The sequence below is a fragment of the Chiloscyllium plagiosum genome, unplaced genomic scaffold (genome assembly GCF_037043375.1).
Source record: "Chiloscyllium plagiosum isolate Xiang-an unplaced genomic scaffold, Cpla_swu_hap1 HiC_scaffold_8, whole genome shotgun sequence".
Classification (NCBI taxonomy): Eukaryota; Metazoa; Chordata; class Chondrichthyes; order Orectolobiformes; family Hemiscylliidae; genus Chiloscyllium; species Chiloscyllium plagiosum.
The window spans coordinates 99,406,034-100,553,993 of NW_028270146.1; the positions used below are offsets into that span (position 1 = coordinate 99,406,034).

General features: G+C 44.7%; 13 protein-coding genes, 2 long non-coding RNA genes, 2 other non-coding genes and 1 pseudogene across 27 annotated transcripts in view; 5 read left to right on the forward strand and 13 right to left on the reverse strand.

Moving 5' to 3' along the window:
- Positions 1-14,981: 14,981 nt before the first annotated feature.
- On the reverse strand, positions 14,982-68,451 carry exd1 (exonuclease 3'-5' domain containing 1). The gene is made up of 11 exons (XM_043698305.2): positions 67,820-68,451; positions 63,815-63,883; positions 58,209-58,263; positions 48,805-48,869; positions 40,046-40,110; positions 35,648-35,734; positions 34,466-34,570; positions 32,962-33,042; positions 23,692-23,835; positions 22,216-22,407; positions 14,982-16,017 (listed from the first exon to the last, which is right to left on the reverse strand). The coding sequence occupies exons 1-11, from the start codon at positions 68,001-68,003 to the stop codon at positions 15,700-15,702; spliced, it is 1,365 nt and encodes a 454-aa protein (XP_043554240.1). The 5' UTR covers positions 68,004-68,451; the 3' UTR covers positions 14,982-15,699.
- A 96-nt stretch (positions 68,452-68,547) lies between these two features.
- Positions 68,548-284,077, forward strand: ino80 (INO80 complex ATPase subunit). Of its 2 annotated transcripts, none has more exons than XM_043698306.2 (36): positions 68,548-68,704; positions 108,254-108,440; positions 109,150-109,325; positions 114,862-114,932; positions 117,956-118,108; positions 126,230-126,350; positions 132,960-133,168; positions 135,597-135,650; positions 136,346-136,549; positions 138,167-138,362; positions 152,735-152,802; positions 157,387-157,596; positions 158,030-158,110; positions 159,011-159,106; positions 164,112-164,171; positions 166,885-167,027; positions 167,699-167,783; positions 168,481-168,598; positions 170,158-170,243; positions 172,625-172,792; positions 182,829-182,962; positions 183,634-183,701; positions 183,784-183,877; positions 186,689-186,854; positions 188,633-188,773; positions 210,856-211,081; positions 237,380-237,507; positions 258,192-258,286; positions 261,401-261,473; positions 262,402-262,560; positions 266,101-266,203; positions 269,774-269,862; positions 275,356-275,529; positions 277,436-277,589; positions 278,821-279,033; positions 280,671-284,077. In XM_043698306.2, exons 2-36 carry the CDS (start codon positions 108,298-108,300, stop codon positions 280,889-280,891), a joined length of 4,680 nt encoding a protein of 1,559 aa, XP_043554241.2. In that variant the 5' UTR covers positions 68,548-68,704; positions 108,254-108,297; the 3' UTR covers positions 280,892-284,077. The 2 variants fall into 2 exon arrangements, with proteins under 2 accessions (XP_043554241.2, XP_043554242.2); XM_043698307.2 differs by having other exon boundaries at positions 114,865-114,932.
- trnaa-ugc (transfer RNA alanine (anticodon UGC)) lies at positions 130,931-131,003 on the forward strand. Its single transcript has one exon. It is a non-coding gene; the product is annotated as a tRNA-Ala (tRNA).
- Positions 284,078-304,636: 20,559 nt separating the features above from the next.
- On the reverse strand, positions 304,637-313,491 carry chac1 (ChaC, cation transport regulator homolog 1 (E. coli)). Its single transcript, XM_043698310.2, has 3 exons — positions 312,868-313,491; positions 310,430-310,465; positions 304,637-305,396 (listed from the first exon to the last, which is right to left on the reverse strand). The coding sequence occupies exons 1-3, from the start codon at positions 313,075-313,077 to the stop codon at positions 305,007-305,009; spliced, it is 636 nt and encodes a 211-aa protein (XP_043554245.1). The 5' UTR covers positions 313,078-313,491; the 3' UTR covers positions 304,637-305,006.
- A 1,168-nt stretch (positions 313,492-314,659) lies between these two features.
- dll4 (delta-like 4 (Drosophila)) lies at positions 314,660-348,647 on the reverse strand. The gene is made up of 11 exons (XM_043698311.2): positions 348,304-348,647; positions 347,323-347,574; positions 346,330-346,387; positions 341,066-341,329; positions 339,983-340,043; positions 338,076-338,206; positions 336,598-336,767; positions 334,110-334,329; positions 330,614-331,337; positions 316,974-317,082; positions 314,660-315,542 (listed from the first exon to the last, which is right to left on the reverse strand). Exons 1-11 carry the CDS (start codon positions 348,355-348,357, stop codon positions 315,537-315,539), a joined length of 2,049 nt encoding a protein of 682 aa, XP_043554246.2. The 5' UTR covers positions 348,358-348,647; the 3' UTR covers positions 314,660-315,536.
- LOC148149480 (uncharacterized) lies at positions 347,163-372,584 on the forward strand. The gene is made up of 3 exons (XR_015757994.1): positions 347,163-347,415; positions 371,564-371,845; positions 372,250-372,584. It is a non-coding gene; the product is annotated as an uncharacterized LOC148149480 (long non-coding RNA).
- A 36,812-nt stretch (positions 372,585-409,396) lies between these two features.
- On the reverse strand, positions 409,397-423,719 carry ccdc32 (coiled-coil domain containing 32). The gene is made up of 3 exons (XM_043698318.2): positions 422,758-423,719; positions 413,628-413,784; positions 409,397-410,381 (listed from the first exon to the last, which is right to left on the reverse strand). Exons 1-3 carry the CDS (start codon positions 423,008-423,010, stop codon positions 410,246-410,248), a joined length of 546 nt encoding a protein of 181 aa, XP_043554253.2. The 5' UTR covers positions 423,011-423,719; the 3' UTR covers positions 409,397-410,245.
- A 102-nt stretch (positions 423,720-423,821) lies between these two features.
- On the forward strand, positions 423,822-456,094 carry pcmtl (l-isoaspartyl protein carboxyl methyltransferase, like). Of its 3 annotated transcripts, none has more exons than XM_043698312.2 (9): positions 423,825-424,494; positions 424,913-425,037; positions 438,015-438,119; positions 443,078-443,109; positions 448,872-448,976; positions 449,274-449,394; positions 450,947-451,032; positions 453,496-453,665; positions 455,810-456,094. In XM_043698312.2, exons 1-9 carry the CDS (start codon positions 424,481-424,483, stop codon positions 455,820-455,822), a joined length of 771 nt encoding a protein of 256 aa, XP_043554247.1. In that variant the 5' UTR covers positions 423,825-424,480; the 3' UTR covers positions 455,823-456,094. The 3 variants fall into 3 exon arrangements, with proteins under 3 accessions (XP_087846290.1, XP_043554247.1, XP_043554251.1); XM_043698316.2 differs by having other exon boundaries at positions 424,960-425,037; XM_087990164.1 differs by lacking the exon at positions 453,496-453,665 and having other exon boundaries at positions 423,822-424,494.
- A 1,821-nt stretch (positions 456,095-457,915) lies between these two features.
- Positions 457,916-705,163, reverse strand: sptbn5 (spectrin, beta, non-erythrocytic 5). The gene is made up of 72 exons (XM_087990163.1): positions 705,001-705,163; positions 694,157-694,324; positions 693,790-693,906; positions 693,046-693,203; positions 689,944-690,172; positions 684,958-685,589; positions 684,324-684,462; positions 676,040-676,272; positions 675,583-675,736; positions 674,519-674,719; positions 673,654-673,869; positions 668,333-668,423; positions 659,630-659,745; positions 659,062-659,274; positions 654,368-654,520; positions 653,867-653,997; positions 649,170-649,421; positions 647,541-647,828; positions 644,576-644,810; positions 642,265-642,401; positions 637,173-637,272; positions 635,871-636,041; positions 632,198-632,362; positions 631,093-631,319; positions 629,680-629,866; positions 629,109-629,309; positions 627,779-627,895; positions 625,285-625,448; positions 624,547-624,679; positions 615,085-615,230; positions 613,201-613,315; positions 611,576-611,686; positions 609,271-609,450; positions 605,029-605,229; positions 602,591-602,740; positions 598,290-598,394; positions 594,462-594,653; positions 559,194-559,349; positions 556,363-556,554; positions 555,556-555,645; positions 550,396-550,514; positions 546,047-546,161; positions 544,634-544,747; positions 540,574-540,695; positions 536,933-537,095; positions 534,561-534,749; positions 526,918-526,995; positions 520,278-520,450; positions 512,091-512,181; positions 507,644-507,790; positions 505,171-505,308; positions 500,736-500,992; positions 498,684-498,870; positions 498,183-498,395; positions 496,549-496,745; positions 489,879-490,083; positions 487,060-487,254; positions 483,832-483,987; positions 482,469-482,686; positions 480,400-480,589; positions 479,758-479,934; positions 478,796-478,900; positions 477,949-478,611; positions 473,507-473,578; positions 468,898-468,984; positions 466,547-466,638; positions 466,080-466,177; positions 463,277-463,340; positions 462,403-462,489; positions 460,981-461,102; positions 460,637-460,771; positions 457,916-459,708 (listed from the first exon to the last, which is right to left on the reverse strand). The coding sequence occupies exons 1-72, from the start codon at positions 705,160-705,162 to the stop codon at positions 459,482-459,484; spliced, it is 12,324 nt and encodes a 4,107-aa protein (XP_087846289.1). The 5' UTR covers position 705,163; the 3' UTR covers positions 457,916-459,481.
- Positions 705,164-723,093: 17,930 nt separating this feature from the next.
- LOC122553870 (EH domain-containing protein 1-like) lies at positions 723,094-798,633 on the reverse strand. The gene is made up of 6 exons (XM_043698319.2): positions 798,295-798,633; positions 780,978-781,154; positions 776,605-776,702; positions 762,859-763,271; positions 748,979-749,143; positions 723,094-731,707 (listed from the first exon to the last, which is right to left on the reverse strand). Exons 1-6 carry the CDS (start codon positions 798,519-798,521, stop codon positions 731,186-731,188), a joined length of 1,602 nt encoding a protein of 533 aa, XP_043554254.1. The 5' UTR covers positions 798,522-798,633; the 3' UTR covers positions 723,094-731,185.
- A 5,091-nt stretch (positions 798,634-803,724) lies between these two features.
- LOC122553871 (1-phosphatidylinositol 4,5-bisphosphate phosphodiesterase beta-2-like) lies at positions 803,725-949,428 on the reverse strand. 2 transcript variants are annotated; one of them, XM_043698320.2, is made up of 32 exons: positions 949,284-949,428; positions 945,454-945,531; positions 943,882-943,950; positions 908,673-908,813; positions 907,860-907,939; positions 904,667-904,720; positions 904,131-904,206; positions 902,036-902,136; positions 899,975-900,141; positions 896,134-896,280; positions 894,012-894,169; positions 887,830-887,912; positions 874,998-875,082; positions 870,211-870,379; positions 857,760-857,854; positions 855,518-855,614; positions 853,851-853,935; positions 845,947-846,071; positions 845,190-845,344; positions 843,863-844,030; positions 834,828-834,927; positions 830,621-830,725; positions 829,782-829,870; positions 827,117-827,183; positions 825,495-825,545; positions 823,702-823,900; positions 822,144-822,330; positions 820,906-820,982; positions 816,399-816,494; positions 808,573-808,630; positions 807,781-807,867; positions 803,725-805,032 (listed from the first exon to the last, which is right to left on the reverse strand). In XM_043698320.2, exons 1-32 carry the CDS (start codon positions 949,368-949,370, stop codon positions 804,787-804,789), a joined length of 3,582 nt encoding a protein of 1,193 aa, XP_043554255.1. In that variant the 5' UTR covers positions 949,371-949,428; the 3' UTR covers positions 803,725-804,786. The 2 variants fall into 2 exon arrangements, with proteins under 2 accessions (XP_043554255.1, XP_043554256.1); XM_043698321.2 differs by lacking the exon at positions 904,667-904,720.
- Positions 912,188-913,370, reverse strand: LOC148149481 (chitinase domain-containing protein 1 pseudogene; annotated as a pseudogene).
- A 16,748-nt stretch (positions 949,429-966,176) lies between the features above and the next one.
- Positions 966,177-970,514, reverse strand: LOC148149482 (uncharacterized). Its single transcript, XR_015757995.1, has 2 exons — positions 968,779-970,514; positions 966,177-968,617 (listed from the first exon to the last, which is right to left on the reverse strand). It is a non-coding gene; the product is annotated as an uncharacterized LOC148149482 (long non-coding RNA).
- An 877-nt stretch (positions 970,515-971,391) lies between these two features.
- On the reverse strand, positions 971,392-1,032,945 carry LOC122553999 (serine/threonine-protein kinase PAK 4-like). Of its 2 annotated transcripts, none has more exons than XM_043698485.2 (9): positions 1,032,814-1,032,945; positions 1,016,576-1,016,808; positions 1,011,485-1,012,126; positions 996,006-996,458; positions 995,083-995,216; positions 991,454-991,580; positions 990,382-990,507; positions 984,862-984,996; positions 971,392-971,891 (listed from the first exon to the last, which is right to left on the reverse strand). In XM_043698485.2, exons 1-9 carry the CDS (start codon positions 1,032,869-1,032,871, stop codon positions 971,736-971,738), a joined length of 2,064 nt encoding a protein of 687 aa, XP_043554420.2. In that variant the 5' UTR covers positions 1,032,872-1,032,945; the 3' UTR covers positions 971,392-971,735. The 2 variants fall into 2 exon arrangements, with proteins under 2 accessions (XP_043554420.2, XP_043554421.2); XM_043698486.2 differs by lacking the exon at positions 1,032,814-1,032,945 and adding an exon at positions 1,032,506-1,032,656.
- A 2,694-nt stretch (positions 1,032,946-1,035,639) lies between these two features.
- On the reverse strand, positions 1,035,640-1,035,721 carry trnas-gcu (transfer RNA serine (anticodon GCU)). Its single transcript has one exon. It is a non-coding gene; the product is annotated as a tRNA-Ser (tRNA).
- An 11,811-nt stretch (positions 1,035,722-1,047,532) lies between these two features.
- On the reverse strand, positions 1,047,533-1,062,579 carry oip5 (opa interacting protein 5). 5 transcript variants are annotated; one of them, XM_087990167.1, is made up of 6 exons: positions 1,062,561-1,062,579; positions 1,059,118-1,059,253; positions 1,058,022-1,058,088; positions 1,051,821-1,051,943; positions 1,050,090-1,050,171; positions 1,047,533-1,048,848 (listed from the first exon to the last, which is right to left on the reverse strand). In XM_087990167.1, exons 2-6 carry the CDS (start codon positions 1,059,251-1,059,253, stop codon positions 1,048,726-1,048,728), a joined length of 531 nt encoding a protein of 176 aa, XP_087846293.1. In that variant the 5' UTR covers positions 1,062,561-1,062,579; the 3' UTR covers positions 1,047,533-1,048,725. The 5 variants fall into 5 exon arrangements, with proteins under 5 accessions (XP_087846293.1, XP_043554260.1, XP_043554261.1 ...); XM_043698325.2 differs by lacking the exon at positions 1,062,561-1,062,579 and adding an exon at positions 1,062,382-1,062,420; XM_043698326.2 differs by lacking the exon at positions 1,062,561-1,062,579 and adding an exon at positions 1,061,915-1,062,132.
- Positions 1,062,580-1,094,219: 31,640 nt separating this feature from the next.
- nusap1 (nucleolar and spindle associated protein 1) lies at positions 1,094,220-1,127,490 on the forward strand. 2 transcript variants are annotated; one of them, XM_043698330.2, is made up of 11 exons: positions 1,094,220-1,094,416; positions 1,106,422-1,106,487; positions 1,107,256-1,107,417; positions 1,107,520-1,107,715; positions 1,111,031-1,111,150; positions 1,115,921-1,116,027; positions 1,118,649-1,118,842; positions 1,119,188-1,119,354; positions 1,121,418-1,121,522; positions 1,124,243-1,124,324; positions 1,125,108-1,127,490. In XM_043698330.2, the coding sequence occupies exons 1-11, from the start codon at positions 1,094,342-1,094,344 to the stop codon at positions 1,125,196-1,125,198; spliced, it is 1,365 nt and encodes a 454-aa protein (XP_043554265.2). In that variant the 5' UTR covers positions 1,094,220-1,094,341; the 3' UTR covers positions 1,125,199-1,127,490. The 2 variants fall into 2 exon arrangements, with proteins under 2 accessions (XP_043554265.2, XP_087846294.1); XM_087990168.1 differs by having other exon boundaries at positions 1,118,652-1,118,842.
- A 6,223-nt stretch (positions 1,127,491-1,133,713) lies between these two features.
- The window catches only part of ndufaf1 (NADH:ubiquinone oxidoreductase complex assembly factor 1), a 25,583-nt gene continuing 11,336 nt past the window's right edge, over positions 1,133,714-1,147,960 (reverse strand). The window contains 4 exon segments of the mRNA XM_087990169.1: positions 1,133,714-1,135,329; positions 1,137,169-1,137,243; positions 1,139,010-1,139,038; positions 1,139,041-1,139,194. Coding sequence (XP_087846295.1) covers positions 1,135,189-1,135,329; positions 1,137,169-1,137,243; positions 1,139,010-1,139,038; positions 1,139,041-1,139,194 — 399 coding nt within the window. The 3' untranslated portion in view covers positions 1,133,714-1,135,188.

Genomic DNA, 1,147,960 nt, shown 5'->3' on the forward strand with positions numbered 1-1,147,960 from the left:
TTCAAGGGCTTTGGTTCCACAGATAGACGTGAGAAGCTGGGGTTGCTCTCCCTTAAGTGGAGAAAGCTGAGAGAAGGCTTCGTGGAGATATTCAAAATCACGAATATGAAAGAGAAAAGACTGGGGAAAAACTTTTCCTGTGGATGAAAGGGTCAATAACCACAGGACACCGATTTAAAGTAATTGTCAAAAGAAGCAAAGGCAAATGTGAGGAAAAATGTGTTTTGCAGGAACTAGTTAGGATGTGAAATGCACACATGAATGTGGTGGAGGTAGTTTCCAGCATAGCTTTCAACATTATTTGAACAGGAAAGATACAGGAGCACAGGATTGGTTGAGTTGATTTTGCAGAGTTGGCAGGATGTGAGAGATTGATCTAATATGCTGTCATTCATTGATTCTATCTGTGCAGAGACCTTTTGCTAAACAAGAATTCCTGTTAGCTGCCAATTTTGAATAAGATAAGAGAATGGACTGAGAAAATATATATTCAGGGAGTAAATAATAAATTTTGATACTCAGCAGCAGTGCCTTCATGCGCTGGATTCCTGCTTACTACTGTGACTTCAATGAGCATTACAATACTTAGGATGAGGGGAAATGTCTGCTGATAAAAGGAGGTGCAAATGCAAGGCTGTTCCCAATGGATTGTACTTCTGTACCAAAGTGTGCCATTATTTCCTATCTCTTTTCAAGGCTCATGAATCTGCCAAACAGGTGTGTCATTAGCTGTGAAAGACAGTTAAAGGAAAAACAGAAAAAAATAGACAGAGCTCAGTGGGTTAAAGTGGGTAAGAATGCTGTCCTTCCAATAACAGGGAACCTTCCTGAGTACCTTGGAAACCTGTAACATATCCACTTAGCACAGAGTCAGTGAGATGTACAGCACAGAAACAGACCCTTCGGTCCAACCTGTCCATGCCAACCAGATATCCCAACCTAATCTAGTCCCACCTGGTACCACCTGGCCCATATACTCCAAACCCTTCCTATTCATATACCCATCCAAATGCCTTTTAAATGTTGCAATGCCACTTTTTCTGGCAACTCATTCCATACACATACAACCCTCTGTGTGAAAAAGATGCCTCTTGTATCATCTCGCCCTAAACCCTAGTTCTGGACACCCCCACCCCAGGGAAAATACTTTGTCTATTTATCCTATCCATGCCCCTCATGATTTTATAAACCTCTATAAGGTCACCCCTCAGCCTCCGATGCTCCAGGGAAAACAGCCCCAGCCTATTCAACCTCTCCCTATGGTTCAAATCGTCCAAACCAGGCAACATCCTTGTAAATCTTTTCTGAACCCTTTCAAGTCTCACAATATATTTCCAATCGGAAGGAGACCAGAACTGCATGCAATATTCCAACAGTGGCCTAACCAATGTCCTGTACAGCCACAACATGACCTCCCAACTCCTGTACTTAATACTCTGACCAATAAAGGAAAGCATACCAAATGCCTTCTTCACTATCCTATCTACCTGCGACTGCACTTTCAAGGAGCTATGAACTTGCACTCCAAGGTCTCTTTGTTCAGCAACACACCTGAGGACCTGACCATTAAGTATATAAGTCCTGCCAAGATTTGCTTTCGCAAAATGTAGCACCTCACATTTATCTAAATTAAACTCCACATCCCACTTCTCAGCCCATTGGCCCATCTGATCAAGACCACGTTGTAATCTGAGGTAACCTTCTTCGCTGTCCTCTACACCTCCAATTTTGGTGTCATCTGCAAACTTACTAACTGTACCTCTAATGCTCACATCCAAATCATTTGTGTAAATGACAAAAAGTAGAGGACCCAGCACCAATCCTTGTGGCACTCTGCTGGTCACAGGCCTCCAGTCTGAAAAACAACCCTCCACCACCACCCTCTGTCTTCTACCTTTGAGCCAGTTCTTTATCCAAATGGTCAGTTTTCTCTGTATTCCATGAGATCTAACCTTGCTAACTAGTCTCCCATGGGGAACCTTGTTGAATGCCTAACTGAAATCCATATAGATCACGTCCACTGTTCTGCCCTCATCAATCCTCTTTGTTACTTTTTCAAAAAACTCAATCAAGTTTGTGAGACATGATTTTCCATGCACAAAGCCATGTTGACTATCCCTAATCAGTCCTTGCCTTTCCAAATACCTGTACACTCTGTCCCTCAGGATTCCCTCCAACAACATGCCCACCAATGATGTCAGGCACCCTGGCTTGTCCTTACCACCCTTAAACAGTGGCACCATGTTAACCAACCTCCAGTCTTCTGGCACCTCACCTGTGACTATCGATGATACAAATATCTCAGTAAGAGGCCCAGCAATCACTTCCTTCGCTTCTCACAGAGATCTAGGGTACACCTGATCAGGTCCTGGGGATTTATCCACTTTTATGCGTTTCAAGACATCCAGCACTTCCTCCTCTGTAATCTGGACATTTTTCAAGATGTCACCATCTATTTCTCTACATTCTATATCTTCCATATCCTTTTCCACAGTAAATACTGATGCAAAATACTTGTTTAATATCTCCCCCATCTCCTGCAGCCCCACACAAAGGCCACCTTGCTGATCTTTGAGGGACCCTATTCTCTCCCTAGTTATCCTTTCCTCCTTAATGTATTTGTAAATAGCCTCTGGATTCTCCTTAACTCTATTTACCAAAGCTATCTCATGTCCCCTTTTTGCACTCCTGATTTCTCTCTTAAGTGTACTTCTACTGTCTTTATACTCTCCTAAGGATTCACTTGATCTATCCTGTCTATACCTGACATATGATTCCTTCTTTTTCTTAACCCAACACTCAATTTCTTTAGTCATCCAGCATTCCCTATACTTACCAGCCTTTCCTTGACAGAAATATACTTTCTCTGGACTCTCGTTATCTCATTTCTGAAGGCGAGGTAAAAATAATGACTGCAGATGCTGGAAACCAGATTCTGGATTAGTGGTGCTGGAAGAGCACAGCAGTTCAGGCAGCATCCGATGCGGAGGATGAGGCGTTCTTCCTCTGGACATGGAGCTCCCTCACCACCAGATGCTTGGAGGAAGAACGCCTCCTCTTCCGCCTCGGAACACTTCAACCCCTGGGCATCAATGTGGACTTCAACAGTTTCCTCATTTCCCCTTCCCCCACCTCACCCCAGTTCCAAACTTCCAGCTCAGCAATGTCCCCATGACTTGTCCTACCTGCCTATCTTCTTTTCCACCTATCCACTCCACCCTCCCCCCCGACCTATCACCTTCATCCCCTCCCCCACTCACCTATTGTACTCTATGCTACTTTTTCCCCACCCCCCACCCTCCTCTAACTTATCCCTCCACCCTTCAGGCTCTCTGCCTGTATTCCTGATGAAGGGCTTTTGCCTAAAACATCGATTTTACTGCTCCTCGGCTGCTGCCTGAACTGCTGTGCTCTTCCAGCACCACGAATCCAGAATCATTTCTGAAGGCTTCCCATTTTCCAGCCGTCCCTTTACCTGCAAACATCTGCATCCAATCAGCTTTTGAAAGTTATAGAGTCATAGAGACGTACAGCATGTAAACAGACCCTTCGGTCCAACCTGTCCATGCCAACCAGATAGCCCAACCCAATCTAGCCCCACCTGCCAGCACCCGGCCCACAATCCTCCAAATCCTTCCCATTCATATACCCATCCAAATGCCTCTTAAGTGTTGCAATTGGCCTTCCTTCAATTTAGAACTTCAACTTTTAGATCTGGTCTATCCTTTTCCATCACTATTTTAAAATGAATAGAATTATGGTCGCTGGCCCCAAAGTGCTCCCCCCTGACACCTCAGTCACCTGCCCTGCCTTATTTCCTAAGAGTAGGTCAGATTTTGCACCTTCTCTAGTAGATGCATCTACATACTGAATCAGAAAGTTTTCTTGTACACACTTAACAAATTCCTCTCCATCTAAACCCTTAACACTATGGCAGTCCCAGTCTATGTTTGGAAAGTTAAAATCCCCCTCCCATTTACCACCCTATTATTCTCACAGATAACTGAAATCTCCTTACAAATGTGTTTCTTAATTTCCCTCTGACTATTGGGGGGTCTATAATATAATCCCAGTAAGGTGATCATCCCTTTCTTATTTCTCAGTTCCACCCAAATAACTTCCCTGGATGTATTTCTGGGAATATCCTCCCTGAGTACAGCTGTAATGCTATCTCTTATCAAAAACGCCACTCCCCCTCCTCTCTTTCCTCCCTTTCTATCTTTCCTGTAGCATTTGCATCCTGGAACATTAAGCTGCCAGTCGTGTCCATCCCTGAGCCATGTTTCTGTAATTGCTATGATATCCCAGTCCCATGTTCCTAACCATTCCCTGAGTTCATCTACCTTCCCTGTTAGGTCTCTTGCATTGAAATAAATGCAGTTTAATTTATCAGTCCTACTTTGTTCTCTGCTTTGTCCCTGCCTGCCCTGACTGTTTGACTCGCCTTTGTTCTCAACTGTACCAATGTCAGATTGAAATCTTTCCTCTCTATCTCCCTGACTCTCCCTGCCAGTATATTAGTCCCCTTCCAATTTAGGTGCAATCCATCCTTCTTGTACAGGTCACTTCTACCACAAAACAGCTTCCAATGATCCAAAACTGTGATCCTTCTCCCATACACCAGCTCCTCAGCCTTGCATTCATCTGCTCTATCCTCCTATTCCAGCCCTCATTAGCTTGTAGCACCGGGAGTAATCCAGATATTACTTACTCTTGAGGACCTCCTTTTTAAATTCCTGCCTGTCTGTAATGTCCCTTCAGAGTCTCAATCTTTTCCTTTCCTGTGTCATTGGTTCCAATGTGTACAATAACCTTCTGCTGGCCCCTCTCCCCCTTGAGAACCTTCCTGGCACCAGGGAAGCAATGCACCATTTTGATTTTTCGCTGCTGGCCACAGAAACATCTGTCTATACCTCGGACTAGAGAGTCCCCAAAGACAATCGATCCCTTGGAACTGTTTTTTTTAGATTACTTACAGTGTGGAAACAGGCCCTTCGGCCCAACAAGTCCACACCGACCCGCCGAAGCGTAACCCACCCAGACCCATTCTCCTACATTTACCCCTTCACCTAACACTACGGGCAATTTAGCATGGTCAATTCACCTAACCTGCACGTTTTTGGATTGTGGGAGGAAACCGGAGTACCCGGAGCAGACACGGGGAGAATGTGCAAACTCCACACAGAGTCGCCTGAGGCGGGAATTGAACCCTGTGAGGCAGCAGTGCTAACCACTGTGCCACAGTGCCGCCCTCTAACTTGATATACCTCTCATTCCATTAGAGCACTCATTACACTAGGAAGGGAATAGAGGAATACAAATCCTGTAAGTGAAGACAGTTTTAATATGGAAGGGCAAAACGTGGCACCACAGGCTTGGAGGGCCAAACAGCCTGTTCCTGTGCTTCAGGTTAGATTAGATTAGATTAGATTACTTACAGTGTGGAAACAGGCCCTTCGGCCCAACAAGTCCACACCGACCTGCCTATACTGTTCTTTAGGAGAAAGTGAGGACTGCAGCTGCTGGAGATTAGAGTCGAGAATATGGTGCTGGAAAAGCACAGCAGGTCAGGCAGCATCCGACGAACAGGAGAATTGACGTTTCAGGCATAAGCCCTTCATCAGGAATGAATGATGAAGGGCTTATGCCCGAAACGTCGAATTTCATGCTCCTTGGATGCTGCCTGATCTGCTGTGCTTTTCCAGCACCACACTCTCCACTATATTGTTCTTTGTTCTTCTTTGTTAGCCAGTCTGATGGCAAAATTAAAATGACCCAATGAGCTTATGTGTATTGATGGTGAAGGTCTAAGTAGTCTTATTACAGCAAGTAATGCTAACTGTTTGCAACTGTCTCGGCCAAAACGCCTGAGAATTGGACCGTCTGATGGGATGTGTGTGGAATCAAGATCACCCATTTATTAGTAGGCACCTAGTAAGTGGATAGGAATGTTGCAGCTTTTCAGAGTGCTGTATAATTCGATAGGTGAATTTTCAGAAGCTATTCTAACAGAAGGCTGTTACACATAATGATTCATCCATGGAAACTTTCACTGAAATGTAGTAAATATATCAATACTTAATTGACAAGCAATTTTGTACAGGGAAGAGGAAGAAACAAAACTTGACACCGATTTACTGTCACCAGGAATGGCAAAAGCTGTTCTGCCATTCCCTCAGACCATGAACTGTTCATTCACTCCATTTATCCATCTTGATTCATATGCCTACACACTTGCTGAGCATTAAATCCATCAGTCAATCTCAAAGATGTAAATTGCTCCGTATTAACAGCTTTTTGGGTGGAGAGTTCCACATTTCCACTTAACTTCACAGGAAACTATTCTGACTGATCACACCAAAATAGTACTCAGTTTAAGGTTATGGCTCCTTATTCATGATTCATCCATGAGAGGAAATAGCTTATCTGTGTTGACCCTCTCAAATCCCTTTGCTTCACTATTTTAAAGACTTAATAGTTTAGTCCCCTAAGTTATGTACATGGAACATTACAGTGCAGTACAGGCCCTTCAGCCCTTAAAGTTGCGCCAACTTGTAGAACAAATCTGAGGCCTTCCTATCCTACACTATTCCATTTTCAACCATATGACCATTTAAATGGCCTTAAAGTAACTGTTGCAGGCAGTGCATTCCACGTCCCTCCTACTCTGAGTAAAGAAACCACCTCTGACATCTGTCCTATATCTATCACCCCTCAATTTAAAGCTATATTCCCTCATGCTACCCATCACCATCTGAGGAAAAAGGCTCTCACTGTCAACCCTATCTAACTCTCTGATTATCTTATATGTCTCAATTAAGTCAACCTTTCAACCTTCTCTCTAATGAAAACAGCCTCAAGTCCCTCAGCCTTTTCTCATAACACCTCCCCTCCATACCAGGCAACATCAGAGTAAATCCCCTCTGCATCCTTTCCAAAGCTTCCACATCCTTCCTATAATGCAGTGACCACACCTGTCCGCAATGCTCCAAGTGCAGCTGCACCAGAGTTTTGTACAGCTGCAGCATGACCTCGTGATCTACCAATGAAAGTGAATACACTGTACGCCTTCTTAACAATCCTATCAACCTGGGTGGCAACTTTCAGGAATCTCTCTGCTTATCTACACTACCAAGAATCTTACCATTAACCCAGTACTCTGCATTCCTGTTGCTCCTTCCAAAATGAATGACCTCATACTTTTCTGCATTAAACTCTATTTGTCACCTCTCAGCCCAGCTCTGCAGTTTATCTATGTCCCTCTGTAACCTGCAACATCAATCGGCACTATCCACAACTCCACCAACATTAGTGTCATCCACAAATTTACTAACCCATTCTTCTACGCCCTCAAATGACAAACAGCAGTGGCCCCAAAACAGATCCCTATGGTACACCAGTAGTAACTGAACTCCAGGATGAACATATCTTATCAACCACCACCCTCTGTCTTCTTTCAGCTAGCCAATTTCTGGTCCAAACCATTAAATCACCCTCAATCCCATCCCTCCTGTATTTTGTGCATTAGCTTACGGTGGGGAACCTTATCAAACGCCTTACTGAAATCCATATACACCCATCAATGGCTTTATCCTCATCCACCTGTTTGGTCACCATCTCAAAGATTTCAATAAGGATTGTGAGGTACAACCTACCTTTCACAAAACTGTATTGACTATCCCTAATCAAATTATTCCTCTCCAGAGAAATAAATATTCAAAAGGATAAAAGGCATCTTTTCTCAATTTAATTCTTTACACCCTGCAGAATTCTTGAGAATCTACACTGTACCCCCTCCATAAAGTCATAAAGATCTACACAGAAAAAGGCCCTTCAGCCCATTGAGTCTGTGCTGGTCAAAAACAATTTCTTAACTATTCTAATTAGCACTTCGCCCACAGTCTTGTATGCTTTAGCATCGTAGGGGCACATTTAAATATTACTTAAATGGTATAAAGGTTTTGCTTCTAAGAGCTTCAGAGGCAGTGAGATTCCCACTACCCTCTAGCTGAAAATGTTGTTACTCACATCCCCCATAAATCTCCTGCCCCTTGTCTGAAATCTATGCCCTCTGGACATTGATCCCTCCACTAAGGAGAAAAAAGATTTCCTGTTTGTCCTGTCTATGCCCCTCAATTTTATAAGTCTCAATCAAGTCCCCTCCCAATCTCCTCTGCTGTAAGAAAAGCAACATAGTCTGTTCAGTCTCTTTTCATAACAGTAACTTTCCAGTCCAGAGAACATCCTGGTAAATCAAGAAGGAGAAAGTGAGGACTGCAGATGCTGGAGATCAGCTGAGGAGCTGGAGAATCAACATTTTGGGCATGAGCCCCTCCCATTTATTTCTCTACCCACTTGGCTCACAAGCCTCATTCCTGATGAAGGCTTATGCCCAAAACATCAATTCTCCTGCTCCTCAGATGCTGCCTGACCTGCTGTTCTTTTCCAGCACCACACTCTCGACCAACATCCTGGTAAATCTCCAGTGACATCACATGCCTCTCACAATGTGAACACTGCACACATATTCGAACTGTGACTCTAGCTAGATATTTTATACAGTTTCAGCATAACCTCCCTGCTCTAAACTCTATGCTGCACTAATAAATGCAAGCAACCCATATAGATTCATAGAGATATACAGTATGGAAAGAGATTCTTCGGTCCAACATGCTGACCAGATATCCTAAATGAATCTTCCCATTTGCCAGCATTTGGCCCATATCCCTCTAAACCCTTATTTTTCATATATCCATCCAGATGCCTTTTAAATGTTGTAATTGTTCAAGCCTCAACCACGTTCTCTGGCAGCTCATTCTATACACACCCCACCCTCTGCATGAAAAAGTTGCCCCTTAGGTCCCTTTTAAATCTTTCCCTTCTCACATTAAACCTATGGACTGCCCCACCCTGAGGAAAATATTTTGTTTATTTACCCTATCTATGCCCCTCATGATTATATAAACCTCTACAAGGTCACCCCTCAGCCTCCAACACTCCAGGGAGAAAAGCCCTAGGCTGACCGAACGATCTGTTTCCATGCTGCACATCTCTAGGACTCTCCCTATATCTCAAACTCTCTAACCCTGGCAACAACCTTAAAAATCTTTTCTGAACCCTTTTAAGTTTCACAACATCCTTGCTATAGCAGGGTCACTCCCACTTTTCTAAACTCCAGGGAATATACAGGTCCAGCCTGTCCAATCATTCCTGATAAGAGAACCCTCCCATTTCTGATAAAGGGCCTATGCCCGAAACACTGATTCTCCTGCTCCTCAGATGCTGCCTGACCTGCTGTGCTTTGGAAGAAAAATGGCCGTTATTACAACAATGATACAATATAAAAGTAGGAAAGCCTGGCTGCAATTTTATGGGCATATTGCGGGCTGGGGGGGGGGGGGGGGGGGGTTGATGATGATGGACAACAGTTGCAGCAAGGGAGATAAATCTAAGATACAGTGAGGTAGATGGACGACTTTCAGGAAAGGAAGTCAAGGGAGGCAGATAGTGCAGGAGTCTCCACTGGAGAAAAGTTTATGAGTCACCATTTATGGTGTCATCTGAGGTAACAAGCAACAAAATAGAGAAAACAAACTTAAAAAGTTAAACATTACAATCCTCCTTACTGAAAAATAGAAAAATGAAGAAACAGTTACACAGTCCATAATCACCCAGCTATGCTAGACTCACATTCATGACAAGGGCTCAACCTCTTCCACTCTGGGCTCCACATCGCTTCTGCCCCAGACTATCTGCTGTAGCTGCCTTGCAACCTGCTCCCACCACTGGCCACCCCAGGCTGCCTGCTCCCGCTCTTGCCATAATATCAGAAAATTTGGCTATAATGTCATTAATATGGATCATAAATAGCTTAGGCCACAACACTGATCCCAATGGCTCACCTCCATAGTTTACTTATTAGCAGGTTGGCAGATGGTAATGATCTATTTATCTCTCTATGTCCTGTTTGCTGACCAATCCTCTGCCTTGGCTCAATATAAATAGGACTAGATTAATTTAGGATATCTGGTCGACATGGACGAGTTGGACTGAAGGGTCTGCTTTATAAATCCATAAAATTATGCCTCATACCATGAGCTGTTATGTTTAATGTGGCACTTCATCAAATGTCTTTTGCCCACTCAATCAATCTATGACCTTTGCCTCCCAATTTAGTGTCATCTGCTAGTTTGAATATACAACCGTATTTCTTTGTAAATGAAGAAAAGCTACAGACCAAATACTAGGTTCCTGGGGCAATTTAATACACTGATGTTTCCCCACTTAGATTTGTTGATTACAATAAAGTATAGCAAGTTCTGCATTACATTGTGTTGCCACCACTTCAAAAATGTTCACTGGTGAATCTGCCACTTTATTTCTCGATTCTAGAAGCTCCTGAAACACCCATTATTTGATTTTGTTTTCATCCACCAACCTGATAGGAGCCCATTTCTGCATAGCCAAGGTCATACAAACAATATTTGAATATTTAAAAAAAAACTATTTTTGGTGCATAATGGTTGAAGGATAAAGATCTGGTTGCAACCTAATTTGGAGCTACATGTGCATAGGCTGTAGGACCTTTTGAAAAGACAGGCAATATCAAAATACATAGAGGATGCAATTATTGAAATGGATGGAAGGGATTTCAATAAGGGTGATGGAACTGTGGAAGCTCAATGGCATATTAATGAATATAGCACTTCCATAAAAATTTATCATGGTCACCTAGGAATACAAACCAATTTTACTGCTTCAACTGAGATGAACTAAGCTGAGCACATGGCAGAAATCAAACTTGGGAACTTCCTGGTTTGTATTCGAGGTAGTTATTTTCCACTTTTTGATTTAATACTATGCATGATACAAAATTGTGGTCTTCCTCAGTGCCTAGAGTGCAACACAGGGATAAACTGACAAAGTAGCTTTACATTCTTGTCTCTATTATGTTGTACCTTGATTTATCTTACTCCTCATACAGTGGATCACTTAGAGTATTCCGTATATTTTTATGGCTAGCGATGACAAAGCTCATCAGTGTTAGGCATTTTACAGATTTAAGGTTGTGTGGAAAATCACATGCCCCAAACAAAGACAGCATAAGGTTTTACTATGATACATGTGCCAATCTTGTGCTGATGGAGAAATGGTATAAGGGATACAGTTATGAAGATTCCAAACCTGTGACCTCTATCACCTAGAAAGACAAGGGCAGCAGGTACATGGGACACCACCCCTAACAGCACTGTGGCTGTACCTATTCCAAATGCACCTCAGGGGTTCATGGTGACAGCTCATCACTATATTCTCAAAGGTGGTTGGGAATGTACAGTGTTATCTGGTTCCTCTTTAAACAAGCTACAGACATCTCTGACCAGATGTTATGAATGAATTTGCCCAGGTGTCCCTGAATACCAAAGTGGTCAAATCAATACAAACAAGCAGGTACAAAGCAAAACAGTCCCAACTTCATTAAGAACAAAGTTACAATAACCTTTAATACTAAACATACTACCTCTAATCCTATTTGGCCCTTTAAGATTACAATACTTTTGAGTCTCTAACAGATTTACACAGTCATTCTCTCTGGCTCAGCAAAGCTTTATTCCTCTCTCTCTGGATGGTCAACTAGTCTCTGCCTCTTGCCATGCTGTTTTCCTCAGGACTCAGATGAATCCAAGAGACAGATCTGCAGGTGAATCTGGTTTTTATACCTGAGAGATGGTTTTCTGGAAGTTTCTATAGTTCTGGCCAATCAGGGAGATACACTTAATAATTTGAAACAGTCAATCATTTGGATGGCATGCTGGTGTTATTTTCTTTGTACAGCAGGACCTGGTGCCTTTGTCTGGGCCCTTCTTTGTTTCTTGGATACATTGTTGGGGATGTGTCTGACCAGAATAACTGTCGCTTTTTACATTATACTAATATTATTATCACTCAACTGCTGTGTTTGAACTGTGTCTGGTGTGTGGGTTTTGTGATTTCAGAGTTTTACTTGGCCAATGCATCCATCACTTGCTGTTTGGCAAAGTTAGCAATCAGTGTTTTAACAATCAGGAGGCTATTACAAATGAATGCTGGCCTAGCTTGCAACACACATCTGAGAATTAGTTTAAAAAAAGGAAGTGCCTAGTCAAGAATCTGCACACAGGTGATAGACGCATGAAGGCTGTTGGGCAGCAGTGTTGGGAGGGGTGTCATTGGGCAGCAGCATTGGTGACTGAGCAAATTCTTTTCTGATACCGTCTGCTCACCTCAAGAGGCTTGTCAAAGTACCCTAAAAATAGGTTCATTCACTTTCTTCAGGCGGGTGATTCATTTTCTGCAAGATCACTACATTTCTGGTTACAGAAAAAACAAATCTTTGAGACTTGGAATGCTGGAACATTTGTGGATAATCTCAAGAGTGAAAGTCTGGAAATGAGAACTGCAATCGTAACACTTGAGCTGTCAAAGCCAATGACCACCCTCTGAGATCCACCTTCCCAGGTAAAAGCAGCTGAAGGAACAAACGGGGAATACAGTAGTAGTAACACGTACTAAGTGTTGATTTTGCTATTTAGAATAGGAACTTGGATGCACTGCCTGAGCTCAATTGTATTGAAAACTTGTGACTTTTCCCCTTCAAATCAAGCATAAGTAATATGCCACCACAATTACCACTCAAGTACTTTGTCAGAGCCAGGACACAAGGAAAGGTTACAGCATGACTGTGGGTCCTGGTGATCCCAAAAGGAAAGACCCTTGAGTAATGGTACAGTGTTAAATATCTTTGTGGCACCTCTCCTGCCTTGAGGGGGGATTTGGAAATATCAGGGCGCCTGCAATTTCCTGTTGCTTCCCACAGCAGCTAAGCATACATCTTATCTGGTGGGGATTTATTCAATTTTAATCCCACCAAAACCATTAATGCCACCTCCCTCTCAAGGCTAATCTGTCAAGTTTATCTCAAGCCTGATTTCTATACCTATATTGTATCTTTATTCAGTATCAAGAACAAAGTAATCATTAAAAATTTTACATCTTCCAACTCCACACACATGACTACACTGGTCCCTACTGAAGAGAAAGTGAGGACTGCAGATGCTGGAGATCAGAGTAGAGTGTGGTGCTGGAAAAGCACAGCAGGTCAGGCTGCATCCGAGGAGCAGGAGAATCAATGTTTTGGGCATAAGCCCTACTGAGTCCTACTCTTTTTTAAAGTTATTCTTTTGCCCCTAATGTTCTTATAAAATGCCTTTGGGTGGTCCTTTATTTTACTGGTCAGTGTTTTCCCTCCTAATTTATTTTTAAGTAATCATTGCACTTTCTGTAATTTTCCAGGCACCTACTGTTGAGCCTTCAGTATCTACTTTAAGGTTCCCTTATTCAATGCTGTACATCCCTCGACACCCAGGAGTCTATTTATTTAGCCCTGATGTTCCTCCACCTTTACAGGAATATGTAGGTGTAGCATTATTTCCGTTTAAAATTATTCCTTTTATGTTGATAAAAGTTTTCCTACATGAAGCTACTCCTGGTCCACTTTGGCTAGATCCTGGAGAAATTGAGCACTGCAGATGCTGGAGATCAGAGTCACAAAGTATGGTGCTGGAAAAGCACAGCCAGTCAGGCAGCACCAGAGGAGCAGGAAAGCTCAAAAATGTCGACTCACCTGCTGTTCGAAAGCTGCTTGACTGGCTGTGCTTTTCCAGTGACATACAGGATCTAGCCAAAGTCAAAAAGTATTAAAAACTGTTTCCCCACAATTCAGAACTGTTATTTCTAGTCCAACCTTGTCCTTTTCCATGACCACTTGAAATCCTACAAAGTTATTGTTACTATCACTGAAATGCTCCCCACTTACACTTCTACCATTTGCTCAGCTTCACTGTCTAAAATTAGGTCCAGCACCATGCTTTCTCTTCGAAGAGTTTATGTGCTGGCTTAAAAGCTCTTCATACACATTTAAGCATTCTTTCCTCTCTAATACGTTTGCACTTCCTCTCTCCCAATTAATGCTGACCACCATCAACAAGGCACAAATCAAGAATGCAGTGGAATACTCTCCATTGTCTAGATGGGAGCAGTTCCAACTACACACGAGAAGTTCAATCAACAAAACCACATATTAGAAAGTGCCACAATTCAAATACAAATCAGCACCCATGCATTTTATTGGGTAAAGTTCCCTCACATGATCCAACAACCAAATACATTTGTTCTAAGCCTCATGGTTGGTTGGTTGATTGATTGATTGATTTCAGAATAACAGCCCATTTGATTTACAATTTAAAAGGATCTACTATTTGAAAGTTATATTGACTTTCTACTGACGAGTGTAAAATTGAACTTTTTGTTTAAAGCAAAGGAGACGCTGTGGGGGTGAAAACCTGCAATTTTGAAATTCTGAAGAAAAAGGTTGGGAAAGTTTTAAAAAAAGTTCCAGCCAAATCACCACATCTGGTCACCTTAATCATGGATCCAGTGACTGTTGGGTTTCAGTTGATGAATGAAAGCCCAACTCGTATATGCTGAGTTGGAGATAGCTCGGTTATTAGAATTCAAGTTCTAATGGGCTGCACAGTGGCACAGTGGTTAGCACTGCTGCCTCACAGTGCCAGAGACCTGGGTTCAGTTCCCGCCTCAGGCGAATGACTGTGTGGAGTTTGTACATTCTCCCCATGTCTGTGTGGGTTTCCTCCAGGTGCTCTAGCTTCCTCTCTCAGTCCAAATATGTGCAGGTTAGGTGAATTGGCCATGCTAAATTATCCGTAGTGTTAGGTGAAGGGGTAAATGTAGGGGAATGGGTCTGGGTGGGTTGTGCTTCGGCGGGCCAGTGTGGACTCGTTGGGCTGAAGGGCCTGTTTCCACACTAAGTAATCTAATCTAATCAAGTTGACTAATGCTTTGTTAAACAATTAAAAGCTTTCTAACGTGAGAACATTCAGGAGGTTGATAAGCATTACTTCTTTAATAACTCCCAAGAATTTACCTTTTGGTCATAAGAAAGGAAATAATTTATTCAGGAAGAAAGTCAGACTTCGATACAGATTTATAGATCTGAATTAAGAAAAAGAAATCTTAATGACAAAACAGAAATGAACATTAAAAATTCAATATCCTGGAAGTATATGAAACAGTGAGAAATCTCATTTATTACACAACTATTACTGGAAATATTTATTTTTTTCCCAAACTAACCGTTTGTTTGTTTCCCTTTACATTGGGGTCAGGATACAAATAATAAATTGGTAACCTGGATCCAGATATCAGCTACTCAGTTAGGATGGCAACAGAATGCACTTGCTGCTTTATTTCTCTCTTTCTGAAGGATGTACCTGGCTGGTCTAATTATGGGTACTAGCTGGGAGAATCTCAAATCCCATCACTTCATGAACAGCACAAAGGTATTCAAGCCATTCATGTACTACAAAACCACTACATCTGCAGCTTACTTGGATTTAATGTGACAATATTGAAGGGCATTTCTAAAAAATGGGATAGAAATTAATTTGAAAGGTGCCAACTCAGAACAGGTGTTCACTTCGTCTACAGATCTTAAGAGTCAGACAGAAACAACAGCTTCGTCTGCGGGCTTCAGAACTGAATAATGGTCAATCACCTTCACAACAAAATCAACATTCAGCCTATGGGATCAATTAATTGATTTCTGTACAAAGTTGGGCACTGGCAACAAGGTTTTTCTCAAAGTTAGAATACTGAAAGGCTGACACGTTCCAAAGGGGGGCAAAGGTCTTCGGTACAATCGGGTCTTGGTTCAAGCAATGGAATCTCGTCATTCTGCATTTCTAAAACATTTTCCCTAGAGGGTTCGATGGATTCAAGCTCTGGAATGTCATCTGTGTTTATGATCCTTCCTTCTGCTTCAGAAGTTTTCTCAAATTGAGGGTGTGGTCTCACCAGAAGGCCATTTTCATCTATTTTGTAGCTTTTCATAGCATCCCCTCTTCTTAGTCTCTGAATGACAGCTAATTCCTTCAATTCATATGGAAGCTCCATTGAGTAATGCTGGCAAAAGAGACAACATAAACATGAATAGTCAGGGAAATGCAAGGGAGTCATCCTCAACATGCTTACCAAATATTTATCCCCTGGCTAACATAAAAGAAAACAGATTATCTGCTTATCATCACTTTTCTACTTGTGGGAGCTTGCTGTGTTGTCAACTAGATGTAGCAGCATGCTGTTCCTAATGGTGAGCTTCATTTGATAGACAGAAATGAGAAATTACAATGCATTAATTCTGAATTCAACAAATTTGTTTTTAGGAAGAGAGCTTAAATTTTTGAAACTCATTTTTAAATAAACCAGATACCAAAGTTCTGAAAATGCAATTGCAAGTAAACTATTAGGTTAATTAAAAATACTGCAGATGCTGGAAATTTGAAACAAAAACGGAAAACATCAGGAAGACACTGGAAGAAAAGTGACAAGTTAAAGTTTTAGGCACAATCCTACATCAGCACTCCATGAAATGTTAATTTGTCACGGCTCCCTAGAGATTGTGCCTGACTTGCTGAGTATATCCCACATTTTCTCCTTCATTTCAGGGAGAATAAGGACTTTTTTTAATGTCACAAATTAAATACTTGTTCTCTGTGCTAACGATTACTCCTGTAATCAAGCCCTGTCATACGAGTTCCACCCTGTCCCAAACAAGTTCAATTGCTTAATTCTCTTCGACAGTGCAGTTAATTAAATTTATTTAAGTTAATTAAATTTATTTACACTAAAAACATACAAAAACTGCTGGAATGTTCCAATTTAAAATTTATTTGAACACTGTTCACTAACCAACATTGTGCCTTCACAGTAATTGAGGGAAAACGCAGTAGATGCTGGTGATAAACATCTCAACCAATTCAGACCAGGGTGATAACAAAGTGCACAATTTACATTTTGTTTAACGCTGACTATAAATTGAAAACAAACTAATTATTCATCAAGTACCCATATGGAGCATTTAGCTGTGGGATGTTTGACACAATGGAATTAGAAACAAAGTGGCAAATAGTGGAAATCTGAAATAAACAACAGGTTGATAATCAGAACACCAAGTCACACCTGTAAAAGTCAATGTACCTTAAATGCTGATTGGTTCGTGTGCATTTCAGAGATTTCTATGATGGAGCCACTAGTGATGGATATCACGCATCAAAAATGGCAGTAATCTAAGTCATCACTAGTAAAGTTAAAAAGATTTTAGTTTTTGTAAAGCTTGGCTTAAAGTGCATCTTAAATTTTGTGATCCATTTTTGGCATTTCAGAAATTCGCAAACTGTTGGTACATTTTAGGTGGGAGTAAGACATTCTTTTAGGCAATTGAATAGCTACAGAGAAGTTAATTTGAGTGTCATGTGCTTCTGCTTTTACACTACTGTAGTTTACTAGAACATGTTTTTACATTGTTTAGCAATGTTAGCAGAAAGTCTCGTTTAATCCTTGACTTCTCTTTACCCAACAGCTTTATCCATACTTCCACTCCCAAGAGTTAAGATGTCACAAAAAAGACAAAGATGATGCAAAACCACATCTCTGATAAAATATAAAAGATATCAACAAGAAACAAATGTTTCCTTAAGATGAATTAGGTTGCATGTAGTTTTTTTTAAAAAGGAAGTCATTATATATGATTCAATATTTACTTTAATTGTTTTTTAACCACATAAATGTTTGAAACTTACAGCTACCCTCAGTATCTCTTAAGGTTTCTTTACTAATTTTTCATGATTGCACACATTACCATGCTGAAGCACTTGGTCTTTACTCATTTAAAGAAACTCCCTAATTCTGTTGTACACAAGTTGAGTTCAACTGCAATTACCACAGAATAACTGATGGCAAGTCTCTCTGCCAGGAGAAAGGCAATGATGTTTCCAACCTACTGGCAAAGGCCTTGGCTGCTTGGAAACCAGAATCAATCGCTTCCAAATGGTCTTCCACACTGCTTGGCAACTATTCCAGTTAACCAGTCTTTTTCTTGGAACACCATTACCAAACTGTACCAGAAAAAGGGATATCATAAGCATTGAAAATTAACAGGCTGGATAAACTTGGTGTGCATTGTGAAGGGCCATGAGGCATGGTGGCATCAGTCCCAATACCATTTACAGAATTCGCAATACAGATTCAGAGACAATGTGCAATGCCATAGATTTCTGATTGCATAAAGCAGTCTCACTTGGCTGCTGAGGGACAGAAATAATTGGGTCAGTCCTTGTCAAACTTTTTGATCATTCCTAGAATTCAGACCGAAATTTTAAAAGATATATTGAGTAGTGACATTCCAGTAAAGTTCTAAGTGATCAGCTGGGAGAGGAACAGTCAGAGATGTTTTACTGGAGTTTTGAAGCAGCAAGGAGGATGGTGAACAACTGGCATTGTGGATATGCAGAGATTGAGAAAGACTTATTAAAGATAAAACTCTTGAGCAGAAGAGTAAATAAGATATTAGATTATTTAAGTGGTAGCATTTATTGAGTTCAAATATTTAGTGACTGTAAATGATAGTGAGAAGAAACATGAATTATTTCATTAAGACATAACAAAGATGAAGGGGCAAGTGATTGCAATTTGTGGGTGCTCCTGGACACCAGTGTGATCTAAGGCATCCATGTCTGCAATTAAGTTTAAGTTTAAGTGCAGGAAACAAAACTAGAGACTACAGGCCAGAGGGGCAAGTTACTTGGACACTGGTTTCCAGAAAGCACTCATACCCCTTTTAACTGTTGGGCCTTTCAATTTGGCCACTGGCCAGAAAAGGGATGGCGTGACAATGCTGTTACTTGCCTCATGCACTCAGAAGACAGGAGTCTCAGTCTTTGCAATTGTCCAAGTTCAGGGTTCTTTCAGCTTGTTTTAAATTTGTGGACGCTTCAGGGTAACTGTGATACGTGAAGCATTCAGGTAGGATGTGCAAAAAAAAAATGTCGGTTGTAAGGATGATATAGTGAGGGAAACTGATACTTTTCTCTGCAAAGAGAAAGTGTCCAGTGGCTTTGTTGCCTTCCCAGTGCGGAGGTTTGTGATATCTGCTCAAAGCTGGACAGGAGTTTGGAGTGAAGGGGAGAATCCAGTCATTGTGGTCCACATAGGTACCAACATTACAAAGGACAAAGAAAGAGTTTCTGCATAGTAAGTATGAAGAGCTAGACCCAAATCAAGCAGCAGAACATCAAAAGGTAATAATCACTTGACAACCTTCACCAGCAGCAGGTTGTCAGAGTCAGAGATGTACAGCACGGAAACAGACACTTTGATCCAACTCGTCCATGCCGACCAGATTCCTAACCTAATCTAGTCCCATTTGCCTGCACTTGGGCCATATTGTCATAGAGAAATAAAATATAAATGGATAATTAGCTTAAATAATGGTTCAAGTGAGTTCCAGTTCATAGGTCACTGCCACCAGCATGGGGATTGTAAGTTCTGTATCTTTGGGACCGTCTCCATCAGGACCATGACGGGATGAGTGTTCTACGAAGCCTCATGAGAAGGAAGAAGAGTTTGAAGTTAAATATTGGAAGGAATTAAATTTGAGCAGCTTTCATAATTCAAAGATACAGCAAGGCAAGAGAGAAAGGGAACTGATAAAGAGACCACAAGAGGATAGGATAAGAAAGTGTTCAAGCCGAAGAGTAAATCAACAAGTATGACTAGAGATGACAAAGTAATAAATACAAAATGCAAGGCTCTGATTCAAATATGGAGTGCATTATGATATGAAACAAATGATAAGGTAGTACTGATTTTTTAATAGTTGGAATGTGAGACATGTTTGCATGATGACAGTTAAATATTAAAAGGGGACATGACATTCAATAAGGATAGGAAGCTCGCAATAAGTGGAGAGATGGCTGTGTTAGTAAATCATGGTACCAATATTAGTGCTGGTAACAATTTCAGGAAACCAGGATGCGGAAGCAATTTGGATACAGATGAGAAACAAAGGCAAGTCATCTTTGGGAGTGACATAGATGACAGTATAAATGAAGAAATAACTAGAGCCTTTCAGAAAGGTATGGCATTAATCATGAGGGATTTTAATCTACATACAGACTGTAAATAAATCAGATCAAAGGAAATCAGGATGTGGAATTCAGAATGTTTTTGGGATAGCTTCCTCGAACAGGTTGTACTCTATGTAGGATTGTGTAATTAAATAGAATTAAGTAATGACCTCATCTTAAATATGCTTCAAAGGATCAGTAATTAAAATATGACTGAATTTTACATTCAATTTGAGAGAGAGAACCGTGGGTTCAAAATTGGTATTTTAAGCATAAATAAGAGCAACTACGAGAACATAAAAGTAGAGCTAATTAAAGTGAACTGGAAACTTAGGTTAAGGGATATGTCATTAAAGATGTAGTAGTAGAGGGAATATCTTAGAACACTTTCCAATGACAAAGAAAAATTAGTTAGAGAGTGGGGAAACTAGCTACTAATATAAAATGGACAGTACATGTTTCTATAGCTATTTTTAAAAGAACAGTTAAAAAAGTGACGATTGTTTCTATAGTAAGGGACTCTGGGAAATGAAATAATGGAAAAAAAGGAGATGGCAGATGAATTGAGTCGTTTTATTGCATCAGTCTTCATTATGGAGGATACAAGTAACAGCCTGGAAAGAACTGGCAATGAAGGGAGGCAGGAACTCAAGAAAATTACTATCACCAGAGAAGTGGTACTGAGCAAATTATTGAAGCGACAGGCTCATCAGTGTCCAGGCTCTGACGAACTTCATCATCAGGTCTTAAGTGAGGCGGCTGGTGAGATAGTTGATGCATTGATTTGAATTTTGTAAATTCAAGCAAGATTTCATGAGATTGAAAAATAGTGACTAACTCCTTTATTCAAAAAAGGAGACAAAGCAGGAAACTACAGATCAGTTAGCTTCCTTTCAGCCATAGGGAAGCTGTTAGAAGCTGTTGAAAGACAAGTTGAAAGTTATCAGGCAGAGTAAACATGGTTTTGAGAAGGAAGTGATGTTTACCTCTCCACTGGATTTCTTTGAAGAATAATGGGTGCTATGAATTTTTTTTTATTTCAAGATGGTATTTGATTTCAAGAAGGTATTTGGTAAGGTGTCACATCAAAGGAAAATAAAACCTCATGGTGTAGGTATTAACATATTGGTAGGAATGGAAGATTGGTTAGCCAACAGGAAACAGTAGGCATTCGTGGGTCTTTTTCTGGTTGACAGATATAACAAGTAGTGTGTCAAGGTTGTTTGTGGGATCACAATGTTTTACAGTTTATATAAAAATGACTTGGCTGAAGAGACTGAAGGTATAGTTGCCAAATTTCCTGATGACAAAAATAGTTTGAGATGATATAAACACGCAACAGAGGGATACAGTTAGATTAAATGAGTGGGCAAAGATCAGACAATTAGGACATTGATGTGGGAACATGAGAAATTATTCGCTTTCACAGGGAGAATAAAAAGATGAAGATCAGGATGATACTTGGTATTCAGGTAAAGAAGCTATTAGAAGCACCAATAGATTGTTATCATTTATTGTGAGGAAAATTGAATACAAAAGTACAGAGGTTATACAGGGCACTAATGAGACTACATATAGAGAACGGTGTACAGTACTAATCTTATTCAAATAAAGTTGTGCAACTCAATGAAAACAATTCTTAGGTTGAATGAATTAATACACAGCATGAGTGGATTGTCTTTTGGAGGAGGCTTGGACAGGCTAGGCTTGTATTTGCTGGATTTTACAAGAATAAGAGGTGACCTGATTGAATTATGCAATGTTCCGAACAGTCTTGATAGGGTCCTTATTGAAAGGACCATTCCTTTTGTGGGAGAATATAGAACTCGGGATTATTCTTTAAATAAGGGGGTCATTCATTTCGGCAGAGATCAGGACTCGTTTTTCTTTAGAGTCATGAGCTTTGTAATTCCTTTTCCTTAAAAAGGTGGTGGGAAGCTAAATCCTTTAAGGCAAACCAAGATAGATTGTTCCTTAGCATGGGGATGAAAAGTTATCAGGCAGGGGAACATTTGAAGTAATCAGACTAGCCACAACCTTATTGATTGGCAAAGCAGGCTAGGGTGTTTGCATGACAAACTCCTACTCCTAACTCATATGTTTGTATGTAACAGTCATACAGAGACAAATGAAGCAGAACACCACATCTGAAGGAACCTTTAGGAACTTTCTTCCTGATTGCCAAGCAGTTTCTTACCTCAGCACTTCCAAGATTAATACAGGGCATATTTCTGTACATGCTCAGATAGTTGTCCACTTGAGTTGTGAAATCCATCATTAATTTGTCCATCAGGACGGAACGGAGTGAAAGCAGGTACATGACTTCTAATCCTGCTCTCTGCATCAAGCCTGTAGGAAGTGGACGGCAGGTCCATACTTTTGGGTTTTCCTGCACAAAAATATACAATGAGAGAAAAGACATGAAATTATGACAAACATTGCCTTCTTTTCAAAGTCTTTTCAAGTTGGGGCCAAAGCGAGAAAAAAAAACTTCTCTTTGCCAGAATATCTCCCAGAGGGTCATCTCGTGATTCCCGTATTTCAACTTCACAAATGCATTTACAGCACAAACCAGTTGGAAATGGCCAAGAAGGGTGAGTGTTCACTCCCAAGTTGGAAGAGTGTATGTAAAGGAATATTTTAGATAAGCTAAGTGGTCTTATTCTGTATTAAAATTCATCTCCATGTATCTTCCACTTATTTTTCACTTGCCTGTACTCATGCTGTATAACTATACTCAAAGCTCTTCTTAACTTGTCATGATGACCATGGTTTTGAGAATTTGGGAGAGAAAAGTTGCATACTTTGAATTGTTCTGTTTTTTTTCCTGCAGTTAATTTAGAATCTTCAGAGAATCTACATCCTTGAGATGAGCTTCCTGGTCTTACTGAGGGACTATTAAATAAGGACTGGGTATAGTTGTGGAAGAGATAAACAAACTTAAAATGATGTAGTTGCATTTTCATAAGATAAATTGCAAGATAATTGCAAGTACAATTTTCTTTAAAATGTCCAACTGGTGTAATTTCTATCTTGTTTCACAATTATAATTTTCTCACAAATAGAATCTGGTCGCCAATTAATTTGCCACTTTGTATGGTATGGAGGTTTCAAAATAGCAAGGAATTCATGAAAATTATGATAATATGTCATCTAACAGGAGAATAGTTCTTTTTACATCAGTTAGATCTGATAGTAGTCATTTCTTGCAAGAAGAGAGCAGAGGCCAAAGAAAATATTTACAGCAGTAAAGGGACACTTAAATAAATGCATTGTAAATTAGGAGTTTTGATAGACTAAGTAAGGACAGACTTCTGCTGCTGCCAGATGGTTCGGTAAAATAGCTGCCATAAGTATGAATCCCCATACTCCACATATTGAAATCTGGAAAGCACTGCCAGAAAGGGAAGCTGATTTAATGGTAACTTTCAGAAGGGGACTGAAGAAATATTTGAGTAGGAAACATTTGCAGGGCGGTGTTCAAAAAAGCAGGGTAATTTGACAGCTTGCTCAAACAGCTAGCATGCGGGCATGATGATCTGAGCAGTTTTAGTCTGTGCTATGAACTTCTATGTTTCTACCAATTCATCCTCTGAGCACTGAAACATAGATGATTATATTCAATAGAGACTGTGATAGCATTATACACTTCATCCAAGCTACTAATAAATACCTTGACTGCACACGCACTGTGCTGCAGGAACAAGGCTTTAGTTGTGGGGAGGGAGAGGTGACGGACCAGGCATTCTTCCAACGTACTGACACAGCTGGGAAGAAGACCTCCTGTTTCTAAAGAGAACTGCAGAACATCTGCAACCTGTGGATAAAAGAAAATCAAGGATAGTGTAACGATCAATTTTTAGCAGGAGAGGAAATTGGAGTGATGCATAAATGCAACCATGAACTAGTTGTCTGAATAACCCGTTTCTGTACTATACTGTATAATTCTAGATAACAATGTGAGGGCTTATTTCACATGCAGCCTGCTATTTAATAGGCAGGACCTAAAAGGAACTTTACAAACCCTGCTAAAAGTGTGAAAAGGCATGATTCTAACAGTTCCAAACTGATCGTGATTCACCCTAATGTGCATGGGACATTTAACTTCCAGAATTATACTGGAAAGAACCTGACAAGAACCCAGAAAGCATGGACCACAAAGATGAATGGTCTGCATTCACAGCCTGTGCAAGAGCCATTTTCACACAGCTCAAAACTTTAGTTCTGTGCTGCGCTTGCTGCAAAGTTTATCCCTATTCCAAACTGGCAATGCTCAGCTTTGAGTGGAATACCACTTGAAAGCATGTATCTGATCTGTGAAAAGTTCTTCAGGAAAATTCTCCCTGCTTCCCTTTGAAGCCTAAAGAGAATTACAACTAAAAGTAATACTCTGAACAACACTCCTCAAAGACATTTTGAAAGGAGAAAGGCAGATTAGGTGGAAGCTTTAAAAATCAATAAGGGCTGGGCCAATCTCAAATATGTAGGGTGCATCAAGCTTATCCTGCCATCAGTGATTTAAACAAAGACTATAGTTACCGGAATGAGAAAATTATTGACTCCAATTTTGAATAACTGACAGACCAATGACAATTTTAGACTCAAATAACTGGTTGGTCCACATTCTAGACTCTGACCGTCATCAGTTGGTGTATTAATGTTTTTTCATTACACTATGCAGGTGTGTCCAGTACCACTGTGCAGAAAAGTGAGACCCCCATGCTTTCAACCTTTTTTTGTTGATGAGTAGTATTTGACTGCAAGCTGCTTGTGTCATAGAAACCATAATGGAAAAAAAATCACCTCCTGTCCAGATTGAGTTAGGTTCACTGAGGTTGAAAACATACTTGGATCTGTGTAAGGGAGCGAGGAGCCACAGCTGGGGAGCAGAATGCGTAATAGTTTGTTGGTTTTAAAAAAAAGGTATTGGAAATGAGATGTTTGAAAAAATCAGCAGCTGAACAGTTACCCTAATTCCATACTGCTGAGGCACCATAATGCTTGTAACAGCTGATAATTTATAATAAGTTTGAATGAAATAGTCATCTCCATGATGCTGAATATTTCATAAAAGCCAATAATCTAACCCAGAAAATGACTTGGTTATTAATTAGTTTACCTCCTAGAATTGTTGGAGTGAGTGTAGATGAGTAACTTACACTTCTGCAGTAACTAATCAAGAACATAATGAAGGTCTTCATCAATGGGTGAGAAAAAATAGACATCAATGGGCCATGAGAAACAGGAGCAGGATTAAGGCATTTTCCCATCATTATTGCTTTACCCTTGTCATATGTGCCTCTAATTTCCCAAGTTATATTTCACTTATAGAGTCATAGGCCCTTCGGTCCAACCCGTCCACGCCGACCAGACATCTCAACCCAATCTAGTCCCACCTGCCAGCACCCGGCCCATATCCCTCCAAACCCTTCCTATTCATATACCCATCCAAATGCCTCTTAAATGTTGCAATTATACCAGCCTCCACCACATCCTCTGGCAGCTTATTCCATACACGTACCAACCTCTGCGTGAAAAGGTTGCCCCTTAGGTCTCTTTTATATCTTTCCCCTCTCATCCTAAACCTATGCCCCAGCCGATTCAACCTCAAATCCTCCAACCCTGGCAACATCCTTGTAAATCTTTTCTTAACCATTTCAAGTTTCACAACACCTTTCCGATAGGAAGGAGACCAGAATTGCATGCAATATTTCAACAGTGGCCTAACCAATGTCCTGTACAGCCTCAAAGGCAGCACGGTGGGTCAGTGGTTAGCACTGCAGCCTCACAGTGCCATGGCCCCACGTTCAATTCCAGCCTCGGGCGACGATCTGTGTGGAGTTTGCATGTTCTCCCAGTGTCTGCGTGAGTTTCCTCCAGGTGCTTCGGTTTCCTCCCATAGTTCAAAGATGTGCTCGGTGCATTAGTCAGAGGGAAATGGGTCTGGGTGGGTTACTCTTTGGAGGGTTGGTGTGGACTTGCTGGGCCGAAGGGCCTGTTTCCACACTGTAGGGAATCTAATGTCAAAAACATGACCTCCCAACTCCCGTACCAATACTCTGACCAATAAAGGAAAGCATACCAAACACCTTCTTCACTATCTTATCTACCTGCGACTCCACTTTCAAGGAGCTGTGAACCTGCACTCCAAGGTCTCTTTGTTCAGCAACACTCCCGAGGACCTTACCATTAAGGTGTATAAGTCCTGCTAAGATTTGCTTTCCCAAAGTGCAGCACCTCTCATTTATCGGAATTAAACTCCATCTGCCACTTCTCAGCCCTTTGGCCCATCTGATCAAGATTCTGTTGTAATTTGAGGTAACCTTCGCTGTCCACTACCCCTCCAATTTTGGTGTCATCTGATAACTTACTAACTATACCTCTTATGCTCACATCCAAATCATTAAATAAATATGAAGAAAAGTAGTCTTGGAGTTTGGAGAGGCATTTGTTAAGAATTATGGTGTTGAAGTCGGAACTGCAGTCAATAAGCAGGAGCCTGATTTAGGTAACCTTTTTATCCAGATGTTCCAGGGATAAGTGTAGAGCCAGGGAAACAGTGTCTGCTGTGGACCTGATGCACTGGTCGGCGAACTGTAAATGATCAAGGCAGCTGGTAGGCTGGAGATGTGAGCCATGACTACCCTCTTGGACACTTCATTATTATGGAGGACAGATACTAGTCTTGTTCTTCCATGTTGAATTTTTGCATTCAAGAGGAATCTCAGTATCCTCATATATAAATTGTGAAGTTAATATATAAATAGTGCAAGAAATTAAAGAGTGAAGTAGTATTAAGGCAGCTAGTGTGTTAGGAAGGCAAATTGAACTTTGGCTTCACTGCTCGGGTGTTAAGAGTTTAAAATAGGGAAGTCTTGTCATAACTGTACAGGGTGTTGGTAAATGGAGTGATGTGTACAGTGTTGGCCAACATATTTAAGAATGAATACACTGGCACTCCCAGTAAAACTGTGCTCACCCCGCCCTAGATCTATGCCCACCTCTTGCTCAACTTGGACATCAATACCTGGATCTCGAGAGAATAGGATTGTAAGTTCACTTCATCTATAGAGATTTGACCAAGGAAAATCAAAGGATATACAGTATTCCCCAACCTCCAGCCCAGAACTTCCCTCCAACATGCTGATGCTACTGGTCACCACTACAGTGGACTTCACCCTCGACTCTACCATGGTAATGATTGCTGGATGATAAGTGTTTGTTAGACCCCCTCCCATCCTACAGCATAGCCTGGTCTCCAGTAGTCTTGGATTTTCCCTGTTATTGCATCAAGACTTCGTTCTGCTGGTTGCATGCAGTGGTTGATGTGTCGCGACCACCCATTTTAAAAGAAATCATGCACAGGAATCTTCCAGCTCCACCCCCACAACCAAGATGAATTTCAGGAACCTCATGGACAATCCCAACAACCACCTGAACATCACCCTGCTATCATAGCCTGAGATGTCCAAAACTACAACATTGAAATCACCACCCTGAGCCAGACACGATTGGCAGGAGAACAAGGTGCACCACACTTTATTCTGGAAAGGCAAACCATAAGAACTAGATATCTCAATTAATCTCCCTTTGGGATAAGTGAACACGTTGTGACCCTATGATTCTTCCCTGGCCCAGAGACAATACATCACCATTATCCTAGACCGTATGCGCAGCGGATGAGACCAAAGAGGCAGTCTACACCAGTCTCAACCATTCACTTTCCTTGATTTTGCCATGGCAATTTCAATTGCAGAATCAGGAGGAACAGAGACCTTTGGAAAGGTTTAGGCAAAGAAAGTGTAGTCCTCCTTCTGACTAAGTGCCTCGTTGCTTGAATGAAGAGTACCCTATGACCCATTCTGTGTTCAAGTCCTGCTCAAGAGATTAATCTAGGCTGACAATCCTACTGTGCAATGACCAAAAGCTACTTTGTCAGCATGGTCATCTTTTGGATGAGGTGTTAAGCCAAGACACACACTACCCATTCAATAAGATATTGGTGAGGCCACTTTTAGAAGTTTGCATACCATTCTGGTTACCCTGTTATGGGAAGACTGTTGTTTAACAAGGTGCAGAAAAAAAATTAAAAGGATGTCACTGGGACTTAAGGTTTTGAATTATTTTAAGGCTTTAAGGAGAGACAGGATAGGCTAGGACTTTTTCTTTCCCTCTGGAACAGAAGAGGCTGAGGAGGGACCTTGTAGAGGTTTATAAAATAATGAGGGTCATAGATTAGGTGAATAGCAAATGAATTCTTCCAGGAGTAGGGGAGTCCAAGACTAGAGGGCATAGGTTTATGATGAGAGGGGAACATTTAAAAGGGACCTAAGGAACAACCTTTTCATGCAGAGGGCGGTACATGTACAGAACAAGCTGCCAGAGGAAGTGATAGAGTTGTGTTCAATTACAGCATTTAAGATATTTGGACAGATACACGGATAGAAAACATTTAGAGGGATAGTGTGGGAAATGGGACGAGTTTAGGAAACCAAGTCAGCATGGACAGGTTGGACTGAAAGTTCTATTTAAGTGCTGTATAATGCTATGACTCTATAACATGACCTCATCAATAAACACCCCGTTGTATCAGAGAGACACCAGACCTCGTGTCTGCACTCTCACTTGAAGCTCTGGCACCTAACAGATTACATCATTGTTCAAGTGAGAGTCAAAGATGTCCACATCATCCATGCTACAAGTGGACTGACAACTGCTGGACTGATTACCGACTAATCCATTCTACCATCTCCAATAATTTGTCTCCAAATCAGCAGAAAAACTCTATCACTGGAGTCTCAATGTTGCTGGAATCAAAAGATTCTGGGAAGACATACCGACTCAGGCAATGCGTCACAGCCAATCTTGTGACAAAGAGCCACAGAATGCCCAAACTTCCTGGTCTACCTTAAAAGCCATCATAATTAACACCTATACTGAGACACTATATCCCTCAACCAGGAAACATCAAGACTGATTCAGAAGAGATGATTGATCTCCGCGACCACACTGCAAATGTTCCTGAAACGGCAGCTACACCAAAACTCAAGTTAGAGGAAACATGTCCACAGGCAATTGAAGGCTCAGATGCAAATAAAAAACAAAAAGCCTGTAATCTAAAGAACATGGGTGGAAAGAACTCAGGAGAATCAGCAACTTGCTGACAACCAGGTATGTGTATGGCTTCTTCAACACAATCAAAGCCATCTATAATCTCAGTACTAAGGGACCTTCCCCACTGAGAGCCAAAAACAGAGAGCTACTCAAAGACTAATAGGCAGTCAATGCCTGCTGGAGAGAGTGCTTAAAGAACCTCAAGCAGTATGCAGTCTTTTATCTAAGTGTTCTCAACACCATCCAATAACACACTAGCCCTTCTCATTTCAGCACAACACCAAACTGCTGTGAGGTCAAAAAACCAACGAGCACAAAAAACAAGGCCATCGGTGCAGATGGAATCCCCAATGAAATACTATAATACGCTGACAGCACTTGACACAAATCCACAAGCTCACTGCCCTCATCTCGAACTAAGACAGCATGGCAAGAAATCAGAGATGCCCTAATTTGTGACCAACGTCTAGAAAGGAGACAGGTCCATTACAAAGAAATTTCCCGACAGTCCACACCCTGGGAAAGGCTCTTCTGAATATCTTCCTCAATCATCTCCCAGTGGCTGAATAGTCTCAGTGCAGTTTTTGCCCATCATGTGTATGATTATTGTACATTAAAAATTCAAGAAAAGTGCAGGTTACAGCACCAAGCTCTGTATGTAGCCTTTTTCAATCTCACAAAGGCCTTTGACTCAGTCAACCATGAGGGATTGTAGAATATCCTCATGACACTTGGCTGTCACCATTAGTCATCTGCTCATGATGACATACAAGCCACGATCCTCACCAACACTTTCGCCACAGACCAACAGGAGTGCAAACAGGGCTGTGTCATTGTACCAATGCTCTTCTCTATTTTCCTCAATTCAATACTGCCTCTTCTCCATGAAGTTACCTGCCCAGAATGAGGCTTATCCAAGGATGAGCAGGAAATTATTCAACCTTCAAAACCTCTAGTATAGAACCAAGACCACTCAAATGTATGTCACTGAGCCACAGCACACAGATGATGCCTGGGTACGTGCATGGAGGCCAAGCTACAAACCATCACTGACACGTTCTGAGGTATATGAGAACACAGACCTCAGCCCAAACATCCAGAAAAAAAGTGACTTTATACCAGCCTGCTTCTGCCATACAATGCTGCATCCTGACCATCAGTATCCGTGACAAAGGCCTGGACAACATGGACCATTCCCCATGACTCTGGAGCCTTCTCCCACAGCAAGCAGAGATTGATGATGAAATCCAACACTGACTGAGGAACAATGTTCAAAATGTGAGACTTCAAACCCAACACCAAGCTCATGATCTGAAGAATTGTGGTCCCGACCTTCTATATGCATCAAAAACATGAACCATGGGCCATGCACAGCATCCACTTCCAGGTCAATATACCCAGAATTGAGGCAGTGGCCACATAACTAACTACAATGGGCAGGAGACATTGTCTGCCTGCCTAATGCAAGGCACCCTAAACTAGTGCTAGTCTGAGTTCCGCAATGTTAAGCGATCGCTAGAAGGGCAAAGAAAATGCTATGAAGACACACAAAGTCTCCCTACACATATGCAGGAAATCCCACTAACATATGTTAATAGCTTGCTGGGAACGCACAAACTGGAAAAGAAACATCCACAAAAAAAAGGTACAAACCACTGAGTATCACTAAGTGAAGCACGTGAGGACTAAACATAAGCAATGGAAAGAGACTGTCCCACCCATTCGTCTCAAATATCACCTGCCACACCAATGGCAGAGTCTGTAGTTCCAGGACTGGATCAGAGGAATCCATCGCCCCAAAATGGAAACAAATCATCCTCCACAGAACTGCCAAGGAGCGAAAAAAAAAAAACAGGCTTTGGATGCAGTTCAAAAGAGATTCACAGGAGTAATTTCTGGGAAGGGATTTGATTTATTAACAACAGCAAACAGGTTATTATTCTTTAGAAGTTAGAAGGATGAGTAATTTTATTGAAAACATTCAAGATTCTGAAGGGGCTTGACATGATGGATATTGAGATGTTTTCACTAAGGAGGGAATTTCAAACATGGGACCTAATTACGCAAGAAGCGATACTTATTTAAAGAGGCGAGATATGAAGGTACTTCTTCTCCAAGAAGATGGTCAATGCCTTGAATTGTCTACCCCAAAGTTGTGGAAGCTGTATCACTGAAAATATTGAAAAAGGAAATAGGTATCTTTTTAAAACATCAGTGAATTGCAGGCTGAGGGTACCTGGTACCAAAGAGGAGTTAATGCCTGAGGCAAATCAGCTATGACTTAAGTGATGGCAGGGCAGACTGGAGGCCAAATGGCCTACTCCTGCTCCTGTTTCATATGGTCTTCAGTTACGTTGGCTCGTGTTACAAAGAGTTTGGAATATAAGAGTAAAGAGTTCTTACTACAATTATACAGGGCATCGAGAAGCTGGATCTAGAGTACTGCAAGTAGTTTTGGTCTCCTTAACCAAAGGATACATGCCCCAAAAGAGACTAAATATTTATCGATTGGTTGCTGGGATGAGGTTTTTCTTCCTAACTCATGAAATGCAAGCAATGATAGCTGGCCAGCATTTATTCCCCATTCCTTGTTGCCCTTCACAAGGTAGTAGTGAGCTGCCTTCTTGAACTGCTGCAGTCCCGATGTGCTGTATATTGGCATATAATGTTGTTAGTGAGGAAATTTCAGGATTCTGACCCAGCAACTCAAGGAACCACAAAATATTTACAAATAAAGATGGTGAGTGACTTGGAGTGGAATTTGCAGGTGATAGTGTTCCCATGTATCTGCTGTCCTTGTCCTTCTACATGTAAGTGGAAGGTGCTGTCGAAAGATCTTGGATAAAGTTTCTGCAGTACAGCTTTAAGATAGTACACACTGCTGCGACTGAGCATTAGTCAGAGGGAATGGATGCTTGTGGATGTGGTGCCAGTCAAACAGGCTGCTTTGTCTTGAACGTGGTCATGCGTCTTGAGTGCTGCTGATGCTGCACCTATCCAGGCTACTGGGGAGTACTCTATTACATGCCTGACTTGTGTCTTATAGATGATGGACAGGCTGTGGGGAATGAGGAAGTGAGTTACAGTATTCTTAGCCTCTGGCATGGTCTTGTATTTATATCGTAAGTCCAGTTGGCTCCCTGGTCAATGGTAATACCCAGGATGTTGGTAGTGGGAAAAAATTAGTGATGGCAATGTCATTGGATGTCAAGGGGCAGTAGGTGCATTGTGTCTACTGGAAGTAGTCACTGCCTGACATTTGTCTGGTGTGAAAGTTACTTGCTACTTTCAATGAGACGGAGTACACTAGGCCTACATTCCCTGGAGTTTAGAAGAATGAGAGATGATATGATTGAAATATAAAAAATTCTTAAGAGGCTTGACAGGAGACATACTGGGAAAATACATTCCTTGACTGGGAACCCAGATGAATCACAGCCTTAGAATAAAATATCAGGCATTTAGAACAGAGATTATGAGAAATCTCTTCACTCAAGAGTTATGCGACTTTGGAATTCTCTATTACAAAGAAATGTGGATATTAGTTGTTAATTATATATATGATTAAAATTGATAGTTTTTAGATATGGAGTAATTAAGGGCAATAGGGATAGTGAAAGAAGCTGAAGTTCACATAAAAGATCAGTCTTGTTGACCAAGCGGACCAAACAGCCCACTTGATCATCTATTTATCAGCAGCTTTGGTCCTTCCTTCAGCTTTTTCAACAATAAAAAAACTCAAAACAGATTGCACTGAGTTGAGCATACAGACCTATCTTCTCAAGAGGCTAGTTATTGTTCTCAATTCAATGACAAAGCTCACCCTCACCTGTGTATCAAAGACATTGGTGAGATCCACTCTATATTGATGATACAGGCAGTCTGATACCAAGCGACAGTCATGGATCACCTGAATGAATTACAAAACAAATACTGGCAAATTAATCCAAAGCCCTGCGGAATGCACAGGGAAAGCAACCTGCTGATAAAGACATGCAGCAATTTCGTTCCACCATGAGCCGAGTTACTGAATAAGCCTGTGCAATGACATTTGGTGGTCTACACAGAATTTATGTCATAATCCCAAAACAGATCAATGGGACTCCTTCTGCTTAGACAGTAGTTATCATTAATATTTTCCCCCTCAACAATTTAATAGGTAAAGGCAGTGTAGATTAAAACAAAATCTTTAAAAAGGACTTCAAATGTGGAAACTTGTCCCAAGGTTCTTCACAAGTGATGCTCAGCCAAAGTACAGTGATCAAAAGCATGGTTAAAGAGTTGATTTTAAAAAAAAAGGCCTTGCAGCAGACAGGCTGATGTTGAGGCAGGGAGTTCCAAAGTGAGGGGCTCACAGTTGAAAGTGACTAGCAATTCTAGGTGACATAAAATCCAGCCAGAGGAAAGTCTGTGTTAGTAATGGACAAAGTTAATGAAGTAAAGAGGGCATGAAAGTAATTAAATAAAAGGTGATTTTAAACAATTACAGCATGATCAGACAAAGTCAACATGGTTTACCAAAACAGAACTCATTTTGACAAATTTATTCGAGTTGTCAGAAGTTGTAACTGCTCAGGTAGATGCGAATGAGTAGGTATACTATATTGCTTTTTTTTGTCCCATGGGATATGGGTGTTACTAGCAAGCCTAGTATTTGTCACCTGTCAGTTATTGCCTTTGAACAGCTTACCCATTGGCATTTTAGAATCAGCAACATTGCTGTGGATCTGGAGTCAGCTGCAGGCCAGACCAGGTAAGGACAGAAGATTTCCCGAAAGGACATTTGCGAATCAGATGAGTTTATGTTGACAACTGATAATAGTTTTTCCGGGGTAACCATTACTGGGGGGTAGAAAGTGTTTGTTGGAATTTTTAAGCAATTCGGAACTCACCAGCTATTGTGGGTTTAAACTATTGGCCCCTGGATTAATAATCTAGGATGATGTCACTATTTGTTCCTTATATTTTCAAGGGTCATTTGATAAGGTGCCATTCAAAATCTTAATCTTTAAAATGGCTCATTCCTGTTCCTTCAAGATGAAATATATCATTTACTGCAAAGCTCTACACTGTGGGTGCATGGGATAGGATTACATCCCTGACTCTCTCAAAGCCATCTCCCAGCATGACTGGATCATTAGCATGGGAATATGCTTAGCGAAGTAACATTTATGTATTGTTCCAGATGCATAGGCTTTCCACATCAAAACTATTGACTAGCAGAGAGCAGATAATTTTCCTACTCTCCAAGGTCATAATGCTGTATAGCATGGCAGAGTAAGCAAAACGTATCCCCTGGTAGTAGTGCTGACACGACAGATATAGGAACTTACTTTCAGTATATCAGAGTCCTCTAAAATCATTTTCAGTCCATTCTTAAATGCCACTGGTCCCAGAAGGAAGATATCAAACAAATAAATTTGATTCACTGTTGCTATCTAGAAAGCAAGAATGAAAAAAACAAAATGAAATTAGCGAGGTGAGAACATGGGGTAAAATCTATGGCCCAGTAAAGATACAGGCTAGGGTTCAAAAACAATTACTTCGCAAGCAAGAATTGAAGTTCAAAATTAATAAAATAGTTCGAGGGTTGCACAGCTTTTTCAGAGTTTTACTGTTGTTTTGTATCAAGTAAGGTCACCCCCACTCACCCAAATTAATTACTGACTTTATTTTGCTTTCTGACTTCAAGAGGAGCTTCTGGCAACATTGTTGCTCCATCATGAAGACCACCTACTTCCACAATCAAAAAATTCCTCATCTCCTTCCTTCTCTAATCTTCCACTTTGGTCCCTCACCCTTGGCTTGGTTTTCTGTGGATGCAAATCAATCTCAAGCTCTCCTGGCCGGCACCCATCTTGCATTCTCTTTAAATTTGAGTTAATCCAAGCTTCTGCTGCCAACAGCTGGGGAAAGTGCTACAGTATCAGAGAGTTATCAAGGTAGAAATAACTCCTTAGCCTATCGGCTGTGTTAAGCATAAACTGCATTTCACTGAGATCCTGCAGCAGCTTAACCCTTGTGTCTGAAAATAAGTACATATGCATAAAAAAACTGTTAGCTGATCAGTAGAGATGTAGTTGTCCTTTTTATTGAACTGAAAATGTGTTGCTGGAAAAGCGCAGCAGGTCAGGCAGTATCCAAGGAGCAGGAGAATCGATGTTTCGGACATGAGCCCTTCTTCAGGAATTCCTGCTCCTTGGATGCTGCCTGACCTGCTGCGCTTTTCCAGCAACACATTTTCAGCTCTGATCTCCAGCATCAGTAGTCCTCACTTTCTCCTTTTTATTGAACTGCCTACTTTAAATCTCAACAATGGAAAATATGCTTATATCGTTTGCCTTTCCAGCTTTGTCTACATGAAAAATTTAGTCAATGATCTTTTTTCAGACAGATATTTGGGAATAACAGCCAGCATGGAATCTTATCGTATAGTTACTTAATAAAGGTTACAAAATAATAATCTTCTGGATTTCAGCACCAGCTACCCAACACTGACAAGGCTAGAACAGTACCTGTATCAAGCACAGCTTCCCAAAGCGGCAGATATCAATACCTTCCACTGCCACTCCAATTGCACTTTGCTTTTTAATGTGAAAGATCTGCAAGGAATCAGACAAAAAGTTAGAATTCATTAGATACTGACATCCAATTTGTTTCCTCGTTGTACTCACAGCGACATCCATCCCTCTGCAGTCAGATTACAAATTCATAAGAAGCTGTGATTTTAAGCGTTGAAGCTTATTATGGATCCATCCACTAGGAGTGGGAGATTGACAGAAAAACGTGGCTAAGACCCTCTCAGAGACTTCTTCCACAGGATGCAGAGTCTGGCAGCTCACGGGCAATGAAGAGCAATGTAGCACGGTGAATTACCCACCAACTCGCCCCACTTGAGTTGAGAGGGGAGACACTTAATATGTGCACAGCACTGCTACAATGGGAACCAGGATTTACTTGTTTACAGGAGTATTTGTTGAAATAATTCTTCCAGATCCTTCTATTGTCTTAATAATAATGTTCATGTCCAGATTTCACAAACACTGGATGGGCAAAGTGTAATAATGGAATTGGAAACATTCAAAAGTACATGTGAAAACTCAACCCAGATTCATCAAGTGGTCTGACAGCTTCCCCTGCTGGCAGAATGAGACTCTGCCATCAGAGCACATAAAAATCATTTCCACTTAAACTGCCCTCCAACATAGTAAGATAACCCAAGGCACTTTTCTCAGAACGTCAGCAAACAAACTTTGACATCAGTCCACATAAGGAGATGTGAGAACAGGTGAGTTGAGTTTTAAGCAGTGTTTTGAAGTAAAAGAAAATAAGACAGATTTGCGATGGGAGTTCCAGACTCTGGTGCCTTGGCAATTAAAGGCATGTCTGCCAAAAGGTGGAATGCTGAAAGGATGTATGGAACAGATCAGAATTGGGGCAGTGCACTCATAAGAGTGAATGAGGCCTGAGGCCACAAGGGAATTGAAAGCAGGATTAAATTTTTTTTGCCAAATAGTTATCTTTCAACTTGGAGTTAATATGTTGCAAGCACAGAGGTTATGAGTTACAAGACTTAGTTAGACTTAGGGCATTGGCAGGAGAATTTTGGATGAACTCAAATTTAAGGGGAATGTAATATGGGAGTTGGCAAGGAGACCTTGAGAATAATTTGAGTCCAGAGATGACAAAGCAAAAGCAAAAGTCCTGGCAGATGAATGAGACAAGGGAGGAGATGAAGCATGCTTTTGAACATGGAATAAAGTAGTCTTCAGGATGGATCAGAAACATTGCAGGAGCTCTTCTTGGGGTCAAAAAGCAAGATCATTACAACAACCAGGAACAGAGACTGATTGTTAATGTTTAAGAAGCATTTAGACAAATACACAAACAGACAAGGAATAATCCATGAAGTTACATTGAGGCACAGGTCAGTAACTGGTTGAAAAGTAAAAGACAGCCTGTAAAGATAAGTGTTTATTTTTCAACTCATGGGATGTGACCAGTGATGTTCTCCAGAAACTGCAATGCGCCCCAGTTTTTCATCATGTATCAATGATGAAAAATAATTAAAATAAATTCATCCAAGTTTGATGGCACTGAGTTTGGGCGCACAGCAAGTTGCAACAATAGGACCAGGAGGCTACAACAGACAGACAGTTTAACTAAGTGCTCAAAATTACAATGGGTGGAGCTCAATGAAATTTTACACTTTGATTTAAGAGTGAAACAAAATCATTTTTACCCCTTTTTAAATGGTGTTGCTGTCTACAAGTCATTGAAAGATAATGAACAGTTACAAAAGGTAATGACAAAAGTGAATAAAATGTTATTCTTGATTTCAAAGGTTTTGCAATTCAAAAGGCAGGCAACACTTGATAGCAAATGAGTAGCCCTTGGTGCTCTCAAGGTGGTGTTCAGCATGGAGGTGCATTGTTACATCAGACAAGAGGTTTTGGGTGTGGGTTTACATGTGTACAGGATGTTTGGGGTGCATGTCTGGGGAAGGTATGCACATTTGTGTGGGGGAGGGGAGGTTTGAAAGTTTATGAGTGGTGCCTATGGAGGAGGTGTGTATGTGGTGTGCAACTAAAGGGATGTGCAGTGCAGTATGTGGGGGGGGGGGGGGGGGGGTGCGCACGCGCCTAGGTTGAGTACTGGTGTTCCACCCAGTTCCATTCCATTAAAACTTTAAAATAATTTGTTAGAAGTGAATGGCTTGCTCAGCCATTGCAGAGGACACTTGAGAGTCAACCAAGGTTACTATAGATATTCCAACATAGGCCAGATGAGGTAAGGAATGGGACATTTCTTTCCCGAAATGGACACGAGCAAATGAAATGGATTTTGATGGAAATTGACAATGATTTCACTATCACCAGACTTTTAATTCCAGATAATATCTGGAAGATTATGCCACCATGGCATCTGGAATTAAAACCCAGATCCCCAGAGTATTCCCTAATCTCGAATTTACAGCTCAGTGACAACACGTCTTATGCCATTACCTCCCCATAGATCAGTGACGAGCAACAGTCAACTGCCCACCATTTACTTGCTTTTTATTATAAAAATATTATAATCTTCCACATTTCTCCCTTCCTCTATTATTAGGATAGGTTCAAAGGAATGATTCTTCCCTTCCAAACGAACATCTGGCGTTTGTCTCAGTATCACATTTAGCCTGGGAAATGATCAGCTGCAGAGAAGCATAACAGATCAAGTCTGCTCAACCTTGCCCATAAGAAATAATATCTATGTTTTGGATTGATATATTGGTGGCAGAATTGTTGAAACATGCTCCACCATGATGTTCGTCAGACAAACAGCCTTCCAGCAATCATCTATTACCAACAGGTTATTGTATGGAGAAATGAGAGGACATTTACTTTGGTAATTAGAACACAAAATCAAATCACTTTAAAAATTAAAATAATTAAATCCAAATTAAGGAAGATTAATTTTTTTCATTTAAATTTTTTTAAATTACAAGACTTAAACTTACAAATCTTGATTGTGTATGGGGAACAAAGTTAGCATTAAGCAAGCAATTAGGAAAGCAAAATTGCACGATGGCCTTTTTTGTAAGGAGATTGGAGTACGAGAATAAAGATGTCTTGCTAGAATTGTGTGGAATTTTGAGACGACCATACCTGGGTCTGAAGTTTGAAAGAATGAGAGATGATCCATTTGAAACAAGATATTAAAAAAGACTCTGCAGGGCTAGCACAGCAGTTTTCTTCTTTGGTTGAGAATCGAGGACATTGTGATACACATACCTCATTTAGGAATGAAATGAGGAGAAAATTCTTCACTCAATTGGATTCTGATCTCTCAGAAAATCTAGGGAGTTGGGGAGAATGTGGCTAGTCCAATGAGGCTAAAGATAAGCAAACTGATGGCTGAGCAGCCTCAAAGAGCTTCACGGCATACATTTATTTTTCTTCTGAAGTATGGGCAAAGAGAATTGAAGTAAACCTTTCTGCCAGACATACAATTTAAGTATAATGGGTTAAATATACAAATAAAGGTTAAGAGAACAAAGGAAATCAAAAGAATTGAAACGTGAAACAACATTTTCTTTTACTACAGAAGTGGCAAGTACGCCAAACAGATTTTCAACATGGGTGGCGCAAAAAACCATCCTTATCTGTTGCAAGAAAGAACTAGACAAGGTCAGGAAGTGGGATATAGAGTTATGAGAAATTCTAAAGGGAAAACTGTAGATACCCGAGAAAGTTGGACCAAGTCTTATCCTGTCTGAAACTGGTCAAATGTTGGGTGTTAAGAGCCGATCCCTTATGTGTGTTGGATCATGTGATCTTAATAGAGCAAGCATTGGTCCTGTGAAGGAAAAAAGCCAGAATTATTGTGATTTCAATATTGTCACTTTTGCTGGGAAATGTACAGATAAGTACTAAGTAAGTGATAGATATCTTCACAAAAAGCTTCCCAAATGCTGACTATTCAGGACAGAAATAAGCAAATAGTCATCTGGATAAAAAGTCCGAAGATTTGAGGATCTTCAGTGGGATATATTCAGAGTGAATGCGAAATCGACGTTTCGGGAAGGCCTTTTGTCCGAAATGTCGATTTTGCTGCTCCTTGGATGCTGCCTGAACTGCTGTGCTCTTCCAGCACCACTAATCCAGAATCTGGTTTCCAGCATCTGCAGTCATTGTTTTTACCACCTTTATTCAGAGTGAGTGCGTGCTCCAGGACATAAGAAAACTTAATTATAAATTCTTTCAATTATAGTAAAAAAAAAGGGCAGATCACTATTAATTTAGAGAGAGCTGGTCTGGAAAATTACTGACCTTTCCTGTTCCACGAAACAGACAATATCCTATGAAACTGAATATATGATCAGTGTTTTCAGAGGGAAAAGGCAACAATACTGTAATTAGTGAACTTACAGCAGGACCAAACTTTTGATGAAATTGGTCGATGACTATATATTTCAGACTTTCATCCTCCAACTCTGAAAGAAATCAATAGCAGTTAAAACCCTGCAATTGCAAGCGTACAATTTATACCATACATGTAAGTGAACTTGCGGCAGTGTGTGCTGGGGAGATGGGGTGAAAAGAACAAAGGGACAAAACAGCATCATCTTTTTGTCATGTGTCTTTCAAATGTATCTTTCTTTCCAGACGAAGAGTAGTTGTTGTGGAGATACTAGTCTCAAACATTTACTCTACTGAGAATAGTTTACCAATTTTTCCCTTAAGGCACTAAATGAAATTATAAGCACTGAGGCCCGGGTAAGTGGTAGGTAACAAAGTTCTATATCAGAAGGGGAACCAGGTTGAGGGGAATTCATAAAGCCAACAAAATACTGAACTATACGGAGTAAACATCAAGTTCTATATGCTCATGACAGTCCTTGAATACCTTGTTAAGTTCCAGCTGAAGGGAGAGTGCCAAGCCCTGGAAACAGTTTAGAGCAGAACAGAATGCTCTCTTATGTCAAAGGGACAAATTATTGAAGACCTGGAAGGACTCTTCAAGTGTCTATAGACCGACCTCAAACTTCAGTATATAAACAAGACAAATGACAATAGTACTTCTGTAGAGACACGAGAAGGACTACAGAAATAGCACAAAGTAATGCAATTTTAGAGTGCACTTCAAGAAGTTTGAATTGAACGAATTGAATTAGCTTTATTGTTATAGGTTGATCAACATAAGGAGTATCTTTCTACCTGACATGGTAGAATCAGAAATCCTGGGATAATTTAAAAGAATAACTGAGTTGTATGGGAGCAGGAAGACAGAAAAACAGAAGAGACAGGCAGGAAATAGATGGTGTTAATTGGTGGGTAATGAACTACATGGCCTTTATCGTGTGTATCTGGGGGGCATAAAGAAATTATCCGAAAGCTGGTAGAGGAGTAGAAAATTGTAAACTGACATTACCCATTGCTCTGATCAGAGCAGAGTTAGGGCCTGATGCATGGGGATTGTATTTTTGGTAATGTTCAGTGTTTGGAAATGCTCCTCCTCTGCTATGGGAATAGGAGTTAGGGCAGCCATTCTGGGAAAACATTCTATAAAAACATTTTAGTCAGAGCCACTGATTTGCAAAGCTACTGATACCCTGGACTACAGCAACAACATGTGAAGCTAGATTCAAGTCCAAGAAAATTTTCATGCAGATAAGTGCAAGTTAGACAGAGACCTGAATATATCTGAGAATAATAATGGGAGGAACTCCTTGGGAGTCTGAATTACACAGAATTGACATTCAACAAAATATGCAAAGTTTAATAATAAATCTACTGGGAAACAACAGAATAAATTGGGTCAATGTCATGTCCACATGGAATTCAGTCAGGCTTTTGACAAGGTCTTGCATGGGAGAATGGTCAAAGAGATAACAGCCAGGGTAATTTGACAAACTTGCTTTGTGGCAGGAGGCAGAAAAGTGATGACTGAAGGTTATTTTTGTTTTTGTCACTGGAAGTCTTTCTAGTGATGTCTTTGGTGCTGGGTCTCTTGCTGTTTGAGGTGCACATTAATGATCTAGATATGAATGCAAGAAGTTTGATCAGTGCACAAAAACTGGGAGGGCTTACTGAAGGATCTCTATGGACTGGCCAAATGTGTACAACAGTGACAAATGGTACTTAATCCTAAAAAGTGTGAAGTTTTGCATTTTTGGAACACCAAGGCAAAGGCATAAACAATAAGTGGTAGGACTGGAGGAAATACAAAGGATCAGAGTCACCTTGGCGTGCATGTCCATCACTCATTGAAGGCAATACGTTAGTTACGTTATTAATGTGGCATGAGAGAAATTTTCCTCATCCAAACTCATTCAGAGATGTTGTTAGACATCTCTCCAGCAGGTCGGACTTGAACCCAGCCCTCCTAAGCTCAGCAGCAGGGCACCACCTCTGCACACAAGGGTCCCAGAAGGCAATGGGAAACCTGACCTCAAAAATCAAGGCACTATATACAAGTACAAGGTGGTTATGTTGAAGCTGTATAAGATATTATTTAGGCCACAGCAGGAGTACTGTGTGCGGTTCCGTATGCACACAATGGGAATGATGGGACTACATGCGAAACAATGTACAGGAAATTCATCAGGAGGTTGCTTGGGTTGGAACAATTCAGCAACGAAAAAAAGACTAAACAGGCTGAGGTTGCTTTCCTGAATGCAGAGAAAGTTGTGGAAGGACCTAATCGAAGTGTATAAAATTATGAGGGGGCATTCATCTGGCAAATGGGAAGAAGCTTTTCCCTTTAGTCAGGGAGCATGGATTGAAGGTAAATGGAAGGTGGTTTGGAGGGGATTTAAAGAAGAATGTTTTCATCCAGAGGGTGGAAAGTATCTTAACTCTGTGCTTGAAAGAGCGGTAGAGGGAGTAACCATCACAACATTTATGACCTGCTAGATAAAATGCTTGAAACGCCATAGCAAACAAGGCTACAGCCAAGTGCAGGGAAGTAGAATTGGAGTAAATAGGTTTTCGATGATGAGCACAGACATGATAGGTTGCAGGGCTTCTACAATTCTATTACCAGTCACTGGGATCTTCAATGTCACAAAAAGGCTGTGTCAATATCTGGCAAATTTGACAACGCTGTGAAAGCTCGATGAACAGCCTCATTAACAACCAGATTACTAAACACCAAAGAATAGGTCACATCAGCTCGTTGGAAAATGACAGTCACATGCGTAGAAGGTGCTGCTTTTAGTGATCCATAAACATCATATACATTCCCCAATCAACTTCACAGAACTTCCCATACTTGTACCCGATCAGGTCTGTGATCACGTTTCTCTTCTCCAACTCTGTCTTCCAACTGTGTTCTTTTAAATGCATTTTTCAGACAGCCAATACAATTTTAAGGTCTTTCTTTTTTAGTGACGTATCACAAACTTGCATACTCTAACCACCCAAGATTGTAATTGGTCCTGTAGATCTTCCTCAATTATCTTAATTCAAGTCTTCAAGTTACCATCTCATTAACTGCTAGAAATAAATCACTAATCATAATCACAAATCCTCCAAGTTTTATTAGACTATTCCTTAAACTTAGCAGCTCAAATGAGTTCTTCATCCAGAACATTTATCAGGTTTGTCTCAATCTAACTGATAATTTCAGCTCATCTCAGAATACAATCAATATTGTACCTTTTCTGTCATACAACATTCCTTATACAGTGGTTCCCAAAATTACACATTTAGTCTACCTGGGTAGTCGACCCGAAGGGTCTAAAAGAAATTTAATGCAATTTAAATCTCCAGACACAAAACCAAAGATAATCTATGTTATTTAATGGCTCCGATTTCTTCAATGATTGTGTATCTGCACACCAGCCCATTGGAATTTGTTTTTGTTTATTTCCAGAACATGATTCATTCACATTGTTCTACATTGAGGCACACCATAAATTTATCTGCTCACCATGCCATTCAATGCTGCAAAAGTCAAGGTTTTTGTAAAAAAAAAGGCACAATTTGCTGTAAACTGATTTGCTATCTTCAGAACTGTAACTATTTATTCTCAATTCCCAAAGCCAACAGTATAATGCTGTCAGAGTTGAAAAGTGTGGTGCTGGAAAAGCACAGTAGGTCAGGCAGCATCTGAAGAGCAGAAGAATTGACATTTCGAACATAAGTCCTTCTCAGGAATGTGGAAGAGGAAGGGGGCTGAGAGGTAAATGGGAGGGGTGGTGAAATAGTTTGGAAGGCGATAGGTAGACGCAGGTGGAAGGGGGGGGGAAATTGGTGATAGGTCATAGCGGAGAGGTGGGAAGAAAGATGGACAAGTAGGACAGTTCAAGAGGGCAGTGCTGAGTTGGAAGTTTGGATCTGGGATGAGGAAAGAGGTGTTCTTCCTCCAGGTATTGAGTAGCTAGGAGTTGGAGTTGGGGTTGGGGAGAGAAGGGAAAGAGAGAGGAGAGGGTGTTGAAGTGGTCATAGAGTCAGAGATGTACAGCATGGAAACAGACCCTTCGGTCCAACCCGTCCATGCCGACCAGATATCCCAACCCAATCTAGTCCCACCTGCCAGCACCCGGCCCATATCCCTCCAAACCCTTCCTATTCATATACCTATCCAAATACCTCTTAAATGTTGCAATTGTACCAGCCTCCACCACATCCTCTGGCTGCTCATTCCATACACGTACCACCCTCGTGTGAAAACGTTGCCCCTTAGGTCTCTTTTATATCTTTCATCCTAAACCTATGCCCTCTAGTTCTGGACTCCCCGACCCAGAGAAAAGACTTTGTCTATTTATCCTATCCATGCCCCTCAATTTTTTAAACCTCTATAAGGTCACCCCTCAGCCTCCGACACTCCAGGGAAAATAGCCCCAGCCTATTCAGCATCTCCCTATAGCTCAAACCCTCCAATCCTGGCAACATCCTTGTAAATCTTTTCTGAACCCTTTCAAGTTTCACAACATCTTTCCGATAGGAAGAAGACCAGAGTTGCACGCAATATTCCAACAGTGGCCTAACCAATGTCCTGTACAGCCGCAACATGACCTCCCAACTCCTGTACTCAATACTCTGACCAATAAAGGAAAGCATACCAAACGCCTTCTTCACTATCCTATCTACCTGCGACTCTACTTTCAAGGAACTATGAACCTGCACTCCAAGGTCTCTTTGTTCAGCAACACTCCCTAGGACCTTACCATTAAGTGTAGAAGTCCTGCTAAGATTTCCTTTCCCAAAATGCTGCACCTCGCATTTATATGAATTAAACTCCATCTGCCACTTCTCAGCCCAATGGCCCATCTGGTCCAGATCCTGTTGTAATCTGAGGTAACCCTCTTCGCTGTCCACTACACCTCCAATTTTGGTGTCATCTGCAAACTTACTAACTGTACCTCTTATGCTCGCATCCAAATCATTTATGTAAATGACAAAAAGTCAAGGGCCCAGCACCGATCCTTGTGGCACTCCATTTGTCACAGGCCTCCAGTCTGAAAAGCAACCTCTGTCTTCTACCTTTGAGCCAGTTCTGTATCCAAATGGCTAGTTCTCCCTGTATTCCATGAGGTCTAACCTTGCTAATCAGTCTCCCATGGGGAACCTTGTCGAACGCATTACTGAAGTCCATATAGATCACATCTATTGCTCTGCCCTCAATCTTCTTTGTTACTTCTTCAAAAAACTCAATCAAGTGTGTGATTTCCCACACACAAAGCCATGTTGACTATCCCAAATCAGTCCTTGCCCTTCCAAATACATGTACATCCTGTCCCTCAGGATTTCCTCCAACAACTTGCCCACCACCAATGTCAGGCTCACCGGTCTATAGTTCCCTGGCTTGTCTTTACCGCCCTTCTTAAACAGTGGCACCACGTTTGCCAACCTCCAGTCTTCCGGCACCTCACCTGTGACTATTGATAATACAAGTATCTCAGCAAGAGGCCCAGCAATCACTTCTCTAGCTTCCCACAAAGTTCTCGGGTACACCTGATCAGGTCCTGGAGGTTTATCCACTTTTAACCATTTCAAGACATCCAGCATGTCCTCCTCTGTAATCTGGACATTTTTCAAGTTGTCACCACCTATTTCCCTACAGTTTATATCTTCCATATCCTTTTCCACAGTAAATACTGATGCAAAATATTCATTTAGTATCTCCCTCATTTTCTGTGGCTCCACACAAAGGCCACCTTGCTGATCTTTGAGGGTCTTTATTATCTCCCTAGTTACCCTTTTGTCCTTAATATATTTGTAAAAGCCCTTTGGATTCTCCTTAATTCTATTTGCCAATGCTATCTCATGTCCCCGTTTTGTCCTCCTGATTTCCCTCTTAAGTATACTCCTACTTTCTTTATACTCTAAGGATTCACTCAATCTATCCTGTCTCTAACTGACATATGCTTCCTTCTTTTTCTTAACCGAACCCTCAATTTCTTTAGTCATTCAGCATTCCCTATACCTACCAGCCTTCCCTTTCACCCTGACAGGAATATACTTTCTCCGGATTCTTGTTCTCTCATTTCTGAAGGCTTCCCATTTTCCAGCTATCCCTTTACCTGCGAACATCTGCCTCCAATCAGCTTTCGAAAGTTCTTGCCTAATACCGTCAAAATTGGCCTTTCTCCAATTTAGAACTTCAACTTTTAAGATCTGGTTTATGCTTTTCCATCACTATTTTAAAATGAATAGAATTATGGTTGCTGGCCCCTAAGTGCTCCCCCACTGACACCTCAGTCGCCTGCCCTTTCTTACTTCCCAAGAGTAGGTCAAGTATTGCACCTTCTCTAGTAGGTACATCCACATACTGAATCAGAAAATTGTCTTGTACATAGTTAAGAAATTCCTCTCCATCTAAACGTTTAACACTAACGTCCCAGTCGATGTTTGGAAAGTTAAAATCCCCTACCATAACTACCCTATTATTCTTAAAAGTGGCTGAGATCTCCTTACAAGTTTGTTTCTCAACTTCCCTCTGACTATTGGGGGGGGGGGGGTCTATAATACAATCCCAATAAGATGATCATCCTTTCTTATTTCTCAGTTCAACCCAAATAACTTCCCTGGATGTATTTCCGGGAATATCTTTCCTCAGCACAGCTGTAATGCTATCCCTTATCAAAAATGCCACTCCCCCTCCTCTCTTGCCTCCCTTTCTATGCTTCTTGTAGCATTTGTATCCTGGAATATTAAGCTGCCAGTCCTGCCCATCCCTGAGCCATGTTTCCGTAATTGTTATGATACCCCAGTCCCATGTTCCTAACTATGCCTTGAATTCATTCCCTGTTAAGCCCCTTGCATTGAAATAAATGCAGTTTAATTTATTAGTCCTACCTTGTCCCTGCCTGCCCTGACTGTTTGACTCACTTCTGTTCTCAGCTGTACCTGTCTCCGATCGATCTCTTTCCTCACTATCTCCCTGAGTCCTACCCACCCCACCTTATTAGTTTAAATCCTCCCAAGCAGTTCCAGCAAATTTCCCTGCCAGTATATTAGTCCCCTTCCAATTTAGGTGCAATCTGTCCTTCTTGTACAGGTCACTTCTACCCCAAAAGAGATTCCAATGATCCAAAAATGTGAATCCTTCTCCCATACACCAGCTCTTCAGCCATGCATTCATCTGCTCTATCCTCCTATTCCTGCCCTCACTAGCTCGTAGCACTGGGAGTAATCCAGATATTACTACCCTTGAGGACCTCCTTTTTAAATTCCTGCCTAACTCTCTAATGTCCCATCACAGTCTCAACCTTTTCCCTTCCAATGTTGTTGGTTCCAATGTGGACAATGACCTCTCGCCCGTGAGAACATTCTGCACCTTCTTGGAGACACCTTTGATCCTGGCATAGACATATCATCCTGTTTTTTTGCTGGTCACAGAAACGTCTGTCTGTACCTCTGACTACAGAATCCCCTAACACAATTGATCTCTTGGAAGCCGACGTACCCCTCGTTGCATTAGAGCCAGTCTCAATACCAGAAACTTGGCTGTTTCCCCTGAGAATCCATCACCCCTTACATTTTCCAAAACAGCATATCTGTTTGAAATGGGTACATCCACAAAAGACTTCTGTCCTAGGTGCCAACCTCTCTCACCCTTCCTGGAGTTAACCCATCTATGTGACTGTATCTGAGACTGTCCCCCCCTTACTATAACTGCCATCCATCACATACTATTGCTGTTGCAGATTCCTCATCGCTTCTATCTGTCTCTTCAACCAATCAACTCAATCCGATAAGATTCGCATCCAACAGCATTTATGGCAGATATATGCCACAGTAACCCTTAAACTTTCTTTAAGCTCCCACATCTGACAAGTAGTACATATCACTGCAAAGACCAGTTTTGCTCCTTCACAATCTACAGACCCAGAAAGTAACACGGTCTTATTCATCTACAAACACTGCCCCCGGTTAAATTAATAGCTATGGCTTATATTTTAAGTTTAATCAAGAGACTTATCTCCAAAAACATATAATCAAGAAAGAATCCACTGTACTCACTACTGCAGCCTCTCTCTTGGACAGACTTAAAACAACCATGAACTTATCTGATTCTGTGCTGTGAACTTCGCCCAACAGTTCCTCCAAGATTAGTTGTGAATTTCACTGTTTGTTAATTTTCCCAGATGTACTCCGATGTCCAGCGATACACGAATTCAAACAGCAAAGGCGGTAACTGTGCAGGTTCTCACTCTCTCTCTCTCAGGTCAGCCACAGGGCAATGGGATGTTGTTTTGGTGCACGAATCAGGCGTTCTCAAACGTTCCACGATTTGGCATCCTGTCTCCCCAGTGTTCAAGAGACCACATCAAGAGCAACAGACACAGTAACATGTTTAGATGTGCAGGAAAATCTCAGCATCCTTTGGGGCTTTGGTTGGAGGGGAGGGTGAGGTGCAGGTGCAGGTTTTACACCACTTGAAGTGGCAAGGGAAGGTGCCAGGAGTGGAAGGTAGGTTGTTGGGGTGTGTGGACCTAATGAGGCAGCCATGGAGGGAATGGTCTCTGCGAAATGCTGACAGAGCTGGGGAGGGAAATATATCTGTTGTGGTGGGGTCTGACTGAAGATATTGGAAATGGCGAAGGATAACGTGTTCTATCCGGATTTGGTGGGGTGGAAGCTGAGGACCAGGTGGGTTATATCCTTGTGCTGTCACTCAACTTCACTGAGTGGGTGCCTACATACAAAAGATCTGGAAAGCCAATTTGTTAAAGTACCTGAAAAACGTTGCTCTCCAAAATCGTTCTCTATAGTTGTGTCCTCCAGTTTATCCCTCGAATCACTTCAAAACAGAAACACAAAAACATGATTTTCAGTGTTTTCCACTTTATTTAATGCAAAAGGTTAGGAATAATTTATACTGGGATCTAAGTTCACTCACTGAGCTGGAAGGTTCACTTTGAGACGTTTTGTCACCTGGTAACATCATCAGTGAGTCTCCAGTGAAGTGCTGGTGTTATGTCCCACTTTCTATTTGTGTCTAGGTTACCTTGGATTGGTGTTGTCATTTCCTGTGTTTATGTCTTCCCTATGTTGGACGATGTCATTTCCTGTTCATATTTTCCAGAAGGTGGTAGATGGGATCCAAGCCAATGTGTTTGATGGAGTTCCAGTTGGAATACCATGCTTTTAGCAATTCTCATGTGTCTCTGTTTGGCTTTTCCAAGGATGGATGTGTTGTTCCAGCCGAAGTGGTGTCCTTCCTCATCTGTCTGTAAGGATACTAGTGACAGTGGGTCATGTCTTTTTGTGGCTAGTTGATGTTCATAGATCCTGGTGGCTAGTTTTCTGCCTGTTTGTCCAATGTAGCTTTTGTTCTAGCTCTTGCAAGGTATTTTGTAAATGATGTTAGTTTTGCTTGTTGTCTGTATAGGATATTTTAAGTTCATTATCTACTGTTTTAGTATGCTGGTGGGTTCGTGGGTTACCATGATGCCAAGATGTCAGAGTAGCCTGCAGTCATTTCTGAGATGTCTTTGATATAAGGGACATGGCCGAGGGTTTCAGAGAGTGTTTTATCTGCTTGTTTGGGTTTGTTGCAGAGAAATCTGCAGACTGTGTTCATTGGGTACTCTCTCTTTTTGAATACGCCGTAGTTCCTCTGTGCTGCAGTGTGCAGTGACACCATTTACCACCAACTTCATCAGCAAGAATAATATCGTCAAGCTAGTGGACCTATACGTTACCACCCACTTCACCTTCAACAACAAAACCTACAGACAAACCAACAGAACACCCATAGTATCTCATATCAGGATTCTTAGCAGAAGCAGTAATGCAGACTCAAATAAACAGCTTTGCAAGCCATCCATCAAACTTTGGGTCCACTATGTGGATGACACCTTTGCCATCACTAAACAAAACAAATTCGAGGAAACCTTCAAGACCAAAGATATCCTTACAAGCATAAAATTCACAAGAGGAAGAAAACAACAAACTACCATTCCTAGATGTCACAGTAGAGTGAACAGTCAATGGGAAACTTCAAACCAACGTCTATGGGAAAACACCACAGATGGACCAGATACTGAACTATAGAAGCAATTATCCCAATAGCACAAGCGAAGCTGCATTAGAACATTTTAATGAGGCATCATACACTGCAGCACACAGGAATTATGAAGAGCAGAGTAAAATCACTTGTACAGTGTATTCAAAAATAACGGTAACCAATGAACACAGTCTGCCAGTTTCTCAGCAATAAACCCAAACAAGCAGACAAAACCTGCCCTAATACCCTAGCCAAACCCAGAAGAAATGACTGCCAGACTACTCAGACCTCTTAGCATCATGGTTGCCCACAAACCCAGCTGCACACTAAACAGCAGCTAATTAACTTGAAAGATCCTACAGAGACAACAAGCAAAAATAACGTCATTTACAAAATACATTGCAAGAACTGTAACAAACACTACATTGGACAAACAGGCAGAAGACTATCCACCAGGATACATGAACATCAACTAGACCCAAAAAATGACCCAACTCTCACTAGTATCCTCACATATGGATGAGGAATGACACCACACTGACTGGGATAACACATCCATCCCATGACTAGCCAAACAGAGACATGCGCAAAAATATCTAGAAGCATGGCATTCCAACTGGATCTCTATCAGCACACACATTGACTTGTACCCCATTTACCACCCTCTGGGAAAAAAAAACAGAAAAGGACATCACTAACCCAAGGAAATGTAAACACATTAAATAGAAAGCGGGACTTAACACCAGTGCTTCACTGGAGGCTCAGTGATGATGTTATAATGTCTGAAAACGAACCTTACAGCTCAGCAAGCAAAATTACATTCAGAGCCTCAACCTGAGCTACATGTCTTCTCAAAACTGGATAAATTACATCTGTTCTCTCACCAGTTTCAATAAAGCAGGGATTAATATTTATACAACACATGCCTGGACAACATTAATAAATTTGTTATAAAAAGTCATTTTTGTAGCGCTCTTCCCAAGTGTTGGATGTCTCAAAACACTTTAAAAGTTGCAAAAAATACATGCAGCAACCTCGTACAAAATTACACGCAGCAATAATGATCAGATAATCTGTTTCTACTTTAAAATTCTGATCGTGGAGGGGTAAATATGAACTCGTCAATGAACCTCTTCTTGATAATAGTATTGTTGGATCTTGTACATCCATTTATTTGTAAGGACATCCAGGGCCACAGTTTAGCATCTCATCTGAAAAATGGCATCCCTAACTGTGCAACATTCCCATAGTGGTCTACTGAAATATACCTGAAGCCCTGAATCCAGAACTTCTTAGTATGTTAAAAATTGGAGGCAAAAGTAGCTAAACTTAGTCACAATTCCAAAAAAAAGACAAGCTCACTCTTAGGAATTATTGAATTAGATCCAAGAAAAGACCCTGTGTGAACCACAGTTTCTTGAGAAAAGCTGCGAGTTGGAGATGCCATGAACTTTCAGATGGCTGGCTGAACAGCTATACTGTCATCTACCCGAGAAAAGGTTGCCAGTTTTTGAGTGCAACAAAGCAGAAGGCATTTGATAAAGTGACTATAAAAGTGAGTGTGCGAAGTATGATTTGATGGCTTTGGGGAGGGGCTAGTTTAATGACATGGATACCAGATTGGCTGGCGAACATGAAGCAGGGATTAGGCATAAATGGATCATTACATCTTGCCCAGCTGAAAAGAATGTTGTGGCAGAGGGATAGGTGCTGGTGCCTCAGTTGTTTAGGATTTACAGAAATGACATGGATGAAGGGACAGGATGTTTGGCTGCCAAGTTTACTGATGACTCAAGATAGTAGGAAACTAAGCTTTGAAAGCACGCGAGATGGTTTAAAATAAAAAGATACAAGTAAGAGAGTGGGCAAAAACCTGGCAAATAGAACATGAAGTGGGAAAGTATGAAATTGTCCATTTAGTCAGGAGGAATGAAAAAGAAGTTTATTATCTAATTGAAGAAGGACTCCAGAGCCTGGAGATGCACAGGGATCTGTATGTTCTAGTGCATGAATCACCAACGGTTAAAATTCGATATAGCAAGTAATTAGGAATTCTAATAGATTGCTATGATTTACGGTAAGGAGAACTAAACAAAGATATGCAGCCATGCTTCAATTAAAGAGGGCACTAAGGAAACCATATGTGGAGTATTGTGTATAGTACTAATCACCTTACTTGAAGAAGGATGTAAATGCATTGAAACCATTTCAGAGGTTTAACAGAGTACTACTTGGAATGGCAGACAGGAATAGGTTTGTATTCGTTGGAGTTTAGAAGAGTAAGAGGTGGTTTGATTGAAACAATTAAGAAGCAGAGGGGTCTTTAAGACAGGGTTGATGGAGAGGGTGTTCTGTTTTCTAGGAGAATCAAGAATTTGGGGTCACTTAAATATCAGGGTCACGCACTTAAAATATTCTGAGCGTCATGATTCTTTGGAACTCTTCTGAAAGCAGAGCCTTGAATATTTTTAAGGCAGAGATGGATATATGTTAAACAAGTGGTGAAAGGTCAAAGTACACAAAAAAGTAGATTCCAGGATATAATCAAACCAACTATGACCTTTCAGATGAAAGAACAGGGACGAAATAACCTGCTCTTGTGCCTTGTTCATATCTTCAAAAAGAAATTTCATGAAGCCTCATTCAATTTTTTTGGTGTGTTTGAATTGATTCGCCTGAGAATTAGTCAGAGAATCATAGAGGTGTACAGCACAGAAACAGACCCTTTGGTCCAACTTGTCCATGTCAACCAGATATCTAAACCAATCTAGTCCCATTTGCCAGCACTTGGCCAGATCCCTTTTAACCGTTCCTATTCATATACCCACCCAGATGCATTTTAAAATATTGTAGTTGTACCAGTCTCCACCACTTCCTCTGGCAGCTCATTCCATACATACACCATCTTTTGTGCGAAAATGTTGCCCCTGAGGTTTCTGCTTTTTCTTTCCCCTCTCACCCTAAACCAATACCCTCATTCTGAACACCCCACCCCAGGTTAAAATTCGATATAGCAAGTAATTAGGAATTCTAATAGATTGCTATGATTTACGGAAGGAGAACTAAACAAAGGTATGCAGCCATGCTTCAGTTAAAGAGGGCACTAAAGAAACCATATGTGGAGTATTGTGTATTCCCACCCCAGGGAAAATTTTATCTATAGGTCTATTTATCCTATTCATGCTCCTCATAAACCTCTGTAAGGTCACCCCTTAGCCTCCGATACTCCACAGAAAACAGCCCCAACTTATGCAGCCTCTCCCTATAACTCAAATCCTCCAATCCTGGCAACATCCTTGTAAATCTTTTCTGAACCCTTTCAAGTTTCACAACATCTTTCCGATAGGAAGGAGACCAGAATTGCACGCAATATTCCAACAGTGGCCCAAACAATGTCATGTCCAGCCGCAACATGACCTTCCAACTCCTGCACTCAATACTCTGACCAATAAAGGAAAGCATACCAAACGCCTTCTTCACTATCCTATCTAACTGCGACTCCACTTTCAAGGAGCTATGAACTTGCACTCCAAGGTCTCTTTGTTCAGCAACACTCCCCAGAACCTTACCATAAACGTGTAGAAGTCCTGCTCAGATTTGCTTTTCCAAAATGCAGCACCTCACATTTATCTAAATTAAACTCCATCTGACACTCCTCAGCCCATCTGAAGTCTGAAGGTCCACTACAACTCCAATTTTGGTGTCATCTGCAAACTTACTAACTGTACCTCCTTTTGTCAGATCTAAATCATTTATATACACGATGAATAGTAGTGGACCCAGATCCTTGTGGCACACCACTGGTCACAGACTTCCAGTCTGAAAGGCAACCCTCCACCACCCTCTTTTTCTACCTTCAAGCCAGTTGTGTATCCAAGTGTCTAGTTCTCCCTATAATTCCATGTGATCTAACCTTGCTAACCAGTCTCCCATAAACTTGTCAAATGCCTTACTGAAGTCCATATAGATCACGTCCACTACTCTGCCCTCATCAATCCTCTTTGTTAATTCTTCAAAAAAAGACTCAATCAAGTTCGTGAGACAATTTCCCATACACAAAGCTGTGCTGACTATCCCTAATCAGTCCTTGCCTTTCCAAATACATGTACATCCTGTCCCTCAGAGTTTTCTCCAACAACTTACCCACCACCAATGTGTAAGGCTCACTGGTTGATCATTCCCTGGCTTTTCCTAACCATCTTAGCCAACCTCCAGTCTTACAGTACCTCACCTGTGACTACTGATGATATAAATATCTCAGCAAGGGGCCGAGCAATCACTTCCTGAGCTTCCCACAGAGTTAGAGTGTACACCTTGGACGCTGCCTGACCTGCTGTGCTGTTCCAGCACCATATTCTTGACACTACACCTGATCAGGTCCTGGCGATTTATCCAATTTTATGCATTTCAAGACATCCAGCACTTCCTCCCCTGTAATATGGAGATTTTTCAAGATGTCACCATCTATTTTCCCACATTCTATATCTTCCCTGTCCTTCTCCACAGTAAATACTGATGCAATATACTTGTCCCATTTTATATCTACCCCCATTTCCTGCGGCTCCACACATAGGCTGCCTTGCTTATCTTTGAGGGGCCCTGTTCTTTCCCCAGTTACCCTTTTGCCCTTAATGTACTTTTAAAAACCCTTTGGATTCTCCTTAATTCTATTTGCCAATGCTATCTCATGTCCCTTTTTTTGCCCTCCTGATTTCCCTCACTTGATCTCTCCTGTCCAGACCCGACATATGCTTCTTTCTTTTTCTTAACCAAAACCTTAACTTCTCTGGTCATCCAGCATTCTCTATACCTATCAGCCTTTCCTAACAGGAATACACTGTCTCTGGACTCCTATTATCTAAATTTTGAAGGCTTCCCATTTTCCAGCAGTCCCTTTACCTGTGAACATCTACCCCCAATCAGCTTTTGAAAATTCTTGACTAATACTATCAAAATTAGCCATCCTCCAATTTAGAACTTCAACTTTTCAATCCGGTCTATTCTTTTCTTGTAGTGAGAAAAATAGCCATTGCTCGATAGCTTACACCAATGATTCTGAAGTTTGATTAAAGGACCTTTTCAACAGACTAGTAACCATAGGGGCTCCGGACTTTCATCCTACTCAAAGTTAACATGATATTCATAATAGAGAAGTGACAAATTGTAAATAGTGTGCTATAGTACTTTATCAAGACAGGCACTCAACAAGATAACATTAAGTTTGCTGCAAATATATCTGAGGAGGGGCAGGAACTTCAAGACTGGAGACAAGAGCATACAAAACATGAGGCTATTCATTTCATTATGTTCTCATCAGTCTAAAGAGAGTTACTCAGTCTAATCTGACCTTCCAGGTCTTGGTCTATAACATTGTAGGTTACAGCACCACAACCATGTTCACAATTTTTGTTTTCTAAAACGTGATGAGTGTTTCTGTCTCTGCGATTCTTCCAGACAGTGAGATTCAAAGATACACCACCCTGTGGGTGACAACAATAGGGGACAAGCAATAAATGCTGGCCAGCAGCGACATCAATGGTTTATGAATGAATAAAAAATAATTACTCCTCCATTATTTTCCAATTACATTCAATCCATGTCTCCTGGCTATTGACCTCTCAGACTAATGGAAGTAGGTCTTTACGTTCCCAATAAAAACTATAAATAATCAAAGACGAGTTTTAGAACTCCAGATATGGAATCTGAAATTATGCCCCCTCAAAAGTCTCTAAATGAGTCAAGTGACATTACCACCATTGTCCCATTCACTTACATTCTAAGCCTTTTATAATACTACATATTTCACTGAAGAAAATATGGGGAGGAGAGGGAGGCAACTGCTAAAATAGATTCTAGGCCTCCCAGATGTCACCTCACCTGCTTTTTATTCGGAGATAAAATGAATATGGTCATGGAATATTGCCATAATCTGAATGTTATTAATACTGTTAAGGCATAATGCGGCAGAGGGAGGGTAATAATTCCAAAATGTCATTTTTTACCCCATTGCGGATCTGCTGGGTTTTCAACCGGAGGTAACAGACCCCGGATTTAAAGTTTGGGCAGTGAGGAGAATCTCCTGTTTTGGTGATTTATTTGAAGGTGAATTTGAAGGTTTGAAGGTGACCAAATAATTCGTAAATATAGTTTAGTTAGCAAAGACCTTATCTGCTTTTTTTCAGGTCAGGGATTTTATTCAGAAAGGGACCACGCTCTTGACTAACCCCTCCAGATCTATTATGGAGAAGACGGTACTTTATGCTAAAAGTACTCTCTCTATTAGTATGCTTTATCATTTTCTGGGGGGTGATCCTTCAGAAGACGTTGAGCAGCTTTGTAGGTTTGAGAAAGGGAATTAAGGGTCCACATTTCTATGGAGGCATGGGGGGGGGGGGGGGGGAAGAGAGAACATCCATGATAATGCGAGGAAGATCTCAATTTGTAATAGGACCCATGCCATACAGCTAAAGACTTGCATAGGCTCCATCACACCCCATACTATCCCTCAAGCTCTAAGGTGGGAGCATCCCCCTTTTGTCCTAAATGTAAGGTAAACATCGGTACTCTCACTCATTGTTTCTGGTCCTGTCACAGGCTCGGTGCATATTGGAGTTCTGTGGCACGGGTTATAGAGAGGGTCTTGAGGGCAGAGGTTAACCTCTCTCCTCCTGGGCCTACCCAATATACCCTTTTTGGATGGACATGGGGAAAAAAGAACTTATTAATATCCTCACTTTATGCGCAAGGAAAAATTTATTTTAACTCTTTCTCTCCTTCTCCTCCCCCCCCCCCCCCCCCCCTTTATGGAACTTATCTTTCTGGATGTTTTCACAAAAATCATGCACCAGAAAATAAAATTCCTATAGGACACGGCAGCCCTTTCTGGATTTCTTGGGTGCACATTTATCTGCCATTTTAACTAGGGCTTCCGTGTAATCACGGATTTAGTGTACTTGATGTCCTTCAAGGAAGAATTCCGAATATTTTAAGCACAATACTTAGTGCTCTTGGAGGTAGAGAGCTAAAGTTTTGTTGTGTTGGACTGTTTTGCTTGTTCATTAATGACCTTTATTGATTTGTCTGTTTTGTACGTAAGTATAGTTGTATTTTGGGTGTACTGTTGCTGTTGTGGTTTTTTTCCTTTTCTCTCTTTTCGTTGTTATATGTATATAGAATAATGTTTACCGGTGTTGTAATTTTTTTTATGGCTTTGTAAAGAAAGAAAAGTTTAATAAAAATATATATTAAAAATAAGTAGATTCTGAACAGGTTCAGAAGAAGAGTAATACTGGACTCAAAATGTCAAGTTTGTTTCTCTTTCCACAGGTATTGCTAGATCTACTGCGTTTCTCCAACATACGAGTGTTGGTTTTGTGGTGTACTTCAAATAAAGAGGGCTGATTCGAGAAAAAAGTCAGGAACAATTCCAAAGCTGAGACACTTGGCAGTTGTTTGATTATAAGTGATGATACTAAAGATGTCAGAATCAGTCTGCCAGGGACCCAGGTTCAATTCCCACCTTGGGCAACTGTCTGTGTGGAGTTTGCACATTCTCCCCATGTCTGCGTGGGTTTCCTCTGGGTGCTTCAGTTTCCTCCCACAGTCCAAAGATGTGCAGGTTAGGTGAATTGGCCATGCTAAATTGCCCGTAGTGTTAGGTGGATTAGTCAGGGGTAAATATAGTGGGGGTGGGTTTCTCTTCGGAGGGTCGGTGTGGATTTGTTGGGCCGAAGGGCCTGTTTCCACACTGTAGGTAATCTAATCTAATCAAATGGTAATTTCAGTCATTGCAAAAGCAGCCATTGTGGAGAATAATAAAAAAAACTCTGCATAATTTCAAGGAATAATTCAGTGTGGCTGTGGGTCTTTGAGGATAGAAAAGGATGGTTATATCTCTGCACAAGGTATACTCTTCTGCCATTACTGGGTTGCTGAATAATACTAGAAACGTAAGCTACTCAAAATGCTCAGACCATGGTAGACTAGACTGGATTTGATCAGTGAAACTTTAAAAGTACAACATTCAGTCAGTAAAATACAGCATAAGGAGTGCTATAACAGCAATTGTGGGTTTTTGGGTAATTGGAGTTAAAACGAGAAAAGCTTGCAAATGAGCAAGCTGTCACCTACTTGTTATTTGCTGATTTATTCATGGATCTGGTGGGCAAACCATCAAGGATCTCCACTGAAACAAACAGGACATTCACAAGTTAAGAAATAGAATCTGTTTTACATTATTTGCATGCAATTTCAGAAATTTTACCGCAAAAAAAAAAGCTTATGAGGATCCTCACTACTTTCAGTCAGAAGGCTTATCCAATAATTGGTGAGCCATACAAACCTGCAAGATTCCATTCCTTGGAATGCAGTTTGGTGAACACAGCAGCATTGCAGTGAGTGGAGGTTACCTCACATTACAACAGGATCTTGACCAGATGGGCCAATGGGCTGAGAAGTGGCAGATGGAGTTTAATTCATATAAATGAGAGGTGCTGCATTTTGGGAAAGCAAATCTTAGCAGGACTTATACACTTAATGGGAAGGTCTGAGGGAGTTGCTGAACAAAGACCTTGGAGTACAGGTTCACAGCTCCTTGAAAGTGGAGTGGCAGGTAGATAGGATAGTGAAGGCAGCATTTGGTATGCTTTCCTTTATTGGTCAGAGTATTGAGTACAGGAGTTGGGAGGTCATGTTGCGGCTGTATAGGACATTGGTTAGGCCACTGTTGGAATATTGCGTGCAATTCTCGTCTCCTTCCTATCGGAAAGATGTTGTGAAACTTGAAAGGGTTTAGAAAAGATTTACAAGGATGTTGCCAGGGTTGGAGGATTTGAGCTATAGGATGAGGCTGAACAGGCAAGGGCTGTTTTCCCTGGAGCGTCGGAGGCTGAGGGGTGACCTTATAGAGATTTACAAAATTTATGAGGGTCATGGATAGGATAAAGACAAAGTCTTTTCTCTGTGGTCAGGGAGTCCAGAACTAGAGGGCATAGGTTTAGGGTGAGAGGGGAAAAGATATAAAAGAGACCTAAGGGGCAACTTTTTCACGCAGAGGGTAGTATGTGTATGGAATGAGCTGCCAGAGGATTTGGTGGAGGCTGGTACAATTGCAACATTTAAGAGGCATTTGGATGAATAGGAAGGGTTTGGAGGGATATGGGCCGGGTGCTGGCAGGTGGGACTAGATTCGGTTGGGATATCTGGTCAGCATGGACGGGTTGGACCGAAGAGTCTGTGTCCATGCTGTACATCTCTATGACTCTATATCCAATTGGCCTCAAAGATCTTAATTACCTGCTGCACCTCCAAACCAACTTCTTGTGATTGTGCACAAGGACATCCAGTTCCCTCTGCACAGCAACATGCTGCAATTTTTCACCATTTAAATACTAATCCATTTTGCTGTTATTCCTGGATGACCTCACAGTTATCAATATTGTACTCCATCTGCCAGACTCTTGCCCACTCACTTAACCTCCGTCCCTCGACAGACTTTCAATGTCCTCTTCACAGTTTGCTTTACCACTCAGCATCATCTGTGACCTCTAACACACTACAGTTGGTTCCCAACTCAAAATCATCTATATAAGTTGTACATAATTGCTGTCCCAACACTGATCGCTAAGGCACACTATGAGTCACTGATCGCCAACCAGAAAAATACCCATTTATCCCTACTCTTCAGGTATTTACACTTACCAGGTGTAGCAGATTTAAAACAGGGATGAGGAGAAATTACTTTCACAAAGTTGTGATCTGTGTAATTTACTACTCCAGAGTGCAACTGGACAACAGCACACTGAATAAATTTAAGGAGAAGACAGACACATCTTTAATTCTTAACAGGTTTAAAGGGTTATGGACAGTGAGCAGGAAAGTGGAGTTGAGGTTGAAATAAAATCAGCTATGATTGTATTACATGGCACAAAGGGCAGGCAGGAACAAAGAACAAGGTAAATTAAACTGTATTTATTTCAATGCAGGAGGCTTAACAGGGAAGGCAGATGAACTCAGGACATGGTCGGGAACATGGGACTGGGATATCATAGCAAATACAGAGACATGGCTCAGGGGAGAACAGGACTGGCAGTTTAATGTTCCAGGATACAAATGCTATAGGAATGACAAAGAGGGGGCAAGAGAAGAGATGGAGTGGCATTTTTGATAAAGGTTAACATTACGGATATTCCTGTGAATACATCCAGGGAAGTTATTTGGGTGGAAGTGAGAAATTGCAAACAAATTTGTAAAGAGAAGTCAGTTATGTGCGAGAACAACAGGGTGGTAAATGGGAGGGGGATTTTAACTTTCCGAACACAAACTGGGACTACCATAGTGTTAAGGGTTTACATGGAGAAGAATTTGTTAAGTGTGTACGAGAAAACTTTCTGATCCAGTACGTGGATGTACCTACTAGAGAAGGTGCAAAACTTGACCTACCCTTGGGAAATAAGGCAGGGGAAGTGACTGAGGTGTCAGTGCGGGAGCACTTTGGGGCCAGCGACCATAACTCTAATATCTTAAAAGAGTGATGGAAAAGGATATACAGAATCTACAAACAAAAGTTCTAAATTAGAGGAAGGCCAATTTTGACAGTATTAGGCAAGAACTTTCAAAAGCTGACTGTATGTGGATGCTCGCAGGTAAAGGGATGGCTGGAAAATGGGAAGCCTACAAAAATGAGACGGTATATTTCTGTTAGGGTGAAAGGCAAAGCTGGTAGGTGCAGGGAATTCTGGATGACTAGAGAAATTGAGGTTTTGGTCAAGGAAAAGGAAGCATATGTCAGGTATAGACAGATAGATTGAGTGAATCCTTAGAGTTTAAAAGACAGTAGGAATATCCTTAAAAGAGAAATCAGGAGGGCAGAAAGGGGGCATGAGATAGCTTTGGCAAATAGGGTTAAGGAGGATCCAAAGGGATTTTATAAACACATTAAGGACAAAGAGGTAACTAAGGAGAAAATAAGGCCCCTCAAAGATCAGCAAGTGTGGAGCCACAGGAGATGGGGGAGATACTAAATGAGTATTTTGCATTAGTATTTACTTTTGAAGGACATGGAAAATATAGAATGTGGGGAAATAGATGATGACATCTTGAAAAATATCCATATTACAGAGGTGGTGGCGCTGGATGTCTTAAAATACATAAAGGTGGATAAATCCTAGGACCCAATCATGTGTATCCTAGAACTCTGTGGGAAGCTAGGAAAGTGACTGCTAGACTCCTTGCTGAAATATCTGTGTCATCAATAGACACTGGTGAAGTGCCAGAAGACTGAAGGTTGGCTAACATGGTGCCACGATTTAAGAAAGTTGGTAAGGAAAAGCCAGAGAACTATAGACCGGTGAGCCTGGCATCAGTGATGAGCAAGTTGGAGGGAATCCTGAGGGACAGGATGTACATGTATTTGGAAAGGCAAAGACTGATTAGGGATGGTCAACATGGCTTTGTGCATGGGGGATCATGTCTCACTAACCTGATTGAGGTTTTTGAAGACGTAACAAAGAGGGCAGAGCAGTGGACACGATCTTTATGGATTTCCTCATGGTAGACTGGTTATCAAGGTTAGATCACACGGAATAAAGGGAGAACTAGCCATTTGGATACAGAACTGACTTGAAAGTAGATGACAGAGGATGATGGAGGAGGGTTACTTTTCAGACTGGAGGCCTGTGACCAGTGGTGTGCCACAAGGATTGGTGCTGGGTCCACCGCTTTTAGTCATTTATATTAATGATTTGGATGTGAACATAGGAGGTACTGTTAGTAAGTTTGCAGATGACACCAAAATTGAGTGTACTGGACAGCTAAGAAGGTTACCACAGAGTACAAGCAGATCTTGATCAGAAGGGCCAAAGGGGTGGGGAGTGGCAGATAAGAGTTTAATTTAGATGAATGTGAGGTACTGCATTTTGGAAAGACAATTCAGGAAGGTCTTATACACTTAATGGTAAGATCCTGGGGAGTGATGCTGAACAAAGAGACCTCAGAATGCAGGTTCATAGCTCCTCGAAAGAGGAGTCTCAGGTAGATAAGATAGTGAAGAAAGTGTTAGTGTGCTTTCCTTTATTGGTCACAGCATTGCGTGTAGGAGTTGGGAGGTCATACTCAGGCTATAAGGGACATTGGTTGTGCCACTTTTGAATATAGTGTGCAATTCTGGTCTCCCTGCTATAGGAAGGATGTTGTGAAACTTGAAAGGGCTCAGAAAAGATTTATAATGCTGTTGCCAGGTTGGTCCAAATAGTCTACTTCTACTCCCATACACAGAGGGTGGCGCATGTATGGAATGAGTTGCCAAAGGAAGTGGTAGAGGCTGGTACAAATACAACATTTACAAGTTATCTGAACGGGTATATGAATAGGGAGGATTTAGAGGGATATGGGCCAATTGCTGGCAAAACTGACTAGATTAATTTAGGACATCTAGTCAGCATAGATAAGTTGGACCGACGAGTGTTTCCATGCTGTTCATCTCTGACTAACAGACACAAGGGGCTGAATTGTCTACTCTGCTCCTAGGTCTCATGTTAAGAGAAAATTGCGAGGCAACGTTACGACTCACTTGAGTCACTAATTTTTTACCCCCCCCGAAAAGAACGCAGCTGTCCAACTGTCTGGTGCAAGAGACCACAATACTTTTTCTCACTTAAGAAGCTCATGAGCAGATTTGAAATGCAAAGGTTTGCTACAACATTAAACATCAATTTCAAAATAAAATTAAATTTAAGGAATGTTGGAAATAAAGCAGATGTATATGCATGACCAACTTGCTTATTGCGTACAAACTTGATCAAAGCTTTTCTAAGTGGACTACATTGCATTCACACACACACTTGTCGTCATCAGGTTGTTGATACTTACTGTCCGATTTTGTGTTCCTTGTTTAAACATCAGCTGTTTCTCACTGAATTCCCTGCCTATCAACAGTAAATGTGGGTCAGGAACAGCTTTTGACTGGATGAAGAATCCTCCAGCATCCATCAAAATTCTACCTAGTTGTTTTCCTGTGTATCTCAGGTAAGACCTGGTGGGTTGCATATACAATTTCTGCGGGCAACATTCTGGCTCATCAGTTGCCTGTTGTAGAAATAGCAGTGGTCCAAGGCTCACCTTTATAAATTATGGACCACAGTATGTAGCAATAACATAGAAGCCATATTTTCTATATGTATGACATGAGAAAGGCAAATGGAATTCACACTCTGCCCATGTTTCTGCACAGACCTTGGCAACTTGATGAAAAGGTATAAGAGTTGAAGAACAATTTGCAAACCAACTGCACCTAGTTTCCAGTCAGTTCTTCTAATTGTTGTTGCAAATTTGCAATCAGGAATGTGTTAACATTGTGTCACCGACACCAGAACTGGACACATTTCATCTGAACTTGAGCTCTCAATTCATAAGATTACTTACGCCAAGTATTTCAGTCACGTCTAGCATCTAGTTAGTACTTCATCCTGTCCTTCTGCCGAAAATGCAACTTTGCGCATTTAGATATTTATTTGCAAGCTGCTTTCTGTATTCATTCTACAACCTAAATAGGTTGATTTCAGAATGATTACCAAGACAATCCAAGTGAGTATATATACTTAACTTCTCAATTCTTCCTCTTTAGAGGAAAGAATTCACCGCTCTTCTGCACCAGCACTGGATTGAATATCCTATCATTTCATTAAAAACAGCTAAAATACACTTCAGAGAACAAAGGAGAAATCAGTAAAAATACTTACAATCTCTGATCTCATAACCAAAAAACATTTTGACACCAGGCAGCTTCCTGTTATTTTCTAAATCTTCAACTGTAGAAAGATAGATAAATGTTAGAAACTGATTAATTTCAAACAGGGATAGAGAAAAGCCATTTTGCTCCATGAGCCTGAGTGGCTGTTCCATTATATTATGGTTGACCTATATTTTAACTCAATTTGCCCATCTTTGCTTTTTTTAAACTCTCCATTCCCAAAAATGTATCAATTTGAAATGTTCATTTTATCCAGCTTCTTCAGCTTTACTAATGCAGGTTTTTCAGATTTTTGTTACCTTGTGGTGCTACATAATATCCCTCCTGAAGAGTCTGGCTCTAACAATGAGGTTCAGGCCTCTTGATTTTATATTCGTGTTAGCAAGTTTTATTGAGTCCACCTCAAAATCCCTTAAATCATCTTAAATAGCTCAATGAGATCACCCATTCATCTTCCATGCTTAAGCCCAGTCTGTGCAACCTGCCACTTAAATTCAATCTTTCAGAGCCACTTCCAAGTTATTTCCAGAAGTTGTGGATAAAGGGGTCTTTTTGAGGATGGCAGCCAGTGAGTTCTGCAGGGTTGTGTGTTGGGACCACAACTATTCATGTTATACATCTGAATGAACAAACATAGGGTATTGTTGCTCAGTTTGCAGATAACACCAAGATAAGTGAAGGGACAGGTGGTGCGAGGAAGCAGGGAGACTGCAGAACGAAATGAATTTTAACATTGTTGAACAGGCTAGTAGAGTGGACAAAGAAGCTGCAGATGCTGGAGATTAGAGTGGTGCTGGAAAAGCATAGCAGGTCAGGCAGCATCCAAGGAGCAGGAAAATAATGTTTCGGACAGGAACCCTTCATCAGCACCACTATAATCTGGACAAAGAAGCTGCAGATAGGGTACACTACGGGAAAGTGAGAGATTATCTACTTTCAGAGGAAGAATAGAAGTGTAGACTATTTTCTGATTAGGAAAAGGCTTCAGAAGTCTGAAACACAAAGGGACTTAAGAGTCCTAGTTTAGGATTCTCAAGGCTAAAGTGCAGGTTCAGTTGGCAGCTAGGAAGGTAAAACAATGTTAAAATTCATTTCAAGAGGGCGAGAAATCAAGAGATGTACTGCTGAGACTGCATAAAGCTCTGGTCAGACTGCATTTGGAATACTGTGAGCAGTTTGGGCGAGACTAGGGCCTGAGGGCAGAGCCTTAGAGTGAAGGGATGACCCTTTAGAACTGAGAAGAGGAGGAATTTTTTTCTGCCAGAGGGTGGTGAATCCATGGAACTCATTGCCAAAGGCGGCTATGGCAGTCCAAGGAATTTAATGTAAACAAGACAGAGATAGATAGGTTCTTGACCAAGTGTATCAACTGTTATGGGGAGAAAGCAGAGAATGGGGTTGAGAAACGTATCAATCATCATCAAATGGGCTGAATGTCCTGTTTCTGCTTCAATATCTTATGGTCTAAGTTGTGGTGGCCAGAACTTAATGAAGGACTGTAACTGGGGATCGAACCATAGCCTTGTACAATGCAACAAAACATCGAGAGAATAACTTCACATTTCCCCACATGATATTCCATCTGCTATATCTCTGCCCAGCCATCCAACCTATCTATACCCACCTCCTTATATCAAATTCACAATACCTTGCTACCCATCTTAGTGACATATGCAAATTTAGCTATAATGCCTTCATTCTTCTCATTAAGTAATTGATATAGATTGTAAAATGCAGAGGCCACAGCACAGACTCCCTGAGGGACTCCTCTCATCCTGCCAGTTCGAAAAAAAGTGTATTATGCATACACTTTTACGCCAATAAACCAATCCTTTATCCATGCTTATGTGTTATTCCCTAATTCTGATCTCCTGAGCCAAGATCATCTCTAGATATCATACCAATTCTTCTTGAATGCCACATACTCCACAATGTTCATAACCCAATTCTGTTATCCTGCAGCTGTGTCACTATAATGGTCATTAGATTATATTTATTCTGTTCAATGTGTGCTATCAATTTATTTATTGTCTTAAGAGTGTTCAGAAAGAAGGCCTTTAGCATTGCCTTTGTCATCTTTGTAGCTTGACTATTCCTGCATTAATTCTCCTGTCCCTTGACCTTCATTGCTCGTACAGTCAGTTCTGCTATAACCCACATTTCTTCAACACAAATTGACTATAGTGATTGAATGACTTCGACCATTATTTGTAGAATGTGAACTTTCCTTAACTGTACTAGCCATAATGCAATTCCAGTCCCTACTCTCTTGAATCTCTAGTCCTTGGTTTGCTACATCTATTCCAGCTTAATCCCTCACCCTCATTTTTAGTTTCAAGTCGTCTGCTACTCCATAGTTTCCAGCAGATGAGTGTTTTAAGTCACAACATACATTCTTGGCGACAAAACCCCACTGATCCTTCCCCTTTTATTTTCAACTAACAGCCTGCCCTTTTCAGCTCACATGGTTGACAATTAGTGTTGCCAAACATTTGTTTGATGACAGATGATATCTCAAGTTGAATTTCTGGCATCTGATTGAGAGGTTGTGAAATAGGTCTACAACAATATTAAGCCACCTGTATGGGGCACATTCCCCATTTCTTACAAGTGCGTTCTACTCCCCAAACTTTTGATATGATAGACTTTGTTGACTGATTCAAAGTAAAACACGTTAAGAGTTAGGAAATATAAAATAACATTGTCAGTGTCAAAACAATAGCAATTATGACACTCACAAGAAGGTGGGGGATTGCATACAGAGTAGACGTGGCTGCAAAGGGGAAAGGGTGCACATTGCAAAGGGAAGGGGAGAAGAGGGGTAAGCTGTGAGGGACGTTTATCTATTCAGAGATATCCACAGAGTGGGGACCTTAATCCTCTCAGTAAACTTCATGCGGAGTAAAATCAACCCTTTCTCTCCCAACTGTGATACTTCCCACATGTTTGGAGGTGCCAGTATTGGACTGGGGTGGACAAAGTTAAAAATCACCACCTGATGAAGGAGCTGCGCTCTGAAAGTGTTTCCAAATAAACCTAGGCAAAAGTGAAGACTGCAGATCCGTGTCCCGCACCTCCGCCCTCAAACCCCACCCCCCCCAACCACAATAAGGACAGAACCTTCCATCCCACCACAAACCACATCATCCGCCAACATTTCCGCTACCTATAAACTGACCCCACCACCAGGGATATATTTCCCTCCCTACCTCTATCTACTTTCTGCAAAGACTGTTTGCTCCGTGACTACTTGGTCAGGTCCATGCCCCCCACCAAAAACCCACCCTTCCCTCATGGCACCTTACCCTACCACCGGAGGAATTGCAAAACCTGCACCCACACCTCCCCCAAAAGAGCCTTCCACATCTAAAGCTTCACCTGCACTTCCACACATCCGCTGCTACCGTTACAGTCTCCTTTACATTGGGGAGACTGGACGCCTCCTTGCAAAGCGTTTCAGGGAACATCTCCGGGACACCCGCACTGATCAACCCTTCCGCCCCGATGCCAAAAATGCCGAGGACGTGCAGACCCTGGGCCTCCTCCGTCGCCACTCCCTCACCGCCCAACACCTGGAGGAAGAGCACCTCATCACACTTCAACCCCAGGGCATCAATATGGACTCATTCCCCCTCCCCCCACCTTACCCCAGTTCCAACCTGCTAGCTCAGCGCCATCCTCATGACCTGCCCCACCTGCCTCCCTTCCTTCCCACCTATCTGCTCCACCCTCCTCTCTGACCTTTCACCTTCATCCTCACCTCCATCCACCTATTGCACTCTTAGCTACCTTCTCCCCAGACCCACCCCCCTCATTTAACTCTCCATCCTGGAGGCTTTTGCCCAAAACGTCGATTTTCCGACTTCTAGGATGCTGCCTGACCCGATGTGCTTTTTCAGCACCACTCTAATTTTGATTCTTTCCAAACAAATCTGTTGGACTACTTCCCACAAGCAAACGCATTGTGCATGCTCTACCCGCACGCAATTCTCACCCTGATCCAACACGACGGCCTTCGTCGCGGCATCTACATGCCGGAGACAGCCCGAATATGTGCCGCACTCCAGCCTAATCCGGAGCCGCTTGGTGAGGAGCTCCCGGAGCCACGCAGAGTCCATGGCGTTGACACACAACAACCAGCAAGAAGGTGAAAGCACGTGCGTGACACCTGCCCGCATCACGTGCTCCCGCAAGCACCAACAGCCGTTAGCTCCACCCCTCGGTGATTGACAGGTGCCAAGCGCGCCTCATGCCTTTTTGAAACGTTCAGACCGTTAGAGAAGAGATATCGCGAGAGGAAGCACCATTTCCTCCCTAGACCCCCCAAAAAGAGCTTGGCACCCCGCCCCTCCTTTCGCGGAGCCGCACGAGGATCAAGAAGTGGCCTCCTGATTGGTCAACCATCCCAGCCCCGTCCGAACGCCGTCACGCACACTTCGGCATTTTCCGTCGATCGAGGCCTGAGAGTCGATGATCGATCCGACCGATGACCCACTCGCCTCAGTCCACTGATTTTGCCCCTTTCCTTGACGATCCAGAGCGGATCGGTGTGCGGGCGAGAGGTGCCCAACATTCCCGAAAGCAGCGGGCCGTGTCGGCGCAGTTTCTCTGGTGTTGTCAATCGGCGCTCGGTTGCTCGGGCCTGCGTCTGTGGGGGTGGGGAGGAGGAGGCCGGCGCTGTGAGAGGGGGGGGGGGTGGGGTAGAGCCGCAATGGCGGTCGGCGGCGGCGGCGCTCGGAGGGACTCAGGCAGAGCGGCTGCGAAACCGGCCGCCCCGCTCCCTCTGTCAGACATCGCAACCTCTGCCTCTCCACAGCAAGCGCCATCTTGGCTCGGCGAGAGGAGCGGCGCGGCGAGGCAGAAGCAAGAGCGAGTGGAGGTAAGCGGCAGGGAGGGAGGGAGTGAGTGAGTGTATGGTGGGAGGAGAAGGGGTGGGTGTTGGTTGTAGGGGGGTGGGGGGGGAACAGACAGACAGTGAGTGTGGGAGGCGGGCGGACGGGGCGTTTGTACCGTTTCTTTTAATGGGAGATGGCCTCGATCTCTTGACATGATTTTTTTTCTTTCCCTTTCGACTTCCAATGTGCAGCGGTGTCGGGGCGGAGGGAGGAAAAAACCCCAGACCGGGCCCATCGCCCCTGGCCTCTTTCTCGCTCGCCTCGAGTTTTATTTTTTCCCTCTTCCCGTCTCAACAGCGGGAGCGGCCTGCTCCCCGCTGCTTCCAACCCCGGGCCTCGCCTCATCCCTCAACCCCGCTGTACCACCGGCGGAAGCATCGGCCCCGTGTAAAGGGCTTCGATTGTCCTCTCCTTGTCTTTCTTTGACGCCCCCACCCCAAACAATTCCTCCCTCTCTCAATGCAACCGTTGCCTCCTTCATGCTTTCGGGCCTTGCCGGCCTCTCAAACTTTAATCTCTTGCTGCCTTCAACCGAAAAGGTTGCCCTCATCGTAAGGGACTAGCAACCCACTCCTAACTTTTTTTTCCCTTTTTTTTCTCTCCTTTCTCCGCTGCCTGCTTCTTGCTTGCCTCGTTGACTTTGTAAAGGGCGTTTTTTTTTTAGGTGAGGTGCGGGCTGTGGAGAATATAATTTATTTTTTTACGTTTTATTTTCTCGCGGCAGGTGTTTGGATTTTGGAGAAAGCACTGCCTTTTCAGAGTGAGGATCTGTCGGTCTTCAAAATGATATAGTCCATTCGCAATGTGTTTCATGTGAAATTTCAACCTGTTCGTGCTGGCTCTGACGAACAACATTTTGGGGCCTTTTTGGGGGAAAAAAATCATTTTCACGTGTCATTCTTAGTTGCTTTCCCGCACTCTTAATTCATTTCCTTGAATATTGGAATTTAAATGGGTCAAAAAGTAAGTTGTGACCTGTTACTAACACTTACTGATAAATATCGGAGCAATTCGTTTTTTGTGATCAACACCAAGGACAGTGCCTGAAAATAACTGAATCCAAACATGTTGAATTAGACAAGTCACAGAAGATAAGTCTAAAAAATGATGCCCTCAGGGGATGAGTGTTAAATGGCTGTAAATTAAAATCAGTATTTTATTGAATAAAACCTAAGATTTGGTGACATGACCAACCTGCTCAGCGAATAAAATGTTGAATGGGATCATGTCACTCATGACATTAAGACATCCCCAACTCATCCTCGAGGTTACAAATGAAAGCAAAGATGTATCTACCTAGTGCCCGTAATGTTAATTCTTCTCTTGAAGAAGCTGACTCATGCCAGGATGCATTTTGATTTGTATTCTACTGGTTGTCTTTTGGTGCCAGTGAGTGTTGCCTGTCTATTCTCAACATCCACATGCTATTTTTGCAGGGTATTCAGTAAGAGGCCTGGTTGTCTAAATCTAGGATCAGATAACCAAAGGATTCTGGAGTTAGTAACCCTGTGGTTTATGGAGTCATCTGCTCATAATTACAGGGATTTTGATTCATTTCCCACTCCAGTCTCATCCATCCCAAGGAAAGCTGTAGTCTAACTCGTCATTTATCCAGTGGTGGATGCCTTTTATTTGGTCTCGGCTGAGAAAGGAAATGATCCTGTGTGTCTTCCTAATCGTCTGTTTTGTAGTCATGGGGGTATTTTTATGTTAATCTGTTCAGATACATGGCTGGCAGGTGGGTTTTAACCCAGGTTTCTCAAAGGTATGGACACTACCACTGCACCACAAGAGCCCTTGTAGTTATAAACTATGTTACCATTTGTTCTTGTGGGTGATCCTTTGAGGCTGAGATAGATAAACTTTTATCACTTAAGGAATTAGAGGCAAAATGGCAGGAAATTAAAGTTGAGTATTTCAGCTCCTATAAGGTATAGGTTGTGATCTAACAGAACTGACCTTTCCTTTATGTAATACATTGCTTTATAAGCAAAGCTTTTGGTTTAAGTTTGTCCCTTTGGGTTATTTGCACTGTGCATGTTTTGTACGTTCAGTTGTCTAGTGTATTCGTGAAATTTTTTTTTGAGGAAATGTCCTCGTGAAACGTCCCCGTGAAACCTTCAAAATCTTCACATGGACTTGAGTATGAGGGTAATTTGCTTTTGTTTGAAAATAAAATTTCTGTGACGTATCTCAATATAGTTTTACTGAAAATCAAATCCTGTCTATTGAATATTTGCCAAAAAAGTGAAGGTGACAGAATATTATTGTTAGTTGTAGGATTTGGTTGAGTTGCATTCTTGAACCACTGCAATCTACGTGGTGTACTGACACCAACGGTGTTGTTAGGGATTTCCAGATCAGGATGGTGTTTGTGTTTGGGAGGTGAACATGCAGATGATTGTTCCCTTCCATGTGCTACCTTTGTCCTTGCAGATGATAGTGGTTGTGGGTTTAAAAGGTGCTGTCAGAGAAGCATGGGTGAGTTATTACAGTGGATTTTGTAGATAAACTCTGTAGCTGTGTGTTGGTGGATGGATTAAATGTTTAGGTGGATATGCTTTGTGATGGATGGTATCAAGCATCTTGTTGGAGCTGTATTTGTCCAGGCAAATGGAATATATTTCATGACTTGTACTCCTGTCTGTGCCTTGTGAATGGTGGGAAGGGTTTTGGCTCGTCAGAAAACCCAGCCTCTGACCTGCTATTGTAGCCACAGCATTTGTATGCTTGATCCAGAACAGTTTGCCCCACTGTTAATATTGAAGGATTCACTGATGGTACTGTCATGTAATATTTTGGGACAATGGTTGGGTCATTGTAATTGCCTAGCACCTGTGGTGCAAATGTCACTTGGTACTTGCTGCAATCCTGGATGTTGTCCAGGACTTGGTGTATATGGACACGTACTGCTTCAGTGTTTGAGGAGTAGTGAACGGTGCTGAACATTTCACAATCATCGACAAAAATGCTCAGTTTGACCTCTATAATGAAAGTCATTCATAATAGTTGGACTGAGGTCACTATTGTAAGTAACTCATGCAGAGTTGTCCTGGGGCTGAGACGGTTGACTTCCAACAACCACAACCACCTTCCTTCATGCTAGGTTTGATTCTGTCCAGCAGAGAGAATACTTCTGATTCATATTATCCTTCTATTTTATCAGGGCTCCTTGAATTTGTGTTCTCAAATGTGAACCTTCATGTCGAAGGTGGAGTCTTTTTACCTCCTCTTGGCTTTCCAGTCCCTTTGTCCCTATTTGGACCAAGGCTTGTATTGAGGTCAGGAGTGAGCAAATGGAGGCTCTCATGTCTACCTGAGCTAATTTCATGTTCTAACATTTTGTCTGTACCCTTGTGGAGTGAGATTTTGAGAATCCTTACTAAATGTAACAAAGATTTCCGCTCCACCACTTTCAGGTATTGAGTTTGAGGCGGCCACATTGTCTGGATGGAAACATTTCTCCTTGTACCCTCTAATCCAGCTACCAGTTGCTTTAAGTCTCTACCTGTTGGTTACTTAATTACTTACAAAAATAGAGCAGGGAGGAAATAAATTCCTAGGCCCCTCATTTTATGCAGTTTGATTAATTCTTTTTCTGTTTTCTCTTCCAAGGAAGGCTTTCTAACCTAGTCAAGTCTTTTCTCTGGCTTTAGTGACATCATTGTAAACTCTTCTCTATTCTTGAGCATTATTGCTTTTTGTCTGAAAGTGCAGTGACAAGAACTGAACACCGTATTCTAGCTGTGTCCAAACTAGTGTTTTATACATTTACAGCACAACTGTCCTGCTTTATAATCTTTGCCTATGCTAATAAGGAAAATATCTCATTTCCCACCCCAGGCATTTTATCTACTTGCCATACCAACTTCAGGAATCTGTAGACATGTAGTGCTAAAATCCTTCTGTTTCTCTACTGTACCCGGCATGTGCCCATTTATCATGTAATTTTTTTGCCTTGTTTTCACTTTGTACATTCACAGTCTCTCACTACTTCAGATTGAATTCCATTTATCTCTTATTCATCTACCCAGCTCGTCCATTGATACCTTCCTAAGGTACACAGCTAGAACGACTCGTCAATATGTGTTTCCCATTGTTGTCGTAGACAGGTACAACACTTTTTTCTCTTCATTATCCAGTATCATAGCAAGTGAATTGGTCAGAGCAGCATTGACCTTGGATCAAAGTGTCTGCTGCCTTTGGGTGATGTGTGTAGCAAGAATGCAGTAGAGTCCCCTGACATTACCCTCCATGAACCGATGCTTGTATTTGACAGTCATTGTAGCATCTGATCTAACTTCTATAGTCTCTCGTTAATTTGTATCCTCCTCCAATCCCACTCTGCTTGTTTTCAAAAATTTCTTATTCGCTTTTTAAGCCTGGTGAGCTGTTATGCTCTATTTTGCTGTCCACTGCCAAATAAAATGTGAGACCTGTTTCTGAATGTAGCGAGTGGTTTACATTTATAAGTTATTTGTTAGACAAATGGTACGGCTTATATACTTGACCAATAAATTGGAACTTCCATGGTGAAGGAGGCCAAAAGTATATGCACTTTATTCTTTTAAAAGCAGTGAAGTAACCTGTAGTCTTGATTTCCAGTTTGAATTTCACTGACCCCCTATTTCTGGTTCCAAAGTCATCTGATTCCTGATGGGCTCTTTCCCAAAATATCAAATTTTTTTTTTTCTTTTTTACTTGCTCCTCAGATGTTGCCTGACCAGCTGTGCTTTTCTCTCGACTCTAATCTCCAGCATCTGCAAGTCCTCATTTTCGGCTTGTTTCACTATCAGTTTGAGGCCACGATAGATTTAATTTTCAGTTTATTGCATTATCTCTTACTTCAATGTTCCTCGTTCATCTTTGCTGCTAGTTTCATGAGGGACCAACACTCCGCCCTCAGCAAGACTGTGATCACATTTGAACATGGTCATTGAGCTCATGGAGAATATCATTTAAAGTGTAATATGCTCTTGTCAGACATGAACACATTTCAACAGACTTCTCAAAGAAAATCTCGAGTTCCTCCCTTAAAACTTAGGTGATACAGGACCTGTTTATGACCTTCATCCTTGCTGATGCCAGCTAACTTGGAACAAACCAGAGACTGAACCTAGGAACTCAATCTGTATGGTTCACATATCCATTGAATATTTGCCAAACCAGCGTTATTATGGATCATCGTTGCAAAGGTGACTGGGTATTAAAGTTAACTGGAAATGTGTTGCTGGAAAAGCGCAGCAGGTCAGGCAGCATCCAGGGAACAGGAGAATCGACGTTTCGGGCATAAGCCCTTCTTCAGGAATTCCTGAAGAAGGGCTTATGCCCGAAACGTCGATTCTCCTGTTCCCTGGATGCTGCCTGACCTGCACTTTTCCAGCAACACATTTCCAGCTCTGATCTCCAGCATCTGCAGACCTCACTTTCTCCTATTAAAGTTAACTGCCCCATGAGGCATACCCTAAGTTAAATTGCTTTGAAAAGAATAGCAAAGATATTTAACCATCAGAAGATAATCATATTTCCAAAATTTTAATATCACCCCTAGATATCATGTCTCAAATCTGTGATGTGTAGTTCCATCTTGCATTTTCATGTGATGGGGTTACTTCTCAATTTCTGGTATGAAAGAGAGTTGGGGGCATGTTTCAAGGCCTTTTATCAGTCTGCTTAACACCTATCTAAGAATGTTTGTCTTAGCTGTGTTCTTTAGCTGGGAAACTACTTTTTGATGTAAGTGAGCGAGATGCTATTTCCACTAGTACTCGTAGACTGAATTGCAGTCACTGGTGACCTGTTGAGAAGTGTGGTGGTCAATTTATAAACCCTCCAGACTGTTACGCAATTTATATGGAGTATGCTTCTGTCAAGATAAATATTCTTGTCTATCAGTTTTGGTTTTTGCCTCAGGAACCCCCAAATATGGGAATATAGACAATTCAACCATTTCTCATAATATGAGAATGAAATGTGTGACATTGTGTTAAATCTGTGCTGTACCACTTGCAAGACCTTATGTACTCTTCCTGGTTAATTGTCTGATTTCTGTTGGGACTGCCCACTTTTTCTAACTTGTCTTTGTGACTTTGTCTGTATTCTTTGTTGTTTAAAGGAAATATCACCAATACTTGGGGTTACTTCATGTGCTTCTTCCTGTCTGTGATGGAGATGCCACATTTCAGGAGGGTAGTCTTCAAAAAATTCTTGTACCTTATCTTGCATGTCGTGCCCAAGTTTAATTTGTGAATGCATGATCATCTTGGGTTTTAGTACATGGAAGTAGATTTCATCGAAGCTGGGCTCTGATGAATTCTTTAATGGTTGGCAATTTCTACTTTTTGAATTAACTTGATGTTCTGCATCTTCCATGAAACCTGTCCAACTACTTAATATGGCTGAAGTAGGTAATCTAGGATGCAAATTTGTAGGAGAAGTGGTGTTACCACAGTTTTATATAGAGCTAGGGCTGTTGAAAGTTTATTTCCTCCAGAACTCTTGCAGAAATAGACAAATGTTAAGCTTGCAGAGGCAATTCTATTTGCCACTTTACTGTCAATGCAGACATTTCTTGAGATTGTGGTTTGAAGATGGGTGAAGTGATCAACAGTCTTTCGGTTTGTGTTGTTAATAATTATAGGAGGAAGGGTATAGTCAGTTTGACAGTGATTGGAGCAGCTATTTTCTTGAGCTCGTGGTTTTCATCAGCTAATTTTGAAAAATCTTTTGAAGACCATTTTAGCAGTATGGCAGAGCTTAATCATGGTAAATTAAAATTTCTGTATCATCATTTCTGTCTTCGTGTGGGTATCAGTAAGCCTCCAGTTGAAGAGATTGGCATCTGTGGGGTAATTTCCATGACTGTTTTGCATTAAATGCCTCAAAACATGGCAAAGAATTTATTGAATAGTGGATAGGCCATGTTACACCCCTGCTTGACAACATTTGCTGCTTCGAAGTGGTCAGTGTATTCATTGCACTCAGCAACTCTAGCTATCATTCCATGGTAAGATTATCCTATCACATGGCCACTAAAAATTCAAACAGGACCTCAAGCCTGTTCTGTTATTCAATAGGTTCATGGCTGATCAAATATTCCTTATGGACATTTGATTGCATTTTGTCCTTAACTCTTGATTTTCCTGACTGATCAAAATCTCTATCAGTCTTAAATATACACAAGGATTCTGTCCCCATTGCTCTCTGTAGCAAGGAATTCTAAAGACACTCAACCCTCAGAAGAAATTCCCCCTCGTATCAGTTTAAATTGACATCCCTTTATTCTGAGGCTGTGCCCTTGTTCCCAAACACTCTCATAAGATGTAACCTCCGCTCATGATTTAACCAGTCAACCCCCTTAAGAATTGTTTCCATAAGATTCCTTCTCATTCTTCCAGTGAGTAAAGTCCCAATCTGTTTAGCCTTTGCTCACAGCACAGTCCCTACACACCAGAGGTAGTCCTTGTAAACCTTTTCTGTTCTGCCTCCCATGAAATGCTATCTTTCCTTATGGAGACCAAATCTGCTGTCAGGAGTCCAGATGTAGTCTCACCAGCACCTTGTCCAGTTGCGGTAAGACTTCCCCATTCTTGTACTCCAAACCTCTTGAAATAGTGGCCAAATTACTGACGTGGCTGAGAAATTGCGACAGAAAGTAGTGATATTGGTTGGATACTGAAATTTGCAGGTTGTGACCAGTAGTGTCTCATGAGGATGTGTTCACGCTTCAATTATTCACATTATTAATGACTTGGGTGATGGCATAGAAAGTCATGAATCCAAATTTGTTCTTGACACCAAATTAGATGGTATTGCAGACAGTATAGATAGTCAGTTATAATTTTATGCGAAGTGAATGGGCAAAACTATTCAGATGGAGTTCAATGTAAGAAGGCACAAGGTTATCCATTTCAGAATGAGAAAGAATAGATAAAGATTTCTAGTTAGTATGAAGTTCAATACAGTGGATGTCCAGAGAATTGGGGGAGTGTGTGCATGGTTCAGGTGCATAGATCTTTAAAACGACACAGACACCACCCAGGCCTTCCAGCTCCTGCAAGACTTCCGTTTCCCCGGCCCCGAACACCTCATCTTCACCATGGATATCCAATCCCTTGACACCTCCATCCACCATGACCAGGGCCTCCAAGCCCTCCGTTTTTTCCTCTCCCGACATCCCCAACAGTACCCTTCCACCGACACACTCATTCGTTTGGCCGAACTGGTCCTCACACTTAACAATTTCTCCTTCGAATCCTCCCACTTCCTCCAGACCAAAGGGGTAGCCATGGGCACACGTATGGGCCCCAGCTATGCCTGTCTCTTTGTTGGCTACATAGCACAGTCGATCTTCCGTAATTACACCGGCACCACTCCCCACCTCTTCCTCCGCTATATTGATGACTGCATTGGCGCCACCTCATGCTCCCGCGAGGAAGTTGAGCAATTCATCAACTTCGCCAACACATTCCACCCCGACCTTAAATTTACCTGGACCACCTCTGACACCTCCCTCCCCTTCCTGCACCTCTCCATCTCCATTAATGATGACTGACTTGACACTGACATTTTTTACAAACCCACCGACCCCCACAGCTAACTGGATTACCCCTCTTCCCACCCTACCTCTTTCAAAAATGCCATCCCGTATTCCCAATTCCTCCGCCGTATCTGCTCCCAGGAGGACCAGTTCCACCACAGAACATACCACGTGGCCTCCTTTAGAGACCGCAATTTCCATTCCCACATGGTTAAAGATGCCCTCCAACGCATCTCGTCCACATCCCGCACCTCCGCCCTCAGACCCCACCCCTAACAAGGACAGAACGCCCCTGCTGCTCACCTTCCACCCTACCAACATTTGCATAAACCAAATCATCCGCTGACATTTCTGCCACCTCCAAAAAGACCCCACCACCAGGGATATATTTCCCTCCCCACCCCTTTCCGCCTTCTGCAAAGACCGTTCCCTCCCTGACTACCTGGTCAGGTCCACGCCCCCCTACAATCCACCCTCCCATCCTGGCACTTTCCCCTGCCACCACAGGAACTGCAAAACCTGCGCCCACACCTCCTCCCTCACCTCCATCCAAGGCCCCAAAGGAGCCTTCCACATCCATCAAAGTTTTACCTGCACATCCACTAATACTATTTATTGCATTCGTTGCTCCCGATGCGGTCTCCTCTACATTGGGGAGACTGGACGCCTCCTAGCAGAGCGCTTTAGGGAACATCTCCGGGACACCCGCACCAATTAACCACACCACCCTGTGGCCCAACATTTCAACTCCCACTCCCACTCTGCCGAGGACATGGACATGGAGGTCCTAGGCCTCCTTCACCGCCGCTCCCTCACCATCAGACGCCTGGAGGAAGAACGCCTTGTCTTCCGCCTTGGAACACTTCAACCCCAGGGCATCAATGTGGACTTCAACAGTTTCCTCATTTCCCCTTCCCCCACCTCACCCTAGTTCCAAACTTCCAGCTCAGCACTGTCCCCATGACTTGTCCTACCCGCCTATCTTCTTTTCCACCTATCCACTCCACCTTCCTCCCTGACCTATCACCTTCATCCCCTCCCTCAATCACTTATTGTACTCCATGCTACTTTCTCCCCACCCCCAACCTCCTCTAGCTTATCTCTATTCCTGATGAAGGGCTTTTCCCCTAAAGGTCGATTTTGCTGCTCCTTGGATGCTGCCTGAACTGCTGCTACCAGCACCACTAATCCAAAATCTGGTTTCCAGCATCTACATCATTATTTTCTGAACCGAGGTAAAAACAAGACAGTTAATGGAATGCAGATCTTTGTATCTAGAGGGCTGGAGTACAAGAATGCAGATGTACACCTACAGTATAACAAGATCCTGTTTAGAGTCGAGTGTGGGGTGCTGGAAACGCACAGCAGGTCAGGCAGCTTCCGAGGAGGAGGAGAATTGACGTTTCAGGCATAAGGGCCTTATGCCTGAAATGTCAATTCTCCTGCTCCTCGGATGATACCTGACCTATTGTGCTTTTCCAGCACCACACTCTCGACTCTGATCTCCAGCATCTGCAGTCCTCACTTTGTCCTAAGATCCAGGTGAGACCCCACTTGGAGTACTGTGAACAGATCTGTTCACCTTAGGAACAATATTTTGACTGTGGAGGGAGTACAATGCCGATCTATTAGAATGATGCCTGGACTTCATGGGTTAAGTTACGAGGAGAGATTATAATATTTCTTCTCGAATTTGGAAGGTTTTGGGTTGATCTGATCCAAGTCTTCCAGATATTAACAGGAAAAGACAGGGCAAATATAGATAAATTATTAAGAGATGTGGGCCAGAGATGTGGGCCAAAGACATGTATATGGAGTTGGCAACAAATCAGCTAATCTCTCCTTGAACAGTGGAACAGGGTTCAGGGGCTGAATGGCCTATTCCTGTTCCTATGTTCCTACTAAAGTTGCCAGCTATGACATGTAGTGAGATTTCTGAGATTGCTACACAGATTTTTGTTTGTGAAGTGTAACACTAAATGTATGATCAGCAATTTAACTGGTGCATTTCAGGCCATTGAATAGTGTTGGAGAACTTGAGATTTCCCTAACATGACAGCATCTCTTGTTCCAATATTGTTGTATTAGAGGATTGGTTTATGGAATGAAAATGGTTTACTGGAAAGGCAAATCAGACGTGGTTAAGCAGGGCAGATTAGGTGACTTTGGAATGTTTGGGCCATGGCCTTAGTCCAGGTTGTTCTGTTATAACACTTGTTTTGTTAATGTGAATTTGCTGTAATGTGATTGACAAATTGGGGATACTGTATCTCAAGCGTGAATATTTCACATGTTGCCTGCAATGCAGTTACATCGCCAACACTTAAGTGCTATTTCCAAGAATGCAACCATGTGTTATCGAAGAACTACCTGTACAGGAATATATTATGAAAGACAGTTCCAGTTGGGTGGGATAAGGTTTAAGGTTAGGTTCAAAGCACAAAGTTATCAGGCTGATACTGTTGGACAACTGTAGGAAATTCTGTTGGAACTGTGAAACCTTGTCATTAGTATCCGGAACATTTAATGCACCTGCTCTCCATAGAAGTAAAGATAGCGTTGGCATCTTTGGCAAATATAATTGTGCGTTCCCTGTGACTTTTATTTTGTATTTACCAATGCTCAGGTGAGTGCTCTATGGCTGATGTCAGCATGGGCTCATGTTCAAATCCTGAGCCACCAGTGAAACTTGTCCTTCCTTTTTTTTAATAAATCCTTTAGTGAAAATATTTTGTAATGAATGAATATCAGATAGAACAATTGATATGCTGCCCTGGGAAAATCGTTGGGTGCACCATTTAGCTTTTGCTTCTAATAGTTGGAATTAGATCATGAAATGATTTAAGAAATGCCCCAGATTTTAATTTCTGGAAGTGGTGTTTAATGGCCAACTGCCTTTTCATAATTTAAGTTCTGGAATAACTTATCTGACTGACTAGTGCCTTCAGCAGATATTGATACTGTTGCCTCCTTAGCCGAGGCAACTTTCATTTCTCCAGTACTGTGTAGAAGGTTTGTGTAATGGGACTTGAATCCGCAAATTGATATATGCAAGGGTGTTCTTGTGACTAACTTGTGTTGTGCTCCTTCTGATCTCAAATGAGTAACTGGCAGTTACAAGACATAATTCTTGAAAATACCTTTTATCGTATGTAAGAAGAGTTCAAACCTTGAATACATTTTGGCCTACAAATGCAGCACTGTCAATAAGAACAAAGAGAACCAAGAATGTTACAGCACAGAAACAGGCCCTTTGGGCCTCCAAGCCTGCGCCGATCCTTATCCTCTATCTAAATCTGTTGCCTATTTTAAGGATTTGTATCCCTTTGCTCCCTGCCCATTCGTGTATCTTGTCTTGATGTATATTAAATGATGCTATCAATCCCGCCCCTGCTCATTCCAGACACCCACCACCCTCTGCGTGAAGAACTTTCCACATATATTTCCCTAAACCTTTCCCTTCTCACTTCAAACCCGTGACCTCTACTAATTGAGTCCTCTACTCTGGGGGCAAAGGTTTCTTGCTATCCACCCTGTCTACACCTCATGATTTTGTAGACCTCAATCAGGTTCCCCCTCAACCTCCTTTCCAATGAAAATAATCCTAATCAACCTCTCCTCATAGCTAGCACCCTCTATACCAGGAAACATCTTGGCAAACCTCATCTGTACCATCTCCAAGGCATCCACGTCCTTTTGGTCATGTGGCAGAACTATATGCAGTATTCCAAATGTGGCCAAACCAAAGTCTTATACAATTGTAACATGACCTGCCAACTCTTGTACTTGATATCCCGTCCGATGAAGGAAAACGTGCTGTATGCCGCCTTGACCACTCCACTGACCTGCGTTGCCACCTTTAGGGAACAATGGACCTGAACACCCAGATCTCTCTATACAACACTTTTCCCCAAGACCTTTCCATTTATTGTATAGTTCGCTGTGGAATTGCATCTTCCAAAATACATCACCTCGTATTTGTCTGGTTGAACTCCATTTCTCTGCCCAACTTTCCAATCTGTCTGCCATCCCATTGCCCCCTCTCAGTTGAAGCAAAATGCTCAGAGACACATTATAGTTTTACCTCCTCCATCTTTATTCTGGTCCCTGGAGGGAGGGGGAATGATCATCCATGTGCACAGAGACAAGAGTTCACGGACTTTTCTGGAACAGTAGTTTCTCAATGAACTATATAGACATTGTACAGAGTGGAGCATCCAGATAAGGCAACATACATATTGGTTCGGTGACCGTTACTATCAGCAAGTGTCCAGAGTAAAGATTTAAGCCATCTGTTACATAATGAATAACTGACTTGACATAATGAATACTTTTTGCCGATTAACTCATGTTACATACTGAATGCTACCTCATCTTGTTAAATGGCTGTATAGAATGAATGCTTTTCCACCTTGTTCACCCATTACCCTTGCCTGAAGCACCCCATTGTTAACTAAGTTCTTATCAGACCTGAGTCATGTTCAGCTGAACCTCTTGTTTAAAAAAACTCAGAGCTTAACTTTTTTTCCCTGCCTGCTTGCACCCTATACACATTCCCATATCTGTATTTTATATTCTCTGACAGACCCCTTCACTATCTGCTACTCCACCAATCTTAGTGTCATCTGCAAACTTGCTAATGAAGCGACCTACATCATCTTCCAAATCAGAAACAACAGTGATTCCAACACAGATCCCTGTGGGACACCACTGGTCACAGTTCTCTATTTTGAGAAACTCTCTTCCACTAATACTGTCTCCTGTTGCCCAACCAGTTCTCTCTCTATCCAGCTAGGACACCCTGGACCCCATGCGATGTCACTTTCATCAGTCTACTATGGGGAATCTTATCAAACACCTTACTATAGTCCATGGATATGACAGCCACATCCCTTCCCTCAACAATCAACTTTGTCACCTCTTCAAAAAATTCTATTAGGTTAGTAAGACATGACCTTCCCTGCACAAACCATGCTGCCAATCACCGATAAGCCCATTTTCTTCGAAATGTATATATTTCCTATCTGTTAGTAAATTGTCCAGTAGTTTCCCTACCGTGGACATCAGGCTCACAGGTCTGTAATTACCTGGATTATCCCTGCTACCCTTTTTAAACAAGGGGACAATATTAACAATTCTCCAGTCCTCTGGGACCTCCCCTGTATGCAAGGATGCTGCAAAGATGTCTGTTAAAGGCCTAACTATTTCCCCTCTCGCTTCCTCAGTAACCGAGGATAGATCCCATCCGGAGCTGGGGAATTGTCCACCTTAGTGCCTTTTAGAATACACAATACTTACTCTCTCCTTATGCTGACTTGACCTCGAGTAATCAGAGATCTACCCCTCACCTCAACATCCACCACGCCCCTCTCGGTGAGTACCGATGCAAAGTACTCGTTAAGAATATATAATCAAAAAGTGCTCAACCCATTTGAATCCACATTTGCTTCATGTTTAGAATTAGATGTTGTCACACTTATTCAAGCATATGGATACAGGAGTCCGATGAAAAGTGGGTAGTGTCATACTTGGGTAGAAAATCTTCGGTACAAAGTAGAAAAATAAAGAAATAAGGTTAAAAGTTTGACATGACGTTTGCTGTGTGTTTAGCCTTGTTGGGTTCGCACTCCCCTCAAGGGTTTGACCTCCTTCATGTTCAATGCCGCCACAAATGCTGGGAGACCTTGGGCTCACTCTCTTCCTTTCCCCTGTGCCGGACGTGATCTCCACCCTGTTGCGCCAAAGTTGACTCCCTTCATTGCCACCTTCAGGAGAAACCTTCCCAGGCACACTGGACACTTGGAAGTCGCTGATGTCTACAGCGGATAAGTAGATTAAAAGGAAAAGAAAGGAGAGAAATGCTGTGAATGAAGGGGGAAGAAAAAGCAGACAGAGCATACAAGTTCTGGGCAGGAGTCCACATGCTGCACTGCTACTCTGCCCCCATCTTGACAACTAGTGTCTGACTCAGGAGGATAGAATTGAGTTTTATGGACTTGAGCATGTCATTAAGGACAATTGATCTGTACATTGCTGAGCATGCACAACATATGGTTGAGGCAAGTGAATGGAGTGGATGTCGCTGTGTACTAAAGCCGACAGATGCACGCTTTCTCTAAGTGCGATCAGAGCCGGAGCCCATCCTAATCTTATTCATCCTGAATCTACGCCTAATGTACCTCAGATTGGCCACATAGCCCAAATCGGATGTCAAAGCTAGAGTGTTCCTGTTTTCTTGAACTTGGCGAGCAATAGCTTCCATTTGCCTTAAGTAGTTAGGTTACAGGCAGCAGAACTTTGATTACCTTTAACTTGAAGTGGGCCTGGAGAGCAGTATCTGGATTAGTGGTGCTGGAAGAGCACAGCAGTTCAGGCAGCATCCAAGGAGCAGCGAAATCGACATTTCATGCAAAAGCCCTTCATCCTGATGAAGGGCTTTTGCCCGAAACGTCAATTTCACTGCTCCTTCAATCCTGCCTGAACTGCTGTGCTCTTCCAGCACCACTAACCCAGAATCTGGTTTCCAGCATCTGCAGTCATTGTTTTTACCCTGGAGAGCCGTAGACAGTTGTATTTATAAGTAACAAGCTCATGGACACGTCAGCAGGTTGCATGGTCAACAAATGAGGTAAATGACTGATTAATATAAACGCAAAGGCTCACACATACAAAAGAAAGTTAATCTGGATAGGAAAGGCAAAAAGAAGCAGCAAAGATTTTAAAAGAATGAAATAGTTTTAAGGATAGTACGATTGCAACATTTAAAAGACATCTGGATGGGTATATGAATAGGAAGGGTTTGGAGGGATATGGGCTGGCAGGTGGGATGACATTGGGTTGGGCTAACTGGTCGGCATGAATGAGTTGGACCGAAGGGTCTGTTTCTGTGCTGTACATCTGACTGTATGACTCTTATCGATATGAAAGCTAACAGCAAACACATTCATCAATATGGTAAGGTCTGGTGATAAGTGGGCTATAGCATATTTCACGTAAAATTTAGCAGTGAGAAATACAAAGTACTAATTTTTGATAGAGAAAAGGTGAGTAATATGGACTTAATAGTGCAGCTTTTAAAAGGGTGCAAAAACAGGTTTGAGGGTTCTAATACACAAATCTTTGAAGGTGAAGGAACGAGCAGTTCCTTCTCCAACATTTGCATCACTGCATTTCTTGTCTGTTTGTCCTCTTAGGCTCCTGCTGCAGACGATTAGAGAATGTTAATCTTTTGGCTACTTTCTTCAATGCTCCTACAGTTTTCTCTTCTATTGACCTTTTTTCTTGTAACTCTGCATGATGTTTCTCAGCTGGAGTATCATACTCAATTTGAAGCCCCTCACTTATGGAAGACTGTCGAGCTCAGTTAATGAGAATGCAACGATTTAATAGAATGGAAGAGTAAAGGAGTTTAGGTATCCTTCCAACTCAATACAGGCTAGTCAGGGGGTACAAAAAGTTACCAAAATGGCAAATGGAAGGTTAGAATTGAGATACACACACACACACACACACACACACACACACACACTAAGAAATAATTCTTTAGATATATTTATCCTTGGTAAGTCTCCACCTGGAATATCGCATTCATTTGTGGCCGTTCCGGATTAATGAGAATTAGATAAAAGCTTGAAGGAATAGAACATGGAATAATACAGCACAGAACAGGCCCTTCGGCCCACGATGTTGTGCCGAACATTTGTCCTAGCTTAAGCATCCATCCATGTACCTATCCGATTGCCGCTTAAAGGTCACTAAAGATTCTGACTCTACCACTCCCACAGGCAGCTCATTCCATGCCCCCACCACTCTCTGGGTAAAGAACCCACCCCTGACATCTCCCCTATACCTTCCACCCTTCACCTTAAATTTATGTCCCCTTGTAACACTCTGTTGCACCCGGGGAAAAAGTTTCTGACTGTCTACTCTATCTATTCCTCTGATCATCTTATAAATCTCTATCAAGTCAACCCTCATCCTTCGCCGTTCCAACGAGAAAAGGCCTAGCACTCTCAACCAATCCTCGTACGACCTATTCTCCATTCCAGGCAACATCCTGGTAAATCTTCTCTGCACCCTCTCCAAAGCTTCCACATCTTTCCTAAAGTGAGGCGACCAGAACTGCACACAGTTTGATGTTACATTGGATAAATGTTGTTTGTACTTTCTTGAGCATCGAAAGTTGGGTTGACTGAATTAAGGTGTTTAACACCTCAGGGATTTAATCAGCTGGTACAGAGAAACAGTTTCCCAATGGTGAATGTTGAACAATGGGAAAGCATTTGCACAGCCTAATTCTAATTTTGAGTGAAACCATAAAGTACTTCGACACAAAAGTTAGTAGCAATCTGGACTTAGCTTAACAAAAGGCCATGGATTCTGCTGAGGTTTCAAACCAAATGTACCTCCAAACTGCGCAGCTGTGCAGCCCTCCTGACCATACATGCAAACTAACTGGTTCATATCTGGTTTCTCTAGCCGCTATTATGCGTGGACCTCTGAGGTCTGCTTAGCGGTTGGAAAATGTTGAGGTGTAGGGATAACAGTGTTGAAATACAGGTCATAGATAATTTGATGATGTAGTTGAATGTGTTTGAAGAGCTGAATGGCCACTTCTTGTTCTCGTATTATAGCTGAGCCTGACCCTGCCTGCCTACTTTCCTTTGTCCATGTTTAGCCATTTCAGAGGACAATTAAGAGTCAACCACGTTAGTACGCATAATGAGTCAGATGTTAGGCCAGACCAAGTAAGGGTGACAGAGTTCCTTGTTCATTGAACCTAATGTGTTTTGCAACAATTAATAGTTTGTCATGGTCACCATCAGTGAGACTAGCTTTTAGTTTAATATAATTAAATTTAAATTCCATCACCTGTCACAGTGGGATTTGAAACATCGGCCCCAGAGCATTAGCGTGGGCTTGTGGATTACTAATCCAATGATCGTACACTATGTCACCTTCTTACTCCATGTGCATATACTGTGATACTAATCCTGTGAAAAGTAGGATTTCTCCTTGTCCAGTTCCCGTTGAAGCAGCCATGCAATTGCTCTTTGTGACTGCTAATTCAACACTGGATCTTGTCTGTGTAGCTGTACAAAGTTAATGTATTGGAAGAATGTGGTTGGTAAAACATTGATAGCACTGCTGTGCCAGCCATGGGTGTTGGTGCAGGTTTATTCGCTTTTTCCAATACCTGTTATTACACCTACATTTGTGCACATGCAATATGATGATATGCATTTGTTTGTTCTGTGGGATTGCAGTCCCATGTGTTAGAGTATTATTTTGCCATTGTTTTTTCCTTCAACATGGTTTCTGGCAGGCTACTATATCTTAGTAAGGAAAAAACCTACATAGTATCAGAAGGCAATTGAATGCCATGGGAAGCAGAACCCTTGTATGCTTGACAGCTGACTCAGTGACTAAATCCCTTATTTAAAAGATGTTAAAGGTAATTGCATCATTCTGAATGATCCCCAGCTAAAATCAGTGAGACCATGGATCAAGCTAGGTACCTTGCATGTATCAGGATGTCAAATGTGTTTTATTTTTAAATTTAAAAGTAATATGCACCTGGGGGTGGTGTTGGGGAGGGGGGGGTGATTGAATCAAGAGGCATATCTCAGTAAGAGATGGATTGACAAATTGAGAGAAAATATTTAAATAAGTGGTGTTGCAAGTATTTAGAAGATGATACCTGTGGCAAATTCTTGTCTGCTATTCCAGCAATATTTGCACCATCTAGTCATCAAACCAGTAAACATACTTCTCCTGAAGAGTAGCCACTGGACCTGAAAGGTTAACTGGGATTTCTCTCCACACATGCTGCCAGACCTGAGTTTTTCCAGCGATCTTTACTTGTGTTTCTGTATACCTGTCTCACTATCTCCATCACTGAGGTTTTACTAATTTTGCATGTGAAACATGCCAGCAACCAGGATAAATTGCATGCTAGTCTTCCCCCTCAGCTCTCTACTTGGAGCGATTTGATGAAAGTCAGCCCAAGTGGAATGTTTGGCGAGTGCTGGATTCCAATTGCAGTGTTCAAACAGTTACGGAACAGTTATTGGTTACCGTGAATTGCAAAGGAAAAATGAGACAGTTTGTGATCTTGATTTGTGCTATTGCATCAGAAACAGTAGACAATCAGCAGGCTGAGACGTTATTTGGTTTTGCTTTTAGTTCATGCCTGATCTGGAACCTTCGACATGAGTTCTTGGTCATCTGTTAATGATGCCAGGACCTTCTTTGTTCCAAGGAGGTTCATGAAGGTATAAAACTTTGTCCACAGGTAGTGTAACATTGTCAATGTTACAAATGTTGTCTTTTGTTTGAGTATCTGCAGTATTTGCTGATTACTCAGTCCAAATAGAAACCAAGCCAAGGCATTCGAGTTTGTCATGAGCAATCATTTGTTAACTGATTGTCCACCTAAGAAATTGTCTCACCTGGCTGATGAGTCCAATCGCAGCATTGCGTTTCTGATTGTGTGAAATAAAACAAAGAACTGTTGATGCTGAATATCTGATACACACAAACATATGCAGAGAAACTCAGGTCTGGAAGTATCTATGGAGAGAAAGCAGAGTTCACATTTCAAGATGTTACTTCTGATTTCTCTCCACAGATGTGCCAGACCTGAGTTTAACAGGTGTTTCTGGGAGATGGAGTTGACCCTTGGCCTTGATCATTTGGCACTCTTTTCTCTGGTTCCTTTTCCATACTTCATTTTGTCAATAGATTTTCTCAAAGAACTGTGTCCGTTTCTTACAGGAGGTTTCTCCAAGTTGACTACATGTTGACATCCATATTGTATTTCTTGAAGGAAGCCTTCAGGCAGTCTTTGGATTGCTGCCTTTGTATTCCTGTAATTTTAGTGTCTTCCTTGAACTGGGTAGAGAAGATTTGCTTTAGCAGTCAGAACTTTGGTATCCTTAGCAAAGACTCGCCCAGTGATGCTGGTTTTGGATGATTGTGGTCTGTCCTAGTAGTGCTGTAGGCAATTTCAAGGACACTGATGTTAAAAAGCCTATTTTCCAGCTGATGTGGAGAATCCTTTTCATGCAGTAATGGTACTGATCAAGGACTTGAGGTAGCATCTGCATGTAGTCCAAGTTTCAACACCATATAGAGAGTTGGAATGATGACTATCTTTTACATAAGGATCTTGGTATTGTCACAGACATCATAGTCATCAAAGATTCTCTTACTTTGCCATCCAAAAGCAATACTTGTGGATTGGATGCAGAGTAACATCTCTGCATTGATGTCAGCCTTAGATGAGAGGTAGTTTCCCAGGTAGGGGAAATGCTCCATATTTGGGAGGATTTCTTTGTTGATCTTAATGGAGGAATGGGCAGAACCTGTCCTGGCTCATGCTGATAAAGATGTTGAGTCTTGGCAAGGCTGAGACCAATATTTTTAAGCCTTGTTTAATATCTTTGTGGAAGTTTCTTTTCTGGGAGTGGCAGGTGATGACTTCATCTGCTTGCTGAAATCATCACAAGTGCAGTTGGTGTCATTTTCTTGGATTTCAACTGTTTGAGGTTGACAAGTTTTCTGTGCCTTCTGTAGGGAACGTCCACGCCACGAGAAAGCTTGTTATTGATACGATGAAGATGGAACAAAGGCAGGTTTCATGACACACCGCTGCTTGACTCCCACTTTGACCTCAGGATTCTGTCATATTACTTTCAGTGAAGCCTCTTGGCAACATCTTGACATGGAGGAACTGGAGATGTTAATGAATTTTGCTCGATAGCTGGCCTTTAACTGTATCTTCCATAGCATTTCCCAACTGACTGAGTCAAAAAGCCTTGGTCAGAATGACAAAAGCCACGTCAAGTGTTTGGTGGTGATCTAGGCATTTGTTGAGTTGCTGAGCAGTGTAAATCATGTTCACTGTTTGTTTAGTCCACCAAAGGCTGATTGTCGATTTGATATCTTGGATGATGATATCATTCTCGTTGAACCAGTCTTGGTGTTTTCTGGCCTTGTAACTCATGGTTTCTTCACAGCTTGAAATGGTTGGCTGTCTTCAGCTATTTCCAGATTTCCTTTACTCTATTAGGATGAACTCTTAGGGACTTTTGGTCAAGACATTATTAGTGGTTTGCTAGATTGTTTGTTTCTTGAAGCAGCTCAATATTGAGCTTTTGTTTTAATTGAAATCCTTATTTGTCTTGAGCTACTTGTGGGATTTGATGGCATAAAAGAATGAATTAACCTGTAGTCTGTCCAGTAGTTCTCTGCACTGTTAATCACTTTGATAACGAGGGCATCATTTCGTCCCTGGATCATATGATGACGTTGTCAATCATGTGCTTTGCTGATGAATGCCTCCAAGAAGACTTGAACTTACCTATTTGGTGGAACGGTATGTTGGTGACCAGCTCTGCTCCATGTGTTTAGTGAGCAAGAGAATCCAGCTGCAATTACAATTTCCAATCCCTTCCTTTCCAATTTATTCTTCTAGGGAGGTGCCTTCTGCAGGATATCTTGTAATGTGGGATGTCTGTTGCATGTCAGTTTCATGGTTCTTGGCAGAAGTTAGAACTCATTCTAGTGGCAAGGATTCTACCTACTGCTGCAGCCTTCACCATTGCAACCATTGATATTGCGTGAAAATCTTCCTCATCAATCAGCCTTGAGGACTTGTTATGGATTGCAATTGCTCTGGTACCTCCCATCTGGTATCATGGGTGATCCTGCAAGGATTTGAGGACTCCTATATGCATTGCTTTCGGGGTCAACTGAATACTGGCATCTCGACAACAGCAAGGTGGCAAACCATGGAAAGGGTTAGTGTGCTACAAACTATGCTTTGTGTTCAAACGCTTGTCAAAAATAAACTGCAATATCACTTTGTACCAATCTGAAACTATTTTAACAGGGAAAAGTAATGTGTTTAATTTTGGTGGGAAGTTTATTTGTGACCAACAAGACTTATAGAGCCTATGATATAATGCAATATTCAGCATTCTAAAATGACAAGTGATACAGTGCCATATCAGATGATGATATGGGCAGATGCTCAAATTCTTGGTCACTGAGGTAGGTTTTTAAGAAGAAACCTGAAAAAAAAAAGGAAAGTGAGGTGGAGATGGAAAGTGGAAGAAGTCCCAAAGCTTGGGCTGTGGCAACTGAAAGCATGGCCACCATTGATGGAACAATTTGGAACAGACAAGGGATCCAATATAGTTTTGGAGGAATTGGGCAGTTTATGAAACAAGAATAAGTTGTAGAGATGGGAGGAGGGCAAGCCTTAGAGATTTGAAAACAGAAATGATTTTGAAATCAGTAATGCTCGATGGGGCAATGCAACTACCTGTAAGTTAAGATACTGGCAGCAGAATTAAGTTCAAGTTTATAATAGAATCTAAGAGAGCAGTCAAAGGTGTGTTGGAATAGTTGAGTTGGAAGGTAATGTAGGCATGGAGGAGGGTTCCAGAAGCAGATCACTTGAGACAGGTAAATATGATGTGTTGCAAATAAATTGGCTTAAACTGACTCTTGCCAGGGAGTGGATTGACATCAGTAATGGAGACCAAAGTGGGGACCAAAACAATGGCTTCAGTCTTCCCAAAATTTAACTGGAGAAAACTTGTGGCTATCCAGTGCTGGATGTCTGATGAGCTGCCTGATAATTCAGCATCTAGAGAGGTGGCACACGTGAAAGTTGGACTTGTACACTTAATGGTAAGATTGTGGGGAGTGTTGCTGAACAAAGACCTTGGAGTGCAGGTTCATAGTTCCTTGAAAATGGAGTCCCAGGTAGATGGGGTTGTGAAGAAGGCATTTGGTACACTTTATTAGACAGTGCATTGAGCATAGGAGTTGGGAGGTAATGTTGCAGCTGTACAGGACGTTGGTTGGGCCACTTTTGGAATGTTGTGTGCAATTTTAATCTCTCTCCTATAGGAAGGATGTTGTGAAACTTGAAAGGGTTCAGAAAAGGTTTACAAGGATATTGCCAGGGTTGGAGGGTTTGTCCTTTAGGGAAAAGCTGTATAGGTTTGGGCTGTTTTCTCTGGAGCATCAGAGGCTGAGAGGTGACCATAAAGGGGCTTATAAAATCATGAGGGGCATGGATAGGGTAAATAGACAAGGTCTTTTCTCTGGGATGGGGGAGTCCAGAACTAGAGGCCATAGGTTGATGTTGAGAGGGCAAAGATATAAAAGGGACTGATGTGCAGGATTTTCACGCAAAGACTTTGTGTAAGGCAACAGAAAATGTGGAGTCGTTGTTCTTCATGCAAGTGTATCAAGAGGATGGCTAGGGATAGTGGAGGGAACTTGTGCCTGGCATCAGAGGAGGTAGGGGAGGTTCTTAATTAATACTTCGCTTCAGTATTCTGTAGTGAGAGGGACCTTGTCGTTTGTGAGGACAGTGTGAAACAGATTGATGTTGAGGAGGAGGATACATGAGGCTAGATAAATTCGCTGGGCCATATGGGATATACCCAAGGTTACTATGGGAAGTGAGGGAAGAGATTGCGCCTTTGGCGATGATTTTTGCATCCTCACTGTCCGTTGCAGTCATGCCAGATGATTGGAAGGTGGCAATGTTATTCCCTTGTTCAAGAAAGGGAAAAGGAATCACCTTGGAAATTACAAACCAGTCAGTCTTACGTTGGTGGTGGCCAAATTATTAGCGAGGATTCAGGGAGTTAGGATTTATGATGATTTTGGAAAAGCATAGCCTGAATAGAGATAGTCAGCATGGTTTTGTGAGAGGCAGGTCATGTCTCATAAACCTCCTGGAATTCTTCAAGGATATGACAGAACAAATTGTGAAGGTAGAGCAGTGGGTGTGGTGTATGGATTTTAGCAAGATGTTTGATAAGGTTCCCTATGGTAGGCTCATTGAGACAGTAAGGAGGCGTGGGATACAGGAAAATTTGGCTGTCTGGACACAGAATTGGCTGGCCCAAAGAAGATAGAGGATGGTGGTAGATGGAAAGTCTTCAACCTGGAGCTCAGTGTCCAGTGGTGCTTCGCAGGGATTTGTTCTGGGACCTCTGGTCTGTGATTTTTATAAATGACTTGGATAAGAAAGTGGAAGAGTGGGTTAGTAAGTTGACCAATGACATGAAGGCTGGAGTTCTGGATAGTGTGGAGGGCTGTGAAAGGTTGCAACAGGATGTTGACAGGATGCAGAACTGGGCTGAGAAGTGGCAGATGAAGTTCAACCTGGAAAAGAGTGAAGTGATTAGTTTTGGAAAGTCTAATTTGAATGCAGATTATGGGGTTAAAGGCAAAACTCCTGGCAGTGTGCAGGAATCGAGGCATCTTGGGGTCAATGTGCACACATCCCTCAAAAGTTTCCACTCCAGTTGCTAGGGTGGTTAAGGTGTATTAGGAGAAAGTGAGGACTGCAGATGCTGGAGACCAGAGTTGAAAAGTGTGGTGCCGGAAAAGCGAAGCAGGCCAGGCAGTATCCAAGGAGCAGGAGAATCGATGTTTCAGGCATAAGGGTTTATGCCCGAAACGTAGATTCTCCTGTTCCTCAGATGCTGCCTGGCCTGCTGCGCTTTTCCAGCACCACACGTTTCAACTCTGGTTAAGGTGTATGTTGTGTTCACTTTCATGAGCAGGGAGATTGTTTTAAAGAGCAGCGAGGTTATGCTGCAGCTCTATAAAGCCCTGCTTGTTGTGGATGCTTTATAGGGTACAGAAGAGATTGACCAGGATGCTGCCTGCACTGGAGGGCATGTCTAAATGTTCTTGAAAATGGCGAATATAACACACCTGTGTAAGAAGAGAGGGAGGCAGAAGACATGAAATTATAGACCAGTTGGCCTGACCCGTCATTGGTAAGATTTTAGATTGCGGTACACTTGGAAGTTCACGGTAAAATATGGCTGAATCAACATGGCTTCATCAAAGAGAGGTCACATCTGACAAATCTGATAAAATTCTTTGAGGAGGAAATGAGCGAGTTAGACAAAGGAGAGTCAGTGGAAATGACCTATCTGGATTTCCTGAAGGTCTTTGACAAGGTGCCATCCAGGAGGCTGCTACAGAAGAACCCGTGGTGTCAGGGACAAAGTACAGGCACGCTTCGAGACCTGGCTGACTGGCAGAAGGCACAGTGGGGATAAACTGATCTTTTTCAGGCTAGCAACCAGTAACTAACTGATTTCCACAGGGGTCCATGTTAGGACCGCAGCTCTGCACGCTATACATCAACGATCTGGACAAAGGAACTGAGGGTATTGTTGCTCCGGTTGCAGATGACAAAGATAGGTGGAAGGGCAAGCTGTATTGAGGAAGGAGGCTGCAGAAGATCTTGGACAGCTGAGTACAGTGGGTGGAGAAGTCGCAGATGGAATACAGCATGATAGATCATACATTTTTATGGGAATAGGGGAATTGACTATATTTTTAAAATGGAGAAAGGCTTCAGGAATCTGAAGCCCAGTGGGACTTGAGAGTCCTAGTTCAGGATTCTCTTAAGGTTGAGTTGGAGGTTCAGTCGGCAAGTGCAATGTTTGCATTGATTTCAAGAGGACAGGAGTACAAGAGCAGAGTTTGAAAAGTGTGGCGCTGGAAAAGCATGGCAGGCCAGACAGAATCTGAGGAGCAGGAGAGTCTGTTTTGGGCGTAAGCCGTTTATCAGGAATGAGGCTGAGAGTTGAGGGGGTGGACCATTCAACAGTGTCACACCCACTAACAGGAATCAATGTAATTAGCAGGTATTGTGCCCATCTGATTTTCTAAGTCTTAGTCAGCCTTACTTGCATGACAATGAAAGTGTTACTTGTCTACTTTCGGCTCATTGCATTATTTTGTGTAGATTACTCGATGTCAGTTGCACAACATGCACAGCAAATGGACTATGTCTCTGCAAACAGTTTCAAGTTGTTTTGCATGTGGCGTTCGGCTGTAGGCATGCTGAATGCTGCACTTGTCTGTACTGTTGAATTTGAATGCAGGAAACTTTTGGCTGTGCAGCATTGAGGGTGAGAAGCCAGTATTGTGCTTAATACATTTTTGGTGATTGCCCAAGTCTGGAACTTCACATATGAATCATTGTGAGAGTCTCAGAAAAAGCAGGAATTCGAGGGCACAAAGGGCATTGGACTTCAGATTGTAATCAATTTTAGATCCATATTAGTTTATTGTAATTGTTGCCAAAGTGAAATCCTGCTGACCATTTCCAGTTCAATGCCTTCTGATCTCGCTAAATTATTTCACTGACTCCTGAAGTCCACAAGGTAATGCATTATGCCTTTCTAGCAGTGTTAATTATATAATTAACTTAGGCACCTGAAGGGCTTTATTTAATGCAAGAATTGGAGGGGGCGGGTGTTCATATGGTACAGTGGTGGTGTCCCTATCTTTGGACACAGAAGGTCAGGTTCAAGTCCCATCCACAAGTTTGTAATAACCTCTCTGAACAGTTTTCCCTGACTTAATTTCCAATCACATCAATGAGAGAGGAAATGATCAATCCCTAGTGTCCTGCCAGTACTTCAATCATTCTTTGCACATGATCTTAATCAGTGGTACGAGATTTCATGCTAGATGCCTACACCTATATATTTTGCCATTATACTTACTGAGAGACCTTAATAGGAGGAACCTTGGAGGTTTCCCCTCTTTACTCACCATCCCTGCACAGTTCAGGAGCAGTGAGCTCAATTGTTTAATGTCAGCCACAGGAGTACCAACTGTCTCTTTGACCAGGATTCACCTTATCTAAAGGCGATATGCAAAACAGTTGAATGAGTGTAGAAATATGTAACTTGGCTAATAAACGTAGTTTTATTGAAGAGTCAAAACATGTGCAATGAATAAGGGATAGGAACAGAAACTGTTGCATCAGAATCCTTTCTAACTTTCCTCATTTGATGGCAGTACAACTTCTGAGTCCAAAGGTTGTCAGTACAAGGTTCAAGTCCCACACTTGGGTGCATAATCTAAACTGTCACTCGTGTACATTACTGAGGACCTGCTTTTTAAAGTACTGTTTCTATTGATAGAAGTATAAACTGGAAAGCTGTCTACCTGGGTGAATATGTTGGTAATCCCATGCCACGATTTCAACAAGAGTAGTGAAGTCTCCTAATGCTCCTCTCTCAACCAATACTTTTTCAATACCAGTATTAATTTTTTGGTATAATGTTGACCTTTTTCTTTTGTTGTACTTGCAATGTAAACCATGCCGGTCAGACTCTGTTTATTTCCCACAGTTGTTTTATTAGGCAGCAATTATTTGTCAGAGTGTGTCTTGTCCATTGGCTCAGAACAGACTAGCAAAGTCCTTTCTCAAACCTAGATTTGAACAAATGACTGGCTTTTATGGTCCTTTGCTTTGATCAGCTAGTTTTATTATGTTTAACATGCAATTTGAAGTTGTTTTCTAGGTTGCTGGCCTAGCCTTTTAACCATTGCTTTGCTGTGCATTGTATTTTGGAGTGCCTTTTGTGAGGTGTGATTCTTTCCTGAACAACCTCAGCAACTCTGGTCCCTTGAGTCAGACTCCTGCTCTGGCCTTCTGTAGTTTGGTATTGCCTTCCAAGAATAGCTTTCGCACTTTCTCTATAGCTTTAGAGCTGTTCGTTTTACTTAGTTAAAAATCTCACGTCATTAGGTTTTGTTCAGCAGGTTTAATTGGAAACACTAGCTTTCAGAGCGGCACTCAGTCATCAGGTTAGCACTGCTGCCTCACAGCGCCTGAGACCCGGGTTCACTTCCCGCCTCAGGCGACTGACTGTGTGGAGTTTGCCCGTTCTCCCCGTGTCTGCGTGGGTTTCCTCCGGGTGCTCCGGTTTCCTCCCACAGTCACAAAGATGTGCAGGGTCAGGTGAATTGGCCATGCTAAATTGCCCGTAGTGTTAGGTAACGGGTAAATGTAGGGGTATGGGTGGGTTTCGCTTCGGCGGGTCGGTGTGGACTTGTTGGGCCGAAGGGCCTGTTTCCACACTGTAATGTAATCTAATCTAATCTAATCTAATCAGGTGGTTGTGACACCCCAGCCCAACCCCGGCATCTCCAAACCATGATGTTTTACTGAAGTTTTTTCCCCTGCATTGCCTACTTTGAGCAGTTAAATTTTACTTTGAAAAATGCTGACTCAACTTTTTCTGTGCCCTTACTTTGATGCTCTATTTATTCTGTTCCAGTACTATTACTTGGTTTTAAAGCTCTGATCAATCTCTTTTTTACAGTAAGATACTTCAAAGAGCTGTCAGTTTGGATGGCTGTGGTAGAACATGTGATGTGTTGATGTCCTGTTGTTGGAGTTGCTAATAAAAATCACTGGGAGTTTCACTGCAAGGAGGAAAATTCTTAGCAAACTGAGGTGTTGTGCAGCTTTGGGACTGGTGGCAAACAACCATTGTTAGAGTCCTGTGAAAACAATTGCAGTTAAGTTCAATTCCTGGTGTGAAAATCTTGGATGGAACGTGGGCTGTTAGTGTGACAAAATATTTTGTCATTGGTTGCTCCGTTGTAGTGAAAATATCAGGTTGTCAGTGATAAATGTGCTTCCTTCACTCTGAAAGATGAAGGGTCTGATTCCTTTTGAACCTTACATTTACTCATCTACAGACTGAAGTCATCTTATGTACAGCTTTTTGGAACCAAGTTGAGAACTACAATTTTCCTAATCCATTGGTCGTATGTTGAAATATTATTTAAAGAAATACTTCAATAAATTTAGAAAAACACTTTTTTTCCTCCATAATCCCTTTTCACAAATTGCCACGCTCATGTGCCAGCACTTTCTGATGTTTGGTGAATGCGTTCTGCAAGGGGATATAGAGGATTATAAATGCATGGTGTAAAATTTTGTGCTCTAACTAGGAGCTCCTGTAAGGCAGCATTCCACTTATTCTGCCGCTTTGAAAGTATTGATTTGCTAGAGTATGGATTAGCAGGTGACTGGAGTCTTGTATTACCCGAGTCATGTGACTTTCTATATTAATTGATGTGATGTGGATGTCACTGGCTTGGCCAGCATTTATTGCCCATCTCTAATTGCCATGAGGCAACCATGTCGCCGACGGTTTGGAGCTTAAGTGAAGGCCTGCCTCTAAGTACTGCAAATGCTCTCCCGAAACGCAATTTGCAAACCTGATGAATTTTTGTAACAACTGCTTTGTTTAACTCCCAAGTTTTGTATCTCAGTTGAAATTACACAGCCATGGTGGGATTCTAACCCATGTCCACCAAAACATTTAGCCCGGGGTTCTGAATTACCCATCCAGTTGTAATTACCACTATGTGACTGCTTTCCCTCCATTATTTGTATGGATCTGCTTAGAGAGATATTAGTTTGTTGATTTGTTCAAAACATTTTGGCTGTGCCTGATAGGCTTTGCATTAGGGAGTGCTGAACGTAATCAGGAATGAGAATCGTACGCAATTTCTGCTGAGTTTATAAATTTTGAAAATTATACAAGCCTAATGTCTAATTTATTCTCTGCCGGGAGAGTATGCACAGAGTGCACAACATTCTGGGATCTGATTACCACTTCATGGGGGAATACTGCAATAGAAGATGGTGAGGACTGGAGAGTCAGAGTCGATAGTGTGGTGCTGGAAAAAGCACGGCAGGTCAGGAGCATCTGAAGAACAGGACAGTCGATGTTTCAGGCAGGACCTGTCTTCAGGATTGGGGTGGGTGAAAGGGGTTGAGAAAGAGAGGGAGCATGGTGGGCTGGTGGAAAGGGAGGTGGGATAGCAGTAGATGGATGCAGATAGGAGGGGCTTGTGATGCGGTGGAGCAGTTAAGTGGAAAGGATGATGGGCAAGTAGGTCTTGTCAAGAGGACAGTACAGAGTCAGAGGGTTGGATGGGGTGGTGGAGAGATTTAGAAACTGGTGAGTTCAATGTTAAGGCCATTAGGTTGTAGGCTCCTAAGGCAGAAGATGAGGTATTCTTCCTACAATTTGCAGGTGGCCTTGTTTAGGCAGTGGAGGAGGCCCAGAATGGACATGTCATCGGGGGAGTTGAAGGGGAGTTTTGAAATAGTTGGCCATCGGAAACTGGTTGGTTGGTGCATATGGATGAGAGGTGTTCCATCTCTGATGCAGAGAAGACCAAATCATGAGCAATAGATGCAGTAAATGAGGTTTGAAGATATGCACGTAAATCTCTGCCAGATTTGGAAGGATACTTTGGGGCCTTGGACAGAGGCGAGAGGGGAGGTATGGGCACAGGCTTTGTACCTCTCATGGCGGCAGGGGAAGGTGACCGGTGTGGAGAGGGGGTTGGTGGGGAGCATGGGCTTAAGATGGAGTGCTATTCAGCTGTGAAAGAAGGTACATGTTTGCAAGTTCATAAAATGGTACAGGTTCTATTGCAGTTTGGTTTGTCTGCTCAGAAACTGTGTATTATACACTTCCTGATAAAATTAAAGCAGTAATGGTACTTCTTTAGAAGATAGCTGGCGTCTAAGCTATTGAACTCCGCTTTGAGAAAGATATGAGGTTTAAAGAGGATGCAATCCAGATTAACTTTTGGCAAGAGGAAATATAAATGCAAAGAAAGACCTGAGTGGGTAATGGAAATTGAGCACTAAAACGATAGCTGCAGATTGCTGTCGGTGCCTTCACCAAACTGTTAATTCAAACTTTACTTTGCAGCTCTTCCTTGAGGCTTCCTTATCTAGTTGATGGCCAGTAACTTCAAAAACAGCGTTTTATATTGACAGCTATCATCTTAGAGACAAACTCGTGTGATTCAAAATTCAACATATTGCTCTGAAAACATTGCTCATATTTTGATAGCTGTAACAAATTGCAGCACTACTGCTGAGACAATTCACAAAGTGGTAACGTTCTTGTTAGTGATGTCTACCACTTGTGTTTTTCCTGCATCCTGAAATTGCGAAAGTCACCTGTCAATCAAATTTGAGATACCTTTATCCTTCCAAGGCAGTCTGAGAAAGACTGGACATATTTTTCAGTGCTGCACAAGCTCATGAACACATCTCAGGTTGATGCTAACACGATGCTGGTTTCAAACCAAGACATGTTCTACCTATTACACAAATGAGCAATGTGAGAAATGTTTTTTGGTGCCGATGTGATAATAGGTATGTTAAGGTGTTCATATCAAAGGCTGGTGGTTCATATCAGACAGCATGTCGCTTTACCTGATGCGACATGTAAACTAGTGACCTTAGCTGTCAGAGTTTGCAAATCTCAATACAATATGTAACAATGCATGTCATTTTGTGATTGGACAGCATTTGTTAAATTATCCTGACTATGCAAAGAATTGTACTGACAGCCCCTTTAAGATTATCAATCTCGTGTGCACTGAAAAAGACACATTAACACACAGGGCACTGGTTTTTGCAGACAGAAATAACATGCACATGCTGCTCCTGTTTCAACTTAACAAAATAGATGACTGCCATTTGCTGGACCATTGGTCATGGCATAGCCCTGAGAAATCAGTTAGCCTGCCTAATTTAAGTTCGAGCTGAAAATGTGTTGTTGGAAAAGCGCAGCAGGTCAGGCAGCATCCAAGGAACAGGAGAATCGACGTTTCGGGCATAAGCCCCTGAAGAAGGGCTTATGCCCGAAACGTCAATCCTCCTGTTCCTTGGATGCTGCCTGACCTGCTGCGCTTTTCCAGCAACACATTTTCAGCTCTGATCTCCAGCATCTGCAGCCCTCACTTTCTCTCTAATTTAAGTTCGAACAATGCTTAGCTTTAATTGGCCGTCACCACCTCTGATATTCTCTGTGACAATCCTTTACCAATCGACACACTCCTTTTCTATGGTATGATGTTGTTTTCCTTTACGTTTGTACTTGAAAATTTTCCTGATGTGTTTCAGATGTTAGAGCTCTGACACAATGTATCTATTTTCAACAAGCTCAAGTTCTTGACTACCAAATGCCTACTTGTAATCCTTCTCATCATCATAAATGAATCCCAGGGTAACATCTTGTGACATCCCAGTGTTGCACCACTGTAATTGCAGGTTGGAAGGTGCGAAATCTATTCTGCCAGTTTTTTTCACAGTTGGGAGTTTCTGAGATTCATGTGGCGGTAATGAATTTGCCTGAAACACAAGTGACCGCACAACAGTCAGTTGCTGTCCAAGAGAAACCATGTAAATGTCAGTCAGGTGAAGAGCAGTGATACTCGAGACTAGTGAACAGTTTGGAATAATTATCTTTTCCTGTACTGGTATAAATAATATCAGTTCTTGAGCAAGCCTTTTCCTTCACATTAGAATGTTTTATTCTGAAGTTAAGCTCACTTTCTCTGATCCTACTCTGTGTAGTTGACAAGAGGGAGCCAGTTGATGTATATTTTGATTTTAGAAAATATTGACGATGTCCAGCATAAGAGATTATTGTGCAACATTAAACCGCATAGGATTGGGACAAGTGTGCTGAGATAGAACATTGGTTAGCAGAGAGGAAGCAAAGAGGAGGAATTAATGAGTCCTTTTCAAATTGGCAGGCAGTAACTCGTGGGGTGACACAAGGATCGGTGCGAGGACCCCCAACTATTGACTATATACTAATGATTTGGATGAGGGAACAAGATGTAACATCTCAAAGTTTGCAAATAATAACAAGTTGGGGGGGGGGGTGAGGATGAACTGTGAGGGTGCAGAGATGCTTCAGCATCATCTGGACAGGTTGGGTGAGTGGGCAAATCAATGGCGGATGCAGCATAATTTGGATAAATGTGAACTCATTCACTTTGGAAGCAAAAACAAGATGACAGATTATCTGGCTGTTGGGAGAGGGGAGTGTGTGCCAGTTGCTGAAGGCAGGTATTGAGATGCAGCAGATGGTAAGGAAGGCAAATGGTATGTTGGCTTCATTGCAAGAGGAGCAGGGATGTGTTGTTCAAGCTATACAGAGCCTTGGTGAGGCCATGCCTAGAATATCATCTGCAGTTTTGATCTCCTTTTCTGAGGAAAGATGCTCTCGCTTTCAAGGGAGTGCAGCAAAGATTTACCAGGGTGATTCTGGGGATGGCGGGACTGATAAATGAGGAGAAATTGACTTGGTTAGGATTAGTTTTGTTGGAGTTCAGATGAGTTGGGGGGGGTGGCGGGGATTCTCAGAGATTTAGCAAATTCTAACAGGACTAGACAGGGTAGATGCAGGAAGGATGTTTCTGATGGTGGGTGCGTCCAGAACCAGGGGTCACAGTCTGAGGATTTGGGGTGACCATTTAGGGCAGAGATAAGAAGACAATTCTTCACTCCAAGTGTGGTGAGCCTGTGGAATTCATTCACTGTTGATGCCAAACATTTGAATGTCTTCGAGGGGCAGCTAGAAATAGCACTTGGGGCAAATGGAACCAAAGATTATGGGGAGAAAGCAGGATTAGGCTGTTAGACGATCAACCATGATCGTGATGAATAGTGGAGCACACTTGAAGGGCTGAATGGCGGCCGCCTCTTTTTTTATTTCTGTATTTTCAAATTAATCCATTCATTTCGTGTACATCTCTGGAGCAGATGGGACTTGAACCCATACCCTACCACTGTGCCACAAGAGCCCTCCTGAGTGTAGTTTAAGTTTGAGTTATAGTCTCTAAAGTGGTTCAGCAGGCCATTTGGCCCAATGAGTTCACACTAACCCTCTAAAGAGCATCTCATAGACACACCACCCCCTGTCTTTGTAACCCTGCATTTCCCATAGTTGATCCACTGAGCCTGCTTATCATGGGCAATTAAGCATGGCTAGTCCACCTAACCTGCACATCTTTGATTGGAGGAAACCACCACAGAAGCAGGGAGAATGTGTGGGGCCTGCACAGATAGTCCCCCGAGGGTGAAATCTGACCTGGGTCCGTGGTACTGTGAGGCAGCAGTGCTTACCACTGAGTCACCATGCTGTTCAAGTGTAGTTTAAAACTACACAGGCAAGTGATGCAAGTTGGTATATTTTAATATTCTTCATAGCTTGTCCAGTCAAAATTGGGTTCATAGACTGACTACCTAATTACGATGGCTGTACCTTTTAAGAAATTGTGGCAATTAACACAATCAAAGGTGGTCAAACTCAAAGTTACAACAGTGAAACTTTAATCAGCATCTACTTGTGAATCTTGTTTAACTACTGCTGCATTCTCACAAGCAGAAACTGAAATCACAAAATAGGCACAAATGAATTAGCTGATCAGGTGCAGCAGCATTTGGGTAAAAACAATGACTGCAGATGCTGGAAACCAGGTTTTGGATTCGTAGTGCTGGAAAAGCACAGCAGTTCAGGCAGCATCTGAGGAGCAGTAAAATCGGCGTTTCTGGCAAAAGCCCTTCATCAGGAATACAGGCAGAGTGCCTGAAGGTTGGAGAGATAAACGAGAGCAGCATTTGGTATAATGTACCTGCTGTGGTAACGTATACACTTGGAATCTTGGTAATAGTGTAGTAGCAAATATTGAATGCTATTCTAGTACTGTTCTAATCCCAAGCACAAGATTTATTAGGGGCGTTACACAAGGTTTGGTTACAGTACATAGTACCGTGAGACACAGTCATGGGAGCCAGTGAACTAATTGTATGAATCGGCATTAGTGAGATAATTTGAATACTGCCATCCTGTTTCTCCCCTCAGTCAAAGCAAAACGCTCAGAGACTGCATAGTTGTACCTCCTTTATTCCATCTTTATTCTGGGCCATGGAGGGAGAGAGAACGGTCACCCATGTGCCCAGAGACATGACTTCACGGTCTTCTCTGGAACATGAGTTTCTCAATGAACTATATAGTCATTTTGCAGGGAGGAGCATCGAGATAAGGCAACATACATATTAATGGGTGACCATTACAATCAATGAGTATCAATAGCAGAGACCAAGCCCTTTACTGTTGGACAATGAATGTTCTTAACCTTGTTAACTGGATTCATAAAATGGATACTTTCCCCTTGCTAGCTGACCTGTAAACTGAATGCTTCCAATCTTGTTAAATAGCTGTACTTAATTATTGTTTTTCCACCATGCTAACCCATTACCCTTGCCCCCTACATCTCATTCCTAACTGTAAGTTCTTACCTGATCTCAGAACTTAACTCTACCCCTGCCTGCTTATACCCTACATATATTCTCAATATAACAGTACTTAGTGTTGCTATGAGATAAATTACTTGTATAAGCAACTAGAGTATAGGGGTGTGTTGGGGGGGGGGGGGGCTGCTAGGGACCAGATTGTCTTTAAATGAGATTAGTTGAGGAATAATTACAGTACTGTCTGGCAGGTTGGGGGCATGCATCTGCTCCCCTTGCTCTTCCATGTTGTATATACTCTCAAGATGTGGTTTTGATATTGCTGTGGTACACCTTGTTTACATTGCTACCATTGGCACCCATTACCTTAAATGCTATCAAGCAGGCTGCTTTGTTCTAGGTAGTATTGATATTCTAAAATGTTGGAGGTGTGCTCACCTTGATAAGTGAAGCGTACTCTATCACGCTCCAGCCTTATGTCTTGCAGGTGCTGGACTGGAGTGTCAGGAGATGCCTTAATTATGACAGAATTCCTCCAACCTCAATGTCAGTGTTTATTTGGCTGGTCTAGTTTAGTTTCCAGTCATCATAACTCCCGGGATGTTGATCGGAGTGTCTCAGCGTGTAGATGGTCTTTGACTGGCACTTCCGTGGTTTGAATGTTGCTATCAGCCCAAGCCTGAATATCGCCTCGGCAACTGTACTCGCTTGGGTGCAACAATAGTATTGGACACAGTAACAGTATTGAAACAGTGACAGCAATGAGTACACTATACTGTAATAACATTGGGCAAAATGGTAACATCTGTTATGTAACGATATCCACTGCTGCTTAAGTGATCTCAAAGCGGGAGTTCTTCTAACAAAAAAAGCAGCCAGTTGTCCAGTGTGACCATGGTCAACTGCCCCTGATCTTGACCTGACTCAGAGTATTTTGAGGTGTGTTAACACCAAGGCAAGGAAAAGCTTGCATTTGCATAACATTTTTGATTCGTCAAGAAAACCAGAATGTACTTTTGAAGTGGTGTCACCAGCATAGAAGACATGACAGCCAGTTTCTACACAGCAAGATTCCGTGAGTAGCAATGCAATTCATGACCAGATTATCTTATGATGTATGGTGATGAATAAATATAGGCTGTGATGTGACTGTACATAATGCCATGTGGTCTGTTCTGAATATTTTTCTAATCAACCTGTTCAGAGATGTATTTATATACCTCTGGAGCAGGCGGGACTTGAACCAGTCCTCCTGGCCTTTAGAGATAGGGAATCCTTCTGTGAGTGCACTTGGGGACATGGCCTGTTAATCTCAAGATTGCATGGTATCAGTACCTTTCAAATTTACAAATCAGGGTGAAATGATTGTGAATGTACAGGAATTAAATACATAAACACAAAGTACCTTAATATTTCACAAATGTTTTGCATGATATGTTGGTTAGGTCACTTTTGGAATATTTGAGTGCAATTCTGGTCTCCTTTTTACTGGAAGGATGTTGTAAAACTTGAAAGGGTTCAGAAATGATTTACAAGGATGTTGCCAGGGTTGGAGGATTTGAGTTATAGGGGGAGGCTGAATAGGTTGGGGCTGTTTTTTCTGGAGCCTCGGAGGCTGATGGGTGACCTCTATAGACGTTTATAAAATCATGAGGGGTATCAATAGAGTAATTAAAGTTTTTTCCCTGGAGTGAGGGAGTCCAGAACTAGAGGGCATAGATTTTAGGGTGAGGGGAGAAAGATATGAAAGAGACCTAAGGGGCAATCTTTCCATGCAGAGGGTGGTGCATGTTTGGACTGAACTGTCAGAGGAAGTGGTGGAGGCAGGTACAATTGGAATATTTAAAAGGCATCTGGATGGGTATGTGATTAGGAAGGGTTTAGAAGCAATATGGGCCAAGTGTTGGCAAATAAGACTAAATTAGGTTGGGATATCTGGTTGCCACAGTCGAAATGGATCGAAGGATCTGTTTCCATGCTGTACATCTCTCTGACTCTGGGGGTGTGTGGGGTGGGATGTGGCAGGAATTAAGTACTGTCATCATCACTAAAGTAGTACTAGACAAAGTAATGGGGCTGAAGGCAGATATGTTCTGTCACAACTGGTTATAATGTGTTAATGATTTGGGAGGTGGTGAATGTACTGTAGCCAGTTTTTTTAAACACAAAAATTTGAGAGATATTGATAGGTTAAGTAAGTGAGCAAGCAGTTGGCAAGTGGAGTATAATGTCGGAAATTGTGAAGTTGCACATCTTAAGGAGAGCAAAAGATCGTATTTAATTGGAGAAAAATGCAGAAAGCTGCAATGCAAAAGGACCTGAGTATGTACTTGTACATAAAACGCAAAAAGCTAACCCATCAGTGCAGCAGGTAATCAGTAAGGTTATTGGATCGTTAGCTCGTATCTGGAGTAATGTTGAGCTATTTTGGTCCCTTGTGTAAGGAAAAATATAATTTCATTGGAGGCAGTTCAGAGAACTCTGATGATTCCTAGTAATTGGCTCCAGAGCAAAGACTAAATAGTTTGAATGTCTACCTCTTATCCTTCTAAATTCTAGTAAGTAATCTCATTGAAACAAATGGGTTTCTTAAGGGGATTGAAAAGTAAACGCTGAGAGGATGTTTCCCCTCTGAGTCAATAACCAGAGGGCATGGTCTCAGAATGAAGGGGTGTCAGTTTAAGACTGCAATGAGAAGGAATTTCTTTCGAGGATTGAGTGTCTTTGGAACTCCTTGTCACAGCAGCCCTCGCTGTAGGCAAAGCTCCTTGTGCTTAAGGCTAAGAATCCTTGTATATATTGGAGCTAAGATAGAGAATCAAGTTTTGAGGGTAGGGTGATGGATCTGAGGAATTTCGGATTGGCAATGATCCCATTGATTGATGGAGCATACCTGAAGGGCTGAATGACCTACTCCGTTCTTACCACTTGCGGTATTATGGAGGCTGGAAATCTGAAATAAAATCAAATTACTGGAGATAGTTTTAATCAACCTGCTTGGAGATGTTATTCACACCTCTAGAGCAGAATGGACTTGAACCGAAGCTTCTGACTTGGAGCCTCTCCAATTGCCTTACCAGGGAGAAACTCAGCAGATGTACCAGTATCTATGGAGAGAAAAAACAGCATTCATGTTTCAAATGTGATATGACTTCAATAGTTGAAATAAGGCTGGACATGATGCTTGGTTAATTTATGCAACAGAAGCACTTTTGTATCTGTTTAATACACTGAATTGCAAGTTTTACTTAACTGCAGTGGTCCATACTTAAAGTTTGTATATTTTAGATTTGAAGCAATTTCAGGTGGTGAGTGGAATTAATTCACCTGCGGGGTCAAGTGTTAACTTGGAGTTTGCCATCACACACTGCTCCTAGTTGCATTTCTACTTTACATATTTAGTATTTGCGTTGCTTTACTGTTAACTGAACGCTTTGATTTTATAATGTTTAATGCATTTGCTAGTGGCTGCAGGATCTCAAGTCACAATTGTCGCCTGACTTGTTTAAGTAGCTCTATTGTCAAAAAGAAATGAAACTTAATATCTTACTGCTTTACAACTTTACGTTCCTCGTAAAAAAATGATAGACCTGCAAATACCAGTATTTCACCTTGCAGATACAAATCAAAGTTAAAGAATAAAAAAAATAATTGCGCACAGATCTATTTACCCTATCTAGTATTATTGGTAGATAATTAGTCAATGACACAGGTCATGTTCTGGGGGCCCAGGTTTGAATCCATGGCAGATGGTGGGATTTGAATTCAACACAGTTTGGATTTAAGAGTCTAATGACCATGAAACCATTGACGATTACTAGGAAAAATTCAACCGGTTTAACTGTCCTTTAGGGAAGGAAGCTTGTGTGGTCTGGCTGACATGTTACTCCAGATCCACAATAAATGGCGAAGTGGCACCCACATCCAGTGAAGAAATTAAAAAAGGATACAGTGCCCTGGAGGGTGTTCAGTGAAATTTTGCCATACTGCTTTTGGAATGAGAGGATTGTGAAAACAGTTTGTATAACTATATCTATATTTCATGGTGTTTTCAAAGAATGAGAGATGATGTAATTAAAAGAAAATTCTGAAAGAGTTTAACAGGGTGAATGTTATTTTAATTGACAAACCTATGAATTGGATCATGGTATCGGATTGGGGATCAACTTTTTAGAACTGAGGTGACCAAAGTTTTAATCACTCTAAAAGTGGGAATCTTTGGAATTTTAGACTGCTGTGGATGGTCAGCTGTTGAGCATGTTTGAGACAGTTGACAGACTTTTACGCACGAAGATGGAGTTAAGGCATAAAATCTTCAGTGGGGCGGCAAGTCTGAAGGGTTGAAAAGTCTGCACCTATCTATTATCTTCCCAGGTATCACTACGTAGTGTTTTCAGTTGAAGTGGATTATACTCTGACTATATTCCGTTGAAATGCCTACAGTTGCACAGGGTGCAAGATGTGCATTATTGCCAGACCAACTAGAGTCATAGAGATGTACAGCTCAGAAACACTCTTTCATTCAACTAGTCCATACTAACCAGATATCCCAATCTAATCTAGTCCCATTTGCCAGCACTTGGCCCATATACCTCTTAAACCCTTTCTATTCGTATACCCATCCAGATGCCTCTTAAATGTAATTATACCAGTTTCCAACGCTACTTCTGGCAGCTCATTCCATACATGTACCACCTTCTGCATGAAAATGTTGCCCCTTAGGTTCCTTTTATATCTTTCCCCTCTCACCCTAAGCCTATGCCCTCTAGTTCTGGACTCCCCCACTCCAGGGAAAATACTTTGTCTATTTACCCTATCCATGCCCCTCATGATTTATAAACCTTTATAAGGTCCCCACTCAGCCTCTGACACACCAGGAATGGCAGCCCCAGCCTATTAGAGTTTTGAGAACTGCACACTCTTTAATGTTCAGATTTGAAATCTTGGTGTCTTGCTCATTCAGACTGAAAAACTGCAGTCACTTAAAGGTTTATAAGAATCTGTATGTACTTCGTAATGTTGCTGATTATGTTGATCTGATTTCTGTAGTACCTTCAGAAGGCCCAGTTTCTCCTACACGAGAGGAACTTTCTATGGCAGCAGATTTACTTCAAAGTGAGAATGGCAGTGGTGCAGAGCTGGCAAAGCCTCTCCATCTTCAGTACCTGGAGCGTGCTCTTAGACTTGATCCTTTCCTGCGTCAGGCAGCAAATGTCTTCAACAGGCCTATTTCAAGGTAAGACAGCTTGCAGAAGTTGGATTGCATTTTTTGCCTAAGTTGTGAATGGGGATTGAAAAGTTCATTTATGGGGTATGCGATTGGATGGCTGGCTGGTCCTGCTTTATTGAACATGCCTGGTTTCCCTTGAAGGTTGTGGTGAGCTGCCTCCTTGAACAGCTGCAATATATTTTGTTTACGTAGACCCACAATGTTGTGAAGGCAGGAGTTCCAGAATTTTAATCCTGGAACACTGAAGGAATGCTAAGATATAGCTAAATCAGGATGGGTAGTGTTTTGAAGGGGACCTTGATAGTGGTAGTCCTAAGTTTCTACTGCCCTTGACCTCGAGACAAAGTGGTCATGTGTTTCAAATTCCTGAAATAGTGTAAAAGGACAACTGTTTTAGAGAGGCAGGTGGCAAAGATAGAGCGGTTCTACTTTACTTTCAGTGGTCTTATTTGATGTACATATGCCTTTGTACAGAAATTGTTTATGCTACCCTTTGTGTAGCATTTGAACAAAGTATACTTGAATCATGAAGGTTCAAGAAATATCTTGTTGTTTGTGTCTTTGATCCTTAATTTTATGTGACACTTTTGGATAACCGCATAAATGAATCGTTTTTACCCTCAGAGCACATTTGCAATGTCTGTATTGTATTAACAAGTATCCCCATGTTTATTTCTAAATCTGCAAATGCTTTTTGCTTCTCTTACTGTTATAGTGACGAGAGCGATGATGGGCTTGAAGATGCTTCGTCATTGTCTAAAACCGGTTCTGGAAATCTTCTGAACAGTGTTAAAAAGGAGCCTGTAGATGAGGAACTGGGAGAGCAACCAGAAGTTGGACATAGCAGAACTCTGACAGCTCCACCCTCGCTCAATGGTGCCTTTCATCCAGGTAAGAGTCTGGAGGGCATGGGCATTGTTTTTAGCATGAATTTGCTGGAAAGCTGACAGAATTTTGTAACAAGGGTACTATGTTTGTTCTGGGAGTAGCGTCACACTCTCTCAAACTTGGTCCTTTGTGCTTGGTATGCCAAAAGCGATTTTCCAAAGGATGGAATTCTAATTTTATATGTTTGGTAATTTTTGACAGTCTTGAGAGTAAGTTGGCACTGCACAAATTAAAATGCTGCTTGAGTTTCCAGTAAAAAAACATTGAGTTTATGTTTTGGTGTTCACATTGACAAATGAGCTTGGTACAGGACACAGTATGTTCTGTTTCTCATTGATTAACTCGATTGTTACGTGTCACTCATGTAAACTAACGGGAAATCATTTGTTTTCTATCAGACTCAGGTTGACCTGAGATTATTGATCGGAATGTTTGGTATTGGTGGATGAGATAAAAGTGGGAAGTTTAATTGCCAGGTTAATGGTTTTTATCAATAAATAGGGGAATTAAATGTTGCTGGCATGAAGAAGATTATCACAAACAATAGGCAGAAGTCAGTTAAATAAGCAGAGATCTGACATTAAACCAAGAATTCTCAGATGGCTAAGGTCTAAGTCACCATTGGGAGTAGATGCAGCTAGGGTCAGTTAATTTAAAAAAAAAAATCACACAACAGCACTTTGAGTCCACTCAAAGTGCCTCCTGCTCCCATACTCATCATTCTCCACAGCCAAAGACAGTCAATTAGGGTTCACACTGACTATCGGCAGGCTGAGAGCTACTGTCCTCTGAAATCAAATAGCATGTCCCAGCGAAGGAGACACCACTGTTAGATAAGAATAATTGGTAATCCCAGTACTAGGCAGGTAAAAACAAAGGGAAATCTGGGTTCAACTGCATTTATTTAAACACAAGAGGCGAACAAGTAAGACAAATGAACTTGACATGGATAGGTGCATGGGACTGGGATATTATGGCTGTTACAGAAACATCCCTGGGAGGTAAAACCGGACTGGCAGCTAAATGTTCTTGGGTACAGATGCTATGGGAAGGACAGAGGGAAAGGCAAGAGAGGAGTGATATTTCCGATTTTGATTCTGGAGAGCATCACAGTAGTACTGAGAGAAGACACTCTCCTTCGGTGAGTCTGTGTGGGTAGAACTGAGAAATAAAAAGGGGGAAGTGACTTTGATAGCACTGTACTATAGGCACCTGCAGTAGTCAACAGGAGATCGTGGAGCGAATATATAAGGAGATCGCAGATAGCTGCAAGAATACTAGTGTTGTGATAGTAGGGGATTTTGACTTTCCTAACATTGACTGGGACTGCCATAGTGTTAAGGGCCTGGCTGGAGAGAAATTTAAGTGTGTTCAGGAAGGATTTCTCATGCAGGTGGCTGCACCAGAAAAGGGGCAAAACCTGACATCCTCTTGGGAAATATGGCAGGGCAAGTGATGGAAATGTTAGTAGGTGGGAGTACTTTGGGACCAGTGACCATAATTCCATTAGTTTTAAAATATCGATGGCAAAGGATATATCTGGTTCCCTAGTTGAACTTCTATATTGGGGCAAGGCCAATTTTGATGGTGTTAGACAGGTTGACTGGGGGAGGTTTTTTAGGCAAAGGGATGTGGGAGGCTTTCAAAGTGAGTTAGTTCAGGGCCAGTATATTAGAGTGAAGGATAAGGCTGGCAGGAATAGGGAATCTGGTCTTGGGGGAAAAAAGAGCAGTCATATCAGGCGACTGACTGTGTGGAGTTTGCACGTTCTCCCCGTGTCAGCGTGGGTTTCCTCCAGGTGCTCCGGTTTCCTCCCACAGTCCAAAGATGTGCAGGTCAGGTAAATTGGCCACGCTAAATTGCCCGTAGTGTTAGGTAAGGGGTAAATGCAAGGGTATGGGTGGGTTGCGCTTCGGCGGGGCATTGTGGACTTGTTGGGCCGAAGAGCCTGTTTCCACACTGTCAGTAATCTAAAAAAAATGTCCTTGAGTACAGAGGGTGTCAGGGTACACTTTGAGAAAAGCTGAAAATGTGTTGAAGAAGGGTTTATGCCCGAAACGTTGATTCTCCTTTTCCCTGGATGCTGCCTGACCTGCTGCGCTTTTCCAGCAACACATTTTCAGCTCTGATCTCCAGCATCTGCAGACCTCACTTTCTCCTACACTTAAGAGTCAGGAGAGCTAAAGGGGACACCAGATGGCATTGGCAAATAAAACAAAGGAGAATCCAAATAGATTCTAAAAGTACATGAAGGGCAAAAGAATAATTAGGGAGCAGATAAGTCCTCCTAAAGATAACAAGGAGCCCGAAGAGATGGGGTGAAATTCTAAATGAATATTTCTTGTCAGTGCTTACTGCCGAGAAAGATATGGATGATCGAGAACTTAAGGAAATAAATAGTGATGTTTTGTAGAGTGTCCACCTTACAGAAGAGGAGATGCTGAAAGTCTTAAAACATGTTAAAGTCCATAAATCCCTCGGACCTGATCACGTGCATCCCAGGATTTTGTGGGAGGCTAGGGAAGAAATTGTCGGGTGCCTAGCGAGATATTTATATCAGCAGCAGCCATGGGTGAAGTGACCAAAGATTGGAGGGTAGCTGATGATGTTGCCATTATTTGAGAGGTTGCAGGGAGATGCTTGGGAACTACAGATTGGTGAGCCTAATGACCATGGTGAGTAAGTTGTTCGAGAGAATTCTGAGAGACTGATCTCAAGCATTTTGAGAGGCAAGGACACATTTGGGATAGTCAGCATGGTTTTGTGCATGAGAAATCATGTCTCATGAATGTGATTTGAGTTTTTCGAAGGGGTGGCCAAGAAAGTAGATGAAGGCAGTGCATTAGCCTTCAGCAAGACCTTTGATAACGTACTGCAGATAGATTGTTGAGTAAAGTTAAATTTCAAGGTGAAAGGTCCCAGAAGACTGGAGGGTAGTGAATGCTATGCCCTTATTCAAGAAGGGCTGCAAAGAAAAACCTGTGAACTGTAGACTAGTAAGCTTGCGTCTGTGGTAGGTACGTTACTTGAGAAGATTCTGAGAGATAAGATATATGTGCATTTGGAAAGACAAGGTTTGATGAGTAGTCAGCATGGTTTTGTGCATAGGCGATCATGCCTATCAAACTTGTTAGAGTATGACATGACCAGGAAGGTTATTGAGGGCCGTGTGGTAGACATAGTCTATATGGATTTCAGCAAGGCATTTGATAAGGTTTCACATGGTAGGCTGCTCTGAGAGGTTAGATCGCATGAATCCAAGGGAAGGTGGTAAATTGCATATACAATTGGCTTGATGGCAGGAAGCAGAGGGTAATAGGATGCTTGTCGGACTGGAGGCCTGTGACGAGTGGAGTGCTCCAGTGGTTTGTGTTGGGCCCATTGCTGTTTGTTATCTCTATCAATGATTTGGATGCCAGTGTCCAAGGCATGATTAATAAGTTTGCAGATGACAGTAAAATAGGCAGTATCGTGGACAGTGAGGAAGGTTATCAGAAATTGTAGCAAGACCTTGATCAGCTGGGGAAGTGGGTCGAGAAATGGCAAATGGAATTTAATATAGATAAGTGAGGTCTTGTATTTTGGCAAGTCAAATCAAAGTAGGACCTGAACAGAGGGATCTTGGAGTTCAGGTGCACGGTTCTCTGAAAGTGGAGTTGCAGGTAGCCAGGGCAGTGAAGAAGGCTTTTGACACAGTGGCCTTATCAGTCAGGGCATTGAGGATAGACATTGCGAAGTTATATTGCAGTTGTACAGGATGTTGGTGAGGCCACACTTGGCGCAATATGTTCAGTTTTGGTCACCTTGCTATAAGAAGGATGTTATTCAGCTGGAAAGAGTGCAAAAGAAATTTACAAGGATTTTGCCAGGACTCAATGGCCTGAGTTAGAGGGAGAGGTTGGACAAACTTGGACTTTTTCCTTTAGAGCGTAGGTGACTGAGGGGGGACATTTAGAAGTATATAAGACCATGAGACACATAGGGTGAATGTGGTCAGTCTTTTTCCCAGGGTTGGGGAATCCAAGGACTAGAGTGCATCAGTTTAAGGTTAGAGAGGAAAGAATAAAAGGGAACCTAAACCTTTTTTACCTACACATGTGGAAATGTTTGAGGTGGATATACATTAACATTTGAAAGGCTTTTGGACAAATACATGAATAGGAAAGGTTTTGACTGATATAGACCAAGTGTAGGGAAATGTGGTTAGCGTGGATGGGCATTTTGGTCTGCATGGACCTGTTTGAGCCAAAGGGCCCATCTCCATGCTGTAGGACTCTATGATCCAAGGACAGCTAGCCAGTTGGATGCAAAATTGGCTTGATTGTGGGTGGTGATAGAGGTTTGCTTTTCAGACTGGAGGCCTGTGACCAACAAGATGCCACAGTGATGAGTGCTGGGTCCACTGTTACTCATCATTTACGTGAATTATTTAGATGAGAATTCAGGAAGTATGGTTAGTAAGTTCGTGAATGATACCATGGTTATTGGTATAGTGGGCAGTGAAGAAGGTTATCTGGGAATGCAGTGAGATCTTGATCAACTGGACCAGTGGGCTGCGGAATAGCAGATAGTTTATTTGAGATAAATGCCAAGTGTTGCATTTGAGTAAAGCAAACCAGGGTGGGAATTAGGGCCCTGGAGGATGTTATAAAACAGATTTAAGGGTTAAGGTTCATAGCTCCTTGAAAGTGGAGTCACAGACAATATAGTGAAGATGGCATTTGGTACACTTGCCTTTATTGGTGTGTGCATTGAGTATAGGACATATTGTTGCAGCTGCAGATGATGATGGTGAAAAAGATTACTGTTCAACTGAGAGTGTAGACGAGATTTTTCCAGGATGTAAGGTTTGTGTTATAAAGAGACAGGGTTGGACTCTTTCTCCTGGAGCATAGGTGTACAATATCATGTCTCATGATATAATATACTTTTTATAGAGGTATATAATATCATGAGAGACATAGATAAGTTAGATAGCGGACAACTTTACCCCATGGTTGGGGGGGCCCTAAAATTACAGGGCATTGGTTTAAAATGAGGGGAGAGATACAAAAGGGTACAAAATGGTAATTGTTTTAATGCAGAGGTTGGGGAGTGTCTGGAACGGGTTGCCAGATAGAGTGGTGGAAGTGAGAACAATTTTGTCATTTAAGAAACGTTTAGACAGGTACATGGATAGGATAGCTATGGAGAAATACGCACCAAACACAGGCACATCGGGCTAGTTTAAATTGTGAAAACTGGGCAGCATGGGCAAATTGGGCCGAAGACCTGTTTTCATGCTGCAGCCCTCTGACTTTAAGGGTGTTCCAGACCAGGTTCATAAATTTCTCAAATTTTGATATCTTGGTTCAAGATGGTATAAGAAGACCTCAACTACCTGCTTGCTTCAAAGTGTTATTGGTTCCTATCATTCTGAATATTTCCTCTTCACAAAGCACCCTGTTCAGCATGTTGCTCAGTTTCAAGAACTAATTTGCTTTAACTGAGGTTTGTGGGGTGGTGGTAACTAATAATTAACTGCAATGTTTATGTTCAGCAGAATTCAAAGTTGAGAAGGGAAACGTATACAATTTCAGCAAATTGAAGAAAAGCAGGAAGTGGCTGAAGGTGAGGACATAACAGTGCCTATTCAATCTGTTTGATTCCTGCTCAGTAACGGTGATCTCTGTGCAGATCTGTGCTATTCTTTAAAGTGTGCTGCTGAGAGTAATTCGTGTTTTGGAGCATGCTTGTTCAGTTCCTCCTGATCAATCCCAACGCACGCAATCACTGACAAGACACAGGATAGGCTTTGTGAACAGAAGTGAAAGATAAACCTGTAGTGTGCTTTAATGGTTCAAAAGTAAATTGGATAAACAGAGTAATTATTTGCCTCCCAGGCCAGTACCACTTGCTGAAATGTAACTGTTATAGCTGATATAGTGCCAGCCTTGGCTCAGTTGTTGCACAGTCACTCCTGAGTCAAAATGTTGTGGATTGCATAAATAGGCTTAATCACAAAGTTCAGGCTGGCACTCCGTGTCCTGTCAAAGATTTTCAGATGAAGCATTAAACAGAGGCCACGTTACTGTTAGGTGAATACAGAATATCCTATGGCACTATTTGATGAAGAGCAAGGAGGTAATTCTTGCCATTGGAGAGGTGTCATCCTAGTGGTATTATTGCTGAACTGTTATTCCAGAGACCAAGGAAGTGTCTTTGGTCCTGGATTTGAATCTCTCCATGGCAGATGATAGAATTTGAATTGAATAAAATATGGAATTCAGAGTCTCTTGGTGACCGTGAATCCATTGCTGTTTGTCCGGAAAAACCCACCTGGTTCACTAATGTTGTTTAGGGAAGGAATCTGCTGTCCTCACCTGGTCTGGCCTACATGTGACTCCAGACCCACAGCAATGTGATTGACTCTGGCTGCCCTCTGGACAACTAGGTGGGTAATAAATGCTGGCCCAGTCAGCGATGCCCTCATCCTGTGAATTAATGAAAACTGTTCAACCTTTCAACTATTTTAAAAATTCCAATAATTTTGCTGTATTTGTCAACCATTTTGTGTTTTTATATTTTACAACAGTGACTAAGCTTCAGTTATGTTGTAAAGTGCTTTGGGACATTAAGAAGATGTGAAAGACTTGCTGTGTTCTTGTTTGTTCTTTAGCTGCCAGACTGTTCAGGTTCCCTGATAGTCGCTGAAATACTCCGATGATTTGACTAACCTTGGGTGTCCTTTTTTTTCCCCCCCAAGTTTTCTTTCTCAATCCAAAGCTGATTGTTGGGCACAGTTCAGCACTCAGTGGGAACGTTGAAGCCTCTGCTCCAGTGGCATCCTTCATATGAGGTCAGATTATATGACCACTGGTACACTAACTAACTGCAAAGGGTAATGTAAGGACACTGGACCCAAGCTGGAACTTGACCTGTGCAAGTCCCATGTATTCCAGAAGGAGTTCTCTCTTCTGTAACCTTTGCATTGAGATAATTGTGATACTCAGTTATTACTTGATCTTGAAAGGCAGTTGCATACTTTCCAAGCTATTTGGAAAACTTGTGTTGCTTTCCACAAGGCTTAAATTTTGCAGCAATCTTTCTTTGCCTTCTTTCATTTGGGCACAACTTGAAAGGGAGTAGCTCCATGTGACCATCTTGCTCCAGGCAAAGACCCAGTTCATATGCTAGTGCAGCTGATATCTGGAACTCAAGCTGAAAATGGTGGTGTGACAAATTATCCACGACCCACACTATTGAAGCTGCATGTTACTGGAGACTTTGACCCTATGAGTGAGGACCTGGGTGCTGTTCGAAAATTATTTATGCCCAATTTAAAAGTGTTTGACTGTTATCAATATGACTGGAAATATGTCACTGCAAGATAAGTGTAGTTTATGCACAGTTACATGGGTTTAAAGTTTGTATTTTCCTAATATGGTTTGAATGTTTATGCATGCAGATGACTTGATACTACTTTGTGATGTGAAGCGTATTTGATGCACGGAGAGGGTGATTGATGTGAACTGGCTCTTAATGTGCTTTTCTGTTGCACCTGTTTGGTGGCTTGTGGAATTCTACTTATGAGTTTGATTTAGTCAACTGGATTTCGGGATGTGGTCTTTGTGGTGGTGAAATATGCAAATCTTCAAATTTTCTCGACCACATCATCTTTTGGGCTATTAATGCTTAGTGAGGATAAGAACAGGTAATAGTAACAATATAAATGTTTCACTCTCAGCACCACTCGTCAGAACTAAACTTCTGCAACACGTTTAAAGTAACTGAATACCAAGAAGTTTGAAGTCAGACATTGACCCACATCATAACCTTTGTCTCTAAGCCACTGATGCCACTGTTCCCCCCAGTGCCTATTCCAGTTTCACTCCGTTTGCAGCTCAGAACTGAGCAAGACACCAATGCTGCATTTTACTTCAAGGTTAGAGATTTAGTCTGATAGCGTGAAGGTATAATGAAGATTTATAGAGTGGGTGCCATTGGTGTGGGTGTGCAGTCTATGTTTGGGCTTCACACAAACGTTGAAAGAGGGCATAGCTCACACTCACTCAAATGTTGAAAGAGGGCATAGCATGGTGGTTATTGTGACAGACAAATAAGAAAGACTTGATAAGGCAAAGCTAATCTTGCAAAACACTGAATTCATGTGTTGATTAAATAGAAGTTTTTAGATGTATCAGACAGAATATGTAAAAACCAGCCCATCATCAGCAATTAGTAAGTCTGACATCATGTCCCAGAATAAAAATAAGAAATACAAAAACGTGGGACAGCATGAGAAACTTGACATGGTGAACTCCAAGACTTAAAATGTAGCACCTGAATTGTTATTTGAAACAGAGCTTAAATTGGTGATTTCCTCAGGTCGTCTTCCACTCATCAGAATACCTTTGGAGATTGTGACACACTTCCAGCAAGATGGCAGGAACAGAGAGAATGTTAGTATTTGGTTGAAAGTGCGTGTGTTGAAGAGATTTGAAAACTGAGTAGGCGATTTGGAATTCTGTTTGCATATGGCTTATTCCCAACTTAGTGATGATCATATCTGCCTCACTACGAATCATTTTGCCTACGAACCTGCCTACTAAATCTGATTTGTGCAGATATCTGTTTTTTTTCTTTGTGTGTAGAGTATTCTCTTGAGCAATGAGACTTCAGACTCCAATACAGATGATGATGATATCGAAGGGGAGTTTGTGCTCACCAAGGAGGAGTTGCACGATATGTTGCGTCTGCATAAGTACAGGAAGTTGCATCAGAGCAAAGTGCACAATGATAGAGAGGTAAGCAGTTCTATCATCTACCAGTTGTTCCGTTTTTGGCACCTTGTGGATTGCTGGGGAACAGAGCCACTTTGAGATCGTTGTGTCCATGAAAACTGTTAAGAACTCATTGACCAGTATGAAGAGAATAAATGGTGAAAGTTCATGGGGAGTTGCACTTCTCAAAGTAAACTACTGCAAATGACATGGGGAAGTTACTTGCTTTGGAAGTAAGATGTTTTTCACTAGGCTGAATAAAGATGGTCATTTTTGTGATACTTTCTGTTGAAAGAATTTGGGATATATTGGGGCCTGAGCTTGGTACTGTGGAGGGGTCACATTAGCCTGTACAAGATTAAAATGGCATCTGTATGGTGCTGACTGTTTATCCAATTGCCTGTGAAGCATGAGTGTGGACTTGCAAATCTGCTGCATCTATTTCTGGGAATTAGCTCATTGATAGCTGCCTGACACTGCTGGGTTAGCAGGCAAAAGGTACTCTTTACACAGCCATATTGTTCACTGCCTGCTGAGGGCAAAGATTGGTGACAGCAATGTTTTGGTGGGAGCTAAAGTCACAAAATGGCTGAGCAGACAAGACTATAGCAGATGGATAGTAACATAAGTAAATTTGAAGTCATGTGTTGTGGATCAAAGAAACGTTAATGTCAATATTTAGTCAGATCATGCAAAATCAGGAACACTAAAGGCCTAGGGAAATTTGGGGTTCCCTTACATTAGCTGAAATTGATTACTTTTGTGCCTAACCAAAAGGCTAATGTTGACCTTTCTATCTAGAAGGAAACAATATAAAGGGAATTTTTGTTACAGTTGACCAAAGCCCTGTTTTGGAGTACTGTTTATGCTTTCAGCTGTCACTCTGTTGAAAGGATGTATTGGTCTTTGCAGGAATGCAGTTTAGATTCATTAGCATGCTACTGGGCCTCCAAATGAAGAGAACATGTAAATTAGGCCTGTATACCCTACAATGTGGAAGCGTAAGGGATGCTTAGGATTTTGAACTCAATTGATAGTGTTGATAGAGAAACCTTTTCCACTTGTAGGGCAATATAGGCTAAAGGAATAAGACCTAAAGATGAGAGCCAGACAATTGAGAAGAAAAGTGAGAAAACAGTTCTTCAAATACAGAAACAGAAATATGTGAAGGCGTCTTCCACAAAGGGTTCAATACTAGCTCAGTTAAGTATTTTGCATCTGAGATCAATCTTTGTTGGTTAAATATACAAAAGGTCTTTGAGCCATGTTAGTGTGCCTGCCCCTGGACTAGGAGGCCCAGATTGAAGTCTCACCTGCTCCAAAGGTGTGTAATGACATATCTGAATAGGTTGATTAGGAAAATAAGTAAAGCAAGCTAGGTTACAATTAGCCATTTAAATTGGAGGAGACGTTCCAGGGCTGAATGGTCCATTTGTGTACTTGTGTTTATATAGCACTTAAAGCTTGTTTTGTGACAAGAGATCTGAGGCCAGGTCTCCTTTACAGCAGCACCTTGGAAATTGAATCTGAGGCTGAGACACTTGTTTTAATAGGCGAATCAAGACCAGCAAAGCAGGTGTCTGGAAATGTATAAACTAGGGTGGACTTATTCATGAGTAAAGTCAGAGAATGTTTATGATACAAATATGATACTAGTCAGGGTTTTGTGCTACGCTTCCCATCAACTTTGGTAGAGGCATGACAAGAAACTTGTGGGTTACATTTATGCACAATCTGGAGATTTGATTTCAGATCAGATCTGGAACCATTTTAAAGTGCCTCCCTTGCCCCTTCAATATACAATAGGTGCAGGAGTAGGCCATTCTGCCCTCCGAGCCAGCACCACCATTCAATATGATTGTGGCTGATCATCCTTAATTAGTATCCTGTTCCTGCCTTATCTCCATAACCCTTGATTCCACAATCCTTGAGAGCTCTATCCAACTCTTTCTTAAATGGATCCAGAGACTGGGCCTCCACTGCCCTCTAGGGCAGAGCATTCCATACAGCCACCACTCTCTGGGTGAAGAAGTTTCTCCTCATCTCTGTCCTAAATGGTCTACCCCGTATTTTTAAGCTGTGTCCTCTGGTTCGGCACTCCCCCATCAGCGGAAACATGTTTCCTGCCTCCAGAGTGTCCAATCCTTTAATAATCTTATATGTCTCAATCAGATCCCCTCTCAGTCTTCTAAACTCCAGGGTATACAAGCCCAGTTGCTCCAGTCTTGCAGTGTTAGGTAATCTTGCCATTCCAGGAATTGACCTCGTGAACCTACGCTGCACTCCCTCAATAGCCAGAATGTCCTTCCTCAAATTTGGAGGCCAGAACTGCGCACACTACTCCAGGTGTGATCTCACCAGGGCCCTGTACAGCTGCAGAAGCACCTCTTTGCTTCTATACTCAATCCCTCTTGTTATGAAGGCCAGCCTTCTTCACTACCTGCATGCTTACCTTCATTGACTGGTGTACAAGAACACCCAGATCTCTCTGTACTGCCCCTTTACCTAAATTGATTCCATTGAGGTAGTAATCTGCCTTCCTGTTCTTGCCATCAAAGTGGATAACCATACATTTATCCACATTAAACTGCAGCTGCCATGCATCTGACCACTCACCTAACTTGTCCAGGTCACCCTGTAATCTCCTAACATCCTCATCACATTTCCCCTGCCACCCAGCTTAGTATCGTCAGCAAATTTGCTAATGTTATTGCTAATACCATCTTCTATATCATTAACATATATTGTAAAAAGCTGCGGTCCCAGGACTGATCCCTGCAGTCCCCTACTGGTCACTGCCTGCCATTCCGAAATAGAGCCGTTTATCACGACTGTTTATTTCCTAACAGCCAACCAACTTTCAATCCAAGTTAGTACTTTGCCCCCAATACCATGTGCCCTAATTTTGCTCACTAACCTCCTGTGTGGGACTTTATCAAAAGCTTTCTGAAAGTCCAGGTACACTACATCTACTGGATCTCCCTCGTCCATCTTCAGAGTTACATCCTCAAAAAATTCCAGAAGATTAGTCCAGCATGATTTCCCCTTCATAAATCCATGCTGCCTCTGACCTATCCTGTTACTACTATCCAGATGTGTCGTAATTTCATCCTTTATAATAGACTCCAGCATTTTTCTCACCACTGAGGTCAGACTAACTGGTCGAAAATTTCCTGCTTTTTCTCTCCCACCTTTCTTAAAAAGTGGTACAACATTAGCCACCAATCCGCAGGAACTGATCCTGAATCTATTGAACTCTGGAAAATAATCACCAACGCATCCACAATTTCTCGAGCCACCTCCTTCAGTGCCCTGGGGACTTATCAACCTTCTGACCTAACAGTCTCTCCAACACCAATTCCTGGCAAATATAAATTCCCTTCAGTTCAGGTCCTTCAGCTACTGTTACCTCAGGGAGATTGCTTGTGTCTTCCCAAGTGAACACAGATCTGAAGTACCAATTCAATTCTTCTGCCATTTCTTTGTTCCCCGTAATATATTGCTGAAAATGTGTTGCTGGAACAGCGCAGCAGGTCAGGCAGCATCCAGGGAACAGGAGAATCGACGTTTCGGGCATAAGCCCTTCTTCAGGAAACGTCGATATGCCCGAAACGTCGATTCTCCTGTTCCCTGGATGCTGCCTGACCTGCTGCACTGTTCCAGCAACACATTTTCAGCTCTGATCTCCAGCATCTGCAGACCTCCCTTTCTCCCCGTAATATATTCCCCTGTTTCTGTCTTCAAGGGACTAATTTTAGTCTTAACCATTTTTTTGCCTTTCACATACCTAAAAAAAACTTTTACTATCCTCCTTTATATTATTGGCCAGTTTACCTTCGTACCTCATTTTTCCTCTGCGTATTTCCTTCTTAGTAATCTTCTGTTGTTCTTTAAAAGCTTCCCAGTCCTCCGTTTTCCCACTTATCTTTGCTATGTTATACTTTTTCTCTTTTAACTTTATATGTTTCTTAACTTCCCTTGTCAGCCACGGCCACCCCTGCCTCCTCCTAGGATCTTTCTTCCTTTTTGGAATGAACTGATCCTGCAACTTCTGCATTATACACAGAAATATCCGCCATTGTTCCTCCACTGTCATCCCTGCTAAGGTATTGCACCATTGAACTTTGGCTAGCTCCTCCCTTATAGCTCCATAGTTCCCTTTATTCAACAGAAATATTGTCACTTCCGATTGTACCCTCTCCCTCTCAAATTGCAGATTGAAGTTTATTGTATTATGGTCACTACTTCCCAATGGCTCCTTCACTTCGAGGTCCCTGACCAATTCTGGTTCGTTGCACAATACCAGATCCAGAATTGCCTTCTCCCTGGTCAGCTCCAGCACCAGCTGTTCTAAGAATCCATCTCTGAGGCACTCCACAAAGTCTCTTTCTTGAAGTCCAATACCATCCTGATTCTCCTAGTCTACCTGCATGTTGAAATCCCCCTTAACAAAGATGTAGTAACATCTTTGCGACAGGCCAATTTCAGCTCCTGATTTAACTTGCATCCGACATCCAGACTACTGTTTGGGAGCCTGTAGATAACTCCCAAGAGGGTCTTTTTACCCTTCGTATTTCTCAGCTCTATCCACACTGACTCTACATCCCCTGATTCTAGGTCCCCCCGCGCAAGGGACTGAATATCATCCCTTACCAACATGGCCACCCCACCCCCTCTGCCTGTCAGTCTGTCCTTACGATAGCACGTGTAGCCTTGAATATTCATTTCCCAGGCCCTGTCCACTTGAAGCCACGTCTCAGTTATCCCCACAATATCGTATCTGCCAATTTCCAAAAGAGCCTCAAGCTCATCCGTCTTATTTATAATGCTTCGTGCATTAAATGTATAGTATTTTGAATTTGTTACTGCCCTCACCCCTCCCATCAACTCCTAGTTCACTCAACCTTACAGCATGATCCCTTTGAGTTTTCTGCCTCATTGATACAGTTCTCTTTCTTGACTTCCCTTGTTCTAACTTTCCCTCCAATTTCCTTCTTAAACATCCAGTTTGTCGTTCCCCCCCCCCCCCCTACGCTACTTAGGTTTGCTACTGCAACACAGCTACATTTAAACTGCATGCCAGAATACTGGTCCCTAACCTATTAAGGTGCAAACCGTCTCTCTTGTAGAATTTATGCTTACCACAAAACATACCCCAGTGATCCAAGAATTTAAATCCTTGCTTCCTGCACCAGTTCACAGCCACACATTCAAGTCCATTATCTCCCTGTTTATGGCCGCACCAGCCCGAGGAACTGGAAGCAAACCGGAGATAACCACCTTGGACGTCCTGCTTTTCAGCCTTCTTCCTAGTTCTCCGAAGTCCCGCGTAGTATGTTCCTCCTCTTCCTGACATCACTTGTGCCGACGTGTAACACCACCTCTGGCTCTTCACTTTGTCCTTGAGGATTTCTTGCACTCTGTGATGTCTTTAACCCTGGCACCAGGAAGGCAACACATCATCCTTAAGTCCCGTCTGCTGCCACAAAAACCCCGGTCAGTTGTTCTCACTATGGAGTCCCCTATTACCACGACTCTGTGCGATGTCCGACTCTTCCGCTCTGTCTCCAAGCCAACTTTTGATTGACAGAACTGGCCGCCTCACGGACTGGCAGTGTCATCTGTCTCTACTGTTTCTAAAAGATTCAACTTGTTCCTGACAGGTACTTCCCCCGGCGTCTCTTGCACCTGTCTCCTCTCTGCCTTCCTCATCTTCTGCTCTCTTCTGGTACGATTGGTGTAATAACCTTGCTGAAGGTCTTGTCCAGAAAGATCTCGTTCTCTCTGATGAGCCTCATGTCCTCGAGTTCTTTCATCAGTGCTGCAATATGCTCTGTCAGTAGCTGAACTTGCACACGCTTTCCACATTTATACGAGCCAGACACACCAGAGTCGTTAACCTCCCACATCAAGCACGTAGCACACTGAACCAGCTTGGCAGTCATGTCTTCACCCTCTTCAACTGTGGCGTAATCACTTCACTCAACCTCCTTGTCAAAGACTCCTGAGCTAAAGCCTCACTCTTCAATCCACAGGAACTTCCTTGGACCCTCTTTTTGGGGCAAGTCTGTGGACTTTTAATTTAGGTTAGAGGAGGGAGGGAGGGAGGCCCTACTTTGTAGGACCTGGGGTCTAGAACGCACCCACTCAAATAACAATCACTTACCTTCCCGACTGACTTTGCGCTCTGCCTTCACTTCCGCCCAGCTCCCCCCGCTCTCTGATGCGAAAAGCATCAGGTTTGGGTAAGTCAAGATAGCAAAAGAGCACTAGAGAATGCTGTCTTGCTCCATGTTCCTGTCACCTATTATTCACGTGCTGCTCTTTGCTGGTGGCTTCAATAAACATAAGATGTGTTATCAAAGAAGAGCACAGAATATTGGACTCTATTTCTCCATCCATCTCCTTCTCTCCATTGCACTGTTGTTTTTGTCTGGTGTCTAGCTTGACTTCTTCAAATTATTCTGTCATAGGCTAGAACAGCATTTATTGCCTTCCCTCATTGCCCTTGAAAGGTAAGTCACTTTCTTGACTATCTGCAGTTCATATGGTTTGGTGCATACACAATGCTAATAGGGAAAGTGATACAGAATTGTGATCCAGTGATGAAAGAACAGTAATACAACTCCAAGACAGGATGATTTGCATTTATCTCACTGATTTAGTTTTGTTTCTGGTCAATGGTAACCCCAGGACGTTGTTAGTGGGATATTCAATTGATAATGCTATTGAATGTCAAGGGGAAATGGTTATGTTCTCTCATTGGAGATGGTCATTGTCTGATACTAGTGTGGCTTGATTGCAACTTGGCACATCAGCTTGAGTGTAAATTTTGTCCACATTTGCTACATATAAATACAGATTGCCTAGTATCTAAGGAGTCACATGGTGCTGAACATTATACAGTTAGCAGTGAATATTTCTACCTCTGACCTTACGATAGAGCTAATATATTGATGAAGCAGCTCAAGATAGGCCTCGGAGACTACCCAGATGGCATTCTGCAATTATGTCCTGGGCTTGAGATGGTTGGCCTCCAACAATCTGTCATCTTTGTGCTAAGTATGAATCTAACCCGAAGAGAGGCTCGTTGATTAGATCAAATGCTGCCTTGATGTCAAGGCAGCGACTGTCACTCAAACTTTTATATTCAGCATTTGTTCGTGTTTGAGCCAAGGCTGCCTCAAGGTCGGAAGTGGAGTGGCCCTGGCAAAACCCAAATTGAGTGTCAGTGACTGTTGACGTTACTTCAATTACATTGCTGCTGCTGATTGCAAGTGGGCAGAAAGATAATTGAATGGGTTGAACTTGTACCGTATTTTGTGGACAGGATGTACCCAGATTATTTTCCACTTTGCGTAGATGCCAGTGTTGTAGCTATACTGGAACATTATGGCTAACAATGTGTGCTAACGTTGAGCACAGGTCTTCAGTGCTGTTGTTAGAATATTGTCAAGGCCTGTAGCCTCTGCAGAATCCAGTCTCTTAATGTGTGAGTGAATAAAGCTGGTTGAACATTGGCCTCTGTGATGCTGGGGGACTGAGATGGCACTTCTGGTTGAAGATGTTTGGAAATTCTTCAGCTTTTCCTTTTGAAATGATAATCAGCAGTATATTCCAGTTAAAAATGGAAAAGTCATGGTCTTTGACTCCAACTACATTACCACTGAATTTTGTCCTTGTCTACGGTCACCACAAAATCGCCTCTTCAAGTGTCTACCTATCATGTTCAAAGCATCTATTCACTTGCTTCTGAAACTCTCATCCATATCTTTGACTTTTGCAGACTCAACTATTCCAATGCTATTGTGGCCAACCTTTTATCAGTAAGCTGCAGGTCCTGGAAAACACTGCATCCCTTTGCTATTCTGCTTGTACATAATGCTTGCCCTCAGTGACGTACATGATCTCTTGGTTCTCCAGCACTTCTCCATCTGATGATGATCACCCACATGTTGAAAACCTTTATTCACATCTACAGTTCACTGGCATCTCCAATTCTAGTCTTACTGCCTTGAAGTCTTGGGACATTTATTTGATCTGTTGTGTGTATTAGATTTGACTTAGTTTCACTGCTTGCAAGCTAATGGTGTGATTGCAAGTTTCTCCATTTGAAGTAATGCTTAGTTTGTACAATCCCTCCAGCTCCAGCAATACCGATACTACAGCACAGGTCTACTGTCCACACACGACCATTTCTATGAACAACAGCGCCATGTCCTGGGCCCCAGCAGGAAAAAGAAGAAAGAGGAGAAAAAAATGAAGGGTGAGTGAGCAGCTCTACTGGTTCTTTCTGGTTTCCTCAGCTCCTTCACTGCTTATGTAGTTGTACCTTAGTGCAGATTTTTCCTACCCTCCTCCATGTGTGTTGTCTTAACATTGTATGTCCACAGAAGAGTTGAGGACTGGTTAAATATTGATTAATCTAGATGTGAACTATGTAGACTTGGTGGCGGAGGGGTCATGGGGATGGAAGCTTAGTTCAGGACTAGTGATGTTGTGAACATTCTGGTTCAACCTGAGACAGTAGTCAATGAGGGGGTTTGGTTCAGTGACAAAGGAATGGCTGGATCACGTAAAGTACCCATGGCCCTGTTGTCTGTGAAAACTGCTCTGTATTCCAGCAGCAGCTTTGAACCTTAAACCCTTCCCCACTGTGTCCTCCACCATCATAAGCTTTTCTTGTCACTGAGATTTAAGAGCACCTGATCATCTGTCTCTCCAATAGACATTATTATTTAGACTATTATCCATCCATCTCTCATGTGAACTGTGAAAGTATGACCCCATGATGTGTTGACTAACACTTTTCTCCACCTGCACTAAGATCTTTACTGCAACCATTTACACCTCTAACATTGGAAAACCTGTCCTTAGCTCAGCATAATCTGAGATAAAATGCTTAAACTATTTTCTGTATTGTCTACAGATTTGATTATTCCTCCATATACATTCTGGTCTCCCAGATCCTAGCCTCCTTAGATTTGGTCATCAAAAATGCTGCTCATGTCCTGAAACACACCAAGCCTCATTTTTCCATTGCCCTCATAGCCTTTGACCAACATTTGGTTTCTTTTTAAGGAGGTCTTTAAAATTAAGATTTTGCTTATTTCCAAGTCTTTCTATCCTCTGTATCTCTGTAATCTCATCAAGCACCACATGTTTCCTTTCTTTGGATGTCAACAAGCCTGAGTTTTGGGCAATGTACTTGAAACTAATGCAACATAAGATCTGCGTCAGGGGTGGAAAATGTGGAGGCTTTAAACCGTAAGAGGGGAGTGGGAATGGCACCCAAAGAGAGTGAGAAAAGACAAGTATGAGGCTGGTATAGTTGAGTAGAGGAGCAAGTCAAGTAATCAAGGAATGTAAGAGTAAGACAGAGAATGAGGTAAGACTGATAAATTAAACTGCATTGGTTTCAATACAAGAAGCCTGACGACAGTTAAAGTAGATGACTGGTAAGTTTTTGGCTGATACTGAATTAGGAGGTATTGTTGATAGCGAGGAAGGTCATCAAACATATGGGGAATCTTGATCAGATGGGGAAGAGGATTGAGGATTGGCAAATGGAATTCAAAGCAGAGAAATATGAAGTGTTGCAATTTGGAAAGTCAAACCAAGTTGGGAGGTCTACGGTAAATAGTAAGGTCCTGAGGAGTGTTGTGGAATAGAGGGACCTAGGAGTACAAGTACATAGTTTGTTGAAATCGGTGTCACAGACAGTGTTGAAGGAGGCATTCCACATGCCTTCATCGATCGAGGCATTGAGTATAGGAGTTGGGAGGTTGTTACAGTTGTATAAGTTGTTGGTGAGGTGCACTTGGAGTATTGTGTACAGTTTTAGTCATGCTGTCATAGGAAAGACATAGTTAAACTGGAAAATGTGCAAAGAAGATTTACGAGGATGTTGCTAGGACAAGTAGGCCCGAGTTATCGGGAGAGGTTGTTTCAGACAGGACTTTATTCCTTGGTACGTAGGAGAATGAGGGTGACCTTTATTGAGGTGTATAAAATGCATGAGGTGTGTAGACAAGATTGAATGTATGTAGTCTTTTTCCGAGGGATGGGGAATTGAAAAACAGAGGGCATGGGTTTAAGGCGAGAAGGGAAATATTTGAGAAGGACCTAAGGGGCAACAACTTCACGCAGAGTGTGGTATGTATATGGAATGGGCTGCCAGAGAAAGTGGTTGAGGCAGGTACAAGAGAAATTTAAAAAAAAAAAAAATTTGGGCAGGTACATGGATGGGGTATGACCCAAATGCGGACCATTGGAGCTAGGTGAGTGGGCACCATGGTCAGCATGGACCAATTTTGGGCAGAACGGCCTGTTCCCATGCTGTTTGACTCAGTGACCACAACCCTTTGAAGGAGTTTTATTAACTAATTTTTGTCGCCCATCCCTGATTTTCATTGCACTACCACTTGCTGATACTGCCATTTATTAATATGACTTTAACCTTGTAAGCCATAGACCCTTGAATACTCTTATCATCTCTCTGCCTCTCCGTATCTTCCTTTAGGATGCTCCTCCAGATCTATCTCTGACCCAGCTTATAATACAACATCTCTTCTTTCCTTGCATATTAGAAAGTTTGGTACCATGCACTCCTATGAAACGCCTTTAATCAAATTGAATGTGGTATGTCAATATAAGCTGTAGAGAGGTTCAAAGACAGTTCCACTTGCTCCAATATTTATTGGAGGAAACTTCAGCTCATCCAGAATTGGATATCAGGTAAGTGGTAAATCAGGCAGTGAGGAAATGGTGGTGCTGTCAGCATACCGATGGATCCTGAAAAGATATGTGTAGATTAAGATGCACGGCAGCAGATTGATGAAAGAGGGCTCGAACATCCTGTTCTTGAGAAGTTAGAGAATTAACTACATAGTCACAAAGATAAATCGCTGCAGATGATTCTCTGGTGATGATGGTCCAGGTTAAAAAAAAGTTTAACCAAGTGAACTCTTCCAGCTGAGGGAAGAAAAGAGGATTGTGTGGTTAATCATGTCAAGGTTACAGATTGTGAAGGAAAAGGAGCAATAGTATGTCATAGTTGCAGCCTTATAGGGTATAATTTGTGATGTGTTACAGGAAAATTGATTGGAGAGGCTCAAACTTGGTACTGTGTGCAAAATGGGCACTGATTTGAGATGATTACCTGTTCAAAGAGTAAAATCAGAGCTCTGTAAATACTCTGGTTATTTTTGGAGACAGCAAAATAGATTTAATGCAGTTGAAAATGACTTCAGAAGTGAAGGAACATAAGCCCGTGATGAACTGTATCCTGTTGGAGGGGAAGAGGAAGAATGAAAGTGAAGGCCTAAAATAGGGTAGAGGGTAGGAGAGATTGAAGGAAAACTATGTCATGGAATAACAAATGGAGTGGTAGTGTTTGTGGTAAAGGAACAACACATTTAATAGGAGTGAGTGGAAATGTCAGAATGAGAACTGTGTGAAAGGAAAAATGTGAAAAACAAGATTCAAATTCCAACATAAAAAATGATGCAGCAAAATGTTCACTATCTGAAGCTGTTGAACTCCATGTTAAATTCAGAAGGCTGTTACATTACTAATTAGAAGATATGTTCCTCAAACTTGAGCTATTCAAGAATACTGAACATGCTCAGGATGGAAACATGTGCATGAGAACTAGATGGCGAATTTCAATTACAAGTAACTGTAAGTTGGGGTTATGTTTGCGGATATGGTGGATTCATTACTTAACCCAGTGCTGCTAGCAGGGTGTCAAGGGCAGGGGATGATGGGATTGAATGGCAGACAGGGGAGAGTTAAGGTGATGGATGAGGGCCAAGGATGGTGGGAAAGCTAGAGGGTTGTGGATAAATGGAGAGCATGGCAGCAAAGCTGTGGATGGGCAACCTCGGGAGGTAAGGGTAGAGGGAGCTGCTGGTGGAAATGCCTCCAGAGTTTCTGACTGTAAGTCATAGTCTTCCCTGGAGAATTTCAGTGTTTCAGCTGTTGAGAAATTGCCCGTAAAAAGTTTAAACTTCCTGGTCAATTTCTGTGTAGTCTTGCCTGAGGATTTTTTGAGGAGTCCCACTGCGCATCTTGTGGGATGCATCTAGTATAGTGTCATAGAGATGTACAGCATGGAAACAGACCCTTCGGTCCACGCCGATCAGATATCCCAACCCAATCTAGTCCCACCTGCCAGCACCTGGCCCATATCCCTCCAAACCCTTCCTATTCCTATTCATATACCTATCCAAATGCCTCTTAAATGTTGCAATTGTGCCAGCCTCCACCACATCCTCTGGCAGATCATTACATACACGTTCCACCCTCTGCGTGAAAAAGTTGCCCCTTAGGTCTCTTTTATATCTTTCCCCCCTCACCCTAAACCCTGTCGTTCTGGACTCCCTGACCTCAGGTAAAAGACTTTGTCTATTTATCCTATCCAAGTCTCCCATGGTATCTTGAGTAACTGGAGATGAAACAACTCGCACTGTTTTTCTGTCTTTACTGATATTGTCAGACATGTTTCAAAATAGTGATGGAAAGGGTTAGACCAGATCTAAAAGTTGAAGTTTTAAATTGGAGGAAGGATCATTTTGATGGTATTAGGCAAGAACTTTCAAAAGCTAATTGGGTGCAGATGTTCGCAGTTGAAGCGACGACTGGAAAATGGGAAGCCTTCAGAAATGAGATAACGAGAGTTCAGAGACAGTATATTCCAGGTACGGTGAAAGGAAAGGCTGGTAGGTGTAGGCTGGATGACGAGAGAAATTGAAGAAGGTAGCACATGTAAGGTTTTGACAGGAGAGATGAAGTGAATCCTTAGAGTATAAATGTAGTAGGAGTATACTTAAGTGAGAAATACCTGGGGAATTAGCTCAAATGGTAGAGCGCTCGCTTTGCATGCGAGAGGTAGCGGGATCGATGCCCGCATTCTCCGCTTCCTTTCAGGGCTGCACGGTGGCAGTGGTTAGCACTGCTGCCTCACAGCACCAGGGACCCGGGTTCATTTCCGGCCTCAGGCAACTGTCTGTGTGGAGTTTGCATATTCTCCCTGTGTCTGCGTGGGTTTCCTCCCACAGTCCAAAAATGTGCAGGTTAGGTGAATTGGCTATGCTAAATTGCCCGTAGTGTGAGGTGAAGGGGTAAATGTAGGGGAATGGGTCTGGGTGGTTTGCTCTTCAGAGGGTTGGTGTGGACTTGTTGGGCTGAAGGACCTGCTTCCACACTGTAAGTAATCTAATCTAATCTAAAAGGGACAAATTGGGTTAAGGAGAATTTAAAGCATTTTTTACAAATACATGAAGGACAAAAGGGGTAAGTAGGGAGTCAATAGTGCCCTTCAAAGATCAGCAAGGTGGCCTTTGTGTGAAGCCGCAGGAGATGGGGCAGATACTAAATGAGTATTTTGCATCGGTGTTTCATGTGGAGAAGGATATGGAAGGTGTAGAATGTGGGGAAATAGATGGTGACGTCTTGAAAAATGTCCTTATTACAGAGGAGGAAGTGCTGGATGTCTTCAAACGTATAAGGGTGGATAAATCCCCAGGATCTGATCAGGTGTATCCTAAATTCTGTGGGAATTGATTGCTGGACCCCTTGCTGAGATATTTGTCTAACCGATAGTCCAGGTGAGGTGCCAAAAGACTGGAGGTTGGCTAACGTAGTACCATTATTTAAAAAGGGTGGTAAGGACAAGCCAGAGAACTTTTGACCAGTGAGCCTGACATCGCTGGTGGGCAAGTTGTTGGATGGAATCCTGAGGGACAGGATGGACATGTATTTGGAATGGCAAGGACTGATTAGGGATAGTCAGCATGGCTTTGTGCATGGGAAATCATGTCTCACAAACTTGATTGAGTTTTTTGAAGAAGCAACAATAAGAATTGATGAGGACAGAGCGGTAGATGTGATCTATATGGACTTCGGTAAGGTGTTTGACAAGATTAGATCTCCTGGGATACAGAACTGGCTCAAAGGTAGAAGACAGAGGTTGGTGGTGGAGGGTTGTTTTTCAAACTGGAGGCCTGTGACCAGTGGAGTGCCACAAGGCTTGGTACTGGGTCCACTATCTTTCATCATTTATATAAATGATTTGGATGTGAGCAAAAGAGGTATAGTTAGTAAGTTTAGCAGACGTCACCAAAATTGGAGGTAAAGTGGACAGCGAAGAAAGTTACCTCAGATTACAGTGGGATCTTGTGCTATAGGGAGAGGCTGAATAGACTGGGGCTGTTTTCCTTCAAGTGTTGAAGGCTGAGGGCTGACCTCAGAGCTATTTAAAACCATGAGGGGCATGGATAGGATAAATAGAGGGCAAAGTTTAGGGTGCGAGGGGACAGATATGAAAGGGACCTAAGGGGCAACTTGTTCACGCAGAGGGTGTTTTGTGTATGGAATGAGCTGCTCGAGGAAGTTGTGGAGGCTGATACAATTGCATCATTTAAAAGGTATCTGGATGGGTATATGAAAAGGAAGGGTTTAGAGGGATATGGGCCAGATGCTGGCAAATGGGAATAGATTAATTTGGCTATCTGGTCGGCATGGACAAGTTGGACCGAAGGATCTGTTTCCATGATGTACATCTCCATGACTCTATGCTGAGTATTTCCAGCAATATTTTTATTTTGGATGTTTGCTATTGTAGTATTTTGCCTTTATTAACCTGTTCAAAAGCTTTGTTTGACCAAGCATGAAAATGGAATGGATGACTAAGCACACACTTGAATCTGTAAGCAGTAACCTTTTACTTGAGAATGCATTTTTACTTGTGCTTTGACTTTAGAGGAGGTTTCTCCACAGTTGTTTCTTTTAAAAAAAAATTGTTCACTCGTGCAGGTGTTGGGGTGGAGGTTGTGAGCTGATTTTTTTTACTAACGTATCCTATTTTTTCCAGCCAAATTGAAGAAAGTGAAGAAGAGGAAGAAGCGTGAGGAGGAACACTCGTCTGGAGAATCCCCACGAAGAACTGAGATGAAAATATTTGCCAAGTTCTCCCATGATGCTCCTCCTCTCGGTTCAAAGAAAAAGCACTTGAACTTAGAGCAGTTGAATGCACGGCGACGCAAGGTCTGGCTCAGTATTGCCAAAAAGGAGGTTCCCAAGGTGAGTACTTAAAACTGTTCCACAGAAAGCTGATTAAACAACAAGGTTCTGGTGCTGTTCTACAGACCTATTGCAGTGGTGATTACTTTAGATTTCCTACAGTGTGGAAAGAGGCCATTTGGCCCCACAAGTCCATACCAACCCTCTGAAGAATAATCTATCCCGGACACATTCTCTTACATTTACCGGTGATTAATGCACCGAACGCTATGGACAATTTAGCATGGTCAATTCACCTGGCCTGCACATCTTTGGGTTGTGGGAGGAAATCGGACCACCCGTAGGAAACCCACATGGCCAGTGAGAATGTGCCAACTCGACACAGACAGTCGCCCAAAACGGGAATCGAACCTGTGTCTCTGGCGCTGTGAGGCAGCAGTGCTAACCACTGAGCCACCATGTCATCCTAAGAAGCAGGTGGTTTCCTGCTTGTTTCCACCAGCCTACTCTTTCTGCAGCGAGACCTGGTGCTGCACAATCAGGAAATGAGCACCTTTTCTGATAGCTGTCACTGCAGACTAGGATACTTCTGTAGTTCTGATTTTCATTGTTTGTTGAACATGGCTGGCAGAGTGGAACATGCAAGCAATTTCATTAAGCAAGCATGGAGATCATAGAATCCCTTCAGTAAAAAGCAGGCTATTAGGTCCATCAGGTCCATACTGATGCTTCACAGAGAATCTCATCCAGACTGACCCCCCTTACCCTATTTCCGTAATGCTGCATTTCCAATGGCTAACCCACGCATCCCTGGAGAAGTTGGATTGGTTGGGAGATGTGGTATGGATTAGGGTGGAATTTAGCTTTGATTTGCAGCACATGATTGCCATTAGCTTTTACAGTGAGGTGTTGAAATAGAAACAAAGCAAACCGCTTAGACTTGAAAACAACCAAGGTGAAAATTGAGAAGGCGGAGCAGCAGCAGTCGCTTGCGTGTCCCCTCAACACACATCCCAGTTGTATAGTATGTGCAGCTATTAAGTTGGATCCATAATATTTTTGAATTCTTCCATGTCCAGTATGCATTGGTATTTGCACTTGAAAATTTGATGTGAGCTGCTTTCTTGGAGCAGTGCCATCCCAATATCTGCTAGGGTGCTTTTGGGACAGGAATTTCAAGATTTTGACCCAGTGGTGGTGAAGGAATGATGTGGTCAGGATAGTGGGGCTTGGAGGGGAAATTGAGGGTGGCAGTATTTTTCTGGTGATGGTGGATAGGCAGTGGCAGACATTTAAAGAACACATGGCTAACAGGGGAAATTAGTGATAGTATTAAATACAAGGAAGAGGCATAAAAATTAGACAAACAAGCAACAGACCTGAGAATTGGGAACAGTTTAGATTCCAGCAAAGGGAAACAAATGCACTAATTTTAAGAGGGGGAAAATAGAATATAGAGAAGCTTGCAGGGTAAGTACAGACCAATTATAAAAGCTTCTGTGATTATGCAAAAGGTAAAAGTTAGTGAAGTTGAATACAAGTCCCGTACAGTCAGGATTGGGAATTTAGAATGGGAAGTGAAGAGGTAGCAAACCAATTAAATGCATACTTCAATTCTGCCTTCAAAAGGGAGGCAAATAATGTATTGAAAATGTGGGAACACTGTCTGGTGTGAAGAAGGAATTGGAAGAAATTAACATTAGTTAGGTTTTGGCATTGGGGGAACTAACATAAGGTCAGAAGTGGCAACGTTCAGCATGGTTGCCATTCCTTCACTGTTAGGTCAGAATCCTGGAGCTTCTAATCTAAAACACTGCAGGTGTTGTAACACCAGATGGATTGCAATAGTTCAATAAGATGGCTCACCATCACTTTCTCAAGGAAGGTTTGGGGTGGGAAATAAATGCTGGTCTTGTCAACAACGCGCTCAACCTATGGAAGAAAACATAATTTTTCCGAGGACTCCCTTTATGGTTACATTTGAGTCCGGTGTGGAGAGAACTTTAACAACAGCTGACCAGAAATTGCAGAAATGAAACAAAGTTTGTGATAACTGCATGGAAATAATGACAAAATAAAACAAATGCCCTCTTGCAATGGTAGTGACCCTGTCCCTAGACTAGGAGACCTGGGCTCAAGTCCCACCTGCTCCAGAGTCATGTGATAACATTTCTCAGCAGTTAATTAGAAAAATAGGTATATCCTTGACAATTTTAGTCCCTGTATGGATTCGGCAGATAAGAGGTAGAAAAAAAACAAAGCATTGAGCCTTTTTAGGGAGGAGAACACTTGATTAATTGTTCATTTGGTTTGTAAGTGTACTATGATTGTCTGAAAAGCCTCTTTGTGCTGTAACCATTGGTGAATGTCATGGAGGATGAGTTTGCAGTTGGGGATTTTTGGTCCAATTTACTCTGGTCTGATCTTGAGCAATATGCTGTGTTCATATTTTGTACTGAGGACTGACTGGTATGTACTTTCATTGCAGGTCTACAAACAAAAGTCCTCTGCTCGGAACATGATCCTCACCAACACCAAGAAGGTAGGACGAACCTGCATTGAGAGATTTCAAATTGGAGATAAATTAATGGGCTGTACAAATAAGTCAGTAGGAACAGTGGGAGCATTTCAGTGTAAATAACGATTCAATCAGCAGCCTAAACTGGGTTCAGTGCGCTGGGCTGTCTTTATGGTGTTATATTGTTAAAGGATTTTGAGATATCAAAGAGTTTTGGGGCGGCACAGTGGCTCTAGTTAGCACTGCTGCATCACAGCGCCAGGGACCTGGGTTCAATTCCTGCCTCTGGCAACGGTCTGTGTGGAGTTTGCACATTCTCCCCGTGTCTGCATGGGTTTCCTCCCACAGTCCAAAGATGTCAGGTTAGGTGAATTGGCCATGCTAAATTGCCCATAATGTTAGGTGTATTAGTCGGGTGAATGTAGGGGAATGGGTCTGGGTGGGTTGCTCTTCGGAGGGTCGGTGTGGACTTGTTGGGCCGAAGGGCCTGTTTCCACACTGTAGTGAATCTCATCTCATCTAATCTAATCAGTATTAATTTGAACTGACATGAATAGTTTCAGCTGAAGGTATTCACAGTGTTAGTTCAGCCATATTTGAATCAATTTCAGTGACTGAAGATTGAGCAGTTTGTAGTGATGCACATAGTTAATGGTGGCTCACTATATCGTGCTACAATTTGAACTATTCACATGTCTTCTATTGTTGTCTGACCCCAGCTGGCTCACCAGTGTATGCGAGAGGTGCGGAGGGCTGCCATCCAGGCACAGAAAAACTGTAAAGAAACACTGCCTCGAGCCCGGAGGCTAACCAAAGAGATGCTTTTATACTGGAAAAAATATGACAAAGTAGAGAAGGAACATCGAAAGCGAGCAGAAAAGGAGGCTCTGGAACAGCGAAAACTTGATGAAGAGATGCGTGAGGTTAGAGAGATCTTGAACTCTTTTTTTTTAAACCGGGTGTTAGACAGTTAATGGAGCAATTGCCAGAGGACACATTTGAGATAGATAGACAGATCCTTTGTGCAGTTTCTGGCCAGTGAGGTCAGAGATCACTGTGCTTTTAACCAATCCGACAAAAGATAAGAACCAGTAGCCTGGAACCCCCTTTCAAATAATACTAAGGTCAGAATAGTTAAAGAAAGAAAAGATTGCATAAAACTGGCTTGTATTACCTTGAATTTTTAGGGGTGGGTGGTAGTCTCATTGTATGAATTTAGTGTTTGTATGGACATAGTGAAATACTTGTTGGTCATTGAATCTCCATTTAATTAAATCTTGGCTTCAATTTTCTTGCTGTTTTTGGATCTCTTAGTGTAGTTGCTGAACAAACATTTTGTCAGTCTTTTGGAGAGCGTGTACCTACCTGAAGAATTGCTTCCTGACATGCCTGACTCCATTGCTCTAATTTCAAGGCTTTGCTTTTTATTCTGGATAATAAAAATAGTTTGTAATCCTATCAAATTTGATTTGTGCATTCTCGCCTCATAATCTAATCCTTTTGAGGGCGAGTATTGTTTTGGTTAATCTGCACAACCCCTTTTCCAAGGCCAATAAAGCCTTCCTCCGATGTATTGCCCAAAATTGATACTCCACATCTGGTCTGATCTGGGATTTGTACAAGTGATTTTGTTTGCTGAAGCATGAATGTAATTTTTTATGAGCCCCTACTCTTTGTATCCCACAATCCAGTCTTTTTCAGTGCTCCAAATACAATGGAGAATGTTTATTTGCTCCTGCTATCGAAGTGAGAAAATTACACCTTCAAAATTACAAGCCTGTCTGTTAATGTAGATTGTAAGGATGTTGTTTGTGGATATTAGATGGAACATGGTTAATGACCAGTTAGAGTTCTGTGGATTCCCTTCAATGTTACTGACATGGTAGAACTCTTCAAATGGATTATGCTGTTGGATTGTGGCAATGTGAATCAAAGATTAGGGTGGAAGATTCAGCGTAACACTTCCAAATTCACAGTGGCACAGAGCTATGTCACATTGAGAGTTGTGAGGAAGATAAAAGACGATTAAAGTGGATTTGAAGAGGCGAAGTTGATTGGGCAAAAGTTTGGCAGACCAAGTACAATGTCTAGAAATGTCACGTTGTCAACTTTGGACAAGCAGTAAAGTGAGTTCCATAAATGGTGTGACACTTGGAAGTGTTGAATATCAGAGGGATTCTGGAGTCCTTGTTCATGTGTCACTGAAAGTTTACTGCAGGTATAGCAAGAAATTAAAGTAAATGCTATTGGCTTTTATTAGAGGACTTTAAGCAATTATATCAAGCCTTGGGGAGACCATACCTGGAGTGTCACATGTAGTTCAGTTACCTTGCCCAAGAAAAAAATGTACTTATCACCAACCTGTTTGCTATGATGAACAGATGAGGAAAGTGTAGATAGTCATACAGGTTACCTTCAAAAATGTTCCAAAAATTCCTCCTTTCACCTAATACTGTAACTGAGAGCTCTGGGAAGACCTCTTCTCCCCTGTTTTCTTGTCTGTCAGAAAACTTTTAAAACCTGCTTTCATTGACCCATAGGCAAAGAGACAGCAGCGGAAGTTGAATTTCCTAATCACGCAAACAGAGCTGTATGCACACTTCATGAGTCGGAAGCGAGCTTCTGGGAATGATGCTTTGCAGGAGGAAATATTGATGAAGCTGGATGACAGTGTGATCTTCAGACAGATTGATATTGGAGGAGGTGTGATGGTTAATGTCAGTCAAGAAGATTACGGTAAGAAAGATAGAAGTGTGTGCACTTGATTCTGAAAAGTCTGTAAGCCCATCCTCCTTTAAGACTTTTGTGTCGATGTTGACTAACACACTGCTGCTCTGTGACAATGGTGCTTTTGAGCCTTTTATTTCCACTTCGGTGGCCAAACAGAAGCTTGAGTAAACCTCACTTCCTTAACTTAAACACCTGCTTTTCCTGTTAGAACATCGAACATGTACAGACAGAACAGGCCCTTCGGCCCTAGATGTTGCGCCGACATAGAACAAAGAAAATTTACAGCCCAGGAACATGCCCTTTGGCCCTCCAAGCCTGAGCCGATCTAAATCTACTGTCTAAACCTGTCACCCAATTCCTAATCATCTGTATCCCTCTGCTCCCCACCTACTCATGCATCTGTCCAGACGCATCTTAAATGAATCTACCGTGCCTGCCTCTACCACCTCTGCTGCCAACGTGTTCCAGATGTCCACCACCCTCTGTGTGAAGTACTTGTATAATACTTGTCTTGTATAATTTTAACATTACTTGCCAGCTCTTATATTCCATATCCCATCCAATGAAGGCAAGCATACAAATGCCTCCTTGACCACTCTGTCCACCTGTGCAGCAACCTTCAGGGTACAATGAACTGTACTCCCAGATCTCTCTGTCCATCAACTTTTCCCAAGGCTCTTCCATTCATTGTATAATTTGCTTTAGAATTAGTCTTGCCTAAATATATCACCTCACATTTGTCTGGATTGAAATCCATCTGCCACTTTTCCCCCCAACTCTCCAGTCAATCTATATCCTCCTGTATTCTTTGACAGTCCCCTATGCTTTTTGCTACTCCACCAATCTTTGTGTCATCTGCAAACTTGCTGATCATACCAACAATGCCCTCTTCTAGATCGTTTATGTGTACACAAACAACAGTGGCCCCAACTGGGTCACCTTTCTTCATTTCGAGAAATTCTGTTCAACAACTACTGTCTCCTGTTGCTCAACCAGTTCTTTATTCACCTAGCTAGAATACCCTGCGCACCATGTGACTTCACTTTCTCTGTTAGTCTACCATGGGGAACCTTCTCAAACGCCTTACTAAAGTCCATGTATATGACATCAACAGCCCTTCCTTCATCGATCAACTTGCTCACTTCCTCGAAGATCTCTCTCAAGTTGGTAAGGCATGCTCTTCTCCCGCACAAAACCATGTTGCCTATCACTGATAAGCCCATTCTTTTCTTTATATAAATCGATCCTATCCCTCAGTACCCTCTCCAGCAACTTTCCCACCACTGACGTCAGGCTCACTGGTCTGTAGTTACCCAGAATATCCATACAACCCTTCTTGTACAACCTTCCAGTCCTCCGGCACCTCACCTGTATTTAAGGATGCCACAAAGTTATCTGTCAGGGCCCTAGCTTTTTTCTTTCTCGGTGCCCTCAGCAATCTCTGAAACATTCCATCCAGTCCTGGGGATTTGTCCACCTTAACCTCTAGCCTACCCAACACATCTCCCCTATTTCTGTCAACGTGATCCAGACTAATCAAGCTTCTATCTCTAATCTCAAGATTCATAATGTTCCTCTCCTCAGTGAACACTGATGCAAAATAATCATTGAGAATCTTACTCATTCGCTCAGGTTCGACACACAGCCTTCCTTCATTATCCTTTAGTGGACCAATCCTTTCTCTAGTTACTCACTTCTTAAGAATAAAATGCTTTGGGATTCTCCTTAATTCTGCTAGCTACAGCTATTTCATGACCCCTTTTAGCCCACTTGACTCCTTGTTTAAGACTTCTCCTACTCTTCTGATATTCCTCCAGGGCCCGTTCTGTTCTTAGCTGCTTCCCTTTTCCTCTTGGCTCGTCGTACAATTTTTCCTGTCATCCATGGTCCACTAATCTTGCCCTTCCTATCCTTTGCCTTCAACGGGACATGCCTATCCAGCACTATCTTTAACCTATCTTTGAAAGCCTCCCACATATCAAATGTGGACTTCCCTTCAAATAGCTGTGTCCAATCCACATTTCCAAGCTCCTGCCTAATTTTGATATAATTGGCCTTGGCCCAGTTCAGTACTCTTCCCTTGGGACCACTCATCTTTATCTAAGAGGATTCTAAAACCGACAGAATTGTGGTCACGGCTCCCAAAGAAATCCCCCATCGCAACTTCTACCACCTGTCCTGGCTCGTTCCCCAGTACCACGCCCAATATGGTCCCTTCCCTCATCAGACTATTGACATATTGCTCTAGAAAACTGTCCTGGATGCTTCTTACAAATTCTACCCCATCCAGACCTCTGAAACTAAGTGTACCCCAGTCAATGTTGGGAAAATTAAAATCTCCCATCACCACTACCCTATTGCCTCTACATCTTTCCATAGTCTGTTGACCTATTTGTTCTTCTACCTCAGGCTCACAGTTGGGAGGCCTGTAATACAGCCCCAACAATGTTAACTGCAACCTTCTAATTTCTCAGCGCCACCCATAATGCCTCACTACCCAAGACCTCCATAGTGTCTTCCTTTAGCACAGCCGTGATATCATCCCTGACCAGCAATTGAACTCTCGTCCCCCACCTTTTACTTCCCTCCCTGTCCTGTCTGAAGCGTCTATATCTTGGAACATTTTGTTGCCAATCATGCCCTTCCTTCTACCAAGTCTCTGTGATTGCAATAACGTCATACTCCCAGCACCAATCCAAGCCTTAACGTCTGCCTTAAACACTGTACTCCTTGCATTAAAGTAGGTGCATTTCAGGCCACCAGTTCTTTTGTGTTCATCTCCTCGCTGCCTACTTGTTTTCTCTTCTGGTTCACAGCCCCCTGCCACATTAGTTTAAAACTTCCCCAACAGCAGTAGCAAAAACTCCCCCAAGGACATTGGTTCCAGTCTGGTTCAGATGTAGACCGTCTGTTTTGGAATACTCCCACCTTCCCCTGAACTGGTCTCAATGCCCAACAAATCTAAACCCCTCCCTCCTACACCATCCCTCAAGCCACGTGTTCATCCTGCCTATTTTTTCATGTCTACCCTGGCTAGCACGTGGCACTGGTATTAATCCCGAAATCACTACCCTTTGAGGTCCTCCTCTTTAACTTCTCTCCTAGCTCTCTGAATTCTTCTTTCAGGACCTCATCTCGTTTTTTACTTATCATTGGTGCCTATATGCACCAAGACAACTGGCTGTTCATCCTCCCCTTTTAAAATGCTCTGCAGCCAATCGGTGACATTCCTGACTTGGGCACCTGGGAGGCAACATACCATCCGGGAGTCCCGTTTTCGGCCACCGAACCACCTACCTACTCCCCTTACAGTAGAATCCCTATAACTATGGCCCTACGAGTCATCTTTCCGCTCTTCTGAACAGCAGTTCCTGCCATGATCTTGACAACTGCTGCCTTCTGCTGGTGAGCCATCTCCCCCAACAGTATCCAAAATGGTATACCTGTTTTGGAGGGAGATGACCACAGGAGACACCTGCACTGCCTTCCTACACTTTCTCTGCCTTTTCGTCACCCATTCACTGTCTCCCTCAGCAATTCTAACCTGCGGTGTGACCAGTTCACTAAACGTGCTATCCACAACCTCCTCAGCATTGCAGATGCTCCAAGTGAATCCATCTGCAGCTCCAGAGCCGTCATGCAGTCAAACAAGAGCTGCAGCTGGACGCGCTTCTTGCAAGTGTAAGAGTCAGGAATGTCAACCACATTCCTAAGCTCCCACATCAAGCAAGAGGCATGTGTCTGAGGTCCATTGTAAGCTTAGCTTTATATGAACTAACTAAAACCAGACAATGCACTTAAATATATGATAAAGAAAAAATAAAAGCCTTACCTCAGAGTCTTTTTCTTCCGATTAGAGGAGGGGGACAGGAGGGAGATGCAACATGTGTAGTATCTCTGGTTTAGCCACTGCCCAAATATATATTAAGCCCTTACCTTCCCGGCAGCCCTCGTTCAGTTCACCTTCTCTACTCGCCGCTCTGTAAAAATGGAACCATTCTAAAGCCTATCTATCCCACACTATTCCATTTCATCCATATGTTTATCCAGTGACCATTTAAATGCCCTGAAAGTTGGTGAGTCTTCTACTGTTGCAAGTAGGGCATTCCACATTCCTGCTACTGAGTGAAGAAACTACTTCTGATGTCTGTCCTTTACCTATCAACCCTCAATTTAAAGCAGTTCCCTTGTGCTAACCATCACTATCTGAGGCAATAGGCTATAATTGTCTAGCCTATCAAACCCTCTTATCTTTTATGTCCCAATTAAGTCACCTCTTAACCTTCTCTCTAAATTAAGCAGCCTCAAGTCCTTCAGCTTTTCGTCATAAGACCTTCCCTCCATACCAGGCAACATCCTAGTAAATCGCCTCTGAATCCTTTGCAAAGCTTCAACATCCTTCATATAATGCGACCACCAGAACTGTACGCAATACCCCAAGTGCGGCCACACCAGAATTTTGTACAGCTGCAGCTCTGAAACTCCGAAACTCAGTCCCTCTACCACTAAAAACTAATATACCATCTGCCACTTTATCAACCCTATCAGCCTGGGTGGGAACTTTCAGGGATCTATGAACATGAACACAGAGGTCTCTCTGCTCATCTATACTGCTGAGAATCTTAGCATTAGCCCAGTACTCTCTATTCCTATTACTCCTTCCAAAGTGAATCACTTCATGCTTTTCTGCATTAAGCTTCATTTAGAGTCATAGAGATGAACAAGCATGGAAACAGACCCTTTGGTCCATCCCGTCCATGCCAACCAGATATCCCAACCCAATCTAGTCCCACCTGCCAGAACCTGGCCCATATCCCTCCAAACCCTTCCTATTCATTTACCCATCCAGATGCCTTTTAAATGTTGCAATTGTACTAGCCTCCACCACTTCCTCTGGCAGCTCATTCCATACATGCACCACCCTCTGTGTGAAAATGTTGCCCCTTAGGTCTCTTTTATATCTTCACCCTCTCACCCTAAAGCTATGCCTTATGATTCTGGACTCCCCCACCCCAGGGAGAAGACTTTGTCTATTTATCCTATCCATGCCCTTCATGATTTTATAAATCTCTATAAGGTCACCCCTCAACCTCCGCTCCAGGGAAGACAGCCCCAGTCTATTCAAACTCTCTCAATAACTCAAATCCTCCCACCCTGGCAACATGCTTATAAATCTTTTCTGAACCCTTTCAAGTTTCACAACATCCTTCTAATAGGAAGGAGACCAGAATTGCACGCAATATTCCAACAGTGGCCAAACCAATGTCCTGTACAGTCGCAACATGACCTCCCAACCCCTATACTCAGTACTCTGACCAATAAAGGAAAAATACCAAACACCTTCCTGACTATCATACCTACCTGTGAGTCTGCTTTCAAGGAGCTATGAACCTGCACTCGAAGGTCTTTGTTCAGCAAATGATGAAAAGCAGTGGACCCAGCACCGATCCTTGTGGCACTCCACTGGTCACAGGCCTCCAGTCTGAAAAACAACCCTCCACCACCACCCTCTGTCTTCTGTCTTTGAGCCAGTTCTGTATCCAAATGGCTAGTTCTCCCTGTATTCCATGAGAATTAACCTTGCAAACCAGTCTCCCATGGGCTGATACCCCTCAGCCCAGCTCTGCAGTTTATCTATGCCCCTCTGTAATCTGCAACATTGTATGGTACTATCCACAACTCCACCAACCTTAGGATCATCCACAAATTTACTAACCCAGCCTTCTATGCCCTCATCCCGGTCATTTATAAAAATGATAAACAGCAGTGACCCAAAACAGATCCTTGTGGTACACCAGTAGTAACTGAACTCCAGGATGAATATTTCCCATCAACCAGCATCCCCTCGTCTTTCAGCTAGCCAAAATCTGATCCAAACCACTAAATCCTCCTGAATCCCATGCCTCCGTGTTTTGTGCAATAGCCTACTTTGGGGAACCTTATCAACATCTTAGTGAAATCCCTATACACCACATCACGTCAATCGCTTTACCCTCAACCACCTATTTGGTCACCATCTCAAAGAGTTCAGTAAGGTTTGTGAGGCACGACGTGTCCTTCATAAAACAATGTTGATTATCCCTAATCAACTTGATTCTTTCTAGATGATCAATCATATCTCTCATAATCCTTTCCAATACTTTACCCACAACCAAAGTACGGCTCACTGATGTATAATTACCCGGACTGTCCCTACTCCCCTTCCTGAACAAGAGGACAACACTTGCTATCATTTAGTCTTCTGGCACTATTCCTGTAGACAATGACAACGTAAAGATCAAAGCCAAAGGCTCTACGATCTCCTCCCTGGCTTCCTGGAATCCTGTGATAAATCCCATCTGCCCCAGGGGACTTAGCAATTCTGGAAAGTGTGAAAATAGCTAACTCCCCCTCCTTATGAACCTCAATCCCATCTGGTATAGTAGCCTGTATCTCCAGATTATTGACGACAACGTTTTTTTTTTCCCAGTGTGAATACTGATGTAAAATATTCATCTAGCACTTCCCCTATCTCCTCCGACTGCATGCGCAACGTCCCACTACTATCTTTGGCCCTAATTTCTCTCCAGTCATTCTTTTATTCCTGATATTGTTTTTTCTGTCTCAGATAATCCTTTGGTGTGGATGCGTTCCCTTAATTTTCATCGTGAGCCTCCAGTATTGCACTTAAACAGCTGCAACCATAACTCGCTTAGCAAGCAGTAGTCCAGTAGTTCTGACTGGCAGTTTCAGGTTTAATGAGATATGTGGAGATCTTCATGAAAATGTCTCCTTACAGAATACTGCTCCCAAAGAAAGATTCTGGAGAAAAGACAATATTCGCTAATAATTCCTGGGGATATGATTCTTAATGACCTACCTTGAGAGTACTTGGTTTCTCAGTGATTGTGATTCGAGGAAAAAGTGGGCTTCATTGTGCATGCAGCACACCAGTCCTTTATAGCCTGGTCCTTCAAGTAGATTATATTCCAGAGAGTTCAGTGAAATATATAAAATTTATTAAGATGGCTTGACAAACTAGATACCTGAAAAGCTATTTCATATGGAAGGACAGAAAGGAAGGAAAAGTTGGTGGGGAACCTCTGTTAATGAGAGATAAAATGAGGACAGTTGTGAGAGATGATCAAGGCTCTGATGTAGGCTCTGTTTGGTCAAGATAAGTAACAGCAAAGGCAATAAGATATTGGGACGGATGCTGTATGGATTCCCCTCACACCAAAAATAAAAACAAAGCAGTAGCCATACTGGAGGAAAGGATATGAATCGATAAATAGGATCATGTTTAAAAATAAAACAACAATCTCCAAATTAGTTGGATGAGTCAAGTTGGAAAAGATAGCTGTGGTAATGAATTCATTGAGGCTATTTGGGATAATTTCATAGACAAATAAGTTATTGAGCCATCAAGGCTATCTTTAATCTAATGATTCATAATGAAGCAGGTATAATAAATGACCTCTGAGTAAAAGATGCCCTAGGTAGCAACATTCATAACATCGTAGAATTTAACATTCAATTTGACAGTGAGAAACTTATGTTGGAAATAACTGTTTAACTTTTAAGGGAATTGCAATGAAATGAAGGTAGAGTTAGCTAAAGCAGACTGGGCAGATAGATGAGCAGGCAAGACATAGGCAAGCAGTGGCAGACATTTAAGGAGGTAATTTATGACTTTGAACAAAGTGCATCCTAATAAGGAAAAAAGATTCTGAGAGGGATGAAACAACCGCAGCTAATCAATAAAGAATTCAACAGGGGAGGTCTAAAAAGGTAATGAAATGAGAAAATAAACTACATGGACAAACTAGTGAGGAATATGAAAAATGGCAATTAGAGCTTCATTTAACACTCAAAAACTAAGGTGGAGTCCCAAAGTGATCATCGGTCCCATAGAAAATTAACCTGGGAGATGGTTGTGGTGAATTAAAAAATGGCACTGGAGTTAAGCAGACATTTTGCATCTGTTTTTACGCAGAGGATACTTTGAACATGCTATTAATACTAAAGAATATGGAGAGGCATTCAGCACTTTGACTAAAGTAGTAGTATGAGATAGCCTATGAGGCTAAAAGCAGGTGCGCTTCTTCAACATGATGGCTTCCACCCTAGGATCTTAAAATAAGTAGCTACAGGGAAAAGTGGAAGAATTGATTATAATTTTCCAAAAATCCTTGGATTCTACAGAAATACTGAAAAACTGTCAATATGGTATCCCTACTAAAAAGGCAGAAATCGGGTAATTATTGGTCAATTAAAATAACATCTATTGTGGGGGGGAAATGTTGGAATTACTTACTGAGGAAGTAATAGCACATTGGGAAATTCATAATCTAATCGAGCAGAATCAACATGGCTTCATGAAAGGAAAATTGTATCGACTAATTTACTTGCCTTTTGAGGAAGTCTCAAATGGTGGATAGAGAGAAACCAGTAGATTGTATTTGGATTTGCCGAAGGTGTTCAACAAGGTACCGCAAAACATTAAGTCATAATCTAAGAGCTCATGTTGGAGGTATTTTTAGAGAATTGGCCAGTGAGCAACGTGATTAAATGAAAATGCAGGATGCGAACAGTTTAGAGAGGGATTGATAGGTTAGATAAACAGGCAAAAATTTGTCAAATGGAGTAGAATGTGGAAAATGTGAAGTTACTCATTTTGGTGGAGAAGAACAGGATATGTTTTTTTAAATGGAGGAAACTACGACACAAGGCCTTGGGTACTTGTGCACTAAGAAAGCAGGTGCACAGGTGCAGCGTTCAGGAAGGCGAGCTAAATGGAATATTGGCTCTCCTTTCAAGAGGGCTGGAGTATGAGAGTAGGGAAGTCTTCCTGCAACTGTACAAAGTGTTGGTGAAATCACATCTGGAGTACTGTATTATTTCATTAGAGACAGTTCAAAGAAGGTTCTCTAGGATGATGCCGGTGTGGAGAGATTGTCTTATGAGCAAAGGTTAAACAGTTTGGGGCTCTGCTCACTGGAATTTAGAAGAATGAGAAAGGATCTCTTTGACACATGGGATTCTTAATGGGATTGACAGGGTAAATACTCAGAAGATGTTTTCCCTCATGAGAGAGCCTAGGATAGGACGACGTTGCCTTAGAATAAAGGGGTGCCAATGTAAGACTGAGATGAAGAATTTCTTCTCTGAAGGTTGTCTCTTTGGAACTCCTTGCTCCAGAGAGCTGTGGGGGAAGAGTCTTTGTGTATATTTTAAAGCTGAGATGGATTCTTGATCAGTCAGAGAATCAAGGTTTTTTGGGGAAGTGCAGGAATGTGATCATGAGGAATGTCATCAACTGTGATCCTGTTGAATGGTTGTCCAGGCTCAGGAGGCATAATGGCTTGCTCCTGTTCCTTATTTTTTACATAATATGAAAATTTTGCGTTTGAATGATGTTTCAGAGTCTGTACCTTGTTTTATTCCCCTGTTTGAAATTTACCGATTGAAGCTTTTTTGCTCCATGCTGTTGTTGCCAAGAATTTGCATAAAGAGTATTCAGTTCCTCTGCCCCAAATGTCTAGATTAAACAGACAGGAGAGCATCAATCACCAAGCCTTTGGTGCTTTGACTTTGTAATGCACAGAAAACCTAGGCTTCAAATTTTTTAAAGAAACTAGGAGTTTGTAGGCTTGGTAAAATGACACAAACCTCTTAAAAATCTCATTGTCAACTGTCCTTGTCAAAGCCTATACTAAGACCATAAAACCATGTTTCATACTCCTTAATCTCCATGGTCACCCATGCCTGTGTGTGCTCTAAACCACAAAGCAGGTAGAAGTGTTTAGGATATAAGGACAAAGTAGAAAACCTGGGATTTGAATTTACGCACAGTTTGGTCTTGACACTAGGCTGTGATTGCACACCAGCACTACATAACACATCCAGCAATTAAAAATTGATGCCTAAACATGTTGATGTAATGTGACTTGGCAAATTTGCCTTGTTTCACAAAATGCATCCAATGAAACAAATAAAATAAGAAAACCAGCTGCACCCTGTTCTCAGCACTGAACATTCATTGCAACTGTTATATAGAAAGTGAATCGATGATTCAGAACAGTTCACCCAAGGAATCCCTTCAGCCCATCATGATTGTATTGGCTTTTTTTATCAAGCTATGCAATTAATCCCTTTCCCCATAATTTTCTCATGTAATTTTTCTTTGCATTGAAATGTATGCACAATTCTCTTTAAAGGGAGAGGCACTGACAAAGTAGGTAGTGTTATTATGCTACTAATCCAGAACACCAGATTAATGTTTCTGGGACGTGGGTTTGAAACCCACCATGGTTGATGGTGAAATGTGAATTCAATAAGAAAATCTAGGATATAAATCTAACCCATAGTCATCCATGTAACCATTATAGGTTGTCATAACCCATCTGGTTCACTAATTTTCTTCAGGGAAGGAACTGTGCCATTCAGACCTAATCTGGCTTACGTAAGACTCTGAAAACTAAGCAGTATGGTTGACTGTTAACTGGCTTTTGAAGTGGCCAAGCAAGCCACTCAGTTGTATCTAAGTACTGTAGCAAATGTGAGGTGAGAACTTTTCACGCGTTCATTTGAGGTATCCAAGGGGGCATTGAATGATTTAAAGAGAAGGGCTGGAAAGTGACACTAAATCTTGATGCTTGTACAGAAATCCAATGCAGACATACTAGCCAGGCGGCTCCTTTGTGTCATAACACGTCTTTGAATTTGTGAATGTTGCTAAAGCATCTTTATAATAACTTTTCAGATCACAAAAAAACTTTTTAAACTTTTAGTTCTTTTGCTTTTCTCAGTTCTCTGTATACCCTTTCCAAATGTATCTTTCTATTTCTCTCTCACGGTTTGATGTGAGTGATGACCCCCGAGCCAAATTAGTTTGGAAGGCATGCAGACTGCAAGATACTGAGTAAGCTATCCCTAGCCATGGTGAATTTCTGGATAGAAGCTTTAACTCTGGAGTTATTCAACCCAAGAATGATCAAAAGCATAGGTGTGGAACCTTTTTCCCTTGATATTCTGTGATCGCTTTTTAAGGGGTTGGTAAACAGTTTGGTCTTTACAGACCCAGATACACAGCTGGTGACCAATATGTAAAAATTAATGATCGCTGACCCTGAAACTAGCTACACCTCAACAGAACTCTTGTATAACGTGTAGGTTGTAAAAAAGGCTGTTAGGGAATCTGCCAAACAGGAGATTATCCTGGTGTCGGGAATTCAAGTTGAGAGTATTTTTCTCTCGTTTTCCTGATCCCACAACCTTCTTGATGAGTTATTTGGTCCGTCTCAGCGCAGAGAACACAGTGTAACAGATAAAAATTGTGTTGAAATCTTATTTTGTGTACCTGCATGTATACATGGTCATTTACAGTCTTTTATGCTTTGTGTAGTTTACATTCTTGCCTTTTACCCACAGGTCTTTGCATTTCACCTGTCACAGATGTACTCTGTGAATAGAGCACTCACAAGCTAGATCCTGGGTACCCTGATGGAGTGTCCCACCCAACTGAGAACCTGTTCTCCCTCAGATACTGAGAGTACTGTCATGATTATTCCGTCATACACAATTTTAGTTTTGTTTGGCAGCTTTTAACATTTTTTCTTCTTCTTGTCCAAGTTTGTTGCTCTTGTTTTTTTTAAATTTCTTGATGACTGACTTCACACCAGGCCTGAGTGTCCTAAATCTTAAAACATACCAGTCAGATTTTCCTTTGAAATATTGGTCCCTATACTCTGAACATTGGTGACGATTGTTTACTTAGTATGGTAATGCCTTAAGGAATTCTGTTCTCCTCCCTTTGTGCTTTGCCAGTTCAAGCTTGCTTTATGAAATCTCCAATGTTTCCTTTTCAGTCATGATTTCAGTTTCCCATTTTCACCTGACCATGCCCCTCTTCTCTCCTCAAACTCAGTGTATGCCTTTCTTTTTAACTGCAAAATCATTTTTATAATCAAAGTTATATAGTACACAAACAGACCCTTTGGTCCAACTCATCCATGTCAACCAGATATCCTAAATTAATTCAGTCATGCTTGCCAGCTTTAGCCCCATGTCCGCCTGAACCATTCCTGCTCACGTACCCATCCAGATGCCTTTTAAATGTTGTAATTGTACCAGCCTTCTCCACTTCCTCTAGCAGCTTGTAGCATATACACACCACTCACTGTGTGAAAAAGTTGCCCCTTGGGTCCTGTTTAAATTTTCCCTTCTCACTTTATATCTATGCCCTCCAGTTTTGGACTTCCCTACCCTGGAGATGAAAAACCTTGACTGTTGGCACTGTCCATGCTCTTTACGATTTTATCAACCTCTCTAAGGTCACCACTCAGCCTACAACATTCTAGAGGGAAAATGCACCACCTATTCAACCTTTCCTTATAGCTTAAACCCTCCAATCCTGGCAATATCCTTGTAAATCTTTTCTGAACCCTTTTAAAGTTACACATCATTTTTGCTACAGCAGGGAGATTGAACATAGTATTCGAAAAGTGGCCTTACCAATGTCCTGTTCAGCCACAAGATGATATTCCAACATCTGTACTCCATGCACTGACCAATGAAGGCAAGCATGTCAAATGCCTTCTTTACCATCCATCATTTTGCAATTCTATTTTTAAGGAAATATGCAGCTGCACCCTTTGGCCTCTTTGGCCGGCAACACTCCCCAAGACCTTACCATTAACTGTAATCATCTTCCCCTGATTTGCCTTACCAAAAGCAATGCCTTTCATTTATCCAGATTAAACTCCATCTGCCACTCTTTGGTCTGTTGGTTCATCTGACCAAGGTCATGTTGTACTCTGAGGTAACCTTCTTTGTTGTCCAATGTTTGCTTCATCTGCAGGCTTAGCAACCCCATACCTGTTATGTTCATATCCAAATCATTTAAATAAATAATTAAAAGCAGTGGACCTCGTACCAATCCTTGTGGCACACCACTGGTCACTGCCTCCAATCCAAAAAGCAATCCTCCAGCACCATCCTGTCACTTACCTTTGAGCCAATTTTGTATCCAGTTGGCTTGCTTCACTGGGATTCCATTGATCTAACCTCGCTAACTAGTCTACTCATATGGAATCTTGTTGAATGTCTTGCTGAAGTACTGAGAAAACATTGTCTACCGCTCTGCCTTTAACTATATTTGTCACTTCAAGAAACTTAATCAAGTTAGTGAGACCAGATTCCCAATGCTGACTATTTCTAATCAGTCCTTGCCTTTCCAAATGAACGTAAATCCTGTCCCTCAGAATTCCCTGCAACAACTTAGCCAGTACTGAAGTGTGGCTCACCAGTCTAGTTACCTGGCATTCTTTGCCACCATTCTTAAATAACGGCACCATAATAGCCAACCTCTAGTCTTATGGCATGTCACCCATGGCTATTAATGATACAGATATCTCAGCAAAGGGCCTAGCAATCTCTTCCCTTGCTTTTTACAGAGTCTGGATGCACTTTATCAGGTCCCAGGGATTTATCCACCTAGATGCATTTTAAGATGTCCAGCACCACCTCTTCTGCAATATGGGCACTTTTCACGATAGCAGCATTTATATCAAGCTGAAGCCAAGGTTTGGGGATGTGCAGGAAGGTAAAGTGGTAGATGAGGTAGACAAATGTAGTTGGGCAGGTGGACGGTCATCTGAGGTAAGAGGGGTTGAGATTGGAGTGGAGCCATTTGAGTTGGGAGAGGGGCAAGTGAATCCAGGGGTGATGAGGATGTGGGCTATGGTGGAATTATTTCTTGTAATCTCAAAAGACAACTTATAAGTTTATTATTGTCCTCTATTTTGTGCAATCTCTCCAACATTGAATTGTAGATAGGACATTTTAAGGGTCGTGTCTTGGTTCTCTGGTGCTGAGCTTGCAGTAGTTGCACATCTTATCTGAATGTCCAGGTCAGTGTTTCTTAACCCTCTACATCTTAGATGTCACCAGGCATTTTGTCAAAGTTGTCCCATAGTGGAGCGATCGGTGACCAGGTGACGTGATTTAAAGTAAAGGGTAGGTGGTTTAGAGGGAATGTAAGGAAACCGCTTTTCACCCCAAGGGTGATGGCACCTACAAGCTCCCTGTCTTTCAGGGATATCACTGCAGTACCATCTGTATCCAAATGTCCTTGCTGTTTTCCACTGACAATTGAGTAGCAAATATATATCTTAATTCTTAGCTTCATGCCTTTATATTTCATTGTTTATTTTTATAATTCTCCCCCCATCTTGATAGATTTCACATTTAGACAGAGGGATGTACCCCATTGGTTGAGTAGCACTGTTCTCGGTAACTAGCAAGGTGAACTTGGCACTTTTTACCAATCTGAACCCCAGTGGGGAAATTACCATGTACTCGTATGATTTTATTGTGTGTTATTCTCTGTTTTGCAGATAGTGAATACTATAAAGCACAGGCATTGAAGAATGCAGAGGATGCCTTTCGAGTGCAGCAAGCCAAAGTGAGTGGCTCAGGTTTTCATTATGTTGATTGTGTTCCACTTGTTACTCTCCTAGCCCAGTCCCTGGCATGCAGAACATTTTTCATGCTAATGAATTTTGTTTTGTTTTGTGCTATAATTTCACCTGATCTGTTTTGAAGCAGTACAGGATATAAATTTGTGCAAGTTCACTGATCAGGGTTATATGGGTACTTGAAAGTGAACTTCATATGCACTTGGGGCACCAGTTGTTAGCATGAGGCACTTACTTATTTGTTATAACAGCTAAATGCCACCACCTTTATTCTGCTGCAACAAAACATTGTTGCTTCAATTGTAAGAATTCATTCTACTCCCTTATGACATTGACCGCAGAATTACAATATACAAGTTAGTTTACTGTTTTACATTCAAGCAGAGGGTTTGCTTGTGCCTTTTAACTCTGGCTTCTCCAGAACATTGGGTGAGATTGCCTTCACTCACCAGCCAAAGTTATTGTAGCAAATGAGTGACACCCTACCCATTCCAGGAATTAGTTGGTAGACCTTCTGAGAATGTTGGTTTGGCCACAGTTAGAATTATGTTTGCAGTTTTGGAATCCACATTATCGGAGGGTTGTGATAGCAGTGGGGAGGGTGCAGGGGAGGTTTACCAGAATGTTGTTTGGGCTGGAAAGTTTCAGTCATGAAGAAAGATGGGATAAAAGAAAGATTGCGGTTGGTTTCTTGGGAACAGAGGAGACTGAGGCAGAATATAATACGTATAAAATTTCCCCATAGTGGAGCGATCAATGATCAGGAGATGACGATTTAAATTAAGGAGCAGGAGGTTTAAAGGGAATGTAAGGAAATACCTTTTCACCCAGAGGGTGGTGAAAATCTGGAATTCGCTGACTGCAAGGGTGGGAGAGGCAGAAACCCTGATAACATTTAAGAAGTATTTAGATGTGCTCTTGCGATGCCAAGTCATGTGAGACTGCCATCTGCTGGAAAATGAGATTACAAAAGTTAGGTGGTTGGTTTTTACTGGCATGGGCGTGAAGGGACCAAGAACCTTTTCATGTGTTGTAGACCTCTAACTCTGCATCCAATGCATTTGCATACTTCCTTTAATAAGGAGACTGATACTGAGGTGGAGCTTCAAGGAAGAATTGTATTGGACTCCAGACATTAACTGTTTCTCTGTCCGCAGATACAGCCAGATCTGCTGAATTTCTCCAGCATTTTCTCTGTTCCTCCCACTTGATTACCATTTCAACTACCACCTTGAACGTTCATTCCCTTCATTACCACATAGTGGTAGCAGTGTGTGCTATTTACAAGATGCACTGCAGCAACTCTCAAAAGCTCCTTCAACAGCAACTTTAAATAAAGTCATAGAGATGTCCAGCACAGAAACAGGCCCTTCTGTGCGACTTGTTCATGCCAACCAGGTTCATGCTAACCTAACCTGCCAGCACTTAGCCCATATCCCTCTAAACCCTTCCTATTCATATATCCATCCAAATATCTTTGAAATATTGTAATTGTACCAGCCTCCACCACTTCCTTTGGCAGCTCATTCCATACACGCACCACCCTCAGTATGAGAAAGTTGCCCCTTAAGTCCCTTTTAAATCTTTCTTCTCTCACCCTAAACCTATGCCTACTTGTTCTGGACTAGGGCAAAGACTCTGTCTATTTATCCTATCCATGACCCTCATGATTTTGTAAACCTCTATAAGGTCACCCCTGAGCCTTTGACACTCCAGGAAAAACAGCCCCAGCCTATTCAGCCTCTCCCTATAACTCAAATCCTGGTAACATCCTTGTAAATCTTTTCTGAACCCTGTCAAGTTTTACAACATCTTTCCAATAGGAGGAAGACCAGAATTGCACGCAATATTCCAACAGTGGCCAGACCAATGTCCTGTACAGCCGCAACATGACCTCCCAATTCCTGTACTTAATACTCTGACCAATAAAGGAAAGTGTACCAAACACAGCCTTCAATATCATACCTACCTGTGACTGCACTTTCAAGGAATTATGAACCTGCACCCCAAGGTCTGTTTGTTCAGCCACACTCCCCAGGAACTTAATATTAAGTGTATAAGTCCTGCTCTGATTTGCCTTTCCAAAATGCAGCACCTCACATTTATCTAAATTAAACTTCATCTGCCACTCCTCAGCCCAATGACACATCCGATCGTGATCCTGTTGTAGTCTGAGGTAACCTCTTTGCTGTCCACTGCACCTCCAGTTTTGGTGTCCTCTGCAAACTATACCTCTTATGTTCACGTCCGAATTATTTATATAAATGACGAAAAGCAGTGGATCCAGCACTAATCCTTGTGGCACACCACTGGTCACAGGCCTCCAATCTGAAAAACAAATCTCCACCACCACTGCCTTCAACCTTTGAGCCAGTTCTGTATCCAAATGGCTAGTTTTCTGTGTATTCTATGATCTAACCTTGCTATCCAGTCTACTGTGAGGAACCTTGTCAAATGCCTTACTCAAGTCCATACAGATAATGTCCACAGCTTTGTCCTCATAAATCCACTTTGTTACTACTTCAAAAAACTCAAATCACATTCATGAGACATGATTTCCTGTGCACAAAACCATGTTGACTCTCCTTAATCCCTAATACTTGCCTTTCCAAATGCGTGGAAATCCTATGCCTCCGCATAGCCGACAATAACTTGCCCACCATCGATATCAGGCTCATCAGTTTATAATTCACTGGCTTTTCCTTACCATCCTTCCTTAAATAGTGGCATCACGTTAGCCAACCTCCAGTTTGCCAACACCTCACCTGTGATTACCACAGATAGAAATAGCTCAACAAGGGGACCATTAATCACTTCCCCAGCTTCCCACAGAGTTGTGGGTACATCGGATCAGGTCCTGGGGATTTATCCACTTGTTGGTGTTTTCAGACATCCAGCACCACCTCTGTAATATGGGCATTTTTCAAGATATCACCATCTATTTCCCCACATTCTATTTCTTCCATGTCCTTCTCCACAGTAAACACTGCAAAATACTCATTAAGTATCTTCTTCCCCCCCCCCCCCAAAAAAAATCTCCTGCAGTTCCACACAGAGACTGTCTTGCTGATCGTTCAGGGGCCCTGTTATGTCCCTAGTTACCTTTTAGAATCCCTTTGGATTCTGCTTAACCCTCAAAAGGTCTACCACCTATGAGGACAAGACAGCAGATCTATTTAAATGCCACTATCAGTAAGTTCCCCTTCAAGCCATCAGCCATGCTGATTTGGAACTATTTCACTGTTCCTTTTGGTGCCACTGGTCCAAAATCCTGGAACTCCTTCCCTCACAGCACTGTGGATGTTTCTACACCTCAAGGGTGTCAGCAGATCCAGAAGGCAGCTCTTCTCGGGGCATTTGGGGATGTGCAATAAATGCTGGCCTAGTCAGTAATACCCATATTCTGTGAACAAAGTCAAAGACAAATTCTTTGGCAATTTCATTTTAAACCTTTCTGTAGTCTAAGAGACTACCGTTCACTTCTACCTCCTTGCCGTTTGCAAGCCATTTGTACAGCACTTTATCGTGTACCTTTGGAAATATGTAGGCGACCAGTTATAATGCCAAGAAACAAATATTAAAATGATTGAAGCTTAGTTTAAAAACAGATAAGGTCTTCAGGTGGGAGAAGGGAGAAATGGAGAGGTGGACATAAGAGGTGTTGCAAAGAGTGCACTTAAGTGATACAGAGGCTCAAGGTTGGAGCTTTGCAAATTTGGAGTTAAAAGAAGAACAGAAAGCAAGGAGGGAAATTTTAAGGCAGTGAATAGGTTGGAAGGCAGGTTGGCAGGTGGAGGACTTTAATGTATTGCGGACAGAGAATCAATCTAAGTCTGAGATGGGGATGATATGCAGAAGAGAGGCAATGTTGATAAGGATGAGATGAAGTTTGTAGAGAATGAAAACCCATTGGGAAATACAAGGATTATGGCTAAAAGATTATCCACATCTTGTAAGCTGTGTTTGCCTTATTCCAGGGAGGAGGATATTTTCCTGCACTTGTGCCGTGTGTCAAATTATATTGATACCGTTAATCTTGTGGGCAGTGAAACTTTCCGTTGCATCAGCTGATGTTCATATGTCCTTATTGGAAAATAGCACTTTGGTACAATAGGAGAGGATTAAACTGGCTTTTGTGTCTTATGGAAGGGATTTGCTTATGCCATGTTCATTTTGTTGGTTTGTTGTTCTGTTCTTGGACTTTCTATGTTAATGAACAATGTTTGTAACTTAGAAAATTATACCTAGCTGCTGTAATAGATTTTGTTTTTGTTCTCTGCTCAACTATGTTAGGTAAGTGTGAGCAAAGATTAGAATGAAAAGCCTCCACTGGCTAAATGAGATTATAACTGAATCTGTGGTGGAAGATGTGGATTCTGAGTTTTTAATCTCTCTCCGATGCTTTATTGCACCAGCAGGCAGTGTGACAACAGACCACCATTCTAATTCGTGCACTGAATATCTTGCTATAGATGGTAGTATCCACAACTATACTAAGTTCAGAATAAGTTCTTAAAACTGCAGTCCTTGATATCACAGTTGACCACCATTGTATGCACTTTTGCTTTCAGACCAGATTGTTCGATGAGGAAGCAAAGGAGAGCCGCATGGCTGCATTGCGGGCAGCCAATGAGTCGGGGACTGGTTTCGGGGAGAGTTACAGCTTGGCCAACCCTTCCATTCGGGCTGGTGAAGACATTCCTCAGCCTTCCATGTTCAATGGCAAGCTCAAAGCCTACCAACTGAAAGGCATGAATTGGCTGGCTAACCTTTATGAGCAGGTAAAATCTGTGTGCACATGACTGAGATTCTTCTCTTCAGTATTGGCAAGAGTCTCATTGGCCACACCATTGTGCATGATAGGCTATGTGGCTTGACAGTGGGGAGAAAGAGTCAGTAATTTTCAATGACTAGTATGATGCACTCAAGACCATTTGGTCACTTGCCAGTAGCATTGATCTGAAGGGTTTTCTTTTCATGCCTCATTTCCAAACTCTCAATTTCTCATTGTATGGCACAGGATTTTGGTAGCTCATCAACCTTAACAGCTAGTTCCAAACTTTGGGATATCATTACTTGTATCCTTATGTACTATTTCATAGCACCTGTTTAAATGGAGATCTGGCTGCCTTAACTGTGAATACCTGTCTGATATGAATTCACATGTCTGTCTCCATATGGCTTGATCTTGATTTAAATTTTCTTTGCTTTCAGGGTATCAATGGAATTCTGGCTGATGAGATGGGACTTGGGAAGACAGTACAGAGCATTGCTTTCTTGGCACATTTAGCTGAGGTAAGATTTATGATGTATTTGAGTTTAGAATCATCTCAAACTGCTGCACGTCTTGCTCTGAGCATCAGAGCTTTAGATGACTTCCATTAGCAATAGTAACTAATTGTATGGAGCTTCATTTTTGTTTTATCTCTCTTTATTATCCAAGTTAAACATATCTCCCTGCCCCTTTCATCCAGTAGATTACTTGCTGTCATTTGGCATAAATTTCACACCGTTGTTACAAAAATCAGATGTCTAACTGACTAAGGTGTAATAAGGACTAAATGTAAAGTCAAGCTCTCTGCACTGCCATCCTACATTCTCTGCGTAGGCACAGTATAAGCATACTCCCAATATTGATGTCCAACCATTTGGAAAGAGGCTGCATAGAAAACCTCATGCACAAAATTGTTGAAATGATGTACTGATGGCCATGGCAATAATAGGCTAATCAAAGTCCCTGGTTCACACAGACCTTCAATCACAACCAAATTCCTCTCAATTTCAAATTCAAACTGCCTTGCCCTATTCTCTGCAGACTATGTACATGCTAATTCTCAATGCTTGCCTAATTTCTCACCCCAATATATAAACAGATTGAGCAACCTTTTCTGGTTGCACAGGCTGTAAATCATTAAATAGCCAGAGCTGAGTACAAATCTAAATCAGATTTGTGCATAAACTGGAACTGACCATGGTTGCTTTGGCTGAATTGAAGAGAGAGAATTTGGCTGTTTGTCTAATACTTCAGTACTGCCTTCTTATAACTTTGGACTAAGAACACTCCCTTTCACTCATATTCAGGTACCTGAGGTGAAGGCTGTTGAACCCTTAATGCAAAAAAAAAAGTATTTTAATGAATCTGTTTGTTTAACTGAATTTAGTGCACGTTTACTGACTGACTTGATTCTTATGCAGAGAGAAAATATTTGGGGTCCATTTCTAATCATCTCTCCTGCCTCCACACTGAACAACTGGCATCAGGAATTCTCCAGATTTGTTTCACGATTCAAGGTAATGTAAAGGACTCTGCAGTGCTGGTGTATAAGAAATTAAATTTTGTAATCTTAGAATGTTATGGACATCCCTATTGCATTTAGAACTCTCAAGTTGGAGATGTCTAGCTGTCAGTGCTAAAGGAATTTGTGCAGATTCAGCACTTCTGTTATTGTCCAGGCTTTCTTTGTAGTCTGAATTCTGACATAGATATGGATGCATTTTATAGGTTGCATTCCAAATATTATGATTCTTTTATGACAAATAGTGGTCAAACAAGACTGTGTAGTTTGTGACTGAGCTATGCCAGTAACGAGCCAGAACCAGGCTTTGCCAGGTGCTGTCAGGACCCATCCTCTGGAATGAGATAAACGCAATGGCCTAGTAGTATCATTGTTACATGGTTAATCCAGAGACCCAGGTCATGTTCTGGCACCTGGGTTCGATTCCTGCCATGGCAGATGGTGGAATTTGAATTCAGTAAAAACCTGGAATTAAGAGTCCGATAATTACCATGAATTCATTGTTGGCAAAGCTCATCTGGCTCACTAATGCCTTTGAGTGAGGAAAGTTGCCATCCTTACCTGATCTGGCTTCGATGTGACTCCAAGCTCTCAACAATGCGCCTGACTCTTTGCTGCCTTCTGGATAATTAGGGATACGCAATAGTGAGTTTTGAGAAGATTTGTAGCTCAGGTAGAGACATAAAGGTTTGGCAAGTGACAAGAGTGCAAGTTGCTTGAGAAAGAATATTGAAGACAATATTAAGAAAGGGATATTAGAGGCTTTGTAGAGCATGTGAGATAGACAACGTTAAGTTGGATAATCAAGAGTATGGGGATCAAACAGAAGAGTGAGGTTAGAGTCACTAGGCAGTGACACATACGTGAAAAGAGTGCAACATTATAAAAGAATGGAAAGCTAGCAGGAGGGCAGTATTAGATTAAATAGGGTATCAGCAGACCAGCATTATGACTACAGGCTGCTGTTGTACTAAATGACATTAATGGCTGCGTGGAGTGAGGAAAGTGGAATTGGACTGGGTGCTTTATGCATATGTTCAATACATGATATAGTTTGTTCAGAGGAATACCTGATCGTTCTACCCATCAACATCGGAATTAGCAGAAATTCATCATGATGCCCATCCATAAATCAATTGCTCTGAGGGGGTACTGTACAGTCAGTCAGAGATCATATCTTCTGATCAGAATGTTAAACAACGACTCTGACCTAACAATGCCAATTATCCCATGGACCTATTTTGAAGAACAAGTGTTCTGACAACTATTTTTCATTCATCCAATACTCATTTGAGCATTAACCTCATTGAAAATTTGCTGATTGTACAAAGGCTGCTACGTTTCTATGCACTTTCAAAAATAATTAACTAGCTATTGAAGATATTCATGCACCCCCAAGGTCAAGAGGAGCATTATATAGAAAAGAAGCACTTTGTTGGCTTTTCACCAGAGGATATTGGGACCTTTTGCAAAGAAGAAATACATTTGAATCACAAAAAAAGGACAGCAAAATCACACGCAAGCTAAATTTATAAACAGAGCAATTATGTTGGTGTCTTTTGTGAAATCTCATCTGTCTGAAACTGAGTGAGATTGAGCAAGTCACTCGGAAACCAGTGAACAAGGCTTAAAATCTATGCCTAGCATAGCTTCTATTTTCAATTGGTCATTTTATAATTCCTGACTGTGCCACCATGATCTTAAACATAATACTTTGTACTATATTTTTTGCACAGGAGCTAACAAATGTGCCCCTTTCTGTCGAGGGGACAAAGGATGAGGAAAAAAAAAACTGAGTTCAATAACTTTAGGGTCTGAACACCTTCTTTGATGTCCTTTTCCCACCCACCCATCCCTGTCACTGTCATCAGTTACAAACAGTTCTGAGGAAGGGTCACTGGACCTTAAACATTAAATCTGTTTTCTCTCCAAACCGGAGTTTGTTTTTGTTGAAGAATTAGAGGATGTCTTCACTTTTTGAATACCAGCAGTCAGATTCCAGATTACTCCCAGCATGCATGCTTACAGACATTTACAATAAAGTGGTTAGTAATGCAATACTGCCACCTGGTGCTAGCACTGTTCAGAAAACCAGACATAACAGTTATCTCAAGCTCCTGATACGTCTAAACATATAATCTGGTCAAACGATGAACACGATGCACAAACGTTTTTTAAAAAGCTTCATTCATGGAATATGGGCTAGGCCAGTATTTATTGTCTATCCCTTTTAGGTGTAGGTTTTCTCGCCGAGCTGAAAGGTTCATTTCCAGGCGTTTCGTTACCTTACTAAATATCATCTTCAGTGGACCTCATGCGAAGCAATGCTGAAAATTCCTGCTTTCTATTTATATGTTTGGGTTTCTTTGGATTGATGTCATTTCCTGTGGTGAAGTCACTTCCTGTTCCTGTTAGCGGTCTAACTCGATGTGTTTGTTGATAGCGTTCCGGTTAGAATGCCATGCTTTCAGGAGTTCTTGTGCGTGTCTTTGCTTGGCTTGTCCTAGGATGGATATATTGTCCCTCATCCATATGTGAGGATACTAGTGAGAGAGGGTCATGTCTTTTTGTGGCTAGTTGGTGTTCATGTATCCTGGTGGCTAGTTTTCTGCCGTTGGTTTGTCTGTAAGTTTTGTTGTTAAAGGTGAAGTGGGTGGTAAGGCATAGATCCACTAGCTTGATGATATTTTCCATACACCAAACACCACTAACTTCATCAACTTTACAAATACTGTGCAAGGACTGTAACAAATACAACATTGGACAAACAGGCAATGACATCACCAATCCAAAGAAACCCAAACATATAAATAGAAAGCAGGAATTTTCAACATTGCTTCGCCTGAGGTCCACCGAAGATGTTACCTAGTAAGGTAACGAAACATCTGGAAATGAACCTTTCAGCTCAGCGAGAAAACCTACATCTAAAAGGGATAGACAATAAATACTGGCCTAGCCCATATTCCATGAATGAAGCTTTTTAAAAAACGTTTGTGCATAGTGTTCACTGTACATCATTTGACCAGATTATATGTTTAGACGTATCAGGAGCTTGAGGTTTCTGTTGTTCTGCCTGGTTTTCTGAATAGTGCTGACACCAGGTGGCAGTATTGCATTGCTAAGTTAAAAGTCACACAACACCAGGTTATAGTCCAACGGTTTAATTGGAAGCACACTAGCTTTCGGAGCGACACTCCTTCATCAGGTGATAGTGGAGGGCTCAATCCTCTCAGAATTTATAGCAAAGATTTATAGTGTGATGTAACTGAAATTATACATTGAAAAATTGATTGTCTGTTAAGCCTTTCATCTGTTAGAATACCATTGTAGTTTCACTTCTTTCATGTGTAAATCACAAAACCTTTTTTTTTAAAAAGTTGCATTCTCAGGTTAGCTGTTAACAATGGTGATAGCTCGACAATATGTTGAAGGTGTTGGCCCCCTGTGTTCTCTGTCTATACCATGCTGTTTAGATTGATTCTAATCTAAAAAGTGAGATAACGGAGTTCTACATGAATGCATGCAGTTTTTGAGCAAAGTACAATGTAACCCTGCAAGTACAAATTCACCCCACAAAATATGTGTGCATGTGGGTCTTTGTGTGTGTGTCTGTCTGTCTGGGTTGGGGGTTGAGAGTGTGAGAATATGTGTGTGTGTCTGTGTGTGTGTGTGTATATACAGAGTGTCTTAAGTCTGTGAAAGGGTGTGTGTGGGTGTCTGTGTGCGCGTCTGTTTGTGTTTTTCCGTGTGTATAGGAGTGCCTGTGTGTGCAGGAAATTGAAGTCACCCATTAAAACAACTCTTGTGCACCTTTCTGAAATCTGCCTGCCAATCTTCTGCTCCACATCTCTCTTGGGAGTTTGCTACAGACGCATCCTCCCCCCCGCCCCCCATTAGCAACAGTGACTGTGTTCCTTTCCAGTTTGACTTCCACCCATACTGACTCTTTAGACAAACCTGCCTTGATGACCTCCCTTTGTGCCACTGTCCCATCTCTTTTACCTTCCTCCCTATTCCTTTTGAAACATTTAAACCCTGGAACGTCCAACAACCATTCCTGCCCCGGTGATATCCAAGTCACAGCAATGACCATAACATTGTAGTTCCAACTCGTGATCCATGCTCTAAGTTCATCACCCTTATTCCTGATGCAATTTGCATTAAAATATACACATTTCAACCCATCACACTGACTGCATCTTTGCCCTATCAAGTGCCTATCCCACCTCAGATTCTCTGCATGCTGTATCTAGCTGTTCAGTACCTACTCCATCAATTGATCCGTAGCTCTGCCCCCCCCCCCGCCCGCCAATCTAGTTTAAACCCTGCTGAAGAGCTCTAGCATAGTTCTTACCCAGAATATTGGTGCCCATCTGGTTTAGGTGCAACCCATCCTTCTTGTACTGGTCTCACCTTCCCCAGAAGGTATCCCAATGATCCACATATCAGAAGCCTTCCCTCCTACACCAGCCCTGCAGCTAGGTGTTCAGCTGCACTCGTTATCTGTTCCTAGCCTCACTCGTACGTGGCGCTGTTAGAAATCCTGAGATTACTACTCTGGCCATCCTGCCTTCTAGCTTTCACCCTAGCTCCCTATAATTCTGTTTTTCAGGTCCTCCTCCCTTTCGCTATCTGTCATTGGTACTGATGTGTACAGCAGCTTTTGGCTGTTCTCCCTTTATAGAATCCTGTAGACTCTATCCAAGACATCACTGACCCTGGAACCCAGGAGGCAACACACCACCCAGGAGTCTTGTTTGCAATCTCAGAATCTCCTGTCTGTTCCTCTTATCACTGATTATCCTATCACTTGCTCTCCTTTTCTCCCCACTTCCCTTCTGAGCCACAGAGCCAGGCTCAATGCCTGAACCCTGACCACTGAGGCTTTCCCTTGCAAGACTTTGCTTTACATTTTACTCACTAACTTATATTTTTTTGATATGCTAAGTGTTGCAGAGGGTAACTTCTGAAATATTCACTTTTTTTCCTTCCACTTTTAGGTGTTGCCTTACTGGGGGAACCCACATGACAGAAAGGTGATCAGGAAGTTCTGGAGCCAGGTAAGATTTACTCAACTCCTTCTGCTTGATGTCCACTTGATACTTAACTTACGAAGAGGTATGGATCCCTGGTATGTGAGCTGGTCCGTGTGGCGTATAATCCATTTCCTCCCACAAAACTCATTGCACTGCTCACCACCTGATAATTTTTAATTAAAAATGGCCAGGCATATCCAATATTAATATCTACTGAGTTCAACCTGGAAGTGTTCTCGAGCAATTGCTGATCCAAAGGTGCCTCTGTCATATCCCCTGTCTTCATTTCAATGTGTTCTGCCATGAACTTTCATAGAATCAGTCCATACTCATGAGCAAAGTACTGCAATTGTTTGCCATACTTTGGTTCCTGATGAAGGGCTTTTGCCCAATACATCGATTTTCTTGCTCCTCTAATGCTACCTGACCTGCTGTGCTTTTCCAGCACCACTCTAATCTAAAATTTGCCATTCCCTGCTTTAGGATGGCTGACTAGGAAAAACTCTCTTGCTGTTACTGCTTGCCATTAGGTGTGTTTGAAAGTTGACAATCAACTTATTCAGCTACATGATGAATTTTCCTTCCTGGCCAACAAGTCGTCTTGTGGGATTTGAGCTATGAGCTTCTGCATGTGTCCTTCGATTCTAAATAGTGAAGCAGAAAGATATCCATGTGTTAGCACTGGCATTGTGGCCTCTGCTAGACAAGAGAGATATGGTGGGAATAGTTTGCAAGAGGCAAGCCATAGTGACTCACCTGATCCCATCTTGACTTGTATCAAATTACATTTACACAGCTGCCATATGCTTGCTGGCCGACAGCACTCCTGGTGCACTCATACCTCAGTTTGAAGTTGTAATCCTGATGGTCTTGCTGCTTTGCAGCCCTGCAAATTCTCATGTTCTTGATCCACCTCTCGGGGTACTTGCTTTTTATCCCTCCTACTTCACCTCCATTGGTGCCTTCTCCATTGAGTTCCTGAGTTCTAGAATTTCTTCTCATAATCTGTCCTCCTTTCTCTGCACTTGTGCTTCTTATAAGTCCAAGTAGTATAATGTCTCAATCAAAAGCTAGGAGGAATGGGTAGGAAACAGTTGAGGCAAATATTTGTGTTGATTGGCAGCGCAGTCTCAAGAGCCCATATCTTCTGATCAGATGGTCCTCCTCAAGAGGTTGTCTTCTCTCCCTGTTTGTTCTGAGTTGTTGACCAGACTTTGAATCACCTGCCCTGACACCTTTTTTGATGAACTTGGTGTCAGATTGTTCGTTGAAGTAGATTTGATTAGATTCCCTACAGTGTGGAAACAAGCCCTTCAGCCCAGCAAGTCCACATCGACCTTCCGAAGAACCTCGACCTATTTCCCTCTGACTAATGCATCTAACCCTATGGACAGTTTAGCATAGCCAATTCACCTGACCTGCACATCCTTCGACTTTGGACTTTGAGATGCTTTAAAGCTGCTACGTAAATGTAGTACTGGTAACTCCAAGTTTGAATTTTAATTCAGCATGTAGCAAGTTGAGGAATTGAAGCCAGTGCATCTACTTTTGGGCTGCTACCATAAAAGGTAATTTATGTGAAGTTACTGAAAACTCCAGTCTCTCACTGGCTGGAATGCTGTTTGGGGGGTCAGTGTGGACTCTGAGCTGAATGGCCTGCTCGCACACGAGCGATTTGGAGAGAGATGAGACATGGAGGGTGACTAAGAAAAAGAGCAAGGGTTAAGAAAATGATTAGATGAGTCAATGCACTTGTGTCAGGATACAGATGATAAAATATGAAGATGGTCGATTCTGCTGTCCTGGAATTGCTGAAGTTTATCATAAGCCAGATAGCTTCAGTTGTCCCTTTACACGATTGTCTCATTGTTGGTCAAGACATAGTAGTTGGTCGATGTGCTAAATCATAATGTACAAAAATGTTACCTGTAGCTGATATTCTTACCCATTTCTTGGGGAGGCTGAGTGTGAGACCAACCAGTAGGGTAGCAGAACTTTGAGTGAGTTGCACTTCTCTGAAGTCGTGGACTTGGGAATTAAGCAAGTAGAATGTTGGTGTAATTTCATCTGAATGCAGCAGGTACGAACAAGGATTTTGGTGGCAGTGAGATTACAAAGGTGATGGTAAGGATAGTTTTACCATGTCCAAAATGATCAGTCTTTATGAATAGCATTTGAAGTTTGTAGCTGAATTCAGAGTTAAACTGTGTGAGATTTCAGTCTGTTGGATGTTGCTATGGACGTGGCAGGATTCAGGTGCTTCACCATGTAGAGTTTCCTCAGTCTTGCTGATGTTGAATTGGACTCTAAGCAATTGAACAACTTGCTTGAGGAATCAAGGGATAGTCATGAGTTTGATCGGGCTAACCTTGGTATACATTGTATAAACCGAACTCTGGCCAAGGGCTATGGCAGTCAGGAGCGATGTGCTTGCTAAGGAAAAAATGGGTGGATGGTCTGTCTCAAGTTGCATGCAGTATTACTACACGGTACTCCCTGGTACAGTTAAAGCTAAATGTTCTTTTCTGTTAAGGCTGTGAATGAAATTGCTGCATGTTGTCAAACAGTCCTATCATCTATGGCAGCTGGGTGGTTTCCAAGTTCAATAATATGTGTTGCCATTGGGTGGCTTGGGGGCATTGTGAGGTGGTTCATTTTGTCTGCAGCCACATTGTAATTTTTTACTGACATTGACAATTAGTTTTCCATAACTTCTCTTGCCTCTTTTTGGTTTTAGAAAACATTGTACACCCAAAATGCACCATTCCATGTGGTGATAACCAGTTACCAGCTGGTAGTTCAGGATGTGAAATACTTTCAGCGGGTGAAATGGCAGTATATGGTGCTAGATGAGGCCCAGGCACTCAAAAGCAGCTCCAGGTAAACCACTAATTAAAATCCTTGTGTATTTATCAGGTTCTGACTTGCGGACTGGATGGCAGGTACACAACTCAGAGTGCACATATTGACACGTACTGGGGGAAGTGTACAGTTTTCATTTCTGCTTGTTGGTACAGAGCCTTGTGTCTCTGAAGTCAAGTTATTCCCACTTTGTCCAAGTAGATGAGGTTACTTGTGCAGAGCTTTTATCCAGCAAAGACGCTAAATTTTGCTATCCTTGAATGAATGGCTGAAATTGTATCCAGTCTATATAACTTTGAATATCCATTTGCATTTTGGTCTTATTGAAGGCCAAAACAGTCGTTGGAAGACCTGCTAAATCATAGCTGAAGAAAATATTTCCACATGTCTAGCTGATATTTCTACCCACTTCCTGTGGAGACTGATTCACTTCCTAACTGACAATTGATGTCTGTCTCGTTGCTTCATAAGGTTAACAGTACTAGATGCAATGTATTCTTACTTGAATCAATATTTTGCTTTTTTATTTTCATGTTCTCCTTGATTGGTTTTAGAATAGAGAGCAATCATTTTGATGAGTTCTTCCCAGGAACATGACTAACTGACTGCACTATGTGCAGAGGTTGTGAATGGTTTAGGTGTTTTGCACATGAATTTTTGTTTTCTCAGTTCTTCTCTGCTTTTCGCAGTGTTCGTTGGAAGATTTTGCTGCAGTTTCAGTGCCGGAACCGATTGCTGCTGACAGGGACTCCTATTCAGAACACTATGGCAGAGGTCAGTAAGGTCAAGGACCCCTACACATGATAGCTATGTTATCACAGGTGCTTACAGGCAACTGTATCTAGGATGCATGTTGGAAAAATCACATTTTAAGCCAAGAAATTTCTTTGGGACAACGAGCAACTTATGTTCTTTTTGTGATTTTTGATAGAAGTACTTTGAAATAACGGTACAGGGTAGACAGAAGTAGACTGTTTCCAATGGCTGCGGAGTCATGAATATAAAATTTGTAACTACTTTGATTCCCCTAGTGAGGCTGTGATCCGGATTGCATCTGTCTATCATCCTTGTCCTGTGGGATTGTAATGCTCTTCATGTAGGCCTGTCTGTCCTCCCTGGATTATATTGTTCTTCTTACCGTGTGGTCCTTACTTGTCCCAAACACACTCTGAGCTCCTCACAGAAGTATGAATCAGCCCAATTAGTTCACTTTTAACCAAGGTGGTTCATCTTGCTGCTGAGCTCCTCATTCTTTCTGGCTGTTGTGTTCTGCTGTTAGATGGTTGGGATATATATCGTGAAAAGTGGGTGTCAGAAAAATGCTGACGTTATGTCTATTGAAAGTGAATATCTTGTGTTAATACTGTTAGTACATGTCAACTGCGGTAGAGGAGTTTGTAATAAATGAGGAATTTATCACTACTATGAAAAGCTTTCATTTTTCTTTTTGCTTTATTGTTTCTTACTTCAGTTGTGGGCGCTGTTGCACTTTATCATGCCGACTCTCTTTGATTCCCATGATGAATTCAATGAGTGGTTTTCCAAAGATATTGAAAGCCATGCTGAGAACAAGTCTGCCATCGATGAGAGTAAGTGCTATTTTGCAATATTCATTGCTGTTTTATTGTGCACACTCCCTAAAACCACTGTTTCTTGGGCAATCCAGCAGAATCTGTTCATTCCTCTTGGAATGGGTAACACTGCATTTTTCTGCTGACCTATCTGGAATCAGTAGTGTATAGCTTTTGTGCCACCATGTTTTCAAGGACATCTGACATGTTTAGAATCTGTACCCTCTGTGGTATCAGCATGATGGTACTTTCTGGAGTTAGTATCCTCAGACTCTGTCTCCCTGAAATCTGTATTTTTGGTTTCTTTGGGGAGTAAATGTTGCTCGTTCTCCTGTTATCATTTTTACAAACTTTCTCCATGCATATCTAAAGAAAACCTTGAGAGGAAGCACACTAGTAAAATTTGAGAGCAATGCTGTACTGGAACTAGAGGGGTATCTGTCGTGGGAGCATTATTTATTTGAATCAAGAAAAAAAACAATTCCCCAACCCAGTTCTTTTTTTTTGATAGACTAAAATTACCAAGCTCCATTCTCGGTGTCTGTCTCGGTGTCTGTCTCGGTGTCTGTCTCGGTGTCTGTCTCGGTGTCTGTCTCGGTGTCTGTCTCGGTGTCTGTCTCGGTGTCTGTCTCGGTGTCTGTCTCGGTGTCTGTCTCGGTGTCTGTCTCGGTGTCTGTCTCGGTGTCTGTCTCGGTGTCTGTCTCGGTGTCTGTCTCGGTGTCTGTCTCATTTACTAATAATTTGCTTGTATGTTTACTTCAAGATACTTTCACAGTAACTTAATCAACAACTTTGTTCTCCTTTGGGTGAAAAATGTTTCCCATGACCTCTAGTTTGTTAAAATCCATAGAGACTACCTTCAAGCAGAAGCTGAACTAGACAAGCCATACAAAGTTTGTCCCATAGATGGGAATAACATCGCCTGCAAAGCTACGCACATCATGACTTGGAAGTAATCGCTATTCCTCTCTGTTGCTGTGTCAAAATCCTAGAATTGCCCAGGATTGGCTGTACCTCCACCACATGGACTGCAGCAGTTCAAGGTGGCTCACCACCATCATCTTGAGGGCAGTTTGGAATTTTCTGACCTAACCAGCAATGCGTATATCCATGAAAATATTTTTTTAAAGCCTGTTTTTACTTTGAACTGGTGCTGGTCAAACCCCCATCTCGGTATCCCAAATTGATTTATTTTCTTATTGAATAAGCAGTATCCGAATGCGCTGCAAACTCCCAAATTAGTGGGATTAATCTTGATAGTTTGTTCTTGACACAATAGGGTAAAGTTAGGGAGCTTTGCGATTGGTTCTGAGGTGGTCACTTCTATAGCTGAACTTTTTTCCGGTTCTCCTTTTATGGGGGTGTTAAATATTTTGGAGTTTTGGTTTGTTGTCTGTGCGATGAGCCCCATTTGGTTGCACACACCTTTGCAGATCAATTCTGTAGAGTCCGCAACCCAGTGTGAGCTGATCTGGGTTGTCGTCCATGGGAATATTTTCAAGTTGGCCACCTGATGATTGTATTGTTAAAGCAAAATGCAGCTAATGCAGTTGTTTCTTGCCTCCCTTAATTTGCAGACCAGCTGTCACGTCTGCACATGATTCTCAAACCTTTCATGCTGAGGAGGATCAAAAAGGATGTGGAGAATGAGCTCTCAGATAAGGTAAAGTTGAGTTGCTGTATTTTTTTTGCTCCAGTCACTCTGGCAACATATCTTCGATTAGCCACCTGTAGTTCAAACATTGATGACTCCTGAGTGCTAAGCTCCACAGGCAACTAATTCAGTTTGTTTGCCTATTGTTTCCTGCTGCTCAATTGGTACTGATTCACATTTGCTTCAAGTCTTCATTATTGTCCATTCTACCTATTGGCTGCAGTTTTTCATATGGAAGCTAAAATTAATTTATTAGCTATCTGACCAGGGATTGTGTTGCAGTTATGGTTTGTTTATTGTAACATCGAGAGGCAGGCACTTCGAGCAAAAATGTTGGATGATTTTTTGTCCCCCTTGTTGGTTGTTGAACACTGACACCAATTTATATTGACTGAGATTTTCACAGGCTAAGAATGAAGTCAAGTCTTGTACAGTCTAATACCAAAATGAAGCAGTGCTGTCAGGGGACAACAAGTATCTCCAGTTTTTTTTTGTTAGAGTTATAATTGCAGAATTGCTGCTAACTAATATTAGATCTTGGGTGAAATTGGAAAGAGTTCTGAAAACAGCAATGCAGCTGACTTGAGATTTTTGGCAAAGTTTTAGAACATAGAAGAATACAGCGCAGTACAGGCCCTTTGGCCCTCGATGTTGCGCCGATCCAAGCCCACCTAACCTATACTAACCCACTATCCTCCATATACCTATCCAATGCCCGCTTAAATGCCCATAAAGAGGGAGAGTCCACCACTGCTACTGGCAGGGCATTCCATGAACTTACGACTCGCTGAGTGAAGAACCTACCCCTAACTTCAGTCCTATATCTACCCCCCCTTAATTTAAAGCTATGCCCCCTTGTAATACCCGACTCCATACGCGGGAAAAGGTTCACACTGTCAACCCTATCTAACCCCCTAATCATCTTGTACACCTCAATCAAGTCACCCCTAAACCTTCTTTTCTCTAATGAAAACAGCCCCAAGTGTCTCAGTCTTTCCTCATATGATCTTCCTTCCATACCAGGCAACATCCTGGTAAACCTCCTCTGCACCCGTTCCAGTGCCTCCACATCTTTCCTATAGTATGGCGACCAAAACTGCACACAATATTCCAGATGCGGCCGCACCAGAGTCTTATACAACTGCATCATGACCTCAGGACTCCGGAACTCAATTCCTCTACCAATAAAAGCCAGTACGCCATATGCCTTCCTCACCGCACTATTTACCTGGGTGGCAACTTTCAGAGATCTGTGTACATGGACACCAAGATCCCTCTGCTCATCCACATTTTAAAGCTGTAATTTTTCTCACTCCTGGGGGAGACATCATTTGGGGGAAAAGAAATGGAAATTTTTGAGTATCATTTTGTTTTTATTTGCATTAACTTGATCACTTTGGTGTTAAACTATTGTTGTAGAAGGCTTTGGCACTGAGGAGTTTCGTATGTTAAATGTATTTATTAATGAAAAGTTTTAAAAATTTAAGTGGCCGTTTACTGCAGCAATGGCTCACTGTCCAGCTTGAGGGCGCCATGGGGTTTGATCACACTTCAGCAAATTGAGCACTAAATCTGAGCTGCGCTTCAGTCCAGTCCTGAAGCAAATTCTTCATTGCCAAAGGTGTCACACTTCAATTGATAAATTGTATTTGGCCCATCTTGCTCAGGGAGATGCAAAAGATTCCATTAAGTTTTTCAAAAAAAAAGAGAAAATTCTCCTAATATCAAGCCATCACCTCTCCCTTGAGCCAAAGTTGTTTTTTCTGCCCTTAATTCTGCCTTGTGGACTTGGTGTGCATTTGGGTATGGTAGTATGTTAGTCATGTTAGTTCACTGATGATTCAGATGCTTTTGAGAAACAAATTCAAATCCCACTGCAGCAACTGGGGTGGGTGGGAGGAGGGGAGGTGGGGGTTAAATTTAAGGTGAATTGTTTCAAAAATCTGGAGCAAAGTACCAGTCTCAAACTACTGTCAAATCCCGTCTTATTAACTCTTCTTTCGGGGAGAAAATCTCCCATCCCTAACTGTGTTGATGCCATACCCACAGTAATATTGTTGCCTGTCAAAGGCCTTCTGAAATGATTGAGCAAATTGAGCAATAAATGCTGCCTTTGCCAGTGATGTTCATATCCAAAGAACATTTTTTTTAGACATGGTTGTTGCATTTGCCTTCATAATATAAACTGTAAAGTTAATTTTTTTGATACAAGGGTGCTCTGGGTTCCTTGGAAAATTTACCATATAAATGTAAGGTTTTTTCTTTGAATGTTGTAATGGAATGGATCATCACTATTGCATTTCCTTGTATAGTGATACTTGACAGATGATACCCTTCTAGATCTCCCTGCTTGTCCTTTAAAACACTGGACTCTGTTGTTCCCTGTGCAGATTGAGATCTTAATGTACTGCCAACTGAAAAGTAGGCAGAAGATGCTGTACCAGGCTTTGAAGAATAAAATCTCCATCGAAGACCTGCTCCAATCGTCCATGGGAACCACACAGCAGGCCCAGAACACCACCAGCAGCCTCATGAATCTAGTCATGCAGTTTCGTAAGGTCAGTAACTTTTTCGGTTCGTAACTTACTGTTCTTAGCTTTGTGTAACCTTCTATGGACAGTATGGTGGCTGAGTGGTTAGCACTGCTGCCTAGCAGCACAGGGACCTGGGTTCATATCCATCCTCAAGTCACTGTGCAAATTCCACACACACACATTCTCCCCATGTCTAGTTAGGTGGATTGGCCATGCTAAATTGCTCATAGTGTCCAGGGATGTGCTAGCTAGGAGGATTAACCATGGGAAATGTAGGATGGATCAGGGTGTGTTGGCTCTTTTGAAGGTTGTGTGGACTCGATGGGCCAAATTGTCTGCTTCCACACTGTAGGGATTCTGTGATCTATGCCTGTTCCACTCTGCCAAACATTCTAATCTGTTAAAAGTCTAAGCTTTGTGCTGTTCCTGTCACATTTTTCCACTATAAATTCTAACCTCTATACAAAGAAAAGGAAATTGCCTTTGTGAACTGATGCAGAGTGGTGGTATTTGACAACTGTAAATATCAAATTTTACTGAAAATATGAAAGAGTCATGTATTGGATCAGAATGGGAATTAAATCATGCCTGTATATTCTGTTTTAATTAGTCACATCATCAAATCTTATTGCACCTTAAAAATCGTGCTTTGTTTTGGTTTGACAAGTGCATCAGTGAAAAAACAAACTGGTATTCTTTAAAAGCTGTTAAAAATTCTGCTTTGATGCCAGGTAACGGGAATATAAAGTAGTCAGGTCCCAGAGTGAAACTTAGCTTGACTAACGCGAGATTTTACTTTTGCAATCTATTCAATGTATTTTTAACCAAAAACATAATATTTCCTGCATCCATAGTCACAGGTGAGGTGCCAGAAGACTGGAGGTTGGCTAACATGGCACCATTATTTAAGAAAGGTGGCAAGGACAAGCCAGGGACTATAGACCAGTGAGCCTGACATCAGTGGTGAGAAAGTTGTCGGAGGGAATCCTGAGGGCCAGGATTTGCATGCCTTTGGAAAGGCATAGAATGATTAGGGATAGTCAACATGGCTTTATGCATGGGAATCATGTCTCAAACTTGAAGTTTTTTGAAAAAGTAACAGAGGATTGATGAGGGCAGAGTGGTTGACGTGATCTAATGGACTTCAGTGAGGCGTTCGACAAGGCTCTCCATGGGAGACTGGTTAGCAAGGTTGGATCTAATGGAATACAGGGAAAACTAGCCATTTGGATACAGAACTGGCTCAAAGGTAGAAGACAGAGGGTGGTGGTGGAGGGTTGTTTTTCAGACTGGAGGCCTGTGACCAGTGGAGTGGCACAAGGATCGGTGTTGGGTCCTCTACCTTTTGTCATTTACACAAATGATTTGGATGTGAGCATTAGAGGTATAGTTAGTAAGTTTGCAGATGACACCAAAATTGGAGGTGTTGTGGACAGCGAAGAGGGTTACCTCAGATTACAATGGGATCTGGATCAGATGGGCCAATGGGCTGAGAAGTGGCAGGTGGAGTTGAATTTAGACAAATGCGAGGTGCTGCATTTTGTGAAAGCAAATCTTAGCAGGACTTGTACACTTAATGGTAAGGTCCTAGGGAGTGTTGCTGAACAAAGAGACCTTGGAGTGCAGGTTCATAGCTCCTTGAAAGTGGAGTGGCAGGTAGATAGGATAGTGAAGAAGGCGTTTGGTATGCTTTCCTTTATTGGTCAGAGTATTGAGTATAGGAGTTGGGAGGTCATGTTGCAGTTGTACAGGACATTGGTTAGGCCACTTTTGGAATATTGCATGCAGTTCTGGTCTTCTTCCTATTGGAATTATATTGTGAAACTTGAAAGAGTTCAGAAAAGATTTACAAGGATGTTGCCAGGGTTGGAGGATTTGAGCAAAAGGGAGAGGCTAAAAAGGCTGTTTTCCCTGGAGTGTTTAAGGCTAAGGGCTGACCTTGTAGAGGTTTGTAAAGTCATTAGGGCCATGGATAGGATAAATAGACAGTCATTTCCCTGGGGTGGGGAGTCCAGAAATAGAGGGTACAGGTTTCGGGTGAGAGGGGAAAGATACAGAAGACACCTAAGGGGCAACGTTTTCACGCAGAGCATGGTGGGTGTATGGAACGGGCTGCCAGAGGAAGTGGTGAAGGGATCCAATTATATTATTTTAAAGACATCTGGATGGGTAGGGTTTGAGGAATATGGGCCAAGTGCTGGCACATGGGATTAGATTAGATAGGGATAGCTGGTCGGCATGGACGAATTGGACTGAATGGTCTGTTTCCCTGCTGTACGTCTGTATGACTATGACTATGACTCTGTAAGTAAAGAATATAGACGATGTCACTCTAAAAGAACAATTTGAAATGGTCTTATTAGAGATATCAGAAATAAGATTCAACCTTTGATAACAAACATGCAGATACTTAAACGTCAGTAATTAGTCACACTCTCCACTTCAGAGCTCTTATATACAGCTTGCATAACAATAGCCTGTTTCATTTTGACAGATTCTGCATTTACTTAATGCTATTTTGTTTAGTTAATAACTTACCCTGAAACTTTTAAATGAGTTGCTGCCTTAGCTCACTTATTATTTAACAGGTGTTTCATAAACTCATTTCTTCACTAGCCTTCTGTTCTTGGATCTGCTCTATTGAGCCACTTGGGACTACTTTTCCGAACAGTCTGCTGCAGAGAGTGCTGAACTTTGCTACTATAGGTCTGTTCAATCAGACTGAAAGCTGATTTCCTGGTATTTGTCTTTCAGTAGTACTGGACTCTTATGGCGTTCTTGCTTTTTTTTCTAAAGCATTGAACTATTCATCTTAAAGGATTAACGGTCAAATAAACATGCATTGAAGCAAACATATTTCCAGACATCCTGGTACACTCTCATTACTCAAAATTTAAAACTAAAACTCTCTTCGCAAGCAGTGCTGTAATTCAGAACAACTTTAATACTGTTGATCATCTCTCTGCTATATAACTTGAAGCTTTTAAGCAGTTATGCTGTATTAAGAATCATCACGATGCAGTCTCATTCTATGATATACACCATCTAAGACTGAACAAGCAAAGTTGCTAGGTTAAATCTTAGGTAATAATGTAGGTTAGCTCCATGAAAATGTCAAATTGTCCATCTGGTCAGGAAAAGTGTTAAGTTATCTGTTTCAGTAGCAAAATTAGAAAAGCAGCATTTTCTTTGAGTGATTAATCATTGTGGAGCTCAGGGATGCAGAAGGGTCAGGGTGGCCTAGTACATGAATGACAAAAGGTTACTATTCAAGTACAGGAAATAGGCGGGATCTTACAAGCTTGTTTATCCTGAGTGGAATTGAGTACAGAGATAGAAAGGTTATGTTTCAGTTTTACAGGGCACTTTTGAGAAACCATATCTGGAATTCTCTGTACAGTTCTGGTTACCATATTTAAGAGGGCTCATAATGCATTGGAAGCAGCTCAAAAGGTTTACTAGACTAATACCTGGAATGGTTGGATTGCTGTCTTACAAAGTGTTGAGCAGGCCAAACTTGTATCTCCTATAATTTAGCCAAGTAAGAAGTTACATCTTTGAAATACAAAGATAGTGATGCATCTTGACAAGTTTGATTTGGACAGCATGTTTTCTCTTGTGCGAGAATCTAGAATTAGGAGTTAGTGTTGCAAAATAAGAAGTCACCCACTGAAAACAGATAAGATGAAAGTCTTTGCTGTCCATGAGTTTGGGTCTTTGGACTTCTCTTCCTGAAAATGTGGTTGAATATTTTAAGGCAGAGGTGGATAGATCCTTGTGAAGCAAACGGGTGAAATGTTATCAGGGTTAGACAGGAATGTGGATTTGTGGTTGCAATCAAACCAGCATCTCATTGACCTGTCAGGTTCGAGGGCTTCTACTCATGCTGTATGTTTATCTGTTCCTATTACAGAATGTAAATGCTGGAGGAATTGTCTGTCCGTTTTAAAGGGCAAGTGATCAATCATAGCAGATCAAACAAATGATCTATGATTGATTTATGCATTTGTTCTTGAATTGCATAGAGGTTTCATTTGAGGATGAGGAATAAAGCAGTGCAAGTAAAAGGATTGATAAGGGCGAGTGATGCAAATGTCAGGATTGTAATACAGCACAGAGTAGCAATGTTGCCTCCTTAATCTACTGATGCTGCATATCACGTGTACTGTATTTCCTGGTAATCTTTATGGGGAATTATTCTAATTATTCCTACCAGCAAACTTTTTTGCACCCAAAACTGTTTGGTTTCAGGTTGGCCAATTGCAACAGCAAAGGAATTAGCTGGAAAGTAAAAGGCCAAAGCATGTACACTGTTGTTCTGAGACAAAAACAAAATGAGACTGCACGATTACTGAAGAGGGAATGCAACGTCAAATCTGTTGAGTTTAATCCAGAGTACTCCCAGCACCTTTAAGTGTCTTTTGCTGTAGCTTTTCAACAGATCTTCCAAACTTTCCTAATTAATGGCCTCAGAATAATGAAATACATTCTATGAAACCATGTCATAATTGTTCATTTCTCTCTTCTGTCTATTGGTTACATACATTGGGGTCTGGCAGCCCCACAGGTATCATATCCAATCAATAACTGTGCAACAATATGGGCAAACCTGAAGATTGAGAGAGAGGATGGGCAGAGAGTTGAGCAAAAGTTTTATGCTGGTAAAGCAAGGTTATCGCAGGGAATAGAAATTTAAAAATATTGTGGCATAATTAAGTGCGTGGATCTATTTGGCATGCAGGGATGAGTTTGGAAGTTGAACTTAATTAGAAAATAAGTAGTCCTATCGTCCTATGTGTACGCTATTTCTGAAAGACAGACAATAGCAAAGGAGGAGGGGTAGCCTCGAAGATGATGGATTGCGATGAGACAAAAACAAATTCAAATTTGGCAATCAGTTTACATTTTGCTCCAAGATACCAAACTCCAATCAAGTTTGAATTTAGAATTTTGACAATATTAAAACCAGTGAAACTATCCCATGTTTTGGGGTATAAGTATCAGACAGTTTGAACAGTTAGTCAGAGCGACAAAGAGAGAGAACTGCCCAAAGACCAACAGATGTAGGCTGCCAGGCAGAACTCTGAGAGGTAAGTGTCTGGAGAAGGTGTTTGCACAGAAAAATAACATCGACATCGGCCTGGAGAGCAAATCTACAGAGGAAGATACAAAGAGAAGATTTGACAGCTGGCTGGTTTTGAAATTGGAATTATTCAGTAAATCTTAATCAGGGGTTTTAACGGACTAGTATTGTAGAGGAGAAGTTAGAAGGTAGGTTTAGGTAAATGAGTTGTGAATAGTTGCTAGTTAATTCTTCTCTGTTAGATTTTATTTTTAAAAAGCTGTTAATTTTTACTTCAGTTTGCAGCACAGGGTAAATGTTTTGTGTTGCTGGTTTTGTGGGGGTGGGGGGGGGGTCACTGCTGTCTGAGTGAAGAAACTACCTCTGTCCTTAGCTTGAAACTGAAGGGTTAAAGCTATGTCCCCTCTTGCTATCCATCACTATCCGAGGAAAAAGGCCTCACTGTCCAGCCTATCTACTCCTCTGATCATCTTGTATGTCTCTGTTTAGTCACCTCTCAACCTTCTCTCTAATGAAAACAGCCTCAAATACCTCAGCCTTTCCTCCATAAGACCTTCCCTCCGTACAAGGCAACATCCTGCTAAGTCTCCTCTGCATCCTTTCCAATGCTTCCACATCCTTCCTATAATGCGGCGACCAGAACTGTATGCAATACTCCAAGTGCAGCCTCACCAGAGTTTTGTACAGCTGCAACATGGCTCTGAAACTCAAACCCTTTACTAATAAAAGTAAACACACCATATGCCACCTTAATGACCCTTTCAGGGATCTATGCACATGCAGATAGATCTCTGCTCATCCAAACTACCAAGAATCTTACCATTAGCCCAGTACTCCATATTCCTGTTGCTCAATGACCTCAAACATTTCTGCATTAAACTCCGTTTGCCACCCCTTAGCCCAACTCTGCAGCTTATCTATGTCCCTCTGTAACCTGCAACATTCTTTGGCACTGTCCACAACTCCTCCAACTTGTATCATCCATAAATTTACTAACCCATCCTTCTATGCCCTCATCCAGATCATTTATAAAAATGACAAACAGCAGTGGCCCCAAAACCGATCAATTGCAGAACGGCACTACTAACCGAACTCCAGGATGAACATTTCCCATCAATCACCACCTTCTGTTGTCTTTAGGTTAGCCACTTTCTGATCCAAACCGCCAAATCATCCTCCATCCCATGCCTCCATATTTACTGCACTAGCCTACCATGGGGAGCCTTATCAAATGTTTTACTGTAATCCATATGTCCCACATCAACCACTTTACCCTCATCCACCTGTTTTGTCACCTTCTCAAAGAACTCAACGTTTGTGAGGCATGACCTACCCTTCACAAAACAAGGTTGACTATCCCTAATCATATCATTCCTTATGATTGTAAATCCTATCTCTTAAAATCCTTTCGGACACTTTACCCACAAATGAAGTAAGGCTCACTGGCCTATAATTACCAGGGTTGTTTCTGCTCCCCTTCTTGAACAAAAGAACAACATTTGCTATCCTCCACTCTTCTGGCAGTATTCATGTAGACAAAGGTGACATAAAGATTCAAGCCAAAGGCTATGCAGTCTCCTCCCTAGCTTCCCAGAGAATCAGAGGATAAATTCCATCTGGCCCATGGGACTTAGCTATTTTCACAATTTCCAAAATTGCTAACACCACCTCCTTATGAACCTCAATCCTGTCTCGTCTGATGGCCTGTATTTCAGTATTCTCCTCAACAACATGGTCTTTTACCTGTGTAAATACTGATGAAAAATGTTCATTTAGCGCCTCTCCTATCTCTTCGGACTCTTTGCACAACTTCCCACTACTGTCCTTGACAGGTCCTAATCTTAATCTAGTCTTTTTTTTAATTCCTAGCTCCTCTTAGCTCGCTCTTTAGGTCCTTTCTCACTAACTTGTAACAGTCAAGCACAGTAACTGAGCCATTGTGCCTTATCTTTACATAAGTCACCTCCTTGCTCTTGGCGAGATTCAACTACTTTAGTAAACCACGTTACCCTTGTTCAGTCACTTCCTGCCTGTCTGACAGGTACGTACTTATCAAGGACACGTGGTAGCTGTTACTTGAACAAGCTTCTCATTTCAATTGTGCCCATCTCGTGCAGTTTCCTTCCCCATCCTAAGCATTCTAAATCTTGCCTAATTGCATCATAATTGCCTTTCCCCAGCTATAAGTCTTGCCCTGTGGTATATACCTAATCCCTTTCCATTGCTAAAGTAAACTTAACCAAATTATGGTCACTGTCACCAAAATGCTCACCTACCTCCAAATCTAACACCTGGCCAGGTTCATTACCCAGTGCCAAATCCAGTGTGGCCTCGTCTCTTGTTGGCCTATTTTCATACTATGTCAGGACATCCTCCTGCATACATTGGACAAAAACTGACCCATCTAAGGTACTCGAACTATAGTGTTTCCAGTCAATATTTGGAAACTTAAAGTCCCCCATAACAACTACCCTGTTACTTTCACTCCTATCCCGAATCATCTTTGCAATCCTGTCCTCTACATCTCTGGAACTTTTCGGAGGCCTGTGGAAAACTCTCAACAGGGTGACCTCTTCTTTCCTGTTTCTTACCTCAGCCATACTACCTCAGTAGATGAGTCTTCATCAAATGCCCTTTCTGCCACTGTAATACTGTCCTTGACTAACAATGCCACACCTCTCCCTCTTTTGCAACTTTCCCTTATCCTACTGTAACATCTAAACTGTGGAACTGCAATAGTCATTACTGTCCCTTCTCTATCCATGTCCGAAATGGTCACAACATGGAAGTCCCAGGTTTCAATCCATGCTGCAAGTTCACCCACCTTATTTGGGATGCTCCTGGTGTTGAAGTAGACACACTTCAAACCGCTTTCCTGCCTGCTGGTACAGTGCTGCAACCTTGAAACTTATTCATGACCTCACTTCTCTCAACCTCTTGTATACTGGAGCTACAGTTCAGGTTCCCATCCCCCTGCTTGAATTAGTTTTAGCCTGTTCCCTTTCATCCCCTGATTGCAACCCACCTACCCTCTTCCTGTACCTGAGGTGTGACTACCTCCCTGTAAGTCTCCTCAGTTACTGTGGTTCTGTTCGCCGTGCTGGGAATTTGTGTTGCAGATGTTTCATCCCCTGTCTAGGTGACATCCTCAGTGCTTGGGAGCCTCCTGTGAAGCGCTTCTGTGATCTTTCCTCCGGCATTTGTAGTAGTTTGAATCTGCTGCTTCTGGTTGTCAGTTCCAGCTGTCCGTTGCAGTGGCCGGTATATTGGGTCCAGGTCGATGTGCTTATTGATTTGAATCTGTGGATGAGTGCCATGCCTCGAGGAATTCCCTGGCTGTTCTCTGTTTGGCTTGTCCTATAATAGTAGTGTTGTCCCAGTCGAATTCATGTTGCTTGTCATCTGCATTTGTGTCTACTAAGGATAGCTGGTTGTCGTTTCGTGGCTAGCTGCCAGAGGAAGTGGTGGAAGCTGGTACAATTACAATGTTTTAAAAGCCATCTGTATGGGTATATGGATAGGAAGGACTTCGAGGGATATGAGCCAAGTGCTGGCAAATGGGACTAGATTAGTTTAGGATATCTGGCTTGTTTGGATGAGTTGGACCGAAAGGTCTGTTTTATGTGCTATCCGTCTTTGACTGTATGTATAGAAAAGTATGTTGGCCTTTATTACAATAGGATTGCTGTATTGGGAGAAAATGTCTTGCCATAATTTTAGAGCTTTATGGAGACCACAGCTGGAATGGTGTGCGCAATTTTGGTCTCTATTTAAGAAAATATACAACAACTATCCCAATCCCAGCCACTATTTAGTGAATCTTCATTGTACTTCCTCCAATGCAATTTGCATTGGAGGAAGTACAATGAAGGTTCACTAAATAGTGGCTGGGATTGGGATAGTTGTTGTATGATAGACTGAGTAAATTGGGTCTGCATACTTCCGAAGTTCAGAAGAATTAAGAACTGCTCTCGGTGTGACTATCAAGATTCTGATGGAGCTTGATAGGGTAGGAGAATCTAAACTGGGGCACAATCCCACGATAGGATGCTGATAATTCAGCACTGAGGTAAGGAAAAACTATATCACTCAAAGGTTTGAGAGTCTTTGGAATACGCTGCCTCAATGGGTTCCATCGTTGACTATGTTTAAGGCTGAGACAGACAGATCTGTGTTATTTCTAGTCACAAGATGAGGCAAGTGGGCAGGAAGTAGGTTGTACCCCAAACCCATTGTTACATCAGCTAGTGGAGCAGGTTCAATGGACAATATGGTCTACTCCTATTTCTTGCCGCCTTGGATAAGAGATGGACAGCATGGGTTTCCTCTGGGTGCTCCAGTTTCCTCCCACAGATTTGCAGATTAGTTGAATTGGACATGCTAAATTTTCCATAGTGTTCTGGGATGTGTTGGCTAGGTAAATTAGTCAGGGGAAATGGAGGGCAATGGGTCTGGGTGTGATATTCTTCAAAGGGTCGGTGTGTACCTGTTGGGCCTCATGGTCTGTTTCCACAGTATTGTGATTCTAACTATCATAGGCTTTAACTTGAGAGTCGTAGGGGGTTTGTCAAGGGCCCTTGCTATTTTAAGTTTTCCTCTCTATCTGAGTTGAGCTCAATCAGCACAGACCGGGAATTAGTGCCTTTATGTAGCAACTTATCTCCAGATTCTCTCAGAATATGGATTGAGACTTTTACTTTGTACCTAGTACTATTTGGGAATGAAAACCAACCAGGACTTGGGGTTTTTAACTTCATAAATCAACAGGGACTTGGTAAGTATGGTTTTCTCCTGTAAATGATTAAGAAAACAGGATAGATCAAGAGTCAGGATGTTTACGTATTTGTATCAGTGAAAGAATGGTTTATTTTTATGCACAGGTGAATGTGTAATTTCCTGAAGGAACAAATTGTCATAATTGCTAAGTATGTATTGGTTATATGTTATTTTCAGTTCCGGTTCTTTTGTCTTTTTCAGGTCTGTAACCATCCAGAACTGTTTGAACGCCAAGAAACTAAATCACCTTTTCATATGTCTCTGAAACCGTACAACATTCCCAAACTTATTTACAGAGATGGGCAGATCAATCATTTCAATCATTGTCGCAACAGGTCAGCAAGCATAAAATCCACAATTATCTCCTCTACTTTGCCCGCTAAAACACTACCATTAAAACCAATCCATGTTAAACTTTTTTTTGTGTGGGAAAGTTTGTTCTGTTCCTCTAGTGTGTTGGAGATGAGAATGGGATGTCAAATGGAAAGCTATCCATTCCCCTGCACAAACCTTTCAGGGTCCTTCTAACAGTGTTAGCAAGTCAAAGTCACTGCTGCCCTGCCAGCACTAGAAAAACATTATCAAATCTCCCACAGCAGCCATCCTATGCTGTTCCTTGGTGACGTTACTGGTCCTTTGAGCTTATGCTCAAAATCTATCTACTGGCACTTTAATTGAGTCTCTCCAAGACAAAGTGGTTGTAGTTAAAGGACATCTGTCTGGGCTTCATCCCAGCAATAGGAAGCCCACATGTCCTGTTGGGTTGACTTTCTGTTTATGGCTGTGGTTTGGCTACTACACATATGCAGAACTACCTGGGAAAGAGATTGACAGTTTACCTGTTTGTGGGGAATGCTGATGGGTTTGTGTATGTGAATGCTTGCATCTCTTGCAGAAGTGGATGGTGTTCCCTGGCTCTGTAGAGCTACCAGTTTTTTGAGGCTGCTGTTTGCACAAACTTACTTAGGTGACTAGTTCATTTCTCATTGATTTTTTTTTTATTTAGGTGGTTACGAGTCATTCTATCTCCATTCTCCCCAGCCTACATTCAGCAATCTCTTTTTCATAGAAAAGGTAAGAGTTCACTCGATGTCTTCAAAGACTTTATACACTTATTGGTCACCAGACTGCTCAAGGAATGTTTCTCTTGACTCAGGTAATGATGAAGGAAGCTGCTTTTCTTTTCTGAGATTCATAGATGTATCACCATCTGAAATGTCAAATATGATGCTTCAAGGGATGCTTGCAAGGTGAGTGCTGTTGCTTTATTCAGTTAGATTATGAATGAAATTCATTGAGCAAACCTGACCCTGTGTATCTGGGGTTACAAATTATGAAGACTAGGTCAATGATATCAAGTCATGAAAGGCGAAGAATGAGGGATCATAGCTGTAAGAATAACAGACAAATAGATGTGAGTAAATGTGATTAGAACTATCTAGTCTTGTGGAGGGTAAACCCACAAAAATAGACTGGGGGTGATACCTCCCAATTGAGGAAATTTACTTGAGATATTGTCCTTTGAAGAAGCACATGATTGTGAGTGAGCAAACAATAACAATAGATCAAAACACTATTTGATTAATCAAAATATGCTTCATAAGTCATAGTGAAAGTAGTTGAGGCACTGAATGTGACAAAAATCGATCGAAGAGGAAATATTAAAAGAACTGACTTTATCTAATGTTGAGAAGTCAACAAGAGTGGATGGGATGCATCTAAGGATACTAAGGGAAGTGAGGGTGAAGGTTGTGGAAGGTCCGGTTATAACTTCCCAAACCACCTCTGATATCTGGATGGTGTTAGATAATTCCAAATGTTTATTCAAAAAATGGTGTTCTGGATAAACCCAGTTAATACAGGCCAGTTAGTACACCCAGTTAATGTCATACAGTTCAATATCAGTGGTAGGAAAGCTTTTAGAAAAATTACATTGGGACAAAAATAACTCACTTGTATAAATGTGGATTCAGCACAGATTTGTAAAGGAAATTGTCATCAACTAACTTGAGATTTTTTTGTTGCGTCCTAGAGGGTTGATGAGTGTAATGAGGCTGATATGGTGCGTAAGAAGTTACAAAAGGCACAGAAACAGTCCCTTCGGTCCAACCAGTCTATGCTGAACATAATCACAAACTAAACTAGTCCCAACTGCCTGCTCCTGGCCAACATCCCTCAAACCTTGTATTTGTTGAATATGTTTTAAACTTTGTCTTTTTAACATTGTAAGTGTACCCGCATCCACCACTTCCTCAGGAAGTTCATTCCACTTGCGAACTTGCCTCTATATAAAAAATTTAGCCCTTTTGTCTTTTTGAAAATTGTCTCCTGAAACAAGTGCCTCTGAGTCATAAAATCCCCTATCTTAGGGAAATGGCAATTACCACTAACTCTATCTATACACCTCATTATTTTATAAATTTCTATAGGTGAGAACCTCTCAACCTCCTACTCTGCAGTCAAAAAATTCCCAGCCTTTGTTTCTAACTCTAATCTACCATACCTGGCAACATCCTGATAAATCTTTTGCAAATCCTCTCCAGCTTGATAATATCCTTTCTGTAACTGGGCAACCAGAACTGGACAGAGTATTCCAGAAGAGGCCTCACAAATGTCCTATACAACCTCAACATGACTTCCCGACTCATATACTCAAAGGACTGAGCAATGACGGCAAGTGTGATGCAGTGATATTAATCTTTCAGGCAAGCTGATGCCTGTGGAATAAATGAGACAGGGGATTATGGATATGAGCTGAAAATGTGTTGCTGGAAAAGCGCAGCAGGTCAGGCAGCATCCAGGGAACAGGAGAATCGACGTTTCGGGCATAAGCCCTTCTTCAGGAAGGGCTTATGCCCGAAACATCGATTCTCCTGTTCCCTGGATGCTGCCTGACCTGCTGCGCTTTTCCAGCAACACATTTTCAGCTCTGATCTCCAGCATCTGCAGACCTCTCTTTCTCCTCAAAGATTATGGATATGAAATTGGCTGAGTGATGGAAAACCGTAGGCTTTTTTGGGACTGGAGGAAGTGGAGTCCCATGGAGGTCACTGTTAGGATTTCTGCTTTTCCAATTATTAATAGTTTAGACTTGGGTGTATTAGGTACAATGTCATAATCTGTGGATGACACAAGACTTGGAAGTAATGTGTGCTCTGAGGAACTATGCTAATCTTCAAAAGAGCATAGATTAATCAGTCAGGTGATGCATGAAAATTAAAATAAGGGAATTATTTTGATAAGGTAGAGACAAGGTTTTTTTTTTAAAAAATGTACAATGCTTAAGGAGTTAGAGCAGGGGGATCGGGCAATATTTGTGCGTAAACCATTGAAGATGGCAGGGTAAGCTTGTAAAGTGATTAATTAAACTTATAAATAGCAAATTTACAAATGCAAGGAACTTGTGTTAAATCTGTGTTTCTTTGAAAGTTAGCTTGGCGTTATCTAGAGTATTACATCCGGTTCAGTGCACTCTATTTTTGGAAATACAAAAAGATTTAAAGTGCAGAAAAGATTCACCAGAATAGTTCCAGGGTTGGGGCAACATAGCTGATTAGAATGGATAGACTGTGGTGGTTCTTGTAGATGAGAGATTTGATAGATGTGTTTCAACTTGGTAAGATTCTGTGGAGTAGATAGGGGGAAAAGCTATTCTCGGTGGCAGAAGAATTGAGAGCCAGAGAGTACTGGTTTTAGTTTGGTAAAGGAAATAGTGACTTGGAAAGCCTGCAGGGCTAGAAACGATTGCTTAGTTTGTGTTATGTTAACTGAGCGGCTGAAAAGGTTTTCAAGATGGTTAGTCTTCTTACAATAAGCTGTTTCCTGGCTGTTTCCTCTGCCTTTTTCTGACCTGGTATTGCTTGCGAATATATTACTTTTTCTGTATTGTTGAGCTTGTTTCAGTTTAGAATCCTGCCCTATTATTGTTTTATTGTTGGGGGGCAGCGGGTGGTAACTGGGCTAATATGCTCTGGGATAATATAACAAAGTTTAATTGCAGAAACTGTGAAATTGGATGATGACTTTTAGTACATCTCAATGTTACCATTTCCTCTCTGCAGATGGTTAGCTCTTTTCTTATCACAGAAAGCTGCCTATAGGCTTCACCATGCACGCAGTTGGAGAGAGAGTGAGGTGAAGAGGCAACATCTGAGCAACACAGACCTGATCCTGTGGGTAGATTCCTGCACATCTTTCCCCAACATCCACAGCAGTAAAGGTTTCCAGGTGAGAGAGATCATATATGTAACAGAACACAAACAGTTATGTCCATGTCTTAAAACATCCACAAATGAGTCAGGAGCGTTGTGAGATGAGATTTATTGCTAGACTTCTAAAGGCCTGAACATAACTATTAGCCAAGAAAGGAGTCATAGTTATACAGCAACAAAGCAGACCCTTCAGTCCAAACCAGTCCATGCCGACTATAATCCCAAACTAAACTAGTCTCACCTGCCTGCGCTTGGCTCATATCCCTCCATTTTCTTGATGTATGTGCATCACCAAAGAGTTTGGCTCTTAAGGATTTCTTACCTTTTGAAGTTACCTCTGCTATTGGCTCTGTATTGTCAGCATGCATTCATGTTCATTTAGGGGTGAAAGTTGCTTGGGATGGTCCATGTAGTTCTGTGAAGGAGGATGATTCAGTGAATTTCAGGATTGTCATGGGGAATGAAACAGCTCAGTGGAATGTCAAACACCCAAACAAATTTAACCTGTGTTTTAAAAACAAAACTAATTGTCAGCTATTGTGAGCTCAGTGGTAAAAAGTGAACTTTGAATTAGAAAGCCTCTTGGAGCGTCTTCTGCCAATTGCTCATAACAAACCCAAACAAGCAGACAGAATGTAACCAAAAACTATAATCCACATTACCTTATATCAAAGACATATCAGAAATGACATCCAGACTACTCAGACCCCTTGGCGTCATAGTAGCCCACAAACCTACAAACACACTTTAAACAGCATCTAATGAACCTAAAGGATCCAATAGATGGTACCAGCAAAACTAATGTCATTTTCAAGATACCATGCTAGAGCTATTAAAACAAACTACATCAGACCAACTACCAGGAAACTTGCCACCAGGACATATGAATGCCAACTGGCCACCAAAAGATACGACCCACAATCACTAGTTTCTATACATACAGACAAAAAAGGACACCACTTAGACTGGGACACAACACACATCCTATGACAGGCGAAATAAACACGAGTGTGAGAATTCTTAGAGGCATGGCGTTCTAACCAGAACTCCATCAATAAACATATCAATTTAGACCCTATCTACCTTCCATTGGGGGAAAGAAAATGAACCAGAAATGACATCACCCACCTTAAGAAACCAAGACCTACACATGGAAAGGTGGGTCATACCACCAGCACTTCACCAGAGACTCTCATTGATTATGTTTCCTAGTATAGTGACTAAACATCTGAAAGCAAACCATCAAACTCAGCTTAGTGTCCTGCCTATTGCCAGCTGTATGTTCAAGTTTTAGTCCCTTTCATGCTCATGATGAAACAACTATGACAATCTTTACATCTGTGGACCATCATTGGAAGCATTAGCTGAAGCGCTTGAGACTAAGTTCCTTTTTAATGTTTACAGTTCATTTAGCCAATATTTATCAGTCTGGTACAGCAGTTAAAGGCCATTTGATTTTTTTTTTAATTCATGGATTCATTGTGTTATTTAATAATGCAGTGGAATCAGGGATGTTGTGAAGAGACATAACCTGCTTCAGCTGTGTAAAATTATTGAAATCTGAATCCTGAAGTATTCTGGCATCCCACATTGTTTATTAGAATTCTCATTCAAAGTATGTGCCTTTCTGTGCGTTACAGATGGGCGATCCACTGTTCTTTTCTGTTTGGATTAGCCATTTTGATAATATACAAACATGCTTTGCAATGGAACGCATTGCGTATTGCTCTTCTAATTACTATTGTTTTGGGATGTTGCTGCTATCATGTGTGAACAATCTGTTCTGGCTCACAGGATCTTTGTTTTACTGGCTATTGCAAAGCAGTAATAAGCCACACCCAGCACCTTATCCATCGACGAAAATTGGCTACCTCATCCATCCGCCACAGTCAGACCACAGAAATGCCAGCTTTTCTCTACAACAGCATACCCAAGGTGAGCATCCAATTTCATTCATTTTAGTTTTCACTATCACAGTGGGAGCATTGAAAGTTGTATTTTATGAATGAAGCCCTATCCCATCGAAAAGACATCTGGGTAAGTTGCACAAGACCAAAACTATGTACACCTTTAACAATGTAGGAAAATAGGTATGTGGGGGAGTCGAGGAAATGGAGAGGTATTTTATAAGTATGGAACTCTGCCTTTGATTCAGAGTATGTTTCAGACTCTACCAACTGTGCTCCCTTACCCACATTTTGCCCAGTTCCTCTCCTCGTTTCAGAGACCCACACTGTGTCTCAACCTCACCCACTGCCTGAAAGCAAAAGTGTTTCGACCCCCAATTAAGACCAGTTAGCATTATACTAATAAATCACCAGAAAGTATGTTGTACCTTCTGTCCAAATTGCTGCAATAAACAGTGCTATTTAGATATTTTCAAGTATTTAATTTATTGCATGACAAAGCATTCAATTTAACTGACATGATTGGATCAACAATGTAAGTACTTTATTGGAAGTGGCTGTGCTTTCAAAGCTCTAGGTCTATAAATAGACAGTATTGTTTGTTTTCTGGGATGCTGGAGAGAGTTAGATTGCTGAGGGATTTACTATACCTGTGTAAACAGCCAGCTGTCTCATTGCTGATAATGTCTATCTCTCAGCAACAAACCAGTAGAGCATAGTTTTTACATGAGTAGGATGATGAACATTCTTTCTATGCGTATTCTTTTCTATGCTTGTTCTGTCCTATTTGCCTTTATTGCAACATGAATTTGTTTATTCATTGTTGGGATAGGAGGATTGCTGGTAAGGACAGCATTTATTGCTGCTACTTAATTGCCTTTGAACAGGTGGTGAAGACTCGCTTACTTGAATCACTACAGTCCATGTGGTGTTGGTACACCTACACTCCTATTTGGAAGGGTGTTCCAGGATTTTGACTCAGGCATGGTGAAGGAACAACAACATAGTTCCAAGCCATGGTGAAGGAACAGCAATATAGTTCCAAGCCATGGAGGAATATCTACCGTTGATGGTAACTCCCCATACGTCTGTTCTTCTTGCTTTCCTTGGCAGTCTCAGTCGTGAGTTTGGAAGATTGTATTGAAGGAACTTCGGCAGTGTGCTGCGCTGCATTTGAAGATGTTACGCACATCAATGACTGTGCATAGGTGGTCAAGAGAATCCATATTCAGGTGGTGGATGCACTACCAGACAAGCGGACTGCTTTGTCTCGGATGCTATTGAGCTTAAATGATGATGGAGCTGCACTTCAGGCAAGCAGAGTATATTCATTTATACTCATGAGCCGTGTCTTGTAGATTGTGAACAGATTTTGGTGACTTCAATGTGTGGTACCTGCAGCAGAATTCCCCCCAACCTATTTTTATTGCCTAGATTTTTATTATTTTCATATTTATTTGGATGAGCCCATTCGGTTTCTGTTCACTTGTGGCCCTTCTCTCTCTTCCCCACCACCCCCCCCACACGACCAACACACATCAATGTTAGGTTTTTTTTATCCAAGTGTGATGCCATTCACAGTCAAGAGGTGGTGGTTAGGTTGTCTCCTGTTGGAGATAGTCATGATCAAGCCAAGCCTTGTTGATGTATCTTGGCGTTTTGGAGCTTTCTAATCCAGTTGCATGTATCTGCTGACTTGCATATCTTTTTTTCTTTTTTCTTTCTTTTTTGTACTTAATGAAGAGCATCATGTTCTAGATGTAGGAGCTTCATTCAGAAAGTACTCATGCTAAACATCTGTGTTGTTAAAAGCAAGGAACATTTTGTCCAAGGTTTTATCATGTGCTCAGCAGAATAATTCACAAGAATAGAATCAACTGTAAGGTTAGAGTACTTAACGGTTCGCAATTGGATTCTGGTAGAAGTCTTGCCATGGAGAATGCACAAATTAATGATGACTGACAGTTAACTGCCACACTATGTTTAAATTTTAAACTAGGTAAGTTGACTGGTGAGACGTTGTCCTGAGAAATGAGCTAGTGAATGACTATAACCTGTTTTGTTGGATTGAAACCATTGCAATGCATGCACATGTTGTTTCTGCCTGCAAAAAACAGACCCTGGTGTATTAATATGTAGCTTCCAGTACACACAATTGTGCCAAACTGGTAGCCTGAATGGCTATCTTAAATTGATTGCCAGTGTAATTCTTCACACATTGGGAATTATCCAGAAAATGTTCTTCATTGTGGAATCACATCTGAACTTGAATACTGTTGTGAGTTTCACAAGTGCAGGATAGTTGGATGTAGTTTGCTTGTTGCAAACAGCCACAGGGATATGCTATTTGATGTGATCTGCCAATCTTTGTGACCTATAGTCTACATACCTGACTTCATGCTATTGCTGAAATAAGTAGACCGTGTTACATATTTGTGTGATAGGCTGAACACCGTTTTGGCTAAATGACAATATCCTTTCATGCGTTATAAAGATTTTTCCTCTTCATTTGTTTTCTACTGAGTTGCCCTGATGAGTGCAAGATGAAAATCTTCAAAAAGAATTCAAGTAATACTGAAGTTCTGTACAACAAATTACTCTTCAATTTGGACAAAAATAATTTCAGTATTCCCATAAGTGATTAAACTTATTTCTGTCCTTCACATAGTGCTTTACACTTTTAAAATCTCCTTCGAGACTGATTATTTAATTTTGGTTTTCCCAGCAACTAATTAAAAGAATCATGTATCCAAGATCTTAGGTTTTTTTAAGACTTTCATAGAAACAAACACACGTCAGTAGAAACTAAGCACTCCTCGGCAGATAATATACCAAACTACAGCAACGGTACTTCTCGATTAACTAATTAAATCAACTGAATTTATTTTTCTGACCAGTTTGTGTTACACTATAGCCTCATACTTTAAGTCCCACACACTGACAGAACTTTTCGTAGACTGCCATCTCTGTACCGTGGCCCCGCGAGTCTTTCAGCATTCTTTGAACGTTTCTTTACTGAGTTTTATCCTCAAACCAGCTCCCAGCTGAGGGCTCACTCCACTGACCCATTATTTAACTCTATTGTCTTCCCGTATAGACAGCTAAATTTTATAATCATCCTGCTCTGAAAGTAGTCACTTCTCTGCTTCATCCATCAGCCTGAAAAGCTGCATTGAAAAAGACCAGCTTCACCTCTTCAGTGCAAAACTGTGAAGGCTGTGTCGCTGATTTTCTAAGGTTTCAACATCTTTCCCCACGGAAACCAATTCACAAGACCTATATCCAGGCCAAGTTCATTATGATTTCACCATTTTCCATTTCAGGACATAACCTTAAAGGACATCATTTAATATCTAATCATATTATAGAATCTCATACATAGCAGCAGCCCTCTAAAATGTGAAGAGAAATACCGCAGTATTGATATTTCTTTAACAGCATCAATGTTATTTTGTAACCATTTTGAAAACTACTCCATGAAGGTACAGCAAAAAAGAGGCACGAGTAAGTGTAGCATTTCGTTTTGCCGCCTCAGGGCAATGATTTCTACTACAAAAGAAAAGGGTGCTGATCATTGGATAAGGCATTCTTACGTGAAAGCAACAGAGAATGATAGGTTTCAGGATGATAATTCAAAACAGGTGCATCACAGGTTGAGTGCAGTCTGTACTGTGCTTACAGCAAGTACATAAAAACGATTGTTTACCTCAGCAACTGGCTGATCGAATCATATGTCCTACATATCGCACAATATGTGTGAACACAGAAATTCGTATACAATGTTCCTTATCTGTTTGATAAACAGATCCTCTGGACTAGTACAGAAGATCATTGATTGAGGTCTATCATTCAGATTCATATATAGACCAAAGGCTGCCATTTGGGGAACCTCGTGTACCTCAAATTACCCTAAAAGTAGAAGTGTCAAGTTCAAACAAGACAAGCAAGCCATTTTGTGCTACTGTGTAGTGTCTGCATGAGTGGTTACCATCCATCAGTGGGCTGTTGGTGTCAATCCAAAAAGATATTTTCCCACTGCACAATTGAGCAATGTCGTCTTTGAATTTCAGTGCCTCGATGATACAAAGTACTGTACATAGGATGTACATCTGAGTGTTTGATCAATCAATCAGCATGTTATTTTGGTTGTAATGGACATCATAGACAGAGCATGGTTTCAAATCAACCAGACTACACGTGTAAAGCACAAAACAATCTATTTGTAATGAGTCCACAGTTGTGAATATTTGCTCAATAATCCTGATTGTGATAATAGATAAAGTAACTAACTTAAGATGATTGCTCATAACATAATCATTTATGCTTGCTAGAAGGAGCATATGTTCTGCAAGCTAAATAAATATTTCAAGACTTGCATCTTCTTTAAATTATCCAAGAACTTTGGGTGTCTGTAGTTCCCTGTTACTTCCTTTGTGGCAACACATTGGCCAATTGCTTGACCTGCCCTTTTTCTCCTACAATATAAATTGTTGCAATTGTTTGAAATTTAGTTGTATGACCATAAAGCCATAAGAAATAAGAACCAGAGCAGACCATTCGGCCCTCAAGCTTGCACTGCCATTCAATAGTATCTTGGCATTCTTTATATTTACTTTTGTGCTTTCTCTGTAACTGTTGAATCCAGTATTGATTAAAAATCTATCCATCTCAGTCTTAAATGTACGCGTGGACTCTTCCCCCACAGCTCTGTGGAAAGGAGTTCCAAAGGCAATAAATCCTCTGAGAGAAGAAAATCTTCCTCATTTGAGTCTTACATTAAAGCACCTTTATTTTGAGACTATGCTGTCTGGTAGTAAACTCTCCCATGAGGGGAGACCTCTCGGCATTTACCCTGTCAAGCCCCATTAGAATCTTGTATATTTCGATGCAGTCATCTATCTATCTTCAAAATTCCAATGAGTGCAGGCCCAACCTGTTTAGCTTTTGCTCATAAGGCAATCCTTCCATACCTGGTGAACATTCTCAAGCTGCCCCCAATGAAGTGATATTGTCCCTTAGATAAGGGACCCAAAACTGCTCAGTCCTCCAGATGTGGTCTCACCAGCACCTTGTACAGTTGTAGTAGAACTTTCCTACTTGTGTATGCCAACCCAATTTTGTTCTCCCTTCCAAAATGAGCTAATTCACATTTTCCCACATTTTACTCCATTTGTCAATTTACTTAACCGATTAATATCTATCTGTAAGCTGTTTGTGTCCCTCTCGCAACTTGCCTTTCCATTTATTTTTGTTGTCTGCCAATGTGGCTATGATATATTTACTTCCTTCATCGAAGCCATCAATATATATTGTAAACAGCTGTGGTCCCAGCAACGTTGAGATGCCTTGTCAAACATGTTCTGCAAGTCCCAAATTCAAGACATCTTTGAACATAGAACAATACAGCACAGAACAGGCCCTTCGGCCAACAATGTTGTGCCGAACTTCTAACCTAGATTAAGTACCCATCCATGTACCTATCCAAATGCCGCTTAAAGGTCGCCAATGATTCCGACTCTACCACTCCCACGGGCAGCGCATTCCATGCCCCCACCACTCTCTGGGTAAAGAACCCACCCCTGACATCTCCTCTATACCTTCCACCCTTCACCTTAAATTTATGTCCCCTTGTAACACTCTGTTGTACCCGGGGAAAAAGTTTCTGACTGTCTACTCTATCTATTCCTCTGATCATCTTATAAATCTCTATCAAGTCACCCCTCATCCTTCACCGTTCCAACGAGAAAAGGCCGAGAACTCTCAACCTATGCTCGTACGACTTCCTCTCCATTCCAGGCAACATCCTGGTAAATCTTCTCTGCACCCTCTCCAAAGCTTCCACATCTTTCCTAAAGTGAGGCGACCAGAACTGCACACAGTACTCCAACTGTGGCCTAACCAAAGTCCTGTACAGGTTCTCCTCTATCCACGCTGGTTAGGATTACCTTGGAAAAAGTCTAGTCAGACACTCTTTCTCTTTGTGAAACCATGCTGACTTTGCTTGATTAGATTATGATGTCCTAGGCTAAACCGTTTTCAGCTACTATGCCAATGACCTTCTCTTGATCACAAGGTCAGAAGCAGGGCTATTTGCTAAGGATCGCACAATAGTCAGTCCATCCACAACTCTGTGTACCAGCCCTTGCTGCAAATGGACAAATTCCAGACTTGAGCCATTCAAATTGGATCAGCCATGTAAATATTGTGGCCGTAAACAGGCAGGAGGCTGAGAGATCTGCCATATGTAACTACCGCCTGGCTCCACAAAGTGTCTCTACTGTCTCAGAGACACGAGTCAGGAGTATGACAAAGTACTCTGTTCAGCTGGATGATTGCAACTACAACAACACTCAATCTTAATACCATGAAAGCCAAAGCATCCAGCTTGATTAGCACCCCATCCATCGTTTTGAACACTCATTTCCTCTACCACTGATCAATAATGTGTACCACCCACAAGTGTCATTAAGACTTCCTTGATAGCAACGTTGAAACCTGCAACGTCTATGAACCGCAAGGACAAAGGAAACTGACACATGGCAACTGTACCATGTGATTTCCCCTTGAGTCAATACCATCCTGACTTGGAACTATATCATGATCAATGTTGCTGGATCAGAATTTTGGAAGTCCCTTCCTAACAGCACTTGAATATACTTGCACCACGTTGACTGTAGTGGTTTCAGAAGGTAGCTGAGCTCCACTTCTTCAAGTACACCTAGGGATGTACAATGAATGCTGGCATTTACAAATTTTATGTAAGTAATGCAGGTTGAATGTGAGGAGCTTTAGAGTCATAGAGATGTACAGCATGGAAACAGACCCTTCAGTCCAACCCGACCAGATATCCCAACCCAATCTAGTCACACCTGCCAGCACCCTGCCCATATCCCTCCAAACCCTTCCTATTCATATACCCATCCAAATGCCTCTTTAATGTTGCAATTGTACCAGTCTCCACCACATCCTTTGGCAGCTCATTCCATACACGTACCACCCTCTGTGTGAAAAAGTTGCCCCTTAGGTCTCTTTTATATCTTTCCCCTCTCACCCTAAACCTATGCCCTCTAGTTCTGGACTCCCTGACCTCAGGGAAAAGACTTTGCCTTTTATCCTATCCATGCCCCTCATAATTTTGTAAACCTCTATAAGGTCACCCCTCAGCCTCCGACGCTCCAGGGAAAACTGCCCCAGCCTGTTCAGCCTCTCCCTGTAGCTCAGATCCTCCAACCCTGGCAACATCCTTGTAAATCTTTTCTGAACCCTTTCAAGTTTCATGGAGCAAATGGTAATAGCATCGAACTTTCTACCTATAAGGCTGACTAAAGTGGAGATGAATAATTTCAGCGGGAAAATGGATGGGCACTTGAAATAAATAAACTTACTGGTCAGAGCAGAGGAATTGGAGTGACTGGGTCGCTCCAAAGATTCAGCCAGCCAAATGACCCACTGTTTTGCTGCAAATTCTTGTCCATGTTCTCCTTTCTTCTTTTCTCTGTCCTGTATTTTGCAGTCCTATTCTATAATTCACAGGCCTTCCCCACATTGTATTTGTTGTGGTTTTTTTGTATTTTTCAGCTTTGTTTGCAGGGATATTTTACATTTCACCTAGCTTTAAAATATCCTATTTCCTGATTGTTGAAAAGTATTCAATCACATCTGTAACAGTTTTAAATCTGATGCATTGTCACCATTTGTTCAGACATTTTGTTTTGCAGCTACTTATTCTGGGCTGGTTCCTCTTTGATCTTTGTTTATTTACATACAACTACAATACATTTGGATTATGTAGGCAAGCAGCAAATGATGTATGTTGGGTTGAAAAAGTAATGCAGCCAAAATATCCAGAAGACAAACTTCTCTTCGTTAGTACAGTATCTACTGAGACCCTGAAGTATCAAAACAGGCAGAGGGAAACCCAGTCTCCCTGCTGCCTGGAGTTCTCCTAGGTTTTGTGCTCAAGTTAATGCAAACTTGGTTATTGTCAGGGATCTAGTGCAGATTGTTTTCTTTGCTCAAAGAGCCTCAGCTGTTTCTGCTTTCTAAAGGAGACCTGTTTCTGCAGGGGATGTGGGGCATTGCTCATTGTATCGAGCTGTAGATATTATTTTAGAACTGTTCAACAGTTGTGGTTTGTAACCAGGAGGGGGCAGTTCAGCATCATAGTTTATTTAAGTCCAGGAGACTACACTGCCTATGTTCCTTTACAGAGGCAAAGGTTGTATAGACCTTAGAATAAATAACTTAAATTGCACATTTTGGTAAACTTGTTTTGAGTCCCTGTTTGTGAACTCTGGTCAGCTCATTAACGAGGAATTAGAGCATGTATTGCCATAAGAAAGCGCTGGTTCTCTGCAATGCTGTCCTCGAGATCATTAACCCAGTTCCAGTTGGTTCTCTTGTAATTATGGTCATTGTCTGCAATGAAAAAACTCTACAGAATAGATTAGCATCTCAGTCCTAGTTTATAGGCAGCAATCAAGTCCAGGTGTTGTTGAATCTAGCCTCCGCAAAGAGCAACTGGGAGCAGATTTAGGTGATTATGGAAGCTGGCTGTACTTCAGTGTTTGCATTTCCTGCCCACAGTGTTCAATATTTGCTGTGTGTATATGGGCTGTTTGCTCAGCAGTTTGTTCTTTGGCAGGATTAGTTATGAAGGGCCCAGCCATCCATCTGCAGTAATGTGATAAATCAGAACTTGAAGCTGGGCCAGGAAGTGACTACTTCAAGCTCAATGCACAACATGCATTTCATTCAAAAGAACTGGAGCTCCGAGCACAAACCTGAGTCTGACTGGGTTCAGCTTTTAGATGTTAGCTGATGTTACACAGCATGAATTTGAATAAAGAACAAAAATTGCAGCGAAGTTGGCGGTGTGTGTGGAGATGGAGCCTTACTAGTTGCTTGATCCTTCACCAATTTCAGGATCACATGCTAATTATATTTTTCTGAATCAATGTTCAGAAATATTGTTATTACACACCTCTGGAGAAGGTGGGACTTGAACACTGGTGTGCTGGCTCAGAGGTAGGGACACTTCCACTGCATCACATGCTAGCTAAGCTTGTGGATACCAGTGACTACTGGCTTGATGACATTGCAAATACTGACCCATTGCAGAGCACTGACCAAAAGGTAACAATGATAAAGCATTAAATGTAACTCAATGGTAGATAATAAAATAACTTGCTTGAAAGTCAATATATATTGAAACCTGATGACAAGTGGTTAAGAATCTGTCAGCCTCATGAAATCTGTTTTTACATGCAGTCTTACTTGAAGCCTTATGGTTGTGAGACCAGATAATATCAAATGCTCAAGTCAGTATTTAAAACTGTGTAGATTTGATGCAATATTTCCTTTGCAAGCCAGTGTGATTACCTCTGCAAGCCAGAATGTTTTCGCCATTTTCTAGTTGAGCAGTGACTGGTTACATTCGGGTTGCTGTCAGTCTTCCTGTATTGCAATTGTGAATTCCTGAAATGGCTGAATGTATGAATAAGGGGAAGGAAATACTTGCTCACAGCTTTAGAGAACATTAATGACAGCATTTCAGGCTGTTCTTAACAAAAACAAAGCAAATGTAATTTTATCACAAGGTGTGGATCATAAAAACCAAGACATAATGATGAGCTTATAAACAAACCAGTAAAATCCACCACTGTGCAATACTGGGCCCCATGTTGGAAGGGTACGGAGGCTTTCGGCTACAAAACAAATTCATTCAGGTGCCACTTGAAATGAGGAAATACAGAAACAAACTTCAAAGGTTGGGTCAATTTTTGTTAGGAGGTCTGATTTTACGAGTGGTGTGAAGTATTTGAAATTATGAAAGCTGGAATTGGATAAATAGAACAGAACAGTTTTAAAGGGTCAAGCATAGCTGGGGGTGGGAGAAGGAGGATTCATTCTATGATTTGATGGGCATCACTGGTGAGGTCAGCATTTGGTGCCCATCCCTCTTGAATGGAGTAGTTGTTCAGCAAGTGAAAAGGTAGTCAATCACATTGTTGTCGATCTGGAGTCACTCATTGGCCAAACCAAGCACAGAAGGTAAATATTTGTCCTAAAGAACATGAGTGAAGCAGATGGGTTTTTGGACAATCAACCATGTATCATGGTCACGGTTAGCTTTTAAGTTCAGATTTATGAATTGAATGTAAATCCCACCATGCTGTGTTAGGCAGTCATTTCTTTGGTTGAATCGTTTGTATGATGTGATTTCTGTGCATTTGTTTGTTTTGCGAAAGGGCTAAATGCAGTGAATTAGAGTTTTAAGTGCGCTCCCTTGCTTGGTTTCGCATCACGTTTAAATGATAGGTGGTGCCACATCCAGTTTGAACAACTGTGTCATCCTTAACCATGTACTGTAGCTGTGGTATGAAATCACAACGTGGATTCAAAGTTGGGACTCCTACTAACTGAGTCAAGCTGAAACCTTTTAATAAGCCTCAATTGGGTGCAGCAACCAATAGACATCCCAGTGACCTGGCTGCTTTGTATTTGGTGGTACTTAGCATGTTTGATTTATCTCCCCAGACACACAATCATGTTTCTTTGGTAGTACAGAGCTTGGGTATTGCTGAAAAAAGAGACGTCTCTTTTTTAATCTTGCCCATTTCAGGCATACTGGAAGCTATATATATCAGTTCACAGTGCCCTCAAACTGGGGAGAATGTGCATAACTTGCACGTCTTTCAGTTTAAGTAGGTGACAGCCATTCTGTAGTTCGTTTCTCAAGGCAATCACCAATCAGTGTCACTTGCCTGGATTAATGGTTAAAGAAGCTCAGAGGCAGTCAATACAGTTTCAAAATCAAATAACATGTCAGAATGAACAAAATCAGGAATCCTATTTGAGGTGTGGGAGATAATGGCAAAACTAGAAGAAATGTATCGATTAAACATGACGAGAAATAATGTGAATACAGTATTAGTACTGAGGGGCAGCTTGCCATGTATTGCCAAAATAAAAGTTCTATGTATTAAAAGCAATGGGAGTAAGGAATGAATTGCAGGCACAAATTTAAATTGGAGATTATGCTACAGTAGCCATTATTGAGACATAGCCAGAGGATAGTGTCATGGTTTGGAGATGTCGGTGTTGGACTCAGGTGTACAAAGTTAAAAAATCGCACAACACCAGGTTATAGTCCAACAGGTTTAATTGGAAGCACGCTAGTTTTCAGAGCGCCGCTCCTTCATCAGGTGGTTGTGGAGGACACAATTCTAAGGCACAGAATTTATAGCAAAAATGTACAGTGTGATGTAACTGAAATTATGCATTGAAAAATACCTTGATTGTCTGTTGAGTCTTTCATCTGTTCGAATATAGGATACTGTGGATTGGGAACTAAATATAAGAGGTACACAATCCTTTATCCAAAATCTTTGGCAGTTTCTTGGAATTCTGAATTTTTCAGATTTTGGAATAAGTGACATTTTCACAGTGAAATTTAAAAAATTACCTAACAGCTGACGCACATGTGAATAGTACAATTGACACCTACCAGTGCTGGGCCATGCCACTACATCACATCTGAGTGATGTGGTTTAAGTGGGTGTGGAGTTGGGTCACCTGTTCGCATGCCAAACTGACGCTGCACACTTGACGAAAAATGTTTTGGATTTTGGAGCTTTTCGGATTTCAGATAAAGGACTGTACGAAGTTGTAGGTTTCTAAGGTCAACAGGGAAAATTACAAATGAGGTAGACTTACTGATTGCTTCAATGATGAAGGACATAATAAGGGTAAAGAATTCAGTGGAGACTGGGTAAAACGGAGGAGCCGTAAAGGATCAAAACTAATGTGTTATGTACGGACCCCCAATAGCAACCCTGTAATGCTAGATTATATAAAGGTGGAAATAAGGCAACTGTGTATCAAGACCAGAGTAATATTAATGGGGGATTTTGACTTTAACAGATTGAAAGCAGCAGGCAAGCACCTATCAAAAAATGTTGTAAATTTCTGGAGTGTCTCTGGGGTAATTTCCCACAGCAATATGTCCAGGGTGCAACAATGGGACACAATATTGGATTTAGTAATGAGCCATGGACCAGTTTTAATTAGTGACCTAATGGAATGTGAACATTTATCAAAATGGGATCATAACATGCTCTATTTCAATGTAGTGTTTGAAAGCGAAAAGTATGAACCGGCTACTATAGTTATAGATTTAGGTTAAGACTGGCTCTAACAATAAGACAAAGACTGCCCACTGTAAACAGGAAACATCTCATGGGCAAAACAATTGAAGAGCACTGGAGGGTGTTTAAAGAAATAGTTAATACCATGCAAAACTAATTTATACCCTTAAGAGGGAAAAGCTCCATTTGTCAGAAAAACAATCATGGACAATTAAAGATATCAGGGACAGCATAAAACTAAAAGAAAGAAAATACAAAAATGTGGAGGGGGGAAAGTACAGATGCTGACAAATGGGGGAAAAATACAAAAACCACAAAAAGGCCACAAAGCAGCTAAGAGCTACTACAAGGGATTATAGAAGGAATTTTGCCAGTGCCATCAAAATTAATAAATTTTATAGTTCCGTAAAGGGAAAGCGGGTTGTCAGAAGCAGTGTTGTCCTACTAAAAAAAATTCAAACTGGGGATATTGCCAGTAACTGTGGGGAAATGGAAGATCTACTGAATAGTAACTTTGCCTTGGTATTTATACTAGAAAAGGAGGAAAGCATGCCAGAAGTCTCTATCTTTATTAATAGTGTATTGGGAATGGGTACTGAATAAAGTAAACGTAAAACATTGGTAATAAGGACATTGATGAAATTAAAGATTGACCAATCCTGGTACCTGATTGTTTCCAAGAGGCCACGGGCCCTACCTATAATATTTCAGAGCTTCGTACATTCAGGAGTTGTCCCTCTGGATTGGAAAATTGCATGTCAAACTTTTAAGAAAGGTAAAAGAGGAAAACCATGGAATTACAGACTAGTTAGTCAGCATCTGTAGTGAGGAAATTGTCAGAGTCCATAATCAAGGGTAGGTTAATCGAAGCCCTTGAAATCTGTTAGTCAGGAAGAGGCAGCATGGAATAATAGCAGATAGGTTCATGGAATCTTTGAAAAGGTGACTAAGGTGGTCTATTGATGTTTACATGGGCTTCTTGAAGCTTGATAAAACCCCACATAAGAGAGAGAACTAATTAAGTTAGCCCACGGAATTGAGAGCACATTAATGACGTGTGGGAAATTGTTTGAGCAGGTGACAGAAAGTAAAGATAAGACCATAAGACGCAGGTGAGGCTAATCGGTCTACAATTTTCCAACTTTGCTTTACTCAGTTTTAAACACGTTAGCAATTTACCAATCCTCTGAAAGCCTCCCTGATGGTAGCGATTCTTGAAAGATCACTGTTAACACCTCTACTGTCCCTTCAGCTATCTCCCGTAGTCCATCTGGTCCGGGTGCTTTATCCACTTTCAGGCTATTCAGTTTTTCTAGCACCTTGTCCTTGGTGATGGCCACCATACTCAGCTTTGCTCTCTCACTCCTGAATTTCTGGGATATTACTTCCACTGTGCAGACTAATGCAAAGTAATTATTCAGTTCCTCAGCCATTTCATTTGCCACTACTGGCGTCAATGGTGGGAAAGTTGCTGGAGAAGGTACAGAGGGATAAAATCTATTTATGTTTGGAAAAGAATGGGCTTATCAGTGATGGGTAAAATGGTTTTATGTGGAAGAGATCGTGCCTTACCAATGTAATAGAGTTCTTTTGAGGAAATGACCAAGTTGATAGATGAAGGAAGGGCTATGGATGTCATATACATGGACTTCAGTAAGGCGTTTGATAAGGTTCCCCATGGTAAACTAACAGAGAAAGTGAAGTCACATGGTCTGCAGGGTTTTCTAGCGAGGTAGATAAAAAAAACTCGTTGACAGAGACAGGAGACAGAGTAGTAGTTGGTGGGAGTTTCTCGAAATGGAGAAAGGTGACCAGTAATGTTCCATTGTGCTGGGGCCACAGTTGTTTGTGATATACATGAATGATCTAGAAGAGGGCACTACTGGTATGATCAGCAAGTTTGCAGATAACACAAACTGGTGGAGTAGCAGAAAGCATGGGGACTGTGAAAAGAATACAAGAGAATAAAGGTCGACAAAATCATGAAGGGTAGAGACAGGGTGGACAGATGGGCTTTTTCCCTGGGTGAAGAATTCAGTAACGAGGTCACGCTTTAAATGTGAGAGGTGGAAAGTTTAAGGGGGATACACGTGGCAAGTACTTCAGAAGTTGGTGGGCGTCTGGAACGCGTTAGCAGCAGAGGTGGTAGAGGCAGGCACTGTAGCATCATTTACGATGCATCTAGAGAGATGCATTAGTAGGTGGGCAGCAGAGGGATACAGATGCTTAGGAAATGGGCGACAAGTTTAGAGAGTGGGTTTGGATTGGCTCAGGCTTAGAAGGCCGAAGGGCCTGTGCCTGGGCTGTAAATTCTCTTTGTTTTTTGTACTATCATCTCTAGAGTGTCATTTTCCAGCAGCCCAATGTGCACTTTTGCCTCTGATTTGTCCTTTAGAGTCATAGTCATAGAAATGTACAGCATGGAAACAGACCCTTCGGTCCAACTCGTCCATGCCAACTAGATATCCCAATACAATCTAATTGTACTTGCCAGCACCTAGCCCATATCCCTCCAAACCCTTCCTATTCACATATCCATCCAGACGTCGTTTAAATGTTAGAATTGTACCAGCCTCCACCACTTCCTCATGCAGCTCATTCCATACTTGCACCACCCTCAGCGTGAAAAGGTTGCCTCTCAGGTCCCTTTTATATCGTCTTCCTTCTCTCCTCCCACACCCCCCCCCACCCCCCATGCCCTCTAGTTATGGACTCTTCCTCTTCCTCTTCCTTTTCCCCCAACTCCAGCAAAAGATCTTGTGTATTTACCCTATTAATGTCCTTCATGATTTTACAACCCTGTATACGGTCACCCCTCAGCCTTCGACGCTCCAGGGAAAACAGCCCCAACCTTTTCAACCACTCCCTGTAACTCAAATCCTCCAACCCAGGCCACATCCTTGTAAATCCTTTCTGAGCCCTTTCAAGTTTCACAACATCCTTCCAATAGGAAGGAGACCAGAATTGCACGCAATATTCCAAAAGTGGCCTAACCAATGTCCTGTACAGCCGCACCATGATTTCCCAATTCCTATACTCAATGCTGTGACCAATAAAGGCAAGCATACCAAATGCCGCCTTCACTATCTTAGCTACCAGTGACTCCACTTTCATAGCATTCATAGAATTTATAGTAAAAGTTCTGTGTCTTGCAATCTTATTCTCCTGATGAAGGAGCAGCGCTCTGAAAGCTAGTGCTTCCAAATAAACCTGTTGGACAATAATCTGGTGTTGTGATTTTTCCCTTTGTACACCCCAGTCCAACACCAGCGTCTCCAAATCATGACTTCACTGTCCACTATTCCTCCAATTTTGGTGTAATCTGCAAACTTTCTAAATATACCTTCTATACTTCCCTATCTAAAGAAACAATTACAATCTTCCTTTATATTACTTGCTAGCTTACCCTCATATTTAACCTTCTCCCTCCTTATTTCTTTTTTAGTTGCCCTCTGCAGGTCTTTGTAAGCTTCCCAATCCTCTGGTTTCCCACTGCCCTTCACCACATTATATGCTTTCTTTTTTGCTTTTATGCTATCCCTGACTTCCCTAGTCAGCCATGGTTGCTTTATCCTCCCTGTACCATGCTGCTTTTTCCGTTGGTGAATTTATGCTGTGTCTCCTGAATTACTCCCATAACCGTGGGCGGCACGGTGGCACAGTGCCTCACTATTGCCTCAGCGCCAGAGACCCGGGTTCAATTCCCGCCTCAGGCGACTGACTGTGTGGAGTTTGCACATTCTCCCCGTGTCTGCGTGGGTTTCCTCCGGGTGCTCCGGTTTCCTCCCACAATCCAAAAAATGTGCAGGTTAGGCAATTGGCCATGCTAAATTGCCCGTAGTGTTAGGTGTAGGGGTAATGGGTCTGGGTGGGTTACGCTTCGGTGGGTCGGTGTGGACTTGTTGGGCCGAAGGGCCTATTTCCACACTAAGTAATCTAATCTAATCTAACCCCCCCGCCATTATTGTTCTACTGTCTTTCCTGCTAGGTTCCTCTCCCAGTCGATTCTACCCAACTCCTCACTCAGGCCTCTGTAGTTGCCTTTATTCAGCTATAATACCTGATTCTATCTTCTCCCTCTCAAACTGTCGAGTAAATTTGATCACTGCCTCCCAAGGGTTACTCCACCAAGTCCTTTATCAAGTCTGCCTCGTTGCACATCACTGATCCAGATTGCCTGTTCCCTAGTGGGCTCCACCACAAGCTGCATCAAAAAGCCATCTCTTAGACATTCCACAAATTCCTTTTCGTGCAATCCATTACCAGCCTGATGTTCCCCGTCCACCGGCATATTTAAATCCCCCATGAACACTAACTTTGCCTTTCCTATACACCTATCTCCTGGTATATCTTGTGCTCTAGTTCCTGGCTACTATTCGGAGGCCTGTACATACCTCCAACTATGGTTTTTTAACCTTTGCGATTCCTCAATTATACCCACACAGATTTTACACCATCTGACCCTATTTTGTTTCTTACTAATGATTTAATAATCGATAGGTAATGAAATTGTCAGTGTGTAATCAGTGGTGTCCCACAAAGAGGCCTTAATTATTTACATTATTTTTCAAAGACACATAATGACATAGAAAGTCTTATTTCCAAATTTGCTGGTGAAACAGGTAGCATTGTCGACAATGCAGATAATATATTTACAAAGGAATATTGCGAGACTGAGTAAAAATGTGGCAGGTGGAGTTCAATATAATCAGGTGGAAAGTTACTCAGTTTGCACTAAAAAAGGATAAATCAGGGTATTTTCTAGATGAAATGAAGTTCAATACAGTGGATGTCCAAAGAGACATGGAGATTCAGGTGCACAGATCTTTAAAATATGATGAGCAGTCTACAAAATAATCAGGAAGGCTAATGGAATTCTTGCCTTTATGTCAAGAGGATGGGACTACACGAGTGCTGTAATTATGCAAAGTCGAGAGTGTGGTGCTTGTAAAGCACAGCAGGTCAGGCAGCATCCAAGTTGCAGGAGAAGCGATGTTTTGGGCATAAGCCCTGCATTATGTCGATTCTCCTGCTTCTTGGATGCTGCCTGACCTGCTGTGCTTTTCCAGCACCACTCTCGACTTTGGTCTCCAGCAGCTGCAGTCCTCACTTTCTACCTGTAATTACACACAACTGTGATGACCCCACTTGGAATACCATGAGCAGATCTGGGCATCACTCCTTAGGAAGGATATGCTAGCCTTGAAGGAAGTACAATATAAGTTTCCAAGAATTATATCTGGACTTCGCAGGTTGTTATAAGGAAAACGTATAAAAATAAGGCCTGATTGCTGTAGAAGGTTACAGGGTGATTTGATCCAAGTCTCCAGGGTATTAACAAGTAGACAAGTTAGATTAGGGCAAGCTATTCCTATTGGTTGGGGATTCTCGAGCTAGAGAGCATAGTCTGAGAATTAGGGCCTGATTGTTCAGCAGAGATATTAAGAAGCACTTTGCACAAACTTGGTAGAAGTTTGAAATTCCGCTGGATCAGTGTTAATTTAAATCTGCGTTAAATGTTTTTTGTTAAACAGCGATGTTAAAGAAGAATAATTATTGATTCTTGGTGAGTGGCGCCAAAGGTATATGCAGCTAAGTGACAGATCAGCTATTAGCTCATTAAATAATGGGACAGACTCTGGCTTAAAAGCCTATTCCTGTGCCCATGTTCCGGAAGCTTTGCAGTTAGCTGTTGTGCCCTGAAGAATAAATATTTTCTGGTTTTAGCACAACCATGGGGAGATATGGGAGTCTGAGTACATTGTGCCTCAAAACATTCAAATGATGAGAAAATAGTACACAGCAGTCTGAGCTGCCCTTAGATGTGATGTGCCAATTGATGTGATGTCAGACAAACAGCAATGTGCCTTTATGTTGTGTGTGTGTGTGTGTGTTGCATTCCTGAAGAAGGGCTTATGCCCGAAACGTCGATTCTCCTGTTCCCTGGATGCTGCCTGACCTGCTGTGCTTTTCCAGCAACACATTTTCAGCTCCTGTGTGTGTTGTATAAAAAGATTGAGTAGTAACTGCAGTATTTTGAAAAGTTGTCATGGGATTGTTGCTAACTGTGCAGTGTATTTGTGTTGGTGTCACACTAACTGCAGTATATCAATACTTATTGAAGATAGCACCAGCTATGTAGTGTACTGATGCATGCAGTGAGATTTCATGATGAATGTCAATGCGACTTGAGTGGTAACAACAAATATGCTGTATGTTTGTTTGTGTAGTGAGAGTAACACTAACTGCAGAGTGAGCTAATTTTCCTAGGTGTTGAGCAATTGGCTAGCAATTTCAGGTGATCACACTCTTAACTAAAATCATGATGTTACTATCTGAGGTTGCATCACCCTCATCTACAAGCGGAAGGGGGAGAGGGAGGAAATCAGAAATTGGAGACCAATCTCACTATTGAATGCGGATTACAAAAACTTGTCAAAGTTCATCGCCAACCGGGTCAGCTCTGCTCTGGGATCGATGTTCCACCCTGATTAAACCTGTGCTGTGCCGGGCAGGAAGATTGCTGAGAATCTCTCACTCCTCAGGCATACGATCCCCTACATGCAGGACAGGGGGTTGGACACCAGCCTCATCAGCCTGGACCAGGAGAAAGCCTTTGGCAGGATATCGCATACGTATATGAGAGATGTTCTCTCCAAAATGGGCTTTGGGGAGGGAATCTGCAATTGGATCCGACTGCTCTACACCAACATTGTTAGTGCAGTCTCAATCAATGGGTGGGAATCAGATAGCTTCTCAGTCAGATCTGGAGTCAGGCAGGGCTGCCCTCTCTCTCTCCTGCCTTGTTTGTGTGCTGCATAGAGCCATTTGCCAAGTCCATCAGGAAGGATGCGAGCCTGAGAGGGGTGATTATTCCTGGCAGCGGGGGCCTACAGGTTAAGACCTCCCTGTACGTGGATGACGTTGCTGTTTTCTGCTCTGATCCGCTGTCTCTGCACAGACTCATGTGCATATGTGACCAGTTCGAACAGGCCTCTGGGGCCAAGATAAATCTCGGCAAGAGCGAGGCCATGCTCTTCGGGAACTGGGCCGACCAATCCTCCATCCCCTTCACCATCCGGACTGACCACCTGAAGTTGCTGGGTATTTGGTTCAGAGGGGCTGGGGCGTGCGCCAAGTCTTGGGAGGATCGTATCAGGAAAGTGAGGCAGAAACTGGGCAGATGGAAGCTACGTTCGCTCTCCATCGCAGGGAAAAAAACCTGGTCATCAGATGTGAGGCACTGTCGGTGTTATATGTGGCACAGGTCTGGCCTATTCCCAGAACCTGTGCTGTCGCAGTTACCCGGGCCATCTTCCATTTTATATGGAGATCAAAGATGGACCATGTCCGAAGGGACTCGATGTATAAAAATATGGGCAAAGGGGGAGAAAACACACCCAGTGCCACCCTCACCCTGATGACCATCTTTGTGTGTGGCTGCATCAAGCTGTGCGTGGATCCCCAATACGCAAACACCAAGTGTCACAACGTACTGAGGTTCTACCTGTCCCCTGTGTTGCGAAGGATGGGCCTGGCCTCGCTGCTGCGGAACGCTCTGAGTAGTTGGACCGTTCCGTATCACCTGTCCTTCATGGAGAAATTTATGAAGAAAAACACCTTTGACCACAAGTCCATCAGGAAGTGGTCAGCATGTGGTGTCCTTGAGACTCTTTGGGAAAAGGAGAGGTTGGATCCTGTCGAGTGGTTCCCTGGGCAGATTGTCAAAGTCATTTGGCAGAATGCCTCATCGCCAGAACTTTCCAACAAGCACCAAGACATGGCTTGGCTGATGGTGAGAAGGGCTCTGCCTGTGAGATCCTTCATGCATGTCCGGACTCTCTCCTGCACCGCACCGCACGCTGCCATCAAAGCGGCTGTGGAGGGGGCGAGACTGTCATACACCACCTTCTGGAATGTACCTCTGCAAAGGAAGTCTGGAGAGGAATGCAGTGGTGTTTGTCGAGGTTCGTCCCGAGCAGCTCTGTGACGTGGGACTTTGCTCTACAGTCTGTTCCCTGGGACGCACACTGAGATGAACATCAACTGTGCCTGGAGTATCATCAGCTCCGTGAAAGACGCTCTTTGGTCTGTCCGAAACCTGTTGATCTTCCAGCTGAAGGAGCTGACCCCTACTGAGTGTTTTGGACTGGCACATTCCAAGGTCCAGGACTGTGTTGAGGGACATGCTGAAGCTTGGGGCAGCTGCCGCCAAGGCGCGGTGGGGAAAGACCACTGTGTAACATCTGCCTACCAAAGAAAAACAGGGGGCCCACTCAGTAAGTGGGCTCCGCTGAAGCCTCTGCTAAGTATATGGATGGTAAACATACAGACCTGTATATACGAATGATTAATTCCGATCTCTGTATGTAAAGAAGTGCAAGGTGCGCCTATGAATAGCACCACCAATTGTACACATCATCAAAATATTTTATGAATAAAGTATATTTTTGAAATAAAAATAAAGTTACTATCTGAGGTTGTGCTCCTCCAGAAGTTTTGGTATTAGAACATTGAGAGGAGGTGTAGTTGATGTATTTACCTCTATTCTACCTGAAAGGCTGATGTATGAGTCAAGCTTTTAACCCACTGGTTAGCATTAGTTATTTCCTTGGAATCTTAGAGTGAAAGTTAATTTCCACAAGTGTAGAGTTTCTTTTCTTCACAGTTTTAAGCATATCTGAGAATTTAAACATTTAAGTAATTTTAACTTTTTCTTTATTTTTTCCAATCCTATCCTCTTCCATTTTTAGTTCACATCTTGATCGAGAGTGTGGTGCATAACTTGATCTGGAATTAAAAATTGAGTTATATTTTCTGCCTTAGACTAAGTAAAAATTCGTCAGTTTGGTTCAGGAAACTCAATCTTGCTGAAACAGTATTCTAATTGCTGAAGACATATTAGAGCAAAATTAGGCCATTCGGGCCATCAAGTCTGCTCTCCCATTCAATCATGGCTGATATGTTTCTCAACCCCACTCTCCTGCAACCCTCTAGCCTTTTACTAATCAAGAGCCTATCAATCTGTCTTAAAGACACTGAATGACTTTGCCAGAAAAGGCCATGAGTTGCACAGATTCATCACCCTCTGAAGAAATTCCTTCTCATCTTAGTTCTTAAGGCCTTCACTCCGATGCTGTACACTCTGGTCACAGTCTCTCGTAATAGTGGAAAAGCCAGCTCCAAGTCCACTGTATTCAGGCCTCTCAGTATTCTGTAAGTTTCAATAACATTCCCCTCAACCTTCTTAACTCCATTAAATACAGACCAGGAGTTCTCCTCCTCTCTTATGACAAGTTCTTCATTCTTGGGATCATTATTATGAATCTTCTCTGGCATCCTCTAAGACCAGCACAGCTATCCTTCGATATGGGACCCAAAGCTGCTATCAACATTGCAAATACGATCTGACCTGAGATTTATACAGCTTCAGCAGTACATTTCTACTCTTGTATTCTAGCCCTCTTGCAATGCCAACATTGCATTTGCATTCCTAACTGGCAACTGAACCTACATGTTAACTTTTAAAAGAATCCTGAACTAGGACTCCGAAGTCCCATTGTGCTTCAGATTTATGAAGCATTTTCCTCATTTAGAAAATAGTCTGCACTACTTATTATTCCCACTAAAGTGCATTACCTCATTTCTGGCGGTGCAATCCATTTACGTTTCTTTACCCACTTTCCTAGCCTCAGTCCTTCTGCAGCTTCCCCACTTCCTCAACACTACCTGTCCCTCTACCTATCTTTTGTGTCATCTTCAGCAGTGTCCTTCGTTCCTTCATCCAGATCATCAATATAGCTCCGTATAAAAGCCATAAGTAGTATTGTAATGAACGACTAGCACTGTTGAATTGGTGCTAATGACAAAATCTGCAGTGTGATTGACTTTAACTGTGTAGTGTATTGATGTAATGCTTTTTCTGGGTTAACATTAATGTCCTGCCCTATATGTATCTCAGGTGACTGCTGTTCCACGGGACATCTACTGTTGTGATCGGAGTGCAGAGAACGAGCGTCGATTGATGAAGGAAGGTGGCCACCTCACTGTCAAGCAGTGCCTCTTGTATGGAACCCCAGAGCTAGCTCTTCATTGGAGAAATCGGCTGTCTTTCTTCTTTCTTGAAAATCCTGGGGGTTTGTTAGCTGTTCAGTCGAGGCATGGCTGGTCCTTCATTAGGATTCCTGGTAAATAGATGAGAATTTCACTCCTCTGATTCTATTTTGTTAAATAAATATGTGAGAGTTATGTCAGAAGCTTAATCTTCAACTGTTATAAACTAGGCCCCAGATCGTTGTTTTTTGTTTCTGTCAGGCATTGTTGTAACTACTACATTGAGGGAAGCTTGCTTGAAATTGACTTGTCGCTTGTGTGTTGGATTCGAGCAATCTGTAGATCAGTTCTGCCCCCTCAACACCTTGGGTTGTGTTCAATCCCATTGGCAACCCAGTTGCCCTATTTATAGGGTGTAGGCAATATCCAGCACATTGTGCAAGTGTAACTCAGTTGGCCCCTTAGTGTTGGTAAATGTATGTGTATTGACTATCAATTGTCTGGGGCTTTTTGGCTTACACGCAGTTCACAAAATTGCAGACATGACAGCAAGTGCCTGCAAAGTGAGCGGTTTATCTTTTCTCAACAATACTTTGAATTTAGTAACTCCTACTGGAGGAGTATTTGACTTCCGTAATACTGGTCTGTGATATCACTAGATTCTCTTTGTGACTGTTCTTTAACTGGAGATTTCATGTGGTTGAGCCTCACTGACAAGGGGTGGGGGCTAGCATTTGTTGCTCATTCCTAAATGCCCTTGAAAGCAGCACACCACTTTGGTTCTCTTGAACTGCTAGGATCTGCCTGGTGTAGATATACCCACTATGATGTTAGGAAAGGTTCCAGCAGCATTTGAAGGAACAGTAATGTAGTTTCAAATTGGTATGATGTGTGGCTTTGAAGAGAACCTGTAAGTGATGGTGTTTCCATGCCTCTAAATGGTACAGGTCGCAGTTTTGGTAGGTGCTATTAAAAATGACATTGTGATTTGTTGCAGTGCATCTTGTGAATAGTGCACACTGATACCATTGAGGGGGTGAATATTTAAGCTATCAAAGCTGTTTTTTTCTGTCCTGCAAAGTATGGAATGTCTTGAGTGTTCCACTCATCCAAGCAAGTAGGAAATGTTCCATCTCACTCCTGCCTTGTGCCTTGTTGGTAGGTCACTTCCAGGGAGTGAGGAAATAAGTTATTTGCTGCATAATTCCCAGATTATAGTCCACTTCAGTTTCTAATGGAATGATAACACCCCCCCCCTCCCCCCCAAAGAAAAAATTAGGGCATTTGCCATTGAATGTCGTGGGGAGATGATTGGCTTTTCTCTTATTGGCACTTATGTTGCGAATGTCATATGCCACTTATCTGCCCAAGCCTGAAAGTTGTTTAGATCTTGCTGTATATAGACATTGACTAAAGTCTCTGTAGGTCATAAATAGTATTGACATTGTATAATTGTCAGTGAACATTCTTAACCTCTTATGATGAAGGAAAGCCATGTTTGTGTTGGACTCGGATGGGCAAAGTTAAAAATCTCAACACTCGGTTATAGTCCAACAGGTTTATTTGGAAGTACAAGCTTTCAGAGCACTGCTCCTTTGTTAGGTAGCTCGTGGGGCAGGATCATAGGATACAATTTTTATAGTAAAACATCAAAGCGTAGTACAACTAATATGTTGTATTGAACAAACCCAGATTGCTGTTAAGTCTTTAATCACTTAGAATGGGGATGCAGGTTTTGATTGATATGTAAATCCCAGAACTACTTTCAAGTCACAGTCCTGAGAAAACATCTCCGCTCAGACAATGCATTAAAGATGTGAGGTTAGAGCTTGTCTGTATCCCAACCTTAAGTCAGATTGGTTTTATTTCCAAAGTAGAAATTTATTAAATCTCCCAGGCTGACTGCCTACTGATTGTGTGCGCTTTTTGAACAAAATAGAATGTGTCTGCAAATGCACGTACACCCATAGACTTATATATATGAGTGCATGTGTGGGCTTGGTAAAGTGTGTTTGAGTGTGACTGAGAGGGGGTGTGCGCAACCGCACCATTGTTGTCAAACCAGCAGACATTGGAGGAGCCTTGCAGACTACTACAAGGATGTGTAGTAACTGCAAACACTGCGCGCAACTACCAACCTATCAACCAAAGATCACACCCGTGAACTAAATAGATCGATCAAGACTTGATCCAGTCCTCAGAGTACTCTACGCATACTCATCCCATGTATTTCTCACATGGGGGACTTCTACTGCCTTCCAGTGATACACAAAGCCAATGCACCTGGATGTCCCATCATATCAAGCAACAGGGCCCTGTGAGAGAACCTCTCTGGTGAAGATATCTTGAAACCCATTGTACATAGGATCCTAGCTTCTGTTGTGACACTACAGATTTCTTATAGAAACTCAGCACCCACGGGCCAGTCGAGCTGGCAACATGCCTTGTCGCGATGGACGTTTCAGCACTCTGCACCAGCATCCCCCACAACAATGGCATCGCTGCAACAGCCTTCGTACTCAATGCCAATAACTGCCAATCTCCAGGCACTATCCTATGACTGATCAGTTTCATCCTCAACCACAATGTCTCTACCTTCGACAACCAGTTCTTACTCCAGACACACTGAACAGCCATGGGGACTAAATTTGCACCCCAACATGCCAACGTTTTCATGCACATGTTCGAACAAGACGACTTTGCTGCCAACCAACACTACACACCAGATATATTGATGACATTTTCTTCCTCTGGACCCATGGCAAGGAGTCACTGAAATTACTACACAGTGATATCAAGAAACCACATCTCACCATCAGACATGCCATGGACTACTCTTAAGAATTGATCTGGTTCTTGGACATGTGTCTCCATCAAGGACGGGCACCTCAGTACTGCAAGGCCACGGATAACCCTGATGCTGCATTTCTCGAGCTTCCACCACCCTAAACACACTAAAACAGCGATTCCCTGCAGTCAAGCCCTATACACAGGATCGGTTCAGATGAACGCAGTGGACACCTGAAGGTACTCAAAGATGTCCTCATTAGAATGGGGTGCTTATCAACTCATTGATTGCCAGTTCCAACATGCCACAGTGAGAAACTCTAATGACATCCTCAGGAAGCAGACATGGGATAAGACCGATAGGGTATCCTTCATTGTCCAGTACTACTCAGGAGCAGAGAAACTACACCATGTTCTTTGCAACTAGCAACACATTATCAATGAGGATGAGCACCTCACCAAGATCTTCCCTCTGCTTCCACTTCTCTCCTTTAAACAATCAACAAACCTTAAACAGACCATTGTTCACAGCAAACTGCCCAGCCTTCAGGACAACATTGACCACAACACCATGCAACCCTGTCATGGCATCCACTGCAAGACATGTCAGTGTTGACATGAATACTGCCATTACATGTGGAGACACCGCCCACCCCCTGCGCAACAAGTACTCATGTGACTTTGCCAACGTTGTCTATCTCTTGTGCTGTAGGCAAGAATGCCCGATGCATGGTATATTGGTGCAGCCAAGCGGATGCTACGACAAATGATGACTGGACACTGCAACAAATGCCAGACAGGGATCTCCCCTCCCAGTTTGGGCACATATCACCAGTCAAGGATATTCAGCCTTGGATTTTTGGGTGACCATCCTCCAAGGTGAACTTCAGGATACGCAGCAACAGAGTTGCTGAGCAGAGGCTGATAGCTAAGTTCAGTAACGAATAGGACGGCCTCAGCTGGCATCGTGGGTTCATGTCAAACTACCGGTGACCCCACCTGACTATACACTCGTACACACACTTACACAAGCGCACATACTCATAGACACTCTTGCGTTAAATCACACTCTCATGCTCTCTCTCAGACACACATCCCCACACACACACACATTCTCTCTTCTCTCTCTCTTCCCCCCCCCCCCCCACACACACACGCACCCTCTCACAGGCATATACTCTATCACACTCTAACATACTTAACTTTACCAAGCATGCTCATGTGTACTCACTCTCACTCCTCCCTCTCTTCCGTACATGTGTGTATGCACACATATATGTCTATGGGGTGAATTTACATTTATAGATTTATATTTGCAGATACATTCTATTTTGTTCAAAAGCGCATAGTCTGTAGGCAGTCAGTCCATATGACATTTTATAAATTCCTACTTTGGGAATAGGCCCAGTCTCGCTCAAGGTTGGGATACAGATGAACTCTAACCTCATGCCTTTACTGCATTGTCTGAGATGAGATGTCACTTTTTTTTGCTAAAACCTTAAGTTATCTCGGGACTGTGACTTGAAAGAAGTTGTGGGATTTACATTTTAATCAATCGAATCCTGTCTCCTCATTCTAAGTGATTTAAAGACTTAACCGCAATCTGTTTGTTCAATAGATCACATCAGTTGTATGACACTCTGATCTTTTACTATAAACTCTGTGTCCTGTGATCCTGCCCCACCAGATGCCTGACAAAGGATCAGCGCTCTGAAAGCTTGTACTTCCAAATAAACCTGTTAGACTGTAACCTGGTATTGAGATTTTTAACTGATGATGGAAAGGTCATTAATGAAGCAGGTGAAGATGGTGAGCTTCAGGCTCCATCTTGAGGAACTCCTGCAGTGATATCCTGGAGCTGACATGATTGACATTAACAACCACAACCAGTTTCCTTTGTGCTAGGTATGACTGCAACCAATGGAGTATTTCTGATTTTTCCATGTACTTGTACTGGAGTTTAGAATGGGGCAGATGATAAAGAAGGATCAATACTTTGCCTGCTTTCTGTCAGATATCTTGCAGATGTGGATATGCAACAGAAGAGTCTTGCAGGAGTACTAATCAAGCCATCTGCTACCGTTGTCCTCCGAGGTGATGAGTCTACTTTGAGGGAAATTGTAGAATCTTAAAATGACTAAAGAAAATTAATCCATTGACCAGTAAAATGTTAGATTTCTGCAAAAACAGTTTAACTGTTTCTTTTTATGTAGCCCTGCAAATATTTCCATACAGGAGTTCATTTATCAACTTCCTTTTTGAAAGCCATGATTTGAATCTGCCTCCACCACATCTTCAGATGCTTTTCAGATTTAAACCACTTGCTGTGTAAAAACAATGTCCTTGAATATTTTGATTCTGTTGACAATCATCTTATATCCATGTCATCAAGCCGTTGGCCCTTTTGACAATGAGAGCAGTTTCTCTCGAATTTTACAGATTACTCATGATTGTGAGCAATCTATCAAATCTCCTCAAATTCTTCTTTCTGAAAGAGAAGCTCCAGCTTCTCCAGTATACTCCTAACTGTTGGCTGTAATCATTGAAACCATTCTCTTAATGTTTGCATCCTTTTAACACAATTAAAGTTATGATAATGCAGAAAAAGCCCACTGGGCCCACCGTGCCTCCTCTAACTCTTCTCACAAGTGTCATTTACACACTCAGTCTCATGCTGTTTCCCCATACTCTTGCACACCATTTCTGTGAAAGAAGTCATAGATAAAAACCGAAAGAACTGCAGATGCTGTAAATCAGAAGCAAAAACAGAAGTTGCTTGAAAAGCTCAGCAGGTCTGGCAACATCTGTGAAGAGGATGGGTCACCTATCCAGCTTCTTGAGAATCATATGATTTGTTTTGTCCTAGACAGTTCTTGATGGTAGTGAAATCTGCAGACTCACCACTCTCTGGGTCAAGAAATTTCTCTTTATCTCTGACATAAATGATTTACTCCATATTTTTAGACTGTGACCTCTGACTCTGGGTCCCCTCACTCGAGAACATCATTCCTGCATTTACAACACCGAGTCCTGTCAAACGTTTCTAAGTTTCAATGAGATCATCACCCCCACACGCCCCCAGTTCTTCTGATCTTGTTGTGAATATAATCTTAACAGTCCCACCTTCCCTCTGTTGCAAGAAATTGTCCTTCAGATAGGGGGCACAAACTGCATACACTATTCGAGAAATGGTCTCACTAAGGCCCTGTGTAATTGCACCAAGACATCCCTGCTTCTGTAGCCTAACACTGTCACTATGAAAACCAATATGCCTTTAGTGCTTGCTGCACCTGTGTGCTTACTTTGTAAATGGTGTACGAGAACACTCCGATCTGATTGCACATTCCCTTCTCAGTTTCTACCCATTAAAAAATGTGCTTTTCATGTTTTTTGCTACCAAAGTGAATAATTTCATATTTTTTCACTTATACTGCATCTATGATGCATTTTCCTACTCACCTTGTCTGAATCACACTGAATCTCTGCATCCTCCTGTCAGCTTGTCCTCTCCCCCAGTTTTGTGCCCTCTGCAAATTTGGAGAAATTACATTTGGTTCCCTCTTTTAAATCATTAATGTATACTGTATTGTGAATAGCTGGGGTCCTAACACTGATCTTTGCGGTGCTCCACTAGTCACTGTCTGCCAGCCAGTTTTCTATCCATCTCAATATTCTATTCCCAATTCCATGGACTATAATTTTGTAGGGTATTGTCAAAAGCCTTTTAAAGTTCAAATAAACCACAAATACTGGCTCTTCCTCATGAACTCTACAGTTACATCCATGAAGTCCAGTCGATTTGTCAAGCATGATTCCCTTTTATAAACCTATGCTGACGCTATCTGATTCTGCCATTATTTTGCAAGCACTCTGTTATCAAATCTTTTATAAAGATCTCGAGCCCTCGCGGCGCCCCACCCCCACCACCCACTACCAATCTCAGGCTGACTGGTTCATAATTCCTGGTTTTCTCTCTACCTCCCTTTTTAAGTAGACAGGTTATATTAGCTACCTTTGAATCTTTAATAGGTATTCCAGCATCTGTAGAATCTTGAAAGATAACCACCAATGCATCCACTATTTCGAGGGCAACTTAAGTACTCTGGGATGTAGGTTATCAGACCCTAAGATTTGACACCAGCCTTCAACCTCATTAATTTCCTCAGCATCATTTCCCTATGAATACTGATTTACTTAAGTTCCTCCTCCTTACTGAACCCAAATGTGTTCCCCATTGTTTCCAGTGTCTTGTGTCCCCTTTGTATACACAGTACCAATGTTCATATTTAGTTTGTCAGCCTTTTCTTCGTTCACCGTTATAAATTCCTCTTTCTGACCATAAGGGACCCACATTTGTCTTCAATCTTTTTCTCTTCACACATCTATCGACACTGTTTTTACAGTCACTTCTTTTGTTCTCCACAAGCTTAGTCCTGTATGCTGTCTTCCCTTTCTTAATCAATCCCTGCTCCCACTCCTCAGTTCTGTTTCTTATCTGGCCAATTTGTATGACTTCTCTTTAGATCTAATACTACCTCTTAGCTCAGCAAGCAAACCTATATCCAGACCCTCAGCCTGAGCTACAAATCTTCTCAAAACTCACTAACTATCTCTTAATTTCCTTTGTAAGACATGGTTTAGACACCTTTTGCATTTAACTTTTGTGTCAGGCAGCAATGAGCAATTATTGCAATTCACTCACTGGCTCTTTGAATGTTTGCCATTGTCGTTCCGCTGTAATCCCTTTAAGTAACGTCTCCCAATCTATCATAGCCAACTTGTGCCTGATAGCATCATAGTTTCTTCTATTTAAATTCAGGTTCCTAGTCTCAAAATCAACTACACCTCTCTCCATCTTGAAGAATTCTCTGACGTTATGGTCACTCATCCCAAATGGGCCACACACAACCAGATTGCCAGTATCCCTTTCTCATTGCATTCTTCAATGTATTGGCCCAGGAAACCATCCCATATGCACACTAAAAATTCTGCCTCTGTGCCTTGTTATTGATTCAGGTTGCCCAATCTATATGCAAAATAACCATCTATATTTATACTTATTGCATACATCTCAAATTTCCTGTTTAATGCAATTTCCAATAACACTTATATAGTTTATATACAATTTCCATTAACGTTTTTTGTCTCTTGCTGTTTCTCAGCTCCACTGATGCAGATTCCACCCCGTTAAAGCTTCTCACTCTTGCATTAGTTGCAGTGTTACTGATGCCTTCTTTTCTGAAGAAGGGTTCCTGCCAGACCTCCTAAATAGCTCTAGCAATTTCAGTCTTGATGCCCCTTTTTCTCTAAAACCTTGCATCCGGGTATACTTAGGGTAGGACTAGGTACTTGGTTCAACCAGGTGTTTGTTCTCTCATTATTTATTATTGCAGTGTTACCTTCGCACCCAATTTTTGTGCATCTTATTTTTCGTGTATAATGGTATGTTCTAGTTCCCACTCCTTCACCAAATCACTTCAAAAAGTCTCCAACACCATCAAACTGCATTGCAGTGGACAGTGGTATCTTGTTTGTTCACAAATGCAGCTGTCTGAGTTACGACCCTACACATGCATCCCCGTGAAGTGTAGTTATGATTGATGCCCATGCTTGCTTACAAATGTTAGGTTTGCCGTATTTATGTGTGTAATTTAATTCAGAAGAGGCCTTTCAGCCCATCAAGTCTGTAGCACCAAGCGTATGCTAAATCTACACTTTGCAACACTTGCCATTTACCTTCCAAGTGTGCCTCCTTGTTAATCCAATCTTTCCAATTCTCTTTCCAATCCTCCCACTTCCTCCAAACAAAAGCAGTAGCCATGGGCACCCGCATGGGCCCCAGCTATGCCTGCCTCTTCGTGGGATATGTGGAACAGTCCATCTTCCGCAACTACACTGGCCCCACCCCCCACCTTTTTCCTCCGCTACATCGATGACTGTATCGGCGCCGCCTCGTGCTCCCACGAGGAGGTTGAACAGTTCATCCACTTCACCAACACCTTCCACCCCGACCTCAAATTCACCTGGACAGTCTCAGATTCCCCCCTCCCCTTCCTCGACCTTTCTATTTCTATCTCAGGCGACCGAATCAACACGGACATCTACTACAAACCGACCGACTCCCACAGCTACCTGGACTACACCTCTTCCCACCCTGCCCCCTGTAAAAACGCCATCCCATTCTCCCAATTCCTTCGTCTCCGCCGCATCTGCTCCCAGGAGGACCAGTTCCAAAAACGTACAACCCAGATGGCCTCCTTTTTCAAGGACCGCAATTTCCCCCTCGATGTGGTCGACGATGCCCTCCACTGCATCTCTTCCACTTCCCGTTCCTCCGCCCTTGAGCCCCGCCCCTCCAACCGCCACCAGGACTGAACCCCACTGGTCCTCACCTACCACCCCACCAATCTCCATGTACAGCGTATCATCCGCCGTCATTTCCGCCACCTCCAAACGGACCCCACCACCAAGGATATATTTCCCTCCCCTCCCCTATCAGCATTCTGTAAAGACCACTCCCTCCGTGACTCCCTCATCAGATCCACACCCCCCACCAACCCAACCTCCACTCCCGGCACCTTCCCCTGCAACTGCAGGACGTGCAAGACTTGCGCCTACACCTCCCTCCAAGGCCCCAAATAAACTTCCATATCTGCCACAAATTCACCTGCACCTCCACACACATCATCTATTGCATCCTCTGCACCCGATGTGGCCTCCTCTATATTGGGGAGACAGGCCGCCTACTTGCGGAGCATTTCAGAGAACACCTCTGGGACACCCGGACCAACCAACCCAACCATCCTGTGGCTCAACACTTCAACTCCCCCTCCCACTCCACCAAGGATATGCAGGTCTTTGGACTCCTCCATCGCCAGGCCACAACAACACGACAGTTGGAGGAAGAGCGCCTCATCTTCCGCCTAGGAACCCTCCAACCACAAGGGATGAACTCTGATTTCACCAGTTTCCTCATTTCCCCTCCCCCCCCACCTTGTCTCAGTCAAATCCACCGAACTCAGCACCGCCTTCCTAACCTGCAATCTTCTTCCTGACTTCTCCGCCCCCACCCCAGTCTGACCTATCACCCTCACCTTGACCTCTTTCCACCTATTGCATTTCCAACGCCCCTCCCCCAAGTCCCTCCTCCCTACCTTTTATCTTAGCCTGCTGGACACACATTCCTCATTCCTGAAGAAGGGCTTATGCCCGAAACGTCGATTCTCCTGTTCCCTGGATGCTGCCTGACCTGCTGCGCTGTTCCAGCAACACATTTTCAGCTCTGATCTCCAGCATCTGCAGACCTCACTTTCTCCCCTTATTAATCCTTCAACTAAGGGAAATCTCTGGTCACCCCTCTCACACTTCTAGCAGGTGTTTCTCAATTTTTAGCCTGTTGATCAATTCATATTTGTGGAATTCTTATTGTGTCCTTGATCTTTGTGTACCTTAAAGAATTCAAGAGATCAATAAATGCCAGCTTTGCCATTTAGGTAAATAATAGAACTAGAGGGATATCTAGAGCATACTTGGCAGATGGTAGTCACCTGCACAATTGTAATATTAGAGGCATAGCTCCATGGATTGTGTGTGTGTAGCTGTAATATTGGAGGTAGAGCTGGATTGTCTTTGAGACATTTGAGATTGGTGAATGGGCCGGAGCGCATACAGCAACAGAGGTCCTGGTCAGATGTAGGACAAGGGACATAGATCTGTGCTTATTCCAGGCAGAAGTGGAGCTCAGCAACCTAGCCACACATTTAACCAAACTGCAGGGGCAAGATATGCATCAAATGTGACAATATACCAGTTAAACCAAAGTGGAACATATGCTACTTAACAGAAGAAATGGAATTGGTGAGATTGGGTAGTGAGAAAACCTACCTTCTCTGATCCTTCATGTTAATCCAGCAACCTTCACCAGATTAGAAGATTGTGATAATAAATCAATGTCTGTCTTCCTTTGGAAATGCACTGTTAACCTGTGCTGAATGGTATCTATGGCAGCATGAAATGACTGACTTAAGTTCAGAGGATGATTGTGTAATATTAGGTTCATTTTTGTTGTGATACCTGTGCCTGCGATGTCATTAAAATCTGAATATCACATTCTATTGTGTGATTTTTAACTTTGTACACCCCAGTCCAACACCGGCATCTCCAAATCATGACATTCTATTTTGATATTTACCAGCAGAACTCTGGGACAAATTTCCTGGCTGAATTTCTGCTGCTATCTTCCATATTCTGTGGTGATTCCTACTCTGTCTGAGTGCTGCCCTTTAGTGGAGTCACCAAGGGCTGATCAGAATGGCTCAAATTGCATCAAGTGATGCCTCTGCCCTCGAGTAGTAGGGAGGCAGTCAAATCAAGACTTAGTCCTAGACAGTTGTAATTGGTGTGGTTGTGTGTATGAAACTATAATAATATCTTACACACAATAATTGCTTACTTAAAACAAAGGGGTAGATGGTAAACAATTCTCAGCTGCTGGAGATTACAGAGCAGATAGCAGAGCGGAAAAAATATGTGGAGCATGCCAGTATTAGCTGCTGCTCTGAGAAAAGGTTGCTTGATCACGCCATCTGAAAGGTTCAGGACAAGGAGTTGGAGGAAAGGGACCGGAAAACTATGTTTCTGTTTCTCTGCCAGCCTGAAGGTAACAGGAAATGCAAGTGAGGAAATGATTGATGTAAGATTATTAGTGAAATAGTTCTGTATGCAAACCCCCTCAATTTGATGAGGTGCAAAGTCCCCTTAACAGAATCCCCACACCCCCAGAATGAGAGTTCATAATGTTGGAGCCACCAAAGTTAAGGCCTCTGGTGCAGGACTCTTTTCAAGGCTGTAAAGAGAAGAGCTCTCAGAGGTCAGTCGAATTGGATGGCATAAAGTTCTGGTTTTTGATACCCGACACAACCTCTCAGAATTCTCCAGTGGCCTTCATGCTGCCCTTTCTGACCTATCCACAATTTTGAGCTGCCTGTTACCTGCCTCAATTTAGTGGCTGTTTGGAGGTGGTCAGGGAAATTAGTGTAATCCCAACTGGTCACCTTTCCCAGGAAAAAGACATGCCAAATAAACAAATACTAATTATTGATTTAGTTGAAAACCAGTTAATGCTTCAGAAAGTGACTCTTCCAAAGATCCTAATGAGCATATACCTAAAGTGTGAGCTGTTTCTGAATGCTATCCCTTAAAATTGGATTTTCATCTTGCTGCTTTCTAAAGTGTCAACCAAAGCAACTTCTAATGTTTAAATCTGGAATGAATTAGAGAAATACTACAACGGGTTCGTATGTAATAATGGAATGAACCAGAAATTGTAACTGACCCCACACACTATACATCATGAAGCAGTAATCTTTCAGGGAAATCCTCATTTTGATGACATGGATAAGGATTGGCTCAGTTAAAATTGAGGGGAGATATTCTTGATGTTTTCAGCATCCATTGTAGCTTTCCCTCCCCTCCCTCCTTCATTTCTCTCATCTCTGTGCTATACATTGGCTCTCCCACTGAAAGTTTCAGCCACCCTATAACCTCTCTTTAACAATTCCAGGGCGACACGGTGGCTCAGTGGTTAGCACTGCTGCTTCACAGCGCCAGGGACCTGGGTTCGATTCCACCCTCTGGCAACTGTCTATGTGGAGTTTGCACATTCTCCCAGTGTCTGCTTGGGTTTCCTCTGGGTGCTCTGATTTCGTCCCTCAATCACAAAGATGTGCAGGTTAGGTGAATTGGCATGCTAAATTGCCCATAGTGTAGGTTATTAGTGCGGTAAATATAGGGTAGGGGAATGGGTCTGGGTGGGTTACCCTTCAGAGGGTCAGGTGTGGACTTGTTGGGCCAAAGGGCCTGTTTTCACAGTGTGGGGATTCTAATTGCTGAAATTCACAAATCTCATTGTAGATAATCCCACCTCAGTCCACCTGGGGATGGAGGGGGAGCAGTGGAAAACTGTCATTCAACTCATAATTTCTCTCTTTCAAACTCGACCTATCTCCTGTGTTGTTACTAGTAACTGACCACCTTCCTGTCCGCATAGCTCCATCAAAGTCACAATTTTGGTTTTGCTTTTTTATTACCCTTCCTCTAAGTGTACTTCCCCTCCTCTTTGAAGCTCATTTTCTTTTTCCATCTGGAAAAACAATATCTATATATTACAAGCAAATTGTTTTTAAAGCTATCATTTTGATAACTGATTCGGCAGGACATTTTGTTCATGAGGCAGAGTCTGATGAATACTCGAGGCAGTACAGGGAATTGCACTGCTTGATCACTGCCATTGGATGGTGGTAGAATACTGACAGAGCTAAATAGGCTGTAAATAGAGAGCTGCATATTAAATCTGTATCTAACAGCATTTAAGCTCAGCAAATGTTTTGCAAAAGACTCTTTTTTTTCCAAATATTCCAACCATTTAATATAATCCTAAAGGCAACTAATTGCTCAAGTGACTTGTAACTCAGCATGAAAGCATAGGCATTAAAAAAAAAGTATCATCTTGTATTTCAAACAGTTAGCACTGAGCGCATCCATTGACGCACATCTCGTCTCACTGAAGCATTACTTTAAGTTTTATTGCAGTTTGTGTACCTGGAATGTGCAGCACCATTTCACACAAAGTTAGATGCACAGATTCCACTGTACAACAAGAATACAATCATGGTGAATGTTAGTTTGTCATTGCACAGCATCAGGGTGCAGTATTGGTGGGTAGTAATGCGTGCAAATACTCAGGAGATCTTCTGTCTTGGTATGTTACACCTTCTTGTGCCATCCTGACACATTCACTGTTGCTCCTATGCAACCACCCTATGACAGTCATCCATTTGTGCTGAGCTTGACCCATTTTTCAGCTGCCTGATACTACTTCCTCCAGAAGGTATTCCTGTGGCTTTTCAATTCTGAACCCATGGCTGAAATATTGATCTTTTCTTTTTTCAGTGTCACTTTTAAGAGTTCTTTTTATTCTTGCAGTTTGAAGTATCGTTTCATTTGTCTTATAGCTTGTGTATGGAACTTTTAGCGTAACTCTGCATTCGAAAGGCCTGTATTTTCACTCTATAATACCAAATTACTGTATTACAGAGTATATTTCTTAAATCTTTAAAGCCACAGGTGAACAGTTTTTCATGTACTGTTGATTTCTGTGCTATCTTGAACCTGATGACCATGTTTGATACTTAGTGACAAAACTGGCACTGTTTTACTTCAGACATTTTAGATTGGAATAACTCATTGTGTTACAAATATAAATTGGAGCGAGCTCTCTAATGACGTTGAATCCAGCCAAGGGAGATTGAGCCTGGTTTATTACTCTTCAATGTCACTGTGTGGTGCTGAGTGTAACTGCAGCTGTAACTGCCTTTGACCTCTTCACTCTTAAAGGTGTCAGCAATTTCCATCATTATGAATGGGAAGTGACTGATTGCAATCTTACTCAGAGGGTTAAAAGGCAGAGAGTGATCTGTTTACGTGGCGTATTGCACAGCTACTATCCTCTCTGAGGACTAGCAGTCTGCAGTAAATACTTCCGGCACAGTTTCCCTTCACGGTGCAGCATAGACCCCACGGTCAGTGTCGCTATTGAGTTCACTAACTTCCCACACTGGTCTCAACATACTTGGTAACAATTAGCTCTGATCCACCCGAGGCTACTGGTGACACCACAACACCACAGGAGGCAACATACTTCATAATCCAGGAATTGGGCCTGATGGGGTTCTGCTCAAGGTGACTACTGGTGATTTGAGCAGGTTCAGTCCAGACAGTGCTCAAGGGCATTGTAGCCTCTGGTGTTAGCTGGTCCATAAAAAGCGATAAATACCAGTATTAGCATGTGGAATATGTTCCATTGGAGACATCAAATAGACTCTGGGCAGGGCAAGCACAGAATTAGATATAGCGCAAAGCTCCTTCCACACTGTACCCAGTGAATGCTTCCAGAACAGGAACAGCACTTTTTTGATGCAAAGTGAAATCGCCTTTGCACTGCCCCAGAGTCATCATCATACACCCCTACACAGGATGCAAAACAAAAGGTTGGCGGCTACTCCCCTCCTGGAGTCATGTTGCCATAATTACCCAAGATAAGAATTGCTTGTCCATTTTGGAGAGTACTTGAGTCAACAACATTAGTGTGTGTATCAATCAGCCATTTAAGTCAGACCAGCTAACAATGACAAATTTCTTTTCCAAAAGGGCATTAGTGAATCAGATGGGTTTTTTCAACCGTTCACAGTAATTGTTACGGCCACCATTATTGATGCTATCTTTTAGTTCCAGATTTATTCATTGAATTTAAAATTCCACAAGCTGCCATTGTGAGGTTGAACCCATGTCCTTGGTTTATTTGCATGGTTCCGTGAGTTGGTAGTGTGGTGCTGCAAAAGCACAGCCGATCAGGCAGCATCTGAGGAATAGGAGAGTTGACACTTTGAGCATGAGCTCTTCCTGATGAAGAGTTCGTGCTCAAAACATCAACTCTCCTACTTCTCGGATGCTGCCTGACCGGCTGTGCTTTTTGCAGCACCACATTTTTCGACTCAGGCCTGCAGATGCTGGAGAATCAGAGTCGAAAAATGTGGTGCTGCAAAAGCACAGCCGGTCAGGCAGCATCCGAGAAGTAGGAGAGTTGATGTTTTGAGCACGAACTCTTCATCAGGAAGAGCTCATGCTCAAAGTGTCAACTCTCCTATTCCTCAGATGCTGCCTGATCGGCTGTGCTTTTGCAGCACCACATTTTTCGACTCTGATTCTCCAGCATCTGCAGGCCTCACTTTCTCTTAAATGAATTAGTAGCCCAGGGATTTTACTGCCACATGACCATCTGCAATACAGAAGACTTGGGGAAAGGTGAAGCTCGGTGTGATACCAAGCTCTGTGTAAGTGTCTCACTGTATGAGGGGACAAACGTGGTACTGAATTCTACAGAGGTCTCCACAGGTAAAGACTCGGTTACGTTACAGAAGAGATTAGATACACCAAAATTGTATTTCGTGAATTTAGAAAATTAAGAGGTGACTTAATTTCAAATTCTTTAATAGATAAATCAATACTTCTGCTGGTTGGGGAGTCTGGGATTCTAGCATTGAGTAAAAATTAGAATGAAATTAGGCTCAAATTGCATTATGAATGGCATATGTTCCAGAATTAAAATGGTAAATAGGTCAGATTGTGTTTATCTATTGCAGGGATGTTAAGGAGTTAATCCTGTCAGTTGGTTATATCGCTACTCTGCGGTTTGCCTTTATGTTGATGTTTTGATACAAAAATTTAAACATTTCCTTTTACTGTTCAGACTTGCATATTTTGTAATTGTTTAAAGCCGGTCCAATGTATCAGGCTGCATGCAGACTGAAATATTCTGCTTGAGTGCACCTCTACTGAATGTTGTGCTCTAAAACTAGCTGATCGAGTTTGAAACATTCTTATTAACATGTTGCATTAACACTTGAGATATTTTTCACAAAGCTGCAGGGTTTCACGTTCCAGTACCTCAATTGCTCCTTCATAGACTGAGACACACAAATTGGTCTCCAGCCTCTGTGTTGATATCATGGAAATGCTGGGAAAGTGTCCACGTGAAGTCTTACTTTACCTGGATCAGAGTGTGGGAGTCGAAGTGTGGCGCTGGAAAAGCGCAGCAGGTCAGGGAGCATCCAAAGAGCAGGAACTCATTTGGACATACGCCCTTCATCAGAAGTTAATTATGCCCGAAACATCAACACTCCTGCTCATTAGATGCTGCCTGACCTGTTTTTCCAGCACTACTCTTGTCGCCTCTGACTGTCCAGCAACTGCAGTCCTCACTTTCTCCTCAGAGTTGGTGTAAGGCCCATGGATTTGCAATTATTCCTACTGAGAAGTAGGTAGACATTTGCAAGTGATGATCAGTTGAGGTGGCTTGTGATGGTTGCCATTATGAAAGTGCCTGTTGTCTTATAAAGAATGCCTATTTGGTGTGGTACCAGGGAAAGATTGCCATTCATTTACATAGTGCCTTTTATGACTTTTTGGATGTCCCACTCACTTTACAGTCAAATTAAGTACTTTTGTCATGTAGTCACTGTTCTAATGTAAGAAATCTAACATAAATTGGAGCAGGAATAGACCATTTAGCCCCTCCAACTGCCCACCATTCCATAAAAGTATACTCATCTGCCCAGGCCTCAACTGCTTTTTCATGTCAGTTCCTTATGGTTGTCAACTTAGACACAGTGAAGCATCGTGAAATGCAATACGATCATGCCCAGATAGTCAATTTTACTTTCAGCTGAAGCATAAATATGAGGCATAATTCTCAGGAGAGCTCCCTCCTTGTGCTAGTGTCCCAAGATCTCATGTCTCTCTGAGAAGAGAAATAAAGCCTATGTTTAATGTCATGTCTAACTGCTAGCACCATTAACAGTGCAGTTCAGTGGCAGCCTGGGTTATGGTCAGGTTTGAACTGACCAATCAGGAGGTGACAATGTTCACTGTCGTCAGGCATACATCAGAAAAACGTTTATTCACTTGCAGCAGGTATACATCGTTCCCTGAAGGGCTGTGTTTAGCAGAGGGAGCACCTTCAGGGAACGATGTATACCTGCTGCAAGTGAATAAACGTTTTTCTGATGTAGCGAAGACATATTGTGGTCGGACTCAGCCGCAAATTCTACCGAAATGAAAAGTTTCAGTAAAGGAGATTCCATGGGACTGTTTGGGTTACAACTAGATAATTCTGAAGTATCCACCGTCACGTTGAACTAAGCAGTCCATTTGAAGACTGTAGCTTATTGTAAGACACGGGAGCCGTGACTGGAAGCAAGTTGCTGTTACTGGATAAAAATGCTTTCATTGTTATATATAAAATGGAATTTCACTCTGGTTCAAGTAATGATGTAGTCCCTTTTATAACATCAAGTTGGTCTGTAATTCCTTTTATTTCTATTCTCTAGTCACTACTTCCCCCATCACTTCAAAGTCGAAAAATCAGCCCTGTTTCTGTTAAATGCTTTACTTGAGTTCCCTGCCAGCAGAGCAACCAGGAAACTTGCCTCTGAATTTCCTCTAGTTGTGGAAATGAGTTATAGAGCAATCCACATCTGGGCCAAACGATCTCCTATTTCCCTTCCCAGCTTCAAGCTAAATATAAATTGCAAACAGGAAAAATAGACTGGCTAGGTTCACAAACAGCACTGATGTTCCTCTGACTAGTTTTGTCAGATATTTTTACAGTTCAAACCCTCCCGCTTTCCTTACGAAGATCCTGTTGAAAACTCAACATTGCAGCAACAACTAGCTAATTACGTATTGATCAGCTCTTTTGAGAAGAATTTGTACTCTTACAGATCATGACTGATGTCCCATTGCACAGACAGCAAATTGAGACTTGCATTCATCTAGCATGATTCTTTGAAACCGTTTAAAGTGCGACTATTATTCCTAACATGCAGCAATAGCAATTACCTGACAAACATATCAATCATTTTGCTCAAAGCAAGATCCCACATCAAGCAATGAGATGACCTTCTATCTGGCTTTAATATTAGTGGTTGAAGAGGGAATGCTGACACTAGGGCAACATTTTTTGCTTCAGATAGTACAATAGGATTTTCAACGTTGTCTTGAACTTGCATTAGTCCCTTGTTTGAATTTTTGGTTTGATGAATGCACTGTTTACCATACAGCTCTTCCATAGTTCCTTGCTCTTCCTAACTTTAAGTCTGAAGTCACATTATCAGTGTAGGCAAAAGTGGGGACTGCAGATGTTAGAAATCAGTCAAGATTAGAATGGTGCTGGAAAAGCACAGCAGGTCAGGCACCATCCGAGGAGCCTAAAAATCGACGTTTTGGGCAAAAGCCCTTCATCAGGACAGTAGGCATCAATTGAGACCAGAACAAAGATGTCTTTTCTTGTGTTAGTGCTTGATAGCAGAAATCAGTTTTCTCTACAGAAAGTGCTATAATGTGAACAAAAGAACCCAGCATGCCTATTAATCAAAAGCTTCCATGGCATTCCATGGTGTGTGTGAAAGTTGATCAAGCTAAGTTTCACTTACCTCACAGGACATGGAGGTAAAAGCACAAGTACATGTTAGAGGTTACAGATGCTGGGAACTCCATGTACTGTGGTACTACTGTGCTATTTCAGATTTCATTCTTTTGTGGTATGTGGGCACTGTTGCCAAAGACAACATTGGTTGCCCACACCCCATTGTTGTCCTTGAACACTTTAGATTGCTCGACACTTTAGAGGACAGTTCAGATTCAACTACCTCACTCTGAAGTCTCTTAGGCCAGGTTGAGTAAGGACAGCAGATTTCCTTCCCTAAAGGATATTAGTGATACAGGTGCATTTTTACAGCAATTGATTGTTGTGGTTGTTACTGAAACTGGTTTTCAATTCCAGAATTTTATAAATTGATTTTAAATTGCACTAGCTATACAGTATCCCCAAAACATTAGCTTGAGCTCTGGGTTGCTAGCTAATTGACATGACATCATCGTCTCTGCCGATCAGTAAATGGTCAGAAGACTGATTTTGAGCTGGTGCTTTTGGCAAGTTTCTCTTCACTGGTTGATGATCATGTAAACAGTTTAATCTGTTGAATTGAATGATTGGAGTTTTGTAGATAAATTAACTGTCTATCTTTGAAGCCCAATTCCTAGAATGTGATCCCCATGATAACTTCAATCTGTGAAGCATGAGCTGTGATAGAATGAGATTCAACTTTCTAATGTGCAAGTCCAAAAGTTCTTATTTCACTGCTTACCTTCATCTTGCTGTCTGTTTTTTCCACATTCTTTGAGTAACATAGCGATGTAACAAGTTAGACGGTATTGTAGTCAAAACTACCATTACATGTCTTCCAAGAAAAATGAAGAGCCGAGTTGCTTTGAGCTTGGCTGGTGCAAATGTTTTCTTCTAATACCCTCCAAGGTAGATGAAATTCTAGGAACAGTTGAGGCCTAAAATAGGGATAGTAACAGAGTTGCAATGCACCTATCCAGATACTCGTCCAGACAAAGATTCAGAAGTATGATTTCAAATCCTACCATGGCAGCATGGGAATTTTAAATAGTCATAGAGATGTACAGCGTGGCAACGGACCCTTCGGTCCAACCCGTCCATGCTGACCAGATATCCCAATCTTATCTAATCCCACCTGCCAGCACCCGGCCCATATCCCTCCAAACCCTTCCTAATCATATACCCATCCAAATGCCTCTTAAATGTTGCAATTGTACCAACCTCCACCACTTCCTCTGGCAGCTCATTCCGTACATGTACCACCCTCTGTGTGAAAAAGTTGCCCCTTAGGTCTCTTTTATATCTTTCCCCTCTCACCCTAAACCTAGGCCCTCTAGTTCTGGACTCTTTTTCCCTCCAACACCCCACTCCCCTCCACCCCACTCCAGGGAAAAGACTTGGTCTATTTATCCTATCCATGCACCTCATGATTTTATAAATCTCTATAAGGTCACCCCTCAGCCTCCGACGCTCCAGGGAAAATAGCCCCAGCCTATTCAGCCTCTCCTTATAGCGCAAATCCTCCAACCCTGGCAACATCCTTGTAAATCTTTTCTGAACCCTTTCAAGTTTCACAACATCGTTCCAATAGGAAGGAGACCAGAGTTGCACGCAATATTCCAACAGTGGTCTAACCAATGTCCTGTACAGCCGCAACATGACCCCCCAACTCCTGTACTCCATGCCCTGACCAATTTTTTAAAAAAATAGCGTAATTAACATCAGGAATAAAATGTTAATCATAATTGTTTCAAAAACTTCGCTTCATTCACTCATGTTCAACTGCTTTAGGGAAGAAAATCTGCCATCCTTATCCATTTGGCTTATATGTGACCCTGGATCCACAGCAATGTGGTTGACTCAATTATTTTTGAAACGACTATTCCAGCCACTTGGTTGTGTCAAGTCACTTGAAAGAGAAGCATTTTGAGTCTAACTACAACACTGTGATAGTTCAAAAAGCTGGTTCATCACTACCATTAAAAAGGCAATTAGGATCGTGCAATATGTGCTGACCTTGACTGTGATGTTCACTTGCCAAGAGCCACTGGCAGCTAGTGGGAGGGGCATGTGCGTTTGGGTAATTTTTTAAGAGCATCCCCTCTTCTACTTATCACATTGCTAACACTATCCAGAACTATATTCAATTGCTGATCTATGTATATTGTCCATCGTTAAAACTGCGGCCTTTTAATGGAAATGTTTTACTGCCTCACTTTCCCATTCCTCAAAAACCTAATTTTAATTAGGATGAGAACTCTTATCACAACAAACAATTGATTTGGAATACTTTTTTTCTCTCGGTTCATTGTAAAAATATTAAGTGGGATCATCTAAGAAGCCTAACCTCTTTACATTTCCTCATTTGGAATTGATAATATTGGGTGGTGACTGCACAAGTTCAGTGTTTTGATGAAGTGATGAAAAATGCAGATATCATATCAAACATTGTATCGTAAATGGCACGTTCAGATTTAAAGATGTTACAGTAAAAAGGATTATTGTTTCTAGTGTTAGTAAATATGATTGCACTGTGCAGGAGATATCCACAAATTCTCTCACCAAAAACGGAGTGCAAGATACCAATGGAGCCTGTACATTAGTCTTTATGTAAGTCTTCAAGGAGAAAAAGATAGAAGCTGTAAAGAACATTTTATTGTAATTGATGATTGTCCTGCATTAAGTCTTCAGTGAATGAGGCGCTCTTAGTATGTGGGGCCTTTATTGCTGATGCATTTATTTGTCTCACCATTCCACTTCATTCCCTAAAATCTTCATGGTTATACAGTACAGAAGAGGCCCTTTGGCCCATTGACTCTATACCACCAAAACTATGCTAAATCTACTCTCATTTCACTTTAAGACACTGAACTTAAAGCCTCTTTAAAGATCGTAAGGTTACCTGCCTCAACTACCCTCCCAGGCATACCATTCCAGACCCCCACCACCCTATGGGTGAAAGGTTTTATCTTCAAATCCTCTTTATCTCAGGCTTTCACCTTAAAGGTGTGTCCTTTGTTATTTGACCCTTCAGATAAGGGATCAGCTGCTTTCTGACCATCCGAAGCATGCCCCTCATAATCTTACACAGCTCTCTCAGCCCACACCCCCACCCCAAACCTTCCCTGTTCCAAAGAAAACACTTTCAAGCTTATTCAGCCTCTTTTCGCAGTTAAAAGGCTCACCTGTAAAGATTGAATCTTTATTCTGACGAACGTAAATGTCTACAGTTGCTGATGATTCCCTGTTCTGCTTCAGGATTTGTCCACCAGTAAGGCTTATGAAAATCTTTTCTAAACTTTCACTCCGTCAAAAGTCAAACAAGACAAGGTAACTAGTCAAAGTTACTTTAATAAATGGAGGTAGCATTCTTTTAGGGTTCATGGGTTAGCTTCTAGGATTTGATGGCTGCATATGGACTCTGCATATGGGATCTTGCATTTGAATATCATTCTTTTGGGCAGCAGATGAAATGTACCAACGTGGAATTAAAGCCCAAAGGTGAATCAGATCGTGGAGAGAATCTGCAATACTGTTTAAATCCTTTGGAACTCCATCTAAAAATAAGTAGTCTTAGACCTACTGACTGACATCCATGTTGCATTACTCTTTAATTTCTGGATTGAGCGTGCAATTTGGGCTGTTGTTGGAATGCAATTCTGCAGGCACAGCATTGTCAAGTGAGTTATCTTTCAGGGACTGTCTGCTGGTTTGGCTAGATGTAAGATATCTCCTATTACTATCCAACAAAGAGGGATATTCATTTGATATCAAGATTCTCACATAATAGCTTGTAAAAAGTGTTGTCATTTATTGTATTTACCATTGGTGGGAATTGTGTACACATTGTCAGCTGTGTTTTTCACAGTATCATCATTGGTCACATTTCAGAGAGTGAGTGCAATAAGACGTCAAGGATGTGAAAGGTACTTTTTAAGTGCAATTTCTGCCTTTCGCTGGTATGGAGAGTGACAGTTTCAACTGAAAATGTCCCTTTAATGACACTGTGCAGCTGATCAAAATTTAGTTTGTTACTGCTGGTTCGTAAATTCCTTAAAATAAGGTTTTTAAGTAAGAGAACACTTCCAAACAGTGTGTCTTGCACTATTGAGGATGTGCAATCACAGCCAACAGTGTGTGAATCAACACACCCTGTCATGAAGTAAACTGCTTTGAATTTTCTTGCTCAGATGTTTGTTAAATCAATGTAATTGGTTCCATGCACCTGATCCAATGAGCAGGAAAATGAGAGCTCAGAATTTGAAAGTTGGTGCTTGCATTCTTTTTTTCATTCTCTCACTAACATTCCCTCCCACTGAGGTCAGCAGCACTAAATCAAACTGCATTTTTCCTTTCCCAGCCACTTTCTATAGTTAATTTTCCTTCAGTGTAAACATTGAGAGATTTGTGATAATACATTAATTCATGTTTCCAGTCCTTATCTGTCCCAGGGGAAATGGCCTGACTGTATGAAATGAACCCCACCTACATTGCAGCTCCTGCTGGCCACATCCCAGCTGCCGAAAGTATGAGCCATCTGTGCCCCATGACTACCTTACCCCATTTATATTGTGAAGAAATTCTAGGTAGGTATCGAAACTATTCTCACAAGCAAGGACAAAAATCAATGAAAGAAACAAAAATATTATTGATGTCTGTAGATTACACTTCTACCCTAGAATGCAGTAGGGTCCTCTCTTCACAATGCAACATTCCTTCCATTTCTAAGGTCCCTTGCGTCCATTTTTCAAAGTTACAAAAGCAGATTTTTTTTTAGTTTTGCTGTTATAAATCACCACATGACGGAGTGCTGGTAGTTACCAGCATTCCAGGGTTTTTGCAAAAAGATTCATCTCTAGTTCTGCTCTAAACAAAGCTATATGGTGTCTTAACACACATGCTTAGAAGTTTTAGAAGCAACTTAGATTGACAGTGATACCAGTGAGGATTTTTTTAAATTCTAAATGAACATACAATAGATATTTTCCAGTAAATCTATTACACACCTTGGGAGCAGATGGGACACCGAGTCCAGGCATGTACGCTCAGAGGTAGGGCCGCTACCACTATACCACAAGAGCCCCCATGAACATACCATATGCTGTGCAGTCCTTTATGTGAATAAAGAGCTGATTTTTTTTTCTTCAATTTGTCAACTGAGTGCACATCTTGTTCTAGGTTGTTTGACAAATTTGTCTGCTTGGTGTGGTAGAGGGGGAATGTGAGTGGGAAGTATTGCAGGTGAAAGAGAGAATGGAACTGAATATACCTGAAGGTTATAATATTGCCATGCTGAAATGCAAACTCAAGTCCACAGTCTCTCAATGCTTATGTTATCATCAATTCACCACAATTTTCTCTATTATGCAACTTTCACCCCATTTGCAATCATTTTTTTTTCTTCTCCATAGTCATCAGTTGTGTAGTTCCCACCAACTCAATGCTCACTTTTCATCCTACTTCTGCTCTGTTACCACAAGTATTCCACAAAGAATCATTCTCGGGCCTGCTACTTGGTAATAACATCCAAAAACAGAGTTGGTTTCTATGCTGATGACCCTGCAACAGGTCTACCTTTGGCCACCATCCTATCAACTCAACCACTGTCGTTAAATTAACTGACACCCAGTATTGGTTCAGCAGAAGCTGCTTCTCATCAAATATTGGGAAGGTGAAAGCCATTATTTTTCCAGTCCAAAATACATTTGTGCGCTATTGACTCCATCCTTCTGGTCTGAAATTAAAGTAGTCTGTTTGCAGCCTGGTGTCACTTTCGAACCTGGGTTGAGCTTCCAACATTTGATTTGTGCTAACAGTAAGAACACCTATTTCTACCTGTTTCCCTAGGTCAACTACTACAAAATTGGGTAAAGGCAGGCGCAAGAAGCCTCATCCATTCCTTTGTCGCCTCTCAGCTTGACTATTCCAATGCACGCCTGGCCAATTTCCCACATTCTACACACTGTAAATTGGAGGTCATCCAGAATTCAATTACCCGTCTTAACTTGCAGCAAATCTGTTACCTGTCTCTCTCTCTCCCTCTCTCTCTCTGTCTCTCTCTCTCATGCATGCGTGCACACACAACCCCAACCCCACTCACTGGCCTATCCTAACATGCAGTGAATACTTGTTTGATGCTAAAATTCTCATTCTTATTTTCAGTTCCCTCTATTGCTTTGTTCCTCCCAACCTCTGTAATCTCCTCCAGATCCACCATACTGCAGGATATTTACACTCCTCCAATTCTGGACGCTTGCACATTTCGAGTTATAATAGCTGCATCATCATTGGCCATTGCTTGAATTGCCTGGGTCCCAAATACTGGAATTCTCTCAAGTCTCTTGCCCACTTTCTTTCTTTTTCTTCCTTGAGGACTCTCCTTAAAATCTACCATTTTTGGTCAAGCTTTTAGCTTGACCTAACATCTCTTATCTAGGTTGATCATGCTCCTGTGAACAACCTTGGATTATGTTGTTCATGATAGTGTTATTTTACTACAAGTAGCTGTGTTCACTCCAAGTCCCTCGAACCCAGGCTCTACTCGGAAAATTGATTCTGAAGAAGTTTCATAAGTAACACATTGCATTGAACCACTCATTGAAAGAATTAACCACAAGTTTGTGGGTGGCACGGTAGCACAGTGAGGCTCTGCTGCCTCACAGCGCCAGAAACCTGGGTTCAGTTTCCGCCTCAGGCAACTGTCTGTGTGGAGTTTGCACATTCTCCCTGTGTCCGCGTGGATTTCCTCCCGGTGCTCCAGTTTCCTCCCACAGTCCAAAAATGTGCAGTTTAGGTGAATTGGCCATGCTAAACTGCCCATAGTGTTAGGTGTAGGGGAATGGGTCTGCGTGGGTTGCTCTTCGGCGGGTCGGTGTGGACTTGTTGGGCTGAAGGGTCTGTTTCCACACTGTAAGTAATCTAATCTAATCTTCTGTTTACCTGCCACTTTACATTTTTATCTTTCAAATGTTTAGTCCCACTGTAAATCCTATGAAGGGCTTTGTTCCTAATTCAGGCAATGGTAAGACAACATAGATTGCTGTTCACTGAGCTTTGCATGAAACCAATTACCTTAACATTATGCCCCCTCGTGATAGACATTTCCACCATGGGAAAGTCTCTGGCTATCCACTCTAACTATGCCTCTCATCATCTTGTACACCTCTATCAAGTCACCTATAATTGGTCTCTAATTGGCTAGAGTGGAAAATTGGCTTGGGCTGTATGCCCTAGATTAAAACAACTAATTTCAAAATGAGTGTGAAAACCTGAATCACATTCAGCTTTCTTTGGGGTCAGCTGATTCTAGGACCCTGTGTTTGTCAATGTGGGTCTTTGTCTGATGATCTGAGCTGAGCTGTCAATTAGTTTTGAAAAGTATTTTGGGGATAGAGGAGGGTTGCATTGAGTGATGCTAGGTCAGGGTTGGATTTGATGCCTATGTTGATAAATATACTACCAACATGCACTACACCACTTCATGTGGTAGCCCATGGAACTGTATCCTGGTAAGGGCCAGTGCTTTGGGAGAAGGTTCAGTGTGGTGGTGGTGAGCAGGATATAAATTTGAAGCCTGAACATTTGAGGTTTGAAAAAAGTAAATATTTCCATGTGTTTCTTTCAGACAAAGAAAGCCTGATCACAGACAGTGGGAAGCTACATACTCTTGACATCCTCCTAACACGGCTAAAAGCCCAGGGCCATCGTGTGCTTATTTACTCCCAGATGACACGTATGATCGATCTGCTAGAGGTGAGGAGTGATCTAGTTCTTAATAAGCTATTATTTGAAATTGCATAAGAACATACTTGCTGGAGTTGTGACAAATAATGCTTTCTTCATTAGGTTTTAGTTTGGTGACTGCATCTTTTAAATTCAGTTGTTGTGCAGAGATCATTGAAGCCCAAGATCTGTACCTGCAGAATTGTGCAGGTATAAATTGTTATAAATTCACTGGCTATTGCATTGAGTGTGTGTCTCAATTTTCAAATGGTAGTCATTTCCGAACTATTTGTTTTTGGCATGCCTATTCTTTTTGGAATTGAAGTGGCTCTTTCTTCCATGCCCGAGTGACTTTCTAGGAAATGAATAGTACTGAATTGATTGTTGGAAAATATCCCATGAGAACAGACATCACACATCTTAGCGAAGCAAAGAGACTTTTTAGGAAATCTCAGCAGAGACTGTTTCAACTACCTGAAAGAAAGAGATATGGTGTATCATAAGAGTATTATCTGCAAAAGTCTTGGTTCTTAGCTGCACATCCAGCTTAAATAATTTTATCCAAGTGTGTCCTTTACCTAAAAGCAAGCTGACACTCAGCTCAAATACAGCTTGCACTTGAGTCTATTCATATACTAGGATCTCCATTTCTAGGCCAGTACTGTGCATCCCTTTCTCATAAATTCCCTCTTTCACACATTCTTATTCACAGGCAGTTAGATCAATGATGGCCATTTGTTAGGAAAATTTGTTATAATTGGCTTTGGGAACACAGATCATTACAAGTTTATTCTTGTTTGATTAACTGACAAGATAATTAGTGTATCTGCATCCTTTTTAAGACTTGGATCCCAATACATAAGGATGATCATTCATCACCCCATGGAGAGCCAGGGCCTATGAAAGATGGAGGGGACTGATCTACCAGTCAAGACAATTAATCAAACCATCTGGATTGATAACACATTTCTTAGTTTGGACTAAATGTTACCACATGGCATAATGGAGAGATGTAGAACAGATAATGTGAAATCCCTTTTGGATATGGAGGAGTGATGTCTCATGGATCTGTGCTAGAACTTGTTCTTTTTGTTTATATGCAGGTTAGCTGCTGCTAGTACAGGAAGAGCATGTGGGACCTTGCAGCTGGATGTAGTGGTATATGATATAAAGGAAGCAGTTACAGTTTAATGCAGAGTATTGTATCAAGAAAAGACTGCAACCAATTTATGCACTGCAAGCTGACACAAACATCAACATGATAATGACCAACTCATCTGCTTTTGAGCCTGAAACTTTGAGACTTACAAAGCAAGAATGCTCCCAACTGAGTCATGGTTCCCAGGGTTCATTTGTTCCTTTTAACAGTGATGTTTTTCAGTACTATTCTGGGACTTCGTTGCCAGTACAAGTGAAGTTGTCAGATGAGCCATGATCTCACTGGGGGAGCAGACTCCATGGTCTGAATGGCTTACTTTTACTCCTGTCTTTTGGTCTTAACTTTAGTTTTCATACATTTTTGTCACAGAATATGTGACAAAAGCAGACATTTTATGCACACTTAAAGTCCTTGAATCACACAACATAGAAACAGACCCTTCAGTCCAACGTGTCTACACCAGCCAGATATCCTAAACTGAAGTAGTCCCATTTCCATCTTTTGGCCCAGATCTTCTAAACCCTTACCATTCATGGACCGATCCATATGCCATTTAAACATTTGTATTTGTACTTGTCTCTACCATTTCCTATGGCAGCTCATTTCGGATACACACCGCCCTCTGCTTGACAAAGTTACCCCTCATGTCCTTTTTAAATCTGTCCTCAAGTTTTGGACTCCGTCACCCTAGCAAAAAGATCATGGCTATTCACCCTATCTATGCCCCTCATGATTTTATAAATGTCTGTAAGGTCACCCATCAGTCACTGAAGCTCCAGGAGGAAAAGGCCCACCTATTCACCTCCCTCAAACCCTCCAGACCCAGCAAAATCTTTGTAAGTCTTTGCTGCACCCTGTCAACTTTAACAACATCCTTCCTATAGTAAGGTGTCTAGAATTGTACACAGTATTCCAAAAGTGGCCTCACCTATGTGCTATACAGCCTCAACCTAATATCCCAACTCTCTACTCGCTGCATTGACCAGTGAAGGAAAGCTTGCCAAATATCTGCTTCCCCACCGTATCTACCTGCGACTCCACTTTCAAGGAACTGTGCATCTGCACACTAGGTGTCTTTGTTTGGCAACACTACCCAGGACCCTACCATTTGAGGGTATAAATCTTGCCCTGATTTACCTTACTAAAACCTCTCATTTATCTAAATTAAACTCAATCAGCCATTTCTCGCCCCTGATAAGGTCCCATTGTAATCTTAGATAACCACCTTCACTGTCCACTTCACCACCAATTTTGGCGTCAACTGCAAACTATTAACTATGTCTCCTATGTTCTCATCCAAATCAACTTTTATAATTCCTCCCATCTTCTCCCACATTTTGCACTATATCCTTCTCTTTGTTTTTCCCTCATGCTTGTCCAACTTCCCTTATTTTTTCTTTCCAAACTATTCTATTCCCCTAAATTATCTATAGTCTTAAGTGCCACATTCAGGATTGGCTAGCTCAGTTGGCTGGTTTGCAATGCAGAGTGAAACTAATAACTTGGGTTCAATTCCTGCACTGACTGAGGTCACAATGAAAGATTGTCCTTTTCAACCTGTCCATTGACCTGCGGTGAATTCTCTCTGATGAGAGGAGCTCTGTGGTCCAGAAGGACTTTGTGACTTTTATCTATCTTAATGAATCTGCTTTGATCTTAATGAATTTTGGATCGGCGAAAGGGACCAAATGACCTACTCTTGTTCCTATTTGTTATAGTTTTACTCTCACCTTTGAATAAAAGTTTTTGTACTATCCCCCGTTGGATATTTTGGTGGATGTCTTAGACTGACACACAGTATTTGAATTTTGCCTCTCAAATGGACACCTGTTCTTTTCATAGAACATGGAACAGTACAGCATAGTATAGGCCCTTCGCCCCTTAATGTTGTGCCAGCCTTTTGTCCTACTCCAAGATCAGACGGACCTACATACCCTTCATTGTACTATCTTCCATGAGCCAATCCAAGAGTTGCTTAAATGTCCGTCTACTACCACTGCTGGCAGTGCATTCCACGCACCTACTACTCTGACATCTTCCTTAAACATTCCTCCAATTACCTTAAAATAATGCTCCCTCCTGATAAACATTTCCACCATGGGAAAGTCTCTGGCTATTCACTGTTTCTATGCCTCTCATCATCTTGTGCACCTCTATCAAGTCACCTCTCATCCTTCTTCACTCCAATGAGAAAGGCCCAAGCTCCCTCAACCTTTCTTCATAAGACATGCCCTCCAGTCCTAGCACCATCCTCCTCTGCACCCCCTCTAAAGCTTCCACATCTTTTCTATTATGAGGCGACCAGAACTGAGCATAATATTCCAAGGGTAGTCAAACCAAAACTCTATAGATCTGCAGCATACCCTTGCGGCTTTTAAATTTAATTTCCCTGCTAATGAAAGACAACACCACATGCCGCCTTAATAACCTTACGAACTTGGGTGTCAATTTTGAGGTATCTGTAGACACGGACTCCAAGATCTCTCTGTTCCTCCATACTGCCAAGAATCATGCCTTTAACCCTGTTTTCTGCATTCAAATTCAACCTTCCAAAGTGAATGACTTCACACTTCTTTCCGAGTTGTACTCCATCTGCCAGTTCCGCATCCTGTCAATGTCCCATTGCAACCTACAACAGCCCTCCACACTATCTGCAAATTCGCCTACCTTCGTGTTATCGGCATACTTACTAACCCACCCATTCACTTTCTCATCCAAGTCATTTATGAAAATCACAAAGAGCAGAGATCCCAGAACAAATCCCTGCGGAACATCGCTAGTCATTGAGCTCTAGGCTGAATATTTTCCATCAATCACATCAACCTCTGGCTTCTATGGGCCAGCCAATTCTGTATCCAGACAGACAGGTTTCCCTGCATCCCATGCATCCTTACTTTCAGAATGAGCCTGCCAAGCGGAACCTTCTCAAATGCCTTGCTAAAATCCTCATACATCACATTCACTGCTCTACCTTCATCCTTGTGTTTTGTCACATCCTCAAAGAATTCAATAATGTTTGTGAGGTATGCCCGTCACAAAGCATGACAATTATCTGTAATCAAAATATGATTTTCCAAATAATCATAAATTCTCTCTTTCAGAATCCTGTCTAATATTTAGTCCATCATATAAGACTGACTGGTCCATAATTCCCAGAATTATCCCTATTCCCTTTCTTGAACATTTACCACTTTCCAATCATCCAGCATTATTTCAGTGGACAGTGAGGATGCAAAGATCATCACTAAAAGAACAGCCGTGTCTTCTCTCGTTTCCTGTAGTAACCAAGGGTATTTTCCATCTGGCCCAGGGGATTTATCCATCCTTACGTTTTTCAAATTTTTCAGCACATCTTCCTTCCTAATATCAACTTGTCCTAGCATATTGGTCTGATTCACACTGTCCTCAGAAACATCAAGGTCCCTCTCGTGAATACTGAAGCAAAGAAGTATGCATTAAGGACTTCCCTTACTACTACCAACTCCAGGCGCAAGTTCCCTCCACTATCCTTGATTGGCCCTGCCCTCACTCTGGCCATCCTGTTGTTCCTCACAAGTGTAGAACGCCTTAGGGTTTTCTTTAATCCTACTCACTAAAACCTTTTCATGCCCCCTTGCGTCTCTAAGTCCATTCTTGAGTTCCTTCCTGGCTACCTTGTAACCCTCTAGAGCCCCTGTCTGATCCTTGCCTCCTCAACCTCAAGTAAGCTTCCTTCTCCCTCTTGACTAAGGTTGAAAGAACCTTGAGTGATAAGGGACATAGTCAAGAGGGAGAAGGAAGCTTACTTGATGTTGAGGAGGCAAGGATCAGACAGGGGCTCCAGAGAGTTACAAGGTAGCCAGGAAGGAACTCAAAAAAAAAATACAAAAGCTTTACCTTACCAAGCCTCCACACATGGTCTTTTATTTTGGTTAGAGGAGGACATCGGGTGGGAGACAACCACACGTGTAGTGTCTCTGGTTTAGCCACAGCCCAAATACATCAGTCCATGTGTTCAGCAGTCCCCATGTCCACGTCCACTCCTGTTGAGCCTTCGCTTAGCTTATTCACAAGGTAAGTCTTTAAGACCTTCCTTGCAGCCCCCTGGTCCTTGCTGTCACTGCTCCTGCTGCAAATGGAAATGAACACAACTCTAATAGAGATTTTGAGAAGTATGAAAGAGTTGTGATGGAAATGAACATTTCCATCACAACTCTTTCATACTTCTCAAAATCTCTGTTAGATCACTTCTCAACCTTTTGAGAAGAGGCCAGTTGTGTTCATCCTTTCCTTTGACGGATATAATCTTAAACATGTTTTGCGCTTCTCCAATGCCCTGTAAGCTCTTATAATATGGTGACCAGAACACTACACTGCATTCAATTGATGGCTAACTAAGACTTATTAGCCTAACTCTAAATAATAATTGGTCCTGCAGCTATTATTTTACAGGTCCTACTATACACTTGCTGAATTCCTGTCCCTCACCCCTTGCAGCAAATAGTTCGGAGGCATACCTGGTACATGGGAAAATACTGTTTTTATTGGTGGGCAGTCATCTCAGCTCAAGAAAATTTCTGCAGGAGTTGCTCATGATAGTGTTTTCAGTCCAACCATTTTTAGGTGCTTCAACAACCTTTTCTTCATGAAAAAGACACAAGTGGGCGCGTTGACTCATTGTTTATGTTGGTTATCAGTGTTGAATATTTGAAAGTTGATGACAGCAATAGGCAGCTAAGGGGAGTTAAGGCCACTAGCGAATCAGCCAACATCTTATTTTTGATGGGTTGAATAGCCTAAGCTTTCTGTTACTTAATTTTATCGGAGTGGAAACATGGGAACAAATTAAGGAAATGGAGTAAAAAAGAAATAATTCACTAAAATTAACAGGACAGAAGAGTCACAAAGTGATCAAAATTGTCATTTCTACAACAGAAATTCAATTACTACTTCAGCCAATGTTTATGAAGCCGACAAAGAGAGGTTTACAACTGGGTCCACTCATGGATAATGAAACAGAGCAGATGAGAATTAGGGGAGCATCTCGTAATAATTATCACAACATAAAATGCTTTTAAGATGATTGAGGGCATAACTAGGACCAGTCATAACCGATGATCAAAACACTAACTCAGCCACAAATGTATTCAGTCATGCAGCCGTCAATGTTGTTTGCAGAAGAGAATTCCAAAGGTTTGCAGTTCTCGCAGAAAACAGTCTTCCTCAATTCCAACTTAAGTAGTAGGAGAATCCTTATGTTTAAACTTTGTCCTTAGTTCCCAAGGGGAATATTCTTTCAACATCTATTTATCAAGTCTCCTCAGAATCTTAGGTTAAAACTTCAGTCTCCGATCCAAATGAATACACCTTTTCTCATATGACCACACCAGCCCAAGAATCAGCTGAATGAAATTCCTCACCAATGCCCTGTTCAACCACAGCAAGACTTCTCTACTTCTATCCTCCCATGTCCCTTGGAATTAAGGCCAACATTCCGTTTGCCCTCCTAATTACTTGTTGCACCTGCAGGCTAATTTTGTGGTCTGTGTTCAAGACCACCCAGACTCCTTTGTATTGCACTATCTCTCCATTTATGTTATGTTTTATTTTACTCCAAATACCAAAGCTAGACAACCTCTCAATTTCCCACATTAAATACCATCTATCAATTTTGCTGACTTGCTTCATTTATCTGTATCATTTGACAGATTATTTTGTCAAACATGGAGACCAGAATTGCATACAGTATTCCAAAAGTGGCCTAATTAATGTTCTGTACAGCTGCGACATGACCTCCTAACTCCTGTACTCCATACTCTGACCAATAAAGGCAAGCATACCAAATACTGCCTTCACTATCCTATCGACTTGTGACTCCACTTTCAAGGAACTATGAACCTGCTTCTTTGTTCAGCAGCACTCCCCAAGTCTTTACCATTATATGTGTGAGTCCTACCCTGATTTGCCTTTCCAAAATGCAGCACCTCACATTGATCGAAATTAAACTCCATCTGCCACTCCTCAGCCCATTGGGCCATCTGATCAAGATCCTGTTCAGGTACTGAGGACTTAACCACTTTATGCATTTTAAGACCTCTATGTCCCCGCATTCTGTATCTCCCTTGTCCTTTTCCACAGTAAACACTAATGCAAAATACTCATTTAGTATCACCCCCATCTCTTGAGGTTCCACACATGGGACAGCATGCTGAACTTTGAGGGAGCCTTTTGTCCTTAAAGTCTTTCTAAACCCCTTGGGATTCTCCTTAACCCTGTTTGCCAAAGCTATCTCATATCCCCTTTTTGCCTTCCTGATTTCCGTCTTAAGTATACTCCTACTGCCTTTATACTCTTCTCAGGATTCACTGAATTTCTGCTGTCTATACCTGACATTTGCTTCCTTTTTCTTAATAAAAACTTCAGTTTCTCTAGTCAACCAGCATTTCCAACACCACCTAGCCTTTCCTTGAACCCTAACAGAAACATAGTGTCTCTGGACACTCACTATCTCATTTTTGAAGGCTTCCCATTTTCTAGCCATCCCTTTCACTTGCGAACAACTGCCCCAATCAACTTTTGAAAGTTCTTCCCTAATACTGTCAAAATTGGCCTTCCTCCAATTTAGAACTTCAACTTTTAGATCTGGTCTATCCTTTCTCATCACTATTTTAAAACTAATAGAATTATGGTCACTGACCCCAAAATGCTCCCCCACTGACATCTCAGTCACCTGCCCTGCCTTATTTCCCAACAGTAGGTCAAGTTTTGCACCTTCTGTAGTAGGTACATCCACATATTGATTCAGAGCATTTTCTTGTACACACAACAAATTCCTCTCCATCTAAACCCTTATCATTATGGCAGTCCCAGCCTATGTTTGGACAGTTAAAATCCACTACCATAACCACCCTATTATTCTTATAGATAACTGAGGTCCCTTCACAAATTTGTGTCTCAATTTCCTGCTGACTATTGCGGGGTCTACAGTATAATCCCAATTCCTTTCTTATTTTTCATTTCCACCCAAATAACCGCCCTGGATGTATTTCCAGGAATATCCTCCCTCAGCACAGCCGTGATGTTATCCTTTATCAAAAATGCCATTCTCTCTCCTCTCTTGCCTTCCTTCCTGTGTAGCATTTGTATCCTGGGACATTAAGCTGCCAGTCCTGTCCATCCCTGAGCCATGTTTCTGTAATTGCTGTGATATCCCAGTTCCATGTTCTGAGCTATGCCCTGAGTTCATCTGCTTTCCCTGTTGGGTCTCTTGCATTGAAATAAATACGTTTAAATCATCAGTCCTACTTCGTGCTCTGCTTTGTTCCTGCCTACCCTGACTGTTCAACTTGCTCCCTTTCCCAATTGTAGCAATCTCAGACTGGTCTCTTGCCTCACTATCTCCCTGGGTCCCAACTGCATCCCCCTCCAAAAAAATTTAAACCTAGCAAATCTACCTGCCAGTATATTAGACCCCTTCCAATTCAGGTGCAATCCGCCCTCATTGTACAGGTCACTTTTGGCCGAGAAGAGATTCCAAGGATTCAGAAATGTGAACCCTTCTCCCATATACCAGCTCCTCAACCACACATTCATCTGGTCTGTCCTCCTATTCCCATCCTCACTAGCGTGTAGCACTGAGAGTAATCCAGATAGTACTACCCTCGAGGACCTTTTGTTTTTAAATTTCTGCCTAAGTTTCTATATTCTCCCTTCTGAATCTCATCCTTTTCCCTTCCTGTGATATTAGTTGTAATGTCCACAATGACTTCTTGCTGGCCCCTCTCATTTGAGAATATTCTGCACTGTCTCAGAAGTATCGTTGATCCTGACACCAGGAAGGCAACGCACCATTCTGATTTCTTGCTGTTGGCCACAAACATCTGTCTGTGCCTCTGACTAAAGTAGTCCCCATCACAATCTGTTATATTTCTTGCTAGTTTTCTCTCATTCTCCAATGTTTCCTGCTTTTGTTTAATTTCCTTCATCAATTTAAAACTCTTCCAATTTTCTGACCTGCCATTAATTTGTGCACGTTTCTTGTTTTCATTTGATTTCATCCTGGTCACTGGATAAATATATGGACGAGAATGGAATAGTGTAGTTTAGATGGGCTTCAGATCGGTGCATCATCACAGGCCGAAGGGCCTGTACTGCACTGTATTGTTCTATGTTAATTTCCTTAATTAGATGAAATGGTCCATACTTCTCTTTAAGTCTCTCTCTTTCACAGTGGAATATATCTTCTGGTTGTACTGATTCTTAAATGTCTGCCACTGTTTCTTTCTGATCTTATTGTCTAACCTATTTTACCATTCCATTTTACCAACTCAGTTTCAGATCATTTATTTAAACCCTCAGACTGTGAAATTCTCTTATAATTACTTTTACCTTGAGGATGCCTTACTGTGAGGTCATAATTAATTAATCTTGTTTCACTATGCATTACTGGATCCAAATAGCCTGTTCACTGGTTAATTTGAGAATGTGATGTTCTGAGCAACTGTCTCATTTTTTGGTTTCATTCATTGGATGTGAGTATTCCTGGCTGGGCCAGCATTTATTGTTCCTCTCTAGTTGCTCTTCAAAAGGTGGTGGTGAGCTGAGCTCATCCTCCACATTAACTTTGCCAACTTGATTCATGTGATCCTCATTGTTAAAATTTTCCACAGTTATTGCAGGATCTTTCCTCTTATTGCCCATATTATGTCATGGTGTACTGTAGGACAATATAAATCTAATGTTGTGGCACCAAGAAGCCGGTTTAATCTGCCATTTCTTTACTTAGCTGTTTCTTGCTTCACCCGAACTGATTCTGCATTTTGATCCTACCAATTTGCTTGTGGCTCAAGTAGGAATCCTGAGATTATGACTTTGTCACTGTCCTTTTATACTTTCACATTTAGCTGTTCATTTTCCCTCTGTATGACCTCTTTAGTCGCCCTGCTTATGTTACTGGTACTCATGTGGGCCACCACAACTGGGTCCTCCAAGTTCTCCTGCATTTATCCCCACAAAAATGCCATATCTGTTAAACAGTTGAAAGGCCTGAAGCTGCTTATTGCTTCTGGGTCCCCACATTTGCCTCTCTTACAGTCCAAACCCTCTTGTCAGTGATCATGGACCAAATCTGAAGGAGTGTGGCAATTGCCATGAGCGAAGCATTTAGGTAATTTTGCACATCCGAATGCATAATGGTATCTGAAGTTCGGACACCAAATCAAATTCTGAGTCAAGTTCCTTAATATTCAGATGCAGCAGATGTGTTTGCTACATAGCTCACAGGTGTCCACTGTATCCATATACTACAACTACGCATCTCTTATCTTGCCATCTATTTTCCTAAGTTTCAAATGTTTTGAACAGCACCCAATGATTATCCCAAGTTATAATAAGTGTAACTGGTTATACTGTATATCACTCATAGTCTCTTGGTGTATTATTGGTCCCCAGGTTTGATATATTGGGAGCTAAGGTGGGGACATAAAACTCTTAATCACCTTCCTGCACCTATTTACTGCTTCCAGGCTTCAGCTTCGGATCTCGTTGTCTCCGGCTCCCTCTTTTGTGCTGCTCCCTTTTGTGAAGGTCACAAAAGCACCTTCATATTTACTCCACCATATTCTCAGATTTAAGGACCTGGTTTTGCTGCGTCCACTCTCCAGTTGCCACTTTTCTGTGATTTATTTTGTGCGTTTGTCAAACTTCCTTTATTTATACTTGCTCACCATCTAATGCACTGAGTCAGCCATTGCTGGGAAGAGAACCAGTGTAAACTAGTCATTGCAGCTGCCTGTTTCACTATTACGTGGTCTCTTGACTACCCCTGTTCGTGTGATTGATCTTTGTATTTTACTTCTGTCCACGTGGATTTTGTTTGTGGTTCACCAAAAGCTATAATTTCATTCTACTGTGTATGTTATCTCAAATAAATAGAGCTGTGCCAGCGCTCTTTTCCATTTTCATATTTTCTAAGTATATTATGCCTTGTAGTGTTTCATTCCTAATTTTGGTATTCCCGTAATGAAAACAAATTGCTGGAGGAATTCTGCTCTCGCAGCATCTGTGGAGAAAGAAACATGAGTCAACATTTCAATTCCAGTGACTTCTCATTGGGTTATGAAGAAGTGTCATTAGATTTGAAATGTTAGTTCTATTTTTCTGCTGAATTTCTCGAGCATTTTCTGTTTTTATTTGAAATTTTCAGCATTCACGGTATTTTGTTTTTGTGGTCTTTCTGGATGTTATATTAATGTCTCTATATTCCTTATATCAGAATCCTCAATTTATTGTTGCCTCCAGTTCTATTGATTCATTACGGACAAAAATAGCAATAATGTTTTTCTTTGATCTATGGTGTTGATTTGATGTTTGTCGTTGGGGTCAATTTTATTGAGATATCGGACAAATCAATCTCATTTAACAGTCGCATAGGTTAGACCTTTTATCACTTTTCTTTCAATTTACAAATTGTTATTCATTTCATTATAAGGTAGAAAACAAAATATTTTACTTGGCATTCAGTGGTACTGGTACCGTCAAGGTAAATGAAATAACATTTGCAGGGAGTGGGTAAATGTCACATGGTTGAGCTTTTCCTAATCAAAACCAGTGGAATCCATTGTCATATGACCAAATCTTCCATATTGCGTCAAACCTGAATTGACCATCCTAGTTCCACTTGGCCTCCTGCTCAATCCCTACGTATGAATGTACAAATTAGGAACAGGAATAGGTTGTTCAGCCCTTTAGGCCTGCTCAACCATTTGATAAGGTCATGGCTGATCTGATTGTGGCCTCAACTCCATTCCAACCACTTCAGTTTAACACAGCCTCAGAAAAATTCAATTATGACCCAGCCTCCACCGCTCACCAGCAAAGGGAATTTCAAAGATCAACAACCTACCAACAGAAAATAATTCTCTTCACTTTAAATGAGTTACGAACTCTAAGCTTACTTCCCACCTACTCAATTGCTAAGCCACTTGCCCCTTGCCATTCTGCTCTTTTTGTTCAACTTCTGCTTTCCACAGAATGGTCTCTGTCAATGCTTCCTCTCCCTCCCACAATCTGCTCACACTCTTTGCCCTTTTAGCCTGTTTGGCGCCTCTATCCATCTCCCCAGCATCCGTCTCATTTTCTCCATCCTGTACTCATACCCACCCCAAACCTCCAGCCTGCTTGCCAGCAACTCACTTTGTTTTCCTGCTTCTCTCCGCTCTGCCTCTCCAGCCTCAACTGAATTGAATTTCTCAGATTTTATTATGAAGGAATTGTTCTCTTCGTTTCAAGGCCCGTTGCTTTAGCCTTTAGGAAATCTGTGTGCGGTGTTCTCGTGCTGTATATAACCATACTTTTCTCCTGTTTAGTTAGTGAATTCCTGTTAATTGACAGCTTGTTTCTGCTTATTAGCATAAGTTACCTGCTTTCAATTGAGTTTGAGATATTAGAAACAAGTCCTGTCCTGTCTTTTTTTTTTAACTTGAAGGTTAATGTTTTCAAAAAATTCTGAATATGGGCTGTGGTTTGGCATTGTCCCAGTCTAATTGAAAGCATGGGAATAGAGTCAGAAATCTACAGCACATCAAAAGAACCTTTGGCCCATCTTTATCCTGTGCTGGTCATAAGCAACCACCTAATTACTCTAATCCCATTTTCCAGCACTTGGTCCATAGCCTTATGTGCCTTTGCATCACAAGTGCACAACTAAATACTACTACAAACTCTCCCATCCTTACAACCAGTGAGTTCCAGATTCCCACCACCCTCTTGGTGAAAATGATTTTCCTCACATCTCCTCCAAATTGCCTGTCTCTTCCCTTAAGTCTATGCCCACTGGTCCTTGACCCTTCATTGGGAGAAACGTTTCTTCCTGTCTATCCTATCTATACCACTTAATTTTATACATTTCAGTCTGTCCCCTCTCAATCTCCTCTGCTCCAAAGAAAATAGCCCCAGTCTGTCCAGTCTGTCATTTTAGCTAAAGCACTCCGGCCCAGGAAACATCCTGGTCAATCTCCTTGCCCTCTTCACTGTAATCACATCCCTCAATAATGTGGATTCTAGAGCTATACGCAATATTCTAACCATGGCCAAAGCAACGTTTTTATACAGCTCCAGCATAACCTCCTTGCGCTTAAACTTTGGTTAATACAGGCAAGCATTCCATATGGTGCCTTAATCTACCTGTCCGACTACTTCTCAGGGACAGTACACATGCACACCAAGGTCCCTTTGATCCTCAGTGCTTCCCAGCTTCTTACCTTGCATTGTGCATATAGTTACCTTGTTTGTCCTGCTCAAGTGCATCAGCTCATGTTTATCGGTTTGAATTCCGTTTGCCTGATGTTCATCTGACCAGCACATGTATATCCTCCTGTAATCTAAGGCTATCCTCTCACTATTTATCATCCCACCAATTTTTATAACATCTGTAAACTTAGTGATAAACTCTCTTACATTGAAGTCTAAATCATTTATGCCCCCAACACTGACTCCTGTGGGACACCACTGGATGCAGACCTCCAGTTGGAAAAACACCCCTCAACTATCACCCTCTGCTTACTGTCACTCAGCCAAGTATGGATTCATGATTTGGAGATGCCGGTGTTGGACTGGGGTGTACAAAGTTCAAAATCGCACAACACCAGCTTATAGTCCAACAGGTTTAATTGGAAGCGCACTAGTTTTTGAAGCGCCGCTCCTTCATCAGGTGGTTGTGAAGGACACAATTGTAAGGCACAGAATTTATAGCAAAAGTTTACAGTGTGATGTAACTGAAATTATACATTGAAAAATACCTTGATTGTCTGTTGAGTCTTTCATCTGTTCGAATACCATGATAGTTTCACTACTTTCATGTGCAAATCACAAAACCTTTTTTTAAAAGTTGCATTCTCAGGTTAGCTGTAACAGTTGGTGTGAGCTAGAATATGTTGAAGGTGTTAGGCCACTGTGTTCTCTGTCTATGCCATGATGTTTAGATAGATTCTAGATTTGGAAGGTGCTGTTGAAGGAACCTTGGTGATTACCACAGTATATTTTGCAGATGGCGCATACTGTTGTCACAGGAAATCAGACCATTAGAAAGATAATTCATTCCCCTATTCTCCCTGAACACTGTATTTTTGCAGACAGGTTTATGAAGGGTGAAGGCATCTGGGCAGACAAGGTGCTGGTGTGGACCTGTTGAATGATGGAGCATGCTTGAGGAGCTTAATAGACTACTCATGTTCCCACTTATGGTTTTAAGGAGGCTATCATATCTGCACCAGTCAACAAAGATATAACTATGCTAATTCTATTCTGGGGTAATGTGAGGGGAGGGGAAATGAGGAAACTGGTGAAATCCACATTGATCCCATGTGGTTGGAGGGTCCGAAGGCGGAAGATGAGGTGTTCTTTCTCTAGGCGTCAGGTGGTTAGGGTTTGGCAATGGAGGAGGCCTAGGACCTCTATCGCCAAACCCTAACCACCTGATGCCTGGAGGAAGGATACCTCATGTTCCCACTTGGGACTTTCCAACCACATGGGATCAATGTGGATTTCACCAGTTTCCTCATTTTCCACTTCTCCCACCTTATCCCAGATCCAACCTTCCAACTTGACATCACCCTCATGACCTGTCCTACCTGTCCATCTTCCTTCCCACCTATCCGCTCCACCCTCCTCTCCAACCTTATCACTATTACCCCACCTCAGTCTACCTCTGAGCTATCTTCACCCAACCCCCCCCTCCCATTTGTCTCTGCATTCCCTTGGCTCACAAGCCTCATTCCTGAGGAAGGGCTTTTGCCTAAAACGTCAATTCTCCTGCTGTGAATTCTGATGCTGTGTGACCTGCTGTGCTTTTCCAGCATCTCATGCCCGAATCTAATCTCCAGCATTTGCAGTCATAAAGATGTACAGCATGGAAACAGACCCTCCGGTCCAACTCGTCCATGCCGACCAGATATCCCAACCCAATCTAGTCCCACCTGACAGCACCTGGCTCATGTCCCTCCAAATCCCTCCCATTCGTACACCCATCCAGATGCCTTTTAAATGTTGCAATTGTACTCGCCTCCACCAGTTCCTCTGGCAGCTCATTCCATACATGCACCACCCTCAGCATGAAAAAGTTGCCCCTCGGGTCTCTCTTATATCTTTCCCCTCTCACCCTAAACCTATGCCCTCTAGTTCTGGACTTGCCCCACCGCAGAGAAAAGACTTTGTCTATTTATCCTATCCAAGTCCCTCATGATTTTATAAACCTCCAGGGAAAACAGCCCTAGCCTATTCAACCCTTCCCTACAGCTCAAATCCTCCAATACGGGCAACATTCTTGTAAATCTTTTCTGAACCCTTTCAAGTTTCACAACATCTTTCCAATAGGAAGGAGACCAGAATTGCACGCAAGATTCCAACAGTGGCCTAACCAATGTCCTGTACAACCGCAACATGTCCTCCCAACTCCTGTACTCAATACTCTGACCGATAAAGGAAAGCATACCAAACGCCGCTTTCACTATCCTATCTATCTGCGACTCCATTTTCAAGGAGAAATGAACCTGCACTCCAAGGTCTCTTTGTTCAGCAACACTCCCTCGGACCTTACCATTAAGTGTGTCAGTCCTGCTAAGATTTGCTTTCCCAAAATGCAGCACTTCACATTTATCTAAATTAAACTCTCGTTATCTCCTTTCTGAAGGCTTCTCATTTTCCAGCCGTCCCTTTACCTGTGAACATCTCCGCCCAATCAGCTTTTGAAAGTTCTTGCCTAATACCGTCAAAATTGGCCTTTCTCCAATTTAGAACTTCAACTATTAGATCTGGTCTATCGTTTTCCATCACTATTTTAAAACGAATAGAATTATGGTCGCTGGCCCCAAAGTGCTCCCCCACTGACACCTCAGTCACCTGCCCTGCCTTATTTCCTAAGAGTAGGTCAAGTTTTGCACCTTCTCTCGTAGGTGCATCCACATACTGAATCAGGAAATTTTCTTGTACACACTTAACAAATTCCTCACCATCTAAACCCTTAACTCTATGGCAGTCCCAGTCTATGCTTGGAAAGTTAAAATCCCCTACCATAACTACCCTATTATTCTTATAGATAACTAAGGTCTCTTAACAAATTTGTGTCTCAATTTCCTGCTATTGGGGGGGTCTACAGTACAATCCCATTAAGGTGATCATTCCTTTTTTATTTTTCAATTCCACCTAAATAACATCCCTGAATGTATTTCCAGGAATATCCTCCCTCAGCACAGCTGTAATGCTATCCCTTATCAAAAATGCCATTCCCCTCCTCTCTTGCCTTCCTTTCTATCCTTCCTGTAGCATTTGTATCCTGTCCATCCCTGAGCCATGTTTCTGTAATTGCTATGATATCCCAGTCCCATGTTCCGAACTCTGCCATAAGTTCATCTGCTTTCCCTGATAGACCTCTTGCATTGAAATAAATGCAGTTTAATTTATCAGTCTTACCTTGTTTTCTGCTTTGTCCCTGCCTGCCCGGACTGTTTGTTCTCAACTTTAGCAGTCTCAGATGGAAATCCTTTCTCACTATCTCCCTGGTAAGGTATAAACAAGGACTGCAGATGCTGGAAACCAGAGTCTAGATTAGAGTGGTGTTGGAAAAGCACAGCAGGTCAGGCAGCATCCGAGGAGCAGGAAAATCGACGTTTCGTGCAAAAGCCCTTCATCAGCCCTTATTCTAGTAAACCACCTCTACTGTCAAGCAATCATATCCTCCCTATAACATGGTCACCATATCTTCATGCAATACTGTAGCTGTGGTCTAATCAATGTTGTATACATAAAGTTCCAGCATAAGCACCTTGCTTTTCTTATTTTCTATCTCTGCAAATGAAGGCAGCCAAAGGGGATCCTGTCTCTTTAAACTGCCAGTTATTCAGTTTGATGCTATGTTGAGCGAGCAACTAAGGAGAGGATCTGGTTCAATGTGTGAGTGAGCAGAGAAACTGGTTCAAGTTGCTGCTAGAAATGCAATGTCAGCTTGTGTCAAAACTCAGCAAAAATCTAGAAATTCAGTAATTAAAGTTTCAGCTGTTTTCAGACTAGGTCCCATTAGGCAGGTTATATGCTTGCAAACAACAGGCTTGGAGTAGCTACAACTTTGCAAAAGTGCTGCAGCGACGGGAAGGGGAAAGGCAGTAAAGCACAGGCCTGGGCAAGATCAGTCTGTAAACAGGTTGCAGCTATTGACCAAAAGCCCACTTGGCATGATTAGTACCCTGGAAAAATGCCCAATGTTCCCCAGTCTGCACCGCTTTTTCAGTTAGTCTATCTCTTTGCTTTCGTTCTGTCTTCCCCCCCCCCCCACTTCTCTGTACCATCGTGTTACTACAATAATAATTTGCGTTTATCGAGCATCTTTAATGTATTAACATGTGCCAGGGTGTACATCTAAACAAAAAATTCTCACCAAACTCATTTGCCAATCTTAGTTGGTAGCACTCTTGGCTCTGAGTTAAACTGGTGTGTTCAAATCCCAGTTCAGAGACTTGAGAACAGAAGTCTGGGTTGACACTCCACTGCAGTACTGAGAGAGCATGGTCTGCAATTGGAAAGTAAAGGTGATCTCCAGTGTGAACCCACAGACCTATATGTTACCAATGCAAAATTTTGAATAAGAATGGGGAAAGTCTGCCAGTGTCCTGACCACCATTTAATCCTCAATCAACGTCACTCGTCATTGAGAGCTTGTTGTAGATAAATTTGCTGCTGCATTTCATTGGCTGCAGAGCAGTTTGGAAAGTTGAGATTTGGAATAGTATTCTACAAATGCAAGTTTGTAATTTTCATGTGATATTAGCAGAAGTGATCCGTAGCTTTGTCAAATTGCTATTTTAAGCATCCACATTTCTTTTAAATGCTGTAAAAGAGTTGGAGAGGTTTAGGGAGAAGCTTTTATTTCTTCCATCTTGAAGAGCTGAAGGCACAGGGTTGACCAAGGGTTCGGAGTTGGAGAAACATGGATCTGTGAAGTTGTTGAGCTGGGGAGGATACAGTGAAGCTCCTGCCTAACAGCTCATTGACAAAGCCACTGAAATTTATTACCAATAGCACATGTTGATGGAAACACAGTATGTAATATGTGGATCATTGCTTGAAAAACATTTATATTTGTCTTTCTCATTTTACCCAGTTGCCTTCAGTCCCATATTTTGATTGGAGCAAGTCAGACGTTAATGAGAAGCTTACTTATCTGTACCAGTGACTGGATCTGGTTGGGTTAAAAATGCCATCTTTACAAGAGGATGAAATGTTTGTCCCAGACCAGCCAGATTTTATTGATGGGCACAGCAGGTTCATTGTGCCCACTCCTGCTCCTAAATACTCTGTTTCTGTATTAGTGTCTTCATTATGCCAGCAAGGTGCTGACCAGTCATGGGATGCACTTCGAGACACCAGCAACCCTCTAGGACATCTCTCAAAATGTCAGTGTTCCTAGGCCTTGGAGTGAACTTGACCATGTACTTGTTGATTAGTCATGATCTCGTTGAATGGCGAAGCAGACTCCAAGCCAAGCAGCTTGTTCCTTGCTCTTGCTCGTATGCTTGGCAGCAAGTGGATTCACCATTTTGCAGTTGTCACTCTGCTTGAGATCAGCTGACTGAGCACAGTCTGTGTGGAGACATGGAAAGGTCAGTCTTATAGAGACAGCAAAAAAATGCAAAACTGGCCTGAGGTTTTTCTGTCCTGTCCATCTATTTTGTCTCTATTGTTTTATTTAAACATTTCTCGAGACCAAATGTAAATGCAGGTTTCAGCTTTACACAATCATAATGACTTTCAGCATCTGTGAAAGGGATTTCCTGTTAGTGACTTAATGTGACCTTAATATGGAGAATACAGCTCTATTCATGAGGCACATTATTTCAAACAGCAAGGTGGGGGGTGGGGGTGAATAGTTTGGAAATTCAAACTGAGTTTGTTTAAATAGTAAAATGAGGTGATTGGAGGGAGTGCTTTCGATTCTCTGCACTCTTCTCCCGCCCTTTCATCAAAATAAGTACTTAGTAGTCAGCGTAACACCAAAAAAGGCTAACAGTTCAGACATTAGATTGTTGTTTCTGAGATGCAAGTGTTATATATTTCGCAAGAAACACAGGATGTTCAGTCCTGACTAAGAAAACAAATAGGGGTTTGGGAGTGGGCCCTGTTCTGGGAGTGTTCTGCCAGTTTCAAGCACCATTTAACCATGCCTTGCTGAGTTACTGCAGGTCTCTTCAGCCAATAATCAATTAACCCTTCAATTGCCAGCAATGCCAGAGAATAGACCCTGTCCAGGACGGTGGCTAATTTCGGCCGTAACTATCAAGGGCTGCTTTAGTACTCTCTTAGTTTTATATAATTAATCACTTTTCTAACATAATATAGTATTTTATTCACAGGTGCTTCCTCACTATCTCCCATTCCAACTCCTATCTGTTTTAATCCAAAAGTTTTAAGTTGGCATATTTTCTGTCTCAACCAAGATCCATTATACTTTCAAACCATTGACTCCAGCAATGTTAGTCTTTCTACCCTGTACTTACCGTGTCCCCTTCCTTGCCTCAAATCCCCCCCACCCTCCTCCTCAACCACCACTACTTCTGCCACCAGCAAAAGACTGTTACTCAGGCAGATTGAAACCAGGATTTGGTAGGTTAGGCATAGATGATAGTTGTGGTCATTTTAGAATGGGGTTGTGAAGGTGTCTGTAACCAGCAACTGGAGCCTAATCACAAGGAATGCTCCCCTGGTGCTTGAGGAATTAGTTCTGCAGCATGCACACTGATTCTGTGTGGTCCACCTGTTGGAAGGTATTTGGGATGTAGATTATTCTGGCATGACTTGAGCACTCCCCTTTGTTTCCCCAGGCTTATGTACAGAGCTGACTTAAGATTTGGAAAAATATGACCAGGAGTAGACCATTAAACCTGCTCTGCCATTCATTTAAGATCATAGCTGATCTCATTAGGTCTCAGTTGCACTTGCTTGCTTGTTCCCTCATAATTTTCAATGCTTCTGTCAATTTTTAAAAAAAATCTAGCTCACTCAACCTTGAATATTGTTAAGGGCCTAACCTCCTCCGCTGTCTAACAATTCCAAAGACCTTTAGCAAGAAGAAATTCTTCCTTATTTCTGTCTGATTGGGAGACCTTTAATTTTAAACTGTCCTCTCTAGTTGTAGATTCCCTGACGAAGCAAACTTCCTCTCAGCATTCACTTTCTCAAATTCCTGCAGAATTCCCTTCTGTTTCTCCCAGATTATGTACAATTGTCACACACGTGCAAATGCACAGATGCAGACCCGTACTCTCTCAGACCACCCCCCCCCCCCCCCCCCACCCCCACACTTCTCTGCGCCACCTGCAGTGCCTTCACATTCTAAGCGTAATAACTAGAATGGTGTAGAAGATTTCAGATGAAACTGAATTTAGAAATTATTTTAGAAAGGCTCACCGTGACTAACTTTGCATTCTGTGTACATCTTGCATTTTTGATAATATAGGTCTATCAATATTGCTGTCAATAGTTAGGAATTCTGTTTTTCCTTTATTGATTCCCATCCTGAATGTTGTTTCAGGAGTACATGGTCTTCAGACAACATACTTACATGAGACTGGATGGCTCATCAAAAATATCTGAGAGACGGGACATGGTGGCAGACTTTCAAAGCAGGTAAGTGATAGACTGTGCTGCAGTGCGTCAGTCTGCAACTGCTTTTCAACAATATTGAAACAACTTTGATTCCTTCCTTATTTCTCAAACCTTCTCAAATCTTTCCTTGGCATCCTAAACAGGCTACTATCCCAGAATATATTCATTTTTACCCATGTTCAAGTATTATTCAAAGTCAGAAGTCTCACAACACCAGGTCCTAGTCCAACCGGTTTACTTGAAATCACAAGCTTTCAAAGCATAGCCCCTTCATTATGGTTAAAATCAGCCTAGAGGGAAGTTTGCAGTGGCATTTCACTGGGGTCTCTTGTACCCTTTCTTTTCATGATGTCTAAATAAATGATAATGTGTTTCAATTTTGGAGGATGACACAGATCTTGGAAAAATTGTAATTGGAGAGGAGGACAGTGTAGAACTCCAAAAGAGAGCAGAAAAGCTTGTGGAATGGTCAGATGAAGTTCAATCTGGAGATTTTGGTACGAACATGGAGAGACCATACAAAATAAAGGTGTTGCAGAAACAGACCAGGGTGTGCATGTCCATCTGTCATTAAAGGTAGCAGAGCAGGTAGCGAGAGCTGTTAATAAAGCAATACAGATTTCATTAATAGAGATTTAGAGTTTAAGAGCCAGCAGTTGCCAGGGTTTGAGCTATAAGGAGAGACTGAATCAGCTGGGCTGTATCCCTGGAGTGTTGGAGTCTGAGGGCTCACCTTAGAGGTTTATAAAATCATGAGAATGGATAGGATAAATAGACAAGGTCTTTTCCTGGAGGGAGAGTCCAGGACTGGAGGGCATAGGTTCAGGATTAAAGCAGAAAGATTTAAAAGAGACTTAAGGGGCAACTTTTTCATGCAGCTGGTGGTGCTTGTATGGAATGAGCTTACAAATGAAGTGGTGGAGGCTGGTACAGTTACAACATTTCAAAGGCATCTGGATGGGTATATGAATAGGAAGGGTTTAGAAGGATAAGGGCCAAGTGCTGACCAATGGGACTAGATTAATTTAGGATATCTGGTCAGCATGGATGAGTTGAACCGAAGGGTCTGTTTCCGTGCTGTACATCTCTATGACTCCCAAGTTTATGCCTCAGCTGGGTTATTGTATAGAGTTCTGGGTGTCAGGGAAAGCATTGGAGAGAGTACAGAAGAGGTTAATGAGAATGATTCCAGAGGTGAGACTTCAATTATGAGGATGGATTGGAGAAGATGGGAATGTTTACCTTGGAGAGGCAAAGACCATGAGAAGATTTGTTAGATGTTTTAGAAATCATTAGGTGGAGGGATTGGACAAGGTAGATGGAGGTAAACTATTCCCATTTGGAAATGGATTGTGAATTATGGGCACATTTTTGAAGGCTTTGCAAAAAGAAGCAAATGTGAAGTGAAAAATATTTCCCCGAGTAATTAGGAAATGCTGTGTACTGCTTAGAATTTTGGTGGAGTCAGAGTCAATTGAGATGTTCAAGGGGGCATCGGATAATAATTTAACTAGAAACAATGGCAGGGTTACAGGGAAACGGCGTTAAGTCAAAATGCTCAGAGCTGGCGCAACCACAACAAGTCAAATGACTAACTGTATCTATTGTTCTGTGCAATGGATTAACAAGCCACTCAGTTAAACTCAACATTGAGGTTATCCATCATATCAAGGGCATTTGGGGACAGGCAATAAATGCTGAATGTCACCTAAGAGCAACTGTGTGCCATGAGTTATTAAAATAGGTTAGGGTGTGACAAGACACTTAACAGAAGGATAATGCAAAAATATTTAATTTAGTGAATAGAACACATGTTCATAGAAGTAAATTTTAAGTGTCTGAAAGGAGGGGAGAAAGACAGAGCTAGGCAGATGAAACTGCAGCTATCAATGACAGAATAATTAAATAATATTGAAGTAAAAGAAGGCACTAGAGGAGCAAACATCTCAAAGGTTGTAGGACTCTAGAAGGCTACAAAGATGGGAAAGTGAAGCCATTGAGTGATTTTATAAGACCAGAGTGGGAATTTTAAAATTGAGTTGTCATCAAAGCAGGAACCAGCGTAGGTGAACATAGACAGGAGCATGAGCCACACCAAATAAAGAAAAGTTTCCTAATACAGTCTTTAAGTTTACTACTTTTAGCATCCTCTGATCTGCATTTTGCATAATCTTTGAAGTGCTGTTTTTGTTTCTCTTATCGATGCATTCTGGATGACATTAGAGACCTTCACTATCATTTTCCTGTAGGTTATGCAGGAATCCAGTACATGGGGAGCAAGTCATGCATATATTCCTTCAGCAAGGAAACGTAAAGTTCAATAATATATCTTAAATGTCGGTGACGGTTGAAATTCAAATAGTAGGGATTCTGAGCTTAGCAGCATATACAACACTGAAACAAGAGACTATGAAGTGTTGTACACTGGTTATGGAGAGTATTTAGTGAATATTGAATCGCTGTAGTCTGAGTGATGTGCTTGGTGGTGATAGTCAAGTTGTGTATTAGATGCTTTCCATGAGCAATATTGCAAACTGTGTTGAATGTTGCCATTTGTCTAAGAGTCCAGTGAAAGATTTACATTCCAACTAGATGGCAACCTGTTTATCTAGTAGCAATTAGCTCTATGTTTGATTCACTGTTAACACTATTAAAAGCACATAAAGATCACAAATGCTAACACTGGCTAGTTTTATGTTCTGATACCAAAAGGCCCATCCCAATATTTATGTCTGACATGAGCTGCCTCACCATTATTTAATTTCATCCTTTCATCATATTTTAATTTGCTTTCACCCTCCTTTCATTTCCTAAAAACATGCATGTTGTTTGTCTGAATTACTCCATGTGGTGTGATTTCCAGAATTGTGGTTTGGGTGTTTCTCTCATGTAAGATTGACACAATATGAAGGTATCAAGCAGAATTATACTTAATTTTAATGATTGCTCCAGTCTTCCATAGTGTATTATGAAGTCTGTACAGGACCGAACATCATGACTGCTTCAACTTCTGTGCTCTAAATGACTTGAAAGGGAAATTCTAACTGCGCATATCCCAGCCCCTCAGCATTGTTGCATGGACATGATTACCCTTTCGGTATTTCACCTACAGTATATTTTTCTTCCTTCCTGCAGAACAGATATCTTTGTGTTCCTTCTCAGCACCAGAGCTGGTGGCCTTGGCATCAATTTGACAGCTGCTGATACAGTAAGAGAGTAGATTATTTTTAGATTATCTTTCCCTAGTGTAATATGTTGCATGTTAGCATGTGGGAATACAGTTTTAGACTGCCTGTAATGCACCTGATTTCAAAGTATTTACTCAACCTTTGAATATTTAATTGAGTTAGATAAATTCTTGATAAACTTTTTTTCAGTCCTTTGCTTAGCATGTGTGGGTGGCAATGTGGAGTAATCAGATTAGCTTTGATCTTATTGAATGGCACAGCAGGTTCGAAGGGACCAACTGGCCTACTGCTGCTTCTCATCCATATGTTCATCATAGAAATATCCATTCAATGATTGATACAATTTCACCTTGTATTCAGATACCTTGCTGATTGACCTCAAATACCATGCCACCTTTTACTTCATTTCCCACCAATAGAAACTATGTTCTGGGATATACTCTTAATGTTGGGAAACCTCAACACAGTATGCACAATACAAATTTATTCCTAAGTTATTGCAAAATGGATGTTTTCGCTCAGTGAGACTAGAGGATGCTGGAGTTATAAACAGACCATGATCGCATAAGAATTTCTTTTGAGGTTTGACTCAAGCAGATTGTAGAACAACATAGAGGGAGTTTTACTCTGTATTTAACCCCATTCTATACCTGCCCTGGGTCTGTTTGCTGGGTACTATCCCAATATAAGTACATCACGAACATTGTTCAGCATTCCATTACACTGTAGGGGAATCACTTGCTTGAACATTATACTTGGGCATTCCTGAGTGTAGTCCTGGAGTGAATTGTTACATAGCCTTGAAATTAGGCTGACAATGTTGTAGCAAAGTCATTGTGTTTCAGGGATAGTTGAACTGTCTGTCAGGGGCATTGGGTTTTGAATGTAAGGGGAGAGACTGGTGAGTATATCTTGCAATCTTTCTCCTAAAGATTTTGTTCATTACAGGTTATATTTTATGACAATGACTGGAACCCAACTGTGGATCAGCAGGCTATGGATCGAGCTCATAGGCTGGGACAGACAAAGCAAGTAACTGTGTATCGACTCATCTGCAAGGGAACAATAGAGGAGCGAATCCTGCAGCGTGCCAAGGAGAAGAGTGAGGTACACACACTTGGCATCCATTTCAAGCTGGCAAAAACCTGTAGAATGACACAGTCATAGAGATATACAGCACAGAAACAGACCTTTCAGTCCAACTTGTCCATGCTGACCAGATATCCCAAATAAATCTAGTGCCATATGCAGCACTTGGCCCATATCTCTCTAAAACCTTCCTACTCCTATATACCCAAGCAGATGCCTTTCAATGTTGTAATTGGACCAGCCTCCACCACTTCCTTTGGCAACTCATCCCATACACGCACCACCCTTTGCGCGGAACAGTTGCCTCTTAGGCCCCTTTCAAATCGTTTCCCTCTAGTTTTGGACTTACCCCACCTCTGGAGAAAAGACCTTGTCTATTCACCCTCTCCATGCCTCTCATGATTTTATAAACCCATCCGCCTCAGAAGCTCCAGGGAGAATAGCCCCAGCCTATTCAGCCTCTCCCTATAGCTCAACTCTCCAACCCTGACAACATCCTTTACTGAAGATGTACAATCCAGAACTTGCCACTCCTCTCGCTAAGCAATTTCAATACATCTACATCATTGGCAGCTACCCGACAATGTAGAAAATTGTTTAGCTGTATCCTGTACCATGGATGCCACTTTGAAATGGACTACCCATGGTACCTGGGTAGTAGGATTGGTTGGAGGATTCTAGTGCAGTCTCAGGTTAAGAGGTTGACCATTGAGCAATCAGAAGAGAAATCTCTTCACTCAAAGGAATGTGGATGTTCCATCATTGACTATATTGAAAGCTATAGTCAGGAGGGGCACACATTTCAAAGTGGCTCTTATAGAGCAAGAAAATTTTATTTTAATGTGTAGTTGCATTGAACAATGATGTGATTTTTCAGTGCAAATGGCTAAAAGTGAGGATGTCTAGAATTGGTAAACAATATTTCATAATGCAGAATTGCTGATTTTAGCCCTGCAGATTGGGATGGGCTTTGAGCAGAGACCTTAGGCATCCTACAACCAGTGACAGGACCAGGTTCCAAGACAGAGTTTGTGTGTGTGCCTGGAAGTCGGGAATTCTGGCTCCATTTAAATTGGGTGGAGCTTCTCTGGCTTCTGACAATTAATAATAAACTCCATGAGAGCAAATAAAGAGCACAATGGGAAATTTGTAATTTTCGTTAAAACAGGAGAGAATAATGTTTCTGATGCTATACTTTCCATTCCATTGAATGTTTTGTTTACAGTTTATGTATAGATTTAGTCAATGCATGGATTTTGAGAATAATTGGAATGCCCCACCAACATCCGCTTGTTAAACACCTTGGAACTTCGTGCTTCCTATGATTCAGAATCAGACTGATTGGTGACCCACTGGAGAACCACGTTATAACACATAATGAAGTAAAATATGTCTATGCTTGCTGACATAAATGAGCACTGAGTGCCATCACTGAAACAGTGGGGAGTAGCTGCAAACCATATGGTCTGTTGAGCCTTTCTGTCATTTATTTTTCTATCTCCCTCAATACCCCTCTCCTGTCTGCTAACTATATTCCTTGATTTCCTGACTATAGCTTTCAATATAGTCAATGATGGAACATCCACATTCCTTTGAGTGAAGAGATTTCTCTTCTGATTGCTCAATGGTCAACCTCTTAACCTGAGACTGCACTAGAATCCTCCAACCAATCCTACTACCCAGGTACCATGGGTAGTCCATTTCAAAGTGGCATAAAGTCATCTGTTGTTTTAAAGTCCAAATGTATGGATCCAGTTTACTCAGCCCCTCCATCGCACACTGAAACTCAGAGTGCATGTGTTATGTAAGAGCAGTGATGTTACTACTGCACTCCCATTGGCTTGTGAGAATGCATTATGTCTTGTTTCTGCAGTTCCTACTGGCCTTGTTAGCATTTCACAAACAAGGCTGCAGCTTGAGTAACTGGGCTATAGCTATAATTCACTGTTTCCAGTACAGGGAGCAAAGTGATACCACTACATGTACAGTGAATTCTGGCAACAGGAAACTGAGCCAGTAATCTGCAACTGAATGATTAAGATGGCTCCATTCTCTGCTGAGGTAGAGCTGTAATGTTTCTGTGGGTATCTTGTGAAAGATTTACATAGAGGTTAAACTGTAGGAGGCCAACAGTTTCACATGGTACGCCATTTCAGTTAAGACTGAAGTGCCCCATTGTCCGTGTTATCTGTTCTCTCTCAGCTTGTCAATGATACATAGGAGAGGGCACTATCTGGAATCACACAATTCTTGCTTTCCCTTTCCTTCCTTCCCTTCCCACGGGATTCACTGCACCCTGTTGTATGCACACCAATTCCTTAATTCATTGGATTTTTCAATTCTATCTTTGAGATAAAATTCAGTTGTGGAATAGAAACAAATGCATTGTAACTCTTATGTATAATTCTTGATTATTTGAGCTCGATTTGTTTTACTGGCACCCACTGCTTCACTTCCTCCAAATAATCCTCTCTGATCTGTGTGAAATTATCAACTCATTGCTCCCTCGGTACTTTGGAGCTCATTTCGTACAAGATGCTTGAGCCTTTGTGACGTGAGGCTTCTGGACTAGAATAAACTCTTAAAAAGCTGAAAATGTGTTGCTGGAAAAGCGCAGCAGGTCAGGCAGCATCCAAGGAACAGGAGAATCGACGTTTTGGGCATAAGCCCTTCTTCAGGAACTCTTAAAAAGGCTGGTTGACTGGAGCATCACAACTGAACTTAGTCACAGATCCACTTTAACATCAACTTGTGTATGTTGCTGTTAATGTTATGTCCTGCTTCAAGGTTCTAAAGGTTATAAAGCAAAATTGTCATCTTGCCACTTTAGGCAATAGAGTGGATGTTGACAGTTTTGTTCTGTTAAGACAGGGCTAAAGGATTGTCTTCAAAGAGAAAAGATAGAGATTGGAAAAGTTTAAAAAGGACGTCTGAGATGTATATAATGTAGGAGAAAGTGAGGACTGCAGATGCTGGAGATCAGAGCTGAAAATGTTTTGCTGGAAAAGTGCAACAGGTCAGGCAGCATCCAAGGAGCAGGAGAATCGACGTTTCGGGCATAAGCCCTTCTTCAGGAAGGGCACATTTTCAGCATGTATACAATGTAGTTAATTGTATAGAAAGATTATTTTAATTTAAATCACAATACAACCCCAAACAAAAGGTAAAATCAAACAGATGAAAGGAAGATTTAGGACTGATGTCAGCAAGTTCTTTTCCCGGAGTACCAACATATTAGAAGAAGTTAGGAAAGCTAGATGGTGTGATGTGAATACTGTGATTTTACTGTGTGGATGAGTTAGGTTTGGCCAAGTGACCTTTTCCAATTAATGCTCACCCTAAGATTAGGTTTAACCTCAAAACCAGTGGCTTTGATTCCCAAAAAGTAAGCTATCCAGACATTAGTGAGTGCTGGATCCATGTGAAGTGGCAGGCCTGAGATCTGAAGAACCTATTGTAATCGGACTGATAAATGGGAGGACTTCAGATTCAGCAGGGACCATTTTAGACTTGGCAAAACTCAGGCCGATAATGTTTTTTAAATTTTTGTTCTTACAGATTCAGCGGATGGTTATTTCTGGGGGCAACTTCAAACCCGACACACTCAAACCAAAGGAGGTGGTCAGTTTGCTGTTGGATGATGAGGAACTGGAGAAGAAATGTAAGGACAATGCCTGTGTCTCAACAGATCTCTCGATCTGTTATTTTCTCTTTGTTTGCTATGTTCACAGGCCAGTTGACTGGAGCATCACAACTGAACTCTGATAGTCGCAGATAACCATACAGGTGTACATGTTCACTCACACTTTCATTCACATATTCTTATGCACGTATTTTGCTCATTCTCCTCCACTCCTGCTGCCAGTCGTACAACTGAACTCTCGCTCACCTTCCTGAGGTTGGTAATTGGAAGAACTGAATGATTTTTCCCAACTTAACCCCAGGGACTTGAGCGAGCTTGGGAGGAAGCATTGGCATGTTGGTAATGTTACTGGATGAGTAATCCAGAAACCCAAGCTCATGTTCTGGTAACGTGATTTCAAATCACTCCAGCAGATAATGAGATTTCAATATAAAATCTATAATAAAAAGCTAACTGAATGGTGACTATGTAACCACTGTCATTTGTTGTAAACAAAACTAATCTGCTTTACTAAACCTTTTAAAGAAGCAAAATTGCAATCCTTACCTGACCTAGCTTACATGTGACTCCAGACCCACCGGAATGTAGTTTACTCTTAACTGCCTTCTGGACAGTTAGGGATTAACAATAAATGATGCGCCGAGGCAGCAACATCCACACTTCATGAACAAAACTGTTGGGACGTCCCTACAGCTTCCAACTAATATCTGTTATCATGCACAGATTGGGAATCAAGGACGAGATCTTCCTGAGTTTTTTCTCTTTTGCTGTTCCTGGTTTGTTTTCGTATCATGCTCTCACAAACCTTCAAACTATGAATGGTCAGATTTAAAGCCATACATTATGTCTACCAGAAGCTGATACCTCTCGCTCCTAAGAACCAAAAAGCTCAGCATTAATTGCAAGAGTTATAATGCTGGCCCATGAAGGGGTTTGACGAAGGAGTTTAGGCCCATAAGGTTAGAAATACAGAAACATGTTTAGTTAGGCACACTATTTGAATTAGTAGTAAAATCAGTAATGTTCTGCGTAGTTCTACAAGTTTCACAAAGTGAAGTACTTTTTTGCTGTTTTGATGTGCTAATTATCCAATGTTTTCTTTCTATTGGAGAAGGAGGACTGTTTTATGCAGTTGTTTTTTAAAGTCTCTGTATTCCATTTCTCAATTACTCGGTTCTAACATGCACTGATCCCATATATCACCAGTTAAATGTCACTGGCTCACACGTGGAAAACTAAATGACCCTGGCCCTTGGGGTCAACTTGTAACTGGCAACATTTTCAGGTGTGAAGGCTATGGACTGACTCTATTTGCATATTTACAGTTCTGACCACTGGGGAATGACAACAGATCATAGAGTCATTGAAATGGACAGCACGAAAGCAGACCCCTCAATCTAACTTGTCCATGCCAACCAAATATCCCAACGTAATCTAGTCCCATTTGCCAGTATTTGGCCCATACCTCCCTCAACCCTTCCTGTTCATATACCCATCCAGATGCTTTTTAAATATTGCAATTGTTCCGGCCTCCATGACTTCCTCTGGCAGCTCATTACATACACACAGCATCCTCTGCATGAAAAGGTTCCCCCTTAGGTCCTTTTTATATGTCCTTTTACCCTGAACCTATGCCCTCTCATTCTGGACTCCCCCCACCCCAGGGACAAAACTTTGTCTATTTATCCTATCCATACTCCTCATAATTTTGTAAACCTCTATAAGATCACCCCTCAACCTCTGACGCTCCAGGGAAAACAGCCCCAAGCCTGTTCAGCCTGTTAGCTCAAATCCTCCAACCCTGGCAATATCCTTGTAAATCTTTTCTGAACTCTTTCAAGTTTCACAATATCATTCCAATAGGAAGGAGACCAGAATTGCACTCAATATTCCAAAAGTGGCCTTTCCAACATCCTGTTTAACCGCAACATGACCTCCCAACTTCTATATTCCATGCTCTGACCAATAAAGGAAAGCATACTAAACACCGCTTCCACTATCTTATCTACTTGCAACGCTACTTTCAAGGAGCTATGAGCCTGCACTCCAAGGTCTGTTTGTTTAGCAACACTGCCCAGAACCTTACCATTCAGTGTACAAGTCTTGCTCAGATTTGCTTTCCCAAAATGCAGCACCTCTCATTTATCTAAATTAAACTACATCTGCCACTTCTCAGCCCATTGGCCCATCTGGTCAAGATCCTGTTGTAATCTGAGGTAACTCTCTTCGCTGTCCGCTACACCTCCAATTTTGGTGTCATCTGCTACTTACTAACGATACCTTCTATGTCCATATCCTAATCATTTATACAAATGACAAAAAGTCATGGACCCAGCACCGATCCTTGTGCCACTCCATTGGTCACAGGCCTCCAGTCTGAAAAACAACCTTTCACCACCACCCTCTGTCTTCTACCTTTGAGCCAACTCTGTATCCAAATGGCTAGTTCTCCCTGTATTCCATGAGATCTAACCTTGCTTACCAGTCTCCCATGGGAACCTTGTCAAATGCCTCACTGCAGTCCATATAGATCAGTCCATATAGATCTGCTCTGCCCTCATCAATCCTCTTCAAAAAGCTCAATCAAGGATTGGGACATGATTTCCTACGCACAAAGCCATGTTGACTGTCCCTAATCAGTCCTTGCCTTTCCATCAGGCTCACTGGCTTGTCCTTACCACCTTTCTTCAATAATGGTACCACGTTAGCCAACCTCTAGTCTTCAGGCACGTCACCTGTGACTATCGATGATACAAATATCTCAGGAAGTCCGAGCAATCACTTCCCTAGCTTCCCACCGAGATCTAGGATACACCTGATCAGTCCTGGGCAGTTACCAAATTTTGTGTTTCAAGACATCAGCACTTCCTCCTCTGTCATATGGACATTTTTCAAGATGTCACCATCTATTTCCCCACATTCTATATCTTCCATGTCCTTTTCCACAGTAAACACTGAACAGGTGTGGAATTCTGGTTGGGGATGGGACCCAGATCTGGACCTTTAACCCAAAGAGAATTGTCACTGTGGAGCTCTGACCAGCAGGAGTGGGAGGGAGAAGACTGTGTGTTCTGATACGGAGTTCTCACCTAGGAGACCCCAGGTGCTTTGAATAATTGTTTCATATCTAACTGAATAAGGTAAATCTCTTTCACTCACATGGAATTGGTACTGGCATACCATAAAACCTAAAGAAAAACACGTTGGGGGAGCATTTTCAGTGAATTATTGGAATTCCCTCTGAGGCTGCAAGGCCTTGTGGCTGAGCCACACAGATGTTAAGAGCAGAGATTCCAGTCCCAGTCTGTGCTTTATCAGCAGCAGTATTACTATTGATGTCAGTGCCTGGGACAATAAACAAAACACAGCCAGTAATCCTGTTCTTGATCATTATCCAGTGGTCTTTCTCAAAAGTGTGCACTCTCATATGAACATCGAGAAGTATCCCAATACTTTCACTGGGCAGGGAAAGCTAAGCAATTGATCCTGAATCCGAACAAGAATAATTCAGAATATAAGGTCTTGGATTGCTGAATGAGTGGGTGTGGGGATTGCTGAATATTTGATTGGTTCTTTCTCTGATTGAAGTGCGCCTGCGACAGGAAGAGAAACGAATACAAGAAGAATCAAATAAAGTGAAAGATCGAAAAAGGAAACGAGAAAAATATGCAGAAAAGGTAAGACTATCTTCCCAGCTAATATGCTTCTCCACATGGGATTGTGACTGTAACAGTGAAGCAGGAATGAGCCACTTGCCTTCATGCTGCAATCTATTTGCCATCTCTGAGATGGACAGCATAGACCTTTGCCTACAGTAGGCTGGAGAAATTGGAATGCTTCTGTTGTCACTTGTGGGAGTCTTTCAACAGTTCATGATTTGAGCAGCAGATGGAGCACCTTGTTTCCACATAGGCAGTAGATAAATGTAGTGCTGACAAGGTTATTACACACAACAATACAGTCACATATGTGCAAACAAACAAGGCCTTTAGCAGGGAGCTGATGGCATCTCCTCCCTCTTCCTCACCTGAACCTTACTGTGTCCTGTTCCATCTTTCTCTCCCACTTCCCAAAGTGGATTTCAACTTCCCAAATAGATTGGAAGCTCTTTAGATCAAGTAGATTGGACGGGGCGGTGTTTGTGTAGTGTGTCCAGGAAGCTTTTCTAACTCCGTATGTAGATTGTCCGACCAGAGGGGAGGCCATATTGGATTTGGTACTTGGTAACGAACCGGGACAAGTGATGGGCTTGTTAGTGGGTGAGCATTTTGGTGATGGTGACCACAATTCTGTGACTTTCACCTTGGTTATTGAGAGAGATAGGTGCGTGCAACAGGGCAGGTTTTACAATTGGGGGAAGGATAAATACGAAGCTGCAAGACCGGATCTAAGGAGCATAGGCTGTCAGGGAATGATGTCGTTGAAATGTGGAACTTTTACAAGGAACAGATACGACGTGTCCTTGATATGTATGTACCTGTCAGGCAGGAAAGAGATGGTCGTGTGACGGAACCTTGGTTGACGAGGGAGGTTGAATGTTTTGTAAGGAGGAAGAAGGAGGCTTACATAAGGTTGAGGTAACAAGGTTCAGACAGAGCGTTGGAGGGATACAAGATAGCCAGGAGGGAGCTGAAGAAAGGGATTAGGAGAGCTAAGAGAGGGCATGAAAAATCTTTGACGGGTAGGATCAAGGATAATCCCAAGGCCTTTTATGCGTATGTGAGAAACACGAGAATGACGAGAACGAGGGTAGATCCGATCAAGGACAGTAGTGGGAGACTGTGTATTGAGTCGGAAGAGATAGGAGAGGTTTTGAATGAGTACTTTTCTTCAGTATTTACGAATGAGAGGGACCGTATTGTTGAAGAGGAGAGTATGAAACAGACTGGTAAGCTAGAGGAGATACTTGTTAGGAAGGAAGATGTGTTGGGCATTTTGAACAACTTGAGGATAGACAAGTCCCCCGGGCCTGACGGGATATATCCTAGGATTATGTGGGAAGCAAGAGAGGAAATTGCAGAACCATTGGCAATGATCTTTTCATCTTCACTGTCAATGGGGGTGGTGCCAGGGGACTGGAGAGTGGCGAATGTTGTGCCCCTGTTCAAAAAAGGGAATAGGGATAACCCCGGGAATTACAGGCCAGTTAGTCTTTCTTCGGTGGTAGGCAAAGTAATGGAAAGGGTACTGAGGGATAGGATTTATGAGTATCTGGAAAGACACTGCTTGATTAGGGACAGCCAGCACGGATTTGTGAGGGGTAGGTCTTGCCTTACAAGTCTTATTGAATTCTTTGAGGAGGTGACCAAGCATGTGGATGAGGGTAGAGCAGTGGATGTAGTGTACATGGATTTTAGTAAGGCATTTGATAAGGTTCCCCATGGTAGGCTTATGCAGAAAGTCAGGAGGCCTGGGATAGTGGGAAGTTTGGCCAGTTGGATAGAGAACTGGCTAACCGGTCGAAGTCAGAGAGTGGTGGTAGATGGTAAATATTCAGCCTGGAGCCCAGCTACAAGTGGAGTTCTGCAGGGATCAGTTCTGGGTCCTCTGCTGTTTGTAATTTTTATTAATGACTTGGAAGAGGGAGTCGAAGGGTGGGTCAGTAAATTTGCAGACGATACAAAGATTGGTGGAGTTGTGGATAGTGAGGAGAGCTGTTGTCGGCTGCAAAGGGACTTAGATATGATGCAGAGCTGGGCTGAGGAGTGGCAGATGGAGTTCAACCCTGTCAAGTGTGATGTTGTCCATTTTAGAAGGACAAATAAGAATGCGGAATACAGGGTTAACGGTAGGGTTCTTAGTAAGGTGGAGGAGCAGAAGGATCTTGGGATCTATGTTCATAGATCTTTGAAAGTTACCACTCAGGTGGATAGAGCTTGTAAGAAGGCCTATGGTGTATTAGCGTTCATTAGCAGAGGGATTGAATTCAAGAGTCATGAGGTGATGCAGCTGTATAAGACCTTGGTTAGGCCACATTTGGAGTACTGTGTGCAGTTCTGGTCGCCTCATTTTAGGAAAGATGTGGAAGCTTTGGAGAGGGTGCAGAGGAGATTTACCAGGATGTTTCGTACGAGGGTAAGTTGAGAGTGCTAGGCCTTTTCTCATTGGGACGGCGAAGGATGAGGGTGACTTGATAGAGGTTTATAAGATGATCAGGAGAATAGATAGAGTAGACAGTCAGAGACTTTTTCTCCGGGTACAACAGTGTTACAAGGGGACATAAATTTAAGGTGAAGGGTGGAAGGTATAGGGGGATGTCGGGTAGGTTCTTTACTTAGAGAGTGGTGGGGTCATGGAATGCGCTGCCTGTGGGAGTGGTCGAGTCAGAATCATTGGTGACCTTTAAGCGGCAATTGGATAGGTACATGGATAGGTGCTTAAGATAGGACACATGTTCGGCACAACATCGTGGGCCGAAGGGCCTGTTCTGTGCTGTATTGTTCTATGTTCACTTGCTCCTGCGCCCCCATTTTTTAATTGTACGCAAGATCCCTCACCTTTTTTTCCTATTTCACCTGAAGAGTAAACTGGCCCTGGTGTAAACCTTGTCTTCCCTATCCTGGTAACTCACTCTGTTCAGCATAGAGTGGAAGATTTTCTAATTAATGGTTTGTCTCTGTACAGTTTCTAGACCACAATGACGTGAGCAGGATTGATTCTTACTGTAGTCATTGCCTCTTGCCCATGGTCGATGTACCAATCTTCTTCATGCACAGAGTACATCGCACATATGGTTGTGTCCTTCAGTTCAACTACAGTTCCATTTAAATGGCAGTCAGCTATAGCCAATACACTAAATGAACATTACCTAACTTACCTCCACTTTTCAGGAATAATTGCTTTTTTGTTGCCATTCTGCCCAAACTATTTCAATTTTGCCTTGCGCAGGTAAAAAATTGCCTTTCTACTCGACTGTGGTACTAAGGGAGTGCTTGCATTGTGTACACACACACACACACACACAGCACTTCAAAAAGGAATCCATCAGTTTGATGTACTTTGCAGCATCCTAAAGCAGGATTAGGGACTATATCAATAAAAGGTATTTCATGCTTCTTATCACATTTTTATTTAAACAAAGGCAGAACGATTTTATTCTTCACTTTCTCTCTCCAGTAAAATCATAATTTTAGATGTAAATCTCTAGAAATATCAAATTGTGAAGCGTTTTGTGGTTCAATTGTTCGTCTCATGTGTGTGCACCATAATTCAAAGATGTCCAAGCTCCTTGCTCTCTGCTGATAAGGCCTTCCAGCTGAGTGGAAGTAAGTCTTGACAACTGGATCTGAATGTTGTCCTTTACAGTTCCTATGGAAAGAACCTGGCCTCGAGCCATGGTCATCTACAATACAGAAGAAGGGTATTTACATTACAGAAGGAAGCCATTCAGCCCTCTGCTTACTGTTCACATAATGCAAAACTAATCTCACTGCCCACTGTCTCCCCAAAGCCCCTTATCATTGCTTCAGATTCCGTAAATGTTACTGATGGTGCTATGTTAATTACAACTGTACCGGGACAGCAGAGAGCAGCAGAGTATGTCTGAAATTGGAGGCATTCTCTAGTCAACCTTAGAAGATGCTGAAAGTTACTAAATCATAGCTCTCCTGTGATGGTAATCCATGGTGAAAAGTCCCTGTCATTATGTAATAGAGATCAGCTCCTCGCCTATAGTCCAGGGGTTGTTCTGCCCTATAACTGATCCTATACCTCCCCCCAACCCCTAATCCAATCCTGCACACATTCAAACCCCACAACCTATGCCACACAAATCTCTTTCTGGGACGGCAGGTGTCGGTGCTGAGCACGGCCCATGGAGCTGAGTGTGCAATTAATGATGTCTCTAATCCCCTGCTGTTGATTTATTCATCACTGCTCCTGATCAAGTTACCAACATTAATAAAAATGAGTGTCAGATCCATACTGGATCACTTCCGCAGTCACAGTACAACCTCATTCTTAAGTTTATTGTTAAAAGATGACCAATGATGCACTTGCCAATAGCCATGAGCGCACTCACTAGTGCACGTTCGTGTGCAGGTTCATGTGCACACCCACTTTTGTGCTTAGTCATTTATGAACTGTAGTGTGCGCGCAATGTGGAGTGAAGAACCACTCTCATACATATTCTCATTTTTGCATACATATGCATTCGCACGTGTTCCCCCACAATTTCTCAAAGTCCAACAATGGAAAGAAAGGCTGTTTCTGGAAACTTTCACCATTTGTTTTTCTGCTACCCTGTAAGAATAATAGTTAGCCACTAGAGCTTCTGGTGATGCATACCTTAAACAGTGGTTTAAAAAAAAAATCAGATTCTGATATTTGTCAAGGTGAGGAATATCAGCATAGCAAGATTTCAGACATCTAGAATCAGCATCACAGTTTCTGTGTTGGTAAGGTCAACTCAATACCAAGTACAAGTTCCCTCTACTCCAAGTCTCCCAGAGCAATTACAATATAGGGATAGATTCAGAGGAAAGTTCCCTTATTTCCTCATGCTGGCTGGAGTAATGTGGGCGCTTAGGAAAGGGAGCCTTTGGAGAAAATTGTGTTTGAAAGCAATTTTGACCAAAATTATTTGTTTAAGTTGTTCTTGAGCCGATGTCAAATAATAGAAACTGTCCAGGAATCACCACCTTGCTGTAATTACACACTGCTGAATGTGTAGGTGCTGCAGTATCACTACTGCACTCAGAAAGCATCAATACAACAAGGTAAGTTTACACATGTAGTTCACATTATAAATGCAGAAATGAAGTCTGAGTGCACAATTTCTACAAGTTGACTGAATTTCACCTACACTACTTATCCTAACTACTTGCCGTGTTTTGCTTGGAGATTTCAAATGTACAGAGCCACAGGACGTAAACTAATCCTAAAACATCACTCAGCAGACTAACAGCGCCAGAGAGTTAGTAAGAATGGAGACTGTATTGTGGTTATAGGATCCATACCTGCAGCTGTACCAGTACCAAACCAGAATTGGTGAACATGTTTTCAGTTTCATGCTGAAGCTGTCAGGGGAATGGAGTTTAATTGTCTTGTGGGTGTATGAATGTCTAACCAGCTCACTGAGTTATATTACTGTAATGACTGGTAGTTGTGTCATGAGATTAGGTGGGGATTGAAAGACTCTTGTTTTGATAAGTTGTCTTTGTCTTTGGCAGAAGAAGAAGGAGGATGGAGAGAATGCTGTGAAGAGAAGGAAAGAGGGATGGACTATGTTGACACCTTCATTAGCATCTGCAGATAACTCCAACATGTCCTCAGGAAACCTGTCAGCAGATGGGGAAGAATCTTTCATCAGTGTGGACTCAGCCATGCCTAGCCCTTACAGTGAGGTAATAGAAAACGGAGCCTCTAATGCAGGTGCTGAGCGTGACTCAGCACAGGGACGCAAGATATAAAACCAGCTGCAAGACTCTGACTCACATTTTGTGGATCTATCTGTAGTGACAACAAGGCTGCATTCAGGAGAACTGGGCATAATGGCCAGTGGGCTGTATGCTAAACAGTTCCAGGATTAGACTGAAAAGCAAGACCAGCACTCCGTACTGAATGGGGATGGAGGCTCAGTCCATACTAAAGCAGTTGGGGGTTCACTTATTGGCCCAGCTGACACCAGGAGAAGATCCTATCTTTAGTCATTTCCTTTTCCTATATGCGTTTGAGGACTGAATTTCGCGATGAAAGAAAGAACCTTTCAGCAAAATTTGTGGGAGGGAAAATATCTGGGGAAAAGCATGAAAATAGTATGTTAAAGGAAAACCTAAAGGTCAAAAAAATCTAGGATTCATGATATAACTGATGTATCATCAAAAATGGGATACACCTGCCATTATTTAAAGGGAGGATTTTGGAAATCTTGGATCCTTTTAAATAAATAAGAAAAGAGATGGCTGGATGAGAAACAAAAAAAAACCATAGGAGCATAGAGGGGAGTTTTACATTTACTAAGTTGTGTTAAACCACCTTGTGTCTTCAATTCATCCTGCTTCTGGTCCTTGGTTCTGATACATTTTCACTTTGGTTTTCTTAAAGGTGTTAGCAAAGAACTAGAGAGGTCTAAGTATAAAAAAAATGTGTACATCATGTGATGTTAGCATTCATGCAATATTGCTAATAGCTTAAAAGCCGCATTGTTTCACAACTTCATGTGTATTGGAAATGGACTTGATTCTTGTTATGATAAAGGTGTTTTGGACTGTGCTTATGCAACTGAAGTTAAACTGAAAGTGTACTAGATTCTTAGGGAGCTTGACAGGGCAGTTGCATCGAGATTGTTTCCTCTTTAGTTGCAAGCTTAAGATCAGAAGACTCCAATCTCGGAGAAAAGATTGCCTATTTAAGATAGAAATGAGAATTTTTTTGAATTATAAATCTGTAAAATTCTTTACTGCAGAGGGCTGTGGAGATTATTAAATGTTTTCAAGGCTTAGACAGATTTTATAATCAGGGAATCAAGGTATTGGGGAAAAGGCAAGAAAGTAAAATTGAGGATTTTCAAATCAACCATAATCTCATTAAATGGCAGAGCTGACTCAATGTGCCAAATGGCCTTATTCTGCTCCGATGTCTTATGAACTTAGTCTTAGCTACATCTGATTGTAGCAGTGCCTTTTTCTGATCCATCTATAAAAGGCACCCTTTGTGACCAGCAATGTGAAGTTGAGATGAAAATGTCTGACCAGCTTGGTCTCCGTTGATTTAATCGCGCACATTTATTTTAATGTTACTGACGTATTGTCCACTGGTCTGTGAGCTCAGTTGGCTGGATGACTGATTTGTGATTCCCACAGCACAGGTTTAATTCCTGCAGTGGCTGAGGTTACCATGAAAGCCACATATTCTCAACCTTGCCTGAGATGATAGCAAATGGAAAGTTATGCACGTTAGTTTGACCTTCGAATAGGATGAAAGTTTGACACAACATCAAGGGCCAAAGGGCTTGTACTGTTCTATGTTCTATATGTTCTATGTAACCCTCATGTTAAACCACCACCAATTGTGTCTCTCTAATGGCCTGTGGTCTTCTGGGACTATGGTAATTTTACTTTCTCTTGCCATGGTGGCACATTATCCAACCTGTGCTTTTTATCCATATTGCTACCCAATAGAAATGTTAATGTGCAAGAACACCCAAAAATAGAATTGCATGCAATCATTATTGAGATCTAGCGATTATGCGTTGCATTTTTACAGAAGCAAACTGGCTCGCATTATAACTTATACCCTCTGCCCCCTCAGATATCTATGAGCAGTGAACAGCACACTGGATCGATCGCACCCGATGAAAGTAGCAGTGACCTTGTGATTGTGGACGACCCAACGTCAGCTTCGCAGTCCAGAGCAACCAATTCCCCAGTCTCCATTGCAGGCTCAACTTCAGACCATGTGAATGGTATGACGAACAGGAAGCTCCTGGTGCATTGAGTAACCCATCTTTACACCAAATGTGAGGCTGGGAACATAGATGGTTACTTTGTAACCTTGGATTAAAGTCGGATGTCGTTGCGTGACTTTGAGTCACTGGGGCAGCGATCGTCACCCGTACTGTTTAATTGTCTAGTTTCCTGTTTGTTTTGTTGTACCACTCAAGCTTGTGATTATAAATAGAATTAGCAGCTGGGGATTAGTGGGAGGTAGCAGAACAATTCAAGTGTGATATCAGTCCAAAGTGTCAATTTGTAATCTTCCCTTCAGCACTTGGTGAATTGTTTTCTCATATCCTGCTGGTAATTCTATATATGTGCCTGCATATGTGTGCACCTATATATTTGCTTGTATATGTGCCTGTACCTCTGCCCACATCTGCAGGCATGTCTTTTTTTTTCATTGCTTCATGAGCATCACTGGCAAGCCTAGCATTCTTCTTTGTCACAGAGAGGTGGAGAGATGATTGAGCTGCTGTTTTAAACTATGGGGTGTTCTGGGATTTTGTTCCAGTGGTGAAGCCAGTGCCTCCGTTGATATGTAGTCTGTCCAGTTTTATTATTCCTAGACTTTTCCTTGCTAGCTGGATACCATGTTCGCATTCATGAGCGTTTAGAAGGATTAAAGGGTATTTGAACAAAATGTATAAAATTTTAACAGGATTGGGTAGATTATATACAGAGAGGGTGCTTTCCCCGAGCTGGCGAATCTAGAACCAGGTGCAGAACCTCATGATCTGAGGTTGACCATTAGGATAGAGATGGGGAAAGATTTCTTCACTGAAAATGGTCAACCTGTGGAATTTGCTACCACAAGGCTGTGAAAAGTGGATCACTAAATATAATCAATATAGAGATCTTGATTTTTTTTTAAGATACTAAAGGCGTAAAGGGATAAGGTGTGAAAACAAGAATATGCCACTTAGCCAAGGGATCGGCCATGATCATGCTCAAAGGGCTGTCCCTAGTTTCTGTGATACAGTTGAGTTCTTTACTAGACAAAATGAGGGCACTTAAAGCCTTCTGTCAGTGGTTTCACGTGCCTTGTGATGGGTATTGGATCCAAGCTGGTGATTTCAATTAATGTGGGCACACTTCAGGGTGTATACTGTAGTAGAACATTGACTATAGTAGAATTGTGAACTGAATTTCTGCTTTTCATATCCTGGGTGGTGATGTGTTAAACTCCTTCCTTTACAGGTGTTTCACAAGATAAATCTGTTACTAACGTTGGCCCATCAGGGAGGGGCAGGGGCCGTCCAAAAGGATCTGGAAGTACCTCAAAAGGTTCGGGAAAAAATCGAGGGCGCAAGTCTACTGCTGGCAGTGCTGCAGCAATGGCAGGAGCCAGGGCCGGTGCAGCAGCAGCTTCAGCTGCTGCATATGCTGCATACGGGTACAGTGTGTCGAAAGGTAAGGTGTAGATGGAACTGTCAAGTGTCACCCTTGGAACAGTGCCAGCACGCTCTCTTCCTAATGACCCAACGTAGTGTCAACATTTACACATTTGTACTGAGCTGAAATAATTTGAAGTGAAGTCCATTAGTCTCACTAGCATTGGGTACAATTTTCATACCATGTACACTTTAATTTTGAATAAAATTGAGAATGATTTGAGCTATATAAAGGAGGCATAACTATTTCATTTAGTCTGAAGTTAAGTTAATTTATCCATATAACCTGACATCGAGACCCTAATCCTTTTACTGTCCAATGTCAGGGTAATCAACAGTGTGATTTAGAGATCCCAGTAAAAATTCTTGCTTTACACTAATTAGTGAAATTGATCATATGATTCCTTATTCAAAAATTATCCCGACCAAACATGCTTATTAGACCAAGACACTGGTTCACACCAACAAGTGGATGTATTTATCCAGACAAGAGAATGAAATTAAAATCAGGTAGGGAAGTACAACAAGTAATAAAGATGCTATTTGTTTTTCTTAAAAAGAGTCTTTAATCAGAATCTCAGTGCTGTAGCTGAGGTCTGGTCTACTTCCTGTGTCATTCTGTGCTAGACACAAAAAAAAATTTCAGATGAAACTATTCCACCTATCCTGCCTTCTCTTCGAAGGGTTCTAAGTTCATTCTCTGATCACCTCTGTTCTTGGTTGACACATACTTGTCCTGTGCAGATGTTCTCTCCGGTTCCTCACCGAAGCCACTTTGAAATTCCCACTTTTGTTTATCCATTTAGATAATTTACTAGCATTTGGTCACAATTATGTCATGATTGATGAGTCGTTTTTAAATAAGCACCCAGACCAGGTTTCCCTGTAGCACTCAGGAAACAGAATGTTGACAAAATGGTTACTAGGGGAATATCAAATGCGGGTGCAATGAGCAATTAGTTACATCCTCCCTGACAGTTTGGCTGCTCTCTCTTTTTGAAGTAAAGCAAACTGATTAGTGATTGGCTATGCTCCAAGTATTAAAAAGTGGTTGACACAATCAAGCATGCTTCTATTCATTATAGATTAATGTGCTGCTCATTAAATTAATTTATTTTCTTTCTGTTAATGAGGGTGAGGTTGAACTTCAAGTTAGTAATCAGCATTTGGAAATTTACTCTGTATAACGCCTGCTATACCTACCTGAGTGTGTTTGGGACAGTGTAGAGTGAGCTTTACTCTATCTAACCTCATACTGTACCTGGCCTCGGAGTGTTTGATGGGGATAGTGTAAAGGCAGCTTTAATCTGTGTCTAACCATGTGTTGCGTTTGTGAAGGGCAGCGTAGAGGAAGCTTTATCTAACAATGTGCTGTACCTGTCCTGGGAGTGCTTGATGGGTACAGTAAAGAGAGCTGTACTCACTATCTAACCCCATGCTAATCCTCTCCTGGGAGGACGCCAGTGTAGGAAGAGCTTCATCTAAATTGTGCATGCATTAGACTTGATTGATGCTAACAATCAATATGGTGAGGCAAATATGCCAGTACTAGTATCCCTCCTATCGTTTGAAGACTGTTTGAGGTTTAATTACGTTGATTGTGATTGTTGACTTTTTTGCTTTCGGATCTCAAAGTATTTTCTTTTGAATCTCCAGGTATGACAGGAAGCGGCCCTGGGCAGTCTCCCCTCTCTTGGCCAACCAGCACTGCCACCTTTGGAATGATGAGCACTTCCCCTTTGAGCTCCCCTCACAGTATGTCTAACAGCGTCCCAGGGACACCCCAGACTCCGACTGATACAAGCACGCCTTCGCCGTCCCCCAGCAAGAAGGCCAGCAGAGGCCTGGTTCAGCCCCCAGCTGTTGGGGGGCGGTAACCATGAACAGTGGGGATGGTTGGTGGGATGGCTGCAGTGAGTGGGCGGGGAGGGAGGGCGAGTCACAAGACTCATGTTTAAGGATTTAGAGTTGTTTTAATAGAAGTGAAATCATGGAGAAGCCTTTTCCCTCTGAATGACGTGTACATAATGTTTACCAGGAGAGCACAGAATCCTTGTTTGTTTCTTTTTGAATGTGCTATTTTTTTATAGATGAATTTGTAAATATGTACAAAAAAAAGTGAGAAATCAAACAGAAACTGCTATCTTTTACTAACCTGACAGACTGGTGAGAATCCAGCCAAGTGATGAATCGTAATTTTATGGAGAGATTGTATGCGTGTGAATTTTTACTAGTTTCCAGTGCTGAGAGGTAAACATTCTGAAGTCCTTGTGTTTTAATTTGCAGAGGCGGAAGCTATTTCCCCTTGAGAACAGAAGCAGCATTCAGCTTCCTGTGCCTTCCTCTATGCCTCCTCCTTCCTCATACCACTGTTATATTTGCATCAGTCAGCTGCCAGTGACTGCAAGTGGCACCTGCTTAAGTGCTGCAGTGACCCCTGGACTGGCCGGGACAAGCCTCCAAGTACAAGTCCCAGTCTGCTGACTGTTGGCAGCCAGCACACATCGAAGCTTGAGAAATGTAACATCCAGTCTGTGTTCCCACTCCCATTGTTGCTCAGTTAAAGACTCTGGCACTCAGTTAATATGAGGAAGAAACAGTCACATTCACTTGGAAATTCCCAGCATAACTGTCAGCCAATGGGAGGAAGAGAGCAGTTGCTCACTCCTTTCTGTGTCAGAAACTGACAGGCCCACTGTCTGCATTTTCAGCATCAATCTGAACAGAAACAGACATGTTGTGACCTGATTGAAACCCTCCAGCAGTGTAGAAAGCTGTGACCAGTTCAGGATTATCCTCATGTAACAGAGGGTTACTGCTGTGTTACTGCAGGTACCAGCCCTGTCCAACCAGCATCGATGTACAGAAATCACAGGTTAAAGGAAAGGACATCTGCAATACCCACAGGGTATACTTAGTATCCTAGCACAGATAATGGCATCACCATGTGATAGCTACTTGAAATCCAAATATAGTGATCTAGAAACCTGCACGGGGCATTAACTTTTCTTTTAATCTCAAATTTTAAGGATATTTTGCATGGCCAAAGCAGTGCAATTCTTTGATAATCCAACATGTAACACAATGGATATGGATTGAATTCTGCACTTCATCCCAAAATTTCAATTCTCTCCTATGTTGCCATTAATAGGAGATGCTGAAAAGAGCCCAGAGGTTGGCCAGCAATACATTTCCACTCTACTGTATCGTTCTGGTTGTGTACAAGCAGTGCTTTGTAATTGAGAATGTGTAAGTCACAAGTTCCTCCATCGAATTCAAACTAAATTTAACATGCTAATCATTGCAGTAGAGTTGTAAATGTGGTGCCGGCTTCAGAATTGTTGTCTCGTCTCTCCTCCCCTTTTGTTGCCCAGTTTCTCACCTCACCATCTTGTCCTATCCTTCTTCACCTCTCTCTCACGCTCTCTGCAACCACTTCATACTGCACTCTGTCTTGCCTCCCCCCCCACCCCCACCCCCAACCAATCCTGCCTGCCCCTTTCGTCTGTCTCTCTCTTACACTATGTATTTTCTCTCACCGTCTCTCATTGCTGACATCCCTCCCTGTTCTCCCCAGTGTGGCCCACTCCCTGCATTGGGTCTGTCTGTTTTTCTGTCTCTTCTCCTCTGCCCCCAATTTCCATCATCTCTCACCCTGATCTCAATCTTCCCTTTTTCCATCCTCTCTTGTTCACTACCTCACTCATCCTCTTGTCCCCTCTCTGCTTGCATTGCCTGCGTTTTCCAGCTTCTAACTCAGCTAAAACCTCTGCTTATTTGAGGTGTGGAACATTAAGGCACAGAATAACCTTCCTGAGAGCTGCCATCTGTTTAACATTCAGCCAGAACCCCAGGAGCAGCCACTGCACCCCATTTGGATAGGTCAAAACAGCGCAAAGTGAAGAAATTGGAGGCTGAATTCTGACAATAGCTGATGTATTGTGAAGTGGGATATATATACAGTATTTAACGTAGTGAAAACAGATGAAGTTTTTGAGCATTCTAAATTATATCAAGGTTAAAATCCATATTTTAATATTTGCAGTTAGTATTGCTCTCCAGTTGAACTCCGTGTCCCTTCCTTGTGTTGACAGGCTTGGTGTTGCCTTACATCTCTGATTCACCGGCTGCTTAGTTTTTCCATCCAGTGGAATGGATCTGTTGAAAGACTCCATGTATAATTTAGGAGACATCGTTCTGCTTGTATGGGCAGCTCTGTGAGACAGTGTGAACAACCTTTCCCCCACCCCCAATGAATACAACAGAACTCCAGTCACTGACTAACCAGCAAGATACACTGACATGCAACAGTGCAGTAGTTTGATCTAAACCCTGGGCAGCTGCCATGGTTAGAACAACCAGGTTGCAAGTGACTGTGTCACACTCAAATCACATCCTTTATCCTTTCTGCAGGTTGCACTTCTAGCCAGTGTGCACTATCTTAACAGCTGCATCTGTCCTTGTGTAAGTGCTGAACCTCAACCATAAAACCCAAATTAGGCAGGTTCTGCAAGCATCTTCCTTTGGCAAATGCATAGTGATGTGTTGCAGACAGTGTGCCTGGATGAGAGGAGGGTGCCTCGTGTGGGATCTTCGGGTTCTGTTTCAAGTTGCTGCACTTGTCTCTTTGTGGTCCAGACACACACTACATCACTAAATGTTTGTACTTTTAAAGAGAATGCATGACAGTTTCAGACCTATTACCCAATTTGATGCCTGGCACATGTTGTAAAATCAAACAAAGCCCTAGGCCTTTTTATTTAAAAATTCATTTCTGATCTACATGTAAGCTGGATCCACAGTTCAGAGTTGGAAAGATTTGAGGAGGATGCATGGAAGATGAGGCCTGGGTGGTTAATTATTCAATGCAATACCAGTTCACTGAATCAGCTTGTACCCCCACCCTCCCCTAACAGTACAGGCTGGTTAACTGATTTATTTTATTGCTATGCCATAACTCAGTACAATCAGTTAATGAAATCATAATTTGTGTTCAACCTTAGCAAAAATGATTCAGGTACAGCAGTACAGTATCAAAATAAAATCGAAGTGTCTATAAAGAACTGACTATATTTGTGTTTCTTCATGTTAACCTTGGTTGTGAATAAGGATCTTAAACAGTCACTGTAGTGACCCATTGTGGGTAGGGAAACCAGTAACTGGAGTGCACAGACAAGGACAGCACCAGATTTGGTCATTGCCAATGTACGGTTAAATGGACCCAACTAGATAACATGTTAGGATGCAATAATTAATGTGCGCTAGACTAAAACAATCAGACAGAGTTTTCAATCTGATCACTGTGACCCTCTGCTTGGAAAGGAACAAAAGGTTTTGCCATTGCAGTAGCACCTCCCTCAACCACTAGCTGTCCAGAAGCACCTTACTGCCAGTAAATTAGTATTTAAAGTGCAGGCACCATTGTCATGTTGGTAAGTATCTGCAGGTGAGGGTTCAATCTAGCTCGTGTTGCCTCCACATTTGAATAATCTCTCAAGCTCATTTTGTCAGCTTGCAGATGGAAAATAACGGCTTGCTTGAAACGTTAAAGTATGTCCTGATGCTTCTGGTTCATTACCTCATCAAAATCAGTGAGCATTGCATGTGGAAGATGCAACTTAATTGAAGTATTTAAAATTTTCAAAGGTTTTAATAGGAGTGGATACAGAGCCAAGCTGTCCTCTTGTGGAAAGTGTGCAGCTAGTGGTCATCAATATGAGGTTGTCCCCAAGAAACAAAATCAGGAATTCAGAAATGTATTCACTAAATAAATACGTAAGAGTTTTGAGTTGGTACCACAGTGTGTTCTTTTAACTCCTGGGATGTGGTCATTGCTGGTTGGCCGTAATTTATTGCCGATCCCTAATTGTTACCAGAGGAGAATCAACCACATTGTGACTCCAGAGTCTTGACAATGAAGGCCAGAGCAGGTCTGGATGATAGAATTCTTCCTTGAAAGGACATTAACAGCGCATGACCATTAACGTGGTCAACAGTCAACATTAGGCTAGCTTTTGATCTTAGATTTTCAGTGGATGCAAATGTCACCGTCATCATGGTTAACTTCTTTGTCTGTCCCACAGATGCTGCCAGCCCTGCTGAGTTTCCCAGACACTTTTTGTTTGTTCACCCACAACATCAGCCTGCAGTTCTGGATTACTAGCCCAATTATATTACCATTAGACCACCACTATTCCATAAGATAATAGTATAGATGTGTTTGAGATGAAATTAGACTAGCATATGAGGGAAAAGATATACAGATTTGAAAATGTGATAATGATAGGTGTCATATTAACAGACTGTGACTTTGTTGGATTGAATGGTCTCTTTCTGTACCCCTTATACTGTAATGATGCCTCCCATCATGTTCATTAAGAGCAGGTTGAGGGAATAATATTTTTCTGGATTAGATTTGTCCTGCTATCTGGACAAAACATACCTGGATATATTCTGCATTATTGGGTCCACGCACAGGGGCAGTTTGCCACTTTTGGAGCTGGTTGTGTATGCATTGTATTCTGTGTTTAGATCACACATGGAGTAAATTGAAGTAGCTGAGTATTGGCATCTAGGGTTAACATACCCTCTCATTTTCTGGGTGGGTGATTCATTTTTAGCGCACAGATCCTTGTTTAACTACATGTGCACAGTAACTTAAAGGAACCAATTTATGTGGCCTCTGCACAGAGGTTATATAAAGCTTATTGGTAATGCTGTTGTGATAGTGTCCCCCTACCTCTGGACCAGATGATCTAGATTCAAGTTCCACCTGCCTCGCCCATCATTGCAAATGGAGATGTTCTTGTTCATTGTTTAATTGTCCATCAGCAGCTGCAACTGGGTGTGATGGAATTGCAGAGGTTTGAAATTAAAAAATAAAGGCAGCATGTACTGAAAATATGCAAATAGTATTTGCTAGAAGGCCACTGGCTTAAAACGTCAACTCCCTTTCTCTCTCCACAAATATTGCTGAGCCTGCAGCATATGTTTCAGTATTTGCTGCTTACTCCTGTAGCAGCAGTTTACTCGTGTTCGAGAGCTTTGATCTGATCTGTTGGTTATGGGTCTATTTCGCTCCCTCTGTAGCAAAATCCCGAGTTTGCACATTCTCCCCGTGTGTGCGTGGGTTTTCTCCGGGTGCTCTGGTTTCCTCCCACAGTCACAAAGATGTGCGGGTCAGGTGAATTGGCCATGCTAAATTGCCCGTAGTGTTAGGTTAAAGGGGTAAATGTAGGGGTATGGGTGGGTTGCGCTTCGGCGGGTCGGTGTGGACTTGTTGGGCCGAAGGGCCTGTTTCCACACTGTAAGTAATCTAATTAATCTAATCTAAGTAAAATGGGCAGAAGTTTGAGATGCACTTATGAAGCAAGTGTGGAAGTGGGAGGGAAGAGAAAGGATGAAAGATAGGAATGATTAACAAAAACAATGATAATAGGACAAGTCCTTAAGTTAAAAATGGATTTCAAGAAAGTGTAAATTGATCTGCACATTTTGTGTTTGGGGGATGGCTGTTAATGATGAGTCTTTTTTTTATATTTACACCACCTCAGAACCTATTACCACACTTTTTTCTCTTTCAACCATCATTTCTTTTATCATTTAATTTTTCCTGTCTGGTTCCACCTGTTACCTTATTTTTGTTCTATCCCTCCCTTTCTCATTCCCTACCTTGCCTTTAACTTGCTCCATTTCTAATTATTTCTTGAGACTTTTGATTAAAATGTTACCTGTTTATCTCCATGGACACTGCTTGGCCTGCTGAAAATTTCCAACACTTTTTTTTTTGTTTCAGATTTCAAGCATTTTTTTGTTTGAAGTGTGTTTAGTCTATACAGAACATGATGGAGGGTGTCCTCTGTGTTGGGATGTGACTTACCTTCTCCAAAGAGTCTGCAATAGTCAGTTCTCCAAATTCTGTTGGTAGATGCAAATTTCTCCTGATTGTATCAAGTAGAGTTTCCCTCTCAATACTGTCCTCCACTCCCCACCACCCCCCCTGTGAAAAATTACCGACAGACCCAGTCTGGCAGATATGCGCTTTAAAAATTTAGTCAGCTCAGTAAGGGAAGGCATTACTGAGTCACTCCTGGAGATGTACTTTAAAGTTCTCCCACCCACTGTACTTCCTGTGCCTCTTGCCACACTCTGTGATTAGCATCATAGAGTCATAGGAAATAAACGCTTTGGTTCAACTCATCCATGACGAACAGGTTTCCCAAATTAAACTTAGACCCATTTGCGTGTCTTTGGCCCATTTCCCTCTCAACCTTTCTGAAGGTTGGTATTCCATCAGCAAGTCACTTTATTTATTTATGCATGCATGGTAGATGACACTGGCCTGGCTAGCACCAAGCTTGCTCCTCAAGTCAGCAGAATCCCTCACACTCCTGTTAATACCTGTCAGTCAGGACTCCCTGATCAGTCAGGTTATCAGCCCCAATCAGGGAAATCATATTCCACGAGATCCTGGCTGACCAAATTCCATTCACTGCACTTTCCTATTCATGAATCTGTCCAAATGTCTTTTAAATGTTCCTGTACCTGCATCTACCACTTCCTCTGGCAGCTCATTCCATATATGCATCACCCTCTGTGACAATATTGCCCCTCGGATCTCTTTTAAATCTTTTCCTTCTCATCTTCTAGGAGAAAGTGAGGACCGTGGATGCTGCATTCCTGAAGAAGGGCTTATGCCCGAAACGAGGATTATCCTACTGACCTGCTGTGCTATTCCAGCACCACACTCTTGATTTCCCCCCACCCCCCAAATTTCTGACTTGCATTCCCCTGCCCTGCAGAAAACACCTTATCTATGCCCATCATGAATTTATAAACCATTATAAAATCACCTTTTAACCTCCTACATTCTAAGGGAAAAACCTCCTTTTAACTCAAACCCTCTGCTCCTGGTAACATTCTTGTAAAATCTTTGCTTTACAATTTAGTAACATCTTTCTTATAGCAGGGTGACCAGGATTGTATACAGTACTCCAGAAGTGCAGTGCTCCCACTAGCTTCCTGTACAGCCACAACACAATGTCCCTACTATTAGACCGTTATTCCATGCTCTGACCAATGAAGGCTTCAATAAAAAACTCAAAGAACTGTGCATGCTGTAAATCAGAAAGAAAAATAAATTGCTTGAAAAACCCAGCAGGCCTGGCAGCATATGAAGAGAAATCAGTTAACATTTCGGGTCCCGTGACCCTTCTTCAGAACTGGAGTTCTAAGGAAAGGTCACCAGACAAGAACATTAACTCTGATTTCTTTTCACGGATGCTGCCAAACCTGAGCTTTTCCAGCAATTTGTTTTTGTTGCCTCCCTCACCACCCTATCTACCCGGGCCCCCCAATTCAAGGGATTATGAATCTCAACCCCAAAGTCTCTCTTCTAAGTGATGCTCAGCATGGTGGATTGCATCAACTGGAGGATGATAATCAGCAAGAGGTTTCATGTTCGACCTGATGCTTTGAAATTTTAATGTTGGTGATTTTGGGCCATTGCTTCCTGAGTGTGTGCCATTGTTCTGATACCTCTTGTGGAGGTATCTTGCTTTCATTGGTCAGCATGGAGTATAAGTCTGAGTAGGGATGTCATGTTGCATCTGTACAGGATGTTGATGAGAGCAATTCTGGAGTACTGTGTACAATTCTGGTCACCCTGCTGCAGGAAAGATGTTATTAAATTTGAAAGGAAATTTTGGACCTCCATCCAAGACTCCAAAGGATCCCTCCACATCTGGCAGAGATTTTCCTGCACATCCAAACACTTCATCTACTGTGTCTATTGCTCTCGATGTGGTCTCCTCTTCATTGGGGAGACAGGGTGCCAACACACGGAACATTTCAGGGAACATCTCTGGGGGACATGGACCAAACAACCCCACTGCACTGCAGCTGACTGCTTCAACTCCCCCTCCTACTCTGCCAAGACATGAAAGTTCTGAGCCACCTCTACTGCCAAATCCAAGCCACCTGGTGCCTGGAGGAAGAATGCCTCATCTTCTGCCTTGGGACCCTGCAACCCAAGGCATCGATGTTGACTTCAACAGTTTCCTCATCTCCCCTTATTCCACATCCAACACTCCAACTCTTCATTGCCCTCTTGAACTGTCCAGCTCCCTTCCTACCTATTCCACTCCATCCTGCCTCCAACTTATCACCATCACCCCCCCCCACCTGCATCTACCTATAGTCTCTCCCCTCCCCATTCCCACCCTCCTATTTATCTCTCAGCTCCCTTTCTCCCAAGCGCCCTCCCCCCACCCCATCATTCCTGAAACGTCGATTCTCCTGCTCCTCAGATGCTGCTTGACCTAACTGTGAACTTTTTTTCGACTGTGATCTCCAGCATCTACAGCTCACTTTTCCCCACCTCTTGTAGACCTGTCTTGTCGGGTGGAGATGGAGCAATCTGCAGTGTTATGATTTGAGAGTCTGACAGTCAGATGGTTACTTGGGGAGTCTGTGAGAAAGTCTTTCTGATTTTTGCCTAAGTCCCGAGCTGTTAAGAAGATTTAATTTTCACAGGAATAACTTGGCTGGTGTGCCTTTGTTGTATCCTTGTGTAAGTCAACATAGCGGTCAGGCTGGTTTTATTCTCATAAAACCACTACAATAATATCCGAGACACTCCCATCAAAGTATCTGACATCATTTCATGACTTATTAGCTCAATATTTCAGAGTCACATTGTTAACCAGCCTGGCTATATTTCCTTCCTGTAATGACATGAGTGAACCTGTTGAATTTAGAGAACAAAAGCAAAATCCTGTGGATGCTCAAAATCTGAAATAAAAACCAAATGTTGGTGAAACTATGAATCTGGCAGCATCTGTGGAGAGAGAGAGAAAGACAGAGTTAATGTTTAGAGTCCAGTATGACTCATGAGTCGTACCAGCCTCAGAGTGTTAACACTCTCTTTCACAGGTTCTTCCAGAAGTGCTGAATTCCTCCAGCCTTCTCTGAAATTTTAGAACAGTTTGCTAGTTTGTGATCATAATTACAGATTCCAGCTATCTTAATTGTTCAACGTTATTTAAAATCTTCTATCAATGGTTGGGATTTGAGCTCTTATCACTGAATCAATTGGGTGGGCATTTGAAGTACTAACCCATCTCTATAACCCTCAGGCTACAGTAACTGTTTCTAACATGAAGCGTAAACTGGCTGTGCCTATTCTATCAATCCATAATGCAAGAGGTGGGAGTCTGCATTAATTCTCAATGATGTTAAAAATCACAAAACACCTGGTTTTAGTCCAACTGGTTTATTTACAAATACTAGCTTTTGGAGCGCTGTTCCTTCTTAAGATAGCTGTGGAGCAGGAACATAAGACACAAATTTCTTGCTATGAATTCTGTCTTTTGATCCTGCTCCACAGCTACCTAAAGAAAGAAGTGCTCCGAAAGCTGTTGCTTCCAAATAAACCTGTTGGACTATAACCTGGAGGTGTGTGCTTTTTAACTTTGTCCAACCCAATCCAATGCCAGCAACTCCACATCATGAGGAGGAGGAGAAGATGTCTGCTCCATTTGAATACAATGAAAGGTGGATACAAGTTTATTTCTGTTTGTGTGGGAGGGGTATGTATGGAAAATATATTGTAGAACTGATGCTATATACTGAGTTACACAGTTCAGTGCTGTTCTTACTTGGTATGCAAGTTTCACTGCACCACGTGACCTTGCTCTTTGAGAAGTTGTTTGACTAAAGAAAGCATCAGCACTGAGTCTGAACCAATCCTCAGTCAATATTCCCACTGAGATGACAGGAGTAGCATACCAGTTGCATGGCACTGTGATCTTCTGCCATAAGTTTTGTATCTTATGATCCTGCCCCACTAGCTACCTGACAAAGGAAATGCATTTCGAAAGCTGGTACTTTCAAATAAACCTATTGGACTATAACCTGGTGTGGTGTGATTTTTAACCATGATCTGAAAGGGCATTCCTTACCTGAGCTGAAATGTGTGGGATAGGAAATGAAATGGAATGAGGTTCTCCAGTGTAAAATTGTAAAGATTGCAGAGGATGTTTGTACTTTGAATATTCAGGTTTTTTCAGGTTATCTTTTCCGTTTCCCTATCTCCTGTGTCACACCTTACTGGAAATCAAAGTGCTACCATTTCTAGAGTCATCACAAAAGTTGAAAGTTTTATCGAAGTACGCAAAGGCACTAATTTACTGGTCAGAGCCAGGTTAACTGAAAACATGGCATGTTTCTGTACTTAGAATCAATTTATTTGCAATAAATAACAATACTTAAGTACAAGTACAAGCTGTCAACATATAACTCAGAGTTGTAAGCATGAAAACTTCAATCCAACTTGTCCATGCCAACCAGATATCCCAAATAAATCCAATCCCATTTGCTAGCACTTGGCACGTATGCCCTCCAACCCTTCCTATTCATATGTCCATCCAGATGTTTTTTAAATGTTATAAATATACCAGCCTCCAACCACTTCCTTTGGCAATTCATTCCATACACACACAACTCTGTGTGAAAATGTTGCCTGTTAGGTCCCTTTTAAGTCTTTCCCCTCTTATCTTAAACCTATGCCCAGTAGTTTTGTACTTTCCTCACCCCGAGGAAAAGAGCTTGGCTATTCACCCTATTCCTGCCTGTCATGACCTTGTAAACCTCTATAAACTCACCCCTCAGCCTCTGACACTCCAGGCAAACAAGCCGCAGCCTCTCCCTATAGCTCAAACTCTCCAATCCTCGCAACATCCTTATAAATCTTTTCTGAGCCCTTTCAAGTTTCACAACATCTTTCTTGTAGCAGGGAGACCAGAATTGAGTATATTCTAAAAGTGGCCTAATCAATGTCCTGTACAGTTACAACATGACCTCCCAACTCCTATACTCTATGCAACTGCCAATAAAGGCAAGCATACTAATCACTGCCTTCACTATCCTGTCCTTTCTGGGCCTCCAATTTCAAGGAACTATGAACATGCACTCCAAGGTCTCTGTTCAGCAACACTCCCTTACACTTTATCTTTCCAAAGTGCACAACCTCACATTTATCTAATTTATCTAAATTTATATAAATGATGCAAAGCAGTGGACCCAGCACCGATCCTTGTGACACACCACTGTCTTCTACCTTTGAGCCATTTCTGTATACCATGTGATCTAATCTTGCCTGCCTGTCTGCTGTAAGAAGCCTTGTCAAACAATTTATAGATCACTTCCACTGCTCTGCCCATATCAATCCGCTGTTACTTCAACAAAGTCAATCAAGTTACTGAGACATGATTTCCCATGCACAAAGCCATGTTGACTCTTCCTAATCAGTCCTTGCCTTTCCAAGTGTAGCACTAGAGCCAGGTTGCAGTAGACCCAGACTGGGAACGCCTGGTCATCAGCGTGGTGCTGGCAGCGGCAGCTCTTGGTTGTAGTAGGCCCGGAGCCAGGCTGTCCTGGCTATTGGTGAGGTAGCAGTGCCAGAGGCTTCTAGTTGCAGAGGGAGTGTGGGTCTAGCACAGGATCTGGCATCAGCCAGGTGGGCCCAGTGACAATGATGGCACCTGAAGAGTGGTAGCTCCAACTTGGTGGGTCCAGTACAGTTGATGACAAGGTGGTGGAGGAGGCATGGTGGTGCTAATGTCATTGGTGAGCTAGCTCAAGACTCTTGGTGGAGGTAGCAGAACAAAGCTGCACTCTCTTTTAGCAAGTCTTTTTATTCTTAAAATCATTCAAAATGGCACTGGATTGTTACAGCAGTTGAAGCTTTCCACTATTTTACTGTATCATTTACTGTCAAATACAAGTGACAATAATTCATCGTTCATTCACATTAAATGCGAAGACTGTCAAGTTACTGGTTAAAGCCACAGCTTACAGCAACTGCTGAAGTGAGGTTCTTGTGATACAGTGGTAGTGTCCCTACTTCTGAGCAGGTTAATTAGAAAATATTTACAGCAATTAGTGAGGTAAAATAAACTGGCCTTTTTTTCAGGCTTCAGATTTGTTTTTTACTGAAGCAAAAGACATGCCACTTCCCCTTCAGGGATGTCCAAAGGCTTCTGCCAGTATTGCTCCCACCCACAAGTTAAAAACAATGACTGCAGATGCTGGAAACCAGATTCTGGATCAGTGGTGCTGGAAGAGCACAGCAATTCAGGCAGCATCCGAACCCACCCACAAGTTGTTAAGGTACAAAAAATACAATATATGCACCTATCCCTCCAATCCTTCCTTGTTTCTGAATTGCTCGATGAGAAGCAAGCACGCTCCTTTGGACAATTTCTTGTGTCTGAAGCCTTTTGCTCTGCTGCAAAAGAGTTAACAGAATAAAACCAAGCATGCTTTGGGTACAGCGGTCATTATCTTGAGTACAGTAGTGCAGAGATCATGTTACTGGATTAATAATCCTAAATCTGAGATTTCAAATCTCACCATTTTAGAATATGAGCCTTAGCTTTCAAAACATCGAGTGAAAGTCATTGTGAAAAGCTATTGGGATTGTGATAAGCATGTAGCTGGTTCATTAATGTCACTTAAGGCAAGAAAACAAGGAACAGATATAGGCCTTTCAACCCTCCAGCACAATCTTGTATTTAATAAGGTCAGGCTGATTACATTTTAACCTCAAGTCTATGTTGCTGGTGATCTTTCACCCTTTGCTTATTAAGAACCTATCTGCATCGTGACATAAAAATATCCAAGCACTGCTTTGATGGACTTTTCATGAGTTACCCACTTCCCCTTTTAAAATTCTGTTTTTACCCCAGTGTTCACGCGACTCTCCTGAAATTGATTGCAATCCAAATCAAAGTTAATCAAGCTCCTTTACTTTGTGAGATTTCAACATGTGATCCTAGACTCAGTGTTTGCTTATGTTTGGAGACTAGCAGTGACCTCCACTGAGCTCTGTGGGATACCAGTCTAATAAACATTGGCATGATTCAAACCATAGTTACTTCAAATTCTTTCACTTTTGATGTAGATTAGACTCGAAGAGTTAACTCTGTTTCTCTCTCGGCAGATGCTGCCAGACCTGGTGAGTTTTGCCAGTGTTTGTTTCAGTTCTGCGACTGACTTGTGACCCTCTGACATTCTCTTGCAATAACGTGTGTCTTCATTTTATCAACACCCCATCTCCATCACATCTTACTCACTGCCTTCTCAAAATCCACGCACACAAAAAAAATTGTCAGGCATGACTTGCCTTGTGAGACTGACACTGGGCTGACAAGTTTCAAGTTACCTGGTTTATCTCTCTCTCTTGTTACACAACCACCCACACCTATAATTCTTTGGAATATCTTCCATGTCAAAGGAGATTGAATGTCTGTGAACAGAGCTTTGCCTTCCTTCGGTCGATAGGATGTAAATCATCTTTTTAATCAAAATTCCCTACATTTCACCAGCATTTCCTGCTCTATAATTATCATTCCAATATCTCCTTGTGCTCTTAATATCCTCCTCTCACACTGTACAGAGGAAGCTCAATTATCTAAAGGACATGGGCGGAAAGTATTTTGTTCAGTTAATTGAATACTGGATAACATAGTTAGCCACGCATCAGGACCATACGATCTTGTTCGGATGATCCGAAGTCCCCATTAATCGAATGCCAGATAATCGAGGCTCCTCTGTAATGTGTAGCCGCAGAGCAAAAAGCCCTTGAAGTACACGTTCATAGTTGATTGAAAGTGGAGTTACAGGTAGACAGGGCAGTGAAGAAGACATTTGGTACGCTGTCCTTTGTTGGTCAGTGCACTGAGTATAGTAGTTCAGAGGTCATGTTGTAGCTGTAAAAAACATTGGTTGGGCCACTTTTGGAATACTACATTCAGTTCTCATCTCCCTGCTATAGGAAAGATGTTGTGAAACTTGAAAGGGTTCAGAAACAACTTACAAGGATGTTGCTGGGTTGGAGGGTTTGAGCTATAGGGAGAGGCTGAATAGGCTGGGGCTGTTTTCCCTGGAGCATCGAAGGCTGAAGGGTGACCTTATAGGGGTTTATAAAATCATGGGCATGGATAGGGTAAATCAAAAAGGTCTTTTCCCCAGGGTGGGGGAGTTCAGAACTAGAGGGCATAGGTTTAAAGTGAGAGATTCATTTTAAATCCTTCCCCTCCATGGCAACTTTTTCATGCAGAGGATGGTGCATGTATGGAATGAGCTGCCAGAGGAAGTGGTGGAGGCTGGTACATTTACAACATTTAAAAGGCATCTGGATGGGTATATGAATAGGAAGAGTTTAGAGGAACATGGGCCACATGCTGACAAATGTAACTAAATTAGGTTGGGATGTGTGGTCACATGGACAAGTTGGACCGAAGGGTCTATTTCAGTGCTGTATATTTCTGTGACTCTTCTAATCAGGTGAGGAGAGATGATTGCACTTCCCTCTTTTCAACCTTTCTGGTTCCGGGTTTTCTGATCATTTTAACCACAATGCTATACCTCACTCTAGTTATTCTTCTATTCTAGCGTGCTGGTATCACTGTTATGGCAGGCATTTATTATCCAACCTGAGTTGGCCTTGCTTTGACTAGCTCTTTAGGCCATTTCAGAACAAACCACATGGGTCTGGAGGCACATGTAAGCCAGACCAGGTAAGGAGGGCAGATTTCTTTCCCTAAAGGGCATTAGTGAACCAGATGACCAACAATAATTAGATGACCACCATTGGACTAGCTTTTAATTCCAGATTTAGATCAAATTCAAATTGCACTATCTGCCATGGTGGGATTTGAACAGATATCCCCAGCACATCAGCCTGGGGTTCTGGATTACTGACCGGTATCATTACCACTGCATCACCATCATCAATCAGAGAGTGCACATAGCAAGGGGAATGCAGTAGTAATGGCTGATATCAAGCTACGTACAGACTGGTGAATCTAATGATAATCCTAATAGAAGTTTATAAGATTATGAATGGCATCGGTGGAGTGGAAGTATGAGGCTTTTTTGTGAGATGGAGATGTCCATTACTAGGGGACACAGGTTCACGGTTGGGGGAGGGAGGGGGGGGGGGGGGGGCGGGGTGGATAGAGATATTTAAAAGAGAGGTGCTAGGCAAGTTTTTTTCCATGCAAAAGGCAGCGAGTACCTGAAATTTGTTGCCAGAGGAGGTGGTGGAAGGAGACACAATAACAGCTTTTAAGAAACACTTATATATGAATCTGTAGGGAATAGAGGGATACAGATCCTATAAGTGAAGACTGTTTTAATATGGAAGGGCAAAACGTAGTGGTGGAGGTTTGAAGGGCTGGAAGGCCTACTGCTGTGCTATATTGTTCTTTGTTCTTTTTGCACTATACCCTGGAACCATCCAGGGCATAAATCTAGTATTACGCAGTGAGAAAGGTTTATTAGTAATCATGTTATAACAGAAACTTCAGGAATTGGAGGCCTTGGTATTATAGAATTTTCCAGTGACTTTGTAAAGGCAAAGATTGATCTAAAATTGGGACTTTAAATGTAAACAGGGCAATTCATCTAAATCGTACAATCCCTACACTCTATTAAGTTCACACCAACCCACTGAAGAGCATCCCACCCTCCTTCCTGGGTCTCTGCACTTCCCATGGCCCATCTAATTTGCGTATTTTTGGTCTGTGGGAGAAAATCAGAACATACCCGCGCAGACACGTCGAGAATGTGAAAACTCCTGATGGTGGAATTGAATCCAGGTCCTTGCTGCTGTGAGATAGCAGTGCTAACTACTGAGCTGCTGTACCGTCCAATTATGGAGGTTAGAGAAGGAAGTTGGCTGTAGTGGATTGAAAGACACATTAAACGGCTTGACAATAGATGGGCAATACCTAATATTTCAAAAAAATTCTTTCCTACAAGGCAAACGCACCCAACAGAAATGTAAGAGAACCATGGCTAACAAAGGAAGTTTCAGGTAGTATTAGATCACAGCTATACACTTATAAAGTTGCCAATATAAGTTGTCAGACAAATGATTGGGAGAATTTTAGAATTCAGCAAAAAACTCATAAAGAGATTGGAATATGAATGTAAATTTGCAAAAATTACAAAAATAGACTTTTAAAGCTTCTATAAGTTTCTAACAAAGAAAGGATTAACAAAGACAAATATGGAAGGAGAGCATGAAGGCTTACCAAACTGTTTCCTGGGATAAAAATGAGGTAAAAACAATGACTGCAGATGCTGGAAACCAGATTCTGGATTAGTAGTGCTGGAAGAGCACAGCAGTTCAGGCAGCATCCAAGGCTGCTCCTTGGATGCTGCCTGAACTGCTGTTTCCTGGGATGGCAGGACTGACCTACTGGATCGGTTAGGAACGTAGGATCAGGAACAGGCTATTTAGCCCTTGAACCTAATCCAAAAAGGAACATTTAGGACTATAATTCACTGGAATTTAGAAGACTGAGTGGGGGCAGAGGGTGGGTCTCATAAAAATTTCTGAAATTCCAACAGGATGAAGCAGGATAAATACAGGAAGGATGTCCCCAATGACTGAGGAATCAGAACCAAGGGTCACACTTTAAGGATAGGGGTGGGCCAGTTAGGACTAAGATGAGGAGAAATGCCTTCACCAAGAGAGTGGGGAGTCTGTGGGATTCTCTGCCATGGAAAACAGTTGAGGCCAAAACATTGGATGTTTCCAAGAAGGAGTTATATATAGTTCTGAAGGCTAAAGGGACTTAAGGGTACGGGTAGAAAGCAGGTATTGGCTTAGGTGATCATATTGAATGATGGAGCAGACTCAAAGAGCCAAGTGGTCGACTGCTGTTTTTGTTTTCAATGCCTGCTGCTCGACAGCACGTAACCTGTTTCAACTCCACAAAGTGTATGACAGTCATTTGGTTTTTCATTGCTGGGACAAGGCCCTGATGAATCAGGGTCAAACTGACTGACTATTAACTGTAAGTCATCATTTATTGGTGTACTCTCCGTGGTAATGGCTCTATCATTCAAGGGTTCACTTGCCAAACAATCAGCACTCTCCTTATGCAGTTTTAAGGCTGAATCGGTATTCTTGCAAATTGTCCTGATGGGTCTGGGAAGAAAGGCTTCAACAGGTGCTCAAATTCTGTGCTTCCAAATGACTGCTTCTCTCACGTCTTAATATTCCTTTTGACTTTCTTCCCCTTATGTTTAAATTTACACCGTTCCCCTCAGAACCTCTATGACTATAACTAATGACTCGAGTCACAAATCTGTTCCCAGGCCCATGCACCTCAACGCTGGGTTCTTCTTGGTCTCAATGCAGGCTGCAGTTCCAAACTCAGTTATAGAATTCTAGAGTCATACAGCATGGAAACAGACCCTTCAAGTCCAACCAGTCCATGCTGAACATAATCCCAAACAAAACTAGTCCCACCTGCCTTCTCCTGGCCCATATCCTTCCAAACCTTTCCTATTTATGTATTTAGCTGAATGTCTTTATACCCACATCCACCACTTCTTTGGGAAGTTCATTCTACACACGAACCACCCTTTATAAAAAAATTTCTGCCCCGCATGTCTTTTTAAATCTCTCTCCTTAAAAATTTGTCCCCTAGTCTTGAAATCCCCTATCTGAGGGAAAAGGTAACTGCCATTAACTCTATCTGTACCCCTCATTATTTTATAAACCTCCATCAGGTCACCTCTCAACCTTCTACGATCCAGTGAAAAGATTCCCAGCCAATCCAGCCTTTCTTTATAACTCAAACCTTCCATACCCGGCAACATCCTTGTAAACCTCTTCCAAGACCTCTCCAACTACCTTCCTATAACTGGGTGGCCAGAACTGGATACAGTGTTCCAGATGAGGTCTCACCAATGTCTGGGCCTGTTCACATTCACTAGCCACACAATGGGCTGCACTGTCAATGATGGGCTGATATTGAGGATGATTTCTAATTTCTTCATTGATGCTCGTGCTATAATACAATGAGCTATATCTGTCTTCAGTTCGCTTGTACTTTCCCAGCCCCTTTCGCTGTGTTTCCATTCAACACTGGCCTGAATGTTTTCCCATAATGGAGAGATTTTTTTCTCTGTTGTTTTCTCTTTTAATAAATGTTTGTTAAATTCCTGAATCCTTTGAGTCTAATCGCCTGACTGATCTGGCTCCTATTGTTTGAGCAACATTTGGCTCCATTGATGAATTTAGTTTCCCAGAGGAGCAGGACTGAGGGAATTGAGAGGGAGACAGGGAAAGTTCACATTGTGTCTCTTGTATTGAACATACAGGAAGATCTGCATTACTACGATAAACCCAAGGCTGTGATTGCAGCAAGACTTGTCATACTTTGACTCCTTATTCATTATTTTCTTGGACGTGCTATTTATTTTCCTGTTATTTATGGTTCTCTAACCACACAACTGTGCCTCCCCCCATCCCAATCCCCAATGCATTGCAACAACAGGTAGAATCTGTATGTTTAGAGACATGATCAACTGGGCTCAAGCAAAGAGATTACATTCAGCACTGTCCCCCTCAAACACTCCCCAGATAGGGATAGCACGGAGTTAGATGCAGAGAAAAGGTCTCTCTACATTGTCCCCCTGAAACATTCCCCAGATAGGGACAGCACGGGGTTAGATACAGAGTAAAGCTCCCTGTACATTGTTCTCATCAAATACTCCCCGGATAGGGACAGCACAGAGTTAGATACAGAGTAAAGCTCCCTGTACACTGTCCCCATCAAATATTCCCCGGATAGGGACAGCACAGAGTTAGATACAGAGTAAAGCTCCCTGTACACTGTCCCCATCAAATACTCCCCGGATAGGGACAGCACAGAGTTAGATACAGAGTAAAGCTCCCTGTACACTGTCCCCATCAAATACTCCCTGGATAGCAACAACACAGGGTTAGACACAGCGTAAAGCACCCTCTATATGCTCCCTTCATGTGAATCATCAATAATTGCAGGAAATATGCTGACAATGGTCTTGTATCATGACTTCATCTCAAAGCGTGAGAAGGGAAGGGAAGTTGCAATAAAATCGATTTATCCTGGAAAGTGGATGTTTTATCTAGATGTTCATTTGTCCGCTGTGATTTATTAGTGATTCAGCTCCTAAACAAGTCCTCCTTCAGACCACAATGGCCATTCTGCACGTAATCATTGCTTGTTCAGATACAACATTGGTCTTTTACTGTAGAACCCGAAAAATTGCACTCAGTGACATTTCACCCCTGGGCAGAGAGGGCCAGCCTGGTTTTAGTTTTAACTTTAGCAATGGTTTTCGTTTTGGCGTGGCCATGAGACAGTGGAAGTTGCAAACATCACCACTGCTCCACCCCAACCCCCACCCCCAGCACAGTCCTTCTGCAAACACCGCCTCCTCGCTCCGAGTACCTGTCAAATGTGTTCCAATCATGAGTAACAACAATACGAGTGTGTAATGCTGATGAGGAGTGGGATAGTGTGTGGGGGACATTGTAATAGCCAACCTTGTCCCAAAGCTGGAGGGAGAATCACCAACAAACTTCTTGTCAATAAGATGTAGAAGCAGATGTAGACCATTCAGCCCATTGAATCTGCTGCAACATTCAATAAGATCATAGCTGATCTGATCAGCCGCGACTCCACTTTCTGGCCTTTTCCCCATAATTCTGATTCCCTTACTGATTAAAAATCTGTCTCTCTCAGCCTTGAATACACTTAATTACCCGGCCTCAACAGCCCTTAGTGGTAAATAATTCTCTCAGACTCATTACTTTCTGAGAGAAGAAATTCCTCCTGATCTCTGCCTTAAATGGGGGATCGTTTTATCTGAGATGATGCCCACTGGTCCTAGAAGCTTCCACAAGGGGAACCAACCTCTTCACATCCACCCTGTCCAGTCTCCTAAGATTAGAACATAGAACATAGAACATAGAAGAATACAACGCAGTACAGGCCCTTTGGCTCTCGATGTTGCGCCGATCCAAGCCCACCTAACCTACACTAGCCCACTATCCTCCATATGCCTATCCAATGCCCGCTTAAATACCCATAAAGAGGGAGAGTTCACCACTGCTACTGGCAGTGCATTCCATGAACTCACGACTCACTGAGTAAAGAACCTATCCCTAACATCTGTCCTATACCTACCACCCCTTAATTTAAAGCTATGCCCCCTCGTAATAGCTGACTCCATACGTGGAAAAAGGTTTTCACGGTCAACCCTGGAAAATAATTTTATTCAACAGGAAAAGCACCTGTGTGACCAGGGGACCAGTAACAAGCAAAGCCCAGTAGGAGCAATGCTTAGATGAAAGAAAAAATAAAGGGGTGGGTAGGGACTAAATCAAAATAGAATTGGAGGAGGAAATAAAACGCTCCATTTCCCCCTGTGATGCCCACCTCTCCCTGAAGGCACCAACTGTGCTGGTGGACACCATGTGCTTCCTCTCCAGGGACACCCAGGCCGGACATAACCGCAGAAGAGGGGCAGATAGTCGGCAGAAATGACCCCATCCACAGCCCGCTGCCTGGACCTGTTTATCGCCAGCCCAGCTGGGCCCAGGAGCAGGCCCGTGAGGAGATCCTCCTACCTGCCTGCGCTGGGTGCCCCAAGATCTGGTGAGGGGCTGAAGTGCAACCAGAAACAAAGGAGAAGATAACTTAAAAAAGCAAGTGCAAATCCCCACAACCAACATAGGCATGGTCCATGGACTTCACAGCACTGCAAACCATTGGGCAGAATCTTGTATGTTTCAATAAGATGGCCTCTCAATAGACAATAGACAATAGGTGCAGGAGTAGGCCATTAGGCCCTTCGAGCCAGCACCACCATTCATTATGATCATGGCTGATCATTCACAATCAGTATCCTGTTCCTGCCTTATCCCCATAACCTTTGATTCCACTATCCTTAAGAGCTCTATCCATCTCTTTCTTGAAAGTATCCAGAGACTTAGCCTCCACTGCCTTCTGTGGCAGAGCATTCCATATATCCACCACTCTCTGGGTGAAGACATTTCTCCTCAACTCTGTTCTAAATGGCCTATGGGCGAAAGTGAGGACTGCAGATGTTGGAGATCAGAGTTTAGATTAGAGTGGTGCTGGAAATGCACAGCAGGTCAGGCAGCATCCGAGGAACAGGAAAATCGACGTTTCGGGCAAAAGCCCTTCATCAGGAATCCTCATGAAGGGCTCCTGCCCACATCAATTTTCCTGTTCCTCAGATGCTGCCTGACCTGCTGTGCTTTTCCAGCACCACTCTAATCTAAATGGCCTACCCCTTATTTTTAAACTGTGTCCTCTGATTCTGGACTCACCCATCAGCGGAAACATGCTTCCTACCTCCAGATTGTCCAATCCTTTAATAATCTTATATGTCTCAATCAGATCCCCTCTCAGCCTTCTAAACTCAAGTGTATACAAGCCCAGTCGCTCCAATCTCTCAATATATGATAGTCCCGCCATTCTGGGAATTGACCTCGTGAACCTACACTGCACTCCCTCAATAGCCAGAACATCCTTCCTCAAATTTGGAGACCAAAACTGCACACAATACTCCAGGTGCGGTCTCACCGGGGCCCTGAACAGCTACAGAAGGACCTCTTTGCTCCTATACTCAATTCCTCGTGTTATGAAGGCCAGCTTGCCATTAACTTGCTTCACTGCCTGCTGTACCTACATGCTCTCGTTTGTCTAAATTCCAACAAGCCTCAATCTCCTCCACCCCTTCTCCTAAGACATTCTTTCCATGCCTGGGATCACCCAAGAATACCAGTGCCAGTCTACCTTTCCTTAAGTAAGACACCCATACTATTCACAATCAATTGTGGCCTGACATGTGTCTTGCATAACTTTAGTGAAACCTCCCTAAATTTATATTCCATTCCTTTTGAAATAAAGACCAATGTCGCATTTGCCTTCTTTTGCCTGCTGAGCCTGGAGGCTAGCTTTTTTGTGATTTATGCCCTAGCACCTTCAAATCTCTCTGTTAGGTAGCTTTCTGTAGTATTTCTAAATAATATTCAGCTCCTCTGTTCCTCTTACCATAGTGAATAACCTCGCTTTTTCCCACTATATATTTCATCTGCCCAGTTTTTTGCCCATTCACCTAACTTATCCAATCTTTCTGTAGACTGTCTGCAACACTTGCCTTGCCACCTATTTTTGTGTGATCCACAAACCCCGTTACAATTTGGGATGGGGATGTTGAGGGAGTCACAGATTAATTCCCTTGGGTCAGTTCCTGAAAACACACTGGGCTACAGCCTCAGTGAACCCAGTTTAGCCACTTGTCTCTGCTGTATCAGCAGCTCAGCTATCAGTCTTCTGTTTTCACAGAACAAGTGACCTTAGAGGGAATGTGAATAAATATCCTGTGTACTGAGGTGAGAACTTGTGCAGTTCCCCCACCCCACACACACACACACTCTCCCAGCCTTGGTCTGATGCCTGGGTCTGGTTTGTTTAGCTTTCTCCCCCGGCAATGGTCACAGTTTAGTGCAGTTCAACATGTCCTTCTCCACCCACTTCACTCAGCACTGGCAGTCCCTAGAGACACAAGAGACTGATCTGCCAGAACATTGTGGTCTTCAGGTCACTCTGAGTCAGACTACAGAGGGAGAAATGACCTCAGTGCCCTCCAGCCTGAAACTGGAGAGATCTAGGGAGTGTTGTTGAACAAATCATGTTCCTATTCCTGATCAAGACCCAGTCTCTTCATCCCTGTGCCCACAAATCTCTTAAAATCTGATTTGACTTATTATTCTCACATGCATCAAGATATGTGGGTGGCACAGTGGTTAGCACTGCTGCCTCACAGCGCCTGAGACCCGGGTTCAATTCCCACCTCAGGCAACTCTCTGTGTGGAGTTTGCACATCCTCCCCATGTCTGCGTGGATTTCCTCTGGGTGCTCCGGTTTCCTCCCACAATCCAAAAATGTGTAGGTTAGGCGAATTGGCCATGCTAAATTGCCCGTAGTGTTAGGTGAAGGAGTAAATGTAGGAGAATGGGTCTGGGTGGGTTACGCTTCGGCGGGTCGGTGTGGACTTGTTGGGCCGAAGGGCCTGTTTCCACACTGTAAGTAATCTAATCTAATCTAATATGGTGAAAAGTATTGTTCTGAGGTGCTAACCAGGCAAATCATACCTTACGTAAGTACAACAGGGTAATAGGACAGCCTGCAGAAAATAGTGTCACAGCTACAGAGAAAGATCAACTCCAGTGACGGAGTCAATGGAAGGAAGGCTGGTTTGTGTGATGGACTGGGCTGCGTTCACAACTCGCTGTAATTTCTTGGGCAGAGCAGTTGCTGTAATAAGCTGTGATGCATCCAGATAGGGTGCGTTCTAAGATGCATCTTTATCCTCAGGATAAGGAGGGGGGCGGGGTTCAATGAACTTTGGACATGTCTTGAGGAGAAATGTCTTCTCTTGGAGGGTCATGACCCTTTGGAAGTCTCTAACCCCCTCCCTCCCACCTGGTGGGTCAAGTTGACTTTGATCAGTCTCAGCCTTGGTGTGTGGTGCCTCAGGGATATCAGGGGGCAGTGGACAGAAAAGACTAATTGAAGCTGAAGGCAGTGAAGGCAGTTAATGATCGTATCGAATGGCCAAGAGGGTCCAAGGAGCCATATTGTGCACTGCTGCCTGCCCCAGAGAGATTTCAGGAGGCAAACAAATTAATAAGTATGGAATTCTCCAGCACCGTACTGAGTGACAATATTTAAAAAGACTCAGCCAACAGGATTTATTGATCATAAATAATATGTTTAAAAAAATACAGTAGGTAACACAGTGATATTGTTGGTGATAAGAACCTGAAGATTGAACACAGAGTAGACACCTCACCCAAGTGCACCGGCCCCACGCTCCAACAGAGTTATAATGTCTGTTTAAAATCCAATCTTCCCACACATGCAGCTCCAGCTGATGGCACGGTGCTGGAAGAGGTTTGTACTTTGGGATTGTACAATCTTAAGCTGGCATTCTGAAGCAGTGGTGGGCTTCAGTACAGTCGGGACGGCCTTTGGATGGTCAGTTACCACGCCTGCGTCCCTCCGCAAGTATCATCGCCAACACAGTAAAGGCACGTCCAGGCACCGCTTAAGCTTGCCGATCATCCGGGGCTGACGCGATCGCTAGGGTGGCCGCTTCGATGGAGAACAGGTGCTCGTCCTCCACCCCCGGGCAAGCGGAGCGCATGAACTGGGCCAGTCTGAGCAGGTAGTCCAAGTTGTGGCCAGAGTGGCCACTGCAGCAGAGAATCTGCCCCGCGATGTGCTCAGTCTCGGCAGGGCCCAGGTACAGTGGGTTCTGTGGGGTGGCGATGTAAGCCAGCGCCAGGATGCTGCCACAAGCCTGCAACCCCTGGGGGTGAAAGGTCACCATCTTGCACACGTATCCACCCAGCACGCCTTCCCGAAGGTTCAGGTACTCCAGTGAATGCCTGAGCTGCTCTTGCTGGACCTGATAGGCCACCCCCCACGTGTCAGCCTGGGAAGAGGGAGAAGGAGAAGATATTAGATACACAAATGCTTTCTAATCCTGACTCCCCACAGCCTGTCCATGAGGCACAAATCAGGAGTGTGATCGAATACTCTACACTTGCCTGGATGGGTGCAGCCCCAACAACACTTGACACAAAAGCTTGACACCATCCAGGACGAAGCAGGCCTCTTGATTGGCACCACATTCACAAAGCTCCACTCCCTTCGCTATTGACACTCAGTGGCAGCAGTGTGTAATATTCCTGATGAAGGGCTTTTGCCCAAAAAAGTCAATTTTCCTGCTCCTCGGAAGCTGCCTGACCCGCTGTGCTCTAATCTTGACTCTAATCTCCAGCATCTGCAATACCCACTTCCGCCTGTAATATCTACAACATGCCCTACAGAAATTCACTGAAGGTCATTAGACAGCACCTTCCAAACCCAACACCACTTGCTTCTAGAACGGCAAGGGCAGCAGATACATGTGAACACCACCCCCCGCATAATTCCCTCCAAGCCACTCACCATCCTGACTTGGACATATCTCGCCATTACTTCACTGTTGCTGGATCAAAATCCTTGATTTCCCTCCCTAAGAGCATTGTTGGTCAACCGACAGCACGTGGACTGTAGCAGTTCAAGGAGATAGCTCACCATCACCTTCTTAAGGGCCACTAGGGATGGGTAATAAATGCTGGTGTAACCAGCGATACTCATGTCCCGTGAGTGAGTGAAAAAGGCTGGTTTTCCTCACTAGGTGCCAGTTGCTGATGTGATCAATGATCCAGCACTGGCCAAAATGGGGACTACACACCAGCAGGGTCCTGGAACAGGGAAGAAGGTGTCTAAAGAGTGCCAGTCCAGATTATTCAACTCCCTAGTACCATCCTGGTGATTTGACTGAAATTCAATTATTCAACCTGTTTTGGGTACAATGCCCAGAACTGACGACATTATTTCAGTTATCATCTAATCAGATCTGAATATATCTAACTTGTACCCTTATATATTCCAGCCATCTTGAAAGCTAGTCATTTTAACTCATCTTATTTACCCTGTCTACTCACTGTTTCTCGGTATTTTAGAAACCCTAATCTCACAGATCTACAGCTTGAAGATTCTAATTGATCAATAATGACCATGGATCTAATTATGGGGACTGAGATCAAAACAGCAAAGGGAGAACATTTTAGTGACAGCGTGCACAACACCATATGTTTTAAGTTTGTTATGAAAAATGGAAAAAGATTGTCTGCAAGAAAAGGGTTTTGTATTGAAGGGGAAGGCAGACTTTATTAAAATAAGGCAGGATCTGGCCAAAGTAGACTGGGAACTCGCAGGAAAATCTATAGCAGAATAGTGCTGAATATTCAAAAATAAATTGGAGATAGTACAGGCCCAACACGTGAAATGATGAAATGTAGGAGCAAAAAGCGCACAGAATTCTGAGCGTCTAGGAGTATTAAGGACTGGCTATGAAAGATTTTTTTTAAATTAAAAAAAAAAGAGGCTTTTGGCAGATGCAAAGGGAACAAATCAGTGGAGATCCTAGCGGAGTGTGGGAAGTGCAGGGGGATTACTTAAGAACAAAGAAGGGGCATATAAAAACACTGGGAGGTAATATTAGGGAGAATCCCAAGATATTCTACGTGTATCAGAGGGGAACCAGGGAGAGAGTAGGACCCATTAGGAACCAAGAGGGCAGTGTGTTTGTGTGGAGCTGAAAGACATTGACAGAATATTAAATGAGTGCTTCACATTTACCTTCACTCAGGAGGAGGTTGTAGGTGCAGAATTTGGGAAGAGGGACTGTAGGGTTTTGAGCAGATTGACAGAGGGAGTGCAGAGGTATTGGAGGTTTGGCAGGCTTAACAATGGGCAAACTGCAAGTCTGGATGTATCCCAAGACGCTATGGAGACAAGGGAGGAAATTACACAGGCTCTGACCCAAATTTTTAATTCCATTCAGGCCACAGGGAAGGTACCAGAGGACTGGTGGACTTTTCAAGAAGGATCATGGAGATAAACCATGGAATTACAGTCTTGTGTCAGTAGTAGAGAAATTTCTGAAGGAGAGAATTAATCTCTACTTGGTGAGGCAACGTTTGACCAGGGATCATCTGTGTGGCTTTGTCAGAGGGAGGTCATACATAACAAATCTGAATTAGAATCCCCACACTGTGGAAACAGGCCCTTCGGCCCAACAAGTCCACACTGACCCTCCGAAGAGTAACCCACCCAGACCCATTCCTCTACCCTATATTTACCCCTGACTAATACCTACACTATGGGCAATTTAGCATGGCCAATTCACCTGACCTGTACATGTTTGGACTGTGGGAGGAAACTGGAGTACCCAGAGGAAACACATGCAGACACATGGAGAATGTGCAAACGCCACACAGTCAGTCGCCCAAGGCGGGAATTGAACCTGAGTCCCTGGTGCTGTGAGGCAGCAGTGCTAACCACTGAGTCACCGTGCCGTCCTATGGTTGAATTTCTAAAGGTGGTGGTCAGGTGTGTAGATGAGGGTAACACAGTTGATGTACTTTATGTGGATTGCAGCAAAACCTTTGACAATGGAGACTAAAAAAGGATGTAAACGCAAATGGGATCCAGGGTAACTTGACAGGTGGATCCTAAATTGCTTCAGTGGTGGGAGACAGAGGATAGAAGGCTGTTTGTGTGGAGGCAGGTGTCCAAAGGCACACCACAGGGATCAGTGCTGGGTCCCTTTTTGTTCGTGATCTATAGAAATTATATCAATGAAAGTGTTTGTGTGATTGCAGGGAGTCAGAGAGAAAGAGATAATAAGTGAATTTGTGGATGACCCAAAGGCCAATCGTGAGGCAGAAGGTGTCAGGTAATTGGAAGATATAAATGGGTTGGTCAGATGGGCAGATCATTGGCAAATGGAATTTAACCTGATAGTTCGGAGATAACGTACTTTGGAAGAGGAGTCTAGACAAGGGAGTACTTAATGAACGGCAGGACATTCCTAAGCTCTGAGGAACAGAGGGATCTGGAGGTGCTTGTCCCTGAAGGCAGCAGGACAGGTTAATCGGGGAGTGAAGGCGGCATAGAGGGTGCCTTCTTTATCAGCCGTTGCATGGATTACATGAGCAGGGAGGTCATGTCGGATCTATACAAGACTTTGGAGAGGCCACAGCTGGAGTACTGTGTGCAGTTTTGGTCTCCGTGCTGTTGGAAGGATGTGACTGTACTAGAGTGGGTGCAGAGGAGATACTAGGAGAAAGTGAGGACTGCAGATGCTGGAGGTCAGAGCTGAAAAATGTGTTGCTGGAAAAGCGCAGCAGGTCAGGCAGCATCCAAGGAACAAGAGAATCGATGTTTTGGGCATAAGCCCTTCTTCAGGATGCTGCCTGACCTGCTGCGCTTTTCCAGCAACACATTTTTCAGCAGAGGAGATACACCAGAATGTTGCCTGGGATAGTGTGGTTTAGCTATGAAGGCTGGTTAAACTCAGGTTGTTTTCTAGGTGAAAGTGAGGACTGCAGATGCTGGAGATTAGAGTCAAGATTAGAGTGGCGCTGGAAAAGCGCAGCAGGTCAGCCAGCATCCGAGGAGCAGGGAAATCAACGTTTCGGGCAGGGGCCCTTCATCAGGAATGAGGCTGGAAGCCTCGGGGATAGAGAGATAAATGGGAGGGGGTGGGGCTAGGGAGAAGGTAGCTAAGAGTACAATAGGTGGATGGAGGTGGGGGTAAAGGTAATAGGCAGGAGGGTGGAACGGATAAGTGGGAAGGAAGATTGGCAGGTAGGACAGGTCATGAGGATGGTGCTGAGCTGGAAGTTTGGAACTGGGGTAAGGTGGTGGGAGGGGAAAATGAGGAAACTGGTGAAATCCACATTGATGCCATGGGGTTGAAGGGTTCTGAGGCAGATGAGGTGTTCTTCCTCCAGGTGTCGGGTGGTGAGGGAGTGGCGGTGGAGGCGGCCCAGGACCTGCATGTCCTCGGCAGAGTGGGAGGGGGAGTTGAATTGTTGGACCATGGGGCGGTGTGGTTGATTGCTCCAGACGCCCTGGAGATATTCCCTGAAGCGCTCTGAGAAGGGGTCCAGTCTCCCCAATGTAGAGGAGACCGCTTCGGGAGCAACGGATGCAATACACGACATTTGTGGAAGTGCAGGTGAAACTTTGATGGATGTGGAAGGCTCCTTTGGGGTCTTGGATGGAGGTGAGGGAGGAGGTGTGGGCTCAGGTAATGCAATCCCTGCGGTGGCAGGCGAAGGTGCCAGGAGGGAAGGGTGGATTGTTGGGGGACCATGACCAGGTAGTCACGGAGGGAACAGTCTTTGGGGAAAGCAGATAGGGCTGGGGAGGGAAATATATCCCTGGTGGTGGGGTCCATTTGGAGGTGGCAGAAATGTCGGCGGACGATGCTGTTTATGCGGAGGTTGGTGGGGTGGAAGGTGAGGACCGGGATTGGTGGCGGGGGGGGGGGGGGGGGGGAGGGTACTGTCCTTGTTACGGTTGGAGGGGCTGCTTTCAGGTTGCTTTCTATATAGCAGAGAAGGTTGGGGGAACGGATAGAGATGTATAAGATTATGAGGGGCGTGGTTAGGGTGAATAGAATAGGGTTGAAGGATCGATAATGAATGGGCATAATTATAAAGTGAAGGGCAGGAGAGGATTTGAGGAAATGTTTTCCACTCAGAGGATGCTGGGAATCTCGAATGCACTGCCGTGGAGAGTTTTTAAGGTGGCAAACCCACAACCTTTAAAAAGATATTGGACGAGATTTTGAGGGGTCATTACATTCCAGACAATGGACCCTTGTGCTGGAAAGGGGGACTGGTGTAGGTAGGTGAGTGCAGACTCAATGGACCGAAGGGCCTCTCCTGTGTTCTATAACTCATTCTTAAACCAAATGGTTTCCTTGACAATGGTTTCCTCAACGTCATTCAAACTTCGAATGTTTTCTTCCTTTCCCAACTGTGTAAGCTGCAGTGTCTGTGATCTGGACCGAGGCAGTGCTGTTCCGTGTTTCATAACATTACGTCACTGTAAAATACTCACGTCAGCATCTTCCAGCAATGTGACAACACGGCCAGGCTGAAAAACAAAACAAAACCAAACCCAAATAATTAGCTTGTATACGGAGACAAAAAGGGGCAGCTCCAGGCTGCAAACAGAGTTTGTGGGTCACACTGTAAACAGCAGTTTAGAGCCATCCCATGCAGTGATGGAGTACAGCCTGTCTCTATGATTCCCTCACACTCTGGGGCCCTGCAGCTGAGCCAGCATCAAGTTCTACCCTGGGCTAGGCAGCATCAGGAGGTGGAGAAGTCGACATTTTGGGTATAACCCTTTTTCAGGGAATACGCTTCGGGAGCAACGGATGCAATACACGACATTTGTGGAAGTGCAGGTGAAACTTTGATGGATGTGGAAGGCTCCTTTGGGGTCTTGGATGGAGGTGAGGGAGGAGGTGTGGGCTCAGGTATTGCAATCCCTGCGGTGGCAGGCGAAGGTGCCAGGAGGGAAGGGTGGATTGTTGACTTCTGCACCTCCTGATGCTGCCTGGCTTCCTGTGTACTTCCAGCCTCCCTTACTTGTCTACGAGGAGAAAGTGAGGACTGCAGATGTTGGAGATCAGAGCTGAAAAATGTGTTGCTGGAAAAGCGCAGCAGGTCAGGCAGCATCCAAGGAGCAGGAGAATCGACGTTTCGGGCATAAGCCTTTAAAAGGGCTTATGCCCGAAATATCGATTCTCCTGTTCCCTGGATGCTGCCTGACCTGCTGCGCTTTTCCAGCAACACATTTTCAGCTCCCTACTTGTATACTTTGGATTCCAGCATCTGTAGCTTTTTTTGTCTCTAACATGTAAAGGATCCCACAGCACTGTTATGAAGAACAAATGAGGGAGTTACCCTCAGTGTCATGGTCACTATCAACATCACAAAAAGAACAGATAATCTGGTCGTTATCACATTGCCACTAATTGAGTAGAAATTGGTTGCTGTGTTTCCTGGGTTACAGCAGTGATGAGACAATGAGAGTAATTCAATTCCTCTCGGTTAATGAAAGGTCAAGAGTCTCTGTGACACCCCCACAGAGACGGGACATGGGTTTCTGTGTGACACCCGCCCCCCCCCACAGAGACGGGACAGGGGTTTCTGTATGACACTCCCCACAGAGACGAGACAGGGGTTTCTGTGTGACACCCCCCCCCACAGAGACGGGACAGGGGTTTCTGTGTGACACCCCCCCCCACAGAGACGGGACAGGGGTTTCTGTGTGACACTCCCCACAGAGACGAGACAGGGGTTTCTGTGTGACACTCCCCACAGAGACGAGACAGGGGTTTCTGTGTGACACTCCCCACAGAGACGAGACAGGGGTTTCTCTGTGACACTCCCCACAGAGACGAGACTGGGGTTTCTGTGTGACACTCCCCACAGAGACGAGACAGGGGTTTCTGTGTGACACTCCCCACAGAGACGAGACAGGGGTTTCTGTGTGACACTCCCCACAGAGACGAGACAGGGGTTTCTGTGTGACCCCCCACCCTCCCACACAGACGGGACAGGGGTTTCTGTATGACACTCCCCACAGAGACGAGACAGGGGTTTCTGTGTGACACTCCCCATAGAGACGAGACAGGGATTTCTGTGTGACACTCCCCATAGAGACGAGACAGGGGTTTCTGTGTGACACTCCCCATAGAGACGAGACAGGGGTTTCTGTGTGACACTCCCCAACAGAGACGAGACAGGGGTTTCTGTGTGACACCCCCCCCCCCCACAGAGACGAGACAGGGGTTTCTGTGTGACACTCCCCACAGAGACGAGACAGGGGTTTCTGTGTGACACCCCCCCCCCCCACCACAGAGACGAGACAGGGGTTTCTGTGTGACACTCCCCAACAGAGATGGGACAGGGGTTTCTGTGTGACACTCCCCACAGAGACGAGACAGGGGTTTCTGTGTGACACTCCCCAACAGAGATGGGACGGGGGTTTCTGTGTGACACTCCCCAACAGAGATGGGACAGGGGTTTCTGTGTGACACTCCCCACAGAGATGGGGCAGGGGTTTTTGTATGACACACCCACAGAGATGGGGCAGGGGTTTCTATGTGACACCCCACAGAGACGGGACAGGGGTTTCTGTGTGAGCTCCCTGCCCGCCCACCCACAGTGATGGGCCATGTTTTGCAGATTCCTCAAGAACAGGTAACCCCATCACTGTGGGTCTGAATTCACATGTAAACCAGACCAGGAGAGAACAGCAGAATTCCTTCCCTAAAAGATCAGTTTTATAATTGATCATGGTTACAAGGTCTCAATTTCAGATTGATATCGGATTTGATTCCCAGAACATTAGCCCAGTGACCTTCCCCTTATTCCGTACAGTCCCAAACTCAGGGAGACCCCAGTTTGCAGACCTCCTGGAACTCCCCGCCCAGCTCCCTCTGAGAGTCCTTTCAGACATTCCTGATGAACATGTTCACTTACTGCCCGCCTGTTCCCGCGGTGATAGGAGTCTCCCTGCCAGAACCTCCTGCTGTATCCCCGGATAAAACCAATCCTCCTGGAGGTGAATTGAAATCCCGGTTTCCAGATGAGAGAGCCGTACCCGAAGATCCACACAGGCTGTTCCTGGAGACTCGGGTGATCCTGGGGGAGTGCAGGTCCCTCCACATCCTCACTCACCTGTGGCGGCATCGGTGACCAGTGCAGCCTCACTCCTCACTCCCCTGTCTGTCTCTGACAACCTGTCCCCCTCTCTCACTCCCCTGTCTGTCTCTGACAACCTGTCCCCCTCTCTCACTCCCCTGTCTGTCTCTGACAACCTGTCCCCCTCTCTCACTCCCCTGTCTGTCTCTGACAACCTGTCCCCCTCTCTCACTCCCCTGTCTGTCTCTGACAACCTGTCCCCCTCTCTCACTCTCTGTCTGTCTCTGACACAATCTCTGAAACACTCACTCTCTCTCTCTGACACCCTCACTTTACCTGTCTCACTCCGTCCCTCTCCCCGTCTGTCTGTTTCTCTCTGTGTCCATGTATGTGTGCTTCTCTGTCTGTGTGTCTCACCCACTCTTTCTGTCTCTTTTTCTCTGTCCGTCCTTATCCTTATCTCTCTCCCGGCCCTGTGTGTGTGTGTGTGTGTGTCTGCCTCTCTCGACGCTGTCTCACAGTTTCAGTGGGCGGGTTGTTAATGCAACAGTTGACCAATCAGTGTTTCCTTGGGTGAGGTTTAGATTTAGAACTTACCAATCAGTGAATGGGTCCTCCAGGGAATGAAACACCTCGAAGAAATTGCATCAGAACCAGCAGGAACAGATAGAGGGAGAGCGAAGTTCAGACAGAGCGAGCTGGGGAAAGATTTCTTCCCGTCTACTCTGTCCATGCCCCTCTTAATTCTATCCATCTCAATCATGTCCCCTCTCAATCTCCTCTGCTCTAAGGAAAGCAACCACAGTCTATCCAATCTCTCTTCATAACTGAAACTCTCCAGCCAAGGTAGCATCGTGGTAAATCTCCTCTGCACTGTCTCCAGTGCAATCACATTTCTCCTGTAATATGGATCCCAGAACTGCACACAATAATTTCGGGGCATTTTATTCAGTTCTAGCATCACCTCCCAAGCTCTTACATTCGACACCCCAGCTAATAAATGCAAGTATCCCATATGCCCTCTTAACCATAGCTACCGAGTAAATCTCTTTTAAATTGAAAACAAAGCTGCTCTACACTGTCTCCATCAAACACTCCCAGGACAGGGACAACACAGGGTTAGATGCAGAGCAAAGCTCCCTCTACACTGTCCCCATCAAACTCTCCCAGGACAGGGACAACACAGGGTTAGATGCAGAGCAAAGCTCCCTCTACACTGTCCCCATCAAACTCTCCCAGGACAGGGACAGCACAGGGTTAGATGCAGAGCAAAGCTCCCTCTACACTGTCCCCATCAAACACTCCCAGGACAGGGACAGCACAGGGTTAGATACAGAGCAAAACTTCCTCTACACTGTCCCCATCAAACTCTCCCAGGACAGGGACAGCACAGGGTTAGATGCAGAGCAAAACTTCCTCTACACTGTCCCCATCAAACTCTCCCAGGACAGGGACAGCACGGGGATAATAGAATGAGACTTGCAATGTCTTGCAGGTCCAGTTGATGCTCACACCCAGTGTAACTGAATGAACATTAATGAATTTAAAACCAGAGTAATACTCAGCGCAGAGTGTGTCTAGGGTGAGGCCTGACCCTGAAGAATGAAGGACACAAAGAGGCAAATTTTGGAGCAGAAAATGATTTCATTGGACAAAAAAATAAATTCAAACTTTGCCAAGGAGTTAAAACCATGTGTGAAGTGATAAGTGTATTTACATGTGAAGACATTTATAAATATACATTATATACAAAATAATTATATAAAAGTAGAAAGTTCAGTGCTTCACATTTAAATTAATTATGAAATACCCAACCTTAACAAAAATAACATTATCAAGGGATCATAATGGGGCTGTCTGTATTTGAGACCCTGCTGTCTGTCTGCTTCACATGAAGATGTTAATCCAGTCTCTGGGTCGAGGGAGTCAGTGTGTGATCTTGGCTTAGTCCAAAGTGCCCCTGCCTGGGGCTTATCTCAAATCCAGGCCCTGGGCTACCTCAGTTGGTGTGAATGAGGAATTGGGTGCCTCAAGGTTAGAAAATGGTTCTGATACAATTCACCTGCCCTTCTGAAATAATAAATAGAGACCGGGCCATGCATCAGGCTCCCGGGCCTGTATGCCTTCACAAATACAGCAGCATTTCCAAGTGAGAACAGTGGTGTGAATTCATGTAGTGTCACTCAGCGTGGTGTCCCTGAGGTCCTGGATGCACCCTTGGAGCTTTCCGTTCATTCCACGACCACGGCTCCCAGCCAATTTCCTGCTTTCTTCCCCTAGCAGCCACCCGTTGGGCTGAAGGGTTGGTGGAGTTAATCGCCAAGGGCACCATGCCATCCAGAGAATCTGAGAGGCAGAACGTCACCCTCATCGCACACAGGCCCCAGTCTTCAGCTCCTCAGACCCAGGAGCAAGTGGTGAATAAATAAAAGAGCAGTCCCACTTTGTGTGAACAGACAGGGTGGGAGAACCTCTCGACAGACTGTCAGCTCTCCTGCATCAAGCAATTAAACCTGCACAAAGAGAGGCAGAGAGAGAGGGTGGTCATTTCCAATGCTATCACCTCTCCACTGGGTCAGACCCCCCCCCCCCCCCTCAGGGACTGTCATGTCCAGGTTATCAGTCATAATGCTGAGGCTCCTCAGTGCTGGATTAGATTAGTTACAGTGTGGAAACAGGCCCTTCGGCCCAACAAGTCCATACTGACCCGCCGAAGCGCAACCCACCCAGATCCATTCCCCTACACCTAACACTACTGACCTGCACATTTTTGGACTGTGGGAGGAAACCGGAGCAAACCCATGCAGACACGGGGAGAATGTGCAAACTCCACACAGTCAGTCGCCTGAGGTGGGAATTGAACCCGAGTCCCTGGTGCTGTGAGGTAGCAGTGCTAACCACTGTGCCACCGTGCCGTCCAATTAGGATTCATCATCTCACTGAGCTACTCTCTGACATAGCCCCGGCCATTCAAACTACACAAACCTTCCACTCAGAGACAAGCCAGACGCTGAGTGACAGACCTTCCCCACCCAGCCCACACCCTCCAGGGACAGTGTCGCTCGGCTCCCCACTCCAGGCTTTCAATAGATGAAAGTGAATGTTCTCGCCTAACTCAGTCTTCACCCCTCAACCTCGTCCCAGACTCACAAACCCCCCAACCCCTCTCCCTCCTGCCCCACCAAGGGACCCTCTGACCCACCGCCACCATGGGAACCTCTCCCCCTCCCCCTCACCCACCACATGGCCCTTCCCCCTTTCCTTCTCCCACCATGGGACACTCTCCCACCAAGGGACCTCCTCCCTCTCCCCCTATCCCACTAAGGGACCCTCTCCCCATCACCCTCCCCCACCATGGGAACCTCTCCCCCTCCCCCTCACCCACCACATGGCCCTTCCCCCTTTCCTTCTCCCACCATGGGACACTCTCCCACCAAGAGACCTCCTCCCTCTCCCCCTACCCCACCAAGGGGCCCTCTCCCCATCACCCTCCCTCACCATGGGACCCTCTCCCCCTCCCCCTCACCCACCACAGGATTCTAACCCCTCCCTCTCCCCCCACCATGGGAACCTCACCCCCTCCGTCTTCCACTCCTCCATTATGGGAACTTCTCCCCTTCCCCCCTCATCATCCTCCACCACAGGACCTTCTAACCAAACCCCCCCACCCTCTCCCTCCCCCTCCCCCACCATGGGGAACTCTTCCCTCTCCTTCCCCCAACATGGACACCTCTCCCCATTTACAACTCCCTCCTCCCACTTTGGGACCATGTCTCCCTCTCCCCTCCCCCTCCTCACCATGAGAACCTCTTCACTCCCCCTTCCCCCTCCATGGACACCTCTCCATTCCCCCTCCCCCACTGCTGGGACACTCTCCCTCCTCCTCCTCTCCCCCACCCATGCTGGTTTCCAGCAGCCCCCCTCAGCAGTGAATGTAGTTTTACCTCAGTGATGATATCGTGCATCCTGCCCTCACTAGTGCGGTACACAGGCTGGTACATTAAGCCCCGGGCACTCGAAACTGTGGATATTCTGCACTCTGGCTGTTGATGACTAAAACAAAACACAGGAAGGAAATCAGGTGAGGGGATGAGTCAGAGACAGCAGGAAGTTAGCTTCCCCTTCAGTCACAAGCAGAACCACTCCCCTTTGCAAGCTAAGGGGTTTGAGCACAGCAGTTTAATTCAGATAAATACGAGATGTTACATTTTGGTGCGGTCACAAGTCACATAACACCCGGGTATAGGTTCATTTGAAATCGCAAGCTTTCGGAGCACAGTTCCTTTGTCAGGACCTGGTTTCAAATAAACCTGTTGGACGCTAACCTGGTGTCATGTGACTTCTGACCTTGTCCACCTCAGTAAGATGAACCAGGTCAGGACTTCCACAGTTGATTGTAGGGCCCTGGGGAGTGTTTCCGTTTAAGGAGACCTAGGGACGCAGGTACATAGTTCCTTGAAAGTGACGTCACGGTAGACAGGGTGGTGAAGAAGACATTTGGTACATTTGCCTTCATTGGTCAGAGGATTGAGTACAGGAGTTGGGATGTCACATTCCAGTTGCACAGGACATCGATGAGGCCACATTTGGAGTGCTGTGTACAATTCTGGTCGCCCTGCTACAGGAAGGATGTTATTATACTGGAAGGGATGCAGAAAAGATTGACAAGGATGTTACCAAGGTTTGAGTTATAGGGAGAGGCTGGATAGCCTGGGACTTTATTCCCTGGAATATAGGAGGCTGAGGGGTGACCTAAAAGAGGTTTATAAAATCATGAGGGACATAGATAAGCTGAATAGCCAAGATCTTTTCCCTATGATAGGGGGTCCAAAACTAGAACGCATAGGTTAAGATGAGGTGGGGACAGATTGAAAGAGAACTGGTGGAGGGGGGGGGGTTACTTTTTCACACAGAGGGTGGTGCATATATGGAGTGAGCTGCCAGAGGAAAAAGTTGAGGCAGGTATCGTTACAACAGTTAAAAGACATTTGGACAGGTACAGGGATAGGAAAAATTTGGATGAATATGGGCTGAAGGGCTTGTTTCCTATGACTCTATGAGGCTAGTGTTGGACTCTCAACAGGCAAAAAGAGTCCACCCATTGGGTCCAGACGGGGTTGGGGGCATGCTATTCAGAGCTGGACAAAGACCCAGTACCCATGGTTCTGGTATATAAAAATCAAGTCCAAATATCGACTGAGGGTGGGCAGATTGTGGTGAGAATAGGAAGGATCTCCATTGTACCCAACACGGTGCCACATTATTAGGGTGGGTAGACAGAGATAGGGAGAGACAGGACTAGGATGACAATCATGGTGAACATGAGGGTATGGCTTTTAAATGACCACCATGAGTGAGAGACTGACAGAATAACATTATACTTCTGGGACATTGCTACAGAAGTGAACTCAGCTCATTAACTGATTCTGAAACTGCATGGAGATCCACTTTGTCTCATCACTTCAGTAACTGCTCGAATGAGAGCTTACTGTTAATGTGGACCATCTGAAAGTGCAGTACTGCCTCAGTACTGACCCTACCATAGTGCAGCACTCTGCATGCATCCAGCTTCAATAGTACAACACTCCCTCTGCATCAACTCTCCAATTACGGGGAGAATGCAGGTAAGTGGAGTTGAAATGCCCATCAGCCATGATTGAATGGTGGAGTGGACTCGATGGGCCGAATGGCCTTACTTCCACTCGTATGTCTTATGATCTTATGGTCTAAACTGTGCATCTGTCCCTAAGTACCAACCCTCTGGCAGTGCCGCATTAACTCAGTAATGCCCCATCTAACAATACTGCACTCCCTCAGTACTGACTCTCTGATAGTGCAGCACTACCTCAATATTGACCCTCTGACAGTGCAATGCTCCCTCAGTACTGACCCTCTGACAGTGCAGCACGAGCTCAAAACTGACTGTCTGACAGAGCAGCATTCCCTCAGTAATGACACTCTGACAGTTTCATAATCCCTCAGTACTAGCCCTCCGACAGTGAAGAATTCCCAAAATATTGAAATTTGACATTGCAGCACTGAGTCAGTACTGGTTGTCCCATGTGCAATGCTTCCTCAATACTGACCCTCTGAGAGCATGGCGCTCCCTCAATTGACAGTGCAGAGCTTCCTCTGTATTGATCTTCTGATACAGTGACAATGTGGCACTCCCTCATTACTGACAGTGCAGTACTCCTTCAGGACTGACCGTCTGGTAGTGTTGCACTGCCTCAGTATTGACCCTCCGACAGTGCAGCACTCAATTACTAAATGACCCTCCAACAGTGTATAGTTCCTACAGGACAAAACCCATAATAAGTGCAGTACTCTCTCTAAATTCAGCCTCCAATAGAACAGCACTCTCTCACAGCATCAACCCTCAATGCATCAGTCCCTAAAACCTGACTGTCTGGCAGTGCCAAATTAACTCAGTAATGCCCCACCATCAATGCAGCACCCCCAGAGTACTGATCCTCTGACAGTGCAGCACTCCCTCAGTACTGATACTCTGACAGTGCGGCGCTCCGTCAGTACTGACACTCTGACAGTGCGGCACTCCCTCAGTACTGATATTCTGACACTGCGGCACTCCCTCAGTACTGATACTCTGACAGTGTGGCCCTCCCTCAGTTCTGACCCTCTGACAGTGTGGCACTCCCTCAGTACTGACACTCTGACAGTGCTGCATTCTCTCAGATCCATCCCTCTGACAGTGTGGCACTCCCTCAGTACTGACACTCTGACAGTGCGGCACTCCCTCAGTACTGATATTCTGACACTGCGGCACTCCCTCAGTAGTGACACTCTGACAGTGCGGCACACCCTCAGTTCTGACACTGACAGTGCGGCACTCCCTCAGTACTGACACTCTGACAGTGCGGCACTCCCTCAGTACTGATATTCTGACACTGCGGCACTCCCTCAGTACTGATACTCTGACAGTGTGGCCCTCCCTCAGTTCTGACACTGACAGTGCGGCACTCCCTCAGTACTGACACTCTGACAGTGCTGCATTCTCTCAGAACCATCCCTCTGACAGTGCAGCACTCCCTTAGTACTGATACTCTGACAGTGTGGCACACCCTCAGTACTGACACTCTGACAGTGCAGCATTCTCTCAGAACCATCCCTCTGACAGTGCAGCACTCCCTCAGTTCTGACACTCTGACAGTGCGGCACTCCCTCAGTACTGACACTCTGACAGTGCAGCATTCTCTCAGAACCATCCCTCTGACAGTGCAGCACTCCCTTAGTACTGATACTCTGACAGTGTGGCACACCCTCAGTACTGACACTCTGACAGTGCTGCATTCTCTCAGAAACATCCCTCTGACAGTGCAGCACTCCCTCAGTTCTGACACTCTGACAGTGCGGCACTCCCTCAGTACTGACACTCTGACAGTGCAGCATTCTCTCAGAACCATCCCTCTGACAGTGCGGCACTCCCTCAGTACCGATACTTTGACAGTGCGGCACTCTCTCACTACTGACCCTCCAACAGGACAGCATTGTCTCAGAACCATCCCTTTGACAGTGCAGTGCTCCCTCAGTACAGACCCTCTGACAGTGCGGCACTCCCTCAGTACTGATACTCTGACAGTGCGGCACTCCCTCAGTACTGACACTGACAGTGCGGCACTCCCTTTGTACTGATACTCTGACAGTGCGGCACTCCCTCAGTACTGACCCTCCAACAGGACAGCATAGTCTCAGAACCATCCCTCTGACTGTGCAGTGCTCCCTCAGTACTGACCCTCCGACAGTGCAGCACTCCCTCAGTACTGATACTCTGACAGTACTGACACTCTGACAGTGCGGCACTCCCTCAGCACTGACACTCTGACAGTTTCGGTATTCCCTTATTCCTGACCCTTCATCAGTGAATCAATCTCACCCTCAGTAGTGATGTTCTGACAGTGCAGCATTGTCTCAGCACTGACATTTTCACAGAGCAGAGGGTCACCCTAAGTGCTGACTCTACATCTCTGCAGTGCTCCCTCAGTATTGACCCACAGACTGTGCAGTGTTTCCCTTAGTCCTGACCCTCCAACAGTGCAGCACTCCCTCAGTACTGATCCTTCAACAGTGTTGCACTCTCTCACGACTGAACCTCCAATGTGCAGCATTCCTTCAGTACAGAAACGGTTGCAGTGCAGCACCTGCTTAGCACTGATGCTCAAACAGTGCAGACCTCCTTCAGTGCTAACCCTCTGAAAGTGCAGCAATCCCTCAGTATCAACTCTTCGACCGTGCAGCACTCTCTCATTACTGACCCTCTGACAATGCCTCACTGCCTCAGTACTGACCCTCCAACACTGCAGCACTACCTCAGTACTGACCCTCTAACAGTACTCCCTCAGTACTGATCCTTTGACAGTAGAGTGCTCAGTCTTCTGGCAGTGTCACGCTCCCTCAGTCCTGACCCTCTGACAGTACAGCACTCTTTCAGTGCTGTCATTCTCACAGTGCTGAAATCATTCATTCCTGACCATCCAACAGAGTAGCATATGCTCATTTTAGAACCCCTGAGAGTGCAGCACATCTTCAGTGCTGACCCTCTGAAAATGCAGCACTCCATCAGTACTGACCCTTCGATAGTGCAGTGCACTGATCCTATTACAGTGCAGCACCCCCTCAGTACTGACCCTCCAACAGTGCAGCACTCCCTCAGTATTGACCCTCCAACAGTGCAGCACTCCCTCAGTACTGACCCTCCAACAGTGCAGCACTCCCTCAGTATTGACCCTCCAACAGTGCAGCACTCCCTCAGTACTGACCCACCAACAGTGCAGCACTCCCTCAGTATTGACCCTCTTACAGTGCAGCACTCCCTCAGTACTGACCCACCAACAGTGCAGCACTCCCTCAGTATTGACCCTCCAACAGTGCAGCACTCCCTCAGTACTGACCCTCTGACAGTGCGGCACTCCCTCAGTACTGATACTCTGACAGTGCGGCACTCCCTCAGTACTGACACTGACAGTGCGGCACTCCCTTTGTACTGATACTCTGACAGTGCGGCACTCCCTCAGTACTGACCCTCCAACAGGACAGCATAGTCTCAGAACCATCCCTCTGACTGTGCAGTGCTCCCTCAGTACTGACCCTCCGACAGTGCGGCACTCCCTCTGTACTGACCTTTCGACAGTGCAGCATTCCCTCAGTACTGACACTCTGACAGTGCGGCACTCCCTCTGTATTGACCTTTCGACAGTGCAGCGCTCCCTCAGTACTGACACTCTGACAGTGCGGCACTCCCTCAGCACTGATACTCTGACAGTGCAGCACTCCCTCAGTACTGACCCTCCAACAGGACAGCATAGTCTCAGAACCATCCCTCTGACTGTGCAGTGCTCCCTCAGTACTGACCCTCCGACAGTGCAGCACTCCCTCAGTACTGACACTCTGACAGTGCGGCACTCCCTCAGTACTGATACTCTGACAGTACGGCCATCCCTCAGTACTGATACTCTGACAGTACTGACACTCTGACAGTGCAGCACTCCCTCAGTACTGACACTCTGACAGTGCGGCACTCCCTCAGTACTGATACTCTGACAGTACTGACACTCTGACAGTGCGGCACTCCCTCAGCACTGACACTCTGACAGTTTCGGTATTCCCTTATTCCTGACCCTTCATCAGTGAATCAATCACACCCTCAGTAGTGATGTTCTGACAGTGCAGCATTGTCTCAGCACTGACATTTTCACAGAGCAGAGGGTCACCCTAAGTGCTGACTCTACATCTCTGCAGTGCTCCCTCAGTATTGACCCACAGACTGTGCAGTGTTTCCCTCAGTCCTGACCCTCCAACAGTGCAGCACTCCCTCAGTACTGACCCTTCAACAGTGTTGCACTCTCTCACGACTGAACCTCCAATGTGCAGCATTCCTTCAGTACAGAAACGGTTGCAGTGCAGCACCTGCTTAGCACTGATGCTCAAACAGTGCAGACCTCCTTCAGTGCTAACCCTCTGAAAGTGCAGCAATCCCTCAGTATCAACTCTTCGACCGTGCAGCACTCTCTCATTACTGACCCTCTGACAATGCCTCACTGCCTCAGTACTGACCCTCCAACACTGCAGCACTACTTCAGTACTGACCCTCTAACAGTACTCCCTCAGTACTGATCCTTTGACAGTAGAGTGCACATTCAGGACTGAGCTTCTGGCAGTGTCACGCTCCCTCAGTCCTGACCCTCTGACAGTACAGCACTCTTTCAGTGCTGTCATTCTCACAGTGCTGAAATCAATCATTCCTGACCATCCAACAGAGTAGCATATGCTCATTTTAGAACCCCTGAGAGTGCAGCACATCTTCAGTGCTGACCCTCTGAAAATGCAGCACTCCATCAGTACTGACCCTTCAATAGTGCAGTGCACTGATCCTATTACAGTGCAGCACCCCCTCAGTACTGACCCACCAACAGTGCAGCACTCCCTCAGTATTGACCCTCCAACAGTGCAGCACTCCCTCAGTACTGACCCTCCAACAGTGCAGCACTCCCTCAGTATTGACCCTCCAACAGTGCAGCACTCCCTCAGTACTGACCCTCCAACAGTGCAGCACTCCTTCAGTATTGACTCTCCAACAGTGCAGCACTCCCTCAGTACTGACCTTCCAACAGTGCAGCATTCCCTCAGTACTGACCCTCCAACAGTGCAGCATACACTCAGTACTGACTTTCTCACAGTGCAGAGCTCCTTCAGTACTGGCCCTGTGACCATGCAGCACACCCTCAGTACTGACCCACCTGACATTGCAGCACTCCTTAAGTATTGACCCTCTAACAGTGTGCAGTACTCCCTTAGCACTGACGCTCCAACAGTGCAGAACTCCTTTATTACTGACCCTCTGAAAGTGCAGCACTCCCTCACTACTAATTCTTTGAAGTGCTGCACACCCTCAGTACTGACCATCTGACAGTTATCACTCTCTTAGTATTGACCTCCAAAATGCATTGCTCCCTCAGTACTGACCCTCTGACTGTGCAGCACTGTCTCAATACTGAACCACTGACTGTGCAGCACTCCCTCAGTACTGAACCTCCGACAGTGCAGTGCACATTCTGTACTACCACTTCCACAGTGCAGCACTCCCTCAGCGCTAAACCATCGACAGTGCAGCACTCCCTCATTACTGACTCTCCAAAAGTGCAGCACTCCCTCGGTACATCACTCCTTCAGTACTGAGCCTCTGACAGTACAGCACTCCCTCATTACTGACTTTTTCACAGTGCAGCACTTCCTCACTACTGACCCTCTGACAGTGAAACACTCTCTCAGTACACAATGCAACACTCCCTCTTGATATACCCCTTGACAATGTAGTATACTCTCAATACTGACCCTCCAACAGTACAGCACACCCTCAGCCCTAACCCTTTGACAGTGCAGCACTCCCTCAGTACTGATCCTCCAACAGTGCAGCACTCCCTCAGTTCTGATCCTCCAACAGTGCAGCACTCCCTCAGTCCTGACCCTCCAAAATGCGGCACTCCCTCAATACTGACCCTCCAACAGGGCAGCATTGTCTCAGAACCATCCCTCTGACAGTGCAGTGCTCCCTCAGTACTGACCCTCTGACAGTGCAGCACTCCCTCAGTACTGACCTTTCGACAGTGCAGCACTCCCTCTGTACTGACCCTTTGACAGTGCAACACTCCCTCTTGACAGACCCTTTGACAGTTCAGCATACCCTCAGTACTGACCCTCTGAATGTGCAGCACTCCCTCAGTACTAACCCTTTGACACTGTAACACTCCCTCTTGACAGACCCCCTGACAGTGCAGCATTGTCTCAGTACTGTCAGTACTGACAGAATGTGGAGGAGCTGTGTTGGACTGGGGTGGACAAAGTTAACAACTCAGTACTGACACTCCAACACTCCTCATTACTGACTCTCTGAAAGTGCTGCACTTCCTCAGCACTGACCTTTCAAAAGTGCAGCAATCCCTCAGTACTGATTTTCTCACATTGCAGCATTCCCTCAGTACTGACCCTTCGACAGTGCAGAGCTCCCTCTTGATAGACCCCTGATTTTCTTACAGTGCAGTACTCTCTCAGCACTGATGTTCTAACATTGCAGCACTCCCTCAGTACTGAGCCTCAGACAGCGCACTGCTCCCTCAATACTGACTCTTTGATAATATAGCACTCCCTCAGTACTGAGCTTCTGACAATGCAACATTCCCTCCATACTGAGCCTCTGACAGTGCAGCACTCCCTCAGTACTGAGCCTCTGACAGTGCAGCATTCCCTCAGTACTGACCGTCCGACAGTGCAGCACTCCCTCAGTACTGAACCTCTGACAGTGCAGCACTCTCTCAGTACTGACCCTCTGACAGTGCAGCACTCCCTCAGCACTGATCTTTCAAAGTGCAACCCTCCCTCAGTACTGATCCTCTGGCAGTACAGCACTCCCTCTGACAGCACAGTGCATCCTCGATGCTGACCCTCTGACAATGTAGCACTCCCTCTGCCCATCTCCAAGTTGGATAGACAGCATGAATGCAGGGGAGTGCCAACACTGGAGTGCTGTGTTCAAACTGGGTTGGTAAGTGAGTGCGCGCCTTAAAGGATGTTCAGTGGGAAACAGAACTGGTCAGGGAAAGTCGAATGTAAATGTAGAAAATGCGTGAGGTATAAGCAATCAACATATCAGATCTGTATGGAGAATAATGTTAAGAGCAGAATTGAGGACATTATTCACATAATGTTCGACTGAATGCATAGTGTGTGGTCAGTGGATTTTATTTAACCACCATTGCAGTGAGCTGGCTGCAGGGTGATCAAGATTGGGGAGAAAGTGAGGTCTGCAGATGCTGGAGATCAAAGTTGAAACTTTATTGCTGGAACAGCACAGCAGGTCAGGCAGCATCCAGGGTACAGGAGATTCGACGTTTCGGGCACAGGCAGGATCAAGATTGGGAACTAATTGTCCAACAATGCTCAACATTTAGGAGGGATGTCGACAAAGAAAAAGAGGTGGGACCGTTAGCTTACCAAGTGTTGATGTAATTATATCAGTGAGAGAGGACTTTAGGTCAAAGGAGCAGTTTGGGTAGAACTAAGAACCAGCAAGGGACAGCTAACCTCGGTGGGAGTTGTGCACAGGCCATCAAACAGTCATGGTCACACTGGGGATATATTAACTCAAGAAATTAGAGCTGCATGTGACATGGGTAATACAGTAACAATGGGCAATTTCAACTTAGCCACAGATTGGATGAACCAAGTCTGCATTAATAACTTCCTGGAGGAGTGCAAGACATGTTTCTGGAGATGTACATTGAGGAACAGCTAGGAATTGGTCTATTTTTGGTTTAAGTGCTTTGTCATGAGAAAATGCTAATTGATAACCTTGCTGTAAGGGAATCCGGCAAATGGTGACCTCGACAGAATCTCACATTAGGTTTGAATGTACTATGGTTGAGAGTATGGTGCTGGAAAAGCACAGCAGGTCAGGCAGCATTCCAGGAGCAGGAAAATCGACATTTCGGGCAAAAACCCTTCATCAGGCTTCCTGACCTGCTGTACTTTTCCAGCACTACACTATCGATTCTAATCTCCAGCATCTGCAGAATTCACTTTTTCCTTGAAAGTAATATGGTTAATTCTGAATGTAAGATCTTACACCGGACGGCATGGTGGCTCAGTGGTTAGCACTGCTGCCTCACAGCACCAGGTTCGATTCCAGCCTCGGGCAACTGTCTGTGTGGAGTTTGCACATTCTCCCCATGTCTGCATGGGTTTCCTCCGGGTGCTCCGGTTTCCTCCCACAGTTAGGTGAATTGGCCAAGCTAAATTGCCCCATAGTATTAGTTGCATTAGTCAGAGGGAAATGTGTCTGGGTGGGTTACTCTTCGGAGGGTCGGTATGGACTTGTTGGGCTGAAGGGCCTGTTTCCACACTGTAGGGAACCTAATCTGAAATTATGAACGCATGAGGGATAAACTGGCCATGGTGGATGGGGAAAAAGACACAAAGATTTGACGCTAGAGAGGTTAGTATTAAAAGAATACTACACAGATATAGAGATTCTCGAGTGGGCAGGTCTGGTAGTGAGAGGGGTTTGGCTCATGGCCTTATCCAACCCTTCCTTGATTTGGGAGTTGGGGGCAGCTACAGCTGTCGGTGACCAGGTTTCCTCTGTAAGGCTGGATAATGGCTGGATAGATGGCAGACAGAGAGCTATAAAGAGCTCATAAAATTGGGAACTACTGCTCGAAGGCACAAACACTCAGAAGGAAATGTAAGCCAACAAAAGAAAATAAAGATTGCAACAGATCAAAGGAAGTGGCTTAGAAAGTTGCCAGAAAAACTGGTTAGCCTGAGGATCAGGAATAATTTAGAACTCAGCAAGAGAGGACCAAGAAACTATTAAGAAACACAGAAATGTATATGAATGCAAACTAGTAAGGAATATAAAGGTGGACTGTAAAAGCTTCTTTAGGTAGCTGAAGAGAAAACAAGATTAATTAGGAACAGTGTAGGCCTGGAGAAATTAAAAAGTTTCTTTTCACCTGTCTTCATAGAAGGTGTTTGAGAAAATCTCAAAAATAGTAGGCAACCAAGGGTCTTGTGAAAAAGACAAACTGAAAGAAATTAGTAAAGAGGGTGTACTTGAGAAGTTAACTGGATTGAAGACTGATAAGTGCCTTGGCCCAGATCAGAGCATTCAAGGAAGGTGGCTAGAGAGATAGTGGCTATCTTTCAAAATTCTATCATCTCTAGGTAGGTTCCTGCAGACCAGAAATGAGTAAATGTAACCTTGCTATTTAACAGGGAAAGTGGACACAGGATAACAGACCAGTAGCTTGACATCAGTAGGAAGGAAAATGTGAGAATCCATTTTGAAGGTTGTGATTTGAAAACACTGGTAAAGCTGGACAGAGTGGACATCAAGTTATGAAAGGGAAATCATATCTCAGAAACGTGTGGAGTTGTGTGAGAAAATTACTTGATAGAGGAGAACCAGTATCTGTACTGCATTTGGATTTTTAGCTTTTGATAAAGCTCTACAGAGGAGGATAATAAATAAAGTGACAGCGCAGGGGATGGGGGGGGAGTTGTGTGAGTATGGACTATGAATTAGTTCACAAGCAGAAAACGGAAAATGGGTTAGATTACAGTCACATTGACTTGTGTATGGGACACCTCCCCCCCTTTCCCTCAGTCAGACCCCTGGTTCAAGCCCCTCAGTAGCCCCCCAGACCCTGTGCAGCCTGAGGTACAGGTACTCGACTTTAGAGAGCTGGGGCCTCAACCTGGGTTAATTCCCAGGCTACTGTTGAACTCAGAGTGAGATTAGTGCCACAGACCCATGTCTCTTTCCCTGCGCTTACCTCAAGAAACTGTCATTTCCCTCGCAGCCTCTCCACACTCATTCCCATTCCATAGTCTGCTTCCTCCTCTCCCCAACCTCCCTCGCAGTCCTCTTCCATATCATCCCTCCGCTGTGTCCACACCCTCTGCTACTTCACTTTCTGGCTCTCTCTTCATTAGGCCTTGTCATGAGACCAGCCCAAGTTAATTTAGAGACCCACTGGGTTCTTTAGAGTGAACACAACAGCAGGCAGCGTCAATTCAGTTATCCTACCCTCAACTCCAACAAGTCACACTTAGTTTCCCCATGCTGAGTGGGATCTAGGATAACTGTGGGCATCATCCTGGATCTCCATGACAACAGAAAGCATCATCCTGGATCTCCATGACGACTGGGACAATCGTCCTAGATCTCCACGACGGCAAGCAGCATGGTCCTGGATCTCCATAACGACAGGAAGCATCGTACAGGATCTCCTTGACAACAGGCAACATCATCTAGGATCTCCACGATGACAGGGAGCATCGTTCAGGATTGCAACAGCAACAGTAAGTGCTGCCTTCAGTTTCCATGACGACACTGAATCCTGGTTGATATGACCTGCTGGTGAAGGAGGAGCTTGTATTTAACACAAAGTGTTTGTTGTGACAGTGTCCTGCTCGATCTCCGATAAAGCCGTGTCTTTTACAAGACATTTAATAGGCTTGACGTACTGCGAGTCTAATGTTACAGACAGCTAGTCAGGAGGAGCTGCAGGTTCAGTCCTCTGGATATTCAATAAGGAGGAAGCAGACTGCTGAACAGTTCTGTTTTAGCAGAGACACCCCACTGACAACAAATGGGATAAGCAAACCAAGGTTAACCAGTGAAGTTAAAGATAGCATTAAATTAAAACAAAAAAAATACAATGTGGGCAACATTAAGTGGTAAGCCAAAGGACTGGGAAAGTTTAAAAAACCAGCAAAGGACAACCAAACAATTATAAAGAAGGAGAAGATAAATTTTGCAGGCAAACTTGCAAGTAATATCAAGATGGACATCAAGAGCTTTTTTAAATATATGAAAGGGAAGAGAGAAGCCAAGGTGAACAAACCTTGTGGAGAACAGGGCAGGGGAAATAATAATAGGGAACCAGGAAGGGGCAGGGGAGTTGAATAAATACTTTGCATTAGTATTTACAGTAGAAGATCCCAATAGCATTCCAAAAATACTAAACATTTAAGGTGCAAAAGGAGGAGGGGAAATAAATATAATAATTGTCACTAGTGAAAAAGTGCTAGGAACTAAAAACTGATAGTATGACTCCTGAATCTGATGGGATGCATCCCTGCGTATTAAAGGAAGTCACTGCAGAGATAGTGGATGCACTGGTAAATATCTTCCAGGAATCCTTAGATTCTGGAAAAGTCCTAAAGGATTGGAAACCTGCCAATGGAACACCTTTATTTAAAAGGGGAAGGAGTCAGAAAAGAAAATAACTTTACATTTAGTGTTGGTTATTGTTAACGTCTATCATAAAGGATGTAATAGCAGAGTATTTAGAATTACATGATATGAGTCGGTATAGAAGGGGAAATTGCACTTGACAAATTTACTTGGAGCAGGGGAAACGGATAAAGGGGAAACGGATTTTCAGAAGACGTTTGATAAGGTACCACACATTAGGCTACTCGTTATGATAAGAAGCTATGGTGTTGAAGGTTGTGCATTAGCGTGGATAGAGGCTGGTCTAATGAATAGAAGACAGAATTGGCATAAGACCCTTTTTTTCAGGATGGCAACCTATGACTGGTGGAGTGCTACAGGGATCAGTGCTGGGGCCACAGTTAGTTTGGGCAGGTAAGAACATATGAACATATGGTTCAGCCTGCTCAACCATTCAATAAGATCACAGTTAATGGTCTGTTTGCGTTTCGAATTCTACATTCCCATTTGTATATTCCCAGTCCACACATAGCCTCCCTCACCACCCCCATCACACCCCACATACTGTTCAACCTTCACTCACACTCCCCTCCCCTAACCTAACAGCCCTCATGGCCTGCGCCTACAGGGGGTTAATGTCCTGAGTCATTAACTCAGTCAGACCACGGTTCCTTCAGGCTCTTCTTGTCTCTGTGTAAAGACACAAGGTCTGAGAAGTCTCAGTTTGTTTTGACCCAATCACTAGACTTCACTAGGCCCCAATTCTTGCCTTATGGCTTTTGGGTTGTCAAATGTTTAACTTAAAGAGCTAGCAGAATAAAGAAGTCTTACCACGGGTTTCTGAGGGGCAAACTTTCCTCTTTTCTGTGGTTTTTATGGCATTTCAGGTCTTGAGTCAGATCAGGCTTGAGGCCTGCAGCTAAATTCCAATCCAGGGCAAAGTTCCTGTCTTTGTAGTTGGTCTTCTCTACGATGCAGTCAGAATCCAAGTCCACCTTCTTGTTAGTGAGCTTGAGCTGCGATTCCACGATCAGGTTGTCCCGCTGGGACTCAGTTAGGTTGTTCATGGTCTCTGTGTCGTGGCGCTGCCCCCCGCCGGGCCTCTGCACGTGCCTCAAGGCAATGGCCAGGACGCACAGCAGCATGACGAAAGCCATCAGTCCAAAGGCCAGGGACACAGCGACCCAGGGGAAGGGGCTAGGGGGCTGCTGCTGTTTCTGCAATGGGACAGAGAAGACGGGAATCTCGCAGAGGGACCCCATGAAGTTGACGGGGCACTGACACACGAAGGTTTGACCGTACACGCCAGCGTGGCACGTCCCACCATTGTGGCAAGGCATGGAGTCACACTCGCTGCCCAGCGGCTGGTCACAGTCCCGGCCTGAGAAGCCAGCGACACACAGGCATGTGTAGTTGTTGATCTGGTCAACGCAGGTGGCCCCGTTGGCACATGGGCTTCTGGCGCAGTCGTTCACGTTGATCTCACACCTTTGCCCAGCAAAGCCGGCCTGACAGCGGCACATTCTCGAGAACCCCAGGTCGAAGCATTGGCCTCCTGCAGGGAGGGGGGAGGGAGGGGAACAGGATTAACAGTAGGTCAACAAAGGGCAGCTCTCAAGCTGAGATACAACCTAGGCTTTACTGGCAATTCTCAGATCCAACAAGCAAAGCGCAGGCCCCGCTGGCAATTCATGGGCCTGAGCGGTGATTTGTAGGCCCCACCAGTGACTCACAGGCCCCATCAAAAATTCACTGGCCTCACTGGTGATTTGTAGGCCCCACCAGTGACTCACAGGCCCCACCGGCATTTCACAGGTCTCACTGGTGATGCAGAGGTTGGGAAGGCACTATCTGTAGCCTGTACCAACCACAAAGCTGAACAAATTTCCCTGAGAAGCCAGCTGAGCATTTGCTACACAGACACCATCATATACACTATTCTACCCTAGGCCCAGGCCCAGCGATCAATTAAAACAGAGATAAAGATTTAAAAACAAGTGACATCGCCAATGGTATCCCAAAGTAACAAGATGAACCAAACGAAAATGGATTCACCTCCCACACTTCCATTCCCATACCCATCCTGTCCAAAATCAAACTCTGTTGTGCCATCAAGTCAACTATCTCCCTGTCTGCAAACCTTCAAGTCTGGGTATCTTTCCTGAATAGTCTTAATTACCTGCAAAGATTTCCTAAAGCTTCCTCAGCTTTAAATTCTGGCAATTCAAGTCATCATGGTTGATTTTTTTGAGGAGGTGACAAGGGTGATCAATGAGGGTAGATATTGTCCACATGGATTTTACAAAGTCCCTCATGGTAGACTCATCAGGAAGGTTAGGATACAGGGGATCCATGGCAACTTGGCCTTTTGGATTCAGAATTGGCTTGCCAATAGAAGGCAGAGGGAAGTGGTTGAAGGGTGTTTTTCTGGCTGGAGTTTCATGAGGAGCATGTTCCATAGAGATCCATACTTGTGGGGCCTCTGCTGATTGTGATCTATATAAATGACTTGGACCATGATCTCTTATTAAATGGTACAACAGGCTCAAGGGGTTGAATGGCCTACTCCTGCTGCCAGTACAGATATGTGCAAAGTCAGAATGAGAATTTGTCAGAGAGCTATGGCCCAAAAGCAAATAGAATGATTAGTCTGGGATTTGATATAGGGTTATTGGAGGAGCGCGGGGCAGTGGGAATAGTTTAGGATTGATACAGGGCTATGGGGAGAGAGTGGGGCAATGGGAATAGTTTGGGATTGATACAGGGCTACGGGGAGAGAGTGGAGCAATGGGAATAGTTTAGGATTGATACAGAGCAGTGGGGAGAGAGTAGGGCAGTGGGATTAGTTCAGGATTGATACAGGGCTATGGGAAGAGAGTGGGGCAGTGGAAATATTTTGGGATTGATACAGGGCAAGGAGGAGAGAGCAGGGCAGTGGAATTAGTTTGGGATTGATACAGGGTAATGGGGAGAGAGCAGCGCAGTGGGATTAGTTTGGGATTGACACACGGCAGTGGAGAGAGAGTGGGGCATTGGGATTAGTTTGGGATTGATACAGGGTAATGGGGAGAGAGCAGGGCAGTGGAATTAGTTTGGGATTGATACAGGGTAATGGGGAGACAGCAGCGCAGTGGGATTAGTTTGGAATTGACACAGGGCAGTGGAGAGAGAGTGGGGCTGTGGGATTAGTTTGGGATTGATATAGGGAATTGGGGAGAGTGGGGCAATGGGATTAGTTTCGGATTGATACAGGGAAATGGGGAGAGAGTGAGGCAGTGGGAATAGTTTGAGATTGATACAGGGAAATGAGGAAAGAGTGGGGCAATGGGATTAGTTTGAGATTGATACAGGGCTATGGAGAGAGAGTGAGGCAATGGGATTAGTTTGGGATTGACACAGGGCAGTGGGGAGACAGTGAGGCAGTGGGAATAGTTTGAGATTGATACAGGGAAATGGGGAGAGAGTGAGGCAATGGGATTAGTTTGAGATTGATACAGGGCTATGGGGAGAGAGTGGGGCAATGGGATTAGTTTCGGATTGATACAGGGAAATGGGGAGAGAGTGGGGCAGTGGGAATAGTTTGAGATTGATACAGGGCTATGGGGAGAGAGTAGGGCAGTGGGATTAGTTTCGGATTGATACAGGGAAATGGGAAGAGAGTGGGGCAGTGGGATTAGTTTGAGATTGATACAGGGCTATGGGGAGAGAGTGGGGCAATGGGATTAGTTTCGGATTGATACAGGGAAATGGGGAGAGAGTGAGGCAGTGGGAATAGTTTGAGATTGATACAGGGCTATGGGGAGAGCAGGGCAGTGGGATTAGTTTGGGATTGACACAGGGCAGTGGGGAGACAGTGAGGCAGTGGGAATAGTTTGAGATTGATACAGGGAAATGGGGAGAGAGTGGGGCAATGGGATTAGTTTGAGATTGATACAGGGCTATGGGGAGAGAGTGGGGCAGTGGGATTAGTTTGAGATCGATACAGAGCAGTGGGGAGAGAGTGGGGCAGTGGGATTAGTTTGAGATTGATACGGAGCAGTGGGGAGAGAGTGGGGCAGTGGGATTATTTTGGGATCGATACAGAGCAGTGGGGAGAGAGTGGGGCATTTGGATTAGTTTGGGACTGATACAGGGCTATGGGGAGAGAGTGGGGCAGTGGGATTAATTTGGGATTGATAAACAAAGACATAATAAAACACCAAATGGCTAAATGGCCACCCCATGTGCTAGAGGACGTTATAGTTTGATCCTAATTTCTAAATCAGTTTGTTCCACACTGAAGCAAGGAGAAACACATTAGAGATGTGGGCGAGAGGATGAGAGTTACCATTTGCACACAGGTTCCTGGTGCACCAGTCCACTTTCTGTTCACAGTTTAAGCCGGTAAAGCCCAGTGGGCAGATACAGCTGTAGGGAGGGTCCTGTGATCTCTCGATGCAGGAGCCGCCATTGAAACAGGGGGACTCAGCGCAGGTGAGGGTGCTGTCCTCACAGTGTTGTCCATAGAAGCCAGGGAGGCAGGAGCATATGTACGAGTCATCCAGTTCCTGCAACAAAAGCACCAAACCAAATGAGGAACAAACTAACCAAAGCCACCCTCCCTCCAGAGTCTCTCCGTCTGTCGGCAAGGGTTGACCACACCGAAGGAGGACATTCAGCCAATCGTGGCTGTGTTGTCCCTCTGCAAGAACCTCAGTTGATCCTACAGTGCTGATCGCATAGCCTTGTCATTATTTTCATCTTTCTGTTATTCATAAAATATCCTTTACAACACTACAGCTTTAAGTCCTGCCTTCCCCGTGTTGTCAGAGGGCACAGCGCTAGTTCTATAAACTCATTGTGAGAGAATGGTTTCTCCTTCCATCATCGCTGCTCCTTCTCTCCTTATGCTTACATTAAACCATGCCCACCCTGTACTCTCGGCTTTTCTGCCCCTCAGAAACAGCAGGGTGTTTCCCTCTCTGTCAATGGCCCACACATTCCAGGTCTCCCGAATAATGTGGAGATGCTGGGAGCAGAGAAAATGCTGTTGGCGATTCTCCTCCTCTCCACGATGGATATCCTCTTCTCCCTGATGGAAATTCCCCTCTCCCCAATGGATATTCCTCTCTTGGATATCCCTCTCTCCCTGATGGATATACCCCTCTTCCTGATGGATATTCCTCCTCTCCCTGATGGATATCTCCCTCTTCCTGATGGATATCCCTCTCTCTATGATGGATATTCTCCTCTCCCTGATGGATATCCCCTCTCTCCCTGATGGATATCCCCCTCTCCCTGATGGATATTCCTGCTCTCCTTGATGGATATCCCCCTCTCCCTGATGGATATCTCCCTCTTCCTGATGGATATCCCCTCTCTCCCTGATGGATATCCCCCTCTCCTTGATGGATATTCCTGCTCTCCTTGATGGATATCCCCCTCTCCCTGATGGATATCTCCCTCTTCCTGATGGATATCCCCTCTCTCCCTGATGGATATCCCCTTTCTCCCTGATGGATATCCCCCTCTTTTTGATGGATATCCCCCTCTTCCTGATGGATATCCCCTCTCTCCCTGATGGATATCCCTCTCTTCCTGATGAATATCCCCCCATCTCTCTCCCTGATGGATATCCCCCTCTCCCTGATGGATATCCCCCTCTTCCTGATGAATATCCCCCTCTTCCTGATGGATATCCCCCTCTCCCAGTGGATATCCTCCCTCTCCCTTATAGATATCCCCCTCTCCCTGATGGATATCCCCTCTCTCCCTGATGGATATTCCCTTCTTCCTGATGGATATTCCCTTCTTCCTGATGGATATCCGCTTTCTCCCTGATGGATATCCCCCTCTCCCTGATGGATATCTCCCTCTTCCTGATGGATATCCCCTCTCTCCCTGATGGATATCCCCCTCTTCCTGATGGATATCCCCTTTCTCCCTGATGGATATCCCCCTCTCTCTGATGGATATCCCCCTCTCCCTGATGGATATCCCCTTCTTCCTGATGAATATGCCCCTTATCCCTCTCCCTGATGGATATCCCCCTCTCCCGATGGGTATTCTCCCTATCCCTGATGGATATCCCCCTCTCCCTGATGGATATCCCCTCTCTCCCAGATGGATATCCCCCTCTCCCTGAGGGATAGCCCCCTATCCCTGATGGATCTCCCCCTCTCCCTGATGGGTTCCCCTCTCTCCCTGATGGATATCCCCCTCTTCCTGATGAATATCCCTCCTCTCTCTCCCCCGATGGATATCCCCCTCTCCCTGATGGATATCCCCCTCTCCCTGATGGATATCCCCTCTATTTCTGATGGATATCCCCCTCTTCCTGATGAATATCACCCCTCTCTCTCTCCCTGATGGATATTCGCCCTCCCAGTGATGGGTATCCCCTCTCTCCCAGATGGATATTTCCCCCCTTCGATGGCCTTCACCTCCCTCAATGGATACCCCCTCTCCCCGATGGATATCCCTCCCTCTCCCTGATGGATATTCCATCTCCCCGTGACAGATATGTCCCGTCGCCCTGATGGATATTCCTGCTCCCCTTAACAGATATCCCTTCTCTACCCGATGGATATCCCCCCCCAATGGCCCTTCCCCTCCCCCGATGGATAGTTCCCTTCTGCGTGATACATACTCCCTTCCATGATGGATACTCCCCTTCTCCGCGACAGATATCCCCACTCTCCCTGATGGATATTTCCATGCCTCACTGGGTACCCCTTTCCCCCTGCTGCCCCTTCCCCTGGTGGTGACTACCCTGCTGGGCCCTCTGAGCTATGGCTGAGGCCTGGCCTGGTCATGCTGCACTTTCTCTGTCTTACCGTGCATGTTCCCCCATTTCGGCAGGGGCTGCTGTCACATTGGCGAAGGGCCGATTGGCAGTTGGTGCCGGTGAAGCCAGGCTGGCACGTACAGGTATAGCTGCCCTGGCCAGTGTTAGTACAGGTTGCGTTGTTCAGGCAAGGCCTGTTGTGAGTGCAATAGTTCAGGTCTGGAACAAACACAGAGCCACAAGATCAGTCACAATCCATGCACAGTGAGGAGGGGGGGCATCAGGACCTTACCCTTAATCCCCGGGAGGGCAAACCCCACTCCCCCACCCCATCCACTGTCCAGGACAACAACTGCTGACCCCCGCCTCTCTTGGGGCAACTGTTAATAATCACCTCATACCCCTTCCCGGGGCAACTCTTAAATAATACCCTGCCCCACCCCCCACACAAGCAACTATTAATAAACCTCCAAACCCCTCCCAGGGGTGACAGTTACCCCCGTAATCCTTGGGAGTGAACGTGACTGAACCCAACCCCACAACTCATATAACCAAACAAGGTGACCAATCAGATTAACACAGTTTGTAGGGTAAGGGGGCAGGTTGGGGGTCTATGCCCTGTGGGGAAGGGGATGTGGAAAGAACCTGGGAGATGGGGGGCACTTGGAGAGAGGAGTATGCACAGGGAGAGGGGAAGGTGACAGTCACAAGGTGGGGGGGGGAGGATGCAGAGGTAACACAGAGGGGAGAGGTTGAGGGCACAGTTGGAGGGGCACTGTGGGGGACACAATGAGGGGGCAGGAGACACCAAGGAAGGAGAGATACGGGGAGGGGGAGGGGCAATGGGCTGTGGTATGGTGAGGGAAGTGAAGCACTATTGGGGCGGGGACACTGTGAGGAGGGAGAAATACTGTGGGGAGTGGGGTCACTGTGTGGGGAGGGTAATACTGGGGGGGCATAGGGGTACACTGTGGGGGAGGGGGGCATTGTGTGGGAGGGAAACACTATGGGGTAGGTGGCACACTGTGGGGGAAGGGGACTCTTGGAGTAGGTGACTCTGTGGGGAAGGGGGCACGCTGGTGGAGGGACACTCTGGGGGGAGGGGACTCAGTGGGGGAGAGGGACACTGTTGGAGAGGTGTCATTGTGGGGAAGGCAGCATACCTGGGGAGGGGTAGGGCGAGAGTCCGTCCTCATGGCGATATATTCTCGCTATTGCCCACCCTGCAGTGCCTGTAGCTCCCAAGGTGGGGCGATAGACTCTCCCTGCTGCTCTCTCCCAGCACCCAGTAACAGGGATCAAGCTGGGTACCCTCTGCCCTGTTCTGGAGGAGTGTACCAAAGAACTTGGCTCTGGTCCCCTTCAGAACCAAGTGATCCTCTGTCAGCCAGCGTCACCAGAGTATTGGAGGGTCAACTGGGGCTTTCGCTCTTGACTGTGGGGGAACTTGTTCCTGTGAAGCGTGTGGGTTTGGATACAGTCTAGACAGGAGGAGACAGTCCCTGTGGATGGGACTGGAACACTCACCCTGATTACAGAAGAGACCGCCCCAGCCCTCCTTACAGGTACACTGAAAGGGCTGCTGGCATGTCCCATGTAGACAGCCAGGATAGTGCATGCATTGATCACACAAACGGCCCTGCCATCCATAGTGGCACCTGGGGGACAGGGAGAGAGAAAGGCACAGGATTAATCACACCACTCATCTTGACTAGAGAAATGAGCAATTCAGAAACAGGCATATAGTCACATTGATAGTAACAAACCTTATTGTCATATAAAGGGATGGTGGTGTCACATTACAAATTAAGGAGTTAGTTACTGCAGTAGGAAGGTTTATCTTGAAAGCATCGTTAAATTAAGCTTTGTGGATAGAGCCTGGGGCAGTCCCACTGCTATTATAGGCCCCTAAACAGTCAGGGGCCAATAGAGGAGCAAATAGATAGACAATTCACTGAGGTGTGTAAAAATAGTAACACAATAACTATAGCAGGAGATTTCAACTTTCAATTTGGGATAATTGAAGAGTTTAGAGGGGGCAGACTTCTTGAAATGTATCCAGGAGAGCTTTGTATGTTAACATGTGGAAGGTCTACCAAAGAACAGCAAAGTGCTGGAGCTAATTCAAAGAATTAGGAAAGGGAACTCTGCCATCTGTAACTGGGTCCGGCCTACATTTGACTCCAAACCCACAGCAATGTGGGTGACTGAGCTGCCCTGTCTTAAATGGCTCGAGCAAGTCACTCAATTCAAGGGCAATTAGGGTTGGGCAAAAAATGATGGCCATGCCAACGATGACCACACCCTGAGAATGAATAAAGAAGATGAAAACCACAGGGAAGGTAGAAAAACATTTCACCTTTACTTTGAACATTTCTCTATCCAATATGAAAATATTGAAAGTGTATAATAGGGCGGTTTGGCTGAGGGTTAAGCAGTATCCAATTGGATATTGAAGCTTCTCATTTTCCAGTTGGTTTTTGAGAAACCGTGTGTCACAAGTGATACAGGGTGGGACAAAGTGGGATGGCAGCCATGTGCTGAAACCTCCAGAAATAGGTTGTTGGCAGCTTAAGAAATGAGGATGTGGCTCAGTGTTGGGAGTGTGTGTCTGTGTGTGTGTGCGCGCGCGCCTGTCTGGGTTTGTGTGTATCTGTGTGTGTGTCTGTATGTGTGAATGTGTGTGTCTGTATGTGTGTCCATATGTGTGTGTATCTGCGCCTGTGCGTATGTGTATGCATCTGTGTGTGTTGGTCTATGTCTACCTGTATGTTTGCATATATATGTGTATCTGTGTGTGTGACTGTGTTTGTGCGTTTGTATGCACATGTGTGTCAGTATGTGTGTGTGGGGGGTCTCTGTGTATGTATGTCTGTGTATGCCTGTGTGTGTATGTGTCTGTGTGCCTGTCTGTATGTATGTGCTTGTACATCTGTGTGTGTCTGTATGTGTGTCTGTGTGTGTTTCTGTGCATGTGTCTGTGTTTGTGTGTTTGTATGTGCATGTGTTTCTGTATGTGTGGAGGGGCTCTCTGTATATGTATGTCTGTATATGCTTGTGTGTGTGTATGTGTCTGTGTGCCTGTCTGTATGTATGTGCGTCTATGAGTGTTACTGCATATGTCTGTGCATATGTCTATGCGTGTGCCTCTGTGTGTGCATGTGTGTTTGTGCCGATGTGTGTGTAAGGGGGTTGTTGGGGAAGGGCTGAGGTGAGGAGGGATTTGCCTTGGCTGGAGGTTATGGGCTAGGGTCAGCTGGGGCAGTGTTGGTTGACTCCAGGTATCCGGGGTGGCAGGAGGGTGGCAGTACTAGTGAGAGGTAACAAGGTGATGTGGTCCAAGTGAAAGTCTGAGTTGGTGTGATGTGTGCGTTGGAGGGACACTGAGGGATGTCCCATCACTGTGGGCGATATTTGCAAATTCCGTCACTTACTTGCACTCGCCTGGTTGGTCACAGTAGCCGTGATCCAAGCTGCATCCAGCCTGGCAAATCGCTGGAGGGAATAAAAGACAAGGAGAAGATATTGTAAGTCTGAGGCAGTGACAGACAGATCCCTGATTAATAATCCCCTGCTCCGGTACTAACCCACAATGCAAGGACAAACACCTCTCCCTCTACTCCTTCTCCTCTCCAGTAATAATGCCCTCAGTGATCTGTTCATTGGACTAGCCCCACGTAAAGGATGGACATTGTGGGAATGTCGCAGGGAATTCTGTGGCCTCAGTTGGTGATCTTGGGGCATGGGTCTAATGTTCTTGAATTTTGATCCAATTAATACGAGCCACAATGAAACTTGTCTCGGTGATAGTGACTGTGATAATGTCATCGCTGACTGTAAAAACCATCTGGTTCACTAATGCCTGTTAGGGGAGGCAAATCTGCCATCCTTACCCGGTCTGGCTGACACGTGACTTCAGCCCCACAGCGAGCTGGTTGACTCTCTTGGCAATGGCCCTAGCTGGACGCTTTGGGAATAAATGCTGGGCTTAGCAGCAACAGGATAGGTAGAAGGAACCCTGTGTCAGGAATGACTCCACAGGACAGAGATGTGGCCAAATGGTGCCAGGGTGAAACCCCAGTGGAACTAAAGGCTCTGTAGTGCCAGGGTGCACAGTCCAGTGCTTCTCCCTCTGCCTGCATGCTTTGGATCAGAATCACCCACAGTGTGGAAACAGGCCATTTGGCCCATCGGGTCCACACCAACTCTCTAAAGAGTACAACATCCACACACAGACCCCTACCCCTGCATTACCCACGGCTAATCCATCTAGCCTGCACATCCCTGGACGCTATGGGATGGCCAATCCACCTGACTTGCATATCTTTGGACTGTGGGAGGAAACCGGAGCACCCGGAGGAAACCCCATGCAGTCATGGGGAGAATGTGCAAACTCCACACAGACAGTTTCCTGAGGGTGGAATCGAACCCGAGTCCCTGGCGCTGTGAGGCAGCAGTGCTAACCACTGAGCCGCTGTACCGCAGTCAGTGCGGATGCTGTGTGTCTCTCGCCTTACGTTGTGAGCAGTATTCATTCTGCCAGCCCGGCAGGCAGAGCCTCTGGCCCTCCTTGCCGCAGGTGTAGTGCCCAAAGGTGTCGTTCCTCGGCCGGCAGTAATCGGAGCATCCCTCTCCGTAGTAATGCTGGCTGCATACCACCCGGTATGAGTAGTACAACTGGGTGTGCTCCCCTTGCAGGGAATCCTGGGCCCAGGCTGTGCCCACTGGCTGGTGCCTCTGGATGGCAAAACGATTGATCAACGTCTCGGGGCTGGTGACATCTGTGAACAAACAGCCTGGATTAATACAGAGGCTTTGATTGTCACATGTGCTGAGATACAGTGGAAAGTATTGTGCTGCCTGCTAACCAGACAAATGTTGCCTTACATAGCTACATCAGGGCAGTTTAGACCCTCCCTCTCTCCATCCTGCACTTCCTTTCCATAGACACTGCAGTAGCTTTCCCCCACCATTACAATCATGCTTATTAAACCTGGAGCTAACCAGCGGGCATTGGCAGAGAATGGTTGCTTCACAAATTAACAAAAGACCACTGGCACTTAGGAAGCTGGTGATAATATCACTAGACCATTGTTTCAAAGAGGACAAAATGAGGACTGCAGATGCTGGAGAGTCAGAGTTGAAATGTGTGGCGCTGGAAAAGCACACCACGTCAGGCATCATCCGAGGAGCAGGAGAGTCGATGGGCTTTTGCCCGAAACATCAACTCTCCTGCTTCTTGGATGTTGCCTGACCTGCTGTGCTTTTCCAGTGCCACACTTTTCACCCCCATTATTTCAAAGACCCTCGGGGACCCAGGTTCAAATCCTGCTATAGCTGGGGGTGGAACTTGAATTCAATAACTCTCTGGAACTCAGAGGGGAAACCCTGTAACTGTTTCCGATTGCTGGGGGAAAACCCATCTGGTTCACTAACGGAAAGGAAATCTACCTCCTTACCCAGTCTGACCTACAGGTGACTTCAGATCCAAGGCAATGTGCTGGACTCTCAACTGCCCTCTGTGCAATTAGGGATAGGCAACTTATAGGGAAGTTACATTGCCCTGGACAAACTTACAGAAGCCACCTCCTCAGCCCTGTGTAGATCTGCCAGTACCTTCAGTCAAGAATCACCAGGAATGGGGATGATGGGAAGGGGAAAAAAGTGTTGGGCGGGTGGAGAGGTGGACCTGAATGTCTAGAGAGGATGAAAAGGGATGGGGATTGGAGGACAGCAGCAGGGGAAAAATGCTGCAGGGACAACCTTTAAACCTGGGGTAGGTCATTGCCCAACCGAATGTGCTTTGTGAAACCAACTGGCGATGTGTGGGGAATTCAATGCGAGAACTAGGCCCGAATCATCGAACATTTCAGAGAGCAAAGGAAACAGTAACAGTTTCAGATGTCAACATCATGGTTGATTCTTCAATTCTGAAACCAATAAAGATAGACCAAGATCCCAGAGTGAGCGTGAGAAACAGAGGCACTGTCGTACAGATACACAGATCGGGGAGTACTGGATATAAACTGATTTCGGTACCATATTGGCACACAAATTCCAGAGTGATGGAGATTAACTGATCCCGAAGTGATAATATTCTCCGTCTTACATTCTTTGTCTGATGATGGGTCTATACACATTTAGAGCAAGGGGCCAGGTCCATTTCAGCTAGAACAGGGACCCAGCTCCCTGTTGATCTGGGCCGACTCCTTTGCCAACTGGTCCAGCCCGGCCCAAAGGTAATGTCCGATTTCCCATGCATGTTGTGGTCTGGAGTTAGTGTTAGAGGTGGCCGAGGTTCCCAATTTCCCTTCTATCATGTGACTGACCAGGAATACTTCCCACTCTTACCATCTGCCATTGGGCTATATTGGAAGAAGTTACAAGTTGTTGGGCTACATTGCAAGGACCCATTTCTTGGCCAACGGTACTCAGCTTCTGGCTCAGAGACAGGGACGCTACCTACTGCATCCCACATACCTTGCACAATGCAAAGGATCCAAAAGGCAGCCGAAAGAAGTCCATCCCAGGAAATGGTTGGTTGGGAATTGTGGGCGAGTTAGATGCTTGGTGAGGAGATGAGCTGAGTGAAAGGTGACAGAGAGCAGGTAGGATTGACCGGAGGTCTAGAGACAATGGCATGTGACTTGAGTGGATCGGTGCTGGATTCACATTTGTCTTCCCTTCACTTGTCTTCAGTGAAGGGATGACAAGTCCCACATCCAAGTTTGCAAATCGCAGGGTGACCCAAAGCTGTGTGGATCAGTGATTCTCAATTCTTGACTGTAGGATCACTCTTTCAAATGGAAATTCATAATCATGGACTCTGTCCATTGAATTATCACTCGTAATAATCAGAATGTGAAAGTGAAGAATGTTGTAAATTTGAAAAGGTTCAGAAGAGGCTTACAAGGATGTTGCCAGGGTTGGAGAGTTTGAGCTATGGGGAGAGGCTGAATAGTCCAGGGGCTATTGTCCATCGAGCGTCGGAGGCTGAGGGATGACCTTATAGAGATTTATAAAATCATGAAGGGCTTTGGAATCGCCAAAGTCTTTCCCCCTTTTGGGGGAGTCCAAAACCAAAAGGAATAGGTTTAAGGTGAGGGGGAAAGATTTAAAAGGGACCTCAGGGGCAACCTTTCATACAGAGGGTGGTACATGTATGGAATGAAATGCCAGAGAAAGTGATGGAGGTACATGAATAGTAAGGGTTTAGAGGGATATAGGCCAAATGCTGGCAAATGGGACTAGATTAATTTAGGATATCTGGTCAGCATGGACGAGTTGAACTGAAAGGTCTGTTTCCATGCTGTACATCTCTATAACTCTACTGGCTGACAAAGAGTGCTTTAATCTTATTTTGGGGCATCAGCTATTCATCTGTAGTGTTGAGGGAAATGAGTGTTCCCTGTTTCTCTCTATCCTTGGCAGCTATATAGGGTTAGGGTAAGGGCATGACCCAGAAATGGCACAGAAATGCTTTTTTTCTGCCCAGTGAGAGAGCAGGACCTCAAAGGTGGAAGGGGAGCCAGCTTCTGGAGAGACCTGCTGGCGCACTCACTGTTAACCTTTCACTCCGATTGGAGGGCCCTCTGTAAAGTCTCTGAGATGGTTTTGGTCTACGGTTTGAGAAGCACCGTACTGGTGGATAATTGCAAAGTGATATGAACAGGAATGGTTCCAGGAATGAGAAACATTAGCGATGAGCAGAGATTGAAGAGGTTGGGATAGTTCTCCCTGAAGAGAAAAAGGCTGAGAGGGAGACCTGATAGAGGTTTTCAAGATCATGAGTGGGCTGGACAGAGTAAATAGGGAGAAACTGTTTCTGCTTATAAAAGGAGCTAAATAAGAGAGGGCTTCGATTTAGAGTGATCTGCAAACGAAGCAAGGGTGACATGAGAAAAATATTATTCACTCAGCGAGCAGTTAGGGTGTGGAATGCACTGCTTGGAAATGTGGTGCGGATAGGTTCCAATGAGGCATTCAAGAGGATGATTATTTGTATAGAAGTGGTATGCTGGGATATGGAAAAAAGGCAGGAGATTGGTGCTTGGGGTTAGAACCAGTCCAGGTGGGTTGGGCCGAACATTCTGCATCGTAACAATTCTGTGATTCTGACAGTGGGCAAGACTATGGCAAATAGTTTTTTGACGTGAGCTCATTCACTTTGAATAGAGAAGGGACTGGGGTATGTTCCACACCAGGAGAAGCTAGCACCACTGGGAGCTTTGGCTGGACTGACAGGCTCATGTGCATTGATCATTAAATTACCATCAACATCTGCAGAAACTTCATAAAAAGTGAGTGTAATGCTGACTTTTATTACTAGAGAATTGAAGAGGATAAGTCAGCTGCATGAAGATATTAGTTAGAATATACTGGAGTACAGTGAGTGCATCACACTTTACGAGGGACGCAGTGGTTGTGAACGAGTACAGTTACCAGAACAACACCCATGTTAAATTACGAAGGGAGTTTACACTAAGTCGGATGATATTCCCTGGAATCTCAAAGGTTAAGGAGCAGTGAGGCTGAATGGCTTCCTTCTATTCCCGTGGAGACACACAGACCCTTGAGTATCAGCAAATCCTGGAGTGAGTAATCCCAATGTAGTGGAACAATAGGTAGTGAGAGTGATCCTGGAGTGATAAAGACAAACAGATTCCAGAATGTTCGAGACACACAAATTCTGGAGTGATCCCGGAGTGGGGAAGATGATCCCAGACTAATCCTGGTGTAATCCATCATTGATCCTGGAGAGATAGAGAGGCACAGATCCTGAAGTAGAGCCTGGAATGACTGAAGTTTGCAGCTCCTGCAATGATCCTGGAATGACATAAACAAACTGACAGGGACAGACAATCCTAGAGTGATGGGAACACTCCTGCAGTGATGGGGTTAAATCCAGAGTGATGTTGACAGTCCTGGAAAAGTAGAGACAGATGATCCTGGGTGATGGGGATAAACAATCCAGCATGGTGGGGGAAACCCCGGAGTGATGGGACCAAATTCAGAATGATGGGAGCAATCCTGGAATGATGGAGATTGACAATCTGGAGAGACGGAGGCAGTTGATCCTGGAGTAATAGGGATCTATCCCAGAGTGTTGAGGTCAATCCCAGAGTGATGGGAACAGAATCCCAGAGTGTTGGGGGTCTATCCCGGAGCGATGGGAACAGAATCCTGGAGTGATGGGAACAATCCTGGAGTTATGGGGTCTCTCCCAAGTGATGGGAAGAGTTCAAAGTGATGGGAACAATCCTGGAGTGATGGGAACATTTCCAGAGAGATGACTGTATGTGGATCCTTGAAACATTTTCCCTAAACTTCCAAAGAGTGTGTCAGCTCCTCCCCACCCTGGATGACCAGGCCCTGAAACCAGTCCAAAAAGGGCGGCGCTGAGTGTTAAAAAGGTGTAAAACGCAGGAAAAGGCCGCCTTGACTTCTTGGCAAAGCTCAGCTTTTCTCACCAACTCGGTTTCCCACACCAAAAATAACCGAGAGGAAGTTGATTGTGTTGTGAACACTGTGGGAGATGGAGGAGCTGCTACATCAGCACTAAATAAATGGAGGCTGTGACTTAAGAAGAAAAAAACCCATACCGAGCATTGCAATCAAACTAGACAAAAAAAACAACAAAAAGTGGAGGGAGTCTGCGAGAAGCCTTTGTTCGAGTTTATGACAGATAAATAAATAAGATTTAAACTGGGGGCTTTGTCCCAAGGGTTATGCTCCAGGAGGAGCGGCTCGCTGCCGCCCCCTCGCGGTCTCTGGCACTTACTGAGACTCGGCAGGTTCGAGGCAGAATTCCAGGCTTCAATGATCAGAGAGAAGGTTCCCTGTCAAAACAGAAGAGACAAGAGACTGGGGGTTAGCAAACCACCGCCCGATAGCCGGCTGTAGTCATGATCGCTGCGCTGGGCGCGGAATTTAAGGGTATCATTCGGATTTGCTGCCTGATTTCTGAGGGGGTCCTGGGTTATCCAACCACTCCCCCCCCCCCCCCTCCCACACACCCCTCTCTGTAAAAAGGGGGTCCTGTGTTGGGTACAGCTGAGAGCTACTCCCTTCACAAGTGCCATCAGTATCGGGTTAAGCATCACTTGGTTCTTGCGTTGCTGCATCCTAGCACAACATCTTTTCAGTTTGAAATTGTCCGGGTTTCTGTCAATGACAGTGTGCTGTGTGCATGACTGTGTCTCTGAGTCTATCTCCATCAGTGCGCTTGTGTCCGCGTAACTCTTGTGTGTAAGTGTGTGTCAGTATTTCTGTGCCTGAGTGACTGAATATCTCCCTGTTAATGTGTTTCTGTCTGTGTGTGTCTCTCTGTCTGTGTGTGTCTCTCTGTTTGTGTCAGTGTGTGTGTGCACGTCCCAGAGTATGAATCTGTGTGTCTGTGTCAGTGTGTCTCTATGTTCTGGATGTCTCCCTCCCCGCCACACCGTTAGCATTGTAGGCGGTAGTGCACATTAAGCACAGAGTCCGGTTCCCATTCTCGTACTGCGCTTTCATTCAGAATTTATAACTTTCTGCACACAGTGAGCTCCCAGCGTGCACTAGACCCCCATCCCTCAGCTATGTGTCGGTTAGCAGCACTCTATCTATGTCTCTGTCTCTACCTCTCTGTCTCTCTATGTGTCTCTCTCTGCCTCTGTGTCTCTGTGCTTCTCTGTCTCAGTCCCCCTGTGTCTCTATCTCTGCGTCTCCCTGTCTCTCTGTTTCTCTCTGTCTCTGTGTTTCTCTGTCAGTCTCTCTGCGCGTCTCTGTCTCTCACCGGCCACTTGAAGGTGAAGTTGATCCTGAGCGGAGGTTGGTTGTCCGGCACAGTGAACGAGTTTGTTCCCAGCAGCGGGGTCAGCACATTGCCGTAAGTACACGGCTCCGGGGTGACCACCTTCTGGAAATGCTTCAGACACACCCGAAAGAAGGTTAGGCACTCAGGTACACAGCGGTGCCCAGCAGCTAACAGAGCCCCGGAGTTCTCAAACTGTTCGATCCTCAACTCGAATGTACCGCTAGCAGAAACCTTTCAAAAACATAGACACCGAGTGAGAGAGAGAGAGAGAGAGAAAACACAGATAAGCACCGGGAACACACAGAGAGAGAGAGAGAGGGGTGTGGGGATGGGTGATGCTGAGGAGGGGGAGAGTGTGGGGGTTATGGGGGGATGGTGATAGAGAGAGAGGATGATGGTAAAGAGAGGGTCACGATAGAGAGAGGGGGTCATGGTGCAGAGAGAGAAGGTGATGGTGGAGAGAGGGTGACGGTGGAGAGAGGGGGGTGATAGTGGTGAGAGGGTCATGGTGAAGGTGGGGAGGTCTGCTTGACGTGAAAGAAGGAGGAAGGGAAATGGAAGATAGAGAGCGATGTAGAGACAGCTAGAAAGATAGCGAGAGAGCTAGACAGCACGTTTGAGATAAAATCAGAGGGAATATGTATATATACAGTGCGCTGGGGAGAGAAAGCGGCTTAGAGTGAAATAAAGGTGAAGAGAACGATTTAGAGTGTGTGTGAGAGAGAATGGAAATAAATGTAAGGTAAGGCAGAGAAAGAGAGAAATCAGTATAGAGAGAGAAATATGGAAATGAAAAAGGAGAGAGAAATTGGAGAGATTTTTATACAGAAAGATGGGGGGAGAGTGTTAAGCTGGGAGGGAGCTGAGGGAGAGAGAGGAGGCAGAGTGAGCTCTCAGGAAGTGGGGGGTGGGGGGGGGAGGGGGTTAAATGGGGGGGGGGGGGGTAAGTGGCGGAGTTACCTGGGGAACTAACAGCAGGAAGAGCGCGGTGCCAATGCTGGGAAAGGTTGCCATCGCCGGCCGTAACACTGTCCCAAAGCCGCTCTGCTCCTGCCGCTTGTGCCCGGCTCCCAGCGACAGGTTCCCAAAGAAACGGGGGAAACAAATCCGAGGAAACGGGGCTCCTTTCTGCCCCCAAAAATAATCCCCGCCGGTGGAGCGAGAAACCAGGTGTCAATCCGGTGTCCGAGTGCTGCTTCAGTAGGTTCCCCTCCACTCGGGGCTCCGGGACCGGGCACTGGGCTCGGTTCCTCTCTGGTTTATGTGGCTGTGTGTACAGTATATGTGTGTGTGTGTGTGTTCCTGTCTCTCTGACACTTCTGTGCGCCTGCACAGCTCGGACTCCGTTTAAATAGAGAGGCTCAATTAGCTAAGCTGTCAATCAAAGCGAGAGGAGCATCTCCGGCTGCATGGATTAAGTAGCCTGCCGCTCACTGCCTCGCTTCTTACTCTTGTTTCTACTCTCACACTTACGTTTTCACTCACTCCCTTTCCTTTATCAACTCTTCATCGACTGCCTACACCCCCCGAATCACTCACAGCTCCAGTGCCTGGTTCTCCCTGTGGCCAGAACTATCCATTTTTAAAAACAATCATTCCCCATTCACCTTTAGAGAATAAAACTACCTGCTACCTGCTAACTCTAGTAAGGTCACTAAGACCTTCCCCATGCTCAGAATGTCATTCATTAATGATAATACCAAGTTCAGAGAGAGTTTTGTTTTAAACCACCAACACAATAGTCTCCCCACAAGAGTTTAGCTCATTCTAAGAGATCTTAATTTAGCCAATTGATCTTATTTTAAAAAATATCCTCAGATTAAGATGAGAGTAGGTGGGATTTGAACCCCAGCTCCTATCACTTTATCACAACAGTTCAACCATGGGGCTACATTTCGATACTTATAGAGTCATAGAGATGTACAGCACAGAAAAAGACCCTTCGGTCCACCTTGTCCATGCTGACCAGACATTCTAACCTAATCTAGTGCCATTTGCCAGCACTTGGCCCATATCTCTCCAAACCTTTCCTATTCATATACCTATCCAGATGACTTTTAAATGTTGTAATTGTACCAGCCTTCACCCACTTCCTCTGGCAGCTCATTCCATACACACACCACCCTCTGTGTGAAAACGTTGTCCCTTAGGTCTTTTTTATATCTTTCCCCTCTCATCCTAAACCTATGCCCTCTAGTTCTGGACTCCCCCACCCCAGTGAAAAGAGTTTGTCTATTTATCCTATCCATGCCCCTCATGATTTTATAAACCTCTATAAGGTCACCCCTCAGCCCCCAATAGTCCAGCGAAAACAGCCCCAGCCTATTCAGCCTCTCCCTATAGCTCAAATCCTCCAACCCTGACAACATCCTTGTAAATCTTTTCTGAACCCTTTCAAGTTTCACAACATCCTTCCGATAGGAGGCAGACCAGAACTGCACGCAGTATTCTGGTGAAATAATGCACAATTGCTCAGATTTCTTTTGCCTCTTGGAGTATTTGTGAACCTCCCCCAAATTGCCACCCCACATACACACACACATGCAAGCACACACGTCCACACACATCTCTGAATCCCAACCTACCTCAGTGTCTGACACCAGGTTTATTTCTGTCTGTGCAGTGGAGTTCGGATTCTGAAGTTGGGTGAAGATGCACACTACGCTTAGCTGCCCCCCCCCCCCCCACCCCCCACGCCCTCGGGTGGGTTGTGACCTTGTCACTGACAGTTCCACTGGGAATGGTTGGCATTGGAGAGGATGCTGGGTATTTACTCTGAGGCATTAAGGACACCATTTGCTCTTGCACTGACTTCAGAGCCATGTGTGTCTCCTTCACCTCATCAGAACATGAGAAACAGGAGCAGGAGTAGGCCAATTGGCCCCTCAAGCCCATTCCAGCATTCAATAAGGTCAAGGCTGATCTGATGGCTTCCTTGACGCCACTTTCCCGACTGACCCTCCACCCCAGCTCCAACCCCATAACCTTTGGCTCCCTTGTAAGATCAAAAACCTGTCTATTGATCAGCCACATTTAAACATAAATAGAAGGCCAACAGAGCAGGTCAGAAGCTAAGAATACTGCAGCGAGTAACTCAACTCCTGACTCCCAAAAGCCTGTTCACCATCTACAAGGTACAAGTCAGGAGTGTGATGGAGTATTCCCCACTTACTTGGATGGGTGCAACTCCAACGACACTCAAGAAACTTGATACCAACCAGGACAAAGTAGCTCTCTCGATTAGCATTACAGCCACAAGCATCCACTCCCTCCCCTACTGATGCTCAGTAGCAGCAGTGTGTACCATCTACAAGCCGCACTGTAGAAATTCACCAAAGATCCTTAGAAAGCACCATCCAAACCCATGACCACTTCCATCTAAAAGCTCAAGGGCAGCAGATACATGAGAACACCATCACATGCAGATTGCCCTCCAAGCGACTCACCATCCTAAATTGGAAATATACTGCTGTTCCTTCACTGCAGCTGGGTCAAAATCCTGGAATTCCCTCCCTAAGGGCATTGTGGGTCAACCTACAGATCAAAACTGATTTCGGTACTCTAGGTATGATCTCAGCAATGTGCCATACTTTCCTACATTTATACTCCATCTACAAAGTATAAATACCTCCCTATTTCTCCCTCTTTTTATTTTTGACAGAAGGTCAGTTCGATTTGAAATGTCAGCTCTTTTCTCTCCTTACAGATGCTGCCAGACCTGCTGGGATTTTCCAGCATTTTCTCTTTTGGTTTATACTCCAGCTTGCTTGTTAAAAAAACATTCTATTTGAGTTACTAATTACTTGCTGTTCCTGTATGTTAACGTTGTGTGATTCACATACCCAGATGCTCTCTGCAGTCTTTCTTCATTTAAGTTGCATTCTGATTTTATACATTTTCTGCTAAAGTGGACTAGATGACTTTTTTCCACATTATACAGCGTCTGCCACATTTTTGCTCACTCAGTCTCTCTCCCTGCTATCCCTCTGTGTTCTCCCCACAGCTTGTTTTCCTACATCTCTTTGTATTGTCAGCACATCTGTCTACAATATACTCTGCTCCCTCATCCAAGTCATTAATACAGATTGTAAAGCACTCCAGCACTGTCACATTCTGCTGGTTACTGTTTGCCAACATGTAAATGCGCTATTCAATCCCAATTCTCTGATTCCAGTCAGTTAACCTGCTATCTGTCCTGATGATATACCACCTCCAATGCCATCATCTGTAATAACCCTTAACGTGGCACCTTATCGGATAGCTTTTAAATATGCTACATAGTGTAAGGTGAAGGGAGATTCCCTTTTCAATGGTGATGGGGAGATTAATATAGATAGTAAGGGTCAGTCCATCCATTTTGATGCATTTGTCAGTTCACAGTCCTGTTAGATATCACAGTTCCTGGTCCCTGCATCATTGTTGGATGCAATAACAGAATGATAGGATTGATAAGATGCAGAAAGATGGCAATTCAGCCCATCATATCTCTGAATAATCACATCATTGTGCTATTCTCCTGCCTTTTCCCATACCGTTGCATATTGTTACTGTGCAAGCAAACATCCAATGACCTCTTGAATGTCTCAATTGAACCTGCCTCCATCACATTTTCAGATGGTGCATTCCAGACCCTCACTGTGTGAAGACGTGTTTTCTGATACTATGAGATGAACAGATCAATACACACAATTTGCCATCTTCAGTCAGGGAGCTGTAGGGAAGGTGATGGCTTTGTGGTGTTATAGCTGGACCGTTACTCCAGAGCCATTTCTATTCTTAGTTCAGACTGGTGTCAAGGAGGGCTGTGTCAATGCCCCAACGCTGTTCTTGATCTACCTCACTGTGACGCTTCATCTCACTGCTGACAAGCTCCCTGCTGGAATGGAGCTAACTTACAGAACCAATGGGAAATTATTCAACCTCTGCCACTTTCAAGCCAAAACCAATGTCACCCCAACCAGTGCCATTGAGCTGCAGCATGTGCATGATGCTCGTGTATTTGCAAACTCAGAGGATGAACTCCAGCAGGTCAGGCAGCATCCAAGGAACAGGAGAATTGACGTTTCGGGCATTAGCCCTTCATCAGGAATCCTGATGAAGGGCTAATGCCCGAAACGTCAATTCTCCTGTTCCTTGGATGCTGCCTGACCTGCTGCGCTTTTCCAGGAACACATTTCCATCTCTGATCTCCAGCATCTGCAGACCTCACTTTCTCCTTATTTGAACTTTAGACTGATTGTTGTAGTGTTGTGCTTAAATAGATTTTCTAGACTGATTGTTGTACTGTGGTGTTTACATAGACTATAGGCTGTTTCTGTAGTATTGAGTTTATATAGATTTTTTGTGATTGCTGCAGTGTGGAGTTTATAAAGACTGTAGACTGATTGGTGTAGTGCAAATAGACTCAATGCACTCGTCTGGTGTTTAAAAAGACTGTCGACCAAATTGCTGTAGTGTTGAGTTTATACAAGCTGAGGACTGCAGGTGTTGGGTGGTGTTTATAGACTGCAGACTGATAGCTGTGCCATGTTTTAAGTAGATGGTAGACTGATGGTTGTTGTGTGGGATTTGAGTGGACTTGTAACCGATAGCTGTAGTGCAGCATTTTACAGAATGCAGACGGATTGCTGTCATATGTGATCTATATAGATTGCAGATTGATTGTTCTGGTGTGGTATTTATATCAACTGCTTGCTGTCATGTGGTTTTTACATAGACTGTAGACTGATTGCTGCAGTGTGATCTTATTTAGGCTGTTTGCTGTAGGGTTGATTGATTGATAGATTTATTGTTGTCACATGTACTGAAATCCAGTGATAAGTGTTGTTTTGTGTACTGTACAGGCAGAATCGTACCATAGAAAAAGCATCAGAGTGAAGAATACAGGGTTACAACCACAGACAAGGTGCAGAGAGAGAGATCAGAACTAACATTTGAGATGTCCATTCAAAAGGCTGATAACAGCAGGGAAGAGGCTGTTCTTGAAACTCTTTGTACGTGTATTCAAATTGTTATATCTTCTGTCTGCTGGAAGAGGTGGGAAGGTTCTTTGATTATGTTAGTTACTTTCTCAAGGCAGCGGGAGGTATAGGTGGAGTCAATGGATGGGAGGCTGGTTTGTGTGATTGGACTGGGTTGTATTCACAACTCTGTAGTTTCTTGGGGTCTTGGGTAAAGCTGTTGTCCATACCAAGCTATGTTGCATCCAGATAGCATGCTCTCTGTGGTGCATCTATAAAAATTGGTAACAGTCTTTGTGAACACACCGAATTTCCTTAGCCTCCTGATAAAGTAGAGGTGTTGTTGTGCTTTATTGACCGGTGTATTGACATGGGGCCCAGAGCGTGCCCTCCACTCTGCTTACTGAAGTCAATGATCAGCTCCTTTGTTTTGCTGATGTTGATGGAGGGATTGTTGTCTTTACACCATGCCGCGATGCACTCAACCACTTTCCTGTACAACGTCTCATCACTGTTTCAAATTCAACCTACAACAATAGTGTCATCAGCAAACCTGTAAATGGAGTTGGGGTGGGATTTGGCCAAACAGTTGTGAGTGTATAAAGAGTATAGTAGGGGCCTGAGTACACAGCCTTATGGGGCATAGGTGTTGAGGACTATGGTGGAGGAGGTGTTGTCACCTACTCTTACTGATTGCAGTCTGTGGGTCAGGAAGTCAAGGATCCAGTTATAGAGTGGGGAGCCAAGACCTAAGTCTCAGAGTTTAGAAGTTAGTTTGTATGGAATTATGTGTTGAAGGCAGAACTGTAGTCAATAAGTAGGAGCCTGATTATCCAGATGATCCAGAGATGAGTGTAGGGCCAGAGAGACGTGGTCTGCTATGAACCTGTTGTGCTGGTAGGCGAACTGCAAAGGATCAAGGCAATCTGGCAGGCTGGAGTTGATGTGAGCCATGACTAACCTCTCAAAGCACTTTGTAGCTATGGAGGTCAGAACCACCAGGTGGTAATCATTCAGGCACACTGCATGATTTTTCTTTGGCACTGGGATGATAGTCTACTTCTTGAAGCAGGTTGGGACTTCAGATTGTATAACGAGAGGTTAAAGGTGTCAGCGAATACTCCCACCTGCTGGTCCACGCATGATCTGAGTACATAGCCAGGATTCCATCCGGCCCAGTTGCTTTCCATGGGTTCACTCTCAAGAAGACCAATCTAATGTCTGTGGTGGTGACCATGGGTACAGGTACTTCTAAGGCTGTTGGGATAGGTGACATCGTTTCACTGACCTTCTGTTCAAAGTGAGCAGAGAATGCATTGAGCTCATTGGTAGGGATGTATTGTTTCCCACGATTTTGTTTGACTTCACTTTGTAGCCCATTATGTTATGTAAGCCTTGCCATAAATGACAAGTGTCCATCTGGTTGGTCTGGGGCTCATGATTAGTTTGGTATTGCTTCTTGGAGTCTCTGATGGCCTTTATGAAGGTCGTACCTGGATTTTCTGTACAGGTCAATGTTGCCTGACTTGCACACCTCAGATGAGGCCTTCAGTAGGGAGTGGATCTCCTGGTTCATCCATGGTTTCTGGTTGGGGAACATTCCGACTAAATAGAGTGTAGACTAATTGCTGTAGTGTGAAGTTTATGGACTGTAGACTGATTGCTGTAGCTTTGTGTTTAAACAGACTCTATGAACTGATTATTATACTAATGTATTTACATGTACTGTAGACTGATAGCTGCAGGGAAGTATTTATATAGACTGTGGACTGACTTCTGCAGTGTGGTGTTTAAGTAGACTGTACACTGACAGCTATAGCGTGGTGTTTAGCTAGACCGTAGACTGATTGCTGTAGCATGTTGTTTATGTAGACTATAGACTGATAGCTGTAATTTAAGGTTTGAATTGACTGTGGATTGATTACTGTAGTATGGAGATTATAGTGGTTATAATTGTTAAAGTGTGAGGTTTATGAAATACCTCTTCTGAGGCCAGCATCCCATCACCAATCACCCTTTGTTTGCAAATCCATAACATTTGCCTCTCACTGAGTCAGGCATTCAGCATCTCAATATCCCTGACATTCATTCTTTTTTTTCGTTTTTTTCTCCATAAAGTGACATTCATCCTTTTATGTCAGCCCAGGTCTCCCTAATTGGACCACATTAACAGCCCCAATCGGGGAACTCATATTCAATGGGGAGCAGCTGGCTGAACTCATTACAGTCACTACATGCCTCCCCCTCTGAGTCCACAGACATACAGTGGTCCAATTCCTTTGAAAGCCACCTGGGGCATTGTAAATGGCTCAGGTTCCACCAACAGGAGGCGTGTAATGAAGGGGAACTCACCTCTTGTGCCAGATGTGCCTTGGTAGAATTTCTCTCCCTCCTTCTGGAGGCAGAAGCATCGAGACAGTTCCTTCTGCCATGTCCACCTCTGATTCAGAAGATTCCACAACGTTCGATGGAGAGGGTGAATCAAAGGGCCTTTAAGTAGGGGACAGGGCAAGTTTTGGTCCGGCATAGTCTGTGAATTTGCAGCTTTCAAATGGTCCATATGCTTATTCAGAACCTACACAAACTTTATGAGTCACTTGGTCCTGACCTATGCTTCTTACCTATACAGGGCCATTTCCATGATTTTTGCACCAAACGTTGACCCTTGTATCAAACTGTCTCTCTCATTTGGCAGACTTTTGTGTCTGACATTGGTGTTCCTGATGCTATCTCATCCTTCTCCCCAGATCCGGGAAGACCAGATTTAACCTGGTGTGGAGTCTTCGACCCATTAGCAACTTTGCTGGAGCTATCCCTGTAATTGCATGTGAGGTGGTCCTATAATAAATAAGATCTGTGACAGCTTAATGTATGGTGTGGCTTTAGGCCAGTTTTCTTCAAGTCAGCCAGTCTTCAAAGTTTGGACTGCTCTTTTTGCCAGGCCATTGGATGGTGGGTGGTATGGAGCTGTCCTTGTATATTTTTGGCCAAGAAAAAATAATGCATTCTTTCCACATAGTGGGCCCATTTCTCTATGGCAGGATCGAATGAGTCAAGCTTCCTGGTCAGAGGCATGATTTAAGGAAATGCTTACCCCCATCCTCAAAATGACTGCTGTGAGCGAATCTATAAAGGATCATGTTTTACTCTCTTTGCCACTGAAATAACTTTTCAGAGGCCAGCATCCCATCACCAATCACCCTTTATTTACAAATGCATAGCATTTCACAATAGCACTGCCTCTAACCGAATCAGGCATTCCAGGGGCTCAGTATCCTGACATTCATCCTTTTATGTCAGTCAGGGCTCCCTGATTGGACCACATTAATAACCCAAATCAGGGAACTCATATTCCATGAGGTCCATCTGTCTGACCTTGTAACAATTACTGACGTTTATATATGTTGCAGGCTGATTATAGTAATGTTAAAGAGACTCTCTGGACTAATTGTTGCAGTGTGATATTTATCTAAACTTCAGGCTATTTCTCTAATGTATAAAGACTGTTTTATTTTATTGCTGTCGTGTGGAGCTTATAGAAACTGTAGACTGATTGCTGTAGCGTCTTGTTTGAATAGGCTGTAGGCTGAATGCTGTAGTGTGGTGTTTTAAAAGACTGTAGATTGATTGCTGATGTGTGGTGTGTTAATAGACTGCAGCATGATTGATGCAGTGTGGTGTTTAAATCGACTGTAGACTGATAGTTGTGGTGTGGTGTTTGTATCAACTGCTTGTTATTGTGTGCAGTTTACATAAATTGTAGACTGAGTGCTATAGTGTGATTTCAGTTAGACTGTTATAGTGTGTGGTTTAAGTAGATTGTAGACTGTTAGCTGTAGTGTGGAGTTTAAATAAACTGTAGACAGCTGATGTGTGGTGTTTTAATAGACTGTAGACTTATTGTTGTCATGTGATTTTTGCACTACATGTTGTAGACTGAGTGTTCTTGTTCTTGGAGTTCATCTAGACTTTGTAGTGTTGGGTTTATGTAGACTGTAGACTGATTCTTGTAGCGTGGTGTTGAAATCAACTGTAGACTGTTGTACAGTAGATTGTTTGCTGTAGTGTGGTGTAGTAGACTGTTACACTGTGGGGTTTATATCAGCTTTAGACTGATTTTGGTAGTGTTGTGCTGATTCTGTAGCATGGGCTTCATGTAAAATGTTTTGATTGCTGTAGTGTGGGTTTATAGAGACTGTAGGCTAATTGTTGCTGTATTATGGCATTTATGCATACATATTATGCCACAATGGTCATTTATATAGACTGCAGACTGATTGTTGTAGTGTGGTATTTAATTGGACAGCAGACTCTTGTTGTTGGGGTTAATATAGACTGCAGACTGGTTGCTATGGTATGGTGTTTATAAAAACTGCAGACTGATTGTTGTACTGTGCTTTGTAAATAAACCTCAGACTGTTGTAGTCAGGTTATATAGGCTGTAGATTGATTTCTATGGTGTGGTGCTTAACTAGGCTCTGTGGACTAGTTGTAGTGTGGTGTTTGTATAGACTGTAGACTGTTGTAGTGTGATGTATTTACAGATTGTAGACTGATTGCTGTAGGAGGGAACTGAGACACATATTTCCCTCCCCTCTTATGTCAGCTTTCCACAAGGTCCATTCTGTCTGGGACATCCTGGTCGACTCCCCCATCTCCCCACACCTCCATGGCACCTTCCCATGCAATTTCTTCAAAAGCACACTTTGCTCTCATTGCCACTGAAATAACTCCACAAAGGCCATTATGTCATCACCAAGTCACTCTTTATTTTGTTACAACACGGGGTAAACCACTCCCTGCTAATTTAAACCAGCAACACAGAAAAGATTTACCTCTGCGAAATTCGAGAGGCAAAGAACTATCCCAAAAGTAAAAATTAACAACTTTTTTTTAAAAGTCTAACAGAGAATATTAACTAACAACTATTTAGAACTCATTTATCTAAACCTATCTGTTTAGATAGGAGTGGCATGGTGGCTCAGTGGTTAGCACTGCTGCCTCACAGCACCAGTTCAATTCCTGCCTCAGGTGACTGTCTGTGTGAAGTTTGCACATTCTTCCTGTGTCTGCGTAGGTTTCCTCCCACAAACCAAAGACGTGCAGGTTAGATGTGAATTGCCCATTGTGTCAAGGGTAAATATAGGGTAGGGGAACGGGTATGGTGGATTATTCTTTGGAGGGTTGGTGTGGACATGTTGGGCCGAAGGGCCTGTTTCCATACTGTTGGGAATCTAATCTGTTACCTTCCCCTCTATAATACTGGTCTGATAAAACCCCTGATTAAGGTTTACTGAAAAATTCCAATTTCAAAACTGACCAGCTGTCAAATCTTCTCTTTGTATCTTCCTATGTAGATTTGCTCTCCAGGTCAGTGTTGATGTTTTTCTCTGTGCAAATGCCTTCTCTCGGCAGGTACCTCTCAGAGTTCTGCCTCATAGCCTACATCTGTTGGTCTTTGGGCAGTTCTCCCTCAACTGTTCAATTTTTTCCTGGTTTTATATCCCAAAGCATTGGATCGTTTCATTGGTGTTAATATTGTCAAAATATTAAATTCAAACTTGATTGGAGTTTGGTATCTTGGGGTATAATTTAAACTGACTGGCTGAATTTGAATTTGTTTTTGTTTCATAGCAACACAGGTACTGTTAGCTGTTCAATCAAATGTTACATTTTAAATTTTCCAATACTTTGTGTACTTCTCTAAGTCCTTGATAGCTTTTCAACTTCCTTAAAGATACAGTTACACCTTCATAACAACTTACATGTGGAAAGTTCTTGACACTGATCCAGCTCTCAGTATGTCGGGATATCTGACACTCCTGGTTGTATCTGTCAGCCAGGGGTCTCTGATTGGACCCGATTAAGAGCCCCAAACAGGGAACCTATATATTCTATGAGGTCCACTTGGCTGACCTCATTACAATCAATACATTTGTCTGGGATATATATGGAATCTGTACTCTGGTGGTTGTAGTGTAGAGTTTATATAGACTGTGGACTGATTGCTATAGTGTGGGTTTTAATTGACTTTTTTTTATTGTTGTAGTATGGTGTTTAAAATGTCTATAGACTGATTGTTGATGTGTAGTGTTTTAATATATTCTGCACAATGTAGTGTGTTTCTACAGACTATAGGCTGATTGTTGTGGTGTTGTGTTTATGTAGACTGTAGGCTGATTGTTTAGTCTGGGGTATAGATAGAATGTTGGCTGATTGCTGTAGTTTCGGGTTTATATAGATTATTGACTATTTCCTGTAGTGTGCGATTTATATAGACCACCGTAAGTTGATTAATTCGTGTGAGGTTTACCTAGACTATAAGCTTGTTGCTGCACAGCTATATAGACTGTAGCTGATTTCAGTCATGTGGTGTTCAAATAGACTGTAGACTGAGTTTTGGAGTCATAGAGTTATACAGCACAGAAATTGACCCTTCAGTCCACTTGTCTATGCTGACCAGATATCCCAAACTGATCCAGTCCTATTTGCCCACATCCTTCCAAACCCTTCCTATTCATGTACTCATGCAGGTGCCTTTTAAAAGCCTCCATCACTTCCTCTGGCAGCTCATTCCATACACGCACCACCCACTCCGTGAATAAGTTGCAGCTTAGGCCCCTATAAAATATTTCCCCTTTCATCTTAAAGCTATGCCCTCTAGTTTTGGACTTTCCAACCCTGCAGAAAAGACCTTGGCTATTCACCTATCCAGGCTCCTCATGATTTTATAAACCTCTCTAAGGTCACCCCTGAACCTCTGACACTCCAGGGAAAAAGAAACCCAGCCTATTCAGCTTCTCCCTATAGCCCAAACCCTCCAATCCTGGAAACATCCTTGTAAATCTTTTCTGCACACTCTCAAGTTTAACAACATCTTTCCTATAACAGGGAGACCAGAATTGAATGCAGTATTCCAAAAGTGACCTCACCAATGTCCTGTACAGCCATAACATAAAATCCCAACTCCTGTACTCAATGCACTGACCAATGAAGGCAAAAGTGCTATACATCACCCTGTCTACCTGCGATTCCACTTTCAAGGAACTATGCACCTGCACTCCTAGGTCTCCTTGTTTGGCAACACCCCCCCCAGGACCCTACCATTAACAGTACAAGTCTTGCCCTAATTTGCCTTACCAAAATGCAACACCTCACATTTATCGAAATTAAACTCCATCTGCCACTCCTCAGCCCGTTGACCCAACTGATCAAAGTTCCGTTTTACTCTGGACAAGCTGCTTCACCAATTTTGATGTCATCTGAAAACGTACAAACCGTACCTCCTTTACCCAAATCATTTATGTAAATTATGAAAAGTGTTGTGTTTAAATAGACTCTGCGGACTGATTGATGTAATGTGCAGTTTATATGGAATGTAGACTGATTGTTACTCCACATATAAATAGGCTGGAGACTGCTGTCATGTGGTGTTCATTATTGACAGGTTTTTGTTTGATGTAGTGTCTCAGTGTCTCTTTTATATGGACTGTAGGCTGATTGCTGTAGTGTGGCGTTTATATCCTCTTTAAGCTGATGGCTTTAGAGTAGTTTCTATAAAGGCTATTGGCTGATTGGTGTAGTATGGAGTTTATATAAAATGTGGGACTTTTGCTGTCATGTGTGCTTTCTGTAAACTGCAGACTGATAGTTGTAGTGAGGTGTTTTCATAGACTGTTGTTTGATTGCTGGTGTGGTGTTCATATTGACTGTTCTTTTGATTGCTGTAGTGTTGTTTTTATATAGAATGTAGACTGTTTGCAATAGGGTCTGGTTTATATAAACTCTGTGGGGTAATTAATATGGTTTACAAAGATTTGAGGCATGCTGCTGTTGTGTACAGTTCATATTGACTCGAGCTGATTTCTGTAGTGTGATATTTAAATAGCCTGTAGACTGTTGTAGTGCGTGTTTATAGCAATTATAGGCTGTCTTTATATCAAACTCTAATTTAATGTGGTAATTTTTTGCTTAAATAGGCTCTGTGGATTGATTGCTATAGTATGTAGATTGCAGGCTGATTCTGTAGTTTAGGGTTTATATACACTTTTTTTTGATTTAATGAGTAGTTCATACTGATTGTGGACTGAGGTATAGTGAGGTTTTTATGTAGATTGTCAGCTGATTGGTGCAGTTCATTTGTAAAGACTGTTTCCTGATCGCTGTAGTATGAAGTTTTACAAAGAATATAGGCTGTTTGCTGTAGTGTGCAGACTGATTGTTGTAGTCAGGTATTTATATAGACTATTGGATGGTTGCTCCAGTATGGGGCTCATGTAAACTGTACAGTGATTGTAATACAATGAGTGTTGTTCTTAAATAGACTCTGTGGACAGATTGTTATAGTGCTTATGTAGACTGTAGGCTGATTCTGTAGTGTGGATTGTATATGGACTGTCTTTCTGATTGCTGAAATGAAGAGCAGATTGGCTGTAGATTGGATTCTGTAGTGCGGTGTTTAAAACGACTGGGGACTGATTGCTGTAATGTGATATTTAACTTCGACTGTAGTCTGAATGCTTTGGTATGGTGTTTAATTAGATGGTAGTGTGAATGCTGTAGCGTGGTGTTAATATAGACTGTAGCCTGAATGCTGTCATGTGATATTTATACAGATTGTAGCCTGAATGCTGTAGTGCAGTGTTTAATTAGACTGTAGCCTGAATACTGTTGCATAGTGTTTAATTAGTCACTGTGGTGTTAAGATACTTTTCTTGCCTTTGCACACCGTGAATCCTGTTCCAAATTCTCCCTCAGTTGTAAACCATTGGCTAACACAATGGTGTTGACAGATCGTCTGACTTTTGTTATTAACTCCCCTGGTGTTTGCCAATTCATTCTTTTTCCCCTTCCCATGTCCTCCCCCTCAAACATGATACCAAGCATCAGCCAAAAACTCCCAGCCATGTCCTCTCATCACTGGCCTGTCAGACTGTCTCTCTTTCTGACTGCTGGGTGGGAAGTGCTGGTGGGTGGCACGGTGGCACAGTGGTTAGCACTGCTGCCTTACAGTGCCAGAGATCCAGGTTCAATTCCTGCCTCAAGCTACTGACTGTGTGGAGTTTGCACATTCTCCCTGTGTCAGTATGAGTTTCCTCCTGGTGCTCCGGTTTCCTCCCACAGTCCAAAAATGTGCAGGTTAGGTGAATTGGCCATGCTAAATTGTGTTAGGTGAAGGGGTAAATGTAGGGGAATGGGTCTGGGTGGGTTGCACTTCGGTGGGTCGGTGTGGACTTGTTGGGCCGAAGGGCTTGTTTCCACACTGTAAGTAATCTAATAAATTTGGTTGGATCTCCACACCCCACGTGTTACTGAGATACCTCTTGTATCTCCACCTCTCCATATATACCTGATGCCTCTGCTGTAACCACTGACACTTTCTCTAGCATCAACGTTTGTTTCTTTGTTTATCCCATTACTCTTGCCTTGTATCATCGCCTTTATCATCTAAACATTTCTGTCTTCCACCTTATTACTGATGTTTTTCTGTCTGTGCTTTTTGACCCTGACCACATTCTGTCCTGAAACATCAGCTTTTACTCTGTCCTCCTCACAGTTTTACAGTATGTGGCTTTTCTGTGGTTATAGACTGTGTTCTTGTTGCTGAATACTTTCAGACCTCATGTGAGATAATTGTGCTCAGTTCCGGGCTTTGTATCTCAGCATAGAGAGTGACTTAGGTGGGTGGGGGTAGAGGGGGCAAGGGAATGTTTGGAAATCTGAAATATATAGCAGAAAATTCTGAAACACTCAGTGGGTCAGACAGCATCTGCGGAGAGAAACTGAGTTAACCTTTCAGGTTGAGGAGACCATAAGGCATAAATAGGCCATTCAGCCATCATTCCTGATGAAGGGCTCTGGCCCGAAACGTAGATTTTCCTGCTCCTAGGATGCTGCCTGACCTACTGTGCTTTTCCACAAAACACTCTCAACTCTGATCATCAGCATCTGCAGACCTCACTGTCTCCTCATTCAGCCCATCAAGAAGGCTCTGCCATTCAATGAGGTCATGGCCAATTTGATTCTCCTCAACTCTGCTTCCCTACCTTTGGGCCTGCTTTTCTTGATGATTAAAAGTCAATCTCAGTGTTGAATATACTTAATGACAGCCCCTGTGTGGTAAAGAATTCCACAGATTCACTACCCTCAGAGAAAAGAAATTCCTCCTCAATTCTGGATGTACTAGAACGTATGAGGGTGGATAAATCTCCTGGTCCTGATCTGATCTATCCAAGAAACCTGCAAGAGGCTACAGAAGAAATTGTGGGGGTCCTGGCTGAGATTTTTGCGTCATCATTAACCATGGGTGAGGTCCTGGAAGACTGGAGGGTGGTGAATGTTGTGTCCTTATTCAAGAAGGGCTGCAAAGAAAATCCTGGGAACTGTGGACCAGCGAACCTAACATCTGTGGTAGGTAAGTTATTTGAGAAGATTCTGAGAGATAAGATATACATGCATTTGGAAAGACATGGTTTGATGAGGAATAGTCAGCATGGCTTTGTGCATGGGAGATCATACCTCACAAATTTGTTCTTTGATGAAATGACCAAGAAAGTTGATGAGGACAGGGCGGTAGACATAGTCTACAGAGGCATCTCGATTATCCGAAGGACACGGGTGGGAAGTATTTTGGTCGGTTAATTGAATGCTGGATAATCGAATGCCGGATAACATAGTTAGCTAATTATTAGGACCTTGTGATCTCGTTTGAAATTCGGTTAATCAGATGCCAGATAATCGAGGTGTATGGATTTCAGTAAGGCCTTTGATAAGGTTCCACATGGTAGGGTATTCTGGAAGGTTAGATCACATGGAATCTGGGGGAGGTGGCAAATTGCATACATAATTGACTTGATGGTAGGAAGCAGAGGGTAATAGTGGAAGGATGCTTATCAGATTGGAGGCCTGTGACTATTGGAGTGCCTCAGGGGTCAGTGCTGGGCCCATTGTCGTTTGTTATCTATATCAATGATTTGGATGACAGTGTAGAAGGCATGATAGTAAGTTTGCAGATGACACGAAAATAGGCAGTGTCGTAGACAGTGAGGAAATTGTAGAACCTTGATCAGCCGGGAAAGGAGGCCAAGAAATAGCAAATGGAGATTAATGTAGATTTGGAGATGCCAGTGTTGGACTGGGGTGTACAAATTTAAAAACCACACAACACCAGGTTATAGTCCAACAGGTTTATTTGGAAGCACTAGCTTTCGGAGCATTGCTCCTTCATCAGGTGGTTGTGGAGTATGAGATTGTAAGGCAGACTCTTACAGACCCACACACTCGCGCAGACCCTCTCCCATACACAAGCTCTCTCACATATACATACACTCAAATATACACTCCCACAGTCGCATGCACACACACACCCTCTCACAGACTTATACACATAGAGACACTCTCTCACAAACACTCATGACCCTTCCCCCTCAACACACAAACCCACATTCACACATACAGGTTTATGGGGTGAATTTGTACTTGTAGAATTACATTTTATTTTGCTCAAAAACTGCATGAATCCATGTAAGATCCTGTAAATCCACTTTTTAGATTAGAATCAGTTTGAACATTGGGGCACAGACAGTCTCACACAGGGCACCTCACACCTTAAATGCATTACCTGGGCCGACATGACACAGTTGTTAAAGTTCACTTGAGAATGTAACTTTAAAAAAGTTCTGCAATTTACATATGAAAGAACTGAAACCAACATGTTCGTTCTAAAAGATGAGAGACTTAACAAACAATCCAGATCTTTTTCAATATATGATTTCAGCTGCATCACACTGTAAACTTTTGCTATAAATTCTGTGTCTTACAATTTTATACTCCACAACCATCTGATGAAGGAGAAGCGCTCTGAAAGCTAGTGCTTCCAAATAAACCTGTTGGACTATAGTAGAGTTTAATATAGATAAGTGTGAGGTCTTGCATTTTGGAAAGTCAATTCAAGGTAGCAGTTTCATGGTGAATGGTGGGGCCTTAAGGAGTGTAGTGGAGCAGAGGGATCTCGGAGTTCAGGTGCATGATTCTCTGAAAGTGGAATTGCAGGTAGACAGGGCAGTGAAGAAAGCTTTTGGCACACTGGCCTTCATCAGTCAAGGCATTGAGTATAGAAGTTGGGACGTTACGTTGCAGTTATACAGGACATTGGAGAGGCCGTAGTTGGAGCATTGTATTCAGTTTCTGCCACGTTGTTATAGGAAGGATGTTATTAAACTGGAAAGAGTGCAGAAGTAATTTACATGGATGTTGCCAGGACTCAATGGTCTGAGTTATAGGGAGAGGTTGGACAAGCTAAGACCTTTTTCTTTAGAGCATAGGAGTCTGAGGGGGGACTTAATAGATCATGAGAGGCATGGATAGGGTGAATGCAGTCAGTCTTTTTTCCCAGGGTTGGGGAATCGAGGACTGGAGAACATCAGTTTAAGATTAGAGGGGAAAGAATAAAAGGGAACCTGAGGGGCAATTTTTATTTCCAGAGGGTAGTATGCAAATGGAATGAGCTGCCCTCGGAAATGGTTGAGGTGGGTATATTAACAACATTTAAAAGATATTTGGACCAATACATGAATAAGAAATGTTGAGAAGGATATGGGCCAAATTCAGGGATAGGGGTTAGCGTGGATGGACCAGTTTGGGCCAAAGGACCTGTCTCTGTGTTGTATGACTCTACGTCTCTGTCTTAAATGTGTGAGATCTTTATTCTGAGATTATGACCTCTGGTCCTAGATTCTGCTCACATTGAATTGCTCAGTATTCCCAGCATTTATTTTTAAAAGTACAACTTCTTCCTTTTTTTATTCCCACCCATGTCGAGTTAGAGAGAATTAGTCAAATGTTAATTCCTTTTTGTATCTGTCCCTTAGCTTTTAGAGACTTGTCCATAGGGATGCTCAAAGCTGTCTTCTGTTTAGACTGGGACTTCTTTCTCTGGAATGTAGGAGGTTGAGGGGTGACCTTATAGAGATTTATAAGATCGTGAGGGGTATTGATAAAGTAAATAGCAGGTGTCTTTTTCTAGTGTGATTTCAGGACTAGAGGGCATATTTTAAGGTGATTGGGGAAATATTTGAAAAAGACATGAGAAGCAATTTTTACTTTATAGAGAGAGTGGTTTATGTGTGAAATGAATATCCAGACAAAATGGTGGATGCAGGTACAGTTACAACACTTAAAAGATATTTGGATAAGTACATGAATAAGAAATGTTTGGAGGGATATTGGCCAAGTGCAGGCAGTTTAGGATTATGGTCAGCATGGACTGGCTGGACTGAAGGGTCTGTTTCTGTGCTATATGACTCAATGACTCTATGTATCCACTAAGTAAATATTCAGATTTGATCTTGTCTGATTGAAAATGGATTTCCCACATTGAGTTTCATCCGCCACACTTCCTCTCACTTACTTAGCTCCTCTGTGGTTTCTCTTATAACCACCAGCTTCAGGCTTATAACAGCTCCCATTAGTGGGAGCTGCAAACTCAAGTGCACTCTGACAACATGTACACTGAAAGATTTGAGTCCCAGTACAGATCCCAGTGAACCAGCTGTTGTATTCTCCGAATTAGACAATATCTGCTTTACCATTACTTCTGCCTTCTACTTCTGAATCAGCTGCAGGCCTTTCCCCAATATTGTCCCCAAAACACTGCACTTCCATTTTCAGTAATAAGTTTCATATGGAAACGTATTAAATTCTCATGATACCCCACATCCTACCATTTTATTCATTCATGCGATACACCTGTTTCTGGCCGGGCCACCATTCATTGCCCATTTCATGTGCCCTTGAGAAGGTGGTGGTGAGTTGCCTTCTTGATCTGCTGCAGATTACATGCTGTAGGTAAACCCACAGATGGAATTCCAGGGTTATGACCCAGTGATACTGAAGGAACGGTGATATATTTTGAAATCAGGATGGTGAGCGGCTTGGGTGGGAACTTGCAAGTGGCGGTGTTCTCATGTATCTGCTGTCCTTGTGCGTCTCGATGGAAGTGGTCGTGGGTTTAGAAAGCTTTGGTGAGTCTCTGCAGTAAATTTTGTAGATGGTACTGTGAAACCTGTATCCCTTTAATCGAGTGCTTTTTAAAATCCTGGACCGAAATAAGAAAAAGCTGTTTTAAAACCAGTGTTTTGAAAGGATTACTGCATGTTTTGAAAACCAAGTCACCTGTATGGACAGACAGCTCAAGTGATAGTGTGGTAGAAGTGGCAAGCATGTTACAAATAACTAATAAATCAGAGAGCTTTGAAAAGTGAATCAGCCATCTTGTGACTCTTGTAAACCTATGGGAGATCTGGGGAAGGATGACTGAAAAACAACAATCTGACCAGCATAAGAATCACAAGGAACACCTTAGCAATCCGGGAATAGGAACCACTGAATAACCTTCCCAATTTTCCACTTTCCCTAACCTATTTGTGTGTGTGTGTGTATGTGTTTTGTGTGTGTGACCGTGTGTATATGTTTGTGTGCGTGTGTTTTTGTGTGTGATATTGTGTGTATGTGTGTGTGTGAATGTGTGAGCGTGTGTGACTGTGTGTGTATTTGTGTCTGTGTGAGACTGTGTGCATGTGTGATTGTGTGTATGCGTGTGTTGGGATAAGGGAGGTTTGTAAGGGGATTAAAGTTTTAGTTTGTAGTGCTATATACCAAAATTTATAACTGTTTATTTGTAGCTCGAGTCTGATTATTTGTAATAAATTGTAATTCTAGTTAAGTGCAGAAACCTGGTGTGCATGCTATTAACCTGGATCCGACACTCAGGTAAAGTGGGGTATTTCAGAAAAATCTTGAATTTTTATGTTGACTCCAGGAATAGTCGGTCTTGATTTCCAACACACTATCAGACTGACTCTCCAATATGAGCTGACCATTCAGAGCTTCCAACCTTCTGATTGAGTGGCCGTTGAAGTAAAAATGGCAGATTAAGTCATGCTGTTGCCTTGGAAGCTGGTTTGAAATCCAATATTGGGGTCCCAAACCTCCTGGTAACATTTAGCCTTTAGGGAATTATGATAGAGTGGTAAAGTGATAGTTAGAGATGCCCTCCAACGCATCTCGTCTACATCCCGCACCTCCGCCCTCAGACCCCATCCCTCCAACCGTAACAAGGACAGAACGCCCCTGGTGCTCACCTTCCACCCTACCAACCTTCGCATAAACCAAATCATCCACCAACATTTCCGCCACCTCCAAACAGACCCCACCACCAGGGATATATTTCCCTCCCTACCCCTTTCCACCTTCCGCAAAGACCGTTCCCTCTGTGACTACTTGGTCAGGTCCACGCCCCCCTACAACCCACCCTCCCATCCTGGCACTTTCCCCTGCCACCGCAGGAACTGTAAAACCTGCGCCCACACCTCCTGCCTCACCTCTATCCAAGGCCCTAAAGGAGCCTTCCACATCCATCAAAGTTTTACTTGCACATCCACTAATATCATTTATTGTATCCGTTGCTCCCGATGCAGTCTCCTCTACATTGGGGAGACTGGGCGCCTCCTAGCAGAGCGCTTTACGGAACATCTCCGGGACACCCGCACCAATCAACCACACCATCCCGTGGCCCAACATTTCAACTCCCCCTCCCATTCTGCCAAAGACATGGAGGTCCTGGGCCTCCTTCACCGCCGCTCCCTCACCACCAGACGCCTGGAGGAAGAATGCCTCATCTTCCGCCTCGGAACACTTCAACCCCAGGGCATCAATGTGGACTTCAATAGTTTCCTCATTTCCCCTTCCTCCACCTCTCCCTAGTTCTAAACTTCCAGCTCAGCACTAACCCCATGACTTGTCTGGATTTGTCCTACCTGCCTATCTCCTTTTCCACCTATCCACTCCACCCTCTCCTCCCTGACCTATCACCTTCATCCCCTCCCCCACTCACCCATTGTACTCTATGCTACTTTCTCCCCACCCCCACCCTCCTCTAGCTTATCTCTCCACGCTTCAGGCTCACTGCCTTTATTCCTGATGAAGGGCTTTTGCCCGAAACATCGATTTCGAAGCTCCTTGGATGCTGCCTGAACTGCTGTGCTCTTCCAGCACCACTAATCCAGCATCTGGTTTCCAGCATCTGCAGTCATTGTTTTTACCTGGTAAAGTGATAGATAGATTAGATAGATGGATAGATAGAAAGACACAGACAGAGATAGACTGACAGAGGTAGAATAAAAATGAGATTAATCAGGAATGCAGTGATTGTTTTCGATTGATCCAAAAATAGATAGAGCAATAGATAAATGGCAGTAGAGAGATATAAGAATAGATAGAGTGATAGATTAGATAAACAGAATAATGGGTGGACAGATAGCTCAAATGATAGAGATGGATGGTAATAGAGAGATATAGATAGAGTGATAGATATAGATAGAAGGTAGAATGATACATGGATAGATAGATTAAGTGTCAGACTAGTAGGGTGTTAGGTAGAGTGATAAATAGGTAGTTAGACTGATTGAACAATAGTTAATAGAATGGAGATAGGTAGGTAGACTAATAAATAGAGATAGCTTAATAGATAGATGAATAGATAGAAATGGATCGATTGATGGATAGTGACAGAGATAGATTGATAGATATAATGGCAGAAGGATAGAATGAAGGATAGAAGGATAGGTGAGGCTCAAGTTTGAATGTAACAAGTGTTCTTAGCATACCCACTCATTGCTGATTCACTGTGTGGCACAATGCGGTCCTGTTGTCTTTTGCTTGGACTGTTCACTACTCCAGGGTCATCTTCAAGTGCAACAGTAAGCCTTGGAGTGGTTTCTAAACAGCAAACTTTCTCCCTGAATCTCATGGTCTCTCCTGCCTTTTCCACCCTTACATAGACTCAGAGACTTCCTCATTGGTAAATTGAAACCATCCATTAATTTGACTCTAACATTTACCTTCCCCACACCAGCCCTGTGTTGCTGGGGTACAAATTCCTCCTGGGGGTAATCGTGCGGACAGGTAATATCACATTGACAGACTGGCAGACTACCATCCACGTTCTATTGAAGCTACTAAAGTGACTATCAGAAGATGGTCATTCAACTGGCAGTCAATGCAACCCACCCTCATTCTGCTCAACTGCCCCTGAAGCTCTTTTGATCTCTTTGTCCCCAGCTCATCAGTCCATGAGCCCCATGTCATGCTCTGTTCGGACAAAACCTCAAATCAAACCTAACTTTCCTTTCTGATTTCTTCTCAACTTGAAAATAGGGCCAGCTGTCCCTCAGTTGGAAGATGATATCTACTCAGAGTCATGGATTTTTGCTGTGATTCTCTTTGTTATTGAACAGGAAGATTTTAAACTACAGATCTTTGGGCACATAGGGCAGGATGTCTATGAGCTAGTGGATCTGGATTTGCTGCTTTTTTGTCCTTCTGTGCTGCTGTTCTGCCTTGTCAAGATACTGTGACTCAAAGTGTGATGCAAGTTGTTGCTATTAGTGGAAAACTCCTCCCAGTGATTAATGGCAAAGCTGATGTGCCTTGAGGAGAAATCTAGAAACTGCCAAACCATGTTTTTTGCCTTTCCCTGGTATGTTGGCCATTGAGAGTTAGAGAAACAGTGCCTGGCAAGGGACACAGTTTTGCCCATTTGGACCCTGTGTCCAGTGCATTGTATTTGACTTCACGGGAGCTTTGCCTGAATGCTTGTGGTGCTGGCTTCAAATAAAATACAAGTGCTTTGTTCAATGTCCTCCCATTGAATCCAGAGGATGTGGAGGAGACATTGCTCGTGGAATGTCTCTTGAATTCTTATATATCACTGATAAGCAGTCCAGGTCTCACTGTAATATAGGCGTGTGCAATACAACTGCTCTGTGCACCAGGACCAGTGTCGGTTTGCAGGCGTGTCTGTTGTCAGACACTCACTACTGTAGTTTGTAGAATGATTTGGAGATGCCGGTGTTGGACTGGGGTGTACAAAGTTAAAAATCACACAACACCAGGTTATAGTCCAACAGGTTTAATTGGAAGCACACTAGCTTTCGGAGGGACGCTCCTTCATCAGGTGATTGTGGAGGGCTCGATCGTAACACAGAATTTATAGCAAAAATTTGCAGTGTGATGTAACTGAAATTATACATTGAAGAATTGATTGTCTGTTAAGCCTCCATACAACCCTGTCACGGTGGACGCTGCAAAACGTGTCAGATTGTGGACATAGATACCACTATTACACGTGGGAACACCTCCCACCGTGTACATGGCAGGTACTCATGTGACTCAGCAAACATTGTCTATCTTATACGTTGCAGGCAAGGATGCCCGGAGGCTTGGTACATTGGGGAAACCGAGCAAAGGCTACGACAACGGATGAATGGGCACCGCACAACAATCAACAGACAGGAGGGTTCCCTCCCAGTTGGGGAACATTTCAATGGTCCAGGACATTCAGCCTCGGACCTTTGGGTGACCATCCTCCAAGGTGGACTTCGGGACAGGCAGCAGAGCAAAGTGGCCGAGCAGAGGCTGATAGCTAAGTTCGGTACCCATATGGAGGGCCTCAACCAGGACCTTGGGTTCATGTCACAATACAGGTGATCACCATTGCACTACACACACACACACAGATATTCCTACACACACACACTCTCACATACACACGGACACAGATACACACAGACGCGCACACAGACACCCACACACAGACACCCACACACACCTTTATAGACACACAGACTCCCACACATGCACCCCCTCACAGACTTAAGACACACTGCACTCACTACACACACACACTTTCTCACACTCACAACCCCCACCCCAGACAGACACACAGGCAGACAAAGACCCACATGCACACATATATTTTGTGTGGTGAATTATTTTGGTACTTTCAGAGTTACATTGCACTTTGCTCAAAAACCACATACATTCATGTAGAACTCTGAGCTCAAAAACTGCATGAATTTATGTAAAACTCTGTTATCTCACTTTTTAGATTGGAATCAATCTAAACATCAGGGCATAGACAGAGAACACAGGGGGCTAACACCTTCAACATATTGTCTAGCTATCACCATTGTTAACAGCTAACCCGAGAATGCAACTTTAAAAAAAAGGGTTTTGTGATTTACACATGAAAGAAGTGAAACTATCACTGTATTCTAACAGATGAAAGGCTTAACAGACAATCAATTCTTCAATGCATAATTTCAGTTACATCACACTGCAAATTTTTGCTATAAATTCTGTGTTACAATCGAGCCCTCCACAATCACCTGATGAAGGAGCGTCGCTCCGAAAGCTAGTGTGCTTCCAATTAAATCTGTTGGACTATAACCTGGTGTTGTGTGATTTTTAACTTTGTAGTTTGTAGAACACAGTGTTGGATCTCCTTGTCTGAGGTGGCCTTTTGAAAGAGGTGCTGACAAGGACTGGGACATGCTCAACATATTCCCAAGTCTCCTTCAACATGCAACATGCAGGAGCTGACCAGATGTGGGTTGCTACAGATTTTGTTTTGGCAACACCTGAGGACAGACCGAGTCTCTTGTACCAGATTGAAGAGAACAAGAGTATATGACAATCCAGCGGACAATGGGATTGCAGTTATGTTGATCATATAGCTTTGTGGAAGTCAGTTTTGATTTAAAAAGGTGAGATGGCTGAGGTGAAAGAGTTTGCTGTTGAGACAATAGTTTATACTCACATTAGAGGACAGTGCATCAAACCAGGGGACGCAGTCTCAGAATAAAGGTTAGATCCTTTATGAGGAGAAATATCTTCACCCCAAGGGTGGTGCGCCTATGGAATTCCCTACCCTGGGGTATGCAGAAGTTCAGTTGGTGAGTATGTTGAAGGCAAATGTCAATAAATTCGTAGATTATGCATAATAACTGAATAATGATATCAAAGAATATTGGGGGGGAGCGGCTTTTGAAGTAGAAAATCAGTCGTGATCTAGTTACACATTGGAGCAGGCTTTAGGGGCTGAATGGCCTATCCTATTCACAGTGCCAGAGAGGCCCAAACCTATAAAATAAAGCTCTCCACAGCACCATGACTAGCTCAACAAGATCAAGAATGCTCTCGAAAAATACTGCAAATGTTTCGACATCTCGAACTGTGCGCTATCTGGTTCAGACTGATCTGCTGCATTGCCAGAGATTTTGTTTTCATTTCAGAATTACAAAACTTTTATTTATGTTTACAATATTTCAATGTTTGGAATAATCAGTGAACCGTCACAGCACGCAATGCCCCTGCTGTTCGTCCTTGTACCCTCTTTCCCGAAAAGACCTCTTCCCCTTCGGGCCCAATCCTCACACTTTGGCCTTTTGTTTGATCCAAATATTTAACCTTTTTATGAGCTCCAATGGATTCTGCTTCCTCCACTGTCGGCATACCCTATGGCATAACAACCCCCTCCCCACACTGTGCAAATCTTAGCAGGACATATACACTTAATGGCAAGGTGCAAGGGAGTGTTGCTGAGAAGGAGATCTTGGAATGCAGGTTCATAGCTCCTTGGAAGTGGAGTCACAGGTAGATAGGAAAGTGAAGAAGGCGTTTGCTATGCTTTCCTTTATTGGTCAGTGTATTGAGTACAGGAGTTGGGAGGTCATGTTGTGGCTGTACAGGACATTGGTTAGGCCACTTTCGGAATATTGCGTACAATTCTGGTCTTCCTATCGGAAGGATGTTGTGAAACTTGAAAGGGTTCAGAAAAGATTTATAAGGAAATTGCCAGTGTTGGAGGATTTGAGCTAAAGGGAGAGGTTGAATAGGCTTGGGCTGTTTTCCCTGGAGTGTCGGAGGCTGAGGGGTGACCTTATAGAACTTTATAAAATCATGAGGTGCATGGATGTGGTAAATAGACAAGGTCATTTCCCTGGGGTGGGGGAGTCCAGAACTAGAGGGCATAGGTTTAGGGTGAGAGGGGAAAGATATAAAAGAGATGTAAGGGGCAATGTTTTCACGCAGAGGGTGGTATGTGTGTGGAATAAGCTGCCAGAGGAAGTGGTGGAGGCTAGTACAATTGCAACATTTTAAAGGCATTTGGATGGATATATGAATAGGAAGGGTTTGGAGGGATATGGGCTGACAGGTGGGACTAGATTGGGTTGGGCTATCTGGTTGGCATGGACGGGTTGGACCTAAGCGTCTGTTTCCATGCTGCACATCTCCATGACTCTAATTAATCTCACGTCACAGAGGCATCAACTGACAGAAAACATTTCCCCTGATTTTACTTTCTCAAAGCCCCTCACAATTTTGAGACCCACTGTCGGATTGCCTCTGAATTGACTCTGATCTATTGAATGAAAATATCCACCTCCCTGATTTTCCCCAGGTCCTGTTTGCAGCGCCTTGGTACTTGACATCCATTGGATTGATCCATGTTTATAGTCAAAGTGCTGCATTGGTTAGCTACTCACATTGCAGAATGGGCAATTGGAGAATTCTCTCGCTCTCTCTCCCCCCCCACCCCCACCTTCAGCTGGAATAGAAGGATTTATAAGAGGTCCTGGGGCAGGATTTGAAACCAGAGCTTCTGGTCTAGAGGTAAGAATGATACACACTGCCCACAAGATCTCCCAGGGAGAGAATGAATTCCTTCAAAGTACTTCTTCCGATCTATGAATATCACAATCAGCTACAGGGTCAAAGTGTAGTGTAGTCATTGCTATAATGCTGTGGTTCTGTTCGCCGAGCTGGAAGTTTTTGTTGCAAACGTTTCGTCCCCTGTCTAGGTGACATCCTCAGTGCTTGGGAGCCTCCTGTGAAGCGCTTCTGTGGTGTTTCCTCCGGCATTTATAGTGGCCTGTCCCTGCCGCTTCCGGTTGTCAGTTTCAGCTGTCCGCTGTAGTGGCCGGTATATTGGGTCCAGGTCTATGTGTTTGTTGATGGAGTTTGTGGATGAGTGCCAAGCTTCTAGAAATTCCCTGGCTGTTCTTTGTTTCGCTTGCTCTATAATGGTAGTGTTGTCCCAGTCAAATTCATTTTGCTTGTTGTCTGCGTGTGTGGCTACTAGGGATAGCTGGTCGTGTTGTTTCGTGGCTAGTTGATGTTCATGGATGCGGATCGTTAGCTGTCTTCCTGTTTGTCCTATATAGTGTTTTGTGCAGTCCTTGCATGGGATTTTGTACACTACGTTAGTTTTGCTCATGCTGGGTATCAGGTCCTTCGCTCTGGTGAGTTGTTGTCTGACGGTGGCTGTTGGTTTGTGTGCTGTTATAAGTCCTAGTGGTCGCAGTAGTCTGGCTGTCACCTAGACAGGGGACGAAACGTTTGCAACAAAAACTTCCAGCTCGGCGAACAGAACCACAGCAATGAGCACCCGAGCTACAAATCTTCTCACAAACTTTGATCATTGCTATAATGTCTAGAAACACAGAAGCTAAGTTACACACAGCAAGATACCCCAATATAACACTGATAGAAGAAATGGTCTGTTTTAGTGAAGTTATTTGAAGGATTAAGTATTGGCCAGGTGAATATCCTTGCTTCATATAAATCATAAAATCCCTACAGTTTGGAAACAGGCCATTTTTGCCTAACAAGTCCAACTGACCCTCCGAAGAGCATCCCACCCAAACCCATTCCCCATTACTCTACATTTCCCATGACTAATGTGCCTAACCGACACATCCCTGAACATATGGGAAATTTAACATGGCCAATTCACCGAACCTGTACATCTTTGGACTGTGGGAGGAAACCAGAGCACCCAGAGGAAACCCACACAGACATGTGGAGAATGTGCTAAAATCCACACAGTCACCTGAGGCTAGAATTGAACTGGAGTCCTGGCACTGTGAGGTGGCAGTGCTAACCACTGAGCCACTGTGTAGCCTTGTTCTTCTTCCAAAATGTTGTGGGGTTACCTGACAGCTGCTTGAGAGGGAAGACTGGGCAGGGTTTGATCTTTCAGCTTTAAGATGGCAGTGCATTGTGGGCTTAAATCTCTGGACTGAGAATTGACGCCACAATCTTTAGACTCGATCAAGAGTGATCAGACAAGTCCATGCTCTCGTTACTCAAACATCTGACCGTGATTAAGGGCATTCCTTTCTAGTTTCACCTCTTGTCCACAATCTATCTCTCCATTGCCTTGATGTCCACAGGACAAAATTGTTTGCCCATCAGGTCTTTTCCTGTTTGTCAAATTTGAATGCTTGTATTATAAGGTGCCTAAACTGGACTTCATGTGTACCTGTGTCCCAGCCTATAGGAACAAAGAGTTCAATCAATGTAATGCAAAATCCGCAGGGCAGAAAAAGACCCCTTCTACCCAATTAGAGAGTGAGTTGACAGCTTTCAGTCAGCCCCTAGGCCTTCCTAGCTCAGGAAGACCGCTAGACGGCAGTGTAGCAGGAGGACACGCAGTGGTGGCCAGCCATTGAGTATCCTGCCAGGTCCACCCCATCTCCAGCCCGGGGCTCTGGCTTCCACACATTTGGCCTGGGGATATCAGACCACAGTTCAGCCGAAGCAGCCAAACAAGCTCAGTTTTGAACCAGCAGTTATTTAACTGCAATGAACTGTGCAACATGGTTGTCAATGTCACCAAAATGAAAGAAGTGGTCATTGACTTCAGCAAGCAAGATGGAGGGCACACCCCTGTCTACATTAATGTTGCTGAGGCAGAAATAGTCAAGACCATCAAGTTCCTCAGAGTGATGATCACCAACAATCTGTCCAAGTTCACCTATGTTGATGCTACAGTCAAGAAAGCACAACAACACCTCTACTTTCTCAGGAGGCTAAGGAAATTCAGCATGTCCATAAAGACTCTTACCAATTTTTATAGATGCACCATAGAAAGCATCCTATCCGGATGCATCACAGCTTGGTATGGCAACTGCTCTGCCCAGGATTGTAAAAAACTACAGAAAGTTGTGAACACAGCCCAGTCCATCACGCAAGCCAACCTTCCATCCATTGACACCATGTACACTTCTCCCTACCAACATTATCAAAGACCCTCCCACCTAGTTTTAATCTCATCCAACCTCTTTTGTCAGGTAGAAGATACAAAAACTTAAACATGCTTACAAACTGATTCAAGAACAGCTTCTTCCTCACTGCTACTAGACTTCTGAGTGGACCTCTCAAATTTCAAGTATAATATTGATCTTGCTCTCTGTCCACCTTCACTGCAGCTGTAATATTGCATTCATTGCTCTGCTCTATTACCCTAATGCACTTTGTATAGTATGGTCTGCCTGTATTACAAGCAAAACAAAACTTCTTACTGTTTCTAGGTACATATGACAATAATAAATCAAATCGAATCACTTTAACTGGTAAAAGCTGCACAGTTGGATGCAGAGAGATGCAGCATAGAGTATGAATAATAATGAGCCCTTCCTGAAGAAGGGCTCATGCCCGAAACATTGATTCTCCTGTTCCTTGGATGCTGCCTGACCTGCTGCGCTTTTCCAGCAACACATTTTCAGCTCTGATCTCCAGCATCTGCAGTCCTCACTTTCTCCTATGAATAATACACCCCTCATGATCACTAATCATTAGATAGGCCGAAGAAAAAGACAAGGGAGGATTAGTGGCAGTGAACTGCCTCAAACAAACCCTTACTCCGTGCCACACTCTGGTAGAGGTACCACGGTGACAATCAGTGACAACAACCTGGTGTTTCCTCACTGTGTGGGGAGTATCAAAAACAGAATTAGTCTGGGCGTGGCTTTTCTGACCCAGTTGGCTGAGACTGGCAATGGGTGACATAGGAGTGGACGTGGTGAAAGTGGCACAGAGAAACGTCCGAGGGAAGTAAATCAATTATTTAATCGAGCTAGTTTCCGTTCATTAAACAGCAGAAGGGAAAGCTGACCCACCACTGTTCTGAACAGTTCTTCGTTTTGCTCCCTCTTTAATTGACACATTATGTGGTCAGGGTCTGGCAGTGCCATGTTTGCCAATGAACACCAAATTAGGTACCTATCACCTTGCCACTGGCCTCGTTTCTCTGCTGTATTTCTGTGTCATTTGAAGGACATGGCTTGTTGACACGGACTGCCATGGCAACAGAAAGGGAGAAGGATTGAGTTGCAGCAATGTGTATTGGCTAGGAGTTAACATTATGCTGTAAAGCAGACTGTAGCAACTCATAGTAACATTTCAAATAATAACATTTTCCTCAATATAACATTCTCTTTATAATACCATACCTCATCTAATAACATACCCCTCATAATAACACATCCCCTTCATAATTACATATGAGGGATGTGTTATTATGAGGTGTGTGTTATTATGAGGAGTATGTTATTATGAGGAGTGTATTATTGTGAGGGTTACATTATTATGATATCTGTATTATTATGAGGGATATGATATTATAAGGATACATTATTACAAGGGGCATGTGAATAATACAAGGGTGTATTATTATCAATGGGTACGCTATTTTCTGGGGTATGTTATTATAAAGAGAATATTATTTTGAGGAGTATTTTGAATAGCACACCCCTCACAATAACACATCATTCACAATAACACACTCCTCATAATAACACACCCCTCCTAATAATGTACCCTCATAATAACATACCCCTCACAATAAAACACCCCTCACAATAACACACCCCTCATAATAGTACACTCCTGATGATAACACACTCCCCATAACAGCACACCCCTCATAATAACACACCCCTCACAATAACACACCCCTCATAATGACACACCACTGATAATTACACACTCCTCATAATAGTGCACACCTCATAATAGCACACTCCTTGTAATAACACACCCCTCAAAACAATACACTTCTCATAATAACACATCCCCCATAATAACATACCCCACATGATAACATAACCCTCATAATAATACACCGCTTCATAATTACATACCCTTCATAATGACATATCCTCATAATATCATATCCTTCATAACACATCCCTCATAATAATGTAACCCTCACAATAATGCACTCTTCATAATAAGGATTTGATAGGGATGATACAATAAAACTAGGAGCAGGAGCAGGAGTGGGCCATTCCTAATGAAGGGCTTTTGCCCGAAACGTCGATTTTCCTGCTCCTCGGATGCTGCCTGACCTGCTGTGCTTTTCCAGCACCACTCTAGTCTTGACTCTAATCTCCAGCATCTACAGTATCCACTTCCACCTAGGAGCAGGAGTGGGCCATTCAACCTTTCAGGCTTGCTGTCCCATTCAATTTGGTCGTGGCTGATCACGCGGCATGGTGGCACAGTGATTAGCACTGCTGCCTCACCGCACCAGAGACCTGGGATCAATTCCTGCCTTGGGCGACTGTCTTTGTGGAGTTTGCACATTCTCCCCGTGTCTGTGTGGGTTTCCTCCGGGTGCTCCGGTTTCCTTCCACAGCCCAAAGATGTGCAGGTTAGGTGAATTGGCCATGCTAAATTGCCCATAGTTTTAGGTGAAGGGGTAAACGTAGGGGAATGGGTCTGAGTGGGTTGCTCTTCGGAGGGTCGGTGTGGACTTGTTGGGCCGAAGGGCCTGTTTCCACACTGTAGGGAATCTAATCTAACTCCAGGAAGGAATCTTACCTCTCTGGTGCCAGAGTTGTTGTAGGACATTCTTTGTGGGGATGGTGAAACGCCAGCAAGTTAGTTGTCTATGTTGGTATCAAAAGCATAGGTAGGAAGGGAGGGGTGGTCCTGCAATCAGAATTTGCAGAACTCCTTTAAAGAGTGGCAATGTTGTACTCTTTGGATTACTTCCAATGCCATGTGCAATTGAGAAACAAGACAATGAATACAGAGTCATAGAGATGTACAGCACGGAAACAGACCCTGTGGTCCATACTGACCAGATAGCCTAACATAATTTATTCCCATTTGCCAGCATTTGGCCCACGTCCCTCTAAACCTTGCGTATTCATATACCCATCCAGATGCCTTTTAAATGTAATTGTACCAGATTCCACCACTTCCTCTTGCAGCTCACTCCACACACGCACCATCCTCTGCATGAAAAGGTTGCCCTTAGTTCCCTTTTAAATTTTACCCCTCTCACCCTAAACCAATGGCCTCTAGTTCTGGACGCCCCCACTCCCAGGGAAAAGACCTTGTCTTATCCACGCCCCTCAAGATTTTATAAACCTCTATGAGATCACCCCTCAGCGTCCGATGCTCCAGGAAAAATAGCCCCAGCCTATTCAGCCTCTCTAAATAGCTCAAATCCTCCAACCCTGGCAACATCCTTGTAAATTTCTTTTGAATCCTTTCAAAGATGGTGCACAAGGGAGGGGTTTAGTTTCCTAGGGCACTGGGACTTGCTCGGGGATGAATTGCCACTGTACAAGCCAGAAACATTGCATCTAAATGAGAGCAAGGAATTGCTTTGGAGTGAGAGGTATTTTGCTACTGCAAAGGCTTTTAACTAAATTGGCAGGCATGTGGGAACCAGGAGTGTATGTTGGAGCGTAATACCAGGATACATGAAACTCTAGGACAGACAGATAGCATTAGAATAATGAGCTAAAAAGTGGAATTGCAGAAAGGAAGGGAGTTGAAATTCAGACTCACCCTGAATTTGAGTGCACAGAGTGTAGTCAATAAGATTGATGAAATAGAGGTGCAGACTTCCATGTGGAAATATGATATGACAGAGATCTGGCTCAAGACATGGGACTGGGGCTAAATATTCCACAAAACAAGACGTTCACAAAACATTGGACTACTAAGCGATGTATTGTCCCAGATGGTGTCAAGCTTCTTAGAATATTCCATCACACTCCTGACTTGTAGATGTTGGACAGGCTTTGGGGAGTCAGAGATGAGTTACTCATCACAGTAGTCCTAGCCTCTGACCTGCTCTTATAGCTACTGTAGTTATGTGGCGAGTCCAGTTCAGTTTCTGGTCAATAGTAACCCCAGGGATTCAGTGATGCTAACACCATTGAAAGGTTAGAATGTTTCTTATTGGAGATGGTCATTGTCTGGCACTTCTGTGGGACACATGTAACTTGCTGCTTAACAGTGAAAGCCTGGATATTGTCCGGATCTTGTTATATTTGAGGATGGACTGCCTCAGTACCTGAGGAGGTGTGAACGGTGCCAAACATTGTGCAATCATTAGCGAACATCACCACTCTGACCTTTTAATGGAAGGAAGGTCATTGATGAAGGAGCTGAAGGTGGTTGGGCCTTGGACATCACCCAAAAGAACTCTTGCAGAGATATCCGGGAGCTGAGATGACTGATGTCTAACAACTAAAACCATCTATGTGCGCGGTATGACTCCAACCAGTGGAGAGTGTGTCCCCTGACACCCATTGATTCTAGGAGTCTCCCCACATACGTTCGAGACACCACCCACGCCCTCCACCTCCTCCAAGACTTCTGTTTCCCCGGCCCCCAACACCTCATCTTCACCATGGATATCCAATCCCTCTACACCTCCATCCACCATGACCAGAGCCTCCAAGCCCTCCGTTTTTTCCTCTCCCAACGTCCCCAACAGTACCCTTCCACCAGCACTCTCATTCGTTTGGCCGAACTGGTCCTCACCCTTAACAATTTCTCCTTCGAATCCTCCCACTTCCTCCAGACCAAAGGGGTAGCCATGGGCACACGTATGGGCCCCAGCTATGCCTGTCTCTTTGTTGGCTACATAGAACAGTCGATCTTCCTTAATTACACCGGCACCACTCCCCACCTCTTCTTCCGCTACATTGATGACTGCATTGGCGCCACCTCATGCTCCCACGAGGAGGTTGAGCAATTCATCAACTTCGCCAACACATTCCACCCCAACCTTAAATTTACCTGGACCACCTCTGACACCTCCCTCCCCTTCCTGGACCTCTCCATCTCCATTAATGATGACTGACTTGACACTGACATTTTTTACAAATCCACCGACTCCCACAGCTAACTGGATTACCCCTCTTCCCACCCTACCTCTTGCAAAAATGCCATCCCGTATTCCCAATTCCTCTGCCTCCACCGTATCTGCTCCCAGGAGGACTGGTTCCACCACAGAACACACCAGATAGCCTCTTTCTTTAGAGACCGCAATTTCCCTTCCCACGTGGTTAAGGATGCCCTCCAACGCATCTCGTCCACATCCCGCACCTCGGCCCTCAGACCCCACCCTTCCAACCATAACAAGGACAGAACGCCCCTGGTGATCACTCTACCAACCTTCGCATAAACCAAATCATCCGCCGACATTTCCGCCACCTCCAAAAAGACCCCACCACCAGGGATATATTTCCCTCCCCAGCCCTTTCTGCCTTCCGCAAAGACCGTTCCCTCCGTGACTACCTGGTCAGGTCCTCGCCCCCCTACAATCCACCCTCCCATCCTGGCACCTTTCCCTGCCACCGCAGGAACTGCAAAGCCTGTGCCCACACCTCTTCCCACACCTCCATCCAAGGCCCTAAAGGAGCCTTCCACATCCATCAAAGTTTTACCTGTACATCCACTAATATCATTTATTGTATCTGTTGCTCCCGATGCGGTCTCCTCTACATTAGGGAGACTGGACGCCTCCTAGCAGAGCGCTTTAGGGAACATCTCCGGGACACCTGCACCAATCAACCACACCGCCCTATGGCCCAACATTTCAACTCCCCCTCCCACTCTGCCGAGGACATGGAGGTCCTGGGCCTCCTTCACCGCCGCTCCCTCATCACCAGATGCCTGGAGGAAGAACGCCTCCTCTTCCGCCTCGCAACACTTCAACCCCAGGGCATCAATGTGGACTTCAACAGTTTCCTCATTTCCCCTTCCCCCACCTCACCCTAGTTCCAAACTTCCAGCTCAGCACTGTCCCCATGACTTGTCCTACCTGCCTATCTTCTTTTCCACCTATCCACTCCACCCTTCCCCCTCCCCCGACCTATCACCTTCATCCCCTCCCCCACTCACCTATTGTACTCTGCTATTTTCTCCCCACCCCCACCCTCTAGCTTATCTCTCCACGCTTCAGGCTCACTGCCTTTATTCCTGATGAAGGGCTTTTGCCCGAAACGTCGATTTTACTGCTCCTCGGATGCTGCCTGAACTGCTGTGCTCTTCCAGCACCACTAATCCAGAATCTGGTTTCCAGCATCTGCAGTCATTATTTTTACCCATTGATTCTAGAATTTCTAAAGCTACCAGTAGGTGTTACATGCCCTTTATCATCTTAAAATGAAGACATGACAGATTGTCTGGGTCATATGCAGCTGCATGTGTTTTCAGGTCCATTACGCATCTATTGACAATATCACTGTAGTGATATGGTGATACTGGTTTCCTGCTCTCCACCAGGCCCAGCACCCACTGTGAGCTGAAGAGATGCCAGGGGAGGAATTCCCATCGACATTGGTGGCATTACCGACAGTTCGTGCTTCATAAGGCTGCGGCAATTCACACCCACTGTGTCACCGAGTCTGTCCCTATGGGGAGGGGGGATTGACAGAAGAGAAACTCTCTCTTACAGAACAGGAGCCCAGTTGCATTGGACTGCTTGCACTTGGTTAGCTCCAGAGAAATAAACAACTGATTGGAAAACAGGAAGAGTAAGTGAGGTCTTGACGACTCCGATATCCTTTTAGTAAAAGTGATGGCAGATCCACAAGGTGTTTGTTACGACAGTGAGTATGCAGCCCCCGGCACTAGTCCAGCAGGCTTTGCTGCTCTAGTGAGTGGAGATTCTGATTTACACACAACAAAAGGTCTGAATTTCCAGAGAAACTGGTAAACAATCTCGTTTCCCCTCTGCTGACAGAGTCCTGACCTTATAGCTGACTTTTGCCGCTTGGTGCAGCTGCTAGGATGTGACTGAGGCCCTGTCGCCCTTGCACAGAAAAGCAATATTCAAAGGCCTGGCCCGAAAGTAGGAAATGGGAGTAGGCTGTTCGGCCCTTCCCCTTCGAGTCTGCTTGGCCATTCAATGCAATCATGGCCGATCCTCTATCTCAATGTCATGTTCCCACATTTTCCGCTTACTTATTGATGCTTTTAAAAATCAATAAAGTGTATCTGTCTTTATCTTGAATATACTTAGTGATCTGGCCTTCTGTGGGAGAGAATTCCACAGGTTCATAACGCTTTGAATGAAGACATTTTCCTCATCTCAATTCTAAATAGTCTACTCCGTATCATGAAAATGTATCCCCTGGTTCTCGACTCCCCAACCAAGGAAAGCATCTTTCTTGTCTCTAGCCTGGTCATCCCTGTTAGAATTCTCTACGTTTCAATCAGATCCCCCTCTCATCCTTCTAAACTCTAGTGAATACAGGCCCAGTCAAACCAAACTCTCTTCAGAGGGAAGTCTTGCTATCTCCGGTTTGGTCAGGATGTGTAAAATGCCTGCACAAAGGGCCATTCCTGTGTGTTGTCATTCTTTGACATGGGCTGGCATTTGATATGTTTGTTGCGATTATCCTTTGGTTACAAAACAGTATTAAGTGTCACATTCGATGTGTACAGTACACAAGACTGAATGGCTAGGGTACACAGTACAGGGGTGGAAGTGGGGGGAGCATTGACACTGTTGGAGGTGGATCACCCTGCAGTGGCCCCCTCCTCGGCACCATGATGGAGTCACCAAATAAGTACCGTTTGAGGACAATTAATGTGGGATTCGTTCTCTGTCTCCTGAACTTGGAGAGATCTGCACTCGGGGAGAAAGTGAGGTCTGCAGATGCTGGAGATCAGAGCTGAAAATGTGTTGCTGGAAAAGCGCAGCAGGTCAGGCAGCATCCAGGGAACAGGAGAATCGACGTTTCGGGCATAAGCCCTTCTTCAGGGAGATCTGCACTCCCTTCACCTGATGCTGAGGGGACATGAATCAAAGCCAAACCAAGTGGGTGCAGTCCAGTCCTGGGCGGTCTGCGAGCCAACATTGTCCACTCCATCATTCCCACAATGGTAACTCCCCCCTGGGCCTTTGATTGATGGATGGACTGTTGCACAGAGTTGGTGGGGGGGGGGGTGGAGTGTTGGGTGAGTGTTGTGGAAGATGTAAGGGATTGTTGGACCTGTGGGGCAGGATGCAATGGAGGGGTGTACGTGTGTGGAAAGGAATAGATCCTGGAATTCTTAAACACCTGAGGAGTGAATCATTGCAGGGTTACAGTGGGGGAGGGGTGGAACAAATGGGTGCGGGACTGGTTGGAGAGCAGAAGCCAGCACAGGTAGCAATGAAGAGAATGGCCTCCATCCTGCGTTGTGTTATTCTATGATCAACTTTATGCCAAGTTGGGGTGGCACATTGCCTCAGTGGTTAGCACTGCTGCCTCACAGCGCCAGGGACTTGGGTTCGATTCCAGCTTTAGGTGACTTGTCTGTGTGGAGTTTGCACATTCTCCCCGTGTCTGCGTGGGTTTCCTCTGGGTGCTCCGGTTTCCTCCCACAATCCAACGGTGTGCAGGGTAGGTGAATTGGCCACGCTAAATTGCCCGTAGTGTTCAGCGATATATAGGTTAGGTACATTTGTCATGGAAAATGTAGAGTAATAGGGTAGGAGAATGGGATACTCTTTGGAGGGTCGGGGTCAGCTTATTGGGCCAAATGGCCTGTTTCCACACTGTACGGATTCAATGATTCAACGATGATCCTTAACATTGAAAACAGTACCCTTGCCATCTCCTCAGCCTGACATGTCATGTCCTTCCCCTCCCCTCCCCCAGACACACTTGTTGTCATTGCTGCTGATGGTATCTTCGTGTAGATATTATCCACTGTACTGTGTATAAATATTGACCAGTTCCTGAGGTGTGAGGCAAGATTCAACAGTGTATTGTATGGAAACAGACAATGTTGTGTGGACTGTTCACAAAAGGCTTCTGGGGATTTGTTTGACCTGATTTCCCTTTTGTCACGGACTGCGTGACCCTCATTATTATCCTGAATCTCTCTCCTTGCTCTCCTCTCCATCAGTTGCAATCCATAATTTCAGTGGGACAACTCAGCGGCCCATCAGCCCTGTGGGTCTGGGATGTCCTGCTTTGACTAAGTAGGTAGCCCTTGGAGTCAGAGGGTCCTGAGTTTAAGACTTCAGCACAGATGTCACCTTCTGGAGGCTGCCCTCTGAGGTGGGTCTTGAAGATCGCACGCTTTCTTTCAAAGAAGTGCCAAGTGAGGTTCTCCTCAGCGCTCTGGTCCATGTTTAACAACAACAACAACTTACTTTTCCATAAAACCACCCAAACACCCCCACCATGCTTCCTGGGTGTGTTATAGAGCCACTGACACCGAGCTGCATCAGTGATGGACAAAAGCCTGGCCCAAATGAGGTGGATTTTTAAGGAGCATCTTAATGGGGCAAGCTCGGTGAAGAGGCATAGAGAGGGAATTAGAGAGTCTGGGGCCTAGGCAGCTGGAGGCACAGCCAGCCACGAATCACTGAAATGGTGCCCTGCAGGAGGAGACCACTCAGCCCTATTGGGCCAGCACCGGTTCTGTTTCCTCATGCCAAACGATGGACCGTTCAAAATTGGAGATCCTCAAGAGGCCAGATTTAGATTTGTGAAAAAGTCTTGGAGGTTGTGGCATGGCTGGAGGAGATTCCGGAATGAGGGAATTGAAAGCAAAGGACAAGGATTATGAAATCGAGGGACTGTTTAATTGAGATCTGGTGCAGGTTGGGGATCACTAGGACTATGGTGTGAGCTCTGGATGAAAATGAAAAATGAAAAGACGTGGTATGTACAATAAAAAAACTGCTTCAGTACTTTTGGAGATTATTGAGGGACAGATGTGCATGACAAATAGGAGGGACAAAACAAAAATAAAGATCTTTTGTAACGCCAATGTTACAAAAGTGAGGATGTGGAAAAACAGCCAGGAGTGGTGTTGGAATAGTCACCAATGGTAACACAGGTCTTAATGAGGTTTGCTGCAGTTGGTAAACTGAGAAGGAGTGACGATGGGCAGCGCTATGAAGGTGATCTCCTCATGGATTGTGGTAAAGCTAGTCTCAGGATCAGATGTGAAAGCCAGGATGCATAGCTCAGCCTGTCACGGTAGCGATAAAATAAAAGGTGTTTTTTTAAAACTTTTTAAAACTCAGTTTAATCCATGAATGTCTCAGCAATTAAAATCAGATGACGGAAGTTGAAAATCAGAGTTTTAAAAAGGAAAAAGCGCACCTCAAATGGCCCTACTCCAGATACCTTTGCTGCCTTGCACACAGGTGGCTGTTCTAACTTATAAAGCCTTTATGGTTGAGAATTGAATTGAATGATTTATTGTCACTTGTCTTTAATGAATAATACAGTAAAATATAGTGAAAACCTTCAACTGTCAACACAACCTGGCAGCAGTTTGAATTGTTTAAGAATAAAAAGATATAGCTGAAAAAGACACTCTCTTCGTTCCACCACCTCTGTCATGAGCCCTGAGCTGCACCATCACCCTGACCTACCGCCTCGCCACCACCTGAGCCTGACCCACAAACATCAGAGTCATCTGCTGTCTCTGCCACTGGGCCCACCTCAATGACGCTGTTGCCATTGCCGATGCTGGTCCCATGCTGGACCCACAGTTGCCCCACAACCAAGAGCCCATGAATTTGCTGCTGTCACCGCTTTGCCGATATCAGGAGACCCCGGCTCTGGGCCTATCGCAACCAGCAGCTGCTGCTGCTGCCTCACCAGGGAGTCTCTGCCCTGGGGCTACCGTAACCAGGAGTCCCCGGCTCTGCAGCTGCCGCTGCTGTCTCACCAATGCCTGGCATTGGGCCTACCACAACCAGGCAGCAGCCTGGCTCCAATGCCAGGCTGCTGCCATGCCAAGCATCTTGCTTCAGCTTCCCTCCTCCGCGGCGTCAACATCTCTGCCATCGCTGACAGGAAGAAGATGATGAAAAAAAAAGAGAAAAGATGAAAAAGGGCAAAGAAATAAGGGAGGCAGTGGATAGTCTGGAGTGGACAACTGAAATGCTCCCTACCTTGTTAACACCACCATCTTGAAAAAAGAACCTCAGATTACAGCAACTGCTGAGGGAAAAATAAATTGGCTTACTTCACGCTTAAGGTGGTTTTAACAGCAGAGAGAACAGAAAGCCCATGTCTTTGTGAGGATTGATTGCTTCTCCCAAATATTCAGAACCCCAAGATGTTCAGATACCTGATAGCCAATCAGATAACTGTTGTCAGGCAGAAGATCTTTGTCATCGATAACTGGTCACTAGTCCACAGACTAATCAGCTGGCTCTATTTGTACACATCCCTTAGCTCCAAGCCATCTGTAATTAGGTTTCTGCTATGACTTGAACATGCAGCTGTGTAAACAGCACTTACAATGAAGTTTAGGTTATTTGCTTTTGAAAGCACCAATCCTTTAATAATCCTCGGTTTTTAAAACCGTTCACAAACAAAAAATACAGAAAAATGAAAAGACATAACATGTACAATAAAAAACTGCTTCAGTACTTTTGGAAATTATCATTGAGGGACTGATACGGATGACAAATAGGAAGGACAAAACAAAAATAAAGATCCTTGGGAGACACCAGCAGTAATTGTGGAGGGGTAGGAAGGGAAAGAAAAGAATGGAAGCAGGACAGTGTAGTCTGACCCAGCTAGATGACAGTGGTCAAGGAGGATGGTGTGGTCAATCATGTAATTGGGGCTGACAAGTAGGGAAAGACAAGGAGGGATAGGTTACCTTTGTTACAGTCATAGAGTAACATTTGTGACTTTCTTAAGAGTTGTTTCTGTCCCTGAGGCAAGGACAGAAACCTGACTGAGGAATTCAAACATGCAGTTCCAAAGTGAGACGGTCTCCACATCCAACGCATCATCCTTAAACACTTCCACCAACTCCAACTAGACCCTACCACCCAGAACAACTCTCTGCCTTCACAAGGACCTTCGACAGTCCTTGGTTTGCACCACTCTCCCCAACAACCCCCTGAACCTTCCAGGTACCTTCCCCTGCAACTGGAAAAGATGCAAAACCTGCCGTACACCATCCCCTCACCTCCATCCAGGGCCCCAAACAGTCCTTCCAGGTGAGACAGAGGTTTACCTACCTGTCTTCCAACCTCGTTTACTGTATCAGGTGCTCCTGATGTGGTCTTCTCTACATTTGGGAGACTGAACGTAAACTTAGTATGGGGCAATGTTTATGCAATCTCCTGCAATACGGGGAGACAATGACATTGCGGTATTATTACTGGACTGTTAATTCAAAGACCCAAGTAATGCTCTGGACCTCCAAGTTCAAATCCCACCACCATAGATGGTGGCATTTTATTTCAATTTAAAATTTGGGAGTCTGATGATGATCTGAATTCACTGCCAATTGTTGGAAAAATACCCATCTGGTTCACTAATGTTCTTTATGGGAAGGAGACTGCCATCTTTACCTGGTCTGTACTACATGTGACTCCAGACCCACAGCAATGTGATTGACTCGTAACTGCCCTCTAGGCAATAAATGCTGGCCTAGCCAGAGGTGCCATCACCCTGTGAGTTAATTTAAAAAATACAAAACTGGGCATGAATATCATGATTTTAAAGAATCCAGCATTACAACTAACTATTATTTACAAACACACGTTCCTCAGGCATATAAGTGTCTGGTGTTTACATGAAGTAATTATGTTCCAGTGGAGGAGCATACTTCCAGTAAGGTGTCATTCTTCAAGTGATCCAAAGTATGATGGAGTCTGGGATCTTTGTGCTGTTCGGTCATATGCTCCAATGCAGTGATGATATTGTGAGCATATCTCTTAAAGGTACAGTGTCAAACTGATTGTGAGACATAGCACAACAATACTTTGCAAAGGTAATGGGGTCAAGGATTTTTTTTAAGGAAGTGATGGTGATGGCCAATTTAAAGGGAAGAGGGAAAATAACACAAGTGAAAGGGCTGTTAGCAATACTGTTACAAATAGAGTCATAGTTACAGTTATAAAATTACCACATTTTGGACAGTACTCAATATCATAGATCTCTACAGTGTGGGTGCAAGCCATTCAGCCCATCGGGTCCACACCAATTCTCTGAAGGGCATTCCATCTACTCTATCTCGACATGTCCCATGGCCATTCCACCACCTGCACATCTTTGGATTGTGGGAGGAAGCTCACATGGAGAGAATGTGCAAACTCCACATACAAGGCTGGAATTGAACTCAGGTCCCTTAGTGTGTGAGGCAGCAGTGCTAACCACTGAGCCACCCAAATTCTAACTTCTATTGTACCTGAGACTTTCATGGAGATGGGTTTAGTCCATCTTTAGTCTTTGGAGATACTAAAGCATATGGCTAGTGAGGAGCAGAGTGAGATTAGTTTGGCTGGAATGTACAGAGAGTGAGAACGAGAGCAAGATAAGACAGGGTGGGATATCAACAATAACAGCATAGCTTGGGATTTGTATAGACACTTGTAAGTGTTTATAAAACAAATCAGACATGGGGTCAAATAATAAATCACTGCAAAATGAAGTAGAGAGGCAAAGAGGAGTAGAAAGGATGTTCCTAGTGTTAGGGCTGAGGCAACTGAAGGTGTAACAACCAATACTGGAGCAATTAACACAGGAGATGCTAAAGAGACCAGAAATCGAAGAGCGCAGGTATCTCAGAGTGCTGTGGGGCAGGGGAAGGGCATGGAGGGTGAGCAGGAAAGTGGGATTAGATTAGTGTGGGGTGCTAGATGCAATCTGTTCCAGAGGCTGCCACTGGGTAACTCACTGAGATTAAACTGCTGGATGTAGTTTACCAAACTCACCAAACCTGATGATATCAGGCAGCTGCAAATCTTCAGGGCCACAGTAATATATCACTCCTGATTAGAAAAGCAGATTGAACCTTTACTAATCATCATGGACTGACTCAGTCATAAAACTATAGTTTCTCACGATCTGGATTAGTGAGCTCGGTGCGTCGTTATCAGCGAGTCTTGTTATTGCACTGCCCTCAGCTCTGTTCTCCTCTCAAGAAGCTGGATAGGGTGTGGGGAGGAGGTGAGATGGCACTGAGGGAGCTGAGCTGATTTAAAATGCAATAGGGCAAAGGTTTCAGGAGATATTGGACTGGCGATCCTGAAAGCAGTAGGAGGAGGTGAGTCAGAGATGTTGAGAGAGTTTGGGGAGTTTAGACAATGGGTTGAGGGAGTTGGGGAGTTTAGTCAATGAGTTGGGGTGTTTGGGGAGTTTAGTCAATATTTGAGGGGTTTGGGGAGTTTAGTCAATGGGTTGGGGTGTTTGGGGAGTTTAGTCAATGGGTTGAGGGAGTTGGGGAGTTTAGTCAATGAGTTGAGGGAGTTGGGGAGTTTAGTCAATGAGTTGGGGTGTTTGGGGAGTTTAGTCAATGGTTTGAGGGGTTTGGGGAGTTTAGTCAATGGGTTGAGGGAGTTGGGGAGTGTGGGAATGGGTTGAGGGAGTTGGGGAGTTTTGGCAATGGGTTGGGGTAGGTTCGGGGAGTTTAGTCAATTGGTTGAGGAAGTTGGAGACTTTAGTCAATGAGTTGAGGGAGTCAGGAAGAGATGAGTGGAACCAACTCTTTCACTTGCATTATTTTCTCTCTTCCCTTTAAATCGGCCATCACCATCCCTTTCTTTCTAAAAAATCCTTGACCCCATTATCCTTCATAGCAAAAGACCAGACAGCACAAAGATCCCAGACTCCATCGTACTTTGGATCACTTGAGGGGGTCAGGAGGAGGTGATGGATGTGCTGATGCCCATTTCATGTTCTCAGTGAGTCATGTTGTACAATCACACTGTAGTGGGGATCCTGGCTGTCAACATCTTGTTCCATTGGGAAGTTCCTCGGTGTCCATTCCTCAATTTTGCGAGTAAGTACAATTCTTACTTTATGTCTGTTGGACACTGAGGAAACTTCCTTATCACTACTGACAGCGTCATGAAGATGTTATAAATTGTATCTCGCAATAAAACTTTGCTTGATACAACGTGCCTGGTGTTGTAAATCTTGTGAAAAAAAGACTGGGAACTGGCTTGAACTGTTACTTATGTCATGGGAATAGTTATGTTACTGTCAATACTTTCTTGAGTCTCAAAGCTCCTTCTTGGTATTAAAAAGAAAATTCTTTGATCACCAACCTATTCACATAGTTTTAGAAGGTTGCTAATATATTGACTCCAGTCTCCACATTCTGACAGAGACTCAAATGTCACTATCTTCCCATGTTTCTGCTGTGCTTGTTCTTCTAGATGGAAGTGGTGTGGGTTTGGAAGGTGCTGTCTAAGGAGCCTTGATGAGTTGCTGCATTGCATCTTGCAGCTAACATACCCTGCTGCTACTGAGGGAGTGTTTGTGGATGTGGTGCCAATCAAGTGGGCTGCTTTGTCCTGGGTGGTGTTAAACTTCTTGAGTGTTGTTGGAGCTGCACCCATCCAGGCAAGTGGGGAGTATTCCATCACACTCCTGTGCCTTGTAGATGGCAGATAAGATTTGTCATTTGCCAACCCAGATAATTGTTCTAGCCTTGTTACATTTGAACATGGACTGTTTCAGTATTTGAGGAGATGTGAATGATGCTGAACAATGTGCAATCATCAGAGAACATCCCCACTTCTGACCTTTTGATGGAGAGAAGGTCATTGATGAAGCAGCTGAAGATGGTTGGGCCTAGAATACTCCCCTGAGGAACTCCTGCAGAGATGTCTTGGAGCTGAGATGACTGACCTTCAACAACCCCAACTATCTTCCTATGTGCTTGGTATGACTCTAATGCGCAGAGCATTTGTCTCTGATATTCATTGATTCCAGTTTTGCTAAGATTCCTCGAAGCCACACTTAGTTGAATGCAGCCTTGATGTCAAGGGCTGTCATTCTCACCTCACCGCTGGAATTCAGCTCTTTTGTCCATACTTGAGTCAAGGCTACAATGAGGACAGGAGCTGAATGGGTCTGATACAAATCCAAACTGGGCTTCATTGAGCAGGTACTGCTTGAGAGCAGTTGATGAGACCTAGCCCATTAATTTAGCTTGCCAGACCCTTTTAAAGCCTTCTTGCATCCTCCTCACAAGGTCCAACCTAATTATAAATAGTTACAATAAACATATTTGGAAATAATACTAAATGTTCCCACATTTAAATAATTTATACAGATTGTGGACCCAGCACTTACCCTTGCAGCACACCACTAGCCCTGCCATCCAGAGAATGATCTGTTCATTCCAATTCTCTGTTTACTATCTGTTAACCAGTTCTTAATCCATGCTAGTACACTTCCCCCAATCCAGTGGACTGAAATTTTATTTACTAATCTTTAGTGTGGGACCCAGCGTGGATGGAGTCAGTATCACTTTGGTGGACAAAAGCGTAGGAATAACATCTACTGGATGCTGGGACAATGAAGGGGCAGATAAATGAAGCGGGGAATTTTGTAAACTGTGGCTACATTTCATTTGCAACCATTTCTCTCCCCAGTTGCAATGCACCTGGAGTGAATGTGCTTAGGCATTGTTCACCAGTCAAAATGCATTCCATTATTTGGGAAACTTTCAGGGTTACTGTGGGTGGCGGGAACATCACTTCATCATACAACATGTCAGCGTGAGAATGGACTTTACTGAATGTCCATAGGACAGGGCAACACGGTGGCTCAGTGGTTAGCACTGCTGCATCATAGTGCTCAAGACCTGGGCTCAATTCCACCTTAGATGACTGCCTGCGTACAGTTTGAATGTTCTCCTGCGTCTGTGTGGGTTTCCTCCAGGTGCTGCAGTATCCTCCCACAGTCCAAAGATGTGCAGGTTAGGTGGATTGGCCATGCTAAATTGTCCAGGGATGTGCAGGTTGAGTGGATTAGCCATGGGAAATGCAGGGTTATAGGGCAGGGAGTGTTGGGTCTGGATAGGATGCTCGTCGGAGGGTTGCTGTGGACCACACTGTATGGATTCTATGATTCATGGCTGACGTGGGAAGGGGGTCAGAGTGCAGCAGGCACTCTCTTTTCAATGTAATGTGTTGATCACTCACTCAGAGTGGCACCTTCGCCAAGTTGGTACCCCATTGTGGGGCTGCTGATGTTGTGGTTCCCTTCCTTGGATCAGTCTGGGAGGAGTATAATCCAGAAAGAGGGTGCTGCATCATTCTGATGTGATGTGCTCTGATCTAATGGAGAGGGAGGCTAAGCAACTGGGGGAATGGGGATGGGTGGGGTGCAGTCCCCCAAGGAAGAGGATGAGGACACTGGGGGTGTGGAAGCTCTCCTTTACCATGACAGAGTTTAGATGCGTTGGGCACAACTGGACCTGATTGGCACACAAGTCCCGGAGTTGAGAGCTGGGTGCAGCAGAACTTTTGTAGACTGATAAAATAGTTATTGGTCATCATGCTGACATTTGGTTTGCATTGTGGGGGCGTCTGTAACCTCTGTTTGTTTTTGCTTGTGTTCCCTCTTGATGGCTGTCAAGAAAAGGTCAGTTTGGAATTGTCCCATTGCTTGCCTGTGATGTTCACCTTCTGGGGGATCACAAGCTACAGGTCTCTTTTGGGCATTCAGAACAGAGTAGAAGTAATTTAGAAAAGGTGTTCACATGGGATGTAGCTAAGGCAAACTGTATGGCCTGATGCAAGAATGGGGTTGTACGTCTGACGGAGAGAATGGTGGCCAGGCCAGGTACATTGCCAATGCTGGTCTGGAGGCAAGCGGCCTTGCAAAGATGGTGTAGGTGCAAGGGATGCTGATCTTTTGGTGGATATCGAGTGACTGGTTCTGGGAATGGCATGTCGTAAGACAGGGACAGAGCTGGACAAGAGGGACACCAGAGGGAAGGAGTTAATGAGGCAAGTTTGACAAAACATGGACAGAAATATTGCTATGCCTCGTGCTGAAAAAATTTCCAAAAAAATTGATGCAACTCGGACGTAGCCAAAACAAAGTAAGATTCAACCCAAAGTATTTGTTTGATTTTTCTATGATTTCCTGTTTGTTCACTATAAATTCTTCTGAACCCACATGTAATGGGCCCACATTTATTCTAAATAATCTTCTTGTTTGCTCATACCCGAAAGGAGCTTTTACAGTCCAAAATCATGTTCCTCACTATTTTGCATTCCTATTCTCTTTGCCATTTCTCAATTTGCTTCTTGGTCCTCCTTTGCTGGGTTCTAAATTGCCCCTAGTCCTCAGGCTTACCATTTTTTCTGGCATCTTTATAAGCCAGTTCCTTTGATCTAATGCAACCTTTAACTTCTTTCATTAATAATGATTTTGCCCTGGGGTGGGGGAGTCCAAAACTAGAGGGCATAGGTTTAAGGTCAGAGGGGAAAGATTTAAAAAGGACCTACGAGGTAACTTTTTCATGCAGAGGGTGCTACATGTATGGAATGAGCTACGAGAGGAAGTGGTGGAAGCATGTACAATTACAACATTTATAAGGCATCTTGCTGGGTGTATGAATAGGAAGAGTTTAGAGGGACATGGGTCAAATGTTAGCAAATGGGACAACGTCAGATTGGGATGTCTGGTTGGCGCAAATGAGTTGGACCGAAGGACCTGTTTCTGTGCTGTATGACTCTAATCACGGTTAATTTATCTTTATCTTCAAATCTAATTGGATGGTGCTCATAGAGGTGTCTTAGTATTTGTGCACCTCTGGAAGATTGCACTTAATGTTCTGCAATTCAAACTCAAAATTTTGATACTTGTATTTAGTTAATGTCTCTAATTAATTGCCCATGAATGGGGTAGAGACCAGGAATGGGTTAGTGTCCATAAATGGGGTAGTGTCCATAAATGGGGTAGTGTCCATAAATGGGGTAGTGTACACAAATGGGGTAATGCTCAGGAAATGGGGTAGTGCTCAGGAAATGGGTAGCTTCCATGAATATGGTAGTACCCAAGAATGGGGTAAGTGTCCAGGAATGGAGCAGTGGCCAGGAATGGGATAATATCCAAGACTGAGAAAGTTGCATGTCATTGGTAGATGGTCTGAATGTCCTATACTGCTCAGGTCCCGTGGAGCAGGGAGACTCCGAACTGAATACTCACAAACAGGGATGTTGTCGAGCTATATCCTCTGAGAGTTCACGGAACATGTGGAGACCACGGCAGCAAGGGGAAATGTGTAAAACAGACTCTGCTAACAATGCAGGCTGCAGGTGCAGCCAGTCCCTGCATATAAATGGCCTGACCAAATCAGTCAACCTGTTTGTGCAGTCCACAACTCAGAGTCGTTTAATTGATTTGCAGTATGGAGCTCCCAGGCTGTAACATCGGAGATTGGGAGCAACGTCTGGTCAGTGCCTCCATTCCTGGAATCCATCCATGTGAAGATTGTTGTGAAATGTTAAGGATTTCTGGGTGGATGTTTCTTGACTCAGACACTTAGAACAACAAGCGGTGGGAACAAACGTGAGGAAAGTCAGCCAAGCACAACAATCCCAGCCACACAGCTCGTGACCTTTGAGAGAATCCCAACAGGAAATACCAATTGCGGTGTTGTAGGTATGGAGCGCAAAGCAATGGAAACGTAACTAACTCATTCCATTTCACTCTGTTAACAGCTTGATGGACCAGGGTCAGCAATGCAGCAGCATTTCATACACGGGAGACAATCCATAATGCTGACAGGACAGCACACTGACAGTGGCCCTCTCTGCTCATTAGGAGACATAGCTCTCTTCCAATCTTCAAGATAAATTAGAAAGCAGGGCTTCATCTCCAGATTACTCCTGTATCACATGTGAGGGTGTACAGAAATAAGAAGATGGAACAGCACAGATGAATGCCTGGCTAGAGAGATACAGCAGTAGGGAGGGCTTTAGATTCCAAGAAAAACTGGGAATAGTTCAGGAGGAGATAGAACCTGTACTGGGTCACAGCTTCTGCAAATCCACACACAGACACACACGCACTTAAAACCCCCTTCCTCACAGTACTGAGGATGTAGTTGCAGTTCCCCACCACCCTCTCAAGGGATGGACAATAATTGCTTAAATTCCACTAATGAATAAATTAATGTACATTCGTATGCACATTTACATACTCATACACATTTACACAAGCACTCTCAAATTCACACTCTCACAAATGATCACACTCATCCTCAGGTTAACACTCGCACAAATTTACACAGTCACCCTCATGTTCGCACACACAAATTTACACACTTACATTTAGGTTCACGTTCACACAAGTTTACACACATCATCTGGTTCACATACAAATTTACACAGTCACCCTCAGGTTTGCACACACACAAATTTGCACACTTGCCCTCAGGTTCACACTCACACAAACTTATATTCTCGCCCCAAGGTTCACATACACATTTGTATCAGCACCACCAGGTTTGCACACACTCTCAAATTTACACACATACTTACACTCACCCTCAGGTTCACACTTGGACCCGTTTTCACACAAACACAGGCATTTATCACATTGATACTCATTATTAAGGAAAAAGTTGTTCGCCTCAGTCAGAAGAGATATGTGTCTCAGATCAGCCAGCTCTCTGGTTCTTGGGAGGTGACAGAGATGGAGGAGGCTGAACGTGATCCAGTGCTGCTATGGAGCTGTGAAGAGGGTGGTGCTGCAGCAGAGTCTGGCCCTACATTCACAGCAACTACATTTTACAATGCATACAGCCTTGTGGTAGTGGACGACTGCAGTATGTGCTTTAATGAGGCCTGCAACTGGAGTGCATTTTCCTGAAAGTATTGAGCCTCATAGTGGCTGTAGGCAAGGCAGTCCAGGAGAGAGTGAAACAAATGGGTGTTACAATGAGACCCCTGACCATGTTCTTTTTCAACCATTGCAGGACATAAGGCCCATTGTATTGGACACTGTGAACCCTGTCCTAGTCTTTTCGAGGCAGTTGGCACCGAAAGAGGGAGAGATCGGCCGGGGGGGGGAGGGGGGGGGGGAGGGGGTGGGTAGCTCAGAAACAAAGACAGAAACTGCTGGGAAGACTCAGCAGGTCCCGCAGCGTCTGTGAAGAGAGAGAGGAGAAAGTGAGGACTGCAGATGCTGGAAATCAGAGCCAAAAAGTGTGGCGCTGGAAAAGCACAGCAGGTCAGGCAGCATCCAAGAAACAGGAGAGTCTATGTTTCAGGTGTAAGCCCTTCATTTCTGATGAAGAGCTTTTGCCCGAAATGTCGACTCTCCTGCTCCTCGGATGCTGCCTAACCTGCTGTGCTTTTCCAGCACCACACGTTTTGACTGTGGAGAGACAGAGCAAGAGCAGAGTTAACATTTTTCAGGTTCAGCAACCCTTCTTCTGAATTTCAGTTTTCGTTTCTGATTGCTGGCGTTTAGCAGTTCTTTAGTTTGTTTCTTATCTTTGTTTTGGGGAACAAATCAAGCCAAGGAGGCCAGGCCTGATTTGTTTCACAAATGGCTGATGCGACCACCTCCCGGCTTTTAGGCCAGGCTGCCTGGCTCAATGGTGCCCCCTGGTGGAGTTTATTTGGGATTGTACTTGGGGAGAAGTGGGAGGAAAATAGGTTCAAGTGCCTGAGTTCAAATCCCAGCAGTACCTGTAACTTTATTATCTTTGGAGCAAAAGCTTGGCGCCACCATGGTGGCTCAGTGGTTAGCACTGCTGACACACGGCACCGGGGACCTGAGTTCAATTCCACCCTCAGGCGACTGTTTGTGTGGGGCTTGCATGTTCTCCCTGTATCTGCGTGGGTTAACTCCAGGTGCTCTGGTTTCCCTCCGCAGTCTAAAGATGGTGGATTAGCGATGGGGAAGGCAGGGTTACAGGGGTCTTGGTGGGATGCTCTTCAAGGGTCGGTGTGGACTCGATGGGCTGAAAGGCCTGCTTCCACACTGTCGGGATTCTATGAGAATGGGGGTGACCAGCAACTGAAAATAGCCAAAACAAAATCGACAAAGAAACAAAATATAATTGAGGGATACAATCACTCTAAAGATGTTCCCCTTGGAATGGAAAACATTGGATTTGAACAGAATAATGTAGTTGAAAGGACAACCTGATCTCCATGGGGCTTCAAGAGAGCCTATTCTTTTTTTTGACAGGGGGAGTCTTTAGTTGCCTTGGAAACAGCCCCCCCATTTGTTCCCTATCAGCAACTGTAGGCTGTTTATCCTCCTGCCAACCAACCCCCCCCCCCCCCACCTCCTCCCAAACGCACACATACACATTCTCTTTTCCCAGGTTTTCCATGTGAAATCGCAGTATCCAAGGTTGGGTGTGTTCCCTTTGCATTGTTCAAGCAAGGAACTGCTTGGATTCCTGCCAGTTCCTGTTGGCTCCCAGAAAAAAAACAAGCACTTTCCCACAAAGAGTTCCTTCCTCCGAGCTTTGAATGACAAAACAAAGTACTTCTGGAGAGGAGAGTGAAAGAGGGAGGAGGGAGCGGGAGAGGGGAAGATAGAGAGAGAGAGAGCCTTGTTCTCTCAACTTGCTTCCAGCCTGTACACCAACCTCCCCCCCCCCACAAGAGCGGGTTGCAAGGTCAGCTTATTCTCCTCTGCTTGTCGTCTCCTTCCTTTCATGTTACCATGTCACTAAGTGCATAACTCAGGAAACACCTGCTCTCGCAGCGGTCCCCTCTTATCTGCTCTGGAAGCTGACTCACAGAACATCAGGTGGCCTGGCCTCTCTGTTTTTCTTGCTCCCAGCCCCAGTGGCACCTCCCCCCCGCGCCCCGCCTTATCCCGACCTCACTGGATAACCTCACCAGACCCCGCTTCCCGCTGGGTCACCGGAGCTACAGTGTGTTTGCAGACCTGTGACTGCAGTGGCCTTAGCACTGGTTTGGTCAATCAGAACCTCCAGGGTGCTGCTGCTGTGAGGAAAAGAGGTTTGTACCCCACCGTCGGAGGCCTGATGCCTCAGTGGTTAGCGCTGCTGCCTCGCAACACCGGGTTCATTTCCACCCTCGGGCAACTGTCTGTGTGGGGTTTGTACATTCTCCCTATGACTGTGTGGGTTTCCTCTCACAGTCCAAAATTGTGCAGGTTGGATGGATTAGCCTTGCTTAAATTGCCCATAGTGTCACTGGGATGTGCAGGCTAGGTGGGTTAGCCATGACAAATGCATGGTTCTGGGGATAAGGTAAGAAGAGGTTGGATCCTCTTTGGAGGGTTGGTGCCAGCTGAATGCTGCTCCCACACTGTAGGGATTCTGTTAATATTTGATTCAATTCAATATGTGATATTGACTATCAATATAATGATAATAAATTAATTGTTAAAAGCCCATCTGGTTCAATAACCTCCTTTACGGAAGGAAATCTGCCATCCTTACCTGGTCTGGCCTACATTCAACTCCAGACCCACAGCAATGTGGTTGACCCTTAACTGCCCTCTGGGCAATTAAGGATGGGCAATGTGAGATGCACACATCCCGTGAATTAAAAAGAAAGTTATTGGCCAACAGTATTCCGTTTTATGCAGACATCGCTGTATGTACAGTCTTGCGTCTCCGTCAGTACACACAGACCCCACTCTCCATCGGGGAGAAAGTGACGATTGCAGATGCTGGAGGTCAGAGTCGAGAGCGTGGTGCTGGAAAAGAACAGCAGCCCAGGGAGCATCCGAGGAGCAGGAGAATCGACATTTCGGGCATAAGTCCTTCATCAGGAATCTCCATCAGCGACAGAGTCTAACTGTCAAGCATTTGCCGCCCCCTAGAGGTAGGGAGGATGGGGCTGGCTGGAGAGCTGTTGAGAAGACATGTATCAGCTATCCCAACTGGAAAATGAATTCGGGGAAACTCCTGGAGAGGAGGACCACATTTCCAAACAGTGAATTCAGTTGGAATTGCCTGCCTCCCACCCCCATGCCTCTTTCTGCACCACAACAATTACATTTCTATAGCACCTTTAACATAATGTACCATCCGCAGTGTCATCATGAATCAAAGTTTGACACTAGGCTATGTAAGGATATATTTGGTGCTTTCCTTTAAGGAGGAAAGTGAGGTGGAGGCCTTTAGGAAGTGAATTCCACAGCACAGGGTTTTGGGCAATTGAAAGCCTCAAAAGGTAGAGTGATTAAACCTGGAGAAGCACAGAGACTGGAATTGGATATTTCGTTGGGTTATCAGGCAAGAAGGTATTATGGGGATGGGTGAAGGGGCCGCTGAGGCCATGAAAACAAAGATTTTAATGTTAACATATTGCTTAGTTTAAGAGGCAATGTAGGACAGCAAATGTGTTGGGTGGGGGGGCGGGGGGAGGGGGAAAGAGACTTGCTGTGAATTACAACAAATATAACTCGAACATTGTTGCAAACTTGGTCTACTCGAGTTTTGTCCTGCCACTCAGTGGACACCCTCACCCCTCTTCACCCAGAATTCTCTGCTACAGAAAGTGGTTGAGGCCAAGAAGGAGTTAGATCCAGTGCTTAGCACCCAAGGGATCAAAGGATATGGGGAGAAATTGGGAACAGGGGAGTGGGTTGGATGATCAGCCATGATGATATGGAATGGGGGGGACCAGACTTGAAGGGCCGACTGGCCTACTCATGCTCTTATCTTTCCTTTCTGATTGGTTCAGGAGGTTCAGGTCCCATTCCAGCAGACTCCAGTACAACCCGATTCAATTATTCCAGTGTCAATACTGAGGGAGTGCTGCACTGGTGGAGTTACTGTCTTTAGGATAATATGTCAAATTGAACGCCCGCCTGTCCCTTTAGGTGTGTCCCAAAAGATCCCACAACAACATTGCAATTTTTCTCGCTGCCCTGGTCAATATTTACAACATGACTTGGAAAAACATCTCAGATCTGGTCACCAGCACTTTAATGATATAGATAGGTAGAGAATGGGGTCGGATACAGTGCAAACCTCCCTCCATTCTTTTAGATCAAAAGTAGAGTGCCCTCTACTTTTTTAAACTGAAAGTAACATTTCCTCAACACCATCCCCATCAAACACTCACAGGACTGGGACAGTACAGGGTTAGATACAGAGTAAAGCTCCTCTTCACTGTCCCCCTCAAACATTCCTCGGACAGGTACAGAGTGGGGTTAGATACAAAGCAAAGCTCCCTCTACATTGGCCCCATCAGATACTCTCAAGTCAGAAAGAGTATGGGGTTAGATACAGAGCAAATCTCTCCCTACTCTTTTAAATTAAAAATGTGATGGGGGACAGCATAGTGGAAGCTTTACTCTGTATCTAACCCCATGTTGTCTCTGTCCTGGGAGTGTTTGATGGGGGACAGAGTAGGCAAAGCTTTATTTTTAGTTTAAAAGAATAGAGAGAATGTGGAAGGACAGTGAGGGCTGTTTGGAATGGAGGGAGAAGTGGGAGGTTGTGTGGTTTGTGTTGCATGGTGTTCGTTGTTGGCCAGTAACTCTCAGCATTTATGACTGTGGGATCACTCTGTGCGACAAGACTGCAGATGGCTCCTCAATTGTTTTATTAGTGCCCAGAGCGCCTGCCTTGGTAGAGCAGGAAATGGCACGGTGCCCAAACACACAGTCATCTGTTTAATCTGCACAAGGTCAGGCCTGGATGAGAGGAGGGCTGGGCACAGCTGCCTGGTGCTGGCACAGCCCAGAGTGCTGTAGTTCCACTATTCAGGTTTTCTGACATGAAACTTTCACACAAGAAGCACAAGTAGCAGTAAGCGTCCTGAAAACACAGGCTAAACTCACTGAGGTAGAAGCAGAGTCCATCTGTGATTGTGACCGATCCTTTCATGAGTGAGAGTGCAGAACTTGCTCATAAAATTATGTCCCAATTAAAACAGGGGAACATTCAATGCAGAGTGATGGGAAAACCCACCTTCTTTTGTCTTTTGATCTCTCAAAGCAGCTAAACCACCAAAAGCAGGATATTCCTGGCACAGAGACGATGATTCTGATTCTCCAATTCTGATTGATATTGTTATCCTGCTACACTTGGAGAAATTGGAAAGGTATTCATCATGCAGCCTGAACACTGGAGATACGGAGAGTATCTGTGGCAGAGAAAGATTCTATTCAGGATTAACATACCAGAGTTCAAAAGAGGAATACATTTAATCCTAACAAGGAGCATTTTATCCTTAAACAAAAATCAATGTTTGAGAATTAAAAAGAGAGATTGTGTGCTTGTGTTAGAGATGGAAAGACAGAGTTCATGGTCTAGGAGGTCATAGCAGTTGGGGGTGTATATGAGTGGGAATATCTGGGATCGTTGAATCATAGAATCCCTACAGTGAGGAAACAGGCCATTTGGCCCAACAAGTTCACACCGACCCTCCAAAGAGGATCCCACCCAGATGCATTCCGCAGACATTTCCCCTGACTAATAACCTACACATTCCTGAACGCAATGGACAATTCACCTAACCTGCACATCTTTGGACTGTGGATGGAAACCAGAGCACCTGGAGGAAACCCACACAGACATAGGGAGAACATGCAAACTCCACACAGACCCAAGTCTGGAATTGAACCTAAGTCCCTGGCACTGTGAGGCAGCAGTGCTAACATCATGCCAAGCCATGTGGTGGGGTATTGGTGGTTGAGTAGGATTTTGTTTTTTGAGAGATTAACTGGGGGCTGTGGAGATGTTTTTAGATCAAGTCCACAATAAAGAGTCCAGGCATTCATTCTAAGTGGTCTATACTGGTGATTATTCAATGCACTTTGACTCCCATGCTTCTTTGTAGAGCTGTCTTACCCATGGCTCTACGAATCATTCAAACCCTTCTGTTCCTTTTCCTAATACACCTTCCTCTTAAATGCATCTACGGCGTTCACATCAAACGTCCTGTGGCAACACATTCCACATTCTGTTTCCTCTGTCCCATCAAACTCTTCCTTAAAGAGTTCTTAAAGGCTTCTATCAGGTACCTCTCAACCTTTAGTCTTCCAGAGGGAAGAATCCGAGCCTATTCAAACCTCCTTGATAAGTATGTCCCCTTAGTTCAGGAATCCTTGTGAATTTCACATTTTCTTCAGTGCCTTTACATTTTTTGTTTATCTACATGGAGATTTGAACAGCGCACAGTACCCCAAGTGTGGCTCAACAAACATTCGATACAGGTTTAATGTAACATGTCCGTTTTTGAATTCCATTCAACCAGACGTGAATCCTGGAGACAGCTTTGCACTTTTTATGACCTTGTTAAATTACGCAACTGACTCCTTCAATTTCATGGATTATGAGGACACCAGCAGGATGGATGACGTAACTTCATACTAACCCACTTGATTCTCATTCACCACTGTCTCAGAGGTTCGACTTCCTCTGCCAACATGCTGCTGCTCTGAATGTTCAGTGTTTGTCCATCGTTCAGGAGACTCAATCCGGCCATTCAATCTGATATTTACCCAACTGAGCATTTGTACATCACTATGACTCTATGCAGAGAACTGATGAAAAGAAGAACGTATTCTCTTGTACAGTCAGTTCTGCTATAACGCGATAGCTCTGTTCCTGTGTGATCCCGTATTATTAAAAAATCATGTAATAGCAGCACCATTTAAACCAATGGGACCAGAATCGCACTATAGCCAATACGAGTAAGGAAAGTTTGTGTTCTACAAATAATGGTCTAAATTCTTCAATCGCATTATAACCAATTCACATTAAAGAAAAGCACGTTGTAGCAGAACCAACTGTATTATTAATTGCCCCGCCCTAACTCCATTTCTCTTGCTGTTGATGCTGCTAAATCTGCTGAGTAGTTCCAGCTTTTTGTTTTGACTTCTGACTATCAGCTTGTCTGAAACCTGGTGATGGCCAGGTTGCTTATTGCTAGTCTATGAATCCAGAGTTCAAACCCTACTACGTTTTGGTGAGGCCACACTTGGGCGTATTGTATACAGTTTTGGTCACCCTGTTATAGGAAAGACATAGTTAAACTGGAAAGAGTGCAAACAAGATTCATGAGGATGTTGTCAGCACTGGTAGGCCTGAGTTATAAGGAGAGGTTGGCCAGGATAGGACTTTATGCCTTGGAACGTAGGAGAATGAGGGGTGATCTTATTGAGGTGTATAAATTCATTAGGTGTGTCGACAAGATGAATGCATGTAGTCTTTTTCCTAGGAATGGGGAATTGAAAACTAGAGGGCAGAGGTTTAAGGTGAGAGGGGAAATATTTAAGAAGGACCTAAGAGGCAATTTCTTCATGCAGAGAGTGGTGAACATATGGAATGGGCTGCCAGAGAAAGTGTTTGAGGCAGGTACAATAGCAACATTTAAAAAATAATTTGGACAGGTACATTGATGGGGAGGGTTTAGAGGGATATGGATCAAATGTGGGCAATTGGAACTAGCTGAGTGGGGCACTGTGGTTAGCATGGAACAGTTTGGGTTAAAGGACCTGTTCCCATCCTGTATTACTCTATGACTCTAAGTAGATGGTAGAATTTGAATTCAATAAATATCTGGAATTAGGAGTTTAATGATGACCATGCTGATAGTTGAGGGAAGAACCCATCTGGTTCACTAATACCCTTCAGGGAAGGAAAGTGCTAACCTAAATGTGCCTCCAGACCCACAACAATGTGGTTGATTCTTAACTGCCTTTTGTCAATGTGGACCAACCACATGTCTTGAATTAAAATATGTTCCTTTTTATGTTGCAAATACAGGGCTCAGTGTTGCCACGTCTCTGTGTTAGTACGAATAGCCCCTCTGTCAGCTACTGAGCAAGGTCTTGGTTGCCCTCTAGGGGAAGGGAGGATGGGGCTGGTGGGACCAATGCAGTTGACTCTCAACTGCCCACTGAAATGGCCTAGAAAGCCATATCAGTTGCATCAATTACCATAAATTTACATTAAAAATGAAACTGGATGGACCACCAGCCACCTTGGCACTGGAAACGACAGTACTAAAAACAGCCCTGTTAATCCTGCAAAGTCCTTCTTACTAACTTTTGGGGGCTACTGTTAAAATTGGGGGAGCTGTCAACCATTCAACCATTACCATTCAAGCAACAGCCTGATGTGGTCATAATCACGGAATCATGCCTTACAGACAACGTCCACCACCATCACTATGCCTAGATATGCCCTGTCCCACCAGCAGAACAGATGCAGCAAAATGGCAGCACAGTGGTATATAGTCAGGAGGGAGTTGCTCTGGGACTCCTCAACATTGACTCCAGTCCCCATGAAGTCTCATGTTATCCATTTAAACATGGACAAGGAAACCTTCTGCTGTTTATCACGTACTGCCCTCCCTTGGCTGATGAATCAATATTTCTCGATGTTGAACAGCTCAGAGGAAGCACTGAGGGTGGCAAGGGTTCAAAAATGTATTCTGGGTATGGGATTTCACCAAGAATTGTTCCCAACAATACTGATTGAACCAGTCAGGTCCTAAAGGACATAGCTGCTGAACTAGGTCTACAACAGGTGGTAAAGGAACCAAAAAGAGGGAAAACACACTTGGCCTCATCCTCAACAATCTGCCTACTGGCGATGCATCTGTCCATGATAGTATTGGTAACAGTGACCACCACACAGTCCTGGTGGAGATGAAGTCCCACCTTCACACTGATAATACCTTACATCATCTTGTGTGGCATCATCACTATGCTAAATAGGTCAAACTTTAAACAGATGCAGCAACCCAGACTGGGCATTAGTGGGGCTCTGTGGGCCATCAACTCTTGTACAATCTGCAACCTCATGGCCTGGCATATCTCCCACTCAACTATTACCATCAAGTCAGGGGGTTGTTCAGTGGAGAGTGTGGAAGGGCATACCAGGAGTAACAACGGATAGACATGAAAATGAGGAGTCAAGTTGGTGAAGCCACTAAACAAGTGATAGCCAGAGGTAAATGATCCCACAACCAAAAGGATCAGATCTAAGCTCTGCAGTCCTGCTACATCCAGTTATAACTGGTGATGGACAGGTAAACAACTCACTGGAGGAGAAGGCTCCACAAATACCCCCTTCCTCAAAGATGGAAAAGCCCAGTATATCAGTGCAAAATGTAAGGCTGAATGTTTGCAACAATCTTCAGCCTGAATGTTTGCAATAATCTTCAGACTGAAGTGCTAAGTGAATGATCTTTCTCAGTCTTCTCCACTGGCATATAATATTCATGCCACACAAATGCCAGGTAATGATCCTCTTCAATAAGAGACAAAGTAACCATAACTCCTTGACATTTAGTAGTGTGAACATTACTAAATCCTCCATTAAAAATATCCTGTGGGTTACCATTGACCAGAAAGTGAAATGGACTTGCAATATCAATTACCACAAAAGCAAGTCAGAGGCTAGGAATACTGTGCTAAGTAATCCTTACCTCCTGATACACCTAAGGCTATCCACCATCTACAAGACACAAGTCAGGAGTGTGATGGAATACTCCCCACTTGCCTGGATGAATGCAGCTTCATCAACATTCAAGAAGCTTGACACCATCCATGATTTAGTAGCCTGCTTGATTGGTACCACATCCACAAACATCCACTCCTTCCACAACCGATGCTCAGTAGCAGTGAAGTGAACTATGCGACGAACTGCAGAAATTCAGCAAAAGCTCCTTAAACAGCACCTTCCAAACCACAACTACTTCCATCTAAATGGACAAGGGTGACAGATAAATGAAAACACCACCCCCTTCAAGTTCCCTTCCAAGCCACCCACCATCCTGACTTGGGAAATATATTGCTGTTCCTTCACTGTCGCTGGGTGAAAATCCTGCAATTGGAATTCTCCCCCTTTGGGTCAACCTACAGCACATGGACTGCAGCAGTTCAAGAAGGCAGCTCACTACCACCTTCTCAAGGGACAACTCGGGATAGGCAGGAAATGATGGCCCAGCTAGTGACATGCACATCCCATGAGTGAATAAGAAAAAGCTGCTCTATTGAAATTAGGATTGTCACAGCATAGTTGTTAGATGTAGGACAATCATTCTGCAAGGTTCATGACATCCAAGTACAAATTTACATGCAATCACGTTTATCCCGACATCTCAAAGGAGATGGAATTGCTCTATCAGCTTGTTGTATACTTCAACATTATTAATATCTGCATGTAATTCTTGACCAGAAACTGAATTGGACTATACATATAAGTACAGTGGCTACAAGTGCAAGTCAGGCTAGGAATCTTGCAGCAAGCACCTCATTACTCCCCAAAGCCTATCTATCATCTGCAAGACACAAGTCAGGGGAGTGTGATGGAATACTCCCCACTTGCCTGAATGAGTGCAGCTCCAGCAACACTCAAGAAGCTTGACACCATCCAGTCAAACTAGCCCGCCTGTTTGGCACCACATCCACTCCCTCCACCACTGACGGTCAGTAGCAGCAATGTTTAGTACCTGCAAGATGCATTGCAGAAATTTGCCAAAATCCTCAGACAGCACCTTCCACACTCATTACTACTATAATCTTGAAGGACAAGCCACTCACGACCCTGACATGGAAATATATCACTGTCCTTTCAGTGACACCAGGTCAATATCCTGGAAATCGCACTGCTCCCCCCCCCCCCCCCCCCCCCCCGCCCCCCAACACCACCATGGCTCTACCTACAACACGTGGACTGCAGTGGTTCAAGAAGGCAGCTCACCCACCACCTTCTCAAGGGTAACTAGGGAAGAGCAATAAATGCTTGCTCAGGCAGTGATGGCCACATTGTGAACAAAGAAGGATATTGCCTCTATTGGACATTTTGTGATTTGAAAAGGATTTTCCATCTGTTTTATCAAGGAACAAAGTCAACAAAGTGATGTGTGCTCCAAGCCATGTGTTTACAGAAAAATTAACTGACATTGAAGAAAGCTTTCATAGAGAGAAAAGGTGGCGTTTGTGTCCTTAATCACTGGAGAAACTAGCAACCCTCTCTAGACTGAAGTAGTCAGTCAGGAAGACATCCCAGAACCTCTCCTTCAGTTAACAGACGTTCCTGGGAATCTGATAAACTTTCCAAACACCAGTATTTTTGACTACTGTGCAAAACTTAAAAAGCTGAAATGTAACTACAGATCCAGTTAGATTGCAGTCAGATTTGAACATCTTCCGTCAGTCTATTGGCTATCAGCAATTTAATTTCATTAACAGAAAACTCAATGGATCACAAAAAGTCATTACATTTTTTCCCTTTTTTTGTTGACCTTTGGCCCAAAGGGGTATTTTTGCCTTTGAAAATAAACCCATAATTTCTGCAGAGACTGTGTCCTTCTGTGTTGTAAGGGCGTGTCAGTATTTGCGATGAAGCAGGTAGAGTCCTATTTCCAGCTTTGATGTTAACCAGTGTTTACCACTTGTTTTAAGAATAGATTTGTTTACAATAGATAGATTATTTTGAGTTAATTAAAGAAGCATGGTGAAAGGCTCTTTTTATTGTAGATAGCAGTACAAGAGAGAAACAAGTGGCCATTTCAGTGAATGAACCAACAGATTTATACTAATGGGCAACTGATGCAGTAGTGGGGCTTGATTATCAGCACATTCCTCCTCTCATAGTTGTAACAGCTTAGAACTGTCCCCTTTAAGTGTTTGTACCCTCATTTACACAGATAGGCTGCTATAGTAAAAACAATAAATCTGTCTTAGGGAGACTGGGATTAATCAGAAATCTAGTTGCAAAGACAGGTGAGAGTTTTGATGTGTTGAAAATCCGGCTGTTGGTCTCTGTTTCAAACTTGTCACAATTTGGACATTGTTAATGAGGAGCAGAGAGAATATGTGCCAATGAATAAATACTGTCACTGATGAGTTGCACAATGAGATGTCCTTGGGTGCAAACCTCTTGACAAACATCAGTCCATAATTCTCCACTGTACAGGTCCATTAATGCACTGGAGGGTGCACAAATCAAGTTAGTGATTGGTGAGCTCCTTCTCAGGAACTCTGTCTCTTCCTTTCCTGCTCTACAGACAGAGCATTGCTGGAATGTCACTTCATACAAGTCAATTGCTATCAGTTATAATGGAGTGGGAGAAGTCCTGAGAACATTTGCACTGTCCCTCTATTTCTAGAACATACATAAGCCAATATGAAGGGACTGAATTCAGCAGTAGGCATCATCAAGATTAGGTGTTTCCCCTTTCATCCAGCACTGAATGTTAAAGCAGCTCGGTAGCTCAGTGTTTGGTGACAGAATTGGCCTCATTTGGCCAGCTGGATGTTTCAGTAAGACACGGGCAAGGGCATGGGTGGTGTGGGTCATCACTGATCACAGCTTTCACTCTTTGGTTCCTCTTGGTTAGCAGATTGTCCTTCAGGGTTGATCAGGTACTGAACTTCCTCTGTACTGACCGGAACTCTTTCTGGCTGCAGCCATCGCTTGAAGTGGTCAATGGCACTGAACAAATACAGAAGATAGTTACAGACCAGAATAAACACAGCAAGGACTTCCAAAAACTATACACAATGCTACAGACAGAGAATCTTTAGATACTGAACAGATATGCCAAATAATCCAAAGCATGGAAAAGGGTGAGCTCAATTCCACATCTTCCACTTCCTAGTTAAAGGGCCAGTTAGATCAGAGCTAATTTTGGATGTTCAATAATCACAGTGACATGTCAAAGTCTGGTCTCCATAGTGCTTTAAAACTACTGGTCCATGTGATTTAGTGCGTGCGTGCGTGTGTGCGCGCGTGTGACAAACAAGTACGCATGTATGTAAGTCTATACCTGTGAGAGAATATCTCAGTATGTGCATTTTTGTGTGTGCATGCAGGTATTTATGAGAGCATATGCATGTAGAAATGACATGTGTGCATATGCATGTGGAGGAATATAGGAGTTTATGTATATTTATCAGCATGTGTACATGACATTCTATGTTTTTATATCAGGGTGTGTATATATCCAAATCATATTAAAATCTGTGCATGTGTACATAAGAATATATAAATAATGAATCTGTGTATACTGGCATGTAGCTAAACCAGTTCACCCACAACCTTTGTGTTATATTTGAACCCAGAGATAAATGTACAATTGGCACCCTCACTGAGACCACCTACTTTTACTTCCCAAATATTGCCTGATTCCATCCGTGCTCTTGCTTATCCCCTCATTTGTGCCTTTATTGCCTCCGGACGTGACCATTTCAAGGCAGCACTATTCTGTGAACTTGAAGTCATCCAAATCTTTGTTGCTCAGATCCTGACTTGCAGCAAGTCGTGTTCACCTTTCACTAGTGTGCTTGGTGACCCAGACTGGCAACAGGTTGAGCAGTAAAATTGGCATCCTTATTTTCAAACACTTCCATGGCTTTATCCCCTGTCTAACTTTGTAATCTCATTCTGCCCCATAGCCCTAAAAGATATCTGCACTGACTGGATTGAGCCACAACTTCAACCCAAGCTGTCCGAAGTGGTGAGACTTCCTTCCGAAGTGGTGAGACTTCCTTCCAAAGCCTCTCAATTTTCCTTCAAGACACCTTTCAGACATAAACTCTTTGTCCAAGCTCTCATTCATTTGCCCTATTGCTATTGAAGAGGTTCAGGGGTCAAATTCTCTTGTAAAGTAGCTTAGGAAATTATGTTGTGTTAAAAGCACAAGTAAACAGAGGTGGAATGTGGCTGTGTGCAGTGTATTGAAATATGTACCTCAGGTACTGGCATGGATCTGAGGGAGGGCTGAGATCTACCCAGCAACTGCGCCTGGTGCTGGCTGTCCTGAATCCGTGAAATAATGGCCTGTTTGTTCCCATCTCCAGATAGCTGGAGACCAGGCATATCCTGAGAGATGTGCCATGGGACTCTCGTATGACCTGATCTACAGGCCACAACATGGTAATCGCCCGTGAAGTTTAAACTTCTGATTGGCAATGACCCATCGTCTAGCACCCTCCAGAATTGCCCTCCGAATTGGGAATCGGAGGAAGAGAGCTCAGAGGGCTCTAACTTACCTCAGCACCTACTCAGGAAAAATTAGAAGAATTAAAAGCTGCCTAATCCTGGCTAACTAGAAAACTGACCACATTCTCCTCCCAGCACTCGCACTGAACACTTCAACCACTAGTCTTTGCAGTCATTTCTGTGTTCCAATTAAATTCAAAGAGTAATGTTGTGCTTATAAAGGATGTAGACACTGCTAGTATGCAGGCACAGCTAGTAATAAAGGGACTAATGGGGTACTATCCTTTATTACAAGAGCAATTAAACAGAAAAGTAAGCATTTGATTAGTTATAATCAGATATATTCAGTTAAACTAGGCATTGGTGAGAGAACATTTCAGATACTGTGTGCAGTTTTGGTCTCCTGATTTAAGTAAAGCTATAAAGGGATTGGAGCCAGTTCAGAGGAGGCTTATTCAATCACTATCTGGAATGAAAGGATTATGTTCTGGGGACAAGTTGGTCAGACTGGGCTTGTTAACATTGAAGTTTGAAAGAGTGAAGGGTGGCTTGATTGAAGTGTATAAAATCCTGAATGATCTTGACAAGGTGGATGAGGAAAGGATATTTCCTCTTGTGGTCAGTCCAGAGTTAGGTGTTGGCCTTTCAGGCAAATATTTTCTCTCAGAGGGCTCGCATCTCTCTACTTCAGGAGGTGGAGGATGTGAGATCACTGAATATTTTTCAGGTGGAAGTGGACACATTCTTGTCAGGTAATGGAATCAGAGGTTACTGGGAATGTGGAATTGAAATGCAAAGAGATCAGCCATGATCTTGTTGAATGAAGGAGGAAACTCAAGGGGCCGATTGGTTGCTTCTGTTGCTAGTTCCTATGTTCACACCGCCTCACCCACTTACCTGTCACCCTACCCTGTCACCTAACAGCTACCTGATTCCCTCATTCATTGGCTATCCATACTCTTAATCACCTTCCTGCCACCCAGCCCCCTCATCCTGTCACCCTGACTATTCTGTCACCTATCCCCTCACTGACGTACCACTCAGCTCCCCCCCCACCCTGCCTCTTGCTGCTTGCCCCCCTCACCCATCAACCTGCCAGCCAAACTCCTCAGTCACCCAGTCAGGACCTTGGTTCAATTCCAGCCTCGGGTGATTGTCTGTGTGGAGTTTGTACATTCGCCCCGTGTTTGCCTGGGTTTCCTCTGGATGTTCTGGTTTCCCCCCACAGTCTAAAGATGTGCTGGTTAGGTGAATTGGCCGTGCTAAATTGCCCATAGTGTTCAGGGATGTGTAGGCTAGGTGCTTTAGTTGGGGGAAACGTAGATTAATAGGGTAGGGGAATGTCTGGGTGGGATGCTCTTTCGGTGTGGACTTGTTGGACCAAATGGCCTGTTTCCATACTGTAGGGATTTCAAATTCTAAATCTTTACATACTTCCTCTCCCTCTAGATCCCTCAACGCCCCACACGTTCCCCTCTCCCACATGCCAAACTTTGCACTTAAAAACTTATCTTCCATCTGCTTGTCAAACTGGTTTTTCATTAAACTTTGAATTGTGGGAGTTACTGCTGCAAAAAAGGGACATAGATACCCTGATTCTACCCCTCCCACTCCGATCACCTGTTTCAATACTCGGACCTGCAGATGACATGTCCTAATCGCTCGGGGAACTGTGATGTGTCTCTCGACTTTGAGAGACCTAATGCATACCCGAGAGAACTGCAGATCACATATTACCTCTGGTCCATCTCGTATTCATTGCTGTACAAATTGGAGCCATACTGGTCATGCAGAAAACGATCCCAACATTCCTTTTTTGTCTGTGATAGACTGAGCAGCATCTCTTTTGAACTTGGTTCTTCATTCAGACCCTTCAATTTTCGCAGGCGATTTTCTGTTTAAAAAACACACACATAGTTCATGAAAGTGTCAAGACCATATCAGCGAGACACACAGTCCAGGACAATAGACAGTCTGCATCAGTTAGACACACAGACCTGGACAGAACATTGACCACATTAGTTAGAAACAGAGTCCAGGACATTACATAGCCCACATCAGGTAGACGCACAATCCAGTAAAGCGCTATTGTGACCCAGTTGGGAAAGTGTGCTGATACTTGAGCCCTACTACTCCCAGGGTCATCATGAAAATTAAAGATTTAAGCAAATTACTCAATATTCCCCAAGTTAGCTATTTGATGGACTCAGGTTAACAGAAATCACTGACCAAGTTTCAATAGTTAACAGGAAACCAGTATTAATATGAAGAAGTCAATTCTAATCGCAGGAAAACAAGATATGAATGATCAAGTTCTAAATCTGACAGTTTAGATTCTACCCTCTTGCATACACATACATAAACACTGGGGAAACACAGTTCAATAGCACCAGTCCACAGGATTTGATGTAGTGTCCTCTATGCTTCTTCCAAGTCCTTCTTATCTCTGATCTCCTTTTCTAGATCCTTGCAGTTCTTTGTTGCAATGGAGAAAGACTGCAGAAAGCATCAGCACAGAGGGATTTGGAAGTCCTCATTAACGTTTCACCTCTGATATTCTACTCCTTGCTGATACCAACTGCGGCATTACCGTCCAGTTCTGGAAGTTTCTGCCATGCAAATACCTTGGAGGCCGACATAGCAGAAAAAAAGAGAGGAACACTGGTCCTCAAACATAAATCACAAAAAACTAGCATATAAGTTCAGTGGGTGATAGGGAAGGCAAATAGAATGTTGGCCTTTATTTCCAAGGGAATGGAGTATTGAAATGAGGAAGGCCTGGTAAAGCTACACAAGGCACTAGTCAGAATACAGCTGGAAAACTGTGAACAGTTATGGGCCCCTCTTCTAGGGAAGGGTATTGGAGAAAGTGAACCTTCTCTGAACTGCCTCCAGTGCTAAAGTAGATCCTGTGTACACAGGACTTTTCTTATTGGACAGGTTGAGAAGGTTGGGCCTGCACCTGTTGGAATTTAGAAGAATGAGAGGCAACCTGAATGAAACATACAAGATTCTTGATATAAGATGTAACATACAACACCGGCATCTACACAAAATGTCCAAGTACGTCCTTTTTACAAAAAGCAAGACACATCCAACCCAGCCAATTACCGCCCCATTAGTTGCTCTTGATTATCAGTAAAATGATGTAACGTGTCATCAACAGTGCTATCAAGCAGCACTTGCTCAGTGATGCCCAGTTTGGGTTCCACCAGAACCACTTAGCTCCTGACAAAAGAACTGAATTCCAAAGGTGAGGTGAGAGTGACAGCCCTTGACATCAAGGCTGCATTAAACCGAGTATGACATCAAGGAGCCCTAGGAAAACTGGCATCAATAAGAATTCAAGGGCAAACTCTCCACTGGTTAGAGTCAAACCTGCCGCATAGAAAATGGTTGTGGTTGTTGGACATCAGTTATCTCAGCCTCAGGACATCTCTGCAGGAGTTTCTCAGGAAACTGTCCTAGGCCCAACCATCTTCAGCTGCTTCATCAGTGACCTCCATCATAAGATCAGAAGTGGAGATGTTCACTGATGATTGCACAATGTTCAGCATCATTCACAAATCCTCAGATACCGCAGCAGTCTATGTTCAAATGCAACAAGATCTGGACAATATCCAGGCTTGTGCTGAAAGTGACAAGTAACACAAATGTCAGCAATGAGAATCTCCAAGAAGAGATGATCTAACTACTGTCCCTTGACATTCAATAATGTTACCATTACTGAATTCCCCCCTTCCCCCCCACTCCCCACCAACATCCTTGGGGTTACCACTGACCAGAAACTCAACTGGACTCACCACATATAGGTAGTAGCTACAAGAGCAGGTCAGAGGTTAGGAATACTGAGATGAGTAACTCACCTCCTCACTCCCCAAAGCCGTCCACAAGAAACAAGCCAGGAGTGTGGTGGAATACTCCCCACTTGCCTGGGTGGATGCAGTTCCAACAACATTCAAGAAGCCTGAACCATTGATTGGCTATACATTCAAAAGTATCCACTCCCACCCTCAGTGACGCTTAGTAGCAGCAGATGCACTGCAGAAATTCACCAAAGATCCTCAGATAGCACTTTCCAAATCACGATCACTTCTATCTAGAGGACAATGTCAGCAGATTCATAGGAACGCCAAACCTTGCAAGCTCCCTTCCAAGTCACTAACCGTCCTGACTTGGAAATATATCACCGTTCCTTCAGTGGAATTCCCTCCCTTATGGGATTATGGGTCAATCTACAGCACATGGACGACAGCAGTTCAAGAAGACAGCTCACCACCACCTTCTCAAGGGCAATTTGGTACAGGCAATAAAAAAATGCTGGCCAGCCTGTGATGCCTATATCTGACAAGTGACTGAAAAAGAAATTGTGAGGGGATTTGACAGGTTAAATGTGGAAAGGTTGTTTCTCTTTGTGGGGGAGTCCAGGATCAGGATAAAGGATCACCCATTTAAAACAGCGGCTCAGGAGTAATTTCTGCTCTTAAAAGGTCGTGATTCTGAGGAATTCTTTAGCGCAAAGGTCTGTTGAGGCTGGGTTGTTAAGCATGTTGAAGGCCGAGATAGACAAATTTTTAAACAGTAAGGAGATTCAAGTGTTATGGGGAAAAGGCAGGAAAGTGGAGTTGAGGATTATCAGATTAGCCATGATCTCATTGAATGGCAGAGCAGACTTGATGGGCTGGATGGCTTACTATTGCTCATACATTTTATAGTCATAAGACACATAGTTGTTGACTCATAATTTGTTCAGTCTTTCGTCACTCGTTAGAAGCAACAGCTTATGGCAAACAGTGGGAGAGAATTTCCATCTTTGAGTTTTTGGTTACATTACTACTGAGAGAGAAACGGAAGCTGTCTGTTGTAATCTGGAGACCCTCAGCTTCTGTATTGTTCATGCAGTAGCTGTTGACCTGCCCATAATCCAATCAGAGTTCTTGTTGTCAGGCTGATGGCTCCTGGTTTCCATAACTGCTTCAGATTGCACTAACCAATTAGCATTCTGTCTCTGAATGAAGTTTGTTCTGCAAACACACCCCGTGGCACCAACTCAGACATCCCCTTCTATTATTTGAAGAAAAGAATAATGACACGCATGAATTCCAGTGAACGTCTTTTTAAAAGTGCACAGCAGTCTCATTTTCCCATTCTGGTCCACAATCCAAAATAAAGTTATGGAGTCATAGAGTTGTACAGCACATAAACAGACCCTTCAGTCCATCTTGTCCATGCCAACCAGATATCTTAAACTGATCTAGTCTCATTTGCCAGCATTTAGCCCATAACCTTCTAAACCATTCCTATTCATGTACCCATCCAGATGCCTTTTCGGTGATAGTGATCACAACTCCCTGACCTTTACTATAGTCATGGAGAGGGATTGGAGCAGATGGCATGGGAAAGTATTTAATTTTTAAAAAATTCCCCCACACTACTGCCTAACAGTGATAAATCCTAGTTTTATATATACATATATATATATATTTAACTTTACCCCCCCCCCCCCACTACCGCCTAACTGTGCTTATATTTTCCACAGTACCCATGTTGTGTGTTTGCAGGTGTGAGACACAGTGAAAGATAACAGGTGTACAATTTATTCAACTTCCACCACCAGGAAGAAAGGAAACACCCGATTGGCCAGTGACAAGCAGTGCCCTTCTCAGAGGGCAATGCTATGTGATCAAACAGTGAAGGGGAGGGCAAGGATTAAATCAAAATAGAATTGGAGGGGGAAATAATGCACTCCACTTCCTGAGGTACCCATCTTTCCCTGAAAATCTCAAGGGTGTTTGTGGACATCTGGGCTCTGACATAACCGCGGAAGAGAGGCAGGCAATCGGCCATAATGACCTCCTCCACGGCCCGCTGCCTGGACCTGTTTATTTATTTATTTTTTTGGTCGACCACTCCTGTTTACTTTTTTTTCTTTTTTTCTTTTTAAAATTTAACCCCCACACTACCACCTAAGTGCGGTAGTGCTTATTTTTTCCCCAGCACCCATGATGTGTGTATAGGTGTGAGACACAGTGAAAGACACAAAGTGCATGAATCTTTATTCAAATTCCACCACCAGGAAGATAGGAAAACACCCGGGTGACCAGTGACAAACACTGCCCTTCACATCAAAGGGCAGTGCTGTGTGATTAAAACAGTGAAGAGGAGAGTAGGGACTAAATCAAAATAGAGTTGGAGGGAGAAATAATGCACTCCACTCCCTGCGGCGCCCACCTCTCCCTGAACAACTCCAGGGTGTCGGTGGACACCGCGTGCTCCTTCTCCAAGGACACCCGGGCTCTAACGTAACCGCGGAAGAGGGGCAGGCAGTCGGCCCTAACGACCCCCTCCACGGCCCGCTGCCTGGACCTGTTAATGGCCAGTTTGGCCAGGCCCAGGAGCAGACCCACGAGGAGGTCTTCAGAGTGGACCTGCTTATAGCGGCAAAGTATTTAATTGGGGGAGGGGGAATTACAATTAGGCAGGAACTGTAGAGCATAAATTGGGAACAGATTCTCAGGGAAATGCACAACAGAAATGTGGCGGTTGTTTAAGGATCACTTGTTGCAAGTCCTGGATAGGTTTGTCCTACTATGGTATAGATGGTAGGGTGAAGGAACCTTGGATGATAAGAGATGTGGAATATCTAGTCAAGAGGAAGAAGGAAGCTTACTTAAGTTTGAGGAAGCAAGGATCAGACAGGGCTGTAGAGGGTTACAAGGTAGCCAGGAAGGAATTGAAAAATGGACTTAGAAGAGCTAGAAGGGGGCATGAAAAAGTCTTGGCGGGTAGGATTAAGGAAATCCACAAGGCATTCTACACTTATGTGAAGAACAAGAGCATGACCAGTCTGGGGGCAGGGCCGATCAGGGATAGTGGAGGGAACATGTGCTTGGAGTCTGAGGAGGTAGGGGAGGTCCTTAATGAATACATTGCTTCAGTATTCGCTAGTGAGAGGGGCCTTGTCGTTTATGAGTACGGCGTGAAACAGGGTGATATGCTCAAACAGGTTGATGTTAATAAGGAGGATGGGCTGGAAATTTTGAAAAACATGAGGACAGGTAAGTCCCTGGACCAGACGGGATATATCCAAGGTTTCAACGAGACGTGAGGGGAGAGATTGCTGTGCCTTGGGCAATGATCTTTGTGTTCTCACTATCCACTGGAGTAGTACAGATGATTGGAAGGTGGCAAATGTAATTCCTTTGCTCAAGAAAGGGAATAGGGATAACCCTGAGAATTACAGACCAATCAGTGTTTTGGCGGTGGTGGGCTAATTATCGGAGACAATTCTGAGAGGCAGGATTTATGATTATTTTGAAAAGCATAGCTTGATTACAGATAGTCAGCATGGCTTTGTGAGGGAAAGGTCATGCCTCATAAACCCTATTGAATTAGTTGAGGATGTGACAAAACACATTGATGAAGGTAGAGCAGTGGATGTGGTGCATATGAATTTAGGGCAGCATGGCAGCTCAGGAGTTAGCACTGCTGCCTCATAGTGCCAGGGTCCTGGGTTTGATTCCAGCCTCAGACAACTGTCTGTGTGGAGTTTGCACATTTTCCCTGTATCTGTATGGGTTTCCTCCGGGTTCTCTGTTACCCCCCACAATCCAAAAATGTGTAGGTTAGGTGAATTGGCCATGCTAAATTGTCCAATGTGTTCAGGGATGTGTAGTTAAATGCATTTGTCAGGAGTAAACGTAGAGTATTAGGGTAGGGGAATGCATCTGGGTGTGTCACTCTTCGGAGAGTCGGTGTGGACTTGTTGGGCTGAAGGGCCTATTTCCACACTGTAGGGATTCTATGATTAACAAGACGTTTGATAAGGTTCCCCATGGTAGGCTCATTCAGAAAGTAAGGAGGCATGGGATACAGGGAAATTTAGCTATCTGGATACAGAATTGGCTGGTCCATGTACATTTGGCTTTTCCATGTACTTAGATCCCTCAAAGTTGCCACCCAGCTTGATAGGGCTGTTAAGCAGGCATACGGGCAGCTTTTATTAGTAGAAGGATCAGGTTTCGGGACCATGAGGTCATGCTACAGCTGTACAAGACTCTGGTGTGGCCGCACTTGGAGTATTGGGTATAGTTCTGGTCACTGTGTTACAGGAAGGATATGGAAGCTTTGGAAAGGCTTTAGAGGAGATTTACTAGGATGATGCCTGGTTTGGAGGGAAGGTCTTATGAGGAAAGGTTGAGGGACTTGAGGCTGTTTTAATTAGAGAGAAGAAGGTTGAGAGATGACTTAATTGAGACATATAAGATAATCAGAGGGTTAGATAGGGTGGACAGTGAGAGCCTTTTTCCTGGGATGGTGATGGCTAGCACGAGGGGACATAGCTTTAAATTTAGGGGTGATAGATATAGGAAAGATGTCAGAGGTAGTTTCTTTACCCAGAGTAGTAGGGGCATGGAACGCACAGCCTGCAACAATTGTAGACTCGCCAACTTTACGGGCATTTAAATGGTCATTGGATAGGCATATGGATGAGAATGGAATAGTGTAAGTTAGATGGATTCAGATTGGTTTCACAGGTTGGTGCAACATCGAAGGCTGAAGGGACTGTACTGCGCTGTAATGTTCTATGTTCTATAGAAGACAGAGGGTGGTGGTAGATGGAAAGTATTCAGCCTGGAGCTCGATAACCAGTGGTATTCTGAGGGGACCTGTTCTGGGTTCTCTGCTCCTAGTGATTTATATAAATGATTTGGATGAGGAAGCGAAAGGGTGAGCTTGTAAGTTTGCCGATGACACAAAGTTTGGTGGAGTTGTGGATAGTGTGGATGGCTGTTATAGGTTGCAACAGGACATTGACAGGATGCAGAACTGGGCTGTGAAGTGGCAGATAGAGTTCAACCTGGAAAAGAGTGGAGTGATTCCTTTTGCAAAGCCAAATTTGAATGCAGATTACAGGGTTAAAGGCAGGATTCTTGGCAGTGTGGAGGAACAGAGGGATCTTGGGGTCCAGGTCCATAGATCCCTCAAAGTTGCCACTCAAGCCGATAGGGTTGTTAAGAAGGCGTATGCTGTGTTGGCTTTCATTAGCAGAAGGATTGAGTTTAAGAGCCATGAGGTTATGCTGCAGCTCTATAAAGCCCTGGTTGGACCACACTTGAAATATTTGTTCAGTTCTAGTTGCCTCATTATAGGAAGGACGTGGAAGCATTAGAGAGGGTGTAGAGGAGATTTACCAGGATGCTGCCTGGACTTGAGGGCATGTCTTATGAAGAAAGGTTGATGGAATTACAGCTTTTCTCATTGGAGCGAAGAAGACAGAGAGGTGACTTGTTAGAGAGGTGTACAAGATGATGAGAGGCACAGTTAGAGTGGATAGCCAGAGACTTGTTACCAGGGTGAGAATGGCTATCATGAGGGGGCATAATTTTAAGGTGATTGGAGGAAGGTTTAGGGGAGACGTCAGAGGTAGTTTTTTTTACAGAGTGATAGGTGTGTGGAATGCACTGCCAGAAGTGGTAGTAGAGTCAGATATATTAGGGATATTAAGTGACTCTTGGATAGCCACATGGATGATAAAGATATGTAGGTTAGTTTGATCTTAGAGTAGGATAAAAGGTCAGCACAACATTGAGGGCCAAAGGGCATGTACTGTGCTGTACTGTTCTATGTTCTAAATGTCGCAATTGTAACAATCTTTCTCTGACAGCTCATTCCATAAACGCACCACACTCTGCATGAAAACATTTTGTCCCTTAGATCCCTTTTATTTTCTCTCTTACGTTAAGCCTATGCCTGCCAGTTTTAGACTCACCTTCTTTGGAGAAAAAACCTTGGCGATTCACGCCCCTCATGATTTTAAACCTCTATAAGGTCACCCCTCAGCCTCCAATGCTCCAAGGAAAATTGCCCCAGCCTACTCAGCCTCTCTCTATAGCTGAAATCCTTCAATCCTGGCAACATCCTTGTAAATCTCTCCTGCACCGTTTCAAGTTTAAGAACATCTTTTCTATAGCTGGAAGACCAGAATTGAATGTAGTATTCCAAATGTGGCCTCACCAATGTCTTTTATAGCTGCAACATGACATCCCAACTCCTATACTCAATGCACTGATTAATAAAGTTAAGTGTAATAAATACCTTCTTCACTACCTTGTCTCCCTGTGAATCCACCTTCAAGGGACTATGAACCTGCACCCCAATGTTTCTTTGTTTGGCAACACTCCCCAGGACCTTATCATGAAGTCCTGCCCTGACTTGCCTTATCAACATGCAACAGCTCATATTTGTCTAAATTAAACTCCGTCTGCCAGTTTTAGACCCTCATTGGCCTATCTGGTCAAGGTCCTTTTGTACTCTGAGATAACCCTTGTCACTATATACTACACCACCAATTTTGGAGTCATCTGCAAACTTACTAACCATTCCTCCTATATCCAAACCATTTATATACATAAGAAAAAGTAGTAGAGCCAGCACTCATCCTTGCAGCACACTGCTGGTCACAGGTCTTTAGTTCAAAAAATAACCCTCCTCCATCTCCTACTTTCAAGCCAATTTTGTATCCAAAGAAAAATAAGAAGTGATATTAATAGTACACAGGTTACACTGACCATCTATACTGGCTACACTAGATTGAACCAGCTGGACACAGAGTGTAGGAGAGCCCACTGACTATATCAGGTAGATGTACAGTCCAAGACTGTATGAAATTAGTTGGTGAAGATGTGGGACTGTGTCTCAGCCTTGGTGTTGGTGACTGTATTGTAGATCAGATATCTGCCTGTTTGGGGTAGACAAAGGCACATTAAATCAGTCACTGTGCTGTGACCTTCCCTAAAATCGTTCAACACACTGACAAAGTGTGGACACGACACTTTGAGTAGAACATTTTAAATTGTGCACTTACCCAATACTGCTAAATATTGCTGTGAATCTGCCAGTGGAGTCCAAGGAGTGACACTTGTCTGATCTTCGTTGTTGTTGATTGAGTCCACATTTAGCACCTTCCCAGGAATTGGGTCGAATATTTCTGAGAAAAATGCTGGCTGGGAGCTTCTGATCGGGGCTTCAGTTTCATTTCCGTCACTCTTCTGAGCTGCCAGTCCAGCACAAATCCGCTCCCACAGGTCCTCGCTAGATTCCATGTCACCAGCATCCATCACCTATACAGCAAGTCAGACTGAGACAAATGGTCAGAATGAGTCAGTCAGGTAGGAATTGCAGAGATGGATAGATTCAATCAGACAGAGACAGGCAGAATCAGTCAGGGACTAACAGAGGTGGATACAGTCAGTCAGACAGGGACAGGCAGAATCAGTCAGGGACTAACAGAGGTGGATACAGTCAGTCAGACAGGGACAGGCAGAATCAGTCAGGGACTAACAGAGGTGAATACAGTCAGTTAGGCAGGGACAGGCAGAATCAATCAGGGACTAACAGAGGTGGATAGTCAGTCAGACAGGGACAGGCAGAATCAGTCAGGGACTAACAGAGGTGGATACAGTCAGTTAGGCAGGGACAGGCAGAATCAGTCAGGGACTAACAGATGGATACAGTCAGTCTGATAGGGAGAGTCAATCAGGGACTAACAGAGATGGATACAGTCAGTCAGACAGGCACAGGCAGAATCAATCGGGGACTAACAGATTTGGAGTCATTCAGACAGGGACAGGCAGAGACGGATAGATACAGTCAGGCAGGGACAAGCAGAGACATAGAGAGTCAGTCAGGGGGGACAGGCAGAGACATAGAGAGTCAGTCAGGTAAACAATGGTGGGCTGTACACAGTCTGACAGGGACAGGCAGTGGCTGACAGTCAGGCTGACAGGGACAGACAGCTACGCGCGGAAGGGCCAGGGTTCGGGGCCGTCAGGGGTCAGGGGGTGTAACGGACACCGCTCCGCCTTCTCCATCCGGGACCTACACCGCGCGCAGTGACTGCGTCATCGCCAGCGCGACAGGAGAAGAGAAGAGAGAGTGAGTGAGTGAGGCCCTGAGGGGCAGGGAGAGAGAAAGAAAAGATAACGAATGAGAGATAGGGAGGGGGTGTGGAGAGAGAAAGAAGAAAAAGCTAAGTGTGAAAACTGTCAGTGTGAGAGAGGATAGGGAGAGAGAAACTGAGAGTGAGAGTGAAACTGAATGTGAGAGAGATTGATAGAGATGTAGATGGAGGGAGAGAGAGGATGGAAGGGGAGAGAGGGAGGGAGGCAGGCATAAGGTCTAAGTTAAGGAACAGGAGTTGACTGTTGGGCATTAACTCCACTACCCTGTCCAATCCCCATATCTCTCAACACCTAACATCTGCTCCTCTCCTTAAATATGTCCACTACTGTGGCATCTGTAATCCTCTGGGGTAGACAACTCAAAATAGGCAATCCTGTGAGTGAGGAAATTTTGCCTCCCTTGTTCTGAGACAGTGCACCTCTTTTGTGTTGGATTTCCTAACTGGGGGAGCAAAACCTTGTAATGTCTGTCAATTTCTAGCCATCTTGTATGTTTCAATGAGATCATATTCTTCTAGAAAATATTGGCCCAATTTACTCAGCTTCTGTTCATTCCTATTGTGAGACAACCCCCTCATTCAAGAACTCTGTCTAATGGATATTTATTGCACTCCAACAAGATAAAGTATGACCTTCCTCAGGTAAGGAGACCAAAGTACCACTGAGATGCTCTCCCCAAAGCCCTAAGGTTTTGCAGTTAGACTTCCTTAATCTTAGTTTTGAACTGCTCTTTAATAAATGATAACATACTGTTTGTCTCAGGAATTGTTTTTTGTACTGTGTATTAACTGGCTGCCTAGAAGGACCCTTGGTTCCACTGACTGTCAACATCCACCAGTTATTACCTTCATGAAATATTTTGCTTTCCCATCCTTTCAACCAGAGTGGATAATATTCACATTTCCCCATATTATATTCAGTTTTCTTGCTCACTCGCTGAACAGATTAACTTGCTGGAGTGAGAAAGGCAGGGAAAGGATGTAATATTTGGGTGTTTTGTGTGTATTTCTAGGTTGAGTGCTGGTTGATGTCGGAGCTAATCACTGTGCTTTGGTTCAGTTTAAGGGATATGATGACCATGCTGAGGCTCTCGGTTATTTTTCCAGTAGGAGTATTGCTTGTGAGGACAATGGCGTGGACCTCCTCTGGAAGCTCGCATTCATATCTAATCCAGAATCTTAAAAGTAAGTATCAAAAGATTGTAGAAGCATACAGCTTGGAAAGAGGCCATTTGGCCGATTGTGTCTGCATTGACCAGTCAGAAGTTATTCAGCATAATCCCACTTCCTAGATCTGTAGTCTTGTATGCTTTGGCACTTGATGTGTGTTTCCAAATACTTTTTAAATGTTTTCAGGATTTTGGGCAGTGAGATGCAGATCTCCACCACCCTCAGTGGAAAAAATACCCCTGCAGATTCCTGTTAACGGTGACTGCACGTACAGGCCCTCATTACACACAGCAGCTGTACGTACAGGCCCTCGTTATGCACAATAATGATGCACATCCACATTAAGTCAGATCACGATCGCTCTGTGATGATGGACAGACTGTTTCCTGTAGAAACATGGAATATGCTGGAGAAACTCCACAGGTCTGGAGCATAGAAACAGAGTTAACTTTTGAATCTGTTATGACTCTTCAGTTCTTCTTGACCAGTCTCCAGGTGTATTTTGTACCATCGGTTTTCAATTATCATGGTGTAACTTTAAACCATTATTGTGATGGCCTCCCATTCTTCACTTGCACATTTTTCATATTTCATAATATAAAGAGTTTCCAGGTATGTTTTTCAATTTGACTACAAAAGTATGTGAGTTTGTTCTTTTTCTCCTCTGTTGATAGAAACATACTTTTTAATAGCTCCTTTCTATGGAAAACATTTGTTTCTGATTGACAGCCAGCTTCACACTTTGCTTCCTCAATCATTTCCTCCATGACTTCATTGTTTCAGATTAATAAACCCACACTGAGTGAGTTTTGCTATTAATTGTTTTCTCGTTGATTCGAGCAATGTACCATAGCCTTCTGTGCACATTCATTTGTTCCCCACTGATTGTTCAACATTTCCTCCAAATATTTGTTCACCGCCTTATAGTCTACTTCCTTTTCAGGTTGGGTGATCTCATTCAGCTGAGTAACTGTTCCGGTTAGTTTGTTTGCCTTGGTTTCAGAGTCATGTGCAGAACCCTCTCACAGGTTTGACCATTTTGCACAGACAGCATGTTTTTTTAATTTACTCAGAAGATGTGGGCATCACCGACTGGGCCAGCATTTATTTCTTTAATTGCCCTTGAGAAGGAGCTGCCACTTTGAGCTTCTGCAATCTGTGTGTTGTGGACACACAATGTCCTTTCCTGTATGGTTACTGACTGCTTAATTTATGCATCAGACCCTCATTCTGTTCTGAAAATATTCTGCTCTTAACATATTCTGCTCTTAACATTGTGCCAACTCTTCCAAACCATACCTCTCCTCATTCTCGTTCTCCAGATTGCATCAGAGTTTAAAACGTTCAAAGCTCTTTTCAAGATAAAAATTCTGTGGTTCTTCAGTCCGGGCTTTTAGATCTGATTACACCTGACTCTTTGATTCCTAAGGAATTCCTTCTCCTGTTCAAGGCATTTTTCACAATACTTTGTAGAGACTTTATGTACTTGAAGTTCACCAAATATTAATTGAAGATCTATCTTGATTGAATTTGTTTCTATGACATTTATCACATCTTTCAAGCCCTCATTCAAGTGTTTTACTTCCAAGTGTTGCTGCTGCATTTTTCATTAGCAAACTCATCTTTCAGTTTTAAATTGGTTCTTGATAACGTTCAGTGTCCCTTTAGCACGGCCTACTACCTGCTGCTACATCTGATATTCAGGGCACTTCTAAGACTAACTTTTCTTTGTCCTGGGTTATTTGCTTTACTATTTTAACTTGTCCAACCTTACAAACATGGGCTGTAGCTGCTGCTCACTTGGGAAATAGTCCAAAAGTTGTTATGCCTCAACTGGATCTCTTGACAGATTCAAGACTTGCGTACAGGTCGTTCTGCTATAACATGCACTTTGTTTATGCACATTGGCTGTAATGCAATTGGTGAATTGGGGACATTATTTCTAAAGTGCGAACTTTTAAATCGTGAGTTAGCTGTAACGCGATTATACCGCCAACACTTTAAGCATTGTTTCTAAAGCATGATTTTTTTTCTGTAATTTGGGGTTGCCCAAAAACATAACCATTGCGTTATAGAAGAACTACAGTACCTGCACTGCCAAATCATTACATTGTATAAATTCCATGTTTTAGAAGATAAGCTAGGAACAATTCCTACGCTAACAATTTCAACTACTAAGTTGCTTTGTATAATAACTTTGTAAAAAGTAACAGGTTCATTAAACCCATAGGGATTCCCTACTAATACTTTTTCTTTCATTAAGCTGCCTGGAACACAAATTGTATCATTAGCCACCATCAATGACTGATTTCTTTGGTAGCTCTTAAAATATTAATTTGTTTAATTGTGTTGGAGGAGAAATGGAACATTTGTTCCTTACAGATAAAACTGCTGTAAATTGTAGAAACCTGATACACTGTGGCAACATTCAATGAAGAATCACATTCCAATAGATTCTGAGGGAACTTGTTTCTTGTGCTGTTCTAACACAGATTCCTTTTTGTTTGTATTGTCCTTTTTTTTTTTTGAAGACTTTTAAAGTATTCATAATAAACTAGTGAGAATATCATTCCATCTCCAACAATATACGCATGCATATCCTGTCTTATGACAATGATTACGTACTGAGTTTTGAAGACAATTTTTATTCTCGCTACTATCATTCTTGTTCATTGGACCAGCTTCCTTGAAACTATATAACCTCAGTTTTTCTTTAGTTAACGAATGGTTTCTGATTTCTTTGTTCTCTTTCTTTTGTTATCTCTGTGCAGGTCAGGTGAATTGGCCATGCTAAATTGCCCGTAGTGTTAGGTAAGGGGTAAATGTAGGGGTATGGGTGGGTTGCGCTTCGGCGGATCGGTGTGGACTTATTGTGCCGAAGGGCCTGTTTCCACACTGTAAGTAATCTAATCTAATCTAATCTAATCTAATCTAATCTCTGTTCTGCCTTACCAAGCTTGGAGTTCAAGTTTCAGCATTTGCCTTGTTCTTTATAGTTCAAGAAGTTTAGCTAACTGAAATTGTGTTCCACTAACTTTAGACTCTTCTCATTCTAATCCCATAGCTATGTTATTATCTCTACTTTCCTGTTCTCTGCTTTGAACTCTCAACTCCAACATTTCTGCCAGAGATATTGACCTCGTATTGGTTACTTCTTGCAAATCTCTCGGATAAACCTTTTCTCTCTGGAAAGTTGTAGCAACTGACAAAAGCCGTTTGGGTTTTGAATGTGTTGTAGTTAACTTCCGGTGAAAATTGTATCAAATTTAACCTCAGCTAGTCCCAGTAATTGCAGGATTTGAAAATTCCGAAATAATTGCAATCCCAGACTAAACTGCCAAAGGTTGTGATCTGGCCAGAAACACAGATAACTGGATAAAGTGTGAGGTCCAGGGGATTTGCAAAGAGAATAAAGGTGCAAGATTCTGTGACTTTTGAACAAATAACAATAAACCTTATTACAGGATTTTTGAGCAGTAATCCAATCAGCATTAAATGTGCAACTTATGTCTAAAGGTACAACACTGCCAACTAGCCAACAATGTGGAAAATTGCCCAGGTACATTCTGTTCAAGAAAAGCAAGTCAGAACCAATCCAGTCAATTAACAGTCAATCAGTCTACTCTCGATCATCAGTAAAGTGTTGGAAAGTGCCATCAATAGTGCTATAAGGCAGCACATGCTCAGCAAAGCCCCGTTTGGGTTTCGCCAGGGCTACTCAGCTCCTGACCTCATTATAGCCCTGATTCAAACATGGACAAAAGAGATGAATTCCAGAGGTGAGGTGAGAGTGACAGCCCTTGATAACAAGGCCATATTTGACTGAGTGTGGTGTCAAGGAACCCCAGTAAAACTGGAATCAGTGAGTATCGGTGAAAACTCTGCTGGTTAGAGCCATACCTGGCACAAAGGAAGGTGGTTGTGGTTGTTGGAGGTCAGTCATTTCTGCTGCAGAACATTTCTGGCAGGAGTTCCTCAGAGTAGTGTCCCAGGCCCAATCGTCTTTAGCTGCTTCATCAATGACCTTCCCTCCATCAAAAGAGCAGAAATAGGGATGTTCACTGATTGCATAATGATCTGCACCATTCGTGACTCCTCAGATATTGAAACAGTCCATGTTCAAATGCAGCAAGATGTGGACAAGCTTGGGTGGGCAAGTGGCCAATAATATTGCCAGGCAATGACTATGTCCAATTAGAGTTCAACTAACCACCACCCCATGGCATTCAATAGTGTTATCTTCACTGAATCCCCGCTGTCGACATCGTAAACATTACCAATGACAAGTAACTTGATACAACTGTGGTAAATGGAGTTTAATTTGGATAAGTTTGAGAGATTGCATTTTGTAAAACAAACAAGGGCAGGACTTGTAGAATGAAAGTAGCTCCTTGGGTAGTGCTGTAGAACAGAGACACCTTGGGGTTCAGGTACATAGTTCGTTGAAGTTTGCATTCGAGTGGTTAGAAAGGCATTTAGCATACTTGCCTTCGTTGCTGAGACCTTTGAGTATAGGAGTTGGGATATTATGCTAAGGTTGTACAGGTCGTTGGTGAGGTCCCTGCTGGAGTACTGTCCAGCTCTGGTTGCCCTGTTATACTAGAGGTTGCTGGGAATGGAAGGTTTTGAGTTACAAGGAGAGGCTGGATAGACTGAGACTTTGTTCACTAGAGTGTAGGAGGTTGAGGGGTAACCTTACAGAGGGTTGTGAAATCATGAGGGGTACAGTAAGGTGTCTTTTCCCTAAGGTGGGAGATTTCAAGACAAGAGGACATATTTTTAATGTGAGAAGAGAAATATTTCAAAAAGACATGAGGGGCAATATTTTTACGCAGTAATTCGTGTGTGAACTTCCAGAGGAAGTGGTGAATGCAGGCACAATTACACATTCAGATAAGTACATGAATAAGACATTTTGGAGGAATATGGGACAAGTTCAGGACTAGTTTAGATTGGGATTATGGTCAGCATGGACTGGTTGGACAGAAGGGTTTATTTCCATGCAGTGTGACTCTATACCTGGAATTGTCATATCAATACATGGCTGCAAGAGCAGGTCAGAGTCTAGGAATATTGGGCGAGTAACTTACCACCTGACTCCCCAGAGCTTCCACATCTACAATGTACAAGTCAGGAGTGTGATGGAATGCAACCCACTTGTCTGGATGGGTGCAGCTCCAACAACAGTTGTAGCTTGACACCATCCAGGACAAAGCAGCCCACTTCATTGGCACCACACTCACTCCCCTGACCATTGACTGTGTGTACTGTCTACAAGATGCATTGCAGAAATTTGCCAAAGACCCCATGTCAACACCCTCTCAACCATAGGTAAGGCCAAGGATAGCAGATACATGCAAACACCACACCCTGCAAATTTTCCTTCAAACCACTCAACATTCTCAGTGGGAAATATTTTACTGTTTCTTCACTGTTTTTGGGTCAAAATCCTGGAATTTCCTCCTGCAGGATATTGTGGGCCTCCCTACAGAAAGCACACTGCAGCAGGTCAAGAAGCAGCTGGTGACCACCTTCTCAAGGAGCAGCTAGGGATGGCCAATGAATGCTGACCCAGCCAGCAACACCTACATTCCATGACTGAATTAAAAAAAAACTCAATTAACACATGCTAAGTATTAGTAATAGACTGATCAAACATTCCATATCATAGTAATAGTAATGCTGTGTAGTTTTGGTAATGCACACCAGACATTTAATAAGAGATCATCAAATCTCATTGAACCTCAGTTATTACAATTTTTTTTTTACTTATTCTGATCTGACTCTGAGTCTCAATCGCAAGAAGTCACTGTCATGGACTGCCTCAACTGCTCATGTTCTAAACTGATCAGCCTCCTTTTGTGGGTCCATACTGCCTTGGAGGCAGAAATTGCTTTCAGTACTAATTCACAAGCACAGCTGCAACTGACATTAGCCTCACTGAGCCAGTACTGCCCTGCTTTTTTTTCCTCCCGTGTACTCTGATCTTGCTCAGTTGCCTTCAGATACAAATCCTGAATCCACAGTAAATGCGCACATGCACGTCCTGAACACAAAATGAACGTGCTCACAAGCATATCCTGAATGCACAATGAATGTACAGAGGAACCTCGATTATCTGAAGGATGTGGATGGGGAGTATTTCGTTTGATTAGTCGAGTGCCGGGTAACATAGTTTAGCCAAGCATCCAGATTTTGCTAGATAATCTGATATTCGAATGCCAGATAATTGAGGTTTCTCCGTCCACCCAGACTCTGAACACTGATGTGCAGACTCTAAACGCACAGTAAACATGCACATAGTCCCTGAGCAGAGAATGAATGAATGCAAACGCAGACTCTGAGCACAAAGTGACTTAACACGCTGACCCTCAACATACAATGATGATGCGCACAGTCCCTGAATATACATTGGTTCTGAACGTACAGGGATTGCACACGTTGACAACCCTAAAGAGACACACATTCACCATGTGCACAGACATTGATCACTGCACAGAGCCTAATCTTTCTCAGTCACACTCTAATTGCACACAATGACTGCATGCACATATACTGATCTCTTTCAGACTCTGAGCACCCCCACAGTGGTCGCGTGCACTAACCCCAAATTCTGGTACGCTCAGATTCTGAATGCGCGTGCACACACACGCACATTGCAGACTGACCCTGATCTCTCAAATTGTGCTTCTTAAAACTTCTGACTGAAATGGGAAAGTACAGGTTTTGCAAGGATTGCTGCATGCTTATAAAACGAGTAAACTTGATCCTGATAGCAAACGTTCATGCAGTTGCTTGGAGGAGATGAAATTGAAGTTTAGGTTGCAGACAAGCTGGAGTTGAGGGTTCTGTATACACATGGAGCTTTGGTTAATAACAAAAACATTGTTTGGTCTATACACTGGTGACTAGTTATTGATACCAAAGACCTTTTGAATGACTATGTGATTGGTGCTCACATAACTGAACAGCTTGGAGCTGGGAACAAAATGCAGAGAGAACTGATCAGATCTCCACCTCAGGAGCTGTCTTTTCCTGTTCTCCACAATCAAAATTCACTATAAACCCGCAGGAAACCAGTTTATCTTTCCTTCAACAGTTGCTGTAAACTGTGACTTTTAACCGATAAGTCAATGACATTGAATCAGTGAGCCAGCCAGCCAGCCATCCTGTGCATGTTGCAAACCAGTGGTATCATTTGGAAAAGGAAGTCTGAGAAGAAACCTTCCAATCCACAAAAAACATATCCACAGATCTTGCGAACAAAGATAACTGAACCTCTTTCTGAATTTACTTCCGTCCGTGTTGTTGTAAGCTGTGACTTTTAAGACCATATAATGTAGATGCAGGAGTTGGCCATTCAGCCCATCTGGTCTGCTCCATCACTTCCCATCACCCTCGATTCCCTTATTGATTAAAAATCTGCCTGTGTCAGCCTTGAATATACTTCATGATCAAGCTTCAACAAGAATTCACTGCCCTCAGAACGAAGAAATTCCTCCTCATCACTGTCTTAAATGGGCAACCTTTTATTCTAAGATTATGTCCTCTGATCCTAGATACAAGGGGAAACAACTTTTCTACATCTACTCTCTCTCGAGTCTCCTAAGAATCTTATATGTTTCAATAAGACCAATCTCATTTGTCTAAACTCCAATAAGCACAAGCCCAAGCAATTCAACCTCTCCTTATAAGACGCTCCCCCTCCATACCTTCTACCAGGTTAGTGAATCTCTCTGGTCTGCCTCCAATGTTAGTATATCCTTTCTATATAACTGCTCACAGTATTCTGACTAATGCCATGTATACATTTTTAGCAAGGATTCCCAATTTTTATACTCCAATTTTTGGCTTGTTAATCAAAGTTGTAGTGTTGGATTTCTCGTTGAATGAGAGCTGTTAGCACCGATAGTGGCCTCCAGCCTTTCTTTGGCACATGTACACTGCGATGCAACAGTATTCTGTGCTCGCATTGCAGCTTGCCATGGGCTGGGCTGTCCTGTCTGGACAGGAGTCAGGCACTGCATTGCTGCAGCATTCTGAGCACAGACTGCAGTGTTTTGGAGTCCCAAGTTCCGGGGTGTTTTGCCCTTGGCAGACTTATCGTGTTGCTGCAGTCTTTATAACGCTCTGTAAGAATGATAGAATCCCTACAGTGTGGAAACAGGCCCTACGGCCCGACACTCCAAACAGTATCCCACCCAAGCCCATTCCCTTACTACTGTACATTTATGCCAGGCTAATGCATCTAACCCACACGTCCCTGAACACAACGAGCAATTTAGCATGGCAAATTCACCTCAACTGCACATCTTTGGACTGGGGGAGGAAACCAGAGTTCCCGGAGGAAACCCATATAGACGAGGGGAGAATATGCAAACACCACACAGACAATTGCCCGAGGCAGGAATTGAACCTGGGTCCCTGGTGCTGTGAGGCAGCAGTGCTAACCACTGAGCCACCGTGCCACCTTCTGTGCCCACAAAGCATCTTGTCTCTCCTGACTGAGACTGCTATGTTGCTGCCTCTGTTTAGCAGCCTTGCACTCCCTTTGGAGATCATCTGGCCATGCCTCCTCCTCTGTTGTTCTCATCAGGTCTACACAAGAGCTCCGTCACTGCCCTCTGGCTGTGAAATTTACTCATTTGGTCTCTTGGCCCTGCATCAGTGGCATGGCCTCTTCATCCTTACTTGCAAAATGCCTGTCAAAAAGAATGCAAAATAATCATTCTTTAGTCAGACTACAGTTGTATTTTGGGCCACATGTAATGTTTCTAAATCAGCTGCCAATAATTATTCACTTTGCCTGGCCACAGTGAAGTGCAGACCAGTTTAAAAAATGCCAAGTTATCCACACCTATAACAGGAAGGTTGGGTTATTGTAACAGCAGCATCAATGATGCACAATCCCAGGTTGTTATCACAGATATTCGTCCACCACCTTCATCTTTTGCTACCTATAGCAAGACTTAATTTACACTCCAATTCCTTGAAATGTAGTTTGAAAAGAGCCCTTAATTGGGAGAGGCAAACAATGCTCTGCTTTCCCAGCTTTTTTTTCCACTTAATTTTGAAATTGTTTGCTATTTTGCTGCCCTAAACGATTCCAAGTCCAGTAATAACTCATGCAGCGCTACAAAATTGACACAAAGAAAATTCTTTTTAATCAGGGGTTAGTGGGAGCTAACTTTTCATTGCCATGTGTTCCTAAATTGTTTGGGGCAATCAGTTTGATGCATAACACTCCCCTTTTGGAAAGCCCCAGTAAAACCTGTACTCCTGCACCAAAATGGTTTTTGCCATGCCTTAATTTGAAGGATTACAGTAGCTGAGTTTTAATTAGCAGAATAAACTCAGAATGTTGTGGTGATCAGTTTGTTGTATCACAGTGCACATCAGAAAGCTCATATAGGACTTAAAAAAAAAAACGTACACAAACTCATCTGTTTAAAGTGAGTTACCTTTAAAATTAAGGCCAACATTCCATTTGCCTTCTCTGATATCCTCTGAAGCTATATGTTAGCTTTTTGTGATTTATGCAGGAGGGTTCACAAATCTCTCTACTGCAGCTTTCTGCAATCTTTCTCCATTTAAATAATATTCAGCCCCTCTATTGTTCCTGCTGAAGTGTTTAACCTCACGCATTGTATTCCATCTGCCAAGCTTTTGCCCACTTGCTTAAACTGTCAATATACCTGTACATACTGTTTGAGTCATCCTCACCACTTACCTTCCCACCAAATTTTGTGCCATCTGCTAACTTGGCTACAGTATGTTCACTTTCCCCATCCAAGTCATGAAAATATGTTGTTAATAATTGTGGCACTGCATTTGTTACGGGTTACCATCCTGACACATTGATGTCAGTGACTGTTTAAGAAGTGACCCAGCCACCCTGTGCCTCTTACAAACCATTGAAAGTATTTGGAAAAATGCAAGGCCAAGAGGAAACCTTCTAATCAGCAGGAACCAATTCAACAGATCTCGTGAACAAAGGCGATCAAACGTTTTTTTTATTCGCTTGTGGGGCATGGGCGTTACTGGCTGGTCAGCCTTTATTGCCCATCCACGGTTGCCCTTGAGAAGGTGGTGGTGAGCTGTCTTCTTGAACTGCTGCAGTCCATGTGCTGTAAGTTGACCCACAATGACGTTGAGGAAATTCCAGGATTTTGACCCAGCAGCGCTGAAGGATGGTATGTGGCTTGGAAGGGAACTTGCAAGTGGTGGGGTTCCCTTGTATCTGCTGCTCTTGCTTCTAGACAGAATTGGTTGTGGGTTTGGAAGGTGCTGTCTAAGACTCTTTGATGAGTTTCTTCAGTGCATCTTGTTGATGGTACACACTTCTGCCATTGAGCGTCAGTAGTGTAGGGAGTGGATGTTTGTGGCTATATCTAACAGGTGGGCTTCTTTGACCTGGATGGTGTTGAGCTTCTTGAATGTTGCAGCTGCACACATCCAGGCAGATAGAGAAGTATTCTATCACACTCTTGGCTTGTGCCATGTAGACAATGAATGGGCTTTGGGGAGTCAGGAGGTGAGTTACTCAGTTCAGGATTCCTAGCCTGTGACCTGTTCTTGTAGCCACTCCATATATGTGGTGAGTCCAGTTGAGTTTTGGTCAATGGTAACCCCCAGGATGTTGGCAATGAGGGATTCAGTGATGGTAACACCATTGAATGTCAAGGGGCAGTGGTTAGATTGTCTCTTGTTGGAGATGGTCATTGTCTGGTATTTGTGTGAGGTGAATGTTACATGCCACTTGTCTACCTAACCCTGGGTGTTAAGATCTTGTTGCATTTGGACATGGACTGCTTCACGAATGGTGCTGAACGTTATGCAATCATTGTTGTACACCCCTACTTCTGACCTTATGATGGAAGGATAGTATAGTTCTTTCCTGATTGCTCTCCATCCATGTATTTACTTTCTCTGTGTGTTTAAGGGTTCATTTATAAAGCAATTAGAGTTTTAATTAGTAGAGTTACACGCTGACAGTTTGTATCCTGAACTTAGAGTTTAATTGTTTGTAATAAATAGTAAATCATATTAAGTGCCGACGCCCGTTTTGTGCTTTCTGTCAACCTGGGGCTTGAAAATCAGGTGAATTGCGGATCATTGTGTATTTTCTTAAAATTTTAAGTTTTGCCCAAACTCTGGGAATAGTAGGGCTTGATTACCAATGTGCCACCCCAGTGACAACAATATGGTGACCGTGGACACAGGTAATGAATTCTGCGACTCTGCCTGAGACTTTCATGATATATTTGAGCCATCCCTTTAACTGGACAGTTGTCATATGTGGTTTGTAGTATAGTGACAGCACGGGTTTGCAAATCGACCAGTTAGTTGTAATTTGAAACTCCACCCTACCAGTCTTTTTCCAACAGTATTGAGAAGTTTGAATGTCGATGTAATTCCAGACCCAATGGGAAGTGCTTGAGGCTGTGGGGGTAGTGCAAGTCCCCAAGATGGAGTTCAGTTACTGTTATTACAACCCACTTGGGAAAGTGCACTGATACTTGAGCCTTCAACCCGTGTCGTCACAGAAGTTAAAGATTTAAACAAAGTCCACAAAATATCCGATTTACCTATCTGGTGAGTCATGTTAGCGGAAAACTCAGTCCAGGTTCCTGTGCTTAATCACTATTTATTATCAATGAGTAAACTTTAACCACGTGAACTGTCATCATGTGACTCTACTATTTAAAACTCTAACCCCCCATTAAAACGCTGACACTCTCATACAAACAAACAAAAACGGTGTTATGGGTGGAAGAAACAAAAATTGAGGAAGCACTGCTCAGAATTTAGAATCCCTACAGGGTGGAAACAAGCCCTTTGGCTCAACTCTCGGAACAATAATCCATCCAGACCCATACTTCTACCCTGTTATCCCACATTTACCCCTGACTAAATGCACCTAACCTACACACCCCTGAACACAATGGGCAATTTAGCTTGGCCAATTCACCTAACCTGCACATCTTTGGATTGTGGGACTATGAGTGTTCGATTGCAGCATTCCGCAGGTTTTGATAAGATGTTAATTTTTCTGCCCAACAGGTTCAGTTCTCCTCCAGATTCCCAGATTTTTGTTTTTGTCAAAGGCACAGGGGCTTTGCACATTCTTTGTTTAGTTTCACAGCTGCTGGCAAATGGTGGGAGAGAGGAGCTGACTGTCTTCTGGGTAGATGCAGTGAGATATAGAGACAGATCCTACTCCTTGTAGGTTGGAAAGTCGCCTGCCCCTTGGTCTTGCGTGTGCACACCCCGCAATCTGCTCAGCCGCCCCGTGACACCCCGCAATCTGCTCAGCCGCCCCGTGACGCCCCGCAATCTGCTCAGCCGCCCCGTGACGCCCCGCAATCTGCTCAGCCGCCCCGTGACGCCCCGCAATCTGCTCAGCCGCCCCGTGACGCCCCGCAATCTGCTCAGCCGCCCCGTGACGCCCCGCAATCTGCTCAGCCGCCCCGTGACGCCCCGCAATCTGCTCAGCCGCCCCGTGACGCCCCGCAATCTGCTCAGCCGCCCCGTGACGCCCCGCAATCTGCTCAGCCGCCCCGTGACGCCCCGCAATCTGCTCAGCCGCCCCGTGACGCCCCGCAATCTGCTCAGCCGCCCCGTGACGCCCCGCAATCTGCTCAGCCGCCCCGTGACGCCCACTACTTGTCCATTACTCAATCAGCTACCCATTGCCAGCCAAATCCTACTCTGTATCCCCCCCACTTTGGTGGTGTGCTGCCTTAGCTCACCCCCCCACAGCTTGAACAAATCAATAATGTAGCACAACTCGCAATGAGTTCCAGTAACTTGATTTTAAAAGGGCAACCCTTGGTTTCAAGAAAGTCCTTTTCCTGTTTAAGATCGCAGTCAGAAAGACAAATAAATAAAAAGCTGCAGAGCATTACAGAGCTCGCGGATACCTCGCATCTGTCTCTGGAGCTGCCTATATGCCCTCTTCAATAACCCAGTGTTTTCTCTCCCCCCTGCAGAAAATGGCGTGATTCGCTCACAGCGAGTGTTTGATGCTATGATGGCTACAGACCGGGGACTGTATTGCAGAACTAATCCGTACGCGGATTCTCCACAGTCTATTGGTGAGTTTACCTCTGCTTCATAAAGCCCAACTCTTCTTCCAGCAAGTGTTTTCGGGGGGGGGGTGGAAGGGGAGGTTGGGGAGGTGTCAGGAGGTCCTGAATTTGATGGCTGAGGGTTGAAGTTGGGATTTGACCAGTGCTTAGGTAGGATTTGAGTTGAAGAGCTGACCCTAAACATAATGTCCACAAGACTGATCTGAGGTTGGAGCTCCCTATTCCTGGAGATCCTTGCTTTGCAGCGTTGTGTGCGTTAGGTTGTTCAGGACTGGACTCTCAAGTATCCTTCACCAGATCTGACATTCACTAATGTGGGTAAGATATCAGCAGGGTTTACCACGCATGGAAGGGTAACCCAGCGGGGTTTACCACGCATGGAAGGGTAACCCAGCGGGGTTTACCACGCATGGAAGGGTAACCCAGCGGGGTTTACCACGCATGGAAGGGTAACCCAGCGGGGTTTACCACGCATGGAAGGGTAACCCAGCGGGGTTTACCACGCATGGAAGGGTAACCCAGCGGGGTTTACCACGCATGGAAGGGTAACCCAGCGGGGTTTACCACGCATGGAAGGGTAACCCAGCGGGGTTTACCACGCATGGAAGGGTAACCCAGCGGGGTTTACCACGCATGGAAGGGTAACCCAGCAGGAGTAAGCCTTTCAACAAGGCGCCGCACGTGTTCAGTCGGGCTTCTGGTGCAGTGTTAACATGGAATCCCAGTGTGGAAACAGGCATTTGGCTTTTTGAGTCCATGCCGACCCTCCGAAGAGCATCCCACCCAGACCCACACCCTGACCTATCTCTGTAACTGAAAATGTGTTGCTGGAAAAGCGCAGCATCCAAGGAGCAGGAGAATTGACGTTTTGTGCATGCGCCCTTCTTCAGGATGCTGAAGCCCTTGGATGCTGCCTGACCTGCTGCGCTTTTCCAGCAACACATTTTCAGCTCTGATCTCCAGCATCTGCAGTCCTCACTTTCTCCTATCTCTGTAACCCTGCATTTGCCATGGCTAATCCACCTAATATGCACATCTCTGGACATTATGGGCAATTTAGCATGGCCGAACCACCTAACCTTTGGACTATGGGAAGAAATCGGACAGATATAGACACTGGGAGGATGTGCAAACTGCGCACAGACCCTGGGTCCTTGGTGCTGTGGGGAGCAGTGCTAACCACTGAGCCACTTTGGCACCCTAAAATTGAATTCAAATTCCACCATCTGCAGTGGTGTGATGTAAGCTTGGGTCCCCAGTACATTACCTGGGTCCCTGGATGAACAATTCAGTGATAATACCAGTAATACCAGTGATAATACCATTGCTTCCTCTTATTGTAGTGTCCTGATCTCTGGCCCAGAAGCTCAGGTCCCCCCTCCCCCCCCTCAGGGCTTGATGGTCACAGAAGAAAATGTGGTCACAAAAATTGTAGAATTGAAGACTGCAGAGCAATAGGTCATTTAGCCTTCCATCATTTTGCTGGATCTTTGAAAATGCAGTTATATTTGGTCCTGCATCTCTTTTCATCTGTAACACTAAATTCTCAACCTTCAGGTCTGATTTCCTTTTAACACAATTAATCTAATCAGCTTCCACTACCTTTCCAATTGCAGCCTTCCAGATCCTGACTACTGTCTGTGGAAAAAAACTCATTCATTTAAAAGCACACGTGCAGACACCAGCAGCAATTGTCTGATTCAATTTGTTACAGTAGGCACACAGTCTCATTTACTAGTAATACAAATCCAGGGCATTCTTTCTTTACGATTCTTTAATCCACAAAAAAATCATCACTAACTATGTGTGTTTTAGGAGTGGGGTGGTGGTAATATAACTGAAGTAGTAACTGAGACCCCTAGGCTAATGTCATGGGGACATGATTTCAAGTCCCACCATGGCAGCGGTGAATTCAAAAATTCTAGAATAAGTAACTACTTGTCATAAAAACCCACCCAGTTCATGAATATCCTTTAGGGAGAAATCTGCTGGTCTTATCTGCTTTGGCCCACATATTGCATTTTGGAAAATCAAATCAAGGTAGGAGTTTTATGGTGAATAGTAGGGCCTGAAGGAGTGTAGTGGAACAGTGGGATCTTGGAGTTCAGGTGTACAGTTCTGTGAAAGTGGAGTTACAGGTAGACAGGACAGTGAAGAAGGCTTTTGGCACAGTGGTCTTCATCAGTCAGGGCATTGAGTATACACATTGGGAAGTTATATTGCAGTTACACAGGATGTTGGTGAGGCTGCACTTGGAATATCGTATTCAGTTTTTGTCGTCTTGTTGTTGGAAGGATGTTATTAAACTGGAAAGAGTGCAGACAAAATTAACAAGGATGTTGTCTGGACTCAATGGTCTGAGTTATAGGGAGAGGTTGGACAAGCTAGGACTCTTTCTTTAGAGTGTAGGAGACTGAGGGGGGGATTTTATAGAGGTTTATAAGATTATGAGAGGCATGAATTGGGTAAATGCACTCAGTTTTTTTCTCAGGCTTGTGGACTTGAGGGCTAGAGGGCGTTAATTGAAAGTTAAAGGGGAAAGAATAAAAGGGGACCTGGGGCAGCCTTTTTACACAGAGGGTGGTACGCATATGGAATGAGCTGCCAGCGGACGTTGTTGAGGTGGCTATATTTACAATATTTAAAAGGTATTTGGACAAATACGTGGATAGGAAAGATTTAGCAGAATATTGGCCCAGTGCAGGGAAATGGGGTTAGTGTGGATGGACATTTTGGTCGGCATGGCCCAGTTTGGGCAAAAGGATCTGTCTCTGTGCTGTAGGACTCTGTGACTGTATATGACTGCAGACCCACAGCTTGACCCTTAACTGCTTTCTGGACAATAAATACTGGTCTTCCCAGCAAACAGCCCAGAACAAATAACAAAAAAGTGTGTTGTAATGCAGCCAAAAAGGTGGTAAGCCTTTTTGATGTGTTTATTGCAGGCGGTAAGAGTAGGCGAGTTTCCCAGTCAGTCATAACTGAGTGATAGATGCAGCATAACAACCTCCTTACATTAAGAGATTCCAAGTGCAGGTCCTTGTCATGAGCAAGACTTGTTCTGAGGGGTTATTCCCCCAATACCATACTTTCTCTCTCTTCCCCCCCCCCCCCCCCACCTCTCTCTTTCCCTCTTCCTCTCTCTCCCCCCCCCCCCCCCCCCACCCTTGCATCTCCGACTTCTTAACAGTTAACTCCGTCCTCTCCTGTTCAGCTCCTAATCTAACTCTGTACAGTCCCAGTGTTCTTTGCTTAAATAGAATTGATAGCTACAATCAGATCAAACCTTTTTCTTGTTTATCCAGAGAGTTTGGGCTTTGCTGGCTGGGCCAGCATTTCATTGCTCATCCCTTTTTGCCTTGGGGTTGGTATTGGAGAGCTGCCTTTTGATCCACTGAAGTCCCTGGATGTAGGGGCACTCATGGCACTGTTAGGGAGGCAGTTTCAATCCAGCACCAGTGAAGGAACAGTAGTATAGTTCCAGTTCACAATGTTCCCACATATCTGCTGCTTTTCTAGTGGAGGGTGTGTGTTTGGAAGGTGTTGTCAGAAAAGTCATGGTGAGTTATCACAGTTACTGAAATACGTACACAACAGTCTGACTTCACTTCCAGTCTGTCAGGTTGTGTTATATTCATTTATAGTCTGTGTGTGTGTCTTTACAGTTATTCTGTGGTTTCTCCTCTTCAGGGTGTGTGCATATTTACATCAAGATTGAAACGCATGTTTCTCAGGATATGTTTGCAGTCAAACTGTAGTTTCTGCCCTTGAGGCTGTATAAATATTTACATGCAGATTGCAGCTGTTCCCCACAGTGCAGTCAGAATGTAGTTACCGTCCCACAGATTGTGTGTATATTGGCAGTCAGACTGCTGAACCTGCCCCTCTGAGTTAATGTTAACACTCAGAGTGTAGTTTCAGTGCCTCAATTATCATCAGGTCGCAGTTCCTGTTCCTTAGGTTGACCATAAGACACAGGAGCAGAAGTAGGCCATTCAGCCCATCAAGTCTGCTCTGCCATTCATGACTGATCTGACAATTGTCAACTCCACTTTCTTGCCTATTCTCTACAAGGCTTGATTCCCTCACTGATTAAAAATCTGCATATCTCAACCTTGAATATGCTTAATGAACCAGCCTCAACAGCACTCCACGGTAAAGAATTCCACAGATTCAACCATCCTCTGAAAGAAGAAATCTCTCCTCATCTCTGTCCTAAATGGGCAACCCCTTATTCTGAGATGATGCCCTCTGATCGTAGACTCTCCCATGAGGGAAAACGATCTTTCCACCTCTACCCTCTCAACATACAAGATTCTGAGAGAAGTTTCAATAAGGTCACTTCTCAATTTTGTAAATTCCAATTAGTGCAAGTCCAACCTACTCAACCTTCCCTCAAGAAAATCCCTCTACATCCAGGATCAACCCAGTGAATTTTCTTTGGATTGCCTTCAATAGCAATATATCTTTCCTTAAAAAAGGAGACAAAGCTGTTCAGTGTTCCAGCTGTGGTCAAACTAGTACCATTATATTTTTAGCAAGATTTCCCTATTTTTATGCATTATTTTCTTTTGTAAAAAAGACCAAAATTGCATTTGCCTTCCTTATTCCTTGCCTAACATGGATGCTCGCTTTTTGTGACCCCCAAATCCTTCTGTGCTGCAGCCTTCTGCACTCTCCCCTGTTTGTGTGTGTAAGTGTATACACACACAATCAGATTATAGTTTCTGTCCCTTAAGGTCTGTGTGTATATATTTGTAGTTGACTTGTAGTTCCTGTGTATATATTTTGAATCAAGTTGCTTTTTTTTTGGGGGTGACTGCAATCATGTCATTGCTTTGTAAGACGCAGGATGTGTGTCAATGTGTGTGTGTGTGTGTGTGTGTGTGTGTATATTGCATCTACAAGCACTTATTCTCATTTATGTAATTATTGTAACCTTTGCTGTTTTTCATCTTCTGTAGGTTATCAGGCCACCATTAGTGCACCTCACATGGTAAGTGGTGTGCAATTTGTACTACTGTGTGCTGAATGAGGCTAATTGTGTTTTTAAAGTAACTTGCAAAAAAAAGGGCAAAGGTGATGCGTGAGAAAGCTTTTTTCCTCAGTGACCAGTTAGGGTATAGAATATTCTGACCGGATGGAGGTTCAGTTAAGGTTTTCGAGGGCATTGGGTGGTTATTTGGATTAGACGTGCTGTGCAGTGGAATGGGGAAAAGCAAGAGATTGGCACAAGGTAAATGCCAGGCAATGATCCTCGCCAACTAGCCATTGCTGTTTGGCTATCAGAGTCATTAGCATCACTGAATTCCTCACTATCAACATCGTGTGGGTTACCGTTGACAAGAAACTAAACTGGGAAGCCATATGAATATATTAATATTGCGGCTACAAGTGCAAGTCGTAGTTTGGGAATCCTGCATTTCTTGACTCCCCTAAGCCTGTCCACCAATTGCAAGTGAGAAGTGTACGGAATGCTGTTCACTTCCCTCGATGAATGTAGCTCCAGCAACATACAAGAAACTCAGTACCATCCAGGACAAGGCAGCCTGCTTGATTGGCACCCATCCACCATCTTCAACCTTCACTTCTTCACCGCTGGCATACTTTAATAGCAGTGCGTGCAATATACAAGGTGAACTGCAACATCTCACCATGGCTCCTTTGGCAATGGCACCATCTAAACACATAACCACATCCATCTAGAAGGACAAGGGAGCAGATACATGGGAGCACCGCTCCCTGCAAGTTCCCTCCAAGTCTCTTACCATCCTGACTTGGAAATGTGTTGCCTGTCCTTCAGTGTTGCTGGGTTAAAATCCAGCTACCTTTCCAAAAGCAGTGTTGGTGTAAACACAGTGATTAAAGAAGGTAGCTCACTACCACCTTCTAATGACCAATTACACCCATCTCCCATAGAAGAAGAAGGAGAAACATGTACAATTCACAGGGAATAGAAAGGATTTTTTTTTAAACTGAATGGTCAGTAGGGAGCACAGCCAGTGTGAAGGAGACCATCTGAGTGAGAGAAAGGCCCAGTAAGTGAACTAGAAACTTGTCTCAAGTAGGAACTTGTGCACATGGGACTAGAGGGGTTTTAACTAGTGTCTACTGCAAGAAGTGAACTCTATCAAGAGGAAGGTGAGTGGAGGAGGATAAAAAGTGACCTGCAGATGTCACCATGTGCAGAGAGAGGAGTGAAGCTAGTGAATATTTCTGGTCTTTAAATGAAAAATCAGGTCTCCGGTTTGTGCTAAGGTCTCTGATATTATTATTCTATCTTTTCTTAAAACTGGCTGCTGTTACTGTTTAATAAAAGACATCATTACAGTAAATTGTAAAGAGCAAGTAATGAAATGCAATTAATTTATGAAATAAATCAAATTAAATAGTGATGACAGGATAAATAATTATTGCTGCTGGACACCAACGTGATTCAGAAGGAGCACACCGACAGTCAGTGTTTGCAGCTGGAGTAACTTTGAATCTGAATGGTGAAGCTGGACTCTGAACTGCAGACAATGTACCACCCGGGGGAAGGGAAATTTACTTTGGTCACCTCAAACTAGAGGGTGGTCACACCAGGTAACTTAAAATTGGTTTGAGATTAGGGACACGAAGGTGTGACCACCAGTGAGGTAGGTATAAGGACAGAAGGGGTTGCAGTTGAGAAACATTATCTGCTGAAATTGTCCAACAGTTACGAGGTTCTTGTAAACAGTGCAGACAAAAATGAGGGCTACTGGGAGAATGAGCAAACTGACCACGGCACCTTGGTGCAGGGAGGCTTTAAAGTGGTTGGAGATTGTAGTTGTGATCGGGAACAGTCTAATAAGGGGAATAGATACTCATCTCTTCAGCAGGGAATAGGATTCCTGAAGGATGTGTTGCCTTCCCAGTGTCAGGATTAAGGACATCTCCCTGGGGCTGGAGAAGATCTCTGAGATGGAAGGGATGGATCCAATAGTCGTTATCGACGTGTGTACCAATGACATTGGCAGGCTGAGAAATGAGGTATTGCTGCAAGAGTTTAAACAGGAGCTAAATTATAAACGCAGAATCTCCAAAGTAATAAACTCTGGATTACTATCTAAGCCATGGGCAAACTGGCAAACGGTGAATAAAGTCGTGGAGTTAAATATGTGCCTCAAGGATTAGTGTGAGTGGAATGGCTTTTGGTTCATGGAGCATTGGCAGCAGTACTAGGGTAGAATGGAGCTGCTCTGGTCAGATGGGCTTTGCTTGATTTGTGCTGGAACCATGTCCTGGTGAATTGACTAACTAGGACTGTGGAGAGGGTTTTAAACTAGTCAAATAGAGGGGGAAGGGTTTGAGAGAGGGGAAATGTGGACTCACAAATCAAGAGGATATGGAAGCATTACAGAGCAGTTATTTGGATAATGATGCCCAGTGTGGGACTGGAACTGACAAAGGTAGAAAGTATTCTATAGGCCTCCTAACAGTAGCTGTATGGTGGTACGAAGAACAAATCAGGAGATACAGAGGGCATTTTAAAAAGGCAGATCATTAATCTTGGTGACTTTAATCTTCATGTAGATTGCAACAATCAGACAGGCAGAGGTAGGCATGAGGAGGAATTTGTAAGATATTCAGGACAACTTCCTAGAACAGTATGTTGAAGATTCAATTCAGGATCACATAATGTTGGATCTGATGATGAGTATGAGATTGGGAGGAGCTTGACCAGTTGCTCTGATGGGATTTGAACCCACGTCCTCAGAACATTAACTTGGGCTTCTGGATTACAGGTCCAGTAACGTCGCTGCCTTTCTTCAGACTTCTGTCTTGATTCCTGTCCTCCACAATGCCTGAACAGCCCTCCGTGATGTACAGGAATACTGAATGGTATGCCTGACTGTCTTCCCCAGATGGACTCTGGTGACAGGCAGCTAGGGAATTTGTGGTTAGTCTGGATGGCCTTTGAATATTTAGAGTTATAAATATGTACAGCATGGAAACAGACCCTTTGGTCCATGCTGACCAGATATCCTAATCTAATCTAGTCCCACTTGCCAGCACCCAGCTCTATCCCTCCAAACCCTTCCTATTCATATACCCATCCAGCTGCCTTTTAAATGCTGCAATTGTACCAGCCGCCTCCACTTCTACTGACAGCTTATTCCATACATTTACCACCCTCTGTGTGAAAAGGTTGCCCCTTAGGTCGTTTTAAATCTTTGCCCTCTCACCCTAAACCTATGCCCTCCAGTTTTGGATTCCTTCACCTCAGAGAAAAGACCTTGCCTATTTTCCTATTCATGCTCCTTATGATTTATCAACCTCTATAAGGTCTCAGCCTCTGACAATCCAGGTAAAACAGCCTCAGCCTCTCCCTATAGCTCAACTCCTCCAACACTGGCAGCATCTATTTATTGTGTGGTTGTGTTTTCTGAAGAATGATGGTGTGTCAGGGAGTTTAGCCAATGCTTCACTTGCCTAAGCCACTGACAGGATGCGCAGGACATGACGTGTGTGTGTGTGTGTGTGTGTGTGTGTTTGTGTGTGTGGACTCCCTTTGTAGGTACCGAACTTGACCCTTGCTGCATAAGAGAGCATCGACCTGTCATCGAGAGTGGCCATTAAGGTCACCTCCCAAGACCGGGACAGTACATGGGTAAATACAGAGTAAAGCCCTTTCTACTCTGTTTAAAGTGGAAGTAAACTGAAAGTGAAGCTGCCTTGAAACTGCAACAAAAAATACGGTGCTGGAAAAGCACAGCAAATCAGACAGCATCCAAGGGGCAGGAGAATCGACATTTCGGGCATAAGCCCATACTTTTTGGCTCTGATCTCTAGCATCTGCAGTCCTCACTTTCCCTTGAAACTGCCCCAATCAAATACATCTAGCTTAGAGACAGCACAGGATTAGATACAGAGGGAAGATTTCCCTACTGTTCTAAACTGAAAGTCAACCACCCTTGTCCCTGCCCCCATCAAACCCTCTTAGGACTGGAACAGCATGGAACATGAGATGCAATTAAATGAAGCGTAAAACCACATCTATTCTTTTAAACTGAAAATAAAGCTCCTTGACTCTTAAAAGTTCCCTGACACTGTTGCCATCAAATGCCTTTAGGACAGAGACAACACAGGGTTAAATACAGAGTAAAGTTACTTCCACTCCTTTAAACTGAAAGTAAAGGTCTTTTCCCTGGGTGGGGGTGTCCAAAACTAGAGAACTTTTAGGGTGAGAGGGCAAAGATTTAAAACAGACTTAAGGGGCAACTTTTTCACGCAGAAGATGGTGCATGCATGGAATGAGCTGCCAGAAGAGTGGAGGAGGCTGGTACGATTCCAACATTTAAAAGGCATCTGGATGGGTATATGAATAGGAAGGGTTTAGAGGGATGTGGGCCAAATGCTGGCAAATGTGACAGGATTCATATAGGATATAGGTCAGCATGGGTGAGTTGGACTGAAGGATCTCTTTCCAGGCTGTATCTCTCTATGACTCTATAAAGCTCTCTCCACTCTTGCCTTAAAACAGAAAATAAAGTTCCCTTGATATCCCCATCAAACACTGTTAAGACATGGACAGCAAGGGTTAGATACAGAGTAAAGCTCTCTCTAGACTGTCCCCATCAAACACTCCCAGGATCAGTACAGCACAAGATTCACAGCAAAATGCACTCTTCACTGACCCTATCAAAAGCTGAATGGTAAGTATAGCGCTGGGTTAGAAAGAGAATAAAGCTCTATCTATTCTTTTAAACTGAAAGCAATGTTTCATTTGTTTTTGATGAACTGAAAGTAAAGTTTGTTGCACTCTATCTCCATCAAACACTCCCAGCACAGGAACTGCACTGGGTTAGAGACAGAGAAAATCCCACTTTACACTTCTAAACTGAAAATGAATCTCCTTCAACATTGTTCCCAAGACAGGGACAGCATGAGGTTAGATATAGAATAAGACGCTTCATACTCTTTTAAATTTGAATTAAAGCTCCTCAACACTCTTCCACTCAGGACTGGGACAGCAGGGGTTCGATGGACAGTAAAGCTCTCTCTACTGTTTAAACTGAAAAGAAACCTACTCAACCTTTTTATATTGAAAGTAAAGTTCCTTCTCTTTTGAACTAAAACTAGTTTCCTTGACACTGTCCGTAACAAACACGCCGAAGGGAGCGACAGTGCAGGGTTATGTATAGAATAAAGCACCCTCAATTAAAGAGAAAGTGAAGTCCTCTCCACACTGTCCTCATCAGACACTCCCAGGACATGGTTAGATACAGCGTAAGGCTCCCTCTATTCTTCTAAATGTAAGGTAGAGCTCTCTGTACAGTATCCCCATCAAACATTTCAGGACCAGTACAGCATGGGTTACATACAAAGTAAAGGTACCGGTACTCATTTTAAAGAGAAAGCATTGCTCCCTACATTGTTTTAAACTAAAGGTAAAGTATCCTCTACATACTCCCTATCAAACACTCTCAGGACAGGGTTTAGATATAGAGTAAAGCTCTTTCTACACTCCTAACCTGACAAGCTCCTAATGCTGCATCAGTTGACGATGAGAATCATAGTCAGTGTTGATGAGATGATAGGATACTGATGAGCACCCTGAGTCAGTCAGAAAGGCGTGTGCTGTGTGTGTGTGTGTGTGTGTGTGGAGCCAGCACCTCACCATCAGCCCGCTGTCATTTGTTTTAGAGTTGTATTATTGTACCTGTGTAACCAGGCTTGGCCAATCTGCACTAAGCTTGTTGCTGAATTTCTCGTGTTTCTGTTCATTTCCAGCACGCACATGCACTGGAATGTCTGAAGAATCATCTGCAAGAAGGGGCTCGAGCACTGGATGTGGGCTCTGGAAGTGGCTACCTGACTGTCTGCATGGCTAGAATGGTGAGTGAGAGGTGCAGGGTCACTGCTCAATGGATACACCAGGTGAGGAGCAGGGGCTTGCTCAGCTGCACCCTATTGGAATTGTAGCCTTTCATACTGGGCTGACAACCTGCAACCTCTACAGGCACAGCAGATACATGGGAGCACCACCAACCCTGCAAGTCATTCAGCATTCTGGTTTGGAAATATACGGATTTGCTGGAGGTGGTGGGGGGATGGAGGGGAGGAATGCGTGGTGGGGGGAATAATTGGGATCTGTGTTTATTACTGCACACTCCTCCTGCTCTCCGTTCACAGATGGGAGCCACAGGGGTAGTGGTTGGAATCGACCACATCCCAGAACTAGTGGAACAATCCGTTCGCAACGTGGAGTCAGATAATGCCACGTTGCTCAGCTCAGGCCGCGTCACACTGATTGGTACGTGATGGGGGTTGGGCGGGGGGTGGGGAGGTTTGGTGGTGGGCACATGCACATGTGTGAAACGGGAAAGAAATGGGAGAGAGAGAGGAAATAGCCATGAATCTGTGCTGCCAAAAATATACTGTTACCCACAATTGTTCCAATTCCCAGCACTGAGCCCACTGTCTTGAATGTTATGGCTCTTCAAGTGCTCATCCACATACGTTTTAAAGGTTGTAAGGTTTTCTGCCTCATCTATCATCCCAAGCAGTGCATTCCAGACTACCAGCCTCTGAGCGAAAAAAGTTTTTCTCTCAACTTCCTGCCTTTCACATTAAAATTCTGTTCCCTTGTCTTCAACTCTGGGAAACAGCTGCTTTCTATTCAGACTGTCCATGCCCTTCTAATCTTATACATCTGTATCATGTCTCCCCTCAAGCTTCCCTGCTCCAATGAAAACTATCTGAGCTTATCCAACCTATCTTCATTGCTAAACCACTCCACCCTGGTGAATCTCCTCTCCATCCACCCCAGTGCAATCGTATCCTTCCTAGAGTGTCATGACCAGAACTGCATACAGTAATTCAGTTGTGGCCTAACTAAAGTCCTGTACCGATCCAGTATGACCTCCCTGCTCTGATGATAATCTATGCCATGGCTGATAAAGCCATGCCTGTGCCTTCCTCATTCCCTGATTAACCTGCCTTCAAGAATCTGAGGACAAGCCCCTGCAGATCCCTCTGTTCCTCAGAGCTTACGAGTGTCCTGCCATTCATTGCCTTTGTCTTGTTTCTTCTTCCAAAGAGCATCACCTCACGTTTATCAGGGATAAATTCCATTTGCCACTGACCTACCCGACTGACTAATCCGCTTATATCCCCCTATAACCTGAGATCTTGCACCACACTGTCAACCACCTGGCCAACCTTTGTCAGCCGCAAACCTACTTAGCGTCCTTCCACTTTATGTATATCATTTACAAATAGGTCAAGCAATAAGGGACTCAGCACTGATCTCTGTGGTACCCTACTGCAGTCCGGGCTCCATTGTGCACACAGGTGAAAGTGAGGGCTGCAGCTGTTGGAGATCAAAATGGAGAGTGTGGTGCTGGAAAAGCACAGCAGATCAGGCAGCATCTGAGAAGCAGAAGAGTCTCCGTTTTGAGGAGGAGGGACTTGTGCCCGAAATGTTGACACTCCTGCTGGGATGCTGTGCTTTTCCAGCACCACACTCTCGACTCCATCACACTCACAGCCTTCTACCACCACACTCTGTCTCCTGTCAGCCCAATTTTGGATGTAAAACAGGGGAAGGTTTGAGCAATTGTGGGGAGGTGGTGTTGGGTTGGACTGGGTGGTTTTCGGTGGCAGAGAGCAAATGCAAGTAGTGGTGGTACATGCAGTGGGTGCGTGGAAGGACACTTACCAGGAATGCGGAAGGAGTATAGCGATGTGGGGATATTCTCAGCCTCAGAGGCGAGGTTCAGTTGGAGATGGGGCATGTGAATCCACTCTGGAGTGAAGCCTGGAGCAGGTCCTAATACTCACTCCTCATAAACCTTGTCTTGCAGCGGGAGATGGTCGCCGTGGTTACCCAGAAAGAGCGCCCTATGATGCCATTCACGTGGGTGCAGCTGCGGCTGTAGTTCCTCAGGACGTAAGCGAGTCTCTGTTTCTTGAATCTTCTAAACCCTGCTTCAGAGATCCTCACAGTCTGTTAGCAAGGAGAATTTCGGCTGCATCAAGCTCAGAGTCCTTGTTCACAAAGTGTTCATACTCCACAGAGTTCACTCAAAGCATAAAATAGAAGTGGAACAGTACTTTCTTATTACATGACATTCTGCACTTGCAATAATTCCTATGTTGAAAGCATCATACTATTGTTGTTTTTCTTGAGAAGTCAGCCATTGTTTACTGAGAGGAACCCATGGTCTAATCAAGACAGAAATGTTTGCATTTAACTTCACTCATTACATTTTGCCTCGACCATCAAAATCAAAGCTGACATTGCAATATGGTACCGAGGGAATGCCGCACTGTCAGAGGGTCAGTGCTGAGGGAGCGCTGTCGTGCTGTTGGAGGGTCAGTGCTGAGGGAGTGCTGCGCTTTTGGAGGGTCAGTGCTGAGGGAGTGCCGCACTGTAAGAGGATCAATGCTGAGGGAGTGCTGCACAGGTGGAGGGTCAGTGCTAAGGAAGTGCCACACTGTCGGAGGGTCAGTACTAAGGGAGTGCCGCACAGTCGGAGGGTCAGTCCTGAGGGTGTGCTGCACTGGTGGAGGGTCAGTCCTGAGGGTGTGCTGCACTGTTGGAGGGTCAGTGCTGAGGGAGTGCCACACTGTTGGAGGGTCAGTACGGAGGGAGTGCCGCACAATCGGAAGGTCAGCACTGAGGAAGTGCCGCCCTGTCAGAGGGTCAATACTGAGGGAGTGCTGCACTGTTGGAGGATCAGTGCTTGAGGGAGTGCCGCTCCGTCGGAGGGTCAGTGCTTGAGGGAGTGCTGCACAGATGGAGGGTCAGTGCTAAGGAAGTGCCACACTGTCAGATGGTCAGTGCTGAGGGAGTGCCTTTGCGTCGGAGGGTCAGTGCTGAGGGAGTGCCGCACTGTAAGAGGATCAGTGCTGATGGTGTGCTGCAATGTAAGAGGATCAGTGCTGAGGGAGTGCCGCCCTGTCGGAGGGTCAGCGTTGAGGGATTGCCGCCCTGTCGGAGGGTCAGCGTTGAGGGAGTGCCGCTCCGTCGGAGGGTCAGTGCTAAGGGAGTGCCACACTGTCAGAGGGTCAGTGCTGAGGGAGTGCTGCTCTGTCGGAGGGTCAGTGCTGAGGGAGTGCTGCTCTGTCGGAGGGTCAGTACTGAAGGAGTGCCACACTGTCGGAGGGTCAGTCCTGAGGGTGTGCTGCACTGCTGGAGGGTCAGTGCTGAGGGAGTGCCACACTGTCAGAGGGTTAGTGCTGAGGGAGTGCCGCACTGTCGGAAGGTCAGTGCTGAGGGAGTGCTGCTCTGTCGGAGGGTCAGTGCTCTGAGGGAGTGCCGCGCCGTTGGAGGTCAGTACTTGAGGGAGTGCCACACTGTCGGAGGGTCAGTGCTGAGGGAGTGCTGCACCGTTGGAAGGTTGGGTTGTGGTGACCCTGATGCCCAACACCAGGAGCACCTTGGTAGCATCGCTATTGAATGGGAGCCTATTCCACTTGAATCCATCCTGAGCAATCTACCTGTCACAGTTTCATGTGGCCATGGTTGTGCCTATTGACACTTGTGATCACCACGTTGCATTCGTTCCACCTTCACCTTGCCAACACCTTCCCAACCTGTTGTGTGACCCTGCCATTGTGAGAGACAGGACAGATTCAGACCAGAACTCAGGTGAACTGCTGTGGGTTATCAGCAACAGCAGAATTACTATTATCTGTAATCCTATGATTCAATTCTTGTACAATCTTCAGTACCATTTGTGACTCCACAGATATTAAAACAGTTCATATCCAAATTCAGCAAAGATTGGATAATATCCTGGCAAGAGCTAGTGAGTAGCCAATTTGAACCTCATGTGCCAGGCAGTGACTATCTCCGACAAGAATAGAGTTGAGCTTTAACAGGTGCCGCTCTAACAATATTCAGGAATCTTGGCAGCATCAGGATATAATACTCCACTAATGACTACCCCATTATTACATTCTGTGGGATCTCTCAGTGCAGAAATTGGTTGTTGCATTTCCTGCTTTGATGATTCTATAATGGTACATGAATGGCTGTGCTGTGGACAAGTTGGTGTCTTGAAGTCTCTGCTAAAATGAGAGACAATATTTCTTGATTCAGAGCAGGGTCAGAGATTCTGTAGCCATTCTGCCTGACCCTAGTCTGTTCGGCTCTAAGCCTGTACCTGTTCTATCTGTGCCTCAGTCTGTCTGGATGTGACCCCTGTACCCGTTTTGTCTGTCCCTCAGTCTTTACAGCTGTGACCCTGTGCCTGTTCTGAAGTCCCTCGGTCTGTATAGCTCTGTGACTCTGTACTCGTTCTGCCTGTCCCTCAGCCTGTCCAGCTTTGTGACCCTGTGCTTATTCTGTCTGTCCCTTGGTTTGTATAGCCCTGTGACCCTGTACCTTGTTCTGTCTGTACCTCAGTTGCTGCATCAGCTGAAGCCTGGTGGTCGTATGGTTGTTCCAGTTGGTGCAAGTGGGGGAAGTCAGTCATTACAGCAGTTTGACAAAAAAGCAGATGGAACCATTCTCCGCACCACATTGATGGGAGTGATATATGTGCCCCTGACGGATCGGGACAGGCAGCTAGGAGGGTAGGTGTGCACGCATTGGAGTGAAGGTGGGTTACATACTGGGAGGAGGGCCAGGGTCATGAATGTTTGGGGAAGGGGGGTCACTTATTGTGTCTCATCTGATGGAACTGACCCATGTTTTTAACACCAGTCTGAGATCCCACACAAAATCTCCCTGGGGTGTCACTTGAGGGTCACCTTGCCAGCTGAGACCCAGTTTGTCTGGAGATATGAGCTGGCCACTCACAATCCCCAGCTCTGCCACAGATGGCACTGCAACAGGCCCTGAGCTGGGGATTATTGGCTTGAGGGAATGTCGGAACCTCGAACAGGGAGAAGAGAGATTCATTAGTTTTGTGTTTGGGGGTGGGGGGGGGTGGAGGAAAGCGTGGTGAGAGGATACTCTGTGTGGGACAAGAGGATGAAATTAGATTTTGGGGTATGAGAGGGTAATTAATGGGTGTGTGGGAGGGGGGGGAAGTGATAGGTGATTTGTCCTCACCTCAGGTGTTTAGATCTTTTATCCATGTTTGGACCAAGGCTGTCATGAGATCAGGAACTGAGAGGTCTGGTGCAGCCCAAATTAATTGCATGTTATTGCTGAGCAAGTGCAGCTGTCAATGACCCTCACCTCTGTTTCTTTGCTGATGATCAAAAGTAGACTGAGGTGACAACTGGATTAGATTTAGTTTTGCTTTTTGTGCACAAGACATTTTGTTATTTACATAAATGATTCTAATGTGAACATAGGTATAGCTAGTAAGTTTGCAGATGATACCAAAATTGGTGGTATAGTGGACAGTGAAGAAGGTTATCTCAGTGTACAATGGGAATCTTGATCAGGTGGGCTGAGAAGTGGCAGATGGAGTTTAATTTAGGTAAATGTGAGGTGTTGCATTTTGGAAAGGCAAATCAGAGCAGGACCTGTACACTTCATGGTAAGGGAGTGTTGCTGAACAAAAAGATTGTGGGCGGCACGGTGGCACAGCGCCATAGACCCAGGTTCAATTCCAGCTTCAGGCGACTGACTGTGTGGAGTTTGCACGTTCTCCCCGTGTCTGCGTGGGTTTCCTCCGGGTGCTCCGGTTTCCTCCCACAATCCAAAGATGTGCAGGTCAGGTGAATTGGCCATACTAAATTGCACGTAGTGTTAGGTAAGGGGTAAATGTAGAGGTATGGGAGGGTTGCGCTTCGGTGGGGTGGTGTGGACTTGTTGGGTCGAAGGGCCTGTTTCCACACTGTAAGTAATCTAATCTAATCTAATCTAAAAAAAGTTCCTTGAAAGTGGAGTCGCAGGTAGGTAAGATAGTGAAGAAGGTCGAGAGTGTGGTGCTGGAAAAGCACAGCAGGTCAGGCAGCATCTGAGGAGCAGGAGAGTTAACGTTTCGGACATAGGCCTTTTAGCACCTGCTCCTCTGCTGCTTGACCTGCTGTGCTTTTCCAGCACCACACTTTTGACTTTGATCTCTAGCATCTGCAGTCCTCACTTTCACCTAGTGAAGGCATTTGGTATGCTTTCATTTGTTGGTCAGAGCTTTGAGTACAGGAGTTGGGAGATCATATTGTGTCTGTACAGGGCATTGGTTAGGTCACTTTTGGATATTGTGTACAATTCTGGTCTCCCTCCTATCAGAAGGATGTTGTGAAACTTGAAAGGGTTCAGAAATAATTTACAAGGATGTTGCCAGGGTTTGAGCTATAGAGAGAGGCTGAATAGGCTGGGGCTGTTTTCCCTGAAGCATTGGAGGCTGAGGGGTGACCTTATAGAGGTTTAGAAAATCATGGTTAGGATAAATAGACAAGGTCTTTTCCCTGGGATGGGGGAGTCCAGAACTGGAGGGGAAAAATTTGAAAACAACCTCACGCAGAGGGTTGTGCATGTACGGAATGAGCTGCCAGAGGAAGTGGTAGAAGCTGGTACAATTACAACATTTAAAAGGCATCTGGATGGATATATTAATAGGAAGGGTTTAGGGGGGATATGGGCCAAGTGCTGGTACATGGGACCAGATTAGTTAGGATATCTGGTCGGCATGGACAATTTGGACCGAAGGGTCTGTTTCCGTGCTGTACATCTCTATGACTGTATGTTTGCGGGATTAAGATGAGGATAATTAGTGTATGGGGAGGACCCTTTTGATGACATTATGCCTTTCATATTACAGGAGTGACCTGTGAAGGAGGGAGGCAGATTCTTACCAACACCCTGAGAAGGAGCTGACTCTGTGACTGACCTACATTGTGTTTTGATCTCAGTATCACTTTCGCTCGATGGAAATCAGTGCTGAGCCTTAGGTTTGGATGGTGGGGTGTGGGGCTACACTTGGATATCAGTGAACTGGTTTGAATGCGCGTGGTCAGTATCAATTACATGATTGTAGAACAGCCCACAGCGTGTCTCTGCGGTGAAGACAGAATCTACAATAAAATTTCTCCTTGGCTCATGACAACTTGAGCACTTCCTGTAACAGTCAGAGCAGCTTACCTTCCCCTCTTCCTCACTCCAATGACACCACCTGGCACCATCCACACCCTCTGTTTCCCTCCCCTGCTGAAAGTTTGAACCCCTTTTGGGAGTTGCCAATCTGTCCAAGGCACCTGGGGGGGATGGCATCCAATTGTACTTCTGGGTCAGAGAGTGGGCAGGAACAGTCAATTCTGTGAGAGCTGACTAATGTTGCAGTTTGTGATGGGGCTGAGACTGGCTCAGGCTTTATGGGTAAAAGGTGAGGGGTAGTTATAGCCTCCCAGCTATAAAGGTCTCATCAGAGTGAGCAGGCAGGATTCTTGTTTATTTGTTCATTGGATCTGAATTGCTGATTCCTATTTGCCCTTGAGGAGGCACCAGCAAGTTGTATTCTTGGGCTGCAGGTAGATCCACAGTGCCATTTGGGAGCAATTTCCAGGATTTTGACCCAGCAGCAGTAAGGAACCGTGATATTTCCAGGTAGATTGAGTGAATCCTTAGAGTATAAAGGCAGTAGAAGTATACTTAAGGAAATCAGGAGGGCAAAAAGGGGACATGAGATAGCTTTGACAAATAGGGTTAAGGAGAATCCAAAGGGTTTTTACAAATACATTAAGAACAAAAGGATAACTGGGGAGAGAATAAGGCTCCTTAAAGATCAGCAAGGCGGCCTTTGTGTGGAGCTGCAGGAGTTGGGAGAGTCACTAAATGAGTATTTTGCATCATGTTTACTGTGGAAAAGGACATGGAAGGTATAGAATGTAAGGAAATAGATGGTGACATCTTGAAAAATGTCCATATTACAGAGGAGGAAGTATTGGATGTCTTGAAACATAAAAGTGGATAAATCCCCAGCACCGGATCAGGTGGGAAGCTAGGGAAGTGTTTGCTGGGCCACTTGCTGTGATATTCGTATCATCGATAGTCACATGAGAGGTGCTGGAAGACTGGAGGTTGGCTAATGTGGTGCCACTGTTTAAGGGTGGTAAGGACAAGCCAGGGAACTATAGACCAGTGAGCCTGATGTCGGTGGTGGGCAAGTTGTTGGAGGGAATCCTGAGGGACAGGATGTACTTGTATTTGGAAAGGCAAGGACGGATTAGGGATAGTCAACATGGCTTTGTGCGTGTGAAATCATGTTTCACAAACTTGATTGAGTTTTTTGAAGAAGTAATAAACAGGATTGATGAAGGTAGAGCGTTAGATGTGATCTATATGGACTTCAGTAAGGCATGTGTGGAACACTGGGTAACAAGGCTCGATCTCATAGAATACAAGGAGAACTAGCCCTAGGGTGGGGGAGTCCAGAACTAGAGGGTATAGTTTACGGTGAGGCAACTTTTTCACACAGAGGGTGGTACGTGTATGGAATGAGCTGCCAGACGAAGTGGTGGAAGCTGGTATAATTGCAACATTTAAAAGGCATCTGGATGGGTATATGAATAGGAAGGGTTTGGAGGGGTATGGGCCAGGTGCTGGCAAGTGGGACGAGATTGGGTTGGGATATCTGGTCGGCATGGACGGGTTGGACCGAAGAGTCTGTTTCCCATGCTGTACATCTGTATGACTCTAACTCAGGGTGGTGTGGGTGGCTTGGAGCTGAACTTGCAGATAGTGGGGTTTCCTTGTCCTCCTAGATGGAGGTGGTCATTGGTTTGGAAGGTGCTTTTGAAGGAGTCTTCGTATGATATATTGTGGCATGGTTTGCTGTTCTGCGACTTGAGTGTTGGATGTAACTTCAGCAAGGACTGAGTGCAGGAGTTGATAACCCCTCTCTCGGAAGTGAAACCCAGAATGACAGACGTTCCATGCAAATTTCAATTTTATTGTGCTTTTTAAAGTTTAGAATACGAGTAACAGCGAGAGAATGACTTTTTCAGATACAGAGGGAAGGTTTTACTATTTGAATCAGGGGCTGAGGCAGCGGAGCTTAGGATGGCCGGAGGATGCAGTATTGTCCCTCTGGAGAATGCCACAGAAATTCCACTGCCTGTTGGCTCCTCTCCCCAAGCCTTTCACTGAGGCATATGTAGGGGCACCAGGGAGGCTCCTTTCCTCCTGGTACATGCTCCCAGATGTGGTGCATTTGCTCTGATCTTGTCCTCAGTCACCTCAGCTGGTGGTCCTGCTCCCCATCCTGAGAGAGCAATTAATTCAGCCATCAGCTGGGGAACAAAGCTCCCATCTTCGAGCTCAGGACTCAGCTAACAATGTCACGCTCCTCATTTCTGTTTGGAGAAGATTTAGCAGGTCAAGCCAATATGACATTGTAAGATGACCCTAATTCAGTGATGGAACAAATCCCAGTCGTAGAACATGAATTAACAGCAGCAAAATTAACTAAAAGCCGTCACAAAAATAGCATAATTAAATGACCTAAAGTACCTAATTGATTCGGATCACATGGATTTGGAAAGGATGGCAGCCTATTACAGTATTAGACTCTCAGTTTGACAGACGAGTTACAGACAGAAACATGGGACAGATACTGCTCACTCTTTTCATCACATTAGGTAACAAAAAAAAAGTAAATTTTACAATGGAAGCCTTACCTAGTGGGGTTCTGACAAGATCTGAGAGTGTTGAAACTTCCCTTTTTTCTAGTCTATGACAATGGCTTTGATAAGGGGATCAATTGTAGTTAATCCAGGCTAATACAGATGTAATTACGATGGCAAAGTAAGTAGTGAAGAGAACACAGATTACTGAGTGGTGTGAACGGATCTATTCTATAAGGAAGAACTTCATTTAAAAAATGACAAGTGCTTAGAGGGACTCAATGTTAATGTGTTGGCCCAGCACATTAACTTGGGATGTTGGCCTTTCAATCAAAGTACAAGAGAAAAGAAATCTCACTGCAATGTTTTGAAGATCTGGGTTCCTTTAATGCAAGTGTAACTAAAGTCCACTAGAATAATTCCTGGATAAAGAAACTGCCTTATGAGGAGAGACAGTGAGCAGTATAGGCCTGCATTTCTGAGAGGTATTCCGAGATTGACCTCAATGGAACAGTTGGAATTCTCAAGATTAATTGGAAAGAAGCTGTAAGGAAGTTTCCTCTGGGCTAGTGTATGTGGAACCAGGAGGTACAGTCTCAGAATAAAGTTACTGCCACCTCGGACTGAAATAATGAGATTCACTCAGAGGGATGTGAATGCTGAGGCACCCAGTGGAGAGGATACTAAGGGAACTGAGATGTGGAATTGAGCAATCAGCTGCACGCTTAGAGACTGGAATAGGTGAGTCAGACGTTCACTATGTTCTAGAATGACATTTTGCAGATATACACACACACACACTTGTGAAGCTCAGCTCCATGCATTTTCTGAAAATATATTACTATCAGAGGGAAGGCTAAGGCAGTTTCAAGTTACTTTTTTACAAAAAACTTCTTGAAAACATTCTTCTTCTTGCCACTGTCCATGTCTGTGTCCCGGGTGTGGTGCCATGTTGGCATGGTAAAGTTGCTGGGTGACCCTGTGCTCTCTGGTTCCCAGGTCTTGCGTCGGTTTTCATTCTCTTGTCGGTTGCCAGAGAGTCCAGGCTGCCTTCGCTCCACACACAGATCGGGAGTACTGCCCAAGGTCTGTCTGTTACCTGACAGGCACAAACAGTGACATATTAGGAATACTGGTCTCCCTTACGTACAGCTGTAAGTAACCCTGGGCTTAGTGAACAGTGACCCTCTCAGAATGTGGAATTAGGCATGACACTGGGGTTCCTCTTTCATTGTAGTTGTGATCCACTGTGTGTGGTCTGCTTACTGCACTGACAGTATATTCCTGAAAACTACATAGTCTGCAGTTTTGAGGGGTCACTAGAAACAGACCCTCCTTTCGGCCAAAATGCGCTCACAAATACCTTGTAATCTACTTTATCATTAGAAATTATCATAGAATCCCTACAGTGTGGAAACAGGCCCTTCGGCCCAACACTGACCTTCTGGAAAGTATCCCACCCAGATCCATTCCCCAACCCTATTACTTTACATTTACCCCTGACTAATGCACTCAACCTACACATCCCTGTACAGGATGGGCAACTTAGCATGGCCAATTCACCTAACCTGCACATCTCTGGATTGTGGAAAGAAACTGGAGCACACGGAGAAAATCCACACAGACTGTCAGTCGTCCGAGGCTGTAATCGAACCCGGATCCCTGGCGCTGTGAGGCAGCAGTGCTAACCACTGAGCTACTGTGCCACTGTATATTTTCTACAGTCTTGGGCATCAGGTACTGATAACCAGTAGCTGTGCAAAAACCCTCTCAGAGCGTGGTAAAGGCATGATTTTGGAGATTGTACCAGGACCATCCTTTTGGCATAGCTCCTGCGCCTGGGTAGCTGGACTCTGATCCTGAGGGAATTAGTATGGTTCCTGGGATGCAGGATGGTAAAGCTTTTAGCTGGTCAAACCATGCATGCTGTGAGCTGGAGGGGATTGGGATACAAGGCACAGTGCCAGTGTGACTACTGTCTGGTATATTTCCACACCGGAGATTCACGGAGAAATGACAGCACTAACCTGCGTTCAGGCCATGATACCCCTGCTCCCCACCCATTGGATATTGGTGGGTGTTATAGTAAGTGTGAGGAGGTTTTGGTGGAGGAACTGACACTGACTGCGTGTCTCCTGTTGAGTTACTCTCAACACCGGAATCTGCAAAATGTACAAAGACACATCACGTCAGTGAATGGTGGAGCAGAGAATGTGGTGCTATCACTACACTGCCCACAGTACAGGAACCGTCTCTCATCACGCTGCCATATCAGCCCAGTAATTGTTCCTAATGCTTCGTGATGTTTCAAAACACTCACTAAGTTTTATGAACAATTATCTGAAACATTGTTTTGCCGATGCTGAGGTACCTTTTGTCCCGTTTGTTCCCAGCGGAGGGTCTCTGTTTCTCCACTTATCCCGTTGCCCCCCTGCTCTCTGTGGAGACAAATTCGATGAGTTGCTGTGTTTCACTCTGAAAGATGGTGTTCTCCTGTTAAAAACACAAGAAGGTGACATCATCTCCCTGTGTTCATTTCACAATCTACACTATCCACATCAAACACTCTCGGGATTAGATACCAAGTAAAGCTCTTTCTACACAAACACACCTTTAAACTGAAAGTAAAGCTTTTCTACATTAAAATTAGGAGTAAATAGAAAGTAAAATGCCCATGACACTGTCCTGATCGAACACTCCCAGGACAGGGACAATATGGAGTTAGATAAAGAGTAAAGCTTCCAGTACACTGGCCCCAGAGGACACTCCCAAAACATCAGAGGAAGAACTAGTTCTGTCCTGAGTAGGGGGCTGAGTTCTCCCATGAAAATCTTAAATGAACATGTTAAATGATAGTGCAAAGGACAAAAATCACTGGTTAGCACTGCTGCCTCACAGAGAGACCCGGGTTCAATTCCCACCTCAGGTGACTGACTGTGTGGAGTTTGCACATTCTCCATGTGTCTGCGTGGGTTTCCTCCGGGTGCTCCGGTTTCCTCCCATAGTCCAAAGATGTGCAGGTCAGGTGAATTGGCCATGCTAAATTGCCCGTAGTGTTCGGTGAAGGGGTAAATGTAGGGGAATGGGTCTGGGTGGGTTACACTTCGGTGGGTCGGTGTGGACTTGTTGGGCCGAAGGCCTGTTTCCACACTGTAAGTAATCTAATCTCAAATATCTCTTGTCCAAAGTAAGACCTTACTTGCCAATGAAAAGTGGTGGATGACAATTGTTCAAAAACCATTTTGTATGAAAGGGTTTCCTGATGCTCAGGAGCAGTTGGCAATGGGCCTTTTTGAATGCGGACATTGAGATTTATAACAGAAATAGTTGGCACAAATTTTCAGAAAGAATGTGCCAACAGGGGTTTAGGATTTACAGACAGGAAGCGTCTGCTGACGCAAGCTCATGACTGATGTGTAGAAGAATGTTATATCACTCATTAAATGGTTGAGTTCTGTTATAGATACATATTGTAGAACCATTCCCAGGAATAGTATTCTGAAGAATCTTATGTGGAATGACAGTGAGTGAAACTCAGTGACCATAAACTACAATATTCAAGCAGGTTATCAGTTGCAAACTCCAGAATGTGACAGTCTGGAACAACTGCTCCTTAACAGGCACCCATAGTAACACAGAGCATTCCCCCAGATCTGAAGTGGTAACTCTGCTTTCTCCCCGCTGATGCTGGCAAACCTGTTGAGTTTCGCCAGCAATTTTGGTTTGTGTTGCATTATCCCAGCACCAAGCACCCCATGATCTCTGTTCCCTTACCTTCAGGGCCTCATCCTACCTGGGAAGTAAATCCTTGTTGGTTCCGGGTTTCTCCTTCTTTGTCGGACTCCCCGTCGTGAGCTGGGATTTGGTCATAAATGGATCACTTTGGAGAAAGGAACAAGTGTTAATGTGAGATCCCAGGTGACACCACTCAGTGCAACATCTCCTCTCGCTGTCATCAGTTGGCTTGGAGGATTGATGTGGGGCCCAGAATGTAGGAATAAGGAGGAAAGGCCAAGAGGATAGAAGGGAACAAACTGGGCTGAGACACCTCAGAATTGAAAACCAAGGAACATGTAGATCCCAGACAGGGACTGACAGATGAAACCGGGGGAAGGAGCAGGGACTGAGTGAGAGAGAGAGAAAGCTGAGGGAAGGAGCAGGGAACTGGATGAGGAAACCGGGGAAAGGAGTGTGCTCCAATTTCACCACGTTGATGAATTGTGAGTTGTTGCTGTCCTGCATGGTTTGGAACTTGCTTTCTCTACCTTTCAGCCTGAATAATAAGCAGAAGCCACGGAGTATTTAAAGATTATCAGACTGCACCACTGAACATGGCTTGGGCTCCAATCAGGAGGCTATAGTTGGCCTCTGATTCTGGGAAGATAGAAACAGCATAGCTTTTGTGCATGATAGGGAATATGCTAACACCTGCATGTACATGCATGAGTGTAGATTGTTATGCATGTGTGAGATTTGATTCAGCAACAGTTGTCGCCTCATGGCACTCACTGTCTTGTTCACCCACAGGAAGATCAGGTGAGGTCCGAGAGAGAAGACCTTGTATTTTGTTACAATTCCTGTTTCCCTGTGGCAGAGAAACTCAAAGCCCTTACATGTAACAGTGTCACCCTGTAACACAGACTCATGGAAAGAGGTACTGTATTTACCAGGAGTGTTGTGGAGACTGCAAAGGACACACATTGACAGCTGACGAGCTTGTTTCATTAGAACCTGGAAAACAGCACAGGAAGAGTCAACAATCAGCTAGTGAAACCCGAGGGTTGTAAAATAGTATTGTAGAAAACACAAATTAGGAGGAGTAAGCCATCGAACCTTCTTTGCTGTTCAGTCTGATCGTGGCTGATCATCTAACTCAGTCTCGTTTCTGCTTTCTCCCCCATATTCTTTGATCCCTTTAACCATAACAATTAGATCCAACTTCTTTCTGAAAGCACTCAGTGTTTCGGCCTCAACCACTTACTGTAGTAGCAAATCCCACAGACTCCTCTCCCTGTGTGAAGACATTTCCCCTTATCTCAGTCCAAAATGGCCTACCCCCTATTCTTAAACCGTGACCCCTGCTTCTGGACTCTTCGATCACCGGGAATAACCTTCCAGCAATTAACCTGTCTGATCCTGTTAGAATTTTATACGTTTCTATGTGACAACCCCCCCACCCTCCAACCCCATTCTTCTAAACTGTAATGAATATAATCCTAACTGAAGCAGTCTCTCTTCACATGTCAAACCTGTCCCCCAGGAATTGATCTGGTAAACCTTTGTTGCACTGCTTCCTTAGTCAGAATGTCTTCCTCAGAACTGCACATAATACTCCAGGTGTGGTCTCATAAGGTCTTGTAAATTACAGCCAAACAGCTCTGCTCCTGTACTCCAATCCTCTCTCCATGAAGGCCAACATAGTATTTGTCTCCTTCTGCATCTGTATGTCTAACTCCAAGTGGTGGACAAGGATAGCTAGGTCTCATTGCACCAGTCCCCTTTCCCAATCTAATTCCATTCAAATAACAATCTGCCTGCCTCTTTTTGCTACCAAAGTGGATAACCTCACATTTATCCATGTTATATTTCATAGGCCGTGCATTTTGTTCGCTTACAAGAAAAAGTGATTTCTCCTGTCCACCAAGAATTAGGGTAGATCCAATCAGGCCAATTACAGCCCCTGAAACATCAGTAAAATGACAGATGGGATTGTTAGTAGCACTTAGCAAGACCTGCTGGACCTAAAACAGAATTGGTCCAAGATGGGTGAGAGTTGAGAACCAGGCTCACCACTTGCAACTAAGGGGCTGGGAATGCACTCTGTCTGAGAATCACAACAAGGCCGTATTTGTCTGAGTGCAGCATCAAGGAGCTGCTGGTTAGACTTATACCTGGCACACAGGAAGACGGTTGTTGTTGGAGATCAGTGATCTTAGCTCCAGGATATTTCTCAGGTCTTTGACCCAACCAATTTCAGCTGCTTCATCAGTGAACTTCCCTCTATAATAGGATCAGTTTGCTGATGATTGTTCAATGCTCAACACCATTTGCTACTCCTCAAATATTGAGGGAGACCATGTCTGTGCTTAGGCAGGTCATTAGCAAGGAACATTCACATTGCATAAGAGCTAGCAATGAGCATCTATAAGAATAGAGCATCTGACAGTCACCCTCACAGTTAATGGTGTTACTATCACTAAACATTCTGGACGTTACAACTGAACTGATCCAGCATATGAATACAGTGGCTACAAGAACAGATCAGAGGCCAGGAATTCTGCAGCAAGTAACTCCCTTGACTCCCCAAAGTCTGTACATCATCTACAAGACACAAGTCAGGTGTATGATTGAATAATCGCCACTTGCCTCAATGGGTGCAGACCCAACAACATACAAAGCTCATCTTCATCCAGGATGAAGCAACCCATCCACCAATTTAAGCAGTCATTTCTTCCCTCACTCAGGCACGGCAGCAGTGTCCACCATTTACAAGATGCCTGCTGGAATTCTCCCAGGATCCTTTGACAGCACCTTCCAAATCTGTGACCTTTCCTAAAGATAAGGGCATCAGATGCATAGAAACACCACCCCTTACAAACCTCTCACCATCTCGATTTCAAAATATATCACCACAATCCTTTCTCATGGCCGAGTGGTAATGCTGGACCTGCAGCATTGTGGCAGCACCACATGGACTGCAGTAGGTCAAGATGATGGCTCACCAACAAGGGGAACTAGGGATGGGCAGCAAATTCTGACCTTGCCACTGAAACCCACAATGAAAAGAAAAAAAAAATTCGCTGTCCCTTCTTTAGCATGAGCCAGTCCATGAAGAGGCCTGGAGTCGAGTGTTCTTGATGGAACCTTGACTAAACACTGTTCATGACACCTTCCATTTGCTGTTGATAAGGGGAGATGGATAGGGTGGTATTTGGCCTGGTTGGATTTGCCCTACTTTGTCCATACCTTGGCAATTTTACACATCTTTGATTAGATCTATTTTGAAACTAGTATTGGCTTGGGGCATGGCTAGTTCTGGAGCACAATCCTTCAGCACTATAGCTGGAATGTTGTCAGAGCCCATCACCTTTGCCCTGGTTATATCAGAGGCAGTTGAGGAGAAGACCAGAGAGATCATTCTCAAGAGGCCCAAGGCAGATCTGATGGAGCCTGACAGTGAGGTTAGCTCGTCCAGTCTGGTTAGTCGTACCCTGCTGTCATCTCCTCCTCTATTCCTACTCCAATGGTCACAGGCCTCACCGTCTCTCACACACTGTCTTAGCTTCACTGTTTCACAGGGATAAACAACTGTTAAGAGACGAAGAGCTGTTTACTTCTGCCACTTTGCAGCCTACAACAAATCGCTGAGTCCCATGATCTCAGGACAGGTAACTTTGGTCAAAGAGCTCGGTTTTAGGAAGCATCTTCATGGAGAAAAGTGGAAGATATTAGCTGACAGCAGACTCTCACCTCCACAGCTACCGGCATTGTTGCTGATCTTCTGAATCCACTCGCCAATCAGGCTGCCCGATGGAGCAGAGAAAAGGTACTCACTTCTGTCACTCAGTCTATCAGGAAAAACACTATAGTCAGATAATTCATGACAGTGCCTCCCACATCAAACACACCAGATGCAGTGTCTCTCACACACCCCCTCACTTACATTGTCTCACTGACACACAGTTACTGACACACACACTCTGTCACATGATTTCAGAGTGGCTGTGCACATGAACAGTGTGCCAATGAATCTTCAACTCACTCCACCCCCCTCCAGAGCGCCCCCCCGCCCCCAAAACCCCAGCCATATCCGATAGAGGAGCTTGAGGTTAGTGTTAGAGTTTAATCTCTCTACAGTGATCTCTCAGGGACACTGGGAAACACTGTCCCAAACCAAGTAAAGTTTAGGCTTCATTTGTTGAGCTGATGTTACGTACTGTAAGCAGAAAGTGTGTGTCTTGTCCGTAGAGTCGGCAGCTTCCTCACACCGAGCATCGCTGATCACGAGGGTTGGAGAGCAAGGAGAATCCTATAGACAGAGACAGGAACACACAAAGCTTAGGCAGGGTCTGCTTAAAGAGAACATGGCAAGACACAGAGCCAAGAACAGAGGAGTTTAAAGGAAACTGGATACCTCAGACAAGGATTGCGTAATGGGACAGAACATCACTCAAATTGAGAAAATAATTGAACACCTGCATTTATATAGTGCCTTTCACACCTACCAGACATTTCCCAAAGCTGTGTTCAGCCACCAAAATATCTCTCACACAATCTCACTGGAGTCCAGCTCCCATACACACTCATTGGGGTACAGCTCCCACAAATGCACTAAATCTCACTGGGGTACAGTCCCACACACAAAGACTCTCACTGGGGTATGACTATCATACAGACACTGAATCTAAATTGGATATAGGTCCTATGTGAACTGACTCTCACTGGAGTACACCCCCCCCCCCACATACACGCACTGACTCTCACTGGAGTACACCCCCCCCCACATATACGCACTGACTCTCACTGGAGTACACCCCCCCCCCCCCCCCCCCACATACACGCACTGACTCTCACTGGAGTACACCCCCCCCCACATATACGCACTGACTCTCACTGGAGTACACCCCCCCCCCACATATACGCACTGACTCTCACTGGAGTACACCCCCCCCCCCCCCCCACATACACGCACTGACTCTCACTGGAGTACACCCCCCCCCCCACATACACGCACTCACTCTCACTGGAGTACAGCTCCCCCCCCCACATACACGCACTGACTCTCACTGGAGTACACCCCCCCCACCCACATACACGCACTGACTCTCACTGGAGTACAGCTCCCCCCCCACATACACGCACTGACTCTCACTGGAGTACAGCTCCCACCCCCCCCCCACATACACGCACTGACTCTCACTGGAGTACAGCTCCCCCCCCACATACACGCACTGACTCTCACTGGAGTACAGCTCCCCCCCCCACATACACACACTGACTCTCACTGGAGTACACCCCCCCCCCACATACACGCACTGACTCTCACTGGAGTACACCCCCCCCCCCCACATACACGCACTGACTCTCACTGGAGTACACCCCCCCCCCCCACATACACACACTGACTCTCACTGGAGTACACCCCCCCCCCCCCCCCCCACATACACGCACTGACTCTCACTGGAGTACACCCCCCCCCCCACATACACGCACTGACTCTCACTGGAGTACACCCCCCCCCCCCCACATACACGCACTGACTCTCACTGGAGTACACCCCCCCCCCCCCCCCCCCCCCACATACACGCACTGACTCTCACTGGAGTACACCCCCCCCCCCACATACACGCACTGACTCTCACTGGAGTACACCCCCCCCCCCACATACACACACTGACTCTCACTGGGGTACAGCCCCCCCCCCCAACATACACGCACTGACTCTCACTGGAGTACAGCCCCCCCCCCCCCCCCCACATACACGCACTGACTCTCACTGGAGTACAGCCTCCCCCACATACACGCACTGACTCTCACTGGGGTATAGCTCCCACACACACTAACTGTCACTGGGGTATGGGATAGTTTCACACACACACATGCTCTTAGAGTGCTATGGTTTCAGTACACATCAAACTCAGAAATTCTGACTGCTTCTGCGAATAAGTAATATTTAAATTCCTGCACTGGCAGAGGATTTCACCATTTTCTTTGGAAGCCAACCTCATTACAGAGGAAGCTTTATTCAATTTCTTAAAGTATCGTAACTGTCTAGGAGTATCTGATCAGGACCTTACTGACCAGGTGCTTTACTGTGCATCAGATCCACTGCTTTCCCTGTCCTGGAAGTGTATGGGGACAGTGTAGAGAAAGAGACTTACACTTTATTCTCTCTGTGCTCTCCCTGCTCTGGGAATTTTGGAAGGGATAGTGTAGAAGTAGCTTTCCTCTGTATTTGTCCCTGTCCTGGGAGGATTTTATGGAGAGACAGTATAGAGAAGCCTTTACTTTCGGTTTAAAAAAAGTAGAGAGAGCACTACTTTGTATCATCCCAGTGCTGTGCTTGATTAGAAAGTGATTGTAGGTGAATTCTATTCCTCAGTATCCTGGTCTCTCAGTTTGATTAATCTAACTCTCATCCCATCTCTCTGCAGTGTTATCTGCTGAATAGCATGTTTTATTCTGTTCTGAGGTTGGATTAACACTGAGATTACAAGTAGTTTCGAATTATTAAAATCTCCTATCTTACAAATTCTTCAGTTCTCTGTTCCAGGGAATGACAACTCACCATCAAACTATCACTCTCGTTCTTGTAGAAACAGAGGGCTTGCTCCTTCAGAGTCACAAAATAGGTGACCCAATCTTCAGAGATGACCTAAAGATGAAATTAAAGTTTGGAGTGAAAAAGACAACGTTTGTGCTTAAATTGTATTTTGTTACATTCGAAAGAATTTCAGAGGCAGAGTGTTATGGACCAAAGTGCAGTCACCAGTCTGTGCTAAGCAAACTCTCTCAGTCAGCAATCTGATACCAATATATAAACAAGGAGCAAGAGTAGGCCACGAGGTCCTTTGAACCTGCTCCTCCATTCAATAAGATCATGGCAGATCTGATTTTAGCCTCAACTCTACATTCCTACATCTCGCTTTTCATCCCCATGGTCATCAAGAATCTCTCTACCTCTGCCCTTCAAAACAGTTAAAGATTATGCTTCCACTATGTTTGAGGAAGGGTATTCTAAAGACAGTCCATTCTCAGAAAAACAATGTTTCCTAATTTCTGTTTTAAATGGGTGCCCCTTATTTTTAAACAATGACCTCTATTTCTAGATTCTCCCACAAGAGGAAACATTCTTTCCACATCCACCTGGTCAAGTCCCCTCAGGATCTTCTGTGTTTAAATTCAATCACTTCAGACTTCTTCTAAACTCCCGAGGATGCAGAGCCAGCCTGCCTAGCCTTTCCTCACAATGCAGTCCACTCACGCCAACTATTAGCAATTACCATCTCTAACTGCTTCCAATGCATTAACATCCTGCTGTAAGTACTGTACACAGGGCTCCAGATGTGGTCCTCACTAATGCCTTGCATAAATGAAGCGTAACTGTCACTTCTCTTCCCTCACAAAAAACATAACATTCTATGCGTTTTCTTCATTATGTGTTGTACCTGTGTACCTTCTGTGATTCATTAACTAAGACACTGAGATGTCTCTGTATCTAAGAGCTCTGTAATCTTTCACCTTTTAGATAACATACCATTTTCTGCCAAAATGGACAATTTTCTACTTTCCCACACTGTACTCCATTTGCCAAGTCTTTACCCACTCACAACCTGTCCGTATCCCTTTGTAGGTTTCTATGTCTTTTTCACAATTCAATTTCCATCTATCTTTGTGTCATCAGTAAATTTAGCTACCATACCTTCTATTCCTTTATCCACATCACTTATAGAAATTGTACTGAGTTGAGGTCCCAACATCGACCCCTGTGGCACACCACTTGTGACATCCTGCCAACCTTAAAAAATATTTCTACTCTGGATGTAGGTTTGCTCGCTGAGCTGGAAAGTTCGTTTACAGATGTTTCAGCACTATAACATCATCAGTGAGTCTCCGGATGATGCACTGGTGGTATGGCCCGCTTTCTATTTATGTGTTAATAAATGTGTTTATGTGTTAAAACTCGCTAATATTTCTACTCTCCTGTTATTAGGAATCTTCTATCCTTAATATTTAATTTTCTACAATAACCTATCAAATGTCTTCTGGAAATCTAAGCACACTACATCCACTGGTTTCTCTTTAACTACAGCACAAGTTATTTAGAATCAGAGATGCACAGCATGGAAATGGACTTATTGGTCCAACTCGACCAGGCTGACCAGATATCCTAAACTAAACTGCTTCCATTTGCCAGCACTTGGCCCATATCCCTCTAAACCCTTCCTATTCATATACCTATCCAAATGCCTTTTAAATGTTGTAATTATACCAGCCTCCACCACTTCCTCTGGCAGCTCATTCCCTACACGCACCACCCTCTCTGTGAAAAGAAATTTCCCCTTAGTTCCCATTTAAATCTTACCCCTCTCACCCTAAACCTATGCCCTCTTGTTTTGGACTCCCCCACCCCAGGGAAAAGGCCTTGTCTAACCACCCTTTCCATGCACCATTTTGTAAACCTCTATAAGGTTACCCCTTCGATGCTCCAGGGAAAACAGCCCCAGCCTGTTCAGCCTCTCCCTATAGCTCAAATCCTCTAACCTTGGCAACATCCTTGTCAATCTTTTTTGTACCCTTTCAAGTTTCACAACATCCAACAACAGGGAGACTAGAATTGAATTTCTTCAAAGAATTCAAATAAATTAATTAAACATGGCTTCCTTTTGACAAAACTGTATTGAACAAGTATTAGAACATCTTTAATAGTAGCTTCTAATGTTTTCCCTGTGACAGATGGTAATCTAACTTGCCTGCAGTTTCCCTCTTTCTGCCTCCTTTATTGGTAAATGAGTCACATTAGCTATTTTCTAATCTAAAGGAACCTTCCCAAGTCCAATAAGTTTTGGAAAATTAGAACCAACCAATTATTTCAAACAATGACAGAAATTTCTGGAGAAACTCAGCAGGTCTGGCAGGCAGCTAGAGAGTAAAGAAACAGAGTTAATGTTACAATCCAGTCAGAACAACGTTTGGCTTCATTTTAGATACTTGGATGAACAGCCATTAACTTATTAGATAATGACATGTTACCATGTGTTCAGGGGTAGGTCAAGGAATAAGTATTAGCTGGGACTTGGGCAAGATCTCTCCAATACTTTATAAAATCCAAAAGAACTGCAGATGCTATAAATCAGGAACAAAAACAGAAATTGCTGGAAAAACTCAGCAGGTCTGTCTGTGAAGAAAAATCAGAGTTAACATTTCAGGTCTGTTTTTTCTCTCCAATTCTTTGACTAGTGCCACTGGATTGTTTAGAACCAAATGGGAGAGCTCTTGGCAATGTTCCCTCTAAGCCCCATGGATGTGAAACATGTGCAAAGGCCCATTTAAGCCAGTCGTGTGAGAAAAGGAAAGGGCCCACACACTTTATATCAAAAAGATTAGAAAGAAAAGTTGTGGAACACATTTATAATTGGAGCCTTGGCTTAATATCTTATTCACAAGCTGTCCCTCCCTTTGTCCAGCGCTGGACTGTCCGATTATCTGCAGGAGTCTTTAAAGTGGAAATTGAACCCACAATCTTCTGACTCCGAGGTGGGTCAATGGCTGACTGGAGAAAAGGGATACATTGTCGGACACTGGCTCCTGATCCTGTGACCTGTTGTTGCATCTTCTACAAGAAAGTATCAGGTCAAATAAGGCAGAGAGTTGGGATAAATGTTTTTTTTTTCAGAATGGCAGCCGGTGACGAGCGGTGTCCCGCAGGGTTCGGTGCTGGGGCCACAGCTGTTCGCATTATATATTAATGATTTGGATGAGGGAACCGGGGGCATTCTAGCGAAGTTTGCCGATGATACGAAGTTAGGTGGACAGGCAGGTAGTATGGAGGAAGTGGGGAGGCTACAGAAGGATCTAGACAGGTTGGGAGAGTGGTCCGGGAAATGGCTGATGGAATTTAACGTGAGCAAGTGCGAGGTCTTGCACTTTGGCAAAAAGAATAAAAGCATAGACTACTTTCTAAATGGTGAGAAAATTAATAAAGCCAAAGCACAAAGGGATCTGGGAGTGCTAGTCGAGGATTCTCTAAAGGTAAACATGCAGGTTGAGTTGTGATTAAGAAAGCGAATGCAATGTTGTCTCTTATCTCAAGAGGGTTGGAATATAAAAGCAGAGATGTACTACTAAGACTTTATAAAGCTCTGGTTAGGCCCCATTTGGAGTACTGTGTCCAGTTTTGGTCCCCACACCTCAGGAAGGACATACTGGCACTGGAACGTGTCCAGCGGAGATTCACACGGATGATCCCTGGAATGACATGTCTAACATATGAGGAACGGCTGAGGATACTGGGATTGTATTCGTTGGAGCTTAGAAGATTAAGGGGAGACTTAATAGAGACGTACAAAATAATACATGGCTTGGAAAAGGTGGATGCTAGGAAATTGTTTCCGTTAGACGAGGAGACTAGGACCCATGGACACAGCCTTAGAATTAGAGGGGGTCATTTCAGAACAGAAATGCGGAGACATTTCTTCAGCCAGAGAGTGGTGGGCCTGTGGAATTCATTGCCACGGAGTGCAGTGGAAGCCGGGATGCTAAATGTCTTCAAGGCTGAGATTGATAGATTCTTGTAGTCTCGAGGAATTAAGGGCTACGGGGAGAACGCTGGTAAGTGGAGCTGAAATGCGCATCAGCCATGATTGAATGGCGGAGTGGACTCGATGGGCCGAATGGCCTTACTTCCACTCCTATGTCCTTTGGTCTTAATCTCAACATCCACTGACTTCTCTCATCCAGAGTCCACTACTGAATCAAACTGCCTGTTGGACTGCAGTTCCAACAAGGAATGACTGCATGGCTGTAACAATCACACAGGAGTGTTAGCACTCCAAAATTAATTAAACATTTCTGACACTTCTCGTTCCCCTCTTAATTCCGGTGTCACTCAGATTGATTGCCACACCTCGCTCCGATTTCTGCCAGCAAGATCCCAATGTGGGTCAAGCCTGAGCCCCAACTCCCATCAGGATTAGAACCTCTTCTCAAAACTGCCAAGAGTTAACTCAGCAGTTATACTCAGGCCCAGGAGGACTGTTAAATGAAGTGAAACATGTCACAGTGCTCTCAGATCGCTGTAAGAGGGAATGTGACCGTATAGCTGGCTGTACCTGTCTGACACGTGGAGCCTTTGAAAATAGTTCCCCCTCTTTACTATTCCTCCAACCAGTTCCTACCTTAATCCCTCCGGGTTGCAATTTGTGCATTCGCTCGAGTGTGCCCTCCATCGCCTGATATCCTACAGAAACCTAAGGAAGAAAATAACCCCCGATTATACAGCATCTTTCATAACTGATGTCTCAAAAAATGGTTTATGTGCAAATTAACTATTTTGGAAATGGGTGTTGGAAATGCCCCATTCAGTGATACGATAATCATTGGTTTGGCCAATATTGGTTGAGGAAGTAATATTACCCCTGACGATGGTGTTAACTCCCTCTTCTTCGAATAAGTGCCTTTTACATTTTTCCTCAGAGGGTCAGTGGGTCCCTTAGTTTAACATATCACATGAAACACAATACCTCTGACACTGCAGCACCCCCAATTTTTAAATTTAAGTTTTGGGATGCGTCTTAGAAGCAATTTATCTAAGGGAGGGCCCCTCAGTAAAAGTGATCTCTGTATTACAATTAGAAATGTCATTATACAATATATAGGCTAATCCTAACAGGATTGGAATTGGTAGCAGCAGGGAATATAGAGGAAATAGTGCAAAGAGTCTCCCCTCATGCAGCAGTTTTCATAGTCTCTGGTCTGCTTCACAGACAATGACATACTATTGCGGTGTATTAAGTTTTTTGTAGGCAGATGCACAGTCTATTTTTTGGAAGCTAGATTCCACCATTTGGTGGTGTTGAACAATGAAGGAATGCTTTCTGGAACCCCATGTCTGCTCTTCAACAGTGTTAAAGGCCAATGAGACTGCCATATGGCAGTATCCCAGGGAATCTGTAACCAACATACCCAAATGGACCCAACAATCTCAATTTACAAACAAAATGTCATTTAGAGTTGTGGAGTTGTACAGCACGGAAACAGACCCTTGTCCAAGCCAATCAATTATCGTAAATTAATCTAGTCCCATTTGCCAGAATTTTGCCCACATCCCTCTAAACCCTTCCTATTCATAAACCCATCTAGATGCCTTTTAAATGTTGTAATTGTACCTGCTTCCATCACTTATAACTTTTCCTTTCTCATAAATCAGAACTAACGCAAATGAAACATGAAATTACAGACAAGTGATGCTTCAAATAAAATAATAAATTCACTTTAAATAGTCAATACAACAAACTTACAGCTTGCAACACCACAACAATGCACCTCATATACACAACTACTGAGCTCAACAATGTGCTATTCTTTCTTCACGCTGGGTAGCTTTCACCCTTGAACTTTACAGGTGTGATTACCATCAATAATTAAAAAACAGCAAAACAATACAGCGCAGAAACAGGCCCTTTGGCCATCCAAGCTTGCCCTTCCATACTAAAACTATCTTTACTTACAGGTTCTGTATCCCTCTATTCCCTTCCTATCCATGTATTTGTCAAGTGTTTCTTGAATGCTGCTATTGTGTCTGCTTCCACCACCTCCTCTGGCAGCCTATCCCAGGCACTTGCTACCCTTTGTATGAAAAACCTGCCTCGCACATCTTTTTTAAACTCCCTCCCCCCCCCATCGCACCATGAGTCTGTGTCCCCTAGTAATTGATCCCTTCACCCTGGGAAAAAGCCTCATACTTTCCACTCTATCCATGCCTTCACAGTCTTATAAAATTCTATCAGGTCACCCCTCAAATTCCTGCGTTCTAGTGAAAACAAACCCAGTCAATCTAACCTCTCTTCATAGCTAATTCTATGAAATCATGACAGTCCTGATAATTTCATTTTCAATCAAGAACCCAGTTCAAGGGTTAGCCACTTCTGAGAAAACACCCAGCTCTTTTAATGCTTCTGAGCTATTTACACAGCTTTCCAGGTTTTAGACCATTACTGCCATCTCATCCAAAGCATTCAAGAACTCTTGTCTCCTTTTCTACCAAACAAAAAAGATCTTTTCCTGAGAATAATTTGCTTCTTTTCCTCATAAAAAGTCTCCATGTTCTTCTTTCCTATCTCTGTCTAGGTTCTCTTTGTGTCTGCAATTATCGAAAAGTGTGGTGCTAGAAAAGCACAGCAGGTCAGGCAGCATCTGACAAGCAGGAGGATTGATGTTTCGGGCATGAACTCTTCATCAGGAGGGGCTTGCCCTCCAGCTCATCTGCTTATACCTATCCTTTATGCCTGCCAGCCACAAAGTTGCTGGTCTGGATTTCCTCCCTACTGTTTCTACTTCCAGGTCAATGGTCTCCAGGCCACATGCACCAGTATTTATTATGCAAGAAAATTACAACTGATTCCTTGATATTTAATGCAAACTATTACAAATTCCTTTCAAACATTATTACGGATTCTACAGACATTTTAAAGTAATGATTAAACATACTCCTCACGACTGTCAGTTTAATATCTGGAAAACGATGGGTGGAATTGTTGTTTGGAGACTGAATGTGGAGGCAGACGTAAACAGGGAAGAGAATTATTGTCAGGGATAGGTCAGGGTTTCCTAAGTGATTATGTTCTTCTCATCTCGTTACATTTCCATGTGTGGGTAAGACACCACCTTTTACAGGTGTGTGGGTAAAACTGTTTGATGCCCACTGGGATCTTCTGGGAGGTGACATCCAGGTGCCATATTGAAAAGGTAACCAGATAGTGAGTTACTTCCTGCAACCCATGACCATCTCTCAATCTCTGCTCATCACTCTCTCCCTGGAGATGTTTGAGACCATGTTTTAGAAATGGGCTTCTCCTGAAGGCTTATCAGGGAGAGAACTGAAGCTGACTTCCATGTAGCTGGCAACTAGAGGCCATCCTGAATGACCATAAAAGGCTACAGAGGTCAGTGTCCATGTGCGGCTCAAGAGCCACAAGAGGGTGAATGATCTGCAGTGCCCTGCCAGGGTATGTACCACTGTCAACGCACTGAGAGTGAGAGTTAATATGGTAAGATTACCACCACACATGGCTGTTACGCACAACAGGCATCTCCAGAGGAACTGCTACACTTAGCAACCCCTGCACCACCAGTTTCACTGACCTTCCAACACAACAAGGAGAATGTACAGAGAGGTGAGAGCTTTTTATCAGAGGCTTCCATGGGATAAAAGCTGGTCCTGAGTTGGCTGCCCCAGTCAGGTCTGTTGGCCTCAGCATACCTGGCTGCCTAGCTTGGCTATTAGCCTGGTTGGTCTTCAAGCCAACACTCTAAGCAGTTAACAACAAGCCAGACACTTCATGTGACTGAGATTTCTCATGAGGCATTCAACATGGAGAGGCTTCATCCCTAATGCTGTATCAAGGAGCAGAGAAACTGAAGAAGGTTACACTCACTGGAGCCTGGAGGATGATGTGTACTCTGCTAGGTACTGCATACCTCATGGGTTTGTGAACACGTGTGTTTTCTGTGCACGTGAAAGTAATTCAGTGGTTGGGGGCGGTAAAGAATATTCAGGATATATTTACGAGTCCCGCCTGAAACTTTCTGGGAACTTAATGCTCAACATTTTAACCCACAGTTGGAAAACTGACTCCGAGTTTGATTATGTTCCCTGACCCACCTTCTGAGAGGCTAGGACAGGCATTCCTGTCTGAATTAATGAGTCGAGTCCCAGAACCAATGGTACAGAAAATAACATTGAAACTCGGAGCAGGAGCAGGCCATTCAACCCTTGGGGCCTGCTCCACCATTCAGAAACAAGCCTGATACCAAATGAGCCACATTGGAAGCAAAATAGCAGAGAGGTGGGGGTAGGTCAGAGGTAGAAGGATAGATTAGAAAGAATGGCGGAGTGGACTCGATGGGCCGAATGGCCTCACTTCCGCTCCTATGTCTTATGGTCTAATCACAGGGAAAAGCAATGGCAAGGACTAAGGAACCGGGGCGGCACTGCTGCGTCACAGCGCCAGGGACCCAGGTTCGATTCCAGCCTCGGACAACTGTCTGTGTGGAGTTTGCACATTCTCCCAGTGTCTGCGTGGGTTTCCTCCAAGTGCTCCGGTTTCCTCCAACAGTCCAAAAATGTGCAGATTAGATGGATTGGCCATGCTAAATTACCCATAGTGTGTAGGTTAGGTGTGTTAGGGAAAATGTAGAGTAATAGGGGAATGGGTCTGGGAGGAATACTCTTTGGAGGGTCAGTGTGGACTTGTTGGGCCAAATGGCCTGTTTCCACACTGTAGGGATTCTATGAAAGAAAGGCACAGAAATATGGAAAGAGAGAGAGAGAGAAAGAAAGGGAGAGGTTTACATAGACCAGCAGAAGGTGTAGACACTGAGATAGAGACATAAGTACAAGGAGTTTAATTATAATTTTAAAAAATCAGGCGGGTTTTATACAAAGGGCAGGCAGACTGCCCTACCAGATTATTGCTTAGATAATAATCTACCCCAGAGAGATATAGAGTGCCAGAGAGAGACAGACAGACAGACAGCAGGGAGGGAAGCAGCAACATCTTAGAAGTTAATGCCAAACATCCCAACGACCAAAACGTCAAAGGGAATGCTGGGTTCCTACCTTTTCACTCGTCGGTGCCGCTGTTGAGTCCAATGGCTGAGCCTCAGTGATTGATAACAGCTCTGTGTTCCCAGGGCCAGTAAGCCCCTGTATCTCCAATGGGCTGGTCGCAGGGTCCAACTGGCACCCGTCAGTTGGTGCTGTGGCCTGTTCTGGATGAAGCTCGTCCTGGGAGGAATCGGCAGAAGTTGGAGGGCTTTGGGCTGTAGCTGCCTCAGTGCTGATGCCACCTTGAGCCAGGGAGGTTGGATCTTGCCCCTCGCTGGACGAGAGCCGGGCGAGTAGTTTGGATGGCAGTGAGACAGAATTCAAAGCCCTCACTGATGGACGTCCTGCTTCAGGACTGTGAAGGCTTAAGGACTTTGGTGACAAAGGTGATTGGACAAAAGCCCGTCTCCTGTCCTCTGCAGTGTCTGGACCTCTCTGGATAGCCCTTCTGACTGGAGAGAAGAACAGGTCTGGTGTTGTTGGGGTCTTTGGGGCTGGGCTCACAATTGTCTCTTTGGTCCAGGATTTCGGGGACCTCCCAAGGTCTGACCTGCGTTTTTCACTGATCTTCAATGGCGCCGGCTTCTTATCGGATCCTCTTCTCTTCAGGGAGGGAACACGGGCTACCTTGCGTTCTCTCTCCTTCACACTCGCCTCCGCTCGGAATCCTTCTCCCTAAAACCAGTCAAAGAACAGTCTGAAATTACACACCTCCATCTGTTACCAAACTGCCTGACAGTACAGGTGATAAGACGAAGACTCGTCTCCCTGTATGTTCGGCACACAGTTAACAACAGCACTCTCGCCCATCGCCAGGCTGAGACATGGGTTTCAACTGAAGCTATGCTGTACGCCTGACCTTTACTGCATTCTCCAACTGGCCAATCTTCTCATTCTGAACTGCCAGCATCTTCTCAAAGTCCTCCTGCTTCTTGATCAAGTCTTCCACTTCGTCAACAGAATCCTGAGAGAGGAGATGAGAAAGTCAGTGCTGAAGGGAGATGGCTCAAGGGACAGCTGGTGGCCCCCACTGCACTATACGCTCTGACACACAGATACACACATACACAGAGTTGATCTTAACCCTACTGCGAATCCTCTTGCAAGTCTGCTTGCCTTGAAGAAGTTTTCCTCCTCTCTCTACAAGAATCTCAGTGATTCTCTATGCTACTTTCTCCCCACCCCCTCTCACTTATCCCTCCACCCTGGAGGCTCCCTGCCTCTATTCCTGATGAAGGGCTTTTGCCCGAAACATCGATTTTCCTGCTCTTCGGATGCTTCCTGAACTGCTGTGCTTTTCCAGCACCACTCTAATCCAGAAGCTGGTGGCCGGTAAGTTGTAAACTTCCACTTACAGTCACCTTCCCAGTTACAAGATACAGCCATTGAATTCTGTGTAGGACTTATTTAGGATGTAACTGTCCCAAGTATTGGCATTCCCCACAGTTGGAACATTTATTCATTAGTCTGTCAAGCGTCACTTGAAAGACCTCTCTTGTGCCAGTCTACAGCCCTCTCTTCAGTGGACAGGCCCTGCAATGTTGTCTTTCCTGACAGTTGTAAGCTCTCAGCTCCAACACGATGCTTGTGGGTCCATTGTTCAGGCCTTGGGTTCAGGCCTGGCCTGGCCTGGCTCAGCTCAGTTTCACTGGTTTTTGTGTGAACTGAATCAGAGCAATTTGCAGTCTTGGCCAAAGGAACGCACACAGATTGAGGGAACTTCCTCTTAATTCCAGTTCCCTCCAGTCGCCTACTTACTGCCTCCTGCCACAATCCAGGGAAACAGCAAGAGCCAGCAATAACCAATAAGGTAAGTCTTACCCCATAGTTGTTGCTTGTTACAAGTCCCTCCTTGGAGTTCAGCCAAGCAGCCAGCAGCTCGAGTTCCCGGAGCTGTGCCTCTTTCCACAGCTCCTTCTGGTACAGCTCCTCCAGCCTCTCCCACTTCTTCACCAGCTCATCCATATTCTCAGACAGTTCGTTCAACTTCTCATCAACCTGTTCCGAGGGAACATGCATAACACTTGAGCAAAGTGTGTCTGCCCGCGTGTGTGTGTGTGTCTGTGTCTATGTGTATGTTTGAGAGTGTCTGTGTGAGAGTGTGAAGAGAGAGTGTGAGTGTGAAGAATATGAGTGTGAGAGAGTGTGTGAGACAGTGTGTGTGTGAGAGCGTGTGAGAGAGTATGTGATTGTGTGAGAGTATGTGATTGTGTGAGAGAATGTGTGAGAGAGATTGTGTGTGTGAGTGTGTGCATTGTGGAAATGGAGTACAGGGTCTTTATGAGTGGCAGAGGGATGGGGGTGGTGTTTAGTTTGGTCTCTATGGTTTTAGGAATTGCGGATTACAGGGATCACAGTAATCTCAGTTGTGGGGGGTCACAGTGAAATCTGAGGGGATTATGGGTTTACAGTTTGGGCTCCTCAGTGCAGGGAGCTGGAGGGGAGCTTCCTTCTGGCCTTTACCTCTTCTGACATGACGCGTGTGTTCTCTCTCAGCTCATTTCCTACACTTCTCAGCTCTTCATATTTGGGTCTTTGCTTGTCTATCTCACATTTATACTCATCGTGATGTTTGCAGAGCTGCTCCATTCCCAGCATTCCCCTGGCCTGCTCCTCTGAGTCCAGTAGTGTATCCATCTCATTAACCCAGGCCCTGTGGAAACAGGAAAATCACAGACTCACTACATCACAGAAGCAGGCCATTCGGCCCATTGAATCCACACCGACCCTCCGAAGAGCATCTCACCCAAACCCACCTATCCGCTTACCCTGTATTTCTCATGGCCAATCCACCTAACCTGCTCATCGTTGATCTGGAGGAAACCAGAGCTACCGGAGGAAACCCACACAGACATAGGGAAAATGTGCAAACTCCACACAGACAGTTGGCAGAGGCTGGGATCAAATCCAGGTGCCTGGCGCTGTGAGGTAGCAGTGCTAACCACTGAGCCAGTGCAGCCTCAGGCAGAAGAATGCCATGAAAAAAAAGGATTGTGCATGGTTGGAGTGGGGTGGGGTGGTGTTGACAGAAGGCAATAAATGGGCTAAATTCGCACATTATTGAACATGTACAGCTTATTTAAAAAAAACAAGGAGTATCCATTATATTGCAATAAAACAAAGAATTGTGGATCTGAAACAAAAACAGAAATTGCTGGCAAAACTCAGCAAGTCTGTGGGAAGAAAGCAGAGTTCATGTTTCGAGACCAATGTCCCTTCATCAGAACTGCAGGCATGAAGAGTCACCTGACTCGATATGTCAATTATATTACAATTCAGTTCCAGACTATGGAAAGATAACGTGGTGACTCGATTGTCGTCTTTTTTCCACACTGGCCTCTAATGGTGGGAGGCTGACACAACATCAAACAGTGTTCCTGGCATGCAGTTCACATCCATTCTAAATGAATCCAGGGGATTCTTAATGTTAAAGGAGAAAACAGGTGAAAACAAAGCCGTGATTCAAAAATGCCAGGAGGGAAATAAGAAGTGTATTGCAAATGTTTTAGAAATACTCAGTAACCCTGTATCTACCCGAGGTGCCCATCTTTACTGGGATTTAGTTCCATGAAGTGCGATACCCTCAGGTCAGCCCTTTATGTTTGTGAACATCGACGATGGGATGTGGACCTGCAATCTGCCGCTACGGATGGGTCATAAATGCTGACCCAACCAGCAATGCCCGCATCCAGTCACAGAATACTTTTTAAAAAATGACACTTAAATGTTGAAAGAATAAACCAAACTGTGATTAGATTGAAATCTCTTTGAACGCTTTATTTTATGAGTTGTGTAAACATTACTGTGGTGGCAATGGTGTTGAAGTTCACTTGGATTAGCTGTGATTATGCCTGCTAAATCCTAGCAAAGCTGGGCTGATCATTGGCAAATGAAGTTTAATTCAGGCAGATAGCGTGGAGTTATTGGATAGCATTAGATAGGCACATGGATAATAATGGAATAGTGTAGGTTAGATGGGCTTCAGATCGGTGTCACAGGTCAGCGCAACATCGAGGGCTGAAGGGCCTGTATTGTGCTGTAATGTTTGATGTTCTGTGTGTGGAGAGAGGTGGGAGAAACTCCAGTTTTCTTTCAATCACCTGACCGACCAGGAATTTCTCCCATTCTTACCATCTGCTGCTGGGGTATGTTGGAATGAGTTGCAACTTGCTTGACTGCACTGGAGAACGCATACTCTTTGGCCAGCAAGTCATGAGGGGTATTCGGCTTCTGGGTCAGAGGCAGGGACACTACTCACTGCAGACTGGGATACATGTTGGCTCCACTGAGCATCAAAGATAAATTAAATTTGCTATTGAGTCTGTCTTTGTAACTGACTGTCCAAAGACAGCGTGTCGACAAGATGGACTAATGATGGAAGTTAGGGTGCATGGCAGGAGGAGATTAACTGATGAAGTGCCCAGGAAATTGTCCAAGCGGAGTTGGCGACACTCCCAGCTCTCATTAACTTTCAGTTTGGTACAGTCAGTGAAGTGCCCCCAACACCGTCCAAGGCCCCAGCTCTCACTTACAGGAAAACTCGACAGTCGCTCACATATGCCTGCACTTGCTCAGCCTGCAGCAGCCTCTCCTTGCACTCTCCGGCTTTCCGGTACAGGTTATCCCAGCACTCGGCCACTTCCTCCAGCCTTTCCTGCAGGTTGCCCTTGACGTGTGGATACGCTATACCCAGCATCCGGGCTTCTCCGCCAATACGGTCAACTTCTCGGTTTATGGCTCCCAGCTCCCTCTGTAAGGAACACAATTATCGTCTGTATCGGTCCGAATTCGTAACCAGCCCAGTGACACAGCCTGTATCGGTCCGAATTCGTAACCAGCCCAGTGACACAGCCTGTATCGGTCCGAATTCGTAACCAGCCCAGTGACACAGCCTGTATCGGTCCGAATTCGTAACCAGCCCAGTGACACAGCCTGTATCGGTCCGAATTCGTAACCAGCCCAGTGACACAGCCTGTATCGGTCCGAATTCGTAACCAGCCCAGTGACACAGCCTGTATCGGTCCGAATTCGTAACCAGCCCAGTGACACAGCCTGTATCGGTCCGAATTCGTAACCAGCCCAGTGACACAGCCTGTCTCTGCTGGAAATCATATTACTTAACACAGAACATTATAAGAAGCAGTAATTTTCCAGCGTGAGGCACATTTACTTCTTATTGAAAGGTAACAGCTGTTTCATACATATTGCTATTCTGAGTGGAATCGCCTGTGCAGGGATACTGAACCTGAATTTTGTTGTGGATTTCCATCCAGCCTTGGAGACTGCGTCCCTCTGGGAATGTGCCACCCCGATGAAGGCACACTCACTGCCATACCACCGCCCCCACCCTCTGTGCTGTAGCAGTCCCTTCCCACATTCCTGAGGGGGAGTAGGCCCCTCCTAGCAGAATAACTGTGTTGCCTCCACACAGGATAACGCACCAACCCCCCTCCTCCTCCAACCATAGCAGAGTGCCCCTACAGCCAAGTGTCCCACTGATGAAGGTCCTAACCCCATTGGTGGAATGAGCCTCCAGGGAGTGAGCCCTATTGGTGGAATTAACCCAAGGGGAATAGCCCCATTGGTGGAATGTCTCAAGGAGAGTGATCCCATTGGTGGAATGATTCTCCCAGGGGAGTGACCTCATTGGTGGTATGATCCCCCTGAAGAGTGGCCCCATTGGTGGAATGATCCACCAGGGGAGTGGCCCCATTGGTGGAATGACCCCAAGGGGAGTGACCCCACTGGTGGAATGACCCCAAGGGGAGTGACCCCACTGGTGGAATGACCCCCAAGGGGCGTGATCTTCCTCTTCCCCAGGGATTTTGCTGCCCCAGCCCCAATGCCCTTCATGGAGTAAGTACACATGCAATATTGGGAGGCGATGTGGTTTACCTCGAGACCTTCATGTTGCCGTAGCAGCGTCTGCACCTGGTTTAAATCATGGCCGTAGTGGTCATTGCCCAGTCCGCCATCTTTCTCCTGAATCCAGGCCTTCAGCTCAGACACATCGTAGTCGAATCGGTGTACCTGTTGTGCTGCCCTCAGATTCTATCATGGGGGTACAGGCTCAGTTAGACTGATAGCAGCTTCCATTCTGCAGACACATTTTCCCACTTGCTGCCCGCCAGCTTGAATAACCCCACCACAAACAGAACAACCCCAACCTCGATAGTCACAGGTGAAGTACCAGAAGACTGGAGGTTGGCAAATGTGGTGCCACTGTTTAAGAAGGGCGGTAAAGACAAGTCAGGGAACTATAGACCGGTGAGCCTGACCTCGGTGGTGGGCAAGTTGTTGGAGGGAATCCTGAGGGACAGGATGTACATGTATTTGGAAAGGCAAGGACTAATTCGGGATAGTCAACATGGCTTTGTGCATGGGAAATCATGTCTCACAAACTTGATTGAGTTTTTTGAGGAAGTAACAAAGAAGATTGATGAGGACAGAGCGGTAGATGTGATCTATATGGACTTCAGTAAGGCGTTCGACAAGGTTCCCCATGGGAGACTGATTAGCAAGGTTAGACCTCATGGAATACAGGGAGAACTAGCCATTTGGATACAGAACTGGCTCAAAGGTAGAAGACAGAGGGTGGTGGTAGAGTGTTGTTTTTCAGACTGGAGGCCTGTGACCAGTGGAGAGCCACAAGGATCGGTGCTGGGCCCTCTACTTTTTGTCATTTACATAAATGATTTGGATATGAGCATAAGAGGTACGGTTAGTAAGTTTGCAGATGACATCAAAATTGGAGGTGTAGTGGACAGTGAAGAGGGTTACCTCAGATTACAACAGGATCTGGACCAGATGGGCCAATGGGCTGAGAGGTGGCAGATGAAGTTTAATTCAGATAAATGCGAGGTGCTGCATTTTGGGAAAGCAAACCTTAGCAGGACTTATACACTTAATGGTAAGGTCTGAGGGAGTGTTGCTGAACAAAGAGACCTTGGAGTGCAGGTTCATAGCTCCTTAAAAGTGGAGTTGCAGGTAGATAGGATAGTGAAGGCAGCGTTTGGTATGCTTTCCTTTATTGGTCACAGTATTGAATACAGGAGTTGGGAGGTCATGTTGCAGCTGTACAGGACATTGGTTAGGCCACTGTTGGAATATTGCGTACAATTCTGGTCTCCTTCCTATCGGAAAGACGTTGTGGAACTTGAAAGGATTCAGAAAAGATTTACATGGATGTTGCCAGGGTTGGAGGTTCTGAGTTACAGGGAGAGGCTGAACAGGCTGGGGCTGTTTTCCCTGGAGCGGAGGCAGGGGAGTGTCCTTATAGAGATTTACAAAATTATGAGGGGAATGGATAGGATAAATAGACAAAGTCTTTTCCCTGGGGTCGGGGAGTCCAGAACTAGAGGGCATAGGTTTAGGGTGAGAGGGGAAAGATATAAAAGAGACCTAAGGGGCAACCTTTTCACGCAGAAGGTAGTACGTGTATGGAATGAGCTCCCAGAGGATGTGGTGCAGGCTGGTACAATTGCAACATTTAAGAGGCATTTGGATGGGTATATGAATAGGAAGGGTTTGGAGGGATATGGGCCGGGTGTTGGCAGGTGGGACTAGATTGGGTTGAGATATCTGGTCGGCATGGATGGATTGGACCGAAGGGTCTGATTCCATGCTGTACATCTCTATGACTCTATAACCCCACACAGCTCTCACCCTCACAATCACCCTCCCCACCCGTACCCCTCCCCCCAATCTCCTCCCTGACTTGTGCTGGACCACTCAGACTGTCAACAGTTCAAGGCCAGATGCAGGCCAACACTCCAGTGCAGCAATGAGGGAGTCCCGCACTGTCTGAGGGGCTGCTCCTTTTGAAACCCTGTTAGAGTTTCTGTCAGTCCATTCCCCACCTCCAGAACAGTTGAAACTTATTGGATGTACAGCATGGTTTGTGGTTTTCCTAATCCTCTGGTCACTCAATCCTCCACCGCACAATTATGATCCCTGTGCTTGGTACAAATCACCCACAAAGCAACAGCGCATGCTTTGGAAAGGAACAAACTGGCAGTGCTAATATAAATATTAGTTGATTCTTTTCCTGCCAACTACTTCCAGCATTTTCTATGATCACTACTGTCCTTTCCCTGACCCTTGACCCCCATTTGATAGAAGCAGCAGTGACTATGTTTGAGTCTGCAGTCTTTCGATGGGACATTAAGCCAGACGTATGTATGTCCTCTTGGGTGGATTATTAAGATCCTATGATAATGTTTTAATAAGAGCAGCAGTCCTGGCCAATAATTCTCTCTCAAGTACTGTCACTAAGTTTATCTTGTTTTGGGATCTGACTATGTGCAAATTGGGTGATGGCATTGTATTCTCCCTCTAATGGTTGCAATGCACTTTGGGATGTTCTAAGGTTCTGACAGGGACGGTGTCTGTAACTTGCACACTGCAGGAACTGCAGTATCACAATTTACCACCAAGGGGAGCTGCAGACCACAACTTCAATAGCCTTCTGCTGAGTCTGCCCCTTCACATAAGGACCACTCACAAGGGTCATCTGACTGATATGCCTCCCACCCACAAATGGACCAGCAGAGATTACTTTACCCTAACCTGCTCGGTGAATAAATAGCCTGCTGCCCAGGTGTTGGGGGTGGGGCGGTGTAACTAAAATGCTCCAGGTTAGTTACCTGGGAAGTGCGGTTCCCACTGTGTAGAAATTACTTACATGGTCCCTGTCAGAACCTTAGAACTTCCCAGAGTGTAATGCAACACTAAAGGGAGTTTGCAATGTTGTCACCCAATTTATGCACAGTCAGATCCCATAAACAAGATAAACTGTTTCAGCGGCAGCACTTGAGAGATAATCATTGGCCAGGACTGCTGTTCTCCTGAAAACAGTATCACACGATCTTTAATGATCAGGGCCCATTTTGACCCAGCTGCCTGGAGGCCGACATGCCCCTCCGAGACACTGGCCAGAGGGTCTCCAATGAACTTACTAGGATTGGGCACAATTTAACAGTGGAATAGGCTGGGATAAATGACAGAGAGTTTAATTGGACAAACCGATTGGAGGTAGACCACTGGCTCCCCCTTGGCCAGACTGAGCACACCCCCTCCTTGTCAAACACCTCTACCCCCCACCACGTGCCTGCTGGCCCTCACCTCAGCCCGGTTCCTGATAGCTTGTTGAAGTTTGTGCCACTGCTGGGCGATGGCATTGGCCTGATCCATGATTTCCGACAGGAAGCTGTGAGATTGCCTCTTCAGTGTCTTCACCATATTGTGAAAGGTGGACATCTTGTTCTGGCCCAGGGTGCTCAGCTCCTGCTCCAAGTTCTCAAACTTCTTCTGCAGTACCTGTGGGTGTGGGGAACACAGATAGCTCAGCGACAACAGACAGGGCAGAGGATCAGTCAGCCTGGCCACACACTCTTCACACAGACACCAGCCTGGCCTCAAACTCACACCCCTGCTTTCGCACCTCCTGCACTGGCTGTGACTGTTTCTGTGTCAGGTATATCAGCATCAGGATCACTCACATGCCATCACTACATCCCAATGCAAAACACCTAATTTTCAACTGCTGTTCTCACATGCAGTGTTCATGACATGTGGGGCATGGAGAGATTAATTCCCCCCAATATGTTACCGTGACATCAGCAAATTCAGGAAAAGTTATAGTCCCAGACTCTCTCCCCCTGCTCACAGTCCCAGTCTCTCTCTCCCCCTGCTCAGTCCCAGTCTCTGTCTCTCTCTCTCCTCATGCTCACAGTCCCAGTCTCTCTCTCTCTCTCTCTCTCTCTCTCTCTCCCCCCCTGCTCACAGTCCCAGTCTCTCTCTCTCCCCCTGCTCAGTCCCAGTCCCAGTCTCTCTCTCTCTCTCTCTCTCCCCCTGCTCACAGTCCCAGTCTCTCTCTCTCCCCCTGCTCAGTCCCAGTCTCTCTCTCTCTCTCTCTCCCCCTGCTCACAGTCCCAGTCTCTCTCTCTCTCCCCTCATGCTCACAGTCCCAGTCTCTCTCCCTCCCCTGCTCTCAGTCCCAGTCTCTCTCTCTCTCTCCCCCTGCTCTCAGTCCCAGTCTCTCTTTCTCCCTGTGCTCACAGTCCCAGTCTCTCTCTCTCCCTCTGCTCACAGTCCCAGTCTCTCTCAGTCTCAGTCTCTCTCTCTTCCCCTGCTCATAGTCCAAGTCTCTCTCTCTCTCTCTCACCCTGCTCACAGTCCCAGTCTCTCTCTCTCCCCCGCTCTCAGTCCCAGTCTCTCTCTCTTCTCCTGCTCATAGTCCAAGTCTCTCTCTCACCCTGCTCATAGTCCAAGTCTCTCTCTCTCCCCCTGCTCTCAGTCCCAGTCTCTCTCTCTCTTTCTCTCTCTCTCTCTCTCTCCCTCCCTCTGCTCTCTCTCTCTCTTTCTCTCTCCTCCTGCTCACAGTCCCAGTCTCTCTCTCTCGTTCTCTCTCCTCCTGCTCTCAGTCCTTGTCTCTCTCTCTCCCCCTGCTCTGAGTCCCAGTCTCTCTCTCTGGCTCTCAGTCCAGTCTCTCTCTCTCTCCTCTGGCTCTCAGACTCAGTCTCTCTCTCTCTCTCTCTCTCTCCCTGCGCTCAGTCCCAGTCTCTCTCTCCCTCTCCCCCGGCTCTCAGTCCCAGTCTCTCTCTCTCCCTGTGCTCACAGTCCCAGTCTCTCTCAGTCCCAGTCTCTCTCTTCCCCTGCTCATAGTCCAAGTCTCTCTCTCTCTCTCTCTCCCCCCCCCTCTGCTCTCTCTTTCTCTCTCCCCCTGCTCTCAGTCCCAGTCTCTCTCTCTCTCTCCCCCTCTGCTCTCTCTTTCTCTCTCCTCCTGCTCTCAGTCCCTGTCTCTCTCTCCCCCTGCTCTGAGTCCCAGTCTCTCTCTCTCTCTCTCCCCCCGGCTCTCAGTCCCAGTCTCTCTCTCTCCCTGTGCTCACAGTCCCAGTCTCTCTCTCTCCCCCCCTGCTCACAGTCCCAGTCTCTCTCAGTCCCAGTCTCTCTCTCTTCCCCTGCTCATAGTCCAAGTCTCTCTCTCTCTCTCCCCCTCTGCTCTCTCTCTCTCTTTCTCTCTCCCCCTGCTCTGAGTCCCAGTCTCTCTCTCTCTCTCTCTCTCCCCTGCTCTCAGTCCAGTCTCTCTCTCTCCCCCCCTGGCTCTCAGTCCCAGTCTCTCTCTGTCTCTCTCTCTCTCTCCTCCGGCTCTCAGACCCAGTCTCTCTCTCTGTCTCTCCCCCCTGCTCTCAGTCCCAGTCTCTCTCTCTCTCCCCTGCTCTCAGTCTCAGTCTCTCTCTCCCTCTGCTCTCAGTCCCAGTCTCTCTCTCTCTCTCTCCCCTGCTCTCAGACCCAGTCTCTCTCTCTCTCTCTCTCTCCCCCTCTGCTCTCAGTCCCAGTCTCTCTCTCTCTCTCTCTCTCCCCCTGCTCTCAGTCCCAGTCTCTCTCTCTCTCTTCCCTGCTCTCAGTCTCAGTCTCTCCACCCCTTCTCTCGGAGACAATCTCACTTCCTTCTGCCGCTTTTTCAGTGTTGTCCACTTGAATATCAAATTGCACTGCCCGACTCTTGTTTTGTAAATTCCACTCTGCCTTGATAATTCCTTACCCAAACCCCCATGCTATCAACATGCTCCATGCTTCAAGGGGTCCTCATGGTGGGGTCCTCTTCATCTTCTAACCTTTCTTGAGAAATCCGTTCTGCCAATTTTTCCCCTTGCAACAACACCCATTCACTCCCCTTGAATTGGTAAAAAGATTGCGTCTCATGCTACAGGTCCCTCTGAGGGGGTTAGCCTTTCTGCAGCACTGCCCTGGGGAGTGAGCATTGGGAGATTCATTCTAACACAGGAGTGGTACACTGAGAATTTGATGAAGGTTGCTGTGAGACAGTATGGTGCTGGTGAATTCAGTAAGAGTAGCTGAAGATATTGAGCACCGCGGCCTCTGTTGGCCTGTCCCCAGGGCTGCTGTCGAGCAGAGTTACAGAGTGCTCCACATTTTACCTCCACATCCTCCAGATCTTGCCCGTAATCTTGGGAATCGGCGAGACGTTGTCGACTGGCCAGCCATGTAGTTATTTCCTGGACCTCCTGCTCAAACTGGTACAGCTGATATCGGTCTTCCAGTTTTTTCTGTACGCTCTCGGCTAACTTCAGGAGCAAATCATACTCTGATTCCATATCCTGATGCTTCTTCAAAATGGACTCTCTGTAAGGGAAATGGAAACACCAGAAATCTGAAAAATATCCGTATAACACCGACGTTCACCGTACAGGAACCAGCCCAGTGTAAATATCACCGACATTTACCATACAGGAACCAGCCAGGTGTAAATATCACCGACATTTACCGTACAGGAACCAGCCAGGTGTAAATATCACCTACATTTACCAGCCCGGTGTAAATATCACCGACATTTACTGTACAGGAACCTGCCCGGTGTAAATATCACCGACATTCACCGTACAATAACCAGCCCGGTGTAAATATCACCGACATTTACCGTACAGGAACCAGCCCGGTGTAAATATCACCCACATTTACTGTACAGGAACCAGCCCGGTGTAAATATCACCGACATTCACCGTACAGTAACCAGCCCGGTGTAAATATCACCGACATTCACCGAACAGTAACCAGCCCGGTGTAAATATCACCGACATTTACCGTACAGGAACCAGCCCGGTGTAAATATCACCGACATTTACCGTACAGGAACCAGCCCAGTGTAAATATCACCCACATTTACCGTACAGGAACCAGCCCGGTGTAAATATCACCGACATTTACCGTACAGGAACCAGCCCGGTGTAAATATCACCGACATTTACCGTACAGGAACCAGCCCGGTGTAAATATCACCGACATTTACCGTACAGGAACCAGCCCGGTGTAAATATCACCGACATTTACCGTACAGGAACCAGCCCGGTGTAAATATCACCGACATTTATCGTACAGTAACCAGCCCAGTGTAAATATCACCGACATTTACCGTACAGGAACCAGCCCGGTGTAAATATCACCGACATTTACTGAACAGGAGTCACCTGGTGTAAATATCACTCACATTTACTGTACAGGAACAAGCCCGGTGTAAATATCACCGACATTTATCGTACAGGAACCAGCCCGGTGTAAATATCACCGACATTTATCGTACAGGAACCAGCCCGGTGTAAATATCACCCACATTTACTGTACAGGAACCAGCCCGGTGTAAATATCACCCACATTTGCTGTACAGGAATCAGCCCGGTGTAAATATCATCGACATTTACCGTACAGGAACCAGCCCGGTGTAAATATCACCCACATTTACTGTACAGGAATCAGCCCGGTGTAATTATCACCGACATTTACCGTACAGGAACCAGCCCGGTGTAAATATCTCCGACATTTACTGAACAGGAGTCACCTGGTGTAAATATCACCCACATTTACTGTACAGGAACAAGCCCGGTGTAAATATCACCGACATTCACCGTACAGTAACCAGCCCGGTGTAAATATCACCGACATTTACCGTACAGGAATCAGCCCGGTGTAAATATCATCCACATTTTCCGTACAGGAACCAGCCCAGTGTAAATATCACCCACATTTACCGTACAGGAACCAGCCCGGTGTAAATATCACTGAAATTTACTGTACAGGAACCAGCCCGGTGTAAATATCACCCACATTTACCGTACAGGAACCAGCCCGGTGTAAATATCACCGACATTTACTGTACAGGGATCAGCCCGGTGTAAATATCACCCACATTTACCGTACAGGAATCAGCCCGGTGTAAATATCATCCACATTTTCCGTACAGGAACCTGCCCAGTGTAAATATCACCCACATTTACCGTACAGGAACCAGCCCGGTGTAAATATCACTGACATTTACTGTACAGGAACCAGCCCGGTGTAAATATCACCCACATTTACCGTACAGGAACCAGCCCGGTGTAAATATCACCGACATTTACTGTACAGGGATCAGCCCGGTGTAAATATCACCCACATTTACCGTACAGGAATCAGCCCGGTGTAAATATCACCCACATTTACTGTACAGGAATCACCCCTGTGTAAATATCACCAACATTTACCGTACAGGAACCAGCCCGGTGTAAATATCACCCACATTTACTGTACAGGGATCAGCCCGGTGTAAATATCACCCACATTTACTGTACAGTAACAAGCCCGGTGTAAATATCACCGATATTCACCGTACAGGAACCAGCCCGGTGTAAATATCACCCACATTTACTGTACAGGAATCAGCCCGGTGTAAATATCACCCACATTTACTGTACAGGAACAAGCCCGGTGTAAATATCACCGACATTTACCGTACAGGAATCAGCCCGGTGTAAATATCATCCACATTTTCCGTACAGGAACCAGCCCGGTGTAAATATCACCCACATTTACTGTACAGGAACCAGCCCGGTGTAAATATCACCGATATTCACCGTACAGGAACCAGCCCGGTGTAAATATCACCCACATTTACTGTACAGGAACCAGCCCGGTGTAAATATCACCGATATTCACCGTACAGGAACCAGCCCAGTGTAAATATCACCGATATTCACCGTACAGGAACCAGCCCGGTGTAAATATCACCCACATTTACTGTACAGGAACCAGCCCAGTGTAAATATCACCCACATTTACCGTACAGGAACCAGCCCGGTGTAAATATCACCCACATTTACCGTACAGGAACCAGCCCGGTGTAAATATCACCCACATTTACCGTACAGGAACCAGCCCGGTGTAAATATCACCCACATTTACCGTACAGGAACCAGCCCAGTGTAAATATCACCCACATTTACCGTACAGGAACCAGCCCCGGTGTAAATATCACTGACATTTACCGTACAGTAACCAGCCCCGGTGTAAATATCACTGACATTTACTGTACAGGAACCAGCCCGGAGTAAATATCACCCACATTTACCACACAGTAATAGCCTGGTGTTAGTATCACCCACATTTACCACACAGTAACCATCCTGCTGTAAATGTTACTGACATTTCCCCACAGTGTCTTGTCTCACCGTGCACTGCTACCCCCTTCACCATCTGCTTATTTAGTTTCCCCTTAATTGTATCTTTTATTGTTCTCTTCGACCAGTCCTTATAAGTTCCACATTCCCCACTACTCCTTTGGTGAGGAGGTTTCTTCTGAATCTTACATTCAGTCTCACAGTGATTATTTTATACTGGTGGCCTCTAATTTCTTTCCTCCACCCAGAGGATGCATTCTCTCTGCATCCATTCCATCAAAACCTTTCTGTTAGGTAGCCTCTCACTATGGTTTTTGAAGAGACCCAGTCTGATATTCATATTGATTGTAAATATTTGACAGCCCAGTCCTAATCCTTGCAGTATTCAAATAATTACAGTCAAATAATTACAGTGAAATGTTGCAATTTCCACTGTACAGGGGAAACAGGCTGCTAAATTGTTTCTCACTATCACACTTGTCTCTCACTCAGGAGATGAGGTGTGGATTCTAAACACCCTCAATACCTTCACTTCCATCTCTCAATTGGATGAGGCACAGATCCTCCACCTGTTGCCCACTTTGGTGAGAAGAAGAAACATAAACAGCACATTAATTAAATAGGAATGACAGCAGACTCTGAGATGCACAGGGATTTGCGTGGCCTGTTACAGGAATCGTCCAGTTAGCATCCAGATGCAGAAAGTGACTCGGAACATGAAATACAATGCAAGGGAATGGAACATAAAAGTGGGAATGTTTTGCTAAAATTGCAGAGTATTGCTGAGGCCACATCTGGAGCACTCTGTGCAAATTTGGTCTCCTTATTAGATTAGATTCCCTACAGTGTGGAAACAGGCCCTTCGGCCCAACCACACTGACCCCCCAAAGATCAACCCACCCAGACCCATTTCCCTCTGACTAATGCACCTAACACTACGGGCAATTTAGCATGGCCAAATCACCTAACCTGCACATCTTCGGACTGTGGAATGAAACCAGAGCACCTGGAGGAAACCCACGCAGACACAGGGAGAATGTGCAAACTCCACTCGCCCGAGGCTGGAATCGAACCTGGGACCCTGGTACTGTGAGGCAGCAGTGCTAGCCACTGTGCCGCCCAATATTTAAAGATAAAAATGTAAATGCTTTAGAAGCTGTCCAGAGAAGCTTTACTCAACTAACAGTCATTCAGGACTGAGATGAGGAACAACCTCTTCACTCAAAGTTGTGAATCTGCGGCACTCTTTACCGCAGGATGCTGTTGGGACCAGTCCATTAGATATATTCAAGAGGGAGCTGGGCGCGGCCTTTGCAGCTAAAGGCATCAAGGGGTATGGGGAGAAACCGGAAATAGAATACTAACATCGGGTGGTCAGCCATGATCTTATTGAATGGTGATGCAGGCTTGAAGGGCTTAATGGCCTACTCCTGTTCCCATTTCTAGGTTGCTATGTAACTGACTCTTGGTTTGAAGGAATCATGATATGAGGAAAGATCAGACAGAATGGGCCAGCACCCATTGGATTTAGAATGACAGGGTGATCTTTTTGAAACATAAAGGATCCTAAGGGGAGTTGACAGGGGTGATAGCAAACGAATATTTCTCTTTGCAGGACAGACTAGAATTAGGAGAAAGTGAGGTCTGCAGATGCTGGAGATCAGAGCTGGAAATGTGTTGCTGGAAAAGCGCAGCAGGTCAGGCAGCATCCAGGGAACAGGAGAATCGACGTTTTGGGCATAAGCCCTTCTTCAGGAATGAGGAAAGTTTGTCCAGCAGGCTAAGATAAAAGGTAGGGAGGAGGGACTTGGGGGAGGGGCGTCGGAAATGTGATAGGTGGAAAGAGGTCAAGGTAAGGGTGATAGGTCAGACTGGGGTGGGGGCGGAGAGGTCGGGAAGAAGATTGCAGGTTAGGAAGGCGGTGCTGAATTTGATGGATTTGACTGAGACAGGGTTGGGGGAGGGGAAATGAGGAAACTGGTGAAATCCGAGTTCATCCCTTGTGGTTGGAGGGTTCCTAGCCGGAAGATGAGGCGTTCTTCCTCCAACCGTCGTTTTGTTGTGGTCTGACGATGGAGGAGTCCAAAGACCTGCATATCCTTGGTGGAGTGGGAGGGGGAATTGAAATGTTGAGCTACAGGGTGGTTGGGTTGGTTGGTCCGGGTGTCCCAGAGGTGTTCTCTGAAACGCTCCGCAAGTAGCCGGCCTGTCTCCCCAATATAGAGGAGGCCACATCGGGTGCAGAGGATGCAATAGATGATATGTGTGGAGGTGCAGGTGAATCTGTGGCGGATATGGAAGTTTCCTTTGGGGCCTTGGAGGGAGGTGAGGGGGGAGGTGTGGGCGCAAGTCTTGCACCTCCTGCGGTTGCAGGGGAAGGTGCCGGGAGTGGAGGTTGGGTTGGTGGGGAGTGTGGATCTGACGAGGGAGTCACGGAGGGAGTGGTCTTTACGGAATGCTGATAGGGGAGGGGAGGGAAATATATCCTTGGTGGTGGGGTCCGTTTGGAGGTAGCGGAAATGACGGCGGATGATGCGCTGTACATGGAGATTGGTGGGGTGGTAGGTGAGGACCAGTGGGGTTCTGTCCTGGTGGCGGTTGGAAGAGCGGGGTTCAAGGGCGGAGGAGCGGGAAGTGGAAGAGATGCGGTGGAGGGCATCGTCGACCACGTCGGGGGGGAAATTGCGGTCCTTGAAGAAGGAGGCCATCTGGGTTGTGCGTTTTTGGAACTGGTCCTCCTGGGAGCAGATGCGGCGGAGTCGAAGGAATTGGGAGAATGGGATGGCGTTTTTACAGGGGGCAGGATGGGAGGAGGTGTAGTCCAGGTAACTGTGGGAGTCGGTCGGTTTGTAGTAGATGTCCGTGTTGATTCGGTCGCCTGAGATAGAAATAGAAAGGTCGAGGAAGGGGAGGGAGGAATCTGAGACTGTCCAGGTGAATTTGAGGTCAGGGTGGAAGGTGTTGGTGAAGTGGATGAACTGTTCAACTTCCTCGTGGGAGCACGAGGCGGCGCCGATACAGTCATCGATGTAGCGGAGGAAAAGGTGGGGGGTGGGGCCAGTGTAGTTGTGGAAGATGGATTGTTCCACATATCCTACGAAGAGGCAGGCATAGCTGGGGCCCATGCGGGTGCCCATGGCTACTCCTTTCGTTTGGAGGAAGTGGGAGGATTGGAAAGAGAAGTTGTTCAGGGTGAGGACCAGTTCCGTCAGTCGAAGGAGGGTGTCAGTGGAAGGGTACTGGTCGGTACGGCGGGAAAGAAAGAAGCGGAGGGCTTTGAGTCCTTCGTGATGGGGGGTGGAGGTGTACAGGGACTGGATGTCCATGGTGAAAATAGACTAGAATTAGGGTTCATTGTTCAAAAATAATGGGGGTCTCCCATTGAAGACAGAGATGAGGAAGGACACTTTCTCGCTCAAATGGTTAGGAGACTTTGGAACTCTCTTCCCCAGAGAATGGAGGAATTGTGATTATTGATTATTTTTCAGAAGGCGTAGAGAAATTCTTGTCTAATATGGAAGGTAACAGTCATTTGGAGGTGGCAATGTGGATTTTTGGCCAAGAGTAGGACAGCAGACTTGAGAGGCCAAATGACGTGATGCAATTTCCATGGTCATTCCTCCATTGGTTTCTTGCCTGGTTCTGATCTGGGGGTGTGTACCTGTCAGGGTGGCTGATGCTGGAAAGATTATTCCTAGTTTCCCTCAGTTTGAGCATTCTGGGGCTGTAGCTGACCAGATCCAGTTCGATATTTTCCATCTTCCGAAGCAGAGCCTGCGTCGATTCCTCGTCCTTCCCGTAGTCAGAGTTCTCCAACTGTAGTTTCCTGTCCTTCAACCAGAGCTCAGTTTCCAGCAGCTGTCAGTGAGCAGAGACAGCAGTGAGCGAGAGCACTGTACTTGCTGATTCAGACCATCTCTCACAGCCACACACGCCCTGACCCACCCACCCACACACGCCCTGACCCACCCATCCACACACGCCCTGACACACCTACCCACACACGCCCTGACCCACCCACCCTGACACGCCCACCCACACACGCCCTGACCCACCCACCCACACACGCCCTGACCCACCCACCCTGACCCACCCACCCACGCCCTGACCCACCCACCCTGACACACCCACCCACGCCCTGACCCACCCACCCTGACACGCCCACCCACACACGCACTGACCCACACATTCTCACACATGCCCTGACCCACCCACTCGCACACGCCTTGACACACCCACTCGCACACGCCCTGACACACCCAGCCGCACACGCCCTGACACACCCAGCCGCACACGCCCTGACACCCCCACCCGCACACGCCCTGACACCCCCACCCACACACGCCCTGACACCCCCACCCACACACGCCCTGACACCCCCACCCACACACGCCCTGACACCCCCACACACACACGCCCTGACCCACCTACCCACACACGCCCTGACCCACCTACCCACACACGCCCTGACCCACCCACCCACACTCGCCCTGACACACCCACCCAAAGATGCCCACCTGGACACAGACAGACAGACACACAGATACATCCACACCTTGACACCCCCCCACCCTGGACACACACACAGACTGATAGACACACCTACAGAGTCACATAGACATTACATAGACACATACAGAAAAACACAGACCAGTGACATGGAAAGACATGAACACAGACAAACACACATACATTACACAGATTGACATACAGACAGACGCAAACACAGACAGACATGCATACCAATACAGACAAGCAGACATCCAGACACTCAAGTACAGACAGACATACAGTCATACACACACAGACATATAGACATGCACATAAGTAGACGCACACAGACAGATGGATACTTATTCACATACACAGACATACTTAAGGCACACTCATTGCAAGTTGGCTGCTGCCTCACATGTTTTCCGATATCTGGTGACATAGACTCAATTGTCAATACCCCTTCTTCTGACTTCTGTAGAAAATGGAAGCTCTTACTTGGCCCCGACTGGCTCGGTCAGTGCCTGGGTCACTGTGCCTGAGAATAAAGGGAAGTGCCAACAAGCAGAGGGGCCAAGCCAATGGAGGGGCAGGACTGCTGCAGCCTTGCACCAGGTCAGCGTGCTGAGGGAGAGTGAAGGATGGGTGGATAGATAGGTCGGCTGTCTGTCCTACACTCATACTCAGACAGCTAACCCTGGTCACTGACTGACTTTTCACAGACACCCACACAGTGGCGAGGATCTTGGTGATGGCAGAGCAAAGCAGATGGGGTTGTCAGGGATATAACCAAGTACGTACCTCTGAGAGGAACAGCTGGATGACGTGCTGCTCTCTGAGTGCTGAGCCCCTCTTCTCTGCCTCTTCCTTCAGCAGCTCCACTGCATCCTGCAGCTCCCACAGTCGCTTGGAAATTTCGCGAGCAGCAAAGTGCCCTGCCTTTACCAGACTCTGTCCACACTCCATCACCGGCTCAATCAGGGAATCGTGGTTACGGATCTCATTCTCCAAAGCCTGCACACAGAGGTCAATCCAATACGACTCAGAACTTCATCATCTTCTCCCCATCGTCCCGAGACCAACCCATCCCCCTCCTCGTCCTGAGACTGGCCCTTCTCCCCACCGTCCCGGGACCGACCCATCCCCTGCCTCGTCCCGAGACTGACCCCTCTCCCATCGTCCCGAGACCGACCCTTCCACTCGTGACCTGAGATTGATAGCCCCCTGCCCCAATCTCAGGACTTACCCTCACCTTCTTGGTATCCCCCGTCCTGGGGTTGAGCCTGCCCTCCGACCCCTCACCTGATGTTTGTTGTGCAGGCTCTGGACTGCAGTCAGTGAGTGCCCGACATCCTTGGCTGTGGCCAGCAGCAGTTTCTCTTGGACCCAGGCCTGGGCAACATCGAGGTCCCGAAACAGCTGGTAGAGGCGGGCACTGTCCTCCAGGACCCGGCGCCTCTCCTTGATGGGATCTCGCAGTGCCTGGTACCTGAGCAACACACGTTCAGTGTCAGCACAGAAACCATAGGCTCTCCCAACAGCAATTCAAACCCTACAGTGTGGAAACAGGCCATTTGGCCCAACAAACCCACTACGACCCTCCAAGAGTAACCCACCCCATTCCTGTACTCTATATTTATCCCTGTCTAATCGACCTAGCCTACATATCCCTGGACACTATGGGCAATTTAACATGGTCAATACACCTGACCTGCATGTCTTTGGACTGTAGGAGGAAACTGGAGCACCCGGAGGAAACTCACGCAGACATGGGGAGAATGTGCAAACTCCACACAGACAGTTGCCCGAGGCTGGAATCTAACCCTTGTCCCTGGCGCTGTGAGGCAGCCCAAATACATCAGACATAGTTGGCGCGGGGCGCAGTGCGGGGGTGGGTGGTGGTGGGTTCTCCTCTTATTGTGCATGAGGCTCCCCTTTGAATCTGAAACTTTATTGCTGGAACAGCACAGCAGGTCAGGCAGCATCCAGGGAACAGGAGATTCGACGTTTCGGGCACAGGCCCTTCTTCAGGATCCTGTTCCCTGGATGCTGCCTGACCTGCTGTGCTGTTCCAGCAATAAAGTTTCAACTTTGATCTCCAGCATCTGCAGACCTCACTTTCTCCTCCCCTTTGAATCTGAATCCTTCCCCAACCACCCCCAGCCGCTCCCACCCCCCTCCTCCTCCTGCCCAGCCTTTGGTGAGCTATGGGAAAACTGAGCCTCAGAGCAAATCTGAAGAAAAGGAAGGTGATTGGGAAGCCCAAATCCTGAAGAAAGGGTGAACAGCTTTTCCCCAAGGTGGGGGAGTCCAAAACTAGAGGGCATAGGTTCAAGGTGAGAGGGGAAAGATTTAAAGGGATCGAAGGGGCAACCTTTTCACCCAGAGGGTGGTGCATGTATGGAATGAGCTGCCAGAGGAAGTGGTGGAGGCTGGTACAATTACAGCATTAACAAGGCGCCTGGATGGGTAGATGAATAGGAAGGGTTTGGAGGGATATGGACCGGGTGCTGGCAAATGGGACTAGATTGATTCAGGATATCTGGTCAGCGTGGACAAGTTAGACTGACTGTTTCCATGCTCTATGACTACAACCTGGAACCTGCAGTGATGATGGGAATACAGAGATACAATGGGCAGAAAGTAAATGACAATTTGCATTTATATAGTGCCATCGACAAATTACTCTGAAGAGGCAGTGCCGAACCAAATATGACACCAGACCACAGTCAGGGATACTGAGATGGGTAAAAGAGTTTGTTTTTAAGGAGCATCTTAGAGATGGACTGGTTTGTGAAGGACAGGGGAATTTCTACAGCCTTGGGAGCTGAATGAAGGGCTGCTAATGGTGGAGTGAAGGAAGCAGGACAGTGTGGAGGAGCAATGCTGCGATCTCTCTCTCTCACACTCTTTCTCTCTCTCTGTGGGGCTCAAGGAGGATACAGAGACCCAAAGGGACGCAGTCAAAATGAAATAGTTTGAGCATATTATTTGAGCAAAACTTAAAAAAAAAGAGTGAAAGGATACTTGGCGATGACAAAGGAATCTGACCGTGGAGGACAAAGGGACATTATCAACATTAAGTAGATTGCTAACTTTTCACACACAATGCTGGAAGTAAGTCTCAGGAATGATAACTCAATGCTGTGGCAAACAGGAGGAAACGACTGTTCTGAAAAATATACAGAATTCAGGGCAAATTAATCACTTGGCTCCACGTGAAATGTGTGAAAGAACGAAAGCCTGGGTTGTACTCTGGGAGGGAAGGACAACCCAGGCACTCAAGGCAGTGGGGCTACACTGGGACAGGGTATTCCAGGTTGGCAAGGCTCAGATTGAGTGTGAGCGGTTTACCTTTGGAGTATATCACTGACCCTGACCCGAATTCCCTCAGCCAGGAAGTGGTTGTCCCTGACAAACTCCTCAGACTGATCCAGCAGAGACTGCATCCTCTCCACATAACTGTTGATGTCCTCTTCAAGGTCTTGCTGCTCGTTCAGGAGGTTTTTCACAGACACCAGGTCAGTGGGCTGCCCGGCCTGCTCCAACTGCTTCTCCACCTCACTGAGCCAGTTCTCTACATCGTCAATACTCCGCTGGAAGTTCAGAGCCTGTCTCGGTCACACACAACAAGGTGGTTAATACCCACACCATGGGCACTGCCGCTCCCTGCAGCACTCTCACACCCCACACTCACACCCTCACCCTCACCTCCCCACACTCACACCTTCACCCTCACCCTCACCTCCCCCCACACTCACACCCCCATCCCCTTACGCCCTCACCACCTCCCCCGCCCCACATTCACATCCTCATCCTCACCCCCACACTCTCACCCTCACCCCTCCACACACACCTTCATCCTCATCCCCCCACACACACACCCCCATCACCTTACGCCCTCACTACCTCCCCCTGCCCCACACTCAAACCGTCACCACCTCCCCCCGCCCCACACTCACACCCTCACCACATTCACATCCTCACCCCCCCCACACTCACACCCCCATTCCCTCACGCCCTCACTATCTGCCCCCTGCCCCATACTCACACCCTCACCTCACCCCCCACACTCTCACCCTCACCCCCCCACACTCACACTCTCACGGCCCACATTCACATCCTCACCCTCACCCCCCCACACCATCACACTCACCACCTTCATTCTCACCCTCACCCCCCCACCCTCACCCCTCACACCCTCACCCTCACCCCCCATACCCTCACCCCCACACTCACACCCTCACCCCCACACTCTCACCCTTTCCCTCACCACCCCGCACTCACACCCTCACTCTCACTCCCAACACACACTCTCACCCCCCCACACTCTTACCCTCACCCCCCCACTCACACCCTCACCCCCACACCCATACCCTCACCCCCACACCCATACCCTCACTCTCACTCCCCAAACTCTCACCCTTACCCTCACCACCCCACACCTGCACAAAACACACACCCTCACCACCTCCCCTCGCCCCACATTCACATCCTCCCCCTCACCCCCCACACTCACACCCTCACCCTCACCCCCCACACTCACCCCCACACTCACACCCTCACCCTCTCACTCCCACACTCACACCCTCACCCTCTCACCCTCACACTCACACCCTCACCCCCCCACCCCCACACTCACACCCTCACCCCCCCACACTCACACCCTCACCCCCCCACACTCACACCCTCACCCCCCCACCCCCAAACTCACACCCTCACCCCCACACTCACACCCTCACTCACACCCTCACCCTCTCACCCTCTCACCCCCACACTCTCACCCTCACCCTCACCCCCCACACTCACACCCTCACCCTCTCACTCCCACACTCAACCCCTCACCCTCTCACCCCCACACTCACACCCTCACCCCCCACACTCATACCCTCCCCCAACACTCACACCCTCACCCCCCGCACTCACACCCTCTCACTCCCACACTCACACCCTCACCCTCTCACCCCCACACTCACACCCTCACCCCCCACACCCTCACCCCCCACACTCACACCCTCACCCCAATCTTCACCTCACCGTCACCTCATCTCACCCTTCCTCACCTCCCCCATGCATACCCTCCTTCATCTTCACCTTTCCCCATCTCACCCTCACCCTACCTTACCTCATCCTCATCTCACTGTCACCTCATCTCACCTTCCCTTACCTGACCCTCCCCTCACCTTGCCCTGAAACCAGTGGCTGTGCTGTTTATGAGGCAGGTGGTCTGAAATCTGATTTTCAGAAACATCATGCACGATACATAACATTTATACCTTTTCAAAAAGCTGGCCTTTCACTAGCTGGGATCCCATTTTTACAAAGCACATGCCAGTCAGTGGGCTTTCGGAAGTACATACTGAGCAGGGAATTACGTGGAGGGTAATGGGACAGGGCTTCCACTACAGTGACTGCTCCCGACAAATACACCAGCATGGGACTGAGCTCTGACCTGATGCCCCCTCGGTCCAGTATTCTGCCAATACCCTTTATCGACATATATGTCAGAAGTGGTATTTCTGGGCCACAGTACAGGTGGCAGCAAAGTAGTCAGAGGCAGCATCTTGGACATTGCTGTGAGGTCAGAGTCAAGAGTGTAGTGCTGGAAAAACACAGCAGGTCAGGCAGCATCTGAGGAGCAAGAGATTTGACATTTTGGGCATAAGCCCGTCATCAGGAATGAGGCTTGCGGGGCTAGGAGGGCTGAGAGATAAATGGGAGGGAAGTGGGGCTGGGGGGGAAGGTAGTTGAGAATGTGATTGGTAGATGAAGGTGGGAGAGAAAAGGTGATAGGTCGGAGAGGAGTGTGGAGCGGATAGGTGGGAAGGAAGATGGACAGGTCAGGAGGGCGGTGCAGAGTTGGAGGCTTGGGACTGGGATAATGTGGGGTGGGGAGGGGGTGTGGAAATGAGGAAACTGGTGAAATCCACATTGATCCCGTGCGGTTGCAGGGTCCCAAGTTGGAAGATGAGCTGTTCTTCCTCCAAGCATTGGGGTTTGGTGTGGAGGAGGCCCAGGACCTGCATGTTCTTGGAGCAGTGGGAAGGGGAGGTAAACTGTTTGGCCACGGGGCGGTGGGGCTGGTTGGTGCAGGTGTCCCAGAGATGTTCTCTGAAATGATTTGCAAGTTGGCATCCTGTCTCCCCGATGTAGAGAAGACCACATCGGGTGCAACGGATACAGTACACGACATTGGTGGAGGTACAGGTAAATGTGTTGGAGGGCATTGTCGACCACATGGGAGGGGAAATTGCAATCTTTGAAGAGGGAGGCTATCTGGGATGTTCTATGATGGAATTGGTCCTCCTGGTAGCAGGTGCAGCGGAGGATTGGGAATAAGGGATGGCATTTTTACAAGAGGCAGGGTGGGAGGAGGTGTAGTCCAGGTAGCTGTGGGAGTCAGTGGGTTTGTAGTAGATGTATGTGGTTAGTCGGTCGCTGGAAATGGAGATGGAGAGGTCCAGGAAGGGGAGGGTGGTGTCCAATATGGTCCAGGTGAATTTGAGGTCGGGGTGGAAGGTGTTGGTGAATTTGATGAACTGTTCGACCTCCTGGTGGTAGAATCAGGTAGCACTGATACAGTTCATCGATGTAGCAAAGGAAAAGTTGAGGAATGGTATCAATGTAGCTGCGGAAGGTGGACTGTTCCACGTACCCAACAAAGAGGCACGCATAGCTGGGGCCCATGCGGGTGCCCATGGCTATCCCTTGGTTTGGAGGAAGTGGGAGGATTGGAAAGAAAATATGTTGAGGGTGAGGACTTGTTTAGCTAAGGAGGAGATGTCTGCGAGTTGGTGCCTGGCTTCAGTGGTATAGAGGTTGGTGGGCCAAATGACCACTGTGCCCTTTGCTGGTTTGATGGTGATGCTGGGGTTAGAGCCACCTATAAACAGACCCCACCACTAGGTATATATTTCCCTTCCCACACCTATCTGTGTTTCAGAGAGACCATTCCTTCCGTGACTCCCTCATCAGATCTACATCCCACGCCACCCATACCCCACTCCCGGCACCTTCCCCTGCCACCGCAAGAAGTGCAAAACCTGAGCCACACCTCCCCCTCACCTCCATCCAAGGCCCCAAGGAGCCTTCCACATCCAACACAGATTTACCTGTACTTCCACACAAGTCATCTACTGTATCTATTGTACCTGATGTGGTCTCCTCTACATCGGGGAGACAGGAGGCCAACTGTTTCAGAGAACAGTTTGCATCCACCAACTCCACCGCCCTGTGGCAGAACACTTTAACTCCCCCTCCCACTCAATCAAGAACACGCAGGTCCTGGGCCTCCTCCATCACCAAACCCTGACCGCCCAATGCCTGGAGGAAGAACGCCTCATCTTTTGGGACACTGCAACTACATGGGATCAATGTGGATTTCACTAGTTTCCTCATTTCCCCTTCCCCCACATTATCCCAGTTCCAAGTCTCCAACTCCACACCGCGCTCTTGACCTGTCCATCTTCCTTCCCACCTATCTGCTCCACCCACCTCTCCGATTGATCATCTTTCTGCACCCCCACCCACCTCCATCTACCTATCAAACTCCCGCTACCTTCCCCCCAGTCCACAAGCCTCATTCCTGATGAAGGGCTTATGCTCGAAACATCGAGTCTCCTGCTCCTCAGATGCTGTCTGACCTGCTGTGTTTTTCCAGCACCACTCTGTTGACTCTGATCTCCAGCATCTGCAGTCCCTACTTCCTTCACTACTGTGAGGTCAGTGGGGAGCTGATATAATAATCACAATGTGAACGCTCACAGTGAGAGCGATGACGTTTCAGTACCTTGTGTGCATCGACCAGCTTGGATCTCTTATTCCGGCAGTTCTCCAGCAGTTCATTCCACAATTCCTGAATTTGCTTTATCCGGGGTTCAATCTCCTTTGCAGCATAGTGCCCAGCGTCAATCATATGCCCACCTTCCTACAGTAGGGTGACAATCAAGTCACAATCAATATTTCGAGCAGTGGACCACACAACAGAATGGGGAATTGTAATATTATTACAGAACACGGGCAGCGACCACGTGGCAGTGGGGACCAGACTGCATCTCCTAGATTTGTGCAGCTTCACGTGAATCCATTGAGGTGTTTAAAATGATTAAGGAAACTCAGTCTCTCTGTTGGCTTAATCTAGAACATACATCTGAAACTTAAGTGCTAGATATTTTTCAACCAACCTGTTCAGGGATGTTATTACATACCTCTGAAGCAGGAGGGACTTGAACCCGGGCTTCTGAGTCCAGAGATAGGGACACTAGTGCTGAGCCATGAGGGCCCTATTGATGTTAGGATGGAACTGTTTAAAATGTCAGTTCAGCCAGAGGAGGTGTAGTGTGCGCAGTTCTGTGCACCACACTGTAGGAGAGGGTGCACAGGAGATTCACTCAGATGTTACAAAAATAGAAGTTGCTGGAAACGGAAATTGCTAGAAAGGCTCAGCAGGTCTGGCGGTATCTGTGGAGACAAAGCAGAGTTAAGGTTTCAGATTCAATGCCCCAAAGGTTAACTCTGATTTCTCTCCACAGGTGCTGCCAGACATGCTGAGCCTTTCCAGCTATTTCTGTTTTTGTTTCTGATTTCCAGCATCTGCAGTTCTATCGGTTTTTATTCACCCAGAGGTTGCCGGTGCTGGAGTATTTCAGCGATGAAGAGAGACCAGATAGGCTGGGGCGGTTCTCCATTGAGCAGAGAAGGCACATTGAGGTGAACAAGGTTACAAGGGGCATAGATATGCTCAACAGAAATAATGCTTTCCCCTTCGTAGAAAGTTCAATAACCAGGGTATCTGGTTTGAAGGTACAGAGCAGGAAGTTTAGAGAGGATTTCAGGAAAATAGTTTCACCTTTGAGAACTATTTTGATGTGCACTTGAAACACCTCAGTGTACAAGTGCTGGAAAATGGGATTAGACTAGATGGAGAAAGTGAGGACTGCAGATGCTGGAGATGAGAGCTGAAAATGTGTTGCTGGAAAAGCGCAGCAGATCAGGCAGCATCCAAGGAACAGGAGAATCGATGTTTCAGGCATGAGCCTGAAGATGATTCCTGAGCATGATTCCTGAAGAAGAGCTCATGCCCGAAATGTCGATTCTCCTGCTCCTTGGATGCTGCCTGACCTGCTGCGCTTTTCCAGCAACACATTTTCAGCTTAGACTAGATGGATGCTTGATAACTGGACATGATGGGCTGTGGGTCTCATTCTGTGCTGTATAATCTCTATAACTGCAAGTGAAATCAGGAGAGATTTCACAGTGGTAATGGAAATTTGGAAGTCTACTCCTCCAAGATTGTGAATGTTGGGACATTAACTGCAAAGTGAAAGATTTGTGTTCATCACTGGATACAGAATAAAGACGGGGAAATGGGATCCGGTGGAGGGCAGCTATAATCAAACTGAACTGTGGTTAAAGGCTCAGGAAGTTGAATTGCAATTCCTGCTCGGACAAATTTGAGGCAGAGCTGGTTGGAGGTGAACAGATCCAATCTGGAATCAGGGAGAGTTGCGTTTAGGGGACAATGCATTTCAATCTCACAGCTGGTGGGTTACAAAGTCTGTGTATTTTGACTTGTGCAGTTAAAACAGAATGATAGACTGGCCTGAGTTCTAATATCAGGTGAGTGCCAGGTAACCTCTCAGCAGGCTCTGAGAAGGGCCCCACCTCAACGGACGCTCCCTTTGGTCCATTCTGGCCCCAGTTCTCCCTCACCTCCCCTCTCCACGAGGGCACCTCAGCTTTTCGGGTAGCCACTCCCTGGTGATGAAACAGCACCGTCGGTGGGCACCAGTGGTGCTGCCAGGGTTGCCTGGCCTCTTGGGACAAAGCCGCCTATGGCATGATGACAGTCCAGGGTCCTGATCCTGCCCCCCCCCCCCTCTGCTGATGGGACTTCAATGCCCCACCCTTAAAATCAAGCCCACTGCTGAACACCCAAAGCAGAAAAAATGACACACAATAATCAAACAAACCGGGTCCAGACAGTGAGAGGAGCATGTGAAAAAGGACCAAATGCTGAATCAGATATTTGACCATGGGTGCAAACGTTTATATAAAAACGTCCAATTAGACTGGCCCTGCATGTCAGACATTGACATGGCTCGACATACAGGCAAAACTGCACTGGCAGTCATGGGCTGTCCCCCCCAGCGAGTCGAGCCAAGCTGCCAGTTTCCCTGCTGCACCAACGTATCTTGTCACAGCCAAGGAGCGTGATAAGCCCCTGTAGCGGCGCTAGTCAAATTCCATGCGGCGACATTCACCGTGGCGATGCTGAGGATCCTATTCTGGTTGGCTATGACCTCGGCCTCGAAGGTCTGATGTTTCTGCAGCTTGCCCTGCAGGTTGCTGGGATCTGTCCAGCTCTCGTCCACGGTGATGCTGATCTTCTCATTCAGCCAGGAAATAGCCTGAAGAAACAGCATGGGGGGGAGGGGTTGAGGGGGAGGGAGGGGGGGGAAGAGAAAAACCATAACAGTCAGAGCACCAGCAGAACACAGAAACATCCCTAGCCTTCCGGGACGTGGCTCCCTTTCACCCCATTTCACTGAGTCTCTGAACTGTGCAGATTGACTACAATATTGACTATCGTTTAGCAGAGATGTGAAATCTGTCAGTCAGTCAGGAAGTACTGTTTTGAGGAACAGCAGGGAATTCCTCCTCTCTGTTATTGGCAATGTTAATTCATTTCACAATATCTGTTCATGATCAGGTATTTGTTGTCAGGGCCATTTCTGCAAAATAGGCAGCACATCTCCTACACCGCAGTAGGCATTACAACGTGATAATTTCTCTGGTCGAGTGATGTTCTAGGGCCACAGGTTCAAATCCTACTATGTGTTCTTCCCACATTCAAACACAATGAGTAAATCTCATAACTGACAATTAGGCATCAGCGATGGGGATAGTGAAATCATCATCAATTCTCAAAAAGACCCATCTGGTTCAATAATGTCCTTTATGGAAGGAAATCTGCTGTCCATACCGGGTCTGACCTACATGTGATTCCAGGCCCACTGCATTGCGGTTGACTCTGAACTGCCCTCTCTGAAACGGGTCGAAGAGTCAGTGAGTTCAAGGGCAATTAGGAATGGGCACCAAATGCTGGCCGCGCCAGCGATACCCACATCCTATGAAAGGACAAAGAGAAAATAGCGACTTATGTGAATTGCTATAGGCTTGTAGAGATAGACCTCTAGCACACTCTCTTGCCCCCCGCTGAGGCAGCAGCTCTTGACTATTATAAACACAGTGTAAGGTTGCTGTTAATTTACAAGGGAATCACAGTTCAGGAGTCCACTGTTACAGTTCAAGGTTACCATGCTCTCTGGTTAAAATATAATCATCTACTCCTCTCACTCAAAATGATTCTGCCCACTTTTTGGAAAAAGAGTGATTTTAGAAGCTAGCAGGCAGGTACTGACTGGCCTAAGGCATCCACATTGTAGCTTACAGAGGAGAATGTGAATCCAAAAATTTTCCCTTTCCATCAAAGGATTTCAAAAACCAAAACAGGTGGATGGGCAATCAATTGTTGGTCATTTGAACGAAACAATCGTTTCAACAATCTCTCTTTGAATAAACAATGTAATATAAAATTTGTAAGTAAAATAATTTGGTTTATTAACAGGGTCTGGTATGATCCGGTTTACTGACAAGGTCTGGTACGATCCGGTTTATTGACAGGGTCTGGTATGAGCTGGTTTACTTACAGGGTCTGGTTTGATCTGGTTTACTGACAGGGTCTGGCATGATCCGGTTTACCGACAGAGTCTGGTATGATCTGGTTTACTGACAGGGTCTGGCACGATCCGGTTTACTGACAGGGTCTGGTTTACTGACAGGGTCTGGCACGATCCGGTTTATTGACAGTGTCTGGTACGAGCTGGTTTACTGACAGAGTCTGGTACGATCTGGTTTACTGACAGAGTCTGGTACGAGCTGGTTTACTGACAGGGTTTGGTACGAGCTGGTTTACTGACAGGGTCTGGTATGATCTGGTTTACTGACAGGGTTTGGTACGAGCTGGTTTACTGACAGGGCCTGGTACGACCTGGTTTACTGACAGGGTCTGGTACGAGCTGGTTTACTGACAGGGTCTAGTACGATCTGGTTTACTGACAGGGCCTGGTACGACCTGGTTTACTGACAGGGCCTGGTACGATTTGGTTTACCGACAGGGTGTGGTACGACCTGGTTTACTGACAGAGTCTGGTATGATCTGGTTTACTGACAGGGTCTGGTACGATTTGGTTTACCGATAGGGTCTGGTACAAGCTGGTTTACTGACAGGGTCTGGTACAACCTGGTTTACTGACAGGGTCTGGTACAACCTGGTTTACTGACAGGACCTGGTACGATCTGGTTTACCGACAGGGTCTGGTACGATCTGGTTTACCGACAGGGTCTGGTACGAGCTGGTTTACTGACAGGGTCTGGTACGACCGGGTTTACTTACAGGGTCTGGTACGACCTGGTTTACTGACAGGGTCTGGTACGACCGGGTTTACTGACAGGGTCTGGTACGAGCTGGTTTACTGACAGGGTCTGGTATGATCTGGTTTACTGACAGGGTCTGGTATGAGCTGGTTTACCGACAGGGTCTGGTATGATCTGGTTTACTGACAGGGTCTGGTATGTTCTGGTTTACCGACAGGGTCTGGTATGTTCTGGTTTACTGACAGGGTCTGGTACGAGCTGGTTTACCGACAGGGCCTGGTACGATTTGGTTTACCGACAGGGCCTGGTATGATCGGGTTTACAGACAGGTCCTGGTACAATTTGGTTTACTGACAGGGTCTGGTACGAGCTGGTTTACTGACAGGGTCTGGTATGATCTGGTTTACCGACAGGGTCTGGTATGATCTGGTTTACTGACAGGGTCTGGTACGGTTTGGTTTACCGACAGGGCCTGGTATGATCGGGTTTACAGACAGGGCCTGGTACAATTTGGTTTACTGACAGGGTCTGGTATGAGCTGGTTTACTGACAGGGGCTGGTATGAGCTGGTTTACTGACAGGGTCTGGTATGATCTGGTTTACTGACAGGGTCTAGCACGATCTGGTTTACCGACGGGGTCTGGTACGAGCTGGTTTACTGACAGGGCCTGGTACGAGCTGGTTTACTGACAGGGTCTGGTACGACCTGGTTTACTGACAGGGTCTGGTACGAGCTGGTTTACCGACAGGGTCTGGTATGATCTGGTTTACTGACAGGGTCTGGTACGATCTGGTTTACCGACTGGGCCTGGTACGATTTGGTTTACCGACAGGGCCTGGTATGATCGGGTTTACAGACAGGGCCTGGTACAATTTGGTTTACTGACAGGGTCTGGTATGAGCTGGTTTACTGACAGGGGCTGGTATGAGCTGGTTTACTGACAGGGTGTGGTATGATCTGGTTTACTGACAGGGTCTAGCACGATCTGGTTTACCGACGGGGTCTGGTACGAGCTGGTTTACTGACAGGGCCTGGTACGAGCTGGTTTACTGACAGGGTGTGGTGTGATCTGGTTTACTGACAGGGTCTTGTACGAACTGGTTTACTGACAGGGTCTGGTCTGATCCGGTTTACCGACAGGGTCTGGTACGATCTGGTTTACTGACATTGACTGGTATGATCTGGTTTACCGACAGGGGCGGGTACGATCTGGTTATTGACAGGGTCTGGCACGATCTGGATTACTGACAGGGCCTGGTACGATTTGGTTTACCGACAGGGTCTCGTTCGAGCTGGTTTACTGACACGGTCTGGTACAACCTGGTTTACTGACAGGGTTTGGTACATGCTGGTTTACTGACAGGGTCTGGTACGATCTGGATTACTGACAGGGTCTGGTATGAACTGGTTTACTGACAGGGCCTGGTACGATTTGGTTTACCGATAGGGTCTGCCTTGAGCTGGTTTACCGACAGGGTCTGGTACAACCTGGTTTACTGACATGGTCTGGTACGAGCTGGTTTACTGACACGGTCTGGTACGAGCTGGTTTACTGACAGGGTCTGGTACGATCTGGTTTACCGACTGGATCTGGTACGATCTGGTTTACTGGCAGGGTCTGGTATGATCTGGTTTACCGACAGGGTCTGGTACGAGCTGGTTTACCGACAGGGTCTGGTACGAGCTGGTTTATTGACAGGGCCTGGTACGATTTGGTTTACCGACAGGGTCTGGTACGATCTGTTTTACTGACAGGGCCTGGTATAATTTGGTTTACTGACAGGGTCTGGTATGACCTGGTTTACTGACAGGGTCTGGTACGAGCTGGTTTACTGACAGGGTCTGGTATGATCTGGTTTACTGACAGGGTCTGGCATGATCTGGTTTACTGACAGGGTCTGGCATGATCTGGTTTACCGACAGGGTCTGGTATGATCTGGTTTACTGACAGGGTCTGGTATGATCTGGTTTACCGACAGGGTCTGGTTTACTGACAGGTTCTGGTACGAGCTGGTTTACTGACAGGGTCTGGTATGATCTGATTTACCGACAGTGTCTGGTACGAGCTGGTTTACTGACAGGGTCTGGTATGATCTGATTTACCGACAGTGTCTGGTACGAGCTGGTTTACTGACAGGGTCTGGTAGGATCTGGTTTACTGACAGGGTCTGGTATGATCTGGTTTACTGACAGGGTCTGGTATGATCTGGTTTACTGACAGGGTCTGGTATGAGCTGGTACTCTACTTGCAGTGTGACGGGGCCTCTTACCTCATACGAACTTCTCAGGAACATCTGCCGCTGTTTGGACTGATCCAGGATCCTCCTGCGCTCCTCACAGTTTTCCAGCAACTTCTGTTTTCTAAGAGATAACATCAATAAAAAGATAGATACTGCAGGGTGAGAGTGCATGGAAAATGTCAACAGCCAGACACATAACTGTTGTTGGAAAGGTTGTGAGAATGGAATGAGGAGGCTGTTGTACACACTGCCTGCACACACTCAACAGGAACTCACTAATCTCCTGAGGGAACAGCTCTTTCTGCGGAGTTCTTTCCTATCAGGCACAATGTATAAAAAAACACAAGAACATAGGGAATTGGACACAAGCTAGATAACATTGCTACATGGAAACTGCAAGGCAAAGCTTTGTATCTTGCACTCACTGGAATTAGGAACAAGAAATAGTCTTGAAGAAAGGATCACTAATTTACTGAATGTGAGGAGAGGGTGGTCATGTTGGGTCAATGTTAATATAGAGATACAACAGGGACAATTAAATGGCAATCTTAGTTTCTCAGCCCAGGCAAGTTAACCCTGGTGAGAGCGTTGCCATGGGAATGCAGCAGAGTTCGGAATTTTCCATGTTTCTTTTTACCTCCAAAGGTGCATCGTATGTACAACTTCTGACAATAAAAAACAGTGAGTTCACAGATGTAGCTTCAAGCAGATGCGAAGGCATCACACTGCAAGTCCAAGTTATAACAATGACAGCTCCGCACCAACAATAGCCCAACCCGTTCACCTTCTTCACATGCTATATTAATCATAGAGTTATAGAGATGTACAGCACGGAAACAGACCCTTCGGTCCAACTCATCCATGCCAACCAGATATCCCAATCTAATCTAGTCCCACTTGCCAGCACCCGGCCCATATCCCTCCAAACCCTTCCTATTCATACACCCATCCAGATGCCTTTTAAATGCTGTAATTGTACCAGCCTCCACCACTTCCTCTGGCAGCTCATTCCATACACGTACCACCCTCTGCGTGAAAAAGTTGCCCGTAAGGTCTCTTTTATATCATTCCCCTCTCACCCTAAACCTATTCCCTCTAGTTCTGGACTCCCCCACTCCAGGGAAAAGACTTTGCCTATTTACCCTATCCATGCCCCTCATAATTTTGTAACCCTCTATAAGGTCACCCCTTAGCCTCTGCTGCTCCAGGGAAAACAGCCCCAGTCTATTCAACCTCTCCATAATGCTGAAATCCTCCAATCCTGGCAACATCCTTGTGAATCTTTTCTGAACCCTTTCAAGTTCACAACATCCTTCTGATAGGAAGGAGACCAGAATTGCACACAGTATTCCAACAGTGGCCTAACCAATGTCCTGTATAGCTGCAACATGACCTCCCAACCCCTGTACTCAATACTCTGACCAATAAAAGAAAGCATACCAAACGCCGCCTTCACTATCCTATCTACCTGCGACTCCACTTTCAAGGAGCTATGAACCTGCACTCCAAGGTCTCTTTGTTCAGCAACACTCCCTAGGACCTTACCATTTAGTGTATAAGTCCTGCTAAGATTTGCTTTCCCAAAATGCAGTACTTCACATTTATCTAAATTAAACTCCATCTGCCACTTCTCAGCCCATTAGCCCATCTGATCAAGATCCTGTTGTAATCTGAGGTAACCTTCTTCGCTGGCCACTACACCTCCAATTTTGGTGTCATCTGCAAACTTACTAACTGTACCTCTTATGCTCACATCCAAATAATTTATATAAATGACGAAAAGTACTGCACCCAGCACCAGTCCTTGTGGCACTCCACTGGTCACAGGCCTCCAGTCTGAAAAACAACCCTCCACCACCACCCTCTGTCTTCTACCTTTGAGCCAGTTCTGTATCCAAATGGCTAGCTCTCCCTATATTCCATGAGATCTAACCTTGCTAACCAGTGTCCCATGGGAAACCTTGCCGAACACCTTACTTAAATCCATACAGATCAGTCCTTGCCTTTCCAAATACACGTACGTCCTGTCCCTCAGGATTCCTCCATCAACTTGCCCACCACTGACGTCAGGCTCACGGACTATAGTTCCCTGGCTTGTCCTTACCACCTTTCCTAAACAGTGGCACCACGTTAGCCAACCTCCAATCTTCTGGCACCTCACCTGTAACTATCGATGATACAAATATCTCAGCAAGGGGCCCAGCAATCACCTCCCTAGCTTCCCACAGAGTTGGAGAGTACACCTAATAAGGTCCTGGGGATCTATCCACTTTTTTGCATTTCAAGACATCCAGCACTTCCTCCTCTGTAATATGGAAATAATTATTCAAGATGTCACCATCTCTTTCCCCACATTCTATATCTTCCATGTCCTTTTCCACAGTAAACATTGATGCAAAATACTTGTTTAGTATCTCCCCCATCTCCTGCGGCTCCACACAAAGGCTGCCTTACTGATCTTTGAGGGGCCCTATTCACTCCCTAGTTACCTTTTTGTCCTTAATAAATTTGTAAAAACCTTTTGGATTCTCGTTAACCCTATTCGCCAAAGCTATCTCATGACCCCTTTTTGCCCTCCTGATTTCCCTCTTAAGTGCACTCCTACTGCCTTTATACTCTTCTAAGGATTCACTTGATCTATCCTGTCTATACCTGACATTGCTTCCTTCTTTTTCTTAATCAAACCCTTAATTTCTCTAGTCATTCAGCATTCCCTTGACCTACCAGCCTTTCCTTTCACCCTGACAGGAATATACTTTCTCTGGATGCTCGTTATCTCATTTCTGAAGGCTTCCCATTTTCCAGCCATCCCTTTACCTGCGAACATCTGCCCCAATTAGCTTTTAAAAGTTCCTGACTATTACCATCAAAATTAGCCTTCCTCCCATTTAGAACTTCAACTGTTAGATCTGGTCTATCCTTTTCCATCACTATTTTAAAACTAATAGAATTATTGTCGCTGGCCCCAAAGTGCTCCCCCACTGACACTTCCGTCACCTCCCTGCCTTATTTCCCAAGAGTAGGTAAACTTTTGTACCTTCTCTACTAGGTACATCCAAATAAAGAATCAGAAAATTTTCTTGTACACACGTAACAAATTCCTCTCCATCTAAACCCTTAACACTATGGCAGTCCCAGTCTAGGTTTGGCAAGTTAAAATCCCCTACCATAACCACCCAATTATTCTTACAGATAACTGAAATCTCCTTACAAATTTGTTTCTCAATTTCCCTCTGATTATTAGGGGGTCTATAATACAATCCCATTAAGGTGATCATCTCTTTCTTATTTCTCAGTTCCACCCTTCCTATAGCATTTGTATCGTGGAACATTCAGCTGCCAGTCGTGTCTATCCCTGAGCCATGTTTCTGTAATTGCTAACCATGCCCTGAGTTCATTTGCCTTCCCTGTTAGGCCTCTTGCATTGAAATAAATGCAGTTTAATTTATTAGTCCTACCTTGTTCTCTTCTTTGTCCCTGCCTGTCCTGACTGTTTGACTCACTTCTGATCTCAACTGTACCAATCTCAGATTGATCTCTTTCCTTGCGTTCCCCATCCCTCACCTTCCCTCCCGAGCAGCTCTAGCAAACCTCCCTGCTAGTATATTAGTCCCCTTCCAATTTAGATGCAATCCATTCTTCTTGTACAGGTCACATCTACCCTAGAAGAGATTCCAATGATCCAAAAATGTGCATCCTTCTCCCAGACACCAGCTCCTCAGCCATGCATTCATTAGCTCTATTCTCCTATTCCTGCCCTCACTAGCTCATAGCACCGGGAGTAATCCAGATATTACTACCTTCGAGGACCTCCTTTTTAAATTCCTGCCTAACTTTCTAGTCTTCTCCTTTCAAAATCTCATCCTTTTCCTTTCCTATGTTGTTGGTTCAAATGTGTACAATGACCTCCTGCTGGCCCCGCTCCCTTGAGAACATTCTGCACCCTCTCTGAGACATCCTTGATCCTGGCACTGGGGAGGCAATACACCATTCTGATTTTTTACGGCTGTCTGTGCCTCGGAGTAGAGAATCCCCTTACACAATTGATCGCTTGGAACTCGATGTACCCCTCATTACATTAGAGCCAGTCTCAATACCAGAAACTTGGCTGTTTGTGCTACATTCCCCTGAGAATCCATCACCTCTTACATTTTCCAAAACAGCATACTTGTTTGAAATGGGGATAGCCACAGAAGACTCCTGCACTACCTGCCTACCTCTCTTACCTGTCCTGGAGTTAACCCATCTATGTAACTGTATCTGCAGCTTTTCTCCCTTCCTATAACTGCCATCCATCACATCCCCTTGCTCTTGTAAATTCCTCATTGCCTCTAGCTGTTGCTCCAGCTGATCCATTCAATCTGATCGGATTTGCAAACAACAGCATTTATTGCAGATATAATCCTCAGTAACATGTAAACTCTCACTAAACTCCTACATTTGACAAGAAGAGTATATAACTCTACTAAGGGTCATTTTTGCTTCTTCCAATCTACAGGCCCAGAAAATAGCACTGTGTTATTCCTCTACAAAACACTGCTCCAGGCAAACTTAATACTTATCGCTTGTATTTTAAAGTTAATCAAGAGACATATCTCAAATAAAACATATAATCAAACAAGAAAGAACCCACTCTACTCACTGTTGTAGATTTATAGCCAGGCTATACTTAAACATATTCACTTATCTGTTTCTGTGCTGTGACCTCTCCCCAACAGGTTCCTCCAAGATCACTTGTGAATTTCACTGTTTGTTAATTTTCCTAGACGCACCCCGATGTCCAGCAATACATAAATTCAACAGCAAAGGCAGTAACTGCACAGGTTCACTGCTGTGTCAGTTAGCAATGTGGGTTTCTCTCTCTCTCTCTCATGCACTGACCTGACCATGCCTGTCTCTCTTCCTTTTAAAAGTGCCGTTGCTTTGACTTTTTTTTTCTCCAAAGTTCCAAAACAATGCAACAGCATATAAAACAGTAATTGCTGCTCCTGGAATTTGAGGAAATCACCTCCAGCACCTAAAATCCCTCAAAAAAAGGAGCAGCCTGTTACAGCCAGAAACCTTTCCTGTCCTCCATCTTGGATTACCCAGAATCCTTGACCCTTTGTTCAAGTTTGTTTCTTGCCCTCGTTGTCCTGATGAATGAAAGGTGAAAAGCCTCAACTTTATATCTCCTTTTAACAAATATTTAACTTCTGTACCTCTGAGCAACTCTTCACAACCTACTGACATGGGTGAAGGCCCAGAGAGTGGGGATAAATGATCTGTGTATCATCGAATCCCTTCAGTGTGAAAACAGGCCATTTGGCCCAACAAGTCCACACCGAACCTCTGAACATCAAGCCACCCAGATCTATTGCCCTACCCTATTACTCTGCATTTACCCCTGACTAATGCACCTAACCTACAAACCCCTGAACACTACGGGCAATTTAGCATGGCCAGTTCACCTAACCTGCACATCTTTGGATTATGGGAGGAAACCCACGCTGACATGGGGAGAATATGCAACTCCACACAGTCAGTCGCCCGAGGTTGGAAACGAACCTGGGTCTCTGGCGCTGTGAGGCAGTAGTGCTAACCACTCAGCCACCATGCCACCCATCAGTTGGCGGGCTATCCCCTGCTCTGGCACCTCAACCTTCCACTATATTTATAAATGGATTGGAAGATGTAGTGGAAAGCTGTATATGCTGAGTTAGGTGGTACAACAAACATTGTAGATCGGAGTAGGAAAAGGAGTGGGCAGAACTGTGGCAAATGGAATTTAGTGTTGGGGGGGGGGTGATCATCTATGCTGAGTCTTGGAAAAATAGTTCAGAGTATTTTCTAAAGGTGGAATTCTGGGAACTGCGGAGGAACACAGGGGTCAAGAGACCCACGTACAGAAATCACAAAAGGTAGTGGAAAAAGTAATTGGAAAGGCAACTAAAACACGACATTATCTCAAGAGGCCTAAATGCAAAGATGTAGAAATTATGGTGCAGTTGAATAATGCAGACTGCATCTGGAATGATTTCAGTACCAGCTTAGGCCACATCTAGAGAGATTTCAGTTCCAGTTTAGACCGTACCTGGAGCGATTTCAGTTCCGATCAGACCACATCTGGACTTGTTTCAATTCCAGTTTAGACAACATCTGGAGGAACTTAGGTTCCAGTTGGACTACATCTGGAGTGATTTCAGTCCCAGCGTAGGCTACACCGTGAGCAATTTCAGTGCCAGTTTGACCATACCTGGAGTGATTTCAGATGCAGCTAAGCCACATCTGGAGTGACTGGCTAGAACCCTAATTCTGAAGAAAAATCATACTCTCTCCATGTTTGTTACAATATTCAAACAGTAAGAGAGATTGCATTGATTAGGTTTGTGTTTTACTGAAAGTACAAGATTAAGGGTGATCTCTGTACGGTGTTTAAGATGATTAAACAATGTAATCAGTGTAGTTTAAATCTATTTCCTTTGGTCAGAGAATCAAAGGAAGGGACGTGATCTTAAAACTAGAGCCAAGCTGTTTGGGGATGATGTCAGGAAGCACGTGTTCTCACAAAGATTAGAGGAAATCTGCACCCTGACATCCAGAAAGAAGTTCAGGCTCAGAGTCAGAGGGATTTCATCATGAGATTGATTGGTACTATATCTAACAGATAGGGTGTTCAGAGACATGAAACCAATGTAGTTGGATGGAATTAAGGAAAAGATCTGACTTGGCATCAATTAAATGGCGAAACAGGCTCAAGGGATTGACTGGTACATTTCTATTCCTATCATTCTGCAAAGTGTCATGTAATTGCATAAAATAATACCCAATTATTTCAAATCACCATAATCCTGTAATAATCTCTCAATTTCAAACATCTACGATCCTTTAATAACATCTGCTGTTTCATATCACTATGATGCTACAATAATATCCCATTATTTCAAACCACCAAATGACTCTGTAATAGTACTTCATAATTTTAATATTGCTATGATCCTGGGACAGCACTCTGTTTAATATCTCATTGATCCTGTAATAACATCCACTATTTCATATTCCCCGATCCTGTAAAATTCCCCATCAGTTTCCTATCTCTCAGACCCTGTAATAATAACCCAATGTTTAATATCTCCAGGATTCTGTCATATTGACCTATTTCAAATCTCTGATACTCCAATAATATCCTAATGTTTAAAGTCCATATGATCCTGTAATATAACCCAAATTTAATACCACTAAAGTCCTGTAATAAACAGATGCTCAATACTTAATATCACTATGATCCTGTAATTCTCAACTATTTCATATCTTCCTGAACCTGTAATAACATCCCACTGTTTAATGTCATTTTGATACTGCAATAAAACCCAACGATGTGATAGCCCCATGGGTCTATAATAAAACTGTATTGTTTAATGCAGCCATAATCCTATAATAATACCCTACTGTTTAATATTCCTATGATCCTGTCAAGTACCCCAGTATCTGATATTCTCATGATTCTGTATTAATATTCCAATGTACTATCCCAGGATCCTGTAATATTACCCCATTATTTAATATCCCCCTGAATCTCATAACAAACACCCAAATAATTATGTGGTCCTGTAACAAATCTCTACTATTTAAGATCCTGAAATAACTCTAGACTATGTCTGATCCTAATACAGTAACCCACAGACTAATATCTCCATGCAATAAGACACAATTATTTGATAGGAGAAAGTGAGGACTGCAGATGCTGGAGATCAGAGTCAAAGAGTGTGGTGCTGGAAAAGCACAGCAGGTCAGGCAGCATCCGAGAAGCAGGAGAATCAACGTTTCAGGCATAAGCCCTTCGATCATTTGATATCTCTGTCATAACACAATGATCAATATTATCCTACAATAGTACACTATTTCACAGGCCTTGATCTTATAATGACATCCCTCTGTTTAATATTTCCACGATCCTGGTCTTTTGTCCAACTTGGAAGTTCCGGGGAGCACAGACAAGCAGACCAGTCATTGTGACTGAAGTGAGATCGGTTAACTCAGTAAAGAGCTTGGTCCTGAAAGAGTCTGTATCAAAGGGGATGACAGATATAAACACAAAAGTGCTGGAGAAGGTCAGTAGATCTGGCAGTATCAGTGGAGACACAGAGACAGAGTCAGTGTTTTGAGTCTGATAAATAGCATAGCGTTGCAGTAACAAGCTCATGAACATTCTTAACAGAATATGTATCGATGTGATACCTTTGCAGAACAGCTTGGCACTTGAGGATGACCTGCGCACAGTCAGAATGGTTGTTCTGCTCCAGCTGTAATGCAAACCTCTCCATCAGGTTCACCTTTTCCATCTGAGCTTCCACTGTTTTTAGAAACTGCTCGAGCTTGTGCTGTAAATTCTCCACACTCGTCAGGGAATCCTAGAATGCGGCAATAAAACCAACTCTCAGAATTCGGTTTTACAGGTTTTCAGAACATTGAAACAAAATCTGGGACTCCGTTAAGGACACTTTCTGGCTCAATTTCAATTGTTTATTTTTTTCTGCAGGCTGGAGCCAGCCACAAACTATTATCTTTTGAGATCTCTAAATTTTACTGAGAGCTACCCTTTGATTTTTGGGGGCTACCTTTTGGTTTTCAGGGGTAATTTTTTTAAGCTTTTGCTAACACATCCATTAGATAATGTGGCCACTTAGTAACAATGCCTCCTATATTTATATTGACATCTTGGGCATTTCAATTCAAAAACTGAATTAGAAGAATTCATCAATATCCATTCAACTTAAAGTCACAACACAAAAGAATTAGAATTAATAGTCAAAATGATAATATCACTTCGACTTAGACAAAACTGGAATATCTGCAATGCATTTAACTTTTTTATTGCATATCAAATCTCAATCTCAGATTTCAATTTAACAACTGGCAGTGTTCATTCCGAGAGGACCCATATCACCTTTTCCCTCCAACAATACTTCCTGAACTTTTGGATCCTCACAAGATTTCATGTTAATTTCCAATAAGTTCATGACTTCAGTGAGCTCAAGTTTTTCTGGATCTTGAATGGCTGAGTATTTCCTTATTGCAGCCTCCCACTCCCCCTATTGTAATCTACCTCTCTCACCCACCCATGTTGCTCTGTTCCCCAACTCTTGTAGCCTTTCCTTTTCTCCTTTATAGACTTTCCCTCTCCTTTGCAACCTCCACCCATGTGTGGCCTCCTGTCACATCCTTCGCTCTCCAGAACTCAACCTTCTCCTGGCAGATTCTTTTCCCTCTCTCTCCCCCCCCTGGGATTTAAGCTTCTTCCCCTCCTCCTCCTCCCCCCCTCACTTCCAGTTAGACAGCTGTTTTCTTGTCTACTCTTGCTCATTGCTCCTCCATAGAACATAGAACATTACAGCGCAGTGCAGGCCCTTCAGCCCTCCCTGTTGCGCCGACCTGTGGAACCAATCTGAAGCCCATCTAACCTACGCTATTCCATTCTCATCAATATGTCTATACAATGACCATTTAAATGCCCTTAAAGTTGGCGAGTGTACTACTGTTGCAGGCAGTGTGTTCCACGTCCCTGCTACTCTCTAAGTAAAGAAACTACCTCTGACATCTGTCCTATATATTTCACCCCTCAATTTAAAGCTCGTGCTTTAGCAATTTAGCCCTCATGCTAGCCATCATCATCCCAGGAAAAAGGCTCTCACTGTCCACCCTATCTAACCCTCTGATTATCTTGTATGTCTCAATAAAGTCACCTCTTTTCTCTAATGAAAACAGCCTCAAGTCCCTCAGCCTTTCCTCACAAGACCTTCCCTCCAGACCAGGCATCATCCTAGTAATGCTCCTCTGTAACCTTTCCAAAGCTTCCACATCCTTCCTACCAGAACTGTACGCAATACTCCAAGTGCGGCCACACCAGGGTTTTGTACAACTGCAACATGACCTCATGGCTTCGAAACTCAATCCCTCTCCCAATAAAAGCTAACACACTGTATGCCTTCTTAACAACCCTATTAACCTGGGTGGCAACTTTCAGGGATCTATGTACACAGACACTGAGATCTCTCTGTTCATCTACACTACCGAGAATCTTACCATTAGCCCAGTACTCTGTTCCTGTTGCTCCTTCCAAAGTGAATCACCTCACACTTTTTTGCATTAAACTCCATTTGCCACCTCTCAGCCCAGCTTTGCAGCTTATCTATGTCTCTCTGTAACCTGCAACATCCTTAAGCACTATACACAACTCCATCGACCTTAGTGCCATCTGCAAATTTACTAATCCATCCTTCTACGCCCTCATCTAGGTCATTTATAAAAATGACAAACAGCAGTGTCCCCAAAACAGATCCTCACAGTATACCACTAATAACTGAACTCCATGATGAACATTTCCCATTAGCCACCACCCTCTTCTTTACAGCTAGCCAATTTCTGATCCAAACGGCTAAATCACCCTCAACCCTCCATATTTCGTGCAATAGCCTGGCATGGAGAACCTTATCAACACCTTACTGACGTTCATATACACCACATCAACCATTTTACCCTCATCCACCTACTTGGTCACCATCTCAAAGGACTCAATAAGGTTTATGAGACATAACATACCCTTCACAAAACTGTGTTGACGATCCCTAACCAACTTATTCATCTCTAGATGATTATAAATCCTTTCTCTTATAAACTTTCCCAACACTTTACCCACAACCGAAGTAAGGCTTTCTGGTCTACAATTACCAGGGTTGTCTCTACTCCCCTCCTTGAACAAGGGGACATTTGCTATCCTCCAGTCTTCTGGCATTATTCCTGTAGACTGACAACATAAAGATCAAAGCCAAAGGCTCTGCAATCTCCTCCCTGGCTTCCCAGAGAATCCAATAATAAATCCCATTAGGCCCAAGGGACTTATCCATTTTCACGTTTGCCAGAATTGATAATACCTTATGAACCTCAATCCCGTCTAGTCTAGTAGCCTGTATCTCAATATTCTCCTCAACAATGTTGTCTTTTTTCAGTGTGAATACTGACGAAAAGCGTTTTCCCTATCTCCTTGGACTCCATGCACAACTTCCCACTATTATCCTTAATTGGCCCTAATCTTACTCTAGTCATTATTTTATTCCTGATATAGCTATAGAAAGCTTTAGGGTATTCCTTGATCCTATCTGCCAACTACTTCTCATGTCCCCTCCTGGTTCTTCTTAGCTCTCTTTCCTGGCTAACCTGAAACTCTCAAGTGCCCTAATAGAATCTTCACGTCTCATCCTAACATAAGCCTTCTTCTTCCTCTTGACAAGAGATTCAACTTCTTTAGTAAACCTTTAGCTCCCTTGCTTGACTACTTCCTCCCTGCCTGACCGGTACATACTTATCAAGGACACAGTAGCTGTTCCTTGAATAAGCTCCACATTTCAACTGTGCCCATTCCCTGCAGTTTCCTTCCCTGCAGTATGCATATTAAATCTTACCTAATTAATCGCATCATAATTGCCTTTCCGCCAGCTATAACTCTTGCCCTGCATTATATGCCTATCCCTTTCCATCGCTAAAGTAAACATAACCGAATTGTGGTCGCTATCACCAAAGTGCTCACCTACCTCCAAATCTAACACCTGGCCAGGTTCATTACCCAGTACCAAATCCAATGTGGCCTCACCTCTTGTTGGTCTATCTACATACTGTGTTAGGAAGTCCTTCTGCACACATTGAACAAAAACTGACCCATCTAAAGTACTCGAACTATGGTATTTCCAGTCAATATTTGGAAAGTTAAAGACCCCATAACAACTACCATGTTACTCTCACTCCTATCCAGAATTATCCTTGCAATCCTTTCCTCTACATCTCTGAAACTATTCGGAGGCCAATAGAAAACTCCCAACAGGTTGACCTCTCTTTTCCTGTTTGGAACCTCAGCCCATACTACCTCAGTAGACAATTCCTCATTAAACATCCTTTCTGCCAATGTAACACTGTCCTTGACTAACAATGCCACCCCTCCCCCTCTTTTACCATCTTCTCTGTTCTTACTGAAACATCTAAATTCCGGAATCTGCAATAACCATTCCTGTCCCTGCTCCATCCATGTCTCCGAAATGGCCTCAACATCGAAATCCCAGGTACCAACCCATGGTATAAGTTCACCCACCGTATTCCGGATGCTCCTGGCGTTGAAGTAGACCCACTTCAAACCACCTTTCTGTTTGCCGGTGAACTCTTATGACCTTGTAACCTCATTTCTGACCTCACTACTCTCAACCTCCTAGACACTGGAACTACAATTTAGGTTCCCATCCCCCTGCTCAATTCATTTAAATGCTCCTGAAGATCATTAGCAAATCCAACACCCCACCACCCCCCCCCCCCCCCCCCCCCCCCCGCAACCCACCCCCAGGATATTGGTACCTCTCTGATTCAGGTATAGACCATCCTGTTTGCAGAGGTCCCACCTACCCCAGAATGAGCCCCAATTATCCAGGTATCGGAAACCCTCCCTCCTGCAACATCCCTGTAGCCATGTGTTCAACACCTCTCTCTCTCTCTCTCTCTATTCCTCACCTTGCTAGTATGTGGCACGAGTAACAAACCAACGATAACAACTCTGTTTGTTCTAGCACTAAGCTTCCACCCTAGCTCCCTGAATTTCTGCCTTAAATCCCCATCCCTTTTCCTACCATGTTGTTAGTACCTATGTAGACCATGACTTGGGGTTGCTCCCCCTCCCCCTCAAGAATCCCAAAAACACGATCCAGGACATCACAAATCCTGGCACCCAGGAGGCAACATACCAACCGTGAGTCTCTCACAGAACCTCCTATCTGTTCCCCTAACTATGGAGTCCCCAACAACTAATGCTCTGCTCCTCTTCCCCCTTCCCTTCTGAGCAACAGGGACAGACTCTGTGCCAGAGACCTGTACCCCATTGCTTACCCCGGTAAATCCCCCTCCCCCCAGAGGTATCCAAAATGGTATACTTGCCATTGTGGGGAACGGCCACAGGGGTTCCCTGCACTGCCTGCCTGTTCCCTTTCCGTCCCCTGACTGTAACCCATTTGCCTTTTTCTTGCACCTGAGGTGTGACTACCTCCCTGTAACTTCTCTCAATAACCCACTCTGCCTCCCAAACGATCCGAAGTTCATCCAGCTCCAGTTCCCTAACGCAGTTTCGAGGAGCTGGAGTTGGGTGCACTTCCCGCAGATGAAGTCAGCAGGGACACTGGTGGTGACCGTTACCTCCCTCATTCTGCAGGAGGACCATTCAACTGCCCTAACCACCATCCCCGCTAACTATTCTAGATTCCCAAAGAGACTGTAGAAAAATAAAGAATTAAAAAAAAACTGTTACCTTACCAATCCCACGCACAAAACCACTTTTTTGGTTAGGAGGAGGAGGATGGGTGGGTGGGAGACACTACCTAAGAAGTGTTTCAGGTAAAGCAACCACCCAAATTTATTACTTCACTTACTCAGCAGTCCTGTGCCAGCTCCTGTCAGTGTCCGCCGATTCACAAGGTAAGTTTATATAATTTTAAATTTACCTTCCCAGCAGGCCCCTGGTCCTCGCTGTTGCTCCTCCCACTGCTGCTGCTACTGGCAAAATGGAGCAATTTTGCCAGAACAATCACAACCTGCTTCCCCCCCCCACCTCCCCCAGCCCCAGGGTTTGGAGCACTCACGAACCAATCAACAGTGAGCACACCTCTGTTGCCTCTGACAACACCTTGCCTCTGATTGGAGCAAACAACAGCTCCACTCTCATTACACAAGTGACTTTTCTCTGACTGGTCACCTCTGCGGCTGAACTTTCCTGTGTGGTCTGGGGGTTTTGAAAGAGAGTTCACCTGCCGTAGACCTCTTGGGAAGATTTAGAGATGAACACTTGTTTTGAGTGGTATTATTGAAAAACTGTTTGGCTTAGTCTAACTGTGAACATGCATTGGCCTGAGCAGCAAACCATCCGCAATGAATCATTGAACCCACTCACTAACATAATCGACCTGGTTATGTTGATAAACTTGGGCCTCCTGCCCCTTTGGCACCCAGTTTTACTCACTAATCGACATAACCAACACTATTCTTGCAGTGGATAGGTTGTGTGGCACACAGTATCCTCACCTCTAATGGCTGTGGAAGGCAAGTTATAATTCGATGAAACAAGTTAGTTGTTCATCTCAAAATCCTCCCAAGAGGCCTTAGGGCGGGTGGTAAACCTGGGAAGATGACAGTCTAGTGGTATTATTGCAGGACTGTTAATCCAGAGACCCATGTAATGTCCTGGCAACCTGGTTTCAAATTCGGCCATGACAGATGGTGGAATTTGAATTTGATAAACATCTGGAATTAAGAGTCTAATAATGACCACGAATCCATTGTTGGAAAAACCCATTTGGTTCACTTATGTCCTTGAGGGAAGGAAGCTGCAATCCTTATCTGGTCTGGACTACACATTACTCCAGACCCACAGCAATGTGGTTGGCTCTTAACTGCCCCCTGGGCAATAAATGTTAACTTAGACAGCGACACCCTCATTCTGTGAATGAATAAAAAGAAAATGTAGTAAATGTAGAAGAACATCAATGCCATGCAGAAGCGTGTGGTACCTTCAGCACATGTTAACAGACTGCACATGAGCAAGTGCCATCCTCATTCTGAGGGATTGCCACCCACACATTTACAGGAAAAGTAGATGTCCCATTGGGTGTCAGAATTGGGAATCATGCATTTCCAGGATTTAGCAGCTTTAATCCTAATCATCACAAATTTTATAAAAGAAAACAAAGAATAATTTGGCTACACCAAGTCATCTTGCCTTTCCCATGCGCGGGGTGTCCACTACCTGTCCCTTGTCTAAACTGGTGAAGTTGCTGTTTAGCAATGAGAAACCTACCCCTTTATCTTCATTAGCCAGGAACACCTCCTTGTTGCTGAGCCAGCTCTCACTCTGCTCCACGTAACCATAGAATACCTGCAACACACAAAGGTTTCACCACATGACAAGCTGGGACATGGGAGCATGTCTGGTGCAGCAAGACGCAAATGCATGGCACGGCGGCTCAGTGGTTAGCACTGCTGTCTCACTGCACCAGGGTCCCAGGTTCGATTCCAGCCTTGGTGACTGGAGTTTGCACATTCTCCCTGTGTCTGTGTGGATTTCCTCTCGGTGCTCCGGTTTCCTCCCACAGTCCAAAGACGTGCAGGTTAGGTGAATTGGCCATGCTAAATTGCCCATAATGTTAGGTGTATTAGTCAGAGGGAAATGGATTTGGGTGGGTTACTCTTCGGAGGGTTGGTGTGGACTGGTTGGGCCAAAGGGCCTGTTTCCACGCTATAGAGAATCTAATCTAATCTGCACCATTTAAGATCATAACCATAGAATCCCTGCACTGTGGAAGCAGGCCATTTGGCCCATTGAGTCCACACTGACTCTCCAAACAGCATCCCACCCAGACCCAACCTCCTACTCCCTATTCCCTGTAACCCTGCATTTTCCATGGCTAACCCACCGAGCCTGCACATCCCTAGACACTATGGACAATTTAGCATAGTCAATTCACCTAACCTGCACATCTTTGGACTGTGGGAGGAAACTAGAGCACCTGGAGGAAACTCACGCAGACATAGGGAGAATGTACAAACGCTACCCAAGGCTGGAATCAAACCTGGGTTCCTAGAGCTGTGAGCCGCAGTGCTAACCACTGACCCACTGATTTAGATCGGATTTAGATTTAGATTTTATTGTCATGTGCACTCAAGTATGGAGTATGATATGAAAAAGTGGGTGATTTTGCACAGTCAATATGAGGAGCTAGGCAGCAAATTAAGAAGCAAGACTTTAAAGGTCATAATCTCTGCATTATTACCTGAGCCACATGCAAATTGACATAAGGGTGACCAGAGAACAGGCTATACCAAACCTGGTATTATGCAATTAGACAGGATTAAGTATCTCATTGTGAAGGCACCATAGGTAGCAGTGATCATATACTATTTTCTAAACTTAAATAAGGATAATTGAGGGCATGAAAGCAGAGCTGACTAAGGTGACTAACAAACCAGGGTAAAAGTTTATAGATACTCTGGAAAATTTAAGCGGATATTTCAGAATTTCCAGCACAGGCACATTTCATAATTTTAAGAGGCAGACACACCACTTGTTGTTAGCTAAAAAGGTTAAAAATGATGTACAATTGTGCAAAGACAAATGAAAGGATGGAAGATTGGACAGAATATAAAAGAAAGCAAAAAAATGACCTACACATGAATAAAGGGGTAAAGTGGGGGGGGGGGAGGAATTAAAGTATGTGAGAAAGCTAGCCAGAAATATAAACACAAATACTAAGAGTTGCTATAAATATTTTTAAAAATAGTTAATAAAGGAAGCACTAGTCCTACAATAATTAGATTGTAGAATGAATAGTGGAAAAGAAGGAAATAACAAATAAATTGAAGATGTATCTTACATCTGTCTTCATTACATAGGATGCAAGTAAGTGCCAAGAAAAACAGCAATAAAACAGGAAATGGAAGTGAGGGAGTGGAGAACTCAGGAAAATTACAATTGCCAGAGAAATGATACTGAGTAAGTGATTGAGACTGTGGGCTGACACGTGCCTACGTCTAGATGGACTTCATCATAGGGTCTTAATCAAACTAGCTGGTGGGATAGTTGATGCATTGGTTTTAATTACCCCAAACCCCCTTGATTTGGGACAGTCCTGTCAGACTAGAAGATAATGAATGTAACTCCTTTAATGAAAGTGGAAGAAAGATAAAAAGCAAGAAACTACAGGCAAGTTAACTTCACATCTGTCATAGAAAATATTTTAGAAAGTATTATTATACCTATAGCCAGACACTTGGTTAAATTCAAGATAATCAAGCAAAGTCAACATGGTTTTATCAAGGGAAAATCACTTTTAAACAATCTATGTGAGCTCTTTGAAGATGTAAATAAAGGGGAACCAGTGGATGTAACGTATGTAGATTTCCAGAAGGAAATAGATAAAGTATCACATCAAAGGTTATTATGGAAAATAAAAGCTCACTGTGCAGGGGATAATATATTGGCATGGATAGAAGATTGGACCTCAAGGTAGGAGAAGGTATGGTTCCCAAATTTGCTTGACACAAAGGTAGATAGGAAAGTAAGTGATGTGATAGGGCAAAGATGTAGCAAATACTATAAATGTGGGAAAATTTGAAATTGCCCATTTTGGCAGGATGAATTAAAATAGAAGCATATTTTTCTAAATTGTGAGTGATTGTAGAACTCTGAATTACAGAGGAATCTAGGTTGCCTTATGCATGAAATGAAAAAGGTTGTCATGCAGGTATACAAGTGATCCAGGAAAGCTACTAGAATGTTATCATTACATAGGGAATTGAATATAAAAGTGGGGACGTTATGCTTCAGTTATGTAGGGCTCTGGTGAGACCACATCTGGAGTACTGTGTACAGTATTGGTCTCCTTACTTAACATGCATGTAAATATGTTAGAAGCAGTTCAGAGAAGACTTTAAGACTTATACCGGGAATGGGATGGTAGTCTTATGAGGAAAGGTTGGTCAGGCTAGTCCTGTATCTGTTAGAGTTTAGAACAACAAGAGGTGACTTAATTGAAACATTTAAGATCCTAAGGGGACCTGACTGGGTAGATGTGGAAAGGATGTTTCTTCTAGCTGGGGGATCTAGAACCAGGGTCACTTTTAAAAATTAAGGATTGTCCATTTAAAACAGAGACTGAGTGAATTTTGTTTCTCTCAGAGACTCATCTCATTGGAACATTCTTCCTGAGAAGGCAGTAGAAGCAGAGTTCTTGAATATTTTTAAGGCAGAAATTTCTTGATATGCCAGAGAGTGATAGGTCATTGAGGTAGTTGGGATTACGGATTTGAGGTACAATCAAATCAGCCTTATTAACAGAGGAGGAATTCAAGGAGCTGAATTTGTACACCTAACACCAACATAGAGATCAGGTTTGAAATCCCCAATACTCAAACTGGGATTTGACAGTTGGAACTTCATTATTTTAGTTTTCATTGTCAATGTTCTCCCAAGTTGATAATGAAAATTCCAAGGAATTATTTACTGTTGACTTACTAGTTGCCAACCCACTGTGACAGTCTCTGGATGAACACTTCTGAATAACTGCTAGCTGAGTTAGGTTCAGACTGCAGCAGAACTTACCTGCTCTGAGTAATCTCAGGTTCCATTACACTCACTAGGATCCTTGCCTCGGGTTTATAAAGGATGCAGTGCCAGTTTTCTCAAACTAAGGATTCTGGGTAATCCAAGATGGAAGGCAGGAAACATTTCTGGCTGTAACAGGCTGCTTCCTTTTTGAGGAATTTTAGGTGTTGGAGGTGATTTCCTTGAATTCCAGGAGCAGCAATTACTGTTTTATATGCTGTTATGATTGTTTTGGAACTTTGAAAGAAAAAGGTCAAAACAACAGCACTTTTAAAAGGGAGAAAGACAGACAAAGGCAGCAAGCTCATGGTCTGTAAGGGAGAGAGAAAGAGAAAAATAAACCCACATTGCTAACTGACACAGTCGTGAATCTGCGCAGTTACTGCCTTTGCTGTTTGAATTCATGTATCGCCTGGATATCGGAGTGTGTCGAGGAATACTTAACAAACAGCGAAATTCACAACTGATCTTGGAGGAACCTGTTTGGGAGAGGCCACAGTACAGCAACAGACAAGTGAATAGTTTTAAGTATAGCCTTGCTGTAAATCTATAATAGTGAGTAGAGTGGGTTCTTTTTTAATTATAAGTTTTTTATGGATCTGTCTCTTCATTAAATTTTAAAAATGTAAGCCATAAGTATTAAGTTAGCCTGGAGGAGTGTTTTGTAGAGCAATAAGACTATCTGTTGCTGTACTGTGGCCTCTCCCAAACAGGTTCCTCCAAGATCAGTTGTGAATTTCACTGTTTGTTAAGTATTCCTAGACACACTCCGATATCCAGGTGATACATGAATTCAAACAGCAAAGGCAGTAACTGCGCAGATTCACGACTGTGTCAGTTAGCAATGTGGGTTTATTTTTCTCTTTCTCTCTCCCTTACAGACCATGAGCTTGCTATTTTCTGGGTCTGTAGATTGGAAGGAGCAAAATAGCCTATAGTAGAGTGATAGGCACCTCTTGTCGGATGTGGGGGTTTCAGGAGAGTTTACGGGTTACTGAGGATTATACCTGCAATAAATGTTGTTGATTGTGAATACTGTCAGATCAAATGGATCGGTTGGAGCAACGCTTAGAGGCAATGAGGAATTTACAAGAGCAAGAGGATGTAATGGATGGCAGTTATAGGAAGGGAGAAAAGTCGCAGATACATTAAGGTAGTGGGTAAACTCCAAGAAAGATAGGTGGTTGTGCAGGAATCTTCGAGTATACTGTTTTGAAAAACGTAGGGGGTGATGGACTTTCAGGGGAATGTAGCACAAACAGCCAAGTTTCTGGTATCAAGACTGGTTCTAATGTAATGAGGGGTACATCGGGTTCCAAGGGATCAATTGTATTAGGGGTACAAATAGACGTTTCTGTGGCCAGGAGCAAAGAATCAGAATGGTGTTTTGCCTCCCTGGTGCCAGGGTCAAGGATGTCTCAGAGAGGGTGCAGAATGTTCTCAAAGGGGAGAGGTACCAGCTGGAGATCATTGTATTCACTGGTTCCCACGACATAGGAAGGGAAAAGGAAGAGATTCTGAAGGGAGAATATAGGACTCACAGCTTAATGTTCCAGGATACAAATGCTACAGGAAGGATAGAAAGGGAGGCAAGAGAGGAGGGGGAGTGGCGTTTTTGATAAGGGATAACATTATAGCTGTACTAAGGGAGGATATTTCCAGAAATACATCCAGGGAAGTTATTTGGGTGGAACTGAGAAATAAGAAAGGGATGCTCACTGTATTGGGATTATATTATAGACCCCCTAATAGTCAGAGGGAAATTGAGAAACAATTTTGTAAGGAGATTTCAGTTATCTGTAAGAATAATAGGGTAGTCATGGAAAGTTTGGATTTTAACTTTCCAAACATAGACTGGACTGCCATAGTGTTAAGGGTTTAGATGGAGAGGAATTTGTTAAGCATGTACAAGAACATTTTCGGAGTCAGCATGTGGATGTACCTACTAGAGAAGGTGCAAAAGTTTACCTACTCTTGAGAAATAAGGCAGGGCAGGTGACTGAGGTGTCAGAGCACTTTGGGGCCAGCGACCATAATTCTTTTAGTTTTAAAATAGTAATGGAAAAGGATAGACCAGTTGAAGTTCAAAATTGGAGGAAGGCTAACTTTGATGGTATTAGTCAAGAACTTTCAAAAGCTGATTGGGGGCAGATGTTCACAGGTAAAGGGACGGCTGGAAAATGGGAAGCCTTCAGAAATGAGATAACGAGAGTCCAGAGAAAGTATATTTCTGTCAGGGTGAAAGGAAAGGCTGGTAGGTATAGGGCATATTGGATGACTAAAGATATTAAGGGTTTGGTAAGAAAAAGAAGGAAGCATATGTCAGGTATAGACAGGATAGATCGAGTGAATCCTTAGAAGAGTAGGAGTACACTTAAGAGAGAAATCAGGAGGGCAACAAGGGGACATGAGATAACTTTAGCAAATTGGGTTAAGGAGAATCCAAAGGGTTTTTACAAATACATTAAGGACAAAATGGTAACTAGGGAGTGAATAGGGCCCTTCAAAGATCAGTAAGGCAGCCTTTGTGTGGAGTCGCAGGAGATGGGGGAGATGCTAAACAAGTATTTTGCATCAGTGCTTACTGTGGAAAAGGACATGGAAGGTATAGAATGTAGGGAAATAGATGGTGGTATCTTGAAAAATGTCCATATTACAGAGGAGGAAGTGCTGGATGTCTTGAAACGCATAAAGGTATCCCAAGCCCTGATCAGGTGTATCCTACAATTCTGTGAGAAGCTAGGGAAGTGATTGCTGGGCCCCTGCTGAGATTTTTGTATCATTGATAGCCACAGGTGAGGTGCCTGAAGACTGGAGGTTGGCTAACGTGGTTCCACTGTTTAAGGGTGGTAAGGACAAGCCAGGGAACTATAGACCAATGAGCCTGATGTTGGTGGTGGGCAAGTTGTTGGAGGGAATCCTGAGGGACAGGATGTACTTGTATTTGGAAAGGCAAGGACTGATTCGGGACAGTCAACATGGCTTTATGCATGGGAAAACATGTCTCACAAACTTGATTGAGTTTTTTGAAAAAGTAACAAAGAGGATTGATGAGGGTAGAGCGGTGAGCATGATCTATATGGACTTTAGTAAGGCATTCGACAAGGTTCCCCATGGGAGACTGGTTAGATAGGTTAGATCTTATGGAATACAGGGAGAACTAGCCATTTGGATACAGAACTGGTTCAAACATAGAATATAGAGGATGGTGGTGAAGGGTTGTTTTTCAGACTGGAGGCCTGTGACCAGTGGAGTGACATAAGGATTGGTGCTGGGTCCACTACTTTTCATCATTTATATAAATGATTTGGATATGAACATAGGAGGTTTAGTTAGTAAGTTTGCAGGTGATACCAAAATTGGAGGTGTAGTGGACAGCAAAGAAGTTTACCTCAGATTCCAATGGGATCTTGATCAGATGGACCAACGGGCTGAAGAGTGGCAGATGGAGTTTTATTTAGATAATTGCGAGGTGCTGCATTTTGGGTAAGCAAATCTTAGCAGACTTAGATACTTAATGGTAAGGTGCTAGGGAGATCTTGGAGTGTAGGTTCATAGCTCCTTGAAAGAAGAGTTGCAGTTAGATAGGATAGTGAAGAAGGTATTTGGTATGCTTTCCTTTATTGGTCAGAGTATTGAGTACAGGAGTTGGGAGGTCACGTTGAGGCTGTACAGGACATTGGTTAGGCCACTGTTGGAATATTGCATGCAATTCTGGTCTTCTTCCTATTGGAGGGATGTTGTGAAACTGGAAAAGGGTTCAGAAAAGATCCATAAGGATGTTGCCAGGGTTGGAGGATTTGAGTTAGAGGTAGAGGTTGAATCAGCTAGGGTTGTTTTCCCTGGAATATTGGAGGCTGAGGGGTGACCTTATAGAGGTTTATAAAATCATGAGGTGCATGGATAGGATAAATAGACAAAGGCTTTTCCCTGGGGTGGGGGAGTCCAGAATTAGAGGGTATAGGTTTAGGGTGAGAGGGGAAAGATATGAAAGGGACCTAAGGGGCAACTTTTCCATGCAGAGGGTGGTACATGTATGGAATGTGCTGCCAGGGGAAGTGGTGGAGGCTAGTACAATTACAACATTTAAGAGGCATTTGGATGGGTGTATGAATGGGAAGGGTTTGGAGGGAAATGGGCCAAGTGCTGGCAAATGGGCATTGGGATATCTGGTCGGCATGAATGAGTTGGACCGAAGGGTCTGTTTCCGTGCTGTACATCTCTCTGACTCATAACTCTATGACTCTCTGTATGTAACTGAGCAATATTTGGTCAAATGTTACACCCTCACTAATTGACGATGTGAAGGTGGTGTGTGACCTCTCCTCGCCTGTTTGTACCTGTAGATCACTGGCTTCTGCCAGCCTGGTACTGCGTTCCTGCCAAGCCTCATTTAGAGTGGTCCAAGTCTTTTCCACCATAGCGAGGGATTGCCTGATGTCTACCGAGGCATAATGTCCTGCAGCCACTAACTCAACACCAACGTTCCTGACTGCATCGAAACGCTCCACTCTGGCCTGGATCTCAGTCTAAGAAAAACAAAAACAGTCAGACAAACACACGCTCATACAAAGATATCGACACATACACACAGACATGTAGATTAGATTAGATTACTTTACAGTGTGGAAACAGGCCCTTCGGCCCAACAAGTCCACACAGACCCGTCGAAGTGCAACCCATCCATACCCCTACATTTACCCCTTACCTAACACTACGGACAATTTAGCATGGCCAATTCACCTGACCTGCACATCTTTGGACTGTGGGAGGAAACCCACGCAGACACGGGGAGAATGTGCAAACTCCACACAGTCAGTCGCCTGAGGCGGGAATTGAACCCAGGTCTCTGGTGCTGTGAGGCAGCAGTGCTAACCACTGTGCCGCCCCGTACACACACAAAAATACAGAAACAGACACATTCACACACAAAACATACGCATAAACACACCAACACACACATAGACACTCAGACATATACACAAAATGCAAACAGACAAAAATTACTCAGACATGTACACACACAAAAATACACATACAGACATACCAAAAACACTCACGCATAGACGCAAACTCAGACATAGACACATCAACACACACAGACACATTCAGACATACACACAAAATACACACACTCAAAAATTACAGACTGACACATGTACACACGCAAACATGTACACCATAAAAATACAGACACATGAGCACAAAAAATACGCATACAGACATGCAAACACTCAGACAGAAAGTATACACACAGAAAGTAAACACATAAATCCACACAAAAGCATACAGAGATATACACACATGCACACACACACACATACACAGACAAAAATACATGCACACACACACACACACTTGCAGGCATGCCTCCACATAAAAAATATATACACACAAAGACACCCATACGAACAGAGATCCTCACCCAGAGAGAGACAGACAAACCGCCACAAACATAAAGAAACAAATGGTTACACATGGAGACAAAAGACACAGACACGCACACAAATTCCCACACATGGAAACACACCCATGTAAGTAAAAATTCACATCTACATGCACAACGAACACAAAAGCACAGTCAGAAACTCCCCCCCGCCCACAGAGAGACACAAATCCTAATGAATACAAATACACACAAACGCACACGGATAAACACAAACATATCCACAAAGTCAGCAACCTTTGCAACCCTTATGTCTGTTATTTTGAACATTCCAATTCTCTTCCTCAACATCTCATGAGGTGAACACAGAAGGCGCAGTTTACAACCATTTATGATAGGGACACTATTCATACTTCTGTTCTCAATGAAGGCTAATTCATCCCTCAGGCTGTGCTGAAATCTTTACTACATTGTACAGAGCCAAAGTTTAATTACTATTTAATCTTCTCTCATCCTCTTTATGCTTGAGTTCATTCCTGTTGTGGTTTTTGGCAGCTTACAGTGGGTTGACATGAACCATCTACGTGAGGTCCAGATCCTTAGTGGATTCTCACCTTTATTCTAGAGGGAGTCTGGGCATCACTGGCTAGGCCAGCATTTACTTTTGATTACTAACTGAAGCAAGTGAACGTCTACCAGGGAGTGGGCTCCAGGTCCTTTTCAATGGCAGTTAACTGTCAATCATACTGGTTGTGGATTTGGAGTCACATGCCAGTCAGATCAGGTAGGGTCTTGAAGGGAACTGAGATGGGGTTTACAACAAGCAGATAGTTTCATGATCATTATTATTGAGACTGTTGCATTAGATCAGATTTATTCACAAAGTGAATTTAAATTCCCCTGGCTGACATGATAGGATTTGAACCAATGGTTGAGGCCTCTGGGATCACTAACCCAGTGACAATATCACAAGCTGTTGGCCAAGTTATACAATGCCCTGATAGAAACGTCTGGAACAATCTCCTTGCACCATCCTTCCACCTCACTGCAGACTCAAATTGATGGGGATAAAAGCACAATTTTTTTCAGTTCATATTTCAGAGCTACAGCATCCATTGCAATTTATTTTCCTTTCACTGTTGAGAACGGATGCATTTATCAATAGATTGCAGCACAGTAGAACAATCTGGGGCTAGTAAAATGCAACATATTGCTTATAAAGCAACTAAGCCAGATGCTGCAGTTATCAGTCCTGTCTCACATCCCAGTTGTGCCCAGAGCAGAGGATGAAGTTAGTTTGGATCAATCTCGGGGCTATGTCCTTGCCTTTCTCTCATGGTGCTCCTCTATCATGGCGTCTGCCTCTTGCTTACTCTTGGGCAGACTTCCTTGGTCCATTGGCTCTTCCATCGCCTGTGCCCAGTCCATCAGTTCCCGGACAGTCCTGTTGAACTTCTGCAGCTGGTATGAGGCTTCCAACTTTTCCTTCCTGCAAAAAGTGAGGGAATAGCTGAAAGTAAGTTAATAACTAAAGAAAGAACGATTCTGGGATTCACAATGTATGGCGGAACATGACCTTAAGTTAATCTGATCAGCTACAATCTTACTGAATATTGGAGTGGACTCAAGGGATCGAATTGCCTTCTCTTGCTCCCATTTTATATGTTCACATGCTTATATACTTACCTCTGAACACAGCTTCTTCTAATTTGGTCACAAGGTTGAAGCTGTACCTGAGACATTGACTATGAGAGTAACTATAACACTGCAAGTGAGGCTGTCATTAAGACAGTAATCTTTTGCTACCTCACAGCGCCAGGGACCTAGGTTCAATTCCAGCCTTGGGTGACTCTGTGGAGTTTGCACATTCTCCCTGTGTCTGTGTAGGATTCCTCCGGGTGCTCCGGTTTCCTCCCAAAGTGCAAAGATGCACAGGCTGGGTGGATTGGCCATGTCAAATTCAGGGTTACAGGAATAGAGTGGGATGCTCTTTGGAGGGTTGTTGCAGATGCAATAGGTCAAATGGCCTCTTTCCATACTGTAGAGATTCTATGAATTTTGGGGTCTGGAGCCAGTTATATTCCCGTGGTTTATTTCCATTCCCTCCTATCATTGCATTGCACTTTGCCACTTTAAATGCCACCTGCTTTCCCACTCATACTTACCCTTTAACATTTGATTTATCTGTTGACTATTAAACTTGTCCTGACTCCCTGCTTACTGCTCTCTGTGAACTCAGTCTCACAATCAACAGCACTGGTCTTTGGGACATGCCAGAGCGAAGTGGCCCCAACTCCATTTACAGCCTCCCCTTGTTTACCTCAGTTTGACTCACACGAATTAGGAGCGAGCCTCTTCAGTGGTCGTACAGCCCGTCCAGTCCGATCTGTCATTCAACAAGACCACGGCTAATCTGATTGTAGCCTCATCCTCAGGGAACTGCGTGCCCTGACACTCAAATATTTGCTTGGTAGCCATGAATCTATCTACCTCAGCCCTAAAAATATTCTGCAACCTTACATCCTTACTTTTACACTCCATTCCCCTTTCTCATAAACAACAACATTCCTGGTGCCGTCCTAATCCCCTGCTGTGTGTGTATGCTAACCCTTTGAGAGTCAGATTACCTAGCTCTCTCTGTACCTCAGAATTCTGTAATCTCTCTCTCTATTTAAATAATATGCTGCTTTTCTATTCCATGATGATTCAATGGCCTGAAATTCTACATGAGGCTCCCAGCCTCATTTCTGATGAAGGGCTCCTGCCCGAAATGTCGATTTTCCTGCTCCTCGGATGCTGCCTGACCTGTTGTGCTTTTCCAGCACCGCTCTAATCTTGACTCTGATCTTCAGCATCTGCAGTCCTCACTTTCACCTGAAATTCTACATCGCCTTCCCTGTATTTGTCAGCTGTGCCTTAGTGGGGATGGTCTCACCTCCGGGTCAAAGGGTTGTGGGGTCAACATCACACTAGATTGGGGCAAACGATCGAGATCTGTAGTGATGGAGTAGGGGAGTTATTTCTGGTAAATTGGCCAATTTTAATCCCCCAACTAACATCAGGTTATCTGCAATATTCTCAGATTCCAGCGGATCTGGAGATGCAGAGTCCAGTGACCCCGCACGTGGACCAGAAGCTCAGGGTTTAAGTCCCACCTGAGGTCATAATGGACTCAGAAGATGTGTCATAACATGGCCAGACGGATTGATCATTGATGTGTAAATAGTTCCAGTACTCATCTGGCAGGTGGTAAGAGGAGAAACTGGGTCAGTCAAAACCAGCGGTAGCTATGAACTATCAATCTGCACCCTAATATCTCTTTGTTCAGCAGCATTGTCCAGGATTACACCATTAAGTATATATATCCTTTCCTGATTTGCATTTCCAAAATGCAACACCTCACATTTATCTAAATTAAACTCCATCGGCCATTCCTCGACCTATTGGTCCACCTGATCAAGGTCCCATTGTACTCTGAGGTAACCTTCTTCACTGTCCGCAATACACACACATTTTGGTGTCATCTGCAAACTTACTAACCACTCCTCCAGTATTTTCATCCAAATCACTTATATAAATGACAGTGGACCCAGCACCAATCCTTGTAGCATATCGCTGGTCACAGGCCTCCAGTCTGAGAAACAACCCTCCACCACCATCTTCTGTCTCCTACCTTCAAGTCAATTTTGTCTCTCAATAGATGCAATGTGATCTAACCTTGTTAAACAGTCTACCATGAGGAAGCTTGTTGAACACCTTACTGAAGTCCATATAGACAATATCTACCGCTCTGCCTTCATCAACCTTCTTTGTCACCTCTTCAAAAAACTCAAATTAGTGAGATACAATTTCTCATGCAACAACACATCTTGACTATCCCTAATCAGTCCTTGCCTTTCCAAATGCACATAAATCCTGCCCTTCAGAATCCCCTCCAACAATTTACCCACCACTGACATCAGGCTCATCGGTTTATAGTTCTCTGGCATTCCCTTACCACCTTTCTTAAATAGTGCACCATGTTAGCAAACTTCCAGTCTCCAGCACTTCAATTGATGTGACTATCGATGATACAAATATCTCAGCAAAGTTAGAAATCACACAACACCAGGTTATAGTCCAACAGGTTTAATTGGAAGCACTAGCTTTCGGAACGACGCTCCTTCATCAGGTGATTGACAATCATCTGATGAAGGAGCGTCGCTCCGAAAGCTAGTGCTTCCAATTAAGCCTGTTGGACTATAACCTGGTGTTGTGTGATTTTTAACTTTGTACACCCCAGTCCAACACCGGCATCTCCAAATCATATCTCAGCAAGGCGCCCAGTGATCACTTGCCTAGCTTCCCACAAAGTTCTGGGATACACCTGATCAGGTCCTGGGGATTTTGTGTTTTAAGACATCCAGCTGCTCCTCCTCTGTAATATGGATGCTTTTCAAGATATCACTGTTTATTTCTCCAGGTTCTCTACAGTTAGTACTGACATGAAATACTTGTTTAATATCTCACCCATCTCCACATAGAGAGAGTTGCTGATCTTTGTCTGGCCCTATTCTCTCCCTAGTTTTCATGCTCCTTAACACTATTCACCAAAACTACCTCATGTCCCCTTTTTGCCCTCTTGATTTCCCTTGCGTACAGAATCCCTACAGTGTAGGAATAGGCCATTTGGCCCAACAAGTCCACACTGTAAAATGCACAAACTGCATGTGTGAATCTGCAACTTTCAAATCACAGCTACGCTGTGTATATTCCTCGTGGGAATCCCAGCTGTCTATACCTGCCATGTGCTTCCCTGCACACACTCAAGCACACACGCTCATGCATATTGACATAGACATACATTCACTCATATCTACATATACACACACGCACTCATACCTTGAGATCGCAGGGGGAAATATAAAAAAAGCCAGCCTTTTTTCACGTGTTTCTTTGAACCGTGTGCCCTGGAAGACTTGACTCACCGCAGCTTGGTTTCCTTCTGTAGTCGAAGCCAGCCCTCCTGAATTTCTCTCTGCTTCAGGCTGAGCTTATCACCCACTGGAGACTGGCTCTTGCACAGTTCTCTGGCTTTAACTTCCAGCACCTGTTTCAGATAAACAATCTCCTAATGTGAATGCTTGTACCATTCGAACAACAACAACCTGTGTCTATATAGCACCATGAATCTCAAAGGACACTTCACTGGACGTTATGCAAAGAAATCTGACCCAGAACTACAAAGTGAGATATTAGGACAGAGAGCTGACCAATTACATGGTCAAGGAAGTAAGTTTGAGGGAGCATCTAACAGGTGGGGAGGGGGAGAGGGGAATAGAGGGGAGGGCAGTGGGAAGAAAGGGAGAGGGAAGGGGGAAAGATAGGGAGAGTCTGGAAGGGGCAGAGGGAGAGGGATGGAGAAAAGGAGGAGGAGGGGACAGAGAAGAGGTCAGGAAGGGGTCGGAGAGAGAGAGAAAGTGAAAAGAGGGAAAGGGGAGACAGAGAGTGCGAGGGGGCATAGGGAGAGAGAGAAAGGGGAGGGGTTGGGGGAGATTGCAGGAGTAGGTGGGGGAAGGAAGGAGAATAGAGAAAGAGAGTGAGCGGGAGGGGGTGTGTGAGAGAGAAGGGGGGCAGATAGGGAAGGATTGTTGGAGGGGAAGAGATTGAGACTGAGAGGAAGGGGAGAGATGGAGAGCTGTTGAGACAGAGGGATAGACAGTGGTAGGGAAGTGGGATAGAGAGAGAGAGAGAGAATGAGATTGGGGAGGGGTTAGAGAGGGTGTTTAAGGAGGGCATTTCAGAACTCAGTAGCTGAAAACATGTCCCAGCTTTGGAGAAATGTTTAAAAGTGGAGTTGTTCAAGTTGGAAAGCTGAATGGGGCTCCAGACAGGGGCAGGGACAAGACCCAGGAGGGATTGGAGAGTGTTGAAACTAAGGGAGCCAATGTAACTCAGACAGCACAGAGCTGCTTGATGGACAGCATTCAATGAGATGTTAGGATAGGGTTAGTGGAGCTTTGGAGGACCTTACAAAAAGTAGTCCACAGTCAGCCAGGATTGTGTTGGAAGAGTCACATTTGGAGATTACAAAGGCAGCTTACAGCAGCATTGAGCAGAAGCAGGAGAGAGGGGGAATGGGAGGTCTTAGTGACAATGCAGACAGCTCAGTTCAGGGTCAAAATGTCACTAAGGTTGTGAAAAATCTAGTTTAATTCCTGATAGTTGCCAGAGAGAGGCATGGAGCTGGTTAAAGGGAGCAGAGTTTACAGGTGGGAGAGAAGAAAACATTGGCTACAGTCTTCCCAAAATTTAACCAGAGGGGATTTCTGCACACAGACTCCCTCACACGCACACAAATAAACACATGGAACGTTGGACAAGCAGTCCGACATACACAGAGTCAGAGAGAGAGAGAGAGCCAGAGACAGAGCGAGAGAGAGAGAGAGAGAGAGAGAGAGAGAGAACTGGTGGTGAGGTGGAGTTGGGGGTCATCATGTGGAAACTGAGACTGGCTTTTTGCAAGAGTTTGCTGAGGGGCAGCATATAAATGAAAAATAGGAAGGAGGCCAAAGATAGATCCTTGGGAGACACCAGAGGTGTGAGAGCAAGATGAGAAGCCATCGTAAGGAACACTCTGGCTCGAATGAGGCAGATAAGCAGAGAGCTAACTGACTCTGGTCCTTGCCTGGTGGAGAGGTGTTGGGGGCCAATGGTCAACCGATGAAGGCTGGATACAGGTCAAGGTGCACAAGGAGTGATTGGTTTCTCTTGTCACAGACACAGAGGAAGTCATTTGTGAATCTGACGAGACTTTTCTCCCCCAGTAATAAAAGTGGAACATAAAACTGAATAAAGACAGATTCACATGTGAATTTCTGGGGAAAGTGGGCGAGGATTTGAAAAGTGTTCAAAGTGGAATGAGAAGTTGGAGAAGGTGATAGTTTGTAAAGGCAGAGCTGACAAGCAGCCTGTGAGGTGCGCATGAGTATGGATATATGTACCACACACTGAAATCATTAAGCCCAAGCATAATGGAAAACGATGAGAGAGAACACTGGGCTGTTTCTTGGAAGAGAGGGGTGATGGTGTTGACTTTGAGGGAAAGAGAGACAATAGAGAGAGTGAGCCATTAACAATGTCAACTAACATAGTCGTGTGGCTCTGAGCTTGAGCAAGTATGAGGTAGGTCTCACGGTCAAGATTAGCTCAGAGATGGGATATGAATGAGATAAAAAAACGATGCAAATTTGGGTTAGGGCAGGAAGGGAACATCAGAGGTTGTGAAAATGGAAACAAGGGATGCGGGACGTGATGTGTGTGAGAAAGACAAGTCATAAACTCCTCACTTTATTGAGTGGAGATGAAAAGGAAGGGGAATTTCCAAAGTGGTTTGCAGTACAAAAACCAAATGTTTGCATTCCAGGGTGGCGCTGTAAAGGTGAGGAGTTTTAGCAGGCCCCAAGCAATGTCCAACTATATTGTATGTGCTTGAACCTTATGTAGCAATGAATGGTTTAACTGATGATCTGCCATGTCGGGCCTTTCACAAACCAGTGACAACATTCAGAAAAGGACACCCAGGAAGAAACAGCACGAACTCAAGGACAGAGATGACTCAACAACTTTCCCAGTTTATCCCATCCTTCCATGTGTTTACGCGTGTGCGTGCGAAGAAGTCTGTGTGCACGTGTCTGCGTAAGAGAGAGAGAGACAGAGTGTCTGTATGTGTGTGTGTGTGTGTATGTGTGTGTGTGCGTGAGAGAGAGAGAGAGTGTGTGTGAGGGAGAGAGACAGAGAGAGTGTGTGTGTGAGAGAGAGAGAGACAGAGAGAGTGAGTGAGTGTGTGTATGAGAGAAAGAGAGTGTGTGTCTGAGAGTGTGTGTGCGTCTGTGAGACAGAGTGAGTGTAAAAGACAGAGAGAGAGAGAAAGAGAGTGTGTGTGTGTGTGTGTATACTGTGGTATAAGGGGATTAGAGTTTCAATTAGTTGTGTTAAATGTTGACAGTTTTTACCTGTTTACCTGTAGCTAGGGTCTAGATATTTGTAATAAATGGTAACCCACGTTATGAACCTGATCTGTGCTTTCTGTAACCTGTGACCAAAAGTCAGGTAATTCGGGGAATTTTGCATACTTGTTTCAATCTTCTTCACTTGTGATTGGAATTGTGGGGATATTTCAGTGCAGTATCCCAGTGACAGTTTGCTTGAATTGAGGTGAAGAGCTGCTGGTACGAATTAGGCCATTTGGCCCATTGAGTCTGGTCCACCATTCGATCATGTTTTCTCAACTCCATTCTTCCTGTACCTTTGATCCCCTTACGAATCAAAAACCCATCTGTCATAACACTGTGGTCTTTTGCTATAAATTCTGTGTCTTATGATCCTGCCCCACTAGTTTACTCTGAAAGCTAGTGCTTCCAAATGTTGGACTATAACCTAGTGTGTGATTCTTAACTTTGTTCACCCCAGTCCAACACTGGCACCTCTGCATCTTTAATACACTCCAAGCCTTCTGTAGCAATGAGTTTCACAGATTCATCAGACTCTGGATGAAGGAATTCCTCCTCATATTAGTTCTAAAGGGTCGTCCCTTCACTCCGAGGTTGTGCCCTTGTGTCCTAGGTGCTTTAGAAATGCACATTTGTCTCTTTTCTTGTGATGGCTAGCAGTAGAGTGGCTGCCCTCTCTGCCAAACCACATTGTCAAGACTCAGATACTCAGGATGACCACATTAGCAAGGTGCCAGGGCTTCCATTCCACAGAATTAGCGAATGGATAAGGAGAAGGCCATTTGACTCATCTCTCCAGACTGGCCCTCGTGAGAACCATTTCTGGTACTGTCACTCCAACATCTGTGAGCATTCCCCCTCCAGATATTTTGAAAATGTAGAAACATTTACGGTACAGTTGGAGGCCATTCTGCCCATCATGTCTGCGCCAGCTAAAAAGAAATGAGGCCCTCCCAGGCCTTGCTCCCACTTCCCAAGGAGAGCAGAGTGGGATATGAGGGGCACTGCTGTTCTCAGCTCCACAAGAAGCACTCACCTCCACCTTGTCCTGGATGACTGTGATTTCCAGCTCAGTTTCTTTATGCCTCCTCATCAGTTTCTCCACACTCTCCACGTCCCGGCCATAGTCCAGACCTTGCATCAACAAGCTCTATCGATAGAAAAGGGGAGTTAATGGGTTTGCACAGCGGTTATCACCCTGGCTAACTGACTCCTCTGGATGGGCACAGGAAAACTTTATACTGCTAACAGCTCTGGACTAGGAATCCATAGGCCCAGGCTGATGCTTTTGGTACACAGGTTCAAATCTCACCGCAGCAGGTGGAATTCAATTAATAAATCTGGAATATAACGCTACTGTAGTCTCAGTGATAATGATGATGATGAGACCATCATCAATTGTTGTGTACATCCATATCATTCACTAATGCCCCTTCAGGAAAGGGGATCCATATCTGGTGTGATCTACATGCGACGTGGACCCAAAATATTGTTTTTAAAAAAATTCATACATTGTGGATGTTTATTGGCTGTCCTTAATTGCCCCTTGAAACGCCTTCTCGAACTGCTGCAGTCCATGTGCTGTGGGTTGACCCACAATGGCCTGAGGGAAGGAATTCCAGCATTTTGACTTGGTGACATTGAAGGAACCATGATATATTTCCTAGTCAAGATGGTGAGCAGCTCAGAGGGGAACTTGCAGGGGCTGGGTAACTGCCCTCTCTGAAGTGGTCCGAGCAAGTCACTGAGTTCAAGGGCAGTTAGAGATGGGCAACAAACAGTGACACCCACATCTAATGCAAGAACAAATAAAAAGAAATGTCCTACAAATATTTGAATGCCAAGACAGGAACCAGGGCCCTTACCTCTTTGCTGCCACATTCCTCCCTTTCTCCCACTGTTGGACTGACTCCAGAACCAGTGTGAACTGTTAGACCCTGCAGTGACCACACAGCCTCATGGAGCATGGGGCGGCACAGTGGCTCAGTGGTTAGCACTGCTGCCTCACAGCACCAGGGTCCCAGGTTTGATTCCAGCCTCGGGTGACCGTCTGTGTGGCGTTTGCACATTCTCCCCGTGTCTGCATGGGTTTCCTCCGGGTGCTCCAGTTTCCTCCCACAGTCCAAAGATGTGCAGGCCAGGTGAATAGGCCATGCTAAATTGCCCATAGGGTTAGGTGCATTAGTCAGAGGGAAATGGGTATGGGTGAGTTACCCTTCGGAGGGTCGGTGTGGACTGGTTGGGCTGAAGGGCCTGTTTCCACACTGTAGGGAATCTAATCTAATCTAATCAAGTGTTTCAACATGTCATTTCACCATCACTCCTTGACCTGATCCCTGGAGCTCCTCTACCCTCTCAGTGGGAACTAAATAAAGATGACCTACTCGGGACTGGGTTTATCCTCAGTGGTAACATTGATGAGGGATCCCAATACAATCGCAGCTCTCACCTTTTCACCCATTCTTTCTTTAAGGTCATCCATTTCTCTGATTAAGGCATGAACCTCCAAAGCTGCTGCCAGTTTTCTCTTGTAGTTGTTCAGATTTCCCTGGAAACTGTCCCATCTGAAATGAGAGACAGTACTGACGGTGAGTCAGCTGGGCTTGGGAGGTGGTGGCAGAGAATGGATAGCACAGTGAGCAGGCAGGCTGGAGATACGCTAAGCAAGGGCTCCATAATAGTATCAGCCTCTGCCTAATTAAGGATTACCAAGGCCGAATGAATTGGCCTTCTCGCTTGAACAGAATTGCTGAAAGCAAATTACAGCCAGTCTTACTCCAGTCCCTAACTTCTTACGACTTCACTGGAGAAGAAAATGAGGCAGAATGCAAATGGCCGATCTTTTAGGATGGCCAATTCCTAGAAGATTCCATGCAGCACAGTGGTTTACACTGTTGCTTCACAGCGCCAGGGACCCGGGATTGATTCCACCCTTGGGCGACTGACTGTGTGGAGTTTGCACGTTCTCCCCATGTCTGCGTGGATTTCCTCCAGGTGCTCCAATTTCCTCGGGTAGTCCAAAGATGTGCAAATTAGGTGGATTGGCCATGCTAAGTTGCCCATAGTGGCCAGAGTTGTAAAGGCTAGGTAGGTTAGCCCAAGTAAATATGGGGAGAGCGTGGGGGGATAGGATGCTCTTTGGAGGGTCAATACATACTCGATGGGCAAATGGCGTCTATCCGTACGTAGGGATTCTATGGCACGGCCTAGAAAAATCATAGAAATCTTAGAAGGGTTTTGTTGTCATTTTCTTTGAATGTTTCTCCTCACCAAGTGTAAAAGTATGGATAAAGGGGGTAAAGAGAGTTTGAGAGTCAAACACCATCCGGGTGGGTAATGAGGCTTTTTAGCTTTTCCACTTGGTTTCCAGGAAGAGGGTGCATCACTAGGGTGGGGCCTAGGTGACAAGTCATGTGATCAGAGCATCCAGGAATAGATTTAATCAGAGTTGCAACCTGTTATTGTTCACTGACTTCCATCTGAATAACATGGACATCCTGGAGAGGGAATTGTCCTTGTAAATCCCAAGAGTAGCCAGTGTTGACCGAGAGACAGAAGAGCGAGGCAGCAGGGAGTAGACTTGAGAGGTACAGATGTCGATATGAAGTGGTCATCACACATTGTGGAGAGAGGGCAGAGGGGGAAGATGGTGCAAACATTATGTCTCATAGAATCACAGAAAATAGAATCATAGAATCCCTAAAAGTGGAAAGACGCCACTCGGTCCATTTAATGTTCATGGTCAATATGGGAGCAAAGCTGGCAGGAAATTAGGCACCCAATAGTCTTACTGCGACTCTGTGTAATGGAAATTAGTTTAACATGTAAACCTGGGTCATCTGTACATTACTACCTCAGTAAACATTAGGAGGTAGTGACCATAATACAAGAAGCTTCTATCTGCAATTTGAAAGGGAGAGGGTACAATCGGTAGTGACAATATTTCAGTTGAATAAAGGGAAATATGAGGGAGGAGCTGGCCAAAGTTCAGTGGTGCAATACCTTAGCAGGGATGACAGTGGAGGAACAATGGCAGATATTTCTAGGTATAATGCAGAAGATGCAGGATCAGTTCATTCCAAAAAGGAAGAAAGATCCTATGAGGAGGCAGGGGTGGCCGTGGCTGACGAGGGAAGTTAAGAAACATATAAAGTCAAAAGAGAAAAAGTATAACATAGCAAAGATGGGTGGGAAAATGGAGGACTGGGAAGCTTTTAAAGAACAACAGAGGATTACTAAGAAGGAAATACGCAGAGAAAAAATGAGGTACGAAGGTAAACTGGCCAATAATATAAAGGAGCTTAGTAAAAGGTTTTTTAGGTATGTGAAAGGGAAAAAAATGGTTAAGACTAAAATTGGGCCCTTGAAGACAGAAACAGGGGAATATATTACAGGGCTGAAAATGTGTTGCTGGAAAAGCGCAGCAGGTCAGCCAGCATCCAAGGAGCAGGAGAATCGATGTTTCGGGCATGATCCCTTCTTCAGGAATTAGGAGCCTTTCTCCTAATATATTAGGGGGAACAAAGAAATGGCAGAAGAGTTGAATTGGTACTTCAGATCTGTGTTCACTGGGGATGACACAAGCAATCTCCCAGAGGTAACAGTGGCTGAAGGACCTGGCATGGGGCACTGAAGGGAATTTATATTTGCCAGGAATTGGTGTTGGAGAGACTGTTAGGTCTGAAGGCTGATAAGTCCCCAGGGCCTGACGGTCTACATCCCAGGGTACTGAAGGAGGTGGCTCTAGAAATCGTGGATGCATTGGTATTATTTTCCAGAGTTCAATAGATTCAGGATCAGTTCCTGCGGATTGGAGGGTGGCTAATGTTGTCCCACTTTTTAAGAAAGGAGCGAGAGAGAAAGCAGGAAATTATAGACCAGTTAGTCTGACCTCAGTGGTGGGAAAGATGCTGGAGTCAATTATAAAGGATGAAATTACGACACAGCAGTAACAGGATAAGTCAGAGTCAGCATGGATTTATGAAGGGGAAATCATGCTTGACTAATCTTCTGGTATTTTTTGAGGATGTAACTCTGAAGATGGACAAGGGAGATCCAGTGGATGTAGTGTACCTGGACTTTCAGAAAGCTTTTGATAAAGTCCCATATAGGAGGTTAGTGAGCAAATTAGGGCGCGAGGTACTGGGGGCAAAGTACTGACTTGAATTGAAAATTGGTTGGCTGACAGGAAACAAAGAGTAGTGATAAACGGCTCCTTTTCGAAATGGCAGATGGTGACCAGTGGGGTACCGCAGGGATCAGTGCTGGGACCGCAGCTTTTTACAATATATATAAATGTGAGGATGATGTTAGGAGATTACAGGGTGACCTGGACAGGTTAGGTGAGTGGACAGATGCATGGCAGATGCAGTTTAATATGGATAAATGTATGGTTATCCACTTTGGTGGCAAGAACAGGAAGGCAGATTACTACCTAAATGGAGTCAAGTTAGGTAAGGGGGCAGTACAAAGAGATTTGGGTGTTCTTGTACACCAGTCAATGAAGGCAAGCATGCAGGTACAGCAGGTAGTGAAGAAAGCTAATAGCATACTGGCCTTCATAACAAGAGGGATTAAGTATAGAAGCAAAGAGGTTCTTCTGCAGTTGTACAGGGCCCTGGTGAGACCACACCTGGAATATTGTATGCAGTTCTGGTCTCCAAATTTGAGGAAAGACATTCTGGCTATTGAGGGAGTGCAGCGTAGGTTCACGAGGTCAATTCCTGGAATGGTGGGATTATCTTATGTTGAAAAGATTGGAACGACTGGGCTTGTATACCCTTGAGTTTAGAAGACTGAGAGGGGACCTGATTGAGACATATAAGATTATTAAAGGATTGGACACTCTGGAGGCAGAAAACATGTTTCTGCTGATGGGTGAGTCCCGAACCAGAGGACACAGCTTAAATATAAGGGGTAGGCCATTTAGGACAGAGATGAGGAGAAACTTCTTCACCCAGAGAGTGGTGGGTGTGTGGAATGCTCTGCCCCAGAAGGCAGTGGAGGCCCAGTCTCTAGATTCGTTTAAGCAATAGTTGGATAGAGCTCTCAAGGATAGTGGAATCAAGGGTTATGGAGATAAGTCAGGAACAGGATACTGAATGAGGATGATCAGCCATGACCATAATGAATGGTGGTGCAGGCTCGAAGGGCAGAATGGCCTACTCCTGCACTTATTTTCTAATGTCTATTGACATGACACCAGACAGTGGAATTTCAACTGATTAACTTCCTCGACTTCCTGAAGGAAGTGACATTCTCAGGTGCAGTTTTGTAGGAAGTCTCTGGCATGGGGCACTGTGTTGTCCAATTATTCAGAAATGTGTTGTGTCCCAGGGGGCTGCTGTGCCCTGAGGGGGGGGGGGAAAGGAGGGGTCTGTGAGGGGTGAGGTCAGGGCTCAGTAAGGGAGGGGTGGGTAGAGAGCAGGTCTTGGGGCAGGGTAGAGGGGCTCAGGTCCCAGAGGGGAGGATTTTCAGTGTGTTAGGTCAGGATCTGGGTAGTGTAAGTGGTCTGGGATGCCATGGTTCAGGGGTGTGGTCAGTATGGGGTGCATTTAATAGATACTCAGGCTTTAGACTACATATTTAACACTCTATAGGAGTAAATTACTGTAGATGCTTGAATCTGTACTGAAAACAAAACGTGCTAGAGATTGCAGCAGGTCAGGCAGTATCCATGGACAGAGAGCAGGCTCACGTTACGAGCAGAGATGACTCTTCATCAGCTGCCTGAGCCGCTGTGATCTCCAACATTTTTTGCTTTCAGTACACTCTAACTTGTACTGGCATGAGACTGACTTTTGGTTCAGCTGCTGCTTGCGTTGCTGGACAGTCCTGATGTCGTCTTTATTCTTCTTCTCCAGCCGGGTGGCCAGGGTATTGATGGTCTTGATGTGTGCATCGTCCACCGTCACATCCTAGAACAGATCACAGAGTAGGGCCAAAGTGTTATTAGACAGTGTCATATTTTGTAACAAATGCCGTTTGTAAAGGAACATGAGACTGAGTTCCCATAATTTCTCCTGTGCTCTCATTCCCAGAGATGCACCGATCTCCACTGATACTGGCCCATGTACACACTTCCCATGGATCCTTCAGAGTACTTGCTTGCTTGTTCTTATTTGGCATTTGTTGGCAGGGCTGGTTATAGAACATAGAACATTACAGCGCAGTACAGGCCCTTCAGCCCTCAACGTTGTGCTGACATGTGAAACCAATTTAAAGCCCATCTAACACTATTCCATTATCATCCATATGTTTATCCAGTGACCATTTAAATGCCGTTAACATTGGTGAGTCCACGACTGTTGCAGGCAGGGCATTCCACGCCCTTACTATTCCCTGAGTAAAGAACCTACCTCTGACACCTGTCCTATACCTACCACCCCTCAATTTAACACTATGCCCCCTCGTGCTCGCCATCACCATCCAAGGAAAAAGGCTCTCCCTGTCCACCCTATCTAACCCTCTGATTATCTTGTATGTCTCTATTAAGTCACCTCTTAACCTTCTTCTCGCTGACAAAAACAGCCTCAAGTCCCTCAGCCTTTCCTCCTAAGACCTTCCTTCCGTACCAGGCAACATTCTGGTAAATCTCCTCTGCACCCTTTCCAATGCTTCCACATCCTTTCAATAATGCGGCAATCAGAACTGTATGCAATACTCCAAGTGCGGCCACACCAGAGTTTTGTACAGCTGCATCATGACCTCAGGGCTCCAAAACTCAATCCCTCTACCAATAACAACTAGCACATCATACACCTTCTTAACAACCCTTATCAATCTGGATGGCAATTTTCAGGGATAAATGTACATGGAGATCGAGATCAGTCTGCTCACCTACACTCCCAAGAATCTTACCATTAACCCAGTACTGTGTATTCCTGTTGCTCCTTCCAAAGTGAATCAGGTCACACTTTTCCGCATTAAAACTCCATTTCCCACCATTCATCCCAGCTCTGCAGCTTATTTATGTCCCTCTGTAACCTGCAACACCCTTCCGCACTGTCCACAACTCCAGCATCATCTGCAAATTTACTAACCCATCCTTCTACGCCCTCATCCAGGTCATTTATAAAAATGACAGACAGCAGTGGTCCCAAAACAGATTCATGTGGTACAACATGAGTAACTGAACTCCAGGATTAACATTTCCCGCCAACCACCACCCTCTGTCTTCTTTCAGCCAATTTCTGACCCAAACCACTAAATCACCCTCAATCCCAATTTCTGCAATAGCCTACCATAACCTATCAAGGTTATGGCTACATTGGGGATTGCCTCCTTAGTGGCAGGTTATTGAACCTGTTGTTCTAGTGTCCAGCTCTCCCATCACAGAATCACTACAGTGCACAAGGAGACCAGTCAGCCCATCATGTCCGCAAAATCTCTCCAAATGAACTACACCCCTCAGTGCCAGTCTCCTGCCTTCGCCCTATAAACCCTATATGTTCTTCCTTTACAGACAATAGTCCAATTCCCTCGTCAAATCAATTTGCCTCCAGCACACACTAAGACAGTGCATTCCAGATCTTAAAAGCATGAGAACGTTTCCCCTCATGCTGCTATTACTTCTTTTGTCATTTTCCAAAAACCTGTGTCCGCTCATTCTCAATCCTTCTGCCAACAGGAATAGTTTCTCCCTCCTTATTCTGTGCAGACTCCTCATTATATCAAACCTTCTTTTAACCTGCTCTTCTCCAAGGAGAACACTCCCAGCTTCTCCAACCCATCTACCTCACTGAAACTTTGCACCGAAGGAGCGCCTACATGGTGCTAGATGGCACAATTGGATTTTATGGATGCTTTGGCAATCATTGACGACTGCATTGCCCCACACACCGAGGTAGGATGTCCCACTTCCACAAACTGTGAGCCAACCAGGAGGGCAGAGCTGTTCAGACTCAGCAGTGCCACTTGGTATGGAGGCTGCGACTGGGACTGCAGTCAGTCCCTGAACAGAGAAGCTGGCCAATGGGGCAGTAGGTGTGTCTGGTGAGAGTCCTGGGACACACAGTGAGGGTGGGGGTAGTAAGCGCCATGGGCAGCCATTTCCGATGTTGACCCTCCCTCCGTGATGTACAGAGTGTCCCTTATTCCCAAACTCCCGAACCCACAGCCGGGCCCACTCTCACCAACTGGCACAAAGCCAGCAGTAATGGCAGGTCATTAACTCATTACTTGTGTAATATTGATTCAGTGATAAATTAATAATGAACACGTTCAAGACAAAACAACTGACAGGTATGAATGCCATCGAGAGATATGGTGATACTGGGGAAAAATGGTATCGAGGTAGATGATCAGCCATGGTCTGTTTGAATGGTGGTGTATGTTCGATGGGCCAAATAGACTATTCATGTCCTTATGAACCCCTATTTTCTTAAAGGCTTCAACTGATCTTGCACTATTGCCGGGCAAATTCCAGAGGAGGCCAGTCGATGCCCTCACGTTGTCCTTCCCCCTGGAACAATTCATAGAAGAATCTTCGAATCCCTACAGTGTGGAAGCACGTCATTAGGCCCATCAAATCTACACTGACCCTCCAGACAACATCCCATCCAGAACCACCTCCCTTACCCTATCCCTGTAACCCTGCATTAGCCATGGCTAATCCACCTAGTCTGCACATCCCTGGACACTGCGGGCAATATAGCCTCGCAACCATGCAGCTCCCTGCTCTGCCTCTTGGAGAGATTCTTGCATCTACTGCAAGAGATTTGGCAGTGAAATGTTTCCAAACAATCTTTATTTTAAGTGCTGTCTGGAAGCACACAGCCTGACCTGGGTGTGTACGCAGCCAGTGAAATTGCAAGATTGCCTTCTCTGGTCCAGATCAATTAGAAACAGCTTCTAAGATTCTTGATTTACACAAGGGGATTTTGATGTGATAAGGCAGAGACTGTTAATGAGTTAAATGATAGGAGATCACTGGGGGATGGGGTGTGCCCAAATAGAACTCTATTCTTGTAGCGTTAAGGGCTGGGGTGTTCTGCTTGCCAGAAAAGACAGCTGTGGACAACTAAAGGGATAAAGAGGTTACACAAAATTCTGAACATATGTGCACAGATGCAGAAATTAATGCAGCCCCCAGTGAATGGAAACAGCAAAGGGTGATAAACAAGCTACTACAAGTGGGAAAGAATGTCAAGATCCACACAAAACAATTTACAGTTATGATGAATACAATGAGGGCATCCAATTATGTTGGGAAATATAGAATGCTCAGGAGTAATTGCGTCCTTTGAAAACTGCTAATCTTGATGGTATCAATGAATGTACAAAGACAGAGGAGAAGTTGACCACTTATTTTGCATCAGTAGACAGACATCCTGAAGCAATTTTTGACCCAGGGACATGCCCATATTAGCTTAGGCAGAATATCAGGCATGAACTAATGGCACTAACAAATTCCCAAGTCTGGGTGGATTTTATTCCAAACTTCTAAAAGGAGACGAGAACATTATTGATATCCATTGTTTTATTTGTATTGAACCCCAGACAATTCCCCGGGTGATGGGATAGAAAGACAGCAATCCAGATTTGTCAACTGCAGAAAAATATGCATCGCCTTGAACAATGCAGATGAAAACACACCACCACAAAGAGATATGAGAATGGTAAAAAGAGACTAACAGATTATTTCAAAGGTGAGGCCATTCTCTTTGAACTTAAAAAATGGAGAGAGCAGAGTTCGGCCTAAATGCTGGAAAACTAGAAACAGGACAGGCCCAAAGAGACTTGCAAGCTCACATACACAGATCATTAAAACGTCAGAAATAGGCACAAAAGATGAGCAAAACAAAATCCAATGGAATGTTGGCTTTTGTGTGCAGAAACTGGAACATATGGAGCTGGTTGTCATGTGGCAGCTTTATCAAACACTGTTTAGATACATCTACAGTTACCAGGTCCTACAATCCAAGAGGGAGATATTGCAGACTTCCCACAATAATCACGAATCTTCAATGGTTACGTTAGACAGAGAGATTACATAAAGTGGAAGCTTGGTGGTTGAGGGGTGATCTGATTGTCGACTTTGAGGTTATAAGGGAAATAGCTACTTCTGCTCGTTAGGGAGCCCAAATCTTGGGAATATTCTCAAAAACTTAGATGCAGACCTTCTACGAATGGAATTAAGAAGCACTTCTTCACACAAAGGCTGGGAGAAGTATAGAAATCAGCATTGACGCATCAGCTGTAAATGTAGATTTCTGTTGAATAAAAAGTCTCTGAGGGATATTGGGATAAAGGTGAATCTTTGGTGTTACGTCAGGAATGATCCCAGTACATGATACAAAAAGTGTGACTCAACACCGAATTTGTTTCATCTCAATTTACTGTCAACAATGCAGTAATCAGGGAAAATAAATTAATATTCCCTACAGACAGCCCACAGAATGGTTTGTAAAATAAAACATAAACTTCTAAAATTATAGGAAGATTAGTGGTGAAGTATGTGAATGGGGAGAGTAAAGAGGGAATCCAACTCTTGATTGGGACGATCAGAGAGAGCTTTACTCTGTATCTAACCCCATATTGTACCTGTCATGGGAGTGTTTGATGGGGATAGTGTAGAGGAGCATTACTCTGTATCTAACCGTGCCATACCTGTCCTAGGAATGTTTGATGGGGACAGTGTAGAGGTAGCTTTACTCTGTATCTAACCATGCCTTACCTGTCCTGGGAATGTTTGATGGGGAGCTTTACTCTGTACCTATCCCATGCTTTGCTTGTCCTGGGACTGTTGATCGGGAGAGTGTAGAGGAAGCTTTACTCTGACCCTAGTATTTCCTCCTCCTGCCCTGGATACCTTCTGCGTTAACAGGTGAGCATAGTACTGCACCTTGATTAAGAGGTGTGATCTATACTGGCTGGTTATGCTCAGTGTGGAAGGCAATGGACAGAAGCTCAGTTGACAGAGCTGTATAACACAGTGCTCTGACATATGGTACTCACCCCTGCTCCCCGGAACTTGCTGAGCTTTTTCTGCAGCTGCAGGCAATGTTCGTAGTCTTTGCCGACATCGCCCACATTGATCATTACCTCCTGTTTGTGTGCAGGATGGAATAGAACAGAATGAACAACGCAGAGTTAGGAAACACAATCAGCGAAATATCTGCTTGATAGCAACGCACAATCAATTCAATCCATAAACAACAGATTAAATGGAATTATTCATAAGGAACTAGGACAAGAGGATCTTCTCAGAACATGGACATTTTGGCTCTATTCCAACCCTGGTGGGTGAATGGGCAAACGCTCCATCTGAGGTTGCAGGGACGCCAGTGTGCCACCAGGCCTTGATCTCAGAGTTAGCAAGAGGGATATTAACCCTGTCTCCTGAAGTAACTAAATAAACTCCTTCTGTCCGTCTTACTGTAATTTTGTACCATTACTCACTGGCACCACTGACTTCTCAAATGGCCACGGTATACATAAAGGGGAGCTTTCACTAATAAGCACAGAATAATACTTAACCAAATATGGATACATAAAGCTAGTTTGGGAAATCTGTCAAAATGGTTGGAACGAGGTGAGCTCTTCAAACATTCAACAGTACCAAATGCTCGCTAGTAGATGCCTTACGAGAGTCAATGTAAGGCAGGGGTGTCACAACTTTCTCATTAAAAGATGTTATTGGAAGTCATGTCCCCAAATTGGGACAAAAAAAGGCAGTGCCCAATTTCCATTGAGCTAACTGGAAGACTCTGGGGTCCAGGAAAACCAGTAGTGTGTTGTGGAGTAATCTGCCAGCATTCCTACCTTCTCCCTGATCCATGCCTCAATCTGATCGACTTTCTGCAGGAACTCCAGGAAATCCCGGTTGTCCTCCAGCATTTTCCCACGTGCAGCCACCGCAGTCTTCAGTTGCTCCCAGTGTTCCAGCAGCACCCTCATACTTCGCCGGATCTCACTGGAGTTAGGGTGCTGTCCATTCAGCAGCAGCTCACCCGTCTGTAAAATTTAAAGGGACACAGTCAGGTGGACATCCTCAAACTATACACCTCTCTGCGAGGATAATAATCCACAGCACACACCAGCAATGCAGAAGGTAGGGGTGGGAGGTACCGGCCCAAGGAAAAGTCTTACATTTACTTGGGAAAGTCACAAACCTCTTTTCAGCCAATCCTGCATTTTAGAATTGTTATGGAATTGTTACCATTATGCACGCATGCTCCCACAAAAAGATATGGAGTGCACGACACCCCTCATGGTCCAATCTAGAACGAGAGATATGGTTTTAGGATTGCGGGACAGATTTAAAGCAGAGAAGAAGAGAAGTCACTTCTCTCAAAGGGCCATGAATCTGTGGATGGTGGAACTATGAGAAGGAAATTGGCTGGTTTTTAATTTGTAGTGGGTTGACAGGTTATGTGGAACGGGCAGGAAAGTTGGTTTGAGACCAAGGTGATGTCAACCATGATGGTTTTAAATAGCAGAGCAGGCTCAAGTGGCTGAATTGCCCTCGCCTGTTTCTAATTCTTACCTTCTTAGTTTATATGACTACGACATCACACACTTGTTTTTTAAATGTCAGTTGAGGGATCAGCTTGGCTGGGTCACCGGGGAAGCTATAAGGTTGCAATGGATTAATCTATACAAAAGATGATTTTGCTGATTCATTTGCAGGCAGACTGTTGTAACGACAGGATTTTGTCTTCGATAATAAGAAAGAGCTTTAAAGCTGCAGTAACCAGAATTGTTTTAGAAAGGCCAGAGTTGGAGGCATTCCAATCTGCAAACAGACCTCTCTGGTTGGGGAAGTGCTGGCAATTAATGAGTACCTGAAACCTGGCGGCCAGATCAGCAATTGGTGTGATATGTAAAGTCATCAATGAACCAAGTTAATAAATGTAGCAACAGGTGAAGGCTATTCTCGAAAGTGGGGGGAGTGAAAATAACTGGATACCTCTGCAGGATGCTGAATAAGACCAAGAGGTGCCCATATACTGTGGACAAATATGTTTGGACTTCATTGAGTTAAATGTGTGGCACTTTGTTAGAATTAAAATGATGTAAACTGTCAGCGACAGAAGTGGAAAATAGGTTTCCTTAGCCAGCAGCCAGAAGATTTAGCAGGGTAGAGATTGCTGGAAAAACTCAGCAGGTCTGGCAGCAGCTGTGGAGAGTGCTGAGGAAGGGCCACCCGACCCGAAACGTTAACTCTGGTTTCTCTCCACAGATGCTGCCAGACTGGCTGAGCTTTTCCAGCAATCTCTATTTTTGTTTCATATTTATAGCATCCGCATCTTTCTTGCTTTAGATTTACCAGGATGTTGCCAGAAATGGAAGGCTGGAGTTATAGGGAGATGCTGGATAAGTTAGGACTTTTTCCATGGAGCATTGAGGGTTGAGAGGTGACCTTATAGAAGTTTATAAAATCATAAGAGGTATCGATAGGGTTAATGATAGGTGTCTTTTTCCAAGGATAAGTAATTTTAAGATTGGGGGCACATTTTTTTCAAGGTGAGAGGAGAAAAATTTAAAAAAGACGTGAGGGGCAAATCTTTTTACACAGAGGGTGGTCCGCGTATGGAATGAACTTCCTGAGAAAATGGTTGATGTGGGCATAATTACAATGTTTAAAAGACATTTCAATAAGTACATGAAGAGGAAAGGTTGGGAGGGATATGGACCAGAAGCAGGCAGGTGGGACTAGTTTAGTTTGGAATTATGGTCAGGATGGACTGGTTGGACTGAAAGGTGTTTTTCCATGCTGTATGACTCTATGACCTCCCTGTGCTGAATTGGAAGAAATGAATAACACATGGATCATGGTCCAATTAGCTAATATTTGACTTGGAAGTGTTAATTCCTTTCTGCAATGTCATGTGCTGACTCTGCTATGTGACAATAAAAAGGCTGGCTCTAACTCATTGACATCAGGCAGAACCCCCTTGATATTCTGAGAGAACGCGTGTCTCCACTTCAAATGTGTCTTTCAATAGTGCTTTCTATCTTTAGAGAATATTGAAATTACATATTTTTTTTAAATTAGAACTGTACTTGATTGCAGGTTAGAACCCTAAAGTACTGTGGACTTTCATATCAACTTGAGATTACCCTCATCATTTCATGTGAAAGGCAGCACTTCCTCAGTGTATTCTGCACTCTTGACTCTGGAGAGAGCTTTGAACCGCTGACCCTTTGACTGAGAGGTCCATGTGCTACCGTCAACAAGGAGATATTGCACAGGAGGTGCTCTGCAGCATGACAGAAATAATGCATGGGACAGCAAATACCGGGACATAAACAAAATGAAGCATAACAGGGAAAGCAGCAATGCCCTCCTGAGAAGCTAAAGATAGAAAGAAAGCCTGGGTGATGGGTGGTTTGTTAAACTATTCTTTAAACATATATACAAGTAGAAGCTGGAGTGAATTGAATTGGATTCACTCCCTTGAGACTGGGACCAGACTGAGCCAGTGGGCTGAACAGAAATGTGTTTGAAGGATAGATAGGGTTTAGGGGGTTAGGGTGAGAGTGTCATAAGGACTAAACTGTGGAAGACCAGCAACTCAGCAAGCAGATCTCACTGCACTGGGCCTAAGCTGGTGTCTCGCTGATACAGAGAAAGGATATGTAACCTTTACCTCAGTAACACTCGTAATGATGGCCTGATGGGCCAGGATTTCTGCCTCAAAGGCCTGGTGTTTCTGTAGCAGCTTCAGCTTGGCTTGCAGGTCACTAACATCTGCAGAAGAATTGTCTTTTAACTTCTTCATCCTTTCACTGATCCAGCTTTCCTCCTGCAAAGAGGAACAGAACATTGTTAACATCTCAGCTGAGGAGACACTGGAGTAGTCAGATCCCAGAATGAAACTTTTTCCATTTTTTTTTCACATGGTGGTCAGTCATTGAAACACATTCACAGAAATGCAGATTTTATTTAACAACAGAACAGAAGTTTACTATACAGAGAAAATAACTAAAATAATAAGCAAGAACACAGTAAGGAAAGTCTTAAAGAACAGAGCAAAACCAAGCTTCAGTCTGTACTACCATTTGTTATAGAGATTCAATCCCAGAGAAATTATCCCTCTATATCAAATCTAAATTGTACTGAACTGATTCTCCCCAGTTTCTTTCATGTGACTGTGGAGTCTTCTCAGATGAATATTCACAAAACTGAGGGCTTCAATTTTCTCAGTGTTTAATAACCTACTGTAAAGTTTACTAATCAAACTCTCCTGGCTTATCATTTAGACAAACTAAACGTTTCTATTGTGGTGACTGTGTTTTCCCTGAACTGGTCTGCACTCCTCTAAGGAGAGAAAACTTGCTCCTACCTTGAATGCAGGTTATCAGCCTAAAGTAGCGTGGACATTTTTAACCTGTAATTCCAAAAATGTGTTCTTTTTTAAAGATAAAAATGGCTGCAGAAGTAAATTAAGTTGCAGATCTGGAGACAGAGAGAGAGAGAGGGTGGAGAGTTGCTGCCTGACCTGCTGTGCTTTTCCAGCACCACTCTAAACTAGAAAGGTGAATTGGCCATGTAAATTGCCCATAGTGTTAGGTGAAGGGGTAAATGTAGGGGAATGAGTCTGGATGGGTTACGCTTCGGCGGGTCGGTGTGGACTTATTGGGCCGAAGGGCCTGTTTCCACACTGTCAGTAAGTAATCTAATCAAGTAGTCTAGACTCTAGCATCTGCAGTCCTTGTTTTTACCGAGAGAGAGAGAGAGAGAGAGATACAAATGCTCCTGGAATGTTACATCTAAAAACGCAAATAAGACTTAAAACAGCAATTGTTTAAAGAGGGAAAAGCCAAGTCAAAACAGAGCACGGTTCCTTGTGATTATGAAGATAACAGGATAGATGACACCTTCACTCCTCCTTCAGTAGCAAGCCATCCTCTGAAGATTTTGTCCCAACTGCAAACATATTTTGTCTTTTACTGTTTGAAGAATAAGTGAGCATAGGTCATAAAAAGTCAGTTTCAACTCTACTGAAGAGCACTAGCAGGATTGAGATTCTTCTACATGCCAGTAGGCTAAGATATCTGTGCAGATTGGCCTGAGTTTGAATTAGATTAGATTAGATTAGATTACTTACAGTGTGGAAACAGGCCCTTCGGCCCAACAAGTCCACACCGCCCCACCGAAGCGCAACCCATCCTACATGTACCCCTTACCTAACACTACGTGCAATTTAGCATTCACCAATTCACCTGACCTGCACATCCTTGGACTGTGGGAGGAAACCGGAGCACCTGGAGGAAACCCACGCAGACACGGGGAGAACGTGCAAACTCCACACAGTCAGTCGCCTGAGGCGGGAATTGAACCCGGGTCTCTGGCGCTGTGAGGCAGCAGTGCTAACCACTGTGCCACCGTGTCAGTGTGCTGTGAAAGTCAGAGTCAAGGAACTATCTCCTAGTCACCCCTACATTACAGGTCATCATGACTTCTGAGGTTCAATCACGGTCAAAAGGAATCAGAACGACAGAGTCTCAACCAATCTAAAACTAAGAAACTTGACATTGACTGTTAACCCCCAGTGCAACAGCCACAACATTAAATTATCCTCTCTTTGGGTACAATTCAGAGATTAATCCATATATCATTGTTTTAAAAAAAAACTTTATTTTTTGGACTCAGCTCTCATTTCTAATCTGTGTGTATGTGTATTGCACTACGAATTCTCCTCATGTTCGGTAATTAATAAACTCACTCTTTCTTAACTCAAGAAAGTCTAGTGGCTTGTTTTAAAACGCAAGGTCATTTGGGTTTGGGTGAAAGGGAAGGAATCATTTTTAAATCAACCCTGTTGCGATCAATGGTAACAATGAGTAAATAAAGAAGGGGAATATGTCATAAATCTCACACAGAAACGTTGCATTAAAATTCCAAACCCCCACCTTGTTCTCTGACACAAGCTAGATTGGTTACTATTTCAGAGGTGCTGTCTGACCTCGATTTTTAAAAAAATTCCCTTCATAAAAGTAACCACTAGTTTGAAATCTAAACTCTAAAAGTTACAGATAGTTCATCCACTTTCATGGGGACAGGGGTCTGAAAGCTTGGTCAAAGGCGCAGTTTCAAGATGCCTCTCAAAGGACAGAAATAAAGTGGAGAGTTTTGTGGGAGGGGAATTCTAGAGCTAAGGGCCTGAGCAACACACCCCAATGGATAAGTGGATAAAGCAGGGATGCTGAAAAGGCCAGAATTAGAGGAGTTCAGCTATCTTGGACGGGCTGGAGGAGGTTGCAGAGCTAGAGTGAGGACCTGGAAGGGCTTGAAAACAATGATCAAAAATTGGCAGGCCAGAGGCCTCCATAGGTCAACAGAGATGAACTGAGAGAGAGAGAGAGATCCAAGGTGGGTTGAAATTTGAGGAAAAGGGAGATTGAGAGTTACATGAGGCAAGAGTCACATTTGGAAGATATGAAGGCAGGGATGGAAGGTTGAGGCCAGTGAGTGGAGATGATCCTATGGCATTAATCTTGGAGTGCTCCTAGTGTCTTGGCAACATTTATCTCTTGTTCAACCCCATCAAAGCCAAGAATCTGGCCATTATCTTCTTGCTCATTGTGAGATCTTGCTCTGTGCAAATGGCCTGCTGTATTTCCTAACCAAAAGTGTCAGGCATGAATTGAGTTTGTTGGTTGTAAAGCAATTTGGGAAGTCCTGAGGTTGTGAAAGAGACTGTGGAAATGGGAAACCATTATTTCTGGTGATAATCGAATGGAGCTCAGTGAAATGCTGACTGTACAATGGGGAGTGCTGCTGACTCAGGCTCTGTTGGGCCTCACCCCTGGGATCAACATCAGCCTGTCCCTCTCATCACCCTCCCTCTACAAATGAAAAAGTTTGAAATCCAAAGTTGAACTATGAAAGCAACCACCCCAACACACACAAAAGAAGTTGCATCAAGACACTATTCAAAAGGGCCACAACATACTGCAGTACACCAGAACTGCAAAAAGAGGAAGAAGAACACCTATACAATGTATTCGCCAAAAACGAACACCCGCGCAATTTCATCAACAGATGCCTAAGGGAAAGACAACGGAACGAGGACATGCTGCAACCCAAAGGACTAGTCACACTACCATAAATCAAGAGCATTTCCGAACTGACAGCCAGACTACTGCGGTCACTAGGACTCATAACAGTACACAAACCAACAGCCACTCTCAGACAACAACTCACCAGAACGAAGGACCCGATACCCAGCATGAGCAAAACCAATGTAGTGTACAAAATCCCATGCAAGGACTGCACAAAACACTACGTAGGACAAACAGGAAGACAGCTAACGGTCCACATCCATGAACACCAACTAGCCACGAAACTACACGACCAGCTATCCTGAGTAGCCACACACGCAGATGACAAGCAACATGAATTTGACTGGGACAACACTACTATTATAGGACATGCCAAACAGAGAACAGCCAGGGAATTCCTAGAGGCATGGCACTCATCCACAGATTCAATCAATAAGCACATCCACCTGGACCCAATATACTGGCCACTGCAACGGACAGCTGGAACTGACAACCGGAAGCGGCAGATTCAAACCACTACAAATGCCGGAGGAAAGATCACAAAAGCGCTTCACAGGAGGCTCCCAAGCAATGAGGATGTCACCTAGACAGGGGACGAAACGTCTGCAACACAAATTCCCAGCTCGGCGAACAGAACCACAACAATGAAACGTATTGCTGCAGTCTCCTGACTGGACCCCTCTGGAAAAATATGATTTATTTCTACATGGCATCATTGACACCCATCCCAACTGCCATGAACTGAGTGCCTTGCTTGGCCTTTTCAGAAGATGGTCAAGAATCAAACACATTGCTGTGGGTCTGGGGTCACATGGATGCCAGACCAAGTAGAGATGGTAGATTTCCTTCCCCATCGGACATTCATGAACTCGATGGCCTTTTACAACATTTTACGATAGTGTCAGGGTCACCGTCACGGAGACTGGATTCATATGAATGCAAATAAATCCAGAAATATTAAATGGAAATTCCAGCTGTCATGAGGGGGGTTAGAAGCTATGTTCCAAGGAAATTAACCTGAGCCTCTGGGTTACTAGTCCATGGTTAATAACACCACCGCTATCCTCCCCCAGTCACACTCTCCCCTCCTGAAGCTGTAACTCTGGCTGGGACACTACTTGCAGTCCCTTGTACTCCATTATTGTTTCACATTATGTTACTGTTTCATGTTAGAGTACAGAGAAATGGAATATGACACAATGAGGGTGTGGGAGCAATGGGAGACGGAACTTTAGATTACTTCTGACTACAGTTGCAGATATAAATCAGAGAGGGCAATAATTGAGGATTTCAATAGTGGAGCATTCCCTCATACCTGCTGCCTAAAAGTGCAACATAACATCAGCACTCCCTCAGTACTGACAGTGCAACACTCCCTCAGTACTGATCCTCCACAGCGCAGTGTTCTCTCAGTACTGACCCCCTGACAGTGCAACACTTCCTCAGTTCTGATCCTCTGATAGCGCAACACTCCCTCAACACTGACCCTTTGAGAGTGCAGCACTCCCTCAGTTTTGACCCTCTTACAATGCAGCACTCCCTCAGTTCTAACACTCCTACAGTGCAGTACTCCCTCAACACTGACCCTCCGATAGTTCAGCACTCCATCAATTCTGACCCTTTTATGGTGCAGAATTCCCTTAGGCTGCATTTCCAATACAGCTGTTATTTATTATACACCTCTGGAGCAGGTGGGTCTTGAACACAGGCCTCCTGAATTGAAGATAGAGACATTACCACTGTACCAAAAAAAGCTCCCTATGGTCATTATTTTGAAGTTGAGAAAGATGTCAGGAGTCAGTGATTAATGCCTAATTGAATGGTTTTTAGATGTTATTGATGGGTTGGAGATGTCAATGTTGATCTGTCTTGAGCAGAATGATATTTGACACAGAATACAGGACTTCCTGTCGGAAAGATGTTGTGAAACATGAAAGGGTTCAGAAAAAATTTACAAGGATGTTGCCAGGGTTGGACAGTTTGAGGTATAGGGAGAGGCTGAATAGGCTGGGGCTGTTTTCCCTGGAGCATCGGAGGCTGAGGGGTGATCTTATAGAGGTTTACAAAATCATGAGGGGCATGATAGGGTAAATGGCCAAAGTCTTTTCCCTGGGGTGGGCTATTCCAGAACTAGAGGGCATAGGTTTAGGGTGAGAGGGGAAAGATATGAAAGGGACCTAAGGGGCAACTTTTTTATGCAGAGGGTGGTGCGTGGATGGAATGAGCTGCCAGAGGAAGGGGTGGAAGCTGGTACAATTACAACATTTAAAAGGCATCTGGATGGTTATATGAATGGGAAGGGTTTAGGGGGATATGGGCCAAGTGCTGGCAAATGGGACTACATTAAGGTGGGGCTTCTGGTCGGCACGGACGAAGGGTCTGTTTCCATACTATACATCTCTATGACTAGAGAAGTGGGGCGGTTCCACCTCACTGCTACCTGGTGGGGAGTGTTTGCCTGGCCTGTAAGGTCATGAATGCGATTTAATCTCCTGACCTTCCTTCCCAAAGACGAGACCCACCGCTAACTCAGCTGAGCTGACATCACTTCCAAATGCTGGGACACATCACCTGATCCCTGTTCTCATGGAAACAGGGAGCACTTGATCCAGACCTGGGCAGACAGAGACACACTCTGTGTTTTCATTCGCAATTGGAAGCTTTGCCGATGCTGTTAGAGAATGGAAACATTTTCTTGTATCGTTGTTGGGATCAAAGTTAAGCCCCCTCCCCCCACCCTGTCACTGACACTGGAGCTGCCTGCTTTCCAGCACAAGGGATATTACCAGCTTCAGACCATGCCAAGGAAAGCATGGAGTTTTAGTCAGCTCTTTATGTGTGGCATAATTATTCAATACAATCTCACACATGGGGTTTATTAGAAACATGTGAAAATTGAAACCAGGAGCAGGAGTAGGCCATTCAGCCCTTCAAGCCTGCTCTACTGTTCAGTTTTGATCATGGCTGATCATCCAACTCAGTACCTTGTTTCTGCTTTCCTCCTTTGACCCTTTTAGCCCGAAGAATTAGATCTAACACCTTTTTGAAAATGTTTAACCTTTTGGCCTCAAATACTTTCAGTGTTGGTGAATTCTACAACGCTGGGTGAAGACATTTTCCTCAGCTCAGTCCGAAATAGCCTACCCATATCCTTAACCTATGACCCCTGCTTCTGGACTCCCTGGTCATAGGGAACAACCTTCCTGCATCTAACCTGTCTCATCCTGTTAGAGTTTTTCAGGTTTCTATGAGAAATCCCTCATGCTTCTAAACTCCACTGAACACAGTCCTGACTGCTGCAGTCTCTCTTCATACAACAATCCTGCCATCTCAGGAATCAGTCTGATAAGCCTTCTTTGCACTCCCTCTTTAGCAAGAGCATTGTTCCTCAGATAAAGAGACGAAAACTGCAGTATACTCCAGATGTGGTCTCACCGAGGCTCTATCCAAAGGCAGCAAGATATCTCTGTTCCTGAACTTAAATCCTCTTGCCAGGAATGCCCACATACCATTCACCTCCCTCACCACCAGCAGTTATTACAATAAAAGAAACAGCAATGTCCTGCAGTGACCCTAACCCTGTTACAATATCTTTTCACAACTGACACTTACCCTGATATTGTCAAGATGATGATCATAAGCCCAAACTGCTTATGGACACATAATTGCGACATGTGATTTTTAAAGGAGGACTTACAGTCTAAAGATGTCTGTGGATAATAAACTCAGTGGCAGTCTCAAGAGGAACCCTGGAATGTCACACCTCAAAAGGTGCCAAGGACACTTCAAAGAGCAACCCTTCAAACGGAGAGATGCAACTCAAAACAAACTGCATACAGATCTTCTGTGGCTACAGAGATAATAAGGGGATGATAACTTCCTCCGGGTTATGTTTCAAACAGCAGTCATCTCTGCATTTCAACTTCTGGGAATATATAAAACAAGGGTTAAAAAGTAACGGTGACTCGTGGTCTATGTGTGTCAGCTGGGGTTATGCTGTTTTAGCTAGTCTTCTTTAAAGTCTACAGTTTGTGAACAGCCATTAGACACTCCTGAGATGAAATTAAAACAGGACAAAACCCTGCCAACTCACTTAAAGAGCCACAAGTCTCAAAATCAACCAATTTACCACCAGTCAACTTAATGTCTGCAACAATCCATTATCTACTCTTCATGGAGTCCAAAGTCAGATTTGTATCATTTTTAAACTGTTATCTTTTTACTCAATACACATCTTTAATCCACGTATCTCTGTATAGTCCAATTATCTGTTCCTGTGTTCAGTAGCTAACAAACTGACCTGTCCTTTAACTCAAGGAAACCTGATTAACTTTGTATCTTTTAAAACATAAATACATTTAGATTAGGAAAAGGTATTCATCTGTGATGGGAGTATAGAGTCTGTGTTTCAATGATGGGGACAGTGGGGTCTGCATTTCTGTCATGGGGAGAGCAGGGATTGTGTTTCTGTGACGGGGAGCATGGGGTCTGTATTTCTGTGATATGGAGCATGTGTTTCTGTGACAGGGAGCATGGGTCTGTGTTTCTGTGATGGGAAGCATGGGTCTGTGTTTGTGTGATTGGGAGCATGGCATCTGTGTTTCTGTGATGGTGAGCATAGGTCTGTGTTTCTGTGATGGGGAGCATGGGTCTGTGTTTCTGTGATGGGGAGCGTGTGTTTCTATGACAGGGAGCATGGGGCCTGTGTTTCTGTGATGGGGAGCATGGGTCTATGTTTCTGTGATGGGGAGCAAGGGTATGTATTTCTGTGATGGGGAGCATGGGTCTGTGTTTCTGTGATGGGGAGCATGGCATCTGTGTTTCTGTGATGGGGAGCATGGGTCTATGTTTCTGTGACGGGGAGCATGGGTCTGTATTTCTGTGATGGGGAGCATGGGTCTGTGTTTCTGTGATGGGGAGCATGGGTCTGTGTTTCTGTGATGGGGAGGAGGTGCCAGTGTTTCTGTGATGGGGAGCATGGGTCTATGTTTCTGTGATGGGGAGCATGGGTCTATGTTTCTGTGATGTGGAGCATGGGTCTGTGTTTCTGTGATGGGGAGCATAGCATCTGTGTTTCTGTGATGGGGTGCATGGGTCTATGTTTCTGTGATGGGGTGCATGGGTCTGTGTTTCTGTGATGTGGAGCATGGCATCTGTGTTTCTGTGATGGGGAGCATGGGTCTGTGTTTCTGTGACGGGGAGCATGGGGTCTGTGTTTCTGTGATGGGGAGCATGTGTTTCTGTGACAGGGAGCATGGGGTCTGTGTTTCTGTGATGGGGAGCATGGCATCTGTGTTTCTGTGATGGGGAGCATGTGCCAGTGTTTCTGTGACGGGGAGCATGGGTCTGTGTTTCTGTGATGGGGTGCATGGGTCTGTGTTTCTGTTATGGGGAGCATGGCATCTGTGTTTCTGTGATGGGGAGCATGGGTCTGTATTTCAGTGACGGGGAGCATGTGTTTCTGTGACAGGGAGCATGGTGTCTGTGTTTCTGTGATGGGGAGAATGGGTCTATGTTTCTGTGATGGGGAGCATGGGTCTGTGTTTCTGTGATGGGGAGCATGGCATCCGTGTTTCTGTGATGGGGAGCATGTGTCTGTGTTTTGTGATGGGGAGCATGGGTCTGTGTTTCTGTGATGGAGAGCATGCCATCTGTGTTTCTGTGATGGGGAGCGTGGGTCTGTGTTTCTGTGATGGGGAGCATGGGTCTGTGTTTCTGTGATGGGGAGCATGGCATCTGTGTTTCTGTGATTGGGAGTGTGGTTCTATGTTTCTGTGATGGGGAACTGGGTCTGTGTTTCTGTGATGGGGAGCATGGCATCTGTGTTTCTCTGATGGGGAGTGTGGGTCTGTGTTTCTGTGATGGGGAGCATGGGTGTGTGTTTCTGTGATGGGGAGCATGGCATCTGTGTTTCTGTGATGGGGAGCATGGGTGTGTGTTTCTGTGATGGGGAGTATGGCATCTGTGTTTCTGTGATGGGGAGTGTGGATCTATGTTTCTGTGATGGGGAGCGTGGGTCTGTGTTTCTGGGATGGGGTGCATGGGTCTGTGTTTCTGTGATGGGGAGCATGGGTCTATGTTTCTGTGATGGGGAGCATGGGTCTATGTTTCTGTGACGAGGAGCATAGGTTTGTGTTTCTGTGATGGGGAGCATGGCATCTGTGTTTCTGTGATTGGGAGCCTGGCAGCTGTGTTTCTGTGATGGGGAGCATGGGTCTATGTTTCTGTGACGCGGTGCATGGGTCTATGTTTCTGTGATGGGGAGCATGGGTCTATGTTTCTGTGATGGGGAGCATGGGTCTATGTTTCTGTGACGGGGATCATGGGGTCTGTGTTTCTGTGATGGGGAGCATGTGTTTCTGTGACAGGGAGCATGGGGTCTGTGTTTCTGTGATGGGGAGCATGGCATCTGTGTTTCTGTGATGGGGAGCATGTGCCAGTGTTTCTGTGACGGGGAGCATGGGTCTGTGTTTCTGTGATGGGGTGCATGGGTCTGTGTTTCTGTTATGGGGAGCATGGCATCTGTGTTTCTGTGATGGGGAGCATGGGTCTGTGTTTCTGTGACGGGGAGCATGTGTTTCTGTGACAGGGAGCATGGTGTCTGTGTTTCTGTGATGGGGAGAATGGGTCTATGTTTCTGTGATGGGGAGCATGGGTCTGTATTTCTGTGATGGGGAGCATGGGTCTGTATTTCTGTGATGGGGAGCATGGGTCTGTGTTTCCGTGATGGGGAGCATGGGTCTGTGTTTCTGTGATGGGGAGCATGTGTCTGTGTTTTGTGATGGGGAGCATGGGTCTGTGTTTCTGTGATGGGGAGCATGGGTCTGTGTTTCTATGATGGAGAGCATGCCATCTGTGTTTTTGTGATGGGGAGCATGGGTCTGTGTTTCTGTGATGGAGAGCATGCCATCTGTGTTTCTGTGATGGTGAGTATGGGTCTGTGTTTCTGTGATGGGGAGCATGGGTCTGTGTTTCTGTGATGGGGAGCATGGCATCTGTGTTTCTGTGATGGGGAGTGTGGGTCTGTGTTGCTGTGATGGGGAGCATGAGTCTGTCTTTCTGTGATGGGGAGCATGGCATCTGTGTTTCTGTGATGGGGAGTATGGCATCTGTGTTTCTGTGATGGGGAGTGTGGATCTATGTTTCTGTGATGGGGAGCGTGGGTCTGTGTTTCTGGGATGGGGTGCATGGGTCTGTGTTTCTGTGATGGGGAGCATGGGTCTATGTTTCTGTGATGGGGAGCATGGGTCTATGTTTCTGTGACGAGGAGCATAGGTTTGTGTATCTGTGATGGGGAGCATGGCATCTGTGTTTCTGTGATTGGGAGCCTGGCAGCTGTGTTTCTGTGATGGGGAGCATGGGTCTATGTTTCTGTGACGCGGTGCATGGGTCTATGTTTCTGTGATGGGGAGCATGGGTCTATGTTTCTGTGATGGGGAGCATGGGTCTATGTTTCTGTGATGGGGAGCATGGGTCTATGTTTCTGTGATGGGGAGCATGGGTCTATGTTTCTGTGATGGGGAGCATGGGTCTATGTTTCTGTGACGCGGTGCATGGGTCTGTGTTTCTGTGATGGGGAGCATGGGTCTATGTTTCTGTGATGGGGAGCATGGGTCTGTGTTTCTGTGATGGGGAGCATGGGTCTATGTTTCTGTGATGGGGAGCATGGGTCTATGTTTCTGTGATGCGGTGCATGGGTCTATGTTCCTGTGATGGGGAGCATGGGTCTACGTTTCTGTGATGGAGAGCATGGGTCTATGTTTCTGTGATGGGTAGCATGGCATCTGTGTTTCTGTGATGGGGAGCATGGCATCTGTGTTTCTGTGATGGGGAGCATGGCATCTGTGTTTCTGTGATGGGGAGCATGGCATCTGTGTTTCTGTGACGGGGAGCATGGGTCTGTGTTTCTGTGATGGGGAGCATGGGTCTGTGTTTCTATGATGGGGAGCATGGGTTTGTGTTTCTATGATGGGGAGCATGGGTGTGTGTTTCTGTGATGGAGAGCATGTGTTATTGTGAGAAAGTGAGGGCTGCAGATGCTGGAGATCAGAGCTGAAAATGTGTTGCTGGAAAAGCGCAGCAGGTCAGGCAGCATCCAAGGAACAGGAGAATCGACGTTTCGGGCATAAGCCAGGGCTTATGCCCGAAACATCGATTCTCCTGCTCCTTGGATGCTGCCTGACCTGCTGCGCTTTTCCAGCAACACATTTTCAGCATGTGTTATTGACCAGGCCAGATCCCCTCAAACCATTTCAAGAAAGTATTCCAGACCCTAACATTTCTAGTTGTTTTAAGCAGGTGTACAGTGGATGCTCCAGGGGTGGGTGATGCAGCTGTTTTAAACAAAAGAGAATGTATTTGCAGAGTAACGAATGAAACACCAACAAAAGAGAGCAGAACATAGAATAACCTAGCTGAAAACCTAACAGGCTATCTCAGCTTAATGATGCTGTTCCAAATTCCTGCAACGATCCCCATATACACCCCTCAGCAAAAGGTAAAATCAGACACAGGTTCTTCTTACAGGAGAGAGAGATAGCAGAGAGATTCAGCACGGAACCCCCTTCCACTGTAGCTGTTTCCTTAGATTCACAAGCTTAAACCGGCCAGCAGCTCTGAACGGCCAGACTGCTAAAACCAAACCAAGCCAAGCAAGTGAAGAGCAGAGCTGGGAGAACTGGCCACTTTCCTTTCATTGTACAAGTGTTTTCATAAAAAAAACTTGAAAGCCTTTTTTTGCCCGAAGCAGTATCTGCTAGCTACAATCAGATTGGCCCTAAAGCCCATCCAAACCGGACTCATCAGAATCTAGAAGGAGAAAGTCAGGACTGCAGATGCTGGAGATCAGAGTTGAGAGTGCTGGAGAAGGACAAGGAGCAGGAGAATCGACGTTTCGGGCATAAGCCTTTTTTTAGGCATGAGGCTTATGGGCTGGAGGGTGAGGGGGGGCAGGTAGGTGGGTAGCTGCGAAAAAAATGGGGGTTGGTGAGGCTGGGGGGAAGGTAGCTGGGAATGTGATTGGTAGATGAAGGTTGGGGGGGGAAGGTGATAGGTTGGAGAGGAGAATGGAGCGGATAGATGGGAAGGAAAATGGACAGGTCAAGAGGGCAGTAACGAGTTGGAGTCTTGGGACTGGGATAAGGTGTGGGGAGGGGAAATGAGGAAACTGTTGAAATCCACATTGATTCTGTGTGGTTGCAGGGTCTCATGGTAGGAGATAAGGCTTTGGGTCGTTAGGGTTTGGCAATGGTGGAGGCCCAGAACCTGTCCTTGATAGAGTGAGAGGTCCAAATTGTGATGGATTGAATGCGGTCCAGAGTCTGAATCTATGTGTTTTGACAGTCTCAAAAAAACCCAAGGACAACCTAACCTTGTTAAAGGAGCAGCATCATCACACGTGGTGATTGCATTTCTGTGATGGGGAGTGTGGGGTCTGTGTTTCTGTGATGGGGAGTGCAGTGTCTGTGTGTCTGTGATGGGGAGTGTGGGGTCTGTGTGTCTGTGATGGGGAGTGTGGGGTCTGTGTGTCTGTGATGGGGAGTGTGGGGTCTGTGTGTCTGTGATGGGGAATGTGGGGTCTGTGTTCCTGTGATGGGGAGTGCGGTGTCTGTGTTTCTGTGATGTCGAATGTTGGGTCTGTGTTTCTGTGATGGGGAGTGTGGGGTCTGCGTTTCTGTGATGGGGAGTGTAGGGTCTGTGTGTCTGTGATGGGGAGTGTGGGGTCTGTGTTTCTGTGATGGGGAGTGTGGGGTCTGTGTTCCTGTGATGGGGAGTGCGGTGTCTGTGTCTCTGTGACGTGGAATGTTGGATATGTGTTTCTGTGATGGGGAGTGTGGTGTCTGTGTTTCTGTGGTGGGGAGTGTGGTGTCTGTGTCTCTGTGATGTGGAATGTTGGGTATGTCTTTCTGTGATGGTGAGTGTGGTGTCTGTATTTCTGTGATGGTGAGTGTGGTGTCTGTGTTTCTGTGATGGTGAGTGTGGGGTCTGTGTGTCTGTGATGGGGAGTGTGGGGTCTGTGTGTCTGTGATGGGGAATGTGGGGTCTGTGTTCCTGTGATGGGGAGTGCGGTGTCTGTGTTTCTGTGATGTGGAATGTTGGGTATGTGTTTCTGTGATGGTGAGTGTGGTGTCTGTGTTTCTGTGATGGGAAGTGTGGGGTCTGTGTTTCTGTGATGGGGAGTGTGGGGTCTGTGTTTCTGTGATGGGGTGTGCGGTGTCTGTGTCTCTGTGACGTGGAATGTTGGATATGTGTTTCTGTGATGGGGAGTGTGGTGTCTGTGTTTCTGTGGTGGGGAGTGTGGTGTCTGTGTCTCTGTGATGTGGAATGTTGGGTATGTCTTTCTGTGATGGTGAGTGTGGTGTCTGTATTTCTGTGATGGTGAGTGTGGTGTCTGTGTTTCTGTGATGGTGAGTGTGGGGTCTGTGTGTCTGTGATGGGGAATGTGGGGTCTGTGTTCCTGTGATGGGGAGTGCGGTGTCTGTGTTTCTGTGATGTGGAATGTTGGGTATGTGTTTCTGTGATGGTGAGTGTGGTGTCTTTGTTTCTGTGATGGGGAGTGTGGGGTCTGTGTTTCTGTGATGGGGAGTGTGGGATCTGTGTTTCTGTGATGGGGTGTGCGGTGTCTGTGTCTCTGTGACGTGGAATGTTGAATATGTGTTTCTGTGATGGGGAGTGTGGTGTCTGTTTCTGTGATGGTGGATGTGGTGTCTGTGTTTCTGTGGTGGGGAGTGTGGTGTCTGTGTTTTGGTGTTGGGGAATGTTGTGTATGTGTTTCTGTGATGAGGAGTGTGGTGTCTGTATTTCTGTGATGGGATGTGCGGTGTCTGTATTTCTGTGATGGGGTGTGCGGTGTCTGTGTTTCGGTGATGGGGAGTGTGGGGTCTGTGTTTCTGTGATGGGGAGGGTGTTGTCTATGATTCTGCGATGGGGAGTGTGGTGTATGTATTTCTGTGATTGAGAGTGTGGGGTCTGTGTTTCTATGACGTGGAATGTTGGATGTGTATTTCTTTGATGTGAATATGGGGTCTTTGTTTCTGTGATTGGGAATGTAGGGGTCTGTGGTTTTGTGATGGGGAACATTGGGTCCATGTTTATGTGTGTGCTTGCATTTCTGTGATGGGGAGTGTATGGGTCTGTTATTCATCTGTTGTGTCATTTCTGCTGTTAATAGGTTGTGTGTAATGAGCTGTGGGTGGGGTAACAGTGATGAGGAAGGGTAGAAAGGCGTTCCCTCCTCACTGAGGCCATACTGTTCTTGTTGGGAGTGGGTACACTTCCCATCAAGCAGCAGTTCAATGCTTTCAGGCTAACTCTCATCAATCCTGTTTCTATGGGCTAGTAATGAATTAAGTTTCTTACTGTTTGAGGAACAGGAAGCCCCTGCTGTACTGTTCTCATTAGACCATCTGTTCTCTCCATCAGGCAAGTAGAAATATGAGCAGTTTCCCCTCAATCCCTTCAATACAATCATCGAGGCAGTCGCAGGGTGCACGAGCGAGCACACAGACACACACATGCACACACACACACACACACGGTTAAACACTTATACACATACTTCTGCAGGCACACATTATGTACAAAATCTGCTCCAACATCAGCCTCACAATTCAACACATTTTGCACTGAAGGAGCCCACCCTCAGTGAGGTTCGGTCTCTAGCGTAGCAACACAGACAACACGCTTGCTAAGTAACATCACATTAACTTGAAGTGTAATGTTTTTTCATATACACTAACTGGAGCAATTCAAACCACCCACACCACCAACCATTTCCCTTAAATGCTGACATACTGTGTTGAGAGATTGGAGCCTCTGTCCCATTTGCACTCCTTCTAGCAATTCTCACTGCAGCTCCATTTGAGCAGAATCCGTGATACCTACTGACATGATAGATTGGGACTGAGCTATCAGCTCTGTTAGCTGCGAAGGTGAATGTGAGTGTGACACACTTGCCCGTAAAGCTCTCTTGCAGATGCCTGCCTTTTGGCTGCCCAGGGTTCTGACACTGTATGCACCATTCAGACAGCCTGCAGGAATCCTTTGTTCTGGTCTGAGCCATGATCTCATTCACGAGGCATGACCGTCTCCCATCACTTGCAGCCAGAATGAGCTCAGGAGAAGCTGTGGCCTCGTCCAGCAACTACATCTGCTCTCAATCAGCTGCATTGGCTCAGACTAAGGGCTGTGCAGCCAGAATTCTCTCCTCCAATGCAAAGTTTCATTGATAACTTCCCTCACCGAGCGGCTAAAGACTAACAGAGAAGACTAAGAGGCTGTGATTCGTTTCTCCAGAAGTCTTTAAGGTCATGAAAGGGTTTGACAAGGTCAATGAAGGCAGAATGTTTCTCTAACTAAAGGGATGTTCAATTCTTTTTCATTCATGGGGATATAGGTGCGGCTGGCTATGACAGAATTTATTGGCCATCTGTAACTACCTTTGAGAAAGTAATGGTGGTAAATATAAATATACAAGTTGGGAGAAGGAGGCCATTCAGCCCTTAGAGCCTGCTCTGCCAGCAACTTAGATCATGATCAATCTGATCTCTTTGTGGCCTTAACTTCACATTTGCACCAACTCTTGATAACACTCAACTCCTCCATCAGTCTGCGTGGGGAGCTGCCATCTTGAACAGTGGCAGCCCTTAGGGAGGGAGCTCCAGGATTTTGACACAGCAACAGTGAAAGAACTGCAATATATTTTCAAGTCAGGATGGTGAGTGGTTTAGAGGGGAACTTGCAGGGGTGTTGTTCCCATGTATCTGCTGTCCTTGTCCTTCCAGATGGTTGTGGGTTTGGAAGGTGGTGGGTGTATGTATCTGCTGTCCTTGAGCTTCGCAGGTTGGGAAGTTGCTGTCGGAGGTTTCTTGGTGATTGGTGCAAAGAAAATCTAATAAACTGATTGGGAGTTCAGAAGACACCAAAGCACGGTCAGAATGTGGAAAATCCAACCACAAGGAGACACCGAGGCAAAGAGCCCACATGGATTTAAGGGAAAGGAAAAGAAATTGGTTGCAAAGTGTTTTCAGGGCATCCTGAGATTGTGAATATTGTTATTAAAATGCCTCTTACATAAAGACTGGCTAACACGGACCTGAATGAAAAGCCCATAATTGGTCCAGCTGGATTGTCGAGTTTGATTAGTCAGGGAACAAAGGGTTACAGGGTGTGGCAACAGCATAGGGTTTGGAAACATATCAGCCATGATCGAACGGCAGAGCACACATAATGGGCTGAATGGCCTAATTCTGCTCCTATATCATATGGACTTGTCCACTCAGTGTAGAGTTTCTGCTCTATCGGTTCACATTTTAAAAGGTAAAAGCAGGAAGACCTGCGATCATACAGCACCTTTCACAACTGATGTATGTCTCACAGCATTTCACAGCTCGTGAGAGACTTCTTAAGTGTAGACACTGCTGTCATGTAGAAAATCCAGCAGTCAGTTTACACACAGAATACACCCACAACATGTGGTGAGATTATGACCAGTTAGTGTGGTTTCATGGTGTTGATTCAGGAACATACAGTGACCTGGATGTCATGAAGAAATCTCCTGATGCTCTTCAAAATAGTGCACTGGGATTGACCCAAGGCAGATATGGCAGTTCAAGATCTCACCTGAAGCACTTTCAACAGAGCAGCACTCCCTCAGTACTGAACCTCCAACAGTGCAGCACCCCCTCAGTACTGACACTCTGACAGTGCAGCACTTCCTCAGTACTGACCCTCTGACATACAACACTCCCTCAGTACTGACCCTCCGACAGTGCAGCACTACCTCAGTACTGACCCTCTTACAGTGCAGCATTCCCTCAGTACAGACCCTCTTACAGTGCAGCACTCCCTCAGTACTGACCCTCTTACAGTGCAGCACTCCCTCAGTACTGACCCTCTGACAGGGTCAGTACTCCCTCAGTACTGACTCTCCAACAGTGCAGCACTCCCTCAGTACTGACCCTCTGACAGTGCAGCACTCCCTCAGTACTGACCCTCCAACAGTGCAGCACTCCCTCAGTACAGATCCTCTGACAGTGCAGCACACCCTCAGTACTGACCCTCTGACAGTGCAGCAAAGACTCAGTACTGACCCTCTTACAGTGCAGCACTCCCTCAGTACTGACCCTCTTACAGTGCAGCTCACCCTCAGTACTGACCCTCCAACAGTGCAGTGCTCCCTCAGTACTGACCCTCTGACAGTGCAGCACTCCCTCAGTACTGATCCTCTGACAGTGCAGCACACCCTCAGTACTGACCCTCTGACAGTGCTGCACTCCCTCAGTACAGACCCTCTTACAGTGTAGCACTCCCTCAGTACTGACCCTCCGACAGTACAGCACTCCCTCAGTACTGACCCTCTGACAGAGCAGCACTCCCTCAGTACTGACCCTCTGACAGAGCAGCACTCCCTCAGTACTAACCCTCCGACAGTGCAGCACTCCCTCAGTACTGACCCACTTACACTGCAGCACTACCTCAGTACTGACCTTCTTACAGTGCAACACTCCCTCAGTACTGACCCTCTGACAGTACAGCACTCCCTCAGTAGTGACCCCCCAACAGTGCAGCACTCCCTCAGTACTGACCCACTGACAGTGCAGCACTCCCTCAGTACTGATCCTCCGACAGTGCAGCACACCCTCAGTACTGATCCTCCGACAGTGCAGCACACCCTCAGTACTGACCCACTTACAGTGCAGCACTCCCTCAGTACTGACCCTCTAACAGTGCAACACTCCCTCAGCACTGACCCTCTAACATTGCAGCACTCCCTCAGTACTGAGCCTCTTACAGTGCAGCTCACCCTCAGTACAGATCCTCTTACAGTGCAGCACTCCCTTAGAACTGACCCTCCGACAGTGCAGCACTCCCTGAGTACTGACCCTCTTACAGAGCAGCAATCCCTCAGTACTGACCCTCCGACAGTGCAGCACTCTCACATTACTGACCCTCTGACAGAGTAGCACTCCCTCAGTATTGACCCTCTGACAGTGCTGCACTCCCTCAATACTGACCCTCTGACAGTGCAGCACACCCTCAGTACAGACCCTCCGACAGTGCAGCACTCCCTCAGTACTGACCCTCTGACAGTGCAGCACTCCCTCAGTACTGACACTCTGACAGAGCAGCACTCCCTCTGTACAGACCCTCTTACGGGGCAGCACTCCCTCAGTACTGACCATCGTGCAGTGCAGCACTCCCTCAATAGTGACCCTCCTACAGTGCAGCACTCCCTCAGTACTGACACTCCGACAGAGCAGCACTCCCTCAGTACTGACCCTCCGACACTGCAGCACTCCCTCAGTACTGGCCCACTGACAGTGCAGCACTCCCTCAGTACTGACCCTCTGACAGTGCAGCACTCCCTCAGTACTGACCCTCTGACAGTGCAGCACTCCCTCAATAGTGACCCTCCTACAGTGCAGCACTCCCTCAGCACTGACCCTCTTACAGTGAAGCACTCCCTCAGTACTGACCCTCTGACAGTGCAGCACTCCCTCAGTACTGACACTCTGACAGAGCAGCACTTCCTCTGTACAGACCCTCTTACGGTGCAGCACTCCCTCAGTACTGACCATCTTACAGTGCAGCTCTCCCTCAATAGTGACCCTCCTACAGTGCAGCACTCCCTCAGTACTGACCCTCTGACAGTGCAGCTCTCCCTCAGTACTGACCCTCAGACAGAGCTGCACTCCCTCAGTACTGACCCTCTGACAGTACAGCACTCCCTCAGTACTGACCACCTTACAGTCCAGCACTCCCTCAGTACTGACCCTCCAACAGTGCAGCACTCCCTCGGTACTGACCCTCTTACAGTGCAGCTCACCTTCAGTCCTGACTCTCTTACAGTGCAGCACTCCCTCAGTACTGACCCTCTGACAGTGCAGCACTCCCTCAGTACTGACCCTCTGACAGTGCTGCACTCCCTCAGTACAGACCCTCTGACAGTGCTGCACTCCCTCAGTACAGACCCTCTTACAGTGTAGCACTCCCTCAGTACTGACCCTCCGACAGTACAGCACTCCCTCAGTACTGACCCTCTGACAGAGCAGCACTCCCTCAGTACTGACCCTCTGACAGAGCAGCACTCCCTCAGTACTAACCCTCCGACAGTGCAGCACTCCCTCAGTACTGACCCACTTACACTGCAGCACTACCTCAGTACTGACCTTCTTACAGTGCAACACTCCCTCAGTACTGACCCTCTGACAGTACAGCACTCCCTCAGTAGTGACCCCCCAACAGTGCAGCACTCCCTCAGTACTGACCCACTGACAGTGCAGCACTCCCTCAGTACTGACCCTCTAACAGTGCAACACTCCCTCAGCACTGACCCTCTAACATTGCAGCACTCCCTCAGTACTGAGCCTCTTACAGTGCAGCTCACCCTCAGTACAGATCCTCTTACAGTGCAGCACTCCCTCAGAACTGACCCTCCGACAGTGCAGCACTCCCTGAGTACTGACCCTCTTACAGAGCAGCAATCCCTCAGTACTGACCCTCCGACAGTGCAGCACTCTCACATTACTGACCCTCTGACAGAGTAGCACTCCCTCAGTATTGACCCTCTGACAGTGCAGCACTCCCTCAGTACTGACCCTCTGACAGTGCAGCACTCCCTCAGTACTGATCCTCTGACAGTGCAGCACACGCTTAGTACTGACCCTCTGACAGTGCAGCACTCCCTCAGTACTGACCCTCTGACAGTGCAGCACTCCCTCAGTACTGACCCTCTGACAGTGCTGCACTCCCTCAGTACTGACCCTCCGACAGTGCAGCACTCCCTCAGTACTGACCCTCTTACATTGCAGCTCACCCTCAGTACTGACCCTCCAACAGTGCAGTGCTCCCTCAGTACTGACCCTCTGACAGTGCAGCACTCCCTCAGTACTGATCCTCTGACAGTGCAGCACACCCTCAGTACTGACCCTCTGACAGTACAGCACTCCCTCAGTACTGACCCTCTTACAGTGTAGCACTCCCTCAGTACTGACCCTCCGACAGTACAGCACTCCCTCAGTACTGACCCTCTGACAGAGCAGCACTCCCTCAGTACTGACCCTCTGACAGAGCAGCACTCCCTCAGTACTAACCCTCCGACAGTGCAGCACTCCCTCAGTACTGACCCTCTTACACTGCAGCACTACCTCAGTACTGACCTTCTTACAGTGCAACACTCCCTCAGTACTGACCCTCTGACAGTACAGCACTCCCTCAGCACTGACCCTCTAACAGTGCAGCACTCCCTCAGTACTGAGCCTCTTACAGTGCAGCTCACCCTCAGTACAGATCCTCTTACAGTGCAGCACTCCCTCAGTACTGATCCTCCGACAGTGCAGCACACCCTCAGTACTGATCCTCCAACAGTGCAGCACACCCTCAGTACTGACCCAGTTACAGTGCAGCACTCCCTCAGTACTGACCCTCTAACAGTGCAACACTCCCTCAGTACTGACCCTCTAACAGTGCAACACTCCCTCAGCACTGACCCTCTAACAGTGCAGCACTCCCTCAGTACTGAGCCTCTTACAGTGCAGCTCACCCTCAGTACAGATCCTCTTACAGTGCAGCACTCCCTCAGAACTGACCCTCTGACAGTGCAGCACTCCCTCAGTACTGATCCTCTGACAGTGCAGCACACGCTTAGTACTGACCCTCTGACAGTGCAGCACTCCCTCAGTACTGACCCTCTGACAGTGCAGCACTCCCTCAGTACTGACCCTCTGACAGTGCTGCACTCCCTCAGTACTGACCCTCTGACAGTGCTGCACTCCCTCAGTACTGACCCTCTGACAGTGCAGCACTCCCTCAGTACTGAGCCTCTTACAGTGCAGCTTACCCTCAGTACAGACCCTCTTACAGATCAGCACTCCCTCAGTACTGACCCTCCGACAGTACAGCACTCCCTCAGTACTGACCCTCTGACAGAGCAGCACTCCCTCAGTACTAACCCTCCGACAGTGCAGCACTCCCTCAGTACTGACCTTCTTACAGTGCAACACTCCCTCAGTACTGACCCTCTGACAGTACAGCACTCCCTCAGTACTGACCCTCCATTAATGCAGCACTACCTCAGTACTGACCCACTGACAGTGCAGCACACCCTCAGTACTGATCCTCAGACAGTGCAGCACACCCTCAGTACTGACCCACTTACAGTGCAGCACTCCCTCAGTAGTGACCCACTTACAGTGCAACACTCCCTCATTGGTGACCCTCTTACAGTGCAACACTCCCTCAGCACTGACCCTCTAACAGTGCAGCACTCCCTCAGTACTGACCCTCTTACAGTGCAGCTCACCCTCAGTACAAACCCTTTTACCGTGCAGCACTCCCTCAGTACTGACCCTCCGACAGTGCAGCACTCCCTCAGTGCTGACCCTCTTACAGAGTAGCACTCCCTCAGTACTAACCCTCCGACAGTGCAGCATTCACTCAGCACTGACCCTCCAACAATGCAGCACTCCCTCAGTACTGACCCTCCGACAGTGCAGTACTCCCTCAGTACTGACTCTCTTACAGTGCAGCACTGCCTTAGTACTGACCCTCTGACAGTGCAGCACTCCCTCAGTGCTGACCCTCCTACACTGCAGTACTCCCTCAGTACTGACCCTCCAACAGTGCAGCACACCCTTAGTACAGACCCTCTGACAGTGCAGCACTCCCTCAGTACTGACCCTCCGACAGTGCAGCACTCCCTCAGTACTGACCCTCCAACAGTGCAGCACACGCTTAGTATAGACCCTCTGACAGTGCAGCATTCCCTCAGTACTCACCTTATGACATTGCAGCTCATCCTCAGTACAGACCCTCTTACAGTGCAGCACTCCGTCAGTACTGACCCTCTGACAGTGCAGCACTCCCTCAGTACTGACCCTCCGACAGTGCAGCACTCCCTCAGTACTGACCCAGTTACAGTGCAGCACTCCCTCAGTACTGACCCTCTGACAGTGCAGCACTCCCTCAGTACTGACCCTCCGACAGTGCAGCACTCCCTCAGTACTGACCCAGTTACAGTGCAGCACTCCCTCAGTACTGACCCTCTGACAGTGCAGCACTCCCTCAGTACTGACCCTCCGACAGTGCAGCACTCCCTCAGTACTGACCCTCTGACAGTGCAGCACACCCTTAGTATAGACCCTCTGACAGTGCAGCATTCCCTCAGTACTCACCTTCCGACATTGCAGCTCATCCTCAGTACAGACCCACTTACAGTGCAGCACTCCCTCAGTAATGACCCTCTGACAGTGCAGCACTCCCTCAGTAGTGACCCCCCAACAGTGCAGCACTCCCTCAGTACAGACCCTCCGACAGTGCAGCACTCCCTCAGTACTGACCCTCTGACAGTGCAGCATTCACTCAGTACTGATTCTCAGACAGTGCAGCACACCCTCAGTACTGACCCACTTACTGTGCAGCAATCCCTCAGTACTGACCCTCCGACAGAGCAGCACTCCCTCAGTACTGACCCACTTACAGTGCAGCAATCCCTCAGTACTGACCCTCCAACAGTGCAGCACTCCCTCAGTACTGACCCTCCTATAATGCAGCACTACCTCAGTACTGACCCTCTGACAGTGCAGCTCACCCTCAGTACTGACCCTCTTACAGTGCAGCACTCCCTCAGTACTGACCCTCCGACAGTACAGCACTCCCTCAGTACTGACCCTCTGACAGAGCAGCACTCCCTCAGTACTAACCCTCCGACAGTGCAGCACTACCTCAGTACTGACCTTCTTACAGTGCAACACTCCCTCAGTACTGACCCTCTGACAGTACAGCACTCCCTCAGTAGTGACCCCCCAACAGTGTAGCACTCCCTCAGTACTGACCCACTTACAGTGCAGCACTACCTCAGTACTGACCTTCTTACAGTGCAACACTCCCTCAGTACTGACCCTCTGACAGTACAGCACTCCCTCAGTAGTGACCCCCCGACAGTGCAGCACTCCCTTAGTACTGACCCTCTTACAGTGCAACCCTCCCTCAGCACTGACTCTCTGACAGTGCTGCACTCCCTCAGTACTAACCCTCTTACAGTGCAGCTCACCCTCAGTACAGACCCTCCGACAGTGCAGCACTCCCTCAGTACTGACCCTCTGACAGTGCAGCACTCCCTCAGTACTGACCCTCTGACAGTGCAGCACTCCCTCAGTACTGACCCTCTGACAGTGCAGCACTCCCTCAATAGTGACCCTCCTACAGTGCAGCACTCCCTCAGCACTGACCCTCTTACAGTGAAGCACTCCCTCAGTACTGACCCTCTGACAGTGCAGCACTCCCTCAGTACTGACACTCCGACAGAGCAGCACTCCCTCTGTACAGACCCTCTTACGGGGCAGCACTCCCTCAGTACTGACCATCTTGCAGTGCAGCACTCCCTCAATAGTGACCCTCCTACAGTGCAGCACTCCCTCAGTACTGACACTCCGACAGAGCAGCACTCCCTCAGTACTGACCCTCCGACACTGCAGCACTCCCTCAGTACTGGCCCACTGACAGTGCAGCACTCCCTCAGTACTGACCCTCTGACAGTGCAGCACTCCCTCAGTACTGACCCTCTGACAGTGCAGCACTCCCTCAGTACTGACCCTCCGACAGTGCAGCACTCCCTCAGCACTGACCCTCTTACAGTGAAGCACTCCCTCAGTACTGACCCTCTGAGAGTGCAGCACTCCCTCAGTACTGACACTCTGACAGAGCAGCACTTCCTCTGTACAGACCCTCTTACGGTGCAGCACTCCCTCAGTACTGACCATCTTACAGTGCAGCTCTCCCTCAATAGTGACCCTCCTACAGTGCAGCACTCCCTCAGTACTGACCCTCTGACAGTGCAGCTCTCCCTCAGTACTGACCCTCTGACAGTGCAGCACTCCCTCAGTACTGACCCTCCGACAGTGCAGCACTCCCTCAGTACTGACCCTCCAACAGTGCAGCACACCCTTAGTATAGACCCTCTGACAGTGCAGCATTCCCTCAGTACTCACCTTATGACATTGCAGCTCATCCTCAGTACAGACCCTCTTACAGTGCAGCACTCCGTCAGTACTGACCCTCTGACAGTGCAGCACTCCCTCAGTACTGACCCTCCGACAGAGCAGCACTCCCTCAGTACTGACCCAGTTACAGTGCAGCACTCCCTCAGTACTGACCCTCTGACAGTGCAGCACTCCCTCAGTACTGACCCTCCGACAGTGCAGCACTCCCTCAGTACTGACCCAGTTACAGTGCAGCACTCCCTCAGTACTGACCCTCTGACAGTGCAGCACTCCCTCAGTACTGACCCTCCGACAGTGCAGCACTCCCTCAGTACTGACCCTCTGACAGTGCAGCACACCCTTAGTATAGACCCTCTGACAGTGCAGCATTCCCTCAGTACTCACCTTCCGACATTGCAGCTCATCCTCAGTACAGACCCACTTACAGTGCAGCACTCCCTCAGTAATGACCCTCTGACAGTGCAGCACTCCCTCAGTAGTGACCCCCCAACAGTGCAGCACTCCCTCAGTACAGACCCTCCGACAGTGCAGCACTCCCTCAGTACTGACCCTCTGACAGTGCAGCATTCACTCAGTACTGATTCTCAGACAGTGCAGCACACCCTCAGTACTGACCCACTTACTGTGCAGCAATCCCTCAGTACTGACCCTCCGACAGAGCAGCACTCCCTCAGTACTGATCCTCCGACAGTGCAGCACACCCTCAGTACTGATCCTCCGACAGTGCAGCACTCCCTCAGTACTGACCCTCCTATAATGCAGCACTACCTCAGTACTGACCCTCTGACAGTGCAGCTCACCCTCAGTACTGACCCTCTTACAGTGCAGCACTCCCTCAGTACTGACCCTCCGACAGTACAGCACTCCCTCAGTACTGACCCTCTGACAGAGCAGCACTCCCTCAGTACTAACCCTCCGACAGTGCAGCACTACCTCAGTACTGACCTTCTTACAGTGCAACACTCCCTCAGTACTGACCCTCTGACAGTACAGCACTCCCTCAGTAGTGACCCCCCAACAGTGCAGCACTCCCTCAGTACTGACCCACTCACAGTGCAGCACTCCCTCAGTACTGATCCTCCGACAGTGCAGCACACCCTCAGTACTGATCCTCCGACAGTGCAGCACTCCCTCAGTACTGACCCACTTACAGTGCAGCACTACCTCAGTACTGACCTTCTTACAGTGCAACACTCCCTCAGTACTGACCCTCTGACAGTACAGCACTCCCTCAGTAGTGACCCCCCGACAGTGCAGCACTCCCTTAGTACTGACCCTCTTACAGTGCAACCCTCCCTCAGCACTGACTCTCTGACAGTGCTGCATTCCCTCAGTACTAACCCTCTTACAGTGCAGCTCACCCTCAGTACAGACCCTCCGACAGTGCAGCACTCCCTCAGTACTGACCCTCTGACAGTGCAGCACTCCCTCAGTACTGACCCTCTGACAGTGCAGCACTCCCTCAGTACTGACCCTCTGACAGTGCAGCACTCCCTCAATAGTGACCCTCCTACAGTGCAGCACTCCCTCAGCACTGACCCTCTTACAGTGAAGCACTCCCTCAGTACTGACCCTCTGACAGTGCAGCACTCCCTCAGTACTGACACTCCGACAGAGCAGCACTCCCTCTGTACAGACCCTCTTACTGGGCAGCACTCCCTCAGTACTGACCATCTTGCAGTGCAGCTCTCCCTCAATAGTGACCCTCCTACAGTGCAGCACTCCCTCAGTACTGACACTCCGACAGAGCAGCACTCCCTCAGTACTGACCCTCCGACACTGCAGCACTCCCTCAGTACTGGCCCACTGACAGTGCAGCACTCCCTCAGTACTGACCCTCTGACAGTGCAGCACTCCCTCAATAGTGACCCTCCTACAGTGCAGCACTCCCTCAGCACTGACCCTCTTACAGTGAAGCACTCCCTCAGTACTGACCCTCTGACAGTGCAGCACTCCCTCAGTACTGACACTCTGACAGAGCAGCACTTCCTCTGTACAGACCCTCTTACGGTGCAGCACTCCCTCAGTACTGACCATCTTACAGTGCAGCTCTCCCTCAATAGTGACCCTCCTACAGTGCAACACTCCCTCAGTACTGACCCTCTGACAGTGCAGCTCTCCCTCAGTACTGACCCTCAGACAGAGCTGCACTCCCTCAGTACTGACCCTCTGACAGTACAGCACTCCCTCAGTACTGACCACCTTACAGTCCAGCACTCCCTCAGTACTGACCCTCCAACAGTGCAGCACTCCCTCGGTACTGACCCTCTTACAGTGCAGCTCACCTTCAGTCCTGACTCTCTTACAGTGCAGCACTCCCTCAGTACTGACCCTCTGACAGTGCAGCACTCCCTCAGTACTGACCCTCTTACAGTGCAGCACTCCCTCAGTACTGACCCTCTTACAGTGCAGCTCTCCCTCAGTACTGACCCTCTTACAGTGCAGCACTCCCTCAGTACTGACCCCCTGGCAGAGCAGCACTCCCTCAGCACTGACCCACCGACAGTGCAGCACTCCCTCAGTACTGATCCTCCGACAGTGCAGCACTCCCTCAGTACTGACACAACGACAGTGCAGCACTGCCTCAGTACTGACGCTCCGACAGTGCAGCACTCCCTCAGTACTGACACAACGACAGTGCAGCACTCCCTCAGCACTGACCCTCCGACAGTGCAGCACTCCCTCAGTACTGACACTCTTACAGTGCAGCTCACCTTCAGTACTGACTCTCTGACAGTGCAGCATTCCCTCAGTACTCACCTTCCGACATTGCATCTCATTCTCAGTACAGACCCTCTTACAGTGCAGCACTCCGTCAGTACTGACCCTCTGACAGTGCAGCACTCCCTCAGTAGTGACCCCCCAACAGTGCAGCACTCCCTCAGTACTGACCCTCTTACAGTGCAGCACTGCCTCAGTACTGACCCTCCGACAGTGCAGCACTCCCTCAGTACTGACCCACGTACAGTGCAGCACTCCCTCAGTACTGACCCTCTGTCAGTGCAGCACTCCCTCAGTAGTGACCCCCCAACAGTGCAGCACTCCCTCAGTACAGACCCTCCGACAGTGCAGCACTCCCTCAGTACTGACCCACTTACAGTGCAGCAATCCCTCAGTACAGAGCCTCCGACAGAGCAGCACTCCCTCAGTACTGACCCTCTTAGTGCAGCATTCCCTCAATACAGACCCTCTTACAGTGCAGCATTCCCTCAATACAGACCCTCTTACAGTGCAGCACTCCCTCAGTACTGACCGTCCGACAGTGCAGCACTCCCTCAGTACTGACCCTCCTATAATGCAGCACTACCTCAGTACTGACCCTCTGACAGTGCAGCACTACCTCAGTACTGACCCTCTGACAGTGCAGCACTCGCTCAGTACTGACCCTCCGACAGAGCAGCACTCCCTCAGTAGTGACCCTCTTACAGTGCAGCATTCCCTCAGTACAGATCCTCTTACAGTGCAGCACTCCCTCAGTACTGACCGTCCGACAGTGCAGCACTCTCTCAGTACTGACCCTCCTATAATGCAGCACTACCTCAGTACTGACCCTCCGACAGTGCAGCACTCGCTCAGTACTGACCCTCTGACAGTGCAACACTCCCTCAGCACTGACTCTCTGACAGTGCTGCACTCCCTCAGTACTGACCCTCTTACAGTGCAGCTCTCCCTCAGTACTGACCCTCTTACAGTGCAGCACTCCCTCAGTACTGACCCCCTGGCAGAGCAGCACTCCCTCAGCACTGACCCACCGACAGTGCAGCACTCCCTCAGTACTGATCCTCCGACAGTGCAGCACTCCCTCAGTACTGACGCAACGACAGTGCAGCACTGCCTCAGTACTGACGCTCCGACAGTGCAGCACTCCCTCAGTACTGACACAACGACAGTGCAGCACTCCCTCAGCACTGACCCTCCGACAGTGCAGCACTCCCTCAGTACTGACACTCTTACAGTGCAGCTCACCTTCAGTACTGACTCTCTGACAGTGCAGCATTCCCTCAGTACTCACCTTCCGACATTGCATCTCATTCTCAGTACAGACCCTCTTACAGTGCAGCACTCCGTCAGTACTGACCCTCTGACAGTGCAGCACTCCCTCAGTAGTGACCCCCCAACAGTGCAGCACTCCCTCAGTACTGACCCTCTTACAGTGCAGCACTGCCTCAGTACTGACCCTCCGACAGTGCAGCACTCCCTCAGTACTGACCCACGTACAGTGCAGCACTCCCTCAGTACTGACCCTCTGTCAGTGCAGCACTCCCTCAGTAGTGTCCCCCCAACAGTGCAGCACTCCCTCAGTACAGACCCTCCGACAGTGCAGCACTCCCTCAGTACTGACCCACTTACAGTGCAGCAATCCCTCAGTACAGAGCCTCCGACAGAGCAGCACTCCCTCAGTACTGACCCTCTTACAGTGCAGCATTCCCTCAATACAGACCCTCTTACAGTGCAGCATTCCCTCAATACAGACCCTCTTACAGTGCAGCACTCCCTCAGTACTGACCGTCCGACAGTGCAGCACTCCCTCAGTACTGACCCTCCTATAATGCAGCACTACCTCAGTACTGACCCTCTGACAGTGCAGCACTACCTCAGTACTGACCCTCTGACAGTGCAGCACTCGCTCAGTACTGACCCTCCGACAGAGCAGCACTCCCTCAGTAGTGACCCTCTTACAGTGCAGCATTCCCTCAGTACAGATCCTCTTACAGTGCAGCACTCCCTCAGTACTGACCGTCCGACAGTGCAGCACTCTCTCAGTACTGACCCTCCTATAATGCAGCACTACCTCAGTACTGACCCTCCGACAGTGCAGCACTCGCTCAGTACTGACCCTCTGACAGAGCAACAAACTCTCAGTACTGACCCTCTGACAGTGCAACACTCCCTCAGCACTGACTCTCTGACAGTGCTGCACTCCCTCAGTACTGACCCTCTTACAGTGCAGCTCACCCTCAGTACAGACCCTCCGACAGTGCAGCACTCCCTCAGTACTGACCCTCTGACAGAGCAGCACTCCCTCAGTACTAACCCTCCGACCGTGCAGCACTCCCTGAGTACTGACTCTCTGAAAGTGCAGCATACTCTCAGTACTGACCCTCTTACAGTGCAGCACTCCCTCAGCACTGACCCTCCGACAGTGCGGCACTCCCTCAGTACTGACCCTTCGACAGTGCCGCACTCCCTCAGCACTGATACTCTGTCAGTGTAGCATTCCCTTAGTACTGACCCTCCAACAGTGCAGCACTCTTTCAGTATGGACGCTCTGATGTTGCACTACTCCCTCAGTACTCACCCTCTGACAGAGCAGCATTCCTTCAGCACTGCTCAAGTTGCTGGAGTGAGAATTGAACACAGAACCTTTAGACTAAGAGGTGAGAGGGTGCCAAGTACACTTGAGCTATATAAACTTGTTGTTTATTGGAGGGAGACTGATATGTAGGTCCTGTTTGGCTATCATTGTGTGGTACAGCACTGTACTAATCAGTAAGGTGTGGGTCAGCACTGTATTGATCAGTAATGGCCTGGGACAGCACTGCACTGATCAGTAAGCTGTGTGAATGTCCGTACTGGTCATCAAGGTGTGGGACAGCACTGTACTGGTCAGCAAGGTGTGTGACTGTCCTGTACTGCTCAGCAAGGTGTGGGACGCACTGTACTGGTCAGCATGGTGTGGGACAGCACTGTACTGGTCAGCAGAGTGTGTTATTGTCCTGTACTGGTCAGCAAGGTATGGGATGCACTGTATTGGTCAGCAATGTGTGAGACAGCACTGTACTGGTCAGCAAGGCGTGGGACTGTCCTGTAGTGGGTCAGCAAGGTGTGGGGCTGTCCTGTAGTGGGACAGCAAGGTGTGGGACTGTCCTGTAGTGGGTAGTCAAGGTGTGGGACTGTACTGCAGTGGGTCAGTAAGGTGTCAGACTGTCCTGTAGTGGGTCAGCAAGGCATGGGACTGTCCTGTAGTGGGTCAGCAAGGTGTCGGACTGTACTGTACTGGTCAGCAAGGTGTGGGGCTGTCCTGTAGTAGGACAGCAAGGTGTGGGGCTGTCCTGTAGTAGGACAGCAAGGTGTGGGGCTGTCCTGTAGTGGGTGAGCAAGGAATAGGACTGGCCTGTAGTGGGTTAGCAAGGTGTGGGACTGTACTGTACTGGTCAGCAAGTTGTGGGGCTGTCCTGTAGTGGGTCAGTAAGGCGTGGGACTGTCCTGTAGTGGGTCAGCAAGGCATGGGACTGTCCTTTGTGGGTCAGCAAGGTGTGGGACTGTCCTGTAGTGGGTCAGCAAGGTGTGGGACTGTCCTTTGTGGGTCAGCAAGGTGTGGAACTGTCCTGTAGTGGGTCAGCGAGGTGTGGGACTGTCCTGTCATGGGTCAGAAAGGTGTGGGGCTGTCCTGTAGTGGGTCAGCAAGGAATAGGACTGGACTGTAGTGGGTCAGCAAGGTGTGGGACTGTACTGTACTGGTCAGCAAGTTGTGGAGCTGTCCTGTAGTGGGTCAGCAAGGTGTGGGACTGTCCTGTCGTGGGTCAGAAAGGTATGGGGCTGTTCTGTAGTGGGTCAGCAAGGCATGGGATTGTACTGTAGTGGGTCAGCAAGGTCTGGGAATGTCCTATCGTGGGTCAGCAAGGTGTCGGACTGTCCTGTCGTGGGTCAGCAAGGTGTGGGACTGTCCTGTAGTAGGACAGCAAGGTGTAGGGCTGTCCTGTAGTGGGTCAGCAAGGTGTGCGACTGTACTGTACTGGTCAGCAAGTTGTGGGGCTGTCCTGTAGTCGGTCAGTAAGGTGTGGGACTGTCCTGTAGTAGGTCAGCAAGGCATGGGACTGTCCTTTGTGGGTCAGCAAGGTCTGGGAATGTCCTGTCGTGGGTCAGCAAGGTGTGGGACTGTCCTGTCGTGGGTCTGCAAGGTGTGGGACTGTCCTGTAGTGGGTCAGAAAGGTGTCGGACTGTCCTGTAGTGGGTATGCAAGGCATGGGACTGTACTGTAGTGGGTCAGCAAGGTGTGGGACTGTCCTGTAGTGGGTCAGCAAGGTGTCAGACTGTCTTGTAGTCGGTCAGTAAGGTGTGGGATGTCCTGTAGTGGGTAGGCAAGGCATGGGACTGTACTGTAGTCCCGGTGGCACTACTGTTGGCACGGTGGCACAGTGGTTAGCACTGTTGCCTCACAGCGCCAGAGACCTGGGTTCAATTCCCGCCTCAGGCGACTGACTGTGTGGAGTTTGCACGTTCTCCCCGCGTCTGCGTGGGTTTCCTCCGGGTGCTCCGGTTTCCTCCCACAGTCCAAAGATGTGCAGGTTAGGAGAATTGGCCATGCTAAATTTCCCGTAGTGTGAGGTAAGGGGTAAATGTAGGGGTTTGGGTAGGTTGCGCTTCGGCGGGTCGGTGTGGACTTGTTGGGCCGAAGGGCCTGTTTCCACATTGTAATGTAATCTAATCTGTAGTGGGTAGGCAAGGCATGGGACTATACTGTACTGGGTCTGCAAGGTGTGGGACTGTCCTGTAGTGGGTCAGTAAGGTGTCGGACTGTCCTGTTGTGGGTCAGCAAGGTGTGGGGCTGTACTGTTGTGGGTCAGTAAGGTGTCGGACTGTCCTGTTGTGGGTCAGCAAGGTGTGGGGCTGTACTGTTGTGGGTCAGCAAGGTGCAGGACTGTCCTGTAGTGGGTCAGCAAGGTGTGGTGCTGTCCTGTAGTTGGTCAGCAAGGTGTCAGACTGTCCTGTAGTGGGTCATTAAGGTGTCGGACTGTCTTGTAGTGGGTCAGTAAGGTGTGGGACAGTCCTGTAATGGGTCAGAAAGGTGGGGGACTGTACTGTACTGGTCACTAAGATATGGGACTGAGCTGAAAATGTGTTGCTGGAAAAGCGCAGCAGGTCAGGCAGCATCCAGGGAACAGGAGAATCGACGTTTCGGGCATAAGCCCCTCTTCAGGAATAAAGATATGGGACTGTCCTGTCGTGGGTCAACAAGGTGTGGGAGTGTACTATACTGGTCAGTAAGATGTGGGACTGTCCTGTAGTGGGTCTGCAAGGTGTAGGGCTGTACTGTACTGGTCAGTAAGATATGGGACTGTACTGTAGTGGGTCAGCAAGGTGTGGGAATGTCCTGTAGTGGGTCAGCAAGGCATGGGACTGTCCTGTAGTGGGTCAGCAAGGTGTGGGACTGTACTGCAGTGGGTCAGCAAGGCGTGGGACTGTACTGCAGTGGGTCAGCAAAGTGTGGGACTATACTGTAGTGGGTCAACAAGGTGTGGGACTGTACTGTGGTAGGTCAGCAAGGTGTGGGATTGTCCTGTCGTGGGTCAGAAAGGTGTGGGGCTGTCCTGTAGTGGGTCTGCAAGGTGTAGGACTGTACTGTACTGGTCAGTAAGATATGGGACTGTACTGTAGTGGGTCAGCAAGGTGTGGGACTATACTGTAGTGGGTCAACATGGTATGGAACTGTACTGTGGTGGGTCAGCAAGGTGTGGGACTGTCCTGTCGTGGGTCAGAAAGGTGTGGGGCTGTCCTGTAGTGGGTCAGCAAGGCATGGGACTGTCCTTTGTAGGTCAGCAAGGCATGGGATTGTACTGTAGTGGGTCAGCAAGGTCTGGGAATGTCCTATCGTGGGTCAGTAAGGTGTGGGACTGTCCTGTAGTGGGTCAATAAGGTGTCGGACTGTCCTGTAGTGGGTCAGAAAGGTGTGGGACTGGACTGTAGTGGGTCAGCAAGGTGTGGTGCTATCCAGTACTGGTCAGCAAGGTGTGGGGCTGTCCTGTAGTGCGTCAGCAAGGTGTGGGACTGTACTGTAGTGGATCAGCAAGGCGTGGGACTGTACTGTAGTGGGTCAGTAAGGTGTGGGACTATCCTGTAGTGGGTCAGCAAGGCGTAGGACTGTACTGTAGTGGGTCAGTAAGGTGTGGGACTGTACTGTAGTGGGTCAGTAAGATGTGGGACTATCCTGTAGTGGGTCAGCAAGGTGTGGGACTGTCCAGTAGTGGGTCAGCAATGCATGGGACTGTACTGTAGTGGGTCAGCAAGGTCTGGGAATGTCCTGTCGTGGGTCAGCAAGGTGTGGGGCTGTCCTGTAGTGGGTCAGTAAGGCGTGGGACTGTCCTGTAGTGGGTCAGCAAGGCATGGGACTGTCCTGTAGTGGGTCAGCAAGGCATGGGACTGTCCTGTCGTGGGTCAGAAAGGTGTCGGATTGTACTGTAGTGGATAGGCAAGGCGTGGGACTGTCCTGTAGTGGGTCAGTAAGGCGTGGGACTGTCCTGTAGTGGGTCAGCAAGGTCTGGGAATGTCCTGTCGTGGGTCAGCAAGGTGTGGGACTGTCCTGTCGTGGGTCAGAAAGGTGTCGGATTGTACTGTAGTGGATAGGCAAGGCGTGGGACTGTCCTGTAGTGGGTCAGCAAGGTGTGGGACTGTCCTGTAGTGGGTCAGCAAGGTGTCGGACTGTCCTGTAGTGGGCCAGTAAGGCGTGGGACTGTACTGCAGTGGGTCAGCAAGGCGTGGGACTGTACTGTAGTGGGTAGGCAAGGCGTGGGACTGTACTGTACTGGGTCTGCAAGGTGTGGGACTGTACTGCAGTGGGTCAGCAAGGTGTGGGACTGTACTGCAGTGGGTCAGCAAGGCGTGGGACTGTACTGCAGTGGGTCAGCAAGGCGTGGGACTGTCCTGTAGTGGGTCAGCAAGGTGTGGGACTGTACTGCAGTGGGTCAGCAAGGTGTGGGACTGTCCTGTAGTGGGTCAGCAAGGCATGGTCCTGTACTGCAGTGGGTCAGCAAGGTGTGGGACTGTCCTGTAGTGGGTCAGCAAGGCATGGGAATGTCCTGTCGTGGGTCAGCAAGGTGTGGGACTGTCCTGTCTTGGGTCAGTAAGGTGTCGGACTGTCCTGTCGTGGGTCAGAAAGGTGTGGGGCTGTCCTGTAGTGGGTCAGCAAGGCAAGGGACTGTCCTGTAGTAGGTAGGCAAGGTGTGGGACTGGACTGTAGTGGGTCAGCAAGGTGTGGGACTGTACTGCAGTGGGTCAGCAAGGTGTGCGACTGTCCTGTCTTGGGTCAGTAAGGTGTCGGACTGTCTTGTAGTGGGTCAGAAAGGTGTGGGACTGTACTGTACTGGTCAGTAAGATGTGGGACTGTCCTGTCGTGGGTCAGCAAGATGTGGGAGTGTACTGTACTGGTCAGTAAGATGTGGGACTGTCCAGTCGTGGGTCAACAAGGTGTGGGACTGTACTGTACTGGTCAGTAAGATATGGGACTGTACTGTAGTGGGTCAGCAAGGTGTGGGACTGTACTGCAGTGGGTCAGCAAGGCATGGGACTGTCCTGTCGTGGGCCAGCAAGGTGTGGGACTGTACTGCAGTGGGTCAGCAAGGCCTGGAACTGTCCTGTAGTGGGTCAGCAAGGTGTGGGACTGTACTGCAGTGGGTCAGCAAGGCGTGGGACTGTACTGCAGTGGGTCAGCAAGGCGTGGGACTGTCCTGTAGTGGGTCAGCAAGGTGTGGGACTGTACTGCAGTGGGTCAGCAAGGCGTGGGACTGTCCTGTAGTGGGTCAGCAAGGTGTCAGACTGTCCTGTAGTGGGTCAGCAAGGTGTGGGACTATCCTGTAGTGGGTCAGCAAGGTGTTGGACTGTACTGTAGTGGGTCAGCAAGGTATGGGACTGTACTGTGGTGGGTCAGCAAGGTGTGGGGCTACTGTAGTGGGTAGGCAAGGTGTGGGACTGTACTGTAGTGGGTCAGTAAGGTGTCGGACTATACTGTAGTGGGTCAGCAATGTGTGGGACTGTACTGTGGTGGGTCAGCAAGGTGTGGGACTGTACTGTGGTGGGTCAGTAAGGTGTTGGACTGTACTGTAGTGGGTCAGCAAGGTGTGGGACTTACTGTACCTCAATTAGATCCTGGTTGAACCGGGCTAGCAGGCGGGCAGTGCTCAGGTCTCTCTTGCGGTTCTGAGACAGCTCTTTAATCCGATTCCTCCTGTCCAGGATGCTGTTGAGTTTCTGCTGGATGGTACTGGCATCTTCACGCTTCAAACCCTCTTCTCTCAGCTTGCCTGCCTGTTCCTGCAGCGACATCACCTGAAACAACACAACACGAGTCTGGAGTTTAGTGTGATTAAATCCGCCCCATTTGCCTGGATTGGCACCTCCTCTCCAAGCATCAACTCTCTCCACTGCTTACGCTCAGTAGCAGCAGTGTGTACTGTCTACAAGATGGATTGCAGACATTCACCAAAGGTCCTTAGACAGCACCTTCCAAACCCATAACTAACAATGGTAAGGCAAGGGCAGCAGATACATGGGAACACCTGCCCCTGCAAGTTCTCTTGCAAGCCAGTCACCATCCTGACTGGAAATACACCACTGTTCCTTCACTGTCATGGTCAAAATCCTGGAATTCTGTCCCGAAGGGCATTGTGGGTGAGCCTACAGCACATGGACTGCAGCAGTTCAAGAAAGCAGCTCATCATCACCTTCTCAAGGGCAGTTAGGGATAACATGCATAATGTGGTTCTACCTACTACATGTTTGGGATGTGGGTATCCCTGGAAAGGCCAGGATTTATTGCCCAGCCCTGGCGAAGAGCTTCCTTCTTGAACCACAGTTGCAACTGAGAATTGCTGGGCAATTTCTGGAAACTGTCAAGTGCCAAAGATGTCGGTGAGAGTCTTCATTCATATACAGGCCAGACCTAATGATGATGGCAGGAAATCAGTCTGGGCTTTAGCACAAACGGACAGCTTATTGTCAAGATGCTGACAATCTGCTCAGCTAGCTCTGCTGCATCTCTGATCCACTACAGCACCAGGACAAATTTGCTCTCAAGGTTCCATTTTTCTAGCCTTGAACTCACACCTATCCCTAACGTCTCTGCCATCTCCCCTCGTGCCCTTTTCCACGATATTCAGGAGACCCTGCCCCTCAGTCCGCACCTACAAAGTGTTTAGATTAGATTAGATTAGATTACTTACAGTGTGGAACAGGCCCTTCGGCCCAACAAGTCCACACCGACCCGCTGAAGCGCAGCCAACCCAGACCCATTCCCTTACATTTCACCCCTTCACATAACACTATGGGCAATTTAGCGTGGCCAATTCACCTAACCTGCACATTTTTGGACTGTGGGAGGAAACCAGAGCACCCGGAGGAAACCCACGCAGACACGGGGAGAATGTGCAAACTCCACACAAGCAGTTGCCTGAGGCGGAAATTGAACCCAGGTCTCTGGCGCTGTGAGGCAACAGTGCTAACCGCACTCCCAGCATTCTCTTGGTCTGCCACAATAGCTCATGCTGTGAGTGGTTCTCTCACCTTAGGCCATAGAATCAGACAGCACACAGACAGACCCTTCAGTCCAACTCGTCCATGCTGACCAAGTTTTCCAAACTTAACCAGTCCTGCTCACCTGCGTTTGGCCCATATTCCTCTAAACCTCTGCTTTTCATGTACCCGTCCAAATGTCTTTAAATGTTTTAACTGTGCCTGCATCTACCACTTCTCTGGCAGATCATTCCACGTACAAACCACCCTGTGTGTGATAATATTAGCGCTGAGGTCCCTTTTAAATCTTTCTCCTTTCACCTTAAAAATATGCCCCCTCATTTTGAACAACCGCTGCACAGGAAAAAGACCTTTGCTGATCACTTTATGATTTTATAAACCTGTATCAGGTTACCCCTCAACCACCTATGCTCCAGTGAAAAATGCTCCAGCCCATTTAGACTATCCTTAAAACTCAAATCCTCCAATCCCAGTCATGTCTCAGTCTCCTTTAAACCTGCCTAGTCACTCTAAGTGTCATGTGCTTAAATACAGACCAGTGAGAACACATCCAGAGTTAAATGCAGGCAACCCACCCAGAGTTAAACACAGCTCCACCTCTCAGAGTTAAACACAGCCTGACCCCACTCTCAGTTAAACGCAGCCTGATCCGCTCAGAGCTAAATGCAGTCTGACTGGCTCAGAGGTTTACGCAGCCTGACCCACTCAGAGTTAAACGCAGCCCAACTGGCTCAGAGTTAAACACAGCCCGATTGGCTTAGAGTTAAATACAGGCCAGTGAGAATACACTCAGAGTTAAATTCAACTCAACTTGCTCAAAGTTAAATGCAGCCTGACCTGCTCAGAGTTAAATGCAGCCCGACTGGCTCAGAGTTAAAATGCAGCCCGACTGGTGCAATATTAAACACGGCCTGTCCCGCTCAGAGTTAAACGCAGCCCGACTGGCTCAGAGTTAAACGCATTCTGACCTGCTCAGAGTTAAACGCGCTGAAAATGTGTTGCTGGAAAAGCGCAGCAGGTCAGGTAGCATCCAGGGAACAGGAGAATCGACGTTTCGGGCATAAGCCCTTTTTATGCCCGAAACGTCAATTCTCCTGTTCCCTGGATGCTGCCTGACCTGCTGCGCTTTTCCAGCAACACATTTTCAGTTCTGATCTCCAGCATCTGCAGACCTCACTTTCTCCTCAAAGAGTTAAACGCGGCCTGACTGGCTCAGAGTTAAACACAGCCCGACTGGCCCAGAGTTAAACGCAGCCTGACCCGTTCAGAGTTAAACACAGCCTGTCCCGCACAGAGTTAAACGCATTCTGACCCGCTCAGAGTTAAACGCAGCCTGACCCGTTCAGAGTTAAACACAGCCTGTCCCGCACAGAGTTAAACGCATTCTGACCCGCTCAGAGTTAAACGCGGCCTGACTGGCTCAGAGTTAAACACAGCCCGACTGGCCCAGAGTTAAACGCAGCCTGACCTGTTCAGAGTTAAACACAGCCTGACCCGCTCAGAGTTAAACACAGCCCAACTGGCTCAGAGTTAAACACAGCCTGACCCGCTCAGGGTTAAACACAGCCTGACCCACTCAGGGTTAAACACAGCCTGACCCGCTCAGGGTTAAACACAGCCTGACCCGCTCAGGGTTAAACACAGCCTGACCCGCTCAGGGTTAAACACAGCCTGACCCGCTCAGGGTTAAACACAGCCTGACCCGCTCAGGGTTAAACACAGCCTGACCCGCTCAGGGTTAAACACAGCCTGACCCGCTCAGGGTTAAACACAGCCTGACTCGCTCAGGGTTAAACACAGCCTGACCCGCTCAGGGTTAAACACAGCCTGACCCGCTCAGAGTTAAACACAGCCCAACTGGCTCAGGGTTAAACACAGCCTGACACGCTCAGGGTTAAACACAGCCTGATTCCCTCTGAGAGTTAAATTCTGCTTGAACTTATGTTCTATACTTATTGATCACTCTCAAGAAAGCAGTCCTTCACCAATGATAGGCGATAAATGCTGGACTTTCCAGTGATATACACACATCCCAAACAGTAAGAAAGACTAAACAAAAACCAAAGACCTGCAAATGCTAGAAATCAGAAACAAAATCAGAAACTGCTGCAGAAACTCAGCAGGTCTGGCAGCCTCTGGTGAGAAAGCAGAGTTAACATTTCTGGTTCAGTGACCCTCTTTCAGAACCTGACATTAACTCTGCCTTCTCTCCACAAGACGCTGCCAGACCTGCTTAGTTTCCCCAGCAGTTTCTGCTTTTGTATCAGTGAAAAAGAATTGTACGATAGTGAGGGCTCCAAGATTTCGATTTATTAGCCGTGGCTTAACGAAAAGTGTTTGTTTGAATGAAGTGCAGTGCTGCACTCTGCTTCCAAACCTTTGCTGCCTCTTTTCTTTCGCCCTCCTGTTTAAGTTTTCATTCAGATCATTTACCTTTTCCTCCTGGGTTATGAGAAGCTTTTCAAAAGCCTCATGCCGTTTGATGAGGGAATCTACGGTGTCCACGGATGTCCCGAGTTCACTGGACCTCAGGTAAACCTGAGGAAAAAAGAAATGTGGTGACAGTCAGTGCTCAGTCACTGTGATCAAATCAGCACAATCACTCCTTCAGTACTTTGTTCTCACTTCTCTCTTCGATAGGTACAGACACAGAATACTCCATACATTTCATTGCTGTATTCATTTTCCATCCCAAAAAATCCAAATTGCCTGCAAAAATGTCGTGCTGTTTCTAAATATTCCAAAATATTCAGTTTATACCCCAGATCAAGCAGAGCGAGTGAGTTTCAGAAAAGGGAAAGTTCAACGAGACAGCAGGGATGTGCACTACATCACAGTGTAGAGATTTACTCTGTCCCTAAGCCTGCCTGGGGACAGTGGAGAGGAAGCTTTAGTCTGTATCTAGACCCGTGCTGTCGCTGTGCTGGGAGTGTTTGACAGGGACAGCGAGCTGTATATTGAGCTGACAGTGAGTTTCTGAAGGCTCTAAAACTGACTCTCGTAATTCTCTTGAATTAAAAAAAAACTCATGAAAGACAAGTTGAAGAAAAGCAGGAAACAGAAGTGGTCATTTCCACAGCTTTACCCGACTGCGCATCACTGCCAACATTGTCAGCTATAAACAGGTCTGCTGCCTGCTATCATGAGAGGTTTACAATACGGGATATCTCCTAGGAAACTGGTTCTGACCTTCAGGAGGAAGCTGATGGATCTCCCAGAGGTAAGCTGCAGCAGACTGGGCGAGGGGGTGTTTGTCTCCGTGCTGACAGAGTGGTGATCGATATCCAGTGGGTCACCTTCAGCGGTGCAGCAGTGCTCCTGACCACGGCACATACACCATGCACGGGGGTTTGCGGCTCTCTGTACGGCCTCAGGCGTGTCCTCAGGAAGCGTGCTGAGGCTGTGGGACGGGCAGCTGCTCCTGGTCTCCGACGGGCCCTGGGTGTCGCGATGGGAGGTCCTGCAGTGACCGTGCCCAGGGCTCAGGCTGATGGAGAGCACGGGCCCACCGCGAGCTGGAGGCGAGGACCGGAAAACGCAGTTGAGAGTGCAGCCGTGCGGGGTACCTCGCCACTCGTCTGGGCGAGGCACGGTGGGCCCTCGTAACACCAGCTCTGTCCGGGAGAAGCCAAGAAAAGGAGAAGCTGTGGAGACCACCTCCAGGGCTCGGACGCTGCTGCCCGATTGGGAGCTTCTTGGTGTGGGGTGGACAGAGGCCGGGGGTTGGTTTAGGGTGGGCACTGGTGCAGGGTGGGCAGGAGTAAGGGTCACCAGCAGGCTGCTGACCCGGCGGGCCGGCTCTGGCACAGCAGGCTGGTTGACCGTGGCAGGCGGTACTGAAATCCCACTGGCCTCCTCTTTCTCCTCCTCCTTCATTGAGCGGGCAACGACCACAGGACCAGAGGGCACAGCTCGGGCAGGAGTTGGCCCCTCAGCGTAGGTGGATGGGAGGCATGGGGCCAAGGTGACGTCCATCCTGGAGACGCAGCGGACAGCAGGGGGCGCCGGCCTTGACGCGGCGGCGGTGCTCAGTCTGGAGACCGAACGTGCCAGCGATGGCATTCCCAGAGGGGCTGGCCACAGCTTGGTGCACACTGTGAAGCGCTGCATCCTCTTACTGCGCTGCGGGCCCGACATGCTCCCTTCCCTTCAGTCGACTGGCAAGGGGTCAGAGGTGCAGATTCCGAGGCCAGGGGCAAGAGGACAAGAGCTGCCCCGCGGGGAACATTCCGGACGGGTCAAACCCCAGGTCGGTAGCCGCCAATGGCGACGAGAGGAGCCAGTCTCCAGTGCAGCATGGGGCAGGTGGGAGATAGCAGGGAGTCAGGCCCGGGAAGGGAAAGCACCAGCAGGAATCAGGGAGCACCACAGCATCAACCAAGGCTCACAGAGTCCGTCTGCGTCTGGCCACATGCTGCTCCCCTGATGAGAATATCCTTCTCTCTCTCTCTCCACGAGAGGCAGACCTCCCTCCTCCCAGCGTTTCATCGACAGCAAGATCTGTGAAAATTGGCTCCTTCCTCCAATTTCTTTAGGAATGCGAATAGAGAGAGAGAGAGAGAGAGAGAAATAGTAAAAGAAGTGGGAGTCTCCAAGAAAATTCAAGGTGCTGCTGCCAAAAACAACGCGGTGACTGAAGTTGCAGACACCGACAGCTCCACTGAGTGGAGGGAGCTGCTGGATTATGTTGTTGTGCTTGCTGAGCACTCACTCACACCCGAAACGTCTCACAGGCTCCTTTTCTGAAAGCGGCACTGGTTCTGCAGCCAGCACTGTCCGAGAGGTGAATGTCTGTAAGAGCTGTGGAAGTGGCTGTTCAGCCCGTCAGATGATACCCTGGCCATGCATAGCTCAGCAGCTTGCCTGAACCTTATTTACTGAGGGATCAAAGCTAGTTAAAGATTCTTACTGAATCTTTCAAACTGCTGCAGCCAGGTCTGCAGCATGGTAAAAGAAATGTAGGGGCTGCAGGTTACCCATCTGTGAACAACAAAGTGAGCAGCAGCCCCCTTGCCAGCTTTCCAGAGCACAATCAGTGACTTTACGCACTGCACATGGCATGTAGAATAACCAAATCTGACCGCAATGAAAGGAGCCTGAATGCAGCACAGTAGTACACATGTGAGAGAGCATTCATACCCACAAACACACACGCACACACACGCACATGCACACGCACACACACGCACACACACTCACAGAGACAAAGCTGTAATATAAGAATAAAGTAAACAAGAGCAAAGGTAGGCCATGTAGCCCTTCGAGCCTGCTCCACCATTCAACCTGATCATGGCTAATCATCCAACTCAGTTCCCTGTTCCCACTTTCTCCCCATATCCTTTAATCCTTTTACCCCCAACTACATATAAATGCTTTTTGAAAACATTCAATGTTCTGGCCTCACTATCTTCTGTTGCAGAGAATTCCACAGGCTCTCTGGATGAAGAAACTTCTCATTTTAGTCTTAGGTCCTTGGAATGTCATCCCTGGCCCTGCATTTCCCGGCATCAGGAACATCCTTTCTGCATTTACACTGTCTCACCCTCTTAGAATTTCACAGGTTCCGATGATATCACTCCCCATTCTTCTAAACACTGGTGAATATCGTTCGATCTAGTCTGTCTTCATACGTCAGACCTGCCTTCCCAGGAGGCAGTCTGGTAAATCTTTATGGAATTCCGTCCATAGCCAGAACATTAGTCCTCAGATGTGGAGACCAAAACTGCGCACAACATTCCAGGTGTGGTCATGTCAAGATACAGTAGAATTGAAGCAAGGTGATTCTTCTCCTGTACTTGAACCCTCTCATTATGAAGGCCAACTTGTGCCTCCTTCACGGCCTGCTGCCCCTCATGGTGGTGATACTGGGTAGTAATGGCAATGGTGGCCTATAATGGTGGAGGTTGTGTTGGTAATGGTGGAGGTGGTAGTGATGGTGGAGGTGATTGTGATGATGATGATGGTAATGGTGTTGGGGGTGTAGATTGAAGGGGTGGCCAGGGTAGAATGACACGTTCTGTGTGGGAGATTCAAAGGCACAGCGGACGGGCTGCTTTTCACCTGTCCTTCATGGGAGTTTGCCATCGCTGTCCAGGCCAGCGATTATTACCCATCTCTAAATGGGAAAGTGCGATCTGACCATGGAGTGTGAATGGGAGGGTGAAACAGGTAGGTCTCCCTCTCTTCAACTCACAAGTTTCACATAGTCTCCACGTCCTGTATTTTGTTTTGGTTAAATTGACAATGCTGGTTGATTCTGAGACAGGCAGTTTCATTCTGAGATATAATTGAGTCAGCTTTCCTCAGGGAATAAGAGGTTTCTACAGACACCTGCCTACTGACCTTCCCAGGCCTCTATCTACCCACAGTCAAGAGTGTGGTGCTGGAAAAGCACAGCAGGTCAGGCAGCATCCGAGGAGCAGGAGAATTGACATTTCAGGTGTAAGCCCTTCATCGGGAATGAGGCTTATGCCCGAAACATTGATTTTCCTGCTCCTCAGGCGCTGCCTGACCTACTGTGCCTTTCCAGCATCACACTCTCAGATCTGCAGTGCTCACTTTCTCCCATCTACCTACAGCCGGCCTGCATTCATTCTGGAGATGGGCATCTTGAGGTGCAGATCTTTATAATCTTAACAATGGATTGGGCCCCTATGGCCCTCCTGTTCAGGGTTGTTTAGGGCACAGCCCCATCTCCTGTATCCCTACTGTGCCACATCTCCAACCACACTCACCTCCTGAGAATTCATGAGCTTTTCCATTTGGCTGATGTCCCTGTAGAAGATCTGCTGCAGTAACATCCTCTCCAGCCAGCTCCTCTTCAACTCCCACTGACGATACAAGCCTGACTTCTCATCCTGCAGAGAAGTGACCTTATCTCGAACCTGAAAAACAGAGAATTCACATCAGAGCAGTGGACAGCGTTACCGGATACAGCCAGGGAGGATGGAGGGGGAAGAGAACAGAGTGGGGGAGAGGGAGAGAGAGGGGCAGAGAGGGACAGACAGGGGTGAAGGACATACAGGGAGAGAGGGATGGAGCAGCAAGAGACAGAGGGGGAGGGAGATGTAAGAGAAGGGGAAGGGATGTGAGAGAGAGGCGGAGGGGGATGTGAGGGGGGAGGTATGAGAGAGAGAGGGAGGGGATGTGAGAGAGAAGGGGAGGGAGGTGAGAGAGAAAGGGGATGTGAGAGAGAAGGGGAGGGAGGTGAGAGAGAGAGGGAGGGGATGTGAGAGAGAGGGAGGGGGATGTGACAGAGAGGGGAGGGGGATGTGAGAGAGAAGGGGAGGGAGGTGAGAGAGAGAGGGAGGGGATGTGAGGGAGAGGGGGAGGGGGATGTGACAGAGAGGGGAGGGGGATGTGAGAGAGAAGGGGAGGGAGGTGTGAAAGACAGAGGGAGGGATGTGAGAGAGAGAGGGAGGGGGATGTGAGAGAGAGGGGGAGGGGAATGTGACAGAGAGGGGAGGGGGATGTGAGAGAGAAGGGGAGGGAGGTGTGAGAGAGAGGCGGAGGGGATGTGAGAGAGGGGGATGTCAGAGAGATGGGGAGAATGGGATGTGAGAGAGAAGGGGAGGGGGATGTGAGTAAGAGAAGGAGGGCGTTATGAGAGAGAGGGAGAGGGGGAGGGGATGTGAGAGGCAGAGGGAGGGATGTGAGAGAGAGGGAGGGGGGATGTGAGAGAGAAGGGGAGGGGGATGTGAGTGAGAGGGAGAGGGGGATGTGAGAGGGGGAGGGGAATGTGACAGAGAGGGGAAGGGAATATGAGAGAGAAGGGGAGGGAGGTGTGAAAGACAGAGGGAGGGATGTGAGAGAGAGAGGGAGGGGGATGTGAGAGAGAGGGGGAGGGGAATGTGACAGAGAGGGGAGGGGGATGTGAGAGAGAAGGGGAGGGAGGTGTGAGAGAGAGGGAGGGGATGTGAGAGAGGGGGATGTCAGAGAGATGGGGAGAAGGGGATGTGAGAGAGAAGGGGAGGGGGATGTGAGTAAGAGAAGGAGGGCGTTATGAGAGAGAGGGGGAGGGGATGTGAGAGGCAGAGGGAGGGATGTGAAAGAGAGGGAGGGGGGATGTGAGAGAGAAGGGGAGGGGGATGTGAGTGAGAGGGAGAGGAGGATGTGAGAGGGGGAGGGGAATGTGACAGAGAGGGGAGGGGGATGTGAGAGAGAAGGGGAGGGAGGTGTGAGAGAGAGGGAGGGGATGTGAGAGAGGGGGATGTCAGAGAGATGGGGAGAAGGGGATGTGAGAGAGAAGGGGAGGGGGATGTGAGTAAGAGAAGGAGGGCGTTATGAGAGAGAGGGGGAGTGGGAGGTGGATGTAAGAGGCAGAGGGAGGGATGTGAGAGAGAGGGAGGGGGGATGTGAGAGAGAAGGGGAGGGGGATGTGAGTGAGAGGGAGAGGGGGATGTGAGAGAGAGGGGAGAGGGATGTGAGAGAGAGGGAGAGGGGGAGGGGGATGTGACAGAAAGGGGAGGGAGGTGTGAGAGAGAGGGAGGGAGGTGTGAGAGAGGGGGAGAGATGTGAGAGAGAGGGGGAGGGCCATGTAACAGAGAGAGAGGGCGAGGGGAATGTGAGAGAGTGGGGGAGGAGGATGTGAGAGAGTGGGGGGGTGAATGTGAGAGAGTGGGGGAGGGGAATGTGAGAGAGTGGGGGAGAGGAATGTGAGAGAGAGAGGGGGAGGGATGTGAGAGAGAGAGGGGGAGGGACGTGAGTAAGAGAGGGAGGGGGTTGTGAGAGAGAGGGAGGGATGTGAGAGACAGAGGGAGAGATGTGTGAGAGAGAGAGGGGGGATGTGAAAGAGAAGGGGAGAGGGATGTGAGAGAGAGGTGGAGGTGGATATGAGAGAGAAGGGGAGGGGGATGTGAGTGACAGAGGGACGGGAATGAGAGAGGGGGAGGGTGATGGGGGGAAGAGGAATGTGAGAGAGAAGGGAATGCGAGAAGAGGGGGAGGGGGATGCGAGAGATGGAGGGGGTTGGAATGCAAGTGGTTGCAAAAATGGTGAGGGAAGATGGTGAGGAAGAGGTGAGGGCAGGGTGGAAAGATAAAGAGGGATGAACAGATGGAGAGAGGAGAAAGCAGAAAGAAATCAAGGGGAAGAGTGAGAAAATAAGGGAGAGAAGTGAAAGAAAACGAGTAAGGTACAAAGCAGGAAGCGAAGATGGGCAGCTAGGGCTCACGTCTTGTGATGGGTAGGATTCGTGCAGGATCTCCTGACCCAGGGCCATGACTTGCTCAAAGGTCTCTTCCCTGGCATCGATTTCCGCTCGGAGCTGCTGATGCTGGGTCAGCTTCAAATCCGTCATGAAACTGTCACGTGTTGCTTCCTCCACTTTCATTTCCCTCAGCAGCTCAGCCGACCAGGAGAAGTAATCCCGGGCCTAGGGGACGCAGAGTTCAGAATATGTAGAGGTCAGAGTGGAGGGTTGGGGTGGAGGTGGGGGCAACGTATAGAGTGATGCTAGCCTGGAGCTTCTATCATTGCCAAAATCTTTTTTCGTGCAAAACCTCATGTCCCAGTGGACCAAGAGCATATCATTTTGAACGCAACAAAGTTTGCTGTGTAATCTGTATTGACAGTAAAATGCAGCAAACATTCCCGTCTGCACTTACCTCTGGCCTGAAATGGTGCTGGGTATTCAGGTTACACAGACACTGAGTATCTATGAAGAAACTTGAGGGATTGCACTCAAGGAGTTCTTAATTATGTTAGACTTCCTAAAGGCCTTTGATAAGGTGCCTCACGGGAGGCTGCTGAGTAAGATGAGGACCCATGGAGTTTGAGGTGAGCTACTAGCATGGATTGAGGATTGGCTGTCTGACAGAAGGCAGAATGTTGGGATAAAAGGTTCTTTTTTGGAATGGCAGCTGGTGACAAGTGGTGTGTCCTGCAGGGTTCAGTGTTGGATTCGCAGCTGTTCACTTTATATATTAATGACCTGGATGAAGGGACTGGGGCATCCTTGCGAAGTTCGCCAATGATAACGAAGTTAGGCAGACAGGCAGGTAGTACTGAGGAGGTGGGGAGGCTGCAGAAAGATTTAGATAGTTTAGGAGAGTGGTCCAGGAAATGGCTGATGAAGTTCAATGTGAGGTCTTGCACTTTGGAAAAGAGTACAGGCATGGACTATTTCCTAAACGGTGACAAAATTCATAAAGCCAAAGTACAAAGGGATCTGGGAGCGCTAATCCAGGATTCTCTAAAGGTTGACTTGCAGGGGGAGTCCATGATTAAGAAAGCAAACGTAATGTTGTTATTTATCTCAAGAGGGTTAGAATATAAAAGCAGCAATGTGCTTCTGTAAAGCTCTAATTAGGCCCCATTTAGAATACTGTTCAATTTTGGGCCCCACACTTCAGGAAGAACATACTGGTACTGAAGCATGTTCAGTGGAGATTCACACAAATAATCCCTGGAATGGTAGGCCTAACATACGATGAACGGCTGAGGATCCTGTAATTGTATTCATTAGAGTTTAGAAGGTTTAGAGGAGATCTAATCAAAACTTACAAGACAATGCATGGCTTAGAAAAGGTGGACACTGGGAAGTTGTTTCTATTAGGTGGGGGGGGAATAGGACCAGTGGGCACAACCTTAGAATTAGAGGGGGTCAATATAGAACGGAAATGAGGAGACATTTCTTCAGCCAAAGAGTGGTGGGCCTGTGGAATACATTGCCACGGAGCGTAGTGGAGGCTGGGACGTTAAATCTCTTCAAGGCAGAGATTGATAAATTCTTTATCTTGCAAGGAATTAAGGGCTACGATGAGAGTGCGGGTAAGTGGAGTTGAAATGCCCATCAGCCATGATTAAATGGTGGAGTGGATTCGATGGCTGAGTGGCCTTACTTCCACTCCTATGTCTTATGGTCTCATTACAAACCTGGAATCCAAAAGAACCCAGAGGCAGCCACACCTGGTGTGAAATATGATTGGAACAGCTCAGAATGAAGCCATTCCAGCCCTCATGGCTGTGCTACCTCTTAGAAAGAGCTAGTCATTGTACCTGCCTCTCTCCCCCACTGCATCCCCAAGGCTCTCAAACCTCATCTCCTTCACAGGTACCTCCAATCTCTTCAGAAAATCAGAACCGAATCCACTTTCTCCAGTGTTTCAGTGCATTCCAGAATTCCACAATGGATGGGTTAAAAACAAATCTCATCTCCCTTCTGGTTCCTCTCCTAATTGTCTTGAACTTGTTTTTATTTGGTTAGGGATTCTTCTTATTTACTCTACAAAAATGCTTTGTAACTGTCTTAAATCCCTATTAAATCTCTCTGCTCCGTGGTCAGCAATCCTAGCTCCTTTTGAAGGTTTACTAGCCACATACCTGGACTAGGAGAAAGTGAGGAGTGCAGATGCTGGAGATCAGAGTTGCAAAGCACAGCAGCTCAGGCAACATCTGAGGAACAGGAGAACCAATGTTTCAGGTATAAGCCCTTCATCAGGAATGGGAGGGTTCTCTTTATCAGGAATGATGGGATAGGCTGGGCCTGTATCCTCTGGAGTTTAGAAAAATGAGTGTGACTTGATTGAGAGACACAAGATCCTGAGGGGACTTGGCAAGATCCTGAGGGGATGTGGAGGAGATATCTCCTTTTGTGGGAGAATCTAGAATTAGGGAAGAGTGGGGCCTATTAGAGACCAAAGGGGCAATCTGTGCGTGGAGCCACAGGATGTGGCTGAGGTCGTAAATGAATATTTCTCATCTATATTCACAATATTCCTGATTGCTGGGGCCCTGTGGAGATATTTAATACTTCACTGGCCACAAGTGAAGTGCCAGATGACTGGAGGATAGCTAATATGAAAGAAAAGTTCAGGAAGGGCATCAGGGATGGGCCATTATAGACCCGTTAGGCTGGTGTCGCTGGTGTGGAAATTATTGGGAAAAAAACCACTGAGGCATGGAATGCTTGGAAAAGCAGGGATTGATCAGGGATAGTCAGCACAGCTTTGTTAGCCAGAGATCCTGTCTGAATAACAACTGAATTTTTTTGAGATCCTTCAGATTCCTGAAGGTGCCAGTCCAGATAGATAGCGTGGTAAAGAAGGCAGTTAGGATGCTTGCCTTCATTAGCTGGGATATAGAATATAAAAGCAGGGAAGGTTTATGAGACTTTGGATAGTCCCTCCTCAAATAGTGGTGGGAAGCAGTGTCTTTGGATATTTTTAACATTCAAGGCAATGAAAGGTTATTGGGAGTAGGTGGGAACATAGAGTAATGAGACAACAGAGCAGGTTTGAAGGGCTGAATGGCCTTCTCCTCCTCATTTGTATACTCTCTGATTTCCCCTTTTATTAGGACCTTTTTACAGCAAACTATGAATATTTTGCTCTAATGCAGAAAATGTGTACTTCTAATAGGTTAAGAACAGGGCTGTTGCAATAGACCATGTGACCACGAGACTGCTCTGCCATTCAATGAGATTATGGCCAATCTGACAATCCTAACCTCCATTTTCCTGCCTTTTTTCCCTGTCTATCTTAGCCTTGAATATACTAACAGCCCAGCCTGAATAGTGAAACATTGATTTTTGTTTTCACTCTTGTGATCAGGTGTCACTGATCAAGGCTGGCATTGATTGATCACTCTAAGGTGCCCCTGAGAAGATGGTGTGAGCCAAGCTCTTTGTAGTGAAAGAGAACCCACAATACCAAAGCGTATGAGCAGCAATGAATTATATTTAGGCACAGAGTCAAAGAGTCATACAGGATGGAAACAGACCCTTTGGTCCAACCAGTCAATGCTCAACATAATCCCAAACTAAACCGTAGGCCCATATCCCTCCAAACATTTCCCATTCATGTCTTTTAAAGATTGTAATTGTACCCGCATCCACCATTTCCTCAGGAAGTTCACTCCATGCGGGAAACACCCTCTGTGTAAAAAAAATGTCTCTTATGTCTTTTTTAAATTGCTCTCCTCTCAGCTTAAATAGTGTCCCCTAGTCTTGAAATTCCCCATCTTAGGGAAAAGACAGCTACCATCAACTCTATCTATACCTCTCGTTGTTTTGTAAACTTCTATCAGGTCACCTGGCAACCTCCTACGCTCCAGTGAAAATATCCCAGCCTATCTAACCTTTCTTTATAACTCAAACCTACCATACCTGGCAACATCCTGGTAAATCTCTTCTGAACCCTCTCCAGTTTGATACTATCCTTCTTATAACTAGGCGATCAGAACTGGACAGAGTATTCCAGAGGAGGCCTCACCAATGTCCTCTATAACCTTAATATAATATCCCAATTCCTAAACTCAAATGTTTGGACACCCATAACTACACATCAAAACAGGCAAGCAATTGGGGAGTTAATGTTCTGGCACACCCCGAGGGTGTGATCGTAAATAAATGGGAGTTTTTCTTTATTTTATACCATAAGGCATTTCATGTTGAATGCTGTCTGTCTGTACCCACCTGTGCCAGGAACCTCTGGATTTTACAGGCATGTTCCAGGTCTTCTCTCCGCTGGTCCACTTTAGCTCTCAGCATCTCCCAGTTTTCCACAACAGCCTGTTGTTTCTCCTGTAGGGCCGCACTCTGCTGTGTAGTGCACTGGTGCAGGACCTCATCAGCTGCATCCACCAACGCCTGCAGCTGCAATGACAGGAAGACCCGCTGTGAGGACTGCCGTGCCAGTGGATCATAAACCTGGACGGACACACTGAGCTTTTTATGGCAATGTGTTCCTTGTTAAATTTTAACAAAACAGACATATAGCCAAAAGACGGCAGCGAGTGTAAATTCAGCGAGTGATTGGCAAAGCCCTGAGCGAAGCCATAAACGTCACACCTGAAAGGTTGTCAAGGGAACTTCAAACAGCAACACTTCAAAGGTAGGGATGCAATTCAAAAGATGTTAGACTGATCTTCTGTAGATATTTTCTCTCTGGTAAAGCTATCTCCTATCAATTCCGTTTGGTTTAGTCTTCCATACAAAAGGGTTAAACGTCAGCCACAATCTCCGGCTTGAGTGTGTCAGTGGCTGATGTGCTAGTGTTGACTGGTATCTTGGGAAAGTTACGTTTGACACCCCTGCACTGCAGATAAAGAAAGACTATCGCTTGTGCTGAGTGCTAGAAGCTAGAAAGGCAGTGAAGTCACTGCAAAAAGGAAACTGAACGAAAATAGTTATCTAACTTATATAGCCAAGAATCTCAAAATCAATCACTTCAACATCAGCGTTATCAGTACTACCAAATTAACACTTGTAATGTTGTGTGGTCTGTTTGTGGTACCCAAATTGGGATTTGTATGTCTTTTTAACTGTTATTTTAAAAAAATCTTTACAATTTCATATTTCTGATCCGTGCGTGTGTATGTGCCTTGTGTTTTATGATCTTTTCCTATTTTCAGAAGCTAGTAAACCCTTTCTCAAGAAAGTCTGTTTAAGTTGGCTCCTTTTCAAACAAAAATATATTGAGTTTAGGAAAAGGTACCTGCAAGAGAAGGGAATTTTATTTTAAAATTAACCTTGTTTTGATAAATCTGAATGAGAGGTTGAATTAAGAAGGGGAACCGATTTATCCTTGTATAATAAAACAAAGAATTGCTGATGGTGGAGATTTAAAATAAATGAAACAGAAAGTGTTGGAGAAACTAAGCAGGTCTGGCAGCATCTATGGAGACAGAAACAGAGTTAACGTTTCAAGCCCAGTGACCCTTCGTCAGGACTGAAAACAGCTAAGAAATGGTAGTATTAATGCTGAAAATGGATTGGCTGTGCTGAGTGCAGCCACAGAAGACAGGACCTGTTGGTATGGGGGTGGATGACGAACATGAAGGAAGGTTCTGTGCTCTGAAGTTGTTAAATTGAAGGCTGGTAAGTGTCCAGGCAGAAGATGATGGTATTAATCCTCCAGCTTGCCTGGAGCACTGCAGCAGACCTGAGACAGAAATGCTGGTCCAGGGACAACCACTAGGGGAAATTCTACCCAGAATCATAACAAGTCAGGCCCTCACCCATATAGCAATCATAACATGTTGCAAGCAATGCCTTCTCTAAGCTTTGTGGACTCAAAACTCCTCAGACTAACCAACTCATAGCACTTCACCTAGTCTCCATTGCTGAACACAGATGGAGACTGACGCTGTTTGAGTGTTAGGAACTTTTCACGTGGGTCACAGAAACTCACGTCCTTAAAAGCCTGCAGAGATTGGGATGGGGGCTTAGGGGGTGCAATTTGAGCTTTCCAGGTAAATCTAATGACTGTGTACAAAGTGAACTGAAAAACGTGTGGGGTTCAAGCAGTTCAAGCACAACTGTACAGAATATTTTGTACAGAAACTCTGCAGCATAGAGAGAATGAGACAGGGAGAATGACAGTGAATTGTACAGTATATTGCACTGCTAGAGAGAGAAAGAGAGGGTAAGAGACAGTATATTTAGCAGGAATACTACTGCAGAATGAGAGTACATTCTATAGGAGCATTACTGCAGAGAGAGAGAGAGGGGACGATATTGATCAGGAACACTATTTAAGAAAGAGTAAGTGAAAGAGTGTATTGCACAGAATATTCTACAAGAGCATTACTGCAGAGGATTGCAAGTGTTGGATTTGTTGGGAAATGATGAATGAGCTGGGACCTGTAATTTTTGTTGGCTGAAATTTAAATGGTGCACAGATCAACAAAAACTCAAATTATGACCTGAAAAATCACACTGCTCTCCCTTGCCCTTTGATATAATGATGGGACATTGAATCACAAATCTGTGGTCTAACCTGCTGTTCGGCCCCAGACAGCTCATGTTCCAGGGCCTCATGTCTCCGCAGTTGTGCCTGAACACCCCGCAGGTCCTTTGCAATTTCATCAGGAAAACTTTTCAGTTTCTCCTAAAGTGGTGGAAGCAAATGGCAAATGTAAAGAGACAGATTTCACAACAGACAAATCGCTTCACCTCAACACTGTCCCCAAACACGCACAAGACAGGGACTTCACCAGGTTAGATACAGTGTAAAGCTTCCACTATACTATCCCCAAACACGCCCAGGGCAGGGACAGCATGGGTGAGGTACAGATAAAGCTTCCTTTACACTGTTCCCATCAAACATGCCCAGGATGGGGACAGCACGGGGTTAGAGAGAGTTTTCCTTTTATTCATTGGGATGAGGATGTCACTGACTTGGTCAGCATTTATCGCCCATCCCAGGGGGCAGTTAAGAGTCAACTACATTGCTGTGGGTCTGGAGTCACATGTAGGCCAAACCAGGTAAGGATGGCAGTTTCCTTCCCTGAAGGACATTAGTGAACCAGATGGGTAGTCCCAACAGTCAACCATGGTTTCACAGACTCTTAATTCCAGATTTTTATTGAATACTAATTCCACCATCTGCTGTGGTGGGATTCAAACCTGGGTCCCCAGAACATTACCTGGATCTCTGGATTAACATTCCAGTGATAATATCACAGGGCTGTCCTCTCGAGTAAAGCTGTCTCTACACTATCCCCATCAAACTCACCCAGGACAGGGATAGTACAAGGTGAGATACAGAGTTTAACTGTTCTATATTCCATCCTGTGGTTTTGTTGAATGATAAGCACGACACAACAACAATAGCAGCTGCTGGAACAAAAGTAATTCCAACTTGCATGCACTGAAACTGTGATCAAGATATCAGAGAACATGTGGCAGCATTCCAGCACACAGAGATACAGAGACTGGATGGGAATGAAACGTAGTTGCAGTGATCGTAATGAGGACAAGCAAGTGGACCTCGGAATATAAATTCCGATTGGGCTATTAATCTCGTAAAGGTCACCGCTCAGCCTCTGACCCTCCAAGAAAAAACAGGCCCAGCCTATTCAGCCTCTCCCTGTAGCTCAAATCCACCAACCCTGGCAACATCCTTGTAAATCTTTTCTGAACCCTTTCAAGTTTCACAACATCAGAACTGCACCGAATATTCCAAAAGTGGCCTAACCAATATCCTGTACAGCCACAACATGACCTCCCAAATCCTGTACTCAACACTGTGACCAATAATAGAAAGCATACCAAACGCCACCTTCACTATCCTATCTACCTGCGACTCCACTTTCAAGGAGCTATGAACCTGTACTCCAAGGTCTCTTTGTTCAGCAACACTACCTTGGACCTTTCCATGAAGTGTATAAGTCCTGCTCTGATTTACTTTTCCAAAATGCAGCACTGCACATTTACCTAAATTAAAGTTCATCTGCCACTGCTCAGCCGACTGAGCCAGAAGGGAATGCATAATTTGAAACACAGATGGATCACCCATGGCTTGAAGGGCCGAATAGGCTCCTTCACTTGCTAATTTGTGTATCTGTAAGTTGCTATTATTATCATGTTATATTTCCCTGTATGAGAGCAGAAAGCACAAACCTGGATATGGGTCAAAGCATCACAGAGGTCCTGGCTGCATTTGTGAACTGCTTCTGCATCACTGAGCCTCTTTCCCCGGGTGCGAACTCGTTCCTGCAAACTGCTCCATAAATCCCTGCAACAACCGGTCAGACAATTACAATTACAGAGCAATGATAGCAACAGGAATAGATATTCCGTCTAGTGGGACCATTCATGCAGCAAAAAGCCTGTTGGTGTAACCAGAAAATTGAAACCAGGAAGTATAACGTAAGAGTTCAAACTATAGATTGGTTAAAAACCCTGTGTTCGAATCCACGCTCACTCGGACACACCGCCCTGCGATCCCTCACTTACTGAGACACACTGCCCTGTGATCCCTCACTCACTGAGACACACCGCCCTGTGATCCCTCACTCACTGAGACACACCGCCCTGTGATCTCTCACTCACTCAGACACACCACCCTGTGATCCCTCACTCAGAGACACACCGCCCTGTGATCCCTCACTCACTGAGACACACCGCCCTGTGATCTCTCACTCACTCAGACACACCGCCCTGTGATCCCTCACTCACTGAGACACACCGCCCTGTGATCTCTCACTCACTCAGACACACCCGCCCTGTGATCTCTCACTCACTCAGACACACCACCCTGTGATCCCTCACTCAGAGACACACCACCCTATGATCTCTCACTCACTTAGACACACCGCCCTGCGATCCCTCACTCACTGAGACATACCACCCTGCGATCCCTCACTCACTCAGACACACCGCCTGTGATCCCTCACTCACTGAGACACACCGCCCTGTGATCTCTCACTCACTCAGACACACCGCCCTGTGATCTCTCACTCACTCAGACACACTGTCCTGCGATCCCTCACTCACTCAGACACACCGCCATGCGATCCGTCACTCACTGAGACACACCACCCTGCGATCCCTCACTCACTCAGACACACCGCCATGTGATCCCTCACTCACTCAGACACACCGCCCTGTGATCCCTCACTCACTGAGACACACCGCCCTATGATCCCTCACTCACTGAGACACACCGCAATGCGATCCGTCACTCACTGAGACACACCACCCTGTGATCCCTCACTCACTGAGACACACCGCCCTGTGATCCCTCACTCACTGAGACACAGCGCCCTGTGATCCCTCACTCACTCAGACACACCGGCCTGTGATCCCTCACTCACTGAGACACACCACCCTGCGATCCCTCACTCACTCAGACACACCGCCCTGTGATCCCTCACTCACTCAGACACACTGCCCTGTGATCCCTCACTCACTGAGACACACCGCCCTGTGATCCCTCACTCACTGAGACACACCGCCCTGTGATACCTCACTCACTCAGACACACCGCCCTGTGATACCTCACTCACTCAGACACACCGCCCTGTGATCCCTCACTCACTGAGACACACCACCCTGCGATCCCTCACTCACTCAGACACACCGCCCTGTGATCCCTCACTCACTCAGACACACTGCCCTGTGATCCCTCACTCACTGAGACACACCGCCCTGTGATCCCTCACTCACTGAGACACACCGCCCTGTGATACCTCACTCACTCAGACACACCGCCCTGTGATCCCTCACTCACTGAGACACATCGCCCTGTGATCCCTCACTCACTGAGACACACTGCCCTGTGGTCTCTCACTTCCTCAGACCACTACCATCTGATCCCCTCACTCACTCACGCAGACTCGCTGTGGTCTGTCCCCTCACTCAGATATGCCTCCTTGTGATCCCCTCAGTCCCTCTCAAATTTTGCATTTTTTGAACTCCTCAGCCACAGATGTATCCCTGATAAATGAAGTGGATGGTGAGTGTATTCTGCATCTTTGATGTAGTGTAACATGATGACAGTACCTTAATGCATCCTTCCTGAGTGTGATTTCCTGGGACTGAGGATGTTGATTTTCCAGCAGCTTGCTCACCAAAGTCTGAACCCCCTGGATCCTCTCTTCACCGGCCTCCACCTGGTGCAGGAAGACTTCATACAGTGCCCTCAAGTGCTGAGGATGCAAGAACACAAGTTACAACCTGCTGACAGAGTAGCAGCACTTATGCCCTGCTTACAGTATAATATACCAACACTGACCCCCCCCCGGCAGTAAAACATCACTAACACCCACACTTTCACACTACTGACAGTACTGCAGTGATTGTAACACGGTCAGCCAGAAAGACCTCATAGAATATGAGTTCTCAATGGGGCAGTTAACCTGATCCAATCAGGGAACCCTGTCTGACAGAAATAAACAGGAGTGTTAGAGGTTGTGTTCACTCTGACGCCAGCTCTGAGGGAGCTGGATCAGTATCAAGGGCCCTCCACATGTAAATAAAGGATGACTTTGTGACAGGATACCAGCCTCTATGGACTTATTTCTATGGCAACAAGGGAAAAGCAAGCTCCTGAAGAAATTCACTTGTAACAGTCTTTGAGTTGGGGTTTGCATTTCTGGTATCGTGCCATTATTTGGGCAGCTTGACTAGTTTGTTCATGCCGTCTAAGACTGGGTCCAGTATGTGGAAAGAAGGTGTTGTTTTAACTGGGCAAATGTCATTGGGCAGATGAAAAGTAACAAGTAATTCTCCTGCAAATGTTTGGACCCGCACCTTTTTCCATTATTAGGAGCCTAACCTTCCCTGAGGTGCCAGCTTCTAAAATCTTTCAAGAATTGGCGGATTTAGTGAAGGAATATTATGACCCCAAGCCTCCTCTAATTCTGGGATGCTATCAGTTTGACTTGGCAGTTTGAGAACCAGTGGAATCCACATCGGAATTTTTGACAACACTAAGACAACTGGCGGTGACGTGTGATTTTGGTTTAATCCTTAATGAGATACTGAGAGACTGTTAGGTATGTGGGATTAATGATGTAACCCATGCAAAAGCACCTACTAGCTGAAGCCCAACTGGATTTCACACAGGCACCGCAATTGGCTTTGTCATTGGAAAATGTAGCAAGTGGAGCATCTGAGTTGCAGGGTATTCCAAAGGAAGTAGTCACCCTGGCCAGTCAAACTGAGCCTGGGGAACACCACTTCAGTGAAGGCAATTGCACAGACTCACAGGGTTCATATCCCGAACAGAGGGACTCTGGTCAGCCCACAGCAAAACTCCAAAACAAAGCCACGTCTCGGCCAAACGGTTAAAAGTTTCTTCAGGATCTAGGCAGGCAAACCATTGTAGTTGCTGCCGGTATGCACATTCAAGACAGCAAAGGAGTCCCACTAGATCGAAAGGGAGTAAGAGAACTCATCGACTGGCATCCAGGAGATTGCACATCTCCGACAGTCCACCTACATCTGGTTTGGAACAGTTACATTGCTTAGCAAAATCCAAACGAGAACCAATCAACATAAACGCCTGGTTAAATGGTCACTCACTTCCAATTGAGATTGGTTGATCGAGGAACTAATCTTTAACTAAATCCACTCTGAACTCCAACCCTTAAGTTCGCTCAAGACCTCTGCAGCCTGAGAACCTACACCAGAGAACCTTTTACAGATTAACGGTACAACTTCTGGTCTCCTATGAGAAGCAGCTGGTTCAATTATCCCTGATTGTAGTAAAAGGCCCAGGCCATAGCTTGATGGGGGCAATGTTGGGTGAGAAAGATTCACCGAGAACAGCTACTTGTGTAAAGCCCCAATTACACACCTGGAATCTTTTCAGGCTCCTAACAAAGGAGCTAAAGCAACCTTGCATGTTGACCAGGAAGCAATTCTATGATTCTGCAGGACCTGCCCAGTGCTATTTGCCTTACCAGCAAAAGTACAGGCAGAAATCAGGAGGCTGGAAAGTAAAGGAGTCATCAAACCAGTGTAGTCTGTGGAATGTGCAGCACCGGTTGTGCGGTTGCAAAGCTCAACAAGCCAGTTTGCTTTTGTGGGGATTTTAAACAAATGGTGAACTGCTATTTGCAGCTGGATAAATACCCAATCCCTCGCAAAACTGGCAGGGGGCTTATCCTTTACAAAACTGAACATGAGCCATGTGTACTTGCAATTGCAGTTGGATGAAGATTCTCAAAAGTATGTGTGTGTGTCTGTGTGTGGTTGAATGTGGTGCATTTGTGTGTGCGTGCGTTTGTGTGTCCGTGCATGTGTCTCCGTACAGTGACCATCCCTGCCTCTGGACAAAGACCTTGCTCCACCAGGACTGTGTGGTAGTTGTTGTGGTACAAATACCATGTGTTAAAGGATCCCATGTACAGGCACCTACCCCCTCTCCAAATGTGGTTTGGGAAGTGGAATTCGCATGGACAACCTGAACCTTGTATTGCTATCACAGCTCAGGATCTCTGGTATTGTGTCAATGACACCACTGCCCTGAGTGAGACACAGTGGGCAGGACAAGGTTCGGCTCAAAGAACAAGGTAGCAGTTACAACATTTACCAGAAGAGTAAATCTGAAGAAGACTCCATGGAATTGGTCTCGCAATAAAAAAAAACAAAAAGTTGACCCTTTCAGTGAGCCCTTTCCACCTCCCCACACCCTATAGGATCTAAAAATACCTCAAGACCCTTCAGCTCACCCTAACCCAGAAATAGTCCAACACAGTTGGCAATTCATACACCCAAACCTAGGAACAATGGATGGGGCGAAAGAAGATTTCAGCTCCAACTTTGATCAGTTGCTGTCCTGTGTCTCAAAAGAAGATGGGCTGATTCTCCAGTGATTTCAATGCCAGAGCTGGGAGAGAGACACAAACATCTGGAAAGGTATGATTGATGAGGAAGGCAAAGGGAAGATAAAGACAATGGCGTTCCCCCAAATGAAATGTCTAGAACACACTCTAGTCATAAATACCTGATTTTGTCAGAGAGACTTCAACAACAGATATTGGTACCTGCTTGACCAGGTCATCATTAGGTTGAGGGAGCACAAGTAACAGCACACCACCCGTGCCATGACAGGAGCAGACCATTGCTGGACCAACCATTTCCTAATCCGGTCTGCCATCTCGATCAGGGTGGCCTAATAAACAGCAGCAGCATCAGAAACACTGCCTCAGGTAAATAACTAACAATGGATTCACAATCTCTGTCAACAACGACCTACACAGTCAGTGCTGCACAAACAACCCGGAGAAACTCAATGAAGAGGAACCATAGAATGTCTAAAGCGTATGGACTGTCCTTAACTCCATCATAAACCATTACTCACAGGAAACCGTGAGGTTTCTCTCCCAGGAAACATCAAGACGGGTTTGACAAAGATGACCAGGGGGCCTAGGTGTGACTAAATCACAACACAACATGTTCCTGAACTGAAAACACCAGTAAGATTTGAGGGAAAGAAAGCAGGTCCACAGACAAATGAAGGCTAAAGTCCAACAAAAAAAAAACAGTGACCTAAGGAACACATGGTGGGTGGAAAGCACGAGGAAATAAATCAACCTTCCAACAGCCATGATGTGTGTGGATTCTTCAACACAGTCAAGACCATCCATAGTCCATGTACGTAAAGACCTAACCCGCTGACAGCTGAGAACAGAATGGTATTCATCAAGGACAGAGGTGGAATGAGCACTTATTGGAAGAAATACTTTAATGGAGGGATTATGCAGTGTCCTTTTCAAATTTTGCAGATATTCATCAGCATTGTCTGCCTGCTCAAAGGCAATACACAAACCATGATCCTTGGATCCACCACACACAATGTGTGTGCAAACTGGGGTCAAGAAAGGCTGTGCCATTGCCTTAATGCTCTTCTCCACCTTCCTCGCCACAACACTCTACCTCATATCCCTTCCCACTGGAGTGGAGTTTCTCTGCAGGACCATGGGGAAACTGTCCAACCTGTATTACTTCCAGTCCAGACCCGAGACCGCACCAATCTCTAACATTGAGTTGCAATGTGTAGATGATATGTGTCAGTGCACACACTCGGAGATCAAACTCCAAGGCTACATTATCCTTTTCTGGAGGCATGTGAGAGAATGGCCTAAGGCTAAACATTCACAAGACAAAAGTGCCCTATCAGACTGCTCTCTAGATGAAATCCATTGCGAGCTACTGGACAATGTGGATTAATTCCCACACCTTGGAAGCGTCCAGCAGGGTGAGGGAAAACACGGATGATGAAATTCAACCTTTAACACCAGCTGCCCCCCCAATTGTAGCTGGATGTTGTGGATCCTGCTTAGCCACCTCAGGACCCACAAGTCCAGAGTGGAAAAAGTGATCCTCAGTCCAGGGGGCTGGCTAAGTACCCAAGATCATGACAAAAGAACTAGAAGGGGAAAGGAAGAGATACTTGTTCACACAATGAATCCTTAAAGATGTGGAAAGCATGGTTTGAGAGAGTGGAAAATTCAGAATCCCACAGGAACATACAAAAGATAAGTGCAAAAAGTCTGATGTTTGAACTGGGGCAAGTATTTGAAGAAAAGTTGGAAAGTGGATTGCAAAGCGGCACGTCTTCCAGGGGTCCAGCACAGGTGAGAAGGTCTGAATGGCTTCTATTCATGCTGCACTTCAACTGTACATAGAACATAGAACAATACAGCACAGAACAGGCCCTTCGGCCCACGATGTTGTGCCAAACATTTGTCCTAGCTTAAGCACCCATTCATGTACCTATCCAATTGCCGCTTAAAGTTCGCCAATGATTCTGACTCTACCACTCCCACAGGCAGCGCATTCCATGCCCCCACCACTCTCTGGGTAAAGAACCTACCACTGACATCTCCCCTATACCTTCCACCCTTCACCTTAAATTTATGTCCCCTTGTAACACTCTGTTGTACCCAGGGAAAAAGTTTCTAATTGTCTACTCTATCTATTCCCCTGATCATCTTATACACCTCTATCAAGTCACCCCTCATCCTTCGCCGTTCCAATGAAAAAAGGCCTAGCACGCTCAACCTATCCTCGTACGACCTATTCTCCATTCCAGGCAACATCCTGGTAAATCTTCTCTGCACCCTCTCCAAAGCTTCCACATCTTTCCTAAAGTGAGGCGACCAGAACTGCACACAGTACTCCAAATGTGGCCGAACCAAAGTCCTGTACAGCTGTAACATCACTTCACGACTCTTGAATTCAATCCCTCTGCTAATGAACGCTAATACACCATAGGCCTTCTTACAAGCTCTATCCACCTGAGTGGCAACTTTCAAAGATCTATGAACATAGACCCCAAGATCCCTCTGCTCCTCCACCTTACTAAGAACCCTACCGTTAACCCTGTATTCCGCATTCTTATTTGTCTTTCCAAAATGGACAACCTCACACTTGGCAGGGTTGAACTCCATCTGCCACTCCTCAGCGCAGCTCTGCATCATATCTAAGTCCCTTCGCAGCCGACAACAGCCCTCCTCACTATCCACAACTCCACCAATCTTCGTATCATCTGCAAATTTACTGACCCACCCTTCGACTCCCTCTTCCAAGTCATTAATAAAAATTACAAACAGCAGAGGACCCAGAACTGATCCTTGCGGAACGGTGGCACAGTGGTTAGCACTGCTGCCTCACAGCGCCAGAGACCTGGGTTCAATTCCCGCCTCAGGCGACTGACTGTGTGGAGTTTGCACGTTCTCCCCGTGTCTGCGTGGGTTTCCTCCGAGTGCTCCTGTTTCCTCCCACAGTCCAAAGATGTGCAGGTCAGGTGAATTGGCCATGCTAAATTGCCCGTAGTGTTAGGTAAGGGGTAAATATAGGGGTATGGGTGGGTTGCGCTTCCGCGGGGCGGTGTGGACTTGTTGGGCCGAAGGGCCAGTTTCCACACTGTAAGTAATCTTAGCTCTAATCTAATCCACTTGTAACTGGGCTCCAGGCTGAATATTTACCATCTACCACCACTCTCTGATTTTGACCGGTTAGCCAGTTTTCTATCCAACTGGCCAAATTTCCCTCTATCCCATGCCTCCTGACTTTCCGCATAAGCCTACCATGGGGAACCTTATCAAATGCCTTACTAAAATCCATGTATACTACATCCACTGCTCTAACCTCATCCACATGCTTGGTCACCTCCTCAAAGAATTCAATAAGACTTGTAAGGCAAGACCTACCCTTCACAAATCCGTGCTGGCTGTCCCTAATCAAGCAGTGTCTTTCCAGATACTCATAAATCCTATCCCTCAGTACCCTTTCCATTACTTTGCCTACCACTGAAGTTAAGACTAACTTGCCTGTAATTCCCAGGGTTATCCCTATTCCCTTTTTTGAACAGGGGCACAACATTTGCCACTCTCCAGTCCCCTGGTACCACCCCTGTTGACAGTGAAGACGAAAAGATCATTGGCAATGGCTCTGCAATTTCCTCTCTTGCTTCCCACATAATCCTAGGATATATCCCGTCAGGCCCGGGGGACTTGTCTATCCTCAAGTTGTTCAAAATGTCCAACACATCTTCCTTCCTAACAAGTATCTCCTCTAGCTTACCAGTCCGTTTCACACTCTCCTCTTCAACAATACGGTCCCTCTCATTTGTAAATACTGAAGAAAAGTACTCATTCAAGACTTCACTTATCTCTTCCGACTCAATACACAGTCTCCCACTACTGTCCTTGATCGGACCTACCCTCGTTCTCGTCATTCTCATGTTTCTCACATACGCATAAAATGCCTTGGGGTTATCCTTGATCCTACCCCGCCAAAGATTTTTCATGCCCTCTCTTAGCTCTCCTAATCCCTTTCTTCAGGTCCCTTCTAGCAATCCTGTATCCCTCCATTGCTCTGTCTGAACCTTGTTTCCTCAACCTTATGTAAGCCCCCTTCTTCCTCTTTACAAGACATTCAACCTCCCTCGTCAACCAAGGTTCCCTCACACGACCATCTCTTTCCTGCCTGACAGGTACATACATATCAAGGACACGTCGTATCTGTTCCTTGAAAAAGTTCCACATTTCCACGACATCCTTCCCTGACAGCCTGTGCTCCCAACTTATGCTCCTCAGATCCTGTCTTACAACTTCGTATTTACCCTTCCCCCAATTGTAAAACCTACCCTGTTGCACGCACCTATCTCTTTCCATAACCAAGGTGAAAGTCACAGAATTGTGGTCACCATCACCAAAATGTTCACCCACTAACAAGCCCATCACTTGTCCCGGTTCGTTACCAAGTACCAAATCCAATATGGCCTCCCCTCTGGTCGGGCAATCTACATACTGTGTTAGAAAAGCTTCCTGTACACACTGCACAAACACCGCCCCATCCAATCTACTTGATCTAAAGAGCTTCCAATCAATGTTTGGGAAGTTGAAGTCACCCATGACTACTAACCTGTGGCTTCTGCACCTTTCCAAAATCTGTTTGCCAATCTGTTTCTCCACATCTCTGCTGCTATTGGGGGGCCTATAGTAAACACCCAACAAGGTGACTGCACCTTTCCTAATTCTGACTTCAGCCCATACTACCTCCAGAGGCAGATCCCCCTCGGACTGCCTTTCTGCAGCCATTATACCATTTCTAATTAGCAACGCCACCCCCCCCTCCTTTTTTACCACCCTCCCTAATCTTACTGAAACATCTCTAACCAGGAACCTCCAACAACCATTCCTGTCCCTCTTCTATCCATGTTTCCGTGATGGCCACAACATCGTAGTCCCAGGTACTGATCCATGCCTTAAGTTCACCGACCTTATTTCTGATACTCCTTGCATTGAAGTATACACACTTGAGCCCATCTCTGTGTCCGCAAGTACTCCCTGTCAGTGCTACCTTCTCCACAGCCTCCCTACATTCTTGGACATCCTGACAAACAGCTAGCCTACTTGCTGGACTACAAGTCCGGATCCCATCCCCCTGCCAAATTAGTTTAAACCCCCCCGAAGAGTGCTAGCAAACCTACCTCCCAGGATATTGGTGCCCTTCTGGTTCAGGTGCAACCCGTCATTGTACAGGTCCCACCTTCCCCAGAATGCAGTCCAATTGTCCAAATACCTGAAGCCCTCCCTCCTACACCATCCTTCCAGCCACGTGTTCAACTGCACTCTCTCCCTATTCCTTGCCTCACTGTCACGTGGCACCGGTAACAACCCAGAGATGGCGACTCTGTCCGTCCTAGCTTTTAGCTTCCAGCCTAACTCCCTGAGCTCCTGAATGACCTCCCCACCCCTCTTCCTACCTATGTCGTTGGTGCCAACGTGTACCACGACTTCTGGCTGCACACCCTTAAGGATTCTGAAGACACGGTCCGAGAATCTGTAGTTGACCTCCCTCAGCTCATGGGCTCATTGCATCACTGGTGAATGTATCCTACACCTCAGGATCCCTAAGGTTTGTGTGGGCTGAGACAGATAGGTTAAGCAGGGGCAGAGGGTCTGAGTGGGTTCGGAAGGCACGAGCTGGGCTAGATCCACATGGGAGGATGGAGGACTGTGGTGAAGGAATTAAGATGAGGTAGAGGCTTGGGTTACAGAATCATAGAATCCCTACAGTGTGGAAGCAGTCCATTCAGCCCATTGAGTCCATACTGCCCTCCGAAGAGCATACCGCCCAGAGTCACCTCCCTATACCTCCCTGTAACCCAGCATTTCCCATGGTTAACCCACCTAGCCTACACATCCATGGGCACTATACGTAATTTAACATGGCCAGTCCACTTAATCTTTGGACTGTGGGAGGAAACTGGAGCACACACAGGAAACCCATACAGACATGGGGAAAATATGTAAACTCCACGCAGAAACTGGTCCGAGGCTGGGTTTGAACCCGATTCGTTAGTGCTATGAGGCAGCAGTGCTAACCACTGAGCACTGTGCTGCCCTTCAGGGTTGAGGGAGACAAAGGGAGGGGTTTATAGTGAGTGGGAGCTGGAAAAGTGTGTGTGGGTTGATGAAGAGAACAGGAGTGAACAGGAAGGATTTGCAGTGGTGGGAGAGCTGGTGGGGAAGAGAAAACATGGACTCAGATGGCAAAGAAAGGGTTAGAGCTGCAAAGGACATTTGCAAAGGCAGGGAGATTAAATTTACTAGAGAAACCTATGTCATTCACCAAGGACTGAGTTGCTACATGAGCTGGACATGGTGTGGGATTGAATTGTAGAATGGAGCTCGAAATGATTTGTTCTTCCTGTCACGTAAAGCTGAGGAGGAGGGCTCAGTGCAAAGGGAAGGTTGGTTCTGGAGGTAACAGATATCATTAGGTATTTCAGCAGGGGTAGAATGACATTGGATTCAACACGGACACTTGTCCAGAGGTTAGAATGGGCAGCGGGTGACTGATTTGAGGAGGAGGTAGTTCTCCTGGTGCTAAATGTTGCTAAAGTGCGAGTGGTGAGGGAGTTATGAACAGGGGTAATGATACAGGAAGCTCACTGGTATGGGAAGTAGTCACAGGTGTAGAAAACAGCGGAGCTCTGTTTACCAGCACATGTTGATAGTCATTGCCATAATCCTCAGAGCTGGCAGTTTGCATCTGCTGTGTGACCCACGCCTCCAGTTCTCCAATTTCTCTCAGATACTCATGGAATCGCAATGTCTCTTCTAATTTCCGTAGCCTGGGAATTAAAATAAATAAAGCCCGTCAATTAGCTTCTTACTTGCAAACCTATTCCATATAGCGGGTCTCCACAGGGTGTCCCTGGGCAGGTGTGTGTGCACACAAACACACGTGCGCATGTGTGCACACACACACACACACCCATGTGTACATATATACACAACACACTTCCACACGTGTGTATACGCACACACACACGCATGCACACAGGTGCACACGTACACACACACCCTCCAAACCCAAAGCAATGTGGTTCACTTTTAACTGTCCTCTGGTTAGTTGGGAATGGGTAATAAATGGTCTGGCCAGTGATGCCCATTTTCCATGAGCAAATAGATAAACACACACATACATAACACTTGTGTACATAAATCATCAAACGGACATGAACAAATGCAAACCACGTTCATAGATCTCTCTGCAGGATTACACAAGGGGAAAAAATCACTTAACATGACATTATTCTTGGATTGAGCCTGTTGAATTGGACTGCTTTCATTGCCTAATGCCCATCACCACTTCATCACTGTTACCTCAGGGCATTATCTCAAAGCCAATAGGAGCCATTGAGCCAGAGTACCTGAAGACCCAGAGTCCCTGTACCTGACTGCCGAACACTCCTGCAGTTCCTTCATCCTCTTTCGAATCTGCTCTTGAGGTTCATCCACCATGTCAAAGGTGATGAGTCCTCTGAGCAGAAGGCCCTCAGAAATCTGATGAAGCTCCTCCGCACGGCCTTGGTAATCCTGGATCTGCCGCTCCAGAGCCTGAGGATTAATGAGAACACTGTTCAGAGGGACAAGATGGGGGAAAATGTCACATTTCTTTACCGACTGTATTATAAAAATGCAAATCAGTGACAGCCAGCAGAGGCTTCAGTAACATGCTGGAGGGTCACAGGCTAAGGATGCCGGGGAGGGGTTTGAGATAAGGAGGATCATCTTCATCCAGAGAGTGGAACTGAATTACCATACTGATGGATTACCATCAGTAGAGATACAGTCAGTAGCAGTGTTACATTATGATTTGCTCAGCAGACAGACTTCCTTTGAAAGATCAGCAATGATTGTTTTAGGAAAGTACAGTTGTAACTCCCTCAGATAATGCACTGCAAGTTAGATTGTGCAGTGGCTGCCAGTCACATACTCTACTTCCTACACTGCTACCTGCTGATTAACATATTCTCTCAAAGTAATAACTACACCATCAAACACAAAACAAATACGGATGGGGAAAGATAGCATTCGAATGCTCTGCATCTTAAACCACAGGATCTGATTATAGGGGCAGTCACTGCTTTCATGCTTTTTAAAAAAATGAGAATGGTGAATGATTTGTAACCTTTTGCCGGGGAAAAGCAACTACAATCATTGTACAGGCATAAGGAGATGGTTTTGAGTGCTAACTGTGTAGAGGAGTTCTCCACAACCACCTGATGAAGGAGCAGTGCTCCGAAAGCTCGTGCTTCCAAATAAACCTGTTGGACTATAACCTGGTGTTGTGTGATTTTAACTTTGTGCAGAGGAGGTTAGTCAGCACCTGAGGTTGGGAAGGTAGATTCATGCTTTGATTACAGTCGGTGGTGAATATTCACCTTCAGATGCTGGCCTGTCTCTCTCTCCCTCTCAGATGCTGACACTTGTTCTCTGGTCCATATCTCTGTGAGGGCCCGTCAGATCATTGATTTGCACATGCTCAGACTCAGTTCATTCCACAGCCCGGATGCCTGCACCTATCACCTATGTTTTTTATCAATTGACACAGATAAGTTGAGCTGAATCTCCTCCTTTCGTGCTGTGAATATCTTCGAGTCTACGAATATACAAATTGAAGCAGCAGCACTGTGCATTCTTAGTCAATATAACTTTCAGAATAAATAACGTCCTGGGGAGTTGGATTTAAATCTCACCACAGCAGATAGTAGAGTTTGAATTCAATAAAAATCTGGAAGTAAGAATCTAATGATGACCATGAATCCATTGTTGATTGTTGGAAAAACCCATCTGGTTCACTAATGTCCTTCAGGGAAGGAAACTGCCATCCATACCTGGTCTGGCTTACATGTGATTCCAGACCTACAGCAATGTATGGTTGACTCTTAACTGTCCTCTGGGCAATTAGGGATGGGTAATAAATGCTGCCTAGCCAGGAACGCCCTCATCCAATGAAGAAAAGAGATACAGTACTGTACAATATTTAAAAACAAATACACGCTGTATTCTGTCCACTGTACTTTTTGATTCACCAGGATCCAGCTGGTTTGTCAGCTCAGACAGCTGTTGAGTTCTAGCACTAACTGCACTAGCTGCTGGCCCACAGTACACATTCAACAACGAAGGGAGCAGTCCGAGGTCAGATACGAGACACTGAGCTGCTCGGACTGCAATGCAGCCTACGGTTTTGGTTCTTTTCTAAGTTAACAATCCAGGCCCCAGAGCTGATTCAGTGAGAGGAGGTGAGAGAAAATTGTCAGTCACCATGTGGACTGATTGTGCTTCTGTGACAGGCTGGGGCTCAGTGATATACAGATGGAGATCTAATTATAGGGGTAGTCACTGCTTTCATGCAGAACACCAATCTATTAAACTTGGAGACTTCGCTTGCTGAATCTCTTTGTAAATATCTCCTGGGATACTGGACATACCTGTAGAGACAAGGGCTCCGTGGAGATGAATCTCATAACTCTCACTGAGATTACAGGCCCCACTGATTAACAATGTTAAAGTAAAATAACATTAAATGGAGCAATGTTAGATGAGGACTATCTGTACCATCTGGTCCATTCTTCGCCCTACCAATCTCAAATCAGATTGTTCTTTTAAGTCAACATTTATCCATAAAGCATGAGTCATTGATCTTTTTGTCTATTTTGATGACTATGGTGAGTACAAATTAGAGATAAACTACAGAAACAACACAAGGGATAAAGCCTCAGGACAGGCCTACAAATGAACAGCACAAAGGTTGCAAGTTAGAGTTTCTTTGTTACAGTTAATTAGAAGAGTTCTCTCTGGTGGTATGTTTAGTGCAGAACGTGAATAATGCAAGTCATTCGTAGACAAGCTGCCAAGTTGCCACCTCTGGAGATCACACCTACCTTATGGTTCTTAATCAGCTTCAGAGTGGCAGCTTCGTTCTTCCCATAATCCTCGCTTACCACAAGCTGAAGTTTTTCTGCTGCCCAGGCTTCCAGCTCAGATGCATCTGCGATGAACTAAAATAGAATACAGTTAGCTGGTTTTCTGTCAATACCAGCTATATCTATACTGAAGAGGGAGATGCTGCAGGACAGCATATAATGGCAGCTATGGAGAGGGAGGTGTATCTGTTGCAGGACAGTGAGTACTGGCTGTTGAGTGGAGGGAGATGTAACTGCTATAGAGGAGTATATGCTGTCTGTTGTGGGGAGAAAGGTGAATCTGCTGCAGGAGTATGTTTACTTACTGCACAGTGGAGGGAAATATAACTACTGAAGAGAAGTATATGCTATCTACTATAGAACAGGAGGTGTAACTGCTGCAGGACAATGTATTGTATAAATACATGGTCAAACATACCTTAAGGTGAAATATGTGAACAGTCTGCTTCAGTCTGTAATGGTTACCAAAGAGATGGACGGTGGCTACTGCTAAATGGACCCAAACATATACAGGAATTTATACAGGAGCTAACTACCTCAGTTACCTTTCTCCCCTTGCATTCTGATCTGTACATGAAGAGGAGATGTTGATGTTGTTGTAATATCACTGCATTAATAGTCCAGAGGCTAGGCTAATTCTCCAGAAGCAGCGGATGGAATTTAAATTTGATTAAAAATCTGGAATTGGAAACTACTCTCAACAATGGTGACCTACCATTGAATGTATTGTGGATGGGTCTGAAAGGGTTTAAACTGCCCTCTGTCACCCATGCTGTCATCTTGACCCTCCTTGTAGTCTCCATAATAATTTGTATCAATGGGCCTTGTACTTAGATGTGGACACGATGTAAACTTTATCCTGTTTAACTCAGAAGCGTCTCCTCATTACACCAGCAAGTGGCTTCTCTCTCTCTTTCTCTCTCTCTCTCTCTCTCTCACATACACACACCAGACCAAGTGGATTTTGCAGATCCCTGTCCTGGAAGAGGATAATGGAAGCAAACAGCCCTCCCCTACTGAGCAATGGAGCTTCTTATAACATGGCAGTCAGTGGTGAGGTCTGCTCCCACAACAGATTGTTGTAAAGACCCATCTGGTTCACTAATACTCTTCAGGGAGGACAATCTGGTGCCCTTACCCAGGCTGGGCTATGTGTGATTGCAGACGCACGGCAACACGGTTGACTCTTAACTACCCTCTGAAATGGGCCAGCAAAACACTTCAGTCCAGAGCAGCAACAGAGGGACCTTCCCCGTCAGAGAGTTTAAGAAAAAAACCCTGCACTTACCTGGTGGAACCGCACTGAGTGCTGTAGTTTTTTCCTCCGGTCACCACAAGCTGACTCGAGCTCCTCCCAGCGGCTCTGCAGTTCTCTGCACTTGGGCTCAGTGCCATGGGCTGTGTTGTGCTGGGAGCTGATCATCTGCCAGCCTATCTCCAGCACCTTCTGGACCTGCTGCTTGTGAGTGTTCACTTCAACCTGCAGCTCCTGTAGCAGGAAGAAACACCATGGTCAATGACAGGCTCAAGAACAGGCCTGAGGCCTACATAAGGACGTGGAGGCTGGAGGAGGAGGGGTAAAGTAAAGGCTGGGGGTGAGGACAGAGGAGATGAGACCAGGATGCTATTATAAACTATACTGCACTCCATTCAATAGACCAAACCCATCCCAGTATCTGAGTGGCTAGCCCATTATCCAGCTGTGTTGAACTTACATTTTTCAAGGAATGTTACCTCAGAGCTGCGCAAGCCAACATTATAAGTTCTCCGGCCTCTGAGAACCTGGTCTCAGAACCAAGATCTCGGAGTGTGAAGCCACCCGACTGTAGTCAGCAGTTGGATCTGCTCAAAACACTCACCTTCTGCTTCTGCAGCAGGCTCTGGGCCGTGTCCAGGGACTTGCCGTAGTTCGACGATGTGCAGCTTGGAATGCGCTCAGTGATCCACTTCAACTCCAGGTCACTGTGGTGGTAGAATTCGTGCAGAGCCACTGTTGCTTCTAGAACCTTTCTTCTCTCCTCCAGGGGCTTCTGGAGCGATTCAAACCTACAGCGGAAAGGGGCAGAGCAGAACTGAGAATCAGTGACATGTTGCGAAATTAACTTGACGGGTTTTCCAAAAGGAGGGACCGGCGATTGAATGAGGGAGTAGAACTGCAGACGGGTACCGAGCAAAGGGGAGACTGTGTTGAACAGTGAATGAAGTGTAGAGGAGTCGGAAGGCCCGTGGTCAGGATTACAATGGGGCGTTCTCACTGGGGTGGTTGGGGTCAGGGGGGTGGGCTCTCACCTTCTGGATACTGGACAGCTCAACGCAGGACCCTTTCAGGGAGCTCCATGTACGCCAGGTACCGGTGACTGTCCCCTCACATTGCCCCACTATCTAACCACCTCTCCTATTCTATTTTCACATTTGGAACCATAGCATTCCCACAGTATGCTTTCCTTTATTGGTCAGAGTATTGCGTACAGGGGTTGGGAGGTCATGTTGCGGCTGTACAGGACATTGGTTAGGCCACTGTTAGAATATTGCATGCAATTCTGGTCTCCTGCCTATCAGAGAGATATTGTGAAATTTGAAAGGGTTCAGAAAAGATTTACAAGGATGTTGCCAGGGTTGGAGGATTTGAGCTACAGGGAGAGGCTGAACAGGCTGGGGCTGTTTTCCCTGGAGCATCTGAGACAGAGGGGTGACCGTATAGAGGTTTAGAAAATCATGAGGGGCATGGATAGGGTAAATAGGCAAAGTCTTTTCTCTGGGGTCGGGAGTCCAGAACTAGAGGGCATAGGTTTAGGGTGAGAGGGGAAAGATATAAAAGAGACCTAAGGGGCAACGTTTTCACGCAGAGGATGGTTTGTGTCTGGAATGAGCTGCCAAAGGAAGTGGTGGAGGCTGGTATAATTACAACATTTAGAAGGCATCTGGATGGGTATATGAATAGGAAGGATTTGGAGGGATATGGGCTGGGTGCTGGAAGGTGGGACTAGATTGGGTTGGGATATCTGGTCAGCATAGATGGGTTGAACCGAAGGGTCTGTTTCCGTGCTGTACACCTCTATAACTCAATCTACCTAATTTGCACATTTTTGGACTGTGGAAGGAAACTGAAGCACCCAGAGGAAATCCACACAGATTTAGGGACAATGCTCAAGCTCCACCGACAGTCGCCCAAGGCTGGAATAGAAACCGAGTCCCTGGTGCTGTGAGGCAGCAGTGCTAACCACTGTGCCACCTTATTTCTGCCTGTAACCCAGAGCAACCACCAGCCTCACCAGTCCAGGTGTTTCTGAGTCTGCTCCAGTATTCTCTGAGAGTCAAAGTGATCTGTCGCCACCTTCCTGGCCCGGTTGACAATGCTGTTAATTTTCTCTGCGAGCTCGCGCATTTCGCACTCCAGCCACTTGTGCTCTTTCAGGAGGAGTCTGCTGGAGCGCAGGTCATGGCCTGTGTTGGGATTTAGCAGCATCTTCTCGATCTGTTCAAGTTTTGTTTTGGCATCCTAGGGGGAGAGAGAGAGAGTGGGAAAATTGAATCAGCAACACTGGAACCGCAGCAACATTACCAGCCGGACCCTACATCAGGAAAAGAAGAGCTGAAAAATGTGTTGCTGGAAAAGCGCAGCAGGTCAGGCAGCATCCAAGGAGCAGGAGAATCTACGTTTCCTGAAGAAGGGCTTATGCCCGAAACGTCGATTCTCCTGCTCCTTGGATGCTGCCTGACCTGCTGCGCTTTTCCAGCAACACATTTTTCGGCTCTGATCTCCAGCATCTGCAGTCCTCACTTTTTCCCATCAGGGAAAGAAGCACAGTCCCATCAACTGGATGACCAATGGGTTGGATTATTGCTGACATTGCCCACAAGTACACGGTTTTATGTTATAGTTATATGCGCTCTGCCACTGCAATGCTGGTCAGAGGAGCAGTACTGGAGGAGCGCTGCATAGTCTGAGGTGCCACCTTTCTCAGGCAAGTCATTAAACTGAGGGCCCGTCTGTCACTTAAAGAGCAGGGATGTCTATTGGAATCTTGGTCAACATTTATCCCTCAAACAACACCGACATTAAAGAGTTACCTGGCACTATCCTAAAGAACATCATTGTTCGCACAATGCTTTGGGAGTTGGATAAAAAAAACTTTTATCTTTGGATCAAGACTCTAAAGCACATTGCCATTCTTACGTGTACTGCTCAGTTAATAGTGAACATTTCTGTAAGGAATGTCATGTGGACCAACCAGAACATAGAACATTACAGCCGCAGGCTGACTTGAAAACCATCCCACCCCCCCCATCCAGAAGTGGTCTCATTCAGCCTGAGAGATGTGTCCAATGCTGGTGATGGGCACAGTACCCATGCCCCCATCTGAAACAGCCTCACACCTGTAGTAGCTCCATGAGTTGCTCCTGCTGGCCAGCTTGCCTCATTTTGTCCCCGCGCTCTACCAGCTTATTGCAGAGCTTCATCCACTTCTCCCTTAATGTCGCCAGGCAGGATCGGATATTGTCCCTGGCATAATGGTTCTCTTCGATCAGATTGTTGCCTGTCTGATGGAGAAAGGGAAAATATAAGTACATACATACCACTTCCCTGACAGAGTATCACGAAACACTTCAATCAGCCTAACCCCAAGGTGAGATTATATTTCTTGCAATAGAATCAGAGAAGCAGACAGTGCAGGAGGAGGTTTTCAGCTCATCACGAATATTATTCCAAGGAATATTACTGTTTGAGTTGAGACTCTGAGCATAATCAGGAAAATCTGAGCAGGAAAATCAATTTTTCGGGCAAAAGCCCTTTATTCTGATGAAGGGCTTTTGCCCGAACCATCGATTTTCCTGTTCCTCGGATGCTGCTTGACCTACTGTGCTTTTCCAGCACTACTCTAATCTTGACTCTAATCTCCAGCATCTGCAGTACCCACTTTCCCTATAATCCCAAGTGCTAACTTGTCCCTGAAGCTTACTAGCCTTATTACGAAAATCTAACAGTGCAGGAGAGGCCATTTACTCCATTGCGTCTGCACTAGCACTTGGAACATTATGACTTAGTGCCATTCTCCACACTTTCCCTTTAACTCTGTACCTTATTCCTATTTAAATAACCATCCAATACCCTGTTGAATGCTTCAATTGAACCTTCCTCCCACACACTTCCAGGCTGAGCATTCCAGACCATAACTACTCAGTGTGAAAAAGGCATTTTCTCATATCAACCTTTAACTTTGCAAAGTTTACTTGAAATCCACTTGGTTCCTAATCCTTTCAAAATTTCCCTGTATATATTCAATCCTGGCCACTCACGATGTTCAAAACTATTAACAAACCTCCTCTGCATCAAAACAGACTCAACTTCTCCAATCTTCCCTCATCACTAAAGTGTCTCATCGCTGTAATCATTCTCATAAGCACTCTCCCCGATGTATTCACATCCTTCCTACAGGGTGGCACAGGGAACTGTACACTATCCCTCCAATATGAATTCAGCATCGCCTCCTTTCTCTGCCCCTATTAACACAGCCAAGGATTAATGCCACCAGAAACAGTGACGTGCCTATGACTGAATACCTTCACCATTGTAGCTACTTCCTCATTCCAGTCACTTCAAAATATGGGATATTGCTTATTCCACTGTTGTTTAATAGGGCTGTATGCTAATTTGAAGGTGGGAAGGGAGAAGTGAGGTTTGGGGATGGTGAGGGCATGAATGGTCATGCAGGTGGGGGTGTGGGTAGAGATGAGTAAACATCCAACACAAGCTCACTGGACTTTGTCAGGAGTTAAAACCAGACTCCCGCAGTTTCACTCTTCTCTGATCTCACTGCTGCTCCTTTCAGCTACCTTATGCTTTTTCTCCTCAGCTAGACTAAAATGATCTCCCCATGATAAATGAACTTCTCAGCCAGAGCACTAGTCCCTGCTCTGTTCAGCTGTAGTGTGTACACCTCGGATAACAGCCCCTTCTTCCCAAGAACTGGTCCCAACGACCCAAGAGACAGAAACACTCCCTCCTTCGTCAGTTGCCCCAGTCACTGTGGGAAGTGGCCACATTCACCGATGATTTTACCATGTTCAGCAGCAATCCTCAGGTACTGAAGCAATCTATAGCCAAATGTAGCCAGACCTGGACAATATCCAGGCTTGGGCTGGTAAGGAGCAAGTAACATTCGCACCACAATAGCGTCAGGCTATGACCATCTCCGACATGTTAGAATCTAGTTGTTGCCACTTGGCATTCAATGGCATCACCCATTACAAACATCCCAGGGTTATCACTGACTAGAAACTCAAGCTGCTGTTGTAGTCACATATAAATATTGTTAAATTGACTCCAATATCATGTGGATTTGTGTGATTTGATGTCTCATTCTTTTGGATTTAGTATTTTGGATTTGAGTATCTCACCTCTTGACTCCCCAAAGCCTATTCACCATCTACAAGGCACAAGTCAGGAGTGCGATGGAATACTTCCCTGTTGCAGCTCCAACAACACTCAAGCAGCTTGACACCATCCAGGATAAAACAGCCCAACCACAAGCATCCACTCCCTCCATCACTGACACTCAGTAGCAGCAGTGTGCACTATCTACAAGATGTATTTCACCAAGGGTCCTTCAACAGCACCTTCCAACACCATGACTTGTACCATCTAGACAGACAAGGGCAGCAGATGCATGGGAACATGATCACCTTCAAGTACCTTCCAAACTGCCTATTATCTTGACCTGAAAATAGTTATTCAGTGTCACTGGGTCACAATCCTGGAATTTCCTCCCTAACACCATTGTAGGTTTACCAACAGCATATGGACTGTCGGGGGTCAAGAAGACAGCTCACCTCTACCTTCTCAAGGGGGATAAATGCGGGCCCAGCTAACAACGATTGCGAACCAGAAACAAATAGAAAGTTCAGGTCAACTGCCGTCTCCGTGGATCCGGTTTCCACGGTTTCAATCAGCTGCGGTTTACCACAGCCTGAACATATTACAGGGAACATTCCAGAACCAGGGACCAGGGGGTTGCCGGAAAGGCACGTTTCCCATTTAAATGAATGGGTTTGTGACGATCTGCAATTTCAGGTTTCCGCAGTAGGTCTTTAAGTGTGTCCCCCGCAGGAAGCGGGGGACTACTGTAATTCTACTAACCTCCTGTTTCTATACTCATGAGGACCCAGCACTAGGAATAATCCTGTGAACACCTTTGAGGTCCTGTTTTTAAAATTTCAATCAGTATATCATTCACATGAGATTTGAGCTTAACCCTCAATGTCTCATTGGCAAACTCCATGATACAGGGTTAAACAATACCTCAGGTTTCATGTCTGGTCAGATCTGGCTCCAGGACTGCAGCTGCAATCCTATAACTGAACTGACTTCTGCTGACCTAGGGGCAGAGAAAGGAAATAATTCCCACTCTTCAATACTGCCCAGGAGTGAGTGAGTGAATGTTTCTCTCTCTCTCTCTGTTTAAATGAGCAAACTGCATATTCATTTCTCTATCTATATGTGTGTATGTTTGTCTGTCCCTGTGTTTGTGTGTATACATGGATGTCTGCGCATCTGTATTCATCAATAAAGTTGTTTCTATCTGTGGTGGAGTTAAAAAAATAAACAGAAAATCTTGGAGAAACTCTGCAGGTTGGGCATCAGCTGTGGAGACAGAAAGGGAGGAAAAGTTTCAAGTGTAACGTGAATCTTCAGAAGACCATGATACCCCCAGCATCTTACAGTACACATAGAACATAGAACAGTACAGCACAGTACAGGTCCTTCAGCCCATGATGTAGTGCTGAGCATTTATCTTAATCTAAGATCAACCTAATCAGTTAGCCCACTGACCCTGATACCTCAGTGTTACTCAAGACATTGTAGTCTCTCTGACAGGATGTTTAGAGGTCATGTTATGAACTTTACGTTGTGGTTGGACACAACATATTGGACCCTTCACTGGGTGATTTAGGTGGGAAGCTGGGTCCTGCACATTTTATCGGAGTCTCTGAGAAAGCCTTGGCAGGAAGCTGTGTTTCCAGGAGGTTAACCCGAATGTAGCAGCTGTACCTTCCTCAGGTCGTCCACTCGCACTTCATTTGCCATCACCTCCTTCTCCACAGCCTCGTGTCTCTTCAGTTTGCGGAGGATGTTTGTTGGGTCCCGGTATGACTCATCCGAGGCAATTTTGAACTTCTCATCGATCCACATTAGGAGCTCAGCTACATCTCTGTTAAATTCCTAGAGGGATGGAAATGAAGAAATAAAGTAGTGTTATGGCTCAGTCAGACTGCTCTTTGAGTACAGCGTTCCGTTATTATCACTTCAAGGAGTGGTAAATCACCAGGATGGTACCTGGACTCAAAGTTTTAAATTCTGAGGAGAGGCCACATTGGCTGGGCTTGTAGCCCCCTGAGTTTAGAAGCAGGAGGAGGTAATCTTTCAAAATGGAGATTTGATAATGTTGTCGGTGAGAAGCTGTTTTCTCTGGTGGGGCAGTTCAAACCAAAGTGGTCAAACGTCACCACTAGAGCTAAACCATTTAATGGGGACGCCAGAAGGCACTTTTTTAACAGAAAAGATAGAGAAAGTCTAAACTCTGCTGCCCCCAAAATAGGCTGGTAAGGCGGAGGGGCAATTCAAAAGAGAGATTTTTCCTCACTAAGTGAGGGGCAGTTGTTCCCAGAAATTGTCCAGTCAAGTAATGGAACAGACCTAAGGGGCTGGATGGCCTATGTGCCAATCCCTCACGGAAGCTTCAGTTTAAATCTCCCGATTGGCGATGGCTGACCACATCACCAGCTTCCATTCATATATCTCTTAAGGATGTGGAAAACCTTCACAATTTCTCCTCTGAGCCAACATTTCCTGCTAGTAATTGGCCCTGGGCTCCTGAGCTTATCCTCGCAGCTTATCCTCCCCTACCCTGCATCCATCCATCAGTTCTCCTTGCTTCTCATGGTACAGTAACTCTGCAATTGTACCCAGTATAACCAAGTGAGGAGGAGCACTGCCCAGATACATACTCAGTAACTTCATGAGTGGGGTACCATGCCCAAAGTTGTGCCCTATGGAATGAGGCATTGATGCCCAGAAATAGCCCGTGTTCTGAGAGTGTGCCTTCTGCGAACTCATTACCCCGAGATTTGTTGTCCACGTCTTTGCTGTCCTTACTGATTCTCCCATTATTTAGTATCACTGAGCTCTCTACTGAAATAACTGCAACCATTAACCGACTCAGAATGTTGACTACCCTTTGAGAAATGATTCATAGACTGTGAAGTACTGAGAGACATATAAAAATTCTGACCGGTTTTCAATCTAATTCTTTGTTAACGAGTGAGACATCAAGCAGTCGGAATGGATAAAGACCTGGAGTTTCTGTGAAGCAAGCAGTCTGCTCCTCCGGTAGTTGCTACTCCGATTGAGATCGGTCCACTTATCGCTGATCACAAACACCCTCTTCCGGATTCTAGACAGACAGAGAAAGATTACAGACAGCTCCAAACCTGCCTGGATCAGTTGGGGATGTCCCCAGGATCTGAAAAGTGCTGCCAATAATGCAAGCCCTTTCTTTCCCATGACACGCGCCTGGTAATAATACCAGAACGATGTATTGTGCCTCTTGTACCTCAGGGTATACTCCCAGAGTGTAATACAATCCCCGAAATGTCAGTCTCATTTTCCGCTGACAATATTCTGCCTATGAATGCAAGCTCGTGCCCCTGGACAGTGCATGTGCTCACAGAGATAAAATGCTTGAGGAGATGTTAAGAAGTGAATAAAGTGAGTAGGCTCGAAGGGCCGAACTCCTTGTTCCTAGTTTTATGTTCTAAGTGTTGAAGCACAGGACAAGATCACCAATGCATTGATCCTGCCAAAGCGGGGACAGACAATCACACATTAGTCTGAATCTGTCGATAAGAAGGCTGCTTTAAGAGCCAAGGACCGTATATAAGGCTTTAGTTAGAGTGGATACTATTACAAACATAAGATGGGTCCACTTCCTCGAAGAAAGTGCTAATTTGAGGTGAGTTCTTATGAAAAAATCCCGATTAGAAGTACGTATTAGTAAGCAAGAAGTAATTAATTAATGAAGTAATTAAAAAGTAAGAGATTTTGCCAAGAATGGAAGGTATGAGTCATAGAGTCAAACAGCATGGAAACAGACCCGTCAGTCCAAGCAGTCCATGTCGAATATAATCCCAAACTAATCTTGTGCCACCTGCCTGCTTCTGGCCCATATCCTTCCAAACCTTTCCTATTCATGCATCTACCCAAATGTCTTTTAAATGTTGTACCCGCTTTGTCAGGAAGTTCTGTGTAAGGTTGGATTAGATTAGATTAGATTAGATTAGATTAGATTAGATTAGATTACTTACAGTGTGGAAACAGGCCCTTTGGCCCAACAAGTCCACACCACCCCGCCGAAGCGCAACCCACCCATACCCCTACATTTACCCCTTACCTAACACTACGGGCAATTTAGCATGGCCAATTCACCTGACCTGCACATCTTTGGACTGTGGGAGGAAACCGGAGCACCCGGAGGAAACCCACGCAGATACAGGGAGAACATGCAAACTCCACACAGTCAGTCGCCTGAGGCGGGAATTGAGCCCGGGTCTCTGGCGCAGTGAGGCAGCAGTGCTAACCACTGTGCCATCGTGCCGCCCACTTTTTTTCCCTGGATCGTAGGAGGTTGGGAGATGACCTTATTAGAGACGTTCATAAAATTATGAGGGGTATACGCTGAATGGCAGGTGTCTTTTCCTTAGGGTAGGAGATTTCAAGACTATGGGGGATTTTTTAAGTTGAGAGGAGAAAGATTTTAAAAAGACCTGAGGGGCAATTTTTATTTTACATACAGAGTGCTTTGTGTGTGGAATGAACTTCTAGAGAAAGTAGTGGATACAGATACAGTTACAACATTTAAAAGACACTTGAATAGATAGGTGAATAAGAAATGTTTGGAGAGATATGGACCAAGCACGGGCAGGTGGGACCAGTTCAGTTTGAGATTATGGTCAGCATGGATTGATTTATTTCCATGCTTTATGTTTCTATGAATGATTTCAGGTGACCATATGGTGTCGGAGTAGCTAACAAGTGCACAGCCTAGAAATGGCAAGGCAGGTACCATTTTAACTAAAACTAGCCTGCTTGCATTGATGGACATTTCAAATCCATTCACAGACCGTAAGGGGCAAAATCGAGAGACAGAAAATTATTGGGCAAGGCACTTGCGAGGCCTTGTTAGCAGCACAGGCTGTCTGGAAATTTCATTTGAGGGGTACAAAAGCCACCTGGGGTTAGTCTTCAGGTTATCAGTACAAGGGTAAAAGTGAAATGTGTCCAGGATTCTCCTTCACTGACTCTAACCATGAAGCTAACCCAGCAGTGAATGTAACAGACTGTTCAATTCACAGTGCACCTCTTTCATGCTTCCACCCAAGACCCTGCTCATCCTTCTCTTCTGAGTTAAACCTAGAAAAGTACTGGGTAGTAGATGTAGGTTTGCTCGCTGAGCTGGAAGGTTCGGTTTCAGATGTTTCGTCACCATACTAGATAACATCTTCAGTGAGCCTCCGGACGAAGTAGCCCGCTTTCTATTTATATGTTTGAGTTTCCTTGGGTTTGTGATGACATTTCCCTGTGGTGGTGTCATTTTCTATGGTGATGTCATTTCTGGTTCTTTTTCTCGGGGGTGGTAAATGGGATCCAAGTCAATGTGTTTGTTGATGGAGTTCCGGTTGGAATGCCATGCTTCTAGGAATTCTCGTGTGTGTCTCTGTTTAGCTTGTCCTAGGATGGATGTGTTTCCCAGTCGAAGTAGTGTCCTTCCTCGACCATTTATAAGGATACTAGTGAGAGTGGATCATGTCTTTTTGGGTCTAGTTGATGTTCATGTATCCTGATGGCTAGTTATCTGACTGTCCAATGTAGTGTTTGTTACAGTTCTTGCAAGATATTTTGTAAATGACATTAATTTTGCTTGTTGCCTGTATAGGGTCTTTAAAGTTCATTAGCTGCTGTTTTAGTGTGTTGGTGGGTTTGTGGGCTACCATGATGTCAAGGGGTCTGAGTAGTCTGGCAGTCATTTCCGAGATGTCTTTGATGTAGGGGAGAGTGGCTAGGGTTTCTGGACGGGTTTTGTCTGCTTGTTTGGGTTTGTTGCTGAGAAATCGGCGGACTGTGTTCATTGGGAACCCATTCTTTTTGAATACACTGTGTAGGTGATTTTCCTCTGCCACCAGGATACACGAACATCAACTAGCCACAAAAAGACACTACCTACTCTCACCATTATCCTTACATATGGGTGAGGAAGGACACCAATTCGACTGGGACAACACATCCATCCTAGGACAAGCCAAACAGAGAGACTCACGAGAATTCCAAAAAGCATAGTATTCCAACTGGAACTCTATCAACAGAAACATTCACTTGGATCACATTTACCACCCCCTGAGACAAAGAACAGGAAGTTATGTCACCATAGGAAATGATGTCACCACAGGAAATGACATCGCTAACCCAAGGAAACCCAAACATTTAAATAGAAAGTGGGCTACACCACCAGTGTTCATCTGGAGGCTCACTGAAGATGTTACCTAGTATGGTGACAAAGCAACCTAAAAATGAACCTTGCAGCTCAGCAAGCAAACCTACATCCAGAACTACAAATCTTCTCAAAACTTGCTAGTACTGGATAGTTTGCTCAATCTTTTCCAAGGCTTGAGAGAGGAACAAAACCACATAATTCAAACTTAGCCATTGCTGGATGATTGGGATTGTGAAATCAACACTGACATCTCATTTTTAAAAAAATTATTGGTTGCTTAAGCTGAAGCTGCTTCAGCAGTATTTAATAATCTGCATTGCTTCAGAAGTATTTAATTAAGGTGTATTGTTCTGGTTAGCACTGCTGCCTCATAGCACCAGGGACCAAGGTTCGATTCCCCCCTTGGGCGACTGTCTGTGCAGCCTTTGCACACTCTCCCCATGTCTGCGTGGATTTCTTCTGGGTGCCCTGGTTTCCTCCCACGATTCAAAGATGTGTAGGCCAGGTGAATTGGCCATGCTAAATTGCCTGTAGTGTTAGGTGCATTACTCAGTGGCAAATATAGGGTAGGAGAATGGCTCTGGATGGGTTACTCTTTGGAGGGTCGGTGTGGACTTGTTGGGCCAAAAGGCCTGTTTCCATACTGTAGGGAATCTAATCTAATAAACTGTAGTAATTTATGAGTATTTAATGATCTGTATTATAGCAGAAGCTATAATATAATAAGCATATTATTCCAGGAATATTCAATAAGCAGTATTGTTCCAGAAATACTTAAAAGGCTGTATTACTTCAGGAGTATTTAGTAAGCTATATTGTCCACGGAGTATTAGACAAGTTAGGAGAAAGCGACGACTGCAGATGCTGGAGATCAGAGTTGAAAGGGTGGTGCTGGAAAAACACAGCCCATCAGGCAGCATCCGAGGAGCAGGAGACTCCTGACTCGTTGAGAGCCAAAACGTCGTTTCTCGTGCTCGTCGGATGCTGCCTGACCGGCTGTGCTTTTCCAGCACCACACTTTTCGACCCCATAGTAGATAAGCTGCTTTATTTCTGGAGTATTTAATAAGCTGTATTTCTCCAGGATACTGTACTGTTGCACGAGTCTCCAACTGTTCTTATTGTTGGAGAAGAGATCTGGGGTAAAATCAGTGAACTAATGTCTTTGTTCACTGCATTGGCCTTATTAGTAAAAGCTGACCTAGATATGAGTGATAGGGAAGAAGTCCCAGGGCCAACTGGGAGTAATCGAAGATATGAAAAGCAAAGGGAAAGTTTAACTGGTATCTGAGCCTTTGCTGAGATACAGAATCCAAAAACAACTGGGAGATCACTTAGGTTAGAATGAGGGCAAAAATGGAAATAGATTAGCAACTGACATTAAAAAAACTATTGTCTATAAACAAATTGTAAAACTATAAGTAATAGTTAGGAGTTGTATAGTTAGAAAGGATACTAATTAGAATTCAGGAAGAAAACATTCTTGTGAAGGCAGAGAGCATGAATTAGGGACTAAATGAGTACTTTGTAACCACTTTCACTAAAGAAGAGGGAGCTGTCAATGAATCACAAACCGAGGAGGCAGTGCTGGTTGTCCATTGTGGCAAGAAAAGAGAGTAGTGAGGGCTGTGGCTCAGTCGGTGGGTCACACTCCAATGTAGCATGGAGGCAGTACTGTACCTTCGGAGGTCCTATCATCTCAGATGAGATGTTAAACCAAGGCTCCATCTGCCTGTTCAGATGGATGAACACCATGCAATGTATAGCAATCATCCAAGACTCTGCAATCAAGTTACATTAACAATAATCTTGAACTTCAGCAGCATAGATCTCTGCTTGAGAATGCACCTATTGCAGACCTGGACATCAGCAATCCAGTTACTAAGAGGCCAGTACGTACGCATTAGTGTAGTTGCTATTTTTGGAGAGTCTGGAGGCTTTGTCCTGCAGCCCCCGAATTCTCTGGTCCGTTAGCTTCAGTACATTCTCATAGTCTTCGTGCCTCTTCAGCAGGCTGCTGACAGAATCCACATTGTCCTTTTAAAAGTAATACATACTGTTAGAGATCTCAGAGGTCACATTTACAGCCCGTTCTCATTTAAACGGCAGTGTGGCTGCAGTGGGAGCACCTTCACCTCAGGGTCTGAAGCCTTTTGGGACTCAAATCCAAATCTAGATCATTGAAGGCATGGCCCAGACTGGCACTCCATTGAAAAAGAGCTGCACAATCTCAAATGGGAGGACACCAAGACTCCAAATGCCTTTTTAAATGGATGTACAAGATGCCAGGTCACTACTTTAAAGAAAAGCAGGGGAGTTCAACTGATATCCTGGTCAGCTATCTCATAGTCAACTTTAGAGAAACTGTCTATTTCATCATTATCACATTGCATGATCTGACAGCCTTGTGTTCCAACATCACAAATGTGATGATACTGTGTCTTTAAGAGATGTGTTCTGTGCTGTTTCTCTTGCAGAGGGGTGTTGTCACAGTGGTCTCCTTCAGACAGGCTGTTAGTAAACAGCTTTGAGTTCTCTCTGGGTGTCTTTTTTTGTGGGACAAAAGAATCATCAGTGGGCAGGGTAAAGATCCAAAAGGATTTTAGCTTTACTTTCAGTAGTTGGTGGTTGTTGTTGGCTGTTGGAGCTGAAAAGGTTGAGTTCTCTGCTGCTAGAGTGAAGTCTTAGAAAGAAAGATTTCCTCTTAAAAATCAGGAGGGGCAGATGGTTTATTTCAGCGTTTCTCAGTATCAGACTGGAAAAAGACAGCACATGAGAATAAATACTGTGTTGTTAAATTGCCTTTGCCAAGGGTGTGTTTATAAGATGCTGCCTATATTAGAACAGTTGATGATTAATGGTCAAATAATACATTATCTTCTTAAGTATTTCCGTAAAGTTATGTCATTTTTTTTGTTGTACAGTAAGTGTGTTGTAAGAATAAAGTGTATTTTGATTAAAGCTTAGTGGTGGATCAATCGAAGCATATCCAGAACACAACACCTTACACCTGCCTTTTAAAAAACGTGAAAGGTAGAGTCTAGGCTATCTCCTTTTTGGGAGGGGGGGAGTGGGGGGAAAGGGGTCTGGTCCATAACACAAATCACAGGTGTCTCATTGGGTGTGAAGTAATTCTGGTCCTCCTGAGATTTTGAAAGACACTGTGGAAGTTACTGTTCAAAGTCTTTCTTTTGTTTGTGATGTATTGAGGCCTGTGAGTACTCGGGGGTGCTGTCCTCGACTGTTGTTTAACCAGCTGCATGCTTCTGGGTAACGCCACCTTTTGAGATTCTCATCTCAACATCAGCTCAAGGTCTCACTCTCACCACCATTTGGTGAGAACTTGCCCTCAGCACCTCGATGTCACATGACCCCCGACTGGAAACAAACTTTCAGAGCGGGTTGGGTTGTTAGGGTGGCTAAGGGAAGAGGCACAAGGCCCATTCGGAAGGGCGAAACGGTCAGGGGAGGTCATCAGTCCAGAACCACATTCTCTGGAGGGGGAAGATGGGGTGAGGGGAGGTGGGGCAAGGGGAGGGAGTAAAGAGAAGAAGGGAAGAGGTGAGGGAAAATGAGGGAAGAGGGGGCGAAGGGAGGAGCGAGGTGAAGTTAGAGGAGGAGGCGAAGGGATGGGGCAAAGGGAAGAAGGGAAAGGGGTGAGGGAAGGGGATGTGACCGTACTGGCAGAACTATGTTTCCTTACCCTACTGTATCATTCCTCTGCATTACTACAAATAGGAGTTAGTCTGCTTTAGGCACCATGTTCAGTTTATTTATAATTGGGCTAAGAGATTTCAATCTTGTTGGAGTCCACTCGATTCCTCCTGCAGATGTTAACCTATTATCCATCCCTTGCTGCCTGAACCCATTGAAAATCAAATCAAGTCACATGGCACCTCAGATCAGTTAGGATAGTATTCCTCCTTCGTCTGGAGGACATCCATTTGCTGTTTGGGTTTTTACAAAGCAGCAACTTTTAATTCATTTCACCAATCCACAAACATTCACATTTATCAGCAATGTGGGATTAAGTTCTCAGACCTCCACGTTTACGAGTGGATATTGTACGCTAACCCAGGAAGTCTACTATGAACAGAGAAGTAGAGAGAAATGAAGCCCTTTGACTTTTCTCCACCAGTCAATTAGATCATGGTTGATCTCTTCCACTTGGCTGACTTCTCCCAGCCCACCCCCAGGACAGTGTACATTACCCCGAGATCGCTGATTTTCAGGAAGGCTTCGTGACCAGCCAGAGTCGCTTCGATGCGATCCGCCTCCCGGTTGAACTGCTGCAGCTCCAGCCCTTCCTGCAGCCTCGCGTTCCGCTCCTTCCACGCAGCCTCCAGCTCTGCCTGCACCTCCATCACTTTCTGCATCGTGTGAGGGACCTCACCCACACAGTTCCCCTTCATCACCCGATCTCCCAGCTCGTGCAACTTCTCAAACCTTTCATAAGACAGAGAGATGCATTTGAACTCTAAGTTGGCACTCCCTACAATCAGTTTAGCCACCAGCTTCACTTCCCTGTCCCCAGCATCACACTTCACTGCCAACACTTTCCTAGCAACCAAGTAACTGCCTGATCCTCTGATCTCCTGAGCTTTACTTAGAACCAGACATTGACACTGAAGGGCTGAAAATGTGTTGCTGGAAAAGCACAGCAGGTCAGGCAACATCCAAGGAGCAGGAGAATCCACGTTTCAGGCATAAGCCCTTCTTCGGGGCTGCCTGACCTGCTGCGCTTTTCCAGCAACACATTTTCAGCTCTGATCTCCAGCATCTGCAGCCCTCACTTTCTCCTCGAAGATTGACACTGAAGGATCTACCAGAACATTCCCTTTTCCCAAACTTTGGCTCAATAAACAGAAGATATTAATTAAGATTGAGATGTGTTGAAGTCCAAAGGGATTTCATAATTCACTGGAGGTTAATGTGAAGTTGCAATCAGCAATTCGGAAGGCAAATGGTACGTCAGTCCTTTTCTCTTGCAAGGAGATTTATGTACAGGAGCAAAGTGTCTTGCTTCAATTGAATAGAAGCTTGGTTAGGCTGTACCTGGGGTTACCGTGTGTAATTCCAGTCTCCTTGCCTAATAAGGGATACATTACTCATAAAGCGAATACAATGGAGACTGATTCATAACTTCATAAGATATAGGAGCAGAATTAGGCCACTCAGCCCATCGAGTCAGCTCTGCCATTCGATCATGGCTGATATGCTCCTCATCCCCATTTTCCTGCCTTCTTTCCATATCCCTTCACACATTACCAATTAAAAATCTGTCTAACTCCTCCTTAAATTTACCCACTGTCCCAGCATCCACCACACCTGGGGTAGCGGATTCGACAGATTCACAACCCTTTCGGAGAAGTGGTTTCTCCTCAACTCTGTTTTAAATTTGCTCCCCCTTATCCTAAGACTATGACCTCTCATCCTAGAATGCCCCACATCCGCTCTACATCTACTTTATCCATACCTTTTATCATCCCAAATACCTCAATTTGATCTCCCCTCATTCTTCGAAATAGCAGAGAGTATAGGCCGAAACTATTCAATCTCCCTTTATATAACAAAACCCTCATCTCTGGGATCAATCGAGTGAACCTCCTCTGAACTGCCTCAATCTTTCCTCAAATAAGGGGTCCAAAACTGTGCACAATACTCTTGCCAATGCCTTGTATAGTTATAATACTTCCTTACCTTTATATTCTAATCCTTCAGCTCTAAGAGCCAATATTCCATTCCCTTTCTTTATTATCTGCTCTAACTGCAGGCTAGTTTTCTGTAACTCAGGAACAAGTACACCTAGATCCCTCAGCACCGGAGCATCCCAAAGTCTTTCCCCAGTAAGATAATAAGTTGCCTTCCCATTTTTTTTGACCCAAATGAATGACCTCCCAGGAATAGTAGGACTGTGCTATACCAAGCGAGATTGAACAGACTGAGCCCGTATTCTCTGGAGTTTAGAACACTGTGAAGTGATCCCACTGAAACTTACAACAGTCTCGAAAGAGATCGGTGGATGGACGTTGAAAATCTGTTTCTCCAGGTTGGGGCTGGAGGTGGGGCATCCTAGTACCAAGGGACACAACGCAAGAACAAAAGGCAATGAAATAGACATGGAGTGGATGCTTCCTCTTGTGGGGCATTCTAGGAAGAGAGGTCATGGTTTTAGAATAAGGGGGAGCAAATTTAAAACAGAGTTGAGGAGAAACCATTTCTCCCAAAGGGTTGTGAATCTGTGGAAGGTGCGGTGGATGCTGGGACAGTGAGTAAATTTAAGGAGTTAGACAAGGTTTAATTGGTACTTTCTTCACTCAGGGCTTGGTAAATCTTTGGAATTCTCTACCTGTGCCTGTGAAAGCTGTTGTTTTAGTGAGTTCAAGGCAGATGTATTTCAGGGTGGGGTGGAGGCAAATGGAGCACCCATAGCAATTCCTTGAAGCTGAAGAATTCGGCTCGCCTTTCTCTAGGAAGAATGTTGTTAAACGTGAGAGGGTGCAGAAAAGATTTACTAAAATGATACCGAGACTGGGGGGGGTTTAAGCTAAAGAGAGAGGCTGAATAGACTGGGCGCCCAGCCTCTGGTGGGTTAGAGGCTGAGGGCTAATCTTGTAGAGCTTTATAAAATCATGAGGGGCATGGATAGGGTCTTTTCTGCAGGGTAGAGGAGTCCAAACCTCAAGGGCATAAGGACTTAAGGTGAGAGGAGAAAGACTTAAAAAGGACGTGAGGGGTAACATTTTCAAGCAAAGGGTGGTGTGTGCATGGAATGAGCTGCCAGAGGCTGGTACAATTACAACATTTAAAAGGCATCCGGATGGGTATATGAATAGGAAGGGATTAGAGGGACATGGGCCGGGTGCTGGCAAATGGGACTAGGTCAGATTGGGATATTTAGTCGGCGCGGACGATTCAGACTGAAGGGTCTGTTTCCATGCTGTATGACTCTATGACAACGAATTAAGTTGTTTATAATAAGCACAGCCACATGGACGAGGGTACTGGGGAGTTGGAGATCTAGCAGGCTGTCTTGCTGAGGGATGGAGCTGGAGAGGAAGTGGACATTCAACAACAACCTCTATTTATATAACCGTGTATGAACCTTTCTTTGCCCCTTGGTGGTACCAGGTGCTAACAGTAAGAGGAATGACTCTTCTCTGGGTCTTGTCTTACCTGATTTTATGTGCGTTGATCTCCAGCAGCAGATCATTGTGTTCCTTCAGAAGGTTTTCAGCAGAGCCCACATCGAATCCCATCTCCTTGCTGTTCAGCTTGTCCTTCATGTTCCCAGCCCACAAGAGAAGCTCCTTGCTCTCCTGGCTGTACAGCTGCTGGTTATAAGCATCCGACAAGAGCTGCCTTCTCCGCGAGGCCTGACCCTTCACCCTGTGCAGCAGGGCCTCCATCTCATGAACCTGCTCCATGATCGCTGCACTCTCTGCAGGATTGGTGTCCTTAATCCTGTAACATCATCAGACACAGGAGAGCACAACAATGTCAGCCCACAGATATCTTCACGTCACAGTACGAGTTACAGGACAGGCCTAAAACAGAGCGTGTGGCAGTGATACACAGCAAACATTTTATTAGTGTGCCAGCTACTCGAATATTCTGGATAATCAAGAGGAATGCATAACCACTGTAAACCCTGACCAAATATTTGCGACATGAAAATCCCTTTAAAAATCTATCTAAAAACAGCAACGCACTTGCTAAAGCCATTAATTATCTGACTGTGCCTGTCTCCATTCTCACATCATTGATATACTTCAACTTCCTGCTTGAGTGTCAATACCACTTGCTTATGTTTGCTGCTCATGGTAGTTTTTGGAGTTTGTATGATGGCAGACGGGCAAAAACCCTTTGCAGCAAACTGTGATCATTACAGACAATACGGTGGCACGGGAGGTGCCAATTGTGCTCAGTTTGAGACCACAGGTTGGACCCTGCAGAAACCACCATTCTGAGGAAAACTGAGAGATCAGATTTCACTGGGAGAGGATTCAAACCCCAGCAGACGTAAACGCAAGTCAGAAGGGAGGTCACACGCAGAGCTTTCTCAGCCAGACAATAGTCAAGAAGGTGAACAGCGAGAGCACTGACGCACACTCTAAATGGTTAAGGTGGTAAACAGATGAGAGAGAGGACGAGAGCGATACAGTCAGACATGGGGAGGAGAGATTAAAATAGCAAAACACACTGAGATTGATTCTGCTTCTGGTATTTAACACTGAATGATATCTGTCTAATGCAGCATTCTACTCAACCTGGGAGTGTTTGATGTCAAAATGGAAAGTCAGTAAGCTTCACTCTGCATTGAAATGATGCTAATCTTGCTCTAGGAGAGTTTGATTGGGATAGTGTGGAGAGAGCTTTGCTCTGTATCTAACCCCACGCTGTCCCTGTCCTGGGAATGTTTCATGGGGACAGTATAGAGAGGGGTTTAGAGTGAATCTAACCCTGGCCTGGGAGATTTGATGAGGACGTTGTAGAGGTGGCTTTACTCTGTATTTAATCCCATGCTGTCCCTATCCTGGGAGTGTTTGTTTGGGAACAGTGTAAGATGGGGCTTTAGTCTGTATCTAATCCTGTACAGTACCCCTCCTGGTAGAGTTTGATTGGGGCAGTGCAGAAGGAGCTTAATGTATATGCATCATTTGATGTTGATTGCTTGTAATTCTAAGTGGTGGATTCTGCAAAGGAAGCTCCCTCTCTTTGATGAATGCAAATAGAAGCTGCAGAGACAGAAAACAATGCACAATATCAATAAGGGCCTAATAATCCTCATGAAGATGTACATACGAGCGAGCCATTTTGGTCAGGTATTCGATTCGAGTTTCCAGTGCTTGGATCTCCCGCTCTGATACAACGTGCTTACGCCTCTCTTCATCCACAGCCTTTTTGCTGTTGCTGATCTCAGTGTCGGGGAGCAGGGTCAGTTTCTCCTGGAGCAGGGCTGTCGTGTCTTGGCATTTCTGGAGAAATGACTTGACGTCCGCTGTGCCGATCAGCTCCCTCCCCTTCTCCTCTTTCAGCACCAGCATATGTGCCCACCTACAAAATAAATCACGCAAACTTTGAAACCAAGTTCCAGCCTTGAAAATCTGCTGCTACCAATTCAACCTCAAAGAACAAAGAACAATACAGCACAGGAAAGGCCCTTTGGCTCTCCAAGCCTGCGCCGCTACATCTTCCCCTTCCATATCAAAATTGTCTTCACTTACAGGATACGTATCCATATATTCCCTTCCTATTCATGTATTTGTCCAGATGCTTCTTAATGCTGCTATTGTGTCTGCTTTCACCCCCTCCACCGGCAACACGCTCCAAGTACTCATTACCCTTTGTGTGAAACACTTGCCTCGCACATCTCTTTTAAACGTTGCCACCTCGCACCTTGAACCTGTAGCCCCCAGTACTTGACCCTGGGAAAAAGCCTCATACTTTCCGCTCATTCCAAGCCATTCACCATGTTATAAACTTTGATCAGGTCACCCCTCAGCGTCCTGCATTCCAGTGAAGACAAACCAGTCTATCCTATCTTTCTTCATAGCTACCTCCTTTACTACCATCTTTTCCTGGTTTAGCCTACAGGTTACTCTAGACTCACAGCAATGTGGTTGACTCTGGGCAAACTACTCAGTTTGAGGGCAATTAGGGGCATGCACTAATTGCCAGTGACACTCACATCCCATGAAGGAATAAAGAAGTAGACATTGAGAGGATATCTGTTCTGATCGAAGATCCTAGAACTAGTTTATAATTAAGGTTTAAGGTGGAGATGAGAAATTCCTGCCCTCAGAGGGTCACCAATCCTTCTCACGGTGATCTAGTTGGCTTATCAAACAAAGCTGAGGCTGAAACGAAAACAGAAATTGCTGGGAAGACTCAGCTGGTTTGGCAGCATCTGTGGAGCGAGAGAGAGAGAGAGAGAGAGAGACAGAGTTAATGTTTTGAGTCCAGTGACTCTTCACCAGAATTATCAAAGCTGAAGTGATAGTGTTCTGGTCTACACACAAGGGTTATGAGGGTCAGGCAGACACATTTAAGTTAATTTAATCAAATTGCAGGGGTGGGGCAGGAATCTTTCCCTTGTGAATTGACTTCAAAGTCTGGAAGTCAGATATGATGCAGCACTGAGCCGCAGTCAAAGAGGAGATGCTTTGTGGATAGTTGCCTGAAGAGGAACAGAAAGACAAGCAGACCCACAGCTCCCCATGGACAATGAAGGAGAAGAGAGCAGGATGAAGCAATAAAAGGAGGTGGGGAAGCTTTTAGAAATATTTATTTGGCAGAAAATTGAGAGTTGGTGGGACAAGCAGGAGTTAATAGAGGAGAGGCAGCTTGGATTTCTTGAGCGCAACTCATGCCGGACTAATACAAAATCCAAATGCTGTGGATGTCCAGAATCCAAAACAAAGGCAGAGGATTGTGGAAATACTCAGCAAGACTGGCAGCTCCTGTGAAGAGGATAACAGAGTTAAATCGGAAATTTGTTCCAGTGCAGGAGGCGGCAATTCAGCCCATTACTACTTCAGGTCAGTGACCTCTCAATGAAAGATGGGAAGTGTTATAAATGTGTTTTGATCGAAGGACATCAGGCAAAAAAGGGAAAGGAAAAATCAGTGACAGGGTGAGAGTAAAGAAGAGATTAAATTACTGAAGAGATTGCCATGTGGGACCAAAGGAAGATTATTAACTTACCCCATTACTGTATCCTTTGGCTTCATGTGACTAACCTTTCTGTCAGTATATTTCTCTTATCAAGCATATGATATTCTAGACTTCGTTAATAGGGACATAGCATACAATGGCAGAAGAATTTACATAATGTACTGGTTTGAACTTAACTGGAGAATTGTGCATAGTTCTGGACACAAAACTATAGAAAGGATGTTAATGCATTGGAGACAAGAGAGATCTTCAAGAATGGTCGCAGGGGTGAAACACTATAGCTCTGAGGATTGATTGCAGAAGTTGGGACTGTTTTCAGTGGAGAGCAGGAAATTAAGAGGAGATTTGATAGAATTTCTCAAAATCAGGTGAATTCATAATGGACAACAAAGAGATGGCAGACCAGTTAAACAAATACTTTGGATATGTTTTCACTAAGGAGGGTATAAATAATCTTCAGGAAATGCTGGGGGATAGAGGTCAAGCATGAAGAAGGAACTGAACGAAATCCTTATTAGTCAGGAAATGCTTTTAGGAAAACTGATGGGATTAAAACCTGATAAATCCCCATGGCTTGATGCTCTGCATCCCAAGTACTTAAGGAAGTGGCCCTAGAAATAACGGATGCTTTGTTGATCATTTTCTAGCATTTTGTAGACTCTGGAAGAGTTTCAATGGACTGGAGGGTAGCTAACGTAACTCCACTCTTTAAAAAAGGAGGGAGAGAAGAAATGGGGAATTATCGGCCAATTAGCCTGACATTGGTGGTGGGGAAAATGCTGGAGTCAATTATTAAGAATGCAATAACTGAGCATTTGGAAAGCTGTGACAGAATCAGTCCTAGTAAGCATGGATTCAGTAAAGAGAAATCATGCTTGACAAATCTGGAATCTTTTAGGATGTGACCAGTAAAGTGGACAAGGGTGAATCAGTAGATGTTGTGTATCTGGACTTCCAAAAGGCTTTTGACAAGGTTTCACATAAGGGATTAGTAAGGAAAGTTAAAACTCATGTTATATGAGGTAATGCATTCACATGGATAGAGAACTGATTGGCAGACAGGAAGCAGAGAGTTGGAATAAATGGCAGGCAGTGATGAGTGGGTGCCGCAGGCTCAGTGCTGGGACCCCAGATGTTCACAATATACATTAACGATTTGGACGAAGAATTGAATGCAATATCTCCAAATTTGCAGATGACACTAAGCTGGGTGGCAGTGTGTGCTGTGAGGAGGTTGTTAAGAGGCTGCAGGGTGATTTGGACAGGCTGGCTGAGTGGGCAAATACTTGGCAAATGCAATATAACGTGGATAAATGTGAGGTTATCTATTTTGGCTGCAAAAAACAGGAAGACAGATTATTATCTGAATGGCGGCAATTTAGGAAAAGGTGAGATGCAATGAGACCTGGGTATCGTGGTGGAACAGTCTCTGAAGGTAGGCATGCAGGTTCAGCAGCAGTGAGGAAAGCTAATAGCGTGCTGTCCTTCATAGTGAAAGGATTTGAGTATCGCAGTAAGGGTGTCTTGCTGCAGTTGTACAGGGCCTCGGTAAGGCCACACTTAAGTATTGTATGCAGTTTTGGTTTCCTGGTCTGAGGAAGGGAGTCCAGCAAAAGGTCACCAGACTGATTCCCGGGATGGCAAGACTGATATATAAGGAAAAACCAAATCAACTGGGCTTGTATTCACTAGAATTTAGAAGAATGAGGGAGGGGGGAAATTTCATAGAAACATGTAGAAACCTGATGGGACTGGACAGGCTAGATGCAGGAAGAATGTTCCCAATGTTGAGGAAGTCCAGAACTAGGGGTCGCAATCTAAGAATAAGGGGTAAACCATTCAGGATTGAGATGAGGAAGAATTTCTCCACTCAAGAGAGTTGTGAACCTGTGGAATTCTCTGCCACGGGAAGCTGTTGGAGCCAGTTCATTAGAAATATTCAAGAGAGAGCTGGCTGTAAGGCTAAAGGGATCAAGAAGTATGGAAAGAAAGTGGGAATAGGATACTGAGTGCGCAATGGTCAGCCATGACTATATCGAAGGTGCAGGCTCAAAGGGCCAAAAAGGCCAAATGACCTACTCCTGCACCTATTTTCTATGTTTCTATGAGGGGCCTGGACAGAGTATATGGCAACACTGCTTCCACTCATAAATGGATCGAGAATGAAAGGGCACAGTGTTGAAGTATTTTGCAAAAGAAGCAAATACAAGGAAAGAAAATACTTTATCATACAAGGAGTTGATAGGATTTGCCTGGAAGCAGGTTCAACTGAGGCATTCAAGAGGGCATTGGATGATTATTTAAACTGAAACAATGCACGGGGTAATTGGGAATAGGTAGGGTATTGGTACTAAGTTAAAATGCTCAGAAAGCCAGTGCAGACACAATGGGATGTAACAAGTCTGTGACAAAACACAACTTTGTCTCCAATTGGTGTACTGCATTTCCAGCATCACCATTTAAGAAGGGCATAAACTTGAATGGCCCCCTTCTGTGCTGCATCATTTCTGTGGTACCCTCTGAATCTCACTAGGTGCCGATCACCCTTTGTAAGCTCAGGTCAACTGTCTTGATGCTAATCTTATTTGCCTCTTGTGCTGAACGCAGATGTACCAATCCTCCTGCCTTCTTGCAGTTTGTGGAAATCTGTTGTACCTTCTGGATCAAAAACCTCAGCCAGTGCAATAGTGTGAGCCCTTTAACATTACAACCAGTGAAGCCCGCATTCAATGCTAAACCATACAGGCTTGATTACTGCTGTCCGTCCTACGGCGTAACAGCACCACCTGGTGGAGAAGTGAGGTACCCACTTAACGAGACTTTACCTCGTATGCATCTCACGCTGCTTTGCTCTGATTTCTCGTTCCTTGCTATGTCGGTTTTTAATAAACTCATCCACCAGTTGGTTAATCTCATCCAGCCGGCCTTTCCCAGCAGCCAATTCTGTCAAGAAGTTCTGAAATACGAAAGTATCCCAGTCAGTGGTATTAGCTTGACAGCAACCATTCAGTCCAGCAGAAGAATAATATATGGAGACAAAGACTGAAATCTGGAGAAATTTGGGAGTGTTATTAAGGAGGAAGGGTCACAGAGAGAGAGAGAGACGACACAGATTAGGTAAGGAGGTGCTGGGTGAGATGTACAGGGGGTACAAATAGAGAGAGAGAGAGAGAGAGAGACATGCACAAAAGAGATGCTGGGTGATATGTATGGGGCTTCGAGAGACAGCCAGAGACACACAGGTATGGAGACACAGTGTAAGATGTACAAGGGTTCATCGGGAGGCAGGCAACAGAAATTCAGCACTCAGTACAGGATTAACAAACCTCGTATTTCCTTTGCATGACTTCCACATTATCCGACTTGGGTTCAAATGTTTTGAAACCATTCTCCTTGTCCTTCATCCAGGAGTCAAAGTCATTGCAGGTGTTATAGAACTGATAGAGCTGGATCATTTCCTGCAGTGTTTTCCGTCTATCCTACAGTGGGGTAGGACAACAGGGTGAGGGATGTGACTCAGAGAAAACACCGTCCTGGGATGCACAAAGAAGTAACTTTTTAATTAGGGGCTTGCAATACTTGGAAAGCATCATATAGTGACAACAGAATGAATTGTCAAGCCAAACAAGTACTGGATAAAGTGAATTGACTGTAGAGGGGTTTTCAGGCAGTGTGCAATGTGGAAAAGTGAACTGAAAGGACCAACTTCTCCAGAGAAAGGTCAAGCTACTCTTTGGTGTTGGTATTAGTCCTTTCTGAAGCAGGCCTGTTGATGTAGGGCAGTCCCTTTTATTGGAAAAATTATTCAAACTGATTCTGTTCCCCCAGCACTGTCAGTTTCTATAAGCTTATTGACAGGTCATTGGCTTTGCATTGTCCACCTCTAAGGTGGTAGTTCAGATTAAACCAAGAATGGTGAGAGACTTGGAATCAAAAGTAGTTCAGGTTGTTGTGGAAGAATCACTTAATGTTCTATAAAAAAAATTACCAGGCGACGCAGAAAATCCTTCACGAAATTAAACTTTAATCTTGCAAAATCAAAGCTGTGAGAGCCAGCAAAATGTCTTTACTGGTTCCCCACAATTTCTTTGTTCACCTCCAATTTATATAATTCATTGGTCCCACGCTTATCGGATAACATTAGCATAGCCAATCATGCCGGCTTGCTTTATCTTTCTAAACTAATCATCATCTGCCACACTGGTTCTCTCCATCACATTACAACATCATCACCTTCAGCATTAGCTCATCTCCCAGTGATTTAACTAACCTATCACAATGCACTACCATTATCTTTTATTGGAGCCCTGTATATGATCCTGGGCATACACTGCAACGCTAAGGTAACTACATGACTGCTATAATAACTTCCATAAGGTGAGGACGGCATGGTCTTCTCTAAAGACCATGAGTGAACCAGTGTCATAGTCATACAGCATGGAGACAGGCCCTTTGGCCCAACTTGTCTATGCCAACCAAGTTTCCTAAAGTGAACTAATCCCATTTGCCTACACGTCTCCCATATCTCTCTAAAGGTTTCCTATCCATTTACCTGTTCGAATGTCTTTTAAATGTTGTAATTGTCTCTACCACTTCCTCTGCAGCTCATTCTATACACGCACCACACTCTGTGTAAAAATGTTGCTCCTCAGATCTCTTTTAAATCTTTCCCCTTTCACCTTAAATGTCTGCTCTCTGGTTGTGGACTCCCCTACCCTGGGGAAAAAGTCCTTGGCTATTTATTATCCATGCCCCTCATGATTTTATAAACCTTCAGAAGGTCACCCCCTCAACGTCCTACATTCCAGGGAAAATAGTCCCAACCTATCCAGCCTCTCCTTGTAACTCAAACTCTCCAAGCTCGGTAACATCCTTGCAAAGCTCTTTTGCAGTTTAATAATATTTTTCCCAAAGCAGGCAGACCAGAATTGCATGCAGTTTTCCAAATGTGGCTTCACCAGTGTCTTGTACAGCTGTAACATGACATCCCAACTCCTGCACTCAGTGCTCTTACCGACGAAGGCACGCGTACCAAACACCTTCTTCACCACCTGTCTAACTGTGATGCCAGTTTCAAGGAACTACAGCGGAACCTCCTAGGTCTCTCTGTGACAACACTCCCCAGGGCCTACCATGAACTGTGGGAGTTTTTATGACAATCTGACAACCTGGTTACCTTTGCTGATTTACATTTCTCCAATTTATTTTCTGAACTGATATCGTCAAACCCCCTTGGTGGGATTCAAAATCATTAATCTAGGTCTTGAGATAGTTACACAGTTAAGGTAGTAATGACACCACAGGAATAACAGGCCACAGTGCAGGCACAAAGACTCTAGCTGCAGTTTCTAGGTTTCTGGTTTCTCCCTCACATTCTCCTCCCTGTGTAGGTCCATGCAGTTTAACAGATGCAGCAAACCTTCTTACCTTGGTTAATAGCTCCCCCAATTGGTGTAGTAGGGTTCAGCTGTCTCTGGCATAGGGCAAGAATGTAAGAATACAGGAATTGCCCAATGAAGAAATAGTGTGGAGGAGCCAGTGTTGGACTGAGGTGGACAAATTAAAAATCACACAACGCCAGTTTATAGTTCAACAGGTTTATTTGGAAGCACTAGCTTTCGAAGCGCTGCTTCTCATCCACCTGATGAAGGAGCAGCGCTCTGACAGCTAGTGCTTCCAAATAAACCTGTTGGACTATAACCTGGTATTGTATGATTTTTAACTTTGTTCACTGCAGTCCAACACCGGTTCCTCCAAATCATGACTTTCATCGGGTGGTTGTCAAGGGGCAGTGTTTCCGAAAGCTAGTGCTTCCGAATAAACCTGTTGAACTACAACCTGGTGTTGTATGATTTTTATCAAAGAAGAAAGAACAAGGTCTTGGAGCTAGAGTCTAAGTACTTGTAACAATTAATCATTTTTGTTAAGCACCAGAAACCTGGTCCATCATTTCTATCAGGTAAAATCAAGGACTGCAGATGCTGGAAACCAGAGCCTAGATTTGAGTGATGCTGGAAAAGCACAGCAGGTCAGGCAGCATCCGGGGAGCAGGAAAATCAACGTTTTGGGCAAAAGCCCTTCGTCAGGAATAGAGGCTATCAGTCTGGATCTAAAAGACACGAGGAATTTACAGGTGGTATTGGGGAATCCTTGTATACCTTTTAAAATCTTTAGCTTTTCGGAGAATAATGGGGCTTGATTTCCAGTGAGGTGTAATACGCGATACAATAATAATGTAGTCACTCACTAATCAGACTCATTAATCTTTACTAATGTGTGTACAACAGACCCAGACATGAAAGGAGGGAAACTCCAGCACTGGGGAGTTTTGGTCATTATTGATTAAAACTTGCCTGTTCCTACCTGCACCCTATGTTTGCCCAATCAGATACTCACACACAGCTCTTTGATACCACTAGCAGAATTGGGAGTGGCTGGGTGGGGGGAGGGAATGGTAGTGGTTTTATGCGAATAGTTAATTGCTTGGGTTCCACTCGTGAAAGTCAGAGCTGTCCTCACAGACCCCTCTGACGTCCAACTAACATCTAGGAATAATTCATGGGGCAAAAGGAAGACTCGACAGGCTGTGGGAATTCTGTTGGAGTGGGAAGCAGGGAAAACGGGGCAAACATGGCCCTGATACAGAACTCAGTACCAGCAACAGGGGTATGGGGAGCGAGCATGACATTATAAGAGGAATGGAGAATCAAAGATTAAATTATCACCAGCTCTGACAGCCAGGTCCAGAGCAGATGGATAGAACACAGTTTTCCAGGTGAGTGACAGACAAATACTGAGCAGAACTGGGGACCACAGGAATATTTCTTCAGTGTTACTAACTGACTGGGATCATCCCAGTCTTCAAGGAGAGAGTCTTTGACCCACTTCCATTTGAACTGGGGAACTGACCTGGTAGAATGGCACGGTGGCTCAGTGGTTAGCACTGCTGCCTCACAGCGCCAAAAACCCGGGTTTGAATCCAGCCTCGGGTGACTGTGTGGAGTTTGCACATTCTCCCCATATCCGCGTGCGTTTCCTCCCTCAATCTAAAGATGTGCAGGTTAGGGTGGATTGGCCATGCTAAGTTGCCCTAAAATGTTCAGGGATGTGTAGGTTAAGTGCATTAGTCAGGGGAAATGCAGAGTAATAAGGTATGGGAATGGATCTGGGTGGGATACTGTTTGGAGGGTTGGTGTGGACTTGTTGGGCCAAATGGCCTGTTTCCACACTGTAGGGATTCTATTCTATTCTATGATTGTACTTCATTCAGCTGTTCTGGGATAACCACGCAAAACATGCATCATAAAGTACAATACTGCTAATGCTGGAATTGTGAAACAAACACAGAGAATACTGGAGAAATCAGTTCTCATTTCAGCCCAGTATGACTTCTTCAGAACTGAAAGGGTGTTTGCTTTAATGTGTTCATGAGAAAAAGAGGGAATGGATCCTTCATCGAGTTCTGAGGAAGAGTCATACTGGACTTGAAACGTTGACGCTGTTTCTCTCTTCACAGATGCTGCCAGAGCTGCTGAATTTCTCCAGCCTATTCTGTGTTTACTCGGTCTGGGACCTGCTGGCTATACAGAGGATCTGAAGAAGGGCCTGTGCCCGAAACGTCGAATCTCCTGTTCCCTGGATGCTGCCTGACCTGCTGTGCTGTTCCAGCAATAAAGTTTCAACTTTGATCTCCAGCATCTGCAGACCTCACTTTCTCCTCCACAGAGGATCTGCATATCATACGAAACAGAAAGCGATGTAACAAAGTACATGAGGAAGGGTTACTACCCATGTACAGGTTAGCTGGATTGGCCATGGGAAATTGTCCCGTAGCATCCAGGGATCTGCAGGTTTAGGTGGATTGGCATTGTAAATGTGGGGTTACGGGGATAGAGTCGGGGTGGGGGTGGGGAAGCTGGGTTTGGGTTGGATGCTGTTTGGAGAGTCGGTGTAGACTCGATGGGGCCGAATTGCCTCTTACAGCACTGCAGGGATTCTAGGATTCCAGGGGTTAGTGTACCTTGGCCTGCTGGCAGAGATCAGAGTAGGAGGAGTTGATGTCTCTCTGGCTGTCCTCGATTGTTGTTCTGTTGAAGTCCTCGTCAGGACGGCTGGGTGAGGAGTACTGGATCTCAGTTGTCCCATGGCGCATGGACCGGCTTCTCCGTGGTTTGTTGACCCTCCGGCTTGGACTGTCTGCCTGGGGATGGTCAACGGTGGTCTCACTCTCCACCTGATGGCCAACAAAAACAAAATACACCCATCAGTACAAATTCCGGAACTTGGCAGCTTCCCTTTTCCCCGCGATGTAAGCCTTTACATTGACACTGCCTGGATTCCAATAATCCCCTCATTCTCATCCACAGGAACAAGCTACTGTCTCTCTCTGAGAACCTCTGCCCACCTTCCCCACAATGAACTAAAGACACTCTCTCTGAAGCGTAGAGGGAAGTGAGGAAGAGGGAAGCAAGAGAAGAACGAGGAGAGCAGGGAGAGAAAGCATGGAGGAAGAAGGGAGTGAGGGAGGGAGGGAGGGAGAGCTGGACAGTATTGTGTATGCTGTGAAGATTGTGCAATGATTTCCTCACCGACGGCTCACTGACTGGGAGGGATATCTTGCCCCGTGTGCCCACTAGCTGCCTGCGCTCTTGGGCTGTCCGACTTTCCAGGAGATTAACCTTCGGGCTGTTCTTCTCAGTCCTGGCTGTGTGCACAAATCACACTGTGTTACTGCACAGGTATATACACCGCATCGCACTGAGACATTATTACACACCGCAGCGCACTGAGACACTATTACAGACCATATCGCACTGGGACACTATTACACACTGTGTCGCACTGGGGCACTATTACAGACCGCGCCGCACTGGGACACTATTACAGACCACATCGCACATAGAGATTATTACACAACGGGTCGCACATAGAGACTATTACACAACGCATCACACTGGGACAAAAATTACACAACGCGTCACACTGGGACACTATTATACACTGCGTCGCACATAGAGACTATTACACGACGTGTCGCACTGGGACAAAATTACACACCACGTCGCACTGGGGCATTATTACACACCGCGTCGCACTGGGACACTATTACACACCGTGTCACACTGGGACATTATTACAGACCGCATCGCACTGGGGCATTATTACATACTGCGTCGCACTGGGGCACTATTACATACCGAATCGCACTGGGGCACTATTACATACTGCATCGCACATACAGACTATTACACAACGCATCGCAATGGGACAAAATTACACACCGGGACACTATTACACACCACGTCACAATGGGACAAAATTACACACCGCGCCGCACTGGGACACTATTAAACACCACATTGCAATGGGACACTATTACAGACCGCGTCACACTAGGACACTATTACACACCATGTTGCACTGGGACACTATTACACACCACGTCGCACTGGGACAAAATTACACACCACGTCGCAATGAGACACTATTACAGACCGTGTCGCACTGGGACACTATTACACACCACGTCGCAATGGGACACTATGACACAACATATCGTACAGTGACACTATCACACACCATGTCGCACTGGGACACTAGTACACACCATGTCTCACTGGGACACTACTACACACCATGCTGCACTGGGATACTAGTACTCACCGCGTCACACTGGGACACTATTACGCACCGCATCGCACTGGGGTACTAGTACACATTACGTCGTACTGGGACACTATTACACACCACATTACATTACAATACTAGTACACACCGTGTCTCACTGGGACACAACTACACACTGCGTCGCACTGGGACACTAGTACACACTACGTCACACTGGGACACTATTACATACCGTGTCGCACTGCAACAATAGTACACACCACGTCGCACTGGGACAAAACTACACACCGTGTCACACAGGGACACTAGTACACACTGCGTCGCATTGGGACACTATTACACACTGCATCACACTGGGACAAAACTACACACAGTGTGACACGGTGTGTAGTTTTGTCCCAGTGTGATGCAGTGTGTAATAGTGTCCCAGTTTGACGCGGGATGTAATAGTGTCCCAGTGCAACGCGGTGTGTTATCGTGTCTCGGTGTGTTATCGTGTCTGAGTGTGTTATCGTGTCTCAGTGTGACACGGAGACACGATAACACACTGAGACACGATAACACACCGCGTTGCACTGGGACACTATTACACATTAGTCGCACTGGGACACTAGTACACACCGTGTCGCGCTGGGACACCAGTACACACTGTGTCACACTGGGACACGACAACACAACACGTCACACTGGGACACCACAACACCCTGCGTCGCACTGGGTTACTATTCCATACCGCATCGCACTGGGTCACTAGTACACATCGCATCGCACTGGGACACTATTACACACCATGTCATACTGGGACACTAGTACACACTGTGTCTCACTGGGTCACTATTACACATCGCGTCACACTAGGACACTATTACACACTGCATCGCACTGGGTCACTATTAGACACCATGTCGCAATGGGACACTAGTACACACTGCGTTGCACTGGGACACTAGTAAACATCATGTCGCACTGGGTCACTATTACATACCATGTCGCATTGGGACACTAGTACACATCGCCTTGCACTGGGTCACTATTACACACTGCATCGCACTGGGACACTATTACACACCACAACGCAATGGGACACTAATACACACCATTTCACACTGGGACACTATTACACACCTCAACGCACTAGGACATCAGTACACACTGCGTCACACTGGGACACTAATATACATCGTGTCGCACTGGGACACGACAACACACCATGTCACACTGGGACACCACAACACCCCACGTCGCACTGGGACACTATTACAGACCGCGTCGCACTGGGACACTATTATACACCGTGTCACACTGGGTCACTATTACACACCGTGTCACACTAGGACACTATTACACACTGCATCGCACTGGGACACTATTACACACCATGTCGCACTGGGTCACTAATACACACTATGTCACACTGGGACACTAGTACACACTGCATTGCACTGGGACACTAGTACACACCATGTCGCACTGTGTCACTATTACACACCATGTCGCACTGGGACACTATTACACACCACGTCGCACTGGGACACTATTACACACCACGTCGCACTGGGACACTATTACACTACGCAACGCACTGGGATACTATTACACATCGCTTCGTACTGGGACACTATTACACACCATGTCGCAATGGGACACTAGTACACACAATGTCGCACTGGGACACTGTTACAGACCACGTTGCACTGGGACACTATTACACACCGTGTCACACTGGGACACTAGTATACACAATGTCGCACTGGGACACTAGTACATACCATGTCGCACTGGGTCACTATTACACACCGCGTCACACTAGGACACTATTACACACTGCATTGCACTGGGACACTAGTACACACCGCATCGCACTGGGTCACAATTACACACCATGCCGCACTGGGACACTAGTACACACTGCGTTGCACTGGGACACTAGTACACATCGCGTCGCACTGGGTCACTATTACACACCACGTTGCACTGGAACACTATTACACACAACATCGCAATGGGACACTAGTTCACACAGCGTCGCACTGGGACACTATTACACACCGCAATGCACTGGGACACTATTACACACCATGTCATACTGGGATACTAGTACACACCGTGTCTCACTAGGTCGCTATTACACACCATTTCACACTGGGTCACTATTACACACCGCGTCGCACTGGGACACTATTACACACCATGTCGCACTTGGGCACTTTTACACACCGCATCGCAATGGGACACTATTACACACCACACCGCTTTGGGACATTATTACACACCATGTTGCATTGGGACACTATTACACATCGCTTCATACTGAGACACTATTACACACGTGTCGCACTGGGACACTGTTACAGACCACGTTGCACTGGGACACTATTACAGACTGCATCGCACTGGGACACTATTACACACCGTGTCACACTGGGACACTAGTACACACCGTGTCGCACTGGGACACTAGTATATACCACATCGCACTGGGTCACTATTACACACCATGTCGCACTGGAACACTAGTACACACTGCATTGCACTGGGACACTAGTACACATTGCTTCGTACTGGGACACTAGTACACATTGCTTCGTACTGGGACACTATTACACACCACGTCGCAATGGGAAAATAATTACACACCACGTCGCAATGGGACACTATTACACACCACGGCGCACTGGGACACTATTACGCATCACTTCGTACTGGGACACTATTACACACCACGTCTCAAAGGGACACTATTACGCATCGCTTCGTACTGGGACACTATTACACACCACGTCACAAAGGGACACTATTATGCATCGCTTCGTACTGGGACACTATTACACACCACGTCGCAATGGGACAGTATTACACACCATGTCACAAAGGGACACTATTACACACCACGTCACAATGGGACACTATTACACACTGCATCGCACTGGGACACTATTACACACCATGTCACACTGGGACACTAGTACACACCCTATCTCACTGGGACACTACTACACACCGTGTCGCACTGGGATTCTAGTACACATTGCGTCGTACTGGGACACTGTTACACACCACGTCACACAGCGACACTAGTACACACCATGTTGCACTGGGACAAAACTACACACTGCGTTGCATTGCGACACTAGTACATATCACGTTGCACTGTAACACTAGTGCACACCACATCGCACTGGAACAAAACTACATATCGTGTCACACTGGGACACTATTACACACTGCATCACAGTGGGACACTATTGCAGAGCACGTCACACAGGGACACTAGTACATACTGCATCGCATTGGGACACTATTACACACTGTATCACACTGGGACAAAACTACACACCGTGTCACACTGAGACACGATAACACACTGCATTGCACTGGGACACTATTACATACCATGTTGTACTGGGACACTGGTACACACCGTGTCGTATTGGGACACTATTACATACTGCATCGAACTGGGACACTATTACACACCGCGTTGTACTGGGACACTAGTACATACTGCGTCACATTGGAACACAACACACCGCGTTGCACTGGGACATTATTACACACCACGTCGCACTGGGTCACTATTACACACCAGGTCGTACTGGGACGCTAGTACACACTGTGTAACACTGGGTCACCTGTACACACTGCATTGCACTGGGACACTAGTACATACTGCGTCAAACTGGGACACTATTACACACCATGTCACACTGGACACTATTACACACCATGTCGCACTGGGTCACTATTACACACCATGTCGTACTGGGACACTGTACACACTGCATCGCACTGGGACACCAGTACACACTGTATTGCACTGGGACACTCGTACATACTGCGTCGAACTGGGACATTATTACACGCCGCGTCGCACTGGGACACTATTACACATCGCGTCGCACTAGGTCACTATTACACACCATGTTGTAATCGGACACTGTACACACTGTGTTGCACTGGGACATTAGTACACACTGCATTGCACTGGGACACTACTACATTCTGCATCGAGTTGGGACACTAGTACACACTGCATCACACTGGGACACTATTACACACTGCGTCACACTGGGACACTATTACACACCGCATCGCACTAGGTCACTATTACACACCATGCCGTACAAGGACACTGAACACACTGTATCGCACTGGGACACTAATACACACTGCGTCACACTGGGTCACTATTACACAATATTGCACTGGGACACTAGTACACACTGCGTTGCACTGGGTCACTAGTACACACCGCATCCCATCAGGTCACTATTACACACCATGCCGTACAAGGACACTGAACACATTGTATCGCACTGGGACACAAGTACACACTGCGTCACTATTACACAATATCACACTGGGACACTATTACACACCATGTCACACTGGGACACTAGTACACACCGCGTCACACTGGGTCACTATTACACAATATCGCACTGGGACACTAGTACACACCGCGTCACACTGGGTTACTATTACACAATATCGCACTGGGACACTAGTATACACTGCGTTGCACTGGGTCACTAGTACACATCGCATTGCACTGGGTCACTATTACACACTGCATCACACTGGGACACTATTACACACCGCATCGCACTGAGACACTATTACACACCGCATCGCACAAGGTCACTATTACACACCATGTTGTAAGTGGACACTGTACACACTGTGTTGCACTGGGACACTAGTACACTTCACGTCGCACTGGGTCACTATTACACACTGCATCGCACTGGCACACTAGTACACACTGTGTTGCACTGGGACACTAGTACACACTGCATTGCACTTGGACACTAGTACATACTGCATTGCAATGGGACACTAGTACACACCGCGTCGCACTGGGACACTATTACTTACCATGTCGCACTGGGACATTATTACACACCACGCCGCATTGGGACACAATTACACACTGTGTCGCACTGGGACATTATTACACACCACGTTGCACTTGGACACTATTACACACCATGTCGCACTAGGACACTATCAACATACCACATCTCACTGGGACACTATTACACATCGCTTCGTAATGGGACACTATTATACACCATGTCGTACTGGGATACTAGTACACACTGCATTGCACTGGGACACTAGTACAAACTGCATTGAATTGGGACACTATTACACACCATGTCGCAGGGTCACTATTACACACCATGTCGCACTGGGACACTAGTACACACTGCGTTGCACTGGGTCACTAGTACACATCGCGTTGCACTGGGACACTATTACACACCGCATCGCACTAGGTCACTATTACACACCATGTTGTAATTGGACACTGCACACACTGTGTTGCACTGGGACACTAGTACACTTCGCGTCGCACTGGGTTACTATTACACACCATGTCACACTTGGACACTAGTACACACTGCATCGCACTGGGACACTAGTACATACCGCATTGCACTGGGTCACTATTACACACCATGTCGCACTGGGACACTAATACACACTGCGTTGCACTGGGACACCAGTACACACCGTGTCGCACTGGGTCACAATTACACACCACGCCGCATTGGGTCACTATTACACACCATGTTGCACTGGGACACCAGTACACACTGCATTGCACTGGGACACCAGTACACACCGCATTGCACTGGGTCACTATTACACACCATGTCGCACTGGGACACTAGTACACACTGCATTGCACTGGGACACCAGTACACACCGTGTCGCACTGGGTCGCAACTACACACCACGCCGCAATGGGACACTATTACACACTATGTTGCACTGGGACACTATTACAGACCACGTTGCACTAGGACACTATCACACACCACGTCGCACTGGGACACTATTACACATCGCTTCGTACTGGGACACTATTACATACCGCGTCACGATAGGACACTAGTACACTCCATGTCACATTGGAACACTATTACACATCGTGTTGCACTGGGTCACTATTACACACCATGTTGCACTGGGACACTAGTACACACTGCGATGCACTGGGACACTAGTACACAATATCGCACTGGGACACTAGTATACACTGCGGTGCACTGGGTCACTAGTACACATCGCGTTGCACTGGGTCACTATTACACACTGCGTCACACTGGGACACTATTACACACCGCATCGCACTGAGACACTATTACACACCGCATCGCACAAGGTCACTATTACACACCATGTTGTAAGTGGACACTGTACACACTGTGTTGCACTGGGACACTAGTACACTTCACGTCGCACTGGGTCACTATTACACACTGCGTCGCACTGGGACACTATTACACATCACGTCGCAATGGGACACTAGTACACACAGCATCGCACTGGGACACTATTACACACCACGCCGCATTGGGACACTATTACACACTATGTCACACTAGGACACTATTACACACCATGTCGCACTGGGACACTAGTACACTCCATGTCACATTGGGACTCTATTATGCACTGTTACACTATGTCACTATTACACACCGCATCGCACTGGGACACTAGGACATATTGCATTGCACTGGGACACTATTACACATTGCATCACACTGGGACACTATTACATACCATGTCGCACTTGGGCACTATTACACACCGCGTCGCACTGGGACACTAGGACACAGTTGCGTTGCACTGGGACACTATTGCACATTGCATCACACTGGGACACTATTACACACGGGCACTATTACACACCGCGTCGCACTGGGACACTATCACAATCATGTCGCACTGGGACACTAGTACACACTGCAAGCGGGCATTAGAGCCGCCCTGCATTTGCCACGGGACTATGCCTACATCAGGAAACGATAAGAATTCATTTTTGTGTTTTAAACAGCAGTCGCAGCTTTAAACCCACAAAAACTCAGCAGCTGCCGGTCTGCCCACGTGACTGGGAGATAGGAGACAGAGGACAGATAGAATCCACACTAGACCAACATTACCCATGACTCTGGGCCAAAACTCCGGAATTAATTAAATATGGAAACCCATCTCCTAATCACTTCAAGAGACTGACTGAAACACACACATACCCATCGATACGGAGCCATTCTGACACAAAGGACAGGCATCCACCAGACAGGTACGGACAGACCAATACACACCAACACCCCAAGGGAACAAAGGGGGAGTGCTAGCCCCTGCCCTCACAGAGAGAGACAAGCAGATAATACCCGGACCCGTTTTACATAAACCAATTAGCACCCTATTGTGCGTGCCCTGCAACTCTCCTGGGACGGCAGGAAACAGCCTTTCGCACCTACTCCAGTGAGGATGGGGAACTATCATCCCATTCATCCTCAAATCCCACACACCCTGACAACTAAAAGTATATAATATGAAGCTGCGCACGGGAACAGCAGAGCAGCCGAGATTCGGACCTCGGTTGACCTCCGCCGGCATTACTGCAGTAATAAACGTTACCGATTGTTGAACCGCACTCTGGGCTCGGACTGATGTCATTTCATCCGCGCTAACAACACCATGTTGCACTGGGACACTAGTACACACCATGTCGAGCTGGGACACTACTGCACATCACATCGAACTGTGACACAATAACTCATCGGACTGCATCGCTAATACACACCAGCCTGCGACACTAATACACACTGCACCATACTCTGCTGTCACTCGTCCTTTCTCACCTTGATGACGTTGTCTCGGTGAAGTCTGCACTCCTATTGTTTCTTCATCAGATGAGCAGCTATCAGTCTCTTTACTCTCTTGGTTCTCTGCCTGTGAATAAGACACATCACATCTTTCAAATCTCCAAGTTCATTTCATCACATCTGCTCAAAGGGCTGCTGCTTAAACAAATACCATGAGCTGAAACCAAGTACACAGCCAATTTTTTGTCAATGATCCAGCTCTTGTTTGGTGTCCTAGTGGAGCAATAGCTGAAAGGCATTAGGGTACAGTTTGATGGCCCTAAAACTCCTAAGTAAAGGTCCCTCTACACTGTTCCCATCAAATTCCCAGGACAGGCAGGAGGATAATAAGTAGAAGAGTAATCTAGTTGGTGTACTGAGCCATCTGTGCCACTCAATTTGATCAAGGCTCATCTTCAGTTTGAACTCAACTTCCTTGACACCTTGACATTCAGACTGACTTCACAAGAGTAAAAGCTCTATCTATCTCAGCTTTAAATTTATTCAAGGCTGGAATGTCTCCTCACAGGTAAGAATTCCAAAGCTTCACAACACTCTGAGTGAAGATATGTTTCCCCATCTCAGACCTGAGGTGTTGCTGTGTTAACCTGTTCCTGTCTGCTAACCTCCCCAGTCAGGGGAAACAACTTCTCAGTGTTTACTACGTCAGTTCCCTTCATTGAGGTCGTCCCCTATTTTTCTGGAGAACACTAGATTAGATTAGATTACATTACATTACAGTGTGGAAACAGGCCCTTCGGCCCAACAAGTCCACACCGACCCGCCGAAGCGCAACCCACCCATACCCCTACATTTACCCCTTACCTAACACTATGGGCAATTTAGCATGGCCAATTCACCTGACCTGCACATCTTTGGACTGTGGGAGGAAACCGGAGCACCCGGAGGAAACCCACGCAGACACGGGGAGAACGTGCAAACTCCACACAGTCAGTCGCCTGAGGTGGGAATTGAACCCGGGTCTCCGGCGCTGTGAGGCAGCAGTGTTAACCACTGTGCCGCCGTGCCGCCCATACTGACCCAATTCGCTCAGACTCCCAGCAAAGGATAACTCTCTCACCCCAGGGACCAATCTGGTGAACCTTTGCTGTATCAGCTCGAATACAAGGATAGCTTTTATTCGACCTGGTCACTAAAACTGCATGCACCTCTCTTATGGAGTAGTCTCACATAATCCCTATACCACTGCAGCAAGACTTCTTTATTCCTGAGTCTAAATTCCTTGCAATACATATCATTTTCCTCATACATACAAAATAATTAGATTAGATTAGATTAGATTAGATTACTTTACAGTGTGGAAACAGGCCCTTCGGCCCAACAAGTCCACACCGACCAGCCGAAGCGTAACCCACCCATACCCCTACATTTACCCCTTACCTAACACTACAGGCAATTTAGCAGGGCCAATTCACCTGACCTGCACATCTTTGGACTGTGGGAGGAAACCGGAGCACCCGGAGGAAACCCACGCAGACACGGGGAGAACGTGCAAACTCCACACAGTCAGTCGCCTGAGGCGGGAATTGAACCCGGGTCTCTGGCGCTGCGAGGCAGCAGTGCTAACCTTGTACGAATATACCAGACTCCCTCTGAACATCAACATTTACAAAGGTTGTACCGTTTAAATAATATCCTGCTGTTCTAATCTTCCAGCCAGAGTCTAACTTGCCACCTTATTGCCCACTCACCTCCTCTGCCCACTGCTTTAATCTGTATTTTTGTACAGCCTCACAGCCTGTATTCCCCCTGACTACACAGTGTCAAAAACAGATACATATATCTTTGTCTAAGTCATTCATATTACAAATGACTGAGAATGAGCACTAATCCTGTGGCATTGTAGTTGTTCCAGCCCACCAACTTAGAAATGCCTCATTTAAACCTATTCATTAATTCCTGTCAACTAACCAACACTCTATTCATGTTAATATATCGTTCAACTCCTTGAGCCCTCTTGTGTGTATTAACGTTTCGTGTGGTATCTTATCGAGCTGGCACGGTGGCATAGTGGTTAGCACTGCTGCCTCACAGCGCCAGAGATCCGGGTTCAATTCCCGCCTCAGACAACTGACTGTGTGGAGTTTGCACATTCTCGCCATGTCTGCGTGGGTTTCCTCCCACAGTCCAAAAATGTGCAGGTCAGGTGAATTGGCCATGCTAGATTGTCCGTAGTGTTAGGTGCAGGGGTAAATGTAGGGGAATGGGTCTGGGTGGGTTGCGCTTCGGCGAGTCGGTGTGGACTTGTTGGGCCGAAGGGCCTGTTTCCACACTGTAAGTAATCTAATCAATGCCTTTTCAAAATCCAGATATACTATGTCTACTTATTCCTCTTTACTTATTCTCCTCAGTACATCCTGAAAATACTTTAATAAAATTTGCCATGCAGGACTTCCCTTTAATTAAACCTTGTTGACTTTGATCATGTTGCAACTGCTTGCATGAATGATGCGGGATAGATGGGAAGGGGTCTCAGGAATGGACCATGTTATCACAGAGAAACTGGGTCTCCAAATGCGGAAAGGAGAAGATATGTTTGATGATGTGTTTACCGTCACTGAATTCCTCCATTATCAACATCTTGGGGGGTTATCATTGGCCAAAAACTCCATTGGACTCACCATAAATGCAGTGGCTACAAGTGCAGGTCAGAGGCTAGTAATACTGCAGCAGGTATCCCACCTCCTGACTCCCCAAAGCCTGTCCACCATCTACAAGGCCCAAGTCAGGAGTGTGATGGAATACTCTCCACTTGTCTGGATGGGTGCAGCTCCAACAGCACTCAAGATGTTTGACACCATCCAGGACAAAGCAGCTCACTTGAATGGACCACATCCACAAGCATCCGCTCCCTCCACCACAGATGGTCAGTAGCAACACTGTGTACTTTCTAAAAGACGTACTGCAGAAAGTCACCAAAGATCCTCAGACAGCACCTTCCAAACCCACGAACACTTCCATCTAGAAGGACAAGAGCAGTAGACACATGGGAATACCGCCACCTTCAACTTCCCCTCCAAGCCTCTCACCATCCTGACTTGGAAATATATCTGTGCTCCTTCACTGTCGCTGGGTCAAAATCCTGGAACTCCTTCCCTAATGGCATTGTGGGGCAGAATGAGGAAGACTGCACCAGTTCAAGAAGGCAGCTCACCACCACCTTCTCAAGGGCAACTAGGGACAGGCAATAAATGCTGGCCCAGCCAGCGACACCCATAAATGAATACTTTAAAAAAAATTTTAAAAAGATGACATCACCCTGAGGCGGGTGATGACAGAGGATAATCTGTTGAATATGGACACTGGTTAGATTAGATTAGATTACTTACAGTGTGGAAACAGGCCCTTCAGCCCAACAAGTCCACACCGCCCCGCCGAAGCGCAACCCACCCATACCCCTACATTTACCCCTTACCTAACACTACGGGCAATTTAGCATGGCCAATTCACCTGACCTGCACGTCTTTGGACTGTGGGAGGAAACCGGAGCACCCGGAGGAAACCCACGCAGATACGGGGAGAACATGCAAACTCCACACAGTCAGTCGCCTGAGGCAGGAATTGAACCCGGGTGTCTAGCGCTGTGAGGCAGCAGTGCTAACCACTGTGCCACCGTGCCGCCCACGGGCAGCCTGTCCCTATTTGCCCTTGAGAAGGTGGTGATGTGGAAGCAGAGGCCAAGGGAGAATCCAAGCATGCCTCTGGGAGGGAGGCAAGGGAGTGTGAGCAGAGAAGAATGCTCAAGCACAGGACATGCTACATTTTCCTGCCTCCTTCTCACGGGTCTGAGACCCCTCACCCTCATTTCAAGTGAAACAGAGATTTACTTGTCCTTCTTTCAATATAATCGACCATATTCACTGTTCATGAAGTGGTCTGCTCCATAATGGGGAGACCAAATGTAGACTAGGTGATCCCTTTGGAGAACATCTTTGTTCAGTGACTGAGCATGACCCAGCATTCCACTGTTCAGCATTCCAATTCTCCCAGCCTGACCTCTCTATCCTGCTACACTTGAAAGAAGTTCAAGGAATAGCATCTCATCTTGCGATGCACTTTACAACTTTCTGCACTCAATATGGATTTCAACAATCTTAGATAGTAACCTTTGCTTACATCCTGTTTTGTTTTTGTTGGCTTCTTTCTTTATTCCTTCATCTCACATTCATACATAATCTTTGTTTCTTAATATATCCAGTAATACATTTTTTCGCTAGTTTACATTGTGAAAACTCCTCTTCTCTCCATCCTATCACAGTCATTCCTTATGGTCTATCTTGCCCCTCCCTCTCCTACTAGCTAAAACACTGTCACGTGTTAACCTATCCATCAGTTTAGATGAAAAGTCATTGGCTTGAAACAATTGCAATCTTACTCTTCAAAAATGCTGCCTCAGCATTCTGTCAGCATGTTTTAATTTAACATTTTAAAAATATATTCACTCATTGGATGTGGGTGTCACTGGCTGGGCAGCCTGTCCCTATTTGCCCTTGAGAAGGTGGTGGTGAGCTGCCTTCTTGAACCGCTGCAGTCCACCTGCTGTGGGTTGACCCACAATGCCCTTAGGGAGGGAGTCCAGGATTTTGACCCAATGGTGATATATTTCCAAGTCAGGATGGTGAGTGGCTTGGACAGGAACTTGCAAATGGTGGTTTTCCCACATATCTGCTGCCCTTGTCCTTCTGGATGGAAGTAGACAGACTTTAGGGCAATAGGAGGTGAGTTGCTTGCTACAGAACTCCTAGCCTTTAACCTGCTCTTTAGACATATGAATGTCCAGTTCAGTTCCTGGTCAATGGTAGCTCCCAGCATGTTAATAGTTGGGGATTCAGCGATAGTACCAATGAACATTAAAGGACTATATCAATGGGCTAGGTTATCTATATGCCTCGTCCAGTTCAGTTTCATGGATAACCTCTGGGATGTTGATAGCTGGGGATTCAGTGATGTAATGCCATGGAATATTAAGAGTAAATGGTTAAATTCTCTCTTGTGCGAGACGGTCATTCCCTTCTCCTCCACTGAATTTTTAATTGTCCTTCATGACTGGATGTGGCAGGACTGCAGAGCTTAGATCTGATCCGTTGGTTGCCGGATCGCTTAGCTCTGTCTAGCACTCACTACATATGTTGCTGGACATACAAGTAGTCCCATTTGATTGACTCCTCATTTTTAGGAATGTCTGGTGCTATCCTATTACAGCCTCCATTGAAGCATGATACAATTATATACAAAACTCTGGAGAATCCCTCTGACAGTCTCTAACACATACATAGACACAGGGTAGAAGTGAGTACCTGACACATTGTTAACGGAACCTGCTGTATGGCCACGGCTGCCAAATCGCCCAGTCTCTTCACTTCACCAGAATATGCCGCTATCTCTTTCTCCAGACGCATGTGACGCTGCAGGAGGGCGTCAGCACTGGCCTCATCCTTTCCACAATCCCCACTTTCCAGAAGAGGCTGTTTCTCGAGCAGCCAGGAACGGGCCTCGTTGATATCTGCGAAATACTGAGGGGACGAGACCAAGAAACCTGCTCATTTAGATGCAGTGGCAACCCCCACTGTTAACAACCCACCGACCACCTCACAGCCTCACAAAGGCTTCTTATGAAAGAAACACTTCTTACTGGTCTTCATGTAATCAACAGTTCATGCAAGATACAAGACATCTGTTCTTTTGTTTTCTGATGTTGATCAGGAGCCATGTCAAAACATTTAAAACTGTTAAGGAGTTCGATAGATTAGAACCCAGTGGGATGTTACTTCTGGCCAAAGGCTCTAGAACTGGGGGACAAGTCACAGAACAAGACTTCAGCTATTTTGGACTGACATTCTTGTGCCAAATTTGATTTCTCTACTCCAGGAAGCTGCGGATCCTCGCTCTGTAGGATACCCAAGAGAAAGATTGATGGCATTTTGAGCATTGAGTGCATTATAGAATATGGGGATAGTGCAGGAACATCCGACTTATACTGCTGATCAGCAATGAGCTTAGTGAACTGAGTTTGAACAACAGAATAGCCCCCTATTGCTTATGTTCTTGTGTTCAACTGTAAATGGATCCTCCGGATATATTTGGATTCTGGCTACAGTGGTTTGTTGTGAAGATTCTCACCCAGTCACCCAACTTAGTCTCTGCTCCTTGGTCATATCTCACCTGTTTGATAGTCAGTGCAGCTTGCAGCCGAGAGTTCCTAATTGCAACCTCATCCTTTAACTGCTGCCATTGCTTCTGGAGGGTATTGACCCATCTCCTCACCTCCTTCTCGCAGTCCAAACTTCGCTGGTACAGATGCTGGCCCTTCCTCACTACTGAGAAACATATCAACTGGTGGCTGTTAACCTCCGACTCCAGGGCCTTGGAAAACAAGAACAATCAGTATATGTCACAGACTCCAACTACACTGTGCTCTCACTCACACCATGCTCTGAGACACTGGCCCCTGTCTCACACGCCCTCCACGCTCTGGGGCACTGGCCCCTACCTCACACTTCCTCCACCCTCTGGGACACTGGCCCCTACCTCCACACTCCCTCCACGCTCTGGGACACTGGCCCCTATCTCACACCCCCTCCACACTCCGGGACACTGGCCCTGTCTCAGACACCCTCTACGCTCTGGGACACTGGTCCATCTCACACCCCTTCCACGCTCTGGGACACTGGTCCCTGTCTCACAACCCCTCCATGCTCTGGGACACTGGTCCCTGTCTCACACCCCTTCCATGCTCTGGGACACTGGTCCCTGTCTCACACCCCCTCCACACTCTGGGACACTGGTCCCTGTCTCACACTCCCTCCACGTTCTGGGACACTGGTCCCTGTCTCACACCCCCTCCATGCTCTGGGACACTGGTCCCTGTCTCACACGCCCTCCACACTCTGGGACACTGGCTCTGTCTCACACCCCTTCCACACTCTGGGACACTGGCCCTTGTCTCACACTCCCCCCACACTCTGGGACACTGGCCCCTGTCTCATACTCTCCCCACACTCTGGTACACTGGCCCCTGTCTCACACTCCCTCCACGCTCTGGGACACTGGTCCCTGTCTCACACTCCCTCCACGCTCTGGGACACTGGCCCCTGTCTCACACCCTCCATGCTCTGGGACACTGGCTTCAGGAGTCCACGTGTCCCTGATCCATGCCTGGAATGACAGTGCACATTGTGGCAGCTGAGTGCAGTGAGGCATGTTACCATGGTAATCCCAGCCTGTACCTTGTGTTTCTGGATCAACACTGCGATCTGGGTGACATCACGGCCTAACGCTGCTGTCCGCACCAACTGCCACTTCTCGAAAATCCAGGCCTCCTCCTCATCACAGTCCCGGAAAAACTCAAACAATTGGTGTTGCTGCTTCAGTTTAGAACGCCTGTATTAACAAGAGAAATGACTAAGGCCACAGTGAAAAAGAGAGCGAGAGAGAGAAAGAGCAAGAGAGCGCGGGAGAGGGAGAGAGAGAAAGAGAGCGAGAGAGAGAGAGAGAGACCCCGAGAGACAGCAAGAGAGAGTCCAAGAGACCATGAAAGACACCAAGTGACTGAGAGACAATGTACTTCCTCCCAGTCACTACACCTTTCTCCCTTATAGCAGGAACCTGGGGAGACTGCCAAGGTTCACATCACATTCTTACCAAACCGGTATCAGTTGTGTTTTATGCTGGATGATAACTGACCTAACTTTGCTGAGTTCCAGGAGGTTGGTGTAAGCATCATTGAGCTCCTTAAGTTTGCCCTGAAACAGGTCAGTGTTCAGCTCACTGCTCCTGCTGAGGTGGTCAGCCTTCTCATTGATGTGTTTCAGATTCTCTCCGTGAGATGAAATTTGAGAATCGATCAGGTTGTGCTTGTGTACCATGTCCTCCACATCAAGTAGATGCTTACCGTAATCACTCGAGCTTACCAGGGCCTGGAGGAGGAGAGAGGAACAAAGCTGGATCACAACTAGAGCTCTTCTGCACTTTCCATCATTGTCTTGAAGGGACTGATACCACCCTTTTACATATTATAGCCAACTTTATTTTAACCGGCACCTTAATCAACTGGCAATTTTGATAAATCAACACATAAATATAGATTAGAGTGGTGCTGGAAAAGCACAGCAGGTAAGGCAGCATCCGAGGAGCAGGAAAGCCGACATTTCAGGCAAAAGCCCTTCACCAGGAATGAGGCTTCTGGGCCAGGAGGAGCTGAGAGATAAATGGGAGGGGGATGGGGCTGGGGGGAAGGTAGCTGGGAATGTGATAGGTGGATGAAGGTGGTGGGGAAAGGCGATAGGTCGGAGAGAAGGGTGGAGCAGATAGATGGGAAAGACGATGGACAGATCAAGAGGGCAGTGCTGAGTTCGAAGGTTGGATCTGGGATAAGGTGGGGGAGGGGAAATGAGGAAACTGGTGAAATCCACATTGATCCCGTGTGGAGGGTGCCAAGGTGGAAGACGAGGCATTCTTCTTCCGGGCGTCGGGTGGTTAAGTTTTGGCAATGGAGGAGGCCCAGGACCTACATGTTCTTGGTGGAGTGGGAGGGGGAGTTGAAGTGTTCAGCCACGGGACAGTGGGGTTGGCGGATGCAGATGTCCCAGAGATGTTCTCTGAAATGATCTGCAAATTGGCGTCCTGTCCCCCCGATGTTGAGGAGACCATATGGCAATGGATAGAGTAGATGACATTGGCCGAGGTACAGGTAATTTCTGTCGATGTGGAAGGATCCTTTGGGGCCTTGAACAGAGGTGAGCAGGGAGGAGTGGGCGTAGGTTTTGTACTTCCTGCGATGGTAGGGGAAGGTGCCGGGAGTGGGGCGTGGGCTGGTGGGGGTGGTGGACAAGAGAGACGCGGAGGGAATGGTCTCTCCGAAACGCTGATAGGGGTGGGGTGGAAAATATATCCTTAGTGATGGGGAGTGATTGTAGGTGGTGGAAGTGGCGGAGAATGATGTGACGTATATGGAGGTTGGTGAGGTGGGGGGGGGGGGGGGGGGGGGGAGGGTTCTGTCCTTGTTGCATTGGGAAGGGTGTGGTTCAAGGGCAGAGACAGTGATGGAGAGGTTCAAGAATGGGAGGGAGGTGTCCGAGAGAGTCTAGGTGAATTTGAGGTTGGGGTGAAAGGTGTTGGTGAAGTTGATGAACCGTCCAATGCCTCGTGGGAGAACAAAGTAGCGCCGATACAGTCATCGATGTAGCGGAAGAACAGGTGGGGGTTGGTGCCGGTGTAGCTGCGGAAGATGGACTATTCCATGTACCCAACAAAGAGGCAGGCATAGCTGTGTCCCATGCGGGTGGGAGGATTGGAAGGAGAAGTTGTTGAGGGTGAGGACCAGTCCAACCAGGCTGATGAGGGTGTCAGTGGAATGGTACTGGTTGGGACGGTGTGAGACGAAGAAATGGAGGGCTTTGGAGGCCTTCATCGTGGTGGATTGATGTGTACAGGGACTGGGTGTCCATGGTGAAGATGAGGCATTAGGGGCCAGGGAAACCAAAATCTTGGAGAAGGTGAAGGGTGTGGGTGGTGTCCCAAACATAGGTGGGGAGTTCCTCGACTAAGGGGGACAGGATGGTGTCAAGGTAAGAAGAGATGAGTTCAGTGGGACTGGAACAGGCTGAGACAATGGGTTGACCGGGGAAATCAGGTTTGAGAATCTTCGGAAGGAGATAGAATCAGACGGTTTGGGGTTCATGGACAATGAGGCTTTAGGTGGGAGATCTCCAGAGGTGGTGAGGATGTGGATGGTCTGGGACATGAAGGTTTGGTGATGGGAGGTGAAGTCATGGTTGAGGGGACAGAAGGAGGAGGTGTCTGTGAGTTGGCACCTGGCTTCAGCGGTGCAGAGGTCAGTGTGCCAAACTACCACAGAGCCCCCTTGTCTGCTGGTTTGATGGTAAAGCTGGGGTTGGAGTGGAGGGAGTGGATGGCTGCATGCTGCGAGGGTGGGAGGTTGGAGTGGGTGAGGGGGGGGGGTGGACAGGTTGTGGCAGTCGATGTCACAGCGGCAGTTAGAAATGAAGAGGTCAAGGGTGGGTAACAGGCCAGCGCGGGGTGTCCAGGTGGATGGGATTTATTGGAAGCGAGAGAAGGGGTCCTCGGTGGGTGAGCAGGTGCCTTGATTGAAAAAATGGGCCCGGAGGCGGATGCGGCTGAAGAAATGTTCAATGTTGCAACGCAGCGGAAGAAATGTGTTGATCTCATTAATCCGCGACCAGAGAGGGATGAAGGTGAGGCCTTTGCTGAGGACTGAACTTTCATCCTCAGGTGAGGGGGAGGTCTGGGGGAATAGTAAAAACACGGCAGGGCACCACACTCTCGACTCTGTAATTCTCTATCCTGATACGACTTCTACCTAGCTAATAGAGCAACTACTGACAGTCTACAAAAAGCTGCCTTGGGATCCTCAGTGAGCTAGTTACTGCAAAACATACTAAGGTTCAGAAGAGGGATATCCAAGGGACAATGATAGATCCTCTCTCATATTTCATGTGCACAGAGGTTTCAGACTGAGAGTCATAGAAATGTGCAGCATGGAAAGAGACCCTTCAGTCTAACTCATCCATGCCGACCAGATATCCTAAATTAATTTTGTCCCATTTGGCAGCATTTTGTCCATATCCCTCTCAATCTTCCTATTTACATAACCATCCAGACACTTTTTAAATGCTGTAATTGTACCAGCCTCCACCACTTCCTCTGGCAACTCATTCCATACACACACCGCCCTCTGCATTAAAATGTTGCCTCTTAGGTCTGTTTTAAATGTTCTCCCTCTCACCTTAAATCTCTGCCGTCTAGTTTTGGACTCCCCCATCTCAGGGAAAAGACCATGTCTATTTACCCTATTCATGTCCTTCAGAATCAGAGTCATACAGCATGGAAACAGACCCTTCAGTCTAACTCGTCCATGCCAAACATAATCCCAATCTAAAACTAGTCCCTTCTGCCTGCCCCTGGCCATTATCCCACCAAACCTTACCACTTCATGTATCTATCCAAAAGGCTTTTAAACATTGTAATTGTACCCGCATCCACCACTTCCTCAGGAAGTTCATTCCACATGTCAACCACCCCTCTGTGCAAAAAATTTGCCTCTTATGTCTTATTTAAATTGCTCTCCTCTCAGCTTAAAAATGTGCCCCCTAGTCTTGAAATTCCCCAATTTAGGGAAAAGGCAGCTACCATCAACTCTAACTAAACCTCTCATTATTTTGTAAACTTCTATCAGGTCACCTCAAAACCTCCCACGCTCCAGTGAAAAAAGTCCCAGCCTATTTAGCCTTTCTTTATAATTCAAACCTTCCATACCCGGCAACATCCTGGTAAATCTCTTCTAAACCCTCTCTAGTTTGATCATATCTTCCTTATAATTGGGTGATCAGTACTGGACACAGTATTCCAGAAGATGCCTCACCAATGTCCTGTACAACATCAACATAATATCCCAATCCTACACACAAAGGACTGAGCAATGAAGGCAAGCGTATTAAAAGTCTTTTTAACCATCCTGTCTCATAATTTTATAAACCTCTATAAGGTCACCTCTCAGTCTCTGACACTCGAGGGGAAATAGCCCCAGCCTATTCAGCATCTCTCTGTAGCTCAAACCCTCCAACCCCAGCAACATCCTTGTAAATCTTTTCTGAACCCTTTCAAGTTTCACAACATCCTTCCTATAGGAAGGAGACCAAAATTGCACACAATATTCCAATAGTGGCCTAACCAATGCCCTGTACAGCTGGAACATGACCTCCCAACTCCTATACTCAATGCACTGACCAATAAAGGAAAGCATACCAAACGCTTCTTCACTATCCTATCCACCTTCAAGGAGCTATGAAACTGCAATCCAAGGTTTCTATGTTCAGCTACATTCCCCAAGACCTTCCCATTAAGTGTACAAGTCCTTCTCTGATCTGTCTTTCCAAAATGCAGCAGCTCACATTTATCTAAAGTAAACTCCATTTGCCACTCGTCAGCTCAATGGTCCATCTGATCAAGATCCTGTTGTAATCTGAAGTAATCTTCTTTGCTGTCCACTAACCTCCAATTTTGGTATCATCTGCAAACTTACTAACTATACCTCCTATGCTCAAATCCAAATTATTTATAGAAATGACAAAAAGCAGTGCACCCAGCACTGATCTTTGTGGCACACCGCTGGTCACAGGCTTCCAGTCTGAAAAACAACCTTCCACCACCACTGTCTGTCTTTGAGCCAGTTCTGTATCCAAATGGCTAGTTCTTCCTATATTCCATGTGATCTAACCTTGCTAACCAGTCTACCATGTGAAACCTTGTAAAAAACCTTACGGAAGTCCAAATAGATCACATCCACCACTCTGCCCTCATCAATCTCTTCATTACTTCTTCAAAAATCTCATTCTAGTTTGTGAGACACAATTTCTCACACACAAAGCCATGTTGAGTATCCCTATCTTTACCTTCCCAAATTCTCCATAATCACCTGGTGAAGAAGCAGCGTTCCAAAAGCTAGTGCTTCCAAATAAACCTGTCTTTCCAAATACATGTAAATCCTGTCCCTCAGATTCCCTCTAACAACTTGCCTATCACTGATGTTAGGCTCACCAGTCTGCAGTTCCCTGGCTTTTCCTTACCACATTTCTTAAATAGTGGCACCACGTTAACCAACCTCCAGTCTTCCAGCACCTCACCTGTGACTATCAATGATACAAATACCTCAGCAAGGGGCCCAGTAATCACTTTCCTAGCTTCCCACAGAGTTCTAGCATACATCTGATCGGGTCCTGGGGATTTATCCACATATATGCTTTTTAAGACATCCAGCACCTCCACCACTGTAATATGGACATTTTTCAAGATGTCTCCATCTATTTCCCCATATTCCATGTCCTTCTCCACAGTAAACACTGATGCAAACTACTCATTTAGTATCTCCCCCATCTCCTGCGATTCCAAAGAAGGCCTTGCTGATCTTTATGGGGCCCTATTCTCTCCCTAGTTACCCTTCCAACCTTGATGTATTTGTAGAATCCCTTTGAATTCTCCTTAAGCCTATTTGCCAAAGCTATCTCATGTCCCCTTTTTGCCCTCCTGATTTCTCTCTTAGGTATATTCTTACTGTCTTTATACTCTTCTAAGGATTCACTCGATCTATCCTGTCTATACTGACATGTGCTTCTTTCTTTTTCTTGATCAAAACCTCAATTCCTTTAGTCATCCAGCATTCCCTACACCTACCAGCCTTTCCTTTCAGCCTAACAGAAATATACTGTCTCTGGACTTCCCATTTTTCAGTCATCCCTTTACCTGCAAATATCTGCATCCAATCAATTTTTGAATGTCCTTGCCTAATACTGTCAAAATTGGTCTTACTCCAGTTTAGAACTTTAACTTTTAGATTCTATCTATCATTTTTCATCGCTATTTTAAAACTAATAGAATTATGGTCACTGACCCCAAAGTGCTCCCCCACTGACATCTCAGTCACCTGCCCTGCCTTATTGCCCAAGAGCAGATCAAGGTTCGCATCTTCTCTAGTAGGTACATGCACATACTAAATCAAAACATTTTCTTGTCTACACTTAACAAATTCCTTTCCAACCAAACACTACGGCAATCGAAGCTTATGCTTGCAAAGTTAAAATCCCCGACCATAACCACCCTCCTCTTCTCTCAGATAACTAAGATCTTACAAATTTGTTTCTCAATTTCTCACTGACTATTAGGGGGTCTATAGTACAGTCCCAATCAGATGATCATCCCTTCCATATTTCTCAGTTCCATCTAAATAACTTCCCTGGATGCATTCCCAGGAATATCCTCCCTAAGTACAGCTGTAATGTTATTCCTAATCAAAAATGCCACCCCTCCTCCTCTCTTGTTTCCCCCCCCCCCTTCCTATCCTACCTGTAAGCAGTTTTCCCCTGGAACATTAAGCTGCCAGTCCTGTCCATCCCTGACCACGTTTCTGTAATTGCTATGATATCCCAGTCCCATGTTCCTAACCATGCCCTAAGTTCATCTGCCTTCCCTGTTAGGCCCTTTGCATTGAAATAAATGCAGTTTAATTCATCAGTCCGACCTTATTCTCTGCTTTCTTCCTTCCTGCCCTGACTCACTCCTTTTCTTAACTGTACCAGTCTCAGACTGATCTCATTCCTTACTATCTCCCTGGGTCCCAAGTCCCACTCCCTTGACCAGTTTAAATCCTCCCAAACAGCTCTCGCTAATCTCCCTGCCAGTATATTAGTCCCCTTCCAATTTAGGTGCAATCTGTCTTTCTTGTACAGGTCACTTCTATCCCAGAAGAGATTCCAATGATCCAAAAATGTGAATCCTTCTTCCCTGCACCAGCTCATCACCCACGCATCTGCTCTATCCTCCTATTCCTACCCTTACTAGCTACTGGCACTGGGAGTAATCCAGATATTACTACCTTCGAGGACCTCCTTTTTAAATTGCTGCCTAACTTCCTATATTCTCTCCTCAGAATCTTGAGCACAGATTCAAAATCTCACACATAAATTCACAAAAAGGGTTCAGAAAGCTTGGTGGAATGGGCAGATAAAAGACAGATACAATCTCTTTGAAGTGGAATGGAATACAATTTGAGACAGCAAGTCAGGAATGAGAGCGTAAACTGAAGAGTGTAGAGAGAGAGAGACAGTAAAAGGTGCCACTGCCATTCCATAATTTCCAAAACTGTAAACATAAATTGATTAACCACAAGTCCCTACAGTGTAGAAGCTAGCCATTCAGCCCATTGAGCCCACACTGACACCCCGAACAGCATCCCACCCACAGCCACTCCCACTCCCCTACTCTACCCCTGTAACTCTGCACTAGGCTAACACACCTAGTTTACACATCCCTGGACACTATGGGGCAATTTAGCAGCATCAATCCAACTAACCTACATATCTTTAGACTATGGGAGGAAACCAGAGCACCCAGAGGAAACCCACGCTGACACAGGGAGAATGTGCAAACTCCACACAGTCACCCAAAAGTAGAATCAGACCTTGGTCCCTGGTGCTGTGAGGCAGCAGTGCCAACTACTAAGCCACCATGTTGCCCAAAGTCGCAAATAGCTTTTGTGTTTTGTAAATGGGAGCAGAGAATTCAAGAGTGAAGTGGTCATGATGATTTTGAGTAACGCAATGGTTAGTCCCAGTTGAACAACATAACTGCGGTCATTTTTATATGATTCCTTCATGAGATGTGGGTGTTACTGGTGAGCCTGTATTTGCTCCCCATCCCTAATTACCCTGGCGGCTTGCTGTGCCCTTTCAGAGAGCAGTTTAGAGTCAAATGGAATGGCTGTGGGTACTGGAGTCACATGTAGACTTGACCAGGTAAAAATGGCATATTTCCCTCCCTAAAGGACCTCAGTGAACCAGATGAGTGCCGTTATAAAACTAGAATAGTAATGCTGTGGGGACACAAATCCAAATCCCAGCTGGTGGGAGTTAAATTCAATCAGAAATAGAGATCTAGTCCCAGCGATGGTAACTATCATCAACTGTCATAAAAATTTCTATCGGGTTACGAATAAAAGGAAATCTATTTTCTTTATCTGGCCTAATGTGACTCCAGACTCACAGCAACGTGAATGACTCTTGTCTCCCTCTGAAATAGTTGAGCAAGCCACTTGTTTCAAAGGCAATTAGGGAGGGCAACAAATATCAACCTTGCCAGTGTCGGCCATATCCAATGGAAGAATAAAGGGAGAAACATGCTGGGACGGTTTCATTTTCCCAGAGACCAGATCACTGGAACAAGTTGCTGTCTCAATTCAGATTTATCTGTTTGAATAGGGTTTCAATGACTATAAACAAAAGAGAGGGCAGTGCATCCTGCCTATCCATTACTAACTTCACACATTGCTGGACAGACAGCTAGGGCCCTAAACACACTCAGCAATGCAGTCAGCACAGTTTCAATTCATGCAATATCGAGTGGCTCTCCTTTAACAAGTGTGAGTGGCCAATCTTACTTGAATGGTCATTATTTCTTCGAAAATACTGTTAATATCTTGGAGTAAGGTGAGTGCAGACGTGGTCTTGTTCAGGGATTCTCTGCATTTACAGAGTTGTTGGAGAAGGTCTTGCCAGCGACGTTCAACATTCTGCTGCCTGCAGAGAAGGAAGAGATTTCAATCAGTGCACCAGAGTTTGCATCCTGATCTGGTTCTGGACATCCCGGGGCACACATCTCCATTCCAAGCAGACAAGACAGTGTGACCTACTGATCCTCCGGTCCCTGTCTGGACATTGTCTGACCCACTGACCTGAGCCCCAGACCCGGTCAGGATAGCATCTGACTCCACTGACCTCTCCCACTCCCTGTCTGGATAGCGTCTGACTCCACTGACCTCTCCCACTCCCTGTCTGGATAGTGTCTGACCCACTGACTCCCCTACCCCCAGCCTCTGTCTGGACAGTGTCTGACCCACTGAACACCACTACCCCCCCTCACCCACCCCAAACCCCAGTTCCTGTCTGGATAGTGTCTGACCCACAGACCCGAGCCCACAGACCCTGACAGGTCAGTGTCTGAAGCCCCCCACCCTCCCTGATTGGATGATTAAACCACAACTATATGAATGACTGGCCGTGAGGTCACCGTACCTCTTTACGATCTCAGTCTTGCTGTGGTAGTTCTCCCTCTCAATGACTGCTGCCATTTCAGCCAGGGTCTTGAACCTCTGCTCCCGGGCGAACACGTCGGTGGTGATGGCCTCCATCATCTTGGCGGCAGCCTCGGCCTCCTTGATGCTCCTCACGTTGGCGTCCTGCTTGGCAACCACTGACCTCATTTCGGTGAGGTAGGCCTCCCTCAGCGCAGCCTTCTTCCTGAACTTCCGCACCAGCTGCTCCAGGCGCTCCAGACGCAGCATCTCTTTCTGCAGTGCCTTCTCCCGCTCGTACTCCGACTTCTCCAGGTTGGCCCAGTGCCTCTCGATGTCAGTCAGGGTCTTCCCCTCAGGGGGCACGTATGGCCACATGTTGTTGGCTTGCAGCTTCGTCCTGATGTTGAAGAGTTGCGCTTCGATGAGCCCTCGCTCCTGATACTTGGGTGGCTTCTCCACGGTGCGGAACGTTTTGAAGTCCGCCACCAGCCTCTGCATGCCCACCAGCGAGTTGGGGAAGCAGTGGTCGTTCAACTCCCTCACTTTGTCCTTGATCCACTGAAGCAAGTCAGTCACCAGTTTCTGGTATTCAAGTTTGAGGTCTTCAATCTCCTTCAGGAGACTAATAATCTGTGAAGGAGGAATAGATACATGACTCAGTCGCAGATTAAATATACAGGACCCTGCTGGGAACATGTGTTCGTTTGCAAGAGTCAGGGGCCTGGAATGTGGAACTGTGTCATGAGTTAGAAGACCATATGTTTTTGTTTTGGGAGGTTGGAGAGCTGTGCTCTGCAGTTATCACTGAAGACGCAAAAGTTGGAGAAAGACTCCTGATTGGAAAGGCCAGCCTTTACTGCACATCCCTAATTGCCGAGAGGGTAGTTCTGAGTCAACCACATAGCTGTAGGTCTGGAGTTACATGTAGGCTGTAGTAATCGTATGAGTTCCTTGATTGGGACTGTTAATCTAGTTCAATCAGGGAGTCCTGGCTGACAGATATAAACATGAATGTCAGATAACCTGCTCACTCTGAGAGTTGGCTCTGAGGAAGCTGGATCAATGTCAAATAATGGGTGACTTGGTGATGGGATACTTGCCTCTGTGGAGTTATTTAATCGGCCAGACCAGGTTAGGAAGACAGATTTCCTCCCTCAAGGGCATTAGTCAACCAGATATGTTTTTTTCCACAAATCTTCAATGTTTACAGGATCACTGTTAGGCGAGTTTTTTATTCCAACATTTTCAGTGATTTTAAATTTCACAATTGGTCATGCTGAGACTCAAATCTACATCCTCCGACCATAGACCTGGGGTTCTGGATTATTAATCTAGTCACGTTACTGCTGTGCCACAGCTGTTCCTGATTTAGAAAGCATTCATTACTCTTTAATCTTCTGAAAATCTGCAGAAAACTCCTAAGCATTATCAGATGCCAAGATCTTGATTGAAATACTGTAAGAACCCAGTGAAGCCGAATATCAGGATTTCTAACTGACTCTCGTGAGAAGTCGCAAAGGATTTAGGAGAAAAAAAGGTAGGCTTCTTATGGTCAAGTTGATCTCTCGAGCTGCCAGATGTAAAACCACTGAGATCTTCAAATCAGACTTTATTTCAGATGTGAATGAGGTATTAAAATGAAACCCTGTTATTTGGTTTTATCAGGGTCTTATAGTATTTCAGTCGAGAGAGATCTTAGCAGACAGGGAATATGCAGAATGTGGGGAGGGGGTGCAGGAGAGGTGTACTACAGGAATTTAGTTGATATATTTACCACCCAGCTGGAGGCCACTCTGCCCATGGGTCTGTACCAAATGATAATTGAACCACCGTGCTCTTCCCACTTCCCAGCTCTAAGTCCATATCCCTGAAGGGTATGAGAATTCAGGGGCAGATCCTGATGTCTTTTCAATGGGTTGAGTGTTTCTGGCTTGACTGTCCCTTTCAGGCACTCTCTTTGGGATGATGAGGGGGCTGGTTGCTTAATACATATCTCCTCTGACCCTTTTACCACTCACTGTAACATCTATGCCTCTACTCATTGCTAAGGTGACTAGATCCTTCTCACCTAACATACTGATGTCGCCCACAGCCTTGTACATCTTAATTAAATCTCGCCTCGCTGAAAGAGGACAATGAGAACAACCCTGGCCTATATCCAATCTTTTCTCATAGCTACAATTTTTCAGGCTTGGCAACATCCTTGGAAATCTCTTCTGTCCCCTCTCAAGTCCAATTACATCCTTCTTGTCATGAGATGACCAGAAATGCACACAGTGCTTAAGTTGTGCCTAAATAGTGTCTTATCTCGTTCAAATGGAAACAGTTCCAGTTTCTCAAGTTTCTCCTGATAACTGAAGCCTTTCACACTCGTTATCCTCGGAGGGAATATTTTCCGATCTTTATCCATGGTCTTGGAACCTTTCTAAAACTGAACACAATGTTCCAACTGTGAGGGAAGTTAAAATAAATTCTATGTGAAAGTAGCTCAAAATTATACAAAAAATAGTAAATTTACAAAAGACTATGGTCGCCACATATTTAGGCAAGAGAAAGTGTTTGGAACGTCCTGAGGTCAGAAAGGTGCTACATAAATGCAGTGTTTCACTGCCAATGAACTACTTTTATTGTTATTAAATAGGAAATTGGCAGTTAATTGTTACACAGCACAATTCCCTCTATATTAACGAGAGAAAGGACACTAAACTGTCTATTTTAATGATATATATTGGCCGAGGCACCAGGATAACTCCTCTGTTTTTCCTTTCTGAGAGATTATTGATGCCAAACTGACAGGAAAGACAGGGCTTCTTTAACATTTCATCCAAGCCACTTCTGGTGACCCAGCAAAAAGCAAACCCCTGGATACACAGACACTGCACAAAGATAGTGGATGCTTTCTAAATTAGGAGAGGCGGCGGTAATGTGACTAAATTAAAAATCCAGAACCCCAGGCTAATGTTCGGAGGTAAAAACAATGACTACAGATGCTGGAAACCAGATTCTGGATTAGTGGTGCTGGAAGAGCACAGCAATTCAGGCAACATCCGAGGACAGGCAAAATCGACGTTTTGGGCAAAAGCCCTTCATCAGGAATAAAGGCAGAGAGCCTGAAGCGTGGAGAGATAAGCTAGAGGAGGGTGGGGGTGGGGATAGAGTAGCATAGAGTACAATAGATCAGTGGGGGAGGAGATGAAGGTGATAGGTCAGGGAGGAGAGGGTGGAGTGGATAGGTGGAAAAGGAGCTGGGCAGGTCGGACAAGTCCTTTAGGGCCTTGGATGGAGGTGAGGGAGGAGCTGTGGGCACAGGTTTTACAGTTCCTGCGGTGGCAGGGGAAAGTGCCAGGATGGGAGGGTGGGTCGTAGGGGGGTGTGGACCTGACCAGGTAGTCATGGAGGGAACGGTCTTTGCGGAAGGCGGAGAGGGGTGGGGAGGGAAATATATCCCTGGTGGTGGGGTCTGTTTGGAGGTGGAGGATATCTGCTCCCAGGAGGAGCGGTTCCACCATAGAACACACCAGATGGCCTCCTTCTTTAGAGACCGCAATTTCCCTTCCCACGTGGTTAAAGATGCTCTCCAACGCATCTCGTCCACATCCCGCACCTCCGCCCTCAGACCCAACCCCTCCAACCACAACAAGGACAGAACGCCCCTGGTGCTCACCTTCCACCCTACCAACCTTCGCATAAACCAAATCATCCGCCGACATTTCCGCCACCTCCAAACAGACCCCACCACCAGGGATATATTTCCCTCCCCACCCCTCTCCGCCTTCCGCAAAGACCGTTCCCTCCGTGACTACCTGGTCGGGTCCACGCCCCCCTACGACCCACCCTCCCATCCTGGCACTTTCCCCTGCCACCGCAGGAACTGTAAAACCTGCGCCCACACCTCCTCCCTCACCTCCACCAAGGCCCTAAAGGAGCCTTCCACATCCATCAAAGTTTTACCTGCACATCCATTAATATCATTTATTGTTTCCGTTGCTCCCAATGCGGTCTCCTCTACATTGGGGAGACTGGGCGCCTCCTAGCAGAGCGCTTTAGGGAACATCTCCGAGACACCCACACCAATCAACCAAACCGCCCCGTGGCTCAACATTTCAACTCCCCCTCCCACTCTGCCGAGGATATGGAGGTGCTGGGCCTCCTCCACCGCCGCTCCCTCACTACCAGACGCATGGAAGAAGAACGCCTCATCTTCCGCCTCGGAACACATCAACCCCAGGACATCAATGTGGATTTCAACAGTTTCCTCATTTCCCCTTCCCCCACCTCATCCTAGTTTCTAACCTCCAGCAACACGATCCCCTTGACTTGTCCGGACTTGTCCGACCTGCCCAGCTCCTTTTCCACCTATCCACTCCACCCTCTCCTCCCTGACCTATCACCTTCATCTCCTCCCCCACTGACCTATTGTACTCTATGCTACTCTATCCCCACCCCCACCCTCCTCTAGCTTATCTCTCCATGCTTCAGGCTCTCTGCCTTTATTCCTGATGAAGGGCTTTTGCCCGAAACGTCGATTTTGCCTGTCCTCGGATGCTGCCTGAATTGCTGTGCTCTTCCAGCACCACTGATCCAGAATAATGTTCGGAGGTGCTGGGTTTGAATCCCAGCAAGGCCAATGGTGAAATTTGAAATCACTGAAAATTTTGGGGAGAAAAGCTAGCCTAAAGGCACTCATATAACCATTGTCGATTTTTAGAAAAAAAGCCATCTGGTTCACTAATGCCCTTTAGGGGAGGAAATCTGCTGTCCTTACTTGGTGTGGTTTACATTTGACTCTCGACCCACAGCAATGTGGTTGTTTCAGAGCTACCCTGTGTCTAATTAGGGATGGCCCATGGCCCAGGCAATGGTGTCCACATCCTGTGAAGGAATAAAAGAGGGTGAGAGATAGAGAACAATTATCTGAGTAGTACGATTGAGGGATTTTCCCTTGTAAGCAAACACTGGTAAATAAAGGAGTCAAGTGCAGTACCTTTATAATCCTCTTCTGTCCAGTCTGACCCTGCCTCATTTTGGAGAAGTAATGGTAGTACTGAGACACATAGGTCATAATGGACTTTTCATCTGGGTGAGGTACAGCCACGTCCTCTGGGTCTAGGAGTGTGGGAATTCCAAGCTTCTCCTCCGCGACCACAAAGGCGTTAGTTAAGTTATGTATTGGTTTGTTCTGTTTCAAGTTCTTATAGTTGATCAGATCAGGCCTGCAAAAGATACCAAGAAACCTCCGTCAATTAAATTCACTTCTGTAACAACATACACAGTAGAATACAAATGCCAAACCTATGACCACAAGCACATCAGGCAAGGACAGGACAGGGTTAGCTGTATGGGTTGAATTGAGTGCCAAAGTGTATGGTCTAGGCTCTTGATACATTAAGCTGGCTACTTAGATGAATTAGTAACAATCGTAGTGCACAGCAAGAGTTCATAACTTGGAAGAGACAAGGAGCAGTTTGATTTTAAAAAGGGCAGAAGGAAGGTGAACATGGGTTCACATTTGCACACATATGCCATTTGTCACCCAAGCTCAGAAGGTGATCTGCATTTAGTTCCCCCCTATAGCATTCAAAGGTTTCACGAACACAACATCTGCCGACAGGAGGGAGGTTCTGGGCTCAACTCACTCTTGGTGCTCCATTTGGCTCAACTGGCCTGTGACCCTCCAATAGGATGGGGAATGCTAGTAACTGTGCTACTCATCTCCTGCATGTGAACCAAGGCAATGGCTGCAAGCTCAAGCTTAATGGAGAGAAGGGCTCGATGAGAAGGATGAACCACCCATGGTTTACAAAGACAGTCAAGGAGAGCATCCAATCCAATCATAAACTAAGGCATTCAAAATGGCAAGAATTAGTAATAGGCCAGAGGATTGGAAATATTTCAGCAACCAGGAGCAGATGACTCAAAAGCTAATGAAGAGGAAGGAAATTGATTATGAAATTAAATTGGCAATAAATACATAAAAACACAGCAAGAGCTTCTGCATGAGTGGAGTAAAAGGAGAGAAGCGAAAGTGAATGTGGGACCCTTGGAGAATTAATTACAGGGAACTGTGAGATGGTAGATAATTTAAACCAACTGGTTATCATGGCAGATGGCACAGTAAACATCCCAAAGATAACCAACAATCTAAGTGCTAATAGGAGGGAAGACTACATAACAATCTCTATCACAAGAGATAAATTAATGAGACTGAAGGCGGACAAGTTGTCAGAATGTGATGGTCAGGATGTAGTGGCAGACATAGGCCAAAATATTCCGGAACTCTCAGGATTTCAGGAAGGTTCCAGCAAATTGAAAAGCTTTTTATGTGAAACCCTGTTCAGACAGCAGAAAACTATTAGATCAGTTAACCTAACATCTGTAGTTGGATAAATGCTGGAGTCCAATATTAAGGAAGAAATAGTAGGAGATTTAGAAAAGCTTAACATAATCAAACAGAGTCAAAATGGTTTTGTTAAAAGGAATACATGTTTGACAAATTTGTTTGAGTTGTTTGAAGATATAACAAGTCAAGTTGATAAGAGAGAACTGATATTCTGATATTGAGTGTATTTGGATTTTCAGATGGCATTTGATAAGGTGCCACATAAAAGATGATAGCACAATCTAGAAGATCACAGTATTGGGGATAATGCATTAATACGGCCTGAGGATTGGTTAACACAGAGAAGTCAGAGAGTCAGGATTAATGCGTTTATTTCAAGTTGGAAGAGTGTAACTAGTCGAGTGCCACAAGAATCAGTCCTAATGATTTATATTAATAGGTTTTTAAAATATGTTATTTATATTAATGACTTGGTGGAAGTGACAGAATTTGCTAACCGTATAATATTAGATGGGAGAGTATGCTGGGATGACACGAGAATATGCTGAGCACTTCCCAGTCTTTGGCAGCCACTTCAGATAAGGAGCGCCAACCCTGGATCAGCTGCACCAGCTCGATATTCTACACACTACAGATGGACTTGGTCTTAACTTTTTGTTCAGATGTATAATTTCTGTTATCAAAATAGATGCTGGAATATGGTGACTTAGACATTTTTCACTGTATTACTTTGTAAAAATAAACGTGACAATAAATTACTATTCGACTCTATTCCTCTATATCCTCCATATTCAGTGGGAGGTCACTGAATAAAGACCTATCAAAAAAAAAATACTGAAAGAACTGTGGCTGCTGGAACTCTGAAACCAAAACAGAAATTGCTGGAGAAACTCAGCAGGTCTGGTGCTTTGTATCTTTCTGAAAGTCAGCTCCTCAAGCATTCAGGCAAAACTCCTGTAAAGCCAACTATGACACTGATGCTCAGAAAGTGTTCCCTTTTCTCACCTGTCATGCTTCTATGCAGAAGCTCTGAAAATCTCCCTGCAGTGTGGCAGCGGTGAAATCAATGACTGGGATGAGCTTGTGACATCTCGTTCAGAGTGCCGACATCGGCAGAGTGGGTGCCATAGGAGGGAAGCAAGTTCTGCTCTCTGTGCCCCGCTAGCTCATGGGACATCCTGCCTCATGTACCCAAAGGTCTGTGGCCTGCTCAGTCACATGAAGGCCCGCAATAGATACTCACAACCTGAGCAGGCATCATCCTCAAACTGAGGCACAGTCAACAATAATGACAACCGAACCCAGTAGATCCAGCAGGGTTGTGAAAATGATAGTTTCATTTGGGCCAAAATAGAGGTGGACTGCCCTATTTCTAGCACCTCAGAAGGCTGAGTGACGCTGAGCTCAATTCCAGGAAATTGGTTGCCCTTCAAATGCCCCACCACAGCATCAGTAAGCTATTGTTGCCAAAACTCCTTCCTCAACAATATGATGTCTCCTGTGGGGGGGTCATTGATAAAGAAAAGGAGCAGGAAGCCTAGCTGTGATGACACGCGGACAGGCTGTTTATGCATACAGTCCCCACAGCTCCCCCATCTCACCAATGCACACGAAGGCCATCTGCGGCTTCATACACTATCCTAATGGCCCAGTAGGACATGACCTCTTTTGAATGTTTTCCCCAACTCCTTGGAAGGTAGTTCAATATTCCTTCCAGTCCGAACAACTGAAAAAGTTTGTGTTTACCTGTGAGCGTGAATAAGTGCATTGAAGGCCAATCCATCCTTCCAGCTGGAGGAGAAGTCCTGGACATTAACGTTCTCGTATCCAGCTGTCTTACGCTGGCACCAGATCAGCAGAGCCTCCTTAGCAGAACGTTTGGCACTGCTGCTATCAGACTCATCCTAGCGCAGCAGAGAAAGTTGGTGAGTGAACGAAAGACTGAGAACCAGCCCCCAAAGCTGCCCAACACGTCCCAGAGCATTGCGCACTCAGTGAATCCAACCCAGGCTGAAGGAAGTGGAAGTGAGCTTGCCCTAGACAGCAATGTTAACCTTGCAGCAAACTCCCCAACACCAACTCTCACTGCACCCCAGCTGTAGCTACACTGGTTTTATTTGGTACAGGTCGTAAAGGAAATCCTATCGCAATGGTGCCCGGGTCACATAAAATTACATTGGTTGTACAGCACAAAAGCTGGTCATTTGGTGCAAAATGTCTATGCTCGCACCACACAAGTCTACTCGATTTCACCCCACCAGCAGATGCTACATCCCTTTCTATTTAACCACCTTGAATGCATCAATGCTGTTCACCTCAGCTATTGCAGCTGGTACGTATTCATACCATTTCTAAGAAAAGCAATTCCTTGTTAATTCTTCATGGGATTTAGCTTATATATATATAAAATATATAAAATATATTTATATCACATATTTAGGTTATCCATGGGCAGCAGGACATTCCCAACAGGAGGAACCAGTGTCTTACCTCCTCCAGAGTGATGGAGGCAATCTGAAAGCGCAGGATAATCATCCAGATCAGACCCAGGATTAGGGTGCGGTCACCATCCACAATATTTTCTGGACCTATCAGCTCCACATTGATCTGACAACAGAAAAAGAAGCAACAGACCAAATTAAAAAGTCACCTTTAAAAAATTAAAAAGGGATGAGAGACTGTGTACACTGAGCGTCATGGAGATGTTATGTACACCCAGCGTTGCAGGGACATTAGATTTGGAATGGCTGGTTTGAAAGGTCAGAGAATCTGAGCAGGGGGTTTGGTGAGAGCTAACAATCATGTTGCTCCCAGTTCACAAGCCTTCCTGTACAACAATGGTACAAAGTAATGTTACCTTGGTTTTCAGGAAGGCAATGGCCCTGCTGTTGTTCTCCAGATAGTGGACTCTCATTCTGCCTCTGTTGGGTCTGCTCAGCTTCTCTCCAGAGATGGTTTCCAGTAGGGCAATCAGGGCGATGCCATCTTTCAGTTCAGTGAATAGGTCAGTAATGAATATCTTCACCTATCAAACACAGAGCTGAACAATGTCAAATATCTGAAAAATAGGAGAAAACTTAAACTCTTCATCTCACTCAATCAAACTCTTCTCTATCCTAAACTCAACAAACTAATTTCATCTCCAGTGAGACTCTACATAGTATCAAATGTCCCTTCACAAAAAAGAGTTCCGAGCTCAAATCAGAAATTAATTCATCATTGGTCCCCAAGAGTGTGAAGGAATGGGGAGCCATGGCTGCTGGATGGAGTTCAGGTTCAGATCAGCTTTGACCTTCTTGAATGTTTGAACATGTGCAATGGCCCATTTCTGTTTCTGCAGTGCTATCCTCTTCTGGGCCTTACCTACCAAGCAAGCCCTGCCACAGCTCAGCCTGACTCTACCCAACATTTAACCTCCTCCCAACCATCTCTATCTTGAGGGGATGAATGGCATTCTTCTGTCCCTATGGTTGAAATAAGCAGAAACATGTCATCATTTTTTTGGTATTTCTAAGTGAAGCTAAGAAATCTGCCCTCCCAATGTGAAGTGCAAACTTTTCTTGCCTTCGGGGCAAACCACATTTGGGGCAGAGTTTGGCCCAGCATATGTGTGCAAAGCTTGCAAAGGGATATCACGAAAGGCGAATTGGTAAAAGACACAAAGCTGAATGGTCTCTTTCTGTGCTGCATCATCCTGTTAACTTACTGGCACGGAAACACCCGTGGAGCTTCCTGCAGCTTACTAAAAAACACAGATGTAGACAAAGAGAGAGCGTGTGTGCAGGATAGAGGGAGTGATAGAGGGACAAGATGTGTCTTTGCAGCTGGGCTGGGAAAGGGAGACAGGACCTGTGGAGGGAGCGGTGGTGGCGGGAGAGAGAACAGGGGTCTCCAATATCTCATCACTGCCCAGCTCCAATCACTTCCTTCTAGAAAGTGCCATATGCAAAATTAAATCCTGGGACAAAGGGGGTGATTTGTAAAAAAAAACAATGGAGTCCCAAAGAGATCGACAGCCTCTTGGGTGAACATAAAGTGGGATTTCAACACTTTCTGGAGCAGGAAAGGATGACCTGTACTGAGGTTCAACAGACTATAGCATTGCTGGCACAGAGATTGCTGGGAAACAGTGCCCCATTTCATAAAACAGAATATTGTCAAATATCAATGTTACAGTTTTTTAAATAGGCGAGAAAATGATTATAATGTACAACTTAAAACTGAGAGAGAGAAACTCACTGTGTTTGCGTGGGTTCCCTCTGGGTGTTCCGGTTAACTCCCACAATCCAAAAATGTGCAGGTTAGGTGAATTGGCCATGCTAAATTTCCTATAGTGTTCAGGGATGAGTAGGTTAGGTGCATTATTTAGGGGAAATGTAGAGTAATAGGATGGGCGAATGGATCTGGGTGGGATACTCTTCAGCAGTCAAGGACATTCAGGCCTTGGATCTTCAAGTGAACGCTCTCCAAGGCGGACCTTGGGATACACAACCACGCAGAGATGCCGAGCAGAGGCTGACAGCCAAGTTTGGTACCCATGAAGACAGTCTCAACCAGGATCTTGGGTTCATGTCACACTACAGGTGACCCCCACTGCACTAAACGCTCTGACACATATACACACAGAGCTGATTTTAACCCTACTGCGAATCCTCTTGCACGGATGCCTGCCTTGAAGAAGTTTTCCTCCTCTCTCTACAAGAATTTCAGTGAGTCTCTACTCTATGCTACTTTCTCCCCACCCCCACCCCTCTGTCATTTATCTCTCCACCCTGGAGGCTCCCTGCCTGTATTCCTGATGAAGGGCTTTTGCCCAAAATGTCGATTTTCCTGCTCCTCAGGATGCTGCCTGACCTGCTGTGCTTTTCCAGCACCACTCTAATCTAGACTCTGGTTTCCAGCATCTGCGGTCCTTGTTTTTACCTATACACACACACACACAGACACACACACTCTCACACCAACACACATATACACACACATACATACACATTCACTCACACAGACCCTCTCTCATACACAGGCTCTCTCTCTCTCACTCACACACACATTCATGTGTACACCCTCTCACAGGCATATACTATGTCACACTCATGCACGTGCTCTCTCAAGCACACACACATTCTTGCTCTCTTAAGCGAACACATGTTCTCTCTCCCACACACACACACATTCTTTCTCTCCCTCACACACACACGCTCTCTCTCTCTCTCTCCCTCCCTCACACATATTCTCTCTCACTCTCTCTCGCACCCCCCACCCCCACCCCCACACACACACTTTCCCTGTCCCTCTCTCCCTCACCGCACGCATGCACATACACATATAAGTCCATGGGGTGAATTTGCAATTTGCAAGATTCGTATTTGCATTCTATTTTGTTCAAAAAGCACATAATCTATAGGCAGTCAATGTGACATTCTATAAATAACTACTTTGGAAATAAAACCAGTCTGACTCTAGGATGAGACACAGCCAGACTCTAACCTCACACCTTCAATGCACTGTCTGAACTATCACCTTTTTTTAAATATACTGATAAAGCCTTAAGTTATTGCAGGGTAGTGACTTGAAAGAAATTCTGGGATTTACATATTAATCAATTGAAACCTGCATTCCCATTCAAAATGATTAAAGACTTAACAGCCATCTATCTTTTCCTTATAAATTCTGTGTCCTACGTATCATGTCCCACTAGCTACCTGATGTAGGAGCAGCGCTCCAAAAACTTGTACTTTCAAATATACCTGTTGGACTATACTGGTGTGTGATTTTTAACTTTGTCCACCCCAGACCAACACCAGCACCTCCACAACAGGTGGAATAGCAAGCTTACCATCAGTCACATCATCTCTGCAGTCCACCACAAATTCCTGCTACGTGGGGACATCAACTCTAAATAAGCCTCTGGAGCTTACTCGTCAGCTATGTTCTTTCAGCATTTGGGAGCAGCTCAAAGGGTAAAGCTGACTCATACCAGCCAACTTTGAAGTTCAGGCCAGAGAGACAAAATAAGACTACAGACTTTGAATAAAACGTTCATTTTCAGCTTGGCAGCCTGTAACTAGCTGGATGCTGCAAAGATCAGTGCGTGGGTCTCAGCTACTTACAATCTCTGGCAGTGGTTTAATATCAGGTGACTGAGTGCAATAGTTGAGGTTTGCTGATGGTGCCATTAGGTGAGAAAGCAAGCTGTAAGAAGATTGCAAAGAGTGCAGCAAAGGATATGGTCAAGTGAAATAGCCAAGCAAGTGGTGGGTGAGGTGGGAATACATGCAAGATTATCTATTTTGGTAGGAAGAATGGAAAAGCAGAAGACCCTTGACAGGGTGCAAGATTGGGGAATATTGATATTCAATGGGATTAACATGTCCTTGAACATAAATCAGAGAATGCTAACAAGCAGGTACAGTAAACAATTACAAAGGCAATTAGATTGACAGCCTTTATTGCAGGGGAGAGGTTGGACAATATGAATAAGGAATTGCTGCTGTAATTAAACAGGGGTTTTGCTAAGAGCAGATTGGGACAAAACATTTTAATAGTACAGCACCCCTTGATATGGCACTGCAGCATCTGTCTAAAGTCAGTGTTTTTGTAGCATGGAAAGAGGCCAAGTACGTCCACATCGGTCATCAGACATCTATCTTTTCTCATCCCATTTTCCAGCACATGGCCTTAGCCTTATACAGTGTACTGTGTCAATTGTTCAAGTCTAATCCTACCATGAGTCTCTGGCATGAGGCTTTCTGACTCAGAGCTAAGGAGACACGATAAACACTATTAAGAAACAAATGCTCTCTATGCCCTATGAATCCATGAGTTCCAAATCTAATATTTACTAAAATAGTGTTTTTAAATATTAACTGCTGCTATCTTGATTTCAAACTGGCATCTGAGCTCACAGAACCACGGGATTCAGTCTGCTCCTCTTCAGGTATTCCCCCGTATCATTCTGAAACCACATACTTTTCTGTCATATTGTTTTATCAAATACAACTGCTGCTGATTCATGCTTTATCTGGATATAAAACTGAGACTTATCACTGCTTGATGGCACATTTACAAAGCTGCTGGACCATTTCATCTACACATCCACGTCACTACATGACATCTGAAACATTCAATGGGGACTGAAACTGTTCTCTGACCCATATTCTCCGCAGTCCAAGTGACTGGACTGAACCTGACCTTTGACCCTTCCCTTTCACATCAATCAGGAGCAGGAATAGGCCGTTCAACCCTACCAGCCTGCTCCTCCTTTTAGTAAGATCGGGGCCGATCTGATTGTAACCTCAAATCACATCTCCACTCTCAGCTATCCCACTTACTGGAGGGAATTTATGGAACTCAGACTTGCAAATATCAAAGACGCTGCTTCCACTACCACTTCAGGGAGAGAATTGCAAAGATTCATCACACAGAGAAAATAATTTATCTAATCTCAGTTTTAAATGGGCAACACCTTAACTTTTTAAATAGTGATCCCTAGCTCTTGCTTATCCTATAACAGCAACATCCTTTTCACTTCCAAGACCTGTCAAGACATTGTATGTTTCAATCAAGTCACCTGTAGCCGCCTTAAATTCTATACCTGGCCTTTTTTTTAATAAGACAACCTACCTATTTCAAGTATTAGTCTAGTAAACCTTCTCTGATCTGCTTCCAACACATTTACATCCTTCATAAATAAAGACTGATACTGTACGCAGTACTCCAGATACACTCTCATCAATGCCTTGTAATAACTGAAGCATGACATGCCTATCTCTGCATTAAATTCAACTCATATTCCATTAGTTTTACTAATTCTTTGCTGTAACTGGCCACTTTCAAGGCACTAAGTACCTGAACCCCTAGGTCTCTCTGTTGGGCAACACTCATAGTGCCCTACTATTAATTGCATAAGTCCTGCCCTGATTTGTCTTACCAAAGTGCAACACCTCGCATTAATCTAAATTAACTCCATCGGCCACTCCTCAGCCCACTGGCCAAGCTGATCAAGGTACCATTGTAATCTTAGATAACCTTCTTCACTGTTTATTATACCAACACTTTTGGTGTTTTCTGCAAACTTACTAATCATGCTTCTTATATTCTCATCCAAATTGTTTGTACAAATGACAAACAACAAACAGCTGTTGTACCCAATTTGTATTCACTTTTGCCTTAATTCCATAAACTTCCATCTTAACATGCCTTGTCTTGCACTTTTTTGATACCTTCCTAAAGTCAAATTGCTCATCTATTTGAACAATCTGCCCTGTTCCCTCATCAAAGTGCTCAACTAGGTGAGCTTGATTAACCCCTGCCTCTCCAAATGCAGATTAATTCTGTACCTCAGAATTTCTTCCAATAGTTTTCCCACCAGAGGTTAGGCTAACTGACCTGTAGTCTCCTGCTTTCTCGCTTGCTCCTTTCTTGAATAATATTGCATTCTACAACCTGACAAAAACGAATTTGCACCTGATCTCTTCTTTATGTTAGCCAGCCAATCTTCTATTCGTTACCCCAATACGTTACCCCAACACCATGAGCTTTTATTTTCCAAAATAACCTTCAACATGGCACTTTTTCAAATTCGTTTTGGAAATCTAAGTACAGGACTCTTTATCCACAACAGATTACCTCCTCAAATAACTCCCGAGACTGTCCCACATCAAGGTAATCCAAACCAATGCATCAATTATCTCACTAGCTACTTAGTTTAAGGCCCTAAGATGAGATCCATCTGGATCCAAGCACTTGTCAGCCCACAGTTCCAACAAACTACTCTGTACCACTTCTCTGGTGGTTGTAGTTTTCCTGAGGTCCTCACTCACTCCCTCCCATTTCCTGATTTATTGCTGCTTCTGGACTGTTACTTGCATCCTCGGTAGTGATGAGCGAGGCAAATCCCTCTCCAATTCATCCTCCATCTCCTTTTTTTCCATTTTTAATTATTCAGTCTTATTTCCAAAGGAACAACATTCAGTTGTTAATTCTTTTCTTCTTTAAATATTTAAGAAACTCTTACTGTGTTTTCAGAATTCTAACTAGCTTTCTCTCCTACTCTAAATTTTACTCTCTTTATTCATTTTTGTTCATTTTTTGCAGTTTTTTAAAAATTCAGTTCAATCTTCTGACCTGCCACCTGTCTTTGAACAGGTGTATACTTTTTTTTATAAAAGTCTGATGCGGTGTTTAACATTTCTCATTAACCATAGACAATGTCTGCTTTTTGGAATTTTTCTTGCTTGCTGAAATATATCTGTATATTCTGAAATAATATTTAAATGTCTGTCACTGCATTCTACACTGTCCTAAGCCTTAACATAATTTGCCAATTCATTTTAGTCAGCTCCACTTTCATGCCCTCATAATTACTGTTATTTAAGTTTTTTTAAAAATCTAGACCTATTCCACTCTCCCTCAAACAGAATGTAAAATTTAATCATGTTGTGATCGCTGCTATTTACGTTGCTTTCATATGAGATCATTGATTAATCCTATCTCATTGCACAGTACTTGGTTTGCTCCCCAGTTGGATCCAGAAAGTAGCATTCTCAGACACTATCTTGAAAACATTCCATAAACTTATCTAAGCCACCTTTGCCCTTCAGACTTTTCCAATCAATAATATGCAAAATATCTCATGATTGATGCATGATCTCTGACAAGCTCTCAATTTTCCTTCCTTTTTGCCCCACCCCATCATGTGCTTACTGATAAAGGGCTTGTACACCACTCCCACAGTGACTTCTTGTCTTTAATATTTCTCACTTCTGCCTAAACTGTTTCCACATTTTGGTGTTTTTTTTGGACTCGCATCACTCCTTCCGATTGTGTAGATGCTATCATTAATTGACAAAAACACGGCAAAGTGGTTAGCACTGCTGCCTCACAGTGCCAGAGACCCAGGTTCAATTCCTGCCTCAGGCGACTGACTGTGTAGAGTTTGCACATTCTCCCCGTGTCTGCGTGGGTTTCCTCTGGGTGCTCCGTTTTCCTCCCACAGTCCAAAATGTGCAGGTTAGGTGAATTGGCCATGATAAATTGCCCGTAGTGTTAACTGAAGGGGTAAATGTAGGGGAATGGGTCTGGGTGGGTTGGTGTGGACTTGTTGGGCTGAAGGGCCTGTTTCCACACTGTAAGTAATCTAAACTCTCCACCTTTTTTTCTATGTACTTCTCCTTCCTAAAAATCGACTACCTTTCAAAAGTCAGGTCCCAATCCAAATCTTCCTATGGCAATGTCTCCAGTTGGCTAGTAGATTGTACTTGTTTATTTCTATTCGCACTCTCAGTATTCCAAATACTTCATTTACAAGTCCCTTACCTATATCCTTTTACTATCTTTGTAAATTTTAATCTTTTCTAATGGTGAATTCTCACATTCTTACACTCTATCTCTTCCTGTCATGTCCGTTTATCATTACCTGCATTAACATCTTTCTTTGAACCTTGATTCTACTCGTTGATTTTCCAAACCTTCCCAAATTTTATCCTTTGCCCAATGAGCCCAGTGACTAGACTGACCCTGTCAAAATAAAAATCAAAGGACTGTGGATGCTGGAAATCAGAAACAGAAACAAAAACTGCTGGAGAAACTCAGCAGGTCAGGCAGCATCTATGGAAAGAGAAACTACAGTTAATGTTTTGGGTCCAGTGACCTTTCGTCAGAATTGATTGTGGCTGGGAAACGGTTGGTTAATACGCTGAAGGTGGCGGGGGGGGGGGGTTGCGTTGGGAGGGAGGGATGGCAGAACACACTGGAGGCCAAGGGACAATAACAGTTGGACAGACAAAGGAATGGGTAATAGCCAGTCTAGGAACTGAGAATGGGTTGTTTATGGTAGCAGCCCATGTGATGACAAAGCCTGGTGTATGAGGGTTCGGGTAAGGACATGGGAGAAGGTACTCAGGACCTTAAATTATTGAACACTGCAGCAAGCCTGAGATAGAGATGTTGGCCAAGGAACAGGGTGGTGTGTTGAAATGGCGGGTAACAGGAGGCTCAGGACCATTTTTGCAAATAGAACTTAGGTGTTCTGCATAGTGATCCCCTAGTCTGCGTTACATCACCCGAATGTAGAGGAGACTGCATTATCAGCAGTGAATACAGTACATTGGATTGAGTGAAGTACAGGTATTTACGCGGATCATCTAGAAGGTTTCTCTGGGACCTTGGATGGTGAGGAGGGAGGAAGTAAAAGAGCAAATGTTACATTTTCTGAAGGTGCCGTGGGGGTATGGGGCGGTGCTGGATGTGAAGGAAGAGTGGGCTAGGGTGTCGCGGAGGAAAGGGTTTGTGACAAGGGAAGGGAGGGGAAAATGTGTCTGGTAGTGGTACCCCACTGGAGAAATGGTGGCTAATGATCTTCTGGATATGGATGATGGTGGGATGGTAGGTGAGGACAAAGGGGACATTCTCGCTATTGGAGGAGGGAAGAGAGGAGGTGAGGGCAGAAGTACAGGAGATGCATCAGAGAAGGCCTAAGGGACCTATCAACTACGGCGCTGGAGAATCCTCAGTTCAGAAAGAAGGTGAACGTTTCAAAGGACCCCTTGTTGAAGCTGACATCATTGGAACAGATAATATGGAGATGGAGGAACTAGAAGAATGGAGTCTCTACTTTACAGGAAGCAAGGTGTGAGGATGTAAAGTCAAGATAACTGTGGGAACCAATGGATTTGTAGTGAACATTGATGGCTAGGAATTGAAAGAGAGTTGAAAAATGTGTTGCTGGAAAAGCGCAGCAGGTCAGGCAGCATCCAAGGAGCAGGAGAATCGACGTTTTGGGCATAAGCCCTTCTTCAGGAATTGAAAGAGAGTTGTCAAGGAAAGAAAGGGAGGAGTCAGGGACAGAGCAGGTGAAAGTAAGAGCAGGGTGGAAATTAGATGCAAAATTGATCCATTTTTCCATTTAGATCCTCTGAACCATACTCTCCATTGAACTCAGTGTCTAGACTGATCCTTGTATTCGATGAACTTGCAAACTTCCATTAAATAGCAACATAAAACAACAAGAGTTAAAGTTCTGAAACGTTAACTCTCTTTCTCTCTCCACAGATGCTGCCAGGTCTGCTGAGTTTCCCCAGCACTTTCTGTTTCGATCCCACTACATCCCAAATTCCCTTCCCCTGCAGGCTTGACACGTCAAGTAGAGCAGGTAGCGATGGCCTACTAGTATTATCGCTGGATTGTTGAATCAGAGAACTGAGTAATGTTCTGGGGACCAAGGTTCGAAATCCGCCATGGGTGATGGTAGAATTTGAATTCAGTAAATATCTAGAATTAAGAGGCTAATGATGACCATGAATCCAAACTGTCAGGAAAAACTCAATTGATTCACTAATGTCCTTTAGGGAAGGAAACTGCCATCCTTACCTCGTCTGGCTTACATGCGACTCCAGACCCACAGAAGTGTGATTGACTCTGAATTATGGATGGGCAATAAGTGCTGACCCAGCCAGTGACACCCTCATCCCATGAATGGACAAGAAAAACCATATTTAGACATGCTGTATTAAATCCAACCACTTCCCCAGTTCCACACATATACACACATCATGCCCCCCTACCCCCAACTACACTCAATCCCCTACAACTACCAATGGATTTGCTGCTTTTTCAGGATATTGTCAGAGTATAATAAACAGAAACTAGAGTAGTAAGCTTGTTATTCTACTTCTCAGCTACTCCTTCCCAAACCCTCGATTCCACGATAAACTAAAATTCCATTAACCTTGATTTTGAATAACTGAACAACTGGTTTAGTGAATTCCAAAGATTTGCTGCCAAAATTCTCACCTCTATCCTAAATGGGCCTGACCCCTGATCTTGAAACTATGACCTCTAGCGCTGTACTCTGCAACAAGAGGTGGACAAACAACCTCTCAGCATCAACTCTGTTAATTCTTTTCAATGATTCCAATTTCATTCTTGCAAATATTAGATATCATAAACCCAATGTCTCCTCATCCCAGTGATTATTTGAGTGAAATTATTGCACTCTCTCAGAGACAAACCTACCATTCTTTCAATCAGGATGTGGGGATAGTGGGCAAGATGTAATGGAGGGAGAAGATAAATTGTAATCTTCAACAACCGTGGTGTTTTGGGTGGCACTGGTAGCACTGCTACCTCACAATGCCACGGACCAGGTTCAATTCCAGCCTTGTGGGTGATTGCCTCTGTGGAGTTTGTGTGGGTTTCTCTGGGTGCTCCAGTTTCCTCCCACAGTCCAAAGATGTGCAGGTTAGGTGGATTGGCCAGGCTAAATTTCCCATACTGCCCAGGGATGTGAAAGTTAAGTGGAGTAGCCATGGGAAATGCAGAGTTACAGGCATAGGATAGGGTGGGATACTCTTTGGAGGATCAGTGTAGACTAGATGGGCAAAATGGCCTGTTTCCACACTGTCGGGTTCTATGGTTCTATGAAATGGGCTAGCTGGTCATGCTTCTTCTTGATACTCTCACTCAATTTCAAACTGCACACAGTACTCTAGGTGTGGTCTCACCAAAACCCTACACAACTGTAGCATGGCTTCTTTATTGTTATGTTGCAATCCCTAGGCGACAGAGGTCAACATGCTACTTGTTTTCTCAAATGTTTTGTTAACTTTCTCTGACTTATGTATAAGGATAACCAAACTCCCCCAATTATCGATAGTGCCTGGTCTTTCACCAGATCTAATGGACCCCAGGAATTAGGCTCACCTGGTTTTTTGACAGAATCTGGTTTATCCAGTTGGTGAAGGTTTTTTTCTGTACTAGCATCCGCTGCTGTTGGAGCTCCTTGATGCGGTGTTTCTCAAACTCCTCGTCCATCCTGACCTGCGGGTGGGACGGAGACAGGACACAGTGAAGGGGCAGTGACATTGCAACGATCAGCACGTCAGCACAGCAGTGTGCCTGCCAGTATACAAAGTTTCAGAGCTTATTGGTCTTTGAATACACAGTGTTCATTGTGGCTCCTCTACATGGTAATTCTGGTGAGAGGAGGAGGAGGAAGAATCAGTAACAAGAAGAGTAACAGCTTTTGTTTGCATTTTATTCAAATCCCTGTTTATCTTAATGTATTAGTAATGTGCAAGCGTTCCACAAGACATAAGTACGGCTGTTCAGGGATAGGGAGGAGTTCAACTGGTGCCACTATTCTGCATGCTGTCCCTTTCACCACCACAACTTAAGAGTTTATGCAATTAAGTGCATACAGCCCCAAAGCAAAGAAGGATGCTGTATGGCTATTGGCAGAAGTGCCAGCTGTTGAAAAAGGTAGCCTATAGGTCCAGTCCGCTATTCTCCTTACCACAGTACCGCAAATGTCTCCTGTTCAAGTAATCAGCCCTCTTTGATGCTATTCAGAATATGTTTCCAACACAAAATGTGGATCATAACAACCCACTGCATAAACGGGAGTACTCCTAATGACTTTACTTCTCCCTTCATTGCTCCATAAGTGGTACAGTAGCCAGATTGAATCCACCTTTTGGTGCTAGACTTCATAAGAGAAGACAGATAACTTGTGATTTAGCAAGTTATTGAACTAGAAGGTTAGAAAACCAGAATCTGTTCCAGTCATAACTTCTCATTGACACAAACACTTTCAATAAGGATTAGTTTGGCAGAACTCAAGGCTTAAAGCACAGAGTGATTTGTATTCTGTCTTCAAGTTAAGGAACATGCAGACTGCCTGAGCAAACAAAGCAAAAGATGAACTCAAAAGGACTGAGTGTCAACAGTGTTGTCTCAGGGTGTGAGGGTCTGTAAGAGTTAATACTGAGGAAAGCATCACACACTATGACAATTTCACATGAACTGGTGAGCAGAACAGCTTAGCATCTCGAAAGAGATCTGATCATCTGATCGTCTGCTGTGCTGACGTGCTGATCGTTGCATCTGATCATCCTCACAGTTTCATATCATTGTAGCCTGTGACGAGCTACAATGTATTACTTGTTGTTAACTACAAGAGACAGCTCTAGTTAGACCATTAAGTGCTTCTGCTCTACCACACTAGATCAATTGGCATTGTCTCTCTCTCGCTCTCTCTCTCTATACACTTAAAGGGAATGGTGACAGCAAATCAACTCCATCGGTGAGATGCAGACTTGGTTCACCTGCTATTTTAACAGTGATGAGCCACTTCCTTGAATCTCTGCAGTCCACGTGGTACTGGAATAACAACAATGCCGTTAGGCAGGTAGACGTGAAGAAAGAGGGGTGTAGCTTCAAGCTGAGATGATGTGTAATTTGTGGGTTGTCATCTTCTCATTAGTACAGTGTCTAGTATCCACATTTATCACTGGGATTAACCCCAAGGCATGGAGCTAGTCTTGAGGAGGCACTGGCCTAGTGGTGTTATTGGTAGACTAATAATTCAGAGAACCAGTTAATGTTCTGGGGACCTGGAATTGAATACAACTACCTCAGATGGTGAAGACTCAATTGCAAACAAAAAAAAATCTGGAATTAAGAGTCTAATGATGACCATGAAAACATGGCCAATTGTCAGGAAAAGCCCATCTGGTTCACTAATATCCTTTAGGGAAGGAAATTGCCATCCTTACCTGGTACATGCAATGTGGTTAACTTTTAACAGCCCACTAGGGCATTTAGGGTTGGGCAATGAATGTTGACCAAGCCAACAATATCCACATCCCACAAATGCACATATAATTATTTGGAAAAGCACAGTTTGATTAGAGACAGTCAGCATGTCTTTGAGGGGGGGCAGGCCTTGCCTCACAAACCTTATTGAATTCTTGGAGGATGTGACAAAACACATTGATGACGGTAGAGCCGTGGATGTGATGTACATAGATTTTAGCAAGGCTTTTGATCAGGTTCCCCATGGTAGGCTCATCCAGAAAGTAAGGAGGCATGGGATACAGGGAAATTTGGCTGTCTGGATACAGAATTGGCCACCCCATAGAAAACAGAGAGTGGTAGTAGATGGAAAGTATTCAGCCTGGAGCTTGGTGACCAGTGGTGTTCCGCAGGGATGTATTCTGGGACTTCTGCTCCTTGTGCCCCTTGGATAAGGAAGTCAAAGTGTGAGTTAGTAAGTTTGCCAATGACACAAAAATTGGTGGATAGTATGGAGGGCTGCTGTAGGCTGCAATGGGACATTGACAGGATGCAGAGCTGTGCTGAGAAGTGGCAGATGGAGTTCAACCTGGAAAAGTGTGAAGTGATTCATTTTGGAAGGTCAAATTTGAATACAGAATACAGGGTTAAAGGTAGGATTCTTGGCGGTGTGGAGGAAAAGAGGAGGATCTTGGGGTCCACATCCACAGATCCCTCAAAGTTGCCACCCAAGTTGATAGGGTACTTAAGAAGGCGTATGGTGTGTTGGCTTTTATCAGCAAGGTAATTGAGTTTAAGAGCTGCAAAGTTATGCTGCAGCTCTATAAAACCCTGATTAGACCACACTTGGAATATTGTATTCAGTTCTGGTCGCCCCATTATGGGAAGGATGTGGAAGCTTTAGAGAGGGTGCAGAGGAGATTTACAGGATGCTGCCTGGACTTGAGGGCATGTCTTATGAAGAAAGGTTGAGGGAGCTTGGGCTTTTCTCATTGGAGCGAAGAAGGTTGAGAGGTGACTTCGGAGAGGTGTACAAGATGATGAGAGGCATAGATAGAGTGGATAGCCAGAGATTTCTTTCCAGAGTGGAAATGGATATCATGAGGGGACATAATTTTAAGGTGATTGGACGAAGGTTTAGGGTGATGTCAAAGCTAGGTTCTTTACACAAATAGTGGTGGGTGCGTGAAAGGCACTGCCAGCAGGGGTAGTAGAGTCAGATCCATTAGGGACATTTAAGGGACTCTTGAATAGGCACATAGATGACAGTGAAATGAAGGGTATGTAGGTTAGTTTGATCTTAGAGTAGAATAAAAGGTCGGCACAACATTGAGGGCCAAAAGGCCTGTACTGAGTGTTCTATGTTCTATGTACTGGGATCAGGAGAGAGAGTTCAGAAGCACACTTTCTTTATTTCAAATATATACTTTATTCAAAATTGTATTTGTTGTCCTTCACAGTAGTAGAGGTCACAAATTTGGAAGGTACTGTCTGAAGATCTTTGGTAAGTTTCTGCAGTGCATTTTGTAGATCACACACACTTCTGTTAAGACGGAATGGATGCTTGTGGATGTGGTGCCTATCAAGCGAGCTGCTTTGTCCTGGATGGTGGTGAGATTCTCGAATGTTACTGAAGCTGAAACCATCCAGACAAGTGTCGAGGATTCCGTCACTCTCCTGATTTGTGCCTCTGGGAAGTCAGCGGATGAGTTATTGACCACTAAAATTCCCAGTCTCTCATCTGCTCTTGTAGCCACAGTATTTATATGGCTAGTTTCTGTCAGCTCTTGAGACATTTCAGTATCTGAGGAGTTACAAATGGTGCTGAACATTGTTCAGTCATCGGCAAACATTCTCACTTCTAACCTTATGATGGAGGGAAGATCATTGATGAAGCAGCTGAAGATGGTTGTGCCTAGGACACTACCCTGAGGAACTCCTGCAGAGACGTCCTGGAGCTGAGATGACTGACCTTGAACAACTATAACCATGTTTCCACACGCCAGGTATGATTCCAACCAACAGAGAGTTTGCCCCTGATTCCCACTGATTCCAGTTTTACTTGGGCTCCTTGAGGCCACACTCGGTCAAATGCAGCCTTTATGTTAAGGGCAGTCACTCTCACCTCACCTCTGGAATTCAGCTCTTTTGTCCATGTTGAACTAAGGCTGTAGTAAGGTCAGGAGCTGAGTGGGCCTGGTGGAACCCAAACTGGGCATCACAGAGTAGATTATTGCTTTATTAGCTTTTTGAGACACTCAATCACTTTGTTGACTATTGAGAGTGGCCTGAAGGGACAGTAACTGTACAGATTGGAATTGTCTAGCTCCTTCATAAACAGAACATTTTAGCAATTTTCCACACTGCCGTTAGATGACAGTATCTAGATGTCATGATACAGCTTGGATCACAAGTCTTCAGTCCCACCTCTGCGATGATGGCAATCTTTAAAAATGGTGAGTGGGACCTAGACCCAGAGATTCTGCCCTTATTGCAAGCAGATCCCATTGTTGCCAGTCGGGCAAAGGAGACAAAGCACTGCAGACAGGAGGGAAACCCAAACTCAATAAGGCCATTTGAACTGAGTGCTAATTCCAGTTTCACTGGAGCAAGGGCTTTTATCTTGCCAGTGGCTAGTCTTTTTAAAGTAGACCTACAATGATTGAAAAAGGCAGATATAGTCTATGGAACTGTCAAGCTGTCATGTTATTTTAAGTAGATAAAAATCTAAAAATTGGAAAGAAAACAATTGCCTGCCTGCAATTTAAAATAAATTTCAACAGCCGTTTATTTGCATAACCATAAGTGCTATCCATATAGCATTTGTAATGCTTGACTACTTTCCCCAAACTATTACTATCATTGTGGGTGTCTGTAATGTCACAGCTTTAATGACATTTCATGAAAATTATTAAAGGATTTGATGTCTTTGATGTGGACTTATGAATAGGAGTCTTTTTGAGGGATGAATTACTTGAAGAGACTTTAATGTATTGAAGAGGTTTTCATTAATACGTTTTTTTAAATACAGTGAAGCCTATAATAAGTATTTAGATCTTTATTTTATTCATCCGAGTAATGCCTCCTGAGGTCTATCCAAGAGGGATACTGAGTGTTCTTTCATGGGAGGTTTAGGGCAATGAGTGGTGGGTGGGAGGTGGATGCAAGGGGCTTAGATTGGCATGAGTTGGAACTTGTTCAGTAGAGGGGACAAAAGCTGTGCCTATGGGTGTGGGCTGAGAGCATGGGTTAGCAAGAGTCGGTCCTTACAGGGATGGGGAATACGACCAATGTGCCCAGAGCAACTAAAGTCAGTCACACAGAAAAGAGGGGGAGCATTTTAAACAGCCACCTCTGCAGTTGGCAGTGTGGTCACTCCAATCAGATGGCCAGGCTTTATTCCAAACCTCAAGAATAGAGATCCTACCATACAGAGCAACTAGGAGCTCTGTGCCAGGCCACAGTCTCAGAGTATTCAGCACTGCATCATCAGACTGTGCCAAATCCTCATACAAAAGATGCAAATGCTCGCCTTTCATTTGAGGAACTAAACAGTTCAATTTCTACTGCAGATATAAATGCTGAATCCTCACATTTTACAGCATGGCAGTCTGCAATGTCTCTGAAAATCTCTCCCCTCAGTCCTGATCTGCTACTCTTTCTTGATTCCTCTAGCATCCAGTGCCATCTCTGAAAGAGATGTCATTTTTAACTAACTCTCCTGTCCTTTCCCCAACATACATCAATTTAACTGCAGAGGTGGATGAGCCATCAGTGATTTAAGCTGGCAATTTCCTTAGATTGGCCATAGGTTAGTGTTAAGAATACCATACGCATAGTTGAAATGTCACTATACGTGCATTTAATGTTTGAGACAGCATGCTGATTGGATATGGATAAATCTGAACTAGATAATCTGTAGTCAGCTTGTCCTTCGGATTGTGATAAGAGTTTAAGGGAGATGTTCAAATGTCAGGTCAAAATGATAAATTAGGAAGGGGTGGGGGAAGGGAGATGAAGGACTATAGAGAACACCCCAATGTTACAACATTTCTACAGAAAATTACAACTCTATGCAAAAGTAGAATTTGTCAGTAACACAGCATTGGCCTATTAAGTATGTGTCAGTGAATTGGTCCCCTGACCTAATGAATGAACTACCTCTAACCTTGCCAAGAACCTGCTTTTTAAACTGGTCATTTTTGAAGCTAGTAAATAAAATGGCCTGAAATCTACTCAAATAACTGCTCACAAAGCTGATCAGGACTGGGCCTCATAATAACCCAGTTCCTGAAAAGATTAAACTTCTGTTTTACCGTAAGTCATAAAAGGGAGTGCTAGGCAGAGCTGTTTGGCAGATTAGTGCATCCCAATTTCTACAACAGATACCGAATAAACAAATCAGTCTGTCAATTTCTAAAAGAAAACTTATTTCTCTTAAATCTCTGAACTATATTCCCTTTTTTTCTGTTCCCTCACCTTAAAAGGACCAATAATTGACAAACAAGTAAAAACACCTGTCCTTGGCTGCTTTCACTTGTGTGTATTGTGTGAGTGCAGAGATGCTGGAGCACGTTATTGGTATTTTGGGATTTTCCAAGATATCTTGGAGACTGTACAGCTCCCGGAGGTGGTCAAGATGAGGTAGGTCTTGAGCTGCGAGGCATTTTTGTTTTAGATTCAGTCAAAAGTTGCGCATATTGTTGACAAGACTAGCATTTACTGTTAATCCCTAATTAGACACATTATCGGGGTCACCAGGAGGTCACCTTTGGGAGGACAGACAGAGCAGCACCAACATAAAAGGACAGGAAGAATAGGAGGCTGATGGGTCCACGACATTCCTCCTACTCAACTTTCTTCACCTGGATCTGGAGACCTCTCTACTGGATGCCCTCTCTCTTTGCCTCTGGGTGATCTTGAATTCTATCACTGTGCATCAGTCAGCACACTTTGCACCTTCCATGGAAGTGCGAGTATGGTGATTATAGACCATCCCATGAATATCACTTAGAATCAGAGCTTGATTTTCTTTTCATTCATTCGGGATAAATGGGCATCACTTTGGGCCAGTATTTATTGTCCATCACTAATTGCCCTGGAGAAGGTAAGGGTAAGCAGCCTTCTTGAACCACTGCAGTCCTTGGGATGAGGAACACCCACAGTGCTATTAGGGAGGGAATTCCAGGATTTGGAACCAGTCTCACCTGAAGAGACGTTTTCCAAGTCAGGATGGTAAGTGATTCAGAGGGAAATTTGCATGTGATTGAGTTCCCATGTATCTGCTGTCCTTATCCTTCTAGATGGAAGTGGTTGTGGGTTTGGAAGATGCTGTCTAAGGAGCTTTTGTGCATTTCTGTAATGCATCTTATCGGTATTACTCTGCTGCAACTGAGTATTGGTGGTAAAGGGATTGGGTGTTTGTGGATGTGGTGCTAATTCAGCAGGCTGCTTTGTCTCAGATGGTGCCTAGCTACTTAAGTATTGCTAGAGCTGCACTCGTCCAGGCAAGGTCAAATTATCCATGATCAGCAATTAGGAACAGGATTTCATGCTAAAATCAGCCCTACAAATAGATCTGTCATACTAACACAGTACCCACCCATTACATTTTCTCCCCTTTCACCAAACTAACCCCCTGTAAACCTGTGTAAGTGTGATACAGCACATAAGTCATCTGTGTTGAAAAGTATCTGTAGCAGTGAGCTTGAAAACATGCTAAAGGAAAGAACTGACTTTGATATAGAGCACTCTCATGACCTCAGAATATCTCCAAGTACACTGCAGTGCATAAAGAACCTTTCAACATTACAAGGCATTTTCACCCTTCAATTTCATTCTAAGCCATCCCAGTGGGTCCATTCTTGGTTTGGAATATGATGGACTGGCCTGCTTTAGGCATTAACTTTCTGGATAGTCAGAGAGTTGACTGGTTCTGATTTATTATCACCAGTTGATCATCGACCATTGGTAGGATATTATTAAGCTGGATAGGGTTCAGAAAAGATTTACCAGGATGTTGCCAGAATAGACGGTTTGAGTTATAAGGAGAGACTGGTTAGACTGGGACTTTTCCCACTGGAGCGTAGGAGATTGAGGGGTGACCTTATAAAAGTTTATAAAATCATGAGGGGCATAGATAAGGTGAACTGCAGGTGTCTTTTCCCTAGGGTGAGGGATTTCAGGACTAGGGGGCATATTTTTAAGGGGACGGGAGAAAGATTTTAAAAAAAAGATACGAGGGACAACTTTTTTTTTAAAAACAGAGTGGCTTGTAAGAACTTCCAGAGGAAGTGGTTGATGTAGATACAGTTACATCTAAAAGACATTTGGATAAGTACATGAATGAGAAATGTTCGGAGGGATATGGGCCAAGCACAGGAAGGTGGGGCTAGATTAGTTTGGGGTTATGATCAGCATGAACTGGTTGGTCTGAAAAGTCTGTTTCCAGGCTGTATGTCTTTATGACAAGCCACTCACCTCCTATCCAACATGAACAGGGTCTCACTAGCTGGTAAATATACATTCAACAAGAGTCAGTTTGACTCCTTGCTGGTCAGACAGCACAGACAGCAAGAAACACAGTGTCATATAACATGACCATATACTTCCATCACCAATGTACAAGAGTGACAAGGGAAAATAATGGTGACAATTAGGGGGAAGACGAACATCTTCTAGGATATGATGCATTTTAGATTTAGGTATTTTGATTTAAAGTTTTTTTTTTCTCGTCAGATCATGAATTCATTCGTGTGTGTTCTTTTCTGTAAAATACATACTGAGTCTTGGTAGCCTTGCATTACTGTTTTGGATGAATTACTGATTCCCTATGTGAGATAATGGTGATATGATTATTAACTCAGAAAGCTTCAGTTCTGTGTTAATTAAGTTATTTGCTTCATAGTCTATGTATCACTTATGTTTCTAACCAGTCTTTTGCAGATTTAAATGACAAAGATTGTAAAAGGTTGAAAGATGGCAAAATCATTAATTTCTTGCTGTCATACAGTGTCTTTCACAATCCCAGGGCACCCCAAAATACTTTACAGTCAATGAAGTATGGAGTTTTGTCAATGTTGTAATATAGGAACTGCAGCTCCAACTGCATTACAAATTACAACAATCAGAAAGGCTGTTTTAATGATATTACTTTAAGATCAATATTATTTAGGTCAGAGGGGATCATTTCATTGCTCTTCCTCAAAGAGCACCATTTTATGTTTGACTGATAGCACCAACAGGACCTCAATCTAATATTTGATCCAAAAGAAAATGCAGCGTTCCATCAGTATTCCAATCAACATAGATTTTGCTTTATAGGTGTTTCAGAAGTGAGACCTGACCATACAACCTCCCAATTATGGGCGAGAGAGAGAGACTGCTATCCATTGAGCCAATAAATCAAGCCAAGATGATCAGTGGATTAGACAGAGTAGACATTGAAAGTCTTTTTCCTAGGATGATGACGTCAGCTTGTACGAGGAGGCAACATTGAGGGCCGAAGGGCCTGTTCTGCGCTGTATTGTTCTATGTTCTAAGTTGCCGTAGTCTTGCCAGTCTTATTAGAGAGCCACGACTGGTGGTGATTTATACTGAGGGTCACCACACCTCAGGCAAGCAGAAAAGTTTATGGTATTCTCAGCTGATGCCGGGATTGAGCCCACAATGTTGGCTTCACATTGCTTCACAAAACCAACCATCCAGCCAACTGAGCTAAACTGACCCCCACTGAGCTGATAAATATAGGGGATGACAGAGGTACAAATCAATGTTGGGCCAACGTTAATGGATTGTCAGTCATGGTGAAAGCTTTCCTACCATACAGCATATGAAGGTTGCTTAAAATTCAAAAAGATTCTGGGTCAGGTCAATCACAGCTTGGGATCCAAGATTCCTTCTTACTTTCCGAAAGTAGAAACCGCCTCTGTTCAAAGTTTACGAAATGGAACACAATCTTTATGCTCCGAATTAAAATTTGATTTATCTCAGTTTATTTAGGCATATGTATTTTTTTTTTAAAACTGCGAAAATTGACCAATAACAATTTCAAATTACCTGAAGCAAATGCAAAAGTTTCAGAGGTACACATTCCGATGACTCCTTACCTGTTCTTGTTGAATCTTCCAACAGTAATGATCGGTGTTGCCAAATCTCTGAGTATATAAGAATGAGCTGCACCAGCTCTCCCTCACGCACAAAGATTTAGGTCAAGTTCCTTTCTTAATCTACTCCAGTCCCTGAGATGACTTTCATTTTCTTCCTGTGACCTCTGATAATAACTCAAAGGTATTTACACTCCTCCTTGCCAGGCACCTGACCCACAGCACGGTTAAAAGCCACAAATCAGATCTGAAATGGCAGAGAAATGAATGTACCGAGACAGGGGGTGGGAGGGAGGAAGCGACACTCCCTAAACAAGAGGGCAAAGACTAAGGCTTAGAAATTACTCAAATAATTAACCTTAATTTCATCTCTCAACCTGATAATATCTCCGTTCATCTGCATGCAATAGTTTTTCAGCCCGGGTTTACCACTTAACTTCCAGTAATGCATTATTTCCACTCTCCGAACTCAGAAAATGGAGACAGGAAAGTCAATTTGGGCTAGGGAAATTGTGAGCAATGGATGAGAAATTCAAATAACCTTTAATGATATTGAAATATCCCATAGCACTTCAAAGGTTTGTTGTTATTAAAGAAAAAAATTATATCTAACCAATGTAAGGCTTAGGAAAAGCGACCAAAAGTTTAGTCAAAGAGATAGGATGTAAGCAGTGCATTAAATCTATCCGTCACTCATCTTTTAGGAAATTAATTCTAGACAGTTAAAGAAAGTGTTGAGAATGTGGCAATGAAGGAAGTTAGGGGATGATCAAGAAAGTAGAGTTATAGGAGGATAGAGATCATTGTATCCATGTGCTTCCTGACGTGCTGTATTCAGTGACCTCTACCATGAAGCACCGATGGCCATGTCTACCTTGCAGCCGGTTTTAATAAGTCACAGTGCAGGCTTGAATGTTATCTTGAGAGCTCATAACATGGTCAGAAATGGAGTAGAGTTGAATTGTTGAAAAGCTGAGGCATGTAGCTCCCGAAAGAGACACACGTGTAGAGCTGTGAAAGTCCCTACACACAACTGAAAGAAAAATGCTGGAAAAGAACAAAGAGGCAGGGTGCAGCTGAAATAAATTAGCTGCTTCCCAGCTTCAGTCAAAATGAAAAGGTGATATGAAGCAGAACTGGCAGTTTTTCAGCTGAAGCTTCTGACAAATCTACTCTACATTAGCTCAGTCAAGTTGATGGGTGATGAGTAGTTTGTGACTGTTAGAATGATAACAATGGATGGAGAACATCAAGTCAATATAAAGTGTCAGACAAGCACCAGTGTATCATACAATGATCTTCACAAACTTATGCAAAGTGGCTCAACATGGAGATCTGAAATTAAGTCCTCAAAAATAAGGTTGAGGCTATATGGTGCCACCATAATCATGCAAAGAGGACAGGTTACTCTGAGACCAAAATGCATCCATACAAGTCACTAAGAAATTGAATCTACTCTGAGGAAGGTAAGAGATGTGTCAAACATAAGCACTAAAATCAACGAGCACAACAGCCTGTGCAATACTGGTTAGGAGTATTGTTGTGGATAAAGCGTCACAAGCCACCTTTAATTTAGCTACTTATTAAGAAATCTCAGACAATCAAATACTGAAACAATGGTTGAAACTTTAATGCAGGTAGCAATGAAAATAAGACCCTTCAAAGTAAGCAAGCTAAGCCTCACAACTCAACTCGACTATTACCTAATTAATGGTGGAATTTAGCAATGATTCTAACCAACAATGTCTGTCCCCTGAAGTGTCCAGGGTTCAGTCCTTGTGCTTTGAAGTTCTGCTGCTGAATTATTCGTATGTTGGATTCTTAGACAACTCTCTCTCTTTCAAGTTTGTGTTATGACATAATAATGAGCTTTTTGATTCTTTCATCCCCAAAAATGATTACACTTCTGGGGATATCAAGTCTGCAGCTCGCCTTCTTATCAGAAGTAGCTCCCTGTTCAGTGTGAGCTCTTGGTTTAAGTAGCATGCCCTGCAATTAACCAGTTTGTTTCAGGACATTCTTTCTGCAGGCAGTTTAATTGCCCATTTGTCACAAGGCAGCAGGTTATCACTTGTGCCTCCCTAGCCAAGCTGTTCCAAAACAATTAGACCATTGGCATTTACCTGACAATGTGGAAAACTACAAAACAAATCCAACACAGTCATTTGCTGCCACATTAGTCTACTCTCAATTATTAGTAAAATGGGAGGTGTTATCAACAGTGCTATCAAGTTCCACCAGGGCACTCAGCTCCTGACCTCATTGCTGCCTTGGTTCAAAGATGGACAAAAGAGATGAATTCCAGAGGTGAGGTGAGAGTGTCTGCCTTTTATATTGCATTTAACTGCATTTAACCAAATGTGGCATCAAGGAGCCCTAGCAAAACTAGTTGGAGTTGTACCAGGCACACAGGAAGATGGTTGTGCTTGTTGGAAGTCAGTCATCTCAGCTCCAGAACATGACTGCAGGTGTTCCTCAGGATAGTGTCCTCGGCCCAACCACCTTCAGCTGCTTCATCAATGACTTTCCTTCTATCGTAACGTCAGAGGTGGAGATGTTCACCGATGACTGCATAATGTTCAGCACCATTCATAAATCCTCAGATACTGAAGCAGTCCATGTTCAAATGCAACAAAATCCAGGTTTTGGGTGACAAATGGCAAATAACATTCATGCCACACAACAACAGACAATGTAATCACCACCCCTTGACATTCAATGGTGTGACCATTTCTGAATTTCCCACGATCAACTGTCAACTGGACTCACCACATGAACACAGTGGCTACAAGAGCAGGTCACAGGCTAGGAATATTGCAGCAAGTAACTCACCTCCCGACTCCCCAAGTCTGTCCATCATCTACAAGTCACAAGTCAGGAGTGTGATGGAATACTCCTCACCTCCCTGGATGAGTGCAGCTCTAACAACACAAGAAGCTTGACATCATCCAGGACAAAGTAGTCCACTTGATTGGCACCGCATCCACAAACATCCACTCCCTCCACCACCGACACTCAGTAGTAGGAGTGTGTACTCTCTACAAGATGCACTGCAGAAATTCACCAAAGATCCTTTGACAGCATCTTCCAAACTGACAATTACTTCCATCTAGAAGAACAAGGGCTGCAGATACATGGAAACACATCACCTGCAAGTTGCCTTCCAAGCCACTCACCAACCTTACTTGGAAATATATTACCATTCCTTCACTATCACATGGTCAAATCTTGGAATGGCCTCCGAAGTCTACCTACAGCATATACACTGCAATGGCTAATGAAGGCAGTTCACCATCACTTCCTCAAGTGCAACTAGAGACAGGCAATAAATGCTGGCCAGCCAACCACACCCACATCCCGTGAGTTAACAAAAAGGAAAACCTTATAACCGTATAATTTATCTATCAACGGCCTCCTGAAATACCCAGTAGAAAACAAGGTGCCTTCTCCTAGTAGATCTTAATGGACAGATTGGTGCGCTGCATTCCACGGTCTGGGACTCTCAGCCACAATGGCATTTTGGATGGCCCCTCATCTTTCACCTATGCAGCAGGCAGCAGCATTGCCTATGCTTTGCGTACATTCACTTAAGTGCTGTCCACTGTTTTGAGGGAAAAACAAAAACCGGGGCCTCCATTGCTGGATTTGTGATGGGGGTGTTGAGTTTTTATGTGCGTGTGCCCCACAATTCAAATCACACAGTGATTTGATAGCAGTTCGGTGATTATTAGCTGCTGTTTCTCAGAATAGGCATGGTCTCAAATACACTGCTTGAAAGTGTAGTGGAGACAGATTAGAAGCAGGAAATTAGCACACAAATTTGGAGCAGGAGACAGCTATTTGGCCATTCTAACCTGCTCTGCTGTTCAAAATAATAACAGCTTATTTGATTGCAATCACAGCTCATTTCCACCTGACCCGATAAATTCTGACCAATAGGACCCAAAGGTTAACTATAACTTCTTAAATAGAGTTTGACATATATTGGAAGGGAAGAAATCAAAAACAGACAGCAAAGTGGGATTAAAAAATCCAGCTCAAAAACAATGGGCAGTATGTTTCTGTATAATTCACTCCAGTCTGTTTGGTAGTATAGCAACTTATGAGTGAGACTGATTGATGTGTGCATTTTATCTGTGAAAGTTTGATTTAAAGCTGTTGTTTCCCTGGACTTTCAAGGTAATTACACATTTAAAAGCCATGATGTGGAGGTGGCAGTGTTGGACTCTGATGGACAAAATCAGAAGTCACAAGGCACCAGGTTATAGTCCAACAGACTTATTTGAAATCACAAGCTTTTGGAACGCTGCACCTTCATCAGGTGAAGTGGAGGGAAGCAGACAGGCACACATAGCAGAATTTATGCTATTACCGCTCTGCCAAATAGGTCTAGATTAATTTAGGATATCTGATCAGCATGGACGAGTTGGACTAAAGGATCTGTTTCTATACTGTACAACTCTAACTCTGTCATATTTTCCCAGGTCAAAACTAAGGAATCACATGCCAACTAAATGCTCTCCACGCCCAACAAGGAAACTCTCCTATGATCAAAAGGTTGATGAATGCCAGGAATCATGAGAACTTATAAAAATTCCTTATGTGTAGATAAGGCTGAGAATAGCTTGGCTCTAATGGGCAATAAAGTGCTCAGATTATACTCCAGAAGGCAAAGGTTGATTTTATCATAATCATTTCTCAGCTCTCCTAAAGATGACAGATTTTGGTGACTAACAGATGATGTAGCAAGTTATCAGGCAACAAACTGGGAAAGTAATTTAAAGTACAAGCGATAGGTAGAAAAGGCAGGTAGTACATAATGGATGACCACACTGCACTTTGGTATTTGGGTCTAAATCCAACAAGTGCAAAGTGAGTATGTGAAATTGCTTTGGGCAGAATCATTTCATACTATGATGAATGTTACATCCTGGTAGGATTCTCGGAGTCAGAGGAACATGGGATCAAGTCCACTTCTAAAGAGCTGAATACAAAATCAAGGCTGACACTTTGATGCACTTTCCTCAGATGATCAATTAAACAGTCTACCCACTAGGTGGGTGTAAAAAAAAAATCCCTAGATGTGGTTTTAAACATGAGTAGGGGAGAATTTTGCTGCTGTCCTGATCAATAACCAAGTTTTAGTCACTTAAGCTGAGGAACAAGAACATATGAAACAGGAATGGGAGTAAACTATTCAGTTTTTCAACCCTGTTCTGCCATTCAATAACATCATGGCTAATCCAATTGCAGTCTCAAATCTACATTCCTGTCTGACCATCCATAACCTTTAATTCCTTGTTAATCAAAAATCCATTTCACTCAACAATGAATTAATTCAGTGACCCAACCTGTATTGATCCATGTGATAGGGAATTCTAAACTTTAGATACACTGAGGGATGAAATTCCTCCTTATCTACTTTTTAAACAAGGGGCACCTTATTTTTTTAAACTTTTCAGTCCTAGTTTTAGATTACCCCACAAATAAAATATCCCCTCAGCTTCTACCTTGTCAAGCCCCCTCAGAAATTTGTTTCAATAAGTTCGCTTTTTAATCTCCTAAACCCTCGTAAGTATAGACCCAACACTCTCAATCTTTCAACAATAAAAAAAGCTTCATCGCAGGAATTAACCAAACAAACAAACATTCTCTGAATTGTTTTCAACACAAGCATATTTTTCCTTAAGTGACAGACCAAAATTATACACTTTCAGTATACCATGTTATCATGACCAGAGTGGAATTGGTGTGCTGGAAGTCAAGCCCCACTACTCTAACAGTAAAGTGTGAAATTTAATTTCTAAGACAGTCAATGCCTGGCTGTGAGCACTGTCCAAGATAAAGGACACACCAGGTTCCATCAATGAACAATAAAACAAAAACATTTATAAAATTGCCCTCTCACATTCTAAAAACAAGTTAGTAATTACTAATGCAAACTTAAATAATTCTGTCCTTTAAATCCAACACATATAAATTCATTCAAAGGATGGGCAGGTGGTCATAACACTCTTTTTAGGAACCTTATGGTTGGAAAATATAGGCAGAAAATATCTGTGGATCAAAATCTAAGCCAAAGTGGGTAGAATTAAGTAGCTTATCTCTCAATTCTCTTTTTTTGACGTTTGGTGTTCTCAGTCAGTAGCCGATCAATTGACCCAGGTCTTTAGCCTGATTTAGAAGTTTCCCTTTGCAAAGTCTTTAAGTGTTATTTATTTTCCAATTAAAGAGACAGTGATTTCACTTACTGCAGGCTTTTTACAGATCTGTATCTAAATTGTTTTCTCTCTCTCAGTTCAGTGCCAAATTGTTACTTTAAACCAATCTAAACTCTTTTGCTGGGTAGTTACTTTTTTTTCCCCCCAAAGACATCAATTGCCAGTACAAAGTATCAAATCCAGTGCCACAAAAAGAACACCATGCTGTTCCATCTTTTGCGTCAAGTTACAACAAAATAAAACTGGTCGATTCTCAACAAAGTAGTTCAAACCAGCATTTCCTTTCCCCCCCCCCACCCCCACCACTATGTATTTCCAAATAAAATCCGTATAAATGTGACTCTGCTGATTATATTGTAATATTCTAAATGCTATTTAACCATGGATTCTAGCATTTTCCCAATGACATATGTTCCATCTCTCTCTTTTCTTGAACAGTGGTGTCACTTTTGCACTTTTCAAATCTATTAGAACCTTTCCAGTATCTAAGGAATGTTGGTAGATTACAGTAATGTATTCACTGTCTGTAATTGTACTTCCTTACGACCCTAGGGTGCAGGCCATTAGGTCCACACAAGTTGTCAAGCTCAAGTCTTATAGGATGTTTTCTAATGGCTATGTTTGCATTAAGTTCATCTCTCCCTTTTGCCTCTTAACCTTAAATATGCTTGGTTTACTTCTTGTGTCTTCTGTTATTAAGATGATTTTAAAAATCTTCTTCCATTTCCTAGATTCTCATTATTAAAATCACCGGTCTCATCCTCTAAGGAATGAGTGCCCATTGTACCTATTCTTTTTCTCGATTAATGCTTATTGAAGTGTTTACTGTGAGGAAACAAGCAAAGCAAAACAAAACATTCTCCAATTACTCCCTCACTGTAACAGATTACACTGTATGTAAATTGGCTCTTCTACTTTCTACTTTATGAAAGTGACTGCACTTCAGAAGCTCTTCATTCACGATAAAGTATTTTGGGGCATCCTGAGATTTTGAAAGAAATTGTGCAAACACAAATTTATTCTTTCCATTAGTTTGGTACACTTTCTCAGAGGGTTTCCAGGATAAATTTGGAATAAAGGCACTCTGCATTGAATTATTTTCTCCTATGTTATTCTGGAGATTCCTTATGTGAACACTGGCTTCCTGATTTTTTTCCTCAAAAATTGTCCACAACTGTCTTTGCTTCTTTTTTGCCCCTTGTTAGAGTTTGCATTGCCACAACTGGGGAAGGTGGTGCATAAAGCTGCACAATCTAAGAAATACAGGAAGCACCAAACACCTGATGATTATTGCATCTTTTTCCATAATCTCAGTTCTTCATACAGCTTCATACCTCTCAGCAAAACCCTCATTTAATCCAAACAGGAATTTTCAACTCTCAGGTAAGCATCATTCCCGAGGCTGCATAAGATCAAATGTCACAGTTTGGTCAATATAATGAGATAAATTAACCAAGGTGATCTTTGGACCTCAGGAAACAGTTCCAGGTTTGATGTAGACTTCCAAGGTCTGTAGAATTCCACTGGGGGAAATCTCAGCTCTGCTCAGGAGGACAGCACTCATATGAACCAAGAGAATCCCACTCATGATAAGCCAGACTCTCAGCTTCACCACAGCCAACACCCACATGTTGGCTGCATTTTGACTACACAATTAACAAGCTTGAAGTGGTGTTACCTGGTACAATGGAGATGCCAAGCAGAATATAAATGAGCTATTGAAATTTTCCTATTGAACTGCACTTAGATGCGTTACAAAGCCACAGGGCAAGATGCTTAATCTCTCCACAGTGTCCATTTTCCCTGATCATTCACTTTCCCACCTCAAAGATTATGCATGCATAGAGGTGACACAAGAATGTAATCACAACAATTCAAAGAAAGTCACACTAAGCTAGAAATTAAAATTTTATTTTATTCAGAGAATTTTCTAATGCAATTTTACAGTGAAGTTGCAAATCTAACAATTTTAAAACTGTAACATCATTCTATCTGCTCAAATATAGGAATAATTGAAAGAAAAAAATAGATAAGCCATGTTTAAAGTCTCGGTCCAGGATTCAAGTTTAAGAGTTGTATATAAAGCAGAAGCAGGTTTTTAAATACATTTCTAGTATCACTTTGAAGTTACATTCATAAACTATCCAGAGTTGCCTAATACTTGGGCACATCTGAGATAAGCCAGTTAAGTTTGTGACTTTTCCAAGGTTGGTACATGCAGTAACAATCCATCAGAAACAGTCCTAAGGAATACTTTTGAACAGTATATTCTCACGTCAATGTGCCGAGCTACAGTTTTGTCCAAAAATATACAGTGTAATACTAAATACATTGACAAGTTAACAGCCCCAGAAAGAAAACTGCAGAAACAGAACAGGTTTGACAGCTGATCAAAGTCCCTCATTTGCAATAAAATCCACTGGTCTGTCACAAACAAAAAATATATATTGGCATGTCTCTTACATTTTCAGAAGGCACTTTGGAAAAACCTCTGTAGCAGTACTTCATTTTGTAAGTTTAAACAGTAAGAATACAACAACAGTGGATTTGTCAGTCATCTTCTTTCCCTTTCCCTATGTAATGAATCTGTTCAGCTTGCCAACATAGATAATGACAAGAGATCAATCTTTTTTTATTTTGGCTGCGTCTTCTGCTGATGCTGCTCTGTAACAGGCTGCAAATCTCTCAGGTAAGAGGGACAGGATCAACCTATCTGTGCTGGACGTGCACAACACAAACTTGTCCAGTACACCTGGAATGGTTTCAATTCACTGCAATCCCCCAGAAGCTGATAGAAGTACGATGCTCACTAACCTACAGCATATCACCTGAGCGGCTTCCTCCAGCATACAAAAATACCTATCTAGTGTAAACCACTCGGTTAGAGTCTGAGCAGGGCAACGTAGTGCTCATCACACCCTCATCATTCATATTTGCTGAAAGTTCTCCTCAAGGATGGTGTGTAGTTGTGACAGTGGCACAGAGCCCAAGCAGTGGGAGATAAAATTTGGCAGCTCTGTAGTCCACCTCTTTTCTGCTCATTGCTTTTTTGAAACAAGATTTCAAAAGTACAATTAAAGTAGATGGGAGGCATATGAAATGAGTCAATTTCTTTAAAGTATTAAGTGTGATTGGTACAATTGATACAATATGCAAGGTTCTCACAACAAACATGAATTTTTCATACTCCACCATTTATATGAAAAATCACATAAATGCTAAACAAACAGAAAAATTTAGTTGTAAAGCACAGTCTGACAGTGACAGATCCTTGTGACAGGAAGGGAGAAGGCAGGGTCTCAGCTGTTGACCGGCGGGTCTTAAAACACCACACCAGCTCTTTTTGGAAACAGCCATCTCATACTGTGTCCCTCAGCTACTTCACCAGCCTCCTCCCTTGGATTTAGGACCCAGCGCTTGCATGTCCTACCCAGCAAAAGCTCTTCAGCACTTAATAACTGGAATGCCAGTGGCTGCTGCTGGTATGCCATCCATCCTAGGTCTCCGATTGAAGAGGGACCCCAGCGAGTGATGGGAGCATGGTCTCAGCAGCAAGAGCAAGGTGGGTGAAATTCAACCTCCTTAACCAAAGCTGTGTCCCTCAGGCATCAGAGTGCCACTGAATAAGAGGACACCCCCCCACCATTCCCCTCACCTCTTCCCCAGTCATTAAGAACAGGAGCACAGTGCCAAGGATCAACAATAAAGATAGCTCAATATTTTCAAGCCTTAGAGTAGGAAAACTTACTTGAATTAACAGCATCCGAAAGTTAGTTCACCAACATCTCAAACTGAAAGCCTGGTGAACAACCATCCCAAAAAAAGACAGACCTGTAGCTGAACAGAAAACAGAGTCGCACAGCCAACTGGACATCAAAAAGAGGGGAACGCAGGCTATGCAGAAAATACAGGAGGATGTATTGCTGGGTTACTGAAAACACTGTAGGTAGTTGCAGTTAAACATCAAATGCAACAGCAAAACAAGCTTTAACAGATCTCAGCTTGGATACAAAGGAATTTCATCATTAGCTGTGTTCAGTGTAACTGTCACATTAACAATCCTCTTATTAAAGCAATTTTCAAACTTCAGCGTTTAGTTTCAATGCTCATTGGACTATAAAAAGAACCTTATAACTGTTACTAATACATCCCTTTAAATTTCATTTCACAGAAAGCACTATCCTTTTCCCTCATGATCAACGAGAGGGGAAATTCAGAGATGTGTTGATGGATGAAACACCTGACATCTCTATTAGTAACCGTAAATGATAAAATAACTAAATTAAGGTGAAATACAAGTCATGCAAGTAATCTGTCAGAGGATTATGCATCCACTTGAGGGGCGAAAAGGCTGATATAAATATTATTTCATTATCCAAGAGGTTTAGCTGTAACAGGATGCAGCACTCATGCTTGAAATAAGGTTACTTCGATGGATGTGAACCATTTACTTTTGCTTGTAACCCTCACAGGATCTCAATACTTTTATTTTACAAATATGTATGTGTTTTGTTTATTGTTTCCATTATCTTCAATATTTATTCCCCCTTTCAGTTTGTGACCGACATTCTGACAACAGTTTATTGATAAAAATTAAGTTAATGTCAGAGTCAATGAGGTCCAGCCTCTAGTCAACCACATCTGTCGTAAATATATTTTTGATATTTGGTACTTCTCAACTGAGACCATCAGACGGTTAGAGGGGGTTTTGTTTAATTCTCAGTTAGGTGGCAGATTTGGTTGCTGTCCAAGGTCAGTAACAGTGAAAAATTCAATGAGCCACCCATCAGAAGGCTCATTCTTCACTTGAAAACTCACAACTAGCATTCACACAGCGCCCACACCACCAACCTCTCTAACTTGCACATTGTAACAGTTTCTGATTCATTGCTTCGTATGGAATATTACAAACATTCAAGCAATGTGGTTCAGCAATGAGCTGCAGTGTCAAGATGCCAGCTTCTTTGCAGAATAGAGACATTCCATTCACTGGGGGAATAAATATCCAGATCAACATATAAAATAAAAAAAACAAGTTGACAGCATCTGTGGAGCGAGAAACAGAGTTAACGTTTCAGGTCTGTGACCAGAGTTCCAGTAAAAGACTGCAAATCTGAAACCTTTGACTCTGAGGAACAACAGCCTGAAGTTCAAATAGTTGTTTGGTAGCACAGAACAAGTACTGCTGAAACAAAAAAAAAGACACTTTTTGTCAAAGTTTTGTATTTTGCACTCATTGGGACAATCGCAAAATGTTGCCTTTCATATAAGCAATACTGAAGGCTGAAGTTCCTCAATTCTGTTTATTCTCACACGCCACCCTTTGTTGATAACCTATCACATTTCTCGCTTTCCCAGTTCTGATGAAAGGTCATCAATCTGAAATGTTAACCCCATTTTTCTCTAACTACATTTGCTATCAGACCTGCCAAGCATTGCCAATTTTTACTCTTATTTGGAATTCCAGCTTTTATAACAATTTTTCATAATAGTAATTCCCATTTGAACTAAGTAATCATATCCAAATTTAGGTGCAGAGGTGAACAATCTCTCATCCCGCAGAGAGAAACTGAAATAATTTGAACAGTGTCAACATGCAGCTTTTTCAATTTTCACTTGCCTGTAAAACATCAGGAATTATCAAGGTGCCAGAACTCTGGATTCTCAGACAGGATTCATTACTAGATTCCATTTAAGACTTTTCTTCCAGTCGAAAGGGAGAGCTAGGCTGTAAATTCATTGCAGTCTCCTGTTATTCCTCACAATTAATTTCTGCATATATTATACACGAAAAGGTTTGCATTCATGAGATCTATTTCTACTAACAAAGATTAATCAAGTAGCTTCAATGGCAGCTATTTGAGGATCTACACTGTGGATTCACAAGTAGACAGTGAATTGAAAGACTACTGTTTTAGAATGCTTGTTCCCAGGACAAGTCTGCCAGCAAGCAGGCAAAAGACATTTCCACTCAACTGAGACAATATTACAATCATTATATTGCCTCTAGATGGCAGCAGCTATGTGCTTTATTCTGTTCTTGAGAAACAAGTTCTCTGCATGTTCGAAGTTTAGGAAATGGGTAGCTTTGAGCTCTGAGCTGTCAGAGCCTGTCATTTGAAAACGGCTTAGATAGGCAGGAAAACTGTACAACAGGATTATACATACTTGAAATCCAGTGATACAAACAGAATTACACAGGACAGCAAAAACGGATAGGAGGCTATATTTGTTTGAGAGATTTACGCGAAGCAATGGTATTTGTTCCAAGCCATCGAAAGGACTGCAACATGCTGCTGTAACATACAGGCGGGCTAATGTCAAGAGGTGCAGCCAGTGGATCAGCCTTAAAATAAACATACTCACTTCAAAAAAGAAAAATTGTCATAATTGAGCAAATATACTTAACTTTAAATTCTTCACATTTATCAGATAGAAATAACCAAAACTACCCGTCAATAAAATTCGAATTGCGAGGGTTAATAGGCTGAGGAGTGGCAGATAGTGTTTAATTTAGATAAATGTGAGGTATTGTATTTTGGCAATACAAACAAGGACAGGGCTTATACAATTAATGGTAGGTCCCTAGGTAGTGTTATCGAAAACAGACACCTAGGGATTCAGGTACATAATTCTTTGAAATTTGCATCACAGGTAGACAGGGTGGTTAAGAAGGCACTTAGCGCACTTGCTCAGACCTTTGAATATAGGAGTTGAATGTTATGTTGATGTCATGCATGATGTTGATGAGGCCTCTTCTGGAGTGCTGTGCGCTGTTCTGGCCACCCTGTTATAAGAGGTATATTAGTAAGCTGGAGAGGGTTCAGAAAAGATTTACCAGGATCTTGCCAGCAATGGAAGGTTTGAGATATAAAAATAGACTGGAAAGAATGTGACTTTTTTTTCCACTGGAGCATAGGAGGAGGAGGAGGAGGAGGAGGGGTGACTTTATTGAGGTTTTAAGAAGCATAAGGGACATAGATGAGGTGAATGACAAAGGTCTTTTTCCTAGAATGGGGGGCATATTTTGAAAGAGAGGAGAATGATTCAAGGAGGACATGAGGGACAACATTTATACACAGAGTGGATTGTGTGTGGAAAGAATTGTCAGCGAAAGTAGTGGACACAGTTAAGTTATAACATTTAAAAGATATTTGGATAAGTTCATGAACAGGAAAAGTTTGGAGGGATATGGGCCAAATGTAGGTAGGTGAGACTGGTTTAGTTTGGGAACATGGTCAGCATGGACAGTTTGAACCAAAGCATTTGTTTCAGCAGCTGTATGACTCTATGCACTAACAACTACTTTGGGAGTTACGTACTATTACTAGGTAAGTGGACAGTGTGTTGCTCAACAGTGTTGTGCGAGATCATTTTTAACAGGCTAAAGATACTGTCTGCAGCCATATCCAGGACCCATCTCCCAGGACCAGACACTATCATTACACACCTAGGATCTCTTGTTATGATATTGTCATTCCTCAATAAAAGCTCATTGGCACCATTGCTATAAAGAATTGCAAACAAGTTTGGAGTGGCACCTTCCAACATTTCATCACTGAAGTATTCACAGCACCCCCAAGTTCAGTTGTCACATTTAATATTTCCCTGAAACTCTCTCAATGGGCTGAGTAAATAGAAATATGCTTAATTATCAGCACTTCATAAACAGGGCAAGATAAAACAAGGCTCATCTGTGGCATCAGCACTAAATGGAACTGACCTAAATCAGGTGTGTCCCTCTATTGCACTGAAGCAGCTGAGTTTAAAAATGGAACCTTTCCTAAAAGCTCTGGCTGTAAAGTGACTTGCAATACGATGCATTAACCAATATCATCTCATCAGCTTTCAGATTACGATTTTCAGAACTTCACCCTGTTAAGAAATTACAGAAGATCAAGAAAGTTACACTTCATTTGTACATGTTATTTAAATGTGCAAAATGATGCAGAGTTAGGAAGAATGCTAAAAGGACAGGCATGCACACATTCTGCACACAGGGTAATTCTTCTGACCTTTGACAAAATGTCAACTATGCCAACACTTCAGCGTAACTTTTCATTATTTGAACTGAGTTTCTTTCATGCCAGCTGATGCCTGATTTTGTCTCTCGACGTTTCAAATAACAATGCAGTTTCACAAATACCTGCCATGTTCCCAATGGCTCTTTTCCCCAATTGAACAAGACTCAAGCAACTCTAATAATGATTGAACCTGATTGAATAAGAATAAAAGTTCTTATGTCTGCATAACTGAGAGAAGAATGAGTGCATGGGCAACCTCTCAGATCAAACTAATTTTCAATAAACCCACAGCATCAGATGCTGCTGAACAATTATCAACATCTCTTATGGCTCTGATAACATTACCTCAGTTTTAAAAGTGCAGGGAGGTGTCTTGGAAGCAAATATATCCTTATATAACTCCACTGGCAATTTCATCCTAGTGTAAGATATTGCACCTACACCTTAAAAATCACAATACCAGGTTATAGTCCAGCGGGTTTATTTGAAATCACAAATTTTTGGATCACTGCTCCTTCACACGTGATGGAGGACTGATCCAAAAGCTTGTGATTTAAAATAAATCTGTAGGACTACAACCTGGTGTCATGTGACTTCTGACTTTGTCCACTCCAGTCTAACACTGGCACCTCCACAACATGATAAATGCAGATTGTGGCTGTTGTTTAAGGTGGTGAATAATACTATTGCTACTACAAGGAGCCTGTGCTACAGCACAGGATTTCCAACACAAGATCAATCTCCAAAGCAGGTCAGCATGAGGCACTGCAACAAGGAAAGCAAGAGAAGGCTTTATTGTGCAAGCAGCGCATCTACTTTTGTGCGACTTATACAAGACGATGTTTGGTCTGCCCATTTTGTTCTGGTCAAGACTCTGAACTGAACCACCATGATTTGGAATGCTTATTTCTGACTCAGTTCAAGAGAATTCAGGCCCTTCAGTCCTGTGAAGTTAACTTTCCATTTCACAGTTCACAATGTCACACTGCAGCACAGAACACAAGGATTCAAGGCTTGCCCTCCCTCTGGTTGTATTTTTGCTACTCACTAGTTGAAGCCAATGCCTCAATGACTGACCATGCATGAAACTTTCCTCTCCCTAACTCTTAACTGTGTCTCTGCCAAACAAAATATCGGAGGCCAGGAGAGAAAAAAAATTTGGTCAGCAGAATATTTGTTTAAAATATAAAATTTTAAAAGATAAGTTAATAAATAACTCCTTCTGCATTTTATGCTGATGCCACCTTTATCTCTTGACAGCAGCTACAAGTTTAGCACTTGTTAATGGTCTCACCTAGAACTGCAGTGATCACATGCCCAAAAGGTTCAAGCCTAAGGGACTGGCTTGAAGTAGTGAAGTGACACACTCCCAAGTTTCCACTGAGTGTTTTCCCTACCTGTAGTCAGCTGCCAGATCATGGGCATGAAATGCTTTACATAAGGAGTGAAGGCTTTGACAAACAATGAACTGACAGGGCAGTGTACAGTTACCATCAGGGTGCTCACAGCCTGTTTAGGAGCAGAAAGCTCTCACACCTTGCTCTCATGTACCAGATCAAGACTGCTCAGCCACCCAGAAAACAAGCTGATGGAGGGGCAGATATGAGGGGAGGAGTGGAAAGGTCTCTGCACATCCGCATCCAGTTAGGACAGTGCAAAAACATGGAGTTTATGGAGAACTGCTCAGTCATATTAGTCAGACGTTTCAGCAACAGCACTGGGTCGCACTCTGGGGAAGTATCAGAAACTGCAGGGAGACCCATTAATATTTTATATCTTTCAGTTATTATGCACCAGAATGTGATTTAGCAAATACAGTTAAGTGGCTATCTTAGATTTATATTGTATAGAAAATAGATCTTGTATACTCAAATCTACTTTACCATCCTCCCCCAGAATTAATGGATGGGCTCTTCTGCCATCCATCCATCAATTTGTCTCTACTTTAAAATGTTAAATTGATTCAGTTCTTTCTCTGGGATGGAGGTATGAGGTGCCCTGGCAATTCACCAGGCAAATCATATCCTTCGAGCTTTATCTTAATCAGGTGACAGGCCAGAGCGAATTCTTCATCGTCCAGCATTCCATCCCGATCGTAGTCAGCCAGTTTCCAGATCTTCCCCAACACAGTGTTTGGCAATTTAGACTTCACCATTTCTTTCTTTGCATTGTTCCCGCTGATTTTGCCATTAATTGGTGAGAGCATGTAGAAAATTTCATCATACTTTGACTTCTCCCTTGCCACAATCCACTCACTTTCATCTATGCCCGCTCCAGCACCTTCACCATACCCTTCGTTAAAGGGTCCGTTCATGTTGCCATCAAACGCGCCGCCAGTCACAGCCTGTGCTGGCTTGCTCGCCTCTTCTTGTCGGATCAGGTTCATCAAGTCAGCGATGTGGTTGGCCAACATTTCATCCACAGACTCCAGCATTTTGGGTTTCAGGGTATGAAACTTGCTGAAGTCACAGGACAGCAGCATCTCCTGCCGAAGCAAAAAGGGAAAAAAGTTAAACATCAAACAGCAGCAAAAATCACATCAGGCCCAAATGCCAGTCTTTTCATTCTCTGGTCAATGTACTACAGAACTTGATGCCCACTTACGACCGTGCATTTCTCCAAGCATCATCTACTCAGTAAAGCACTGGATAGTTTTGATGATTGTGGTTCTAAGGAGTCACTTTTAACTGTTTTTAAAAAAGAAAATTTTAAAAAAAAGAGAAAGAGGAACAGGAGCTGATCAGTGTGGATGAGGAGAGATGGAAAACATGAATGCCAGAATGAATTAACTGGGCCAAATAGCCTGTTGGTGGTGGACATCTAATGTATTATACATATATACAACTTCTTGGACTTATATGGGTGAGAGTTTTCTGACCAGGTTTACACCTTTACACTGTTCTCTCAGATAATACATTGGCATCTCCAGTATAGAATTATACCCACTGGAACTCCCACAATGGTAGAAATTTGAGGAAGGAACCAATGAAATATCTAATCTAAAATGCACTTCTAAAACATTTTCAGGACTCCAGTTTCACTTTTGGAAACACAAATAGATAGAAGTCATACACTTTTGCCATAAAGTCAACATATTGGTCAGACTTGCGATCTTTCCTCAACATTTATTCAGTAGTACAGAATTGAATCTTGCTGAAAATAGAGACATCCTGAAGCATCTAACCTTGCTCTCACCACATTAAATGCAAAAGCTATTGGTTTCAAATGGTCACAATGACTTCTACTGCTGGAAAAAAAAGTTGACTTTGTTTCTTTGTAACTAATTCATGGACGTGCATCGCTGGCTGGACCTGCATTTCCATCCCTAATTGCTCTGGGAGTTTGTGGTGAGCTGCCTTTTTCTAGCTGTTTCAATCCTTATAGTGCAGGCTGCTAGGAATGAAGGAATTTTGGTACACCAAGGAAGGAACAGTGAATTTATTCTAAGTCAGGATTGTGGGGGGCTTGAAGAGAAGCTTGTTAATGACAAAGTTTCCATGTATCTCCTAATCTGTCCTTTTTCACAGTTTGGAAGATGCTGTTAGAGAAGCTTTGGGAAGTTTCTGCAGGGAACTCTGTAGATAGCACCACAAGACCAGAAGATGCGGAAATTGAAGTAGTCCATTCAGCCTATCGAGTCTGCCACGCCATTCAATAAGATTATGGTTGATCTGATAGAACATAGAACAATACAGCACAGAACAGGCCCTTCGGCCCATGATGTTGTGCCGAACATTTGTCCTAGCTTAAGCACCCATCCATGTACCTATCCAATTGCCGCTTAAAAGGTCACCAAAGATTCTGACTCTACCACTCCCACAGGCAGCGCATTCCATGCCCCCACCACTCTCTGGGTAAAGAACCCACCCCTGACATCTCCCCTATACCTTCCACCCTTCACCTTAAATTTATGTCCCCTTGTAACACTCTGTTGTACCCGGGGGAAAAAGTTTCTGACTGTCTACTCTATCTATTCCTCTGATCATCTTATAAATCTCTATAAAGTCACCCCTCATCCTTCGCCGTTCCAACGAGAAAAGGCCTAGCATTCTCAACCTATCCTCGTACGACCTATTCTCCATTCCAGGCAACATCCTGGTAAATCTTCTCTGCACCCTCTCCAAAGCTTCCACATCTTTCCTAAAGTGAGGCGACCAGAACTGTACACAGTACTCCAAATGTGGCCTAACCAAAGTCCTGTACAGTTGCAACATCACTTCACGACTCGAATTCAATCCCTCTGCTAATGAACGCTAATACAACATAGACCTTCTTACAAGCTCTATCCACCTGAGTGGCAACTTTCAAAGATCTATGAACATAGACCCCAAGATCCCTCTGTTCCTCCACCTCACTAAGAACCCTATCGTTAACCCTGTATTCCGCATTCTTATTTGTCTTTCCAAAATGGACAACCTCACACTTGGCAGGGTTGAACTCCATCTGCCACTCCTCAGCCCAGCTCTGCATCATATCTAAGTCCCTTTGCAGCCGACAACAGCCCTCCTCACTATCCACAACTCCACCAATCTTCGTATCATCTGCAAATTTACTGACCCACCCTTCGACTCCCTCATCCAAGTCATTAATAAAAATTACGAACAGCAGAGGACCCAGAACTGATCCCTGCGGAACTCCACTTGTAACTGGGCTCCAGGCTGAATATTTACCATCTACCACCACTCTCTGACTTCGACCGGTTAGCCAGTTTTCTATCCAATTGGCCAAATTTCCCTCTATCCCATGCCTCCTGACTTTCCGCATAAGCCTACCATGGGGAACCTTATCAAATGCCTTACTAAAATCCATGTATACTACATCCACTGCTCTACCCTCATCCACATGATTGGTCACCTCCTCAAAGAATTCAATAAGACTTGTAAGGCAAGACCTACCCTTCACAAATCCGTGCTGGCTGTCCCTAATCAAGCAGTGCCTTTCCAGATACTCATAAATCCTATCCCTCAGTACCCTTTCCATTACTTTGCCTACCACCGAAGTAAGACTAACTGGCCTGTAATTCCCAGGGTTATCCCTATTCCCTTTTTTGAACAGGGGCACAACATTCGCCACTCTCCAGTCCCCTGGTACCACCCCCGTTGACAGTGAAGATGAAAAGATCATTGTCAATGGCTCTGCAATTTCCTCTCTTGCTTCCCACATAATCCTAGGATATATCCCATCAGGCCCGGGGGACTTGTCTATCCTCAAGTTGTTCAAAATATCCAACACATCTTCCTTCCTAACAAGTATCTCCTCTAGCTTACCAGTCCGTTTCACACTCTCCTCTTCAACAATACGGTCCCTCTCATTCGTAAATACTGAAGAAAAGTACTCATTCAAGACCTCTCCTATCTCTTCCAACTCAATACACAGTCTCCCACTACTGTCCTTGATCAGACCTACCCTCGTTCTCGTAAACTGATAATCTGCAACTTCACTCATAACCTTAGATTCCCTTGCTGATTAAAAATCTGTTTATCTCAGCCTTCAACATACTTAATGACCCAGCCTCAACAGCCCTCTGAACAATTCCACAGTTTACCATTGATTGTGAAAAGAAATTCTTCCTCATTCTCACCTTAATTGGGCAACTCCGTACATTGAGATTATGCAGTCTAGTCCTAGACACTTGCACAGGGGAAACAGCCTTGCCGCATTTACCACGTCAAGCCCAATAAAAATCTTGTACAGGTCATTCTGCTATAATGCACACTTCATTAGCGCAAATTCGCTATAATGAGATTGACAAATTGGGACACTGTTTCGAAAGCACAAACTTTTAAAACACGTGTTGGCTTAAACACGATTACATCACTAACACTTTAAACGCCATTTCTAAAGAGCAATTTTTCTATAACACGGGATTGCACAAGAAAGCAATCAATCACTGTGTTATAGAGGAACTACTTGAATAAGGTCTTCTCTCAGTTTCCTAAACTTCAAAGAGTACACATTCAATCTACTCTACCTATCCAGGTAATAAGGAAGGTAAATGGAATGTTGACCTTTAATTGAAAAGGGAGTATGAAATAGTATAAAATCTTACCAAAATTATACAAGGCACTGGTTAGACCACTCATTACAAATTCCCATCCTGAAGGTACCCACTTTATCTCAACTCTATTAGTTAGCCAATTCTCTAAGCATATTAATATACCACCCCTAACATAATGAGCACTTAAGTTATTAAGCAGCCTTGTATATGGCACCTTATCAAGTGTCCTATGGAAATCCAAACCTATCATATCATCTGGTTTTCCTTTATCTACTCTGCCTGTTACTTTCTCACAGAACTGGTTTAAATTTGTCAGGCATGGTCCCTTATTCATGAAGCTATGCTGACTCTGCTTGATTGTATTAGGGGTTTTTAAATGCTCTGCTATTATGCCCTTCCTAATAGACTAACATTTTCCCAACAACAAATGTTAATCTAATCTAATTGGCCTATAGTTACTTAGATATATCGGTACATACTGCTGGTTCTGTGCATCACTGGTGAAGGATGAAAATGTTGGAAGTTGTAGGTGGGGTGCCAAACAAGCAATCAAGGTATTGCCATGGATAAAGCAACAGAGAACAATAAGCTCCCCAGACTCTTGGCTTATTCAAAAAAGTTACAACACAAGTATTTTCTTTTAGTTTGCAGGGAGTGTGTTCAAAATGTGATTTTTGCTGACACTTGATATAAATGGCATGAACATTCATACACAGGGAACGAGAGGCTGAACAAACTGGGCCTATATTCTGTGGAAGAATCACTTAGTAATATACAAAATTATAATAGGGTTTAATGGGACAAATGCTGAGAAATCTTTGCTGGTCAGGGATTTCTAAACACAGGGCACAGTGGCAGCTTAGGGATTTGAGTTGAGGTGAAATGACTTCACTCAGAGTGCAATTTGGAATCTCCAACTCCATTAGCGAATATATTTAAAGTCAAATAGACTGGGCTTTAGTGGATTTGGGGAGTGAATGGAAAAGTGAAGTTGCAGACAATCATACTGGATTGCAGCATAGGCTCAAACAGACATCATAGTCTACTCCTGCTCTTATTTCTGGTGTTGTTACATCCTCAAATAACTCAGATAAATTTATTAAACAACATGCTGACTTTGATCAATTATATTCTGATTTTCTGAATGCCCTGCTACTACATCCTTAGTACTAGAGGGGGAAAATGCATGTCAAGTTGGGTTGATTGTTGAGTAGGCCACAGAGTGGGTAGTGGGGTAAGACAGGCCACCATAGAGTGGGAGCAGGCTGACAGTTTACAGTTGTGCCAAAGAGGGCCAGGATAAGAGTAAGGTGCAGGGAGGAGGGAATGAGAACAGATTGAGGAGAGCCATTTGTATTTTCTTGGGCATGGCATCGAGGCCTGTGGAATATCACTAGAACCACTTTCCAGTCAAACATATCTGCCAACATTACACTTAATTTCCTATCTCTGAACCAACTATAGACCCACATTGTTACATACCCATGTCCCATGAGTTTTAATTTTTTTATGCTCTGTCTGGCGTGTGGGCAGTTGACAAACGCCTGATGAAAACCCACGCAGACAGCATCCACTGCACTACCCTTAATCTTCCTCAAAACAAAATTCAACTACTTTACTAAGTGACTGTCTCTTTGGTCAAGATGCTCCAAATAGTTAGTTGGTGTTTTACAGGGATCTATACTCTTCACAGACTGCTCTTTGGTAACATTGGTCAATTATTCCTCTTTGGTCAACTGGGGAAGCGAATGAAGTTATGTGAATAACTGAGCGGATGACCAATTTGGGGAGGGGGGGGTAGGGTTGATGAACAATATGCACCTAACAGTGCAGTCAGGGGTGAGGGTTGGCTAGCTCAATGGGATTCCACAGCACACATGTTTACCTTTCCTCTCCTCCTCCTGTGACCTGCCACAGGAAGTGGTAGAGGCTGGTACAACTATAACATCTAAAAGGCATCTGGTGTTGTATATGAATGGGAAGGGTTGAGAGAGATATGGATCAAGTGGGTTTCCTCCAGGTGCTCCGGTTTCCTCCCACAGTCCAAAGAGGTGCAGGTCAGGTGAACTGGCCATGCTAAGTTGCCCAGAGTGTTAGTCAGAGGGAAATGGGTCTGAGTGAGTTACTTTTCGGAGGGTCGGTTTGGACTTGTTGGGCCGAAGGGCATGTTTCCACACTATAGGGAATCTAATCTAATCTAATCCAATCTAAATAGGACAAGATTAGTTTTGGATATCTAGTCAGCATGGATGAGTTGGACCGAAGAGTCTGTTTCCGTACTGTACATCTCTATGACTATGTATGGGCATTATACAGCTCCATAGCACAATGTTCTTTATTCATGCAGTGTAGGTCAGGAATCCTCCCTGACAGGATATTTTAACTTAGAGTTTCACAGGTACAATCGCACTCTGGCTCTGTCTCTCTCTCATTATGACAGGACCAATAGTGTTTCTTTCACAAGTTCGTTCTCAACCAAAATAACCACACTTTGTGGTTCAGCCATTTCTGTGAAAACACTCCACCAGTTTAGTGTTGCCGAGCTAATCACACAGCTTTCTATGTTCGAGACAATTTTAGATATTTTCTCATCAACATACTCAGAGGCAGGGCACAACCACTACACCACAAGAGCCCTCCAATGCCATTTTAACCAGATTGCATAATGCTTTCAAGATCTCATCACCCTTTCTGCCATACAGAAAAACTGGCCTGCTTCAAAGAGTGAGTTGCTTCCTCATCTCAAGAATTCTGTGCTATTTCTGCTCTGTTTCTTCTTTGTATCTGTGTCAGTGCACTAATCACTTTCCAGGTCCTTTGCTTCCAGCTCTCCTGTGTGTCTGAGGACCAAATAGCTTCTGACCTAAACCTACTTACTGTTAGTACTACTTCCAGGCCAAGTAAACCAGTATTCCTTATTATTGAATAAAACTACAATCGATTCCTTTACAACTGATACAAATTCTTAAAGCTAGTTTTCAAATTTCTTAAAAATAATTATTGATTCCATAGATCTTGAAAAGTAAGCATTTTCTTCTTAATGTACTGCTTCCATGCGAAGGGTGATCACAGTCCTTTTTTCCAAGAAATTAATGAGGGATGGTAATTACTGAGGAATACAGCTTTAGATTATAAGATGATACAGAAATGCTGGTCAAATGGGCTGATCAGTAGCAAATGGAATTCAGTCTGGATAAATGAGAGGTGATGCACTTGAGCAAGGACAATAAGACAAGCGTATACAAGAAGAAAAATAGGACTTTGGGAAGCACCAGGGATCAGAGGGGCTTAATAGTGATCGTTCAGGTATTACTGGAGTCAGGGAGGATCTCAGAGGACTAGAAAATTGCTAATGTTTAAGAAGAGTGTAAGGCAAAAAACGGGAAACTATAGGCCGATTAGCCTGACCCTCAGTCATTGGTAAAATTTTGGAGTCCATTGTGAAGGATGAGATTTTTGAATACTTGGAAGTGCATAGTAAAATAGGGCAAAGTCAGCATGGTTTTGCCAAGGGGAGGTCACGCCTGACAAATCTGTTAGAATTCTTTGAGGAGGTAATGAGCAGGTTAGACCAAGAAACGTTACTGGGTATTATCTATCTGGATTTCCAGAATGCCTTTGATAAAGTGCCGCATAAGAGGCTGCTGAGTAAGATAAGGGCCATGGTGTTAGAGGCAAGGTAGTAGCAGGGATAGATGATTGGCTGTTTGGCAGAAAGCAGAGAGTGGGGATAAAAGGCTGCTTCTCAGGTTGGAAGCCAGTGACTAGTGGTGTTCCACAAGACTCAGTGATGGGACCACAATCTTTCACTTTAAACATTAATAATCTGGATGAAGGAACTGAGAATATTCTTGCTAAGTTTGTAGATGATACAAAGACAGATGGATGGCAGATAGTACTGAGGAGGCAGGGAAGCTACAGAAAGATTTAGACAGATTAGGAGAGTGGGTAAAAAGGTGATAGATGAAATATGATATGAGAAAGTGTGAGGTCATGCACTTTGATCGGAAGAAGTGATGCATGGACTATTTTCTAAATGGGGAGAAAATTCAGAAATCTGAAGTGCAAAGGGACTTGGGAGCCCTAGTCCAGGTTTCTCTTGAAGTAAACTTGCAGGTTGATTCAGTAGTTAGGAAGGCAAATACAATGTTGTCATTCATCTTGAGAGGATAAGAATATAAAAGCAGGAATGATTTATAAGGCTCTGGTCAGATGACATTTAGAGTCTCGAGAGCAATTTTGGGCCCCAGATCTCAGGAAAGATGTACCGCCCCTGGAGTGGGTTTAGAGGAGGTTCATGAGAATGATTCCAGGAATGGAAGGCTTAACGTATGAGGAACATGAGATGACTCTGGGACTATACTCGATGGAGTTTAGAAGGATGAGGGGGTTTGGATTGAAATTTACAGAATACTGAATGGCCTGGACAAAGTGTATGCTGGGAAGGTGTATCAATTGGCAGGAGAGACAAGGACGCGAGGGCACAGCCTTAGAGTAAAAGGGAAGATCCTTTAGAATGGAGAGGAGGAGAAACTTCTTTAGCCAGAGAGTGGGGAATGTGTGGAATTCATTGCCACAGAAGGCTGTGGAGGCCAGATCATTTAGTATATTTAAAATAGACATACATAAGTTCTTGATTGCCAAGGGGATCAAAGGTTATGGGGAGAAAGCGCAAAAGTAATTAAATGGCACAGCAGACCTAATTTCTGCTCCTATGTCTTATTGCATCTGGAACTCACTAGCTGTATAGATAGTGGAGGCAGAAACTCTCATAACATTGAAGTAATATTTAGGTATCCACTTGAGATGCTAAGGCATACAAGGCTATGAGTCAAATGCTGGAAAATAGGATTAGAACAGTTGGGTGTTGTTTTTACTAACGCAGATGCGATGGATCGAAAGGCCTTTCTCTGTGCTGTAGATCTCTATGACTATGACAATGATTCAGCTTTGTCATAGTCAAGGTGACTATGTGACAAGGGTACATTAGGTTAATCCCTAGGATGAGGGGATTGTTTTATGGAGAGAGACTGAGTGGACTAGATTTACATCACCTCGGGTTTTCAGAAGAATGACAGCTATTTTATTGAGGTACAACAGTTTCAGGATAAGCAGCTAGCAGGATGTTTCACCAGAATGGAAATTTTTCAACTAGGGATTTAGGGCAGCTCTGCGTCTCAGAATAAAGGGTCAGTCATTTTGGACTGAGAGAAGGAGAGACTGTGAATATTTTGAAAACCAAATCCTTAGAAGTTGTGAATGATCATTCACAGAGTATACACTAGAAAGAGATTGCAGGAATCTTGGAGTAATTACATAAGTGCACAGCCTAGAGGAAATGTAGGATGTAGCTGAGGAAGATCAGCCTTTATCTTATTGAATGGTACAACAGACTTGAAGGGCATGAATGGCTAACTACTATCTTATGTCTGATATTACATAGTGAATGCAATCAACATAATCAACATTTAACTCCAGAAACAAGAGGAAGTGCAAAGGAACTCACACAGCCAAGCAACATGCGTCAATATTTGACCTTTAAAGAGGGCAGAACCACTACCATTGTATTCGACCATTCTTGACTGTACTGTGTTTACATTGGGGACTGGATCAGGAACTATTTTCAAACAACTGCACTGCCCTGTCAGCATCTTCCAAACATAACATGTTGATTCTTTGTTTTCCCAATTTCCTTTCCAAATTTAAGAGTGCATGATAAATTAAGCACTGCAAAATGTAAAGCTTTTGATCTAAACCTTGGTTTTGGGAACATGGATTTCTGCGCAATTAGGAATCAATATTTCTCAGTTTCTGCCCAATGACATCAACTAATGACATGACGCAATCTAAAACAGAAGAACCTGGATAGGTTCAGCTGCTTGAAACATTCAAAACACGGAACATGGAAACAACTCCAAGCCATAAAATGAAAACGTCGATATTTCCAGCATGTTAAGATTATCAACTAGTTTAATTTAGATAAATGTGAGATGCTGTATTTTGGAAAGGCAAATCACAGCAGGACTTATATACTTAATGGTAAGGTCCTCGGGAGTGTTGCTGAACAGAGACCTTGGAGTGCAGGTTCATAGCTCCTTGAAAGTGGAGTCGCAGGTAGATAGGATAGTAAAAGCGGTGTTTGGTATGCTTTCCTTTATTGGTCAGAGCATTGAGTATCGGAGTTAGGAGGTCATGCTGTGGCTGTACAGGACACGGATTAGGCCACTTTTGCAATAGTGTGTGCAATACTGGTCTCCTTCCTATCAGAAGGATGTTGTGAAACTTGAAAGGATTCAGAAAAGATTTACAAGCATGTTGCCAGGGTTGGGGGGGGGGGGGGGGGGGGGGGGGGGTTTGAGCTACAGGGAGAGGCTGAATAGGCGGGGGCTGTTTCCCTTGGAATGTCAAAGATTGAAGGGTGACCTTATCGAGATTTATAAAATCATGTGGGGCATGGATAGGGTAAACAGACAAAAATTTTTCCCTGAGGTGGGGAGTCCAGAGCTAGAAGACATAGGTTTGGGGTGAGAGGGGAAAGATATAAAAAGGACATAAGGTGCAACTTTTTCAGGCAGATGCATGTATGGAGGGAGCTCTCAGAGGAATTGGTGGAGGCTAGTACAACTACAACTACAACATTTAAAAGGCATCTGGATGAGTACATAAATAGGAAGGGTTAGAGGGATATGGGCCAAGTGCTGGGAAATGGAACGAGATTAGTTTAGGATAACTGGTCAGCATGGATGAGTTGGACCGAAGGGTCTGTATCCGTGCTGTACATCTCTATGACTCTTATAACTAAAAAAGATATTGTTTCACCCATTTTAAATGTTAACAAGAATTAACTGTAAAACTTACAGTTCAATACAAATTTTGCTCCAACTATTATATGTGGTGAGGTTCATGGACATTTCAACATTTTAGAAATCTTTGAACAGTGTCAACATTTTGACAGGAAAGGCACAGATGATCACAGTTTTTGACAGTAGTTCTTGTTACGTTCCCCCGGATTACAGGTGATGTTGGCTGAAGACCCTCCAGCCTAGAGGAAGTATTTTCTTTCTGCTGCATTCTAACCAGAACTTCAGAAATGCAATTGCTGAAGCACATAACTGTGCTGGATCAAAGGCACAACTGCCTCCTTGTTACATTTTTTGATGAAATTCTCAAAATTCATGACCATTGCTGGAGGAAGCCCTAAGATATAGGATGATTGTTTTGTGAATGCACAAGTGTAAATGATATAAAAACACATATTATTAGTCCAATCAACTCAACTCTATTACTCAGTCTCAGAAAGGTTTGGGAGGTATAATTACAGACAAATGCTATTTCTGGCACCCTCCAAAGGGATTAATGTACCAGGAGCCTTGATTGCTTTGGAGTGTCCAGATTCTAGATGGTATGGAGAATTATGCTAAACCTGTTCACCAAGCTGGTTTTCCAAAATAGAGCGAGCTACAAGATTGCCTTCCCTCGCTCAACAGGTGAATGTTGTTATCTCAATCAAGACAGAACAACTTTCCTTCTCAACGTGGTTAACCTGAAGGCAATCTCAATAGCAGAAGTGTCAACAAGATGAGATACCTACAGATCGCCTATTATGCACTCTCAACCTCACTCAATATAACTACTCCCATAAACATCACACAAATAAATAAACCCATATACTCGACAAAACAGACACACACTGACCCAGCTCAAAGAGAAGCTACAAAAACAAGTGCTAGAGATACTTGCAGTTATTTATTACAAGACTAAAACGGTGGCACAGTGGTTAGCACTGCTGCCTCACAGCGCCAGAGACCCGGGTTCAATTCCCGCCTCAGGCGACTGACTGTGTGGAGTTTGCACATTCTCCCTGTGTCTGCGTGGGTTTCCTCCAGGTGCTCCAGTTTCCTCCCACAATCCAAAAATGTGCAGGTCAGGTGAATTGGCCATGCTAAATTGCCCGTAGTGTTAGGTGCAGGGGTAAACATAGGGGAATGGGTCTGGGTGCGCGCACTTCAGCGGGTCGGTATGGACTTGTTGGGCCGAAGGGCCTATTTCCACACTAAGTAAGTAATCTAATTAGGTGAATGACTAATAATTCACCCATCATTAATACCTCCCTGATTTCAATAGCCAGCTTAGTTGTTTATATCAGTTTATCTTATGTGAACCCTGGGTGGCCAAGTGGTTAAGGTAATAACCAGTAATAACTGGGAAGGTAATAATTGGGAAGTCTCCCAGTTAGGCTTGAAGCCTTTATCTTGCCCATGATTTGGAGGTGCTGGCATTGGATTGGGTGGACAAAGTCAAAAATTGCACAACACTGGATTATATTTATATTTCCAACAGGTTTATTTGAAACTGCCAGCTTCCGGAGCCCCAGCTCCTGCCTCAGGCAGTTAGTGAAAAGATAATACATCAGACACAGAATTTATAAAGAAAAAAAATCAAAGGAGCATTCAACTTATGCAAATGTATTGAACAAACCTGGATGGCTATTAAGTCTTTAACTAGTTAGAATGGAGGTGCAGGTTTCATTTGATTAATATGTAAATCCCAAAATTTCTTTTAAATTGCTCTCCAGAGATAACTTCAGATTTTATCAGAATAAGGGTGACACCTCAAGTCAGAAAATTCATTTTAGGTGTGAGGCCATTTGTCAAGTGTCTCAGCCTGGAGTCAAACTAGCTTTATTTCTCAAGTAGGAATTTATAAAATATCACATTGACCGACTATCTACAGATTGTATGCTTTTGGAACAACATAGAATGTAACTGCAAATGCAAATTCACCCCATAAAAGGGAGGTGAGTGAGTGAGTGCAAGAGAGCGAGAGAAGGAAATCTTTTACTTATACATTCTGTGTCCGATGTATTCTCTCTCTCTCTCTCTCTCTCTGAGGAAGGAGCTAGGGCTCAAAGCTTGTGGTTTCAAATAGACCTGTTGGACTACAACCGGTGCGGTGTGATCTTTGACTTTATCTGTCTTGACTGATGACTACTATGTTTCGAAACAAATTCTAAATGGTGCATCTGGCACAGTGCTGATGTTCCTACCTCTGGGCAGAAGGTCCAGCTGTGAATCCCAGACATGGGTACGTTATAACATGTTTCACCAGGCCAATTAAAGTATATCCTTTTTTTTTCACTCAATCTGAGCTATATCCTCTTCTGGCAATTATAGGCACTACAGTTATATAAATATTAACAACACTGTGTTACTCCTACAAGACCTGTTTTATCAAACATTAGCTCAGAATTAGGTGAGCTAGCCTCCAACAATTATGTAACAAAACCTTGGTCACACTTTAAACTGCTGAATTATAGATGTGATGCAAGCAGAATAAGATAGAGTGGAGGAAATCACTAATGGAGAAAATACAACTTTCTCACCTGATGTATCCCATCTCTATTTTACATTGTGAATATTTTGATTATTGATAAAGATTACATTCTTTTCAACACAAGTTGCAAGTCTTTCTGCCAAACTAGACTGATCTCACCTTCTAATGAGATGCCATGCATTGCTTGTTGTAAATGGAATAGTCTGCACTGGAATCACAAGTACAAAACTACATGGAATTAAAGTAGCATTGATGGTGCTTTGTGTATCCATTCAGTTTGGTAATGTATTCAAATTTTCCCCTTCCCTTCATTGTTGGCATTCTACAGGTGTCATTCCCTCCATGTCATCCGATCCACTCCTCCATCACTCCTAATACATCCTCACTTAATGTGGAACCTTTCCATGAAATCACAGGAAGTGTATCACTTGTCCATTCATTTTCTCCCTCCTCACTGCCTAAGGCCACAAATACACCTTCCAGGTGAAGTAACGTTTTACTTAAACTTCTTTCAATCTAGTCCACTGGGTATTCACAGTAATCTCATTGTACAGACTGCAAAGCAAGCTGAAGGAATAAAAGCAAATTACTGCGGATGCAGGAATCTGAAACCAAAAGAGAAAATGCTGGAAAATCTCAGCAAGTCTGGCAGCATCTGTAAGGAGAGAAACGAGCTGACGTTTCGAGTCTAACTGACCCTTTGTCAAATGAGAAGGAACAACACTTCATTTTCAGCTTAAGCATTTTAAGTTCTGCCAGGCCTGCTGAGTTTCTGCAGTACTTTGCTTCAAGACATTGAGTTCAACAACTACACAATATGACTTGCTGTCCCTATTCTTCCTTCTCTCTCTCTCTCACACAGAGCAGACCCATTTTTTGCATTTCACACCCAATATTTACACCTAATTTACATCTGTCTCTTCTTTATGACAGTTAGCTTTTCCTGTATTTTGCTATGGGCACTCTCACCATCTGTTCCACTCTCTCTTCCTTCCTCTTGATCAACGACATCAAAACTATTTTTCAGTCCTTTTCAGTTCTGCCAGACCTGCTGAGTTTCTGCAGTACTTTGCTTTTAGTTAAAATTCCCTGAATTTGTAGTGTTTGCTTTTATTTGCATATTAGGTATGCATGGTTGTATGGTGCTGTTTTTGCCACATGTCCCTACAGTCCTTACTGATGTCTGGATTTTCTTACCCGCTGGTAATGACAGAATGACCGTTATACTGGAAAATAGGATTATATTACCATTGAATATAGTTCTGTTGTTACTAATGGCTCATAGCAACTTACCATTGCCCAACTTTCAGCCATTAACTCTGACATTAATCTATCCCTTTTCTCACAGAGGCAGTACTGTTTATTATGGACAGTATCATTAGTTTTAAGGTGGGAGATCCTCTACACAAGGACTGTGCAGTGGTCGCTCCTACTAATACAGGCATGGACAGATATATCCAAGACAGGGATAAACTGATGAGGGTGAGGATAAGTGGGTTTTCCATCTTGTTGCTTCACTTACTACCAGCCATAGGCTCAACCTGGCAAACATTGCGTTCAAAACCAGACCGGCATGGTGAGTAGTAGTGCAACTGAGGCATTCTTGGTAATGAATACTGGAAGTAACCGTCTATCCAGAATACATTTTTCTCCTCACCACTCAGTGCTTTTTCCATGTGATGCTCACCATGAAGGAGTATGAATGAGGGAGGGCAGTAGCTAGTAACCCGAAGGATGTGTTCTTGCTCATGTTTGCCATATGAGTTATGGGATCTTGAGTCAATGTTGAGGATTTCCATTGCCAAGCATGTTGATTGTTGTAGAACTATGCCAACATCTCTGGTTGTGTCCCACTGTCCTGCTAGTAAGACAGGACATACCCAGGGACAGTAATGAGTTGTCTAGGGCAGTGGCTATAAAAAATAATTTGGAGGTGCATCAAGCTATTGCTCAATTACTCTGTAAGACAGTTCCCTCAACCTTAGCATAAGCCCAGAGACGTTATTGAGGAGAATTTTGCATGGCTCGGTCATCTCCAGTTCCTGGATTGATGCTGAGTGGTCATCTGGTTTTATTCCTTTTTGACATTTTTGTACCATTTTGATTTGCAGTGGGTTTACAGTGACATCCTGAACCTTTTAAAATAAGAGTTGAGAGACTTTGCTGTTGGTTTGGAGTCACAAGTGGGGTTGGCTGGGTAAGAATTCCTGAAGGAAACTAGTGAATTAGATGAGTTTTTACAATACAAGACTCTTGTCACCTTGAGAGATGACAAAATGGTGCTGACACTGGGTGACTCTATGATCTTTCTACAGCAGATCTTATTCTCACATTTCTTACAACCGTTCTGTTCTTTTAAACCTCATTTCTGCTTTTTGCGTACCTCCTCTGCAAACGCAACTTTGTATTTCTTGCTCTGTTTAATCACCCTATGCTCTTTGTGTTAGGATCTGCCTGTATTGCAAGCAAAACAAAAAAAACTTTTCCCTGCACTTAGGGGTACATGTGACAATAATAAATCAAATCAGTCAATGACTGCTTCACATCACTATTGCAGAAATTAGCTTTATTTTCCAGATTTATTGGTTCCTTAAGCTTATATTCTATGTTCTGTCTTGTTGTACTGGGGGAGAAGACAGTACCTCAAATTCTTCGGCTGCTTCATCAATGACCTTCCTGAACAAGGATGTTTTCTGATGACTGCCTGCCTGTTCAGCATCATTCGTGACTTCTCACATACTGAAGTAGTCGCTGTCCATCTGCAGACCTCGATAACACGCAGGCTTGAGCTGCTAAATGGCAGGTTTCATTCATGCAACACAAGTACCAGAAAACTACAAGAGAAATTCTGACCACCGTCCCTTGATGTTCAATTGCATTATCATTGCTGAATCCTCCACTATCAACATTCTGGAGTTAGCACTGACTAGAAACTAAACTGAACCAGTCCCATAATTATAATGGGTTTGATGGGTTTTCATTAGAGAGAAGAAGGTTGAGAGGTGATTTAATAGAGACATATAAGATAATCAGAGGGTTAGATAGAGTGGACAGGGAGAGCCTTTTTCCAAGTATGGTGACGGCGAGCACGAGGGGGCATAGCTTTAAATTGAGGGGTGATAGATAGAGGACAGATATCAGAGGTAGTTTCTTTACTCAGAGTAGTAAGGGTATGGAATGCTTTGCCTGCAACGGTAGTAGATTCGCCAACTTTAAGTACATTTAAGTCGTCATTGGACAAGCATATGGACGGACATGGAATAGTGTAGGCTTCAGATTGGTATGACAGGTCAGTTCAACATCGAGGGCCGAAGGGCTTGTACTGCGCTGTAATGTTCTATGTTGTATAAAGGTAGGTCAGCACCTTCTAAAACCAGGACCATTACCATCTAGAAGAAAAGACACATGGGAACAACACGGCCAGCAAGTTCTACTCCAAGCCACTCCAAACATCTGTTCTGACTTGGAAATATATCACAGTCCCTTTCATTGCCCTGGATCAAAATTCTGGTACTCCCTGTGGGGGTACCTACACCACAGGAAGTTCAGTGGTTCAAAAAGGCAGCGCACTACCACCACAAGGACAATAAATAGTGGACAACACTAACTGGTCTTACCAGGATCTCTCACATTCAATGAAAGAATAAAAGTAAGTTGTTCTTAAAAATTGAAGAATTCTAGATTTTAGTCTTTGGATACAGAACATAAAATGCAGAAGGTTATGATGCAAAGCATTTAGGAACTTATTTTTATGAAGAGATTAAACAAGAGACTGATGTTGTAGATGTGTTTGGAAGTATGGGAAAACTGGGCAAGTAGTTGAAGAGTCCAGATGAAAGGCTCAGAGATTCAAGATGAAATTCAAGATACATAGAACAATGAACAGGAGTAACATGTTTGCACTCCCAGTTTTAATGGTTGAAGCAGAAACTGTGTCAATAGTTATGATCAGATTGAATAGTGTGGAAGGAAAAGAGAATTTAAAAAGAAGTATCCAGGAACAGGCTGGATAAATATGATTAGAATTACTTGGTTATGTGGAGGACAAGAACCAACAATGTTAGGTTGAGCTAAATGACCCATTTCATATTGTAACGTCTCTACACTTACACCTAAGGATGATACCTAAATGAACAAACACTCTTTGGTGCAGCCTATTCTGTATTCTTTCATTTTGCTACCCTTGTAACATTCATCTCTCAAAATGTTTTAAGTGGTGTGGCAAAGAATACTCAGGATAATTTTCATTACTTATTCTTTAAAAGAATAGTGAGATGGGATTACTGTAAATTAATTCTAGAAATAACAGCATCAATTCCTTCCCTCTCTCACTCACACACATATCCAATAACTCTTCGCATTAAAAAATTACATCTTGCGCTCTGTCAAATGGAAACAATTGAGTGCACATTGCTACCATCATACCTGCATCTTTTTTACATTGGGAAAATCACCAGCAGAGATATTGTGTTCCTGCTGGAGCGTGAAATATATCTCTTGAAGTCTACTTATCATCTCCTTCTTCTTCAGTTCTTTCCCAAAAACAGCTGGCATCTCCTTCTTCAAGTAACTGATGATATAGGCATGAACCTAGAAACAACATTGGGAGTGGTTAGACAATACATTCAACATCCAATGTACTTTTTCACATGTACCCATAATACTGTATACTAAAAATCTTACATCCATACACACTTCCTGCTTACAAACCTTAAACACATGAATCCAGAGCAGGACAAGGTTCCTCAAGCCTGCTCTGTCATTCAATAAGATCATTGCTTACCTATCCTTGATAACCTTTCACCTCCCTTGCTCATCAAGTACCTATTGCTATTGGTACTTTGAAAATATTTCAAGGTTCTTCTGATGTTGCCTTCCTAAGAAGAGCATTCCAACCCTCACAAACGTCATCTGTCCTAAATGGGTGACTCCTTATTTTAAACAATGATGACCTTCTAGTTCTGGATTGTCCCACAAGAGAAACATCCTCTCCACATCTACCCTATCAAGACCCGTCAGGATTTTGTTTTAATCAGGTTGTCTGTTATTGTACTAAATGGAGCTGATACAGGCCTAGCCAGTCCAAACTTCCTTCATAACACAACCACAATTCCAGGTATTAGTCTCGTAAACTTTCTCTAGACTACCTCCAATATTTTTACATCTGTCTTTAAATACAGGAGATACTAAATGAGTATTCTGCATCAGTGCTTATTGTGGAGAAGGACATGGAAGATAAGAATGTAGGGAAGTAGATGGTAATATCATGAAAAATGTCCATATTACAGAGGAGGAAGTGCTGGATGTCTTGAATCACAAAAATGGATAAATTCCCAGGACCTGATCAGATGCATCCTTGAACTCTGAGAAGCTAGGGAAGTGATTGCTGGGCCTCTTGCCAAGATATTTTAGATTAGATTAGATTAGATTACTTACAGTGTGGAAACAGGCCCTTCGGCCCTACATGTCCACACCGCCCCGCCGAAGCGCAACCCCTACCTTTACCCCTTACCTAACACTACGGGGAATTTAGCATGGCCAATTCACCTAACCTGCACATCTTTGGACTGTGGGAGGAAACCGGAGCACCCGGAGGAAACCCACGCAGACATGGGGAGAACATGCAAACTCCACACAGTCAGTCGCCTGAGGCGGGAATTGAACCCGGGTCTCTGGCGCTGTGAGGCAGCAGTGCTAACCACTGTGCCACCGTGCCGCCCTCAAATATTTGTATCATTGATAGTCACAGGTGAGGTGCCAGAAGGCCAGAGATTGGCTAATGTGGTGCCACTGTTTAAAGAAGCATGATAAGGACAAGCCAGGCAACTATAGACCAGTGAGTCTGATGTTAGTGGTGGCAAGTTGTTGGAGGGAATCCTGAGGGCCATGATGTACATGTATTTGGAAAGGTAAGGACTGATTAGGGATAGTCAACATGGCTTTGTGCGTGGGAAATCATGTCTCACAAACTTGATTGAGTTTTTTGAAGAAGTTGTAAAGAGAATTGATGAGGGTAGAGCAGTGGATGTGATCTATATGGACTTCAGTAAGGAGTTCTACAAAATTCCCCATAGGAGACTGGTTAGCAAGGTTACATCTCAGGGAATACAGGAAGAACTAGCCATTTGGATACAGAACTGACTCAAAAGGTAGAAGACTGGTGGTGGTGGAGAGTTTTCAGACTGGAGGCCTGTGACCAGTGCAGTGCAGTGCCACAAGGATCGGTGCTGGGTCCACTATTTTTCATCATTTATATAAATGATTTGGATATGAGCATAAGAGGTATAGTTACTAAGTTTGCTGATGACACCAAAATTGGAGGTGTAGCAGACAGCGAAGGAGGATACCTCAGATTACAACAGGATATTGATCAGATGGGCCAATTGGCTGAGGAGTGGCAGATGGAGTTTAATTTAGATAAATGCAAGGTGCTGCATTTTGGGAAAGCAAATCTTAGCAGGACTTATACACTTAATGGTAAGGTCCTGGGGAGTGCTGCTGAACAAAGAGACCTTGGAGTGCAGGTTCATAGCTCCTTGAAAGTGGAGTCACAGATAGATAAGATGGTGAAGGTGGTGTTTGGTATGCTTTCCTTTATTGAGTACAGAGGTTGGGAGGTCATGTTGTGGCTTTACGGACATTGGTTAGGTTACTGTTGGAATATTGGACGAAATTCTGGTCTCCTTCCTTTAGGAAGGATGTTCTGAAGCTTAAGAGAGTTCAGAAAAGATTTACAAGGATGTTGCCCGGGTTGGAGGATTTCAGCTAGATTAGATTAGATTAGATTACTTTACAGTGTGGAAACAGGCCCTTCGGCCCAACAAGTCCACATCGACCCGCCGAAGCGCAAACCACACATACCCCTACATTTACCCCTTACCCAACACTACGGACAATTTAGCATGGCCAGTTCACCTGACCTGCACATCTTTGGACTGTGGGAGGAAACTGGAGCACCCGGAGGAAACCCACGCAGACACGGGGAGAATGTGCAAACTCCACAGAGTCAGTCGCCTGAGGCGGGAATTGAACCCGGGTCTCTGGCGCTGTGAAGCAGCAGTGCTAACCACTGTGCCACCGTGCCGCCCACGCTATAGGGAGAGGTTGAATAAGCTGGGGCTGTTTTCCCTGGAGCATCGGAGGCTGAGGGATTGACCTTATAGAGGTTTATAAAATCATGAGGAGCATGGATAGGATAAATAGACAAGTCTCTTCAATGGGTTGGGTGAGTCCAGAACTAGAGGGCATAGGTTTAGGGCGAGAGGGGAAGATATAAAAAAAACCTAAGGGGAAACCTTTTCAAGCAGAGGATAGTATGTGTATGGAAATGATCTGCCAGAGGAAGTGGTGAGGCTAGTACATTTGCAATATTTAAAAGGCATCTGGATGGATATATGAATAGGAAGGGTTTGGAGGGATATGGGCCGGGTGCTGGCAGGTGGGACTAGATTAGGTTGGGATATCTGGTTGAGTTGGACCGAACGGTCTGTTTCTGTGCTGTACATCTCTATGACTCTACAGAGACCAATACTGTTGACAATACTCCAGGTGTATAACTGAAGAATAACTTCGCTACTTTTCTAGGAATTCCCTTTGCAGTAAAGGGAATTTTATTAACTTTCCTAACTGTTTGCAAGAGTTGCCTATAGTACAATAGTCGCCCCCATACCTGCAGAGGATACGTTCCAAAACCTACCGTGGAATCCCGAAACTGTGGATAGGTGCGAACCCATTCATTTAAATGGGAAGCGTACGTTCCCAGCAGCCTCCTGGTCCCTGGTTCTGGAATGTTCCCTATATTATGTTTGGGCCACAGTAAACCGCAGTAACCGGACTTGCGGGTACAGGGGTCACTGTGTACCACCCTTTTGCAATTCTTGCACAAGGATACCCAGATCCTTCTATATTACGAAGTGCTGCAATATCTCTCTTTTTAGACCATGCTTCACTTTTTATTCTTCCTGTCAAATTGAACAACTTCACATTTTTCATATTAAACTCCATCTGCCACAACTTTGCCCACTCAACTTATTTATAAACTTTTTGTAGCTTCATGTCCCTTCACAACTTAGTTTCATTCCTATGTGTGTCATCAATAAATTTAGGTACAAAAGCTCCCAACCTTTCATGCAAATTTGTTTTTGTAAATTGTAAAACATGGAGCCCCCAGCCTTGATCTCTGTGGCACACCACGCATATCTTATCAACCAATAACCCACTTATGTCTACTCTGTTGCCTAGTAGTAGCCAAACTTCTATCAATGCCAATATGTTATCCCATAAGTTTTTATTTTTCACAATAACCTTTAATGCAGCACCTTATGAAATCTTCGGTAAACCTCAGTACACCAATTGATTTGCCCTTTACCCACACCGGGTGTTACTTCTAAAAGAATTTAAATTGGTTAACTAAGATTTCCCTTTCACAAAAACCATATTGACTTTACCTGATTACCTTGCTTTTTTTCTAATTGCCCTATGACATCTTGAATAACTTAACATATTTCCTGCTTTCTGTCTCTCACCCTTTTTGAATAAACTCACTATTCTCCAATCTAATGGACCTTTTTTAAAAGTAGGGAATTTGGAAAATTAAAATCAATACATCATTAGTCACTTTATTTAAGACCCTTAGTTGATGTCCACCATCGCTTGGGAATTTATCAATCCTAAACTCCAATAATTTGCTCAGTACCACTCCCATGGTGACTAATTGGTTTAAGTTCCTCATGTTTATTTCCTGATTGACAGCTATTTCTGGGATGTTGCTTACACGCACCCTAGTGAGATGCAAGTTTTGTTAACGTCCATTTAGAAGGATGCAAAATACCCGTTATATTCATTTAACAAGCCATTACTTTCCATTATTAATTACCTTGATGCTCACTCTATAGGAGTAATGCTTGTAATTATTTACTTTTTAAAATTAAATATAGAAACTTTTGCTATCAATTTTTAATATTGCGAATTAACTTTTTGTACTGAAAACTTCCCTGTCCTTAGTAATCCTTTAGTCGTTCTTGGCTTTTTTAAAAATATTCTGTCCAGACTTTTGACTTGCCACCCAATGTTACAAAACCTTAGTTTTAAGTCAACCTGTTCAGAGACATTATAAAACATGTCTCAGGTATGTGGGACTGGAAAGTAGAAATACTGTCATTGCACTGAAAGAGCCCTAACTTTGCACAATTACATGTTTGGAGCCACAGTATTTATGTAAATAGCCCAGTTTAATTTTTGGCCAATAGCAACGCCCATCACAGCATGATAATAAGGGGTTATTCAGCTAGCTTAATGCCAAAGAATGTCAAGCAGTGACATTTCTCTCTTTTTGGCCTGGCACCTGTGTAGCAGGGATGGTACTTGTCATTGGCCAATCCAAACCTGGACATTGTTCCAGTTTCTTGCTACAACTGGATACGGAATGCTTCAATATCAGAGGAGTTGTGCATAGTGCTGAACATGGTGCAATCATCAGTGAGCATCCCCACTTCTGACCTTATTTTGAAGAGAAGGTCACATCGATGAAGCAGCTGAAGATGATCAGGTCTAGGACACTCCCGAGTAACTATGGATGTGATGCCCTGTGGTTAAGATGAGTGGCCTCTATGAGGAGGTTATTGACGACTAAGTAGCACTTGACAGCAATGTTAATGATTCACTTGCATTACTTTGATGATTGAAAACAGACTGTTGAGATTGTAGATAGATTTGTGAACGGGCTACACCTGGGCAACCTCCCACATGAGTGTGTAGATTCCAATGTTGTTGCTGTACTGGGGCCACAGCTTGAATCATAGAATGCCTGCAGTGTGGAAAAAGGCTATTCAGCCCATCGAGCCCACTTCAACTCTCCAAACAGCATCCCACCCTGATCTAACCCCCCATACCCTATCCCCATAACCATCCCACCTACCCTGAACATCCCAGGACACTATGGTGTAATTTAGCATGGCTAGTCCAACTAACCTGCATATCTTTGAACACCAGGAGCACCTGGAGATAATTCACAGAAACACAGGGAGAATGTGCAAACTCCACACAGACAGTTTCCAAAGGCTGAAATTGAACCTGGGTCTCCAGTGCAGTGAGGCGGCAGTGTTAACCATTGAGCCACTGTGCCATCTCAGTGAAAGCTCTTCCATCATGCAAACATCCATAGTAAGAATTTCTTAACACTAGCTAATGCTATTATGTCTCCTACTCCCATATCCCAGCTCATCAGCAGTTTATCATTCAATATCTTGCTGAGGGTGTCTGCATACAGCCAACAAAACCATTTGTCATACTTTTAGTGATGGCAACATTTACAGCCAAAATGCCCAAGACTATATATCATTTGCATTTTGCTGTAAATGGGGACATCCTGGGTTTGTGAATGGTGCTGTATAAATGAAAGTCAAAACAAGTGATGCTGGAAAAGCACAGCAGGTCAGGCAGCATCCAATGAGCAGGACAGTCAATGTTTCGGGCATAAGCCCTTCATCAGGAAGGGGTCTGAGAGCTATATAGGAGGGGGTACTTGGCCTGGAGGGGGGAAGGTAGCTTGGAAGGCGATAGGAAGATGCAAGTGGGGGGTAAGGGTAATAGGTCAGACCAGAGGGTGGAGCAGATAGGCAGGAAGGAGAATGGACAGGTGGGACAGTTCAAAAGTGTGGTGCAGAGTTGAAGGGTTGGATCTGGGAATGAGGTGGGGGGAGGAGAGAGGAGGAAACTGGTGAAGTCGATACTGGTGCTGTGTGATTGGAGGGTCCCAAGGCAGAAAATGAGGCATTCTTCCCCCTGGCATCAAGTGGCTTCCTTTATGCAAACATTCACAGCAGGAATTTTCTACCACTAATGCTGCTCGACTCCTGTTCCCATATCTCAGTTCCTCAGGACTATACAGCTAACTTTAATGGCTGCAAGAATTCCCACAAGTTTTATGACTGGGTGTTGCTCAAACTTTGTACTGGTGTTCCCCTGGCCCGACAGCCATCGATCTGTATTTAAGCACATCTTCCTTCATTCTGGCCCCGCTCTTCCTGTGTCACTCGCATCCTCTGAACTGATCCTACTGTCGCCCTTATTTCCTGCAGTTCTCCAGGCTGCTTAATGTTTTGTATACAGTCTCATCTGCTTCCTTTGCCCCAAGAAGTCACTCCCCATTCTTGGTATCAGATTCTGTTAAGAGCATGCTAAATAATGAGCAGTTACAGGTAACAGAGTGAATAGGTACTACAAAATAACAAGTTATTAGACATTTTGGGGATTGGGGCTGGGTAGGAGATCAACTGGCAGACATTACTTCCTTCACAAATGACGTTTTAATTTTAACCACCCCACACCTGCCCCATTTTCCTTTTAACTACAGACTCTTCTAAATTTGATTCAATTTGGTTTTCGTTTCTACCAAAAATATTAGAATGTAAACTATCATCTGCTGCTTTTTTGGCACAGTGGTAGTGCACCACGAGAGCCAGGTACAAGTCCCACCTGCTCCAGAGTACAACATTGAAACAGACCCTTCGGTATAACTCATCCATGCCGACCAGAAATCCTAAACTACTCAAGTCCCATTTCCTAGCACTTAGCCCATATCCCCCTAAACCCTTCATATACCCATCCAGATGCCTTTTAAATGCTGTAATTGTACCAGCTTCAACCACGTCCACTGGAAGCTCATTCCATACACACATGCATGAAAAAGTTGCCCCTTAGGTCCCTTACATATTTTTCTCCTCTCACCCTAAACTTATGCCCTCTAGTTCTGGACTCCCACAAGCCAGGGGAAAAAGTCACCTCTTAGCCTCCAACGCTCCAGGGAAAACAGCCCCAGCCTGCTGTTTTCCATGGAGCGTCGGAGGCTGAGGGGTGACCTTATAGAGGTTTACCAAATTATGAGGGGCATGGATAAGATAAATAGACAAAGTCTTTTCCCTGGGGAGTCCAGAACTAGAGGGCATAGGTTTAGGGTGAGAGGGGAAAGATATAAAAGAGACCCAAGGGGCAACTTTTTCGCGCAGAGAATGTATGGAATGAGCTGCCAGAGGATGTGGAGGAGGCTGGTACAATTGCAACATTTAAGAGGCATTTGGATGGGTATATGAATAGGAAGGGTTTGGAGGGATATGGGCCGGGTGCTGGCAGGTGGGACTAGATTGGGTTGGGATATCTGGTCGGCATGGACGGGTTGGACCGAAGGGTCTGTTTCCATGCTGTACATCTCTATGACTCTATTCAGCCTCTCCCTATACCTCAAACCCTCCAACCCTGTCAACATCCTTGTAAATCTTTTCTGAACCCTTTCATGTTTCACAACATCCTTCTGATAGGAAGGAGACCAGAATTTCACGTAATATTCCAAAAGTGCCCTAACCAATGTCCTGTTCAGCCAGAACAGGACCTCCCAACTCCTGTAGTCAATGCTCTGACCAATAAAGGAAAGCATACCAAATGCCTTCTTCACTATCCTATCTACCTGCGACTCTACTTTCAAGGAACTATGAACCTGCACTCCAAGGTCTCCTTGTTCAGCTGCACTCCCTAGGACCTTACCATCAAGTGTATACATCCTGCTCGGATTTGCTTTTCCAAAATGTAGCACTTCGCATTTATCTAAATTAAACTCCCCCTGCCACTCACCAATAAGGTGATCATTCAGTTCCATCCAAATAATTTTTTTAGATGTATTCCTAGGAATATTCTCCCTAAGTACAGCAGAAATGCTATTCCTTATCAAAAATATCACTCCCCCTCATCTCTTGGCCCCCCTTTCTATCCTTCCTATAGCATTTTGTATCCTGGAACATTAAGCTGCCAGTCCTGTCCATCCCTGAGCCACATTTCTGCAATTGCTATGATATCCCAGTCCTATGTTCCTAACCAAGACCTAAGTTCATCTGCCTTCCTTGTTAAGCCTCTTGCATTGAAATAAATGCAGTTTAATTTATCAGTCCTACCTTGTTCTCTGCTTTTTCCTGCCTGCCCTGACTGACTCACTCACTCCTTTTCCCACTGTACCAGTTTCAGATTGACCTCTTTCCTCACTTCAGGTCACTTCTACCCCAGAGGAGATTCCAATGATCCAAAAATATGAACCCTTTCCCCCTGCACCAGCTCCTCAGCCATGCATTCATCTGCTCTATCCTTCTATTCCTACCTTCAGTAGCTCATAGCACCAGGAGTAATCCAGATATTACTACCCTTGAGGATGTCCTTTTTAAATTCCTGCCTAATTTTCTATATTCTCCCTTCAGCATCTCATCCTTTTCCCTTCCCATGCCATTAGTTCCAAAGTGTACTAACTTTGAAGGAGGGACCTGCTGCTGGTCCCTCTTCCCTTTGAGAACATTCTGCACCTCTGAAACATCCTCATCCTGGCACCAGGGAGACAAAACCATTCTGATTCTTTGCTGCTGGCCACAGAAACATCTGTCTATGCCTCAGAGTCCCCTTACACAATCGATTGCTTGGAACCCGACGTACCCCTCATTACATCAGAGCCAGTCTCTATGCCAGAAACCTGACTGTTCGTGCTACATTCCCAAGTGTCCATCATACCATATATTTTCAAAATCAGCAAACTTGTTTGAAATGGGAATAGCCACACAAGACTCCTACACTACCTGCCTACCCCTCCTCCCTTTCCTGGAGTTAACCCATATATCTGACTGTATCTGCAACTTTTCTACCTTCCTATAACTGCTGTCCATCACACCCCCTAGCTCTTATTGCCTTTAACTGCCGCTCCAACTGATCCAAACGATCTGATAGGATTCACAACCAAAGACACTTTCTGCAGACATACTAATAACATGGAAACTCCACCTAAACTCCCACATCTGACAGGAAGAGCATTTCGCTCTACTAAAAGCCATCTTTGCTCCTTCATCATCTAGAGACCCAAAAAATAGCACTGTCTTTTTGCTAAAAAAAAAAGTACTTATGGATTATATTTTTAAAATTTAATCAAGAGACAGATCTCAATAAAACATATAATCAAGAAAGAACCCAATCTACTCACTACTGTAGACTTACAGCAAGGTTACACTTAAAACTGTACACTTTCTATTCCTCTGCTCTTCCACGCAGGTTCCTCCAAGATCAGCTGTGAGTTTTGCTGTTTGTTAATTTTTCCTAGATGCTCTCCCATGTCCAGAGATACATTAACTCAAACACCAAAGGCAGTAATTGTGGAGATTCGCTGCTGTGTCAGTTAGATGTGTACTAATATGTCAGAACAGGTTGGTTAGAAAATATCAATAGACAGTGAGCCAGTAGACTGGAAGGTGTTACAGTGCACTTAAATTCTGACTAAAAAGTGTCTGCCTTGAACCTGTCAAAAAGCATTTAACTTCTAATGTGCAGCCCTGCCTCTCTACCCAAATGAGCTTAGCTGCTTTCAGCCATTGCGGCTCATGGGGCATTAAAGGCACAGAGACATCATTGATGTGTGCAACGACACAAGGCAGAAAGAAATGGAAACACATGAAGGCTAAGAAAGGGGAAAGACATTGGGGAGAAAATGCTGCAAAAGGTCAAGAAATAGATGAGTTGCAAACCATTGCAAACAGCTGGGGAAAGAAATCAGCTTGAAGCAAGATCACAGTACAAGGGAGTTTATTAAACACCAGACTGAACAGCTTTCTTGTTGCAGCTCTATAAAACTTTGGTTAGACCGCACTTGGAATGCTGCATCCAGTTCTGGTCGCCCTATTATAAGAAAGATGTGGATGCTTTGGAGCGGGTTCAGAGGAGGTTTACCAGGATGCTGCCCGGACTGGAGGGCTTATCTTATAAGGAAAGGTTGACTGAGCTTGGACTTTTTTCATTGGAGAAAAGGAGGAGAAGAGGGGACCTAATTGAGGTATACAAGGTAATGAGAGGCATAGATAGAGTCGATAGCCAGAGACTATTTCCCAGGGCAAAAATGACTAACACAGAGGGGTCATAGTTTTAAGCTGGTTGGAGGAAAGTATAGAGGGGATGTCAGAGGCAGGGGATGTCAGACAGAGAGTTGTGAGGGCATGGAATGCGTTGCCAGCAGCAGTTGTGAAGGCAGGGTCATTGGGGACATTTAAGAGACTCCTCGACATACATATGGTCACAGAAATTTGAGGGTGCATACATGAGGATCAGTGGTTGGCATAACAGTGGGCTGAAGGGCCTGTTCTGTGCTGTACTGTTCTATGTTCTATGTTCTAATGAGGGATGGTTGGGAGTCATGACAGAACCTTAATGTAGAGGGAAATCATTTAAAAACTATATAGAGGTCTACTTGAAATCTTGTTTAAAAAAAAAAACTTACAGAACTGTGGATGTTGTAAATTAGAAACAAAAACAGAAATTGCTTGAAAAGCTCAGCTTTGGCAGCATCTGTTAACAGAAATCAGAGTTAATGTTTCAGGTCCTTCTGAGGAAGGGTCACTGAACCCAAAACATTAACTCTGATTTTTTTTATTCACAGATGCTGCCAGACCTGAAATCATGTTTAGTCTGAGTAGATCCTAGGATAGCATGTTGAGCCAAATGGCCTCCTCCCATGTCGTGGATTTTCTGTGATTTTATGATTCATTGAAAACTTAAAAACATTACTGTGTGGATGGCACTGAAATAATGTTTTAATTTCTTTCACATTACAAAAGTATCAAAAGTCGTCAGTGATAGATATACTGAGACGTGTGAACATTTTATTTAAATTTATTCATTCACAATATGTGGGGGTCACTGGCTGGGCCAGCATTCAGTGCACATCACTAATTGTCCTGGAGAAAGTGGGGGTGAACTGTCTTTTTGAACTGCTACAGTTCAGAGAAGCTACTGAGAAGAGAATTCCAGAATTCTGACTCACAATCAGCAATGTATTTCCAAGTCAGGATTGTGTGGGGCTGATAGGAGAACCTGGAGGTGCTGGTGCTCCCAGACAACTGCAACTCTTGCCCTTCTAAATGGTAGAGGTTATGGGTTTGAAAGCTACTCTGAAAGGAAACTTGTTGAATTGCTGCGGTGCATCCTGTACAATGGTGTACACTGGAAGTCAGTGTTGAGGGAGTGACATTTAAGGGGGTGCATGGAGGGCATAGGTTTAAGGTGAGAGGGGCAAGAGTTTAAAAAGACCTGGAGGGATAATTTTATCATACAGAGGGTGATGCATGTATGTAAAGAGATGCCAGAGGAATTGGAGGCGGTAGGTATAATATATTTAAACATTTATATATACACATTTAAAAAGGCACTGGCTGGATACATGAATAGAAAGAATTAAAGGCACATGGGCCAAATGATGGTAAATGGGCCTAGGTCAGATTGTAACCACAATATTTATATGTTGGTCCATGAATACTCTCCAGTTTACTTTGGTCTTAAAGGGAATACACAAAAGAAAAGTGCAGACATTTCCTCAGCATGTGTCATTACAACATCCAATTGTTGAGAGTAGAAAATGCCCAAAATAGGCAACAGATATATAATGAAACAAAAAAGAACGTACGGAACTAAGTACAGGATACTAAGATTATGGTTTAAGAGTTAGATCAGAAAAATACAAACAGTAGAGACACACTTACTAGGTATAGATACCAACAGTTAAACTTCAGACAGGGAGAAGTACATTGGGCCTGTTTGATGGAATAGTGGATAAAAATGAGGCAAGCAACATGCTGTGGTTCATTCAGAAGATACAGAGTCTGCTGTAGAGCACAGTTGAAAACTGTAGCTGTAGCACGGACCTCAGAACCTAACACAATCTAGATTCATAAACCTAAACTCAGTGTCATCGAAAAGCAACATAAAGACCACAGCAATGAAATGCAAAATGTTGGGATACTTGAACTAAAAACAGATAATGCTGGAAACTCTTTCTCCACAGATGGTGCCAGACCTGTTGAGTTTCTCCAGATTTTCTGCTCTAATTTATGAAATTAAATTCAAGACAAATTGTCAAGTTATCCCAAGAAATCCTTCACAGAAGTGAAATATTTCATCGCCTGAATTATTAACATTTTATAAATACAATTGAAAGGATTAAAAGGGGAAGAAATTGCAAGTGTTACAAAGCACAGATAAATGAGTTCAACATTTTCTACTATCAAAACAAATGCAACACCATTGCTCACCAGGCCAACTGCACCCAGGAACACAAAGTACATTCCTAACCCAATGTTTAAATGGCCAGTGCTCATAATTTTATCAAACCAGGAAGAAAATATACATTTAAAAAACCTCAATCTATTGGTCACTGGAAATGTGATGTTAAATTACTGTTTATATATGACCTTGCAGCTTTAGAAGTTCCAAAGTTTCAAGCATGACTCCACAGCACATCCTCAGGATATAAGTTATATAAATATCATACACCTTTCATCTTTAGTCAGAAGAAGGGCTGCATTAAGTCTGTCCGGTTTTATTGGACTGTTGTACAGTATAGTTAATCCAAAAGTGTGATACTAAATATGTATATCATAGTTGGTAAAAAGGAGTTTGTTGTTAAACAGCAATTTGCTTTTCAACAAATGGAGTTATAGCAACGACTGTATTCAGAAATGATTATATCAATCTAGTATACTCATCTCACCCAGCTAACAGAGATGGATTTATGAATCAAGTTGATCTATAGTCTGCTTGCTGCTCTGTTAAGTGCTGTGACAAAGCCCTTTTCATATTAATGTTAAACCTAATGATGTACTGTTGTGACATTCAATCCTGTGATGCTTCAGTTTCTGCTCAACAGACAGCAAAGCCATTGCAAAATTTGCAATAAAAAAGCATCAATGCAGTGGCTGCCATGGTAACCAGGTTTTAGTATCAGTTCTAACTTCGACATTCTTTTGCTCAGATGGGAGATACATAGCTGGGACAAATCCATATACCAAGCAAGCCTTCTGATCTTGATCATTTTTAATGTCATCAAGCGTAGCCAGTACTGTGGGTGCCCCTACATCATAAATTGCTGTAGCTCCAAGGCAACATGTCACCACAATCTTCTCCAGGGCAATTACAGATGGACAATAAATGTTGGACTGTCCAGCAATGCCCATACCCAGTGAATGAATTTATAAAAATTCAAACCAATTACAGATTTCTACAAATATATACAGTCTCAAATACAAATAAAGCTAACCAATTAGATAGCTGATGATAAAGCCTATTTCTCTCAGAAATACTCTTTGTGGATATTGCCTAACTTGGAGTGTTACCAGAATACTGACATTATTTCAGGTTCCACTCCTCTGTAGTAATTTGTTTTATTGTAAGCAGCTGACAATATACCATGATCCATTACCATTTTGCAAGGAACTAGTTCGAAAGATCACTTAAGTGCATACCTTTGCAAGCCTGGCCCGTTTGATGAGGTCATTGAGTTTGCGTAGTGCAGCATTCCGAGGTAAACCTTTAATGTCCCTGAACAGGTCTTCCGTTTCCAACTCAAAAAGTTTCCGATTCTCTGTAATCTGCAGAGGTTTGGACCAGAAGGAGCCGATGTAGACGCGTACAACCTCTGGGGTGTCAATCACTTTGCCAAGGGACCACATCAATGCTCCATACACTCTCATGAGTTGTTGTGTATCAACTTGGTCTGCCTTGTTCAAGACAACTCTGATTTTATCATCTTGGCCTTTCAGTGCCTTGATAGCCTCAGAAAACTCATCAGATATATCCAACTTGTGAGCATCAAACAAAAGGATGATACGATCAACCCTCTCAGCAAACCATCGCAAAACTTCTGAAAAGTCATAACCTAATAGAGATACAGAGAGAAAACATGCATGAATACATGTTTCACCTATAAATTGCATGAAATAGCTCATGAGAGAAACCCCCAACAGATTTCAGGACCAACATTAATGCTTTACCTTCCTGACACCATAACTCAAATTAGCTCCACCTAGAGCCTTGTGTTGATCACATCCTCAGTGTATTCAACTCTAGAAGCTTGCAACAAATTCATCCCATACTGTATATTTATTTCATTCCTGATATAGTGTGCATTAAAGATATAGAGAAACAAAAATAGAATACACCCTACAAATATTGTCAATCAAGTAAAATCTAGAAGTTTAGAACATGAATTTCAGTACAGGAGGAGGAGTAGGCCATTCGGCCATCCTTTTTGAGCTGACACTGCCATTCTAGATAATCCCCTCAGTGCCATTTTCCCACATTATCACCATATTCCTTCATGTAAGGTTGAAGTCTGAACACTAAAAAGACAAGAAAAATGTTAATTCAAAGAAATACATTAGAAGAAACTAAAAGGTGAATATGAAGTAGATGGATGTCACACTGGAAAATTTAGTAGGACAAGTTATAACAGATAATAGCTGGAATGCTGAAATCAGGAGGAGTATAGCAATAGCCAGAAATAAGCTTGTAAAGGTGAAAGATGTGTGAACAGGAACATTCAAGCTACAACAGGGGAAATAACTCGATGCTACAGTCTGTCCACTTTCTCATGCGCCTTAGAAACTGGACAGCAAGTAAAGATGGATGAAACAAAACAGGCCTTAGAAACGTGGATGCTAAGACATAAGCACAAGACAAATTTGTAGATTCTTACGGTTACAAGAGCAAAAAAAAAACTCAAGTGTCATCTAGAAAACAAAGTCAGTATTTCAACCATTTGATCACAACCAACAATGGGTTTGCTGAAGAGGGAAAAGTATAGGGCAGCAGAAAGAGGGATGAGCCTAGGTGTAGTTGGATGACGAATGTCAGAGTAGAAGCAAAGATGATGCAAGTCAGATAAGCAGGAGATAACTGCTGCACAGATTGCCTGGAGTAGCTACCAGAGGAAGCAATTGGGCGTTTACACCAAATTGATTTCTTCTTCAAAAGTCAGAAAAAAAAAAGGGAAGTCTTGCTAAAACTATGCAAGGCACTGATCAGACCACAGCTAGAATACTGTGGACAGTTTTGGGCTCCTTATTTATGGGGACTGTCTGGTGAGTACAGGTCAAGTACAAATTAAAGTTTAGAAGAATGACAGACAAGCTTATTGAAATATACCAGATTATGATCATAGGGGTTGGTCTTGACAGCGTAGATGCAGAAAGGTTGTTTCCCCTCGTGGGGGAGTCTAGGACATAATCTCAGAATAAGAGGTTACCCATTTAGAACAAAGATGAGGAGGAATTCTTTCAAAGGATGGCATATCTGTGGAATTCTTTCCGGATTTCAAAACAGAATGGAGACAGCCACATAGAAACTGTCTCTGCCTTCTCAGTGTAAAGTGTACAACAACTACTGCCTTTTTTAAAGAGCCCCAAAACACATTTTTCTGATAGACACAAGGAAACAAACTTCATACAAATCAATTTAACATGCCAATTGTAATCATTGAGTTTAAAAAAGAAAAATAAAACGAACTTGAAAGAATGAGAACCACATAATTACAATATAGTCCTCCCAAGTTACCCTCATGTACTTATTGTCTTATGCCAAAGCAAAACAGAAAACTAAAGGTGAGAGTTTTAAGGAAGTCATTTTGAAATACAGGTCAGTCATTGAGATTAGTACTATTGAAAAACAGACTGCACTGAGAACAAAAGAAAGTAACTGCACATTAACCTGGACTGTAGCTACAACATATTGGACAGTTTATGAAAGTTATCAACTTGAAATGTTAACTTTTTTTCCCCACCTCTATGGATGCTGTATGATCTGCTGAGTGTTTTCAGCACTTTCCATTATTTCAGATGCCCAAAATTCTCAAAATTTCAGTTGTGTTTCAGAATACAGAAACATAATTTCCTGTTGATTCTTACTCAGACAAGGAACAAAATGAAACTACCCAAATTAGCAGAATGGAGTTTCAAATAAAGAAGTGATGTTCCCACTGCTGAGGGAGCAGCTTTTGTCTACACAGAATCTTGGGACTTCATGGAGGTTTTTGAATACAAGATTAAAAGATAAGGAAGTACCCTTAGATTATAGTATTCAGGATATCAAGGTTCAAACATTTTGCCTCCTATAGTAGAACATTGTGGCTATTTGTTACGCCATTGGTTCTGAAAAATCCACTTTGAAGAATGTTCGGAATCCTTTGTTGAGAGACATAGTGCTTGAATGCTCTCTCATTTCGCAAAAAGGAATCTTGGAGACAATGTATTGGTCTACAATTCACTGAAAAGATAACTCTGAATGACTCTTGCTGTTACTACACAAATTGGCTAACAAATGCAGTGAAGAAGAAATAACCCTGAAACTGTGAAATGCCCAAGCTACCTGCTGATTTGTTATTAAATTTGCAAAAGTAACATTTGACCTTTAGCATCATACTTTTCATGACGTTGGATATTAATTGTCCACTAAACACACAACTTTCAGTAACAATGCAAGTACTCTGCCAATGTTAGCATTGATAATGAGTATCATTCAATGGTCCATACCCAGAAATTGAAGAATTCAAAATGCTGACTTTCCTCCCTTCAGATTGAATTTTTGGACATATTAAAATTGCCACATTTTAAATTGTTATTGTTTGCTGTCTATCAATTCTCTTTTATACTCCTCTCTTCATTTTTCTTTCTCTACTTGATTTGATACTTTGTCCTCCTCTCAGCGCTGTACTCCTCATTTTTTTTGACCTCGCTAGTTAAGAATATACATTGTTTGCTTCTCTGTTTACCAAGGTCACAAACTGCATGTTATTCTCACCATGCAGTTTTCAACTTTCTCAGCAATTTTGCAGGCAAAAAAAATTAAAAATCAAAAAAGTGTGCACCACAAGTGTAAAAGGGCACGAGTGAGAGAATCACACTTCATGACGTTTGGTCCTTTGAATCATTCAAATTATAGATTTTAGGAAGAGTGGTAGCAACATCCTAAACTTTCCTCGTTATTTCCAGAGCATACTTGCATCAGTATGGAACAACATTCCTTATGAACAGCATGCCAAGTGCCCTGAGAGTTTACATTCAAAAATGTGGAGCCTGAGAGAGACTTTACTCAGACAAATGTTCAGCGTAATCATGATATGGACTGCTTGGAGCCTTTCCTAAAATAAAACTTTCCAGTATTGCCTTCATCCAGCTCTCAATAAAAATAAAACTTCTTGAATACAAGACTAGTGGTAACTTTATGCAAATATAGACAATGATGTGTTAAGAGTATAATCTAAAACACAAAGACAAGGAGACATCATTCTGTTGAAGTAAATCACACTCTTAACAGAATTCTTCAATATGGAGTGAGTACTTCTTTATTTGTTGTGGGATGTAGGCATTGCCAACTGGTCCAGCATTTATTGGCCATCCGGCAGCATGGTGGCTCAGTGGTTAGCACTGCTCTATCACAGCGCCAGGGACCCAGGTTCGATTCCAGCCTCGGACAGCTGTCTGTGTAGAGTTTGTACATTCTCCCAGTGTCTGTGTGGGTTTCCTCTGGGTGCTCTGGTTTCCTTCCACAATCCAAAAAAGATGTGCAGGCCAGGTGAATTTGCCATGCTAAGTTGCCTATAGTGTTAGGTGCATTAGTCAGAGGGAAATGGGTTTGAATGAGTTGTTCTTCGGAGGGTCGGTGCGGACTTGTTGGGTCGAAGGGCCTGTTTCCACACTGTAGGGAATCTAATCTAATCCATAATAGCCCTGGAGAAGGTGATGATGAGCTGCCTTCTTAGAACAATCAAGTTATCGGGGTATAGATAGACCAACAGTGTTATCATGGAGAGAATTCCTGTTTTTTGACACAGTAACAGTGAAGAAATGTGGATATAAATTCCAAACCTGAATATGTGTAATTTGGTGGAGAACTTGCCTCCATGCATGTGCTGCTCTTGCCATTCCAAGTGATGGAGATTGCCAGTTTGGAAGGCGCATATAGACTAACTGTAATCTTTTAATGACTAACATAACAGGACCTAGAACAAAGAGGATGTTTCTAGTTACGTGAGGTGTGGTGAGAGTTAATCATAACTTATTGAGTATCGGTTTCTCTTGGAGCTGCACTTAACTGTGATCAGAGACGAATGTGGAATTGGCTATTTTCCCTGCTTTACAATAACCTTCAACTCTGCAGAATTGCCCTGAGTCTAGAATAGTTTAGTGTGGGTTAATAGACTAAAAGTTCTTTTGCTGACTTCTTTTTGGAACAGTCATAACACAACCAGCCAAGCAGGTTTTCTCACTTTGACAACCCATTGAGCTGTAGATGAAGTGAGAATGTATTCCTCAGTTAGCCTACTAAATGCTTGTCATATTATAGAAATATTGACAACTTGCAAATTGGTGAGGAGCCACTAAGCTATGTTATCCTCCACTAGCCAAGAAACAACACGCAAATAGATAGTGATATATGGCTGAGGAAGGAAAAGGATTGTATATTGCAAACAACTTCAAGGTATTGTATGGTTTGATAGCTTTATGCAATAAATTGTATGTTTGTCAAACAGATCAATGCCTTTATTATACTGTTTTGCTCTAAGATTAATTACAATCTCTCAACATTTAATTTTTTTAAAATCCATGGTCAGAGTTTTTAAGTTAGTGAAGCAAGAATCCTTTAACAGGACTACTGAAGAACTACCTTTGATAAGTCATAAATAGTAATTACTTTATAAACAAGAATCAAAGTTAAGCCAATATACTACAATGAACACACTTTTATATCAACTGCTCTTTGCATAACAGATGCCTATCCAGCAAACAGAAATTCTTAAAGCTAGTGCTATACAGCAAAAATTCTTGGAGACTACCCTGAAAGGTAGAACTGTGAAAGGCAAAAGAGGGCAGCTAAACAAATGCAGAGACACACAAGGAAGCAGATCAAGACAGAAGCACTAGGGGAGAAATCAGATGCAAGACAGAATTCTGCAGGTAAAGCATATCACCAGTACAAATGGAAATCATAGGAATGATAAGACGACATTCTGGATGCATGGAGTTCAGGAAGGAGTGCTTTTTTTTCTTGCATGATCTTCCTTTCTGTCCAAAATAACAACTTACTTTTATTAAGCTATTGAAAGCTGAGCTTACTCCAGCTTCCAAGCCTCCAGTCTCCATGGAGCAGTTACCTAGGGAGCTGCCAAGAATACTTTGACTGTACTCTTGCGAGGATGCAATCCAGTTTTGTGCCTTTTAACAACAGCAGAATGGGATTGGCTGACTCCGCCTACTCTCATTACTTAAACAGTGAAGAACAGTACATAACAAAACTTGGGGAGAGACAAAAAGTAATATTGTTCTATATCATTGATTCCTGGGGTGCAAGTGTCACTGGCTAGATCAGCATTTAGTGTCAACTCCTAAATGCCCTGAGGTAGAGATTTAATTGAGAAAACTGTTTACAGGCAATCCAGCAGATGTGTGTACATAAAACAGCAAATGAGTCAACTGTGAAAAACTGCTTCCTTAATAGTATTTTTATTTATCCATGGATGTGGGCATTGTTGGCTAAGTCATTTATTGCCCACCTCTAATTGCCACATCAGGAATATGGAGGCTGATTTGAAGTATCATCACAGGGGTATGTTTTCCTCCAAGCCTGGTCTCAGTCTGGTATTGTCCATTCTTCTAACCAAAAATAATCAGGCACTGGCAAGCTCAAATGCTGACTAAGGAGTTAAGCAACTGGGAACTAGGAGAATTCTATAATAATTGCCAGATTGAAAGTTCCCAAAATGTGGTCAACATTAACACTGAGTAAGCAACATTACAAAATCAAGAATCATCTTTCATAACACAATATCATGCACATATTGCTCAACACAGTTTAAGTATATATTAAGTGTTAACACAGCCAGCATGAAGATAAATTTAGATTATATTGCACACTTCCTCATTTGCCAGATTAATTCAGATACTAAGACCCAAAACTAGTTTCAACTTCTGCAATTTTCAATTTAGAAGTATTTGCACAATTGGTCATGGTGCTTGGTTTTGGTTTCACCACTGAACAGACATGGTCTTTCTTGCAGGTTAGTCCACACTCTTCCAAGAGAAAGATGAAAATCTGCTAAATTAGAAGAAAAGGCTAGTTGGGTCATGATCACACCTTGCTAGTGTTTCAAGCCCATCCCAACATCTGGCTCCACCCTTTACATTTAATAATATCCTTGGAGCAATTTGAGGAAAGTATTTTAACCACTTTCAGTTTTAAGTTGACATGCTCCTCATTCATATTTGTAGATTTTGGCCTGACTGACTGTAAGTCGATATTTTCAGCTCACTTTCTGTTCACTACTTAAAAAGGAAAATTAGCATTTAATTGACACCTTCCATTGTTTTGAGGATGTCCTAAATGACTTCACAGCCAAGGAAGTTTGAGGGAAGCTAGGTCAGCTAGGTCAGCGTGCAAGAAACACAAGAGTTTAACACTTTAGGAGGGAAAGCGATTCAAAGGCAATCTGTGGAGATGGGAAAGAGGGCGAAAATTGTAGAGGAGAAGGTCGATATAATCAATGTCAAATGGTGGAGAAAGGTTAGAGTACAAGGGATATAGTGTTCCATGGTCACAGTGGAAACGATCCTTGGTAGCCTCAGTGATGTGGCATGTATAAAAACCTGGATGTAGACAAATTGAAAAAGAAACTTCAGGAAAGATGGTCATGGAGTAGATGAATGAACAGTGTCAAGGATCTTAAAAAGAAAAGGCAAGTTGGATTTGGGACATTGGTCAATGGTATATTTTCCCTTCTCGGGAAGGGCAACAACAGGAGTTTTGAGGAGGAGGATGGGCCAGGGGGAAGCGAAAAGTTACCTAAAGTCTGGGTCAAGAGCTGGAGATCAATTAGTGCGGAGAGAATCTGAAGAAAAAATAAATGGGATTTATGGAAGAAAAAGCAAAGTAAAACAAAAGAAATAAATATTCTCTCTCCCAATAAGCAAGAGAAAAATCTCCTCAAATGCTAAGTGTGCCACTGCATTCTCACCATTAATGTAAGCATTAGCAATTCCCAGAGTGTGAACAGCAAACAGCACATCAGCTTAATGCAATATAAAATGACACTCATCTTCTTAGAATCAAACCAACGTTCAGAATAAAGCAATTGAACTTATTCAAAATGAGACAGGTAATCAGCAGAGTTAAAAATCACATACACCAGGTTGTTGTCCAACAGGTTTAATTGAAAGCACTTGCTTTCGGAGTGCTGCTCCTTCATCAGGTGGTTGTCAGTACTCCGAAAGCTAGTGCTTCAGATTAAATCTGTTGGACTATAACGTGTTGTGTGAATTTTAACTTTGTACACCCCAGTCCAACACCGGCATCTCCAAAGAGTGGTAATCAGCAGCACTCTGTGCAAATCAATGAATCTTAAGTAATTAGAAGAATTAATTAATACCTCCTCTTGAGTTCAGCACCACAGATCCCAGTCTTCAGACAATCTGATCCACTCTACCTGCATTAAGGCATGGGCCCTCACAACATATTGGCATTAGAGAGTCATAGAGATATACAACATGGAAACAGATCCTTTGGTACAACTTGCCCATGCCGACCAAGTATCCTAAATAAATCTAGTCTCATTTGCCCACATTTGGCCCATATCCCTCTAAACCCTTCCTATTCATATACCCATCTAGATGCCTTTTCAATGTTGTACCAGCCTCCACCACTTCCTCCAGCAGCATATTCCTTACACACACCACCCTCTGAGAAAAAGTTGCCCCTTAGGCCCCTTTTAAATCTTTCCCCTCTCACCCTAAACCTATGCCCTCTAGTTTTGGATTCCCCCACCTCTGGAGAAAAGACCTTGTCTATTCACCTCATGATTTAATAAACCCATCAGCCTCAGACACTCAGATACCGTGGCCAAAGTGGAGCTCAGAGGCAAGGAATTCTGTGGCAAATAACTCACCTGTTCCCTCAATGTCTATCCACGAGCTACCAGGATCATTAGGACAGTGATTGAATACCTTGAGATGTTATTTTAAAGCTTTTTAATCATTTACACAAGTCGTAATGGAAACCGACTATGATTACTATTATAGACACACGCATGGAAGGACCACATATTTTAATTCATTGGATTAAAAACTCAAACGAAAATTTGATTGCTTTATTTGAAAAAAAAATTTATAACTTAATAAACAAGTGTTGCATATTGTTGAGTTGTTTTTGGAAACAACGAGGGAAAGTTGAGAATGAATAGCATTAAGAAGAATCTTTGGCCAGGCAACAGCTCTCTGACTGGCTGAGCTGCAGCATGTTAAAAAACTGCAAGAGCTTAAACCAGTAGAGTGAAAACATCCAACCTGCAGACAGCATCCTCTCTCCCTCCTTCTGTATAGGGGGTTTACAAAAGACAGGTTGGTGGATTTCTCAGGTTAAAATAAGACAGCTTTAGGTGCAATTATTAAATCACAATTACAGCGCTATTTCCATTTTAGACATGGATGAGTGCAGCTCCAACAACACAAACAGCCTAACACCAAAGCAGTCAGCTTGACTGGCACAACATCTGAATATCTTCAACAGTCATTCCCTTCAGTACTGATGCACAATCGCACCATTGAGTAGTATCTACAAGGTGCACTGCAACAACTCACCAAAACTCCAAACACTTGCTCCCTCTATTTGTTCAACTACATATTCTATAATTGGCACCTAGTAAATTAAATCTCCATGCTCTGAAAAAAGGATGATTTTTATGTAGTATTCTCAATAGTCAATGCATTCATTTTAATAAACTTAGTCGAACATTTCTTAACATTAAAAGTGATTTGCATATCTTAAAACTAAAATATCTGCAATATAAGCACATTGTGAGAGATCACATTTAGGACAAGATGAGCAAACATTAATGGCCTGATAATCTGCAAGGTCTAACATGTGCTCCAGGGACAAAGTCAGATAAATCAGGAGATAAATTTAATACAAAGAATATGATTCAGACTATCAGAAAGAGATGAGATAATATGGTAAAAAGCAATGCTAGTGTCACATGCCTTTAGAATTTACAAGATAACTCAATGGATTAATGTGTTACATATTAATTAGAAATAACTTGTCAAGACGTCGTTGTTCTCATTTACAAAATTGTTATTCCCGTAATTAGTGAAACATACAATAGCCCAAGAATTTGAATCTCTGTTAACAACCTATGCAAACAGATTATAGCTACAATCTTGCAACTCTTCCAGATGAGTCCTCCCATGTGTGCCTATAACAGTAATCACAGTTGGTTTCCATTCTGACTTGTGTAAATGATTAAAAAGCTTTAAAATAACATCTCAATATTCCTAGTTTTGAACTGGTTTCAAATGATTTGGATCAGTTTGTATATTTAATATACTCCAGGAAAAACTTATGACCCAGGACATTTTAGGTGCCAGAAATACACTTGTGCTGCAGATAAAATAAAACTCAGGTACATACTCATGAGTAATATTCAATTTCTCAAGGGGCGGACAAATGTGAAAATGGAGAATGATCGTGTACAATTTAGCAATGTGTACTTATGGTTAATAATGATCTATTTGAACTTAGAGAAACAAAGGTACCCTTTGTAGAAGGATTACTTGTTGTTCGCTCAAATATTCAGCTTCGCAATTCACCTTCAGGTGTTCAGCACTAAATGCAACATCTAATAAAAGTAGCAGAGATATAAAGCAAGGTTGGAAAAAGCAACGCTTCAGAAACTTCTTGCATTGAAGATGTGACCAAATGAGATTTCACTTTGTCCCACAGGTCAATATCTACACGGCTGCTACAGAATGCGTACAAAAGCCTAGACTGAAAACAAATTACTGTGGATACTGCATATCTGATACAAACACAAAATGCTGGAAAAACTTAGCAGGTCTGGCAGCATCCATGGGAAGAAAAACAGCATTTCAAGTTCCTGACTGGTCCAAAGAACAGTCATATCAGACTCAAAATGTTAACTGATTCTCTCCAAGGATACTGCCAGACTTGTTGAGTTTCTCCAGCACTGCTTCCATTGTCTGCTGAAGCCTGTTAGCTAATATTAATTTGGAGACAAGAGATCCAACCAAACATATGAGGAGAAGTTGCAAGGGCTTATTAATTTAATTGTAATCACCACCTTAGTTATTCGAGTAACTCTGTTTGTTACAATGCATTGGGGTCCGACTGTGCAACAGGAGTTGAATTCAGGCCAGGATTCAACTCATTGGTCTAACTGTTCAGCTTTATCAAGGCGTGTTAATGGAGGAAAAGCATGCTACCAATCACAGACAAAAGTAGATTACACTAAAGCACTGCTTTAAAAGAAGCATTTCACCAAATTCACTTAGCATCCAAGCAAATGATCAGTGCAATGAGAGTAAATCCATCATTTACAACATTTGCAGAGCTTGGATTTGAAAATAGTGGCTCATTGGTGTTGGATACTTTTGTGAAAGTTTATATTTGGAAAAGAAAAGTTAGGTCAGACAGACCTTGCAATTTCTCTCTGTAAACTGTTTAGTTGGGAACATCTCAAGTTGGAACAGAAACAAGTACAATCTCGCTTCTCAAAAGGAGTTTTTTGAAGCAGTTAATGAAATAAGTTTTTAAAAGTTAGTTTGTGTAACTTCCAGACTAGAAGGGCTTAGTTAGAATTCTGTAGATGTTTAGAAGATAGGACAATCGAAGCTCTCAATTTTGAGAGTGTTCATGTAAGAAGATCAAGGATAGTCAGCATGGTTTTGTGAAGGGCAGGTCGTGCCTCACAAACCTTATTGAATTCTTTGAAAAGGTGACGAAGGAGGTTGATGAGGGGAAAGCGGTAGATGTGGTATATATGGATTTTAGTAAGGCGTTTGATAAGGTTCCCCATGGTAGGCTACTGCAGAAAATACGGAGATATGGCATGGAGGGTGAGTTGGAGGTTTGGATTAGGAATTGGCTGGATGGAAGAAGACAGAGGGTAGTAGTTGATGGCAAAGTTTCTTCATGGAGTGCCGTCACTAGCGGTGTTCCGCAAGGATCTGTTTTGGGACCATTGCTGTTTGTCATTTTTATAAATGACCTGGAAGAGGGGTTAGAAGGTTGGGTGAGCAAGTTTGCGGATGATACGAAAGTCGGAGGAGTTGTTGACAGTGAGGAAGGATGTGGCAGGTTACAGCAGGATATAGAGAAGCTGCAGAGCTGGGCAGAAAGGTGGCAAATGGAATTCAATGTAGCTAAGTGTGAGGTGATTCACTTTGGGAAGAATAACAAAAAAATGGGGTACTGGGCTAATGGTCGGATACTTGGTAGTGTGGATGAGCAGAGGGATCTTGGTGTCCATGTACACAGATCTCTGAAAGTTGCCACCCAGGTAAATAGTGCGGTGAGGAAGGCATATGGCGTACTGGCTTTTATTGGTAGAGGAATTGAGTTCCGGAGTCCTGAGGTCATGATGCAGTTGTATAAGACTCTGGTGCGGCCGCATCTGGAATATTGTGTGCAGTTTTGGTCGCCATACTATAGGAAGGATGTGGAGGCACTGGAACGGGTGCAGAGGAGGTTTACCAGGATGTTGCCTGGTATGGAAGGAAGATCGTATGAGGAAAGACTGAGACACTTGGGGCTGTTTTCATTAGAGAAAAGAAGGTTTAGGGGTGACTTGATTGAGGTGTACAAGATGATTAGGGGGTTAGATAGGGTTGACAGTGTGAACCTTTTCCCGCCTATGGAGTCGGGTATTACAAGGGGGCATAGCTTTAAATTAAGGGGGGGGGTAGATATAGGACTGAAGTTAGGGGTAGGTTCTTCACTCAGCGAGTCGTAAGTTCATGGAATGCCCTGCCAGTAGCAGTGGTGGACTCTCCCTCTTTATGGGCATTTAAGCGGGCATTGGATAGGTATATGGAGGATAGTGGGTTAGTATAGGTTAGGTGGGCTTGGATCGGCGCAACATCGAGGCCAAAGGGCCTGTACTGCGCTGTATTCTTCTATGTTCTATGTTCTAAGACTCCACAGTTCACAGGACAGAGAATCAGTTAAGTATAAGCTTAAAGATTGAGAAAAAGGTAGTCTTAAGATTTGTTAACTGCATTCTATAACTAATTATCTTAGATTTTCTTTTGATTTTGTCTTTTGAGTAATAAACGTCTGTTGTGCTGTTAAGAAATTATACCACCTATGTTTCAGTGAATGACTTCCACATTACGCAAAATTTTTAAAATAGCGATCCAGATTTCATTCTGGGATCTGACTTGTCCAGTTGTACAGTCAGCTGGTATCAGCAGTTCCCATGTGATCAGTGAATGCAGTTTTTGTCCCTAATTTCAGGACAATGAGACAGTTACTCAAAATCCCTGCTAGAACTTGAAAAAACTTCCAGATATAACATTATTGTAAGGAATTACCAGAACAATTGCACTTATGAAAATTTAGAAATTATTTCAATTGGTTTAACACAAACACACTTGCCATCATGTTTCTATTTCCAGCCTACAAACTCTGCTGTGGAAGTGTGTTATGTGACTAACTACCATGTAATTTGTTGCAAGCATCAGAATTTGTGTCCCTGCCAGCACTTGGTTCCAGTTGTTTACTGTGACAGGCTTCATTCTATGGGTTTGTTTAATGGGCAGGGTATCAGATATTTAGCCTGGAGTGTACAGATTAGATTACTTACAGTATGGAAACAGGCCCTTCGGCCCAACAAGTCCACGCCGACCCACCAAAGCGTAACCCACCCATACCGCTACATTTACCCCTTTACCTAACACTACAGGCAATTTAGCATGGCCAATTCACCTGACTTGCACATCTTTGGACTGTGGGAGGAAACCGGAGCCCCCGGAGGAAACCCACGCAGACACGGGGAGAACGTGCAAACTCCACACAGTCAGTCGCCTGAGTCGGGAATTGAACCCGGGTCTCTGGCGCTGCGAGGCAGCAGTGCTAACCACTGTGTCACCGTGCCGCCCACTACACAGACATAATTTCATTGAGGAGGGGATTGCAGAAATAGCTATTTTTAAAATGGAGGAAAAGAGGAAAGAAACTAAATTAGCAAACAAGACAAAAACTGTCCTTGCATGGGAAAAGTTAAAAGTTGAAAACGTCAGTCAAGGTCACCATCAATAAAAGCATAACTCAGGAGGAACCAGAAATAAAATACTCAGCTATTCCTGTGCGCAGTTCAGGAGAAATGCCTTATATCCACCCAGCTTCCTTTTAAAAAGGAGTCCACTCACCTCTGCTCATTCGTTGCTTCTCCCCAGAGAGGATTCCAGGTGTGTCAATGATAGTTATGCTTTCCAGTACTTGGTTTGGGAGCTGAGCACACATGAATCTGTTAAAAAAAAAGGGGAAAGAAAAGCATCAAGGAGACCCTGTATACTCTAAACGTATTGCACCTCAAACATTGCAGTCAACCTATTTTAATCAAAACATTGGAAAGGAAAGTGCAGGAAAGTTCTGCGTGTAACCTGCACTTGCAATACAAGTGTATCCAGAAACAACAGGGCAATAAATTGAGAGAAATTTGTCCACAATTTGCCTTCAGCTAAAACCAATCATGACATTGAAGGTTATAGAAACTGAAGGACCAAGAGATTAAATGACTGATACCATATATAGATTTTTATTTCAAAATACGAATAGCACAGACCATATTCTGTCACTGTTTCAGTCACCCAGACCAATACATTTTAGGAGTTTTGCAATGTTTCAATGTATCAATAACAACTGCTTGCAATTAACTATACAAACCATAATTAGTGGTTCTAGCAGTTTCCATTTAATTTGCCAATCTCAGACAGGGCTACCAAACACCCATAAGGAAGAGAGAAGATGCAGGTTTCTCTATCTGAATGATATCCAGCAGCTTGCTGATCCACTGTTCAGACTCATTAATGAAGAATGTGTACGTTTGAGAGGTGGTAGAGGACAGAGAACACTCATGAAACTACATCCCAACAAGTCACTGTGCTAGTAGGAGAGTGAAGAGGAAGATAGATAATATTAACAGACAGTGTGCACCTGTGACAATGTTGCTCCTTCAACAAGGTTATTCTGTCCTTGGTTTTTCCCCCAAGAGGGGTTGTAAAGGCAGAAGTGAGAAATGTCTGAAATGGCTACTTTAATAACGACCAACAGATGCTGTCTAAATTAATAATCAAAAAAGGCTTTCAGGTGTTTTTTTTTTAGAAAAACACTTGTACATTGAGTGGGGAGTGGACAGTTCTCCCAGTTCAGGGTTTCTTTCTTCTAGTTTTGGGTTAGTTATAGCTGGGGACCCTAAGAAACAGCTCCGTGCTGATCCTCTTTCTGACATCTCTCTCCTGTAAGAACCTGTGTTTGAATTTACCTTCTTGCCAAGGGGTGTGTTTATGGGATGTTGCAGGAAATTGGAATAGCTCTTTGTTAAGTTGTGTTTTCAAATAGTTATGTTACTTAAAATTTGGTTTTCTTTTGTTCGTGTATAAATAAATTCTGCTTGGTTTAGAACGGAGTGTTTCGACGAGCTGTGTCACTCCTGGAACATTCAACTTACATCTGCTTAAAACTAGAAAGTTTTAAATGTTCTTAAAAATGTTTTGAGTGGGTCTGGCCTGGTCCATAACACTTCTTAAACAATTGTGTGTTAAATAAGGAGAAAGCAGCAGCTGCGTTGGCCACCTAGCTGTTAAACGTTCCCCATTCAAGAATCAAGATGTATGAAAGACGCAAAGATTAAGTTTTTTTTGCATTTTTTTGGCTTGCTGACTGCGCCTTTGACTCCAATCACAAGGCACGAGAAATTTAAACCCCAATTGTAATTAAATTCCACATCTCAACCTTAAATCAATACAGTGCCTTGGTCAAAGATTACAGCTTTGAGTGAGAAGCCAAGCAACATTATTCAGACACAAACGTGTGTGATGGGTGTGTGCGACAGTTCCTATTTCAATTGTCATGTTATGTAAATCCAGGAAGTCCCTGTGACCGAATCAGTTATTTAAGGAAGCTTAATTGTTCCATTTAGAGCTTTGGTTTGGAATTGAAACATCAGGTCAGATCAGTGGTGACAAGTATGAATCACTGAACAGCGAAACGTTTATTAAAAATAAAGTTTCATACAGCAATTACACAGGTTTTTCTTTTGAAAAGGAAAACTGCATGATTTTTTTTTATTGTATATGCATGTTACATAATCAGTAAATACATGAATAAATAAAGCAGATGTTTGTTACCCTGTGCATATCAGTGTACATATCAGGGTTAATTAAGATACTCTCAAGGTCACTCAGAGATGGGATTGACCCAAGAAAATTATTTAAGATAGGGATCTGGGGAAAAAAAAAAGTACAGTAAGCAAAGCAGGATAAAGCCTAAAACTGCAAATACCCAAACTACAATTGTTGCACTGCCTCTACCCAATGAATATTTTGATAAACACAAAAACTCACAACTGCAGTCATTTTTTTTTCCAGAAAAGGGAAAAATAGGGAGGCTAAAAAAACCAAGGAGAGCTTGCTGAAAAAATGTTATGCTTTAATCTAATAACTTTCACTCAGCTTTTCTTTAATTGTATGAAACAAGGAACTGCGTCCAACTAGCACAAACTTTTGAGAAAGATTTCATAGCTGTGCTCAGAATATCAAAAATAGATTGATGCTATTTTGTATTTTACTCTTTCTCTCAAGTCTCCTTGTACCACATTGCACAAATTGTTTTATTTCCAAACCTTAGACAGTATCCCTTAGAAACGGATATGCAAGGAGTTACACAAACAGACAAGTGACAAAATCCCACATCCTCAATGTGAATACTCAGACCAAATTGTTTAACTTGGCTTGAAAAGTTTCCATGTTGGGATGTGACAGGCCCCATACAACGCAGCACCACATGTGAAGTGTATCCTTGTCAAAGGCAAAATGTTACTGTACAGAAGCAGAAATTGTCCCTAATCTTTTCTAAGAGTTCAACTTTAAGCTGTGTGGATGTACATTATGTGATGACTTAATGCATATAACAACTGAATATTTCAACTAGTAAAACAGAATTCTTTGTACAGTTGCCTGGTCACTTCAAGTGAATACAAGTGTGTTCTCTCTCATGTTACATGTCAAAGAATGCCTCTGGGCGGAGGTTTCCGTTGTTCACAAATCCAGTGAAGTCACACAACAGTCCAGTCAGTTTGAGGACAGACAGCAACTCAAACAGCACTTCCAAACAACATCTCATTGCACTGTTCAGGTTTACAGAATCGTAGGGGCCAGCCCAAACTGCTTTGAAACAAACACAAAGTGCTGGAGAAACTCAGCAGGTCTAGCAGTCTCATTGGAGAGAGAAGTAGAATTAATGTTTCAAGTCTGATGTGACTCTTCAGAACATGCTTAAAGTTCAAAGAATCATAGAATCCTTGCAGTGTGGAAACAGGCCCTTCAGCCATACAAGTCCACACCAACCCTCCAAAGAGTAACCCACCCAGGCCCATCCCCCCCCCACCCTATTACCCCACATTTACCCCTGACTAATGCACCTAACCTACACACCCCTGAACACTATAGGTAATTTAGCATGGCCATATCACCTGACCTGCATGTCTTTGGACTGGGGGAGGAAACCGGAGCACCCAGAGGAAACCCATGCACACATGGGGAAAATGTGCAAACTCCACACAGACAGTCACCCGAGGCTGGAAACAAACCGAGGTCCCTGGCACTGTGAGGCAACAGTGCTAACCACTGAGCCACTTTGCCATACCTCAGTTGGTCTCAGCCATTCCCAGGTGGAATTTTGGTACCCTATTCCTGATGACTTTTAACAGACTTATACCACACACCCATCTGGTGGATAGGAGCAGGCATGATAACCACACTGTGGGCGGCACGGTGGCACAGTGGTTAGCACTGCTGCCTCACAGCGCCAGAGACCCGGGTTCAATTCCCGCCTCAGGCGACTGACTGTGTGGAGTTTGCACGTTCTCCCCGTGTCTGCGTGGGTTTCCTCCGGGTGCTCCGGTTTCCTCCCACAATCCAAAGATGTGCAGGGTCAGGTGAATTGGCCGTACTAAATTGCCCGTAGTGTTAGATAAGGGGTAAATGTAGGGGTATGGGTGGGTTGCGCTTCGGCGGGTCGGTGTGGACTTGTTGGGCCGAAGGGCCTGTTTCCACACTGTAATGTAATGTAATCTAATCTACTTAACTAACCCACTGTTTAGGTTCACCCCATGAAGAAAGTCACTGCTGATGGCTTTGTAAGTAAGCAAGGTCAGTAAACTGGTGGAAGATTTCTTTCCTATTTATTCCCATTAACTTAGACAACCAATCACCAATTAGGGGCTCAAAGAAACTGCTCTTCCATATTGGCTCCTAAACAAAAGACTTCTGCAGCAATGCAAGTTATGGGAAGCTTCATGTAACAAATATGAAATTCAGGTTAAAACTGCCTCACTCATTTCTTACCAGAGTTCTGTAACTAGCACAGAGGGGTCGATACTGGAGTCAAAACACTAACCCCAAGTCAAATATCTTTAGCTAAGAACACGATACGGTTTTACCTCCATGGAAAAGCATTTGTAAAAGGACGATAACTTTAGAATCACATTCAGAAAATCTCAACATGCAAAGGTCACACATACCTATTTAGGAAAGCATTCCCGAAGGAATTTAGCTTCCGGAAAGGCTTTTTGGGATCAACCACAAGTGCGTTGCCAGGAATGATCCCTTCCTCTTGCCCATGCATCACAGCAATGAAGGAATCAGTTGTTGGTTCAGGCCCAATCCTCATGCCAGGGAAGTCCTGTTCCAGTAGATATCTAACAGTATCAAAAGATCACATTAATTAGAATTAGGATATTGCTGTGTTCTGTAACAACTTGAGAACAATGCAAGTGCTCTTGAATTACTGTGAAACACAATGTCTGACTTGTTTTTTAAATGAAAACATAGAACTCCACGAGACTTCTTTTTAAAATACTAATTCCCATGTGGATACAAGTCTAGAGGGTTCTGAAACATGGAGATTGTATTGAAATCTGAGACATAATTAATTCTTCAAAATGTTCAAGCTGCAAAGGAGTATTTGTAAGATAGGGAAATGGGTCAGTAGTTGTTATACACTGAATATGTATGTTCAGTGGAGTTGGAGGTACAGGTTTACAGCTTATTGAAAGCAATATTTGAAGTTGACAAAGTTTTTTTAAAAAATTAATAGAATTCCAGGTTTATCACAAGATATACAATGTAAAGTGGTGAACCTACAGTCTACTTTTAGTAAAATCTCAGCTCGAATAGTTGTGCTTTGAAGGTTCTACGTGAGGAAGGAGACAGAGACTTGAGAGAGGATAACTGCACATATTTAGTAAGATCAAGTCTGCTATGAAGAATAACAAACAAACAGCAAGGCACATTTGAAACAAACTCAGTAGAATAATAAAGACTGTGGAGCAATAAAGTTAGTTTAAATTATGAACAGATGTGCTAAGATACATAGAAACAGACGTTTTTTAGTAGTAGCAGTGCTTAAAATGAGAGGCTAAAGATACAAGATTAAATGAAGTCATTTACAACAATTAGCAGGAGAAACCACGTCAAAAATTTGGAAGGTTGTTGAATTCCCAGGATTAGTGACTGGGAGAGAAACTTGGTTAATATTCCAGATTAGACTGGATAAGTGGATGAAAGAGGAGCTAAATGAATTGGGGCACAGGGTCTGTAAACGTGATTAAAATTAGTGGCATACACCTAGCAGGTAAACACCAAGGCATGGATAATGGCCTCACTTTTGCACACTTATGCAATGCACTGGAAGTAGCAGCTTTACACTAACTGCATGGCAACACGTAACAAGGCACCCTGAAATTTACATTGCCTGTAATAATACCACAAAGGAATTCTTTCTGCAGTTCCACGCGGATAACAATCTTTGAGTTATTGTTATAATGGTCATGCAATGCAGCATTACTGAATCACCCAAAGCAGTACATGTGCTGGTTTTGGCCAAAGGTTTTTCTCTTTTAGATTAGATTAGATTAGATTACATTACAGTGTGGAAACAGGCCCTTCGGCCCAACAAGTCCACACCGACCCGCCGAAGCGCAACCCACCCATACCCCTACATTCACCCCTATACCTAACACTAGGGGCAATTTAGCATGGCCAATTCACCTGACCTGCACATCTTTGGACTGTGGGAGGAAACCGGAGCACCCGGAGAAAACCCACGCAGACACGGGGAGAACGTGCAAACTCCACACAGTCAGTCGCCTGAGTCGGGAATTGAACCCGGGTCATCTGGCGCTGCGAGGCAGCAGTGCTAACCACTGTGCCACCGTGCCGCCCAAAGATACTTTGTGGTCACCAAAGTATCTTCAACGTTGCCTGTTCATCTCCTTCTCTTCATATCCAGTGGCAGGAAAGTTCAATGTCAGTGTCTTCCCCCAAGCCAATGAGTCCAATATAGAATCACTCAAAATGAGCTCCAGTGCGTGTGTGTGTTCTAGTTTGCATGCCCAGCACTAGATTCCCTAAACAACTGTTATACTTGGAACTTGGTCGTAGCAGGAGATGCTCTGCAGGACAGTGAAAACACTTTAGGGATGTCCTCAAAGCCACCCTGAAGAGGTCAAACATACCTGGAAACTCATGAGAGATCCTGGCTTGTGCTCAACCAATTTATAGCAGGTTAATTTGGGAAGGCACTCATCAGGAACATGCAGAGGTGAAGCCAAGGCATCGGACAGAAGACAAAACATCCAAATAAACCATCTACCCAACACATCAAGCATCACGCACCCCACATGGCACAGTCTGCATTGGATTGATCAGAACCCATCAAACTGGAGTAGGAGCAAGGTCATAGTCAATGACAAAGAACTACCTAGGAAGATGATTAAAAGTCGTGAGGAAATGGTCAACATTTTAGTCATGATCTTGCAAAATTCTCTCAATTCAATAATTGCCTGAATTGGAAAATAAAAAAGGTTGTTTAATAATGTAAGAAAAAAAAGCAATGGTAAAAGAGATAAACTAAGAAGTCTAGCCTCGATTGTTGGAAACTTTTAAAAATGTTTGTTATGTGACCAGCAACAGAGCACTGGGACCAATACAGGGAGTTACTAAAGTACTAATGTCGGGGGTGGGGGTTGGTTTTGAATACCCAGCATTCAATTTGGCTCCACAGAAAAAGAAAGCTAATAAACACATACACATGTGGAATTGGTAGAGGTAGAAGATAGCCAAGAGCATGCTCATATGTACTCAAATTAATAGCATGTGACGTAACACATATACCTGTGAAATGTACTGGTGACAGCAAGTTGGATGGCATGATAAGCGTAGACGCAAGCTGAAAATTACAAATTACGCATTGATAGATTACATCAGCAGATGGTAGTTCATTCTGGGCAAGTGCGGAGGGACAAAAATGGATCAACATTTTCTAAATGGTGGAAAGCTAGAATTAAGTCAGATTTAGGAGCTCAAGCTAATGGCTCTTAATGATTTAAGAACTAAAGTAATAATGACCTTGATCACAAGAGGTCTGGGTTACAAAGGAGTAGAAGTCTAATTAGAGAGTTCTCTCAATATTGGATTCAGATCCAAAATACCTCAGCAAGGGTACATCAACAAGGCACAGTGAAGATTCATTAGAATGTTCCTGAGGTTAGAAGTGTTCAAATAGCGACAGCAGGTTGTAGACTAGCCTTCAGTTCTAATATAAAGATTGATAGATAATCTAATTTACCAATTAAGTGTTAAGAGGTTTACCTTTGCCTAGCAAAAACCTAGCCACCAGTTTTGGAATTTGCAATGGAGTCTTAGTAGCTTTGAGTGTCCAGATTCCCACCAATTTTGTGCGAAGTGCCATCTGATATCATCTCCAATGACTAAGGATCGATATTTTTAATTAACCTGGTCAGATGTATAGTGTACATTGTAATGATGGAAGAGCTATCAAGGCACACTGGTGGTACTGTGCCTCCCTCTGAGCTGGATGACCTGGACTCAAGTCCCACCTCCCCCATAAGAACACTTCTGAACAGGGTGATTAAAAGGAAAAAAAAAAGCTGGATTATTGGGTCTCTTGTGATGCAATGGTACTGTCCCCACTTCTGGGCTCAAACATCTGGATTCAAGTCCAACCTGCCCCAGACATGTTTTAACATTCCTGAAGAGATAGCTTTTCTTTGAAAACACTTGCAACTCAGTTATATTGTCCTTACCTCCAAGTCAGAAGGCCGAGGTTTAAGTCCTACCAGCTCCAGAGTCGTATCATAACACACCTGAGCAGGTTAATTAAAAATATCTATCCTATAGTGAGGAAGTGCAGAATGAGGGACATGACCTTAAATTTAGAGCTAAGTCATTGGAGATGATATCAGATGGCACTTCTTCGCACAAAATTGTTGGGAATCTGCACCTCCTCACTCTCAAAGCTACTGAGACTAGGGGTCATTGCAAATTTCAAAACTGATGGCTAGATATTTGCGAGGCAAAGGTATAAAGGGATTACAAAAACAAGGTGGGTAAATGGAGTTAATAGACAAATCTTCACAAACTTAATGAACAGTGGAGCAGGTTTGACAATGGGCTGAGTGGTCGCTTGATACTGTCTTGTAAAAATACCATCTGCATTGTATTGAGGGTTTAACAACAGCTGCATTAGTGAAGTCAGCCTGAAACAGACTCATGGTAGTGGTGGAATCAAGTTAGGGCTGGTATTGGTGGCATCTGCAATGGCAAGGTCTTGCGAGGATTCAGTGGCAAGGGCATTGGTGGAAGAGAGATGGTACCGAGGAGTGGCGACTTTAATTCCAACAGCATGGTGAAGAGAACCCGGGCCTCGCCCACTGATGGAGGACTTAACATATTCTATATTTTGGCTTATTTTTCTGTGTTTTAATATAGCGCCAGAGAGTCGTGACACTTTTCACTGTATTTTGTGAAAAGAGACACTTGACAATAAATGAATCAAATAAGTGTAGTTCACTCAGTGTGCGTTGCTGCAGAAACATATATTTTTCCATGCGTGTTGCAGCTGGGATGATCAAGGGTCCAATTTTCTCTCCATCATGTGGCTGATCAGGGATTCCCTCCCACTCTTGCTGCCTGCCATCAGTGTGAGGGGAGGATTTACAGTCCAATACTCAAACTGTTTGACTACATCACAAATGGACCTTTCTTGGCCATCAAGTCCTTTTCAGTAGGAGGGGGCCACTCTAACCCAGAGCTTCTGGCATCAGACTTGCTACTCCGTGTCATAAGATCTCCAAAATACCTCCATCCCAGTTCTCACTGAGTGCAGCGTCATACAACTAATAATTACTATTATATGAAATGAAACATCAAGACCACAACTACAGCTGTGGTTGAAAACATTTAAGCTCTTTTGAAACAGGAATTAAAATTACATTGTGTGATAAGACAACTAGTCATACACTATGCTTCCTTGCTCAATTAAAGCAAACGAGTCATAAATCTCATGCTCGTGTCTTGTCATCTCATGTCTCTTATTTAAATTTTGTTAGAACCAGTTTTTATCCATTGGATTAGAGAGCATCCAATAACAAGATTAAATTCTGCCAAATAAAAGTAAAATCTAGAGGCACTGGAAAATTGAAATGAAAACACTGCATGGGAAACTCTTAAGTCTGGCAGCATCTGTGCGGAGAGAAACAGTTAATATTTAGAGAGTCTGGTATGACTCTTCGACATGCTGCCAAACCTGCTTAGCATCTCCAGCAGTGTGTGTGTTTTGGACACTGAATTCTGCCTACTAGAGGCTTGTGGTGTTTATACTTACTGCAACAGCTTTTATGGATATAGAATTTTAAATGTCTCCTATGGTTTTCAGATACAATTACATAATTGTTACCATTTTTATAGTAACTGCATGTTTGTGACTCCAAATTCCCTTGAAGTCAGAGCAGACTCCCATCAAGAATAAAACAAAATAATGGAGAAGCTCAGCAGTTCTGCAGGATCTCAGGAGGACAGACATTTTGAGTCTGATGTGACTTCTTCAAAACAAAATTGGGTTACTTGCTCGAGGACAACAGACTTAGGCAATATGGCTTGGCTTTTACATCTATATCCTAGAAACAAATAGGAAACAAAATGGTTCCATTGTAACATTAATGATGTGCAGGGAGGTCAGTGCTTTGAACCAAGTTTCCATGACATTGGATCAAAACTAATATCCATCAGAAATATGGATAAACACTTGAACCACACAATTTTAGAGCAGTCATTTCATGGAAGTGTTAATGCAGTTAAGTTCTAGCCTCACACACAATGCCACATGTTTTAAGGTAAAGTTTCTGGAAAGTCACATGCAAATCTGAAAATGTGCAAACCTAATAAGCTCCCACATGGCCACGCATCTGTTCAAAACAAAATGTAATTAGAAGTCAGCAGAGAAAGCTCTCAAATATTCAAACCAATTATTTTCCTGTATGGATGGATGCACAGGTACCTCTAAAATCTATTACTTTGATCAAGCCTTTAGGAACTCCATCCTATAAGAATGGTTTTAGTAGTAACAGGAACCTTCTGAATGTTCAAATACAGTCAAAAGGCATTTTGAAATGGTAAATTTGTACCTGTATGATTTTCAAGTTTAAGGTGCATATTAAAGGTGCAAATTGTTTCCTATTTGTTTATAGGATATTGAGGGGGCATAGCTTTAAATTAAGGGGGGGTAGGTATAGGACAGATGTTAGGGGTAGGTTCTTTACTCAGCGAGTTGAGTTCATGGAATGCCCTGCCAGTAGCAGTGGTGGACTCTCCCTCATTATGGGCATTTAAGCGGGCATTGGATAGGTATATGGAGGATAGTGGGCTAGTGTAGGTTAGGTGGGCTTGGATCAGCGCAACATCGAGGGCCGAAGGGCCTGTACTGCGCTGTATTCTTCTATGTTCTATTAAAGCTGTTGAAAAGGTGGGTTGAGGAAAGGACAAAATAATAAAGGCAGTTTGCCGATCAAAACATGTCCAGTGGACATCCTAAGTAATCTATATATTTAAAATGGTGTTTGGGTCTTTATTTAAATCTTCTATTAAGAAACTTCAAAGATACTTTCCAATCTTGGGTGCCAATGATTTTTGTGCTTCCCATTCACTGTATATCGCCAAAGCTCAAATACTTTGCTTAAAAGAGCTGTTTCAGCCTGTGTGCCATTGCAGTTGCAGATTAAGATGGATCTGCACTGCAAGATGGATCTACACTCTTTTCCCTAAACAGCATCTTTTATATACATGCACGCACGCTTTTAACAGTCACTAACAGTTACCTCCTTTAAAGACTTTGCTCATGAGATTTCATTGATGTAGGCAGGATTTAAATGAAACACTGGAAATGCTGGTAATACCAGAAGGTGCAGTTTCTGTCGGGAAAGAGGTAACTCTTCAAGGACCTTTTACTGATATAGGGCATAGACCAGAAACCATTTTTATATTCCTCTCCACAAATGCTGCCACACCTGCCCAATATTTTCAGCATTTTCTGGTTTTATTTCAGATTTCCAGCATGCTCATGCTTCAAGAACATTTATTTGACCTTACTCTCCCCTTCATTATTAATCATTTCTTCACTTCTTTCTTTTGGTAACTGTTTCAACTTTTCACATCATCGAAACTGTCATCCTGATGAACCCACATGTAATATTGGCACATTATGAAGGTAACTGTTCAACCCTTCCATTTCTGTAGCACGTTCAAACTGCTGTGTTCTATACAATTCTTCCTCTCTCCAGAGGTACTGTCCGAGTGTTTCCTGTTTAAATTTCAGACTTTTAGCACCCCTTTGCTATAAAACAAACAAATAAGTCAAGTCAAACATTCCTGAAATTTGTACTAGATTCTCACCTAAAAAAATTGACTTATTTTCTTTTTATTTACTTGAATTTACATTTGCGACTTGTGAGCAGCCATTAAACTAGGGAAGTGTTATCTTTGGAAGCCATACGGTTCCAGGAAACAAAGAGAGCTGTCTATTTAAATAAATCCCGATTAAGTTAACTTTAGAAAATTGACTTCTTGAGTATAATAATAGCTTACTGAAACCCATGTGTAATTGAAAAGAAGCTCATCAGTGTTTGGTTTCGCCACTGCATGCCCTTATCTAGTTCCCCAATTGCAGGATGGTGTACAAGAGTGAAATAAATATACTTAGGGATTTCAAAGCATTGTAAATAAAGGCAAGCATATCTCAAATCCATCTCTGATTCAATACAGTTTTCTCCTTCAGTAAAAAGTCAATGTGCTGCTGTCCCTCATATGTTGCACCAAATAACTGACACAATATTTGCCTGGCATAGTATTTGCTGGCCAATGCGGAAAAGATTGAAGTGGTCAACATGAACAGCTGAAGCATTAGGAGAACGTGGCAGCCCTTGGACATCCACGAAAAACTAATAACTCCCCTAGCCACATACCATATTAACTTTGGAATTTTTAACCATTTGCAATAAGTTGGCAAAATTGGTGCTGGGTGAGGTGCAGAACCAACCCACATGGAACTGAGAGCTCACTGTGAACTGATTGGAATACTTGCAGGTTAAGTGGATTAACCATGGTAAATTTAGGGTTACAGGTTTAGGTGGGATACTCTTTGGAGGGGTGGTCCAGACTCAACAGGCTGAATGGTCTTCATTGACACAACAGTGGTTTCCATAATTCTATGATATTAGGAAGTGCGACTCCGAGCTAGGTCAAAGTTGTGGGTTAAGAGAGAGTCTTTATAAAAGGTAAGGGAACTGAAGAGATTAATACGATAGACATGTAAGCAGTAATGAATAGGGTAAGACTTGAAGCTCATCTCTGGATATTTATTTTAATAAACAAGATACAGCACAAACCCAGTGATTTGTTACATCAGAATCAAAATGCATTAACAGTACCAGATACAATAATAAAACAAATTGAATGTTTCAAGAGCAGACATGGGCCTCCCTACAGCTGTTACAGCAACTTCTCAGAAGTGAACAAGATCTAAGCAATTATAGCAATTTGCATTTATACAGCACCTTTCATGGAGAAGACTATCCCAATGTACCTGACAGCAGCAAGATACAAAATCTGTCACTGAACCATGAGACAATCTTTTATCAAGATTTGTATTACTAGACCAAGGCAAGTCCAAAGAAATATCTTGAAAGAGAAAGGACGGAGACAAGAATTCCTGAGATTACAGCCCAGACAGCCGAAGGCACAATCAATGTGTCGTTTAAAATTCAGGATGCTTACAAGTTTGGAAATAGAACAGTGTCGAGTCGGAAAGCTATAAGACTGGAGGAGAATATAGAGATAGGAAAAAGGCAAAGGACGACGACATGGTGGGTATTCTGAAAACAAGGAGCAGAATTCTAAAATCAAGGCGCGGTCAACTTGGGAGTCAATAGTGCACATTGGATGGATAAAATTTCATACCATGTCAGGTTTATGGAGCTCGGGGGGGTTAGGTTACAGAATGACCAGGACTGCATTGTTATTAGTGAACTCAAATATTGCAAAGACATAGATAACGGCTTTGACTGCAGATGAGCTGAGGTGGGACAGAGACGTGCAATGTTAGGGAGGCATACAGGGACGGGTGTTTAATCTGATGTTTAATCAGAAGCTCATCGAAGTTGATTAGGATGTGAAGGTTGCAACCTGTCTGGTTACGCCTCAGACAGATGCCAAGGTGAACAATAGAGTCAATGGCCAGAGAAGGGAGTCTTCCTAATATTCAATTAGAAGAACTTCTGCTCATCCATTCTTGGACGTCAGACAAGTGGTTTGAAACGTTTGAGGTAATGGAACATTCAAGAGAAATGGTGGGCTAGTAGACTTGGTCGCTAGCAGTGCACATGTGGAATATGACATTTTCACAAAGGGGCAGTATGTCAATGAGAGTTGAGTGGGGGAGGTCAAGGTGCAGGATTGGGAAGCGAAGATATTGTAGGTCATTCTCTAGCAAATACTGTAGACAAGTGTAGTCCCATGAGCTGGGCGATGGGAGAAAGCTTTTGAAGCAGGGTGGTGATCAGTTGGGACAGAGATTGTGAAGCTTGCAACCAGTCTGGTTACAACCCTCATTCATACACTTGTCAGCACAGAGGTGACTATTCCAATGTGCTTCCGCCTGGTCTCCCAAATTCTACCCTCCGCAAACTTGCAGGAAAGCCATTTATCCCATATACTCCAAGCTCACTGACCTATACTGGCTCCCCTTCAAATGACAAGTCATTTTGAAAACTTTCAACTTTTGTTTTCAAATTTCTCAACAGTCACCCCTTTCCAAACCTGTAATCATCTCTACGCCCACAACCCTCCAAGGTATCTGCAATTCTCAAATTCTGGCTACTTATACACCCTCAATCGTATTTCCTACAACAATGGGACAGAGACAACGAATGGCAAGGCTACCACCATCTAATTTTCATCTTTTAGTTCTTTCTCTCTACTTCACTTTCCTGCATTCAGAGAATTCTTTCAAAACCACCTCTTTGAACAAGTTTCAGTCCATTTAACCTGATAGGGTTCAGTGTCATATGTTGCTTTATAAAAGCTTCAGTGAGTTGCCCTGGGATGTGTCATTACATTAATGGTACTATACATTAAGCTGTTTACCATTGTTACATAGCACAAGAGGTCACCACTGAGGCAAGTAAGAATGTCTCGTGGGCTGCAAAAATAAGCAATAACTTCATTCACTGTCTCAATCAGTTGTGTTTTTTCACCCAACATACCATTTCTGGGTTAGCTGTAGTCAACATGCTGATTACAAATAATTGACACGCTGGACAAGTGACGTAAAGATAATCCTTAGAGAGATTATGGGTGTGTGTAGTCAGAGGATTGTTTCAAGCATACAAGTGATGTTATCACTAGCAGGATCAAACAACCAGCAGTTTTCTCCAGTTAATTCGAGTAGAAGCAGCAGTCCTGAATAAACAACAAACAATTGGGACACCAAAAGCCAGCTTTCTCTTCACAATTATTCACTCCACTGTAAAGCTAGGGGATAGGGCCTAGCTCAGCCCACCTTCCACGTGAAACTATCTCTGACTTGATAGTGGTGGAAAAATAAAGTGGCTTTAATTTCTAATAATTTATGGAAGAGGGTGGCATTAATGCAGCCGAGTTTTAAATCATTTAAACAAACGGTGGTTGTTTGGCTGGTTCAAAACTATAAATATCGCAGGTATCCCTGAATTCTTTCAGACTTGTGAAAAATCTTGTTGAAAGCCCTACTATTGCAATATTTCCAGATTGTTTGCCCGCCACCTTAATTTAAATTGGACCCTACACAGCACAGTTTTCTAAAATACCAAACTGAACATCTGTAAACAGAGCATCTCTCTATTATATATCACTTGTATGATCAGCAGAACCTGTTAAGGAAAGCTCTCATGATCTTTTTTTCACCTTGCTGATAGCTCATCATTCCCTTCTCTCTGGTTACCCGCTCCTCTCAGTGCTACATTGGAGATTGCAGTCAGACTTCCAGTAATGTTGAGTAATGACATCATCACAGTTCTTACAAGGTATTTTATAAATGACATCAGTTTTGCTTGTTATCTGTATAGGATCTTTTAAATTCATTAGCTGCGGTTTTAGTGTGTTGGTGGGTTTGTGGGCTACCAGAATGGCAAGAGGTCAGAGTAGTCAGGCAGTCATTTCAAAGATGTCTTTGATGTAGGGGAAGAGTGGCTAGGGTTTCTGCGATTTGTCTGCTTGTTTGGGTTTATTGCTGAGAAATCAGCGACTGTGTTCATTGGATACTCGTTCTTTTTGAATACACTGTATAGGTGATTTTTCTCCACTCTTCGTAGCAAAACTAATGTCATTTACAAAATATCTTGCAAGAACTATAACAAACACTACATTGGACAAATAGGCAGGAAACTAGCCACCAGGATACATGAACACCAACTAGCCATAAAAAGACATGACCCACTCTCACTAGTATCTTTACAAAAAAAAAAATGAGAAAGGACACTTCGACTGGGACAACACATCCATCCTAGGACAAACCAAACAGAGATGCATGAGAATTTTCAGAAGTATGACACTCCAACCAGAAACCTATCAAACATTGATTTGGATCCATTTACCACCCTGAGGAAAAAAACAGGAAGTGATATCACAAAAGGAAATGACATCACCAACCCAAGGAAACTTTAACAAATAAAAAGGCGGCCATACCACCGTTGCTTCACCCATGGGGAACCTTGTCGAATGCCGTACTTAAATCCATATAGATCATATCCACTGCTTTGCCCTCATCAATCCTCTTTGTTATTTCTTCAAAAAACTCAACCAAGTTTGTGAGACATGATTTCCCACGCACAAAGCCATGTTGACTATCCTTAATCAATCCTTGCCTTTCCAAATAAGAGAAAATCCTATCCCTCAAGATTTCCTCCAATAACTTGCCCACAACCAACATCAGGCTCACTGGTCTATAGTTCCCTGGCTTATCCATACCACATTAAATAGTGGTACCACATCAGCTAACCTCCAGTCTTCCAGCACCTCACTTATGACTATTGATGATACAAATATCTCAACAAGGGGCTCAGCAATCACTTCCCACAGAGCAATCAGGTACACCTGATCAGGTCCTGGGGATTTATCCACCTTTATGCGTTTCAAGACATGTAGCACCTCCTCATCTGTAATATGGACATTTTTCAAGATGTCACCATCTATTTCCATACATTCTACATCTTCAATGTCCTTTTCAACAGTAAACACTGATGCAAAATACTCATTTACTATCTCCTGTGGCTCCACATAAAGGCTGCCTTGTTGATCTTTGAGGGGCCCTATTTTCTCCTTAGTTACCCTTCTATCTTGAAGATATTTTGAAAAACCCTTTGGATTCTCCTTAATTCTATTTGCCAAAGCTACTTCACATTCCCTTTTTGCCCTTCTGATTTCTCTCTTAAACATACTCCTACTGCCTTTATACTCTAAGGATTCACTCGATCTATCCTGTCTATACCTGACATATGTTTCCTTCTTTTTCTTCACCAAAACTTCAAATTTCCCTAGTCATCCAGCATTCCCTACACCTACCAACCTTTACTTTCACCCTAACAGAAATATACTCTCTGTCTCTGGACTCTCGTTATCTCATTTCTGAAGGCTTCCCATTTTCTAGCCGTCCCTTTACCTGTGAGCATTTGCTCACAATCAGCTTTTGAAAGTTCTTGCCTACTACCATCAAAATGAGCTTTCCTCCAATTTAGAACTTCAACTTTTAGATCCAGTCTATCCTTTTCCATTACCATTTTAAAACTAATATAATTATGGTCACTGGCCCCTAGGTACTCCCCCGTTGACATCTCAGTCACCTGCCCTGCCTTATTTCCCAAGGGTAGGTCAGGTTTTGCACCCTCTCTAGTAGGTACTTTGTGGACTACCATGATGCCAAGAGGTCTGACTGACGTGGCAGTCATTTCAGAGATGTCTTTGATATACGTTAAAGTGGCTAGGGTTTCTGGCCATATTTTGTCTGCTTGTTTGGATTTGTTGCTGAGAAATCAGTGTACTGTCTTTATTGGGTACCCGTCCTTTTTGAAAACACCGCTTAGGTGATTTTCTTCTGCTCTTCGTAGCTCCTCAGTGCTGCACTGCATGGTGGCTTGTTCAAATAACATCTTAATGCAGCTTCGTTTGTGGGTGTTGGGATGATTGCTCCTGTAATTGAGTATTTGGTCAGTGTGTGTTGTTTTTCTGTAGATGCTGGCTTGACGTTCCCCACTGACTGTACAGTCTACCGTGACATCGAGGAATGGCAGTTGTTGTTGTTTTCTTCCTCTTTTGTAAACTTTATGCCAGTAAGGATATTGTTGAGGTCTTGAAGCTTTCCTCCAATTTGGTTTTGTTTAGTGTTTACTATGGAAAAGGACATGGAAGATATAGAATGTATGGAAATAGATGGTGGCACCTTGAAAAATCTCCATATTACGGAGAAGGAATCCTGAGAGACAGGATGTACTTGTATTTGGAAAGGCAAGGACTGATTAGGGATAGTCAACATGGCTTTGTGCGTGGGAGATTATGTCTCAAAGTTGATTGAGTTTTTGAAGGAGTAACAAAGACGATTGATGAGGGCAGAGTGCTAGATGTGATCTATATGGACTTCAGTAAGGCATTCCCCATGACAGACTGGTTAGCAAGTTTAGATCTCATGGAATACAGGGAGAACTAGCCATTTGTATACAGAACTGGCTCGAAGATAGAAGACAGAGGGTAGTGGTGGAGGGTTCTTTTTCAGACTGGAGGCCTGTGACCAGTGGAGTGCCACAAGAAGCGGTGCTGGGTTCACTACTTTCGTTATTTACATAAATGATTTGGATGTGAGCGTAAGTGGTGTAGTTAGTAAGTTTGCAGAGGACACCAAAATTGGAGGCGTCGTGGACAATGAAGAAGGTTTCCTCAGATTACAACATTCCTCAGATTGGATCTTGATCAAATGGGCCAATGGGCTGAGAGTGCCAAATGGATTTTAATTTAGATAAATGCAAGATGCTGCATTTGGCAAAGCAAATCTTAGCAGGACTAATACACAATGGTAAGGTCCGGGGAGTGTTGCTGAACAAAGAGACCTTGGAGTGCAGGTTCATTGTTTCTTGAAAGTAGAATCTCAGGATAGTGAAGGTGGCATTTCTTTTGTTTTCCTTTATTGGTCAGAATATGGAGGACAGAGGTTGCAGCCATACAGATAATTGGTTTGAAGACTTTTAAAATATTGCGTGCCATTCTGGTTTCCTTCCTATCGGAAGGATGCTGTGAAACTTGAAAAGGTTCAGAAAATAATCACAAGGATGTTGCCAGGGTTGGAGGATTTGAGCAAAGGGGAGAGGTTGAATAGGGTGGGGCTGTTTTCCTGGAGTGTCAGAGACTGAGGGGTGATCTTATAGAGGTTTATAAAGTCACGAGGATAGGTTAAATGGGACAAAGTCTTTTCCCTGCAGTGGGGGAGTCCAGAACTAGAGGGCATAGGTTTAGGATGAGGGGGGAAAAGATACAAAAGAGACCCAAGGGGAAATGTTTTCACATGTGTATGGAATGAGTTGACAGAGGAAGTGTTGGAGGCTAGTACAGTTGCAACATTTAAAAGGCAGCTGGATGGGTATATTGAATAGGAAGGGTTTGGAGGGATACGGGCCAGTTGCTGGCAGGTGGGTCTAGATTCGGTTGGGAGATCTGGTCGGCATGGACGAGTTGGACCGAAGGGTCTGTATCCGTGCTGTACATCTCTATGACTCTAGTGATGAAACGTGTCTCATCCACAAAGCCAATCCAAAGTTTGGGTTGGATGGTTGGGAGAACTGTTTGTTCGAGTCTCTGCTTCTGCTGGGAATCCATATACAAGTGATCCCATGGGTGTTCTGTTGATTTCTGTAGCTTTGGTTATTGAAAGTGAAGTAGGTGGTGAAGCATAGGTCTACTAGTGTGACCATGTTGTCTTTGCTGATGAACTTGGCTGTGTCTGGTGTTTGTGTCTTTGGTTCTTTTAATAGTGTTGTCAGTGTCTCTTTGATTTTGATGGATGTGGACAGGATTGAAACATCAAAGGAGACCATTACTTCATCCTTTTCTATCTTGACATTTTTCATGGTGTTCAGGAATTCTTGAATGGAGTGGTGCGAGTCTTCTACTAAGTATTTTAGTATTTTGTGGGTCCAGTAAAAAAAAAGTGTGGGCCCACTTATTCAGATCATTAAACATGGCAAAAGTGAGGACTGCAGATGCTGGAAACCAGAGTTTAGATCAGAGTGGTGCTGGAAAAGCACAGCAGGTCAGACAGCATCCGAGGAGCAGGAAAATCGACGTTTCGGGCAAAAGCCGAATCAGGAATCATTAACATGTCACAGGTACAGAAAATAACCAATAAGTACATTAGAATGCTCAGATTTATGTTTAGGGGATCATAGTAAGGCAAAGAAATCATGATTCAACTAAACAAAGACTTGGTTAGACCCTCCATAACTGGAGTACTGAGAGCTGGAGGAAATGCAGTGCAGATTCACAAAATGATGCACTCCAAAGGTTAAATTATAATGATGGATTACTTACTTACACACAGACACAAAGGTGAAGATGCTTGATCTTCGAAGGTCAAGGAGAGATTTGATCAAAGCTTTCAAGATACTAAAGTCAAGATATTGTAATTCTCTTTGCTAATGGAACTTGATGCAGGATCTACTGAACACTAAATTTTAACGCTGAGGTTGATAGATCGGTTTAGAGATAACACTTCACCATTCAATTGGGAATTTTATAAAATACCTCCGGAATCAATACTGAGCTTTATATCCCTCACCTTGGTAGCATGTTGGTGGCAAACTAGTAAATTGTATGGGCACGAGTTAATTGTATGAAACATCCTGAATCGCACAAGTGCGCATGTATGCGTGCGGGCGACGGAGAGAGAAATGTATATAAAAGTCTAAGTTATCAAAGCATCAGCCTGAAGGAGCGAAGAGAAGAAGAGTCTCGAAGTGTGGGAATCTAAAAGAACAATCGACCTATTTTGGTCTTCTACATCAACATATCTTCAAAATGGAAAATCAAATGTTATGTTTTGTTAATTAATCCTGTTAGTTTGCCCCCTAAGGTTAGTGATTGTTCTTTATGCCAGTATAGTTATTCCCAAACAAGAGATTCTGACCTTTGGGGTTTAGCATTAAGTCCAAAAATCCACAATAATCTAATAAACCTTGAATGAATAAATAAATAAATGCCAACCAAAGGAAAAGACATTTTCAGGGAGATTCTTTATAACCATATATTACCCCAGCAAAATACCCAATTCTGAGAAATGGACTTCTTTCCTTGCCCTACAGAAGAGTTTGCAAGTTACAAAGTTTAGCTGGTCCCACTTTGCCTCCTGTTAGTTAGCCAATCCTGGATTTGGTCCATTTTTTAAAATCAGCAAACTGAGGGTTCAGAAAAGATTTACAAGGATGTTGCCAGGGTTGGAGGATTTGAGGTATAGGGAAAGGCTGAATAGGCTCAGGCTGTTTTCCCTGGAGCATTGGAGGCTGAGGGGTGACTTTATAGAGGTTTATACAATCATGAAAGGCATGGATATGATATATAGACAAAGCCTTTTCCCTGGGGTGGGAGACTCCAGAACTAGAGGAAATAGATTTAGGGTGAGAGGGGAAAGATATAAAAGGGTGTGTGTGTACGGATGAGCTGCCAGAGAAAGTGGAGGAGGCTGGTACATTGTGGCATTTAAAAGGCATCTAGATGGGTATATGAATAGGAAGGGTTTAGAGGGATATGGGCCAAGTGCTGGCAAATGGGAGTGAATTAGGTTAGGACATCTTGTCAGTATGGATGAGTTGGACCGAAGGAACTGTTTCCATGCTGTACATCTCTATGACTTTGCTTGTAAGATTAGCTCCCATCTTGTTGCATATTTATTCACATCCCCCACCCATTTTTCTTACTGCACTTATGTTTGGACAACAACAACAACAACATCCGGACCACTCGCACATCCTCTAGACAAACATTTAGTTTCATTATCAATACCAATACCACAGCCTTTGGCTTGTTGTCGGTCCAGGTCCTGTCCTACAGCACAGGAACAGATTCTTTGTGTGAGTAGGACCAATCTAGTTCCATTTGCCAGGCCCATATCCTTCTAAATCCTTCCTATTCATGAACCCATGCAGATGCCTTTCAGATGTTGTAATTGTACCAGCCTCCACCACTTCCTCGGGCTGGTACAATTTCAACATTTAAAACATTTGGCCACTGCTTCACAGACCTGTTCAGTTTCAGGTCTTTTTGCCAGCTGCCAACTTTTCGTTTATTGCAATGCCGACTATCCAACAGTTCTGACAGAAAGTTAGTCACTATTAGCTCGTCAGCCCAGATGGAGGGCTAATTGAAGCCCTCTATGCGTTTACCTGATGTTAGCTGTCACGTGTATGCGTTTACCTGATGAAGGTGGTCTTGCCGGTGGAGTACTGGCCGATCAGCAGCACCATGGGCTTGTTCTCGAAGTCGGCCTGCTCCAGGGCGGGCGAGTGGAAGTGATGAAACTGGTAGTAATCCTCCAGCGGCAGCAGCCTCTTGTTGTACAGGGAGCGCAAGCCCTCGGACACCGTGTTAAACACCACCGAGTCCTTCCCGCGGGCCTCAGGCCCAGACAGCCAGCTGAACATGGTGCCTCACCCCCACTGGTCTCGAGCTCACTGACTCAACCCACACTCCCGTCCGCTTGGGACAACACGGACTCACCGGGAGAGCCCGCCCCTTTTCCCTAACTCCACCCAAGGCCACGCCTACTCGCCGGGCCCCGTCCACCCGTCACAGGCTTCACCCGCACCAACCGTCCCCGCCCGGAGCTCCGCCCATTCATCTCACCCCTGCCCCGCAAGTCATGACGTCCTCCGCCCCGCCCCAACTCCGCCCATTCGCCCAACGAGCCCCGCCCAACGAGCCCCGCCCCAGTCGTACTCCTCCCCGACCCAACTCCGCCCATCTGCGTGGAGTCCCGCCTCAGACCCCGCCCACTCGCCGTCACAGCGAGGTGTCCCAAACAGACCCCGCCCATTTCCCCCTTCACCCCACCCGCCTCGCGCTAACATCTCCCGCCCCACAGACCCCGCCCCGGCCACCAGCCGTGAGCACTCAGTCGGAGTCATACAAAATGGAAACAGACCCTTCGGTCCAACTCATCCATGCTGCCTCACACGCGCCAGAGACCCGGGTTCAATTCCCACCTCAGGCGACTGACTGTGTGGAGTTTGCACGTTCTCCTGGTGTCTGTGTGGGTTTCCTCCGGGTGCTCCGGTTTCGTCCCACAGCTCAGGTGAATTGGCCATACTAAATAGTGTTAGGTAAGGGGTAAATGTAGGGGTATTGGGTGGGTTGCGCTTCGGCGGGGCGGTGTGGACTTGTTGGCCGAAGGGCCTGTTTCCACACAGTAAGGAATCTAATCTAATTCCACTCCAGGAAATCTCTGATATCCTCCTATTTCAGTTTTCCCTCCCATGAAATCAACAGTACCCTAAACCCCACCCCTCCAAATGCAACAAAAATGGAACATGCCCCCCCACCCCACCCCACCCCACCCCACCCCAAAAACCCCTCAGCTTTTACCCCATGAATCTGAGGATTCAGCACATTATTATGCACCATTTTTGCCACCTACGGCCAGATACCACCAAAATTATATATTCCCTCCCCATATCCAGATTTGTTCCACAGGAAGCATTCCCTCCTTGACTTCCTCATTAGGTCCACAATCCCTGACCCACTCTGCACACCTGGTACCTTCCCCTGCCACCAAACGAGATGTAATACCTGCACCTACACCTCCCCCTCACTTCCGTTCCAGGCCTCAATGGATCATTTCAAATCTGGCGGAGATTTTCCTGAACATCCACCCACCCCCATCTACTGCATCCATTGCTCTCGATGTGGTCTCCTGTACATTGTGGAGACAGAATGCCAACTTGTGGAACAATTCAGGGAACATCTCTGGTCTGCACTCACCAAAAAAGCCCCACTGCCCTGTAGCCAACCACTTCAACCCCCCCCCCTCATGCTCTCCTAAAGACATGCAAATCCTGGGCCTCCTCGACTGCCAAATCAAATTCTACTGCCAAATCAAATTCAACCGCCAACTGGGTGAAGAATGGTTCATCTACCGCCTCAGGACCCTACAAGCACACAGCATCAACATTGATTTCACCAGTTTCCAAACCTCCAGATCCAACGCTCAAGCAACTCAAGCCCTCTTAACCTGTCCATCTTCCTTCCCATTTGTCTGCTCCACCCTCCTCACTGACCTATCACAATTACCATCCACCTATAGCCATTCCACCAATCTTTCCACCCCTACCCCAAAACTCTTATTTATCTCTCAGGCCCCCTCCCCCTCCGCATTTCTGGTGAGGGACTTCTGCCCGAAATGTCAATTCTCCTGCTTCTCGCATGCTGCCTGACCTGCTGTGCTTTTCCAGCAACACATGTTTTGACGCTTCCTATTCATTTACCCATTCAGGCACCTTTAAAATGTTGTAATTGTACTAGCCTCCACCACTTCCTCATTTCATACACACACCACCCTCTGTGAAGAAGTTGCCCCTTAAATATTTCCCCTCTCGCCCTAAACCTATGCCCTCTAGTTCTGGACTCCCCCGCCCCATGGAAAAGACTTTTACTCAATCCATGCCGCTCATGATTTTATAAACCTCTATAAAGTCACCCCTCAGCTTCCAATGCTGATTTCCAGTCTATTTTTATATCTCCAATCTGCCATTCCCGGCAACATCCTGGTAAATCTTTTCTGAATCCTCTCCAGTTTAATAATATCCTTCTTGGAACAAGGTGACACAATTGTACATAGAACTCTAGAAGAGGCCTCATGAACCTCCTGTACAGCTTCAACGTAACGCCTCAACTCGTACGCTTGAAGGTCTGAACAATGAAGTTAAGCAAGCTAAATGCCTCCTTAACCACCCTGTCTACCTGTGACGCAAATTTCAAAGAATTATGTACCTGAACCCCTAGGTTTCTCTGTTCTTACAACACCACCCAGGACCCTGTTCATATTACCAAAATGCAATACCCCACATTTATCCAAATTTAACTCCATCTACCATTTTTCAGTCCGTTGTCCCAATTGATCAAGATCTCTTTGTGATTAGATTAGATTAGATTACAGTGTGGAAACAGGCCCTTCGGCCCAACAAGTCCACACCGACCCGCCGAAGCGAAACCCACCCATACCCCTACATTTACCCTTTACCTAACACTACGGGCAATCTTCGATAACCTTCTTCATTGTCCACTATACCAGCAACTTTGGTGTCATCTGCAAACTTACTAACCATACCTCCTATATTCTTATCCAAATCATTTATATAAAAGATTTTTAAAAAATACAAAAATAGGTGTGAAGTCAACTGGCGAGGATGACACACAGATTCTAAGGAGGGATATACACTCATTAATCAAGTGGAAGAAGCTTGGCAGTTGGAATGTAATGTGGGGAAAAAGTGATGATTTGGCAGGAAATATGGAGTAATTGATCATAAATGGAGAAAGAGTTTAGAAAACTACAACACAGAGTACTTTGGGATACCCTTTTGCATAAACATCAAAAAGAAAGGAATGGGCAATAGGGAATGCAAATGGAATGTTGATCTTTATTTCAGAGAGAATGGAGTTTAGGGAATTTCTAAGGGAATTGTTGTTTCCCATTTGTTGAGAATATGGTGTTGTAGATCATGTCCATTTTGCTTCTGTACTCATGGCAGTGCCAGAGATTACTTGTCCCACTGAGATGGTTGACTGCATGAGATGTTGGAGTTGATTACCTAAGACTGACAGTTGACCATTTAAGACATTTTAAGCTGTTTTATTAAGTAGTGGCGGTTTAGCTATAATATATTAGTTAAACAGACAAAAAGAGAATACAACCCACAATAGTTGAGATCGGTTCACTGTTACCAGAGGATGAAACAAAGGATGGTACAGAGTGTTTTGATCTCAGTAACTAATAGATGGAGCATCCTGTTTCTTAACCAGTGTTAGAAGACTCTTCCTTGGATCTTCCAACATCTTCCATGGTCCATCTTCTATTGGATAAGCTATCTTACAAGGTCTGCACCCTAATGAGGAGCTATTAATAAATAAAGCCTGATTCTAGGGGCAGGAAGTTTGCAAAACGTTTGAACTTTCTAACCAAAGAGTAAAGAACACGTACCGAAGATGCCAGAATAGTCACCTTTCTTTCTGTTCATTTGCCAGCTTGAGATTTTTTTTGTGTGTGTATCCTACTGAGGGTCATTTCTGAACACTATCAATAAGGGGCTATCCTACCTGCTTAGTCAACATGGAAGCCTGAACCAAGGCACCCTGACATTTCCAAGGATTGCTTAGAAATGTTAACTGTTTGGGAACTGTCTTTTTCAAAGGAAAACAAATCATTGCTCTATTAGCTAATCTCCTAAACGTATTGTACAATATGGAAAATTAAGGACTCTAATTCTCTATGACTGTTACTTAACCAGAATAAGCAGTGTGGCTAACATTGATACAAAGATGAATTTTCTGTATTGGTTGTAAAAGGTTCAAAGGTTGCATCCTAGCCTGGATGTGGGCTAGGGTGTGATCTGTATCATAGTCCACGGTGTAGTCGTAGTAGCTGTACATGTTGAGAATGCTGTTGAGAGAGCCATGTCTGGTGGGGAATCAGATCCAACTGGTGTCAATGCCCGGGTCTTGGCTATCCCCAGGACACATTTTGGAATGGTATGCTCTGGGAAAATGTTAGTCACACATATCAGCAGATTCCATGCAATGGAAGTGACAGCCTTGGCAGTGACAGCCATAACCTGAGAGGAAATATCATTAGTTCCTGTGGGGGAAGGGCTGTAATGTCCCTCAGCCTCAGAGTAACATTGGTATGAAAGCAGTTCTCTTCAGTTGAGTGACATGCACTGGACAGCCTAATTTTTTGTCATCACTAGAAAAAGACATTGCACACGGTGAGATGAGCTACTACAGAAAACAAAGAACTACAGATGGTGGAAGTCAGAAACAAAACAGAAATTGCTGGAGAAAGTCAGCAGATCTGACAGTTTCTGGACTCAAAACATAAATTCTGCCTTTCTCTCTCTCTACAGATGCTGAGTTTCACCAGCAGTTTCTGTTTTGTAGCACTTCACAGTACCAGATTCGGACCAATTTCAGTCCCACCATCCCTGCTTGTTCCCAGCTCACTGAAGGTCAGAGCAGAACCTCCTGGGCTGATTCATATTGATAATTAGGAACATTGCCCCCTTCACCTCCCACCCACCCACCCACCCAACCATAAACCCCATTGATGGATGCTTGCTGTTGTCATTAACATTACCGATTGTGATTTAAACCCCTGCTATAGTCTACCAACTATGCTGTTGACACTGATAGCCCGGAACCACGACCGTAAGACATAGGAGCAGAATTAGGCTATTCAGCCCATCGGATCTGCTCTACCATTCAATCATGGCTCATATGTCAACCCTATTCTTTCGCCTTCTCCCCATAACCCTCGATCTTCTTACCAATCAAGAAGCCATCAAGCTCTGTCCTAGACTCTCGATGGCTTGGCCTCCACAGCCTTCTGAGGCAATGGCTTCCACCCTCTGGCTGAAGAAATTCCTCCTCATCTAGTTTCTAAAGGGCCATCCCTTCACTCTGAGGCCAGTTAATGGTTAACCAAAGTTTCAGATCATTTGATCTGCTGAGAGCTCACTCATCCCCTCCCATGGTCCACTGCTTCCAAGGTATATGCCCCTTACTAGGCCCACTCTAGACTCCAATGGTAACTCGGCAAATACACTTAAAAAAACACATACATCGGTAGAAGGGAATGGTCACACTAAGTTTATTTTCAAAAACATTCACAGGTGTTATTCACTCAAACTGCTGTTTAAGTCAAGGTAAAAGTACTATAATCATTCTGCACACAAACCACAGAAAATAGTTTCAGAGAACCGTAGCAAGCTGAGTCAGAGGAAGAGGTACTGTACCCACTTAAGGTTATTCAGAACTCGTGGTTCTACAAAGGCTTTAATCTTATCCCAGCATCTACATGGAGCCCAGCATTTCTTGAACAGCAGGCCACTTTGCTGGTGAGCTACCTGCTATAGTGAACACACTATTCTTGTCCCAGTAGACCCTCACTGCTGCATGCATGCTCCCCAAGGTCTCTGCCATGAGATCAGCCATCAAGCTCCTTCTGCTGCACATTAATGTTTACCTCCAATACCTGGAGACATCTCCCCTGGGGTAAACAGAGCAGAAAATCCACTTTCAACAATGAATGTTTTAAGGATAGGTGGAACAGCTTGGATTCCAAGGGAACTGACTGATTAACAAACCCATAAAAAAGACAGCCTTTCACCGACATGTTAAAGTGCAGAGTCCAGAAGCAATCATTTGGACTGTCACCTCTATGGCAGCTCTCCAAGAGATGCCACTTCCCCTGTTGTTATAAAAAGGCAGAGGCGAAGAGAAGAGAGAGATAAAGGGCAGGATAGACGTGGTTTCCGTGTTTTAATATCACCAAGCTCAAAGGGGAAATGCCTCACTGACAGGGGGAGCAGAGACCAGAGTGCCCGGTCACAAAAGTCACTGATCGATTGCAAGTCCTTACAAGAGAGACGAAACTACGGAAGAGGGAATGGCACAAGAAAATATAGATAGACCATGAGAGGAAGCACTTTTCTGACAACCCATCTGACAATGGGTGTCAACCCCTAATTCGATGTGTGCACATTAACAAGTGAGACCATACAAGCTATAAATCAGCGAGGGAGCACATGTTACCCTGCACCAGTGTAAAGTACTCAACTCATCTCTGTGCTGACCTCGGCCTGGTATCTGTGCAGTACATCCCTGATCCAGGGCTTTTACTAGTGTTATTGTTAGTTATAGCACAGCAATAAGATATTCTGGACCATCCTCATCTTCATTCGCTATACTCTCTGATGTGTTCTCTGTTGTAGGTGGCAGTGGTTCAAGAGCTTTTGATTCCTCCACATCTTTCTCTTGGCTCTGCATTCTCTCCAGCTCCGGGGTGAACTTGCTTGTGATGATCAACTTGCTCAGCTCTTCCACCAACTGCGGCAAGGCTGTCATTTTTGCCTCGTACTCGTCGTGAACCTCCTGCTGGTACTGAACAGGTGGGAAACAAGGAGAGGAAAGCAGATCAATGGTGGCTCAAACAGGACCCTTCTCCCTTAACATTGTGCACTGGCTCAGGGGGCTTATAGCTGCAGTGTGTGGGCAACTATGCCACAGGCTTCTGGCGTTGGGAATGTGAACCTCAAGGCAGCAATTTGCATGCCTACCTGTTCCATGTGCTGTGAATAGGCGTGGACTGAAGGAATGGTGCAGGCATGATGGGTGAAATGGCCTCCTCCTGTGCCAAAATGATACTGGCATTCTTGAAAAGGCTCAGGCACACATGCAGAAGCAAAGTGACTCTCGGACGATAAGACAGCTGTTGGAGAAGGGAGTTTGACATTCCTACAACCGTCTCCTGACGTGACCCCGGAACTGACTGGTTCCAGTTTTAAGGTTATGTCCATTTGTTCTGACTTGCCTCACCAGAGGAAATAGTTTCACTCTATCTAACATGTAAAATCCTTTAATGATAAGAACACCTCAATCAGATCCTAGTCTGTACTGTCACACTCCGGTATATTCTGAACTTCAAACCAATTTTCAAGTTTTTAAAAACAGAACACCAAAGGCTGGAAAGATGGATACCGAAGGGTCACCTGACATCTTTTTGAGGAATGAAACCACTCTTTTGTTGCAAAAGACCTAAACAATCTTCCAGACTGATGCTGAATTGATGCCCTTTCCTGAAACTAATCTAAGAGACTACTATGGCATTGACATAGGTCAAGATGTTAAATAACCCGTCACCACCCACTCTCCAATTTTATTCAGAAAAGACTTCGAACTTGTGGAATTCACCTGATGAGAATTGATTTTGTTGTTGCAAAAGTTACTTGCAGGCAGAATTCCACCAAAATGCCATCAAACCAGCTGCAAGATAATTAATGAGCAATACCTTGAAAGTAGGAGTTCCCAGAGAAAACTGCTCCCCCAACCTATTCCAATTTGGAGTTTACCTGCAAACCAAACTCCTTAAAATTCAACTACAAGAAACTTCACAGACTGTTGAGAACCCTTCACTTTACAATACCTAGAAAACATCGACTTCATCTCAGAAACTACAGGCCTGCCATAAAAGAGGCTGATATCATTAATGTGTGTATGTGTAAGTGAGACAGGTGAGTAAAACATTCTGTTATTTGGGGAGCAATGAGACTCACAAACATTGATGCTGGATTTATTTAATTGGGATGCAGGAGATCTGAAATAAAAACAGCAGGTATGGCAGCATCGGTGGGGGAAAAGCAGAGTTAATGTTTTGAGTTCAGTGAATCTCCTCTGATGAAGAGTCATTGAAGTCTGTTTCTCTCTTCACAGATGCTGACAGACCTGCTGAGTCTCTCTAGTATTACTGTTTTTATTTATTTGGGATGCACATACCAAGGTAAAAACATACCTCTTACATACAACCATATTGATCACAGGCAGTGAAAAGCAACACATATTCTGTCCATGACAGTACTTAAGGAAACAATTAAACTGCTTTGGGTAATGTTGCCCTGGATAACTCTCTGCACCAGTCCTGAGGGAGTTTTGCACTGACAACGATGCAGTAATTCAGATGAGAAATTAAACCCAAACGTAGAAAAGTACAAATTAGGTGTGGGAATACCTCTATATTTTTAATCAAGTTCAACTTTTACTCTTCTAAGCTCCAGTAGATACAACCTAGCCTATTCAACTTTATCTTACAAGACAACCCTCCCATTTTGGGTATTAGTCTGGTAATCTTCTCTGAACTGTTTTCAATGCATTTGCATCTTTCTTTAAACAAGGAGTCAGCCCTTTGCACGGTACCTCAGATATAGAATCACCAATGTCCTGTATAATTGAAGCAAAATTTTCCTACTCTTGTAAGAAATCCCCTCATAATAAATGATAACATGCTATTTGCTTTCCTAATTTCTCTAACTGTACCAGTACCAATTGTTTGTGATTCACGTACAAGAACCCTAGATCTCCCTGCATTTCAGAGCCCTGTAACCTCTCACCTTTTAGATAATATGACTCTTCTTTTCCTTCCTGCAAAATGGACAATTTCATATTTTCCCCATATTATACCCCATCTGCAATATCATCACTGCCCACTCACTTAACCTATCTATATCACCTTTATAGTCTCCTTACACCATTTCACAATTTACTTTCCCACCTATCATTGTGTCATCAGGAAAATTTAGCTGGTAAGATTTTGGAGCAGATGTAGGCCATTCAGCCCAGAGTCTACTCCACCATTCAATGAGATCATGGGTGATATGATAATTGTCAACTCCACTTTCCTGCCTTTTGCCTTGATTCCCTTACTGATTAAATATTTTGTTTATCTTGGTTTGAGTATACTTAATGATCCAGCCTCAACAGCCCAAAATATTCACTGCCCTTTGAGTGAAGAAATTCCTCTTCATCTCTATCTCTTATTCTGAGATTATGTCATCTGGTCCTACACCTTCCAAAAGGGGAAACCACCTTTCAATATCTATCCTGCAAAGTCTCCTATGAATCCTGTATGTTTTAAAATGGTCACTTATTCTTCTAAACACCAATGAGTATAGACTGAACTTATTCAACATTTCCTCACAAGACAGTCTCCTCTGTTTCCAGGATCAGTCAGTGAAACTTCTCTGGACTGCCTCCCATGCCAGCATATCTTTCCTGAGATAAGGGGCCCAAACTATTCACAGCATTCCAGCTGGGGTCTGACTAGTGCCTTGTATAGTTTTGGTCCAACTCAGTTACCTCTTTTTCCTTTTCCTTAATTTCCTCTAATTTTGCTGAATACTTTTCTTCAAGCTTGCTCTCAAGATTCGTTTGATTCACGTAAGCCTGCAATAAAAAAAAATCAGAAGTGAAGTGAAACTGTTGTTTGGTAAGTGAGATTTTCATTTGCAGGAGTGGGATTGTAATTTGTGGAACTGAACCGTTTGGGGAGTGGGAATGTTCTTTGGGGAGAGGGATTTGTTTCTTGGGAGTAAGCTGAGGGATGACCTTATAGAGGTTTATAAGATCATGTGGGGCATGGGTAGGATAAATAGGCAAGGTCTTTTCCCTGGGATGGGGGAATCCAGAACGAGAGGGTGAGATGGGAAAGATTTAAAAGGAACCTAAAGGCAACTTTTTCACGCAGAGGGTGGTGCTTGTCTGGAATGAACTGCCAGAGGAAGTGGTGGAGGTTGGTACGATTACAACATTTAAACAGCATCTGGATGGGTATATGAATAGGAAGGATTTAGAGGGATGTAGGCCAAGTGCTGGCAAATGGGACAAGTTTCATTTCGGATATCTGGTCAGCTTGGATGAGTTGGACCGAAAGGTCTATTTCCATTGCTGTCCAGCTCTATGACTATTATTTGTGGAGAGGGAATGTTGCCTTGAGAGTGCAGATATCAGTTCTAGAAAGCGAAATTGTTGTTTAGTACACCAGTCATTGCAAATGCATAGCGATGAGCTGAATGGGCTTTCTCATATTTTGTTGTTTCTTGTTGGTTTGTTGATGTCGAGAGAAACTCTCCTCTGTGCCATGCCACCTACCAGCTTAAAGAGTTTCACTGACATCTGAATATGATGCTCATTGATCTCCTTCTTGCGCCTGTGAAGGAAGCACAGTGTTCTGTGAGCAGTGTGACCTTGGTATTAGAATGTAATCAGACTAGACTGCACTGATTCTCTCTTATTACATATGCAGGAACAAAGGTATAGTCTTTGTTACAAGATCCACTAATTGCTTATTTAAAGTTCTACCTACTGTTAAAGGGCCTGTAAATTATGTCCACCAGGTTTCTCAAACAGACTTTAATTCTGATCTCCACAAATAGTCATTCTACTTCGTTGTACTTAGTGAAGATCCTTTCTCACTAGAGTGCTTATGTCATTGTTTATTACCCGATGTGGTCTCCTCTACATTGGGGAGACTGGGCGCCTCCTAGCAGAGCGCTTTAGGGAACATCTCCGAGACACCCGCACCAATCAACCAAACCGCCCCATGGCCCAACATTTCAACTCCCCCTCCCACTCTGCCGAGGACATGGAGGTCCTGGGCCTCCTTCACCGCCGCTCCCTCACCACCAGACGCCTGGAGGAAGAACGCCTCATCTTCCGCCTCGGAACACTTCAAACCCAGGGCATCAATGTGGACTTCAACAGCTTCCTCATTTCCCCTTCCCCCACCTCATCCTAGTTTCAGACTTCTAGCTCCGCACTGTCCCCTTGACTTGTCCGGACTTGTCCGACCTGCCTAGCTCCTTTTCCACCTATCCACTCCACCCTCTCCTCCCTGACCTATCACCTTCATCTCCTTCCCCACTCACCTATTGTACTCTATACTACTCTCTCCCCACCCCCACCCTCCTCTAGCTTATCTCTCCACGCTTCTGGCTCTCTGCCTTTATTCCTGATGAAGGGCTTTTGCCCGAAGCGTCGATTTTGCTGCTCGTCGGATGCTGCCTGAATTGCTGTGCCTTTCCAGCACCACTGATCCAGAGTCCTCATTTTATGTCTCCTCTTGTTAAGTTTTTTTGCTTTAAAGTTGTCTCTTTTCTTTAATACCTTCTCTCCTCATTTAAAGTGACAATTCCCAATTTAGCACCCCTTACTTACTGGCTACCGAGTGTCTCACATTATTATGACTCTTGAGTTGCAGCATCAGAGAACGCCCTGATTGTCCTGCTAGAGTTGGCACCACTGTGTCTGTGCTATGTCATCATTTTTCATGGTACAACATAGAAAGGGTCTTCCTCCGAAGACCATCCCACCCAGACCCAGTCACCTGTAAACCAATCCACCTAACCTGCACATCTTTAAACTGCGAGAGGAAACTGGAGCACCCTGAGGAAAAACATGCAGACACAGGGAGAACGTGCAAACTCCACACACACAGTTGCCTGAGGGTGGAATCAAATCCAGGTCCCTGGTGCTGTGCGGCAGCAGTGCTAATCACAGAGCCACCGTGCTATTTTAAACAGTTAGTTAAAAACAAGGACTGCAGATGCTGAAAGCCAGAATCTTGATTATAGTGATGCTGGAAAAGCACAGCAGGTCAGGCAGCATCCGAGGAGCAGGAACATCGATATTTCAGGCAAAAGCCCTTCATCAGGAATTGAGGCAGGGAGCCTGCAGGGTGGAGAGATAAATGAGAGGGGAGTTGGGGGTGGGGAGAAAGTAGCATAGAATACAATAGGTGAATGGGGGTGGGGATGGAGGTGATAGGTCAGAGAGGAGGGTGGAGCGGATAGGTCAGAGAGGAGCGTGGAGCGGATAGGTGGAAAGGAAGATAGGTAGGTAGGACAGGTCATGAGGGCTGTACTCAGCTGGAAGGCTGGAGGTGAAGTGAGGTGAGCGAAAGGGGAAATGAGGAAACTGGTGAAATCCACATTGATGCCCTGGGGTTGAAGTGTTCCGAGGCGGAAGATGAGGCGTTCTTCCTCCAGGCGTTGGGTGGTGAGGGAGTGGCGGTGAAGGAGGTCCAGGACCTGCATGTCCTCAGCAGAGTGGCAGGGGGAGTTGAAATGTTGGACCACAGGGCGGTGGGGTTGATTGATGCGGGTATCCCAGAGATGTTCCCTAAAGCGCTCTGCTGGGAGGTGTCCAGTCTCCCCAATGTAGAGGAGACCGCATCGGGAGCAACGGATACAATAAATGGTATTGGTGGATGTGCAGGTGAAACTTTGAATGTGGAAGGCTCCTTTAGGGCCTTGGATGGAGGTGAGGGAGGAGGTGTGGGCGCAGGTTTTGCAGTTCCTGCGGTGGCAGGGGAGGGTGCCAGGAAGTGAGGGTGGGTTGTTGGGAGGCGTGGACCTGACCAGGTAGTCACGGAGGGAACAGTCTTTCTGGAAGGCGGAAATGGGTGGGGAGGGAAATATATCTCTGGTGATGGGGTCCGTTTGGAGGTGGCGGAAATGTCGTCGGATGATGTGGTTTATGCAAAGGTTGGTAGGGTGGAAGGTGAGCACCAGGGGGGTTCTGAACTTGTTATGGTTGGAGGGGTGGGGTCTGAGGGCGGAGGGGTGGGATTTGGATGAGATGCGTTGGAGGGCATCTTTAACCATGTGGGAAGGGAAATTGCGGTCTCTGAAGAAGGAGGCCATCTGGTGTGTTCTGTGGTGGAACTGGTCCTCCTGGGAGCAGATGCGGCGGAGGCGGAGGAATTGGGAATACGGGATGGCATTTTTGCAGGAAGTAGGGTGGGAAAATATATATTCCAGGTAACTGTGAGAGTCGGTGGATTTGTAAAAAATATCAGTGTCAAGTTGGTCATCATAGATGGAGAGGTTCAGGAAGGGGAGGGAGGTGTTAGAGATGGTCCAGGTGAATTTAAGGTCGGGGTAGAATATGTTGCTGAAATTGATGAATTGCTCAACCTCCTCGCAGGAGCACGAGATGGCGCCAATGCAGTCATCAATATAGCAGAGGAAGAGATGGGGAGTGGTGCCGGTGTAACTACGGAAGATGGACTGTTCTACGTAGCCAACAAAGAGACAGGCAAAGCTAGGCCCCATACGGGTGCCCATGGTCTGGAGGAAGTGGGAGGATTCAAAGGAAAAATTGTCAAGGGTGAGGACAAGTTCAGCCAATCGAATGAGAGTGTCAGTGGAAGGGTGCTGTTGGGGACATCAGGAGAGGAAGAAACGGAGTATCCGTTGCTTCCGATGCGGTCTCCTCTACACTGGGGAGACTGGACGCCTCCCAGCAGAGTGCTTTAGGGAACATCTCTGGGACACCGGCAACAATTAACTCCATCGCCCTGTGGCCCAACATTTCAACTCCCCCTGCCACTCTGCTGAGGACATGGAGGTCCTGGGCATCCTCCACCACCGTTCCCTCACCACCTGACGCCTGGAGGAAGAACACCTCATCTTCCGCCTCGGAACACTTCAACCCCATGGCATCAATGTGGATTTCACCAGTTTCCTCATTTCCCCTTTCGCCCACCAGTTTCCTCATTTCCCCTTTCGCCCACCAGTTTCCTCATTTCCCCTTTCCCCCACCTCACCCCAGCTCCAGCCTTCCAGCTCAGCACCGTCCCCATGACCTGTCCTACCTGCCTATCTTCCTTTCCACCTCTCCACTCCACCTTCCTCTCTGACCTATCATCTTCATCCCCACCCCCATTCATCCATGGTACTCTTTGCTACCTTCCTCCACCCTCCTCTCTGACCTATCACCTGCATCTCCACCCCCATTCACCTATTGTACTTTATGCTACTTTCTCCCCACCCCCACCCCCCTCTCATTTATCTCTCCACCCTGCAGGCTCCCTGCCTCTATTCCTGATGAAGGGCTTTTGCTCGAAACATCGATTCTCCTGAACAGGCACAATATAACTTATATTGTACCATACTGTAAAAGATGCTTCAGCAAGTAAAATGTTTGCTTTCTTCACGTAAGTTTTCCTTGTTTCGTTTAGCAAGTTATTTTAATTACGATTGCTCAGCATGGCAAAGCATTTCAACTTCTACATTGGCTTTTCCAGGCAACAACACTTGTCATTGAGAACATAAGTCTGTTTTTAACATTGTTTCTTATAGGAAATTACGCTTCACCTAGAGTTGTTAACTTCAAGTCACGTTTTTTTTAAAATATGGAGTCTTAAAGTCATACAGCACGGAGACAGACCATTTGGTCCAACTAGTCCATGCTGGCCACATTCCCAAACTAAACTAGTCCCACTATCCTGCAGTTGTCCGATATCTCTCCAAACCTTTCCTATTTGTGTACTTATCCAAATGTCTTTTAAATGTTATCATTTTACCCGCATCAACCACTTCCTTTGGCAGTTCATTCCACAGACAAACCACTCTGTCCAAAAGAAGTTGCCCCTCATGTCTTTTTTAAATCTTTCTCCTTCCACCTTAAAAATATGCTGCCTAGTTTTTAACTGCCCACTTTAGGAAAGAGGCCATGTATGATGATGGGATAGTGTAGGGGGACGGGCTGAGAATAGTTCACAGGTTGGCGCAACATTGAGGGCCAAAGGGGCTGTTCTGCGCTGTATTGTTCTATGTTCTATGATCTCTGTTCTATTCACCCTACCAATGCCCCTCATGATTTTATAATTTGCTATAAGGTCACCCCTCCTATGTTTCAGTGAAGAGAGCCCCAGCTTATCCTATTTTTATAACTCAAACCCTCCATTCATGGCAAGATCCTGGTAAATGGAACAAACCCCAACCTTAAGTAAGAATTCCCTGTATACTCCTTTTCCATTCTGTCTGTGTTTTTGAAATGGTGTGTCCCCTGGAATAATTCTTTTCTAGCCTTGGACACATTGTAACTGCATTTATGTAATGGCTATTGAATCTAAACCATTTATCTCTACTTGTCTGTCTTACAGTGGGTACTTCATACAATCACATAAAAAGCTATTTTTAAAAATTTCTCTATGTGCACCTTCATTGCTCATATGGTATTGAACATTCTGCCCCAAGCTGTCCTTTACTTGTATTTACCAACATTCTCCTGTTGTTTATACTTTTTTTCTTTTGAATTTATTTTCCTATGCACCCAAACCATTCCTCCACTGTTATAACTAGGGCTGTGCATATAGATTCTATGATTCACCAAGTCTCCTGCTCCTTGTTTGTGTATTTGTACGGCACTGGTCTCAGCCTGGTTTAAGTAAACCCCATTCCAGCAATATAGCCCCACCTTCCTTTATACTAGTGACAGTGCCTCATGAATCAAAATCCCTTTTGCCCACTGGGTCATGCATTTAATTCTCTAATTCCTCTGCCAATTAGCACATGGCTCAGTTATCAATCTAAAGATTATTACTTTTTAACTTAGACCCCAAATCCTCAAACTCTCCCGAGTATTTCTGCTGCTGGTTCCTGTGTAGACTGATGACAACGGAATGCTTTCCTTCCCATTCCAAGTTCAAGTTCCAAGGCATAGTGGCTCAGTGGTGAGCACCACTGTCTCACAGCACCAGGGATTTGGACTCAATTCCAGCCTCGGGTGACTGTCTGTGCAGAGTTTACACATTCTCCCTGTGGGTTTCCTGCAGGTGCTCCTGTTTCCTCCCACAATCCAAAGGTGTGCAGGTTAGATGGATTGGCCATGTTAAATTGCCCATAGTGTCCAAGGATGTGCAGACTAGGTGGGTTAGGTATGGGTAATGCAAGGTCACGTGGATAGGGTGCGGGGGATGCTTTTCAGAGTGTCGGTGTGAATTGATGGGCCAAATGGTCAGCTTACACACTGTAGGGATTCTAGGATTTTGATGATTTCAACTTCAGGTATAAGGAAATATCCTTAACACTGGCACCAGACAAACAACAATACATTCGGAGCTCTGATGTAGCTAGAGAACAGTTTCTATCGCCTTGACTACACTGTACCCCTCTCTCTACCACATTTCTGTTCACGTTTCTCTCCCATACTGACTTGAATAGCATCCTGCTTCATGGTACTATGGTCAGTCTGCTCATCTGCAGGACAGTCCTTGGGATAGTCCAGGCAAAAAGTTCTGCCGAAGTGAAGAGATGTTACTGCCTCCAGGAACAAAGTGCCCAGGTGATTTCTCCTGCCCCCTACCTACTGCTCATCAACTCTGAGTTGAAGGTGGTCAAGCTGCAGCTACATGTTGGTCGTCTGGGACAGCAATGCATTCCATAGTCACAGCTCCTCCATTCAGTAAGATCATAGAATCCCTACAGTGTGTAAGCAGGCCATTTGGTCCATCAGATCCACACCGACCCTCGAAAGAGCACTTCACCCAGACGCAGCCCTCTACCCTATCCTTGTAACTCTGCATATCCCATGGCTAATCCACCTAGCCTGCATGTCTTTGGATTGTGGGAAGAAACTGGAGCAGCTGGAGGAAATCCACATAGACATAGGGAGAATGTGCAAATTCCACACAGAAATCGCCCGAGTGTGGAATCACACTCAGGTCCCTGGTTCTGTGAGGCAACAGCCGTAACCACTGATCCACCAGGCCACACCACAACAGCTCCATCTTCTTGCACTATCCCGAAATTCTCTCACGTCTACAATAACTATCAACCTCTTCCATGAATATACTCAATGAGTGAGTATCACTACTCCCTGAGGTAGATTCACAACCCTGTGAGAGGAGGAACTTCCCCCATCTCAGTCCTAGGTTTCATTCTGAGACTGTGCTTCCTGGTTGTAAATTTCCAAGCCAGAGGAATCATGTCCCCTTACTGTAGGACAGGGCTTCCCCCAGTGAGGACAGGACCCCAAACTATCCCAACAGCTACATTTTTGGTGTTGAAAAATCCGAGGCCAGAACAAGCGCCAATGGATTTCCAGCCACTTTACAATGGCCTTAAACCCACTCTAACAGGCCATTGCCCTTGCAGCTCTCACGGAGAGGTCTGAGTCTCAAAATGGGGCTCTCAGTGGGAAACAGTTTGGGAAACATTGTTGTATGGGTGGGTGGGCCCACCGTCCACCATGAAGCTCACTCAGCCGATGGGAGAACTTTAAAGAGAGTTCTTGAAATATGGAAAATAGGAACAGGAGTAGACCATTCAGCCCTTCGAGCCTGCTCCACTATTCAATAATGATCACGGCTAATCATCCAACTCCGTTCCCTATTCCAACTTTCCCTTTAATTCCTTTTCCCCGAAGAACTATATCTGACTCCTTCTTAAAAACATTCAATGTTTTCTGTGGTAGTGAACTCCACAGGCTCACCACTCACTGGGTAAAGAAATCTCTCCTCATCTCAGTCCGAAATGCCCTCCCCCTTATCTTAGACTATGACCCTTGGCTCTGGCCTTGCCAGTCATCAGGAACATCCTTCCTGTGTTTATCCTGTCTAGTTCTGTTAGACTTTTATAGCTTTCTATGAGATTCTTCTAAACTTTAACAAATACAATCCTAACTGATCTAGCCTCTCTTCCAGGAATCAGTCTGGTATACCTTTGCTGCACACCCTCCTTAGCCAAAACATCCTTCCTCAGATAAGGAGATCAAAACTACACACAGTATTCCAGGTTTCTTGACAACAGACTTGGCAATGGCTCCTCATATTCTGATAACTCACACTCATCTCCCTTCACTCTCTGTCTCCACCGCTGACACAGACACATGCGGATCTAATCATTGGTGTGTTTTTGTGCGGTTTTCCCAGGTACCCAAAGGGGGTGTGACATCTCACTGCACTCAGTTCCCCTGAAGACTAGCTCTGGGCTCATACCATGGCACCAGCAATGTTGAGTAATGGCGGATACTGGTTACTTAGACCTTTTGAACTGAATATTCCCTAACGCTGCTGTGTTACTGCAGGAGTGGTTTGCAGGACAGGTTGATCACACTGTTACCCAGTGATTAAGGGGTTACTTCTAAAGCTGTTTATCATCGCAGAGCAAGGGCAGGTGCTGATTACTCACTTCTCCTGGATACTCTTATCCACTGTGCTCTTCAGCATGTTCTCAATCTTCTCCTGTCGCTTCAGCTCAATCTTTTTCTTCATTTCTTTCATTTCACTAAAAGGAAAGGTTCGTTTATGGTGAATAGCTTCAGGGATCTCTTGGAATGTCAAAGACTGAGCAGTACGGTTAAACGGGTGGGCTGGCCTTCTCCAGTGACACTTACTGTTATTACCCAATGGGTTAGTTCACCATAAATCAAAGCCAGTTATCCTTCCAAGAGCAAAGAGAATGCAATATGAGAGAAGTAAGAAGTACCCAGAATTTGTAGAGGCAGACTTTGGGGGCAGATGGGGGAGTGATGAGTAGTTATTTACATCATTGTAGAATGGATTTTGAGGAAAGAAAAGAGGGTATAAATTGCATAAAGTCAGGCTTCTGAAGGGGTTCGTGTTACATTGGCTCCAACCCATTGACTAAGGTAACACACAGTCTTTGGGTGGGGGTGAGGAATTTCCACATGAGCTTTCACAGGGAACAGATTTGTACCAGCTCCCTAAGGTTCTAACCAATTGTACTTAAAGATCTCATGCAATTAACCACCTTGCTATCTCAGGACAGTGGCTTTTCCGTAAACACTCTACAGAGTCATAGAGTTATAGAGATGAACAGTACGGAAACAGACTCTTCGGTCCAACCCGTCCATGCCGACCAGATATCCCAACCCAATCTAGTCCCACATGCCAGCACCCGGCCCATATACCTCCAAACCCTTCCTATTCATATACCCATCCAAATGCCTCTTAAATGTTGCAATTGTATCAGCCTCCACCACTTCCTCTGGCAGCTCATTCCATATACAAACCACCCTCTGTGTGCAAAAAGTTGCCCCCTTAGATCTCTTTTAAATCTTTCCCCTCTGCCCTAAGCCAATGCCCTCTGGTTCTGGACTCCCCCGCCCCAGGGAAAAGACTTTGTCTCTTTATCCTATCTATGCCCCTCAAAATCTTATAAACCTCTATAAGGTCATCCCTCAGCCTCCAATGCTCCAGGGAAAACAGCACTAACCTATTCAACCTCTCCCTATACCTCAAATCCTCCAACCCTGACAACATCCTTGTAAATCTTTTCTGAACGCTTTCAAGTTTCACAACATCTTTCCGATAGGAAGGAGACCAGAATTGCACGCAACATTCCAACACTGGCCTAACCAATGTCACATACAGCTGCAACATGACCTCCCAACTCCTGTACTCAATGCTCTGACCAATAAAGGAGAGCATACCAAACGCCTTCTTCAGGGTCCTTGATCGCTAATCATTAGATAGACCCAAGACAAAGGAGGATTGGGTAGCAGTGAACATAAAGACATAAGAACTAGAAGCAGGAGTAGGCCATCTGGCCCATCAAGTCTCCTCCATCATTCAATAAGATCATGGCTGATCTTTTCATGGATTCAGCTTCACTTAGCCACCTGCTCACCATAACTCTTAATTATTTTACCGTTCAAAAATCTATCTTTGCCTTAAAAACATAAAACAAGGTAGCCTCAACAGCTTCACTGGGCAGAGAATTCAACAGATTCACAATCGTTTGAGTGAAGGAGTTCCTCCTCAATTCAGTCCTAAATCTGCTTACCCTTATTTTGAGGTTATGCCCCATAGTTCTAATCTCACCTTCCAGTGGAAATGTCCCTACTTCTGCCTTATCTATTCCCTTCATAATTTTATATGTTTCTATAAGATCTCCCCATATCTTCTAAATTCCAGTGAGTACAATCCCAGTCTACTCAATCACTCCTCATTAGGCAACCTTCTCAATTCCAGAATCCATCTCGTGAACCTTTTCTGTACCGCCTCCAATGCCAGTATAGCCTTTCCCAAGTAAGGAGACCAAAACTGTACACATTTGGTATGCTTTCCTTTAATTGTCAGAGCATTGAGTATCGAACTTTGGAGGTCATATTGTGGATGTACAGGACGTTGGTTAGGCCACTTTTGGAAAATTGCGTGCAGTTTTTGACTCCTTCCTATCAGAAGGATGTTGTGAAACTTGAAAGAAAAGACTTACAAGGATGTTGCCAGGGTTGGAGGGATTTGAGCTATAGGGAGAGGTTGAATAGGCTGGTGCTGTTTTTCCTGGAGCGTCTGAGGCTGAGGGATGACCTTCTAGAGGTTTATATAATCATGAAGGGCATGGATAGGAAAAATCGACAAAGTCTTTTTCCTGGAGTGGGGGAGTCCAGAAAGAGAGGGCATCGGTTTAGGGTGAGAGGAGAACGATATAAGAGTGACCTAAGGGTCAATGTTTTCACGCAGGGGGTGGTGAGTGTATGAAATGAGCTGCCAGAGGAAGTGGTGGAGGCTGGTACAATTACAACATTTAAAAGACATCTGGATGGGTATATGAATAAGTTAGGAATGTTCTCCTTTGGGACAAAAAGGCTGAGAGAAGGTCTGATAAAAGGTTTTCAAAGTCATGAAGGGGCAGCACAGTTGCTCAGTGGTTAGCACTGCTTCCATACAGCGCCAGGGGCCTGGGTTCGATTCCAGCCTTGGGTAACTGTCTGTGTGGACTTTGTACATTCTGCACGTGACTACATGGGTTTCCTGTGGGTGCTCTGGTTTTCCCCAACAGTCCAAAGGTGGTTTAGAGCTGGGATATGCAGGGTTACAACAATAGGTAGGGGAATGGGTCTGGGTGGGATGCTCGTCAGAGGGTCAGTGGGCCGAATGGCCTACTTCAATGCTGTAGGGATTGTATGATTCTAATGAACAGACTGGATGGAATAGTTAGGGAGAAACCCTTCTTGCTGATAAAACAGGAACAAGAATAAGAGGGCACAGAGTTAAAGTGATCTACAAAAGTAGCAGGATTTTTCATCCAGTGGGTAGTTAGGGTGTGGAATGCATTGACTGGTAAGGTAGTGGAGGCAGTTTCAATTGAGGCATTCAAGACGATGATTATTTGGATAAAAATATTGTGCAGGGGTATGGGGAGAAAAAGCAAAAGATTGGCATTGGCATTAACACTGGCTTAAATGGCATGATGGCCTCCTGCACTATAAGAATTGTGTGATTCAGTACCACCTGAGCAAAATGCTGCAACCTGGAGGAATCAATGCTGTATAGCGCAGGAGTCAGACCAATGACTCACAACTCACCCATTCCAAGGTCCATCAACTGCTGGGCATGCACATTCAGCTAGCACTGAGAATAGTGTCTTAATTCAGACCTGGGGCATGGCAACACTAGAATTAGAATCCCTACAATGTGGAAAGAGGCCCTTCGGCCCAACAAGTCCACATTGACCTTCCGAAGAGTCACCCACCCAGACCCATTCCCTTGTCCTATATTTGCCCCTGACTAATGCAACTAACCGACATATCAATGAACATTATGAGCAATTTAGCTAACCTGCGCAATTTTGGATTGTGGGAGGAAACCAGAGCACCCGGAGGAAACCCACACAGACACGGAGAGAATGTGCAAACTCCGCACAGACAGTCGTCCAAGACTGAAATCAAACCAGGGTCCCTGGTGCTGTGAGGCAGCTGTGCTAACCACTGAGCCACCGTGCCACCCCATAGCAAGGCCAGTCTTCACTGACCACCCTGACTGCCCTTTTCCAAATGGTCCAGTGAACTGTGCTGCTGGGAACGGGAGTCACATCTGGACCAGACCAGGTAAGGCTGGTGCATGTCCTTACCTGATAAGGACAGCCCGTCCAGATAGGAGGTTTTTTCCCCACAATAACCAGGGTAACTTCATTGCTGAGATCACCTTTGCCATTACAGATTTATTTAAAAAACTGAATTTAAAGTTCTGCAGCTGCTGCCATGGGATTTGATTCCTGCTTCTGAAGCTTTAGTCTAGGCCTCTGTATCACAGGTCCAGTGTCACCAACACAAAGCTGTACCGTCCCCCATCATCATGAACACTGGGGTAGACTTGGAACCTGAATGAGAATGAAGTGGAATAGCAGTAGATTTCAAGCCAGGTGGAGCCCAGTATAAATGAGGAGTGAGACAGGATCAGCTTCGACCTAACTGAGTGATAAATATCATTCGGCTGTCCCTCCGAGTTTCTCTTGCCACGTGGACTGAACAGGCCCTCCCCAAAGCAGCCATGCTGCCCCTGTCAGCATTCTGGAACATCAGGGTCTGTCCCTGATGGGAGAGAGACAGAGAGAAAACCCATGTAGCTTGGATTCAGCGGTCATGGGATTGACAGCGGAGACCATTTCAGAGACCCTGGCCAATGCAAAGCAGTGACTGCAGAAGGAACAAGAGAAGGGGGAAAGATGAACTGTACTGCAGTAAAATCTTGCATCATATTCAGTGTTTCAAGATAGCACAGGAGGGTCATGACACTTTGCATACAACACGTGAGAAAACAGTCTTCACCATAATTTTATACACATGATAATAAATCTAAATCTAATCTAATCTAATCCCCTGTCCCTGCTGGAAGTCTTGGCATTTTTTTGGTGAACGTGAACCCAGGTTTTTTCAATGAGAATTCCTCACCTTTCATAGGACTCCTTTAAACTCTTCAGGGTTGCTGCTTGTTTCTCCTTCGCTATTTCCAGCAGTTTGGACACTTGCTGCAGTTTTAAAGATACAACCATGTGTTAGATTGTACAGAATTTGCAAGTGATTACAGTTTGTTTCCCATAATAGCTCTTCACTGTTGTGCACAGCGATTAGCAGCTAATGGGGGGGGGGGGGGCGGGGAGGAGCTCCTTCAAGGGAGGCATCCTTGGAAGAGGATTCGCAGTAAGGTTAAAATTGACCAGGCAGAAGTGGGTACTGCAGATGCTGGAGATTAGTCAAGATTAGAGTGGTGCTGGAAAAACACAGCAGGTCAGGCCGCATCTGAGGAACAGGAAAAATCAATGTTTCAGGCAAAAGCCCTTCATCAGGAATCCTCGGCTGCTGCCTGACCTGCTGTGCTTTTCCAGCACCACTCTAATCTTGACTCTAATCTGCAGTACCCACTGCTGCCTAGCTGATGTAAGGATATACTGGACTCCAATGCTACACCTCCACTGCTGATGGAAGGATATACTGGACTCCAATTACAGAGGAGTTTAAAAACACACAACACTGGGTTATGGTCCAACAGGTTTATTTGGAAGCAGTAGCTTTCGGAGCGCTGCTCTTTGATCAGGTGATGGAGCGGCACTGTTGGAGTATAACCTGGTGTATGTGATTTTTAACTTTGTCCACCCCAGTCCAACATCGGCACCTCCAAGTCACGACTACAGAGGACACCTCTCTTCTCTTTGCTTACCCTGCTCCTCCCAGGGATGAGCTCAGCTGGTACTGGGGAAGATATTGCCAGGGTAAAGGGCAGGACTGGCAATGCTTGTCGAGATCCTCAGGGGTCTAGACAGGTCTACCCAGCAGACAGGAGCTGCAGATAGTGAGAATGTGTTACAGTAAATCCCAAAAGCCCAGGAGAGTGAAAGCATGTGTTACAGTAAATCCACACTGCCCAGCAGCATGTGAGAATATGATACAGTAACATCCCATAGCCCAGCAGTGACAGAATGTGTTACAGTAAATTTCCACAGCCCAGCAGAGTGAGAGCATGTGTTACAGTAACACCCTATAGCCCAGCAGATTGAGAGAATATGTTACAGTAAATTCCCACAGCCTAGCCGAGTGAGAAAGTGTATAACATTAACACTCCATAGCCCAGCAGAGTGTGAGAACGAACAATTGTATCTCCACACTGTGATGGTATTAACACAGTACTGTACCTCAGAGACATGTTGTTCTTTTCTGTTCTTGATAAGTTCGTACTGCTCTCCATGCACTCGTTGTAAATCTGTCTGCAGCTTATCTCTGAGCTCACTGACTCGGTCAGTTACTGACCCACTGCATTGCATGCTGGTCACACTCGGATATTCCCCACAGAGCATACTATCCTGGATGTTGCCAAGACTCCTGGAACAGCAAAAGACCCACATCACTCAACAGCCTCTGTGCTTAGTTTGGGAACACTTTAACAAATCTGAACCAAACTTCAAACCACCAAACATGTGAATATAAATCACAAATATCAAGGCAAGATCAGATCCAGTGAGAGGATGGGGTACAGTGTGTGAGAGACGGTGGGGATTGGATGGGGTACAGTATATTTGAGGGTGTGGAGTTGGATGGGGTACAGTATGTGAGAAAGGGTGGGGAGTTGAATGGGGTACAATGTGTGTGAGGGTGGGGAGTTGAATGGGGTACAATGTGTGTGAGGGTGGGGAGTTGGATGGGGTACAGTGTGTGTGAGGGTGGGGAGTTGGATGGGGTACAATGTGTGTGAGGGTGGGGAGTTGGATGGGGTACAGTGTGTGTGAGGGTGGGGAGTTGGATGGGGTACAGTGTGTGTGAGTCATGATTTGGAGATGCCAGTGTTGGACTGGGGTGTACAAAGTTAAAAATCACACAACACCAGATTATAGTCCAACAGGTTTAATACGAAGCACTAGCTTTCGGAGCACTGCTCCTTCAGGTGGTTGTAACACAACCACATGATGAAGGAGCAGCACTCCAAAAGCTAGTGCTTCCAAATAAACCTGTTGGTCTATAAACCGGTGTTGTGTGATTTTTAACTAAGTGTGTGTAAGAGTGGGGATTGAATGGGGTATGGTGAGGATGGGGAGTGAGATGGGATACAGTATGTGAGAAAGGGTAGTGAGTTGGATGGGGCACAAGTGTGTCTGTGGGTGGGGAGTTGGTTGGGGCACAGTGTGTCTGAGAGGGTGGGGATCGGATGGGGTACAGTGTGTGTGTGGGTGGGAATTGGATGGGGTACAGTGTGAGAGTGTGGGGATCAGATGGGGTACAGTGTGAGAGGGTGGGGATCAGATGGGGTACAGTGTGAAGGGTGGGGATTGGATGGGGTACAGTGTGTGTGAGGGTGGGGTTTGGATTGGGGTACAGTGTGTCTGAGAGGGTGGGGTACAGTGTGTGTGAGGGTGGGGATCGGATTGGGGTACAGTGTGTGTGAGGGTGGGGTTTGGATTGGGGTACAGTGTGTGTGAGGGTGGGGATCGGATTGGGTACAGTGTGTGTGAGGGTGGGGTTTGGATTGGGGTACAGTGTGTGTGAGGGTGGGGATCGGATTGGGTACAGTGTGTGTGAGGGTGGGGATGGATGGGGTACAGTGTGTGTGAGGGTGGGGTTTGGATTGGGGTACAGTGTGTGTGAGGGGGTGGGGATCGGATGGGATACAGTGTGTGTGAGGATGGGGATGGATGGGGTTCAGTGTATGATAGAGGGTGGGGAGTTGGATATATTACGTTGAAGTGTTTCTATGTTTACCATTTCTTCTTGTGTCCTTTGCTATTGCCAGAATTTTTCCGGCGAAGCTCTGTGAAGCTGCTGGAATATTTCTGTATCAGATCATCTTTTTTCTTCTGTGTCTTCCGCTCAAGTTCTTTTATCTCCTTCTCCTGTTTCTTCTGCACTTTGAGAAAGGCTTTCTGCATCTTTAGCTCATCGATAGTCAGAGCCTCTATCTCTGCAACAAGGAGATCCTGTCAATACACGGGACGACACAGAAACCCCAGCAGCAGGTCCATAGGGTGAGTGTGTGCAGAGAATGCACTGCAGAGTGAGACGGGAGGAGCTATTCTGATCACTCAGCCTGGTCTCGGAACAGAATCTGAGAAGTCAATGAGATACAGGGTGGTGGTGAGGGTAGGGAGTTGGATGGGGTAGAATCCGAGAGAGCTGGAGATCAGGGTCAAAAAGTGTGGTGTGTGTGTGTGAGTGAGTGAGAGAAAGCGATTAGATTACTTACAGTGTGGAAACAGGCCTTTCAGCCCAACAAGTCCACACCGACCCTCCGAAGAACAACCCACCCAGACCCATTCCCCTACACCGAACACTACAATCAATTTAGCATAGTCAATTAACCTAACCTGCACATTTTTGGATTGTGGAAGGAAACCGGAGTACCCAGAAGAAACCCACACAGACACGGGGAGAATGTGCAAACTCCAAACAGATAGTTGCCTGAGGCGGGAATTGAACCTGGGTCTCTGGCGCTGTGAGGCGGCAGTGCTAACCACTGTGCCACCCACAGGGCGAGTGTTTGCAGAGAATGCACTGCAGAGTGGGGAGTTGGACGTGATACAGTGTGTGAGAGACTGTGTGGGGAATTGGATGGGGTACAGTGTGAGGAGTTCTATGGGGTATGAAAGAGTGTAGAGATTTGGATATATGTTCCAGTATATATCTTGTGGATAAATAGTTTGTGATATGTATCATGCGCTATACTTGTTCTGGACATATGCTGTGGATTTTTGTTGGAATGTGAATGGGAGGTTGTGATTTTTCGTTTATTTGGTGCAGTTTGATCATTTTGAAGCATTAACTGCTACCTCTGACCTTTCATGCTCTCTATCTGCTGCACAAACCAATTAAAACACTCAATCTGGCAGATGCTTCATGTCTTCCAGAACCTTCTGCCACACTACATAAATGAATTAAATTCATTGCAGGCTGAAAAAAACTGCTGGATGCTCTGTGGGCTGAATTTAGCCCTTTCAAACTAGTGGGTCCGAGTCAAAGTTAAAGATACAAAAAATCTTCATCAGGAACCCTAGCCCCCTCAAACTTACTTTTGGTGGGGAGAGTAAGTGCAATCTCAGGGGTCAGGTCAGTCATTGTAATCTTTTAATTATGCTATTTACAATCAATTTATCGTTAATAAATGTCATGCTGACCGATTTCCCTTGGCTCAGAAAACCTAGCTGTTAAAAATAGGTGAGAAGGCTAGAAGCATGAACCTTTACAGCACTGTTTGTGGGTCCAGAACAGCAAAAATGTTGTAAATCCTGCCATGATCGACTTCCCAAGTCTCTACTTCTTTTCCACTCTTCTGCCTCTCCACCCGACTACCAGTTCCCCCACCACCACTCCAAATGCTCTCTCCTTGCCTCCCTACCTGCAATGTGTTTTACTGTGGTATTTCCCCCTCTGACCAACAGGGGGCAAGCTGCCCCAAAACCAACACAAGTCACTCTTGAGAATTTGAGTTTCTTGACCACAACCCCTGCAAATCCCTCACCCACCCTCACTCACACAGAGCCCCTTAGATGCCATGTTACCTGCAATGTCCTTGGAAGATTCCTCAGTTCCAGTACATAGAATGCTGGGAGCTGGAAGAAATGCAGATAAATCTGGTTACTGTGATCTCAATCCCTCTCTATGTCACCGTCTCCCCAGCTTCCAGTATTTGTCTCTCTGACTGAGCAGAGTCATTTGGACAACACCAGAGTGTGGTCTTGCTCGTAATTTGTTGAATATTTCTGAGCCAGTAATGTTGCTGACTCGGTTGGAATGGACAGTTCTGAGGAACGGTTCCTGAACCCGAAACGTTAACTCTAATTTCTCACTAGAGCTGCTATGTTTTGTTATGAAAAGGAGATTGTTGCTTCTCTGCCCTCCCTGTTGACTCCCTCGGCTCCCTGCCTGCTAGCTCCCTTAGTTCCTGGCCTCCTCTATCAGCCGGTTCTATCCTGCCACCCAGCTTCAACTTGCTATCCAACAGCGTCAACTATCATTCAGGGAATCACACTCCTGTCTCTGAGTCAGGAGGCTATGGTTTCAAATCCTGCTCCAAAGTCTTGAAACCAAAACCAAGGGGAATGGTCCACTGTTGCACCAAGGAAGTGTGACATTGGTGGAGGCGCTATCTTTCAGGGGAGGTCTTAAGCAAAGACTCTGTCTGCTCCCTCAGCTGAATGACGAAGATCGCACGGCACTGTTAGAAAAAGAACAGCAGGCAATCTGATTATTATCAGGTGGCTGGCTGTGGGATCTCTCTGTGCACAATCTGTCTGTTTCCATAAATTACAACAGTGACTGACTTTTGGAAAGTGCTTTTCACCGGCTGCGAGACATCCTGAGGCTGCACGAATTCCTTCCTGAGACAGCCTCGAACCGTTTCTTTCTGACCTGTTACCTCACCAGGGTTTGGAGACACTGTCCTTCCCCTCCTCCTAACAGGAAACCAGCTCCCCAGCACTCATCTCCACAACTCCATTACACCTATATATCCTCAATTAATGGGTTCGTTCTAAAAGATTCCCTCAGTTCAGTGCATGCAGGTGGGAGAGAGGAGAGGGAGGCAGGCTGGGATGGATGGCAACTGCTGTGCCCAGGATCATAAGAAACTACAGAGAGTTGTGAACATAACCCAGTCCATCATGCAAGCCTACCTTTCATTCATTGACTCTTCTACATCTACACTTCTCTCTGCCTCAGGAAGGCACCAATATCAAAGACCCCTCCCACCCCGGTTATAATCTCTTCCAATCTCTTCCGTCGGGCTGAAGATACAAAAGCTTATACACATGTACAAACATATTCAAGAACAGCTTCTTCCCCACTGTTATTAGACTTCTGAATGGACCTCTTAAGTTTGAAATTTAGTACTGATCTCACTCTTTGTGCACCTTCTCTGCAGCGGTAACATTGTATTCCTCACTCTGTTTTATTACCCTAATGCACTTTGTATGGTATGACCTGCCTGTACTGCACACAACACAAAACTTATCACTGTACCTAGGTATATGTGACAATAATAAATCAAATGAAATCAAAAGGCAGCAGAGAAGGGGGGTGGATTCCAAATTCTGGATTGTCCCAGCTTATTCCCTCAGACACAACAGAGCTACTCTCCCGAGATTAATATCAGATAATTAAAGGTTGATGGTTATCAATTTACTGCCTGGCCCATTAGTGTCTGGTGCTCCATTGCTGCCGTCCGGCGTTTGTGTATTGTCTGTGACAACCTACAAAGAATAGACAAGAGAGATTTCAGTCTCATGTAACCCAGTGTCAACAACATTAAGCTCCCTCAAGCACCTTGCACCAGAATACATGGAAATTATTCACGTATTAAGGGAATCTGTATGTTACAACCCAACATTAGTGGCACCTGTATATTGTTTGGAGAAATATAGTTGTGCAAACTGCAGTAGCTGGCTTGCCATGTTCATGTGACTTCTGCCTATGCTGCAACTTGCTTTCGCTTTTCAGAACCAGCTATTGAGGAAGGGCTCTTTTGGTCCAGTGGTAGTGTCAAGGAGACCCAGGTTCAAATCTCACCCACCCCCATAGGGATGTTGTAAAGTCTCTGAACAGATTGATTAGAAACTATCTAAAATAGAATTGAACCCACAGTCCACAGTTTTGATGCACTGGCTGAGTCAGAATCGCTGTGCAGTTTCCATTCCCTGCTGCTGTGGAAATGAAAGACAGAAATTGAATGGTGTTTCATTCTCAGAGGCTGTATATTAAAGTCTGCTAATACAATTATCAATATATTACAATATTAAAGGCATTAATGTTACTGAGAGAGGAGTGAATTTTATGGCATTCTTCATTAGCTCATTTTTGTTATATCATATTAGAACAGGATTAATGTCTTGCTCCCTAGCCATGTTTTCTGACCAGTGAATACCCATCCCAGACACAACACACTCATTCCCATATGTCACCTGCCCAAAGATAACACCCTCATTAGCAAATCGTCACTCCCTGTTTCCCCTATTATTTACCTACATCCAACTGTTTCCCAGTTTAGGAGAAAGTGAGGACTGCAGATGCTGGCGATCAGAGTCGAGAAGCAGGAAAATCAGCGTTTCAGGATGATGAAGGGCTTATGCCCGAAACGTCGATTCTCCTGCTCCTCGGATGCTGTCTGACCTGCTGTGCATTCTCAGCACCACATGCTCGACTGTTCCCCAGTTTATATTTGTTTGTGGGATGTAGGTGTCACTGGCTAGGCCAGTATGTATTGCCCATCCCCAGTTGCCCCTTGAGAAAATGGTGGTGAGCTGTCTTCTTGAACCAGTACAGTCTTTGGGGTTTAGGGTTTATGCTATTAAGGAGGAGGTTCCAGGATTTTGACCTAGTGACATTGAAGGAACGGCAAATTATTTTCAAGTCAGGATGGTGAGTGGTTTGGAGGAAAACTTGCGGGGGGTGGTGTTGCCATGTATCTGCAGTCCTTATCTTTCTAGATAGTAAGCGTTGTGGGTTTCAAAGGAACTGTCTAAGGAGTTTCAGTGAATTTCTGTGGTGCCTCTTGTAGTTGATACAGACTGCTGTTACTGAGCGTCAGTGGTGGAGGGTGTAGATGTTAAAGGTGGATGGGGTGCCAATCAAGCAGGCTGCTTTGTCCTGGATGGTGTAGAATTTCCCAGTGTTACTGGAGCCAGGTGACTTCATCCAGGCAAGAATCCCCAAACTCTGCCCTGCTGTGAAGCCACTGTATTTATATGGCAAGTCCAGTTCAGTTTCTGATCAATGGTAACCCCCAGTAATTTGATAGCGGGGGACTCATTGATTATAATGCCATTGAATGTGAAGAGGTGGTGGTTAGATTCTCTCTTGCTGGAGATAGTCATTGCTGGCACTTTGGTGGTGAGAATGTTATTTGCCATTTCACAACCAGGATTTAATGCAAATGGGCACAAAATGCTTCAGAATTATCCAACTCATTTCTCATTGTTAGCCCTATTTGTCCTCATCTTTCATCAATTTTCATTGCCTGTCACTCTTAATCCTCACCACTCACCATTACTTCTACCAACCCCCATCTCATTATTTCCACCATTATCCCCTTTTCTCAACGTTTTATCAAAACCTCTATTAACTATGTCCCTACCTCCCAACATCGCCACTTTCTTATGCTCATCTCTCACCATTACAATGTTAGCCCACCTTAGTATTACCCCAATACTTGTCTGTCACTGTCACCTCCAATATGCCCCTGTCTCAACTTCAGCCCATTATCTCCATTTCTCACCATTACCCCATTTCTCATCATTATCCTTACTACTTCTATCTCTCACCGTTAAACCTACTACCCCAATCTCTCACCATTACCTCTATCAACTCTGTCTCACACCATTACCCCAGTATCTAACTGCAACCCTATTACTGCTGTCTCTCACCATTAACCCTAATACCTGTGTCTCACTGTTACCCCATTACACTTTTATCTTGATACTAGTCTTTCACCATTATCCCATTACCCCAATACAACTATTACCCCAATCTCTCACTGGTACCTCTATTAATGCCATTTCTCATTATTACCATTTTTCAGTATCGCCCCATTATCCCCCATCTCTCACTGTTACCCCTATGCCCCATCTCTCACTGTTACCCCGTGTCTCATCATTATCCCTAGTAGCCCCATTTCTCTATGTTATCCTATTACCCCTACCTCTCACTAATAATCCCATCTCCCAACCTTACACCTATTATCCCCCTCCACCATCATTACCCCTAGTACTCCCATCTCCCACCATTACTCGTATTGACCCCATTTCTCAGCTCTAACCCACCCCCTCACCCTCTGATCCTTTGCTGTTCACTACCTGATCACATGACACTGTTTCCTCCTGTTTGGATGGCGTGTTCATGGAGCCGACAAATTCTATTGGGTCAATCAAAGCTTTTGTTAAATCTGCAAAGAGAAGCAGAGTGTCAGCTGTTTCATCCTGGGATGGACAATTTGGAGACAATTCCATTCAAGAGCATCCTTTAACGTATACCCTCATAGTATCTGAACTCCAAAATCATAATCTCCATACCCCTCCCATCCATTCAGGATTGGACAGGCTCAAAACACTCCCAGGATGGGGACAGCATGTGATTGGGTACAGGGTAAAACTCTCTCTACACTATCCCCATCAAATACTCCCAGGACAGGGACAGCATGTGGTTAGATATACAGAAAATCTCCCTCTACACCATCCCCATCAAACACTCCCAGGACAAGCACAACACAGGGTTAGATACAGAGTAAATCTCCTTCCAGACTGTCCCCATCAAACACTCCCAGGACAGGGACAGCACGGGGTTAGATACAGAGTAAATCTCTGTCTACACTGTCCCCATCAAATACTCCCAGATCAGGGACAGCACGGGATTAGATACAGAGTAAATCTCCATCTACACTGTCCCCATTAAACACTCCCAGGATAGAGAGAGCACTGGCTTAGATACAGAGTAAAGCTCCCTCTCCACTGTCCGCATCAAACATTCCCAGGATAGAGAGAGCACGGGGTTAGATACAGAGTAAAGCTCCATCTCCACTGTCCCCATCAAACACTTCTAGGACAGGGACAGCATGAGGTTCGACAGGGATTGGAACCTCGGTATGTTGAATTAATGGGGAGGAGAATTACGTTCAATGTGTGATGTTTAATTATACCTGCCCAAGTGTCAGGCACAAAGTCCTTCACTTCGATATGGACAAACAGAGCTGGCATGGTGAGTGGCTGGTTCGTCTCACTCCGAAGATTAATATGACGATATCCTGTAGCATAATAAGGCATATATCAATCAGGACAGGAATACAGAACTAAGTATGACCTTGAGGAGTGGCAGTAAGGGATCAGAGAGGAGGGAGTTAGATGAATAAGATAGCAATATAGACTCATCAACACAGGAGGAAGCTATTCAGCCAATCATGTCCACTCCAGTCAACAAAGGTCTGATTATACTCATTCCAGCTTCTAGCTTTTTGTCCATAGCCCAGGATTTATGGCAATGCAAGTGAATGTTAAATACTGCTTAAATGACTGGGCCACCCTTTCGGTACAGAGTTCCAGATACCCACCACCCTTTGGATGTTAAGATTTCTCCTCAACTCTCCTCTTACCTTAAATCTATACCTCTGGTTGTTACTCCTCTACTAATAGTGTATTTCTGCCTTCCTATCTATGCCTGTCATAATCATATTCACTTCTATCAAGCCACCTCTCAACCCTAAGGACAACACCCCAGCCTATCAAATCTTTCTTCATAGCTCAGACCCTCCAGGCCAGGAATTATCCTGGTAAACTTGTCACTGCTGTGTCCTCCTAACCAATCTGTTGATACCCTCCTGCAGTTTCTGGCTATCCTCCTCATTGTTTGCAGCTCGCCCAATTTTATGTCATTCTCAAACTTCTTGCTCACACCTCCACATATCAGAACAAATCATTAATGTTTACTGAAAACAGAAAGGACCCCAGCTCTGAGTTCTGACGAACCCCACTGGAAACACTCTCATCACAGAAACATCCCTCTACCATCACCCTCTGCTTCTCACGTCTCAGACCATTTTGGATTCAAGGAATTACTTTGCCTTGGATCCCATGGCCTCTTACTTTCATGACCAGTCTCTCAGCTTATAAAAGTCTTGCTAAAGTTCACGCAGACTACATTAAATGCATTACCCTCATCAACACTCCTTGTTAGCTCCTCAAAAAAGTGATCAAATTTGTCAAACACATCCCTCCCTAAAGAAATTCATACTGACTGTCCACAAACTTGATTGAGTTTTTTGAAGAAGTAACAAAGAGGGCAGAGCAGTAGATGTGATCCATATGGACTTCAGTAAGGCATTTAACAAGATTTCTCATGGGACACTGGTTAGCAAAGTTGGATCTCATGAAGTACAGCAAGAACTAGCAATTTGCATACAGAACTGGCTTGAAGTTGGAAGACAGAGGGTGGTAGTGGACGTTTGTTTTTCAGTCTGGAGGCCTGTGACCAGTGGAATGCCATAAGGATCGGTGCTGGGTCCACTCCTTGTTGTCATTTATATAAATGATTTGGATGTAAGCATAAGAGGCATAGTTAGTAAGTTTGCAGATTACATCAAAATTGGAGGTGTAGTGGACAGCGAAGAAAGTTACCTCAGAATACAACAGGGATCTTGATCAGGTGGGCCAATGGGCTGAGGAGTGGCAAATGGAGTTTAATTTAGATAAATGTGAGCTGCTGCATTTTGGAAAGGCAAATCAAGGCAGAACGTACACGCTTAGTGGTAAGGTCCTGGGGAGTGATGCTGAACAAAGTGATCTTGAGTGCAGGTTCATAGCTCCTTGAAAGTGGAGTTGCAGGTAGATAGGATAGTGAAGAAGGTGTTTGGTATGCTTTCCTTTATTGGTCAGAGCATTGAGTACAGGAGTTGGGAGGTCATGTTGCATCTGTACAGGACATTGGTTAGGGCACTTTTGGAATACTGTATGCAATTCTGGTCTCCTTCCTATTGGATGGATGATGTGAAATTTGAAAGGGTTCAGAAAAGATTGACAAGGATGTTGCCAGAGTTGGAGCAGAGGCTGAGGGCTGACCTCAGATGTTTATAAAATCATGAGGGGCATGGATAGGGTAAGTGACAAAGTCTTTTTGGGCCGGGGGGGGGGGGGGGGGGGGGAAATGGTGTGGTGGAGAATCCAGAACTAGAGGGCATAGGTTTAGGGTGAGAGAAGAAAAATTTGAAAGGGACCTAAGGGCCAACGTATTCACACTGAGGGTGGTGTGTGTATGGAATGAGCTGCCAGAGGAAGTGGTTGAGGCTGCTACAATTACAACATTTAAAAGGTATCTGGATGGATATATGAAGAGGAAGGGTTTAGAGGGATAGGGCCAAGTGCTGGCAAATGGGACTAGATTAGATTAGGTTTTCTGGTCGGCATGAACGAGTTCCTTCAGAGGTTTTTCCAATAGCGTCTTCCCCACTGAGGTTATTGACTGGCCTGAAGTTTCCTGATCTATCCCTTCCTATCTGTTTTAACATTGCAACAATGTTAGCAGTCCTCCAGTCCTCTGGTACCTCACTTGGGGCCAGAGAGGATTTGGAAGTTGCTGCCACGTCTCCTGATATCTCCTCCACTGCCTCCTTCAACAGCCTTTGGTCTCATTTATGCTGTGGATTTATCCACTTCTAAGGCTGCTAAACTGGCCAGGACCACCTCTCTCTGTGATAATTTCTTCCAATATTTCACAGTCCTCCCTCCCCCTGCACCCCCCGCTCCCCCGATGTCTATAACTGAGTCATCCTTTTCCATTGTGAAGACTGACACAAAGTATTTATTGGCCATACCTGTAACTTCCAGCTCCATACACAGATTTCTTCTATCATCTTGAATGTGACCGACCCGTTCCTGCATTACTCTCTTGCTTTTTATATTTTTTATTCTCCCCACTCCAGCCCCACATGCTTTCTACAAAGAACAAAGAAAATTTACAGCACAGGAACAGGCCCTTCGGCCCTCCAAGCCTGAGCCGATCCAAATCCACTGTCTAAACTTGTTGCCCATTTCCTAAGCATCTGTATCTCTCTGCTTCCCAATTACTCATGCATCTGTCCTGACACATCTTAAATGAATCTAACATGCCTGCCTCTACTACCATGCTGGCAACACACTCCAGGCACCTACCACCCTCTGTGTAAACTAAATTCTCATTCATTAGCTGTCCTAATTTCCTTTTTAAGATCCCCCTCTTTACTACATATCCTCCTCCAAGAACCCTGCCACATTGAACCATCTGCATCTGCCATAAGCCTATTTTTCTTTTCTTAAACTTGATCTTTGTCCTTTGGTATCCAGCATTCACAGCACTCACCCCGTCTCCTTACGGGAACTGTGCTCTTTGCTATTTCCTTGACAGCCTGCCACCACTCTGACACAGTTTTATCTGCCAGCAGCTGTTTCCAGTCCACTTGCGCCAAATTGTATCTTAGCTTGAAATTGACCTGTTTGTGGTAAAGGGGTGGGAGTGTGTCCCTGTAATGTCTTTCAGGTGCATGGGTATAGTCCCTAAAAAGTTGTGTGCATGTGTTACATCTCAGGAATATGGTTAGAGAATTTGGAATTTGTCGATGTAACGTAGTTTGGGGATGTGGGATATATCCATTATGTCCATTCCAATACTTTGTGATAGGTTGAGGTAACATCATTCAGGAGTGTAGAATATGTCAGTTTAATGTGGTTGCTCAGTGTGGGATATGTTGATGTAATGTGATCGCTCAGTGTGGGATATGTTAGTGTAATGTGGTTCCAGAGTGTGGGGTATGTCAGTGTAAAGTGGTTTTGGAGTGCGGGATTAGATCAGATTCCCTACAGTATGGAAACGGGCCCTTCGGCCCAAAAAGTACAAACTGACCCTCCAAAGAGTAACCCAACCAGACCTATATTTACCTCTGACTAATGCACCTAACACTATGGGCAATTTAGCATGGCCAATTCACCTGACCTGCACATCTTTGGATTGTGGGAGGAAACCTACGCAGATACGGGGAGAACGTGCTAACTCCATACAGACAGTCGCCCGAGGTGGAATCAGACCCAGGTCCCTGGTGCTGCGAGGCAGCAGCACTAACCACTGAGCAACCATTCCGCCCTTTATGTCAGTGTAATGTGGTTCCGCAGTGTGGGACATGTCAGTGTAATGTGGTTCCGCAGTGTGGGACATGTCAGTGTAATGTGGTTCCGCAGTGTGGGCTATGTCAGTGTAATGTGGTTCCGGGGTGTGAGATATATCAATGTAATGTGGTTAATGAGACTTGTCCGTATAGTGCTCTGACAGGAAGGAGATTTGACGGCCCCTCACTACATTGTGGGAGGCAGCAGTGCCTAGGTTACCTGTTTGGAGAGCAGGAACTGGAAGTATCCTGTGTCCAACAAATTTTCCGTTATCTTCAAATGTGGCGATTCTTACATAAGCCATCTCCGGGACAAGGATCTGCAAATCAGGAATGAACGAAATAAATAGCCAGGTGGATATGCGAAATGACTTTGGCACTGTGGTACAGGAAGCCTTTGAAGTTGGAGCAGCAACAAGGAATGCAGTGGTTGTACCAGATAGTGTTACTGAGGGGGATGATATTACATGCAAATGGTATACTGTAACTAATTCAAAACTAAATAATGGCGCAAGGAATAAAATGTGGAAAGCTGTGCTATAACAAAGAGAGGAAAATAGTCGTATGGGAAATGTGTGTCAGAGAATGGCAGGAATGGACAAAGAGAAAAAAAGGCTTAGGAATACACCAACAGTCAAGACTAGATATTTGAAAGATAACAAAATGACTAAACTAAAGGCACTGTATCTGAATGCATGTGTGTTTTTGTGCTCCAGAGACTGTAAATGGTGAATTAATAATGAATAATAAGCAGACAGTGGATGAAATGCACAAGAACTTACTTCCGTCTTCACTACAAAGGATACCAGAAACATTCGAGCAAGAGCTGTAAATCAGCAAGTGGAAGGGAGAGAGAGGAACTTGGTGAAATTACTATCACTAGGGAGGCAGTGATGAGCAAACTGATGGAGCTACATGCTCTTGGGTCCTGGGATTCGATGGACTGCATCCCAGAGCTGGAAATGAGGCCGTCGATTCATTGGTGCTAATTTTCCAAACTTTTCTAGATTCAGGAAATTTTCCAACTGTCTGAGAAATAGCAAATATAACCACTGTTCAAGAAGGGAGGTGGGGAGGCAGGAAACAGGCAACAATAGGCCAGGTTGCTTGACAACTTTTATGGGGAACGTGCTTGAATTGATCATTAAAAAGATTGTAGCTGCATGCTTAGAAAATCTAAAGATAATCAGGAAGAGTCAGCATGTGGGCGGCACGGTGGCACAGTGGTTAGCACTGCTGCCTCACAGCGCCTGAGACCCGGGTTCAATTCCCGCCTCAGGCGACTGACTGTGTGAAGTTTGCACATTCTCCCCGTGTCTGCGTGGGTTTCCTCCGGGTGCTCCGGTTTCCTCCCACAGTCCAAAGATGTGCAGGTCAGGTGAATTGGCCATGCTAAATTGCCCGTAGTGTTAGGTAAGGGGTAAATGTAGGGGTATTGGGTGGGTTGCGCTTCGGCGGGTCGGTGTGGACTTGTTGGGCCGAAGGGCCTGTTTCCACACTGTAAGTAATCTAATCTAAAAATGGTTATATTAAAGGGAAATCCTGTTTAATCAATTGCTGGAGATCTTTGAAGGCGTAATCCACTGTGGATAAAGAGGAAAGTAAATAGGTCTTTGCCTGATCGTCAGAGTGTGACGAGTGGAAGTCTGCAGGGTTCTGCACTGGGGTCTCAACCTTTCACAATTTACATCAATGACTTAGATGAGTCAAGTGAAGGCATGACAGCTAATTTCACAGATAACACCAAGATAGGTAGGAAGGTGTGTTGTAAAGATGACACAAGGAAGGTCCAGACAGATTGACTGAGTGAGCAAACATCTGGCAGATAAAGTGTAAAGTGGCAAGATGTAAAGTTGTTCACTTTTTGTTAGGAAGACTTAAATGGAGAACAACTGTGGAGAGTCATTCTCATGTACACAGGGATTGTGGTGTTCTAGTGCATGAGTCACACAAAGTTAATATGCTGGTATGGCATATAATCAAGAAGGCTTAACGGATACTCTCCTTCATAACCAGAAGGATTGAACATGAAAGTCCCATCTACACTGAATGAATATTAATGCATGATTGCAACGGATTCTCATTAAAATTCTGCAATGACATCGAGAGGAATAGCTGAATCTTCAAATGGCAACAACCACCCTCACAAAACCTTAATTAGCCCATCATAATCCAGAATCAATCAGAACATAGAGTCATAGAGATGTACAGCACGAAAACAGACCCTTCGGTCCAACTCGTCCATGCCGGCTAGATATCCAAACCAATCCCTACCTGCTAGCACCTGACCCATATCCTTCCAACCCCTTCTATTCATATACTCATCCAGATTCCTTTTAAATGTTGCAATTGTACTAGTCTCCACCATGTCTGTAGCATCCCATTCCACATGGCAGCCCTTACCATTAAGTGTAAGTCCCAAAATACAGCACCTCACATTTACCTAAATGCACTCCTCAGCCCATTGATCTATCTGATCAAGATCCTGTTATAATCAGAGGTAACATTCTTCGCTGTCCACTACACCTCCAATTTTGGTGTCATCTGCAAACTTACTAACTATACCTCTTATGCTCACATCCAAATCATTTATGTAAATGACAAAAAATAGTGGACCCAGCACCGATCCTTGTGGCACTCCACTGGTCACAGGCCTCCAATCTAAAAAACACCACCCTCTGACTTCTACCTTTGAGCCAGTTCTGTATCCAAATGGCTAATTCTCCCTGTATTCCATGAGATCTAACCTTGCTAACCAGTCTCCCACGGGGAACCTTGTTGAACGCCTTACTGAAGTCCATATAGATCACATCTACTGCTCTGCCCTCAGCAGTCCTCTTTGTTACTTCTTCAAAAAACGCAATCAAGTTTGTGAGACATGATTTCCCACACACAAACCCATGTTGACTATTCCTAATCTGTTCTTGCGTTTCCAAATACATGTACATCCTGTCCCTCATGATTCCCTCCAACAACTTGCCCACCACCGACCTCAGGCTCATTGGTCTATAATTCCCTGGCTTGTCCTTACCACCTTTCTTAAACAGTGGCACCACGTTGGTCAACCTCCAGTCTTCCGGCACCTCACCTGTGTCTATGGATGATACAAATATCTCAGCAAGAGGCCCAGCAATCACTTCCCTGGCTTTCCACAGAGTTCTCGGGTACACCTGATCAGATCCTGGGGAATTATCCACTTTTATGCATTTCAAGATATCCAGCACTTCCTCCTCTGTAATATAGACATTTTTCAAGATGTCACCATCTATTTCCCTACATTCTATATCTTCCATGTCATTTTTCACAGTAAACATTGATGCAAAATACTCATTTAGTATCTCCTTCATCTCCTGCAACTCAGCACAAAGGCCAAGTTGCTGATCTTTGTGGTCCGTAGTTGACCCTTTTGTCCTTAATGTATTTGTAAAAACCCTTTGGCTTCTCCTTAACTCTATTTGCCAAAGCTATCTCATGTCCCCTTTTTGCCCTCCTGATTTCCCTCTTAAGTATACTCCTACTGCCTTTATACTCTTCTAAGGATTCACTCAATCTATCCTGTCTATACCTGACATATGCTTCCTTCTTTTTCTTAACCAAACCCTCAATTTCTTTAGTCATCCAGCATTCCCCCGGCCTACCAGCCTTTCCTTTCACCCTAACAGAAATATACCTTCTCTGGACTCTCATTATCTCATTTCTGAAGGCTTCCCATATTCCAGCCATCCCTTTACCTGTGAACATCTGCACCCAATTAGCTTTTGAAAGTTCTTGACTAATACCTTCAAAATTAGCCTTCCTCCAATTTAGAATTTCAACTTTTAGATCTGGTCTATCCTTTTCCATCACTTTTTAAAACTAATAGAGTTATGGTCACTGACCCCAAACTGCTCCACCACTGACTCCTCAGTCACCTGCCCTGCCTTATTTCCCAAGAGTAGGTCAAGTTTTGCACCTTCTCTAGTAGGTACATCCACATGCTGACTCAGAAAGTTTTCTTGTACATGTTTAACAAATTCCTCTCCATCTAAACCCTTAACACTATGGCAGTCCCAATCTATATTTGGAACGTTAAAATCCCCTACCATAACCACCCTATTATTCTTACAGATAGCTGAGATCTTCTTACAAGTTTGTTTCTCAATTTCCCTCTGACTATTAGGGGGTCTATAATACAGTCCCACTAAGGTTATCATCCCTTTCTTATTTCTCTATTCCATCCAAATAACTTCCGTAGATGTATTTCCGGGAATATCCTCCCTCAGCACAGCTGTAATGCTATCCCTTATCAAAAATGCCACTCCCCCTCCTCTCTTTCCTCCCTTTCTATCCTTCCTGTAGCATTTGTATCTTGTAACATTAATCTGCCAGTCGTGTCCATCCCTGAGCCATGTTTCTGTAATTGCTATGATATCCCAGTCCCATGTTCCTAACCATGCTCTGAGTTCATCTGCTTTTCCTATTAGACCTTTTGCATTGAAATAAATACAATTTAATTTGTCAGTTCTACCTTGTTCTCTGCTTTGTTCCTGCCTGCCCTGACTGTTTGACTCATTTCTTTTCTCAACTGTCCACGTCTCAGATTGATCTCTTTCCTCAATATCTCCCTGGGTCCCACCCCCACCTTACTAGTTTAAATCCTCTTGAGCAGCTCTAGCAAATCTCCCTGCCAGTATATTAGTCCCCTTCCCATTCAGGTGTAATCCATCCTTCTTGTACAGGCCACTTCTACCCTAGAAGAGCTTCCAATGATCCAAAAATGTGAAGCCTTCTCCCATACACCAGCTTCTCAGCCATGAATTCATCTGCTCTAACCTCCTATTCCTGCCCTCACTAGCTCATAGCACCGGGAGTAATCCAGATATTACTACTCGAGGACCTCCGTTTTAAATTCCTGCCACAGTCTCTATGTTCTCCCTTCAGAATCTCAACCTTTTCCCTTCCTATGTCATTGGTTCCAATGTACACAAGGACCTCCTGCTGGCCTCTCTCCCCCTTGAGAGCATTCTGCACCCTCTCTGAGACATCCTTGATCCTGGCACCAGGGAAGCAACATACTTCTCTGATTTTTCGCTACTGGCCACAGAAACGTCTATCTGTGCCTCAGACTAGAGAGTCCCCTAACACAATCGATCTCTTGGAACCCAACGTACCCCCCATTGCATTAGAACTAGTCTCAATACCAGAAACTTGGGCAATAAACAAAACACGTATTTAATGTTACTTATCCCCAGCATGTTAACACTTTACATAGGTAGATCTTGACAGCCCAAGCAATCAGTTGGGTGACAGTGAGACTTAATCACAGGAGAATTGCTGTGAATTGACCAAGAGAAGATTTGATAGAGGCATTCAAAATCATGAGGGGGGTCTGGCCAGTGTAGGTAGTCAGATTGGTGAAGCAGAAGGCACAAATTTAAAATAATTAGCAAAAGAGACACAGGGAAAAACTTGGCATATACTAAGTGATGTGGGATCTGGAATGCACTGCCTGAGGTGGGGGCAAGCAGTGGCCCCTGTTTCTGTTTCCAGGTCCCTTATTCCTCCCACCATTACCTTTCTACCTCCTCCTCACCTCTTTCAGAATTGGAAACAAGGGGTCAACTCTTCTCAACCCCTAAAGGCTACTTTTTTGTTCCCGCCAATTCATATTTTCTGCAATGCCATCATATAGTAACAGCACCTCCCATGTTTATGTTGACACAGGTATTTGGACTCACACAGAAGGAGGATTATAATATATTCCATAATTAGCAATGTTCCAATAAACTTAAAGCCACAGCCCACAACTAATACATTAGTTTCCTCAATTTCAGTCTTTAAATTGGCATCAGAAAACAGACACAAGTTAGCAACAAAACCTTTTCCATCAAAATAAATCTTGCATTTCTACATGTAAAAAGCCATCCTCTAAGCACATTTTCTACCGACTGATAAGGTCAGAGCTACTGTGTTTGCACCACATCACTGGAAAAGTTTAACCTGGTACTTATTACTATTTCCATTGTCTTGTAGATGTCAACATCAGATTTAAAGTTAGTAACTAATATGGCATCCACACCCCTATTATATAGGTAACTTTTGAATATGTATAGTTTTAAGTGAGTAGTTCCACAAGTAATTGCAAGGAATTCATTAGTCCATGGATTTCCAGTTTTTCTGACTCCTAGTTCACTGAGTATTCTGTTGTTGACAGGATTTTCAGCCTGTCTCTCCATACACCCTCCTACCTGCAGCCTCGCTCCTGCTCACCTCTCCCAGCTTCCTCTCCAACTTTGCAGCCTCTCTCACATTTGTGCAATCTTGCTCCCTCTCCCTGCTCAGGCTCCATCTCCTCTCCTTCATTCCTACAGCCTTCCCCTCCATCTCTCTCCTCCCCAACCCCTGCAGCCACCCCATCCCTCTTTCTGTCTATCCTGACCGCTGTAACCTCTGCCGCTCCCTTTCTCACCAGCATCCCCTACAGCCTTGTCCACTGTGTCTTCCTCCCCCCGAACTCTGCAGCTTTCTTCCAGCTCTCTCATTCTCTCCCTGATCCCGAATGCTACTCTTTCTTGCTTGCTCCCTCCCATGCAATCCCTACAGCCTTCCTCCACCTGACTCTTTCTCTCTCCCACCTCCTGTCCGTCTTCTCCCTCACTCTCCTGTTTCTCTCTTCCTTCTTCTTTCTCCATCCTTCCCCTCTTCTTCTCTCTCTCTTTATTCTTTTCTCTCTTCCCTCTCCTCTCCCTCACTCTCTCAGTTCTCCTCTCCCTCTCTCTCCTGTTTTCTCTCTTCCTTCTCCTTTCTCCCTCTTCTCTCCCCTTTCTCTCTTCCCTCTCCTCCTCTCTCCCCCCTCTTTCTGTTCTCCTCTCTCTCCTCTTTCCTCTGTATCTCTTTCAGTCCATTTGACCTATCACACTCGAGTTTGGAGATGCCGTTGTGATTTGATGCAGCTAAGTGCCTGATGCCCCTGGTGATTGGCACTGCATTGATCTTCACTGCCCGAGAGGGCAGTGGAGATAGGTCCAATTGGGGCATTCAAGAGGCAAGTGGACTATTATCCATTAAAGGGTGCATGTACGGGCCCACAGAGTAAGAGCAGGCGTTTTGGGCACAGGGTGAACTGCTACCTCATGACACAATGGAATCTAGAGGAGATGTAAATGGCAATAGCAGAGCTGACACCAACAGCCACTGTTGAAAATAACAGGAGGGATGGCAACAATCTGAAATGTCTGAAATCCAAGTTGAGTCTGGAGTATGACAATGTGCTCAATAGAAAAATGAAGAACTGATCCTAGAGTTTACATGAACCTCAGGAAGAAAGACAATTGTATAGCAGACAACGACTGGTTGTCTCAAAGCATTGTCAGCAATGGACTGCCCCTGAATTGTAGTCGCTGTTGCAATGTAGGAAATGAGACAGCCAACTTGCACGCAGCAGGCTCAATCCCACGAAGGGCAGAGTGGTACTGACCAGATGATTTGTGATGGAGTGGGGCGGGACTTGAAAGTGAAATGTTGCAATGCAGCGAGGAGTGTGTCATGGCTAACGGTCTTCCATCCATACTTCATTAGGAGCAGCGTTGGAGGCCGAGCACAGAATAAAAGAGGGAAAAGCCAGACAAACTTAGAAGTGAATCCTCCGGAGCTCCAATTTGAAATGTGAGTCAGACCTGCAAATGTTACATCCCTGTTCAAAAAAGGGGGTAAGGACAAACCCAGAAATTACAGACTCAGTTTAACGTCAGTGGTAGGGAGGCTTCTCAACTCAATGATTTGGGATCAAATTAATAGTCACATGGAAAGAGATTAGTTAATTCTCATGGATTTTTTCAAAGGGAAGTCAAGTCTAACTAATTTGCAGGAGCTTTTTAAAGAGGTAACAGAACAGATTGATGAAGGCAATGGGATTGATGTTATGTCCACGGGCTTGAAAAATGGGTTCAGTACAGTACCATCCAATAGAAAAGTTACATGTGATGGAATAAAATGGTCAGTAGCAACGTGGATACAAAATTGGCTGAGGCATGGGAAACAGAGAGTTATGGCCAACCACATCTTTTGGGGGCTGGAAGAAGGTTTGTAGTGGAGTTCCCCAGGGGTTGTTGCTTGAACCCTTGCTGTTCCTGATAAATAAATAAATAATCTAGATCTTGGTGCGCACTGGACAGTTCCAGTGTTTGTGGATGACAGGTTTAACTCGGTCTTCCTCCCTGAACTGGAGTGTTAAGATTTTGGAAACCGGAAGCTCAGAATCACTATTGGAAACTGAGCAGAGGAATTTCACAAAAAAAGGGCCACCCTATCAGCAACTGGCCTCCTCAGCGTAGAGGAGAGCACATTCCGAGCAGCGAATGCCAGAGATTAAATTGAAGGAAGTCCCAACAAATTACGAACTGGAGCTGGGAGGGAGTGGCGCTCGGACCCTGAGCGTACGGAGAAAGGTTGACATCTCCTTGGTGGGAAATCAACATTGGGTGGGGCGGGAGTGTTGGGAATTAGATTAGATTCCTTACAGTGTGAAAACAGATCCTTCGGCCCAAAAGGTTCACACCGACCCTCCGAACAGTAACCCACCCAAACCCCTTTTCCATCTGACTAATGCACCTAATTGACAATTTAAGAATGGCCAGTTCACCTGACCTGCACATCTTTGGACTGTGGGAGGAAACCGGAGAACCCGGAGGAAACCCACACAGACACGGAAGAATGCGCAAACTCCACACAGACAGTCACCCGAGGTTGGAATTGAACCCGGGACCCTGATGCTGTGAGGCAACAGTGCTAACCACTGAGCCACCGTGCCACCCATATGGAATGGACGAGGATGTCGTTAAGGAAACCCAAGAGACCAGAGTCTGCAGGGAATTCTTTGGGAGGTTCGGGAAGGGAGGGAAACATTCCGTCTGGTGGTGGTGTCACACTGAAGGTGGCGCAAATAGTGAAGGATGACCAACTCCAATGATTCTCTAGGCAGAGGGATGGGGTCTGGAGATGAGTGCAAGGGGAATCCTATCAAGGAGAAAGGGGAAGAGGGGAGAGCAATAGTGTGCTGAAGGGGCTGACACAGTCGATGGCCACATCAAGCAGGATTGCACTTGGTTCGAGACAAAAAAAAATCTGTAGCTCCCCTTACCCCTACATCTAGTCCTGAAGAAGGATTTATACCCTAGACGTTGATTTCTTCATCTCCTGATGCTGCCTGGCTTGCTGTGTACTTCCAGCCTCCCATTTGTCTAAGCACGATTGTACAGCACACATGGGAAATTTTACCTTTTCGAACACAAACGTTTCTTCATCCTTCCACTGGGGGTTAATCGAGTTCGGCTCGGTGCTAAGTTTTGTCCTGTACTTCCTCTTTGGGTCACCTGGGAGGCCCAGCAACTCCACCTCAACGAAGAATCTGGAGTTACGATCAGACAGAAACTGCCCTGAAATTACCTGCAGCAAGGGGACAATGGAGGTGAGATGGGGTAGCAACTGGGAACAGCAGCAGGGAGACGTGCACATGCTAACACATCCCACAGCTATACTGAGAGATCTACACAAAGCCTGGGCTGAATGGGAGGGAGAGAACAGGATTCAAATCCATGTACCCACCTGAAAGAGTGACCATGGTGCACTGGTTGAGGGCTGACTTCAATCCAAATTCCAGGCACCAGCCACTAACCCAAACGACAACCAGCCTAGCTCAACACACCTCCTGTCAAAAGGGCTTTGCTGGGCCATGCAGTCAGATAATGGTCAAAACAGGATGCCATTCAGCCAATCATCTCAATGCCATCAATATGAGAGGCCAGCTCACAGAATGCCAACCCCTTGCATTTTCCCAGTGAGAAAACACTATATCCTGGACCAACACACAGGATGTCACATGCTTTAGTCCAATAAACGGTATCTTAAAATCTCAACTACTGCCTGAAAAGTGGACAAACAATAATATATCAAACAAAGGTAAAAATCACACAACACCAGGTTATAGTCCAACAGGTTTAGCAAGTTTTGAGAAGATTTGTGGCTCAGGTTGAGGTTCTGGATGTAGGTTTGCTCGCTGAGCTGGAAGATTCATTTCCAGACATTTCGTCACTCTACTAGGTAACATCTTCAGTGAGCCTCCGAATGAAGCACTGCCGATAATTCCTGCTTTCTATTTATATGTTCAGGTGAGAATGTAACTTTAAAAAAAAATGTTTTGCAATTTACATATGAAAGAAGTGAAACTAACATGGTCGTTCTAACAGATGAGAAACGTAACAAACAATCAAGGTATTTTTCAATGTATTGTTCAATAATTTCAGTTACATCACAGTGTAAACTTTTGCTATAAATTCTGTGTCTTACAATTGTGTACTTTACAACCACCTGATGAAGGAGCAGCGCTCTGAAAGCTAGTGCTTCCAATTAAACCTGTTGGACTATAACCTGGTGTTGTGTGATTTTTAACTTTGTCCACCCCAGTCCAACACCGGCACCTCCAAATCATATCAAACAAAGAGAGAGAGTGATGCATCGAACAAAGAGAGAGAGTCATGTATTCAAGATGTATGGACAGAGGGTGAGATATTAACACAAGGACAATTGGGACCAACGTAACCATTACCAAGATGGATAGAGTGTTTGACACAACGACATCAATGCGATCAGTGGTGAAAGGGTCAAATGTCTTGTCCAGGTGACGCAGAAGTTCATGTTTCAGAATATATCCGCTCCGCCCATTGAACTCAAAGTACGAGTTGTTCAACTGCATAGGCAGATCTGGGGAGAGTCAGAGAACTAGATTAGCCAAGCTCATTCACTCACTCAACAGCTCCTAGGGATTTAATGGTCCCATATTATGGAGTCACCACAACCTCTGATAAAGTGGAAATGAGGGGAAAGGTTCAGTAAAACTGGACCCTGTGTCAAACCCAGAGTCAGGATCAAAGGATCCTGTATCAAACCCTCCCAGAATCATTATCATGAATGATCTAGAATCAGATCTAGAGTCAGATTGAGAAGAGCCAGAGTCAATTTCAGTGGATTCTAGGTTAGATCCAAAGTCTCTATCAGAGATTCTACTTTCAAACCCAATGTGACTATCAGAGGATCTTAACCTTTCATGAGTGTCATTCCTCAAGTTAATGCCTTATTCACTCTGGGTAATCTCTCATTAATATTAGTTATTATACTTATAGTTAATAGTTAAAATGACTGTTGATCTCTGTCCTTTTGTTCATCACTCATTACTTCTCTCATCAATTCAATTCACTAATCCCTTTCTCCTGCCAATTGGTGGGAGTGGGTGGGGGGTGATGGTGGTGGGTTGTGGGTGGTGGGTGTGCTCTGGTCAGGAGGCCAGTCCCTGCTTTTCCACTCACCTGCAGTCTGGAAGTTGAGAGCTACCATCTGACAGCCAGCATTCCAGAAGACCTGGGGCATGTAGTTGGAGGAGTCCACCCTCGTCCCCTTGGGGTAGATGCGACTCATTTGCCTCTTGTTGTACCTGTGGCGGGGTGGGCTCGTATAGGAATTTGGAAACCCGACAAGCTGATGTTCCCTTGGAGAGTTGTATTTGGACCTTCATTACCACCACCCAGTGATGATGGGCGTAATGCTTAGGAGGACACACACATTCAGGGGAGCACCAACCGTTCGCTAAACTGAAAGTACACAGTGAGGATGGAGAGACGAAGTGGCGGACATTGGTTAGACTGCCTCCTCAGCTCCTGTCCTGAAGCTTCGAAATAGGTCAACCTGTTTGAGTTTGGGGCTAGGGTGTGAGTTAGTAACTGGCTTAACATATAATGACAGGGGGGGCTATGTCATCCACTGGAGGGAGAAACGGCACACAGAAGATAGGAAAAGGGGATGGAAAGGAGCTGAACAGTGGGTTGGAGGATCAAGGGAAAAAAAGAAGAGGTGAACAAAAGAGAGAAGGGGAAGGGTGAAGGAAAGGGAAGATTTGGGGGAAAAGGTGAACGACACTGAGATTTCAAGATCTGGTTTGATTTAGGGCTGGGGTCAATTGGTAGGAAAGGAATGAGAATTATAGAATCCCTACAGTGCGGAGTCAAGCTATTCAACCCATCAAGTCCACACTGACTCTCTGAAGAGCATCCCACCAAAACCCACCACCCTACCCTATTCCTGGAACCCCATGTTGCCCATGGATAGTCTACCTAGCCATTGCATTATGTGCAATTTAGCATGGCCAATTCACCTAACCTGTATGTTATTGGCCTGCAGGAAAAAATCAGAGCACCCAGAGGACACCCTTGCAGAAGAAAATGTGCAAATTCCATACAATGCCAGGGACCCGAGTTTGATTCCAGCCTTGGGCAACTGTCTGTGTGGAGTTTGCACATTCTCCCCATGTCTGCATGGGTTTCCTCCAGGTGCTCTGGTTTCTTTTCAAAGTCCAAAGATGTACAGGTCAGGTGGATTGACCATGCTAAATTGCCCATTGAGTTAGGTGCATTAGTCAGAGAGAAATGGGTCTGAGTGGGTTGGTCATTGGAGGGTCGGTGTGGATTTGTTGGGCCACAGGGCCTGTTCCCACACTGTGAGGAATCTAATCATCCACACAAACAGTCACCTGAGGGTGGAATAGAACCTGGGTTCTGGCGCTGCGAGGCAATAGTGCTAACCACTGAGCCACCATACCATTCTACAATTCACTGTGGTAATTTATAATAAAGCTTTACACCAATCTTCTTGTGAAGACTCAACAGGGCAGGTGAGGGCAGCTGTCAGTACACAGTCATTGTAAGAGAGGTGACAGATAGCAGAGCTACAAGGGGAATACACTGATGTGAAGAAAGGTCAGTCATTGTAGTGGATAGCATGTTCAGCGAGTTGGTCACACCGCCAATATGGACTACACAGACTGAAAAGCATTGGGTGACCACCTGGAAATCTAGTAAATGTGGGCAGGTGGTGCAGGAGTCCACTGTGACTATCTCCCTCACAAACAGGTATACCATGTTGGATACTGTTGGGGAGAATGGCCTCTCAGGGGGAAGCAACAGCAGCAGCCAAGTTTATGGTACCACAGTTGCCTCTGTTGCATTGTAGGTGAGGACAAAGACTGGGAGAGCTTCAGTAACAGGGAACTTCATTGTAAGGGAAACTGACAGGAAGTTCTGTGGCAGCAAATGAGACTCTTGAATGGTGTGATGACTTTCTGATTGCCAGGGTCAGGGATGTCTCAGAGCAGCTGTAGGGCATTCTGAAGGGAGACGGCGAACAGCCAGCAGTCACGGTAAATGGCGGTACCAACGGCATGGGTAAAGAACGAGGCCCTCCAACAGGAATTTAGGGAGCTAACTGGTAGACTAAGGAAGAAAACTATTAAGATTGTAATCTCCGTATTGGTGTGTACCATGTGAAACTGAGTGCAGGAATAGGAAGCTATGTCAGATGAATGCATGGTTAAAGGGATAGTGTAAGAGAGAGAGCTTGAGATTTTTGGATCCTTTGGGACAGTTTCTGTAGTAAGTGGATGGATTGTACCTAAACTAAAATGGGCCAAGTATCCTTGCTGGGATGTTTGCTCATGCTGTTGGGAAGGTTTTAAACTGATTTGTCAGGGGAATGTGGACCAAGAATAGATATAAACTTAGGAACAAGTTTTCATCAAATATAGAAGGAACGCTCGCACAGTCCAGCAGGTGGAGAAGACATGGAACATAGAATTTTACAGGGTAAAAACAAGGACTGCAGATGCTGAAAACCAGAGTCTCTATTAGAGTGGTGCTGGAAAAGCACAGCAGATCAGGCAGCATCCGAGGAGCAGGAAAATCAACGTTTTGGGCAAAAGCCCTTCATCAGGAATAGAGGCAGGGTGCCTGCAGAGTGGAGAGATAAATGAGAGGGGGGTGGGGGTGGGGAGAAAGTAGCATAGAGAACAATAGGTGAATGGGGTGGGGATGGAGGTGATAGGTCAGAGAGGAGGGTGGAATGGATAGGTGGAAAGGAAGATAGGCAGGTAGGACAGGTCATGGGGACGGTGCTGAGCTGGAAGGTTGGAGCTGGGGTGAGGTGGGGGATAGGGAAATGAGGAAACTGTTGAAGTCCACATTGATGCCATGGGGTTGAAGTGTTGCGAGGCAGAAGATGAGGCATTCTTCCTCCAGGCGTCAGGTGGTGAGGGAGCGGTGGTGGAGGAGGCCCAGGACCTGCATATCCTCAGCAGAGTGGGAGGGGGAGTTGAAATGTTAGGCCACAGGGCAGTGGGGTTGATTGATGCGGGTGTCCCGGAGATGTTCCCTAAAGCACTCTGCTAGGAGGCGTCCAGTCTTCCCAATGTAGAGGAAACCGCATTGGGAGCAACGGATACAATAAATGACATTGGTGGATGTGCAGGTAAAACTCTGATGGATGTGGAAGGCTCCTTTGGGGCCTTGGATGGAGGTGAGGGGGCATGTGTGGGCGCAGGTTCTGTAATTCCTGCAGTGGCAGGGGAGGGTGTCAGGAAGGGAGGGTAGGTTGTTGGGGAGCGTGGACCTGACCAGGCAGTCACGGAGGGAACAGTTTGCAGAAGGTGGAACGGGATGGGGAGGGAAGTATATCCCTGGTGGTGGGGTCTGTTTGGAAGTGGCGGAAATGTTGTCGGATGATGTGGTTTATGTGAAGGTTGGTAGGGTGGAAGGTGAGCACCGGGGGGGGTTCTGTCCTTGTTACAGTTGGAGGGGTGGGATTTGAGGGCGGAGGTGTGGGATGTGAACAAGATGCATTGGAAAGCATCTTTAACCATGGGGTAAGGGAAATTGCGGTCTCTAAAGAAGGAGGCCATCTGGTGTGTTCTGTGGTGGAACTGGTCCTCCTGGGAGCAGATGCGGTGGAGGTGGAGGAACTGGGAATACAGGATGGCATTTTTGCAGGAGGTAGGGTGGGAAGAGGTGTAATCCAGGTAGATGTGGGAGTCGGTGGGTTTTTAAAAAATGTCAGTGTCAAGTTGGTCGTCATTAGAATATTACAGCACAATACAGGACCTTCGGCCCTTTATGTTGTGTCGACCTGTGGAACAATGTCTCCGTATTTTGTGCAATAGCCTACTGTGGGGAACCTTATCTAAAATCCACATACACCACATCAACCACTTTACCCTCATCCACCTATTTGGTCACCTTCTCAAAGAACTCAATAAGGTTTGTGAGGCATGAACTACCCTTCACAAAAACATATTAATTATCCCCAATCAACTTATTCCTCTCCAGATGATTATAAATCCTATTTCTGGAGTAGAGTGGTGCTGGAAAAGCACAGCAGTTCAGGCAGCATCCAAGGAGCAGGAAAATCGACGTTTCGGGCAAAAGCCCTTCATCAGGAATACTGATGAAGAATTCCTGATGAAGGGCTTTTACCCAAACCGTCGATTTTCCTGCTCCTTGGATGCTGCCTAAACTGCTGTGCTTTTCCAGCACCACTCTACTCCAGAATCTGGTTTCCAGCATCTGCAGTCATTGTTTTTAACCTCGATTATAAATCCTACCTCTTATAACCCTTTCCAACACTTTACCCATAACCGAAATAAGGCATGGGCAAAATAAGGGAGGACCAGAAAGCTAAACTGTATCTATTTTGATGCAAGGAATCTGACTGGTAAGGTAAATGAACTTAGAGCATTGATCAGCACTTGGGAATATGATCTTGTTACAATCACTGAAACATGGTTGAAAGAAGGACAGGACTGGCAGCTCAACATTCCTGGGTATAGAAGTTTCAAGCGTGATAGAGCGGAGGTAAGAGAAGTGGGGACATTGCTTTATTGATAATGGAAACCATCTCTGTAATAAGGGAGGATGTCTCAGCAGGATCTTCAAATGAGGCCATTGGGGTAGAGCTTAGAAATAAAAAAAGGGACAATCACTTTGCTGGGATTATACTACAGGCCTCCCAACATTCACAGGGAGATAGAGAAGCAAATCACAGAGGCATCAGAGGAACAGAGTTACAGTACAGGATACTTTGTTAACTGGGATTGCCTTCATGTGAAAGGATTAGACAGAGAGGAATTTCTAATCCAGGAGAGCTTTTTGTATTAGTATATAGGTAGTCCTAAGAGAGATGGGGCAATGTTAGACCTAATCCTAGAGAATTAAGCTGGTTCAGGTAGTTGAAGTATTAGCAGGGTAAACATTTTTAGGGATAGTGACCATAACCCTGTAAGTTTCAAAGTCCTCATGGAAAAGGGTAAGGATAGTGCAGGAGTTAAAAGTCTGAATTGGGGTAAGACAATTTCAACATCAATAGACAGGATCTAATAACCATGGACTGAGAGTAGCACCTTGTAGGTAAGTCTACGTTTGGAAAGTGTGAGTCTTTTAAAAATAATATAGTGAGAATTCAGGACCAGCAACAAGAAAGGCAAGGGCAGCAAGTCTGGGAGCCCTGGACATCAAGGGATATCAAGAGTTTGATAAAGAAAAAGAAGGATATTTTTGTGAAGTAAACAGCACCAAGAGCTGGGGAAACCCTTTAGGAGTACAGAGCATGTAGGGAGTTGCTTAAAAAAAAAATTCGGAGGACAAAAATGGGCCACAAACTATCTTGGGCAGATAGGGTTGAGGAGAACCCCAAGGCTTTTTATGAGTATATTAAGAGCAAGAGGATTACCAGGCAAGTGTGGGGCCTATTAGGGACCAAAGGAGCAACCTGTACGTGGAGCCAGAGGATGTGGGTGAGATCTTCAATGAATATTCTCATCCATACTCACAACGGTTAATAGCTGAAGATTTAATTTGGGATGGTGAGCCTCTAGATCATGTTAAGATTAATAAGGAGGGGTGTTAGATGTTTAATGTGCATAAATATGTGTGACTCTCCAGGGCTTGATGAGATGTATCCCAGGCTGCTATGGGAGGCAAGGGAGGAGATTGTTGGGGCCCTCGCAGAGATATTTAATACTTGGCTGGCCACAGGTGAAGTGCCAAGTGACTGGAGGATCACTGATGTGGTTCCTTTGTTCAAGAAGGGCAGCAGGGATTGGCCAAGTAATTACAGAGCAGTTAGTCTAATTCACTAGAAAGGAAGAAAAGGACAACCAACTCCCATTCCTCGACGTGATGGTACAGAGAACACCGAATGGAGAATTCACCACAAAGGTACACACACAGACCAAGTCCTAAACTATGAAAGCAACCACCCCAACACACACAAAAGAAGTTGCATCAAGACACTGTTCAAAAGGGCCACAACACACTGCAGTACACCAGAACTGCAAAAAGAGGAAGAAGAACACCTATACAACGTATTCGCCAAAAACGGATACCCCCGCAATTTCATCAACAGATGCCTAAGGGAAAGACAACAGAATGAGGACATGCCACAACCCAAAGGACTAGCCACACTACCATACATCAAAAACATTTCTGAACTGACAGCCAGACTACTGCAACCACTAGGACTCATAACAGCACACAAACCAACAGCCATTCTCAGACAACAACTCACCAGGACGAAGGACCTGATACCCAGCATGAGCAAAACCAATGTAGTGTACAAAAACCCATCCAAGGACTGCACAAAACACTACATAGGACAAACAGGAAGACAGCTAATGATCCGCATCCATGAACACCAACTAGCCACAAAACGACACGACCAGCTATCCTTAGTAGCCACACACTCAGATGACAAGCAACATGAGTTCGACTGGGAAAACACCACTGTTATAGGACAAGCCAAACAGAGAACAGCCAGGGAATTCCTAGAAGCATGGCACTCATCCACAGATTCTATCAACAAACACATCGACCTGGACCCAATATACTAGCCACTGCAGCGGACAGCTGGAACTGACAACCGGAAGCGGCAGATACAAATCACTATAAATGCCAGAGGAAACATCACAGAAGCGCTTCACAGGAGGCTCCCAAGCACTGAGGATGTCACCTAGACAGGGGACAGAATGTCTGCAACACAAATTCCCAGCTCGGCGAACAGAACCACAACAATTAGTTTAATGTTAACGATAGTGAAATTATTGGAAAAAGTTCTGAGGGTCAATCAACACTTGGAAAGGAAAGGATTGATCAGGGATAGGAAAGGTGACTTGATATATTTATAAGGGTGTTGTAGTTGATGTGGGCGGCACGGTGGCACAGTGGTTAGCTCTACTGCCTCACAGTGCCAGAGACCCGGGCTCATTTCCTGCCTCAGGAAACTGTCTGTGTGGAGTTTGCACATTCTCCCCGTGTCTGCATGGGTTTCCTCCGGGTGCTCCGGTTTCCTCCCACAGTCCAAAAATATGCAAGTTAGGTGAATTGGCCATGCTAAATTGCCCATAGTGTTAGGTGAAGGGGTAAATGTAGGGGAATTTGGGTGGGTTGCTCTTCGGAGGGTTGGTGTGGACTTGTTGGGCCGAAGGGCCTGTTTCCACACTGTAATCTAATCTAATCTAATCTTTACATGGATTTCAGTAAGGCCTTTTGACAAGGTCCCACATGAAAGGCTGGTCCGAAAGATAAGTCCATGGGATCCAAGCAACGTTGGCAAACAGGATCCAAAACTGGCCTACAATTGTGAGATTGGAAGCCTGTGACCAGTGATGTGCCATAGCAATCAGTGCTGGGACACTTGCTGTTTATAATCTACATTCACATGAATGAGAATGTATAATTAGTAAGTTTGCAGATGATGCAAAAATTGGTGGTGTCGTTGATAGTGATGAGGATGGTTTCAGTCTACAATCTGATACTGATCAACTGGTAAATTAGGTGGAGTGATGGCAGATGGAATTCAATCCTGATAAGTGTGAGGTGATGCAATTTGGGAGATCCAGTAAGAGAAGGATAAACCATCTATAACCTTTCAATTATATTCAAACTTGACTCACCCTTGCGTATCTGTTATTCAATCTATAAACTACCTCTAAATCCTCAATTATATTCCAGCCTATAACTCACTCCCGGGTACCTGTTAGTCTATATATAAACCACCTTACATCTCAATTAGATTCCACTTTGTAATTTGCTACTGGGAATCTATTATTCTACATATAAATCACACTGAATCCCTCGATTAGACTTCAGTCTGTGACTCACTCCCAGGTATCTGTTATTCTACATATAAACCACCCCTGATGCCATCAATTAGATTCAAGTCTGCAACACTCTCTGGGGAATTGACCATTCTCTATACCTTGCCGTTCTGCGTGTCAGCTAATCAAGTGGCTTTCTCTTCCATGGGAGTTTATGCCAACCCTGACAGAGGCTGCCCAGGTGTCAAAGCTTAGATTTCTTAATATGTGGCCAGTGCTGAACAAAGTGTGAAAGGATACTCAACAAAATCAACTGAGAATTTGACGAGCAGATCCAGAGCTTTGGTCTCAGTGAATGAAGAGATGATGTAGGATTTATTTATTTCTGTAAAATGAAGAGAGTAGGGTTAGCAAGTGTTTATACTGTACTCCTACCAGAATAGATTGAATAGAAATACAAAGTAGTTCTTTCTTTCAGCCTCATACCGAGTTACTGGAGGGGAGCTGAAGCCTATGATAACACCGGTTAGTGACCAGAGAATGAGACAGTGAAAGAGCACCTGAACATAGCACTTCGGGGTCTGTGCTACCATCTTTGCCATTGCAACACATATTGATATTGGATTGGAGTAATATTGTCTAGAATTCATGCACAGAGTGCACCGTCAGATACAGGTCCCACAGCCCAGCTGGTCTACACATCACACCATCCTCCTCCTGGCTAAGATTTCATATAGAAAGGGTGGTGAATCTGTGGGATTCACTACCCCAGAGTCCAGTGGACGCCATGACACTGAATGAATTGAAGGAGGACATAGACACATTTTTAAGTAGTATTGGGTTGAAAGGTTCTCAGGAGCAGGCAGGAAAGTGGAGTTGAGGCCAAGATGAGATCAGTTGTGACAGAGCAGGCCAGAGGGGCTGAATGGCCTACTCCTACTCCTGGTTCTTACATCCATTCTTTTTCTAAACCTATCAGCAAATTTGCGAGAGTCACATTCCCATGAAACAGCACATGCCGAGCGTGTTTTACATTGACAGTCAGTTTGATGGGTTCCAGCCAAAATGGTGTCTGGATGACTGTCGCTCCCTGCTATAAAGTGCGAGGGCCTGCAGTGTGCTGTCCCACCTTTAAACCTTGTTGTATCCGAGCACAGTTTCTGCTTTGTGTTAATGTTGTTTTGTTGGTTTTTCTCAAATGAACGAACAAATGGCCAACAAAGAGCTTTGCATGGATAAGTAGATTTGCTAAAGAGGAAGTCAAGAACGGGGGCATCTTCCTTCCTTGACCATGGAGCCTCCCCTTCAATACATCCCAACATCTCACCTCTATGACTCCCTGCATCATTAAGTCCTGTCTTCTCACCACTCTCTTGGTAAAAGGGTTTCTCCTGAATGTCCCCTTGAATTTATTACTGACCCCTTTCTATTTTGTGGTGCAAGTGGAAGCCTTATATCTACCTCTGCCCTTTCATTACTGAGGGCCTTGAGGGGCAATGGGGTAACTTTGGGAAAGAAAATCTGGATATAGGCCTTGCTAACCCAAGGCATGCAATCATACATCCTGCAGAGCCACCTGACACAGGCCAGTGGCAGGCAGTGAGAGTGGGAGAGAGTCCTGGTCACCTATATAGAGGGAAAACATTGGAGCATCTGCCCTTCACTATCGGTAACTCCAGGTGACAACATGCATGGAAAGGTGCAGCTTGGAATCTCTGAGAGATCGATAACATTGACCACAGCCTTTCGTTAACTTAGTAACCTCTATCAGGAGGTGCCTCAGTCTTCCTGTTTCGAGAGACAAGGGCTTTCCATGGACTTCTAACCTCACAGTTCCAAAATCGGAACCAGTTGGGAACCAGCTATCCATGCACAGTTCCTCACTTGGAACCAGTGCACTGGATCTCCTATCAGGGCAGAACTAACAAACTGAACTGCTTCGTGCAGATTGTATAGGGATAGCTTACTCTTAGCCACTTCAAAGGATTGGAACTTCACAGGCTGAATGTAATTGACCAGACTGGACATCTCTTCATACGCTGTCACTTCCTGCCCAGCAGTTCCCTGTTAGAAAAGAACACATGGACATCACTCAGTTACAGACACTCCAGTTGATGCAGCAATAACTGTGAAGTTAAGACCATAAGCCCATGAGTACAAAAGGCAGCACAGTGATTATATTACCAAACATAGGAACCCTGAACTTAAGCCATGAGTTACGTGTTCAAATCCAACCTCTGGAAAATCCCTGGAATGTGATGTTCGTCATTAATAATCATGGTTTAATTACCATATATAAACTACTAAAAACCTGTCTGGCAGAGGAACAGGAAATCCTTCGAGTCCTTTCCTGATTTCCTGGTTTGATTCCAGCCTTGGGTGACTGTCTATGTGGAATCTGCACAGTCTGTCCATGTGGGTTTCCTCTGGGTGCTCTGGTTTCCTCCCACAGTAAAAACATGTGCAGGTTAGGTGGATTGACTGTGCTAAATTGTCCACAGTGTCCAGTGACATGTGGGTTAAGTGGATTAGCCATGGGAAATGCAGGGTTACATGGATAGAGTTGAAGGTGTGTCTGGGTGGGATGCACTTCAGAGGATTGGTGTGGACTTGATGGGCTGAATGGCCTGCTTCCACACCGTAGGTATTCTATATTTTGATGATTTGGCCAAGAAATAGCTTTTCAAAAGTTCTCGCAAGTCATTCAGTACAAGGACAATTGGGGAGAGGAAATAAAAACTGCGAGTGAAGTTTACCCCCAGAAATAATTTTTTAAAAAAAGCAAAACTAGGCACGTCCCAACTCCATTCCCTGGACTGAATATTTGACTTGGAGCAATACTATGCGGGGGAGTCAAGGGAATAGGTCCTCCAACAGGGGAAATAAATGGATCACAGCAACACTTTCCCCCCCCATGCGATTGCCGCAACCTCACTCTACCACAACAATAAAATTCATCAAGTTCATTAAACATGATTTGTCTTTAACAAATCTGCACTGGCTTTCCTTTAGTAAAGTATACATATCCTAATAACCGTTAGTTCTGTCCCAGATGATCACCTCTCAATGCTTGCCTATCACTAGGTTAAATTGACTGGGGTTATTCTTACAAGGAGAAAGTGAGGTCTGCAGATGCTGGAGATCAGAGCTGAAAATGTGTTGCTGGAAAAGCGCAGCAGGTCAGGCAGCATGCAGGGAACAGGAGAATCGACGTTTCGGGCATAAGCCCTGAAGAAGGGCTTATGCCCGAAACGTCGATTCTCCTGTTCCCTGGATGCTGCCTGACCTGCTGCGCTTTTCCAGCAACACATTTTCAGCTCTTATTCTTACAAGCATGTGACATTTGCCATTCTCCCACCTTCTAACACGGTCAAGGATTGGCTTGGAAGATTATGGCCAATTTTGCTTCAATTTCTGTCCCCGGGTGCATCCCATTCAATCCTGGTGACTTAAAATCCAGCCTTGCCTTGATCAATTTGTAACCCGTCACGAACTGCTTTCATTATGATTTGGGTAGCATTGTTTATCTTGGTAAGGGCAGGTGCACTGCATTCTTTTAGACCCTTAGCCTTCCTCCTTATGTAGATCCCCTGCATGGTTCCTGTTGATTCATGGAGCATTGCAGAATGAATTTTACTCTGCATCAAGCTCCTCATATACCTGTCCCAGGAACGGTTGGCACAGACACGTGAGTCCAGTGATACTACTCCTCAACAGAAGACCGCCCCACCCCACCCCCACTCCCTGCAACACATCCCTATCATCTCCTCCCCTAAATTCCTTGTTGGCCTCCCAAGAGGTTTAACCCTGTTCCACCTTTCAGGAATAACAGAAAAGCAACAAATGTTTTCCAAATAACAATCATTGCAAGAAACAAAACATTGAGATGGTTTACAATTGAGGAATGATTCGGCGTTTTCAAAAGGCATTAGAGTTCAGAAATATGGTGGAGTCACAGGCTCCAGATTCCAAAAACAAAGATGGCCCAATTGGGAGAGATGGAATGAAGCCTTTGTAGATTTTTACATCAGTACAAATGCTATCATTAGTCATCCCTACATCAAAACTCAGGAACTACCAATGGACAGCACTGTGAGAGAATACATGTCTGACAACCATGGACGGATAAAAGGAAGGTTTATCTCCAACCTTTCAACACAACTCAAACCTCAGATTGAAAAGGAAACTGGAGAGAAGCAAGCAACAGACCTCATCAGACTCTTGCTTCTTCAGATCCTCCGCCTCTTCCAGCTCCATGTTCTCAGGTTCATCTTCGATATCATAGTGCTCCTCTACAGGCTCACCTACAATCAGCAAAAGACCCACGCAAACAATCAGCACCAGGTCCAAACTCAGCCAGCAGCAGACAGATCGTAAAAATAACCGTGAGAACTCAGGACACGGTCAGGGGAATGGGGTATATCAGAGTGTTACAGTGAGGGGCATGGGTTATATCAGTGTTCCAGTGAGGGGAGTGGGGTATATCAGTGTTACAGTGAGTGGAGGGGGGTATATCAGAGTTACCACTGAGGGGTATGGGGTATATCAGTGTTACAGTGAGGGGCATGGGGTATATCAATGTTATAGTGAGTGGAGTGGGGTATATCAGAGTTACCACTTAGGGGTGTGGGGTATATCAGTGTTACAGTGAGCGGAGTGGGGTATATCAGTGTTACCACTGAGGGGAGTGGGGGAGCGGGATATATCAGTGTTACAGTGAGGGGCATGGGATATATCAGTGTTACAGTGAGGGCAGTGGGGTATATCAGAGTTACCACTGAGGGGTGTGGGGTATATCAGAGTTACAGTGAGGGGAGTGGGGTATATCAATGTTACAGTGAGCGGAGTGGGGTATATCAGTGTTACAGTCAGGGGAGTGGGATATATCAGAGTTACCTCTGAAGGGAGTGGGGGAGCGGGATATATCAGTGTTACAGTGAGGGGAGCGGGGTATATCAGAGTTACCACTGAGGGGAGTGGGGTATATCAGTGTTACAGTGAGCGGAGTGGGATATATTAATGTTACAGTGAGGGCAGTGGGGTATATCAGTGTTACAGTAAGGGGAGTGGGGTATATCAGAGTTACCACTGAGGGGTGTGGGGTATATCAGTGTTACAGTGAGCGGAATGGGGTATATCAGTGTTACACTGAGGAGACTGGGGTATATCAGTGTTACAGTGAGAAGTGTGGGGTATATCAGTGTTACAGTGAAAGGCATGGGGTATATCAGAGTTACCACTGAGGGGTGTGGGGTATATCAGAGTTACAGCAAAGGGAGTGGGGTATATCAGTGTTACAGTGAGGGGCATGGGGTATATCAGTGTTACAGTGAGTCGAGTGGGGTATATTAGAGTTACCACTGAGGGATGTGGGGTATATCAGTGTTACAGTGAGGGGCATGGGGTATATCAGTGTTACTGTGAGGGGAGTGGGGTATATAAGTGTAACAGTGAGGGGCATGGGGTATTTCAGAGTTACCCCTGAGGGGAGTGGTGTATATGAGAGTTACAGTGAAGGGAGTGGGGTATATCAGTGTTACAGTGAGGGACATGGGGTATATCAGTGTTACAGTGAGGGGCATGGGGTATATCAGTGTTACAGTGAGCGGAGTGGGGTATATTAGAGTTACCACTGAGGGGTGTGGGATACATCAGTGTTACTGTGAGGGGAGTGGGGTATTTCAGTGTTACAGTAAGGGGAGTGGGGTATATCAGAGTTACCACTGAGGGGTGAGGGGTATATCAGAGTTACCACTGAGGGGTGTGGGGTATATCAGTGTTACAGTGAGCGGAATGGGGTATATCAGTGTTACACTGAGGGGCATGGGGTATATCAGTGTTACAGTGAGGGGACTGGGGTATATCAGAGTTACCACTGAGGGGAGTGGGGTATATCAGAGTTTCAGTGAGGGGAGTGGGGTATATCAGTGTTACAGCGAGGGGAGTGGGGTTTATCAGAGTTACCACTGAGGGGAGTGGGGTATATCAGAGTTACAGTGAGGGGTGTGGGGTATATCAATGTTATAGTGAGGGGAGTGGGATATATCAATGTTACAGTGAGGGGAGTGGGGTATATCAGAGTTACAGTGAGGGGAGTGGGGTATATCACTGTTACAGTGAGGGGCATGGGGTATATCAGTGTAATACTGAGTGGAATGGGGTATATCAGAGTTACCACTGAGGGGAGTGGGGTATATCAGTGTTACAGTGAGGGGCATGGGGTATATCAGTGTAATACTGAGTGGAATGGGGTATATCAGAGTTACCACTGAGGGGAGTGGGGTATATCAGTGTTACACTGAGGGGTATGGGGTATATCAGTGTTACAGTGAGGGGACTGGGGTATATCAGTGTTACAGTGAGGTGCATGGGGTATATCAGAGTTACCACTGAGGGGAGTGGGGTATATCAGAGTTACCACTGAGATGTGTGCGGTATATCAGTGTTATAGTGAGGGGAGTGGGGTATATCAGAGTTACCACTGAGGGGTGTGGGGTATATCAGTGTTACAGTGAGCGGAGTGGGGTATATCAGAGTTACCACTGAGGGGTGTGGGGTATCTCAGTGTTACAGTGAGGGGTGTGGGGTATATCAATGTTACAGTGAGGGGCATGGGGTATATTAGTGTTACAGTGGAGTGAGATATATCAGTGTTACCACTGAGGGGTGTGGGTATATCAGTGTTACAGTGAGGGGAATGGAGTATATCAATGAGAGGTGTGGAGTATATCAGTGTAACAGTGAGGAGTGTGGGTATTTCAGTATTACAGTGAGGGGAGTAGGGTATATCAGTGTTACAGTGAGGGGAGTGGAGTATTTCAGTGTTACAGTGAGGGGAGTGGGGTATATCAGTGTTACAGTGAGGGCTGTGGAGTATATTCGTGTCATAGTGAGGCATGTGAGATATATCAGTGTTACAGAGAGTATTGTGCGATATTATAAAGTGTTATAGTGAGGCGTGTGGGATATATCAGAGTGTTACAGTGAGGGGTGTGGGGTGTATCAGAGTGTTACAGTGAGGGGTGTGGAATATATTAGAATGTTACAGTGAGGGATGTGGGGTATATCAGAGTGTTGAAACTTTATTTCTTCATTCCTGAAGAAGGGCATGTGCCCGAAACGTCGAATCTTCTGTTCCCTAGATGCTGCCTGACCTGCTGTGCTGTTCCAGCAATAAAGTTTCAGCTTTGATCTCCAGCGTCTGCAGACCTCACTTTCTCCTCCTATATCAGAGTGTTACAGTGAGGGATGTACAGTATATCAGTGTGAAGATTAGAGTGGTGCTGGAAAAGCACAGCAGGTCAGGCAGCATCCATGGAGCAGGAAAATCGACATTTCGTGCAGGAGCCCTTCATCAGGAATGAGGATGGAAGGCTAGGGGGTAGAGAGATAAATTGGAGGGTGTGGGGCTGGGGAGAAGGTAGTTGAGAGTGCAATAGGTGGATAGGGAAAGGGGTAAAGGTGATAGGTTGGAGAGGAGGGTGGAGCGGATAGTTGGGAAGGAAGATTGGCAGGTGGGACAGGTCATGAGGGTGGTGCTGAGCTGGAAGTTTGGAACTAGGGTGAGGGGAAATGAGGAAACTGGTGAATCCACATTGATGCTGTAAGGTTGAAGGGATTCAGAGGTGGAAGATGAGGTACTCTTCCTCCAGGCGTCGGTTGGTGAGGGAGCAGCGGTGGAGGAGGTCCAGGATCTGCATGTTCTCAGCAGAGTGAGAGTGCGAGGGGGAGTTGAAATGTTCCTCCACGGGACAGTAGGTTGATTGGTGCGGGTGTCCCGGAGATATTCCCTGAAGCGCTCTGCGAGAAGGCGTCCAGTCTCCCCAATGTAAAAGAGACCGCATCGGGAGCAACAAATGTAATTTATTCCATCTAATCTTGACTGTAATCTCCAGCATCTGCAGTCCTCACTTTCGCCCAGTATATCAGTGTGTTACATGAGGGGTGTGGGCTATATCAGAGTGTTACGGTGAGGACTGTGAGGTACAGTTTATCAGTGTTACAGTGAGTGGCGTGGGGTTTATTAAAGTGTTACAGTTAGGGGTGTGAGGTATATCAGAGTGTCATAGTGAAGGGTGTGGGATATATCAGAGTGTTACAGTGAGGGGTGTGGGGTATATCAGAGTATTACAGTGAGGGGTGTGGAATATATTAGAATGTTACAGTGAGGGATGTGGGGTATATCAGAGTGTTACAGTGAGGGATGTACAGTATATCAGTGTGAAGATTAGAGTGGTGCTGGAAAAGCACAGCAGGTCAGGCAGCATCCATGGAGCAGGAAAATCGACATTTCGTGCAGGAGCCCTTCATCAGGAATGAGGCTGGAAGGCTAGGGGGTAGAGAGATAAATTGGAGGGTGTGGGGCTGGGGAGAAGGTAGTTGAGAGTGCAATAGGTGGATAGGGAAAGGGGTAAAGGTGATAGGTTGGAGAGGAGGGTGGAGCGGATAGTTGGGAAGGAAGAGTATTACAGTGAGATGTGTGGGTATATGAGGTTTTCAGTTAGGAGTGTGGGGTATATCAGAGTGTTGCAGTGAGATGTGTGGGTATATGAGTGTTACAGTGAGGAGAGTGAGGTATATCAGAGTGTTAGTGATTAGTGTGAGGTTTATTAGAGTATTACAGTGAGGAGAGTGAGGTATATCAGTGTTACAGTGAGGAGAGTGGGGTATATCAGAGTGTTACAGTGTGGAGTGTGAGGTATATCAGGGTGTTACAATGAGGAGAGTGGGTATATCAGTGTTACAATGAGGAGAGTGGGGTATATCAGAGTGTTACAGTGAGGGGACTGAGGTATATCAGAGTGTTACATTGAGGAGAGTGGGGTATATCAGAGTGTTACAGTGAGGAGAGTGAGGTATATCAGTATTACAGTGAGGAGGGGAGTATACCAGTGTTACAGTGAGGAGAATGAGGTATATCAGAGTGTTACAGTGAGGAGAGTGGGGTATATCAGAGTGTTACAGTGAGGAGAGTGAGGTATGTCAGTATTACAGTGAGGAGAGTGAGGTATATCAGTGTTACAGTGAGGAGAATGGGGTATATCAGTGTTACAGTGATTAATGTGAGGTTTATTAGAGTGTTACAGTGAGGTGTGTGGGGTATATCACTGTTACAGTGAGGAGAGTGAGGTATATCAGAGCGTTACAGTGAGGAGAGTGAGTATATCAGAGTGTTACAGTGAGGAGAGCGGGCATATCAGTGTTGCAATGAGGAGAGTGGGGTATATCAGAGTGTTACATTGAGGAGAGTGAGGGTATATCAGTGTTACAGTGAGGAGAGTGAGGTATATCAGAGCGTTACAGTGAGGAGAGTGAGTATATCAAAGTGTTACAGTGAGGAGAGCGGGCATATCAGTGTTGCAATGAGGAGAGTGGGGTATATCAGAGTGTTACATTGAGGAGAGTGAGGGTATATCAGTGTTACAGTGAGGAGAGTGAGTTATATCAGAGTGTTACATTGAGGAGAGTGAGGTATATCAGAGTGTTACAGTGAGGAGAGTGAGGTATATCAGTGTTACAGTGAGGAGAGTGAGGTATATCAGAGCATTACAGTGAGGAGAGTGAGTATATCAGAGTGTTACAGTGAGGAGAGTGAGGTATATCAGAGTGTTACAGTGAGGAGAGTGAGGTATATCAGAGTGTTACAGTGAGGAGAGTGAGGTATATCAGTGTTACAGTGAGGAGAGTGAGGTATATCAGAGCGTTACAGTGAGGAGAGTGAGTAATATGAGAGTGTTACAGTGGGGAGAGTGGGGTATATCAGTGTTACAGTGATTAGTGTGAGGTTTATTAGAGTATTACAGTGAGGAGAGTGAGGTATATCAGTGTTACAGTGAGGAGAGTGAGTTATATCAAAGTGTTACATTGAGAAGAGTGAGTATATCAGAGTGTTACAGTGAGGAGAGTGAGGGTATATCAGAGTGTTACAGTGAGGAGAGTGAGGGTATATCAGTGTTACAGTGAGGAGAGTGAGTTATATCAAAGTGTTACATTGAGAAGAGTGAGGTATATCAGAGTGTTACAGTGAGGAGAGTGAGGTATATCAGAGTGTTACAGTGAGGAGAGCGGGCATATCAGTGTTGCAATGAGGAGAGTGAGGGTATATCAGAGTGTTACATTGAGGAGAGTGAGGGTATATCAGTGTTACAGTGAGGAGAGTGAGTTATATCAAAGTGTTACATTGAGAAGAGTGAGTATATCAGAGTGTTACAGTGAGGAGAGTGAGGTATATCAGAGTGTTACAGTGAGGAGAGTGAGGGTATATCAGTGTTACAGTGAGGAGAGCGGGCATATCAGTGTTGCAATGAGGAGAGTGAGGGTATATCAGAGTGTTACATTGAGGAGAGTGAGGGTATATCAGTGTTACAGTGAGGAGAGTGAGTTATATCAAAGTGTTACATTGAGAAGAGTGAGTATATCAGAGTGTTACAGTGAAGAGAGTGAGGGTATATCAGTGTTACAGTGAGGAGAGTGAGTTATATCAGAGTGTTACATTGAGGAGAGTGAGGTATATCAGAGTGTTACAGTGAGGAGAGTGAGGTATATCAGTGTTACAGTGAGGAGAGTGAGGTATATCAGAGCGTTACAGTGAGGAGAGTGAGTAATATGAGAGTGTTACAGCGGGGAGAGTGGGGTATATCAGTGTTACAGTGATTAGTGTGAGGTTTATTAGAGTATTACAGTGAGGAGAGTGAGGTATATCAGTGTTACAGTGAGGAGAGTGGGGTATATCAGAGTGTTACAGTGAGGAGAGTGGGGTATATCAGAGTGTTACAGTGAGGAGAGTGGGGTATATCAGAGTGTTATAGTCAGGAGAGTGAGGTATGTCAGAGTGTTACAATGAGGAGAGTGGGGTATATCAGAGTGTCATTGTGAGGGGTGTGGGATACATTTGAATGTTACAGTGAAGCGTGTGAGATATATCAGCGTTACAGTGAGGGATGTGGGACATATCAGAGTGTCGTAATGAAGGGAAAGGGATATAGCAGAGAGTTACACTGAGTCATGTAGAATGTATCAGAATGTTACAGTGAGGGGTGTATGGTATATCAGTGTGTTACAGAGAGGGGTGTGGGTATCAGAATGTTATGGTGAGGAGTGTGAGATATATTAAAGTGTTATGGTTAGGGGTGTGGGTATATCAGAGTGTTACAGTGAAGGGTGTGGATATATTAGAATGTTACAGTGAGGGGTGTGGTATACATCAGAGTGTTACAGTGAAGGGTGTATATATATTAGAATGTTACAGTGAGGGGGTGTGGGATATATCAGAGTGTTACAGTGAAGGGTGTGGATATATTAGAATGTTACAGTGAGGGGTGTGGAATATATCAGAATGTTACAGTGAGGGGTGTGTAGTTTTTCAGATTGTTGTAGTGAGGGGTGTCGGGTATATCAGTGTTACAGTGAGGGGTGTGTGCTATACCAGACTGTTAGTTTGAGGAGTGTGGGGTATATCAGAATGTTACAGTGAGGTGTGTGCAGTACATCAGGGTATTACGGTGAGGAGTGTGGGGTATAACAGAATGTTACAATGAGGGGTGTGGGTATATTAGAATGTTACAGTGAGGGGTGTGCAATATATCAGAGCGTTAGAATGAGGGGTGTAGGGTATGTCAATGTTACAGTGAGGGATGTGGGCTATATCAGAGTGTTAGGTTGAGGGGTGTGGGGTATATCAGCATTACAGTGAAGAGTGTGAGGCATATCAGATTGTGAGGGGTGTGCAGTATATCAGAGTATTACAGTGAGGGGTGAAGGGTATATGAGTGTTACAGTGAGGGGTGTGAGCTATATCAGAGTGTTATGGTGAAGAGTGTGGGGTATATCAGTGTTACAGTGAGGCATGTGGAGTATATCAGAAGATTACAGTGAGGGTGCGCAGTATATCAGAGTGTTACAATGAGGGGTTTAGGGTATATCAGTGTTACAGTGAGGGGTGTGGGCTGTATCAGAGTGTTATGGTGAGGAGTGTGGGGTATATCTATGTTACAGTGAGGCATGTGGAGTATATCAGAAGATTACAGTGAGGGTGCTCAATATATCAGAGTGTTACAATGAGGGGTTTAGGGTATATCAGTGTTACAGTGAGGGGTGTGGGCTATATTAGAGAGTTACGGTGAGGGGTGTCAGGTATATAAGGTGGTACAGTGAGAAGCGTGAAATATATCAGAGTGTTACCGTGGGGAGTTAGGGAACTGGAGCTGGAGTTGGATGAAGTTTGGATCATTCGGGAGGCAGTTATTGACAGAACTTACAGAGAGGTAGTCACTCCCCAGATAAAAGAAAAAGACAGATGGGTGACAGTTAGGGGACAGAAAGGGAACCGACAGGCAGTGCAGGGATCCCCTGTGGCCATTCCCCTCAACAATAAGTATACCATTTTGGATACTGTTGGGGGGGATGACTTACCAGGGGAAAGCAGTGGGGCACCTGCTGCTCAGAAGGGAAGGGGGAAGAGGAGCAGAGCAGTAGTCATTGGGGACTCGATAGTTAGGGGGACAGATAGGAGGTTCTGTGGGGACGAGAGAGACTCACGGTTGGTGTGTTGCCTCCCGGGTGCCAGGGTCTGTGATGTCTCTGATCGTGTTTTTGGGATCCTTCAGGGGGAGGGAGAGCAGCCCCAAGTCGTGGTCCACATTGGCACCAACGACATAGGTCGGAAGAGAGATGGGGACTTGAGGCAGAAATTCAGGGAGCTAGGATGGAAGCTTAGAGCTAGGACAAACAGAGTTGTTCTCTCTGGTTTGCTGTCCGTGCTACGTGCTAGTGAGGTGAGGAATAGAGAGAGAAAGGAGTTGAACACGTGGCTACAGGGATGGTGCAAGAGTGAGGATTTCGGGTTTTTGGATAATTGGAGCTCTTTCTGGGGTAGGTGGGACCTCTACAAGCAGGATGGTCTTCATCTAAACCAGAGGGGTACCAATATCCTGGGTGGGAAATTCGCTAAAGCTATTAAGGTGAATTTAAACTAACACAGCAGGGGGATGGGAACCAAAACTGTAGGACAGCTACAGAAGAGGATGAGAGTAGGGAGTTCCAAAATCAAGTATCTGACACTGGCAAGCGAGAACCTGGTTTGAAGTGTGTGTACTTCAACGCGAAGAGCATCCAAAATAAAGTGGGTGAACTGGTAGCGTGTGTTGGTACCTGGGTCTTTGATTTTGTGGCCATTACGGAGACATGGATGGAGGGGACAGGAATGGCTATTGCAGGTTCCGGGATTCAGATGTTTCAGTAAGAACAGAGAAGATGGTAAAAGAGGGAGAGGTATGGCATTGTTGATCAGGGACAATATTACAGTTGTAGAAAGGATGTTTGGGGACTTGTTAACTGAGGTAGTATGGGCTGAGGTTAAAAACAGGAAAGGAGAAGTCATCACACTGGGAGTTTTCTATAGGCTTCCGAATAGTTCCAGAGATGTAGAGGAAAGGATAGCAAAGATGATTCTTGATAGGAATGAGAGAGGCAGGGTAGTTGTCATAAGGGACTTCAACCATCCAAATATTGACTCGGATCACTACAGTATGAGTACTATAGATGGGTCAGTTTTTGTCCAGTGTGTGCAGGAGGGCTTCCTGACACAGTATGTAGACAGGCCTACAAGGGGCGAAGTAAAAACAATGACTGCAGATGCTGGAAACCAGATTCTGGATCAGTGGTGCTGGAAGAGCACAGCAATTCAGGCACAGGCCTGTCCTCGGATGCTGCCTGAATTGCTGTGCTCTTCCAGCACCACTGATCCAGAATCCACTACAAGGGGCGAAGCCACTTTAGATTTAGTACTGGGTAACGAGCCTGGCCAGGTGTTAGATTTGGAAGTAGGTGAGCACTTTGGAGACAGTGATCACAATTCTGTCAGGTTTACTTTAGTGATGGAAGGGATAGGTGTACTCCACCGAGCAAGAGTTACAGCTGGGGGAAGGGAAATTACGATGCAATTAGGAAAGATTTAGGAAGCGTAGAAAGGGGAAGGAAACTGCAGGGGATGAGCACATGTGGAGCTTATTCAAGGAAAAGCTCCTGTGTGTCCTAGATAAGTATGTACCTGTCAGGCAGGGAGGAAGATATGGAACACGTGAGCCGTGGCTTACTAAGGAAGTGGTCAAGAAGAAGAAGAAGGCTTATGTTAGGACAAAATGTGAAAACTCAGTTAGGGCGCTTGAGGGTTACAAGGAAGTCAGGAAAGACATAAAAAGTGAGCTCAGAAGAGCCAGGAGGAGACATGAAAAGTTGTTGGCGGATAGGATCAGGGTTAACCCTAAGGTATGTCAGGAATAAAAGAATGACGAGAGTTAAATTAGGGCCAATCAAGGATAATAGTGGGAAGTTGTGTGTGGAGTCAGAGGAGATGGGGAAGCAGTAAATAAATATTTTTCGACAGTGTTCACTATAGAAAGTGAAAATGTTGGCAAGGAAGATACAGAGATACTTGCATCTAGACTAGAAGAGATTGAGGTTCACAAGGAAGAGATATTAGAAATACTGCAGAGTGTGAAAATAGACAGGTCCCCTGGGCCGGATGGGATCTATCCTAGGATCCTCTGGGAAGCAAAGGAAGAGATTGCCGAGCCTTTGGCATTGATCTTCAAATCATCATTGTCTACAGGAATAGTGCCTGAGGACTGGAGGATAGCAAATGTGGTTCCCTTGTTCAAAAAGGGTAGTAGAGACAACCCTGGTAATTACAGACCAGTGAGTCTCACTTCAGTTGTTGGTAAAGTGTTGGAAAAGGTTATAAGAGATAGGATTTATAACCATCTAGAAAAGAATAATCTGATCAGGGACAGTCAGCAAGGTTTTGTGAAGGTTAGGTCGTGCCTAACGAATCTTATTGACTTTTTTGACAAAGTGGCCAAACAGGTAAATGAGAGTAAACCGGTTGATATGGTGTATATGGATTTCAGCAAGGCGTTCGATAAGGTTATTATACAAAATGCGGAGGAATGGGATTGTGGGAGACATAGCAATTTGGATCAGTAATTGGCTTGCTGAAAGAAAATAGAGGGTTGTAGTTGATGGAACATGTTCATCTTGGTGTCCAGTTACTAGCGGCGTACCGCAAGAGTCGGTGTTGGGTCCACTGCTGTTCATCATTTTTATAAATGACCTGGATGAGGGCTTAGAAGGGTGGGTTAGTAAATTTGCGGACGACACTAAGGTCGGTGGAGTTGTGAATAATGACGAAGGATGTAGTAGGTTGCAGAGAGACATAGATAGGATGCAGAGCTGGGCTGAGAGGTGGCAAATGGAGTTTAATGTGGACAAGTGTGAGGTGATACACTTTGGACGGAGTAATCAGAATGCAAAGTACTGGGCTAATGGTAAGATTCTTGGGAGTGCAGATGAGCAGAGAGATCTCAGTGTCCATGTACACAGATCCTTGAAAGTTGTCACCCAGATTGACAGGGTTGTTAAGAAAAAACACTGTGTTTTGGCCTTTAATTATAGAGGGATTGAGTTCCGGAACCAGGAAGTTATGCTGCAGCTGTACAAAGCTCTGGTACGGCCACACTTGGAGTATTGTGTAGAGTTCTGGTCACCGCATTATAAGAAGGATGTGGAAGCTTTGGAAAGGGTGCAGAGGAGATTTACTAGGATGTTGCCTGGTATGGAGGGAATGTCTTACGAGGAAAGGCTGAGGGTCTTGAGGCTGCTCTTGTTAGAGAGAAGAAGGTTGAGAGGTGACTTAATAGAGACATATAAGATAATCAGAGGGTTAGATAGGGTGGACAGGGAGAGCCTTTTTCCAAGTATGGGAACGGCAAACACAAGGGGGCACAACTTTAAAGTGAGGGGAGATAGGTATAAGACAGATGTCAGAGGTAGTTTCTTTACTCAGAGAGTAGCAAGGGTATGGAATGCTTTGCCTGCAACGGTAGTAGATTCGCCAAGTTTAAGTGCATTTAAGTCGTCATTGGACAGGTATATGGACGTACATGGAATAGTCTAGGTGGGGTGGGCTTCAGATTAGTGTGACAGGGCGGCGCAACATCGAGGACCGAAGGGCCTGTATTGCGCTATAGTATTCTATTTCTATGAATGTGGGGTATATCAGTGTTACAGTAAAGGGTGTAGGTTATATCAGAATGTTACAGTGAGGGGTGTGGCATATATCAGAATGTTACAGTGAGGGGTGTGCAGTATATCACAGTGTTAAGTGAGGGGTATGGGGTATATCAGAGTATTACACTGAGGAGAATGGGGTAAATCAGTGTTACAGTGAGGCCTGTGGAGTATATCATGTTACAGTGGAGGAGTATATCAGTTTTACAGTGAGGGGTGTGGGATAAATCAGAGTTTTACAGTGAGGTGTGTGGGATATATTAAAGTGTTACAGTGAGGGGTGTGGGGTATATCAGTGTGTCATAGTGACGGGTGTGGGATATATTACAGTGTTACAGTGAGGCGTGCGGGATATTATCAGAGTGTTACAGTGAGTGGTGTGGGGTATATCAGAGTGTTACAGTGAGGGGAGTGGGGTATATCAGTGTTACAGTGAGGGGAGTGCAGTCTATCAGTGCTACAGTGAGGGGTGTGGGGTCTATCATAGTGTTACAGTGATGGGAGTGGGGTATGTCAGTGTGTTCGCGGTAAATTGCTGTTACAGGTTGATGTGTATATTTTCAGTTATTGCCCTATCAGCCACAGGAAGCTGTACCTGTTTGAGAGATCTCTCCCTGCAGTGTTGTCTGATCAGCCTCTGAGACCATGCTCTTCCTCCTCTGCCCATCTTGGTTGTTGGCACTGCTCATCTTGTTCTTCTTGTTCTTGATGAGAATCTTACCCATCAGTTCGTGTGGGCTGGGAAGGGGGACTCCGGGTCTCAGCTGTCACACAGTAGAGCAAACACATTGAGATCTGTTGCAGACTGACACAGTCAACTGTTGACTGTCACTGAAATCTCAGCCAAATAACGCCTGGTGTTACACACAGGCCAGCAGAAGATTTTTAAAAATACCGCAATTGATCACCTGCATATGTTGAAAAAACAAATATAGATAGAAATCTCACCTAATTTGTCTGCTTCTGCCTTGAAGATCTAAGAGTGGAGTTAGTCCTGGACTTCCCTGTGTAGGAGTGACCTCCCACAGTGGGGAGTATCTGCCAAATTGCTGGGGTCCCAAACTCCGAGGCAGCAGTGGAATTCTAAATGACAGGCCCTGTCCATCTTTTTTCACAGAGAGCCCGATCTGACTGACCCAGATCTTGGCTGAGCCTTTCCTGAGAAACCTCAGCAAAATAGGAAAGAGCATTTGACGCCACCCCACCACCCCCCAACCCCAACACCAACCTCCACTCCCCACCCCCTCCACACACTCTCACAACTCTTCCTGTTCCCCGACCCTCTCTCACACAGCTTTCTGATCTCCCACCATTCCCCCCACTCTTCCTAGCCACCCTCTTCACCGCCCCACCCCACACTGTCAAACTTCAAACCTCAAAATGGGAATTTAAGTCTGAGTCTGCCAAATCCCACATTGTTAAAATGAATATGCTGTGAAGTAAGCATTGATCATTTTGGTGAGATGGTGGGTGATGGAATCAGTTTGGTCAGTGACAATTAAGTCTTGTAACCATGGGGCTGCATGGTGGCTCAGTGATTAGCACTGCTGCCTCACAGTGCCAGGGACCCGAGTTTGATTCCAGCCTCGGGTGACTGTGTGGAGTTTGCACATTCTCCCCTGTCTGTGTGGGTTTCCTCCAGGTGCTCCAGTTTCCTCCCACGGCCCAAAGATGTGCAGGTTAGGTAGATTGGCCATGCCAAATTACCCAATGGTCCAGCGATGTGCAGGTTAGGTGAATTGGCCATGCCAAATTACCCACTGTATCCAGGGATGTGCAGGTTAGGTAGATTGGCCATGCTAAATTACCCACTGTGTCCAGGGATGTGCAGGTTAGGTGGATTGGCCATGCTAAATTACCCAATGGTCCAGCGATGTGCAGGTTAGGTGGATTGGCCATGCCAAATTACCCACTGTGTCCAGGGATGTGCAGGTTAGGTGGATTGGCCATGCCAAATTACCCACTGTGTCCAGGGATGTGCAGGTTAGGTGGATTGGCCATGCTAAATTACCCACTGTGTCCAGGGATGTGCAGGTTAGGTGGATTGGCCATGCTAAATTACCCAATGGTCCAGGGATGTGCAGGTTAGGTGGATTGGCCATGCCAAATTACCCACTGTGTCCAGGGATGTGCAGGTTAGGTGGATTGGCCATGCCAAATTACCCACTGTGTCCAGGGATGTGCAGGTTAGGTGGATTGGCCATGCCAAATTACCCACTGTGTCCAGGGATGTGCAGGTTAGGTGGATTGGCCATGCCAAATTACCCAATGGTCCAGGGATGTGCAGGTTAGGTGGATTGGCCATGCCAAATTACCCACTGTGTCCAGGGATGTGCAGGTTAGGTGGATTGGCCATGCTAAATTACCCAATGGTCCAGGGATGTGCAGGTTAGGTGGATTGGCCATGCCAAATTACCCACTGTGTCCAGGGATGTGCAGGTTAGGTGGATTGGCCATGCCAAATTACCCACTGTGTCCAGGGATGTGCAGGTTAGGTGGATTGGCCATGCTAAATTACCCACTGTGTCCAGGGATGTGCAGGTTAGGTGGATTGGCCATGCCAAATTACCCACTGTATCCAGGGATGTGCAGGTTAGGTAGATTGGCCATGCTAAATTACCCACTGTGTCCAGGGATGTGCAGGTTAGGTGGATTGGCCATGCCAAATTACCCACTGTGTCCAGGGATGTGCAGGTTAGGTGGATTGGCCATGCCAAATTACCCACTGTGTCCAGGGATGTGCAGGTTAGGTGGATTGGCCATGCCAAATTACCCAATGGTCCAGGGATGTGCAGGTTAGGTGGATTGGCCATGCCAAATTACCCACTGTGTCCAGGGATGTGCAGGTTAGGTGGATTGGCCATGCTAAATTACCCAATGGTCCAGGGATGTGCAGGTTAGGTGGATTGGCCATGCTAAATTACCCAATGGTCCAGGGATGTGCAGGTTAGGTGGATTGGCCATGCTAAATTACCCAATGGTCCAGGGATGTGCAGGTTAGGTGGATTGGCCATGCCAAATTACCCAATGGGGAGAAAGTGAGGTCTGCAGATGCTGGAGATCAAAGTTGAAACTTTATTGCTGGAACAGCACAGCAGGTCAGGCAGCATCCAGGGAACAGGAGATTCGACGTTTCGGGCACAGGCCCTTCTTCAGGAATACCCAATGGTCCAGGGATGTGCAGGTTAGGTGGATTGGCCATGCTAAATTACCCAATGGTCCAGGGATGTGCAGGTTAGGTGGATTGGCCATGCCAAATTACCCACTGTGTTCAGCGATGTGCAGGTTAGGTGGATTTGCCATGCCAAATTACCCACTGTCTCCAGGTATGTGCAGGTGAGGTGGATTAGCCATGGGAAATGCAGGTTGCAGATAGGGGGTTGGGGTCTGCATGGGATGGTCTTCAGAGGGTCAGTGTGGACTCAGTGGGCCCATTGGCCTACTCGTGGATGTGGGGATTCTATGTCAACCTTTCCCCTTATTCCCAGCTCCAAACCAGATGGTGTGAGAGGTTATTGAGATGGAATCAGGGCAAAAAGGATTGATATGTGGGTACCAGCCAATGTGCTAGGTGAATAATTGAGGGGAGTGGGGAATGGCAAATGTGTTATCGACCTCAGGGTTCAATGGTCTTTGAGCTGGGAGCTGCAGCAATGTGTTTAAATTTCTTGATGAATCACTGAGTCATTGACCTCAGGTCTTCTGTAATAATTGCCACTTGGTTTGGTTACTTTACCGTAACACCACCTAAAGCATCATGTGGGCAGCACGGTGGCTCAGTGATTAGCACTCCTGCCTCACATTGCCAGGGACCCAGGTTCAATTCCAGCCTCGGGCGACTGTCTGTGTGGAGTTTGCACATTCTCCCCGGGTCTGCGTGGGTTTCCTCTGGATGCTCCGGTTACCTCTCACAATCCAAAGATGTGCAGGGCAGGTGAATTGGTCATGCTAAATTGCCCATCCTGTTCAGGGATGTGTAGGTTATGTACATTAGTTGGGGTAAATATAGGGTAATAGGGTTGGGGAATGGGTCTGGATGGGTTACTCTTCGGAGGGTGGGTGTGGACTTATTGAGCTGAAGGTCCTGTTTCCACAGTGTAGGGATTCTAATATCTGGATGCATCACAGCTTGGTACGGCAACTGCTGTTCCCAAGACCACAAGAAACTACAGAGACCGTCCCACTCCCTTATACTGTTTTCCATCCTGTTCCGTTGGGCAGAAGATATAAAAGTTTGTACACCAGTACATGAACCAACAGATTCAAGAACAGCTTATTCCCCACTGTTATCAGACTTTTGAACAGACCTCTTTAACATTAATTCTGGTCTCTCCTCCTCTCTCAGCAGAAGCAGGTCAGTCAGTCCCCTTTCCTGTCTTTACCCTATTGCCCTCAAATCTGTGTCTTCAAATAATCGTCCAATTCCCTTTCTGCGGCCAAATAATGGTTTAATACTTGGTACCTGTCAACAAGAGATAACTTGTGTGCCCCACTGCATTGTTGGGGTCAGTTGAAGTTTATAAATAAGCAACAGCATTCAGCCTGAATAGAGATAAGCTTTTTCCCAGGGTGAAGGATTCAATAATGAGAGGCCACGGTTTCAAGGTGAGAAGTGGAAAGTTTAAGGGGGATACATGCAAGTACCTCACACAGAGGGTGGTGGACATCTGGAACGCATTACCGGCAGAGGTAGTAGAGGCAGGCATAGTAAATTTATTTAAGATGCGTCTGGACAGATGCATGAGTAGGTGGGGAGCAGAGGGATACAGATGCTTAGGAATTGGGTGACAGGTTTAGACAGTAGGTTTGAATCGGCTCAGGTTTGGAGGACCGAAGGGCCTGTTCCTGGGCTGTAAATTTTCTTTGTTCTTTGTTCTTTGTTCTTGAACTAAGAGAAATATTAGAAATGGGGGAGAACACGAGGTGCCATCTTTCCCTTGACCACATTCCGGTTAGCTGGCAATGGCCACAGGATGGTGATCAGAATGAGGAGCCCTGCTCATTCCCCACCTCAGTTGGCGAGAGGAGGAGGCTGTGGGCTCGCTCTAAGGTACCGGGAGGCACAGGAGAGGAATTAAAGCTCATTATCTCAGGATCTGATAAAGGCTGCACCACACTGGAGTGCTCCAAGACATTGACATGCCGGACTCTCCCAGGAACACACCAGATATCCTACAAAGATGCTCATGGCAAAGCCCCTCACTGTGAACATCACCAGCTTTCCACACAACCAATACCCCACAGTCGCAACTTTCCATCACCCTCACCACCACAACTTTCCACCCCCAACACAACTTTCCATATGCCCTCCCCATCGCAACTTTCTATGCAACCACCACCCCGATCATGTCGCAGCCTCTGTGGTTTACAATCCTTACTTACTGGGTACTTTTCCATGGTTTCTGTCAGTAACATATCGCCAAATATTGTCCGGCAGTAGTCAGCCATCTTAGCTTGCTGTTTCGGGCTGGTGGAAATCAAAGGAAATGGTCAGACATCTATAAATGCAATGTCTCAGGAAAAAAGACAAGGAAGTGAAATTAGGGAAGCTTCTCTTTTAAAGAGCCATCAGAACAGAGGTTGAGGGGGAGAGACAATGAGAGAGAGAGAGGGAGATGCAGAGACACAGTGAGAAAGAGACAGTGAGGGTGATATTGGGGTAGAGAGAAAGTGAGGGAGAAAGAAACATGCAGAAGGAGACAGAGACCCTGTGAGAGAGGAACAGACATGGGGGAAAAGAGAGAGAAACTGGGTGAGAGGAGAAAGGCAATATGATGGGGAGTGAGAAAAGCATTGAGGGTGCACAAGACATAGGCACTGAGAGTGAGTGAGTGAGCGCGCGAGAGAGAGAGAGAGAGGCACTGAATGGGAGAGAGACACAGACACTGAGGCGAAGAGAGAGGGATAGGTGCTGAGGGAAAGAGAGAGAGAGAGAGACAGACATTGAGGCAAGTGGAGAGAGAGAGACAGGCACTAAGAGAGAGAGAGAGAGAGAGACAGGCACAAAGAGAAAGAGAGAGAGAGGCACTGGGGAGAAAGAGAGAGGGGCACTGAGTGAAAGAGAGTGAGAGTGAGACAGGCATTGAGGGAAAAAGAGTGAGAGATACAGGTGATGAGGGAAAGAGAAAGAGAGAGAGATGCGCTGAGAGAGATAGGTACAGAGGGAGAGAAAGATGGACATGGGCAGAGCAAGAGAGAGACTGAGAGGGACAGACACTAGGAGTATAGAGACACTGAAAAGTGAGATACACAGTCAGGCAGTAAATAGCTGCGGATATATGAGTGGACTAGGAATCCAATGCTTTGGAGACATCAGTTCAGGAGAGCTGGTGGAAATTGAATTTAATTAAGGAATCAGGAATGAAAAAGATGGTTTCATGTGACTGTGAAATACTGGCTGATCAAAACATCCCCCACCTCCAATTTACTATTTATTTTAGGGCAATATATTGCGTTCATAGCATATAAAACCATAAGGAACAGAATCAGAAGTAGGCTATTCGGTCCCTCAAGGCTGGTCCACCATTCAATATAGTCTACTTTCCTGCCTGGCTTTCTCCATAACACTCGACTCTGTCATCAATCAAAACTCGGGCTTGAGAATATTCAGTGATCCCATTTTCCACTGCTCCTGGGGCAGAGAGATCCAAACACTAACAACCCCTGTGAAGGGATATTCTTCTCATCTCTGTTTTAAATAAAAGACCCCCTCCTTTTCAAACTGTGGCCCTAGGTTTAGACCTTCCCACAAGAGGAAACATACGTTCAGCATCTACCCCATCAACCTCTCTCAGATGTAACATCATCCCGTTTTTGTTAAGAACTCTAACGAGTATAGGGCCAACCTGTTCAAACCTTTTGTGAACTGCTTCCAGTGCATGCAAAAATGCTAAAGTAAGGAGATCAGAGCTGTACACAGTACTCCAGATGTAATCTCACTGATACCCTGTACAGACAGAATCCCTACAGTGTGGACACAGGCTATTTGGCCCATCGAGTCCATGCCGACTCTCAAAGAGCATTCCACTCAGACCACTCCCCTACCATATCCCTGTAACTCTGCATTTCCCATGGCTAATCCACCTAGCCTGCCCATCCCTGGACACTATGGGCACTTTAGCATGGCCAGTCCATCTAACCTGCACATCTTCAAACTGTGGTGGAAAGCTACGCAGACATGAGGAGAATGTGCAAATTCCACGCAGATGGTTGCCCAAGGGTGGAATCGAACCTGGGTTTCAGGCACTGTGAGGCAGCAGCGCTAACCACTTAGCCATTGTGCCAAGTTGTTGCAAGACTTCCCTACTTTTATGCTCCATCCCCATTGCCGATATTTCTTTTGTTTTCCTGAACACTTTCTGTAGCTTCATTTGTGATTCCTATACAAGGACACCCAGATCCCTCTGCACATGACCTTCTGCATTCTCTCTCTATTTTTGTATTGTCCTGCTTTTCTGCTTTTTCTTTTGCCAAAGTGGACAACTTTACATTTACTCTATCACCAAAATCATTGGCCACTAAATTAGTATTTCTATATCCCTTTACAGACTCTTTGTAACCTCTTCATAACTTGTTTTTCCACCCTGTAATTGTATTTTCAGCAAAACTGACAATAATACAGTAGATCTTTTCAACCATGTCATTGATATAGATTGTAAACAGTTGAGGCCCCAACACTGATCTCTGTGGCACCCCACTGGTTCCAGTTTGCCATCTTAAGAATGATTCATTTATCTGTTTTCTGTGAATCAGCCAATTGCCTACCCTTGCTAATAAATTAACGCCAACACCATGAACTCTTAGCTTAAATGTAGCACCTTTTCAAATGCTCTTTTCAAAGAATATCTAAATACACTGCATCTAATGGTTCCCCTTTATCCACCCTGCAAGGTATGCCCTCAAAGAGCTTCCATAAATTTCTCTTTCACTAAGCCATGTTCACTCTGCCTGATAGATTATGAATTTCTAAATGTCCTGCTGCAGCTTGGTTAATAACAGTTCTTGCATTTCTCCATGACAGACCTAAGGCTATCTGGCCTTTAGTTTCCAGCTTTCTTTCCTTTCTGGAACAGGGGTTTTACATATGCAACTGATTGGCCTACAGATGACTCCAGATTCATAGCAATGTGTTTGACATTCAACTTCTCTCTGAAGTGACTAGGGAAACCATCAAACCATATTGAAAAGGCTTACGTAAGTGGGCAAAGAAGTGGACAATAGAATATAATGTGAGAAAATGCGAAACTGACCGTGTTTGCAGGAACAATGAAAAAAGGGCATTATCTAAATGGTCAGAGATTGCAGAGCTCTGGGATTTAGAGAGATCTGAGTGTCCTAGTGCATAAATCAGAAAAAGGTTATATCAAAGGAAATAAGAATATAAGAACTAGGAGCAGGTGTAGGCCATCTGGGTGGATAAAGGGGAATGGAGTATAACAGGAGGGAAGATCCAGGCCAGGTGTTAGATTTCGAGGTAGGTGAGCACTTTGGTGATAATGATCACAATTCGGTTACAAAGGGATAGGTACATATCGCAGGACAAGAGTTATAGCTGAGAGAATGGCAATTATGATGCAATTAGCCAAAGGCGAATTTAGGATGCATAGGATGGGGAAGGAAACTGCAGGGGATGGGCACAATAGAAGAATACAGCGCAGTACAGGCCCTTGGGCCCTCGATGTTGCGCCGATCCAAGCCCACCTAAACTACACTAACCCACTATCCTCCATATACCTATCCAATGCCCTCTTAAATGCCCATAAAGAGGGAGAGTCCACCACTGTTACTGGCAGGGCATTCCATGAACTAACGACTCGCTGAGTGAAGAACCTACCCCTAACATCAGTCCTATATCTACCCCCCCTTAATTTAAAGCTATGCCCCCTTGTAATACCCGACTCAATACGCGGGAAAAGGTTCATACTGTCGACCCTATCTAACCCCCTAATCATCTTGTACACCTCAATCAAGTCACCCCTAAACCTTCTTTTCTCTAGTGAAAACAGCCCCAAGTGCCTCAGTCTTTCCTCATACGATTTTCCTTCCATACCAGGCAACATCCTGGTAAACCTCCTCTGCACCCGTTCCAATGCCTCCACATCCTTCCTATAGTATGGCGACCAAAACTGCACACAATATTCCAGATGCGGCCGTACCAGAGTCTTATACAACTGCATCATGACCTCAGGACTCCGGAACTCAATTCCTCTACCAATAAAAGCCAGTACGCCATATGCCTTCCTCACCGCACTATTTACCTGGGTGGCAACTTTCAGAGATCTGTGTACATGGACACCAAGATCCCTCTGCTCATCCACACTACCAAGCATCCGACCATTAGCCCAGTACCCCATCTTTTTGTTATTCTTCCCAAAGTGAATCACCTCACACTTAGCTACATTGAATTCCATCTGCCACCTTTCTGCCCAGCTCTGCAGCTTCTCTATATCCTGCTGTAACCTGCCACATGCTTCCTCACTGTCAACAACTCCTCCGACTTTCGTATCATCCGCAAACTTGCTCACCCAACCTTCTAACCCCTCTTCCAGGTCATTTATAAAAATGACAAACAGCAATGGTCCCAAAACAGATCCTTGCGGAACACCGCTAGTGACGGCACTCCATGAAGAAACTTTGCCATCAACTACTACCCTCTGTCTTCTTCCATCCAGCCAATTCCTAATCCAAACCTCCAACTCACCCTCAATGCCATATCTCCGTATTTTGTGCAGTAGCCTACCATGGGGAACCTTATCAAACGCCTTACTAAAATCCATATATACCACATCTACCGCTTTCTGCTCATCAACCTCCTTCGTCACCTTTTCAAAGAATTCAATAAGGTTTGTGAGGCACGACTTGCCCTTCACAAAACCATGCTGACTATCCTTGATCACATTATTCCTATCTAGATGTGCATAAATCCTATCCCTTACAATTCTCTCTAAGACTTTGCCCACAACAGAAGTGAGACTCACCGGCCTATAGTTACTAGGGCTATCCCTACTCCCCTTTTTGAACAAGGGAACCACATTTGCTATCCTCCAGTCTTCTGGGACTACTCCTGTAGACAAAGAGGACATAAAAATCAAGGCCAATGGCTCTGCAATCTCCTCCCTTGCTTCCCAGAGAATCCTAGGATAAATGCCATCAGGCCCAGGGGACTTATCTATTTTCACCTTTTCCAGGATTTCCAACACCTCTTCTCTACATACCTCAAAGCCATCCATTCTACTTATTTGTGCCTCAGTATTCTCATCGACAACAATGCCCTGTTCCTGAGTGAATACTGAAGAAAAGTATTCATTCAGTGTCTCCCCAATCTCTTCCGCCTCCACACGCAACTTCCCCCTACTATCCTTGACTGGACCTATTCCTACCCTAGTCATTCTTTTATTCCTAACATACCTATAGAAAGCCTTAGGGTTTTCCCTAATCCTATCTACTAAGGACCTTTCATGTCCCCTCCTTGCTGCTTTTAGCTCTCTCTTCAGGTCCTTCCTGGCTACCCTATAACTCTCAATCACCCCAATTGAACCTTCACGTCTCATCTTGAGATAGGCCGCCCTCTTCCATTTAACAAGGGATTCCAATTCCTTATTAAACCACGGCTCCCTCGCACGACCCTTTCCTTCCTGCCTGACAGGTACATAATTATCAAGGACACTCAATAGTTGCCCCTTGAACAAGTTCCACATATCATTTACACTCTTGCCTTGGAGTCTACTTTTCCAAGCCACACATCCTAAGTCATGCCTCACCGCATCATAATTTCCCTTACCCCAGCTATAATTCTTGCCCTGTAGTACACACTTATCCCTCTCCATCACGAGTGTAAAAATCACCGAATTATGGTCACTATCCCCAAAGTGCTCACCTACCTCTAATTCTAACACCTGGCCTGGTTCGTTACCCAGAACCAAATCCAGTATGGCCTCACCTCTTGTTGGCCTGTCTACATATTGTGTCAGGAAACTCTCCTGCACACATTGAACAAACACTGACCCATCTAACGAACTTGAGCTATAGCTTTCCCAATCAATATCAGGAAAGTTAAAGTCCCCCATAACAACCACCCTATTACTGTCACTCATCTCCTGAATCACCTTCCCAATCCTTTCTTCAATGATTCTAGGACTATTAGGAGGCCTGTAAAAGACTCCTAACAGGGTGACCTCACCTTTCCTATTCCTAACCTCAGCCCAAACTACCTCAGATGGCAAGTCCTCATCCATCGTCCTTTCCACCGCTGTAATACTATCTTTGACAAGCAATGCCACACCTCCCCCTCTTTTACCCCCACCTCTGACCCTACTAAAACATTTAAATCCCGGAACCTGCAACAGCCAATCCTGTCCCTGTTCTAGCCATGTCTCCGTAATAGCCACAACATCGAAGTCCCAGGTACCAACCAACGCTGCAATGTGGAGCTTGTTCAAGGAACAGCGACAACATGTCCTGGTAAGTGTGGATTTGTCAGGCAGGGAGGAATTGGTCGAGCGAGGGAACCGTAGTTTACTAAAGAAGTTGAATCTCTTGTCAAAAGGAAGAAGGAGGCTTATGTAAAGATGAGACATGAAGACTCAGGGCTTACAAGTTAGCCAGAAAGGACCGAAAGGGAGAGCTAAGAAGAGCCAGTAGGGGACATGAGAAGTCTTTGGCAGGTAGGATCAAGGAAAACCCTAAAGCTTTCTATAGGTATGTCAGGAATAAAAGAATGAGTCGGGTAAGATTAGGGCCAATCAAGGACAGTAGTGGGAAGTTCTGCGTGGAATCTGAAGAGATAAGAGAGGTGCTAAATGAATATATTTCATCAGTATTCACAAAGGAAAAAGGCAATTTTGTTGAGGACAATACTGAGATATAGGCTATTAGACCACATGTGATTGTGATTCAGAAGAAGGAGGTGTTAGCAATTCTGGAAAGTGTGAAAGTAGGAAAGTCCTCTGGGCCGGATGGGATTCATCCTAGGATTCTCTGGGAAACTAGGGAGGCGATTGCAGAGCCTTTGGTTTTGATCTTTATGTCATCATTATCTATAGGAATAGTGCCAGAAGACTGGAGGATAGCAAATGTTGTCTCCTTGTTCAAGAAGGGGAGTAGAGACAAGTCTGGCGGGAGTAACTATGACTCTCTTAAGGGCTGACTCTCTTAATAACTCCCTTAAGAAGGCATAATTGCCGACTATGATGTTTTCACGTATTTTTGGCACATAGTGTGTGTCTTGCCTCCCCGCTGGCCCCGCCGGTAAGCCCAGCAGTCCTGGCTGTTGGGCAACCAAACGACCAGAAAACGTACGAGACGGCCGTTGTCTAGACTGACCAGCTCTCAAAAAAACAGTATGAGTCTTCCATTTTCAATGGAGCAGTCCGGCTGGGAAGCGTCCCGGAAAAACAACCTCCCCGCAGCCTCGTAAATCATTAGGTTGTACATGTTTAAAACCCGCAACAAGGTCCATCTCGGTCCAGACCGAGACAGCGACCTTGAGACGTTACCTCCTACCTTACATGGAGCTGAGACCGGTCACCCCTCGGAGGGAGCCGGCTCACCCTGTAACGGCTGACATAGATAACGTTGAAGAAGGCATCGTAAGGGTAGCCCACCCTGCGGTTGAGATAAGCATAACCACCCAAACCTTCTACAACAAAAGTTATCGAGACATAAAGCAGGGCATAGACATGAAAAAAACAGCTGATGCAACTGCCTTCATGGAAGGAGGTGTTATCGAGCCAGTATGCGACTGGACATCTGTCTCGGAGGTAATCATCCACTATCCCATCAATGGGTTGCTCTGCAAGGACTGTGACACCCTCTTCCCCATGGTGAGTCTGTTTAAGACCCACGTGAATAAAGTGCATGGAATAAAGAACATCCGAACAAAATGTTCACGCTGCGATAAGGCAGGAGAATACCGCTCAATAGCCTGCAATTATCCAACATGCAAAGGAACGAAACAACCCTCAACTGGGGACTTTGCATGCAGCGCGTGTGACCAACGGTTTTCAACACAATCAGGCCTTGGTCAACACGAGAGGCACAGACACACGGTTCTACGAAATGAGAAACGCCTCAAACCGGCACCCAAAGTCAAGGGCAAACCTGGGAGAAGCGACCGCGTATGGTCGCAGGCGGAGGTGGCACTCCTGAGGGAATTAGAGGTGAGATTTGCTGGATGCAAGTTTATAAACAAATCCATCGCCAGCACCCTCAAAACCAAAACACCAAAACAAATCTCAGACAAGCGCAGGCTCCTGGCCAACACCCCGACGGAGGTCAAGACCATCAGCGAGCCAACGACTCGCACAATTCTGAGGCAGAGAGTGTCCAAGAAAATTCCGACGATCAAGCCCAATGCCAAAGAGCCAGCTGAAGAGCACCGGCTTCGATCCCTAAACATCGGGACATAGATGACCAGCTTACACAAGCTGAGGAGCTCTTGAGCACGAGGAATGACCTGGACACGCTTGCCCTCGGAATCGGACTGGTGGTTATATTACCGACCTACTAATGAATAGTAGGAAAAGACGGGACAAACACAAGAGGCCCCAAAAAGATCGGGCCAAGAAAGACAAAAGGACCGTAGCAATACCAGAGCTTTACCAGCACGTAAAGCACTGTTTAGAGCAACACAGCAGCTTTACAAATCCAACCGGCGTCAACTAGCTCGCGAGATCATGGGGGCGCCGATCTCATCCGCTTGTCCTCTCTCAAAAGAGGAATTGGAGACATGTTTCTGTGAGAAACTGTCAGCACCAAATAAGAAATCAAACATAAATAAGTATGCCCTATACACTGGCAAGGTTGATGACGGGTCCTTGATGGAACCCATAGAGGTAGAGGAGGTTGAAGCGGCCATCAAGGGGATAGATGAGAACAGTGCCGCTGGACCAGACGGCCTGAAACTGCAGGACATAAGAACAATCTATGAGCAGTCTACCCCGCCTCTTCTCCCTATGGCTAAAGTCAAGCACGATCCCCGATTCACTAAAAAAAGAGTTGAACGGTCCTGATTCCTAAGTGCGAGGATAAGGACCGCTTGAAAAGCATTGACAACTGGCGACCAATAACCATCGGTCCAATGCTGCTCCGGCTGTTCACAAAAATAATGGCCAAACGCCTGAGTGAAACAGTCGAAATAAACCCCAGGCAAAAGGGGTTCCGAGTAGCCACTCCGTAGCCAAGTAGCCGGATGCAATTAAAACATTGTTGTCCTCGAAAACATCATCAAGGGAGCAAAGTACAATCGTAAGGACCTCGCAGTTGTCTTTGTCGATCTAGCAAAAGTGTTCGACTTGGTTGGGCACAAGCTATTGATCAAATCCTTGCAAACTACCCGAAGCCTTTGTAAGTCTCATCGAAGACCTATACACTGGCAACACAACGGTGGTGGAAGGGAATGGAAACTTAACCACCCCAATAACCATTGAGAGGGGCGTAAAGCAGGGCGACCCACTCTCACCAATATTATTTAACATTGCTTTGGATCCGTTGGTCTGCTCTCTGGAGAGGGCCAACTCAGGGGTCTCCATGCCCCTGGATGGCAGAAGAGTCAACTGCTCGACTTTGGCCTTCGCGGATGACATCGCCCTTCTAAGCAACTCACACACTGGTATGGCTAGGAATCTGAAGCTGCTCCAGGCGTACTGTGACCATACAGGCCTCAGTATTAACACAGCAAAGACGAAGGGATTCCACTTCACTTTTAAAAGGAAAACCTTCTTATAAAATCACTTCGCATACTGGAAGCTGCGGGACGAATCAATAGCCTACATACCCCCAGGCGACACAGAAAAATACCTGGGTGCCCGTATCGATCCATGGGCAGGTGTGGCAGAAGGGGAGTGGGAGGAGAATCTTAATCTGGGTTGAAGGAATACAGGCAGCACCTCCCCGACCACGACAACGACTGGAGATCCTAAAGATACATGCCATCCCCCGATTGTACTTCCATCTGATCCTGACAGAAGCATCACAGGCTACTCTCATAAAGCTGGACAAAATAATCTGCAACGCCACCATAGAATTCCTACACCTACCACCTCATACCGCAGACGGAGTGCTATACGCTAGCAACAGGAACGGCGGTCTAGGCATCCCAAAACTGGAAGTGCAAATCCCAACCGCGATTGTTCACAAACGCGAGGCACTAGACATGTCCAGTGATGTAGTCATTCGGGCCTCCTTTCAATATAAAGGAGAGAACAACACAAGACTGTTGCGGGACTGTGCGAGCTCAGGGTCCTCAAGGAAATTGAAAATTTCCAACCCAGTAGCCGCAGCAGCTGCGAAGGGGAAATCGACCCTATGACCGCCATCCAAGACATCATGCCTGCACTTCAGGAGGCCAACGTGGGGCGACCAAAACCACCCAATAGGTATGCTGGCTGGAGGTTGTGGGAATTCGAAAAGTGGCAAAAGCTGGAATGTCAAGGGGCAGGCATCCAGTACTTTAGAGATGACAAGATCTCTAACTCTTGGACAAAAACCGGAGTACAGCAAAAATCCTCTAGATTCATAAACAACGTACTCTTCTGGTGTAATCTATACCTGACAAGAACCACATTATCTAGAGGAAGGCCAAACTGAAACAAACTATGCCGAAGGTGTGACTCGGCAAACGAGACCATATCACACATCTCAGGATGCTGCCCATTCGTGAAAAATGCTCGAATAAAACGCCACAACAAGATCACTGACCAGTTGCAGAAACATGTCAGTAAGTACGGCTGGACATCGTACGTGGAGCCCAGGCTGTTTGCTCTCTATGGAAGCCCGATATCATATTTGGAAAAGACCAGAAGATCGCGGTTATAGATGTCACAGTGTGGTACGAGAATGACAGTAAAGCACTAGAAATAGCATGGCAAAAAAAACAAGAGAAATATAAACATCTGAATGCCGAGGTCAAGGAATTGACGGGAGGCGTGGACCCCAAATACTTTGGCTTTGTGATGGGCGCACGAGGCAAGTGGCTGGATATGAATAACCGCCTCATGAAATTCCTGGGCATCGAGAGATATGATACGTTCGCCCAAAAGACATCAAGACTCACTCTGTCTGAACTCTTACAATTCTTTAGTGACAAGTGAGCAAAAACCGTAAACGGTGAGATAAGATCCTCCACCGAGACAAGGACCGGACGAACCCCACCAAAAAAATATAAAAATAAAAAAAAGGGGGCAAGCCGGTCCACAAAATCCTACAACATCAACAACATCAGTAGGTCCCCGCTAATAATGACGATAACAACCAGCCTCATATACCACCAGTATCACCTGGTCCTTGGTCTGTGGTGATGCTAGAGAGTACACAAACATCGACGAGCGATGTAAAGACTCAGAAAAGGCACTTCCCCAAGTGTTCCAAAATAGAGCAGTGACCCTTAATTCGGTTGTGGGTAAAGTTTTGGAAAGGGTTATAAGTGATAGGATCTAGAAAGGAGTAAGTTGATTAGAGATAGTCAATATGGTTTCGTAAAGGGTAGGTCATGCCTCACAAACCTTATTGAGTTCTTTGAGAAGGTGACCATCAGGTGGATGAGGGTAAAGCAGTTGATGTGGTGTATATGGATTTTAGTAAGGCATTTGATAAGGTTCCCCAGAAAATACGGAGGCATGGGATTGAGGGTGATTTAGGGGTCTGGATCAGACATTGGCTAGCTATAAGAAGACAGAGGCTGGTGGTTGATGGGAAATGTTCATCCTAGAGATCAGTTACTAATGGTGTACCGCAAGGATCTGTTTTGGAGCCACTGCTGTTTTTCATTTTTATAAATGACCTGGATGAGTGCGTAGAAGGTTGGGTTAGTAATTTGTGGATGAAACTAAAGTCAGTGGAGTTGTGGACAGTGCCGAAGGATGTTGTAGGTTACAGAGGGACATATATAAGCTGCAGAGCTGGGCTGAGAGGTGGCAAGTGGAGTTTAATGCGGAAAAGTGTGAGATGATTCACTTTAGAAGGAATAACAGGAATGCAGAGTACTGGGCTAATGGTAAGATTCTTGGCAGTGTGAATAAGCAGAGAGATCTCGGTGTCCATGTACATGGATCCCTGAGAGTTGCCACCAGGTTGGTAGGGCTGTTAAGAAGATGAACAGTGTGTTAGCTTTTATTGGGAGAGGAATTGAGTTTCGGAGCCATGCGGTCATGTTGCAAAACTCTGGTGAGGCTGCACTTGGAGTATTGCTTACAGTTCTGGTCGCCACATCATAGGAAGGATGTGGAAACATTGGAAAGGATGCAGAGGAGATTTACCAGGATTTTGCCTGGTATGGAGGGACGGTCTTATGAGGAAAAGCTGGGGGACTTGAGGCTGTTTTTGTTAGAGTGAAGAAGGTTCAAAGGTGACTTAATAGAGGCATACAAGATGATCAGAGGATTAGATAGGGTGGACAGTGAAAGCCTTTTTCCTTGGATGGTGATGGCTAGCACGAGGGGAGATAGCTTTAAATTGAGGGGTGATAGATATAGGACAGACGTCAGAGGTAGTTTCTTTACTCAGAGAGTAGTAAGGGCATGGAACAGTAATGCACTCTCCAATATTAAGGACATTTAAATGGTCATTGGATAAACGTATGGACGAGAATGGAATAGTTTAGCTTTGGTGGGCTTTAGACTGGTTTCACAGGTTGGCACAACATCGAGGGCCGAAGGGCCTGTACTGCAGTGTAATGTTCTAAGTTTTGGGCCCCTTATAAAAGGAAAGATATAGTGGCATTGGAGGTAGCCCAGAGAAGGTCCATTCGGTTGATCCCGGGTATGGAGGGGGTGTCTTAAGAGGAGAGGATGAGTAGGTTGGGCCTGTTTTCATTGGGAGCTTAGAAGAATGAGAGATGACTTTAATGAAATGTACAAGATTCTTGGGACACTTGACAGGGAAGATGTGGAAAAGTTGTTTCCCCTTGTGGGAGAGTATTGGACCAAACGGCATCATCTCAGAACAAAGCATTGTCCATCTAAGGCAGAGATGAGGAGGAATTTCTTCTCTCAGAGGGGAGTGAATCTGTGCAATTCGTTTACCGCAGAGGGTTATTGAGGCCGGGTCATTAAGCATGGTGAAGGCTGAGATAGACAGATTTTTAATTAGTAAGAAGGAATCGAAGGTATTGGAGAAAAGGCAGGAAAGTGGAGTTGAGGATCAGCCACAATCTGTCTGCATTCCAGTCTGATTATCAGCCACACTAACAGTTTGGAACAGGACAGTCAAATTTACTTACGAGTCAACATGGTTCTCAAAGGACAGTATAACTGGGTACTGGGACGTTTTGAAAGCACTTTCTGCGATAGCTTCAATCACATCCTGTTACAGAAAACATCGACAGAATGTTCATTTACTGTGCACTCACACAAGTGTTGCTGTTACAAAAACTAGTGTTAGTGTCCCAAATGAGTGTTACCAGTAAACAAACTAGTTATAACCGAACAAAAACCAATGTTAACAATAGCAGAAAGTGCTGGAAAAACTCAGTCAATCATCCTTCTTCAGAACTAGATAGTAGTGAGGAAAATCTGGTATCTATGCTAAAGGCAGGAGGGTAAAGGAGGAAACAGTAGGCGGAGATGGAGCCCAGAGGGAGAGAAAGACAGATAAATGGATGACCAAGGGGACAGATAAACTGGTAACGGGGCCCATAAATAGGTGAAAATGGGTTGGCTGTGCTGAAAGCAGCCCATGTCATGACAGAGTCTGGACTGTGGGGGGTGGGTAAAGGTTCTAAAATTATTGAACTCTATATTGAATCCAGAAGGTCCCTGACAGAAACATTGACCAGGGAACATGGTGGTGTGTTGAAGTGTATTTTTATGGAGACATAGACATTCCACAAAGTGGTCCCCTGGTTTACGCTTCATCTCTGCAGTGGAGAGGAGACTGCATTGTGAGCAGCAAACTGCAGTGTAAAATGTATACAAAGTAGAGATGGTATCTGCAAACTAGTGTTAGCATAAGTATGGAAGTTAGCTTGCTGAGCTTGAAGGTTTGTTTTCAGACTTTTTGTCACTAGGTAACATCATCAGTTAGAGTCTCCAGGGAAGCGCTGGTGATATGTCCCCTTCTCTATTTAAATATCTTGGTTTCTTAAGGTGGGTGATGTAATTTCTGTTTTTTTTCAAGGGAAGGTAGATATGATCTAAATCGATGTTTTTGTTGATGGAGAGTACTGGTTAAAATGCCATACCTCTAAGAATTCTCATGTTTGTCTTTTTTTGCCTGTCCTAGGATGTGTGTGTTGTCCCAGTCTAAGTGATGTCCTTTTTTGTCTGCATGTATAGAAACTAATATAGAAACTAAGGTCCCTTTTATATCTTTCTCCTCTCACCCTGAACCTATGCCCTCTAGTTCTGGACTTCCCCCACCCCAGGGAAAATACTTTGTCTATTTATCATATCCATGCCCCTCATGATCTTATAAACCTTTATAAGGTCACCCTCAGCCTCCAATGCACCAGGGGAAAAGGTCCCAGCCTGTTCACCAGCTCAAATCTTCCAACCCTGGCAATGTCATTGTAAATCTTTTCTGATCCATTTCAAGTTTCACAACGCCCTTCCAATAGTATTCCAAAAGTGGCCTGACCAATGCCCTGTACAGCTGCAAAATGACCTCCCAACTCCTGTACTCAATACTCTGACCAATAAAGAAAAGCATACCAAACACCTTCTTCACTATCCTATCTACCTGTGAATCCACTTTCAAGGAGCTATGAACTTGCACTCCAAGGTCTCTTTGTTCAGCTGCACTCCCTAGGACCTTACCATTAAGTGTATACATCCTGCTCTGATTTGTTTTTCTAAAATGCCACACCTCGCATTTATCTAAATTAAACTCCAACTGCCACTCCTCAGCCCATTGGCCCACCTGATCAAGATCCTGTTGTAATCTGATGTAACCTTCATTCTTGTTCACTACACCTCCAATTTTGGTGTCATCTGCAAACTTACTAACTATACCTTCTATATTCACATCCAAGGCATTTATGTAAATGACAAAAAGTAATGGACCCAACTAATGCTCATGTCAATAATACTGTGTTGGCATCACACAGACTAGTGTTTGTGCCCACATACTGGTGTTTTTTTTATTCATATAAGGAAAGTGGCAACACCAGCTGGACCATCACCTAGCTGCCCTTGAGAAGTTAGGGGTTAGCTACCTTATTGAACAGCTGCAGTCCATGTGCTGTGGGTTGACCCAAATTGATCTTAGGGAGGGAATTCAGAACTTTGACCCAGTGAAAGTTCAAGAACCGTGATATTTTCCAAGTCAAGATGGTGAGTGGTTTGGAGGTGGTATCTGCTGCCTTCGTCCTTCTAGATGGAAGTGATCTTGGGTTTGGAAGATGCTGACTCAGGATTTTTGGTGAATTTCTTCAGTGCATCTTGTAAGATGCTGCTACTGAGCATTAGTGGTGGAGGGAGTGGATGTGGTGCCAATCGTGTGGGCTGTTTTGCTGTCAAGCTTCTTGAGTGTTGTTGGAGCTGCACTCATCCAGGCAAGTGTGGAGTACTCTATTATACTCCCAACTTGTGCCTTGTAGATGGTGCTTAGGCTCTGGGGAGTCTGGAGGTGAGTTACTTGCTGCAGTATTCCTAACCTCTGACCCGCCCTTGTAGCCACTTGTTTATTGTGTGAGTCCAGTGAGTTTTCTGGTCAATGGTAACACCCAGGATGTTAATAGTGGGGGATTCAGTGGTGAAACACTATAGAATGTCAAGTGGTGGTGGATTATCATTAATTGGGGATTCTCATTATCGGCATTTATGTGGCGCGAATGTTACTTGCCAGTTGTCAGCCCAAGCCTGGATTTTGTCCAGATCTTGTTGTATTTGAACATAGACTGCTTCAGTATCTGAGGAATTGTGAATGGTGTTGAACATTGTGCAATTATTGGTGAACATTCCAACTTCTGACCTTATGATGGAGGGAAGGTCATTGATAAAGCAGCTGAAGATGGATGGCCTAGGACACTATTTTGAGGAACCTCTGATGAGATGTCTGAGCACAGGATTTGAGGTTGTATGGAACATTAGTGAGGCCTGTTCTAGTTACTAGTTATAGGAAGGATATTATTAAGCTGGAGAGGGTTCAGAAGAGATTTGCCAGGATGTTGTGGGGTATGGAAGGTTTGAAAGAAAGGCTTGGATAGGCTGGGACTTTTTTCACTGGAGCATAGGAAGTTGAGAGGTGACTTTATAGAAGTTTCTAAAATAATGAGGGCTTTAGTAGAGTTAATGATCGTTGTCATTTCTCTAGGATTGGAGATTTTCAGACGAGGGGCACATTTTTAAGGTGAGAGGAGAGAGATTTCAAAAAGACAAGAGGGGCAAAGTGTATGGAATGAACTTCCTGAGGATTTGGGCACAACTATTACATTTAAAAGACATTTGTATAGGTACATGAATAGGAAAGGTTTGGAGTGATATGTCCCAAGCACAGGCAGGTGGTACTAGTTTAGTTTGGGAACATGATCAGCATGGACTGGTCGGACCGAAGGATCTGTTTCTGTGCTGTATAACTCTATGTCCTGGAGTGGAAATGACTGATCTCTAATTAACACAACTATCTTCCTCGGTTGTGACTCCAACCAGTGGGTGCCCCCGATACCCACTGATTCCAGTTTTACTGGGGCTTCTTGATGCCACACTTGGTCGAATGCAGTCATAATGTCAAGGGCTGTCACTCTCACCTCACCTCTGGAATGCAGCTCTTTTGACCATCTTTGAACCAAGGCTGGAATGAGGTCAGAAGCTGAGTGGCTCTGGTGGAACCCAAACTGGGCGTCACTGAGCAGGTTATTGCTGAGTGGCTGCTGCTGGATAGCACTGTTATTGCCACTTTACCGATGCCACACAAATTATTGTCAGAGCCCAGAAACTAGTGTTAATCACACACAAATGAATGCATCTGCACCCATGGATACAACTCCAGGGGTTATCTTGTGCATCTGTGTGAATGTATCTCTTTACTTATTTGTGATCCAGACCGAAGGAGTAAGTGCCTGTGTCAGCCCATACACATCCATGTGTGCTCATACATGATGATGCACTCAGTTGTTGGAACTATTGTCAAGTAAATACCAATGTTACTATAGTAACTTACATCAGAATAAAACCAGCTCGCAATCATCGATGCTGTACTCAATCATCGAGGACACTAACAAGAGAGGCCTCTTATTATGGTTCTAAGAATATTGATCTTGTGGTTAAGTGATGAAACCAATTACTGGGTTACTGACTGAATGCTTTGGAATGTGATCAGGTAGATCGAGTACTCTGGGATGTGGTTGGAAAAGTGTGGCTCTGGGAAAGCATAGCCGGTCAGGCAGCATCCAGGGAGCAGGAGAGTCGACATTTCGAGCATCAGCCCTTCATCAGGAATGTGGGGACAAGGAGGCTGAGAGATAAATAGGAGGGTGAGGGGATGGTAGCTGGAAAGGCAATAGGTAGGTACAGGTGGTGGGGGAGGGTGATAGTGATAGGTTGGAGGGAAAGGTGGAGTAGACAGGTGGGAAGGAAGATGGATAGATAGGACTGTTCCACGTTGGAGGGTTGGATCTGGGATGAGGTGGGAGGAGGGGATATTAGGAAACTGGTGAAGTTGACATTGATGCCATGCAGTTGAAGGCTCCCAAGGTGGGAGATGAGGTGGCTTGGATTTGGCGGTGGAGGAGGCCCAGGACTTGCATGTCCTTGGCAAAGTATGAGGGGGAGTTGAAGTGATCGGCCAGAGGGCAGTGGGATTGTTTCCCTGAAACATTCTGTGAATTGGCGTCCTGTCTCCGCAATGTAGAGGAGACCACATGGAGAGCAACGGACTCAAGTGATGAGGTGTTTGGATGTGCAGGAAAATATCTGCTGGATGTGAAAAGATCCTTTGCAGTACTTGAACTAGAAGGCCATCTGGGATGTCCTGGAGTGGAATTGCTCCGCTGCTCCTCCTGGAAGCAGATATGGCCGAGGCGGAGGTATTGGAAGTAAGGGATCACATTTTTCTGGGGGGGGGGGTGTTCAACCTCCTTGTGGGAGCACGAGGTGTCACCAATATAGTCATCAATGTAGCAAAGGAAGAGGTGGGGTATGGTGCCGGTGTAACTGCAGAAGATGGACTGTTGCATGTATCCAATGAAGAGGCAGGCATGGGGCCAATGCAGGTGTCCATTTGTCTGATGAAAGTGGGAGGATTCAGAGGAGAAGTTGTTTTGGGCATGAGGACCAGTTCCACCAATTGAATGAGTGCAGGGATGCTGGTTGGGTCAGCGAGAGAGGAAGAAACAGAGGGCTTGGAGGCCTTTGCCATAGCAGATGGACATGTACAGGGACTGGATGTCCATGGTGAAGACAAGGCATTGGGGACAGGGGAAACAAAACTCATGGAGGAGGTGGAGGTGGTGTCCCAAATGTATGTGAGGAGTTCCTGGACCAAGAGGGACAGGACGGTGTCGAGATATGAGGAGATACATTCGGTGGAGCAGGAGCAGGCAGAGATGATAGGTCGACTGGGCAATTAGGTTTGTGGATTTTGTGTAGGTGGTAGAACTGGGCAGTGTGGGGTTTCCTAATCTCCCCTTCTCCCTCCTCATCCCAGATCCAATCCTCCAACTCTGCACCGCCCCCTTGAACTGTCCTACCTGTCCATCTTCCTTCCCAGCTATCTGCTCCACCCTCCCCTCCCACCTAGCATTTTCACCCTCCCCTGGGCACCTACCTATCGCCTTCCTAGCTACCTTTCCCACACCAATCCTCATATTTATCTCTCAGCCCCCTTACCCCCTCCAACATATCTGATGAAGAGCTTATGCCTAAAACGTCGACTCTCCTGCTCCTCGGATGCTGCCTGGCCTGCTGTGCTTTTTCAGCGCCACACTTTTTGACTCTGATCTCCAGCATCTGCAGTCCTCACTTCCTCCTACCCTGGGATGTGACCAGGCAGATCAGATAATCTGGAACATGATCAGGTAGATAGAGTACACTGGGACGTGATCAGCTAGATCAAGTATTCTGGATTGTCAGCACATAGATCAGGTACGCTGGATGTGATCACGTGGATCAGATGCTCTGGAATGTGATCAGGTACACTGGGATAACACCCAAACATGGCCTTGGCAATGTTAACATGACGCAATTTGACCATTACTGACATTACTGAGGAACCCCATAAACCAAATGGAAATGTCTCGATTCTTTCAAGAGCAACAAGCAACTGGGACCCAGTTTCACTGCAGAGACCAAGCAGGAATCAAGCTCAGGTCACAATCAGAGAGGGGACTTCCCAGTGAATCTGTGCAATAATGTTCGCCCATAACAAATGCCATCAATGTACACCGGCCTGAGTCATGAACTCAATAAAACCACCTCCCCAGCTTCAGCCTGACCCTCTCACCAAGTCCAGGGTTCCTAAGGTTACCTTGAAGAGAATTTCTGTGGTCATGGTGTAGCCGTGTGTGATGACTGGTTCTTCATCTGGCGGCCGTCCTTTCCAACAGTCGAGTTCTAGACAGCGACAGCCAGCCAGCAGGACCTGGCGATACATTTCTGGGGAGGAGATCCCAGAGAACTGGCCAGCTGGCAGGAGAGGAAGAAACAAAGCAGAGAGGATCAATATCAAAGGCAGAAATGCTCAAAGTGGCAAGAACTCCTTCAAAAGTATACAGAATGTTTGGTGATTGTACATATTCATCAATGAGTATACGTTTTTGTCAATGGTACACATATTCATTGATGAGTGCACATATTCATCAGTGGTACACACACTTATCATTGAGTATACATATTTATCAATGGTACATGTTTTTATCAATGGATGTACATCTTTATCAATGGTACATATACCTATGAATGGGTACGCACATTCATCAATGACAAACATATACTCATGAATAGATATACATATTCATTAATTAGTGCACATATTCATCAATGGTACACATATTCATCAATGACAAAAATTGTGGTGATGGAAAAGCACAACTGGTCAGGCAGCATCCTAGAAGCAGGAGAGTCAACATTTCGAGCATAAGCTCTTCAATCCTGATTAAGAGCTTACACTCAAAACGTTGACTCTCCTGTTCCTCGGATGCTGCCTGGCCAGCTGTGCTTTTCCAGCATCACAGTTTTTGACTCTGATCTCCACCATCTGCAGTGTTCACTGTCTCTCATATTCATCAATGAGTATACATGGTGTCATAGAGCACGTAAACAGACCTTTTAGTCCAACAAATCCAGGCTGACCATGTTCCCAAACTAAACTAGTCCCACCTGCCCGCTCCTGGCCAATATCCCTCAAAACCTTTCCCATTCATGTGCTTATCCAAATGTCTCTTAAACATAATTGTACCTCCATCCACCACTTCCCCAGGAAGTTCAAACCACCCTTTGTGTAAAAAATTTGCCCCAATGTCTTTTTTAAATCGCTCTCCTCTCACCTTAAAAATGTCCCCAGTCTTAAAATTCCCTATCCTAGGAAAAAGACAACTACCATTAACTCTCTCTATACCCCTTGTTATTTTATAAAATTCTATAAGGTCACCTCTCAACTTCTTATGCTCCAGTGAAAAACGTCCCAGCCTATCCAACCTTTCCTTATAACTCAAACCTTCAATACTTGGCAACATCCTGGTGCATCTATTCTGAACCCTCTTCAGCCTAATAATATCCTTCCTATCAATGGTACACAGCTTCACTGATCAGCATATATATTCATCAATAATACATACATTCATCAATAGATATAGATCTTTGTGACTGGGTACACACATAGGTCAATGAGCACAGTTAACCTTCAATATATATCAATATTCTGCAAGTGCACATACTTCATAATGAATACTCAATATATGTTCATCAACGTTTATTCCTATTCATTCACACTGTTGCACAACCTCCAGCAGGTCTCTGCATACATGAAAGGATGTACTCATCAAAATATAAATATATTGAATGAATGTACATATTTACGAATCATATTTATTAGTGGGAATACCTTGTTTCAAAATGGTTTTGTGTGGCACAGTAATAGTGCCCCTACCTCTGACCCAGGAGGCCTGGATTCAAATCCCACCTGCTCCAGAGGAGTGTAATAAGATCTCTTATCAGGTTAATTAGAAAATGTATGTATTTATTGAAGTATCTGCATACTCATCAACTAAACAACTGTGAACACAAGATGAAAGGAAATGGCCTGTAGTACTTGGCCTTCAGCACCAATTGCTGCATCACTTTTATTGATTAATGGGTAGCCTTCTCAGAGACCCCTGCAAAATGATTTCTAGCACAAAACAGCAAGTATGTGTTTAATATTCATCACTCTCTTCCTCACTCATTCCCTTTGCATCCATAAAACAGCAGCTGTATGGGAACACAGCACCCTGCAAGTTCCCCTATTATCCACATACTATCCTGATTTGGAAATATATTGCTATTCCTTCACTGTGGCTGAGTCAAAACCCTGACAACATTGAGAGTGAATCTACAGCACTCCCAATCCCTCTTTTTTTCAGGATTTATTTGGGTCCCGCCATGTTTTTTACCAGTGAGGTATGTGTTGTGAGAGGAGTTGATAAAGTAATGTGACAGAGGCTGCGTCATGTCCTGATACACCGTCAGTCTGTCTGGGTACAACAGACAGTTCTCTGGCCCAGATAAATACCAGACTAGCCCTTCCGGAGACATGTGACCTGTGAAGAAACCAAAAGAGTCTCAGTTAGATCAGAGAGTGAGCTGTTTCAAAGTGGATCTGGTGGGCCCTGGAAGCTACGCATGATTGGGTCTTCAAATTCAACAGTAAAATGATATGTTAATAGCCATTGAGCAGGTGTTAACAAAAGGTTCGAAAAGTGTCGCGCTGGAAAAGCACAGCAGGTCATTGCAGCATCCTAGGAGCAACAGAATCAATGTTTCAGGCATACGTGATGAAGGATTTATGCCCAAAATGTTGACTCTCCTGCTCCTTGGATGCTGCCTGACCTGCTGTGCTTTTCCAGCGTCACACTTTTCGACTCTGATCTCCAGCATCTGCAGTTCTCACTTTCTTCCATTTACGTAAGATTATTTGAAGTAACCTCAATTCCATATACCCCACTCTAAGGATTTGTCATTTCCCTCTCATTCTACACTCAACGTTTATTAGTTAAGTATTATTTCATGTTATATTAGTAAACGTTTTTGTATTAGTTAAAGCAAACTACTATGGGTGCTGGAAATCTGAAACAGACGCTGAGAATGCTGGAGAAACTCAGCAAGTCTGGCAACATCTGTAGAGAAGCAAACAGTTAATGTTTCGAGTCCAGTTTGACTCCTCTTCAGAACCTGAAGGACGTTCATTCTGCATTCAGTTCGTCATATCCTCCTCATTGCCCTCAATAACAACAATGTGCAGATATCAAGTGTCTTTTAAGATAATAGAGCACTCCAAAGTGATTTACTTCCCTGCCTAAAGATATGTCACAGAATCCCTGCAATGTGGCAGTGGGCCATTCAGCCCATCAAGGCCATGCTGACCTTTCATAACAGCATCCTACCCAGACCCACCCCCTCACTGTAACCCTGTCTATCCCATATCCTTTGACTGTGGGAGGAAACCAGAGCATCCAGAGGAAACCCATGCAGACTCGGGGAGAATGGACAAACTCCACCCAATTGCCCAAGGCTGGAATTGAACCCAAATCCCTAGCACTGTGAAGCAGCAGTGCTAGCGACCAAGCTGCCCCACCTTTTGCAGAATCACGTCAAAGTGCCTGTGTTTTTGGCTTGGTCAAGGGTAAGATAAAGGGGGCCTTGGGTCTATCTGAGCTGGAATGGGTTCGAACCCAAAGTCTAGAAGAATGGTTCCAGGGATGAGGAACTTCAGTGATGAGGATAAACTGAAGAAGTTGGCAGTGTCCTCTTTGGAGAGCAGAAGCTGAGAAGAGATTAAGTAGAGGGTTTCATAATCACAAGCAGGAGCTGGATAGAGTAGATGGTAAGAAGCTGTTCCAACTTGTAAAAAGAATATGAACAAGTGGGCCATAGATTTACAGTGACCTTCAAATAAAACAAGGGTGCTGTGAGAAAAGTATTTTTCACATAGTAAGTAGTTGGGGTCTGGAATGCATTGCCTGGAAGTGTGGTGGAGGCAAGTTCAATTGAGGCATTCAAGAGGGGCATTGGATGGTGTTTAAAAATGTGTTGCTGGAAAAGCGCAGCAGGTCAGGCAGCATCAAAGGAGAAGGAGAATCGACGTTTCGGGCATAAGCCCTTCTTCAGGAAGAAGGGCTTATGCCTGAAACGTCGATTCTCCTTCTCCTTTGATGCTGCCTAACCTGCTGCGCTTTTCCAGCAACACATTTTTAAGCTCTGATCCCCAGCATCTGCAGTCCTCACTTTCTCCGCATTGGATGGTGTGCATGGTTGTGAGGTGGGGGGGTTCCTCCGTCACTATCACCACCTGCTGGTGGCGGTCCCAGAGGCTCGGCTCCCTATCTCAGTGTCTTCCAACACCATCGCCACCTACAATTGGTGGTTCTGTTACACAAGTTTAATGGGAATACATGAATCAGACTGACGTTTCACCCCAGGTTAGTTGGAATGAAAAGGCGAGAGATTGGTGCTAGGGAATAGAATCGGTACAGACACAATGGGCTGAACAAAATAATAGCGATTCTTGATTCGATCTGAGCAATGGCATCTGCCCAAACCCTCACCCTTTTCAAAGCGTTCTCAAACAAAATTCAACACACAGCCACATGTATCATTGAGTCATAAAGTATGAGAAGGGGCCCTTCATCCCATCTAGACTGTGCTGCCATGTGTGTGTCCAGCACCCCCCACCTGTCTTACATTTACCGTTAGACCTATTAAGGCTTCTAAGTGGCCAACTAAAAAGGTCATTCTGTTGCCGCCATTTTGCAGGGGAGTTAGGCGGCTTTAGCCACGTGGACTGGTACTGGGTGAGACAGGGGACCCATTTACAAGTGTTCTTGAACCCAGTCCCATGCCCCATTTTAGCCCCCTCACTGCGAATGACCTTCGCCCTTCCCCATCTTACTCAACCTACGGATTGACATGGGTCTCTCTGGGTGGCAAGGCAGCCTGCAATCCTGGGAGTGGCCACTGCTTCCAACTGGCACTGCTGGGACTCCATCTGATTGGCCAGCAGCCTCTGGGAGGTGAGATTTCTGTGAGTAAGAGAAGCATAGTCTGTCCCCGGGATGATTACCTGAGGGTACTGCGTTTGTGATTTACCTGGGGCCAGGGTGGAGGGTAGGGTTTGCGCGTGGAAGATCGCAGCACCCCATGAAGTCCAAACCTGTTAGGTCAGAGGAACCAAGGAGCCTCATTGAGTAGGAGTAAAAGGTTGACAGAAATAAGGAGGCAATTTCTGAGGGACAAAGCAGGAAGTATGATTACCAGCGGTGGAATGATTAAAGCCTGGAATTGTAAAGAAGTCAGCCGTCACAGTGAGTTACAACTCAGAGAAGAGGTTGCAGATAAACGAAAGTGCAAACCCATGGAACACTTTGAAAACAAGGAGGAGAGTTTTAGAATCAAGTTGTTGCTTTACAGTGAGAATACCTGAAACAGAGTGACCTTTCACCCCAGGTTGTTGGGAATGTGACCTCATGTGACATGAGATTTGAACACACAGAAGCCCCAAAGATCATGAGGTGGAATTCCTTGTCCCACTGGCATCAGGTTATTACAAATGAGAAGGGAAATCAAGGATAAACAATGAACTATTTACTGTACATACTTGGAGCAGAACTCATGGGCTACTGCTAGTAACTAATCTACTCCCCCACCTTCCCATCTGCTCTCCTTCTACAAAAGACACTAAGAGCTGAAAATGTGTTGCTGGAAAAGCGCAGCAGGTCAGGCAGCATCCAAGGAGCAGGAGAATCGACGTTTCGGGCATAAGCCCTTCTTCAGGAATCTCCAGCATCTGCAGCAAAAAGAAACTCCAGCATTTGCAGCCCTCACTTTCTCTAAAAGACACTAAGAGTCTACTTTACGACCCCAGCTATCCTCCCTCACTGCCACCACCTGCCAGTGCTCAGCTCCCTCTCTCAGTGCCCTCCAATACCATCACTGCCTCCTGCTGGAAAGTCCTGCTACACCAGTTCAGTGGGAATATATGAATCAAATAGACCTTTCATCCAAGGTTAATGGGAATACATGAATAGGACTGACCATTCACCCCAAGATAGTGGGAATACTTGAGTAAGACTAACCTTTCACTCCAAGTTAATGAGAATACATGACTAGGACTAACCTTACACACAAGGTTAGTGGGAATGCATAATAGGATCGACCTTTCATCCCAGGTTAGTGGGAATACATGAATCAGACTGACCTTTCACTTCAGGTTAGTGGGAATACATGAATAAGACTGACCTTTATGAATGTTATTTTTTGCAGGTTCATATTTCTCAATCAGTTTCTGCACTTGTTCAGGTTGTGCTAGTTTAAAAAGAAAGTCAGGGAGTCGGGAATCCCTCTGGATTGTGTTTATAAAGGTGGACAGCTGTTGTCGAGTCAAGTATGGCTTTACCATCACATCCCTGAGAAAGAGAGAAGATTGACCTGTGAATTCAACCACCTGTCTCACTAGCTCGAGAGTTCACAGAATATACAAGCTGCATCATACTTCATGTACACATTATCCAACCAGCTTAATCCCATCCTCATTATCTGTGTAAAGGTGTCCTGATGCTACTGGATTAGTAATCCAGAGGCCCAGGTTCGTGTTCCAGGGACATAGGTTCAAATCCCACTACTGCCATTGTTGTTTCAATTCAGAATTCATTCATTTCAATTAAAATTGAAAGCCAGGGTTTATGTGATCCTTATCAAATTGAGACCAAAACCCATCTGGTTCACTCATGTCCTTCAGAGAAGGAAATCTGCCATCCTTACCTGGTGTGGCCTACATGTGACTCCAGACCATCGGTAGTCTGGTTCACTATTAATTTCCTGAGTCAGCCACTCAACTTAGAGCAATTAGGAATGGGCAATGAATGCTGGCCTAGCCAGTGATATCCACATCCCGTGAAAGAATAGAGGAAACAAAATGTAAACTGTAACCCATCATGGGGTCGACTAACTCCCCAAAAAATAAGTATAATCATCCCTCCATTCATCCCTTCCTCTGTCTGTAAATTCTTCCAGATTCATGTAAAGATTTGATAAAATATTGAGCGGTAGATAGGCAGAGAGCTCTCCACTAGGTCATGGAAACTGCCCTTAGAGGGGGTCTCTGTGCTGCCATGATATTTTCTCTCCCTGAGGTTCACTGCTTACAGCCAACACCCGATCAGGTTACAGAAATCCAGGCAAACCCTGGGACAAAGTGACAGTAGAATGTACAGTTCAGGAATGGATCTCAATTCACACTGAACAGAAGCATTTTTCACTATTGTAGAAACCAAGAAACCAGGAACTCATTATTGACTTTCAGCGGGATGTTACTCATGTCCCCCCACCCCCCTTACACATTAACAGCACAGAGGTGGAAAGAGTGGAGAGTGTCAAGCTCCTGGGAGTGGTCATCCACAACAAGCTTTCTTGGATTCTTCATGTGGACACACTGGTTACAAAGGCCCAATGACGTCTCCTTCCTCAGGCAGCTGAGGAAATTTGGCATGACGGTGAATACCCTTACCAGCTTTTTTAGGTGTGCCATCGAGAGCATCCTGTCTGGATGTATCTCTACCTGGTATGGCGACTGTACCATTCAGGATCAGAGACGGTTACAGAGAGTGGTGAACTCGGCCCGGACAATCACAAAGGCCAACTTCCCATCTATAGAATCTATCTACCAGGCCCGCTGTCAAGTAAAGGCCACCAGCATTCTCAAAGCTTCATCCCACCTTGGCAACGTTTTTCTACAACCTCTACCACCAGCCAGTTTTGCAACAGTTTCTACCCTACTGTTGTTAGAATACTGAATGGACTCACAAACTCTTAACATTCGCCTGTACGTGTTTTGGTTTTTGCCGCTGGTTGCCTATTATTTACTTATCTATGCTAGTTAACTCTGTGATTAGATTAGATTACTTTACAGTGTGGAAACAGGCCCTTCGGCCCAACAAGTCCACACCGTCCTGCCGAAGCGCAACCCACCCATACCCCGACATTTACCCCTTATTTAACACTACGGATAATTTAGCATGGCCAATTCACCTGACCTGCACATCTTTGGACTGTGGGAGGAAACCGGAGCACCCGGAGGAAACCCACGCAGACACGGGGAGAATGTGCAAACTCCACACAGTCAGTCGCTGGAGTCTGGAATTGAACCCGGGTCTCTGGCGCTGTGAGGCAGCAGTGCTAACCACTGTGCCACCGTGCCGCCCGTGATCTGTCTGTATTGCTCGCAAGACAAAGTTTTTCACTGTGCCTCGGTGCGCGTGACAATAAATTCAATTCAGGTCAAAATTTGAGGAAGAGCCTTACATCAGTTCGAAGATCTGATTGACTTCTGGCCAGAGACACAGATGCGACAGAAACACTTTGAAGGTCGATTCAGTGAAATCTTCCGGATTGATCAAGTCGGTCTGAATATAAACAGTAAGAGAAACATTATTAAGGAGGGTCTTGTTAATGGGTGTGGCAGCTATTGACTGAGCGACCGTAGTCTCTGGATGCACTGTAATCCTGGGTTTGGGTGGAGTGTGCAGCTGTAATCTCTGCAGGGGAGCTGTAATTCCTGTGGAGACTGTAATAGGAACATAGCTGTTAGCCACAAGAAGAGATCACCAGGTCTTTGTTCTTGCTCCACCTTTCAATAGGATGATGGACAAACTCTGGGGCGTGACCATCTCTATAGGGGAGACTGTAATCTTTGGAATGATTGTAACCTCTTAGGAGTGACAGGATTGTACCCTTTATGGGGCTGTAATAGAAATGTAGAGAAACAAAAATGAGTGAGAAGAGGCCACTCACCCCTTCAAGTCTGCTCTTCCATTGAACACTGTTATGACACAGAGGTGAACCTCCCCTGTTAATTAAACCAAATACCCAGAAAAGCTCACCTCGCCTCGTAATCTGTTCAAATATGAGTGACAGAGAACTCCCAAATTCCACTATTTAAAGAAAATAATCAATTTATTTTTAACTCTAAAAGTGAACATTAAACAACTATTCACAATTCTAATTCCCCCCTTTCGTTTAACTGCTTATTATCGGTCTTCAACTTTATACCAATATGCTGTTCCAATAAAACACTTATTAAAATTACATTAACTTTATTTCAAAACCACACAGCCACTGTCGTCTTCTGTTCTTTCTTCTTCCAGCTAAAGATCTCCCTGGGTTACTTCTTTGATTTTACTGCAGGTATATTTCATATGAAAAGGTACCTTTGATTGAGAGTGTTCCCTAATTTCTGGAGAGCAAGGTGTTAGTTCTCCCTACATTTCTGTCTGGTTTGCAATTGCTCTCTGACCAATTTTCAAAATGTCTGCATTTTATACCCCTAACATTGGATCATCTCATTGGTTCGATGTTGGCAAAGCAATAAATTCAAACTCAATTGGGTTTTGGTATCCTGGGGCATAATTTAAACTGATTGGTTAAATTCGAATTGTTATCAAAACAGCAAACAGCAAAATAGCAACCAAAACTCCGGTTTCTATTTCACAGCCAAATGATACATAGTTTCAATTTTCCAGTACACTCTGGGACTGCCATCTGGTCATATATACAGGTGGTTGTAAGCTCTCAATTCAGAACAGCATTCACTCTCTCTTAAAGGTACAGTACACATCTTCAACTTCATAACAATACAATCATGGCGGGTGAGAGAAGATTTACTAGACTAGAGTGATCAGGTTGACTTGTGAGAAAAGGCTAGACAGATTGGGCCTATATCATCTGGAGTTTAGAAGAGTCAGAGGTGACTTAATTGAAACATCTAAGATCATGAGGGGACTTGACTGAGTGGATGTATAAAGGATTCTGGGAGAATCTAGAACTAGGGGTCAAAGTTTAAAAATAAAGGGGCACCTGTTTAAAACAGAGATGAGGAAACATACTTTTTCTCTGAGGATTAAGGGACTTTGGAATTTCCTTCCTCAAAAAGTAGTGCATGCAGAATCTTTAAATATTTTGTAGGCCGAGGGAGATCGTATTGATCTGATTTGTTTTGATTTATCATTGTCACATGTACTGAGATACAGTGAGAAGTACAGTTTTGCATGCTATCCTGCTAATGTACGTAAGTACATCAGGGTAATAGACAGAATGCAGAATATAGGTTACAGCTATGGCGAAGATGCAAAGAAAGATCAACTCTAATAAATGAGAGGTCCGTTCATAAGTCTGATAATAGTGGGGAAGAAGTTGTTCCTGAATCTGTTGATACATGTTTTCAACTTTTGTGAAACAAACTTTTTCTAAGCAAGGGGGTGAAAGATTATCGGGGATAGGTCAGAAGGTAGAGTTCGGTTTATAATCACAGCAGCCACATCTTATTGAACGGCAGATTCTCCCACTCTTGACCATATGTTTACAGTAGTTTACAGCATGATATGGTTCAGTTGACACTCACCTTGAGCCTGGGGAGTTGACTCGCAACCAGTGCTGCTTCTACCCTCTTCCTGTCAGCTGGAAACATCTGGTAAATACTGCAGACATGAGAGAAGAGAACACCCTGAACTCCACAAAGTAAAAAAACCAAGAGAATTGAAGATGCTGTAAGTCAGCAGAAATCGCAAAAGCAGAAATCGCTGGAAAAGCTCAGCAGGTCTGGCAGCATCTATGGAGAGACATCAGAGATAATCTTTCTAGTTCTAGTCCTGAGGAAAGGTGATTCCAGTTCTGAGGAAGGGTCACCCTCAACCCAAAATGTCAACTTTATTTCTCTCTGTTGAATTGAGTTTTTACACCAATTTCTGTTTTGTTTGTGACCCTTAACTCCACAGTGACTTAAATGACAGCAATACTTTATCATCAATGAGTTATTTAAATATCAGGATCAGTGGTTAAATTCAATGATTTGTCCACAGAGATTATTGTTACATCTGAGATTTTTTCAATTCCAGACCTCCAAAGTTGAGATTATTTCTTTTAAAATTCTCTACATACTTTCTGACTGGAATTCTTCTCTCTTCATTCACAAATAATTTTATCTTTGTGTACCTGCAATAGATAAAACAACAGAACCAGTCAACATTTCTCACAGATTCCTGAGCTCTCAGCGTGGACTGACCTACATCCATCAACTGCCAGTTCCTGACTGGATCAGTGCCAGAACTGTGGCCTGGGGGTAGTTGTGAGAACGGGTCACAGAGTGGAGGGTAAACCCATGAGACGATTAGTGAGTGGCTGGGTTAGGTTGGGGAGCTGGGGTGGTGTAGGATATGATCAATGAGGAAATAGGATCAAGATGGCTCAATGGTTTGCATTATTGCCTCACAGCGTCAGAGATCCAGGTTCAATTCCAGCCTTGGGCGACTGTCTGTGTGGAGTTTGCACTTTCTCCCTGTGTCTGCATGGATTTCCTCTGGGTGCACTGGTTTCCTCCCACAGTTCAAATATGGTGCAGGTTAGGTGAATTGACTGTGCAAAATTGCCCATATTGTTCAGGAATTTGTAGGTTAGGTGCATTGGTCATGGAAGTGTAGGGTAGGGTAGGGGAGTGGGTCTGGGCGGGATACTCTTTAGAGAATTGGTGTGTGCCTGTTCGGCCTAATGGCCTGTTTCCATGCTGTGGGGATTATATGGTATCAGGGCACTGATTCTTAGAGAAAAGGAGATTGTTGAAGAAAGGAGGCAGCGAATGATGGAGGGGGCGGGGCACAGTTGGTATTAGATTAGATTAGATTACTTACAGTGTGGAAACAGGCCCTTCGGCCCAACAAGTCCACACCGACCCGCCGAAGCGCAACCCACCCATACCCCTACATCTACCCCTTTAACCTAACACTACGGGCAATTTAGCATGGCCAATTCACCTGACCCGCACATCTTTGTGACTGTGGGAGGAAACCGGAGCACCCGGAGGAAACCCACGCAGACACGGGGAGAATGTGCAAACTCCACACAGTCAGTCGCCTGAGTCGGGAATTGAACCCGGGTCTACAGGCGCTGTGAGGCAGCAGTGCTAACCACTGGGCCACCGTGCCGCCCACTGACCCGCACATCTTTGTGACTGTGGGAGGAAACCGGAGCACCCGGAGGAAACCCACGCAGACACGGGGAGAATGTGCAAACTCCACACAGTCAGTCGCCTGAGTCGGGAATTGAACCCGGGTCTACAGGCGCTGTGAGGCAGCAGTGCTAACCACTGGGCCACGGTGCCGCCCACGGCACGGTGGCAGTATCTTTGGGTCAGCATGTTTGTATGTATACCTGTGTGTTGATGTGTGCATGGCTGTGTGTATACGTATCAGTGTGTCTGTTTGTGTGTTGATATTTGTAAGTAGGGTATGTGTGTGTGTGTGTCACCATGGTAGAGAAGTTCAAGACTAGAAAGCATAATTTTAAGGTGAAAGGAGAAAGATTTAAAAGGGACCTGAAGGTCTACTTTTTCACGCAGAGGGTGGTTTGAACACCAGAGGAAGTGGTAGATACAGATACAGTTACGACATTTAAAAGATATTAAGACAGGTATATGAATTGGAAAGGTTTAGAGGGGTATGGGCCAAACACAGGCAAATGAGGCTAGATCAGTCGAGGAAACCTGGTCAGCATGGATGAGTTGGACTGAAAATTCTGCTTCCATGCTGTACATCTCCATGATTCTATGACCTCATGTCTGTGTGTGTGTGTGTGTGTGAAGCAAGAAAGTAAAAACCTACAGGATCACGGTGGAAGAGTGGGAAAGTCAAGATACTTATATTGTTCAAAGTCACAGTTGTGATGTATGATTCAATGGCGTAGTAAAGAGTTTACAACTGAAACATATTTTCTTCTGCATTTGGATTCCTGATCTGGATGAGAGGCCTCCCAGTGGTGTCGGGGGGCTGTATCAGGGAACCTGACAGCTCCTTGGGCCTCTGACAGGGTAGGTTCATGAAGCAAGCCTGTAATCTCTGAGGGACGGGGCATGAACAGTGTATCTGAATCCACAGTGTCATGGTATACATAGCACTGTCTTTATGTGGGCAGGAGGCAGATGGAGTTTAATTTAGATAAATGTGAGGTGCTGCATTTTGGAAAGGCAAATCGGGGCAGAGATCTGTGAAACTTTGCAGAGGGTCATAGATAGTTTAAACGAGTGGGCAAAGGTCTGTCAGATGGAGTAAAATATTAATAAATGTGGAGTCATCTTTTTTGGTAGGAATAACAGTAAAAAGGATTATTATTTTAATGGTAAAAATTTGCAGCATTCTGTCGTTGTGCATGAAACACAGAAGGTTGGTCTGCGGGTACAACAAGTAAGGCAAATGGAATTTTGTCCTTCATTGCTCAAGGGATTGAGTTTAAAAGCAGGGAGGTTAGGTTGCAGGGGATGCAGACGAGGTTCACTAAGTTTATTCTTGAGTTGAGCCGGTTGGTTTATGAGGAGAGACTGAGTAGACTAAGATTATATTCATTGGAATTTAGAAGAATGAGGGGGCTCTTTATATAAAATTATGAAGGGAATAGATAAGATAGAAGTAGAGAGAATGTTTCCACTGGCAGGTGAAACTAGGACAAGAGGGTGTAGCCTCAAAATTAGGGGGAGCAGATTTAGGATCAAATTGAGAAGGAACTTCTTCACCTAGAGAGTTGTGGAATTCCATGCTCAGTGAAGCAGTTGAGGCTTCCTCATTGAATGTTTTTAAAGCTAAGATAGATAATTTTTTGAACAGTAAAGGAATTAAGTGTTATGGTGAGAGGGCAGGTAAGTGGAGCTGAGTCCATGAAAAGATCAGCCATAATCTTACTGAATGGCGGAGTGGGCTCGAAGGGCCAGATGGCCTACTCCTGCTTCTAGTTCTTATGTTCTTATGACTCACACATTAACATACACACTGTCACCCACACACATTCTCTCACACACATTAACACACTCTCCCTCAGACCCACACCAATACACACTCTCCCTCAGACCCACACCAACACACACACTCCCCCAGACCCACACCAACACACACCCTCTCTTTCACACTCGCACCAACACACACTCTCCCTTAGACCTGCACCAACACACGCTCTCACACGGTCACACGAACAGACACACTCTGTCAGACCCACACTCAGTGCCTGTGAGGGTGTTGTATTTTAAAGAGTCCCTACCATGTGGTTGAAGGTGTTTTGGCAGAATGTGCACAGAGCTTTGATGAAGACTTACATTTTCTGGATGGAGACCGATCGAGGGGGATTGTGTGACAGCACATGAGTCGCGAGATTGAGTATTTCATCAGCCCAACCCTATGGAGAATAGGCAAAGTTACAAGTGAGGGACCAGAGAGTGTGAGCCTGTATCTGTATCAGCACGACACACACACACACCGTCAGGACGGACTGGGGAGCAGTGCAATGTCAGAGCTCCGGGAAAGACAGAGCTCAGTGACTGCTTTATTTGCAGATTATTTTTACAAGCACTGGCAATGTCTTCCTGCAGGAAGCACAAATTCAGTCAGAAACCACATCCCTCCAACTTCCGATACATACTCCCTCTCCCCACTCACATCGCCAGAACAAAGAAAGGAGACAGGGACCCGCCAGGGTTCCTTCAGTCTTTAACCCCACTGTACCCTAATTACCCGGTCCAATCTTCCGTCAAACAGCACAGACCACCCAGCAATACTGAGGGAGCCCTGAACTGCTGGAGGGTCAGTACTGAGGGAGTGCTCTAATGTCAAAGAGTCAGTACTTATGGAGCATTGTACTGTCAGAGGATCAATACTGAGGGAGTGCTGCACTGTCAGAAAGTCAGTACAGAGGGAGTGCTGCACTGTCAGAGGGTCAGTGCTGAGGGAGTGCTGCACTATCGGAGGGTCAGTGCTGAGGGAGTGCTGCACTGTCGGAGGATCAGTACTGAGGGAGTGCTGCACTGTCGGAGGGTGCTGAGTTGTGCTGATATTGGAGAGTGATATTTTTGTTGTGATTTCACAGACAGCCTGTCTCTCTGGAACACTGCTTTGGGCGGCATGCCTCTTACCTTCACCACATTGGCTTTGAAGGCGACAAAGTTATCGAAGGTCAGATTTACGAAATCAGGTCCTGACACCACCGTGAGGCACTTGGAATAAAAATTGGACTCTGGGTTTTCCACATTAAAAATCTCCCGGATTTTCGGATGCTGTGAAATAAACAGGATTACAGAATCATCAGAAGAACGCACACGGGATCCAACTGACAATCGACAGTCAATCCACTGTCCTAGACCTCTCACAGCCCTGCTGAGGATGGAGACAGAATCACTGAGGCTGACCCGGGACAAACCGGAGAGGGGCTTGGGGGTGGGGGTAATGGGTGTGGCACAGCCAGTAGGGTGAATGAGGGTACGTGAGAGTGGGTAAGGGTGTGTAAGTTTAGTAGATGAGGGTGAGGTGAAGGTGAGTGAGGGTATGTGAGGATGGATGAGGGTGTGTTAGAGTAAGTAAGATGTGTGACGGTGGGTCAGGCTGTGTAGAGATGGGTGGGTGGTCAAGATTGGGTGAGGGTGAATAAGGTGTGTAGGGATGGTTGGGTGGGTGAGAGTGTGAGAAGGTTGCTGAGGGTGTGTAAGGATGGGTACAAGAGGGTATGTGAGGGTGTGTAGGGATGGATAGGTAAGGGCATGTGAGGGTGTGTAGGGATGAGTGGTCGAGTGAGTGACAATGTGGAGGGATAGGGAGGGTGTAAGGGTATAGCGACGGAGGTTGGTTGAAGGTGGGTGAGGGGGGCGAGTGTCTGTAGGGGGCAGTCACATTGAGCTGGGATCTCTGATCCTCACAGCGGTTTGAACACTCAGTCCATGATCTGGAAAAACTTCCTGAAGTTCGGAGCTGTGGGAGGAAATCAGCCACAGCTCATTTGCCTGTGAGTTCCTTCCTGTGTTCTGGTTTGTCAGCCAGCTTTGATTGTCTAACTAAAGGTGAATCACTAAATTCAAATGAGGCAGGCTCAGAAACACGTTCACGGAGATCTTGCAGTCAACACACCTCCCTTCGACAATGACAACAACACATCCCACATCATGGATTCGGAATCAGCATAGAGCAGGGTGACCTTCACAGGTCCATTGTGAACATTCCTCACCACGTTGTCACGGCAATGTTCAGTGAGAACTCCAATTGTTTCCCCCTTACCTTACTGTCATCTGGCATGTGATATTTAAGTTAAATCATAATTTACACATTTTTAAAAATCATTCACAAGATTTGAATGGGTATATGAATAGGAAGGGTTTAGAGGGATATGGGCCAAGCGCTGGCAAATGGGACTAAATTAGGTTAGGATTATCTGGTCGACATGGACAAGTTGGACCTAAGGGTCTGTTTCCATGCTGTACATCTCTATGACTCTATTTAGGAGTCACTGGCTACACCCAGCATTTATTGCCCATCCCAGGGGATAGTTAAGAGTCAACCACATTGCTGTGGGCTTGGAGTCACATGTAGGCCAGACCAGGTAAAGTTGGCAGATTTCCTTCACTAAAGGTCATGAGTGAATTCGATGGGGTTTTACAACAAATGATAATGATTAAATGGCTGTCATTAGATTAGCTTTTAATTGCTGAATATATTGATTGAAAATTGCACCATTCAATATAATCGGCAATGAAAAGGTAATCTAATGACAGTCAGGTAACCATTATCAATTTAACCCATGTTCCCCTGAGCATTGGGCAGGCTCTCTGGATTACTGGTCCAATGATAATGCAACTCAGCCACCATCTCCTCTAGGAGTACTCCCTTTGAGTATTCCCCTAGTTGTACCTTTTCCATGTAGCAGGATCCAATGTACAGACTCTTTCGGGATGTTTCTGTATCTGAGTTTGGACATCCTATGGAACAAGCTCCCATACTCGGCCAGATAGTGAATACTGGTTTGTGGGAATCCTCCACACAGAGTTTCAAGTAAAGACCAATACTCCATTTGCCTCCACTATTATCCTTGGATCTTGAATGCTAGCTTCTTGTGGTTCATGGGCGAGGACATCCAAATCCCTCTGTCCTGTAGCTTTCCGCAGTCTTTCTCCATTTAAGTAATATTCAGCTCCTCTGTTCTTCCTGCCAAAGTGCATAACCTCACATTTCCCTACATTGTATTCTAACTGCCGAGTTTTTGCCCACTCATTTAACCTGTCTGTACCCCTCTGCAGACTTTGTGTCAACCTCACCACCTGCCTTCATGCCTATTTATGACATATGTAAATTTGTCTAAGTCATTAGACTATATTGTAAATATATGTGGCCCAGCACTGAACCCTAAGCACTTCACTAGTTACAAGTTGCCATCCTGATAATACTCCATTTTCATCCCAACACTCTTTCTTCTATGATCTAGCCAATCCCCTATCTATGCTAATGTACCATCTCCAAAATCAAAGGCTCTTATTAAGCAGCCTAATGTGTGGTACCTTATCAAATGTCTTTTGGAAATATATTGCATTCATTGTTTCCCCTTTATCTACCATACTTGTTACATCCTCAAGGTACTGTAATAAATTAGTCAGGCATGATTTTCCATCTTGACATTATGTGGACTGTACTTGATTATATCATGTAATTCTAAATGCTCTGCTATTACATCCTCTGTAATACACTCTAACATTTTCCTAATAAGCTGACTTAACTATAGTTACCAGTTTATTGTCTCCTTTCTTTTTCAAATAAAGGTGTAGCATTGCCAGTTTTTTAATCCTCTGGGATTTTTCCAGAAGCTAAGAATTCTTGGAACATGACTACCAGTATATCCACTCTCTATAGCTACTTTCTTTAATATCCTAGAATGCATCCCATCAGAGCCATTAGTTTCCTTAGTTCAGTTTGTCTCTTGATGGTTATTGTGTTTATTTTCTTCACTCAACCCCTCTTCCTTGTGAACAGAGTTTATTGACTATCAGACACACAGCTCATTCCACACTACCAATTCCACTTTATATTTATACAACAGCTTCACTAATTAATTATCCCCGTCTACAGCCTAACTTCTGCTGTACTGAACAATCCTTCATCTTCGCTTTTAAATAAAACTTCTAAAATCAAACAAATAGAAGCCATAGAAAAATAATCAAAATATTTTTGTCATATTCTGCATCTTATAACATAACTTTGAATACTTACCCTTCTTTCTAGAAACAAAAAAGTTACAACAGTTTTAGTCACGAAACAATCTGAACAGAAAAACAAACTTACTTTATTTTCTTACAACTCCTCATACCAGAAGACAACCTTCTTTGAGTATTTCAAATAATTTATTTGCAGAACCACCTTTCTTGTAAAACAGCTGTTGACTTACATCTCTCTCTTTTTAACTCACAAAAACCTTTATTTAATGAGAAGGTTTAGGAACTCCAGGTTAAGATTTCCAATATTGTTTCAAACTTTATGTTCTTCCCCAAACTCATCTGTAGAAACCATTTCCTTCACTAGACACAGGAGCTGTGCATGGTGACACTGTGATTGGTCAAGATCTTCCTTTCAGGCCTTTAGAAACAAAGTAGCCAATGGTGTGTCAATATGGGGCTCAGTGAGCCGTGTAAAAGTAGTTCAGGCCCTGGCCTAGTTCCTAGATAAGTATCCTGATGCCCAACACTATTGCCAGCTCCAACCGCGCTTGGATTGACTTTAATGTTGGGTAAAATACAATGTGTTTCCCACCGTGGTACCTCTTATAGTTGAAGTAATGCTCAGCAATTTGCTCGTTCCATTGCAGTTTTGCCTTGTAATCTTACAGAATCTCATGATATCTGTGTCCTACAATCGGCTCTGCTGTTCCTCCAAGGATACCATAATCCACGCTACAGACGTTCATTCCCAAGAAAATCTTATTTTTAGATTCATAGATTCACACAGTGCAGAAAAGGCCTTTCAGCCCATCAAGTCAGCACCGACGTTAACTACCACTGAAAGTGCACTAATCCCAATTTCCTGCACTTGTCCCATATCCTTGAATGTTATGATATTTGAAGTGCACATCCAAATATTTTTTTAAAGGTTGTAAGGATTCTGGCCTCCACAATCTTCCCAGGCAGTGCATTCCAGATTCCCACCATCCATTGAGTGAAAACTCCCCTCTGAATTTTCCACCCCTTATCCAAAAACTATGTCCTCTCATGATTGACCCCACAACCAAGGGGAACGGCTACTCTCTATTCACTCTGTCCATACCCCTCAGAATCTGATACACCTCAATCATGTCCAGGTTCAGTCTTCTCTGCTCTAAAGAAAACAACCCAAGCCTATCTAAACTCTTGTCACAGCTCAATTTTTCCATCCTGGTGAACTTCCTCTGTACCCCAGCTAATGCTATCACATCCCTCCTGCCATTTCTCCAAACCATATCTGGGTCCAATTTCTGAACACAGGCTTGTATCCACGGGATGGGGGATTTGGGGCCAGGTCGATGTTGGTTCAAAAGGTCATACATCATGAGACTGAATCGGTTCTCTACATGAGCCAACTTCTCAAAACCCTGCTTCCCAAACATTCCCGGCTGGTTGATCCCTGGAGAGATGGCTGAGGGAATGACCAACACAACTTTCAGCTCAGCTTCCCACATAGCATTGGTCAAGTACTGGATTCTCGTTATGTAGTGGATCATCTGGAATGAGCTCTTTGCGTTTCTGACCACCAAGTTGACTCCATGCCTCCAATACAAAGCCATTAATGTACTCAGCCTTCGCAGGCTGTCCTAACACTTCCAACATCTCTGAAGACTTGCATCTTCTCACTTGGTTTTGAGCATCTGGTTTCTTGTTAACATTTCCTTTGTCTCATCAAGGTCAGACCTCAACCTTTCTTCAGCAATGCCTTCTGTCAAATATACATTGTCTCAAAGATAGAACATTAACTTCTATGGGTTAATATTTCTCAGATTGCACTATGATTTTTTTTTAGATTAGATTACTTACAGTGTGGAAACAGGCCCTTCGGCCCAACAAGTCCACACCGCCCCGCCGAAGCGCAACCCACCCATACCCCTACATTTACCCCTTACCTAACACTACGGGCAATTTAGCATGGCCAATTCACCTGACCTGGCCAATTCTAACATTTCTTTCTGAATGTTAGACAAGCATACTGCCATAACTATTACTTCCACTATTTCCAGTGTTTCAGCAGCTAAGGCACTTTTGACAACCCTATTTATTTTCTTTGCTTTTCCCAGGTCATATTTATTATTCTTTTCTACCAAGAATATGATAAATTTTGATATGCTAGAATATCTATTAGGAGATCTGCATGTGGATTACCACCAAAAAGGATTCACTTCATATTGTGTATAGTTCTGGTCGCCATATTTCGGGAAGGATGGGGAAGCATTGGAAAAGGTGCAGAGGAGATTTACCAGGATGTTGCCTGGCCTGGAGGGAATGTCTTATGAGGAAAGGCTGAGAGACTTCGGTCTGTTCTCATTGGAAAGAAGAAGGCTAAGGGGAGATTTGATAGAGACATACAAGATGATCAGAGGATTAGATAGGGTAGACACTGAAAGTCTTTTTCCTAGGATGATGAAGTCAGCTTGTACGAGGGGGCATAGCTACAAATTGAGGAGTGATAGATTTAGGACAGATGTCAGAGGCATGTTCTTTACGCAGAGAGTGGTAAAGGCATGGAATGCCCTACCTGCTAATGTAGTCAACTCAGCCACATTAGGGAGATTCAAACAATCCTTGGATAAGCACATGAATGATTTTGGGATAGTGTAAGGGGACGAGCTGAGAACAGTTCACAGGTTGGCGCAACATCGAGAGCCGAAGAGCCTGTTCTGTGCTGTATTGTTCTATGTTCTATATCTTCTGGGTCACCCAAAGATAGAAACTTGAGTGTGTGTTTTTCTAAATTTAATTCCCTTAACATTTTCTTAGCTCTGTAGATTTTTCTCAACAGTAGACTTTCCCTTTGTCTGTTTTGAAGTAAAGTCATCTCTCTCTGAGGATTTGGCCTGATTTATCAGGAAGGGGTTAACACTTTTCAAGAAGGATTATTGATCCAGAGTCACTCTCAGTTTATTCAGCTCAATATTCAAGCCAATATTTTCAACATATTCTGAGATAGAATGGGCATTTTTCGCAGTGATTAATTGTGACTGCTTTAAACCCTGATCAGATCATTTCTCTCGATAAAAGGCACAAAAAATGCATGGATCTAAGTCTGTCACTTTTGGACCTGAAAAGTACCCAGTCTATCTCAGAACAGCAAAGTATCTCAAAAGGTTGAGTAACAATGTCCCCCTTGAATTGGCATTCTTGGAAATTGTCCTGATGAGTACAAGGTGAAACATTTTTCAGTAATGCATCATTCAAGTTTCATAGAACCTGCCCACAGAACATCATTGAAGTGGGTAAGGAGAAATCCTGTTAATTTCTCACTGTGACACCAGTGGATTATTGCTGGAATCAGATTCTGGATTAGTGCTGCTGGAAGAGCACAGCAGTTCAGGCAGCATCCGAGGAGCAGTAAAATCGACGTTTCGGGCAAAAGCCCTTCATCAGGAATACAGGCAGAGAACCTGAAGGGTGGAGAGATAAGTGAGAGGAGGGTGGGGGTGGGGAGAAAGTAGCATAGAGTACAATAGGTGAGTGGGGGAGGGGATGAAGGTGATAGGTCAGGGAGGAGGGTGGAGTGGATAGGTGGCATGGCAGAGGAAATGACCTGGGAGTTGCAGTGGGAGAGGGACTCCCTGAGATTCTTGTAGAGAGAGAAGGAAAACTTCTTCAAGGCAGACATCCTTTCAAGAGGATTCGCAGTAGGGTTAAAATCAACGAGGTAAAAACAATGGAAGAGCACAGCAGTTCAGGCAGCATCCGAGGAGCATCCCACCCTCCTCTCACTTATCTCTCCACCCTTCAGGCTCTCTGCCTGTATTCCTGACGAAGGGCTTTTGCCCGAAACGTCGATTTTACTGCTCCTCAGATGCTGCCTGAACTGCTGTGCTCTTCCAGCAGCACTAATCCAGAATCTGGTTTCCAGCATCTGCAGTCATTGTTTTTACCTATTGCTGGAATCATAAAATCATAGAGTCATACAGCATGGAAACAGACCCTTCGATGCAACTCATCCATGTCGATCAAGTTTCCATCACAGAACTAATCCCACTTGCCTGCATTGACCTATATACTTCCAAACCTTTCCTACCCATGTACCTGTCCAAATGCCTTTTAAATATTGTAATTGTACCTACCTCTACCACTTCCTCTGACAGTTCATTCTGTACATCCACCACCTTCTGCGTGCAAACGTTGCCCCTTAGGTCCCTCTTAAATCTTTCCCCTCTCGCCTTAAACCTATGCCCCCTAGTTTTGGACTCCCCTGCCCTGCCTCTCATGATTTAATAAACCTCTACAAGGATACCCCACACCATCCAATGCTTCAGGGAGAATAATTCCTATTCAGCCTCTCCCTATAGCTCCAATCCAGGCAACATCCTTGTAAATCTTTCAAGTTTAACAACATATTTCCTGTAGCAGGGCACCTAGAATTGAACACGGTATTCCAAAAGTGGGCTAGCCACAACATGACCTTCCAACTCTTATACTCAATGCACTGACCAATAAAGGCCAGTGTGTGAAATGCTTTCTTCACCCCTCCTATCTACCTGAGACTACTTTCAAGGAACTGTGAACCTGAACCACAAAGTTTCTTTGTTCAGCAACACTCCCCAGGACTCTGCCAATAAGTGTACAAGTCCTGCCTTGATTTGCCTTACCAAAAATGCCATACCTCACATTTATCTAAATTAAATTCCATCTGCCACTCCTCGGCCTATGTGATCAAGATCCAGTTGTACTCTGAGATAACCATCTTCACAGTACACTACACATCAATTTTTGGTGTCATCTTTCTTCCAGATCAATTCTCCTGCAGCAGGGGAATCCACAGAGACAGATTAATCACTGGATTTGTCTCTGAAACCTGAACCACCAGTTTAACTTTAGCCATTTTTATCCCATCAGCACGTCTATCTCTGTCCAATAGTGCTGGCTATCCCCTGCCTTGTACCTCGGTTGATACACCAAATCCTTAGATGAAAGTGAAGACTGCAGATGCTGGAGATTAGAGTCAAGATTAGAGTGCTGCTGGAAAAGCACAGGAGGTCAGGCAGCATCCGAGGAGCAGGAAGTTCAACATTCATCAGGATGAAGGGCTTTTGCCTGAAATGTCGATTCTCCTGCTCCTTGGATGTTGCCTGACCTGCTCTGCTTTTCCAGCACCACTCTAATCTTGACACCAAATCCTTGTCAGCTCTCCAACTCCTTTTGTTTGACTTCTTTTATCAACTTTTCTTCCAAATTGTTTGTAGCCATTTGATCATCATTTAATTTGATTACTCAGAGGCATCTGACTGCCCTTATCTTTCTTTGATCGTACATTCCTTACCGTATGGAAAGAAGCCATTGAGCCCATCTGCACCACGTCATTTTAAAGATTGACCCACTGGGAGCTTCAAGGTTTAATCATGGGGTCTCCAGACTCTGTTCACACACTACAGAACCCCAAAGCAGGACTGCTGCCAAAGGCCATTGCCTCACGGTGCAGCCTTTATCTGCTTTGGAGTTTCAGACCCAGTAAGAGAATTGCTGTAACAGTGGACTCAGCAAATCATTGGAGAAACCTCTCCTTCAAAATATTGAGAGATTCTGCTTTTAATATCTTTTTAGGAAAGGAATTTCAAAGACTCATAATCCTGACAGGATATTTTTTCCTCAACTCTGTCTTCAGAGGGTGTCATTATTTCTAACTCCTGATCCGAGTTCCAGATTCTCCATCTTTCCATATCCACCCAGTCATGTCCCATCAGGATCTTATATGTTTCAATTAAATCAACTCTGACTCTTGCACAATGTTAAAAATCACACAACACCAGGTTATACTCCAACAGGTTTAATTGGAAGCACTAGCTTTTGGAGCGCCGCTCCTTCATCCACCCCTGTCCAACATAGGCATCTCCAAATCCTGACTCTTGTATACTTCAAAGGCTGGTATGTCCAACCTTATCTCATAAGGCAATCTGTTCATTCCAGATATTAGACTTGTAAACCTTCTCTGAACTACTGACCTGGTGTAAAGGGACTGACTGACTCTGTGAGGTAAAAACAGGGTAAAAACAATGACTGCAGATGCTGGAAACCAGATTCTGGATTAGTGGTGCTGGAAGAGCACAGCAGTTCAGGCAGCATCCAAGGAGCTTCGAAATTGACGTTTCGGGCAAAAGCCCTTCATCAGGAATAAAGGCAGTGATCCTGGAGCATGGAGAGATAAGCTAGAGGAGGGTGGGGGTGGGGAGAAAGTAGCACAGAGTACAATGGGTGAGTGGGGGAGGGGATGGAGATGATAGGTCAGGGAGGAGAGGGTGGAGTGGATAGGTGGAAAAGGAGATAGGCAGGTAGGACAAGTCCAGGCAAGTCATGGGGACAGTGCTGAGCTGGAAGTTTAGAACTATGGTGAGGTGGGGGAAGGGGAAATGAGGAAACTGTTGAATTCCACATTGATGCCCTGGGGTTGAAGTGTTCCGAGGCGGAAGATGAGGTATTCTTCCTCCAGGTGTCTGGTGGTGAGGGAGCGGCGGTGAAGGAGGCCCAGGACCTCCATATCCTCGGCAGAGTGGGAGGGGGAGTTGAAATGTTGGACCACGGGGAGGTGTGGTAGATTGGTGCTACAGAGATTGACTGATGCCGTGTATAGGGAGTGACGCTGAATACAGAGAACGACTAACCCAGTGTTCACACACAGACTGACCCGGTGTACACGACTGACTGACCCTGCCCGAAACGTCAATTTCGAAGCTGCCTGAACTGCGGATTTCGGATGCTGCCTGAACTGCTGTGCTCTTCCAGCACCACTAATCCAGGACCCCGTATACACAGACCGATTGACCCTGTGTGCAGGGACTGACTGACCCCATGTCCAGCAACTGACTGACCCCGTGTGCAGGGACTGACTGACCTCGTGTGCAGGGACTGACTGACCCCATGAACAGGGACTGACTGACCCCATGTACAGGGACTGACTGACCCCGTGTGCAGGGACTGACTGACCTCATGTACAGGGATTGACTGACCCCGTGTGCAGGGACTGACTGACCCCGTGTGCAGGGACTGACTGACCCCGTGTGCAGGGACTGACTGACCCAGTGTGCAGGGACTGACTGACCCCGTGTGCAGGGACTGACTGACGTCATGTACAGGGACTGACTGACCCCGTGTGCAGGGACTGACTGACCTCATGTACAGGGACTGACTGGCCCCGTATGCAGGGACTGACTGACCCCATGAACAGGGACTGACTGACCCCATGTACAGGGACTGACTGACCCCGTGTGCAGGGACTGACTGACCCCATGAACCGGGACTGACTGACCCCATGTACAGGGACTGACTGACCCCGTGTGCAGGGACTGACTGACCCCGTGTGCAGCGACTGACTGACCTCATGTACAGGGACTGACTGACCCCGTGTGCAGGGATTGACTGACCCCATGTACAGGGACTGACTGACCCCGTGTGCAGGGACTGACTGACCACATGAACAGAGTCTGACTGACCCAGTGTGCAGGGAATGACTGACCCTGTGTGCAGGTACTGACTGACCTCATGTACAGGGACTGACTGACCTCATGTACAGGGACTGACTGACCCCGTGTGCAGGGACTGACTGACCCCATGAACAGGGACTCACTGACCCCATGTACAGGGACTGACTGACCCCGTGTGCAGGGACTGACTGACCCCATGAACAGGGACTGACTGACCTCATGTACAGGGACTGACTGACCCTGTGTGCAGGGACTGACTGACCTCATGTACAGGGACTGACTGACCCCGTGTGCAGGGACTGACTGACCCCGTGTGCAGGGACTGACTGACCCCGTGTGCAGGGACTGACTGACCCCATGAACAGGGTCTGACTGACCCTGTGTGCAGGGACTGACTGACCCTGTGTGCAGGGACTGACTGACCTCATGTACAGGGACTGACTGACCCTGTGTGCAGGGAATGACTGACCTCATGTACAGGGACTGACTAACCCCGTTTACAGTGACAGACTGACCCCATGTACAGGGACAGACTGAGCCGTGTGCAGGGACTGACTGACCTCATGTAGAGGGACTGACTGACCCCGTGTGCAGGGACTGACTGACCTCATGTACAGGAACTGACTGACCCCATGAACAGGGCATGACTTACCCCATGTACAGGGACGGACTGACCCCGTGTGCAGGGACTGACTGACCCCATGAACAGGGACTGACTGACCCCATGTACAGGGACTGACTGACCCAGTGTGCAGGGACTGACTGACTCCGTGTGCAGGGACTGACTGACCCCGTGTGCAGGGACTGACTGACCTCATGTACAGGGACTGACTGACCCTGTGTGCAGGGATTGACTGACCCTGTGTGCAGGGACTGACTGACCCCATGTACAGGGACTGACTGACCCCGTGTGCAGGGACTGACTGACCTCATGAACAGGGACTGACTGACCCCGTGTGCAGGGACTGACTGACCCCAAGAACAGGGACTGACTGACCCCATGTACAGGGACTGACTGACCCCGTGTGCAGGGACTGACTGACCCCATGAACAGGGACTGATTGACCCCATGTACAGGGACTGATTGACCCCATGTACAGGGACTGACTGACCCCGTGTGCAGGGACTGACTGACCCCATGAACAGAGTCTGACTGACCCTGTGTGCAGGGAATGACTGACCCTGTGTGCAGGGACTGACTGACCTCATGTACAGGGACTGACTGACCCTGTGTGCAGGGAATGACTGACCTCATGTACAGGGACTGACTGACCCTGTGTGCAGGGACTGACTGACCCCGTGTGCAGGGACTGACTGACCCCGTGTGCAGGGACTGACTGACCCCATGAACAGGGACTGACTGACCCTGTGTGCAGGGAATGACTGACCTCATGTACAGGGACTGACTAACCCCGTGTACAGTGACAGACTGACCCCATGTAGAGGGACTGACTGACCCCGTGTGCAGGGACTGACTAACCCTGTGTACAGTGACAGACTGACCCCGTGTACAGGGACTGACTGACCCCGTGTGCAGGGACTGACTGACCTCGTGTGCAGGGACTGACTGACCTCATGTACAGGGACTGACTGACCCCATGTACAGGGACTGACTGACCCCGTGTGCAGGGACTGACTGACCTCATGTACAGGGACTGACTGGCCCCGTGTGCAGGGACTGACTGACCCCATGAACAGGGACTGACTAACCCCATGAACAGGGACTGACAAACCCATGTACAGGGACTGACTGACCCCGTGTGCAGGGACTGACTGACCCCATGAACTGGGCATGACTGACCCCATGTACAGGGACGGACTGACCCCGTGTGCAGGGACTGACTGACCCCGTGTGCAGGGACTGACTGACCTCATGTACAGGGACTGACTGACCCCGTGTGCAGGGATTGACTGACCCTGTGCGCAGGGACTGACTGACCCCGTGTGCAGGGACTGACTGACCCTTTGTGCAGGGACTCACTGACCCCGTGTGCAGGGACTGACTGACCCCATGTACAGGGACTGACTGACCCTGTGTGCAGGGACTGACTAACCCCGTGTGCAGGTACTGACTGACCCCATGAACAGGGACTGACTGACCTCATGTACATCGACTGACTGACCCCGTGTGCAGGGACTGACTGACCCCATGAACAGGGTCTGACTGACCCTGTGTGCAGGGACTGACTGACCCTGTGTGCAGGGAATGACTGACCTCATGTACAGGGACAGACTGAGCCGTGTGCAGGGACTGACTGACCTCATGTAGAGGGACTGACTGACCCCGTGTGCAGGGACTGACTAACCCTGTGTACAGTGACAGACTGACCCCGTGTACATGGACTGACTGACCCCATGTGCAGGGACTGACTGACCTTGTGTGCAGGGACTGACTGACCTCATGTACAGGAACTGACTGACCCCATGAACAGGGCATGACTGACCGCATGTACAGGGACGGACTGACCCCGTGTGCAGGGACTGACTGACCTCATGAACAGGGACTGACTGACCCCGTGTGCAGGGACTGACTGACCCCATGAACAGGGACTGACTGACCCCATGTACAGGGACTGACTGACCCCGTGTGCAGGGACTGACTGACCCCATGAACAGGGACTGATTGACCCCATGTACAGGGACTGATTGACCCCATGTACAGGGACTGACTGACCCCGTGTGCAGGGACTGACTGACCCCATGTACAGGGACTGACTGACCCCGTGTGCAGGGACTGACTGACCCCATGAACAGGGACTGACTGACCCCATGTACAGGGACGGACTGACCCCGTGTGCAGGGACTGACTGACCCCATGAACAGGGACTGATTGACCCCATGTACAGGGACTGATTGACCCCATGTACAGGGACTGACTGACCCCGTGTGCAGGGACTGACTGACCCCATGTACAGGGACTGACTGACCCCGTGTGCAGGGACTGACTGACCTCATGAACAGGGACTGACTGACCCCGTGTGCAGGGACTGACTGACCCCATGTACAGGGACTGACTGACCCCGTGTGCAGGGACTGACTGACGCCATGAACAGGGACTGATTGACCCCATGTACAGGGACTGACTAACCCCATGTACAGGGACTGACTGACCCCGTGTGCAGGGACTGACTGACCCCATGAACAAAGTCTGACTGACCCTGTGTGCAGGGAATGACTGACCCTGTGTGCAGGGACTGACTGACCTCATGTACAGGGACTGACTGACCCTGTGTGCAGGGAATGACTGACCTAATGTACAGGGATTGACTGACCCTGTGTGCAGGGACTGACTGACCCCGTATGCTGGGACTGACTGACCCCGTGTGCAGGGACTGACTGACCCCATGAACAGGGACTGACTGACCCTGTGTGCAGGGAATGACTGACCTCATGTACAGGGACTGACTAACCCCGTGTACAGTGACAGACTGACCCCGTGTACAGGGACTGACTGACCCCGTGTGCAGGGACTGACTGACCTCGTGTGCAGGGACTGACTGACCTCATGTACAGGGACTGACTGACCCCATGTACAGGGACTGACTGACCCCGTGTGCAGGGACTGACTGACCTCATGTACAGGGACTGACTGGCCCCGTGTGCAGGGACTGACTGACCCCATGAACAGGGACTGACTAACCCCATGAACAGGGACTGACTAACCCCATGTACAGGGACTGACTGACCCCGTGTGCAGGGACTGACTGACCCCATGAACAGGGCATGACTGACCCCATGTACAGGGACGGACTGACCCCGTGTGCAGGGACTGACTGACCCCGTGTGCAGGGACTGACTGACCTCATGTACAGGGACTGACTGACCCCGTGTGCAGGGATTGACTGACCCTGTGCGCAGGGACTGACTGACCCCGTGTGCAGGGACTGACTGACCCTTTGTGCAGGGACTCACTGACCCCGTGTGCAGGGACTGACTGCCCCCATGTACAGGGACTGACTGACCCTGTGTGCAGGGACTGACTAACCCCGTGTGCAGGTACTGACTGACCCCATGAACAGGGACTGACTGACCTCATGTACATCGACTGACTGACCCCGTGTGCAGGGACTGACTGACCCCATGAACAGGGTCTGACTGACCCTGTGTGCAGGGACTGACTGACCCTGTGTGCAGGGAATGACTGACCTCATGTACAGGGACAGACTGAGCCGTGTGCAGGGACTGACTGACCTCATGTAGAGGGACTGACTGACCCCGTGTGCAGGGACTGACTAACCCTGTGTACAGTGACAGACTGACCCCGTGTACATGGACTGACTGACCCCGTGTGCAGGGACTGACTGACCTTGTGTGCAGGGACTGACTGACCTCATGTACAGGAACTGACTGACCCCATGAACAGGGCATGACTGACCGCATGTACAGGGACGGACTGACCCCGTGTGCAGGGACTGACTGACCCCATGAACAGGGACTGACTGACCCCATGTACAGGGACTGACTGACCCCGTGTGCAGGGACTGACTGACCCCGTGTGCAGGGACTGACTGACCCCGTGAGCAGGGACTGACTGACCTCATGTACAGGGACTGACTGACCCTGTGTGCAGGGATTGACTGACCCTGTGTGCAGGGACTGACTGACCCCATGTACAGGGACTGACTGACCCCGTGTGCAGGGACTGACTGACCCCATGAACAGGGACTGACTGACCCCATGTGCAGGGACTGACTGACCCCGTGTGCAGGGACTGACTGACCCCATGAACAGGGACTGATTGACCCCATGTACAGAGACTGATTGACCCCATGTACAGGGACTGACTGACCCCGTGTGCAGGGACTGACTGACCCCATGAACAGAGTCTGACTGACCCTGTGTGCAGGGAATGACTGACCCTGTGTGCAGGGACTGACTGACCTCATGTACAGGGACTGACTGACCCTGTGTGCAGGGAATGACTGACCTCATGTACAGGGACTGACTGACCCCATGAACAGGGACTGACTGACCCCATGAACAGGGACTGACTGGCCCCGTGTGCAGGGACTGACTGACCCCATGAACAGGGACTGACTAACCCCATGAACAGGGACTGACTAACCCCATGTACAGGGACTGACTGACCCCGTGTGCAGGGACTGACTGACCCCGTGTGCAGGGACTGACTAACCCTGTGTACAGTGACAGACTGACCCCGTGTACAGGGACTGACTGACACCGTGTGCAGGGACTGACTGACCTCGTGTGCAGGGACTGACTGACCTCATGTACAGGGACTGACTGACCCCATGAACAGGGACTGACTGACCCCATGAACAGGGACTGACTGGCCCCGTGTGCAGGGACTGACTGACCCCATGAACAGGGACTGACTAACCCCATGAACAGGGACTGACTAACCCCATGTACAGGGACTGACTGACCCCGTGTGCAGGGACTGACTGACCCCATGAACAGGGCATGACTGACCCCGTGTACAGGGACTGACTGACCCCGTGTGCAGGGACTGACTGACCCCATGAACAGGGACTGATTGACCCCATGTACAGGGACTGATTGACCCCGTGTGCAGGGACTGACTGACCCCGTGTGCAGGGACTGACTGACCCCGTGTGCAGGGACTGACTGACCCCGTGTGCAGGGACTGACTGACCCTGTGTGCAGGGACTGACTGACCCCATGTACAGGGACGGACTGACCCTGTGTGCAGGGACTGACTAACCCCGTGTGCAGGGACTGACTGACCCCATGTACAGGGACTGACTGACCCCGTGTGCAGGGATTGACTGACCCTGTGCGCAGGGACTGACTGACCCTGTGTGCAGGGACTGACTGACCCTTTGTGCGGGGACTCACTGACCCTGTGTGCAGGGACTGACTGACCCCATGTACAGGGACTGACTGACCCTGTGTGCAGGGACTGACTAACCCCGTGTGCAGGGACTGACTGACCCCATGAACAGGGACTGACTGACCCCATGTACAGGGACTGACTGACCCCGTGTGCAGGGACTGACTGACCCCATGAACAGGGACTGACTGACCCCATGTACAGGGACTGACTTACCCCATGAACAGGGACTGACTGACCCCATGTACAGGGACTGACTGACCCCGTGTGCAGGGACTGACTGACCCCATGAACAGGGACTGACTGACCCCATGTACAGGGACTGACTGACCCCGTGTGCAGGGACTGACTGACCCCATGTACAGGGACTGACTGACCCCGTGTGCAGGGACTGACTGACCCCGTGTGCAGGGACTGACTGACCCCATGAACAAGGACTGACTGACCCCATGAACAGGGACTGACTGACCACGTGTGCAGGGACTGACTGACCCCGTGTGCAGGGACTGACTGACCCCATGAACAGGGACTGATTGACCCCATGTACAGAGACTGATTGACCCCATGTACAGGGACTGACTGACCCCGTGTGCAGGGACTGACTGACCCCATGAACAGAGTCTGACTGACCCTGTGTGCAGGGAATGACTGACCCTGTGTGCAGGGACTGACTGACCTCATGTACAGGGACTGACTGACCCTGTGTGCAGGGAATGACTGACCCCGTGTGCAGGGACTGACTGACCCCGTGTGCAGGGACTGACTGACCCCGTGTGCAGGGACTGACTGACCCCCATGAACAGGGACTGACTGACCCTGTGTGCAGGGAATGACTGATCTCATGTACAGGGACTGACTAACCCCGTGTACAGTGACAGACTGACCCCATGTAGAGGGACTGACTGACCCCGTGTGCAGGGACTGACTAACCCTGTGTACAGTGACAGACTGACCCCGTGTACAGGGACTGACTGACACCGTGTGCAGGGACTGACTGACCTCGTGTGCAGGGACTGACTGACCTCATGTACAGGGACTGACTGACCCCATGAACAGGGACTGACTGACCCCATGAACAGGGACTGACTGGCCCCGTGTGCAGGGACTGACTGACCCCATGAACAGGGACTGACTAACCCCATGAACAGGGACTGACTAACCCCATGTACAGGGACTGACTGACCCCGTGTGCAGGGACTGACTGACCCCATGAACAGGGCATGACTGACCCCGTGTACAGGGATTGACTGACCCCGTGTGCAGGGACTGACTGACCCCATGAACAGGGACTGATTGACCCCATGTACAGGGACGGACTGACCCCGTGTGCAGGGACTGACTGACCCCGTGTGCAGGGACTGACTGAATTCATGTACAGGGACTGACTGACCCCGTGTGCAGGGATTGACTGACCCTGTGCGCAGGGACTGACTGACCCTGTGTGCAGGGACTGACTGACCCTTTGTGCAGGGACTCACTGACCCTGTGTGCAGGGACTGACTGACCCCATGTACAGGGACTGACTGACCCTGTGTGCAGGGACTGACTAACCCCGTGTGCAGGGACTGACTGACCCCATGAACAGGGACTGACTGACCCCATGTACAGGGACTGACTGACCCCGTGTGCAGGGACTGACTGACCCCATGAACAGGGACTGACTGACCCCATGTACAGGGACTGACTGACCCCCGTGTGCAGGGACTGACTGACCCCGTGTGCAGGGACTGACTGACCCCATGAACAGGGACTGACTGACCCCATGAACAGGGACTGACTGACCATGTGTGCAGGGACTGACTGACCCCATGAACAGGGACTGACTGACCCCATGAACAGGGACTGACTGACCACGTGTGCAGGGACTGACTGACCCCGTGTGCAGGGACTGACTAACCCCGTGTGCAGGGACTGACTGACCCCATGTACAGGGACTGACTGACCCCGTGTGCAGGGACTGACTGACCCCATGAACAGGGACTGATTGACCCCATGTACAGGGACTGACTGACCCCGTGTGCAGGGACTGACTGACCCCATGAACAGAGTCTGACTGACCCTGTGTGCAGGGAATGACTGACCCTGTGTGCAGGGACTGACTGACCTCATGTACAGGGACTGACTGACCCTGTGTGCAGGGAATGACTGACCTCATGTACAGGGACTGACTGACCCTGTGTGCAGGGACTGACTGTCCCCGTGTGCAGGGACTGACTGACCCCGTGTGCAGGGACTGACTGACCCCATGAACAGGGACTGACTGACCCTGTGTGCAGGGAATGACTGACCTCATGTACAGGGACTGACTAACCCCGTGTACAGTGACAGACTGACCCCATGTAGAGGGACTGACTGACCCCGTGTGCAGGGACTGACTAACCCTGTGTACAGTGACAGACTGACCCCGTGTACAGGGACTGACTGACCCCGTGTGCAGGGACTGACTGACCTCGTGTGCAGGGACTGACTGACCTCATGTACAGGGACTGACTGACCCCATGAACAGGGACTGACAGACCTCATGTACAGGGACTGACTGGCCCCGTGTGAAGGGACTGACTGACCCCATGAACAGGGACTGACTAACCCCATGAACAGGGACTGACTAACCCCATGTACAGGGACTGACTGACCCCGTGTGCAGGGACTGACTGACCCCATGAACAGGGAAATGACTGACCCCATGTACAGGGACGGACTGACCCTGTGTGCAGGGACTGACTGACCCTGTGTGCAGGGACTGACTAACCCCGTGTGCAGGGACTGACTGACCCCGTGTGCAGGGACTGACTGACCCCGTGTGCAGGGACTGACTGACCTCATGTACAGGGACTGACTGACCCCGTGTGCAGGGATTGACTGACCCCATGAACAGGGACTGACTGGCCCCGTGTGCAGGGACTGACTGACCCTGTGCGCAGGGAATGACTGACCCTGTGTGCAGGGACTGACTGACCCTTTGTGCAGGGACTGACTGACCCCGTGTGCAGGGACTCACTGACCCCGTGTGCAGGGACTGACTGACCCCATGAACAGGGACTGACTGACCCTGTGTGCAGGGACTGACTAACCCCGTGTGCAGGGACTGACTGACCCCATGAACAGGGTCTGACTGACCCCATGTACAGGGACTGACTGACCCCGTGTGCAGGGACTGACTGACCCCATGAACAGGGACTGACTGACCCCATGTACAGGGACTGACTGACCCCGTGTGCAGGGACTGACTGACCCCGTGTGCAGGGACTGACCGACCCCATGAACAGGGTCTGACTGACCCCGTGTGCAGGGACTGACTGACCCCATGAACAGGGTCTGACTGACCCTGTGTGCAGGGACTGACTGACCCTGTGTGCAGGGACTGACTGACCTCTTGTACAGGGACTGACTGACCCCATGTGCAGGGACTGACTGACCTCATGTGCAGGGACTGACTGACCCCGTGTGCAGGGACTGACTAACCCCGTGTGCAGGGACTGACTGAGCTCGTGTACAGGGACTGACTGACCACGTGTGCAGGGACTGACTGACCTCATGTACAGGGACTGACTGACCCCGTGTGCAGGGACTGACTGACCCTGTGTGCAGGGACTGATTGGCCCCGTGTGCAGGGACTGACTGACCCTGTGTGCAGGGACTGACTGACCTCATGTACAGGGACTGACTAACCCCGTGTACAGTGACAGACTGACCCCATGTACAGGGACAGACTGAGCCGTGTGCAGGGACTGACTGACCTCATGTACAGGAACTGACTGACCCCGCCTGCAGGGACTGACTAACCCTGTGTGCTGTGACAGACTGACCCCGTGTACAGGGACTGACTGACCTCATGTACAGGGACTGACTGACCCTGTGTGCAGGGACTGACTGACCTCATGTGCAGGGACTGACTGACCCTGTGTGCAGGGACTGACTGAGCCCGTGTGCAGGGACTGACTGACCTCATGTACACGGACTGACTGGCCCCGTGTGCAGGGACTGACTGAGCCCATGTGCAGGGACTGACTGACCTCATGTACAGGGACTGACTGACCCCATGAACCGGGACTGACTGTCCCCGTGTGCAGGAACTGACTGTCCCCGTGTGCAGGGACTGACTGAGCCCGTGTGCAGGGACTGACTGACCCCATGAACAGGGACTGACTGACCCCATGTACAGGGACTGACTGACCCTGTGTGCAGGGACTGACTAACCCCGTGTGCAGGGACTGACTGACCCCATGAACAGGGACTGACTGACCCCAATATACAGGGACTGACTGACCCCGTGTGCAGGGACAGACTGACCTCATGTACAGGAACTGACTGACCCCGTGTGCAGGGACTGACTGACCTCACGTACAGGGACTGACTGACCCTGTGTGCAGGGACTGACTGACCTCATGTACAGGGACTGACTGACCCCGTGTGCAGGGACTGACTGACCCCGTGTGCAGGGACTGACTGACCCCATGAACAGGGACTGACTAACCCCATGTACAGGGACTGACTGACCCCGTGTGCAGGGACTGACTGACCCCATGAACAGGGCATGACTGACCCCATGTACAGGGACGGACTGACCCCGTGTGCAGGGACTGACTGACCTCATGTACAGGGACTGACTGACCCCGTGTGCAGGGACTGACTGACCCCGTGTGCAGGGACTGACTGACCTCATGTACAGGGACTGACTGACCCCGTGTGCAGGGATTGACTGACCCTGTGTGCAGGGACTGACTGACCCTGTGTGCAGGGACTGACTGACCCTTTGTGCAGGGACTGACTGACCCCGTGTGCAGGGACTGACTGACCCCATGTACTGGGACTGACTGACCCTGTGTGCAGGGACGACTAACCCCGTGTGCAGGGACTGACTGACCCCATGAACAGGGACTGACTGACCCCATGTACAGGGACTGACTGACCCCGTGTGCAGGGACTGACTGACCCCATGAACAGGGACTGACTGACCCCATGTACAGGGACTGACTGACCCCATGAACAGGGACTGACTGACCCCGTGTGCAAGGACTGACTGACCCCGTGTGCAGGGACTGACTGACCCCATGAACAGGGACTGACTGACCCCATGTACAGGGACTGACTGACCCCGTGTGCAGGGACTGACTGACCCCGTGTGCAGGGACTGACTGACCCCATGAACAGGGTCTGACAGACCCCGTGTGCAGGGACTGACTGACCCCATGAACAGGGTCTGACTGACCCTGTGTGCAAGGACTGACTGACCCTGTGTGCAGGGACTGACTGACCTCATGTACAGGGACTGACTGACCCAGTGTGCAGGGACTGACGGACCCCGTGTGCAGGGACTGACTGACCTCATGTACAGGGACTGACTGACTCCGTGTGCAGGGACTGACTGACCCCGTGTGCAGGGACTGACTGAGCTCGTGTGCAGGGACTGACTGACCCCGTGTGCAGGGACTGATTGGCCCCGTGTGCAGGGACTGACTGACCCTTTGTGCAGGGAATGACTGACCTCATGTACAGGGACTGACTAACCCCGTGTACAGTGACAGACTGACCCCATGTACAGGGACAGACTGAGCCGTGTGAAGGGACTGACTGAACTCATGTACAGGGACTGACTGACCCCGCCTGCAGGGACTGACTAACCCTGTGTGCTGTGACAGACTGACCCCGTGTACAGGGACTGACTGACCTCATGTACAGGGACTGACTGATCCTGTGTGCAGGGACTGACTGACCTCATGTGCAGGGACTGACTGACCCTGTGTGCAGGGACTGACTGACCCAGTGTGCAGGGACTGACTGAGCCCGTGTGCAGGGACTGACTGGCTCCGTGTTCAGGGACTGACTGAGCCCGTGTGCAGGGACTGACTGACCTCATGTACACGGACTGACTGACCCCGTGTGCAGGGACTGACTGAGCCCATGTGCAGGGACTGACTGACCTCATGTACAGGGACTGACTGACCCCATGAACCGGGACTGACTGTCCCCGTGTGCAGGAACTGACTGTCCCCGTGTGCAGGGACTGACTGAGTCCGTGTGCAGGGACTGACTGACCTCATGTACAGGGACTGACTGACCCCATGAACCGGGACTGACTGTCCCCGTGTGCAGGGACTGACTAAACCCATGTACAGCGACAGACTGAGCCTGTGTGCAAGGACTGATTGACCTCATGTACAGTGACTGACTGACCTCATGTACAGGGACTGACTGACCCTGTGTGCAGGGACTGACTGACCTCATGTACAGTGACTGACTGACCTCATGTACACGGACTGACTGGCCCCGTGTGCAGGGACTGACTGACCTCATGTACAGGGACTGACTGACCTCATGTACAGGGACTGACTGATCCCGTGTGCAGGGACAGACTGACCCTGTGTACACAGACTGATTGACCTCGTGTACACAGACTGAATGATCCCACGTATGGAGATGGACTGACTGACTGTCCCTTTTTTGTTACTGTTCATAACTCTTTCCAGTTTCTGATGCTGCTGTTAATGTGCTGAGTTCTGATTCGAACCCATATACTGTGGTGCTATATTTAAACATCCAGCTGAGGTAGTATCCGCCCAACCTGCAGCTGAATTTCTCCCTTTGTGTTGATGTTGTGTGCAGTCAGTGCTTCAGATTGTTGGTTTGTAGTATTTGCATGTTTTGTTAGTGTTGATGATCAATCAGGGACACCGGTTTTGCATTCTGGTCGAACAACTTGCTTATCCTGTCCCCAGGCCTCGCTCATGACTCGTTCAGTCGAATGACTCTCACTCTGTGTATCAAATTGTTCAAGCTCCAGGCACCAGAGAGAAAGTACAACATACTTAGTCAGACTGACACTCCCAGACTGGACTGAAAATATCCTGTGCTGTCACAGGTAACATTGTTTTGGATGTAATATTCAACTGAGGGCCTCTCTAATCTCTCAGATCAATATAAATCATTGAAGTATGAGAAGAAACCTTTCAGCCCATCGAGTCCACACTGCTCCTCTGACAAACATCACACCCACCTCTGTAACCCTGTATTTCCTCAACTAACCCACCTGGCCTGCACATCCCTAGATAGTATGGGCAATCTAGCATGGCCAGTCCACCTAACCTGATCATCTTTGGACTGTGGAAGGAAACTGGAGTATCTGGAGGAAGCCCACGCAGACACCAGAGAATGTGCAAACTCCACACAGACAGTCACTTGAGGGTGGAATCGAACATGGATCCCTGGCACTGTGAGGCAGCAGTGCTAACCACTAAGCCACTGTACCCATGGTACTATTCTGAAAGAGTGCAGGGAGCTTTCTGCCTACTCTGGCTCAAATAGCTTCCTCAATGTATCTGCCATTTCTCACATTACTGTTGCAGGAGCTTGCTATGTGTAAATTGGCTGCTGTGTTTCCTATATTACAATGGGGTCAGGTGCGTTTTGGCATCACCCTTTTGGTGCCGATCATTTGGCCCCGCTGTTTTGGCTCTGAACTGTTTTGGCACTCATTACTTTGGCGCTGAGCTGTTTTGGCGCCAATTCAGAATTTTTAAAAACATCTTGTTTGGTTAAAGAAGAGAGGATGACTAAAAACCGGATGTAATTTTCCCAACTAGCAAGAGTTGATAGTCAAAGCTGTAATGACCCGCTGTAGATTCAAATCTCGTTTTGTAATCATTTTCTCATTTAACAATTGTTAATAGTCATCTACTGCCTTGATGATACTTAAGCCCTTCTGTCTTCACATTAGAAAGCTGTAATACAATTTTCTTTCTATTTTCTTGTAGAGCCCATACCAGAAATAGCTGAAAACATTCTAAGCAAGAGAGACAACCAAAATTTTCACACAATGGTTATCTATATGTATTTGATAAATGTAGCAAAATGTAGAAATTCATTTTTATAATGAATAGGGTTAAAAATAATGAATAAAAAAGAATTAGATTTATTTCTAACAATGCAATAAAAACAAATTTCTTATGGACTCTAAAAGACTTTTTTTATTCTGAATTGGCGCCAAAACAGCTCAGTGCCAAAGTAATGACTGCCAAAACAGTTTAGAGCCAAAATGGCGGGGCCAAATGATCAGCGCCAAAAGGACTGCACCTCAAAGGCTCATATCAAATAAGGGTCTCATGTAATGAGGGGTACATCAGTTCCAAGTGATCAATTGTGTTAGGGGACTCTCTAGTCAGGAGCGAGGGTGTGGTGTTGGAAAAGCACAGCAGGTCAGGCAGCATCCGAGGAGCAGGAGAATCGCGTTTCGGACCAGAGCCCTTCATCAGGAATGAGGCTGGGAACCTCGGGGGTGGAGAGATAAATGGGTGGGTGGGGTGGGGCCGGGGGGTAGGTAGCTGAGAGTGCAATAGATGGATGGAGGTGGGGGTGACGGTGATAGGTCGGAGAGGAGAGTGGAATGGATAGGTGGGAAGGAAGATGGACAGGTGGGACAGGTCATGAGGGCAGTGCTGAGCTGGAAGGTTGGAACTGGGGTAAGGTTGGGGGGAGGGGAAATGAGGAAACTGGTGAAAGTAGTTTCTACACCGCTGAAGCCAGGCGCCAACTCAAAGAGACCTCCTCTTACCACCCCCTCGACCATGACCTCACCTCCCATCACCATACAATCATCTCCCAGACCGTACACGACCTCACCACCTCAGGGGATCTCCCACCCAAAGCTTCCAACCTCATAATTCGGGAACCCCGCACCGCCCAATTCTACTTCCTACCCAAGATCCACAAGCCTGACTACCCCAGCTGACCCATCGTCTCAGCCTGCGCCTGCCCCACCGAACTCATCTCCACACACCTTGACACTGTCCTATCCCCCAACAGGAACTCCCCACATACGTTCGGGACACTACCCACACCCTCCACCTCCTCCAAGATTTCTGTTTCCCTGGCTCCCAATGCCTCATCTTCACCATGAATATCCAATCCCTCTACACCTCCATCCGCCATGACCAGGGCCTCCAAGTCCCCCGTTTCTTCCTCTCCCGACGTCCCCACCAGTACCCTTCCACTGACACTCTCATTCGTTTGGCTGAACTGGTCCTCACCCTCAACAATTTCTCCCTTGAATCCTCCCACTTCTTCCAGATGAAAGGGGTAGCCATGGGCACCTGCATGGGCCCCAGCTATGCCTGTCTCTTTGTCGGCTACGTGGAACAGTCCATCTTCCGTAGTTACACCGGCACCACTCCCCACCTCTTCCTCCGCTACATTGATGACTGCATCGGTGCCACCTCGTGCTTCCATGAGGAGGTTGAATAGTTCACCACAGAACACACTAGTTGGCCTCCTTCTTTAAAGACCATAATTTCCCCTCCCGTGTGGTTGATGATGCCCTCCAATGCATCTCATCCACATCCCACACCACTGCCCTTGAACCCCATTCCTCCAACCCCAACAATGACAGAACCCCCCTGGTCCTCACCTTCCACGCCTTCCTCCATATACATCACATCATCCTCCACCATTTCCACCACCTACAAACGGACCCCACCACCAGAGATATATTTCCATCCATACCCCTATCCGCGTTCCGTAAAGACCGTTCCCTCTGCGACAATCTCGTCAGGTCCACGCCCCCCCAACAACCCACCCTCCCCTCCCAGCACCTTCCCCTGCCACTGCAGGAATTGCAAAACCTTCACCCACACCTCCCCCCTCACCTCCATCCATGGCCCTAAAGGAGCCTTCCACATCCATCAATGTTTCACCTGTACTTCCACACATGTCATTTACTGTATCCGTTGCTCCCAATGCAGTCTCCTCTACATTGGGGAGACAGGACGCCTTCTTGCAGAGCGATTCAGAGAACATCTCCGGGACACCCTCACCAATCAACCCAACTGCCCCGTGACCGAACATTTCAGCTCCCCCTCCAACATTGCTGAGGACATGCAGGTCCTGGGCCTCCTCCATTGCCACTCCCTCACCACCCGATGCCTGGAAGAAGAGCACCTCATCTTCTGCCTTGGGACCCTCCAACCCTATGGCATCAATGTGGATTTCACCAGTTTCCTCATTTCCCCTCCCCCTGCCACCTTATCCCAGTTCCAACTTTCCAGCTCACCACCACCCTCATGATCTGTCCCACCTATCCATCTTCCTTCCCACCTATCTGCTCCACCTTCCCCTGCAACCTTTCATCTTTATCTCCACCGTCAACCACCTATTGTACTCTCAGCTCCCTTCCCCCCAGCCACATGCCCCTCCCACTTATCTCTCCAACCCCTAGGCTCCCAGCCTAATCTCTGACGAAGGACTTTTGCCTAAAACGTCGATTTTCCTGCTCCTCGAATGCTGCCTGACCTGCTGTGCTTTTCCAGCACCAAATTCTCGCCTCTAATCTCCAGCATCTGCAGTGCTCACTTTCGCCTTTTTATAGGGCACAGATAGACGTTTCTGTGGCCAGCAGCAAAAAATCAGAATGGTGCGTTGCTTCCATGGTACCAGGATCAAAGATGTCTCAGAGAGGGTGCAGAATGTTCTCAAGGGGGAGAGGGCCCAGCAGCAGGTCATTGTACACATTGGAACCAATGACAAAGGAAGGGAAAAGGTTGAGATTCTGAAGGGAAATTACAGAGAGTTAGGCAGGAATTTAAAAAGGAGGTCATTGAGGGTAGAAATGTCAGGATTACTCTCAGTGCTACGAGCTAGTGAGGGCAGGAATAGGAGGATAGAGCAGATGAATGCATGGCTGAGGAGCTGGTGTACGGGAGAAGAATTCACATTTTTGGATCATTGGAATCTCTTTTGGGGTAGAAGTGGCCTGTACAAGAAGGATGGATTACACCTGAATTGGAAGGGGACTAATGTACAGGCAGGGAAATTTGCTAGCGCTGCTCGGGAAGATTTAAACTAGTAAGGTGGGGGATGGGACCCAGGGAGATAGTGAGGAAAGATTTCAATCTGATACTGGTACAGTTAAGAAAAGAAGTGAGTCAAACAGTCAGGACAGACAGGGACAAAGCAGAGAACAAGGTAGAACTGATAAATTAAACTGCATTTAATTCACTGCAAGGGGCCTAACAGGGAAGGCAGATGAACTCAGGGAATGGTTAGGAACATGGGACTGGGATATCATAGCAATTGCAGAAACATAGCTCAGGGATGGGCAGGACTGGCAGCTTAATGTTCCAGGATACAAATGCTACAGGAAGGTTAGAAAGGGAAGCAAGAGAGGAGGGGGAGTGGCATTGTTGATAAGGGATAGCATAACAGCTGTGCTGAGGGATGATATTCCCGGAAATACATCCAGGGAAGTTATTTGGGTGGAACTGAGAAATAAGAAAGGGATGATCACCTTATTGGGATTGTATTATAGTCAGAGGGAAATTGAGAAACAAACTTGTAAGGTGATCTCAGCTATCTGTAAGAATAATTGGGTGGTTATGGTAGGGGATTTTAACTTTACAAACATAGACTGGTACTGCCATAGTGTTAAGCGTTTAGATGGAGAGGAATTTGTTAAGCGTGTACGAGAAAATGTTCTGATTCAGTACGTGGATATACCGACTAGAGAAGGTGCAAAACTTGATCTACTTTTGGGAAATAAGGCCAGGCAGGTGACTGAGGTGTCAGTGGGGGAGCACTTTGGGGCCAGCGACCATAATTCTATTACTTTTAAAATAGTGATGGAAAAGGATAGACCAGATCTAAAAGTTGAAGTTCTAAATTGGAAGAAGGCCAATTTTGACGATATTAGGCAAGAACTTTCAAAAGCTGATTGGGGACAGATGTTCATAGGTAAAGGGACGGCTGGAAAATGGGAAGCCTTCAGAAATGAGATGAAAGTCCAGAGACTTCTTAGGCTGAAAGTAAAGGCTGGTAGGTACAGGGAATGCTGGATGACTAAAGAAATTGAGGGTTTGGTTAAGAAAAAGAAGGAAGCATATGTCAGGTATAGACAGGATAGATCGAGTGAATCCTTAGAAGAGTATAAAGGCAGTAGGAGTATACTTAAGAGGGAAATCAGGAGGGCAAAAAGGGGACATGAGATAGCTTTAGCAAATAGGATTAAGGAGAATCCAATGAGTTTTACAAATACATTAATGACAAAAGAGTAACTAGGGAGCAAATAGGGCCCCTCAAAGATCAGCAAGGCAGCCTTTTGTGTGCAGCCACAAGAGATGGGGGAGATACTAAATGAGTATTCTGCATCAGTTTTTACTGTGGAGAAGGACATGGAAGATATAAAATGTAGGGAATAGATGGTGACATCTTGAAAAATGTCCATATTACAGAGGAGAAAGTGCTGGATATCTTGAAATGCATAAAGGTGGATAATCCCCATGACCTGATCAGGTGTACCCTACAACTCTGTGGGAAGCTAGGGAGGTGATTACTGGGCCTCTTACTGAGATATTTGTATCATCAGTAGTCACAGGTGAGGTGCCAGAAGACTGGAGGTTGGCTAACGTGGTGCCACTGTTTAAGGAAGGTGGTAAAGACAAGCCAGGGAACTATAGACCGGTGAGCCTGACGTCAGTGGTGGACAAGTTGTTGGAGGGAATCCTGAGGAACAGGATGTACATGTATTTGGAAAAGCAAGGAGTGATTAGGGATAGTCAACATGGCTTTGTGCGTGAGAAATCATGTCTTTTAAACTTGATTGAGCTTTTTGAAAAAGTAACAAAGAGGATTGATGAGGGCAGAGGGTAGATGTGATCTATATGGACTTCAATAAGGCGTTTGACAAGGTTCCCCATGGGAGACGAATTAGCAAGGTTAGGTCTCATGGAATACAGGGAGAACCAGCCATTTGGATACAGAACTGTCTTGAAGGTAGAAGACAGAGGATGGTGATGGAGAGTTGTTTTTCAGACTGGAGGCCTATGACCAGTGGTGTGCCATAAGAATCGGTGCTGGGTCCTCTACTTTTTGTCATTTACATAAATGATTTGGATATGAACATAGGAGGATTAGTTAGTAAGTTTGCAGTTGACACCAAAATTGGAGGTATAGTGAACAGCGAAGAGGGTTACCTCAGATTACAACAGGATCTGGACCAGATGGGCCAATGGGCTGAGGCATGGCAGACGGAGTTTAATTTAGATAAATGCAAGATGCTGCATTTTGGGAAAGCAAATCTTAGCAGGACTTATACACTTAATGGTAAGGTCCTAGGGTGTGTTACTGAACAAAAAGATGTTAGAGTGCAGGTTCATAGCTCCTTGAAAGTGGAGTCATAAGTAGATAAGATAGTGAAGAAGGTGTTTGGTATGCTTTCTTTATTGGTCAGAGCTTTGAGTATAGGAGTTGGGAGGTCATGTTGTGGCTATACAGGACAATGGTTAGGCCACTGTTGAAATATTGCATGCAATCCTGGTCTCCTTCCTATCGGAAGGATGTTGTGAAACTTGAAAGGGTTCAGAAAAGATTTACAACGATGTTGCCAGGGTTGGAGGATTTGAGCTATAGGGAGAGGCTGTTTTCCCTGGAGCGTTGAAGGCTGAGGAGTGACCTTAAATAGGTTTATAAAATCATGTGGGATAAATAGACAAGGTCTTTTCGCTTGGGTGGGGGAGTCCAGAACTAGAGAGCATAGGTTCACGGTGAGAAGGCAAAGATATAAAAGGGTCCCAAGGGCAACCTTTTCATGCAGAGGGTGGAGCGTGTATGGAATGAGCTGCCAGAGGAAGTGGTGGAGGCTGGTATAATTATTTAAACAACATTTAAAAGGCATCTGAATGGGTGAATGAATTGGAAGGGTTGAGAGGGATATGGGCTGGCAAATGGCTCTCGATTAGATTGGGATATTTGGTCGGCATGGATGGGTTGGACCGAAGGGTCTATTTCCCTGCTGTATATCTATGACTCTAAATGGGGTCCAAGCACTGATCCCTACCGTGCCCCACAAGTCAATGCCTGCCATTCAGAAAAAGGCCTGTTTATTCTGACAGCTGTCCATGTGTGAAATTTATGCCAAATGGCAAAAAGTGATCTATTGGATGAATGGGGTGGGAGGTAAGTTTAATTTTTATAAAAAGGGGAAAGAAGGAAAAAGCAAGGATGGGGCTCCTAACAATTAGTTACACTCGCTAGTGGAAGTTATCGAAAGCTCTGTTATTCAAAGCAAGAAGTTGTCTCCACACAGTGGTGTTTTGTGCTAATACAAAACACAAATACACCATAAACCTCACTTCAGCTAAATGTGCCAAGAAATCACAAAGCGGGGTGCGTGTGTGGAATGAGCTGCCAGAGGAAGTGATAAAGGCGGGAGCAATGACAACATTGAAAAGACATTTGGATAGTTTCACGGGTAGAAAAGGTTCAAAGGGATCTGGGCCAAAGGCAGGCAAACGGTTAACTTAAGAAACCTGATCAGCATGGATGAGTTAGGCTGAAGGGCTGCTGTATGACTCTATGACTCAATGATTGAGGCTCGAGTTAGTCAGGGGCTACTTAAATGCAAATCCCTGCTCTTTCTTTGTGAATCGAAATGAGGGCAAGGAGATATATCACTCACTTGCTGGGGAGCCTTGACACAGATGCGCTGCGTTTGGAGACCATCACAAAAGGCTACCCGGGGGTATAGCGGGAGGGACTACAAAGTCAGGGAGTCTCGATACAGTTTCCCTGTATTGTGTGGGTGGGGGGGCTTTGACAAAGACTTTGGACACAGCTTATTATGGCTAAGAAGAAGAGTCATCAATACACTGACAATACACACCATTTACAACCGACCAGTCTTTGTTTTAACAGAAACATCTCCAGTCAGTAAGTGGAGGCTTCCCAACATGGGGACTGGGTCAAATTAATTTTATCAAGAGAATTTCAACAGGTCTTTAAGGGAGATTGGGATAAAGGGTGACGACAGTAGATTCAGATAAGACAAAGTGAAGGAGATTCATAGAAGCAGCATAAATGTGTATGATAGGCCAAATGGCCTGTTTCTGTGCAGTCTATCCCACATTATCCATGTTTTGTGGTTTATCTGCCATGTGTGAGCCAATAATTCTCATCGCGTGCACATCTCCCGCTCTTAGCTCCACCTTTGTCCACCTATCCAATCTAATCTGGAATATAAACCAAGTTTCTCACACAGTCACTAATCCTGGAATTTACGTCAACAAATCTCTGTGAGGAGGTCTCTCCCTGTCCATTGTTACAAATGTTTTAATTTCAATTTTGTACCTCCAGTCCTTTATTTTAAGCACCTCTACTAATACTGAAAATAGTCTGCTTCTGTGTATCCTGGTCCCATCCATTTTAACTATTTTTATTTCTCTGCAGTCCTCATTATTCTACCGAGAGATTATTTCAAGTGTACCTTGCTGTTTGCAGTCCAACATCATACTAAATCTGTGTTGTTAACCTCTCTCAAGTCTCAGTACCCTTCTTCATGTGAAACCTCATATGGAAAACATGACTGCAGAAGAACATAAAAAAACACAGGAACCACTCGGCCCCTTGACTATATTTTATTCAATAAATTGCACTGATTTTGACTTTCTGGTGTCCGAATCTTCAGTCTTCATTTGCACAAAGCATACTCAAGTGGTGGCTCTTACCTAGATTATTGTGGGAACTCCATTAGTGAGGACAATGTGTCTTTTTGCATTCAGTCAGCTCATGTTGTTACAATCCCCACTGATTTTATTACAGCCCTAATCAGACCCCAGTCTGAAATCTGGCTTCATTGACCTTTTGTTTTAATTTTTAAAGGTGATCTGTCACTGAATCACAATCACACTGAATTCTTAGGATGCAGAAGGAGGCCATTCATCCCATTGCCCCTGGGTCTAACCGCTAGTAACAGTTTATCTTTTGTCCATATTCCTGAGCACCATTTTGATCCAAATCACCATTCAATGCTCTTTTTGAAGGTCTCAATTGAACCAGAAGCCACTACATTTTCAGGCAGTACAATATTGTTTTTTTTTCTCAAATCACCCTTGCTTCATTTGCACAAATTCCCACTAAGACCTAGGAATTCTCTCATCACATAACAGATTTTTAAAAATCAGAAATACTGCCAAGTAAATCACTAAACCCACATGCCACTGGTTCAAAATCCAAACTTCTGAATAAAAATCACCCACCTTACATTGCAAAGGTGCTACCAACCCACGGTAATCGACTTGGTGACCACACCCCTCCCAGAAGTTACTCCAGTGCTTCCTCTAAGTACAGAGCTGAAAATGTGTTGCTGGAAAAGCATAGCAGGTCAGGCAGCATCCAAGGAACAGGAGAATCGACGTTTCGGGCATAAGCCCTTCTTCAGGAATGAGGAAAGTGTGTCCAGCAGGCTAGGATAAAAGGTAGGGAGGAGGGACTTGGGGGAGGGGCGTTGTAAATGCGATAGGTGGAAGGAGGTCAAGGTGAGGGTGATAGGCCGGAGTGGGGTGGGGGCGGAGAGGTCAGGAGGAAGATTGCAGGTTAGGAAGGCGGTGCTGAGTTCGAGGGATTTGACTGAGACAAGGTGGGGGGAGGGGAAATGAGGAAACTGGAGAAATCTGAGTTCATCCCTTGTGGTTGGAGAGTTCCTAGGCAGAAGATGAGGCGCTCTTCCTCCAACCGTCGTGTTGCTATGGTCTGGCGATGGAGGAGTCCAAGGACCTGCATGTCCTTGGTGGAGTGGGAGGGGGAGTTGAAGTGTTGAGCCATGGGGTGGTTGGGTTGGTTGGTCTGGGTGTCCCAGAGGTGTTCTCTGAAACGTTCCGCAAGTAGGCGGTCTGTCTCCCCAATATAGAGGAGGCCACATCGGGTGCAGAGGATGCAATAGATGATGTGTGTGGAGGTGCAGGTGAATTTGTGGCGGATATGGAAGTTTCCTTTGGGGCCTTGGAGGGAGGTGAGGGGGGAGGTGTGGGCGCAAGTTTTGCATTTCTTGCGGTTGCAGGGGAAGGTGCCGGGAGTGGAGGTTGGGTTGGTGGGGGGTGTGGACCTGACGAGGGAGTCACGGAGGGAGTGGTCTTTTCGGAACGCTGATAGGGGAGGGGAGGGAAATATATCCCTGGTGATGGGGTCCATTTGGAGGTGGCGGAAATGACAGTGGATGATACGCTGTACATGGAGGTTGGTGGGGTGGTAGGTGAGGACCAGTGGGGTTCTGTTCTGGTGGCGGTTGGAGGGGCGGGGCTCAAGGGCGGAGGAGCGGGAAGTAGAAGAGATGCGGTGGAGGGCATCGTCGACCACGTCGGGGGGGAAATTGCGGTCTTTGAAGAAGGATGCCATCTGGTTTGTACGGTTTTGGAACTGGTCATCCTGGGAGCAGATGCGGCGGAGACGAAGGAATTAGGAATATGGGATGGCGTTTTTACAGGGGGCAGGTGGGAGGAGGTGTAGTCTAGGTAGCTGTGGGAGTCGGTCGGTTTATAGTAAATGTCCGTGTTGATTCGGTCGTCCGAGATAGAAATGGAAAGGTCTAGGAAGGGGAGGGAGGAGTCTGAGACGGTCCAGGCGAATTTGAGGTCGGGGTGGAAGGTGTTGGTAAAGTGGATGAACTGTTCAACCTCCTCGTCCCCGCCCCTCCAACCGCCACCAGGACAGAACCCCACTGGTCCTCACCTACCACCCCACCAACCTCCATGTACAGTGTATCATCAGTCGTTTTTTCCGCCACCTCCAAACGGACCCCACCACCAGGGATGTATTTCCCTCCCCTCCCCTATCAGCATTCCGAAAAGACCACTCCCTCTGTGACTCCCTCGTCAGGTCCACACCCCCCACCAACCCAACCTCCACTCCCGGCACCTTCCCCTGCAACCGCAAGAAATGCAAAACTTGCGCCCACACCTCCCCCCTTACTTCCCTCCAATGCCCCAAGGGATACTTCCATATCTGCCACAAATTCACCTGCACCTCCACACACATCATTTATTGTATCCGCTGCACCCGATGTGGCCTCCTCTATATTGGGGAGACAGGCCGCCTACTTGCGGAACATTTCAGAGAATACCTCTGGGACACCCAGACCAACCAACCCAACCACCCCGTGGCTCAACACTTTAACTCCCCCTCCCACTCCACCAAGGACATGCAGGTCCTTGGACTCCTCCATCGCCAGACCATAGCAACACGACGGTTGGAGGAAGAGCGCCTCATCTTCCGCCTAGGAACCCTCCAACCAGAAGGGATGAACTCAGATTTCTCCAGTTTCCTCATTTCCCCTCCCCCCACCTTGTCTCAGTCAAATCCCTCGAACTCAGCACTGCCTTCCTAACCTGCAATCTTCTTCCTGACCTTTCCGCCCCCACCCCACTCCAGCCTATCACCTTGACCTCCTTCCACTTATCGCATTTCCAACACCCCTCCCCCAAGTCCCTCCTCCCTACCTTTTATCTTAGCCTGCTGGACACACTTTCCTCATTCCTGAAGAAGGGCTTATGCCCAAAACATCGATTCTCTTGTTCCTTGGATGCTGCCTGACCTGCTGCACTTTTCCAGCAACACATTTTCAGCTCTGATCTCCAGCATCTGCAGTCCTCACTTTTTCCTCTAGGTACAGTTCAACATGGAGGAGTAATGATTCATCAGCCAAGGGAGGATGGTATGTGGTAATCAGCAGGAGGTTTCCTCACCCATGTTCAACCTGAAGCCATGAGGCTTCATAGAATGTGGAGCCAATGTTGAGGTCTCCCAAGGCAACTCCCTCCTAATTGTGTACCACAGTGCTGCCACCTCTGCTGGGTCAGATCTGCCAATAGGACAGTTGTAACTGGGTAAAAGGAGGGTGTGGGACCTGGGGAGTGGGGAGTAAAGATAATGAGAATAGGAAGGATCCAACAGTCCTTTCTTCACTTGTCACTCGCCAGGTCTACTCCCAGCAAAGTGTAGGGAGGGTAAGGACAGCATCAGCCAATGGGTAGCAACTCCTGATCTTTATGGAGGGAGTGTAAGTGAGTGTGGAGAGAATGGGGGGTAATACCATAGCTGAGGTCGCAGAGCTTACCTTCGGGACTTTGGCGTATTTTCCAATTCTTGTGTCACGGATTACAGTCATATCTAGGCAGTCCACGTGCTGCAGAAAGAAATGAGAACTGAGTGACTATTGTGAAAACCTGTCAGCCCCATTTCCCAGAGAGTCCCAGGGACAGAGGGAGAGAGACCCAGGCCCAGAGAAAGAGACCGAGGCCCAGAGAGAGAGAGAGATCCAGGCCCTGAGAGAGAGTCCCAGGCTCAGAGAGAGAGAGAGACCCAGGCCCAGCAAAAGAGACCCAGGCCCAGAGAGAGATGCCCTGGCCCAGAAAGAGAGAGAGAGATCCAGGCCCAGACAGAGAGACCCAGGCCCAGAGAGAGAGAGACCCAGGCCCAAAGAAAGACTCAGGCCCAGAGAGAGAGAGAGAGACACAGGTCAAGAGAGAGAGAGACCCAGGCCCTGAGAGAAATGTCCCGGCCCAGAGAGAGACCCAGGCCCAGAGAGCGAAAGAGAGAGAGAGAGATACCTAGGCCCAGAGAGAGAGAGAGAGAGAGAGACAGGCCCAGAGATAGATAGATAGATAGATAGAGAGAGAGAGATACCCAGGCCCGGAGAGAGATACCTAGGCCCAGAGAGAGAGAGAGAGATAGGCCCAGAGATAGATAGATAGAGAGAGAGAGAGATACCCAGGTTCAGAGAGAGAGAGAGAGATATGCTCAGACCTAGAGAAGAAAGACCCTGGCCCAGAGAGATATATCCAGGCTTAGAGAGAGAGAGAGAGTCCCAGGCTCAGAGAGAGAGAGAGACCCAGGCCCAGCGAAAGATACCCAGGCTCAGAGAGAGAGACCCAGCCCAGAGAGAGAGAGAGACACCCAGATCCAGAGGGAGATATCCAGGCTCAGAGAGAGATACCCAGGCCCAGAGAGAGAGACCCAGACCCAGAGGTAGATACCCACACCAGAGAGGAGAGACCCAGGCTAGAGAGAGAGAGAGAGAGAGAGAGAGACGCAGGCCAGAGAGAGAGAGATGCAGGCCAGAGAGAGTGAGATGCAGGCCAGAGAGAGTGAGAGAGAGAGAGAGAGATGAAGGCCAGAGAAAGAGAGACCCAAACCCAAAAAGAGAGACCAAGGCACAGAGGAGACCCAACCCAAAGGGAGAACCAGGCCTAGAGAGACCCATGCCAGAAACACCTAGACCCAGGGAAGCTATGGGCCGAAGCTCACAGACCTTAAGAAACTATGGGCCCTCAGACCACAGACCAAGAGAGACTACAGGTCCTGCTCCAGGGCTGTCAGTGCCTTTGTGAGTTGAGCAGATCAGATTGCAGGGACTGACCTGATTAACATGTTTGTGTTGACTAAACACTTCAGTACCGGGGGGAAATGATTTCCTATCTGGCAGAAACCAAAACAGTGAGGGCCAATCTTGGACCTTCAGGGAATGAAATCAGGGAGGAGCTCCCCTCCACGCAAAGCGGGAGAAAATCTGGAACTCACTCCCCTTCGAAGCTATCGAATGATGGAAGCGGCTGAGTGGACTTCTCCTGACCCTGAGGAGTGGACACAAGTTGGAGGGAAATGTGGAGATGTGGAACCCTCTCCTTACCTTGTTCTGGTAGGTCCAGTACAGGAAGTGTCCATGGGAATCAATGCGTAGAACCACTGGTGATCCAACTCCTGTATCCTGAGGGGATAATATAATAAAACGGCATCAGTGTGAAAATAACCAGCTCACAATCAGGCCTCCCTGTGGGAACTGCTGCGTCTCCTGTGATTTCCAGATAGATTAGACACCAGAGGAGGGATTAGGAGCTAAGCAACACAGGGAGCAGCTCCATGGCATTGCTCTGTCCATCCCACAGGCCCACATCCAGTGGGAAAGGTGTGGAGGGACACATTAGCAAGGAGGAGGTGCACCCATTGAGGGGCAGAAGTTGTGGAGGCACAGGTACTAGCTCATGATTTTTCGATCATCCAAGACTACAGGGGGTATGAGACTAATGCAAGTCTCATACCATTATTCATAAAGTGTGTACGGGTAACCCCAGCGACTTAGCCTCCTTGGTGGGGAACCATTTAGAAACATTAAACTCAGGCAGAACAAAAACAGTCACTTAGACAAGTCTGGGTTAATGAAAGGAAATCATTGCAGATTGATGAAAGGTTAACCTTGCTCAGCTGATTAGCTTACAATGAAGTAACAGAGAAGGTGGATAAGGACTATGTGGCACACACAGATTTGCACAAAGCTTTAGATATCATGCAATACACCAGGGTTACCAGTCTAACTAGAGCTCCTGGATTGAAATGGATAATAGTAACATTGACGCAAGGTTATCTGAGGAATCAGAGGGGAGTTAATAGATCCCTTTTTGGACTGGAAGTGGGTTGATCAGGGATCAGTGTTAGGGCCCCCCCGCTCTTCCTGCGATATGCTGATGACCTCGCTACCTCGATTTGAGTGTACGGGGCCATGACTCCAACATTTTCAGATGTCATGAAACTTGGAAGTATGGGCAGAGGAGTGGAAGATAGACTTTAATGCAGAGAATTGTGAAGCAATGCATTTTCAAAGAAAGAATGGGGAGAGATCACACAAAGATGGAAGGCAAAATGACAGACAGAAAACAGGAACAGGGAAACTGACTGTGTTCGTGATTCATTGATAGGGCAAGTTGAGAGTATGGTTCACAAAACATGCAGTACCCTGGGCTTTATTAATCAGGACATTGCCAAATCCAGAACTGCATGTTCCCCACTGGGCTCAACCATTAATTGTTCCAAAAAACCATCTCAAAGATATTCCACAAATTCCTTTGCTTGGGATCCACTACCAACCTATTTTTCCCAAATCACCTGCAAATTGAAGTCCCCCACGATTATTGTAATAGTGCCTTTCTTACACGCCTTTTCAAATTCCTGATTTATTTTCTTCCTTTTATTTTCTTCCCCACATTCTGACTGCCTGTACACAATTCCCAACGGGTCTTTTTTCCCCTTCATGGTTCCTCAATTCCACCCACATAGATTCTACGACTTCCAACTCTATATCTCTCGTGCAATCGATTAGTTCCATTTCTAACTAACAAGGTAACTCCACACCCCCATCTGCTCATTTACCTGACCTGTCGATAGGCCGTGTATGCTTGGATATTTAATTCTCAGCTGTGATCCCCTCATAGCCACATTTCTGTGATACCCCCCAAACATCGTACCTACCAGTTTCGATCTGTGCTGCAAGCTCATTTAGGAGAGAGTGAGGACAGCAGATGCTGGGGAGTCAGTGGTGCTGGAATAAGCACAGTAGGTCAGGCTGAATCTGAGGAACAGGGGAGTCGATGTTTTGGGCATAACCCTTGATCAGGATCCTGACGAAGCCTTATGCCTGAAACGTCGACTCTCTTGCTCCCCAGATGCTGCCTGACCTGCTGTGTTTTTTCCAGCGCCACACCACAAGCGTATTTACCATGTTTCATATATTATGTGCATTTAAGCAGGATGCCCTCAGTCCTGAAACGACTGACCCCCTTGGTCATAGTTGTCCCCTTACCTGCTGTGTCTGAAGTTAGATTCCTGATCCTTTTCACACTCTCTGTCCTATTACTTGTTCTGTAAACTTCAATAACCTCTGCTGAGCCCTCACCCTCCTCCCATGCAACTGAACCCACTCCCCACTATGAGTGCAAGAACAAGGAGTCGTGTTAAACTGAGATCAAACACCGATTCCACCTCATTTAGAGCACTGCATCCAGTCTGGGTCATCGTAGTTTCGGAAAGACAGGAGAGCGCCTGAGAGGGTGCGGAAAAGAGTCACAGGAGCGATCCCAGGGTTGAAGAGGTTTCCTTATACCGTTAGTTTGGAGAGGTTGAGACTGTTTGCCCTGGATAAGAGAAGATTGGGGGCGGGGGGGGGGGCGGGGGGGATGTTTGGTGGAGCTGTATAAACTGATGAGTGGACTGGACAGTGTAGATAGAACAAAGAACAGCTCCTTTGACCCACCCAGGCTGCACCAACACACAATGCCTTTCGAAACTAAAAAGCTTTTGTCCATATCTCTCTATTCCCTGCCTGTTCATGCATCTGTCCAGATGCCCCTTAAACGCTGCTCTTGTATCCAACTCCACAATGTCCTCGCGCAATGCATTCCAGGCATTCACCACCCTCAGTCATAGAGTCATAGAGATGTACAGCATGGAAACAGACCCTTCAGTCCAACCCGTCCATGCCGACCAGATATCCCAACCCAACCTAGTCCCACCTGCCAGCACCCGGTCCATATCCCTCCAAACCCTTCCTATTCATGTACCCATCCAGATGCCTTTTAAATGTTGTAATTGTACCACTTCCTCTGGCAGCTCATGATAAAAAAAAAATGCCCCTCACATCTCCTTTAAATTCTCCCCCTTTTACCTTAAACCTATGTGCCCTAGTGTTTGACATTTCTACCCTGGGAAAAGGACTTTGACTATCCATTCTACCCGTGCTTTCATAATTTTGTAAACTTCTATTAGCTCGTCCCTCATCCTTCAACATTAAAGTGAAAACAAACCAGGTTTGTCCAATCTTCCCTCACAACTAATACCCTCCAAACCAGACAACATCCCAGTAAGCCGTCTCTGTACTCTGTCCAAAGCCCACACATTCGTCTGGCAGTGTGGCAACCAGAACTCTACACAATATTGCAAATGTAGCTAAAGTTCTCTGCTACAGTATGACTTGCCAATTTTTATACTCTATGCCCTAACTAATGAAGGCATCTGCCTTTTTAACCACCACTTGCATTGCCACTTTCAGGGAACTGTGAAAGTATACACCTAGATCCTTCCGTATGCTGATGCTACTAGGGGTTCTGCCATTTACTGTATACTTCTCTCCTGTATTAGATCTTCCAAAGAAGGACAGTGTTCCATTGGTATAAAGATTACAAAGCAAGCATCACCAGGTTAAGGTGAATGGTAAAGGAAGCAATAGAGAAACAAGGAATAACACTTCAACATATGGGAGAAAGGTGTCTCTGTCTGACAAGGATTAACACATTGCAGAGCTAAAGGGAACTGGCCTACACTGGCCACACTGTTCCTTACTGACTTGTTCCTCACTGACCACACCATCCTTCACTGACCGCACTATCCTTCACTGACCACACCGTTCCTCACTGACCTTTACTGACCATACTCCCTACTGCTCCTACCTGCTCCTCTCTAACCCTTGGTGTTTTCCACCATAGCTCTCTTATTGACCAGCAGCATAACCACTTCCCCGCACAGCTCTCTGTATTTGATCACGCCTTAGTGCAGTTCCCTGCCTGACCTGCTTTTACCAACATTGCTGCTGGGTTCAACAGTAACTGCCTGTCCAAAGGTGCAGCAACATCCTGTGAATTTCCAACTCTGTTTCCTGGCTCAATCACATCAACAATTACAACGCCAACTTACATCGTCCCATTTAATGAATTTCTCCCCGTTAACCAGGGAAGGTTTGATCACAATCTCAGACAAGGAAGGAGCTGCCTCTGTTGCCATTCTCAATGAAATCCGTGGATGCTAGCGTGACTGTTGATCGAATCTGACTGCACACTACCGGCACACACGCTCTTACTCAGGGTATAATTCCAGGAAGGAGTTTAAAAAATAGTGTCACTGTTCTTTTATAACTCAGTCCTGAGTCAAATAAAAACAAGCTGCATGTAAAGTGAAATGCAAATTAAAACCGACAGTAGACAGATTGAAACAAGCACCCACATGGCTGTGGTGTACTGCAGGCTGAGGTAACTGGTCCCAGGATGACAGCTCAGTCTCTCAATAACACCCACGCCTCACCCTATCTTTTTGACATTGCCTGATCTCTTCAATGTTTTTCGCATTTTTCAACGGCTGTTGTGCATCATCATGTGTCGATGTGGTTTTCCAAATCGCTGGGAGTGCTGTTGCACACTGCACTGCGTTGTTGGGTTAAGTCTTTCGGTATTGATTCACTATACTGTGTGTCACTGGCTGGCCCAGCATTTGTTGCCCGTCTTGAGTTTCCCCGAGGCCGGTGGTGCTGGAACAGATGGGTAAGGCAATATGGAGGTATGATGAAGAACAGGGGTCAGAGAGCACATCGTCCATTAGTACCAAGCGATCAAAGGGCATATCATCTGGTCAGTACCCAGGGTCAGAGGGTGCATCGTCTCTCTCTCTCTCTCTCTCTCTGACCCAGGGGTCAGAGGACATATCATCTAGTCAGTACACAGGCATCAGGGGTGTATATCATCTGGTCAGTACCCAGGGGTCAGAGAGCACATCGTTCATTAGTACCCAGGGGTCGGGGGTAGATCATCTGGTCAGTACCCAGGGGTCAGAGGGCATATTATCCAGTCATTACCTGGGGTCAGAGGGCACAAAGTCCAGTTAGTACCCAGGGGTGAGAGGACACATTATCCAGTTAGTATCCAGGGGTCAGAGAGCACATCATCCAGTCAGTCCTTCCCATGACCTCGCTCATCTCTTGCTCTATATCTGGAATGTATATCTGACAGCTAGTTCTGACATTTCCTTCATGTCATTGTTGGGAAGCCATTGTTTTCAGTCCGCATAGTAAGCTCCATTCCTTGGAGCTGGAGCCCTGCCCTCTCCTTCATTAACTTCTGTGCACTGGAGGTTTTCAAGTCCAGTTCTCTCTAGTGCAGTATCTAGGACCTCTTTCTCGCTCTCTCTGTGTCTCTCTCTCTCTGTCTTTCTCTCTTTGTCTCTCTCTCTCTCTCTCTCTGCTTGCACCCTCAGTCCTCTTTCTGAGATCAATTTTATGGTGACAACAATTTGGAGGAATCGCACAATACCAGATCTCCCCATGGGAATTCCCTCTACATTCTTGTAGTAGTTTGCTTTGACTTCCTAACATAGTTTATACAACAACTTACATAATTCTTACCATTATCACCTGCTCCAGCTATCCTGTAAAGTCTGAATCTTACAAATAGAGATGATCCAGAACTCTATCCAGACAAAATGTCCCGATCTGATTCCGGGGATCACTGTATTGTACTGTTCCTGGGTTTGATGCACCATTCTGTTCTCTGTCTGATGAGGTGTCAGTCCGGCTGTCCCACATTCTGTGATGATCAGACTTAGTCTCATTCCTCGGCCTGTTTCCCTGTTCCTCCTGACTGTTTCTGCAGACTTTCTGACAATCTCAGACTGACCTGTTTTTCTGACGATTGTGGTTTCTCAACTTCCTGTCGCTTTAACAGCAGCCCTTTCTGCGGCCTTTAAAATTGTCGTGAGTATTTTTATTCCTCCGTGGCTTCCCTTGAACTTGTTTTACCTTCTTTGAGAGGTTAACTTTGTCTGGATGCTGTGCTCCAGGGAACTGCTTCATCTGGGTCATCCAGCTGATGCCTGCCACCAAAGTGGACTTCCCAAAATCCTCACCCTTGAATTTGGCTGAGACAAATCCATCCAGGAATTTTCACAGCACAAATATGTTCCTTTTAGTTGTCCAATCACTGAGGCTGTGGTGGTTGAATGAAGTCCTGCCGAGTCAGTCCCAACATCACCTTGAGAATACCCTCTACCGTAATGTGTGGCACTAGCACCGTGCTAAATGGGACAGACTTCGAACAGATCTAACAGCTCAAGACTGGGCATCCATGAGGCACTACGGGCCATTAACAGCAGGAGACTTGTACTCCACACAATTCGTAACCTCATGGCCCTGCATATCCCCCACCCAACCAATATCATCCAGACAGGGGATCAACCCTGGTTTAATGGAGAGTGCAGGTGGGCATACCAGCCGCAGCACCAGCCATATCTAACAATGCTGTGTCAACCTGGCAGGAATACTTGATTCCAAATCTCATAAGCAGCAAGTGATAGATAAAGTGAAGTCATCCCACAACCAATGGATCAGATCTAAGCTCTGCAGTCCTGCCACACCCAATCAGGAATTGTGGTGAACAATTAAACAACTCACAGGAAGAGGAGGCTCCACAAATATCCCCATCCTCAATGATGGAAGAGCCCAGCTCATCAGTGCAAAAGATGAGGCTGAAGCATTCGCAACGATCTTCAGCCAGAATTGCCAAGTGGATGATCCATCTCGGTCTCCTCCAGTAGTCCCCAACATCACAGATGCCAGTCTTCGGCCTATTCAATTCACTCCACATGTCATCAAGAAATGGTTGGAGGCACTGGATACTGCAAAGGCAATGGGCCCTGACAATATTCCAGCAATAGTGCTGAAGATGTGAGCTTCAGAACTTCCCTAGCGAAGCTCTTCCAGTACAGTCACAACATTGGTACCTACCCAAAAATGTGGCAAATTGCCCAGGTATGTCCTGCACACAAAAATGCAGGACAAATCCAACCCGACCAATTACCACTCCATTAGTCTTCTCTCGATCATCAGTAAAGTGATGCAATGTGTCATCAGCAGTGCTATAAGGCAGCACCTGCTCAGCAATAACATGCTCAGTGAGGCCCAGTTTGGGTTCTGACAGGCCCACTCAGCTCCTGACCTCATTACAACATGGACAAACATGGACAAAAGAGCTGCGTTCCAGAGGTGAGGTGAGTGAGACAGCCCTTGACATCAAAGCTGCATTTGGCTGAGTGTGGCCTCAAGGAGCCCTAATAAAACTGTATTCAATGAGCATCAGGGTGCAAACTCTCCACTGGTTGGAATCATGCCTGACTTATAGGAAGATGGTTGTGGTTGTTGTGGATCAGTCATCTCAGCTCCAGGACATCGCTGCAGGAGTGTTCTCACTGCCTTCCTTCCGAAGAATTATATCCACTCTCGAAAGCTAATGAACAAATGCTTTCTGCTGAATAATGGGGTATGCTCATTACTCAGTTTGTCTAATATTTCATTGACATTTCATCCCCTGTTACTAAGTTTTGTGGTGATTTGTCCATGCATCTGATGAGTGGCACTCCCTGATCCTTGGAATTCTACATTTGCTGGTATTGAGTTTAAATTCAATTTCAAACCCTTGTACCTTCACGTTGATGAATCTATTTTGACCCTCTTTCACCTTCCTGAGGAATGTTTTCTTCATCCTTTGCCCTGTACCTTTAATTTATTGAACTTTTGTCATCACAATATTTCAATTTCTCTGGCAACTTTCTTTTTGCAGGATTTTTGTCTTTGTTTTTGAGATGATGAAGGTGCTGTTAACTTACAATATTCTCTGAGGTGGTGTGGCTGGCCATATTTATGGCACGTTGCTCCCCCTGTTGGCCAAAAATTGAGATTGTGATTCCATTTGGAGCCATGTCTTGTTCAATCTAATATGGCCGATGATGTGGATTGTGATCCCATTGGTGTTTTGACAGGGTTTGGGGCGGGGGGGGGGGGCCTAACTGTGTGACAGTTGGTGTGCTTTCTAGGTTGTAAAATCCTCAATGTTTCTTTGCAGTTTTGACTGATTTTGGGCCTTGATTCCTACCTGTATAGTGAATTCCGTCATGAAAGCATGACTGAATTCTCTACTTCCTCAGAAGTTTAAGGAAATTCAACATGTTCAAAGTGACTCTTACCAATTTTTATAGATGAACCGTACAAAGCACCCTATTTGGATGTATCACAGCTTGTTAGGCAACTGGTCTGCCTAAGACCACAAGAAATTACAGAAAGCTGTGAACACAGCCCAGTCCATCCACTGTCTCTGTCTATAGTTCCCCTGCCTCAGGAAAGCAGCTAACATAATGAAAGAGCCCACCCACTCCCCATTATACTGTCTTCCATCAGGCAGAAGATACAGAAGTTTGAATCTGTACCAACAGATTTAAGAACAGCTTCTTCCCCGCTGTTATCAGACTTATGATAAAAGGTCTCGCTTATTAGAGTCGATCTTTCTCTACACCTTCTCTATAGCTGTAACACTATATTCAGAATTCTGTTCTATTACTGTGATGTACTTATGTAAGGTATGATTTATCTGGATAGCGTGCGAAACAACATATTTCACTGTATCTCAGTACATGTGACAATAATCAAAATTGAACTGCATTACACCTCGCTAGGGTAGTTAATGCAGTGGAAATCAAGGCCAGCTATTCACAGAATCATCCCAAAATTTAATATTTTTATATGAAGGATGCAGAATTCCCAAATTACCCAACTTCTATACCCAAGTTGACAAAAAGAAAAGACCATGCTTCTGTATTTAACAAGAATTGTTCTTTATTACGAGGAGTTAGACTTCTGGCTACAGGTAAACAATAGTTAGTATATATTTACTCTCTAATCCCCTTATAAATTCCTCCTTACATTCACAGACACTGCCAGGAAAAGACATCGGTGTTGTGGGCGGAGGGGACACTGAGAAAGAGATTGCTGTGTGGGATGAAGGGCTTTTGCCCGAAATGTTGATTTTCCTGCTCTTGGATGCTGCTTGACCTGCTGTGCTTTTCCAGCACCACTCCAATCTAGGGATGACTTCAGTATTGATCAGAAAACTACTTCTTGATCGACCTTCTCCAGATGCTTTCACCAGTTTTCATTAAGCACAGAGTGACTGGTTCACACTTATGAAGGTCTTTGACTTATCGATTAAAAGTCACAGTTTATGGTAACTGCTAATGGTAACCCCAATAGCAGCAGAGATGTGGAGAAACAGATTGGGAAACAGATTTTGGAAAGGTGCAAAAGCCACAGGGTCGTAGTCATGGGCGACTTCAACTTCCCAAATATTGATTGGAAGCTCTTTAGATCAAGTAGATTGGATGGGGCGGTATTTGTGCAGTGTGTCCAGGAAGCTTTTCTAACGCAGTATGTAGATTGTCCAACCAGAGGGGAGGCCATATTGGATTTGGTACTCGGTAATGAACCGGGACAAGTGGTGGGCTTGTTAGTGGGTGAACATTTTGGTGATGGTGACCACAATTCTGTGACTTTCACCTTGGTTATGGAGAGAGATAGGTGCGCACAACAAGGTAGATTTTATAATTGGGGGAAGGGAAATTACGATGCTGTAAGGCAGAATTTGAGGAGCATACGTTGGGAGCATAGGCTGTCAGGGAAGGATGTGGTGGAAATGTGGAACTTTTTCAAAGAGCAGATACGACGTGTCCATGATATGTATGTACCTATCAGGCAGGAAAGAAATGGTCGTGTGAGGGAGCCTTGGTTGACGAGAGAGGTTGAATGTCTGGTAAAGAGGAAGAAGGAGGCTTACATAAGGTTGAGGAAACAGGATTCAGACAGAGCAGTGGAGGGATACAGGATAGCCAGAAGGGACCTGAAGAAAGGGATTAGGAGAGCTAAGAGAGGGCATGAAAAATCGTTGGCGGATAGGATCAAGGATAACCCCAAGGCATTTTATGCGTATGTGAGAAACCTGAGAATGACGAGAACGAGGGTAGGTCCGATCAAGGACAGTAGTGGGAGACTGTGTATTGAGTCGGAAGAGATAGGAGAGGTCTTGAACAAGTACTTCTCTTCAGTATTTACGAACGAGAGGGACCGTATTGTAGAAGAGGAGAGTGTGAAATGGACTGGTAAGCTAGAAGAGATACCTGTTAGAAAGGAAGATGTGTTGGACATTTTGAACAACTTGAGGATAGACAAGTCCCTCGGGCCTGACGGGATATATCCTAGGATTATGTGGGAAGCAAGAGAGGAAATTGCAGTACCGTTGGCAATGATCTTCTCGTCTTCACTGGCAACGGGGGTGGTACCAGGGGATTGGAGAGTAGCGAATGTTGTGCCCCTGTTCAAAAAAGGGAATAGGGATAACCCCGGGAATTACAGGCCTGTTAGTCTTACTTCTGTGGTAGGCAAAGTAATGGAAAGGGTACTGAGGGATAGGATTTATGAGTATCTGGAAAGACACTGCTTGATTAGGGACAGCCAGCACGGATTTGTGAAGGGTAGGTCTTGCCTTACAAGTCTTATTGAATTCTTCGAGGAGGTGACCAAGCATGTGGATGAGGGAAGAGCAGTGGATGTAGTGTACATGGATTTTAGTAAGGCATTTGATAAGGTTCCCCATGGTAGGCTTATGCGGAAAGTCAGGAGGCATGGGATAGAGGGAAATTTGGCCAATTGGATAGAAAACTGGCTAACCGGTCGAAGGCAGAGAGTGGTGGTAGATGGTAAATATTCAGCCTGGAGCCCAGTTACAAGTGGAGTTCTGCAGGGATCAGTTCTGGGTCCTCTGCTGTTTGTAATTTTTATTAATGACTTAGATGAGGGAGTCGAAGGGTGGGTCAGTAAATTTGCAGATGATACGAAGATAGGTGGAGTTGTGGACAGTGAGGAGGGCTGTTGTCGGCTGCAGAGGGACTTAGATATGATGCAGAGCTGGGCTGAGGAGTGGCAGATGGAGTTCAACCCTGCCAAGTGTGAGGTTGTCCATTTTGGAAGAACAAATAAGAATGCGGAATACAGGGTTAATGGTAGGGTTCTTAGTCAGGTGGAGGAACAGAGGGATCTTGGGGTCTATGTACATAGATCTTTGAAGGTTGCCACTCAGGTGGATAGAGTTTGTAAGAAGGCCTATGGAGTATTATCGTTCATTAGCAGAGGGATTGAATTCAAGAGTCGTGAAGTGATGTTGCAGCTATACAGGACTTTGGTTAGGCCACAGTTGGAGTACTGTGTGCAGTTCTGGTCGCCTCACTATAGGAAAGATGTGGAAGCTTTGGAGAGGGTGCAGAGAAGATTTACCAGGATGTTGCCTGGAATGGAGAGGAAGTCGTACGAGGATAGGTTGAGAGTTCTCGGCCTTTTCTCGTTGGAACGGCGAAGGATGAGGGGTGACTTGATAGAGGTTTATAAGATGATCAGAGGAATAGATAGAGTAGACAGTCAGAAACTTTTTCCCCGGGTACAACAGAGTGTTACAAGGGGACATAAATTTAAGGTGAAGGGTGGAAGGTATAGGGGAGATGTCAGGGGTGGGTTCTTTACCCAGAGAGTGGTGGGGGCATGGAATGCGCTGCCCGTGGGAGTGGTGGAGTCGGAATCATTGGCGACCTTTAAGCGGCATTTGGATAGGTACATGGATGGGTACTTAATCTAGTTTAGAAGTTCGGCACAACATCGTGGGCCGAAGGGCCTGTTCTGTGCTGTATTGTTCTATGTTCTATGTTCTATGTTCTAAGGAAAAAAAAGATTTTCTTCATGCTGATTGTGGGTTTGTGCTGCAGAAAACAGAAAAAGAGAGAGAGAAAGGGCTCCTGGGCTGGTGGAGAACCAATAGCCTCTCCCCATCTTGTTCCCAGCCCCAAACTGTTCAGCTACCTGACAACCAATCACATTGTTGTTGGTAGGCAGAATTCCCTTCTCATGGATGATAGGTCTCTAGTCCACAGACCAATGAGCAACTTGCTACCGGGTAAATCTTCACCTCTGCACACCTAGCTCCAGCTCATCTACACCTTCCCCTCCTACTGCCTGAACCAGCAGCTGTGTAAACAGTGCTTACAATGAGTGACAGGTTACTTTCTTCTAAAATAAAACATGCAGGAATCCTCCAACAATCCTTGTTTTATTAAAACAGCCCTTTTATCACTTCAGTCCACAATCAAAACTCCTCCTTGAATTGAAGAAAGTCTGATAATTTCTCATCCCTCACACTGACTACTTTATAATCTTAAATTAATTCAACCTTTAAAGTGCTGGAGCATATTCACTGGCATTCAGCAGAATGAGGGGATCTCATAGAAACCTATAAGATTCTAACAGGACGAGATAGGAGAAAGGATGTTCCCAATGACTGAAGAGTCCGGAATCAGTGGACACAGTCTAAAGATAAAAAAGATTCATTCCTGAAGAAGGGCTTACGCCCGAAACGTCGATTCTCCTGTTCCCTGGATGCTGCCTGACCTGCTGCGCTTTTCCAGCAACACATTTTCAGCACAGTCTAAAGATACAGGGGTAGGCCATTTAGGACTGTGATAAGGAGCAATGTCTTCACCCAGACAATGGTGAGTCAATGGAATTCGTTGTCACTGAAAGCAGTTGAGGCCAAAACATTGAATGTTTTCAGGATGGAGTCAGATCCGGTTTTTAGGACTAAAGAGTTCAAAGAGTACAGGGTGAAAGCAGGTACAGGGGAGCTGGATGATTATGTTGAATGGCGGACCAGGCTTGAAGGGCTGAATGGCCTACTCCTGGTCCTATTTTTTATGTTTCTAACTTGCTAGACCATATACAGCCAATAAAAAGGCTTTAATAGATTCTCCCAAATGTTGAGCTAGCTAATTAAATCTCACTCATTCTGTCACTAAATTTCTTTTGGAGCTAAAGCAGACATCAAATGTTTTATTCAATGTCTCATACTCTGTATTACTTTCTTTCATGTTTTGCCTTACCAGAACATCATCGGCTGCTGGACATAAGTATATAGAACATGCTGACTTGATGGTGAGGTTCCTTAAGACTGAAGTTGTTCCTACCACCAAAGCTGCTGCTTCCTGAGCTCCCACTCTGGCCTTCCTGTGTGACCTCCACATTTATCATACTGTTGAGGTTATTGGTGAGGTCTGTGTTGGAGCTTCCATCCCTCTGGGCTATCATATCTGACTACTTTTCTGCATGTTCCCACTCCAGGGAGTTGCAGCCTCATAACTTGGCTTCAAAATCTTCCCAAATTGTTTATCCCCACCCTCAGGCTCCTTTCCTCTCTGCATCCTTGTAATCGGTGTTTTCCAGGACCATGTCACTGTAGGTAATCTTAAAAAAAGAATCCCTGCCTTCAGAGTCTCCTTTTCGAATGTTTGATTCCTAAATTCTGTCATAGAGTCAGACAACATGGAAACAGACCCTTCAGACCAATTTGTCCATGCCAATCAAGTTTCCCAATAATAATGTGGGCGGCACGGTGGCACAGTGGTTAGCACTGCTGCCTCACAGCGCCTGAGACCCGGGTTCAATTCCCGCCTCAGGCGACTGACTGTGTGGAGTTTGCACGTTCTCCCCATGTCTGCGTGGGTTTCCTCCGGGTGCTCCGGTTTCCTCCCACAGTCCAAAGATGTGCAGGGTCAGGTAAATTGGCCTTGCTAAATTACCCGTAGTGTTAGGTAAGGGGTAAATGTAGGGGTATGGGTGGGTTTCGCTTCGGCGGGTCGGTGTGGACTTGTTGGGCCGAAGGGCCTGTTTCCACACTGTAATGTAATCTAATCTAATCTAATCTAGTCCCATTTGCCTGCATATGGCCCATTTCCTTCTGAACCTTTCCCATTTATATACCTATCCAAATGTCTTTTAAATGTTGTAATTTTTCCTGCATTTACCTCCTCTTCTGGCAGTTCATTCCATACATGCACCACCCTCTGTGCAAAGATGTTGCCCTCAGGTCCCTTTTAAGTTTTTCCCCTCTCACCTTAAAATTATACCCCTAGTTTTGACCTCCCCTCATGATTTTATAAATCTCTGTAAGGTCAACCTCCTACACTCCAATTAAGAATGCCCCAGCCTATCCTGCCTCTTACGTATAACTCAAACTCTCCAGTCTCGGTAACATCCTTGTAAATCTTTTCCGCATTCCCTCCAGTTTAATAATATCCTTCATACAGCAGGGCGACCAGAACCACAGGCAGTACCCCCAAAATGGCCTCACCAATGTCTTGTACTGCCGCAACATCAATTTCTAGACTCAATGCTTTGAGCAATGAAAGCAAGTGTGCCAAATGCCTTCTTCACCCTCCCCCGCCCCATCTACCTGTGAAGCCACTTTGAAGGAACTATTTGGTGTCTTCCCTTTTCTGATGCTGTCCCTTGGACTATGTTTTAATTTCAGACCGTCACTCTGGAAGTTTGTTCCTGAGCTGTCAATATACTTTAGGTTCCAGACTCTGGGTATCTGTCCAGCTCTCGGTGTCTGTACATCCACTGTCCCTGAAACTAGATTAGATTACATTACAGTGTGGAAACAGGCCCTTCGGCCCAACAAGTCCACACCAACCCGCCGAAGCGCAACCCACCCATACCCCTACATTTACCCCTTACCTAACACTACGGGCAATTTAGCATGGCCAATTCACCTGACCTGCACATCTTTGGACAGTGGTAGGAAACCGGAGCACCCGGAGGAAACCCACGCAGACACGGGGAGAATGTGCAAACTCTACACAGTCAGTCGCCTGAGGCGGGAATTAAACCCGGGTCTCAGGCGCTGTGAGGCAGCAGTGCTAACCACTGTGCCACTGTGCCGCACTATTTGCTCCTTTTTTCACTTAGTGACACTCTTCAATTCATAATGTGTTTAAACACTCCTTTATTTACATGTGCAGCTCCTGAGTTCTCAAATCCAGCTCACAGTGCAATGTCATCACATTCTCATTCTAGGCCGGTGTCTTTCTAGGACTAATGTCCCTGTCATGTGTCAGTGTGATGATATTATGGCTTTAAGAGGTGTATTTTGTCCTCATTTCTTTTTGTTTTGAAGATAGCTTTTAAGACAGAGCTATCTATTTGACTCCAATAAAGAGCTTGTGAGGCATTGTTTTTTTTTTAAAGTTGCAACAATGGAAGCAGCCTGAATGGGTGGGGTCAAGCTCTCATAGAACCAAGATTGTTAGTTTGAGCTTTTCAGTAGCAGTTGCTGGAATCTTGAAGCTAGGTTTGGAAGCTGCAGTACATCTCTCCCTGCTTCTCTCTCTCTCTTACAGTTTTCCCTTGATGTTTTTCCTCCTGGACTGGAGAGTTACCCTGTCTATCTATCTATCTTACTGAACTTGCCTTTTGCTATTGTGTTTATGAGTAGAAAAAATGGAAGCCAGGCGAGAACAGCGAAAGGAGCTACATCAATGCCCCCACCCACCCCTTCTCGCAACCACCATCTGCCCCAAGTGTGACAGTGTTTGTGGTAGCCATATCAGTCTGTACAGCCACCTACAGACTCACCCTGAGAGTGAAACAGTGTCTTCCTCATCTCCGAGGGACTGTCTATGATGGTCACGATGATGAGCATTTAATAATCTATTATTCAGTTAAGTTTTCAATAGAGTTACGACATTCCAATTTCTTTTGTTGTATTTTAACAATTATTATGAATAAAATGTGTTTTGCTTTAACATCGTTTGACCAATCGAATTGTATCCTGAACACAACACCTTTAAAATGAGAAAAAGTTAGGCTCTTCACTATCTTCTGAATGTATTTTGAAGGAGTTTGGTCTGGCTCATAACCGTCAGTTACATAAAACTCATTGTCCCACACGAGAGATGTGAACCCCCAGGTGCATTGGCAAAAACCTGCCTCAGAAGAAAGCAAGACCACATTCTGTATGCCGGGACTGTACAGGCAACATCCCCGTCAATCCAGATACAAGGGAATGAAAAGGAAATGCCCCGGGAATTGAATTAATTCAACAATTAAGTGGATACTAACAAAGAGCAGCCAGTCCCTTTGTTGTTTTCTCGATGGTTCTGTGCAGACAGAAAAGTGGTAGCTGGCCCCTCTCCGCCTGACAACCCATAATGCAACTTATGCACCCTTGGATCATTTCACTGTTGTTTGCGATTCCCCAGGATATTTTGACTGATTTGTATAACAAGGTGAACTCGCAAGGAGTATGTCAAACACATTTTGATTCGCAATGATTCAGATGCAAAGTAAGCATTTGGCTTTCTTTGAATTGTAAATGTGTGAAAATTTATGTGGGAATTGATAGGTCTCAGTGATGCATGAAAGTGGATCGCTTATAAATACCAGGAAGAGTGAGGGTCCCAATACCCACCCTCCACCCCAGTGAACTTCAATACAAACCTTCATCCAGCCCGAGAAATATCCACTGACCATACTCTCTGATTCCTGTCACTCAGCCAATGTTGGATCCATGTTGTTACTGTCCCTTTTATACCATGATCTGTGACTTTACAACACGTCTGTTGTGTGGTGCTGTATCAAACAGGGGATGGAGGGAAGACTGAAAGATAACTATCAGTGCCCTTGCAATTTCCACTTTCACTTCTCCCAATTTCATTGGACATCTATCATTCGGCCCCAGTGCCTTAGCAACTTTAAATACCAATAGCTTACCAAAAGCTTTGCCTTATCAATTTTAAATTCTTCTTATGACTGAGTTTCCTCCTCTGTTACTATGGCCTGGGCCCTATTCTAGGGTCTCCATGTATTGCAGGAGCCAATAGGGTTCAAAACGTTTAATCGTCTCAGGTTTCCTTTTTCACAGTGGACTATCTCTTTTGGTGTTGATTTAACAGTTTGAAGAAGTCTCTCACTGGCCTCTCTAAATCTAACCCATCTCCAAAGGAGCAGGACAACACCTATCCCCAAACCAACAGTATCAATAGTAACCACCATGAATGGTTCATATAAATTCAGGGCACTCAGCCTGGTTTGTTGAGTAAGAAGCTTTCAGTCTCTTAAAAGATGCTGGCCATCTCCTGACCACACTATCTTAGTATTTTTTTTTCTCTAACAAGTCCATCGGTGGAGTGGCTACAAAGCTAACATTCAGTACCAACTTATCACACTTCTCCAAAAGCATCATCATTCCTAATTTAGTGCTGATCCAGCAACACCCATCCCTGACCCTATGTTTGCCCTCAGTTTTTCCCACTTGCCTTTGGCAAGGTTTATCGCTGAATCAGCTGACTGTAATCTTTCAGAAAAGCCTTCCAGCTGAATTACACAATTGGGAACACCTGCTACTATTTGTTCCATTAGCCTCTGGAAAGTCGTTGGAAAATTTCTTCGTCTGAAAAGCATAACGTGGCTTTGGAAAAGACTGCCTGGGGAGACCAAGGCCAAGACTTCTTTAGCTTGGAGTGTTAAGGGAGCCTGTCAGTATCTCTTGAGAAAATCTATTTTAGTTATAAATATGGCCCTTCCTACCCCTTCAGTATATTCTTCCAGCTGAGGAATTGTGTTGGGGTCTACTCTGGTTATTAATATGCCCTCTCCATGTAACAAGCAGGACTTGGGAAAACCATCAGCTTTATGTCCAAGCATTCTAGGTGTTTAGGCTGCATTCCATTGGGTTGTTTTCCAGTGTGTATAGGAATATCTGCACTTTTCCTGGAGCTAAATATTAAGGATGCTGTTTCGTAAGTGGATTGTCTTACATCCACATAATGTATGGTTGAAGTTATACATCCTACTTTGTCCTGGCAGTTTCCTCTCAATGATACCTACAGTTCCATCAGGTCACCTTTCTGTTCTGTAATTTGATGTTCCTGGATCATGGAGCAGCTCCCAGAACACAACGATGTCATCTAACCTAGAAGGACCCCCACCACCCTCCAACCGCGGCCGAGCTACGAAAACCTTCCCCTTGATTAGTTTCAGAGGACCCCACTCCAGAATCTAATTCAAATGGACTGAAAAGGGGTACCCTTGTTGAGTGAACCCTGGGTTGTAAACCAGAGAAATACTGGCCCTTTACCCCATGGCCTGATCATCATATTGAAGTCTGATAGTAACACTTTAAAGTCCCTTCTGACTGTGGGTGTAGCACCATCAAAACTGGAACAAGAGGAGGCCATTCAGCCCTTTGAGAAAGTGAGGACTCAAGAGTTGAGAGTGTGGTGCTGGAAAAGCACAGCAGGTCAGGCAGCATTCAAGGAGTAGGAGAATCGACGTTTCGGGAATAATTCCTATTTGGTCTCTTCCCTTTTAAAACGTCGATTCTCCTGCTCCATGGTTGCTCTCTGACCTGCTGTGCTTTTTCAGGACCACACATTCAGCCCTTTGGGGCTGTGCTTCCATTCAGTACGGCCACGGCTGATTCTTTATCTCACCGCCATATTCCCGCTTTCGCCCCCTTGGTGCCTTGAAATTCGATACCTATCTCTTTCTTGAATAGGGATTTGGCCTCCACAGTCTTCTGTGGTAGAGAATTCTGCAGGTTCACTACAACCTGAATGAAGGCATTTTTTTTCTCATCTCAATCCTAAAAGGTCGACTCCATATCCTGAGACTGTATCTCCTGGCTCTAGACTCCCCAGCCAGGGAAAGCATCCTTCCTGTATCGAGTCTGTTCATCCCTGATTGCCTATATTTCAATCGGATCCCACTCATCCTTCTAAATGCCAGTGAATGTAGGCCCAGTCCAACCAATCTACCCTTAGAAGATAGTTATTGGGGATAGGATGGTATGGTGGCTCAGTGGTTAGCACAGCTGCCTCACAGTGTCAGGGACCCAGGTTCAATTCTGCCCTTGGGCAACTGTCTGTGTGGAATTTGCATATTCTCCCCATGTCTGCGTGGGTTTCTTCCAGGTGTTCTGCTTTCCTCTCAGTCCTAAGATGTGCAGGTTAAGTGCTAAATTACCCTGTAGGGTGCAGGGATGTGTGGGTTCATCATGGGAAGTTCAGGGTTACGGAGAGGTCTGGTTGGGATGCTCTTTGGAGGGTTGGTATGGGTCCACTGTCCTGTTTCCACACTATGACCCCTGCTATCACCCAAGTGAACCTCCACTGCATTCCTTCCATGGCAAGTTTTGTTTTAGTGTATCACATACAGTTTTAGTTTCCCTACCTATCTGTGGTCTTACCTGCAGTAAGTCATCCTTGCTTAGTAACTCAAATAATCTTATGCCTTCTGAATTGCCTGCTACTAGGATTTGATTGGGTGTTATCCAGATTACCCATAACTTTCTGGAAAACAATAGATTAGATTAGATTAGATTAGATTAGATTAGATTAGATTACTTACAGTGTGGAAACAGGCCCTTTGGCCCAACAAGTCCACACCGACCCGCCAAAGCGCAACCCACCCATTCCCCTACATTTACCCCTTACCTAACACTACGGGCAATTTAGCATGGCCAATTCACCTGACATAAAAATAGGCATGTAATGGGTTAACTTCTCAACTGCCTTGGCAGTAATGATTCTCATCCCAGAGAGTGGCCTCTCTGAGAACCAGAAAACTCATCCAGGGCCCCACACACTCTACCAATTCATGACTAAGCAGTTTCCCAGAAGGTTGTATTGGAATCAGGGCTGCAGGTTTTATTGCAGTTCAGGACTTTCCCACAATCTGGCAATGTGTGACACTTCTTACAGAACTGTGCTACATTCTTGTAGAGACATGGCCCACTCCACTAGAAGCTAGAACAAAGTTTGAATTTAAAATGGTCAGTTTAATCGCCAATTATCAATAGTTTTGTATAGATATTTATGACTGTACAAAGCTCAGTGTCAGAAACAAGGGAGCTGAATTCCTGTAATAACAAATAATGAATTAGCTTATTAAAGACAACATTTATTCAAACCAAGACTATTACCAAAAGATTTAAACTGTGCAAATATATACAATTAGTCTTGAAAAGTCACATTCACACAATTTCCAAAGCTGAAACAAAACTTTGTTGACTTTGGACAAATAACAGTTAAATCTATGGGGGGGGGGGGGGGGGGGGGGGGGGGGGGGGGGGAGAAAAAAACTAAAGTGACGTGTTGTCCAAACGTTGGCTTGGAGTAAAGTCACTTTGCATGCAGGCTGCTGGCAGTGAGGTGTGTTCCTGTATCAGTTACAGCTGGTTAAAGAAGCTTTTCTGAAGACAGCGATAGTAGGTTTGGAATTCTCATTTAGGAACATTCCATATTTGGTGGTAAGACGTTTCCATTTGCTTTACAACTCATATCCATTGATGAAAATGATTTCAGAGAAAGTGGTAGGAGGATTATTGCTTCAGGCTGACTTTACATTCAAATCTAATACCTTTTCCAATTACAAACTGGGTCATGTAAACTTGCTCCAAAAATGGTGTCTCCATCCAAGCAATTTGTTTCTTGTACATATGACATAAATGCTGCTGTATTTTGCTTTGCAAAGTTTTCTTTTTGTAAAGTCCAAGATATTTATGTGTCCAGTCAATGATATTATAAATTAATATTTTGCATAACTGCATCTTCAGAAAGGAGTTGAAAATAAAAATAAACAAAGGAAGAACAACTAAATGTCACATCAAAGCAAAATACTGTGGACACTGGCAATCTGAAATAAAAACAAAAAGTGCTGGAGAAACTCAGTTAACATTTTGAGCCAGGTATGACTCTTCTTCCGAACAAATAAATCTTTATTTTAGCTGGAGGAGTGTGGGGAGTGTAAAATGTTGCACCCCTTCAATTCTTTCATAGAAAGATGTCAGAGGTAGGAGACAGCAAATTGGAGGTGACTGGATAGTAGATCAGTGACTGACCTGTGTGCAGAGTCCCCTTTGAAAATGGAAAGGGGAGGAGGGGGAGATGTGTTTGGCAGCACGATCATGTTAGAGGTGGTGGGAACTGGTGGAGGATGAGTATGAAGGTTGCTGGGTTGGATCAAAGGGGAGTCACTATGATGATTCTGGGAGAAAGGGGAAGGGGTGACAGCAGATGGTGAAAAAGAGACGGATACAATCGAGGCTCTGTTAACTATTAGTGGGGAGGAAATCCTCAGTTAATGAAAAAGAAAAGAAACATATCTGAAGCACTAATACCAGAAATTACGGAGCTTGAGAAATGGAAAATTGAGATTGGCTCTTTATAGGGACTGCAATCAAACCAGAAATGCGGAGTGGATGATCCATCTTGGCCTAATCCTAGGGCCTGTCTTCTATCGGAATGACTCAGGTGATATGAAGAAACAGGTGAGTATATTGGATCAAGCAAAGGCAAAAGACCCTTCTTGTTACCCTTAGGATGTGAGCTCCACTGGCAAAGGTTGCCCTCCCCTAGTTGCCCTGGGGTAGTAACCATTATCACTATGGGTCAGGAGTGACAATATAGGCCAGACTTGAAAAGGACAGCAGTATTGTTTTTGGGAGGCAGCTGTAAACCAGATAGATTTTTACATCGATCATTATTAATAAAATCATTCAATCCCTACAGTGTGGAAGCAGGCCTTTCAGCCCATTGAGTCCGCACCAAACCTCCAAAGAGTATTCTACCCAGACCCACCCAATCCCTGTATTTCCCGTGGCTAACCCATCTAGCCTGCACACCCCTGGACACTACGGGATAATTTAGAATGGCCAATCCACATAACCTACACATCTTTGTGGGTGGCACGGTGGCACAGTGGTTAGCACTGCTGCCTCACAGCGCCTGAGACCCGGGTTCATTTCCCGCCTCAGGCGACTGACTGTGTGGAGTTTGCACGTTCTCCCCGTGTCTGCGTGGGTTTCCTCCGGGTGCTCCGGTTTCCTCCCACAGTCCAAAAAGATGTGCAGGGTCAGGTGAATTGGCCATGCTAAATTGCCCGTAGTGTTAGGTAAGGGGTAAATGTAGGGGTATGGGTGGGTTTCGCTTCGGCGGGTCGGTGTGGACTTGTTGGGCCGAAGGGCCTGTTTCCACACTGTAATGTAATCTAATCTAATCTAATCTAATGTAATCTAATCTTTGGATTGTGGGAGGAAATCGGAACACCCGGAGGAAACCCACGCAGACATGGGGAGAACGTGCAAACTTCACAGAGAGTGTCACCTGAGGATGGAATCGGACCTAGGTCCCTGGCACTGTGAGGCAGCAGTGCTAACTACTTTGCAACCGTGCTGCCCATAATTAATGAGGAAAGCGTTTTATTCCAGATTTAATTTTATAAGTTGACTTAAAATACCACCCACCCCCTGAAATGTCATGGTGGGATCGGAATGCACGTCACCAGAACATTAGTCCCGGCCTCTAGATTACATTCCCCCAGCACTGTTATTACGAAGCCACCAATCCTCCTGACAACATTACAGCAATAGTTCTGAAGACTTGTGCTCCAGAACTTGCCACTCCCCTAACCAAGCTGTTCCATTACAGTTACAACACTGGCATCTATTTGACAATGTGGAAAATTGCCCAGGTATGTCCTGTATACTAAAAAGCAGGAAAGATTCAACGTGGCCAATTGCTGCCACATCAGTGATGTGATTGAAGATATCATCAATGGTGCTATCAAGCAGTAACCTGCTCATCAATAACCTGCTCAGTGATGCCCAGTTTGGACAGATGTCAATGTTGTTGCTGCAATGGAATAGCTCAGCAAGTGGTCAGGTTAGTTCTGGGGCACCAACAATGTTGTATTTCTGTTGCTATTGCTTTCTAGCTTTGAGAATCCACTCTCATTCTGTGCTCAACTGCGGTCTAATATCCCAGCAATGCTTCACAGATGGGATGGAGAACCAAAGGATTTCAGGGAATTGAAGAAGGAAGCAACAGCGACATGACAAAGTATTGCAGAAAATGATTGGGATGTGTGACCTGAGAATGTGGCGGAGATGAACACAATCATAGCTTTCAGGAGGGAGTTGGATTGTTATCTGAAAAGGAAGAATGTGCAGGACTTTGGGGAGAAGGGGGATGGAATACGGTGAATTGTTTGTTCACGGGCCAGAATGCCTTCCTCCTGTCCTGTTATCATTCTGTAGTTAAATCAACATACTTACTTACAATGAAATGGAAAGATCGAAGGTGTTTAACAAATACAGCAAGTGAAGTGGATCAAAAAGAATGGGAATAAAATGAATTGAGGAGATCCGACCCTTTGCAAATGGTTTGGTTCTAGAGGAAACGTCTCTGGTTTCCACAGTCTGGGTTTTTGGTCAAGGAAAGTCAGCTTTATGTTCTATGGTATTATAATGTTATACCGTGTAATAATGCTATATGGTGTTACAGTGGTACATGTTACAGTGTTATCTGGTTTTACAGTGTTAACTGGCATACTGTGCTATCTGTGTTGCAGTGTTACCATATTATCTAGTCTTACAGTATTATCTGGTGTTCCTGCATTACCTGGTGTTCATGTAATATGGTTTTACAGTATTATCAGGAGTTAGTGTGATATGGTGTGGCAGTATTATCTAGTGTTACAGTATGATCTGGTATGACAGTATTACCTGGTGTTACAATGTGATCTGTGTTACAGTATGATCTGGTGTTACAGTATTACCTGGTATTACAGTGTTACGTGGTATTACAGTGTTACCTGATGTTACAGTATGATTGGGTGTTACAGTATTACCTGGTGTTACAGTATGATCTGGTATGACAGTATTACCTGGTGTTACAATGTGATCTGGTGTTACAGTATGATCTGGTGTTACAGTATTACCTGGTGTTACAGTGTGATCTGGTGTTACAGTGTGATCTGCTATTACAGTGTTACATGGTATTACAGTATGATCGGGTGTTACAGTATTACCTGGTTATTACAGTGTTACCTGATGTTACAGTATGATCAGGTGTTACAGTATGATCTGATATTACAGTATGATCTGGTGTTACAATGTGACCGGGTGTTACAGTGTTATCTGGTCTTACAGTATTACCGTATGATCTGGTATTACAGTGGCGTTACAGTGTTACAGCACTGTTGTGGGTAGAGATGTCACACTTGACCTAACACTGAACAAACTGACAGATTTTCTGAAATCATCCAAAACATCACAGCGCTCTCATTTCAACCCCTTAATTCTTCCAATCAGGTTCAACAATGAGTTTATCATTTCATTTCTATCACATCATGGGCTGTGAAGGTTTGCTAACACTTTGCAATCTAAACAGAGATTCTTTTTTTAAATCGGTCTATGGAACACCGTGCACTGTTGGTGTACACAATACAGCTTTACACAGTCCACACGTTACAAGCAATCAGAAAATACAACATAGTCACACAAAATACCCCCAGCTTAGTCCTTTCCAGATCAGAGGTCACATAGTGCTGCCTGCCCTTTTAAATATGTAAACACAATGATTCATTTTTTGTGACAAATGAAATTTGAAGCCAGGCTGGTGAACCATCTGCAATGGCTTGGTGTGTTCACCTCTGGGAGATACTGACCCATCACTGCAACTAGAATGGATACTTTGGACAGCATACGTTTTAAACAGAAACACAATTGCGAGACCGGCTTGTATCAGGAATACAGGATAGATACAAATTCATCATCTGCATCACCAGCCCCAGAGTGTAGAATCTCCTATCGATTTCAAGATAATGTGTCAAAACAAGACTCTGGGTGATGTGTCGAGAATAGGAATAAATGCAGTTCTTGCAGAAGGCAGCGAGCATGTAATATATGCCCCTGCATTATATATGGGGCCTTCTCATACAGTCATGTCTGTCAATGGATCACAGTACTTAGGAACCTCTAGAATTGAAGGTCCTTGTAACAATTTATTGAGGTCAGAAAGAGTAGATATAAGCCGAGAGAAGGTGTGGAGATCTAGCTATACACTGCCACCTACTGGAAAAGTCAATAACACACAGAGGTACCAAAGAGAACCGACAATGGCACCACACTGTTTGCAAGCCGATCCGTGTGACAAAAAGACAGTGTGTGTGGAACTGTATCCCACTGAGAGTCAGTGCGAGTGTGTGGGAGCTGTACCACAGTGAGTCAGTGTGTGAATGGGACTGTGTCCCAGTGACAGCCAGTGTGTATATGGGACTGTGTACTAGTGAGAGGCAGTGTGTGAATGGGACTGTGTCCCAGTGAGAGTCAGTGCGTATATGGGACTGTGCCCCAGTGAGAGTTAGTGTGTGAATGGGACTGTGTGCCAGTGAGAGTCAGTCTGTATATGGGACTGTGTGCCAGTGAGAGTCAGTCTGTATATGGGACTGTGCCCCAGTGACAGCCAGTGTGTATATGGGACTGTGTCCCAGTGAGAGTCAGTGCGTATATGGGACTGTGTACTAGTGAGAGGCAGTGTGTGAATGGGACTGTGTCCCAGTGAGAGTCAGTGCGTATATGGGACTGTGTACTAGTGAGAGGCAGTGTGTGTATGGGACTGTGCCCCAGTGAGAGTCAGTCTGTATATGGGACTGTGTCCCAGTGAGAGTCAGTGCGTATATGGGACTGTGCCCCAGTGAGAGTCAGTCTGTATATGGGACTGTGCCCCAGTGAGAGTCAGTCTGTATATGGGACTGTGCCCCAGTGAGAGTCAGTGCGTATATGGGACTGTGCCCCAGTGAGAGTCAGTCTGTATATGGGACTGTGTCCCAGTGAGAGTCAGTGCGTATATGGGACTGTGCCCCAGTGAGAGTCAGTCTGTATATGGGACTGTGCCCCAGTGAGAGTCAGTCTGTATATGGGACTGTGCCCCAGTGAGAGTCAGTCTGTATATGGGACTGTGCCCCAGTGAGAGTCAGTGCGTATATGGGACTGTGCCCCAGTGAGAGTCAGTCTGTATATGGGACTGTGCCCCAGTGAGAGTCAGTCTGTATATGGGACTGTGCCCCAGTGAGAGTCAGTGTGTATATGGGACTGTGTACTAGTGAGAGGCAGTGTGTGTATGGGACTGTGTCCCAGTGAGAGTCAGTCTGTATATGGGACTGTGCCCCAGTGAGAGTCAGTGCGTATATGGGACTGTGCCCCAGTGAGAGTCAGTCTGTATATGGGACTGTGTCCCAGTGAGAGTCAGTGTGTATATGGGACTGTGTACTAGTGAGAGGCAGTGTGTGTATGGGACTGTGTCCCAGTGAGAGTCAGTGCGTATATGGGACTGTGCCCCAGTGAGAGTCAGTCTGTATATGGGACTGTGTCCCAGTGAGAGTCAGTCTGTATATGGGACTGTGCCCCAGTGAGAGTCAGTCTGTATATGGGACTGTGCCCCAGTGAGAGTCAGTGCGTATATGGGACTGTGCCCCAGTGAGAGTCAGTCTGTATATGGGACTGTGTGCCAGTGAGAGTCAGTGCGTATATGGGACTGTGCCCCAGTGAGAGTCAGTGCGTATATGGGACTGTGCCCCAGTGACAGCCAGTGTGTATATGGGACTGTGCCCCAGTGAGAGTCAGTCTGTATATGGGACTGTGCCCCAGTGAGAGTCAGTCTGTATATGGGACTGTGCCCCAGTGAGAGTCAGTCTGTATATGGGACTGTGTACTAGTGAGAGTCAGTATTTGTGGGTCCAGCCTCCATCTCTTCTTTTGGTACAAACCTTGCACCCGGAGCATTGACCTTCTGAGGACAGAGTGACACATTCCCATGGAACTGTGAAGTCTTCCAGCATCTTCATCGCAGGCTGCAGCCCTGGATCAAGGAGATGAGGCAGTCTGGAGAACCAGCCTGGAGCAGAAACGGGTGTTCGAGCAGCTTAATGGACGTGGCTCTCTCTGTCACGTCGTGGACAAGCATGCGGCTGATGAAGTCCCTGAGAATCGGGGAGACCTGCAGGAGAAGAAACATCAGGAAGCAGTTAATGAGCAATCAGAGCAGAGGGGAGCAGCAGCCCAGTTGGAATTCCCTACCGTATTGACTTCACAGAGGCACCACCCACACAGGCAGCTTGTGTTTGAGGAGAGCAGAGCTAATTCCCACCTGGGGCTCAGGGGGGAAAACTGGGTGGCCGGGGTTTTGGTGAGTATCAGTTGAGGGGTGACCTGCAGGCACTGAGAGTGGTGGGGGTGGAGGTGGGGGGGTTGTGGAACAGTAGGAATCCGCAAAGAAATGGACAAGGACAAACAGAACAGCCAATGGTCTCTTGGTCTGAGAACAGAGGAGGAGGCCATTGACCTCTTTGACACCATTCAACAAGATCATAGATAATCTTCTAAACCATTTCTCTCACTATCCCTGTATACCTTGACGCGTTTAATATGTGAAAAAATCTATCAATCTCAGTCTTGAATATATTCAATGACGAAGCTTCCAAGGTCTCTGGTGTGGAGTATCCCATAGTATCAGCTCCACTGAGTGAAGAAATTCCTCCTCAGCTCTGTCCCAAAGACCCCTTACTTTGAAAGCCCCCTGATTCTAGATCCTAGCCAGGGGAAATATTCTTCATGGATCCTCGTGTTTTTACATTTGAAGGAAATCACTTCCCATTCATCGTCTTGAGCTTGATGTCAGTGGTAGGGAAGCGACTGGAGAAGATACTAAGGGATAGGATTATACCCATTTGGAAGAAAATGGGCTTATCAATGATAAGGAGGATAGTTTTGTGCAGGGAAGGTCATGTCTTACAAACCTAATAGAATTCTTTGAAGAGGTGACAAAGTTGATTGATGAGGGAAGGGATGTGGATGTCATAAACATGGACTTCAGTATGGTGTTTGATAAGGTTCCCCATGGTAGGCTGATGAAGAAGGTGAAGTCACATGGGGCCCAGGGTGTTCTCGCTGGATGGATAGAGAACTGGTTGGGCAACTGGAGACAGAGAGTAGTAGTGGAAGGGTGCTTCTCAAAATGGAGACCTGTGACCAGTGGTGTCCCACAGGGATCCATGTTGGGACCACTGTTGTTTGTGATATACATAAATGATTTGGAGGAAAGTGTAGGTTGCCTCATTAGCAAGTTTGCAGATGTCACTAAGATTGATGAGTAGCAGATAGTGAAGGCATCTGTCAGAGAATACAACAGAATATAGATAGATTGGAGAGTTGGGCAGAGAAATGGCAGAAGGAGTTCAATCCAGACAAATACAAGGTGATGCATTTTGGAAGATTCAATTCCAGAGTGAACCATACAGTAAATGGAAATGTCCTGGGGAAAATTGGTAAAGAGATCGGGGTGTTCAGATCGATTGCTCCCTGAAGGTGGCAACTCAGGTCAGTAGAGTGGTCAAGAAGGCATACTGCATGCTTTCCTTCATTGGACGGGGTATTGAGTACAAGAGTTAGCAGGTCATGTTACAATTGTTTAAGACTTTGGTTCGGCCACATTTGGAATACTGAGTACAGTTCTGGTCGCCACATGACCAAAAGGATGTCGATGCTTTGGAGAGGGTGCCGAGGAGGTTCACTACGATGCTGCCTGGTATGGAGGGTGCTTGCTATGAGGGGAGGTTGAGTGGATTAGGATTATTTTCATTGGAAAGAAGGAGATTGAGGGAGTACCTAAATGAGGCCTACAAATTCATGAGAGGTGTATTTAGGGTGGATAGCAAGAAACTTTTTCCCACAGTGGAGGACTCAATTATTAGGGGTCATGAGTTCAAAGTGAGAGGGGAACAGTTTAGGGGAGATATACTTGGAAAATTCTTTACGAGGAGGGTGGTGCTGCCTGGAATGTGTTGCCAGCAGAGGTGGTAGAGGCGGGAACGATAGCATAATTTAAGATGAATCTAGTCAGATACATGAATGGGCAGGGAGCAAAGGGACACAGGCAGCAGGTTTAGATAGAGGATCGGTGCAGGCTTGGAGGGCTGAAGGGCCTGTTCCTGTTCTTTGTTCTAAACTCCAGAGAATATACTACTGGTCTATTTCATCTTGCTCTTTGGATGATCTCTCCATCCAAGGAGTTAGTTCAATGAAGCTTTGCTGCACTCTTTCCATTACCACTATTTCTTTCCTGAGGTAAGGAGATATGGGTTGCACGTGGTTAGCAGTGCTGCCACACAGTGCCAGGAACATTCTTCCTGTGTTAGTGCAGGTTTCCTCCAGGTGCTTCAGTTTTCTCCCACAGTCCAAAGATGTGCAGGTTAGGTAGATTGGCCTTGGGAAATGTGGGGTGAGAGGGATGGGGTGGGTCTGGGAGGGATACTCTGTGGAGAGTCCCTGTGAACTTGATGTTCGAATGGGCTGCTTCCACACTGTGATGATTCAATGCAAAAGTGCACACAATATTCCAAGTGTGGTTTCACTAAGGTGCTATTTAATTGCAATAAGATACCTTTGTTCCCACACTTAAATCCTCTAAAATAAAGACCAGTATGTTACCTCCCATCTCAGTGACAACGTACCTGAGGTTTTGCCACTTGTTTGGTGGGGGGGGGGGGGGGGGGGGGGGAAGACATTGGAAGGAGTCGGGGCAGTTTTGGAACAAAGATGAACAGCATACTGGAAATATTTTATTGGGACAAAAGCACCAAAGGTGAAGGATGATTAACAGATTGGCAATCTCGTAGAAAGTGGAGGTTAGGATATTGGCTAGGAATATGCAGGGAGACCACAATGTGACTTGATAAGGACTGGCACATCACTGTATGCACACAAATGCTGCAGTACGGTAGATTGTAGATGTAATGGGACTCCTTACATTCTGTACTGAAGGAAGCGTAATGTCCAATCTGAACGGCAATGCATGTAATGTATTCCCATCACCCAGGCCAGCACTCTCTGAATATCCTGTAAAATACCACGTGTACACAATCTGGGCAAATCAGAACAGCCAGTTAAACCCTAGTAGCAAGCTCAGTATTGACTGCCCCAAACAGTACCTGTTCCACAGGGTGTGCCTCTGTGAGAAATTCCTTCTGATGCTTTAGCTCCATGTATCTTGTGGAATTTGTGTCCCAGAGTCACTATGTGTGGCACTGTACAGCACTCAGTACAAATGCCCCTGATCTAGCCCAGTCTGGTACAGTGAGTGTGGACTCCGTGTGCAGACATAGTCTGGAACAGTGACTGGGGTAGAACATAGACAGAGCATAGAAAATACAGCACAGAACAGGCCCTTTGGCCCATGATGTTGTGCCGAGGTCTAATCCTAATGTGAAATATAGTAACTTAACCTATGCACCCCTCAACTCACTGCTATCCATGTGCATGTCCAGCAATCGCTTAAATGTCCCCAATGACTCTGCTTCCACCACCACAGCTGGTAACGCATTCCATGCATTCACAACTCTCTGTGTAAAGAACCTATCTCTGACATCTCCTTTATACCTTCCTCCTAATATCTTCAAACTATGACTCCTCATACCAGTCAAACCTGCCCTGGGGAAAAGTCTCTGGCCATTGACTCTATCTATTTCACTCATTATCTTGTATACCTCAATCAGGTCTCCTCTCTTCCTCCTTCTCTCCAGAGAGAAAAGTCCGAGCTTATTCAACCTTTCTTCATAAGACAAGCCCTTCAGGCCAGGCAGCATCCTGGTAAACCTTTCTTTGCACCCTCTCCAAAGCCTCTGTATCTTTCCTATAATAAGGCGACCAGAACTGGACATTGTATTCCAAGTGTGGTCTCACTTGTAGAGCTGTAGCAAAACCTCGCAGCTCTTAAACCCGATCCCCCTGTTAATGAAGGCCAAAACACCATATGCTTTCTTAACAACCAATATCTTGTATCTATGTACTTGCACACCCAGATCCCTCTGTTCCTCCACATTGCCAAGAAAAATGCATCACTTTGCATTTATCCAGGTTGAACTCCATCTGCCATTTCTCAGCACAGCTCTGCATCCTGTCTATGTCGCACTGCAGCCTGCAGTAGCCCTCTACTCTATCGATGACACCTCCAACCTTTGTGTCATCTGCAAATTTACTAACCCACCCCTTAACGTCCTCATCCAAGTCATTTATGAAACCTACAAACAGCAGAGGCCTAAGTACAGAGCCCTGTGGGACCCCACTCAACACTGACCTCCAGGCAGAATACTTTCCATCTACAACCACTCTCTGCCTTCTGTCAGCCAGCCAATTCTGAATCCAGATAGCCAAATCTCACTGTATCCCATACTTCCTGACTTTATGAATGAGTCTACCATGGGGAACCTTTTCAAGTGCCTTGCTGAAGTCTATATACACCACATCAACTGCTCGACCTTCGTCGACCTGTCTTGTCATCTCCTCAAAGAACTCAGTAAGATTTGTGAGACATGACCTGCCCCTCACAAAGCAATGCTGACTGCCTCTAATCACACTATGCTTTGCCAAATAGTTATAAATCCTATCCCTCAGAATTCTTTCCAAAACTTTGCTGACCACAGACATAAGACTGACATTTTGCTGACCACAGACATAGAACAGTGAATTCCAAGCTTCTTTGTTGAAAGCACTGTCCACTGTTTTTAGATAATAGCTCCCTCCAACCCCTACCTAAAGAATAATACTAAGTATTTAAATCTGCTGCTATCAAATTTCTAAATTATCTAGTAGAAGAATATTTAAAATCTTATCAATTTTCTACATATTAGGAAACAGTGTCACTTGTGCATTCAGCTGGATGTAGTGAGTCAGAGATGAAAGTAATGATTGAGACGGACTGAGACACATATCTCTTGTTGTGTGATCCACAGTTTGGGTATGAAAGGAGGGTCTCGTTGTGCGGGATGAGGCTGCAATACTTCATCAATAGACGTTTTGTGGACAGCATTTGGAAACATAGCTGGGACAGTGATGCTGAGGTGTTGTGAGGCAGTGTTACATACTTCCCCATATAGGAATACATAGCAACCCCAAGAAGAATGGGAGGGGGAATCATCACTGATCTATTTTTGTTATTTTGATGCAAATTGAAGGTACCAGGGTAGTGCCAGAGCTTTTCTTCGGATTAGAAATAGGCCATTCAGCCCTTCGGGCCTGTCCCACCATTTATAACATAGAACAGAGAACAGTATAGCACAGTACAGGCCTTTTAGCCCTTGATATTATGCCGACTTTTTATCCTACTCTAAGATTAAACAAACCTACGCACCATTCATTGTACTATCTTCTGTTTGCATATCCAAGAGCCGCTTAAATGTCCCTAATGTAACTGACTCTACTGCCACTTCTGGCAGTGCATTCCATGGACCGACCACTCTCTGTGTAGCTCTGACCTTCCCCCAAACACCTTAAAATTATGGCCCCTTGTGATAGCCATTTCCACCCTAGGGAAAAGTCTCTGGCTATCCACTCTAACTGTGCCACTCATCATCTTATACACATCTATCAAGTCACCTCTCATCCTTCTTCACTCCAATGAGAAAAGCCCTAGCTCCCTCAACCTTTCTTCATAAGACATGCCCTCCAGTGCAGGCAACATCCTGGTAAATCTCCTCTGCAACCTCTCTAAAGCTTCTAGATCCTTCCTATAATGAGGCAGCCAGAAATGAACACAATATTCCAAGTGTGGTCTAACCAGGACTCTATAGAGCTGCAACATAACCTCGTGACTCTTAGACGTAATCCCCTGCTACTGAAAGCCAACACACCATATGCCTTCTTAATAACTCTATCAACTTTGAGGGATCTATGAACATGGACCCCAACATCCCTCTGTTCCTCCAAACTGCCAAGAACCCTGCTTTTAACCCTGCAAACTGCATTCATATTTGACCTTCCAAAATGAATCACTTCACACTTTCCAGGTTGAACTCCATCAGCCACTTCTCAGCCGAGTTCTGCATCTTGTCAATGTCCTGTTGCAACCTACAACAGCCCTCCACACTATCCACCACTCCACTAACCTTCGTGTCATTGGCAAACTTACTAACCCACCCTTCCACTTTGTCATCCAAATCATTTATAAAGATCAGAAAGAGCGGAGGTCCCAGAACCTATCCCTGTGGAACACCACTGGTCACCAAGCTCCAGGCTGAATACTTTCCATTTACTACAACCCTCTGTCTTCTATGGGCCAGTCAATTCTGTATCCAGATAACCAGTTTTCCCTGTATCCTCTGCCTCCTTACCTTCTGAATGAGCCTACCATGGGAACCTTATCAAACACCTTGATACAATCCATGTACACCACATGCATTGCTCTACCTTCATCAATGTGTTTTAGATTATATTAGATTACTTACAGTGTGGAAACAGGCCCTTCGGCCCAACAAGTCCACACTGCCCCGCCGAAGCGCAACCCACCCATACCCCTACATGTAACCCTTACCTAACACTACGGGCAATTTAGCATGGCCAATTCACCTGACTGTGGGAGGAAACCGGAGCACCCGAAGGAAACCCACGCAGACATGGGGAGAATGTGCAAACTCCACACAGTTAGTCGCCTGAGGCGGGAATTGAACCCGGGTCTCTGGCCACTGTGCCATTGGATAGGTATATGGAGGATAGTGGGTTAGTGTAGTTTAGGTGGGCTTGGATCGGCGCAACATCGAGGGCCCAAGGGCCTGTACTGCGCTGTATTCTTCTATGTTCTATGTTCTATGTTCTATGTGCCGCCCACTACATCCTCAAAGTTTTGTTACATCCTCAAAGAATTCAGTAAGGTTTGTGAGGCATGACCTGCCCCTCACAATGCCATGCTGACCATCTCTAATCAAACTAACCTTCTCCAAGTAATCATAAATTCTGTCTCTCAAAATCCTCTCCAATAATTTGCCCACCACAGATGTAAGACTGGTTGGTCTGTAGTTATCCCTATTACCTTTCTTGAACAAGGGAATAACATTTTCCACTCTCCAATCTACTCCAGTGGACAGTGAGGACGCAAAGATCATTGCCAAAGATGCAGCAATCTCTTACCTCACCTCCTGAGTATGGCCCGGGAACTTATCTATCCTTATGCTTTTCAGATTTCTAGCACATCCTCCTTCTTAACATCGACATGTTTGAGCATATCAGTCTGTTTCAAACCGTCCTCACAAACACCAACGTCTCTCTCAGTAGTGAATACTGAAGCAAATTATTAATTAAGGACCTTCTCTACCTCCTCCAACTCCAGATACACATTCCCTCCACTATCCCTGATCGGCCCTACCCTCTCTCTCTGGCAATCTTCTTGTTCTTCACATAAGTGTAAAATGCCTTGGGGCTTTCCTTAATCCTACCCACTAAAGCATATTCATGCCCCCTTCTAGCTCTCCTAAGTCCATTCTTCAGAGGGTGATAGTAGATAGGAAGTATTCAGCCTGGAGCTCAGTGGACAGTGGTGTTCGATAGGGATCTGATCTAGGACCTCTGCTCTTTCTGACATTTTTAAATGACTTTGATGATGAAGTGGAAGGGTGGGTTAGTAAGTTTGCTGATGCCACAGAGGTTGGTGGAGTAATGGATAGTGTGGAGGGCTGTTGTAGGTTGCAATAGGACATTTAGTTCAATTTAATGAGATAATGGATGATCTACGGCCTAACCCCATTTTTAAAAATACACTTGCAGACTGGGGCATCACTGGCTGTGTCAGCACTTATTTCCCATCCCTAGCTGCCCTTGAGAAGGTGGTGGTGAGCTATCTTTATAAGCCACTGCAGTCCGTCTGCTGTTGTTTGACCCACAATGCCCTTAGAGAGGGAATTCCAGAATTTTGACCCAGCGACAGTGAAAGAATGGCAATATATTTCCAAGTGAGGATGGTGAGTAACTTGGAGGGGAACTTGCAGTGGTGGTGTTCCCATGTATCTGCTGCCCTTGTCCTTCTAGATGGAAGTGGTCATTGGTTTGAAAGGTGCTGTCTAAGCATCTTTGGTGACTTTCTGCAGTGTGGCTTGTAGATGGTACACACTGCTGCCACTGAGTGGTGGAGAAAGAGGATCTATGTAGATTTGGTGCCAATCAATCAGGAGCAAGAGTAACAGGGTAGTTATTAGGGGGACTTTAACTTCCCCAATATTGACTGGGAATACTATAATTCAAGTAGTTTAGATGGGTCAGCAGGAGGGTTTTCTGACACAGTATGTAGACAGGTCAACAAGGGGCAATGCCATATTGGATTTGGTACTGGGGAATGAACCCAGCTAGGTGTTAGATTTGGAGGTAGATGAGCACTTTGGCGATAGTGACCATAATTCGGTTATGTTTACAGTAGCAATGGGCAGGGAAAGAGGTTTAACTGGGGAAAGGCAATTATGATGCGATTAGGCAAGATTTAGGATGCATAGGATGGGGAAGGAAACTGCAGGGGATGGGCACAATTGAAATGTGGAGCTTATTCAAGGAACAGCCACTGTGGGTCCTTGATAGGTATGTACCTGTCAGGCAGAGAGATAGTTGCTGAGAGAGGGAGCCATAGTTTACTAAAGAAGCTGAAACTCTTGTCAAGAGGAAGAAGAAGGCTTATGTGAGGATGAGGTGTAAAGGCTCAGTTAGTGGGCTAAAGAGTTATAAGTTAGCCAGAAAAGATAGGGCTAAGAAGAGCCAGGAGGGTACATGAGAAGTTGTTAGCGGATAGGATTAAGGAAAACTGTAAGGTATACCAGAAATAAAAGAATGACTAGAGTAAGATGAGGGCCAATCAAATATCGGAAAATTGTGTGTGGAATCTGAGGACATAGGGGAAGCGCTGCATGAATACTTTTTGTCAGTATTCATGTTGGAAAAGGGCAATGTTAGTGAGAATACAGAGATACAGGCTACTAGATTAGATGGGATTGAGATTGACAAAGAGGAGGCTTTAGCAATAAGACCCCTGAGCCGGATGGGATTTAACCTCGGATTCTCTGGGAAGTCAGGGAGGAGATTGCAGAGCCTTTGTCTTTGATTTTGATGTCATCATTGTTGACAGGAGTAATGCCAGAAGACTGGAGAATAGCAAATGTTGTCCCTAGTTAGAAGAAGGAAAGTCGAGACAACCCTGGTAATTATAGACCAGTGAGCCTTACTTCAGTTGTGGGTAAGGTATTGGAAAAGATTATAAGAGATAGGATTTATAATCATCTATAATTATTAGAGATAGTCAACACGGTTTTGTGAAGGGTAGGTCTTGCCTCTATAACCTTATTGAGTTCTTCGAGAAGGTGACAAAACAAGTGGATGAAGGTAAAGTGGTTGATGTGGTGTATATGGACCTCAATAAGGTGTTTGATAAGGTTCCACACGGTAGGCTATTGCACAAAATACAGAGTTTCGGGATTGAAGGTGATTTCACGATTTGGATCAGAAATTGGCTAGCTGAGAGATGACAGAGGGTGGTGGTTGATGGGAAATGTTCATCCTGCAGCTCAGTTACCAGTGATGTGCCGCAAGGATCTATTTTGGGGTCACTGCTATTTGTCATTTTTATCAATTATCTGGAGGTGGGCGTAGAAGGATGGGTTAGTAAATTTGCAGATGGCACTAAGGTAGGCAGAGTTGTAGATAGTGCTGAAGGATGGTGTGGGTTACAGAGGTACATAGATAAGGTGCAGACCTGGGCTGAGAAGTGGCAAATGGAGTTTAATGGGGGAAAAGTGTGAGGTAGCTCAATTCGGCAGAAATAACAGGAATGCAGAGTAGTGCTAATGGTAAAATTCTTGGCAGTGTAGATGAACAGAGAGAAGTTGGTGTCCAGGTGCATAAACCCCTGAAAGTTGTCACCAAGGTTGATAGGGTTGTTAAGAAGGCATATGGTGTGTTGGTGTTTATTGGTAGGGGAATTGATTTTAGGAGTCATGCGGTCATGCTTCACTGTACAAGACACTGGTAAGGCTGCACCTGGAGTATTGCGTGCAGTTCTGGTCACCACATTATACGAAAGTGTTCAGAGGAGATTTACTAGGATGTTGCCTGGTACGGAAGGAAGGTCTTATAAGGAAAGGCTGAGAGAACTGAGGCTGTTTTCGTTGGAGAGAAGAAGATTGAGAGGTGACCTAATCGAGAAGTATAAGATAATCAGAGAGTTAGATAGGGTGGACAGTGAGAGCCTTTTTCCTTGGATGGTGAAGGCTAACACGAGGGGGCATAACTTTACATTGAGGGGTGATAGATTTAGGACAGATATTAAGGTAGTTTCTTCACTCAGAGAGTAGTAGGGGTGTGGAACGGCTTGCCTCCAACAGTAGTAGACTTGCTGATGTTAAAGGCATTTAAATGGGCATTAGAAATACATATGGATAATAATGAAACGGTGTAGGTTGATGCACATCAGATTATTTTCACAGGTTGAGCAACATCGAGGGCCGAAGCGCCTGTACTGTGCTGTAACGTTCTATGTTCTACGTTGTTTTGTCCTGGATGGTGTCAAGCTTCTTGACATTCCTGACTTGTGCCTTGTAGGTAGTGGATAGGCTTTAGGGACACAGGACATGGGTTACTCGCTGCAGGATCCTAGCCTTTGACCTGCTCTAGTAGTCACTGTGTTTATGTGGCAAGTCCAACGGAGTTTGTAGCCAAGGGTAATCCCAAAGATGTTGATAGTGGGGGATTCAGTGATGGTAACACTATTGAATGCTAAGGGGCAGTGTGGTTAGATTGTCTCTTATTGGAGATGATGATAGTGTGGCATTGGTGTGGTGTGAACGTTACTGCATTTGGTCCATATCCCTTAATACCTTTGCTGAATAAAAATGTATTTAAAATTGACTAACCCTGCATCCACTAGTATTTGTGGAAGAGAGACCCACTCCATTAATGGGGGCTCAGCCCACAGTGTGTCACAGGGTGGAATCCATCTCATCAGAACACATTCTGATATAGGCACCAACCCCTATTCCAGTTACACATTTTTAACTCAACTTAGAAAGTAGTTTCTGATATCTAAAGTTCTGGCACAAGATCGTGAAGGAGCTCAACTTGAAAGTAGTGCCTCCCTAGTGATGTATTCACTAGAGTTGATTTGTCTGTCTACCCGGCGGAAGTCCCTCATAATTCTAACTCTCTCATTGAAACCCATTCCTCTCTATCTGACTCCCTCCCCTTCACCACTACAGGCTTCTGCACACTCAGCATTGATTCTCATCCTCCCCATTCTCTCACTGACTGAACCATATAGATAAAACCAATCTCATGACTCTAATCCCCATCTTCGTATAAGTCCCATCTCAGGGTGTGTTCATCACCGTGCTCCAAATCCCTGTAGCCTCCTCAAGCCCTGGACCTCCTCACCTTCCAGTTCTCTGAATCCCACCCTCCCTTTGCCTCATTATTGCAAAGAAGCCTTAACAGCCACAGCCTGGTATTTACTCTTTAAACCCCCTCCGGCAGAGGAGAAATAGGTGCAACATTATACCAATGCTTCCATCCCCCACTCCCTCCCACCAAGGTTTTACCATTTAACAGTGGGTGGAAGAGCTGTCCACCTCATTCTCCCTTTCCCCAGACATATAGGTCTCTATTCTGATTAATTTTGACTCAGAAACAGTCCAGTACAGAATAGATTTTTTGTAAAATATCAATGGCATCTGTAATCAGGTTTAAGAATGCTTGATAAGGTCTTTTAAGCATTTGTATCAATTGTTAAGGGATCAAATACAAATTTCTTAGCCTAAAAGAGATACTGGCTCACAGGGCCTGACACCCGCTGGCCTGGAGACAGTGCCAATCAGAAGGAAGTTAAAACCAAAATCATGCAGCTTGCAGGCATAAAGGAAAGCTGTGAGTAAAAGGGAGATGTTACAAGCAGGAGAGCTGAGTGTGAAGGTCGTCAGCATATGGATGCAACCATGAAGAGAAAGTAGGCAGAGATAGAAGGATAGGAGGGAAGAAAGAAATCCCTCTCAGTCAGTTTTTCTCGATGATAGAAATGAAGACAGCAGATCGACAGGTACTGTGTGTGCTGGCTAAATTTAAACTGCCAGAGAAGTGATACTGAGTAAATGGTTGGGACTGTGGGCTGACAAATACCTGGGTCAAGGTGGACTTCATCCTAGGGTCTTAAAGAAAGTGGCTGGTGAGATAGTTGATGTGCTGGTTTTAATTATTCAAAACTCCCTAGATTTGGGACAGCGCCATTAGATTGCAAGATAGCAAATGCAATTCTTTTATTCAAAAAGGCAGGGAGGCAGAAAGCAGGAAACTACAGGCCAGTTAGCTTTACACCTGTCATAGGAAAAATGTCAGTAAAAATGTTATAATAGTGCATTTGGGTAGATTTAAGGTAATCAAGAAGAGCCAATATGGTTTTGTCAAAATGAAGTCACTTTTAACCATCTGTGGGAGTTATTTCAGAGGAAGTAACATGCTATGGATTGAAGAGGGAACTATACTAGCTACATATCTGGAGAACTGTGAACAGCATTGCTCACCTTATTTATGGAAGATATCAATTCGTTGGATGCAATTCAGAGGGTTCACTACATTAATACCTGAAATGGGTGGATTATCTCAATGGCGGTATGGCTTGTATCTGCTAGAGTCTAAAAGTGTAAGAGGGGACTAGAGATGATATTTCCTTGTGGAGACTCTAGAACTCAGGGGTCATTGTTCCAAAGTAAGAGGTTGACCTTAAAACAGAAAAGAGACAAAGTTTTGTTGCACGTTTTTGGAACTCACTTGCTGAAAATGCTGATGGTAACAGAGCCCGTGGATATTTTTAAGGCAGAGATAGATAGATTCTTGCTAAGCAAGGGGGTGAAAGGTAGCCAGGGAGACGGATTTGAGGTCCCAATCAGATCAGCCATGATCTTACTGAATAGTGGAACAAGATCAAATGGCTTACTTCTGTTCTTTGGTTGCTCATAGTAACTCCCATGTGTTTCATGATTTTGAGGTGAAAGGTTGAATTAGTGAGTCAGACTTAGGACCGACCATGTTGATGCCTCACAGGGTAGGGATTTAAGCAAATCTGCCCCATTGAGGCCTCATCCTTCCTGGGATCTAGGTGTCATGGTATTTAGAGCACTGACCTTGTGTTCCAGCTTCGGTCTGGGGGGCAAGTTGTCCCGCAGCAATTTCATAGCCTCGACAGGAGAGTCACTGAAGTAGGGGGGCTCTCCATCAATCATCTCCACCACCATGATGCCCAGTGACCAGATGTCCACCTACAATATGAAGGAGCATTTTACTATTTGTCTCCATTCTCAGATTCCACCAACAGCTGTTGCCAGCACCAACATGGCAGCTCAGGTTCTGGGCAGTGGAACTATGGATACTCTGTGCCAACCATCCACAAGGCAACACCCTCCCATCGCATAAGAACTTCAGCCCATTTTGTTTTTTTTATTCATTTTAGGATGTGGGTATCGTTGGCTGGACAAGCATTTATTGCCCATCCCTAGTTGTCCCTTGAGAAGGTGTTGGTGAGCTGCCTTCTTGACCCGCTGCAGTCCAGGTGTTGGTTGACCCATAATGCCCTTAGGGAGGGAATTCCAAGGTTTTGATTAGATTAGATTCCCTACAGTATGGAAACAGGCCCTTTTGGCTCAACAAGTCCATAACCGAACCTGCTGCGCTTTTCCAGCAACACATTTTTCAGCTCTGATCATCAGCATCTGCAGTCCTCACTTTCTCCATACCGAACCTTCGAAGAGTCACCCACCAAGACCCAGTCCCCTACCCTATATTTATCCCTGACTAATGCACCTAACACTATGGGCAATTTAGCAATTCACCTGACCTGCACACCTTTGGATTGTGGGAGGAAACCGGAGTACTCGGAGGAAACCCACGCAGACCCGGGGAGAATGTGCAAACTCCACACAGTGGAGTGTGAAACAGACAGTCACCCAAGGTGGGAATCGAACCTGGATCCCTGGCACTGTGAGGCAACAGTGCTAAACACTGAGCCACCATGCTGACCATTTGACCGTTGAAGGAAAGGTGATATAGTTCCAAGTCAGGATGGTGAGTGGCTTGGGGGGCAACTTGAAGGTGGTGGTATTCCCATGTACCTACTGCACTTGTCCTTCTAGATGGAAGTAGTCGTGAGTTTGGAAGGTGCTTTCTAAGAATCTTCTGTAGTGTATCTTCTAGATCTTTGATCTCAGCACTGCACTCATGGCCAGGACAGGGTTCTAATGTCTGTTCAGCCCAATGTCATCTGACCCTCTAGCCCAGTTACGTTCACATGTTGACTCCAACCCTGAGCCAGAGATTTGGTCCTTCATCCCCTTATCTTGCTCCTTTTCAAATCTCGCCTCTGGGATCTACTGCCCCCAAGCCTTGCCCCACCATGTCTGTGTTTGTCTTCATTCTAACTCTCCCACCCACATTCCAGGGTAGGATTTCACCTCAGTTCAGCCCATAACTGGCCTCTGAACCTGTCTCACCATTCCCATTATTGCTTTTCAGACTGGAGACCTGTGAACAACGGTGTGCCACAAGAATCGGTGCTGGGTCCCCTGCTTTTTGTCATTTATATAAATGTCTATGAGGTGAATATAGGAGATATGGTAGTAAGTTTGCAGAAGACATCAAAATTGGTCGTATGGTGGACAGATGGGCTGAGGAGTGACAGATGGTTTTTAATTTGGCAGCGCACTCACACAGTGCTGAGGACCCGGGTTCAATTCCTGCCTCAGGCAACTGTCTGTATGGAGTTTGCATATTCTCCCTGTGTCTGCGTGGGTTTCCTCCAGGTGCTCCAGTTTCCTCCCACAGTCCAAAGATGTGCAGATCAGATGTGAATTGGCCATGCTAAACTGCCCATAGTGTTAAGTGCATTAGTCAGAGGGAAATGGGTCTGGGTGGGTTACTCTTCGGAGGGTCAGTGTGGACTGGTTGGGCCAAATTGCCTGTTTCAACTCTGTAGGGAATCTAATCAATTTAGATAAATGTGAAGTGCTGCATTTTGGAAAGGCAATTCAGGGCAGGATTTATACACTTAATGGTAAGGACCTGGGGAGTGTTGCTGAACAAAGAGACCTTGGAGTGCAGGTTCATAGCCCCTTGAAAGTAGAGTCGCAGGTAGATAGGATAGTGATGAAGGTGTTTGGTATGCTTTTCTTTATTGGTCAGAGTATTGAGTACAGGAGTTGGGAGGTCACGTTGCGGAAGTACAGGATACTTTTAGAATAGTTAGGTCACTGTTGGAATACTGCATTCAATTCTGGTCTCCCTGCTATAGGAGGGATGTTGTGAAACTTGAAAGGGTTCAGAAAAGATTTACAAGGATGTTGCCAAAGTTGGAGGGTTTGAGCTATAGGGAGAGGTTGAACAGGCTGGGGCTGTTTTCCCTGGAGTGTCGAAGGCTGAGGAGTGAACTTATAGAAGTTTATAAAATCATGAGGTGCATGGATAGGGTAAATAGACAAGGTATTTTCCCTGGGTTGGGGGGAGTCCAAAACTAGAGTGCATAGGTTTAGGGTGAGAGGGGTAAGATTTAAAGGGACCAAGGGGGCAACTTTTCCATGCAGAGGTATGGAATGAGCTGGCAGAGGAAGTGGTGGAGGCTAGTACAATTGCAACATTTAAAAGACATCAGAATGGGTATATGAATAGGAAGGGTTTGGAGGAATATGGGCCAAACGCTGGCAAATGCGACTAGATTAATTTAGGATATCTGGTTGGCATGGATAAGTTGGACTGATGGGTCTATTTCTGTGCTGTACACCTCTATGATTCATGTCCTTTCTAAATTTTTCTCCTATCAACTTGAAAATATACCCACAAGTCTTGATATCCTTCACCCTAGGGAAAAGATCATCGTTAGTACCTCTTATCAAGAAGAAGAAGGAGGAGGCTTATGTAAAGATGAGACGTGAAGGCTCAGTTAGGGCGCTGGAGAGTGACAAGTTAGCCAGGAAAGACTGAAAGGGAGAGCTAAGAAGAGCTAGGAGGGGACACGAGAAGTCTTTGGCAGGTAGGATCAAGGAAAATCCTAAAGCTTTCTATAGGTATGTCAGGAATAAAAGAATGACTAGGATAAGATTAGGGCCAGTTCTGTGTGGAGAGGCGCTAAATAAATATTTTTCATCAGTATTCATACAGGAAAGAAAAATCAATGTTGTTGACTGAATCCTGAGATACAGGCTATTAGACTAGACAGGATTGAGGTTCACGAGGAGGAGGTGTTAGCAATTCTGGAAAGTGTGAAAATAAATAAGACCCCTGGGCCGGATGGGATTTATCCGAGGATTCTCTGGGAAGCCAGGGAGGAGATTGCAGAGCCTTGGTTTTGATCTTTATGTTGTCATTGTCTACAGGAATAGTGCCAGAAGACTGGAGGATAGGAAATGTTGCCTCTTGTTCAAGAAGGGGAATAGAGACAACCCTGGTAATTATAGACCAATAATTACTTCTGTTGTGGGCAAAGTTTTGGAAAGGAATATAAGAGATAGGATTTATAATCATCGAGAAAGGAATAATTTGATTAGGGATAGTCAACACGGTTTTGTGAAGGGTAGGTCGTGCCTCACAAACCTTATTGAGTTCTTTGAGAAGGTGACCAAACAGTGGATGAGAGTAAAGCAGTTGATTTGGTGTATTTGGATTTCAGTAAAGCGTTTGTTAAGGTTCCCCATGGTGAGCTATTGCAGAAAATACGGAGACATGGGATTGAGGGTGATTTAGTGGTTTGGATCAGAAAATAGCTTATTCCTGATGAAGGGCTTTTGCCCGAAACGTCGATTTTGCCTGTCCTCGGATGCTGCCTGAACTGCTGTGCTCTTCCAGCACCACTAATTCAGAAAATAGCTAGCTGTAAGAAGACAGAGGGTGATGGTTGATAGAAAATGTTCATTCTAGAGATCAGTTACTAGAGGTGTATTGCAAGGACCTGTTTTGGGGCCACTGCTGTTGGTCATTTTTATAAATGACCTGGATGAGGGCATAGTAGGATGGGTTAATAAATTTGCAAATGACACTAAAGTTGGTACAGTTGTGGACAGTGCAGAAGGATGTTGTAGGTCACAGAGGGACATAGATAAGCTGCAGAGCTGGGCTAAGAGGTGGCAAATGGTGTTTAATGCGGAAAAGTATGAGGTGATTCACTTTGGAAAGAGCAACAAGAATATAGAATACTGGGCTAATGGTATGATTCTTGGTAGAGTGGATGAGCAGAGGGATCTCAATGTCCATTTACATGGATCCCTGAAAGTTGCCACCCAGGTTGAAAGGGTTGTTAAGAAGGCATATGGTGTGTTAGCTTTCATTGGAGTTTCAAAGCCATGAGGTCATGCTGTAGCTGTATAAAACTCTGGTGTGGCCGCATTTGGAGTATCACGTACAGTTCTGGTCACTGCATTATAGGAAGGATGTGTAAGCTTTGGAAAGGGTTCAGAGGAGATTTATTAGGAGGGAAGTTCTTATGAAGAAAGGCTGAGGGACTTGAGGCTGTTTTCGTTGGAGAGAAGAAGGTTAAGAGGTGATTTAAAATAGGCATACAAGATGATCTGAGGATTAGATAGGGTGGACAGTGAGAGCCTTTTTCCTCGGATGGTGATGGCTAGCGAGGGGACATAGTGTTCAATTGAGGGGGGATAGATATAGGACATATGTCAAGGTAGGTTCTTTACTCAGAGTAGCAAGGTCGTGGAATACCCTGCCTATAACAGTAGTGAACTCATCAACATTAAAGGGCATTTAAACGGTCATTGGATAAACGTTTGGACCAGAATGGAATAGTGCAGGTTAGATGGGCTTTAGATTGATTTCATTGGTTTTAGAAGGGCTCATGCCCGAAACATCAATTCTCCTGCTCCTTGGATGCTGCCTGACCTGCTGCACTTTTCCCGCAACACATTTTCAGCTCCAATCTCCAGTATATGCAGTCCTCACTTTCTCCCTTAGATTGGTTTCACAGGTCGGCGCAACATCAAGGGCCAAAGGTACTGTGCTGTAATGTTCTATGTTCTATGTTTCCATGTTCTACATCCTACCTTATCTGTGCCCCTCATGATTTTATCAACCTCAATAAAGTCACCCCTCAACCTCCCATGCTCCAGCCTATCCAGTTTATGTTTATAACTTAAACCCTCTGTTCACAGTAACATCCTGGTAAATCATTTCTGAATGCTCTCCAGTTGAGTAACATCCTTCCTATAACCGGGCTACCAGAACTGCACACAGTACTCCAGAAGAGGCTTCACCAATGTCCTTAGCAGCATGTTGGGTAGTCTAACCTATCTGACCTCCTTCGAATATCATGTCCCAGCTCTGGTTCCCTGCACTGTCCTTTTCTTTAATATCCTTAATTAATCGGCCACAATTACTCCTCACTATATCTCCCTTTAGAAGGTCCCCTTCCTAACTCTAACTCCTAAAAATGAATCTCATAGTGACTCGATTGCAAACGATTGCATTGTCTTCCTGGTTTCAGGAAATGGGTGGCTGGTGACAGCTCTTCCCCTTACTGATGCTACACTCCAACTCCATCTCGCCTGACCTGACCTACTGCCTGACCTCCGGTCAACCTCACTTTCCCTTGCTGACATTGGCTGGCTCTTGCACCCCCTCCCTGCTCACTTCCCACCCCCAGCCGGATTTACCTCTGGTCCGTATGGTAACCGGGCGATCACTTCCGGAGCCATCCAGTACGGAGTCCCAACTAAAGACCTACGCCTTGGAATCTCCTCATTCACTTGGGCACAAAACCCAAAGTCTGAGAGCTTAACCTTCAGAGAGACAGAGAGATGGAGAGTAAACGCGAGAGAGGGGTGGATTATACACTTGTCCTATCAGTGGGTTTACGAGGGGCAGGCTGCTGGTGGACTGTAAAATCCAGTGGTTGTAGATACCAATCCCATCCCCACCCAGGGAGGGTAACCCAGTCAGCAGGCGTGCCTGCCCATCGGTCTACTGAGCTTCTTAAATTCAGCCTCCTGAACCCAAACGTCTGCCATATCTCAGCCAACAGACAGGATCTCAGACCAACACGTGGTACCCCAGTTCCCAAGGGCACTGTCAACAATGGTCCCTGCCTCCTGGCATTGCAAGGAACTGCAGCACGGCCAGCAGTTCAGCTGGGAGTGAGAAGTTCTCCCGCTGTGCCATGGTGGGGGAAAGGGCTCGAACATCCCTGTTCCTCTCAGCCCACAAGCCGCGCTGCAAAGTGCTGGCAGTAGCATCCCTAGTCTCCCTTTAGCTGCTGCCTGGGTCATCTGGACATGTGGAAATGAATCATCAGATGCAGGAAATAATTACAATACCAACCCTCCATAAAAACTGGAAAAGGTCAGGGTCATGACAAATTTGCGAGTATCTAACTTGCTGCTTCCCGTCTCACCCAGATCCAGTTTTATTTCTCTCTGGGTTAAAATTTGCCTCAAGTGCTGACAGCGGGTTTTCCTCAGAGCTCCCTGCTGTTCTGGCTGCTGTTTCTGACACAGTCACAAAGTTACAGCTTGCTACTAAATGGAGTGGACAACCACCAATGTCTGTGCAGTCCAGTTCCTAGTGAAATTCAGCACCCTCACTATCATCCTCCATTGGCTCAAACCAGAGCAGGCCAGGTGAGGAGTCCAACCCCATTCCTGCCTGCCCTCCACTGGGTGCTCAAACATGTAACTGCCCCGGTTTTGAAAGGTTGTAATGATAACTTTGAGCACAGTTGCCTCTTACCCGTCCGTCAAGTGTCAGCAGAATGGAGTCACTCTTGATGTCTCGATGGATCACACCGTGGGAATGGAGATACGCCAGAGCTTTCAGTATTGACAGGCAAACAGTAGCGATCTGCTCCTCATCCATCCTGTATGAGCAATTAATTCAGGATAATTACTAAACATAATTTATCAGGTATCGGAACATATAGAGAAAGTGATGTGGGTCAGAGTGACATCTGGGATCAGGGAGTGGCTGGGGTCAGAGTGACACCTGGGTTCAGGGAGTGACTGGGATCAGAGTGACACCTGGTTCAGGGAGTGACTAGGGTCAGAGTGACACCTGGGTTCAGAGAGTGACTAGGGTCAGAGTGACACCTGGGGTCAGGGAGTGACTGGGGTCAGAGTGACACCTGGGTTCAGGGAGTGCCTGGAGTCAGAGTGACACCTGGGGTCAGGGAGTGACTGGGAACAGGGAGTGACTAGGGTTAGAGTGAAACCTGGGGTCAGGAAATGACTGGGGTCAGAGTGACATCTGGGGTCAAGGAGTGATTGGGGTCAGAGTGAAACCTAGGGTTAGGGAATGACGGGTCAGAGTGACACTTGTGGGGATCAGTGAATGACTGGGGTCAGAGTGTCATCTGGGGTCAGGGAGTGACTGGGGTCAGAGTGTCACCTGTTGGGGTCAGAGAGTGACTGGGGTCAGAGTGAAACTTGAGGTTAGGGAATGACTGGGATCAGACTGAAACTGGTGGTCAGGGAGAGATTGAGGTCAGAGTGAAACCTGTTGGGGTCAGGGTGTGACTGGGGTCAGAGTGAAACCTGCTGGGGGTCAGGAAGTGACTGGGGTCAAAGACAGCCCTGGGGTCAGAGAGTGAGTGGGGTCAGAGAGTGAGCCTCGGGGTCAGAGAGTGAATGGAGCCAAAGTGACACCTGTCAGGGTCAAACAGTGATGCGATGAAGATTAACTTGGGTCAAATGCTGTTGAAATTGGACCCAACCCAACAGCTTGATGTTTGCCATCCACATCAGCAATATTCTAATCCTTTGTGCTTTAGACTTAGTCATTAAAATAAGTCTGTTTCTATTCAGTTACACTCCATCCTAGATAATTTAAAATATCTTTACCAAGTTATCCTATAGATTCCACTATGTGAACGAATGGACCTGGTTGAGCAGGTTTTGCTTTGTAATTATGCAGACTAACAGCAGGCTGGAATCTAATTACAAGGAGTACATCAAGTGAGCTGGAGTAATGATAGGGTTTGCGCTCAGTTCTTGGAATATATTGCTGATGGGGAAAGCTAGGTGCCAATATGTCTGTGCAGGTGGAAATAATGCAGGGACAAGCATGTTGATTGTGTGTGAGAATTGTCTGTGAGGATGAGGAAGTCCTCACATCATGACCAGCCCTGATAGCCGAACCTTGCGAAACGTCAACAGTAAACAGCTCAAACTGGAATGCCCAAATCTGAGCTGGGAAACTCTCCCTGTGACTGCAGACATCCTGACATGGTAACTTTCTACAAACTTCCGTGTTTAACAGGACATGAGGAAATCAGAGAGTCTCTCAATTATCTTATGTACAAATCCCCAGCCAGTTCACTGCAGGGAAGTGGTGGTGTAGGTGGTAGTTTCACTCAAAGAATGATCTAGAATACTCAGTTAATGTTCTGGAGATGTGAGTTCAAATCCCACCAGGTGAAATGTTCTTTTTTTAAAGAGAAAAACTAGTCTAATAGCAACCACTGTCGACTGTTGCAAAATCAAATTTGGTTCACTAATGAACTTGAGGGAAGGAAATCTGCCATTCGTCTCTGCCCTGCCCAATGTATGACTCCAGGCCCACAGTAATGTGGTTGCCTCTTACCTGACCTATAAAGATGGCATTTGGATAATTTCAAGGTCATCAGACAGAGCCAACATGGTTTTGTCAAAGGGAAATAGTGTTTAACTAATCTATTGGAGTTCTTTTGTAACTTGTGCTTTAGATAAAACGAGGAACCAGTGAATGTATTGTACCAAGGCATTTGATAAGGTGTCACATAGAATCCCTACAATGTGGAAGCAGGCCATTCAGACCATTAAGTCCACACTGACCCTTCAGAACAGCATCCTATTCAGTCTCATCCCTCTACCCTGCACTTCCCATGGTTTAATCCATCTAACTTGCCCTGGACACTATAGGGCAATTTAGCATGGCCAAACTACCTAGCCTGCACATCTTTGGACTGTGGGCAGAAACCCAAGCAGACATGGGGAAGACATGTAAATCCACACAGTCACCCCAGGCTGGAATCAAACCTGGGTACCTGTGGGGGCAGCAGTGCTAACCACTAAGCCACTGTGCCACACCAAAGACTGGTGTGGGTATAAGATTGGTTACTAACAGGAGGCTTGAATGGGTCTTTTTCAGTCAGATAGGATGTCACAAGTGGTGTGCTACCGTGCTTAGTTGTGGGGCAACCGTCCTTTAAAATTTATGTAAGTGATTTGGATAAAGGAATGGTCGCTAAGTTTACTGATGACACAAAGATAGATAGAAACTGAGTCATGAAGAGGATACAGGATCCTACAAAGGGATGTAGACAGCTTGTGAGTGAGGCAAGGTCTGGTGAATGGAGTATAATGTGGAAAAGGGTAAAATTGTCCATTTTAGCACAAAGAATAGAAAGAAGGCACATTATCTAAAAGGTGAAAGATTGCATAGCTCTGAAATGCAAAGAGATCTGGGTGTCCCAGAAGGTTCCTGGATAGGCGAGGAATGAATGAATCACAGAAGGTTAGTAGACAGGTAAAATCTATAATTAGGAAAACTCACAGAATGTTATATTTTATTGTGAGGGGAATTGTGTGGAAGAATAGGGTGTTTATGCTTCAGTTATACAGGGCATTGGTGAGACTACCTCTGGAGTTCTGTGTAGAGTACTGGTCACTGTACTCACAGCAGCATGTTAATGCATTGGAAGCAGTTAGAGAAGGTAACTGCTAATAGTTGGAGTGAGCAGACTGCATTGTGAGGAAAGGCTAGACAGGCTGGCTCTGTGTCCTTGGGAGTTTAGAACAAGTCTGAAGGGACTGAACTTAAACATAAAAGATCCTGAGGTAACTTGAGGAGAAAGTGAGGTCTGCAGATGCTGGAGATCAAAGTTGAAACTTTATTGCTGGAACAGCACAGCAGGTCAGGCAGCATCCAGGGAACAGGAGATTCGACGTTTCGGGCACAGGCCCTTCTTCAGATCTGCTACAATATTATTGAACGGGAGAGCAGGTTTGAAGGGCTGAGTGGCCTACTGTTTTTCCTTCAAATAGTCTAGCAAGCCACTCAGTTCAAGGATAATTAGCGGATCAGCAACAAATGTCAATCTTGCCAGTGATGCAAGAGTAACGAATACTTATTTATATTCAATTAATAAATAAAGATTATTCATAAGACTACGATTCATCTGGAGAGAATTAGCCAATATAGAAATGGTGGAATGGAGATTAACCCATCTGTGCTGCACCATCACTTCATGCCATTGGCCATCCAATTGCGACGTGATCAATATCAGACACAGTGCTCCAACTGAGCTCACAGTAAAAGGTCAGAGAGGTTCACTGTGCTTTCACAACCCTGTTCCTGGATGGCAGAGGCTGCTGCAAGCATACCTGGTGTAGGAGATGATATCGGTGAGTGCACCTCCCTGCAGCAGCTCCATGACCACCCACAATTCATCCCCAACAAGGTGGCTGCTGTACATCTCCACCACATTCTCATGGTGATAGTCTCTCATGATCACAACCTGAAGAACAGATCAAAGAGATCGCACAGTGATTGGGAGCTGGCTGGGTGGAGGCAACGCTCTGCCACTAATCTCGTCGCAACCATCATTGAACCTCGAATCGATCCCTTCTCTCGGTAACTCTAACCAATCCTTACTCTCTGTGTACCTCTAACCGATCCCCTCTCTTGGTACCTCGAACCGATCCCCTCTCTCGGTAACTCTAACCGATCCCTTCTCTCGGTAACTCGAACCGATCCCTTCTCTCGGTAACTCTAACCAATCCTTACTCTCTGTGTACCTCTAACCGATCCCCTCTCTTGGTACCTCGAACCGATCCCCTCTCTCGGTACCTCTAACCGATCCCCTCTCTCGGTAACTCTAACCGATCCCCTCTCTCGGTAACTCTAACCGATCCCCTCTCTCGGTAACTCTAACTGATCCCCTCTCTCGGTAACTCTAACTGATCCCCTCTCTCAGTATCTCTAGCCAATCCCCTCGGTATTTCTCTCTCTGTATTCCTGACCCTCCATTCCCTCTCTGACCTTCGACCCCCCCTCCATATCTCTGACCTTGAGTCCCCTCTCTCTGACCCTCAATCCCCCTCTCTGTATCTCTGACCTTCTCTCTGTCTCGGAGTCTCAATCCCAGTCTCTCAATCCCTCTCTCTCCGTACCCTTGACCCTAGATCCCTCTGTCTCTGTCTCCCTGACCCTAGATCTCTCTTTCTCTGACTGATCGATGGTCCTCAGTGCTGTTTTCCCCTTTCCTGGGTGACCATGCTGAGTACCTATCATTGCTGGTCCTTACCTCATTGAACAGCAGCTCCCTGCGCTGCTGTGTCCTCAAGTCCATTCTTTTCACTGCTACCCTGCGGCCTGTAAGTATCTCGGTGGCCACACACACAATGCCAGTGGAGCCCTCCCCAATCTGACTGAGGGTCTCCAGGTGTTTCCTGGGGTCAGTCTGGTTGACCACCATTGCCATGGCACTCCTGAACTGTTCGTGTGTAACTCTTTGGCCTTCCCCGGTAGGTTGGATTTCACGGTGAGTTAGAACCAGCTGTGGGCAGCTATTCCGGTGGGAGCCAGGCTCTCTCGGACCGGGCGGTTGCCGGGCGACATTCCCTGTTATTGGCATGGAGTCAGGGTTCAGTGTGGGCGTGGCTCCGGCCTGCTTCTGCTCAGCGCTTGTTACTGCACTCCGCCCTGACCTCGGAGCACCGTTGGGAATTACTCCACCATTCCGCTCAAACTGGTCAACCTTCGGTAAAGATTCAAACGTAAGTTTCAGCCAAACCCGTCCGCTGCGAGAAAAAGACTCATCGGGTGACAGTGATCCTGTTTCACCCCCAACCCAGTCCAATCTTCATACCTACTAGTGCCCATTGTCACCCAGCCCCCAAGCAGTGGGCCACATCTGCGGCTATACTACAAAGGATCAGCCAACATTCATTGTCTGGATCCTATGGTACACCAGACAAACCAATATATTGGACCCATACACCGGGTCAATGATTATGTTAGATCCACCAGCACATTTGATCAATTAGTGCAGTAAATCTGTCAGCACACTGGATCACCAGTTTACTGCCAGTGCCCTTGTTCCACTAATACATTATACTCACAAGTGTACTCGGTCCATCAATATATTAGTGCACTAGATAGGGGAGGTTGGTTAGCTCAGTTGGCTGGACGACTGGTTTGTGATGCAGACTAACAACAGCATGGGTTCAATTCCTACACTGGCTGAGGTCAGTCACTGGTGAAAGTCCTTCCTTCTCAACCTCTCCCCTCATCTGAGGCATGGTGACCCTCAGGTTAAACTGCCACCAGTCCTCTCTCTCTAATGAGAGAGCAGCCCTTAATCTGGTTGGAAGATGGTGACTTTACATAGCACACTGGTATCAGATTTGTCAGTGTGCTGTACCTGCTGGTACAATGGATCTGTTAAAATGCAGAATTCAATGGGATACAGGATCTAATGGTATATTGGATATGTTAGGACAATGAATCCACTGGTATACTTAGAGTCATAGAGATTTACAGCATGGAATCAGATCCTTTAGCCCAACTCATCCTTGCTGAACAAATATCCTAAATGAATCTAGTCCCATTTGCCAGCACTTGACCCAGATCTCTCTAAACTCTTCCTAGGCATGTAACCATCCAAATGTCCTTTACATGTTGCATTTGTACCATCTCCTCTGGCAGCTCATTCCATACACGCACCACCCTTTGTGTGAAAAGGTTGCGCCGAGGTCCCTTTTAAATCTTTCCCTCTTACCTTAAACCCATGCGCTCTAGTTTTGGATTCTCCTATCCTGCAGAAAAAACCTTGCCTATTTACCCTAACCAATCCCCTCATGATTTTATGAACCTCGATAATGTCACCCCTCAGCCTCCAGAAAAAATAGCCCCAGCCAATTCAGCCTCTCCATTTTGGTCAAACCGTCCAACCCTGGCACCATCCTTGTAAATCTTTTCTGAACCCCTTCAAGTTTCACAACATCCTTCCGACAGGAAGGAGATCAGAATTGAGCGCAGTATTCCAATAGTGACCTAAACAATGCCCTATACAGCCATGATACAACCTCCTATACTCCATGCATTGACCAAGAAGAGAAAGCTTACCACACACCTTCTTCACTATCCTATCTACCTCCTACTCCATTTGTAAGGAACTATGAACCTGCACTCCAAGGTCTCTTTATTCTGCAACACTCCCCAGGACTTTACCATTAAGTCCTGCTCTGATTTGCCTTTCCAAAATGTAGCACCTCAAGTTATCTAAATTAAACTCTACCTGCCACTCCTCAGCCCATCGGCCCATCTAGTCAAGATCCCGTTGTACTCTGAGGTAACCTTCTCCACTGACCAATTTTGATTAGATTGTAAACTGAATTCACTCATTTATTGGAAACCTTATTATACTGATTTTGCCTAAACCTTGGATCTCCAAGTACACTGGAACTACTTGTGTATTAACATCATCATACATTGACTCCAGGTCAGTGAATTCACTAACAGAGTCATAGAATCTATCACAGCACAGAACCAGGCCTCTTCAGTCCAATCAGTCCATGCCAACCATAATCCCAAACTAAACTGGTCCCACCATCCTGCTGTTGGCCCATATCCCTCCAACATTTTTTTTTAATTCATGAACCTATCCAAATGTCTTTTAAACATTGTAACAGTATCCATATCCACTATATCCTCTGGAAGTTCATTCCAAACACAAACTACCCTCCGTGTAAAAATATTGCCTCATGTCTTTCCCCTCTCACCTTAAAAATATGCTCCCTAGCTTTGAAAACCCCACTGTAGGGAAAAGACATCTGACATTCATCTTATCTGTACCTGTCATGAGTTTACAAACCGCTATAAGGCACCCCTCAGCTTCCTATGCTCCAGTGAAAGAAATTCCAGCCTTCCAGCCTCTCCACATAACTCAAATTCGCAGCAACATCCTGGTAAACCTCCTCCAAACCGTCTCCAGTTTAATAGTATCCTCCCTATAACAGGGCAACCAGAACAGAACACAATGCTCCAGAAGAGGACTCACCAACACCCTCTACAACCTCCACATGAACTCCCAACTCCAACTCATGATATGCTGGATTCACTATTGTACTTTATGCACAAACACCTTGGAACCAATTACACACAATAACATATCTGTGAAATAGGACCATAAATAGGCCATTCAGCCCTTCGAGCCTGTTCTGCTATTTAATAAGGTCACGGCTGATTTGCTTGTGTTTTGAATTCCACCTTCCCATCCACCCCGCTAACCTCTGATTCCATTGCCTAACAAGAATACACCCAGCTCCACCTGAAAAATATCCAATGACCCACCATCTCCCGCCTCTTGAAGCAGAGTTGCACAATCCTCTTGAGAAAAACTGTTCTCCTCATCTCTGTCCTAAAAGGGTAACCAACAATGTTAAAACAATGCCCCCCCCAGTTCAGTAGGCAGAAATGGGTACTGCAGATGCTGGAGATTAGAGTCAAGATTAGCGTGGTGCTGGAAAAACACAGCAGGTCAGGCAGCATCCAAGCAGCAGGAAAATCGACATTTCGGGCAAAAGCCCTTCATCAGGAATTTTGCCTGAAATGTCGATTTTCCTACTCCTTGGATGCTGCCTGACCTGCTGTGCTTTTCCAGCACCACTCTAATCTTGCCCCCAGTTCAGAACTCACCCACAAGGGATAACCACCCTGCATCTGTCAACTCACCATTAGTGAATGGATACACCAGAATGCAGTACTTTTTAGAACAATTAGAGCATTATTATATTGGACTTGCTAACATATTGGGATCCACTGGATCGACTACCACGTTGCATATGTTGGTGTACTGGGTCCAATCATTTACTGGCTCTGCCAGGGTACCGGGTCATAATGTGACTGGGCGAGTAATCCAGAGCCCCAGGCTAATGCTCTGGGGATATGTGTTCGAATCGCATGGCAGATGGTATAATTTGAATTTTAAAATCTCGAATAAAAACTAGTTCAAATGTTGCCCATCTATCTGTTGTCAGTTGTCACAAAAATCCACCTGGTTCACTAATGCCCTTTAGGGATGGAAATCTGCCATCCTTACTCGGTCTGGCCGATTTGTGACTCCAGACTCATCTATCTGTTGTCAGTTGTCACAAAAATCCACCTGGTTCACTAATGCCCTTTAGGGATGGAAATCTGCCATCCTTACTCGGTCTGGCCGATTTGTGACTCCAGACCCATAGCAACATGACTGACTCTTGGTTGCCCTCTGAAATGGCCAAATAAGCTACTTTGTTCAAGGGCAATTAGGAATGGGCAAGAAATGCTGGCTGTGCCACGTGATGGTGGTCACATCTCATGAAAAAACGTTAAAGGAACCTTCCTTGTATTCTTTCCCCAACACATTTCTCTTCTCAGTGCCCTCGCGATCTCACTGTTCCCATCCCCAGGATAAAGCCTTTCTCAAGTCACCTACAATACCACGAATAAAGACCCAGCTCTCTGGCCCTTGGCTCTTTATTCACTCAATAACTTTGAAACTTGAAAGGTTCGGAAAGGATTTACAAGGATGTTGCCAGAGTTGGAATTTTGTGCTAGAGAGAGAGGCTGAATAGGCTGGGGCTGTCGGAGGCTGAGGGGTGACCTTATCGAGGTTTATAAAATCATGAGGGGCATGGATAGGATAAATAGACAAGGTCTTTTCCCTGGGATGGGGGAGTGCAGAAATAGAGGGCATAGGTTTAGGGTGAGAGGGGAAAGATATAAAAGGGACCTAAGGGGCAACCTTTTCATGCAAAGGGTGGTGCATGTATGGAATAAGCTGCCAGAGGAACTGGTAGGGGCAGGTACAATTACAACATTTAAAAGGCATCTGGATGGGTCTATGAATAGGAAGGGTTTAGAGGAATATGGACCAGGTGCTGGCAAATGGGGCTAGAATAGTTTAGGATATCTGGTCAGCATGGACCGAAGGGTCTGTTTCATGCTGTATGACTCTATGACTCCATGTTGTTGACCCCAGTCATTTCCACACCTTTGAGGATCTAGTCCTAAGTAAAACTATCTGGCTGCCCAGTCATTGGATCTGATATGGCCCCTATCCTCACTCCCTGGTCCAATCAATACAGACATGACCTCTAATGGTGCATACTTGCTTTCGTCATTAATCTCCAACAGTACAAGTACCACCACAGCCTGATGTCCTTTGGCAAGCTCGCACACTATTGATGAATTAATGGATCCCAGTAGATCAGCACGTCTGGTATAATAATACAGAGTTACCCCGGTATCCATGGAATGGTTTTCTGTGGTTGAGCTTACCTGTGGTTTACCATGGCCCAAACACACTACAGGGTACATTCCAGCACCAGGGACCAGGAAGCTGCTGGGAAGGGAGGTTTCCCATTTAAATGAATGGGTTCACTCCTATCCACGGTAGGTCCTGGAACTTAACTCTTGCGGGTATGGGGGTGGTGGGTGCCTACCGTACTCTCATTGTTCTAGAAAACACTACTCTAGTGGAGCCAGTAAATAACTGGACCCAGTACACCAACATACACATTCTGATAGATAATTCTGAGATGCATAGGTTTGGTCCTCTGCCATCAACTATCCCCCTAATTTCATCTGCCTCCCTCCACCTCTCCCATCCTCACCTCCAACAATAAGTGTGAATGGTACATTGACCTTTCACTCAAGTTGACCACACCATTGAGCTGCCTCAGTCACATTTCCCCCTTCTACCTTCTCAAGTGCTGAAACTGACATCTTGCTCCAGCTTCTTTCTCAGGTCCATTTCACGTTCATTTTGTCCATGAAAACTCCCCCTCCCACTCCACCAAAGATATGCAGGTCTTTGGACTCCTCCATCGCTAGACCACAACAACACGACGGTTGGAGGAAGAGCGCCTCATCTTCCGCCTAGGAACCCTCCAACCACAAGGGATGAACTCGGATTTCACCAGTTTCCTCATTTCCCCTCCCCCCACCTTGTCTCAGTCAAATCCATCGAACTCAGCACCGCCTTCCTAACCTGTAATCTTCTTCCTGACCTCTCCGTCCCCAGCCCAGTCTGACCTATCACCCTCACCTTGACCTCTTTCCACCTATCACATTTCCGACGCCCCTCCCCCAAGTCCCTCCTCCCTACCTTTTATCTTAGCCTGCTGGACACACTTTCCTCATTCCTGAAGAAGGGCTTATGCCCGAAACATCGATTCTCCTGTTCCCTGGATGCTGCCTGACCTGCTGCGCTTTTCCAGCAACACATTTTCAGCTCTGATCTCCAGCATCTGCAGACCTCACTTTCTCCTCAACCATATCCACTCCCTCCACCACTGATGCACAGTAGCAGCAATGTGTACCATCTACAAGATGCATGGCAAAAATTCACCAAAGATCCTCAGACAGCACCTTCCAAATCCATGAATACTTCCATCTAGAAGGATAAGAGCAGCAGATACATGGGGACACCAAATGCAAGTTCCCCTCCAAGCCACTCACCAACCTCACTTGGAAATATATCGCCATTCTGACAGTGTCGCTGGGTCCAAATCCTGGAACTCCCTCCCTGAGGGCATTGTGGGTCTACCTTCAGCCCAGGAACATCAGCAGTTCAAGAAGGCAGCCCACTACCACCTTCCCAAGGGGCGATTCAGGATGGGCAATAAATGCTGGGGCAGCCAGCAACACCCACTCTCCATGCGCAAGTGCAAGAAAACAGCAGAGGCTCAGTTCTGAGTGTGTAGACCAATCCTGAACAAGCCAGCCTCGACCTCTCTGCACTTGCAAACCATCACTCCATCTCCAATTTCTCTCCAAAATCCTCGAATGTGCTGTCAGTTCAGACCTGTGGCTATTTTCCCTGGGGTCTTTCTTCTACCCCTCGCTGATCAGATTTCTGCTTCCTGCTGAAATAGCTCTTACCAAGATTAGATTAGATTACATTACATTACATTACAGTGTGGAAACAGGCCCTTCGGCCCAACAAGTCCACACCGACCCGCCGAAGCGCAACCCACCCATACCCCTACATTTACCCCTTACCTAACACTATGGGCAATTTAGCATGGCCAATTCACCTGACCTGCACATCTTTGGACTGTGGGAGGAAACCTGAGCACCCGGAGGAAACCCACACAGACACGGGGAGAACGTGCAAACTCCACACAGTGTCGCCTGAAGCGGGAATTGAACCCGGGTTTCCGGCGCTGTGAGGCAGCAGTGCTAACTGCTGTGCCACCGTGCCGCCCAAGATGTCATGGTGAAGGGGCATGAAGAGAAATAGTTAGGAAAACTGGATTCTTTTCTACATTGTACTGAAATTCTGTTTCTTTGAAAAATGGACCACTTCACTGGACTCTTAAAATGGCTGAGGCTGATCACATGATCATATTTCTAGAAGCTTCTAAATCCCTTGCATTGTATAGACATTCCAGTGAAAGCTTACACAGAGGGCTTGGAGAAATGGGGGTTGCCTGCCCCCAGCTAAATCTGGGCAAAGGAAAGCCTCAAAATATCATTATGTTAAAGTGGACGCTAATGCTATTAGTTACTTCATCACCATGCAATGGAAGTTCTCATGGGGGAGGTGAAGCTTCATTGTTAGCTCAACAACCATCCAGTCAGCCCACTGAGATAGGACATTGAACAGAGAGACCTATTGATTCAGGTACATAGTTCTTTGAAAGCAGATAGACAGGATGTTTAAAAAGGCATTAAGCACACTTGTTTTCATTGCTCAGACCACTGAGTACAGGAGTTGGGATGTCATATTCAGGTTGTGTAGGATGTTGGTGAGGCCACTTTTGGAGTACTGGTTCTGGTCACCTGCTATATGAAGGATATTATTAAATTGGAGAGGGTTCAGAAAAGATTTACTAGATCTCCTCCCCTGTCCTGTCTTCCTTTGTGCCTGTATGTTTGGATTGAGTAGCAAAGCAATTCCCCTGTGTTTTGACTGCTTTGCTAATAAATTCCATCTTTGATTTAATCTTAAATTTTTTTGCTGCTGATTTATTTCCAAAATTGAAATTCCAAAAGCCTGGGTTCATTGGCGAGAATGGAGGGGTTAAGTTATAAGGACAGGTTGGATAGGCTAGGACTTTTTTCACTGGAGTGTAGCAGGTTGAGGGGTAACCTTTTTGAGGTTTATAAAGTCATGAGGAGATAAGGTGAATTGTAAATGCTTTTTCCCCAGGATAGGGCAGTTCAAAACTAGAGGGCATATTTTTTAAGGTGAAAGGAGAAAGATTTAAAAGGGACATAAGTGGCAACTTTCGACAAACAGAAGGTGGTTCGTATGTAGAAAAAACTGCCAGAGGAAGTAGTAGATGCAGGTACAGTTAAAATATTTAAAAGACATCTGGCTGAGTACATGAATAGGAAAAGGTTTGGAGGGATGTAGGCCATAAGCAGGCAAACGGGACTAGTTTAGTTCAGGAACATGGTCGACATGGACTATTTGGACCAAAGGGTCTGTTTCCATGCTGTATGACTCCATGAAATACCTTGTCACTTGATTGAAATCAGAAGTGGTCGAATTACTTAAGTCTAAAAATTCTGGGATTCTGGGGGCTCGAACTCCAGAGGGACAGACTGAGTTAGCAGCCTGACTCAGACCCTCCATCTCTGTTCTCTGCAGGAAGCCTGCACTTGGCCTGCCCGAAGGAAAATGAGAGTGTCCAGCTCACTGAGGAACTTGCTTACTGGACACCGACCTCTGTAAATCACGTAAACTGATTTTATTCTCATTGTCAGTTATAACCTGTCTTCCTTAATGCCCTTTGCGCCTGTATGTTTGGATTGAGTAGTGAAGCGATTCCCCTGTGTTCTGGCTGCTTTGCTAATAAATTGCGTCTTTGATTTAATCTGAAGTTTTTTTTGCCGAGGATGTATTTTCAAAATTGAAATCCAAAATCCTGGTTTCGGGGAACACCCCTTTGGTCTACCTCAGTAAGGGGCAGGAGTAAAAAGAGAAATAAATAAATCAAACCATCTCAGGCTTAAGAGGGGAAAAGCAATTCTAATTTAACTGCAACCCCTCACTCCCACTTTGTCTGTCTGTGTCAAACGTCTTATGCTTGGTTCCTGTCAGGAGAATAGCTCCTCATCCTGTTCCATTTGCCTTGGTCCTTGACAGCGGATCACACTACCCTCTTCCAGTGCTCCTTCGTTGTCCATTTGGGTGGGTCTCTCACTGAAGGCTAGAATCATGTGCAGATTTGAAATGAGGCTCCCTAACAATACTGACAGCGCCCAGGACAAACTCACCACCACCTCTCTTGACCACCTCTCATTTGTCAGACTGCTCATTGAACATCTCATTACAGATGAGCAGAAATTACCTCCAATTAAACATTTGAAGCCAATGTGTTGGGTCGCTGTCACAAACTCTTGGCCCCGCACTACCACCAGTTCCATGTCCCTGACTGCTCACTGTCTCAGGCTGAACGAAACGTTTCATAACCTAACTGTCCTATCTGATGCTGTGAGCTTACAATCGCATATCCACTCTGCCATCGAAACTGCCAATTCCCCTCTTGCTCACACAGTCTGAATAACCCCAGATTAGCATATCTGCTGCTAAAAGCTTCACTCTTGTTTTTGTGACTTCCTCATTTGACCATTCAAATGCTCTCCCCTAGGCAGCTCTCCCATTTTTCACAAGCTCCTTTAAACTTCAAATCCAGAACATTCTGCCCATCCATTAACTATCACCAGGTTCCAAGCCCTGTCACATCATTAATCTGCACTGGGCTTGCCTTCATTTTAAAATTCCCATCCTCACATGCAAATTCTCTCAGGCCTTTGGCCTTCCCCATCTCCATGACACCTCCAGACCAAGATTGTCACTGGACTGGTGTTCCAGAGGCCCAGGCTAAGGGACGCAGGTTCAAATGCTGCCACAGGAGCTGGTGGAAAATTAAATTCAACTAATAAACCATAAAACAAGTCACATCAATGGCTAGCATAAAGAAACAAAAGAACTGTGGATCCTGTAAGTCAGAAACAAAAACAGAAGTTGCTGGGAAAGCTCAGCAGGTCCATCTGTGAAGAGAAATCAGAGTTATCTGAGGAAGGATCACAGGATTTGAAACATTAACTTGGATTTCTCTTCACAGATGCTGCCAGACCTGCTGAGCCTTTCCAGCAACTTCCGTTTCTGTCAATGGCTATCATGATGGTTGATCATTAATATATTGTAGGGAAAGGAAGGCTGCCCATCTTCGCTGGTCTACATCTCATAACATAAAGAGTTGAGAAAAAATGTCTTTTTTCAATGATATTCATACCCTGTATCCTCCCATCCTCTGATCTCTTATACGTCCCTCACACTCGTCAGCTCATCACGGGGTGTACAATAACATCATGGTTATGAGATGAAATAGTTCATCCAGAGGCCTGGGCTAGCACTCTAGTGACAACCTTACTGCTGGGGAAATTGGTCTTGTGCAAGTCTGGTCTATAGTCCCCTGGTCTGGTCAAAGTATAATTCTGGTCCCACAGAGGGATAGTTGAGTCTGAATTATCTTCTGAATCAGCTGAACAAGACCCTCTCTTTCTCTTCATTCTTTCCTGGGAAAGGATTTGGTGTCCATCCCTAATTGCCCTTGCACTGAGTGGCAGGGTCATTTTAGAGAGTGGGTAAGAGTCAAGCACTTTGCTTTGAGTCTGGAGTCACTTGTAGGCCAAATGAGATAGAGTCAGAGAGTCAAAAACAGAAGTTGCTGGAAAAGCTCAGCTAGTCTGGCAGCATCTATGAAGAGAAGTCAGAGTCAATGTTTCGGATGTGGTGATCCTACCTCAGAACCCAGAGTCATAGGGACATACAGCACGGAAACAGAATCTTTAGTCCAAACAGCCCATGCTGATCATGATCCCAAACTAAACCAGTCCCACCTACCTGCGCTTAGCCCATATCCCTCCAAACATTTCTTATTCATGTACTTATCCAAATGTCTTTTAAACGCTGTGGCTATACCCTCATCCAACACTTCCTCTGGAAGTTCATTCCACACATGAACCACCCTCTTTCCCTTAGTCATTTTAACAAAGCACCAAACTACTCAAGTTTGGTGCAAAATGACTAACTGTATTAAATAAAAGTTATTTTAAATGATTTGGCAGGTGTGGTGGAGGTGGGCAGCCCATTTTGCCTGAGTCTTGGGCAGAGCACTACAGACTTAGACTTGCAGGGTTGCCGCCATCTTGGATCTCCATGAACCACCCTCTATGTAAAAACATTTCCCCTCGTGTCTTTTTAAAATCTTTCTCTTCTCACCTTAAAAATATGCCCCCCGAGTCTTGAAATCTTCCACCCTAGGGAAAAGACACCTGCCATTCACTTTGTCTATGCCCCTGTTGATTTTATAAACTTCTTTGAGGTCACCTATCAACCTCATAAGCTCCAGTGAAAAAAAAGAGTCCCAGCCTATCCAGCCTCTCCTTACAACTCAAACCCAGATTTCCTTCCCTAAAGAATATGAGTGGAATCAATGTGTTCGGAGAGATGCATTGCACATCTCAGGAGTAGGTGAGACTTGAACCTGTGTCTGTTTGCTTACAATTAGGGACACGGACATTATTGAATAGCAATCGATGATCGTTGCCATGATAACCACAAATAAGGTGAGTGGGAAGCTCCAGATTCAAAATAATTGAATGAAAATTCCACCAGTTGCCATGGTGAGATTTGAAACCAAATAACCAAAGCAGTGGCTTGGATCTCTGGCCTTACCTGCCTCCACATCACCTCCCTGGGATGGGAACCGGCAATAAATGCTTCCTCTCAACGTCTACATCCCATGAATGAGTGAAAAAAAATAGACATTTGCAGCTTTGTCTTCAGCTGCCTAGCCCTGAGCCCTGGAATTATCATCTTAATTAAACCGCTGTCTCTCCAGCTCTCTCTCCTCATTAAGTCGCTCCTTAAAACCTACCTCTTTGGCCAAGCTTTCAGCCACCTGGTTTCTTTTGACTTGTTGACAATTATACCCTCCCACATAGCCGAGAAGAGCCCTGCAACGGCTTCTGATGCTAGATGTGTTATTTAAGTACATGTTGATCTTTTTGTTAACCACATCCTTGGCAAGCAACACTACTTTCTGTGGGGACATGTCTAGTCTGTATCCCAATCAGTGTCTCTTTGAACATTTCCAACGAAAACATCTTATTTGATAAGTTTTCATTCCAATCTACCCCCCATCGCGATATTATTGAAATATTTTCTGGATATTGCAGTGCAAAGGTAGTGTGCATACCTATAGACAAGGAGTACGGCGTTCATGTCCCACTTACTCCAGAAATGTGTCCAAACGGGTCGATTAATAAAGAAAAGAAAATGAACTAAAGAACTGCACATGCTGGAAATCGGACACAAAATCAGAAATTGCTGGAAAAAACTCAGATGGTCTGGCAGCATCTATGGAGAGAAAGCAGGGGTAATGTTTCGGAAGACTCACTGGACTTGAAACATTAACGCTGCTGTCTCTCCACAGCCTAGATTTTAAAAATCCATATTCTGGTCATTGTCTCCTCGATGCGCTCCACTTGTCCCATTCCACGTCTGACAGTTGCAACTGGCCTCTCTCTTTTCCAAAACTAAATCATTCTCTGCATTGAAATGGATCTACTCTGGGCTAGCCTGCCCTTCAAGAAGCTCAATACCATTCAGGCCAACACCATTCCTGACGACGGGCTTTTGCCCGAAATGTTGATTTTCCTGCTCCTCAGATGCTGCCTGACCTGCTGTGCTTTTCCAGCACCACTCGAATCTTGATACCACTCAGGTCAAAACAGTTCAGTAGATTAGCACCACATCCACTCCCTTGACCACCAATACCTGACAGCAGCATTACGCATGATCTACAGGGTGCACTGCAGAAATTCACCAAAGATCCTCAGACTTCAACTTCCAAACCCACGACTACTTCCATGCAGAAGTACAAGGGCAGCAGATACCTGAGAACACTACCACTTGCAAGTTCCCCGCCATGTCACTCACCATCCCCATTTGAAAACATATCACCATTCCTTCACAGTTGCTGGATCAAAACTCTGGAACTCCCTTCTTAAAGATATTGTGGATCAACCTACAGCACGTGGACTGCGGCAGTTTGAGAAGTCAGCTCACCAAACCTTCTCAAGGGCAACTCGGGACAGGCAATAAATGCCAATAATTGAATCATTAGCACTTCTCTCTGCAGAATTCTGTTTATCTTGCTCCAGCCCCTTTACTTGGCATTGTTCACAAAGCTCAATATCTTTATTGACGGGTATGTAAAGAGATTTGATATATTAGTGTTTAGAATGTGAGCAACACTGGCAATGTCAAATTGACTTTCTGATCCTGGTAGTTTCAGGAAGGTGTTGTCAATGACCCCTCTGTACTAACCACCCTTACACAGTGTATTCATTTGACTGTACATTATCTTTAGACTTGTTTGTGTAGTCACTTTATCTCTAAAGGGATAATTAGTGGATTGCCCACGTAGTATCTCTCAGATTTCAGTTTTCAGGTAACACAGGCAGTGAGGGGGTGGGGTATCAAATGTTTACAACTAATTTGCTTGCTCAGAACATGGTATTGCAGTCACATGCATGTTCTTTAGCGAGAGCATTGGTAAACCAGCTGAGGTTTTGCACAGATTGTAGAGATTAAAGAATTGTTACAGCACAGGAGGCCATTCAGCCCATTGAGTCTATATCGATGTCTGCATGAACACTTTGCCTAGTGCCACTCCCCTGTCATTCCCCTGTAGCCCTGCATATTTTTCCTCTTTAGATAATGATCCAATTCTCTTTTGAAAACCACAACAGAACCTGCCTCCACCACACGCTAAGGCAGTGCATTCCAGAACCTAGCCACTTGCTGCATTAAGATATTTTTGCTCATGTCACTGCTGTCTCTTTTGCCAATCACCATAAACCAGCGTCATCTGCTTCTCGATTTTCTTCCTAAAGGAACATTTTCTCCCTATCTGCTCTGTACAGCCTCCATGTGGTTCTGTAATCCTTTGTCAAATTTCCTCTTAAGCCACTCTTCCCCAAGAAAACCTCTCCAAACTGTGCATGAAACTGAAGTTCCTCATCCCTGGAACTATTTGCATGAATCTCTTCTGCACTCTCTGTCTGTCTGTCTCTGTCTCCAAAGCCTTCTCATCCTTCCTAAAGTGTTTTGCATGGGACTAGATGCTATAGGCCACTGAGATGGGACCAGTGTTCAGTGCAGGTTTACCATAACTTCCTTGTTCTTGTACTCTATGTCTCCAGTTTGATGATTAGATTAGATTCCCTACAGTGTGGAAACAGGCCCTTCAGCCCAACAAGTCCACACCGACCCTTCAAAGAGTAACCCACCCAGACCCTAATGCACCTAGCACTATGGGCAATATTGCATGGCCAATTCACCTGACCTGCACATCTTTGGACTGTGGGTGGAAACCAGAGCACCCGGAGGAAACCCACGCAGACACAGGGAGAATGTGCAAACTCCACACAGCCAGTCACCCAAGGCTAGAATTGAACCTGGGACCTTGGCACTGTGAGGCAGCAGTGCTAACCACTGAGCCACCGTGCCGCCCCTATATAAAGCCCAGCATTCCAGAATGTTTTTTTAAACCAACTTCTCAACTTGCCCAGGTGCTTTTATTGTTTTATACACATATACATCCAGCTCACTCGGATGTTGCACCCTCTTCAGAAAGGTAACCTTCATCCTGCATTTTATTTTTCTCCTCAGTCCACCAAATCTATCATTTCACATTCCTCCACCTGCCATCTGCCTGTCCATTCTAGCGGCATGATTATCTCCTTTTAAACGTCCACACAGCCTTTCTCACATTCACAGTGATTCCGAATGGTCATTAGGGGGCTCGATCACGAGGACATCCCTGTGAACCTTCCTCCAGCTAGAAGAACTGCGCGCCAAACTGCGCTCTGTGTTCTGTCACACAACCAATTTCACCTCTGATGTGGCTCACCCTTTTGTTCCATTGTCGATACAACTACAACTGTATAAGGCACAAGTCAGTCAGACTCCAGCTGGAATATTGTGAACAGCTCTGGGCCCCTTATCTGAGGAAAGATACACAGTGCCATTGGAAGCAATCCAGGGAAGGGATTGTCCACTGGGCTGATCCTGGGTATGGAGGTCTTGTGAGGAGAGGTTGAGTTGTTTGGGCGTGTACTCATTGGATTTTAGACAATTGAGAGGTGACCTTACAAGATTCTTTGGAGAGTTGACAGGGGAGATGCGGAAAGAATGTTCCCCCTTGTAGGTCTATGAGCAGAGGGCATCGTCTCAGAATAAGGGGACCACCCGCTCAAGACAGAAGCGAGGAGGCATTTCTTCTTAGAAGGTAGCAAATCTGTGGAATTCTGTACCGCAGAGGGCTGCATTCTGTCTTTTTAAGGACATTCAAGGCTGAGAGAGACAGATTTTTAATCAATGGGGGGGGGGGGGTTGAGGGAAAAAGTTGGGAAAGTTGAGTTAGGGATTGTCAGATCAGCCACGATCGTGTTAAATGGCAAAGCAGACTCGAAGTTCTCAGGGACTTTTTTTTTAAAATCTTCTCACGTCAACAGGTTTACCAGAATTGTTAGCTTCTGGTCCCCACAGCCTGATTTGAACTCCTGAGCTCTTACTTGGCTTGTGCTGGAGCTCTGGAGCACTAACCCACTCACACCAGAGTTTCAGAACAAACCAATATGACTCGACTCCTACTAAAGTGTCAATCTGTGGGTAAGACCCCAGCTGCCTGGCAGTCCCGAGTTGCTTACCTGAATTTGTTTGGTTGTGGTGCCTCTTGCTGATATACCTGGCGAGGTCTCCGAGGGCAGACTGCTGTTGAATGGGTGACCAGTGGTGCCACGATTTGGAGAGCCGGGGGAGGTGCTGAGTCCCCTCGCGCACTTTGGGCTGGAGCGACCGAAGAAGCAAGAGATGGGCCTCCAGCCCAGACTGTTCCTTCTCCCCGGTCTCAGCCTTCTCTCCACGTGGGGCTGGGTGGTCTCCGAGGGGATCCTGTCAGAGGGGAGAGTGCCATCCTGAGCTCCGGGTGGAAATGGGTGCATCCTCTGCCGCTCGTACTCCAACGAGGGGATGGACAGGTTCTGGACCGACTTGTTCAAGTGGGGCCCACCTCCATTCAGTTGGCTGCTCCCGCCCTCTCCTCCACGGTTCTTGCCGTGGTGACTGCGGGTGAAGATCCTGCTCCAGCGGTGGGTGGAACTGGGCGGCTTCTGTGACATCTCCCGGGCGCCGTCTTCTTCGATCCTCCTCAGCGAACAGGGCTTCCCCTGAGACAAACAGACCGTGTTTCTCCGCAAAGAGTTGGACCTCGACACCGAGACTTTCTGCAGGTCAGCCAGCAGCTCCGTGATGTGGCCGTTGGCCGCCGACTTGCTTCCACGGACGATGGGCTGCGCAATAAAAGACAGGTCAATTCAGGAAGGAAATGTGAATAGCAAATGGGGTCACAGAATTAAAAATCACACAACACCAGGTTATAGTCCAACAGGTTTAATTGTGCAACCACCTGATGAAGGAGCAGCACTCTGAAAGCGAGCGCTTCCAATTAAACCTGTTGGACTATAACCTGGTGTTGTGTGATTTTTAACTTTGTCCACCCCAGTCCAATACTGGCACCTCCAAATCACGAGGTCACAGAAGCCAGTGAACAGTTTGAATTAGTATTTCCAACCCAAGGCTCCAAAAGAATATTAATTTGGATATTAAAAGAAGGCCATCGCCAGATACTATCCACTAGACACCCTGAGGAAACGTGCTCAGTGAAGTTTGAGATATGACTTCCCATGCAAAAAAAGCTGCCTCTTTTCTCTCTAGCTTTCCAGCTTTCAGACACCGGCTGGTAATTGATAAGGCTTTCCGGCTGACAGGAGAAGTCTCACAGGACAAGGCTCTGCTCCATCTCTGCAGAGTGAACACTCTCGCCCTGTAGCAATCTCTAATGTAAACCTTCACAATGTCTGATCAGAACAATGAACTATTCACCCTTTCCACAATGCTAGAAGGAATGAGAAATACACCCAAGGTATGATCACAGCAGTCCAAAGCAAAAGGGTCCGTATTTCTGTATACAGGATGAGTTCAGACCAGTACCAGTGCTTCCAACTCTTTCCTTCAGATCTTCAAACACTCACCCATCCTGATACACCAAGCTTGGACTTTCTCCTAACTCCCTCAGATCAACAGCTGTCAACCCAACATGCATGAACCTGGCTTTAATCACTTACTTCAGCGACAATTCTGAAGCAGAACCTTCCTCCCAGGTTCGGGTAAATGCAATGACGTTAAATCCTGTGATCCACACTCACTCACTCTCCACCAGCCCCACACTGAGCGATGAGGTGTCAGAGTTCCTGCCGCCTCCAACCCTTGCATCATCCTCCTACCACAGGCATGAAGCATTAGCAAAGCAAGCCAAGTCACTGCAGAGTCCTCACATAAATTCTAAAATATATTTTGCATTAATGGTTTTGAGGATTGCATGTCTTTCCTGTTAACAAACTGCACATCCTACCATGATGTGCAGACTAGGTGGATTAGCCATGAGAAATGGACAGCACGGTGGCACAGTGGTTAGCACTGCTGCCTCACAACGCCAGAGACCCGGGTTCAATTCCCACTTCAGGAAACTCTGTGTGGAGTTTGCACATTCTCCCCGTGTCTGCGTGGGTTTCCTCCGGGTGCTCCGGTTTCCTCCCACAATCCAAAAATATGCAGGTTAGGTGAATTGACCATGCTAAATTGCACGTGGTGTTAGGTGAAGGGGTAAATGTAGGAGAAATGGGTCTGGGTGGGTTACGCTTCGGCGGGTCAGTGTGGACTTGTTGGGCCGAAGGGCCTGTTTCCACAGTGTAAGTAATCTAATCATATATAATCTAAATGCAGGGTGACAGAGTAGGAGAGGGACTGGGTCCGTGTGGGATGATCTTCAGAGGGTTAATGGGGACACGATGTGTAGGGATTCTATGATTCTCCACCTCTGGAGTCAAAAATAAGGGAAAAGCTTTCTGACAGAGAAAGAATCTCATCAACCCTTTCAGAATTAATTGACTAACACAGACATGCACAATCACGTACAAAGACTCAAACAACCAGTCACGCTCACATGAATTTATGCATACACTTGTACATTCATATTCACAAACACATACACACACACACACCCCTACACATTGATGTACAGCCTCACACTAACTGACATTCACACGGATGTACCCAGACTCATATGCCCCAAAGTTCACACACACACTCACAGGCATTACCATCTCTGAATCCCCCACTGTCAACATCCTGGGGTCACCACTGACCAGAAATTCAACTGGACTCGCCACATGAACACAGTGGCTACAAGAACAGGTCAAAGACTAGGAATACTGCAGCAAGTAACTCACCTCCTGACTTATCTACAAGGCACAAGTCAGGAGTGTAATAGAATATTCCCCACTTGCCTCAATGAGTGCAGCTCCAACAACACTCAAGAAGCTTGACACCATCTAGGTCAAAGTAGCCCACTTGATTGGCACTACATCCACAAGCATTCACTCCCTCCATCACCGATGCTCAGTAGCAGTACTGAGTACTACCTACAAGATGCACTGCTGAAATTCACCAAAGATCCTCACACAGCACCTGCCAAACCCATGAACACTTCCATCTGGAAGGACAAGGGCAACAGTTACATGGGAACACCACCCCCTACAAATACCCTTCCAAGGCATTCACCATCCGACTTGGAAATATATCATCATTCCTTCACTGTTGCTGGGTCAAAGAACTGGGGAATTCCCTCCCTAAGGGCATTGTAAGTCTACCAACAGGACATGAACTGCTGTGGTTCAAGAAGGCAGCTCATCACCACCTTCTAAAGGGTAACTAGAAACAGGCAATAAATGCTGATTTATTGTGTGATAAGTGATGTCCATATCCATGAATGAACAAAACACAACTTGGGCACTCACACTCGCAAATGTCCAAAGTCTTACCTGACACCAACACACACTGCTCCTCACACACCCTGACCTATAATCATTCCCTCACATTCACCCAATCATACAGTTGCACGTAGACCCCTGTGTTCACCCACTGCTAAGTTCACTTGGGGCAGCCTTCAGTCTCATAAGACAATTTCCTAAGGGTGGCAACTTTACACAGGCTGCCAATCCAGACCTGTTTTTTTTAAATGAAAGATAGGAGCTCCTCATTTCTGACAGAAGATTTTGCTCATGTCTCCCTCAGAACTACCATTCTGACAGTTCTTTCATGGCATCACCAAGCTGATGCATGTGATTGAGCCAGTGCAGAGGACAGTGCCTTAGCGATATGTGTATGCTGATGGACTTAGCATGCTTCAGGAACTCAATATTGATGATTTTATTGTGCCAAAAGATTATGAAGATACTTGTGAGACAGCGAATGTGGAAAGTATTCAGCCTTTTCTTTTGCCTGGCCTATGTTCTCCAGGTCTCACCCATACTCACAGATACTCACACTGCACTCACAATGACACACCACACACAGTGACACTCAACTGCACTCACAATGACACTCTAACACACGCTCACACTGACACTCACACTCAAACTGACTTACACTCAAACTGACTCACATTCACTGGCATACACATTCATATTGATATATACTCACATGAATGCATATTCACACTGACACACACATGCTCTGATACTCAGTGACACTCACACACTAACACTTATACACAGAGTGACACTCACAATAGCACACCAACACACTCAATGATATTACACTTACACACACTCAGACTTACACACATATACACTTGCTGATGAACACTCAAACTCACATGCAGACGCTCACTTATACACACTCATACTAACGCACTCATACTGATGCACATACTCACATTGACGCACAGACACATACTTGCACTGACACTGACGTTGACAGACACTCAAACTGACACACTCACACTGACATTTCACCTGAAAATTTTGATCAGTGGGAATTATAACAGTTTGGGGCTATAAAGAAATGTTGTTTCAGTATATGTTCTATTGTTATAAATACTGGATATAGCTCACAAAGAGTTAACTCACTGAGCTGTAACAGCTTTAAACCTCACAACCAGAATATTAATGAGAAAGCTGGGAGATGTATTTGATCTTCCCACAGCAGTTAAACAGTAAAGAAGAGTACCTTGAGGGTAACAACAGACAGACTCACTTCCACAACCTACCCTTTAATTCTTCACTTCTTAGATCCCTCACACTCTTCCTCCACAATGTCCATGTCTTTCATTCTCAGAACCACTCCTGTGTCCATCACCTTCTGTGGAGAAAGTGAGGACTGCAGATGCTGGAGATCAGAGCTGAAAATGTGTTGCTGGAAAATCGCAACAGGTCAGGCCGCATCGAAGGAGCAGGAGAATCGACGTTTCGGGCATGAGCCCTTCTTCAGAAGGGCTTCTTCCTGAAGAAGGGCTCATGCCCGAAACGTCAATTCTCCTGCTCCTTGGATGCTGCCTGACCTGCTGTGCTTTTCCAGCAACACATTTTCAGCAACACATTTTCAGCTCCATCACCTTCTGTGTCCATCACCCTCCATCAAACCTCACTCTCTCACCCATCACTCTTATGTCCCTCACCTTGTGTCTCATATCCCTCGCCCTCCATTTCCATAACCCTTCACCCTCTGTGTCTCTCACCTCTCACATCCCATGTCATTCACCCTCTGTGTCCTTCATCCATCACTCTTATGCCCCACACATTCTGTCCTTCACCTTGCACCCGTGTGCCTCTCATCCTCAGCGTCCATCCCTTCCTCTCTCACCCTCCATGTCCCTCACCCACCGTGTGAGCTAGCCTTACCTTTAGTGGGGTGAGCTCCACAGGCGTGACGCTGGATGGATCTACTAAAGGTTTCGGCCGTTTCAGGGTTTCCGCCAGCAGCCCCTGCCATTGCTGGGGCAGACCGACAAACCTCTGGTCGTGGGGGTCAAAGGAAGTGTGCAGCCTGTGCTCAAAGTCCCGAGGAGCCGAAATCTCCAGGCGCTGGGACCTCCTCTTCTTCCACATGATCCGACCAGGTGGAGGGAGTGACCCTGCAATGAGGAAGGGCTGAGATTAGCTGCACGTTGGGAGGAGGAGGAGAAGCTGGGGATTTGCCAGCAATATTGCCAGGAGCTCACATTTCTGCACCATCCCACCTTTGAAAGCAACCAATTGTACACAAAGGTGCGCAGTCACACCTCAAGGCAAGCTGCTGGCGCTGAAATATACACAAAGGGCTGGTTTTTACTTTCAAAAACAAGGATAAACCATCCTCAGTGTCAGCCTGTCACCCAGCACTGAGCTGAAGCCAGGTTCGATTGAGCTACTCACAATGACAGCTCAAGAGGGGCTCAAGAACGAAACACAATTCGCCACCACATTTCCAGAGTAATAAATCAGTTTCCTTCCCAGGAAAAAATACGTCTCATTCACAAAGTTTGTAAAAGTATGCCAGCAATTCGAATTTGACTTGACGTAAAATGTAATGATTCAGCTCGATGCATTGTGTGCCACTCTGAGGGATTCGCTGACCTTATCATTTACAGGTTACACATACACTCCATGACAAACTCACTCCTGTTTGTGCAGCCTTTTTATGTGGGTAAAGTACCTTGTGCACAAATGCTTTAGGCTCTGAGGCAGGCACTGCCTTTCTCCAGTGAGTCTTTGGGGTCACTGCCTCAAAGCTTTAAAACATCCCAAGCCATGGACCGCTTGGGTTCGGACTGGGCTTATTTAGTTGCAGCGAGTTACAAACATGTTCTGGGCTTTGCCAAGGGGTTGACAGTCCTCTGGCACCAGTTTGATGTCTATCTCTGTGTTACCTTGGCCCCATGGCTACATGATGAACCTTGGCTCTAAATCATTGCGTCTTTCTCCAGACTTGCTTTGTAAAGACACATTCTAGGAGGTGGAGGGTCACTACCTTATCCACCTCTAGCCACGTCGAGGGGCAACGTGCAGAGAGGGTGAGACTCCAGGCACCTGGGAAGGATCTGAAGGGAAGGGACTTTTCTCATCTCTGGCCACAGTGCATTCTGCCAAATAACAAAACAAAGAACTGTGGAGGCTGGAGAACTGAAACGCCGAAAGTGCTGGACAGAGTACGGAGACAGAAACAGAGTTAATGTGTTTGAGTCCAGTGACCACTCTCGTCCTGAGGAAGGGTCTAAACATTAACTCTGTTTCTGTTTCGCTTTTGCTCTCTGTCTCTCTCTCTCTCTCTCTCTATACAGATGCAGCCAGGCATGTTGAGTTTCTCTAGCACTTTCTGTTTTCGTGTTGATCTGCCAAGAGTCTGTTCAGGGGGGCCATCCAACAGAATCCATTACCTCCTTTGCCCCACAGGGCCTTGAGGATGGTGCCTCTTGATCACTGCCAGATGAACTCACAGTCAAAGATTTTTTTTTCACCTTCATAAACCTCTTCAGGAGAGACAGGTGGCAACGCCTGTTGCGACTGAATGAAGTTTTCCACAGTGACCTGCCCTGACCATTCTTCACAACACACGGTCAGGTAGATGCCCAATGTGTGGTGACACTCAGTGTAGGTATGCAGTGTATCCATGCACTCCTTGAGGCCTGTACGTCAAAGGTAGCCTTCAAAGCAAAGACAATGTTAGAAATGGTTCACCCTAGTTTACCGAAAGAGGTATATGTGGTCCAACTTTCAATCTAATAGATAAAGCAGATGACCACCTGACACAGGCAACTATGGACTACGGGAGTCACACATGCAGCAACAGTGAGACAGCCTCATACCCACTTCCTGTTCAAGCTTGGCAAAACAGACCTGCCTGTTGTTAGTGCACTCCCTGGCCCCCTCTGAACCGAATCCCCAGCACCACCAGGTAATCTGACCCAACAGTCAGAAAGGAGAGATCCATCAGTCCCATTCCCAAAGAACATGGCCTGGCTGTCAAGGAACACCGTGACCTGGGACAGTCACCCCTTAGACGACCGATCCCTTTCTGAGGGACTCGCCAAAGGGTTCAGCACGGGTACAGGAAGGGCGAAGAGATCTGCCCAGCTCAGAGCTTCCTATTTCCAGCATGTCTTCAAATTGTGCCAGTGCTGCTTGTGTACAGCAGTCAGAGCCAATTATGGATTCCCATCCTAAAGCTCCACTTTGGTCAGCACATTCGCCATGTTAGTGCTGTGAAGAAAGGCCATCCCCCACTCCTATTCTGCTGCCTTTTGTGCTGCTTTTCCAGTCTGAGCCTCAGGATCCAACACGTGGACAGTTTGCTGAACCCCCATGGGCAGCCATCACCTTTTGTGACCCTGTGTGTATCCACGTGCTGGAAAGGGGAGGGTTATCATAGGATCCCTACAGTGTGGAAGCAGGCCATTCAGCCCATCGAGTTCACACTGACCTTCCGAACAACATCTCACTCAGACCTGCCCCCTATCCTCATAGCCCTGCATTTCCCATGGCCAATGCACCTAACCTACACATCTTTGGACTGTGGTAGGAAACTAGAGTAGCCAGAGGAAACCCATGCAAACATGGGGAGAATCTGCAAACTCCACACGGACAGTCGCCCAAAGGCGGAATGGAACCCAGGTCCCTGGCACTGTGAGACAGCAATGCTAGCCACAGAGCCACCATGCCGCCCTTGGTTGGAGGAGGGTGTAACCAAAAACCTCCAGTATATTCCAAGCCACTTGGTGAGATAGAAAGCAAGCCGCATTTATAGAACATAGAACTTAGAACAGCACAGCACCTTTTATCCTACTCGAAAGACCAGCTAACTTACATACACTTCATTTTGGTATCATCCAAGAGTCGCTTAAATGTCCCTAATGTATCTGACTACCATCACTGGCAGTGCATTCCACGCACTCACCACTCTCTGTGTAAAGAACCGACCTCAGACATCTCCCCTGAGGCTTCCTCTAATCACCTTAAAATAATGTCCCCTTGTGATAGTAATTTCTGCCCTTGTAAAAAGTCTCTGGCTATCCACTCTATCTATGCCTCTCATCATCTTGTACACCTCCTTCAAGTCACCTCTCATCCTTCTTCACTCCAATAGGAAAAGCCCTAGCTCCCTCAACCTTTCTTCATCAGACCTGTCCTCCAGACCAGGCAGCATCCTGGTAAATCTCCTCTGCTCAAGCTTCCACATCCTTCATAAAATGAGGTGACCAGAACTGAACACAACATTCCAAGTGCGGTCTAACCAGGGCTTTATAGAGCTGCAGTATAACCTCGCGGCTCCTAAACTCAATTCCCCGGCTAATGAAAGTCAACACAGCATACACCTTCTTAACAACCCTATCAACTTGGGTGGCAACTTTGATGGATCGATGGACCTAGCAAGAACTTTCAAAAGCTGATTGGGGGCAGATATTTGAAGGTAAAGGGATGGCTGGAAAATGGGAAGCCTTCAGGACTGAGATAACGAGAATCCAGAGGAAGTATATCCCTGTTAGGATGAAAGGAAAGGCTGGTAGATATAGGGAATGCTGGATGACTAAAGAAATTGAGGATTTGGTTAAGAAAAAGAAGGAAGGTATAGACAGGATAGATCGAGTGAATCCTTAGAAGAGTATAAAGGCAGGAGGAGTATACTTAAGAGGGAAATCAAGAGGGCAAAAAGGGGACATAAGATAGCTTTGGCAAATAGGATGAAGGAGAATCCAAAGGGTTTTTACAAATACATTAAGGACAAAAGGGTAACTAGGGAGAGAATAGGGCCTCTTAAAGGTCAGCAAGGCGGCCTTTGAGTGGAGCCGCAGAAAATAGGGGAGATCCTAAATGAGTATTTTGCATCAGTGTTTACTGTGGAAAATGACATGGAAGATATAGAATGTAGGGAAATAGATGGTGACACCTTGCAAAATGTCCATATTACAGAGGAGGAGGTGCTGGATGTCTTGAAATGCATAAAGGTAGATAAATCCCCAGGACCTGATCAGATGTACCCGAGAACTCTGTGGGAAGCTAGAGAAGTGATTGCTGGGCTCTTGCTGAGATATTTGTATCATTGATAGTCACAGGTGAGGTGCCGGAAGACTGGAGGTTGGCTAACGTGATGCCAGTGTTTAAGAAGGGTGGTAAGGACAAGCCAGGGAACTATAGACCAGTGAGCCTGACGTCGGTGCTGGACAAGTTTAGATTTGATTAGATTACATTATAGTGTGGAAACAGGCCCTTCAGCCCAACAAGTCCACACCGACCCGCCTAAGCGCAACCCACCCATACCCTACACTACCTACCACTACGGTTGGGAAGGTGTTTCCATTGACAGGAGAGATGAGGACCTGAGGACACAGCCTTAGAGTAAAAGGGAGATCCTTTAGAATGGAGAGAAGGAGAAACCTTTTTCGCCAGAGAGTGGGGAATGTGTGGAACTCATTGGCATGGAAGGCTGTGGAGGCCAGATCATTGTGTATATTTAAAATAGAGATAGATAAGTTCTTGATTGGCAAGGGGATCAAAGGTTACAGGGAAAAAGTGGGAGAATGGGGTTGAAAAACCTATCAGCCATGATTGAATGGTGGAGCAGACTCATGGGCCGAATGACATAATTTCTGCTCCTGTGTCTTACGGTTTTATCAGCCATGATCTCATTGAATGGTGGAGCAGACCTGATGAGCTACTACTGTTCCCATGCCTCACGGTCTAGTGTTCTTATGTTAACCTTCTTCTGAAACTTGAAAGAACCTAGTTTATGAATGAGTCAATGGAATTTAACTTTTGGTGTCCAGGTATCATTCATGGTAAATTTGGAGACCCTCCAAGGTTGATCCTATCATTGGTTCAGTTCTTAGAGCTGCTCACAATGAGTCCAGGTGTGGTTCAACCAGGGCTTGATATAGCTTTTAGCATCTTACATTCTTCTGTAGCTGCTCATGACATTAATATTTACTACTACTAGTTACATCCTGCCAAGTTAAATAGACACCCATTGTCTGACTTTGTTTTCTGGCACTCAGCTGATTTCCTAACCTGGTCAAATATTTGCCTTTAATAACATAAGCTTCTACCTTTTAGTCCCTTATGAGGAACTTTTAGCTAAGAGCAGTCCTGATAAATGTCATCCATAGACATTCCTCTGGTCACTGTTTCAGGACATTCATTCAGCTTCCTTAGGCGTGGTAGGCAAAAGTGAGGACTGCAGATGCTGAAAACCAGAGTTTACATCAGAGTGGTGCTGGAAAAGCACAGGTCAGGCAGCATCCGAGGAGCAGGAAAATTGAAGTTTCGGGCTTGTCTCCCAATTTTTTTTTTACAACAAATGAATGACAGCGCTCAAAGATGAAACCACAACACTCAATTTCCTTTTTGTGAACCTTTCTTCTGCTCTTTCATTGTTTTCCAGAAGGTTATTTATCTTAGATTCCTGAAGGTTGCTGGACAATAGCCTACTGGCCACACAATGTCACCCACCGGCTTTTCAATCAGCTCTTAGCATCCCTTGCACTCGCTGAATGAGATATGCCTTTGTAAAGTTCTTATTGTTTTGTCAGTGGGTGCACCAGAGTGGATTAGTAACAGCAAACATCTTCCTTAACATTGGGTTACAAGTGACTCATCTATAACAGTCAGAGTTCTATAAGAAAGCTAGGAATTAGCCAACTCACTTCCTGTTGGCTCACACAGCAGCCTGTGTACACCTCAACAGAAGAGTGATTCATACTGGCAGTGATCTTGCACGGGCAAGCTGGACATTGTTTAGGGAGTAGAGATGGCACACCCGCCATGGATACGCTTGTGAAAGATTCTCCACAGGCAGTATATTGATCAGGGCCACGCAGGTTAGAAATGGATGTCATTGGTGCAGTTTATGTCCTGGAATTACACTCTCTTCTACAGCCCCCTTCTCCTGTCCTGTCTATTGTCTTCAGTCATTGTCCTGTACTACACTGCGACCCACACCCCTATATCTGACCCTGTCTCGCACAGTGACCCTCAGACTGACCCTATCTCATAATGTGACCCTCAGTCTGACCCCCGACCCTGTCTCATACTGTGACCCTCAGTCTGACCCCGTCTCATACTGTGACCCACAGCCCTACCTCTGATCCCATCTCACCCTGTGACTGAGATCTGACCTTTGATCTTGTCTCACTGTAATCCTCAGGCCTACCCGTAATCCTGTCTCACACTGTGACCCTCAGTCTGACCTTTGACCTGGTCTCACACCATGACCCTTAGGCATACCTCTGATCTCATCTCACACTGTGACCCTCAGTTCAACCTCTGATCTTGACTTTTATTATGACCCTCTAGTCTACCCCTGACCCTGTCTCACATCTTGATCCTCAAGCCTACATCTGGCATTGTATCACACTGTGACCCTCAATCCTACCCTCTCTCTGTCTGAAACTGTGACCCTCAGTCCTACTTCTGACCCTGTCTCACACTGTGACCCTCAGTCCGACCTCTGATCCTGTCTCACACTGTGACTCTCAGCCCGACCCCTGACCCTGTCTCACACTGTGACCCTCAGTCCTATCTCTCACCCTGTCTCACACTGTGACCCTCAGTCCGACCTCTGATCCTGTCTCTCACTGTGACTCTCAGCCCGACCCCTGACCCTGTCTCACACTGTGACCCTCGGTCCTACCTCTGACCCTGTCTCACACTGTGACTCTCAGCCCGATCCCTGACCCTGTCTCACACTGTGATCCTCAATCCAACTCTGACCCTGTCTCACACTGTGACTCTCAGTCCTACCTCTGATCCTGTCTCACACTGTGACCCTCAGTCCTACCTTTGACCCTGTCTCACACTGTGATTCTCAGCCCGACCCCTGACCTGTCTCACACTGTGACCCTCAATCCTACTCTGATCCTGTCTCACACTGTGACCCTCAGCCCGACCCCTAACCCTGCCTCACATTGTGACCCCGATCTGAAGTCTGACCCTATCTCACATTGTGACTCTTGGTCCTATCGCTGACCCTGTCTCACACTGTGACCCTCAGTCTGACCCCTGACCCTGTTTCACACGCTGACCCTTGGTCTTACCACTAACCTGATCTTACTGTGACTCTCAGTTATTCTCTACACTCCAAACCTCAGGACTGGGTCAGTGCCGGATCTTGAATCTGCGGTTGCAATTCCAATTGTGCCTTCCGGTTTCCAGATTACGGAAACTAATGACACTTTGGTCTCATAAAGGTGAGAGTTCTAATTCTAACACTGCCACGTGGCTGGTGCCTTGGGACACACAAATCTAACTGTCCAGTGCAGTCACAAGCACTCACTGTACCTATAATTGGTTGTTGATTAATTATTTTTAGCTCTTTCCAGACAGTACAACAAAAATAAGAGTGGCTTTGCAATTCAGGTCTGAAATGCTGATGACTTTACCTCATCTTCAGGTGCTACTTGATCACTCACAATGCCTGTGTTTGCTGTCGGTTCTCGTTGCTAGTTTTACAATAACATTTCTTCAGTACAATGACTGTAGTGTCTGCCTCTGAAATTCCATGCTAAGCAGCTTTTCACCATGTCCCTCACATATCAACAGTGGCGGAGTTAAAAATTAACTGTGTACATTTTCAAGACTTTTTACATTTTTCACAGATGTTCAAACGGTCATGGGTACAGCACCTGGTGCAGGTGAGAATTGAAAACTTGGTCCCAGAAGTCAGCTTAGTTTCCTAATGGAAACGGAGGTAAGAAATACAGTTGCCTCCAGTTAAGGAGATTGGTCTGTCAGTTCAGGGTTGGAATTTTTAAAGTTTATTTTTCTCCCAAAGAGCCCAAACAAAACGATGCATGTCAGGAGGGTTCCTTTTCATAGGGAATAAGCCCATTAGTTTTTTTTTTAAATGGCAATGTTAGAGATGAAGTGATCTCTCTTATTGCCTGATAATTGAATTAATTCTGTTAGTAAGTACAGTGAGCATGATGTCGAATTACCGACACACCAAGATATTGGTGAGACCACTTTTAGCATACTGCGTACAATTCTGGTCGCCCTTCTATAGGATGGATGTTGTTAGACTTGAAAGGGTGATGAAAAGATTTACAAGGATGTTGCCAGGACTGGAGGGCTTAAGTTATAGAGAGAGGCTGATTAGTCTGGGTCTTTTTTCCCTGGAGTGTTAGAAGCCAAGAGGTTTAAAGAGATTTATAAAATCATGAGGGGCATGGATAGAGTGAATAATCTAGGCTTCTTTCCCAGGTTGGGGGGTGGAGCGGGGGTGGTCCAATACTAGAGGATATATGTTTAATGTGAGAGGGGAAAGATTTAAAAAGGATCTACGGGGGTAACTTTTTCTCAGAGAGGGTGATGGAATGAGCTGCAAGAGGAAGCAGTGAAAGTAGATACAAATTACATTTAAAAGGCATTTGGATGGGGAAATGAATAGGAAGGGTTTAGAGGAAAATGTGCAAAGTAGTAGAAAACAGGATTAGATCAGATTGGGGAATGAGTTGGACCGAAGGGTCTATTTCTGTGCTGTATGACTGTGATTCCATGATGCTGTAACCATTCTGCAAACTAAACCTGGAGTTGGCGAGCACAATGTACAGTTTGTCTAGCTCTGCTTAAAGGCAATCTGCCTCTCTTGCAGGAGAGGATCTCTCAGAACACAGCAGCTGCTGGCACTGCCAAAGGGAAGTAAAGGGAGAAGGACGCAAATGGAGAAGTGGGTCAGAGAGAGGTCTTCCGGGTTGTAGGGTGTGGCCCTGGAGCTCTCTCTCCGGGAGGTTAAGATTCAGAGGAGGGAGGCCACACCTTCCAAAGAGCTTGGTCAGAGACAAAGAACAAAGAGACTTTACAGCCTAGGAACCGGCCCTTTGGCCTTCCAAGCCTGAAACAATCCAAATCCACTGTCTAAAGCTATCGTCCAATTCCTAAGCATCTGTATCCCCACCTACTCTTGCATCTGTCCAGACGCACCTTAAAAGAGTCACAATTAATTAGAATGGACGGCTTTGAGGTATGTAGGGAAGAGGTGTTGGAAATTCTGGAAAGGGTGAAAATAGATAAGTTCCCTGGGCCTGATGGCATTTATCCTAGGATTCTCTGGGAAGCAAGGGAGGAGATTGCAGAGCCATTGGCCTTGATTTTTATGTCCTCGTTGTCTACAGGAATAGTGCCAGAAGACTGGAGGATAGCAAATGTGGTTCCCTTGTTCAAGAAGGGGAGTAGGGATAACCCTAGTAACTATAGTCAGCATGGTTTTGTGAAGGGCAGGTCGTGCCTCACAAACCTTATTGAATTCTTTGAGAAGGTGACTAAGGAAGTTGACGAGGGTAAAGCGGTAGATGTGGTGTATATGGATTTTAGTAAGGCGTTTGATAAGGTTCCCCATGGTAGGCTACTGCAAAAAATACGGAGGTATGGCATTGAGGGTGAGTTGGAGGTTTGGATTAGGAATTGGCTGGCTGGAAGAAGACAGAGGGTAGTAGTTGATGATAAAGGTTCATCTTGGAGTGCAGTTACTAGCGATGTTCCGCAAGGATCTGTTTTGGGACAATTGCTGTTTGTCATTTTTATAAATGACCTGGAGGAGGGGCTAGAAGGTTGGGTGAGCAAGTTTGCGAATGATACGAAAGTTGGTGGAGTTGTTGACAGTGAGGAAGGATGTGTCAGGTTACAGCGGGATATAGATAAGCTGCAGAGCTGGGCAGAAAGGTGGCAAATGGTGTTCAATGTAGGTAAGTGTGAGGTGATTCACTTTGGTAAGAGTAACAAAAAGATGGGGTACTGGGCTAACGGTCGGATACTTGGTAGTGTGGATGAGCAGAGGGATCTTGGTGTCCATGTACACAGATCTCTGAAAGTTGCCACCCAGGTAAATAGTGCGGTGAAGAAGGCATATGGCATACTGGCTTTTCTTGGTAGAGGAATTGAGTCCTGAGGTCATGTTGCAGTTGTATAAGACTCTGGTGCGGCCGCATCTGGAGTATTGTGTGCAGTTTTGGTCGCCATACTATAGGAAGGATGTGGAGGCACTGGAACGGGTGCAGAGGAGGTTTACCAGGATGTTGCCTGGTATGGTAGGAAGATCGTATGAGGAAAGACTGAGGCACTTGGGGTTGTTTTCATTGGAGAAAAGAAGGTTTAGGGGTGACTTGATAGAGGTGTGCAAGATGATTAGGGGTTTAGATAGGGTTGATCATGAGAACCTTTTTCCACATATGGAGTCAGCTATTACGAAGGGTCATAGCTTTAAATTAAGGGGTGGTAGGTTTAGAACAGATGCTAGGGGTAGATTCTTTACTCAGCGAGTCGTGAGTTCATGGAATGCCCTGCCAGTAGCAATGGTGGACTCTCCCTCTTTATGGGCATTTAAGCGGGCATTGGATAGGCATATGGAGGATAGTGGGCTAGTGTAGGTTAGGTGGGCTTGGATCGGAGCAACATCGAGGGCCAAAAGGCCTCTACTGCACTGTATTTTTCTATGTTCTATGTTCTAAATGAATCTACCGTGCCTGCCTCTATGACCTCTGCTGGCAACGTGTTCCAGGCACCTACCACCCTCTGTGCAAAGTCCAATTCTCAGAAGCTGGTAAGTGCAATGACTTCACTGGATGATCAAGGTCAGTCAATGTCACCTTGGTACAATATCTGCTACCCACTGCACTCTGCACCACTCACATTGCTCAATACCCCCAGACGCACAATACTCTGCATCAGCAAGTGACAGTCTACTGGTATTATTGCTGGGCTGTTAATTCATGTACCTGGGGATCTGGGTTCAACTGCAGCCCATGGCAGATGGTGGAATTTGAACTCAATTTTTTGTTTAAAAATCTGAAATTAATGATGACCATGAAAAGACTGTTGGACAAACTGGTTAATAGTCCTTACCTGGTCTGCCTAAATGTGACTCCAGACCGATAACAATGTGTTTGACTCTTCACTACCCTCTTGCCAATTAGGGATGGGCAATACATGCCCTCATCTGGTGAATGAATTGTACAAAATGGAATTGTTCCACCTTACCACCATCGCAAGGCTCACCCTCTCTCCGCCACCTCCCCCCCACCCCCCACTCACCCTCAGAGCCTTACCACCACTGCAAGGCTCACCACACCCCCAGCTCAACTAGGCAAAAGTGAGGACTGCAGATGCTGGAAACGAGAGTTTAGATTAGAGTGGTGCTGGAAAAGCACAGCAGGTCAGGCAGCATTGGAGGAGCAGGAAAATCGATGTTTCGGGCAAAAGCCTTTCAGGAATGAAGATTCCTGATGAAGGGCTTTTGACCGAAACCTCGATTTTCCTGCTTCTCGGATGCTGCTTGACCTGCTGTGCTTTTCCACCACCACTCTGATCTAAACACCCCCAGCTCAAGACTTCCATAAAATGGCCAGCTACTCAGCAACACCCTAAGACATTGCATAGGCTCACTGTACGGTTCGCCTTTTCTGTTGCAGGAGAAATTCACACTTGGCGCTAAGTGATCTACAGAGAGAGAGTGGTGAACAAGCACACCGACATCTCCTGAGCTGCTAGGAGGACAGGTTGCTGCAAACTGTTGGAATAGCAACTAACCAGTTTCTTCAATTCCACCGCAGCCTCATCCCACTCACTGGTGTAAAATGAACAACACTGGACTCTTGCTTTTCACACTCTCCAACCAACACCCCTCCCTCCGCTCCCTCCACCCACACCCCCAGTCCCAACTCCTTCCTTCATACCAACTCTTCCTTTGTCTGTTCTTGCATTCAGATGCCCAGAGCCTTGCTTGACACCATCCTTAGCTGCCTCACCTCAGAGGGTACCAGATGCCAGATGCAGAAAACCCTGCCATCAATTCAGACAGCGACGGTCACCCGCGCAGGACAGATGGGGAGTCTCTGGATGTACACCCAGGAGAGGGTGGCGGGGTGGCAGATCTAGTGTGAAGTGGGCAGTGACAGCTGGGATCTAATGTCATTGGGGTAAAATCCTGGAATTCCCTCCCTAAGGGCAGGTGGACTGCAGCAGTTCAAGATGGCAACTCACCACCACCTTCTCAAGGGGCAACTATGGACAGGCAATAAATGCTAGGCCAGCTGACATGGCAAAGTCGGTGAACCTTGTTTTTTCCTGTCTGCTGTGGACTTTGTTTCTGGAAGAGAATTCAGCAAGCGACCATGCTGTGGGATGGCAAGGCAGGAAATAGTGAAGCAATGGGCAGGAATTAAAGAGAATCCAGAGACTGAATACCCAATGTTGAGGAGCCTATCCACAGTAATGAGGCACTGGATGTCTGATGTGCCATTCTAGAGGGTACAACCTACCTTTGAGTTTGGACACACACTCTAACTAATACTGATAGTTCCTTCCTCGAAGCCATGTGAACAGGATAGTCTCTGATGTTCCTGGCGATCATCACACGCAGTCATGGTGGAGCCATGAATATAGAAACATAAAGGAGAGGCTTTTGCAGTGCACTAGTAGTGTCCCTACCTTTGAGCCAGGTAGGCCTGGGTTCACATCCTGTCTGCTCTGGATGTGGGTCGTAACACATGAACAGATTGGTTAGAAAATGTCTGTCAGGAAAGAGGAGCAGACATAGGCCATTCAGCCCCTCAAACCTACTCTACAATCCAATCAAAGCTGCTCAGCCCCACCTCTCCCCTATTTTTGCTGTACAATAAACACAATGCCTGCAGATGCTGGGAATCTGAAACAAAAACAGGGAATGCTGGATAAGTTCCACAGGGCTGGCAGCATTGGGAGAAAGAAAATAGAGTTAATGCTTCTAGTCCAGTTTCTGCATGGTTCTGGCGAAGGGTCACAGGATGTGAAATATTAACTCTCTTTCTCTCTCCAGCTGCGGCCTGACATGTTGAGTTTTCCAGTACTCTCTTGTTTATTTTGGCTACATCTCTCAATTCCCATAGAGATAAAAATCTGTCAACACCCCTGTGTACTTAGAACATGGAACGTTACAGCACAGTACAGGCCCTTCGGCCCTCGATGTTATGCCGACTTGTGAAATTAATCTGATGCCCATCTAACCTACACTGTTTCATTATTATCCATATGTACATATGTATGTCCAATGTCCATTTAAATGCCCTTAACATCGGCGAGTCTACAGGCAGGCCGTTCCACACCCCTACTTCTCTCTGAGTAAAGAAGCTACCCCTGACATCTGTCCTAAATCTATCACCCCTCAATTTAAAGCTATGTCCCCTCGTGTTAGCCTTCACCATCCGAGGACAAAGGCTCTCACTGTCCACCCTATCTACTCCTCTGATTATCTTATATGTCTTGATTAAGTCACCTCACAACCTTCTTATCTCCAATGAAATTAGCCTCAGTTCTCTCAGCCTTTCCTTGTAAGACCTTCCTTCCATACCAGGCAACATCCTAGTAAGTCTCCTCTGAACACTTTCCAAAGCTTCCACATCCTTCGTATAATGTGGTGACCAGAACTGCACACAATACTCCAGGTGCAGCCTTACCAGTGTCTTGTACAGTGAAGCATGGCCGCGTGGCTCCTAAAATTAATTCCCCTACCAATAAACACCAACACACCATATGCCTTCTTAACAACCCTATCAACCTTGGTGACAACTTTCAGGGATTTATGCACCTGGACACCAACTTCTCTCTGTTCATCTACACTGCCAAGAATTTTACCATTAGCACTACTCTGCATTCCTGATATTTCTGCCGAACTGAGCTACCTCACACTTTTCCCCATTAAACTCTATTTGCCACTTCTCAGCCCAACTCTGCATCTTATCTATGTCCCTCTAAACCTCAACATCCTTCGACACTATCCACAACTCTACTTACCTTAGTGCCATCTGCAAATTTACTAACCCATCCTTCTACCTCCACATCCAGATCATTTATAAAAATGATAAACAGCAGTGACCCCAAAACAGATCCTTGCAGCACACCACTGGTAACTGAGCTCCAGAATGAACATTTCCATCAACCACCACTCTCTGTCCTCTGTCAGCCAGTCAATTTCTGATCCAATTCACTAAGTCACCTTCAATCCCGAAACTCTGTATTTTATGCAATAGCCTACCATGTGGAACCTTATCAAATACCTTACTGAAGTCCATATACACCACATTAACCACTTTAGCTTCATCCATCTGTTTTGTCACCTTCTCGAAGAACTCAGTAAGGTTAATGGGGCAAGACCTACCCTTCACAAAACCGTGTTGACTATCCCTAATCAAATTATTCCTTTCCAGATGATTCTAAATTCTATCTCTTATAACCTTTTCCAACACCTTACCCACAACCGAAGTAAGGCTCATTGGCCTATAATTTCCCCGAGTTGTCTCAACTCCCCTTCTTAAACAAGGGAACAACATTTGCTATCCTACAGTCTTCTGGCACTACTCCTGTCAACAATGATGAAATCAAGATCAAAGCCAAAGGCTCTGCAACTTACTCCCTGACTTCCCAGAGAATCAGAGGATAAATCCCATCCGGCCCAGGGGTCTTATCTATTTTCAGTTGTTCCAAAATTGCTAAAACCTCCTCATGGTCAACCACAATCCCATCTAATCTAGTAGCCTGTATCACTGTGTTCTCACTAACATTGCTCTTTTCCAATGTGAATACTGATGAAAAGTATTTATTAAGCGCTTCCACTATGTCCTCAGATTCCACACACAACTTAGTACTATGATCTTTGGTTGGCCCTAATCTTTCTCTAATCATTCTTTTATTCCTGATATACCTATAGAAGGCCTTAGGGCTTTCCTTGATCCTCACCGCCAACAACTTCTCATGTCCCCTCCTGACTTCTTAGATCTTTTAGATCTTTTCTGGCTAACTTCTAACTCTTAAGCTGTCTAACTGAGCCTTCACGCCTCATCCTCACATAAGCCTTCTTCTTCCTCTTGTCAAGAGCTTCATCTTCTTTAGTAAACCATGGCTCCCTCTCTCACCAACTATCTTCCTGCCTGACAGGTACGGACTTATCAAGGATCCACAGTAGCTGTTCCTTGAACAAGCTCCACATTTCAATTGTGTCCATCCCCTGCAGTTTCCTTCCCCATCCTATGCATCCTAAATCGTGCCTAATCGCATCATAATTGCCTTCCCCCCCCCCCCAGTTATACCTCTTTCCCTGTGGTATATACCTATCCCTGCTCATTGCTTTTGTAAACATAACCTAATTATGGTCACTATCACCGAAGTGCTTACCTACCTCCAAATCTAACACCTAGCTGGGTTCATTCTCCTGTACCAAATCCAATATGGCATTGCCCCTTGTTGGCCTGCCTACATACTGTGTCAGAAAATCCTCCTGCACACATTAAACAAAAAACTGACCCATCTAAACTACTTGAATTATTGTATTCCCAGTCAACAGTACCAGTATTCCCACTTTTTTGGAGGGGGGGGGGGTCAGTATTTATAGATTGGTTAGGGGGCTGTGTCAGTATATACAGACACCTTCTCAGGGGCACCTGTAAACACGGACAACCTCTTAGGTACCCCTGTGAACACGGACACGCTCTTAGGTACCCCTGTAAATACAGACGCACACTCAGAGACTCCTCTAAATATAGACACACTCTTAAACACCCCTGGAAAAACAGGCGCATTCTCAGGGACAACTGTAAATATATACATTTTGTAAATACACAGACCCTTGGGAACATCTGCAAATACAGGCAGTACCATTAGAGACCCCTAATATGCAAAGATCGATCTTCAGAGGAGAAATGTAGCGCCAGCCCCCTCCCCATACTGCAATTTCTGACTGTGGGTGAATATGTGGCAGCGAGTTGCATAACTGCAACTTTCACTTCGCACCCAATTGCAACAGCACCTCCCCTCTCACACCCCAACTCCGGAGTCTACCTTCTCTTTCTCCGTACGCTGCAGCCCCGTGCGAAAGCACCACCACGAGGTGTGCAGGCACACACCGAAGGATTCGTGGTCTCTCTCAGCAGCTGAGGCTTGCGTTCAGAGCCAGCAGTGACTTGAAGCAGAAACTCCAGCTGCCTGTCAGAATCCCAGAACCTGCAGCTCAGGTATCTCGCATAGCTGCCTAAAACTTCAACCACCACCCTCTGCCGCTACGTCAATCCCGGCATCTACCTGAAAGATTTTCGCTTTACAGTATGTGTGTCTTTCAGAGACAGAGAGAGAGAGAGAATTTTACTCACCGTTCGATGCCTGGCTGTGGGAGCGTGCAGCAGCCTGTGTTTGTAGTCTCTGACTCATTGCATGCTCCTACTTGTACAAATATTCTAGAAGAGGAGCCTCCTTGCAGATTACGAGTCTTCGGCAACTGGTTCACCAATCAGCAGAGGCTCCTTAGCAAATTCCCCGGGACGCTCACAAAAGCCCCTCCACACAACTCAGGACCCTCCACCCGGGACCCACGCCCCTCTCCCGTTTACCTTTCTTTCCTACATCCCTGCCTCCTGCTCCCAATGACCTTTCTGCTGGTTGAGATGCTGAGTCAATAGACAATAGACAATAGGTGCAGGAGTAGGCCATTCTGCCCTTCGAGCCTGCACCACCATTCAATTTGATCGTGGCTGATCATCCTTAATCAGTATCCTGTTCCTGCCTTATCTCCATAAGCCTTGATTCCACAATCCTTGAGAGCTCTATCCAACTCTTTCTTAAATGGATCCAGAGACTGGGCCTCCACTGCCCTCTGGGGCAAAGCATTCCACACAGCCACCACTCTCTGGGTGAAGAAGTTTCTCCTCATCTCTGTCCTAAATGGTCTACCCTGTATTTTTAAGCTGTGTCCTCTGGTTCGGCACTCACCCATCATGTTTTCTGCCTCCAGAGTGTCCAATCCTTTAATAATCTTATATGTCTCAATCAGATCCCCTCTCAGTCTTCTAAACTCAAGGGTATACAAGCCCAGTCGCTCCAGTCTTTCAGTGTAAGGTAATCCCGCCATTCCAGGAATTGACCTCGTGAACCTACGCTGCACTCCCTCAATAGCCAGAATGTCTTTCCTCAAATTTGGAGACCAGAACTGCACACAGTACTCCAGATGTGGTCTCACCAGGGCCCTGTACAGCTGCAGAAGAACCTCTTTGCTTCTATACTCAATCCCTCTTGTTATGAAGGCCAGCCTTCTTCACTACCTGCTGTACTTGCATGCTTACCTTCATTGACTGGTGTACAAGAACACCCAGATCTCTCTGGGTACTGCCCCTTTACCTAAATTGATTCCATTTAGGTAGTAATCTGCCTTCCTGTTCTTGCCACCAAAGTGAATAACCATACATTTATCCACATTAAACTGCATCTGCCATGCATCTGACCACTCACCTAACTTGTCCAGGTCACCCTGTAATCTCCTAACATCCTCATCACATTTCACCCTGCCACCCAGCTTAGTATCATCAGCAAATTTGCTAATGTTATTAATAATACCATCAGTCAGCTCCATAACTCTACTGGGGCTACAGGCAGGACAAAGTCATGGAGCCATACGGCAAGGATACAGATCCTTCGGCCTGCCTTGTTCATGCCGACCAGGTTTCCTAGACTGAACTAGCCCCACTTGCCTGCGTTGGGCCCATGTCCCTCTAAACCCTTCCTATTCGTGTATCTGTCCAAATGTCTTTTAAACGTTGTAACTGTACCCGTCTCCACCACTTCCTCTGGCAGCCCGTTCCTATCACAAACCACCCTCTGTGTGAAAAAGATGCCTTTTAGATCTTGTGGATGCCATGGACTGGGGCTGAGGTTGTTTTATTGGGTCCCAAGAGTGTAAAGGTTAATACACGGCAGGACATTCCCAAATTAGTGTTCACCTTGATGCCCTCCCAGACTCTCAGCTGAGGGGAATGCAGCCAAATCTGAATGCACAAAGAGTGTCCGCAGATAATGAATAACCTGGAATAACAGTGAAGAAATATTTCCTGTCTTCAGCTAAGATTTGGTTCAGATTTGCTTTCGTGTTTACCTCTTAGTCCTGGAAGGTCCACCATCAGTGACATGAAATGGTGAGGCAATGGACTGATTATTAGATTAGATTACTTACAGTGTGGAAACAGGCCCTTCGGCCCAACAAGTCCACACCGACCCGCCGAAGCGCTACCCACCAATACTGTGCAAACTCCACACAGACAGTCGCCTGAGGCGGGAATTGAACCCGGGTCTCTGGCGCTGTGAGGCAGCAGTGCTAACCACTGTGCCACCGTGCTGCCCACCTGTGCCACCGTGCCGCCCACAATTATGTGACTAGCTTAGTCATATGGGATTAGAGTGGTGATGAAAAAAAGCACAGCAGGTCAGGCAGTATCAGAGAAGCAGGAAAGTCGACGTTTCTCATTCCTGATGAAGGACTCCTGCCCGAAACATCGATTTTCCTGCTCCTCGGATGCTGCCTGACCTGCTGAGCTTTTCCAGCACCACTCTAATCTCCAGCAGTTGCAGTCTTCGCTTTCGACTAGCTTAGTCAAACAGACCATCAAGCTAATAATACCTTGGGGACTCGGGTTCAAATCTCACCATGACAGATGGTGGTTTGAATTTAATCAAAATCGGCAATTACGGACCATTATCATTTAAAAAAAAACTTGTGGTTCACTAATGACTTTTACTGAAGGAAATCTGCTATCCTTGCCTGCCCTGGACTCCAGACTCACAGCAATAGTTGACTCGTCACAACCGTCTGAGTATTTAGGGGGTGGGAAAAAATGCTGGCTAAGCTGGAAATACAAATGAATGCGTTTTTAAAAAAATCTCAGCTAAGGACATTGCTCCAAATCACTCACACTAACCTCTATGGTCAACCTGGGACTTCGGTCACACACTGACCTCTATGGTCAGCCTGGGATAATTGGTCTCTCACACATGTGTGGATTGGGGGAAATTGTACGGGCCCTTGGCATTTGTAGAATAACATCCAGTGAGACAGATGATACCCAAGCGAAAGAGGGAAATTATAAAAAGGAACAAATGGGGTATTCACAATTTTTCCACCAAGGTACAGTGTATATAAGTTAAAAAAAGGTCGACGAGGATGGGATTCGAACCCACGCGTGCAGAGCACAATGGATTAGCAGTCCATCGCCTTAACCACTCGGCCACCTCGTCTACGGCTGCACCCGCCGCCAATTACACGCCTCTTGAGGAAATCACGCCTCCTTTGTTCCGGGGCAGTGTGTTTTTCAAATAGATGTATGCCCGACTGGCGGATAGGGCGGGTCCGGGCCCTGTGTCCACGTGACTGAGATGATCAGCTGGGAGGAGCCTCTGTAGATTGCTACAGTTTGTGCGAATGCTGGCGGCTCGTGGTTTTGGTTGTTTAATGTTCAATGTACTGAAAACTCATGTACTGTACGCTTTATATTGGTACACAGGCACCATTCATTGTCACAGCCGGGGAAAAGGCCGTTCCGATCTATCTGTTCCAAACCCATTGTCCAGCACTTATGTGCTACGGTGTTTCAAATGATTATCTGAATACTTCTTAAAAAGTTCTGACAGTTCCAAATACATCCCCCTCTTCCCCACCAACCTTTAAATGCAACATATTCTTCCTGATGCCCTCTAAACATACAGCCCTTAAATCTATGCGCCCTTGTTATTGATCCACAACTAACTAGAAAAGTGTATTCCTATCAACCTTATCCTGTGCTCCTCATAATTTTGTACACTCCCCCACATCAGTTCAAAGGAGAACCACGCCTGCCCATCTAGTCTCCCTTCACAGCTGGAATGCTCCATTCCAGGCAACATCTGGGTGAATATTTTCTGCACCCAATCCAGTGAAATCACAATCTCCCTATAGTCGTGCTCAGAACTGCACACAGAACTCAAGCTGTGGCCTAGCTATTGCCTCAGTCATAATTTCACTGCTCTTGTATTCCATTTACCACTGTTCTGCCCATCTGACCAGCACATTTATATCATCCCTTAGCCCAGAGCTTTCCTCCTCACTAGTTCCCACACCATCAATTGCCATGTTATCTGCGACTTACTATATGTACACAACTAACGCAAGCAATCCAGCACCGATCCCTGTGGTATGCCACTGAACACAGAATTCCAGTCACAAAAACAACCTTTGACCAGAGGGTAACTCACAATCTTCTGTCACTCAGTCAATTTTGGATCTAATTTTCCAAGTTGCTCTAGATTCCAAGAAGCTCTTACATCCTTGACCAGTCTCCCATACATTACTTTATCAAAAGCCTTACTATTGTTGTGGTTCTGTTCGCCGAGCTGGGAATTTGTGTTGCAAACGTTTCGTCCCCTGTCTAGATGACATCCTCAGTGCTTGGGAGCCTCCTGTGAAGTGCTTCTGTGATCTTTTCTCTGGCATTTATACTGGTTTGAATCTGCAGCTTCCGGTTGTCAGTTCCAGCTGTCCATTTGCAGTAGTGTACAAAATCCCATGCAAGGACTGCACAAAACACTACATAGGACAAACAGGAAGACAGCTAACGATCCGCATCCATGAACACCGACTATTCACGAAACGACATGACCAGCTATCCTTAGTAGCCACACACGCAGATGACAAGCAACATGAGTTCGACTGGGACAACACTACTATTATAGGACAAGCCAAACAGAGAACAGCCAGGGAATTCCTAGAGGCATGGCACTCATCCACAGATTCAATCAATAAGCACATCGACCTGGACCCAATGTACCGACCTCTGCAACAGACAGCTAGAACTGACAACCAGAAGCGGCAGATTCAAACCACTATAAATGCCGGAGGAAACATCACAGAAGCGCTTCACATGAGGCTCCCAAGCACTGAGGATGTCACCTAGACAGGGGACGAAACGTCTGCAACACAAATTCCCAGCTCGGCGAACAGAACCACAACAACGAGCACCTGAGCTACAAATCTTCTCACAAACTACTAAAATCCAAGTAAATTGTATGAACAGTACCACCTTAATCTACAAACCTCCTTAAAAACACAGTCTAACCTGTCAGGCATGATGTCCTCCTGACAAAGCCATGTTTATGCTTGTTTAGTTTTTGGTTCGTCTCCAAGTGGAAATTAATTCTGTCCCTCATTTGCTACCATTGATGTTAGACTCACTGGCCTGTAATTCTCTGTTATTTCTCCAAATCTCCCTTCAGTCCTCCAGCACCTCTCCTGTGGTTAGGGAAGATTTAGAAATTAATGTCAGAGTCCCTGCAATCTCCGGGTTGGGATAGATTCCTTACAAACATGACAAAGCTACATACAGGTCGTTCTGCTGTAATACGTGTTTCATCTGTGCGAATTGGCTATAATACGATTGATGAATTGTGGATGTTGTTTGGATAACGCAAACTTTCTGCTGAACGGGTTTAGCAATTTTCTAATAGCAATCTTCTACAGCACGATTTTCTATGGCGGTTTTCCAGAGCGCGAGGTTGCAGAGTAAGACAACTGCCACATTATAGTTTAGATCAGAGTGGTGCTGGAAAAGCACAGCAGGTCAGGCAGCATCCGAGGAGCAGGAAAATCAACATTTCGGATTTTCCTGCTCCTCGGATGCTGCCTGACCTGCTGTGCTTTTCCAGCACCACTCTGATCTAAACTCTGGTTTCCAGCATCTGCAGTCCTCAGTTTTGCCTATCTGCCACATTATAGCAGAATGAACTGTACCTTACTACATTAACTACAATCATGACTCACTGAATAGTGCTCTCGATATTTCTACTATTCACGGAATTGTCACAAATGTGAAAATTTGATTAAACCACTGAATAAGTCAAATTTAATTAACAGTGTAATTCAGGTTTAAAGAATATGCACACCACATTTTTATCATAACAAGGAAATTGCTGTTTTATTTGTAATCAAGTTGTTTTTAACCAGTGGCAAGAAAGAAACATTAATTGTTAACTAATAAGTTTATAACTTAAACCTACCCCTTTAAAACTTCCCATACACAAACAGACAGACAAAGAGGGGCAATACAAGTACTGCAAATGAGGAAGGAAAGCAAAGTCAGAGAAACGAAGTTCTGGCACCAATCCAGACACAGACGCGATGAGTCATTTTTGTTTGGTTTTCTCTTAACTCTGGCTGATTCTTTGCTAATGAGGCAATGTTGTTTGCACATTGATTCTATCTTTTATTCACTAGTTGAGAATTTTCCCTTCAGTGTTTCTGAAGGTCATTTTATTCCCTTTTTTCCTTTCAATAACATAATCCGCAGAGAGAGCAATTAAAGTCATAGGGTCATAACAGCAAATAGACGCTTTGGTCCATCTCGTCCATGTTGTCCAGGTTTTCCAAGCTGAACTGGTTCTATTTTCCTACATTAGGCCCATAATGTTGTTATGGGAGATTTCAACATGCAGGTAGACTGGGAGAATCAGGATGGTATTAGACGTCAAGAAAGAGACTTTGTGGAGTGCCTCAGAGATGGATTCTTAGAACAGCTGGTGCTGGAGCCGACCAGGGAGAAGGCAATTCTGGATCTGGTATTGTGCAACGAACCAGAATTGGTCAGGGACCTCGAAGTGAAGGAGCCTTTGGGAAGGAGTGACCATAATACAATAAGCTTCAGTCTGCAATTTGAGAGGGAGAGGGTACAATCGGAAGTGACAATATTTCTGTTGAATAAAGGGAACTATGGAGCTATGAGGGAGGAGCTGGCCAAAGTTCAATGGTGCAATACCTTAGCAGGGATGACAGTGGAGGATCAATGGCGGATATTTCTGTGTATAATGCGGAAGTTGCAGGATCAGTTCATTCCAAAAAGGAAGAAAGATCCTAGGAGGAGGTGGCCGTGGCTGACGAGGGAAGTTAAGAAACATATAAAGTTAAAAGAGAAAAAGTATAACATAGCAAAGATAAGTGGGAAAACGGAGGACTGGGAAGCTTTAAAAGAACAACAGAGTATTACTAAGAAGGAAATACGCAGAGAAAAAATGAGGTACGAAGGTAAACTGGCCAATAATATAAAGGAGCTGAAAATGTGTTGCTGAAAAAGCGCAGCAGGTCAGGCGGCATCCAGGGAACAGGAGAATCGACGTTTCGGGCATAAGCCCATCTGCAGACATCACTTTCTCCTCAATAATATAAAGGAGGATAGTAAAAGTTTTTTTAGGTATGTGAAAGGCAAAAACATGGTTAAGACTAAAATTGGGCCCTTGAAGACAGAAACAGGGGAATATATTACGGGGAATAAAGAAATGGCAGAAGAATTGAATTGGTACTTCAGATCTGTGTTCACTGGGGAAGACACAAGCAATCTCCCTGAGGTAACAGTGGCTGAAGGACCTGAACTTAAGGGAATTTATATTTTCCAGGAATTGGTGTTGGAAAGACTGTTAGGTCTGAAGGTTGATAAGTCCCCGGGGCCTGATGGTCTACATCCCAGTGTACTGAAGGAGGTGGCTCGAGAAATCGTGGATGCGTTGGTGATTATTTTCCAGAGTTCAATAGATTCAGGATCAGTTCCTGCGGATTGGAGAGTGGCTAATGTTGTACCACTTTTTAAGAAAGGTGGGAGAGAGAAAGCAGGAAATTATAGACCAGTTAGTCTGACCTCATTGGTGGGAAAGATGCTGGAGTCTATTATAAAGGATGAAATTACGACACATCTGGATAGTAGTAACAGGATAGGTCAGAGGCAGCATGGATTTATGAATGGGAAATCATGCTTGATTAATCTTCTGGAATTTTTTGAGAATGTAACTCTGAAGATGGACGAGGGAGATCCAGTAGATGTAGTGTACCTGGACTTTCAGAAAGCTTTTGATAAAGTCCCACATCGGAGGTTAGTGAGCAAAATTAGGGCGCATGGTATTGGGGGCAAAGTACTAACTTGGATTGAAAGTTGGTTGGCTGATAGGAAACAAAGAGTAGTGATAAACGGCTCCATTTCGGAATGGCAGGCAGTGACCAGTGGGGTACCGCAGGGATCAGTACTGGGACCGCAGCTTTTTACAATATATGTTAATGATATAGAAGATGGTATTAGTAATAACAATAGCAAATTTTCTGATGATACTAAGCTGGGTGGCAGAGTGAAATGTGATGAGGATGTTAGGAGATTACAGGGTGACCTGGACAAGTTAGGTGAGTGGTCAGATGCATGGCAGATGCAGTTTAATGTGGATAAATGTATGGTTATCCACTTTGGTGGCAAGAACAGGAAGGCAGATTACTACCTAAATGGAATCAATTTAGGTAAAGGGGAAAGATCTGGGTGTTCTTGTACACCAGTCAATGAAGGTAAGCATGCAGGTACAGCAGGTAGTGAAGAAGGCTGGCCTTCATAACAAGAGGGATTGAGTATAGAAGCAAAGAGGTTCTTCTGCAGCTGTACAGGGCCCTGGTGAGACCACATCTGGAGTACTGTGTGCAGTTCTGGTCTCCAAATTTGCGGAAAGACATTCTGGCTATTGAGGGAGTGCAGCGTAGGTTCACGAGGTCAATTCCTGGAATGGCGGGATTACCTTACACTGAAAGACTGGAGCGACTGGACTTGTATACCCTTGAGTTTAGAAGACTGAGGGGGGATCTGATTGAGATATATAAGATTATTAAAGGATTGGACACTCTGGAGGCAGTAAACATGATGGGTGAGTGCCGAACCAGAGGACACAGTTTAAAAATACGGAGTAGACCATTTAGGACAGAAATGAGGAGAAACTTCTTCACCCAGAGAGTGGTGGCTGTGTGGAATGCTTTGCCCCAGAGGGCAGTGGAGGCCCAGTCTCTGGATCCATTTAAGAAAGAGTTGGATAGAGCTCTCAAGGATTGTGGAATCAAGGCTTATGGAGATAAGGCAGGAACAGGATACTGATTAAGGATGATCAGCCATGATCATATTGAATGGTGGTGCAGGCTCGAAGGACAGAACGGCCTACTCCTGCACCTATTGTCTATTGTCATAAGCATCTGTACTCCTACTTTACTAATTTATCCACTTTTGTTGCTCTTTCAAGAAGCTATGGACTTGCATCCCAAGATCCCTCTGTATATCAATGCTCCTGAGGGTCCTGCCATTACTGTATACTTTCCTCTTGCATTCGACCTCCCAAAATGCAGCAGTTGATACTTGTCCAGATAAAACGCCATCTGCCATTTCTCCAACTTTCCAACTGATCCATATTGTGCTGTATCCTTTGACAACCTTCCTCTTCCACAACTCCATCAATTTGCATGTGATCTGCAAAGTTCCTAATCAAATCACCCATATTTTCATCGAAATAATTTACAAATATTACAAATAACAGATCTGATCTTTGCAGAACCCCACTGGTCACGGATCTCCAGACAGAAAAACACCACTTTACATATTTGTGGGCAAACAGTGGGCAAGAACAGCTAGCAGGAGATTTTCCAATCCTTCGCCACACTCCAAACTCCATATTATTAGGGATGTAATAGTAGCATATTTGGAAAATCATAATCTAATCAAGCAGAGTCAGCATGGCTTCATGAAAGGTAAATTGTGTCTAATTAATTTGAGTTTTTCTAGGAAGTCTCCACCAGAGTGGATAAAGGGGAACTAGTAGATGTGTTGCATTTGGACTCCCAGAAGGTATTTGACAAGGTACCTCACAAAAGTTAGGTCATAAGATGTTGCAGGTAGTATATTGGCATGGATAGGGAATTGGCTAATGGGCAGGAAACAGTGAGTAGGAATAAGGAATTCTTTTTCAGATTGGTGACCTATGACAAGTGGGTTTCCACAGGGATCAGTGTTGGCATTACCTATATATTGGAGGAAGTAAGAAAATGTACTGTAGCCAAATTTGCAAATGACAAAAAAGGTGGGAAGGTAGGTTCATAAGTTCATAAGATATAGGAGCAGAAGTAGGCCATTTGGCCCATTGAGTCTGCTCTGCCATTCAATCATTGCTGATATGTTTCTCACCCCCATTTTCCTGCCTTCAACCCATTACCAATTAAAAATCTGTCTAACCCCTCCTTAAATTTACTCACTGTCCCAGCATCCACCACACCTGGGGTAGCGGATTCGACAGATTCACAACCCTTTGGGAGAAGTAGTTTCTCCTCGACTTTGTTTTAGATTTGCTACCCCTTATACTAGAACTATGACCTCTCAACCTAGAATGCCCCACAAGAGGAAGCATCTGCTCCACGGCTATTTTATCCATACCTTTTATCATCTTGAATACCTCAATTTGATCTCCCCTCATTCTTCTAAATTCCAGAAAGTATAGGCCTAAACTATTCAGTCTCTCTTCATACGGTTGTAAGAGAGAAACAGTTTGCAGAGAACTATTGATAGATTGCAAAAGTGGGCAAAAAGGTTGGAAATGGAGTATAAGGTGGAAAAAAGTGAAGTTGTTCATTTTGGAAGGGAGAATAAAAGAACAGAGAATTATTTAAATGGAGAAAAATTGCAGAATGCTGCAACACAAAGGGGCTTGGGAGTACTTGTGCATGAAACACAGAAAGTGAGCACACAGGTGCAGCAAGTGATCAGGAAGGCTATTGGAATGTTTTGAGGGTGTTGAAAAATAAGAACAGGAAAAGCCTTATTGCAACTGTACAAGGCACTGGTGAGACCACATTTGGAGTACTATGAGCAGTTTTAGTCCCCCTATTTAAGAAAAGGTATCATTTAGTTGGAGACAGTTCAGAGAACGTTTACTGGGATGATCCCTGGCATAGGCAGATTGTCTTCTGAGCAAAGGCTAAAAGGTTGGGACGTTAGTCACTGGAGTTTAGAAGAATGAGAGGTGATCTCACTGAATCATAAAGAATTCTTAAGGGGGTCAACAGGGTAGATGCTAGGAGGATGATTCCCCTCATAGGAGAATCTAGGATCAGAGGGCGTGGTCTCAGAATAAAGAAGCTCCAATTTAACATTGAGATGAGGAGGAATTTCTTTTCTTAGAGGGTTGCAAGTCTTTGGAACTCCTTGCTACAGAGAACTATAGTGGAAGAGTCCTTGTGTGTATTTAGGGGTGAGATACATTGATTTTTGAACATCAGGGGAATCAAAGGTTATGGGAAAACTCAAGAGAGGTGGAAGTGAGAATGTTTGAGCAGCCATGATCCCAACGAATGGCAGAGCAGGCTCGAGGGGCCGAACAGCCTACTCTCATTCCTATTTCTTATGGTCTTATAGTCACACAAGAAGGAGAGAGAGATTTAGGTGATTTTTCTTTGCAGTCCGAAAGTTTCTCCTGCAGCGACTTGTCCGGGAACCAATCAAAATATGCTGAGCAATCCCAAACATGCGCATACACACATTTGTTCTGTTTAGCATTGTACCCCATTGCTAAATAAATCAACATTGTACAACTCACAATGATTTACAAAAAAATGTTTTTAAAACTGCAACATCATCTTCCAGTTTCCTTTGCTTAATGCAGCATCTTTTCACACTTGTAGTCCACAGTTCAAAACAAATACAAATGGCTTTTACACGACAGGCTTGGAGTGCACTTTGATGAATGCTACGAACGACAATGGCGCCTCAGTGCCTAGGACCTGGGTTCAATTTCAGCCTCAGGCCACTGGCTGTGTGGCGTTTGCATGTTTTCCACATGTGTGTGTGTGTTTCCTCTGGGTACTCCAGTTTTCTCCCACAGTCCAAAGATGTGCAGGTTAGGTGAATTGGCTATGCTAAATTGTCCATGGTTTTCAGGAATATGTGGGTCAGGTGCATTAGTTAGGGGAAAAGTACAGTAATAAGGGAGAGGCATGGGTCTGGATGGTATACTCTTCTGAGTCGGTGTGGACTTGTTGGGCCAAATGGCATGTTTCCACACTGTAGGGATTCTATGATACAACAAACACTCATTTTTATTTAGAACAACTACAGCACAGAAGAAGACCATTCATCCCATAGTGTCTGTGCCAGATCCCTGCAACAGCAGCTCACCTAGTGCCATACCCATTTTAATTTTTTTCACCCTTTAAGAGAGCTAACCAGTATCATTTCACACTTCTCCACATTAAAATTCATATTTCATTTGTTTCCACACTCCACCAGCCTATGTTCTCTTGTAGTTCATCACTATCCTCCTCCTCAGTTCACAACACAGACAGGTTTGTGTGGGCCATCTCATCAAACATACATTTATATCTTATTTACAGAATGGTGCATTTTCTCCTTGAATCATTGTATGTTTACTTGCATCTGGATTGCGGTAAGAGAGAGTAGAAATGGGAGGTAGGATTCGAGCACTTTCTAGCAAAGTCTAGACAGTGCTTTTTCTGCCTTTTCAGAAAGGAAGCAGGCAGTCAGTTGTTTGATAGTGCCAGAGTATTTTTGACAAGGGATTACCTCAGGTCAGTTTCAGTGCTGTTTCTGGATTGATTCTTGCTTGACTAATTCCTACAGTGAGGGGTTAGCTCATGAGAAAAAGTTGAGCAATTTGGGCCGATTCCTCCTGGTGTTTTTGAAGAACATGTGTGGTTTTACTGAAATATAGAAACTCTTAAGGGGATGTGGAAGAGTGGATTATTACAGGATGCTCCTCTCTTTGGTAGAGTCTAGAATAAAGGGACACATTTTAACAACTTTGGGTCACCCATTTAACAGATGAGATTTTGTTTTCCTCTGAGACACACTTGTAAATTATCTACACTAGAAAGCAGTGGAGGCTAGGTCATTAAATATTTAAGGCTGAACTATAGACAATGTATTGATCAATAAGACAATCAAGAGCTATTGGACATGAAATGAAGGTGACATGAAAATGTAGTTGAGGGCACAATCAATAGAACTATTTATATATTGAACGGTAGAGCAGGTATGGGGGGCTAAATAGCCTGTTCCCATTCTTAATTCTGACATCCTACCTTCCATGTTTATCATGTGAAGCCTTTATTTGCTCATAAATATTTAATTCAATTGGTTATCCCATGGGAGATCACTTTGAATATGGATTCCTAATAGTTTAATGCTCACTATTATACCATATCAGCAAAGTCCAAATTGATGAAAAGGAGCTTAAGGAGGGTTGTCTATGAAACAATCCCATAGGGATTCAATGTTGTGATTCACTGTTGCCCATTCACTTGCCATATGGGCCAAATGTTCGACACCACCTTCTCATTCTTAGGTGAGATGAGTTACAACACTCCCAAGTAGAGGGGTCAGGTCATCCATAAATATATAGTGACGAACAAACAAGACAATATCAATGCAGACTGATTTGTTTTCCCCTCAAACTATCCATAGCTGTTATTACTCACTTCTGGAGCAGGTGGACTTGAACCGGAGTCCTCTGGTTCAGAGGTTAGGACACTACTACTGTGCCAAAAGAACCCTGCATGCAAGTATTGTTTATGATAGGTAAATATACCATAGGACCTAATTAGATTCCTTGTGAAATCCAAGCATGGAGCATTACCCCATTGGAAATACTTGACTCATTAAGCACACTTGTTCATGATGTGGGAGGTGCTGGTGTTGGACTGGAGTGGACAAAGTCAGAAATCACAACGCCAGGTTATTGTCCAACAGGTTTATTTGAAATCACAAGCTTTTGGAGCACTGCTACTTCATCAGTCGTGCTATTCCCTCCACTTCACCTGACAAAGGAACAACACTGGAAAAGCCAATGATTTCAAATAAACCTGCTGGACGAGAACCTGGTGTCAAATGACTTCTGACACTTGTTAATAACCGCAAAAGTACATGTTCCAGACTTACTGTTAATTGATTGCACTATTATATGCATACAAATCTGGTGGGAAGCCACAAAAATATATATCGTATCCCAAAGAACAGTAGTGTGCTGATTCTGCAAGTGGAACCAGGATTTCAACCTTCCCAGTGTGTTGGGTTGTTTACAATCTGTACTAAGTTTAGGTCATGTAGAATTTGCTCAATGATAAGCTGTCTCCCATTGTGACAATGCAAGCATCTGGATGATATGAATGAAGGTTGTTACAAATTGTTAGCTGCTCTTTCACAGATTTGTGAATCTGAAGGTGTAGCTAACATCCAACTACTATTCCACCTCAGTCTAGCATACCTAGAAAATGACAGAGGAAATACTAATATTCATGTCAGTTACACGAGTAATAATGCTGCTTATCTACAGAGAGCAAATACAGTAATACAGGCTTGCAGCTGGCAATTCACCTGTTAAGTGTCAGCAATTTCAATGGTCTCCACTATCAGGGGATGTTTCCTCTTGTGCAAGTAGAAATATCAGCTGAGATTTCAAGCCAACGTCTAGTGACTTTGCGACCAGACACAGACTGAAATGTACGCAAGTGGCATCCTCTTTCTCCATGCAAGAAACAAGATGTGGTCTGTGAAAGTGTATACAACCATCACAGAAACTCAAACATTAACTCCATCCACAGCAGAGATTGCTCATCAGTTGGGTGGACGTCAAGGGCAGAAACAATGATACCGGGACTTCAGGGGTTAAATTTGAGGAGATATTATACAAATTCAGACTGTGGAAAGTGAAGGGATGATTGGAGCAAAGTCTTCAAGATATTAACAGGAAAAGACAGGACAGAAAGATAAACTATTACCGCTGGTTGGGGGATTCTAGAACTAGGTGGCATAGTCTGAGAATTAAGAGGAGATGTTAGGAAGCACTTTCACACGCACAAAAGGGTGGTAAATGTTTGGAACAGATAGTGGATGTTGCAACAGTTGTTAATTTTAAAATGTGAGATAGATAAATTTTTGTTAAGCAAACGTATTAAGGGATATGGGCCAAAGGCAAGTACATGGAGTTAGGCCACAGAGCAGCCATGATCTCATTGAATGGTGGAACAGGATGGAGGACTGAATGGCCTACTCCTGTTTTTGTGCTCCTAACATGTTGGTATCAGTCTGTATTCACGCAAAACATGCGACAATAATAAATTAAACCTTCAAGTCTTCTATCAGCTCGAAATCTTCTACAGGAACAAACTAAAAGTCTCTCATGATTAATCTAAAAATAGATTTAAAGTATTAAGACAGAAAATACACAAAATTAATGAACATGCTCCATCCTGTTTATTGCTCAATTTGTTACAGTATTACACAAGTTAAACAGTTCACCAATACAGATAGTTACACAATTCAAGATCACAGTTACATTGCTAAGAGTTACAATGAATTGTATTAGCTGATCAATTTAGACAGCAGTCCACTGCAAATGATAACCAAGTAGCAAACTAATTTAACAGAAGGGAGCAAAGCTTGTTGTAAACTGCACAATGCACCATTTTCCAATCTTCAACCATTGAGAGGTAAGGTAAATGTCATTGCTTGCAAGAGATCAACACTCAGTTGTTATAAGTGCTGATTTGGAGATGCTGGTGTTAGACTGGGGTGTACAAAGTTAAAAATTACAACACCAGCTTTCGGAACGTTGCTCCTTCATCAACCACCTGATGAAGAAGCAGTGCTACAAAGGCTAATGTTTCCAAATAAACCTGCTGGATTATAATCTGGTGTTGTGATTTTTAACATTTTAAGTGCTGGTGAGGAACAAATATTGCTGAACTGCAAGTCTTCCTCCAGTTAGCCAGTTTACCTGTCATTTTACAGTCCAATTCTGCCTATACAGGATAACAGCTCAGGCAACTGTCTTCCAAAGATGAAGAACTGACTTTGATCAGTCAACCTGTCTGGATCTCAAAGGCTTTAACAAATATCTTATATTTAGATTTTGTGATGAAAATTATATGGACACTGACGCTAACCAGGAGCAGTGCGCAGTTAGTACATTTTTGAGTACCAGATAAGAGGTTACAGTGACTAATGCGAACTCACTGCTTACCATAATGTAGAAATGAACTGCAGTCCTTGACAGTAAGTTACTAGCTTCTGAGGACTTAAATTACCCAAGATGTTGTACTATTCTGTAAATCAGATAGCAGGTTACACTGATATGGACGTGATCGGGCTACTATTAGGTGTATTAAAGTTCTGAATTCAGATAACAGGTTACATAAAACCAAAGCTCAGTACAAACATGACTGAAGGTGCTTTGTGAACAATTCCAAAACAGTGACGTTTTCCCTCTGCAGATTCAACCTTTGGACGAAACAATCTCAGAACTCTGGTGAAGGGAAGATTATTTTTCAAGGAAGCCAAATGTGGCAGCTGAGGTGATTAACAGTCACTGTACTTTCAAACCTCAAAATGATATTAACAGTAAACATTGATGCATTTCTCCTATTAATACCTTTGTCTCTCAGCAGTGACACTGGTATCTTGTCCACTCTCCTCTCCAACCAACTCATTCAATTTGTTCATTGCTGCCAGCAATCGATAGTGAGCCACCACAATTTGTCTTTTCAACTGGAAGTTAAAAAGGAAAGCAGTCAGGAGGTTCAATGTGTAAAGGACCAAAAGTAACATTTCTAGACACAGGTCAGGTCAGTGTCAGCCAAGGTAGGAAAGATACATAACTGGTAATCATGCTAAAAGTTACATCTACAGGAGGCTTCACACAACTACTGCTGTACAGTGAGGGAATTTAGTGAGAAAACTAATAAATTCTGCCACAAGCAGTTACAGTAGAACTACTAGTCCAAGATCACAGCTTTCATGGTTGATGGACTGAACAGTGATGTAATTACCTTATCTTATTACATTAATCTTAGATTGTATTTAGCATCTGCGCTCCCCCCCCACCCCACTTCTCGCTCATCTGTGATAATATGTACTGCCCTTAAAATAATTTACATGCAAAGTCCATTGTTGGAAAAACAAGTGATTTACAGATGATGTTTAATAGCTGAATACCACGGGTGGTTTGGTGACAGGAAAAAAAACTAATTTTTTAGGAAACAAAAAAAAAGAAGAGACCGTTTGTGTTGCAACACGAGGGGGTGCACTGTCTGTACATGCCTGTTAGGTTGCTGCCTACATTAAAGTGAACAGACAAGAGGAAAAAAAGTTTTTGGCTCACCTTTGTTTCCTGCAACTGCTTCTGCAAGTGTAATGGGGTGTAACTACCAGAAGTGGCAAGTGGTGAAGCAGTGTGGGACCTCAGATTTTGGGGTGACTGAATGAGGAGGAATAATTGGACAAACAGAGCGTACATAAGGGGCCAAAGTGAGATCAAACTTGCAATTTCTTTCCATTTCTTGTTGGGGCAGTAGGAACCTTGGTGCATTTTGAACTCCTCCTCTACAACACCCTCACCAGGCTGCATTTTGACCAAATAGGCTTTACATTATATTTCATTACTTCTAGTGGAGACAAGAACAGGAACGGTAAATGAGAGTCACCACTGAGGTGGTGTCCACACGTATCTATCAGATGATAAGAGGACAAATTGTGAAATGGGCTGTTCAACACAGGCCTGTCCTGCCCATATTTACAACCTTAACCTCTACTGAGTGGTCCCCCTGAGAGATGAGGGATTTCAGCTTAAGGCCACCCCTAAGGACCTTGTAGCTTCACTGAGGTTCCCACTGATATCAGTCAAATTATTTTCAATCAACTTGAATCTCTTCATTCCTTACAACAGTGCAATCTGGTACAAGTGTAGCCTTAGGTTTAGGACATCATCGACACATTGAACATAACATTACCTCTCCTATGTGCTGAATTAAACACGGTGGTTGAAAGTTCAGGGCAGCAGGTTTCACCTGAGAATTGCTCTGCAACATGTAGCTGAAAGATGAAATAATTATACAAAAGATCACTGCAATTTATAGCCTTGTTTCTAAAAACAAATACACTTCAATTTACTCTCTCAGCATCTCAAATCATTACAATCTACAACTTCTTGATGCGATGTTGTCACATTACATGGGCATTTAATAAATGCACTGCAAGGCGATATAACAAGAAAATGAATGATCAGTTAGTGTGTTTTGCCATGATAATTAAGGGAGGGACACTGGGCTTCCCTTCTCTTTAAATATACCAAACTGTTTTAACCAGCACTTTATGAATTAACACTCTCGATAAGCCAGCAAAAATATACATGTCAAATATAGCAAAGTTTATTCTATTATCGCGATCTCAGAAGTCAGTTAAGGGTGCGAGTGAGAAGGCTCTCTGCTTGTCAGTCTTAAGGCAAAGCTGCAAGATTATTGAAGTGATTTATGCTGTTAATCAAGTATAACAGTGATGTTACATTTCTGTTGCTTAATATGTTTTTATGTTGATTATACATACCTCTTGATTATATGGAATATTTGATCAACTGGCACACACCTGGTCCTGGTGTCGGTTAATAAAACGTTTGCTATACACACACAACAGGCAGACAGAACCTTATTTTTACCTAGAATGCAACACCTCCATTGAAGGACAACACCTCAGATGGTGCAACACTCCCTTTGTACTGCACTGAAATGTTCAAACTAAGTTTGAATCCACAAACTTTGATTCAAGCATAGATGCTGCTATTTATGCAGGTTGTTACTCGTTCCCAATTCTTCAATGGCCTGTACATATCACAACTGTTTAAAAGTACAGGCTAAATTAAAGCTGTCAAAAATAACACTGACAAAGTGATCTCCCCCCTTCCCATTATCCAACAGTTTAAAAAAAAGCACCATTGAGGCAGGACACATCACAGATCGATCTTCAGGAAAAAGGGCTATTTATCCCTTCCTGAACTTTTACTTCAGCTATGCCTTCATGCTCTGTTACCTCTTTTAGTATCCAAAAATCCATCAATGTCGGACTTGAATCCCTCGATCATCTTTTGCCATAAGAAATATTCTCTTCCAAATGGACTGGCTCAGACTAAGTTTATAACCATTTGTACTAGAACTTCCCTCTAACTCAAATTCCTTTCAAAACTTTAAAATCCTCCATCAAGTCATTTCTTGCTCTGCATTTCAGGGATTACAAGGAACTCAATCTCTAAATGAGAATGCATTTTAAACTCTTCTAAAGCATCAACACTGACAGGTTGACCTGCCTACTCAGTAGATTTCCTACCCAATTCTGATCTTGTGCTTGCTGCACAACCATTCACTTGCATTAAATCACAGACCATGATTTTCAACTCAGATCAAACATTCCCAGGGTGTTTTGACACTGTCACTGTTAAGAGACCTTATCAGGGAGTGGAAAGGGAGGAAAAGCCTTCTAAACATTTTCAATCTTTTGTTTGGATTGCACTTAAATGAGCAGAGCTGAAAAGCCCATTTTTACCATACCAAACTAATTACTCCCAAAGTATTTTACATATTATCTTGAGAGCCATTACGGGCTGAGTGTGGACTTGGAAAAAGAATAAATAGGACCAGCATGTGTATGTTGTTCTATAAAGTGTATGGAACACAGGCACCAAGACTACTCACCAGTGCAAGGCATGCTTGTCCAAGCAGTATAGTCCTCGTAAGTAATCCAAAGAATCCGTTGTAGAGAAAGGAACAATACCCACGTGGGATCTACAGAAGCTGCAGTAAAGTGACTTGTAAAGGCTACAAATAAAAAAAACACTTATGTAGAAATGGAAAAAGCCTCTATGAATATTTGTTTTATTCTAAGGCTTTGTAACATTAAGCCATAGTCTCTTTTGCAGTTTTATTTTTAAAAATGTTAATATCTGCTCAACTTGTATGCTCAAGACAGCAGAATACTGAATTCATATTGATTTGTAGTAATATGTGCTCTTGGAATTCTGTTGCTTGCCCAGCCCACCATCTCCACAAAATGCTGTGTACATCCTCCTTGCTAATAAAGGAACAGATGCTTGTCTAAATTTCCATAACAATGGTTTAAAGCAAGACTTTCAGTAACCAAACTCACCCTACCCCACTTCCTCAGACATTGCATTATCTATTAGTAATTTTGTTCCAGGAATTTCTGCAGTACTGTGCCCTTCATGCATTAATGGCTTTTTGGAGGCAAAGACACATCATGCTTCAAGAGTTTGATGCCCAAATGAAATGCTGAAAGAGAAATTTATTCAGGGAAGAGAAAGTGAGGACTGCAGATGCTGGAGTACCAGAGTTGAAAAACGTGGTGCTGGAAAAACACAGCAGGCCAGGCAGCATCCGAGACGCTTCGGGCATAAGCCCTTCTTCAGGAAATTTATTCAGGCAAGATTTCTGGTTCTTATATGTGGAAAGAATCTGGATCACATTCTCAGAGTGGATGGTGGAGGCAGAGTCAACTGTAACTTTTAAAAGGAAATTGGATAAATATCAGGAGGGGAAACGTTTGCAGGGGTACACAGACAGGGCAGGGGAAATGGGACTAGTGGAGCTAATCTTACAGATAACCAACACAGGTCTATAAGCATCCATCCATTTCCAAGGATTTCTTGTTCGCTCTAATCTGGCTGAGTAAATGTCCTTTGCAAGTCTAACTCGAGATTTTTCATCTTGCACATTTTACATCACTCTCTTGAATTAAATTAAGTTAGCTTTGTTTTCACATGCACTCAATGTTTACAGTCACCACAATACAGCACCATCTTAGGTACAAAGATACTTAAGATCAAATTCCTTAGGAAAAACTTTATACACGAAATAAATAGTCCAGCATTATAGATCATTGGAATAAAGTTAGAACAGTAGTACAAAGTTCAGAATGTAAGCCTTTCCTACCCAATTCATGATGGCACCTAGCCTCAAGGTCGACCTCCACCACCACCTGTGTTGGACCCACCAACGTAGTATTCACCCCACTTAAGGCACCATACACTGCTGGGCCCACTTCGCTGATGCAGCTGAACCCACACTCGCCCACAACCAGAAGTCCCTGGCTCTGCTGCCAGGCCAGGCCGCCGCAGAGCCATGAGTTCCACTTTGGCTGCAGATGTTGCCTTGTCACCATCTTGACTCGTCCACTGCTGCTAGTGCCACCGTCCTCGATCGCTGGTGAATCTCCACTTTCATTGAGTTAATTGAATGTACAGCATAGAAACAGGTCATTCAACCCCACTGAGCAAAAGCAGCATTATTCCACACATTAACCAGAGTGGGGAGAGTGGGGAGAGGGGGGGGGGGGAGGAGGAGAGCCTCTTATTAAGATGTGTTTATTAGTTGCTCCATTTAGCATTGTAGCACTTCAACATTCAGAAGGACAAAACCTTTTTATTTGTATCTTTAAAAACCGTCAACTACATTGAGAAAGAATTCTTAAAAACAGGGATTTATCAGGATTGCAAAAATCACAGCAGAGTTTGGTACCTATGTGAACTGTTATTTGTGGTAATGAGCTTCTGCAATGTGCAGATGATTAGAGCCATTAAAGATATTTACAGCAGTTGGTTCTCAGCTAACTAAGCAGGTTGCAACTGGAAACAAACTGGGGGGGGTGGGGGGGGGGGGGGTGGAGAAAGGAGGTGAGGAGGTACACAGACAGGTGTGCTGTTGTTCTCCCCAGCCTGTTTTCTAAGTAAAAGAAATCAATTTTAAACTGGAAGAAAAACAGTCACCTTTCCTTCATTGGGTGTTGTGGCTTTTAAATTAATAAAATCAGATACATCTTTAAGAGAATCGGTGATGTGTGGTTCTTATAAATCAGTGGAGACTTCCAGAAGAAAAGACAACTGACCATCAAGAGCCTGGCTATCTGAAGAATAGTCACCTCAACTTTGGAATTGGGAAGCAAAAATCACTAAACTGAATTTGCAGAATTTCTATGTCTGCCAATAACCATGTGCATGTAAAAGTTTGTAAAAGGATTAGAGTTTTAGATAGTAGAGTTAGCTGCCAATAATTTATATATATTTACAGCTATAGTCTAATTACATAAGAAATAATTGTTTAGTACATATACAATGTAGGGAAAGAGATGGTGACATCTTGAAAAATGTCCATATTACAGAGGAGGAAGTGCTGGATGTCTTGAAACACAAAAGTGGATAATTCTCCAGGACCTGATCAGGTGTACCCTAGAACTCTGTGGGAAGCTAAGGAAGTGATTACTGGGCCTCTTGCTGAGATATTTGTATCATTGATACTCACAGGTGAGGTGCCGGAAGATTGGCTAACATGGTGCCACTATTTAAGAAAGGTGGTAAGGACAAGCCAGGGAACTATAGACCAGCGAGCCTGACGGTGGTGAGCAAGTTTTGAGGGAATCTTGAGGGACAGGATTTACACATATTTGGAAAGGCAAGGGTTGATTAGAGATAGTCAACATGGCTTTTTGCGTGGGAAATTATGTCTCAAAACATGATCAAGTTTTTTTGAAGGAGTAACAAAGAGGATTGATGAGGGCAGAGCAGTGGATGCGATCGATATGGACTTCAGTAAAGCATTTGACAAGGTTCCCATAGGAGACTAGTTAACAAGGTTAGACCTCATGGAATACAGGGAGAACAAGCCATTTGGATACAAACTGGCTCAAAAGTAGAAGACAGAGGGTGGTAGTGGAGGGTTGTTTTTCAGACGGGAAGCCTGTGACCAGTGGAGTGCCACAAGAATCGGTGCTGGATCCACTACTTTTTGTAAATTATATAAATGGTTTGGATGTGAGCATAAGAGGTATAGTTAGTAAGTTTGCAGACGACACCAAAATTGGAGATGAAGTGGACAGCAAAGGTTACATCTGATTACGACAAGATCTTGATCAGATGAGCCAAGTGGCCGAGAAGTGGCAGGTGGAGTTTAATTTAGATAAATGAGAGGTGCTGCACCCTGGGAAAGCAAATCTGAGCAGGACTTATACACTTAATGGTAAGGTCCTAGGGAGTCAAACTGAACAAAGAGACCTTGGAGTGCAGGTTCATAGCTTCTTGAAAGTGGAGTCGCAGGTAGATAGGATAGTAAAGGTGGCATTTGTTATGCTTTCCTTTATTGGTCAGAGTATTGAGTACAGAAGTTGGGAGGTCATGTTACAGCTGTACAGGGCATTGGTTAGGCCACTGTTGGAATAATGCGTGCAATTCTGGTCTCCTTCCTATTGGAAAGTGTTGTGCAATTTGAAAAGGTTCTGAAAAAATTACAAGAATACTGCCAGGGTTGGAGCATTTCAGCTATAGGGAGAGGTTGGGTAGGCTAGGGCTGTATTGCCTGGAGCATCGGAGGCTGATGAGTGACGTTAGAAGTTTAGAGAATCATGAGGGGCATGGATAGGATAAAGAGATAAGGTCTTTTCCCTGGGGTGAGGGTGTGCAGAACTAGAGGGCATAGGTTTAGGGTGAGGGGAAAGAGACCTAAGGGGCAACCTTTCCACACAAAAGGGTAGTGAGTGCGTGGAATGGGCTGCCAGAGGAAGTGGTGCAGGCTAGTACAATTACAACATTTAAAAGGCATCTGGATGCTGGGTCTATGAATAGGAAGGGTTTGAAGGTGTAAGGCCTGGGTGCTAGCAGGTGGGACTAGATTGGGTTGGAATATCTGGTTGGCATGGATGAGTTGGACCGAAGGGTCGGTTTCTGTGCTGTACATCTCTATGACTAAACCTGGACTGCATGTCAGGAAAATTGGAGGACAGTAATCCAGCACTTTAAATGACTACATTCCCTCATTAATAAGTAACTGCTAAACCAAGATAAATGTAAAAATGCCTGTATAAAAAGGAAATGTAACATTGGAGGCAGAATCGGAGGTCTGCCCCAGCAGGCCTTTACTTACCTGACTGCCTGCTAGGGCTGCTGCTATATATCATGGCTGCTGAAGGTGGTGCCTTTTTGGGGGATGCTGCACCATTCTTGCTGGTAGCTGCTGCCTCAATTTAGATGTTACAGGTAGAACATTTATCTCTTCTTCTACTAAGGCAGGCCCTAAAGGCTTTTTGCTTAAAGTCATGAGCTTTAGGAAATCCAGCTGGAATTTAATTGAAGAGAGCTACGTCCCTCATCCTTTCCTCCCAAATGCACTTGTATTGCTTCTCTATGAATAGAACAATTTGTGGAGCGAATTTGGTCTTACTCATTGAGGGTTTAAGAAGAAGTGATCTTATTGAGACAAAAGATATTAAGGGGGCTTGACAGGGTAGATGTTAAATGTTACCACTTGTGAGGAAATGCAGAACTTGAAGCCATAAATTTAAAAGATTTAAGCCACAATCTTACATTTAAGATGGAGAAGTGGAGGAATTTCTTCTCATTAGTCATCACTGATTGGAATTCTCTTCCCCAGCAAGCATTGGAGGCTGCATAGAATCATAGAATTCTTGCAGAGAGGCACCATTTGGGCCATCAGGTCTGCACCAGACTTCCAAATAGCATCCCACCCAGACAAACTATCCAACCCTCTTCCTGTAACCCCACATTTCCCATGGCTAATTGACCTAGCCTGCACATCCCTTGATGCAATGGGGCAATTTACCACAGCCAATCTATATAACTTGCGTATCTTTGGACTTTGGGAGGAGACCGCAGCGTCCAACAGAAACCTATGCGGATACAAGGAGAACATGCAACTCCACACAGTCAGTCACGCGGCTGCAAGGCAGTAGTGCTAACCACTGTGGTCAGCCCAACTGAATATATTCAATTACTCAGTTATTTGTTTGACAAGGGGGTTAAGAGTTATGGAGGACAAGCTGACAAGTGGAGATTATGCCATAAGCAGATCAGCCATCTTACTGAACAGCAAAACAAGTTTGAGGGGCAGAGTGGCTGAATTCTGTTCCTTTTTCTTGGGTTTTAACTACTTCTTGAGGCAGCAAACCCTAGATTTTAACAGAGAAGAAGTTCCCCTTGAAATCCCTACTGAATTCATGAGTAACTATCTTACATATAATCCTATATTTTTGTATTTTCCTACAAGTGAAATGATTTGGGCTACATCCACTCCATCAGACAGTCTTCAGCCTTCACTATTCCAGAAGGAAAAGTTACAACCTATAAGTAGGTCCTCAGAGTTCTGGAATAATTCTTGTCACTATTTTATGCTTTCTTCAATTCCTCTTCATTCTTTTTACAGTGTAAAGACCACAGCTTGCATTGTGTGGTCGAAGTACAAGTTTAAAATATTTTCCATTCTCAGTTCTATCCCTCTAAAAATGAATGCTTTTGCTGGGTTTCTTTGCTTTTCTTTTTAAAAAAAAAACTGCCTCACTAATCTTTATTGCTACTTCCAGTGATTTGGATTTCTAGATCTTTTAGGCTTTTTACCTTTTTTGGTCTGATATTATCCAAATAGTTTGTGATCACCTTATTCCTACCCCAAGTGCACCATGTCACACTTGCCTGTTTCAATACAGGAGCATAAAAACTCCAACAGTACTCGAGCAACATCTGTGGCAGGTTTGCAAAACAATGTGGCAAAGAGCAATTAAAGGTTACTCAGTGATGTTGAGAACACCAGAGAATATTAATCTTGGAACCAAATTTAGTAAACACACAAGGATATAGCTAAATAATTTTTTTTAGTAGTTTTTTTTGTACAAGAAAGGTCAGCTATACAAGATAACCCTCTGCTTCTCTCGAAAAAGTATTTTTGGGCATTGTTCTATTTGTTGCAGTAATTTGGAACCATGTTATAGTATTAAATCTTTGAGAGCTGAGGTTGAAAATTATATACAATTTGAATAATTAAAAATGAGTTTAGCTTTTATTATTCACAGCTAAGAATAAGCTAGCTTTATATACTCACCATTTAGACATTGGCCCTTCACACCCAATAAAACTGGTGGGATCCATGTCTACATTTTCTGTCACCCCTGAAACCAAGGCAGCAGAAATGAAAACATTCTATGAATGAATGAGAAAGAAAATTATGTAGGTGAAAAATTTCTACCAGAAGTACCCTAAAACCCAAGTGCAAGTGGTGGCAGTGGTTAGCACTGCTGCCTCACAGCGCCAGAGACCCGGGTTCAATTCCTGCCTTAGACTGACTGTGTGGAGTTTGCACATTCTCCCAGTGTCTGCGTGGGTTTCCTCCGGGTGCTCCGGTTTCCTCCCACAGTCCAAAGATGTGCAGGACAGGTGAATTGGCCGTGCTAAATTGCCCGTAGTGTTAGGTAAAGGGGTAAACATAGGGGAATGGGTGGGTGGCGGGTCGGTGTGGACTTGTTGGGCCGAAGGGCCTGTTTCCACACTGTAAGTAATCTAATCTAACTTAATGTCTTCTGGAAATGTGGAGTCAAATTGGATCAAGAATCGTTATATGAAAGTTCTGCTTTATGTTCATGATTTAAGAAACAATTCCCAGTGAAAGTGAGAAATGGGATTGCCTTGTGTGGCACTAAGCCCAAGTGCTTACAGCCATAGAGACCAGGACACTGGAATTTGGGGTCTTAACAACTAATATCTGCCATAATTGGCATTCCCCACAGAATATCAGCTTGTGATTTCATTCTGAGGTTGGATTTGATTTATGGTGTCACATGTACCGAAGTACAGCAAAAAGTTTTGTTTTACGAGCAATACAGCAAAACAGAGCAAGACATACAAGATTACAACTGCACAGGAGGTGCACCAAAGCAGCATGAGATTTGAAGTGACAGATGTCCATTCAGCTGTCTGGTAACAGCAGGGAAGAAGCTGTTCTTGAATCTGTTGGCGAATGTTCAAGCTTCTGTATCATATTAGAAGACTTACAGAAGTAGGCCACTCAGCCCTTCATGTGTGCTCTGCTATTCAACGACAACATGCCTGATCCGATAATCCTTAACTCCATGTTCCTGCCTTATCTCCATAATCCTGATTAAAAAATTTTCACCATTCATATATAGCAATCCAACACTTACTCAAACACATCAGCATGTTCAATGATAAGCTGCTGCCGCAGGTTTGCAGAGAATCTCCCAATACTGTGTGACATCTCTTGCACTGGAAGATCACACAGTCCTTCACCTTCAAGGACCCAAGCACAACCTTGTCCATCTAAACAGGGCATACAGGAAGAAAGAGAGAACAAACTGATCAAAACAATCACTACAACTGGGATTTGCAAACTGAACTATTTTGTTGAGATATTCAGACTGTATCTAACAAGTGAAGTATATATTTCGATAGAACAGTGTGGGCAGCATAGTGGTTAGCACTGCTCCCTCATAGCGCGAGGGACCCAGGTTCAATTCCCACCTCAGGCGACTGTCTGTGTGGAGTTTGCACATTCTCCCATATCTACATGGTTTTCGTCCAGGTGCTCCGGTTTCCACGCACAATCTAAAGATGTGCAGGTCAGGTGGATTGGCCATGCTAAATTGCCCATAGTTTTAGGTGCAAAAGTCAAGGGTAAATATAGGTTAGGGAAATGGGTTTGGATGGGTTACCCTTCGGAGGGTCAATGTAGACTTGTTGGGCCAACGGGCCTGATTCCATAATGTAGGGAATCTAATCTAAAAAAAAACAATAAGTTGCACAAAGAAAAATGTTCAGAACTAGACTAGCCATTAAACACAATGGCTACAAGAGCAGGCCAGAGGCTAAGGAATTCTACAATATAGACAGCAGACATTGCTGCGAGAGCGCATTGGTTGTGGAGGGAATGTTATTCAGATGGGACTGCTTTGTCCTGGATGAGGTCCTGTCCAACCATTCTCAACTGGGGCCATGTGGCCCCCTTAGGGGTCCAGGCACAGTTGAAGGGGGCTACAGACTGAAAACGGAGAAGGGGAGCCCCAAGGATTTACGAGGGCCCTGGTAACTAAACCGATGCAATACACAAGCAACATCCTTCACTGGAGTCAATAATTTCCTTCCAATTTATATTGCAACAAGAGATGACCCCCGATGTCATTGTCGAATTTGGAGCCCGATATCATGAAACTTGCAGAAAAGCACCAAGCTCAAGGATCACATTAGGCTTGACAGATGTTTAATTTCATACAGTATTTTTTTAAAAAAGTTTTGTCCAGTATGTCAGAATGTTCAAGTTTTCTTGGTGTCAATAATAATGATTTTCTGTCTCTGTCCGTGTTGTATCCCTGTTCGAAAGGGGGCTCTGGAACCGCAGAATAGCTCCTGGCATCCGTGGCCAAAAAACAGATAAGAATCACTGTTGCACTGCAGATAGTCACCAAAGCTGCTTAGAGGGCACCTTTCATGACGACTGCCATCTAGAAGGACATGGTCAATAGATACACATAAACACCACAGTGTACAAGTTCCCTTCCAAGTCACTCACCACACTAACTTGGAAATACATTGCCATTTCTTCAGTGTTGCTGGGTCAAAATGCCTTGCCAACAGCATTGTGGATCAATCCACAGCACATGGATTATCGTGGTTCAAGGCAGTAATTCACCGCCACTTCTCAAGGAAGGGCAATAAACATGAGACCCACAGCCTATGAATGAAATGTTGAAAATCCTGACTGTCAAATACTACCAATGGACTGAAGTGGCAATTTACTGCAAATTCAGTTTCCTTTCTATCGTAAAGGTTGAAAATCACAGAGGTAAGAGGAAAATAGTTGGCAAATTACTGTGGTAAGAAATTAGAGAAGACAGTGTCATTATAGAGCATGCAGGTGAAAACTAAAAGTACTTTTTTTAAAAAGAATAACTCAGCCTCAACAACTTTTCATAGTATTGTATACCTCAACAGCCGTTTAGAGGAAGATGTGCTTCCAGAAGGACCACCATTGTATTGCCCACCCACTAGTATATTCCTTACTCAGTTGGTATGTTCATCACCACTTTTTTCCTTTCTTTCCTTCCTTCCACTGAGGGATGGTGTTGAATGTTGAAAGGATTTAAGAGTTAAATAACAAATCTGTTCAACAGTGTCACAAACATTCCTTCCAAAAAAATTCTTAGTGGGACTCAAACTCAGTTCAGTGGCAGATAGATATGCCAGCAATTGAGCCACAGTACCTCCATTGTCCAGCAAACATTTGAATTGAAAATTTGCCTTTCTATTTGCATTTGCATTCTCCAGTCACTGAATGTCTGGACTTTAGGTCCTACACAAGAACAGGAAGTGCTGGAGAAACTCAGCAGGTCTGGCAGCATCTGTAGAGAGGAAAACAGGGTTAACGTTATGATCCAGTATATCTCTTCTGCAGAATGTTGATCCACTGTTTTTTATTTCAGAATTACTTTCATCCAAAGCCTACTCAAATGGGTACCTTGACTAATGCCAGACACTGAAATATTACATCAGAGAATGTGATTAGCTTTTGGATGGTCTCACATTGGTATATTAAAGTAGATTTTAATATTCTTACACTTTTAACATTTCAATATTTAATACAGAGGCTCCTGGTACGGCAATCTCAATCATAGAACAGGTAGTTTAAAGATTAGAGATGGAAAGATTAGCACTGGCCAAGCAGAACAAGTGCTATCTATAACATTGGAAAACAGCTCATTAGAGGAAAATACAAAATCTTATACTGAGCCAAGAGAAGATCAAACATAATAAAAAGAAATAAGGCACGTTTAAAGAGGCAGATGAAGTGTAAGAGGGGTACAAGATGCAGAGGCAATAAGTTGTCAATATAGATGCATCTAGTTTAGAGGGAAAGTTGTAAAGGGAGATTGTTAACGGAAAAGGGAGGGATCGGGTTCCTCATTTAACACGTTCCCGAAAAGCTACCTCTTTGACCACGTTTGATCATCGGTCCTATTATTAATTTTTCATGAGAGCAGGTGCCATGTTTTGGTAACTTTGAGACATTTGGTCACATCGAAGGTCTGAGAAACAAAACGTTTTGCGGGATAAAGCGGAGAGCTGCACGAAGCAAACTCCCCCGCTCCTGTCCTAACACTGCGTCCCGACTCTTCCGTCCATCCAGGGCAACGCCTCTCCTCCAAACCCCAAACAGACACCCCGGCCTCTCCTCCAAACCCCAAACAGACACCCCGGCCTCTCCTCAAAAAAACTTTCACGGAAAGGCATCTTGCCCTGCGCGTCTGCCAGAGAACAACAACAAAACACGTTATTGTTGCCGCACTCCGGTTTTCTCGGGAGCGTATTTTTTTTCCCCCCCCAAAAATCAAAAACAAGCGACCACCAGGACACCTTCCCCCCTCCCCCAGGGCCGGGCCAAAGCAGCCTCTCACCTTCTCCACTAAACACAGCCGTTAACAGGCGCGCGCCGCGCCGCGTTCAAACCACCGCACATGCGCAGTACCCCGGCATCAGGGAGAAGGGGCGGGGACGGAACAGATTAGAGGCAGCTGGCCGAGGGTCTCGAAATTTAATTCCCCGTAATTTTCCCCACCTCAGAAGTTAAACTGACCAGCCTGTAATCACTGGGATTATCCTGACAACCTATTTTGATCAAGGCTGTAAATTTGGCAATTTTTTTTTCCAGTCTCTGGCACCTCCCGAGTGCAGGGAAAACTGCGAGATTGTGGGCAGGGCCCCGATAATGTTAGTTCTCATTTTCTTTAAAATCCTTGGAAGCATCTCAACCAATCCTAGTGCTTTTTCGATTTTTAAGTACCAACTATCTATTCCACACTTCTGCCATTTCAATATTGATTGGTTCTAGTGACTGAATTCTCTCTATCATAGAACATAGAAAAGTATAGTGCAGTACAGGCCCTTTGGCCCTCGTTGTTGCGCCGATCCAAGCCCACCTAACCTACACTAGCCCACTATCCTCCATATGCCTATCCAGTGCCCGTTTAAATGCCCATAAAGAGGGAGAATCCACCACTGCTACTGGCAGGGCATTCCATGAACTCACGACTCGTTGAGTAAAGAATCTACCCCTAACATCTGTCCTATACCTACCCCCCCTTAATTTAAAGCTATGCCCCCTCGTAATAGCTGACTCCATACATGGAAAAAGGTTCTCATGGTCAACCCTATCTAAACCCCTAATCATCTTGTACACTTCTATCAAGTCACCCCTAAACCTTCTTTTCTCCAATGAAAACAGCCCCAAGTGCCTCAGCCTTTCCTCATACAATCTTCCTACCATACCAGGCAACATCCTGGTAAACCTCCTCTGCACCCGTTCCAGTGCCTCCACATCCTTCCTATAGTATGGCGACCAAAACTGCACACAATACCCCAGATGCGGCCGCACCAGAGTCTCAATTCCTCTACCAATAAAACTCAATTCCTCTACCAATAAAAGCCAGTACGCCATATGCCTTCTTCACCGCACTATTTACCTGGGTGGCAACTTTCAGAGATCTGTGTACATGGACACCAAGATCCTTCTGCTCATCCACACTGCCAAGTATCCGACCATTAGCCCAGTACCCCATCTTCTTGTTACTCTTACCAAAGTGAATCACCTCACACTTACCTACATTGAACTCCATTTGCCACCTTTCTGCCCAGCTCTGCAGCTTATCTATATCCCGCTGTAACCTGACACATCCTTCCTCACTGTCAACAACTCCACCGACTTTCATATCATCCGCAAAATTGCTCACCCAACCTTCTAGCCCCTCCTCCAGGTCATTTATAAAAATGACAAACAGCAATGGTCCCAAAACAGATTGTTGCGGAACACCGCTAGTAACTGCACTCCAAGATGAACCATCAACTACCAACCTCTGTCTTCTTCCAGCCAGCCAATTCCTAATCCAAACCTCCAACTCATCCTCAATGCCATACCTCCGTATTTTTTGCAGTAGCCTACCATAGGGAACCTTATCAAATGCCTTACTAAAATCCATAAAGGCTACATCTACCACTGTACCCGCGTCCACCTCCTTAGTCACCTTCTCAAAGAATTCAATAAGGTTTGTGAGGCACGACCTGCCCTTCACAAAACCATGCTGACTATCCTTGATCACATTATTCCTATCCAGATGTTCATAAATCCTATCCCTTACAATTCTCTCTAAGACTTTGCTCACAACAGAAGTGAGACTCACCGGCCTATAGTTACCAGGGTTATCCCTACTCCCCTTCTTGAACAAGGGAACCACATATGCTATCCTCCAGTCTTTTGGCATTATTCCTGTAGACAACGAGGACATAAATATCAAGGCCAATGGCTCTGCAATCTCCTCCCTTGCTTCCCAGAGAATCCTAGGATAAATGCCATCAGGCCCAGGGGACTTATCTATTTTCACCCTTTCCAGGATTTCCAACACCTCTTCTCAACACACCTCAAAGCCGTCCATTCTAATTAATTGTGACTCAGTATTCACATCGGCAACAATGTCCTGTTCCTGAGTGAATACTAACGAAAAGTATTCATTCAGTGTCTCCCCAATCTCTTCAGCCTCCACACGCAACTTCCCACTACTATCCTTGACTGGACCTATTCCTACCCTAGTCATTCTTTTATTCCTGACATACCTATAGAAAGCCTTTGGGTTTTCCCTAATCCTACCAACCAAGGACTTTTCATATCCCCTCCTTGCTGCTCTTAGCTCTCTCTTCAGATCCTTCCTGGCTACCTTATAACTCTCAATAGCCCCAATAGAACCTTCACGCCTCATCTTTACATAGGCCGCCCTCTTCCATTTAACAAGGGATTCCAATTCCTTATTAAACCACGGCTCCCTCACACGACCCTTTCCTCCCTGCCTGACAGGTACATACTTATCAAGGACACTCAATAGTTGCTCCTTGAACAAGCTCCATATATCAATTGTGCCCATGCCTTGAAGCCTACTTTTCCAAGCCACGCATCCTAAGTCGTGCCTCACTGCATCATAATTTCCCTTCCCCCAGCTATAACTCTTGCCCTGCAGTGCACACTTATCCCTCTCCATCACTAGAGTAAAAGTCACTGAATTGTGGTCACTGTCCCCAAAGTGCTCACCTCCAATTCTAACACCTGGCCTGGTTCGTTACCCAGAACCAAATCCAGTATGGCCTCACCTCTTGTTGGCCTGTCCATATATTGTGTCAGGAAATCCTTCTGCACACATAGAACATAGAACATAGAAGAATACAGCGCAGTACAGGCCCTTCGGCCCTCGATGTTGCGCCGATCCAAGCCCACCTAACCTACACTAGCCCACTATCCTCCATATGCCTATCCAATGCCCGCTTAAGTGCCCATAATGAGGGAGAGTCCACCACTGCTACTGGCAGGGCATTCCATGAACTCACGACTCGCTGAGTAAAGAACCTACCCCTAACATCTGCCCTATACCTACCCCCCCTTTAATTTAAAGCTATGCCCCCTTGGACAAACACCGACCCATCTAACAAACTCGAGCTATGGCTTTCCCAGTCAATATCTGGAAAGTTAAAGTCCCCCGTAACAACCACCCTATTACTTTCACTCTTCTCCTGAATCATCCTCGCAATCCTTTCTTCTACGCCTCTAAGACGATTAGGAGGCCTGTAGAAAACTCCTAACAGGGTGAGCTCACCTTTCCTATTCCTAACCTCAGCCCAAACTACCTCAGATGGCGAGTCTTCATCCATCGTCCTTTCCACTGCTGTAATACTATCTTTGACAAGCAATGCCACACCTCCCCCTCTTTTACCCCCACCTCTGACCCTACTGAAACATTTCAACCCTGGAACCTGCAACAGCCAATCCTGTCCCTGTTCTACCCATGTCTCTGTAATAGCCACAACATCGAAATCCCAGGTACCAACCCACGCTGCAAGTTTACCTACCTTATTTCGTATACTTCTTGCATTGAAGTATACACACTTCAAGCCACTTTCCTGTTTACAGGCACCCTCCTTTGAGATTGATGCCATGTTCCTAACCTCCCTACACTCCAGGTCCTGCAACCTAAAGCTACAGTCTAGGTTCCCATGCCCCTGTAGAGTTAGTTTAACCCCCCCCCAAGAGCACAGCAAACCTCCCCTCAAGGATACTGGTGCCCCTCAGGTTCAGGTGTAGACCATCCTGTTTATAGAGGTCCCACCTTCCCCAGAAAGAACCCCAGTTATCCAGATACCGGAATCCCTCCCTCCTACACCATCCCTGTAGCCACGCATTTAACTGTTCTCTCTCCCTATTCCTCGACTCTCTATCACGTGGCACGGGTAACAAACCAGAGACAACAACTCTGTTTGTTCTAACTCTGAGCTTCCAACCTAGCTCCCTGAAAGCCTGCCTAACATCCTCAGCCCTCTTCCTACCTATGTCGTTGGTGCCAATGTGGACCACGACTTCGGGCTGCTCCCCTTCCCCCTTAAAGACCCGGAAAACATGATCAGAGATGTCACGTACCCTTGCACCTGGGAGGCAACATACCAAACGTGAGTCTCTCTCGCCCCCACAGAACCGCCTATCTGTGCCCTGAACTATCGAGTCCCCAATGACTATTGCTCTGCTCTTCTCCACCCTTCCCTTCTGAGTAACGGGGACAGGCTCCGTGCCAGAGGCCTTACCTCTGGTAAGTCGTCCCCCCCACAAGTATCCAAAACGGTATACTTGTTCTTGAGGGGAACGGCCGCAGGGGGTCCCTGCACTGGCTGCTTCCTCCCAGTCCCCCTCATTGTCACCCATCTGTCTGCAATCTTTGGAGTTACTACTTCCCTAAAGCTCCGATCTATGACCCTCTCTGCCTCCCAAATGATCCTAAGTTCATCCAACTCCAGCTCCAGTTCCCTAACACGGTCTTGGAGGAGCTGGAGATGGGTGTACTTCCTGCAAGTGTAATCAGCAGGGATGACCATGGCATCCCTCATCTCAAACATGATGCAATAGGAACATTGCACTGCCTTCACTGCCATCCCTCTAAAAGTAACCTTTTAAAAAAAACTAGGTCTAAAGAATAGAACAAGCAAAATGCAGCACTTACCTACTTATCACAACGGGTCTTATTATTAGGTTAGAGGAGGAGGGCGGGTGGGAGGCACTATCACCATGGTCTCGGTAGCAGTTCTATCATTGGTAAAGACAGGTGCATGGTATTCATTTAATATATTGGCCATTCCCTCTTCCTCCAGGTTGCATTCCTTTCTTGATACATAAGTGGTTTTGCTCCATCTTTTACTGTGCATATGGCTACAGAAGACTTTGTGACTTCTTTTATACCGGCTACTAGTCTTTTCTCATAATTCCTTTTTGCTGCTCTTATTTGCTTTTTGACCTCCACACTGGACCTTCAATATTCCACTTGGTTCTCAATTTACCTGACATGTCATAAGCACACTTTTTCTTTTTTATCTTAATTCCTACCTCCTTTGTCATCCAGGGAGCTCTGGATTTGTTTGTTGCACCTTTTCTGTTTGAGAGGATACACACTGACTGTACCAGAACCATCTCCTCTAGGAGTGTATCCCATTGTTCAGTTACAATTTTTTTCCACCAACCTCTTGTTCCATTCAATCCTGCTCAGCTCTGTTCTGTTCTTGTCCCAATGAGGCATCCTTTCCTCCAATTGATTGTTCTTGCTCTAGAGTGTTGCATATCATTCTCCACCATCATCCTGAAGCTTTAATGCAATGATCACTGTCTCCTAAATGTTCCCTCACTTATACTTGTTCCACTTGACTCACCTCATTTCCAATAATCAGGTCCAACTGTGCTTCCTTTCTTGTCAAACAGGAAATGTACTGCTGTACGAAGTTCTCCTGAACCCAATACAGGTACACTACAGTATCCCAGTCTATGTTTGGGTAAGTGAAGTTGACATTATAACTAGAATGGTAGTATTTTTCTATAATTTTCTTGCAGATTTGTTCCTCTACATCCTTCTACTAGTGGCTCATAAACTACACCTAGCAATGTAATTGTCATATTTTTGTATTGTCTTCTCTCCCACTATTCTCACTTGATTTCCAAACCTACTCATTAATTGCCCATCCATAACTACTCTTGAAGTGGCTTGCCAGGCCACGTCAGAATGTCAGGCACATTGCTGTGGATCTGGAGTTACATTGATATGCCTGAAACCCTGACTAAGTTCTCCAATTTGTTACACCTGGTGAGGCTCCCAAGTTTGTTAGCACTGTTTCAGACAGAATACCCCAAATCATAAAATTGTCAGGTGAACAGGGGTGAATTGGCTCCACATCTTCATTTAACACAAGAGTGAACCTGTGCAGTTACTGCCTTTGCTGTTTGAATTCATGTATAGTTGGACATCAGAGTGTGTCTAGGAAAACTTAACAAACAGCAAAGTTCACAACTGATCTTGGATGAACCTATTTGGGAGAGGTCACAGCACAGAAACAGATAAGTGAATAGTTTTAAGTATAGCCTTGCTGTAAATCTACAGTGGGTTCTTTCTTGATTATGTTTTATTGAGATACGTCTCTTAAGTCGTAAGTATTAAGTTAGCCTGGATCAGTGTTTTATACAGGAATAAGATGGTGCTATTTTCTGGGCCTGTAGATCGGAAGAAGCAAAATAGCCCTTAGTAGAGTGATATGCTCTTCTTGTCGGATGTGGGAGTTTAGGGAGAGTTTACATGTTACTGAAGATTATATCTGCAACAAATGCTGTTGGTTGCAAATCCTATCAGATTGAATGAATCGGTTGGGGTGACAGCTAGAGGCAATGAGGAATTTACAAGAGCAAGGGGGTGTGATGGATGGCAGTTATAGGATGGGAGAAAAGCTGCAGATACAGTTACATAGATGAGTTAACTCCAGGAAAGGTAAAACAAGTAGGCAGGTGGTATAGGAGTCTGCTGTGGCTATCCCCATTTCAAACAAGTATGCTTGTTTTGGAAAATGTAGGGGGTGATGGGTTCATGAATGGTAGCGTGAACAGCCAAGTTTCTGGTATCAAGACAGGTTCTAATGTAATGAGGGGTATGTCAGGTTCCAAGCGATCGATTGTGTTAAGGGACTGTCTAATCCGAGGCACAGACAGACGATCCTACCTCCCTGACGTCAGGATCAAGGATATCTCAGAGAGGGTGCAGAATGTTCTCAAAGGGGAGAGAGCCCAGCAGCACGTCATTGTACACATTAGAACCAACGACATAGGAAAGGAAAAGAATGAAATTCTGAAGGAAGAATATAAAAAATTAGGGATGAATTTAAAAAGGAGGTCCTCGAGGGTAGTAATATCTGGATTACACCTGGTGCTACAAGATAGTGAGGGTAGGAATAGGAGGTTAGAGCAGATGAATTCATGGCTGAGGAGCTGGTGTATGGGAGAAGGATTCACATTTTTGGATCACTGGAATGTCTGCTGGGGTAGAAGTGACCTGTCCAAGAAGGATGGATTGCACCTGAATTGGAAAGGGATTAATATATTCACAGGGAGATTTGCTAGAGCTGCTTGGGAGGGTTTAAACTAGTAAGGTGGGGGTGGGGGGGTGGGACCCAGGGAGATAGTGAGGAAAGAGATCAATCTGAGACGTGGACAGTTGAGAAAAGAAGCAAGTCAAACAGTCAGGACAGGCAGGGACAGAGAGGGAACAAGGTAGGACTGATGAATTAAACTGCATTTAATTCACTGCAAGAGGCCTAACAGGAAAGGCAGATGAACTCAGGGCATGGTTAGGAACATGAGACTGGGATATCATAGCAATTACAGAAACATGGCTCAGGGATGGACACGACTGGCAGCTTAATGTTCCGGGATACAAATGTTACAGGAAGGACAGAAAGGGAGGCAAAAGAGGAGGGGGAGTGGTCTTTTAGATAAGGGATAGCATTACAGCTGTACTTAGGGAGGATATTCCTGGGAATACATCGAAGGAACTTATTTAAGTGGAACTGAGAAATGAGAAAGGGATGATCACCTTATTGGGATTGTATTAAAAACCCCCTAATAGTCAGCGGAAAATTGGGAAGCAAATTTATAATGAGATTTCAGTTATGTGTAAGGATAATAGGGTGGTTATGGTAGAGGATTTTTACTTTCCAAACATAGACTGGGGTTACCATACTGTTAAGGGCTTAGATGGAGAGGAACTTGTTAAGTGTGTACAAGAAAATGTTCTGATTCAGCATGTGGATGCACCTACTAGAGAAGGTGCAAAACTTGACCTACTGTTGGGAAATAAGGCAGGTCAGGTGACTGAGGTGTCAGTGGAGAAGCATTTTGGGGCCAGCCACCATAATTCTATTAGTTTTAAAATAGTGATGGAAAAGGATAGAGCAGATCCTAAAGTTGAAGTTCTAAATTGGAAGAAGGCTAACTTTGACGATATGAGGCAAGAACTTTAAAAAGCTGACTGGGGACAGATGTTCGTGGGTAAAGGGACAGCTGGAAAATGGGAAGCCTTCAGGAATGAGATAACGAGAGTCCAGAGACAGTATATTCTTGTGAAAAGGAAAGGCTTGTAGGTGTAGGGAATGCTGAATGACTAAAGAAATTGAGGGTTTGGTTAAGAAAAAGAAGGAAACATAGGTCAGGTATAGACAGGATAGATTGAGTGAATCCTTAGAGTATAAAGGCAGTAGGAGTATACTTAAGAGGGAAATCAGGAGGTCAAAAAGGGGACATGAGATAGCTTTAGCAAATAGGGTTAAGAAAAATCCATAGAGTTTTTACAAATACATTAAGGACAAAAGGGTAACTAGGGAGAAAATAGGGCCCCTCAAAGATCAAAGTTGACAGTGTGTTGCTGGAAAAGCACAGCTGGTCAGGCAGCATCTGAGGAGCAGGAAAATTGATGTTTCGGGCCAGAGCCCTTCATCAGGAAGCCCTTCATTCCTGAGAAATGGCTCCAGACCAAAACGTTGAGTTTCCAGCAACACAATCTCAACTCTGATCTCCAACATCTGCAGACCTCGCTGTTTCCCCTTCAAAGATCAACAAGGCAGCCTTTGTGTGGAGCCGTAGGAGACAGGTATTTTGCATCAGTGTTTACTGTGGAGAAGGACATGGAAGATATAGAATGTGGGGAAATAGATGGTGACATCTTGAAAAATGTCCGAACTGCTGGAAGTCTTGAAACGCATAAAGATGAATAAATTCCCAGGACGTGATCAGGTGTACCCTAGACCTATGTGGGAAGCTAGGGAAGTGATTGCTGGGCCTCTTGCTGAGATATTTATATCGATAGTCACAAGTAAGGTGCCAGAAGACTGGTGGTTGGCTAAAGTGGTACCACTATTTAAGAAAGGTAGTAAGGACAAGCCAGGAAACTACAGACTAGTGAGCCTGACATTGGTGGTGAGCTAGTTGTTGGAGGGAATCCTGAGGGACAGGATTTACACGTATTTGGAAAGGCAACATGGCTTTGTGTTTGGGAAATCATGTCTCACAAACTTAATGGAGTTTCTTGAAGTAACAAAGAGGATTGATGAGGGCAGAGCAGTAGACGTGATCTATTTGGGCTTCAGTAAGGCATTTGACAAAGTTTCGCATGGGAGACTGGTTAGATCTCATGAAATACAGAGAGATCTAGCCATTTGGATACAGAACTGGCTCAAAGGTAGAAGGCGGTGGTGGTAGTAGAGGGTTGTTCTTCAGACTGGAGGCCTGTGACCAGTGGAGTGCCACAAGGATCGGTGCTGAGTCCACTGCTTTTTGTCATTTATATAAAATGATTTGGATGTGAATATAGGAAGTATAGTTAGTAAGTTTGCAGATGGCACTAAAATTGGAGGTGTAGTGGACAGTGAAGATTACAACGGGATCTTGATCAGATGGGCCAGTGGGCTGAGGAGTAGCAGATGGAGTTTAATTTAGATAAATGCGAGGTGTTCATTTTGGGAAAGCAAATCTTAGTAGGACTTATTCACTTAATGGTAAGGTCCTAGGGAGTTTGCTAAACAAAGAGACCTTGGAGTGCAGGTTGAAAGTAGAGTGGCAGGTAGATAGGATATTGAAGAAGGCGTTGGCATGCTTTCCTTTATTGATCAGAACATTCAGTATAGGAGTTGGAAAGTCATGTTGCAGCTGTAGAGGATGTTGGTTTGGACACTTTTGGAATATTGTGTGCAATTCTGGTCTCCTTCCTACCAGAAGAATATTGGGTTCAGAAAAGATTTACAAGGATGTTGCCAGGCTTGGAGGATTTGAGCTATACGGAGAGGTTGAATAGGCTGGGGCTGTTTTCCCTGGAGGGTCAGAGGCTGAGGGGTGACCTTCTAGAGGCTTATAAAATCATGAAGGGGATGGATAGGATAAATAGACAAAATCTTTTCCCTAGGTTGGGGGAAAGCCCTGAAGAAGGGCTTATGCCCAAAATGTCGATTCTCCTGCTCCTTGGATGCTGCTTGACCTATTGTGCTTTTCCAGCAACACATTTTTCACCTAGGGTGGGGGAGTACAGGATGAGAGAGCATAGGTTTAGGGTGAGAGGGGAAAAGTATAAAAGAGACGTAAGGGGCAACGTTTTCATGCAGAGGGTGGTGCATGTGTGGAACGAGCTGCCAGAGTAAGTGGTGGAGGCTTGTGCAATTGCAACACTTAAAAGGCATCTGGGATGGGTATATGAATCGGAAAGGTTTGAGGGATAGAGCCAGGTGCTGGCAAGCAAGACTAGATTGGGTTGGGATATCTGGTCAGCATGGACGAGTTGGACTGAAAGGTCTGTTTCCGTGATGTACATCTGTCTGACTCTATAATTTATTCAAGTTGGTTACAAAAAAGTTAATTTAAAAACAGATCCCTCTCCTTATGGATACCCTTCTCCCAGACCCAAATAAATGAGTGTTTTAAAAGGATCGAATTTAACCAGGCTTTCTTGAGTTAATATAGAATTAATGACCGAACACAAGAAGAATTAGCACTGCAACACATTAAAAATAAGAGGCGAGTCCAAACGATAACTCTTTGTAAAATAGACAAATGCATCAGTCTCTGAATTGTTTTTGAAGAACGGGTAGTTTAACATCACGAGTATTGCATTCGAGGTCACTGGCAGTATTAATATTGCTGGTTGAACAGTGGATTTTCAATCCTTCGTTTTGCAACAAACACAAAGCGCCAGAAAAATTCAGCCGGTCTGGTAACATCTGTGAAGAGAGACACCATTTCAAGTCTGGTAAAGCTGTTTGTCTTAACTAAAAGGTATTGGAAAATAGTTTTTGTTTTCATGCGTTTGACAAAGGCAGAGGAGAGCAAGGGGGCAAATGGTGTAGAAGCTCATTGCAAAAAGCATTGTTAATAACAGAGAAAATAGTAGCTTTCAGTTCCAGGCTTTTCATATAATTGAACTTAAATTCCAACAGATGATGTTATGGGATTTGAATCTTTATGGATTCCATTCACTCATCAAAGCATTACCACTCTAGTGATCTTGTTATTGTGTCCCCATCCAACCAATGCTGAATATCTTGGAGTTATCTCTAAGAATGGGTGGATCTGAAAGGGGAAGGGTGGAATTTCAGTTGTAATTCACTTGGAATAAGTCAGAGGGAGACACTTGCTGACGAAGGAACTGTGACTATGAACTTGAGTTTTGCTAACAGACCGGGAAATAAAGAGCAGTTCAGGTAAAAGCGACGAACAAATCCGGTCAGACTTGAAAATCTGGTCAGAAATTTGAGCAGAAATTTTTAAAGGTGTGCATTTCTGCAAAACAAGTAGCAGCGAATCAAATACTAATACAAACACAAATTATTCCTGTGGATTTTGTAAATCTGATGTGAAACATAAAATGCTTGAATTGGTCACTAGGTCTGGCAATATGTGTGGCAATGGGAACAGTGTTAGCATTTCAAGTGGTTGACTTTTCGTCAGAACTGGGAAAAGCTAAAGATGTACTAGGTATTAAATAACTGAAGTGGGGAATCAAAATGTCCTGTGATAGAATGTAAAGTTGAAAGAGTTTATCAAATAAGCAATAAATTTGATGGTTTTAGACCAAATGGAATTGTAATGGGACTAAGTAAAGTTACAAAAACTATGTCTAGAGTGGGTGTGAATGGCAAAACGATAAATATCTGTTCTCTGAAAGTAAAACCACAAAAAAGGGAGAAACAAAACCAACAAAGAAAAAGGAAACAAAATTGGGCCAGATGCTAAGAATTGAAATTATTGAACGCTGTTACACAACAGATTCCAGAAGGTTGTAAATTGTACAATTGAAAGATATGGTGATTATGCTGAGCTACATTAGAACACTATAGTAGGTGACCATAAGTTCAGGGTCTAACGTAAGAGTGAAGCTATTCTGGGAGATTCTTTTATCTGTCATCAGTTATCTGATCATTGATTGGTCATTTCCAAACATAAGATGGCCCCGGAAAGAGGCCATTCAGCCCATCGAGTCTGTTCTACCATTCGATGGGATCATGGCCAATCTCCAATTTCCTGCAGCTCAGTGGTTAGCACTGCTGCCTCACAGCGCCAGCAACCCAGGTTCGATTCCAGCCTCAGAGTTTGCACATTCTCCCATGTCTGTGTGGATTTCCTCCGGGTGCTCCAGATTCCTCCCACAATCCAAATATGTTCAGGTTAGGTGAATTGGCCGTGCTAAATTGCCCATAGTGTTCAGGGATGTCTAGGTTAGGTGCATTGGTAAGGGGTTAATGTAGGGGAATGGGTCTGGGTAGGTTACTCCAGAGGGTCGGTGTGGACTTGTTGGGTCGTAGGGCCTGTTTCTACATTGTAGGGATTCTCTTTTTGAATAAGAATACTCAAGGCTGAGATGGACAGATTTTTACATAGTCCTTAAGGCTCTTTGCAGTAAAGAATTCCACAGATTCATGATCCTGTGAGAAGAAATTCATCTTCAACCCCTCTTAATTAAGCAGCTCCTTATCCTAAGATTTTGCCCCCTGCTCCTAAACATACCTCCAAGGGGCAGCAACCTCACCACATCTACCCTGTCAATCCCCCTAAGAATCTTGCATGCTTCAATAAGGAGGCCTCTTATCCTTTAAATCCCGAGTACAAGACCAACCTACACAACCTCTTATAAAAGGGTTCATTTCTGTTTCTCAGTGGCAGCAGCAACTCAAAGGGTGGGAGCTTGCATCAGGGGCCTGCCGGGAGCGGTGAGTCACTGATTTGTGCTTTTAAATTTGAAGTCAGAGCAGAGGTTTCTGGAAAAGGAGGAACTTCTTATTTTTATTTCCGTCCTGCTATATAAGTCAGTGTCTTCTCAACCCGAGACCCTACCTTTGTAGGGCCTCCCACCCAACCACCTCCTCTAACCTTAAAGACCAGGGACATATCTTTTTTTTACTTTTTTACTTTTTTTACTTTTTTACTTTTTGACTAGGGGACTAGCAGGAATGGCAGTGCAGTGAGAGCAATGTTCCTCCTGCAATGTTCCACTGCCTTTTAAGGAATGGAATTCCAAAAACACTTAACCCTATGAAAGAATTTTATTTCCTCATTTCTGTCTGATATGGCTGACAATTTTAAATGATGATCCTTTAGTTCTAGATTCAGTCTCTCCAATGATCTGTAAAACCTCCCAATGCTTGGATTTTCTCTCTTGCCGATCTCCATTAAATATAGCATTTTATTAGCTTTCCTGATCACTTTAGTCCCTTTATCCAATTCATGTTGAGAATTTTTAAGGAGTTGAGTCCCCAGCACTGAGCCCTGTGGCGCACCACGTGACATCCTGCTAGCCTGAAAAGACCCATTCATTCCTACCCTCTACTTCTTGTTAGCAATTTCTTTGCTTCTATCATGCCAGTATGTTATTGTATTTTATTTTCTGTAATAACGTTTAATGTGTCAACTTATCAAATGCCTTCTGGAAACCTAAGTAAGGGTGACCTTATTAGAGGCTTATAAAATCATGAGGGTGAATAGCCAAGGTCTTTTTCCTAGGGAGTCCAAAACTAGAAGAGATAGAGTCATAGAGAAGTACAGCAAAGAAACAGACCCTTTGGTCCAACTCATCCCTGCCAACCAGACATCCCAACCTAACCTAGTCCCATTTATTAGCATTGACCCATATCCCTCTAAACCCTTCCTATTCATATACCCATCAAGATGCCTTTTAAATATTCTATTGTACTAGCCTCCACTACTTCCTCTGGCCGCTCATTCCCCATACATACATCACCCTTTACGTAAAACTATTGCCCCTTTGGTCCCTTTTATATCTTTGCACTCTCACCCTAAACTTATGCCCTCTACTTGTGGACTCCTCCACCCACCCCCCAACACCAGGGACATGTCTATTTACCCTATCCATGTCCCTCATGATTTTGTAAACCTCTATAAGGTCACCCCTCAGCCTTTGAAGCTCCAAGGAAAACAACCCCAGCTTATTCAGCCTCTCCCTATTCAGTTCAAATCCTCCAACCCTGGCAACATCCTGGCAAATCTTTTCTGAAACCTTTCAGGTTTCACAACATCCTATAGGAGGGATACCAGGGAGACCAAAGTGAGAAGGAAAGATTTAAAATGGACCTGAGATGTAACTTATTCATGCAGAGGGTGGTGTAGTGTATGGAACGAACTGCCAGGGGAAGGGGGTGGAGGCAGGTACAACTAAAAGGCATTTAGATGGGTATATGAATGGGAAGAGTTTCAAGAAATATGGGCCAAATGCTAGCAAATGGGATTAGTCAGATTGGGATGTCTGGTCGGTGCAAACGAGTTGGACCAAAGGGTCTGTTTTGTGCTGTATAACTCTATGACTCTACAGTATATCTATTGGTTTCTCTACCTATAGCACAAGCTATTTTTACAAAGAACCCCAATAAATTAATTAAATATGGCTACCCTTTAACAAAATTGTGTTGGATCAGCCTGATTATCTTGAACTTATCCAAGTGCCCTGTTATAAATGTTTTTAATAATAGCTTCTAACATTTTTCCTGCGACAGATTTAATTTAACTGACCTTCTTGCTTTCTGCCTCCTTTCCTTTTTGAATAAATGAGTTACATTTGCTATTTTCTAATCTAAAGGAACATTTCTGATCTAATGAGTTTTAGAAAATTAAAACACGTGTCAACTACCTCACTACTTACTTCTTTTAAGACCCTTGGATAAAATCCATCAGGGCTCGGGAACCTGTCAACTCTCAGTTCCAATAATTTACTCAGTATGACTTCCTGCTAATTGTAATTTTCTAGAGTTCTTCCTCCCCTTCAATTCCTGATTTATAGCTATATCTAGGATGTTACTCTTATCCTCTCTAATGAAGGCTGACCCAAAATATCTTTCAATTTGTCTGCTGTTTCTTTATCCTGTATTACTAATTCATAGAGTCATAGATTGTACAGCACGGAAACAGACCCTTTGGCCCAACTCGTCCATGGCGACCAGATATCCCAACCCAATCTAGTCCCACCTGGCCCATATCCCTCCTATTCATATACCCATCCAGATGCCTTTAAATGTTGCAATTATACTAGCCTCCACCACTTCCTCTGGCAGCTCATTCCATACACATACCATCCTCTGTGTGAAAACGTTGCCCCTTAGGTCTCTTTTATATCTTTCCCCCTCACCCTAAATCTATGTCCTCTAGTTCTGGACTCACCCACCCCAGGGAAGAGACTTTGTCTATTTATCCTATCCATGTCCCTCATGACTTAATAAACCTCTATAATGTCACCCCTCAGCCTCCAATGCTCCAGGGAAAACAGCCCCAGCCTATTCAACCTCTCCCTATAGCTGAAATCCTCCAATCCTTGTAAATCTTTTCTGAACACTTTCAAGTTTCACAACATCTTTCCGATAGGAAGGAGACCAGAATTGCATGCAATATTCCAAAAGTGGCCTAACCAATGTCCTGTACAGCCACAACATGACCTCCCAATGTCTACACTCAATACTCTGACCAATAAAGAAAAGCATACCAAATGCCGCCTTCACTATCCTATCTACCTGCGACTCCACTTTTAAGGAGCTATGAACCTGCACTCCAAGGTCTCTTTGTTCAGCAACACTCCCTCGGACCTTATCATTAAGTGTAGAAGTCCTGCTAAGATTTGCTTTCCCAAAATGCAGTACCTCGCATTTATCTAAATTAAACTCCATCTGCCACTTCTTAGCCCATTGGCCCATCTGATCAAGATCCCATTGTAATCTGAGATAAGCTTCTTCACTGTCTAGTTCATTTCCAATTTTGGTGTCATCTGCAAACTTACTAACTATAACTCTTATGCTCACACCCAAATCATTTATATAAATGACAAAACGTAGAGGACCAGCACCGATCCTTGTGGCACTCCACTGGTTACAGGCCTCCAGTGAAAAACAACCCTCCACCACCATCCTCTGTTTGCTACCTTTGAGTCAGTTCTGTATCCAAATGGCTAGTTCTCCCCGTATTCCATGAGATCTAACCTTGCTATCCAGTCTCCAATGGGCAACCTTGTCAAATGCCTTACTGAAGTCCATGTAGATCATGTCTACCACTCTGCTCTCATCAATCCTCTTTGTTACTTCTTCAAGAAACTCAATCAAGTTTGTGAGACATGATTTCCCAAGCACAAAGCCATGCTGACTATCCCTAATCAGTCCTTGCCTTTCCAACTACATGTAAATGTTGTCTCTCAGGATTCCCTCCAACAAGTTGCCCACCACTGACATCCTAGGCTCATTTTCTATTTGATCAACACATATTTTGCTAACTCTTTTCTTTTCTAAATATCTGAAGAAATGTTTCCTAACTGTTTTTATTTCTTTGGCTAATTTTTTCCCATACTCCCATACCCTCCTTATTAATCTTTTGGTAATTTAATTTTAATAAATATTTTGTTTTTTATATTTGGTCCAATCTTCTGACTTTTGCACAATTATACATCTTTTCTTTCAGTTTGATACTGCCTTTATCGTTTTTAGTTAATCACGGATGGCGAGTACATGTCCCTTAGAATTTTTCTCATTTGTAGGAATGTATCTATTCTGCACTTTCTGGAATATCCACTTAATTGTTTGCATCTCTAATGACCTGTCCTTTAACATAAATGTCCAGTTCACTTTTGCTAGCCCTGCTTTCATGTCTTCATAATTACCCTCGTTTAAATTCAAAATAATTGTTGGTCACTGCTACCAAGGGTTACTTTCACTATGAGTTCAGTAGTTAGATTAGATTACATTACATTACATTACAGTGTGGAAACAGGCCCTTCGGCCCAACAAGTCCACACCGACCCGCCGAAGCGAAACCCACCCAATACCCCTACATTTACCCCTTACCTAACACTACGGGCAATTTAGCATGGCCAATTCACCTGACCCTGCACATCTTTGGACTGTGGGAGGAAACCGGAGCACCCGGAGGAAACCCACGCAGACACGGGGAGAACGTGCAAACTCCACACAGTCAGTCGCCTGAGGCGGGAATTGAACCCGGGTCTCAGCCGCTGTGAGGCAGCAGTGCTAACCACTGTGCCACTGTGACGCTATCTCATTGGTCAAAATCAGATCTTGCCTGATATCTGGTAGTCACAACATGTTTCCCAAAAACATTCAAAGAATTTCCCATTTAGATTACTTTTTCCTATCTGATTTTTTTCAGTTTATATGTAGGTTAAAATCACTCATGATAGACATTGTACCCTTCTAACTGACTCTAACATTTCTTCCTTTATTCCCTGTCCTACCATATGGTTACTGTTAAGGGACCTTTATCATTTATCTCTACACAGCTGCTTCTGCATTCTGGTTTCCTAAATTTAGATCATTCCCCTGTATTGTACTGGTATCATCTTATTATTAAGGGGTTAAAGGGTTAAGGCCATTCCTCCACCCTTTCCTAACTGCCTGTCCTTCCTAAATGTTACATACTCTTCAATATTCAGGCTCCAATCAAGGTCATCTTGCAGCCACTTCCATTGTGGCCATTAGATTGTACTTTTTTATCTCAAATTATACAACCAGAACATCTCTTTTAATTTGAATGCTGCGTGTGTTCAAATATAGTGTCCTTATGTTTGTCCTTTTATTATTTTTGTAACCTCTAATCTTGTCTGCTTATTTGCTCTTAAGATCTGTATTTTCAGACCTTTCCTGTCATCATCTCCCCACCCCAGTCTTTATTCCATAATGAATAATTGTACATTTGCGTATACAATTATTTTTACCACTACTCCAGCTTCCTGTAAGTTTTTGACCTCTCAAATTCAGGTGGTCTTGAGATTCACTATTCTCTGAGCATGCATTTCCTTCTGATTTGGAAGTTTGGTAGTTGTCTGGATCAAAACCTGTTGATATGGATTCTGTTACAGACAATGTGAGGTTTGTGGGTTGCTTGAAGTTAAAGGAGTTTTAATTACTTGGATTTCCTGCACAGAGAATGTTGCAGACAATTTCTTTGTTGCACCTCATCAATTTCTTCGATGAGGATGGCTACCTTGCTGAAACAAGCAGGTCTTTCTTTTACAGTATCCTGGATTTTTGGCCCAGGCAATTTTCTCTTTTTGACAGTATCTCCAAACCAAATAATTTCTTCTTGATTATGTCTGAATTTGCAGACATTGTGTCCCATTTCGTGATTGCTTCCATACAACTAAAGCACCACATCTTTTTTTTAAAATTCATTTATGGGATGTGGGTATTGCTGGTTGGGCCAGCATTTATTGCATGTCCTTGATGCCATTGAGAAGGTGCCTTCTTGAACTGCTGCAGTCTAAATGCTGTAGGTTGACCCACAATGCCCTGAAGGAGGGAATTCTAAGATTTTAACCCTGTGACTGTAAGCAATGGCACTATATTTCCAAGTTAGGACATTAAATGGCTTGGAAATATCCTTGCAGTTGGTGGTGTTCCCAGGTCTGTTTCCATAGTCATAGAGCATGGAAACAGACTCTGAGTTGTCATCCATGGCAACCCAGTTTCCCAAACTAAACTTGCATTTGGCCCATATCCCTCTGAATCTATCCTATTACTGTACCTGTCTAAATTACTTGTAAATCTTGTAACTATACCTGCATCTACCACTTCCTCTGGCAGTTTATTCCACATATGAACCATCCTCAGAGTGAAAAGGTTGTCCTGCAGGTCCCTTTTAAATCTTTCTCCTCTTATCTTAAAAATATGCCTTCTACCTGAGGGAAAAAGATGCCTTTGCTATTAACATTAACTATGCCCCTCATGATTTTATAAAGGTCTATAAGGTCACTTCTCAGCCTTCTATACTCCAGTGAAAAAATGTCCCAGCCTATTTGTATATCTCAAACTCTCCAATCCTGGCAACATCCTTGTAAATCTTTTCAGAACCCTCTCTGTGAGAAACAAAGTTCACACACTTCAATAATTGCAGTCCAAGACAAAATCTGAATCAGTAGTGTCCTTTATTTTACACTTGCAAGAGGGTGTGATGTCCAGTGTCTATAAGGCAGGGGACATACACACCCCAAATTCAATTAATACACAACATTTATATAATTTGGTTTATTTTGTTTTACATTGCTCCTCCCCTGTTTACATCTTCCACTTCCCTAAGACCGGCACCCATTACTCCTGTTTATCTCTTGCCTTATCCGGCCTTGTCTGTGACAAAATGCTTATTTCTGGCCTCACAAGGCCGTTTGACCTCATCCCGCTGTAGGTCATTGTTAGGCATATTCTTTCTTCATCATTATCTACCCCATCCATCTGTACCTTTCCCTGATCCTTATGACCCTTTTAATTGGGGTTTGTTCCTGTGTCTCTGTAAAAGTGGGGAAACAGATGTTTATACCTACTGTTTGCACAGGCGTATCTAGCTTAACTTCCTCCCCTCACAGCATCTTATCTATTCGCCTGTAATATCTACCATTGTTTTGCAGTCACGTTTCATTCTGGCATACAATTTTAGCTAATACAAAAACAATTATGTATTTCCTCCACATAGTTTCCATTCTTGTTGACTCAGCTCTTGGCTAAAACAATTACACACCGGTGTGAGTTCATTTACTTTGTATAAGTAAATGGAATTGCAGAAGTAACACTATTTTTCCCACATCCCACAATTTCCCCTTTTTCTTTAATTACCATTTGTTATCTTCTGCAATTTTTCTTTTAAGCATCACCCCCGAAATTCGCAAGCATCATTCCGGAGATTTCATCCATCTTGGTCTCAATCATCCCCTCATTATTTAGTCGATAAAGTTCCTCTGCCTGATTCCCTTTTAGGGGCATCTGTTTCATCAAGGCTGTTTCAATCAGTCTTTGGGTGAGCCCTTGTATACAGGGTATGATACAACAGCCAATGGCCACCAATACCCCGACTACTACTATCAGGGAAGTAAGGATAGAAACCACTACCCCCTTCCATTTTCCAAACCATGATTCAAGCCATCCCGTGAGAGATGTGTCTACTCCTGAATTCTCAGCCAGTACCTCTGCTAAGGTAGTCAATCCCCGTAAGGCCCGAGTAATTGAACCATCAGGTGCAGTGTTATTAGGAATAAAGGTACAACAGCTTCCTCCTAACATCACACACACACACCCTTTTTCTGCTAAAATCATATCAAGGGTCATTCTGTTTTCCCATGCCATCCTACTTGTCGCATCAAGCTGTTCTGATATTCCTTTAACTGCATCTCTTGTATAATTTATAAATCGCTGTTGATTATAGAAAATGTAATTTATCCAATCTACATTTTTATTAATTGTTACCCACCAAAAGTGAGCTGACTCAAAGCCTGCTGCAATCTGGGTACGAGCCTTGAATTCATCAGGTACTCCCCTAGGGACTCCTACCGAATCGAGATAAATCCTGTCATCGAAAGAAGTGTCTAACAGTAATCTCTTACCCCTTCCCTTTTTCCCTACTATCTTTTCCTTCTCAAATGCCAGGGTAAATGGAATTGCCAATTGACAATTGCACATATCCCTCTCCAATCCGGAGGTAGCATGGGTCTCAATATTTTGCCTCCACAGTACCACCACCGATCTGCTCGGGGAACCTTTAGTGCTGAGTAGTTCCCTCCCTTCTCCGTTTCGGTAACATTCTTAATCTCTGTACATAATTTCAGCTCCCCCAAATCTCTCGACCAACTTGTACCTCGTCTACGCACACACGACGTGTGATTTCCAACTGCGGCGGAAAATGTGGGGGGGACTTTTGCATCTTTCTTCTCCAAGGGAGGGAACATCAGAGATAGGGAGGTACAATTCCTATCATTCCATGCAGTCTCATCCTGATACAGGGCTATCATACATTTCATGCCCTTCCTATCTCACTTCCACCCGAGCGGAAAGGGAACCACCTGGGCCACTGGCCTACCGGAGGCACATGCATAGCAATTGCTCTTGTTCAGACTTTTTACAGTATACTTTACCCATTCAACCCAGGCATTTGCATCCCCATACCCAGTTTCTATTTCGATAGTCTGTTTCAAGTCCTTTACCTCTATAATTTTTACTACTTTAGGATCATCGGGAGGGGTGAAAGGTTGTATCTTATTACCCAGTAGTTCTACCCGTTTTCCCTGTCCTACGCTAATTCGAAAACAACAGCCCAAGAAATCCTTCCCATTTGCTTTCATTTCTATCCCAAATGTTTCATTTAATTGTATCTCATAGGTTCCCCCCCCCAGAATTGCTTCATGCCATGTGGTTTTCTTTATTGTTAGGTATATTGGGTTACACTTTTTATCGGGACAATCGCGAGCTGGTCGGAAGGGGGCCCGGTGTACTGTGACGAGACCATTATACCAAGTACCATCCCCGAGGCCATCCTCATAGGACTTAAAATGTATCTCAGAGCTGCGGTACTGTCTCTGATTATCTACATCCCCACAATTTACTAAGCTGCATGCATCAGCGTCTATTACTTGTGGATTATCAGAGTCAGGAACCGTTAATAATACATATGAAAATGATTAGATTAGATTACTTACAGTGTGGAAACAGGCCCTTCGGCCCAACAAGTCCACACCGACCCGCCGAAGCGTATACCACCCAGACCCATACTCCTACATTTACTCCTTCACCTAACACTACGGGCAATTTAGCATGGCCAATTCACCTAACCTGCACATTTTTAGATTGTGGGAGGAAACCGGAGCACCCGGAGGAAACCCATGCAGACACGGGGAGAATGTGCAAACTCCACACAGAGAGTCGCCTGAGGCGGGAGTTGAACCCGGGTCTCTGGCGCTGTGAGGCAGCAGTGCTAACCACTGTGCCACCGTGCACAAAATATTTGACAAAATCCCAAGACTAAGAGGGCTAGCATCATAACTCTAAGCATTCCCAGTATTCTAAACATCATGCTGAAGCACAAAAAGACTTAATATACAATCTTACAGAAATAATCCCGCGCTCGCGTCGCCACTCTATAATCAGTTACTCAAAGTCTCTTTAGTCTGAGTTTCAGCGGGTCTTGTGTTGATTCGGCTGTCCAGACTTCTTCCTCAACTGGAGGGTCCACTGGCCCTTTGATCCGAGTGTAATGAGTCCAGCCTTTCTCCGCCATCCTTATTGCCGTTTCGGTAGTCAAAAGAGCCTGGTACGGCCCTTCCCAGTCCGGCTGCAATTTAGTCTCTATCCATGATTTTACTAAGATCCAATCGCCCGGCCGGATGGGATGAATGGTGAATTCAAGGGGTGGAGTCTATGCCAATAAATCCTGTTTCCTGAGGAAAGACAAAGAGGAGGACAAGCCCAGTATATACTTCTTTAAAAACAAATCTTTAGTTTCGGGAATTGGCAATTCTCCATTCGTTCCCAAGTAAGGTATTCCAAATAAGATTTCATAGGGGGATAGTCCCAAATCTTTCCTTGGGGCTGTTCATACTTGCAAGAGAGCTATAGGTAAACATTTGGTCCAAGGGAGTCTGGTTTCTATTATCAATTTAGAGAGCTGTCGTTTGAGCGTTTGGTTCATTCTCTCAACCCTTCCCGATGATGGCGGGTGCCATGGAGTATGGAACTCCCAGGAAATTCCCAACCCCTTCATTACCCCCTGTAACACTTTAGAGGTAAAATGAGTTCCTTGGTCGGAACCTAAAAGGTTCACTAGCCCATATCGGGGAATTATGTGCTCCAATATTGTTTTAGACACCCCACTCGCAGTGGCAGTAGCTAGGGGGTATGCCTCAACCCAACCAGATAAATGGTCTACTATGACAAGCATATATTTTAGTCTTCCTACACTGGGTAGTTCAGTATAATCTACTTGTATACTCTGGAAGGGTCTCAATCCCGGGTCTCTTCCTCCCGGGGTCTGTTTTCTCAAGACTTTCTTATTTACCTTTCTGCATATTATACATCCCTCACATATTTGTTTAGCAATTGTATATATTCCTTTACATCCGTATTCCCTAAGAACTAAATCACACATCACACACACTAAATCACCCAATGGCTGCCTTGATGTAGGACAGCCATAATCTCTCGCATCATCATTTTGTTTAACATTTCTCTTCCATCAGGTAAGATCCAATGCCCGTCTGCTGTTTTTACAGCCCCTAAATCTCTCAATTCTTTTTCTTCACTTTCAGTAAATATAGGAGCTTCCCTAGGACCTAGGACAGTAGGTATTAGGGAATGAATCACCACTTCTTGTGGGTTCAGGGCTGCTTCCCTAGCCACTTCATCGGCTAATCTATTTCCCCTAACTTCTGGTTCATTTCCTTTTTGATGACCATTTACGTGCACTACTGCTATTTCTCGGGGGAGTAATAGGGATTCCAAGACCCGTTTAATCAACTCTTCATGTACTAATTCCTTCCCCCGGCTATTGATCAGTCCTGCTTCCTGCCATATCTTTCTGAAAGTGTGCACAACACCAAATGCATATTTAGAGTCAGTGTACACTGTTCCCTCTTTATTTTCTAATGCCCTAAGGGCTCTTTCCAATGCATAGAGTTTGCAGGTCTGAGCTGACCACCCATTTGGCAACCTTCCTGCCTCCACCACACTACCATTTGTCCCGTCTACGACTGCATACCCATTATGTCTTTTTCCTTCAGTCACCCGGGATGATCCGTCTATAAAAAGTCTAGCCCCTGCATGAAGTGGAACATCTCTCAGGTCCATGCGGGCCTTAGTTTGGTATTTTATAATGTCAAGGCAGTCGTGCCCTGGACTCTGAGGAGAGTCTCCTTCCCCTTTCCAAAGAAAGGCAGCTGGATTTAAACAATTGTCCGTGACCAACACTAGATCATCCTTTTCTATTAATATCGCCTCATATTTCAGAATCCGCGAGTCTGTCAACCATCGTCCAGCTTTTTGGTTTAGGATCGTTCTCACTTGGTGTGGGGTGCTTACTATTAGGGCTCCCCCAAATGTAAGCTTTCTGCTTTCCTCCACCAACAGTGCAGTGGCAGCCACAGCCTGCACACACTCAGGCCACCTCCGGGATACTGGATCCAATAGCTTCGAAAGATATTCTACTGGCTGTCTCATTCCTCCCCACCTCTGGGTTAATACTCCCAAAGCCGCTCCCTTATCTACAGTAACAAAGAGGTGGAAAGGTTTATCTAGGGAAGGTAAGGCTGACACAGGGGCATGGATCAGATCTCTTTTGAGTTCCTCAACTAGTTCTTTTTCCTCATCATCCCAACTTAGACATTTTGGTTCCCCCTCTAATAGTTTGAGATATAATTTCTTAGTCTTCTGAGCATAGGAATCAATCCACAATCTGCAATATCCCATTAGACCCAAAAATTTGCGTAACTCCCGTTTAGTGCTGGGCAGTGGCATCCCCACTATTCCCTCTATCCGTTCCGGGCTTATCTTTCGCTTTCCCTCACTAACTAAATGTCCCAAGTATTTCACTTCTTGCTCCACATATTGTAGTTTGTTTTTAGATACTCGCAGTCCTTGCTGGCCCAGGAAATTCAATAATTTGTTAGTGGCTTCTACTATTCTTTCTCTTCTTTTTCCTGTTACTAAGAGGTCGTCTACATACTGCAACAGGGTAGTCCCCTTGGGGCTGCTAAATTTCTCCAATATTTGTTCTAACATCTGTCCAAATAAATTCGGGGATTCCGTAAACCCCTGGGGGAGCACAGTCCACCGGTATTGCTGTTTCCGTCCTGTCTTGGGGTCTTCCCATTCAAAGGTGAACAAATTCCTCCGCCAAGGGACAAGCCCAAAAGGCATCCTTTAAATCTATCACACTAAACCACTTGTGGTCATGAGGGATCTTACTTAATAACGTATAGGGGTTTGGCACCACTGGGTGCCTGATTTGTACTATTCGATTTAATGTTCTCAAATCCTGCACCAATCGATAAGTTCCATCAGATTTCCGCACTGGTAAAATTGGGGTATTATAAGGAGACATACATGGCTCCAACAGTCCATCTCTAATCAGTCCTTCAATTACTGGCTGCAGTCCTCGTTTACCTTCTATGGAAATGGGATATTGTCGCTCACAGACAACGTTCCCTTTCCTTTTTAAATTTATTAGGAGGGGAGGGATCTGTAGTTTTCCACGATTCCCTTCTCTAGCCCATACAATAGGGTCTATCTCTCTCTCCACATCCTCTGTCAACATTGCCATTTGTACAACTAATTCTTTTTCCTGAATTCCAATCTCCAGTCCTAAGAGGATAATTAAGTCTCTCTCTAGTAAGTTACTTCCTATATCAGGGATATCCAGCAGTTCCCCTGTGACCCTATCCTTAGGACCTTCTATCATCATAGGTTCGAATACTGGAACAGTAAATCCTTCCCCTTTTACCCCCGAAACAGTAATTGACCGTGTCGACATTTCTACTTTCTTTGGTTTAAAATTCAGTGATGACCGTGCTGTCCCCGTATCTACTAGGAAGACTACCTCTTCCCTATAGGGTCCCACCTTCAAGTTTATCAAGGGTTCCTGGTGGACCCCGAGGGCAGGAACCCCTGACACCCCTATTCTTCATCAAAAATCATAAGCGGAATTGCCCTTTCTTCCCTTTGTAGATCAGAACACTCCCACTTAAAATGCCCTATCTTTCCGCAATAATAGCATCCTGCCTGTGGAGACCTCCATCTCTGCCCCTGTCGCTCGAACCCTCTATCAAGCGCTCCCCCTTGTCCTCTCCCTCTCACTCTCCGTCCTACATGCTGCCACCCGCCGCTCTGGTTGCTCACTATTGGTTCCATTCTTTTCTTAACTACCTCATCAACCGTAGCTACCATCATTTTCACCTTCTGTTTTTGTCTCTCATCCTCTCTCTTTGCAAACACTTTCTGTGCATCTCTTAACAATTCATCTAATGTTTTTTCACTCCACCCTTCTATCTTCTGTATCTTTCTCTGTATGTCTGGCTATGCCTTTGTCACAAAATGTACTTTCAAAAGACTGTGCCACTGGGTCCTCAGGGTTCATTCCAGTATATTTCCGCATTGAGTCTCTTAATCTTTGCAAGAAAGCTGAGGGAGTCTCATCTTTCTCCTGTCTAACTTCAAAGGCTTTAGTCAAATCCTGTGACTTCGGAACTGCCTCTCTTATTTCTTTTAGAATCAGGTCTTTCAATTCCCTCATTTCTTCTCTATGCTCCGGGTTTTGGTTTTCCCATTGGGGGTCTCTGAGGAGAAACTTCACCTCTCCCTGTCCAGCATCCCCATCTCCAATCGGGTGTTCCCTGTCCCATATTTTAATGACTGCTCCTCGTATAAGTCCCCTTTCTTCCCCAGTAAATAGTATATTCAAAATAGACATTAACTCAGCCCAGGTATACAGACTGGGCCCCAAAAATTGATCAATTTGTTCAGACAACCCCACCGGATCCTCAACCAGGACCTTCATTTCCTTTTTAAATGTTCTGACCTCCCCACTGGTGAGGGCGGCACACACAAACCCAATCTCTTTGTCCCCTATTGTACCTCCCGAAGGGGATAAATCGTTACGTTCTTCCCTTTATTTTTGTTTCCCCCCCTTAGGCTTTGATTTAGATCCTCCGGAGGCCTCCTCTACATCCACTGTAGCTTTCCTTTCTTTTGCTGAGGATTGAGGGTCAGGAACAACAACATCCCTGTCCACCGCCCCTTCGTCCTCCTCTTGTGAGTCATCTGTTCCTTGTCCCTGTCTGTCTGTCTCTCCTCCTCCCCCATGTTCACCTAACCTGATTTTATGGTACGGAGGGGGCAAACAGCCAAGAGGATCCCAGGGACTAGGTGAGGCAGAGGGGGAATCCTTTGTCTTTACTACCATCATCCCCAAACTGCCCTTCCAACAGGACGCATAGTCCGCCTCCTCTTGACTAAAAGGTTGTTTTTTATTCACATACAAATCTAAATACTGACAGACCCAATCCTCGTCCGAACCATACTTTGGCCAGAAGTCAATCGGACGAAGGATTGGGTCTTTGATCTATACTAAACAACAATATTTAATCATTTTCTTTTTATCTTTTGTCCTTGTACAAGTATTGCTTGTCCATTCCCGCAACATCCTCCCCAACAGACTTTCAGGAGGAACGTTACCAGGGACTTTTTCTTCTTCCTTTACTCCGTGACAGCTACTCCGCCTACCCCCCATTTCGCGGGGCCCTCGCCAGTCCCTCAGCGAGTAAATACCCCTTTTCCCGGTCACCAAGGGAATACTTAAAAGTCAGGTTTCTTACCTTGGCCTGTGCACAGAGTTGCCTGGCCCCTTTTCGCTGTATTTGCTATCGAGCTCCTATCACTGTCTGATTCAGATGTTTCTCTTGTGGGATCTGTACCAGTCCCCCAAGGGAGCGGATCAAACCGGGGCACGAGACCGCTCCTCAATGGGGAACGGGACGCGTCTTCCCAGTGTCCAAGGCCAGCCACTCCCCCGGCGATGGAAGAATATCCCGGACGAGCCCTCAATTGTGAGAAACAAAGCTCACACACTTCAATAATTGCAGTCCAAGACAAAATCTGAATCAGTAGTGTCCTTTATTTTACACTTGCAAGAGGGTGTGATGTCCAGTGTCTATAAGGCAGGGGACATACACACCCCAAATTCAATTAATACACAACATTTATATAATTTGGTTTATTTTGTTTTACATTGCTCCTCCCCTGTTTACATCTTCCACTTCCCTAAGACCGGCACCCATTACTCCTGTTTATCTCTTGCCTTATCCGGCCTTGTCTGTGACAAAATGCTTATTTCTGGCCTCACAAGGCCGTTTGACCTCATCCCGCTGTAGGTCATTGTTAGGCATATTCTTTCTTCATCATTATCTACCCCATCCATCTGTACCTTTCCCTGATCCTTATGACCCTTTTAATTGGGGTTTGTTCCTGTGTCTCTGTAAAAGTGGGGAAACAGATGTTTATACCTACTGTTTGCACAGGCGTATCTAGCTTAACTTCCTCCCCTCACAGCATCTTATCTATTCGCCTGTAATATCTACCATTGTTTTGCAGTCACGTTTCATTCTGGCATACAATTTTAGCTAATACAAAAACAATTATGTATTTCCTCCACATAGTTTCCATTCTTGTTGACTCAGCTCTTGGCTAAAACAATTACACACCGGTGTGAGTTCATTTACTTTGTATAAGTAAATGGAATTGCAGAAGTAACACTATTTTTCCCACACTCTCCAATTTAATAATATCCTTCTTAGAACAGGGTGACCAAGTCTGTGCTAGTACTCCAAATGCAGCGTCGTCCTGTACAAGGTCATATTTCTGCTGCCAAGATGGAAGTGGTCATGGGTTTGGAAGATGCTGTCTGAGCATCTTTGATGAATTTCCGCAGTGCATCTTGTAGAGAGTGCACACTGTTGCCACTGAGCATCGGTGGCAGTGACAGTGGAGGTTTGTGGATGTGATGCCAATCAAGTGGGCTGCTTTGTGCTTGACAGTGTCAAGTTTCTTGAGTGTTGTTGGAGCTAGACCCATCCAGGCAAGTGGGGAGCATTCCATTACATTCTTGACTTGTGCTTTGTAGATGGTGGTCAGGCTTTGGGGGTGAGTTACTCACCGCAGTATCTTAAATTGTGTGTGCAGATGTTTAATCTCTGGCTGTTGTCAAATATATGTTGAAGTTTGGACACTCTTCAACTTTTTGCTGAGGTTGGATGCTTTCAGTCACCTGCAGTGACTGTAGTATTGGTAAAACGAACATCCTTTCACCTCCATTGTACTGATTGAGAATTACTTATTGTTCTGTTAGTCACTGGTATTGAGGATTATTCTGGGGAAGATAAAGAAATGAAATGTTGATTGAACATGTGCCTTCTGAATAATAACAAGCTGTATCTGATATTGCTATTTGTTCACAAAACTGCGTTGCACTCTGGGGAGAAAGTGAGGTCTGCAGACGCTGGAGATCAAAGCTGAAACTTTATTGCTGGAACAGCACAGCAGGTCAGGCAGCATCTAGTGAACAGAAGATTCGACGTTTCGGGCACATGCCCTTCTTCAGGAATGAGCAGAGAGTGTTCAGCAGGAGAAGATCAAAGGTAGGTAGGAGGGACTTGGAGGAGGGGCGTTGGAAATGTGATAGGTGGAAAGAGGTCAAGGTGAAGGTGATAGGTCGGAGTAGGGTGGAGGCGGAGAGGTCAAGAAGAAGACTGCAGGTCAGGAAGGCGGTGCCGGGCTGGAGGGATTCGGCTGAGACAAGGTGGGGGGAGGGGGGATGAAGAAACTGGTGAAGTCCAAGTTCATCCCCTGCGGTTGGAGGGTTCCCAGTCGGAAGATAAGACGCTCCTCCTCCGACCGTCGCGTTGTTGTGGTTTGGCGGTGGATGAGTCCAATGACCTGCATATCCTCGGTGGAGTGGGAGGGGGAGTTGAAATGCTGTGCTACAGGGTGATTGGGTTGGTTCGTCCGGGTGGCCCAGAGGTGCTCTCTGAATCGCTCCGCAAGTAGGCGGCCTGTCTCCCCAATATAGAGGAGGCCACACCGGCTGCAGCGGATGCAGTAGATAATGTGGGTGGAGGTGCAGGTGAATCTGTGGCGGATATGGAAGTTTCCTTTGGGGCCTTGGAGAGAAGTGAGGGGGGAGGTGTGGGCGCAAGTGTTGCACCTCCTGCGGTTGCAAGGAAAGGTGCCGGGAGTGGAGGTTGGGTTGGTGGGGGGTATGGATCTGACAAGGGAGTCGCGGAGGGAGTGGTCTCTACGGAAAGCTGATAGAGGAGGGGAGGGAAATATATCCTTGGTGGTGGGGTCCGTTTGGATGTGGCGGAAGTGACGGCGGATGATGCGCTGTACATGGAGATTGGTGGGGTGGTAGGTGAGGACCAGTGGGGTTCTGTCCTGGTGGCGGTTGGAGGGGCGGGGCTCAAGGGCGGAGGAGCGGGAAGTGGAGGAGATGCGGTGGAGATGCGTTGCACTCTGGGTTAACTCAGTTGTCAATTCACTAATGAACTCCAGTGGGGTATACAGCTGGTTGCATTATGTCTTCTCACACAAGTCTTGCTGATTCTCGCAATTTGAACTTTCTTTGAAACTTTTGAAAGCAGCGACAAAACATTTCTGCCAATCCAGTTTAATCGCAGTATAATCTTACTGGTCGTGCAAAACAAATTTGTTATGGCAACATAACTAATCCTGATGAATTTTGTCTTCTGTTTGGGTCTCCTCATGTGTAGGGAGGCCTATGAAAACTTCCAATGGTTCTTCTTTCAACCATCTGTTCAGAAATGGAATGTTTTTTGATATGTTATTCCATTACTGCTTGTTCTGATGTAGCTCCTTCAGTATTTGAAGAGGATTTGGGTCAATAGATATAGTCATGCTCACGAATGAGAATTCTTGATTATGAAGTACATATACATTCTCTACTAACAGCTTAATGATGCAGAGTTGCTTGTAACATACCATTAAGCTTAAGTGCTTTAACTTCTGGATTAACTTGGTTCCATTGCTGCATGCTGTATTCTTTTAGTCCTAAGGACTAAAGCACAGTATCTGATAATATAGTGACAAATCCCTCATCAAGTTTAAAAGTTGTAAAATGCCCATTGACCTAAATATGCTTCTGCCCGAAGTCTAGGTGATCACCAATTTCCCTCAGAGTACCTTTGACCCATTTTGTTTCTTTTCCTTTGCATATTTTTGATTTTTTTCTCTTTTATGCTTAGTAGCAGCATTTTTTTTGGCTCTGGAGGACTTACTCTTGTGTCAGTCAATCTCTCCTGTCTTCCACCCTATCTCACTTTTTTTTGTCCTTGTGCAACTTATCTGTTTCTCAAAGTCTCTACATGTTTACTTCTTTCCAGTTCTGATGAAGTATTAACTTGAAACATTATTTATGTTCGCTCTCTGAACTGATGCTGTTGGGCCTGCTGCAAACACTCATAACTACCCCCCCCCCCCCCCCCCCACACACATGATGAATTTGTAGTTGCAGAATTACATTTTACTTCATTCAAAAACTCTATGAATCCATATAAGATTCTGTAAATCTGTTTTTTTAGATTATAATCAGTTTGACCATTGTGGCACAGACAACCTCACACTGGGAAGCTAACACTTTCAATACATTATCTGGGCCGACATGACACCAATTGTTAAAGTTCACTTGAGAATGTAACTTTTTAAAAAGGTTTTGTGATTTACCTATGAAAGAACAGAAACCAACATGGTCATTCTAAAAAATGAGAGACTTAACAAACAATCCGGGTCTTTTTCAATATATAATTTCATCTACATCACACTGTAAACTTTTGCTATAAATTGTGTCTTACAATCTTATTCTACACAATCACCTTATGAAGGAGCAGAGCTCTGAAAGCTAGTGCTTCCAAATAAACCTGTTGCACTATGACCTGGTATTGTGTAATTTTTTTAACGCATTGCTTTTAGGCTAAATTCTCTAGTTCTATGGATCTAGCAGTAGAATGGACCTTTTCATTACGACGGAGAGGTTTCAACCTGATGGCACTGCTTCAAAACTGTGGCAATTGGATACAGTAATAGAAGCAGAAAGTGGTGCAACTACTCAAAATGTTTGGCATGGAGGAGACACGTCAGAACGTATTTCCTCTCTCTCCACGAATATTAGTTACATGACAAAAGAGCAGCGCTCCGATAGCTCGTACTTTCAAATAAACCTGTTCCACTATAATCTGACGTTACTTGATTTTTAAAAAAAATTGCCCACAAATAGTGGCAGTGCTGCTGAGTTTCTGCGGCACATCAGGTTTTCATTACAGATCGCAACCGTGTTTTGCTTTTATTCGGTTGGATACCGTGGCTGTCACTCAATGGTATCACGTGGTCCCTTCGCGCTGCTATTGAGTAGGGTGGAGAGGCGGGGCACCGTAGCCATGGTCGGTCCTATTGGGTAAGAGCGGCGTCGCTGTCGCCCCGGTCAGCCAATGGGCGGGCGGGGAGCGGAGATTCAAATCCGAGCGCTGGCGGTTAGTCACAAGCGCGAACGGCCTGAGATCTCTATTCCTCCCCCCGCAAGACCCTGAACCCAGGCAGAGAGCGAGCGTTCAGACCTCGGCTCCAGGACTAGTGCCAGTGCAGAGACCTCGGGCGCAGCCCCCGGCAATGGAACTACATGAACTCCGGTACAGCGAGCTGCAGCGGCTGGCCAAGCAGCACGGCCTCCGGGCCAATCTCAAGGTCGGTGTACGTGCTGTGTGCTCCGGGGGCATCAACATGGTGGTGTCCGTCCTCACGCCATCTGACTCCGGTGGCCATGTCCGGACCGCCAGCACCGGGACTCGGTGCAGAGCAGTTCTCAAGCTCCCTCTGCCCGTTCACCCGCCATTTCCCCGCAGATGGCAGGCACCTCACCGGGGAGGCATCGATCACCTTTATTTAAGAAGAGGTGCTCTCACTGGCGGGGTTCACCTGTCCCTTATGGGTTTGGAAACCCCAAGGATTGATGGCTGTGGAGCGTTGTGTACCGTATTATAACTAAATAAAATCCGCGATTTGTTTTTGCCTAGTTACTGGTATAAATACGTCAGTAATCTCTGAAACTGAATGAACGATGGCTAAAACGTGTTCAGTTCTGTATTCCTTTAAATCAAGAATATTGCCTACCTCCATGATGAGCAATTTCTTACGCAGTTCAGTATCGTCAAAATTGTCATTTTTATTCCCGCCTGCAGTCAGATCTAAAGTAGCCCAGCTTAATATTCCTGTACCTGGCAGACTTAACGAAACATACAATTTTTAGTTGTGTTAGAGGTGACGATTTTAGTTCACAAGAGCCACACCAGCTGGTTGCTAGAGACAGTGAGGCAGGAGGTCTGAGTTCAATACCACCTGCTATAAAGGTGTGTAATAATAATATCCCTGAAAAAGTTGAAAGAGACCCAAGGGGCAACTTTTTCCACGCAGAGGGTGGTACGTGTATGGAATGAGCTACCAGAGAAAGTGGTGGAGGCTGGTACAATTGCAACATTTAAAAGATATTTGGATGGGTATATGAATAGGACTAGATTGGGTTGGGATATCTGGTCAGCATAGACGGGTTGGACCGAAGGGTCTGTTTCCATGCTATACATCTCTATGACTCTAAATGTCCACAGTAGCTCGTGTAGGTTAGCATGACTGAAATTGAGAAAGCATCTTGAAGAAAATGTATCACAACTGTAAATAGCTAACTGTAGTGTAATGAGAATGCATTTGTTAATAATTAAACAAGGTAATAGAGTCATAGATGTACAGCACTGAAACGGACCCTTCGGTCCAACCCATCCATGCTGACCAGATATCGCAACCTAATGTGGTCCTGCTTGCCAGCACCAAGCCCGTATCCCATATTCATATACCCACCCAGGTGCCTTTTAAATGTTGCAATTGTACTAGCCTCCACCACTTCCTCTAGCAGCACATTCCATACATGTAACATCCACTGCCTGAAAAAGTTGCCCCTTAGGTCTCTTATATCTTTCCCCTCTCACCTTAAACCTATGCTCTCTAGTTCTGGACTCACCCACTCCAGGAAAGATACTTTTGCCTATTTATCCTATCCATGCCCCTCGTGATTTTATAAACCTCTATAAGGTCACTCCTCCGCCTCTGACGCTGCAGGGAAAACAGCCCCAGTGTACTCAACTTCTCTCTATAGCTCAAATCCTTCAACCTTGGAAATATCCTTGTAAGTCTTTTCTGAACCCTTTTGAGTTTCACAACATCCTATAGGTCAAACAAATAGGCAAAAACTCTAGAAAAGGAGCATGATGTGGGAAAATGTCAAGTTTGCTCTAGTGGGAAAGGATTTTAAAAAAAACGGACTACTAAGACCACAGAATTACAACTACAGAATTGAGGTTCTGAGCAATGGAGATGTTCCAATGCAAGTACTGAGGATGACAAGTCTACGAAATGATATAGATAAGTGAGTAAACAAAACTTGCCAAATTGAATACGAAGTAGGAAAATGGGAGGTTATGTAATTATAGTGGGCTTTGGTAAGACTGCATTTCATTTTGTGTGCAGTTTCAGTCTCCTTTATTTAAGAATGTAAATTTGTTGGAGGTATTTCTGAGGGTTTATTTGCTTTGATATCTGGGATGGATGGGTTGTCTTATGTTGGAAGGTTGAACAGACTTGGCTTGTTTCCATTGGAGCATAGAGTGAGGGGTGGCTTAATTGAGTATACAATAAAGATGCTTAATGGTCTTGTATTGGTGGATGTGGAAAGGATGTTTCCTCCTGAGGGTCAGGTTCTAACTAGTGGGCACTGCTTCAAAATTAATAGTGTCTTTTAGAGCAATGAGGAGGAACACTTTCTGATGGGGTTCCAAAATAGAACAACCACCTCGAGATGGTGGAGACTGAGTTACTTCTTGCTAGGCAAAAGGGAATCAAAGGTTATCGAGGTAGATGGCAGTATGGAATTTGAAACACAAACAGATCTGCTTAATAGAAAGTTGTAATACAAAAATGAGTACTCTATACTTTAGTGTGTACTTGATTTTGTTGGAAGTTACAGTGGTCAATCTTGATTGAGGGATGCAGCAGAATTGGAATGGAACAATCCAGTATAAGAGGGCAGCCTTTACAATACAGAACAGAATCCAGATGTCTAGACTACGTCTGGCTAAATAGAAGAATTCGTGAAGGATAATTTAACATGGGTTTGTATCCATGATGTCAGTCCAATCCATGGATATGATTATACTGCAAAGACCAGATCAAATTAAGTTGACTATTTAGCTGTCTAATTTATTTAAGTTGATGGTATGCCTAAGTTTAATCAAGTAATCTGCAGAGATTCTTAACTATTCAGTGAGATATTGGAGTTCTGTATTGTAGTTCAGCATAGGCAGACTTTTTATTCTGAAAATAATTGTCACTTTACTTGTGGTAAGTCAGATGATATACTGCTTTCCAAGAGCAAATGTTATAATCTAATAATTGAAGGTGAAATTATTTGCCCAAGTTAACCATAGCAGTAGTGTGTTTGTTTGGAGAACTTTGAATGTCAGAGAGTCCTAGAGATGTACAGCATTGAAACAGACCCTTCGGTCCAACCCGTCTATGCTGACCAGTTATGCCAACCCAATCTAGTCCCTCCTGCCAGCACCCGGCCCATATCCCTCCAAACCCTTCCTATTCATTTACCCATCCAAATGCCTCTTAAATGTTACAATTGTACCAGCCTCCACCACATCCTCTGGCAGCTCATTCCTTACATGTACCACACCCTCGGCGTGAAAAAGTTGCCCCTTAGGTCTCTTTTATATCTTTCCCCTCTCACCCTAAACCTATGCCCTCTAGTTCTGGACTCCCTGACCCCAGGGAAAAGACTTTGCCTATTTATCCTATCCATGCGCCTCATAATTTTGTAAACCTCTCAGGTCACCCCTCAGCCTGCGACACTCCAGGGAAAACAGCCCCATCCTGTTCAGCCTCTCCCTATAGCTCAGATCCTCCAACCCTGGCAACATCCTTGAAAGGGTTCAGAAAAGATTTACAAGTTTCACAACATCTTTCCGATAGGAAGGAGACCAGAATTGCACGCAATATTCCAACAGTGGCCTAACCAATGTCCTGTACAGCTGTAACATGACCTCCCAACTCCTGTACTCAATACTCTGATCAATAAAGGAAAGCATACCAAACGCCGCCTTCACTATCCTATCTACCTGCGACTCCACTTTCAAGGAGCTATGAACCTGCACTCCAAGGTCTCTTTGTTCAGCAACACTCCCTAGGACCTTACCATTAAGTGTATAAGTCCTGCTAAGATTTGCTTTTCCAAAATGCCGCACCTCGCATTTAGCTGAATTAAACTCCATCTGCCAGTTCTCAGCCCATTGGCCCATCTGATTAAGATCCTGTTGTAATCTGAGGTAACCCTCTTCGCTGTCCACTACACCTCCAATTTTGGTGTCATCTGCAAACTTACTAACTGTACCTCTTATGTTCTCATCCAAACCATTTATGTAAATGACAAAAAGTAGAGGGCCCAGCACCGATCCTTGTGGCACTCCACTGGTCACAGGCCTCCAGTCTGAAAAGCAACCCTCCACCACCATCCTCTGTCTTCTACCTTTGACCCAGTTCTGTATCCAAATGGCTAGTTCTCCCTGCATTCCATGAGATCTAACCTTGCTAATCAGTCTCCCATGGGGAACCTTGTCGAACGCCTTACTGAAGTCCATATAGATCACATCTACTGTTCTGCCCTCATCAATCTTCTTTGTTATTTCATCAAAAAACTCAATCAAGTTTGTGAGACATGATTTCCCACGCACAAAGCCATGTTGACTATCCCGAATTAGTCCTTGCCTTTCCAAATACATCCTGTCCCTCAGGATTCCCTCCAACAACTTGCCCACCACCGAGGTCAGGCTCACTGGTCTATAGTTCCCTAGCTTGTCCTTACCATCCTTTATTGTTTTAGCCTGGAGTAAATAACCCAGCCCTTGTCTTGTATGGTTTTATAATATGAAATCAGCACAATGCTTAAACATAACTATCTTTTTAGTTTTTAGTAATTCATTAGTAGACTTTCCCTTATAGGTTGAGTGTTGAATCATTTGGCAATAAGTAATGGTTATATAATGGACTATGCAGCATTCTGTCAACATGAGTCTATTTTCTACTAGAAAGTTAGCCAGTGGTATGGAATGTTGAGGAAACCACAGATTTTGTTTATATAGAGCCTGTTAATAAATTTAGAGCAGAAGAACTGGGTCAAGGAATGTGAAGAATGGAGTACCTAACAGTGGAGAGATAAAAGGCATAACTTTGCAGGAAAAAGTGAAAAGGAAACGGTTTGGTGTGTTTAAAGTGGAATTAGTGTTTGTCTTGTTTCCTCGGTGATAGCCATATTGTGCATGTGGATGGACTGTAGTAAACAAAAGCTGGAAAATTAGATAATGATAGAGATGTTCAATGATTCGTAAAGTATTTTGATGCACTGTCTAGTGGGTGAGGAAAATAGCTGAGGACACAATTCACAGTTTGACATAGTTGCGACTGTAGCATGACTTTGAGAGGTAAGAGTGGCAGCTTCATGAGGATAACTCCAACTTCAACTTCTAGTTGGATGTCAATAGACTGGTCAGTTGGGAAGATTAGTGGCAAATGTTCTTCTGTTTGGAAAAATGTGTAGTAATACACATTAGCTTCCCCATTGAGGGAAGGAATTACATGATAAATAATGGTATCCTGGAAAGTACTAAAGATTAGTACTTTGAGTGGCTCAGTGGTTAGCACTGCTGTTGCATACCATCAGGGATCCGGGTTCAATTCCAACTTCAGGTGACTGTGCAAACTCCACACAAACATTTTCCCCGTGTCTGGGTACTCCGGTTTCCCTGAACACTATAGCCAATTTAGTACTACCAATTCACCTAACCTGAACATCTTTGGACTGTTGCAGGAAACCGGAGCATCCGCAGGAAGCCCATGCAGACACACAATGTGCAAACTCCACACAGACAGTAGCTCGAGCCTGGAATCAAACCCAGGTCCTTGGTGCTGTGAGGCAGCAGTGCTAACCACTGAACCACTGTGGGGACTATAATAGTGGCGATGTTCGCCAAGCTGTGAATATGGTTTGCAGAAGTTTCATCCCCTTTCTAGGTGATGTCCTTAGTGCAGTGGAGCTTCCTGTAAAGCACTGCTGTTTGGAATTTATTTGTTTTCATTCCGACTGCATCTGGTTGCCGGTTCTAATTGTTCATTGCAGTGATTGGTATTTTGGGTCTCGGTCAGTGTGTTTATTGATGAAATCTGTGGATGAGTGCTAAGCTTCTAGGCATTCTCTGGCTGTGCTCTGTTTGGCTTGACCTATTATTGTTGTGTTGTCCCATTTGTTGTCGAATTTGTGGTCATTATTATCTGTGCCAGCAACTGAAAGCAGCAGGAAAGAAACCAAAAATTCCAACTGACACAGTACAGTAGCCCTTCACAGCACTGAGGATGTCGCCTAGAAAATGGACAAAATGTTTGAAAGCAAATTCACAGCTCAGCAAACATACCCACAACAATGTCAACTGGCACCCGAGCTACAAATCTTTACACAAACATTGGTCTTTGTGATTATGTTGGTTGCTTCCCTGAGACAGTGGAAAGTATAGATGGAGTCAATGGATGAGAGGCTGATTTGTGTGATTTGGACTGGGCTCTATTCACAACTCTCTGTAGTTTATTTGTCTTGGGAAGAGCAGTTGCACAGCATGCTGTGATGCATCTGGAAAGGATCCATTCTATAGAGCATCTATAAATATTTGTAATACTCTTTATGGACATGCCAAATTTCCTTAGCCTTCTGAGAATGTACAGGTGTTGCTATGCTTTCTTGACTGATGTGTCAACGTGGATGGACCAATACGAATTGGTGATGGTCATATCCACAGATCCCATGTGAAGCTGATCACAGATCTTAAAAAAAACTTGCGTGGTTAGTGATTTACAAGCCATTTGAAGAAATTGAAATCAAGATACATTTCTTTTATGGCAAGGTTTTCTTTAATCAACCTATTTAGATGTATGATGACATACCTCTGTGGCTGTCACATTCTGAAGTTGAACATGGAACTGGACTTTCTAGCTAAGAGATGGTGATACTACCTACCACTCCCTCAGCCACTCTCTTGTGGAGAGTTTATTGATATGCTCAGTCTTACCCCTCTCAATGCCCCAGTGGTACAGATGTTCCCCATGTTGTGTGTGCTCAGAATTAAGAGCCACCTTCTTTCATTAATGTCAAACATGATGTGATTAACCACACATTAACAGTGAGCATAGTTCTTGATGAGTATTTATGCTTCCTTTGTGAAAGTAAGCATTGTATACAATATTGGATGGGATAGTATGTCCTGCTATAATTTACAGGGAAAGTGATAAAAGCTATTATTAAATGACAAATGTGAAGCTAACTGGCCTATTATTTCCTGAATTCTGTCTTCCTTTTTTCAGGAAAGCAATAAAACTTGCTATTTTACAATCTAATAAGATCTTTCCTGAATCAAATTAACGACCTCTCTCAACTTTAAAGTGAGGTCCATTAGAATCTGTGAACTTGTTTCTTTTAATATATCACTTATTTGTGTAGTTATATCCATTTTCTTGGCATTTGTGGGGAGTTTTTAAGTCAATTTTTCCTTGGAATTTTTCTTTCTCATTGGCACATTCTGTGGATTCTGAGATATACCCTTAAATGTCCAGCACTTTATCTCTATTTATCTATCCCTTAACCTAAATTCAGTTTACATTAGCTTATTTTTCATGACTTAATTGCCATTTTATTAAAGTTGAAAATCTCGTCTAAAATTCAATGTTTGACAAGGTTTTAGCAAAGAACCAAATTCAGTGTTGCTGTTCATGATACGCATCCACAATTTTCGACTTGCATGTGAGGCACAGACAATTAAGATGTTTGCAGATTATATGAAATTTGGGTAATGGTTGATTTTCAGAACAATACCACCAGTGAGATTGGTGGAAATGTGTCAGATGGAATTTGATCTTCAGAAATGAGGTAATTCAATTAGGAAGCTAGTAACAAGCTATGCAAATATAAATGGTAGAAAGCTAAGAAATATGAGGGACCTTGGAGTAAATACTATCAATGTCATAAATGACATTGAAGATAAATATTCCCTTAACATCTTCAACCTGTTTGTGCTCTTAAACATAGTTAATCAACTTATCCTTTTTTCTTTGCCTTTTGACAGTCCACCTAATTGTAGACAAATCACCTGCAATTGTTCTGCCTCTCCTCTTTAGCTATTATATCCAGTGATGACAAGATTCAATCCATGGCCCCCTCTTATTTCCTATTCACGTGTTTCTCCTCTGGCATCATCTGAATGCGAAGTACTAATTTTATCATACTCAGAAGCACCCAGTTCTACCTCTCTATCAACTAGATATCTCTTGACTCCAACTTTTGAGAATTATCAAACTTAATAGTTCTGGATGAGCTGAAATTTCCTCTAAATATTGGAAGGACTGAAACCCTTGTTTTCTACTCTGTCTAAACTTCTTCCCAAGCTACTGACTCCATCCTTCTTCTAGACAACAGTCTGAGTTTAAACCAGTCTGTTTTGCAACCTTGGTGTTACCTTTTGATCCTAGGATGAGTTTCTGACCCCTTGTTCATGCAGTTTAGACCACCAACATCCATCTCTGTAATGTCATCTGTTTCACCTAATCTACGCAGAAAACTTTCATGCATGGTTTAGTTATCTCTAGACTTTATTCTTCCAACACTTTCCTGACCTGGCCTCTGACATGCCTAATTTTTAAGTTTTAATTTTTGAGGTCATGTGAAATTCTGCTGCCCATGCCTAAGATGCCCAAGTCTTGTCCTGTTTTCCCCCATCACCCCTGTACTCGCTGACCTATGTTGGCTCCTGATCAAGCAACCTCTCAATTCTAAAGTTGTCATCCTGATTTATAAATCTCATTATGACCTTGTCCCTGTCATTTCTTTAATTGGTCTATCTTTTAAATTCGTGTCTTTTGTGCATCTACAATTTTAACTATTCTCTTTGGTGGCTGCTCTTCCAATTGCTCGAGACCTAAATTCTGGAACCTATTTCCCCCTATACTTATTTGCCTTTTTTTTTTACAAAGTCCTTCTAAGACCAAACTCAAAATCTTGGTCAAGGAGGTAAGTTTTAGTCACCTGACCCAACGTTCCTTTGTATAGCTCATACTTTGTTTCATAATGCCTCTGTGAAGTGTCTTGATGTTTCATTACATAGAACATAGAACAATACAGCACAGAACGGGCCCTTCGGCCCACGATGTTGTGCCGAACTTCTAACCTAGATTAAGTACCCATCCATGTACCTATCCAAATGCCGCTTAAAGGTCGCCAATGATTCCGACTCTACCACTCCCACGGGCAGCGCATTCCATGCCCCCACCACTCTCTGGGTAAAGAACCCACCCCTGACATCTCCCCTATACCTTCCACCCTTCACCTTAAATTTATGTCCCCTTGTAACACTCTGTTGTACCCGGGGAAAAAGTTTCTGACTGTCTACTCTATCTATTCCTCTGATCATCTTATAAACCTCTATCAAGACACCCCTCATCCTTCGCCATTCCAACGAGAAAAGGCCGAGAACTCTCAACCTATCCTCGTATGACTTCCTCTCCATTCCAGGCGACATCCTGGTAAATCTTCTCTGCACCCTCTCCAAAGCTTCCACATCTTTCCTAAAGTGAGGCGACCAGAACTGCACACAGTACTCCAACTGTGGCCTAACCAAAGTCCTGTACAGCTGCAACATCACTTCACGACTCTTGAATTCAATCCCTCTGCTAATGAACGATAATACTCCATAGGCCTTCTTACAAACTCTATCCACCTGAGTGGCAACCTTCAAAGATCTATGTACATAGACCCCAAGATCCCTCTGTTCCTCCACCTGACTAAGAACCCTACCATTAACCTTGTATTCCGCATTCTTATTTGTTCTTCCAAAATGGACAACCTCACACTTGGCAGGGTTGAACTCCATCTGCCACTCCTCAGCCCAGCTCTGCATCATATCTAAGTCCCTCTGCAGCCGACAACAGCCCTCCTCACTGTCCACAACTCCACCTATCTTCGTATCATCTGCAAATTTACTGACCCACCCTTCGACTCCCTCATCTAAGTCATTAATAAAAATTACAAACAGCAGAGGACCCAGAACTGATCCCTGCGGAACTCCACTTGTAACTGGGCTCCAGGCTGAATATTTACCATCTACCACCACTCTCTGCCTTCGACCGGTTAGCCAGTTTTCTATCCAATTGGCCAAATTTCCCTCTATCCCATGCCTCCTGACTTTCCGCATAAGCCTACCATGGGGAACCTTATCAAATGCCTTACTAAAATCCATGTACACTACATCCACTGCTCTACCCTCATCCACATGCTTGGTCACCTCCTCGAAGAATTCAATAAGACTTGTAAGGCAAGACCTACCCTTCACAAATCCGTGCTGGCTGTCCCTAATCAAGCAGTGTCTTTCCAGATACTCATAAATCCTATCCCTCAGTACCCTTTCCATTACTTTGCCTACCACAGAAGTAAGACTAACAGGCCTGTAATTCCCGGGGTTATCCCTATTCCCTTTTTTGAACAGGGGCACAACATTCGCTACTCTCCAGTCCCCTGGTACCACCCCCGTTGCCAGTGAAGACGAGAAGATCATTGCCAACGGTACTGCAATTTCCTCTCTTGCTTCCCACATAATCCTCGGATATATCCCGTCAGGTCCGGGGACTTGTCTATCCTCAAGTTGTTCAAAATGTCCAACACATCTTCCTTCCTAACAGGTATCTCTTCTAGCTTACCAGTCCATTTCACACTCTCCTCTTCTACAATACAGTCCCTCTCGTTCGTAAATACTGAAGAGAAGTACTTGTTCAAGACCTCTCCTATCTCTTCCGACTCAATACACAGTCTCCCACTACTGTCCTTGATCGGACCTACCCTCGTTCTCGTCATTCTCAGGTTTCTCACATACGCATAAAATGCCTTGGGGTTATCCTTGATCCTATCCGCCAACGATTTTTCATGCCCTCTCTTAGCTCTCCTAATCCCTTTCTTCAGGTCCCTTCTGGCTATCCTGTATCCCTCCACTGCTCTGTCTGAATCCTGTTTCCTCAACCTTATGTAAGCCTCCTTCTTCCTCTTTACCAGACATTCAACCTCTCTCGTCAACCAAGGCTCCCTCACACGACCATTTCTTTCCTGCCTGATAGGTACATACATATCATGGACACGTCGTATCTGCTCTTTGAAAAAGTTCCACATTTCCACCACATCCTTCCCTGACAGCCTATGCTCCCAACGTATGCTCCTCAAATCCTGCCTTACAGCATCGTAATTTCCCTTCCCCCAATTATAAAATCTACCTTGTTGTGCGCACCTATCTCTCTCCAAAACCAAGGTGAAAGTCACAGAATTGTGGTCACCGTCACCAAAATGTTCACCCACTAACAAGCCCACCACTTGTCCCGGTTCATTACCGAGTACCAAATCCAATATGGCCTCCCCTCTGGTTGGACAATCTACATACTGCGTTAGAAAAGCTTCCTGGACACACTGCACAAACACCGCCCCATCCAATCTACTTGATCTAAAGAGCTTCCAATCAATATTTGGGAAGTTGAAGTCGCCCATGACTACGACCCTGTGGCTTCTGCACCTTTCCAAAATCTGTTTCCCAATCTGTTTCTCCACATCTCTGCTGCTATTGGGGGGCCTATAGTAAACACCCAACAAGGTGACTGCACCTATCCTATTTCTGACTTCAGCCCATACTACCTCCAGAGGCAGATCCCCCTCAAACTTCCCTTCTGCAGCCGTTATACCATTTCTAATTAGCAATGCCACCCCCCCTCCTTTTTTCCCACCCTCCCTAATCTTACTGAAACACCTGTAACCAGGAACCTTCAACAGCCATTCCTGTCCCTCTTCTATCCACGTTTCCGTGATGGCCACAACATCGTAGTCCCAGGTACCGATCCACGCCTTAAGTTCACCCACCTTATTTCTGATACTCCTTGCGTTGAAGTATACGCACTTGAACCCATCTCTGTGTCCGCAAGTAGTCCCTGTCAGTGCTACCTTCTCCACAGCCTCCCTACAGTCTTGGGCATCCTGACACACAGCTAGCTTACTTGCTGGACTACAAGTCCGGATCCCATCCCCCTGCCAAATTAGTTTAAACCCCCCCGAAGAGTGCTAGCAAACCTACCCCCCGTACAGTACAGTACAGATGGTAAGTTTGCTAGGCGTATCTTTTGGTGCAGATGTCCCTGCAGAACCCCTGGGTTTCAGTACTTGCTGGCCAAGGAACTTGTGTTCACAGTGCAGCTCAACAAGTTGGTATTGAAGTTGTAACTTCCAACATACTGCAATGGCAGAGTGGGTGAAATTCCTGGTCAATCACATGAAGGAAGGAAATTTGCAGCCTCTGACACCTCTATCCATAACTTGGCCACAACATGCAAAAGTGAATTGTTAGACTCAAATGATGTTGAAGCTTTAAGTTATGTTTCTTATGTTTTAAGTTTGTTTGTAATTTGGTCAAAGGAGCTTTATGTGAACAGTACAAATGATTGCTGTTTTCATAAAAATGATATCATCTCCTAAAGTTGAATAATTTCTCTGTTCACTTTTACTCTTTGTTTTTCTAATACAGGCAGAAAAATTACTGAAAAATTTGCAAGAATTCTTCCAAGAGCAGAAGGATGGTCCTGCTTTGAAGGTTTGCATGTGAAAATTAATCTTTAAAACATTTGAGAATAATTCATATTTGTATGGTAACTTAAAACTCCTGAATTCCTTGGGGCATTTGTATCAAACAAAACTTGACAGTTAAGTTAATTGGGGAGGCCCAGAGAAATATGACCAAAAGCTTTGGGCAAACAGGAAGTTTTAAGTTGGAGGGAATTGGAGAGATTTAGATAAGGAATTCCATAATTTACAGCTGCCATTATGCTGTGATGAAAATTGGGGATGTGCAAGAGGACAGCATAGAAAGAAGTGGCTTAAATTTTATTCTTATTCAGTGCTATTTCTGATACCAACTTGGAGGAATAGATTTGAAGGACTGAATGGCTACCTCCAAGTTATACTACTTGTTTACCTGCAGGCACTGCTTAATGAGTATCCATATTTTGTTATTTGTGCTTATCTTGAATGTGAGATTGATATGAATCCTTAAACTTGCCATCTAGGTGCTGCTTCTGGATAATAGTATTTTTTGTGTTCCAAACTGTAAGATCTGGCTTACAAAACTGACAAGAGGATAATATTTCATGGTGGGTGGGGAGTGAAAGGAGATCCATTGACTTTAATAGCATTTAGCCTGAGGAGAGGTTGCACATGGTTGTTGGCATTAATGAATAGGATGTGAGACTTGCCATATTTGAATGCAGTGATGCAGCAGAAGGAGCTTTATTTGCATGGAAGCAGAATTATTATAAATGTTAATTGATGTTGCTGAAGCATATTCAAGGTCTTTGTTTTTCAGGCTGCTATAGAAGAGAATACGTGTAATACAGTTAATGTGGAAAAGTGGGAAGACTCTAATGTGACCAAACGACGGGGCAAAGAAAGATTGCCAAATGACAATCAAAATGAATCACTTCATTCACAAATTTTTACAGCTTCTGAAAATGAACAGCCTTCAATGGTATGACACTTCTCACTAATTTACTACTTACTCTGTCCAACATGAAATTTTACCTATTATGAAATAGTTAAATACTACTTCACGATGAAATACTTGTTTCAGGAACCTTCCCCTCGTTTGGAAAAGTGCCAAAGCACAGAAGGTTCTGATTTAAAGAGGAGGCAAAAAAAACGACATGTTGAATTTGAGGATTCTATAGAAAAGGATGAAATTACAGGAAATGCGGCTGATGAAAGTGCTCCTGTCACCCAGTGCTCACTTCATGTATCAAATGAGAAAGTAACTGATACATCCAAAGGTAGTGTCAGGCAATTATTTAACTTTCTTTGCATACACACTCCAAATGGCTCTCTCGGGATATAATTAATGTTGGAGTGGATTGCAGTCAACGCTTTTGCCAATGCGTTATTTAAATTGAATTTACTGGAATCTGAATTTTTTTAATGTACAGTTCAGAATATTTGACAGTCAGTCCTAACAAAGTAAGTAGAAATATTTAACATTTCACTTTTTTATTTTATGCAGATGGATACACTTTGTCATTATATATTTTCAAGGAAGTTCCCAATTGAAAAAACTTCCAAAATGGCCTCAGTTCAATTTTGTCCTAAGTGAGTTAATCCCCTCTGGCTAAAGACAGAGGATAAGGAATTAGCTGTTGATTCCTTGTGGGAGTTTTTCGTATGATAGCTAATTGCCTTTAATTGAACATTAAATGACTTTGTGCAGAGTGCGTGAGAGAGTGGGAAGTAATGGACAAGTCCAGAGGGCAGTGCCGAGTTGGAGGCTTGGGACTGGGATAATGTTGGGGGTTAGGGAAATGAGGATGCTGTTGAAATCCACATTTGTCTCATTTCCCTACATTGTGGAAACAGGCTCTTTGGCCTCAACCAGTCCACACTAACCCTCCGAAGAGTCACCCACCCAGACCCATTTCCCTCTGGCTAACTGATTGTGGGAGGAAACCGGAGCACCCGGAGGAAACCCACGCAGACATGGGGACAATGTGCAAACTCCATACAGTCACCTGAGGCTGGAATCGAACCTTGGGCCCTGGTGCTGTGAGGCAGCAGTGCTAACCACTTGAGACACCGTGTCGCCGGATGCCGCCTTGCAGATCATTTCAGAGAACATCTTTGGGACACACCAACCCCATTCTGACCCCCCAATGACTGAACACTTCAACCCCACCTCCCACTCTGTCGAGGACATGCAGTTCCTGGGCTGCCTCCACCGCCAAACTGCCTGAAGGAGGAACACCTCATATTCTGCCTTGGGACCCTGCAACCACACGGGATAAATGTGGATTTCAACAGCGTCCTCATTACCCCCCCCCCCCCCAAACATTATCCCAGTCCCAAGGCTCCAACTCAGCACTGCCCTCTGGACCCATCCATCACCCGTCCGACTTATCACTTTCTCCCTTGCCTTCATCCACCTATCACATTCCCAGCTTCCTTCCCCCACTCTCCCAACCCCAACCCCCTCCCATTTATTTCTCAGCCCCAACCAACAAGCTTCATTCCTGATGAAGGGCTTATGCCCGAAACGTCGATTCTCCTGCTCCTCGAATGCTGCCTGACCTTGCTGTGCTTTTCCAGCACTGTACTTTCGACTTTGTACAGTGCCTATCTTTCATTCCAAATTTGAGGGGAGTGGCACAATGCTGGTTGAGCACACTTTTTCATTCAGGAGGTTAGTTTTACAGTTGGATTCTTTTCCCTACTTCTCTCTCCACTTATCTAGACTGGGGACTTTTGCCTGATGTATTCTGGCTTGCCTGCGCCAATGGTGGGGTTCTTCTGTGACCAACTAGTTCTAGCCTGAAATTCCAATCTGGAGTATTCTGACTTGGAGAAGATCAGTTTTTGTTTCTTGTTTGCACAGCAGGTCAGCAAACAGTGATGTAACAAGCAGTGTAGCCTCATGTTAAGATGTCTTGTTCTATATCCATGTGTTTTGTGAATAATGAGGTTAGGCTTTGCTGAAATAGTTTGTCAGAAAGTAAGGCAGAGGAGGAAAATATGACATTTCTTTTGGGACCGGTTTGATCAAATTCAAGCAATTTGCTTGTTTGTTTGAGTTTAAATTTGTGAAGTTAGAGCTTGAGGAAATGATAACATTCGTATAGTTTTTTTTAAAATAACTGAGTGCTGTTAGCTACTGAAGTGAGAATAATTGAAATGTACTGTTGTTTTTCTATTCATTCATTGGGTGAGAATGTCACTGGCAAAACCAGCATTTGTTTTTGTTTCTTATGGATCTGGGAAAAGTGCAAGTAAGGCATCTTCTTGAACCGTTGCTCCATGTAATGTAGATATACCCACTGCATTAACTGATGGAGGGAATGCATGTTGAAAGTGATGAGCAGGTAGTAATTGAGCAGGGACCTTTTTTCCCTGGATGATCTTGAATTTTTCAAGTGTTATTGGAGTCACATTCATCCAGGCAAGTAGTGAGTATTTCTAAACAGAGGGGAGGCCATTGAAGCAGTTGGGGCTCGGACACACTCCTGAGGCATTCCTAGATTCGTATGATAACCCCCAACAACCTCAGTTTATGCTGGTATGATTTCAGTCGAGAGTGTGGCGCTGGAAAAGCACAGCAGGTCAGGCAGCATCTGAGGAGCAGGAGAATCAACATTCTAGGCAAAAGCCCTTCGTAAGGAATTTCCACCACCAGGAACACCCAAGTGGCCAGTGACGATCAGTGCTCTTCTGATCAAAGGGCAATGCTGCGTGATCAAATAATGGAGGCAAGAGTAGGGATTAAATGAAAATAGAGTTGGAGGGGCAAATAATACACTCTGCTCCCTGTGGTGCCCACCACTCCCTGAACAACTTAAGGGTGTTGGTGGACACCGCATGCTCCTTCTCCCGAGACACCCGGGCATGAAAATAACACCAGAAGTGGGGCAAACAATTGGCCCTAATGACCCCCTCCACTGCCTGCTGCCTGGACCTGTTTATGTCCAGTTTGGCTGAGGTGCCTGTGTTGTAGCTGTATTGAAGAAGGGCTTATGCCCGAAACGTCGATTCTCCTGCTCCTTGGATGCTGCCTGACGTACTGCGCTTTTCCAGCAACACATTTTTCAGCCTTGTAGCTGTATTGAAACAACATTTGCTAGAGGCATGGCAATTTCTGGAGCACAGATGTTCAGTACCATTGCCAAAAATGTTGTCAAGGTTCTCGTTGCCTTTGCAGTATCCAGTGTCTTCAACCAATTGATTCATTCCATTGTATAACATGAAGACTGGAGTTTGTGATGCTGGGGATCCTTGGAAGGAGACTGAGGTAGAGCACCTGTTCTGCACCTCTGGCTGAAGATGATTGCATATGTTTCAGCCTTCTCTTGGTTACTAATGTGCTGGGTATCCCCACCATTTTGAGGATAGGAATACTTATGAAGGCTACTGTTCCTGTTAGTTGTTGAATTGTCCACCATTCATGACAGGATGTAAGAAGATTGCAGAGCTTGGATCTGACCCATTGGTTATGGATTACCTTAACTTTGTCTATAGTATTCTGCTTACCATGTTTGACATGCAAGCGGTGCTGAATTGTAGCTTCACTGTCTGATGAATTGTTTATTATTGATGCTGTGTTTCTTTAGGTACAGGAACTGCTACCCAATCAAAGACTGGCAAAATTCCATGTTTAATTCGAGCGACTGGGAAACCTGGTCTCAAATCTCCTGCAGTTGGGAAAACTGCACTAAATCATGTGACTCCTGGTAAGCAAGTATTGTAATCAAGATGGTAGCAGAAAGTGAGGACTGCAGATGCTGGAGATCAGAGCTGAAAATGTGTTGCTGGAAAAGCGCAGCAGGTCAGGCAGCATCCAAGGAGCAGGAGAATCGACGTTTTGGGCTCATGCTCGAAACGTCGATTCTCCTGCTCCTTGGATGCTGCCTGACCTGCGCTTTTCCAGCAACACATTTTCAGCTCTAATCAAGATGGTAGTTTGATATTGGGGCATTGCCACTCTGTCCTACATTTGTCTTGCTATGTTGTGCCTAAGATTATCATATTATATCAAATCCATGATGGGATAATGGAACTACTTGTCGCTGACATTAAACTTGAAGCATTCCTCCGGTCGGAGCAAATCCGTTAGCTTGCTGTCTCTCCATGGATGCTGCCTGACCTGCTGTGATTTCCAGCATTTTTTTTTCAGTACTGATTTCCCCAGGCACTTGTGCTGTAACATCTCTTTGCCTTTATATCCAATATCTTTTCGTAAACTGTGTGTATGAATTCCATACATGTGACAGTCTACCTGTAATATGGTATTTTTATACATATCTGTTTTTACTGAATAAGCTACTAAGCTAATGAAGTAGAACTGGGAGGCATGTACAACATTTCAGGCAAGAAGATAAAGAAGCCATTGGTTATGATAACCTTGTTGTCACACTTGACTCCAAGATGAGCAAGAAGGTCACCTTTGTTCCATTACTAAAAGTATTTATTTCTAATTCCCATAACCTTTGATTCTTCCTCGGCTCTTTTTATTTTAAACCCCTCATTATTCCTTCAGACTTGACAATTCCAATGCATACCTGACTAGTCTGCAACATACTACTATTCATAAGATGCAGATCATCTGCTGCATGTATCGCAGCTTCACCAACTATTGTCAATTATGACTTGGTAAATTAGGTAATAATTAATCAGCGTAACAGGTTATACTTCCCAATCCAGCTATAGATAATGGAACATGCAAAAGCCCAGACTGCATTCATAAAAGGACTTCTCAACTCTGACAATTACTTTAAACTTTTGTTTCTTTGGAATTCTGTATCTGCTCTGGCTTTTTGAATCCTGGGTAAAGACAATATTCTTGTTGGATCTGTTTTCTCTCTATTACAAGGAAAAATGGTTTCAACTTCCTTTTACAGATATTTTCTAATCAACCTATTTTTATGACCCAGGTGGGACTGACCTCTAGCCTTAGATGTAGGGATATTAGCGCTTCACCACCCTCCTTTCTTATAACCTAAGTAGTTTGTTAATCTCCTTTTATGTACATTTAAACGAATTAACAAGTTACCAAAGCACATAATTGATTTTCCACTTGACTCTGAGGATATCTCATTTGTTCCCAGTGTATTCTAGCCATAAGATTTTCCCTCTAGAATATCTTATCAATCTATACCAGCTCTAATCAGACTTATTCAGCTTCATACAGTTAAAAACGAGTGTTCAGTCCAAGGCTACAAGAGTTCAGTTGAGCTATGGAGTTTGCATGCATGGTTTGTTTTTTTATATAAAGCATAATTTTACAGCATTGTCACTCACTGACCTACATTGTCTTCCAATCAAGCAACACTTTGAATTTAAAAACTTAATTCTTGTTTTCCAAACCACTACTTGGTTCCACTCCTCCCAACCTCTAATGCTCCATCATACCGTCCTCTGATATCTGCACTCTAGTAATTCTAACTTTTGAGGATCCTGTGTTTTAACTACTCCGCCATTCAGTTACCTAGGTTGAAGTTCTGGATTTCCCTCCCTACACCATTTTTGCTTTCATCTTTTTTTTGGGCACTCCTCAAAAACCTATCTCTGACCAAGTATTTGGTCACCTCCCCTATTATTTCCTTATGTGCCTTGATGTGCAAATAGTTTGGATGGAGCAGATTTTGTCAGGTGTGTCCAAGAAGGATTCCTGATTCAATATGTAGATTTCGGGGGCCATATTGGATTTGGTGCTTGGCAAGTGTCAGATCTGTCTGTGGAAGAGCATTTTGGTGATAGTGGTCACAACTCCCTGGCCTTGTCCATAGTCATGGAGAGGGATAGGATCAGATGGTATGGGAAAGTATTTAATTGTGGGAGAGGGAATTACAATGTTATTAGACAGGAACTGTGAAACACAAATTGGGAACAGATATTCTCAGGGAAACGCATGACAGAAATGTGGAGGTTGTTTAGGGAACACTTGCTGCGAGTGCTGGACAGGTTTGTCCCACTAAAGTAAGGAAAGGATGGTAGGGTGAAGGAATCTTGAATGACAAGAGATGTGGAACATCTAGTCAAGAGGAAGAAGGAAGCTTACTTAAGTTTGAGGAAGCAAGGATCAGACAGGGCTCTAGAAAGTTACAAGGTAGCCAGGAAGGAATTGAAAAATGGACTTAGGAGTGCTAGAAGGAGGCATGAAAAAGCTTTGGCGGGTAGTATTAAGGAAAACCCTAAGGTGTTCTACGCTTATGTGAGGAACAAGAGGATGGCCAGAGTGAGAGTAGGGCCGATCAGGGGTAGTAGAGGGAGCACATGGCTGGAGTCTGAGGCGGTAGGGGAGATCCTTAATGAATACATTGCTTCAATATTTACTAGTGAGAGGGACCTTGCTGTTTGTGAGTAGAACGTGAAATGAGCTGATATGCTTGAACAGGTTGATGTTAAGAAGGAGGATGTGCTGTAAATTTTGAAAAACATAAGGATGGAAAAGGCCACTGGGCCAGATGGGGGTATACTCAAGATTACTATGGGAAGCGAGGAAAGAAATTCCTGCCTCTTTGACAATGATCTTCGCATCCTCTCTGTCCACTGAAATAGTACCAGGTGATTGGAGGGTGGCAAATGTTATTTCTTTGTTCAAGAAAGGGAATGAGGATAACCCTGGCAATTACAGAACAGTCAGTATTATGTCAAATTATTTGAGAAGATTCTGAGAGACAGGATTTCTGATTATTTGGAAAGCATAGTTTGATTGGAGATAGTCAACTTGGCTTTGCGAGGGGTAGGTCATACCTCACAAGTCTGATGGAATTCTTTTGAGAATGTGACAAAATACATTGAAGGTAGAGCAGCGGATGTGGTGTACATGGATTGTATCAAGATGTCTGATAAGGTTTCTCATGGTAGGCTCATTTAGAAAGTAAGGAAGTGTGGGACACAGGGAATTTGACTGTCTGGATACAGAATTGGCTGGCTATAGAGGATGGTAGTAGATGGAAAGTATTCAGCCTAGAGCTCAGTGACCTGTGGTGTTGCATGGGTATCTATTCTGGGACCTCTGCTCTTTGTGATATTTATAAATTACTTGGATGAGGAAGTGGAAAGGTGGTTTAGTAAGTTTGCCAATGACATGAGGTTGGTGGAGTTGTGGATAATGTGGAGGGCTGTTGCAGGCTGCAACAGGACATTGACAGGATGCAGAGCTGGGCTGAGAAGTGGCAGATGGAGTTCCATCTGGAAAGGTATGAAGTGATTCCTTTTTGGAAGGTTAAATCTGAATGCAGAATACAGGGTTAAAGGCAGGATTCTTAGCACTGGAGGAACAGAGAGGGATCTTGGGGTCCATGTCCATAGGTCCTTCCAAGTTGCCACCCAAGTTGATAGGGTATTTAAGAAACATATGGTATGTTGGCTTTCATTAGCAGAGGGATTGAGTTTTAAGAGCTGTGAGATTATGCTGCAACTCTATAAAGCACCGATTAGACCACATGTGGAATATTGTGTTCGGTTCTGTTCGCCTCATTATTGGAAGGATGTGGAAGCTTTAAAGAGGGTGCAGAGGAGATTTACCAGTACGCTGCCTGGACTGGAGGCTTGTCTTCTGAGGGAGCTAGGGCTTTTTTCATTGGAGCGAAGAAGGGTGAGAGGTAACTTAATAGATGTGTACACGATGATGAGAGGCATAGTGGATAGCCAGTGGAAATGGATATCACAAGGGGGTGTAATTTTAAGGTGATTGGAGGAAAGTTTAGGGGAAATGTCCAAGGTAGGTTCTTTATACAGAGAGTAGTGGATGCGTGCCAGCAGTGGTAGTAGAGTCTGATATACTGTAGACATTTAGGTGACTCTTGGTTAGACACATGGATTATAGTAAAATGAAGGGTATGTAGGTTCGTTTGATAAAGGGTTGGCACAACATCGAGGGCCGAAGGGCTTGTACTGTGCTGTACCGTTCCGTCATGTTGTGTTTATAATGTCTATTTTAGCTAACTTCAGGAGCTAAAATGACACCGAAATGGTATGGCAAACATCAAAAGTCATTCAACACAAACATCAGCTGCTGGCGAATGTCCGTTTTGACAGCATCTACGGGGAGCACACAGAGTTAACATTTTTGAATCACCGGATTTGAAACATTAATTGTTTTTGTTTCAAATCTCCAGTTCTTTAGTGGTCAATTTTAGTGCCTAATGAAATGCCAATCTTATTTCCATAAATGGGAGTTAAACAGAGCAATCAGTTTAAGATTAGAAGCTAGAATCTCTCAAAGTGTAAACTAAACATATAGAAATTGAAAATTATTCTGAAAGTCAGTTCAGATTCTTTTTTTTAAAAAAAAGACCATGTTTAAAGAAGTAAGAATAGATTAGGATAACACAGTGGACATGGGTATGAATAAACATCCAAAATCCCTTTGGTAAGGTACCACAAAGAAGTTAATGATATTGTGTAATGTGGAATTCTTTGGTTCATGTTTTGGTAATGTTCTGATATTTAGAATTGAGATCCATGTGTTAATACAGCATTTGATATCTCTCTAGACTGGAAAAAGATTCACCAAGCTCGTTTCAACAAGATGGAGTCAATTGACTTGTACATTGAACGAAAAAGGAAACGCTTTGAAAAGTTTGGTAACTCTATCAAGCAGGTGAGGGCAAGTCAAAAATTACATAGACGGTATCCTTTGACATCTTTAGTTGTAATACTTATAAAGGAAGGTACAACAGTTTGCCTATATGAGGGGTAATGCCCGTGACACCAGCTTTGAACCTGCCCACACTCTGGGTCTACCAAGCACAAGCTGTTTCTGGTAGTAGGAAATTATATGAAGCATATGCTAAAGTTCTGATGTGTGCATTCAGCAGGTGAGTGACTGTGCCCATGTATTTTAAAATGAATTCCAAAAAGAGTGTGCCATTACTCTTGAGTGTCACTCATGCAGAAGAGTTTTCTGGAGATATTGCTTTTTCCTCATAGTTTTTCATATTTTTATTTCAATTTTAGTTTAGATGCCTGAGTATACTTGTTGCATGATATCTAGCCAGGTAGACCAGAAGTACCAGTTTCCCTTCATGCTAATTGCAATGTTAACTGCTTTCACCAAGACTGTCAGATGGTATCAATTATACCATGCAGTTACAGCTCCTGTTGCTGACGTGTACAATAGCCCTGGTGTGAAAGGAGCTTGTACATATTGGATATTTGGGTTTGATTGTGCAATGTCTTCTGGGCAAGTAATGTACTAATGTTATCAGAAATCAGACATTCAAGAAAGTAGCTTTGTTTTTTGTCTGTGGTATTTTTATTTTTTTCCTTTTTTGTCTGGGATTTCAATGTACTATTTTCCGCAACACTTCAGTAGAAATGATTATGGTTGCCTAATGTAAATGGGATTATTGCAAGTCTTTAGAGCATTTCTACCTTCCAAATCTGTTCTCCTGCAGAGATGAGTTCACAGCCGACTTCACTGCTCACTCCTTATTTTCATTTCCCCCTCATATTATTGTAAGTCGTAGAATGGTTAAACACAAATGGGCACCATTTGGCCTGTTATGTTTGTGTCAGCTCTCTGCAAGTGTAACTCACTAAATTCCAACCCTCTGCCTTTCCCTCAGAGCCATGTAAATATTCCCTCCTCGTAATTGTTTAATTATCTTTTGAAAGTCTTGATTTTTCTAGAAAACTGATTCAATATTTTTCAGTATATACTTTACATTCACCTATTCCTTCAATTCTGTTCTTCCAATGTGAAACATTTCAGATGTTTTAAAATTGTCAAGTTATAAATGTTAATTTTGATACTCCTATTTCTTTGATTTCTAATTAGAGTTAGATGTTATAGAGAATTAAGTTCACACATCTTGTCATCTAAGGAGTCTCGTGGGTCAGTAATGTTGATGCTAGCTGCCCACTGAAGCTCTTGATTGCTTTTCATTTTTTTTTCTTTTGTTGCTTTTGCCCCATTCCTGAATGGATAAGTCACCCCAGCCTGAATGTGATGCAGCTGGGAGAAGGACCTTCTCAAACAATAAACCAGAAGAAAATTTACACTTTTTTTAGAAAACAAAGTGGATTACGAAAGGCAAAGCACTATCTCCATTTCATAAAATAGATGGTGGTTAATTATTGTGCAGTGTTTATGCTCAAGTGTTTATTTTGAATGCACTGCCTGATAGGATGTAGAAACAGATAGTTTTCAATATCTTCCAAAATTGAATTGGATAGATATTTCCAGTATTGCAAAGGAATGGGGCTGGATTACTCCTCCATTATCAGATGGGTTAGCACTATTCTGACATTTGTACTCCATGCACCTTTTTCCAAGCCACTAATATCTTTACTATAAAATAACCCAAAGCTCCATGCACACAATATTAAACACTTAATATTTACAAGTTCCTCTACTTTTTTTAAAATCCAACAGCTTTTATGTAGAATCCTGAACTGCACTTGCACCTCTGGAATTTCCAATTTCTACTGCAATTGATCACTTTCCTTCCATTAAAATCCATTAAATGCATGGCTAGATTCCCTATTTGTACCGTAATTAATCCATGCTTTTGACAAAATTTTGTACTCTTAGCAAATGTTGAATTTTCATCTAAACAATTAATGCAATTAAGAATAACAGTTGTATAGCAGTTGACCTGGTAAAAGGTATTAATGCAGAATTGAATTAATTTATTTTAATAGTTTGCTGTTTTCCAAAGTATGTTAGATTGTTCTGATTTTTCTGTGATAGTTAAATGTTAGTTAAAAAGTTCCTTTTGAGTGTCTGAAATAAAGCTGCTCAGAAGGATTATTAAACTGAAAATTTAGTTAATTAAATCCCTCTACTAAATATATCAATTAAAGATGCTATATAGCTTTCATTAAAAAAAAACTACACTTAACATAATTTCATTAGACCCATGAAAGTTGCTGAAAAACCTGCTAGCAGATGTAAAGGTTCAGATGCGTCATTTAGTTAAACTTGAATTCCACGATTTGATGATTTATCATCTGTGACTGGCTGATTTACTTTACTGAAGTAAATGGAAGACGTACAACTCTGTAGTACCACCTTCTACCTCATTCCTTGCATGTTAGAACATTGTCTCCAGTGTCCAGTCTTCAACTCTGATTAATTCTGTAGGCAGGAACTGAATCGTTTTGATTCAAAACTTATATCTGGTGCTGGTTTAATTGGGGTGCAGCTTTGTGTTTTCATATAACCGTTTTTTTTTTATATAAGCTTTGTAAAGTTGATGTCACTTTTTCTTTTTTAAGCAGTCGGTGAATGAACCAAAAAATATGAAGAACATACCCAATTTCTTTAGCCCGGTACATCAGACATCAAAAAATGACCAATTTTCGACGCCTGCCAACCAGCGTAAATCACCACGTAACTCTGCTGCAGTAACTTTAAATGAAAAATCAGCCTTTAAACCGTCTGTTTACTCTGTCACCAAAATGAATGTCAGGTAATGTTGTCAACTACAATAAGATCCAGAAAATGGTTTTTGCTGAGTAAATTCTTATGATCTTAAAGCCATTTGAGTATCTTGGTACAATATTCAGAGGCAATTAATAACGTACCTGTCTAAACATACATAGTAAATGTATTAATTGGAAGTTGATCTAGCATTAGGCTGGAGGTGCATTCTCAAAATAAGATGGTGTTTTTGACTTTAATGCTCCTTCACTATATTTTTTCTCTATTTCTTGCTCATTGCTATTTTCCTTTGATACATTTTTCTCAATCTCCTACACTCTCAGTTGTGTTTTCAGTTAGTGTGTAGATCGTAAATATTCATTATGGCACATAGATTTCCAGATGCTGCCAAGAACACTGATAAACATGGAACGATGAAGACTCCAATTAGGAAGCTTAACCCAGGCAGTGAAGTGAAAAATGTCAGACCATCTGGACCTGAGGAACCTATATGCCAGAAGCAAACCCACATCAACGCTTGTAACCCTGCTGAAACGAAAGGTACTGCTTCCATAGTGTCAAAGTGTTCTAGTTCCTTTATTTTTGCATGCTTTCTTGAAGAACCAATTAGATACGTTGGCTAGATGGCCAGTATGTGAATTAGTTTTGTCAGCAGCATATGGTTTGATCCCTGCTCTGGCTAAGGTAGATTCAGGATCTGCGTCCTCTCTCCAGCTTTAATTAAAAAAAAAAAGGCATTTTGCTGTGTTTCGGTAAATAATTGCCAAAGAGCTGACTTTGGGAAGAGAACTCAAGAAGAATGCTACATTTTGATAATACTGAGAATCTAGCACTCTTAATCAGCTGTATGTAAACCCTATGGTTACATGGTCAGTTCCTGGCTCCTTTAAGTGATGATCCACTTGAGCCATACTGGAATTGCTTGTTGTGTGTAAACTTGTCGAATTTCTGTATAATGGTTTCTAAACAGCAGTCACTATACAGTCAGAAGAGGATATAGGTACTGTTAGATTATCCTTGATATTTATTTGAAGAACAAACATTGTTGAATAGTCAGTCAATTAAACTTAGTGAAATTCAGTATTTTGGAGATTCATGGTGAACTCTGAAGATAATAAGTTGATTGCTTACTTGGAGTGTTGGGAGGGAAAACAATTTGTGACAACTTGGTGAAATGTCACAGATTGGTTTTGGGTTTGCTACATTTTAATTGATAGCATTAGCACCAGCTTGATGCAAACTAACCAGATTTCTATATGACCTCAAATTAGAGGTAGCTGAACAATGACAAACAATCTTGAAACAAAATAGAATAATAGCAGGTAAAATTGAAGCACTGCCTATTTGAATAGAAAATGGTTAACACAGAATGAAGTTGCACCTTAAGCAAGTCTGATGAAAACAGCGAAAATTGGTATGGTGAATAGATGGGTCTCCTAAAAATTGGGTGACTGAACACCTTTAAATTTTCATCTGATCGGAGAATTGGTATACGCTTCTAAATGTGACCAAATGGATGCCATTTACATAGACTTAATAAAATTACTGTTCAACTTGAAGTTTATAGAATTGAAAGCAAAACAATTGACCTGGTCTTAAGATAGAAATTGCTGAGAAGCAGAAGACAGTGGGGGTAGTGTGCAAGTAGTCTAAATATCAAAATGGTGCCATAAGAATCTGCAAGCCTCAATTATTCACTGTATTTATAAACCACTTGCATGATGGAATTAGTATGCTAATAGTGCAAAGATTGGAGCAGCAAATGGGTGAGAAGATAAAATGACAAGATTTTCTAGAGATGAATGTGCAAAAGCTGTAATCTGTGTGAAATCATCCACTTGGACAGAAACGGATAGAGGTTATATCTAAGTAGTGAAATGTTAGAGTCAGAATTGATATTCAGGTACAGAGATCATTAAAATCTCATGAAGCATAGAAATCTAATAGAATCTTGGTCTTTATGGTTAGAACTGTAGAATATATGGGATTACAAGTCGTGCTTCAACTGCAGAAAATCTTGTTTAGGCACACCTGAAATTTCAGTTTTGGGCACCACACATTTATGGATATATTGAACTTGAAAGGAGTACAGTGCAGATACACCAATATGATACCTAGCCTCCAAAGATTTAAATGAGGAACAGTAATTGCTCAAAACAAGGGTTGTAATTGCTGACAAATGAGTGATTTTGAAGTTGTTGAGATAACATGGGAAAACAATTGTGTGAATAAAGAGAAACTAAAGCCTGTAGTATTGAAACTAAAGCCAGATCTTTCAGCATTGAAGTTTTGAATTACTTACATAAATTAACACTAGGTCAATTAGCCAGTCTCATCTCTAACTGTCATGTAATTTACTTCATTCTTCTTTCCCCACAGTCACATTGAATATTGAAGAGACTTTAGGCAACTAAATGGCTAACTTTTCATATCTTGCTGTGTCAAGTAATTCCTCTCTTGTGCATCGAAATACGAGAAGAATTAAGGGTCTGAAAAGAGAATTGGACTGTGCCTTTTTAAATGTGTTAGTAAATAGCAAATTTAGAGAATATAAATTTACTTGAGGCTTTTCAAATGACCTAGTTGTTATTCTCTGGTTTCAGTCGTTACCCCGTACCGGTTCTCTGGCACCACTACTCCTGGAACAAACAAAAAGTTTGACTTGCAGGCAAGTTTGGCTCGCCCTCTTCGATACAAACCACACAAAGGTCAGTATGCATCACTTCAACTGCATTTTTTTCAATATTTTCTGTCTAGTCAAAGTAAAAATATCAATAAGCATATGTTCTGCACTTGGAACTATAGTATTTTGCAGCATTGTTGATAACTTGGCTCATCACATCTTTGTCAACTATGTAAAAGGAATGCAGTTATCCACATCCTTATTAATTATTCTCTTCATACAAATGTTTACTTTTCTGTACTGTTCCATGTTCTGTTGCAGGCAGATGGGATTAGTTTAAAATGACATCATAATTGGCGCACACATGGTGGGCTGAAGGACCAGTTCCTGTGTTGCATTTTTCCTTTGAGTATTTGATCTGTTAATCCTCCTTATCCCTTAAATTGTCAAAAGGGTGCATTTTGCTCCTCAATATTAATTTTCTGATTTGAACCCCCTTTAGTTATAATTCTCAAAGCTTTTCCTGCAAGATCTTGTCTAAACCTTTTTGTTTTTATTGAAAATGCTATCTCTGGGCTCTCCTTAAGACTAAACACCTCCAAACATTTTGGAGTTTCTGCTGGTCTTGATTTTCTAAAATAAGGAACCATAATTTGAGTGCTGTATTCGAACCTGAAATGTGCAGCAATGTGCACGGTTGTGGGAATAATGGATATCTCTGTCAAAGAACTGACACAGGATGTGAACTGAAATGTCTCTAACTGTTGCAAAATTCTGACTTCAGCTGCAGTCATTCAAGATTTCATCCTCTTTTACAACTACCCATTCTTATTGTGCTTAGTGTAGACAAGAGTATTTGACATTTAGCCACTTAGTTGAGGAGCTACTCTTCATGTATGACTCCTAGATGGTGGGTATTGGCACATTATTTGCTTACAGTAATTGTGGCTAAATCTAATCCTGTCTTCTGATGCCTGTTTGTACTGACAAAATAGTGCAGGAGTAGGCCTTTCGGATAATGCAATATCAGTGTTCCTGTTTTCTGTTCTTACTCCTTAATGCCTTTAGCTACAAGGGCCACATCCAGCTCGCTTTGGGAGCTGGCCCCAACAGCTTTTTGTGGTAGAGAATTCCCAGGCTTACAACTTTGAGTGAAGAGATTCTTCCTCATCACAGTCCTGAATGACTGATACCTCATTCTTAAACTGTGACCCTTAGTTTGGACTTCCCCAACATTGGGAACGTTTCTTCCCACATCTAGCCTGTCCAGTATTGTCAGGATTTTGTTTCTGAGACCACCCCATCTCTTCATTCTTCTAAATACCAGTGAGTACAAGTCCAATCGATCTAGTCTTTCTTCATATGTCAGTCCTGCCATCCCAGAAATCAGTCTGGTGAACCTTTGCTGGACTCCCTTTTACATTAGCCTCTGTCACAGGGCTGGGATTCTTCCTACTTAAGTTCAAGTAATTCTGCAAATAGTACTCTAAAGTCTGCAGAATCCTAGCTATATAAATAACAACTGACCCAGGCTCCACTGATATGATTTTAGTTGTTTAATCTCCATGTATGTTAGGGGCTAAGTTGAGTAGAATCAGCAGGTTTAGTATATGTACATAAACATCTTCAACTTAAACCTTGCTGGAATCCAGGACGTGTGTGCAAGAGACAGGACTAATGCATTTCATTTCAGCTTAAAGTACCAAGAGGTTGCTTATGCTTATTTTCTTCCTGGAGTCTCTTCCATCATGAAAACCAGAAATTTGTACACTATAGTTACTCCATCTGACATTGAAAAGCTACAGGTCCTGAATCTTGGCTGTGATGCTAGAGAACTGTACACCAGAGCAGACCATTCCCAAGCAGAGTTGCTCCAACATAGTTATGGTGTGGTCATTAACTTGTTTTAATACTGAAAAGGATTTCCAATCTATCCTCAAATTGGCAAAGTTGAAACTGTCTTCCTTGGAGAGAAGGAGGCTGGGAAGAGATTTGGTGAGCTTTGTTGAGTAGATAGGAGAAGCTGCTCCCACTCCTAAAAGGAGGAGGGCATAGATTTTAAAATAATACACTAACAAAGCAGAGTGATGTTAGAAAAAAAACTTGTTTTAGACAGCGAGTAGTTAGGGTATTGAATGCACTGCCTGGAAATGTGGTGGAAGCAGTTTCAATTGAGGTATTCCAAAAAGGGTGCAATAGTTATTTTGGATAGAAATGGGTTGCAGGGTTATAGGGAAAGACAGGATACTGGCACAAAATTGTCAGAACACTGAGAGTTTGTACAGACAGGATGGGCTGAATGACCTCCTTTTGCACTGCAACATATGTGATTTTCTTTCTCTCCAGAAAGATAAAGCTGATCGCCACCTATTAACCTTCCATCTTAAATGATGGTAGGAACCATCTGTGCTGTCAAATTAACATTTCTTCACTGGTATTCACTTGGGACATCAAGAAGCACTTTGGTCTCTGGAATAGCACAATGTGCTTCAATTACTGCAGAGTTAAAATAATAACCAAAAGAACTACAGATGCTGGAGAAGCTCAGATCTGTTCTAAGGAAAGGTCACTCAACCCGAAACATTTACATGCCCACATTTACAGAGGATTGGCTGAATCAGTTCTACCTGTTTGGTTTGACCTGATCTGAAAGGTGCCAGGAGATCTCCTTGCTGCAACCAAGGAGCATTCAATCAGTTGATGCCATGGGTTTATAGTAAATTTTTTATCTGAGATTGCAGCATTGCACGTACAGTCATGAATCACCACCAACTCTCCCCTATCTTATGACTCGTTATTTTGCAGGAAAGCTGAAAAGTTGGGAAGAGATGAAAGAGAATGCCTGTTCTCTCAAAAAGGATCCTAAACAACCAAAATTACAGACCAGGTGAGGGTTTGCCTTGAGTTAAGTCTCCAATCCATGTACCATTGTTTCAATTTGCTGATGTATTATGTTTAGAATTTGATAAACTATTTGCGATTCCTTGATCTTTTGTGTTATTTTTAAGAGCAGCAGTAGTGTTTGTGTAGAACAAAATCCTGTGAATAATGCAGAGCAATACATGGAGTTTGAACATTGACTGGGGTTATTCCCAAGATGTTCTCAAGGATTCTGTCCACTTAGAGATTGGACTAATTGGGTGGACTGAGATGACGAGCTTGCCTGCCTGGGTAAACCTTAGGGTGTTCTCAAGATTATTTGGGAATAATCGATGGAGAAATAAGGGAAAAAAAGGATGGATTGATTGTTTATCATTTCCATACTATCCAGAAGAGCAAGTGTAGCTGCACAAAGCAGTTTGTTTCTCTAAATCAGATGCTTTCTAATCACTTCACTAATTTAGAAGTTTGAAACCTTAGTTTTAGGGTAGTGGATCCCCTTTGGACCATTCTGCTGGCTGGTATTTGTTTTCTCTCAGCTGTGTACGTAATGATGGTAACTGGGCTGGCATGGGAAGATCTTGCAATACTAGACTGAATGATGGCAAGTTATTCAACTGTAGGAGAAACCCTAAATGCATAAACTACATCTGTAGTGATACTTTTTTTCTTTTTAAAATGCTATCTTTGGTTGAGTGTGACTTGACCAGAATTTGTTCTGTATATTTGATGCTATTTTTTTCAGGCTTGGCAGTTGTGGGGATTTTAACCTGAAGTTGTTTTGTCACAGGGAGACTCGACGGGAAAAGTTTTTGGAAGAACGGAAGGAAAGAAAGAACAATGTGATAGGAGCAAGACGAGGACTGGTCATGGCGAAATGAACACATTTATGAATGAAACCAATACTCTACTGTCTATTCTGTTACTTGCCTTTTTTTTATGTGTTTGGTTGAATATTCTAAACTCTATTTTAAACTTTAGCCCTTTCTTTGTTTATAGCACTGTCCATTCTGAGCTTTGATTCATGTGGTTTCATCATTGAGACTGAATATAGATTATTCAGTTAAGTGAGGCACCTCACTTTTAAAGTTCTGTGGTTTTCAGATACTGTTTAGTTATATTCCCTGATGGATGAATATGTACGCTTGCTTCAAATGTTGATCAGGTGGAGACAGTCTGAGAGAAAATAGGAAAGTGCCTCGCAAGTGACTCTGACGACGTGCAGTTTGCAAGTGACAAATGAAGGTAGCTGCACTGAGTGTGTTTGACACTGGACAGGGAGAATTCCATCAAACCCTGACATCCCTGACTTACCTGAGCATTTAACTTCAATCAGAATAAATCTTGCTTTAAAAATAAGATGTGTAACTCCGTGTGTTTACCAGCTTTTAAAGAGTGCTTTTTATTTTGAGGATCTTGAAATGTCTCCAGTAGTGAAACCTGCATTAAGACCCTTTCAAGTTCAAACTGGTAGACTATTGATTTGAGGTGCTTTGCTGTTGAACCAAAAAGAATTTGTCTCGCTCTCTTGTTAAGAGTATTTGCTTCTGACCATCTTTGTTTCAATTTTAGTCTCATCTTGTTCCAGAAAGGCTGATGTTAGCGGCATTTCATCAAAATTCATTGATTATAATGTGCAGGAATAAAATGCTAATTTGCCTCCCAAGTAACTGCATGACAGCTTGCTTTTTATTTTTTGCAAAAATAATTAGGTGATGGAAAGAATAAGGGAGTCTGGATGTGTTAGATCCTGGGATAGGTGTTTAAGTTCAACCATGGAGCCCAAATAAAAGGCAGAAGAGTGAGGAATGGTGTCGTTTGGAGTTGTTAGGTATTCTCAACAAGCTCTAAAGTCCAAAAGCAAATCTTAATTTGTAACATGAACAATAACATTCTAGATCTTCTATTAAGGTATCTTCTTCAAAACAGCTTTATGCATGAGGTTTGTATCATCTATATGTGCTGCCTCCAGAATGGAGGAATGTGTGTTCATGACCTGCATTGGCTACATCATGCATGTTTTTGAGATAGAAGAATATTGTTAGTTTAAAGTCCATTGATGCAACAGTATTTTCTGCTTTGATTTTTTTTTTCCTTCTGCACCACTCCTCTGACTGTTGACTCTGTGTGCCTGTAAAATTGTGCAGCCATGAGCTATCTGAAGTTATGTAGGACTTTCAAAGATTCATTTTTTTTCTTTCAAGTAATATAGCCATAATATCCTGTTGACTGGGTACAAACTGAACTTCTCTCTCCCATCTCCCTCCCTCTTTGCCCTCCCCACTTTTCTTTTTACCTCTCTCCCTTCCAACCACCCACCCACTCTTGCTCTTAGAGAGGTTTATTACTGATTTTTGTATATGTTACCATTCTGAGTTTTCTGTAGAAAACTGAAAATTTAACAAGATATAGAGCATCCTTTCCTAAAGGGAACTGCAATTGTCAAGGTACTCTGCATAAACTTTAATTGACCTTTTTTTTCCTTTTTCTCTTGTGTTCAGATCCCACTCCTGCATATTTATCCACCACTTGTTTCATTAGATCCATGAAACGACTGGAAAGCAAGCTGCTCTGCTCAGTTCTGGAACTGTATTTTATTTCCTTTTTTTATGTTGAAGTGTTCCCTTGATTTTAAAAAGTTGCGGTTTTCATGTTTTGTATCTAGTGGTTTGGTGGTAAAAATGAAACTTAAACAAATGCTGAAATACTCTGATCAGGCAATTTTTTTTATTCAGAGCTGAGAATTTCCAGCATGTTTGACTTCATCGTATTTTGCTTTCAGATACATGCTAGCTGTATAACTTTATCCCTGCTTGCTTTTGAGGAACATAAAAGAAAATTGTCTAAATTCGCACTCCTGTCTGTGTGGATGTAAGATGAGGACAGGGTAATGCTTGATGAAGAAAGTTCTAACAACTCAATCTAGATTCACACAAAGAACAACAAGGAATATTGCATAAGTAGATTCCTAAAGGGAGAGATTAACTGGCTTAACCATGAGAGATGCTTACGAAAAACACAATTTTGAAGTTTGTTCTTGCCAGCTGATGTTTAGCAGTCCCTCCAAAAATGTGCTTTTCTAAAAAAAACTATGCTTGGCCTCTTATACTGTAATTAGCTGTGCTTTTGTAAAAGTGGAATGAAATTTGTTAAAATAAAACTTTCTTTGCTAATTGAGAACTTTTATTTCCCCACTGATCTGGGAAAAAGTCTTGATGTTCAGCAGCTGCTGCCTAGCTTTCCTTTTATTTTTTGAAATCCACATAACGCCACGCTCTTTATACCAGAAAGGCCAGTGCTGGGGTCAATCCCAGAGATTTTAAATAGTTGACCTCAGGGTAGCAGCTCAGTACCAGCTTAATGAGTGAGTTGTTTGTACTACTGTTCTCTACTATGATTCTGAAGGATACATTTGAGATCTGATTTTTTTTTTTCTTTTTGGTTGGTATTCCCTTTATTCAATAGTGGCTTTTGAGGATAATGGTAATGTCTTGCATGGGTTCCTCTTCAAGAAGCTTTGTTATGGAGGAATAATCATAGAGACAAACGTTTTTGGAGAGAGTGAAATGTAAATGACAATGGGCCTTGGTGTAATGGAAAACTACCTTTTTCCACAAACTTGTATACTACAGTAGACAGGGCAGTTCTAAAAACTAATTAGCTCTATCCAAATTGTTGCATCACCTTCATGTAGTGGACTCAATAGAGACAAATGTGACATACCTAGTACCTGATAGTTGTGATCATGGAATAAATTACACCTTGTTGACTATCTCTATTGGTCTATCTTCAGCCATTGCTAATCAGACAGGCCCTTAGACTTCACAAAGAGAAGACTGGTTTTCTGTTGTAGTTCTAAGTTTCCAATGACTGTTTGTTTGGTTTTGTCCTGTTAGTGACCTACCAAGTGCAGTCTAACTCATTAAAAGTTATGTTTCAAGAGTAGAAAGGATTGGTGACGGCAAAGTGCCCTAACCACAAGCCACTTGCGTTTAATAGCCTGAGCACAATACAACATTACTTCTCTACCTGTTTTAACAAATACCTTTGTCTATGTCAACTCCTATAGCCCACAGTTATGCCATAATTTAAAATAAGTTAAACAGACAAATTTGACTTGCCTATAAGCAAAAGCACACATCAAAAGCAATCAGTTGCTGTAAAGTGCACAAAAGTGTTGTTTAAAAAAAAGCTTATCAAATCTTGCAAAAAGTGACTGCAGTAATGTAAATTTCCATGGTGCTTCAGAGCATCAATAAGATTAACCTAAGCAAAGAAAGGATCATTTAAAGACTAAAACTTGATCAAAGACCCGGAAGTTAGAATTTTAGGGTGTGGGGCCCATGCAGCTAATTTTTGTGGTAATGGAGACATTGGCAAGGGCAATTGGGAAGGACTGCTTAAAGACCAAATTTAAATTATGGAGTTAGAGGGCCGATTCAGGAGGATAGTTGAGTCTGATTTGATGGACTGGTGTTTATAAAGGGTGGGAGGCTTGACAGGAGGGTATTGTAAGAGTGAAACCTGAAGGTGACGAAGCAAATTTGGCAACAAATGGGCTGAGACAATGAAGATTAAAAGTAGTTTTAAACTTTATTTTGGTGTTGGAGAGGATGTAGAGTTTGAAAATTTCAGTTTGGACTTGTTTGATGCTAAGGAAAGTTAGATTAAGTTTTTTTTTAACTGCAAGTATACATCAGGCAAGTATTGATGCCTAATTTCTTTCCTCTTGCAAACATGTACAGGTAGTATATTTAAACTACAATCTTGGTGCTTAATAATACTTCAGTCATATTCTGAAGATAATCCTGATACTTAAACCAGATTGTAGTCTCTGAATACTCTGATAGACTTCTGTTATGTAAGAATATTAATGTAATCCTGAGAATTTCAATAATTAACAGACTTTGAGGGTAGAATTCCAGCTCCCTTTGATCCTTTTTTGTACAAAAACGTACCCACAACAGAAAATAGAATACAGAGAGAGAGAAATGATCATATCCTTGATTCATATTCACTTAATTGGTTTACTCTGGGTGTTTTCAAAGAAGTATAAGGTTTCTGCATTCATTTCTTTATTTAATTTTGTTTTTGCCCTGCAATAATACTTGTAAATCTGCATACACTAACTACAAGACCAACTAATCTTTTCTAAGATGCAATAACTATACTGAATATACAGATATGACATAACTTTGATTCTTTTTGAGATTAATATCAACATTCCATTCACTAATTATATTTTGCAGTGATTTTTGAATTCAGGTCTTAAATTGCTGTTCATAATTTGTTGTTCCTTGCCCTAGGTATCAGTGATCAAACTGGATATCAAATTCAATTATTTGTGAAAGGGAAAAGACTGGGTGCATCACTAGTATTTTAAACATAAATATGGCCAACTATGTAGGCATGAAAGCTGAACTTGGTGAAATAAACTTACTAAAATACTCATAGATCCTCAGTGGGGAAATGGGCTATTCATGTCCACTCTCTGAAGGACATCCTACCCAGACTTGCCCCCCCCCCCCCCCCCCCTTAAAACCCTGCATTTCCCACTGCTAATCCACCTAATTTTACTCGTCGCTGGATACTATGAGCAATTTAGTATGGCCAATTCACCTAACCTACACATCTTTGGACTGTGGGAGAAAACCCCATGCAGATATGGGGAGAATGTGCAAACAGACCTTCGCCCAAGACACTGAGGCAGCAGTGCTAACCACTGAGCTACTGCTGCCCTCAAAAGTACTCAAATGTATATTCCAACTATGAAGAAAACATCAAAAACGCACAATGCTGTGACAGGTGTAATGGACTAGCCAGACCCCCTCAAAACCTTTCAAGAAGGTAGCCCAGACCCAACTTTTCTAGTTGTTTTAAGCAGGTGTAAAATGGATATTCCAGGAACGATGCAGCTGGCCCAACCATTCGGTTTTAAACAAAACTGAATTTATTTACACAATGAAACACAAACAAGAACCAAATTTAGAATAACTTAATCTGTCTGAAAACCCAACTGACATGAAAATGCGCTTAACAAAGAGCTGTTCGGGCTTCCTACAACATCCCATAGCACACTCTTTGGCAAAACAATAAATTTAAGCACCGGTTCTTACAGAGGAGAGATTGCAGAGAGAGAGAGTCAGCCAGATACCTCTGCTAAATCGGGGAATCTTTTTCCCCCTACCTTTGAGCAGCTGTTTCTACAGATGCTTGCCTAAAACCAAACCAGAAAAAACCCTGAAGTGGGAGAACTGGCCACTCCCTTTTCATTTCACAAGTGCCTTTGTTTTAAAAAAACTTAAAAGCCTTTAAGTAGATATTTCCAGACACATTGGAACCTCTACCTTTACGACCTCTCTCGGAGTTGGGGGAGGACCAAGGGCAAAAAAATCTTGTTAAAGGGTCAGCATCGTCACACAATGTGACAGTTCAAGTCACAAAAGGATCTGTGCTCGGTTCTCAACCTTTTACAACTTACATTACTGACTTTGAGGTGAGTGGAGGTATGGCAGCTAAATGCATAGATATCTTCCTACCGATCTTGGTGTTATGCTGTAAAGGTGATATAAGGAAGTTCCAGATGCATATAGATTGACTGAGTGGGCAAACATCTGGCAGATGGAGTATAATGTGGCAAGATGTGAAGTTCACTTTTCTGCAGGAAGAATGAAAAAGCAGTGTATGACTTAAATGCAAAACAACTGTGGATTCCAATGTACAGAGGGATTATGGTGTTGTACTGCATGAGTGACACAAGGTGGAAGATGAGGCATTCTTCCTCCAGACATCAGGTGGCTTGGATTTGGTGGTGGAGGTGGCCCAGGCCTTGCATGTCCTTGGCAGAGTTGGGGGGGGGGGGGGGGGGGGGGTAGTTTAAGTGATTGGCCACAGGACGGTGGAGTTTGATGCGTATGTCCCAGTGATGTTCTCTGAAACGTTCCGCAAGTTGGGCATCCTGTCTCCCTGATGTAAAGGTGACCACATACAAAAACAGTACATGAGATGTTTGGATGTTCAGGAAAATCTGCCAGATGTGGAACGATCCTTTAGTGGTGGGGCATGGACATAAGGAGGGATTCGCGAAGGGAGTGGTATCTGTGGAATGCAGATAGGGGTGGGGAAGGAAATATATCTCTGGTGGAGGGGTCTGATTGTAGGTGGCAAAAATGGCAGAGGATGATACATTTTACGCCTGTGCACCTCTTGCCACTGCAAGAGGTGCAAAACCAGCACCCACACCTCACCTCCACCGAAGGTTCCAAAGGATCCTTCCCCATCTGGCAGAGATTTTCCTGCATATCCAAACACCTCATCTATTGTGTCCATTGCTCTCAATGTGGTCTCCTCTACATTGAGTTGGCGTCCTGTCTCCCCAATGTTTCAGCGAACATCTCTGGGACACATACGAAACAACCCAAAGGGCTGTGGCTGACCATGTCAACTCCTCCTCCCACTTCCCCAAGGACATGCAAGTCCGAGGCTGCCTCCACTGCCAAATCCAGCTGGAGGAAGAACACCTCATCTTCCACCTTGGGACACATCTAACCAGATGGCATCGTCAATTTCACCAGTTTCCTCATCTCCCGCCCACCCACCTCCCACCAGATCCAACTCTCCACTGTCCTCTTGAACTGTCCTACCTGTCCATCTTCCTTCCCACCTATTTGCTCCACCCTCCCCTCTGACCTATCGCCATTAACCCTTGCCTCCATCTACCTATTGCCCCAACTACCTTTGGATCCTCCACCCTGTCCTCCTATTTATCTGTCAACCCACATTCCTGATGAAGGACTTATGTCTGAAATGTCAATTCTCCTGACCTTTACCAGCACCACACTTTTCAACTCTGATCTCCAGCAGCTGCAGTCGTCACTTTCTCCAATGTGGAATATTGCCCATGTATGTCCTGTAGACAAAAAGCAGGACAAATCCACCTCAGCCAATTACCACAACAATAATCTGTTCTTGATCATCAGTAAAGTGCTGACATCAGTAGTGCTATCAAGCAGCACCTGCTCAGCAATAGCCTGCTCAGTGATGCCCAGTTTGGGATCCACTAGGGCCATTCATTTCCTGACCTCATTACAAGCTTGGTTCAAACATGGACAAAAAAAAGCTGAATTTTTGAAGTGAGATTTTAACACCTATTGATATCAAGGCTGCATTCGACTGACCGAGACATTAATGAGACATTCCTGAAGAAGGGCTTATGCCCGATACGTCGATTCTCCTGTTCCCTGGATGCTGCCTGACCTGCTGCACTGTTCCAGCAACACATTTTCAGCTCTGATTTCCAGCATCTGCAGACCTCACTTTCTCCTCCGAGACATTAATGATCTCTAGCAAAACTGGAATCTGTGGGTATTGGGGTAAATTCTCTGTTCCTGTCACACCTGGTATATAAAAACAAATTGTGGTCAGACATCTCATCTCTGCAGGAATTCCTCAGGGTAATGTCCTAGTCCAACTATCTTCAGCTTCTTTGTCAATGACCTTCCTTGCATTCATAAGATAGGCCGCCGACTTGCGGAGCGTTTCAGAGAACACCTCTGGGACACCCGGACCAACCAACCCAACCACCCTGTGGCTCAACACTTCAACTCCCCCTCCCACTCCACCAAGGATATGCAGGTCTTTGGACTCCTCCATCGCCAGACCACAACAACACGACGGTTGGAGGAAGAGCGCCTCATCTTCCGCCTAGGAACCATCCAACCCCAAGGGATGAACTCGGATTTCACCAGTTTCCTCATTTCCCCTCCCCTCACCTTGTCTCAGTCAAATCCATCGAATTCAGCACCGCCTTCCTAACCTGCAATCTTCTTCCTGACCTCTCCGCCCCCACCCCAGTCTGACCTATCACCCTCACCTTGACCTCTCTCCACCTATCACATTTCCGACACCCCTCCCCCAGGTCCCTCCTCCCTACCTTTTATCTTAGCCTGCTGGACAAACTTTCCTCATTCCTGAAGAAGGGCTTATGCCCGAAACGTCGATTCTCCTGTTCCCTGGATGCTGCCTGACCTGCTACGCTTTTCCAGCAACACATTTTCAGCATATTATTTCTTTGTAAATTAACCTGCTCAGATGTGTTATAAGTCAACTTGGTGGCAGATACATTGTGAACCCAAGCCTTTTAAACCCAGAGTTGGGGACATTTTACCCCAGCACTCTACTTATTCTCTTAAATTACCTTTAATGATCTTAATTTTACTGCTCCTTATTGTAGCCACCTGATGAAGGAACAGTGCTGTGAAAGCTTGTACCTCCAAATAAACCTGTTGGACTATAACCTGGTGTTATGTGATTTTTAACTGCGTTCACTCCAATCCAACACCAGCACCTCCACATAATGTTCACAGTATCAGCGTAATATGACATAGAAAATCAAAATCCAAATTAATTATAATAGCAGAGAGCTTTATTTAATTCATCTATAACCTCGTAATAACTCAACAGCAAAAAGATATTCTTGCTGTGCCAGGTTTCCAAGAAGTGCATTTAACACACTGTTAATCATTACTGGTTGCTGTCCTCCGTTACAAGTAAATAATAAATTTCTCTAAAATCTCCTTGTGCTGATACAATGCTCTTTGGAACCATGGCATGAAGAATATAAACAAACTTTCTATGTATAATGTTATTAACTTACATGACTGAGCATCCATCTATTTTGCAGTGATTATTGGAAATCATTATGCCTCACTTTTCAAACAACTTTCTTTATGTCAGATACTATAAATATCAGTGACACCATCTTTTAAAATAACTCCAAATTAAAACATCTGCTTTCACATGTAGCAGTCAACCCAGAAAGTTCAGGACACAATGCAAAAATATGAAATGAATGATGTTTTAATCATATTCCATTGTAGTTATCTGTGTGGAAATACAATCAAAATAACTATTTTAATCAGGTCAATTTTCTTTTTTTCATTTAATATATTAAAGGCTAAGTTTGATTTACGAGAGGGTCAAAGATTATGAGGGGAGATAGAAAAGTGGAGTTAAGGCCATTTTCAGGTCAGCCATGACATTTTCAAAAGAGATGGAGGAGGCTTGAGGGGCCAAATGGCCGACTCCTTTGAATTTGCATGTTTTCATATACAGAGATATATATCAAATCCATCTTACATTTGCTTGTGCCAGTTTCTCCTCTCCATTCCTTTCATTATCTCTGCTTTCCTTTCCCACCATCTCCCCTTTGCCCAATTTTTTTTTACCTTTTTTTCAAATATTCTGTTAAAACTGGTGTTGCTCAAAAGTCTAGAATTGGAGAATTGTTGATATTGCAGAGGGTTTTAAGTTAGTGAAAGAGAATGGTGGGACTTTTCTGAAGTGGACCAGAGTCAAGTATTATCTGATTATTGCTCCTGTAAAATATTTGGGGACACTTTACCATGTCAGAGGTGCTATATAAATACTAGCTCGTAGAAAGGCAACAATTGAAATTTTCAAGTCCACCTTGCCTTTTGTTCATTTCTTGCTGGTATCAAACGTACTTGCTGGCAGTTTTCAGTCCATAGTTTAACAACTCACTACCTTAAAGCTGCCAGTCCAGGGGAATCAGCACCGTAGCAAGGTACCCATGAATGCTACACCATCAGCTCGTACAAGAACAGGAACTACCTCCCACAGGACATGCTAGTTGTTGTGTAAGGAAGTATAGATCGACGATTACAAAGACAAATTTTATTTGAGTTTCTCCACACACGTTCAACCTTCTTAGATGCAGGTATTTTGGCTGATGTGTGCAGAGTCAGCTGCTGCCCCCTTCAAATTGGCTCAGGAAGCGGAATGTCAGACCACCTGACAGAGGTTACTGAGTTCCTGGGTCTAGCTGAGGTTACGTATTCCTGTGATTTTATTTATACCTCTGGATTCCTTTTGTACTTTTCATAAGCAAATTCTTCAGTGTGAGCCCGGTCGTTGTATACAGCAATGAAGTCGATTTCCAATTGAAATGGACCATCCACTTTGTCACCCAGTGTGAAGCCAATTGTGCTGATCTGTAACAAATCCACATAAATCAGAGACATGCTCAAGGTCCTGTGCTTTCTTATCCCCAGGATCAGTAACATTTCACCCCCCTCCCCAGCCCAGCTCAAATCCCACCCTCTCCGGACCCAGTAACTTCTGCTAAAGACAGAATCCAAAGAACACAGGCAGACAAAGCAACTCCAAAAGGGCCTTTCCCCTACTAGAACACAGTTCCACTGGCACATTTTGGTATTCCCTAAGCCACACACAATTGCCCATTCTGTGTGAGCACACATATTGCTGCCCAAACTATGGGCAATGTCCAAAGGGACACAACTTCCACCTCAGAGGTAGTTTCCCCCACTCTATTTGCCCTGTCCTAATCCAACTACAAGATACCTTGAATGAGGAAGATGGGCTTAACATCTGGGTGCTAGAGAATACAAAATGGGTAGAAGTGCTGCTTCAGTTACGGAAGGCCACATCTGGAGTTATGTGAGCAGTTATACACATTGTATCTTTAGGAGTATATATTGCCCGTGGAGAGATTATAAGGTAGATTTATTAGAATGATAAGTAGACTCCAGAAGTTAAATTATGGAATGAATACACACCAACTATAGGGTTATACTTCCTGTAATCTACAAAGTTAAGATTTTATTGACTTCTTCAAGGTAGTAATTGGAACTGATTTCTATCTACCGTATTTCCACTGGTTTTAGAATCTCGAATTGGTGAATTGATTCTGAAAATTAGAAATCAGGCTTTTCAGGGACTTTTACCCTGTTGAAATGTAGAAGTCTGAAACTGTCTTACACAAACACTGACTGATGTTGGTGTTAATTTTGAATCTGAGATTGACAGATTGTTAACCAAAGGCATCAGAGGTTTTGAGGCAAAGGCAAGAGGTCAAAGATCATCTGTGACCTTGTTGAATGGAGGAATAAGCTCAAGTGACTGAGTTGCTCCTGTTCCTGTACCTCCCCCTCCAACACAGTCTTGGGACAGAAGCCAAATTATTGCACAGGTCCGGATTCCTTTCTCAGGTTATATTTCACACAAGCTTCTGACTCACTCCAGTTTATCAAATGTCTATATCTGACCTTTGGAGAACTTATCCACTGTTCTCTTGAAAACAATCACTTCAATATTAGTTTTTATCCCCAGCCAGATGTCTGACCATTGATCAGCATTAAAAAAAACTCTGCTTCAATCAACCACATTAAGTAAGCTGACTATTTTGGGAAATTCAAGCAGCTGTTTAAGGGTCAAGCCCAGCCTACTGCCATTCATCCTGCAACACCAGTTTAATGAACATCAGTAAAGAGGAATTGAACAAAGTATTGTCCTTCAAAAACTGGAGACTTTCAGACCACATGCCCTCACCAATGCACTTTCCTCCTTGGATCATCCTCTTATGAAACGTTAGTTTTTGAGGGATTCACAAACAAGGCAGCAGTGGTCCAGGGGCTTTGACCTACACTTTCAGAGTCAAAATTACTGGCACTTGCCATGATGAACTCTGTTGCTCCTACAACTTGGGAATATTCCCAACACAAAACACAAGCATCGGTAATACTTTGGGAATTGATATTGATCATATTGATTAAAGATTACATCAGCTTCTCCAGTAGGATACTTCAGGATAAGGTACACGTAGGATAAACTATCTTTAGAGGTTGGGGCAGGGGAAATTGGTTGCTTTTGCAGTTAATTTTGGGCATATTGTGCTAGAACCTATGAGAAATCGCATTGCTTAGTGCTCATCCCAGCTGCCCAAGCCACGTAACCCTAGGGGGAATGTTCTGCTGATCATTAACACTATTGTCAGAGCAGAATGGAATTTGTTTAAACACTCCAGCTCCAACCTTGTCCAACCACAATGGGTGCTGGTTATCCTGAATTCGACCCCGACTGGACAGGAAAAACTTGGAGAATGGAATCTGGAAAAGCACAAGATAAACAGAGACTTTAGAAAAGTTTCCTTTGGCCTTCAAGTTCAGCAATTGTATCAAGAGGCAGACAGATCCTCTATCAGAGAGCAACCCACCAAGGCTCCTACAACAACACCTTCCAAACCAGTTACAAGGACAAGGATAGCAGATACATGAGAACACCACCACCCACAAGCTCCTCTCGAAGCCACACACCATCCTGACTTGGAATTATATTGCCTTTCCTACAGTGTCCTCATGTCAAACCTCCAAGGACTGCAGTGGGTTAAGAAGGCAGCCTTTCCAAGGGCAATTAGGGATGTGCAATGAATTGTTGGCCCTGTTAGTAATGCCCACATCCTAAGAACGAATAAAAATAATAAAGACTTGCACAAGGAAAGCCACTCTGTAGGTACTGCAAGCAATCAGGAAGATAAATGACACGCATGTGGCAATTATTGCAAGGGGATTGGAATACAAGAATAAGGAAGTCTTGCTCCAGCTGTACTGGGGCTTGTTACCACCGTATCTAGAATATAGTGAGCAATTTGGGTCTCTACATTTAAAGAAGGTTATCCTCTTGTTGAAGTTGGTACAGAAATAGATCACTAGATTGGTCCCTGGGTCAAAGGGTTGCATTACGATTAAAAATTGAGTAAATTATGCTTATTCACTTTGGAGATTATAAAAAATGAGGGATGATCTCACTGAAACATAAGATTCTGAAGGGGCTTGATAGGGTCAATACTGAGAGGTTGTTTCCCCAGGACAGGGAATCTGGAATACAAGGGGCACAGGCTCAGTAATAAGGGGCCAATCACTTATGACTGAGACGAGGAAAAATGCCTTACTCAGGGTTTGTGAATCTTTGGAATTTTCTAACTACAGAAAGTTGCATCATTCAATATATTTTAGGTGACAGAGGTAGTTTTCTTTGTCCTCTCACAGAATACGGGGTGTGGCTAGGAAATTACAGTTACAAAGTCATACAGCACAGAAACATAAGCTTCAGTACAACTACCTGTAGGTCACGCCGGCCTAGGCTTCCTAAACTAAACTAATCCCACTTGCTTGCATTGGCCCATATCCCTCTAACCTTTCCTATTCATGTATCTGTCTAAATATCTTTTAAATACCTTTTAACTACCTGCATCTACCACTTCCTCTGGCACTTTGTTCCATATACACACCAGCCTGTGCCCAGACGTTGCCACTCAAGCCCCTTTTAAATCTTTCTCCGACCACCTAAAAATATGCCCCCTTGTTTTGAACTTCCCACTTTAGGGACCCTTTGCTGTTCACCTTACCTACGCCCCTCACGATTTTATAAACCTCTATAAGGTCAGCCCTCAATTTCCTACTCTTCAGGGAAAGAAGTCCCAGTATATCCTGCCTCTATTTATAACTCAAACCCTCCAGTCCCGGCAACATCCTTGTAAATCTTTCCAATTTAATAATATTTTTCCTAAAGATCAACCATAATCTTGTGAATGGTAAAACAGGTTCACAGGGTTGATTCCTGCTCCAATTTCCTTATGCTGTGACTCGAATTCCATTCCCCGCCCTGTCATCGAGGGAATCAAGGTCTCCCACAGAACTGTGGTGTCTTGCCAGTCTAAATGATGAGCTCAGCTCTTTGCAATGGGAATGGTGTCTATTGACTTGGGGCTCCCTATTGTACCACATCTAATAAATGGACGATTTTCCACTGAGATCCTGCAACCACAGATATAAAGCAAAACTTTCAGATGAATGGGGAGGAAGACCCAACCTACCTTCACATCCTGCCAATAGGGGCCTCCCGGGTGAAGAGGAAATAGCTGTAAAGGTCGTCCTTCTGATGACTGAAGTACATCTCACTGCTGATGTTCACCATCCAGGGACGGCCATCCCCTCGCAGCCGAATGTGCAGAGTGTTGAAGTTTGTCAGGTCATGGTACTTCTTGATGTCAAAGGCACCCTGCAGAAAGGCAGAGAACAAAACAGAGTGGAGATGAAGGCAGTCATAGAACACTCATTGGGAACTCCAAATGCACTGTGGGGGGGGAACGGGTGGGGGGGGAAGGGGTGGAGGGGGGAAGGTGGGGGAAGGTGGGGAAAGGGGGGGAGGGGAAGGGGGGGAGGGGAAGGGGAAGGGGGGGTTGAGGAAGGGGGGGTGAAGAAGGGGGGGGGAGAAGGGGGGGGGGAAGAAGGGGGGAAGGAAGGGGGGAAAGAAGGGGAAAGAAGGGGGGAAAGAAGGGGGGAAAGAAGGGGGAAAGAAGGGGGGAAAGAAGGGGGGAAAGAAGGGGGAAAGAAGGGGGGAAAGAAGGGGGGAAAGAAGGGGGGAAAGAAGGGGGGGAAAGAAGGGGGGAGGAAGAAGGGGGGGAAAGAAGGGGGAAGAAAGGAGGGGGGGAAAGAAGGGGAAGAAAGGAGGGGGGAAAGAAGGGGGAAGAAAGGAGGGGGGGAAAGAAGGGGGAAGAAAGGAGGGGGGAAGGGGGGGAAGAAGGAGGGGGGGAAGGGGGGGAAGAAAGGAGGGGGGGAAGGGGGGAGGAAGAAAGGAGGGGGGGAAGGGGGGGAAGAAAGGAGGGGGGGAAGGGGGGAAGGGGGGGAAGAAAGGAGGGGGGGAAGGGGGGGAAGAAAGGAGGGGGGGAAGGGGGGAAGGGGGGGAAGAAAGGAGGGGGGAAGGGGGGAAGAAAGGAGGGGGGGAAGAAAGGAGGGGGGGAAGGGGGGAAGAAAGGAGGGGGGGGAAGGGGGGGAAGAAAGGAGGGGGGGAAGGGGGGGAAGAAAGGAGGGGGGGAAGGGGGGGGAAGAAAGGAGGGGGGGAAGGGGGGGGAAGAAAGGAGGGGGGGAAGGGGGGGAAGAAAGGAGGGGGGGAAGGGGGGGGAAGAAAGGAGGGGGGGGAAGGGGGGGAAGAAAGGAGGGGGGGAAGGGGGGGAAGAAAGGAGGGGGGGAAGGGGGGGAAGAAAGGAGGGGGGGAAGGGCGGAAGAAAGGGAGGGGGGGGAAGAAAGGAGGGGGGGAAGGGGGGGAAGAAAGGAGGGGGGGAAGGGGGGGAAGAAAGGAGGGGGGAAGGGGGGGAAGAAAGGAGGGGGGGAAGGGGGGGAAGAAAGGAGGGGGGGAAGGGGGGGAAGAAAGGAGGGGGGGAAGGGGGGGAAGAAAGGAGGGGGGGAAGGGGGGGGAAGAAAGGAGGGGGGGAAGGGGGGGGAAGAAAGGAGGGGGGGGAAGGGGGGGGAAGAAAGGAGGGGGGGAAGGGGGGGAAGAAAGGAGGGGGGGAAGGGCGGAAGAAAGGAGGGGGGAAGAAAGGAGGGGGGAAGGGGGGGAAGAAAGGAGGGGGGGAAGGGGGGGAAGAAAGGAGGGGGGGAAGGGGGGGAAGAAAGGAGGGGGGGAAGGGGGGGAAGAAAGGAGGGGGGGAAGGGGGGGAAGAAAGGAGGGGGGGAAGGGGGGGAAGAAAGGAGGGGGGGGAAGGGGGGGAAGAAAGGAGGGGGGGAAGGGGGGGAAGAAAGGAGGGGGGGGAAGGGGGGGAAGAAAGGAGGGGGGGAAGGGCGGAAGAAAGGAGGGGGGGAAGGGGGGAAGAAAGGAGGGGGGGAAGGGGGGAAGAAAGGAGGGGGGAAGGGGGGGAAGAAAGGAGGGGGGGAAGGGGGGGAAGAAAGGAGGGGGGGAAGGGGGGGAAGAAAGGAGGGGGGGAAGGGGGGGAAGAAAGGAGGGGGGGAAGGGGGGGAAGAAAGGAGGGGGGGAAGGGGGGGAAGAAAGGAGGGGGGGAAGGGGGGGAAGAAAGGAGGGGGGGAAGGGGGGAAGAAAGGAGGGGGGGAAGGGGGGGAAGAAAGGAGGGGGGGAAGGGGGGGGAAGAAGGAGGGGGGAAGGGGGGGAAGAAAGGAGGGGGGGAAGAAAGGAGGGGGGAAAGGGGGGGAAGAAAGGAGGGGGGGAAGGGGGGAAGAAAGGAGGGGGGGAAGGGGGGAGGAAAGGAGGGGGGGAAGGGGGGGAAGAAAGGAGGGGGGGAAGGGGGGGAAGAAAGGAGGGGGGAAGAAAGGAGGGGGGGAAGGGGGGGAAGAAAGGAGGGGGGAAGGGGGGAAGAAAGGAGGGGGGGAAAGGGGGGGAAGGGGGGGGAAGAAAGGAGGGGGGAAGAAAGGAGGGGGGGAAGGAAAGGAGGGGGGGAAGGGGGGGAAGAAAGGAGGGGGGGAAGGGGGGGAAGAAAGGAGGGGGGGAAGGGGGGGGAAGAAAGGAGGGGGGAAGGGGGGAAGAAAGGAGGGGGGAAGGGGGGAAGAAAGGAGGGGGGGAAGGGGGGGAAGAAAGGAGGGGGGGAAGGGGGGGAAGAAAGGAGGGGGGGAAGGGGGGGAAGAAAGGAGGGGGGGGAAGGGGGGGAAGAAAGGAGAGGGGGAAGGGGGGGGAAGAAAGGAGAGGGGGAAGGGGGGAAAGAAAGGAGGGGGGAAGGGGGGAAGAAAGGAGGGGGAAGGGGGGGAAGAAAGGAGGGGGGAAGGGGGGAAGAGAGGAGGGGGTAAGGGGGGGAAGAAAGGAGGGGGGAGAAAGGAGGGGGGGGAAGGGGGGAAGAAAGGAGGGGGGGAAGGGGGGAAGAAAGGAGGGGGGGGAAGGGGGGGAAAGAAAGGAGGGGGGGAAGGGGGGAAGAAAGGAGGGGGGAAGGGGGGGAAGAAAGGAGGGGGGAAGGGGAGGGAAGAAAGGAGGGGGGAAGGGGGGGAAGAAAGGAGGGGGGAAGGGGGGGGAAGAAAGGAGGGGGGGAAGGGGGGAAGAAAGGAGGGGGGGGAAGGGGGGGGAAGAAAGGAGGGGGGGAAGGGGGGAAAGAAAGGAGGGGGGAAGGGGGGGAAAGGAAAGGAGGGGGGGGAAGGGGGGAAGGAAAGGAAGGGGGGGAAGGGGGGAAGAAAGGAGGGGGGAGGGGGGGGGAAGGGGGGGAAGAAAGGAGGGGGGGAAGGGGGGGAAGAAAGGAGGGGGGGAAGGGGGGAAGAAAGGAGGGGGGTAAGGGGGGGAAGAAAGGAGGGGGGGAAGAAAGGAGGGGGGGGAAGGGGGGGAAGAAAGGAGGGGGAAGGGGGGGAAGAAAGGAGGGGGGGAAGGGGGGGAAGGGGGGAAAGAAAGGAGGGGGGGAAGGGGGAAAGAAAGGAGAGAAAGGAGGGGGGGGGAAGGGGGAAAGAAAGGAGGGGGGGGAAGGGGGAAGAAAGGAGGGGGGGAAGGGGGGAAGAAAGGAGGGGGGGAAGGGGGGGAAGAAAGGAGGGGGGAGGGGAGGGGGGGAAGGGGGGGGGAGAAAGGAGGGGGGAGGGGGAGGGGGGGGAAGGGGGGGGAAGAAAGGAGGGGGGGAGGGGGGGGGAAGGGGGGAAAGAAAGGAGGGGGGGAAGGGGGGAAGAAAGGAGGGGGGAAGGGGGGAAGAAAGGAGGGGAGGAGGGGGGGAGGGGGGGAAGGGGGGGAAGAAAGGAGGGGGAAGAAAGGAGGGGGGAAGAAGTGGGGGGGAAGAAGTGGGGGGGAAGAAGTGGGGGGGGAAGAAGTGGGGGGGGAAGAAGTGGGGGGGGAAGAAGTGGGGGGGGAAGAAGTGGGGGGGGAAGAAGTGGAGGGAGAAGGGGGGAGGGGAAGAAGGGGGGGGAGAAGGGGGGAGGGGAAGAAGGGTGGGAAGAAGGGGGAGGGGAAGAAGGGTGGGGAAGAAGGGGGGAGGGGAAGAAGGGGGGGAAGGGAAGAAGGGGGGAGGGGAAGAAGGGGGGAGGGGAAGAAGGGGGGAGGGGAAGAAGGGGGGAGGGGAAGAAGGGGGGGAGGGAAGAAGGGGGGGGAGGGGAAGAAGGGGGGGGGGAAGAAGGGGGGGGGGAAGAAGGGGGGGGGGAAAAAGGGGGGGGGAAGAAGGGGGGAGGGAAGAAGGGGGGGGGAAGAAGGGGGGGGGGGAAGAAGGGGGGGGGAAGAAGGGGGGGGGAAGAAGGGGGGGGGGAAGAAGGGGGGGGAAGAAGGGGGGAGGGAAGAAGGGGGGAGGGAAGAAGGGGGGGGGGAAGAAGGGGGGGGGGAAGAAGGGGGGGGGAAGAAGGGGGGGGAAGAAGGGGGGGGGGAAGAAGGGGGGGGGGAAGAAGGGGGGGAAGAAGGGGGGGGGAAGAAGGGGGGGGGGAAGAAGGGGGGGGGAAGAAGGGGGGGGGGAAGAAGGGGGGGGGAAGAAGGGGGGGGGAAGAAGGGGGGGGGGAAGAAGGGGGGGGGGAAGAAGGGGGGGGGGAAGAAGGGGGGGGGAAGAAGGGGGGGGGAAGAAGGGGGGGGGAAGAAGGGGGGGGGGGAAGAAGGGGGGGGGGGAAGAAGGGGGGAGGAAGAAGGGGGGAGGGTGAGGAAGGGGGGAGGGTGAGGAAGGGGGGGGTGAGGAAGGGGGGGGTGAGAAGGGGGGGGTGAGGAAGGGGGGGTGAGGAAGGGGGGTGAGGAAGGGGGGGGTGAGGAAGGGGGGGGTGAGGAAGGGGGGGGTGAGGAAGGGGGGGGTGAGGAAGGGGGGGGTGAGGAAGGGGGGGGTGAGGAAGGGGGGGTGAGGAAGGGGGGGGTGAGGAAGGGGGGGGTGGGGAAGAAGGGGGGGAAGAAGGGGGGGGAAGAAGGGGGAAGAAAGGAGGGGGGGGAAGAAAGGAGGGGGGGGAAGAAAGGAGGGGGGAAGAAAGGAGGGGGGGGAAGAAAGGGGGGGGAAAGAAAGGGGGGGGGAAGAAAGGGGGGAAGAAGTGGGGAGGGGAGGAAGGGGAGGGGAGGAAGGGGGAGGGAGGAAGGGGGAGGAGAGGAAGGGGGAGGAAGAAGGGGGGAGGGGAGAAGGGGGGGAAGAAGGGGGGGGGAAGAAGGGGGGGGAAGAAGGGGGGGGGGGAAGAAGGGGGGAGGGAGGAAGGGGGGGAAGAAGGGGGGAGGGGAGGAAGGGGGGGGGAAGAAGGGGGGAGGGGAGGAAGGGGGGGAAGAAGGGGGGAGGGGAGGAAGGGGGGGGAAGAAGGGGGGGGAAGAAGGGGGGGAAGAAGGGGGGGAAGAAGGGGGGGGAAAGAAGGGGGGGAAAGAAGGGGGGGAAAGAAGGGGGGGGAAAGAAGGGGGGGAAAGAAGGGGGGGAAAGAAGGGGGGGAAAGAAGGGGGGGAAAGAAGGGGGGGAAAAGAGGGGGGGGAAAGAGGGGGGGGGAAAGAGGGGGGGGGAAAGAGGGGGGGGGAAAGAGGGGGGGGGAAGAGGGGGGGGGAAAGAGGGGGGGGGGAAAGAGGGGGGGGGAAAGAGGGGGGGGGAAAGAGGGGGGGGAAAGAGGGGGGGGAAAGAGGGGGGGGGAAGAGGGGGGGGGAAAGGGGGGGGGAAAGGGGGGAGAGAAGGGGGGGGAGAGAAGGGGGGGAGAGAAGGGGGGGGAGAGAAGGGGGGGGAGAAGGGGGGGGGAGAAGGGGGGGAGAAGGGGGGGGAAGAAGAAGGTGGGGAAAGAAGGTGGGGAAAGAAGGTGGGAGAAGAAGGGGGAGGGGGAAGAAGGGGGAGGGGGAAGAAGGGGGAGGGGGGAAGAAGGGGAGGGGGGAAGAAGGGGGAGGGGGAAGAAGGGGGAGGGGGGAAGAAGGGGGAGGGGGGAAGAAGGGGGAGGGGGAAGAAGAAGGGGGGGGGAAGAAGGGGGGGGGGAAGAGGGGGGGGGAAGAAGGGGGGGGAAGAAGGGGGGGGGGAAGAAGGGAGGGGGAAGAAGGGGGGGGGGAAGAAGGGGGGGGGGAAGAAGGGCGGGGAAGAAGGGGAGGGGGAAGAAGGGGGGAAGAAGGGGGGGAAGAAGAAGGGGGAGGGGGAGGAAGGGGAGGAAGGGGGAGGGGGAGGAAGGGGGAGGGGGAGGAAGGGGGAGGGGGAGGAAGGGGGAGGGGGAGGGGGAGGAAGGGGGAGGGGGAGGGGGAGGAAGGGGGAGGGGGAGGGGGAGGAAGGGGGAGGGGGAGGAAGGGGGAGGGGGAGGGGAGGAAGGGGGAGGGGGAGGAAGGGGGAGGGGGAGGAAGGGGGAGGGGGAGGAAGGGGGAGGGGGAGGAAGGGGGAGGGGGAGGGGGAGGAAGGGGGAGGGGGAGGGGAGGAAGGGGGAGGGGGAGGGGGAGGAAGGGGGAGGGGGAGGGGGAGGAAGGGGGAGGGGGAGGGGGAGGAAGGGGGAGGGGGAGGAAGGGGGAGGGGGAGGGGGAGGAAGGGGGAGGGGGAGGGGGAGGAAGGGGGAGGGGGAGGGGAGGAAGGGGGAGGGGGAGGAAGGGGAGGGGAGGAAGGGGGAGGGGGAGGAAGGGGGAGGGGGAGGAAGGGGGAGGGGGACGGGGAGGAAGGGGGAGGGGGACGGGGAGGAAGGGGGAGGGGGAGGGGGAGGAAGGGGGAGGGGGAGGAAGGGGGAGGGGGAGGAAGGGGGAGGGGGAAGAAGGGGGGGGGGAAGAAGGGGGGGGAGAAGGGGGGGGGAAGAAGGGGGGGGAAGAAGGGGGGGGGAAGAAGGGGGGGGGAAGAAGGGGGGAGGGGGAAGAAGGGGGGAGGGGAAGAAGGGGGGGGGGGGAGGGGGAAGAAGGGGGGGGAAGAAGGGGGGGGAAGAAGGGGGGGAAGAAGGGGGAAGAAGGGGGGGAAGAAGGGGGGGAAGAAGAGGGGGGGAAGAAGGGGGGGGAAGAAGGGGGGGGAAGAAGGGGGGGGAAGAAGGGGGGGAAGAAGGAGGGGGGAAGAAAGGAGGGGGGAAGAAAGGAGGGGGGGGAAGAAAGGGGGGGGAAAGAAAGGGGGAAGAAGTGGGGAGGGAGGAAGGGGGAGGGGAGGAAGGGGGAGGGGAGGAGGGGGGAGGGAGGAAGGGGGGAGGGAGAAGGGGGGAGGGGAGAAGGGGGGGGAGAAGGGGGGGGGGAAGAAGGGGGGGGGGGAAGAAGGGGGAGGGAGGAAGGGGGGGAAGAAGGGGGGAGGGGAGGAAGGGGGGGGGAAGAAGGGGGGAGGGGAGGAAGGGGGGGAAGAAGGGGGGGGGGAGGAAGGGGGGGAGGGGAGGAAGGGGGGGGAGGAAGGGGGGGAAGAAGGGGGGGGAAGAAGGGGGGGAAAGAAGGGGGGGGGAAAGAGGGGGGGAAGAAGGGGGGAAAGAAGGGGGGGGAAGAAGGGGGGGGAAAGAAGGGGGGGGAAGAAGGGGGGGAAAGAGGGGGGGGGAAAGAGGGGGGGGAAAGAGGGGGGGGAAAGAGGGGGGGGGAAAGAGGGGGGAAAAGGGGGGGGAAAGAGGGGGGGGAAGAGGGGGGGGAAAGAGGGGGGGGAAAGAGGGGGGGGAAAGAGGGGGGGGGAAAGAGGGGGGGGGAAAGAGGGGGGGGAAGAGGGGGGGGGAAAGAGGGGGGGGGAAGAGGGGGGGGGAAAGAGGGGGGGGAAAGAGGGGGGGGAAAGAGGGGGGGGGAAAGAGGGGGGGGGAAAGAGGGTGGGGGAAAGAGGGGGGGGGAAAGAGGGGGGGGGAAGAGGGGGGAGAGAAGGGGGGGGAAGGGGGGGAGAGAAGGGGGGGGGGGAAGGGGGGGAGAGAAGGGGGGGGAGAGAAGGGGGGGAGAGAAGGGGGGGGGAGAGAAAGGGGGGGGGGAGAAGGGGGGGGGAAGAAGCGGGGGGGAGAAGGGGGGGAAGAAGAAGGTGGGGAAAGAAGGTGGGGAAAGAAGGTGGGGGGGAGAAGAAGGGGGAGGGGGAAGAAGGGGGAGGGGGAAGAAGGGGGAGGGGGAAGAAGGGGAAGAAGGGGAGGGGGAAGAAGGGGGAGGGGGGAAGAAGGGGGAGGGGGGAAGAAGGGGGAGGGGGAAGAAGGGGAGGGGGAAGAAGGGGGAGGGGGAAGAAGGGGAGGGGGGAAGAAGAAGGGGGGGAAGAAGGGGGGGGAAGAAGGGGGGGAAGAAGGGGGGGGAAGAAGGGGGGGGGAAGAAGGGGGGGGAAGAAGGGGGGAGGGGGAAGAAGGGGGGGAAGAAGGGGGAGGGGGAAGAAGGGGGAGGGGGAAGAAGGGGGAGGGGGAAGAAGGGGGGAAGAGGGGGGGAAGAAGGGGGGGAAGAAGGGGGGAAGAAGGGGGGAAGAAGGGGGGGGAAGAAGGGGGGGGAAGAAGGGGGGGGAAGAAGGAGGGGGGGAAGAAAGGAGGGGGGGAAGAAAGGGGGGGGAAAGAAGGGGGGAAGAAGTGGGGAGGGGAGGAAGGGGGAGGGAGGAAGGGGGAGGGGAGAAGGGGGAGGGGAGGAAGGGGGAGGAAGAAGGGGGAGGGGAGGAAGGGGGAGGAAGAAGGGGGAGGGGAGAAGGGGGGGGAAGAAGGGGGGGGGGAAGAAGGGGGGGGGAAGAAGGGGGGGGGAAGAAGGGGGGAGGGGAGGAAGGGGGGGAAGAAGGGGGGAGGGGAGGAAGGGGGGGGGAAGAAGGGGGGAGGGAGGAAGGGGGGGGAAGAAGGGGGAGGGGAGGAAGGGGGGGAGGGGAGGAAGGGGGGGGAAGAGGGGGGGAAGAAGGGGGGGAAAGAAGGGGGGGGGAAAGAAGGGGGGGGAAGAAGGGGGGGGAAGAAGGGGGGGGAAGAAGGGGGGGAAAGAAGGGGGGGAAAAGAAGGGGGGGAAAGAAGGGGGGGAAAGAAGGGGGGGAAAGAGGGGGGGGGAAAGGGGGGGGGGGAAAGGGGGGGGGGAAGGGGGGGGGGGGAAAGAGGGGGGGGGGAAAGAGGGGGGGGGGAAAGAGGGGGGGGGGAAAGAAGGGGGGGGGGAAGAAGGGGGGGGGAAAGAGGGGGGGGGAAAGAGGGGGGGGGAAAGAGGGGGGGGGGAAGAGGGGGGGGGAGAGGGGGGGGAAAGAGGGGGGGGGAAAGAGGGGGGGAAAGAAGGGGGGGGAAAGAGGGGGGGGGAAAGAGGGGGGGGGAAGGGGGG

Excerpts from the sequence above, each read along its gene's own strand:
- exd1 (XM_043698305.2), bottom strand. The coding sequence starts at position 68,003 with ATGCGGGCAGGTGTCACGCACGTGCTTTCACCTTCTTGCTGGTTGTTG. Across the intron at positions 34,571-35,647 it reads GGAAGCTGTGCTTGATACAG|ATAGCAACAGTGAATCAAAT; the intron begins GTACTGTTCTAG and ends CTTGCTTTCTAG. Across the intron at positions 23,836-32,961 it reads CCAATGTCTTTGATACACAG|GTTGCAGATGTTCTGCAGTT; the intron begins GTGAGGGTGAGC and ends TTTTATCCACAG.
- ino80 (XM_043698306.2), top strand. The coding sequence starts at position 108,298 with ATGGCAGCAGATTTACTTCAAAGTGAGAATGGCAGTGGTGCAGAGCTG. Across the intron at positions 157,597-158,029 it reads TGGCTAACCTTTATGAGCAG|GGTATCAATGGAATTCTGGC; the intron begins GTAAAATCTGTG and ends CTTTGCTTTCAG. Across the intron at positions 159,107-164,111 it reads GATTTGTTTCACGATTCAAG|GTGTTGCCTTACTGGGGGAA; the intron begins GTAATGTAAAGG and ends TTCCACTTTTAG.
- chac1 (XM_043698310.2), bottom strand. The coding sequence starts at position 313,077 with ATGCCGCCACAGGTGAGTGAGGATGTGGAGGGACCTGCACTCCCCCAG. Across the intron at positions 310,466-312,867 it reads ACCGCGGGAACAGGCGGGCA|CCTGGCCGTGTTGTCACATT; the intron begins GTAAGTGAACAT and ends TTTGTTTTTCAG. Across the intron at positions 305,397-310,429 it reads CATTGCTGGAAGATGCTGAC|GCTGACACGTGGGGGGTGGC; the intron begins GTGAGTATTTTA and ends CCCTCTTCCCAG.
- dll4 (XM_043698311.2), bottom strand. The coding sequence starts at position 348,357 with ATGGCAACCTTTCCCAGCATTGGCACCGCGCTCTTCCTGCTGTTAGTT. Across the intron at positions 341,330-346,329 it reads CTCGAACCTGCCGAGTCTCA|ATGTCACCAGCCCCGAGACG; the intron begins GTAAGTGCCAGA and ends GTTTGTTCACAG. Across the intron at positions 334,330-336,597 it reads GAAATGGGGGAACATGCACG|GAACTGGATGACTCGTACAT; the intron begins GTAAGACAGAGA and ends CTTTTGTTGCAG.
- ccdc32 (XM_043698318.2), bottom strand. The coding sequence starts at position 423,010 with ATGGATGCTGGTGACATGGAATCTAGCGAGGACCTGTGGGAGCGGATT. Across the intron at positions 413,785-422,757 it reads GCAATATTTAGCAGTATTGG|AAAATCGCCTGCGAAAATTG; the intron begins GTAAGTGCACAA and ends TTTTTTAAACAG. Across the intron at positions 410,382-413,627 it reads GAATACGAGATGGACCAGAG|TGCCATTGACCACTTCAAGC; the intron begins GTAATATGTGAT and ends GTATTTGTTCAG.
- pcmtl (XM_043698312.2), top strand. Across the intron at positions 438,120-443,077 it reads GGATTCTCCACAGTCTATTG|GTTATCAGGCCACCATTAGT; the intron begins GTGAGTTTACCT and ends CATCTTCTGTAG. Across the intron at positions 448,977-449,273 it reads CTGTCTGCATGGCTAGAATG|ATGGGAGCCACAGGGGTAGT; the intron begins GTGAGTGAGAGG and ends CTCCGTTCACAG.
- sptbn5 (XM_087990163.1), bottom strand. The coding sequence starts at position 705,162 with ATGTCACTGCCCCTTCACTGTGTCCTGTCTCCGTCCCACCCGCAGGTC. Across the intron at positions 693,204-693,789 it reads CCTCCATCACTCTGGAGGAG|GATGAGTCTGATAGCAGCAG; the intron begins GTAAGACACTGG and ends CTGCTGCGCTAG. Across the intron at positions 647,829-649,169 it reads CTGACCAAAATGGCTCGCTC|GATTAAGGACACCAATCCTG; the intron begins GTATGTACATCT and ends ATGATGTTACAG.
- LOC122553870 (XM_043698319.2), bottom strand. The coding sequence starts at position 798,521 with ATGTTCAGCTGGCTGTCTGGGCCTGAGGCCCGCGGGAAGGACTCGGTG. Across the intron at positions 776,703-780,977 it reads GGGAATGCTTTCCTAAATAG|ATTCATGTGTGCTCAGCTCC; the intron begins GTATGTGTGACC and ends TTTTTTTAACAG. Across the intron at positions 731,708-748,978 it reads CCAATGTAAAAAAGATGCAG|GAGATGCTGCTGTCCTGTGA; the intron begins GTATGATGGTAG and ends TTGCTTCGGCAG.
- LOC122553871 (XM_043698320.2), bottom strand. The coding sequence starts at position 949,370 with ATGGCAACAGAGGCAGCTCCTTCCTTGTCTGAGATTGTGATCAAACCT. Across the intron at positions 844,031-845,189 it reads CAAACACTCTATCCATCTTG|GTAATTTCAGGGCAGTTTCT; the intron begins GTAATGGTTACG and ends CCCTTGCTGCAG. Across the intron at positions 807,868-808,572 it reads CAGTGAAACTCTTTAAGCTG|GCTTACGTGAATCAAACGAA; the intron begins GTAGGTGGCATG and ends TTTTTATTGCAG.
- LOC122553999 (XM_043698485.2), bottom strand. The coding sequence starts at position 1,032,871 with ATGAGTCAGAGACTACAAACACAGGCTGCTGCACGCTCCCACAGCCAG. Across the intron at positions 996,459-1,011,484 it reads CCACAACCAAACAAATTCAG|GTTGACCAGTTTGAGCGGAA; the intron begins GTAAGCAACTCG and ends TCTTTACCGAAG. Across the intron at positions 971,892-984,861 it reads GACCGAAGCTGGAACACAAG|GTCTCCCCGATTCTCAGGGA; the intron begins GTCAGTGCTCTA and ends CTTCTCCTGCAG.
- oip5 (XM_087990166.1), bottom strand. The coding sequence starts at position 1,060,526 with ATGGCAATGTATTTCCAAGTTAGTGTG. Across the intron at positions 1,058,089-1,059,117 it reads GAACATGCTGATGTGTTTGA|GGGTGACAGAAAATGTAGAC; the intron begins GTAAGTGTTGGA and ends CCTTGGTTTCAG. Across the intron at positions 1,050,172-1,051,820 it reads GACAAGCATGCCTTGCACTG|CTACATGTTGCAGAGCAATT; the intron begins GTGAGTAGTCTT and ends TTCATCTTTCAG.
- nusap1 (XM_043698330.2), top strand. The coding sequence starts at position 1,094,342 with ATGGAACTACATGAACTCCGGTACAGCGAGCTGCAGCGGCTGGCCAAG. Across the intron at positions 1,106,488-1,107,255 it reads AGGATGGTCCTGCTTTGAAG|GCTGCTATAGAAGAGAATAC; the intron begins GTTTGCATGTGA and ends TTTGTTTTTCAG. Across the intron at positions 1,107,716-1,111,030 it reads AGTAACTGATACATCCAAAG|GTACAGGAACTGCTACCCAA; the intron begins GTAGTGTCAGGC and ends GTGTTTCTTTAG.